We start from the raw sequence: 1,018,654 nt of genomic DNA, 5'->3' as shown, positions 1-1,018,654 counted from the left end.
ACCCACCACCTACCCCATGTGTACGTGTCTAAACCCACCACCTACCCCATGTGTACGTGTCCAAACAGTCAATAGTCAATAAGCCTGCAGTTACATTCCAACCAGTTAATAATCGATAAGCCTGTGATTACATCCTGATAGATACGAAGAAAGTTTATGACCTGTCCGGAGACAGGGGTGATTACGGTATGCTTCCTCTTAGGCAATGAGTAGCCTGGATGTGATCTTCAAGATTCCCCTGTCTGGAGGGGGTCTTATCCTTCCATTGTCGTCCCCACAGGCACTAAGCAGAGAGTTCAGAGTCCACCGGAGAGGCAGCCAAGCACGGCCAGCACGGACAGGCCTGAGATGGAGTCCAGGCCCTATGAATTCCTTCTTCAACTAAGTTGCATCTGACTCAAATTTTGAGACCCCCATGGACTGTAGCCTGCTAGGCTCCTTGGTCCATGGGATATCCCAGGCAGGAATACTGGAGTGGGTTGCCATTTCTTTCTCCAGAGGATTTTCCTGACCCAGGCATTGAACCCATGTCTCCTGCATTTCCTGTATTGGCAGGCAGACTTTTTACCACTAAGCCACCAGGGAAGACATTTAGATCATCCTCAACAAGATGTGCTTGAATATCATGTATGGCCTTCGGGATAGTCAATCTTTCACATTTTTGTTGTTGTTGCTGTTTATGTGTTTTGTTTTGGTTTAAACTAGCGTAGCTAAATGTTGCTTGTGTAGATTAGCAACAACACATAAAATGAGGGTAAGTGACGAGAGGTTATTATGAGGGAGTGAGACTTCAAGGGTGTGTTTATATATGTATGCATGTGTGTGCCTGTCCTTTTGTCTTTCTCAGAACCAGGGGTCTTTGATCCTGTTTGCTAATTTTGGGAAGAACTATACCCTCTCATGGGCCTCAGAGGTGCAGGAGTCCCTGAAACTTTTCCTAATTTTTCTGGTTGGTCTTATTTGTTGGATCAAGGAATCCTTGTGGGCTATATTTAATGAGTTGGACTCTGAAGATAATATGAGAAAAAATGGACTAGATATGCCGAGCATTTTAGTTAGGTAGAATCTGAATCATTGGGCCATTTCTTTGTGGAACAGGCTAAGAAAAAAGTGGAAGAAAATTTTGGTCATTAAGAGAGATCTTTCTGTTATTATTTCATATTAGTAAATAATTGGAACTTAATGAAAAAGTCTTAGTTAAAATACATATGGACATTTACTTTTTCTTCTGGAATTCTAGAAATTCAATTTATCCTCTAATTTAAAATGCTGCTAAAAGTTTAGATTCAATCTTTTCTGCTCCTTATAGCTATGTGGGACTATTTCAACAACAACAAAAAAATCCACAGTTTCACAAGAGAATAGTCTATGACTTGCAATAAAGCCACCATATACTTTAAGTAAAATTACCTATTATTATTACTTAGAGAATAAAAAACTCTTTTTCGAGTCAGCTTACTCTTTGTGAAGCATGATGACATTTATGATGTTTGATGAGAACTATTCATATCAAACTCCATTAGTGTTTTCATTTATAAATTTTGAATAGCATTGACTGAGTGTTATAAGCTTTTACATTTTAGTATGCAAGTTTCTCATGCCATATTCTTTTACATCTGTCTGTTTTTTCTAAAATAAATACTAAAATGGTAAAACAAGGAATGAAACAAAATAAAATTCTTGTTTTATATGATGCAATTGTTGATTTATGTATTTATGTTTTTCCTTTTCAAAGGAAATCTTGGTTACAGGATTCGAATACCTTTCAGATGCTTTCAGAAAAAATCATAACTTATCAAATGCTAAAAAGGATATTCAAAGTAAAACACCAAGAAAAGGGGTCTATGGACACTTATAGTGGGAGTTTGAAATTTGACCACTAGATGGTGAACCTAATCCAAGTATCTAATTGAATAGGTTTCACAAGATCTTAGCTTTTGGAAACAAGAGTCATATTTTAGTTTTAAGTCAACTCTTCTTTTAATTGCATAAAACATTTAATCCAGCTTATTAGCCATTTATGGTTATATTTTCCATCAATATTACTCTCAGACCGGAATTTTGTGATTTATATACCCACACAATTTAGAATGAAAGACTAGAAATAACAATATTCTCTTCCCATTTTGGTTCATAAGATTGTCTCACAGATTACCATAAAATTATGCTTAAGACAAATGACAGCTTTTTTGCCTTTTGAGTTCTAGTACAAGATTTAGTCGATGAAAACAAATTATTATAGAAAGTATGTACAGTGTTTTTATGTTGTTCAGTCTTTACAGTTTTGAGCAAATCTCAGTTTGCTGCTCCAAATGAATATCAAATCATAAGCACAGGTATAAAAACAGCAAGCATCTATCCTATTATGTTACAGAATTTAAAAAATATGCAACACATATTTACAATTAATTGTGCTACCTAATGAAGAAAGCATCTATGTCATTAGTTTTACATATTTTATACAGGTATACAGTTTGATCAGTACATGTTGACTGTGAGATTGGTGTGACACTCTTTAGGGCACAATCAATATTACTATCTATGATGAAAATAAGTCCATGAACACAGTGGTTAAAAAGTAGAAGTTTTTCAGTTAGCTTAACAGAAGTGTGATTTTTAAAAAACCAGTTTCATGGGGGAAAAAACACAAATAAAACCTCTCTTTCAAGTGAAAACTGATACATCTAAGTCAGAGGTCCCCAACCTCCGGGTCACAGATTGGTACCTCCTGTCATGCCAGCAGCAGCGTTAGATAAGAAGTAAAGTGCACAATAAATGTCATGTGATTGAATCAATTTGAAACCATTCTCACACCTTCCGTGGAAAAATTGTCTTCCACAAAACCAGTCCTTGGTGCTAAAAATGTTGGGGAACCCTTAATTTTAAGTGGCAGGTAGTTTTGATGAATTGGATTTTAAAAAATTGGACATAATCTTCAACTTTGTGTGGAGAATATAGTGGGAATTGAAATAATTTTTCGAAAACTCTCTTTGGCTATGCAGACATACAAGCATCACATTTTTATCAAGCCACTTGGCTACCATCTATGACACTGGCAGAGAAAGGAAATTGTGGATTGCTCTATTACTCAGTTTTGTAGACGAAACTGTTTATGCTAACATGAGAATTCTTTCTCTATAGCTTTGGTATTTTGTTCATTCTGAGATAACAGAAATAATATATACATTATGTTTGCATTTTAGACACCTCAATGTTAAGGTTTTAAAATTGCTGAAGCACTTTGATAAGCTTTCCACAATATGATTTCAAGACTTGAGAAAGTCATTCTTAGTCTGTAGAAAAGATCAAACTCAAAGAGCAATACGTTGTTTAAAAAAAACAGAAGTGTCATTAAAATTTTAGTTTTCAGCTTGTCGTGTAAGATTTAACCCAAACCCCAGGTAGCAAACCACATAGTTAGATAATGAATCATGAGACCCTGTTCCATCCTCAGCCAATGCTAATCATAAAAAAATGAAACAGAGCCAAAGACCAGGAAAAAACAGAATTTATGACATGAAATTGAAAAAAAAAATCTAAGTCTACAGTATTTTATTTTTGTTTTCCAGCACCCAAATTATTTTGGGGATAACCTTGCCTCAGAAGCTTTATTAAGGTGACACAAAAAATAGAAATATACCCTTAAGCAAAAACCAAAGTCAATTTTGAAATAAGTTACAAACTGCTCAGTGGAGGTCTTCTTTTCATGAAAGCTGATTTCATGGTTACAGGTCTTTCAAGCAGGTGCGGAATCATTGATCAGTCAGACAAAATGATGTCAGAATCTAGGTGAAAGCACTTTGCCAGTTTTAAAGCTTAAAGAGTATCAGCTGTCATTTTGTGTTATCTATATTTCCTCAAAGCCGTCCACTTAAAGACTGTCATTCAGGATTCAGTTATTTATCAAAGAAATAGTGTTAACCTCCTACGTGACTCAAGGCAAGGAAATGAACTAAGCCTATATTTTTTGTTTTCTGAACAATGTTTATGATTAGCATTCATTTTCATTTTTTGTTTTAATCTGTGAGTGAAGGCATATTATTTGTGAAGGACCCAAATCAAGGATCTTTCAGACCTTTCTGTAATGAGGCCATGTCCCTTCATTCATTGCAAAATTTCAAAAGTTAAGAATAAGAATTAGTCATTAAGAATTTGCCTGTCCCCAAACCTGCAGGGGACACAGGTTCGATCCCTAGTCTGGGAAGATCCCACAAGCTGTGGAGCACCTAAGCCTGTGCATAGCAACTACTTGAGGGCGTGTCCCAGAGCTCATGCTTGGCATCAAGAGAAGCCACTGCCTTGAGGAGCCGTGCATGGCATGAAGAATAACCTCCTCTGCCCACAATTACAGAAAGCTGGAGAACAGTGACAAAGACTCAGCACAGTCAAAGATAAATAAATAAAAATTTAAAAGTTAGTCATATTTAGGTCTTTTTGAAGAAGCATGGATCAGAAGTACATGTACAGAAATTGCCAGCCAGCCTTTCTGTCAACCATACACATGAATTCCAGTAGTAGCTAGAAACGAATGAAGAGTTTTGAAGGCTGGGCAATAGTCCTTGAGAGATACTTTTAAGTATCCTGCAAAATAGCAGTTAGCTCTGAAGAAAGAAGAAAATTGATGTTTATCCTAGTTTCCTTCTTCTGAAGATAGCTGAAGATAGCTCAGTTGTGTAGAAGAAAACCACGGATTTTCCTTTTATTGCAGAGTTGAAAGAGAAAGCCCAAAACCTATCAGTCATGAAGAGTGAGTCCAGAAAGATCATACAGTAAAAATACTATCTGAAATCCTCCAGCTAAAGATTTCATCCATTCAGCAGAGTTCAGATGGTACAAGAGATTTTAGGATATGAAAGTAGATCCTGGGTAATGGGAGCCACCATTGTGTACTGACTTCAGTTGCTTTTTTTTCATATACATTTGGAATTTTTTTACTTGGTCCAAATGATTTCACTTGAACTATGTGAAGGACTTGTCCTTAACCTATAGCAAAATATGCAACTCAACATTTTCCCAAATATCAGACCTAATTAACCATTCATATTTTTGGAATGTTTCATATCATGCACATTTAAGAAATCAAATTTTACTCATGTCTCAAATTTATTTAAGAGATCAGTCTTTTAAGAGATCAGACTTTTAAGAGATCAGTCTTTTAAGAGATCAGACTTTAATTCCAGTCTTCTCTAGAGATCAGTCTTTTTAATTCCTCAGAGATAGAAATTATCATACTTCACATTAAGTGTCTACAATTGACTGTATACTGTGAAGAACAGAAACAAATGTGAGGAACAGTTAATTAATATTTAAAAACTACCTTGGAAACCCCAAGTTATTTGACTGTTAAGTAAGCAAGAATAATTCTACTTTTTGTCCAGTGAGTATGGGTAGGTACGAATTAATCTTTAAAAAATTTATTTAGAACTGTAAATTTTAAAGATGCTTATTACTAAATTGAGCCTCCTTCAAGAACTAAGTATATCATAGGGGTAAAAAAACTAAGATGGCAGTGGCATGGATATTCAGTTTAGTCAAGCTCAATTAACTATTGACCAACTAATTGGCAGATTGTTAAATTGTACATAATCTTACAAAAATCTATGTTTTGGTATATACCTATCTTCTTCACATTTTGAAATAAGAAAAATACAACTGAATTGGGCAGAAAAGGAAAAGTTTGATTACTTTGCTATGTCATTAAATCTCTGTGGTTTAATCACTAAGTTGTGTCTGGCTCTTTGGGACCCCATAGGATTCCCAGGTGGCTCAGTGGTAAAGAATTCTCCCTTCAATGCAGGAGACCCAGGCTTGATCCCGGGTTGGGAAGATCCCCTGGAGAAGGAAATGGCAACCCACTCCAGTGTTCTTGCCAGAAAAATCCCACGGACAGAGGAGCCTGGTGGGCTTCAGTCCCTGGGGTCACAAAGAATCAGACACTACTGGGCAGGCATGCATAGCACAGAACTGGCTCCTCAGTTCATCCTGCCAGGCTCCTCTGTCCATCGGATTTCCCAGGCAAGAATACTAGTTGTTGCTCAGTCACCAAGTCCTGTCTGACTCTTCGCATCCCCATGTACTGCAATGTACCAGGCTTTCTAGATGGTGTTAATGGCAAAGAACCCTCCTGCCAATGCAGGAGACATAAGAGATTCAAGTCCAATCTCTGGGTTGGGAAGATCTCCTGCAGAAGGGCATGGCAACCCACTCCAGTATTCTTGCCTAGAGAATCCCATGGACAGAGGAGCCTGGTGGACTACGGTCCATGGGGTCACAGAGTCAGACACGATGGAGACAACTTAGCACATAGTACAGAGCGGGACTGGAGTGTTTTGTAACTCAGTGAAGCTATGAGCCAGTGCCATGTAGGGCCACCCAAGATAGATGGACAAAATGTGACTCACTGAAGGAGGAAATGGCAAACTACTCCGGTATACTAGCTGTGAAAACCCTGTGAACTGTTTAAAAAGGCAAAAATAAGAGGAAAGAATACTGGAGTGCATTGCTATTTCCTTTTGCAAGGGATCTTCTTGACCCAGCAATTGAACCCACATCTCCTGCATTGGCAGGCAGAGTCTTTACCATTGAACCATCAGGAAAGCCCAATTAAATCTCTACTATTTAATTCACTATAAGCAGACAGTATATAAACTTTATTCCTCAAGTTTTACTTCATAATATGATAGAATAAAGAGAATCTTCTTCATAATTTTGTTTAATTATAATCATATGTTCATTTCCAGGCAGTGAGACATCTTAGGTAAATTGCAATATCAGTATAAAAGTCAGAAAAACTGGAAAGTCTCATGAGGACTAGACGATTTATACTTCCATGAATTTCCTTCAATTTTTTGAGGTATGCTAATAAAAGATGTATGATATGTGAAGTTTGGCAAGTGTATTAAATCTTTGTTTTCCAGGCTTCAAGTTACAGATTTTTTTTCTCTCTCTTTACCCTCTTCCTTCCTTCCTCACTCCCTTTCCCTCCTTGCTTTTCTTTTTTCTTTCCTTTTTCTCTCTTTTCTTTTTTCTCTCTTTCCTTCCTTCCTATTAATGTTTGCAATTTCTTTTCTGAAGCTCCTATAATTTTAAACCTTGAATATTTAATTGAATTTAAGGAGGAAAATCCATATCCAGCTTTGTTCTAAATGGATTTTTCTAGAGGAAACTGTTTTTAAGCCTTACACCAACATGAGCAAATACTCTTAAGTCCCGCTGCAGTTTCATGGAGCAACTTCTGCTATTCATCACTCACCTTAACCATTTCTCATAGCTTCTAGATTTTTCTATTTTTACTTGCTGAATTTGAGATCAACATTTAGTTTCTAAGTTAGCATTCCTTAAAGTTAACTGAAACAATGAAATTACTTTTAAGTAAAATGCTGGTGTTGATTAATTAAATTTACTATAAATTATGTGCTTATTCAAGTATTAATATATACCTCTAAATCAAGTATACTTCAATTTAAAAAAATAAGAGGACATCTAGTCATCTTATCAAAGGAAAAAAAATCAACACTAAATCACTTTAGTTCATGACCAATATTTTACTCCTTTATAAAATTATAAAAATAATATTCTTTCCTTATCTTGCAGTTTCACTGTGATAATATTAGGACAAGACTGCTTTTTTTTTCTTTTTTGGACAAGACTGCTTTTTAAACCTGCAATTCAGTTTCAAAGGAAATTGCTGCATTGACTGCATTGATTGGGTTCTGATTTTCATGAGATATAGCTTATTTCAGTTATTTTACTGCCTTTGCTGGCCATAGTACCTCACTAGCTAGTTGTAGGCAGACTTACAAAGGACTACCACGTAGAACATAAACATGCTACAACTGGAATCTATTTTCAGCAAACATCTTTGTTCTCTCTCCATACTACACAGACAAAGATAGGACCAGAAAAGAAGGGACTTTCTCATTGAATAACAAAATTAGGTCCAACATCCAGCACATCTCAGTTCAGTTCATTCAGTCGCTCAGTCGTGTCCGACTCTTTGCGACCCCATGGACTGCAGCACGCCAGGCGTCCCTGTCCATCACCAGCTCCCAGAGTTTACTCAGACTCATATCAATTGAGTCAGTGATGACATCCAACCATTTCATTCTTTGTTGTCCCCTTTTCCTCCCATCTTCAATCTTTCCCAGCATCAGGGTCTTTTCCAAGGAGTCAGTTCTTCACATCAGGTGGTCAAAGTGTTGGAATTTCAGCTTCAGCATCAGTCCTTCCAATGAAGATTCAGGACTGATTTCCTTTAGGATGGACTGGTTGGATCTCCTTGCAGTCCAAGGGATTTTCAAGAGTCTTCTCCAAAACCACAGTTCAAAAGCATCAATTCTTTGGTGCTCAGCCTTCTTCATAGTCCAACTCTCACATCCATACATGACCATTGGAAAAACCATAGCCTTGACTAGACAGACCTTTGTTGGGAAAGTAATGTCTCTGCTTTTTAATATGCTGTCTAGGTTAGTCATAACTTTTCTTCCAAGGAGCAAGTGTCTTTTAATTTCATGGCTGCAGTCACCATCTGCAGTGATTTTGGAGTACCCAAAAATAAAGTCTGTCACTGATTCCATTGCTTCCCCACCAATAAATGGGGACATCCCAGCTTTGGGGAGAAATTGACAGAGGGAGGGTGCTGAATCTTCATGTCTGAATCCCAGCTCTATTACTAAATATTGTGTCTTCATTGGCTAGAATAAGGATAACTAACTTACCACACAAATTTGTGATTTGAATAGAGTGACAGAAATAGATGGAAAATCTAGGAAAAGGATAAGCAGAAGGCAAACTCAGCAAATCAGTCCTTCACTCTTATTTTCTCTCCCTTCCATAATTCATGGCTCAGCTGGTGAAGAATCTGCCTGCAATGCAGGAGACCTGGGTTTGATCACTGGGTTGGGGAGATTCCCTGAAGAAGGGAAAGGCTACCCACTCTAGTATTCTGGCCTTTAGACTTCTATGGACTGGGGGTCGCATGGGGGGCGGGTCCATGGGGTCTCAAAGAGTTGGACATGACTGAGCGACTTTTACTTTCACTTCATAATTCATAGGTAGAATGAGCTGTACTGTTCTATATTTGTGAATACTTTGCAAACTGAATAGGGAAAATTCTCTGAAGCCTTGAATGAATTGAATGGCTGACTTTTTTTTCTGGCTGTGCTGCATATGAGATCTTAGTTTCCTGACCAGGGATCAAACTTGTGCTCCCCGCATTGGAAGAAGCTCAAGTCTTAACCACTAGACAACCAGGGAAGTCCTGAATGGCTGACTTTTAATAGTCAGTGTTTCTTTGCCTATGACATGAATGGGCCCATACCATATACTATTATTAATCTGAATTTCCAAAAAGTAATAATTTGATGTGAAAATCATAAGTTGAGACAATTTTCTCCTATCAATAGTTTGATTTTTACTGGACCTGTAAGTATTTATTTATATGATATGACACTTTATTTTAGGAGACTATACCTCACGTAAAAGGAATCATTTTATTCACACAAATTTACAGAGCTGTACACATTTTTTAATATCTGTTTAAAGAACAGGTATTAGTCACTTTGTCACTTAGTCACTCCAATGACTTTTTGACTATAAATTAGAAAAAAATATTCTTTCTGTAACATATGGCCACAAGGTCAAGAAATACAAATTGGGATCATGTAAGGAAATGGCTGTTGACTGTCATTAGTATTCTAGTCCTGGCGCAGTCAGATTTACAAAGTGTGACCCATAGCATCTAACTCCTTCATTTTATAATAATTCTTGAGGCTGTCAACTGTAAAGGCATTGTTTAGCAACCTCAAAACACTGAGATTTTTACTGTCTTATTTCAGAGAAAAGCCAATTAAATGATAAAAATAAACTTTTACGAGCTCAGAAAAAGTGCCTAACATGAACATTTAGACATCTCCTTTTTGTTATTTCCATTTCAGAGAGTGAGAAAAGTTCAGAAACAAAAGGGATGTATCTGAGGATGGTACTAGTAAATAATGAAATTACATGATTTAGATTGTAATCAGAAGAATTACATATATTTATATATTATATATAATATGTATAGTTTACATATTATACATATGTATATTACATATATATGTATAATATATAATATAATATACAATATATATAATATTATATAATATATATAATATGACATATGATATATAATAATAATCAATAATATATAAACAATAATAAATAATATATAAATATAATATATAATACATATTTATATATATTATACATATGTATACATATGTATAGTTTAATTTCTAATTTACAGTCATCTTCCATAAAATGATTCCTTCTATATTTTCTTTTTTCTATGTCTTACTACCTCAGGAATATTTCATGTGTTTGTCTCTATACAAACTACCCTAAAGACATTTCAATACTAGACACAATATGCGCAATTGATGAAAACAGCAAAACAGTCTTCTATTTTCCTGAATTCATCTTTTGAATTTGACCTTTCTTATGTGAGAGTTCATACTCACTTCATACTAAATACAAGCAAAATTACATACACTCTTCATTGACCCTAAAATAGTGGGACAGCTCAGATTTGGCAGCATTAAATACAATTTGAAGTTCCAAGAATTCATTAAGATTTTAAAGTTATTCTGTGATGATGAAGCTTAAGCAGTAAGAATTAATTACCCATTGTCAAAAATCACTCTCTATCATCAGAACAGAATAGTAATGACATATGACCAGTTTTTTTCCCACTCTTTTTGTCTATCTCAATTAGACATGTGGAAAACATAAGCATAGAATATACTTGTGGTCCCATTAACAACTTTTAAAATTATAATTATAAATATCATCTAAAGACTTTGAAAGAGTCATTTAGGAAAGAATACGTTTCCAAGTCAATAAGCCTTATATGCTTTGTGGTTAAACACGAATTTTATGATAACACTGGCCATTGAATCACAGAATGCTACTCATGGAGAGAATTTAGTGATTTTTTTTTTTTCTACCTGGAGGAACTAATAGTTGGGACTTCTCAGGTGGCACTTGGAGAAGGAACCCAGGCCAGTATTGTTGCCTGGAGAATCCCATGGACAGAGGAGCCTGGTGGACTGCAGTCCATGTGGTCACAAAGAGTCAGACACGCCTGAGTGATTAACACTTCCTCAGGTGGCACTAGTGGTAAGGAATCCATCCGTCAAAGCAGGAGACATAAGAGATACGGGTTCGATCCCTGAGTTAGGAATATCCTCTGGAGGAGGGCACGGCAACCCACTCCAGTATCCTTGTCAGAAAAATCCCATGCACAGAGGAGCCTGGTATAGCACAGTCCATAGCGTCGCAGAGAGTTGAAAATGATTGAAGCGACTGATCACACATGCACACACAAACTAATAGCATTCTATTTCCGAACCTTAAGCAATATCCATTAGATGAGAAAGTTATCTTGATTAAACTATGCTTTTAACCATAAAGGGGAATCCAAGTAATGGAAATTGACTACATGAGGGTAATTATATTTACTGATAAAGAGAACGTTAACTATTTATGGAAGATAACACACCCTTATCTCATACATAGGCCAGAGAAAACGGCAGCTCCTCTGAAAACTGCAATTATTTTCTCCCAATATTGTAGCTTAGTTTTAAGGTCTCATCTACTGTTTCTTCTGACACTTCAATGGTAAAGGAGAAACTATTATCAGCAGCAATATTTTTTTCCCCCTGCGGAGTCAGCCATATGGAAAAGTAGAATTAGTTGCCACCTAGGTAAATGTGATTTGATAAAAGTCCTCCGTCCCAAAATAGATACCCCATCTGTGGGCTGATGCCTGAAATTCCTATTATTATACTGACTTTTAAATATGCTAGTGAGACTCCAGAATGCCCTTGTGAAATGCAAATGTACTATCACTGATCTCCCTAAGATTATTATGTGGAGCTTGGAGCCTTTTATTTTCTGTCAAATGTGGAGGTCAATCATGAATCCTTCCTGGAACCTGGCTGAAAGCTCATGAAATCTGCATTAACCTCTGTAGACATATTTTCTTTAAATGAAAGAGGTTTGTTGAATGTTGATGGAAGATTCTTTATGAAATCCATTGCTTTTAACATTTCTTGTTACTTCCTAACTGCTAATGAAAATTGTGAACTTGGAAAAAGGACATTCTCAACAAGTGGATGAGAACCAAAGTGAGAGCAGGAGAAGATATAATTACGAACAAATATGACTTTCATATGTGAAAATTGGAAGCAGAACTTGTCCTATATGCTGAATGATTAGAACTTTCAGCTATGTATTAACTTAAATTTACTTAAAATTGGCATGTTTTGTCCAAGTGTGTGACATGGCTCATGCCAACTCTACAGATGTAAAACTATCAAATTAATCACCTTTTCAATTATCTGAACTTTTTTGACATTTAAAGATAGACAAAATTTCATACAATATCTCTGAAGGTGTACAAAACTGATTTCCAAGGTTATACGAAGAAAGGGATACACCTGGAATGCAGTGAGTTCTCACTACATAGCTAATAAATAAATGATATTTAGCCACACTGAGTAATTTTATCAGTGCTTTTTTTTCCTGTTATCCAGAAATTTTGCATTATGGTTATATTATGTGTGATTATATCCAAAATAAGAGGCATTCAGTTCTACATTATCAAAAATATAAATAATAATAATAATACCAAGATAGAAAAATGATGTCCTATCACTTAATTATTAATTTAAAGGCCTTTCTTTAACTGTTCATTCATATTTATCCCTATCTTATTTGACAACATCTCTCAGTTTCTTTTATTCTTACTAAGTGTATGGAAGAAGCTAAAAGTTACTTTTTCTAAAACTAACAAAACTATATCTATCTACCTACCTAATCCAGTACCATCATCTACCTAGTTTGAAATTTCTAGTATATATAAGGTATTTGGACTTCCCTGGTGGTACATTGAATAGGCGTTTGCCTGCCAATGCATGGGACAGGGGTTCAATCCCTGGCCCCGGAGGATTCCACATGCCACAGAACAACAAGACCTATGTGCTACAACTACTGAGCCTGTGCTCTAAAGCTCATGAGCTGCAAGAGCCTACATGCCACAACTACTGAAGCCTGTGTTCCTAGAGCCGGTGCTCTGAAACAAGAGAAACCACCGCAATGAGAAGCCTGTGCATCACAACAAAGAGTGGTCTCTATCTGTGGCAACTGAAGAAAACTCACACACAGCAGCAAAGACCCAGGAGAGCCAAGAATAAATAAATAAAGATGCCACCTGCCTAAATAAAGCTTTTTAAAAAAGAGTATTAGCATATTTAATCAAAATAACCATTTTATTATTTGATAGAGAAACTCTTAAACCCAACTCTTTCATCCTACTGTGCACCCTAAGTGCTTACCAAAGGTAATCTTTTTTAATATAATCTGTGAATGCATTATAAAGAAAGCTGAGCACAGAAGAACTGATGCTTTTGAACTGTGGTGTTGAAGACTCTTGAGAGTCCCTTGGACTGCAAGGAGATCCAACTAGTCCATCCTAAAGGAAATCAGTCCTGAATCTTCATTGGAAGGACTGATGCTGAAGCTGAAGCTCCAATACTTTGACCATCTGATGCAAATAACTGACTCATTTGAAAAGACCCTGATGCTGGGAGGGATTGAAGGCACGAGGAGAAGGGGACAGCAGAGGATGAGATGATTGGATGGCATCACTGACTCAATGGACATGAGTTTGAGTAAACTCTGGGAGTTGGTGATGGACAGGGAGGCCTGGTGCGCTGTGGCCCATGGGGTTGCAAAGAGTCAGACATGACTGAGCGACTGAACTGAACTGTGAATGCATCTATATATATTTTTGAATTTTCAAACTTGATAAATCACAGACAGACCATTAGATTCTGAAGAAACAACATTGATTTATGTTGTTGTCTTTGGTAGTAACAAGGAGTAAAACTTTGAATAAATTTGTTAAACCTTTAGCATTTCAGATTCATAATCAATCAAGGGTATTCAATTATAAATCATCTGATTTAATGATGTTTCACAAAAAACAAGTTTCATTTCCTCTTAGAGGAAAATGTTATTCAGGGCTTCCCTGATAGTGCAGTTGGTGAAGAATCAGCCTGCAATGCAGGAGACCCTGGTTTGATTCCTGGGTCAGGAACATCCACTGAAGAGGGGATAGGCTACCCACTCCAGTAATCTTGAGTTTCCTTTGTGGCTTACTGGTAAAGACTCTGCCTGCAATGCAGGAGACTTGGGTTCAATTAGCTGGTAAAAAATCTGTCTGCAATGCTTGAGACTTGAGTTCAATCCCTGGGTTGGGAAGATCCCCTGGAGAAGGGAAGGCTACCCACTCCAGTATTCTGGCCTGGAGAATTCCATGGACTGTATAGTCCATGGGGCTGCAAAGAGTTGGACACGACTGAGTGACTCTCACTTTCACTTTTCACTAATCAATGGAAAGTTTAAAGATAAAACTGATCTTTGTGAGACTATCAAATAACTATGAGAAATCTCTCTACATTATGTTTTAAGTATATGAAGTCCCTAAGTTCAAGCTTAGTATCTGACATTGCCAGTAATATTTGCAAAGGGCAAAAAAGTAATATGAATGAGTGCTCCAAAAACTCTAATTTTAAGTAGATCAAATCTGAAAATCCTGTGATTCCAACATAAAAATTGACCTCAGATTATTATGTATGAGATCTCCTCATTCATAAAAATATTTCATTTTAACTAGAAACCCTGTGGAGGAAAAATTACATTTTTGAATAAAACAAAACTTCAACATATTAATGTATGATTAGCCTCAAAAAGATTAAGTGACTAGATTTTTTTTTATCAGTGAATTTAATTATATTTGTTCTCCTTAGCAGATACCACTGAGAGTTTGTGAGTTGAAATTGATGTATTGGACTCCTTGTAACTATGTGTGAATGTGTGTATAAAGCTATGTATGTACATGTGCATAATTTATTCTATTCATTGCCTTTGATTTTTTTTGGTTCAATAAGCCATCATCAAGCTTTCTGATACTTTATAGATGTTTGAGTAAACTCTTTAATTTTTCTGTTGGAATATATATCAAGGCTTATCTCAAACTCTTTAAGCATTCAGAGCAAGTCAGTGTTTCTCTATTACCTGAAATTTGAAAGTTTAAAAACTACATCTTCAGAGTACCCAGTTCCTAGAAAAAGATAAGCAAACAAGTTACAAATTTGGACAATATGGGCTATGACAATATGAAGAAAGACATAAATGTTGACATTTGGAGAATTTATGAAAAAAAGTCCACTCTTGAAAAGATGAAACAAAGTTCAAGTAAGTGGTAGTTTTTCTCCCTTCTTGAATAAGTTTACTTTACTTATGGAAAGAGGAAGGTATGCCAGGTTACATTAAATAAAACCACATCTTATATTTTAAAAAACTACAAAGATGACATCATTATGTTTTTGTATTAAAATGAAGATTCCTAGTTTTTAATTTAAAAGCTGTATATGTCAAGATTGATATAAAATTATGCAGTTTTTAAAAATCTATTAATAGGATCCCAGATTAAATAAAAAGTGAAGCATGTAGACCTCTGTAAACCTGACCAGACAACAGGAAGTTGGCTGGAACTTGTATTTTTTAATCCAACTATAACAGTGTTGGAATAACTGCAAAGACAGGGAACAAAGGAAAAATAAAGGAAAATGTATGCCTTCTATCTTATTTCCTAATCTATGGCCTTTCTAATGTAGATAAATGAGAAACTGGAATTTTACTGAGGTGTGTATGTGCCTCCTCAGTTGCTTCAGTTGCTTCCCATTCTTTGCGACTGTATGGACTGTAGCTCCACCGGCTTCTCTGTCCATGGGATCCTCCAGACAAGAATACTGGGGTGGGTTGCCATGCCCTCCTCCAGGGGATCTTCCAGACTCAGGGATCCAACCTGGGTCTCCTGCATTGCAGGCAAATCCTTTACTGCTGAGCCACTGGGGAAGCCCTTACTGAGGTACAGTGATTTTTGAATCATTCCCCATTCTGGCTGCACATTAGAATTACTTAGGATTTTTTTTTTTTTAATACTGATTCCTGGAAACCACAGATCACCTATGATAGACTCTCTGAGAGTGGAGCTCAGAAGGGAGCAAAATAACTTCTGTGGTGATGTCAACAAGCAGTCAGTTTTAAAAGTTACTAATTTCGTAAATGTAAGTGAATAATAAATGTTCAGAAGAATTGGGTTTGTGATTTCACTAACAAAGTCAGAATTTTGATCCACCTGGACTGTGCGAGCTTCAGCAAATTGCATAATTCTCAACTGAGATACTACATCTGTAAAGTAGGAATAACAGTCATTCCTACTGGCTACAGCTGTAAGCATTTAATGCAGTATTTCTGAAAGGAGTTCCTGTACCACTTGCATCAGTGTTAACTGAAATTCATTGAAAATAATACCAGTTCCTAGACCCATATCATGTCTACCATAAGAATCCAATAATCTGTTAGGCATTTTCAATGAAATATTCAGGTGATTCTTTTCCATAATGACTTGTAATATGCATTATTTCAATGAATAAGAGAAGTACCTATTAGGATGAATACCCCATACATATTAGGCAACTATTACATGTAAGCCCTAAGCAGATAACTGCAACTTTTAAAGTTTGTTGGCATTTTCTAATCTTTCCAAAATATTTGCTAAAATTAAAAAAAAAAGTCAGTTAATCAAAGATATTCCACATATATAGCCAAACTACCAGTTAAGCAGATTTGGGGTTAGAGTTATGAAAGATTATCACAGAATGCAGTAATTGAACTTTACAACTTTGGAAGTCTTTTAATGTACCAAGTCAGAAGTTTTGTTTCTTTCTCAAATAACTGGAATTAGAATAAAACAAAAATAAAGTTTAAAAAAATCCAGAACCTTGGATTTCCAGGCTGTGGCTGAGTATAGTAAATAATTTGTAGAAACATCTTAGATGTTCAAATTTTTTTTTTTAAAAGTGAGAAAAACATTTCATATGAAAGAGGTGATATACAATAGTGGTTAAGAGCATGGACTTTTGAGTCACACAAAAGAGAGATACAATCTCTTTTCCATCATATATAGTTACACAACTGTCAACAAGTTACTAAACTTCAATTTCCTCCTATGCTGTTAGGTTCAGTAGTAGCTCTCATCTTACACGATTGTTTCACTTATTAGATAAGATAATGAAATGTATGTGAAGTCACTGCACCATGTCTCTCAGTTGCTCAGAGTGTGTTATTTATCTGTAAGCACTGTTTTAGGCCGAGGCTACAGAAATAATCTATAAATTAAAGTACACTTGTTAGCTTTGTTTTCTTTTCTTATCAGCCCAGGTGTCTTTTCTTTGGAACCCAGATAAGTTAGTCACTCTCTGGCTTCCTCTTTTACCCTCCATTAAATATGAATTATTAACATCAGGATTTAATGTCTCAGCTTATAAGGATATATTAATTTGTTAAATTTAAGTGTTAACAGATGAAACTGAGTGTCTTTCCACTGTCACTCAGAACTTATTAATTTGGGGTAAAATTCAGTAATTCCTATAGGGATGTGGCTTGCATAATGACCAACAGAAGATTTTTTTTTTAAATATATTTATTTTTCTCTAACAGATTGATAGGCAATTTTATCAAGGGATGAATCAAAATGGTAAATTTTGAATTATACAGTATATTAACATAATTAACAAATTCTAACAAAAATCAAACTTGAATTTTTCACAAAATTGAAAAAAATAGGTATTTTTATTGTATTTCTTAGAAATATAACCTCAACTGTTGGGTTAAGTCAGTGAAAGCTGTTAAAGTGATATGAATGTAGACACATTACTTAATTCCTCTCGACTACTTTAGAACCCATGAATGCTTTGTCATTATGCTTCAGTTTTAACACGACCAAGTATTCCTTGTTATTTTTAAGTCTATGTAGGCATAACTGACTTTCTTGTATGTATTCATTTTAATAAAGTGCTTGTCTTGAATACGGTGAAGAAAATTACTGATTTAACAAATTGAATTTACTATTTTAAGACTATTCCAAGTTCCTACTGCCTTCATAGTCCAGATACTATTTTGCTTTGAAATCAAATAGAGAAACTGTAATTAATTTAAATAAAAATGATTTGTTTTATATTATATTTTATATGGTAAGATCAATAAATTGACTAATTGAGATGCTGACATATTTTGTAGAGCTAGTTACATAACTTACCAAAATGCTGACATATTTTGTACAGCTAGTTAAAATAGCTTCTTTACCTGTGCAATCTTTATCACTCCTGAAACATGAGTGGCTAAAAAAGCAAAATTAATCACATAGATTATGAGACTAAAACAGAGTAAAGGAGTGGCATGGGAATTGTTATTTAAGTTAAACAAAAAGTGTGCCTTGTAAAATCTTTTATATATTGTGAGAGTGATGTATAAATTTCATTGCAGCAGTTATTAAGTTTACTGATAAAATCAGAAAATGGTGAAAATTAATGTATTTATAATATATTTAATCATAGCAATACAATTTATATTAATAGTAATATAAATATATTTGAAATAATAAAATCAAAAGTATTGAATAAATGTCACTTTCTTCTTGTAAAATTACTTAATGTTAGAGTGACACTATAAATGATATTTATGATAGCTATTTTGGTAGTGCAACATATTAGAGCTTATTAAGTACTTGCTTATTTGGTGATGTGTTGATTGATATTGTGCTGTGTTACATACATTAAATTGATTTGTCCAGTTGAAGGATTTATCAGGAAAGAAAACATTACAAAGGATCTTTTTATTTTTCAAAGATGATCATTCTAGGTTGCTTTAATTAAAAGGGCACTTATTTTTTTTAATCAATTTTATGGAAAGCACATGACTCAAATTCATCATTGCACAAATTAATTTGGACAGCCTGTTGTAGCATCCCATAGCAGAAAAACATGTATCCATTTTATAAAATGGCAAATGAAATACAGTTTTGAGTCTAATCTGGAATTTTTATTTCATTAAGAATGAGTTTGATCTACTTGGTCAAGTAAGTGAAAACACCAGATTTGACACTTACATTGTCTTTTGACATCATTCAAGAATCAAATTTTGATTTGCCTGCTCAAAACTTTGAGGAGTATTGTCAACTAAAAAGCTGAGCCATGGTAATTTTATATCACCAGGAGGAAAGATAAAAACTTGCTTTAGGAAAAATCATGAGGCAAAGCTTTTCAACCTGAATCCTTCCAGCTCCTGTATGCAGTATTTCCTGTGGTGATTTTAACATTCTTTGGTTGCCCAGGAAACTCTCCTTACCACAATATTGAAAGGATTATCTTATCAATAGTACAAGTTAATAGCAAATCAGTTATTAATATCACTCATTTGATAACAATTTAATATGTTAGAGAATCAGTTCAGTTCAGTCATTCAGTCATGTCCAACTCTTTGTGACACCATGGACCACAGCACACCAGGTCTCCGGGTCCATCACCAACTTCTGGAGCTTATTCAAACCCATGTCCATCAAGTCGGTGATGCAATCCAACCATCTCGACCTCTGTCATCCCCTTCTCCTTCCACCTTCAATCTTTCTCAGCATGAGGGTCTTTTCCAATGAGTCAATTTTTCACATCAGGTGGCCAAAGTATTGGAGTTTCAGCTTCAGCATCAGTCCTTCCAATGAATATTCAGAACTGATTTCCTTTAGGATGGACTGGTTGGATCTCTTTGCAGTCCAAGGGACTCTCAAGAGTCTTCTTCAACACAACAGTTCAAAAGCATCAGCCCTTCAGCACTCATTTTTCTTTATGGTCCAACTGTCACATCCATACATGACTACTGGAAAAACCATAGCTTTGACTAGATGGACCTTTATTGGCAAAGTAATGTCTCTGTTTTTTAATATGCTGTTCTGTCTAGGTTGGTCATAGCTTTTCTTCCATGGAGCAAGCGTCTTTTAATTTCATGGTTGTAGTCACCATCTGCAGTGATTTTGGAGTCCAAGAAAATAAAGTCTGTCACTGTTTCCATTGTTTCCCCATCTATTTGCCATGAAGTGATGGGACCAGATGCTGTGATCTTAGTTTTCTGAATGTTGAGTTTTAAGCCAACTTTTTCACTCTCCTCTTTCACTTTCATCAAGAGGCTCTTTAATTCTTCTTTGCTTTCTGCCATAAGGGTGGTATCATCTGCATATCTGAGGTTATTGTTATTTCTCCCAGCAATCTTGATTCCAGCTTGTGATTCCTCCAGCCCAGTGTTTCTCATGATGTACTCTGCATATAAGTTAAATAAGCAGGGTGACAATATACAGCCTTGACATACTCCTTTCCTGATTTCGAACCAGTCTGTTGTTCCATGTCCGTTTCTAATTGTTGCTTCTTGACCTGCATACAGATTTCTCAGGAGGTAGGTCAGGTGGTCTGGTAGTCCCATCTCTTTGAGAATTTTCCACAGTTTGCTGTGATCCATGCAGTCAATAAAGCAGAAGTAGATTTTTTTTTTTCATGAATTCTCTTGCTTTTTCTATGATCCAACAGATGTTGGAAATTTGATCTCTGGTTCCTCTGCCTTTTCTATAACCAGCCTGAACATCTGGAAGTTTGCAGTTCTTGTACTGTTAAAAATATGCTAGAGAATATCTTAAGAATTTTTTTTAATGACTCTGTGTATGAGAATGGTTATAATTAATCAGCAGAAAGTTACAGGGTAGAAATAGGCACTTTGGTTCATGAGTTTAATGGAAAAAAGCTCCAACCATTAAATTACAGAGTGACTCAGATGGTAAAGAACCTGCCTGCAATGCAGGAGACTTGGGTTTGATCCCTGGGTTGGGAAGATCCCCTGGAGAAGGGGTGGCAACCGTCTCTGTTAATTTTGCCTGGAGAAGCCCCATGAACAGAGAAGCCTGCCAGGCTACAGTCCTTGGGGTCACAAAGAGTCAGACATGAGTGAGCAACTGAATACATATACACTTCAATACACACTTAACTCTTAGAAGCCTTCTTGACTGTAAGTGACAAATTTTCTGAGTATTCTTCCAAAATAATTGTTTTTTCTGAGAGATTTTTAAGGACACTAATGAGGTCATAATTGTTATCAAATTATGTTGGATAAAAATAGCACATGTAATAAGCAAAATTTTTGTGCTCAGTTACATATTATTTAGGGCTTAATAAATGTTGATAATAAAAGTTAAGATTGTGTTTATAAGAATCAATTCAAGAGGAAGACATAACAATTGTAAATATCTATGGCCCCAACATAGGAACACCTCAATACATAAGACAAACACTAACAGACATAAAAGAAGAAATCGACAGAAAGACAATAATAGTAGGAGACTTTAACACCCCACTCATACCAATGGACATCACATCAAAACAGAAAATTAATAAAGAAGCACAGGTCTTAAATGACACATTAGATGAGATGGATCTCATTGATATCTTCAGGACATTCCATCCAAATTCAGAAGAATACCCCTTCTTCTCAACTGCACAGGGAACTTTCTCCAGGATAGACCACATCTTGAGTCACAAATCAAACTTCAGTAAATTTAAGAAGATTGAAATTGTATCAAGAATCTTCTCTGACCACAACACTGTGAGACTAGATATCAATTACAAGAAGAAAACAGTAAGAAACACAAACGCATGGAGGTTAAACAAAAGGTTTCTAAATAACTAACAGGTTACTGAAGAAATCAAAAGGGTAATGAAAAAATTCTAGAAACAAATGACAATGAAAACACGACAACTTAAAACCTATGAGATGCAGCAAAAGTTGTCCTAAGAGAGAAGTTTAGAGCAATACAATCCTACCTCCAAAAACAAGAAAAACATCAAATAGACAACCGAAATTTATACCTAAAACAACTGAAAAAAAAAAGAACAAAAACACCCCAAAATTAGTAGAAGGAAAGAAATCATAGAGGTCCAGGAAGAAATAAATGAAAAACAAATGAAAGAAACAATAATAAAGATTAATAAAACTAAAAGCTGGTTCTTTGAGAAGATAAACAAAATTGGCAAACCTTTAGCCAGACTCATCAAGAAAAAGAGAGACAAGAATCAAATCAACAAAATTAGAAGTGAAAAAGGAGAGGTTACAACAGATAATGAAGAAATACAAAGGATTATAAGAAACTATTGTGAACAACTATATGGCAATAAATTAGACAACCTGGAAGGAATGGACAGGTTCTTAGAAAAGTTCAGTCTTCCAAGACTGAACCAGGAAGGTATAGAAATTATGAACAACCCAATTACAAGCACTGAAATCGAAGCTGTGATCAAAAATCTCCCAAAAAACAAAAGCCCAGGATCAGATGGCTTCACAGGAGAATTCTATCAAACATTTAGAGAAGAGCTAATGCCTATCCTTCTAAAACTCTTTCAAAAAATTGCAGAGGAAGGAACACTTCCAAACTCACTTTACAAGGCCACCATCACCCTGATACCAAAACCAGACAAAGACAACACACAAAAAGAAAATTACAGGCCAATAACACAGATGAATGTAGATGCAAAAATCCTCAACAAAATTTAAGAAGACAGAATTCAGGAACACATCAAAAAGCTCACACACCATAATCAAGTTCAGTTTATTCCATGGATGCAAGGATTCTTCAACATATGCCAATCAATCAATGTGATACACCATATTAACAAATTGAGAGATTAAAAACCACATGATGATCTCAATAGATGCAGAAAAAGCCTTTGACAAAATTAAGCACCCATTTATGATTAAAACTCTTCAAAAATGGTCATAGAAGGAATCTACCTCAGCATAGTAAAAGCCATACATTGATAAGCCCACAGCAAGCATTATTCTCAATGTTGAAATACTGAAAGCATTCCCCCTAAGATCAGGAACAAGACAAGGGTTTCCACTTTCACCACTATCATTCAACATAGTTCTGGAAGTCCTAGATACAGCAATCAGAGAAGAAAAAGAAATAAAAGGAATCCAGGTCAAAAAAGAAGAGGTAAATCTCTCAGTTTGCAGATGATATGATACTGTACATAGAAAGCCCTAAAGATAGTATCAGAAAATTACTAGAGCTAATCAGTGAATTTAGCAAGGTTGCAGGATACAAAATCTATACACAGAAATCACTTGCATTTCTATATACTAACAATGAAAATTCAGAAAGAGAAATTAAGGGATCAATCCCATTCACCATTGCAACAAAATAAATCAAATATCTAGGAATAAACTTACCTAGGGTTGCAAAAGACCTATACACAGAAAATTATAAGACATTGATGAAAGAAATCGAAGATGACATAAAGAGATGGAGAGATATTCCATGTACCTTGGTAGGAAGAATCAATATTGTGAAAGTAAGTATACTACCAAATGCAATCTACAGATTCAATGTGATCCCTATCAAATTACCAATAGCATTTTTCATAAGACTAGAAGAAAAATTTTCATAATTCATAGGGAAACACAAAAGACCCCAAATAGCCAAAGCAGTATTGAGAAAGAAGAATGGAGCTGGAGGAATCAACCTTCCTTACTTCAGATTATAGTACAAAACTACAGTCATCAAGACAGCATGGTACTGGCACAAAAACAGAAATATAGACCAATGGACTAGATAGAAGCCCAGAAATAAACCCATGCACCTATGGCTACCTTATTTTTAACAAAGGAGGCAAGAATATACAATGGGGCAAGGACAGCCTCTTCAATAAATCGTTCTGGGAAAACTGGATAGCTACATGTAAAAGAATGAAATTAGAAAACTTCCTAACACCATACACAAAGGTAACCTCAAAATGGATGAAAGACCTAAATGTAAGAATAGAAACTATAAAACTCTTAGAGGAAAACATAAGCAGAACACTTGATGACATAAATCAAAGCAAGATCCTCTATGACCCACCTCCTAGAGTAATGGAAATAAAAACATAAGTAAAAAAGTGGGACCTGATTAAACTTAAAAGTTTTTGCACTTTTAGCAAAGTGCAAACTATAGCACTTTAGCACTATATATATATATATATATACATATATATATATATATATATATATATATATATATAGAGAGAGAGAGAGAGAGAGAGAGAGAGAGAGTGCTATATATATAGCACTATAGCAAAGAAAACTATAAGCAAGGTGAAAAGACAACCCTCAGAATGGGAGAAAATAATAGCAAATGAAACAACAGACAAAGGATTAACTTCCAAAACATACAAGCAGCTCATAGAACTCAATTCTAGAAAAATAAACAACCCAATGAAAACGAGGGGAAAAGATCTAAACAGACATTTCTCCAAAGAAGACATACAGATGGCTAACAAACACATGAAAAGATGCTCAACATTGATCATTATTAGAGAAATGCATATCAAATCTGCAATGAGATTTCACCTCACACCAGTCAGAATGGCCATTATCAAAAAGTCTACAAACAATAAATGCTGGAGAGTGTGTTGAGAAAAGGGAATGGTCTTTCACTGTTGGCGGGAATGTAAATTGATACAGCCACTATGGAAGACAGTATGGAGATTCCTTAAAATCTAGGAATATATCCAGCATATGACCCAGCAATCCCACTCCTCGGCATATATCCTGAGGACACCAGGGTTGAAAGAGACACGTATATCCCATTGTTCATTGCAGCACATTTTACAATAGCTAGAACATGGAAACAACCTAGATGTCCATTAATAGATGAATGGATAAAGAAGTTGTGGTACATATACACAACGGAACATTACTCAGCCATAAAAAGGAATACATTTGAGTCAGTTTTGATGAGGTGGATGAACCTAGAAACTATTATACAGAGTGAAGTGAGTCAGAAAGAGAAAGGTAAATATTGTATTCTAACATACATACACAGAATCTAGAAAAATGGTACTGAAGAATTTATTTACAGGACAACAATGGAGAAACAGGCTTAGAGAATAGACTGATGAACATGAAGAGAGGGAAGGAGAGGGTGAGAGGTACGGAAAGAGTAACATGGAAACTTACATCACCATATGTTAAATAGATAGCCAACAGGAATTTGCATCATGACTCAGGAAACTCAGAAAGGGGCTCTGTATCATCCTGGAGGGATGGTATGGGAAGGGAGATGGGAGGGAAGTGCAAAAGGGAGGGTATATAAATATACCTATATCTGATTCATGTTGAGGTTTAACAGAAAACAACAAAATTCTGTTAAGCAATTATTTTTCAATAAAAAAATAGGAAAGCTTCTTCATTGTAATTCTATAAAAAGCTAAGGTTATAGATGTTTTCATTTAGGGGAAAGCCATTGCTCATTCTAATAGGAGAGATTGGTTTGCCCTTTTGAAAATAACTGACTTAGGCAGGTTGATTTGTGAATCAAAGAAATTCAGTTTTAGGAAATTATTCTTAAATTTATCCTTTATTAATGGTATATTTATTTGTATGTATTATTATAATGGTATAATTATATAAGTGTGGCTTGTTATTTTACCTCTTAATCCAATTTCCATGGAAATTTTTGTTTTGGAGTTTTGCAGCAGAAACAGGCTTCTATATTCTTATTCCTGTGCTGGGGGAATCAATAAGGTGGTAGGAGTAAATGGTCTGATTAAAAATAAAAATTGCAGGTTTCCCATTCAAGATATTAGAAGACTTCATTTATAACATTGTCAGTTATACATAACATATGAACATATCTTGAAGGCTGAAAGAATAAAATTTATGTATAGTGAACATTGAGTGTAGTCTTAAGATAAATAGTCATGTTAGCCTACACATAACATACATAGAGACAACAATAACTTTTGGGAATTTATAAATTAGTGAATTAGTTTCTTATGGTTTAAAATTCATGAGGATTTTTCCCTTTGCAAAATATAAAAACCAGTTCTTTCTAGTATTTGATCATTAAGATACAATGTCAGGGACTTTTTTCATTAATCATTACATACCTAATATCACCCATCCATATGTTCTGATGTATTACCAACCTTTTATATATCATAAATTTTACTGTATTGTATTTGAAAACATAGCAGAATACATGCAAAATATATGCAGGCTATAAAGCATAACGAACAAATGAACACTTACAAACCCAACGCAATCTTTAAGAACTAGAACATTATAAATAATTTTGAATCAATCTTTTTTGGCAGTCACATCCTTCTGCATTCTCCCAAGATGTAACTACCATCCTGTGTTGTTTTCCATTTCTTCTTAAAAATAGTTTTATTACATGTGCATATATCTTTAAACAAGAGTACTTAGCTTTAAAAATAATATAAAATGTATGTGTATTTTTCTGCAATTTTTTCTATTTAAGATTCACCCTTATTATTTTATATGACTATAGCTCATTCAGTTTCATTTCCCTGTAACTGTCCATTGTTTGACATACTAGAATTTTTTCTCTGATCTCCTGTGGGATATTTGGGTTTTTTTGAGATTTTTAAAATTATAAAATAATCTAGAATTTATAGATATAAAATTACTAAATTTCAAGGCAGTAAAAATTTTAACTTATTAAGATGCCAAATTATGTTCTACAAGTTACATCATTCCTTTAATTTTCATCCCAGTTTTTCTCATTTCCCTCTTTGTGTTTAACCTTATTTACTTTTATTTTAAAATTAGAGAAGCACTTTGAAGTTAGTAGGGTTTCCCTTCCCACTTCTAGCATAAAAGTCCCACTAAATGCCCATCTTCATTGCTTCATATTTTAAAATTTCCTTACTATACGTTTGTCCCATATTTGCTGTATACCACTGTAAAACACCGCTTCTCTGGTAGCTCAAATGGTAAAGAATCTGCTTGCAGTGCAGAAGACTTGGGTTCGATCCCTGGGTTGGGAAGACCCCCTGGAGAAGGAAATGGCAACTCACTCCAGTATTCTTGCCTGGAGAATCCCACAGATAGAGAAGCCTGGCAGGCTACAGTCCATGGGGTTGAAAAGAGTGGAACATGACCAAACGATGAACCCGCACAAACACATTTCTAGGCATATTATTTATAGGTAAGGAATTTTAATTCAAGAATATATTCAAAGCATTATAAAAAACGAGAAAGGTGCAAACCCTCAATACCTTCCAATAGTATTATTCATTGTTAAAATGTGAGCTGTAGTATGTTAAAGAGTTTAACTTCTAATATGGGTGAATAATTTCTGCCAACTATTGACACTCTCTTATGTAGTCCTGTAATGACCAATAACACACAGTTGTAAGATCAGAGAAGCAGTTTGTAGTAAAAACCAGATTGCTTTAAAAGAGACAAAGTTGTTAGAAGAGTTGAGATCATTATTTTAATTTTCTAGAAAAATACTGTCACTCATTGATAAAGTAAAAAAATGTGAAATAATAGTATGTGGCAGAATATAAATATATTGCAAAATTGGAGGGAACTACATATGTTATTTTAAAATGGGAATTCAGGAAATGTCAAGCAGTTAATCAAATGTAGTATATTTCATAAGTAGGAAAGAGGCATGTAATATTTTCATAGTTTTCAAATAATTGGGGAAATACCACAAAGAAAATGATAGATTAGTATTTGATAAGAAAGTTGACTCAGATTAAATTGTAATAAAAGTGTTTTTAAATATATGGTTTGTAACAGAGTTTGAAACCTTGGAGACTGACAATGGGCAAGCCACTTATCTCTTGTGACATTCAGGTACTGTATTTCCTTGGTGACACACCATGACGTGAGGCAGGAGGTAGGTAAGAGAGAAAAATTATTAACATTCTCTTTCATACCTTTGAGTATATTATAAATTAAAGATTTTAAATGTCTTTGCTATAATTAGCTTTCCATTAAGAGTTCTAACAGCCTCTATTACTTTATCTCTCCTTTTCTTTAATGATTTTTATACATTAAAATTGTATTTATCCATAGTTAGGCAGAATGATTGTAGGTTATGTTAGCTATTGTAGTTTAAGTTGTATTAACAAGCTTATTGTATTTTGAAAGTATAAACTGAGTTTCTAAATTTTTTTTATTCATTGTCATTGTTTACCTGTTAAGGTGATAATTTCCTATATGTTCAATTTAATAAGCATATGCCTCATGAAATTTTTCATTTAATAAAAACAGTATTGAGAATCTTACACTGTTTCTTTGATTCAGATATTTTAAAGAGATTGCTATTAAGGGTATTGTTTGTTCCTCCTATAGGACATGAAATTAGAACATTCTGTATTCTTAATGTGATTGTATTTTTCTATAAGCATATACAATTTACATGTTTTCTTAGATAGTGAATTTAACTTTTGGGTAAATCTCCAAAGAGATTATCTAGACAGAGTGAGATGGGAAGCTGAAGTGATTGTTCAAATAAAAAAACTGCTTTGGCCTCCAAAATGTATGTTTTTCAGAATAGATGTTCATAACCAATTGTCCAGAACATGGTCTCAAATCTAACATTTCAATCTCAATGTAAAAAATAAATCAGTAAAGCATTTCAGAAGATTTTGCAAGTGATTTCTACTCTGTACTTAAACTGGGGTTACCGTGATAAGCAGATTAATAAGGTATAAGGGACTAGAACTTTAGGGATGTATGACCTTGTTACTAGAATATCTTTGTAGTTTGGAAATGCAACACCTTGCAACTCATGTTTTAATCTTCAAATGTTAAAGAATTTAAACAAAAGATTAAGGAATTTAAAGAATCTAAAGGGTTAGACAAAATCTCCAATGAGTTATAGTTTTCAGAGGATATCATGTACAAAATACGTGGTAAGGACATGTAACCAAAAACCAGCTTGTCAGGGGTAGGAAGGAGGTCCAAGAGGGACCTATATATGTATATGTATAGTTGAGTCATGTCTTTGTAAAGCAGAAACTAACGCAACTGTAAAGCAATTATGCTTCAACTAAAAAAAAAAAAAAAACCAAAAAAAACAAGTTTAAAAGGGTAGCATAACCAGGGAGAGAGTGTGTCAGGAAAGGTGAAGCCAAGAATAAGAGCAAGTGTGGAAGCTAAAAATAATGCTAAGGATACATCTCTCTCTCTCTTTCAGCTACATAAGTACACATGTATGCAGGCAAATATATACACAGAGACATAAAGATACATTTATATATAAGCATGTATAGGTTTGTGTGTATACCTACACATAAAATATATAGAGAGGACAATCATGAGAGATAGGTAGATATACACATATGAAATGAAGAAATATTTTTGGAACATATAAAATATAATAAAAAGAGATGCTTTCTCTGGGGGCATAAGAAATACAGTTAAAACCAATGGAAAAACAAAACTTAAGAACTAATCTAAATATATTTCATTTCAGTCTTTTCCCTTCTATCAAGAATAATTCAGGGGTGGGGAGCTGTCCTAAATGGCAGAGGGATAGGATGAGGAGACCACTTTCTCCCCCACAAATTCATCAAAAGATCATTTGAATACTGAGCAACTTCCACAAAACAACTTCTGAATGCTGGCGGAGGACACCAGGCACCCAGAAAGGCAGCCCATTCTCTTCAAAAGGAGGTAGGAGAAAATATAAAACACAGAGAGAGACAAAAGAGTTAGGGATGGAGACCCATCCCGGGGATGGACTCGTGAAGGAGGAGAAGTTTCCAAATATCAGGAAACCCTCTCACCAGTGAGTCTGTGCGGAGTTTTGGAATCTCAGAGGGCAATATAACTGGGAGAAAAAAAAAAAAAAAAAAAAAAGAAAACCCACAGAATAAGCGCCTAATCACACCTACCAGTGAAGTAGCCCAGAGCCCAGATGCTCACATCTGCCATCAGCAAGCGGGGGCTGAACACGGGGATGCAGGTTGCACGCTTAGGGTAAGGACAGGGCCTGAATGCCCTCTGGACAATCTAAGGGAGCTAACATGAGATAGCAACCAAACTTTGAGCCAGAAAGAGAAAAAAAAAGAGAGCAAGAGAGAAAACTTTCCAGTGAAATGCTCTAACCTAAGGTGTAGTCTTGCCTGCTCACAGAACAAAGGGTTGAGTGAATACCAAAGGAGAGGTAGCCAGCTGTGGACTGGCCTATCCCCCCACCAGAGGAAGAGAGGCAGGCCGGTAACAGCCAGAGCCAGAAGGCCAGGGGCAATCTCGGCCCCAGAGACAGCATCCTCCACCAAACTGTGAGCAGGTTCCCAGTTCCTAACCAAGTCTTCCCAGGATCCTGGACGGTTGACATCTGCCAAGAGCATTGCAGCTAGAGACCAGCTCCCCAGAGGAGACACACAGCGCACCTGAGGCGGTGCTCTTGCGGAGCACCCAGGAAACTGAGTGGCTGGGACCGGGGAGGTGATTAAGATGCACAGCCCACCTGGACTGAGCACTCGCCAAGCACCTGGTCACCTGAGCTGCTCTGACCTGGGAAAGGCACAAAATGCACGCCCACCTGAGTCTGAGTCTTTGTGGGTACCTGAGAACCTGAACCAGAGCAGCTTAGACCTGGGAAGTGCACAAAACCCAGAGCCCACCTTGGGCAGTTCCCCTGCAGAGCAACCTGGAGCCTGAGTAGTGCAGACCGGGAGAGCACATGCACCATGAGCTGGGGCAAACCCAGTGTGGTCCATACAATAGGTCCATACACTCCTCGCACATGCCAGTGATATTTGTTTGCAGTGTTTCTCCCTCCCCACAGCACAACTGAACAAGTGAGCTTAAATAAGTGACCACCTTCGCCCCCCTGTGTCAGGGAGGAAATTAGACACTGAAGAGACTTGTAAACAGAGGAAGCCAAAATAAACAAAGAAGAGGGAACCACTCTGGAAGTGACAGGTGCAACAGATTAAAACCCTGTAGTTAGCATTGACTAAGGACTGGAGAAGGTAATGGCCACCCACTCCAGTACTCTTGCCTGGGACGTCCCATGGATAGAGGAGCCTGGTAGGCTACAGTGCATGGTGTTGCGAAGAGTCGGACAGGACTGAGGGACTTCACTTTCACTTTTCACTTTCATGCTTTGGAGAAGGAAATGGCAACCCACTCCAGTGTTCTTGCCTGTAGAATCCCAGGGACGGGAGCCTGGTGGGTCGCCATCTATGGGGTCGCACAGAGTCGGACACAACTGATGTGACTTAGCAGCAGCAGCAAGCATTGGAAAAGGCCTATAGACTTTGAGAAGAAGTATAAGCTGGAACAAGGAAATATTTGAAACTGAACTGACCCTACACTGCCCTCAAGAGCTCCAGAGAAATTCCTAGATATATATTTACTATTATCATTTTTTAATTAAAAAAATTTTTTTTCATTTTAAGTTTTTTATTACTCCTTCAATTTTCATTTTTTTCTTTTTCAATTTTCATTTTTACAACCTACTATTACCTTGCCAAAAATGACCCTGTTCTTAAAGCAAATTTCATATATATATATATTTTATAATTTTTGTGATTGATTTTGTTTTGTATTTTTAATATTGTATTTTTGAGAGTCTGACCTCTATTCTAGATTTTTAATCTGCTTTTTGGTATTTGCCATCAATTTTGTACCTGTAAGAATCCAATCTTCAGTACCCATTTTTACTTAGGGGTGTGATTACTGGCTTGATTGCTTTCTCTCTTTTTGTCTCTCCCTTGTCTCCCCCAGGTCACCTCTATCTCCTCCCTCCCCCTTCTCTTCTCTACTTAACTCTGTAAATCTCTCTGGGTGTTTTGGGCTATGGAGAACACTTAGGGAACTGATTACTGGCTAGATTGCTCTCTCCCCTTTTGACCCCCTCTTCTCCTCCTGGTCACCTCTGTCTCCCTCCTCCCTCTTCTCTTCTCCATGTAATTCTGTAAACTTCTCTGGGTGTTCAAGACTGTGGTGAGCACATAGGGAATTGATTACGGGCTAGATTGCTCTCTCCCCTTTTGATTCCCCCTCTTGTCATCCTGGTCATCTCTATCTCCCTCCTCCCTCTTCTCTTCTCCATGTAACTCTGTGAACCTCTCTGGGTGTCCCTCACTGTGGAGAATCTTTTCACCATTAACCACGATGTTTTATCATCTGTGCTGTATGGATGGAGAAGTCTTGAGGCTACTGTAAGAATAAGACTGAAAGCCAGTGGCAGGAGGCTTAAATCCAAAACTTGAGAACACCAGAAAACTCCTGACTCCAGGGAACATAAATTGACAAGAGTTCATCCAAAAGCCTCCATACCTAGTCTGCAACCAAACTTCACCAAAGAGCCAACAAGTTCCAGAGAAAGACATACCATGCTAATTCTCCAGCAATGCAGGAACATAGCCCCAAGCATTAAAACACAGGCTGCCCAAAGTCACAGCAAATCCATAGTCACCTCAAAACTCACTACTGGACACTTCATTGACTCCAGAGAGAAGGGATCCGGCTCCACCCACCAGAACACCGACACAAGCTTCCCTAACCAGGAAACCTTGACAAGCCACTAGTCCAACCCCACCCACAGGGAGCAACCTCCACAATAAAGAAGAACCACAAACTTCCAGCATACAGAAAGGCCACCCCAAACACAGAAATCTAAACAAAATGAAAAGGCATAGAAATACTCAGTAGGTAAAGGAACATGATAAATGCCCACCAAACCAAACAAAAGAGGAGGAGATAGGGAGTATACCTGAAAAAGAATTCAGAATAATGATAGTAAAGATGATCCAAAATCTTGAAAACAAAATGGAGTTACAGATAGACTGGAGACAAGGATTGAGAAGATGCAAGAAATGTTTAACAAGGACCTAGAAGAAATAAAAAAGAGTCAATCAATAATGAATAATGCAATAATGAGATCAAAAGCAATCTGGAGGGAACCAACAGTAGAATAACTGTGGCAGAAGATAGGATAAGTGAGGTGGAAGATAGAATGGTGGAAATAGATGAAGTAGAGAGGAAAAAAGAAAAAAGAATCAAAAGAAATGAGGACAACCTCAGAGACCTCTGGAACAATGTCAAATGTCCCAACACATGAATCATAGGAGTCCCAGAAGAAGAAGACAAAAAGAAAGGCCATGAAAAAATACTTGAGGAGATAATAGTTGAAAACTTCCCTAAAATGGGGAAGAAAATAACCACCCAAATCCAAGAAACCCAGAGAGTCCCAAACAGGATAAACCCAAGGTGAAACACCCCAAGACACATATTAATCAACTTAATAAAGATCAAACACAAAGAGCAAATATTAAAAGCATCAAGGGAAAAGCAACAAATAACACACAAGGGGATTCCCATAAGGATAACAGCTGATCTTTCAATAGAAACTCTTCAGGCCAGAAGGGAATGGCAGGACATACCTAAAGTGATGAAAGAGCAAAACCTACAACCCAGATTACTATACCCAGCAAAGATTTCATTCAAATATGAAGGAGAAACCAAAAGCTTTACAGATAAGCAAAAGCTAAGAGAATTCAGCACCACCAAACCAGCTTTTCAACAAATGTTAAAGGATCTTTTTTAGACAGGAAACATAGAAAAGGTTTATAAAGTTGAACCAAAAACAACATAAATGGCAATGGGATCATACTTATCAATAATTACCTTAAATGTAAATGGGTTGAATGCCCCACCCAAAAGACAAAGACCGGCTGACTGGATACAAAAACAAGACCCCTATATATGCTGTCTACAAAAGACCCACCTCAAAACAAGGGACACATACAGACTGAAAGTGAAGGCCTGGAAAAAGATATTTCAAGCAAATGGAGAGCAAAAGAAAGCAGAAGTAGCAGTAATCATATCAGATAAAATAGACATTGAAATAAAGGCTGTGGAAAGAGACAAAGAAGGACACTACATAATCATCAAAGGATCAATCCAAGAAGAAGATATAGCAATTATATATATATATACATATATATATACATACACACACACACACACACACACACACACACACTCAACATAGGAGCACCACAATATGTAAGGCAAATGCTAACAAGTATGAAAGGGGAAATTAACAGTAACACAACAATAGTGGGAGACTTTCATATGCCACTCACACCTATGGTTATATCAACTAAACAGAAAATTAGAAAGAAAACATAAACTTTAAATGACACAATGAACCAATTAGACCTAATTGATATCTATGGGACATTTCACCCCAAAACAATGAATTTCACCTTTTCCTCAAGTGCACACGGAAAGTTCTCCAGGATAGATCACATCCTGGGCCATAAATCTAGCCTTGGTAAATTCAAAAAAACTGAAATCATTTCAAACTTATTTTCTGATCACAATGTGGTAAGATTAGATGTCAACTACAGGAAAAAAAAAAAAAAAACTATTAAAAATACAAACGTGTGTGGGCTACCCTTGTGGCTCAGCTAGTAAAAATACAAATGTGTGGAAGCTAATCAACACACTTCTGAATAAATAACAAATCACAGAAGAAATAAAAAAAGAAATCAAAATATGCATAGAAATTAATGAAAATATGACAACCCCAAACCTATAGGATTCAGCAAAAGCAGGGCTAGGGAGAAGGTTCATAGCAATACAAGCTTACCTCAAGAAACAAGAGAAAAATCAAATAAATAACCTAACTTTACATGTAAAGCAACTAGAAAAAGAAGAAATGAAGAACCCCAGTGTTAGTAGAGAGAAATCATAAAAATTAGGGCAGAAATAAATGAAAAAGAAGCAAAGGGGACTAAAGTAAAAATCAACAAAACTAAAAGCTGGTTTTTCGAGACAATAAATAAAATAGGCAAACCATTAGCCAGACTCATCAAGAAAAAAAGGGAGAAGAACCAAATCAACAAAATTAGAAATAGAAATGGAGAAATCACAACAGAAAACACAGAAATACAAAGGATCAGAAATGACTACTATCAGCAACCATATGACAATAAAATGGACAACTTGGTAGAATTGCATGAATTCTTAGAGAAATATAACCTTCCAAAACTGAACCAGGAAGAAATAGAAAATCTTAACATATCCATCACAAGCATGGAAATTGAAACTGTAAAAAAAAATCTTCCAGCAAAAAAAAAGCCCAGGACCAGATGGCTTCACAGGTGAATTCTATCAAACATTTAGAGAGGAACTAACACCTATCCTACTCAAACTCTTTCAGAAAATTGCAGAGGAAGGTAAACTGCCAAACTCATTCTATGAAGACCACCATCACCCTAATACTAAAACCAAAGATGCCAGAATAAAAGAAAACTACAGGCCAACATCACTGATGAACATAGATGCAAAAATCCTTAACAAAATTTTAGCAAACAGAATCCAACAACATATTAAAATGATCATACATCATGATCAAGTGGGCTTTATCCCAGGGATGCAAAGATTCTTCAATATTCACAAATCAATCAATGTGATACACCACGTTAACAAATTGAAAGATAAAAACCATATGATTATCTCAATAGGTGAAGAGAAAGCCTTTGACTAAATTCAACATTCATTTATGATAAAAACCCTCCAGAAAGCAGGCATAGAAGAAACATACCTCAACATAATAAAAGCCATATATGATAAACTCACAGCAAACATTATCCTCAATGGTGAAAAACTGAAAGCATTTCCCCTAAACTCAGGAACAAGACAAGGGGTGCCCACTCTCACCACTACTATTCAAGTTAGTTATAGGAGTTTTGGCCACAGCAATCAGAGAAGAAAAAGAAACAACAGGAATTCAGATTGGAAAAGAAGTAAAACTCTCACTGTTTGCAGATGACATGCATAGAAAACCTCTACATAGAAAATCCTAAACACACCACCAGAAAATTATTAAAGCTAATCAAGGAATATAGTAAAGTTGCAGGATATAAAATTAACACACAGAAATCCCTTGCAATCCTATACACTAACAATGAGAAAACAGAAAGAGAAATTAAGGAAACAATTCCATTCATCATTGCAATGAAAACAATAAAATACTTAGGAATAAATCTACCTATAGAAACAGAAGACCTATATATAGAAAACTACAAAACAATGATGAAAGAAATCAAAGATGACACAAATAGCTGGAGAAATACACCATGTTCATGAATCAGAAGAATCAATACAGTGAAAATGAGTATACTACCCAAAGCAATCTATAGATTCAATGCAACCCCGATCAAGCTACCAATGGTATTTTTCACAGAACTAGAACAAATAATTTCACAATTTGTATGGAAATACAAAAAACCTCAAATAGCCAAAGCAATCTTGAGAAAGAAGAATAGAACTGGAGGAATCAACCTGCCTGACTTCAGAGTATACTTGCAATGATACATCCATTAAGACAATATTGTACTGGCACAAAGACAGAAATATAGGTCAATGGAACAAAATAGAAAGCCCTGAGGTAAATCTACACACCTATTGACACCTTATCTTTGACAAAGGAGGCAAGAGTATACAATGAAGAAAATACAATCTTTTTAACAAGTGGTGCTGGGAAAACTGGTCAACCACTTGTAAAATAATGAAACTAGGACAGTTTCTAACATCATACACATAAGTAAACTCAAAATGGATAAAGATCTAAATGTAAGACCAGAAACTATAAAACTCCTAGAGGAGAACATAGGCAAAACAGTCTCTGACATAAACCACAGCAGCATCCTCTGTGACCCACCTCCCAGAGTAATGGGAATAATAGCAAAACTAAACAAATGGGACCTAATGAAACTTAAAAGCTTTTGCACAACAAAGGAAACTATAAGCAAGGTGAAAAGACAGCCCTCCAACTGGGAGAAAATAATAGCAAATGAAACAACTGACAAAAAATCTCAAATATATACAAGCAGCTCATGCAACTCAATTCTAGAAAAATAAACGACCCAATCAAAAAAGTGGGCCAAAGAACTAAACAGACATTTCTTCAAAGAAGACATTCAGATGGCTAACAAACACATGAAACTATGCTCAACATCACTCATTATCAGAGAAATGCACATCAAAACCACAATGAGGTAACATTTCACACCAGTCAGAATGGCTGCTATTAAAAAGTCTACAAACAATAACTGTTGGAGAGGGTGTGGAGAAAAGGGAACCCTCTTACACTGTTGGTGGGAATGCAAACTAGTATAGCCACTATGGAGAACAGTGTGGAGATTCCTTAAAGAAGTGGAACTAGAACTGCTACACGACCCAGCAATCCCACTGCTGGGCATACACACCAAGGAAACCAGAATAGAAAGAGACACATACCCCAATGTTCATCACAGCACTGTTTACAATAGCTAGGACATGGAAGCAACCTAGATGTCCATCAGCAGACAAATGGATAAGAAATTTGTGGTACATATACACAATGGAATATTACTCAGCTATTAAAAAGAATGCATTTGAATCAATCCTAATGAGGTGGATGAAACTGGATCCTATTATACAGAGTGAAATAAGTCAGAAAGAAAAACACCAATACATTATATTAATGAACCACTACAATATTGTAAAGTAATTAGCCTCCAGTTAAAATAAACAAATTAATTTTTAAAAAGAAGAAAAATTCTGAAATAGAGAAGAAATTCAAAGCAGTAGAAATACAAGCACAGAAACTCAGAGTAGTCAAGGAGATAAGCCCCCTGTGTCCTAAGTTTGAACATCATAGCCTCAGTAATTTATATCAGTACACTGGTCACTTCTGCCAGCAATGGAAAATAAGCCAGAGAACAGGAAGTCAACATTAATTTTTTTTTTTGAAAACCGTGGTTCTATGAGCGTAATAAAGATTCTGAGAAAAATTTTTGAAATATAAAAAGCCTTTTTTTTATTTTTCAAAGTAAATTAATTTAGGTTTCTTAAAAAAGAAATGGTCATTAATATTTACAGTGGAAATGTTAGGAACAGATGTAACAAATTTTGAATAAGATCTCTAAAATCATAGGTTAGAATGACAGAAATATAATATATTTTTATTTTTGGAAGGCATTTACATAATCCTACATGACATTCTTTTGGACATAATATAAAAAAGGTGGAACATTTCTAATGAGTAGTGCAGTTTATGATTCCTATTGATCAGAGTGAAGGCCTCTGGTAGAGTGTAGAAGGACCAAATCCTTTACACTTATATAACATGGCTAAAAATAAAGGAAACATAAGTTTCTTGATGAGTTTATGTTATCTGATCACCAGCTCTAACACCTTACGAGGTAAACTTATTCCAATTTCACAGATGAGGGAACTGAATTTCAAAGAAATTAAACAACTTTTCTCATATCTAGAAGTTAGTAATTGCAAAACTGGGTGTCAAACTCAGATCTGCACAACTCTTCCACTGTATCTCCTATGAGGACAAAAGACACATATTAAATTTGTGGTGGCATGCATTTGAGAGATTATGTTAAAATACTGAATGACAGAATCAAGAGCAGAAATGTATGGGATCATGGCCAGAAGAAACAAAATGATGTTTTTTTGAAATTAATATTAAATCTTAAAAGAATTCTTCAGAAAAACAGTTGAACATGTACAAAATGGCAAATTATTTTTTACGAGTAGATTATGTAATAAATATCATGAAGTTTAGTGTGGTATGTATGTGATACATAGAGTAGTATGGTGATAAAAAATAACAGTGTTGAATTAATGGATATATTGATATAGCAAAAGTAGAGAATTACATTATTATCTTAAACTGTAGGAGGAGATTACAAGTAGTGTTTGCAATGTTAATTCTAGGTGCCATGTTCTAAAGGGCATATTGCCAGCTGACAAATATTGAGTCAAATGTGCCATATGAACATCTAGAAGAGCAAGTGCTTTCCCTGCCATATCTTATATTTCATGTTTGCTTCATTTATACACCATTATTGTACAGTTTTGCTATGATAGCTTTATAAAAATTCCCAAAGAATATTGCTTAGTAAGAAATGGAATGTTCCAGTGTCATGAGTGCAGTTGTATGACAGAAACAGTTCTAAATGACATATTGGTTTCCAAATTATATTTTTATAATTGGAAAACATCTGATTTATAAATTGCATAAGATTATCACTTTTCAATGAGAATGTAAAAGTGCTTGCATTACAAGTTTTATGTAATTTTATATCCAACTTTATTATCGCTGGTAAAATACGTATTTTCTAAAAATGTTTATTTTCCAATTTGTATTGTGCTTTAACAAGATGCTTTTCTTTGATTTTTATAAATAATGAAAAGAGTCTCTGAAGAATTTTAAGCATAAGTAATGTTTCAGTCAGTTTAAAGTATACAAATCAAGATTTTTTTTATGGTCATACCATATTTTGTGCTTGAAACCTGTCAGTATCTTATTTTATAGCAATTAAATAACTCAACAATTCATGTCACATTCCAGTCATTTTCAATGGGCATTTGCAAAAAGAATTTGATGTATGTGTTTTTAAAATTACTGCAAAGAGAGAGATCACATAATGCTTAATAACAGAATATAATTAAACTTCTCTTTTTTGCTTTGTGTTTCTGAGACAAGATTACTGGAATCTTATGCAGCATTTTAAAATATAGGATTAAATACGTGTAAATCTATTGCTGATTCATGTCAATGTATGACCAAACCCACTGAAAAAATAAAAAAAATAAAAAAATTAAAAATTAAAAAAATATATATAGGATTAACCTTGAACCATGTAAAGATAAAGAATGTTTGGACAGATATTTTTTGAAAGAGAAAGGTTATTTGTACCACTGATCCATAATGGAGAAGCATTCTTTGTCAAAGTCTTTTCCTTAGAAAGTTGACCCACGGTCAACCTGTAATGAAAACAGAGACATTCTTAGGTGATTGATCAGCTTAGGCAATCCCAGTTTTAGTAATGAAAGGCTCAAATTTAAGATGAAATGTGACCTCAGTAGTTCACATTTGCATTTGTAATTTTCCAGCAAAACTCCAATTAAGTAATGTTTCTTGAGGTATTTTCCAGGATTTAATTCATCTTTGTAAACACTCTTAGAAGAATATGTAAAAGTTAACAACTCACCTCATGGAGTCTACTTAGGTCTTGGTATTATATGTCTCTGTTGTGCACTTTTATCCTTGAAAGTGCAGAATAAAAGGTTATTTCTTTTTCTTTTTTTTTAAATTTTTTATTAGTTGGAGGCTAATTACTTCACATTTCAGTGGGTTTTGTCATACACTGATATGAATCAGCCATAGATTTACACGTATTCCCCATCCCGATTCCTCCTCCCACCTCCCTCTCCACCCGATTCCTCTGTGTCTTCCCAGTGCACCAGGCCCGAGCACTTGTCTCATGCATCCCACCTGGGCTGGGGATCTGTTTCACCATAGATAGTATACATGCTGTTCTTTTGAAATATCACCTCACATTCTCCCACAGAGTTCAATAGTCTTTCTGTATTTTTCTGTGTTCTTTTTCTGTTTTGCATATAGGGTTATCGTTACCATCTTTCTAAATTCCATATATATGCGTTAGTATGCTGTAATGTTCTTTATCTTTCTGGCTTACTTGACTCTGTATAGGGGCTCCAGTTTCATCCATCTCATTAGGACTGGTTCAATGAATTCTTTTTAACGGCTGAGTAATATTCCATGTGTATATGTACCACAGCTTCCTTATCCATTCATCTGCTGATGGGCATCTAGGTTGCTTCCATGTCCTGGCTATTATAAACAGTGCTGCAATGAACATTGGGGTGCACGTATCTCTTTCAGATCTGGTTTCTTCAGTGTGTATGCCCAGAAGTGGGATTGCTGGGTCATATGGCAGTTCTATTTCCAGTTTTTTTAAGAAATCTCCACACTGTTTTCCATAGCGGCTGTACTAGTTTGCATTCCCACCACAGTGTAAGAGGGTTCCCTTTTCTCCACACCCTCTCCAGCATTTATTGCTTGTAGACTTTTGGATAGCAGCCATCCTGACTGGCGTGTAATGGTACCTCATTGTGGTTTTGATTTGCATTTCTCTAATAATGAGTGATGTTGAGCATCTTTTCATGTGTTTGTTAGCCATCTGTATGTCTTCTTTGGAGAAATGTCTGTTTAGTTCTTTGGCCCATTTTTTGAATTGGGTCATTTATTTTTCTGGAATTGAGCTCAGGAGTTGCTTGTATATTTTTGAGATTAATCCTTTGTCTGTTTCTTCATTTGCTATTATTTTCTCCCAATCTGAGGGCTGTCTTTTCACCTTACTTATAGTTTCCTTTGTAGTGCAAAAGCTTTTAAGTTTCATTAGGTCCCATTTGTTTAGTTTTTGCTTTTATTTCCAATATTCTGGGAGGTGGGTCATAGAGGATCTTGCTGTGATTTATGTCGGAGAGTGTTTTGCCTATGTTCTCCTCTAGGAGTTTTATAGTTTCTGGTCTTACATTTAGATCTTTAATCCATTTTGAGTTTATTTTTGTGTATGGTGTTAGAAAGTGTTCTAGTTTCATTCTTTTACAAGTGGTTGACCAGTTTTCCCAGCACCACTTGTTAAAGAGGTTGTCTTTTTTCCATTGTATATCCTTGCCTCCTTTGTCAAAGATAAGGTGTCCATAGGTTCGTGGATTTATCTCTGGGCTTTCTATTCTGTTCCATTGATCTATATTTCTGTCTTTGTGCCAGTACCATACTGTCTTGATGACTGTGGCTTTGTAGTAGAGTCTGAAGTCAGGCAGGTTGATTCCTCCAGTTCCATTCTTCTTTCTCAAGATTACTTTGGCTATTCGAGGTTTTTTGTATTTTCATACAAATTGTGAAATTATTTGTTCTAGTTCTGTGAAAAATACCGTTGGTAGCTTGATAGGGATTGCATTGAATCTATAGATTGCTTTGGGTAGAATAGCCATTTTGACAATATTGATTCTTCCAATCCATGAACACGGTATGTTTCTCCATCTGTTTGTGTCCTCTTTGATTTCTTTCATCAGTGTTTTATAGTTTTCTATGTATAGGTCTTTTGTTTCTTTAGGTAGATATACTCCTAAGTATTTTATTCTTTTTGTTGCAATGGTGAATGGTATTGTTTCCTTAATTTCTCTTTCTGTTTTTTCATTGTTAGTATATAGGAATGCAAGGGATTTCTGTGTGTTAATTTTATATCCTGCAACTTTACTATATTCATTGATTAGCTCTAGTAATTTTCTGGTAGAGTCTTTAGGGTTTTCTATGTAGAGGATCATGTCATCTGCAAACAGTGAGATTTTCACTTCTTCTTTTCCTATCTGGATTCCTTTTACTTCTTTTTCTGCTCTGATTGCTGTGGCCAAAACTTCCAACACTATGTTGAATAGTAGTGGTGAGAGTGGGCACCCTTGTCTTGTTCCTGATTTCAGGGGAAATGCTTTCAATTTTTCATAAAAGGTTATTTCTAATTTCTAAGGTATGTGTAGAATACTATACAATTAGCCAGGTAATAAAAGAGAGTGTGAAAAGTCAGGAATATCTTTAAGTATCTGGCAAGCATCCTCCAAATCAAAATAAAGGTAAAGTTTGGTGGCAGGCGTGTGTGCTAAGTCTTTTCAGTAGTGTCCTACTCTTTGTGACGCTATGGACCGTAGCCCACCCAGCTCCTCAGTCCATGGAATTCTCTAGCCAGGAATACTAGAGTGGGCTGCCGTTTCCTTCTCCAGGGGATCTTCCCGACCCAAGGACACAACCTGCATCTCTTATGTCTCCTGCTTGGCAGTTTAGTGGCAGTATTTTTCTTATGACTTTGACACTTAAATTTGCCACAGAATATTATAGATTCATTGTTTTCTCTAATACTGTAGCAACTGTGTGCAAAGAAAGTACACATTAGCTATTGTATCAATAAAAAAAATTCCCAATAATTTTATCTGAGTTTCTAATTTAATTTATTTGAATATAATTAATAAAATATTTTCCAGTGTTTTCCTGGACTCTATTATACAAGTAATTCCTAAGAATTTTGTTTCAGGATGGAAAGAAGAAGAGGAATTCCTTATGTCTTCTCATTATCCCAAGTCTGGTATTTCATCTATCTCTCCATATTGTATACATTGTACATTGACCTATGTAATAGTATATATATTTGTCTTCATGAGTTTGAGTTAACCCTGGGAGATTGTGAATGACATGGAAGCCTGGTATGCTGCAGCCCATGGGGGTCACAAAGAGTTGGATACAACTTAATGACTGAACAACAATGAACAATAAATCACTTCACCTTTGCTGTTTGTCAAAAAGGAAACTGATGAGACAAGCTCAGGACATTCTGAAAAAACAATGATTTTAGGATGCACTAATGTAGGTGTCCTGAATTGCTTTAATGACTCTATGGTGTAGACACAATGGTGAAGTCCCTCACAGTAAAATTTAGACAAGTTTGCTTACCATTTGGGTGCATATATCACAAGAGCATCATTTAGGACACTTTAGGATTATTTTACAGAATGACAACATGACTTATGGAAAAATTATGCAAACTATTTTCAGACAGAATGACTTTTTAACTGAGACTCATGTACCAGAGAAAGAAAAGCATAAATTATGTGACGCCCAATCTCTTCCTAAGAGAAAGAACATAGTCTGGATATTAAAACACTTGATCTCTCATCCTGGACTTGTTATGAGTGTAGAAAAAATGATTGATTTCTGTTTCTTATGTTCTTCCTTCATAAAATGTCCATTTGAACTCCGAAAAAGTATATGATAAATCACAAGGATTTTAAGCATATGAATTTTAATACAAACATATAAAATCAATTTCAAAAATTTTCTGCATATACTAAAAATGTTCATTAGGATTGGACTAACCATAAGCCTTCTCCATTTTTTCTATTAAATGCAGGTACCCAGTGGAACCTGAAAATACTGAGCATAACTTTTATTTGTGCAAAAGGGAACCGGGAAAAAGATTGCTTCCCACAGAAAATTTATTGACAGTAGGTGTTCAAGTTTTTATACACTGAACAATTTCCCCTCCTATATCAATAATCAGGGGAGGATATTTTTAAGTCTTTTTTTTTTTCTTTTCATCACCTCAATGACACAAAATTCTGTTGTAAAGACATCACTTCTATGAGGAGGTATTCATTGTAGATGTATAGAAGTCTATGGAAACCTAAGTTTACAAGAAAAAAAAGACAGATTATCATTCTAACCAACTGCATAGTCACAGAGAGGCTTAATAAAATTTATCTGATGATATAATGAAATAAATTCTTGACTAAGTGCATACAGTGAAAACTATCTTTCAAGATTCACCATTGAACAAACCACATTTTCTCATTTTAAATCCTTCATGTCACCTTTTTGACATGCAGATGAAATTTTGAAAGTAACACAATAACATTAAAATATAAACAAAAAATAATAACTATGAACTGATACTCAGCTTCAAAAGTTAAAATACATGTGTGCGTAAAAGTATGCTGACAACGAGTAGATCAAAACTGCCAAAATGATTGACTTTTTAAATATCTGATCCATTGCTTTCCCTCTAAAGGACAAAGGGAGCAAGAGAAGAAGTAGCAACGCAGGAAACAGGAAGACCTGCTTCAGTAACTGGACACATTGATTTAATTGGCTAAGAAGTCCAAATGCTAATACTCCTAATAATCAGCCATTCCTTTTGTGTTTTGGTAACATATATCCTCATACAATGTATATCAAATGGAATTTTTTGATTTACATCAGATACTTCAAAGTTTCCACTTCTGAATTCTCCTAGTCTAATATAAGTAATACATTGTCTATTTTGTTTAAAATATCTAATATTCTCCCCAACATCTAGGGCTCCATGATGCAAAATATCATTTTGTCGATCTTCTGTTCCAGTATTCACTTTAATTCTTTTGATTACAATTGGTTTTTCAAATATAATCACAAAGACATCTCCTGTTGAAGGTGGTTTCCCCCAGAAGTAGTCATCAACACTACTGTAAGCTTTGCTTGCATCATAATTTTCAAAAACAGTCATGTTGGTATATAGACTTGCAGGAGGGTTATCTGGGAGGTCAAATGGCTCCTCTTCAAAATCATCATCCTTCAACTTATTCTCAGTTCCTTTATATGATGAATAATAACCCATGTGCTGAAAGAGAGATGGTTTAAAACGAATCACATTTTTCTGAGCTAACAGACTCCGGAAATGAGTCAATAGCCAATCACAAGGCATTTCTTGATAAAACATTAATAAAAAATGTGCCAAGCGTGGGAGATCATGAGAATGATAAAGTTTTCCAATATAGCCAAGCTTAGAGAACTCAAGGGTTACCCAGTAAGTTCCCTCTAAGGATGCAATGACTTTCTTGATGGCAGTTAAGAAATTTTTTGAACAACGAACATCATCTTCAAGCATTACATAATAGTATGAAATATTGGCACAAAAGTTGAGCAAAAAAGCATAATCTACATTTTGCTTGGAACGGAATCTGACTCTATCTTCTGGATCATTGTAATTTCTTTTAAGGCCACTCAGGATTGGGTAATATTCCTCTGGAGCGTGTATAACCATTAACCTTCCAGAAATAATATGGTGGGCAAATTTCTGTGTAATATCTTGCAGCATGACCTCACGCCAGGATGAGTTAAAGTCAGCTAGATGAACCACCACTGAAATTTCCTTCAATTCTTCATAGCTGGATTGCTCAAAAATTGACTTGATTGTCTCAAGTAAATAGCTTCCCTTTTTTCGTCTCACTGATGAAAGTCCAATTGTAAGAAATCCTGAACAAAAGAATCCAGAATGAAGACAAATTAAAGGCGAAGTTGGGTTTTGAATAACATAGAAAAAAGAAAAAAAAAAGTTATTTTCCCCTTAGGCCTTCTACTCTATTAAGTACATCTAAGTGAATGATCATATATAGAGCATTTTGTGATTAAAGAATTATGCTAAATATACAAAGCTTCCCAGGTGGCATGGTGGTAAAGACCACCTGCCAATGCACGAGACACAGGAATCACCAGTTCGACCCCTGGGTCAGGAAGATCCCCTGGAGGAGGAAATGGCAAGTTACTGCAATATTCTTGCCTGCTCTTACTCTCTGCTTTATATTACCTCTTTAGTATAAAGCAGTTGGAAAAGGAAATGGCAAACCACTCCAGTATTCTTGCCTGGAGAATCCCAAGGACAGAGGAGCCTGGTGGGCTACAGTCCATGGGGTCTCAAAAAGTCAGACACAACTGAGTGACTAACACACAAACTCTCTGTTTTATATTGCCTCTTTAGTATAAAGCAGCTGGTATACGTGCCAGCACACATTTGTAAACTTAATATGGAAAGAGATTAGTAATGTGTGAACAAAGGTGGTGCAATAGATGGAGATTTTAAAAAACAGTGACAGTCTTTGAAATTAGGAGGAAGTTTAAGAGAAGCAGACATTTGAAATGGAAGGAAAAAAGATCTAAAGAAAGCTAAACTATTGCAATTTTTCCTCAACCTGGTGATCACAAACTCACTTACATAAACACTTCTTAACAGGGAACTCAATTTTTGTGGTCTCCACACCATCTACTAAGAAGTTCATGATATCACTGTGTATCACTGATTCTAAGACATATTTTTCACCCAGAAATATTTTAAATGCAGGTTGTATATCACGACTGATAGCATCTTACAACTTATAATGGATGATGCTTGTACTTTCTTCGTGGTGCATCAATTAGATCATGATATTTTCTATAATTTATAATGTCTTCAAGTCCATGAAATGTAGTATGTTACTTCTTGGATCAAAGTGCCTGTAGTGGATTGAATAATTGCCTCCAAAGTTTCATGTCTACCTGGAACTTTAGACTGTGACCTTATTTGGAAATAGTCTTTGAAGATGCAATTAGTTAAAGATCTCCAGATGAAATCATATTGGATTTAGATTGGGCCATAAATTCAATGACTAATGTCCTTATAAGGATGGAAGAGGACATAGAGAGACAAAGAAGGCCTTGTGGAGAGAGTGGAAGTGATTGCAATTTTGCTACAACTAACCAAGGAATGCCAAGTGCGACTAGCACCTGGAAGAGGCAAGGAAGGATTCTCCTCTAGGTGGAGTCTGGTGCTGCCAGCATCCTGGTTTCTGAATTCTGGCTTCCAGAAATGTGAGAGAATCAATTTCCATTGTTTCAAACCACCTAGTTTGTGATCATTTTTTATGACATCTTAGGAAACTAACACAATGACTTTCACTACTTCAAACTAGTGGCATGTCATAAAACCAATGTTTGAAAATGTATCACTGTGGGAATAATTATTTTTAAAAGCTAATTCAAAAAAGTTAAAGTGAATTGCTTTTTCCTAGTCTCCCTACGTGAATTCTATAGCAAACTGTTAAAAACTTTATGTCACAATTAGGCATTTAATTTTTTAGTGTTGTTATTAATGAAATTGGATTGGTGAATAACTGAATTTGTGAAGAAACACTGAATGTTTCCCAAAATATATATTATGTTAGTAAAGCCCATAAATTTATTTTTATACAAATGAAGCATATTATCATTATTTTAAAACAAAGTATTTTATTGTTCTTGATTTTAAAAGTATAAGTATACTTTACTTACGCTTTCTTTGTAAAGGCATGACAGCTAAGTAGCGATAGGTGACATTGAGGGCTCCTGAGAAATTAGACAAATCTTTGAAAGTATGGATGTAGTGTTCTGGACTCAGTTGATGTGTAGATGTTTCCCTTAAAATCTGTTTGTCTCCTTCCTGAATGTCAAGAAGGAGGAAGAGAGAAATAACAGATAGTCATAGATTAAATAAACTTTCTCCTTACACAATAATAATATGTGTGTGTATATATATATATAATGGGTATATATATATCTGATATACAATATGTTGTTGTTGTTCTTCAGTTGTTCAGTCATGTCCAACTCTTTGCAACCCCATGGACTGCAGCACACCAGGCTTCCCCGTCCTTCACCATCTCCCAGAGCTTGCTCAAACTCACATCCATTGAGTTGGTGTTGTGATGCCATCTACCCATCTCATCCTCTGTCGTCCCCTTCTCCTCTTGCCTTCAATCTTTTCTAGCATCAGGGTCTGGAGAAGGAAATGGCAACCCACTCCAGTACTCGTTCCTGGACAATCCCATGGATGGAGGAGCCTGGTGGGCTGCCGTCTACAGGGTCGCACAGAATCAGACACAACTGAAGCGACTTAGCAGCAGCAGCAGCAGCAGCAGCAGGGTTTTTTCCAATGAGTTGGCTCTTTGCATCAGGTGGCCAAAGTATTGGAACTTCAGTTGCAGCAGCAGTCCTTCCAATGAATATTCAAGGTTGATTTCCTTTAGGATTGACTGGTTTGATCTCCTTGCAGTCCAAGGGACTCTCAAGAGTCTTTAATATGGGTATTATATAAATATCAATTACTGGTATTAGAAGCTGTAGATAATTATTTTTCACCTGAATTCTAGATTCTGGTCACTATTTTCCACTTTTTATTTTATGCGTACAGTTGCTTTTCTAAAGCATACATTAATGATGGCATTCTCTTGATAAAAAATAAAATTGAAAATTCCCACTTCCTTCATATTAAAATTCAAATTCTTTACAAGAATCTTCAAACTTGACAGTGATCTTTCACAGTTTCATGTAAAGCTAATTCTCACTAGATTCCCCATATCTGAATCATATTAAACTACTTTTCTTCAAGTCCTGTCAAATAAAAGACCACACATTATTTCTAAGATTTTGAAATTTTAGGAATGATTAGAAGGATGCAACAGTGAACATAATACTTGGAGTTTGAATAACTTATTAATCAAGAAGTTTTAGTCAGTCACTTATGTAGCCATTATAATTGAAGGCTGTTGAGAATGGACAGCCATGGTGTTTGTGAAATGATAGTAGTTTTTACAAATATCTTCAAGATAACTCGATTAGGAGACATTTGTAACAAGTGTTCAAGGAAATGTCTTTAGATCTGGTACAGGTCTTTTCCATGAGGCTTGCTTGTTGTTTGTGAGTGTAGACAGAGAGAGGGAGTGTCCTGATGAAAGTGAAGTTTAGTTCTTTTATATTTAAAAATTTAGTATCAATTTGATAATGAAATTATGTCATACCATCTTCAGGATGGTTTATATTCAAGAAGATATTCTTATTCAGCTTAAAAATATCCTGCTAACAATTAATTGCTTCCTTTTATCTCCCTCTGATATAAATTCAGTTGTAGATTTTGATTATCTAATCATCATTTGAACAAGCCTCATGATGACCTGCTTGACTTTCGTATATGGTTTATTATCACTGGTAGAATATTAGGACAACCTAATTAGATTTTTTTTTCTTTTCTGGCAAAGTTTCTATTGTGCTGTGTGAGTTTGGTGGATATTTTGACTCTTCAGCATATGATTGGCAGGTCAGGTATGAGCAATGCCATTAAGACAACAGAGAAAGTGAATGTATTAAGTAAATTTGGTCCTCATACAAGTTGACTGTGGTCAATAAAACTTTAATCAATTAAACATTGTCCTAAAATATTAGAATGGATTCAAATACAAATTTTACTTTAGTTGGAACATTTACTGCTTTATTTCAAATTCAGATATCAATGGAAAAGGTGACTAACTCAAAGTTTTAAATCTATGGCCAGGCTGAAATTGTCTTAGAATAAAAGTTGAAATAGTGAACACTGACTGGCAAGAGCTTTCAATCTGGTCCTTGATAAGTGAATATGCATTCTGTATATCTTTTCTGTATGTTTATGAACCTATATTTGCTTTTTAATACTGTATTTCTATATTTTATATTGCCTTGATAATTTGGACAAAGAAAAATACTTTATTCTGATTTATAATGTGTTTGCCATCTATAAGTTATAAAATCTTAAAATACATGACATTAAACTTGGGAGGCTAGTTGTATAAATGTACTAATTAATATCCATTGAATTCTAATTATTTTAAATTCATTGCACATAAATATTTTCATCTTTGTATTTCTGAAAACCTGAAAAAAATCATGAAAGTTTTTAAATGAACAAACTTAGAATTTTCAAAAGGTAACTGGAGACTCAATTTTGCATTAGCTACTTTAATAGTAAATATGATGTCCATATTTAATAGGATCTAGAAAATATATTTATAAAATCATGCAGTAGTCACAATACTGAATTCATTTTACCATTCTGTTCTTATGTGATGTCACATTCTAAAGGAAGTGCAGGATACTGAATATCTCTTTAAGAATTCTATCTTGAACATGTAAAAATCTAGACCTTTTCTGTGATAAGATAGAGTACATTCATCCTGATTGAAGGACATAACAGAATATAAGATGAAATGAGACATATGAAAGCACTTTATTAAATTCTCAAGACCAAGTCTTTACATCTTTCAGCATAAATAAATAATGCAACTTTCACCTGAGTCAGCCTTGTTGGCTGCTTTCCAGAAGCATCTACCTGAACAGCCAGGCTCTCCCTGGATACCTTCTTTCTATAGCTACTATGCTGTAGTGTATTTTTCAGTAATAAGACAAAGCTTTATGACAATCATTTTCTGGATGGGAATGAAATTCAATGGACTAGCTACAGGCTAAATATATGCCCTAGTGGCTACTTTGAAGATGCTCACAGCCGAGAGGCTAAGTTGATTGGGCATGCAATGTCTCTTCTACTTACTTTGCGTTGTAACACAATTTGTCTATTACACTGAACTTGGCTTTCTTTCCTACTGAAAGGCACATATGCCTCCATCATGTAAGCAATACACTAAGCTGTTATACGCCCGGGATTTGGGGCCGTTGATGGATTCTCTAGTAAGAAGAGGAGAATACATGTGCTAAATAACCCTAGAGACCTTATGACTGTAATTGTTTATCTGAGTTCTCTGAATTATAACTACAATTTCCTCCCAATTTAAGAAAAACAGGGGACTTCCCTGGTGGTCCAGTGGTTAAGACTGTGCTCCCAACGTAGGGGGCTGGGGTTCAATCTTGTGTCAGAGAACTAGGTTCCTCACGCCACAACTCAGAGGCCAGTTTTCCATGGGTATTAACACATTGAGAAGAACAATTTTAATGTAATTGTACATGAATGACAATGAATATTTTAAGGTTTATACATATTAAGCCTTGGGATAAATTTAGTTCAAAATGTAATTTAGTAGAAAACATCCTCTAGTAAAGAGTGAATATTTAAACTAATAAAAATATTGTCACTAAATTTTCAAAATGGAGGGATGCTTTTATATTTACCATCCATTTTAATTCACTTTTTCTAACATAAGGTAAATATTTAAAAATAAGTTCAGTTTTTTAAGCTAAGAAGCAATCTTTTCTCTGTACCTGGGATGATTTGCAAATCTGATTAGATATATATGGGCTTCTCTGGTGGTATATGGCTAATGTAGCCAGATTTCATTGAGAAAGTACTCTTTAGTAAGAGCTACTTCATTAAATCACACTTTTAAATAATGTGGGTAGGACTGATGTTTAGACATAAATGTATAAACAGAGCAATAGCATTTGATCTTCTTATGGATATGAACTCTATTACTTCTTATACATTTTATGGTGAATTTGAAGTGGTTGTCTTCCAAAAAGACATAAGGATGTTTGCTGCATATAATAATATTTTGTCTACTTAAAGTTAAATATTGAAATTGCACTTGAAAGAGTCTTAACATCACTAGATGCAACAAGCATCTTACCAATACCATGTTTTTGATTTATAAGACATGATTTACTTTTACCAGTACACGCAGATGCAAGAAATAAATGTTTATTACAAAATTAAATCATTAATCAAGAGCTCCTCTAATTAATTTACATTCTTCAATTCCCCTAATTAAAAAATAGCTGGATCACCTAGGTCTTGCTCTATTGTCCTTAAATTTCATAAACCTAATAGTCAGGTTAAAAAAGTCTAAAATGCATATCATTAGTAAGTCTTTCCAGTTTGCTATGTTTAACTAGATCAAGCCTAGTCAAATTCTATTAACTGTGGTACCTTCAATATGGTAAATTGACTAAGGATGGTAGAATTAAACCTATACTTGAAGGTAAAAGCCCACAAGAATAAACCTGTAATTGAAGGTAAAAGACATAGGCAGAGTCAAGATCTAGGAAGGTGACAGAATTTCACCATCAAAGAACAATGCTAAGGGAGGCAAGATGCTTTACAGAAGACCTCCTAAGAAAATCTGTACCAACGAAGATCATTTGATTGGCTTGTAGGATATAGAATAGTATCTGGCAAGTAACTGGTAGTTACTAAATCATTTTCAATTAATAAAAGAAAACATTTTACTAGCAAATTATCTTTGAAGTTGTTGTCAGAGTCTCTCTAGTTAAGATATTAATTGAAAGTTTTCAGCATGCTTGTATGAAAAGAAAGTACTTTCAAGTCCTCTGTATGTTCAAAGGCTTTGATTTTCTGAAATATGTAAACAGGAATAATTGCACAAGTATTAGAATTTTCCCAGATATGTTAACATCAATTATGATGGAAAAAGTAAATAAGAAATAATGTCCATAATTATTCTCATCAGACATGAATTATGTGACAATAATAACAAAAATAAATAATAGAGACATATTCAGTTCTCACAATTAGTCAGAACGTGTCTTTTTGTATACTTTCATAATTCACTTAAAATGCATTCAGGGAATTTCCCTGGCAGCCCAGTTGTTAAGTGTCTGTGCTTCCATTGCAGAGAGCATGGGTTTAATCCCTGGTCAGGAACTAAGTATCTACAATTGTGTGGTGAGGCCAAAAAAAAAAAAAAGAAAAGAAAACCACCCCACTCCCACAAGAAGTAAAAAAACCAAACATAATATATAATATTAGGGGCTTCCTTGGTGTCCCAGTGCATATCATTAGTAAGTTTCTTCAGAGGTTAAGATTCCACACTTCCATTGCAGGGGACATGGGTTTGATCCCTGGTTGGGGGCTTCTAATGTGGCTCTAGGCATAAAGAACCTGCTTGCCAATGCAAGAGACGCAAGAGATATGAGTTTGATCCCTGGGTCAGGAAGATCCCCTGGAGGAGGGCATGGAAGCCCACTCCAGTATTCTTGCCTGGAGAATCCCATGGCCAGAGGAGCCTGGAAGGCTCCGAAGGGTCATAAAGAGTCAGACATGACTGAAGCAACTTAGCATGCGTGCATGCACAGAGGACTAAGATACCTGCATGCTGCCAGACATGGGGAAAAATCTACTAACTTACTAATTTTACCTGTTTTAAACTATTGAATGGTTTTCACATTATTATCTTTAGTTCTTGAAGTTCTTTATTACTTTTCAGTGACTATAAGGGTAAAACATGGTGGTCATTTACAGCTATTCAAGATCCAAATGAGATGTCACACATTAATAAAGCATTCCTTCTTAACAAAATAGCACAATTAGTATCATTAATTAGACAATAGGATTTGAAAATTTTTGATAATATAGAAAAGTAAAGAAAGTAAGGAGTAATATCTATAAAAATTTGTTTAGTCTGTTTACAGGCGACTCTGTCAGTTCCACGTATAAGTGTATTTTTTTCAATAAATATGTAATATATACCACTATGAGCTTCCCTGGTGGCTCAGTGCTAAAGAATCTGCCTGTCAATGCAGGAGATACGGGTTCCATCCCTGCATCAGGAAGATCCTCTGGAGAGGGAACTGACAACTCATTCCAGTGGTCTTGCCTGGAGAACCCCATGGACAGAGGATCCTGGTGGGCTACAGTCCATGAGGTGATAAAGAGCTGGACATGACTGAGGGACTAGGCACATACACACACATACAATTAATGTAGATAGGGATGATAGTTAACTTACTTGTAATTAGATGTGCAGATTTGCATTAAATATAGCATATAGCATTAAATAAAATATTGCAACATGAGCCAAAAAATTATAATGTTGGCAATATATAATTAATATAAAAAAGTAGCTAGATGGGAAAGATATATGTTATAGTTTTGCTCAAACTAAGACTATTTCAATATCCTGGGACTGAAGTTATGTTGCAAGTGGACTGTCTTGTCTGACTTAAGCCTTACTTTGAACAAAAAGTAATCAATCTCCAAGACTTACCATAACATAGCTATCTTCAATGTACAAGTTCATAAACAGAAGGAAAATGACAAGAACTCCCAAGAATGAGACTGTAGAACGTTTTCGCAGGCATCGCATTTTATCTAGTATATCAAAAATATGTTTCACTTGGTGAAATTTAAGCATTCTCTCCTGTGGAAAAGAGGCACAGAATTACTAACAATTAATTATGCATGCAAATATTTCTTCACCACATCAATCAACAGGCCTTTATAAAATTTTACTCTCCAAATATTTGAACCAAAATAGTTTACAATTTCACAATAAAACTTGGCATAACTTATTAATACATTAACATAAAGACAATGCAGTGGTTTATCTTGATGTAGTGTAAGTAAAAGTGAAAAAAAACCCAGTTATTTCTGAACAAATAAATATTGGTAACAATAATGTAAGAAAATAATAGTCCCCACTGCAGATGGTGAATGCAGCCATGAAATTAAAACCCTTACTCCTAAGAAGACAACCTAGACAGCATATCAAAAAGCAGAGACATTACTTTGCCAACAAAGGTCCGTCTAGTCAAAGCTATGGTTTTTCCAGTAGTCATGTATAGATGTGAGAGTTGGACTATAAAGAAAGCTGAGTGCCAAGTAATTGATGGTTTTGAACTGTGGTGTTGGAGAAGACTCTTGAGAGTCTCTTGGACTGCAAGGAGATCCAACCAGTCCATCCTAAAGAAAATCAATCCTGGATATTCATTGGAAGGACTGCACCTTATCTTCAACAAAGGAGGCAAGGATATACAATGGGAAAAAGACAACCTCTTTAACAAGTGGTGCTGGGAAAACTGGTCAACCACTTGTAAAAGAATGAAACTAGAACATCTTCTAACACCATACACAAAAATAAACTCAAAATGGATTAAAGATCTAAATGTAAGACCAGAAACTATAGAACTCCTAGAGGAGAACATAGGCAAAATACTCTCCGACATAAATCACAGCAGGATCCTCTATGACACACCTCCCAGAATATTGGAAATAAAAGCAAAAATACACAAATGGGACCTAATGAAACTTAAAAGCTTTTGCACAACAGAGGAAACTATAAGCAAGGTGAAAAGACAGCCCTCAGATTGGGTGAAAATAATAGCAAATGAAGCAACAGAAAAAGGATTGATCTCAAAAATATACAAGCAACTCCTGAAGCTCAATTCCAGAAAAAAATGACCCAATTCAAAAATGGGCCAAAGAACTAAACAGACATTTCTCCAAAGAAGACATGCAGATGGTTAACAAACACATGAAAAGATGCTCAACATCACTCATCATCAGAGAAATGCAAATCAAAACCACAATGAGGTACCATTACATGCCAGTCAGAATGGCTGCTATCCAAAAGTCTACAAGCAATAAATGCTGGAGAGGGTGTGGAGAAAAGGGAACCCTCTTACACTGTTGGTGGGAATGCAAACTAGTACAGCCAACTATGGAGAACAGTGTGGAGATTCCTTAAAAAACTGGAAATAGAACTGCCATATGACCCAGCAATCCCACTTCTGGGCATACACACTGAGGAAACCAGATCTGAAAGAGACACGTGCACCCCAATGTTCATCACAGCACTGTTTATAATAGCCAGGACATGGAAGCAACCTAGATGCCATCAGCAGACCGAAATGGATAAGGAAGCTTTGGTACATATACACCATGGAATATTACTCAGCCGTTTAAAAAGAATTCATTTGAACAGTCTAATGAGATGGATTGAAACTGGAGCCCATTATACAGAGTGAAGTAAGCCAGAAAGATAAAGACCAACACAGTATACTAACGCATATATATGGAATTTAGAAAGATGGTAATGATAACCCTATATGCAAACAAAAAGAGACACAGATGTACAGAACAGACTTTGGGACTCTGTGGGAGAAGGCGAGGGTGGGATGTTCAGAGAGAACAGCATTGAAACAAGTACACTATCAAGGGTGAAACAGATCACCAGCCCAGGTTGGATGCATGAGACAAGTGCTCAGGGCTGGTGCCTGGGAAGACCCAGAGGGATGGGATGGGAGGGAGGGGGAGGGGGGATCGGGATGGGGAACACATGTAAATTCCATAGCTGTCATGTCAATGTTATGGCAAAAAACCACTACATATTGTAAAAGTAATTAGCCTCCACCTAATAAAAATAAATGGAAACAAAAAAAAAAAAAAAAAAGAAAAGGCCCTGATGATGGGAAAGATGGAAGGCAGGTGGAGAAGGGGATGACAGAGGATGAGAGGGTTGGATGGTATCACCAAATCAATGGACATAAGTTTGAGCAAGCTCCAGGAGTTGGTGATGGACAGGGAAACCTGGTGTGCTGTAGTCCATGAAGGCACAGAGTCAGCCATGACTGAGGGACTAAACTGAACTGATGAGAAAGAATGAAAATAAGAGAGAAAAGCAAACATTAAGGTAACATCTACCTTCCCTTCTACATTATTATTATAATGTAATAAAAATAGAAGACACTAGAAGGTTGGGGCTAATACTTATCTCAGAGTAGGTCCACTGAAAAGAAATATGGGGAGAAAATTTGGGTGAAAGAAAGAGAAGTCATAAAGGAAGTTAAAGTTTTGGGGGTGAGTCCACACAAAAACTCAGTTATAATTGCTTTGTTAATTTTTCCAGTAATTCTTGCTAAATCAGTGTAATTCCTGGAGTGGCACATCAACATTGCCTTGCTCAATCTACTGTTTATTATGATTTATGGACTACAAAAAGGCAAACTGGAGTTGGTAGGGTTAGTGGAACCTAATAATTTTCCATTTCACTCTTCTACATTTTGTGACCCAGTCCAACTACAAATTCATTTAGATTACTGATATTTTTGTAAAATTATATAGAAAACCTAGAATGATCAAGAGGTTAGTGGAATCATATTTTGTCCATAATCAACAATATTTGGAAATTATACCTTGTTGAGTTATGTACTATGTCTTCTTGGGTTCAGCTTTAGGATGAAGTATTCATGGGCATGAAGAACTTCAAGAGGTGAAAAAGGCCTGTGCCCCAACCCTTACAACAATGTCTAGAACACATCCAGCTAACAGTGTCTCTTCCATGAATTAATGCAAAAAAGCATTTCTGAATCTTTGAAAATTATGGGAAAGAAGATGAAGAACTGGGAGAAAGGAATGTTAATGAAAGCCCATTTTCTTTGGCCATATTCTTCTTGAGAGTTATTTTTTCTTGATTTGTAGCTATAAATATATGTGTAGAGATGTACTTTTTTTTTGTATAATGTTTTTAAAAAATTCTTCCCTATCTTGATGACAGATAGACAGTCTCATTTATTTTCTTCAGTGTTTTTTTTTTTTTTTTTGCTTGTTTTAATAGATAGACTTTTGTTAGTACACCTGGAATTTACCTTTGTGTCTCTTATGAGGTGAAAGTGAAACAATTTATCTTTTCCATATGTAGAGCTGTGCAGTGTAAACTGCTCACAGTGCGCTGGCATAAGTAATAATAGTATTACCACTCTAAGTTCAAGGGAGTGGGGAGCTATAATCTCCTGTGTACTGAGAAATAAAGCAAAACTGGACACTGGAAAAGAATAATTAATTAATGAAACTATGAGCCATGCCATGTAGGGCCACCCAAGACAGACAGGTCATGGTGGAGAGTTCTGACAAAATGTGGTCCATTGGAGAAGGTAATGGCAAACCACTTCAGTATTCTTGCCTTGAGAAACCCAGGAACAGTATGAAAAGGCAAACATATATGACACTGAAGGATGAACTTCCCAGGTTAGTAGGTGGCCAATATGCTACTGGAGAAGAGTGGAGAAGTAACAGCAGAAAGAATGACGAGACGGAGCCAAAGTGAAAACAACACCCAGCTGTGGATGCGACCGGTGATGGAAGTAAAGTCGGATGCAGTAAAGAGCAATATTGCATAGGAACCTGGAATGTTAGGTCCATGAATCAAGGTAAACTAGAAGTGGTCAAACAGGAGATGGCAAGAGTGAATGTCGATATTTTAGGAATCAGTGAACTAAAATGGACTGGAATGGGTGAATTTAATTCAGATGACCATTATATTTACAACTGTGGGCCAGAATCCCTTAGAAGAAATGGAGTAAATATCATAGTCAAAAAAAGAGTACAAAATGCAGTACTTGAGGGAAATCTCAAAAATGACAGAATGATCTCTGTTGGTTTCCAAGGCACATCATTCAATATCACAGTAGTCCAAGTCTATGCCCCGACCAGTAATGCTGAAGATCTGAAGCTGAATGGTTCTGTGAAGACCTACAAGACCTTCTAGAACTAACACCCCCAAAAGATGTCCTTTTCAATCTAAGGGGCTGGAATACAAAAGTAGGAAGTGAAAAGCTACCTGGAGTAACAGGCAAATGTGGCCTTGGAGTACAAAATGAAGCAGTGTAAAGGATAACAGAGTTTTGCCAAGAGAACACACTGGTCATAGCAAACACCCTCTTCCAACAACACAAGAGAAGACTTGACAAAGTGACATCACCAGATGGTCATCAGATGGTCAACAGAAATCAGATTGATTATATTCTTTGCAGCCAAAGATGAAGAAGCTATATACAGTCAGCAAAAACAAGACTGAACTTACTGTGGCTCAGAGCATGAACTCCTTATTGCCAAATTCAGACTTAAATTGAAGAAAATAGGGAAAACCACTAGACTATACAGGTATGAACTAAATCAAATCCCTTACGATTATACAGTGGAAGTGACAAGTAGATTTATGGGATTAGATCTGATATCAGAATTGCTGAAGAACAATGGATGGAGGTTTGTGACATTGTACAGGAGTCAGTGAAAACGACCATTCCCAAGAAAAAGAAATGCAAAAAGGCAAAATGGTTGTCTGAGGAGGTCTTATCATAGCTGAAAAGGCAAAGGAGAAAAGGAAAGATATTCCCATTTGAATGCAGAGTTCCAAAGAATATCAAGGAGAGATAAGAAAGCCTTCCTTAATGATCAATGCAAAGAAACAGAGGAAAACAATAGAATGGGAAAGGCTAGAGATCTCTTCAAGAAGTTAGAGATACCAAGGGAATATTTCATACAAAGATGGGCACAAAAAAGGACAGAAATGGTATAGACCTAACAGAAGCAGAAGATTAAGAAGAGGTGGCATGAATACACAGAAGAACTATACAAAAAAGATCTTCATGACCCAGATAACCACAATGGTGTGATCACTCACCTAGAGCCAGATATCCTGGAATGCAAAGTCAAGTGGGCCTTAGGAAGCATCACTACGGATAAAGCTAGTGGAGGTGATGGAACTCCAGTTGAGCTATTTCAAATCCTAAAAGATGATGCTGTTAAAGTGCTGCACTCAATATGCCAGCAAATTTGGAAAACGCAGCAGTGGCCACAGAACTGGAAAAGGTCAGTTTTCATTTCAATCCCAAAGAAAGGCAATCCCAAAGAATGCTCAAACTACTGCACAATTGCACTCATCTCACACGTTATCAAACTAATGCTCAAAATTCTCCAAGACAGGCTTCAGCAATACATGAACCGTGAACTTCCAGATGTTTAAGCTAGATTTAGAAGAGGCAGAGGAACAAGTGATCAAAATGCCAGCATCTGTGGGATCACCTAAAGAGCAAGAGAGGGCCAGAAAAACATCTACTTCAGCTGTATTGACTATGCCAAAGCCTTTGACTGTGTGGGTCACAATAAACTGTGGAAAATTCTGAAAGAGATGGCAATACCAGACCACATTACTTACCTCCTGAGAAATCTGTATGCAGGTCAAAAAGCAACAGTTAGAACTAGACATAGAACAACAGACTGGTTCCAAATAGGAAAAGGAGTACGTCAAGGCTGTATATTGTCACCCTGCTTATTTAACTTATATGCAGAGTGGTGGTGATTTAGTTGCTAAGTAGTGTCCGACTCTTGTGACCCCATGGTCTGTAGCCCACCAGGCTCCTCTGTCCATGGGATTTCTAGGCAAGAGTACTGGAGTGGGTTGCCATTTCCTACTTCAGTAGATTTTCCTGACCCAGGAATCGAACCCGGTCTCCTGCATTGCATGCGGATGATTAATCGACTGAGCTTCATATCATGTGAAATGCCAGGCTGGATGAAACACAAGCTGGAATCAAGATTTTGGGAGAAATATCAATAATCTCAGATACGCAGATGACACCACCCTTATGGCAGAAAGTGAAGAACTAAAGAGCCTCTTGATGAAAGTGAAAGCTGACTTAAAACTCAACATTCAGAAAACTAAGATAATGGCATTTGGTCCCATCACTTCATGGCAAATAGATGGGGAAACAATGGAAACAGTGACAGACTAATTTTTTTGGCTCCAAAATCACTGAAGATGGTGACTGCAGCCATGAAATTAAAAGACGCTTGATCATTGGAAGATAAGCTATGACCAGACTAGACAGCATTTAAAAAGTAGAGACATTACTTTGCCAACAAAGGTCCATCTAATCAAAGCTATGGTTTTTCCAGTAGTCATGTATGGATGTGAGAGTTGTACTAAAGAAAGCTGAGCACTGAAGAACTGATGCTTTTGAACTGTGGTGTTGCAGATGACTCTTGAGAGTCCCTTGGTTTGTAAGGAGATGAAATCAGTCAATCCTAAAGGAAATCAGTACTGAATATTCATTGGAAGATCTGATGCGGAAGTTAAAGTGCAATACTTTGGCCACCTGATGTGAAGAACTGACTCACTGAAAAAGACCCTTGTTCTGGGAAAGATGGAAGGCAGGAGGAGAAGGGGATGACAAAGCATTAGATGGTTGGATGGCATCACCGACTTGATGGACATGAGTTTGAGCAACCTCGGGAAGTTGGTGATGGACAGGGAAGCCTGAAGTGCTGCAGTCCATAGGGTTGCAAGGAGTTGGACACCACTGAGTGACTGAACTGAAATGAAACATTAATAATGTATAAAGTGTTAGTCACCCGGTCATGTCTATCTCTTGTGATTCCATGGACTGTATCCCACCAGGCTCCTCTGTCCTTAGGATTCTCCAGGCTAGAATACTGGAGTGGGTAGCCATCCCCTTCCCTATGGCATCGTCACAACCCAGGGATTGAGCCCCGGTCTCTTGCATTGGTGGCAGATTCTGTGCCATCTGGGTCATCAGAGTAGGCCTAATACCAGACCATATATTAAATCATCTCATCTTTTGGTTTGTGATGTCAGTTTTAGAATAGGGTCAGTTTCTAATTTGCATTTATGTGTCAAAAGTGTGTCAACAGACTCATCATTTATCTTTTCCAATAAGAAAATACATGCATATTGCTTTTGAACCAAAACATTGTTACATTAAATTCTGTTGTCTCATTCTATAATCTGAAGTGTACTGTAACCTGGTCCTGAATCTACCAATAAAATATTCTGCTTGTAAAAGGTTTTTTGTCTGGATTTGGGTAGGATAAGACACCCTTTCATGTTCACTGCAGCAGTAACTGGCCTGTTTGCCCAGCAAAGATAAGAAGCAAGATTAATGCTATAGACTCTCCATCTGGCTCATTTCAAGAGAAGGATACTCTGGTAGGGCCCCAGGCCCCAAGGACCTGGAGGGGCTGCCTACAGGGTACAGAGTCTAGATGCAGCTGAGGTCTGTTAGCACAAATGCTCATGAGTCTGGATACTTAAGGCAGAAGTCTCAGGGTCACCTGAGAAGGACTGTTTTGAAGTAGGTCTGGTGAAAGACTTATCTTTTTATATTCAGTGGCCAGTCTCAGAACTCTGGGGTTGTTGTTGTTCAGTCACTAAGTTGTGTCCAACTCTTTGTGACTCCATGGACTGCAGCATGCCACAGTCCTCTGTCCTCCACTGTCTCCTGGAGCTGGCTCAAATTCATGTCCATTGAGTCAGTGATGCTATCTAACCATCTCATCCTCTGTCGTCCCCTTCTCCTCCTGCCTTCAATCTTTCCCAGCATCAGGGTCTTTTTCAATGAGTTAGCTCTTCCCATCAGTTGGCCAAAGCATTAGAGCTTTGCCACCAATCCTTTCAATGAATACTGAGAGTTGATTTCCTTTAGAATTGACTGGTTTTATCTCCTTGCCATCCAAGGGATTTCTGAGAATCTTCTCCGGCACCACAATTTGAAAGCATCAATTCTTCAGCGTTCAGCCTTCTTTATGGTCCAAGTCTCACATCCATATATGACTACTGGAAAAACTGTAGCTTTGACAATACAAATGTCTGTTGGCAAAGTAATGTCTCTGCTTTTTAATACACTGGCTAGATTTGTCACAGTTTTCCTTCCAAGGAGCAAGTGTCTTTTAATTTCATGGATGCAGCACAGAACTCTGGTGCAGCCCTCTCTAGTTTAGGATGTGCCTGATTCAGGTCCGGGAGAGGATGCTCCAGGAACACTGAGGGTGTACACCCATGGGGTTTGGGTGGAAGGAAGAGTGGAGTTGAGTGTTTCAGGACCCATCCTGGGGGATACCATGGGTTAGTATAAAGTTTATGTTATACATTCTGATTCCAGAGAGGGCTGAAATATGGACTCAGATCTGTGAACATGAGTATAAAAGCATTGTAGGACTTCCCTGGTGGTCCAGTGGTTGAAACTCCATGCTCCCAATATAGGAGGTGTGGGTTCAATCTCTTGCCAGGGAACTAGATTTCACATGGCTCAACTAAGACCTGGCATATCTAAATACAAAATAAAAGTATTGTGGATAGATGGTCCAGGACCCTTGGTTGGTTGAGAGACTGGGTTAAAAGTGTATATTCTGCACCTGGGGATGTCTTGACAACATTGAGAGAGAAGATTCTTGCAGAAAAGGTGTTTGGGAGGGATTTTCAGCCTCAGAGTCAGGTTCTGTGAAGAAGAGAGGTAGTCGCTGAATGCAGCCTTAAGTGTTGGCTAGGAGCAAGGCTTCCAGAACCCATCAACTATGTAGTAGGCCTGAGTCCCCAAGCCAAGGCACTACTGGGGAAACTCGGCCCAGGAGCCTGTGCCTGACCTTCTCTCCTGGCCCACAGCTATCCACCCTGGTGCGTGTCTTCCCTCCAACCAGGCTTATCTCACCAGGGGCTCTCAACATCAGTGTCAGAGCTCTTAGAACCACAGCTCCACATTGCCCATGGACTTTTCTCACGCTTTGTCATCAGCATACATGTGGGGGTGTTTTCATCACAAATTTGAATGAAAACCAACAAGTGAAAGTAGAGAAGATGTTTCAATAATATGTAGTGTTACTAGATTGAAGCCATTCACAATGTAGCCCTAAATGCATATTTGGTGGTATACGAAGGAACTTATGAGCACGGCTAAGTAATAAAATGGGTTATAACAACACAAAAAGATTTTTATCTGAATTTTGAAATGACAAAGAATTATAATCTAATCACACACAAGTAACACAATATTTCTAAATGTCAATTTGGGAAGACGACAATAGCATGGAATACATTTATTCCCCTTAACTCAGCCATTATACTTCTAAAAATCTTTTCAAAGATAAAACAATTGTATTTGTGAGCCAAAGTCTTATTATGGTATGGTAAAGCAGTGATGTCTGTAAAACAAATTGGAAACAATCTATAAGATGTTAAGAGTCATTATCTCAAAGTAGCAGAATGATCAGGAATTTTCAATCTTCTTTTTACTTTTCTAAACTTTCCATATTTTTAAAAGCATATATATCATAATATTTTTAAATGTTATTTTTAATTTTCAAAATTCTCTATTGTCTGTCAGAAAATAAAAGACATTTTATTTCCTGGACACAGAAGCAAAAACAGCAAACTTTTTTTCAAGAAAATAGGATAAAAAAATACATAATACTTTACAATTATGTTTCTGAAAGTTGAATGTTTTAAGTTCAATATAAATGTTAAGTCAGGAAGAATTCTGTCTTAATTTTATTCTTTTGAGACAAAGAGAAAATGCAAATAATGTGACACAAATTGCATTTGCAAAGTTCAAATGTAGATAATTATATATAAAGATAATAAGCATATCTACTAACATTTATTAAATATTTTTAAGTGATGGGTGATACACTTGGCATAGGCAGCTCATTGAATCTTCATACCAATGCTAAAACTTTAATACTACTATTAGACCAATTTTACAATTTAAGAAAAACAAAGCTTTCTTGAGGTGTCTCTATAAGCTATGAAGCCAACTTTCAAATCTTAGAATTATCAGAGTCTGCTCTATTAACTACTATTGGTATACAGTTTATTAATTAGGCTTCTTAAGATATTTTAAATATGTTGTTGCCAATAGACAATTAATAACTTGTGACATTGATCTGTTGCACAAAATAAAGATAATATAATAAGTATAAATATAATTTTCTTGGCAGAAAGCAAAATTGTGATTAAACCTATTTAACTTAAAATACAGATAAATATAGAATATGAATCTGCTGCTGTTGTGAAGTCACTCTAGTCAGGTCTGACTCTTTGTGTCCCTATGGACTGTAGCCCATCAGGCTCCTCTGTCCATGGGATTCTCCAGTCAAGAGTATTCGAGTGGGCTGTCATGCCCTCTTCCAGGGGATCTTCCCGACCCAGGGATCAAACCCGCGTCTCTTATGTCTCCTGCATTGGCAGGCAGGTTCTTCACCACTAGAGTACCACCTGGGAAGCCCCTATAACATGATGAGGTGGGTCATACATGATATTTCAAGTAGTATCGTTTATCTTCTTTGATGAGTGGATGTATGTGTGTTCAGTTATATCTGACTGTTTGTGACCCCATGGTCTGTAGCCCACTTGTCTCCATTGTTCATGGGGTTTTCCAGACAAGAGTATTGGAGCTGGTTGCCATTTTCTCCTCCAGAAGATTTTTCCAACCCAGGGATCCAACCCACGTGCTCTGTGTCTCCTGCAGTGCAGGTGGATTCTTTATTGCTGAACAATCAGGGAAGTTTCAACTGGTATAAGTGGAAAATATAAAGCTTTGAAGATAATACCCTTGTGCATTTTGCATTAATGCAAAACAAGACAAAACAACACCACCAAACCTTGTAATATAGTTCCAAGAGTTAACAAAAACAGGAATAAAGTCCTTAGAGATCAATGGTAGTCACCTAAGTTCTAATATGCAATCCTCCAACTTATAAGCCTCCAAAATTCATTCAAAGCAATCAAAGCACAAATAAGCCTTCTGTAGTATATACCCTCAGCACAACCAAGAGAAAAATAAAATAACACAAAGTCCAATTTATATGTAAATGAAAGCAATAACATTAAGGACAAGCAGAACTGGCTGAGGAGCCCAAATTAGAGGTCAACAGACAGGCCAAAATATGTGTCATTCATTAAACAACAGTAAACTATATCATAAAAAAAGAAAGATTAAGAAAGCTAGTAAGCTACCCAAAGTTCTCTGTCACCTCAAACACAGAATTAGATGGTTCCAGGAAAAAACAAATGAACATTCAAGAACAAGAAAACATACAAACAGCAAAAAAAAAAAAAAAATTCAGACCAACGTCAAACAAATTTACTGAGAAGAAAACTGAAATATCTGAAGGAACTCTGATATTTGGATTTTCCTTGTTCCATGAAGCAAGGAAGCTCTTGGAGGTTAGTGGGGTCACAGGAAACAACTTGAGAAGGTTTATATTGAGAAAACTTGGGGAAAAAACAGTGATCAAAAAATGACTCTGATAGTAAAATACTGAATTAGTGTGAATTCATGAGTATATTGTGATAATAAAAAAAAGAGAGAAAGTAAGAAACCTATTTGCTACAATTGGATGTGACCACTGCAGCATCATCTGATTCCCAAAATCAGTAACTGAAAGAAAAGAACTAACATTTCCCCACTTTCCAGGAGGAAATGTGTTTCATCAACAGTTGGTGATTTTTTTTTCTTTTTTCAGATACTGGCAGAATAGAGAAATTATTCTTAAGAAAAAGAGAAACAAAAGAAGTAAGACACATAATTTCTCCCGTTTGCTGCCAGGTGGCAATTTTTAAAAGGCAGGGCAGGATATTGCTGCAAGAAATTGAAGAGGACACAAATAGAAAGATATTCTTTCATAATGGATCAGAAGAATTAATATTGTTGAAATGTCCATATTACTCAAAGTGATCTATAAATCAAATATGAATCCTGTTAAAATTCCAATGGCAGTTTTCACAGAAATAGAAAAAAAAAGCCTTAAAATTTATATGACACTACAAAGACTTTGAGACCCCAAAATAATCCTAAGAAAGCAGAACAAAGCTAGAGGCATCACACTTCTTAATTGACACTATGCAACAAAGGAGAAAAGGAAAGATATACCCATTTGAATGCAGAGTTCCAAAGAATAGCAAGGAGAGATAAGAAAGCCTTCCTCAGAGATCAGTGCAAAGAAATAGAGGGAAACAATAGGATGGGAAAGACTAGAGATCTCTTCAAGAAAATTAGAGATAAGAAGGGAACATTTCACACAAAGATGGGCTCAATAAAGGACAGAAATGGTATGGACCTAACAGAAGCAGAAGATAGTAGGAAGAAGTGGCAATAATACACAGAAGAACTATACAAAAAAGATCTTCATGATCCAGATAACCACAATGGTGTGATCACTTACCTAGAGCCAGATATCCTGGAATGTTAAGTCAAGTGGGCCTTAGGAAGCATCACTATGGATAAAGCTAGTGGAGGTGATGGAATTCCAGTCGAGCTTTTTCAAATCCTAAAAGATAATGCTCTGAAAGTGCTGCACTCAATATTCCAGCAAATTTGGAAAACTCAGCAGTGGCCACAGAACTGGAAAAGGTCAGTTTTCATTCCAATCCCAAAGAAAGGCAATCCCAAAGAATGCTCAAACTACTGCACAATTGCACTCATTTCACATGCTATCAAAGTAATGCTCAAGATTCTCCAAGACAGGCTTCAGCAATACATGAACCATGAAATTCCAGATGTTCAAGCTGGTTTTAAAAAGGCAGAAGAACCAGAGATCATATTGCCAACATCCCCTGGATCATCAAAAAAGTAACAGAGTTCCAGAAAAACATCCAGTTTTGCTTTATTGACTATGCCAAAGCCTTTGACTGTGTGGATCACAATAAACTGGAAAATTCTTAAAGAGATGGGAATACCAGAGCACCTGACTTGTGTCTTGAGAAATCTGTGTTCAGGTCAGGAAGAAACAGTTAGAACTGGACATGGAATAACAGACTGGTTTCAAATAGGAAAAGGAGTATGTCAAGGCTGTATATTGTCACCCTGCTTATTTAATTTATATGCAGAGTAGTATCATGAAAAATGCTGGGCCAGAGAGAGCACAAGCTGGAATCAAGATTGCTGGGAGAAATATCAATAACCTCAGATATGCAGATGACACCACCCTTATGGCAGAAAGTGAAGAAGAACTAAAAAGCCTCTTGATGAAACTGAAAGAGGAGAGTGAAAAAGTTGGCTTAAAGCTCAACATTCAGAAAACAAAAGATAATGGCAAATGGTCTCATCACTTCATGGCAAATAGATGGAGAAAAAGTGGAAACAGTGATAGACTTTATTTTTGGGGGTTCCAAGGTCACTGCAGATGGTGACTGCAGCCATGACATTAAAAGATGCTTACTCCTTGGAAAGAAACTTATGACCAACCTAGACAGCATATTAAAAAGCAGAGACATTACTTTGTCAACATTACTAGTCAAGGCTATGGTTTTTCCTGTAGTCATGTATGGATGTGAGAGTTGGACTATAAAGAAAGCTGAGTGCCGAAGAATTGATGCTTTTGAATTGTGGCGCTGGAGAAGACTCTTGAGAATCCCTTGGACTGCAAGGATATCCAACAAGTCCACCCTAAAAGAAATCAGTCCTGAATGTTCATTGGAAGGACTGATGCGGAAGCTGAAACTCCAATACTTTGGCCAGCTGATGCAAAGAGCTGACTCATTTGAAATGACCCTGATGCTGGGAAAGATTGAAGGCAAGAGGAGAAGGGACAACAGAGGGATGAGATGGTTGGATGGCATCACCGACTCAATGGATATTAGTTTGAGTAATCTCTGGGAGTTGGTGATGGACAGGGAGGCCTGGCGTGCTGCAGTCCACGGGGTCACAAAGAGTTGGATATGACAGTGACAGAACTGAACTGAACAAAGATATAGTAATTAAACCAGTTATTACTGTCACAAAAACTAAAAGCTTCTGCACAATAAAATAAAATAATCCAACACAGCAGGATAGAGCCCTATTCATTGAAAGAGATATGGTGGTCTACAATAGTAAGGTGGAAATCGGATAGCTAGGGGAGAGATTTAAAAGCAAGGTAGCTAGATAGCAAGATAGAGTTACTGGGTAGCCGTTGAAACTTAGATTTAATCCACAGATGCTGGAACAATATGTCTCTTAGGTCCCAGTATAAAAAGACAGCATGTTGTTAAAAGCTACTAATAATACTGATTATCTATAGAAAACCACTAAATCAAACAAGCCATACACAAATTCATTATCCTTTAAACTGCAATTATGAAAAAAAAAGTAAAAATTTGGTTTCAAACTTTTTAGGAGGTGACCATATCCTGATAATATAAACTTACATATAGAATATTGCTCTTTGAAAATATTAGTCTCACAAATGAACATAAGTTACTTGAAGAGTATTTGGTTCTATATTTAAACAATGTCTTATTTGTTAGAAATTTACCACTTTGCCTTAAATAACTTCAGAAAGGTGTGAAAGTGTTATTCAAAGGTAATGGGTTGATTGCTACAGATTAGTCTTATTTAGAAAAACAGGAACTTTTATTATCATGGCTTGAGTGAATTATTTTCTCAAGTTGCTATATCATCTTTATATACCCTAAATGTCACCAGAGATTCATCTGTTAACAACATATGCTACAATATACTTTATATTTTGTACATATGATGGGAAATACTGAACATATTTTGTTTAGCAGATTTACTGCAAGTGTTTTCAAAAACAGTCCCTTTGTCACAAGTTTCTAATACAACACTACTGATTTTGAATACAGTTATGGAAATATGAGGGCTTCCCCAGTGGCTCATCAGTAAAAAAAATCTGCCAGCAATGCAGAAGACTGGAGTTTGATCCCTGGGCAGAGAGGATCCCCTGGAGAAGAGCATGGCACCCCACTCCAGTATTCCTGCCTGGAGAATCCCATGGACAGAGGAGCCTGGGGGGCTATGATCCATCTGGTTGCAAAGAGCTGGACACAACTGTAGCAACTATGCAGGCACATATGCATGGAAATAAGAATGTATATTAACCCTACGCTCCACCCCAACTATGTGCAAAGTTGGCACTTCTGGTTCAGTAAGACTTCACTGGTTTTTGTTTATGGAAGAATCACATTCCTTTTGGAAGACCCAGGTGCTAAATGTTTATATATATGAAACTACTATAACAAAACATCAAATACACAACTGTGTAAAATTATTTTGATATGTCGCCAGACCAGGTAATTCATTTTTAAATAGAAAGCATTCATTTCTATAATTCCCATCATCATATATAAATACATGGATAAATATACTCACAGATAAAATGTATATCATATATTCATATATCTCACAAAGAATTTTGGAATTATAGGGTGGCATATACTCCTCTAGATGTATATACACATAGTTATACAATCAAAAATATAGCTGTATTCACTGACAATGAAACAGGTAAGTCGTGAGAAGGTACTATTCTTTTTCACTATTTAAAACTGATATTATCCAAGTTTGGTCTTCTCAATTTACAAACAATCACCAAGGGCTTCCCTTATAGCTCAGTTGGTAAAGCATTCACCTGCAATGCAGGAGACCACAGTTGGATTCCTGGGTCGGGAAGATTTGCTGGAGATGGGAAAGGCTACCCACTCCAGTATTCTAGCCTGGAGAATTCCATGGACTATGCAGTCCAAGGGGTTGCAAAGAGTCGGACATGAAACGACTTTCACTTCACTCACACCAAGATATCCAGGGTCTTCTTAATAATCACCTTTCCCTTCTGTAGTATTCTTTCTCACTGCCCCATCTAATATTCTCTTCTTGTCTCCCTTTGCAAACTTTTGACATTACATGACCTCTCCTACAAACATTTTTTGAGCAAAATTCAAAATTTAGATTCTCAGGTAGCACTTCTTCCTGAGCCTAATTCTAAGTTTTCAGTGAGGACTATTACCTCTGTGTAGATTTCCCTCTGCCTACTCAAACACCTGGTGGCTCAGACGGTAAAGAATCTGCCTGCAATGTGGGAGACCTAGGTTCCACCCCTGGGTTGGGAAAATCCCCTGGAGGAGGACAAGGCGACCCCCTCCAGTATTCTCGCCTGCAGAATTTCATGGATAGAGAAGCGTGGCAGGCTACACCATGGGGTCACAAAGAGTGGGGCACGGCTGAGCAACTAACACACACACACTCAAACACCAGCAAATCTAAAACTACAGCCGAGTTTCCCTTCCAGCCTGCTCCACCTATCTGCCTCATTTTTGGTAGACCTAGCTTTCTAATCTCCTAGTCAAATTATCTGGGGGAAAAAAAAAAAAAGAAGAATAAGTCTCCTGGTCCCCCGTAGTCAGAGAACCTTGTCTGCAGACCTCAATTTCTCTCTCACAACCTGCCGCAATTTCTCCCGTTCAGTTCGTACTCTCATCATTGAAGTTCAGGTTAATACTTTAACTTTGGAAACAGCAATAGACTACTTGATGGTTTTCCCTACCTTTTCGCTATTTAGCATGTTTCTAAAGGATCAGAACCTAAACTGGAAGAGGATTTCGAAGTATCAGCTCCTAAACCGGAAGTGGTGAGATGGCGCGGCGGAGATGTCAGGATGCGTTTCCAGTCCTGCGGTGTTTAGAAGATGCTTGCTTGGTTAGGTTATTAGAAAAAAAAAACAAAAAACAAAAAACGTAACAACAAGGTCCTGATGTGCCCCCGGGCAGGCAGAAGTCAAGCAAATCACCTGTGTCACAATGATAAAACAATGCCCCCTTGGGTACCTCGGTTAGCAAGGAGGAATAGCCCGCCCTGTTCAGAGCCTAACCAGCCGGTGCATTCAAACAGGAACATCCCCATGCTACTGAACCCCAGGACTGACATAGTGGAAACTGTCTGCCCAAGACAAATTCAGTTGATCTGTTTCAGTAACGCTCTTTGGAAAAAATCAGGGAAGAAGAACCTAATGCCTCTTTCAGAACGATTTTATGTATTCATTTTTCAAGTTGTAGAATTAGTTGCACTTTAATTTTTACGCTGCATTTCATGAGAAAGTGACACTGGGAAGAGCCGAGGAGGTAGAAGACCTGGGCAGTTCCTTTGGGTCAAAACTACAGTTTCTATATCCATCCTGTTGGACTTCTACTTCCCACTCCTGAGCTAAAATAACCAAAGTTCGTCCTATTTTGTGATGAGTGGTCATCGTCACTAAGTCACGTCAGACTTTTTGTAACCCCTGTTCTTGTAAGACTAGTTTTATATTGAATTGAAAAAAAAAATTCTTCTCTATAGGAAATAACGAAATAATTGGGGTCCACTACGGTGGTGGCTCCAGGGCTTCAGGCATTGTCTCCTTTTGCTGCTAGCTGTATATGCTGAGGCCGTGAACAATCACCTAGAGTTCAACGAGGAGGCAAAGGGCCAGATGAGAATACATCGCAGGATAGCATCACCTTTCTGGACTGTATGGAAAGCAGAAGCCTGACATCTTTTGCTTGAGGACATGGAAATTCATACAAAGTCACCTAACTGGAAGAAGCACATTGCAAAGTTGCCACCACAGTGTAATTTGGATTGCTTGAAACTGGAGCTTCAGCAATTGCTATAATAACTGGAGGAAGAAATATTTTGAAACCTTACTAGCTTTATCCAGAGAGTTTCAGTATGGCAACCCAAGGTATCAGGCTGCCAACCCCAGTGTCCTCCCTCTGACTTTTAATGAGGTTAAACTGCTTTCTCATAATGTTTCACTTGTATACAATTCACATCTTTTTAAAATGCAAAGCAAGTGATCACAAGTCTATGGCTCAACTAATTTTGAAGTCCTACAAGGCTGACCATCTCTATAGTTTGGATTCAAAAGAGTGTGAGTGGTTGTGGGCTATACCACTTTCTCATACACGCAACCCTTAAACTACTATAACTCTACTTTGAACACCAGTGGAATAGTTGCCGATTCTTTTGGACAGTTCAGGAAAAAGACCCAAGGAATTAATTTCCCTGGAGGATGGATCGGTGAAAAGGAAGGATCAAGTAAAACTTAACGATAATAACCCTTTCTGGATTTGGGTTCAAAATCTTTGATGAACTACCATACACGTATCAGTGGAATGGAGAACAGTTATTAAAATAGGGCAATACCTTTTTTAGAAAAAAAAAATATTCATACATTTATTGGAACTTTCCATCCAACAAGTCAGATGCTCCTGTATCTTCAAGTTTTGTCATAGGCTTAAAATCACCTACCTCTGAAAAATTTCAGAGCCAGAAGATTTTTGAAAGTCCTGCTTGAATCATGGCAAGATGATTTGATTTTACTAGGACTTGGTTGGGACAAGACCCAAGCTACTGAAAGTCATATTGTGTGCCGATAGGAGAATCCCAGGGGAGCTATACAATTTCCAGACACAAAAGTGTAACTGGCCCTGGGGAAGATGAAGATGGCTCCTGGGGAAATAGAGCAGACCTTCATGTAAGGTCTGTTAGATTCTCTCTTGGAACTCAACATTGAGTGTCATCAGTCTTGCATTAGAGTCACATAGAAGTGAAAACCAATCTGTGTTAGTTCTGGAATTCTTGCTCCTAATTAGAAAAAACTAGGAATTGAACTATTTAGAAGTACATAAGACCAAGAAGATTACTGTTTGGTGCAGCACAGCTTATTTTGTATCTCACAGGCCTTACTATAAACTGCTGTGTGTGTGGATGTACTTTTGTACATAATTCCTTTTTCTCCTGAAACTCGGTGTATTCTAAGCATTAGCTTAAGAAAAGTACCAATCTCCACATTTCTTTCTATTTAATCTTTATGGATTTGCTCTCTTCTCTTACCAGTGCTTACATTTTTGGAATTTAATTTTACATCACCATGATGGTACTTTTTTTGATTAAGATTTCTCTGAATCTCATTTTCAGCCAAAAATTGCTCATCACTTTTTTTAACTCTTAAGATTTTATCTATATGTCTCTTAATCAACTTAATAGTTTCTGCTTCTTCATATTGTATTTGTAAGTCTTATTTCCTGCTGGATTCTGAACTTCTTATATGTAAAACATTGTTTTGAACTTCTATCATAATACTTGATTACTTAGTGGAGTTTTTTTTGTTTTTTTTTTTTTACGATTGTAAACAATCTTCCCTGGACTTCCCTGGTGGTCCAGTAGCAGTTAAGACTTCGACATCCGAGGCAGGTGATGTGGGTTCAATTCCTTGTCAGGGAGCTAAAATCCCACATGCCTCACAGTCAAAAATCCAAAAGGTAAAACAGAAGCAATATTGTGACAGATTAAAATGGTAGGTGGCTCAGATAGTAAAGAATCTGCCTGCAGTGCAGGAGATCTGGTTTCGATCTCTGGATCAGGAAAATCCCCTGGAGAAGGGGATCTTCTCCACTCCAGTATTCTTGCCTTGAGAATTCCATGGACAGAGGAGCCTGGTGGGCTACAGTCCATGAGGTTGCCAAGAATCAGACATGACTGAGTAACTAACACATGTATACACATCACGAAAGTCTTAAAGAGAAAAAAAGCAAACAGCTTCTACTTTTTGTTGTCTGTGTGCATTTTTGCTGATGGAAGAAACTAACAACATGTGAATATTTACATTTCTTTCTCATAGCACAGCACTCAAAAAAGTTTGTCTAAGAGCTTCACTGCTATGACCCAGACCTACAATGTAATCTCTGGGCTCTTTGGTTGCAGAAATGCAAATAAGCACACTAAACTTAACTTTGTCCATTATCAAAGAACCAGACTCTTTAATGCTTGTTTTTACAATTTATTTGAGAAATGAATATAATGACATTTTCTAGTTTTATTATTTAATGGATTAAAATATTTTATATGCAAGATAAATAAAAGTTTTGGGGGACATTTAATGTAGCAGAAAAAAATTAATCTTGACACTGTGAACACTTAGAAGACCATTAGCAAAATAAATGACTTGTGCTCGGGAACCTCCAACAGATGTATTCTGATCTGTTGCTTATCTGAACTCAGATATGGTACAAAGTTTTAGAAGGCATGCAATTTGGGAACTGATAGTCATTGGACCTATGGGACTATCTATTTATCTTTACTACTTCACATGGGGCTTCCGTGGTGGCCCAGATGATAAAGAATCTGCCTGAAATGTAGGAGACCTGGGTTCAATACCTGGGTCAGGAAGATCCCTTGGAGAAAAGAATGGCAACCCACTCTAGTACTCTTGCCTGGAGAATCCTATGGACAGAGGAGTCTGGTGGGCTGCACTCTATAGGGTCACAAAGAGTAACTAACACACACACTTCACATATCTGCATACATATGTATAGGAATAAAGATTCTTTGTGACATTATGAATATCTATTATTGACCTCAAATCATTGCTCATGGAGGCACATAAAGTGTTGGTTGTACAAACTTCCTTACATTTCTTCTTGGGAAGACACTCGGGGAGAATCTTATGTTAGCTTTCATTAACTTAAGAAAATCCTTTCATTTGGTAAAGAATTTATGCTGATACAAAGTGACAAGTGAATTATTACACAGTAGAACCATTTGCTTAGAGTGCATATGCTTATGCATATTATCATGTTTCTGGAATGTTTCCTGGATTATATTACCTGGACAAACCACCAGATGTTAATGAGTTCAGTTCTCTCCCTCCAGTTATTTAGGGTAAAATCACGCTTCCCAGTGCAAACTATTTCATGGCCCATAAATAAAAAGATGGAAGAAAGCAAAACCATATTGCTACCTATCTGGATGAATGTGACTACATTAATCTCCCCCAGGGCACTATTAAGCTTCTAATTTATATTACATTTAATAGTCTATTTAAAAATCAACAGAATGCAAAAGTCAATTACATTCTTCACATCACATGGGCTTGTATCCAGTACTTAACCTCCTGTCAGCAAACAGGGAAGTCTTGCAGTCAGCTGTTCCTCTGTCTGACATGTGCCATGACGCGCATCTGACTTGCTTGGCTTGCCTTGTTTAATGTGTGCCCAGTTTGTTTTCCTACATTGCTTTGTGGACGGCTACACATGCCCTTAGGGCAGTATCCAATACTTTCCAGTGAACAGAAAAGAAGGTTGCTGACAGAGCAAATGCTTCAGTACCCCATGAAAATGAAAAGGGTCTTATAAAACGTGATTATCATGTTTTGTACAAAAGGTTCAGATATTCTGATACTGATAGGAACAAATGTAATTGTTTCTTCCATTTTTTTTTTAACAATCCCAAGTTGTACTATCCATGTGTAGCTATAGGTGGTAGCGAAGTGGAAAATTATAGAGGCTAGATGATTCCGTAGGGATCACAATGATGACCAGCAAGATTTATTTTCTGGTTCCTTTAAGCTTCAGTGCAGATAGAAAATGTCTAACATTGATAGGCTGAAGGGTTTCTGCCACTAACTATAAAAATAGCAAAACTTGAGATGAGGATTGGGAATAAAGAGCAGTCATTTTCAACACTAAAGCTAAGACATGTACTTAATTTACCAATGTCTCTTACAGATTTATAATTTCTTTCCAATGAGCTAGAAAAGGTCTGGCTAGAGTAGAACCAATAAAAACAAACACTGAACTAACTAGAGAGGATGCAGGAGTTAGTGCTAAGGAAAGGTATAGCTTTGAAAGCTGTTTTAAGTCGCAGTGAGGAAGAAAAGAATAATGATAGGGATGGTGATAACTAATTCATTCAGAGGGTTGTGAGGTATATTGCATTTAATCTTCCACAAAATTCATGAGGTAGATAAGAGTATATTTACAGTCATTCTTACATTTCAAATAAGAGAACTGAGGATTAGATAAAGTTCTGTGTCCAGGTACACTATTGAGCAAGTATGCTATATGGGTATGATAAATGATAGATTTTCTTTCTAAATCTGTAACTTTTAATGCTTTCCAGTCTGCTCAAAGAGTTCATCTGAGAGACGTAAAAGGTGCTTCCAGATCAGGTTAAAATTTGGATAAAGCAACACTCTTGAGGAATATTAATGATCATATTCCTGTCACTAATACATAAGATGATTATTTTTCCCCCAAAGGAATTGTACACTAGTGTAGTATAAAAGATTATAGTATGTTGGCTCAGTAAAATTGTCGCACATTTTTGTATGCCAATGTATCAGGTAAACTTTAACTTGAATTTAGTAATACCAAATGCCAATTTGAGTAGATAACAGTCTAATATATGGTAGATTTCCATGTGATTCAGTAGTAAAGAATTGACCTGCCAAGCAGGAGACACGAGTTTGATCTCTGGGTTGGGAAGGTACCCTGGACAAGGAAATGGAAACTCATTCCAGTATTCTTGCCTGGGAAATCCCATGAACAAAGGAACCTGGTGGGCTATAATCCATGGGGTCACAAGAGTTGGACATAACTTAATGACTAAACAACAACAATATGATATATGGACAAATATTTTTTATTTAAATAATACACTGTATTAGAAGAGCAATTGCTTTTCTCTTTAAGTGAGAATTATTTTTATTAAGCTTGTTTTTTAATTCTAAAATCAGAATGATTAAGTATATTATACATAATTCATCACCAATTTATTTATCCTTCTTTCAAACATGGAGTTCAGTTAAGTACCAGGGATCTATACTAGGCACAATGACTGCAAATTCATATCTAGCTTAACTAGAACAGAAAACAAAACAAAATAAAACCTTACAGAGGGAAATGCAATAGAAAACATATGATGTGGATAGAAATACTTTCCTGATAGCTGGTATCAGGAATTTTTAGAAACGTTGTAAGTGATTGTTTGATCTATGTTGCCCTAGATGTTAAATATTGCTTTGACCTTTCAGCATTTATTTATGTTTCAGTATGCATATGACATTGTGATTGAAAGAAAAGATTAATATGTCCATGTTTTTGCACCACTTTTTAGTGTAAGGTAAATGGAAGGAAGACGTGCCAAAATTCAATCCATAAAGTATTACACGTATGACTTTAGAAAAAAGTTGCTCAGTTGTATCTGACTCTGTGGCTCCATGGAATGTAGCCCACCAGGTTCCCCTGTCCATGGAATTTCCCAGGCAAGAATCCTACTTCCAATTGCCATTTCATGCTCCAGGGGATCTTCCCTACCCAGGGATCTAGCCTGCATCGCTTGTGTCTCCTGCATTGGCAGATGGGTTCTTTATCACTAGCGCCACCTGGGAAGCCCATGACTTTAGAAATGTGTACAAATTACAGCAGAAACACAAAAGACGGAAGGAAGGGAGGTGTGCTGTTTACTTTGGAGTGATATCTTCAGGAAATATCCCATAGAAGAGGTGACAGATAACAGGATAAGGGTGGGGAAGATTCCAGGAAAAGGCCGAGCAGAAAGCAGCTTGTAGAGTATAACATTTCTGTTTTATGAAACTGTTTTCTTTTTATAAAAAATAACTTATTTATTTATTTTTGGCTGTGCTGGGTATTCTTTGCTTTGTGTAGGCTTTAGTTGTTTCACGATTTAGTTCTTTCCAGACCAGAGATCGAACCTGTGTCCCCTGAACTGGCAGGTGGATGCCTAGCCACTGGGCCACCATCCCTCTGCACCACCAAAGAAGTCCCTGAAGTTGTTTTCTTTTTTCCTAAAATTGTACTAACATCTTCCCTGGTGGCTCAGTGTAAAGAATCTGTCTGCCAATTCAGGAGATGCCAGTTTGGGAAGATCCCCTGGTGAAGGAAGGTAGGAAAGATCCCTTGGAGAAGGAAATGGCAACCCATTCCAGTATTCTTGCCTGGGAAATCCCATGGACAGAGGAGCCAGCGGGCTACAGTCCATAGGGTTGCAAAGAATTGGACAAGACTTAGCGATTAAACAACAATATTCAAATTGACTTTAAGTTTGAGCAATAAAGTTGGACTTTATATTAAGTACTACAAAACTCAGTCCCTCTTTTGTAACTTTGGATTTTCTAGAATCAAGAAATCTGTTTATAAAACTGTACCCAATGTTCAAATAGGATGTTACCCGTTGTTTATGGCCACTTGAAGCCATAACTGGATATTTTTCAGTTCATGAACTTGTTTATGATGGTTATAACTTTAATGCAGTTTGGAGCTTTCAAAGGTAATTGCCAATGAATTTTGGTTCTTGTTTATACCCATCTGAAAGTAACTTAAAGGTCACTTCCTTGTCAAGAAATTTAAGGAATGAAAATTTTTTTCTCTATCTTAAAAACTCTTTCTGAGTGAAAATGTCCTATATTATGTGTCAATAAGTCACCTATTACCTTGTATAATATTATCTTTCATCTAAGATCTGTAAATATTCTCATATATTTATTGTTCTTAAATACACATAAAACTTTAAATTAAAATGCATAGAGAAAAATATTAAAGAACTACAATAAAATATTAATACTAGCTGTATGCACTTCATACAAATTATGTATGATTGTTATTTTCTTCCTTATATTCTTCTATATTTTTCAGTTTTGTTAGTAGGCATATATTTGTTTAAAAAGCACGTAAAGTTCTACATATATTTTAAAAATTATGCAAAATAGTGTGAAGCAAAAATATTAGATGGAATTAGTTCTAATGGCAAAGGTTGAATGTTTTCTGAGCCTAAGAATGTTTCAATTCTTTTTTTTCTTTTCATGTGTTGTAACACTACTGCTCATATATGAATTTTATGGAACATAAACTTTTCACTTTTATAAAAACTTATTACTATAGTCCAGTGCCTAAAAGGACAACTTAGGCCATAAGTTTCTGTCATACAGATTGATAAATAATTTCAGGTTGACTAAAGTGATAATGTAGATATAAGAAGACAAATATATTTGTCCTATATTAACTGTCCTGTAACCTGGTCATGGTGAAATTGACAGCCATTTCCATAGTTAAATGCTCAAATGGGAAACCTGTATCTGTGGCCTAGGGATATTTCTAGCCATGGTATAATTGACATTTTAAAAAATGTATTTTAAAGTCTCAATTCCCTTTATCCACCTTGTTGTCAGAAGTCTTAACAATTTTAAATGTATCAGTTTATTTTTTTCAATTCCCAGACCATTAAGGTAAGGATTAAGCCTAATAATATTAGCAGTTGTATGACAATCTTGGTTCATTTGATTTACTCTCATGTGGAAACAGAATCAAGACTTTGTCTTTTCCCCTCAGTTACTGATTTATTAAAGTAGATTGTTAGGTAACTTTTAAAAAAGAAGTAAATGAATTTAAAAATAGCCATTTAACCTAGATTAATTATCAGTTCCTTAAATATAATTTTTAAACCAACTTTTTCATCTTCCTTCTTTTTTATTCTTCCATGGTATGAATTAATTTATTGATTAGGAAGCTACAGCTTGAATACATAATGAAAATTCACATGAAAAACACATTTTAGAATGAAATTAAGAGTTTCAATAGTGAAACCCCAATTTTTCTGTGTTCAATCTTGTCATCTTTTTGCATTATTTCCCACATGTACTCCAAAGATCACTGATTCTTAGAACTGTGCAGATAATCAAATAAAATGAAATAATTGTATAAAATATGTTTCTTCAAGGCTAACATCTAGCTCTCTCATATTAACATAGTTATATTCTATATTCAGAAGCAAAAGATATTGTTAGAGAATTAAACAGCTTTGAATATGTACCATTATTGAAAAATTCATACAATAATATTTTCATATGTTGTTTCAGGAATTCTATACTTTATAGAGGAAAACAGGCTATTAATGTAAAGTTAAGAAAAAGCACTAAAAGAATTCTAAATGTTAGGGAATTGTATGAACAGCAATGTGCTACAGGACTTTCTACAAGCATTATCTATTTTAATCCTCCTAAGGCTCTAGTAAGTGGACACCATGATATTAATTTTTCAATCAAGAAAAATATCAGGCTTTAGGGAATGTTTAATAAACGTGTCCTGGGTCACATGTTTGCTGAGATTCAAGCCAAAGCTCCGACTTTATATATTATGCTCAAACATCATACTATCTTGTTTCTGTTCATATAGTGACAGTGATTCATTATCAACTAGATTCTAATGCTTAGCTTTCCGGTACAAAATAAAGTATACATTCATATGACAAAAGATACTTATGCATAAATTTCACTGCCAAACTAACCCATGGTAGTAAATGGCAATGATTCATTAGGAGGAATAATGTTCTGCAGCTATGATGGCATGTTTATGTCACTAGTGCTGAAATGTCATGTTTTTGCTAATATAAAAATAAAAACAGGACTTCCCTGGTGGCACAGCAGGTAAGAATCTGCCTATCAATAGACCTGGGTGCAATCCTTGGTCAAGGAAGATTCAACATGCCCCGGAGCAGCGAAGTCCATGTGCCACAACTGCTTAGCCTGCCCTCTGGAGCTGGGGAGTCACCACGAGCGAGTCCATGCGCCTAGACCTGTGCTCTGCCACAAGAGAAGCCACTGCAATAAGGGTAGCCCTTGCTTGCCACATCAAGAGAAAGCCCATCTGCAGCAATGAAGAGCCAACGCTACCAAAAACAAATAAATAAGTAAAAATAAATCAGAGTAAATTCTAAAATATTTTAATAAACAAAGGAAATGTTCAGGTCCCAGCATAAGAAATGGGGATAGACAGAGAGCCTTTCATTTTTCAAGGAGTACTTTCATTTTTCAATGATGCAGATAATGCAAAGATATACACAAATAGAAGCAGTGAATGCCCTCCTTTACCATGCCCCTAAATTCCTGCTGGAGATAACCATCCCCTTCCCAACCCCAACCAGGTAAGTTAATTTTCCAGGGCCTTTTCTTCTACACACACACACACACACCACCTACCTTCTTCTTAAAATAACACATATACTGAGTCATTATATGTACTAACTTGTTTTTTTAATCTTTCATATATGCTGGAAATTCTTTCATATTCAGTACAAGTAGGGTACTTTTTTCTTTTATATAGCTGAACAGTCTAGTTGAAACACTTTATCATATGACCCTTGCCTTATAAATATATTTGTTAGCTATTTCCAAATATTCTCTATTATAAAAAAATGCTACAGTAAAATAAACATTTGGGTTATATAGTTTTATGCATAATTTTTGGATATAATCTTATAAGTGAAATTCTGTGTCAAAGGGTAGGTGCATTTATGATAGATACTGCCAACTTCTTTTAACCTTGTAATATATTTCTGTGTATTAAATGTAACACATTTAGAACTGGTTCTGTGTTTATTGTCAGCATTTCAAATAGACCTCACCACCTCCCAATAATTTAAGCAGATCTGTGAGATTGTTGTTGACAGCTTAGTTAAATAAGCTTTCTTAGCTCTTCCAGTCTGTGTGATTTTAATTCCTCCAGAGCCAGAGACATTACTGAAAGGGGTCCTTTTAATTAAGGTGGCAACAACAATGCATTTGTGTATGGTAGCATTTATTAAGTAGACTGATTTTTCACAGAAAATGTGCATGTTTCATAAAACAGTTTAGAATTTTTTGATGCCCCATGGCCATAACTGCTTTTACTATAATTTTTCAGAGGTTTGGCTAATTCTAAAATTCATCTCATTTTGCTAAGTTTATCTTTGAAATAATAGTTTAGGTTTAATGTGCTCATTTTTCCTAGAAATATATTATACATGTGCAGTAATAACTCACCAATATAAAATATTATAGATATGAATGACTTATAATTAATATAATATTTGATTTTATACATTATCCAATGACTTAAAATATTTAAATTTTCCAGCCTTCGAAAGCTAGTGTATCTAGGCCAGAAAGCATTAAACACATGTTGTTAAAACTGACCCATCAACTGCCATCTTTAAAGAATGTCTTGTAGTTTTCATATCACTTTCCACACTCCTTTTTCTCATCTGCCTTTTTAAAAAAAATTATTTAATTGGAGGCTAATTATTTTACAATATTGTAGTGGTTTTGCCATACACTGACATGAGTCAGCCATGGGTGTACATGTGTCCCCCATCCTGAACTCCCCTCCCACCTCCCTCCCCATCCCATCCCTCAGGGTCATCCCAGTGCACCAGCCCCGAGCACCCTGTCTCATGCATCGAACCTGGACCGGCGATCTGTTTCACATATGGTAATATACATGTTTCAATGCTATTCTCTCAAATCATCCCACCCTCGCCTTCTCCCACAGAGTCCAAAAGGCTGTTCTATACTTCTGTGTCTCTTCTGCTGTCTCACATATAGGGTCTTCATCTTTCTTAAAACAAATTTGACCATATCACTCCCAAGCATGAGATAGTTCATGACTTCATTTGCTGATGATGCAGAGTTCAAATTTTTTCACAATTCATTGAAAGCTCTTGTCACTTTCTCTACAGTTGACAGCATTCCATCTTATGACCATGTGCTACATCTGTTCAAACATTTTTCCTACTCCCCACCCCAGCAGCTCAAGTGATACTTCCCCTATGAAACAGTGTGAAATTCTTCCCTCTTTTAGGTAGAAGTAGTCAGTATTATCTATGGGTCATCTGTGAAACTAATGTAACTTATCCATTATATCATGTTTAACATTTCATTGCACGGATTTCTTTACATAGTATTTTTTTCTAACAGACTGCGGGTTTCTTCCAGTCAAGGAAACTGCCTTCATATTTACTTTATTTAGAAAAATGTATACCTTACAAACATTCCCCAACATTTTGATGGATTTTTAATAAATGAACTTGCCATTTGAGAATGCAGACAAAAACATCTCTAATTAAAATCTGAATAATCCTTAGTGAAACTACAAGAAGTATGATTCTAACTATAAGACACTATTTTACTATTCTGTTTACTATGCTGTCTCCAGAAGTGTGGGTGGGAGTTTGATCCTGCTATAGGAGATTCTGGAGGTTAGGAGTTAAGATCATTGCATTAAAACAAAAGCTGCAGTGAAGGAAATAAGAAAAAATCCATATCGTAGCTAAAATAAATGACCAAAGACTTTTCACTGCACACCCTCATTTATGTATATTTTTACTTTTCATGTAACTATTATGAAAGTTTACTGTTATTATACCTTTCATCATTCATACTGGTGTATCAAACACTATATTTTCAATTTTCTTATTATTTTCTGTAGCATTTAACATAGTGATAGTCATATGATTGGCACTTACAAAAGACCTTTAAGAGACATAACTAATTAAAGTCATATCTGACTCTTTGCGACCCCACTGAATTCTCCAGGTCAGAATACTGAAGTCGGTAGCCATTCCCTTCTCCAGTGGATCTTCCAAACTCTCCTACATTGCAGGCAGATTCTTTACCAGCTGAGCTACCAGGGAATCCCAATTAAAGGCGAGAAGTATCAAAATGCCTGATGAACACTACAGGCAGATAATATCCAAATTTATATACTAATATAACCATCACATTGAGCTTTTAGTAAGGGCCAGGCTCTGTGTTAAGAATTTTATGTGGTGTCATTCATCTGATCTTCACAACAAACCTCTGAATTAGACACCATTATTATTTTTTGTCATTTTACTTATGAGGAAACAAGTTTATTGAGGTTAAATGACTTTCAAAGATATATCCCCTGAAGGAGTGCATGACAACCCACTCCAGTATTCATGCCTGGGGAATCCCATGGACAGAGAAGCATGGTGGGCTACAGTCCACAGCGTCTCAAAGTTGGACAAGACTGAATCGACTTAGCACACATGCACACACAAAGAAATGTCTATCACCAGGAAGTGATAGAGGCAGGAAGGACTCAACTCAGAGGAAGTGGATTTCAGAGCCCACAATCATAACCACCTGCATTCTTTCTACTTTAAACTTGGAAGGAAAGGTGTTTTCTGGTTATTTCAGTAATAGAATGCCATATACTAAAACTTTTACTTTGCACGTTTTTGAGATTGAAGATTAATTTAGGAAACGAAAAATGAATTAAAATCAGAAAATAGGTTTAACAAATTAGTCCCTAAATGCAGGGTGCGTGCCTGCGTGCTCAACCGTATCAGACTCATTGTGACCTCATGGATTGCAGAGTTCCAGGCTCCTCTGCCCATGGGATTCTCCAGGCAAGAATACTGGAGTGGGTTGCCATTTCCTTCTCCAGGGGATCTTCCCAACCCAGGGATGGAACCTGCGTTTCCTATGTCTCCTGCCTTGGCAGGAGAATTCTTTACCACTGAGCCACCTGTGAATTCCCTCTAAATGCAGAGACATAGGGAAATTACTCTAAATGGAATATTGACAGTGGATGAGTAATCGAGTTACCATTTTACATAGGAAAAATCCCATGGACCAAGGAGCCTGGTCAGCTACAATCTACAGGATCCCAAAGAGTCAGACGTGACTGAGCAACTGAGCACACACATACACACACACACACACACACACACACACACACACGCTTTTTGAAATCAAATTATATAAATGGGAAAATATGATCTCTTAGTTCCTGAAGATTATCTCTATTTTTATTGGAATAATTAAGTAGCTGTCTCTATAGTAAGTTTGTAAATACACAGGGAGGCAGACAAACTGGATTTAAAAAAATCAAAGTTCCAGTGTAACTTGTGTTTATTTTTTTCATTTTCATAGAAGTTTAAAACATTGTAAAACCAGTTTGAACAATCCAAAGCTTCAGTATATTATTTTGTTCTGTATCTATGGATTTTTTATTAAATAGTCTGCTATTTGATATTTCTTTAAAATAATTTTATTCTAATTTAATTTGAATATGTTCATTGTTATACTCATGAAAGGTCTCTGAATGTAAGACCTCTTTACATAATGTACTCACTTATTTTCAATAGTCAAATTTTAATATCAGAATTACATCTTAGAAAGTGATCTCTAGAATCATATAGTTGAGCACTTTTATTCAGATAAGGTTAGGTGAAGAGTTACAATGATCTGTTTTTCTGTGTATTCATTCGCTTGTGTGTCACATCACATTCTTTTTTTAATTTTTCATTTATTAATTTAAGTGTCACATGGATAAACCATGAGGATGCAAATATGAATATAATATTTTTCTCAAAAAGCTTAGAGTGTCAATAAAGAGATTTTAAATTCTAATTAAGTATCTAATTAAACTCAGCCTAAAAATGTATCTCTGTTTAGCAGGGCTAGAAAGGAAGAACATTGATCCTATCAGGGGGAACCTGTAAACACAATAAGGTAACCAAACCACTCAAAGTTTGCTACATGCATCTGAGAGGTAATATAGTCAAACACTGACAATAAAGATGGGAAACAGAATCCTTGTCACAATCTTACTATGAGTTAGTCATGGAGTTACAGACAGTATTGCCTTCAAAATATATATTATTTTCTACAAGAAAATTGTCATGCACATGTTCAATTATGTGTCAGTGTTCTGCTGGGAGTTGGAGATAGATATTAACAAAGATAAAATTGTTTTTAACTTACTACAGCATACTATCTGTAGAAGCCAGTTTCTGTAGCCCACCATCTCTACCTGGATGTACAGATATTTGCAACTTGGCATGTTCTATTAGAGAAATGAATTCATTTGCTGCCCTTCTCCTCATCTCTGGTTATCTGTGCTCTTGGGATTGCTGTCTTATTTTGGCTAATGACAACACAATACCTCTTCACTGCTGCCTGAACGAAAAAAATCTCAGCATCATCCCTAACTCTTCCTCTGTTGCCCTCACTTATGACACCTGCCATCACACATGTTGTAAGTAATCAAGTTCTATCAATTCTCTCAGAAATGTCTGACATTTTTTGCTAATATTTTTACCATTTTTTCCCCTGACTCTCCTACCCCCTCTAGAATATAAGTCCCTTGAGAGCAAAGACCTTAACTGTTTTATTCACTGCAGTACACCTAGTTCATTGAAGAGTTCCTGGCATATAATAAGCTGTCAACAAATATCTGTTATATGATCAAATTAATTCCTAATTTCAAAAAACATAACAATTAATATTTTTGGAGGATCATTATCTGCCAGGAATAGAGATATGTGCTTTGCAAAGATTTTCTATTTAATCCTCAGAATTACTCTAGAATAGATTGGCTTAACAAGGTTGGTTGGACTCAGATGCCCATGTTGATAGCTATAGGTTTTACTTAACCAGGGCTCCCCAGGCAGAACAAGTGGTCAAGAATCTTTCTGCCAGTGCAGGAGACATAAGAGACTCAGGTTTGATCCCTGGGTTGGGAAAATCCCCTGGAAGAGGAAAATAGCAACCCACTCCAGTATTCTTGTCTGGAAAATTCCATGGACAGAGGAGCCTGGCGGGCTACAGTCCATGGCATTGCAGAGTCAGACATGACTGAGCACATACAGTTTAGTTTTTCTTAGTTGCCCTTCTGAGGCAGGAGATAGATGGGCCCCAGGATGAATGGCTTTTGTCCACTGTGGAGATACTCCAAAATAACAGGAGGGAGGAGAAGCTGAGCTCTGCCCAGGTAAGAGACCACATATTTCTCATTCTGGAGGTCATGGAGACCTTCCTGACTACACATGTGCAGAAAGTCTCCTTGGTGATCAATAGGGAGAAGGTATCGCATCATAGTAAGTGATGCCAACCTCCCCATAGGCCTCTTGGCTATAATTGATCTTGGCTAAGAGATATGTGTGTACAAATGGGAGGACCCTGAGATATACCAAATACAGACTCAGAATCAGGCAAAGCAAGATGACTGGCCAAAGGAAATTGGAAGGAATGCCCCATAAAAGCAATTCAAACTACCACTAGGTCTTGACTCTCTCCCTCCCTCTCTGTCTAGTCAAGGCTATGGTTTTTCCAGTGGTCATGTATGATGTGAGAGTTGGACTATAAATAAAGCTGAGCACAGAAGAATTCATGCTTTAGAACTGTGGTGTTGGAAAAGACTCTTGAGAGTCCCTTGGACTGCAAGGAGATCCAACCAGTCCATCCTAAAGGAGGTCAGTCCTGGGTGTTCATTGGAAGGACTGATGTTGAAGCTGAAACTCCAATATTTTGGCCACCTGATGGGAAGAGCTAACTCACTTGAAAAGATCCTGATGTTGGGAAAGATTGAAGGCAGGAGGAGAAGGGGACGACAGAGGATGAGATGGTTGGATGGCATCACCTACTCAACGGACACAGGTTTGGGTGAACTCCAGGAGTTGGTGATGGACAGGGAGGCCTGGCGTGCTGCAAAGAGTTGGACACGACTGAGCAACTCAACTGAACTGAACTCCCGCTCTAAGCCCACCCATGTGTCTGTCCACAGGTACCCTTTTTATATCCTAATAAATACCTAAACCTTGCTTCACCACTTTGGGTTTTTTTTGTGTGTGTGTGGAAATTCATTTTTACACAGCTGATGGGCTAGGATGTTGTCACTGGCCACTGACCCCTTGTGGCCTAGGGGCTAGGACTCAGTGCTCTCCCTGCCATGGCCTGACCTCAATCTCTGGTGGGGAACCAAAATCCTGCTTCAACTCCTTCAGCCAAGGTCACTTGAGATCACTTTTACAATATTATGATCTATAAGAAATCTATCTTTGGTCTTTGTTCACAGTTCCACGCTTAAAGCTCCCCAAACCTTTGGCATTTCCTAAGTGCTAAAAGCTTTAAAATGTCTCTTGTGTTAATAAGGTGAGTTGAGGAATGCACTAAAGATGGGAGCTGGTTGCCAGGAGAACCAGCCATGTGATTAGAGGGTTGGAAATTTCAGTCCCACCTCCAGACCTCCTGAAAGATGAGAGAGACTGGAGGTTGAATCAGTTACCAATGGCCAATGATTTAACCAATCAAGCCTTTGTAATGAAGCCTCTAAACTAACCCAGAAGAGTGGGGTTCAGAGAGCTTCCAGACTGATGGACATGTGAGGTGCTGGCAGAGAAGCACACCTGGAGAGGGTGTAGAAACTTTGTATCCTTTCCCTGTATCTTGTTCTAGATATCTCTTCCATTTGTACTAAATCCCTCTGTATCAATCTGTATTAAACTGGTGATCTAGTAAGTGAAATGATTTTCTGAGTACTGAGCCATTTTACAAATTAATCAATCCTGGGAAGGGGTCTTGGGAACCTTTGAGCTTCAGCCAGTTTGTTAGAAGCATAGGTAAGAATTTGGGCTTGAGACTGGCATCTGAAGTGGTGGTGATGGTGGGGAGGTGGGTATTGTGAAGCAGTCGTGTGAAGCAGTGTGAACCCCCAACCTGCAGGATCTGATGCTATTTCCCGTTAGACAGTGTCAAAATTAGGTTGAATTCTTGGACAGTCTGCTGGTGTCTGAGAATTGTTTGATGTTATGAGAAAAGCACCCCATATCTTTCGACACACACAAACCTTGGAATTGGGTCCAGGAGTCTAAAAGACCCACCAACATCTCTTCACTTCTACAGTTCATCAAACATATTGTTATAATATTATTTTTCTAAAGATTCATTACAATTCTGTTTTTTTATTTAAAACCTAAACAAACACATGAAAAGATGCTCAACATCACTCATTATCAGAGAAATGCAAATCAAAACCACAATGAGGTACACGCCAGTCAGGATGGCTGCTATCCAAGTCTACAAGCAACAAATGCTGGAGAGGGTGTGGAGAAAAGGGAACCCTCTTACACTGTTGGTGGGAATGCAAATTAGTACAGCAAATATGGAGAACAGTGTGGAGATTTCTTAAAAAACTGGAAATAGAACTGCCATATGACCCAGCAATCCCACTCCTGGGCATACACACCCAGGAAACTAGATCTGAAAGAGACACGTGCACCCCAGTGTTCATTGCAGCACTGTTTATAATAGCCAGGACATGGAAGCAACCTAGATGCCCATCAGCAGATGAATGGATAAGGAAGCTGTGGTACATATACACCATGGAATATTATTCAGCCATTAAAAAGAATTCATTTGAATCAGTTCTAATGAGATGGATGAAACTGCAGCCCATTATACAGAGTGAAGTAAGCCAGAAAGATAAAGACCAATACAGTATACTAATGCATACATATGGAATTTAGAAAGATGGTAATAATAACCCTACATGCAAAACGGAAAAAGAGATACAGATGTATAGAACAGACTTTGGGACTCTGTGGGAGAAGGCGAGGGTGGGATGTTCTGAGAGAACAGCATTGAAACAAGTATACTATCAAGGGTGAAACAGATCACCAGCCCAGGCTGGATGCATGAGACAAGTGCTCGGGGCTGGTGCACTGGGAAGACCCAGAGGGATGGGGTGGGGAGGGAGGTGGGAGGGGGAATCGGGATGGGGAACACATGTAAATCCATGGCTGATTCATGTCAATGTATGGCAAAAACCACTACAATATTGTAAAGTAATTAGCCTCCAACTAATAAAAATAAATGGAAAACAAAACAAAACAAAACTTTGAATGATTTATACCTCCTTGACATTTCATGTGAGGTGCATTGTAACTGGGCTACTACCTACATTTCTAGTCTATTTTTCCTGGATTACTCTCTAACAATTAATATTATGGCTATGAGGGTCTACTCCCTAAATTATTCCATTTACCTTATCATCTGTGCCCTTTCATTTTTTCTGTTGTTTTCTGTGCCTTGAATTACTTTCTCCTTGCCTGCTTAATTGCTTCCTAACTCTTAGAAAACAGGTGACTCAGTGTTAAAGAATCTGCTTGCCAGTGCAGGAGATGTAAGAGATGAGGGTTTGATCCTTGGGTCAGTAAGATCTCCTGGAGGAGGAAATGACAATCCACTCCAGTATTCTTGCCTGGAGAATCCCCTTGACAGAGAAGCCTGGTGGGCAATAGTCCATGAAGTCACAGAGAGTTGGACACAACTGAATGACTGAGCATATGCCTTGTTAATTAGCCCCAATTCACCCTTAAAATTCAACTCCAAATCTCATCCTTATTTGCTTGAAAGAGATACTGTAGAAGCTAGATACACCTGAATTTGCATCCCAGAGTTTCTACTACTGGCTGTGTGATTTTAGGTAAGGTCTTAATCCTCAGGCTCTTCATTTTAAAACTGGCACATTGACAACTTAGTTCAAGGGTTATTTCTTTGATTATAGGAGAAAACAAAGCAACTGGAACTTGGCACATACCCCAGAAAAGTCCTTTAGATCAATTCTGTACCCCAACAGAATCAGTTGAATAAACTGCTCCCATTTAGTTCATAGTTCTTCAAAACCTGCAGAAATTATACCTGTCTAAATTTCCAAATCTAACCATCTGGCAGCCACAGAGTAGACTGCAGATATATAAATGCTGAATTTCTTGATGACTCTGAGATATAATTATATATAATCAAAGTATACTATACTTTCTTAAGCCAAATATAATTAGTGAGGGCTGTTTTATTATTATTTACTACTAGCAATAAAGAGGTGACTGATTCTGTGTTTTCATAAGCTTTCTACACCTTTTACATCAATAGTACCACACAGTTCAGCATTGAAATCAAACGAATTAAACAGAATGACTCATACTAGAAAAGGTCTCCAGCCCCATCAGGCCTTGTTATAGTTTAAGGCAAATGTAAACATCAATGTCAGGCCAACAAATATAGGGTTAAAAAGTAGGGTGAGTCATGGAAAAAAAGGCAGTGCACAGCCAGTCGGAGGCTGGGACCAGATCTGCTACCACACATGAGAACAGCTATTTAATATAATGGGAATATTTCTGGTCCAGTGCTGATTTCAGTACGCTTTGTAAATAACCTAGTATTTAAATATATACCAACTGCTTTTCAACCACTTGAGCAGAGATCCTGGCTGGTAAAAACTTGCTGAGTCTTCTAGCAGTGTGATAACACAAAATCTCCCTTCTGCTTCTCATGGCAGTCATCATCTCCTGCTTTACAATGTGTCAGGAGGCTGGGTCCCAGAAGAAAAGAGGAGAGGAGAACTTGCCGAATATTTCCTGATGATTAGTAATTATTGTTTTTCTTTGGATTCATTTTCTTCAGCAAGGAAGGAGTCACCTACCTAATTTGAATCTATTGCCTGTGACATTCGTGATGACAGTCTATTTCACCTAATGAGGAACTTTACAAGATGGCTGCATGCAATTAGATCCTGGTACAGAGTTTTCCTTTTATTCACTGACGAATGTGTGTAACTTCTCATTAACATTAGAAAGAAATGTGAAAGTGTAATGGTTACAGAATAGAACAGAATAGGTTGTGTCTAGGGGTTAATTTTAATTGCATATAACTGTAATTGGATGGACAGCTTAGAAATGACTGCTTAACGATAATAAGCAAATTTCTTAACTACAAGTAGCAACTGACTTGGACAAACATTTGTTGTGCCTATAATCCTATTAAAATGAACATTATGGAAGTCCAAGTTTATTTTTTCCAGCATCAAAAATATAATTTTTAATGAGAAATAAATGTCTGCTGATAAACTATCCAGGCTGTGGTATTTTGTGAAGGTATCTTGAAAAGGCTAAGATATTGTGTTTTAGGCTGATATTGGGAGAAGGAAATGGCAACCCACTCCAGTACTCTTGCCTAGAGAATCCCATGGACAGTGGAGCCTGGTGGGCTGCTGTCCATAGGGTCGCACAGAATCGGACACAACTGAAGTGACTTAGCATGCATGCATGCATTGGAGAAGGAAATGGCAACCCACTCCAGTGTTCTTGCCTGGAGAATCCCAGGGACAGGGGAGCCTGGTGGGCTGCTGTCTATGGGGTTGCACAGAGTCAGACACGACTGAAGTGACTTAGCAGCAGCAGTAGGAGCAGCAGCAGACTGATATTGAAGTTGAATTTCACTTGCTATACCTCAGTGACATGAGAATGAAATGGGAGATGTAAATCTGTTATTCCCAGTGTTATCACTAGTTCCCGTAGGTGAACATCTTACTCACCAAACAGAATTTGGTTCTGGTGCTTAAGATGCATGTATTGCATGTTGTTGTTTAGTCACTAAGTCGACCAGGCAGTATGACCAGGCATGATCAGGAGACCAGGCAGGAATTCTGCAACCCAGGGATCGGACCTGTGTCTATGTCTCTTGCATTGGTAGGTGGGTTCTTTACCACTAGTGCCACCTGGGAAGTTCTAAATTGTTTAAACAATGACCTAAAAGTCAAGTTGATAATCATAGGATAGTCAAGATACATCAAAATGTGAAGATTAGTTCAACCACAAATTTATGCATAAGGAAAAATATTAATTCTAGGGACTCCAAGGGGGAGATTTAACTTATTGATAGGAAAAAAGCTAGGTTGAGGTTTCCTTTTCAAGATTTGAAATTGCCTTTAAAGTCTAAAATCATAGTGTCTTATGTAGCCATTATATCCAAAGTCACAAAGTAAAATATAAAACATATATAATCAAATATGGAAGGAATAGAACTATCACGCTACACTTCAGATTGATAATCTGCTTAAAACTGGATTCACCATAGTCAGTAGTTTTTTTGCACATTATAAATGATTGTGCTTTTTCTATTGAGAATCAAATGTAGTCTGTCTAGGTTTGAGGGCTTCCCCTGTGGCTCAGTAATAAGGAATCCACTTGCAATGCACGAGATAGGTTCAATTCCTAGTCAGGAAGATCCTGTGGAGAATGAAATGGCAACCCACTCCAGTATTCTTGCCTAGGAAATCCCATGCACAGAGGAGACTGCTGAGTTATGTCCGTGTTGTAAGAGTTGGATACGACTTAGTGACTAAACAACAACATGCAATACATGCATCTTAAGCACCAGAACCAAATTCTGTTTGGTGAGTAAGATGTTCACCTACGGGAACTAGTGATAACACTGGGAATAACAGATTTACATCTCCCATTTCATTCTCATGTCACTGAGGTATACCAAGTGAAATGGAATGTAAAACTGCCTAACACAAATTTATGTAAGTTGTTATTTCTGTTTCTATCACATTCTCTCTGGCTTTTGCTGACCTTTTACAGTTTTATTTGAGTTAAATTTGTTTAGGATGTTCCTACATTCTAATGCATGAGAGCTAAAGATTGCATAAATTTTTAAAGAGAGAGCAAGACTAGATTATGAATATGTATGATATCAATATTCATACATCAATATCAGTATGAAGGAACAGCAATAATGAAGCAATATATCAATTGAAACAAAGCATAAAAATGGAAATTTCATGACAACATCTGCAATGCTCAAATGATCCAAGTTTCACAAAAATGGCCAGCTGGGGGAGATTCTAGGTTCTAACAGAAGTGACTTGGTCCATGAAATATGTGAAAAAGAAAGAATTTTATATAAATGTCTAGTTTTTTTTTAATTAGAGTGTACAGTAATAATGGACTTTCACTCCCACATTCCAACAACTGACTGGGCTTAAGCATTAACTAATCCTCATTTAGATGCAGGCAGGGGACGAGCTTCCCTGGTGGCTTAGAAGGTAAAGAACCCACCTACAATGCAGGTAGACCAGGGTTTGATCCCTGGGTAGGGAAGATCCCCTGGGGAAGGGAATGACTACCCACCCTACTATTCTTGGAGAATACTTGGAAGCCTGGAGCCTTCCATGAACAGAGTAGCCCCGTGGGGTATAGTCCATGGGGTCTCAAAGAGTAGGACATGACTGAGTGACTAAGCACATTTAGATGGGGAAGCCTTTTCTCTTTCATATAATCTCCCCACCTCCAATTTCTCAATATTTTACTACTGAAGTGCATTACTCATTTATATTTCTTACATGATTCTAGACAGTTGAGTATGCAACATCTGATCAGGAGGAAAGGGAACCCAAGCTGTAAAAGTTTGGGGTATTTTTGTTCCTAATGGTATGCGTATCCTTGAGGAGGAGAGAGATGTAACATATACACTTTAAGCATTTTCATCCTGTTAGAAGAGAAAAAAGCAAAAAATAAAAAGTCTTTTCATGAAATGTGACTCTCTGAGCTTTATTTCACTGAATCTTTACTCATCTGACCTCATATTTTATATCCTGATAATTAGAGAAAAGCATTCTGATTGTATATTTGACTGTTTATAAGGTGGAAGTGTGCTCAAATTATATTTTTTGCCTATTTCTGGTCTCTGTAAGAGTGAATTTTGATGATTTATCCATTGTATTATATAGTAGTAGTTAACTTTAATAAGTGGTATTGATGATTATGCATACATATATATCCAACTCAAATAATATCTATATTTCTAATTGTAAATTCAAAACTTGGCAAAATTGTCATCCATTTCAACATCTTATGTATCTTACTTAGCGTGAACCCATGTGTCAGGGGGCTTCCCTGGTGGCTCAGAGGTTAAAGTGTCTGCCTGCAATGTGGGAGACCTGGGTTTGATCCTTGGGTTGGGAAGATTCCCTAGAGAAGGAAATGGCAACCCACTCCAGTATTCTTGCCTGGAGAATCCCATAGATGGAGGAGCCTGGTGGGCTACAGTCCATGGGGTTGCAAAGAGTAGGACACAACTGAGCGACTTCACTTTCACTTTCATGTGTTAGGACCTGGTTATATCTGAAGCCCTGGTTACCTGTAAGTATTGGCAGTGTAGAGCCCAAACTAATAAATTTTAAATGATAATACTATTATTTCGAAGTATGTCCTTACAGATTCCTACAGTAGATAAAAGAGAGTTAAGTACATTGAAAATGAGGCAAAGAAGTACCTTTACTTTTTTTTAGGAGAAGGGATAGCTAGGATGCCATGGTTAATTGACAAAATGCCCCAAATTATTCTGTGTAGTGTACCCACTTTTCAATATGACTGTTACTTCTCTCATCAAGAGGTAGAGCCTACTTTCCACATATGGATGTGGGTTGACTTTTTGATACGCTGGAGAAGGAAATGGCAACCCACTCCAGTGTTCATGCCTGGAGAATCCCAGGGACCGGGGAGCCTGGTGAGCTGCCGTCTATGGGGTTGCACAGAGTCGGACACGACTGAAGCGACTTAGCAGCAGCAGCCAAAAGAATGCCATGGAACTGACAGTGTATTCAGATCTAAGCCTAGAACTCAGGCCTTTCATGCTTCAGTTCTCCCTCCTAGAACCGTGACTGCCATCGGAACAGGCCAGGCTAGCTTGCTGAACAAAGGTCATCATCTCAGCCAAGGCCTTCCTAGAGCAGCCAGCTTCCAGACCACGGAGGAATTGAATGCAAACACATGAGTAAGCCAAGGAGCACAGTCAAGCCCAGTCCAGAATGGCAGAATGGTCCAGGGGACCTGGAAACTCAGAGGGAAAGTACATTGCTGTTTGAAGCCACCAGTCAGCAATTTCCAAAGTGTCATCAACGGTCACCTGGGATCTCCATCACTTTTTTCTGTGCAACTGCAAGGTTAAAACTAGCTTGATAATCATATTAAGACTTTGTCTTTTAGTCCTCATTCTGTCAAGAGCATACAGTGGAGATTTCCAAAGTCTTCATAAGGTGCGATATCGAAAGAATGAATCCAGTACAGAAAGGAGGAGGACCCAACAATCTCCTATTGAGCCACACGTTAGAGAGATTAGCAAAAGTAGAAAACAATGCTGCTCTTCTCACTAAATTTTGCTTTGCTTAGAAAAGGCAGCTATTTTTCATAAAACATGTTATTTATAAGTAATAGTGTTTAAGTAAATGATAAATATATTAACATTTATATTTTAGTTTCTAATACAGTAAATATCAATGTAAAATGCACATAAACAAACCTCTTTGGAGTCCTCGATAATTTTTAAGAAAGGATCCTGATAACAAAATAGTCTGAGAACTGCTACACTTTTCTTATTTATTTAACATTTCTACATTATTAGAATAGCAGTTTGTTCCTCAGGTAAAAATCACTGTTTTGTCCTTCATGACATAATTACCCTAGTATACTGCAATTCTAAAGCCTTGTGATCCATAGACTATGGATATATGTATTTTCATTTCTATACTAATACTGAGTCATTTTCAGTCTTATTGTTCCATATTTTAAAAATGAGGCTTACTTCCTCTTTAAAACACATGCAGACCAATATCATTCTAATTTGTAAGCAAATATTTTCTTGCCATTTTTATAGAAGGCAATAATTTCCATGGAGTATAGAAATATAGAAGTTGAGATTTTTAACTAAAAGAACATCCATTCAAAATTTTGCGAAATTTAGCTTGAGGTTGAAGAATCCCAGTGGAGTTGTGGTAATGATGCACTTGGGGAGGTCAAGTTACTCATAAATTTTACTCTTTGAAGATCAAAATGAAAGATTTTGAACTGGATATGCCTCACTGCTCTAAAATTATGTAAAGAATTGAAATAAAATGTGAGAGATGACTACTCAGTTTCTGAGAAGTCCATGTTTATAACAAAAGACAGGTAATACGGAACCACACGTCTACTCTGACGAAAGGATTATAAAGAGTTAAAATTTTCTGTGGGCTAATACTGCATACTGCAATGCACAATAGCTCACTAAAATATTACACATGAAGTTGGATAATTCAACTGTATTTGACTACAATAGCTTCTTTTGCTTATTTCTTTAACTCTTTGAGTTAGCTGTAGATAGTCGGAAAAGTGGAAATGCATGAAGTAGAATATGTAATTAAAGGGCCCTACCCTTCAATGCGTTGAAAGGAAAAATGAACTCGATACATTACAAGTGTTTGGGACAACACAAATTATTGTGAATTTTAATTGCTACTAGACACTTGAAAAATAAAATTTACACAGTAAACCAGCTTATGAAAGTGATCTCAGTTCTGATGGATTAAAATTTATATTTGAAAATCTCTCTACCCCAAGAAACAGTTTGTTATAACTGTTTGAATATTTGAATGCTTTTGTAATGGTATTTTCACATTATCTTTGAAAAAAAATGGAAAAAATAGCATGTGCTATATTTTAAAGTAAAAAATAATAACGGATTTCATACTGAAAACATGGACATTTTAATACTATTTTCCACAAATAAATCTGACTAATTTAAACCAGTGTGAAAGTGCCAGGCTCCAAAGGGAGTAAACAAAAATGTTTGAAATGTTTATGCTGGAAAATGCCAACAACAGCTGCTTTATATACACATTTTTCACATGAATAAAGAGGAGAAAAACTTGTGAACGTGTCTTCTCCAATTTTAGCCACCTTTTCCAATTACCATACTTTCTCATTAGAGAGTCTACACTGGCACTTTATTAATTGCCTGCTTAGTTAAACAGTAAGCATTAATAGTAATTACAAGAATCCCAAAGCCTCTAAAATTAATATTGTGTGTTCAAGGAGTCTAAAAGATTAGAAGAGGAACCCAAAGTACGTGTTTTTGTTTTCTTCAAAAGCAGAATCAAACAAAGACTATACTCCTTCTCCGGTAACCCACTCCAGTATTCCTGCCTTGGAAATCCCATGGACAGAGCCTGGAGGGCTACAATCCGTGAAGTCACAAAGAGTTGGACATGACCGTACATGCACATGTGCACGCATACTCCTTTTCACTGTTGAAAGGGCTTAATAGTTTAGTAATATTAATATGGCAATGTCCTTGCTCCAGGGAAGAGAAAAAAGTAACAGAATCATATCAGAATTATGAAGGAAAAGGTTGGAGACCTGTGGAGGTAGACACTTGGTTTGAATTAAAGTTTTAGCAGAGGACAGCCTTTTAAGTTGAGAGCAAAGAGAAAAATGTCACTATTTACATCATCTGTAAAATATAAATAATTAACCATTAGCATTTTAAGAGACTCTAAACAAGCAATGCCCCTAATTCTTCCTTGTATGTACCCCCTTTCAATCAGAAAAAAATCCCTGACAATGTAGATTCACAGTTCAGAGAAATTATTTTCTAAGGACAAGAACCAAATACAAAATACTTTCAGACAAAGAAAAAATGAAAAATCTTCACTAAAGCAAAGTCTAAAAAATGTACTTCAGGTAAATAGATAAGGTGGAAGTTCTAATAAGAAGGAATACTGAAAAAACAGTGATGAATATGTGAATAAACTTAATTTATGATACAATAATAACATATCTAATTCTTGGGATAATAGAGCAAAAATAGCCACAGCATTGATTAAAAAAAAATCTGATGTCACCTGGTAATTAATATAGTATACTTGCATTTTAGGAGGAAGTTAAAGATATTATGCTTCTGTGTGTGCGTGTGTGTGTGTGTATTCATTTGCTTCAGGAGGTATCTTAATTGTATTAGTTGTAATATAATATTTTATTATTGTTCTAACTATGACTTGTAATTTTTTTTTCTTTTAACATCAATAAATTTCCAAGTTTTAATAAAAATATCAGTTTACATGCTTTGATAAACTCAGACGTTGCCGATAAACATCCCTTAGAGTTTATAGTGAAAAAAGTACTGTTGAACAAATAGAATGTATGCATATAAAACTAATGAGCAGATGCCCTCAGATTTAGGCTCAGAGGTAAAGAATCTGACTGCAATGCAGGAGATCACATTGAAATGTAGGAAACATGGGTTTGATCCCTGGGTCAGGAAGATCCTCTGGAGAGGGAAATGGCAACCCACTCCAGTATTTTTGCCTGGGAAATCCCATGGACAGAGGAGCCTAGTGGGCTACAGTCAATGATGTTGCAAGAATTGGATATGACTAAGTGACTAAACCACCACCACTAACTACCCTAAGACAATTTGACTTATGGAATATTTTTGATAATATAAAAAGATAAATATCTTCAATAAATATAAAAAGTACAGCCCCTCAAAATTCCACTGTGAATTACACTCAATCTCACCTTAAGAAAGAAGTTGTCACAATCTGTCCTGTGTAGAAATTGTTGATATACTGGAAAAAAGAAAGTCCAATATTACTAATTCAATCCTCCTGTTATTTATGAAATAAAATAAAAATTAATCTAGATAATTTGCTATTCCCATTAATATTTTCTAGTTTTCCAAATTGAGAGAAAAATATAGAAAAAACATTTACTATAACTATTTAATAAATGTACCTCACAGAATATTTCTTTATATTAAGTTAAATTATTCATTAAAAGTAGCCATATTAAATGTTTGAAGCTTATATTATATACTATAAAAATACGGACATATATGTCTTTCAACATCATCATTACAATATTTCACATAAACACAGAATTATTTGTCTTTAGAAAGTAACTGCAGTTCATGTTACCTAGCTTCACATCACCTAAAAAGTGTATCTGCTAGTTTGTTCAATGTTTATCCATGTTTTGATTTTTCCATCAGCTATAAAGGCATAGAACATTCAAGAAATTGTTCCTGCTACAACATTATAAATTCATTGCCTGAAACACAGTTTGCTATTGATTGTCTGCCAGATTTTGTTAACAAAGGTATTTAGAAGAAAATTGTGTGGCTATAACACAATGAATACATGAAGAAAAGTCTCTAATAATGTCTTAAAAGTCATGTGCATATTCTTTAAGCAAAGATAGTTTGAGGACAAATATATTGTTATTTTGCATTTTTCTCAACTGGGCTTAAAAGTATTACTTCTATTTTTCAATATTTTGTGCTTTCCTGGGCTATTTAGATACCTCCAAGGAACCAATAATGCTATTTCTTGAAGTTTGATGCTATATAAACATTTATTATTTTATACAATGGTTAATGCTGAGAATTCAGATGCTCCTGAGGCACAGATTTCTCTGCCCCTCCAGCAATCTCCATCAGCTTCTTTCATCTCTAGTTAGATGTGATGTGGTTAGCTTCTGTGGTCAAAAAGACCCTCTCTAGAATCTCTGTATTTTTTTTTCTACTTTGCTTTTTCTTTTGTATTTTCCAGATATAGCAAAAAGAGTTGCAATGGGAGATTGATATTAATATTTTAAAATGGTAGTAGTCATTTTAGAATTTTCATTTCAAGTAAATTCATTTCTAAATATGGAGTTATTATTATTATAGATAATTGGTGATACCTCAGCATGGAGAGTGTGGCATCTACAATTATTAGAGTGAGGCAGAAAGGAGGTAGGACTTAAGGAGGCCTAGGTCTAGATCCCCAGAAATTTGGCATGCAGAAAGCTATCTTAACAATGAGTTTAATACTATGCAAGCTTTGGTACTTGACTACAGCAGGCCATTTGGGCTATAGAGTTTATTTTCAAACTTATTAATGGAATATATTGATAAAAGGGATTCTAGACCCTAGAGGTGATGTTCAGATGACCAGGCAACTATGAATAAATTACTGGTTTTGAGAATATAATGATATGCTTCAGGACGAGGCATCTTGTTATGGACCTGTCTTGAGTCTTTTCACTTACTAGTGATGTGACCTTAAACATATGTTAAGACAAGTTTTAACAAGATCTGATATTTAATAGTGTGTTGATGAATTTTGTAAAAGGCTGATTTACAAAATGGAATCTGCTGATTTGTTCTTGTATGCATATCACCAACTGAAGACTCAAACATGCTTTGTAAACACAGGATCCCAATTAGGGTCACATTAGTGGTTTATAAGGATTCCATTTGGATTTTGTATAATTGTACCTGTATAGTGAGGAAAAGTATCACTGAAAAAGATTCATGAAACAAGATATTCAACTAAATAAAGGTAATTAAGCAAAAATAAATTCATTCTATTTAGAGAAATAAAGTGCATGAATGAAAAATATACTTTATTTTTCTAGTTACTAATATATAGCATGTTAAATGGCATTCTTAATATGCCAAATTCTAATAGATATGATTTAGTTGTATTTACTTTCATTTTTAGTGATTGTCTTTCTTGTGAGGCATTACTATGAACAATAGTTACTTTTAATATACTTCTGTTTTTTAGCGTGATTAAAACATTATGAATCACGCAAAAAATTATTGTTAGCATAAAAATCAAATAATTTTTAAAATTATTGGTTAATAATATTATTTTATCATTTTCAACAACTGTCCAATATTTAGACTTTGAATATTCAAATATTTAACATTATGGATACTTAAATATATAATATAAATACATATTTATAAATACATGTAAGTATTCAGGTTGCCATAATAAGAGAATGATAAATTTCTATGATTCTTAAATGTTATAAGTGTAAATTTTGTTTCTGAATAAAGTGAAAATTTATGTTGAAAAAAATCTCACAGTAATGGTAATTGACTAAGCATTCTACAAAACCTAAAATTAATTATACATTTTTAATAGTCTTGGAAGGATTTTCAAGATAATAAGTCTTTGCGAGTGAAAATTATCTGTAACAATTACTTTCTGAAGAATACAGAGCACTTCTTTACTAATATATATATTTGAATACACATTCAACAGATCATTAAGTTTTGGATAAATGAATTGCTCCAATTACATAAATGTCAGTTATTATTGGGCTTCCCTGGTGGCTCAGATGGTAAGGAATCTGCCTGCAATGCAGGAGACCTGGGTTTGATCCCTGGGTTGGGAAGATCCTCTGGAAAAGAGAATGCCTACTCACTCCAGTATTCTTGTCTGGAGAATTCCATGGACAGAGAAGCCTGTTGGGCTACAGTCCATGGGGTTGCAGAGTTGGACAGGACTGAGCCACTAACACACACACAGAGCTATTATTCTATTGTATATTAAATTAAATAAGAAGAACCGTGTACTTTCTGTATTATTCTCAAGCAGTATCTGTCACGAGCACATGAGTAGCTTTAAGAATCAGATCGGCCACACTACATCACTCATTGAAATTTACAGCATGTATGGAATGCAAAACATGAGAGAAAATAAAAGACAGAAAAATTACCTTTCTCAAAAAAATCTGTGCTCATCTGAATCTTAAATCATGCATTATTTTCCCTTCATATCATTCTTGATGGGAATCTTACAGGAAAAAAAAAAAAGTGGGTTAAACTGACTGTGCTTCACTGTCAAGAGAAACCTATGGTCAGGGATATATCTAATTCCCAAAGCTTTCATCATTAATATTTTATGAGTCTCACTGATCTGTCCTATCTAGAAGGAAAATTTATCTTTCATTTGTGCAAGCACTTCCTGCTGAGTAATAGATTTCATCTCTGTAAGTTGAGTATTGAAAAGCAAACAGCAGCAAAGGTAAGAACAGGCAAATTGTTCTTTTACTGGAGTCTGGCTGCACTTTACTGGAGTTGCAGAGCCAGCCAAGCAAAGTGAAAGATCCCTGGGGAACTAGGAAGTGTCAATTCCATTCTAACATACCTTGGCCTACACATGTTACTGCCCACATGTTTAAGTTAACTTTAAATGAGATGATTAGCTACGGTGATCTTTTAAACATTCGCAAGTAAATTTAGTGCTTAGAGTGTTGGAAAATCATTAGCTTAGCCTTGGAAATTTCCTTCACTGTAGATGACAAGTGCTGAGAAAACGAGGTCCACTGGAGAAGGCAATGGCAAATCACTTCAGTGTTCTTCCCTTCAGAACCCTATGAACAGTACGAAAAGGCAAAAAGATATGACACTGAAAGATGAACTCCCCAGGTCAGTAGGTGCCCAATATGCTACTGGAGAAGAGTGGAGAAATAACACCAGAAAGAATGAAAAGATGGTGCCAAAGTGAAAACAACATAGTCATGTGTAGATGTGAGAGTTGGACTACAAAGAAAGCTGAGCACTGAAGAATTGATGCTTTTAAACTATGGTGTTGGAGAAGACTCTTGAGAGTCCCTTGGACTGCAAGGAGATCCAACCAATTCATCCTAAAAGAAATCAGTCCTGAATATTCATTGGAAGGACTGATACTGAAGCTGAAACTCCAATACTTTGGCCACCCAATGCAAACAACTGACTCATTGGAAAAGACCCTGATGCTGGGAAAGACTGAAGGCCAGAGAAGGGGATGACAGAGGATGAGATGGTTGCATGGCATTACCAACTCAATGGATGTGAGTTTGAGCAAGCTTTGGGAGTTCGTTATGGACAAGGAAGCCTGGCTTGCAGCTGTCCATGGGGTGACAAAGAGTTGGAAATGACTGAGTGACTGGACTGAGATGATGAAAAGGTAAATTAATGATTTTCAAACACTTCACACTGGAAAGATAGGATGTTTTGCCCCTTCATTGATCATGGCTTGCCTTAGCTGAACTAAGGAGGCCATCTAAGTAGGCTATGGTGCCAACTAAATAGACTCATCTGTGACATTTCTAGCTTTATGCTTTTTTGCTGAAGACTTATTACTTGCTGTTTATATTAATTTTGAACTACAGAAATGATGTTAGATAGAAAGCAAATTTGAACAATTTTCTTATTCAAGTTCAAAACGAGTTATAAAGCAACAGAGACAACTCACAGTATCAATGCATTTGGCCTGGGAACAGTAACAAGCATACAGTGCAGTGGTGGTTCAAGAAGCTTTGCAAAGGAGACTAAAGCCTTGAACATGAAGAGTGTAGAGGCCAGCCATCAGGAGTTGACAACAACCAATTGAGAGGATTATCAAAGCTGATCCTCTTACAAATGAATGAGAAGTTTCTGAAAAACTCAATGTAGATCATTCTATGGTCGTTCAGCATTGAAACAAATTGGGAAGGTGAAAAAGCTCAATACGTGGGTGACTCATGAGATGATAAAAAAAAAAATCATCGTTCTGAAGTGTCATCTTTTCTTATTCTATGCAACAACAAACCATTCCTCAATCGGATTATGCCTTGTGATGGAAAGTAGACTTTATATGACAACCGGCAATGACAAGCTCAGTGGTTGGATGAGGAGAAGCTCCAAAGCACTTCCCAAAGCCAAACTTGCACTCAAAAAAGGTCATGGTCACTGTTTGGTAGTTTGTTGCCAGTCTGAATCCCAGTGAAACTATTATGTCTAAGAAGCATGCTCAGCAACCCAATGAGATGCACTGAAAACTGCAAGACCTGCAGCTGGCATCAGAAAGGGCTCAATTCTTCTCCGCAACAATGCTCTACTACACATTGCAAAACCAGTGCTTCCAAATTTGAACAAAGTGGGCTACGAAGTTTTGCCTCATTCGCCATATTCATCTGACCTCTCACCAACTGACTACCACTTCTTCAAGCATCTTGACAACTTTTTGCAGGGAAAATACTTCCACAACCAACAGGATGCAGAAAATGCTTTCCAAGAGTTTGTCAAATCCCAAAGCATGGGTTTTTATGCTACAGGAATAAACAAATTTAGTTTTTATTGGCAATAATGTGTTGATTGTCATGGTTCCTATTTTGGTTGATAAAGATGTGCTTGAGCCTAGTTATAATGATTTAAAATTCATGATCTGAAACCACAATTACTTTTTGCACCAACCTAATATCAGTTCAGTTCAGCTCAATTGCTCAGTTGTGTCCGACTCTTTGCGACTCCATGAATCGCAGCATGACAGGCCTCCCTGTCCATCACCAACTCCTGGAGTCTACCCAAACCCATGTCCATCGAGTCGGTGATGTCATCCAGCCATCTCATCCTCTGTCGTCCCCTTCTCCTCCTGCCCCCAATCCCTCCCAGCAGCAGGGTCTTTTCCAATGAGCCAACTCTTCGCATCAGGTGGCCAAAGTACTGGAGTTTCAGCTTCAGCATCAGTCCTTCCAATGAACACCCAGGGCTGATCTCCTTTAGGATGGAATGATTGGATCTCCTTGCAGTCCAAGGGACTCTCAAGAGTCTTCTCCAACACCACAGTTCAAAAGCATCAATTTTTCGGCGCTCAGCTTTCTTCACAGTTCAACTCTCACATCCATACATGACCACTGGAAACACCATAGCCTTGACTAGATGGACCTTTGTTGGCAAAGTGAAGTCTCTGCTTTTTAATATGCTGTCTAGGTTGGTCATAACTTTTCTTCCAAGGAGTAAGCGTCTTTTAATTTCATGGCTGCAGTCACCATCCACAGTGATTTTGGAGCCCCCCAAAAATGAAGTCTGACACGGTTTCCACTGTCTCCCCATCTATTTTCCATGAGATGATGGGACCAGATGCCATGATCTTAGTTTTCTGATTGTTAAGCTTTGAGCCAACTTTTTCACTCTCATCTTTCACTTTCATCAAGAGGCTTTTAGTCTCTCTTCACTTTCTGCCATAACGGTGGTGTCATCTGCATATCTGAGGTTATTGATATTTCTCCTGGCAATCTTGATTCCAGCTTGTGCTTCTTCCAGCCCAGCATTTCTCATGATGTACTCTGCATATAAGTTAAATAAGCAGGGTGACAATATACAGCCTTGACATACTCCTTTTCCTATTTGGAACCAGTCTGTTGTCCCATGTCCAGTTCTAACTGTTGCTTCCTGACCTGCATACAGGTTTCTCAAGAGGCATGTCAGGTGGTCTGGTATGCCCATCTCTTTCAGAATTTTCCACAGTTTGTTGTGATCCATACAGTCGAAGGCTTTGGCATAGTCAATAATGCAGAAATAGATGTTTTTCTGGAACTGTCTTGCTTTTTCGATGATCCAGCGGATGATGGCAATTTGATCTCTGGTTCCTCTGCCCTTTCTAAAATCAACTTGAACATCTGTAAGTTCATGGTTCATGTATTGCTGAAGCCTGGCTTGGAGAATTTTGAGTATTACTTATAACCCACTGTAATTCCCATATCCTTCTCATCTTTTATTTAAAATATTAATTATCTAGATTTAGTTTTTCCTTTATCATCTCAATTATTTATATTTAGGAATGGATTTTTTAAAGGGTCACATTTTATTACATAACAATTTTTTGTTGTTTCCTTATTGACTCATTTTTCTTATTTTTTAATTACTTTGCAATACTTATTTTCAAAGACTGGAGGAACTTTTTAAAAAAGTTAAACTGAAGTATAAAAACTGGTGGTTTGGCTGTGTGTAACACCCCTAATTGATTCCTTTTTGCATATCAGCCTTAAAGCCTTTAAAATGTGTATAAAAATCACTACACGATGTGGGCTTTCACAGCTTAAAAATCAGGAATGTTAAATTCACAAACTCCAAATTGTAATCATACAGTCAAGTTCAGGAGAAGGGCAGGGAGTTCATTGGTGAATCTTGGTTGGAGGAAGGGGGAATAATGTCTGTTAACTACTCTTTATGCACCAAGGGCAGAGACATAACAATGATTTTGGGGAAAAGTTGTGGATTAAGGAAGACATTTTCTCACTGAAACTTTTGAGAGCTCTTTTTCCCAAGCACTCAGGTTCCAAGTAGTATTACTGTTTGCATAGCAGCTATCTTCCTGGCTTTTCTATATATCCCTGTTATAAATGCTGTCTATTGTCTAATGGTGCCAATTAGATAAGCAAATCAGATAACTCTGTTGCCAAAATGATGTCTTAAAATGTGAATCTGGTCAGAACACTTTTGACTTTGACTCCTTTATTGTTTTCTCTTCTCACTGTCTGTTTGGTTTGATACATTTCTTAGCTATGTGTTTTATTTCCATCAAGCATTTTATGCCTCAGCCACACTGAAGTACCTGCCATTTTTCAAACACATTTCATATGAACTTTCAAGCTTCAGTGCTTTTGAACATATATTCCATTTTCATAGACAAAACCCTGATCAAATGTCACTTCTGTTGAAAGGTCTGTAACCCCTGTAGCATCCTCTTCTTGAGACTTCAATTAGAAGGTGAACTGCATCTTACTGCAATCTTTCTGTGAATGTCTATACAAACATCTCATTCAATTCATATGCTGCAGCATTCCATGGAAATGGAATTCTAGGAAAGTCTGGAAGATCGATATCTCCCCTTAAGATGTTTACACTAGCTCTTCCTTCATGGTCTGTCCATCTCTTTGTTCACATTAATATTCATCCCTTTGCTGATTTCTTCTCCTTTTAGAGAGACTATAATTCTATTGACAAGCTGGGCTAACCAGTGTTTCTAGTTTCCATTCTGCTGGTTGGAAACAACTGTCTCTTCTGTTCTCTTGTGGATGCAGACAGTTCCTGCCCACTCCTTCCCTCCCCCGGAGGATACACCCATCCTGGAAGAGCAGACAAAGGATCCTTCAAGTCTCAATCTGATGTGTCCTGTATAGTTGATAAAGCTTCCTCTCCCTAGACTGTGGCAGCCAGGTATGTGTACTCTTGGACACAAAACCATAGTGTCAATCTTCAATTTGAGCTGGTTACCATGAATTAAAATGACAAAGGTTCTGTCCTTCTGGTTCTTGCTCCTCCCACTTGACCAGCTCTCTGTAAGAGCATATGAGCAGCAACTCCTGAACAGGAGTCTAGCATTTGTGGAGTGAGTCATCATCTCCACACATTATGATGCATATCAGTGCCTGAAACTGACCAGAGCAATGGGAGATAGCAGTCTTACTTGGAATTGAAACAGAAATGAAGCAGGAAGCAAGATAATGGACACAAAGCATTTTCTTTTGAAAATTTAGTTCTCAATTCCCTAGAGGCTAGGCTATTGACTAAAAGGAGGCCTAAAGCTTCTATTTTTCCAAAGAAGTAGAGATCTTGGGATGACAGATCTATCTGAGGCTCAAGCAGTCTAATCCACTTTTTGATACACTACAGGAAGCCTCTAGACAGACTACCCTTAGAAGTTTTCACGTCACTCAAAGAATAGTTTTTCCTTTATAGTATTTTACCAGAGCCTCTATGTCTATTTTTTTTTTAATGAATAAAAATTATTTTGGCAAAGCTCAGAAAACTTTCAGTTGTCATTTTTAGGAAACATATATGGCTTATTAAAGTTTCAAGTCAATCTAATTGCTTAACTTTTCATGTAAAATGCCTATTATAGCTTTTGTCATGATTGGGTATTTAATCACAGTAGAATACAACACTTACCAATCTAGAGAGTCCATAAGATTGGAAATAATTCCTTCAAATAATTTAAATTAAAATATCAATTTTAACTATGAAATTCTGTTCTAAGAATTGCAATTTTATCAAGTATCCAGTTGAGCTACTGTCTAAAGTATTAATTTATAGTCATTAAAGCAAAAGAAAGAAAATGCCAAATAATTCATGGGAAGAATTCAGTCCAACAGGGACTTCTATTCAGGAAATAACTGTAGGGAGTGAAATCCTGGATTTGAACAAGGTTGATGAGGGAATGTCACTGGTAAATGCCAGATATTTACCAACACTGATGGGGGAGGGGGTTGGTCAGCAAAAATCCATCTGTAGAAAATAATGGAGTTGGAGGACAGTCTTCATATGCTTCCTGGAGAAAGGTGGGGGAAGGAAAGAGAACCTCCTCCCATCAATTTCTTCCCTTGTTCCATTCCCAATACAGACCTCCAACTTGGTGATGATGTAGAGCAAGAAATCTTGGGCCAGGTGCATAGCTTTCAAGTAAAGAGATACACAGTGAAAATGAGAACTGCCAAAAGCATCTTTAGTATCTGATCCATTGGACTTCATTTTTAAAGATACTGGATCATCTGTTCCATGGGTAAAAGGCGTATAATAGATTATGAGTCCTGTTAGTCCAGGTTGATGATTAGAGACAAAAGCAGGAGTGAACTTCCTTGCCATACAGAGTAAGATCAAGAGCAGAAGTGTAAGTGCTAGCTGGTCAACACTGCACATAGATTATGGATCCATAAGACCTCTCAACTGGACATGTGCCTTACTAAAAACTCAGAGGATTCCCTGATTCCCTTGGGTCTCTGCCAAATACCACAACTGAATTACTTCTCGAAAATTTCAAATTTAACATCCACTTCAGTTAATTTTGGTTTACTCTGTGTGTTCTTTTAAGTCATTAAAAGGCTTCTTTTGGCTGTGTGAGGGCCTGAGTCTTGGTAATCTGTAGTTGAGCTGGCTGTCTGGGATTTGTGAATTATTGAGGCTTTCTTCTTACTATCCCAACTTTCCATGCCTCTGAAGATCTCTCTCTATTTGCTACCCTGCCCCCAGCCAGCCAGCTCTAGCACTGCAGTACTGGAAAGCCCTGTAGGCTGTGGGTGGGCTTTCTTAGCTCTCCTTCCTTGCCCCAATCTTTGTCAGGCCACATTCTTGCACTTGGTGATGCTCCACTTGGTCAATGCTATAGAACTGATTTGTGATGGAAACCCTTGAGAATTCTAATCCATTGCTCCAACTTATGCACAACCATTAACAGCTTGCTAAAAATTGTGTTGGTTCCTCCTTATTCCTCCTAAGGCATAAAGTCTCCTTCTGCTGTAGTACCCTTAGGAAGGGAAAAAAAATCATGAGATTCTTTTACTCCTGGAAAGGCTCTTCTTTTGCTGAATTTAGCCATTTAATTTTGTACCTTCAGTTCTCTGAGGAGTTAAAAATGTATGACTTTTTAGCTTATCTGGCTTATCTTCAAGTATTCTTTTAATAAGCATCTCCCTACAAAACTTCTCGTATTCTTGATTTGGGCAATTCTATGTACAAAAATATTGATTCAAGTCAAAGTTGAGATAATATAGATTTATTTCTCAAATATTGAAACCACCATCAATGCTGATTCTTCCACAAGTGACTAGGTCAATAACAGCATGTGAAATTAGAAAATAATTAGAGTATATGTATGAGTTTTAGATCTTACTTGGTCTATTTCTCTAAAGCTTTGACAGTGTGGATTACAAAAAGCAGTGGAAAATTCTTAAAGAGATGGGAATACCAGACCACTCACCTGTCTCCTGAGAAACTTGAATGCATGTCAAGAAGCAATGGTTAGAGTCTTAGAGTGGAACAACTGACTGGCTCAAAATTGAGAAAGGAGTAGTAGCAACTCTTATTTAGCTTCTATGCAGAGTACAAGAAATGTTGGGCTGGATGAATCACAAGCTGGAATCAAGATTGCTTGAAGAAATATCAACAACCTCAGATATGCAGGTGATACCATTCGAATGGCAGAAAGTGAAGAGGAACTAAAGAGTCTCTTAATGAGGGTAAAAAAAGGAGAGTGAAAAAGCTGGCTTAGAACTCAACAATAAAAAAACTAAGATCATGACATCTGGTCCAATTACTTCATGGCAAATAGAAGGGGGAAAAATGGAAGCAGTGACAGATTTTATTTTCTTGGGCTCCAAAAATGACTGCATACAGTGATTGGAGCCATAAAATTAAAAGACACTCGCTCCTTGGAAAAAAAGCTATGACAAACCTAGACAGCATATTAAAAAGTGGAGATAACACTTTGCCAACAAAGTCTGTATAATCAAAGCTATGGTTTTTCCAGTAGGTATGTATGGATGTGAAAGGCCATAAAGAAGGCTGAGCACCAAAGAATTGATGCTTTTCAATTGAGGTGCTGGATCAGATTCTTGAGAATCCCTTGGACTGCAAGGAGATCAAACCAGTCAATCCTAAAGGAAATCAACCCTGACCATTCATTGAAAGGACTGATGCTGAAGCTGAAGTTCCAATGCTTTGGCCGTCTGATGCAAAGAACCGACTTATTGGAAAAGGCCTTGTTGGTTGGAAAGGCTATGAGAGGTTGAGCAAGCAGAGGAATCTATACAATATTCCCTTCCCCAGTCAATATCTACTCTATTTCTTTTTCCAGGACTTGAGGCCACTTACTGTCATTCCACCTTAAAATCAATATCTAGGAAATCCTGCTGGATTTAATCTATATCCATAGTATATCCATGCCTCACTAAAACTACTTTCACCTTGGTTCCAAGTTATGATTTCTTACCTAGATTTAGCTATGGTTTTTGCTCAACCTTGCCTCCTTGCCCACTCTACAACCTATGCTAAATAGAGTAACTAGCTTATTAAAATGAAAATCAAATAGCCTCATTACACATATACTTATCATTAAACAAACATTATACTACCTCCTCACTTCTTTTGAAATGCCTGTTAACAATGATATAAAAAGGTCCTCATTGGTCTCTTATACTTGCCTTCTTCTTTCAGCAGCAGACACACTATCTTCCTTGTTCTTTGTACATGCTGTGAGCCTCCTGATGTAGGGAGACTTTGCACTGGATGTTCCAATTTTCCTTCTAAAAATCTCTCTTCCTAATACTCTCATGGCCCTAACCCTTACCCTCTTTCAAGTCACTATTCAGGCATAACTTTCTCAATGAGGTCTATCCTAACTATCAAATTCTGAGTTCCTTCCTTCAAACATGCATTCCAGAATCACTCAGCATGTCCTGGCTTTTCCTTTTCTGTGACATTAGTAACCTTCTCATTTATTATGTAGTTTACTTATTTATTTATTTTTAATATCTACCTACTTAGACTAGATCCCAAACTTTACAAGAACATATTTTTTCTTTGATAGTTTGCAAATATTTGATAAATAATAGATATAGTAAATATACATTGAAAGAATGAAACAACGTGAAGGAAAAAATTAGTCAACCAGTCAATTTCTTGTGTATAGATTCAATCAAAATATTTATCAATGCATATTTTTTCTCCAAATTTCAACTTTAAGTTGACAGTTTCTAATTAAAATTTCCTTAATAATATTTATTTGTATAGATAGCAATATAATTTTTAAAGGTAATAGTGCTCTCTATATGTTAATAAGTTGGAATTTCAAAGCTATATCTATCCCTGAAGAGATATTTTTTTAGAAAAGTGATAAAAAATATTACTAGAACATACAGGGGTATATTTGTCAGAACACACACATCTAGAATAGTTACCTTCTAAAAGGTTCATAAGCAATCATATTTAGAATCATATTCATGTACTGAGTTCTAGTAATGTGGTTAATAACCAATTTTTAATAAATTGACCAACCAATAAGCAAACTCCTTATTTTCCCAAAATCTTTGGGATAACATGTACCCAATGTGTTTATTCAAGAGTATGCTGGTATTTCTAAACAAAGATGAAAACTAGATTATCATGTAGAATATTACTTTTTACTCTATATTATAGCTGAAGTTCAAAGCTGACAAAATAATACAGATAGTCCCAAAGTAACTTTCCAAAGTAATATTGCTTTTAAATGCAGAGGTAGGCAATGGAGACTATGATATGGCAACGAACAAAGAGAGGAGGGAAGTGCACTCAATCATATTAAATGCATTGTGAAAATACCAAAGCAGGAAACTATTTGATTTTTGGAGGTTAGGAAATTACCAAAGCATCATGAGAATATGTGGGTAATGAAAAATTTGGATCCAAAAGAAAGTCAAAATTCAAAAGGGCAGTCTCTTTTGGAGGGAAAAAAATAAAATAAGGTCTATAACACAAAAGAGGATCAAATTAGACAGATGATATTAACAGAGATAGCCCCAACTGCTTTTTTTCCTTTGCAGTTGGCTTATAACAGTATCATTTATGGGATAAAATATTTATTAACTTGACTTCCGGTTATCAACAATAGCAAAAATAATTTACATTTATGTAACTCTCATGAGGGCTTCTGGGTTGTGCAACTCCAGTAAGCACTTCCTAGTCACAAATAACACTACAAGAATGATTTTCCTTAGCATCAGGTGATGGGGTAGAAATGGCACTGTGACATGGTTTTACATAAGTTAATTCATTTTATCATCTCAATAATTGCATGAGTTGAAGATTTTTATTTTTAACCCAGTATTAGTTTCTCTCCAGAGATACACAACCAACAGAAGATCTCTTTCTCTCTCTATTTATAGATGTACATGGCCAATGGAATTACGAAGTTTGAGGATTCCAGTGATGTGCCATCGGCAAGGGCTTCCTTGGTGGCTCAGATGGTAAAGAATCCACCTGCAATGTGGGAGACCTGGGTTTGATCCCTGGGTCATGAAGATTCCCTGGAGGAGGGCATGGCAACCCACTCCAGGATTCTTGCCTGGAGAATCCCATGGACAGAGAAGCCTGGTGGGCTATAGTCCATGGGGTCACACAGAGTCGGACACGACTGGGTGACTGAGCACAGCCCCGCGTAGCACAGCCATCTGCAAGTGAGAAGACCAGCAAAGCAAGTGGTGTGGTGTCACGCTGGGTACAAAGGCCCAAGGGAGGAGATTCAGTGGTCTAAGTCCTGTTCTGAGTGCACAAAAAGATTGACGAGCCAGCTCAACAGTAGGCAGAGTGAGTACATTCTCCCTTCCTCTGCCTTTTTGTTCTCTTCAGATCTCCTGAACAGATTGAATGAAGCCGACCTATGTTGGGGAGTGTGGTCTACTTTACTTCTTATACCAATTCAAATACTAATCTCATCTTGAGACATGTCACAGTCACATCCAGAAATAATGTTTAGCCAAACATCTGGTCACCCTGAGATTCTGTCAAGTTGACACACAAAATTAACGATTATTTCCTCATTTTGCAGAATCAAAAACTAAAGAGTAGAATTAGCTAACCTGAAAAAGTAAAACAGCTATTATTGGAGCCTGGATTTCAATGCAAGGAGTCTATCTTCATGATCACTATTCTTAATTAGGACACTATACTGCCTCTTCAAAATGAGACCTACTGAATACTTATAATTCTTAGTTCTAGGAAACAGCAGTGAACATAAAAACAAATCTCCTGCTCTCCTGAGCTTTCATTCTGTAAGGGTATTCAGACAAGTAACAGCTAGTACATAGTGTGTTTATTGTTTGCCAACTACTGTTCAAAGCTCTTTATAAATATTAAAACATTCAAACTTCAAAAGAGCCCGATGAAATAATTATCACCATTATTACCATTATTATCCTTCTTTTACAGACAATAGAGTGGAGAACAAAAGGATTAAGTGACTTGCCCAAGGTTATGGAGCTAGTAAATGGCATTTCCCCTACTCATAAATACTTTGTTACACTCTCTTGGCTCTGTTGCAATAACCCAAGCACACTCCTATCACTAACTAATGATTCAGAAAAAACTTTTTAAAACAAAGAAACAGAACTTTTTTGAAATTCCTGAATTTCTCTTATTATCTGTTTCTTCCCTCATACTTTTCAAAATCCCATGTTGAAAATGCTTTTGTTGTTCTTGTCCACATGACAAAGTAGAAGTAATAAAAATAAAATAAAAAGTAAAATATGTTTGTGAGTATAAAAATGAGCCTATATACTTCTGTGAATTTCATAATTGATGAGATAGATTCATGCAACCACACAGACATAATTAGCACTCTTTCTTTCTTCCTTCTCTCCTCATTTTCTCCTTATTTCTCTTCTTTTCAGCAAAGGATATTTGAATAAATGGATATAGAAATGAATTAATTAGATGGATCAATAGGTAGGCAGGTTGGTAGGTAGGGAGAAAGATATAACTAAAATATACCAACAAACTGAATAAGAGAAATATATAACTGAAGAGAATTGAAATTGAATTTGAAAAAGAACATTGTGTCAACATATTACCCCCTTTTTTACTCATGATAATAAATACAGGAGAATTAGCTAGTTTCATATGTCATTATCCGGGTAGCTTTCCTCTTTGAAAAAGAAAAATATCTAAGACTTTTTAAGCCTTCTTGGATGTCACCTTCAATTTGGCTGACTTGTCACACCCAAGGTCAGGAGCAGCTGCATCAGACAGCTTGGAAGAGAATGCATTTCTGAAGGGAATGAATTTGGTACAGAGGTTTGAAAACCATACCAAAAAATAAATGCTGTCAAGACTGAGTGAACACTGAGTCATTGTGGTCTGAGATCCCCATTCCTGGAGCAAAGAAGTGATGGACCTGTTGTGTGCGTGCATGCATGCTAAGCTGCTTCAGTCATGTCCAACTCTTTGCAACCCCATGGACTGTGGCCTACCAAGCTTCTCTGTCCATGGGATTCTCCAGGCAGGAATACTGGAGTAGGTTGTCATGCCCTCCTGCAGGGGATCTTCCCAACCCAGATATCTAACCCACATCTATTATGTCTCCTGCTTTGGCAGGCAGGTTCTCTAGCAGACTTGTCATGGATCAATGTAAACAAGACACAAAACAGGATTGGAGCATGAACAATAAAAGAAGAGAAAGATTGGTATCAGATCAAGATGTATTCGGCATCTGCCTGCAGCTTAGTCTGAGAAGTTCTGGAATTAAGTTATGGATTATATTATGCTCAGACCTACTTATCGGCTTCCCTGGTGACTCAGTGGTAAAGAATCCACCTGCCAATGCAGGAGATGCAGGTTTGATCCCTGGCTGGGGAAGATCCCCTGGAAAAGGAAATGGCAGCCCAGTCCAGTATTCTTGTTTGGAGAACCCCATGGACAGAGGAGCTTGGTGGGCTCTGTAGTCCATGGGGTCGCAGAATTGGACACAGATGAGAGACTGAACAAAAACGAAAGGCCATTGTTAACAGTATTATAGTATGGGGACATCTGAGAGCACTAGGAGTTACATTTTCATTTCCATATGCAAAACATACTTCAAGACAATTCTATACAAAACAAACAACAAAAGCACTTTAGTGAATAATTTAGTTTTTGAGGACTCTGAAGAATCTTGAGTTACATAAATATCCATAACTCAAACTGAAATGTTGACTTTTTCTATAAAAATACAAGTTATTTCACAAAGTATGAATTACAAGCTTTTATTAATTATGACATACTATTTAGTAACAGAGATTTTTTTTAAAAAAAGTATTTCTAATAAGTACTTTTGCAAGTGAAGTTCTTGAGATTTACATAAGTGTTTCTAGTTGACTAGAAAATATTTTTCATAAAAAGCTTTTTTAGTGATTTGAGAAGTGTGCATTCCAGCATCAGAATACAACACTTGCTCAAATGAAGGCTTAATAGCTATTTTGGAGTTCTTATTTCTGTTGCCATTTTCATCTAAAATCATGAAAGGAAGAGTTACTTTGGATATTGCCATTTCTGAAAATGAGATTACATATATATGTTCAGTTCAAACTTCCATCTCATACTCCATACTGGAGGCCAGTATAGATCTATCTATGTCTTCTTTCTGGAAACGATTCTGTAATTTGATAGAAGACAAAAGGAAAAAAAATTTTGTAATGGATATCAGTTCTTTCAATTTTAATATTTAATTTGGTAATTAAAATATATAAAATGTTTTACCTATTAACTTAATGACAAATAAGTTTAGATTAAATAGCTGTGTTTTAAAATTTTTCTTCTGCAGGCTGAAGAACACCCACGGGAAGTCAAGTAGGGTATTACCAGTTCATCAGATTTTAACCTGATGACCTTATAGTTCTACTTCACCAAGATTCTACCAACCAAAATTGCATGATCTGATGTGTCTGTTCTCCCAAAGGCTAACTTCCTGATAATGATTTCCCAATCGACTCAAGAACTTCACATTGAACCAAGGAGATTAGTTTTCAATTTTTTTCAACCCTAACATATGTCAAAGACAGTCATAATTCTCTCAGTAAGAATGGCAAGATGACGGAGGAATAGGACGGGGAGACAACTTTCTCCCCCACAAACTCATCAAAAGATCATTTGAATGTTGAGCAACTTCCACAAAACAACTTCTGAATACTGTCAGAGGACACCTGGCACTCAGAAAGGCAGCCCATTCTCTTCGAAAGGAGGCAGAACAAAATAAAAAGACAAAAAGAGAGACAAAAGAGTTAAGAATGGGGACCTGTCATGGTGAGGAAGTCATGAAGGAGGGGAAGTTTCCACACAGTAGGAAACCCTCTCACAGGAGGGTCTGTGGGGAGTTTTAGAATCTCAGAAGGCAACATAACTGGGAGGAAACAGCAACAACACAGAATACATGCCTAACCGCAACTGCGAAGAGAACTTTCCCATGAAAGGCTCAAACCTAACAACCTAACTTGCAGCCTGGCCCACTCACAGAACAAAGCAATGAACAAATATCAAAGGAGAGCTAGCCCGCTGCATACCAGCCACTCCCTGCCCAGAGGCAGAGAAGCCTGATTGCGACAGCCAGAGCCAGAAGGCAAGGGGCTCCTAAAATCTCAGCCCCAGAGAAGGCATCTTCCACCAAATTGTGAGCAGGCTCCCAGCTGCTAACCACATCTTCCTGAGGCCTGGAGGGCTGACATCCTGCAAGAGGCACGGCCCACTTGGGACAGTGCACTTGCCAAGCACCTGGTCGCCTGAGCTGCTCAGACCTGGGAAGGGCACAAAACGCATGCCCAGCCCACAGAGACTGAGCCAGAACTGTGTCTGAGTGTCCCCTGTGGAGGTACTGGTCAGCAGTCGCCTGCCACAGGGGCTCTGGGTGCTGCAGACCTGGGTATGGCATAAACTCTCTTGGAGGAGGTCGCCAAAACTCCACTATGGAACCAGAACTTAAACAGGACTGAAGAAACACACTCTTGGAAGGTACAAACAAAACCTTGTGTGTACCAGAACCCAGGAGAAAGAAGCAGAGACCCCACAAGACACTGACCCAGACATGCCCAGAAGTGTCCAGGAGTCTGCGGCAGAGGCGTGGGTCAGAGGCAGCCTGCTGCGGGGTTGGGGGCACTGAGTGAAGCATGGGGCCTTTTTAAGGAGGTTGCCATTATCTCAATTACCTCCTCCATAGTTTGACAGCCCCGCACATCAACAGAAACTTGGATTAAAGATTTACTAAACATGGCTCCGCCCATCAGAACAAGACCCAGTTTCCCCCTTAGTCAGTCTATCCCATCAGGAAGCATCCATAAGCTTCTTATCCTTATCCATCAGAGGGCAGACATAATGAAAACCACAACCACAGAAAAGTAACCAAACTGATCACATGGACCACAGCCTTGTCTAGCTCAGTGTAACTATGAGCCATGCCATGTAGGGGCCACCCAAGACGGACGGGTCATGGTGGAGAGTTCTGACAAAACGTGGTCCACTGGAGAAGGCAATGGCAAACCACTTCAGTATTCTTACCTTGAGAACCCCATTAACAGTATGAAAAGGCAAAAAGGTATCACACTGAAAGATGAACTGCCCAGGTCGGTAGGTGCCTAATATGCTACTGGAGATCAGTGGAGAAATAGCTCCAGAAAGAATGAAGAGATGGAGCCAAAGCTAAAGCAACACCCAGTTGTGGATGTGACTGGTGATGGAAGTATAATCTGAAGCTGTAAAGAGTAATACTGCATAGGAACCTGGAATGTTAGGTCCATGAATCAAGGCAAATTGGAAGTGGTCAAACAGGAGATGGGAAGAGTGAACACTGACATTTTAGGAATCAGTGAACTAAAATGGGCTGGAATGGGTGAATTTAATTCAGATGACCATTATAGCTACTACTGTGGGCAAGAATCTCTTAGAAGAAATGGAGTACCTATCATAGTCAACAAAAGAATATGAAATGCAGTACCTGGATGCAATCTCAAAAATGACAGAATGATCTCTGTTCATTTCCAAGGCAAACCATTCAATATCACACTAATCCAAGTCTATGCCCTGACCAGTAAGGCTGAAGAAGCTTAAGTTGAATGGTTCTATGAAGACCTACAAAACCTTATGGAACTAACACCCCCAAAAGGTGTCATTTTCATTATAGAGGACTGGAATGCAAAAGTAGGAAGTTAAGAACTACCTGGAGTAACAGGCAAATGTGGCCTTGGAGTACAAAATGAAGCAGGTCAAAGGCTAACAGAGTTTTGCCAAGGGAAAACACTGGTCATAGCAAACATCCTCTTCTAACAAGAGAAAACCACATCTGGACATCACCAGATGGTCAATACTGAAATCAGATTGATTATATTCTTTGCAGCCAAAGATTGAGAAGCTCTATACAGTCAGCCAAAAACAAGACAGGGAGCTGACTGTGGCTCAGATCATGAACTCCTTATTGCCAAATTCAGACTTAAATTGTTTAAGAAAGTAGGGGAAACCACTAGACAATTCAGGTATGATCTAAATCAAGTCCCTTATGACTATACAGTAAAAGTGACAAATAGATTCAAGGGTTTAGATCTGATAGTCAGAGTGCCTGAAGAACTATGGATGGAGGTTCATGACATTGTACAGGAGACAGTGATCAAGACCATTCCCCCCAAAAAGAAAGGCAAAATGGTTGTCTGAGGAGGCCTTACAAAAAGCTGAGAAAAGAACAGAAGCAAAGGCAAAGGAGAAAAGGAAAGATATACCCATTTGAATGCAGAGTTCCAAAGAATTCAAGAAGCGATAAGAAAGACTTCCTCAGTGATCAATGCAAAGAAATAGAGGAAAAGAATAGGATGGGGAAGACAATAGATCTCCTCAAGAAAATTAGAGATACCAAGGGAACATTTCATGCAAAGATGGGCTCAATAAAGGATAGAAATGGTATGGGCCATTCAAAAGAGGTGGCAACTATGCACAGAAGAACTATACAAAAAAGATCTTCATGACCCAGATAATCATGAAGTTTTGATCACTCACCTAGACACAGACATCCTGGAATGCGAAGTAAAGTGGGTCTTAGGAAGCATCACTATGAACAAAGCTAGTGGAGGTGATGGAATTCCAGTTGAGCTATTTCAAATCCTAAAAGATGATGTTAAAGTGCTTCACTCAATATGCCAGAAAATGTGGAAAACTCAGCAGGGGCCATAGGACTGGAAAAGCTCAGTTTTCATTCCAATCCCAAAGAAATGCAATGCCAAAGAATGCTCAAACTGTGGCACAATTGCACTCATCTCACACACTAGCAAAGTAATGCTCAAAATTCTCCAAGCCAGGATTCAATGGTATATGAATGGTGAATTTCCAGATGTTCAAGCTGGATTTAGAAAAGGTTGAGAAACCAGAGATCAAATTGCCAACATCTGCTGGATCATCGAAAATGCAAGAGAATTCCAGAAAAAAAGATCTACTTCTGCTTTATTGACTATGCCAAAGCCTTTGACTGTGTGGATAACAACAAACTGTGGAAAATTCTTAAAGAGATGGGAATACCAGATCACCTGACCTGCCTCCTGAGAAACCTGTATGGAGGTCAAGAAGCAACAGTTAGAACTGGACATGGAAAAACAGACTGGTTCCAAATAGGAAAAGGAGTACATCAAAGCTGTATATTGTTACCCTGCTTATTTAACTTATATGCAGACTACATCATGCTGGGCTGGATGAAGCACAAGCTGGAATCAAGATTGCCAGGAGAAATATCAATAACCTCAGCTATGCAGATTACACCACCCTTTGGCAGAAAGCGAAGAAGAAATAAAGAACCTCTTCATGAAAGTGAAAGAGGAGAGTGAACAAATTGTCTTAAAACTCAACATTCAAAATACTAAGATCATGGCATCTGGTCCCATCAATTCATGGCAAATAGATGGGGAAATAATGGAAATAGTGTTAGACTATTTTTTGGGCTCCAAAATCACTGTTGATGGTGACTGCAGCCATAAAATTAAAAGATGCTTGCTCCTTTGAAGAAAAGTTATGGCCAACCTAGATAGCATATTAAAAAGCAGAGACATTACTTTACCAACAAATATCTGTCTAGTCAAAGCTATTGTTTTTCCAGTCATCACATATGGATGTGAGCATTGGGCTATAAAGAAAGCTGAGCGCCTAAGAATTAATGCTTTTGAACTGTGGTGTTGAAGAAGACTCTTGAGAGCCCCTTGGACTTCAAGGAAATCAAACCAGTCCATCCTAAAGGAAATCAGTCCTGAATATTCATTGGAAGGGCTGATACTGAAGCTGAAACTCCAATTCTTTGGCCACCTGATGCAAAATATTGACTCCTTGGAAAAGACTCTGATGCTGGCAAAGATTGAAGGTGGGAGGAGAAGGGGACAACAGAGGGTGAGATGGTTGGATGGCATCATTGATGAGACAGACATGAGTTTGAGTAGGCTCCAGGAGTTGGTGGTGGACAGGGAAGCCTGGTTTGCTGCCGTCCATTTGGTTGCAGAGTCAGACATGACTGAGCAACTCCACTGAACTCATCTGAAGAATGGCAAAGCAAGGATTTTCTAAAGCAGGAGAAGCACATACACTGAAGGGTAAGTTTTTAAAACCCTGAGGGAAATCTGACACACATATTATTCTTAGTTTATTACAATGACATTAATTTTTAAAATGTTGAGTCTTAAGCCAGCTTTTCACTCTCCTCTTTCACCTTCATCAAGAGGTTCTTTAGTTCCTCTTTGCTTTCTGTCATAAAGGTGCTATCATCTGCCTATCTAAGGTTACTGATATTTCTCCCAGCAGTCTTGTTTAAGCTTGTGCTTCATCCAGTTCTGCATTTCGCATGATGTACTCTGTATATAAGTTAAGTAAGCAGGGTGACAATATACACCCTTGAATTTCTCCTTTCCAAATTTGGAACCAGTCTGTTGTTGTATGTCCAGTTATAACTGTTGCTTCTTGACCTTCATACAGGTTTCTCAGGAGGCAGTTAAGTTGGTCTGGTATGCCCATCTCTTTAAGATTTTTCTACAGTTTGTTGTGATCCATACAATCAAAGGCTTTAGCATAGTCAATGAAGTTGAAGTAGATGTTTTTCTGGAATTCTCTTGCTTTTTCTATGATCCAGCAGATGTTGGCAATTTGATCTCTGGTTCCTCTGCCTTTTCTCTATCCAGGTTGAACATCTGGCAGTTTTTGGTTTATGTACTGTTCAAGCCTAGCTTGGAAGATTTTGAGCATGACCTTGCTAGCATGTGAAATGAGTGCAACTGTGCATATATATACAGACACATATAGCATGCATGGGAAATGGACAATGTACATATACAAAATAGGTAAATATAAAAATATGTATGTGCTATAATTACAGTCACAATTTTGTATCTTTAAACACTAAGATATTTAAACATTGAAGATGAAGTGAAATGGATACTGTTGGGACAGGTTCTCCTTTTGGGCATGTGGTCACTGAATGAAATGACTATGTCATCATCGGGTTTGCCCCCCACCTTTTCTCCTCTCCCTTTCTTTCCATTTTCCTTTTAAAATTTCCAGTTGATCTACTCTATTCTCACCCAGAAGTTCTTCTTGCTGTGTTATCTGTTCTGTTACACCAGGGACCATAGCTCAAGCCTTCCATGCTCTTAGCCTTGGATAAGAGATCTCTAACCTTCCAGATACTTCTTTACCAGGAGTGACTCACAGAGCCAATATTATACCACTGTTTGAGTCCTGTGTTTTCTGATACTATTGACAAAGCATCTTTCTTATCAGAGTGTGACCTGCGTTTCTCCTCTCTCCACTCTAATCTTACTACCCATATTTTTTGGTCATCCTTCTGCCACCTGCTGTATTTTAGTATTCTGGTTTCAACTAAAGTGACTGCTTTGTCTTTCACAATCCTACTCCTTTCCTTTTGCTGGAAAAGCGACTTCCCTGGTGGCTCAGACTGTAAAGAATCTGCCTGCAATGCAGGAGACCCAGGTTTAAACCCTGCATCAGGAAGATACTGTGGAGGAAGAAATAGCAACCCACTCCAGTATTCTTGCCTGGCTAAGTCCATGGACAGAGGAACATGGCTGGCCACAGTCCATGGTGTTGCAAAGAGATGGACATGACTGGGTGACTAAAACTTTCACTTTCATAGGTAATTCACTTGAGCTAATTTAGCCCCTTCACCGACTCGATGGGCATGAGTCTGAGTAGACTCTGGGAGCTGGTGATGGACAGGGAGGCCTGGCCTGCTGCGACTTATGGGGTCGCAGAGTCAGACATGACTGAGCGACTGAACTGAACTGACTCAGGCTTTTATCATACTTTCATGTTTTGATTTTTTTTTTAAAGTTTCCTTTATATTTCTGACTTTGCTATTTTATTTTGATTATCAGGGAAGTAGGCAACATATGTTTGCCTGATCAACAAATGGAACATTAAAAAAATTTGGAAATATATGAAGTGTTATTAAATCAGCAGCAAAAGAGCTTAAAGGATTATCCCTTTTGAGTATGCCTCAATCTGCTTATAAAAACTAGTCTGTGAATACACATATGCACACACACTTCAAATGTACCATAAATTCAATCAGAATCAAAACACTGCAACCAAAGGTTAACATTACTGCTTTAATAACAGTGGATGGTTGGAGTTGTATATTCTACTCAAAATTAATAGGTGTGGAGAAAGAGAAATAGACATTTATTAACTGAAGGGAGGACATATTAAAATAAATACGCTGACCCATAAAGTTAGCTTCCTAGTGTGAGTATGATTTAAAATACAATTATGGTTTTCCATTAACTGGTAGAATTTTTAGGTAACAAGATTAAAGTGTTTAATTCTTAGAATAGGCTTATGCTCTCTGCATGGAAATATCTATGTATTTTTAAAACAAATTATACATGAAATTAAGGCTGTAAATTGTGTAGATATATCTTAGGCATTCAATTTAAAGAAAAAATTTTTAAAGTAAATAATATTTCTTTGATGGAAATAGAAATCACTATTGTTTCTCTGTTATTCAAGGGAACATGGACAGAGGGAGTGTGTTTTGTAAAGTAAGATTGTTTTAGTACTTCACACTGGAGAAAATATATGTAGTTACAGTTGATAAGGAAGCAGTAATAGTGAAATAAGGATAAAGTTTTTGAAAAGTTCCTAGATGATGGATTATATTCCAAAACACATCCTAGTAACCTATAGATGTTAAAGAACAATACGTAGCAAAATGGTTTTCGTTGCCATTGATTTGTTGCCATGGTGACTTTTTGGGATGATGGGAAGGCAGCATAGTCAAAGTGATTTAAATATGAGAGTCTGTGATCCAAACTAGAGAATGAGCTATCATTGGGCAGAAATCAAGGGCCTCATTTTTAATCTCTCAAACATCCTATTTATCATAGATAGCATCACATTTATTTTGATAGCTCTGTTTTTTTTGTCCACGTGAATTTACAAATTCATCAGGAATCCAACTTTCTGTAATATTCAAGAGAATGGTGTTCATCTAGCACCACTGATGACACTGGGGAACAATGTCTATTACAGCTCCTGGAGCACAGAATGGGAAATATCTGTTATTTGGGAACAGGAATTGACTGAATTCTGGGTTGGCATCTCAGTGACATTTTGCACTATTGCTGTGAATACAGCTCTTACATCCAGGCTTTGCTCAATTGCTCAGTTACAGAAAGGGCCAGAGAGATCACACTGGGTTCTAAAAGGATAAAGAAAAAAAAATGAGATCTACACAGATCAGATCAACTATACTGAAATACCTACTCTTACCCCAAAACATAACATTCCTGAGTGAGAGAGGCTGTGGACTATCTCATGGGACCTGGTATAGAAAAATAGACGATTGAGATGATTGCTTAAAATCTTCATTAAAAAAAAGCCTACGTTGTGAAGGCTCCATGTCACTAGAGAATGGAGACATTATATAGGTCATTACAGTTTGTTCAGTGTGCTGTCTAAAGGACCCTTGCCCAGTGGGAGATCTTAGTAGCAGAATCCTTGGCAGGCATTTTTCAGCAGAAAAAGTGTTTCTGTTAGAGATGCTGCGAGTCATGCATAGATGCTTTATGAGAGCCCTCTTTTAGAGGTGTCATGAAGTGGGCCACAGCACAGTATAATCAAAAGAGCGCTGGGCTGAAAACCAGGAAATGGTCTTTCTACTTCTGGCGCTGCCATTAAGCCAGCTGTGCAACCTTAGGCTGGCCTCAATTTCCTCATTGGCAAATTGAGGGCTCCTGACTGAACCCTCTCTAAGGTCTTTTCACCACTAGAGTCCTATGATTCTTTTCAGCATTATTATGTGTCTTTTATTTTCCCAGTGGGATGATTCCTTTGACTAACTGGAAATAAAATAAAAGCTTATCCTGGAAAAAAGGAATTGGTAGGCAACAACTCATTTGTCTTACTATGTTTCTTTGGAGACATTCTGGAGCATATCTTTCTGTCAAATATGAGGTCTTCTTAAGAGAGATTTAGTACTGACACTCATCAACCACAGTATAGGCATCTTTTGAAAAAACAGAATATCACTCCAGTGCAGTTGTAAATGGTAAATTGTAAGTTTTACTACAAAAATTATTAAAAGGAAAGTTTAATGTAAGGATTAAACTATTACAAATGATAGAAAATATATTTGAAACTTCTCCTTACATAAATACCTTTTTTTGAGGGGGTTGTTCATTATAAAAATCAATGGTGTGGGGAAAAATGAGAGGCTGTTTACAAACCCAAAGTTAATTTGAATCTTTCAATAGCAAAATAATTCTAACATGTTTGACTGACTTTACTCTCCTGATTTGTTTTTTTTGGTACTTTACTTTTCCATAGACTGAATGTTTATGCCCCCTCACAATTCATATGTTGAAACTTAACTCCCAATAAGCGATGGTAATGGAGGTGGGGACTTTGGAAGATGACTGGGTACTGAGGATTGAGCCCTCATGGATGGGATTGGTGCCCTTAAAAAGGTACTGCCAGAAAGCTCCCTGGCTGCTTCTGCCATGAGGGAACAGTGAGAAGATGGACCAGGAAGCAGGCTTTCATAGGTCACCAAATATGCTAGCACCTTGATTGATCTTGAATCCCCAGCCTCCAGAGCTATGAGTAATAAATGTTTGTCACTTAATCCACTCAGTCTGTAGTATCTTGTTATAGGAGTCTAAGGGCTTCTCTGGTAGCTCAGATGGTAAAGAACCCGATTGCAATGCAGGAGACAGGGGTTCGATCCCTGGGTAAAGAAGATCCCCTGAAGAAGGAAATGGCAACCCACTCCAATATTCTGGCCTGGAGAATTCCATGGACAGCCCATGGGGTTGCAAAGAGTCAGACATGACTGAGCAATGGGGCACAAGCATGATAGCCATCTAAGAGACCAAGCCATCTAAGAGACCAAGAGAGAAATTGGTACCTGGAAGTAGGGATGTTACTCTTATAAAGATGCAAAAATATGGAAGTGACTTTGGAACTGTTTAATAGACAGAGGCTGAAAGAGTTTTGAGGTGCATGTTAGAAAAGAAAAGAAAACAAAACAAAATTACATAGCTGAATAGACCTTTACAAGGGATTCTGGTGAGACCTCGGAAAGCAAAGAGGGGAGCTGAAGAGGGAGCCCGGTCTTCTTAGAGACTAGCAAAGTACTTGTGAGCAGAATGCTGGAGAAGTGTGGACATTACAGGCCATTCTGATGGGATTCAGATGGAAATGAGAGATATATTATTGGATACTCGAGGAAAAGCAATCTTTGTTATAAAGTGGCAAAGAGTTTTTCTCCAAATGTTTTATGGAATGTAGAACTCATGAGCAAAACCAGATACTTGGCTGAGGAAATTTCTAAGCAAAATGTTAGTAGCCTGGTTCCACCTGACTACGTGTAGTTAACCATGAGAAGAAAGAAATGACCTAAAAATTGGATTATTGATCAAAAGGGAAGCTGAATTTGAAGATTTGGTAAGTTCATTGAACTCTGTATCTGCAGGGTCAGTTACTGGACCTCCATTGCGTCCCCTTGGTGGTGTCACATTTCCCTGATTTCATGAGCTCTGCAGCCCCAGGTCAGTGTCTATGCATTTGAAGAAGCACTCACTGTTTCCAGACTTTCTGGACTGGCTTTGGTAAGAAGATGCTTCACTGAGGATGGGAGCATCCTAGAGTGTGCTTTGACCTGCATCCAATAGCAGGGGGTACCAAGTGCAGGGGGGCATGGCAACTCTCCATCTTGGGGCGGGGGTATGATGTCTCCTTAGCTCAAGCAATTGGGGTCCATGACATCACAACTGCATGATCCTGGATGGTGAGAGCTGTGGAAGAGGGGGTCCTCAGGGGCTGTGTACCTGTATGCCGCCGACCGTGACTCGTGTCAGCAGCCTGCACTACTGTACTTGAGCCTGCGGTTAGTCCCTGCAGCCACACAAGTGCATGCCTGGCACCTGGACCTGTTCACGTACACACATCAGCCCCAGTTGGTGTCGCCATGCGTGGGCCAGCACCAGCCCCTGCACCATGCAGGCCGCTGAAGCCAAACATGTGCCCTGGGCCCTTGCCGCTGAACCCAGAGGTACCACTGAGGACCCCGTGGCCATTGCAGCCACTTCTTCCAGATTTTCTGTATCCCAGTATAACGTCTGTAACTAACAACAAATTAGTCTCTTCTTCATCTGAATTTTTATGACTTATTTTTTTTGTCTTCTCTGATTTAAAGCTTTAAAATTAATACAGAATTTTAGTAGCCACTGGGGGTATCTTTGTCTTATTCCTAATTTTATTGAGAGACTATTTAGATTTTTTTCAATCATATAGTGTTTGCTGATGCTTTCTAAAGGATAATCTTTATTGTGTGAAAAAAAATGTAGTACTAACATATAAACTACAGGTTAGGCATTTTCAGGGAAAAGAGAAAACAGGTTACAAATGTTAAATTGTAAGATTCAATACACAATTCTCAGAGAGCCTAACAATAATATCAGATTATTAAAATGATGTGAAATATGCTTAGACTCTTCCTCTTTTATCTGAAGAATTATCAACAAATTCCTGAAACACTTTGTGTAGTTTTCTTGCATTTTCATTCAAAGAACCATTCTCTAGGATCTCTATATTTTTAATACATTGCATTTATTTGTAGCAAACTTCTTGCATATGTTTCATAGGCATAATGCAATAACATATAGATATAGTTGTGAATTTAAACTATTGTAGGATCAATAAAACACTGTGTGCATATTTGTCTGTATTAGATTGAACTTGTTTGCTTTTAATTAAAATCTTTGATGTCCTTCCTCCTCCATCCCCCACCCAATCATTAGATCATCAGTTCTCAGGGAAATGTTTTTAAGATCCAATTTTTCAGGAAGATATCTGTTGATTTAACAATGCAGGAGACTAACTGCAATGCATCATACTGCCTGCAATGCAGGAGATGCAGGTTTGACTGCTGAGTTGGGAAGATACCCTGGAGAAGGAAAAAGCAAGACAACCCATTCCAGTATTCTTGCCTGGGAAATCCTGGTAGGCTACAGTTCATGGGGTTGCAAGGGTGGGACATGACTTAGAAACTGAATTACTGCCACCAGTCTCTTAAAAACCGAAAGCCATCAATGTCTTTAGACTCTTCTTCCAGGCCCATTAGATAGGTCATCTGGGCAGGAGAAAAAATTAGCATGTGTTTGGGTTGCCTTTTCCTAAACTTTTCCTAAACTGTATTTTCTTAAACCCATAGCCACAGATTATTGTTTAATTTACTACTGGATAACAAAAATTCAGAGGAAAACAGATTCATCTTATTTCCCAGTTGCAGTGATTTATCTAAAAAGTTAAACATGTATCCTACAGTTTCTTCTTTCCTATGAAGTGTCACATAATGTACCAAACCAAATTAGCTCACAACAAAACTATGAAAAACCAAAAGGAAAGCATTCAAAGTAAATTGAAGTGCTGAGCTCAGGGTTTATTCTAATTCTTGATGCTAAAGCAGGGATATAATAAAATAAAAAATGTTGCCTCAAATATTTTTAAAAAGATTTGTTAGGAAGGAAAGAACAAAAGCAGTAGCCTTGAATAACAGCTATATCCTAAGAGTTGGGTAAATGAGGCAGAAACACAAAACCTTGATGTATAATTGTCAAAATTTCTTAACATGAATATAGTGATGGGTTGTTAACCACTTTTCCCCCACTGACTCCATATATTAACATTACTCTGAGAATCCTCAGGATATTTTTGTTTTATAGGAAGTATTAGTGAATTTCAACATCACTGCTGCTGCTGCTAAGTCGCTTCAGTCATGTCCGACTCTGCGCTAGCCAAATGCAAAAGAAAGCAGAACATAAAATGGCTAACCAGGCAGGAAGAATGTAAGTATGAATGACAGTATCTGGAGACTAGTAGACTTTGTCCTGAAATGGCTGGAAGTTAGGCAACTAACAAACAGCAAACACAAAGAAATAATGAGCGCTTGAAACTCATAGCTTTGCACTTCCTCTCTTATTTTATGTGATTGCACTAAAAATCTACAACTTAAATACAGAGTTTCAGAGGGGAAAAAAAGATAAAAAAGATGTTTCTTGACAAAAGCTTTGTTTCTGGGTCCTGATAGCTTGATAAGGAGCCCTGGAAGTGTATCACATCTTGATGCTGCCACGGAAGTTTCACACAACCTGTAAGTGGTGCCTCTGGCATTCATCAGACACACAAAGGCATTATGAGAAAGAAGCTAGCCTTTCCTTTATCACATAACAGTTCCCCAGAGAGGACCCCCAAGGCACTAAGCCGTGCAACCTAGTTTCACAGGAAGAACTTGAAATTGTATTTCCTTCTCTTTTTTAACTTCAAGAAGTAAGTAGTTTTTTCTTGTCACCCCACAATAACCCTTGGCTTTCTAGTCTTCTCTGATATATGACAGGATAAAAATATTTGCCAGAGTGAAAAGGGATCTTTGTTTTTTTCTTTCATTGCAGATCATATTTCTCTCACATAACCACACAATCACCCTGGTTCACATAAAAAAATCAGTCATCACAGGCTATGAAAAAGAATTTAAAACTTGTCTTTTAGTATGCAAGAGCAACTATCATGTTACTGCACATAACACTAACAACATGTTTGATTAGGCAATAATGCTCACACAACTTGGAAGTAAGATGCAGATAAGTTATCATACCCTATTCTTCTATTTATATTAAAACTGAGGCTTAAAGAGTTTATGTGATTTAATGTCCCAAGCTCATCATTATAATTAGAGATTGAAAATATTAAAAAGGGAAGTGAAAATATTATATTAACATTGGGGATCTGTATATGTAGAACATGTGTGCCCTAGGGAAAAATTAGCACTAATTCATATAGATTCATTTTAACTAAATTCTCAGTTAATCCTGTATTTTTGGATTTCAAATGAACTCTTTATTTTAACCTTCAATTAACCGTTCTACTCAAGAATAGATCCAGGACTTCCTTGGTGGCAGAATCCACCTGCCAATGTAGGAGACATGGGTTCCATCCCTGGTTCAGGAAGATTCCACATGCCTTGGGGCAGGTAAACCCATGTGCCACTACTGAGCCTGCGTGCTGCACCTGCTGAAGCCCATGCACCTGGAGCCCGTGTTCCATAACAAGACAAGCCAACACGATGAGAAGATGCCCACCCAAGGAACAGTTGTCCCCGCTGGCTGCAACTAAAGAAAGCCTGCAACAAAAATTAAATAAATAAAATTTAAAAAAAGATTAAAGCCATTTTCCCTTTGCCATGATATTTAGTTAAGCTGAATCTTTAGCGCTGCAGTGTGCAAGCATCCATAGAACTGTAACAGGAACACATCATCTCAGAGACATGTGATTGCTCTTTCAACTCAACATATAAACCAATCTCTCATGATCCCCTCCATATCCCATCAAACCTTTGTTTCCATACTCTCATCTACCATGCAATATCAGAGGTAAATGTAGATACCCTTCTTTCAAAGCTAACCCTGAGCTCTTTTGTCCTCTCCTTAAAACCTCACTTTTTCTATCATTAAATGTCTTTTATTAGTATGTCCCTTTCTACTGACTCTTTAAAACTAAAGTTCTCCTATTTTTCAAACCTTCCTTGACTTTTTTTATTTTGCATATAGAACACCTTCTCTCTTCACCAGCATTCTATCAAATCACTTGATAGTATGTTTCCCCTTTCCTTTGCAACTGGCTCCTGAAGTTCCTGAAAGACAAAACTTTCTCAATAGCCATTTGGTAGAACTGACCACACAGAAAATACCAAGATCTATTTAGAATTCACATTGCTTCTCATTAATTATTTCTTTGAAGTTTAATATGTGAAATAATTTTGCTATGTCGTATAAATTATGCACAGTGCTTAATAACAAGGAAATTACATTATGAGGCTAATACCTAATAAAAGGCATTGCTCATATTATAGTGCAAATAATTATTGGTTTAGGAGACTGTATTGAGCACAAATCTTCAGTAGTATTAGGTGCCCTTGAAAGTGAAGGAAAGTGGAAGTGTTGGTCGCACAGTCGTGTCCAACTCTTAGGGACCCTATGGACTGTAGCCCGCCAAGCTCCTCTGTGCATGGGATTTCCCAGGCAAGAGTACTGGAGTGGACTGCCATTCCCTTCTCCAGGGGATCTTTCAGACCCAGGGATTGAACTTACATCTCTTGCATTGCAGGCAGATTCTTTACCACTTGAATCACCAGGGAAGCCCTAGGTGCTCTTGAATACCATCTAACTTCTAAATGCACTCTTCTTATAATTTCTAAAGCACTACTCTCTTCTTGATCCTATTTTTTTTTAATTTACCCCAATGTTCATGGCAGTAATATTTACAATAGCTAGGACATTGAAGCAACCTAGATGTCCATCAACAGATGAATGAATAAAGAAGCTGTAGTACATTTATGCGTTTCTCTGGTGGTTCAGTCAGTAAAGAATCTGCCTGCAATGTGGGAGACCTGGGTTCTATCCCTTGGTTGGAAAGATCCCCTGGAGGAGGGCATGGCAACCCACTCCAGTATTGATGCCTGGAGAATCCCCAAGGACAGAGGAGCTTGGCGGGCTACAGGCTAGGTGGTCACAAAGAGTCAGACATGACTGAGTAACTAAGAACAGCACAGCACAGTAAATATATACTCCTATTACTTTACTACCTCTTTATTTTATAATTTCGTCCCATCCTCTGCCCCTTCATTCTGACTGGTAAATGACTCTAGATCTTCTACTTTTCCCTGCTCTCCTTGTGCAGTATCCTATAAAGTGCATCACTGAGCATCTAGACGTAGATGAGTTCTGTATTTCTAGCTCTACCATCTATGGATACCTCTAGAATCATTTCACACAGTAGGTGTTTCAACTCTATTATGTTATCCTATAATATATCCCAATTAAGTATTCCCATTTTATACATACTCCTAAGGATACTTAAAATCACTTGAGATAATTTCCTGTGTTGTGTTTCTGAATATGTATTTAATTTTTGTCATCTTACTTTTGATTTTGAAAGAATGTTTTAAAATTACTTTTTGAAAAAAAATAAAATAAAATTACTTTTTGTACTAATGTACAATATTTACCTGGTTTTGATGTCTTAGCTGCCTGTTCTAGTCCTTTAAATCTATTTCCTATTATTCACAAATATTTTTAGAATTTTATACATATATATGCAAATGGAGTACATCATGTGAAATGCCAGACTGGATGAAGAACAAGCTGGAATCAAGATTTCAGGGAGAAATATCAATAACCTCAGATATGCAGATGACACCACACTTATGAAAGCAAAGAGGAACTAAAGAGTCTCTGGATGAAAGTGAAATAGGAGAGTGAAAAAGTTGGTTTAAAACTCAACATTCAAAAAAATTAAGATCATGCATCCAGACCCATAACTTCATGGCAAATAGATGGGGAAACAATGGAAATAGTGACAGGTTTTATTTTCTTGGGCTCCAAAATCACTGCAGATGGTTACTTCTGCCATAAAATTAAAATATGCTTGCTCCTTGGAAGAAAAGATATCACAAACTTAGACCACACATTAAAAAGCAGAGACATCTTTACTGACAAAGGTCTGTATAGTCAAAGGTATGGTCTTTCCAGTACTCAGGTATGGACATGAGAGTTGGACCATAAAGGAAGCTGAACGCTGAAAAATTGAAGCTTTTGAAGAAGCATCATGAATGTTGGAGAAGACTCTTGAGAGTCTCTTGGACAGCAAAGAGATCAAACTGGTCAATCCTAAAGGAAATCAACCTGAATATTCATTGGAAGGACTGATGCTGAAGCAGAAGCTCCAATATTTTGGCCACCTGATGTGAAGAACTGACTCATTGGAAAAGATCCTAATGTTTGGAAAGATTGAAGGTGGGAGGAGAAGGGGATGCAGAGGATGAGAAGGTTGAATGGCATCACCAACTAGATGGACATGAGTTGAGCAAGCTCCGGGAGTTGGTGGTGGACAAGGAGGCCTGGCCTGCTGCAGTCTATGAAGCTGCAAAGAGTTGGAGATGACTGAGCGACTGAACTGAATTGTATTATTTAGGAATTGTTATATTTTGTTCTAGATATTATCCATACATTAATGCTTTTATGAAAACTTCTAGTTTCTTTGGTTTTTTGGAAGGTAGGGGAAAGGAAGACTATTTCCTAATTTTTCCTGCCTATGAGCAATATTGAAATTAGCTAGTAATCACCCCCTTCTTTCCATCTCTGTACTATTAACTTTAAAGTAATGTCTTACTTCTTGTTAATTCCTGTAAGTCAAGTATTAAACTTATTCTACTTTTCTTATACCATCCCCTCACACATAGTGTTGCAGTTTATTATGTGAATATCAAGTGTTGTTTAAAAAGTAATAAGTTGGAGGAAAGTAATAAGAGAAAATAACATATATGAATTTTATAGAAAATAATTTGGCTTGAATTTGCCCTTTCTTTGCCCGAAAATCTTTACATTGACTTTAAATAACAATGCAACTGATATCATATTGCAATATTGGATACTAACATGTGAATTATTTACTGCTTCCCACATCACTTCTAGCTTTTGCTCTTTTCAATAGCATAGTGAACAAAATTTATTACATTTTTTAGTTTGTGTAATGGAAATGGCTTTGACCTGAAGACACTGCATTTGCAAATTTGGTGGAAAATATCTACAGAAATACATACTGCAAGTTTCCATAGGGATATAGAATACATATCTTTGACATCTTACTTAACCATAGATGCAGAAATTTCATTATACATCTGTATTTAACTTATCAGAGATAGTATTTAATAAGAAAGGAAACTAGATAGGTGTGTTTAAGTACCTTTAATTCATTTAAAATTAGCCTATTATTTTCATTATTAGGAGTAATTTCATGAGAAGTTTTATACAAACTAGTTTCTACAAAAATGGAAAACTGCAGGTACCTATTAAGAAAGAAATGCTATCTACTTTTTTTTTTCATTTATTTTTATTAGTTGGAGGTTAATTACTTTACAATATTGTAGTGGGTACTTTGAACTGCTTGTACTCTATGCCATTACTGCATCTTTCCCTGAAAAAAAGTTTCGGCTTTTCAACCATTGAATGTTTCATTTCCAAGCTAATTCTAACTAGAATTTTAGCAAAACAGAAGGCCGCAATCTGTCATTTGACACCTATACTAATGGAAGAAACATTTGCTTGAATTACATTTAGTATCAGTTGATAGACTCTTTTTCTACTCTTTTTAAATACTGCTTTGTTTAGAAAACCATTTCCTAGGAGAAGCATTTTCTGTACTTAAGTCATATTGCATATAATACATAATATGCAATGTCTACTAAGGGATAAAAATATTCTTATAAAAGAGTTAAAATGATTTTACTTTATCACCCTCCGTTCTCCTTTTACCTGGCCCTTCATTTTTGTTTTCCTTTTCTAAATTTCAATGCTGGAACATGGATATCATGGTATTGTATTTTCCAGGTAATCTGAGATTTTGTTCCTTCCTTGCTATCAATTATAAAACTGCCCAAATGATTTGACCCCATGCTATGAGAAAAGTTGTGATGTGACTTTCTGAAAGTTTACATTTAGTTGGAACCATTGCGGCATGTGTGACTGAGCGCCAGTGGGCCAGGATTCTGGCACAGTCATATATTGCCTTCATTTCATGCATTGTTTTATTTGGGTTCGGCTTGCCACCACAGCGTGTGAATTGCTAGAAGGCAGAGACAATATATTAGATGCTTTAGGTAATCCCACTGTTCCTATCGCAGTTTTAGGAGACATATAAAGAACTCAACCCTCCTTTTCTTCCTCTCCTTGATCAGTAATATCTGCACAGTTAATCCTTCTAATTCTTTTCCCATACACATCTAATATATGCAGACAAAGACCTTATAATGTAAAAATGTATTTTATATATATATATTTTTTTACACAATATATATATTTTTTATATATATTTTTACACAAACACATATATATATTTTTACACAAACACACTTATGTACATAAATATATTTCTATAAGCTTTTTGCTGTTTTTAACTTATACATTTCATTTATTGTGAAATGGCTGCAAATTACTTCATATAACATTTGTCTGAATTGCATATATATGAGCAGACCAATTTTATTTTTTAAAGTAAATAGCAATTTTCCATAAGTCATTGATTTCTCTTCAGAAAAAACCATGCATACCTATGCTGTGAAAATTCAAATGTCAAAATATTGTTCAGTGACAGAAAACTTTCCTTTTTGCAATAGTTCAGCATTTATTGAAATTCTACTATTTTAAAATAAATGATATTGTACTTTATATGACAGTTTATATCTGAATTCTCAAATTACTTATATTTTTTTCTATGCTTGTGCCATACAGATTCATTAGTTTTATGGTATAAACATATTTTTATCATTTGTGCCTAGAGAAAATTTATACAATTTGCCATGTCCCACAAGAGTGATGCTGCACTATTTTAAGATTGCTTCATTTCTGTCAATAAAGATCAATATTTTAATTTATTCCTATATAGGACTTGCATATTGCTTTTGAAGCTTCTTATTAACTATATCATGGTTTGGATGATCCCATGAGTCTTTTTATTTGAAGTTCTTTCATTTATAAAGATTTCATTGTTTTTCCATTCTATTAAAGCTAAGATTTTATTTAGAAGAGAATTTCCCTTTAAATACTTTTCATGTCTATACTTTCTGCTTTTTTTCCAACCATCAACTTCTAATTTTTTATTTGTTTTTTGCCATGACATATGAGAGGTGTGTTTTGTGTACTTCAGGTATGCGGCAATAATCTTGTGATTGATACACAGTTAATTTTCATGAATATATCACTACATCTTTTAAAATGTATGTTTTCTGTTACTTAAATTTTTCTCTTTTTGTCTTCTTTTTCTACTGATTTGTAAGGTGTACTGCTTTCTTACTAAATATAGTTTAATATTTACCAATGTCTCCTTTCATTTCAATTAGTGTTTGCCCTCTACATTTTGAAACTCATTTTTAAGTGCATAAAAGCTAATTTAGATTCTTGCATTTTTTATATTATCATATTGCTACATTTTTTTCTTTCCCTCCATTTTCTTTCTTTGGGGTTCTTTATTTCATATATCCCTCCAGAAAAATAGTGTAAACCAGAATTTAAAAAAATCATAACATAAGATTTCTTATTCAGGGAATTAATTCATATTCACATTTATCACTATTAAATTTATTGCTATTTATTGCAATTACAATCTGATAGATTTAGGAATGGTATCTTATTTTCTATAATTTACTTGCTGTCCTTTGCCTTTTCTTTCTTAATTTTGTTGAGTTGACAGGATTTCGTGGAAATAATTTCCTCTTACTAGAATACTTCAGAATTTAAACAAGTAATTTCTATCTTTCTTAGAGTTGTGATTAAACTATTAAACATAAAATGTTAAAAAAAAAAAAAGATTTCCCATGAACATTGAAGGTTAATAAGTTCAGTTCAGTCGCTCAGTCATGTCCAACTCTTTGCGATCACATGGACTGTAGCACGCCAGGCCTCCCTGTCCATCACCAACACCTGCAGTTTACTCATACTCATGTCCATTGAGTCGGTGATGCCATCCAACCATTTCATCCTCTGTCGTCCCCTTCTCCTCCTGCCCTCAATCTTTCCCAGTATCAGGGTCTTTTCCAATGAGTCAGCTCTTCACATAAGGTGACCAAAGTATTGGAGTTTCAGCTTCAACATCAGTCCCTCCAATGAACACCCAGGACTGATCTACTTTAGGATGGACTGGTTGGATCTCCTTGCAGTCCAAGGGACTCTCAGGAGTCTTCTCCAACACCACAGTTCAAAAGCATCAATTCTTCAGCACTCAGCTTTCTTTACAGTCCAACTCTCACATCCATACATGACTGCTGGAAAAACCATAGCTTTGACTCGATGGACCTTTATCAGTAATGTCTCTGCTTTTCAACATGCTGTCTAGGTTGGTCATGGCTTTTCATCCAAAGTGCAAGTGTCTTTTAATTTCATGGCTGTAATCACCATCTGCAGTGATTTTGAAGCCCCCCAAAATGATCTTAGTGTTCTTTTTTTTTCAATTTATTTATTTTTTCATTTATTTTTTAGTTGGAGACTAATACTTTACAATATTGTAGTGGTCTTTGCCATACATTGACATGAATCAGCCATGGATTTACATGTGTTCCCCATCCCAATCCCCCCTCCCGCCTCCCTCCCCATCCCATCCCTCTGGGTCATGTTGAGTTTTAAGCCAACTTTTTCACTCTCCTCTTTCACTTTCATCAAGAGGCTCTTTAGTTCTCCGCTTTCTGTAAGTATCTATACACTATTTTCAAAGAAGACAAAACCCTCCCTTGTTTCCTGTTCCCTAATGCCTGCCACCCATTGTCATGATAAGATCATCTGTAACTTTTGTTGATTTTTAAAATATAATGTAACAGAAATTACTTTGATGTATAAAAATAATTTACTACTTTTATTGCTCCCCACTCCTTGTGTGGATTGTATATTATTTATAATTGATAAATTCAAATATGCATACATAAAAAGTTTTCATTCAAATGGATTCAATTTTAATTTTAAGAAACCCATTCTAAGCAAGGCAAGAAAAAATTTAGTCACTTCCAGGCAAACTTGGTTCAATAAAATTTTGCAAATTTTTCTGCTTCTTTCTTTTCTGACTTAATAACTGGGCTAGCAGTACAATTGAGTGTTAGTTGAGAAGGAGGGGTGGGCAATGTAGACTATATTCTTTTAGATATTTTTGGCATACTTTAACTTAAAAAATAAATAAATAAATATTTTTGGCATACTGAATTGCAAGATGGTTCCCAAGATTTCTGCATCAAATTGTAAACTACTGAATAAAAATTAATTTATTAGTTTACTGTTGCTAAATTAATAATTAGAGCTTAAAGTAATAACATAGATGTATATTATTTCTCTCTTTCTCCATTCACCTGTAGAATACCAATGAAAAAATCTATGTGAACACAGATCACTTACTGCCGTATGATTAGTTACAGAGAGGGTGACTACTAGTGGAGTTCAAAATAGTGAAAGACCATTTCCTCCCAGAGAATAAGAGTGTTGGAAGCAAAATCTATCTGTGCATTGAAATATGAGTAGAGGACAGAAAATCTTTCTCTGTGGATGAATTGACATAGCAAAAGTAAATGGACAGAAAATAGTTCAGAGACAGAAAGTAAGCCTCCATAATTTCCAGGGTAAAAATATCTTTTAAAGTGTTACCTTTCTAAATTTAGAGATGGCTAATTATGCATAGCTCTCCCTTCAGACACATAGCATCAACCTGCCTGCTCCAGTCAGGCTAAATCACAGTAGGCACTCCAAAACTACCTAGTAATAGGCTGCCAAAATTGCAGTACAGTAAAGTTTGCATTTAGCTTAGGGTGATGCTGATGAGAGAGAGGTATGTATAACAGAGTAGTGCCTGAGACTAAGTATGACGAAACTTAATCGAGCCTTGATACTCTACCAACTGACTGTGAACTTTAAAGGCTGTGTGTACATTATGAGTTTTAGTGTTCTTGAACTCAACTTAATGGAATAAACATTTTAAATCCCCAAGTTGAAAACCTCTTTGGCATTGCATATATCGAAGAATAGTTTTCCAAAATATTTCTACTAATAAAAACATCTTTGAAAAAAACAATGTTTTTTACTTAAAATCTGTGCCATCAAGCAGACTAATTAATAATGACAGAGTAAAGAAAAGAATTATGACTATTTAACGTCCCTTACATTTCATTTAAAAATCTGCCATTCCAAAAAAAAAAAAAAAAATCAGCCATTACACTTCTTTGGAATAAAAACTATTAGTGGAAAATGAGACAAATACTGATGAAAACTTGAATACTAAATACAGGAAATAAAGGATCATGCTTATTGATATAGAAATAGAATAGAGTGTATGCTTTCATTGTAACTGCAAATTAAAACTTCTTTAATGTTTAAGCGAGATGAAAGTGACACATGTGAAGCAAAGATGGCATTTGCTACTTCCTATTTGTGTTAAGCAGTTTTATTTACCTAACCAACATTATGTTAACTTGTCATAATAGATGTTGAAAAAAAGTGGAAAAGTAATATGTTAACCTGTTGTAATAGATGTTTTATAAAGTCAAATTATTAATCTAGCTACATTTTAAAACCACAGAAAAATCTATACTTTTATGAATAATTTTAGGAGCAATTTAAAAGTAACATGTATTAAAATTAAAAATTAACATATGAAATATTGCAAAAAGCTAATGAGTTCATATTAGTCCATCAAAGTGATTTGGAAATGAAGTAGTAGTTTGAACTCTCTGAATCCATTTATTTGACAAACATTTGAATAGCTGAAGAGAGAAGTTTTTAAGACAACGTTCAGTTCAGTCACTCAGTCGTGTCAGACTCTTTGCAACCCCATGGACTACAGCATGCCAGGCTTCCCTGCCCATCACCAACTCCTGGAGCTTACTCAAACTCAGGTCTATCGAGTTGGTTATGCCATCCAACCATCTCATCCTCTGTTGTCCCCTTCTCCTCCTGCCTTAAATCTTTCCCAGCATCAGGGTCTTGATCAATGAATCAGTTCTTCACATCAGGTGGCCAAAGCATTGGAATTTCAGCTACAGAATCAGTTCTTTCAATGAAAATTCAGGATTGATTTCCTTTAGGATGAACTGGTTGAATCTCCTTGCTATCCAAGGGATTCTCAAGAGTCTTCTCCAATACCAGAGTTCAAAAGCATCAATTCTTTAGTACTCGGTTTCCTATACAGTCCAAATCTCACATCCATATATGACTATTGGAAACACCATAGCTTTGACTAGACGGGCCTTTGTCAGCAGAGTAATGATTCTGCTTTTTAATATGCTGTCTAGGTTGGTCATAGCTTTTCTTTCAATGAGTAAGCATCTTTTAATTTCATGGCTGCAGTTACCATCTGCAGTGATTTTGGAGCCCCCCAAAATAAAGTCTGTCACTGTTTCCACTGTTTCTCCATCTATTCCTTGAAGTGATGAGACCAGATGGCATGATCTTAGTTTTCTGAACGTTGAGTTTTAAGCCAACTTTTTCACTCTCCTCTTTCACTTTCATCAGGATGCACTTTAATTCTTTACTTTCTGCCATAAGGGTGGTGTCATTTGCTTATCTGAGGTTATTGATATTTCTCCTGGCAATCTCAATTCCAGCTTGTGGTTCATCCAGCTTGGTATTTCTCATGATGCACTCTGCATATTAGTTAAATAAGCAGGGTGGCAATATACAGCCTTGACATACTCCTTTCCTGATTTGGAACCAGTCTGTTGTTCCATGTCCAGTTCTAGCTGTTGCTTCCTGACCTGCATACAGATTTCTCAAGAGTCAGGTCAGGTGGTCTGGTATTCCCATCTCTTTAAGAATTTTCCACAGTTTGTTGTGACCCACACAATCAAAGTCATAGTCAATAATGCAGAAGTAGATGTTTTTCTGGAACTCTCTTGCATTTTTATGTTCCAACGGATGTTGGCAAATTAATATCTGGTTTCTCTGCCTTTTCTAAATCCAGCTTGAATATCTGGAAGTTCACAGTTCATGTACTGTTGAAACCTGGCTTGGAGAATTTTAAGCATTACTTTGCTAGTGTGTGAGATGAGTTTAATTGTGCAGTTTAGGATTAGAGTGGAAACTGACTTTTCCAGTCCTGTGGCCACTGCTGAGTTTTCCAGATTTGCTGGCAAACTGAGTGCAGCACTTTCAAAGCATTATCTTTTAGGATTTGAAACAGCTCAACTGGAATTCTATCACCTCCACTAGCTTTGTTCATAGTGATGCTTCCTAAGGCCCACTTGGCTTCACACTCCAGGATGTCTGGCTCTAGGTGAGTGATCACACCATTATGGTTATATGGGTCATGAAGATTTTTTTTGTAGAGTTCTTCTGTGCATTGTTGCCACCTCTTCTTAATATCTTCTGCTTCTGTTAGGTCCATATCATTTCTGTCCTTTATTGAGCCCATCTTTGCATGAAATGTTCCCTTGGTTTCTCTCATTTTCTTGAAGAGATCGGTAGTCTTCCTCATCTATTCTTTTCCTCTATTTCTTTTCATTGATCACTGAGGAAGGCTTTCTTATCTCTCCTTGCTGTTCTTTGGAACTCCGCATTCAAATGGGTGTATCTTTTCTCCTTTGCCTTTTACTTCTGTCCATAATTTCATACTTCTCTTCTTTTCATAACTACTTTAAGGCCAGGCCAGACAACCATTTTGCCTTTTTGCATTTCTTTTTCTCAGGGATGGTCTTGATCACTGCCTCCTGTACAATGTCAGAACCTCCATCCATAGTTTTTCAGGCACTCTGTCTATCAGATCTAATCCCTTGAATCTATTTGTCACTTCCACTGTATAATGCTAAGGGATTTGATTTAGGTCATACCTGAATGGTCTAGTGGTTTTCCCTACTTTCTTGAATTTAAGTCTGAATTTGGCAATAAGGAGGTCATGATCTGGGCCACAGTCAGCTCCTGGTCTTGTTTTGCTGACTGTATAGAGCTTCTCCATCTTTGGCTGCAAAGAATGTAATCAATATAATCAATCTGATTTTGTTATTGACCATCTGGTGATGTCCATGTGTAGAGTCAGCATTACCTAACCTAAAAAATAAATAATCTTCATCATGGACAAGGAAGTGACAGATCAATATAAAGGTATTCTTATATTGTAGTCTTATTCAACACTAACCTATTTTAAAGTAAAATGGCATTTTTTTCACTTTGAGAACTCCATTACAAACCTTACAGATTTATTGTTTACCCTTTTCCCCCTCGAGATTAGCCCTTTCAATTTAATACTACTTAGTATTTTTTCTACCACATCCAATGGAAAACAGGAAAGTTTTTGCAATGTATAAGATTTTGCATTCACTTATCTTGACTAGGAAAGGTAAATTTCAGTATTGAAACTGTGCTGTGCTATGCTTAGTCACTCAGTCTTGTCCAACTTTTTGTGACCCCATGGACTGAAGCCCGCCAGGCTCCTCTGTCCATGGGGATTCTCCAGGCAAGTACCCTGGAGTGGGTAGCCATTTCCTTCTCCAGGGGATCTTCCCAACCCAGGGGTTGAACCCAGGTCTCCCACATTGCAGGCAGATTCTTTACCATCTGAGCCTCCAGGGAAGCCACATTGCAACTAATGTGTTGGTAAAAAGAAGTGAGTATCAATTTTTAAGTTCTTGATGTAATCTCTTTTTATATTCAGAAGAAGAGCTGCATTTAAAGTATACTTTGAATCACTGGCTTTCTGGTGTGCTTACGGTGTACAAGTTATGGCTGGTATTTTGACTAGCGTGGATAATATATTTCAGCTAAAAGGATGAATCCTGTGTGAGCTGAATGGTGGTCTGAAAGAGATGTCCACATTTTAATCTCTGGAACTTGGGAACATTATTGTATTTGGTAAAAGATTATGCTATGGATCTTGATAAGGGAAGTTCACCATGAATTACAACATGGGCCCTAAATACAAATACATGTATTCTTTTAAGTTAGAGGTTGAGTGAGTTTTAAAACAAGCACTCAGAAGAGAACACAGCACACACAGGAGAGGAAAAGGCGCTATAAACACAGAGGCAGAGTCAAGGAATGCCAATAGCTACTGGAAGCTGGCAGAGGCAAATAATGGATTCTCTCCTAGCCATTCTGTGACTTTGCTGGGGCCTTAATTTTGGACTTCTGACCTCCAAAACTGTGAGAGAATAAATTTCTTTTTTTTTCTTTTTCTTGTATCTTTTTAAAATTTATTTTCTTTTTTGCCACATTGTGTGGCACATGGAACTTCCCCAGTCAGGGATTGAACCCATACCCTATGTAGTGGAAGTGTAGTCTTAACCACTGGACCACCAGGGAAGTCCCTAAATTTCTATTATTTTAAGCCAACAACTTTGTTGTAATCTGCTACAGCAGCTTCAGTAACTAATATAGATTTCCTGTGTGTTTCTTGGTTTATCTAAACTAACATCCCTTTGCACCTTGTTTTGAATGCGAGTTGGCATCTTCTTATAGACCAAGAATGGGGTAAGGAGGCAACACTTGGCCCAGGCTCTGCCACTAATATACTTTCCTTCATCAACCATGTAGATTTAGTTGATTAGTCAGGCTACAAACCTGCCAAAAGCTGAGAAAATTAGAATATTTTTTCTGAGTGGCTTCTTTTTCCTGTCTTAATTTAGAGCATTTTTGTATCACCCTCTCCCAGTGGCAAATGTGGTAAATATGAGTCGGGGAGCTTCTGGTGACCATATTTTTAGACTTAATTCATGGATGAGGCCAGGTGGATAGAGGACAATAGTGGATAGCTATAGTGCCTGGATCAGACAGCCTCCAGTATAAGATTCTTGTTATTCATCTTTAATTCAAATTTGCATCTTGAGAATTTAGTCATGTCAATCATATAGTAGGTACTTAATAAATATTTGATGAGCAAATTGTCTGTTTAAGTTAGTCTTTCTTTGATGTGAATGATGTTGTTGTCTTCCAGTTGCCAAGTCAAGTCTGACTCTTCCTGACCCCATGGGCTGCAGCACACCAGTCTTCCCTGTCCCTCACCATCTCCCAGAGTTTGCTCAGATTCATGGTCATTGAGTCAGTGGTGCTATCTAAACATCTTATTCACTGCTTCCCCCTTCTCCTTTTGCCTGCAATCTTTTGAAGCCTTCTCTGATGTCTCAGATGGTAAGGAATCTGCCTGTCAATGCACGAAACCTGGGTTTGATCCCTGAAGAAGGAAATGGCAACTCACTCCAGTATTCTTGCCTGGAGAATTCCATGAACAGAGGACCCTGGTGGGCTACAGTCCATATGGTTGGATATGACTTAGAGACTAAACAACAACTGTGTTAGGAGAATGGTCAGCAGATGATGTAAAATACGGTAGAATACTCTTTCAGCGTAAGAATCCGGCTCAAACAATTCACTAAAATAAATGTGTAGTTGGGAAGTGTATTTTCTCACTAATTTTAAAAATATTTATCGAATGCTTATAATGCAGTGGGTTCGCAGAGTGACTAACAAAAAAGTATGTAGTACTGAATCTAATTGGAAAATGATAGCCATAGTCTCTAACATCATTTTCAGAAAACGTTTTTAGTATTACATTCTTCCTAGTTTTAATCCAAAATTCTACAAATTCCTCTATACAGCATGAATTTGTATGCATGCTGCCTTATCATGTACATCATACATTCCAAACTGTTTTAAATTGCATGGATTGTATTTATTTTTCTCCTATTCATAAAACTCAGGATGGTGCTAGTCATAGGTTTAGTTTTTGCCTTTTTGATGTATTGGTGAATGCTTAACTTGAAGTATAGGTGTTTTGCTTTGGAAAATTAAAAAATAAATCATTTAAATATGCTTTATATTTAAAGATTTTACTTCAGTAAACAAGTGTAGATTGAAATTGAGAACATTGCAAGACTTGATAATATAGCTCATATATTCACTTTAAGTGCAAATCTAAATTTTTAATTGTACTTAAAAATTCTAGTTTAAAGCATATTTAAAAATCACATGCATTGATGAATGAGAGGAAAGATTGAATAATAAGAGTTTAAGTATTCAATCCAGAGTTATTTTCTTAAATAGAATTCCTGAACATCATTGTGAGAATCTTTTTTATTTTTTAAGAAACAAGATGATAATCCAGATATAATGCTGGCATGCAGTCAGTACTACAGGTCAAGTATAAATCAGCTATGTTAATTTGTGCTGTTCTGTGCTAAGTCTCTTCATTCACGTCTGACTCTTTGTGGCCTCATGGACTGTAGACCGCCTGGCTCCTCTGTCCATGGGATTCTCTAGGCAAAAATATTGGAGTGGGTTGTCATTTCCTTCTCCAGAGGATCTTCCCAACTGAAGGATCGAACCCAGGTCTCCTGTGTCTCCTATATTGACAGGTGGGTTCTTTACCACTGGCTCCACCTGAGTAAACCAAATATGACAGAACAAAATATAAAATTTACATTCCTAGATTTTTAGTATTTATTTGCACAGATGACACAAAATATGTCAATATAATTTTTTTTTTCTTTGTTAGGCTTTGTAACCTGCCTCTCCTCTACTAAGAGAACAAAGTATTGAATGATATCTCATATATTTTTGGTTTGGTAATTATTATTGCTGATATTACTAAAATACTTGAATTTTACCTAAAATCGATCTTAGTAAATGGACTATCATTTCTAGTTCCTGGCAAAACCAATTAAAGTTGACAGATTTTCTTAATGAAGTCATTAATGCAAATTGCATTCTTAGGGATTTCCAATGAATTTATTAAGAGAAAAACTACTTATTTTACATGACTAAAAATGTATGCATCATTAAAACTGCCTTATGTACCTTTGGATTTTTTAATTCTTTCAGATGGAACTGAGGAAATGCTGTTATGATTGGATTATATTCAATAAATTTATTCTCAATCAGTCAGTTCTGTCACTCAGTCGTGTCAAACTCTCTGTGACCCCATGAATCGCAGCATGCCAGGCCTCCCTGTCCATCACCAACTCCCGAAGTTTACTCAAACTCATGCCCATCGAGTCAGTGATGCCATCCAGCCATCTCATCCTCTGTCGTCCCCTTCTCCTCCTTCCCCTCCTGCCCCCAATCCCTCCCAGAATCTTTTCCAATGAGTCAACTCTTCCCATAGGTGGCCAAAGTATTGGAGTTTCAGCTTCAACATCAGTCCTTCCAATGAACACCCAGGACTGATCTCCTTTAAGATGGACTGGCTGGATCTCCTTGCAGTCCAAGGGACTCTCAAGAGTCTTCTCCAACACCACAGTTCAAAAGCATCAATTTTTCGGTGCTCAGCTTTCTTCACAGTCCAACTCTCACACCCATACATGACTACTGGAAAAACCATAGCCTTGACTAGACAGACCATTGCTGACAAAGGTCTCCGCTTTTTAATATGCTGTCTAGGTTGGTCATAACTTTCCTTCCAAGGAGTAAGTGCCTTTTAATTTCATGGCTTCAATCACCATTTGTAGTGATTTTGGAGCCCCACAAAAATAAAGTCTGACACTGTTTCCACTGTTTCCCCATCTATTTCCCATGAATTGATGGGACCAGATGCCATGATCTTAGTTTTCTGAATGTTGAGCTTTAAGCCAATTTTTTCACTCTCCTCTTTCACTTTCGTCAAGAGGTTTTTTAGCTCTTCTTCACTTTCTGCCATAAGGGTGGTGTCATCTGCATATCTGAGGTTATTGATATTTCTCCCAACAATCTTGATTCCAGTTGTGCTTCATCCAGACAGAATTTCTCATGATGTACTCTGCATATAAGTTAAATGATCAGGGTGACAATACTTGACATACTTCTCTCCTGATTTGGAACCAGTCTGTTGTTCCATGTCCAGTTCTAACTGTAGCTTCTTGACCTGCATACAGATTTCTCAGGAGGCAGGTGAAGTGGTTTGGTATTACCATCTCTTGAAGAATTTTCCATACTTTGTTGTGAACCACAGAGTCAAAGGCTTTGGCATAGTTAATAAAGCAGAAGCAGATGTTTTTCTGGAACTCTTGTGCCCTTTTGAATGATCCAACAGATGTTGGCAATTTGATCTCTGGTTCCTCTGCCTTTTCTAAATCCAGCTTGAACATCTGGAAGTTCATGGTTCATGTACTGTTGATGCCTGGCTTGGAGAATTTTGAGCATTACTTTGCCAGCATGAGATGAGTGCAATTGTGCTGTACTTTGAACATTCCTTGGCATTGTCTTTCCTTGGGATTAGAATGCAGACTGACTTTTTCCAATCCTGTGGCCCCTGCTGAGTTTTCCAAATTTGCTGGCATATTGAGTGCAGCACTTTCACAGCATCATCTTTTAGGATTTGAAATAGCTCAACTGGAATTCCATCACCTCCACTAGTTTAGTTCATAGTGATGCTTCCTAAGGCCCACTTGACTTTGCATTCCAGGATGTCTGGCTCTATGTGAGTGATCACACCATCGTGATTATCTGAGTTATGAAGATCTTTTTTGTATAGTTCTTCTGTGCATTGTTGCCACCTCTTCTTAATATCTTCTGCTTCTGTTAGGTCCATACCATTTCTGTCCTTAACCGTGCCCATCTTTGAATGAAAAGTTCCTTTGTTATCTAATTTTCTTCAAGAGATCTCTAGTCTTTCCCATTCTATTATTTTCCTCTATTTCTTTGCATTGATCACTGAGGAAAACTTTCTTAACTCTCCTTGCTATTCTTTGGAACTCAGCATTCAAATGGGTATATCTTTCCTCTTCTCCTTTGCCTTTCACTTCTCTTCTTTTCAGAACTATTTGTAAGGCCAGCTCAGACAACCATTTTGCCTTTTTGCATTTCTTTTTCTTCGGGATGGTCTTGATCCCTGTCTCCTGTACAATGTCACGAACCTCTGTTCATAGTTCTTCAGGCACTCTATCTATCAGATCTATTCCCTTGAATCTAATTATCACTTCCACTGTATAATGGTAAGGGATTTGATTTAGGTAATACCTGAATGGTCTAGAGGTTTTACCTACTTTCTTCAATGTAAGTCTGAACTTGGCAATAAGGAGTTCATGATCTGAGCCACAGTCAGCTCCCGGTCTTTTTTTGGCTGACTATATAGAGCTTCTCCATCTTCAGTGGCAAAGAATATAATCAATCTAATTTCAATATTGACCATCTGGTGTTGTCTATGTGTAGAGTCTCTCTTGTTTCGTTGGAAGAGGGTGTTTGCTATGACCAGTGCTTCTCTTGGCAAAACTTTATTAGCCTTTGACCTGCTTCATTCTGTACTCCAAGGCCAAATTTACCTGTTCCTCCAGGTATTTCACGGCTTCCTACTTTTGCATTCCAGTACCATATAATGAAAAGGATATCTTTTTGGTGTGCTAGTTCTAGAAAGTCTTGTAGGTCTTCATAGAACTGTTCAACTAAGCTTCTTCAGTATTACTGATCAAGGCATAGACTTGGATTACTGTGATATTGAATGGTTTGCCTTGGAATTAAAGAGAGTTCATTTGTCGTTTTTGAGATTGCATTCAAGTACTGCATTTCAGACTCTTTTGTTGACTATGATGGGTACTCCATTTCTTCTAAGGGATTCTTGCCCACAGTAGTAGATATAATGGTAATCTGAGTTAAATTCACCCATTCCAGTCCATTTTAGTCCCCTGATTCCTAAAATGTCAATGTTCACTCTTGCCATCTCCTGTTTGACCACTTCCAATTTGCCTCGATTCATGGACCTAACATTCCAGGTTCCTATGCAATATTGCTCTTTACAGCATCAGACTTTACTTCCATCACCAGTCACATCCACAATTGGGTGTTGTTTTTGCTTTGGATCCGTCTCTTCATTCTTTATTTCTCCACTGATCTCCAGTAGCATATTGGGCACCTACCAACCTGGGGAGTTCATCTTTCAGTGTCCTATCTTTTTGGCTTCTCATACTGTTAATGGGATTCTCAAGGCAAGAATACTGAAGTGGCTTTCCATTCCCTTCTCTAGTGGACCACATTTTGTCAGAACTCTTCACCATGACCTGTCTGTCTTGGGTGGCCCCTACACAGCATGGCTCATAGTTTCAGAGTTAGACAAGGCTGTGGTTCATGTGATCAGATTGGTTAGCTTTCTGTGATTGTGTTTTTCAATCTGTCTGCCCTCTGATGGAGAAGGATAGAGGCTTATGTAAGCTTCCTGATGGGAGAGACTGACTGACAGGAAAACTGGGTCTTGTTCTGATGATCTGGGACATGTTTGGTAAATCTTAAACCACTTTTCTGTTGATGGTGGGGCTGTGTTCCCTCCCTGTTGCTTATCTTGAGGTCAAACCATGGAGGAGGTAATGAAGCTAGTGGCAATCTCCTTCAAAAGGTCCAATGCCTCACTCACTGCCTCCGACCCTGCAGGAGGCCACTGCCAACCCCCACCTCTGCCAGAGACTCCTGGACACTCCTGGGCATGTCTGGGTCAGTCTCTTGAATGGTCACTGCTCCTTTCTCCTGGGTCCTGGTGCATGCAAGCTTCTGTTTGTGCCCTCTAAGAGTCTGTTTCCCCAGTCCTGTGTAATTTCTGATGGCTCTCTATGGTGGAACTAATGGTGACCTCCTCCAAGAGGGCCTATGCCATACCCAGGTTTACTGCACCCAGAGCCCCTGCCCCTGCCTGCCCCATACCTGACCTATACCTTTTCAGGAGACACTCAAAGACAGTTCTGTCTCAATCTCTGTGGGGTCTCTGGGACCTGATGTGCACAAGGTATGTTTGAGTCCTCTGAGAGTCTCTGGTGGGTATGAGGTTTGATTCTAAACATGATTTCACGCCTTCTACTGTCTTGCTGGGGCTTCTTCTTTGCCCTTGGATGGGGAGGGGGTATCTCCTCAAAGTCACTCCAGCACTGCACAGAAGCTGATCCAGCGTCTACCGTCTTGCTTGCTGGGGCTTCTCTGCCCTTGGATGTGGGGTATCTCCTCACAGCCACTCCAGTGCTGTGCAGCCTCCAATCCAGGTCTGCATAGTCAAAGCTAAAGTTCTTCCAGTAGTAATATATGGATGAGAGTGTTGGACCATAAAGAAGGCTGAGCATCAAAGAATTGATGCTTTCAAACTGTGGTGTTGAAGAAGACTCTTGAGAGTCCTTTAGACAGCAAGGAGATCAACCAGTCATTCCTAAGGAAAATAAGTCCTGAATATTCACTAGAAGGACTAATGCTGAAGCTGAAGCTCCAATACTTTGGCCACCTGATGAGAAGAGCTGACTCATTGGAAAAGACCCTGATGCTGGGAAAGATTGAGGGCAGGAGGAGAAGGGGATGACAGAGGATGAGATGGTTGGATGGCATCACCAAGTTATGGATTGAATTTGAGTAAACTCTGGGATTTGGTGATGGACAGGGAGGCCTGGCATGCTGCAGTCCATGGGTCTCAAAGTGTCAGACATGACTTAGGGACTGAACAACAACAACAACGGAATATAATCTATAAAAATATTGAATAGGCCTGAAACTAATATAATCTTCTAAGTCAACTATACTTCAATTAAAAAATAAAAATAGGAGAAAGTGAAAGTTTAGCATATGATGCCCTGTTAACTTTTCAATTGTATTTACATTTGGTTCTGAAAACCCAGTCTTCTTAAAACATAACAGTAATTCTTAAAATTTGTTAACTATTTTTTAGGACATTAAGTATTAAAGGAAATTCCAACAAATAAAATTTTCTACAACATAACCTGGAGAATCCCCTGGACAGAGGAGCCTGGAGGGCTATAGTCCATGGGATCGCAGAGTCAGACAGGACTGAAGCAACTGGAGCATACACAACATAATCCCTAAACCTTGTATTTATTTTCTCAGTTTTAATAAAACTTTTATCTAAAAATGTTTTATCACTCTACCTGTGACAAAAATGATGCTCATGAAAGATTTAAAATGTTTAAAGAGTTCTAACAATCATTTACAGGACTTGTAGGACTCAGTTAAAGATAAAGTCATGGTTCTACTGGTCTACTATGAATTTGAAATGCATAATCTTTCCGTAGTGAAACTATTGTTCTTTCTTTTTTTAAATCCACATCCTCTTCAAAGTTTAAAGATACTAAAGATAGTTATTTTTCAGGTATTTGAAATGCAGTACTTTTATTTCTTTAAATATATAAGTATCAGTGACTTCACTGGTGGTCCAGTGGTTAAAAATCTGCCTTCCAATGCAAGGGATGTAGCTTTGATTCCTTAGTTCCCTAGTCAGGGAACTAAGATCCCACATGCCATGGGGCGACTAAGGCCGTGAATGGCAACTAAAGAGCCCCAAGCTCTGGAGTCTGCACACCACAACTAGAAAGCCCTCATACTGCGATAAAAGATCCTGAATCCTGCAACTAAAACCTGATACAAGCAAACAAATAAATAAATACTTAAAAAAAAAGAGTAAAAATATATACATATCATGAAACTTTAAGAAATAGACATTTATTCTATAAATTTGGTAAAATGTCAAAGTAACTGTTATAATTTTTAAACTATATAAAGTTTCTGGCACTTTAGGGAGACTAACTTTGTGTACAAAAAGCAATATTCCCATACTGCACAAGAAACATTATTATGCAGGTATAAAAATATAAATGTATCAGTATACTACCTAGAAATTAATGGCATTAGGACTGAAGAAAATTAAGACAGAGATTTTTAGACAGTCTATCAAGCATCTATCAGGATTTTGTAATCATATAAGAAAGTTTGCTATTTGTGGCTCTGTAACTGAAATCAAATCTTGCTCTTGTGTATTTGCAAAATAATGTCAGTGTTAATCTGTATATGTAGCATAAGACTCTAGAATAAGCCCTTCATATTTGATGGTCACTTCCCTGGTGGCTCAGATGGTAAAGCGTCTGCCTGCAATGCGGGAGACCCGGGTTCAATCCCTGGGTCGGGAAGAACTCCTGGAGAAGGAAATGGCAACCCACTCCAGTATTCTTGCCTGGAAAATCCCATAGATGGAGGAACCTGTGGGCTGCAGTCCATGGGGTCGCAGAGAGTCGGACATGGACATGACTGCGCAACTTCACTTTCACTTTACATTTGAAGATATATAAAGTCAGATTAATTTCTAGATTTTCCACAGAGAAGACAAACACATTTTAACTTTGTTCTATTTAATTATTTTAGAAAGAGGGATTTTAGAAAATCTTTGAACCAAAAGAATTTAAGATTACTCTTTCTTGTATAAGTGAAGTGAAGTCGCTTAGTTGTGTCTGATTCTGTGTGATCCCATGGACTGTAGCCTACCAGGCTTCTCCATCCGTGGGATTTTCCAGGCAAGAGCATTGGAGTGGGTTGCCATTTCCTTCTCCAGGAGATCTTCCCGACCCAGGGACTGAACCCGGGTCTTCTGCATTAGAGGCGGACACTTTATCGTCTGAGCCACCAGGATGTGTCTAGTTCCCTTTAAGATTAGTGGGAGTTATGTCTGCACATTTAAGAAAAGACTATAACTTAAGCCTCAATTTCAAACATTTCCTAAAGACATTATTTGAAAGCTTAACTAGAGTGGCTACATATTTTTCACCCACACTTATGCACAAACACCTCCAAGGGGACTGCACTTACTTTAAAAACCTAAAATCACAGAAGCATGTTACATTAACCAAGTTCAATAAAAGGCAACCACAAATGGAATGCAAAATATCTTTTCAATCTTTCTGTAATCACTTCTAAATGGAAAATAGAGCCACCTGGGGCTGAAAGTGTATTACCAGTCATTTTAGTAATGCAATTATTTGAAAAATATAACTACTGGAAAATGCTGTAGATACAAAATGCCAAATGTATATGCACATGTATACACTGTACAAGGATACACATGCATGTAAGTGGAAGCCACACTTTGAAGCATATTGTCTAAATACAAAAGAATTGATGAAAACTGTGATTCATAGCATCTACATATTATTCATACATGGAAAATTTTGTGATTAGGCCAAAGGTGTAGTGAGCTTCAGGTTTATAGCAACATTTAGTCCTCTAGTGAAAATCTCTATCACCTTGAAAGGTTGTTTGACATTTCAGTATTCCCTAAGTGGTGCTATGTAATCTTTCTTCTTGGTTCCCAATTTCCAGCATTTTATTGTTGTTGTTACATTTAATGCTATAGGTGTACTAAATGTCCTTGAAGAGTCCATTTTTCTTAATAGAAATAGTTAAAACATATTCATAGCTTCCTGAAAAAGATCAGCAGTGAAAGTGCTAACTCTGTCTTTGTTCACATTTGCAGGAAATGATGAAATTGATTTGTTAGCCAAACTTATTTATTAAACATCTATTGATGCTTTCTACTGTGCTAAAAACTGAAGACAATACACACGCACACATCTTACATGGTTTCTGTTATATACTATTTATTCGTAGCAAATGAACATACATGAAATAGTTAAAGACCATCTAAGGACTAAAGCTGAGTCATAAAGAGGACATAAGAGGCAAAAGATTAATAATTAGGGAGATGATTGTGGGCTGCAGTAGCCATTAAATAGTTCATGGACTAGATGTGTCTCCCAAATAGGAGGAAACAGAGTAATAGTGTGGCAGGAATGAAAGTGACGTGTGAGAATGATAATAAAGAGATGAATCTTTTTGAAACAATCATTATGGAACATCATATGGTGAAATATAAAGAGAAAGTTAAAAAAAAGAAATGATTATGAAAGGGTTACTGAGATACTGGGAAGATACTGGGGAGGAAAAAAAGGAGCCAGTGGAAACACATTATGTTTTGCTTTATAATCATTCATCCAGAAGTATACAAATAGAACTGAGAAGGATGAGGTTGGAAACAAGAGAATCAAAACTGTTGCAATAATCTGGACTTGTACAGTGAGATCCTGGCCTCCAATGAAATTAATGGTAATTGCCAAAGTGTGGTAAATATATAACACTGGTTAGCAGCTAACTAAATTCATTACATACTTATTCAGGTATTATTAAGTAAAATAAACTAATTTAATTTGTTTTTTAATTTAAATTAAGAAACATGGTAAAATAAATTCCTAAGTGCTTTCAGAAGAAATTACAAGAAAGAACTGTTAAGGACAATCATTATTCTAGAGTGACTTAAGCAATATTGAAGTGTACTATGGTCACAGACTCTAGGTATTGTGCAATATTCCCTTTGCTGTCCAAGTTGATTATTAATCACAAGTACTCAAAAGAAAGTTGTTCTTTTGGGTAGAGGAGACTTACAGGTTTATAAGTTTTTCATCCCCCCCCCTCCCCACACTAAAATTTACATTTGAGGATGGGAACTTTTAGACAAGATGGGAGAAATATTATGGAAAAAATATAAAGATGAAAAAGAGAACTCAAAACTAAAATGATGATAAGTACAGCGTGAAAGCCAAGAGAGCAATGTAGTTGTTACTTAACTCTGGAAGCGCTGGGTGTTGTGAAAAGATAAAAGATGCAAGAAGATGGAGCAGAAAGAACACTGAACTAGAATGGAAACCAGGTTTCAGGTTTCCTATTGTCTGCATCCAGCGGTAAAAACAACTGCTCATCAATAAACTAAGAAACCTAGACTAGTCTAATTGTCCTGTTTCTATTAAGATCTATCTGTCACATTTGGAGAAACAGAAACACATTCACGTTAGTTCAGATAATGGATTAAAAAAATGCCCAGCAAAATAAGAGACATGTGAACTATCTCAGCAAACTCAAAGCTGAATCTCAAGAGAAAATGAAATAGCATACGTTCACTATTTAAAATACAACAGGGATTTTGTGGTGCAAAATCTAACATACCTGTGGGTTGCTAAACTCCTGGGTTAGATTTTCTCTATTTGCTCTGTGTCTACCCCTTTTTTCTCCAAGACATTCCCCAAGGTGTCTGCCTAATTATGTCTTTAACTCTCTTTATGGGTTCAGTTTCCTTTGCAGTTTATTTTTTTTTCAGTTTTTACTAATACATCTCACAGTTCAGTCACTAGTCGTGTCTGACTCTTTGCAACCCCATGGACTGCAGCACGCCAGGCTGCCCTGTCCATCACCAACTCCCGGAATTTACCCAAACTCATGTCCATTGAGTTGGTGATGCCATCCAACCATCCCATCCTCTGTCGTCCACTTCGCCTCCCTTCTTCAATCTTTCCCAGCATCAGGGTCTTTTCTAATGAGTCAGTTCTTCACATCAGGTGGCCAAAGTATTGGAATTTTAACTTCAGAATCAGTCCTTCCAATGAATATTCAGGACTGATCTCCTTTGGATGGACTGGTTCCATTTCCTTGCTGTCCAACAGACTCTCAAGAGTCTTCTCCACCACAGTTCAAAAGCATCAACTCTTCAGCATCCAGCTTTCTTCACCGTCCAACTCTGATATCCATATATGACCACTGGAAAAAACCATAGCTTTGACTAGATGAACCTTTGTTGGCAAAATAATGTCTCTGCTTTTGAGTATGCTGTCTAGGTTGGTCATAACTTTCCTTCCAAGGAGCAAGCGTCTTTTAATTTCATGGCTGTAGTCACCATCTGCAGTGATTTTGGAGCCCCCCAAAATAAAGTCTGTCACTGTTTCCATTGTTTCCCCATCTATTTGCCATGAAGTGATGGGACCAGATGCCACGATCTTAGTTTTCTGAATGTTGAGATTTCAACCAACTTTTTCACTCTCCTCTTTCACTTTCATCAAGAGGCTCTTTAGTTCTTCACTTTCTGCCAAAGGGTGGTGTTATCTGCATATCTGAGGTTATTGATATTTCTCCTGGCAATCTTGATTCCAGTTTGTGCTTCATCCAGCCTGGCATTTTGCATTACGTACTCTGCATATAAGTTAAATAAACAAGGTGACAAAATACAGCCTTGATGTATTCCTTTCCCAATTTGGAACCAGTCAGTTGTTCCATGTCTAGTTCTAACTGTTGCTTCTTAATTTTCATAGATTTCTGACCTTAAAAGTCTACTTTCAATTTCTCTCCTTCCCACTGCACTTCCTTCTTCTCCTTCCTTTATCACAGTTTCAAAGACACTAGTAGAAGTTTTGAAGTCTATCTACCCTAAGGAAATATTGTGATGTTTCCTTTCAAGAAAGGCACTGAGATTTATGATGGTAGTTGGGGATAACCAGACATTATAAATCTCTTTGAGCCCACTCCAGGAGACTGTAGATAACCTTACAGAATTCATCCATTTTAGTGCTTGCTAACACTCCTGTTTTATGGAAAAAATGATATAACCAGAAAAAATCAGGAATGTCCATGGTAGCAATCTCAAAGATTTGGGGAATAAGTGACATTACAGTAAATTTTTCTGGATACCAGTATTCAATAGAAGAGGGAGATGGGAATTTAGCATGTATCTGTCAAATATCTAAGATAAAGAGAAGGAAGTTGATGAATTTACTCCCAAATATAATATAAGTAAAAGAGAGAATGTTGAGAATGGCAATTTAGAGATATCTGTATTTAATGGTTAAAAAAGAGGTATCATGAGATTAAGAATAATGAGAACCAGGAGTGCAAAAAGTAAATTATTTACTAAAACTCTGAGATTCTATCATTGTCTCACTTTATTCGCTATTAAAAATTTGCACTATGGCATGTATCTGGTGCCATTAATTAAAGGAGTTCGACTGAGAGACTAAAGCTTCATTGTGGTCCAGGGTAGAATGTTAAATTAGTACTTGAAATTCAAGACAAGAAGGGCTACTTGGAGCACTTATCACAAAACCATTTTGTATGACCACAGTGGAATCTCCTTTTCAAGAATAATAGAAATATAGGAAATCCTGTAGACAACATCAGGGAGTCTTCAAACAGTTAATTTCTCTCTGGGGCATAAAAATAGAAACCAAAATTGTATATATATATATATATTTTTTTTACTATCTTTTGAGATTTCATTATATATGACTTATCAGAAGGTCCCTGTGGACCTTCAGTTACCTAGGGTGGCAGTCAATCTAATAAACGTGTTTTTGTACTGGCTTTTCCTCCTCTGTTTTGGTCTCCCTAGTTATCATGTGGTGCTACTTACCTATCAGATATAGGGTGGACTTAATTACCCTAAAGGAGGGAGGGCATCATGGGCAGAATGACAATCAAAGTGCCTTGAACTACAGGAATCTGTGGTGATGGCTAATCTATCATAATGTTCCCAGTAGGGAAAGAGAGTTGAACAGCTGTCTAGAGTGATTCTGACTTACCTATGATTTTAACATACCTAAAAATTACAAACTGCAAGCAGAAGGCAAACTACAGCCACTCACATGGAAAGTTGCAATCCTTTATCAGAGTAAAACTATCAAGTATATGACAATCTTGTGGAAAGAGAGAAGATTTCTTTTTCCTATGAAATAGAATTATTGTAGTGAAGGGGAGGGCATTTTAGAAAAACACTCAATTGTTTTCTTTACAAAAAAAAGTATAAAAGAGACAATCGACAATGGAGACAATAGGTTACATGTTTGTAACAAGAAATAATTATTTGTTAAAAGTAGGTTACATTTTTAACCTTCTATGTTTCTATAAACAATTGATTCCACTTAATGAAACCACCTATATCTTTGGAACATAATTTTCCTTTGAAGATTATGAGAATCATTAATTTTAATAATATTTTACAATTGTGGTTATAAACTTCCTGTTCAAAAAATGAATAATGCATTGAGGCATGTAAGACACTAACATGAATACATTATTTTTAAATTCTTTGTTGGCAGATTTTATTGAAATTGCTCAGAAATAATTAAAATTTTGGCAAAATAGCTACAGTCTTTAAACTGCAGTTGCTATTATAATTAGAAAATGTTGAGATACCATGCTGTTGTTCATAGCTATTAGAAAAATCAATATCATGTTTCCCAAAACGCGATATAATTGCAATAATTTGGAAACTCAAGTTTTTAAGTTGTGAATCATGAAGAGTTAATTAAATGCATTTGTTTTTTAACTGAATGCTTTTTATTAGCCAAAATACACACTTTACTGTTTTTTCAGGTAAAAATAAAGAAAAACTTAGGCATTTACTCAGGCACTATAGAAACACAATCACTTTTTTTCTGCCATTTTTTCTTTGCTATCCCGAGGTGTAAAATTTAATATTCTTTTGTCATTACTATTATTACACTCTATTTTTTATATTTTTATGTGACAACTTCATATTTTCTAGTACTTTTTTTTTTATAATTACAGCTTCTTTATGCAAGAAGTTGTTATAATTGAAGTGCTTAAAATTTTTATGGCATTTTTCATCTTATCTGAGTTATAAGTAATTAAATAAGTAATTAATTCATAACATCTCTAAAGTAGTATGCAAGCATTTCATTTAAGTTAATTACATAAATTAAGAAAGTAAACATTACACTACAGAAATATAAACACTGCAAGCTGATCTACTCAGATGGAAGTGGCTCCATTAAGCTTCCAATTAATCTGCCAGGAGATGCTATAAAGTGTATAAAAGTGGAACAAACTGAACAAAAAACAGGAATAAACAAAAATAGCTGAAAGTTCTTTCAGTGTGTGTGTGTGCATGTGCGTGCATATTTGTGTGTAAATTTGAAAAAAAAGATAGTGTTCTTATTTTGAAATAATTTCATCATAATTATAGCGGTAAAACCGTTGTATGTGTCCAATTACTGAAAAAGTCACTCAATACGTCAGTCTGCCACTTGTTTCTCTCACACAATAATGTATTTTGTTGTTGTCAGTCACTAAGTCGTGTCCGACTATGTGACCCCATGTACTGCAGTAAGCCGGGCTTCCCTGTATTTCACAATCTCCTAGAGTTTGCTCAAATTTATATCACTGATTCAGCGATGCTATCTAACCATCTCATCCTCTGCCACCCTCTTCTCCTTCTGCCTGCAATCTTTCCCAGCATCAGGGTCTTTTCCAATGAGCTGTTTCTTCATATCAGGTATACATATATCCCAAAGTATATGTTGTCTTTAGTATCCTCTAAACATTATTCTGTTTGAATGAATTTTAGTAATAATTAACAATGAGAAAACTCTTGATTTTTCAGCACTGATAACTTAAAGTACCTGAAATGATGGCAAAATACCCTGATATGATCTTGAAATATGCAAAGATAAATGAGACAATGATTTAGACTAGGCTATTTTATATTCTCACTTTGTCCGGAGGAAAACATAGTGACTTTCTGTGAAACTTTTGGATTAAAATCAGCCCAAGGTAAAGAATTCAGACACAATACAGTATTGAAAGTTGTAAAATTTGTGTCAACAAAAATACATTTTTATTTCTACATGTTTCAAGCTAACTGCAAAAAGAAAGTAAGATTCATAATGACTTGATAGTTGCATTAAAATATATTTTGAAGAAAACTACCCAGAAAGATCTCATCAGGAGCTTCCCTGGTGGCTAAGACGGTAAAAAAAAAATCTGCCTGCAATGCAGGAGACCCAGGTTCAATCCCTGGGTCAGGAAGATCCCCTGCAGAAGGAAATGGCAACCCACTCCTTATTATTGCCTGGGGAATTCCATGGACAGAAGGGCCTGGCGGGCTACAGTCTATGGGGTCGCAACAGTAGGACATGACTTAGCGACTAAACCACCACACCCACTCTACACCAGGCTCAGTTATGTGGTCTGAAAAAAGGCAAATCATGTGCCTTCAAAGCAATTCTTTGTTAAATTATCATGCTATCTTGTTAAATTACCTTGTTAAATCTGTGAGGCTTAAGAAAGTTTTGAAATACTTCAATCAGTTTGTTTCTAAGACTTCAGAGAAAGGGAAAATTACTAGATAGCCCTTTCATAGGCATATTTTATTTACTTAATCCAAGGATAGTTGTGATAAATTGAAATAAAAGTCCTATTAATATTATTTCCCCTAAATTCCTTTTTGAGTTACTACCCAAATTTGTAAAGTGAAGAAGCCATAAAAACATTGTGAATTCATGAAAGAGATGTTTTACATTCTAAAAAAATTTGAGGAACTATTGATGAAAGTTAAAATAATGAAAGAAATGTGAAGCATGAAGGATTTTTAAAAATACTTTTCTATCTCAGGAAGCAACAGCATGGCTGAGAAATCAGTCAGTCCTATCCTGACAAGGCTCACAAAACAACCCTAATTTGTAGGGGAAATGTTAAGGACCAGTAGAACAGATTTGGCTCATAAAGTTTGGACTGCCTATCATTTTGTTACTTATTGAAAATAGGAGCCTCTGTGGTGCAATAGCAGATACCCTATTCAGAAAGCTGAAAGAAGTTACCAGGCACTAGGATAAATTTTTGAAAACTCACAGTTTCTACCTGGCACAGAGATAGGGCCATACAGTAAATCTAATATATTCCCCTTAGTGTAATATCTTTACCAGACACAGAGAAGACATAATGCTGAAACAAATTTCCCTTTGGGAGTGAGGGACCATTTTTATGGTACATCTTTGAAAGGGGCCATCTTTGGGGCCACTTTTATTCTCTAAGTTCTAAGAAAAAAAATGTATTATTTCTAAGAACTGGGAAATGATGATATATGTATGTTACATACTTGAGGAAATTTCCATGAAAGAGAATATAGATGTGCCCAGAATGAGGAATACATTTACACAACCTACAACTCTCTATTTGTGTGGCAAATATTCTCCCTGGGAATGTAGGCTGAATTCTAATCAAAACTCATTAACTACCTTACTTGGAAGGACGAAGCTGGGTATGTATGACAGTGTTCTTTTTGAATGTAGTAGAAGGTTGAAGGACAAATCTGAATCTCTCCAGCACCTCTGAAGAATACATCAGATAATGGAGTTAATTATAAGCAGAATTATCCCTATGTTCATTAGATATAGACAACTATATCTATTAAAAAATAAATATCATGTTGCATTTGGTATATCTAGGCAGTCACATGATACTCAGGAAGCATTTTATAGCCAAAATAAAAGCTCCCTATTCATGGTGCCTTTGGGTCTCATCCATTCTTATTCTTGAATTAATGAAGTTTAACCAGAAAGTAACCATTCCCACTTTTCCTTTCTTGACCTATATAATGTTCAACTCTTTGTGACTCTATGGACAATAGCTCACCAGGCTTCTCTGTCCAAGGGAATCTCCAGGCAACAATACTGCAGTGAGCTGCCATTCCCTTCTCCAGGGGCTCTTCCTGACCCAGGGACTGGGACCGCATCTCTTCTGTCTCCTGTATTGTCGGGAGGGTTCTTTACCTCTAGCGCCACCTGGGAAGCCCCGCATAACGTGTTACAGAACAGCGCAGTTCATTAGATTATGTAAAAAACAGGATAAAGATATGCAACAAAGAAGGATAAGCTAAGAGGTTAAAATTGCCAGGTGCATAACACAAGGGCTACCTATGGAAAGAGGAGCAATTCTTTCCTATGAAATTGAATTATTGCAGAAAATAGAAGGACATTTTAGAAAAACATTCAATCATTTTTGAAAACATGATTGAAGAGAACACTATACCAAGAAATTTAGAACAATTTAAAGCAAAACAGCAAATTCTGATTTGTGTGTGTATATATGTATACATATATACATATATATATATATATATATATATATATAGTACTGGGTATCAACATAGGTATAGATATATAGATATTATATATATAGAGAGAAAGTCACTACTGGAATTACTCAGGTCAAAGAGAAGTTCAAGGCTACCATTGCAGAATAGTTAGAAATAACGGCAGACAAACATACAAAACATATGAAGCTATATTCAAAGATTAAGTAAGTAAGTAAGTGTTAGTCGCTCGGTCGTGCCCAACACTTTGCAACCCCACGGACTGCAGCCCACCTGGCTCCTCTGTCCATGAGATTTTCCAGGGAAGGATACTGGATTGCCATTTCCTTCTCCAGGGGATGTTCCCAACCCAGGGATCGAACCCGGGTCTCCTGCACTGCAGGCAGATTCTTTACCGACTGAGCTACAAGGGAAGCCCATATTCAAAGATTAAGAAAAAAAAAAAACAAAAAAAACTCAATAAGCCACAGAAAACCAAATCAACACAATATTTTATTTAAAATATGAGCCAGAGTTTCCTGCCTGTGCTGGATTGTAAGAAGAGAAAGCAAAAAACTTTGAATATAGTCGACTGCATATTAAATTCATCGAAAGCAAGTGGATCAGAAGTCTACCAATTTGTGAAGATTCTTTATTGCTAAGGAAACCAATGGCCTAAAATTTCTTTCCTTTCTGAATATTAAAGTGATAAACTAATTTTCTCACCTAATCAACCACTCTGCTGATTTTAATACCGAATTAAGCTCCTAAACCTTCTGTAATGTTGGGCTAGTACATAGTTGGATCTATGATTGTTACAGGTCCTTGGTATACCCTAAATTAAAAAAAATGAGGTAAAAAGAAACAAAAAATATTTTGACTGATAAAATGCATACAAAATAATACCTGAATTTAGGAATATAGAATTTTATATTCTAAATTAAATACCACTATAGAAAAAATATATATATTATAAAAATGGGAAATACAAGGCAATACATTCCTCATTCAATATAAATTGCTTACTTAAACACAGTATCCTGAGATAAGGAAATTCAGAATTGCCTTCTACTTTATTAAGAAAGCTGATAGAAATTCATATATAAAAAAAGCCAATACAAGAATATGATTTAATCTGCACTCTAGCAGAAATAAAGTTTTTCATTATTTTTTCTTTGAAATAGATATTCAGTTTATAATAATATATGTATTATCTAATATTAAAGTTTATATTAATATCTGGATATAGTGTTCACTTTAAATTTACAAAACTACAGTAAAAATGGTCAAAATATTCCCCACTTAAATTAACTTTACCACTGAACTAAAACTATATTTTATTTAATTTGAATATATGTTGACATAATCAGTACTCCTCATTATGATTATTTTTACTATTAATGGTGATGGTTTAGTTGCTAGAGTTTCCCTTGTGCTTCAGCTGGTAAAGAATCTGCCTGTGATGTGGGAGACATGGGTTCGATCCCTGGGTTGGGAAGATTCCCTGGAGAAGGGAAAGGCTACCCACTCCAGTATTCTTGCCTGGAGAATTCCATGGATAGTCAATAAGTTGTGACCGACATTTGTGACCTCATGGACTGTAGCCTGCCAGCTCCTCTGTCCATGGGATTTTCCAGGCAAGAATACTGGAGTAGGTTGTCATTTCCTTACCACCACTACAACTATCACATCTTTACTATGATTACTATTACTAGTACTACTATTGTTATAATATTTTCTTCTTTTGCTGCAAGTGATAATACTGTGGTTATTCACTAAATAATTTCTACTTTTCATTAGTTTTGATTGTAGTGATTTCTCTCAAGCTTTCCTAATCTCACTAATATCCTTTTATGTGAAATACAGCTACAGAGGAAAATGCAGTATCAGAAACACATAGATTTTGCCAGTTACTGTGTGTTTAGCTTTGTTTTACTAACAAAATTTTTCTGAGCCTCTATTTTATCCTCCATATTTAAAATGTAACAATAATATTTATCTTTTGGTTTGGTAAAAAGCAGTAGGATAATGTGTATGGAATGTCTAGATCTAGAAGTTGATAATGTATATGTTATGCTTGAAGATCAATAAATACTAATTTATTTATTTATTTCTTTTCCTGACAGTTGATTCTTATCTTCCTCTCCCTGGTTTAAGATCTTCTTGCTATAGTGAGTTTTCCATTTCTTTCATAACTTTGTATACCCACATTTTGATATTATCTAGATCCGTTAATTTTCTTGTAGCAAAGGATCTGAAAATAGCTGACATAATACATATTCATCAATGGTAGACGTTTTGCAACTATTCAAAGATGTATTGAATTTAGCATTTATTCTTTTGTTATATATGTCTTCTTTCAATAGAAATCACTTTAAATATTCTCCAGAGAAAAATGTGCTGAAAAGTAACTTAGTGAATTTTTGTTGGCTTCATGTCACTGGTTAGATTTTGATGTTTATCTTTCTTGACTCCAAATCCTTTATTGATAATTTAATGATAAAGAAGACAATAGTGGGGCTTTGCTGGTGGCTCAGAAAGTAAAGAATCCCCCTGTAATTCAGGAGACCTGGTTTCAATCGCTGGGTTGGGAAGATCTCCTGGAGAAGGAAATGGTTCCTCACCCAGTATTCTTACCAGGAGAATTCCATGGACTTCCAGGGCTACCGTCTGTGGGGTCACGAAAAGTCGGACACAACTCAGTGACTAACACTTAACACAATAGTACTAAAGTAAAGAGGAGATAGGGCTTCCCAGTGGCTCAGCTGGTAAAAAATCTGCCTGCAATGAGGGAGACCTGGGTTTGATCCATGGGTTGGGAAGATTCCCTGAAGAAGGGAATGGCTACCCACTCCAGTATTCTGGCCTGGAGAATTCCATGGGATTGCAAAAAATTGGACATGACTGAGTGATTTTCACTTTCAAAGAGGTCATAAAGACTTCCCCATAGCTCAGATGTTAAAGAATCTGCCTGCAACACAAAAGACCTGGGTTCAATTCCTGGGTTGGGAAGATCGTCTGAAGAAGGGAATAGCAACCCATTAACGCACTCAAGTATTCTTGCCTGGAGGAACTCATGGAAACAGGACCCTAGCAGGTTACAGTTTATGGGGTCACAAACAGTTGGAGACGATTGAGCAACTAACACTAAAGAGGTGGTATGTGTAACAGATTATTTTTCAGTCTGTATAACACAACTATTAAGGAAACACTCAATTTAATTTGAAAAAATAAAGAATGTTGAATGTATACTATATACATAAAATTTTGGATTTGTTAATATAGTGCTATAATTAATAGTATTCTTCAAACATCAACTATCATGTAGCCTGTTTAATTCAGTTATAAGAATCAAACCATCTAGCATAATTTCAAGCAAGGATAATACTAAAGGCAGTAAAACCATATGTGGCAAAAGTGAGTAAAAGGAATAATTCCATAATATGTTTTGTTATAAGAAGCTGATCTCTCTCTGGATAGCTTTCAACATCGATTTATTTCAGGAATTGCTAGTCTGTGTAGGTTCATGAATTTTTCCTGAAATGCTAAAGCTTAAAAAACATATGTTTTTATCCTGAAACTAACATCAGTATATTTAGTAACTACTAAATAAATACTTTCTGATTGACTGTCTGGAACATCTGAAATAGTTGCCTTATTTGGAGGCAAATACAATAGGTAGCTTTTAATGGAATGGAATGAGCAGCTTCATGATAACTAAAATATGAACTTTACTTTGTCAATATAAATTGATTCTAAAGTTCAAAAATGTTTGGCTTTTCCCCCCTGACTTTTCTATTGAACTTTCCCTAGACTCACTCTTCTTACTGGGTTTTCCATAGTTCAGGAAATAAATAAAATGATTACACTATTTGCAGAAATTGTAACTAAAACACAAATGAAAAATAGACAGTGTTAACTGCTATCATTTCCACTTTCAAAAGAATTCCAAATCGGTATGTCATATTAAGTCAAATTATGCATTTATCTCTACTTATGGCATCATTCACTTATTATTTAGATAGATTTTTTTCTTTACTGAGTCTACATATAGTCTTAGTTATGGAACAAAGTGACGTATTCTCTTTTTTACTTGGGAGAATTATCTCCTGACTATTTGAGATGTAAGTATCTTTCTAAATGTGTGAAAGAAGTGCCTTTGTTAATTCTTTACTCATAGCCATGCTTGCACAATTTTGTGTAAAAGAGATCTAGAAAGACATGAAAACTAATTGATGTTTGTTCAATTATAGTTGTGGTAGATATATTAATAGTGATAAGTTAATAAAAGCTATTTGACAAAAACCCACGTCCAAGGTCAGGGGCAGTGGCTGAGAGGAGCTACCCCATGTCCAAGGTAAGGAGCAGTGGCTGTGCTTTGCTGGAGCAGCAGTGAAGAGACACCCCACGTCCAAGGTAAGAGAAACCCAAGTAAGGGGGTAGGAACTGAGAGACGGCATCAGAGGGCAGACAGCCGGAAACCACAATCACAGACAACTAGGCAATCTGAAAACATGGACCACAGCCTTGTCTAACTCAATGAAACTAAGCCATGCCATGTGGGGCCACCCAAGATGGACTGGTCACGGTAGAGAGGTCTGATAGAATGTGGTCCACTGGAGAAGGGAATGGCAAACCACTTCAGTATTCTTGCCTTGAGAACCCCCTGAACAGTATGAAAAAGCAAAAAGATAGGACACTGAAAGATGAACTCCCCAGGTCGGTAGGTGCCCAATATGCTACTGGTGATCAGTGGAGAAATAACTCCAGAAAGAATCAAGGGATGCAGTCAAAGCAAAAACAATACCCAGTTGTGGATGGGACTGGTGATAGAAGCAAGGTCCGATGCTGTAAAGAGCAATATTGCATAGGAACCTGGAATGTTAGGTCTATGAATCAAAGCAAATTGGACGTGGTCAAATAGAAGATGGCAAGAGTGAACATCAACATTCTAGGAATCAGTGAACTAAAATGCACTGGAATGGGTGAATTTAACTCAAATGACCATTACATCTACTACAGTGGGCTGGAATCACTTAAAAGAAATGGAGTACCCATCATAGTCAACAAAAGAGTCCAAAATGCAGTACTTGGATGCAATCTCAAAAATGACTGAATGATCTCTGTTCGTTTCCAAGGAAACCATTCAATATCATGGTAATCTAAGCCTATGCGCTGTCCAGTAATGCTGAAGAAGCTGAAGTTGAACAGTTCTATGAAGACCTCCAAGACCTTCTAAACCATATAGAACCTTCTAGAAAACAAAAAAGATGTCCTTTTCATTATAGGGGACTGGAATGCAAAAGTAGGAAGTCAAGAAACACCTGGAGTAACAGGCATATTTGGCCTTGGATTAAAGAATGAAGCAGGGCAAAGGCTAATAGAGTTTGGCCAAGAGAATGCACTGGTCTTCGCAAACACCCTCTTACAACAACATAATAGAAGACTCTACACATGGACATCACCAGATGGTCGACACCGAAATCAGATTCATTATATTCTATGCAGCCAAAGATGGAGAAGCTCTGACAGTCAGCAAGAACAGACCGGGATCTGACTGGGGCTCAGATCATGAACTCCTTATTGTCAAATTCAGACTGAAATTGAAGACAGTGGAGAAAACCACCAGACCATTCAAGTATGACCTAAATCAAATCCCTTATGACTATACAGTGGAAGTGAGAAATAGATTTAAGGGAGTAGATCTGACAGACAGAGTGCATGATGAACTATGGAAGGAGGTTCATGACATTGTACAGGAGACAGGAATCAAGACCATCCCCAAGAAAAAGAAATGCAAACAAGCAAAATGGCTTTCTGAGGAGGTCTTACAAATAGTTGTGAAAAGAAGGGAAGTGAAAAGCAAAGGGGAAAAGGAAAGATATACTCATTTGAATGCAGAGTTCCAAAGAATACCAAGGGGAGATAAGAAAGCCTTCCTCAGTGATCAATGCAAAGAACTAGAGGAAAACAATAGGATGGGAAAGACTGGAGATGTCTTCAAGAAAATTAGAGATACCAAGGGAAGATTTCATGCAAAGATGGGCTCAATATTGGACAGAAATGGTATGGACCTAACAGAAGCAGAGGATATTAATAAGAGGTGGCAAGAATACACAGAAGAACTGTACAAAAAAGATCTTCATGACCCAGATAATCACGATGGTGTGATCACTCACTAGAGCCAGACATCTTGGAGTGCAAAGTCTAGTGGGCCTTAGGAAGCATCATAAGCTGGGGGAGATGATGGAATTCCAGCTGAATTCTTTCAAATCCTAAAACATGATGCTGTGAGAGTGCTGCACTCAATATGCCAGCAAATTTGGAAAACTCAGCAGTGGCCACAGGACTGGAAAAGGTCCCTTTTCATTCCAATCCCAAAGAAAGGCAATGCCAAAGAATGTTCAAACTACTGCACAATTGCACTCATCTCACACACTAGTAAAGTAATGCTCAAAATTCTCCAAGCCAGGCTTCAGCAATATGTGAACCATGAACTTCCAGATGTTCAAGCTGGTTTTAGAAAAGGCAGAGGAACCAGAGATCAAATTGCAACATCTGCTGGATCATCGAAGAAGCAAGAGAGTTCCAGAGAAACATCTATTTCTGCTTTACTGACTATGCAAAGCCTTTGACTGTGTGGATCACAATAAACTGTGGAAAATTCTGAAAGAGATGGGAATATCACACCACCTGACCTGCCTCTTGAGAAACCTATATGCAGGTCAGGAAGCAACAGTTAGAACTGGACATGGAACAACAGACTGGTTCCAAATTGGAAAAGGAGTACATCAAGGCTGTATATTGTCACCCTGCTTATTTAACTCATATGCAGAGTACATCATGAGAAACGCTAGGCTGGAGGAAGCACAAGCTGGAATCAAGATTGCCAGGAGAAGTATAAATAACCTCAGATATGCTGATGGTGCCACCCTTATGGCAGAAATTGAAGAAGAATTAAAGAGCCTCTTGATGAAAGTGAAAGAGGAGAGTGAAAAAGTTGGCTTAAAACTCAACATTCAGAAAACTAAGATCATGGCATCCAGTCCCATCACTTCATGGCAAATAGATGGGAAAATAGTGGAAACCGTGGCTCACTTTACTTTTCTGGGCTCCAAAATAACTGCAGATGGTGAGTGCAGCCATGAAATTAAAAGACGCTTACTCCTTGGAAGGAAAGTTATGACCAACCTAGATAGCATATTAAAAAGCAGAGACATTACTTTGTCAACAATGGTCCATCTAGTCAAGGCTATGGTTTTTCCAGTAGTCATGGATGGATGTGAGAGTTGGACTCTAAGGAAAGCTGAGTGCTGAAGAATTGATGCTTTTGAACTGTGGTGTTGGAGAAGACTCTTGAGAGTCCCTTGGACTGCAAGGAGATCCAACCAGTCCATCCTAAAGGAGATCAGTCCAGGGTGTTCATTGGAAGGACTGATGCTGAAGCTGAAACTACAATACTTTGGCTACCTGAAGCAAAGAGCTAACTCATTTGAAAAAACCCTGATGCTGGGAAAGATTTGAGGGCAGGAGGAGAAGGGGATGACAGAGGATAAGATAGTTGGATGGCATCACAGAGTCGATGGATGTGGGTTTGGGTGGACTCTGGGAGTTGGTGATGGACAGGGAGGCCTGGCATGCTGTGGTTCATAGGGTCGCACAGAGTGGGACATGACTGAGTGACCGAACTGAACTGAACTGAACTGAACTGATTTGACAAAACATGAGTTGGTACTAGAATATACAGGGTACTTTTGCAAAGTGACAGAAATGCAATAGCATGTAGGCATAAAAAATATAACAGCAAAATGGAAGAAGAAAGTTATTATGAAATTCACTGAAGAAGAAATCTGAATGGCTAATAAGCATACAAAGGGATATTCATTTCATCTATAATGAAACAACTGAGAATTAAAACAATAATATTATATTGATAAAATAGCTAATAACTTAAGAAAATCCAATACTACCAAATTTTGGTTATGTTTGAAGCCAGTAACTTCAAAAACTGTCAGTACCTATGTATATTGTTTAGTTATTTTTATAGAAAATTTGTAGATCTTCAGTGAAAAAGTATGTGTACACCTCATAACTAAGAAACCTCCTGTGTGTTCTTCAGAAATCATTAAGTTAGACTCCTGAAGACTTTATGTAGCATTATTTAAGGTAGAAGTCACTGGATTGGATTAGTGTCCACATATATTGGGTTGGCCAAGAAAACTTTTTGGCCAACTCGATAAGAGAATGGGTAAACCTTATAAAATTCTTAAAGAGATGGAAATACCAGACCACCTTACCTGCCTCCTGAGAAATCTGTATGCAGGTCAAGAAGCAGCAGTTAGAACCAGACATGGAACAACAGACTGGTTCCAAAATGGGAAAGGAGTATGTCAAGGCTGTATATTGTCACCCTGCTTACTTAACTTATATGCAGAGTACATCATGTGAAATGCTGAACTGGATGAAACACAAGCTGGAATCAAGATTGCCAGGAGAAATATCATTAACCTCAGATATGCAACTAACTCTTTTTTGACTATTATATCTACTAGTGCGGGAAAGAATCCCTTAGGAGAAATGGAGTAGCCATCATAGTCAACAAAAGAGTCCAAAATGCAGTACTTGGATGCAATCTCAAAAATGACAGAATGATCTCTGTTCATTTCTAAGGCAAACCATTCAATATCACAGTAATCCAAGTCTATGCCCCAACTGGTAATGCAGAAGAAGCTGAAGTTGAGTGGTTCTATGAAGACCTCCAAGAACTTTTAGGACTAACACCCCAAAAATATATCCTTTTTATTATAGGGGACTGGAATGCAAAAGTAGGAAGTCAAGAAAGACCTGGAGTAACAGGCAAATTTGGCCTTGGAGCACAGAATGAAGCAGGTCAAAGGCTAATAGAGTTGTGCCAAGAGAACGCACTGGTCATAGCAAACATCCTCTTCCAACAACACAAGAGAAGATTCTACACATGGACTACACCAGGTGGTCAACATGGAAATCAAAATCACATTGAAAAATGGAGAAGCTCTATACAGTCAGCAAAAATAAGACCAGGAGCTAACTGTGGCTCAGATCATGAACTCCTTATTGCCAAAGTCAGACTTAAATTAAAGAAAGTAGGGAAAACAAATAGACCATTCAGGTATGATATAAATCAAATCCCTTACAATTATCAGTGGAAGTGAGAAATAGATTTAAGGGACTATTTCTGATAGAAAATGTGCCTGATGATCTATGGACAGAGGTTTGTGACATTGTACAAGAGACAGAGATCAAGAACATCTCCAAGAAAAAAAAAAAAAAAGCAAAATGGCTATCTGAGGAGGCCTTACAAATAGCCGTGAAAAGAAGAGAAGTAAAAAGCAAAGGAGAAAAGGAAAGGTATACCCATATCAGTGCAGAGTTCCAAAGAATAGCAAGGAGAGATAAGAAAGCCTTCCTCAGTGATCAGTGCAAAGAAATAGAGGAAAACAATAGAATGGGAAAGATTAGAGATCTCTTCAAGAAAATTAGAGATACCAGGGGAATATTTCATGTAAAGATAGGCTCAATAAAGGACAGAAATTGTATGGACCTAACAGAAGCAGAGGATATTAAGAAGAGATGGCAAGAATACACAGAAGAACTGTACAAAAAAGATCTTCATGACCCAGATAATCACGATGGTGTGAACACTTACCTAGCGACAGACATCCTGGAATGTGAAGTCAAATGGGCCTTAGGAAGCATCACTATAAACAAAGCTAGTAGAGGTGATGGAATTCCAGTTGAACTATTTCAAATTCTGGAAGATGATGTTGTTAAAGTGCTGCACTCAATATGCCAGCAAATTTGGAAAACTCAGCAGTGACCACAGGACTGGAAAAGGTCCCTTTTCATTCCAATCCCTAAGAAAGGCAATCCCAAAGAATGCTCAAACTACTGCACTATTGCACTCATCTCACATGCTAGTAAAGTAATGTTCAAAATTCTCCAAGCCAGGCTTCAGCAATACATGAACCATGTACTTCCAGATGTTCAAGCTAGTTTTAGAAAAGGCAGAGAAACCAGAGACCAAATTGCCAGCATCCGCTGGATAATCAAAAAAGCAAGAGAGTTCCAGAGAAACATCTATTTCTGCTTTACTGACTATGCAAAGCCTTTGACTGTGTGGATCAACAAAATACTGTCGGAAATTCTGACAGAGGTGGGAATACCAGACCACCTGACCCTCCTCTGAGAAATCTGTGTGCAGATCAGGAAGCAACAGTTAGAACTGGACATGGAGCAACAGACTGGTTCCAAATAAGAAAAGGAATATGTCAAGACTGTATTTTGTCACCCTGCTTATTTAACTTATATACAGAGTACATCATGAGAAATGCTGGGCTGGAAGAAGCACAAGCTGGAATCAAGATTGCTGGGAGAAATGTCAATAACCTCAGATATGCAGATGACACCACCCTTTGGGAGAAAGTGAAAAAAAAATTAAAAAAAAATAAAGAGCCTCTTGATGAAAGTGAAAGAGGAGAGTGAAAAAGCTGTGTTAAAACTGAACATTCAAAAAATTGAGATCATGGCATCTGGTCTCATCAGTTCAGTTCAGTTCAGTTGCTCAGTCATGTCCGACTCTTTGTGACCCCATGAATCACAGCACACCAGGCCTCCCTGTCCACCACCAACTCCTGGAGCTTACTCATACTCATGCACATCGAGTCAGTGATGCCATCCAGCCATCTCATCCTCTGCTGTCCCCTTCTCCTCCTGCCCTCAATCCCTCCCAGCAGCAGGGTCTTTTCCAGTAAGTCAGCTCTTCGCATGAGGTGGCCAAAGTACTGGAGTTTTAGCTTCAGCATCAGTCCTTCCAATGAACACCCAGGACTGATCTCCTTTAGGATGGACTGGTTGGATCTCCTTGCAGTCCAAGGGACTCTCAAGAGTCTTCTCCAACACCACAGTTCAAAATCACCAATTCTTCAGCGCTCAGCTTTCTTCACAGTTCAACTCTCACATCCATACTTGACCACTGGAAAAATCATAGCCTTGACCAGATGGACCTTTGTTGACAAAGTAATGTCTCTGCTTTTTAATATGATATCTGCTCTCATCAATTCATGGCAAATCGATGGAGAAACAGTTGAAACCGTGACAGACAACTTTTTGGGTTCCAAAGTCTCTGCAGATGGTGATAGCAGCCATGAAATTAAAAGATGATTGCTCCTTGGAAGAAAATCTGTGACCAACCTTGACAGTATATTTAAAAGCAGAGACATTACTTTACCAACAAAGGTCCATCTAGTGAAAGATATGGTTTTTCCAGTAGTCACGTATGGATATGAGATTTGGACTATAAAGAAGGCTGAGAGCCAAAGAATTGATGCTTTTGAACTGTTACATGAAGAATTTTGAGAGCCCCTTGGACTGCAAGGAGTTCCAACGAGTCTATCCTAAGGGAAATCTGTCCTGAATATTCACTGGAAGACTAATGGTGAAGTTGAAACTCCAATACTTTGGCCACCTGATGAGAAGAACTGACTCACTGGAAAAGACCCTGATGCTTTGAAAGATTAAAGGTAAAGGAGAAAGGGTTGACAGAGGATGAGATGGTTGGATGGCATCACCTACTCCATAGATTTGAGTTTGAATAAACTCCAAGAGTTGGTGATGGACAGGGAAGCCTGGCATGCTGCAATCCATGGGTCCCAAAGAGTCAGACACAACTAAGCAACTGAACTGAACAGATAAAAGCATGAAAGTTATGTTCCTTAAAATCATATCGCAGAATTTATATTCATAAAAATCTCCCATCATGCAAACACATAAAAATTAAACCAGTGGTTTTTGAGGGCTGGAGATACAAATGATGAATTATTTGTAAATAAGGACATTCCTACTTGTCCTGCCTTCTAAATTTTGGAGTCATTTAGAAGTAAATGAGTTTGTGTGATGTATCATTTGAAGATCTTTCCTCCACTGGAATAGTGCAATAGTTTAGATGGATAAATTCTTTTCCTCATCTGCTTTTGCATTCTTTAAACATACCAGGGCTACTCTAGTGGAGTCATAAATAGAATTAAGTCAGTGCTTAGCACACTGACTTATTATAATTGCTACAATGCAGGTCATTCTGTAACTACCTATGTTGCCTTCTCTCCTTGTAAATGGATTTAAAATTCTTTTGCATAAATATCTTTAAAATAGAAAAACACTGGAACTAACAATAAAAAACAAAGTTTGGGTTTTAATAAATATTCTTTAGTAAACACTCAGGTAAGTAAAGGAGATGAAGTCTATCTGAGTAGAGAAATATCTGAAATTTTATTTTGGTATTGCCCTGGCTGTCTTGAAAGCTATATATTCACTTAGGAAAAAACAAAAATAATGTAACACATATGATGGAGAACTTAATGGGATGCAATTTAGCTCTTAAATCTAGATTTTACTCCAAACTAAAAGATTTTATTCCCAATTTTACTTTAAATGTCTAAGAGAAACATGAAACAATATAGGTGTTGTGTTTGAATGTTCTACTTTTCTTAAATTCAAGAAAGGAGAGTAACACATAAACAGACTAGTCCTAATTATGGTATATGTGACTATAACACTCCCACAACTGTTACCACTTTTGTTTTCAATTATGATAGCCTCTCACTTAGATTCAAATATTATTTTGTTTCTTAATATTCTTGCTGAAATTATCAAAAAATATAATTACAAAAATATATTTTATTAGCTAGTAATTTTATTCCATTGTCAACACCATTATGAAAATATATAACTTTATTAATGTGTACATTTAAAAATTTTAGCTATGATAAACTTAAAGTGTTTAATTTCTTGTAGAATTCCCACAAGATTTGGATGGAAAATATTGATAAATCCCTTTTAAATATAGTGTTCTTTTTGTTGTAATTAATTTTTATAAATCAAATAATATCCTCACTTCCAAAACATTATTTTATATTTTTTTAATCAAAGGTTTCTATATCTGATGACAGTATAGCTCATTTTTCTATTTTTTGCTCTCTTACTTTCACTATTGAAGCTGGTAATAATTTTGGACCCCATGCCATTTTGTCATGTAGTTACAGCTTGCTCTTTTATAAAAGAAAATTAGAAAACCGCTGAGTGTTATAGATATTAATGGTTGTTAGAAAAGTATAATAAAGGATATCCTTTTCAGAGCATCACAAAGCTTTTATGTCATTATTCATGAATGGCTAATGCATTCAAAGGAGTTGAGTGCTGATCTCCAAGGCTAAGAAGATGGACAGTGGAGAGGGAAAGAGAGGCTAAGAGAAAGCCGTTTGTCATATGTGAAGATATAATAGCAGACTTGCCTAGAATGAGGCATTTCAGCTGAATTTAGAAAAAGAAACTTTTATTACATGTGAGTTATCATTCATGACTTCTCAGATCACCAAGAACAAATCCGTTGGATATCTTTGGATAACTGAAATGTTTTTAAAGCCCATTAACAATACAAATTCTAGAAAGTAATAAATAGGACTTAGGTAATGCCATAAAACTACGCTTTTATTTCCTTTCTCCTACCAGTTCACATATATGTTCCTCAAGTTGTGGGCACTAAAAGAATCATAAGAAGGGCCTCTGCATTTGTGATTCTCTGACTATAAGTAAAGGAAACAAGCTTTGGGTTAATAAAACATAACATGAGTTTATTACAAGGACTTAGAATAGTTTCCAGAATTCCAGGAAAGACTGAAGATCAAGAAGGGAAAGATCCAAAAATGTTTCTGGTATCATGATAGGAGGAAATAATGGTTCTCATTAGGATAGCTCCGTTACTAAGAATCAACTCCTGATATTTTTCTTTTCTTTTTTTTTTAAGTTTTTTTTAAATTTAATTTAATTTAATTTTATTTTTTTATTAGTTGGAGGCTAATTACTTCACAACATTTCAGTGGGTTTTGTCATACATTGATATGAATCAGCCATAGATTTACACGTATTCCCCATCCCGATCCCCCCTCCCACCTCCCTCTCCACCCGATTCCTCTGTGTCTTCCCAGTGCACCAGGCCCGAGCACTTGTCTCATGCATCCCACCTGGGCTGGTGATCTGTTTCACCATAGATAGTATACATGCTGTTCTTTTGAAATATCCCACCCTCACATTCTCCCACAGAGTTCAAAAGTCTGTTCTGTATTTCTGTGTCTCTTTTTCTGTTTTGCATATAGGGTTATCGTTACCATCTTTCTAAATTCCATATATATGTGTTAGTATGCTGTAATGTTCTTTATCTTTCTGGCTTACTTCACTCTGTATAATGGGCTCCAGCTTCATCCATCTCATTAGGACTGGTTCAAATGAATTCTTTTTAATGGCTGAGTAATATTCCATGGTGTATATATACCACAGCTTCCTTATTCATTCATCTGCTGATGGGCATCTAGGTTGCTTCCATGTCCTGGCTATTATAAACAGTGCTGCGATGAACATTGGGGTGCACGTGTCTCTTTCAGATCTGGTTTCTTCAGTGTGTATGCCCAGGAGTGGGATTGCTGGGTCATATGGCAGTTCTATTTCCAGTTTTTTAAGAAATCTCCACACTGTTCTCCATAACAGCTGTACTAGTTTGCATTCCCACCAACAGTGTAAGAGGGTTCCCTTTTCTCCACACCCTCTCCAGCATTTATTGCTTGTAGACTTTTGGATAGCAGCCATCCTGACTGGCGTGTAATGGTACCTCATTGTGGTTTTGATTTGCATTTCTCTAATAATGAGTGACGTTGAGCATCTTTTCATGTGTTTGTTAGCCATCTGTATGTCTTCTTTGGAGAAATGTCTGTTTAGTTCTTTGGCCCATTTTTTGATTGGGTCATTTATTTTTCTGGAATTGAGCTTCAGGAGTTGCTTGTATATTTTTGAGATTAATCCTTTGTCTGTTTCTTCATTTGCTATTATTTTTCTCCCAATCTGAGGGCTGTCTTTTCACCTTACTTATAGTTTCCTTTGTAGTGCAAAAGCTTTTAAGTTTCATTAGGTCCCATTTGTTTAGTTTTGCTTTTATTTCCAATATTCTGGGAGGTGGGTCATAGAGGATCTTGCTGTGATTTATGTCGGAGAGTGTTTTGCCTATGTTCTCCTCTAGGAGTTTTATTTTTGTTTAAATGTTTTTCAGTTCAAAATCCAAGTTCTGGGGAGAGATAGCCATGTGATCATCAAAGGAGAGTGTGTTCATGACCTTATTTGTAAGTCTGCATGAAAAGGTTGACAAGTGTAATTGCATAAGGAGGGGTATTGAGATAGTGTTATTTAAAAAAAAAAGAAAAGGAAATTAATGATGGAAGGATAAAAATAACTTATGAACTACACCTGGACCCAATCTCCTTCAGATCTATTTGAGTGTGTGTAATAATTACAAAAGCACACTGACTGTTTATATGTTGTCCCTAAACTATGTGCCTCAAAGTGAGACTGATCAGGATCTGGCCTTTATAGAATAATGTCTATACTGTCTTTGATCTAGCAGCACCTTAATACCATATAGAAATCTAATTTACCAAAAGAATGAATGAACTTCAGACTGAGGTGATCTGTCAATATATTAATCCCAAGCATATAATTGCTAAGTTGAGTTTGGAATCTGGACACAAATTAATTACCAAGTAAATGCTCGAGGAATCATTACTGTGACTAGCTGGCTTAGGTACATGGTCTAACTAAAGAAAGATTACAGAAGAAAGCAATTTTATTCATTGGGACCAAAATTATAGTTCTAGATTCTCTAGAATAATTCAAAAATTTGTATTATGATTGGGGAATAAAATGTGGCTTAATTTTTATAGATTTTTAATATGCAAAGAGAATTCGATTTTGCAAACAGTATTGTGTAACAGGAAAATAGGGAATTCCCTAGCAGCCCATTGTTAGAAGGACTTCCCACTTTCATTGCCAAGGGCATCGGTTTTATCCCTGGCCAGGTAACAAGGTTCCTGCAAGCTGCACAGTGTGGCAAAAAATGATAATAATAAATCTAAAAAAAATAAAAAGAAAACAGAGTCAATAAAATAATCCCCTTAAGTTGGTTGAATGTATTGGTCACTTCATCCAATCACTTAAGAATGAATGAGGGCTTCCCTGGTGATCGGTGGTGAAGAATCAGCCTGCCAATGCAGGAGACATGGGTTCAATCCCTGGGTCTGGAAGATCCTACATGCCACAGAGTAACTGAGCTCGGGCACCACAACTACTGAAACCCATGTGCCCGAGAGCCTGTGCTCCGCAACAGGAGAAGCCGCTGCAATGAGGAGCCTGTGCACCGCAGCTAGAGAGTGGTCCCCCATTCCCAGCAACTAGAGGAAAGCCCACACAGCAACAAAGACCCAGCACAGCCTAAAAAATAAATACATAAAAAATAAATAATGAATGACTCTTCTTTACATTAAAGTAGTGCTTTAAAAGGATTCCCAGGTGGCTCAGTGGTAAAGAGTATGCCTGCAGATGCAGGAGATACAGGCTTGATCTCTGGGTCAGGAAGATGCCCTGGAGAAGCAAATGGCAACCCGCTCCAGTATTCTTACCTGGAAAATCCCATGGACAGAGAAGACTTGTTGGCTATAGTTCGTGGGGTCGCACAGATTTGGACAGTGACTGAGCGGATAAGCAACAGCTCTCTACAAAAAGGGTATATTTGGTGGTGGTGGGAGTGAGAGGGGTTTCTGTCATCATAGAACTTTAATTCTACTAGAGAAGATACAAAATAAATATCCCCGTGAGTATATGCTATAATTAATGTCAGCCACTTGTATTATTATGAAAAAAAAAGAAGGTAAGGAAATAGGAAAAAATGGGCTGGAAGTAACATGGAAGACAGATATTAAATTATAAATACAGTGATTAGGAAAGGCATCTATAATTGGCATTTAGAATGAAAGACTCTAGATCTCTTCAAGAAAATTAGAGATGCCAAGGGACCATTTCATGCAAAGATGGGCACAATAAAGGACAAAAACAGTATGGACCTAACAGAAGCAGAAGATATTAAGAAGAGGTGGCAAGAATACACAGAAGAAATACACAACAAAGATCTTAATTACCCAGATACCCATGATGGTGTGATCACTCACTAGAGCCAGACATCTTGGAGTACAAAGTCAAGTGGGCCTTAGGAAGCATCATAAGCTGGGGCAGATGATGGAATTCCAGCTGAACTCTTTCAAATCCTAAAACATGATGCCATGAAAGTGCTGCACTCAATATGCCAGCAAATTTGGAGAACTCAGCAGGGACCACAGGACTGGAAAAGGTCAGTTTTCATTCCAATCCCAAAGAAAGGCAATGTCAAAGAATGCTCAAACTACCACACGATTGCACTCATCTCACACGCTAGCAAAGTAATGCTCAAAATTCTCCAAGTTAGGCTTCAACACTATGTGAATGGAGAACTTCCAGATGCTCAAACTGGATTTAGAAAAGGCAGAGGAACCAGAGATCAAACTGCCAACATCTGTTGCATCATAGAAAAACCAAGAGAATTCCAGAAAAACTTTTGCTTCATTGACTACACTAAAGCTTTTGACTGTGTGGATCGTAACAAACTGTGGAAAATTCTTAAAGAGATGGGAACACTTTTTGTCTCCTGAGAAAGGTGTATGCAGGTCAAGAAGCAATAGTCAGAACCAGAGGAAAACGGACTGGTTCAAAACTGGGAAAGGAGTTCATCAAGGGTGTATATTGTCACCCTGCTTATTTAACTTATATGCAGAGTACACCATGAGAAATGCTGGGCTGGATGAAATACAAACTGTAATCAAGACTGCCATGAGAAATATCAATAATCTCAGATATGCAGATGACACCACCTTTATGACAGAAAGTGAAGAGGAACTAAAAAGCCTCTTGATGAAAGTAAAAGAGGAGAGTAAAAGTAAAATGCTGGCTTAAAACTCAACATTCAAAAACAAAGATCATGGAATCCAGCCCCATCACATCATGGCAAATAGATGGTGAAACAATGGAAATCGTGGCAGACTTTATTTTCCTGGGCTCCAAAATCACTGTAGTCAGTTACTGCAGCCATGAAATTAAAAGACAGTTGTGCCTTGGGAGAAAAGCTATGGAAAACTTAGCATATCAAAAAGAAGAGACATAACATTGCCAACAAATGTCCGTATAGTCAAGGCTATGGTTTTTCCAGTAGTCATGTATGGATGAGAGAGCTGGCCCATAAAGAAGGCTGAACACTGAAGAATTGATGCTTTTGAACTGTGGTGTTGGAGAAGACTCTTGAGAGTCCCTTGGACTGCAAGGAGATCCAACCAGTCCATCCTAAAGGAAAATCAACCCTGAATATTCATTGGAAGGAGTGATGCTGAAATTGAAGATCCAGTACTTTGGCTATCTGATGCAAAGGGCTGACTCACTAGAAAACACCCTGATGCTGGGAAAGATTGAAGGAAAGAGGAGAAGGGAATGACAGAGGATGAGATGGTTGGATGGCATCACCGACTCAATGGACATGAGTTTGAGCAAACTCTGGGAGATGGTGAAGGACAGGTAAGCCTGGCATGCTGCAGTCCATGGGTTCACAAATTGTCCAACAGGACTGAGTGACTGAACAACAACAACAACAAATTATCATTTGATAATGACAATAAAGAGACAAGACAAGAAGTTAAATCACATATATATTATCTAACCTTAAAGAGTTGGTCAATTAATGTCTGATACAATTTTAGTGGGCTTCCCAGTTGGTTGCTAGTGGTAAAGAACACCCTTGCAAGTGCAGGAGACATAAGAAACTCAGGTTTGACCTCTGGGTTGGGAAGATCCCCTGGAGAAGGAAATGGCAACCCACTCCAGTATTCTTGCCTGTAGAAGTCCATGGACAGAGGAGCTGGTGGGCTACAGTCCATAGGGTTGCAAGGAGTTGAACTTGACTGAAGCAACTTAGCACACGAGCATGCATAGCTTTACTAGTCTTTAAGCATTTCATTACCCAAAATTCTACTGCCTTATTCCTTTTCTTACTCTATAAACTTTTCCTGGGACTTCTTATCCACTCATATTATCTATGGTAAATATGATAACAATGAACAAATTCCTATCTGATATCTTTATCTTCCTTCCAAACTTCAGGAAGTTTTTATACTCAACTGCTTGATAGCTCAGTAGGAATGTTCCAGAAAACCTGTTATACATCCTATAAGTGCTGAAAGAAACTATTTTCAGCATCCTCATATTTCTCTATTAACTTAGTAACCAAATATAGAAACCATCCATGACTGTTTTTCGTTGTGGAAATATGTCTCTATTTATTTGTTCTTAAATATTTTTTAAATAAAAAAGCAAGTTCTGTCCTTTGTTACTTTCCCTAAACCTTTACAACCTCTTGCTTGAACTTTTGCAACAGCTCTTAAAATGGTTAGCTAGGCTTCAATTTTACATCCTCCTGTCTGTTCTTACACTGTCCTTATTGAGATAATTATCTTTAGGACCTTATTTTGCTCCTTCTCAAAACCATTCAGTGGCTTCTTCTTGACTAAAGGATAAAGTCTAAGCTCCTTATATGACATTATCATACAATCAGGTCTAAATTTAAGTATGCTCTTGTGACTAAACCTAATAAATATTTGTTTTTTCAGAGTTTACCTCAAACTTGCAAGAGCTTTTAGCAAAATCTACTGTGTCTTGAAACTCTCCTTTTTGATTCTGTGATTTCATATTTAGCAAACACATGTAAATGCTATACCCAGATTCCTTCTGATGGCTTTTACCATTCCTGTATACCGTCCTCAGAGAGTAAAGAATCTGCCTGCAGTGCAGGAGACCTGGGTTCGATTCCTTGGTTGGGAAGATCCCCTGGAGAAGGAAATGGCAACCCACTCCAGTATTCTTGCCTGGAAAATCCCATGGACAGAGGAACATTGCAGGCTACAGTCCATGGGGTCGCAAAGAGTCAGACACGACTGAGCAACTATCACTCACACACACACATACCATCCTTCCCTTTCTATTATCCTTACTTCTAACTTCCTTCACATGTAATTATATTTTCAGGCCACTTGCAGGCAATTGGCGGCTTTTCTTGTTTTGCAAAAACAGCACCCAGTAGTCAAAAACCTCATGGAACATAGTTTGGCAAATACACTCTAGAAGTGTAAAAATCTAAATTATTTGCATTGAATAGGGAAAAATTCTGAGAAGCAATTCCCTTTAGGTCTTTCCTAAGGATTCAGGCTAAAGAGAGACCGTGAGACTGCCTGAAATTGCACACTTGCTCCTACTTCCTTACCAGTGTCTTCAGGAGCACTTTTCTGATAAATCACTAGAACATCTCAAGGGTAGCCTCTTAAGACATAACCTGAGACAGCATCCTCTTCTGTTTTACCTCATACCCTCTCGCTCCTCTTGATTGCTTTCACTTGCCAGCTTTTCCTTCTCCCTCTGACATATAAATGTTGAGTTTATCAGCACTTAACCTTAGATGCTTTTCTCACTGTCTACTCCCTAGACAATTTCATCTATTCCGATGGCTAATGCTAGTAGCAATTTTTTCACTTTCAACTTAGACTTTCCTCTAAGCTTTAGACAATATATCTAACACTCTACTCAGTATTCCTACTTGGCTGTCTCACAGGTAACTCAAACTCAATAGACCTCAGAATGAAAAGTGTGTTGTTGTTAGGTCTATAAGTTGTGCTGACTCTTTGGGACCCCATGGACTGCAGCATGCCAGGCTTCCCTATCCTCCAACATCTCTCAGAGTTTGCTTAAACTCATGTCCATTGAGTCAGTGATGCCATCCCAACAGCTCATCCTCTGTCTCCCCCTTCTCCGCTTGCCCTCAATCTTTCCCAGCATTAGGTTTTCTTTGTAAAGAGTCAGCTCTTCACATCAGGTGGCCAAAGTATTAAGAGTTTTCAGCTTCAGCATCACTCCTTCCAATGAATATTCAGGGTTGATTTCCTTTAGGATTGACTGGTTTGATTTCTTTGCAGTCCAAGGGGCTCTCAACAGTCTTCTCCAACACCACAGTTTGAAAGCATCAATTCTTCAATGTTCAGCCATCTTTATGGTCCAACTCTCTCATCCTTACATGACTACTGGAAAAACGATAACTTTGATTATATGAAACTTTCTTGGCAAAGTGATATCTCTGCTTTTATAGTTATTCTTTCATAGTTATTCTCTTTCATAGTTATTCTTCCAAGGAGCAAGCATCTTTTAATTTTGTGGCTGCAGTCACTGTCTGCATTGATTTGGGAGCCCAGAAAATGAAATCTGACACTGTTTCCACTTTTTCCCTGTCTATTTGCCATGAAGTGATAGGACCAGATGCCATGATCTTTGTTGTTTGAATGCTGAGTTTTAAGCCAGCTTTTTCACTCTCCTGTTTTACCTTCATCAAAAGGATCTTTAGTTCCTCTTCACTTTCTGCCATTAAAGTGGTATCATCTGCATATAATCTATCTCAACTTCCATTCCATATATCATGTAATCACATTGTGGAAGACAATCAGCGAGGTAATTGTTACCATAAGAATTCTATTAACAAAAATTATAGATGTGAGAAGGCTTCAAAGTTAAAACTTGAGGAAGCAGTGTGGAAAGTTTTACTGGGTTAGTTTCAGGAATAGATACACTTTATACAGTTTAGCAGCCATTAAACAATTTGGTTTGTATCAAGAGGGATGAAGAGACAGTAGATAATTTATGTGCAAGAGAAAATGGAAGGAAGAGTTGACATTTTCAAGTATATGCAAAGGTCACAAAGGAAAATTCTGTTTTTCCATCTCTCACAACATCCTTGTCCTACATCTCACTTGCCTTACCCTAAAGAGCAGTTCACTATATTTCTCCTTGGTTATTTCAATAATCTTCAAATGGTCTCTATATACTATGAACCTTCTATAGTCTATTTTATATGTTTTATTAAATATTTGTTAATATAAGATATTATAAAAGGCTGTAAAATGCATAAAGCTAAAATACTAAATTACTCATTTCTCCATCAGTTGGTTTAAGAAAACCTCTATGTGCTTCTCCCTGATCTATTCAATGTTGTCTTCACTCAGCAATTACCATTATTCCAACTTTCAGCTTTAATATTTATGCCCATGTCCTTAAAACATCATTTCTGTCTGTATCTCTAAGGCAGATTGTTTATTTTCCCTGTGCTTAGCTATACAAAAATACTGTAAGTATTATTCTATGACTCACCTTTTCGATCAACATTGTATTCCTGATATGCATATATGTTATACGAAACTGTTATATAATATTCCATTGTATATAAATATAATACAACTTCTTTATACACTTTAATGTCAGAATTTTGGGGGTTGTTCCTTTCTAAACATTAAAGAATGAATTAATATTTATAAATGCTGTTTCAATGAACATTTCTATACATGTCTTCTAACATACATATTATAGAGGTTTCTTCAAACACTTCAGTAGAAGCACTACGTCTTTGAAAATATGTCTTCAGCTTTACTAAAGAATGCCAAATAATTTTCCAAAGCATTTTATATTTATAATCCTAGCAGTCGTGTGTGAGAAATTCAGCTGCTCTCATTTTCTGCAAGATTTGATAGTGTGATCTAATCCATTCCTCATCCAGCAGCTACTTTGACCTTTTACAAATGCAAATCTGATTAAGTCACCCAAACTCTGCCTAAAATCCTTTAATGGTTTCTCATTGATCCTAGAATAAATTCTAAGAGTTTAATATTGTAAAAGAATCTTTTTGCTCTGACCTCTCCATCATTTAATATTTTATAACACTCTCCTTGCTTTCTATATCCACACTGGCCTTAAGTTTTTTGTTTTTTTTTTCCTGCCCTAAGACCTTCATACATGATACTTTTTCCTGGAACTCTTTTTTTTTTTTAACCTTTTATCCCCCCCTGATTAATTCACTCCTTTAGTGTTATGTTTAATGTCACTTCTTCAAGGAAGCTTTTTTTGATTCCTTAGAGTTTATTAGGCCCTCTCATTAACTACCATTGCATGCAGTTTTTTTCTAAATACAGCATTTATCACAAAAAATAATTAAGAAATGTTACATCTGTTATTTAATGCGCCTGCTAGTAACATCCAGTGTCAAATGAGGCCAATTGCAGTCTCTCGTTCTATGTTGTTCACAAAATTATTTGGAGCCACTGGCAAATATTTCTGATAGTCAGTGCTCATTATATATGTTGAATGGGAATGGCTAATCTCTATATTCATACAAACACACACATTATACTTTATATTAATTTTTCATCCCAAAGTGGTAAGTTATTATTCAGCAAATATTCATGTCCTCTCTACATTCCCAATTCCCCCAGCTTCTAAATGAGGAGGATATTCTTTTGTGCCATTAATATTTATCTTAGCCATGAACCACTTTGATCAATGGAATGTGGAAGGTATGATGAAAGCTGAAACATGGAATGTTTCTTGCTCTTTTAGGGATGCCATCTTGCCTTCTACCATCACCATGAGAAGGACATCCTTTAGCCAGCTTGTAGTCCCTTAAAAATGTGAGAGTCATATGAGGCAGAACTGGGTGAAGTGCAGATCGAGCAAATACCACAGACTAATCCATAGACTAAGATATAAGTGGTTCTTTTGATAAGCTTTTTGAGATTCGGTGGTTAATTGCAGGCAGCAAAAGTTAAGGGGCACACCAAACTCTTAAAAGAATGGAACTTGAAAAGAATGGTCAGGCCACCCGAGATGGCTGCTCTCTGTACCCACTGTTTGACCAGTGCCTGCTCACCTACGCCCTGCTCATCTGACTGATCTTGCTACATACTTGCCTCAGGAACCAGCTAATGACTGGTCTAACTTTAGCCACCATGATATCTAACGGGACAGTGAGGAGTGTGCCCCTCTGCTGGTTTCCCTAGTAACCAATGAGCCAACCTGACATCAATCCTCCCCAGGTAACCTCCCTGTCCTCCCAAGCAAAAACTGCCACCGTGTCAGCCACACGCAGTGGGGTGTCGCTCTAGGGTCTTCCTTCAGACAGGGAAGCCCCCTTCATCCATTAAGCCATTGATGTCTCTGTTGCTGACTCTGGGATCTTTCTTCAGTCTTAAATCTGGGCAAGTATAGGCCTTATATGCCTGCAGGGTGCCGCAGAACATATGCAAAATTAATTAACAGATTTAAGCTTTCTCCAAAAAAATTATCAAAAATGTAAAATGAATCCAGTTTAGTTTGACATATAAATAGCTGCTCAGATCCTTTTTCAAAATAACTTAGATGAGGATAAAATATAAATTTAAACTTTAGAATATTTAAGTGGTGGACTTCTTTATTTTAAGGCTCTGGTTATGAGCCTTTTACCTCATAAATCCTTTCATGTGTCTGAGTGTAAAACAATAAGGACCATGGCCATTATGAGCTATAACTGACAATTTCTCTTAACATTTTAAGGGCCAGCTTTAAGCTGAACATTTTCCATTAGATGTTCACAAAAGGTTTTATAATCTTTTTTGTGATGACCCTTACTTTTCAAAGCTGAAAGATAAAATAATTTTAACCAATTATCAACTATTCCTAATGTCCAAGCTTAGCATTTTAGTCATAAAGAAAAAAAAAAAAAGCCTTTTACATTTCAGAGACAGCAAGTATATCATAACTAAAAGCATATAATTTGAGTCATGCAGATAGCACAATTCAAATGCAAGATATACCTGCTAAGTTTATTCTTGGTTTAAAGTAGCCTCTGCAATCTGGAAACTATCTCCAAACTCTTAGACCAAGGAGAGTTAAACTGAAAAATCTTTGTACTATCCCATAATATAAGGTTTATCAGAATTCGCCTTCTTTGTTATGAGAGTCAGCATCCATTTTTCTCAGGGTGGTGGCTTTGTGCTAGGATCCAAACAACACTCACATGCAGAAGCAGGAATTCTAAGAAAACCTCATAAACTTTATGATCTGCGCCCCTCCACCCCGCCCCAGTTATCATCAGTCCTTCTAGGGACAAACTTCTGAGCCACGCCAGGTTGATTCTCTCTGAAAAATTAAGACTAAAATTCAGGGTTGGATAATTAGATCTACTGTCTACATCCAGAAGTCAAGTGATGTGAGCATGACTACTTTAAGGTAATCATGTGGATGCTGAAGGTAGGAAAAAGGGTCGTATGCCTAGAAGACAATCAAGCTAATAGAGCAGACAGAGACAGATTGCAGATGGAGTTTCTCATTTGGTTTCCAAAGGGCTTTTCAGTTCCTTGTACTCCTTTAACAAGAGGCCTATGTACACATACTTCTTTTCGTGGATTGATAACTACAAGGAGAAAAGACTTCAATACTAGGTTCAATACCATTTGCCTGTCAAACTTACCTGTGATCAAATGAGATATTTCACATCAAAATCTAACTTCTGTAATCCCAACCACAGTCTGCTATTTATTCCAATTTTGCTCTCCTTTGATATTGAGATTTTTATCTTATTTTATTATATCAGCGTTGATTTGGTAGAGAGGAGAACCAAAGAACAAATCAAGATAATCCAACAAGAAGGAAATCTGAAAACCTGGGTAGAAGAATATAGAAAAAAAGGGAAGAAGAAGAAGAAAAGGAAGAAACAGAAAGTATTCTTAACAGAAATTTTAATCACTAAACATATTTTTATGGCATATTGTAGGTTGCTGATCCTAGCACATAAAAGCAGCAGGAACTAGTGGGTGGAGGGAGGAGAAATTAAGAAAAAAAAAATCATAGATCAAGGATCCCTTGTGATAGTAAATGATTTATGGTGGCTTGTTCCCATGGTAGCCTTTTCCAGAATGCAAACCATGTTGACTTCCTTTTTTGTGATTTCAGCCCCTAGGATACTGCCTAGCACATAATACGTGTTCAGTAAATTCCAGTGACAAGAATAAAGAATATAATAAAGTCCAACTCTGGGTTAGTTGAAGAGGGAGTCAGTAAGGTACATTGGGCATCCAGGTGAGACCATCAGGGGAATGTAAAGAGGGACAATCTTGCATGTACCTTAGACTTTCTTACACATTATTGATGACCTGGTCCATGTTATGCTTAGAATTCAAATTTTTCATTTCAGGTTTAAACAGTCATTACTGTTTAAACAGGTTTACACAGTCATTGTAGGCTATGCTGATGAATATTCTTTTATTTCAGCAGGTGAAATATTTCTTTTACCAGGAAGCCTATATGCAGTGAAACTGCTGATAGCTTCCTCTAATTGAAACTGCAATGCTGGTTATATACCCTCAAGTACAAGTCTTATATCTAGTTTTGCTACAATGCTAAGAATCATGACATTAAAATAGAGACAAAATACTCTTCAGGTCAGAAAAAAATTGGTGTATGTGACTGAAGAGATTATGTATTGCATTTCATCACAGAGTTGCCACTCTCATGATATACTTTGGAGCACTAAATGCTATTGTTCCCATGAATTATAACCCCAAATATCTTCACCCTGAAGATTCATTTTATCACGGATCTTGGTATTATATATCACCACTGTAATGTGTAACATATTTTCAGTGACATATCTTTATGGGTTGCTATAGGCAAGAGTAGAGTAATTATCGTTATAGGAAGGTTTTTACAAGAGATTTTATGTTTTAATTCCTGTGTTAAAAGTTATCTAAGTTGTCTCTGTAACAAGAAAGTTAAAAATGCTCTTAGGTTATATTGTAAAATTTGTCCTTAGGGATTTAAATTATTTTCATTTTAAGAGGTTTTTAATGAGAAAAAAATCAATAAAACTGTAAAAACTTTCAATGCATGCTTTTCATTTTGCACTGTTTCAGCTTGCGACATGTAGCTGTTTAACAGGAAAACAACATAAAGGAAAGAAAAATCTTAAAGGTTCTATTTTGCTACAGTAAAGTAAATCATAAGCAACTGCAGAAACATAAAGCTATTTAAATGCAAAAATCCTGCTAAATTCTCTGTCAGGCCCTACAACATTTAAGCAGTTTCTAAATATTTTAAACATTATAAGGAGCAGATATCTATAACATATGTGGATAGTCACTTCTAGCTTCTGAATGAAATTCGGGCCTGGCTAGCCATTAGTGGTTAATTAGAATTGATGTAAGAGATCCAACATTTAATGCAGACTTGATTTTTCTGGTTTAAGAACCTAGTTACTTTATGCAGACTGGTAGGAGACCATTATCAAACAACCCTGGCAATCAGTGTTTAATTTGTTGATAGCCTTGACAGTTGTGGCCAAAGTATAATTGGCATGGGCCCTGGTGCAAAAAAATAATAAATAAATTGGGTTGTGCACAAAGCTGAACAACATAATTACCAACAATTAGACATTAATTAGAAGGAGCAGATTTTCAAGCCCTTCTAAACTTGGCTAAAGCTAGACCTAATTATATTTTAATGCTGTGAAAACATCTATGTTCCTGAGATAATCAGGTGTCCAGAAGGTTCTTCCTATAGATTTTTCATTTCATAATGGATTGTTAGTGTTAGGAAATTAAATATGTTTACATTTGACAATGATCTAATAATTACAGAAAATTAGTGAGGTAGGATTCAGAGTTTGGTAGTAATTTATCTACATTACCTGTTTTTATTTGATCACATTAAAACTCTGGTACACAAAGAAATAAAAATTAACAGTATATAAAAATATAGAGTCTCATTAATGAATATGTTAAAGAGAGAAACAGCAAGAGACAGGAGAAAAATAAATTTCAGTAAGTAACTTTCACTATAACAAAGAAATCCCATCCAATATTAGATCCCAGGGAAGAACTGTCACAGCACACTGCCAGCCTATAGCCTTAAGAATAGGCTTGTACTATCAGGTGGGGCATGAAAACGTGTTTACATGAAAAATATTTTTAGTTTATGAAAAATTTCATTATAATAATTAATTTAAAAAGCCCACAGCAATTCTTTGAGACATGCGAAGTATGTTACAGATGTTCCTTCTGATCAGAAATTGAAGAATATATTTAAATTTCAACAGGTTGGTAATAGATCTGAACACCCGAGACAGTTATCTATGCGTTCTCCTATCAGCCAGTCGTGGTACAATCCAACTGTTCTATTGGAAGTGAAAGTGAAACTCAGTCCTGTTTAACTCTTTGTGACCCCATGAACTATACAGTCCGTAGAATTCTCCAGGCCAGAATACTGGAGTGGGTAGCCTTTCCCTTCTCCAGGGGATCTTCCCAAGCCAGGAATCAAACCTCCCAGATTGCAGGTGGATTCTTTTTTTTTTTTTCTGCAGGTGGATTCTTTACCGGCTGAGCCACAAGTGTGTGTGTGTGTGTGTGTGTGTGTGTGTTAGTTGCTTAGTCCTGCCCGACTCTTTGCAACCCCATAGACTGTAGCCCACCAGGCCCCTTCGTCCATGGGATTCTGCAGGCAAGAACACTGGAGTGGGTTGCCATTTCCTTCTCCAAAAGGAACTGTAGAAAGAAAGAAAGTGAAGTTGCTCGGTCACGTCCGACTTTTTGCGACCCCATGGACTGTAGCCTACCAGGCTCCTCCATCCATGGAATTTTCCAGGCAAGGGTACTAGAGTGGGTTGCCATTTCCTTCTCCACTGAGCTACAAGGAAAGCCCGAGTATACTGGAGTGGGTAGCCTATCCCTTACTCCAGCGAATCTTTCTGATCCAGGAATCGAACCAAGGTCTCCTGCATTGCAGGCAGATTCTTTACCAACTGAGCTATCAGGGAAGGCTTACTTGCTTGTGACTACAGGTTATTCTGTGCAGAAGACCACAGGTAAAATGAATATCCACACTCGCTTCAAGGAACCCATCTGTTCTATCTTATTTTTCACTTTAATGCATATTCATTTGTTCAATTACCTAGAGAATGTGTACTCTATTCTCTGAGGGAGATACAATTTTTTTTGTTGTTGTTTTCACATGAGTCTTCCTGATTTCTACACCTCACCTCACACTCATTCTTATGTACTTATAATTAGAAGTTATATCTATCACCTGTTTTTTGAAGTTATTTTTAAAGTATTTTAAGTAGAATATTATTTTCTGACTTCTGCTTCATGTTCTTTCACTCTATTTAAATCTCTCATAGAAATTGCAAGCTGTACAACCTTCTCATTCTAGCATACATGATGTTTTAAATTCTTATTTCTGGGTTTCAATGCATGTTGTAGTGTATATTAGAAAAAGTAAAGACTGAGTTCTTGATGTTAACTATTAATACAGTGTAAGAGACCATTTCAAGCTTTTACATTAATATATAGCATGGAATATTTGTAAACATTTCCAGTTCTTTAAAAGCTTTCTTTCCCATGAATTACACAGAATTATTTTATTCATTGAGAGCTTCCTAGGTGGCTCAGTGGTAAAGTTTCCACCTGCCAATGCAGGAGCTGCCGGAGACATGGGTTTGATCCCTGGGACAGAGGAGTCTAGCGGGCTACAGTCCAGGGGGTCGCAAAGAGTCAGACACACTGTGTGACTGAGCTTGCACTCACATTTTATTCACTGGGTGAAAATTGTGTGGCTTATCAGTAGTTACCAGAATAACTTAAAAGTCATTATCACTGAGATTCAGAACCTTTAATTTTGACATCAATCTACCTTACTTGATACTATCTTTGTATATTCTAATATTATTTTTTCCAGATTGTAGCATGCACTTTTATATCAATTTGCCTTTATCCCTCTTGTTTTCACAGACATATTTTACTTATTTTAAACACTATCTAGTCTATAAGAGTCTACTACACATCTGCTACACAGCTCTCAGCAAACTGACTTAGCATAGGCCCATCTAAACAGTAGGGGATGGGTTCTTTATCTTTATGGAAATTATGAACTGTGTGTGTATGCTGCTGTAATTTTTGTTTATTTGTTTTCATCTTGAAGTGCATATGTATCATCTTGGATCCAGAGAAAGGTGGGTCTAAATACTGAGGGGTCTGAGACTCAATGAGGTGAAGGTGAAGAGAAGAGGCAAGATAGCAGCAATATACAAAAAAATTAAAATACTACAATTTTCCTATTGTTTAGAATAATGCTTTCTGCCTAAATAGCATGTACCTGGATTAAGTATAAATCTCTTTTGAGTGTGGCATCAAAGATATTTACATAAGGAGATTTAGCTTTGCCTCTCCTTCAAAATTAGAGAAATTGCTAAACCACAGTGAGTCACAGAGAAGGGGAAAAGATGCAGATTATATTGGGTGAAATTGTTTATACTCAAAGGTTTAAACCACTAGGACAATTCCATGTGACTACAGTGAAATTAGTGATGGAGGGAGAAAGTAGCTTGGATTGTAACATATATGTGTGCTACCCATTATTTGGACTATGTAGAAGCACAAATAGAAAGGTAAAATGGTCTCTATAGGACAAGACTTGAGAAACAAAACTAAAGGCTAAATCTCATATCTCTGGATTTCAGAGCTTTATTTCCAAACAGAAAAGCTACAGGGTTCCAGTGAAAGCAAAAACGGAAGAGAAACATTTGAAGAACCAAGGCAAAAAAAACAAAACAAAACAGTAAATAACAACAATAAAATGCATTTTGAAGCATTTCATATGAACTACCAGTTTGGAAGAGAATAATGAAGTGAATGCTAGTTAAACAGTGTGTCTTTTAAAGGCTTCTTGCAAACACACCTTTTTTGTCACTAAAAAATTTGTATTCTTATCAAAATTTCTTAAAACAAATTGTATATGCAAATCAGTGCCCCAGTAACTGCTTCAGATCAGCAGAACTTGCATTACCAGAGAAAAGGGCAAGGAGCTAATTGACCCTGCCAGAGACTAAGTGGACCTACTGTGCTTCATTTTGGGGTGCAAATTATTGCACATGCCAATTATTGCACTTCAAAAATATCTCTGCAACTGAAGAGGAAAAGGATGGTATTTTCTAAACAATGCAATTAGAGCAGTACAGGCAATTAACTTTGCTATTTAGTATAAAGTTGAGAGCACTAAAGACTGAAGTAATAAATATTCACAAACACTTCATCATCATACAGAATTGCAGAACAGCCACACATTTTTAATACACAAGTAGGCAGTCATACTATTAAACTTAATGGCACCCAAGAAATGATGAAATGCTTACAGCCTTGAGCTTGTAATGAGATAAACTTGTAGCCTGATCAGCTTGCATACAAATCATCTCATCTGAATAAAATTAATGTTCAATTTTTATATCTCTCCTCAAGCACTGATGAGCCCCCCTTTTTATTTTATGAACAATTATAGAAGAGAAAATAGAAGTATAGCTGTGATATGATTTATCAGTGGGAGGGTCTGTAATACATGATATTTTAAGTTCTTATTTCTCATGCTCAATGTAAATTTTCTTGTATATTAGAAAAAATAAAGAATGAGTTCTTGATGCTAAATACAATGTGAGAGATATTTTCAACCTTTCACATTAATATAAAATGCTTATATTTTAAAGCATTTTCACATACCAAAGAAATAATAGTAGCATGATAATAGTTAATATTAAATTATTGACACTTATAGGTTTAATTATCACCTGGAGAAGGGAATGGCTAGCCATGCCAGTATTCTTGCCTTGAGAATCCCGTAGACAGAGGAACTTGGCAAGCTAAGCCCATGGGGTCACAAGGAGTTGGACATGACTGAATGATTAACACTTCATTTTCAAAGATTTAATTGGACTTTTTCTGAAAATTTGGTATTTCCTCAAATTCCAATTTTAAAATTGTACTATTAAAGGAGACAAACATATCATGGATATGTCCTTTCAAGATCAGTCAAAATAGAAATAGTTGATTTTCATTTATTAACTAAGGTTTACATTCAAAATTTAAATTCCAGAATAAATATAATTCCTTATATGCTTTTTGAAGTGAATTAACTGTCTAAGGTTTTATTTAAAACAAATTTAAGCATGTCAGGTAAGATAGTACCCACTTCCCTACACATTTCATACAAAGTCTAGTAACATTTAGTCATCCCATAGCTATGGAAGAGTAAAAAGCACAAAATTTCAACTTCCATTTTAAACCTGTACTGGAAAAGAAAGCTACAAAAAGCTAAAGTGGAGGCTCCTTGTGAGATGATATCTTTGACCATAACTCTTAAACAGAGGCCTCAAATTGTATTAACATTCCCTCAATAAATGACTTGTGGTTGTTTACAACACCAGTATCAAATTTTGGGGCTTCCCTGTTAGTTCGGCTGGTAAAGAATCCACTTGCAATGCAGGAGACCCTGGTTAGATCCCTGGGTCAGGAAGATCCTCTGGAGAAGGGACAGACTACCCACTCCAATATTCTTGGGCTTCCCTTGTGGATCTGCCTCAATGTGGGAGACCTGGGTTCAGTCCCTTGGTTGGGAAGATCCCCTGGAGAAGGGAAAGACTGCCTACTCCAGTATTCTGGTCTGGAGAATTTCAGAGTGTATAATCCATGGGCTCACAATGAGTTGGACGGGACTGAATGACTTTCACTTTATCAAATTCTATCTCCAAATATAACTTATAAAGAAGTACCGTAGTTCCCAACAAAATGGAGATTTAAATCCATAAATTTAGGGAGTATTTAGGGAAAATATTCTATTAGTAAGCTAAGTTAAAAACTCAAACTTTCTTTCTTCTTTGTAAGCAGGTAAGTAGAATTACCCTACTTACTGGTGTTCATCTCAGTGTATCCAAGTAGACACATCTTATTATGACAAAATTGAAGATTAAGTGAGTTAAAACATAAAGTGTATACAAAAAGGCTTGGCAAATAATGCGTGTGTGCTCCGTGACATCTGACTATTTTGTGACCCCTTGGGCTATAGCCTACCAGACTCCTCTGTCCATGGGATTTTATAGGCAAGAATACTGGAGTGTCATGGGATTTTCTAGGCAAGAATTTCTACTGGAGTGTGTTGCCATTTCCTCCTCCAGGGGATCTTCCCTACCCAGGGATCAAACCCATGTTTCCTGCTTCTCCTGCATTAGCAGGCAGATTCTTTACCACTGAGCCACCAAGGAAGCCCTAATGATACATGTTCAGTAAATGCTAGCTGTTATTTGGGAAGTATTTCTGCCTTTCAACTCCCTCTTGCCCACCACAAGTCAATGTATCACTCATCATACGTGATTTTGCAAAATGAATTTTTCCTTTAATTAAAAAATCATAAATTTGGTAAAGCTTTGCACCCAGCTTTCAAGTGCCATTAATTTCCCTTTCTTCTTCTTCAAAAACAAACCCCAGAAATCAATGATAATGCTTATGGGTATGAAACAAGAGGGAAGGGGGCAGGGCTCAACCTTTAAAAGGGCAACATAACTATAGGATGGGATTCCCTGGTGGGTCAGATGATAAAGAATCTGTCCTCAGTCCAGGAGACCTGGGTTCCATCCCTGGGTCAGGATGATCCCCTGGAGAAGGGAGTGGCTACCCACTCCAGTATTCTTGCCTGGAGAACTCAATGGACAGAGGAGTTTGGTGGGCTAGCCCATAGGGTCACAAAGAGTCAGACACGATGGAAGCGACTTAGCACGCACAACCATAGGACATGGCAACAACTGGTTAGAAAAAACTAGGTCCAAGATGGCGGAAGATTTGATTTTCAGTGGACCTTGATCCTTGTTATGTGGTCATTTGAATACATTAGCTTACTAAATGAAACACACAGGTGCCGTGATAATTCCAAGGCTACCTGTTAAAACAAAAAAAAGAGCCCAATTTCTGGACATCTCCACCTCTTCCTCAAAATAGTTGGAATAATCCTCCCACTCATTAGCCTATGAAATTACCCAGCCTATATAAAAACTAATCACCCCAAATATGGGGCCCTCTAGCCTTCTGAGGTGTCCCCACCCTGTCTGTGGAGTGTATTTCTCTCTAAATAAATCCACTTCTTAGCTATTGCTTTGTCTCTCACTGACTTCTTTCTGTGATGAGACATCCAGAAACTGAGCTTCAATGAAGTCCTAAGACTGTGGGTTCAAGTTGCAATCTGAATTGCACAGTTTTAGGTGTGGCTCATAAAGTTGTGTCAGAGATCCCCAGACAACCTGAAGGCTCAATAATTCTCTAGACGGACTCAATGGACTTTGAAAAGCTGTCATTTTCGTGGTTATGATTTATTACAGAGAAAAGAAACAGTTTAAAATCAACAAAGGAAAAGTTACATGGGGCAAAGTCTAGGAGAAACTAGATGCTGCCTCCAAGTGTCCCCTCCTAGTGCAGTAACATGGGGACAATCACCCATCAGTGACGCGTGAGAACACATATTAAATGTTACCAATGTGGTGAGCCCAGCCAGGAGTTGGTATCCAGAGTTTTATTGAGAGTCAGTAATACAGGCATGTAGCGCTTATAGGACAAAAACAGACTGGCCCAAGGCATCAGGCATATAAAAATGCTCCTGTCAAGTACAATATTCCAAGGGTTTAGGGTTATCTCTTAAAAGCCAGCCAATGATCAATAATGAAGATAAAACTTTCTTTGGAATGTACAGATTTTGAACAATCCAGGCTTGCCGAGTTAACCCTTTTCTGCTCTGAAATATAAAATGGAATTCAAATCAATGGACTAGCACACAGAGGGGGGAAATATCTTGGCACCATATGAAAAGATTGATGAAAGAATATTTCTATGTATTTTATTAAAATAAAATTGTGTAACCTAATTATAACTTTTAAATAATATCCTGTTTCAAATTACTTTCTTACTGATTGATTGACCAATTTCCGTAATTCAGGCACTTCATTCAATAGTAGGCATAACTGATGGCTTGTAGCTTAAGCCCTGGCTCATGCTTTCTTGCTCTGGTTCCTCAAATGGACCCTCACCTTGTTCCTGCCACTAAGGCTGTTCTATAACCTTCATCCCCTCAAATTTCTACATGAAATTTCTAGGTCCTATGGCCAGACCTCCCAGCCCTATGCCGTTATCCTAGGCTCACATCTACCACCAGGTTCACACTTGTCAGGTTCAGCAGTCCTCCTAACACTGACCTCAGGCTTGACCTTCCTGAAAACTCTCTTGAACTGCCTCTCTACCTTCAGCCTCTCCACCTTTTGCCAGGTGATATAGGGCTTTTTTTTTTTTTTTTAATTCCTTGTTGCTTTCCCTGGAAGATTTACCCTACAATGCTTAATATACACAGCTTCCTATTCTGTCATGGTAGATCTCACAGGGCTAGTCTGTTTAGAAAGAAATCCATCTCTTATTCATATAGCATGCATTCAAGATATATTTAGGGATCTAGTGTGTGCGTGTATACTCGGTTGCTTCAATCGGGCCCGACTCTTTGTGATCCCACCACCATAGCCCACCAGGTTCCTCTGTCCATGGGGTTCTCCAGGCAAGAACATTGGAGTAGAGGGCCATACCCTCCTTCAGGGGATCTTCTCAACCCAGGGATTGAACCCATGCCTCCTGTGTTTCCTGCATTGCAGCCAGATTTGTTACCCTCTGAGCCTCCTGTTGTAATGCCAGGAAATACGTGAGTATGTAATTTGAGTTGAAAATCTATGCTGACATATTGCATTAACACATATACATACGTATAAGGTCCAGGTATGTTTTATAAGAAATGAAAAGAGAGCAGTATATAGAACTGACTTTCTCATTACTCCCATGGGCCCTTTAGGGTTTTGCTAATGTGTCCAATCCAGATTACATCACTTTTCAATCCTGCTAAAGATACTATATGATGGTCCTGACAGTACAAGCTGTTATGTTTTCTACTCCACAAATTCTAATCTGTACCACTGGTTATAGAACTAACACTCTTTGTACCTGCGTGCCCCTAAAGGTGGAGAAAGCCATAGGGTCACAGTTCCCTGACATTAAAACCAAAAAATATATTAAAAAGATAAAATTGTCCTCTCTCAATACAAATAGCTGTAAATCCAACAAGTACTTGACCTCTAGTTCTCCTACTTTTGGAGGGAATCTCTTGAATTCACTGATAATCAACTCAGTAGAAAAAAAGTCAACTGTAAAATTAATATGTCAGCATACACCCACTAGACAAATATATAAATGCACTTGATTGTCCATGAAGGAAATCATGGAAGTATAATCCTAAAAACCACAAAAAACAGACACAGAATTGAATCTTCGGAAAAGTTAGTTTACTTTCTATCTCACATGTTCAGTTAAAAAGATACAAGGAAGCAACCTAAGTGTCCATTAGCAAATGATTGGATAAAAAGGATACACACACACACACACACTCATACACAATGGAATATTACTCACCCATATAAAGAATGAAATAATACCATTTGTAGCAACAGTGATGGATCTAGAGATTACTTAGATTAAATCTAAGTGAAGTAAGTCAGAGAAAAATGTCATATATTATATATAAAATGTAAAAAAAGCTAGAAATGAAGTTATTTACAAATCAGAAGCAGACTCACATAAAAAACAAACTTACAGTTACCAAAAGGGAAGTGGTGGAAAGGATAAATTAGGAGTTTGGAATTAACAGATACACACTACTGTATATAAAATAGATAAACAACAGGGGACTATTGCATAGCACAGGGAACTATATTCAATATCCTGTAATAATTTATAATGGAAAATAATATGAAAAAGAGTATATATACATATATGTGTGTGTGTATATATATACACACACACACAGAGAGAACTGAATCACTTTGCTATACACCTGAAATGAACACAAGATTGTAAATCAGCTATACCTCAATAAAAATATACATAAAAAATCACAAAGACAGTTATCTCTAAAATTGTTGCTTAAAAGTCAAAACACTCAATATGCTCTGTTCTCACTGTGAGCATTCTCTTTTTACACGAGCATAATCATGTGTCTTTAAGACACATAACCATGTCTTTAAGAAGACATTTGATGTTGTAGACAAAAACATTTTAGTGATGTAGAATAACATCAATCATACCATGTTGAAAAGATAAGGCAAGTAATAGGGACACACAGACACACAGACACACACACACACACACACACACACACACCATACACACAAAATTCATAACACTTACTACCATGGAGCAGTACTTATTTGATGTTGAATATTTCTTGAGTAAATTCCAAGCTCCATTATTACAAGTGGTAATTGAGAGAGTGACCTGTTAGTTCTGACGGTATGTTTAGATCTAATTACAATCTTAGCTGTAGCCAGAAAATCAGAGAAAACACATAAATTAATTTAGTATTTAGTAGACCCAACCATTTTCTGCAAGAAACTCACTTTTATTGAGAGCTTAACTCATCTAGCACTTAATCTGTCATTCATTCTTTCTGAAAACATATGTTGTTTCTACCATGTGACTAGTCCATTTCTGGACACTAAAGACACTGCACTGAATCAGACAGATAAAACAGCTGTTCTCATGGAGCTTATATTCCAGTGAAGATGGAACAAATTAGTAAAAAAAAAAAAAGTTGTGTTCTGATAAAGTGGGATGGTGGGACGAAGAGTAATGAGAGTGAAAACTGCTCAGTCGTGTCCGACTCTTTGGGACCCCATGGACTGACTATAGAGTCCTTGGAATTCTCTAGGCCAGAACACTGGAGGGGGTAGTCTTTCCCTTCTCCAGGGGATCTTCCCAACCCAGGGATCAAACCCAGGTCTCCCACACTGCAGGCGGATTCTTTACCAGCTGAGCCACAAGGGAAGCCCAAGAATACTGGGGTGGGTAGCCTATCCCTTCCCCAGAGCATCTTCCTGACCCAGGAACTGAACCAGGGTTTCCTGCATTGCAGTTGGATTCTTTACCAACTGAGCTATCAAGGAAGCCCAATGGGAGAGTGCTTATTTATTTATTTAAAACCACTGACTTGACTAATCATAAACTATACAGTTGAGTTGATTTTCTTTTTGAAACCTATTTATTTCATTTGGCTGTGCTGGGTCTTAATTGCTGCATGTAGGATCTTTAGTTGCAGAATACAAACTCTTAGTTGTGGCATCTAGTTCCCTGACCAAGGATCACAGAGCCCTGCATTGGGGACCCAGAGTCTTAGCCACTGGACATCAAGGAATTCCTGGGAGAGTGCTAATGTAGATGGAGTGGTCTAGTGGGAAGGCCCCTAGTAGGAGGTGATAGTTAAGCAAAAATCCAAAGAAATAATAATCCTTGGATGAATACCATGGGAAGTGAAAGTGAAAATGACGTGGCTCAGTAGCGTCCGAATCTTTGCGACCCCTTGGACTGTAGCCTACCAGGCTCCTCCGTCCATGGGATTTTCCAGGCAAGAGTACTGGAGTGGGTTGCCATTTCCTTCGCCAGAGAATTTTCCTGATCCAGGGATTGAACCCGGGTCTTCCGCCTTGTAGGCAGACGCTTTACCATCTGAGCTACCGAGGAAGTCCATCATGGGGAGAGGGATGAACTATTGTTAAGGTGTGGGAGATCTTGGAGCATTTAGAAACAGAAAGATGAAAGTAATGGAAGGGCAGTAAGTGTGTAGCAGAGAAGAGTATGAGGTGAACTTGCTAAGTTAGTTCAGAGCCAGGTCACGAAAACCTTGTAGACAGGAGTAGGGATTTTGTGTCTAAGCAAGATGGATAGTAACTGGATGGTTTAGTGGCATGTGTATGGAAAGTGGATGGTAAGGAGTTAAGGCTGAAGGCAACGGCGACCAAGTTAAGCAGACACAGAGGTGATATAGGTGAAAGATAATGGTATCATAGTTGTTGGTCAGTCACTAAGTTGTGTCCAATTCTTTGCAACTCCATAGACTGTAGCCCGCCCAGTTCCTCTGATGCTGCTGCTGCTGCTAAGTTACTTCAGTCGTGTCCGACTCTGTGTGACCCCCACAGATGGCAGCCCCCCCCCAGGCTCCCCTGTTCCTGGGATTCTCCAGGCAAGAATACTGGAGTAGGTCGCCATTTCTTCCTCTGGGGGAGCTTTCTTTCTGATTCAGGGGTCAAACCTCTATCTCCTGCATCTCCTGAGTTGCATGTGGATTCTTTACCACTTGAACCATCAGGGAAGCCCAAATGAGGAAGGAATAAAAAAGTGCAAAATGTGATTGTTTATAATATGGCTTAAGTACTGAAAACAGAACATGATGGTGGCAATATGTGGATACAAAGGAAAAAGGATAATCGAAGGATCTATAGTGCTTGATGACACTACTTGATCCAACTGGAAATGCCAACTTGGTTAAAAAAATATATATATATATTTATATATATAAATATAAAATATTTATATATTTTATAAAATATAAATATAAATATCATAAATTATTTATTTTATAAATAAAATATAGATATAAAATATATTTATATTTATAAATATAAAATATTTATAAAAATATATAAACATATATATCATATATATATACGAAAGTGAAAGTGCAGTTGTGTCTGACTCTTTGCGACCCCATGGACTGTAGCCCCGCAGGCTCCTCAGTCCATGGGATTTTCCAGGCATGAATACTGGACTGGGTTGCTATTTCCTTCTCCAGGGGATCTTCCCGACCCAGGGATCGAACCCGGGTCTCCCACATTGTAGGTGGACGCTTTACCGTCTGAGCTACCAGGGAAGCATATATATATGTGTATATATATATATATATGTATGTATATGTATATATAATGTCATATAATAAAAAATTATATATATATGCACGTGTACGTGTGTGTGTGTGTGTGTGTGTGTGTATTTGGGCTTCCTCTGTGGCTCAGCTGGTAAAGACTCCACCAGCAATGCGGGAGACCTGGGTTCGATCCCTAGGTTGGAAAGATCCTCTAGAGAAGGGAAAGGCTACCCACTCCAGTATTCTGGCCTGGAGAATTCCATGGACCTTATAGTCCATGGGGTCGCAAAGAGTCAGACACGACTGAATGACTTCTACTTTCACATATATGTGTGTGTGTGTGTGTGTGTGTGTGTATGTGTTCCAGGAAAATTATCCCAAACTTAGACAAAAAAGATTATTGTGTGTTTTTTCAGTGTGGTGCTGGCCTTGACTTGCTATTAATTAGGCTATTTTCCAATTCTGTAGGGGCAGAGGTTAACTTTTGATTTGTTTTTGTGGTTGTTGTTAAGTATATATGAATATAATTTCTGTCTAGTGGAATAGAAAAAAAAATATGTTTTTGCTTTATGAGACAATTATCAGTTTTGACTTAGAAATGTTACCCTAAAATTCTTTTATTAAATTGCATTTTATATATACATGAATGTACACATATTTAAACATATACATTTATTTTGGCATATGTTCTTTGGACCAATTTTAGCATCCTGTCATTAATAAGCTAACAGTCTTTGGTATGTGCTTATTACATTTGCATGAGATTACTGAATTTATCTTTTGACAATTATAATGTAATCAATGTAATGATTGAAGTCATATATTGGAAGTCATTGGCATATACACAATAGCTATGAAATGGGAGAGATTATATAAAGAGATAATGCAGAAAAAAATGTGAGAATGATTCTGATTCCAGAGTACAGAAAAAAAAGTGTAAATTTTATTATAGACTCAAAAAATCCATGAAGTTTTGATATTTTCATTTTTTATTAGGTAAGTTATGGATCAGAAAGCTCAAATAACTCTCCTCAAATCTCACAACTAAAAGACGGAAGAATGCAAATGTAGCCCTGGTCTGCTGACTCAAAATTTCATGTTATTTTTTTTTTTCCCACAAGAGCAAGATAATTCACCAGATGAAAATAGTTTAATTTGTTATAGACCTAATGAGCAGTTTAGTCAATCTCCCTTGTCTTTATTCCCACCCCCCCTCTTGGGGTGTATGATTGTTATAATTTATGCTCTGTACACTGAAAAACAATCTCTTAACCTATATTATCTTAGCCAACAGAGTTACTTCAAAGTTGGTTTAAGTACAGATCAAGCAGGAAATGCAAATACTGCCATGGCATGAGGTATTTTAATATAGGCAACAAATGAAAAACAAGCTTGCATATACTACAAGATTTTTAGATAACAATTGTAAATTTTTTAACTGAAACAGTATTCATGAACTAAGTAGATGATTACATTTCCCTCTTTTAATTTATGATTTTTCATTGTATAATTATAAAAATGTGCATAATAGCCACTGGTTAATCTTGAAACTAAAATTATAATCAATTACATCCATATAGAATTTAAAATATGATTACTTTAAATCATTATTTTCTCAGTTGAAAAGAATCAGCTCATAATGAGATTAAAGGCAATGCATAAAAATATGTAATGCAAATTAAATAAATGTCATTAATGCCTTCTTATTCATCACACTCTTTAATATTCATGTTCTTGTTATACAGGTACACAAAAATAGATTCAAGAAGCTTATGAAAAGGATAAATCCACTTATATGATGTCAATGATTTAGTGATAAAGAATAGTAAATGATTAGAAAAGCATAATTTCCTTGAAAAGGCTGGAGTAGTTAAAGGTGATTGAAATGATAAATAACTCATCCTATTGACTGGATGAAAATTTAGAAAATAATACATATTTCACTGGCAATGGTACATTTATGGTAGATGCTAGGTCATTGACTTTACATAAATAATCTTTTGGTAAACTACAACTGTTTGAGGGCAGAGATCATGATGTTATTCAACTATGCATTTTTAGAGCATGTGGTGAGCCCCTCATAAATATACATTACTGTGTTATTTATTTAGCGTATGTGTCTTATACATCATTATGACCATCTTCTAAGTCTTACTATAATTCTTAAAATATAAAATTCATAACAGGGTAAACAGAATTCTGGTCATTTTTACCTGCTGGAGACATCTACTAATTGACATGTGAGATGCTTCTTTAACAGAAAAATAGAGCAAATTAATGGTGGAATTTGGTTACTCTAAACTAGGAATAAAAAATTAAAATGTAATCACTAAAAATATCGAAAAAGTAAATGCTTAAAACAATATATAAATAAAATGGGGAAATATATATAACATATCTCTTGGTACAAATATTTTATATTGAAAGAATCAACAACACAGAACCAGATCCTGAGGGTCTGCAACTCTTCATGCTCATTTAAGAGAACTGTAGAGAATTACACAAAATATAAAAACTAAAAATGAAAATTTAGGAAAATAATAATTGCAATACATAAACTATATCATTAAACAATATTAAATATTGAAAATTAATTACAATAATTCACAAAAATATAATTAAAGATTATAAGGCCTTAGTGTAAGTAGCTAGGCCAATGAATCTTACAGACAGCTAGACTAATGTGACAGACTAATATTATGAACTAGGAAATCATTATTGGCAAAAAATAAATTTAAGTTGTGTAAAGGCTAAATAAACTATTTGTTTAAATGACTTTTTTTCATACTAAAAATAATTGCCTGCCCTACATCTTCATAACTTGTGGGATAGTCTACTCAGATTTCCTACAAATGTAGAAATCAAACTTCCTACCTTGATCTTAAATATCATTTCTTAATCCTAAAATTAAAGTTGTTCCAGCTATGTAAAAAGACTTCATGTCTGCCATTCACCTGAGATTACGATTCAGTAGGGTAGTTCCTGATTGAGTGAAATAGGCCCTAGCAATCTGTATTTTAATAAACATCAAAGGCAAATTTGATTCAGACTCTAATTGGAAGCCTCTCTGAATAAAATCAAACCTGAGTCCATAGTTCTTCAGGCACTCTATCAGTTCTAATCCCTTGAATTTATTTGTCACTTCCACTGTATAATTGTAAGGGATTTGATTTAGGTCATACGAGAATGGTTTAGTGGTTTTCCCTACTTTCTTCAGTTTAAGTCTGAATTTGGCAATAAGGAATTCATGATCTGAGCCACAGTTGGCTCCCCATCTTGTTTTTGCTGACTGTAGAGAGTGTCTCCATCATTGGCTGAAAAGAACATTTCATGCAAAAATGTGCACAGTAAAGGACAGAAATGGTATGGACCTAAGAGAAGGAGAAGATATCAAGAGGAGGCAACAATACACAGAAGAACTATACAGAAAAGATCTTCATGGCCCAGATAACCACGATGTTGTGATCACTCACCTAGAGCCAAATATCCTGGAATGTGAAGTCAAGTGGGTCTTAGGAAGCATCACTATGAACAAAGCTAGTGGAGGTGATAGAACTCCAGTTGAGCTCTTTCAAATCCTAAAAGATGATGCTGTGAAGGTGCTGCACTCAATATGCTAGCCTATTTGCAAAACCCAGCAGTGGTCACAGGACTGGAAAAGGTCAGTTTTCATTCCAGTCCCTAAGAAAGGCAATGCCAAAGAATGTTCAAACCACTGCTAAATTGCACTCATCTCACACGCTAGTAAAGTAATGCTCCAAGCCAGGCTTCAACAGTACGTGAACTGAGAACTTCCTGATGTTCAAGCTGGATTTAGAAAAAGCAGAGAAACCAGAGATCAAATTGCCAACATCCGCCAGATCACTGAAAAAGCATGAGAGTTCCAGAATAACATCTACTTCTGCTTTATTGACTATGCCAAAGCCTTTCACTGTGTGGATCACAATAAACTGTGGAAAATTCTTAAAGAGAAGGGAATACCAGGCCACCTTACCTGCCTCCTGAGAAATCTGTATGCAGGTCAAGAAGCTACAGTTAGAACTGGATATGGACCAACAGACTGGTTTCAAATTGGGAAAGGAGTACATCAAGGCTCTATATTGTCACCCTGCTTATTTAACTTATATGCAGAGTATATCATGCAAAATGCCAGGCCGGATTAAGCACAAGCTAGAATCAAGATGGCCTAGAGAAATATCAATAACCTCAGATATGCAGATAACACCATCCTTATGGCAGAAACCAAAGAACCAAAGAGACTTGATGAAAGTAAAAGAAGAGAGTGAAAAAGTTGGCTTAAAACTCAACATTCAGAAAACTAAGATCATGGCCTCCAGTCCCATCAGTTCTTGGCAAATAGATGGGGAAAAAATGGAAACAGTGACAGACTATTTTTGTGGGCTTCAGAATCACTACAGATGATGACTGCAGCTATAAAATTAAGACACTTGGCTCCTTTGAAGAAAAGCTATGACCATCCTAGATAGCATATTAAAAAGCAGAGATATTACTTTGCCAACAAGATCTGTCTTGTCAAAGCTATTGTTTTTCCCATAGTCATGCATGGATATGAGAGATGGACTATGAAGAAAACTGAGTACCAAAGAATTGATGTTTTTGAACTGTGGTGTTGGAGAAGACTCTTGAGAATCCCTTGGGATAGCAAGGAGACCCAATCAGTCAATCCTAAAGGAAATCAGTCCTGAATATTCATTGGAAGAACTGATGCTGAAGCTGAAACTCAAATACTTTGGCCACCTGATGGGAGGAACTGACTCATTGGAAAATACCCTAATGCTGGGAAAAATTGAAGGTGGGAGAAGGGGATGACAGAGGATGAGAGGGTTGGATGGTATCATTGACTTTATGGACATGAGTTTGAGCAAGCTCCAGGAGTTGGTGATGGACAGGGAAGCCTGGCATGTTTCAGTCAATGGGTCATCTGACTCAAAGAGTCAGATATGACTGACTGAACTAAACTGAGTGAAATCTCTACAATTAGTACCTAAATTCTGCCAATCTCCCTTTGCAATACTTTTTTAAACTTCTAGCCCATAGCCAATTTCTTTACAATATAACTCCATTTTAATGCAATAATTATCAACTCAACAAAATTGCTGCAGCTTTTCCCTATAACATTCTAGACTGAAAGTATTATTTACTTTTAAGGATGAAATTTCTTAGAGTTCCAGACACTCCATTTCATAAACTTTCACATCCTCATTATTGATCCTTTGCCTGGAATGTAACAGATTTATTTATTGAATCATTTCATCTTGTCACTGGATCAGTCCTGGAGAATCATTGTTTTAATCACCCTCTGTTTAAGAATGGTTATTGGCAGTCAGTCAGAAAAGTGAAATTTCCTAACTCGACAATATGAAATGATGTTGACTTAGATAGACTAAGACATCTCCTGAAACCATTAAGCTTGCATTTATGCCAAGATTATATTTCATAATTCCTTAATTTCAGTCCTTTCTTCTTTAATTTCAATCCATTAATCAATTAATTAGTTAATTATTTTTGCAAATGCTTATTAGGTATAAATATGATTTTATATGAAACATGACCCTTGCTTACATGGTACTTTAAAAAAGTAATTTCAAAAGACAAACTTGCACATAAAATATGGAAGTGCATGACGGTGAACAGCAAGCATAATATATATATAGGGTAGAAGACAATTACCATTTTGTTTGAAAGTGAAAGTGTTGGGCTCAGTTGTGTCTGACTCTTCATGACCCCATGGACTGTAGCTTGCCAGGCTCCTCTGTCCATGGGATTTGTCAGTTAATAATACTGGAATGGGTTGCCATCTCCTTCTCCAGGGGATCTTCCTGACCCAGGGATCAAACTCGGGTCTCCTGCATTGCAGGCAGATTCTTTACTGTCTAAACCACCATGGGAAGCATTTTGTTTAGGTAATGCTTAGCTATGCAGATGACACCACCCTTATGGCAGAAAGTGAAGAGGAACTAAAAAGCCTCTTGATGAAAGTGAAAGAGGAGAGTGAAAAAGTTGGCTTAAAGCTCAACATTCAGAAAACTAAGATCATGGCATCTGGTCCCGTCACTTCATGGGAAATAGATGGGGAGACACTGGAAACAATGTCAGACTTTATTCTTTGGGCTCCAAAATCATTGCAGATGGTGATTGAAGCCATGAAATTAAAAGATGCTTACTCCTTGGAAGGAAAGTTATGACCAACCTAGATAGCATATTAAAAAGCAGAGACATTATTTTGTCAACAAAGGTCTGTCTGGTCAAGGCTATGGTTTTTCTAGTGGTTATGTATGGATGTGAGTTGGACTGTGAGGAAAGTTGAGTGCCAAAAAATTGATGCTTTTGAACTGTGGTGTTGGAGAAGACTCTTGAGATTCCCTTGGACTGCAAGGAGATCCAACCAGTCCATCCTAAAGGAGATCAGTCCTGGATGTTCTTTGGAAGGACTGATGCTGAAGCTGAAACTCCAGTACTTTGGCTACCTGATGTGAAGAGTTGACTCATTGGAAAAGACCCTGATGCTGGGAGGGATTGGGGGCAGGAGGAGAAAGGGACGATAGAGGATGAGATGGCTGGATGGCATCACCGACTCGATGGGCATGAATTTGAGTAAACTCCAGGAGTTGGTGATGGACAGGGAGGCCTGGCGTGCTGCGATTCATGGGGTCGCAAAGAGTCGGACACGACTGAGCAACTAAACTGAACTGAACTGAATGCTTAGTAAAGCTAAAGTGCCCTAACTAAGTTTTAATGTATAGTTTCAGTCCTTGGGTTGGGAAGATCTCCTGGAGAAAGGCATGGCAACCCACTCCAGTATTCTTGCCTAGAAAATCCCATAGACAGAGGAAACTGGCAGGCTATAGTCCATTGTGGCACAAAGTGTCTGGACATAACTGAAGGGACTTCGCACGCAGGAATTAGATAAGCAAAGAGGTAAGAAGGGTATTAGATGCATTAGAAACAAAAGAATGTGGGACGCCTTTGCGAGATAAAGTGTGAATCAATTTGGCAAAAGCAGAGGGTTTGAAGAGTTGAAGTATGAAATAAATTTTAAAGAGAGTCAATTTTAAAGGGTAGTTGTGTTTTAAGAGGGCTTCTGTGATGGCTGTGAGACTTATGTCTGCCAGGCCAAAGGATTTGTGGTTTATATTGAAGTTCTGTGTAAATTTGACTATTCTGGTGAAGGTAACTGTCCAGAAGAGTAACCAGAACTAGATGATATAAAATACTTTGGAAAACTGAGATGCATGTATCTTGTTATTAACATTCAATTACGTATTCAATCAATGAATATTTATCTCTATCCAGGCACTCTACCAGGTAATGAGAATACAGCATTGAGCAAAAGCACAGGTATGTTGTTGCTGACATGTATGTTGTATCTGACTCTTTTGTGATTGCATGGACTATAGCCCTCTGGGTTCCTCTGTCCATGGAATTTCCCAGGCAAGGATCATTATTGCCTGGAATGGGTTGCCATGCCCTCCTCCAGGGCATCTTCCAACCCAGGGATCAAAGTTGCGTCTCTTGTACCTCCTGCATTGGCAGACAAATTCTTTACCATATATAAGGCAGTTTATTATTTTTTTTTAATAAAGCAGTTTAAATTCAACTGGGAGAGACAGACACTAATCAAATAGTCACACAACTATATTTTTAACTTAAAACTGTGACAAGTTCAGTGGAAAAGTGCATGGTGTTTCATGGGCATATATTAGGATTGCAGAGATGTTTTGGCTAAATAGGTGGGAATATGGGATTGAGGAAAAAAATTATAGACAAATGGAAGAACATGCACAATAGTCCTGATGTGCCAGGGAACAGGATCCATTTGAGATTTTGAAAGAACGCTAGTGTATAAAAGAGAAAGGGAATAAAATAAATAAGTCAAGCAGCTAGAGAGGGAGGTGGGTGTTGTATGAAGCAAGGCTCTCTAGGACCTTTTAATGGCACTGCAATGAAAAAGAGCAATGGTAGTGAGTCATTGAAGAATGTTAATAGAAGATTGACAGTGAACTTAAAACAGTCCAATTAGGCTAGCATATGGGAAGGTCACATTGGATGTGTGGGACACATGGCTACTAAAATGAGTAATCCATCCAGGTAAAAATATTGAATTTGGAGGTTATAACCTGATAGGAGAAAAGCGAGAGGTATTCAGGGTTATTCAGAGAGTGAAGCCGGGAGGGGGGATGGGGATGGGGAACACATGTAAATCCATGGCTGATTCATGTCAATGGATGGCAATAACCACTACAATACTGTAAAGTAATTAGCCTCCAACTAATAAATATAAATGGAAAAAAATTTTAAAAAGTAAAATTTAGCCAGAGTGGCTATTGGAAGTGAAAGAAAAAAAAAGATTTCAATTACGACAATTAGATTTCTAGACAGACTAATTAGACCAGAATGATAGGTTCATTCATTACGCCAGACGTATATAATATACCTTAATACATAGATATCTGAATTTTATATATTATTGTATATCTTAATGTTTCCATGTACAGCAATACATTAAAGATTTAAATATAAAGAATGTGTTTGCTTACAATATCACAAATTACACAGTTAAATATACTTTAAAAATTAAAAATGTCATTGATTCATAGGTTATGGGGTTTTTTATTACACATAATCTTAGCATAATTTTAGAATTTTTTAAAAATTATTCATGTATTTTTTTGTTGATCTATTAGTTCTATAGTAAATTAATATGAGATGGATTAAAAACCAGATGCTTTCTGTACCAAAACACCAAATATTTTGTTCCTTTAAAAGTATTTCCTATTGTACATTATTTCACAGAGCGAACTGTGAAATAATGAAACTTTACTAAAACTGTTTAATTAAAACTTCACAATGTTTTTGTGTATGTGGTAGGACAATTCTTTTTCCATTATTCCTCCTCAAAATATTCCAGTTTCTTAAGCTGTTTAATCACTTTCAACATTTTAGAATCATATTATCAAGTACAATAAAATTCCCAAAGAGATTTGAACCCAAATCAAATTAAGACTGAGATACAAATCTGGGATATTTATACCTTTCTTGAATATAAATGGAATATAAAATATCCCATTTTATAAATTTATTTTGATACCAAAAATACTAATAATTACAAAATGATAAATAATGATAAATATGTCATATCTATTGCTTCATCTATTTTTCTGTCTGGTATTGGTCATAGTAGATTCTGGCCTCATCAATACCAGGGTTTGAAACAGCAAAGCTTAGTGCTTACAGATTATTGCACATGTCTAAATAATTTTTAAAATGAAATAATATAAAAAATTTACACTTAGATTTGAAGGTGCACTATACACGCAAGGAAAAATACTATGCTTAAAGAAACTGTATGCTGGCTTGCTGTCTGCAACTTATTTTTATTGCCTTTGTGCCACAGCCAAAATTATCTAAATGTATTGGAGGTTGAGAAGCAAGGGCACATAGGCATAGAATTACAGTCAACTATAATGGATTAGGTACTCAGCTGAGGATAAGTATATCTTCTGACAAGCTGAAAACTATTTTCAAAATTATTAAGGTAATAAAATGCAACTTAAATCCAAACATGATATAGCATTTTCAAGGATGAATCTTATTTTTGAAGGGGAAAAAAAAGCAACTCTGTATTTGGAATAAAATTAGACTATTAAGTAGCCTTAAACTACTGTTATGTCCTTAATTAACATGGTGTAACAACATTTGGAAAACTGCATAACCCTTACTGTCTCATTCTTCATAGTGTTGCAACAGTGTATTATATAGTATACAAGAAAAACTACTCAAAATAATAATAAATAAATCCTAATAACAAATATTTAAGAGAATAATTTAAGAAAACATACTCAATCCTCATATTAATTAAGGAAGCAAAATAAAAGTCAGGGAATTTAAAATGTCAAACTCATTTTTGGCAAATGTATGAAATTATTCAGTTCAGTTCAGTTCAGTCACTCAGTCGTGTCCAGCTCTTTGTGACCCCATGGACTGCAGCACGCCAGACCTCCCTGTCCATCACCAACTCCTGGAGCTTACACAAACTCCTGTCCATTGAGTCAGTGATGCCATCCAGCCATCTCATCCTCTGTCGTCCCCTTTCCCTCTCGGCTTCAACCTTTCCCAGCATCAGGGTCTTTTCAAATGAGTCAGCTCTTCGCATCAGGTGGCCAAAGTATTGGAGTTTCAGGTTCTTCAGCATCAGTCCTTCCAATGAACACCCAGGACTGATCTCCTTTAGGATGGACTAGTTGGATCTCCTTGCTGTCCAAGGGACTCTCAAGAGTCTTTTCCAGCACCACAGTTCAAAAGCATCAGTTCTTTGGTGCTCTGCTTTCTTTATATTCCAACTCTCACATCCATGAGAAATTATTTCCACATGAAATTATTAAATAATTAATTTCATTTCATTCACTGAAGCCTGTCCTTAACAACTGGCCTATTGCAATTTTGGTGTTGAAAAACACATTTCCACTAAGTGATATTAAACTTGGAATTAAAGATTATGACACCAGTATACTAATACAATAGTCATGATGGTTTATGGTTTATTCATATTAAAATTGTACATTTTTTGAAGTCAGGGATCATATTTTATTTTTCAATTCAGTGTTTGTCACATGTATTCTGAAGAGCGCTGATGTAGATAGAGGTTTGGGCTTTCCTGGCAGCTCAGTGGTAAGGAATCTGCCTCCAATGAGAAGACCTGGGTTTGATCCCTGGGTTGGGAAGATCCCCTGGAAGAGGTCATGGCAACCCACTCTAATACTCTTGCCTTGAGAATCCAATGGACAGAGGACTCTGACAGACTGCAGTCCACAGGGTCACAGAGGGTTGGACATGACTGAAGCGTCTAAGCAGCAGCAGAAAGTGGTTAATAATTAATTACAGAATTAATCAACTTGGGAAAACTTCATTAATTAAAACTTACTGGAGAAAGTGAACATTCTGAATGTAAGGGTATCTTTAAAAAAATATAACAATTCGACTAAATAATTTAGAAACATCTAGGCTTTGATACATGGGGCATAAGGTATATTTTTCTGCCCTCAGTGACCTTATAATATTTTCCAAATATATTTCATGTGTGGATGAAGTATTGCAAAACAAGCTGTCAGAACTAACTAGGATGACTTTATGATAAAATTGCCATTGAATTTCAATAGTCAAAACAGTGGTCACTTTATCAAATACCATTTGTGGCAGAGAATTTGGATAATTCACGAAATAGTCAGCATTATTCCAGTGCTACTTCATGGTTACAAATGCATTTTAAGTACAAATTCTTATGAGTTTTCTTTTCAATGCATGTATTATAGTACGGCTGCTACTGTTTAGTCACTTGCAGTGTCTGACTCTTTGTGACCCCATGGACTGCAGCCTGCCAGACTCCTCTGTCTATGGAGTTTCCCAGGCAAGAATACTAGAGAGGGTTGCCGTTTCCTCCTCCAGGGATCTTCCCAACTCAGGGACTGAACCCACATCTCCTAGTTGGCAGGCAGATTCCTTACCATTGAGCCACCTTGGAAGCCTTTATTACACCACAGCATGAATTAATCCAAATTTAGTCTTAATTAACTGGAAAACTTAAACTTATCAGCCATAGTTTTATCATGCTAAATTATTTTGCTGACTTATTAAACTTCTTCTTGACCAATTATCATAGTCATGAAATAAATCCACAATATGTATCTGCCTACATAACGCACAACACCCTTATGAAATATTTCTATTAAAAGACTAAACTGAAACTCATTGTGAGATAACATTAGGCAAACCCAAACTGAGTGATATTTTACAAAATAACTCTTAACTCTTCAAAAATATGTGTCAAGAAATAACAAAAAACTGAGATAAGGAAAGAAAAAGGCAAAGTAGTATGCCAAGTTAAAGGAAATTATAACAACTGAATGCCATGCATAATTTGGAATTTACTTTTGCAATAAAGCACATTTTTGAGACAATTGAAAACATTAATAAAATCTATACAATAGATAACAATATTTTAAAACTGTTAATTTCCTGATTTTCACAGTTGTACTGTGATTATATGCTTTCTATCATTCCTGCTGCTTGGATCATGAGGGGAATGATCATGCGGGGCTGATAAGTACAAATGACCTGAAATGCAGTGATTGGCGTGATGTCTTCTTAATGTGTGCCTTTTTCTTTCCTTCTTTTTTTTTTTTTTTGTTACTGCCTAGGCCCTCTTGAGAAACCTATATACAGGTCAGGAAGCAATAGTTAGAACTGGACATGGAACAACAGACTGGTTCCAAATAGGAAAAGGAGTACGTCAAGGCTGTATATTATCACCCTGCTTATTTAACTTATATGCAGAGAACATCATGAGAAACGCCGGGCTAGATGAAGCACAAGTTGGAATCAAGATTGCCAGGAGAAATATCAATAATCTCAGATATGTAGATCACACCACCCTTATGGCAGAAAGTGAAGAGGAACTAAAAAGCCTCTTGATGAAAGTGAAAGAGGAGAGTGAAAAAGTTGACTTAAAGCTCAACATTCAGAAAACTAAGATCATGGCATCTGGTCCCATCACTTCATGGGAAATAGATGGGGAGACACTGGAAACAATGTCAGACTTTATTCTTTTGGGCTCCAAAATCACTGCAGATGGTGACTACAGCCATGAAATTAAAAGACACTTATTTCTTGGAAGGAAAGTTATCACCAACTTAGATAGCATATTAAAAAGCAGAGACATTACTTTGCCAACAAAAGTCCATCTGGTCAAGGCTATGGTTTTTCCAGTGGTCAAGTATGGATGTGAGAGTTGGACTGTGAAGAAAGTTGAGTGCCGAAAAATTGATGCTTTTGAACTGTGGTGTTGGAGAAGACTCTTGAGAGTTCCTTGGACTGCAAGGAGATCCAACCAGTCCATCCTAAAGGAGATCAGTCCTGGGTGTTCATTGGAGGGACTGATGCTGAAGCTGAAACTCCAATACTTTGGCCACCTGATGCGAAGAGTTGACTCATTGGAAAAGACCCTGATGCTGGGAGGGATTGGGGGCAGGAGGAGAAGAGGACGACAGAGGATGAGATGGCTGGATGGCATCACCGACTCGATGGACATGAGTTTGGGTAAACTCCAGGAGTTTGTGATGGACAGGGAGGCCTGGCGTGCTGCGATTCATGGGGTCGCAAACAGTCAGACACGACTGAGCGACTGAACTGACCTAAACTGAACTGAGGCCCACAGTGGGGGATTCTAAGTTTGCACACTGGTGAAGAATCTGCCTGCCGATGAAGGAGATGCTTGAGACATGGGTTCGAAGAGGAAATGGCAACCCACTCCAGTATTCTTGCCTGGAAACTTCCATGGCAAGAGGAGCCTGGCGGGCTACAATCCATGGGGTTGCAAAGAGTCGGACATGACTGATGACACACACTTTAGGCCCATAGTGATACACACTATGGCTTCATTCTCTGTGGTTTCATTGTTCAATGAGTGTAATGTTAGAGAATCTAAGCAGGATCTAGAATCCCTCAACTCATGGCCCTTGGAAGCACTTTTTTCTATTTTGCATTATTTTTAAAATTAATTTTATGATGTAGGTGAGACTGTGGAAAGATGAAGTGTTATAATATGCTAGTTAAAATATAAATACAGCTGCTAGCATTTTCACTATTTTTTTTTTTAGTATGTGAATGTCGTACTTATCGATTTTTAGTGACAACAGATAAAAACAATGCATCATTTTCTTCTTCTGTTTCCACTCAAAATTGAAATTTGAGGATCACAAATGAATAAGAAGATAAACACAGTAAAGATGAAGACAGTGAAGAGAGTGATGTTGTCCTTAACATGAGTCTTCATAGACTTGCCTCTGCCTAATTTGTAGCTTAATCTCCAGTGAGTCTTACTTTTCCCCTTATCTTATTCTCTGTTTTGAACCACTTGCTCTGAATAGACCATAATATCTTGTAACTTCCATTAGAGATGACAGTTTCTCCTCCCTAAACTTCTTCCAACTGAATAACAGTTATTCAGTTTCCAAATCAAGCTCAAGCTTCATCTCCATGTACAAGCCTTTCCTACTCTTTTCCCTACACAGGCAGATTCAACCATGATTATCTAGTATACATTTTTTGTTTACCTATTGATATTCTTATTGATGAAGCTCCATTAGTAGCTCATATCTCTATCTCCTATACTTAGCAGAGAGCCAAGCACATAGCTGATTCTCAATGAATAGTTAAAGAAATGAGGTAGAGATAAAACACATATAAACAATTCAAATAAAAATTTTCTAATCTACTCTTGTCTTTGGGGAGAAAAACTAGAGTATATTTCACATTCAAAGAACAACAAAACTAAGAAAGAAAAAGGATATGGAGAAGCAAAATGGGAAAAAATTCACAGAATGAAAATATATCCAAAAGAGAAATCAAAGGAGTAGCAAATCTTATGATACCCCAATTTTGCAACAATTCCTCACATCAGAACCTAGCAAAGGTTGTGTAGACAGAAAAACCTTGTGTGATTGTTTTCCAGGCCAAAAGAGTTCCCTGTGAATGTTATTCTTTCCACTCCAATACCCGCTTCAGAAGTGAGGAAGAGATAGGGGACTTTTTGCTATCTGATGTGTTAGAGCGCAGAAGAGAGTTTCATTCAGTTCTGGTTAGAGGACTCCTGTGAGTCTACAGTTCTCTGAACACTGGTGCTCACTCAATCATGTCTGACTCTTTGTGACCCCATGGACTGTATCCTGCCAGACTCCTCTGTCCATAGGATTTCACAGGCAAGAATAATGGAATGGGTTCCCATTTCATTCTCCAGGGGATCTTGCCAACTCAGGGATCAAACCCATGTCTCTTACATTGCATTGGCAAGCAGATATTTACCACCAGAGCCACCTGGTAGACATTGGTGACCAACTGTAAATAAGCAATAAAGATAGTACAACAATTTGCATAACACTATGTGATACTGGAGGCTTCCCAGGTGGCACAGACAGAGCCTTTTCTACAAACATTAAGTCAATCAACTATTCTAATAGCTCATTTAAGCAAGCATATTAGGAGTTTCAGTTCAGTTCAGTTCAGTCACTAAGTCGTGTTCGACTCTTTGCCACCCCCGCTGACTGCAGCACGCCAGGCCTCCCTGTCCATCACCAACTCCAGGAGTCTACTCAAACTCATGTCCATTGAGTCAGTGATGCCATCCAGCCATCTCATCCTCTGTTGTGCCCTTCTCCTCCTGCCTTCAATCTTTCCCCAGCATCAGGGTGTTTTCCAATGAGCTAGTCCTCATCAGCTGGCCAAAGTATTGGAATTTCAGCTTCAGTATCAGTCCCTCCAGTGAATATTCAGGACTGATTTCCTTAGGAGTTTAGAATCCCTATTTAACAAATCAAGAATCTAAAGTTCACATTTGCTAAACATTCGTTCAATGGCTATTGATTTCATTACTGGAGATTAGAACCCAGGATAGGACAATTTTTCTTACAGGTTAATTTTCACTGTAGTCTACCATGCTGCTTCAAAAACATTACCAAATAATAATTACATTATAAAAATTTGAATGTCAGAATGTCAGAAATCTGTGGTGTGCATACCCCAATCTCATCATGTAGCTTAAACTTCATAAATGTTTGCTAGATGAATTGATCTGCATTTCTAGAGTATTTATTTATTTGCTCCACATCTAGTAATTATTCAGAGTGGATTCACAGAAGGACCAAGTTGTTTTATAAACAGAAATGGTCACCCTGAATAACTGTAAAGTTTAGTGTCTAAAAGAAAGACTCTCAAACCAGACTGGCTTTACAATCCCAGCTTTTCAACTTCCTACCTGAGTCACTATGTGGAAGTTACTTTTCATAACCTCTCTGCACACTCCATTTTCCCCTCTGGCGAAAGAAGAGTTAGAATCTATGTATAGTAGGAGGTGCTAAATAAATTGGATTAAATGAGTTAATATAAATAGGGGCTTAGGAAAGGGTCTGGCACTTAGCAATCATCATGTGTTTTAGCTATTATTATTATCATGCTATTGCTTATTATTATTATTTTACTCAGAAAATTTTGATTGAATACAGGCTCAGCCACATATTTGACCTTCAGAATAGGGTTTTATATCACGAAGATCAATTTTTTCATCTGTACTATTGGATCATGTTTTCAAATTAACATACTGAAAACAGTATTTAATAAAATATAACTTCCCAATAAAATTTACATATTTTAAATTTTCATTTTATTTAATATTGATCAAATATTTCATTTCACTTAATAAATATAGTGTATCAGACCATTTGTTAGTCTCTGAGGATAGAATTGTTTTTATAACAGGTAAAATTATTGTTTTCTGATAATATGGAGAAGGAAATGGCAATCCAATCCATTGTTTTTGCCTGGAGAATCCTGTGGATAGAGGAGCATGATGAGCTGCTGTCCATGGGGTCGCACAGAGTTGGACACAACTGAAGCGACTTAGCATGAGTGCATGCATTGGAGAAGGAAATGGCAACCCCCTCCAGTGTTCTTGCCTGGAGAATCCCAGGGAAAGGGGAGCCTGGTGGGCTGCCATCTATGGGGTTGCACAGAGTCGGACACGACTGAAGTGACTTAGCAGCAGCAGCAGCAGAGACATAATAAACTGTTTTCATGATGTAATTACATATAGCAAATCCATATTCAACCAGAATACTCAGTTAGAGCTAATATCTGCAACACAAAATTTACCATCCACTGAAATTTTGATTTATGGAGTCTGTCAGTTGTCTGTATATCTTTTAAGTTTGCTAAGGGCATGCTTTAGCTTTTCAGCTCTGGGCGAAAATGGTCAGCCTCCATCTATTCTGTAGATCACACATTTTTGCTGATTAGGATTTATTTGATTTTCTTCTTAGATTAGTAGTGATAAAGCAAATGAAAATGAGATCATCTCTAATGAAGCTGATAGAATTTTAAACCCAGGTGTTCTGACTCAATGTATTCCACCATATCTTTTAATAATCAATATTAATGATTCAATTTATTAAAGTTATTAGCATCATTGATGAATTTTCCAGGTATAAAATTATGGTCATTATACTTTAAACTTAATCATAAAATTATATGCATACAGAGCCATGCATATTCAATTCTGAATATGAAACTGTCACAGAGAAAAATGTTAGCTACCAAAATCTACAGTAAAGCAAGCATTAATGTTCTGTGGGAGACTTCCAGTTTAGGCTGGGATAAATTGTGATCACTGTGGTCACTTAGTACCAGGGAGAGAATAACCTAAACAGGATTCCCCATATTTTTTAGAAGAGCTTCCTGCTACCCCTCACTTAATAGTGATTTTTAATACTACAACACTTAGTTTAACTCTGTATCAGCAACTTTTATATTGGGCAGCTAAATTTATTATATGTGAACATTTATATATTCTGCAGATCACTAAAACAATATGACTTTCTCTTCAATTTACTGCACTAGGAGGATATAATTTAACATATGCTGATGTGTGTTGTGTAATTATTATTATACCTCAAGCAGTAAGGCCCACAATAGAACAATTATTTAAGGATATTTTAATTAGCTGCCTTATTTTTTAAATGTCATTGTTTCTTTTTAAAAGTAATATACACCTGAAAGTAGAAATTGGTCACAATGAGCTCCAGCATTTTACACAATTATAAGCATATCATATTTATTTGCATCTCTCAAAATACATGTTTAATCAAAATAGTAATCCAATACTTAGTTTGATTGTCCATGGTAATATTTCTAAACAGTGTCATTTGATTGAGAAATGTTGATATATAGTTTGGTGATAACGGTGTAGGGGAGATGTGTGCATTAGGATACATTTTCTTGAAAAATAGCCGGAGAAAAAGTAAAAAGAAGTGGGGTTGATATTTCTTACTTTTGTTCTTTCCCTATTCATGACTCCTTTACATTTATTTTTGAAGTTTGCACTGTGTTCTATGATCTACAATATTGCATTAATTCTTTCCCTTCTTCCTGTTTGTGTTTATGCTTGCTTGTATCATGATATAATTTTTTTTTGCCTCCAATAAATAGTTATTTATTCAGCTAGAGAAATATCACATTTAAACATAGAAAGAAAAATATCCAGTAGTACATTATTTAATAGGAATTCTAATACCATGATTTATGTTTTTCACAACAAAATTAGAAGTTGTTACTCTCATCAAATAACACACACACACAACTGAATAAATTCATCTTCATTTTGGATATTTCTATTTCTTTGTTTTCACTATTACAATGAATTTATGTATTTATGCACTTCCCTAGTCACTTCTTTTCCATCTTCTTTTTTTATATGATGGTAAAGTATAGTTGTTAAGGACCCAAAAGAAGACACAGCTGGACATACATGCACATTCTGTCATTTTTATTGTACCAGTTTAATGAATTGAATAAGTTACTTAAATCTTAATTTTTGTTATCTACAAAATCTAGATAATGTTATTCCCTAATTGGAAGCTCACTTGAAGGCTAAATGAGATCATGCATACAACATTTTGTACCATACTTGGCAAGATGTCACCAGGTATGTGTATTATTGTTTACTTGTGACTCACCTTTGGCTGTTGAAAACCAATCTTTCCTTAAGATTCTATCCTTCATTGCGATTTTCCATTTCTATGGTTCAAGTATGTGGCTCCACTTGTTGTAAAAGTGTTAGTTCCTACAACCTACGCATTCATGATGAAGCAATATAAAAATAAAGTTTAGAAAACTCCACTTAAAGATAAAATGATATTATTGATTTTAAAAGGTTGAGAAGCAAGAATGGATTTATTATTTTAGAGATAGGAAGTGAAGGAAAAGAAAGTACATTGCATCATTCTAATTCTTATTTACATTTTCTGTTATAAGCTTACAATTAATATTAGTGCAGTTACTTGAAATACATATTTATAGTAGAGTATCTGGTATTTTAAATTAGTTGTATATTAATAACCACTTTTACATTTTAACAAAAATGATTCCTAGGTATATAGGCTTAGTAGAATCTACTATATATAGTATGACAGTGAAAGTGTTGCTCAGTCATGTCCAATTCTTTGCTACCCATGGACTGTAGCCTGCCAGGCTCCTCTGTCCACGGGATTCTTCAGACAAGACTACTGCAGTGGGTGGCCCGCGCCCTCCTCCAGGGAATCTTCCCAACCCAGGGATCAAACCCTCATCTCTTATATCTTCTGCACTGGCAGGCGGATTCTTTACCACTGGCACCAGCTGGGAAGCCTGTGATCAACACAATCAACCTAATGTAACACCCATCAGCCCACATAGTTACCTTTTTCTCTGTGTGTGGTGACACACGTAAGATCAATTCTCTTATTAAATGTCAAGTTTACAGGACAGTAATATCAACTGCAGTCACCATGCTAGGCACTAGATCCCTAGGATTTATTCATCTTATATCAGAAAATTTGTACCCTTTGACAGACATCTCCTTATTTCCCCCACCCTAGCCCCTGGTAATCAGAATTCTACTGTTTACCATGAGTTAAACTTTTTTAGATTCTACATATAAAAGAGGTCATACAGTATTTGCTTTTCTCTGTCTGGCTTATTTCACATAGATTAATGCCCCTCAGAATCATCCATGTTATTGTAAATGGCAAAATTTATGTTTTCACACTGAGTAATTTTCAATAATATATGCATATCATATTTTCTTTATCCATTCATCCATTGATGGACACTTAGGTTATCTCCAAATCTTGGCTACTGTGACTAATATTGCAATGAACATGGAAGCGCAGACATCACTCTGACACCCTGATTTCATTCTCTTCACCATACATACCCAGAAGTGAGATTGCTGGATGATATGGTGATTCTAGTTTTAATTTTTTGAGGAAACTCTATACTGTTTTTCAATTTACATCCTCAAAAATAGCGTACAAGCAACCTTTGCTATTTATAGAGATTAATAGGCTTTTATTTTAACTTTCTTTAACCAGAAATTGATGCATAAAACTTTTAATAAAACAAGAGAAAATCTGTCAATGTTGACAAATTTGAAACAAAAAAGTTGAAAAATGACCCATTTTAATACACGTAGAGAAATTATTGCAAGTACATCTGTGAACTAGAACCAAATTATCTTAACTATGAGATTTTTCCAAGTGTCTAATAGAGGTGGTACAAACTATGTATTCAAAATTCATAAAAATAATTTTTCATTATATTACCAATATCCTAATATTTAACAAATATATATGCAAAAGGGACTTATTTGAGAAAATGGAAGTATTATTTATAAAATAATTAATATAATGCTAAAAGATTTACAAAAATATCCTGTGATTACACTGTCTAATACAATATATTTTTGAATATGTCTTGTTCTACTAATCATTTACATCTGGATCTTAGCATTCCATTGTTATGCTAAGAACAGTCTTATTACATTGTGATGAATCTGCTAGACTAAGAATTATAATTTTTATAATATTGAATAAGAATTTTAGCCTCTTTGAAGCATTCATATTTAAAATATATTCAATTGCCACTAATAATGCAGATGGCAGTTTGCTTATACTTATCACTGAATATTCAAAATGATTTGAAAATATGAAATAAAATGTAAGTATAACAAATATGTTGATGGAAAGAAGATTAGCTTGACAATTTGCACAGAATATATTGGCTGTGCAGAGCATTTGCAATGTCAGTACTCCTTTGAGCAGCTGAATAAGGTAGAGGGCATGGATATTCAGTTATGCTAAGAATTTAATTAAAAGCAGAATGTCAATTTCTTGTTTTTACTATTCTCAGAAGATTAAAATGACATTTCTTGCCGTATTACATCTTGTTTATTCATCACATTTTTATTGTTACTGTTTTTGCGTATAGTTAAACAACAACTTTTGCAGAAACTTCCCTCCCAGACTTCTCTCCCTTAATCAGAAATTCCTGTTCATTAAGACAATTGCTTCCTTTCACTACACCTGGACTAAGAGAGAAACACGTGTAAAACTCTTGTTTCAAAATCATTAATGTAATAATAAGATGCTTACATTAATAATGAGACTGATGTCATTTCATTGCTAATCATGTTTTGAGGTTTTTGTTTTTTTTTTTTATCACAGCCATATTGTCTCTCGACAATACCTAGGTTATCTGACTTAGTTAAGTATTAGTCACTCAGTCATGTCTCACGCTCTCTGACTCTATGGACTGTAGCCTGCCAGGCCCATTTAGTTCTCCAGCAAGAATACTGGAGTGGTTAGCCATTTCCTTCTCCAGGGAATCTCCCAGACTCAGGGATTGAACTTGAGTTTCCTGCATTGCAGGCAGGTTCTTTACCTTTTGAGCCACCAGAGAAGCCCTATATTTATTCCTGACCAATACCACTGAATTCTGTTCTGGCCTTTGTGATCCCACCTCTGTTATGATCCTGCCCTCTGATTTTTCTCCTGAATCCTTAGTCTGACCTGCTTCCTTGTTACTTGCTTGTTTCTAAACTGAAGGGGATATTGACAGTCACTTAAAACTTATCCTAAAAATAAATGGGGGGAAAAAAAAAACTTATCCTGCCTCAGCAGCAGTAGTTACTCAATTCTGGCATTGAAATTCATATCAATATAAGATTTGAAGGAGACATAGAATTATGGTAATCCTTTGTGATAAGGAAAGGCAGCATAAACAGTCAATTAGTACATTTCAGTACAATAGTGTCCCCTTATCCATGGTTTCTATTTTTTTTCAGTTTCAATTATCCACACTCAACTATAGTCTACTTTGACCATAGACATTGTGTCTTCCTACTTTCCCATTGCAAAGAAAATGTCATTTCTTATAGTTACTATTACAGGCTTGAAGATATTGAAAGTGGGTTAGTTACCTAAGTTGCACCTCAGTAAGAATACTCTGCATACTTTGAGATTAGGGGACCTCCAGAAAGCCAAAAATATTCTTGAATTAGGAGAAAATTACCTTGACAAATCAAATGGCAGTTTTATCTGATGTTTCCCATATTAGATAACCAATGCATTCACATCCAAAGTGCACTGCTATGGAAGCTGAGGCATGTGCCTTGCTGAGATAAGGACCTGTTGGGCCTCTGCCTGTCTTAAACTACATTTCTTCCAGTGAGCAGAGATTGGATTTCTCTTTTCTGCTGCAACTTTTCTGCTCAATTTTTGCCGGAGATGTATTTTTTCAAAGAGGAGCATGAAACAACTAAACAGAATGATGATGAGAAATGACAGAAAACTCCAGAGATTTTAGGGGGATGGAGTTCACTCTGGCTACTGGACTTTCTAGTGGGAAAAAGAGGACTGGAAATTGCATGCACTGTGATAGTTTGGTGGCAAAATACAAAAGAAATTATTTGAAACAGCATTGAAAACTCGCTCAGGAGTTTAAACATTATATTTTCCTTGCTTATGGGCAACAGGGCATAGCATATGGAACATACATACAAAATGAGGAACAACTTCCCAATTGGAGAAATTTACTCATTACCTCTCTGTGATTCCAATTTAATCTACAGATTCTGAGGCACTATTCATACCCTAGACAAGCTGGAGATAGAATGCACAAACATATGCATTAGAGGAAAAACCTAGATAATCTGAAAGTGCGAAAGAAATGCAGTACCATGTAACCTCTAATTCTACAGAGAAGGAAAACTAATTCTCTCCACAATTTGTTTTAGAGACAGCATTTGTGAAATTTGAAATAATTGGTTTTTGCATTGGAGTTTATAGTTATGTCCTATGGGGAATTAATTAATAGAATTTTAAAATCCCACTGCCAGTATAAAAGACTGAGGGACACCAAAGACCTTACATCCACTTGAATTTACTGAAAGAAAAAAAGTCACTAAAACTTCATTATAATGAAATTTTTTAATGCCTACTGAATATCATAATAATTATATTCTAAATGTTAAATAAATCATATAAACAAATGAATTTACAAATAAATAGTAAATTTTAAGTAAGTTTTTAATGTGATTTTAAAAGAAGTTATGTTAGGATGACTGGACTGAATTTAAGTTTTATGTGGAAATAGAGGAACATACTTTAGAAACCAGTGACTTATTCTTTATGATACCAGTTTTTCTTTTTAATTAAAAAGAGAAAAAGAATCATAACCTTCTATGTCTAGATTAAGGTTGATTTCAGCTATCTTTTCTATTTACAAAATAACATTCCAAAGAGAACTTCCAACTTTTCAATCCATTGTACGGTAGCCAATGGATTGGATTTCAATTCAAGTACGGTAGCCACCCACTTGAAAATAAAAACTATAAGCTGTACAAAAAGAGAAAGAGAAGCTTGTATTATTGAATGAGGAATCTTAGGAAAAACAAGAAATCAAAAGATGCTCAAAAATATTATAATGTGCTTCTTAATTTAAAGATTTTCCTCTTTTAGCACTTCTTATCATAAGCAGAAATTGAAGTTACTGATTTCTCATAAATATAAATAAGAAGAATAATCTTTTCTGAGCTCCTGCCAAATGAAAATTTTTTATTGTTTGAAAACTCACCACCTTTCAAAACACCTTCATAAGCAAACATGTAAGTCCTACATCTTTTTAAAACTGAGACATTCTTTCTGTCTTTGTTTTTTAGCAATCTTAGGTTTTATATGTATATATTTCATTTGAGGTGTGTCTTGCCAAATCAGTCATGTGCGGATCTTTGTGACCTCATAGATTGTAGCCCACCAGGCTCCTCTGTCCATGGGATTCTCCAGAAAACCCACAGGAGTGGGTTGCCATGCCCTTCTCCAGAGGATCTTCTCAACCCAGGGACTGAACCCACATCTCTTACATCTGCATTGGCAGGCAGTTTCTTTACACTAGCACTACCTGGGAGGCCTGAGATACATAACTTTTCTTAACTTGAGTTTATTTCATTCATTTGGGAAAATTCTAAGCCATTATAACTTTTGTTTCTTTTCTTCTCTTCCCTCTTATTGCTTTATTTCACCTCACCTACCTCACATTTCTTTCTCTTTTCTCTCCCTCTCTCCCCTTTCATCTTTTTTAAATATAATTACATTTATTTTTTAAATTTTAATTTATTTAATTGGAGAATAAGTACTTTACAATATTGTGATGGTTCTTTGTCATACATCAACATGAATTGGCCACAGGTATGCATGTATCCCCCACATCCCAACCCCCCTCTCATCTCCCTCCCCACCCTATCCCTTTGGGTTGTCCCAGAGCACGAGCTTTGGGTGCTCTGCTTCATGCATCAAACTTGCACTGGTCATTTTATTTACATATGGTAATATACATGTTTCAATGCTATTTTCTCAAATCATCCCACCCTTGGCTTATCCCACTGAGTCCAAAAGTTTGTTCTTTACATCTGTGTCTCCTTTGCTGCCCTGCATGTAGAAGCGTCAGTACCATCTTTTTAATCCATATATATGCATTAGTATACAGTATTTGTCTTTCTCTTTCTGACTTACTTCACTCTGTATAGTAGGCTCTAGGTCCATCCACCTCATTTGAACTGACTCAAATGTGTTCCTTTATATAGCTGAATAGTATTCCATTGTGTATATGTGCCACAAGTTCCTTATCCAGTCATCTGTGGATGGACATCTAGGTTGCTTCCATGTCTTAGCTATTGTAAATAGTGCTGCAATGAACATTGGGGTACATGTGTCTCCTTCACTTCTGGCTTCCTCAGAGTGTATGTATGCCCAGTAGTGGGATTGCTGGGTTATATGGCAGTTCTATTCCCAGGTTTTTAAGGAACCTCCACACTGTTTTCCATAGTGGTGGTACCAGTTTGCATTCCCACCAATGGTGTTTGGGGGTTCCCTTTTCTCCACATTCTCTCCAGCATTTATTGTTTGTATAGTTTTTGATAATGGCCATTCTGACCAGCGTGAGATGATAACCCATTGTGGTTTTGATTTGCATTTCTCTAATAATGAGAGATGTTGAGCATCTTTTCATATGTACTAGCCATTTATATGTCTTTGGAGAAATGTCCGTTTAGGTCTTTTGCCCATTTGTTAATTGGGTTGTTCATTTTTCTGGTATTGAACTGCATGAGCTGCTTGTATGTTTTGGAGATTAATTCTTTGTCAGTTGTTTCATTTGCTATTGTTTTCTCCCATTCTCAGGGTTGTCTTTTCACCTTGCTTATAGTTTCCTTCATTGTGCAAAAGCTTTTAAGTTTAATTAGGTTCCATTTGTTTATTTTTGTTTTTATTCCCATTACTCTGGGAGGTGGGTCATAGAGTATCTTGCTGTGATTTATGTCAGGGAGGGTTCTGCCTATGTTTTCCTCTAAGAGTTTTATAGTTTCTGGTCTTAAATTTAGATCTTTAATCCACTTTGAGTTTATTTTTTTGTATGGTGTTAAGAAGTGTTCTAGTTTCATTCTTTTATATGTAGTTAACCAGTTTTCCTAGCACCACTTGTTGCAGTGACTGTCTTTTCTCCATTGTATATTTTTGCCTCCTTTGTCAAAGATAAGGTGTCCATAGGTGCATGGATTTATCTCTGGATTTTCTACTTTGTTCCACTGATCTATATTTGTCTTTGTGCCAGTACCATACTGTCTTGATGACTACAGCTTTGCAGTATAGTGTGAAGTCAGGAAAATTAATTCCTCCAGTTCCATTTTTCTTTCTCAAGATTGCTTTGACTATTCAGGGTCTTTAGGGTTTTCATACGAATTGTGAAATTATTTTCTTCCAGTTCTGTGAAAAATACCATTGGCAGTTTGATAGTGATCGTATTGAATCTAGATTGCTTTGTGTGGTATACTTATTTTCACTATATTGATTCTTCCAGTCCAAGAACATGGTATAATTCACGGTATATTTCATGGTCTTTATTTTAAAGTCTATTTTATTTGATATGATTATTGCTACTCTTGCTCTCTTTTTGCCTCCATTTGCATGAAATATATTTTTCTACCCCCTCGCTTTCAGTCTGTGTGTCCATACTGAGGTTTGAGATGGGTCTTTTGTAGACAGAATATATAGGGGTCTTGTTTTTGTATCTATCTGGCCAGTCTTTGTCTTTTGATTGGAGCATTTAACCCATTTATGTTTAAGGTAATTATTGATAAGTATGATCCCATTACCATTTACTTTATTGTTTTGGGTTCATTTTTAAAAAAACATTTCTGTGTTTCCTGTCTAGAGAAGATTCTTTAGCCTTTATTGAAGAGCTGGTTTGGTGGTGCTGAATTCTCTGTTTTTGCTTGTCTGTAAAGCTTTTTATTTCTCCTTGGAATCTGAATGAGATCCTTGATGGGTAGAGTGATCTTGGTTGTAGGTTTTCCCCTTTCATCACTTTAAGTATATCCTGCCATTCCATTCTGGCCTGTAGAGTTTCTGTTGAAAGATCAGCTCTTATCCTTATAGTGATCCCCTTGTATGTTATTTCTTGCTTTTCCCTTGCTGCTTTTAATATTTCCTCTTTGTGCTTGATTTTTGTTAGCTTTGTTTCAAGATTTTGGATCATCTTACCATCATTCTGAATTCTTTTTCAGGTAGATTCCCTATCTCCTCTTTTCTTTGGTTTGGCGGGTCTTTATCATGTTCCTTCACCTACTGGATATTTCTCTGCCTTTTCATTTTGCTTAATTTGCTATGTTTGGGGTCTCCTTTCTCCAGGGTGGGTGGTCATAGCTCCTTTTAATTGTGGGCTCTGCCTCCTGTGGGTGAGGTTGGGCCTGTGGCTTATGAAAGTTTCCTGGTTGGGGGAACTTGTGTCTGTGTCCTGGTGGATGGAGCTGGATCTCATCTCTCTGGTGGCAATGCAGTGTCCAGTAATGAGTTTTGAGGTATCTATGGGTTTGGTATGGCTTTGGGCAGCCTGTCTTTTTGTGTTGAGGGTTGTGTTCCTGTTTTGCTGGAGGATTAGTGTGGGGTGTCTTGCATTGGTGCTTGCTGGCTCTTGGGTAGAGCTAGGTCTAAGTATAGATATGGAGAATTTTGCATGGGCTCTTGGGGTAGAACTCCCTGGGGTCAGGCATTCTATGATGGTCCAAAATTCTGGAGTTGCACCTCCTGCCTCTGGGTTTCAGTCCCCCTCCTACAGGAGCATCAAGACTTCTCTGTCCACACAGCACAGAAGACAAAACCCCTAGGGTAATGGTGAAACAACTCTCTGCAGCCAGAAACACCCAAAGAGATTCACAGAGTTATATAAAGAAGAGAAGAGGGAGGAGGAAGATAGATGTGACCAGGAGGAGAAAAGGGAAACTCAAAAGGGAAGTGCGCAATCAAGCCAGTAATCAAATCCCTAAGTATACTAAAAATTAGAATCATAAAGGTGCAAAATTAATAACAAATATAAAAAAGTAAAAATTAAAAATCTAGAATAGATATTAGGCTCTCAAAAGTATAATATAAAAAAAATTGAACACGAAAATTTAAAAAAAAAATGGATTCAGTTCAGTGTCAGATAATCCCTTGTTCCCACTTGTTATAAAAGTCTGCAGTTGCCCCTCATATGCACAATCTCAGTTTAGCTGCAGGATTGTTTTACCTGCCACTTTTGGAGTGGTTCCTCCTTCTTTTCTTTTCTGCTTACACTTCTCTTCAGTGTCTAACCTCCACCCACTTGAGGGGGCAAAAGTGGCATTTACTTGGGCTCACTTTCTCAGTTGTGCTGTGGAGAGGGAGGGATACTGCAAACAAACACTACTGGCATGTGTGAGGAGTGCTCACAGTGGATGGACAACATAGGTTTTTTGTTTTTGTTTTTTCAGTTATCCTGCCCTCTGAGATTCCAACGTTCCCTACTGATCCTGCCTATGAGAGGATTTCCTATTGTGTGGAAACTTCTCCTCCTTCACGACTCCCTCCCCAGGATGGGTCTCCATCCCTAAATGTTTTGTCTCTCTTTTCATCTTTATCTTCTGTCCTATCTCATTTGAAAGAGATTGGTTTGCCTTTCTGGGTATCCAGGGTTCTCCATCAGCACTGTGAAGTTGTTTTGTGGAGGTTGCTCCACATGCAGATGATCTTTTGATGTATTGGCAGGGGATAAAGTAGTCTCCCCATCCTCCTCCTCCACCCTCTTAGGACTGCAGCCTCCCTGTCACCTTGAGGATCTAAAAAATATGCAAAAACTTTTCATCATGTAAACATCTTATATGCTCTTTATTGTATATGCAATATATCTTTCTGTGTTTCAGTCTGTTTCCTAATAATGTCTTCCTATTCACTAACCCCTACTCTAGCTATATCATAAACTATGCTCTTAATGTTGGTTTTAGAATTACTACAAGATTCATTTTATAAATTTCAATCTGCTCTTGAAATTGTCTATCAGATATATTCCTATGTATATTATTCATTATTATTTAAATACTCACATGTAATAATTCCAATGATTGTACTTTAATCAGTTTGTGATACAACTGATTCAAAGCCATTTTTCTGCTGAAAGTTCAGTTCAGTCACCCAGTTGTGTCTGACTCTGCGATGCCATGGAGTGCAGCATGCCAGGCTTCTCTGTCCATCACCAACTCCCAGAGCTTGCTCATATTCATATCCATTGAGGTGGTAATGCCAACCAACTGTTGTCCCCTTTTCCTCCCACCTTCAATCTTACCCAGCATCAAGGTCTTTTCCAATGAGTCACTTCTTCACATCATGTGGCTAAAGTATTGGAGTTTCAGCTTCAGCATCAGTCCTTCCAATGAATATTCAGGACTGATTTCCTTTAGGATTGACTGGTTGGATCTCCTTGAAGTCCAAGGGACTCTCAAGAGTCTTCTCCAACACCACAGTTCAAAAGCATCAATTCTTCAGTGCTTAGCCTTCTTTATAGTCCAAATCTCACATTCATACATAACTACTGGAAAAATAATAGCTTTGACTAGATGGACCTTTGTCAGCAAAGTAATATATCTGCTTTTTAATATGCTGTCTAGGTTGCTCACAGCTTTTCTTCAAAGGAGCAAGAATCTTTTGATTTCATGGCTGCAGTCACCATCTGCAGTGATTTTCAAGCCCCCCCAAATAAAGTTTATCACTATTTACATTGTTTCCCCACCTATTTGCCATGAAATGATGGAACTGGATGCCATGATACTCATTTTTTTGAATGCTGAGTTTTAAGGCAACTTTTTCACTCTCCTCTTTCACTTTCATCAACAGGCTCTTTAGTTCTTCTTCATTTTCTGCCATAAGGGTGGTGCCATCTGAGTATCTGAGGTGATTGATATTTCTCCCAGCAATCTTGATTCCAGCTTGTGCTTCATCCAGCCCGGCATTTCACGTGCTGTACTCTGCATATAAGTTAAATAAGCAGGGTGACAATATACAGCTTTGGCATACTCATTTCCCAATTTGGAACTAGTCTGTTGTTCCATGTCTGGTTCTAACTGTTGCTTCTTGACCTGCATACAGATTTCTCAGGAGGCAGGACAGGTGGTCTGGTATTCCCTTCTCTTTAAGAATTTTCCACAGTTTGGTGTGATTCACATAGTCAAAGGCTTTGGTGTGGTCAATAAAGCAGAAGTAGATGTTTTTCTAGAACCCTCGTGCTTTTTTGATAATCTAATGGATGTTGGCAATTTGATCTCTGGTTCCTCTGCCTTTTCTAAATCTAGCTTGAACATCTGGAAGCTCACAGTTCATGAACTGTTGAAGCTTGGAGAATTTTGAGCATTACTTCACTAGTGTGTGAGATGAGTGCAATTGTGTGGTAGTTTAAACATTCTCTGGCATTGCCTTTCTTAGGGATTGGAATGAAAACTGACATTTTCCAGTCCCGTGGCCACTGCTGTGTTTCCCAAATTTGCTGGCATATTGAGTGCAGCACTTTCACAGCATCATCTTTTAGGATTTGAAATAGCTCAACTGGAATTCCATCATCTCCACTACCTTTGTTCGTAGTGATGCTTCCTAAGGTCCACTTGAATTCGTGTTCCAGGATGTTTGGCTCTAGGTGAGTGATCACACCATCGTGGTTGTTTTGGTCATGATGATCTTTTTTGCATAGTTCTTCTGTGTATTGTTGCCTCTTCTGCTTCTGTTAGGTCCATACCATTTCTGTCCTTTATTGTGCCCATCTTTGCATGAAATATTCCCTTGATATCTTTAATTTTCTTGAAAATATCTCTAGTCTTTCCGATTCTATTGTTTTCCTCTATCTCTTTGCATTGATCACTGAGAAAGGCTTTCTTATATCTCTCCTTGCTATTCTTTGGAACTCTGCATTCAAATGGGTATTTTTTTCCCCCCTGCCTTAGGAGAGTTTATTTGGGTTTTCTCTTACCCCAATTGAAACTGAAGTATTTACCAGATCCCATCATTTTTGGCAAAGCCTAAACCAAGTGCTTGACTCACAGACTGTGCAATTGGCAAAAGCTCTTTCAACTTCCTACTTTTTAGTCTAAAGTTTAAAAATCAGCAAATGCTTAGAAAGGTGTCATGTATTAGGCTCCCTAGTACTTGGGATCTCTGTGATCCTCATTCATTCTGTGACCTTGGTCCCTCAAGTTCCAGCTTCCCTGAGAGATATCAATTCTGACTTTCACTCTACTAGTCCCAAGAGACTGTCCAAAGCACTGATGAATTCCTCAGCACCCTGATTTTTGTAGAAATTAGTAAAGAAAAAGTGGCACAGGAATTTGGTCTCTGTTCAATCTAGTTCCCCTTTCTGAAGGGGCTTAATTCAAGAGCTGTCTGCTAATAGAATTCTCCAATATCTCAAAACAGATTTAAGTGTTTCTTAAAATTAGTTTTCATAGTTGTTCTTCATAATCTGGCATTCTATAAGATATATTATATTGCAATAATTGTATTAGAATATTTATAAAGCAAATTGTTTTATAATGGTAATACTCATCACTATAAATTATAAAAGAAATGAGTTTTTCCTATGAGTTAATATATTTCATTTCCTGCACAATAATCACTTTAGAATATGATAATGTATGTTTTAAAAATGAAAATACTATAATATTTAAGATTTATTAGTTCTATCTTATGAAAAGATATCTATTCTACCATATGTAGATATAGGTATCTTTCTTCATTGATATATAAGAAAGTTTACAATAATAACAGGAAACAAATATCTGAAACTACTGTGATTTTTGTCTAATGCCTACAGGAATTGGAAAGCTATTTTAGTATAACTAAGTGCAAATCTTTTTCTGTTTCACTTATCTCCTATCTCTCACTCATCTCTGTCTACATGTATACACACACACACACACATGAGCGTGTGTGCACAGAAGCTTCAGTTGTGTTCAACTCTTTGTGACCCCATGAACTGCAGCCCACCAGGCTGCTCTGTCCATGGGATTCTCCAGGCAAGCATACTGGAGTGGGTAGCCATTTCCTCCTCCAGGGAATCTTCCCAACCCAGAGGTCACACCCATGTCTCCTGTGTCTCTGGCATTGCAGGTGGATTCTTTACCCATTGAGCCACCTGGGAAGTCCATACAACAATAGCATATGTGTGTGTATACCAACTGTACAAACACACACAACTTCACAAACATACATACCAACAGTAACATATAAAGGGTAAAAAGCAGTTGCTTGCAACAAGGTTTCCCATCTGAATAAAGATTTTTGTAATGGTTTGTCAAACCAGTAATCTCTGTGCTTTTTTTACTTAAATTTGAGGAATTTTTCTTTGAGTGCCTAATTCCAGGTATTTACACTTTGTGTTTTGATACTGTACATTGATTTTACCTGAATCAACAAGCACCCTGATTTCATATTATTTAAAATGGCTTCATTGTTAACTCTATTTCTATGACATACATCATGACCAAGTGGACTTTATCCCAGGGATGCAAGTATTCTTCAATATCCACAAATCAATCAATGCAATACACCACATTAACAAATTGAAAGATAAAAACTGTATGATTATCTCAATAGATGCAGAGGAAACCTTTGAGAAAATTCAACATCCATTTATGATAAAAACCCTCCAGAAAGCAGGCATATAAGGAACATACCTCAACATAATAAAAGCTATATATGACAAACCCACAGCAAACATTATCCACAATGGTGAAGAATTGAAAGTATTTCCCCTAAAGTCAGGAACAAGAGAAAGATGCCCACTATCACCACTACTATTTAACTTAGTTTTGGAAATTTTAGCCACAGCAATCAGAGAAGAAAAAGAAATAAAAGGAATCCAGATTGGAAAAGAAGAAGTAAAACTCCCACTGTTTGCAGATGACATGATCCTCTACATAGAAAACCCTAAACACACCACCAGAAAATTACTAAAGCTAATCAATGAATAGCGTAAAGTTGCAGGATATAAAATTAACACACAGAAAACCCTTGCATTCCTATACACTAATAATGAGAAAACAGAGAAATTAAGGAAACAATTCCATTCACCATTGCAATGAAAAGAATAAAATACTTAGGAGTAAATCTACCTAAAGAAACAAAAGACCTATGTATAGAAAATTATAAAACACTGATGAAAGAAATAAAAGATGACACACATAGATGGAGAAATATACCATATTCATGGATTGGAAGAATCAATAGAGTGAAAATGAGTATACCATCCAAAGCAATCTATAGAGTCAATGTAATCCCTATCAAGCTACCAACAGTATTTTTCACAGAACTGGAACAAATAATTTCACAATTTGTATGGAAATACAAAAAACCTCATATAGCAAAAGCAATCTTGAGAAAGAAGAATGAAACTGGAGGAATCAACCTGCCTGACTTCAGGATATATTACAAAGTTGCAGTCATCAGGACAGTATGGTACTGGCACAAAGACAGAAATATAGATCAATGGAACAAAATAGAAAGCCCAGAGATAAATCCACGAACCTATGGACACCTTATCTTCGACAAAGGAGGCAAGAATATACAATGGAGGAAGGACAATCTCTTTAACAAGTGGTGCTGGGGAAACTGGTCAACCACTTGTAAAAGAATGAAACTAGAACACTTTCTGACACCATGCACAAAAATAAACTCAAAATGGATTAAAGATCTAAAGGTAAGACCAGAAACTACAAAACTCCTAGAGGAAAACATAGGCAAAACACTCTGACATAAAGCACAGCAGGATCCTCTATGACCCACCTCCCAGAGTAATGGAAATAAAAGCAAAAATACACAAATGGGACGTAATTAAACTTAAAATCTTTTGCACAATTAAGGAAACTATAAGCAAGGTGAAAATACAGCCTTCAGAATGGGAGAAAATAATAGCAAATGATGCAACTGACAAAGAATTAATCTCAAAAATATACAAGCAACTCATGCAGCTTAATTTCAGAAAAATAAACAACCCAATCAAAAACGGGCCAAAAAACTAAACAGACATTTCTCCAAAGAAGGCATACAGGTGGCTAACAAACATATGAAAAGATGCTCAACATCACTCATTATCAGAGAAATGCACATCAAAACCACAATGGGGTACCATCTCACGCCAGTCAGAATGGCTGCTATCCAGAAGTCTACAAGCAATAAACGCTGGAGAGGGTGCAGAGAAAAAGGAACCCTTTTACATTGTTGGTGGGAATGCAAACTAGTACAGCCACTATGGAGAACAGTGTGGAGATTCCTTAAAAAACGAAATAGAACTGCCATATGACCCAGCAATCCCACTGCTGGGCATACACAGAGGAAACCAGAACTGAAAGAGACACGTGTTCCCCAATGTTCATCACAGCACTGTTTTTAATAGCCAGGAAATGGAAGCAACCTAGGTATCCATCAGCAGATGAATGGATAAGAAGGCCGTGGTACATATTCACAATGGAATATTACTCAGTCATTAAAAAGAATAAATTTGAATCAATTCTAATGAGGTGGATGAAACTGGAGCCTATTATACAGAGTGAAGTAAGTCAGAAAGAAAAACACCAATACAGTATACTAACACATATATATGGAATTTAGAAAGATGGAAACGATGACCCTATATGCGAGACAGCAAAAGAGACAGATGTATAGAACAGTCTTTTGGGCTCTGTGGGAGAAGGTGAGGGTGGGATGATTTGCGAGAATAGCATTGAAACATGTTTATTATCATACGTGAATCCCCAGTCCAGGTTCAATGCATGAGACACTGAGGGATGGGATGGGGAGGGAGGTGGGAGAGAGGTTCAGGATGGGGAACACATGTACACCCATTGCTGATTCATGTCAATGTATGGCAAAAACCACTACAATATTGTAAAGTAATTAGCCTCCAATTAAAATAAAAAGAAAAAAGATATTTCTATAAATTATTCTAATAAGATTCTAATAATTAAATCTTCTAAAAAGGGAAGCTAAAAGATAAAAATGAAATTCTGAGAATATATTTGGAAATATATAACATTTTCAAATACATCAGCTTTGGGGAAGATACCAAAAGAGCTTTAGGTGTTTAAATGAACAGTTTTGGAATGCAAATCTGATCACATATCTTTATTGACCATGATCTTGTCTAAGACAGGAACTGGAAGAAATATGCAGATAATATATTGACTAAGTTATACACAGTTCAGTGAAAAATACAATGACAAAGTCTACTAATTACCTTATCAGGCAAGTTGTCTGACAGATCAAGGACAGATTCTGATAAATCAATTGTTGCATCCATGAAACTTTCTAATTATTTCAACTCAAACATTTGGTTGACTTTTAACATAATGATTCAAGATATTCAAACTTTAGCATTTGGTATACATGAATGTTTAGTAAAAATCAAAATAATAAACGATGATTTGAATAAGCTGTCCAATCAAAACACTGAATAAGGTAGCTTTAAAGAGTTTTATTAATAGAAACTGATGTTTAAATTAAGGAAATTGTCAATTATGAATGCTGTCATCATTCAAATAACTGAGAACTGCTGTAACTTGAAACAAAATCTGTTACATAAAAAATCAGTGTGTTTAATTCAGTTATTAATATGATCTAGGACTTAAAGAGTTAGACAGTTTTTTGTGGATTTTTTCTAAATTTGTGACTTGTACCTTACACCAATAATGACAATAATCTTTTTTGATAACTGAAAGTTTTATGTGCAGTCAGCCCAAATATTCTAAGATACAACATTCTATGTAGCACATGCAAATACACACACACACACTCATAAAAAGCAAGCCATAGCTTTGTTTACACAAACTTTGGTATACTACATAGAGATAATTATACTTGCTATTAATTTATGGCCTTTTACATTGCAAAGGACAATAGTGGTTTTCTTTCCCAATAACATATAATGCATATATATTCACAATTCCTATGTAAATATAAAATTTACTTTGATGGTTTTTTTTCTTCTCTTCTTTAAAGTAGAGATGACAGACTTAACAGTAGAAAAATAGTGTTATATTTTTAAGTAGAAATACTGTGATCTACTTTGAGTGAGAAAAGATGATGGAATCTTAGAATTACTGTTAAGTATAGGCATACCTTGTTGTGTCAATTGAAATGTCTAAGTGCAACAGTGAAATATGATAAACATTAAACATAATTTATTATTTGAGAAATATACACTTTGTATTGCTTGACAGTTGGCAAGAAACAAAGGTCAAAAATAGGTAAATTTAAATATTGTTATATTAAATAGCTCAGTAAATGGAAATTTGAAGCTCAAAGCATGGATCACGTTTTATTCAGGGATAAAATCAGAATTGTATGAGAAACTATATTTCAAACTACTAGCTAATGCAATTAGATTTAGTAAAATATTTTAAACATGAAGTTCCCAACATGTTGTCACTGAGAGACATTCAAAACCAATTAACCAAGCATTTAATTGAATTATATGGTCTAAGTGGATGTATAAGTATTGTTGTTTTTCAGTTGCTTACTTGTGTCTCACTCCTTGTGACCCCGTGAACTACAGCACACCAGGGTTCCTTGTCCTTCATTATCTCCCAGATAGTATCTCCCAGAGATTGCTCAAACCCATGTCCATTGAATCAGTGATGCTATCCAACTATCTCATCCTCTGTCATCCCCTTCTCCTCTTGCCCTCAATCTTTCCCAGTATCAGGGTCTTTTCAAATGAGTCAGCTCTTCACATCAGGTGGCCTATGTATTGGAGCTTCAGCTTCAGCATCAGTTCTTCCAATGAATATTCTGCACTGATTTCCTTTAGGATTGACTGGTTTGATCTCCTTGCTGTCCAAGGGACTTTCAAGAGTCTTCTTCAGCACCATAACCAATCAGAAATTCTGAAACCAAAATTGTTTCCTTTTGTCAGTAGAGTCTAAAGGCCGTTGAGATACTTTTTTCATTTTTTCAATATCTACTTTATCACAGGGGTCTTCACTGGTGGCTCAGTGATAAAGTATCCATCTGCTACTGCAGGAGATGTAGGTTCCATCCCTGGGTTGAGAAGATCCCTTGGAGTAGGAAATGGCAACCCACTCCAGTACTCTTGCCTGGGAAATTCCATAGACAGAGTAGCCTGGCAGGCAACAGTTCATGGGGATCACAAAAGAGTCAGACATGACTTGGCAACTAAACAACAACTTTATTACAAAACCTCAAATGAATATATTCCATGATATACTTTTCTGTTTAAAATTATTATAGCACTTGCCATTCTGATATGTTTTTTTGTTGTTTTTCTTTTTACAACCTTTTCTACAGTTACAAAGCATTGTCTTTTTAGATGAGTTTATTATGAAAATTATTTTGATGGATTTGTATAATGTTGTTTCCTCACATTTTCATTGCTCATGAGCACAGAAAGTTCTTCCTATTCCATCTATTATTCTCATTATACTGTGATGTTTTAGTCAGTTTGAGTCATTTCAGATTTTTCTTTCTATTCATTGTGACACATGGGTAGAATTTATTCTTTGAGTATGAATGCAGTTCACAATGGACTGATGCTTTTATGACACTCTTATACTTATTTGAGAGCATTTCTGCAAGTATTAGCTTTAACTCCACCCATTTATCCCTCTAAAATGCTTAAGCTCCCGCACATCTCCATTCTCAGGTGGAAATTTCCTGTTTCCAAGGCATCAAGGGTGTACCGTAGAGTATGCCACAGAGAATACTGGACTTTTGTAAGCTTGGTTATCACAAATGTGGAATAAATTCTCATTTCTGTGCCAGAATCTGCTCATTTTACTTCACTGGGACCTTCAAAGTAAAATGCCATCTGTGTGAAATAAAGCTCTGTTGAAGGATTTAATAGTGTAATTTGTAATGGTTATATCTTAATGATCATTTCAAATTGATCTTTTCCAAAATTTATTCAGGCTTAAAACATCCTGATAGACTACTGCTGTTGCTGCATTTCCAGATTTTTCTTCATGTGTCTATTACTTTTGATATACCAATAGAAACCATATCATTACAGACGAGTCTGAACATCCATGGAAACCTCAGGGGAAAAGGAGCAGTGAGGAGCAGTTGGAGCATTAAAGCTTATGGCAGCAGGGAGTGGAAGCAGAGAGAAAAAGGAAGGATCAGTGGTACAGATGATGGTGTTATGAGACAGTCTAGGAGAAGAAGAAAGAATTTTACTTTGAATAAACTGCCCATGTTGTTCTAAATTCAGCAAAGAGGCAATTATAATTTTGTAAAAGGGTTTTTAAAAATTTTTTCCAAGTTGTATTTCATTTCATCATTCAGTATGCAATTAATGTGTATTTATTATATCACCTGGGTCTGTTGAAGACATTGGAGATAAATTGGTAAAAACAAAATGTATTTAAAAATATCTTCCCTTATGGAGTTTGTATTCTGGTCTATAAACTTGGTATGTGGTAGAATAATTACTAATACAATGCATGTAAAATACTCAGTAATGTGCAAAATGTAAATGTTAATTTCTCAAGAAATGTAATATTTTTATTTTTGGAGAATGGATACCATTAGTACTATATAAGAAAGCAAAAAACTTAAACTATCTGATAAAAATTTCCATTTAACATTTTAAAAAAATGCTTTAAAATTGAAGTTAAAGTTTGTACACAGTAGCAGATGTGGAGAAAATGCAACCCATATACACTGTTGGCGGGGATGTAGACTGATGCAGCCACTGTAGAAAACAGTAGTAGGAAAGTTTCCCAAAAAACTAAAAACAGAGCTGCTTATGACCAAAGAATTTCATTCCTGGGCATATATCCGAAAAACCCAAAAACACTAATTTGAAAAGATACAGGTATCCCAATATTTACAGCAGCATTATTTACAATTGACAAGATGTGGAAGGAACCTCAGTGTCCATCAACTGATGATACTGTGTACATATACACATGGTGGTATACTACTCAGCCATAAAAAAGAAGGAAATTTTGCCATTTGCAGCAACATGGATGAACTTGGAGAGCATTATGCTAAGTGAAATAAATCAAAGATAAATACAGTATGATATCACTTATATGTGAAATCTAAAAAATATGACAAGATTCCCTCCTCCAGGGGATCTTCTCGACCCAGGGATGGAAACCATGTCTCCTGTGTCCGCTATATTGCAGGCGGATTCCTTACCACAGAACCACCAGGGAAGCCCATGACAAGCTAGTAAATTAAAAACAAAACAAAACAAAAAAGCAGAATCACAGATATAGAGAATAATGTAGTGATGACCAGTGGGAAGAGGTTACCAGAGGAGGAGGGGCAAAAAAGGGGTAGAGGGAAAGATGAGTTATTATGGGATCATATGAAATAATTTGTGTGAAACTTTTGAAAATCATTAAGTACTATAGAGTTTATAGAATCATTCCATTAAAAAGTTTACATACAATAAAATGTATAGCCCTTAAGTGTTTATTAAGATGTGTTTTGGCACATGTATGTACTGTGTAACTAATAACCAAATCAGGATATAGAAAATTTCCATCACAAGTGGGTTTCCTTATGATCACTTCCTATCAAACTCTTTTCTGCATAGGCAATCTATATTTTTATCTCTCATAAATTAATCTGGCATATTTCTAAACCTCATAAAAGTGATATTATATAGTGTGTAGTCTGAGGCTTGTATTTTCAAGGAGGTAAACTTTTTTGTATTTTTTTCCTAAAAACATACGGTTTTAAAAGCTTTAAGTGGAGTGAAAGTTGCTCAATCATGTCCAGCTCTTTGCAACCCTATGGACTATAAAGTCCAGGGAATTTTCCAGACCAGAATACTGGAGTGGGTAGCCTTTCCCTTCTCCTAAAAGCTTTAAATTTACATATAATTTATCTCAAAATAACTTCTGTATGTGAAGTAAGAATTTGCATGTTCCATTGAACTGTCTTCACACCTCTGTTGAAAACCTGTTGATTATATACACGTGTATTTACTATTATCTGCTATGTGCAGATTTCTCTGTTCCATTGTTTTATTTGTAAACCCTATGTCAATAACATTTTGTATTGAATAATAGAGGCATATAAAAATCTTGAAATCAGACAGTGTATGTCATCCAATTTTATGATTGCTTTTCTAAATTGTTCTGACTAATCTAGGTACTTTCCAATTTCTGGAGTAATTTGAGAACTGGTCAGTCAATTTGTATCAAAGTGGCTGCTGGGATTCTTACAAAGGTTGTTTTGAATCTCCAGAATAATTTCAGAAAGACAAACATGTAAAAAACATTGATCTTCCAAACCATGAACATGATTTACCTTCCCATAGATTTTCCTTAATTTCATAAATGTTTTAATTTTCAGTATAGAGAAATTGCATGCTTTTCACTAAATATATTCATAAGACTTTATGATTTTAATGTTTTGAAGATGGTATTTTGTTTTAATATTTCAATTGCTTGTTACTATTATATACAATTGCATTATTACATATTGACTGTGTATCCTGTGAAATGTAAATATTTAATATTTATAATATTTGATGCCTTCGAAGTGTGGTGCTGGAGAAAACTCTGGAGAGTCCCTTTGAGAACAAGGAAATCAAACCAGTCAATTTTAAGGGACATCAACCCTGAATACTAATTGGAAGGACTGATGCTGGGAAAGATTGAGGGCAGAAGGAGAAGAGGGCATCAGAGGTTGAGATGGCTTCATGCCATCACCGATGGAATGGACACGAACTTGGGCAAACTTCAAGAGAGTGTGAGGGACAAGGAGGCCTAGCATGCTTCAGTCCATGGGGTCGCAGAGTTGGACGTGACTGGGCAACTAAACAACAGCAGCAATAATATTTGTATACACCTTTCAGGATTTTTCACATATCCAATCATGTCTTGTGTGAATAAAGAACGCTTTCCTAGTTTCTTTTCAGCTTTTGATTAAATTTTCCTTTTATATTTTTGCCTGATTACATTGGCAAGATCACAAGACCACCAGTAAAATGCTAAATAAGATCACAAGACCTCACATCTATGTTTCAAATTTCAGGGGAAAAGGATCAGTATTTTGTCATTAAATATGACATTAGCTTTAGGTTTTTCAGAAATATACTTCATCGGATTGAGAACTTCCTCATCTCTTCTCATTTTATTGTGTGATTGATATTTATTACATAGATTCTAAAAGATTGCCAAGTGATATATCCACAAAGACTGTATTCATATCTTATTTTTCCTGTATTAATGTTGCAACTTAGACTTATTACTCTTTAAATGTTAGCCCAACCCTGAATTCCATTAATAAGATCCAATTGGTCATGATGAGCTATGCTTTTTATTACTGGATTCAATTTGCTAACATTTTTTGAGGATTTTTAAAAATTTTGCTTGTGTTTCACCGAATCGTTAGATATACAAGTTAATATATTTCACAAAAGTTAGCAAATTTTGATCATTTTTTCCTTTGAATATTTTTTGCCCTGTCTTTTCTCTCCACTCCTTTGAGAACCACAATTAGTCAATTATCTTGCTTGCTTGATATTTTCCTACATTTCCATTTAACTTTTTTCACTATTTTTGAATCTTCAATTTAGATAATTTCCATTGATCTGTCATAAATTTTACTGATTCATTTTTCCCCCATGTCTAAAATGTCACTTAGCTATGTAATGAATTTTCTTCATGTATTACATTTTTTGTATTTGTATTTCCATTTGCATTTTAAATATCTATTTCTTTGCAGTTTTACCAACTGTTCCTTAATATGTATATATATTTAACTCTTTAAACATATTTTAATGGTTGTATTAATTCAATACCTATCTCATCTAGCCTCTGCTTTCACCCACTGCTTTTGCTACTAATTATGTAGCAAGTTTCTGTTTTCTTAGAAAGCTAATTTTTATTTAATCCTACATATTGTGAATGTCACCTTGAATGGAAGAGTCCTAAAGTTTGAAAGTCTCCTTTCTGCCTCTCAGGCAATCTCTTTTTCTCTCTCCAATCCTAACAAATCCAGGCAGCCTGAATACAGAGAGCCTCTCTTTTCTTAGGGAACTTACTTTAGAAAATTTGTAGTTAACAGTTCTCTCTCTGTCTATTTGAGATGTAAATCTCTTTAAGTAGCCTCTTGTCAAGTTTATACCCTAGGATTGTTTTTCTTAAGGAACTGGGAGGCATTCTTGTGATATGGAGTCATCAAGATGGGCCCCTAACCAACCCCTAGACTCTGGGAAGGCAGGAGTTCAATGGGCTTAGGTGGGTCAGAGCCTCACTCCAAAATGTAAACTCCTTTCCTATGAAGATAAGAAAATGTTTACTTTTTATTGGGGAAGGGTCAGTTAACCAACACAGTTGGTCTTTATTCCCTGAGTTTCTTAAAATTCTCTAACCTTTCATTTCAGTAGAGTTGAGTTCAGACTGCTCTATCTGAGCTCTACTCTGAGCTCTATCCCCCATAGTAATAGCCTAGAATGAAGTCTTCTTTACCCGTTTAACTTCTATTGTTGTTGTTCAGTCACTAAGTTGTATCAGACCTCTGTGACCTCATGGACTGCAGCATGCCAGGCTCTTCTGTCCTCTTCTACCTCCCAAAGTTTGCTCAAATCCGTGTCCATTGAGTTCGTGATGCTATCTAACAATCTCATCCTCTGCTGCCTGCTTCTCCATTGGTGTCTTCAATCTTTCCTAGCATTGAGGTCTTTTCCAATGAATCTGTCCTTTGCACTAGGTGTCCAAAATATTGGAACTTCAGCATGAGTCCTTCCAGTGAATATTCAGGGTTGATTTTCCTTGAGGATTGACTGATTTGTGCTCCCTGAAGTCCAAGGGACTCTCAGGAGTCTTGTCCAGCACCACAATTCAAAATCATCAAATCTTTGGCACTCAACCATCTTTACGGTCCAACTCTCACATCCGTAATCACAACTGGAAAAACCATAGCTTTGACTACATGGAACTTTGTCAGCAAAGTGATATCCCTGGCATAATTATAATCCCTCAAGGCCTGAAGATAGTAACATTTTAGAGAGTTAACCTCTAGATTCTTTTTTATCTAAAATCCAAATTTCAACTATGTGGTTAATACTCTTAACTAGTAGATTGATTGTCACCAAACTAGGTCTATTCAAGTAGCTAGGTGTGCTGCAGTCCATGGGGTTGCAAAGAGTTGGGCACGACTGAGCAACTGACCTGAACTGAATAAGAGACTATGCAAATAGAAAATAAACTTGGCAAGAGCCTATAAATTCAGTATTTCCTTCTTTAACAACTTGCATTAACCTCAAAAATTCCTTTCTATTTTTCATCTATATATACCTTTTCAATAGAAATCTTGTAGTAAAATGACATTACATTATTCCAATAAGAGTATTATTAAAACTATGCATAAAAACTTTGCATTAATAGATTTTTAAAAATAGATATTATGTATAATTAAAGAAAATATAACTTAACAAAAGTTGATGACATTTTCTGAACATAATTCTTTGATGTTTGTATTTCATATTATTCAATATTGCACAATATTAACAGCATACATATTAATTTTTCTCTGAATATAGAAAACATTTAACAGCAGTTACAAGAATTAAATTGTTAGAAATTTTATTGTTTTAAAGTCAGGTATCCTTCAGAAAAAAAATACATGCAAAGCTTAATGAAGATAAATCTACATTGTGATTTATTATTAGTAATACTGTTAAAGCCATAATCTTATTTTTAGCCCTTGGAATTACTTTCTTCTAAGGAAAACATTAGTTAAAGGATATTATAACTTTTGAGAGTTATTTTTTCATATGACTCATATTTAGCTTTAAACTGAAATAACTTTAGAAACTTTCAACATTCTTAATATTCTTAGTTAGCATCAGCATCAGCTTTTAGAGCACATGAAATTCTTCCCAACCTATTGTTTAATTTAATTGATCTTAAGCAAATCAATTTTATCTCTCAAGTTGACTGAAATAAAAATTATCTGTATTTTCCATCTCCCTATGGGCAAACAATTCAATAGCAAGACTAGACATAAGAAAGAAAGAAGCATGAGATTAAGGAATCTAGCTTGACACACATGAGAAGAAGATGAATTTTCTCTTTCACTCTTCAATCACTCCTACCAGTTCTCAGTTCTCTATCCCACAGTCACTAAAGATGAAAGTGAGAAATAACTATTATTCTATAAACAACCAAAAAAATCCTCTTGGGTAAAAGTTCTTGAATATCATTTCTGGGCTAAGATAGAAATTCTAATACTCTCACTCATCTGCCTTCTATCTTGCCTTCTGATAGTAACACAGATTGTAATTCTGTTATCCTTTCAAAGATGAAGCCTGAAAACTTAGGCTCAACTTTCTCAGAAACCCTTTTCGCTCTCCATTTACCTGCCCATTAATCACCAAGTCCCATGCATTACAGATATTCTATTTGAATCTAGGATTTTATACACAGATAAATACATTCAGATAACAATAGCAGTTGGTTTATCTTAGGTGTCTCTACCTTTCTTCAATAGATATTTCCTAGTCAAGTTGTGGTGCTCATTTCTACCTTCAAAATATATCTCTTCTAAATGTCTAGATTCACCCTGGGGCAAACACTGATTTGCAGATATACTGTTCAGCAGCTTTCTTTCCCTGGTAATAAAGTTCAGAATTTCAGTAAACAGAATTGTCAGTAATAAACCAGTGAACTCTAAAGAACTGTGATGTGAGATGTCAGGCTCTGTCTTGTTCCCCAGGGTTGGGAGCTTTCCTGTCCTGAAAGTGGCACCATCTAACACTCACCCATAAACTCAACTTTAGTCTAGGTCCAGGAACACTCTAGGCATTGGTTCTCATGGATTTCTTGAGTTCTAGATCACTAGCATCCAACTAGGAATCAATAAAGTCACCTAAAAGCATTTAAAAATATTTTCAATATTTCAAAATACCTAATGTAAAATTATCATTTTCTATAAAGCATCATTTACATACAGGCTAAATAGTGTCAAATGCCTTTGTGTTTAATTAGAATTATATCAATCATGTGTGCTTCCATATTACCTCAGATTTTACTCTAGAGTAATACTTATTTTGGTTTTGAATGTTTACTTAGTTACTTTGTCTCTCTCAAGATCATATGGTACCGAACCTAGTTCCTTCATTTGACAGAGAGTTGACACGTGATATATTCTAGATCTTGTGCTAGGCACTGGGAATAAAGAAATAAGAGTCTCCCTGTTTGTTCTTATGCTTCTAATGTGATTAGAGAGGGAGGTCAGCCAATAATATGGTGTGAAGTGGTAAGTATATCAGCACAGCTTTATTAGAACATAGAAGACACAGAATAAGCCAAGAGATTGGGATTAGCATATGGCAATATGCCCCTTTGCTTCCATTGTCTTTGTAAGAAAAAATTCCACAATTATTTCTAATCTTTAACTTGGTCTTTAACTCCTTGTCTCTTCAACATCTCCCCCATATCTTCTACTAGTTTCTTTTGCTATTCATATCCTACTCCCAGAGGAGGTGACCCAGACAAGAGCTTCTTCTTAAGTGACTTTATTTGTGCACCTGTTAAAGTGAGTCCTGTAGATGTGATCTTAGTCATTTTCTTTGCCCAAGTTCGAATTCTTTCAGGGATTATCCTCAGATCCATATTTAGTCCTTGAAAGTTTTAGCATCTGTGTGACTTAAGTGTTAATAAACCAGGTAACTTTTCAGAGTTTTGGTCTTCTCAAAAGAGGGAAAAAATTTTATGCTACCTCCTAGCATTTCCATCTGGAGAAGGCAATGGCACCCCACTCCAGTACTCTTGGCTGGAAAATCTCATGGACAGAGGAGCCTGGTAGGCTGCAGTCCATGGGGTCGCAAAGAGTCAGACATGACTGAGCGACTTCACTTTCACTTTTCACTTTTACGCATTGGAGAAGGAAATGGCAACCCACTCCAGTGTTCTTGCCTGGAGAATCCCAGGGGTGGGGTCGCACAGAGTCAGACACGACTTGAAGTGACTTAGCAGCAGTAGCAGTAGCATTTCCATCAAAGAAAGATACTAATTGCTTCTCTAAATTCAAAGACTGTAGCCCTAGAATTCCCATTCCAATATGGCTAGTATAAAGATGAAGAAAATAAAGTAAGAATAGTCATCTCATTTGTATATCCACTAAATCATCCTTTTCTAGCAAGCACAGGTTTTCCTCAAATGAAATACTGTTTCATCAAACTACCTATGAAATCACATTACAAATATTCTCATCTATTCTACCCAAGGATACAGGGTATTATATTAAATTTCTTATAATATAGTTCTTTTGTTATCACAGTTTTTGAATACAGAGGATATATATCATTGAACAAGACAGAATCATTGAAAAGCAAGTACAGCCATTCTCTGACAGGAGGAAAAATATCACTATGACATTGTTATACCACAGCCAAAGCTTTAAAAAAATGGGACAGTAGAAACTTTAATGATTGATTAATTTATTGGATTTTACTTTCATCACCTAATTGATACTTGATATTTTAGTATCAACTCATATTGCAGATAGCTATATGAAATTAAATGGTTATAAAAAAAGAAAAAGAAAGGCACTTATGGCTTTTCAGTGAGTTTATTGTTTTTTATAAATTGCAACAAAAGTTTCTCTCAGGGACTGTATCTCTAAGAGAAAGCATTTAATGGTGTGTTCTGTGAATTCAACTTGACATCGTTCCCCATGGACTTTGGGGTATGACATCTTCTTTACTAGCTCAATAGCTAAACTCCTGAAACATTAGCTTCCTATTAGCTTCCTGTGCTGAAGGATACAAGAACTGGTGGCTGGAGGATATCTTTCTAATTTACTCAAGATTTCCTCATAACTTTGCCTTTCTGGTTTTTGGCATCAGTGATCTAAATTGACAGATCGATTGGGGGGCAGACATGCACTTGTCAGGTTCTTTCCAAAAGCGAGTCAGAGACCTACTGCTCCTTCCCAAGAGCTGTTGCTGCTCTGCCTGTTCGAGGCCATCTCCACTAGAATTTGCTGCCATAGATCGATGGGTTCACAGATACGGGGCAAAATGACTGCTTGGTGATAAAGTTATGCCAGTACCATAAAGCAATACAAGGAAATAAACACCTCTTTTGTCACTCAGTAGTTTTAAATCTCACAGTGAATAGAAATAGTCAATAATACCACACTGTGTTATTTCACTGCTATAGGTAATAGTTATGTCATTATTCTCTAAAATCCAAAGAACAACCGTCATAGGAGTTTATGTTTGGGACATCCTTGGTTGTCCAGAGGTTAAAAATCTGTCTTTTAAGGCAGGGGATATGGGTTTGATACCCAGTTGGGGAACTAAGATCCCACATGCCTTGGAGCAACTAAGCCTGCATGCTGCAACTACTGATCTAAAGCCACAACTGGAGAGTCTATTCAATGCAACGAAAAGTCCACATGATGCAATGAATATCCTGCATGCCCTAACCAACACCCGATGCAGCCAAATAAGTAAATAAATAGTTTATGTTTAATGGTCCTTCAGCACAGATGAATTAAAAGAAACTAGCATATCAATTTGAAAACGCATGGAATTGCTTCTCGGCCTTTTGGCTAAGATCAAGTGAAAATGAACTGAGACACTGATCACGTCTTATTCAAAAGTTATATGCAACAATATTCACATATCTCATATATGGAATCGGATTGTATAATATGCGCTTAACAAGGGCTTTTGCCCATCCAAATGAAAGTTAAAAGTGAAAGAGAACCACAGATGCAGTTTGAAAATGAGAGAAGATTATGTGGTGATAAAATGTTTAGAGCAAGTTTCAAGTTTCTTCATCTCTGTGCCTAAAATCAAATCCCCATCATCCGTCTACTGGACTATCCTAAATAGCTTTTCTATTTTCATTATGTGCCCATGAAATCTACTCCCCAAAGGAGATCAGTCCTGGGTGTTCATTGGAAGGACTAATGTTGAAGCTGAAGCTCCAATACTTTGGCCACCTGATGCAAAGAGCTGACTCATTGGAAAAGACCCTGATGCTGGGAAAGATTGAGGGCAGGAGGAGAAGTGGATGACAGAGGATGAGATGGTTGGATGGCATCACCGACTCAATGGACATGGGTTTGGGTGGACTCCAGGAGTTGGTGATGGACAGGGAGGCCTGGCGTGCTGCAGTTCATGGGGTCGCAAAGAGTCGGACACAACTGAGTGACTGAACTGAACTGAATCCACTCCCCTTCCACGGGTCTGAGTAATCTTTGAAAAAAATTAATTAGGCTATGTTGCATCCCTTAAGTTCTGGTTGCATTCCACAGAGTGTCCCACTCTTGGGCTCCAGGCTCTATATCTTCTTCTCTTGTGTGATGTCATTTCTGACTACTCTTCCAATTATCTCTATAGTTTAGACAAACTGAATTTCTCTGTTTCTGTAACTCTTCAAGCTCTCTCTCATTCCTGTCTTTGCATTTCCTGTATTCTTAGCCATAGGCCATTTCCCTTCTGGATTGTGTTTGTCATTCTCTGTTAAGATCAAATCACCAGAAAGACCTTCCCCCAGAAACATCCATTTCTTCCCCCAGAACATCCAGTTCTTATATTATCCTGTTTTATTTTCTTCAGAAAACTCGTTACTTTCTGATTTTTATTTCTGGTCCATCTCCACCTACCTTTTGAATGTTTCATGAGGGTAGAGACCTGGTCTGTCTCATTCATTGCTTTATTCCTAGTGTCTAGGGTAATATTTGAAATATAATACATGCACAATGAATATTTGCTAAATAATAGATATAAGTTTCTTTCCTTTGGATCCAATAATCTGATTCTAACATTAGGTCAAATTGTATCATGTTGATAGGGACTGAGCAGCGTAAGCAAATAGCTCAGAAGTCCCACTAGGGGGTTGTAACCAGAGAAAAAACCTTAAGGGGCTATGGGAAACCAAAGTAAGTGAATGATCATTCAAGAAAGCAATGGGAAAATCCTGAAACAATGTGGGCTTGCTTGGCTTATAAAGCAGGGCAAGTCACTTAGCATCAAAGTCAGACAGGCTTGCCTAAAAACAAAACCAAGCTAACTTGCTTAGCAAAAAAACCATACAATGCAGCCGTAAGTCATGCCTCAAGACAATATAACAATAGTGGATAAATAAGGCCTATACCTTGTCCAATGATTTCAACAAGTTAATGACCCCAATGACATGCTCTCTGCACATATAAAACAATAATTCAGGGAAAGGCAACGTTCCAAAGAGAAAGACGCTCATTATACAAAGGCCTCAAATAATTTTTTCAAACCTCCCCTGCCCAACATGTAGGAGGAGTTAATGATGGAAGACTGGAAGAACAAGGAAGGAGGTGGTCTTCTCACCCTTTCCTCTTTCCCTTTGGTTATAAAAATGTAACCCACTAAGTACCTGGGGCAGCACAATGCTCACCTGCCCATTTGCAAGACTTATGAACATCCTATTCTAATAAACCACTTTTCTATCATTTTGTCTCTCACTGAATTTCTGCACTGACACATAAAAAACAGAGCTCCTTGGAGCCACCAAAATATCACTTAGTAGTTTCAGTATCAGTTTCTTATGGATTCTAGTCTCAGATTCTATGGCCTCAAAGGGTCTTCATGATTTACCTTTAATTTCCTAAGCCTGGAAGAACTCCACATTAGATTTCATTATGGAGTATGGATTGTTTTCTATGAGAATGCTATAATTTACAAGATCTCCCCTGGATCATGCATTCTGGAGTAAATTAGGGTATATATATCTTTCAGATTAAAAGAGGATGTATGGTTGCTTTTGAACTGTAGTGTTGGAGAAGGCTCTTGAGAATCCCTTGGACAGCAAGGAGATCCAAACATTCCATCCTAGAGGAAATCAGTCCTGAATATTCATTGGAAGGACTGATGGTGAAGCTGAAACTCCAATACTTTGGCCACATGATAAGAAGAACTGATTCGTTAGAAAAGACCCTGATGCTCGGAAAGACTGAAGAAGGAAGGTGAAGGGGATGACAGAGGATGAGATGGTTGGATGGCATCACTGACTCAATGGACATGAGTTTGAGTAAGCTTCGGGAGTTGGTGATGGACAGGGAAGCCTGGCGTGCTGCAGTCCATGGGGTTGCAAAGAGTTGGACACGACTGAGCGACTGAACGGAACTGAACTGATTCTCTCCCAAACCCCGTCTGCCATCCAGGCTGGTGCATAACACTGAGCAGAGTCCCATGTACTATTCAGCAGGTTTTTGTTGGTAATCCATTTCAAATGTAGCAGTGTGCACATGACCTTCCCTAAGTCCTTAACTATCCCTTCTCCCTGGCAACCATGAGCTTGTTTTCTCAGTCTGTGAGCCTCTCTCTGTGTTGTAAGTTCATGTGTATCATTTTTAGGTTTCTTTCTTTTTTTTCTTTAATCAGTTTCTGGTACTTTCTATCATATCATAATGAAAAAAAGCAAGATCTTTCAACAATAAATGGGGTAACTTTGCATCCTCCATCTTGTTCAACAATACACACACACACACACACACATAAGTTAGAAACAGGAATTCTCAAAGAAACTCTGCTCTTGTACACATCACACAGTGCAATCCACAGTATAAAAATCCAAAATATAAGCTGTCTGAAAAAGGAAAATAAGAAATGTGAGAAAAAACATTTATCTTTTTTAAAAGAGAATCAGCTTTAAGTAAAATTATAGATCAGAGAGAACTGAAAATATATTTTAAAATCAGGTGCGGTACTTCAAATGTATCCCTTTGTGCAGATAAGACAACCAAATTTCCAGGTTTTTAAACTAAACAATGAGCTTTGGTTAACTGAAAATCAAATTGAAACAAAGTTCTCAAGTAGAACTAAATTTAATTACACTCTCTTCTCCATCAAAAGTGACAGATTTTTCTATTATACTTTCCTGACACTGAATAAAATAAGAAAATAATGGCTTTTATTGTTACATTGTTTTCTTGCAAAGTCTGTTTCTATCCATCTAAATTATACCTTTATATTTGTATGGCAGTCAAAGTTTGAATAACAGGCTTGAGTTAATTATGGAACACTATTAAAAAAATCTCAGGTAGAAGATGAATTGTACTTAATTTTAATCTCTTCAGAAATAATTAAACCCAAAATGAACTTTCAAAGTTTAGGAATTATATAATCTTTATTATTGCTTTCTTACCTCCTAGTTTCTGTTGTTATCATCATTGCTGTTGTTTTCTCAAATCTCCATACACCATAGTGGACATGTGCATTTTTCAAATGACTATTGCAACTTGTGTCACCAGTCATTAAGTTGAGTAAAAGTGCTTCTAATAGTCTCCAATTTTAAAAACAACATATAATTTTAAATACAAATTTACTATACAAATTTGTAGGTACTCACTGAATTAAATTTTGGAGAGCGGAAGAAAATGAAACAAAATCAGCTGCATGTAATAACAGATATTTGTGATTTTATAATGTGCAATATTTTCCCCATAGTTACTGGAGATGTAATGCCATCATATGAGGAATACACAGTCATTAGGAGAAAGCAAAGAAGTTTGTACAATATGATAATTGCTATGGTAGAAGCAAGTACAAGGAGTACTTCCTGGAATTTAAATTGAGGTTTAAAAAATGATTAAAATTTATATAGTTCTTGGGACTTCCCTGGTGGTCCAGTGGCCAAGACTCTGCACTTCCAGTGCAGGGGGCCCAGGTTCAATCCCTGGTCAGAGAACTAAGATCCCTCATGCCACACAGCACAGTCAATAATAATAAATACAAATTAAGAAAACAATACATTATTTTTTAAAAGTTAGATAATTCTCATATCAGGACAACAGAACTTTCAAAGACCTTAAGGTTTGATATATTTGAGGAGTAAGGAAAGAATTCCATATGGCTGGAATACAGTTTATGAGGAGTCCTTTCTGAGGATCTGTATTTACTGGTGAGGAAATACCTGATAATAACTCAATTCTGGTAAAAGTTTTATCACTACCTCCTTAAGCCTCCAACATTTCCTCTCTCCTTTTCACTTGATATCCTTGTTCTTTTCGTCATTGAGCAAATAGGAGAAATTGGATAAGAACATTTTAGATTTCTTAGATTTCATCTTAGATTTCACCTCAATGTAAATTATCAAGTCTGTTAACCTACCTACACACTCAACCACATATCTGTCCTTTCTCCTGTTAAAAAGAAAAAGAAAGGATCATGTGCCTAAAACCAATTCCTCTATCTAATGGCCTGGATTTCAGCCCTTTATGCGTACTCCTGGGTATACATTTTCCAACTGGCTTCACTCTTTCTCTCTTTTATGGATGATTTTTTTTCTCTACTGTACTGCTCACATTGGAATATAAAGTTATGTAATGGTTCCCACCTCAAAAAAGAACCTCTTCTGACTCCACAATACAGTCTACCTAGTAAGTTCTCCACTACACTCTTCTAAATATTAACATGTCCTGTGCTCCTAAAGCCTCAATAGAAGATTTAGTAAATATTCCTCCTTTTTAATAGCAGCTTTCCATTTAGAGTCAGGCACAAGTATTCTCAGGATAAAATAACTGATATTTCAAGTGACTTATCCCCTCATGTAAATGAATTCTTGATAGGTTCAATATGGCAGTTCTGTTATTATGCATCAGATTTCAGTATTTTAACATATAGAATAGAATTTCAAATTTTGGTCCTTGCTAAATAAAGTTATGAACATAGAATATTATGCTGATAGTTTTTACTTAGCATTACATAATTAGCATCTTTCATGAATCTGTATTTTAATGTACTGCTCATAATTGTAATAGTTTGGAATCTGTGTTTGAGAGAATTCAGGGCAAAAATAGGAGTATCTGACTCAAATAAACCTTTCTTCTGATGTGTTAACATTATTTTGTGAGTATGGTAGGGGGAAAATAAAATAATAAATGTTTTGGCATTACTATTCCATAATGGAGTTAAATGATGTGGTAGCACAGCAGGAAACATGAGCCAGAATCTTTCCTCATCTTGGTATTAGACTAGAACTTGATGTTCTCAGTTTCTGAGTCATGACTTTAATGTTCTCCATGTACCTATTCCTTCAAGTACAATAACATGTTGTTTCAGTAGATCTTATGCATGACCTCCTTGTACAGCTTGTTCACATCAACAAATATTTATTGAACTACATTATGCATCAAGCACTACATTAGATGTTGCAGGTACAAAGGAAGAATAAGATAGAGGCCCTTCATATGGCTCGTTTTCTCTTGAAACTGTGTATCCACATCCATCTTTTCTATCTACTGACTTTTTTGCAGACAAGGAAAACAATCTCATAGAAAAGGAGAATAAAACCAGAAGGAATCAATTAAATATTCCTTAGGGAAACTCATTTGACTAGAAAAAACAGGAAGATCAAAAAAGATCAATAGCCTAAAATTTTACCTGAGTGCACCATTATTTATCAGCAGATGATTTTAAGATGTCTTTTTATGTATATTTTATACCAAATCTAAAATGCATGCAACAAATCTAAAATGTATGCAATAAATGCATTCTTTAGAAAAATGTTTATTTAAACCAATGGAATAAATATCTTTAGCCTGAAGTAACAAGAGCCCTTTGAATCCCTAAAGAGAGTTTCTGGAGCTTTCTATTAATCAGGGGAAACATATAAATCAATACTGATGGAGGTGGGGTCGGGAGGGGAGAGACAAGAGTAAGCTCACGTTCAGAGGACTTGTCTGCACTTTAATATAGGGAACGTTGAACTTTCCTTTCGAAACAGAAGGAAGTAGGATTTGCGTTTTTGACACTGATTCCTCATGCCAATAAATCCTGTTTTCGGTTTATGTATATAAGACTCATATAAAACAAAACAAAACAAAAAAATAAAGTCAGCAAGGAACTGTTAGATGTAAATCATTACAATACTTATATATTCGCCACAGCTAGGAGAATTAATTCTTGTTAAGATCAGCAAAGTCAAACTAAACAAACAGAGCCTGTCAACTGACTAACTCCTCAGGGAACCAATCTCCACTAACTAGTGAATGCTATCAGGGATTATCAATGTGAACTTATGCTTTCTTATATCCAGGGGGATCATGAAATGTATAAAGATTTGGAAAGAGAAAAAATGAGCTGATGCTTTTCCTAATTTTGTTTCAGATACTCTAACTAGTATTGTTCATAAATCAATGACCAACCTGAATATTAATGACCAGAGATATTCAAATATACTGGAAAGCAAATGAAAAATAGTTATAAATTTTGGATAATCAATCATAATAGAGTTGTAACTTCTCACATAATGATAGAGGTACATGTGTTCACAAAATACAATCTAGATGACTTTAGGAATGCATATTTCTTAAAACATGAATTATAAGAATAATGAGTAAAAAGATATTATATTAATATAAAAATAAGATATTTTAATTAGCTATTTTTTGCTTCTTGGGAAAAATGGCTGTTATAGAAATCAGAAATTGTACTTTTGTTTCTAACATATTGGGAGAATATGTCAGAGCATTTAGGTATGTAAGTAGATGCAAACACACATAATTCAAAATCACACCAAAATTCAAATTGAGAATTAGAGACTAGTAATGGAGAATATAATGTGTGCATATGTGTTCTTTGTTCTAATTCTTAATTTAGGTTGGTTATATCACAAATTAATATAGCAAATGTTTTTCAGTAGGAGCCATAAGCTGGGTTAGGTCTCAGAGATAATGGAATGACTACCACATAGTTTTGGCCTGTAAGTATGGCTTCCCTGGTGGTCAGACAGTAAAGAATCTATCTGCAATGCGGGAGAACTGGATTTGATCCCTGGGTTGGCAAGATCCCCTGGAAGAGGGCATGGCAACCCACTCCAGTATTCTTGCCTGGAGAATCCCCACGGACAGAGGAGCCTGGAGCGCTACAGTCCATGGGGTCGCAGAGTTGGATACGACTGAGCGGCTAAGCCCAGCACAGCTTACAGCCTAATAATGATGCCAGAAAGCACACAGTCATATACAGCCATCTCTTGGCATCCAGTATCTGCGGGGGATTGGTTTCAGGTATCCCCTCCACCCCAAAGATACCCAAGTCTGCCAATGCTAAAATCCTTTATATAAACTGGTGTAGTATTTTCATATGACTATGCACCCCTCCTGTATACTTCAAAACATCTCTAGACTTACAATACCTAATACAATGTAAGTAGTTGCTGGTGAATGGCAAATCCAAGTTTTGCTTTTTGGAACTTTCTGTAATTTTTTTCCAAATATTTTTGATCTATAGCTGGTTAAATCCATGGAGGATGTGGAAAGTGAGGATAGAAAGGGCTAATTACAAAATTAAAAACAAAATGAGCATCATAAAAGAGGTTTTTAATAAAGAGTTGTTTTCCAGGATAAAGCAGAATAGACTTCTGTCAGGAACAGTCATGGTGAAAGTGAAAATCATAATTTAGTTTATAAGTAGGAAATAGTATTAGACTTAACTTCTATAAGCAAATTATCAGCTTATAATTTGTAAGAAAGCACAGTTTCAAAAAAGCACAATATGACCATGTAGAAGAATTTTCAAGATGAGCAATACAAAATATTGTCCTTATATATGGAATTTAAAAAGATGGTAATGATAACCCTATATGCAAAACAGAAAAAGAGACACAGATGTACAGAACAGACTTTGGGACTCTGGGAGAAGGCGAGGGTGGGATGTTCTGAGAGAACAACACTGAAACAAGTATACTATCAAGGGTGAAACAGATCACCAGCCCAGGTTGGATGCATGAGACAAGTGCTCAGGGCTGGTGCACTGGGAAGACTCAGAGGGATCGGATGGGGAGGAAGGTGGGAGGGAGGATCGGGATGGGAACACATGTAAATCCATGGCTGATTCATGTCAATGTATGGCAAAAACCACTACAATATTGTAAAGTAATTAGCCTCCAACTAATGAAAATAAATGAAAAAAAAAAAAATAAAGAGAAGAAAGACTACTTCCTTTCTCTTACCTCCATCTCTGTCTATTCATGCCCTGACAAGTTCCCATGGGGAGAGAAGATGTTAATCTTATTGATCAGAATGTTAAACAGTTTAATTGCTCATTGTTAGGATGAAGGGCTTCCCAGGGGGTTCAGCTGTATAGAATCTGCCTACCAATGCAGGTAGATGTGGGTTCAATCCCTGGTTCAGGAAGATCCTCTGGGGAAGGAAATGGAAACCCACTCCAGTATTCTTGCTCTGGAAATCCCATGGACAGAGGAGCCTGGTGGATTACAGTCCATGGGTTCTCAAAGAGTCAGACACGACTTAGTAACTACACAACAAGATGGAAGCTCCTTGTGAGGGCAGGGATTTTTGTTGGTTGAATTTATTGATATGTGTTTAAACCCTAGAGCTGTACCTGGTATATAATAGGTGCTTATAAGTATGTATCGAACGAATGAAAAGGCACTGACAATGGCGGCTATGATGCATTTTTAACTGGTTGTTTACATCCATCAGACTGAGCGCTCTTTGAAGGTAGGAACTGTTTCTTAATTGACTTTTATAAACATATAGATATGTTGGGAAATGTTTAATATTTTGAAATGATTGGACTTCAGAAAAAAAAATATTAATGAGTAGCCCCGCAAGCTAAGTGAAAAGGGCAAATGTCTTGGCATTTCAAATAGAATAAATTTAAGTAAACAAGCTATCAAACATTTAAAGGGAGTCAAATAGGTTTTGACCTTTTCGATTTCATCCATCCTTTAACACAAAGGCATTATTAGAACTAAACTACAATGCTTATATAAATGAATTTCAGTTGAACTAGTTATCTTTGGGAGAAAATAAATATATCCAGTCAGTTGATCTAATTATATGGTAGAAAATAAGAATTTGCCACAAAGGTGAAGCTGATCATGCCAACATATTGCTATTTTGAGCAGGAAAAGACTTGAAAGCACAATAAGTTGCACTTTCATGTGTTTGTTTGGTAACACGCCAAGAGAAAAAAAAAAAATCTGAACAATACAAAAGGAATTTCACCTTTGCCATCTACAGGATGAAGCAAAGGATTTTGAAGAATTTCTTTCCCAGATTTGTAGCAAAGATGTCACTGAAAATGTGACCTTTAACAGATGACTACTTCAAACACTCTCCTTTTCTTACTTCCTAATACATGTGCCAAAAAGAAAAAGTAATTTCCATTACATTATGAATTGGTCATCCCTTCCCTTACTGCATTTTCCCAGGGTCAACATGATCCTGAGCAGTAATGGTTGCCTACAATAGTTGAGGTGGTAGAAAGACTTGCTCAAATAGAAATAAAATTATCTAAAAATTTATGCCTGAAGTTTAGTATCACTGATTGTTCTGGTAATCAGATAAAATGTGTTAGAAATCTATAGAGATTATAAATCAGATTTTAGCCACTAATAGAAATTTTCTAAAACATCCTCTTTAAGCAAATTAATTGCTTGATAAGTGACAAGGATGATATTTTCCACAATGTTGAAAAGAGAATGTTTCTGCCTCTAAGCAACTTTTAAGCTAAGAGAGATAATTTATCCTGAGGCAAGATCCATTAAAAATATTTTTATTTTTTGTATGTGTGAATTATCATATATGGGGAATACAAGCAAAACTATTGCTTTATCACATATGTGTACCTAATTGGTCAGTTGGACTTCCCAGATGGCTCACGGAAAGAATCTGCCTGCCAAGCAGGCAGATCTCTGGGTAAGGAAGATTCCCTGGAGAAGGACATGGCAACCCACTCCAGTATTCTTGCCTGGGAAATTTCATGGACAGAGGAGCCTGGCAGACTACAGTCCATGGGGTCACAAAAGAATTGGACATGACTTAGCGACTAAACAACAACAAATGTGGTGTAATCTTAGGAATTTTGCAAAACGAATGCCTTTGATGCTCAATGTGAATTAAACATATTTTAGAAATGAAGTGACATGTTGCAAAAAACATTTCTCCATAAGCCGCTTACATGCAAGTCTGTTTTCAAAGAGCTAAGTTTCTCTGATAAAGTTTCAGTCATTACCCTGCAAGCAACTAGGTATCTGGAAGCAAGCCAGGTGGTTAGTACTCAACATGTTTAAAGCAAAACCAATATCGTAGGCTGGCAGACACTCTGATGTTAATGGCACATTAGATTACGACTGAGACTTTTATTACAAGGACTCCAAAGGTGCAGCCTTTGATAGGTGACATTCTTACTGTGTTTCAGGAGTGGAAACTTTAATCTCCCTCTGAGTTGTTAGGTTTCACAGTTGTATCACCATAGTCTCAAAGGTTTGTTGGTGAATTCTCAGACAATTACTTTATGCTGTGACTAGAGTGAAGGGTGAATTAAGCAGACTTGATAATAGCAAAACAGAAGACTTATAATTTCATTTATTTTACATAGCTTTTTAAAATTATGATTAGGAATTCCCTTTCTAAGCATGTATTGTATGAGCATCTAACAATATTCATAAATTCTGTTTAAATAACTCAAGAACTGATTTTTTTTTTCTTGGGAACTATATATAATCTTTCATAAGTTTCCTCTGTGAAATGAAATTCTCATAAGTATATATATAAATTATATATCTAGCTTATTTTTACTATCAAAATCAGTTAAAGACAACTCAGCTGTGTTATTGTTATTCCATTATAGTTTCAAGAGTTTTCGGTTTATTTTTTGATATATATAGGTTTATCAGAAATATTTTGTAATTGATTAAGTGCTCTTATCCAAAACTGGATATACTACAGTCAGTTGGTACTTGATAATCATTTACTTGCTAATCATTAAAAATAATATATGTCATCATGGTGGGACGAGTAAGAACACTAAAAAGCCATGGAAGTCTACTAAGATGAAAATTTCTTATTTGGTACACACAATTCACTCTGAAAAATCATCTAGTCTGCTATATTATAAAAATATGTAAATTTGTGAATTATGTACCTATTAAATATGTACATATATATATGAATTCTAAATAACATCTGAAAAAGATATATTTAAATAGAGTCATTTTAAATAGAAAGTGATATAAGCTCATCCTACTCTTGGAGGAGGTAATCAAGAAGACAGGTCTGCTGGTTGACCCAGGAGTGCACCAAATCAGAGGCGCCTCATCCCTACCCATCCTTGGAATGTGTGTTCTACATTCCTTTTGTAGCCTTGGGATCATAAAGTGGTTTGGAGATCATTTTGTTTTACTCTGATAATATTTTCCTACAAAAGTGCTTCATCTTTGAGAAGATTTATGGAAAAGACTCTAGTAGGTGTCTAAAAATTAAGATCGCATGAAAGAGGCAACAATGGACCTTTCAATTGCTCCCTCAAGGTTACCTACAATATGTCATGGGAAGTAATCCAAGATCTTTCCCTCTTTTCCCTCCCTGAGCAATAAATTAGGCCCATTTCATTGATGACATAACACATGAAGACTTGCCTCTGCTGCAGATCAGTTTGCAACTTAGCTAGAACATCTGAGAGGGAGAGGAAGGCTGATGAACTCCCAGAAAATTCAAGGTCCAGGCACAGCCAGAAGTTTGGGGAGTTGTTTAGATGGCTAATACATGCCCTGTTCTGGAATCTGTAATTGAGAAGATGCAATTCTATCCAACCTTTACAAATGTGAAAGAGACACAAGACTTTGTAATGATTTTGGGGGTTTTGAAAGATCTTTATTTCCCACTTGGCACAGAGCCTCCATTCCTTATATCACCTGGTAAAGAAAGTACACATATGGGACTGGGGATCAAAACAAGCTGACTCTAAGAAGGTGAAGCTACTAGTGAAAGTGAAAGTCGCTCAGTTGTGTCTGACTCTTTGCGACCTCATGGACTGTAAAATGCCAAGTTTCTCTGTCCATGGAGTTCTCCAGGCAAGAATACTGGAGTGGGTAGCCTATCCCTTTCTCCAGGGAATCTTCTTGATCCAGCGATCGAACCAGGGTCTCCTGCATTGCAGGTGGATTCTTTACCAGCTGAGCTCTGAGCATCTCCTGCACAGGACTACCATCTGAATTTGATGTGTCTGTGATTCCAGAAGGTATGGGTTGTACACTATGACAGAGAAAACAGAAGGAGAGAGTACTCTTAAGACTTTGGTCTCAGCTCTGGTAGGGCACAACATCCCAATATATCCCCATAGAGCAACAGTTTCTATCAGTGGACACCGCATTTCTCCATATATCCTCTCACAAAGGGAAAGCCTAGCCTGGTAAGAACTTCCCTTCCTATCAAGGGGTGGTGGGTTGAAAATACATTCTGTGGACTGACCTGTGTCATGGCTTAAACTCCCCCTTTGACTAAGTGGCCCACTGGCTGCACAGGAGTACTTTGTCCACCAGCCCTCTGTCTCTAAAACTGCAGGTGCCTCCAGGCTCTGAAGAGTATGCATGTCCTCCAAGAGCCCCCACCCCTATTCCAGGGCAGTCTCTGTGGCCTTCAGACATGGAGCAGGGGAAATTCCTATTGAAGCCTGGTGTATAGATGCCTGGGAAAAAAAGGAATCGCCACAGCCAATGGGCTGAACTCAGTGGTTTGGCTGGTAATCACTCATAAGCCCTGGCTGTTAATCCTCTGCACTGAGAGTTGAGCTATTCTAAAAGGGTTAACCCTATGGTTTAGACAATGCAAAGCAGAAGGGTGGAAGATCATGAATGAGCCCTCTGGGGTCAAGGAATGTAGAAAGACATTTGGGTTCACCTCCAAGAGCCTGAGGCAGCCTTCACTGTCTTCCACTTTCCCACTTATAAAGCACTGATACCCCCTGGCAATCAGGGAACTTCTGCCCCACCTGAAAATGAACCCTGGTGATTGACAAATGAGTACCGCAGACAGAGCACTTGAGGAGTGTCCACTGTAGTGCCTCCAGAGGGTAGTGTATTGCCAAGGATGCCAGATTACTCTTCAGACACAGTTTCTTGGTTAATGCAGTAACAGCATGTTCTGTGTGTTCCAAACACCGCCCAAGATAACTGCCAATGGAGTCTCGTGCCGTTCACTGGAGTCCCCCTCTGATGAGGGATTGGCAAGTTGAATATCTTGGCCTCTTTCCTCTGAGTGAGTGTTCTAAATAGGCCCTGGTTTGCATGGACACTGTATCTAGCCTAACCCAAAGTTTCCCCTATTGCCACACAGACCTTGCTACACCATTAGAAGACTAGAAGAGCTGAGTACCATGTATAGAAAGCCTCATCAAGTAGATAGCAATCCGGGGTCATAGTTCAAAGGTCATAATATGCAAAATTGGGCAGAACAGGATGTGAAAGTTCCATTTCCTCTATAATTTGCAAGCAGCAGGGTTAATGGAAAGCAAAGTAGAATATTAAAGCAGTAGATTAAATTACTAACAAGTAAAACCACTTTGGCTGGGTGGACTAATGTACTGCTCCAGGCTTTAACACCTTTGAATGGTCAACCAGTGGGACTTGTTGCCCCACATACCAGACTGGAGACCCAGGCCAATATATCCAATGCTACAAAGGTAGAGAAACCATGCAAAAAAACAGCCTCTGCCCTTATTCTTACCATGGATCAATGCATTATGCCGTTGAGACCACCAAGCTCCATCATACCTGAGAAAGACATTATCCACTAAAATTTATGAGATGTCACATCGGGGCAGGTAAGTTATATTGCACCCCTGAGTGAAAAGAAACAACTCAGTATTTACTGCTGTAAGTCAGACCTCTTAAAATGCATTATACCAGAAATGGAACATGTGTTATTGAAAGAGGGGAGAAAATGGGAGACCTGGTCTGGCATATTCCACCCCCAGTCTATCATCTCACACCAACAGCATGGTCTCCACCGGCCAGCATGCACAACATGCCAACCAGGTCAAGTTCCTAAAGCCGCCAACCTCCTTCTCTTCCAGGCCAGGTGGTCACATTCTATTTTCCACGGGTACAATCATTTGGACACTGTCTTTGTCTCCTCCATGGCCTAGTGGACATTTACAGCACACATAGAAACCTTTACTAAATTCCCTCAGTAAGCCTCAAGTGATAGCCAACAAAACCTGTCGATACTGAACACTAAAACGTCTCTAATAAAAAAGCTTTCCTCCAAAGTGAAACAGCCTTGCACGTTATTACTACCCTGCAAGGAGGCACCTGCACCATTATCCAAAGAGAACGTTGTGTGTTCATGCCTAATCAGTTGGCCAATGTGTCATCTTTATTAAATCACATAAAAACACAAGTAAATGCCTTGAGTGATCTGACCAACACCTTAGTAAATCAGTGTTTTGGATCATGGGACTCTTGGTTAAAAAAAAAATTACTTGTTTTGAAAATCATTATCTGAATGTGTTTTCTCTTACATGTGTCCATACAGTTGCTGCGGCATCTGTCTCCAAAACAGCAAGATAGCACCCCGAGCTGAGCCACCTCCATGCTAGTTAAACCCCAGGCTGACAGTTCAGGGCACACTTCATGCCAGGGGGCCATATAAAATTGTAAAAGTTGGTCACGAAGGGGTAAAATGCTGGAGAAGGTAATCAAGAGGACATGCCTGCCAGTTCCCTCTCAAGCTGGACCCAGACAATCAGACTCCTTCTCTCCTCACCCCTGGCCTTGGAGTGTGCATTCACTTTTCTCTCCCACACTAGAAGCTGCCCAAGATGCAGCTTTGAGAGAATCATAATGTCGATACCATTCGAGTGAGATTTGTGACATTTATGCACATGCATGCAAGAACTCATTTGCTCAGTCCAGCTCTTTGTGACCCCGTGAACTATAACCCGTCAGGCTCCTCTGTTCATGGAATTTTCCAGGCACAAATACTGGAGTGCATTGCCATTTCCTACTCCAGGGGATCTTCCCAACTCAGGGATAAAACCCTTGTCTCCTGGGACTCCTGCATTGGCAGGCAGATTCTTCACCACTGAGCCACCTGGAAAGCCCAGTCAAATCTTCTACATAAAGTTTTAAGATTCCCTTGCTTATTAAGTAAGTAAGTTCCCTTGCTTATTAAAACTGCCACCTACCAATACAGAGTGATCTGCCTCTTCCTTCAGTCTCTCTTAGCCCTTTGTGTATGAGGGCTAATTTCAAAATCAACAGTTACATTGATATAGAAGCATCATTTGGGGGAAAAGTTATAAGCAAAGAAAACTAAGGATGTGAATTGATTTTCCAAAAGTGATAGGCAACTCAAGATTAATAGAGCCAGTCCTTTAACCATGCCATGTGGATGCTTTCTGAAGAATGACTGTATGCCTAACGCTGCATTTTGCATGCACACTTGAGGGAAACTTTCCATCAAGTATGAATCACTCTGCTGAGTCAGCATGCTGTAGTGGTTTAAGTATCATTCTAAATGCAAAATAGGTACCAATCTGTGTCTGGTAAACAGTATATGTAAGCATAAGTCCCAGTTTGCGCTGACAGTTCTTGGGTACATAAGTCAGAATTCTTGACAAATACATACATCAGTCCAGAGTTCTTGGCCGACACCAGTTGTCCCCTCTACTTAATTCCCTTTCCTTCTCCCTTCACATTAGTTGCTTGAGTTTTGTCTCCCCCAATTTACTTCTAATTCGTTCCTAAACCCATACTGATTTGCATTCTTCCCTCACTACTCCACTAAATCTGCTATTCCCAAGGTCACCAATGACCTCCTTTTTGCTAAAACTGATGGACACTTGTCAATTTGTTATTTTTTCCCCTCACATTAACTAGTACTATATTGACACTATTGCCTCCTCCCACCTTCATGAAATATTCTTTCTCTTAACTCCTTTTATATTACTTTTATTTTAGATTTTTTTTGTCTCATTCTTTGATCTATTTATTTCCTTCTGCCTTTCCTAAGTGTTGTTATTTTTCAAAGACCAGTCCTTAACTCTTTTCTGCTTAAAAAAGGCTCTTCTCACGTCACTGTGATATTTCACCAATTTTCACAGGTTTATTTATATCCTTATGATTCCCAGGACAGCTCTTTCTCATGAACTTCAGTTCACTTGAATAATGCATATTCTTTTGATCCTTCTTGCTCAAATTCATCTCCTTCTCTTCCCCATGCCACAAGTCACATGCCACAGAGGTCCAGGCCATATTATCTATTTCCTCAATAACCCTTAACATGCACTTGACTGACATCTCTGTTCTAAAGGTGTCTACTTTCATTTCATTAACAGAGAATCAAACAGGACTTTTTCCCCCTAAAATATAAACATATATTGGTCACTCCTTTAATAAAGCTGAGACTCTAGTGACTTCCTCCTCCATATGAGGACATATGAACAACACAAAGTTCATACAAGGCGTTATGAGATTCATTTTTGTAATATTCCCTCTGCTCCTCCCCAGCTTCTCCAGTTGCACCTTTTCCCTGACCCCTTGTTTCCAGGCTCTGTCACTGAACTGTATGATGTACTGGCAGAAGACTGCAAACTCCTTAGTTGGGAAACCATCTCTAGCAACTATTTATCAGGATAATCACAACTTCTTAGAATCATGGCTACAGAATAGATTTGCTCATATTATACTGCCCACTCCTGTTGCTTCTAGCAATCAACTTTCAGGTTCTTTCATGCTGAAAAATTTGAGATAGTCTTCGGCCAACATGTTGCATAGCAAAGTAATACAAAGGTCTGAACACATAGAAGATGCTTGAGGCTATCTGAAAAGAATAATCCATGATTGAAAGAACTGTCTTGAGGGTTACCTTGTTCTGTTTTATACATTTTCATAATTTCCTTATTTTACTACAATATTTGACGTTTTCTATTATAATCTTCACATTTACCAAAACATAAAAAAGGCATTACCATGCAAATTACCATGTGTAGAATACTACGCATTCTGTTATAGAATTTATTTGAATTCAGGTTATAGGGTTTCAGGGTCAGCAGTTACAAAGGTGTTGCTGAAAGGACAGTTCTAATTGTGCCAGAAAACCTAGGCAGCGTAGGCATTGCTTTGTAACATATTTAAATTTGTATCATATACCATCCTCAAATTGTTAAACCTTTATATTCAGTAATCAATATAGCATCCAGCACAATAATAAATCAAAGAATTATTTATGATTACAATTAAAGTGTACTTTCCATTTAAAAAATGAAAGAATAGGTTACTGGAGAGGTGATGTGATTTAATGAAAATGTCATTGGACAAGAAGTAAATGTTCTAGGAAAGATAATAAACGTGAAAGCACTTGGGGAGAAAAGTATTATGCAAATGGTATTAATGCTAAAAATAAAAAATGTTCATTTCTAGCAGACCTCATGTATTCTGTGGTTATCAGAATAACATTCAAAAATTATTCAATACAGGCAGTAATATATGGTACCATGGAAAGCTAAGTCCCAGGTTTCAACTTCAAACTTAGAATCTATTGCTTTGGTGATCTTAAAAGTTGACCCTTAACATCCTTTCTACACACTATCATTTTAACTTTGTGTTTATATAGTGGTATTCTGCTGATGTTCTTGTCTTTTTCCTTTAGGAAATGTTCCACAGTAACTATGTTATTAAACTGGATGTATTCCAAAAGAGTTATCAGAGACCGTGGCAAACTTTGATTGAATCTCAGTGGAATAACTGCAAGGTAATTGTCCCCAAATCACCACTTTCTGTATGTCTCAATAAAACTGGCCTTGAAAACATGAAAACTGCTTTCTTGGAAGCCTGTGAGGGAAGGAACATGACTGCATTTGCTGTAAAATGCCAAATTACACAGAAATTTCAGAGAGCAGGTGAAGGTCTAAAGAGGTTAATATAAGAAGGCTTATATCCCTTCTCTTTCCTTTTCCTCTTCCCTCTCTCCTTCCTTCCACACTTGAGCATGTTTCATAGAAGTATTTTCATAACCGACATTAATATTATTACCTTTGTTTGTGTTTATTTCAGACCTTTTTCAAACGAAGTTCAAGAATCTCCATAAAAATAATTTTATTAATAGTTAGAACACCCTTATGTAGAAAGCAGTGGGGAAAATGTTACTTAATCTCTGACAAAGTGAAAAAAATAAAGTATAAATGCTTCAGGTGAGGTACAGTTAAAACAGTGGGAGATCCAGATGGACCACACGGTTCTATACTTCTTTTTCCCTTATTTCATCTTAATAACAGGATCTCAGTTCTCTTGCTTTTCTTCATTGATTAAAAGATCTTCTCCTTGTCTTTCCAAGTAGAACATGTGTTACTTGAGGGCAAACGATTCAAAAGAAGCTTTTTCACTATATTTCTAGGGCCTAGACTCATGTACATAGCAATTAATATGTATTAAACTGAATTAAATTAAGCGATCATTTTCAATTTTAAAGGTACATGTATTTTTTAATTCCAACATTACAAAAGGGTTATATGGTAAAAACTAAGTCTTTCTCCTATTCAGATACACAGTCCCTGACCCAGAAGCAAAAACCAATAACATTTTCTTGTCATGTGTATCTTTCCAGGCACTTTCACGTATATTAAAGAGTATGTGTGTCTTAGTGTTTATTCATTTTTTAACACGTGAGAGAGCAAATAAATACACCATACTAGATATTTTTAACTTAGAAATATATATTGGATAACTCATTTATGATCTTTACATTTGGAAATAATTTTAAATTTGTATTTTAAAAAAGTAGCAAGAGGGACTACCCTGGCAGTCCAGTGGTTAAGACTTTGTGCTCCCAATGCAGGGGGATTCAATCCCTGGTCAGGGAATTAAGATCCCACATGTCATGCAGTACAATGAAAAAATTTTTAGAAAAGTAGTCGTAAAATTAAAAGATGCTTACTCCTTGGAAGAAAAGCTATGACAAACTTAAACAGTGTATTAAAAAACAGAGACAACACTTTGCCAAGAAAGATCCATATAGTTAAAGCGATCATTTTTCCAGTGCTCATGTATGGATGTGAGAGATGGACTATAATGAAGGCTGAGTGCCAAAGAATTGATGCTTTTGAACTGTGGTGCTGGAGGAGACCCCTGAGTCCCTTGCACTGCAAAATCAAACCAATCAATCCTATAGGAAATCAACCAAGAATATTCATTGGAACGACTGATGCTAAAGCTGAAGCTTCAATCCTTTGGCTACCTGATGTGAAGAACCAACTCACTGGGAAAGACTGTGATGCTAGGAAAGGTTGAGGGTAGGAGGAGAAGGTGGTGACAGAGGAGGAGATGGTTGGATGGCATCACCGACTCAGTGGACATGAATTTGAGCAAACTCGGAGATAGTGAAGGACAGGGAAGGCTGGAGTGCTGCAGTCCCTGGGGTTGCAAAGAGTTGAACATGACTTAGCGGCTGAACAACAACAATGAAGCAGGAATAAAAATAGTATAAAGAACATCAATACACTCTTAACCTGGATTCAAATATTACTAGCATTTTACCCTGATTATCATTTGCTTAATCTCTCCTATTTCTCCCTCTCTTTCTTTCTCTCTCTCTCATCATTTGAAGGAAGTTGCACACACCATGGCCTTTTACTCCTAAATATGTTGATCTTTAATTCCTAAGAATAATGATATTCTCTTACATAACCACACTAAAATTCTCCAGTTAAGTAAATTTAATACTAATGTGATTTCCCGAGCAGTGCTAGTGGTAAAGAAACTGCCAGCCAATACTGGAGATGTGAGGGACAAGGGCTCAACCCCTGGGTTGGCAAGATCCCCTCGAGGAGGGCATGGCAACCCATTCCAGTGTTCTTGCTTGGAGGATCCATGGACAGAGGAGCCTGGTGGGTTGCAGCCATGGTGTTACAAAGAGTCGGACACAGCTGAAGTGACTTAGCACACAGCACAATACTTTAAATAATATAACATATTATTATATATTAATATTTATAATGTATAAGTATTAATACTTATATACTAAATACTTATATACTGATATAATACTTTAAATAATAAGTGTCCACATTACAAAAGTGTTTGGACCAAAAAATATTCTTTATTCTAGGATGGGGGATTGCATTCAGCTACTGTATCTCTTCAGCCTCCTTTACCCTGAATCATGTCAGTGCCTTTCTGATTGTCATGAGATTGGTAGTTTTGAGAAATATAAACCTCAATGTCTGTTCTTTTGAATGTTTCTCCTTTGGGATTTGTCTGATGTTTCCTGATTAGTTTTAGATTGATGATCCCAGGCAAAAATAATGCATAGGTAAATTTGTTCTTTTCTAGGAATCAAATCTGGGGATGCGCAGTAGCCATCTGTCTTTCACTAGTGATGTTAATTTTGAAAATTAAAACAACAGTCAAGGTGTTGCCTGATTTTCCACTGTTATGATTCTTTTTGTTCTTCCTTGCAACTGAGAAACAGTCTCTACAAGCCATTTTACAGCTGTACAGATATTCTGATCCACATCCACACCCTCCCCCCTCCAAGATATAGCATCTATTTGTGATTTATTTGATCCAATCGTTACTATTTTGGAAGCAAAATGACAATTTTGCAACTTCTACTCTCTCCATTTCCTAGTTGGTCCTCTGAATTTAATGTAAAGGCTATAACTCTTCCCCTATTTATTTCTTTATTATCTATTTATTATTGATATGGAGTCATTGATATTGAATTCTTACTTCATTCAATAGCTTATAATTCATTACTGTGCTTAGTTACTTTGGTCCCCATATTTTCCCAGACTGAGTCAAGATTTGACTCATGAAAGTCTAGGAAGACCATCCCTTACCTCCTCTAGGCCAGAACTATCCTTCCCAAGAGGAAGAGACAGTGAAAAGCAGCAATGAATCTCCAGTGGCAGTTGGGCCAGGACTGGTCTCAGATCCTAGAACAGCTTGACTAGCCGTATGTGAGAAAGCGCTCAACAAGGAGTCACCCAAATGCCAAGTGAACCTTCCCCAGTCTTCACTGCAGCAGTTTCCCCACATGGCTGCCCAGCCTGTTCTGACGTGCTGACAGGCTTTCACTTCAGTCTGACTAACTGTACTGATTGGTTTGGTCCTACTCAACATGCCTGGGCCACCCGGCCCTCACATCACCTGAGACTGAGGGACAGGAAGAAATCGAAACCATCCATGTTACTGATGTTGGCCTCCCAGTGTCTCAGAAGTTATTCTGCCTTCAATGCCCACCCTCTTCTCTTTACTAGCCCATTAAATCACCCAGGTATCTCCCTTTGACTGAGTCTTTTACAGCTTCCTAAGACTTCTTAAATGCTCTTCCTGAGAAGAGCATTTAAAGATCACTGAGTGAATTTGAGTTTTCTCCAAGGCTTCAAGCTTCAGTTAGGCCTGTTCCTCTTTACGCTGTGAACTGTCCAAGGAGATCAGAGCAATGCAGCCATTCAGCTGAACTTTGGAGAACATGTGGCAAAGCCCCTCTCATTACAGGAGTCTGCAAGATAAATGCAAAAAACACAGTACTCTCTTTTAACTCACTGGCCCCAACGCTGTCTTTGCCAACCACTGATGCTGCTGCAGGTTCAATCTCTCTTTCATCTGAAACTGCATCATTTCTCTAAATTAAATGCTTGAGTGAAGCCCTGATGGTCTTCTCAGATTCTCAAGAGTTGCTATCATTTTCACTGTTTCTCTTCCTGTGTGTTCTACATGTAGTGACTTTTTTTTCAATCCTGCAGTTTCTGTATATCAGGACACTTGACTTAGGACTTGAAACCTCGAGGACCTTTACTGATTTGATTTTATTGTCAGGGAAAATAGAATAAAATATTAGGATATTTCAAGACATATAGAAAGAATAAATGAAGAAGAAAAGTGGAAGGGGACTGCTGAAAGTTGAGCTGTGCCAACAAACCCCAGCTGTGTGCAACTGCTTGGTGGCTCAGACAGTAAAGGATCTGCCTGCAATGCGGGAGACCTGGGTTTGATCTCTGGGTTGGGAAGATCCCCTGGAGGAGGGAATGGCAACCCACTCCAGTATTCTGACCTGGAGAATTCCATGGACAGAGGAGTCTGGCAGGCTCCAGTCCGTGGGGTTGCAAAAAGTTGGACATGACAGAGAGACTAACACATACCTCATATGTTATGGCTTATGAAAGGCAGTCACTCCTGCTCAACACACACACACACACACACACTTCCCAGCTTCTTAAGGGTTTTGCTGGCCCCTCAGAGCTTTCAGCAAAGCAGGAGGAGGAAAACTGACTCTAGCTGCTAAAGGAGCCCAGGAACTGCAAGACTCTCAGGTATTTTGCCTTAAAGTGAAGTGAAAGTCACTCAGTCGTGTCCAACTCTTTACGACCCCATGGACTATACAGTCGATGGAATTCTCCAGGCCAGAACACTGGAGTGGGCAGCCTCTCTCTTCTCCAGGGGATCTTCCCAACCCAGGGATCGAACCCAGGTCTCCCATACTGCAGGTGGATTCTTTACCAACTGATTCACAAGGGAAGCCCAAGAAGACTGGAGTGGGTAGCCTATTCCTTCTCCAGCAGATCTTCCCGACCCAGGAATTGAACCGGGGTCTTCTGCATTGCAGGAGGATTCTTTACCAACTGAGATATGAGGGAAGCCCCAATTTTTAATAAGCAGACAAACAATAGTGGTGGCCCCAAGTAATGACATTGGCCATGTGACACTCAACTGTCCTTCTCTTCATAATGGGTTGAAAATAGGAATCCCTAATGTAAAATGTCTAAAGACAGTCAAACACAACAGCTATTGCCCTAGCTCCCAGACTGATGGTTAAGTACATGTTGCTACACTTTTTCCTTCTTGAGCAGATTAGGAGGAGGCAATTGACCATTTTTTTTGGCTCTAACGATCACTTTCTTTCAATTACTGATCCACCTTCCTTACTCAAAATTAGCTCTTTCCTGTGAGCCCGGCCACTTGTAAGTTTAGAGAGTTTTGTAGAAAGTCTTTAAGGGGTTAGGTAATGGTGGCTCACAGTCACATAGAGGTTTCAGAATATTCTGTGATTGCTCCCTGTGGTAGATACATCCCAAGGTGACCCTCAGTGGTGACCCTCAAAGGGTCACATCCTTGTATAATTCCCTCCACTTGAGTATGGGCATAACCTGTGACTGGCTCATAGCCAATAGACTATGGCAAAAGTGATAGGGTGTTATGCCTACAATTATATTGTTACATAAGACTCCATCTTAGCAGACTCTAGCAAAGACTCCCCTGCTATTTTGGAAAACTAAGCAGCCCGGTTGAGACAGCCACTTAGCAAGGGACTCAGGCAGCTGTAGGAGCTGAGAGTGGCTCCCAGCTGACAGCCAGCAAGAAAATAAATAAGGACCTCAATTCTACAGCCACAAGGAACTAAATTCTGCTGGCAACCACCTGGGCCTGAAACAGAAACCAGACTCCAGAAAAGCACATGGCTTTATTGTAGCCTCTTAAGACTGTGCAAAGGATCTGTCTAAGCTGCGCCTGTATCACTGACCCATTGAACCTGTGGAATAATGTCTATTGTTTTAGGCATTTATATGTATGTGTGCAAGTGTGCTAAGTCGCTTCAGTCGTGTCTGACTCTTTGTGACACTGTGGACTCTAACGCACCAGACTCCTCTGTCCATGGGATTCTCAAGGCAAGAATACTAGAGTGGGTTGCCATGCCCTCCTCCATGGGATTTTCCTGACCGAGGGATCAAACCCACTCTCTAACATCTCCAGCATTGGAAGGCAGATTCTTTACCACTAGCACCACCTAGGAATCCCATAAGCATCTAAGGTTGGGGTAATTTGTCACAGAGCATTAAAAGACTACTACATTCCTGCAGGGCAGTGAGAACATAACCCAAGGAGAAGAAAAGAGGACCATAGCCTAGCTTAGCCCCTCTGACTTCTATCTGCAGCTCTTCAAGGCTCTGCATGCATTCTTCAAGTTCCCAAACTGATTCCAGTAGGTAGCACTGCTGGTAGCATCTAAACATTTTTTTTCATGGTCAAAATAAGTCAATAAAAATAAAATAAATGTAAGGGGAGAGCTTCTGAATACTCAGAAGAACAGTGGGTTGCTCAAGGTGTGCCCACAGGCCCACAAGTAGAAGCATCCATAACGTGCTTCCCAGAATGCTTTGCTCTGACTGATCTTGAGCTGTCCTTCATTGACCCGGTCCTCAGGCATGCTGACACCATCTAGAAAGAGGAAGATAGTGACTGACATGGCAGCTTTTGGGCTGTGCACGATACCTCAAGCTTTCATCTTGAGTGGGCCAAGGATTGACAGAGGAGTGAGTCCCACTGCCACCTTCTGAAGGACCTCAGATCTTCTAGTTGTACTCCCCAATTACCAGCCCCTAAATTAAAGTGTAATAGAAAACTCCTTTCAGATTATGGCTCTCCTAAGGAATCTAAGTCTGGGGTCGTTCACCATCTATTCATTTAATCACCATTTAATGATCTATTCTATGCCAGCACTGCTGAAACCGCAGTGGCTAAAACATGCTGTACTGTGCTTAGTCATTCAGTTGCGTCCGACTCTTTGCACCCTCAGGCTCTTCTGTCCATGGGGATTCTCCAGGCAAAAATACTGGAGTGGGTTGCCATGCCCTCCTCCAGGGGATCTTCCTGACCCCAAGGATGGAACCCGGATCTCCCGCAGTGCATGTGGATTCTTTACCGTCTGAGGCACCAGGAAAGCCCAAGAATACTGGAGTGGGTAGCCTATCCCTTCTCCAGGGGATCTACCCAGCTGAGGAATTGAACTGGGGTCTCCTGCACTGCAGGTGGATTCTTTACCAGCTGAGCTACCAGGAAAAGTGAAAGTGACTCAGTCGTGTCTGACTGTTTGTGACCCCATGGACTATACAGTCCGTGGAATTCTCCAGGCCAGAATACTGGAGTGGGTAGCTGTTCTCTTCTCCAGGGGATCTTCCCAACCCAGAGACTGAACCCGGTCTCCCGCACTGCAGGTGGATTCTTTATCAGCTGAGCCACAAGGGAAGTCCCAGATAAAACATATGAAATCTCCAAACATGTGGAGTTTTGAGTCTAATGGGAGATACAGAGAAGGAAATGGCAATTAAAATATATGCTCAGGAAAGTAAAGGTGCTGTCTGAGCACAAAAGAGAGATTCCTCCCCACTGCAAAATAGTCTTAAGGAATCTCTCTACTCTGCCAGTAATGACATCTTAACTGAGACATGAAGGATGAAGAGGAATTGATAACAAAGAGTGTTCCAAGTAGGGGGAATATGTACCCACACCAGAGGTGTGTTTGAGGAGCAATGGAACTGATGGGTAGAGTTTGCAGGTTAGTCATAAAAATAAAGTACAGTAGTTATCCAGCACAAACTGGACACCATTATTGTGCTAAATGAATGCTATATAATATCATCTCATATGATCCCCACAGTGCCCCTCAGATGAGACAGCTGAGATGAAGACAGGTGACATGCTTTGCCCATGACTGTACCGTTGGTAAATGGTGAAGCCAGAAATGAATGTGTACCTGACTGGCTTCACAGGCCACACACAATTTTAAACCCCAGCTTTCATACCCTAGTCAGTAGCTCAGATGAATAGATCAAATAATGGGGCTTCAGGTGAAGCCTCTATTCTTCACTGATGGAGCCACCTAGCCAAACTGTAGGTTCAAATCCACCCCAGATTCTAGGATTTCTCTGACCTCAGCACCTCCAACCAGTTCTTGAGTTTTTGCTTATAAGTGGGGACAAGTCAGCCCTCTCCCAGTTCTCAGGTCCCTTGTCAGAAAGCCAGGCTTTCACCTTGAGGCCGCTTCCCTAGACTTTTTGAAAATAAGAATCTTGTCTCTGAGGTCAGTCACCTTGCCTAGATTCCCACTTCTCGGACCTCAGACACCATGTTTTGCCTTTTTTTTTTTTGGACTTTTTCTATTTTTGATTTCACAAGAATCCTCAGATTGCTTCCAGATTCTCTGGAGTCTAGTCTGACTACAAAACAACGCTGAGAGAACATCTTTTTACACGGAGGTGACCATGGTTTTCCCTAGGCATAGTACTGTGGACTTTTCTAATTTCAAAACCCTTTTTTGACCTCACTGTTCTCTGAATCTGGGGCATTACATCCTCCTTTCCTGTAGGTTGCTAGAATTAGTAGTCAAATTCTATTGCTTTCTTTTCGATACTATTTTGGAAAGAGGAAAAATCTCATTTCTCTCCTAACTAGAATATTTAAAGATACCCTGACCCTTCCCAAAATCACAAGAACAAGTAAATTAAACAAAGTGGTTTTTTTTCTAGGCAAATCACAAATCTCTTTTTAAGATTTGTATAATCATTGCAGAGATACCAGAATAAATAGCTCACTGTGTGGCCAACTTTGAAAATAAAATTTTCTAACAGTAAATGTGTAGTTTTGCATATATCAAAATATACAATTTTTTATGTATTTACATTTATTTTACATTCATCTTATTCTCTAATCATACAGATTTTTAAACCAGTATCCACCGCGTATCTTTCTCTCTTTTGGGTTTCAGCTAATTTCTCCAACCTCTTATGGTATGGGAGCTCTTCTATATAGCAGGTTGTAGATATTTCCTGGTACAGCTTGATTTTTATTTTTAAATATTTTTTTGGCCTTCTGGAGGGTTCAAGTCTTACTGTCAGGAGGTTTATTTATGTATTTACTTACAAAGCAAGAGCTGCTTATTGTCTATAAAGATGCTTACAGAAAGCTTCAATTAAAACAACTTTTTATGAGAATAAATTAACTTCTGAATAAATAACCCCCACAATTTCCTACATTTTGGATAAGCTGTTGTCCTTTTCTTTAAACCATGATGATGTCTTAAACATAATAACAAACGTGTACAGCATGTAGTTATTTTTTTATGAATATGTTTGGCACAAGTTATGAAGACCGGTTTAAAAGGGTAAATGTTACTTAATATTTCACACATCTACCCATGGAATAAACTTTTTCCATTTAGGAAGAAGTCATTATTTGACAGTTCTGTCTAGCAGGTCTTCATTCTTTTTCACTTCTAAATTGCTTGAACATGACTTCAATTCCTAACAATCAATTTCTTTGCTGCCTAGCATCTCAAACTGCTTTCTTTAAGGCCACCAGTGACCTTCTCTTCAATTTAAAGTACAATTTCCTTTTTTCCTGTATTTTGAGCCTTTCTGCTGTCTTTCATATGGTTGGCCAGAACATTCTCAATTACACTTTTTCTAGTTTCAGTAAAACCAGTTATACCTGGTACAAGGTGTACATATCGTTACTCAATTTCTATACCCTTTGCAGGGTCTACACTTCCTCATATCTGTATCCATATCCAAATATCTGTATTCCAAAGGACCTTTGTTATATTTCTATCACAATTTACAGGTAGACATTGATAGTATTTTTGTTGTTTGACATACAACTCAAAGTGTACCACTTATAAGTCATCCACATATCAGTGATGAAGAGGCTGCAGAGATGAGCAAGTATTGGGTTAGCCAAAAAGTTTGTTTGAGTGTTTTGTAAGATGTAACAGGGTAAACCGAATGAGATTTGGCCAATCCAGTATTTCAATACTCTCAGAAAGTCCATTCAACTTTTTTATTATTAAGATCCACTAATATCTCAGTGCCTTTGTTTTTATCTGGGAAAAGAACTATTCTTTTTTTTCCCCATCTTCTAAGTGCCTATACTTTTTATTTAGTGGCTATCCTTACACTAGACATTGTGCTAGGTGAGGGAGATTCAGTGATGATTCAAAACAGGCTCGACCATCATTTTCATGAAAATTAAAAGTCTAGTTGGAAAGATTGGAATTTAAAAGTTTCATTAATCAAAAAATCCTGCAACTCTTGCACATGTTAAATATTCTTCTTAAAAGCCTATAATGGGAAAATTTGACCTGGCCAAGGAACTCAAGGAGGACTACCTTAACAGTGTATTTCTTTAATTGCAATTTGAATGATGAGTAGGAATTCAGTACATGAAGAGGAACCTTAGTTGTCATATTCCCTGTGATTAACGAGCACAATCCTGTATGCTAGTGGATACTTTTGTTATGTTATTTTTTTCACTTTCCCTAAAATGTTTTCTTTCCTGGATCACCACTTCTCTAATGGTTTCATTGCTGCTGCTGCTGTTTATTCACTAAGTCATGTCCAATTCTTTTGCGACCCCATGTAGTCTGCCAGGTTCCTGTGTCCATGGGATTTCCCAGGCAAGAGTACTGGAGTGGGTTGTCATTGCCTTCACCAGGGGATCTTCCCAACTCAGGGATCTAACCTGCATCTTCTGCTTTGGCAGGCAGGTTCCTTACAGCTGAGACACTAGGGAAGCCCTTAATATAAACTACATGCCACCTAAATCATATCAAGAAGGGGATGAAATAGTGTTTCATTTTTTTTTCCTTTAAAATAATTGAAAAACAAATAGCTTTTATTTAATGTTAAGTAATTTAAAAATAAATACAGTGAATTGAGTCATTAGATAAGAGAGAGTCCATTCCCCTGACCTTAGAGCTAGCCAGTTATGGAAACACTGGGTCATTTAGGATCAGACATTTTCTATCTTTAGCTGAGGTTTGATCAGTATCATAAAGGAACTCTTTCCCAAACTCTGATACACTTTTCAATGTTGTTTTGTGTGACCCTCTTCAGTATTCTTATGTAATTAGTCACCCTACTGGATATCACTCATATTTTAAAATAAAGTAAAATAAAATAAAATTAAATTAAAATAAACTAATAGAAAGGGGAATCTAATAATGCTATTTAAAATGTAATGAAGTAGATTATTTTGCCCTTTCTTCTTCTTTGATGGGTCAAACTGTTTTAAGTAATCCCAAGGTAATTTTGCTTCCAGTCTCTTTTAGAAAGCATTCCAGCATAAAGCATTTAGTCACTCCATCATGTCCAGCTCTTTGCCCACCAGTCCCTCTCTCCATGGATTTCTCCAGGCAAGAATACTGTAGTGGGTTGCCATTCCCTTCTCCAGGAGCATTTATTCAAAACCACAGTGATCTACCTCATCATAGACTTTCTACAGTATTTAAGTTTAAAAAAACTCAATTTAACCTTCAGGCCAAAACTTGTAATTATGCGGTTATGACCAGGTTGTCCCTACTGGTTTTTTACAACCAGCATTTGTTCTTATAATTAGTTGCTAATTATCTTCTCCTGGTCCCTGCCTCCAGTCATTCCAAACACTGGTCCTTATCTGAATACACTGTGCTTTTTCCTCCCACAGGAGGGGATGCCATCCTTACTGGAGGCCCCTCTGTATGAAATAGCCTCTAATGGTCTCCACCTGGAAAATTCTTTACTCATCTTTAAAAAGTCACCTAAAATGATAGCTTCTTTTGAAAAGTTCTGATTTTTTTTCTCCAGGTATTAATAGAAAAAGTCACTTCTTGTCAATGTTCCCTCAGCACTCTGCACATACTCTACTATAACACTATCACAATATATTGTAATTATTTATATTCAACTCTATGTTGATCTCTAGACCATGAGCCCTTTGAGAGCACTGGTACTGGTTTGTGCATTGTTGGCAAACAATAGGTGCTCAATAGTTGTGTGTCTATGCTTTAAAGAATTTGTGGAATAAGCCAGAGCATTTAGAAGTAAAGGAAAAAAATACCTTAGTAAAATGACTGGGTTTTTTAAAAATGTTTTACCCACATATTTACACCTTGATTCTACAAAATTGTGAACTGAAGAGAAATTAATATTTTTATCTTTTTCTGTTTGTATCTATCTTAATGTAAGTTTAGGCACATTCCACTAAAATCAAGCAAAACACCTACACACACACATAACACACAGAGAGACTTTTAAAATCAAAACACACTTATTTTGCCTTTCAGGGTGTTAGGGATTCAGAACGGCATGCACTAGAAAAGGACTTTAGCCTCATTCTATCACCACTCCATCACCCATGTGAGAACATGAGTTGTAGTAAAGATGGAGAGTGCTGACCTCCACAAATATCAGAATAAATAAAGCCTTTTATAATTACAAGTTTCAAACTCTAACCAACTCACAACAAATAATAAAATTAAAAAGTTAAAGGTGAATAAAGCAAAATGTAAATCTATAGGATTTTCCATTGGTGTTAAATACACACAGGTATGTTTATACATATATATATGTGTGGGTGTGTACACACACGGAACATCCCATATCATGCAATTTTAAAGTTACAAAAATCTCCTAAATGTTATTTAATACATTTTTATTTAATTCATTTTTATTAAAAATGTGAAATCTAAGACATATCAAAAATCTCATATATAATAAGTGATAAGGCTATGTGCTCAGTTGCTCCGTCATGTCCGACTGTGTGTGACCCCATGGACTGTAGCCCACCAGGCTCCTCTGTCCCTGGGGATTCTCCAGGCAAGAATACTGGAGTGGGTTGCCATGCCCATCTCCAGGGGATCTTCCCAACCCAGGGATCCAACCCAGATCTCCCACATTGCAGGTGGATAAGGTTATACATTTAGTACTAAAATCCTCTGAGATCAGTATCAAGTTTTAAACAGTCATTAGAAGGAATAGTTCCCAAAGTTTTTCCATTTGTGCTATATCAGAGCTTTTTGTTTATAAAATTGGTTTTTAATGAAACTCCTGAATTAACTACAACATGCCCACATGCACATACATACATAAACACACACACAATACTAAACAAGTCAGTAATGATAAAAATCCTAAAAGGAGGTGACGCTGATTAGACATATACTATATGCCAGACACTGTTCCCAGTGCTCATAAGATTTGCTCACAATATTTTCTCACCAACCCTATGAAGTGGATAATTCCATTTCCCTCAGTTTTTATAGGAAGAAATCGAGGCCTGAAAGGGGGGAAGCAAGACACTGTATTAATACTCAGCTAGTGTGGTCCCAGAAACCATACTTTTACCACAGTGCTTGCAAAACAGATACAGAAACAAACAAAAATTATCTTTAAGAGCATCTGCTATTATCTGCTAAGCTGAACTATTTGCTCACCCATTCATAGTCTCTCATGCACTTAAAATTGAGAACAGTTGCTGGAATTGAACTTTTCATCATGCCTCTTGATCAATTACAGCAGATTTTATCATGTTTTACTCCACATTATAAATTTCACACAGTTCCGAGTTGGCAGTACTAATATGTATACTCTATTCTAGGAAAAATACATTTTCACACGGATTCAAATGCTACAGTACACCTCTGAGTTACAGCGTACCACGGCATAAGGGCAGAGGGTCACTTATGAATGGAGACTGTGACCAAAACTGTCCTTGTACTCAGTATTACAAAACAATCCTCTGCTTTTAGTAGACCCTTCTTACATTTAAAACACCCACTTTGATGTCAGTTTACATTTTATTTACCATAAACGTTAGCAAAACTAATTCTGGAATATTATTAGATAAAATTAGCTAAATTCAAGGCTCGCTGTCTTGGCAAATCACGTATGGCTTAATATCTCTTGAATTTAGCTAATGCATACTATTACTACATTCTAATTTTACTCCCTCATTCTGCCCATTTCAAATGCACATTAGCAAAAGGACTAAGTTCAGTTCAGTGATATAATTTTATTATTATCCAATATTAACAACAAAAAATACTTTGTGCTAAATCAAGCTCATGCAGGCAACTTTGAGTTCTTTTACAATTTATGTGCATGTCATTAGATAAACTCTTCACTGGCTAATTAAATGATACCATCTAAAAGTGGTTTATCTTCAACTGGTAGGTTCTGTGTACAGATTGATTTTCTTTGAGGAGGCTAGATTTCAGGCTTCTCTCTCTCTCTTTTTTTTTTTCTTTTAAATCACTGGGCATCTGTAAATAAATTCAATGGGTAGTAAATCTTACCTTCAGTTCAACTGTCTTAGGAACTAGTATTAATATATGCCAAACTACTGAATAATGGGTACTAGATTTCAGATTATCTCTATTTTGCTTTATTCAAACACAGACTACTATCATTTGGAAGATATTGTTAACTTTTTTTAATGAGAAGAAAGACAAAATTCATCCATTTCTCACTCTATTTATACTATCTAAACTCTAAAGCCAAACAACTGTAAACTCAATACATTATGACCCTCAGGAACTTTATTATAGAGGATAAATATAAAGTTAGAGTGCTTGAATATGCTCTGTAGTACAAGATAACTTTATTCAAAAATGCTCTTTGGGGAATCCATTGTAATTTAAGCATTTTATTTTTGTAAAGTTGCATTGATCACATTCAGAATAAAATATGTTATAAAATGACTGACAGACATTTTCAAAACATCTAAACATAGAGTTTTGCAAATCTAGTTTAGGTTAGAACATACCTGCAAACTTAAAGATACATAAATACATAAGAAATGCAAATAAGCCCATCCTTTAATTCCTGTTTCCTGTTTCCTAGCAAGCTGTTTTTTTTTTTTTTTAGTCACACCTTGAAATACACTCTATATTTTTAGTAATTTAAAAGAGTAGAGCTTGCCAGACAGAAAAACATATAAACATGAACAAGAGCAATGATCTTTTATATTGTTCAATTATAAATAAATCCCAAGCACCTAAAGAGTACATGACATAGGGTAGGCAATAAAATAAAACTAGTAGTAGACTAGTTAGATAGCCAGATACATGGTGGGAGGGAGGGAAAGACGAAGGGAGAGTGAGAGAAAAAGATACTGATTGATTGGGGGCATTAAAATTTGAAAACCTATTTCTGCGTCTTCTCCATATATTGATGTACTGACTAGGTGATCTTGGAAATAAGTTAAAACCTGTTAGTCTCTGCTTTCTTAGTACCATAGTATCAATAACATTGTCATATATCAAATGTTAAGAACAAATGAGAGTATATCCATATAAACAACTGTTAAATTTTTAAGGTACTTGTAAGAATTATGTTTATACATGCAATGTATACACCTAAATATCCATACATTCGCATACTAATATAAGTCTACACTAAGATGACATTGTGGTTACAAAATTATGCTTTTCAGTAAAGAGTTGGCCATGCAAGTCCAGAATTTCACATTGTTAAGGCAAGTGAAGAATTAATCACACTTACAAATACTTCAACTGAGAAAGTGAAAAACTAAATGGTAACATGCATTCAATAATTTAAAGACACTAATGAAGGTGCTTACATAAACTAAGTTGTAGGAGAAGATTAAGGTGTTTAAGAGGCAAAAATGTTATTATGGAATAAGTAATAACATAATATGAGGAACAATTTTCAAAATAAATCAATATATAACCCTCAGCCTGTTGGAAATGCAAAGAACTTCAGAAGGGAATAATAGGAATCTTTTTATCATTGTGCACTTTCTCCATCTCTTCTTAAAATTGGTAAAACCTGTCACTTAGTAACATTCACTTGCTACACCATTTACAAAAATTGGATAAGAAAATATGGAGAAGGAAAATGCAAAATGATACAAGATGATGATAACAACTCAGATAAAAAACATATGTATTGGAAAGAAGGCAACTAACATAGGGATACATGTAGCACATGTGTCTTTCACCTATGTTGCCCTGCACTAAGAATTCTTCCTAGGGATTTGTGGCATGGAAAATCGCTATAATCCCCTTAATAAAAGCAAAAACTTTCTGTCAATGAATTCTACCATCCAGGTATCATATCAGGTATATTCATATTGTACAAAGTTGTTCAAAGGAAAACGAAGAGAAACAATTTTAAAACTGTAATCACTAGCAAAACAGTGCATTTGTGATTAGAGACTTTACCACTGAGGAAAGCATTTATACACAGCAGAAAATACAATTTTAAATGTGTAGACTGTTAATTGGCTAAGATTTTCTCCATTGTTGACAGATGCTATAAATAGATTTTTAGAGAATTAAGTGTTAGGAAACAAATGCTTTGCCTTACTCAAGATTGATCACCTGTGAAAAAGACAGAGTCAATACCTCTGAGTTATTCGACTCCACTTTGAGGTACTTAATGGGAAAAAAAAAATCATTTTGAAGCTGTGGATCAGGTTTTCAAGTTCATCCTATCAAAACTTTTGGATTCCCAATTTTAGATTTTTGAATTTTACAGAGTAGGCCAACATAAATCTCCCTGTAAAAAAATTAACCCCAGATCATGCTTATAAGCTTTTGAGGTTTGGTTGATTATAAATTGTCCTGACTGAGACAACAATCTCAGTTCTTTAGATTCCATTAATACATGTCTGACACTTTCTATAAACTCAGTTTTGTTCTGTCCTGAATTGACTGAAGGAGACAAGTCGAACAACAGTAATGTCCAGCAGTGACGAGCAGGACTGGGCTGGTAGAAGAGAGAGAAGTGTGACATAGCTGAGAAGTCCCTGCTGTCTCCAAGCACAAACTGAGCATCTCCAAACTCTGATTTCTAATTGTCCAAATTACTGGTTTGCACAGGCAGAAATATTCTATGTTAAAGTCGAGTAAAAAATAAATCTGAAAAACATGAACGTGTCACAGCTTGATGGACAAGTCATTATTCAAAAGTTTTATTACCCTAGAAGAAGTGGAGATACTATTAAAATAAGACAACATCTTCTAGTAAATAACAGCTATTTACACTTTTCTGTGTCTTCATCTCATAAATATCATTCAACTTTGAGATAACAATAGTTTTCTGCTTTCTACTGTGATAATAGACAATATTTGAGGAGTTAAAAGTGTTTCTGAATTCTTCATTTGGTAGCATGTGAAAATTCTCAGTCAATTGAAAGCTTTTATTGTATTTGATTTTTCAGGATTCCTGTCAGATTTAATAATCTATGGCCATAGTAATTCAACAGCTATAAATATATCTGTTTCGCTACAATACCGTAAGGATCCCCAGGTATAAATATCACTACTAATAAATAATTAAATGATTGAAAGCTTTAATTTCAGGACTTAAATATTTTTCAGATAAATAAAACACATAATTTGGTATGCATTCAAAAGCACTTAATGAAATATATGATTTTAACATCTCTCAATTCCAGAAAAAAACATACCATTCTTTAACACTATTTGCTAGTATTATTTCCTTAGGCTAAAAATAATAAATATGGTTATAAAGTACTACAACTTCATTTCAGAAGCTAAAGCCTTTGCTTACTTGGTAAATCCTGCTTTCCCAGATAGATACAACTTTCAAAAACTGTTCCAAAGAACTATCATTTAACAATTAGAAACTTTAACTCATTTTAAATTTATAGCAACACTATCTGATTGACCAGTTTTACTTCTACTCTTTGCTACTAACAGCAGATTATAAAGCGATGGAGCAGAGTGTATACATATGCATATATATTTAAAGACATTCAAAATAATAATCTCATAATATAAGTTACTTTCCTTTTTCAAAAGAAAAGCTGAATTACCTGCTGTCCTTTTTCTACTGCAAATTAGTTTTCCAGGTGCATGTGAGTATGCTCTTTTAAAATTCATTTTGCTAAATCCACACTTCCTTTTAATGCTGCTAAACAGTGCTCTGATTAAAAGCTTACCAAATAGTAAGCCTTTTCAACCCCGACACCAGTTTCTCATACTGTTTCCCCTGTTACATACATCTCCCCTTATTTTGAAAGAAAAGGTAAAACAGAAGAGGCTCTTACCAGAGACAGAGAAAACAATTGGTTCAGCTACATCCAACAGGGCTCCGTGCAGCCTGGCAGCGTGAGTGATCCTTGGGCCTCACACAAAAGCGAGATAATTGGCTCTCAATGAAGAGATGTAAACATCCATCATAATGGCACTGGGGATGAAACTGAACGCTACCTCAGCGCTTCTATGTACTCCGACTGGAAGATGATGTCACAAACATCAACTGGGTGTACTCTCATTGGCTTCTGTTACCTGGAATCATATCTTAACCCTAAACTGTCAGCTGCAAATTGAAATGCTCATCTCTGACTATAATTTTTGCTCAAAAGGGGAGTGAAAGTGATGCTGAGCTACTGGAGGATAGAAAACTGAAAATACTTTCCCCCAAATATGCTAAGGCAAATTTACATCATTAATTAATTAGGATCTATGGGAATTTTATTTTCCAGATATGTTTATTAAATAATAGTATTTCTAAAAGGTATTCCATTGAATGGATATTAAAGGAAACAATTAATATATTCACAACACCTAGAATTTAAAATTTTCTAATTACTTTGCATTGATTTTACAGAACTGCCCCCACGAGATTAAGAGGGTCAAATTGAGAAAAATTACAATGTAGACAATTGCACTGTGGAGCTTTTAATCAATTTGGTCACGGTAACCATGTGTACTGCAAAATCTAATAAAATTTTTGAAATGAAAATACATATTGATCTCTGAATGTTAAATATTACTCTCTAAATGCTAAAAATGTTAAATGTTAAAGTTTTGTTTAATAAAGCTTAAAGTATGAGATACTAAAAGTACAACATCACTAGCAATAAAGCTAAATTTTGTGTTTTACAAAGAGTAATTTATAAGTCACTGGAACTGTAGACAAGCCCATTTCAGTAATTGAAGGCTACTTTATAATATAGTGCAGTACTCTTTGAGCGCAAATGGGGGATAATTATCTCTCCCTTACCCTCCATTCTGACAAAAGCCCCAGACTTCTCCCTAGGCTTAAATCCAGTGGGAGAGGAGGATAATGGGCTAAGCTGGTTGCAGCAGCTTGCTGCCAGAGGGACAAAACTACAATCACCTTGAAATATATCCAAGCTTTCCCCACCAAAAGGAGCTGTCAGCCGCATAACTGTGAGATGCAAGCATTACCAGAGCTATTCAATGACCAGCTCCTTCTAAATCCAGCCCAGTCATATCCCAGGGCAAGCCCTTCGAAAGCTGTGCAGCGGAGCATGCAAATAGTAGACCCACCTGGAGACAGAATGAGAGAAATTCTCAGCATCCACCCCCATCTTTAGGGAAAGGCAGGTCACCAACAGTGCCTTTGTGTGCCATTATATTGGTTCATGTCCTTCGGAATAATGAACTCAGGACAAAGAGTTCTTATATCCCCTCCACATTTCCCAAGACAGAAAACTATTTTTATTGTATGGCACAATGAGAATTCTAAAAGTTGAAAATACATGAAAAGACATTTTCGTAGGTGACAAATTCAAATGTTCCTTCCAAGTCCTGACTTTCATGCCTATTAGTTTATTTGATTATTCTTAGTAGCAAGTTAGTACTGGTATAGGGGTAAGAATTTTAGATTTGGGTTCAAGAGCACCAGCCTCCAATCCATGCTCTATCACATACTATCAGTAAGAACTTCAGAAAATTAATAACTTTCATGTATACAATGAGAATGACAATGCTACTTACACCAAAAAAGTTGATATAGGGGTTAAATGAGGTAATGTATGGACTGTATTAAGTAAAATAAAAACTATTACATAAATAATAAGATGCAATTAATATTACTGTTGTTATGTAAAAGATGAAATGTTCATTTTAAAGGCATTTGGGTCATTTAAAATGCATATTCAAGTCAGTACTTTCAAAATAGTTAAGGAAGAAATATAATTATCCTAAGCTCTTGTAATTTCAACTAGAAAATAATGTTGCAAATTAACTTGATTTATGACTGGTTCACTCAGCGGTCTCTTTTTGAACTTGTTGATTTTTCTGCTATTATTTGGAGTTTAATCATACTAGTCAAGTTCACAAATCTAAATTTGAGAAGACTATCAAACTATACTTTGGGCCAACACGAAAGACACTGTTCATTTATTTCTGACTAAAAACATGGGAGTTTAGATAGAAACACGCATTAAAGAAAAATTCATTGCATTGCAAAGTGACATAAAATTGAATTACAGATCAGAAAGATCAGTTTGGACAATGGGAATGTCAACTAGTATTTCTGGTAGACAAATGATAATACTTAGACATTGTAACTGCTAAGAAGATATGTCATGATGTCGTGGAGAAAATAATTATTTATGAGATAAACTATGTCCCTCCATTTTATACATTATATACAATTTTAATCGTTTAAATATTTAATGGCATAGATAGATAACTAGCAAAATTAGATGACATCTTTTTGCACATAGAAACCATGTTTATACATATATGTGTGTGTGTGTGTGTGTGCGCGCGCGCGCACGCTTAGTCGCTCAGTCATGTCTGACTCTTTGCTATCCCATGGACTGTAGCCTGCCAGGTCCCCCCTCCATGGAATTCTCCAGGCAAGAGTACTGGAGTGGATTGCCATTTCCTTCTCCAGTGGATCTTCCAGACCCAGGGATGGAACCCAGGTCTCCCGCATTGCAGGCAGAATCTTTACCATATGAGCCACCAGGGAAGGCCATATATATGGTGGCCATTTATCTTAAAAATTAACTAGAGTATCTCATTTAGTTAATTTTTAAGATAAATGTATATTTTGGTGATCTGAATAAACTCAGATTATAATGTTTCATATTTTATTTTGCATTTGGTTGGGTGATGCCATGCCACATACACATCAGACACTGTGAAGACAGAAATAGAAGTATTCCTAGTGTTTTGAAAACACTTTGATCAAATACCCACACCCTTCACACGATTCCTTAATAACTTAATGCCTTGGTAAAGGGCCCTTAGTTTTGTGTTATTAAAATACATAAATAAGATTTTTATGAATATATATTTCTGTTCTTACACATTACACAAGATCAGGACTAATTAATACATCATAAATTTTAAGGGAGTTCACTTATTAAATGTGAAAGCATAAATATTTAAATTGTGCACAAAATAGAAAAATGAATGGATATAATATATAATGTAATCCCTTGGAGAATGAATAGGAGAGAAAGAAAATGTAGCAGATATATTTTAAAATAATACTGGCTAACAATAAGTGAATGAATCTTTACCCCATAGACTTAATTTTAAATTTATCGCAATTCATTAGGACAGAATTCATGTTAGTTTCAAATAATTTTAATTAGACACTCAAGGAATCTTCAGATAAATTTAGAAATGATATATTATATGTGGAAATCAGTTGTATTACTCTAGTGGGGTACCTTACATGTGAGAACTGAAACAGTATATTTCCTTATGGTGGACACTAATCATCTGAAATTAATGATGAGTGGAAGTCATGAAGTTTTAGTAATTCTTTGATAGTGATTCTTTAGGAAGAGCAGATATGTTAAAGATCAGGGCCTTTTACTGATTTATTTGCAGTATATCCTTTTAGAAATCAGTCTGCATATACATCTGAGTTAAAGCCAAAAATAAGACTGTCAATATGTAATGTGAACACTGATGATGAGACATAAAAATTCTTACCACTATCATAAAATATTATTAGTAAAAGATGCAACCTGATTGCATAATGTAAAAAAAAAAACCAAAAAAACAAACCTAAACATAAAAGTTTTAAAACATTAAGGGACTGCCAAAAAAAAGGTGTCTTTTTTGGGCTATATTATATTATATACATGTAGAAAAGGAAAATATACTTCTCTGTAGAGCTAAAAAAATTTCAATTTCATAAAAAAGGAAACTTACACATACAATTTATATTGAATTTACCACATAGCTTCATTATTTGTTACATTCTTCCCACTAAAATGGCCTACTAACTTGTGAATTCCAAAGAACAATTATTTTAACATTAGCAAACATGTAAAACATTATTATAAAGGGAAAAACCGACAGGAATAAATGTGGTAAATTTACACTAGTGAATTTTTTAATACAAACAATATGGCATCTGTAAAATTATTTTTGATAAATCAAGTAAAATATGTTTTTGTACTTCAGCCCAAGTGTATCTCAATTTTATTAACATCTTTACATACTACTATATATTTCCCAAGAGTTGAAATCATTGCAGTATTTAATTGCCTGACAATTATTTCTGTTACATCAATTTTGTGTTTAAACTAATTATTTATATTATCAAAACAAATCAGCACTCAAGGCTAATTAAACTGGAGAAACCAACCTCCCTATGTTTCCCAGCACATATTAATAAGGTTTAGGTTAATGCTAACTTTAGAAGAAATGAACATATCTTTCAGGTGATAATTTTATAGGCAGGCCTTAGAAATTTAAAGTTTTAGAAAGAAGGTAACGATAACCCTATATGCAAAATGGAAAAAGAGACACAGAAATACAGAACAGACTTTTGAACTCTGTGGGAGAATGTGAGGGTGGGATATTTCAAAAGAACAGCATGTATACTATTTATGGTGAAACAGATCACCAGCCCAGGTGGGATGCATGAGACAAATGCTCGGGCCTGGTGCACTGGGAAGACCCAGAGGAATCGGGTGGAGAGGGAGGTGGGAGGGGGGATCGGGATGGGGAATACGTGTAAATCTATGGCTGATTCATATCAATGTATGACAAAAAAATAAATAAATAAAAATTTAAAAAAAAAAAAATTAAAATAGAAAAAAAAATAAATAAAGTTTTAAACTCTTGTGAACATTACTAGATACTCTGAGCAGCTAAAAATATTAAGAGTATAACATTTTACTCTATCTTATAGCCATCAGCAATAGACCCACTGCTGATTTATCCACAAGATGACAGCTCTATTTCTGTGGTCACTAATATTCTTAATACACCAGTTCATCTTTTAAATCAGTTCCGTCGCTCAGTCATGTCTGACTCTTTGCAACCCCACGGACTGAAGCACTCCAGGTTTCCCTGTCCATCACCAACTCCCAGAGCTTACTCAAACTCATGTCTATCAAGTCAGAGACGCCATCCAGCCATTTCATGCTCTATCGTTCCCTTCTCCTCCTGCTTTCAATCTTTCCCAGAATTAGGATCTTTTCCAACGAGTCAGTTTTTCCCATCAGGTGGCCAAAGTATTTGGGTTTCAGCATAAGCATCAGTCCTTCCAATGAATATTCAGGATGGATTTCCTTTAGGATGGACTGGTTGGATCTCCTTGCAGTCCAAGGGCCTCTCAAAGAGTCTTCTCCAACACCACAGTTCAAAAGCATCGGTTCTTCAGTGTTCAGCTTTCTTTTTAGTCCAACTCTCACATCCATACATGACTACTGGAAAACCCATAGCTTTGACTAGACAGACCTTTGTCAGCAAAGTAAGGTCTCTGCTTTTTAATATGCTATATAGATTGGTCATAGCTTTTCTTCCAAGGAGTAAGCGTCTTTTAATTTCATGGCTGCAGTCACAATCTTCAATGATTTTGGAGCCCCCCAAAAATAAAGTATCTCATTGTTTCCATTATTTCCCCATCTATTTGCCATGAAGTAATGGGACCAGATGCCATGATCTTAGTTTTCTGAATGTTGAGTTTTAAGCCAGCTTTTTCACTCTCCTCTTTCACTTTCATCAAGAGCCTCTTCAGTACCTCTTCACTTTCTGCCATAAGGGTGGTGTCATCTGCATATCTAAGGTTGTTGATATTTCTTCCGGCAATCTTGATTCCAGCTTGTGCTTAGTCCAGCCTGGAAATGCTTAATCTAGCATTATACATGATGTACTCTGCATATAAGTTAAATAAGCAGTGTGATAATATACAGCCTTGATATACTCCTTTCCCAAGTTGGAACCAGTCTCTTTTTCCATGTCTGGTTCTATCTGTTGCTTCTTGACCTGAAGACAGGTTTCTCAGGAGGCAGGTCAGGTGGCCTGGTACTCTTTAAGAGTACCTCTTTAAGGTACTCTTTAAGAATTTTTCACAATTTGTTGTAATCCACACAGTCAAAAGTTTTGGCATAAGCAACAAAGCACCAGTAGATGTTTTTCTGGAACTCTCTTGCTTTTTCAATGATCCAGCGGATGTTGGCAATTTGATCTCTGGTTCCTCTGCCTTTTCTAAATCCAGCTTGAACATCTGGGAGTTCATGGTTCATGTACTTTTCAAGTCTGGCTTGGAGAATTTTGTACATTACTTTGCTAGTGTGTGATAATGAGTGCAATTGTGCTGTAGTCTGAATATTTTTTGGCATTGCCCTTCTTTGGGATTGGAATGAAGACTGACCTTTTCTAGTCCTGTGGCCACTGCTGAGTTTTCCAAATTTGCTGGCATATTGAGTGAAGCACTTTAACAACATCATCTTTTAGGATTTGAAATAGCTCAACTGGAATTCCATCACCTCCACTAGCTTTGTTCATAGTGATGCTTCCTAAGGCCCACTTGGATGTCTGACTCTAGGTGAGTGATCACACCATCATGGTTATCTGGGTCATGAAGATCTTTTTTGTGTAGTTTCTGTGTATTCTTGCCACCTCTTCTTAATATCTTCTGCTTCTGCTAGGTGCATACTGTATCTGTCCTTTATTGTGCCCATCTTTGCATGAAATGTTCCCTTGGTATCTCTAATTTTCTTGAAGAGATCTCAAGTTTTTCCCATTCTATTTTTTCCTATGTTTCTTTGCATTGATCACTGGGGAAGCCTTTCTTATCTCTCCTTGCTATTCTTTAGAACTCTGCATTCAAATTGGTTTATCTTTCCTTTTCTCCTTTGCCTTGTTGTTACTATTATTATTATTAGAGAAATACAATATATAAAATATATGCATGAATGTTTATATTAGGAAACTTTTCATTCTAGGAGGAATAAGAGGTTGATTGGGCATGCATGCTCAGTCATGTCTGAGTCTCTGCAATCCCAAAGACTGTGACCCACAAAGCTTCTCTTTTCATGGAATTTCCCAGGCAAGAATACTGGAGTGGGTTGCCAGTTCCTTGGCCAGGGGATCTTCTCGACTCATTGATCAAACCCCTGTCTCCTGTATTGGCAGTTATATTTTTTACCACTGAGCCACCTGGGAAGCCCAAGTAATTAAGGGTACTAGTTAAAACCAAGTGAAAAGCAAGAATCATTTAAATCGTCTTTAAATGTGTCACCTCAAAACACAACTTTTTGCTAACACATGCCCAAATGCTTCATCCCGACCACATTTCAGATGTTAATCTATTCATAATAAATGGTTTTATTTTGTCTCATAAAACATCAATATTGCTTTTTAAAATGCAAACAATGTTCAAAATAACTTTGTGAATCAATGATAACTGAATGGTACAGTAAGAGATTTCTGAGGGTTATATTTTTTCATATACTGATAAGAATATCTATTTACTGACCTTGATTGTATTCCTTTTTTCATACTTAGTCATCTTCACTGTCATTTTTTTCTTTATGTCTACCTTAAATCTATTGTGTGGCAGCTTTAGTACGTTATCTTTATTTCTGTTTCCTAGGTAGATAAAATTTTGAAAATACTTGGAATTATTAGGCCATATCACCTTCTCTTCTGAGGATAAATATTCCCAAGATGTTTAACTATGTTTATGTGTCAGTAAATTTTACTCTGGAGAAGAAAATGCCTAAATAAAAGTGAAGAAATTTCTCCCCTTTTGTATGTTAAAGAAATGTGAATTCTTAGACATGAAAGTAAGAAGCCCATGCTGTCTTTGTGATTCAGAACACCTTTTTAAATGCACTCTTTGCAAATTGGCATGACCATGTAATTTGCTTTGGCCAACAAATCTTGAGGACATGAAATATGTATCACTTTCAGGCAGCAACATTAAAAGCCAGTGCACAATTAAAAAATAATAATAATAAATGCAAACTGAAAACATTAACTCATTATGGAAGATATATCTATTGAATATATACTCTATTTTATTTTTCTATATTTCTATTGAACACCACGATTAATCTCTGTGATAGATCTAAAAGTCAATGGGCAAAAGATTTTTTTCCACCAGGTTCACTGAATAAATATTCTGTTTGCCCACTACTCCTTAATGAACAAGGCTTTGCTTGCTTTCTTATAAATATATTTTATTTTGCTCCTGATATAAATTTTACAACTTCACTCATGACCTTTCCCTTTCACCTCAGTTTCCCCCACTTTTGTCTCATGTTACCCAAATTAGATCAAATCAAGGCCTACTACTTCTATCTTGACAAATACAGAACACCATTAAACTCACAGAAACTTGGAATTCAATTTAGCTCTTGATGAGGAATATCTGAATGCAACCATTTTACATTTTTTAAGAGAAAGGGGTTATTAATGTAGAACCCATTGTGCTCAAAACATTGCTTCACACATACGGATATTTACACATGAAAGATAATGGTAAATAAATCACTAATCATTGTATAGTATTTTATCATCCCTACCTTTCTGGTACAGACTCTTCAAATCATTCAGAAGAATCCACATTACTACAAGGAAAATTAGGATTATAGCAATAGTAAAAGAATGAAAAATATCATCATCACTGGTTTAAGCGTTTAGTTGGTTCTAAGACACTCTGCTAAATATTTTACATTGAGCATCTAATTTGCTCTTTTCTGTTTCCTGAAACAGGTGCCAAGAGAGGTTAATGTAAAGAATTTGTAAAGGGCTATTATATACTATAAGCTAGTATTTTTCAGTCAAAACTACTTATTTGAAATCTCAGTTGGGAAATGCCAAAATATAGGGACCTACAAAGAACCCACTCCAGTATTCTTGCCTGAAGAATTCCATGGACAGAGGAGCTTGGTCGGTTATAGTCCATGGGGTCGCAAAGAGTTGAACACGACTGAAGTGACTTAGCATGCATGCACAATGAGCTGAGTATTTGTCAGTCAGTTCAGTCAGTTCAGTCCCTCAGTCATGTCCAACTCTTTGCGACCCCATGAATTGCAGCATGCCAGGCTTCCCTGTCCATCACCAACTTCCGGAGTTTACTCAAACTCATGGCATCACCGGATGCCATCTAGCCATCTCATCCTCTGTCGTCCCCTTCTCCTCCTGCCCCCAAGCCCTCCCAGCATCAGGGTCTTTTCCAATGAGTCAACTCTTCGCATGAGATGGCCAAAGTATTGGAGTTTCAGCTTCAATATCAGTCCTTCCAATGAACACCCAGGACTGATCTCCTTTAGGATGAACTGGTTGGATATCCTTGCAGTCCACGGGACTCTCAAGAGTCTTCTCCAACACCACAGTCCAAAAGTATCAATTCTTCGGCGCTCAGCTTTCTTCACAGTCCAACTCTCACATCCATCCATGACCACTGGAAAAACCATAGCCTTGACCAGACGGACCTTTGTTGACAAAGTAATGTCTCTGCTTTTAAATATGCTATCTAGGTTGGTCATAACTTTCCTTCCAAGGAGTAAGCGTCTTTTAATTTCATGCCGCGGTCAAGAGGCGCTACCACACGCCTGAGGGCAGGGGCTGCAGCCGAGAGGAAGAACCCCACCTCCAAGGAGCGGCTGCTGTGGGGCGCGGGAGGGCCGAGAGGAGCTACTCCACGTTCAAGGTCAGGAGGGGCGGCTGTGAGAAGATACCCCTCATCCAAGGTAAGGAGCAGCGGCTATGCTTTGCTGAAGCAGCCGTAAAGAGATACCCCACGTCCGAGGTAAGAGAAACCCAAGTAAGATGGTAGGTGTTGCCAGAGGGCATCAGACACACTAAACCATAACCACAGAAAACTAGCCAATCTGATCAGAGGACCACAGTCGTGTCTAACTCAATGAAACTAAGCCAGGCCGTGTGGGGCCACCCAAGACGGACGGGTCACGGTGGAGAGGTCTGACAGAATGTGGTCCCCTGGAGAAGGGAATGGCAAACCACTGCAGTATTCTTGCCTTGAGAACCCCATGAACAGTATGAGAACAGTATGAATATTTGTGCCTCCCCCCCCAAAAAATCATATGTTGAAACCAAAAGCCCAATGTGATGGTATTAGGAGGTGGGCCTTTGAGGTGATTAAATTATGAGGGTAGAGCCTCATGACTGGGACTAGTGCCCTTATAATAAGAAGACCACAGAGAGCTCCCTAGTTCTTTCTGCCATGTGAGGCCATCAGTGGACCAGGAAGCTTGCTCTTATAAGGTGCTAAATCTTCTCGTGTCTTGATCTTAACCTTCCTCACCTCCAGAACTGTGAAACTGTACATTTCTGTTGTTTATAAGCTGCCTAGTTTTTGGTACTTTGTTATAGCAGCCTTCACAGACTAAGACAGGTCCCAACCAAACTATCTGCATGAGAATATCAAAGTGTGGGGGATGGGAAGCACTGGTATATGTTCACATCTAAATATCTATCTCTGTTGCCAGGTTTAAAACTCTTTGCCAAAACCTTTGCATATGTGAGGTAAAGGTTTTGATGTATAATATCAGATTTTACTGAAATAAGTAAAAAGTGTTTCAAAAATCTGAAGTGAAGTCTGTGAAGGAAACACGGCAGAGTGTATATGTTAAAACATACTTTGGAGAATGAATAAGGAAAAAAACAGGTTACTCTGCCACATCAAAGTAAAGAGATGAACATCACCTATCTGGTAAGTCTGAGGAAGAAATGGTGATGAAGCATGATCAGTGGTAGGTGAGGAAGACAAAAGGATAAGAAGTAAGAGGGTGATGGGAAGAGGAGGAGATTCGACCTTCAGAGACTGCCCAGCAACACTGGAAACTAATCTTAAAGTGCCCTGATCTGCCAGGACAACATCTAGAGACCAGTGGTCCCGAGACAAGATTTCTTCTGCATATAATCTGGCACAAGTGATGCCTTCTGTTGACATAAGACAATACTGAGCTTCACCCTAAATGTCCTATGTATTTTTTTGTGAAAGATCTAGGATGCTTACAAGGCCATTGATTCAGAGGATGGTACCAAAATGGATAGTAGTTCTGTGTGGAATGGAAAAATCCTAGTATGTGTACTTGGGAGTGAACTGATTCTGTGAAGAGCAAACAACCTATGACAGAAAATAACCGATTAATTTTTCTATAGCTCTCTCTGATTTCACTGAATTACATTAACAAATCAAGCTTTGTGTCTGAGATATGCATTATTTTAATTATTTATTCTCATATGTATAGCAGAACTCATATCTTCAGAATTAATCATTAAGCATCATCTTAATAAAGTTGGATTATAGTACATTTCTAAAGATACAAGTGAGAATAGTACTTTTGTTAAAGCCTCTATAATGAGCACATATATTTATCTCTCTGGGTATACAATTAAGTAAATGTAAAAAAAAAAGTTTCAAATAATTGCTCGGGTTAATAGGAAGCTACTTATAGACACCCTAATAATTTTAAGGATCAAGTGTCTAATTTAGTACTATTGTGTACCTATATATATATAATCAGCTCCTTTCTTCTTATATTTAAAGCTTAAAATTACTTTAAAATTAATTCTCTTATCTTTGTTTCATAATGATCTGTAAGAAGCAGTTGTTTTTCAACTATTCATATAAACCTGACATTATTTAAGGCTTTTTTCAGAGCTTTCTTATCTTCAGCAGTGTAGGACTAAAACGACTTCCTTTAAATTTGTTATTTTTTTCAAATGTTGTTAAATAACCTCCTTTGTATTCCTGTACTTTTTTTTAATACTGATTTTCTTATTAGGAAATGTATTGTCCACTACATTTTAATGAAGTGATTCAGTAACACTGTATTCACACAACCATGGTCAACAATCTGGCAATGCTGGAGTTTCTTTCTGGTCATTTTTTTTTTTTTATTAAAAGTTAAATTATAGCCATTGTTTCAGGGCATTGTAGAGATGCAGTATGAATTAAGGTCCTTTAAACAAATCTTGTTTGATCATTATCCAGGAACTCATTCAACTTAATCCATGGACTCACCAAAGGTAAATTATTGCTATAAAGGCTACAAGAAACTTAAACTTTGTCAAGATAAATGACACATGGGTGCAACTTAAGCATCTGTTATATAACTGGCATATTTATCTATCATCTCTATCAGTCCATCTTTGAAACTGTATACCTAGAAAACATTATCTCTTTTCATATTATATCAGTTAAGGTGTCCAGCTCTTTGGGACCACATGGACTGTAGCCCACCAGGCTCCTCTGTCCATGGAATTCTCCAGGCAAGAATACCATTCACTATTCCAGGGGATTTTCCCAACCTAGGGATTGAATTCACATCCAGAGTATCCTTCATTGCAGACAGATTCCTTACCATTTGAGCCATCAGGGAAGCTCCAAGACTTTGGCCACCTGATGCGAAGAGCTGACTCATTGGAAAAGACCTTGATGCTGGGAAAGATTGAGGGCAGGAGGAGAAGGGGACAACAGAGGATGAAATGCTTGGATGGCATCACTGGCTCAATGGACATGAGTTTGAGCAAACTCTGGGAGATAGTGAATGACAGGGAAGTCTGGCGTGCTGCAGTCCATGGGGTCGCAAAGAGTTGGACATGACAACAACTGAACAACAAAAACATAAAAAAAAAAATCATTGAGAGAACAGTGTGAAAACATAGGCAATAACAAGAAGCTGTTTTTTCCTGCCAGAGGCTACCTGCTTCTGTTACATTTGTGTTTAGCTGTGACTATTAGGGGGAGCTTTGGCAAAAAGCTGCCTTTTAGGGGAGTTTTGGCAAAAAAAAAAATCCCCTTGGTACCTGAGGACTCTGCACAAAGATTCTTTAAAAATGGAGACAGATTTTTTTTTTTTTCTGCCTTATGCAGTTGATGGAATGAAAGTCCTGGAAGAACACATATTTCTATATTAGAAGGTCCCATGGGGCCTCCAACAAAATGAATGAAAAAGAACCACATCAAAACACATTGTTATGCAATTTAAAATCACTGGGGATGAAGAGATCTTCCAAGTCTGAATTGAAAAAAAAAAAATCTAGCCACATCAAAAACTTCAGGAATCAGACCAGTACCAGATTTCTCTATAGTCAAACTAAGAAAGGAACCAATGGAACAGAAGATTCTGGCTAAATGATTTTCAATACATAAATTTATACTCCTCAACATTACCTACTAAATCTGAGGCAATTAGTCAGGACATCTTCAGATATACACTCATAAAAAAGCACCTTCCACACCCATTCTCAGGAAGCTGCTGGAGGATATGCTCCATCAGAACAATGGGTAAAGCAAGAAAGAGAAAAATATGCATTCAGGAAATAGGTGATCTAACTTTTGATAGACGTCATGAGAATTTTCCAGTTGATGATGATGAAAAGCAATTTTAGGATGACAGCTAGGTAGCAGACCTGGACTAACCATGAACAAATTAGAAAAGAAAGACAGCAATCTCCAGTGAGAATATTGTAATAAAAAGTAACTAAAAAGAAAGAAAACCAAAAGAGTATTTGATGTGTTTTATTATATTGAAGGGAGGTGTATTTTTCTGAGAGTTTAAGTCCAAATTAGAGACGAGTAATAGAAAACTAAGGACACCAATGGAAAATGAGGCATGTAAAAGGCAAGGAAAGCTAAACATTATTTAAAGGAAGGGAATTTACCCCTTCTCTACTAATCGATAATACAAATCTTAAGTTTTAAATGTGACATAACTATATTGGAATGGTAGGAATCACCAAAGGCAAAATTACTGCATTCAGGTTTTTTTAAAAATTAGTGAGGGGACTTCTGGTTTCCAGTCCAGCCTGTGAGAACCTTGAAAGTAGTCACTTCATCCTAACAAATGAAAAGTTAAACAAGCCAGAAACTGAACAAATCTTAGATACTCAGGAAGATACAGAGACTCACTACTTACCAGGGCAGAAATCCAAAAGCTGACCCAACCACAGGAACCAGCATCAGGGTGGAGAACCTGAACTCTGACTGAGGAATTGCCAGAGGCTCAGCGGGGAGAAGTCTGAGAGACAAAAGCCATGGTGGGACTCAGTCACTGATGGTGGGGATGGCACGCTTCTGTGATTTTACTTTCTGGAGTTCTGCCAGGTACTCACAGTGAACATAAGGAGAAACAAAGAGTGTATTTCTGGTTGCTGCTGCTAAGTCACTTCAGTCATATCCGACTCTGTGCGACCCCACAGACGGCAGCCCACCAGGCTCCCCCGTCCCTGGGATTCTCCAGGCAGGAACACTGGAGTGGGTTGCCCTTTCCTTCTCCAATGCATGAAAGTGAAAGTAAAAGTGAAGTCGCTCAGTCGTGACCAACTCTTCCTAACCCCATGGACTGCAGCCTACCAGGCTCCTCCATCCATGGGATTTTCTAGGCAAGAGAACTGGAGTGGGTTTTCATTTCTGGTAGGGGGATGGGAAAAGGAATTATTCTGAAACAAATCTACATATTCTGTTCTTTTTTACAAGGTTAACAAGGTCAGTTTTCTGGAGCCAATAGTTACACCGGAGCATAGCCTGCAGTGGTTTTATCTGAGCCTAACTTAACTGGGGGAAGGGAAAAACCTTCACCAAAATTAATTAGGAAATCAAATCTGACTATGCATTGGAAGGACTGATGCTGAAGCTGAAGTTCCAATACTTTGGCCACCTGATGCGAAGAGCTGACTCATTGTAAAAGACCCTGATGCTGGGAAAAGTTGAGGGCCAGGGGAGAAGAGGGCAACAGAGGATGAGATGGTTGGATGGCATCGCTGACTCAATGGGCATGAGTTTGAGCAAACTCCAGGAGATACTGAAGGATAGAGAACCTGGTGTGCTGCATTTCATGGGGTTGCAAAGAGTTGGACATGACTTAGTGACAAGCCCCTCCAGCCATGTCATCCCACTGACGGGGGTGGGAGTGGGGCAGGACTCAGAAACACATGTGAAGGTCACAGTCATGAGGAACAGCCTCACTAAAACACTGAGACCTAATCATAAGCTTATAGAAGGGGCCCCTTGCCCACATACCATACAGTCACATTGCTCAAGGATTATTGTTGCTCTTTTTACCCAGTATATTATTAATATGTCTGACTTTTAAAACAAATTATAAGCCATACTCAAAGGTAAATAATAAGCAAATAAAACTTAAAAAAATAAAAAACACATTTTGAAGAGGCAGAGCAAGCATCAAAACCAGATTCAGATACAGCAGGGATGTTGGAATTATAAGACCAGGAATTTAAAATAACTGTGATAAATAAAATTACAGCTCTAATGGATAAGTAGACAGTATGTAACAGTAATGAAGAATGTCTTTGATAGACTTATTAGTACCCTGAATGTGGCTGAGGAAAGAATCTCTGAAATTGAGGCTATCTCAATATAAACCTCCAAAAGGGAAAAACAAACAGAAAAAAAAAAAAGGAAGAGAATATCTAAGAACTATGGGACAACTACATAAGTGTATGCATAATATAGTATAAAGATAATAGGAATGTCAGAAGGAGATGGAAGAGAGATAAAGAAACAGAAGAACATATTTGATGCAATAATAACAGAATCTCCCCCAAATTAATGGCACATACTAAGTCACAGGTCCAGAGAGCTCGGAGAACATCAAACAAGATGAAGGCCAACATCTGGGCATCATTTTCAAACTACAGAAAATCAAAACTAGAGAAACATTCCTGTAAGAAGTTCGGAGAAAACTTACCTGTAAAGGAACAAAGATAAGAATTACATCTGATTTCTCCTCAGAATTCATGTGAGCAACAAGAGAGATGAGTGAAATATTTAAAATGCTGAGAGGAAAACAAAAAACCCAACGAGAACATAGAATTTTATGTTCTGTGCAATTATCATTCAAAGTGAAGGAGAAATAAAGACATGCTCAGAAAAACAAAAAGCAAGGGAATTTGTCGCCAGTAGACTTTCCTTGCAAGAAATATTAAAAGTAATTCTTTGGAGAGAAGGAGAACCATATAGATCAGAAACTCAGATATACATAAAGAAAGGAAAGCATAGGAGAAGGAATAAATGAAGGCAAAATAAAACTTCTACTTGTCTTATTAATTGATCTAACATAACAGTTTGTCCAAAATAACAACACATCTGAATATGTATGCTCATGTATAATATATGTGACAGGTGCACGTTAGAATATGTACAAGTGTCTACTCAGTCGTGTTTGACTCTGCGACGACATGGACTGTAGCCCTCCAGGCTCCTCTGTCCATGGGAGTCTCCAGGCAAGAATACTGTAATGGGTTGCCATTTTCTACTCCAGGGGATCTTCTGGACCCAGGGATCAAACCCAAGTCTCTTGTGTCTCCTACACTGGCAGGAGGAAGCTTTACCACTGTATCTGGGTGGGAAGTCCCTAAAATATGCATGCTTATGTATAAGTGAAATGAATGACAGCAAGAATGCAAAGGATAGAGGAAGATTTTAGCATTTTTTCCTATTATAAAGCACTTACACTATCTATGAAGTGGTATAATGCTATTTGAAAGTGGACTTGGATTAATTCTACATAGATTGTAAACTCAAGGGTAATGACAAAAAAGAATATTAAAAAGTATGTTAAGAAGGAGAGAAAATTGAACAATAAAATGCTCAGTTAATCACAAAGACAGGAAAAAAGTAGGAGAATACAAACAGAAACAAAGAACACAGGCAAAACAGCAACAAATATGGTAGATTAATCCAGTTACTGTATAGTTCTTCTGTGTATTCTTGCTACCTCTTCGTAATATCTTCTGCTTCTGTTAGGTCCATAACATTTCTGTCCTTTATTGTGCCCATCTTTGCATGAAATGTTCCCTTGGTATCTCTAATTTTCTTGAAGAGAACTCTAGTCTTTCCCATTCTATTCTTTCCCTCTATTTCTTTGCATTGATCACTGAGGAAGGCTTTCTTATCTCTCCTTGCTATTCTTTGGAACTCTGCATTCAAATGGGTATATCTTTGCTTTTCTCCTTTGCCTTTCACTTCTCTTCTATTCACAGCTATTTGTAAGGCCTCCTCAGACAACATTTGACCTTTTTGCATTTCTTTTCCATGGGGATGGTCTTGATCCCGGCCTCCTATTCACTGTCATGAACCTCTGTCCATAGTTCTTCAGGCACTCTGTCTATCAGATCTACTCCCTTGAATCTATGTCTCACTTCTACTGTATAATTGTAAGGGATTTGATTTAAGTCATATCCAAAGGTTCTAGTGGTTTTCCCTACCTCCTTCAATTTAAGTCTGAATTTGGCAACAAGGAGTTCATCAACAAGGTCTGAGTCACAATCAGCTCCTGGTCTTGTTTTTGCCGACTGTATAGAACTTCTCCACCTTTGGCTGCAAACAAGATAATCAATCCGATTTCGGTGTTGACCATCTGGTGATATTCATGTGTAGAGTCTTCTCTTGTTGTTGGAAGAGCTTTTGCCTGGCTTCATTCAGATAATCATGATGGTGTGATCACTTACCTAGAGCCAGACATCCTGGAATGCAAACTCAGTGGTCCTTACAAAGCATCACTACAAACAAAGCTAGTGGAATCCCAGTCGAGCTATTTCAAATCCTAAAAGATGATGCTATGAAAGTGCTGCACTCAATATGCCAGCAAATTTGGAAAACTCAGCAGTAGCCACAGGACTGGAAAATGTCAGTCTTCATTCCAATCTCAAAGAAGGGCCATGCCAAAGAATGCTCAAACTACGGCACAATTGCACTCATCTCACACACTAGCAAACTAATGCTCAAAAGTCTCCAAGCCAGGCTTCAACAGTACATGAACTGTGAACTTCCAGATGTTCAAGCTGGATTTAGAAAATGCAGAGGAACCAGAGATCAAATTGCCAACATCCATTGAATTATGGAAAAAGCAAGAGAGTTCCAGAGAAACATCTATTTCTGCTTCTTTTACTATGCCAAAGCCTTTGACTGTGTGGACCACAACAAATTGTGGAAAATTCTTAAAGAGATGGGAATACCATACCATCTTACCTACCTCCTAAGAAATCTGTATGCAGGTCAGGAAGAAACAGAACTGGATATGGGACAGCAGACTGGTTCCAAATTGGGAAAGGAGTACATCAAGGCCGTATATTATCACCCTGCTTATTTAACTTATGTGCAGAGTACATCATGAGAAACGCTGGGCTGGATGAAGCACAAGCTGGAATCAAGATTGCCTGGAGAAATATCAATAATCTCAGATACACAGATGACACCACACTTATGGCACAAAGTGAAGAGGTACTAAAGAGGCTCTTGATGAAAGTGAAAGAGGAGAGTGAAAAAGTTGGCTTAAAATTCAACATTCAGAAACCTAAGATCATGGCATCCAGTTCCATCATTTCATGGCAAATAGATGGGGAAACAGTGGAAACAGTGACAGACTTTACTTTGGGGGCTCCAAATTCACTGCAGATGGTGACTGCAGCCATGAAATTAAAAGACACTTACTCCTTGGAAAGAAAGTTATGACCAACCTAGACAGCATATTAAAAAGTAGAGACACTACTCTGCCAACAAAGGTCCGTCTAGTCAAGACTGGTTTATTCCAATAGTCATGTATGGATGTGAGAGTTAGGTTATAAAGAAAGCTGAGTGCCAAAGAATTGATACTTCTGAACTGTGGTGTTGGAGAAGACTCTTTGAGAGTCCCTTTAACTGCAAGGAGATTCAACCAGTTCATCCTAAAGGAAATCCATCTTGAATATTCATCGGAAGGACTGATGTTGAAGCTGAAACTCCAATACTGTGGCCACCTGATGAGAAGAGTTGAATCATTTGAAAAGACCCTGATGCTGGGAAAGATTGAAGGCAGGAGGAGGAGAGGATGACAGAGGATGAGATGGTTGTATCAACTCACCGACTCAATGGACATGAGTTTGCGTAAACTCCGGGAGTTTGGTGACAGACAGGGAGGCCTGGTGAGCTGTAGTCCGTGGGGTCGCAAAGAGTCAGACATGACTGAGGGACAGAACTGAACTGAATCCAGTTACTGATACATGAATAACCACTTCTAATGTTAATGGTCAAAATGTACCAATTAAAAGAGATTATGAGGGTGGCTTAAAACACAAGCCTGAACTATACATTGTCTGCAGAAAATTCTCTTTAAAAATAAAGACATATATAAATTTAAAGGGATAGAGAAAGATATTCCATACTAACAAGAACTGAAAGAAGTGAGATTAGTTATATTACTTCAGACAGAGCATATTTTAATGCAAGAAAAATTACCAGTGATAAACCAAGGCATTATGCAATAATAAAGGGAGAATTCTTCAAGAAGATATAAAAGTCATTGATGATATGGACTTAATATCAAAGCATCCAAATGTGTGAGGCAAAAATCACAGGATCTTCATAGAGAAATAGGCGAATTCACTATCACAGTTGGGGACATCAACACCTCTCAGAAATGAATCCAACAAGCAGAAAATCAGTAAGAACACAGTTGAATTAAAAAACATCATCAATCTATAAGATATAATTGGTATGTACAGACTATTTTATCCAACAACAGCAGAATACATTTCTTCTCAGGCTCATATGGAACACTCATCAAGATAGATCACATTCTGGGCCATAAAGCACACCTTACAAATTTAAAACAATAGAAATCATACAATGTTTGCTCTTAGAACATGGTGCAATTAAACTAGAAACCAACAGGAGAAAGATAGCTGAAAAATGCCCAAATACATGGAGATTAAACAGCACACGGCTGAAAAACACATGGGCTAAAGAAGAAATCTCAGAAAAATAAAGTTATATTTTGAACCAAATAAAAATGAAAATACTATTTATCAAGATTTGTGGGATGCAGTGAAAGTAGTTTAGAGAGAAACGGATAGCCTTTTCCTGGTTTTGATGTGTCGTATTGAGGGCCGGGAAGGAGAGATGAATAGAACACAGAGGATTTTGAAGGCAGTGAAAGTACTCAGTATGATACTATAATGATGGATTCATGTGATTATACATTTGTCCAAACCCATAGAATACACTGGAGAAGGAAATGGCAACCCACTCCAGTTTTCCTGCCTGGAGAATTCCAGGGACAGAGGACCCTGGCAGGCTACAGTCCATGGGGCCGCACTGAGCGACAAGCACGCATATAGAATACATATCACCAAGAATGAACTGCAAGTTATAAACTGGGTGATTATGCTCGTGCCAATGGAGGTTTATTCTTGACTAAAAAAAGTGCTCTTTTTAAAACTCTTTATTTTGTATTGGAGGATAGTTGATTAAGGGGCTTCCCAGGTGGCACTAGTGGTAAAGAACCTTCCTGCCAAGCAGAAGATATATGAGACGTGAGTTTGATCCCTGGGTTCGGTAGATCTCCTGGAGAAGGAAATGGCAACCCATTCCAGTATTCTTGCCTGGAAAATCTCATGGACAGAGGAGCCTAGTGGGCTACAGCCCATGGGGTCACAAAGAGTCGGATATGACTGAAGCGACTTAGCATAGTTAATAAACAATGTTGTGACAGGTTTAGGTGTATAGCAAAATGATTCATTTATACATGTATTAATACATATATCTATTATTTTTCAAATTCTTTTCTCACTAGGTTGTTACATAGTATTGAGCAGAGTTTCCTGTGCTATATACAGTAAGTCTTTGTTGGTTATCCATTTTAAATACAGCAGTGAGTACCTGTGAATCCCATCTATCTAATGATCCCTTCACCCCACCTTTTCCCCAAGGGAGAAGTTCAGTTTCTTAAGTCTGTGAAACTGTTTCAAAACTAAGTTCGTTTGCATCATTTCTTTTTAGATTCCACATATAGGTTGATATCATATTGAACACTGGAGTGCATGTATCCTTTCAGACCATGCTTTTCTCCAGATATATGCCTAGGAAATGGGATTGCAAAGTCATATGGTAGCTCTATTTTTCTTTTTTTAAGGAATCTCCATACTTTTCTCAATTTACATTCTTACTGACAGTGTAGGAAGATTCCCTTCTCACCACACCCTCTCCAGAATTTATTGTTTGAGGACTTTTTCCCATGATAGCCATAAAAATATACCATTTTGGTAAGTGATGTTGATAATGAGAAATCATTATTTCCCAGTGATGTTGTATATGGGAAATATGTTTAAGAAATTTTTTGAGGACTTTTTTTTTTGAATATTTTTTTGTTTGAGGATTTTTTTCATGATAGCCATAAAAAATGTACATTTTGGTGAGTGATGTTGATAATGGGAAATCATTATTTCCCAGTGATGCTGTATATGGGAAATCTGTATCTTCTAGCTTTGTTGTAAGCTTAAAACTGCTCTAAAAACGTCTTTATTGAAATAGTGGATGGATGAGTTCAACATAAAATTAAAATTTATGTTGAAAATCTCATAAATTTGTGGGTGGGGAAGGGGATAATAAGATACCTAAAAACACATGAAAAGAGATACAGAATATGCTTGTGAGAAGAGGTCCACTCTTGATCACTGGCTCCTGTTTCATCTTTTATTGGTTCACCCTCTTGCTGCCATTCCACCAGGTTTAAGTCTTCCAATGAGACTAAGAAATACCCTGTACCCGTGTCTTAAAATCCTAAATTCTACCACAGTAAATCCATGGCTGATTCATGTCTATGACAAAAACCACTACAATATTGTAAACTAATTAGCCTCCAACTAATAAAAATAAATGAAAAAAAAATCCTATCTTAATTCTAGCTAGTCTTTCAACTTATTCCTTCCTGATTGCTATGTGGCTAATTAGGGCCCTTTTAACTGAAATTTAAAACAGGAATGACCATATCCTAATAACATGACATCTATTATTGCAAATAGCTAACATTAAAAATCCACAAATTGCCAAGTTCCCGATGGAAATACCTGACTCAAAAATGATTTTTAAAGCAGTGTGTGTTTCCATCGGAAATGATAAAGTAGATTTAGGTATGATCTACTTAATTTCCCTGGTTCTCGTCCAATAGTAAAATCAAATTAGAGCACAGAGTGTAAATCAGAGATTCTCAGTTCAATTACTGGTTTTATACTTAATAATTATATCATCTTGGAAAGCAGTAAGTTATTCACCATCTCTGAACAGGATTTTCTAACTTACTCTCAGATGAAGTCATAATTGTAATTTATCTCAAAAGATTTTTAAAGTTATTAAAAGGAGAAAAAGGTTTTGTAAATTATTTAGGCCATTACTTAGCACTTGCTAATTGCTCAAAGAAGAGACAGCCAGTTTCTCCAAATTTCATTATATTCTTTTATATAATAAATTATTTTGGAAACAAAAAAATTATAGACCAAATATGGATACACAATTGACCCTCAAACAACTCACGTGTTGGGATGCAACCCCTGGCAAAGTTGAAAATTTGTGTATAATTTATAATCAGCACTCTATACATGTGATTCCTCTGTATCTTTAGAATCAATCAACCTCAACTCTTGTAATTTGTAGTATTCACTACTGAAAAAATTCCATGTATAAGTGGACCCATGAAGTTCAACATCATGTTTGTCAAGAGAAAACTGTACTTTTTGTGTTTTAATTAAAGAGGAACGTTTACTCACGTATATAAATACTTGTAAACACTTGTAAAAACATTTATAAATATTTGAAAATAATCAACACAATCCAGAGGGTCAATGGGGTATATATTAAAACAATGATGGTTCTCAACAAAACTTTTTATTGAAGAAATATCTGAAAACACTTGTGTGAGGGACCTATCAAAACTTACCTAACACTTTTTTGTGGAGAGTATACACTCATTAAATATTTATTGAACTGAAGTGACATTTTAAGAATTAGTTAAATATTGCAGGAGATTATATACAAAAGAAATTGCATGAATTTCCTTTCCATTCATTCAATCAACAAATATGGATGGCCTGAAATTGTGTGAACTGCTATGATACAAATATGAATAGGATCCATACTTTGGTCTTCAGGAACTCTCAGTCAAGTGAGAGTTTGAAACATTAAATAAAATATAGCAGATAGGTTTTCTTCTTGGTCAGTTAAGATAAGCATGTTTACCTAGAAGGCTGAAATATTAAATGTTTGTTTTGTACTTGTATTCATAGAAAACATAAAGCAAATCAGCAAACTATTAGAAGCAATTTCCTGGGAAAAGCAACTTTTAAGATATATAATAATGTTGTGATAATAATGTTGTGATTGATTAAGAGCAATATGTTGCAACCTGTATCTATATAGTACTGTATTGATTTTCAGTACACACAAACATGACCAAGAAGATATCAAGACACTCAAGCACATTCTGAATTATTTTGGATTGATTAGATGTAATAGAATCCATGATTAATTGAGAGGCATATCAAAAGTGTGTTGTACTTTAGAGTTGGATCTGTGCTGGAGGAGAGTAAGAATCACAGTGAATGAGACCTGTAAGGCCAGCATGCTGGGCTGTGCTTAGTCACTCAGTCGTGTCTGACTCATTGTGACCCCATGGACTATTGCCCACCAGGCTCCTCTGTCCATGGGGATTCTCCAGGCAAGAATACAGGAGTGGGTTGCCATGCCCTCCTCCAGGGGATCTTCCCAACCCAGGGATCGAACTCAGGTCTCCCACATTGTAGGAGGATTTTTTACCCACAGAGCCACCAGGAAAGTCCCATAGCTCCAGTGTATCGAACCCTTAATTTCCCACTTCTACCACCTCCATGCCTTGTTTCAAACCCTTCAGGCATCCTTGTTATTAAAATAAAAATAAAGGGACCCTCCCTAGGATAATTTACAATGTCCTGTCTGATCTAGCTCTAATTTCTCTCGCCTCACCTGCTACCAGCCTCTTGACCTCACTCTTATTCTCTTTCTTGTCCATTTCAAATAACAGATTTTAGTCCCATTTCTTGCCATAACACCTTTTCCCAGAGGACCTGCTTGTAAAATCAGTTTCTAGTGATTGAAATGTGCTTTGCATGCATGTTTTCATATTACTCCTTGTTATCACAATAAGTCATTTGAATCTTCCGTTATTCATTCATAGTCATGTTACATATTTTAGCTTTAGGTCTTTAAACATCTTTTGTAGTCTGTCTAAATGCTTTCTATCCACCCCATTTCCTTCTTTATTTAAATGTCTCTACTCATCCCACTCTGTCATTCCCTGTTCAAAGAAGTCTTTCCTGATCTCCTTAATTAAGCCAAATCTCAATTATATGCTCTGATTCCAGGTACTTTTCTTTCATTGTACTTATTACTACAATAAATAGATTTACTTCTCTTTTTAAATGTTTGTATCTTCCACTACAATATAAGGCCCTTGCAAAAAGACCATCTGTCTGATTTTGCTTGCCAGGTTAGATATTCAATATGATTTGTAGATTAAACAAACATCTAGCTATTTCAGTATACTACACAAAATATGTATGTAAAATTAAAGTCTTTGGCAGGATGTAGTTATATTTAACTTCCTATGTAATTTCCATTTTATAATCTTTGGGGGAAGTAATTTCCATCTTGTGTTTTCAATGTGTATGTATGTATATGTATATGTGTGTATATATATATATATGCTCAGTCGTGTCCAATTCTTTGTGACCCCATGGACTGTAGCCCACCAGGTTCCTCTGTTCATGGGGTTTCCTAGGCAAGACTACTGGAGTGCATTGCCAAAAAGCAAGTTTTGTTTGTGCGTGTGATTTGTCTGTTTGTTTTGCCTACACAACAAGTAGAGAAAACATATGATCCTCCACTCAAACACAACTCCCCACATACACACACACTACACTTGACTTTTAAATATATTCTGTCATATGTATATATACACATACAGACACATATATGTCGTGGTCTGGGCATGGGTTGGAAAAGAATTTCCAGACACGAGGCAGGATGAAATAGGAATAAAGTTTGTTAGAGTGGGGTGGGGCGAGTCACTGCCAGCACAGCGGGCCAGCTCCTGATAGTCAGGGAGAGTCGATGTTGAACCGGGGTTCTTGATTCATTTTTATACCCTGGGTGTAAGGAGTGGGATAGGGGTCTGGTGGGTCATTTGCTGATTGGATGAGGTAGGCTTATTGTGGGGAAAGGGAGAAAGGCAAATACCTTCTCTCTGTATGGGGAAGGAGGGGAGACAGGTTATACTGGTCAGGAAGACCTGGAATTCTTTAATAGTTACAACATTGGGGATGGGAGGGAAGGTCGATAAGGGTCTGGTTTTTCCATTCTTGCATTCCAAGACCCTTCTTAGTTTCACCCGCTCTTTTGTCCTTGGGTCACCACATTCCTTCCTCTCTTTATTTTTAGGGCCAATTATTTGGGGCTCTGGGTTCCCTTTGCCTGCTCTCTGTCAGGGTATACTTAAGGAGGAAGGTGGGACTCCACGGAACAATATAGCATAATATATCCATGAACGATATAACATTGTCCGAGTATCCACTGGCTGGTATCCTTTTTGTAAGACCATTTGGAATTGGATCTTCTGAACCTTTCAGGAGATGAACTTAGATAATGCGTTAATAATACATGGACCGAACAGTAATATCAGGAGGAAGGTGATGGAAGGTCAAAGGAGAGGTAAAAACCATGTTAGGTAGGGCCCCTTTGATAGTTTGCCAAATGGTATTTTGCATCTGGGGTCCCTTTCCCAAAGGAATGTAACCATTTAGCTTGTTCATATATTTTCTTAATATCCTCTTTTTCTAGGCCACTACTGTTAATATATGTGCAAAAAGGTTTGTTGATGACTGCACAAACTTGCCTTTGTTTGGCTAGGAGATAGTCTAAGGCCCTTCGGTTGTCCATTACCACTTTTGCTAAAGAATTAGACTAGGAATGTGGTGACCCAAGGACAAAAGAGCAGATGAAACCAAGGAGGGTCTTGGAATGCAAGAGAAGATGAAACCAAGGAGGGTCTTGGAATGCAGGAAAAGAAAAGTCAGACCCTATTGACCTTTCCTCCAATCCCCAATTTTATAACTGTTAATGAATTCCATGTCTATTAATGAATTCCAGGTCCTCCTGACCAGTATAATCTGCCTCCCCTCCTTCCCCACATAGGGAGAAGTCATTTACCTTACTCTCCATCCCCACTGCCCCACCCAATAAGCCTACCTCATCCAATCAGCAGATGACCTGCAAGATCCCTACCCTGCTCCTTACACCTAGGGTATAAAAATGAGTCAAGAATACCTGTTCAATGTTGATTCTCCCTTGAGCTGGCCCACTGTTCTAACAGTGTCTCCAATTCTAATAAACTTTATTTCCCTCTCATTCTGTCTCATGTCTGGAAATTCTTTTCTAACCTACACCCAGAACATGACATTTTATATGTGTATACATATACATATACATGTGTTTTCAATCTCACACCATGCTGTTTTTATTCACTCAATGCCATTTTACTTAATTGTTGTGAGACTTTAGCTGATAATCACAAGCTCTTAAAAAGACTAGTTAAAATACTGTAAAGAAGAGCAGAGTTCTTATACTGTATCTTATACTGTATACTGTTTGGAGGGAGAAGGCAATGGCACCCCACTCCGGTACTCTTGGCTGGAAAATCCCATGGACGGAGGAGCCTGGTAGGCTGCAGTCCATGGGGTCGCTAAGAGTTGGACACTACTGAGTGACTTCACTTTCACTTTTCACTTTCATGCTTTGGAGAATGAAATGTCAACCCACTCCAGTGTTCTTGCCTGGAGAATCCCAGGGACAAGGGAGCCTGGTGGGCTGCCGTCTATGGGGTCGCAGAGTTGGACATGACTGAAGCGACTTAACAGCAGCAGCAGCATACTGTTTGGAAAGAACATGCATACAATTTCTATAACATTGACTTAAAATATCTTTGTATAGGTCTTTTCTGATCTGTAAATTTGTCTTTATTTTAATATTGAGACATAGGATTTATTTCTGTTATATAGTTAGAATGGGAAAAAGAATCCAGAATGGCGGTGGCTAAAACACAAAGAAGGGAAAAGCCCACAAAAATAGAAGAAAGGAAGGTCTGAGGACCAGAGAGAGAACCTCAGGTGAAACAAACAGCACTCCTGACTAGCCTAATTTACATAGGGCAGGCTCAGGGGGAGGAGAAAAAACATATAAAAAGAGGAGGCAAAATTGAGGCCAGGGGCTTCTCTCTTCTTTGCATTTTTGGGTCGGTATGCCCTCACACATGGAGGATGTATTTTCCTTTGCTTGCCAAATAAAACTGAGCTGTAACACTGGTCCATCCACCACTTCAAATTTTTGCTGCAGCAAGACAGAACTGGTGGAATTACGAACTCCCCTGACATTTCTATTTATTTCCAACAAAAATAAGATTCACTCTTAATTTTTTTTCTGATTGTCACTTAAATTTAGATCTGCTCCTTAAGATCTATTGACATTTCTTGCCAGTAGTAAAAAAAATCCCAGTTAACTTCAATCATGAAAGATAATTGTTAGTGCATTTTAGTCAGTGTTACTTAGGCAGTTTTTCAGTATTAACTCATTTATAAACTCTCCAATTCAGTTTTTCTTTCTTTTTTTTTTTTGGCCTGGTTGTCAGTTGTATTAGAGATCTCCATTAATTTTTGTTTGTCTACTCATTTCTCAGAGGAACTGCTCTGAAAAGGGCTCTACTTCCTTCAGGCTAAATGACCTCACCTTCCGGAAGATTCATTGACTGCAAGTGAATACTTGAATATTTGAACTAAGAGGTGATGGAATCTAGAGTATACTGATTGGAAAAGGACTACACTGAAAGTCAATAAAGTTCTACTATTCATGTTTTTGAAGCTCCCTTGTTTCCATCTTTCTTGAAAGTGTTATTCAGCTATTCTTAGAGTAAGAATTGTATTATGGTAAAATATACATAACATAAAAATTTATTATTTTAACTATGTTTTTGTTAAACAGCTCAGTGATATTAAGTACACTCCCATTGTTGTAAAACCAACACTATCATCCCTCTCCAGAATTTTGTTCATTTTCCCCAACTGAAACTGTGCACCCATTAAACAATAGTTCTCTACATCCTTCTTCCCTGAGCCTACATGAATGTCATAGATTAATCCTCGAAAACTTTTGGACTACTGAGGTTTTGCACCAAATAATGACATAAAAAGTTTATCAAATTACAAGCAAGAATTCCTTGGCAGAGTTTCAAATAGTATATTCCAAATGCGACTTTTCAGGGACTAAATGAGAAGCAAAACCTGTATTTACATAAGAATGCTTAGCCGTCCTCCATCCATATTATATACCCAGACTTGCTGGAGTCATTTTATTATATTAAGGTGAAAAATAACATTGGGGTCAGTTGTTTGCCTCCAAACATGTCAGGGCAGAATATATAAGTGGACTTGAAAATCAATCTCTGCCTAAGAGTTAACACCATTCTCTGCAAAGAAGAATGTGAGAAAATTGAACTGCTACAAAATTACAAAAATTCCTCTTAAAGAGAAAAGTCTTGGATCATGTGACTGAAGATTGGCTGAAGTGTAGTTTAATGTGTCAAGGGGCTCACAGACATTTAGATGTATGGTCATTTGGATACTACGGTACTAAAGTTGTTTGAAGAAGTTGATAAGGCTGTTCTGTTCAAGAAAATCAAAACTAATCTATACTCAACAGTTCATCCACCTTCAGTTCAGTTCAGTTCAGTCGCTCAGCCGTGTCCGACTCTTTGCAACCCCATGAATCACAGCACTCCAGGCTTCCCTGTCCATCACCAACTCCCGGAGTTTACCCAAACTCATGCCCATCGAGTCGGTGATGAAATCCAGCCATCTCATCCTCTGTCATCCCTTTCTCCTCCTGCCCCCAATCCCTCCCAGCCTCAGGGTCTTTTCCAATGAGTCAACTCTTCGCATGAGGTGGCCAAAGTATTGGATTTTCAGCTTCAGCATCAGTCCTTCCAATGAACACCCAGGACTGATCTCCTTTAGGATGGACTGATTGGATCTCCTTGCAGTCCAAGGGGCTCTCAAGAGTCTTCTCCAACACCATAGTTCAAAAGCATCAATTTTTCAGCACTCAGCTTTCTTCGCAGTCCAACTCTCACATCCATATATGACCACTGGAAAAACCATAGCCTTGACCAGATGGATCTTTGTTGGCAAAATAATGTCTCTGCTTTTAAATATGCTATCTGGGTTGGTCATAACTTTCCTTCCAAGGAGTAAGCATCTTTTAATTTCATGGCTGAAGTCACCATCTGCAGTGACTTTAGCTTAGCTTAATTTAATACCACATGTATTATTTGGGCTTCCCTGGTGGTTCAGACAGTAAAGAATCTGCCTTGCAATGCAAAAGACCCGTGTTCCATCCCTGGGTCAGGAAGATCCCCTGGAGAAGGGAATGGCTACCCACTACAGTATTCTTGAATGGAGAATTCCATGGACAGAGGAACCTGACAGGCTATATAGTCCATGGGGTCGCAAAGAGTCAGAACAAGCAAGAAGTGTCACTTGAAAGTTTAAATGATAATCAACAACTAGTACCACAAATTATATATGCCTAAAAGCAATATGATAATATTAATGAGTGGTGGTGGTTTAGTTGCTAAGCTGTGTTTGACTCTTTGCGACTCCATAGACTATAGCCCACCAGGCTCCACTGTCTATGGGATTTTCCCGGCAAGAATATCAGAGTGGGTTGCCATTTCTTTCTCCAGGGGATCTTCCCTGAGCCATGGATTGAACCCAGGTCTCCAATATTGCAGGTGGATTCTTTACTGACTGATCCACTGGGTAAGATTCCTCTGTCCATGGAGTTCTCCAGGAAAAAATACAAACTACTCCAGCTGGAGTGGGTAGCCATTCCTTTCTCCAGGGAATTTCCCGATCCAGTGATCAAACCTGAGTCTACTGCATTGCAGGGAGATTCTTTACCATCTGAGCCACCAGGAAAACCCAATATTAATGACAGTATATATTATAACAGTCAAGAGTAAAGGTTCTGAAGCCATTAAGATAAACTTTCCATTTCCAGTTTCTTAGCTAAACGTCTGTGCACCCCCATGAGAACTTCATCCCACTAAAATTGTTTCCTTGATTGAATAAAGCCCATCTGATAAAACTGTGTAACGATTAAATAAAATAATGAAGGTAATTAGAACAATGCTTAGCTGAGGTAGTCAGATAATTGCTGGAACCTGTGAATATTACCTTACTTAGCAAAAGGAAATTTCCAAGTGTCATTAAATCAAGGTTCTTGAAATGGAGACATTATTCTGGACTACCTTGGTCAGTCCAGTGTAATGACAAAGTTTCTGAGAAGAGGGATGAGCAAGGGTCATGGTTAGAGAAGGAAAGGTCAGGATAAAAGCGGAAGTTGAAGTAACCTAGGGCCATTAGCCACACCATGAGACCACCACTGGAAGCTAGGAAAGACATCGGTTCTCCCCTAGAATCTCCAGGAGAAAAACAGCTGTACTGACCTAGTTTAAAATTGTGACATACAAAGCTATAAAATAAAAAAATTGTACAGTTTTAAGCCATTATAGTTTATGTGGAAACTTAAAAACCTGAAAGGTTGAAGAGGAGACCTTTTAACTTAGACAGCAGTAGAACTGAATACATTAGCACTTAATTATACTATAATAAATATCAGCTGATACTATGACTGAAAAATGAAAAAAAAAAGACATGGTCAGTGCTACATAAGGGATCTATTTCTTTAAAGGAAGGAATTATTTTTATTTTTAGCTATATTTATATTATGAAAAAACCTGTAGTTATAAAGCACTTGAAAATAAAACAAATTACATATCATAAAAATCAAAACTGCTCTTTCCATTCAGGATCTATGGCCTCCATTCTAGAAATAATTTTATTAACATATTCCTGTTAATTCCTGTATGCGCCTTCAAAAATGTTTTTATATAAAATATTTAGAGTCTTTCTTCAAATTTATAGCTTTTATTTTTTAATTAAAAAATTTAAATCTTTTTCATAGAATTACAGTTGATTTACAATGTTGTTTCAGTCTGCTGTACAGCAAAGTGACTCAGTTTTATACATACATACATACATTGTTTTTTAATATTCTTTTCCATTATGGTTTATCCCAGGAGAATGGATACAGTTCCCTGTGATAGTAGGACCTTGTTGTTTATCCCTTCCAAATGTAAGAGTTTGCATCCACCAGTTCTAAATCCCCAGTCCATCCCTCTCCTGACACTTCTCCTCTTTGGCAACCACAAATCTGATCTCCATGTCTGTGAATCTGTTTCTATTTTGTTGATAGGTTCATTTTTGCCATATATTAGATTCTACATATAAGTGGTATCATATGACTTTTAGATTTTGTTATATAAATTTGCCTACTTCTCTCTCGCTATTTTGTCAATTACTGTTATTTACATTTTGAGCCTCAGTTACTAGTTACACATTGGGATTTCTATCCTTTTTGATCTGTTGACCCTTCATTATTGTGAAATGACTTTTAACAGATCTTTGTTAATACTCATTATTATAGAGTTGCAATAAAGTAATTGTGGGGTTAACCTTGTCTGAAATTATTAAAACCACTCAAGCTTTGTTATGGTTTGTGTTTCTACATATTATTATTTTAAATTTTTTCTGTGCCTTTATATTTAATGCATCTCTTATAAACAGCATACGGTTGGGTCATTCTTTGTTCAACCACTATGGCAATCTTTGTTTTTTAATTAGATTATTTTGTTCATTTACACTTAACATAATCATTGACAGTTTTATGTCTACTACCTTACTATTTGGGTTTCCCTTGTAGCTCAGTTGGTAAAGAATCTGCCTGCAATGCAAGAGGCCAGGGTTTGATTCCTGGGTTGGGAAGATCCTCTGGAGAAGGAAATGAAAACCCACTATCATATTCTTAACTGGAGAATCCCATGGATAGAGGAGCCTGGCAGACTACAGTCCATGGGGTTATAAAAGTCAGGCACTACTTAGTGACTAAACCATTCCCACCATCTTACTATTTATCTTTTGTTTGTTCCATCATTTCCTTTTTTTTACCCCCTCCTTTTCTGTCTTCATTTGGGTTGAGTATGTTTTATTATTCCATTTTATCTTATCTTTTGTTTTTTTATTTTGTCCTTCCATGTTTTTTTGTGATTCTTATATGAATTACAATATGCACCCTCTATTTAAAATAGTAGTCTGTCTTGAAGGTTATTTTATGAACAATTTAAGGAGCTTCAATTTTCTTTCCAGTCCTTTATGCAGTTGTCACACATTTCATTCCCTCCTCCTGCCAATCCCGCTATCTATGCATCCACCTATCATCTATAAATAATGCCTTACAGGTTTCATTATTTTCACAATCAATTATCTTTTGGGGAAATTAAAAAAAAAACATGATTTTAAAAAGACTTTTACACTAGACACATAATTACCACATTACCCTCCACCTTTTCTGGGATATAGATTCTAATTTTCATCAGGTATCATCATTTAGCCTAACTAACCTACTCCACCATTCATATAATACACATCTGCTAGTGGTAAATTCTTGATATTTTGTTCATGAGAAAATATCTTTATGTTACCTTTGTTTTTGGATGATATTTGAAGGACACATTTCTGGACTTTGAATTATATTTTAATTTTTTTATTCTTTAGCCTTGATGATGTTATTTCACTTTTTTTTTTAATGATAGGTATGAGTCCTAGTCATCATTATGCCCTTAAGTAGGCAGTATGTTTTTCCCTTTCACCTACTTTAAAAATATTCTTTATAGTTGGCTTTCAGCAGTTTGAGTCTATTATGCTTATGTGTGGCTTTTTAAAAACTTTATCTTGCTTGTGGTTTGCTGTAATTCTTTAATTTACAGGTTGGTATTATTTTTCTCAAATTCAAAAAAAATGCTTAGCCACTATTTATTTACCTCATATATTTTCCTTCCCTTTCTGGGATTCCAATGACACCTATATTAAACTGCGTGATATTGCCCCACAGGTCATTGACTGCCTCTTAAATTTTTAAAAATTTATTTTTTGTGTGTATTGGTTTCAATGATTTTTATTCTATCTTCCAGATAACTGATAACATATTTTATAATATCCTGTCTTCTGTCCATCCAGTGCATGCATTTTTTCACTTTGGACATAATATAGTTTTCAGTTTTAGAATTTTTTTTAGCTCTTTTTTCATAGTTACAATTTCTCTACTAAGATTTTCCTTCTTTTCAATTATTATAATAACAGTCTAAGATGCTGAAGCAGCTAATTCTGACCTGTCATTTCTGTGTTTGTTTTGAATGATTTTTTATTGCTTAGTTTTGAATTACATTTTTCTGTTTCTTCAGCTATCCAATTCACCAACATTGTGAATTTTGTATTGTTGAAAATCTGATTTATTTGTATTCCTTTGATGTATTTCATGTTGCTCTGGCAAGCAGCTAATTTACTGATATCTCAGTGTAATTATCTCCACTCTTGTTTTTCAGCTTTTAAAAATGTGGTTACAGAATGAGTAGCCTTTATTTTGGGTTAATAGAAACCCTTCTGCAAGAGATTCTCTGGATCATGTCTTTTTTCTGGATTTTTCAAAGAAATGATTAGAGTGTTCAGATGAAACCCGATTTGTTATACCTGATATTTTCTCCAGCTGTTCATTCTTTTTTTTTTTTTTTCCTGAGCAGAACTTTGCAGAACATTACCTGGGGCAGGTACAGAATGGCTCAGTCTTTGGCAAAAGACATAATTAGAACCCCTGGGCCAAGTGCCAAAGCTTCTTGTTTCTGTAGACCGCGATACCCGTTCCAACCACCTCATCATTGTCAAACCCTGGTCTTTGCTCCCTCAGGAAGGACAGGTCACCAGACTCACGTGGACTTCACCTCCCTGTCCTGTCCCACGGTCAGGAAAGCTACAGCAAACACAGAACAGACACTGCCGTAAGGTTCATCTCTGTTCCTCACAGGTTTCATGTGTGCACATGCAGAATATGATGCATTGACAATATACACAAATACAAATACATATATAGTCAATTTCCATTATCTTTGGAAATTATTAGTCTTCCTTCCATCTCTGAAATGCACTAGGTAAATTTGACAGTTAAAAAAATTGATTATATTTCTTATAAGAATAAGATAGGAAATGAGAGAATAAAAAAATTTTTTTAAAAAGCCTTCACAATGAAACACATTTAGTTTCCTTTTAGCTGTTCTAGCTTTTATGAATAAAATGATTAAATATGAAATAAAAATAATAGAACTATCAGTGTTTCATGTACTTATGCTACTCCTGATACACTGACCATTGGCAATGTACTGTTGGTTGTTTTTACATTTCTGAGCTATAAATGCATTCTGTTTTCAACTATCTGCCAAAAGCATAAATAGTTGAGCTTTAAAATGACACCTAGCTACATCTCTATTTGTCTGAATAAATGCCTGTATGTGATATGTTTATAACTGTTGCAATACTCCCTTTCTTCACCCTGACAGTTCTGTAGAGATACAGTATATCATTGTATAGAATTCAAAGCATGTCCAACACTTTGTGCTAAGGCATTGCTGCTTCAAAATGTTTACAATTTGATCCTCTCTGTACCTACTGAATCCACTATAACAAACATTGCTGGCTGCTCTGAAGTTTATGGATGAATTAACGGTAAACACAAAGTTTTCTTAAGTGAGCTCAAACATAAATGTATTTGTATTATCTAAGCAAAATGCTGTGATGAAGGAGCTGAAAAAATGTTTATATGATTAAGTAAAATACAACATAGATGCATACCAATACATTATCCAGAGTTGGGAAACAAACCAATAATTATACAATGGATTGTTCTTTATAAAAACTCTTTTTAAAGTAAAGAAGAGACAGATACTTAAATAGTAATAATTAAAAACAAAAATTCCTATTGGTGTCCTGATTGGAGATATACATGTGTGTATATGCGTGTGTGCGCTGAGTTGCTTCAGTTGTATCCAACTCTTTGAGACCCTATGGACTGTAGCCAGCCAGGCTCCACTGTCCATGGGGTTCTCCAGTCAAGAATCCTGGCGTGGGTTGCCATGCCCTCCTCCAGGGGATCTCCTCAACTCAGGGATCAAATCGGTCTCTTACTTCTCCTGTATTGGCAGGCAGGTTCTTTACGACCAGGGCCACCTGGGAAGTAATGTGTAACACATATTGCTAGAGAAGATAAAAAGTAATTACTGTGGCCTTGGAAACCTTCTCCAGAGGCACTTGGTTAAGTAGTCAGGATTTCACCAAGTTCTAAAATCTAGACCAGGATCTTCCTGTTTATTAGAGGCTGGAATTTAAACTAGCGTGAGGAGATCTGCCAAAAATCAAGTCAGAAAGCAAATCATACTTCCTAGGTGAAAATATTTTATAGTTCTCTCTTGTCTCTCATGATTATTATTGCTTAATTACAATAGGAATCTTATTATCAAACAGTTTGATTAATTACAAGTAGACAGTAGAATAGGACAAAAACATGAACAATTATATATGTATGTATTAGGTGTTTATTGTGACATAAACCATATAAATGTACATTATGGTTTTTATGTTTGTTTATTTATTTACTTCAGTTTATAGCTAAAGGCTTTTTCTTTTGGCAACACTCTGTTTTTGTTGAGTAGAGGTCCATACAGTCTCTACCAACTAAAAATACACTTTGTGAATATATGATAACTTCCTCTTTCTTTTCATTTTAGGTGGAAGAAAAATTTAATCAGAAAATCCTAAGTGCATATGCTTTCTAAACATGCACTATTTTTAAATCATTTTCATATAATGTAAATTAATCATCTTAGCAATTTTTTCTAAATATTAGACCAAAATTTTATAAAAGCAAAACTGTATTTCTTTTGTACTCATATTTTCTTTGTCTAAATATATTCATGAAAGTACAAAATTACCATAACCAGAACATTTTGGAAGAGGAAATTTGTGATCACACTCATTTGAGTCTTGGTAGGCATATAAAACAAGTAAAGGGAGCAGAAATGTACATTCTTGCCAGACACTAGCTTCCTAACCACAAGCGTTCAGCCTCATAAGTTGCTATGTTTTGCTGAAGGAATGAAGGTGTTGATTGAGTTGGAGAGTGATTTATGTTGAGATGTGTTAAGAGAGTTTTTTGATACATATTCAATGTCCTTTATCCTGATAACTATAAGCTTTTTAAGGATAGGGATCTTGTCTGTCTTGTTTACCACTGCATCTTCAGTGTATAGTTACTATACCTTGTAACTAGCAAAAAATCAGGATAAATTGAATGAAGAAAAGCCATGATTCTACATGCCATTTATAATATGACACATCTAAACATAGAATGCAGACAATGTACAAAGTATACAACATCATAGAAATCAAATAACCATTTAAAAAACTATCCAACTATTAAATTGACAGTATAGAAAGTGATAGTAATAATTGAGACAAGAATGATGGCAATAAGCACTCTTGTACATTGCTGGAAGAAGTATAGATTGATACATTGATTCAGAGGACATGATTTTATAGTTTGTACTTAAAAGCCTCAAAAACATTAATATACCCTAAATTCTTCAGAGACATATATGAAGATTTATGTATCAAGATGTTTTACAGATATAGTCATGTCCATAACATATTGCAACTTGCATAAATATCTCTAACAGAAGATTAAGTAGATAACATGACATATATAGGGTGAAATATTGTTAGCACATTTAAATAATATATTTTTAATGACTTAATGGAAATGGAAAACTTTATATTTAGAAAATCATATTTATTATAAAACACACACACAGAGAAGCAACAATAAAATAGAAAAAACTTATCTGTTTGGAGGGTGGTAAGTTCTTTGAAAAATTTTGTTTACTATTTTATTCTTATTTTTCTCTTTTTTTTTTTTGGTAATGAGCATACTGTTTACAAATCAGGACAAAAATTACCTTAAAAGCCTTTTCATTGTAATTCCTGTATCAATCGTTTCATTCTTTCAAATTGTCATCAGAATACAGATCTTGATTATTTAGATTATTTAGTGAGCTGGAGAGAGCCTATGAAGTTCCATACACATTAAAATGCTAGCCTAGCATGACTTTTGCTTAAATTCAAGGGTGTCACATTTGATAAAATGTTAGCAGTAAAAAGAACATTAGAGATGCCCTAATTAAACCTCCATCTTTAGCAGTAAGTGGCCATGCACTATTTCCACATTAAGCTTTCAATGAAAGCGTTTTTCAAAATCGGCATATATTTGTACTTGTTTGGGAAACAAGAACTGGAATGTAGAAAATAATACAGCTAATGGACCAAAACTCTTTATGCTAACAGTATTTGCATTTTAAAATGTGTCGGTAAACTGAATATTTATTAAGCATGAATACTTTATAAATTGACTAGTCATGAAGTTTGACAATAATTTCCAAGTGGAAAGTTACTTTTTCCAAAGGAAGTTAAATTATAGAAAATGAAATAAGAACATTTTCCATTGGATTACCAAAGTTTGCTTTATTATCTTTTCTATTTGAGGTATTCACTGATGTCATTTGTTTTCCTGGGTTCATTGTTGCTATTCAGTTAAATTGTGCCTGTCTCATTCCGATCCCATGAACTGCAGCACACCTCTCTTTCCTGTCCTTCGTCCTATCTCCGAGTTTGCTCAAACTCATGTCCATTGAGTCAGCGATGCCATCCAACCATCTCATCCTCTGTCATCCCCTTCTTCTGCCTTCAATTGTTCCCAGCATGAGAGTCCTTTCCACCTGAGTCGGCTCTTCGCTTCAGGTGGCCAAAGTATTGGAGCTTCAGCATATCATCAGTCCTTCCAATGAATATTCAGGTTCATTTCCTTTAGGATTGACTGGTTTGATTTTGCAATCCAAGGGACTCTCAAGAGTCTTCTCCAGCACTATAATTCAAAAGCATCAATTTTTCGGTGCTCAGCTTTCTTTATGGTCCAACTCTCACATCCATACTTGACTCCTGGAAAACCATAGCATAACTAGATGGACCTTTGTTGGCAAAGTGATGTCTTTTCTTTTTAATATCTGTCTAAGTTTGTCATAGTTTTTCTTTCAAGGAGCAAGTGTCTTTTAATTTTATGGCTTCCATCACCATCTGCAGTGATTTTGGAGCCCAAGAAAATAAAGTCTGTCACTGTTTCCATTGTTTCCCCATCTATTTGTCATGAAGTGATGGGACTGGGTGCCATGATCTTAGTCTTCTGAATGTTGAGTTTTAAGCCAACTTTTTCACTCCCCTCTTTCACCCTCATCAAGTGGTTCTTTAGTTCCTCTTTGCTTTCTGCGATTAACATGGTGTTATCTGCAGATATGAGGTTGTTGATATTTCCCCCTGGGTTCATACCTAACCTATATTTCATAGCCTTCTCTGCATTTACATTGAAAACATATGACTGGAAAACAACAAGTGAACTTCCAGGCCCAATTTCTTTTTTTTTTCCCCCCTTAAGAGGAGTCATTTCAGGATATGCTTAAACATATTGAGATTTCTAGATTCAAGGATGCTGAATCTCTAAATCATTTTTTGTATAAGAACGTCTTAGGAAAGCTTTGCAATCAGGAACATTGACACTGGGCTTTGCATAAGAGAATAGCACAGAGGGACTGAGATTACTTATCGCAGCGGATAGTACTAATCACAATGACTAATACAAAAAAATAGTACCTTCAAGTGAGATGCTGATAAACAAAAGTTAGAATATGCTACACTGGCTTAGGAGTGGGCATCTTTATGTAATAGTAGAATAAAACAGGTTGGTTAATTGGTGAGTATGGTGAAAAGGCATTTAAAAGCCGTCACCTATGATAGTTTAGAAGACAGTCCAAAGCTCAAGGAGCTTGTAGTTCTAGAGATGTTTGGAAAATAGATGTTAGTGGTATGTATGTATTATTATGGATGGTTTTAGCAAAGTATGATAAGAAAGATATAAGCTGAGAAAATAATTGGCAAGTTTAAAGTAGAATTGAAAGGGAAAAGAAAAGTTTAGAAAATGAAGAGATGGTATATAAAAGACTTTGAAGAACTAAGACCCAGTGAGATTTCTCAGCTACACAGAGTGATTCAGATTTGTGCCAAAGATCAAATGAAGGACATGTTCTGACAATTCAAGCTTGACAGGTTCAAGATTATCTGACTTTAAGTTGAGATGGAGAGAGCGATGATAAGCAAGACACCAAAGAAAGGAGAGGTATTTGGGAACAAAGTCTAGCAGTTCTTGCTTTGTGTGTTCGAAACTGACCGGAAGTGAATAGTTTGCAAGTTTCTAAAATAATCATATGGCTAAACAACCACAAATCCATGTTAAAAAGTCTTTGACTCTGCAATCCTTAAAATGACTTTTAGACATCTATATTTCCCTGAGCATGAGGTGGGTTCTGTATGTTATATGCAGCCAAGAAAGACATATTCAATAGCTACTTCAGATATGACGACGAAGGATAAGATGAACCAACCTCCAGGGAATTTGATCTTCTTAACACAGGAGTTCTTCCAAGGGAATATAATGGTGCCTAACTGAGAATCTTTGTTTTTTTCTCCAGAAAGTGGGACTTTACAATATCTGCCTAGTTATAGTCCATAAATGCCATAGATTAATTACTTTTGTGTATCTTCTGTCCTCTCATTTTCCAAATAAGAGTTGTTGAGAAAATTTTGACTCTGTCTGTTGGTAGGTGTACATGGAGGATCAGGGGCGGGAAGCATGATTTTTTTAGGTTTCAGATTTCAGAACCACATTTTTGGTTCATACATGAATCTGATGAAGATAACTGTCATCATTCAAACATCCCAGAATATAAACCAGATGCTGTGACGAGGTGAGATTTGGGATTATTCATCTGAGAAAGTTGAGAATATGGAAGATAGTGTGAAAGGAATATTTGGTGATCAGAAGTGTAGACTGTCAAGCAAGATACTGCTAGAGAATTATCAAACTGTTTCTGATGTATCTTGAATGCAGAGTTACTTTGTTCAGTTTGTTCAATCAGTTTGGAATTTTATGACTCAGTTTGGTCCATTAAATCTTCCACCTGATCCTCCACACTTCCTCACTTCTTTAAGACAAAGATGGAGGCATTAAAAGATGGTTGGAATCTGTTTATAGGCAAACCACACAGAAAGGGATGAGCAACAGATAAACTTTAATTGCATTAAACCTTTAGGACTTCTGGATTAGTTGTTTTGCTGCTGTTGCATACATTAGCATTAATGACCCTGAGTATAGACACACTTTTTAACAAAAATAATTTCATATTATAATGGAATTAAAATATTATTTTAAATAAAAATATATGTATATTTTAGGTAAGCAAATATAACGAAATAAACATAAAATATTTTATAGGATATAAACATGCAAAAATTCTTTTAATTTACTACAAAGAGGCTGAACCTTGGTAATTTTTCTTTTTTCTTTTTTTTTGGAAAGACAGCAACATTCATACTTATTACATGTCTATTATTAAAAAAGCAAAAACAAAAAAACACAAAAATAACCCTACTACTCCTGTTTCAGCAAAGACATCAGGAAAGTGAGCTAGTCCTCTTGGCAAACATTGAATTTCTCTGGGGCCTAATTTTCCCCACAATTCAAAGAACACACAATAACATGTGGATTTTGGACATGTGGTTATAGGTGACTGTCTAGAGATAATTAATGACAATTTTGGAAGAAGCTGTCAGTACCTATGATGTCTTTAAATTAATAACAGTTTATATTGCTCATATTGTTTTCCCCAAAGACTACTGTTCCATTCTATTTGACCTTAATTGGTATAATTGATAACAGAGCTTGGAGTGTGATTTTAATCATGTAGGCACAGCTTTCCTGACAGAAGGAAAAAAAAAAAAAGCTGCTGTGAGTTATCTGTTATTACTAGGGAGACAGAAAGGTGAAACAAATGACTGTTTGCTATTTTAACCTGAGACTTTGAGGCTTTTCGATCATAACTAGCGATTTATTAATGGTTATAAAGAGTTTGGGCTAATCTCCAAACAATTAATGAAAGCTAATTGGTGTGTAATTTAACACAAAGGAAAAGATGAGAAAATTAGTTGGACAGGTTAGAGATACACACAAATGATCCAAGGAGAAAAGGATGTTTGAAAATGTTTTAAACATTAGTGCAACCCTGAATAAACAAGATTTTTATGCTAAACTGTTAAGGTCTTATTATTTGAATGTTTACTTTGACATAAAGACTGAAAATAATTTTATTTTTGAATGTGATTACTTCAGTGCTCATGGATTTGGATGGATTATTCATGTGTGTGGGGAGTGAAGGGAGCAGTTGGATGCGGAAAAGAAAATAGATATTGCTAACTTAATATTTAATATCATTTGATTATTAGGGGATGATGAGCTGGTTATTCTAAAAAAGCATTGTGCCTTTCACCTTTATTACCATTCTTTGGCATGTTCATTGCAATTATAGAAACTCTAGAACTCAGAACCTGAACTTTCATTGGGAATTGAGGAATGTTTGCTCTCTTTTTTCCATTGAAGAATTCTGAATTCTGGATGCTGTGGCATCACCTATTCCTGGCTTCTTTGTTGTTTTTTTGTTTGTTTGTTTAATTTGAGAAACAGTCTTACTCTCTAAACCAGGGTTTTAACAACTGAGTCACTGTCCATTATTTGTAGTTCAGTGCAAAAAGGGGTAGGCAATCCACACCACAGTACCATATCACTTTTCTTCTTTAATTCTTCTGCTCTACTGCTTGGTAACAGCCTTTCCCACCAGGTCGTGTTAACTCTACCTGGGTAGACTGAGACCAAGACAAATACTCCAGGACCTAGATGTGTACTTGGCATGTGGTATTACAGAAACTACAAAATAAGAATAAATAAAAAATAATTACTATACAGCTCAACTGTATCTGAGACTCTTCTGGAAGCTCTTTTATTTAGTTAACCAATATCAAGTCAAATCCCTACTCTAACTAATATTTTCCTTGGGTCTCCTATCCCAGTCCTCCCATGGCTTTCTCTAATTCAAATCTCACGAAGCTTATTTCTACTTTCCTATCTTTTCCCCTTTTTCACAAGGGGAAAAAGTGTTCTTCACACTCATTAAAACTGCTTTTTCTTCTTAAATTCTTGTTTTTATAATTTCTCATTCCAGAACCTTGCTTCCAAATTTATTCTCTTCCTGTCTAGCACACCCTGCCTCTTCAACTATACTTCTTTTCCTCTGCCTGCAAATATTCACAGGGCTTAAATATTCTGAAAAACAAAACCAAAGGAGCAAAAGGTATTTTTAATTTTATCCTACTACACTGCTTTCCAATCTGTTTTTTTTCTTTTTCCTTTGTGCAATGGACACACCTCATACCATCATGTTAATCAATTCCCAGAATCAAACGTGTTTTAACCCTTTCTTTTCTTTACCATATTGGGCAAGATGACAAATTCTCAAATTTTTACTTATAATATTTCTGTTGGGTTGGGGAAGCTAAAGAACAGGTCCAATATGGGACTGAAAGCAGGACCAGAAGGCCCTCTCCAACCCCAAAAGATAGATATAATATCTTGAGCACAAAAGGTGGCTTTGGGGGACCCTGTGATGGTCTTTATAAGGCAGTGGGAAATACTTTAGTAAAGTTTCATTATCTTTGGTTTATAGTTAACTACATGTTGGGAACAAGAGTTAATACTTTTTATTACTCACTTTTCTAAACGTTAGGATTCTTTCACCTTTAGTATCAATCTGAACACATTGATTATCATTTTATAGATTGGTGGTTCAGTTGCTAAATAGTGTCCGACTCTTGTGATCCCATGGACTGTAGCCCGACAGGTTCCTCTGTCCATGGGATGTCCCAGGCAAGAATACTGGAGTGGCTTGCCAATTCTTTCTCCAGGGGATCTTTCTGACCCAGGGACTGAACCTGGGTCCCCTGCACTGCCGGCAGATTCTTTACCAACCGAGCTACCAGGGGAACCCCGTTATTTTACAGATAACCAATGCTTATTTGTAAGAACTCCCTTAACTTACTGCTTCCAAGATTGCAAATTTACTGCATCTGCTCACATTCTTTTCATTTCCTTCTTTATTACAGTGGAAGACATAGTTGTATTTTCTCAAGACTAAGGTCAATTCTTATACCTGGACTTAGAATCATTATCTCCCCCTACTCAACCAGTTCATCCTGGGCAGGATTTTAATAAACTCTACATTGTACAGTATTTAATACAAACAAAAATAAATAAAACAAACAAAAAAAGCAAATACAGAGACATCTCTTCCCAGATACCACATTTTTATCTATCATTTCCTTTCATACAATAAACTTTTATGAAGTTAATATATATTCACATTTCAACTTAGGTTTTTTCCTTTTTATGGGTTTTCTCCTCCAGTTTAGGCTTCCTCTTTCCAATCTTTCAGAGACTTTTCTTCTGCCTATCTACCAATAGACAGTATTATTGATGGTTCTACAAGGAGCCCACTTCTTTCCTCTGACAACATTCCCTGGTTAATCTTGTCTGTTCCTACATCCAGATGTAGATTCTTTCATTCAACAAATATATGTTGAGTCCAGATACTTCTCTAATTACTAGTGATATGAGTAAACAAACTATAGTAAATATAGGTGGTGAAATGCATAGGAAGAGGGGCAGAAATTGTCTTCTGTGAGGAAGATCTATACTGAAGGATCAGCTAAGGCAAAACCCCTGAGATGTATAAACACTTGGTATGTTCTTTGGCAAACAAACAAATGAAAAACTCCTGGAGTAGTCTTTGACCCTCAAGAAAGAAAGAAGGTATGAGATGACATAAGAGATCTAGACAGATGTTAGATTCCAGAGAAGGTTTTTGCAGAACTCCAGGTAAGGAAAAATGGTGACTTTACTTCCTGAATCTTTCTAGCTTTATGCTCGACTTTCTGGCTCATATTTCCAGCTCCTTAGTGGCTACCTCATGTGAGCAGTGTTCAGATAAAGCCAAAGAGTCAGACACTGAGTACATCACCTTCACTCCTAAAATCTCAAAGCATTTTGCTGTTTAAGCCACAGACTTGCAAGTCTTCCATCATTTGTTTGTACTCCTTTCCCACCCATCCCTCCCAACACTAAATCAACCATAAGTACTATCAAAGACACTTCCTAGATATCTTTGTCCACTTATCAGTCTCATTTCTACTGCAGCAACACCTGAGACAAAATCTCTTACTTCAATCATTTCAAAATTGCTCAACTGGTCTTGCTCACTTCGAACCAACTCACCACATTGTTAGATGATCCTTTAAAAACAAAATATGATCCTATAATAACAACCTTGTACAAAATTCCTTAACTATTTGCTATCCTTGGTTTCATCCTGTTTATCTATACTTTAATTTCATCCTAAATGTACTGCAGTTCCATGAAAAATGATTATAAATAAAATTAAAATATTAAAATTATTTAAAATATATTAAAATAATAGATATATATTTCACCTTTTTCCCCCTAATTTGAATATTCTTTTAAAATTAAATTTACAAATTAGAAAGAAACTCAAATTAGACAGATAATTCTGATAACTTTTATTCTGTACCATTTTACAAATATGTAACAGTCAAAGATTAAAATATTTTCTTGTAAAGAAGCCAGGTGAAGACAAATGAAATTGTAGATTTCCATTTTCTCCAGAAAATATTTCCCAAGTGAAAAAAGAAAGGTTAACTCTACAGTGAAAAACTTGACACAAGATATGACCTCAATGAAATGAATAGAAAAGATATCCATAGGGAGGGAAAGTAACACTCTATATTTTCACCATTGACAAGGTGACCTGGGCTTTTGAATACCTCACAAAAGCTCTGAGTTATCAATATGTAAGAGTTATGACATTACCTTGTGAATATTTAACAATTATGATGATTGTGTCCTGGAGTTTATTCTTATAAAAAAGGGTAAGCAGGGGTGTATATAGTTAAATTTCTGATGCACAATAATATTGTAATTTCACAGTTGATAGGAAATATGTGTGTGTGTATATATGCATACATATGTACATACATACATATATTGAATATATACCAAACTTTATCAAAAGAAACTATTTAAAATGAATTTTATCTAGAATTTTATTCTATCTATCTGTTGATGTTTTATTTAAACTACATTTGAATCTATGAATATTACTTATGGGGAAAATTGTGGAATCAATTTAGTTGCAGAAGGGTTAGGACCCAAAGCCTGAGTGTAAACACTTTCTAAATCTCTGTCTGATAATACTATCTGTGTGTGGAGGACTGATGAGATTTCTATAGGACACCACTCAGAACCAGAAGAAGGGTCTATTTTTAAAAGACAGAATTGATCCTGATGAGATTTGTGAGTATGTGGTTCCCTTGATCATGTTTTTCAATTTAAGAGCTTAGGAGATTTAGGAAAATCTAATTCAACTTTGAGAAAAGAAGAGTAAAAATTTGGAATTCCTCATCCTATCTAGACATATTATAAAGTCATATGAATACAAATATTGTGTTGCTAATGCAGATAATGAAATAGAACAGAGAGGGAGGCCATGTAAATATGAGAACTTAATCCATGATAAATGTAGCACCAAAATTCAGTGGAGAACAATTAATTTTAAAGTAAAGGATATTAGAAAACAATGCTTCACTTTGTGGAGAAAAGTATAAAAGAAAGATAGATAAATCATGTACGTGATAGATAAATAGATACATGTACATTAATGTATAATAAAAGTGATAGACGAGAATGTAGGGCAGCATATTTACGGTCATGGTTTGGAGAAAGCCCTATAAGAGTCCAAATGAGTGAAAAACATTAAAGACAAAGAGAGATGGGATAACCATATCAAAACATTGATTTCTATTCACTGAGGGACAAAATTATGTGAAGACACATTTGCAACACAAAACTGGTCTTACCAGCTTAATATCTAAAACATTGTTGTTACTGTTCAGTTGTTAAGTCATGTCCACTCTTTGCGACCACATGGACTGAAGCATACCAGGCTTCCCTGTCCTTCAGCATCTCCCGGAGTTTGCCCAAGTTCATGTCCATTGCATCAGTGATGCGCCCAGCCATCTCATCCTCTGATGCTCTCTTCTACTGCCCCCAATCTTTCCCAGCATCAGAGACTTTGCCAGTGAGTTGTCTGTCTGCATCAGATGATCAAAATACTGGAGCTTCAGCCTCAGCATCAGTCCTTCCAGTGAATATTCAGGGTTGACCTGCCTTAAAATTGATTGGTTTGACCTCCTTGCTGTCCAAGGGATTTTCAGGAATCTTCGCCAGCACCACAATTGGAAGGCATCAGTTCTTTGGCATTCTGCCTTCTTTAAGGTCCAGCTCTCACAACTGTTAAGTAACCACTGGGAAGATCATAGCCTTGACTATATGGACCTTTTTTCAGCAGAGTAATGGTCTCTGCTTTTCAACACACTGTCTAGGTTTGTCATCGCTTTTCTGCAGTCACCGTCCTCAGTGATTCTGGAGACCAAGAAGAGGAAATCTGTCATTGCTTCCACCTTTTCCCCTTCTATTTGCCATGTAAAGAATGCAGCCAGATGCCATGATCTTAGTGTTTTTAATATTTAGTCTTAAGCTGGCTCTTTCACTCTCCTCTTTCACCCTAATCAAGAGGCTCCTTAGTTCCTCTTCACTTTCTGCCATTAGAGTGGTATCATCTGCATGTCTGAGGTTGTTGATGTTTCTCCTGCTTATCTTGATTCTGGCTTGCAACTCATCCACCCCAGTATTTCTCATGATGTGCTCAGTGTATAGGTTAAGCAAACAGGGTGACAGCAGACAGCCTGTCACACTCCTTTCTCAATCTTGAACCATTCAGTTGCTCCATACTGAGTTCTAACTGCTGCTTCTTTACTCACATACAGGTTTCTCAGGAGACAGATAAGATGATGTAGTATTCCCACCCTATAAGGGCATTTCATAGTTTGTTATGATCTACACAGTCAAAGGCTTTAGTGTAGTCAATGAAACAGAGGTAGATGCTTTTCTGAAATTCTCTTGCTTTCTCTATAATCCAGCAAATGTTGGCAATTTGAAGTCTAGTTCCTCTTCCTTTTCTAAACCCAGCTTGAACATCTGGAAGTTCTTGGTTTGTATAATGCTGAAGCCTAGCATGCAAGATTTTAAGCATGGCCTTACTAGCATGGAAGATGAGTGCAATTGTCTGAGAGTTAGCACATTCTTTGGTACTACCCTTCTTGGGAACTGGGATGAGGACTGACATTTTTCAGTCCTGTGGCCACTGCTGGGTCTTCCAGATTTGCTGACATAATGAATGCAAAGCCTTTTGATGGCATCATCCTTTAGGGATTTGAATAGTTCTGCTGGAATTTCATCACATCCACTAGCTTTATCAACAGCAGTGTTTCTCAAGGCCTACCTGACTTCACACTCCAGAATGTCTGGCTCTGGGTGACTAACCACACTATCATAGTAAGCTGGTTCTTTAAGATCTTTTTTATACAGTTCTTCTGTGTATTCTTTCCATCTTTTCTTGATTTCTTCAGTGTCTGCTAGGTCTCTACCATTTTTATACTTCATTGTGCCCATCTTTGGGAGGAATGCTCCCTTGATGTTTTCAGTTTTCCTGAAGAAATTTCTAGTCTTTCCCCTTTTGTTGTTTTCTTCTATTATTAAGCACTGTTCATTGAAGAAGACCTCCCTGTCTCTACAAGCTGTTCTTTGGAATTCTACATTTAACTGATGTACTTTTCCTTATCTCCCTTGATTTTCACTTCTCTTCATTCTCCCATTATTTGTAAAGCCTCCTCAGATAAGCACTTTGCCTTCTTGTTCTCTTTTTCTTTGGGATGACTTTATTCATGCCTCCTGTACAATATTATGGACCTCTGTCTGTAGTTCTTCAAGTACACCATTAACTAGAGTTATACCCTGAATCTATTCATTACCTCTACTGAAAATTCATACGGACTTCGATTTAAGTCACACCTGGCTGGCCTAGTGTTTTTCCGTTTTTTTTTTTTTTGTTTTTTTTAGTTTAAACCTGAAATTTGTTATGAGAAGCTGATGATCTGAGCCACAGTCAGCTCCAGGCCTTGTTTTGGCTGACTGTATACAGCTTCTCCATCTTTAGCTACAAAGAATTTGATCAATTTCATTTCAGTATTGACCATTTGGTTATCAGTTCAGTTGCTCAGTCATGTCTGACTCTTTGCGACCCCATGAACCGCAGCATGCCAGGCCTCCCTGTCCATCACCAACTCCCAGAGTTTACCCAAACTCATGTCCATGGAGTCAGTGATGCCATCCAGCCATCTCATCCTCTGTTGTCCCCTTCTCCTCCTGCCCTCAATCTTTCCCAGCCTCAGGGTCTTTTCCAATGAGTCAGCTCTTCACATCAGGTAGCCAAAGTATTGGAGTTTCAGCTTTAACATCAGTCCTTCCAATGAACACCCAGGACTGATCTCCTTTAGGATGGATTGGTTGGATCTCCTTGCAGTCCAAGGGACTCTCAAGAATCTTCTCCAACACCACAGTTCAAAAGCATCAATTCTTCAGCACTCAGCTTTCTTCACAGTCCAACTCTCACATCCATACATGACAACTGGAAAAACCATAGCCTTGACTAGATGGACCTTTGCTGGCAAAGTAATGTCTCTGCTTTTTAATATGCTGTCTAGGTTGGTCATAACTTTCCTTCCAAGGAGTAAGCATCTTTTAATTACATGGCTGCAATCACCATCTGCAGTGATTTGGATTATGTGATTTGGTTATGTCTATGTGTAAATTTGTCACTTGTGTTGTTGAAAAAGGGTATTTGTTATGACTAGTGCATTCTCTTGGCAGAATTCAGTTAACCTTTGCCCTAACCTTTGTTTAAAACATTGGAATATCTCTGATAAATGAAGAGATTAAGAAGATGTGGTAGGAATACACAGAGGCATTATACAAGGAAGGTCTTAATGACCTGGATAATCACAAAATCACCTAGAACTGGACATCTGAAGTGTGAAGTCAAGTAGACTTTAGGAAGCATTACTAGAAACAAAGTGACTAGAAGTGACGGATTCCACCTGAGCTATTTAAAATCTTAGTAAAAGATGATGCAGTTAAAGTCCTGCACTCAATATGTTAGCAAAATTGGAAAAGTCATCATTAGCCACAGGACTGGAAAAGGTCGATTTTCATTCCAATCCCAAAGAAGGGCAATGCCAAAGAATGTTCAAACTATCATACAATTGCATTTAATTCACATGCTAGTAAGATTATGCTCAAAATTCTTCAAGCGAGGCTTCAGCACTATGTGAACTGAAAACTTCCAGATGTACAAGCTGGGTTTTAAGAGGCAGAGGAACCAGAGTTCAAATTGCTAACATTCAGTGGATCATGGAGAAAGCAAGGGTATTCCTGAAAGACATCTACTTCTACTTCATTGACTATGCTAAAGCCTTTTTGATTTTGTGAATCACAAGAAACTGTGGGAGATTCTTAAAGAGATAGGAATACCAGACCAATTACCTGCCTCCTGAGAAACCCGTAGGCAGATCAAGAAGCAGCAGTTAGAACGCAAAACAGAAAAAGAGACACAGATGTCCAGAATAGACTTTTGGACTCTGTGGGAGAAGGCGAGGGTGGGATGTTTTGAGAGAACAGCATCGAAATATGTATATTATCAAGGGTGAAACAGATTACCAGCCCAGGTTGGATGCATGAGACAAGTGCTCGGGGCTGGTGCATTGGGAAGACCCAGAGGGATGGGGTGGGGAGGGAGGCGGGATGGGGGATCGGGATGAGGAATACAGGTAAATCCATGGCTGACTCATGTCAATGTATGGCAAAAACCACTAAAATATTGTAAAGTAATTAGCCTCCAACTAATAAAAATAAATGGGAAAAAAAAGAAAAACCAGACATGGAACAACTGGTTCCAAATTGGGAAAAGAGTACAATAAGGTTGTATCTTGTCACCCTGCTTATTTAAATTATATGCAGAGTACATCATGTGAAATGCCAGGCTGGGAGTAATATAAAAAATCTCAGATACACAGATGATATTACTCTAATGGTAAACAGAAAAGAGGAACTAAAGTGTCTCGATGAGGGTGAAAGAAGAGAGTGAAAAAACTGGCTTGAAACTCAACATTAAAGACAAAAGATCATGGCATCCAGTCATATCACTTTATGACAAATAGAAGGGGAAATAGAGGAAACAGTGACAGATTTTATTTCCTTGGGTACCAAAATCACTGCGGATGGTGACTGCAGCCATGAAATTAAAAGACTTTTGTTCCTTGGAAGGAAAGCTATGACAAACTTAGATAGCATATTAAAAAGCAGAGACATTACTTTGCCAACAAATGTCTGAATTGTCAAAGCTATGATTTTTCCAGTAGTCATGTACAGATGTGAGAGCTGGATCATAAAGAAGGTTGAGCACCGAAAAATTGAAGCTTTCTAATTGTAGTGCTGGAGAAGACTCTTGAGAGTCCCATGGATTGCAAGATATCAAAGCAGTCAATCCTAAAGGAAATCAACCCTGAATATTCTTTGGAAGGACTGAGGTTGAAACCAAAATGGAAAATAAATCATTTCTTAAAAAAAAAAAAAAAAGAAAGAAACTGAAGCTCCAATCCTTTGGCCACCTGATGCAAAGAGCAATTCATTGGAAAAGACCCTGATGCTGGGAAAGATTGAAGGTAAAAGGAGATGAGGATGAGATGGTTGGATTGCATCACTGACTCAACAGGCATGAATTTGAGCAAACTTCAAGAGATACTGGAGGACAGAGGAGCCTGACATGCTGCAGTCCACGGCATCACAAAAAGTCAAATATGACTTAACAACTGAACAAAAACAATAGTAAATGAAAGAGAAAAGAGGAAGAAAATAATAAAAAATGGGCAAAGGGTATAAAAAAGAAATCTGAAGAAGTAACTTTGAAGGCAAACTCACTGGTATAAAAAAATTAGAAATTTCAACAGAATCAAATATTGTGAGGATGTGAAGAAATGGTAATTTTCATACATTGCTAGTCAGTATGTAGCCTGGAAAGATTTGGTTTCAAAATGCAAAGTCTAAAATCACTATGTTATAGCTGGCTTTCGGTGAGACAAGAAGTGAAAATCCAAATCATTACTAATCATACTTCCACTTAATTGGTCATGAAGAACAAAATATAATAAAGAGAGATATAAAAGCATATATAGAGTGTGTTGAGTTTTGCCAGTAAAGTTCTACCTCAAAAAATATCCCCCCCCAAAAAAATATATCTCCCCAATGTTAGTAAATGACAATGTCAATCAAATTTAGAAATGAAGAGAAATATATTTATACTTCAAATTGAGCCCCAAGGGAATAATATTTAATGTATTATTAATTCTTCCTATCCTTTTGATAAAATTTAATCTTTCCTCCTATATAAATTCTTACTTTCAGATTACAAAATACTTTCATATTCACGAGCTTGATACTCATTACTCAAGTAATGAAATCACACAGTATTCAATGTAAAAGTTTTCTAAATTATGCCAAAACTGTTTTTCATTAAACATATTATGTAATAATATAAAAGGACTTTGCTTTGGGAAAATAAGGCCAGATTATATTTGTCATATTGAGCTGTAATTACACAGAAGAGTATATTTTAATTTTCTGTGTGCAAACTCAGAGGAAATTGTTCAACTATTTAGCATTATGTTTTTATTCCCATTTACCTGTGTGATAATTACTATGTAAAAAGATTAAGTGGAAGGAAAACCTGAAATTATTCAAGGAATTTGTAACAAAAATCAACATTTAATAAATTTTCATTTTAGGAAAAAATGAGTAAAGTAAAATTAAAATTAAAGTAAAGTAAAAATTAATAAAAAAACTACCCTTTAGAGTAGGTTTAACTCAAAGTTTTCAGTTTCAGGTGTGAATTTTAATTTGCTCAGCAAACTTTCTCTGTTTGGACATTTTCTTCCCTTCTGGCTCAGCTCCATTTCTACTGATGCCTAAAGGATTTGTGAGAGCTGACTCACATTTACAAAGCACCCAGTGTGAAATGGCATTTTAGTCCCTGTGCATTTTTTTTTTCCTATTCTTTTTCTTTGTTGTTAGTTAAGAAGTGACAGGATCTTCACATTGACATGAAAGTCATCAAAAACACCTACCATGGAAGGAAAACATACTGTATTCTATTAGAAAGTAAATTGTAGCAGAAACTAGTTGTCTGCTCCTGACCATCAAGACATGGTCCTGAGATTTTAAAAATACATATATTTCAGAAACTCCACTGTTTCTTAAAATAATGAAATTGAAGATAGCAATTTATATCAGTTGACCAGAAATTGATCATACCCTGTCTACATCTATAGAGTGTGAATTTAGAAATGAGTTGGGAATGACTGAGAAGAGTTGTTCTCTTATTACAAGCACAGATTTGGAGTGATTATTTTATCCAAGAAGTGACAGAACTACTGCACATCCTCAAATTCCATATATAATCAGCTTGTCAACATGCTGTTATTGAAAAACATCAGTGTGCATTTATGGTTTTATTTAGTATAAACTGCCAAGGAGCAATTGCCCCCTGTCTCTCCCTATCTGAATTCCTATGAAAACTCAGCTGTACTTTCATTTCATGCACTGAGCACAAAATAAATGTGCACTGCATAACACTATCAAGTTGATTGGGAGATTATACTGGCTCCATCCAGAACACTGAGATCTCAGTAAAGTCCTGGAACAAATGATATTTGAGGTCCCTCTAGGCAAAGTTGGAAATTTCAGGCAGAGGAATACAGAGGCAGGATGCAGAAGAACTCACTTCCCCTCCATGTCTAGGACTGAATAGAGCTATTAACCTGCTTCTGCATGAGGAAGACACAAGTAGATCATACTTTTGTGTTATTTTAAAACATGTATCTTGTTTTAAAAATATAAAATTGAATGCATTCTTCCAAATAAAGAAAAAGACCTGATCTTTAAAAATATTACTATTCTGTTAATTTTATTTCATAATTTCAATTTACGTTAAAGCCAATAAAGATGATAACCACTCTAATGGCAGAAAGTGAAGAGGAATTAAAGAGCCTCTTACTGAAGTTGAAAGAGGAGAGTAAAAATGCTGGCTTAAAACCCAACATTCAAAAAACAAAGATCATGGCATTCAGTTCCATAACTTCATGGCAAACAGATGGGGAAAATTTGGAAACAATGACAGATTTTATTTTCTTGGGTTCCAAAATCACTGCAGATAGTGACTGAAGCCATGAAATTAAAAGACAGTTGCTCCTTGGAAGAAAACCTGTAACAAACCTAGACAGAATGTTAAAAAGCAGAGACATCACTTTGCCAACAAAGGTCAGTGTAGTCAAAGCTATGGTTTTTCCAGTAGTCATGTATGGATGTGAGAGTTGGACTATAAAGAAAGCTGAGCGCCAAAGAATTGATGCTTTTGAACTGAGGTGTTGGAGAAGACTCTTGAGAATCCCTTGTAGAACAGAGATATCAAACCATTAAATTCTAAAGGAAATCAACCCTGAATATTCAGTGGAAGGACTGATGCTGAAGCTGAATCTCCAACACTTTCACTACCTGAAGCAAAGAGCTGACTCATTTGTAAAGACCCTGATGCTGGGAAAGATTGAGGACAGGAGGAGAAGGGGGTGACAGAATGAGACGGTTGGATGGCATCACCAATTCAATGAACATGGGTTTGAGCAAACTCTGGAGTGAAGGACAGGGAAGGCTGGCATGCTGCATGCAGTCCACAGGGCCACAAAGAGTAGGACACGACTTAGCGACTACAAAACTGACATGAACCTCAGATGAAAGTCGTCTGATTTTTTTTTTTTTGCCAAAATTCACCTGAAATTTCTCCAGAGGGATACTTTCATAAATAATTCAAAATAACATTTATTTAAGTCATTTCAACACTTCTTAAGCACTTGCAATATTCTAGGCAATCATTAGCCTTAGGATAGAAAAGTTATGCTAAATATAATCCTAAAATAGAGAAATTTAGTCTAAAAAGAGCTCTAATAACGATTAAATTAATTCAAAACGGTGGGCCAGGTGATCTAAATGAAATATTTGCTCGTGATACTGGGACTCAGGGAGTGAGAGTGAGATAATGAAAAGCTGCTCAGTTGTGTCTGACTCTTTGAGACCCCACGGACTGTAGCCCATGGAATTCTCTAGGTCAGAATACTGGAGCCGGTAGCCTTTCCCTTCTTCATGGATCGAACCCAGGTCTCCCGCATCGCAGGCGGATTCTTTACCAGCTGAGCCCCAAGGGAAGCCCCGGGGGACTCAGGAGAGACAGAAGATCTAATCTGGCAAGGGCAAGGGGGAGCCCTGAGAGACAGAAACTCTCTTTCATTCTACTTCTCAGCCCTTTACATTTTATCAAGCAGCAGCTCAATGTTAGGTCCTTATTAACTCATCCACACTGGAAGCTTCACAAACTGACAATTCTGACCATCTCCAAACTTGAAGGAAGGAAAACAGGTCATGGTTAGCTCGGCTTCCTATCTCAGGCAGTCTGGTCAGCACTTTTTAACAGAAGATTTATCATGAGCTCATTTATTTTTTAACAATACTGTTGCCAAAACTTCGAAAACTTTCCTGACTTTCACTCTTAAGTAGGATCAATGATTTCCTTGTTTACATTATCAACTTGCTTAGAAAACCTTTTCTTATCTTTTACAGTGTAGAAAGTAAGTTTCAGTCAGTATACGGTATTTATTATGAATTACAAATTAGCATAACTTAGGATACATGGTATTTAATGAGTGATGTGTTTCTCAGAACAGAAGGTTTTTTTTTTTTTTGGTTTTACATTTATGTACTCTCCCACCAAATGTATGGCATAGCATTTGCATGGCTTTTTCTTTCATTTTTTGAAAGACATAATCTTCTCTAATTTCATTTGTTTCTCCTGTGTTGATAGATGGAATGCTATAACACAGATGACTGTACCATCCTGGTACAGTGTTTCCACTTTAATAAATAAATAATAAAGAAATGGATTCTAAAAAGTTACATGATATTTCTTTTCTTGTGAAAATAGTGTTTTCTCACTTTAATATTTCTCCAATCAAGCTTCATTATAAATTGCTGTGTGCACTGGTCCAACTTTCCACACAAAAAGGTACTAATCAAAGTTTATACTATACCCTATGATTGGCAGAATCTTAGAACTGATTAAGATACAGTATTTATAAGAATATTTACCTATTTACCACTAGCTGAATAGGCAGCAGCAACTCCTGTCACTTTCCAAAGAAAAAAACTATCTATGTTCTGTTTCACTAATCTATTTTATTCACTTATGAAAGTTTAGGGTTAATCCATACCTGAATAAAAATTTCTTGTCTCAGTCTCAATGTAGCTTTAATATTCATTGTAATTATTCTTTCCTGAATTGATGTTTTGCTCCAATGTGTAATTAAACATGGATCTAAACTTTCTTGTAATAGAAATAAGTCAATAAATGCAGGTTTTCTAAAATGCTTCAAATAAATATAAACTTTGACACATCTGATTAAAAAGCTGCATATTTTTTTAGGTCAAGTTGTAAATAAACTTTAGGATAATTTGGTTGCCTCTGCTGTATGAGGATCTATATTTTGTAGGGATCTGTCAGGGAAACAGAGGCAATAGCTGCAATCTTTTTTTTTTTTTTTTTCGCTCGTTTGTTTAGCTATTTACTTTTCTAAGCTGATCTATTCTCTGCCTTAAAATTATTAGGAAATCACGTCAACCAATGATCTCAAAAGTTGACACATTCTCACTATCTCTCTTTGGACTGAGGGATAGTGGTATGCGGAATGAAAGCTAAGAGGTCAAGATACTGAGAAGCAATGACAAGTTTTACTCTGAGGAAAGGATCTGGGGGCTTAATTGCTTTCACGTTGTGAAGGTGCACAGTTTTTGCCGTCAGCTCATAGAGCAGAGCTTCAAATTTTTGCCCTTAGTTTTCTGATAATAATTTTCCTCCCCCCGCCTCTTTTTTCTTTTGCTCATATCTATTTCCAGTACTATTACTGTAACTCCTAACATTTTAATCCTCTTGTTTTGTGGAACTAATTTCAGTTATATTACTCTAATAATAAGTGAAGGCAGAAGAATTTACAATTTAATTTAAACACACAGGCCTATTCTTTTTAAAGTAAATGTTCTAAGTTGTTTTTATTATTTATTGATTATGTCTGTATGCTGACCTTTCATCCTCCAAACCATGCTGGCTTCTCTGAATTTCTTAATTGAAATCAAGACTTAGAATCTGATGGAATTACCTACCCACATTTACAAACCACTAATTTTTTGAAGGACACCATTAGCTGCATTGTGCCAACAGACATAGATGAAATCAGAATCTTATGATAGAACTCATTTCATCTGTCTACCTTGGCTTACTTTCTTCTACAGCTGGGACCTAAAATCTAACTTTGTAGTTAAACTCTGGAGAATGGTTAAAGTAAGATTTTTTTCAAGTAAAATTACTAACCTTTAGAGTTAAAAAAAAATCAATCAAATTCAGGTCTCTAGCCTCATTTAGTTGTGTCAATTTAGGTAATGCTGACCTTCCATTTCTGCATACTGTAAGGCAGGCTATTACACTTTTTGCTTCTGTACACAGAACATAAAAATGTATTCTGTCTTGGACTTAAAATGTTGTCCAAAATTCATGGCTAATTAGTATGTTTCGTTTTTCTTTGTTTACTTTTGCTAGAATATATTTATTTTCAAAGGTTTATTTACCAATGACACTTTGTAGTTTATACTTCATTACATTGCTTGAAATCAAACTCTTCTTTCTTTTTCTCTCTTCACCTCTATGTCTGTCTTTTTTTTTTTTTTCTATTAGGATAGATGGTGAGCATTGCAAATAAAACTTGAGTTTCTAATAGGTCTCAAAATGGCATGAGGTGAGGAAGTTCTATTTCTTTATGAAATTTAAGTACTTTTAGGAGATTTTGAATCTACTTGATTTGAAACTTCCGTTAGTTCAAAGCAAGAGGAAAAAATGAATGGCTTTGCTAGAACTATAACTAATAAGCACAATCTTTTTAAAAGGTTATTTTTCAGTTATCCCAAATATTTTTTGGTGGCAAATAGGCTTTCCTGATGCAGAGTTGTACAAGCTCACTCTTTAAGCTGGTTATTTTCAGTCAGTAATGTTTTGCTGATTTTGTGAAATGAACTGTTATTGTTTAGTGTTTTTATGTAATAGCTTGAAGGAAACAGTCATTTCCATAATCTTCATTCTATATGATTGTTTCTAAAACTATTAGACTAGGAAGATAATATTAAAAAATAAAACTGCAAAATCCAAAATATATACTTATTCCAACAGTCAAATCATTTCTGCATGATCAAACATCCTGATATATTCAAGAAGGAAATGAGTAACATTTAAATGTTGTCACCATATCACACTACACTCACAATGGGAAATAAATTAAAAATATGGTCTATGGTATGAGTTGAATTGTGATCCCTAAACAGATATGGTGAATTCTTAACCACTGGTGCCCATGAGGGTGACCTTATTTTGAAATACAGTTTTTGCCAATGTAATCAAGTTAAGATGAGGTCTTTAGGGCAGGCCACAAAGCGATAGGACTGCTGTTCTTGTAGGTAAGAGTAGACACACAGGCATACACCATGTGAAACGGGGCAGAGACATAAATGCTTAAGCTGCAAGCCAAAGGGTGCTGAGGACTACTATCAAACTGTCAGAAAAAGATAGAATAGGAAGAATTTTCCCCTACAGGTCAGAAAGAGCAAGTCAGGACTGCTTGATTTCAGATTTCTGAGCCTTCAAAACTGTGAGCCAATTCATTTCTGTTGTTTCAAGTCACACAGTTTATAGCAGTTTGGTAAGCAACTCTAGGAAACTGATATATGCTACTGGGTCTATATGAAAAAGAAATTTAATTTCAATTATGGTCTAAATTAGGTTTGGTTCAAAAGAATACAGGAAGATATCCAGCACTTAATTGAATGTATCGAAATAAATGCTGTTATGATTATAATCAAAATAATATTTTGCTTATTTTTCTTTATAGGAATAAAGCCTATCTTGATTACTTTTAATAAGATTCTAGAATATTCCACAGAGTGATTTGAAATTTAATACATTTAAAAAGTAAGACATTTTCTTTTTCATAAATTTATATTTTATCCATTTTTATGCATCTTTAAAAGAACTGGCTTTACTGACAGGGTCACTCTGCTGTGCAATACCTTACACTTAATGTGGACCTCTCTTTTACCAGGGAATGAGTACAGTTCAGTTCAGTCCCTCAGTCATGTCTGGCTCTTTGCAATCCCAAATACTGTAGCATGCCAGGCCTCCCTGTCCATCACCAACTCCCGGAGTTTACTCAAATTCATGTCCATTGAGTCGGTGATGCCATTCGACCATTTCATCCTCTGTTGTCCCCTTCTCCTCCTGCCTTCAATCTTTCCCAGCATCAGGGTCTTTTCAAATGAGTCATTTCTTCACATGAGGTGCTCAAAGTATTGGAGCTTCAGCTTTAACATTAGTCCTTCCAAAGAACACTCAGGACTGATCTTCTTTAGGATGGACTGGTTGGATCTCCTTGAAGTCCAAGGGACTCTCAAGAGTCTTCTCCAACACCACAGTTCAAAAACATCAATTCTTCAGTACTCAGCTTTCTTTATAGTCCAACTCTCACATCCATACATGACTACTGGAAAAACCATAGCCTTGACTAGACAGACCTTTGTTGGCAAAGTAATGTCTCTGCTTTTTAATATGCTGTCAAGGTTGGTCATAACTTTCCTTCTGAGGAGTAACCATCTTTTAATTTTATGGCTGCAGCCACCATCTGCAGTGAATTTGGAGCCCCCAAAGTAAAGTCTGTCACTCTTTCCACTGTTTCCCCATCTATATGCCATGAAATGATGGAACTGGATGCCATGATCTTAGTTTTCTGAATGTTGAGCTTTAAGCCAACTTTTTCACTCTCCTCTTTCACTTTCATCAAGAGGCTCTTTAGTTCTTCTTCAATTTCTTCCATAAGGGTGGTGTCATCTGCACATCTGAGGTTATTGATATTTCTCCCAGCAATCTTGATTCCAGCTTGTGCTTCATTCAACCCAGCGTTTCTCATGATGTACTTTGCATATAAGTTAAATAAGCAGGGTGACAACATACAGCCTTGACATACTCCTTTTTTTCTATTTGGAACCAGTCCGTTGTTCCATGTCCAGTTCTAACTGTTGCTTCCTGACCTGCATACAGATATCCCAAGAGGCAGGTAGGTGGTCTGGGTTTCCCATGTCATTCAGAATGGGAATGACAGTTTATTTTGATCCACACAATCAAAGGTTTTGGCATAGTCAGTAAAGTGGAAATAAATGTCTTTCTGGAACTCTCTTACTTTTTCAATGATCCAGCAGATGTTGGCAATTTGATCTCTGGTTCTTCTGCCCTTTCTAATTCCAGCTTGAACATCTGGAAGTTCATGGTTCACATATTGTTGAAGCCTGGCTTGGAGAATTTTGAGCATTACTTTAGTAGCTTCTGAGATGAGTGCAATTATGTGGTAGTTTAAGCATTCTTTGGCATTTCCTTTCTTTGGGATTGGAATGAAAACTGACCTTTCTCAGTCCTGGGGCCACTGCTGACTTTTCCTAATTTGCTGGCATATTGAATGCAGCATTTCCACAGCATCATCTTTTAGGATTTGAAATAGCTCAACTGGAATTCCATCACCTCCACTAGCTTTGTTCGTAGTGACACTTCCTACGGCCCACTTGACCTCACATTCCAGGATACCTGACTCTAGGTGAGTAGTCACACCATCCTGATTATCTGGGCCGTGAAGATCTTTTTTTGTATAGTTATTCTGTGTATTGTTGTCACCTCTTCTTAATATCATCTGCTTCTATTAGGTCCATACAATTTCTGTCCTGTATTGAGCCCATCTTTGCATGAAATGTTCCCTTGATATCTCTAATTTTCTTGAAGAGATCTCTAGTCTTTCCCATTCTATTGCTTTCCTCTATTTCTTTGTATTGATCGCTGAGGAAGGCTTTCTTATGTCTCCTGGTTATTCTTTGGAATCCTGTATTGAAATGGGTATATCTTTCATTTTCTCCTTTGTTTTCACTTCTCTTCTTTTCACAGCTATTTGTAAGGCCTCCTCAGACAGCCATTTTGCTTGTTTGCATTTATTTTTCTTGGGGATGGTCTTGATCCCTGTCTCCTGTACAATGTCATGAACCTCTGTCCATAGTTCATTAGGCACTCTGTCTATCAGATCTTGTCCCTTAAATCTATTTCTCACTTCCACTGTAAAATCGTAAGGGATTTGATTTAGGTCATACATGAATGGCCTAGTGGTTTTCCCTACTTTCTTCAATTTAAGTCTGAATTTGGCAATAAGGAGTTCACGATCTGAGCCCCAGTCAGCTCCCAGTCTATTTTGCTGACTGTATAGAACCTCTCCATCTTTGGCTGCAAAGAATATAATCAATCTGATTTTGATGTTGGCCATCTGGTGATGTCCATGTGTAGAGTCTTCTCTACACATGTTGTTGGAAGAGGGTGTTTGCTATGACCAGTGCATTCTCTTGGTCAAACTCTATTAGCCTTTGTCCTGCTTCATTCCATATCAAGGCCAAATCTGCCTATTATTCCAGGTGTTTCTTGACTTCTTAATTTTGCATTCCAGTACCCTATAATGAAAAGGACATCTTTTCTGGGTGTTAGTTAGAAAAGGTCTTGTAGGTCTTCATAGAAGTGTTCAAATTCAGCTTCTTCAGCATTACTGGTCGGGGCATAGACTTGGATTACCATGATATTGAATGGTTTTCTTTGGAAATGAACAGAGATCATTCTGTCATTTTTGAGATTGCATCCAAGTACTGCACTTCAAACTTTTTTGTTGACTATGATGGCTACTCCATTTCTTCTAAGGGCGTCTTGCCCACAGTAGTAGTATAGTGGTCATTCGAGTTAAATTCACCCTTTTCAGTCCATTGTAGTTCGCTGTTTCCTAAAATGTCAATATTCACTCTTGTCATCTCCTGTTTGACCACTTCCAATTTGCCTTGGTTCGTGGGCCTAATATTCCAGCTTCCTATGCAATATTGTTCTTTACAGCATGAGACCTTGCTTCCATCACAAGTCACACCCATGACTGGGTGCTGTGTTTGCCTTGGCTCCGTCTCTTCATTCTGTCTGGAGTTATTTCCAGGAGAAAGGAGCAGTGACCTCACAAGAGACTGACCCAGACTTGCCTGTGAGTGTCCAGGAGTCCAGCAGAGGCGTGGGTTGGTGGTGGCCTGCTCCAGGGTCAGGGGCACTGAATGTAGCAGTACAAGCATGGGATTTTTTTTTTTTTTTGCATGAGATCTCTTGAAGGAGATTGCCCTTATCTTCATACCTCCACCACAGTTTGGCCCCAGGTACATAGTGTGGAGGGAACACAGCTCCACCCATCAGCAGAAAAGTGGATTAAAGATTCACTGAGCATGACCCCACCCATCAGAACAAGACCCAGTTTCCCCCTCAGTCAGTCTCTCCCGTCAGGAAGTCTCCATAAGCCTCTTATCCTTCTCCATCTGAAGGCAGACAGACTGAAAACCACAATCCCAGAAAACTAACCAGTCTGATCACACAGACCACAGCCTTGTTTAACTCAGTGAAACAATGAGCCATGCTGTGTTGGCCACCCAAGATGGACGGGTCATGGTGGAGAGTTGTGACAAAATGTGGTCCACTGGAGAAGGGAATGGCAAACCATTTCAGCATTCTTGCCTTGAGAACCCCATGAACAGTATGAAAAGGCAGAGATAGGACACTGAACGATGAACTCCCCAGGTCGGTAGGTGCCCAATATGCTACCAGAGATCAGTGGAGAAATACCTCCAGAAGGAATGAAGAGACAGAGTCGAAGCATAAACAACACCCAGTTGTGGATGTGACTGGTAATAGAAGCAAAGGAATGAGTAGCTAAGCCTAATTTCTAAATTATAACTTAACAAGAAAATAAAACTAAAGTTACAACCATTTTGAGAAAAAGATCTGGCAGTGTCTTTTTAAAGACAAGCCTACAGACACTTCTGTCATATGACCCTACAACTGTACTCCTAGATATTTACTCACTCACAATGGCTCAGACAGTAGATAATCTGCCTGCAATGCAGGAGACCAGGTTCGATCCCTGGGTTGGGAAGATCCCCTGCAGAAGGAAATCACAATCCACTCCAATATTCTTGCCCAGAGAATCCCAAGGACAGAAGAGCCTACTGGGCTACAGTCCATGGAGATGCAAAAAGTTGGACATGACTGAATGACTAATATGCACACATATTTACCCAAGAGCAGTAAAAGCAAATGTCCACACCAGCTTGTCAAGAAAGCTCATACCGATTTAAGAAAAACTGGTAAAAACGGATAACTTCCCAAGTTGCCATCAACAGACTGGATTTTAAAAAGTAAGTCGTATTCATATGATGGAACACTGCTCAGCAATAAAAATGAAGGTATTATCAATAAACACAATAGCATATATAAATCTCAAGAGATGAGAATGAAGTTTGTATAAGAAAGTACATGTAGAATGGTTTCATTTATATGAAGTTCTAAAATAGGTGAAATTAATCAGGTTTGTGGTTACATCTGGGGTTTGATGGGGAAGGAGACTGACTATAAAAAAGCATGAGGACTTTTCTGTGTAATGATAATGTCCTCTACCTTGATAGTCAATTGGATTGCAAAGTTGTGCATAGCTGTCAAAATTTATGAAGTAGTACACTTAAGATTTTTGCAGTTTATCATACAGACATTTTATTTTAAAATAAATTCACAAAAAATGACCTTTGCTCAGTCATGTACGATTCTTTACAACCCCATGGACTGTAGTCCATCAGGATCCTCTGTCCATGGGATTTTCCATGCAAGAACACTGGAGTGGGGTGCCATTTCCTCCTCCAGGGCCAAGGGATTGAATCAAGTCTCCTGTGTCTCCTGCATTGGCAGGTGGATTCTTCATCACTGTGCCACTAATTAACAAATAGTTGACCTTTAAATGACTATATATATGTTAAGGTTTTTAGGAGTATGTATACCTGATGTCCATAAATATTTTTTTTTTTTGAGGATTGAACTATAGGTAGATGGAGGGATAAATGATAAGTATAGTAAAATATTAATAGTGGGTATGTTCATATGCGTATGCATGCATGCTCGGTTGCCTCAGTTGTGTCCAACTCTGTGACCCCATGGACTGTAGCCCATCAAGCTCCCTCTGTCCATGGGGATTCTTCAGGCAAGGATCCTGGAGTGGGTTGCCATTTCCTCCTCTAGGTGATCTTCCCCACCCAGGGATTGAACCCATCTCTCTTATGTCTCCTGCATTGGCAGGTGGGTTTCACCACTAGTGCCACCTGGGAGAGGTACTATAAAATTCATCCCTTTTTTTCAGTATGTTTGAAAATCTTACTTTTAAAAAAGTGTAAGGATTTTATTGTTCATTTTACTTATTCAGAAAATGTCTAAATTCCTATTTTGTGCCAAATACATTTAGAGAGAAAATATAAACAAAATAGCAACCTTACCCTTATTGTGTTTAGAGTTTTCATGTCTAATTTCTCTCTAAATATAATCGCTGAAAACTTTGAATCTGTATAGATCTATAAAGGCTTATGAGATGAATAGCAATTTCACTTTGGATCTGGGGAACAGGAGTGAAAAAGATTTTTTTTGGGGGGGGGACAAAAAGAAAAATCACCAAAAGTCTTATGCAAGTATTTGCTGTTTGAAGAAAACCTTGGTGTCTTGCTTGGTCATGTAACAGCCTAACGATGATGGTTGTGATTTTAGTAAATAAACCATTTAACAAAGAAACAGGATGGAAAAACACAAAAACTCTGAGAAGTAAACACAGAGGCATTTTCTTCTCCTGCTTAAATCAAATACAGAAGTCTTCAGGGGCTAATTCTTTTGTAATAATGCTTAGTATGAACCTATTTTTGTTAATACACTGTGCTAAGTATTTTATAGTCATTCTTTTATTTGACATTCAAAACAAGTTTGTGATATTGGATTTTTATCCTTACTTATAATTTTTTCAAAGAGGACTTCAAGGAGAAAGGACTTATCTACATTCACAGGGGAATTCTGAACTGACTGTAACTAGAACAGTATATTCTTTTGAAGAGACTGTTTAGGATTTGACTATTAAGTATTTGACTTAATAATAAAAAGTAATATCAATGATATATTAATACTAATTGTGCTTCCATAATATTATTAGATCCAGTTCTATCAAAAAGTGCTCCTTCAGTCAGCTGTTAGAATTGTATTAGGACAACTACCATATCATCCCAACTCTTTAAATTGCCTCCTAATCCAAAATCCTCAATTCCAGTTGAGCTATTTCAAATCCTAAAAGATGATGCTGTGAAAGTGCTGCACTCAATATGCCAGCAAATCTGGAAAACTCAGCTGTGGCCACAGGACAGGAAAAGGTCAGTCTTCATTCCAATCCCAAAGAAAGGCAATGGCAAAGAATGCTCAAACTACCCACAATTGCATTCATCTCACACACTAGCAAAGTAATGCTCAAAATTCTCCAAGTCAGGCTTCAGTAGTACATGAACCATGAACTTCCAGATGTTCAAGCTAGATTTATAAAAGTCAGAGGAACCAGAGATGAAATTGCCAACATCTGTTGAATCACCAAAAAAGGGAGAATGCCAGAAAAACATCTGCTTTATTGACTATGTCAAAGCCTTTGACTGTGTGGATCACAAAAAACCATGAAATATTCTTAAAGAGAAGGGAATACCAGGTCACCTGACCTGCCTCCTGAGAAATCTGTATGCAGGTTGAGAAGCAACAGTTAGAACTGGACATGGAACAACAGACTTGTTTCAAATAGGGAAAGAAGTAGATCAAAGCTGTATATTGTCATGCTGTTTATTTAACTTTCATGCAGAGTACATCGTGAGAAATGCTGGACTGGATGAAGCACAAGATGGAATTAAGATTGCTGGGAGAAATAGCAATAACCTCAGATATGCAGATGACACCACCCTTATGGCAGAAAGTGAAGAAGAACTAAAGAGCCTCTTGATGAAAGTGAAAGAGGAGAGTGAAAAAGTTGGCTTAAAGCTCAACATTCAGAAAACTAAGATCATGCCATCTGGTCCCATCACTTCATGGCAAATAGATGGGGAAACAGTGACAGACTTTATTTTCTGGGGCTCCAAAATCACTGCAAAATTTCAGACATGAAATTAAAAGATGCTTGCTCCTTGGAAGAAAAGTTATGACCAACCTAAATAGCATATTAAAAAGCAGAGACATCACTTTTCCAACAAGGGTCTGTCTAGTCAAGGCTATCGTTTTTCCAGTAGTCTTGTATAGATGTGAGAGTTGGACTATAAAGAAGGTTGAGCACTGAAGGAGTGATGCTTTTGAACTGTGGTGTTGGAGAAGACCCTTGAGAGTCCCTTGGACAGCAAGGAGATCCAGCTAGTTTATCCTAAAGGAAATTGGTCCTGAATAATCATTGGAAAGACTGATGCTGAAGCTGAAACTCCAATACTTTGGCCACCTGATCAGAAGAATTGACCCACTGGAAAAGACTCTCATGCTGGGAGAGATTGAGGGTGGAAGGGGAAGGGAACGACAGAGGATGAGATGGTTGGATGTCATGGCCAACTCAATGGACAAGAATTTGAGTAAGCTCTGGAAGTTGGTGATGGACAGGGAAGCCTGGCGTGCTGCAGTCCATGTGGTCACAGAGTCACACATGACTGAGTAACTGAACTGAACTGAATCCAAAACTGAAGCAAATAAGTATTCTGATCTTTGTTTATGGTGTGGCCCTGCTAATGTGTGCAGGATGGAACAACAACCTGGATCAGTGAAGCATACTCAGCTAACTCAGTGATACTCAGTAACTGGATCTTTAGATGCAGGCCAGTAAATGACAAAAGAAAGTATTCTAAGTCAGTGGCTGCAGTGCTTGCAACTTCCTTGGAAACAGTAAAAAACCTAGGGACAAAATTATTAAGAAGTGACGGTGTCATTCGTCTTTTTTCCTGATAACTTTATTGCTCTTCAGTAAACTGCTCAGATTAGAATGGACCCCCAGAGTGTGTGCATGCTCAGTCACCAGCTGCATCCAACTCTTATCGACAATTTGGACTGTATCCTGCCAGACTTCTCTGTTCATGAAATTCTCCAGACAGGAATACTGGAGTGGGTTGCCATTTCCTTCTCCAGAGGATATTCCTGAACCAGGGATTGAACCTGTGCTTCTGCATAGGCAGGGGGATCCTTTTTATCACTGTGCCACCTTGGATACTAATCAATAGACTCCAGAAGATGTCAAAATTTTAAGAAGAGTTTTATCTTTCCTTTACCCAGCTACACACCCTACATATATATATTATATATATGCATGTGTGTGTGTGTGCATGCACACGTGTATGCATGCTCAACAGTGTACAGCTCTATGCTACCCTTTGGACTATAGCCTTCCAGGCTCCTCTGGTTATGGGAGTTTTCAGGCAAGAATACTGAAGTGGGCTGTCATTTCCTCCTCCAGTGGATCTTCCTGACCCATGGATTGGGTGAACCATGTAAATCCAGGAGCTGCATCACGGGACTGTCTCCACATACCGTTGAGCCACTATATTCATCCTGAAAGTACCCCCATGCTTGAGGGACATGGTATTAGGTAGAAGATGAAAAACTCCATGACAATTCAAGAGAAACCACAGAAGAAAAGACTTGTTCTCCCTACTTAATGAGTCCCACAAGGTCATTTTATACTAGGCCCTGAAAATTATTCTGCTTACCAGGGTATTTTATTGCTGCTTACCTAGTCTTTCCCTTGCCCCTTACAGACCTCTCCTCCTCTTCCTAAAACATGCAGTATCAAATGAGAAGTCCAGCAAAAACTGAACATTTAAAAAAGTTGAGTTAAGAGAAATGGGAGGCAACTTCCTTTTAGAATCAGGCATGACTCTACACCCCAAATCTGGAGAGTGTGAATAGCAAGTCCCTTGTAAAGCTATCACTTTTTTTTTTTTTTTTAACACACTTGCTTGTTCACTTCAGTTTTCTCATGCAAATACTGTGTATAAAGCAAAGCTGTGATGTACTCAGACAAATCTTATTCAAATTCCAATTCTGCCACTTGGGCAAATACTTAACCCTTCTTAGCCTGTTTCACTCTTCTATGAAATGATTATAATAATGACCTTGCAGTATTGTTCTGATTGAATGGTGTAATATGATATAAATGCATTGTATAATGCCTAGCATATGGTACAGGCAGATTCTCCTGAAAAATATACGTATACAATTTAAAGAATATTTTATATTTTAATATTTCAATTCTTACAGGGGTAAACTCATTTTACATGAAGTATAAGAATCTGTAATTTAGTTTGGAACGATCACACATTATTTATAGTATTTCTAAAGCTGTGTCCACTGAATCTGGATAAGCCCATCAACTATTATTATGTGGAAGAGTCGAGATGGCAAAGAATGTCCTTCAGTGGCAAATCTAAAATTTTTCCAATGGTTTGGAACTCCTTGGTTCCAAGCAAAGTATTTGAAGTCTTTCACATGCCATAGTTTTTTCTTATATATAATTTCCTTGATTGTTTTGATATATAAGAATGTGGTTCTATATTAACTTAATAGGCATGCTTTAATAGATTTAGGGTAGTGGCTAATGTCTATGATAATCCACAGTTAGTGAGACATAATACTGAATATCTTCTTCACTTCTATTATGAGGTAAACAATATTTGTGAAATTATAGTAATTTGAAATATAATAAAATTAAGTTCCAATAGCTATAATTTCTTAGTGGTTTCCTCTAAATAGTCTCTGAGAAATTACAGAGGGTATTTACAGATGCAGCACCTAACTCAGGTAGACTTATAATGAAATCTCACAGCTTAGGTCAGAACTGTGGAAAAACAAGTTGTGCAGAGACAAATTGTACTGCTATTAAAATTTCATGGTCCTCTTTTCAAGCTCATGAAATCTGTGACTTTAGCCATAAGAATCACAATCTGCTTACTAAAAGATATCATGTAAATCATTTTCTAATAGTTCCAGTATATACTATACTGTAACTCAAGTATAGAAAAGTAATGATTAACAGAAGGCAACATAAGACCTCTAAGGCATAACCAAAAGCAGAACAAATCACATTTTTATAAATGAGAAAAGCCAGGAGAAAAAAACAATTTATTAGTCTTTCATGAACTTACAAAAACTGTGCAATCAATAAAGAACAGAGCTTATTTGGAAAGATGGGGCAATATGGTTTTGTTAATATAATTTACTCAATATTTGCATGTGACTAGGTTAACTAAATTACATTTTAGCAAGGAAACTAATATGATAAAGATAACTAGGTCCTAATGACCAAGATTGTTAGAAATAATATTTTGTTTTCTGATAAATGCTAGAAACAAAAAGGGAAAGCTTATGTGTTTCTAAAAACATTTTCCAAATGATCTACAATTATATGAAAGAAGAGCCAGCCCTGTGAAATGGGATGCACAAATGTGAAACAAGCTTAAATCATTGTTGAAATTGTAGGGACCAAAGCAGTATTTGGAATTAATTCCAGTTGAAGTAACTAAATAAATCACTTCTGCTTCAATGAATTAAACCAAACCATAGTTGTTCCCATGTAAGCCTATGTTTTCTTGTTCTGTACTCACTGGAAAGGGACAAATAGTTTCTATATTTATTATTTCAGGAAGCAATATAGTACCACCCCCTCAGATTTCTCACATTATCTTTTTCTATCCTTTGACTCCATTCACTCTCTGCTTTCTTGTAGAGCTCATTTAAAGCTTAGCACAAAAGAATGAAGTTTGTAGGACGCTTTAACAGCACAGAGTAGAGCTGATAAAAATAGAAGATAAAGAAGAGAGACATAAAGCAGAATAAGAAACCTACAGTTGAAACCAATGAAAAATACTGAATCTAAAGCCATTTGATCTCCATTATGTGAAAACCACTGTGTTTGAAATCATAAAATCTTCCAAAATCTGCCTGATTCAAAAACTAAGAAAAAGTATGGTTATTTTGTTTTCAAGCTGTTGGTTTATAAAGAATATTAATGAATATATTAACATTTTTTCTCTTCTAACTCTCTTTTCTTTTACCAGCAATATGTGCTATCCAATAATGACATGATATCCTTGAGAATTATAAAGTCGATATTCAACAGAGAGATGACAAGATTTAAAACTCTGAAAAAGTTTGAGAAAGATAAGACTTCTTTTCTAGAATCCCTGATAGTCAAGAAGGCAGCTTAAATAGCATCAGACTTTGATATTTAAGAAGGCAATTTTAAAACATTTCAACAAAAATATAAGCATTTCATTGATATCACTGAAAAGCACTTTAAGATATCTGGAAAACTCTCAGGAAGAATTTATCAGTTGACATCAAAAGATAAATTTAATAAATATTATAAAGCCATTTATCAAACTCCATTTACAATGGCAACAAAACTACACATGTTTTATACTTAATTATAATTATGAGGACCCCACCCTTAGGACTCCATCTAAATCAAATTATTTTCCAAAGGATCCATCTTCAAGGAGCATCATGTTGATTAGGGTTTTAACATGCACATTTTCAGGGAATACAATTCAGTCCATAGCAACTGCACAGCTAGTAAAATTTCTAAATTTAAAAAGGAAGTCCACCTTGCAGGAAACTTTACATCTTTGTTTCCATCATGCTAAATAAAAAGGTTCTATCCTGCATATAGGGTTATCGTTACCATCTTTTAAAATTCCATATATATGTGTTAGTATACTGTATTGGTGTTTATCTTTCTGGCTTACTTCACTCTGTATAAAGAGACACAGATGTATAGAACAGACTTTTGGACTCTATGGGAGAAGGCGAGGGTGGGATGATCTGAGAGAATAGCATCGAAACATGTATATTATCAAGTGTGAAACAGATCACCAGTCCAGGTTGGATGCATGAGACAAGTGCTCAGGGCTGGTGCACTGGGAAGACCCAGAGGGATGGGATGGGGAGGGAGGTGGGAGGGGGGATCAGGATGGGGAACACATGTAAATCCATGATTGACTCATGTCAGCATATGGCAAAAACCACTACAATATTGTAAAGTAATTAGCTTCCAACTAATAAAAATAAATGGAAAAAAAAAAAGGTTCTAGAGATCTGTTGCACATTTGTCCTGAGAGTTAACAGTACTGTAAGAGGGGAGATCTCATGTTATGTGTGTGTGTGTGTGTTTTAACTATGAAAGAAAGGCAGGAGGAAGGAAGGAAAGGGAAGAAAGAAGAAAGGTAGAAAAGAGAAAGCGAAGAAAATATCATACCAGGTGTGGAGTGGAATATGGCGACACTGGAAGACTCTCACACATTTTGTGAAATTATTTGGAAGTTTCTTAAAACTTTAAATGTACACTGACCTGTCTCTTCAGTCAGCCATTCTATTCCTAAGAATTTACTTAAAAGACATGAAAGTATATGTCTGCAGAAAGATGTGCACATGAATTCACATAACATTTTTATTTGAAATCACCAATAACTGAAAGTAAGACAAAATGTTAACTAATTTCAGCCCTACTCAGGAAATAGCTATAAAACACCATGTAATATTTTAAACAATAGTTTTCAAACATTTGACTAATGGAGTTCATTCATTCTTTGGTCCATGAAAAAATAAAATAAAATAAATGAGTTGACGTCTCTGTGTGTTCTTTCAGCCTGGAATTCCAACCAAGAACGTGGCATAAGAAAGGGGTCAAAATAAATATGGCAACCTTGTTAAGTTTGGGGCAAAAATCAGAATTCAGGGAAGCTGAAGACAAATTTCTTTCCAAGGAGTAAACAGCTTTTAATTCCATGGCTTCAATCATCATCTGCAGTGATTTTGGAACCCAAAAAATTAAGTCAGACACTGTTTCCACTCTTTCCCCATCTCTTTCCCATGAAGTGATGGGACCAGATGCCATGATCTTAGTATTCTGAATGTTGAGCTTTAAGCCACCTTTTTCACTTTCCTCTTTCACTTTCATCAAGAGGTTTTTCAGTTCCTCTTCACTTTCTGCCATAAGGGTGGTGTCATCTGCATATCTGAGGTTATTGATATTTCTCCCGGCAGCCTTGATTCCATCTTGTGCTTCATCCAGCCCAGCGTTTCTCATGATGTGCTCTGCATATGAGTTAAATAAGCAGGGTGACAATATACAGCCTTGACGTACTCCTTTTCCTATTTGGAACCAGTCTGTTGTTCCATGTCCAATTCTAACTGTTGCTTCTTGACCTGCATATAGGTTTTTCAAGAGGCAGGTCAGGTGGTCTGGTATTCCCATCTCTTTCAGAATTTTCCATAGTTTATGTGATCCACAGAAAGTCCTTGGCATAGTCAATAAAGCAGAAATAGATGCTTTTCTGGAACTCTCGTGCTTTTTCGATGATCCAGCAGATATTGGCAATTTGATCTCTGGTTCCTCTGCTTTTTCTAAAACTAGCTTGAACATCTGGAAGTTCATGGTTCACATATTGCTGAAGCCTGGCTTGGAAAATTTTGAGCATTACTTTACTAGTGTGTGAGGTGAGTGCAATTGTGTGGTAGTTTAAGCATTCTTTGGCATCTCCTTTCTTTGGTATTGGAATGAAAACTGACCTTTTCCAGTCCTGTGACTACTGTTGAGTTTTCCAAATTTGCTGGCATATTGAGTGCAGCACTTTCACAGCATCATCTTTCAGAATTTGAAATAGCTCAACTGGAGTTCTATCACCTCCACTAGCTTTGTTCATAGTGATGCTTTCTAAGGCCCACTTGACTTCACATTCCAGGATGTCTGGCTCTAGGTGAGTGATCACACCATCGTGTTTATCTGGGCCGTGAAAATCTTTTTTGTACTGTACTTCTGTGTATTCTTTCCACCTCTTCTTAATATTTTCTGCTTCTGTTAGGTCCATACCATTTCTGTCCTTTATCAAACCCATCTTTGCCTGAAATGTTCCCTTGGTATCTCTAATTTTATTGAAGAGATCTCTAGTCTTTCTTAATCTATTGTTTTCCTCTATTTCTTTGTACTGATCGCTGAGGAAGGCTTTCTTATCTCTCCTTGCTATTCTTAGGAACTCTGCATTCAAATGGGAATATCTTTTCTTTTCTCCTTTGCTTTTCACTTCTCTTCTTTTCACAGCTATTTGTAAGGCCTCCTCAGAGAACCATTTTGCCTGTTTGCATTTCTTTTCCATGTGGTTGGTCTTATTCCCTGTTTCCTGTACAATGGCATGAACCTCCGTCCATTGTTCATCAGGCACTCTGTCTATCAGATCTGGTCCCTTAAATCTATTTCTCACTTCCACTATATAATCATAAGGGATTTAATTTAGGTCATACCTGAATGGTCTAGTGGTTTTCCCTACCTTCTTCAATTTCACTCTGAATTTGGCAATAAAGAGTTCATGATCTGAGCCACAGTCAGCTCCCGGTCTTGTTTTTGCTGACTGTAAAGAGCTTCTCCATCTTTGGCTGCAAAGAATATAATCAATCTGATTTCAGTGTTGACCATCTGGTGATGTCCATGTGTAGAGTCTTCTCTTGTGTTGTTGGAAGAGGGTGTTTGCTATGATCAGTGCGTTCTCTTGGCAAAACTCTATTAGCCTTTGCCCTGCTTCATTCCGTACTCCAAGGCCAAATTTGCCTGTTACTCCAGGTGTTTCTTGACTTCCTACTTTTGCATCCCAGTCCCCTATAATGAAAAGGACATCCTTTTTGGGTGTTAAAAGGCCTTGTAGGTCTTCGTAGAACCATTCAACTTCAGCTTCTTCAGCGTTACTGGTTGGGGCATAGGCTTGGATTACCGTGATATTGAATGGTTTGCCTTGGAAACGAATTTGGACTGTGAAGAAAGCTGAGCATTGAATTGATGCTTTTGAACTGTGGTGTTGGAGAAGACTCCTGAGAGTCCCTTGCACTTCAAGGAGATCCAACCAGTCCATCCTAAAGGAGATCAGTCCTGAGTGTTCATTGGAAGGACTGATGCTGAAGCTGAAACTCCAATACTTTAGCCACCTCATGTGAAGAGTTGACTCATTGGAAAAGACCCTGATGCTGGGAGGGATTGGGGCAGGAGAAGAAGGAGATGATAGCAGATGAGATGGCTGGATTTCATCACTGACTCGATGGATATGAGTTTGAGTAAATTCTGGGAGTTGGTGATAGACAGGGAGGTCTGGCGTGCTGCGATTCATGGGGTCACAAAGAGTCGGACACGACTGAGTGACTGAACTGAACTGAAGATAAATTATCATGGATGAAATATCTATATAGTTAAAAAGCTCTAGAATTCTGCATTTGAGATGCTCAGAGATAAAGAACAACTACTATGGAAAATAACAACTGAGGACAATAAACTGAACTATTCTCTTAGGTGACATAGGACTGCAAGATGTTTAGGATCCAAACTGACTATTATTAGGACATTCCATAAAGATATCGGAAAGAATAAACCTTAAGACAGGAGTTACACTATTTCTAAAGTAAAGACTACTGTTTAGACACACTAGCATATTTTAAAAACAAGCTTTGAAAGCCTCAAGCTGTTTTTAAAATAAATGAACTCCCTGACACAAACTTCAACACCTTTAAGAAAAATATAAGAAAAAAATGCAGTGGGTCAAAATATACTTCATGTTACTAGAAGAAACAGGAAAATATGACTCTGGTAGATCAGAAGAAAACTCAATAATTAGAAACAGATTTCAAGATGAAAGGAATAATTAATCAATTTAACATCCAATACATGTTATATATATATGTGTGTGTGTGTGTGTGTTTTGTGTGTGAGTGTGTATATACACACATAGTATATACATATGGTAAAGAGTCTGCCTGCAATTCCGGAGACCTAGGTTTGATCCCTGCATTGGGAAGATCCCCTGGAGGAGGAAATAGCAACCAACTCCAGTATTCTTGTCTGGAGAAGCCCATGGACAGAGAAGCCTAGTCAGCTAATAGACATGACTGAGCGACTCACACTTTCACTTCTTTCATATATATAGTGGCTTTAACATCAGATTAGAAACTACATAGAATAAAATCAGTGTGCACAAAGACCTGGAAATGGAAACCATCCCATCTGAAAACCGGAGTTAAAGTGATATTCAGAGACACATGGGACAAAGTCCAGCCATTTAACATTGATAGAATTGGGGCAAAAATAGTAGAAATAATGTATTCCCAAATTTCAATAAAAATATCAATCCACAGGTTGAAAAGCTCAGAGTCCCCAAATAACACACAAAAACAGGACACAAAAACATGCTTGGACAAATAGAGTAAACACACAAAAAAAAAACTTAGGCAATTCATAGTGATTAATGTGTTAAAGGTTCTAGTGGAAAAACACAACTATGTGAATAAATAGAGGAAGAAACTCATCAGACAGTTGAAAACAACCAAAGAGCCAAATGGAAGTAGGGTTTAGAGGTACAAATTCCTGAAGGATCATTCCATCAGAATCTTCAGTAAGACTGCATCACCACTCAACTTCTCCATCCTGTTTCCTTTTATTTTGTAGGTGTTGAGAACACTCTAAAAAACCTCTTAAATTCTAATCTATCTCAGAATTTGCCTTCCAGGGGACTGAACTTGAGTAAAGGGTACATCAAAAAAAAAGATGTAACCTGAGGGAGAGTAGCTTCAAAAACAGGAAATAAAGAAAGGGAATTTATACATTATCACTTGTGCATCAGACATAGAAATATCTATCCTGGCTTGGAACAGGAAGATGAGGGCCCCTAAAGCAAAAGCATGTGGAATTAAAAAATAAAAAGCTTGAGCTGAAACACTGAACACATGTACAATGTCTAAAAGAGAGAGAGAGCAAACAGAAAGCAAATTCAAGAAAAGCACAGCTGTACAGAAAGAAAAATGAAGTGGTCATTGACTACGGTAAGCACACTTACATAAAGCTAATTTGTGTATTAATTTTCAATTGTTATACTCAATCTTTTGGCAAGGGGTAGCAGATGAGGATAATGTTAGAAGAGTATTTAAATGCTATCAATATAAGTAAAGCAAAAATGTAATTATAGATAGCAGAGGTTGTGAGACTGAAGGGAAGGGAGAGGTGCAGAAAGGAAAGGAATACCATTGAAAGGGGAGAGTCAAAAGACAATAACTAGTAGAAAATACAAGAAATGAAAGTTTGGGGCTAAGAATGAGAATCTAAATTTCTGGGATAGATATAAATCCCTGGTGGAAGAAAGGCAGGTGTTATCTAAAAAATGATAAAGATACAACATAGATATGCATTTTATTAGAGGATTTGAATATGTCATGGAAAAGAATAACAAACAAGAGTAGGGTAGAGTTCTTTCTTCTAGGGAATGGGGTTGAGAGTGGGAGAAAGTATGCCTGGGATGGTAGGTCTGATGTTTGGCATATATCCAGGTTGCACTAGTGGTAAATAATCTGCCTGACAATGCAGGAGACACAAGGGGTGTTGGTTTGATCCCTGGGTGAGGCAGATTCCTAGAGAAGACAATGGCAACCCACTCCAGTACTCTTGCCTGAATATTTCATGGACAGAAGAGCCTAACAGGTTACAGTCCATGGAGCTGCAAAGAGGTGGACACAACTGAGCGCGTGCACAGACACACACACACACACACACACACACACACACACACACACACACACACACACTACATATATGTTACTGAAGTGAAAGTCGCTCAGTCATGTCCAACTCTTTGCAACCCCATGGACTGTAACCTGCCAGTTTCCTCTGTCCATGGAGTTTTCCAGGCAAGAATACTGGAGTGGGTTGCCATTTCCTTCTCCAGAGGATCTTCCCAACCCAGGGTCTCCTGCGTTGCAGGTGGATTATTTACCAGCTGAGCTACCAGGAAAGCCCATATATATTAAGTTGATGACAATATGAACATTTTTTTTTTTTAAGGAATTAGGATATGAGAAGTTGGAGTGTGGGATATAATTCAACTTTGGCTGAAAATATGGACGTTTTTTCTAATGAGTAAACCACCATTGGAATAAACCATCTTGTCAAGGAGTGAATTTTCAATAAGGTAATTGAGGAGTGTTTCATATATGTAAGAGACATAGGAATCTGCCATTTTATAGTTTAATATGCCTTTTAACAGATATATTTTCAAATAACTGCTACTAGATGCCACAACCAAATTATTTTTAAAAAATATATTTAACTGCATTTTTGTAATAATAAATCTCATAAACCCCATTTTCCTTCTCTGTGTACCTCTTATGTTCAGCTTTTAGAAATAAAACAACAAATTTAACTTAACTCCAGGCAAAATAAAGCCCTATATTAAATTTCCATTGAAGGTACTTTCACTGAAAACCTCTTAGAGAAATCAAAGGAAAAATGAAGCTAGAACTATATAAACAAGTTATGAAGGAGAAATTGGTTCTGTGAGGAAAGATTTATTTGGTTTAGCTTTCCCTGGGTAACATGAAATATGTAATGTATTTTATGAGAATTTTCTTATTGTCCATACTCAGTTCAAATTCACCCCTCAGAGGAAAAGATAATGTTGAATCTTTCTGGTTAGCCTGAACTTTCTTTTCTAATACTTTTCACAGAAAGAAATATTAGTACTAAACAGCACTGCCCCTGCTTAAGGGAGCAACCATAACACAGCTGAATGACGCATCATCGCCCTGATGTCTCACAGCATCTTGTGTGCAAGCTGGCTCCCTAGACTGGGTGGTACTGGCACTAGCCAGCCCACTTCACTCTTGGGCCCCTCGAATTGTTGAAGCATACCCTGGCATAGGAAATGGCAACCCACTCCAGTATTCTTGTCTGGAAAACTCCATGGGCAGAGGAGACTGGTGAGCTATAGTCCATGGGGCCTCAAAGAGTTGGAGACACTGAGAGAGCGCGGACACATACACACAGACACACACACACAGACACACACGCTTACTCATATTAAACCCAATTTCTAGACAGTATAAATTAAGTATATAGGTTTTATTTCTATATTATGATATTCTTTTATACCATGAGTTTACGATGTAGTTGGATTAAATGACAGATTCTAGATCTAAGATACCAACAAAAATTATTGACTATATTGCATTATATTACACTACAGTAAACTATATAATATTTTTTTGTAAAATGCAATACATTTCCTCTCACATTCATCACAACATCATAATGGTACATCTTCCGCATTAGTACAAAATTCCACTGTTATAGTCACTGTTCAGAATCACTCCAGGCTCCTGTTATTAATGGCTTTTAGGCTGCTGGTGTTTATCACTCTTAAGAGATAAGACTGCCGTTTTATCTCTGACCTTTACCATTGTGGTCTTACACCTTAGCCAGAAAGCCTTAGTTAGCGATAAAGACATGATTTCCATGTGCTTTTTGCTATTCTTTCCATTCTGCCTGGGATTTTAACTTCTATCACCCAATCCCTGTTTTTCAAGATGTAGCACCTACTCCTCTTAGAAAACTCACAGTTAAATGTATTTTTTAACCCACCTCCAAATATAATTCACTCCTTTGTACCTCACATGTATAACTGTCAAGGATAAACCTGTTACTATAACCCTTACATGATTTTCCTATCTCCTCCATATACCAAATTATTCTCCATGATGCTCAACTTATCTGACTATAATGCAAATCTGATTGCATTAGTTCAATCAGGTAGTAAAGTCCCTTCTTTATGACATCATAAAGTGAAATTTAAATTTTTATTTAGCTCTAATTATCATTTTCCTTACTGGATCAAAATCTATCACCTAAATAATATGCATCATTTAATCCTATTTTTGTTCCTCAACTGATAAGATATGTAAAATCAAATAGAGGATTTCCAAGGAACAAAAGAAAACTCTTCTAATTTGACATTCTAAAAGTGTAAATATTTTGTAAATAATAATAATAATAAACAGAAATCTCAAGCAAATAGAATTGAGAGGCCAGAAGGGGGAGCTCCCATGTCATGTGATGATAGCAAAACTCAACATGAAGAAGGAAGATTTTTCTTTCCTGGCAGGGACTCACTCAATGAAAAGCCACGGACTATGTTTACTATTGCCCTCTCAACTTTCTTTCCCCCTCTATAAAAATGTTCCTCCCTTGCCATCAGGGGAGGTGGCAGGAGAACCTGAACAAGGTTCACTGTTTGCAAACCCCAAATTCCAAATCTGATGATCCTGAATAAAACCATCTTTGCTGGAGAAATGTCTGGAAATTTGTTGTAGGTCAACATTTTGTTGGCCTCTGTGAGAACCAGAGAAGACTCCCAAAGGTTTGTTTGCTGGTGAGCAAACAGATGCAGTACCAATACTTGAGCCCATTTTCCCTCACTGCTTTTCTTGCTGAGCCCAGGGTTTGAAGGCACATCTTTCTTCTGAATTTGAGCTCACACCCTCCTTGCATTTGAAACTCTCCAAACTTTATTCCAGATCTGTTTTAAGATTTTGTTCTTTCTGGCTAATGCCTTGTTCTGGATGCAAGTACTTGTTTGGCACTTTGGTCTAATTTTGAGATAACATTCTTTCAATTGAAGCTAGTTAGGCTTTGTCCCATTCTTTCAAGAACAGGGGCTACAAAAAAAAAAAAAAAAAGAAAGAAAGAAAGAAAGAACAGGGGCTGCTTTCACTGAAACTGTCCAGTTCAGCCTTTGGAAAAGAGTCTGTACTCTAGAAACTAGCTGAAAAGCCTTCGGTTTTGCTTCTATTGAATTAGCAACCACCTTCCTGATGGACAAAATCTTCAACTGATATCAGCAAAATTCATCATACATCTCCCATCAGGTTTCAAAAGACTCCTTGAAACTGCTTCCCAGAATTAATCAGTCTCATATAAGAAGCCTGTCAAGGCATAAAGCCCATAACAGCTTATAAGGGCATCATTATGCTCTGTGCTATATACTGTAACACTCTCATTTTACCAGTAAGAAAACCTAAAGGCCAAGAGTGAAAGTTTGCTCAGATCCTCCAAACAATAAAAAACACTCCTACCCCTCAAAACTTGTTGTTCCTAACTTCCATACCTTTATTAACATCCGTTCTTACAGGAAACAAATTATTTACTATAATTAATTTACACAGTGCATTCTTTAGTATTCTAGTTGATGAAGCTAAACAGTACCGTTTTGCCTTCATTTGGGAGGAAACACAATTCACCTGGACGGTAATGCTTCAGGGTTTTTTTTTTGTTGTTGTTGTTTTTTTGAGAGCCCTTATTTCCTGCAAATTCGAAAGGCTGGTATGGATGATACAAAGTTCCCTAGAGGTTCTACTTTGCTGCAATATGTGGATGATTTGACAGCATCCACTTGTTTTTAGCCTTAAAGGGACAGAAGTTCACCAAAGAAAAATTGCAGCTGGCCCAAACCTAGGTTTAATGTTTAAGGCATCTAATATGAGAACAAAGGCTATGCGTAAATTCAGATAGATAGTGTTCTAAATTTCCTGAAACCCAAAGCTAAGCACTAACCATGAGGTTTTCTCAGCCTAATTGATTATTGCTGAAATTAGACTCCAAATTTTCTCTTGTGGCCAAATCTCTGTATATTTTACTAGGCAACAACAACCAAAGGACTTTCATGGTAAGAATCAGATAATATAGTTTTCATGGCTTCACTAGAGTTTTGATGAGCTCACCTGCCCTTGGGCATCCCAGTGATCAGATTCCTTTTTTTCCTTCACGCATATGAAAAGAAAAGGAATTCCCTTGGGGTACTCACCCAAGAACACAGGGACCACCGGGGACCCATGTAGGGTATTATAGCCAGCAACTGTACCCTGAGGCTCCAGGGTACCCCCCTTGCCTTAGAGCCAACACGGCCACTGCCTTCTTGGTTAAGATTGTTGAGAGAATCTTTGTGGGATCCTCTTTAAACCTTTTTGTACACCCTTCAGTAGAAGCTCTCTTGACTCCTTACCACACGGTATTTCTCAGTCTGCTACCTCACCTCCCCTACCTTAGTCCTATGAAGTCTTTTCCTTAACCGCCCATCACGTAACACTTCTACATTGTTATTAGCCTTAATCCTGCTACTTTCCTTCCTTCTATTACCAAAGAAGTCTCTCATGACTGTTTGATGCTCACAGATCACCTCTTGACTGCTTGTGATGATCTGCAAGAAATTTCTTTGGGTAATGCTGCCTCCTATGGTTCACTGATAGTTTTTATTTAAAAGGTGACAATGTTCTGAGTATGATTGCAACTCTTTTTGATGTTATTGAGGTTGCATCTTTATCTATGGCTACTTCAGCCCAACAAGCTGAATTATACCCTCTTATACAGGCTTGTACTTATAAAAGCATAAAACTGCCAGCATATATATTGATGGCAGATACGCTTTTGGAGTAGCTCATGATTTTGGGATGCTGCAGTAGATACATAGCTACCTTACTATCAGTAATAAATAAAATTAAATATTCAGTAATTATTGGATGCAACACTTTTACCCACCGCTTTAGCTATTTTTAAGATTCTGGAGCATTCTAAACTTGACCATCTGGAAGCTAAGGGAAGTCACCTTGCTGATATTTTTTTTAAGAAATGCTGCACTTAAAGAAACTTACAGCAACCAAAGCTCCTTTATGGTCCAAAAGAATATTGACCCAAATGATAATTAAAACTTGGGTAGAGAAACCCACCAACTGGCCTCAGAAAAGGAAAAACAAGATTGGAAACTCAATACGTGCTGATAAAAAAAAAAAAAAAAAAAAGCTCTGGTTTGGACCAAATAACAACTTAGTCTTAATGAAGACTATAAAATTTCTATTCCTTTCTATTGTAGATGCATTAAGTCACTGATCTTCTGACAAAATGATAACATTCATGATTCAACATTGGCGGGGAAACATTAACCATTAGGCTACGAAAAGTGCGTCCTTCACTTGCTTCCGTTTTGGAAGTAAAATACATGGAAGCCTATTTTTGCACTTCTCCTGGACATTTTAAGCTAATAGACCATTGGAGGTCTGACAAATAGATTTCATATGACTTACACCACATCATAAATAAAATATGTTTTAGTCATGGGCTGTATGCTTTCCCACTAGACGGAAGCCTTCCATTGCAGACAGGCCACTCCCTCTTCTGTGGCTAAAGCCCTTTTGGAAAATAGTACACCAATTAGGGGAATGCCTCTTGAACCTCACATTGATCAATAAACACATAATACTGGCCAGATTACTTTGAGAAGTCAACACTGTTTGATTTTACAATACTTTCCCTGCAATTATTATATTCAGTCCTCTGGTTTAGTCAAACACAGTAATGGCATTATTAAGACTCATTTGGAAAAGTTTATAGAGGTTCTTCAAATAGTTTGGTCAAAAGCACTATTGTTGATCTTTCTAAATCTCACATCCACCCCTTTGGGAACTCGTAAACTCTCACCCTTTGAGATAGTCAAAGGACACTGAAAGCGCTCGGATCCTGTTTCCTTTCTGAAAAAAGAAGAGATCCTTCAGTATTGCAAAGGTCTAATTTCTTGATCAAAAATAACGATGTTTTGGTAGGGCAATCTTAACACAGTACACTTTTGGAAGGTGAAGACTTTAAACTTTACACCTTGCAGCCTGGAGATATTATCTTTTGGAAAAGATACCTCAAGAAGAACTCTCTTCAATCTCACTAGAAAGGCCCCTATCAAGTATTTCTAACTAAATCTTGTGCCAGCAAAGGCCAGGGAATAGACTTTTGGATTCAGGTGACACATCTAAAAAAGTGCCAAACACTGACTAGACCCATACACCATCTGGAGACCTAAAAATAAGTATTTCCCAGAATTGGAGCAGGTAACATCTGAGGAGACTGCTTTCCAAAGTTGTCCAGTCTAGCTCTGTTGGAAGTTCACCTTCAAACCTTTGATGATGGCAAAACACTCAGACAATCTCCCATGTCTATGATCTACATAAAATGGAAGGAGTTTAGATTAAAAAGTGCAGACAGCTCTTCCTACTAGCCCTCCTAGTTACTCATATGAGATTCAATAAGTTTCCAATCAGTGCACTTTTCCTTGAATATGAAACACGACATCCAGGAAATGTCCCTCTTGGCACTAAGGGGGGAAAAGTCACCGTAACTAGAAAATCTGTGAAAAATTAATAAACAGAAATTTCAATTAAATAGAGTGAAGAGACCAGAAGAGAGACCTCTCATGCCTTGCAGTTACAGCAGAGGCCAACAGGAAGAAGAAAGAGGCCTCTTCTTTCCCAACAAGACTCCGCTGATGAAAAGCTAGGGATACCTTGCTTCCCAGTCCTCTCAGCTTCCTTTCCCTCCATTATAAAGCGTTCTCATTCAGCAGAGCTGTCAGAGGACCTGGATGTGATTCACCATGGTTGCAGACCGCAAATTATAACTCTCTGATGATCTCAAAGAAGCCCATCCTTGCTGGAAAAATACCTGGTAGTTTGTTTTAGGTCAACAATTTTTATAGATATTTTAAAAATCTAGATACATTTTAATATTAATTCTATATGTTTTAAATTCTCCAAGATACACTATAATTTTCCTTGATAATAAAAGAGTCTTAAGGTATATATCCTTATGTTTTGCTTTTCAACAGTCTCTAAAACCTTTGTGTAAAAATTGTTTTAAAAATTTAACAATTAAAATAATAGAAAAAATTATGTGATACTTTTTATTTTAAAATACAAGGTCATTTCAGTTTTGTTGTTAGACATTTTGATCTAAAGTGCAACTTCTACATGCATGGGGTTTTTTTTTTTCAATTTTTTAAAATATGATTTATCTGATTGTGGTTTTTATCAAGAGTTCAAATATGCTCTTCTGGGGATGGAGTTCAGTCATTCATCATTTTGTAATAAATAATAAATAACATCAAATCAATTAAATTATTTGAATACCTAGTTATCTAAAGTGTGCATTCTAAAGACTACAATATCCTGTGCCTAAAATACAACATTCATATTCTTGTTCTTCCAGGTCCTAATTTTTATTTAATTTGAGATTTGCTAGGACATAAAAAAGAAAATTTCCTCTTGGATGCAAATATAAGAATTTAAAAAAAAAAATTCCAGACAAAGTGAAATTTGTAATTTGACTTTTATAAAGTTTTAGCAAGTATCTTGACAGTTTGAATTTTTTTTTTTTAATTATAAAAGTTAAGGAGAATATTGGGAGACATCATTGAAACCTTAGTATATTAATCTTTTAAAAAATATTTTAAATGATACAGTTATTCTCCTTTTTTGCACTTCTATTTGTATATATGTTAATTTTTTTTTTAAATTTTTGGTTTCACATTGCCACACGTGGGATCTTAGCTCCCCAAAGAAAGAAAGGAAGAAAGAAAGAAAGTGAAGCCGCTCAGTCGTGTCCGACTCTTTGTGACCCTGTGGACTGTAGCCTACCAAGCTCTTCTGTCCATGGGATTCTCCAGGCAAGAATACTGGAGTGGGGTGCCATGTCCTTCTCCAAGCTCCCTAACTAGGTTCAAACCAAAGCCCCCTGCATTGGTAGAATGGAGTCTGTTAACCACAGGACGACCAGGGAGTTCCCAGATGAATATTTTAATGAAATGTTTGAAATGGCTTTTATAAATTATATTTATTCAGTACTACTGAATAAATTTATAATTTATATAATTTATAAATTATATAAATATAATTATATATAATATATATTATATATATAAATTATAATTAATATATATATAAATTATATAAATATATATAAATTTATATATTTTTATTATAATATTTTTATTTTATATATTTATTATAAAATTATATTTATATTATAAACATAATTATATTATATATATATTTATATTATATAATATATATAATATATATAAAATATATTTATATTATATTTATAATTTTTATTTTATATATTTATTATATTTTATATAATTTTATTATAAATTTTATATATTTATTTATATATATATTATATAAATAAATAAATTATAATTTATATAATATAATTTATAAATATAAATTATATTTATAAAGTACTACTATGTTCTTTAGTACTATGCTCTTTTGAAACATATTATTAATTTTTGCTTTTGAGATCAGACAGCTCTTTACATGTTTCTCTATTCTAAACCACTGCTTTAAAACACTGAACTAACATGGCTAGTATTCCTTTTTTAGAGTTATCATCTTATCAACATCTTTTATCTTTTTCTTATCTTTTTTTAAGAGATGAAAGCAAGATTAATAGTATATTGAATTTGTTAGAAAAAAAGAATTTAGAGTTTCTTTTAAATTTATTTTTATTAGAGTTCCTGCTATTAGAGCTGTAAGTATTTCTGCTTTGTTGAAATTCAGTGGAAGTGATCAGTAAGAAAGTCATTTCATTTGCTTTGACTTGAAAATCAGAGAGAATATTCTCCAGAAACTACCTCCCCTCATTTTTGGTAGCTCAGGAATGTGCTCAAATAGGAGTCATAGAGCATCCAGTTTTAAGACTTTAAAATTGCAGTAGTGTGGGATAAGGTACTTTAGACTGAGTTTGTAAATACATCAAATTTACAATAATGCCTGCTTCAGTTTCTGTGTACATAGTCAGAAGGGGGAGGGGAGTTAATTTCAGATTTTAATCATTTTTCAAGTAATTATTTAAAAGATTATAAGCTCTTCAGAAACATTGCTCACTTTTATTGGCTTTGTCCCTTAAATGCTATTGTAAAATTCAACAACACATGAGGTACCATGCATAGTATAATTTTAGAGGGATTTGGAAGACAATAAAGCCCACAAAAATATTCTCATGGAGGTTATCACGCTAACTATCTATATAATACCACTAGTCATATGCATACTTATTGACAGAAAACAGAAAGAAAATAATTTGTGGAATTTTAAAAGATCTCAATGAAACCCTAGATAAAATGGATATAATATTAAAATTGCTTATATTAATAGAAATTTAAGGTAAAAATTTATAAAGTAATAAAACTGATGGAAACTTAACTCTCCCCATTTCATCATCTATCAAATTTTAAAAAATTTTATGTGGTTTTTTTTCCCAGAAACCTCACTTATAGATAGAGCGATAGATAAGTAGATAGTGATAGCAAGCAAGGAAAGATGGTAGTGTACAGAATGTTCTTATAAAATAAAATTATGTAAGTAAAAACGTCTGACAGGGCAGAACGAAAGATCCTTTCTGAAGAACCAGCAAGATGGCGGAAGTGGAAGAGAAGAAGAAGCGGACCTTCCGCAAGTTCACCTACCGCAGCATAGACCTCGATCAGCTGCTGGACATGTCCTGTGAGCAACTGATGCAGCTATACAGTGCGCGCCAGCGACAGCGGCTGAACCGCGGCCTGTGGAGGAAGCAGCACTCGCTGCTGAAGGCTGTGCAAGGCCAAGAAAGACGCGCCGCCCATAGAGAAGCCCGAGGTCTTGAAGACGCACCTACGAGACATGATCATTCTGCCCCAGATGGTGGGCAGCATGGTGGGCGTCTACAACAGCAAGACCTTAAACCAGGTGGAAATCAAGCCTGAGATGATCAGCCACTACCTGGGCGAGTTCTCCATCACCTACAAGCCCGTGAAACATGGCCGGCCCGGTATCAGGGCTACCCATTCCTCCGGCTTCATCCCCCTCAAGTAACCTGCTGGCCAATAAAAGCAGAGAGTTCTCTAAAAAATAAAAAAATGTCTGACAGAGTTCTCAATATATACCCTACTTCCTCACATCCATTCCCTTTGTTCCTCCTATTAGGGGAATCACACTGACTGAAACTGTCCACCCTGGCCAGGCACCACAGTAACATTTGCATGAGTTGTTTTACGACCTGAGGTCTTGGTAAGGAACGTGGAACAAATAAGCCACCACCAACTGGAAGAGTTCAGGAAAGGTCAAAAGGAGACATCACATGTCTGACCACCTCCCAGAATCCTTCTCTCTGGCATCCATCTTGGCTGAACAAGGTGTGAACCACCAGGAAGGACTCTGAGTCAGAATGATTGGCTAAAGATGACCCGGAAATTAATCCCATCACCATAAAACCTAAGACTGTGAGCCACGTGGCAGAGCTGTTCTCCTGGGTTCCCTTCCCCTACTGCTCTCCACCTGGGTGCACTTTCCCAATAAAACCTTTTGCTTTGTCAGCACGTGTATCTCCTCAGACAATTCATTTCCAAGTGTTAGACAAGAGCCCAGTTTGGGGCCCTGGAAGGGGTCCCCCTTCCTGCCATAAATGGTGACTCTGGCGGGGACTCTTCTTCACTGACATCCTGGCAGTGACTCTTCGTCACTGACATCCTGACCACTTGGGGTGCCCAGGGACCAGCTTGCCTCCCGATGGACCAGACCCAGCGGCCACAAATGGGACCTTTATGTCCCTGGTCTCTTCCTGATGTGGACAACTGGCCAGAGTGCCCCAACTAATAAGGAACAAGAGACTTTATTGACCTCTCTCCGCTTCCCTCTCTTTCCTCTCCTTAACCCTTCCTATCCTTCCCCTTTTTTCTAGCCCCCTGGTCCTGGACACTGGAATCTGGACAAAGGACCTCAGCCTGAACTGAGGATTGGATACTGATCACCTCCTCTTGGCAGAGAACTCAAATTCTGGTTCTGTTCTGGTGTGATTTCAGGTAGGGCCAAGTTTCAGTCCTCCCTTCTCTAGAGGCTCAGGGTAAAGTCCCATAATGCCTGGGTGTCTGCAGGTGGCAGGAGATGTCTGTAAGACCATCCCTTTTGCTCCCCTATCCTGCCTCCTCCCGCTTCTTCTTTCAACCTGGCTTCCTTTCCTCCCTTTGAAATCTTTGAAGACCTGGGATATTTTCATTTGCTCTGTTAGTACTTCAATCTGAAGTTCTGTGCCTCTATAGGAGGTTTTCTGAGAGACTGCATTCTTGTATTTCAGGGAGTGTCTGATGAGTACTGCCAGGTCTATGTGTGTGCTTTAACTCTGTGTTTTGTGTTATGATTTTTGATGGCCACTTTGCTTCGTCTGGCCACCATTTGGTTTAAACCTGCCACCATTTTGTTAGAGCTTGATTTTATTTCCCCCTGTGCCTTGAGACCACGGCTCTCAGGAACACTTATCTAGGCCATCTCTAACTCCTGAGACTGAGGGAAAATGGGGAAAAGCCTTTAAAATTTTTATTTATTCCAACTGTTTTTTTATAAACTGGTAAATTTTATATTGTAATATCTACTTCATGACTAAGCTTAGAAAATGAAGCTAGATCTTGTGTTGTTTCTATCTAAATATGTCTTGGTATGTCTTTGTCTTTGGATAATATTTTTGAGATTAATTTGTAAATGAGCTCTATTTAATTGGCTTAAAGAAAAGTAAGCACTTACAAATCAAATAATTCTAAATGAAATAATAAATTTTAGGTTTATGTGAACTGGGACATATTCAATATAAAATATGTGATATTAATGTTTGTTTATTGACCTAATATAAACATGTCTTAAAGTAATTAACATTAAGTAGAATATTTTCATTGTACCTAGGTGTAATATAAGTTAATTATTATCATATCTGTTACAAGTTTGTCAACAAGGAAATTACCTCAAGTGAAGAAACTTCCAAAAAAAATGTAAATGAGATATGAGATTTTAGATAAACTCTATTAGGAATAATTATGCTTTAGCAATATCTGTCTAAAATAGTCTCTCTAGACTGGGGTAACTTGAATTTCTAAGGGTTGTGCTAAACTAAGTGTTGGAAGTCTATTGAATAGTTAGGTCACTTCCAAATAAAATAAAATTTTGAAACATTTAGTACTAAATACTAATTTCCTTTTACAGAAAAACTAAAGAGATTTGGAATTATAAATGGATAATGTTGGTGCCATCCTAAAATGTTCTAAGAAAGTAAGGGTTTTAGAAATTATCACTGGTATTTATGCTCACCAATCTATAAAATGCTAAAAGTTAGTTCTTATTTGCTAAAGGAAAGTAGAAAGTGTGTTTTTAGTAAAAAAAAAAAAAAAAAAGGTATGAAAAAATACTAAAGAGTTATACATGATCAGGATTTTCAAAAATTGGATTACAATTAGTTATATAAATGGATTTTGTTAGGAATGACACAACCATAGGAAAACCAGTTAGAGCCAACTAAGACCAACATGGTGGAGTCGACTTTCACTAGACCCTGAGCCTCAGTATATAAGCCCATTGTGACATATCAACAAGCTAAATGATATATACATCAACATTGACTAAATCTGACCAAATGTTCTAAACCCTTTTAATTGATTTTTTTTTGACAAAACTTCCTAAATCAAATTCTTTTGAAGTTCCTTTGACTCTAGCTAACTTTGGGGTGCTTCAGAGGGCCCCTGAAACATCCCAAACAGAGACATTAAACTAATTGTGTTTATTTGGTTGGTGAAATTACATGAAAAATATTATCAAATGAGTAATAAATCCTCTCATGTTATAATGTATGGTAAATATTACAAATATAATTACTATAGAAATTAGATGGAATTCTTAACATTCTAATATGTCCTGGTATTCTAATAGAAAACCTGATGACTTCACAAAAGTTAACAAAAGGACTGAATGGACTAGGGAATATGCTTGTGACTTTTATGGTTTCTATCTGAAAAATTACAGGCATGAATCTTGTGTTTTCTGGGAGTAGGAAAAACCTTCCTCTCAAGCTAATTATGACAATAATTTGGCAAAATTATACATTGTAAACAAAACAATGATATTTTCTGACTCCTCCAGAAATTGGAAACTCTTAGGTTTCCAGTAAGTTTATCAAATGAGTTAGGAAGTTTATCTCACTAACAGGTACAAAAATCTCAAGGAAATTTTGAGACCTTAAAAAGGGAAGAATTCACCTAGATTTGTTAGGCAAAATCTGTGATAAGCCTTTGGAGTGAGTTTCCCAGCCCTGTTTTATTTTAAAAGTTCAGTCGGAGACTCTATAAATGTTTCAGCAAAGTAAAAAGTTTGTGGTCAATTATGGTTAAATAAATCATCAGGCCAAAATTAGTGAGAGCAGACCTATTTTTGCAAACAAACTAGCTTTAATTTGGTTATATTTGATAAAAATGGGGGTAATTTTAGGGAGAAAAAGATGTTTCAATAAATGTTAAATCCCAGTTTGTTAATGGAGGTCTGCATCTAGTAAGACTCATTTCTTGGATAGTTCTTTGCTGTCATGTGATATTAATGTAAAATTTAATTGAATTCTTAAAGAACACCCTAAGTTTGTTTCTAAAGTTTATCTCAGTAATCTATCTTTGGATGAAGATCAGATGCTTCATGACCTGCAACCAGGACTTGAAAAAGACATAATTTAAGGGATTGTCTCCAACCTGGATGGAAGGACTTTTTTAAAAATCAGGTGCTCTTAACTAGCTCATGCACATTGAAACTGAAGGGACAGATTAATTTTCACTTCCAAAGACCCCTACACTGGACTGGTCTATAGAGAAGACAGCTGACCTGATCTCACCTTAAAATGATGCTCAAACAGAGGAGCAACTACACTACACCAGGATGAGAAGATGACGACATCAGAGGTAGACAGCTTGCCCAAGATGCTGGACCTGATTCATATGATTATTTATAATGTTTTCTTGATTTCTTAGACCTTTGCATATAAATCAAATGCTTTTCTATCATAGGCCTGATCGTATGCTAGTTTTAGAAATCAATCCAATTGTTGGGTTTGTGTCCAATTACCTGTGTCTAGTTCTGGGTTACCTTGGTAAATTTCTCTACTACAAGGTTCTAATTGGTTGGCCCTGAGAAAATTTACTTAAAAAAAAAAAAAATATATATATATATATATATATGTATATATATATATATATGTGTATATATATATATGTATATATATATATATGTGTATATATATATATAGTCATATTCATGTCACTATTGATATTACTAGATGGGATTCCCTCACTGGGCCAATTAATAATGCCTGCTCTGACTCTGGCCATAAATCTGAGTTTTCTTCTATTACTCAAGTTCAATCAGAGCAACAAGAAAAGTTTCAGCAAAGGAAAAAAATCTCCGACAATTACAGGATGGATTTATATAGATAACAGCAGGCTATGGTAATTTAGGTTTAAAGTCTTCTCTATGTTGGAAACAATTAAATCATACTGACGATAGTCAGTCTAGTAGCACTAGAAAACTGGGCTATGTGCCTTATAGATAGTGTCAATATATAATTTCCTTGGAAGATAAAGATTCGTTCAGAATAGACTAAGTCAGATGACCTGGGATATACTGGGCTATATCTAATGGAAGTTCTTAACTTAAGTCTTACTTGTGGCTTTACTAATATTGCTGGCTATGTTATCTGTATTTCACCTGTTGTATAAAATTGCTGTTTCTTACACTCCCAAACGTGTGACTGAGGCCTCTGATAAAATAATGTATAGTTCCATATGAGATCAATGATAGTAACCATGTAACTCTAGATATGGGAAGAAGCAACAAGAGGGCATGTTTTCCTGGGCTAAGAGGCTAGTAAGACAGGTGGTCCAGAGAATTTTGGATACTGTTTTAAGGCCTAGTCCAGTAACAGCTCATTGAGTGACCTGTCAACAAAATATTTGCCAAACCTGAGAATGAACATTCTCAGCACCATGGGATAAAATGGTCATGAAATGCCCCCCTCAAAATCATGGTCAAGTTTGTGAGCAAAAAAGGGTTCTGCCAAATGAAAACTGACGCTTGCCATCTACATCTACAAAGATTAAATCATGGCCACTGCAACTGCTGATCTTCAACTCCCCTGGAAGGAGTTCAGGGTGAAAATCAGTGATGAGGCACACCGTGCTCTGGGAAAAACTGGCAGAACAGGCTTTCAGATAGATCTTTTCAGGAGATTTTATGAGTTTCAATTCTTACATCTTCTCATACTTAGAGAAACACTGACATCATTAATGGTGACATCTGCTTTGGCTATTAAGGAAACTTTTACAGTTAAAAGTCAAAATAGAGTAGTTATGGTTCAGAAATCCTGGGAAATAACTAGTGATACTATGGGTATAATTTCAGACTAGACCTTGTATTGCTAAACACTTGAATTTTCTGAGTCATGTCAGGCTTGGATGCTGCCATTCTCAAAACAATGTCTACTGGAAGCTAGTAACTGCAACCTTACTTCTTATAAAACTAGACAACTGGCTACCTGGCTACAAGTCTCCCTGAAGTGCCAGGTCCAGACTGGGTTTTAGGCCTATTCTTCTAAAAGAAATGAGATTTGTCTATTAAAATTCCAGTTATCACTCTTCCAGCTACTTCTAATTGGGTCTGTTACACCAAAATGGCAGACCAAAGGATTGAGATTTTAATCATACAAGACTCAGATCTAGGAGTTGGAACTGAGGAATACTTCCAATTCAGTGTCTATTCTCCAAGCTGAGGCAGTCCTATGCCTCATTTTGACAGGAAGTTATCAGTCATAGTTGCCCAGTTCCCTAAATTAAAACTGAGCAGGACTCTGTGGCGCTCTGGAGTACAGATTTGTTCTGTGTTCTCCATTTCTTGTCTGTAGGATAGAGGCTTCATTCAGCCTCCTTGACCTTCCCTGAGTTCCAAAGGGTGGATTCAAACAATTGCTAATCAGGGAAGGGAGGGGACACAGAAACAGAGGGGAAAGGATCAATGGTGGTACAGCCTTGAGACAGGGTCCTGGTTCCTACTCAAAAAAATATGCATAACAATGTCTTTGAGTTCTTCTACAGAACTGGAGCCCCCACCCAGGTGGAGGATGGTAACTTCAGACTGAACACAAGATTCCTGGAGCACAGCTCTGTTGCCTCACCACCAACCAATCCAAAAAAAGTTACAAACCCTGTAACCATCACCCCAAATATTGCCTTCTGTTTCTGAGGACCAGCGATGACCATCCTGTTAGGTCTCCTATTTGGTCTCTGTCTATTTCATCTCTGAGAGGAAGGATGTTATTACAAGGGTGAATGCTGGTTTCAGGCAAAAAAATACCTTGACTTAGATCATGTAGAGAGAGGCTTCTGCTCTGCTAGGCAGGCCTACGCCCATGCACAACAGGAAGAAGTTACAGAAGAAAGCAACCTTGGCCCTAATTCCCAAGAAGTATCTTGAATATGAAGTCTCTCAGGGTGGAGTTGTTAGGGGAAGCACACTGACTGAAACCATCCATTCTCAGACAATTAATTTCCAAGTGTTAGACAAGAGCCCAGTTTTGGGCCCTAGCAGAGGTCCCCCTTCCTGCAACACTCCTATTCTCTTTGTCTCCCATTTCTATTTCCGTGGGACTAGAGCAAAATGACGTACAAAACTATATAGTATTCAGTCCTTTCTTCATCCAGATTCATCATTTATTTAACTTCCTAGTACATTCATTTCAATCTCTATTATATGCATTTAGAATAAATAGAAGGGGAAAAGGTAGAAGCAGTGACAGGTTTTCTCTTCTTGGGCTCTAAAGTCACTGTGAATGGTGACTGCAGCCATGAAATTAGAAGACAATTGCTTTTTGGCAGGAAAGCTAAGACAAATCTATACAGCGTGTTAAAAAGCAAAGACAAAGGTATGTATCAAGGCTATGGTCTTTCCAGTACTCATGTATGGATGTGAGAGCTGGACCATAAAGAAAGCAGAGCACTGAAGAACTGATGCTTTCCAACTGTGGTTCTGGAGGACTCTTGAGAGTCCCTTGGACTGCAAGGAGAGCAAACCAGTCAATCCTAAAGGAAATTAACCCTGAATATCTTTTGGAAGGACTGATGAAGCTGCAGCTCCAATACTTTGGCTATCTGATGCGAAGAGTCAACTTGTTGGAAAAGACCAAGATGCTGGGAAAAATTGAAGGCAGAAGGAGAAGAGGGCAACAGAGGATGAAATGGTTGGACAGCAACACCAATGCAATGGACATAAACTTGGGCAAACTCTGGGAGATAGTGAGGAACAGGGAGGCCTGGCATGCTGCAGTCCATGGGTCACAGAGAGTAGGACACAACTTGGTGACTGAACAACAACACATGCATTAGATAGTTAGTAATCTGTATATGGGAATAATAATTTAAGCAACTATATGAAAAATTATATTATTAATATAATATTTATGCCACTGAGATAAGATATATAAAAATTGCTTAATAAAATATCTTGTTATCAAATCTTAATAATTATATATGTTTATGTGTTAATTTTTATACCTGATTAGGTAAATAATAAATATGTTTATCTTTATATACATATTAATCACATAGTCATGATTTTCTAGACTGTAGATGATATAACTCATCAGCTAAAGAAATACTAAGTTTCATAATAAACATTTTGTTTTAGTTAACTTATTCCTTTGGACAGAGTAGGGGAAGGAGAGGGTAGGAAGAATTGAGAGAATTGCATGGAAACATATACATTACCATATGTAATATAGATAGCCAGTGGAAATTTGCTGTGTGATGCAGGGAACTCAAAGCAGGTGCTCTGTGACAGTGATAACTTAGAGGGGTGGGATGGGGTGGGAGGTGGCAAAGAGTTTCAAGAGGGAAGGAACAAATATATACCCATGGCTGCTTCATGTTGATATATGGCAAAGACCAACACAATATTGTAAAGCAAGTATCCTCAAATTAAAAAAAATAGAATTTAAGAAAAATAAATGATAGTATTAAAGGATGACTTAAACACTTAACTTACTTGCTTATGCCCATAACATTTTATTGAATTAAGATGAAATCTGGTTTTGACATCATCATTAGCCAATCACAAAATTAAATTGTACAAAAGAATTATATAAAGAAAAGAAAGGAATCCATTCAAAGACAATCACAGTTTCAGAGCATAAAAGATTTGAAAAGTTGATATCTTAGATATAATAATAGCTAATTATAAATATTATTTTTGAATATCATCATTGTGAATACATTTGAAGAAAGACTACACTTCTGATTTAAAGTATATGAAACATATTTTAAAATACCACATGCTTCTTTGTGTCTAAAAATTTTGTTCCTAGGTATGGTGGCTGAAGAATTGTATAAAATAAGGAAATATATATTTTTGTCATATTGTTTTTATTTTGTATCAGAGAATGATAAAGTATAAGAATTAAATGTACATAGCCCATAAGTTAACTTGCCTCTCACTCTAAAGTTACATGTGAAAGTAGTGAAAGTTTAGTCACTCAGTTGTGTCCAACTCTTTGAGAACCCATTGACTGTAGCCTGCCAACCTTTCTCTGTCCAGGGGATTCTCCAAGCAAGAATACTGGAGTGGGTAACCATTTCCTTCTCCAGGGAATCTTCCCAAACCAGGGATCAAACCTGGCTCTCCTGCATTGTAGGCAGATTCTTTACCATCTGAGCCACCAGGAATTGAGAGTAAATTATCACAATCTGTATTTCGAAGTTTTACTTGATTTTGTTAATCTTTTAGTGGTTAATTTGTTACAGTTATATTTCATCTCTTTCCTAAAATAAGATTAAAGAAGTAGAAATATGAAAAGAACCAGTAGCTTTTTTAAAGAGTCATAAAACAGTTTTAATATACAGTAGGCAAAGAAAAAAATTAAGTATGTAAAACAATGATAATTCAGCTTTTATACTTTAAGAAAAGTATATTTAAGAAAAGAAAATATTGTCCTATAGGAGTTATATTTCAAGTCATCACCCACAGGAATTTTATAGGAATTAAAAAATAACTATAAGAGTAAAAAAGAAACAAAAGTCACAATATCTTTTTTCTATATTACTCATTAAAAGCATTCAAAATAAATATGCATGTTTTTTCCTTTTGACTGAAAAATATCCCAATAAAACTATTGATGATTTCCATAATCCCTTTCAAACCAACATGGTATTTAAAATTAAAGGCTACAGTAAACTACTAAATCTTACCCGTTAGTCTAAATGAATCAATCAGGTTTTATTCACAGAAATCATTCAAGGTTATAAAATGTAGAAACCAGTAGAAGACAAAATACTGTCTTTGAATGCAGATAATGTTAAACTTTCTTTATAAACCTTTACTAATCAAAAGAAAATTAGGAATAAAAATAGACTTCAATGAATTTTATTCTTTAGTTGATTTATCACGAGAAACAGAACTTCTTTTCAATTGAATACAGTAATGAAAATTAGGTGTATTGTCATAAACTCATTGATCTTCTCTTAACTGGTAAATTAAATCTTCACTAGTAACAACAAAATAAAGATTTTTATTCGAAGCTTGCTTATATATTTCTACTTTATTTTAGCTGTCTTTCAAATTTCTGCAGATACTCATGGGAGGCAAAATAGTGGTTGATGCTCCTGTGTATGTAACTGCATATTAAGAAAACACATTATATTGTATTAGGAAACATAACTTTGCCTGGTGTAATCAAGAAATGGTTTCTGATACATATGTCTATTATATTGCATCTTTTTCATCCTTTTGTGCATTTTAGATACCTATTGATTAAAATTTATTTTATATATATTGTATTTTTTTTTAGATTTTGATGTTTCTTTATTTCATTTTTGCTTTACTTTTATCAGTAGATTTTATTGCTACACATGTGATCTGAATCCAGGAGTAATTAGAGCATGTTTCAAATATGCCATTTTATTTAGTGTGGATTTTAAAGGGAAAATTATTAGAGCAACATAGTATTGTACCATTTAGAAATTCAAATGTTCTATTAGGAGGCAAAGTGGTAAGAAAATAAATACTTTGGTAACATGTCCATAAAGAATTGAGTTTTTGTTTTTTTTTTTTTCCTGTCTGTGCAAAACAAATTAGGAAAACAGTCAATGTCTCTTTTCCAGTAACATTTGCTCTCTGCATCAAATTTATGTCTAGATGTTAACTTGGCTTGTATCATCCTCAGGAGATGTGGCTTATTAGTCACTTGGATGGAAGTCTTATGAATCTAGTGATAATTGCTTATTTTTCCCAAAGAACAACTTCCTAATGATTTTTATTCAGCTCTGAAGTATTAAAATGACAAGTTCAGTTCCAGATGAGAGTTTTTAAGTTCTTTCAGCTATTCTAATATGTTTTATAGGATAAATGTCAATTTTTCTGACCTAAGTAGACGTTTAGAAGCAGATCAATTATTTTGATATAAATGTTGCCTACTTCATTGATGCCTCACACAAGTATGAATAACAATTTGAAGCTACTGGATCAATATCAAACATGTTTATTTGTAGTAGGAAGACAAACACAGACAAGCATTTTGTGATACTATAGATCCAGTTATCTTTAATATAATTTAGTTAAAATTTAGTTAATAGTAACTGCTAATACCATGCTTATTTAACTTATATGCAGAGTACATCATGAGAAATGCTGGACTGGATGAAGCACAGCTGGATTCAAGATTGCCAGGAGAAATATCAATAACCTCAGATACGCAGATGACACCACCCTTATGGCAGAAAGCGAAGAACTAAAGAGCCTCTTGATGAAAGTAACAGAGAAGAGTGAAAAAGTTGGCTTAAAACTCAACATTCAGAAAACTAAGATCATAGCATCTGGTCCCATCACTTCATGGCAAATAGATAGGGAAACAGTGGAAACAGTGACAGACTTTATTTTGGGGGGCTCCAAAATCACCAGATGGTGACTGCAGTCATGAAATTAAAAGACGCTTGCTCTTTGGAAGAAAAGTTATGACCAACTTAGACAGCATATTAAAAAGCAGAGACATCACTTTGCCAGCAAAGGTCCATCTAGTCAAGGCTATGGTTTTTTCAGTAGTCATGTATGGGTGTGAGAGTTGGACTATAAAGAAAGCTGAGTGCTGAAGAACTGATGCTTTTGAACTGTGGTGTTGGAGAAGACTCTTGAGAGTCCCTTGGACTGCAAGGAGATCCAACCAGTCCATCCTAAAGGAAATTCATCCTGAATATTCACTGGAAGCACTGATGTTGAAGCTGAAACTCCAATACTTTGGCCACCTGATGTGAAGAACTGACTCATTGGAAAAGACCCTGATGCTGGGAAAAATTGAAGGCGGGCAGAGAAGGGGATTACAGAGGATGAGATTGTTGGATGGCATCACTGACCGGATGGACATGAGTTTGAGTAAGCTCTGGGAGTTGGTGATGGGCAGGGAAGCCTGGCATGCTGCAATCCATGGGGCCACAAAAAATCTGACTGGACTGAGCAACTGAATTGAACTGACCTGAAAGAAGAATACTTAGAAAACATTTTGCATGCATGCTCAGTTGCTTCAGCCATGTCTGATTCTTTGCAATCCCATGGACTGTAGCCCACCAGGCTCCCCTGTTCCATGTGATTCTCAGGCAAGAATACTGGAGTGCGTTACTATACCCTTCTCCAGGGGATCTTCCCCACCCATAGATCAAACCCGAGTCTCCTGCATTGTAGGTGGTTTCTTTATGACTGAGCCAACAGGGAAGCCCAGAAAACATTTTAATTAGGCTCAATTGTAAGTATAAGTGCTTATGCATTTGGGTGTGTATTCATGTTTACGCATGACTCTCTAAAGCATACTGAAATAATATATTAATAACTAGTCCAACAGGTGAATTTTATGGCAGTAATCAGAATAATTGTTTAAGGATTGGCATTAAATTAGTTTCTACTTTTTGTTTTACTAATAGAATTACCAGTCACCCCTCCTCCTCATCAGCCCCCCGAAACCCAAAAACACTTTCAACTTTTGTAACTGCTCTGTTGATGCTACTTCTTGCTTTGTTTTCCATTTTAGGCACCTTCTAACAACAATTCACCAGGACAGTAAAGAATTTAGCACTTTGTCTTCTCCCTACCCTAATAACCATGGACAACCTTTCTACTTTTTCCTCCTAATTTAATTTTATTTTAATGTAGGCTAAAAAACCCCCCAGATTTTGACCATGTAGATACTGTTCACATCACAGTTACATAATGTTTCTTATCATATGTAACCCACGGTTTTAATTTTTCCTAGCAGTAAACTTGCTTGGACTTCTTATAGCTGTTATTTTTGTTGTTATTATTGCTTATTCATCTGAACCTTCCCCCAGTTGTCTAAATCTTCTCTCAAAATGATCTGACATAGTAGGTATTCTATCAATTTTCTCTTTTTGTAGAAATTTTTCACAGAGATCTCCACTGTGCTCACATTTGGCCTGTTCTGTGTCTGACACACAGGTGTTCTCATTTCCCCTACACTATTATCCTGGGAATGTCCATTTCTTCTTATTTAAACCTCCCATTTCTCTCTCTCTCTCTCTCTTTCTCTCTCTCTGTGTATTTCTTTCTTGGTATGCACTCCTGTTTTTGTGGATGGCATCCTTTAGTAGTTTTCTGAGAAATGATGCATGAAAATTAATGTTTTGAGACCTTGAATGTTTAACAAGGTATTTAATCTAACCTATGCTTACATTTGACCAACATTTTGGAGACAGAATTCTAGACTGAGTAGCAGGGTAGAACAACTTGATGGAGTAGGAAGATCCTGGACTTGCCTTCTTCCATGGACATATTGAGGAAAGAGGCAGATGTCGCCCCTTTCCCCATGAGGGTAAAGCAATTGGAGATTCATTCTCTATTGACTGATATGCCAAGATGAGAATAGCAGAAAGTTAAGGGAGGAGGCTGGGCCCTACCCAAATCACATATCTCTCATTCCTCAAATCAGGAGACTTTCCAGACGATACATATGCAGAAAAGTCTTGTAAGCCAACGGGGGAGCATTGTCAAGTGATGCTCTACCCAGAGGCCTTTGCAGTAGAATTCATCTTGGCTAAGAGATGCATGCACAAACACGGAAGGATCCTGAGATATACCAGATGAACTGTGAACCAGGCAAATCAAAATGACTGACCAAAGGAAAATAAAAAAAAATGCTCCGACATAATTATTTAAACTGCCACGAAGGCGCAACTCAGGGATTCTCCCTCTGAGTCTGTCCATGTGCTTATCCACATGTATTATACTCCTTTTTCTCTTTATAAATATTTACTTGCTTCACTACTTCCTGTCTTTGTGGAAATTCTTTTCTGCAAAGATGAAGGGCCAGGGCCCTTGTCACTGAACACTGGTCTAGTAGCTAGGATTTGGTGCTTTCACCACCATGACTCAGCCTTCATCTCTGGTTGGCAGCCTAAGCCCTGCTCCCACCTGAACTCAATACCAAAATGACAACTTCAATTGGAGAAGCTGTCTCTGAGAATGACCTGAAGACTAGCAGAAAAAATATTCCACAACTAAAGGTTTTTAAAAAGCCACACTGAGATGGATAGGAGGGGCAAGGACAGTCTGGACAGGGCTCACACTCCCAGTGCCGTGACCCACAGGTGGGAAAGACACCACAATCCTGGAGGCCTTCCCTGAGGAGCAAAGGCTCAGATCCCCACTGTGGGCTTCCCAGGCTGGGGGACCCGCACCAGAAAGTTGAGTTCCCCCTACTGTCTGGGTTTAACTAAATTAACCTTTGGCTTTGCTCAACATCTTCATACTTGCACAGCTGGGCCTTCCCTGGATCTTATTCATTAACTATTCTGTTCTTTCCATCACAAACATTTATCATCTGTAGATATATGTTGATATCTTTGCCTTAAAAAAATTGTGCTTTGTAAAAACATCTGAATTTGGTAGAAAATAAGTGCTGTTCAAAAATTCCAATCCCTTCTGGTTTTTGGTGTTTTGAATCTGATAACTTTACTCCCCTTCCTCATCCCGAAAAGTCTGCACAAACTTTCATACTCCTAAAAGTTTACCATGACTAGATTCACTTTTATTATCATCCACTGTAATGAGTACTTAGTGAACTCTTGTAATGTGGGAAATTGTTTTTCAACTTTTGAAAACTGTACTGAGTTATTTTATTGATACTTTTTCCCATCCATTTTATTTCTCTTGTTTTGAAAGTCATTAATTCAGATATTGGAACTCCTAGATGAATACACTCATTTGCTTAATTTTTCTCTTTTAGTTCTCACTTTTTTGTCTCTTTGCTTTGCTTCCTGGGAACTATTCTCATTTACTTTCTGACATTTTATTGTAGTCCTGTGCTGAACCACACTAGAGCTGAAACAAAAGAAAAAAAAATAATCAACAATACCTATACTGCCTTCATTTTAAAAATTATTTTGTTAATTTGAGATTTAAGCATTAATTTAAAAATATTTTATTAAAATGTACTTTGTTTGGATTATTGACTTGATTGCTGTACCCTTAGCTTCAATACTTAAAGCTTCATTTGATTCACCCTAGTCTCATCTCTGTTTAATGTCAGTTGCCATATATTCTCTCTTAGAGCAAAGTACACCTGGTGCTGGGTAAAGCCTTCCGTGTTTCATGCACTGAGTTATTAATCCAAACCAAGGACTTGATGGCTAGTACAACAGAACTGTGATTAAAAAATCAAACTTTAAAAAATATGAAAACAAAAACTGGAGGAAATTGAGATGATTAATAAAATAGGATTTCACAATAAACAAAAATTCTGACTTAATTAGAAATATATGAAGACATTGCCACAAATAACTGGGTGCTATTTTCAAAACACAGACAATTCAGAGAACTAACAGTTTTTCAGTGTTAATAATCGAATTTTACTTCTCTCCTACCCCATCATTTATCCCAACAATCAGAGATATCTTGTGTTTCAAATAACTAAGACTTTGGGGAATTCTTCAGGATCAAGTCAATTATATCATTTCTTGTCTTTCCCCATTGTTAGCTTAGGGTTTATTTTTCTGATGTGTTTGTTATTTACTTCTAACCCAGAGATATCCCAGCTTGCAAAGTATTGTTGCATTGTTCTCAACTCCCAATCTCCCAGACCTAAAAGTCTGTGTCTTGAAATGAAAACAAAATATATATTTTATTATCATTTCACTAGAGTTTGAGGATGGAAAGAAAGCAGAGGTAAGTGTCTAGTCTACCATCTTTATTTAAAATTTCCTTTTTAAACATTTATTGGGTTTATAAAATACTAGTCATTACCAGCACAGAAACAAAATGAAATCAGTCAAAATTTTTACAATGAGGCTTAAGATGTTTAAAACATAATCATTTTCTAGCAGTGTATACACTGTGTATACACTTCTGTGTAGAATCTTCTGTGTATCAGGTACTATACTCTTTATTGAGTATACAATCTTTTGAGAAATATAGACATATCACTGAGCATTATTTTTACTCTGAAATGTGTTATAATGGAGAAAATCTCAAGGTGCTAGAAACCTCAAGGAGGTTTGATTGTAGCTTGGTAGTTCAGGCAAAGCCTAGAAGAGATGGCATCTAAGTCAAATCATTAAATAAAAAATGTAGAACAAAGTAATGAAACATGATAACGAATGGAGAGAGACAGCTTCAGCTAAATACAACACTAATGCACATGAAATTGTGGAAAGATAAGAGAACATGGCAATGAGGGAAGCCTCAAATAGTTCATTCAGGATATTTAAAGCAAGATATGAAAGGCAAGAAAGTCTGAGAATTGTTAAGATATTTCCTCCAAGAGATAAGTCACCAATTCCTAACATTATTAACAAAAGTGAAAAGTGAAAGTGAAGTCGCTCAGTTGTGTCCAACTCTTTGTGACCCCATGGACTATATATAGCCTACCAGGCTCCTCTGTCCATGGGATTTTCCAGGCAAGAATACTGGAGTGGGTTGCCATTATTAACAAGGTCCTAACCAAATTAGAATACTGTACATTAACAGTAGTGCTGTAAAAAAGATTTAAATGGATAAATTTTCTACTTGAGCTGCTCAAGCAGTAGGTTTGGCTTTTAGATTTTTTTAGGAATTAGCAGTAAATATAATTTTTAAAAAGTCGTGGTTTTCAGAAAATAGCATATTTATGCTCAAGTACTACTGCTTCGTCTCTGTTACTTGTTAGAAAGCAAAATGACTAAGGGCTCACATTTCTTATCAACCTTCCTAGGAATTGACTGTCTCACACTGAGCCACCAAGTTGGCTGTGTTTTAGTCGCTAAGTCATGTCTCACTCTTGCGACCCATGGACTGTAGTAGCCTGCCAGTCTCCTCTGTCCATGGGATTCTCCAGGCAAGGATACTGGAGTGGAGTAAAACAAAATGACTAAGGGGTCATAAGGAGCCGCGGCTGCATGGTGCTGGAGCAACTTTGAGGAGATACCTCACATCCAAGGGCAAAGGAGAAGTTCCAGCAAGATGGTGAAAGTGAAAGTGAAGTTGCTCAGTTGTGTCCTACTCTTTGCGACCCTGTGGACTGTAGCCTACGAGGCTCCTCCTTCCATGGGATTCTCCAGGCAAGGATACTGGAGTGGGTTGCCATTTCCTTCTCCAGGGATCTTCCCAACCCAGGTCTCCTGCATTGCAGGCAGATGCTTTACCAGCTGAGCCATCAGCAAAATGCTAGGAGGGGCAAAATCACGTTTAGAGTCAAACCCCACACTCGACAGAGACACTCAGAGGGCTTAAGCAAACCTTGTTTGCACCAGGACCCAGAGAACCCACAGCGACTGACACAGAAATGTGTTTGATTGTCTCCTGCGGAGGTCCAGGTGAGCAGTAGACTGCCTCAGGGGCAGGGGCTCTGGGTGCAGCAGACCTGGGTATGGCATTAGCCCTCTTGGAGGAGGTCGCCATTAACCCCACCATAGAGCTGCTAGAACTCAAACAGAACTGGGGTAATAGACTCTGGAGGGCAAAAACAGAACCCTGTGCATACCACGACCCAGGAGAAAGGAGCAGTGAGCCCACAAGAGACTGGCCCAGACATGCTTGTGAGTGTCCAGGAGTCTCAGGTGGAGGCTTGGGTTGGGAGTGGCCTGCTACAGGGTTGAGGAAACTGAGTGTAGCAGTGCGTGCATAGGACATTTTGAAGGAGGTCGCCATTATCCTCATTACCTCCACCATAGTTTGGCCCCAGGTAAACAACAGGGACAGAACACAGCTCCACCCATCAACAGAAAATTGGACTAAAGATTTACTGAGCATGACCCTGCCCATCAGAACAAGACCCAGTTTCCCCCTCAGTCAGTCTCTCCCATCAGGAAGCTTCCATAAGCCTCTTATCCTTCTCCATCAGAGGGCAGACAGACTGTAAACCACTATCACAGAAAACTAACCAATCTGATCACATTGACCACAGCCTTGTCTAACTCACTGAAACTATGAGCCATGCCATGTAGGGCCACCCAAGACGGACAGATCATGGTGGAAAGTTCTGACAAAATGTGGTCCACTGGAGAAGGGAATGGAAAATCACTTCAGTGTTCATGCGTTGAGAACCCCATGAACAGTATGAAAAGGCAAGAAGGTATCACACTGAAAGATGAACTCTCCAGGTCAGTAGGTGTGTAATATACTACTGGAGATCAGTGGAGAAATAACTCCAGAAGGAATGAAGAGATGGAGCCAGAACAAAAACAACACCCATTTGTGGATGTGGCTGCTGATCGAACTAAAGTCCAATGCTGTAAAGAGCAATATGGCATAGGAACCTGGAATGTTAGGTCTATGAATCAAGGCAAATTAGAAGTGGTCAAACAGGAGATGGGAAGAGTGAACGTCAACATTTTAGGATTCAGCGAACTAAAATGGATTGGAATGGGTGAATTTAATTCAGATGACCATTATATCTACCACTGTGGACAAGAATCCCTTAGAAGAAATGGAGCAGCCATCCTAGTCAACAAAAGTGTTTATAATGCAGTGAAGTGAAGTGAAGTTGCTCAGTCGTATCCGACTCTTTGTGACCCCATGGACTGTAGCCTACCAGGCTCCTCCATCCATGGAATTTTCCAGGCAACAGTACTGGAGTGGGTTGCCATTTCCTTCTCCAGGGGATCCTCCTGACCCACAGGTCGGACTCAGGTCTCCCCCACTGCAGGCAGACGCTTTACCGTCTGAGCCGCCAGGGAGGCTAAGTACTATAATGCAGTACTTGGAGGCAATCTCAAAAATGACAGAATGATCTCTGCTTGTTTCCAAGGCAAACCATTCAATAGCATGGTAATCCAAGTCTATGCCCTGACCAGTAAGGCTGAAGAAGCTGAAGTTGAATGGTTCTATGAAGACCTACAAGACCTTTTAGAACTAACAACCAAAAAAACGATGTCCTTTTCATTATAGGGGACTAGAATGCAAAAGTACGAAGTCAAGAAATACCTGGAGTAACAGGTAAATGTGGCCTTGGAGCACAGAATGAAGCAAGCAAATGCAAATAGAGTTTTGCCAAGAGAACACACTGATCATAGCAAACACCCTCTTTCAACAACACAAGAGAAGACTCCACATATGGACATCACCAGATGGTCAGCACCGAAATCAGATTGATTATATTCTTTGCAGCCAAAGATGGAGAAGCTCTATACAGTCAGCAAAAACAAGACCGGGAGCTGGCTGTGACTCAGATCATGAACTCTTTATTGCCAAATTCAGACTTAAATTGAGAAAGTAGGGAAAACCACTAGATCTTTCAGGTATGACCCAAATCAAATTCTTTATGATTATACAATGGAAGTGAGAAATAAAGGACTATATGTGATAGAATGGCTGAAGATCTATGGACAGAGGTTCTTGACATTGTACAGGAGGCAGTGATCAAGACCATCTCCAAGAAAAAGAAATGTAAAAATACAAAATAGTTGTCTGAGAACACCTTAAATATGGCAGAGAAAAGAGGAGAAGTGAAAGGCAAAGGAGAAAAGGAAAGGTATACCCATTTGAAAGCAGAGTTCCAAAGAATAGCAAGGAGAGATAAGAAAGCCTTCCTCGAAATAGAGGAAGTTGAAAAGAAATAGAGGAAAACAATAGAATGGGAAAGACTAGAGATCTCTTCAAGAAAATTAGAGATACCAAGGGAACATTTCATGCAAAGATGGGTTTGATAATGGACAGAAATTGTATGGACCTAAGAGAAGCAGAAGATATCAAGACAAGGTGGCAAGCATACACAGAAGAACTGTACAAAAAAGATCATCATGACCCAGATAATCACAATGGAGTGATCATTCACCTAGAGCCAGACATGCTGGAATGTGAAGTCAACTGGGCCTTAGGAACAAAGCTAGTGGAGGCGATGGAATTCCATTGAGTTATTTCAAATCCTAAAAGATGATGCTGTGAAAGAGCTGCATTCAATATATCAGCAAATTTGAAAAACTCAGCAGTGGCCACAGGACTGGAAAAGGTCAGTTTTCATTCCAATCCCAAGGAAAGGCAATGCTAAAGAGTGCTCAAACTATCCCACAATTGCACTCATCTCACATGCTAGTAAAATAATGCTCAAAATTTTCCAAGCCAGGCTTCAGCAATACGTGAACTGTGAACTTCCAGATGTTCAAGCTAGATTTAGAAAAGGCAGAGGAACCAGACGTCAAATTGCCAACATCCGTTGGATCATTGAAAAACCAAGAGAACTCCAGTAAAACATCTACTTCTGCTTTATTGACCATGCCAAAGCCTTTGACTTTGTGGAAAACAACAAACCTAGACCAACCTAGACAGCATATTAAAAAGAAGAGACATTACTTTGCCAACAAATGTCCATCTAGTCGAGCCTATAGTTTCTCCAGTAGTCATGTATGGATGTGAGAGTTAGACTGTGAAGAAATCTGAGCACTGAAGAATTGATGCTTTTGAACTGTGATGTTGGAGAAGACTCTTGAGAGTCCCTTGGATTCCAAGGAGATCCAACCAGTCCATCCTAAAGGAGATCAGTCCTGGGTGTTCATTGGAAGGGCTGATGTTGAAGCTGAAACTCCAATACTTTGGCCACCTGACACAAAGAACTGACTCATTGGAAAAGGCCCTGATGCTGGGAAAAATTGAGGGCAGGAGGATAAGGGGACGACAGAGGATGAGATGGTTGGATGGCATCACTGACTCAATGGACATAAGTTTGAGTAAGCTCCAGGAGTTGGTGATGGACAGGGAAGCCTGGCATGCTGCCATCCATGGGGTCGGAAAGAGTCAGACAGGACTGAGCAACTGAACTGAACTGAACTAATTGCCACAATCCTAATGCACTGCTTAACTTGGCATTTCAATCTAATTGTTTTCTGCCAAATTTTTTCCCTTTCATGTCTTTGTGTGTGTGTGATTAATTCCTTACCTACCCTATTAAAATAACATAATGGAGATTTTGACATATACTTTTTAAATTAAAGGGCAGGGGAGTCATGGTCTAAGGTACAAAAGGTAAGAATAATCACATTGGGAATAAACATTCAAGAGCAAGGACATAGGCTAAATAGCTCTTTTTTCTTCTATGTATATAATCAGAGAAGTATCTCTATTCACCTAGAAGAATGTTTTGGTGTTTAACATGAATGATGTTTATCCTGGCTATTCTCTTCTCACTTTTCCATTATACATGTAAGCACTTACTGTTTTACTCTTGAGAATATTTTGCTCTGAGTCAATGACACCCGAATTGAAATAACTTTTTTTTTCTCCCCAAGCTAGAAGGAAACATGAAGATAGAGCTTTTTCCTTTATGAATTATGATCATTCTTATAACTAAAAAGATGACAGATTTGAAGATTTAGGAACTTGTTTAAAGATAGTATTACATTGATATTTTACATTTTCCTATTATCAGTAAATATTTGAAACCTTTATTTCTTTCTTTCAGTTTTGAAATCTCCACAAGGACCTTATACCAATAGTTTGTAGAACAAAGAACATTGATACTCTAAACCTTAACAATATTTGCATTTGAAACTAGATTTTGCTTTCTCACAGAATTAATTTTTCAATGTGTAAAGTGAAACAGTGACCAATAATGTCCCTATTAGTTGCAGATTTCAACACACAGCTTTCAATTATTCACTCATGCTTAAAGTCTCTCATTTAAATATTATAAGCATATTCTGACTTAATTTTTATCTTGTAATCTTTCAAATGCCTTTCTACATAAAATAATGTCTGGGTGGTGTTTTTAATTCAGTTACTGTGGATGAGTATTAAAACATTACTGAATCACATTGGAAAATTTTTAAATAAATATTTTAATTTATAATTAGTAATTATTATAATACTATAATTACTATAAGAATTTTTTTTTCAGTTAATGCTTTGATTATTTAGTATTCACTGTGGGAAATAAAGTCCACCAGCTGAAACCCAAAGAATGGACTTCAAGATGAAGTGAAGCAGGAATCAAGGCTTTAATGACCATCTTGCAGGATCAGTGTTTGGTGGGCAGGCACACCGTGTCACTCAATAAGTAATTTTTACCCTAGTACCCCCAGTTTCTCACTGGCTCAGTACTGTGGGGTGAACAATCTTCCCCGATGTCACCTAGGTTTATTCTCTCTCTCTTTATGGGCTGGCTCCGCCTTGACATCTTGTTTCCTCCTTTCCTGAGCACCTATCCCCATTCATATGTTTTGAATTCACCAATAGAATGAGCCCATGTGAAAATTCTAGGCATCCCATCCTCCCTTTGTTTGCCAGAACTTTCCAGTTTTGTAATCCTTACTGTTACTACATCAGTAAGGTGTGAGGCAAGTGTGGCTGGAAGTAATTTTTCCACTCAAAGCCAGCCACGCTTGAAAATGGACCACTTTAAGTTTGTTTTTTTTTTAAATTTCCTACCTGTACTTAACGAGATAAAAAATTATAGACAAAGTAGACATCAAAACAGAGTATTCTCAGACACCAAAGAAATATTTTCTAGTGATAAAAGGGGTCAATTCATTTAGAAGACATAACAAACCCAATTATATATGTACTTAATAGCAAAATTTTGAAATGCATGAGACAAAAATTGACAGGATTGAAGAAAGAATCTACACTTCTGCATGGAGATTTTAACACTGTTTTGATAATTGAAAGCAAGATAAAAAAAATCAACCTATTAAATTATCAGCTTATATTAACTAATTGACATTTAAAGCACTATTTCCCAAACTGTGAGATATATATTCTTTTTAGTACATAGAGCATCCATTCACCATATAGTGGCCTATAAAACAACTCCCAATAAACTTCAAATAATTAAATAGTGTACAGTATACTATTTTATCACAAAGCTATTCATTAGGAACCAACAAAAAAGTCTCCAAATAATTAGAATTTAAAGATTAAACTTGTAAATAATCCATGGTTCAAAGAAGAAAACAAAGAATTTGGATGTCACTTCAAACTGTACACTGATGAAAGCAGACCATGCCAAAAATCATGTAACAGTTGAGGCAGCACATGGAGAAAATATGGTAAGTTTAAATTGGTGAAGTACAAAAATAATAATCTAATCTCCTACATTTAGAAGATGGAAGACAAAAACCTATTTAAAATTCAAAGAGATTAAAAGAAAGGAAAATTAATGTCAATGAATTTGAAAATAAAAATATTTAAAATCAGCAAAGTTAAAGAAATTTGAAAAGATTAATAAAATTTTTATATCATTACCCATATTTGTGGAAAATGAAGAAGGGTAAATTCAAAATACCAATATTAAGAATGAGGCAAACAATACTACAAATCAACCAACAATAAAATTTTATAATATTTCAAAATAATATTTTATGAATAATTGTATATAAATAGATGCAATAATTTAGAAAAAATAGGCAAATTTTCTGAAAGACATAAATTGCCATAACTGACATAAAGTAATAAAGATAAACTGAATATCCCTTTATCTATTGAGGAAATTTGGAGTAGGAAATGGCAACCCACTCTAGGATTCTTGCCTGGAGAATCCCATGGACAGAGAAGCCTGTTGGGCTACAATCCTTGGGGTCGCAAAGAGTCAGCCATAACTGAGCCACTGAACACACAAACACATTGAGGAAATTACATTTCAAAACTTTTCCATAAAGAAAATTCTAGGCTATTTAAAGAGCTATTTTAATAGCTATTCCAGTATTTAAGTAGCTATTCCAGTGAATTTTATCAATTACTTGAAGAAGAAATAGGACAGAAACTTAGGAAATAGAGGAAAAGAAATCCTTTCAAAGCTTATTTTATGTTTTGACACCAAAAGATATAAAGACTCAAAAGAAATTAATAGTCCAGTATTTCTCATAAACATAAACACAAAATTTTTAAAGACAAGTACTAGCAAATCATATCCAGTCATATATATGAAGGAGGCTGAAGGATATGAAGCATGATAATCAATTGGGATATATTCCAGGAATGCAAGACTGGTTTAGCATTCAGAAATTAATCAGTGCAACTTGCCATATATATAACATAGAGAAGACAACTAAGATCATCCAAAAAGGTGCAGAAAAAAATTTCAAATTCAGCACTCATCCATGATAAAGCCTTTTAAAATCCTAGAAGGAGAGCAGAACTCTCTCAATTTCATCAAGAATATATATGCTGCTGGGAAAGACTGAGGGCAGCACAAGAAGCGGGTGACAGGAAGAGATGGTTGGATGGCATCATGGACTCAATGAACATGAGTTTGAGTAAACTCCAGGAGACAGCGAAAGACAGGAAGGCCTGGCGTGTTGCAGTCCATGGGGTTGCAAAGAGCTGGACCCGACTTAGTGACCAAACAACAAGAAAGAGAGTAGAATTCTCTCAATCCCATTAAGAATATATGTGAAAACTAAAATCATATTTTTAGTGTTTCTCTTCTACCATTTAGAATGTTACTAAAGAATTAGGTTTCATAATTTCTGCTTAATGTTGTAATGGAAGTCCTAGCTAGTTAAACTGGACAAAGAAATAAAAATACAAAAGTTGGCATGAAAAACTTAATATCAGATAATATGCCTGTTTACAGAGAAGCCTCCAGAATCTACTTAGAGTATGTACTTGGAGTAATAAGTAAATTTAGCAAGCTCACAGGATACAGATTGGTATAAAAAAAATGATTGCATGTATTTCTATATACTAGCAATGAGAAATAAACTTTTTAAAATGTTTCCATTAATGATAGTATCAACATATATCAAGCACGAATAAATCTAAAAAATATGTTTAGGATCTCTCTTATGAAAAGTAGGAACTGCCTCAGAGAGAAATAAAATAAGACCTAAATAAAGGGAGGGCGATGCTATCTTTATAAATGAGAATACGCAATATTTTTAAGATGCCAGATTTTCTGATTTGTTAGCTTTAATACAATTTCAGTCAAATATCAAGAGAATATTAACTAATTCTAAGATGAAATGGAAAAGAATCTGGAATACTCATAATAATCTTGAAAATGAAAACATTTGGTAGAGGTACACTAAGGTTTCAAAACTTGCTCTTAATCTGCAGTAATAGATGTGTCCATAGCATATTTTAAGAATTTAATAATACTCAAAAAGATCAATAGAACAATAAAATCTCAGTTATTTTCAATTAATTTTGGAATGAGGCCTGAGCAAATTCAATGAGGAAGAAAAGTATTTATGAAATGATGCTGGAATTAACAGGATATTTGTATTTAAAAATTATTGCTGATCTCTACTTTTTCAATACAAAAGTTATTTAGTTGGTTCATAGGACTAAACATAAAGCCAGCAGTAAAAAAAATTTTAGAAGAAAAGAAAAGAATAACGTGATCTTGAAATATGCCAAGATTCTTAAATAGTTCAAAAATGACAAAAAAAAAAAGGTTGCATTAACTTTCCTACTGTAAATGCTTTTAGAAAATGATACTGTAAATCTATATTGAAGCAACATAGAATCATGGAAAGATCATGGCCTTGAAATAAGGATTACCTAGTTGAACAACTTTGGAAAATACTGAGTTAAACACAAACAAATTTACTAGTGTAGGAATTTGTCATAGCTTTAATAGGCTACTGTGAATTTTCCATTTCTAAAAAAGGTACTTGATACAATATTTGCTAAATTTACTTGAAATTCAGTTCAATTCAGTTCCGTTCAGTTGCTCAGTCATGTCCGACTCTTTGCGACCCCATGAATTGCAATAGGACAGGCCTCCCTGTTCATCATCAATTCCCGGAGTATACTCAAACTCATGCCCATTGAGTTGGTGATGCCATCCAGCCATCTCATCCTCTGTCGTCCCCTTCCCCCCCTGACCCCAATCCCTCCCAGCATCAGGGGCTTTTCCAATGAGTCGACTCTTTGCATGAGGTGGCCAAAGTACTGGAGTTTCAGCCTCAGCATCAATCCTTCCAATGAACACCCAGGACTGATCTCCTTTAGGATGGACTGGTTGGATCTCCTTGCAGTCCAAGGGACTCTCAAGAGTCTTCTCCAACACCACAGTTCAAAAGCATCCATTTTTCAGTGCACAGCTTTCTTCACAGTTCAACTCTCACATCCATACATGACCACTGGAAAAACCATAGCTTTGACTAGACGGACCTTTGTTGGCAAAGTAATGTCTCTGCATTTTAATATGCTATCTAGGTTGGTCAAAACTTTCCTTCCAAGGAGCAAGCGTCTTTTAATTTCATGGCTGCAATCACCATCTGCAGTGATTTTGGAGCCCAAAAAAATAAAGTCTGACACTGTTTCCACTGTCTCCCCATCTATTCCCCATGAGGTGATGGGACCAGATGCCATGACCTTAGTTTTCTGAATGTTGAGCTTTAAGCCAACTTTTTCACTCTCCTCCTTCACTTTCATCAGGAGGCTTTTTAGCTCCTCTTCACTTTCTGCCATATGGGTGGTGTCATCTGCACATCTGAGGTTTTTTATATTTCTCCTGGCAATCTTGACTCCAGCTTGTGCTTCTTCCAGCCCAGTGTTTTTCATGATGTACTCTGCATATAAGTTAAATAAGCAGGGTGACAATATACAGCCTTGACATACTCCTTTTCCTATTTGGAACCAGTCTGTTGGTCCATGTCCAGTTTGAACTGTTGCTTCCTGACCTGCATACAGGTTTCTCAAGAGGCAGGTCAGATGGTCTGGTATGCCCACCTCTTTTAGAATTTTCCACAGTTTATTGTGATCCACACAATCAAAGGCCTTGGCATAGTCAATAAGCAGAAATAGATGTTTTTCTGAAACTCTCTTGCTTTTTCAATGATCCAGCGGATGTTGGCAATTTGATCTCTGGTTCCTCTGCCTTTTCTAAAACCAGCCTGAACATCTGGAAGTTCACATTTCATGTACTTTTGAAGCCTGGCTTGGAGAATTTTGAGCATTACTTTACTAGTATGTGAGATGAGTGCAATTGTATGGTATTTTGAGCATTTTTGTCATTGCCTTTCTTTGGGATTGGAATGAAAACTGACCTTTTCCAGTCCTGTGGCCACTGCTGAGTTTTCCAAATTTGCTGGCATATTGAGTGCAGCACTTTCACAGCATCATCTTTCAAGATTTGAAATAGTTCAACTGGAATTCCATCATCTCCACTAGCTTTGTTCATAGTGACGCTTTCTAAGGCTCACTTGACTTCACATTCCAGGATGTCTGGCTCTAGGTGAGTGATCACACCATCGTGATTATCTGGGTCGTGAAAATCTTTTCTGTACAGTTCTTCTGTGTATTCTTGCCACCTCTTCTTAATATCTTCTGATTCTGTTAGGTCCATAGCATTAACCCATCTTGGCATGAAATGTTCCCTTGGTTTCTCTAATTTTCTTGAAGAGATCTCTAGTCTTTCCATTCTGTTGTTTTCCTCTTTGCATTGTTCACTGAGTAAGGCTTTCTTATCTCCTTGCTATTCTTTGGAATCCTGTATTGAAATGGGAATATCTTTCCTTTTCTCCTTTACTTTTCACTTCTGTTCCTTTCACAGCTATTTGTAAGGCCTCCTCAGACAGCCATTTTGCTTTTTTGCATTTCTTTTCCATGGGGATGGTCTTAATCCCTGTCTCCTTTACAATGTCATGAACCTCCGTCCATAGTTCATCAGGCACTCTGTCTATCAGATCTAGTCCCTTACATCTATTTCTCACTTCCACTGTATAATCATAAGGCATTTGATTTAGGTCATACCTGAATGGTCTAGTGGTTTTCCCTACTTTCTTCAATTTCAGTCTGAATTTGGCAATAAGGAGTTCATGATCTGAGTCACAGTCAGCTGCTGGTCTTGTTTTTGCTGACTGTGTAGAGCTTCTCCATCTTTGGCTGCCAAGAATATAATCAATCTGATTTCAGTGTTGACCATCTGGTGATGTCCATGTGTAGAGTCTTTTCTTGTGTTGTTGGAAGAGGGTGTTTGCTATGACCAGTGCGTTCTCTTGGCAAAACTCTATTAGCCTTTGCCCTGCTTTATTCTGTACTCCAAGGCCAAATTTGCCTGTTACTCCAGGTGTTTCTTGACTTCCTACTTTTGCATTCCAGTCCCCTATAATGAAAAGGACATCCTTTTTGGGTGTTAGTTCTAAAAAGTCTTGTAGGTCTTCACAGAACCATTCAACTTCAGCTTCTATAGCATTACTGGTTGGGGCATAGGCTTTGATTACTGTGATATTGAATGGTTTGCCTTAGAAACGAACAGAGATCATTCTGTCATTTTTGAGATTGCATCCAAGTACTGCATTTCAGACTCTTTTGTTGACCATGATGGCTACTCCATTTCTTCTAAGGGATTCCTGCCCACAGTAGTAGATATAATGGTCATCTGAGTTAAATTCACCCACTCCAGTCCATCTCAGTTCACTGATTCCTAGAATGTTGACATTCACTCTTGCCATCTCCTGTTCGACCACTTCCAATTTGCCTTGATTCATGCACCTAACATTCCAGGTTCCTATGCAATAATGCTCTTTACAGCATTGGACCTTGCTTCTCTCACCAGTCACATCCACAACTGGGTACTGGTTTTGCTTTGGCTCCATCCCTTCATTCTTTTTGGACTTATTTCTCCACTGATCTCCAATAGCATATTGGGCACCTACCGACCTGGGGAGTTCCTCTTTCAGTATCCTATCATTTTGCCTTCTCATACTGTTCATGGGGTTCTCAAGGCAAGAATACTGTAGTGGTTTGCCATTCCCTTCTCCAGTGGACCACATTCTATCAGACCTCTCCGCCATGACTGATATTTGAAATTATCAATCACAAAAAAAGAAAATAACCACAAAATTCCTATTTATATCTTGCATTGTATGTGCTATAAAGAATACATTTAGGGAAGTAATCAGTTACAGATATCTTGGTTTTTTATTCATCAAGGTCTAATTGAAGACTTTGACTTTTGCACAAATGAATATATTTATAAACAGAAAGTAGAGTCACAGATGTAGAAAATATACTTATGGTTACCAAGGCATAAGGGTGGGAGGGAGAAATTGGGAGATTGGGATTAACTGACATAAACACACTACTATGTATAAAACTGATAACTAATAAGGACCTAGTGTATAGCACAGGGAACTCTACTTCATACTCTGTAATGGCCTATATAGGAAAAGAATCTTAAAAAAGAATGACTATATTTATATGTATAATCGATTCACTTGCTATATGCCTGAAACTAACACAACATTGTAAATCAACTATTCTCCAATAAAAACTAAAATAAATACACAATTGGAGTGTAAAAAGACATTTGATTTCTCTTCTTTTCTCATTAATTTTTTACAAGTTATCATTCTTATGAGTTTTCCCCCAAGTGTTTCTCTGAAAGATATGCCCTTCATTTGTTTGTTGTTGTTTAATCACTAAGTTTTCTTCGACTCTTCTGTGACTTCACGGGCTGCAGCACGCCAACTCCTCTGTCCACGGGATTTCCCAGGCAAGAATACTGAAGTAGGTTGCCATTTCCTTCTCCAGGGAATCTTCCTGACCAAAGGACTGAACCTGCATCTCTGGCATTGCAGGCAGATTCTTTACTACTGAGCCACCAGGGAAGCCCTTCATTACTGCTATTTTATTTCATGTTTCCTTGCTTTACGAATTTATTGAGTATTTGTTAAAGTCATTAATAGTTTCTATACATGACACTAACTTCTCTTCTAATGTATTTTGTCAAATAAAGCCAGATTAAGTGGTATACATTCATCTATGCACACATGCAGACAGACAAACACCCCTGTGTGTGTTGGGGCATACATGTAAATGTATGCATGTATACAAATGTATAGCACACAAAAAAGGGAGATCTTACATTACCTAATGCCAATTTTTTCTGTGTAAACTATCATTCAAAATAATCACATTCTTATTTTTTATATGTTTCTAAGATAATAAGAGATTGAACATGATCCAGGGACATAACTATATGCCAACAAAATCCTAATCTCTTAAACTAACGTTTAATCTTCCACAATCTTGTCCTAATCTATTTTCAGATATAACTTCCATCCATAACATCTACCAAACACCTTAACATATCCTCTTACATTTAGTTGACATACCTGTTGAAACGAGCAACTAATTCCCACAAAACACCTTCTTCATGCTGTTCCCTGTGCCAAGAATTCCTTCAGCTTTCTTCGAAGATTCGTGTCAAATTAACCTCTGCAATATGCTGCTGTTCTTTCCCTCAGCTGAAAATGAACTCTAATTCTGCTGAATATTGTTAACATTTTCAACTTCTGTTCTACTATATTTTAAAAAGTATATATGGAATTTTCTGACTATACATATTGATTTCATGAGGTGAGAGTTAACCACTCACAATAATAAATCTCCTAGACCTGTGCACACCTAGACAATTCTCAATAAGTGCTTGTAAAATAAATGGACATTTCTAAAAATCATAGATATTTTTGCTTCTCTTTAAACTATTTTAAAAATAGCCACAGGAAAATCTGTAATTATTCTAAGACAATATTAGCTATGGATTCCATGGCACTTAACATCTAATAGGCTTTTGTAGGCTTCAGTTGTGTTGTGCAAAAGGTACTGAGTCAAGCTTGCCAACTTCTCTATTTGTATAGATATGCATCTGCAATTATTTTGTTAAGTAAACCAGTTATTATATAACTTTTTTACTCTGTATATAATATATACATTATATTTCTTATATTCTTATTTATGGAAATATTTGGTTTTATGATATGATTTTATTCACTCAACAAATTTTATTGACTGTTTATTATATTCAAGGCACTATCCTAGCCACTTGAAATTATGCTTAGTTTTGTAGAACGGATACAAACAGGTATATAATATTCTCTTGCTCTCAATCTATATAGCATATTTTCTATATAATTTATATTTATAAAATATAGGGGAAATACTTAAATATTATGGCAAATGTTATGAGATCAAAGAAGCCTACAAGAGATTAAGACTAATGACTATTAGAAAACACTTTTTTGAAGAGATGCATTAAAGCTCTGTAAGCAGAGTCTAAAATATGGGGAGTTACCACATAAAGAATAGACAAAAAGTATGGCCCTTATTGAGAAGATAAGAAATAACAAATGTTGGAGAGTATGTAGAAAATAGGAATCTTCATATACTGTAGATGGGACTGTAAAATAGTGAAGTCATTATGGAAAATAGTTATGGAGACAAAAAATTCCTCAAAAAATTAAGAATAAAACTATAATATGATGCAGCTATTCCACTTCTGAGTAACAAGAAAATACTAATTCAAAATACTAAGTAATTCAAAATACTAAGTAATTCAAAATACTAATTCAAAATACTGAGTAACAAAAAAAATACTAATTCAAAAAGATATACATACCCCTATGCTCACTGCACCATTATTTAAAATAGCTAAAATGTGGAAACAACAAAAGTGTCCATAAGTAAAAGAGCGGATAAAGAAGCTGTGGTATATTTATGTAAGAGAATACTACTCAGCCATAAAAAGAATGAAATCCTGCCACTTGCCACAACATAGATGAACCTTAAAGGAATAATGCTAAGTGAAATAAGACAAAAAAAATACAAATATCTTGTGATTTTACTTATAAGTCAAATCTAAAAATAAATAAATAAACATATGGATACAGAGATAAGATTAGTAATTATCTAAGGGCAAGGAAGTTGAGAGTAGGCAAAAGAAGCAAAACAGGCTCAATTGAGTGGAGCTGGATTGTAATGAGACTTCTGGTGGTGATTTCTCTGTAGTGTATAGAGACATTAAATTATAACACTGTACACCTGAAATATATCATTAAAAAATTAATTACAGAAACAGGACAGAGGAAAAACTGACGATAGATACAGAACAGTGTTTAAAAGTACCATTATAATCTAAGCAGCAAAATGCTTGTTAGATCCTTTAAATGTCTCTAACAAAATGGTTCATTTTAATTACTCTGAAAATAATGTGAATTTAGTCTGTATTTTATAAAGATTTTTCTTAAAAGAAATTAAGAAAATATTTCATATAGAGGCATATAATAGATTTTAATAAGGATATGGGAAATTAAAAGTTTACACATTGTTTTATTGTCTATAGACAAAAAGTACAGAATGGAGAGAAGGGGACAGGAATATGCCTAACCATGTATACTTTGTTTATAGTATAATAGCATTTTTTCCCCTTAGTTTCATGAACTACTTTTCTTTCTCCCCCTCCCCCAACAAAATGCTTAGTAGACTGTTTTGAAATCTTAAAATAATATTTTTAAATATATTTATTTCACACTCCTGTTTATTAGGAGGCCTTACAAGATTTTAAGGTCACAGCTGAATTTGAGGATTGTGAAGTTTGAAGAACATTTTATTTGAATATTAGGAATTACGCATAAAAGACCTATTGGTTCCTATAGTAATAGCTTAATTATGCTTAACTCAGTAATAAGAAAATTCCAGTTTTCTTATTAAATGTTCCACATGTTTACAACTAGGACAAAATCAAAAGACTTACACCATATAAAAGTAGCATAAAGTCATCATTTTCATCCAATTGCAAGAGCTTTCATTTTGCGACTTCATGAAATGACCGTGTTTTTTTTAAATTGTGATACAGAAGAAATAATTTTAAATTAAAAATATAAGGAAAATGTATCAGTTTATATTGCCAATTTATGCACTGTTAAGACTGTTGTCATGCATGCTAAAAACACTTTAGAAAGATTTCACAGTTTGCTTTCATTTAACTACTTCTTTGCCATTTATTGACTTAATCTTACACAAAATGGAGAACAGTTAAAAATCCAAGGGAAGATATTAGGTTTTAGTTTTATGTACCTGATCATGGAAATAATAAAATGAAGAATGGGGTTTTTTGGTTTTGTTTTTGCATTTGTTAAGTATCTGACATCCAGAAAAAAATTAAAAAAAAAACTGCATAAATGTTTCTCAGCCCAATGTTAACACATAAATAAGCATCTCTTTCTTTTATATTCCTTTCAGATTTGAAACGTTTGTCTCTATCTGTCTCATTTTCCAAGTTATGCCATTTTCTTTCAAAATATATAGAGTAATAAGGTAGAATTGCCACAGTGGAAAACTATAGTTTGAATGGGAAAACTCTTTGTTCCCTAACGTTTTTCTTTCATGAGACCTGTTTCAAATCAACTGTGCATTTTTTTTTAAACTATACAGTAAAGCACTTAAGTACACATCCCTGTGTTTCACTAAATAAAGGAGCCATGGAAATACATTTATCAAGAGTTAGGCCATTATAAGGAAACATAGCTGTACTCAATTATCAGAATAAATGACTGTGCTAACAGCAGAAAGGCTGATTAAGTTTTTGTTACAAACACTTGCATATTAATAGATAAATTTTTGTCAATCTCTTTGATGTTGAAACTTTGCAAGAGATCATCTAACATATGTTCACACTACCAGTCTTCTAACAGATAAAAATTCAGTAGTCAGAGGTTGTATGAATCAAGTATGCGCCATCTCATAGCACAGGTCTGAGGACCCCTGAATGTGACCTGCTCCCGGAGGAAACCAATTTAATGCTTCATCGCACACAGAGCAGTGTGTATGAATCACAAAACCTCCAGATAAATTAGTGACAGGTACATCTGAATAGGATTCCTTCTAAGTCGCTTATCTGCAGCCAGGCAAGCTTGTTTCACCCTCACTTCCAAAGATAAAGCCACATGGCATGTTGTCTTGGCAGATTCTCACAAAGCAAACAGCCCCCATCGTCCATTATTGGCGGAAAAATTCCCTTATTATTTCAGGTACTGTACACTGTGACAGCAAATGGGATAAACTGAAAACTACCTGCAAGCAGAAAAATTCATCAGTTGATCCCAGGCCTTATGTCTTCTCTAACTTTCATAAGCTCTGTGCCTCTACTCTTTACTTTTATTTTTGACGGTTCTGATACCCTAGAGTTGTAGCCATGGCAAAGTGCAAGAAAAAACAGCAGGTTATCAAAGACAACTTATCAGCAGCCAACAGGAGAAGAGATGCCAACAGTTAGTCAGTAACTGAAAGATCTGTGGCAGAACAATGAAGAAAGATACACCGATCTTTTTTATCTTGAAACAACTCCTTATTCCATTTGAAAAAAACTCAGAGAAAAATTGAGACACTAAATATGTACTCTAAGTACTTAGGGATAATAATCATAGAAAAGATGAAAAAATAATTTATGCATAAAATAGCATGGGAGATGTTTGTTTGTAATGTAATATATTTATATATTTTATCAGCCACAAATAAATTGGACTATTAAAACTATATAAAGCTATATGCTTTAAATTAAGTATCAATGAAGGCACAGATATATTATCTTCTTCAAAGCTAAGTATCTCCTGATTACTAGAATTCTTTAAATTGATAGGAAGACATATCAGTTCTTACTTTCTATACCTCTTATAGTCTAGACTTAACACTTAAATCAAGACTTTCATTATATATCTTAATAAATGCCATGTCTTTTTACAAGGGCAGTAATATAGCATAGAATTCAATAGTGTAAGTCAACAGGACTCACGTTTTAGGTTCTGTCGATGGTCCTGCTCATGCAAAATCAGGGTTGTGCTTTCTGGATGAATCTGTTAAACCAAAATAACAAAAATCTTAGTTTCCCATGCACTGCCACTTAGAATGCATGCAAATAAACCGCCAGTTAGTCAAGGAGAAAAAAATTTCATTAAAGCTACTGATTTGTAAATTTGGTCCTTTCAAATGTAGATAATGTTTACCCCTCCCTTCCCCCCATACCTTTGTAAAATTTCTGCCCAATGAACTCATTACTGTAGAAACTCAACTATGGCTACGGTCAGTTAATGAAATTCAGGTCTGAGATGAATCTCTATAAACATGCACATGGTTGGGTTTCTGGAATTGGGAGAGAAAAGGGTGATGCTGGAAAGAAAAAAAAATCTATATATATATAATTTAAAGGATGTACAATATGAGTTTGAGCAGGCTCCGGGAGTTGGTGATGGACAGGGAAGTCTAGCTTGCTGCAGTTCATGGGGTCCCAAAGATTCGGACATGACTGAGCTACTCAACTAAACTGAACAATATGATATATATGTAACTAAACTAACTGCTGTCCTATACTTGTAATGATTCATAAAATTCTTAATGTCCAAAAAATGAAAGCAAAACTACTTTGAAAACATAACCAATACCATATTCAACGCCACTTTGGGGAATATTAATGTAGCTGTTAAATTTACCCTCTTTGAAATTATGCAGGTTTAATTAGATTAGATGTATGTTCTTTACAGCTACAATAATTTAAGCAATATTAAACACCTTTAAAAATTTTTTTGTGCTCTAATCAAGGACTGTTTATATTGAGTTATTTATTTACCACGTGTTCTAACATCATCAGTAATTTCTTAGAAACTGCAGTATTTGAGAACTAAAATATACAACCAAAACATTAATCCACTTGTGAGGTACTGTATTATAATAATGTTAGTTTACTTTTATGATTTAGAAAAATATGCAAATGTAATCAGAACAATTAGTTTGAATATTTTAAAAGCAAATGTCATGTGCCTATCTAAACTCTATAAATACAAAGTCATATAAAAAATGTCCTCAATCAGTACATGTCATACTTTTTTTTAAAGTGTAGGATGGAGTGTTCAAAATTTCTGATTTATTATCCATTTATTTAACAAATAGATCTTGACTAAGCTGGCCTTACAATTCCCTTTGGCTTCACTAAACTTTACACAAGTTTCTTCCTGACCTCCCTTTTCTCAGAGCATTTACTTTAAGCTTGCAATTGTGAACTATTGCTCTGGTCCTTTGAGGTCTTTTGCCTATGTGTCACCAGTTTTACCGACCCAGGAATGTCTTTCTCAAGGACTTGGGAGCCATCCTTTCGAGATGTAATCATCAAGAAAGATGGCACCTCTATCTCCCAGTTTTTACATGTGGATCTGAGCCTAATAATAAGCACTAGTCATGTTAGGGGAAGCACACTGATTGAAACCGCCCAACCCACCAGGAAACAGTAACCATTCCCATGAGTGGTTTTATGACAGGAGATCCTGGTAAGGAATACGGAACTAATAAGCCACCACCAACTGGAAGAGTTCGGGAAAGGTTGAAAGGAGACACTGCGTGTCCGTCCACTTCTCAGAATCCCTCTTGCTAGCATCCATCTTGGCTGAGAGATGCGTGCGCCACCAGGAAAGACTCTGAATTAGAATGATTGGCCAAAGACCACCTGGAAACTAATCCCATCACCATAAAACCCGAGACTGGGAGCCACGCGGCAGAGCAGGTCTCCTGGGTTCCCTTACCTACTGCTCTCCACCCGGGCGCCCTTTCCCAATAAAATCTCTTGCTTTGTCAGCACATGTGTCTCCTTGGACAATTCATTTCCGAGTGTTAGACAAGAGGTCAGTTTCGGGGCCTGGAAGGGGTCCCCCTTCCTGCAACAGTCACAAGCACAAATGACCTCATCACATTGACTAACCTCTCCTCAATATCTTCTAATAGTTTTTCACCAGCTCATCTCAACCTTTAAAAAGTTCTTACCCTGTATTTCAGCAGAGTTAATTAAGTTAAATATCTCCCCCCTTTTCAATAGTCTGAATAAAGTCTTCCTTGTCTAACTCCATCTGTTGCAAGTTTTCCTTTATATTCTCAAGCATTTATTATGTGCCAATACAGTAGTAATTCAGTGGTATAGAAGTTGGACACTTACTTGTCTTAATAGAACCTACAGTCTAGTTGGGAGGCTGAGATAAGTAAATTGATTCTTAGAATGTGATTAATATTATAACTGTGTGAACAGAATGGGGCACCAAATAAAAGTGGTAAGAAAATGAAGTTGCTCAGTCATGTCCGACTCTTTGCAACCCCATGGACTGTAGCCTACAGGCTCCTCCGTCCATGGGATTTTCTAAGCAAGAGTACTGGAGTGGGGTGCCGTTTCCTTCTCCATGGCTTCCTGACTCAGGGATGGAACACAGGTCCCCTGCATTTCAGGCAGGCACTTAACTGTCTGAGCCACGTGGAGTACATAATAAAAAGTATAACAGAACAAGTACCATTGAAGTTATTATTTCAGAGAAGATGAGGTATCATTCAGGGAAATTGCACAAGGGAAAATGCCCCAGGAAGAGGATCCAGCATGTGTGAAAGTTGAGAGGCAAAATAAACATTTCAGTGCAAAGAAAATAATATCAGAAGGTCTGCATTGTACACAGTGATGTGGGAGGGGACAGGAAACGTGGCTGAGATGTAGAAGAAAGAAGATAAGAAAAGGCATTTAATCATATAGTTCATTTTTCTTTTAATCAACACGTTTATGGAGAGGTAATACAACTTAAGTTCAATGCCAAGGGCTCTGGTATCAGACTGTCAGGCTTTGAAATCTGGCTCTATCTCTCACAAGTTATATGATTTATGCAGTTTCCCCATTTCATAAGTGAAGATATTAAAAATATTCACTTCATGAAGTTTTGTGAGGATTAAAAGAAAAATTCTAGATAAAATATTCAGTACAAGCCTTGAAAATGAAAGTTATTCAATCATGTCTGACTCTCTATGACCCCATGGATATACAATCCATGGAATTCTCCAGGCCAGAATACTGGAGTGGGTAGCTGTTCTCTTCTCCAAGGTATCTTCCCAACCCATGTATCAAAGCCAGGTCTCCCACATTGCAGACAGATTCTTTACCAGTTGAGCCGCTAGGGAAGCCCAGTATGAGCTTTAGGACAAGAAAATGATCAATGGTGATGATGATGAAAAAGACAATGATAGTCACCTATGATGATATCAATGATGAGGGCCACTCAAGGGTCACAGAGAATTTTCTAAAGAAAAGAGAAACTGAACCATTTTAAAAATAGAGAAATATGATCAAGTTTACATTTTGAAATAGCATTCTGATTAGTTAGAAGAATGTTTCTAAAGTTGAAAAGTGAATGCTGTAATCTCTGTTTGGATGAAGTATGTAGTAGATGTCTTGGTGATTGTCAGTTGGTATGTTTTATAAGGGGAGTTTGTTTGGTCACACAAATCATATGTCATCTCCAGCATATATAAAATGCAATAGTAATCATAAGAGAAAGAGTTAATATGTATTTTAGCATATTTATTTATCAGACACTGCTTTTTAGTACTTACAAGTATTAATTCATTTATTAGGTAATACTGTTATTCTTAAGCATGACAAAATTAGAGCAAATAGAAGTTCAGTAATTTGCCCAATCCACATAGCATATGGAGAGCACAGATTCAAACCAGATAGTCTGGATCCAGAAGTTTTATCCTTAAGCCCTGTGTGAATAGTGCTGTAATAGAGTCATTTTTGGAGTACCTGAAGCTTAGAGAGATATAATAAATCTCTACTATAATCTAAGAGGATATTAAAGATCAAAGAACTTTGGGGCAATAGGAGAAAAACTATTTTAGCAAAGGAGAAAGCACAAATCAGATAATATCAGAGTAACTTAAAAAAATACAGAGACATATTTCAGGTAGATATTAAAGAATGAATTGGATATCTGTCTCCTTGAAAATCAAACATAACTTTATTTTAAAGAAAAATCTGTAATGATACTTATTTTTCTTTGTCTTCCAAACTAGATATGATTATTCCATTTCCTAAATTCATTTGTATTAGTATTTGCAAAGCATATATAAAAATGTTTATCCATCTCAGATAAATCTACAATCAGCAACATTCTGATGGATTTATATCATACCTAAATAAAAATCTAAAATTCAAACTCCTTCTTATGGCCTCTCTGATTATACTTTCCTGTTGTGTATACACACACACACACACACACATATTCACATACACAGTACATGCCATATCCAAGATATTCCAGGCATAATAGTTTTTGTTCCTTAAACACAGAATGCTTCCACTATTTCTTTGCTGGTACAAATCTTGTATTATCAGATCTTTCTCACACGTTTCTTTGTCCACTTTCTATCTCGTTTTAGAATATCCTTTAAGAAATATGTGGTACCTTTTCTAGGGTTGATAATTATTCTTTGCTAAAGGCTTTTTTGTTGTTGAGGGAACTGTACCTGCTGTCTCATCCCTAGCCCTGCTACACTCCCCACCTCCTTTAACACTATCTGATGCTAATGAGTTTCTCTCTTTCCTAGAAAGTGCCACAGAGTCCATTCTATATGTGCTTCTAACATTAGTGACAAAATTATTACCACTTTTAGGTCTCTCAAGGGGCAGAGGCCCTGTTTATTTTTATATTATAATTTATCCTGTAGGAACATCAAAATACACCACCCTGTCATATGCCACTTTTGAATATGGATTATTCTGAGCTGAAGGTAATTGAGAATCAACAGACCCAGAAAGAAGCCTTCTCAGAACTTCCCTTCTGTGACTAGAGACAGAAACTTCAGAGAAATGAGGACTGCCCAAAATCCTTTCTCTGCGAGATTTTTATGGCCATGAAGAAGATGGAGAATCAACATTAAGACGAGTCATCACCAAAAATAAAACAAAATCAAAAATGAAAACCCACAAAACAAACAAAAAGCTTACTAAAATAGCCTTTATTTTCCATTAGTTTCCCCTTATATTTACCCTCCCAGAAACCCAAATTTCCCTTTCTTTGTCTAGTCCACCACTTATTCCCTTTTATTAAAAATATAAGCTTCCAAGTCTAACCACTTCTTGGGAATCCACTTCTTTTCTATGGAGCTTTCAAACACATACAAATAAAATAAATCTGTTTAACTTGTGTTTTGTCAATTTAATTTGAGAGTCCCAGTGTTAAACCTTATAGGGTAGAGGAAAAGTTTTTTTTCTTCTGCTACTATCTCCAGCACCTAAAGCAATGCCAGACTCAATAAATATCTGATGAATACATGATGTGGAATTGGCAGGAACCATGTATTTGGAGCAACTGATTCATAGGAATCAGCAAATGAAAACTGTCCATTGAAATTATCAAATTCTGAGAAAGGTTGGTGCAAACAGAGTGTACTGTATTCAGTGCTGTCCTCATCATCTTGACTGTTTCCAGAAGCTAGATGAGGTCCAAATGCAAACAACACAGATAATAATAAACACAAATATAGACAGACAGCTAGATGGATAGATACAGAGGTAGCTCAGGTGATACTGAGATAAGAAGTTCAGGGCTGCTTGGCAACTTTGTGGTCATCAAAGAACCAGGAACTCTTCTGATTTTCCACTTAAAGCAAATGGCTTCCACCTTTACGTTGTTTGGAATATTGTTACTTCAATCCCAGCATTTTCAGGTTTCAGGAAGCAGAAAATAAGGGAAGGATGTAAAAATGACACGTCCACTAGCTTTAGAAGGACTGGTAAAAAGAGCTATGCTAGAAACTGACTTATAACTTCAACTTATATCTTATGTGAAACACTTTCAGAACTGAAGCTGAATAACTATATTTAGATGATTATATTGCCACCTTAAACAATGAAATGATCCATTAGTTAAGGTAAATGGAAGAAATACAGTTTTTCTTTCCTCTTATGAAAAGTATCCATTTTTAATTATGTCATACAACTGTCTTGTTTTTACTGAAATAAATAAGTCTTGGCAAAATAATTTTTATTACATATTTTCCTTTAAATTTATTGCACCAACACTAAACAAGGGAATCTCAGGACTAAAATTGAACTCATGGTTTGAAATATCAGAAACTGTGAATTTATAATAGCAAGTGCAAAGACAAACCTCAAGTACCCTCCAGATACACGTATGAAAATGAAAGATTCGCTTTTATAATCTGTCCACTTTCAAATACTTCCCCATCAGCACTTGATGAAACTTCATCTTACCTATCACCAGTCCCTGACAACCTTCTTTTCAACTCGAATGAAACTTCATTCAATCATTTCTTAGTGTTAAAGCTACTGGAGCTAAGGGGCTTCCCAGGTGGTGTAGTGGTAAAGAATTTGCCTGCCAATGCAGGAGATGCAAGAGGCACAGGTTCAATCCCTGGGTCAGGAACATCCAATGGAGTAGGAAATGGCAACCACTCCAGTTGGAGATGCAAGAGGCACAGGTTCAATCTCTGAGTCAGGAACATGCAATGGAGTAGGAAATGGCAACCACTCCAGTATTCTTCCCTGGATTATTCTAAGGACAGAGGAGCCTGGTGGGCTACAGTCCTTGGGGTTGCATAGAGACGGACAGGACAAAACCCAGGCACTGAAGCTGCATCTAGATGAAGGGATGCATTCATTCTTCTTTGTCTTTTAAATCAGGTTTTTAGGTGTCTGTGTGCTTACATTTGAATTGAATGCTTGCTGTTTTGACTATTCTTTTTATACCAAACATAAATCCATACAATGATGACCTGTTTTGGGAGAATTTTGGCAACTGTACCATTTCTTCATTCTGTTTCTTTGCTAAATTTTCCTGATACTTGTTCCACACTGAAAACAGAGTTATTTGCCATAATAAAATGAGAATTGCAGATTCTCCAATTTACCCCTATACCCTCTTTTCTCCAAACATAGCCTGAATTTTAAAGACAATCTCGTCAAGAAAATTGAACAGATAGAGTAAAAAAAAAAAAAAAAAAATCAAGGAAATAACCTTTTAAGAAGGATATGGGTTCTCTCACTAAATTTGAGATGTCTGTTCAAAGAAAAAGTGAATATAATTTGAAAAGAAACTATATTTGCACTCTTACTTTTAAATTCATTTTAGTGTTTTATGTAAACTTATTTTTATTCTTGAAAGATAATTTGTTTTAAATTGATTAGGTAAGGCCCTGAGAACTAAAAGGTTAATTTTTTTCACTCCTTGACAGTTTTGTTACTCCAAAGAAGAAAAGTTTACCTGCCCCCATTACCAAACAAAGCTGACTTTGAAAAACAGCACTTTAAAAGTTTTTGCCAAACATTGTTAAGATAGTTAAACAAAATTAAATTATTTTTCTCTACTATTTCTTGTTAGCCTTTTACAAGTATCAGAAAGCTTCCAATTGATTGTACCTTATATACATTGAATAGAGACTACCCAGGTGTGTTTTAAAATCCCTAAAATACAAATAATTGAGAAAATGTCACCTCTTTTAAGTGTTAAATAGTCAGCAATAAAGCTGTCTCTTTCCTCAGTGAGTGTGTAAGGGTGATGGTGGGATAGCTTCTAAAGGACCAAACATAAACTTTCCCAAGAGAAAGCTACTGTCCATTGGATTAATTATGTGACACCTTTGGCTTTCAAATAACAGCTTGCTTCTATTTAGTTTTTGACTATTGGGATAACTATTTATAGGTGCATATATCTCTTTTAGTTTAAAAATCTCTTTCAGTTCTATAAAAATTCTTAAGGACAATACTAATGAAATCATGAAAAATATTACATTACTTATGCACCATAATCTCAGACTTTCATTTTTTTCTTTTGAAACTTTTAACACAAAATATTTTAGACATACTAATACAATTATCACATATACATTCAAGGTAATATACTCATTTTTAAAAAATGTAAGAACATCATTCATAAAATTGTGACTGGCCTTAAGTTTCCTTCTCACTCCAGCTTTACTGAGATATAATTGACAATATTAGTATATACTTAAATTTACAATGTGATATTTTGATAGGCACATGCATTGTTAAATGATTACCTCAATCAAGCTAATTAACATATCCACAGACTCACAGTTATTATTTTTTTTTGTGTATGTGATAAGAATATTAAAGATCTACCCTCTTAGGAAATTTTAGGTAACAAAAGTGGTATTAACTTTGGTTATCACTTGGTATATTAAATCTCCAGAATTTATTCATGCTACTTAATGGAAAGTTTGTAACATCTGACTAATATCTATGATCCCCATTTCCAGTTGTTAAGTAGTTAGAATAGGAAAAAGGAGTCCAGAATGGCGGTGGCTAAAAGACAAAGAAGGGAAAAATCCACAAAAATAGAACAAAGAAGGTCCAAGGAACCAGAGTGAGGACCTCAGGTAGAACAAACAGCACTCCTGGCTAGCCCAATTTACATAGGGCAGGCCCAGGGGGAGGAGGAAAAAAACATATAAAAAGAGGAGCCAAAGGGCCAGGGGTCTCTCTCTCTCTCTTCTCTTCATTTGGGTCAGCATATGCCCTCACACCTCGAGTATGTATTTTCCTTTATTTTCTAAATAAAACTGAGCTGTAACACGGAGCTGTAACACTGATCTGTCTGAGAAAGGTGACATGGTCTGTCCGAGGGCTGTAACGCTGGGGTGAAGCGCTGGGGTTGCTTCAAATTTTTGTTGTGAGGAGACAGAACTGAGAAAATTACACACTCCACCAACATCTATGGTGCCGTGACTCCAATTTAACCTGGCTAAACAACCTCAGCACGGCCCCTGCAAGGAGGGGGGGTGGGTGGCCTAGCACAGCAGGAGCCCGACTCAGCGAAAGCTCCCGCAGTGGAAGTGGAAAGTGAAGGAAACCCCGCACTGGGTGGGTGATAAGAAGCCCAGTGTGCTGGAAACCAAGCAGGACAGCAGAAAAGGAACTCAGCAGAAAGCTCATGCGGCTCAGTCTCAGATTCCAGAAGCCCTCCGGTTAAGATAGGAGGTCCTCGCTCCTATGCTGGAAGGACATATGCCTAGCAAAATCTTAATTCCTTTAAAATCTCATTTCTTATTTCCTTGAACCCCCACCCCCATGAACAGGCGAGTGGCAGTGGGTGCAACTGAGGGACTCTGGAGAGGCAACTCCTCAGTGTATCCTGAAGGCTCCACTATCCTCTGTGCCCTCGTAGCTGTTGCCCAAGACAGTGGGGCTTCTTCTGTCCTTAATCTTCTTTGTGCCAAGGATCAGGCCAATGAAAACTGTGAGCACAGGTCAGGTATTTAACAGGTTTTCTGGCAGGTTATGAAGGGGATTCCTTGGCACGTTTTCCCCACTGCTTTTTCCGTCCATCCTTCAGCTCTCTCTCCCAGGACTTGAGCCCAGCCAAAACCCACGATGCCTGGCATCTGGACCTAATGAAGCTCAGGCTCTGATGTCTCATTGCAAAAATTCAGTTAGAGACACAGCGACAGGTAAGAGGTGGATTTATTTGGATTCAGAGAAGCACACTCTGCAGGCTGTGGGCCATTGCAGAGGGCAAGTGCTTTGGCCATGGAATGTAGTGTGGCTAGGTTTTGATAGCTGGGTGAATTCATATGCTAATGAGTGGGAAAATCATCCCAACCATTGGAGAACCACCCACTCCTCTGTCTGTTGACAGTGGCTTGGAACTGTCCTGCCATTTGGGTGTGACATCTAGCTTACATCAAGTTTGGGGATCAAGGTTTAGTTGAATTTGACTTGTCACCTTGGACCCAATTGATTTTAATTGGTTTATGTTATGCCCTGTGCTATGTCATTCTTTCAAAAGTTGTGCCCTGCCCCCTTCCCTCCTGCTTCATGCTCTTTTCCTGAGCCCTGTCCAGGCCCACAATGTTGCCTCTACAATCTCTGGAGGGACAACCAAAAAATAGCTGGTCCTTGGAGGGCAATACTACATACTATCCAATCCCTCTAGATATTTAGCCTTTCATCTTCTATGTTTCCTACAACATCTGCAACATCAGCATTTCTCAGTGAACCTGTTAGGGTGGGTGACGGGCACACAGTGCCTGTGAGAAGTCCATCTGTTGGTGGCATCCCTTCAAAGGCAATTGGGCTCCCAGGGATAATGGTTGCCACTTTGGGAGTTAGCCCTGCAGGCCGTTTGGGCCCAAACCCTTACCACCCTTCTCCTAAAGTTACAAACATACCCCCCAATCAAATCTCCACTCCACTTTTATGGAACATCTGGTCTGTTGCCTCTTATCAATTTGTTCTTAAGCCAATTACTAACTCCTACAACAAGGACCCTGCCCCCTTGTAGGCAACATTGCTCCACCCCACTTCTTACTAAAATACTCTTAATGCCCCTAAGAGGGCCAGATAACCCACTCCTTTGTCATTACTTCTGTTATAACCTAAAGTGGGTCTATGACAATGAAATGTTTACCATTGGAAACACCCTAAACTTCTCTTATGGAGGACTAGAGGAAGAAATCAGTGACTTACATTCCCTCAGAGCAATAAGAGGATAAGGCTTATGGCTTTTCACCAGGTTCCCAGTCTCAGGGCACAGCCTTGGATTACTTTACATCATGAAATCTGTTACCATCTGCAGTGAACAAACTGGCAATGAGTTAAAATTACAACCCCTTAATCCTGCCCAGCGCTGGTCATGCTGGAGACCTTGGGGACACCCAACTCCAGTCTGGGGGTCCCAGGAGGTCGACTTGCCTCAACCTGCCTAGGGATCTGGTCCTCAAAACTTTGTCATGCCTCAACCTGCTTGGGGATCCGCCAGTCCAGGGGTCCCAGGAAGTCATCACGCCTCGACCTGCCCAGGGACCCAGTTCTCGGGAGGCCAACCTGCCTCGGCCTGCCTGGGGATTCAATCTCCAGGAGGCTGTCATGTCTCAGCTTTCCTGGGGATCTGCACCCTTACCGGAGAACGCTTGGTTCTCAGGTTGCAACAGTACTGGGTAGGATAAGTCTCAAAAAGACACCCATAAGGAAGTCCACCCATGGAAATTGAAGGATGCCTATTAGTTTTTTCTTTTTTCTTTTCCTCCCTGTCATGACTGTCTTTCAGATGGGAAAAAACCAATCCACTTCCCAGCAGATGCCCTTGAGATGCATCCTTGATAACTGGAAGCTGTGTGATCTTCTAACTCTAAGGAGAAGTTGCTTAAAATTCTTTTGTGCCACTGCATGGCCACAGTATCCTCTGGGGGACAGGAAAAACTGACCTGAGGATGGGAGTTTAAATTACAATACCATCCTGCAGCTAGAATTATTCTGCAAAAGACAAGGGAAATGGACAGAGATCCACTACGTCCATATTTTCTTCTGACTAAGAGATATGAAGGAACTCTGTTTTAACTATGGGATTGTTGTATGCCCTAAAAGTGAGCCTACTAGGCAAACGGTGTTAGGCACAGACAGCCAAGAGAAGGAACCTCCCCCCCAACCCCCCAACCCCGTGCCAAAGCTCACCTCCCACAGCTCCCTAGTTGTCTGGGGCTCCTTCCTTATATCCAAATGTGCCCTATATCTGGGAGCATCCCCCCCACAAATGCCAACACGAGTATGTCCCTTAGTTGAAACTGCAGGAGAATTCAGACCAACCCGGGCCCATAAGCCTTTCTCCCTCATAGAACTAAGACAGATCAAACAAGACCTGGGAAGCTATACAGATGACTCAGGCAAATATATAGATACATTCCAACACATTACCTTGACCTTTGACTTGACGTGGAAGGACATCATGGTCATATTTAGTCAAACTTTATCTGACCCTGAGCATCCTAGGGTCTTAAAGGAAGCCTGAAGGTATGCAACGGGGCTTCACATGTCAAGCGATAATTACTTAGTAGGGGAAACTGTAGTCCCCTCCTCAGATCCTAATTGGAATTAAAATGACCGTGAGCATGATCCCTGAGAAAGGGATCATTTCCTGATCTGTGTGAAGGCAGGACTGAAAGCAGCCCAGCAAAATGTAATCAGCTATGCCCAGGTCTCAGCAATAACTCAGGAGCCCAACGAGAACCCCACTGCCTTTCTGGAAAGGCTAAAAGAGGCCCTCCAGAAGCTTACCAATCTGGACTTTGCCACTAGGTACTTCAGCTCAATTAGCTGAGCTCATAGCCCTGACTTGAGCTTTAGAGTTGGGAAAAGGAAAAAGAGTAGCCATTTACACTGGCTCCAAGTATGCCTTTCTGGTGCTACATGCACATGCTGCTATTTGGAAAGAAAGAAGACAATTGACCACCTGAGGGTCCCCAATCAAATATGGTGATCAAATCCTTAGGCTCTTGGAGGCAGTCCATCTGCCCACTGAGGTTTCAGTCTCCCCTGTAAAGAACATCAAAAAGGGAGTACAGAAGTGGCACGAGGGAACCAAGCAGCTGATCAGGCAGCTAAGATCAGCATTACAGAACTATGACCTAATAGGGGTTATCACCTTAGTTCCAGAGACTAATTTGCCAGAAACTCCTTCATATACTGAAGGTGAGACTCTTAAAGCTAAGAGTGAGGTCTTTCAAGAAGATCACATAGGGTGGTTCCAAAAGGAGGGGAGCCTTTTTCTGCCTGGGAACCTGCAGTGGAAATTGGTTAACTCTTTACATGCCACCACTCATTTAGGGGAGAAGGCCCTCCAAAGATTACTAGAAAGGTCCTTCAGAGGAACAGGCCTCCAAATGACTGTAAGCCAAGTGGTCTTCTCTTGTCACACTTGCCAATTAAACAACCCCCAAGGACCTCGAAGACCCCAATTGTCCCAGCCCATCTAATGGCATGGGACCTACCCAGGAGAGGACTGGCAGATGGACTTCACACAGATGCCAGTTTCTCAAGGATATAAATACCTATTAGTCATGATAGATACATCATGGGGTTATGGATTGAAGGCTTTCCAACCCGGACTAAGAAAGCTGAGGAGGTGGTAAAAAACTGCTCCATGAAATCATTCCGAGATTTGGTCTGCCCAGGTCATTACAAAGTGACAATGGGACATCATTTATTTCTAAGGTCACCCAAGGTCTCTAGAGCACTGGGCATTACTTTTTATCTCCATTGTGCCTGGAGGCCTCAGTCTTCAGGAAAAGGAGAAAGAGCCAACCAATTCTTAAAATCAGTGATAAAAAAGATAACCCAGGAGACCTCCCTGGGATGGACAGGTGCTTTACCAATAGCTCTCCTCTGCACCCGTATTGCCCCTAAGGAACAGGTTGGTCGTAATACTTATGAGATGCTATATGGGAGACCTTTTGTTTATGTCAATGACCTCTTCCTAGATCCAGAGGCTCAGACCCTCCAGTCTTATACCATGGCCATTGGTCAATTCCAACAGGATATATGCTTGTGGGGTGTGAACCAGGACCCTAAAGATTCTAAGGAGTCACCACTATATGCTCCAGGGACTCAAGTCCTAATTAAAATCTGGAAAGATGGGTCCCCAAAGGCTCAACTCCAGCCCACATGGAAGGTCCCCTACCCTGTAATACTTTCTACCCCCACAGCAGTCAAGGTACCAACATGACTCTTGAATTCACTACTCAAGAGTCAAGTCATAGAAGAAAACAGAAGAGGACACTCAATACACCTGTGAGCCCCTGGGAGATCTCAGATACCTCTTCAGAACTACAAATGAGTGCCATTCTAATGAACACCCCCAAAATCTAGTTTCTGGGGATTAGATTTCTCAGGACAGCTCTAAAGAGCCAACACAGCTTGGCAGGGGTTGTACTCCAAAACAGACAGGAGATAGATCTTCTGATCCCTGAACAAGGAGGGACTTGAGCCATCCTGGCAATGGAAACTTGGAGTTGGCCCCTACTAGTCCTTTTTATACCATATTGATGCTGCTTGTGATTGCTCCATGTATTATCAATTGTCTACCCCATTTTGTCTCTGCCCAGGTCAACAAGCTACAACATGCAGTGCCAGTTCAACAAGGATATACAAAACTATAGCCAACCACGGAAAATATCACTCACCCTTAGATGGACACTGCTATAAGGATGCTGAGGCCTGAGACTAGCAAGAGGGGGAGGCCCAATGCCCCTCGCCATCCCAGTTCATCAGGAAGTAGCCAGAAAGACCTCGATGCTCCTACTCCCAAAGAATTGGACCTCCTATTTCTTGAGGTGAGAATGTTAGGTAGTTAGAAAAGGAAAAAGGAGTCCAGAATGGCAGTGGCTAAAAGACAAGGAAGGGAAAAATCTGCAAAAATAGGACAAAGGAAGGTCCAAGGACTAGAGTGAGGACCTCAGGTAGAACAAACAGCACTCCTGGCTAGGCCAATTTACAAAGGGCAGGCTCAGGGGGAGGAGAAAAAACATATAAAAAGAGGAGCCAAAGGGTCAGGGGTCTCTCTGTCTCTCTTCTCTTCACGTCTTTTGGGTCGGCATGCCCTCACACCTTGAGGATGTATTTTCCTTTATGTTCTAAATAAAACTGAGCTGTAACACAGAGCTGTGACACTGATCTGTCTGAGAGCTGTGACATGGTCTGTTCAAGGGCTGTAATGCTGGTCCATTGCTTCAAATTTTTGTTGTGATGAGACAGAACTGAGAAAATTACACACACCCCCAACACTGGTAACCACCATTCTACTTTCTACTTGTATATGAGTTTGACATTTTCCGTTTCCACATGTAAGTGAAATTATACAGTATTTGTCTTTTTGTGCTGAGCCTATTTCACTTGTCAGTATGTCCTCGGTTAAGTTCAGTTCAGTTCAGTCATTCAGTCATGTCTGACTCTTTGCAACCCCATGGACTGTAGCACACCAGGCTTCCCTGTCCATTACCAACTCCCAGAGCTTACTCAAATTCACGTGCATCAGGTTGGTAATGCCCTCCAACCATCTCATCCTCTGTACTACCCTTCTCTCCTGCCTTCAATTTTCCCCAGCATCAGGGTCTTTTCTAAGGAGTCAGTTCTTTGCATCAGGTGGCCAAAGTATTGGAAATTTAGCTTCAGCATCAGTCCTCCCAATGAATAGTCAGGACTGACTTCCTTTACGATTGACTGGTTGGATCTCCTTGCAGTCCAAGGGACTCTCAAGAGTCTTCTCCAACAACACAGTTCAAAAGCATCAATTCTTCAGTGCTCAGCTTTCTTTATTGTCTAACTCTCACATCTATACAAGACTACTGTCCTACAGGTTTATATATGTCATTGCAAATGACAGGATTTCTTACTTTTTTAAAGCTGAATAATAAATACTTTACTGTATATTATGTCCCATTTCATTGCATGTATGTGCACACATATACACACATATCACTTTTCCTTTTTGTTGATGGACATCTAGATTATTGCCATGTACTAGCTAATGTAAACACTACAATCAACATGAAAGTACAGAAATCTTTTCAAGATAATAATTTTGTATTTGGGGATATATACTCAGAAGTAGAATTTCTGAGTCACATGCTAGCTCTATTTTTAATTTCTTAAGGAATTTTCATATTGTTTTTCATAATAGGTATACCAATTATGGGGCTTCCTAAGTGGTGCTAGTGGTAAAGAACCTATCTGCCAATACAGAAGACATAAGATACTCGTGTTCAGTCCCTGAGTTGGGAAGATTTCCTGGAGGAGGACATGCAACCCACTCCAGTATTCTAGCCTGGATAATCCCAATGACAGAGGAGCCTTTTGAGCTATAGTCCAAAGGATCATGATGAGTTGGACATGACTGAAACCACTTAGCATGCACACATGCACATACCAATTACATTTCCATCCAATAGTGCACAAAGGTTTGCATTTTTCTGTATCCTGCCAACACTTAACTATCTTTTGACTTCAGAATAGTCATTTTGTTGTCAAATCCAAGTTTGTGTGCACAACACAGTGAAGACAAACAAACTGAAACATCAATTAGCAGCTGAGAAAGCTTTAACTTCAGTTGTGTCCAGCTCTTTGGCACCCCATGGATCATAGCCCACCAGGTTTCTTCATCCATGGGATTTCTTGGACAAGAATACTAGAGTGGGTGGCCCTGCCCTCCTCCAGTGGGTCTTCCTGTCCCAGGGATCGAACCAGAGTCTCCTGCATTGCAGGCAATTTTTTAACTGTTGAGCCACCGGGGAAGCCCAGTGACTCTATTAGTTTAGTTACTAGGAAATTGAAATTTGCAAATTTTAGTCAACTAAATCTCAAGTTACTTCAGTATCTTGTCCTGCTTTAGCATATTCCAAGAATCAGAAAAGCAAAAGAACTACCTATTTCATGTCAGTTGGTATTAAAATGACATCTGACTTATAAATATTCTGCTACTAATCAGTATGGGTGTTTTGGTTATATACATTTATCCTTCATTTTGTGGTCAAAGTGTTTACTAATTTATTTGCTTACCATTACTTTGTGTTTAATTTTTCTTTTTGTGTTAATTATTACAAACTATAGTACAAATTTACATGGCTCTGAATAAAGATCTTAACATATTTTTCAGACCTTTTAAAAAATATTTTTATTTTGCCCTCACCATTTTTTTCCTCTTCTGTCCCCAGAATACTTATTTATGAGAATTGACTATCAATAAGGCACATGTTAGTTTCAGGGCTTGCAGTGGCTACTAGGGCACAAAAAATAGACAAATATATTCCTCCTGTCTTCACTGAGCTTAGCTTCAGCTGGGAACAACGTTGTGTGCTCTTCACTCGGTTCACTAGTCAGTAAATTATCAAAGGAAAGAGAACTTCTCTCCACTATCTTCCTGATACCGAATTTCAGATTGATTGCTACTTTCCTCAGACATTTGAGGATACTGGGTATTAAGGATTCTATTTCCTGAGAAGTCAGCTATTGTTAAAATTCTAATATCTTTAAAAATAATATACAATTTCTCTTGAATATTCTCTTATTTTGCAGATTTATTCAGTTTTATATGTTTAGATGTGACTCTCTTGCCTTTGTTTTCTGGTGAGGATAACATTTGATTCTTTAACCTGAGAATTTATTATTTTATCTATTCTGGGGACCCTTCTGCAACTGTAACTTTAAATATTGCTTTTCACACATCATCTCTTTCTGGAAATTCCTTTACATATATGTTGACACTTCTAATTCCATTCTGTGTATTTCCCAACCTTTTTTCCACCATATGTTTCGTGCTTCAGTCCTCTATGCTGAATATTTTAAATTCTCTAAAATATCAATTACATTTAAACAATCTTTCTATTTAGATATGTCTGATCTGCTGTTTAGCTTATCAATTAATGTTTTATTTTTGACTATGTATGTCATTGCTAAAAGTTCTGTTTAATTGTTTTTCAGATATATTCCTTTCTCTCCAAACCAAATTGTTGTCATTATATGTGAGTTTAAATTTTCCTTTTATTCCTTTTAACATAAAATGCTTCCTGATTTCATAGTCTCTTTCAAATTTGTTAATGATTTTAAAGGGTATAGTCCTTCATTTATTCTTCAATCTCATTCTGTCTTTTGCTTTGGACATTTTTATTTTGACTCTTTCTAAATGTGCAGTTGCATGAACCTGGGGGATACAGGGATGCTTCCATTCGGATTTGTTTTGCATTTGTTTCTCTCCTGAATTTCAGGGCTTTCACTAAATAAAGATCCATTTGTCATTATTGATTTTGTTATTTTTGCTGTTGATCCCTTGGCTTCAAATATGCACATTATATAATGTGTGTGTGTGTGTGTGTGTGTGTGTGTGTGTGTGTGTGTGCGTGTGCGTGTGCGTGTGCGTGCGCATTTAAATTATGTAGAAGGAAATGGCAACCCCCTCCAGTGTTCTTGCCTGGAGAACCCCATGAACAGAAGAGCCTGGTGTGCTACAGTGCATGGGGTTGCAAAGAGCTGGACACAACTTTAGCCACTGAACAACAAGTGTATGTGTGTGTATATATATATATACATATATATATATGATCTTTGTGCCCAAAAAATGTAAACTTTTGTTGCTAACTTTTCACAGCATAGCTGTTTTTCCTAAAAAGATAAACAACTTTCCTCAAGGACAGTTAAACTTTCTTGCTTCTTTCTTGTGGTACACTTACAAGATCCTCTCCATTACAAGCCCATTTTTCCATTCTATTCCGGGCTTTAAAAACATAGCTCATTCAGGAAGTATATCTGACTCGTATCATACCTGGCTATCAGCTTCAACTGTATCAGTTAAAAATATTACTGCTCTAGCTACAAGTTCCTTCTCTGTTTATGATACCTGGGAATTTCCCTTTTATTTCTTCTTTTTATTCAGCTGTTTACTATTCAGTTTAAGGTAGTTTGTCCAATATTGTCAAGTGTTCATGGCAACAGTGAGAGGTACATATTGAATCAGAACATGATGTTGACAGGACAAGAATTACATATGGTTCTAAGACCAAATCATTCCTTTCTTCTCTCTGTTATAAATATATGTTGATGACTTCCATGTTCTTTTGGAATTCACCTGACATATAGTAAAGTTACATATTATTCTCTTTCAGCAACATTGATAATATATAAAATAGAATGTTTAATGCATTTCTGTAGTTTCATCTTAGGTAATGCATTTTTTTTTTCTTGCTGATTTGAAAAATAACTACAACACGTCTGCTGTTAAATTTAAAGCACTGTCTCTTTTATAATTTTAATAGATTCTTCTTTGAGATTCTTTTATGGTATTTGATACACTTTGTGGACACAGATTTAGTAGTATTTTCTGTGATCTGGAAAGATATAGACTAGGCTGCTAATTGGTAACATTCTGGATCTTAATAGCTTCCTCTTCCTTTTCTAATTTTTGTGTCCTAAGTCTTAAAAACAAATAGTGGCCTATTCTTTTGTGTTTACTATTTTTCTACTAGAAAACAATAGTGGCATACATGATACATAAATTACTGATTTATTAGAAATCAGTTGAAACAGGACATCAATAAGAAACTTAGTTTCCCTTTTATTCCAAAGTGATTATTGAATGTTGACTTTGTAACATTTACTAAGGTAAAAGTGAGATGGACTCTACAGCCAAAAATGAGGAGGTAGTGATATAGTCTGGTCAAGGCTATGGGTTTTCCAGTGGTCATGTATGGATGTGAGAGTTGAACTGTGAAGAAAGCTGAGTGTAGAAGAATTGATGCTTTTGAACTGTAGTGTTGGAGAAGACTCTTGAGAGTCCCTTGGACTGCAAGGAGATCCAACCAGTCCATCCTAACAGAGATCAGTCCTGGGTGTTCATTGGAAGGACTGATGCTGAAGCTGAAAATCCAATACTTTGGCCACCTCATGCGAAGAGCTGACTCATTGGAAAAGACCCTGATGCTGGGAGGGATTGGGGGCAGGAGGAGAAGGGGATGACAGAGGCTGAGATGGCTGGATGGCATCACCAACTCAATGGACATGAGTTTGAGTAAACTCCGGGAGTTTGTGATGGATAAGGAGGCCTTGCATGCTGCGATTCATGGGGTCGCAAAGAGTCAGACACGACTGAGCAACTGTACTGAACTGAACTGAATAATATAGTGTTAGATGCTAGAATACTGACACATTATGAGAACAAAGAGCAGGATATCCTATTCAGACAGGGAGTGATGAGGAAATCTTCCACCAGGGTTTGATACTTGCACTCAGAATTGAAAGATAAATAGAAACGTTCAACTTAAGGAAGCAACATGTACAAAATATCAAACATTAAGGAGTGAATAAACATGATGGGTAAGAGAAACACAAGCACTAAATTTAACTGAACTATGTGCTACGTGTGAAAACTTGGCTGGTGATGAGCTTCAGTGAGCTCCAGATGTAAACAGTTATCAGATCTTGAATGACTTTGTTTCTACCAAAGGAGCTGAATCTCCTTTAGAAAGTAGTGGAGAATAGATGGGTTCTAACAAAGGAAGCAGATATACAGAGCTGACAGAGTTGAAAGCTAAGTGTGAGGGCCGTGTAGAGTACTAAGGGCAAAATGCCCAATGAATGACGGTTACCACATCATGGCAAGCTCTACTGCTTCTCAGTATTTGCTTTTCCGCTTGCCACTTTTTCTGCTTAATATCCAAAAGTTCCCTGAGTCAATATGCATTCATAATTCCTCAGGTACGTTTACTTCAGTAGTACTGACTGATTATGTCTAATGACATGCATTGTGCTAAGTCTTAGAAATAATAAGATAAATAAGACAGGTTTCCTGTTTTCAAAGACTATTGCTTTACTGGGGGAGGGTAGCCCCTTTAAATAGCATAACTTCACAAAAGTATGCGAAGTTGTGTGTGTGTGTGAGAGAGAGAGAGAGAAAGAGAGAGAGGGAAAGAGAGAAAGAGAGAAAGAAAAAGTAGGATGTCAGAGAACCTGACTTAGGAACTATTTCCTGTAAGGAAAAAAAACAAATTACACTAAGACTTGCAAGATTAATAAAGCTTCGAAAGGTGCTTACTTCCCTTGGGCTAGTGTTACTTACTGCTCCAGTTAAAGAGGGGCAAATATTCTAAAAGTCTTCTTCCTTTCCTTTCTGCCCTTTACCTCCACATCCTAAATATTTTTTAAATCTATTTTTCATTGGAGGCTAATTGCATTACACTATGGCGTTGGTTTCTGCTATACAACAGGAATCAGCCGTAGGATGAGTACATCCCCTTAGCTCATGAATCTCCCTCCCACCTCCCACCCCATCCCACCCTTTAGGTTGTCCCAGAGCACCAGACTGTCATGCAGCAAATTGCCAGGGATTTTACATATGGTAATGTATGTGTTTCCATGCTACTCTTTCACATCCTAAATCTTTATAGTCGCTAGGATTCGCTGTCCAGCCTTATCATTGTGAAGGAGGCAAGCTGTAACGATTCCACTCTTCATTTCCTTCCCACTCTCTCTGGTCCTCTACCGTCTCTCACTTAAGCTTTGGTAACTACCTCACTCCAGGACAATCAATCTTCCATACTGCTGCTAGAGGGAGCTTTCCAAAAGATAAATTTTTCTCTTAATGTTCCCTTGGTAAAAATAAATAAATAAATAAAATAAAACAACAGAAGCATTTGGCAGTCTCCTGATGCCTTGTGGGAGAAGTCGAAAACTCTGAGCAGGTCAAAGGACACTTCTCACTGGTGATGGTGATTCGCCTCGTCAGCACGGCTTGCTGTCTTTTCATTTACTTTTAAATCCTTCACATATTTTTTTTTTTAATATGCTATTCATAAAGCTGTCCTTTCTACCCTGAAGGTAGAATTTAGAGAAGACTCTGAATTATAGTACTTTTCTCTTTGTATGAAATTACTTATATGTTGTTTTTCCTCACTTGACTGTGAATAATTAAAGGTGGGGAATGTATTTTATTCATCTTTGAGTCCGCGGTACTTGGCAAAGTTCCTGGTCTAGTTTTTGTCATGTTGAAAGTACACAATACTGTTTGAAGTGAATTAAATAAAAATAAATTAACCCAGAGTTGAGAACAAGACCTAGAAGTTAAATAAGACAATAAATCATGAAAGAAACATTCTTTTGGAAAGCAGAGATGTTAAGAATGTTTCTGTTGAATACCTCTGTACTTAAGTATTCAATGTTTGCCTTTGGGCTTTTCAAAGTTAAACAAGAGTTTTTTCCAAGTCCATTAAGTGATTTTTAGAAAACAAATTTAACAAAATATAATGAGTGGAATAAAATTTTATGTACAGTAACCATATTATTAGGTTTTTACAAAGTGTCAATTTAATTCACTTCAGAGTACTGAATATTTGCATTGCTATCCTCTTCTTTATTTGAATTCAGAAGATATCAGTTCATGTGTTTTATTATTTTTAATATGACATCAAGACACTCCAGGGTACATTCTATTATTCCATTTATTCATGCCTAGGGTACATTTTCAGCTATAAACCTAAAGGCTAAGTGCTTTAACTACCCAAATCATGTATTAGTGGATCAATAAAATACACCCTGGAGTATCTTAATCTTATAAAATGTCTCCTACTTCTTATTGATAAAAGCAATTAATCTCTAACAAAACTAATACTTTAAAATCACATATTCTATTCTTACCTATTATATACAGGGTATAAATAAAGAACAATGGCAGTTTCTTATTTGGATATTATTAGAAAAATGATGAATTATGCAATCCATCTACTGTAAGAATAGGACATACTTCTCCTCTGAAGCTTCTATGGATAGACAACCCAAGTTTATGTGAGGTATTTTATGTTTTTATATGGTCATTCCTTGGATAGTGGCAATCCAAATCAAAGGAATTAGACAATGGAGTGTTGCATTTAATCAAATATATTTGATAAACTGTGACTTGCCATTTATTTCAGACAGTCTTACATTCAATAACAATGGATTGCCTCAACCTCTATTTCTTATTATGGTTTTTCCTCTGCCTGTGTTTAGTACCAAATTTTCTTCTGTTACTAGATTTAGCACATCCAGGGCATCAATTTGCATATTATAGATGCTCAACAAATAAGCAGTTTAAAAGATGGAATAGCTATATTGCTAAGCAACCTCATATTCTATTTTGGAAGTTATTGAATTACAAATGAAATTAAGTACACATAAATACACACATATGCAATATGAATAACTAATTATTAAAATAAAATTGCCATAAAAGGCAAGAGAAGACAATTATTTATGTAACTTCTAGTGTCAACAGTATTTATATGTTAACTCATTTAATTTTCATGGTAAAAATAAATGCTAAGCCTTATTACACTTTTATAAATGATGAGAAGCCTAAGGCCAAGAGATACTAAGAACATTGTTCATGTTAGTAACTAATAGTACTAAGATTCAAGAGGAAGCAGATCTGAAATGCGCATGATCTCAACACCATTTTTATTTTCACTGTAACATTTCTAAACTAAATGTATCCAATTCTTTAGACTTTGTTTAACAAAACTGACTCAGCTTTAAGGATTCAAATATCAGTCTGGGACTGATCCTATTGTAAGCATTTATCATGATTGTTCAATGATGGATATGGTGAAAGTATAATAGACAGAATAAATCTATGCCATTCTTATTATACACAGTTCATGTTGAATTTTTGTTTTGTTTTATGTCTTCCTCCTATATAGATCAAAAGAAGAAATGTGTAATATTTCTGTGTATTTCCAAACTAAATTTGATTATAGGAGAAAACTCCATCACAAAAGAAAACAGTATTTTTGAAAGTGATAGAGTTCTCTATTGTGCATGGAGTTAATGAACCATATTAGAGCAGATTTGAACAGCTGAGAAAAATCACAGTGAGTGAGTCAATAAGACATGAACTAAGCATCTTTTATGGATAATAACTACTGAACAACTTAATCTGCATCCTTTCTGCCCCATTTTCACTGACATTCTTTTCAACATCTTGTCAATTTGTTCAGTGAAATCTTCACATTGACAACTTCTGGTTTACATAGTTGCAAATTTTATTCATGCATTCAACAAATAATAGTTTGAGGTTTTAGTAGGTTTCAAATGTTGTGTTAGGTTGTGATGATGTGATGACAAAGTTTTAAAAAAAAAAACAACTATCACTTTACCATTGAGGAACAATGTCAAGATTATTCTGCTTTTTGTAAAAAAAGGTAGAAAAGATATGGCAAAGAATACATATTAAAAAAATGAGATGCATTACAACATAGTCAAGGTTCAATAGTGTAAACTAAAAATACACTGGGTGTTGAAGCCAGATTACATAGTGTTTAAATTTCATGCAAAAAAAGATTTGAATTTAGCTCACAGATGAAGGACCTTGATCTCTGGAAGAGTGTACTGAAGATGATGATGTGGTGAGAATAATTTTGTAACCACACATAAGGTAACATATCTAGCACTCAGAAGACTTTATTGTATATCCAATAGGTGCTAGCCACAGTCCCATAAAGAGAACAGAGTCTTCACAGACACTTGAAGGCGATTATATTCTTTGATGAGTTTAGAGAATAACAGCAAAAAGAGCAGTTGCCATTTATTAAATACTATTAGCAAAAAAAAAAAAATAGGTTGGATTTATATGCATTACATCCTTTACAGATATCTTACTATTTATTACATTTTTATAAATGAGGAAATTAAACATATTACCAAGCTGAGATTTGAAATGAGGCATTTCTGGCCATATAGCTGTTTTACCATGCATATGCCCTTCAAGAAGAAAATTGAGCACACCTTCATATTTTGTGCAGAAGTTTTCTGTTTCATGGTACACTAGTGAGGGCTTACTCTCATAATGGTAGAAACTATAATTATTAAGGATATTAAAAATAGAACTGTTAGTATTATAGGCATGAATTAATAAAGCCTCCATGGCAGATAGCATTTTAAAAATTGAGACTACTGCTTAAAGGCACATTTAGGTCATGGGAAAACTGAGGAGAAGGCATAGAGATTTCCCATATGATTCCTGCCTCCACACATTTATAGCCTCTCCTATGATCAACGTCTCTGACCAGAGTTGTGTGTTTACTACAATTGATGAAACATATTGACATATTTCATCACCCAAGTCCATAGTTTATTAGGGTTCACTCTTGTTGTTAGATATGTTGTAGACACATGTCTATTATTTTGGTATCATACAGAGTATTTTCACTGTCCCTTGAATCCTCTGTACTTCACTTCATTCCCTCATCCCAGTTCCCGAAAACCACTAAATTTTACTGTTTCCATATTTTTGCCTTTTTCACAATGTCACAGAGTTGGAATCATACAATATATAACCCTTTCAGATCATCTTCTTTCACTTAGTAATATGCATTTCATATCCCTCTATGTCTTTTCATAGGTTGATAGCTCATTTCTTCTTAGTGCTAAACAATGTTCTATTGTCTGGATGTTCTACAGTTTAATTATCATTCATCTACTCAAGGACATCTTTTGATTGCAACCAAGTTTTTGGCAATTGTGCATAAAGCTGCTATAAATATCCATGTGCATGCTTTTGTGTGAACATAAATTTTCAATTCATTTAAGTAAATACCAATGAGTACAAGTGTTAGACGGCCTGGTAAGAATATGTTTAGCTTTGTAAGAAACCACCAGAAAGTCTTCCTACAATTTTACATTCCCACTAGCAATGAATGAAGATTCCTATTGTTCTATATCCTTGTTAGCATTTGGTGTTGTCAGTGTTCTGAATTTTGGCTATTCCAATAATTGTGTTTAATATACCTCAGGGATATTTGTGAGTTTGATTGCAGACCACCACAATACAGCAAATATTACAATAAAGTGAGTGATATTAATTTTTTTCTATTATTAGTGCATACAAATGTTATGTTAGTACTACAATTCAGCCTATTAATTTTTCAACAGAATTATATATAACAAATCATGTTTGCTAAGTCGCTTCAGTCATGTCTGACTCTGTGCAACCCCATAGACGGCAGCCCACCAGGCTTCCCCATCCCTGGGATTCTCCAGGCAAGAACACTGGAGTGGGTTGCCATTTCCTTCTCCAATGCGTGAAAGTGAAGTCGCCCAGTCATGTCTGAGTCTTAGCAACCCCATGGACTGCAGCCTATCAGGCTCCTCTGTCCATAGGACCTTCCAGGCAAGAGTACTGGAGTGGGGTGCCATTGCCTTCTGCGGAGAAACAAACCATGTAAATACTTTAAAAATACTTTATTACTAAAATATACCAAAATAATTAGCAACATCAAAAATCACTGACCAGAGGTTACTATAACAAATATAATAATAATGAAAAAGTTTGAAATAGTGTGAGAATTACCAAAACGTGACATAGAGACACAAAGCGAACAAAGGCTGTTGAAAAAAATTATCGATGGACTTGCTCAACACAAAGTTGCCATGAACCTTCAACCTGTATTAAAGAATACAATATCTGCAAATTGTAATAAACTCAGATTTTGTTGTTCAGATGCCCAGTCATGTCCAACTTTTTGTGACCCCCACGGACTGCAGCAAGTCAGGCTTCCCTGTTCTTCACTATCTCCTGGAATTTGCTCAGTCTCATGGATGTTGAGTTGATGATGCTATCCAACCATCTCATCCTGTGTTGTTGCCTTCTGCGCCTGCCCTCAATCTTTCCCAGCATCAGGGTCTTTTCCAGTGAGTCAGCTCTTCACATCAGGTGGCCAGTGTATTGGAGCTTCAACTTTAGCATCAGTCCTTCCAATGAATACTTAGGACTGATTTCCTTTAGGATTGACTGGTTGGATCTCCTTGCTTTCCAAGGGACTCTCGAGAGTCTTCTCCAACACCACAGTTCAAAAGCATCAATTTTTTGGCACTAAGCTTTTTTTATGGTCCAACTCTCACATCTATGCATGACTACTGGAAGAACCATAGCTTTGACTACTTGGACCTTTGTCAGCAGGAGGCACAGGAGATGTGGTTTGATCTCTGTGTCAGGAAGATTCCCTGAAGGAGGGAATGGCAACCCACTCCAGTATTCTTGCCTGGAGAATCCCATGGACAGAGGAGCCTGGTAGGCTATAGTCCATGGAGCTGCAAAGAGTTGGATACAACTGAAGTGACTTAGCATGCACGTGCACATGTATTTACTTATTTATATTAAGTTGCTAATATAAACGAGATTGTTTTTAACTTCAAATCTCTGCTGTTAATTGCTGGTATATAGGAAAGTGGTTGACTTTTTTACATTGACCTTGGATCTTGCAACTTTTGTATAATCATTTATTAATTCCAGGAGTTTTATTTTTTGTTTGTTTGAATTGATTTTTTTAAAAAATTTTCTACATAGACAGTCATGTCATCTGTGAACAAATCAGTTTATTTCTACCTTCCCAATTATTTTCTCCCCACTCTTTTTTCTCTATTTTCCCTTCTCTTCCTTTTCCCTCCCCTCCATTCTCCTCTCCTCTCTCTCTCTCTCTTTTTTTTTTTATTGTACTAGAATATCTTTATCTCATACCTGATGGAACAAGTGGGAAAGGTTTGAGTTTCTTACTATTCAGTATGATGTCAGCTGTGCATTTTTTGTAGTTATTCTTTATCAGTTTTGAGAAAGCTCTCTTCTATTTTATTAAGTTTTTTTCTCATGAATTACTTTCACCTTCATCAATTTTTTTTCTTCATCTGTTGATATTATAACATGATTTTCCTTTTTTAGTCTGTTGATGTGATAGAGGAAATTAATTATGTTTCCAATATCAAACCAATCTTGTATATCTGGAATAAATCCCACTTAATTGTGTTGTATAATTCCTTTTATATGTTGTTGGATTTAACTTGTCACTATTTTCCTGAGTATTTTTCACCTAATTTATTTGTTGGTTATGGTTTTCATTTGTTTTGCTACAAAGGTTATGCTTGCCTCTTTCTGCTTCTGATCTTTCAGAGATCAGCATAGAGAATTGATATAATTTCTTCTTAAATGTTTAGCAGAATTCACTGAATAACCCATCTATGTCTGGTGCTTTCTGTTTTAGAAGGTTATCAATTATTGATTGAATGTCTTTAATAGATATAGGCCTATTCCAACTGTCTATTTCTTCTTGTGTGAGTTTTGATGGACTGTATCTTTCAAAAAATTTATCATTTCATTTTGGTTATAAAGTTATGGGCATTGAGTGGTTCATAGACTTTTAATTATCCTTTTAATTTTCATGGAATCTATAGTGATGTTCTTTATCTCATTTTTGATATTAGTAATTCAGGTTTTCTCTTTATTTTTTAGTTATCCTGGCTGGAGCTTATCAATTTTACTGATCTTTTCAAAGAATCAGCACTCAATTTCATTGATTTTCTCTATTGACCTCCTATTTTCAATTTCACTGATTTCTGCTCTGATTGCTATTATTTCTTTCCTTCTGCTTACTTTGTATTTTATTTGTTCTTCTTTTTCTAGTTTTCTAAAGTGGAAACTTAGATTTTTCATTTTAGATATTTTCCTAATATGTTATCAATGCTATATTTTTTCTAAGTACTGCTTTTTCTGCATCACATGTATTTTGATAAGCTGTGTTTTCATTTTTGGTTCAAATGTTTTAAAATTTAGGATTTTTTCTTTGACTCATATGTTAATAGCTTGTTACTTAATTTTCATGTATTCCTGGGATTTTCCAGTTCTCTTTCTGTTACTGATTTCTCATTTAATTCCTCTGAAAGCAGACAATGTATGACTTCTTTTGCATTTTTTAAGGTGTATATTATGGCCTGGAATGTCAGGAAGCATTTTAATTCCTGAATATTCAGGAATTAAGAGGACAGGCACACCTTTCCTGGGGCTGAGGAATCCAGGCATTCCCTTTGTTAGTTTCTCATTATGGTGATAAGTATCCTCTTCTCTCTTTAGTAGGGATCATCTTGTGTTTTGTAAGTCTGGAATTTTAATCTTTATCTTTGCTGAGAATAACTACCTTGTAAGACAGTATATATGCCCACACCATGTTGATTAAAACACCTTTGTTCCATCAGAGCTTGGGTCCCCGTGTCTTTCTTTCTTTCCCTCTCTTTCTATCTCTCTATTTCTGGCTGATTCCCTGGAGTGCGAAAGCCGGCTGTGTAACCCAGGGAATATTAGCCTCTTTCTTTCTTTCACTCTGTCATCATCGACTCCGGATCACCAGGTTCCCGTCCAATAAAGGACCAACAAGTGGCGCCCAGAAACAGGGACTCTGGTACACATGGCAAGATACAGATGGAGTGACCCCAGAGGGCCTATTGAGTCCGGTAAGTACTAAGACATGGGTCAATCAGCTAGAAAGCCCCCTCACTTTTCTACTTTCAGTTCAGTTCAGTTCAGTCACTCAGTCGTGTCTGACTCTTTGTGACCCCATGAATCACAGCATGCCAGGCCTCCCTGTCCATCACCAACTCCCGGAGTTTACTCAAACTCATGCCCATCAAGTCGGTGATGCCATCCAGTCATCTCATCCTCTGTTGTCCCCTTCTCCTCCTGCCCCCAATCCCTCCCAGCATCAGGGTCTTTTCCAACGAGTCAACTCTTCACATGATGTGGCCAAAGTACTGGAGTTTCAGCTTCAGCATCAGTCCTTCCAATGAACACTCAGGACTGATCTCCTTTAGGATGGACTGGTTGGATCTCCTTGCAGTCCAAGAGACACTCAAGAGTCTTCTTCAACTTTATCACTTATTTAAAGTTCAGGGATTTTCAGTTTCATGCTAAACCTATAATTATTGTTAATACAGCTTTATTTGTCTTAAATTTTTTTTAACCTGCCACAAGGAGACATCTTGACAAGATCAGAAAGATGTTTCCAGGAATTGAAGGACACTTCTCTTCCTCTGCCCATTTGTTACCAAGACAGGTTCACTAAACAATAGAAATCTGGGAAATTAATCTTACAGGGAAAGGGATATGCTTGTATTTCCCCAGATGGATCCAACAAACTTTTTCCTTGGAAAATTCGACCCAAAGGGGCCTCCGACATTCAAAATGGAGACAAACCAACAAGAAACCCAGGAGGAAGAAATTCCAATACAGGCTACGGCGGCTCTAAAGATTTCTAGAAAGCACTGCCTTCGGTAACATCAACCCTATGATCTCCCCACTTGGGGACAAATAAAAACCCTTATTAATCAAGTTAAAAATCTGCTTTCTCAACAGGGAATGCCTCAGAGTCCTAAAAACCTTCTTATTTCTATGCTCTGTTGGCCTGCGCGACCTCCGTTCAAGCCAGATTAACTAACTTACTTACCCAAACCCTCTTTATTACAGGTCATAAAATAGATGGAGAAAAGACTGATGGTATCAACCAATCACTCCACCCATATGCCTCCTCCCTGGAACCCTCACACCCTGGGGAAGAGGAAAACTAATTAACATTACTTTAGGCCTTCTGCTGTGCCTGGGCCCAGGAAAATTACACATAAACGTTGGCCGACAAACTTGGGCTTTTGTCCTGCCTCCAAAAGAAGACTTTCGGACATTGCTGCCCTTTCTCTGTCTGTGAACCACGTTTACTACTGAAACTTTAGGGAAAGAGCTAGGGAAAGAACAAAAAACATTATATATGTTACTCTGGTTAAGTGGCTTTAAAGGTTACTAAGAAAGCTGAGCACTGAAAAATTGATGTTTTGAACTATGGTGTTGGAGAAGACTTTTGAGAGTCCCTTGGACTGCAAGGAGATCCAACTCGTCCATCCTAAAGGAGATCAGTCCTGGGTGTTCATTGGAAGGACTGATGCTGAAGCTGAGACTCCAATACTTTGGCCACCTGATGTGAAGAGTTGACTCATTGGAAAAGACCCTGATGCTGGGAGGGATTGGGGGCAGGAGGAGAAGGGGACGATAGAGGATGAGATGACTGGATGGCATCACCGACTTGATGGGCATGAGTTTGAGTAAACTCCGGGAGTTTGTGATGGACAGGGAGGTCTGGCATGCTGTGATTCATGGGGTTGCAAAGAGTCGGACATGACTGAGCGACTGAACTGAACCCTACGTTGAAACATTACCATGACAAAGGACTTCTTGGCTGGCTTGATGGTGGAATGGCACCTCCTCCTCCTTGAATCATCCTCGATAAACAAATTGGGCCTGATCAATGGGACATTTGGAAACTTGCTGCCAGCACTGAAGAACTTGGGACTTAGACCGGACATTTCACAGGGACCAGTCGTGGTCATAATAACTATTTCTTTGGCTATAATACCTACAACTAGGAACAAATCAAATTTCATTTACATGATAATGCCTCTCTGAATGTACAATTACTGCAAACGGAAATCATTGAAACTTTTTCTAAACGTCTGCCTTCTTCCAATAATTTGAAAACCTTTAGCTGGACAGCTCGCTGATCAATTGTCTGGGCTAGACCCACGAGGATGGTTTCAAAGTATTACCCACAGCATCGGGTCTGGAACTGTAACTTTGGTGATTGTCTTGAGAATTATATTTGTTGTTTATCGTCGCCTTTTTATAAGGTTGGTTAATACTAACCAAACTCATTTGGTCAGGACCTTTTTTTACAAACATAATAAAATAGGGGGAGTTGTCAGGAAGCATTTAACAGGAGGCTTCCTGTGTGCTGTTTAGGATCTGTCAGGAATCCTTTGGTCCTTATTGATTCCTGAATATTCAGGAATTAAGAGGAGAGGCACACCTTTCCTGGGGCTGAGGAATCCAGGCATTTCCTTTGTTAGTTTCTCATTATGGTGATAAATACCCTCTTCTCTCTTTAATAGGGATCACCTTGTGTTTTGTAAGTCTGGAATTTTAATCTTTATCTTTGCTGAGAATAACTACCTTGTAAGACAGTATATATGCCCACACCATGTTGATTAAAACACCTTTGTTCCATCAGAGCTTGGTTCCCCGTGTCTTTCTTTCTCTCTCTCTCTCTCTCTCTCTATTTCTGGCTGATTCCCTGGAGCGTGAAAGCCAGCTGCGTAACCCAGGGAATATTAGCCTCTTTCCTTCTTTCACTCTCTCATCGTTGACTCCGGATCACCAGGTTCCGGTCCAATAAAGGACCAACACTAGAATGTGGCCTATCTTGGTGAATGTTCCACATCAGCTTGAGAAGAATAGGTATCCTGCTGTTATTGAATAACTTTGTTCATAATTGGCAACTATATCCAATTCATTGATGGTGTTATTGGGTTCAATGATATTCTCACTGATTTTCTGACTGTTGGATCTGCCTATTTCTGATTACGAGAGTGTTGAGTCTTCAACTCTGAGACTAAGTCTTCAACTCTGAGCTAAGTCATCTATTTCTGAGAGCTAAACCATCTATTTCTTTTTGCAGTTCTAGTAGTTTGATGCCTTATTGTTAGGCCTACATACATTAAGGATTGTATTCCTTCCTGGAGAATTGAGCCCTTTATCCATTACATAGTACCCTTTTCTTTCCAAATAACTTTATTTTCTTTGAAGTTTGCAATGTCTGAAATTATTAGAGCTATCTGCTTTCCTTTGATTACTGTTAGGGATGGTATATTTTTCTCTACCTGTTTACTTTTAACTTACATTTTTTTCTTTATATGTAAAATGGATTTCTTGTTGACAACATATGATTATGTCTTTTTCCTTATTCACTCTAACAATCACGGTCTTTTAATTGGTGCATTTATACCATTGGCTAAGGTAATTGGTAATATAATTGGATTAATTGCTCCTATATTTTTTGCTCTTGTCTTTGTTTCCATTGTTGTCTTCCACGCTTTTCCTGCCTTTTGTGAATTTAGCTGAGTATTTTATATGACACATTTCCTCTCTTTTCTTGGCAAATTGATTATACATCTTTTTTTTACTTTTTTTTTCTTGAAAGTGGTTGCCTTAGAGTTTGTTTAATATATATATATATATGTATATATATATATATATATATAGTACGTGTGTGTGTTTTGTAATATATTTTTATAGCTAATGCATGTTCACTTTCAAATAATCATGTCTAAACTACACCATTTGTAGGTAGTATATCTTATAATAAAATGATAGCTATAATTCCTTCATCTCACCCCTTGTATCATTATTGTCATTCTTTTCACTTATATATAAGCATTCACAGATAAATAAGCAAACACTCACAGAAGATATATAAAGCATGGATATTCAACGACATTGTTGGTGTTATATGGAGTAACATTTTGAACACAGACCTTCAACAGGATGCACTGGACCTTTTAAGCAAATATCTCTAGGATAACTGAAGGGAAGACAATTACATTTTTCACTGCTAGGAATTCTAATTTACTTATTTTGACAATACTTTCCTATGTTTAGAATTCCCTACCCCTTATAAGTAAAACAAATTCTTTAAAATGTTGTTTTTCTCATGTAATTATGATTTTTCATGAGTAGTATAAGAGAATGAGTGCTGTCTTAAGTATTTATTATTTAGTAATAAATATTAGTAAATAAAGTAATAAATAAATAAATAAAGCTCAGTATTTCTAAGCTTCCTTGCATTCCATGCAAGTGCCTTGCATTCAGAGACACATACATAGGAAATACAAAGACTAGTGTGTTCATTGTGTTGTATTCACTATTAGAGTTAGTAATAGAAAGAGAATGGGCAAATTTCCTTGAGAGTCTATGCTAAAAATGCTGTGTTTTGTTATTTGCTGAGTTGCAGGGAAACTCCTTCTAGGCTACCTTAAATATATAAAAACATGAACAGAAAAACAACATTTGAATAGGTGTGGTGACTACTAGCTCTAGGTTGACCAATTTAGTCATGATAGTTCATCAGAAATCTGTCAAATGTTAACTTATGTTTGTGCAAATTCCTCTTCTTTCTCTGAAAATTCTAAACCTTGAGGAAACAAATTTACCAAATTAGATTCATTTTTTAAAAAATTATAATCTGGTAAATTCGTTTCCTCAAGGTTTAGAATTTTCAGAGAAAGAAGAGGAATTTGCACAAACATTAAGTTAACATTTGACAGATTTCTAATGAACTATCATTTTTGCACTCTATAGAATCAAAATATTTGTATAATCTTATATAGTTATTTATATTTCTATTTTCAAATTTCATTTTTAAAAAATTTAACTTAAATACACAATAGGAAATGAACAAAAATAATCTCATATAAACTTTGAAGCAAAAAGAAAATCAAGATTGACATTAACAAAAATAAGAACCTTGCATGTTAAAATTTCTGGAATATATTTTACTGATTGAACAATAAATATACTTCTAGCAATGTTACCTTTAAAAAAAGACTAAATGAATATTCATTGGAAGGGCTGATGTTGAAGCTGGAGCTCCAATACTTCGGTCACCTGGCATGAAGAGCTAACTCACTGAAAAAGCTAACTTTCCTGATGCTGGGAAAGACTGAAGGCAATAGGAGAAGGGGATGATACAGGATGAGATGGGTGGATGGCATCATGATTCAATGGACATGAATCTGAGCAAACTCTGGGAGATAGTGAAAGACAGGGAAGCTTGGCATGCTATAGTTCATGGAGTGGCAGAGTCAGACATGACAGTGAATGAACAACAAACAATGATATTTTGATGTGAAAGTATAGATGAAGATCAATGGAAAATATGAAAAGTGAATGAACACCTTCATTTATTATAAAGTTTCATTATTCACTGCAAATACATTCAAAATTAAGGGAAATTGTTTTGAGATGACTATGTAATTATTTTGAAAAGTAAAACTATATCTCCATATTATACTATTCCCCAGCCTTAAATCTGTATATGAAAATGTATTTATTTATGTATTTATTTTTGGGTGCACCTCGTGGCATGTGGGATCTTAGTTCCTGACGAGGGATCAAACCTGTGTCCCTACACTGGAAGCAAGGAGCCTTAACCACTGAACCGCCAGGGAAGTCCCTGTATATGATAATTTTAAAAATTAATCAAAATTGTATTGCATATTAATGTAACTTTTAATTTAGAAAAAAGATACTTATGTACACTGTCGTATTTCCCTGTGCTTAGAACAATTTGCACAATACAGTAGGATCTAAATAAATATTTGTACAATGACTAAAGGGGAGAGGCCATCCTATATACAGTAAATAGAAACAAAAATGGATCATAAGAAAAATGGGAGAAATAACCACAAATTTAGAATGATAAGATAGGTGAGGAGTCTTTAAGAAATTTATTACTAAATCAATAGGAAAAGGATAAGTAGGGTAGAATAGTTAATATGATTAGGCTTCACCTAAAGAATCTGCTTGCAATGTAGGAGACACAGGAGATGTAGGTTTGATCCCTGGGTTGGGAAGATCCCTTGGAGCAGGAAATGGCAACCCACTCCAGCGTTCTTGCCTATAAAATTTCATGGAGAGGATAGCCTAGCAGGCTACAGTCCAAAGGGTCACAAAGAGTAGGACACAACTGAGTGACATAGCACACATGCACTCAGTTAATTTGATTTTCTACCAGCTGCCTCCACATACCTGTATTTCAGACAGTGAGAAAGATATCAATTCAATCAAATATGAAAGGATGATCTATAGTGAGAGTGATTTAAAATTTGCAAATTAGGGATTTCCTTGGGGCATCCAAAGAAAAATTAAAATAATATTTGCAAACTAGCCCACTGTCCAAGATTATTACTACTCTTGGATTGGCAATGGTATTTTCAATGCTGACAAAATTTCTGGCAAAGTTCTTTTTTATTATGTATGTGTTATAATATCTTTTGTATATAAATTAATGATATGAACTGATTTCTTAAAGTGATAGGTATCATTTGACTCAATTCTAAATAAATTGCCTGAGAGGCTAATTAAGAATTTGAGCAAATCCTTATCTACAAGAATATTTGTTTGATGCACTATTGAAATTGCAGAAAACCTGGAAAATCTTTATGACCCTACAGTGCATAGATTGGTTAAATGAGAGAAGAAACATTTTTTTTTTGCATATTTGTTCAAATAGAGTTGCATGAATATTTATATTCAGTATGGATTAGTTACAGAATTTATTTTTAAGTGAAAAGTAAATTATATACAACTTCCATGTGATCTCATTATACCTATACATAATTGAGTGTGTATATACATAATTGTGTGCCTATATACATAGATAGCTCTGTGTATATATTTATAATCTATCTATCTACCTAGAGAGAAACTGGAGGGAGGGATATAACTTTAACATACTGACACTGGTAGAATTTATATTTTTCACTCTGCTCTTTCACCTTTATTTTCAGGTTTTTCTACAATAAATGTGCAATCCTTTTTATTAAAAGAAACCATAAATATAATTTCCAGTTTTTGGCTATTTACATTCTTACTGGGTTTATCCTCCCATCATTTTAAGATAAATGGTAATAAATAATATGAGCAGATATCTTGAGACTCGAAAGCAAGATTGCTTAGAATGGTACATGTGCCTAGTTAGAATTAAATAAAGATTTGTTGAATGAAGGAATGAAAAAATTGCTAGTTTTAAGCATTATTGGGGTAACATATAATCTATAGGAAATAATAGGCTTCTTTTTGTTTAAAATAGGTAAAATTAATTAAAATTTTACTTTCAACCACCATGATTTAAAGCTTGCTCATTCCTACTATAATTTTCAATGATCTCATCTCTGTCATCGTATCTTTTTTTCCAGTCTGACATTCTCGAATGAAGGATTTCATTTTCCCTGACTTAGCATAAGATGTTCTTATTAAATATACTCCTTTAACACCCAAGGCAAATTCATAAACACATCACTGAATCATTGCATGGAAAAATGTATGGGGACTCACAGAGAGCATTTTGTAGGAAGACTAGTACAGTCAAGTATTATTCTAGTCTTTACTCAGTGATTTCTAAATGTCCTGGTTGCCTAGATATTGCTGGATAGGCCAAAGACTAGAAATGAATAGGCCTAGTACAATTATTTTTTACATGATTCATTTTTCTTTCTTTTTTGTGATAACACTGACTAATGTGCTGTAACACTAGAATATATTTAAGCCTGTTCTGCTTAATAATTCTTGATCTACATCACAATTCACATTCTTCCTGTAATGTAGAAAATGCTAAGAAATAGAGCTACTACAGAAGGCTTTAGTGATACTGGATACAATGCAAAAAATGGAAGAAATTCATCAGTTTTCTGAAATGCTGTTTTATATAGCTTTCCTTTCTCTTAGTTAAAAATATTTACTCTCTTAACAGTTTTTAACAGAAAAAAAAAAAAAAACAGAACTGTTCTGCTAATTGGAATTATTATCTAAGCAATAATTCTACATATTGGGTTGACAAAAATTTTGCTTAGGTTTTTCCTTAACATCTTACAGAAAACTCCTGAACAAACTTTTTGGCCAATCCAATATCTTGGAATACTGTGTATAGAATTTCAGTGATGAAAAACATTATGAATGCTAAAACAGGACAATAAATATGATTTTACTCAGCAGAAGTTAAGTACCATGAGGGCATAGACTTCTGTCTTAAAGCAGGGCTGTCTCTTCAGCACCTAAAATAGTAAGTCGGTGAAAAATTATGATGAGACTAAACCTAAGCACTATGTCAAATAGAAGGTACTAAACCACTTATATGAATTATTTCATTTTATTCTCATGAAAACAAAATAAGGTCTGTCTGTCCTGTGATTATTATTTAATGATAGAGCTTAAAAGAGTTCAAATATTTTGCCCAAATTTATAAACTAGTATATGAAGAGGCAAAGAATCAAATGTAAACTGTGAAAATATTCTGCCTTTAAGAGAATAAGATTTACTTAATTAATCTCTGTTATCCACTTTACACTAAAGTGTAACAAAATCCTTACAGATTCTCATTTCCTTTCTATACCAGCATAATCAAGATATCAATCAGGTTGTGGTTTGGTGCTGCTAAGTCATGTCTGACTCTTTGTGACTCCATGAACTGTAACCTGCCAGGCTACTCTGTCCATGGGATTTTCCAGGCAAGAATACTAGAGTGGGTTGCCATTTCCTTCTCCACTGGATCTTTCCAACCCAGGGATTGAACCCACGTCTCCTGTATTGCAGGCAGATTCTTTACTGACTGAGCCACCAGGAAAGCCCACCAATCACATTAACCAAATTAATATAAAACTAACTTCCTATTTAAGGATTAGTGCTCTGGGTAGGACAGAATCTCAACCCCTGTGTAAATTAATAGCTGCTACATTAATAGCTGCTTTTCCTATGGTCTCTTCTTTGCAGCTTCTCACAATCAGCTCCCCTGTTCTCCTACCTGTATGGATACCTGTCAATGGTTCTACTCAGTAATCTGCTCTCTTTTAGATTCAGTGTCAATTTTTAACAATTTTTGACCCACTCAGTTTCTCCTAACCCCCTGTCCTTTTGCCCATGTACTCCCACATGGGGAAGTCATGCCCCATGTCTAGTAAGAAAAATATTTTGAAAATTGTATGCTACCATTTAAAACACAACTAGAGAAAATGTCTTATTTTTTTTTTTCTTTTTGCATACTTTCCTACAGTATTCCACAGCATGGTAGAGGATTTCTTAAAACAGTAGGTGCTGAAGCAATGGATCTGGCAGAGAGTTACATAACTTTTAACTGGTGACTGGCATGGTGATCTAAAACAATTAAAACAACAATGAAATGAAATAATTTAATGTGTGTGTGAGGGGGGAAGTCTCTTCAGTCATTTCAGGTATGTCCAACTCTTTGCAACCCTATGGACTGTAGCCTGCCCCCAGAGCTCCACTGTCCATGGGATTTTCCAGGCAAGAATACTGCAGTGGGGTGCCATGCCCCTCTCCAGGGGATCTTCCAGACCCAGGGATTGAACCTGTGTCTCTTACATCTCCTGCACTGGCAGGCAGGTTCTTTACCACTAGCACAACCTGGAAGCCCTAAACAAAGTAACCTATGTATTTTAGTTCATTTGGTTGTTTTCCCCTGGTGGGTCTGAGTGTAAAGAATCCACCTGCAATACAGGAGACCCAGGTTCGATCATTGGGTCAGGATGATCCCCTGGAGAAGGGAAAGGCAACCCACTCTAGTATTCCTGCCTGGAGAATTCCATGGACGGAGGAGCCTGGCTGGCTATAGTCCATGGGGTTGCAAAGTGTTGGACACAATTGAGAGATTAACATAATATAATGAAATGGTTTCCTGGAGCATAAACCCTATGCCTTCCACCTCTAAAATCATAACTTTCAAATCCATCTAAATATTCCTCTCTTAGTATCTGCTCTTTACTATGAGCCCTGTTCATGTCATGTCACAATTAGAGAAATAAACTCCTCATTAGTTGCTCATCTCAACTCCTCCCTTCCAGTTGGATACCAGAGTGATTTTACAAAAAATCAAAATATTAGTCTGAATCTCACTTTTCTAAGTTTTTCATGGGCTGTTCATCATTTATACATTAAAATTGAATGGCTCATGCACAGTGTATATGACCTTTCATGATCAGAGTCACCACATATTGCCAGTTTCACATCTGGCCACTCACCACTATGTACAGTCCACTCCAGCCACAGGTCATGACTTAAAATTCACCATGAGCTTTGCGGGATTGAACCTGTTCGTCTGCTGCTCCTCCTGCCTGTATGCCACAGTGCCTCTACTCACATCTGTCTTGCTGAGATCCTTTCACTTACTTGGCTAGTTCCTTCACATGGCTGAAAACTAAATCTGGATGGTACCTCCTCAGAGCATCTTTTTCTATCCTCCATTGTGGCTTAGGTGTGCATTCAACATGCTCTCTCTCAATTGTGTAGGAACAGTATAGGTCCTATCCATCAATACTTATTTTGGAAAACCAGCTATGTACAAAACTCTGTGTTAGTCCCCCAAAACTCAAGGGATACAGTGAAAAACAGGTGGTTGCATGGCCTGTCCTCACAGAACATAGTGTAGCTGGGAAGAGTCTGCATTTGCCTATTTTCTTCCACTGTGCAGTAAAGTTTGAAGATGTGGGACCTCCCTTTGATCCTCAGGTTCCTAGTCACTGGCATATACAGACAGTGCTCACTAGTGAATGAGCTTCCATGTCCTGCGCGGGGTACTTGCCATTCATTTCTGGGACTTCACCATCATAGTGAAACATATTTCATTTTGAAAGATTACCTCAGGTTCACACTCTAAAACAGAATTGCATACATAGCATCTTCCTCTTCTTTGCAATTACATTGTTTCTGCTTATTTCAAAGTTTGTCCCATGTGGTGACTACGGCAAAAAATTGTAAGAAATTGCTTAAGCTCAAATAACTTAATATTTTGGATTACTATTCTCAAAGGAAAAAAAAAATCACTATAGAATAAAGTTGATAATGGTTAAAAGATCTTGGTGGACCTCAGGAAAATATTAATAAAAATTGGATTACATCATTGTATATGCCAGAGATTCCCATGTGGCACAGTGGTAAAGAATCTGCCTGCCAATGCAGGAGATGCAAGAGATGCAGGTTGACCCCTGGGTCATGAAGATTCCCTGGAATGGGAAAGGCAACCCATTCCAGTATTCTTGTCTGGAAAATTCTTTGGACAGAGGAGCCTGGCAAGAGCTACAGTCCATGAGGCTGCAAAAGAATTGGACACTACTGAGCATGCCACGTCATGTATGCCACTGTATATGCCAAGTGTTGAGAGGAATTCTCTTTTTCTACTTGAATTTTTAAATACATAATACAAATATATTCATAAATGTTCAATTTAGCTATTGCGTTTGCATAGCTATTTAAACTTATCACTTTACATAAATTTCCTCCCAGAAGCCTAAACTACCAAATGATTAAAATTTGAAGAGAGTTACATGGATAAAATTTATCATATTTGTTCCTCATTTTATATAAATTGGCTTAAATATTGTTGCAATTTTATGAATATTATCTAATGTCAATATTTCAGGCACTATAATGAGCTTCTCTCCCTTCTAACAGACTCTTTCTCAAAACCAAATATAAATAGTTGTCTGAATTAATTTTTTCATGTCTTGAAGAATTTCCAAATGATTGTAAGTCCACAGCAATAAAAATTTTACTGCCTACTTCTTGTTAGTCGTAATCTCCCCAGAGGTAATGATTGTGCATCTTTTGAATTCAAGATTCATATAAGTTAATATTCAGGGCATCCTCTTTTTCTTACTATTATTACAATATATGTGTGAGTGTGCATCTACATACATATTACTAGATATATATGAGTGTGTGTGTATATATATCTATATATATACACTCACATATGGATTGTTATAGTAGTAAGAAATGTGTATTTTTATTTCACCAATGAATAATATCTATACTATTATTATCAATTTAGAATTAAATATGTATAACACTTATAACCACATTATGTTGACTTTTTTAGTTCAAGAAATTTTGAGAATATTCATGCTTAGATTATATATTATTTCTATATTTATATTCTGCATTTATGACTTTTATATCTATAAATAAATCCATGGGCTACATACAAAGAGCAACTGAGGAAGGAAGCATGGTAAAAATCTACTTAACAAATGTTCAATGGCATTATTTATAAATGCTGCCAATTGGTTATTTTATCTAAAATGTGCAATAAAATGGGAAAATATTAAGTTAATGGATTCAATAACAAGTCATTATTACCGGAGCTGTAGTGTGACTTTTGCAGCCCAAAGATTATAGCTGAGCAAGAGAAGGGGAAAGAAGTAGATCATCCATTACATTGAGCAGTTAATGATATTTTATTGCATTATTTATCAAATACTGTGAATGTTATTTGTAGCTGCAAGCTTGACCTTAGCTAATCATAATTTGATGAATGTGTATATTGCAAAGGCACTATGACAAAATGCCCTATTGTTTTACGAAGCAGGAACATGAACTAGTATTATGAAATTCAGTAAGAGTGCAGTTTCAAGATATTAATGCTAAGGCACTTATGTGCAAGACCAAATAGATGCTTATAATTCAGACATGGGTGCTGAAACTTCTTTCTCCTTCAGTAATATAAATATTCAAAACATTTATCTTAAATGATTTCTGCAAAGCATTTTTATAAATGCAGCAGGAAGACTGTAATATAATATATTATTAAAATATTAGATTTTGTATTCTATCAGAAAAATGTGGAAAAGTCAGAAGTTTTTACCACATTATTTATGAATTTGTATTTAATTAGATGTGAATATATGTTTTGGAGCAAAAAATATGAATGTGATAAAGAAACCAATACCTACTGCATAATTTTTAATTTTATCATCCTTCTAGGAAAGGAAATGTACTATGATTTCCAACAGGAGAACAATTACTTCATTTTGCATGTATTTTTTAAAGATTTGGAATGAGAAGTTAGCTCATTAGGATTCTTTATTTTCATATGAAAAGCAATATTGGTGGCAATGAAGTAATATTTTAAAGAGCAAATATAATTTTTAAAGCAGTTCCTAGATATCAAATCATGAAACTTACTTTATACATGAGCCTCCTAGATTTATCACAGGAGATAATAGAAATTATGTAAGAACTGCCTCCCAATTAAGAAATATATCCACTGAAACACACTATCGCTGAAACTTGATGATTAATAAACTTCTTAGTTTCATTTCTAAACATGAGATTTATCTTTTCCCTCTAGTATTTGGAAAGAACATGACAGGTATAAGGTGAATATCACTGAAGCTGTTGAGTCTAAATATAAAATATTAACATTTCACAACTTTTTATGTCTAATGCTGAGGGTTTTTTCTTCCGAAATATGATTGTCAAATTCTATATTATTTCCAAATGAATGTTATATGTGATTAATGAAGTTATTATTTAATAAATGTTTGCTTTTTCTCTTTTCTCTCAAGTTACAGTATACTTCCTCATAACAATAAGGTGGGCACGTGACTTGCTTCAGCTACACGAAAGAAACACAAGAGTGTGGATATTTTCAATGCACTTATGCAGTTTGATTTGATTATGTCCTCCTGGGATCCTCTGTGCGACAGCATTCACTCCATTATCAGCTGGACATTCAACCTGGCTCCAGACTCATGATGCAAACTCAATGAAATAGATTTGGACACAGTTGAGATTCTGGAATCACGCTCAGTTGAACCATAGACTGATGTAGAGTCACTGAGCTGATTCCAGCAGAATCCCCAGAGCCACAGCTGACTCATAGATTTGTGACTATATTGTAAGCCAGAATTTAAAAAAAAATTTTTTTTATAATACAGCATTATAACTGTGTAGTTTAGAAATATATGACTTTCCGGAGTATTATTGTTAAGAGACTATTACATTTTCTTAACTACTGCAGTTAAGAAAGATTTATTTTTGTTAATTAAATTCATATTTTAAGGTTTAATATTTTATATTTTATTGTTGGATAATAGGTTAGTAATTATTGTCTAATTTAGGCAAATATTTATGGGGAATAAAGAATAATAGCATAAATGTTTCATATTACAATGTATAAAATTTAACTAACATTTTAAAACAAGATAACATAATCTATGTGTATTTTATCATTGCAGTCTCCAAAGAACAATGATTTTGAGGACACATTTATGTTTAATACAGAAATAGAAAATGTTTTGAAACGCCAGCTTCGAAGCCAAACTTTGAATCACTGCCCAATAAATAGGTCCCCCCAAAATGGTGACCGATATAAACAACTTTTTCTTTACATATATTTCCTAATTGATAAACAGGTAAATCAATCCAATTCTGTACTTTAAAAGTTTTAGTTATAAATAACAACAACAACAAAAAGCAGTTATAAAACAAGGGATTAGAACTTCATATAAGAAAATAAAGCTCAAGAAGACTGACATGAGACACCAAGATGTAGAAATTCACATGGTAAAACAAAAAGGTGATCTCAGATGTTGATTCCTTGACCAATGGACTGTAGCCCGCCAGACTCCTCTTTCCATGGGTTTATCCAGGCAAGAATACTGGAGAGGGTTGCCGTTTCCTTCTCCAGGGGATGCCTCTGACCCAGGCATTGAACCCATGTCTGCTGCATTGGCAGCTGGCTTCTTCACCTCTGAGCCACCGCGGACGCCCCCAATATTAAGCAGATGCTTATATAAGTAGGGCTTCCCCCGTGGCTCAGCGGTAAGGAACCCGCCTGCGCTGCAGGAGGCCCAGGAGCTGCGTGTTGGATTCCTGGCTCGGGAAGACCCCCTGGAGGAGGGTAAGGCAACCCCGTCCTGTATTCTTGCCTGGATAAACCCATGGACAGAGGGCCCTGGAAGGCTGCAGTCCATAGGGTCGCACAGAGTCGGACACGTGTGAAGTGACTTCGCACAGCACGGCATATATAAATATGCTTATCTCTTTAGAGAGAAGAAATAGCATTGATTTCTGGATTAAAGGAAGTTGTGTGTGTGTCTGATAAGGTCTAGTAGTAATATTCACGGAGGAAGTTGGCATCTTAATATAACAAATAAAAAATTGGCATTATAAGTAACTGTGGAGCAAAGTTCATTTGTTCTTTGCTCTAAGTTCTGCTACATATTAGCAGTGTTTAACCAGTAAGTTATCAATCCTCTTTATATCCTGGTTTTATTGCCAATAAAATGGGGATAATAAAACCCTGTCTTATAGGATTGTGATGATTATTAAATAATATGTATCTAAAAGGTAAGCAAAAGGTTTGGCAATAGAGATACCAAGACAAAAGTTATGATCTTATAGAGGAAGAGCAAGTAGCTAGGGAATTTCTAGGTGGTAGGTGGTAAGTGCCCTAACAGCCTAAGGAGCACAGAGCGAAACAAAAACCACAAAGGAGAATATTTAATCATGGCAAGGTATTGAGAGGATTATTTGAGAGCAAATGACACTTTTCCTGAGTTAAAGAATGTATAGGAGCTAGGCATGCCAGACGGTTGAAGCTGTGAAGTCAAATTGCTCACAGTCTTTGGTATATGCAATAAACATCCAGTAAATATATGATTGATAAATATATTATAAATATAAATATAATAAATATGTGTTAATGATTGAATGAAGATTTTTCCTATTGACAAAATTTCTTTTTCCTATGATAATTGTTAGAAGAAATTATCATTGTTGAGAAAACATTCTGTAACTTGTATAATATAAATAAGCTTATTACAAAAAATCTAGATAAATTTGATACATACGTGACTTAAGCTTTTAAGGTTTCACTGCTATTTTGAAGTGTTTCAATACACAATTAACTGAAAAAATATTTGCTTGTTTAAAGTATTCACATATCTATGCAAATGTGAATTTAACAAAACTTATATAGTCAGATTTCCCAGGTAAAGCATTATTATATTTCTAGCTTTTTGGAAAATTAAACAAAAAACATTTATGTAACTTTGTTTTTCTTATCATTACAACTAGGCAGTATGTATTTTCTAAATTTGTTTGGATAAGTAAATGTTCTTATTTTACTCCCCAGAGATTGCTGTGGCAAGTGTCCTTTTGTGGAAAGCTATAGAATCTCATAGAAAAATCTCTAAATTATTGTATGCATCACCTCTAAGTTACAATATATCTAACACCTGAGGTTCTTTAGGATTGGAAGCAATGCAAGATATCATACAGTCCAAAGCCATCGTTTCAGAGATGAGAAAATTAAAGTTTGGCGAGATGAAACAATAAAACACAACTAGCCAACAAAAGTTGGACCCTACTATTTTCTTCTCTATTATCTGTTTAAGTTAATCAAATCATTAACTTATTTCCTTCTAGGATATGGCAGACACAGCTGGTCATCTACCCAAGACCAATCTTCCTTTTTCTGTGATAAACAATAAATGAATTTATTCTCTGGTTGCCAAGAGAATAAACCACGGATGTTCTAATTACTGGTTCTCAACAGATGGCGGTAGTGTTCCTCCAAGAAATATGAAGAATGATGTTGGCTGTCGTGATTAGCTACAAGCATTTAGTGCTTAGGGATCCAGGGACAGTCCTACCCTGTAAAGAACTGCCTCATCCAGAACGCCAGTGTTGCCAGTTGGAAACAATGACTAAACTAATCATGGCGATCTTGTCCCACTGTGCCAGGAATGAGTACAGGCATGGGCATGTTACCCAGTTCAGACCAAAAGAAACAGAAAGTAAAGTCTGTCATAGATTTCAGTGATTTTTCTCCCTGAAATAAAGAGATAGTCTTGTGAAGACAACTCCTCTTTTCTCTCAGAATCTGCCTCATTTTTGTGTGCACCCTCCTCACAGGATAAGGTAGTTGGAGTTGAACAGCCACTGTGCGATGATGAGGTCTCTGACAGGATAATGAAAGTAATGGTGTGGCAGAAAAGGAGAGAAAATCACAAAATGAACGCAACGAATACATACCTCTGTTCTTCTTAGTTAACAAAAAATAGCCATTTGGTTATATGATATTGGTTACGGTATCTGTCATTTGCTCTGACACAATAGATATGACACAATAGATACCTTGGGTAAATCTGTTGTTTGGAAATAAGATAGGTAAACATTGTTTAGCTGTTGTTAAGCCATTCTAATGTTATTGCTTGTTTTAAAAAAAAGCTGTGAACTTTACTGATATCAGGCCCCTGAATATTTTCCTGGCTCCGTGTTTGATTGTGTTATTTTACTTTTTGAGGAATATTATATGTGAAGAAAGACAATTTCATTTCACAATTTCTTGACTACACTGAAGCCGTTGACTATGTGGATCACAACAAACTGTGGGAAATTCTTTAAGAGATAGGAATACGAGACCACCTTACCTGCGTCCTGAGAAACCTGTATGCTGGTCAAGAAGCAATAGTGAGAACTGTGTATGGAACAACAGACCGGTTCAAAACTGGGAAAGGAGTATATTGTCCCCAAACTGGGGAAGCTGTATATTGTCACCCTGCTTATTTAACTTCTATGCAGAGTACATCATGAAAAATGGTGGGTTGGATGACTCACAAGCTAGAATCAAGATTGGGGGGAGAAATATCAACATCTTCAGATATGCAGATGATACTACCCTAATGGCAGAAAGTGAATAGGAACTAAAGAGCCTCTAAATGAGGGTGACAGAGGAAAGTGAAAAAGCTGGCTTAAAACTCAACATTCAAAACACTAAGATCTAGGCATCCAGGCCCATCACTTCATGGCAAATAGAGGGGGAAGCAATGGAAACAGTGGTAAACTTTATTTTCCTGGGCTCCAAAATTGCTGCAGACAGTGACTGCAGGCTTGAAATGAAAAGTGCTTGCTTCTTGAAAGGAAAGCTATAACAAACCTAGACAATATCAAAAAGCAGGGAAATCACTTTGCCAACAAAGGTCCATATAGTCAAAGCTATGGTTTTTCCAGTAGTCATGTATGGATGTGACAGTTGGAGTATAAAGAAAGCTGAGTTTCAAAGAATTGATAGTTTCAAACTGTGGTATTGAGGAGACTCTTGAGAGTCCCTTGGACAGCAAGGAGATCCAACCAGTCAATCCTAAAGGAAATCAACCCTGAATATTCATTAGAAGGACTGCTGCTGAAGCAACTCCAATACATTTGCCACCTAATATGAAGAACGGACTCCCTGGAAAAGACCCTGGTGCTGGGAAAGCCTGAGGACAGGAGGGGAAGCAGCAACAGAGGATGAGATGGTTGGATGATGTCACTGACTCAATGGATGTGTGTTTGAGCAAACTGTGGGAAATGGTGAAAGACAGGAAGCCTAATGTGCTGCAGCCCATGGGGTCGCAGAGTCAGACATGATTTAGCGACTGAAGAACAATTTAAAGGATAGTGTGGGAGTACATTCATAAGTCCCTTCCTCCTCACTTTTATCAATGTTCTCTTGCCAAGAAACAATATGTCTAAGAGCTTAAAAAATAAAAATATAATCTTTTGGATGATAAATAGGGACATTAAATAATTTAGTAAAGTGATGTAAGATTAAACAAAAACTTGCACATTATAAATGACTTCCAGAAAACAGAGAATCCAACTAAGTTAGATACTAAAGATTTATAATTTGAGTCCTAATCAGTTTCCTTCTCACATATGAGAAAATCTTGCTAAATTTTAGAGCTGAGAAAAAGATCATTGTTTCTTTTTAACAATGTTTTTATTACTTTTTTATTTTATAGTACTTTACTTATTAATTATAATACTAAAATACTAATTTATCATATAGTTCATGGTTTATTTATCGTTCCCAATCAATTTAAGCACTCATAACAAAAAATGTCATAATAGTTAAACTGATGCATATTCAACACATTTAAAAAATCTGCTTTAATGTAAACATATAAACTGGAAACTATTCCACATACCTCAGAAGTGTATACTACCCAACAAGTTAGAATGCACTGAGCTGAATTATTAAGCTCAGGTTAAAATTCCAAAACTATATTCAAGGAAAATCTTTCAGTAAAATTTGTGCCTTGCTATGCATAGTCAACCAAAGTATCACTGAGATCTTGTATTCTTAATGTGCAGTGGCCTTTTGGATGTACAATTCAATGCACATTGACTATAATACCATAGTAAGTCCTTGATTTTCTTTTCCTTGAATCGTACAACATAGTCTTAAAGTGAGTGCCTTCACAACATCCATGTGTTTTTTGTGTGCTTGTTGGTAGTAATATGTGTTTGTGGAATGTGCTAATAATATGTCTCAAAGTTTCACAAAAATAATTAATTTGCTATCACAAATAGATCATTAACCAAAAATGTGACAGAAAACTATTATGTGGAAATATAGTCTAATGTAACTTCACATATTGTATGCCGGACATTTTTAGTTAGTATATTTTCCTGTAACTAATTCTCTTAGCCCATATTGAAATGTAAATTATTTATTTGTGCTTATTTTGCTATGTTTTCCTGTAGAATAATTTCTCCAGATAATAACTAGTGTTAAACAACAATGCTTTTAATTCTATGATGACCAGATACTGTAAAATGAAGAGTAAATGTAAAATGAGTAAAAGAGTAAAAAGCAAATCTTCATTTTCAACTCTTGGATTTAAAAAAATAGATGTATTTTGGACTCATTTGGGATATAGTTTTAAATATTGATGCCTCACTCACATTCCAAAAATTCTAATTAATTGTTCCAGAGTGAAACATGTCTGCATGCTTTTTAAAAGCATTCCAGGTGATTCTTATGCATTGCCAAATTGAGAATCTTTACAAAAAACCTATTCATTTATAATCATTCATTTATATAAATAAGTGCCTTTATGCTTCAAGTCTAAAGAATTTGAAAGCATAAAAGACTTGAAGATTATCAAGTTTCACACATCTTAAAAGACTGATTTTCCTTTGTACCTTTTGGTGAAAGGACATTGTCGCATCTGATCACCAGCAGGAAATTAACTCTGTTGGCAATTATCTAGATGCCCACCCATTATTCAGCTATCACATTTCTATGGAAGGCTGTTATCCATATATCAAGCATCTTTTCCTCCAAACGCCATAGCTTTGCGTTTCACTGGAGGAGTAGGTAGCATGCTGGAAAGCAAGAAGTGGCAGGTGGGGTAGAGAGAGATGAAGCTATGATATCATGTTACATACTTCGTTACTGTGAAATTAATTATCCCATTAGAGTAAAGAAACTAACATTAATTGGCTCCATTCATGAAATATTAAAGCAGGCTTGTAGCAATTTATAATAAAAAATATCTTTGTGACACCATATTCTGTGGTTTTCCAGCAGTTATCTTTACCTACTTATTTTATGTCATTCTGGCTAGTCTTTTCTCTCTCTCGTTCTAATTTTTTTTTTTACTTTTAACTCACAGATGTTCCTTGGCATGTACTCATTAATTGCTCTCCAGGACCATTTTTCAAAGTACAGTTTGAAAACCACTTGTATCCAAGCTACCAAAACTACATATTTAAAAGCTTCATTCACACATAATGAATACAAATTCTCAAGGATTGATGGCTGCTTAAAAATTATTATTATTCTATTGACTATTATACTTGCTAATCTTTTAAAACACTATTCTCCTTAGCAGTATCAAATTGCCCACTATCACTTCTGAACTGATTCAAAATACAGAAGAGTTTCATGGGGAGCAGAAATGGATTCTTGAAACTAGTATGGTCCTTTTTCATATTAATATATATGTACAGAATAAAGGGATGGCTCAATAAAACAATCAGCTTCATGTTCATTTAAGCTCAAAGACAACCGAGTATGTTCACATTCAAAATGCTGTTTTAAACATCTTTATATTCACCATTTTCCGCAGTTTATATGTTTCTGCCTCATAGTCACCTCTCTCTGAGATTTTCCCCTGACTTTTTGCCACCAATTAAAGGTTCATAAAGGAGCCCATGGGCCCATTCAAACTAATATCTATATCTCATGTCTATTTTATTTCTATTAGCAAGAAGAATAATGATGGGATAAAACTGTACTTGCAGATGATTTGATTACTTATGTAGAAAATACCAAGAAATCTACAAAAAGCTCATAGAACTAAAAAGTATGTTCAAGTGATGTGAGATAAACATACAGAAATAAATTATATTTCTATACACTAGCATGTGGACACAAGTTAAAAATACACCATTGATAATAGAGGAGGTTATACATGTGTGGGAGCAATAAATATATGGGAAACCTTTATATCTTCCACTCAATTTTGTTGAGAACCTTAAATTTTTCTAAAAAAAAAATAAAGTCTTTAATTACAAAAGTATCACTTAATAACTGTTCAAAAATATTTAGGTATAAGGACAACAAGATGTGCACAGATTTTATACAATAAAATTATACAAGACTATTGAAAGAAAAAAGACGCAAAAAAGTGGAGAGAACTACTATAATATAATATTATTCTAAAATTGATAAGGAAAGGCAAAAGAGCCCAAATGTCTAAAACAATTTTGAAAAAGAACAATTAAGTGGGAAAAAACTAGTCCATTGATATCAAGATTTAATATATAAGTACAATAATCAAAGTTACAGACTGGCAGAGGAATAGACAAAGATCAATGGAACAGAATAGACAGCTCAGAAATTATCCACATAACCGTATCTCACCCAAAGTGTTAGTCACTCAGTCGTGTCTGATTCTTTGAGATCCCGTGGACTGGAGCCTGCCAGGCTCCTCTGTCCATGGGATTCTCCAGGCAAGAATACTGGAGTGGGTAGCCATGCCCTTCTCCAGGGTATCTTCCTGATCTAGGGATGGAACCTGGGTCTCCTGCATTGCAGGAGAATTCTTTGCTAAGCCATCAGGGAAGCCCATCAGGTTTTTACAAAACTGCAAAAACAATTCAACGAAGGAAAGTTTTGCTTTTCAACAAATGGTTGAACAGCTTGACAGACACAGACACTGCCTGCCCCCCTCCCCACCCCCAAAATTTAATTCTGACCTAAGTCTTATATCTTGAAAAAAAAATTAACTTTATGTGGAAATGTAAGATATGAAGCAAATTATAGAATCTTTAGAAAAAAATAGAATGTAGGTAAGCATATTTGGAATCTAGGACTAGTCATAAAGTTCTTAGGTTTGACACTAAAAGGGTGATGAACAAAATAAAATATTGATAAATTGGACTTGACCTAAATTAAACACTTTTGCTCTGTAAAATTACTTACTAAGAGGAAGAGACATTTGAAAGTGAAAGAAAATATATGCAAAGCACCTATCCAACAAAACCATAGCATCTAAAATATATAAAAAACTCTCAAAACTCAGTAGTAAAAAGCAAGCAATCCTATCAGAATACGAACCAACGACACTAAGAGACATTTCACTGAACGCTATATGCAAACGGCAAATAAGCACGTAAAATAAGCAAATAAGCTAATGATGCTCAACATCATCAGCAGTTAGAGAAAAGCAAGTTATATTAGTACATTCTGTGAGAATGGCTAAAATGCAAAAAAAAAAAAAAAACAAAAAAAACTGACAGAACCAAATGCTGGTGAGGATACAGCAAAACTAATCATTCATACATTGTTGGTAGGAAAAAAAACAGTACAGGCTACCTGGAAATCGGTTTGGCATTTACTTTAAAAACTAGACATGCAACTACCACATACCAAGCAATTAAATCTTATGCATTTAATAGAGAAATTAAGATCTAAGTTTATAAAAATGAACAAGCAAGTTCTACATGAATGTTATATCAGATTTATTTATCATTTTTAACCCAGGATCTATAAACGAGCAAGTAAACAAATAAGGTATAGCTTTAATGCGAGTGTGTGCATGTCTGCTAAGTCGCTTCAGTCATGTCTGACCCTAAGGACTGTAGCCTTCAAGGCTCCTCTGTCCATGGGATTCTCCAGGCAAAAATACTGGAGTGGTCGCCATGCCCTCCTCCTTGGAATCATCCTGACCCAGGGATTGAACCCACATCTCTTATGTTTCCTGCCCTGGCAGGTGGGTTCATTGCCACTAGTGACACCTGGGAAGCCCAGTGTATTAATCAGTTATTTTAAATTCCTGGTCTGATAATTCGAACATCCCTGCTACATCTGAGTCTAGTTTTGATGCTTGCTCTTCCTCTTCAAAATGTGTGTTTATTAAAACTTTATTTATTTATTTATTTAGTTTACCTTTTAGTATGCCTTGTAATTATTCTTAAAAGCCAGACATATTAATAATATACTGGGTAAAAAGAACTGCTATAAATAATCCTTTAGTAACGTGACTGTATGGTATGTGAACAAGGGGACCATTCTTTAATCGCCACCTGGGAAGCCCTTTAATGTGAGTGCTTAGCAACAAAGAAAAATAAACTATTGCTACATGGTACAACCTTGTTGAATCTCCAGGGAGTTTAATGCTGAATTTAAAAAGTCAATTCCAAATGGAGATATACTGCATTATTCAGTTTATATTAATACAACATTCTTAAAAGGACAAAATGATATAATTGAGAACCGATCAGTTGTTTGTCAGGATAAATCCAGAGTGGGAATGAAAGGAAAGTGTATTTGGTTAAAAAGTGCAACATGAGAGACCCTTGAGGTGATGAAACATTCAGTATCTTGATTGTATCAACATTAATATCCCTACTGTGACGGCGTACTAAAATTTTTCAGGATGTCACAATTGGGCAACCAGGACACGGCATCTCTCTCTGTTACTCTGTAACTCATGAAACCTAAATTTCTCAAAATTAATTTTTATTAAAGAAAAGTGCATTGGAGGCTTGACACCAAAATATAACAGGGTTTTAGAGCCTTGAAGAAATAGTCCATTATTAAAAAAACGTGTAGCCTGAAACAGCTGAAAGGACGCCAACTGTGCATAGACTTTGACAATCCTTTCAGGTGAATTATTTTTTATTAATAATTTTACTGGCATATAGTTGATTATAATGCTGTCAGTTTCTGCTGTACAGTAAAGAGAAGCAGTTATAAATATATACATATATTCAGTCTCTTAGATTCTTTTCCCATATAGGTCATCACAGAGTATTTTTTATTTATTTATTTTTTTATTAGTTGGAGGCTAATTACTTCACAACGTTTCAGTGGGTTTTGTCATACATTGATATGAATCAGCCATAGATTTACACGTATTCCCCATCCCGATCCCCCCTCCCACCTCCCTCTCCACCCGATTCCTCTGGGTCTTCCCAGTGCACCAGGCCCGAGCACTTGTCTCATGCATCCCACCATCACAGAGTATTGAGTAGAGTCCCCTGTGCAATACAGCAGGTCCTTATTAGTTATCTATGATATATGTATTATATATATATATATATATTTCTCATGTTGTACAATATATCTTTGTACAATTTTTACACCTGCTAGCTTGTACCTTTTGATCTCCAATCCCTATATTGCTCCTCACCACTTCCCTTTCCTCATTTTTAACCACTAGTTTGCTCTCTGTATCTGTGAGTCTGTGTCTTTTTGTTACATTCATTAGTTTATTTTTTAGATTCCACTTATAAGTGATATCATACAGTATTCATCTTTCTCTGACTTATTTCATTGAGCATAATGCTCTCCAAGTCCCTCCATGTTGCCACAAATGGCTAAATATCATTTCTTTTTATAGCTGAGTAGTATTCCATTCCATCTTCTTTACTCATTAGTTTGAAGGGTACTTAGGTTGCATTCATATCTCAGCAATTGTAAATAATGCTGCTATAAACATTCGGGTGCATGTTTGTCTTCAAATCAGTGTTTTTTTGGTTTTTTTTTTGGGGGGGGGTATATAACCTGGAGTGAAATTGCTGGGGCATATGTTAGTTCTAGTTTTAGCTTTTTGAGAAACATCCATAGTGTTTTCCACAGTGGCTGTGCCAGTCAGTTCACACTGCCACCAACAGCATACGAGGGATCCCATTTTTGCACATCTTCTCCAACTCTACTCATTTGTGTTCTTTCTAATTTTTTTTAATTTACTTTCTTTATTTTTGGCTGTTCTGGGTCTTCATGGCCGCATGGACTTTTCTCTGGTTACAGAGTAACAGACCTCTTTTTTGCAGAGCATGGGCATCTTTTGTTGCAGAACCCAGGCTCTAGGGCACGTGGCCTTCAGTAGTTGGGGTTCTTGGGCTCCAGAGTACAGGCCCAACAGAGGGGGTGCACGATTTGTGCTCTTTTTAATGATAGCCATTCTGAGAGGTGTGAGGTGATAGCTCACTGTGGTTTTGGTTTGCATTTCCCTGCTGATTACTGATGTTGAGTATCTGTTCATATGCTTCTTGGCCATTTTCATTTCCTCTTTGGAAAAAAATGGTCTATTAAGTTCTACTGTCCTTCTTTTTTTTATTTTAATGTTGAGGTGCATGAGCTGTTTATAAAAGTGACATATTAACCCCTTATTGGATGTATCATTTGCAAATATTTCCTCCTATTCTGTAGGATATCTTTTGTCAGTGGTTTCCTTTGCTGTAGAAGATCTTAAGTTTAATTAGGTCCCATTTGCTTATTTTGTGTTTATTTTCTCTGTTTTAGGACACAGATCCAAAAATTTATTGCTGTGATTTATGCCCCAAAGTGTTCTGCCTATGCTTTCCTCTTTAGAGTATCTGGTCTTGCATTTAGGTCTAATCCATTTTCAGTTTGATTTTGTGTATGGTGTTAGAGAATGTTCTAATTTCATTCTTCTACATGTATCTGCCCAGTTTTCCCAGCACCACTATGGCAGAGACTGTCTTTTCTCCACTGTATCTTCTTGCTTCCTTTGTCTAGATTAATTGACCATCAGTGTGTGGGTTTATTTCTCCGCTTCCTATCCTGTACCATTGATCTATGTGTCTCTTTTTGTGCCAGTACCTTACTATTTTAATGGCTGCAATGCTGTAGCATAGTTTGAAGTCAGGGAGGATGATTCCTCCAGCTCTTTTCCACTTTCTCAAGATTGTTTTGTTTTCTTTCAAGGTCTTTTGCATTTCAATACAAATTTTAAAATTAATTGTTCTAGCTCTGTAAGAATGCTATTGGTATTTTGATGGAGGTTATAGTTTGCCTTGGGTAATATGGTCATCTTGGCAATATTAACTCTGTCAACCCAAGAACATGGTATAAATTTGCATCTGTTTGTGTCATCTTCATTGTCTTTAGTCAGAGTCTTATAGCTTTGGGAATGCAGGTCTTTCTCCTCCCTTTATATGTATTAGTCACACAGCCATGTCCGACTCTTGAGACCCCATAGACTGTAGCTCGCCAGGTTCCCCTGTCCATGGCATTCTCCAGGCAAGAATTCTGGAGTGGGTTACCAATTCCTTCTCCAAGGGATCTTCCCGACCCAGGAATCAAACCCGAGTCTCTTGGATTGCAGGCAGGCTCTTTACCAACTGAGCTATGAGGGAAGCCTTAGATAGGTTATTCCCAGGTATTTTATTCTTTCTGATGTGATGGTAAATGAGATTGTTTCCTTAATTTCAGGTTCTGGTAGCTTGCTATTAGTGTATAGAAATGCAACATATTTCTATAAATTTGTATCCTGCAACTTTATCATATTCATTGATGAACTCTAGAAGTTTTCTGGTGGCCTCCTTAGAATTTCCTATGTATGGTATCATGTCATCTGTAAACAGTAACAGTTTTACTCATTCCTTTCCAATTTCGACTTCTTTTATTATTCTTTTCTGACTGCTACTGCTAGGACTTCCAAAACTATGTTGAATAAAAGTGATGAAGAGTGAGCATTTTTGCCTTGTTCTTAATCTTAGAGGGAATGCTTTTGGTTTTTCACCAATGAGGATGATGTTAGCTGTGATTATGTCATATATGGCCTTTATTATGTTGAAGTATGTTACCTCTATACCCTCTTTATGGAGAGTTCTTTATCATAAATGGATGCTGAATTTTGTCAAAAGCTTTTTCTGCATCTATTGAGATGGTCATGATTTTTATAAATTTGTTATTATGGTATATCATAGATTCATTTTCAAATATTTTAAAATCCTTGCATTCCTGGGAAAATGCCATTTGATTATGGTGTACAATACTTTTAATGTATTGTTTGATTCAGTTTGCTAATATTTTGTCAAGGATATTTGCATCTATGTTCATCAGTGATATTGGTTTATAATTTTCTTCTTTTTTTTTTTTTTTTTGGTCTAGTTCAGAGTGATGCTGGCCTCATAGAATCATATCTTTAATTAGAAAAACTTACTTGCACTTCACTAGGCTGAAATAGTTTGTAACATTTAATGAGTTTATTTCAAAGCAAACTAAAGGTTTATAAACTATTATCATTTTGTCAAATTCATTTACCATAACTTACTTTTTTTTTTAAAGCATTTTTGTTGGAGTGTAAATCAACTGATTCTCAGCATTGTTAGTTTCAGTGAACAGCAAAGTCAATCAGTTATACCTCTACTCGTTTTTTATGTTATTTTCCCATATTCTGTACCTTGATGTTTAGCATTTTATAGTTTAAAGATGACCAAAGATATTAGTGTTTAAGATTGGAAAATAAATAGTACTTAGTACTATTTTATTAGATGTAAAAACCAAAGTAACTTACATTACTCCACAAAATTTTAAAGGTGCCTTAATTTATTTAAATAAAATTATCTTTTTCTTTGTTTATGATATATTCAACATGCAAACACTTAAAATAGGGTTTTCATTTTATTCACATATTTTCTATCAATCTTATTATGTGTAAGAAAATGTTACTTATAGAGAACAAATTTAGATCTAATTTATTTGATATTGTGATTTAAAACATATGATAGAATTCAGTATCTTTTTAAAGCATATTTATAGGGTATATAAAAAGCATCTTTTCTCAGTATTATAATTTGGGGTGTTATACACAGATTATAATTGAAGATGCTATTTAAGATAACAAATGCTCTTACGATATAACTAAATGGTATAAAGAGGAAATAATCTCATCACATTTGTCTATTCTTATTTATTGTGAAATATGAGAATATTGAGTATGCAGAGTTCAGTATTATTGAGGAAGATAAAAAAAGTTTGGGTAAAGTTTTTATATGCTTAAAAATGCACTCTATTCTGATTCAGTAGGATTAATATCATTTTAAAGTGGAGGTTCCTAGACTTGGATATTGCTTTTTTTTTTTTTAAGTTTAGTCACTTTGCTGTTTGGTTTAACAATTCCCTCAAGTGCAACTGGATACAGCATCATAAAACTGTTTATTCTGTATGAATTTGTGAATAAATCACACCCCTCACTACTCTGTAAGGTCCATTTAGTATACACTTGGTAGAAAGACAATGTTTTTCCAAGAAGATGAAGACATATTGTAGCATTATATCTGCCATAAGGTTTAAACCCAACACAGAAATTTATAGCTGCTTTTTTTCTGTTTTGGAAGCACAGCGTAGTCACGCATTTAATGTATAGTTAACAGATATCCAATAGTCACAAGAGACTTGACAGCCTAAATTACTTAGTTATAATGAAGATAAATAGCAATCCAAACATGGGTACATATTGCACCCTGCAATGCAATTGACTCTAATGTTGTTGCCAAGCAACTTCCCAGGATAGATTAAAAATACTTCCTGTAATTTGATGGTAACAAGAAACACACACACTTGCAGGAATGACCAAAACTTGTGTTTTAAAAAATAATGTGACCAGGCTTTTCTGGTGTGGCTCAGTGGTAAAGAATCTGCCTACCAATGGAGGAGCTACAGGTTTGATCCCTGATCCAGTGAAGATCCCTCATGCAGAGCAAATAAGTCCATGCACCGCAACTCTTGAGCCTCTGCTCTGGAGTTCGGGAGTCCCAACTATTCAGCCCACCTGCTGCAACTCCTGAAACGTGTTTGCCCCAGAGCCTTGCTCCACAAAAAGAGAAGCTACTGCCATGAGAAGCCTGCACACCGCAGTTAGAGAGTAGCTGCCTGCTTACAACTAGAGAAAAAAGGCCACACAGCAACAATGACCCAGCACAGCCAGAAATAAATACACAAATCAAATTAAAACAAATACTGTGACCATAAAATGTATTCGAATACATACATGGGTGACATCAAAATGAAATTGTTTTATAAAATATATGCTCCTTGGCATGAGCCTTTAATAGAAATGTGACCTATCCATAGACTTTCAGTCACTCAAAATTTAAAGGGTAAAACCATTTATTTTCTTGGAAGAAGTGTGTATTCTTAGGGGATTTGTATCACTGTTTTAGGAGATTTTGGTAGAGAAAATATTAACTTTAACAAACTGAAATTATCTTTTTTTTCTAATCATTCATGTAAGTGGAATAAATGAAATGGTATGCACATAACTTCTTACATATTTGAGATTTATTTATTTTTATTTATTTTTGCTTTCCTAATTGGTCTATCATAGCTAGGTTCTCTTTCTGGAATAGTCTATCACTGAAAGAAGAATTATAAGAAATTTTGATAGGTAGGGATATATCAAAAATAAATCCTACAATATTTGACTCTCCACAAATAAAGCTTATTAAACTATTTATTTTTCTTTTTCCTCTTTGAAGATACACCTAAATTGAGGCTCACTATTTGCACTGCTATTTGAAAGATAAAACTGTAGTCCTCATTTTCCCAGAATAAAATGCCCATTTTAGACCCTTGATTATTTCTGCTGTCCTCTAAATAGTATCTGGAGAAGGAAATGGCAACCGACTCCAATATTCTTGCCTGGAAAAATCCCATGGATGGAGGAACCCTATGGTTTACAGTCCATCGGGTTGCAAGGAGTTGGACATGACTGAGCGACTTCGCTAAACAATATATAGCTATTTTTTTCAAAGTTTCAGAATCTTCTTCCAGAATGGCTGATATATTTTTTAGGTTCAGTCATTCAGTGAATTTGTGCAAAGATTGGGAAAAGACTTTAGACATTTTCATTTGAATATATTGCCCCTGATGCCCACGGTGTGTTTGCTAGTTGGGCTGCAGAGCTGTAGTAGAGAAAGCAGGACTAAGGTTATGAACAGAAACAGTGAACATGTAAGAGAGACAGCAAAGGCTTCCACTTCATCACACGCTCTGTAATGAACTCAATTCTACAATTCTGTTTTCATTGCTATTGTTGTTTAGTTGCTAAGTATATCCAATTCTTGTGACTCAATGAACTGTGGCCTGCCAACTTACTGTTTCCATTCAGTTCAGTTCAGTCCCCTAAGTCGTGTCCGCCTCTTTGTGACCCCATGGACTGCAGCACTCCAGGCTTCCCTGTTCATCACCAGCTCCCAGGTCTTACTCAAACTCATGTCCATTAAGTCAGTAATGCCATCCAACCATCTCATCCTCGGTTGTCCCCTTCTCCTCCTTCCTTCAATCTTTCCCAACACCTTGGTCTTTTCAAATGAGTCAGCTCTTTGCATCAGGTGGCCAAAGTATAGGAGTTTCAGCTTCAGCATCAGCCCTTCCAGTGAATATTAAGGACTGATTTCCTTTCGGATAGACTGATTGGATCTCCTGGCAATCCAAGGGACTCTCAAGAGTCTTCTCCGACACCACAGTTCAAAAGCATCAATTCTTCAGTGCTCAGCTTTCTTCATAGTTCAACTCTCACATCCATACATGACTACTAGAAAACCATAGCTTTGACTAGATGAACGTTTGTTGGCAAAGTAATATCTCTGTTTTTTAATATGCTGTCTAGGTTGGTCACCACCTGCAGTGATTTTGGAGCCCCCCAAAATAAAATCTGCCACTGTTTCCACTATTTCTCCATCTATTTGCCATGAAGTGATGGGACCAGATGCCATGATCTTAATTTTCTGAATGTTGAGCTTTAAGCCAACTTTTTCACTCTCCTCTTTCACTTTCATCAACAGGCACTTTAGTTCTTCGCTTTCTGCCATAAGGGTGGTGTCATCTGAGTATCTGAGGTGATTGATATTTCTCCCGGCAAACTTAGTTCCAGCTTGTGCTTCATCCAGCTCAGCATTTCTCATGATGTACTCTGCATATAAGTTAAATAAGCAGGGTGACAATATATAGCCTTGATGTACTCCTTTCCTGATTTGGAACCAGTCTGTTGTTCCATGTCGTTCTAACTGTTGCTTCTTGACCTGCATACAGATTTCTCAGGAGGCAGGTCAGGTGGTCTGGTATTCCCATCTCTTGAAGAATTTTCCACAGTTTGTTGTGATCCACACAGTCAAAGGCTTTGGCGTAGTCAATAAAGCAGAAGTAGATGTTTTTCTAGAACTCTCTTGCTTTTTCAATGATCCAATAGATGTTGGCAATTTGATCTCTCATTCTTCTGCCTTTTCTAAATCCAGTTTAAACATCTGGAAGTTCATGGCTCTGTACTTGAAATCTGGCTTGGAGAATTTTAAGCATTACTTTGCTAGCATGTGAGATGAGTGCAACTGTGGGGTAGTTTGAACATTCTTTGGCATTGTCTTTCTTTAGGATTGGAACAAGAACTGACTCTTTCCAGTCTGTGGCCACTGCTGAGTTTTCCAAAATTGCTGACATACTGAGTGCAGCACTTTCACAGGATCATCTTTTAGGATTTGAAATAGCTCAACTGGGACTCCATCACCTCCACTAGCTTTGTTCATAGTGATGTCTTTTAAGTCCCACTTGACTTAGCATTCCAAGATGTCTGGTTTTAGGTGAGTGATCACACCATCATGGTTATGTTCCATTAGGTCACTTTATTTCTCGAAATTAGTTAATGCAAATATTAATGAAGAATAACTCCAAGTTTATTCACTGGGACAACCAAATTTATGTAAGAAATACTGTGTTCTGTCAACTGTACTAAAGACTAAAAACAATAACAACAAGAATAATATGCTATGATAGAAGAAACTAAAGAATCCAGAGACAAAAAATTAATTATAATCATGCAAATTAGCATTTATATAATGCTTGTGTATTCTGGGCTCTTAAGATTTTTACATGTATCATATCATTTGATCATTAAAACCAGCCTTTAAAGGTTATTCTTTTTATTCCTAACTTGCAAGAAAACAGGAGCATGAAAATTTAAAATTTTAAGAAAGACACCAGAATGGCAGAACTACTTCATAAATGTATCTTACTTCCTAGTATACCCTATGAGGCAAATAATTTTAAAAATGAATTAGTATAAAACATTTTAGCTATGAAATGTGCCTGTTCATATTTTGTTGTTAGATCGATAACTGTTTACAGTGATGAGCAAGGTACACTTGAGATCTAGAATGGAGGCAAAGTCACAGGTTGTGGAGCCATTGTAACACCCCGGATATATATCCAAGTATTAAAAAACCACTTGAAATAAGAATAGAGAGGTTGCAAAATAATTACAGTAATTTCATAGGTAGAACTAAAATTAATGTGGAAGGTGCTACTGAAGAAGAGGAAACAGTGAATAATGACTTGACTTTTCTAGATTCTAGCCAAAACTCTAAGTGAAAAGGTAATAACAAGAAGCAAAGAAGATTGTTCATAGGCAAAAGATTAAAATGAAATGTCAGACCTGAAGACAGAATGCCTAATACATGAAAACAAGTTTTTGAAACTCAGCAGAGCATTCATAGCAAGAAACACCAGTTTGCAAATGACAAATTGCTGGGAGTATGTTCTAAATTACGTGGGAAGGAATGAGATCTATAAACTGAGTGGTATGAATGGTAGATTGAAACGGTGTGCAAGTTCTCTTCTGAGAGTTTTTGTTTCAGCTTTAATGGAAAAAGAGGAGGCAGCTGAATGGTAGGATACAGGGGTGGTGTGGGACATTTGAACAGATCAGAGATGTTATAAAATAATAGATTTATGAAACTAATTTTTTTTGGGAAAATGCAGTAAGACCATGATGTCACACCAAGGGGTCTATCTAAATTATGCTCATGAATTGACTATGAAACCAGTCAGCAAAGTGCAATTTTCATCTGCCCTCTTCAGTTTCCCGCTTAGTCATGAAGGTTAGATTTAACCTGGCTGGGACTTGACCAAGTTAGTATAACAGAAGTTGTGAGGAATAGGAAGGAAGAATGGAGGGGGAAGAAGGCAGAGGGACAGCAGGAGAGAAAGAAACTTACAGAGAGAGAGAGAGAACATTTTTGTTCGATAACTTTTATACTCACCAGACCTGCACACTAATGGTAGCTAACAGCAGTTTTAACTGTCTCAAACAAGACAGCATTTCAAGGAGGAAATTCTTCAAGAAAATGATCAAGAAAACTCAAAAGTGTTTTTTTTTCTTTTACAAGTATTTAAGGAAAAATTTGAATAAAGTATGAGAAGAGAGAAAAAGGTAAAACAAACAATTTGTTAATTTCCATGCAGCTAAATTAATTTTAAGAATCAAGGCCTTGAACTAAATTGACTACTGTGAGAAATAAACCTGGAGCTTCTAAGAATGGATTTTAATTAGCATTAGACAAATTCTCAGACCAGGAAATCACATGCATCAATTGAAAAACTGTACAGAAAAATAGATTCTTGCTTTTCATTATTCCCCTCACGAACACAGTGTTTACAATATTGTACTTGTTCAGCAAAATGTAGCAAGTTAATCCTATTCTCGTAAGAATAATTTCAAACCCAAGAGCCTCCTTTATAAAATGCTAGGCACATATTAGCTACTTTTTATTGATTTAGACAATATATGAGTTGTCAAAAAAATCTCATTTTTTAGAGCTGTAACAAAATTTCCTTAACTGTAGATGTTTTAAAACAACCATTAGTCACTTTTTTGAGCAAAAATAAATTTAGTCCATGTTGAAGATCTATAATCTTAATCATGGTGTCTTTTCTGGTTTTTCTGACTATGTACCTTAATGGCTGACTGCTCAATAGGTGCTACAAGTGTACTTGTTATAGGGCTGTCTCGCTTTGAACCAGATGGGGAGAACTGCTTATTAATTCAAGCTACATTTCCCAAACTGACATTTCCCTAATTTAATCAGCAGAAGTAGTAGCTATTTGAAGCTGAATTCAGTGTAATAAATGATTGTTCATTTTATAGGCCAAATGCTCCTTTTCCCTACAAAGCAAATTTAACCCATAATGTGACTGGGTTCTAGTTGTACTGCCACACCTAAGAATTTATAACAATGATCTATGGCAAGATGCATCTTGAGTTTCAGCTGGTGAAACTGAAACTAGGCCAAGATATCTGTTCTTTACTTTATGTCCCCACCCTAGCAGCAGTGATGGATGAGTAACCTATGTGAAAATTGTGGGGAGGAAAAGAAATGGATGAACACCATGGTGACACTGGACCCAGATAAAATGTTTATTCTTCAAATCTAGCAAGAAAGAATCACTTCACTACATCAGAAAGTCTGTATTCTAGAAGAGAGGACAGTCACCTTCAGGTGCCCTAATTGGGGCAAATTTGGAATGGCCTCTTGAATGACATGGATATCAGACTTCTTTTCCTCAATTATTACTCATTCTACATTGATTAATATCCATGGCACACTAGATATTATGGTAACAATGACACATAAAAAGATAAGTACAACATGATGTCTATGAGGAGAGGGGGGAATGGGGAGAGGTGATAATAAGGTTGAGGGCATATAAATACATACACAGGTAGCATATTTTAAGAAGTGAGGGAACATGAGTTTGGAGTGGTAGACAAGCTCCATAATATTTAAGATCTTGATAACAATATAAGTTTAGAGTTTGTTATCAGTAGACAATGGTGAGTTCACAAATAACTGAAGATTTTAATAGCCAAGGAATGATATCCTTATACTTGAGTTTCAGAAAAATCATCCTAGCAAAACTGTGATAGGATTAATGAGTATACAAGCCTTTGAAGTAGGCAATCTATTACATTAGTTAATAAAGAATAAAATGAAAGACAGAGGAAGAGATGATTGAATGGCATCATTGAATCAATAGACATGAGTTTGAGCAAATTCTGGGAAATAGTGAAGGATAGGGAAGCCTGGCATGTTGCAGTCCATGGGGCCACAAAGAGCTGGACATGACTGAGTGAATGAACCACAACAGCAAGGAAAGAAAATGGAACAGAATAGTAGAGTGGAAAATTAGGCTCCCATGAAAAGTGAAGGTGTTATTTGCTTTTATCTGACTCTGTGACCCCATGGACTGTAGCCTGTCAGATATCTCTATCCATGGAATTCTCCAGGCAAGAATACTGGAGTGGGTTGTCATTCTCTTCTCAAGGGGATCTTCTCAATCCAGGGATTGAACCTGGGTCTCTTGCACTACAGGCAGATTCTTTACCATCTGAGCCACTAGAGAAGCCCAGGCTCTCATAGGGAAGATTTTCTTTTTTTTGGTATTGAGGGATACGCACACAAATATTTATGCTAAGGGGAAAAAATCCAAAAGAGACAGAGATTGATAATGCACTAAGAGAGAAAATATTAACTAAATCGAGATTGCTAATTAAAAGTGAAAACAGTGAAAGTGTTAGCTGGTCAGTCGTATCCAATTCTTTGCTAGGTTGCTTTTCCCAACCTAGCAATTGAACCAGGGTCTCCTACATTGTAGGTGGACTCTTCACTGTTTGAACCACCAGAGAACAGATGTAAAACCAGTGGGATGCATATGTTATTAGAAGAGAAAAATAGGTATTCTTCTGGGGTTGAAATAAATGTGTTATAGCTTTTCTGGGTAAATTGTCTGTGAGGTGGATGAATTTACCTTCTGAGGTTCAAAGTTTTCTTTACAAACCAGTATTTGATTTAATCATGAATTAAGCTTATCTTGAAATGGTAGAGGACTTAGAGAAAATGCTTAAGGTTTTTAAATGATTAAGTAGAGACCAGAAGAGGAGCCAACTGTGACATCAAGAACTATTGACAAATGGAAGTGATTATCCAGTTGAAGACTGACACTACACCTGGGTAGCGGTAGCTGTCTGTCTTAAAAGTTTCAAAATTGCCTCCAGAACTCTATAGTCACATATGTGTAAAAGAAAAGAAGACATTTTGCCAGATTTGGGGGCAGGGAGGTTACTAAATGATGAGGGTGAAAGAGGAAAGTGAAAAAGCTGGCTTAAAACTCAACATTTTTAAAACTACATGGCATCCAGTCCCATCACTTCATGGCAAATAGAAGTGGAAAAAGTGGGAACAATGACGGATTTTATTTTTTTGGGCTCCAAAATCACTGTGGACAGTGGTGCAGCCATTAAATTAAAAGACACTTGCTCCTTGGCACGAAAGTTATGACAAATCTGGACAGCATATTATAAAGCAAAGACATCACTTTGTTGACAAAAGTCCCCAGAGTCAAAGCTATGGTAATTCCATTAGTCAAGTACAGATATGAGAGTTGGACCATAAGGAAGGCTGACAGCCAAAGAATTGATGCTTTTGAATTGTGGTTTTGGAGAAGACTCTTGAGAGTTCCTTGGACTGCAATAATACCAAACCAGTCAGTCCTAAAGGAAATCAACCCTGAATATTCATTGGAAGGACTGATCTGAAGCTCCAGTACTTTGGCCACCTGATGGGAAGAGCCAGCTCATTGGAAAATACCCTGATGCTGGGAAAGGTTGAGGCCAGGAGGAGAAGGGGGCGGCCAAAGATGAGATGGTTAGATAGCATCACTGACTCAATGGACATGAATTTGAACAAACTCCAGGGGGCTTGTTGGAGTAAAGAATCCAGACAGTAAAGAATCCACATGCAATGCAGGACCTAGGTTCGATCCCTGAGTTGGGAAGATCCCCTGGAAGAGGGCATGGCAACCCACTCCAGTATTCTTGCCTGGAGAATTTCATGGACAAAGGAGCCTGACAGGCTACAGTTCACGGGGTCAAAAGAGTCGGACCTGACTGAGTGCCTAAGCACACAGCCCACCAGGGGAGTGAAGGAAGGGAGGCCTGGTGCTGCAGTTCACGGGGTTGCAAAGAATCAGGCATGACCTAGAGACTGAACAACAACAACAAAGGACTACTGAACTAGATCCCACAGAACAGGAAGAACAAACATTATGGGTATTGTTGGCACACTGCTTGATGTTAGATAAGATAGTGCATCCAGGAAAAGGCTGTGAAAGACTGGGAGAAGAAAGGAACAATAAAACAAGATGTTCAGTGTTCCAGTTAAATCGTGTCTCCCAGAAAGATGGATGAAAATGCTACCTCTGGTACCCTGACCGCATTCGGAAATAGAGTTTTGCAGATGTCAGGTGGCTCAGTGGTAAAGAATCCTCCTGCCAGTGCAAGACACGCAGTCCCTGGGTCCAGAAGATCCCCTGGAGGAGGAAATGGCAATCCACTCCAGTATTCTTGCTTGGATAATCCCATGTAGAGAGCAGCCTGGTGGGCTACAGTCCATAGGGTCTCAAACAGTCCAACTTAACTGAGCACCCCCACACACCTTTATGTAACACTTATTTAATTAAATTATAGTTTATATAAATTGGACAAAAGTATTTTGTGTTTAAACATTTATCCTGACTTTAAATGTGGGTACTTGTGCATAGTTTTTGAATAATAAATGCCTGACTCTAAAAATAACTAATTATTTGTATAATTCTATAATTTGAATGAGTATATGTATTGAGTATAGATATTATAGACAGTATATGATATTGAGGATTTTATTGTCACCTTAGAGTATGTATAATCCAGAGAGGACTAGAGATGGATTTCTTGATAACACTTATAAAGGCAATTGTGATGATCTAAGACCTAGGCTTTAAAGAGTGCTTACTATATCACACAATTTACAAGACCTTTATCATTTATTTCTGAAAAACAAAAAACAAAACTTTGAAGTTGCTGCAAATATTATGCAGCCCTTTCCCATGCCAGAACTTTTATTATTAGTCACTATACAGCTTGAGTAAACTACATAATTATAGAGTCAAAGCTCATACATTCACTGAACTAGTTCCTTGCCTTTGTTAAAATAGAAGAAGCCATTTTAAAGGATTTTGATAAAATATTCTATGATCTTAATTTTCTTATTTCCAATCTACTTGTAACTAATTGGAGACAGATTGATTGATCAAACCATATGATTTGTGAGCCATAAATATAAACAAACCTAAGTCTGGGACAGTAGTTGATGGATTGCCTAAGTATTTAACACAAAACAGACAATGAATAATTACTAATATTTTTAGAAAAATGAGTTCGCAAATGTTTAATGTTTAGAGGATATTGCAAGGAACTGAGTACATCAAAAACTGATTTTAAAAAGAAGAGCTAGTAAAGAAAAACAAAGTTAAAAAAAACCAGTAAAGCTTCAGGTGAAATAATGAAGAAAAGAGTATTAGAAACATTGCAAATACAACTGGGAAAAGGAAGAAAATTGACTAGGTTTTGCCAAGAAACTATTTATGACTCTGTAAAATAATGCTGATAGAAGGTTGAGGTCAAATCTTCTGCTGAAATGACTTTTCAGAAAATCCCAATTTTTTTGTCCATCCAGAACAACTGTCAGATCTCTCTAGTTTTGGGAGTCATTAAGGTTATTGCAAAAAGGTTTACATTAGAGAACAGTAAATTTTTTTCAAAATATTGCATTTACTAGGTACTGTAATTCAATCAAATGTATTTATAGAAATCATGAGGGAAAGAAAAAATATTTTTTTCTTCATATTTCAAAGCTTCATGATCTATTATATAATTACTATCTAAATATGTGGAAAAATGTAGAATTGTATTAAATTGTATGATTTCTTGTACCTAAATTAAGAGGATTTAGGTACAAATCCTCTTTGTTGTTCAGTTGCTAAGTCGTGTCTGACTCTTTGTGACCCCATGGACTGTAGCCCTTCAGGGATTTTCCAGGCAAGAATACTGGAGTGGGTTGCCATTTCCCTCTCTAGGGGATCTTCCTGACTCAAGGATCGAATCAGGGTCTCCTGCATTAGCAGAGATTCTTTATCACTGAACCACCTGGGAAGGCTTTAACCTTACAGGTCTGTTAAAATTCCCTACTGAAAGTCCTCCATTTCAAACCCAACGGAGCAAAAGAAACCTATTTTTTTTTCAGCTTCTCTCTGTGTGTGTGTATGTAGACATATATAAATGTAGACATATATAAATATATAAACTATAAAAAGTCACATCGACAATTTTGCGGTTCAGCCAGTTTTCCAGCTTCCTATACCAAGGAATGAAGTAAGAGCCTTATTCTGAATTTTTAAAGGAGAATAGAAGAGAATAAGGGTGACATTTTAGTCTTAGGAAATGAACCACAGGGAACAGGAAAGTCAGAATCCACACACAGCAATGGACAGTAATATTTATAAATTTAAGTGGAGATGAATGGATAAAACCATTTTATTTCACATAGTTGTCTTGCAGTAGTTGGTTAATTAAAAAAAAAAATAGCTCTTAATGCTCAAGGAATCAATGTGATTGTGCTAGTGTAATAGTGTGTGGTGATATGGGAGAAAGAAAGTTCATTTAGGGGGCTTCCCTGGTAGCTCAGCTGGTGAAGAATCTGCCTACAATGCAGGAGACCCCAGTTCAATTCCTGGGTCAGGAAGATCTGCTGGAGAAGGGATAGGCTACCCACTCCTATTATTGGACTTCCTGGTGGTTCTGATGATAAAGAATCCACCTTCAGTGCGGGAGACCTGGGTTTAATCAATGGGTTGGGGAGATCCCCTGGAGAAGAAAATGGCTTCCCATTCCCAGTCCAGTATTCTGGCCTGGAGAATTTCATGGATGGTGGAGCCTGGCAGGCTACAGTCCATGGGGTCGCAAAGAGTTGGACACGACTGAGACATGGCTGAGAAACTTTTACTTCACTTAAGGGAATTGTTGTAGGATATGGTAAACCAGGGCTGGAGATTGCTTTGTATGTATGCCTTGAGTGGAGAGGCAAATATGAAGTCAAGTGTGATAGAAAAAGTTGCCCATACTTCACACAAATATGACTATGTTCCCTTTAGTGAAGGAATTGCCAATAAAGCCACATTTAAAATTTTTTTTTAATTTAACTGTTTTGTTTGGTTGTGAAACTCTGGGTTATTCATGTAGCCTTCATGAAAATACCCTTTGCAAGAGTTTACTGTTTAACCTAATTCATAGGTGACTTCCCGATAGCTCAGAAGGTAAAGAATCTGCCTGCAACGCAAGAGACCTGAGTCTGGAAAATCCTCTGGAGTAGGGAATGGTAACCCACTCCAGTATTCTTGGCTGGAGAATCCTGTGGACAGAGGACCCTGACAGGCTACAGCCCATGGGGTCGCAAAGAGCAATCTATGCTAGATATATTTGACATGATGGAATGTTATATGGGATATGTTGTATGGGATTTACATTTTTTTTTTTCTCCTTGGATCTGAAACTATGCCCTTTCTAAAAGTATCAGGCTTTCTGACAAATTGTGAAATATTATTTTGGAATAAAAAATTTTTAAGGCTATTCAGAATAAAATTACTATATGCAGAAGATAGATTTTGAGAACCAAAGTAATAAGCCTCAGTTGGCTTCAAAATATAAAGCCTAATGATAGATTTGATAAGTGTAAATACAACAGCAGTGGTTTTTCCAGCAGTTATGTATGAATGTGAGAGTTGGACAATAAAGAAGGATGAGCGCTGAAGAATCTATGCTTTCAAATTGCAGTGCTGGAGAAGACTTTTGAGAATCCCTTGGACTGCAAGATCAAACCAGCAATCCTAAAGGAAATCAACCCTAATGTTCATAAGAAGGACTGATGCTGAAGCTGAGGCTCCAACCTGATATGAAGAGGTGTCTCATTGAAAAAGTCAGTCTTTCTCTGATGCTGGTCAAGATTGAAGGCAAAGGGGAAAGGGGAAGTGGAAGTTGAGATGGTTAGATAGCATCACCAACTCAATGACATGAATTTGAACAAGTGGGAGATAATGTAGGACAGAGGAGCCTAGGGTCTACAGGGTTGCAAAGAGTCGGAAACGACTTAGCAATTGAACAACAATTTTGGGTAGCAAATCCTATTTATAAATTCTCTAAATCTGAGCAAAATTTATGGTCCCACAAAATAGGTTGGGCCAAGACTTACCAGCTCATAATATGAAATCACTCTCTAGATGAATTCCAAACATTATGTCTCTCTTTCTCTGAGAAATAAACCATGAAAACATTCACAATATCCTACAAGTCACGTTGCAATTTGTGCCATATAACAACTTGCATTCAAAATCATCTATAGTTTATAACAACTCTAGGAATATAATTCAATGCCACATGACCTATAGCTTGAATAATTTAGCCTTGTGGACAATTCTCTACTTAATAAATGTTTCTGGTAAAATCTGAATCATAGCCAACTCAATGTTAGGTTAAAGCTCTGAATATACCATGAAATTGGTAGACATTTCAGTGTTGTTTTTTTTTTTTTTCCCTTCGAGTGAACCAGACAAAATGTAATTTGGGTCAAAATCTGAACAGTTCTTTTGGATAAAACATATCTCAAACTTGGGTCTTCTTAGTGTTAAGTGTCTCTCCATGGCTGAAAAAGGAGAAAGCTTTTTATGAAGTATTGTTAATGATCAAATACTCAAGTATAGTAAAAAGAGTTTAGTACGTGTCAGTGATTAGAGTGTCACCTATACCCTTGCTGATGTAGTAACTATGATATTTAGATGTCCAGATATTGGGCTCTTAGTTACATTTATCAAATCTATCATTAGTCTTTACATTTTGAATTCGACTGAGTCTTATAACCTTGGTTCTCAAAAATCTATCTTCTGCATGTAGTAATTTTATTCTGAATAAACTTTAGAGAGATTTTATTCCAAAAATCATATTTCAGAATTTATCAAGAAGCCTTTTCCAAACCTAAAATTAAGGAGAAAAAAAATATATAAACCCCATACAATATGTCCCATATAACATCCCATAATGTCAAATATATCTAGCATAGGCTTAAGGAAATATGTAAATATGGAGTATGCAGAGGAATCATGTTTTAATCTGTAAATCATTCACAAGAACCACTCTCAAATAACAGTATATGGACAAGATTAGTGCAGAGAAAAACACTAAGGTTACTAAAGGTTAGATGCAAAATATGATTTTTCTTGAATGGAATTTCTTTCAGAGATAGGATGATACAGAATGACAGAATGAGGACAATCAAGGACTCTCAGCACTATGATAAATGGAGACAGATTTTATAATAAATATTCTACCATTTAAACACTCTTCTCAAATCTGCTTTTCCACCATCCCTATTGCTACTTTATCCTACTCTCATGCTGGCTTAAACACAGTTAACTGAAGTACAAAATTCTATCAGCAGATATATAGCTAATGTTCAAAACCTTGGAACTGTGAGAAGCCCTGGGTAGCTGCCTTAACCATTAAAAATGGAATTTAAGGGAAACCAATTTCTTTCCCAAACTTACTCACAGATCAGTTAAAAGAACATCAATATCTCTGAAAGAGCCATGCATTTGGAAAAATATCATTTTTCAACTCTTGACAATCTTAAAAATTGCTGTAGCATATAAAAACACAAACATGTCAATAGCTTTGGTTGTAAGAGTGCAATAGAGCCTAAATCTTCTGACCAACGAGCAACTTCTGTGTCCAAGAAGTAGTATTTTTAAATCAATTTTTATGCCCATGGTAACTCCCATTTTGAAATGATACATAAAATTTGTATTTTCTCTTTATAAAATGATATAGGTCAATAGCTGGCTAATGTTACAAAGCTCTACAAGGATATTGCAAAACAATAATTTGATGTACAGGCAATTAGGTTCAGTTTCAATATAGTATTCTGAAAAATGTTGCCTTTTTGGGGGAAAGAAGTAAAGGTTCTTGGTTACATTGACAGACCAGCTTTTCTGCAATAGATCCCGCCAGCAAAGGCTTAATATATCTGATTTGTCAAAGTCAAACCACTCCTGCTAATCTCTTCCACCAGTCTAAAATGCTGAGAGCTATCACCTATACATTTTCTTGTGCCATGCAGAGAGAAAGATGGAAAATGGGCAGAGAGTAATCAGCACAAACGTCAGAATAAATGGCCTTTTAGAGCACAGTTATAAGAAAAATTCAAGAAAAATTAGTCACTGTATTCTATGAGATTCTTTTTGCTGCTCTCTCTTTGCCACTGCTGTGTGCTTGAATGTAAATTACTCCTAATTTTACTATTTTAGTAAGTTAATGAACATTTTAAGACTATACAAATATTTCCCATTAGTGTCAAACATTATGTGTTTCACTGCATTATGTAGTCAGAGTGGGATAAATAAAGTAATATTAAATATCAAATACTTTTAAAGCTTTAAAGCTTTATTATTGTCATTGTCATTGAACCTGATATGACATTATTTAAGTCATAGTTTTAACATTTTATCAGCCTAAAATATTCTATTTAAGTTAAAAAAATACCTGTGGGAAGTTTCAGAAAACATATGGCAGACAAATTTGTTTTTAATTATTTCAGCACACATCAGCTCAGTTCAGTTCAGTCACTCAGTCATGTCCGACTCCTTGAGACTCCATGGACAGCAACACTTCAGGCTTCCCTGTCCGTCACCAACCCCCAGAGCTTGCTCAAATTCATGCCCATCGATTCAGTGATGCCATCCAACCATCTCATTGTCTGTCGTCCCCTTCTCCTCCTGCCTTCAATCTTTCCCAGCATCAGGGTCTTCACCAATGAGTCAGCTCTTCATATCAGGTGGCCAAAGTACTGGAGCTTCAGCATCAGTCATTCCAATGAATATTCAGGGTTGATTTCCTTTAGGATTGACTGGTTTGCTTGATGGTATTACATTTAAGGATTAGCTTTCAAGTTTTTCTTTATTATGATTGATTTACAAAATAATTAATATTCGATAGTCACAACTAAGAAATATCTGATTGTTCGAGGTTTCTAAAACATTGAAGTCAACTGATTCATGAGTGAGGTGACTGGCTAGACATGGACATCACCATCATCATTACAAACACGTCTATGTAGTATAGTCTCTTATGCCAGGCACAAGATTCTAAAGATCATGTTTATTAGATCTTTTAATTCTTACAACTGTTGAACACATATCCATTGCACATATGGTAAATCTGGGGCACATAGAGATAAAGTAACTTGTTGAAAGCAACATAGCCCTTAAGTAGCATAACCTGAATTCAAGCTCAGGCAACGAAGCAGTGGCTCCAGATGTCTTGGTTTGAACATTACACCAAGCACATTTTCACCAGACTTTAAGAAGAATAAGAAATGCGCTAGCCCAGTACTTTCAAACCTGTTGCAAATATTACACCTGTTTTAGATGATTTGGGTCCTGATGGTGGCACATTTTAGCACTGAGTCCATTCTCTCAGACCTGTAGTTTTTTGCACCAAATACCAAAGAAAATTATGTGATGTTCCTATGCCAATGAAAATATTAAAGTACTGGATGCATATAACTTCATCAATACCTTGGAGTTTTGCAAGGTCAATGGAAGGGTATTAAACTTGAATTTGTTTAACAGAGTTTACATTTGATTAAAGAGGGATTTTACAGCTTATTTACTGTCTCTGTGTAATTTAAATATGTTAATAAAGTTAATGATTGTAATAGTAATAATCTATACCTATATCAATAACTATATACTCTATTTCTTAGTATGCTCACTAATGAGAGTAATAATAATCTACACATATATCAGTACCTGGGGTTTCCCACGTGGCGCTAGTGATAAAGAACCCACCTGCTAACGCAAGAGACATAAGAGATGTGGGTTTGATCCCGGGGTCTGGAAAATCCCCTGACAGAGCTCATGGCAACCCATTCCAGTATTCCTGCCTGGAGAATTCCATGGACAGAGGAGCCTGGAGGGCTACAGTCCAAAGGGTCTCAAAGAGTCAGACATGACTGAAGTGACTTAGCACACATTCCTGCAATAATAACTATATACTCTATTTGACGGTAAAACCTTTTCTTCTGTCCATAATAGAAGCAACCTATGTAAATGGAATATACATTTTTAAAATCTAATGAGGATCTTTCACTTTGAAACTACCATATATTCAATATTAGAGGGACACCACCTATTTAATGCTTATCTAGATAGGTAATGTGGTATCTGCCTCTTCACTGCTCTGAATGTGGGCGCCATCGTTGTCACTGATTGTCAGTATTTTCTGTTTCAGCAGTGTTCTTGGAGCATCAGTGTATGTTTTCATCTGAAGAAAATGGAGAACCTTATGCTGTCATTCCTTTACCCCTTGACACAAAGCCTGTTGCCTTATTACTAAACATCGAGAACAGTAGAAGAGGGAACATATCGTCACAATAAAATGCTAATAATTTTTATTATTTATTGATCATTTGTAAGGCACCAGGAACTATATTAAATATGCATATCATTTCAGACTATGTTCACATGTAAAGTATAACAATCATATGTAGAATAAACAAGTATCACCAACCTTAACACAGATAAGAGAACAGAGGCTTAGAAATTTTAGGCGACTTGGGTTATACAGGGTTTTAGAGCTAACCTGGGCAGCAGAAATGGTTCTGGGATTAAGCCCCTGCTCCTAATGAGCACTTCCTTCAGTGCTCTATAGAAACATATCTATAGCTGTAAGGTATAAAGAAAAATACCTTCTTTCATAATTGTCTGATTTGCGTGTCTGTGTCTTATTTGTTTGTTTATTTTTGAACAGCTTTATTGAGATACAACTGACATGCAAAGAACTGCACGTATTTAACGGGTCTCTGCCTTGTTAATGTCAGCTGACAGGGGCTGATGGTGTTGAGAAAGAAAGGAAAACAACAGCTTTGGGAACCTACTCTTATAGCTTTGCTCTGTGTATTTCTAGGAAAGAAGAGGGTGTGTTTCCTAAGGAGGGGTCACCTTATCCCTTGGTGTGCAGATTGGATGCTCTGGTTCTAGATTCCTTTGTGGAATGGTATGCAGTATAAATTGACATGTACTCCACACTTATATCTAAGATTTGAATCATCCACTTACTGGAAAGTTAAGGACTACTATACACTGTATCATTACAATGCCATATCAACACACAGACAAGGTTTCAACATATTAAAATAATTTTCCCCTTTTCACTTTCCATCCCTTCAAAATGAAGAGTTTCTAACACCACAGAGCCTGTGCTTTGCCAACTGAAGTATTTTTCTAATTAAATTATAGAAAAATGTGGTTCTCTCAGCCCCCTCACACACACACACACACACATGCACACTTACACACTTACACACTTGCCCCCATATCATTAGTAGTCATATTTTGAGATGTCAAATAATAGAAAATTTTGTTCCATTTATATTGGTGGAAGTGAAATACACAATCCTCACACATGTTTTAAAATGTCATAAAGATGAACCTTTTTGCCCATATAGAATATTTAAATCTAATATAGTATAAAATTGGTGTCAAATTACATTATATTAGGTTATAGAAATGGGAAAATATGCATTATATATAATTCATGACTGTATTATTTATCTAGATTATCTCATTAAATTCTATAAAGTAGATGCCGTTATCTCCATGTTAGAGAAGAGGAAATATAGTTGTCAAGGGTTTAGGTTACATGTTCAGTTTCTCGCCACTGGTGGGTGTTGCAACTGGGGTTTGAACTCAGGTTACCTGATCCTCACATACTTGTTTTTAACTCTGCATCTACAGAGAGCAAGTTGGGAGCATAACAGGAAAGAATTTCTGAAGGCAGGCCTCAGTTTCATCATTACTTGTTCAGAAAGTGCTGCAAAGTCCTGTTTCTGTCATCTTGATGGTACAGTAAAGAATTAGGCATCAAGATCCTGGTACTAAAACATCCTGATTTTTTTTTTTTTTAAGTGGTAAATGTAATTCAAGTAATGAAGGAAGTAATATTGTTTATACAGTTATTTACTTTTCAGAGTTAAAAATCAATAAAATTTCATCAAAAGTATATCTAATATTTAACTATCTAATACAGGGGATGCCATCTACCCATCTAGCTTTCAGCAACCTGTTTATTATATATGTATTTGTACAATTAAATAATTGGTAAATTTTTATTTTAAATCTTAAAAAGTAATTAGCAACTATAAAAGTTAAATATAGTATAAAGTCCTATATTTGGCATCAGACTTTTTCTGCTCCAAACAATGAAGTACATAATTTAATTCACGACCAGGTTAAATTTAGGATTTTAAATATATATTACTGAAAGGTAAATAGTTTTTGTCATACATTGACATGAATAAAATAATTAGCCTCCAACTAATAAAAAAATAAATGGGGAAAAAAAACAACAAAAAAAGAAAGATACATAGTATATGAAATTTTAAAACCTACACCAACTACCGATCTATTTTTATCTTTTTTAGGAATAATTCATTTTGGACTAACTCTTTTTGGTCACCTTGAGTCATCATCCATACATTTATATGTGGTTTTTCAGGTTAAACTAGGTTAAAGAGACGATTTGATGTACTTGGTATTCAACAAAATTTAAGTTTTAACCATTAACTTGAAAGAAAAGTGGTAATTTCCTTGCAACTGCAATATCTGTAATTCCAAATATCTGCACATATGATTTCTCTTTCTTTCCATACAGTTCCATTCAAAATCCTACTAACATTTTTAAATAACTATTAAAACTTTATACTCCATCTTTGCAGTAACCTATAAGAGAGTAATTGTTTTATATGTGTCTACTGAATAAACTGAGGTTCAACCAATTAAGGTAATTTTATCAAGATTTCTAAATCAGTAAGAGTGTAAAATAGAGTCTAGTATAAAAACTACAGTCTTCTGTCTTTACTCCCAAGGCTTGCTGACTAAAGCATGAAACCTTTCTCAGTCTTTACCTTGGTGTCCAAACCTGAACATCACCAGGACCAGCAGCTTCCGCCTTCACTGAATGTTACCCTCAGCCTGACCTCCAGTTGTTATATTCCGGATGCTTCTTTATGTTCTTGGTCCTTGAAACACATCCTCTGTCTTGCATACTAGAACTATAGGGGTTTTCAGACAGTGTTCCATGAAGCTTTTGGGGCTATATTTGGATTTTATACTACAGTCACATTTGAAAATAAAAGATGTTTTTAAAATCTGAATATCATTCCTAAATATTTACAAACTTCATCCTAATGAGTCAAATGTTTTGAATTTTTTCTCATCTCAAAGCAACAAACTAATGAATCCAAAATTATGTTATACCAGCATAATTTAGATACTTTAAGGAGAAAATATATTTAAAAAAATAGGCATGGATCTTTTCTAATGTTATATTTACACTGGGGGACTTCAAACATCGTGTGTTGTGAAAATTGTAAGTCCACACACAGTACTGATACCATTCCACGTCACCTCTATAGATTTCAGAGTGTTACTCTCCGTTCAATTTCTGATGAAGGATCTGAAACCATTGATTCTTGTTCTATTTCAGGTTCTCTTTAGTCTGTAGTCTTCAGTTTCCACTCTCTGATACAAAACTCCCTGAGGCAAACAGTCTTTTATAAATATAAAAGCCTCCCTTGCTTCTCTTCAAAAACTTCTTTGAATATATTTTCCAAATCTATTTCTAATCAAAGGGATGCTATGGAAACGGAAAAAATGAACCAGGTGTGAGAGACCTTGAGAAAAAGAAATTGCGTGACTTAATATTTGATTATAGGGCATTGTGTCAGTCATATGGGCCTTTCCAGGTGGCTCAGTGGCAGAGAATCTGCCTGCCAATGCAGGAGATGCATGAGAGGCTGGTTTGATCCGTGGGTCGGGAAGATCTCCTGGAGGAGGAACTGGCAGCGTGCTCCAGTATTCTTGCCTGGCAAATTCCATGGACCAAGGAGCCTGGTGGGCTGCAGTCCAGGGGGAGCAAAGAGTTAGACATGAATGAACAGCTCAGCACCCACACATGTCTGTCATATACGACAGAGGAAAAGACTATGATAATATTTAGGGACAGACTGACAGTGGGAATGATGGTTATTAAAATTATGGTTGCAAAATGGTTAGTGCAAAGGTACCTAATCAAAATATTAGGAACGGAAGAAAATATGGTTGCCTTTTGAGAATTATCACATAAAGACTATTGTTAATGGATATCTGAAACATAAAAAATACCTCAAAAGAATAATGACTAACCTGTTTGTAGTAATGTATGCCAGGCATTCTTGTAGCTGTTATATATATAATTTTTCTTATTTAATCTTAATCATTTTGTAGAGATGGATGTTACATTCATTACAATGACGGGGGAGTTTATATCCTTTGTCTAAATTCGCAAATAGTGATGGAAGAACTAAAATAAAGTTTGTCAAACAAAGGACCTTGCAGCCATAGCAAACAGCCTTGCCTGAAGAATTGAAAGTAACAAGTGAAAACAATTTCCAAGTTACTTATAGGGATCAATTTTATTTTCCTGTCATGATATAGAGTATTTTCTCACAAAAGATACATGAATTAATGAGAATCAAAAAATCCAGCTTTTTATAAAACTTTTCTAATTAAATGTCCACAGGCTTTTTTAGTATACTGTGTATATGTGTGTATGAGTGTGTGTGTGTGTATCAGCTAGTGTTGGACATAAAGTGTCAATGTTAACTAAATAATGTTATGAGCGTTTTCTATGTGTCACAATAATTGCATAATGGACCATCCTGCAAAAGAATAGCCATGCTTATCAACACAGAATAATCACAGTGTTTTTTCTGTTAATACCACAGACTTACCACACAGTGTTAAACCTAGTTCCCCGTAGTCTAATAGACAATAATAATCAAGTAAATAATAAAATATCAAGTAGAGAAAGTGTGGTAATGGTATGCAGAGTGACCACAGGAAGGGGAAGCTACAGCAATCTTTCTGAGGATGTGGTATTTGAGGTATATAGATAAATGAGGGAGTTATCAGTAAGGATATTTGCCTTAAAAATTTTTAAGCCAAACTTACTTATGCACACCTAGAGATCATTTGTCAGCTTATTAACTGTCCTAGAGAAAAACCATCCCATGTTCCCTGCTATCAGAGATACTCCTAAAGATGTTAGAATATCTCTCTTGGTCTCCATGATCCAGCTTAACTCATTTGAACAGAAATCAGTTGTTTTATCTTCCTGAGTATTGTTCATCCGATTCTATAAAAACTGCTAACAAACTTTTAAGTTTATCTATCAGTGGATCACACATAATAACAAATTTATCTGTCAAGAATCTGTTGTATGGGGTTAACCACATTTGAAAGAAATATAGAAAAAAAAAAAGAAAACTCATTATAATTCCTAGAATATAGTCTGAATTTTAAAGACACAAGGAAAGTTAGAATTATCATATTTTAAGACCAGAAATAATACACTTAGAAAAATCAAGTCAAAGCAATATGAAGCATGTCTATCATGGATAGAGATCAATCTAAACATCAGAGTACATGCTACACACACACAGACATATACATACGCTAACCTTTTTACTTTCACTGATATATCATATAATCCTTTTATTTTCTCCTAGAGACAGATTTAGCTCTGTGCTTAGTGTCCTTCTCTTCCTTTCTTCTAACCTGCAGTTGACTAAAGTTTCCTTGACCTCTTATTTCCCATGCTGAAATTTTCACTATTTCAGAGTAGGTTGTATTCAGTCATTAGTTACAAGTCATTATCCCCCTCCTCAGTAATTTCTCAGCATAGCTGCATTATCTCTAGTCTTATTTCTCTGTAATTTTTTAATCTAGATAAATGTCCAAATACTGTAATATCTGAAGGTATTTACTCTATAATTATTAATATTAAAAAGAAAGTGATATTTGATTTTAAGTGAAGTCTATTCTGAAATATATTCTCTAGAATAATGGCTGAAGCAATTAATTTTTCTCCCTATTTATTGTAACCCAAAAGAGCTTAATTGGTATAACTTTCATATCTATACATTTTTTTTTCAGATGTTGTTTCTCAATTTGGTTAAAAATTCTCCACCAGGAATCTTTGCTTGAATCTCACAGACCTCAAAACAAAGATAACCACATCAGCATTTGCATCGTTTCTCATATGTTGACTCATTGTTTATTACTTATTTTGTCAAAAGTTAAGAATATCTTATTAATACAATAATAAAAAATCTGTTTATTCTACTCCCTTAATATGCTTTCTCTATTTTCATTAATTTATCTTAAGAAATAGTTAATATATGAAACAAGACAGTGATGTTCAGTAGTAAAATAAAAAAATAAAAATAGAAACAAGGTACATTTTAATCAAATATTGTTTACAATGGAGGGTATTTTATTGGTTGACCCAAAATATAATATGCTTGTTGGGTATGTCTCCATTTTATCAAAGGGTGAACATTGCTCTTGGTACAATTCACTGTAAGATTGCTGATATTTCAAAATGTGTTTAAATGTGAGTAATGAAGATCATGGAGAAAGGGAGGGAGTGAAAGAGAAAACAAGGAGAGGCGGATGAGGCCCATGACTGAGTTTTGTAGCCTTTTTAAACATATGGTCCAGTAAAAGAGAAAGAATAGAAAAAGAAACTACCAGAAAGTAGGAAAATCAAACAAATCAAGCACATTTATAGAAATGTGGAATCAGGGAATTAAACGTTGATATGTTTCAAAAAGGGCTGATTAGTCAACCTTTATATACCAGCAGGAAAGCAAGATGAGAACTGAAAAGTGTCCAGTGGATTTTTCAACAGGAAAGTCAAGTGGCTACCTGAGAAGGTTTGGAAGAGGCATGACGGCAGAGTAAGACTGAGAGAAGTGGAGGGAGACAGGGTGATGAAAGTGGTATCTAAAAACAAAAAACCCTTTGAGGAGTTTGTGGATACAGGCAGAAATCCGGATGCAGAAAGAGGGGAACGTGCCATGCCAGCCATGAATTCGTAGGAATACAGAGTGAACACAGACTTCCAGTGGGAAGGATTTTATGGAGAAAATAAACCTGACGATAAGGAGAAGAGGTTTGACATGCCTGAGGTGACTACCCCAGAAGTCAGCAATGGAGGAGAGGTTGACCACCGATAGATGTTTGGGGCTTTCCTCCCTATGAAAAGTGGAGAGAGAAGAATGGGTGTAGATTGAAGTAAGCTTTTTAGATTTGGAGGTAAAAGAACATGAGGAGGCCCCACCAGATGACATCTACTTTCCCAGTGAAACAGAAGGAAAGACTATCAGCTGAAGGAAATGAAAAGAAGGGAAAGAAATATCTAACAAGTAAAGAGCAGACTTTGAAAACAATGTCTGGAAGGAGAGAATGTGTGACACAGGTGTCTCATTGTCTTTGTGACTATGAAGTAAGACATTTGCATGCTGTTCATAAACTTCAGCCTTTTCTCCGCAATGATAAACTGATAAGAATGTTTCAAGAGGGAAGAGATAACTTTACCTGAAATGAGCATGAGGGTGCTGGGAAGACATCAAGATACAAAGTAGCCTCTACTCTGAGCTATAACGGACACATAAAACCTGGACACCAGACAATAGAAAAAACATGTTCTTGGCATAAATAGCAAAAGTAAAGGGATAAATGTAAAAAATTCTGGGAGGTCCTGCTGTGCTATACTCATCAGGGGGACATGTGTTAGACACTTGCTTTCTTTCCCGACTTGTGAAATTGAGTGTGTGTGATAAATATAATTTCTAAAGGTAAAGGTAAAAATGAATATATATATATGTACTTTTTGCTGTTGTTGTTGCCTGCTGCAGGAGCTGAAGGGCAACACACACTTATAAGAGGGCAGAAACCACAGAATGCTAATTGAATTATTGATATTGTTATCATTTTGTTATTTTAACTATAAGGACTCATGGTGATATAATTTTTCTTTGACCTAAGCGACCCTTTAGACCAGACTCTCTTTCAGGGGCAGGACTGCTTTTTATTTCTTGTACTACAATGTACACAGCGCAAGTACTTAAAATGGGTTGTATTCAATGGATGCATAATTTAAAAGAGGATAAAAAGGGAAAATGGCATGGCAACAGTAGTTCGGGATCATAGATTAAAGACCCAAATTATTTTTTAACCTGAAAAATTAATTCTCATTGCCTTTATTGCTGTCCCTGACGCTGCATGTAAAATACTCTCACCTAATTTTCTTTAGATAAAACCTCAATAAAAATTATTTTCAAGTACATCTGTTGAATCATTCTTAAATCTACATGTGTTATACATTACTTTTTTTCCCATTTATTTTTATTAGTTGGAGGCTAATTACTTTACAATATTGTAGTGGTTTTTGCCATACATTGACATGAGTCAGCCATGGATTTACATGTGTTCCCCATCCCGATCCCCCCTCCTGCCTCCCTCCCCATCCCATCCCTCTGGGTCTTCCCAGTGCACCAGCCCTGAGCACTTGTCTCATGCATCCAACCTGGGCTGGTGATCTCTTTCACCCTTGATAGTATACTTGTTTCAATGCTATTCTCTCAGAACATCCCACCCTTGCCTTCTCCCACAGAGTCCCAAAGTCTGTTATGTACATCTGTGTCTCTTTTTCTGTTTTGCATATAGGGTTATCGTTACCATCTTTTTAAATTCCATATATATGTGTTAGTATACTGTATTTGTCTTTATCTTTCTGGCTTACTTCACTCTGTATAATGGGCTCCAGTTTCATCCATCTCATTAGAACTGATTCAAATGAATTCTTTTTAATGGCTGAGTAATATTCCATTGTGTATATGTACCACAGTTTCTTTATCCATTCGTCTCCTGATGGGCATCTAGGTTGCTTCCATGTCCTGGCAATTATAAACAGTGCTGCGATGAACATTGGGGTGCATGTACATTTCTTTAATAAGCTGCATATTTCTTATCCTTGATCTTAAGCAGGGTAGATATTCAATAAATTTTTATTAAAATGATCAAATGAGCATGAATATTTATTAGTGACTTATTAGAGTTATATGTGTGATAAAGGGTATCATTAGCATATCTGAGGTTATTGATACTTCTCCTGGCAATCATGATTCCAACTTGTGATTCATCCAACCCAGCATTTCACATGTACATGTACTTATATGTACTTTGCATATAAATTAAGTAAACAGGGTGACAAGATACAGCCTTGATGCACTCCTTTGTCGACTTGGAACCAGTCCATTGTTCCATGTTCTAACTGTAGATTTCTCAGGAGGCAGATAAGGTGGTATGGTATTCTCATCTCTAAGAATTTTCCACAGTTTGCTATGATCCACACAGTTAATGGCTTTGGTGTAGTCAATAAAGCAAAAGTAGATTTTTTTCTGGAACTCTCTTGATGATCTAACAGATGGTGGCAATTTGATCTCTGGTTCCTCTGCCTTTGCTAAATCCAGCTTGAATATCTGGAAGTTCTTGATACATGTACTGTTGAAACCTCGCTTGGGAATTTTGAACATTACTTTGTCAGTGTGTGAGATGAGTGTAATTTTGCAGTAGTTTGAACATTCTTTAACATTTTCTTTCTTTTGGATTGGAATGAAAACTGACCTTTTCCAGTCCTGTGGCCACTGCTGAGTTTGCTGGCATATTGAGTGCATCACTTTAATTGCATCTACTTTTAGGATTTGAAATAGCTCAGTTGGAATTCCATCACCACCACTAGCTTTGTTCATAGCAATGCTTCCTAAAGTCCACTTGACTTTGCATTCCAGGATGTCTGCTCTAAGTGAGTGACCACACCATCATGGTTTGCTGTGTCATGAAGATCTTTTTTTGTATAGTTCTGTGCATTCTTGCCACCTCTTCTTAATGTCTTCTGCTTCTCTTAGGTCCATACTCTTTCTGACTTTTATTATGCCTGTCTTCACATGAAATGTTCCTTTGGTATCTCTAATTTTCTTGAAGAGATCTCTAGTCTTTCCCATCCTATTGTTTTCCTCTATTTCTTTGCCTTGATCACTGAGGAATACTTTCTTATCTATCCTTGTTATTCTTTGGAACTCTGCATTCAGATGGATGTATGTTTACTTTTCTCCTTTGTCTTTCACTTCTCTTTTCTCAGCTATTTTAAAGGCGTCCTCAGAAAACCATTTTGTCTTTTTACATTTCTTTTTCTCGGGGATGGTCTTGATCACTGTTCCCTGTACAATGTCACATATCTCCGTTCATAGTTCTTCAGTTCAGTTCAGTTCAGTTGCTCAGTCATGTCCGACTCTTTGCGACCCCATGAATCGTAGCACACCAGGCCTTCCTGTCCATCACCAACTCCTGGAATTTACTCAAACTCATGTCCATCAAGTCAGTGATGACATCCAGCCATCTCTTTGTCTGTCATCCCCTTCTCCTCCTGCCCCATAGTTCTTCAGGCACTCTATCAGATCTAATTCCTTGAATCTATTTGTCACTTCCACTGTATACCTGTAAGGGATTTGATTCAGGTCATACCTGAATGGTCTAGTGGTTTTCCCTACTTTTTTCAATTTAAGTCTGAAGTTTTCAATAAGGGGTTCATGATCTGAGCCACAGTCAGTTCCTGGTCTTGTTTTTGTTGACTGTATAGAACTTCTCCATCTTCAGCTGCAAAGAAAATAATATATCTGATTTTTCAATTCTGATTTTTCATTTCTGCCTTACGGCAGAAAGCTAAGAGGAACTAAAAAGCCTCTTGATGAAGGTGAAAGAAGAGAGTGAAAAAGCTGGTTTAAAACTCAACATTCAGAAAACTAAGATCAGGGCACCTGGTCCCAATATTTCATGTCAAATAGATGGGGAAAGAATGGAATTTTTGACAGACTTTATTTTCTTGGGCTCCAAAATCACTGTTAACTGCAGCATAAAATTAGAAGATGCTTGCTCCTTGGAAGGAAAGTTATGACCCAACCGAGACAGCATATTAAAAAGCAGAGACATTATTTTGTCAACAAAGGTCCGTCTAGTCAAGGCTATGGTTTTTCCAGTGGTCATGTATGGATGTGAGAATTGGACCATAAAGAAAGCTGAGCACTGAAGAATTGATGTTTTTGAACTTTGGTGTTGTAGAAGACTCTTGAGAGTCCCTTGGACTGCAAGGCGATCCAACAAGTCCATCCTAAAGGAAATCAGTCCTGAATGTTCATTAGAAGAACTGATGCTGAAGCTACAACTCCAATCCTTTGGCCACCTGATGTGAAGAACTGACTCATTAAAAAAGACTCTGATGCTGAGAAAGACTGAAGGCGGGAGGAGAACGGAACGACAGAGGATGAGATGATTGGATGGTATCACCAATTCAATGGACGTGACTTTGAGCAATCTCCAGGAATTTGTGATAGACAGAGAAGCCTGGTGTGCTGCAGTCCATGGGGTTACAAAGAGTCTGACATGACTAAGTGACTGAACTGTAACTGTATAGTGACATTACCAGTTGCTTATATCTTTGAAGCTGTTAGCACAACTCTGGAATAAAGTCTAAAAAAATTCATATTCACATTTCATGGGTACTTATATAGTGACAGATATATTCAAACTACTGGAAACTACAAAGTTCACCTTAAAACATAGACTTAGCATTTAATGCAGCTGACTGGTTTTAAAGTCTTTTTGATATTTAATGTATCTTTTTCTGAACAAATGCTTACCAAGAAAATGATGATTTACATGAATGCAAACTTAAAATGATTAGTTCCTGTGGGAATCATATTACTGTAACGAATACATCTTCCATTATCTTAAATTAAGTGGGCATACATCAAATATTTGTTTATATTCATGTGTATATATGTATATGCATATATTGATATACTCAAATGTTTCCTGTCATTTTAGACAGACACGAATTCAAGTAGAATTAATAATAGGGAGATTTTTTTTTCTGGAAATATCAGATAAATGGAATTATTATGAAAAACAAAACCTCATATTCTGTGTGTGTATATATATATATATATATATATATGCACTTATATTATTTAGAGCTAAAGTGACAAAAGCCATAGGTAGACAAACTCACCCAGAATTACTTTCCCCAGCTTTTCCAATTTTTAAAATGAAAAGACATTACAGTGGGCTGGAAACGCTTGCAAGTAAACCCAGACACCAAATTTGGTTGGGTTCTTAAAGCTTTATGGTGGTGAGCTTCAGAGCATTAATAGCAACACTGGTCTCAGTGGTCTCAGCCAGTGTCAGAATGCTGACTTTTTTCCTTTTGTCCTGACCAAGAGATCTAGAGTATAAAACACAAAATAACACCACATTGCATTCTGCAAACGAGTACTTTAAGGCTTCCCTACCTCCAGTACAAATTTAACATGTGCAGTATGACTTAGTGTTCCAGTTTTATTTCACTATAACATACAGGCAAAAAGCATCATGAAAAAAACAGTTCAAAAGAAAAGGCAACATTTTATGATTCGTTACATAGAATAGCTTCTGGACTCCCTGACCACATTATGGTTTAAAAGGATTTCTTATCAAACTCTCACCACTGCAAAGAAAAAGAAAGCTTCTTTTACCAGAGTGGAATAAAGCTTCAACCTTGCTATTACGTTTTCTGCAGCTCGTGTTTGAAAAGACAGACCCAAAGCGGCTTTGTGCATATGACTGATCTGGGTGATCTCCAGTCTCTGTACACACACACACACACACAACACAACACAACACAAAAAACAGTATAACTGGCTCCAAAAAAGTGTTATAAACATTCATCATGATGGTACTTGCATGTTGAATCTAGTCACTGTTATCCTGGTGGACTTTTTCTTAACAGGCCAATTGATGTTGAGTCTTTCAATATTTCTTGTTTGATTTCTTCTATTCATTGCTGAGATTAGTGTCTTTAAAGAACCATAAAATTGTGAGTGTCAGTTATACTATTAATACTATGTTAATATCTTTGGGTTCTGAAAGTGTGGTTCAAGATTTTTTAAAAAAGCACTTTAAATCAATATGGCATCAGTAAATAAATTTATTTGGTATCTGTATGTCTTCATTTTTAAATTGGACAATATTCAGTCTATTATTTTATATGCTAAGGGAAACCAATATTATTAGATTTCTAAAATCCACAATTTGATCAAAATCAAGTGACCTATCACATCTTTGTTCTGCACAGAAACCATACCGATAATGCATACAATTTACCTTAGAATCTGAGACCAACTCTCTTGGATTTTTAAGTCTTGTTAGATGTCCCACTATTCCTCTGCTGAGACCTCCAAAGGGGTCCAAAAACAATCACACCCTTCAATTTTTATGAAGTAATGAAGGGGTTAAACAGCCTGGACCTTTTTCTTATTTTAAAAAATTTAAACATTTATAGGATGGGAAATAGATGGGGAAACAGTGGAAACAGTGTCAGACTTTATTTTGGGGGCTCCAAAATCACTGCAGATGGTGATTGCAGCCATGAAATTAAAAGACACCTACTCCTTGGAAGGAAAGTTATGAGCAACCTGCTGCTGCTAAGTGTCCGACTCTGTGCGACCCCATAGAATGCCCACCAGGCCCCTCCGCCCCCCGTCCCTGGGATTCTCCAGGCAAGAACCCTGGAGTGGGTTGCCATTTCCTCCTCCAATGCATGAAAGTGAAAAGTGAAAGTGAAGTCACTCAGTCATGTCCAACTCTTCGTGACCCCATGGACTGCAGCCTACCAGGCTCCTCCATCCACGGGATTTTCCAGGCAAGAGTACTGGAGTGGGGTGCCATTGCCTTCTCCCTACAAACAGTATACAGTATAAGATACAGTAATAAGAACTCTGTGCTCCTCTTTACAGTATTTTAACTAATCTTTTTAAGAGCTTGTGATTATCAGCTAAAGTCTCACAACAATTAAGTAAAATGGCATTGAGTGAATAAAAACTTAGCATGGTGTGAGACTGAATGCAAGAATGGAAAAACCAGACCCTTATCCACCTTCCCTCCCATCCCCAATGTTGTAACTATTGAAGAATTCCAGGTCTTCCTGACCAGTATAACCTGTCTCCCCTCCTTCCCCATACAGAGAGAAGGTATTTGCCTTTCTCCCTCCCCCCACAATAAGCCCACCTCATCCAATCAGCAAATGACCCATCAGACCCCTATCCCACTCCTTACACCCAGGGTATAAAAATGAATCAAGAACCCCGGTTCAACATCGACTCTCCCTGACTATTGGGAAGCTGGCCCGCTGTGCTGGGAATGACTCGTCCCACCCCACTCTAACAAACTTTATTCTTCTTTCATCCTGCCTCATGTCTGGAAATTCTTCTCCAACCCATGCCCAGACCATGGCATATATGTGTCTGTATATATATATACATACATACATACATATGACAGAATATATTTAAAAGTCAAGTGTAGTGTGTGTGTATGTGGGGAGTTGTGTTTAAGTAGAGGACCATACATTTTCTCTACTTGTTGTGTAGGCAAAACAAACAGACAAATCACACACACACAAACAAAACTTGCTTTCTGGCAACACACTTCAGTAGTCTTGCCTAGGAAACCCCATGAACAGAGGAACCTGGTGGGCTACAGTCCATGGGGTCACAAAGAATTGGACACGACTGAGCATATATATAGAGTGAAAAAGTTGGCTTAAAGCTCAACATTCAGAAAGCTAAAATCATGGCATCTGGTCCCATCACTTCATGGGAAATAGACGGGGAGACAGTGGAAACAGTGTCAGACTTTATTTTTTGAGACTCCAAAATCACTGCAGATGGTGATTGCAGCCATGAAATTAAAAGACGCTTACTCCTTGGAAGGAAAGTTATGACCAACCTAGACAGCATATTGAAAAGCAGAGATATTACTTTGCCAACAAAGGTCCATCTAGTCAAGGCTGTGGCTTTTCCAGTGGTCACATATGGATGTGAGAGTTAGACTGTGAAGAAAGCTGATTGCCGAAAAATTGATGCTTTCGAACTGTGGTGTTGGAGAAGACTCTTGAGAGTCCCTTGGACTACAAGGAGATCCAACCAGTCCATCCTAAAGGAGATAAGTCCTTGGTGTTCATTGGAGGGACTGATGTTGAAGCTGAAACTCCAATACTTTGGCCACCTGATGCGAAGAGCTGACTCATTTGAAAAGACCCTGATGCTGGGAAAGATTAAGGGCAGGAAGAGAAGGGGACGACAGAGGATGAGATGGTTGTATGGCATCACCAACTCAGTGGACATGAGTTTGGGTAAACTCGGGAGTTGGAGATGGACAGGGAGGCCTGGCGTGCTGCGATTCATGGGGTCGCCAAGAGTTGGACATGACTGAGCAACTGAACTGAACTGAACTGAAGTGAGGAGATTAACTGATCATAACTATGAGAGGCATATTTCTGTTACCAAGAAAACGTGAACACTAGATCAAAAAATACGCCTCAATAAAAAACAGTCTCAAGTTGTATCATTTCTAACAATATCTGAGCAATACATCGATCTTACATGAGTATGGGATCTTTGCCTTTCTTCCCATGAGTGTAAAGTCTGGTTAACAGTAATCAATCAGCAGTGTCACCTTTTGAAAAATATGAATTAACTACATAGAAGGTTGTAGGGTTATTTTGCATTTTCATATTTGATAGGTTATTTTTCATCATACAAATTAAGTATACCAAAATAATTTACAACTATACAAATTATAATTGTATAAAGGTCTAAAAATTACAAATTATAATTTATAAGATATGTCTCCTAGAATTAGGTAAAAATTTAGATATTCTACAAGCATAAAATTCTATGTATTTCTGAGTCTTTAAAAGTAAAATCTTTAACTAAATTTAAAGAACCTAAACCCTTGAAAGCAGAACATTCCTTATTTTTATCTGTAGATACCAGTGCCATTTAAAAATTTAATTCTAATTCAGAATACTACAGATGGATATACATATACTACACTTCCAAGAACACAGACGGCTTATCTTCTCATTATGTTACTTAGAGAGGCAGAGTGTGGAGGAAGAAGCCCTTCATACTTATTTTAAGGTTTGTATCTGTGAACAATCATCTCATTTGTCTTTACAAAAATTTCCACTAACATATCCTCATTTAATTCTTTCATCAGAATAATGAAGAGGGTGTTAAGTTTCTCCATTTCACACATGAGAAAAATAAGGCTCATAAAAAAGAAATGATTTGACAAATTAGTATATTCTTAAACATAGGATCTTCTGATGTTGTTCAACTAGGTCTTAAATCACTTTTTCTAAAACAGTATTTCCAAGATTAAAAAAAAAAAGTTTTTGCTTTCAGTTCCCCACCCCCTCACCAGTGGAATTGCTGAATCATATGGTAGTTCTAATTTTACTTTTTTGAGGAGCATCCAGATTGTTTTCTATAGTGATTGAACCAATTTACATCCCCATTAATAGTATACTAGGATTCCCTTTTTACCAAATCCTTGCCTATAACCATTTTGGTGTGAGGTGACGCTCTTCAAAAAGATATATGCACAACAATATTCATAGTATCATTATTTAAAATAACCAAGCTATGAAAGCAATCTAAGAAACAGATGAATGGATAAAGATATACATACATACACAACAGAATATTAGCCACAAAAAGAATGGAATTATCCAATATACAACAAGAGGGATGAACCTGGATAGTGTTGCACTTACTGAAATAAATCAGAGAAGGACAAATATTGTGTTTTCACTTATGTCTGGAATTTAAAAAAAAATAGAAGAACAAAAGTAACAAGACACAGACTCACAGAAACAAACTAGTGTTTACCCAAGGGGAGAAGTGTGGGAGGAGGGGGAGGATGGGTGAAGGAGATCAAGAGGTACAGACTACTAGCTATAAGATAAATGTTACAGAGATATAATGTACGGAGAAGGAAATGGCAACCCACTCCAATATCCTTGCCTGGAGAATCCCACGGACAAAGGAGCCTGGTGGGCTACAGTCCATGGGGTCGCAAAGAGTCGTACACGATTGACCGACTCACAACACACACACACATATATAACGAAATAGCCGACATTGAAGTAGAGTCTACAGAAATATCAAATCACTATGCTGAACAACTGATACTGTAAGTCAATATGTAAGTCAACTTGTTTCAATAATATTGTGTCAATATTGTAATAATGTAATAAAATTGTAATAATATTGTAAATCTGCTATGTCTCAATCTAAAAATGAACAATTTCATGAGACAGAAAAGTTTATGTGATTTAGCCTGCTGATGTGAAATGGGGAATAAACATTTAGAGAATTCTAATGTATCTGCAGCTGTAAACTGAAGAAACACAAGGTCTCTTCCTACACATAATGACTTTGGAAATGATTAGCAAGTGAACTTTGAAATGATAATTTCTTGTGATTTAATTTAAGCATTTTTTTTTAATTTAAGAATTACCTATTTAAATATCTACTAGGTAACATATTCTTTTTTAAGTTTTTAGGATAAGATAGTGAACAAGGTAAGTATGTTTCCTCTCTTTATGTCACTTTCTATCTTAATCTTCTTAATTACAATGGACAGAATTGACCTAAGTTTTCCTCATGGAGAAAATAGTAATCACTTATAGAAGATTCCAATTCACCTAATCCACTCTAACCATCTACCAAACTCCTCTGAACTTTAACCATGAACTCTTTTAGATGATCAGAGAACTTTTCTCTTGCTAATCTCTCATTCACATCATTTCTCCCCTCTAAACTGAATCATTCTCATCATTTAAAGCTGTTTTAACATTTTCCTGTATTTAGAGATAAAACCCTCCCACCAACAATGTATTTCTTCAATTTAATATACTCAGACTCTCCTGTGTTAATATAGTTCTTCATTTGAAAATATCTCAAAAGATCTTTTTCACTTTTCAATTCCTTCTCAATTAAACCTTATAGAGCCCATACTCAGGAGTCATTAAAATAAATCTCATTTTACCTGATCAGTCAATAGTTTCTGAACTTGGTTTCCTAATTCCTTACTGAAGCTTTTTTTCCTGTTGGCTTTAGTGATGCCATATGCTTGTGATGTTTATCACAATTTCCAGGCCTTCCATTTTAGGTTCATTTGCTGGCTTGTCCTCCTTTACCTGAATACTACTACTTTGTTGATCCTGAAATCCATTTTCTTTTCAATCTATACTTGTCCTGTAGGTGTTCTCATTCATGTCCATGGCTTTAATTATTATCTATATCCTTTTGGTTATCAAACTTACATCTACAGCCTGACATCTCCACTGTAATCCAAAGGAGACTCTCCATCTGCTTAGTGATGTCAATTCTTGCCTCTCTAACATGAATTTTTAAATTCAAACATGACCAGAACAAAACAATTGATTCTACTATGTCTTCACAGTCGTTGCCTCTCTCCAGTTTATTTTTTTTGTTTGTTTTCTATTTGCAAAATTTACCAATTGTTTAAGCTAAACCCAAAAGGATGTTTTATTTTTATTGTGTTAAAATGCATAATATAAAATTTACCATCTTAATCATTTTTAAGTTTGATAGTGTTAAAGTATATTCACACCATTGTACAGCCATCTCCAGAACTTTTTTCATCTTGCAAAACCAAAAGTCTGTGTTCAGTAAACAACAGCTACCCAATAGCAATGGCCTGTAGATATATACAATGATATAGAGCAATCTCTAAGTAATTATGCTGAATGAAAGAAATGAAACAAATTGAGTACATACTCCATGATTTAATTCATATAAAATTCTAAAAATGTAAACTAATTCATAGTGACAGAAAGCAGATCAGTTGTTGTCTGGAAACTAGAAAAAGGGGTAATAGAGCTTAGGAATAGTCAAGGGTTATAAGGAACCTTTTGTGGGTAAAAGATGAGTTCATTATCTTGATTGTCTTGATGGTTTCATGAGTTTATAAATACATTAAAACTAATCAACTTGCACACTTTAACTATATATAGATCAATTTATGTCAATTATGCTGCAATAACATTTATAGTAAACATATTCATAAAACTGCTGAAGTTAACAAGAAAAATATATTCAATCTAATATTTTAAGGGAAAAATAACTGTACAGGCACTCCAGGTAAAATGATACCCAAACAGCCAATATCAAGTGAAAGTGTGATCAACAGTATTTTCTTATCAGGGAAATGCATGATCACCTTATTGAAAAAAAAAGTCTAAAACATTATTTCAGGTTTTGGGAAGGATGTGGAACAAGGGCAACTTATATAAGTTATTGTTTAGCAAATTGGCTCAAGTACTTTGAAAATCTGTTAGTGTACACCAAAGCTGAAAATATATTTATCCTATAACCCAATAACCACAATTCTAATTGCATACTCAAAAAATATCGGAAAATGGGATAAGAAGGTGTACATTATCTTGTTTGCAGGAACTCTTTGCAATAGCCAAAAGTTGCAAACTACACAACTTTGTCCATCAGCAGTAAAACAGATAAATGTGTTTCAGAATATTCACATAATATAATAAAATCTGTCAATGAGAATTAAATATTGCTATACACAACAACACGGGTGAGTCTCTTTAATATAATGTTGAGAAAAGATGTTACACACAAAGTGTGTTATCTTTTATAATTACATATATATAGGCTTCAGAAACAGTCAAAATTAATTTATGGTAATAGAGGTCAGCTTACTTGTTACAATATATAATAAAATCATATGATATGTGTTCTTTAGAATTTGAAAGGTTTGTGCAAACACACTGCTAAGGCAATAGGCCATTTTGTCCTGATAATGAAAACAATCATACAGATAAGGTTAAAATGTTCCAGTAGAAAAATAGCCCTGTGAATAATCATATTTATCCCTGGAAAGGATGTTACAGATGACATTGTCAAGATAAACAATGCATTTATTTTTTCAAAATAATATACCAGTATAGCGCAGATATTACTTTATATTCATTTTGCATTACCTTTTTATAAAAATTCTTGAGATTCGACAGAGAAAAAACTTGCTTATAGGGACAGATTTACAAAGTGAATGTCTTAGAACAAAGGAGAAACATAAAATAGTACCTTATCATTTGTATTATCTTGATGCTTTTTCCTCATGTTACTAATTTGAACTTTATGTACTGTTTTCTATGTTATCTACTGTTCACACAATAAGATGAAAACTGCTATCATGGCTTAATCATGTAACTCTCTCTTCTGATATATATGAATGCAATTAGCTATGGTGGAAAAATGTATCTATCACACTGATAACAAAATATGTTTGAATGTATGTAAATTTTTATGAGTTTTATATTTTTTCTATGCTAAATTTTTCTCATCTATCTAAAGGAGATAGTACCACTCATTTTCTTGATTGACTGTAAAGAGACAATAAAATAAAAAATGTGAAATGCCTAGAACAGACCTGACATATTGGAAGTGAAAGCATTGCATGCAAACCTACAAGTTAAATTCCAATCTAAACATTTACCATTATCATATCATACACTAGTAAGAAGATGGCTTGTTTGATCATTCATCAGTAGTGTTTTACATAATGGATAAATTTGAAATAAAATGATACAAATGAATAAAGAGATGAATGATACCAAGGAGAACATAGTATAGAATAATGGCCCTAAAGCAAAAACAGTATTCCAAAGGGCACGTTTTCTCTGAATAAGCAGAATTCTGTTTATACAATTGTGACTGAACATTTAGGTCTGAGTTAAAAATAGTAAGTGGAAACACCACAGCCATACTTAAATAACAAAACTGTGTCAATAGAGTCATAACATTTGAAATCATTCATTACTAAATTAATCACAAAGTCACTGCACTGCACAAGAATCAGTTATAGGTAAAAAGTAAACAAGTTTAATGGAATTGCTTTCAATAATAACCCCATGGATTGAGGTTTGATCTCATTGTAACTCTTCTTGCTTTAAGTAGTCTTGGTCTCCTCCGAAATTTCCTTAGAAGAAAACGGGATCTCTTTAAATAGTGAGGAGACCAAGAAAAAACAAAAGAGAGAAAAAAGAAAATACATAAGAGAAATAAAAGCAGTGAGGAGTAAGAAATATATAAATAAAATCCCATTGAGGGTTATGTCTTTACTAATTTTGTGGGCCATGATATGTATATGCCATGACATTATATCAACTTTGTATTTCGGAATATGAGTTATAGGTATATGACTAATCATCTCATAGTTAAGTCATTTAACATTGTATTACCAATCCCTGAGAGCAAAATAACTTTTGTGATATTTCATATAATTAAAAAAAAATCCAGATTATGTCAGAGAGTAGTAGATTAACAGTATGCTGCAAAGGGATTGGGAACAGAAATGTAGACTGAAAAGGGCATATTTTAAAATGAAGAAACTTCAGTATCATAATGTGGAGGTTGTTACACAGTGGCATATATTTATCAAAACTCATCAAAATGTGTACTTGAAATGGTTATACTTTATATTTTATTATTTAAGCCATATCTCAATAAAATTATTAATACTAAGAAAAATTATAAGGGCTAGGCCAGAAAAAATAAAAGAAGTTGAATCTCAGATGGATCACAGTAGTAGTGTACAACTCCAAAAAATTGCTTTTTACAAATGGAAATAGTGCACAAGAAGTTATGCAACACAATGGTCCTTTACACCATACTTTGTTCTTTCATATCATTTAGAACTCTATAGTTTCTATGAAACATTTGTCAGATGCACACTCTTTTCCTTTTATCTCATTTGCACAGACTCCAAAATTTAAACTAAGTATGTACAAAACTGTGCTTGTGTAAAAAGCTTATGATAATGATCTTTTAATCAGCTACAATAAACTCCATCAAAATAAACAAGCTGGTCTTCATATTAGTTTTAAAGATTTTAAACAAACACATAAATAGTATGTAACAACACTGAGTATCACTATAAAAAAGAAACATTAAAAAGTGGCAAGCAAAAAATAAATAATAATTAAATGAATACTGAATTTGAATGGCAATTGTCACAGTTAATATTGCTTCTTTTTTCTGTTTTTTAATTCCTTTTTTTTTCTTCTGACTTTTCTCTCTCAATCAAACCCTTCTCCTTGCTGCATTTTCTTCTTTATTCTGTCTACTTTTTCTCATTACTGTAGCAACTAATATTTACTGAATCCTTCTGATGAGACAGGTGCTAGCTTGACTGCTTTACACAGTATAATACATAACTTATTCTCTTTCTTTTGTCTGCGTATCTCATTCTTTATTAGGTCCTTCAGTTTTCACTTTCAAAGTAATTTATCTCCCTCAGTTTCAGTTACACTTTGGGATATCAATAAACGTTCACATGTAACATCTAACAAGTAAACTGTTCAGAAGACAACGTCAAGACAATGAGAAGACAAGCCATAAACAGGGAGAAAATGTTTCTATAAGACACCTCTGAGAAAGGATTATTATCTAAAATATACAAATAACTCTTAAAATTTACTAGAGAGCACCAACTGGATTAAAAAGTAGGGAAAAAATTTTAATAACAAATACCTAAACAAAGACTATAGACAGATGGCAAATAAGCATAGGAAAAGATGCTCCATATCATACGTCATCAGGAAAATGCAAATTAAAAGAAGTTTGACAATACCAAATAGTGGCAAGGATATAGAGCAACAGGAGTTCTCATATATTGCTGATAGAAATGCAAAATGGTACAGCAATGCTGGAAGACAGTTAGATGGCATTTTACAAAACTAAACAAACCCTTCACATATAATCCAGCAGCCTTCCTTGGTATTTATCTAAAGGACTTAAAAACTGAGGTCCACACAAAAACCTGCACACAGATATTTACAGCAACTTTAACTATAATTGCTAAACCTTGGAATTAACCAAGGTTCTTTAATAACTGAATGTATGATAAAAAAAAATAAAACAGTGGTACATCCATGCAATAGAATGTTATTAACATATTGCGCTAAAATTAAGCCATGAAAAGACATAATTTTAAATGCATATTACTAAGTGAAATAAGTCAATTTGAAAAGACTACACACTGTCTGATTCCAATTATATGACATTCTGGAAAATTCATTGAGACAGTGAAACTACAGAGTTAGGAAAAAAAAAATCAGCATTTAAGTGAAGGGACAAAGGGTGAACAAGTGAGCACAAAGGAGTTTTAGGGCAGAGAACATTTTCTGTATGATATCATAATGATGAATATGTGCCATTATACATTTCTCCAGACCCACAGAATGTACACCACCAAGAACAGCCATAATGTAAACTATAGATTTGGGGGTGATAATGCTACATCGGTGTAGATTCATCAATTGTAACAAATATACACCTCCAATGGGGGATGTTGATAATGCAGGATGCTATTTTAAATGTGGGGACAAACAGCATATATGAAAAATCTCTGTACCTTCTACTCAATTTTCTTGTGATCATAAAACTGTTATAAAAATAAAATCTTAATTTGAAAAAGATAATGAAAAAATAAAACCACATAAGAATGTGCACAATTCTTAACTATATAGCTTGATGAATTTTTACAAACTTAACATATTTTTTGATCCAGGTTTTTAACAAATCAAATTATAGATTATTTCCAGGAGCATGAAATCTTGCCTTATGTTCCCTTCCAGGCATCAATCTTCCCCACGATCCTGCAGTAACCACTTATTTCACTTCTGTTTTCATAGACTAACTTAATCTGCTTTTGAAATTTTTAATACTGGAATGACACCATATATAATGCATGTTATATATGTATTATATGCATTTTTATAAAATGTGGCAGATATTAAAAACATCATTTTTTCATTTTTACTTTATTGTGGTTATATTTGTTGTGCACCTGGTGATTTTACAAAGAATGTGGATCAGTTATCACTCTCAATCTCATTTAGTTCCTTTGAAGACAAGATGCCTTTCCCTTGGGCTCCTTATAAAGATTTCCTGTGTTCATTTTTCAGCAGTTTTATATGAAGTAACTGGAGTGTCTTCTCATTTTTATTTTTATAGTTTCTTCAATCTCATATCTTTTGTCAGATTTGCAATATTATTTCTAAGTATCTCTTTGGATTTTGCTTCTGCTTACTCTTTTCTCTCTCTTATGATTCTAATTAAATGTAACTCTCTCTCTCTCTTTTTTATTTTTTGGGTCTCTGTTCTTCATGACAGATATTCATTGCTTAATTCAATAGATTGCTTTAAAAGAAGATTAGACAGTAATCCTCTCTTTGGCAATGTTAATCTTCTTTTACACCCACTGATTGAGTTCTTTACTGAGTTATCAGAATTTTGTTCTAGGATTTTTTTTTCACGTTATACACATTTTCTTGGTTTTCAGTCATTTGGTGCTATTTTCTAGTGGAACCAACTACTTGTGTTTATTACTTTTAGTAGCAGGTAGAAATTCATAGACAGATCACTTGATTTATTTAAAGATGATTTAATTTTTATTTGTTTTTATGTTTTAGGTGGAACTCCTGGACATGAAACAACAGACTGGTTCCAAATAGGAAAAGGAGTACATCAAGGCTGTATATTGTCACCCTGCTTATTTAACTTCTATGCAGAGTACACCATGAGAAATGCTGGGCTGGAGGAAGCACAAGGTGGAATCAAGACTGCCGGGAGAAATATCAATAACCTCAAATATGCAGATGACACCACCCTTATGGCAGAAAGTGAAGAAGAACTAAAGAGCCTCTTGATGAAAGTGAAAGAGGAGAGTGAAAAAGTTGGCTTAAAGCTCAACATTCAGAAAACTAAAATCATGGCATCCGGTCCCATCAATTCATGGGAAATAGATGGGGAAACAGTGGCAGACTTTATATTTCTGGGCTCCAAAATCATTGCAGATGGTGACTGCAGCCGTGAAATTAAAAGACGCTTACTCCTTGGAAGGAAAGTTATGACCAACCTAGACAGCATATTAAAAAGCAGAGACATTACTTTGCCAACAAAGGTTCGTCTGGTCAAGGCTATGGTTTTTTCAGTGGTCATGTATGGATGTAAGAGTTGGACTCTAAAGAGAGCTGAGCATAGAAGAATTGATGCTTTTGAACTGTGGTGTTGGAGAAGACTCTTGAGAGTCCCTTGGACTGCAAGGAGATCCAACCAGTCCATCCTAAAGGAGATCAGTCCTGGGTGTTCATTGGAAGGACTGATGCTGAAGCTGAAACTCCAATATTTTGACCATCTGATGAGAAGGCTGACTCATTTGTAAAGACTCTGATGCTGAGAAAGATTGAAGGCAGGAGGAGAAGGGACGACAGAGGATGAGATGGTTGGATGGTATCACCGACTCGATGGACATGAGTTTGAGTAAACTCCAGGAGCTGGTGATGGACAGGGAGGCCTGGTGTGTTGTGGTTCATGGGGTCTCAAAGAGTCAGAAACGACTGAGTGACTGAACTGAACTGAACTTGCAGTCTCCACTGAAAATATGGTCTATTAACCAGTCATTCTTCCTTGTTAGTCCTGAATTCCAATTTTTTACTTCCTAATTCCCTGTGACTGCCAGGTTCTCTATTTTTGAAGCCCGTAGCAGCTGTTTTCTACTTAGTTTCTCTTAATGTAGCCCAAGTTCTTATTGTTGTTCTATGAGAGATTAAGACTATTATCTGCCCTTCACTCTATTCTGAAATGAAAGTTTGAGCAAGTTATTTCAACTCTATAATTCTTGGCTCCCTTTTCTTAAATGAGAATAAATATAACCACTCAGAGGATTTACTTAAATAACATGCATGATCTCATACATAAGGTGCACTGCCTAACACAGTGTAAATGATTAATAAAGGGCAGAGGTTATGATTACCAGTTTTGTACATTAATGAATACTAATAACAATTTACCACCACCACAATCTCAGGTGGGCAAGTGAGTCTGATGTAGTGGTTCTAAGATTCCATTGGGAACTTGAGTCCCTCAAACTTTCAATTTTATTATTTACAGCCGTGGCTTTTTCATTGTCTTGTCAACTCTGCCTTCTTCTGGCATAGAATCTATCCCTCTCCAGCCCCCTACAGGCATTATAGAAGTTGGCTGCAAGAAGATGGTCACCCCTAAGTCAAGGAAACTAAGTTACCCAGAAATAAAAAACAGAGGTCTGCTCACTGGATTCCTACCAAAACTTTTTACATTACTGTAAAGACCACTGGAATATATACCCTTTTAACTAGGTATATTATCTGCCCAAACCAAATTTGTTCCACAAATTACTTATATGTGCCAAGCACATCATTAAATTATTATTATCTATTGTCTTACAAATTATGATGAATCATGGTAGAGGGAGAAACTGCATGACTCAATACATTTGGGACTTGTCTGATAATGTTTTTAAAAAGCTGATAAAATAGAAAATACTTGCAAACATTATTTGTTATTTTCTCATTCTCACAATTTTTTTTTAGAAAATGTATTTATTATTGGTAAGATACTATAAATACAGAGGGCTACTACTCTTTAGGAGACACTGTATCATAGTGGGAAACTGTAACATGGTTTATATATCATAGTTTATACTAAAAGTACATAATTATATATGTACTTATTTATGTAACTACATATAAGCAAAGAGATAGATGATGAAGATATTACTACACAAATGTCACATAGATTGTACTGGCTCAACAATTTGAACATAAATTTTTTTAAATCAGCAGTGAAATGAATAAAATAGTCACTGAGAACCTAGTGTTTTCAGCACTGGGGCAGTAAGCAAAGAAGAAATTCAATGACACTGGAGAACAATTTAAAAATAGCAGTAGTGGTTTGGTTTTCTAAAATCACAAATTCATAAAAGGAATGAACTTTCCAAAGTCTGAAGGCATTCATGTTAAATATATTATAAGGAACTTCAAGTTCTAACATTGAGGCATTTTATCCAGTGCATTTTATGTTGTTTCTGTCTCAACATGTTTCTGCATTCCCTCTTCTCTTAACACATCTCTTCTTATTTATTTCTAGACCAATAAACAGTACAGAGGGACCGGTACTGTTTTTGAGTTGATGACTGAGTTATTTTATTACACTGGCTTTAATGCCATTTTCAGATTACCTGCTTGGCTGATTATGAGTCCTCTTATCCATTATTTAACTGAAAATACACTTTCATCATTTTTTAAATCTATAGCTTCAGAAAAAAAGAAAAATAAGGAGTAGTAAATGTGTTGGAATGAAAAGGGATTAATTTCTGATATATTTGATTATCAAATAACTCAGCCACAAAAGGAGAATGTCCTTCAAAGACATGTCCCAACTATTCAACACAATTCTCTGTTTTTCCAACAACCCAGGGTATATATACTAATACAGTAATTGAATCACTCTTTGTGAGAGAAATACTTACTTATTTGAGAAAAGTTTTTGCTCCTCTGGATGAGGTTGACCCTGGTTCAATTCCTTTTACCAAACTGAAAGCTTTATTTCTTTCATATTATTTTACTGGAGAAATGGGACTTTTTTTAAACCTCTTACTATTTCTGAAAGTAAAACACACACACACACACACAAAAGGAAGGCTCTTCCTTCATAGGGACAATGAAGTGTTCCTAAAGAGAATTCTCTGAAAATCTGATTTTAGGAAAATAATCAGATGAAAAGCATCACTTAGAAGTTCCCACTTTTACATTTGAAAGGACTGAATATGCATCCATATAAAATCACAAAACCATATAATCTTAACATTGCAAATATGCAAGTAAAGTCACATATCCATGCTTGCAGGCCAAAAAAAAGAAAAGAAGATAACTTTACATATTAAATTAAAATGGTGTTTTTAATTCTAAAATTAATAGTATATAGTTTCCAGGCACCCAGGTACATTCCTATCATTATTGGCAAAGTCTGGCATTGGTCTTTTCCTCAGCACCCAGGCAGAAAGGAAATTTTTCAACAATAGCTAAGGTTTATAATGAATTGAGTTCTACATATTAAGAGTTTTGATAGTGCAATATAATCCTGATAAAAAGGTCACAAAACAGAGGTAGAGCTTTATTTGTTTTAAAATTTTGACTCAGAATATGTCTACTTCAGCCAACTTCTATTTAATCTTTTTACTGAGGAAAACTTGGGGGGCACGTAAATTTACCTGCACAGGTAGAGGATACTAGTATGACACTTGAGGGAAGTTAAGTAGATCAAGCAGCAAATGAACATCTAAAAATTACATAATGTAAAATCTCATAAGAATCCTATAGTAAAAAAAAAAGAAAGAAAGAATCCCATAGTATCTTAGCTCTTTACCTTGTGCCCTATCAGAAATGTCTGTTAGAACTTTTAGCACAGTCTGATAGAATAGTGGTTCCACTATCAGTCTACTGATAGGCATTCAACTAACTACCTTTATAAGAAACAGCTGGAGAGCATTTTCAAAACTCAGATTCCTGGATTCCTGGATCCTACTGCAGATTGATTGCATTGGAATCTCAGGTATAAACAGTATATTGGGCAACCCCTATTTCAGTGAACTTAAGCAACTATGACAGTTGTTAATTGTAGAATATATTAAATATATATATATATACATATAATAGAAAACTAAGATAGGATTATAATCTTAGAAGAGATTCAATTTTTTAAAAAATTCCTTAAATTATTAAATCTAATAGACCATCATTTCATCTAAAAAAAATAAAACAATTTCATAACTGGCATACTATTTACAGTACTATAACACTTTCTTGCCCAATTTTAGCATATCTGTTTTCATTATTTAACTTCCATTACTTACTTTCTCAAAGCACATAACATAATTAGTGGAAGAGAAATGCAAATTAATATTTAATCCTACAGACCTATTTGAAAAATGCATAAAACCAGGATTAAAATGATCATTTTTTTTCTGCTTGTCTCTATGAAGTGGTCAATTTTACTTTTGAATACTTTTATTTCAGCTAAGCCATACCAAAACCTGGTAGAAAAGCAACGTTATTTCTGATTTATGGCTATCAATCTTCTTTCAGGTCGTGATAAAAAGAATATATATATGTGGGAGATCGCTTGATTTGGAAAGTTATTTTCAGTATAGTTTAGTTGAAATGTCATCCTAGCTTAAAAGGAAAAGAAAATAGCATGCTAATTTATTCAGCCAGAGAGAATTCTGGTCACAGATCTTAGACTGTAGGGGCTATGGCTGATGATGATTCTGTTAGCAATTACTCCGATTCCCATCTGCTAAAGGAATGATGATACCTCTAGGAAAATCAATATTCTGTTTTAGCAGAACCTTGTCAAAATATGAAAAATACAATAACAGTAATGAAAATAACAGATTCAGTTTGCAATAACCCAAGTGAATATCTACAGCCATAATACTATAAAAATATTATTAAATAGTAATTTTAAAGAGCTAGAATTTTAAAGTCAGAAAATCTTAGATTAGATTTTTTATCACCAATATAAAACAAAGAACAAAATTAAAAGAAAAAATATTACTAACAGCAAGCATAGAAAATAACTCATAAAACTCTGAATAGAATATTACCCTTATAGGTAAGTAATATGCTATTTGCTACCTATTTTAGCAGCTACCTTAGATGCATTTTAGAATACGTTTAAAAATACTTAAAATCATTAGAGATTGTGAAACTAAAACATGCCTCATTTTTGTGTTTATTTTATTCCACATCCCCATCCGATTTTTAGTTGTTACTGCCTTGATTGCCTGAGTATCCCCATAATCCTTGCCATTCCTTCCTTAAAAACTCAGATATGCAACCAGCCTCCTTCTTAGCAATGTCAGATTCCCCCAGTTTCCCAGTTCTCAGTACAGTATCATCGTGAATCTCTCTCAACCTTGTTGTTGTTATGTCTTATTTGCATTTAATATTTATATACATGAGGGCAGTCATAAATTTCTACTTATAGGCACGGAACAGGAAGGAATAAAACAATTACTCACTGGGTGCACAATATGTGCGTGTCAGTATGTAAGATTATTTCATGCACATTCAATCTACTCTTCACGACTCAGGAAGGCCACACTTAAGAGAGTGGAAAAGCCATAAATAGGTTTGATCTATATACGTGTAATGAGTATCACTGAGCTCTTTCAGATTGAGAAAAATGTAAAAAATGGAAAAACTGCAATTATCTTATAATACTGATTCCTGCAGGCAAATTTTTCTCCTCTTTTTATGGAACTTGTTTAAGAAAATATTTTTAATAATATGTAGAATACTTTTGAAATGTATGGACAACAAAGCCAAGCTATTTAACTTTGGCTTCAGTTTTAGAGATGGTCATGAAAAGAGTGAGGCAGGTTTTCAGATTCCACTTCAAATGACTTTTTGGTTTTCTAAAACAAATATTTTCACATATCACTACAACCTCATTACCACACTAAATTTTTAGAGAAGTAGTCAAATAGTAAGATATTTTGAAAACATATCCCAACATATACATATATCTATAATTATATATCTATATATCATATAAACATAAATCTATATCATAAAACATATCTATATCATAAAATTATTATGCTAATAGACTATGCTAATAATACATTTAAATAAATACACAACTGGAACTTTTAGAAGAATGAGATAGAATTTAAAGCCAAATATTAATAAAGATAGCTCTATGCTATCATTAAGGCGATAGATTTCTAAAGTGGCCCCCAAGTATTCTGTACCTGATGTGACATTCCCTTCCCTTAAGTAAGACTATGACAGGAACATCACAACAGTGATTAGGTTACAAATCAGTTCAGTTCGAATTAACCAAAAGGGATATTTTCCTGGGTGGGTCTGGCTTAATCAGATGATACCTTAAAAGAAAGTGAACCCTCACAAAACTCTCCTGATTATTTGGAGAAAGCAAATTGCCATGTTGTAAATTCACCCAAAAGCAAATTGCCCCATCTAAAGGAACTGCAGGTGATCTCTAGGAGCTAAAAACAGACTCCGGCCAACAGCTAGAATGGAAATGAGGACCTCACTCACACAGTCACAAGGAAATGAAATCTGCAAACAACTGGTCATGTTTGAAGAAAATCTCAAGCCCCTAGATGAGAAGTGTACCTTGATACCTTCATGTCAGCCTGAAAACACCCGAGCAGAGGAGCCTACATCTATAAGTAAAGACCCACACAGTTCCTGGGTCTAAGTAAATCTAACTTGAGTTAAGGAGAACCATCCACAACTTTATCCACAGAAATAACCCCCTTTTGGACTTCCCTGGTGGCACAGACAGTAAAGTGTCTGCCTACAATGAGGGAGATCAAGCCCAGGGTTCGTTCGATCCCTGGGTTGGGAAGATCCCTGGAGAAGGCAATGGCAACCCACTCTGGTACTCTTGCCTGGAAAATCCCATGGGCGGAGAATCCTGGTAGGCTACAGTCCATGGGGTCGCAAAGAGTTGGATAGGACTGAGCGACCTCACTTTCTTTTCTTTAAATCCCCTTTGCTTGTCCTCCCTTCCTCTTCTCTCACCCCAGGATACCAAGGAAATGGAGGCTTAGAGAGATTAACAACTTACTGAATAAATACTATGTAACACCAACAATTATATAAAGAACCTACTCTTCAGAAGCTTCCTATTTTAAAATGTTTATTCCTTATATTTTATGATTTTTAGACATCTTTAGTTAGTTAGACACTGACATTGTACTTTGAAGACTTGTAATTCTAGTTCTTCAATCCTAGAAACATTATGAGTGATAAAGCAGCTGAATTTGTATGAAATATACCTGTTTTCTAAAGACTTCAACCTCTTGGGCAGGAGTGATAATAGGAGAAAGAGTCTAACTGTCTTAAATTGAATCTATGCTGCCTAATCCAAGAGATCAACAAGTTTTGGGTTTTCATTATGGAATATAGAAAATGAAGAAGTACACCACCAATGTATAGGTAGTTAAATTGTCATGTTTAAAACAAAAATAGAAGCCAATACTTTACAAATAAATGTTTAAACCTGATACTTAGTAGTTTTCTTGGTAGAATTTCTATGACCCCTTTTTTGAACTACTTTCTGTGGTCTTATAATATTTTTGCCACATTGCAGGATAGTGAGTGTGTGTGTCTATATGTGTTTGCATGTGCAAGGCTTATCTTTAATGATAGAAAATAGCACATTATGGGTTGTCTGTATCTGAAGATAACTCAGATGTAAGTAATAGAATATAATCTCTTAGGCTTTTCTTTCCCTGAGCAATGCATTTTGTGAATAAAGGTTTTGGGAGCCACCAGTCTAATTCAAGGATATTAAGCTATTAATTTTTTGTCCTTGCCATTTTTTAAAATATTATCACTAAAGGACGGCAGTAAACAAGGTGATGGCCGAAATAGCGCACAGGACTAACTACACTTTAATGAGACTTATGTTTCATTCTTTTCAGAGGATGAGGATAAACATGCTATTTTAACACAGTACTAAAGAGTTTCAAAGTTCTGGCATATTTTTTTGGTCAATTCTCATTTCCTCTACCGCTTAGAATATAAAATATACATATTTATTATGCCTCATATCCTTTATATGGGTGTACCTCTCCAGAAAATTATAGGTCCCAAACCCTTTCAAGTGTTTACTATGGGGAATGGATATTGATGTAACAAGCAGCACTAGAGCACATATTTTATGTTTCTTTTTGATTATTTTTGCAGTAACTTCCCAATGCAGATAGGTTAAAAAAGGCATGTTTGTTGAATTTTAAAGTGGCTTCTTGCCAAAGATTATATGGATGACTATGCTTTAATTAGGCTCAGTAAACAATTCTTTTGGTAGGACTTTATGCCTCAATGCAAAGAATCCAAAGCAAAATCAATAAAAGCTCACAAACTGCACTCAGAATTCTATTAGGGACCCAAATATTCATTATTTTGGACTTCATAGAATTTTGTGACTTCTTTAGAGAAATTAAAACCCATTCAAGAACAGTTCAACAAAATGAACAAAAGAGAAATTATAGTTTGTAAATGAAATTCATTACTGAGAAAAATCAATTTTTTTCTATAGTAAAGACTTGACCTTCCAATACCATAACAAAAAGTCATAGAGCGTGAAACTCTCTGTGTCAGGGATAAGCAGGCGTTCTCCTTTATTATTTCTTTTTGCAACATAAGGGAGCCCCATGCCAGCTGCATGCGGCATTACTTCATGGGTATATAAATGTATTTAAATCATTTATATTTACATTTTACAAATGTAATAGGGAAATGTGTTCTTTTGTATCCATGGCTTAAGAGTTGGAACAGATGGTGAAAGGCTCAGTTTAAAATAATATGGGCATTAAAATAACTGGTATTGCATGCATTCCTTAATATAACAGAAGTTTAGCTCACTATAAAATGAGCTTGTGACTTTCTGGAATATATTACACATAATGTGTTTTCAGCAATAGTTGTTCTACATGAGGAAATACACTGTTAGGATTTACTGCTAAGAGTTTTCAAGCTTAAAAAAAAATGTAGCCATTTATTCAATAAATATATACTGAACACCTGTTATTTTCAGGCACTGTGCTTAGAAATGAATTGCTTTTAAAGGTGAAAAAGACATGGTCCCTGCCTTTATGATGAGATCATGATCTGGTAGAGAGGATGGAGACAGAAGATAGAAAACACTGAAAACAAACAGAGCATCCGGAGCCCCTCTATATGTGGTGAATGGAGTTGTGGCATTTTCAGACCTTCCGGGATCTAGACTTGCAACCCTAATAGTTGCTCCAAATTGGCCATAGAGCCAACTCTATAAGATCAGGAACCTAGGAAATATTTTGCCCTATTTTGTAGACAGTGACAACTGAGAAGAAATTAATAGCCATGCATTCACTACGTAGTTTTCATCAAAATATATATGTAAAAAAATAAGTTAAAAAATAAAACACTGAGAAATTTGAAAAATGAAAACTTTTCACATAATGGAAATCTGTATTAGTATCTTTCTTGGGATCTTATCTTGCATTTATCTTGCCTGGAGTAGATGATTTCTGTCATATCTTTTCATCAATTTTGAACTAGGCTTAAGTTTTATTTGGGGATTTTCTGGGGGCTCAGATAGTAAAGAATCTGCCTGCAGTGAGGGAGACCCAGCTTCAAGCCCTGAGTCGGGAAGATCCCATGGAGAAAGGCACGGCGATCCCTCCAGGATTCTTGCCTGGAGAATTCCATGGACAGAGGGGCCTGGTGGGCTAGTCCATGCGGTTGCAAAGAGCTGGACACGACTGAGCTAGTGACACTCACTTTAAGTTTTATTGAGTTTTCTATAGTTCCTGGAATACTTCTGGAAGTTACTTTGCTTCTAGGCTTTTCTATGTGATATTGCCCTTGGCAGGGCAGCCCATCCCCATTATCCTGCTGGGACTTAGTCTTTGCAAGCTCCCATTTATCCACCGGTACTTGACTTTTTCAGGTATATCTTCCCCGACATAAATTAGGCCAGATTCATGTGAAACACCTTCATATTGAAAGTTTTTTCTCTAAGAATGTTCATCTTACTTTGTTTTAATTCTTTGCTTAATAGTCACCATGTGTAGCAAGAATGCAAACATAATAATTATGTGCTTAATGGATATAGCAAAAAAGAAAAACATTGTATACTCTCCCTCTTAGATTAAGTAAAATGCTATCTTATTTGGCTAATTTTCTCTTGTATCTGTATGTATTGAGACAGTAGTCTGCCAACATTGATAGGAAGAAATAAATGCAAAACATAGAGTATAAAATGCATAGTAAAATACTTTATTTAAATCAGTATATCATAATCTTTCTTGTAACTTACTAATTATATCCAGTTCTTTATGCTATTTCAGAAATGTTTTTGTTGCTTAAGAAATCAGAACCACAGAGCTAATGAGTTTTTAATTTAGCCAACCTTCTCTCTGGGCACTTTTTAAGCTTGGTTCATCATCTAGTTTATTCACAGGTGTTGCCATACTATAAGATGGTACGACTGGGAGGTAGTTTTGCATTATTTTTTCCGTGATACCTCATTGATGAGTTTGAGCAAAGTTTATTAGGTTATTTGGAGAATATGCAGTAGTTTAAGCCATAGAATATCATACAGGGCTGGTGTTCAGTCTTCTGCCAATCTAATGAAATTCTCTAGAGTTACAGGCAAACTATATACTTAAACATTACAGAATCATTTGAATAAGTATTTGAGTAAGAACAAATGAGCAGTGGGGATAGAGAAAACTATATCTGTACTTCTTAAAGTGATTTTATATTAAAAACAGTGAATATGGAAGTCATGATCATTCAAATATGTGCACCTGCTTATATTTGATCATAACATCAGCCTTTCAAATAACCATCTATACTCAATATACACCTAATTCACTTGCACTAAAATTTTACTTTGATGATTGTACATTCAAATTTCTGCAGATGTTCGTAGAGAAAATGTTTAGGAACATAAGTCCTCAAGATATTACCCTTCAAAATTTGTAAAAGCAAAATAAGCTTATCTATCCAAATATATTCTTTTTCCAAATAAGTACTTGTTTACTCAATTAATTTCTCCACATAGAGAATGTATCCTGTAAAGTTCTTAATACTGAATTAACATTCATATTGGGCTTTCCCTGGTGGCTCAGTGTTAAAGAATCCACCTACCAATGCAGGAGTCCTGAGTTCGATCGCTGGGTTGGGAAGATCCCCCGGAGAAGGAAATAGCAACACTCTCTGGTATTTTTGCCTGGAGAATCCCATAGACAGAGGAACCTGGTGGACTACAGTCCATGGTATTGCAGAGTCAGACATGACTGAGCTACTAAACAACAACAACATTCATATAAAGAACATTACTGCTCCCCTTTTATTGAAAAATAAAAATTAATTATTTATTGAGTACTAACACCATTTCACCCAGGTTATTTAACTTATATGCAGAGTACATCATGAGAAACACTGGACTGGAAGAAGCACAAGCTGGAATCAAGATTGCCAGGAGAAATATCAATCACCTCAGATATGCAGATGACACCACCCTTATGGCAGAAACTGAAGAAGAACTAAAAAGCCTACTGATGAAAGTGAAGGAGGAGAGTGAAAAAGTTGGCTTAAAGCTCAACATTCAGAAAACTAAGATCATGGCATCTGGTCCCATCACTTCATGGGAAATAGATGGGGAAATAGTGGAAACAATGTCAGACTTTATTTTTCTGGGCTCCAAAATCACTGCAGATGGTGATTGCAGCCATGAAATTAAAAGATACTTACTCCTTGGAAGGAAAGTTATGACCAACCTAGATAGCATATTAAAAAGCACAGACATTTGATATAGAATTTTGGTGGTCAGGCCTTATGAAATTATGGAAGTTCCAAGGTTTCCATTCCTGGTCTTGGAAATGTTTTGCTTTGTTTTAGTTTTTGAGTAATAAACATTCAACTATTTCCCATAAAAAAGCAGAGACATTACTTTGCCAACAAAGATCCATCTGGTCAAGGCTATGGTTTTTCCAGCAGTCATGAAAGCTGAGTGCTGAAGAATTGATGATTTTGAACTGTGGTGTTGGAGAAGACTCTTGAGAGTCCCTTGGACTGCAAGGAGATCCAACCAGTCCATCCTCAAGGAGATTAGTCCTGGGTGTTCATTGGAAGGACTGATGCTGAAGCTGAAATTCCAGTACTTTGGCCACCTGATGCGAAGAGCTGACTCATTGGAAAAGACCCTGATGCTGGGAGGGATTGGGGGCAGGAGGAGAAGGGGACAACAGAAGATGAGATGGCTGGATGACATCACCGACTCGATGGACATGAGTTTGAGTAAACTCCGGGAGTTGGTGATGGACAGGGAGGCCTGCGATTCATGGGGTCGCAAAGAGTCAGAAAGGACTGAGCGACTGAACTGAACTGAACTGAACACCAGTTCACTCTTGGCAAACAAATCTACGACACTGATATGGGTCAGGCAATATTCATATGTGAATAATATATTTTATTTATACATATATTATACTATATAAAATGCTTCATGTCCGCAATATTTTGTAGGGTCATTTAGCAGCACTTTGATATAAGCAGTGGAATTACTGTTTACCTTTTACTGCAGGTGAGCAAACCGAGGTTCATGATTGTAAGATAATTAGCACAAGTTAAGTAGATAGTTACTGAGGGAGTCAATGGACCTGGGTTCTTTCTACTGAAAACATACTTTCATTTCTATGTGATGCCAAGTATTTGAAAATTCATATTATTTCTATTCAGCTCTATAAAATTCAAAGTTGTGCAATTTTCACAAATCTGCAGAAATTTATGTGAATTTACCAAATTGTAAGACATCAATATTTTTTCATATATTTTATTCACATATATGGACAACAAGGCTTTGTTATGGCTAATGCTTTTTGAGCTGATATTGAAACTCCCCCTAATTTCATTGATGCAACTACGGATTATTTCCCATTATTCCTTGAGGCCCCACTTGACCAAAGGCTAGCGCTAGGTCAGTGAAAGTAAATGAAAATAACATGCTCAACTTCCCATATATGTCCTTAAAAGAAAAATAAAACTTTTTAAAACTTCTCTTCCCCAAAGACTTAGTGTATCCATGTTGTGACAGTCAGAGTAGTTCTTTTAGACTAAAAGAACAAGTCCCATGTTGAGGATGGCAGTACAACAGAGTACAATGGAGTAGGAAGGAGCACATGAGCCTTAATTTGGGAAAATTTTGCAATATATACTTTCACACTGTAAAATAAGTGCTGTATTTTATAATCAATGTTATGTTTGGACCTTTGTAATAACATTCCAAGTCCATAATTTAAATTATTATTACATACACACGTGTAATAAGTCAAAAATAGAGTTAATTTGGAATTCTATTTTTATATGCTTTAATTTTATTTTGTAACATATGTTTATATTAAACATATTTTTGCAACAATAAATATATATTTTAGATGGTTAAATGAATAAATAATAACTGAAAACAGCTTTCTATTCAGTACAGATATGTTTATCTTTTCCACTATCAATTTAAATAATGTTTCCAGACTTCTCTGTAACATTAGAGGAAAAGGGAAATAGTCTCTCTTACTTCAGGGAAATCTAAATGTACTCTAGCTCTTGAGCCAAAGCTAAATGCACGGAAGATTGGCAAAGCTCAGTTAAATAAAACATAGCTTAATTTGCTGTTTAATCAGAATAGCAATAATTTAAGAATTCAGAATAGCTTTAATTTAAGCTATTGTGTTTCTCCACATTATTAAGTGACCAATAGTTCTGCATTTGCAGTTCTTCTATTCACTAGCTATATTCATTTCTATTTTCTTTCTATACAGTGGCATGTCTCAAATACATATGCACAGCCATAAAGTATTTCCTTAGCTCAAAATTCATATACCCTATTGTCTACTTGGCACTTTGGCTAAACATATTCAAAACTAGAATACTGCATCCTTCCACCCTGAAATAAAACATGCTACACACACAGCCTTCCTCATGGCAGCTGATGATGATCCCACCCTTGTAGTTTTACTGTTCAAGAAATGTAGGCCAAAAACATTGGGATTGTCTTTGTCTTCTTTTCCTTCATACTAACCGTTTAGTCTATCATAAAACCTTCTTACCGTATTGGTCTTTATCTTTGTGGCTTACTTCACTCTGTATAATGGGCTCCAGTTTCATTCATCTCATTAGAACTGATTCAAATGAATTCTTTTTAACAGCTGAGTAATATTCCATGGTGTATATGTACCACAATTTCCTTATCCATTTGTCTGCTGATGGGCATCTAGGTTGCTTCCATGTTCTGGCTATTATAAACAGTGCTGTGATGAACATTGGGGTGCACGTGTGAAACATGTATATTATCTAGGGTGAAACAGATCATCAGCCCAGGTTGGATGCATGAGACAAGTGCTCGGGCCTGGTGCACTGGGAAGACCCAGAGGGATCAGGTGGAGAAGGAGGTGGGAGGGGGGATCGGGATGGGGAACACATGTGGATCCATGGCTGATTCATGTCAATGTATGACAAAAACCACTACAATATTGTAAAGTAATTAGCCTCCAACTAATAAAAATAAATGGGAAAAAAAAACCTTCTTACCTCTTTTTTTTTTTAAAAAATTGATGTATAATTGATTTACAATATTATGTTAGTTTCATGTGTACAAATAACGATCCAATAATTTGTAGGTTATACTCAGTTTAAAGTTATTACAAAATAATGGCATATTTCCCTATGGTATACAATATATCCTTTTGCTTATCTATTTTATAGAGTAGTCTCTATCTCTTAATCCTACACGCCTATCTTGAAAGTGAAGGTGTCAGTTGCTCAGTCCTGTATGACTCTTTGCGACCCCATGCACTGTAGCCCACCAGGCTCCTCTGTCCATGGAACCTTCCAGGCAAGAATACTGGAATGGGTTGCCACGCCCTTCTCCAGGGAATCTTTTCGACCCAAGCATTGAACCTGGGGTCTGCTGCATTTCAGGCAGATTCTTTTCCATCTGAGCCACAAGGAAACTCTATTTTAAGTGCTTTTCTAGAATACAATCATTCAAATTTCTTTTCTAGCATTGTGCTCAATAAGGCATCACATCTTCCTAGATTTCTTCCATAGTCGCATAACTTATCTCTCTGCTCCAACTGTCTTCATTCTCTTGTAAGTATATATTTTACATATATATATAAAATTATGTGTAAACTCACACACACAGAAATTCAGGAGCCTGTGATATCTTTCAAAAATGTAAGTTGTGTCATGTTAAGTTCCTCTGTTCAACACACTATGATTGCTTCTCCCATCATTTAAAAGTCCAAGTCCTTGAAATACCTTATCTACAATGCCTTATGCAATCTTATCCCTTGCTGTTTTTCCAGTATCGTCTTCCACTAATCTTCCCTGCCCTCAGCTCTAGTCACACTGGCTTCCTTGCCGTTTCACAGATACTCTAGTCACATCCCCATCTTGGTGCTTTCCTCTAGCTTTTTCTCTGTCTGGTGTGCCTTTCCCCCAGATACCTATTTCATTACCTACTTCACCCTGTCAAGTATTTGCTAGAACGTTATGCTTTCAATAAATAGTGTTCTTAATACAATAATTCATCCCCAACTTCCCATCTGTATTCCAGACTCTCTCCATCTTCTTTCCATAACAAATACCCTCCTCTTGTATAAAATTAACTGTTCATTTTAATCATTCATTGTCTCTTTCCTTTCTCTCTCTTATCGTCAGGGGATTTGTTTAGTTTGTTGTCTGACATGTCTCACATACCCCAGACACACTGGATCTGCCAAAAATATATTTATTGAAATAAGTAAATACCTGATGTATTTGAGTCATAGTACTATTCATTTAAAGTATATAATATCAGTTAATCCTGTGGTAGGCAGTTTCTAAGATGGTGTCCAGTGATCCCTGCTTTCTGATACTTAAATCCTTGTATAATCCCTCACCTTAAGTGTAGGCGGGACTTAGAGACTTGTTTTAACGGATGGAAAATGTCAATATGGCGGACTGTCACATCTGTTATTAAGTCACAGAAGATTGTGCCTTCTGTTTGGCTAGTATTCTATATCTTGTTGGCCCTCTCTTCTCTCCCTGACTCTCCCTGATGTATTAAGCTTCCATGTTATGTGATCCTCTGTGGAAAGGTGCCCATGGAAAGAAACTGAAGGAGTCCTCTGGCCAACAATTAGCAACTAGAGTCTTGGAACGGTCACCAAGAACTGAATCTTGCCAACGGTCATGCAAATGAAGTAAGAAACTATTTTTCCATGTTGAGCCTTGACATGACTGAAGCATCATGAGAACCTAATGGCCCGCTTGAGCAGCACCTGGATTCCTGACCCATAGAAACTGTGAGACAAAAAATGCTTTTTTAAACCACTAATCTTTGAGATTAATTGTTACATAAGAGAAGGTTACTAAAATAATTCTCAACACAAAAATGTATGTTTGCATAAAGACCAAATCATCCTATAGGAACTTTGGAAACAGTGTTTAGTTTTTCTTCCAATGTAAAGTTTATATCTAGTGAAGGCATGCCTCAACTTTTAACCCACATCAGGGTAATGCCAACTCACATCCACCATCTTGTCTTGCGCTTTTCTGCTAATTAGACCTAAACATAAATCTTAAAGGTTAAATATAGTGTTCAAATTTTTAGTGTTCTATTGTTTCTTTTAGTTGCTCATGTATAAAAATTATATAAAACATAAAATACTACTTAAAACTTATGCTAAATTATAGTACTTCCCTCTTTTCATAGTCTGCTTCCCTGATGGTTCAGATGGTAAACAATCTGCCTGCAATGCAGGAGACCCGGGTTTGATCCTGGGTTGGGAAGATCCCCTGGAGAAGAGAAAGGCTACCCACTCAGTATTCTGGTCTGGAGAATTCCATGGACAGAGGAGCCTGGTAGGCTACAGTCCATGGGATCACAAAGAGTCAGACATTATTAACAGACTAACACTTTAAAGGTTCCAAAGATGACTTTCATTAGTGATAAAACACTTGAGATATGTAGCCATATGCAAGCATGCCTCCCCTCTTCTTACTTTTGAAGTAACTATTTACAACTGGCATTCAGATCAATTAGTTGACTCTCAACATCTCTTTATCATTTAACAAAATTTTATAAAGGAAAAGCACATCAGATAAAGCTTCTGAACAACAATTTAAGAACAACACTATTTAAATTATCACCTACCTCAGAGAGCACATGTACATTCTTAGAAAATGCAGTGATTTTTCAGTTAAGTATGGTGTTCTGGACATAAAATCAAACTTAAATAAAGAGACGGTATTCTGTTTTCCCACTCTGACCCTGAGAGATTAGCCAATCCAAAAGCTTTGTGGAATTCTATTCCCTGATCTAATCAAGTAGCATCTGGGTTCCTTACTCTTGGAGTCCTTCCTAATACAAGACCTATGGTTTTATAGGACTTTGCAACTATGTTTAGAACTATTATCTCCATAGGATGTGAAATTCCAGAGCACATGGATAATTTCTCAATGCTTTTTTCTAACACTAAACATATCTCAATTATCAAAATTAAAGCAAATTAAAAATAACTACAACTTACTGCCCCATCTCCATCCTGCCCTGCTTTCTTACTAATTAAACTCCAACTAAGTTCCTCCAAAAAGTTACAAGTCTACCTAAAGGACTATAATTTCCTGGTGGCTCAGATGGTAAAGAATCTGCCTGCAATGCAGAGACCTGGGTTTGATCCCTGGATTAGAAAGATGCCCTGGAGAAGGGAATGGTTACCCACTCCAGTATTCTTGCCTGGAGAATCCCATGGACAAAGAAGCCTGGTAGGCTACAGTCCATGGGGTCACAAAGAGTCAGACAAGACTGAACGACTTGCATTTTCCCTTTCAAACTCCAAATAAGTTCCTCCAAAAGTTACAAGACTAACTAAAGGACCATAATTTCCAATCTTTACATCTAGAGATGACCACTAGGTGTCTCCCAGGAGAGGTACTTAAATACAACTGACTCATTTGGGAACTGAACTCTTTCTGTCGTCTCTTTCTTTTTACTTCTCTGAAGTTCAGATATGACAACAGGACTTCATCTTGGGTGACAGCTGAACTTGAGGAGGAAGGAATTTCATGGCGAGGATGAAGTAAGCTAGCTTATCCTTCACCTCCACTAAATGTGGATCTATGAACCATGGCCAAATTTTTATAAGTGAGAGAGAAATTTTTTTCATGTGATTTACTTGCTTTTCATTTTATGAACTGTACCTATTTTAAACTGATACATATCTCTATCAACTTTAAATACTTCTTGGATCAATGCAAAAAATACACAGACCATTTAGACCTAATTCAATACTCAAAATCATAATTTACATCATGTAATGAATGTTTGCAATTTTATAGCTTTTTTCCTTTATGACATATGCATTTCCATTATGACATATGCATATAGTTATTATTGGAATAATGATATATTAAAAAAAATTCCTGTCATTTAAATCCATATATTCTTATCAAAATAATAGTATACATTTAGTTCACTTTTCTTTCTCTTCCTACATATGCATGTGCATATGTGTGTGTATGTATATTCACATACTCATAAATACAAATATAAACAAATATATACAAATACTTCATTTGTATTATTCTTAAATTCTTGGGAAGGGAAAACGTTATTAAAATGACATGGATTTCTCTTCAGACACTAAGACAGCCAGAAAGCAATGGAATAGCATCTTTAAACCTCTGAAAGAAAAGAACCATTTTTGTTCTATAGTCAACAAAAAAAATTTCAGAAAAGAAAGAAAAATTAAGGAGAATCTCAGATAAAGAAAAACTTGAAGTATTTATTTCCAGAAAACCTAATCTAAAATAAATGCTAAAGGAAATTCCTCAGACAAAAGGAAAATCTAGATCAGATTTTCTAGACCAGAGGGAAATCTAAATCTCCATGAATGAAGGACAACCAATAGAAATGGTAAACATATGGATACAAATAACTATTTTTCTACTGCGAGGTTCTTTAAAATATATATAAATAGTGAAAACAAAAGTAGGGTAGAATTTTCTATGTATACATGCATCATACATATGATCATGGAAACCTCCATCGATAGGGGAGGGTAATGTGACTTACATGGTTATAAGTCTTCTAAGTTTAATTGAGGTAGTACTTTGTTAACTCTGGATAAACTGTGATAATTTACATATGCATATTGTAATTCCTAGAGGAAACTGAAAAAAAAATACAAAGGTCTACAGCTAAAAAGCCAATAATTACTTAAAATAGTAATTAAATATATTCAAGTAAGAAAGAAAAAAAGGCAAATCAAGGGGTAAAATTAGAATATACATTGTACAAATATAGTATTTGAAATAACAAACCATAAAGTCTGGACCTGAAGATGAGCGAGTGATGTGAGAAAATTTTGGAGGGAATGAAGACAGGCACGGAATGGAAGCCTCAGTGCAGATGAGTGAGCCCTTAACGTAATGTAGGAGACAGAAGCTGAGTTGGGGAGACAGTGAATTATGGTGAGCAAACAGGATGCTGCCTTTTATTAACTATTATTCACAAGCACTGTAATTTATCTACTATTTATGAAAATGCTATATGAATCATAGCAGGGCTTTTTCCAGATACCTAAGTTAATTATGATATTTCTAATGACTATAACGTTAGCCAATTTTTAATATAGTAATCTACAATGCAAGCATTTGGAATATAATGTTTAAGTAACAAGAGTTTTTTTTTGTATTTTAACTGCATGTTGCAGAAATTTTCATAAAACAGACTTTGCTTCCTAGTAAAATTAATTCTCTAATTTAAAAAAAAATTCCATTAATGAAACTAATGATACAATATGCTTATGCTATGCTTAGTCACTCAGTAGTGTCTGACTCTTTGTGACCCCATGGACTGCAGCCCACCAGGCCCCTCTGTCCATGGGGATAGTCCCCGCAAGAATACTAGAGTAGGTTGCCATGCCCTCCTCTAAGGAATCTTCTCAACCCAGGGATCGAACCTAGGTCTCCCGCATTGCAGGCAGATTCTTTAACATCTGAGCCACCAGTGAAGCCCCAGTGATACAATGGGCTGGGATAAAGTGATGACCTCAAAAGCTTTTGCTTCTACACTATCTTTTCTTTCTGTGTGTATGCCTTCAGCAGTAACAGGCATTCTTGAACTATTACTGCTAGTATTCTGGCTTCCTAGAAAACTGAATCATAAGGTTCAGGAAAAGACTTAACATTGTTTACATAGGATTTTCAGTAAATTGGCTTAAGGCAAGTGCCTTAGGAAGTGTAGGGTCTTTAGCAACTATGTTCATGAGTGGTCAGAGGACTTTTTTGCCTTATATCTGGGTACACCATTGCTTCTCAGATACTAAACGTTGTGCAAGTCTCATCTTCAGCTAAGCATGGTATTAAACTCTATTAACAATCTGTATTCATTAACAAAACCCTGAATAAGAAAAATAAAGTTGCAACTTTTTTCATCCATCAATATGTAAATTATTTTCATGTTTTATTCTACAGCTAAAATCTAACTGTTTTAAAAAGATTTTTCTTCCTGGTTACAAGTTCTAAGTGTACTACTACCTAGTCATTTTAATATGATATATTCTGGAGAACATGATCTTGTAACAAATAATTTTAGTACAGATTAAGAATTTTGAAGCTTCAAGTTCTCTATTAGAAAGTAATTTTTTTTTCCTTTTTTATTTTTTTAATTTTTTTTATTAGTTGGAGGCTAATTACTTCACAACATTTCAGTGGGTTTTGTCATACATTGATATGAATCAGCCATAGAGTTACACGTATTCCCCATCCCGATCCCCCCTCCAACCTCCCTCTCCACCCGATTCCTCTGGGTCTTCCCAGTGCACCGAGCACTTGTCTCATGCATCCCACCTGGGCTGGTGATCTGTTTCACCATAGATAATATACATGCTGTTCTTTTGAAACAAGAAAGTAATTTTTATATAGTCTTGTAAAATAACTATTGCTTAAGGGATCCACAAAGGTAAGCTTTCAGTCAAAAAATAATTAAGGTCTCAGTTAAAAATGGAGAAAAAAGTAATAACTGGAAGAAGATCTTTCCAATGAAACAAATTGTACTACTGGATAGTAGATAAGTAGCTATAAGTGAGAGAAAAGGAGAGGAAAAGAAGGTAGATATTAATAAGCTTTCCTTTAAGTAGGAATGAAAGACAATCTCAAAAAAATCTGAGATGATACCGACGTAAGAGGCAATGACAAGCTATGGGTAAATTAATACTGTAATCTGAATATAGACTGTACCTTAACTTATTTTCAGAAAAGAGGCAAAAGGTCAGGACTTGAGAGCTGGAGACTTAATTTAGTGCCAATGTCATAGAAAACGCTTCTTTTCCAGATAAAGCAAAAGGCTGTGGCTGTGTAACCTAGGGTCAGAAAATCAAACTCCCTAAGATTTAAAACTCCACCTTCAGGCAAACTTCCCCCACTAGTGGATTAGATGCATACACTGTGGGATATTCATAAAATAAAATGTTGTGCATTTCTTACAAAAGAAGTACTGCTTCAAATGTGTTTTTATAGAAAGATTTCTAGTGTAAGATGACAAATGTAGGTTCCTGAGCAATGCTCACTTTTTATACTCACTTTTTCTATGGACGAGGGGCTTCCTTAGTAGCTGAGTTTGTAAAGAATCTGCCTGCAATGCAGGAGACCCGGGTTTAATCCCTGGGTCAGGAAGATCCCCTGGAGAAGGAAATGTCAACCCACTCTACTACTCTTGCCTGGAGAATTCCATGGAGAGAGGACCTGGCAGGCTACAGTTCATGGGATCCCAAAGAGTCAGACACGCCTGTGCAACTAACTTTCACTTTCACTTTTTCTATGGAAGAAAACCTGCTAACACTATTTATAAAGAATCTGAAAAAAAAAAAAGAGAGAGAAAAACAAAACCTCTCAAGATTTGAGACAGAGATTCTTTGCTCACGCATGCCATATGTTTCTGGTACTTACTTTCCAAAGATGACACTTCCAGAGAGATATGGAGACAACAATGTTATAAATAAGAAAAAATCTTGAACCTGTCATTTAAAAAGACACAATTTGAAATAAGAAGTCCAAGAATCTTCCATTTACTGGCTTCAGGAGCACTGAGAAACTGTGTAAAGCAGTATTAAGAGGATTAATTAAAATAACAGAATAGTCCTTAACAATATTATTTTTAAAAGGTTAGCAATTCTGTTCACTACATCATTTATTATTGAACTTTATATTAATATATTCTAAATTTGTTTTTCTAAGATAGAGGCATACTCATTCCTTTCTGGTTTAATGAAAAAAGCCTACCTTTAACACATAATTACAAGTGGGAGGAAATACTAGACATTTCAGATGTGACAATGGGCCTTTTCATACCAAACATACTGAAGCATGATAGTTCACAAAATCTGTTTCAGACTATGGAGAATTAATAGAAAATGATCTACTGTTCAACAGAAACCAGAAATTTCTATCAATGGATAAAGTGAAAAACAACATCGTGCTATAGCTTTTTTCCCTCTGTGTTGCTATACAATATCATACTCCCTTCTGATCTTCTCCCAGGGTCTCCCCAGGATAGCCTGCAATAATGAGATCTCTTTCTTTAGCAAACAGAAAGTCAGGGACAGAAATGTTTAAGCCTCCCTCTTGACTGGAAGTAATTAAGTATCTAAATTATAAATACACATTCATGTCTGGGGAGGTTAAACTGCTTTTATGAACTGCTTCACTGACAAAAACTCTCCATTTTACTGAAGAAGATTCACACTGTAGCTATTCAGATTTATTTTTCTGACATGGAGGCCCATTGTTTAATGGCAAACAGAGGTCTCCCATAGAGGCATATGGGGATGTGGTCAGGTTAATGTTGAATTCAAAATTATGCATATTTTGTACCTTATCTTTGCACTTTGCTGAGATATGAACTACTTCATTAATGTGGTTGTTTGTTTCCCTGTACTGCAGAAATTAAATAAAATGTGGGTTCTTTCATTTATAACTAGTCAACAGTTAAAATACAAGATAAAAGTCATGTCCTCAAACACACATGTTAACTGAGCATCCTAAAAGAACAATAAAAATAAGAAAAGTTAGAAATTAAGATTTCAACTGCATATATGTTACTGTGCATTTTGAAAAATAATAAACCATATAACAGGAATAGAATAACTTGAAAATTAAACTCAAAGTTAGGATGCTTGCTTTCAAATTCTAGTAATCATACTTGCTGTATAACTATTGTTAAATTTGTTAAAACTTAGCTTCATCAAACTGAAAAATGGGAATAAAAACTCACTAACTCAAAGGTTTGTTAGTACTTGGAATAATTCTCAGGACATAATATGTATTCCATAAATCATTGCTAAATGGAATTTGGATACAGAATAACCACAGAAAAATAATTGTTTGGTGTACTGAAAACATAATGATAAACAAAGAATTTATATATTCCTTCAAAATGGATGTACGTTTAAGCTGCAAAGAGAATAATTTTGCACTATAACATTGATGTCTTGAAATCTTGCCATTTGAAACAACATGGATAGATCCTGAGTGTATTATGCTAAATGAAATGAGTCAGATGGAGAAAGACAGATACCTTATGATTTCATTCACATGTAGAATATAAAACAACTGATCAGCTAACAAACAAAAGCAAAATAAGTGAAAAAACTGAAACAAGCCAAAACAAATGCAAAGAGAAGAGAATAGTGGTTACCAGAGGGTGAGGGGCCAGGATGAGGGTGGCAGAGAGGGCAAAGTGACTAAAGGGAAACAAATCTATGGTGATGAATGGAAAATAAATTTTGCTGGTGAGCACATTATAGGGTATACAAAAGTAGGAATGTAAAGTTGTAAAAATAAAACTTATGTAATGCTATAAATCAATGTTACCTCAATTTGTAAATATATAAACTATCAATTGATAAAACTGTTGTCTTATCATAATCATAACTAGACTATTCAGACTGTGTAATTTCACATATATAATATATATAATGAAATATATGTTATTTTATCTATTACTTAGTATTAAATGGACTATATATGTATTAATATATAGTATATGGTGGTGATGGTTTAGTTGCTAAGTCATGTCCAACTCTTATGACTGCATGGACTGTACCCTGGCAGGCTTCTCTGTCCATGGAATTTTTCAGGCAAGAATACAGGAGTGGGTTGAATTTCCTTCTCCAAGTATAGAGTATATACAATATTATATATATTACATATGATATATATATAATAATAAATTGCTATTCATTAATTTGAAAGATTTATTTAAGAAGGCATAATTGTGTGAGGCAGAGTCTATATATTATAAAAAAAAAAGTATGCATTTTTTAAAATTTGTTCTGGTCTTATATATTTCTTTAAATAATAAACATAAAATGTTTTCTATAATATATTGCTCAGTGTTGCTCTAAACATTCTATTTCAACAGAAAAGCAGCAGATAGGAAATGGGACAACTGATATTTTGGGTCCTGCTTTTATGGAAATCTCTCAAGAGGACAGGAATGGGCAAATTTAATTCACGTAACCGTTATATCTATTACTGTGGGCAAGAATCCCTGAGAAGAAATGGACTATTTTTTTATAGTGAAAAAAAGAGTCCAAAATGCAGTTCACTTCAGTTCAGTTCAGTCTCTCAGTCATGTCCGACTCTTTGCGACCCCATGAACCGCAGCACGCCAGGCCTCCCTGTCCATCACCAACTCCCGGAATCTACCCAAACCCATGTCCATCGAGTCGGTGATGCCATCCAACCATCTCATCCTCTGTTGTCTCCTTCTCCTCCTGTCCCCAATCCTTCCTAGCATTAGGGTCTTTTTCAATGAGTCAACTCTTCACATGAGGTGGCCAAAGTATTGGAGTTTCAGCTTCAACATCAGTCCCTCCAATGAATACCCAGGACTGATCTCCTTTAGGATAGACTGGTTGGATCTCCTTGCAGTCCAAGGGACTCTCAAGAGTCTTCTCCAACACCACAGTTCAAAAGCATCAGTTCTTCAGTGCTCAGCTTTCTTTATAGTCCAACTCTCACATCCATACATGACTACTGTAAAAACCATAGCCTTGACAAGACAGACCTTTTTTGGCAAAGTAATGTCTCTGCTTTTTAATATGCTATCCAGGTTGGTCATAACTTTCCTCCCAAGGAGCAAGTGTCTTTTAATTGCATGGCTGCAATCACCATCTGCAGTGATTTTGGAGCCCCCCAAAATAAGGTCTGACATTGTTTCCACTGTCTCCCCATCTATTTCTCATGAGGTGATGGGACCAGATGCCATGATCTTAGTTTTCTGAATGTTGAGCTTTAAGCCAACTTTTTCACTCTCCTCTTTCACTTTCATCAAGAGGCTTTTTAGTTCCTCTTCACTTTCTGCCATAAGGGTGGTGTTGTCCTCACATCTGAGGTTATTGATATTTCTCCCAGCAATCTTGATTCCAGCTTGTGCTTCTTCCAGCCCAGTGTTTCTCATGATGTACTCCGCATATAAGTTAAATAAGCAGAGTGACAATATACAGCCTTGACGTACTCCTTTTCCTATTTGGAACCAGTCTGTTGTTCCACAATGCAGTAGTTGGGTGCAACTTCAAAAACAACAGAATGATCTCAGTTCCTTTCCAAGCAAACCATTCAATATCACAGTAATCCAAGTCTATGCCCCAACCACTAACTTGAAGCCAAAGAAGTTGAAGCTGACTGGCTCTATGAAGACGTACAAGCCCTTCTTGAACTAACACCAAAAATATATGTCCTTGTTATTGTATGAGGTTTGAAGGCAAAAGTAGGAAGTCAAGAGATACCTGGAGTAACAGGCAAGTTTGGTCAGCAGTACAAAATGAAGGAGGACAAAGGCAAATTATGACAGAGTTTTACCAAGAGAATGTTCAGGTCATAGCAAACACCCTCTTTCAAAAACACAAGACAAGTCTAGACATGGACATCACCAGAGGGACAATAGCAAAATCAGATGGATTATATTCTTTGTAGCCAAAGATGGCAAAGCTCTATACAGTGCAATACCAAGACCGGGAGCTGACTGTGGCTCAGATCATGAACTCCTTGTTGCAAAATTCAGACTTAAATTGAAGAAAGTAGGGAAAACCACTAGACCATTCAGTTATGATCTAAATCAAATACCTTACGATTATACAGTGGAAGTGCTAAATAGATTCAAAGGATTAGATCTGACAGACAGAGCGCCTGAAGAACTATGGAGGAGGTTCATGACATTGTACAGGAGGCAGTGATCAAGACCATCCCTAAGAGAAAGAAATGCAAAAAGGCAAAATGGTTGTCTGAGGAGGCCTTACAATTAGCTGAGAAAAGAGAGAAGTGAAAGGCAAAGGAGAAAAGGAAAGATATACTCATCTGAATGCAGAGTTACAGAGAATAGCAAGGAGAAATAAGAAAGTTTTTTTTTTTTTTCTTTCTACATAAACAGTGCAAAGAAATAGAGGAAAACAATAGAATGGGAAGGGCTAGAGATTTCTTCAAAAAAATTAGAGATACCAAGGGAACATTTCATGCAAAGATAGGCATAATCAAGGACAGAAACAGTATGGACCTCAGAGAAGCAGAAGATATTAAGAAGAGGTGGCAAGAATACACAGAAGAACTGTACAGAGAAAGATCTTAATGACCTGGAGAGCCAGAATGGTTTGATTACTCACCTAGAGCCAGGCATTCAGGACTGTGAAGGCAAGTGGGCCTTAGAAGCTTCACCAGGAACAAATTAGTGGAGGTGATGGAATTCCAGCAGAGCTATCTCATATCCTAAAGGATGAGCTCTGAATGTGCTGCACTCAATCTGCCAGGAAAATTTGTAAACTCAGCAGTGGCCACAGGACTGGAAAAGGTGCCTCATTCGAGTCCTAAAAAAGCGCAATGCCAAAAATGTTTAAACTAATGCACATTTGCACTCATTTCACATGCTAGAAAAGTAATGCTCAAAATATTTCAAGCTGGGCTTCAACAGAATGTGAATTGAGAATTTTCAGATGTTCAAGCTGGATTTACAAAAGGCAGTGGAACCAGAGATCAAATTGCCAACATCCGTTGGATCATAGAAAAAAATGATAATTTTAGAATATACAGCTACTTCTGCTTCATTGACTATGCCAAAGCTTTTGACTGTGTGGATCACAACAAACGTGGAAAATTCTTAAGCATGAGACAAGTGCTTGGGGCTGGCGCACTGGGAAGACCCAGAGGGATGGGATGGGGAGGAGGTGGGAGGGGGGATCGGGATGGGGAACACATGTAAATCCATGACTGATTCATGTCAATGTATGACAAAAACCACTAGAATATTGTAAAGTAATTAGCCTCCAACTAATAAAAATAAATGGGAAAAAAAAAAAAAATAAAAATGTAAATACAAAAAAAAAAAAAAAAGAAAGAAATGGGAATACCAGACCACCTTACCTTCCTCTTGAAAAACCTATATGCAGGTCAAGAAGCAATAGTTAGAACCGGGCATGGAACAACAGACTGGTTCAAAATTAGCAAAGGAGTATGTCAAGGCTGCGTATTGTTGCCCTGCTTATTTAACTTATATTCAGAGTACATTATGCAAAATGTTGGACTGGATGAAGCGCAGGCTGGAATCAAGATTGCTGGAAGAAATATCAATAACCTAAAAAATGCAAGAGACACCACCCTTATGGCAGAAAATGAAGAGGAACTAAAGAGCTTCTTGATGAAGTTGAAAGAGTCGAGTGAAAAAGCTGACCTAAAACTCAACATTCAAAAATGAAGATCATGGCATCTGGTCCCATCACCTCATGACAATAGATGGAGAAATAATGGAAACAGTGGCAGACTTTATTTTCTTAGGCTCCAGAATCACTGCAGATGATGACTGCAGCCATGAAATTAAAAGATGCTTACTCCTTGGAAGAAAAGCTATGACAAACCTAGACAGCTTATTAAAAAGCAGAGACATTACTTTGTTGATAAAGGTCTGTATAGTCAAAGTTATGGTTTTCCCATTAGTCATGTATGAATGTGAGAGCTGGACAATAAAAAAGGCTGAGTGCTGAAGATGATGCTTTCAAACTGTGGTGGTAGGGAAGACTCTTGAGAGTCCCCTGGACAGCAAGAAGATCATATCAATCAGATTTCCTAAAGGAAATCAGTCCTGAATATTCATTGGAATGACTGAATGCTGAAGCTGAAGCTCCAATACTCTGGCCACCTGATGTGAAGAGCCGACTTATTTTAAAAGACCCTGATGCTGGAAAAGAATGAAGGCAGGAGCAGAAGGTTGGATGGCATCAGTGAGGACAAGATGGTTGGATGGCATCACTGACTCAATAGACATGAGTTTGAGCAAACTCCAGGAGATGGCGAAAGACAGGGAAGCCTGGCATGCTGCAGTTCACAAGGTCACAAAGAGTTGGACACGACTGAGTAACTGAGCAAGTCTTTAATAGGCTTGCTCTAAGTACAAATTGACAAAACCACCTGTGGGAAAACAAGTGTCATGATTTTTACACTACTGGACCACCAGCATAGCAGAAATTTTTGGACAGTAATACAAGTGTTATAGTCAAATCTAAAGAAATTCACATTGATTTATCTTCTAAAAGGTCACATACTATGTTAATCTTTTTTTCCCCCTCTATACTTTAAGTATTTTGAGCAGTAACAACTATTACCAAATCTGATTTAGATGATAAAAGGAATGATTAGCAAATAACTACAGTGATACAGAATATTCATTGTCTGTTATGAGTAATCCCCAGCCAGTTAAGGGCACCCTTAGTAAGTGAAATGATTTTTATCATTTGTATTTTTTAAGTTTCTCACTACACACATACACACACACACACTTACACATCTGCTCTTTAGGGAACAAAATTAATAAATGTAAAGTTGTATTTACATTCCAAAAGAATTGTTAAGTCATTATCAGATTTCATTAGGATATTTCTACTCTTATAAGTATTAGAGCAAAACTATTCTGATTTTATACACAATTTTAATCAGCTTCATGAAAATTGCAGTCTGCAAATATGCCAGAGTGAGAAAATATATAAATGTTATCACATTCCAGTGAAAATCCTTTGAAAAGAGAATCCAAATGCTTCTGTCAGTTCAGTGCTTTATTCTTAGGAGATAGTCAGAGTTATAACATTTTCTACAATAATCAACTTGACCAAGTGAATGTATATTTTTAAATTTCAAAGAAACTCAGGATAAGTATAATCTCATAAGAAATGATGGAATAGTCAAAGGATTTGAATTTAAATAAGTATGATAACAATAATTTCCATTTTCTACCTTCCTGATTCATATCTATGTTCAAAAGAATTCCAAACTTATTCTCAAGACAGGGTTTAGGAAGAAATGCATTGTTTGTAAATATAGGATTTTCAGAACATTTTCTTATTTAGAAGGGATCAGATTTTCAAAACCCATTTTCTCAGATTCTTAGAGCCTGTAGCTTTTTACTGATTTAGTTAAGATGATTACAGAGATCAAAAGAGGTCTGGTAAAGTTACAGTAATGTATGAACTCCATATTTTGGATATGTCACAGACTTTACAATTTTAGCTTATATGTATGTGTGTGTGTGTGTGTGTGTGTGTGTGTGTGTGTGTGTATAAAACAGAGAATGCACATTTGTGATGCTTATCTTGCTAATTATACTTATTTAGGAATCTGAAAGGAGAAAATAGGGTCAAATACTAATGTTTCATTCATGTATATCAGTCAGTTTAGCCGCTCACTCATGACCGACTCTTCAGGACCCCATGGACCACAGCACGCCAGGCCTCCCTGTCCATTACTAACTCCTGGAGTCTACACAAACTCATCTCTGTTGAGTCGGTGATGCCATCCAACCATCTCATCCTCTGTCATCCCCCTTCTCCTCCTGCCTTCAATCTTTCCCAGCATCAGGGTCTTTTCAAATGAGTCAGCTCTTCACATCAGGTGGCCAAAGTATTGGAGTTTCAACTTCAACATCAGTCCTTCCAATGAACACCCAGGACTGATCTCCTTTAGGATGGACTGGTTGGATCTCCTTGCAGTCCAAGGGACTCTCAAGAGTCTTCTCCAACACCACAGTTCAAAAGCATCAATTCTTCAGTGCTCAGCTTTCTTTATAGTCCAACTCTCACATCAATACATGATTACTGTAAAAACCATAGCCTTGAGGAGATGGACCTTTGTTGACAAAGTAATGTCTCTGCTTTTTAATATGCTGTCTTGCCAAGGAGTAAGCGTCTTTTAATTTCATGGCTGCAGTCACAATCTGCAGTGATTTTGCAGCCCACCCCCACCAAAAAAGAGTCAGCCACTGTATCAACTCTTTCCCAACCTATTTGCAATGAAGTGATGGGACCAGATATCATGAACTTAGATATTGAATTTTGAGAGCTTTAAGCCAACTTTTTCACTCTCCTCTTTCACTTTCATCAAGAGGCTCTTTAGTTCCTCTTCACTTTCTGCCATAAGGGTGGTGTCATCTGTCCATCTGAGGTTACTGATATTTCTCCCGGCAATCTTGATTCCAGCTTGTGCTTCTTTCAGCCCAGCGTTTCTCATGATGTACTCTGCATATAGGTTAAATAAGCAGGGTGACAATGTATAGCCTTGACATACTCCTTTTCCTATTTGCATTCAGTCTGTTGTTCTATGTCCAGTTCTAACTGTTGCTTCCTGACCTGCATACAGATTTCTCAAGAGGCAGGTCAGGTGGTCTGGTATTCCCATCTTTTTCAGAATTTTCCATAATTTGTTGTGATCCACATAGTCAAAGGCTTTGGTATAATCAATAAAGCAGAAGTAGATGTTTTTCTGGAACTCTCCTGCTTTTTCCATGATTCAACAGATGTTGGCAATTCGATCTCTTGTTCCTCTGCCTTTTCTAAAACCAACTTGAACATCTGGAAGTCCACAGTTCATGTATTGCTGAAGCCTAGCTTGGAGAATTTTCAGCATTACTTTACTAGCCCGTGAGATGAGTGCAATTGTGCAGTAGTTTGAGCATTCTTTGGCATTGCCTTTCTTTAGGATTGGAATGAAAACTGACCTTTTTCCAATCCTGTGTCCACTGCTGAGTTTTCCAAATTTGCTGGCATATTGACTGCAGCACTATCACAGCATCATCTTTCAGGATTTGAAATAGCTCAACTGGAATTCCATCACCTCCACTAGCTTTGTTCATAGTGATGCTTCCTAAGTCCCACTTGACTTCACATTCCAGGATGTCTGGCTCTAGATGAGTGATCACACCATTGTGATTATCTGGGTCATGAAGATCTTTTTTGTAAGTTCTTCTGTGTATTCTTGCCACCTCTTCTTAATATCTTCTGCTTCTATTAGGTCTATACCATTTCTGTTGTTTATTGAGCCCATCTTTGCATGAAATGTTCCCTTGGTATCTCTAATTTTGTTCTCTGGTCTTTCCCATTATATTGTTTTCCTCTATTTCTTTGCATTGGTCACTGAGGAAAGCTTTCTTTTTTCTTCTTGCTATTCTTTGGAACTCTGCATTCAGATGAGTATATCTTTCCTTTTCTCCTTTGCTTTTCACTTCTCTTCTTTTCACAGCTATTTGTAAGGCCTCCTCAGACAACCATTTTTCTTTTTTGCATTTCTTTTCCATGGGGATGGTCTTGGTCCCTGTCTCCTGTACAGAGTCATGAACCTCTGTCCATAGTTCATCAGCACTCTGCCCATCAGATCTAGTCCTGTAAATTTATTTCTCACTTCCACCATATAATTGTAAGGGATTTGGTTAAAACATAACTGAATGGTCTAGTGGTTTTCCCTACTTTCTTCAATTTAAGTCTGAATTTGGCAATAAGGAATTCATGATCTGAGCCACAGTCAGCTCCTGGTCTTGTTTTTGCTGACTGTATAGAGGGTCTCCATCTTTGGCTGCAAAGACTATAATCAATCTGATTTCGTTGTTGGCCATCTGGTGATGTCCACGCGTAGAGTCTTCCCTTGTGTTATTGGGAGAGGGTGTTTGCTATGACCAGTGCATTCACTTGGCAAAACTTTCTTAGCATTTGTCCTGCCTCATTCTTACTCCAAGTCCCAGTTTGCCTGTTACACCAGGTGTTCTTGACTCCCTACTTTTGTATTCCAGGCCCCTACAACGAAAAGGACATCTTTCTGGGTGTTAGTTCTAAACGGTCTTGTAGGTCTTCATAGAACTGTTCAATTTCAGCTACTTCAGCATTACTGGTTGGGGCATAGACTTGGATTACCCTGATATTGAATGGGGGTTTGCCTTGGAAATGAACAGAGATCATTCTGTCATTTTTGAGATTGCATCCAAGTACGGCATTTCGGACTCTTTCGTTGACTATGATGGCTACTCCATTTCTCCTAAGGGATTCTTGCCCATGGTAGTAGATATAATGGTCATCTGAATTAAATTTACCCATTCCAGTCCATTTTAGTTTGCTGATTCCTAAAATGTCGATGTTCACTCTTGCCATCTCCTATTTGATCACTTCCAATTTGCCTTGATTCATGGACCTAACATTCCAGGTTCCTTGCAATATTGCTCTTTACTGGATCAGACCTTGCTTCTATCACCAGTCACATCCACAAGTGGGTGTTTTGTTTGTTTTTTGTTTTTTTTTTTTTGCTTTGGCTCCATCCCTTCATTCTTTCTGGAGTTATTTCTCCACTGATCTCCAGTAGCATATTGGGCACCTACTGACCTACTGACCTGAATATATTCATGTATGTATTGATACACAGAAGTTGAAGGCATTCTGTCTACTTTGAGTGAGATGGAACAAAAAATTAGAATATGATTCTCCATTAACAGAGGTTAAAGTTTAATTTTAAAAACTATGCTTAAAAATACTTGTTAAAAGGATCATCTGATTACTGTGTGGTATTTATAATCTAAATTAAAAATTAAGATTCTTCAGGAAAAAATCAATAGGAGTTTTGGAGCTCAAGGTTCTTAAAAATGTACATTTCAGCTAGTGATATGTTGAGAGGAGAAAATTAAGGGTTTCAAGTGTGAAATTCAGGACAATGTACTTTTTTTCATTAGACAACAAGGACTCATTTGCAGTTTTGAGTGATTCTCTTATTTTTTGAATCAATCTACTCCTTCATTCTCATATGGAACTTTTATTTTAGGGACTTCAATCTTTAGCAGACATTGTAAGTCTCATGCTTGGTTTAATTTTTGCCTTGCTCATCCATGCCTTTTTGACCTTTTTCCATGGTCTGATGAATGATCTCTTATGAAATGTGAGTCTAATAAATTCATTTCTGTGCTTAAAATTCTAAATAGTCTTTCCCGGAACACTGAATGAAACCCACTCTTTGTGGTCCTGTCTATTCTTCTCAGCTTACCTCTCATTCCCATGCATTCTATGCTTATAAACAAATTGGATACCATAGTGTCATAAACATATCAGTATTCCTTAATAAGTGTGTCTGCAACACTTAGAAAGCCTTTCCACTCCACTTTCTCATTTGCTTATTACAACCAATTCTTCTTTCAAGATTTGGGTAAAACTTTATTTCTTCTGGAAACCATTTCTAAACTTTCTCCTCATTTAAAAACAATTAGCAACTCATTTACATATTTTACCACAGCACTTTCTTTACACTTCAAAAGTAAACTTTGTCATTTTAATTGGTCATTTACTTATCTATTTCCCATACAAGAATGCAGATTTTTGTCTGGAATGTCATTGTACTCCCCAGTAAATCATACATTTCTAGATAATAAGTGCTCTAGATAATAAGTGCTCAATATTTTGAACATATGAATAAAAAAGACAAAATAAAATGTTAGAAGCTTTTTGTGATAGAACTTAACTTGAAATTGATGAGACAGAGGAATTATTGCGAAATGGTAGCCATGCTGGCTTATCTTCCATTTTTCTACCTGATTTTCTTTCAAGGGATATTTTTTCTCATACTTCTGTTGTGACTAGGTTATTGTCTTTACACTTATTGTGAATTAATTTCAGTAATTACTTCATGACAGCATCCTATGTAACACCATTCATCCAAAATATCCCCCAACATTACACTAACTAGTTTAAATGGCATTGCTAATGTGCTCAATGCAAAACCCTGCATTTTGGAGAATCTTATTTTCTACCAAAGTCTCTTTGTCCAACTTATTATATCTGAGTAAATTTCTCCTTCCCTTTTCCCCAGGACAACAAAGGAGAGGAACAAGATGGTCTAAAATATGTTAAAGAACAAATGATCCATTTAAGTCTGTGTCACGTCACTCAGAAGTCTATACACAGGCTATAAATGCTTTATTCATTCGTCCATTCAGAAGTGCAGAGAATATGGGACTGGATATGGCAGCCACTATGCTAACCCACTGGAAATTTAACAATTAACAAGATATTTTATATGTCCGTAAATGTCAAATAGTTTGTAGCATAATATTTGAAGTAAAAAAAAAAAATCATTAACATAATTATTGAAGACCCATTGCTTGGAATTTCCTTAAAACATTAGCACCAGATTAAATATTGAAAGTTCCTAGGATAGTGTTTGGAACTTAGACTATTGCTTTCTAGTCCCACTTAAAATTCTCTGAAAAAGGTCCATAGTTTAAGAATGGGAGCTCTGGTACTCACAATCAGTCTAGAATTTTAGTAAGTTTTTAACAGATTAAAAGCACCTAAGTTGTAGTTTGTAATAGAAAAAAAAAATGCACAAATACTGCTTTTCATTTTAAATTAAAAAATGAGAACAAATTAAAAAGACTGCATTTATTTGCTAATGTAGATCAACAATTCTCAAACTCATTGTATTATTTGACCTTTATTTATTTGCCCTTTTTTCAGAGATCAAAATTAAAAGAATATAGGTCTAAAGTACTGCTAGATGTTTGTGGGCTCCAAGTAAAATATTCACAATAAGAAGGAAACTTTGTAAGAGAAGAAAAACATACTTCAGAATCAGAAGATCTGTCCCAGATCTGATTAAGAGCTAGAGAATAAGTACTTCAGTTTGCTATTTTATAATGGGAATAATAAAAATTCACAAATACATTGTCAATAATTAAGATGTTAAAATATCCATCCTACCAAAAAAAATCACTGAAGTAAATCCCTTATTTTTCATCTTATAATATTGTTTGACTTATGAAATGTAATAAAATCTCCCATAGCTAAGACTATGACCTCTAACATAATTTTATAAATTTTAAAGAAAGCCAGTTAAAGTTACTATTTTCACTGAGTCCAGTGAGTAGACCCTAGGAGTCCCTGCCAAGAGCCTAGCTGTGCTGAATTAATCAATCTTCAGATGTGTGGCCTCAGTTGAACAGTTTTAACATTAAAATAGGCACATCTCAAAAATAAATAAATAAATAAAATAGGCACATCTCTCAGACGGAGGACCAATATCATCAGATGCTCACAAGAGTCTTGTGGATAAACCGAGATTCCAGATCATGTTTTAACTTATAACAAGAACTATGACAGAAGGACAGGAATACTTCTGTGTCACAGCCAGGCATTTATCTCCCTGTAGGATGACTGGATGATGATTTCTTAAAAAATAATTGGTGTCAGCTGGTTGGTCCCAGTGTTTAAGGGATCTTTTTTTTTTTTTTTTTCTGTGAAAGAGATCTGTTATCTCAGGGACTAGAGCACTCTTGTTCCTAAGTAGGGTATTATTAGGTACTGAGACATAATTCTTCCTTTCCACCTGCCTGCCCCCCCAACTCTACATTCTTATACATGTATTCATCCCTTGAATAGATCCAGTTAGGTCTTAATCAGCCTTGGAAATTATTTTTCCTCAAAAGGTGAAATTGCATGTCAGATTTCATTCTCTACATTACTTGAACTCTCAGAAGATGGTCTTTATTTCTTATTCTTAAGTTTCAGAGTGGTTATTTACTTTGGCTGTCATAAAATTATCACATTTACAAAACAGTTATTTCTGAATTGTGATGCCCAGCATTATATTCCAGAAGTTCTGAATTTTCCAAAAGCTGATTACATTAATATGTGGCACAAGAAATATCTGAAGATTTTCTCATTTCAAACTACCTCAGAATAAATGTCAATAAATTAACATTTTGTCATTTTAAGGTAACTTGACTTTTATGGCAGTTGAAAGTACAAATACAATTATAAGCAAAACAACAAAGAAACTCAAGATTCCTGTATTATTTTAAATGTCACATTTTCCTGAGCAGTTTCCTTTGAGGTTTACTTTATTTTATATTTACTTCTCTAATTTTACTAGATAAAAGGATAGAGATCAGTTTGTCTACATATGCATTAAGACTAAATGTATTTAAAATCATCAGTTCATTTTTAGAAAACAAAAACAAATATATTTTGAACAATTAAATTATTTGTAAACTAGAGAAATCCATTAGGAATGAACTCAGAATTGAAACAATTATAATGTCTGCTTTAATTCATAATTCATAGGCTACAATTTAAGAATGACAGATTTATTTGAAATCAGTGGTGACTTCAGAATGATGTAAATTAATAATCCCAGAAATACCTAGACTTCTCTTTTTCAGAGAGTAAGTAAGAAAATTTTATTTATCCTGACATTTTAGACATTTTATTTCCAACAGTATGGAAGTTAATATGGAAGTTATATTTCCAATAATATGGTAAGTTTCAGTAGTCTCCAGTCCTTTGATTTTTTTCTCCTAATGAGAATCATCATTCTAAAATCCGTGAGGAAACATGTTACCTCTCATTTGAATATTATTCTCAGCGACAACATTCTTTCCACACTTTTTTCAAATGAGAGCCCTTTTTAACATTAAGAAATATCAACATGTACCACTCCATGCAAATGTAGCTATACCAGCTACTGTAAAATGTGCAATAAAATGAGTAATACCTTAAAATGCATACTCTCTAAAATACTTTAATAATACTCTAAAATACCTCCATGGTATTAAAATACTAAAATCTTTAAAAGTTTAATTAGCAATATTCTAAGATACTTTTATTGTATTTTAGCAACAAATAATATAAATATATATTTGAAAATTAGCATCTGTACATATGAACAAAATTTGTTTAGCTACAGAAAACTTTAATACTGCTTTTGAGTTGTGTTTGATATACAGTAAAATATATTCACTGTAAGTATAAAACTGACACATTTTGGTAAATTTATACAGTCATAGTAACCACCACTATAATCAAGATATAAAATATTTAATTCATGTTAAAAAGTACCTTTGTGCCTCTTTACAATCATGGATGCCCTCTAACCCCTTAGTCTCTTTGCCAGGTATACTTTGCAAATATTTTATTTCAAAAGGTTTGTCTTTTTTTAAACTACGTCTTCCAAAGATCAAAAATTGTAATTTTAATAATGTGCAGTTATCCATTTTGTTCTTTAATAATTTGGGCTGCTTGGGTCATATTATTCAAACAAACAAACAAGCAAAAACTTTGCCTAACCTAATTCCATCCTCTTGAAATTTTCATATATTTGTTTAGATGCACTGATCTACAGAATAAAATCCAAACACTTATTTAAAATAAGACTCTTCAGATTTTGGTTCACTTCATTTTTGTCTTTTCAGTCATATCTCTTCCTCTCTCTAGCATGTACACAATCTCTAGTTTTATTAAACTAAATTCATTACACACATATCAAATCAAAATAATTTCAAAAGACTGATCATTTAAAAAATTAGAGTATTAGAGAAAAAATATTTTAAAAACTTTTGGCATCTAAGAAAAGAAAATACTTTAAAAAGAAAACACAAATAGCACAAATCAGAAAATATAATAGCAAGAACAAGTATTTTAAAATTAAAAGTTAAAGCAAAAATAAAGATAAGGAGAAAATATTTTAACATAAAGCTTTAGTTTCAGAAAATATAAATTATTTTTACATAGGAATAACACAAACAGAATTGAAATTAAATAAATGGCTAGCAATAAAAACAAGCAGTTCACAGAAGGAAAATAAAGAATTCCTTGAAAGTATAAACTATACTCAACTTTACATTAACTAGAGAAAATTTAACTGGAAGCAATAATAAGATAATCATTGCATAAAAATCTGAGGACAAAAGTTGAAAGGCCTAATATTACCAAGAGTTGGAGAGAATGAAGTGGAAACACAAGCTGTTTCTAATAAATTTGAATAAATGCACATTTAATGTTCTAGTGATTCTACTGTTAATAATATGCACTAAAGTTACTCACGAAAAATGCTCAGTCTAAGCACTAGGGTTTCTTGAAAAACTATATATTTACATATCAACAGATAAAGAAATAGATATTCTCTTAAGAGGTAAAACTTGAAGTTGCCACATTCTTAAACTGAACTTAATAAAAATCTAAAGCCTCTATTATCTGCATACCATTTTTTTCCTGGGAAAAGGAAAAAGAAAAAAAAAAAAAAACAATGGGACCCAAGGAGGTACGGAGAGGAAATTCTCATGGGGATGACAGAGACACAGAGGACAGGCTCAACCACAATGGAACAAGATAAAGTTGAATGAAGAATTGAAAAATATAAGTCAATAATTAAATTCACCACACTTGAAGCAAATGTGAGAAATCTCAATATTTATTCATCCTGGTTTGAGGACGCTTAAGGGGTGGGGTCCATATTATTTTTCATTTGCTTTTCTGTGTTTTAAAACTACTTTCAAATTTTAAAATTAACCATAGCATAATTAACTAGTTATTAAGCTGCAACATCTTTCATAATTTTACACACTTTTTTTTAAAACAGATTCACTGTCTGAATTTATATTAACCTTTCAAAACAAAACTGAATTGCTATCTGCTTTGTGAAACATCTTCCCTTTCCCATTGTAGTCCCTTGTTAACCATTCCCTTGTTATTTCTAAAGAACTTCAGGTACACCTTATTCTTATTTTATCACTTAGACTGCTTTGTTCCAGTAATCTCATTCTGCTGTCTCCTACCACTAAGTCAAGTTCCTTGATAGTAAAAAGTAGTTCCTATATATAAATACATAGTTGAATGTATTACCTAGCATGGTGAAGCTTACATAACTGTTCACAAATGTAGATCCCTTCTTTATTTTAGGCATACAAGTAAATAGGCCAAGTTTCCCAATCTTGCGTGCATGTAAGTGTGGTTGTACAACTAAGTTTCAGAAAGTGAGTAAAAATTATGTGAGACACTTCCAAGCTGAGTTTTTAAAAAATTTCCTATTGTTTCCTGCTCTGGCTAATGATGATCCACAGTGAATGCAAGAGTGGAAGGAGCCTTGAATGCTCTTCTGCTAACTACCACATGGATAAGAAAAAATTAGACTGACTTGATCTCTTAGATATTCAAGCCCATTTCTTATTTTACTTATCCTACTTGCCTAGTAGTTATCTCATAAAAGCCATTCAATAAATGAATGCATATAATAAAAATAATTAGATAGGTTACTGGCAATATACCTGAAAGAGAAAATGAACTCTGAGAAAATATTGCAAGTCACTTTTTCAATGTGTTTAAAGTAAAGTACGTGATACAGAGATATGAGTGTCAATATCCAAAATTATGAGGTGAAAAATATCATATTTTCAGGATTTTTAAAAATGCCTATGAAAATAAGATAAATGTGTTTTTTGTCATTCATTCATTAAACATTTGTTTTCAAGAAATGGAAGCTATGTATTTGAAAAATTGTTAACAAACCTGATTGCATAGAAAGTCACACAATAAATATTTGTATATACATGAAGTTCTATTTAAAGGTAAACACTGATTATGGAAAAACACTTCTTTAGCTAATTGGCTCAGTGTAATTGGGTTCGCCATTTAGCCATTTAAGAACTTTCATCATTAAATGCTTTTAAATATTTTATGAATCATGTAATTGCTCTGAGTAATTTTGTAAGCACTGTAGTTCATGCTAGAAAATGTATCTGCTACCATATGGGTCTCTCATAAAATCATATTTATAAAGCTTTTAAAATAATCTTAGCAGACAGATCTAATTTGAGTATATATTAGTAGGTTTATTTTTAAAGTGAAAAAAATTATCAAATTTTATCTCCTCCATTTACAGTGTTGAATTAAGGGTATTAAAAATTTAAACACATATTGCATAGCTTTTTAAATATCAGCTATTAGCAAAATTCAAGTATTTCTGAGAAAATCCAGGTGCCTTTAATTGCTGAGGATTTAGTTAGCTGCAATTATTTTGAATTCAAAATGCACACTTTCTTATAATTGATTTTAAATTGCTTAATTCCTTCCTGCATTATTTATGTCATTAACAAAACCAACTTGCCACTAAGAAAATAATCCAAAGAATTAAGCTTTGATACATTTGCCTCTTAGGAATATATACCCATGAACCGTGTTATTTCAAAATTAAAGCAGCCAGTTTTTTTCTTTGACCAGGAGAGGAGAAAGTGAATATAAAAACTGCCTTTATCAATGTTTTGTGTAACAGCAACTGAATAAAAATATTTAATAGAACTGAATGGATATATTTATTATTTTCATTGTTAAATTTATTTCTAATATTTACTTCCAGTAGACAGAAACTGCTCAAATCCCTCTTTTCCAGGAATGGATTCTGATGCTCTGTTCTAAATCACACTAAACACCTTTATCTCTAGATAGTAACACTAGAAGCTGTAAGAGATATCAATAAGTTTCAGGACACTCCTAGAATATGCTGGAATAGTTCTCATAATAATCAATCACTTCATAGAGCTTCCAGGATGCACAATTATGTTTCTTCTGTAAAATTTCATATTCTTTCCACAAAATACATTTTCATGAAGTTTAATCCAATGTGCTGTGCCGTGCTTAGTCGCTACTTCCTGTCTGACTCTTTGCGACCCCATGGACTGCCCACCAGGCAAGAATACTGGGGTGGGACCTTCCCAACCCAGAGATGGAACCCAGGTCTCCTGCATTGCAGGTGGATTCTTTACTATCTAATCTAATAGTGACCCACTAATCTTAATCATCATGATGAAGAAAAAACTAGCTCTTTCATCATTACCAGGTTTTTTATTTTCTTATGAAATCCTCAGGCTTCCCTGATAGCTTAGCTGGTAAAGAATCCGCCTGCAATGTGGGAGACCTGGATTGAGTTCCTGGGTTGGGAAGATCCCCTGGAGAAGGGAAAGGCTACCACTCTAGTATTCTGGCCTGGAGAATCCCATGGACTGTGTAGCCCATGGGGTCACAGAGATTCAGATACGACCCAGCAGCTTTCACTTCACTTTATGAAATCCTGAGCTCGTAAATATTATCATCTTCTGTTTTTGAATAATCTATTTCTGTCTTTTCCTGTGATTGTCTTATTCATCATTACACTAGTAGAACTTTTTTTTTTTTTTTGTATTTTCATTGTAAGCATCCATTCCTTTTTTTCTAATACAAAACCACCATAACTTTCTGGGGCATGTTTTTTCTCTTCCATTGTGTACAAACCGGTTTGAAATTTTTAAAAATCTCTGATCATGGTTATTACCTCAGGGTAGACAGTCAACCTAATCAGAGTTATATATATATACATACATATATATATATGTATATATATATGTATACATACATACATGTATGTATATAAAACACAGAAAACAGAGAAAATCAAACCTTCACAGCCATATTGCCTCTATGATAGGAGAATCTGTCTCAGACTGAGCAAAGTGAAAAAAACAATCTCTCTTGTTCTTAAGGCAAAAATATTTGAAGTCATTTTCAATCTTTTTTCTTTAATACCCTGGCACTTACTGCCAGACTTATTTTAAAAGACATACCAAAAATAACTATTTGCCACCCTTATACCCAAATAGTCAATGCTACATACAATGTTTATCTCAACTAATATAACAGCCTTCTAATAATTCTCATTTTTCTATGCATAGAATAATCTATTTCACACAGCAACCCATAAACCAGAACTTTTGCTTTTGACTATGATGCAATAACTTTTATTAAAATAACATTCTCCCATGATCAAGTAGAGAAGATAATAAATAGACTAAAATAAAATGCACCAGACAGCATCTTCTGCCAGTACAGAGAAGTAGGAATTTTATTCTTTTTCCCATTAGGGCTTTCCAATTTCTAAGGCCTAGAGATCAAGTAGAAAACATTCTGCTTTTTATTAACATATAAAAACTTGTACAGTGCTTCTAAAGCTTAGAGGCAATTTTACAGTCTTAAATATGTGTGTATGTATGTGGGTTTGTGTTCCAAATATAATGAGCACAGCAAACTAAATCCAAAAATCTAGAAGGAAGGCAATACTGAAGATCTGACTTATTTATATAATAAATAAACTCCTAGCAAAATCAATCAAAGAGAGAAGAGATTATAAACATTAGGAATAAAGAAAACACATAAATGTTCTAGAGCCCAAATATAGAGAGATTATGAAAAATCAGTCTAATAATTTAAATTGTATTTGAAATGGAAAAAGTCCTTTAAAAACAAAACATAATAAAACTGACACAAGAAAATAGAGAAGATATGAGTGGATCTTTAAAGAAATTAATCCATTAATACAAATCATCCCACAAAGAAAATGCTCTATAGTTAATTTTCTCAAATATTTGAGGAAGAAAGAACCCATCAATATCATATAAGCTCTTCAATTCAAAAGAAAAGTAAGACACACTGTTTACTTCAATCAATGATGCCAGTAGAACCTACTTATCAAAACTGAATAGAGCCATTACAAGAAACAAAAATTATAAGCCAGCATCTTGTATGAATATAAACACAAAAATATCAAATATTAATAAGCTGAATTGAGCAAAATGTAAAAATAATGTTACAATCAAATTAGATTTATTCCTTCAATGCAAATTTAATTTATCATTTAAAAAATGAGCCAAAGCAAGTCATTAAATTGAAAGAATAAAAGAGAAAAATAATATAATGGATGAAGAATAGTCTTTTGATAAAAATTTAAATCCTTATTATAATTAAATAATTTTAAAATAACAAGCAAATTAAAAATAGGTGGTGCTTTCTTGATATAAAAGTCTACTTAGGAAAAATGAGCTTTAAAGAAATGTCATACTCAATGATGTACCACTGAATATTTGTTTTATAACTTCAGGAATAGAAAATGATATCTAGATTGAGAGACAAATCTCCACAGGGTTTTTCAGGACTTTTTTTTTTTATGTTTGTCTGTATTGCACACTGCCTTGAATAGGGTTCAGAAACTGACCTATACAGTCACCAGGTTTGTGAATAAGCTTTCTTATAGTGCTGTGGTGGAAAGGATGGTCTCTTAAAAATGGAATTTATTTAATTGTCTATTCACACACAAAAAATAAATAATATTAATTTCTACATCATCACGTAAACAAAGATTCTAATTAGATGGCATGGGAAAAAATTTTTTAAAAGATAGGAAAAACTTCTATAACATAGAAAAATATCTTTACTGCATTGTTATAGTGGGAAAAGTCATAAATAGAAAACAAAATAATAATGATATAAAGATATGAAAAATTGGAATTTGTTAAAATTCAGGGTGACAAAAATACCACTAAAATAATGAAAAATAATCCATACAGGATACCCTTCAATAGGTAAATCGATAGGCATGCTGTTTATCACTTGATGGATATAGAAATTTTTTGGAATGGAATATTATTCAGCAATAAAAGTCAATCAGCTGCTAAGCCACAGAAAGACTAGGAGTGATCTAAATGCTTATTGTTAAGTGAAATAAGCAAGACTGAAAAGGCTAAATTCTTTATGATTCCAAGTTTATGACATCTGGAATTCCAAGGCAAAACTATAGAGACAGTAAAGGATCAGTGGTTTCCAGAAGCTTGGGGATGGGAAGGAAGGGTCAATAGGCGGAACACAGGGGGTTTTTTGGGCAGTGAATCTATTCTGTATGACACTGTAATGGCAAATACATGACAATATACGTTTGACAAAATCCATAAACAGTACAACACAAAAAGTGAACCTTCTTATAGACTACGAACTTTAGTTAATAATAGTGTATTAATTTGTTCATCAACTGTAAAATTTGTAACACAGTAATGAAATCATGCAACTCAAATTGGGACTTGAAACCACACACCGTGACTCAAACCTGGCCAAAATCTACATTGGGATTTGAACCGACAGTTTTTTAATTGAGATCACACTCGTGGTCTTAGGACTTCAGTGAAGTTCAGGCTCTTGATGTCTCATTGCAGGAGGAATTCAATGAGAGACAAAGTGATAGGTAAGAAGTAGATTTATTTACAGAGAAACACACTCCACAGACTGTGGGCCATCTCAGAAGAGGTCTTAAAATATATCATGGTCAGTTTTTACAGGTAAGTTCATGGGCTAATGAGTAGGAAGATTATTCCAGCTCTTGTATGCAGCATTATTCTTTAGAGCATCTGAGTTTACTTCCATCACCAATTCCATCCACTACTGGGTGTTGTTTTTGCTTTGTCTCCGTCTCTTCATTCTTTCTGGAGTTATTTCTCCACTCTTCTCCAGTAGCATATTGAGCACCTACTGATGTGGGGGGTTCATCTTTCAGTGTCACGTCTTTTTGCCTTTTCATACAGTTCATCGGGTTCTCAAGGCAAGAACACTGAAGTGGTTTGCCATTCCCTTCTCCAGTAGGTCAGAAAGATAGAGGAAGGATGTCCAAATCTACTCCTTCATAACAGTAATAAAAACACTGGGAAAAATGCTCAAAGTCAATTTTTCCCCCCAAAACTCTGTAAATGAACTAGATTCTTGGAGTGTTCAATCAAGAAAAATATCAGAATAACATAGAAAGGTGAGTTCTATGGCATTTTAATTAGTCCTATTCCCATCTTCCTCAGCTTCACAGTAGCTTTAAAGACTAACCGTTTTTACCATCATGGTAGCCGGGAAAACCAGCAGCTTTAGAATCACTGGAGGGAACACAAAGTGTTTGAAGTTTCCAAACACTAAATCCCTAGAAAACTGTCATCCTGTGACACGCAGAAATAGCAAGCAAGAATAAAGGCTAAGGCAGATAGATTGTCAACCGCTGTCTGAGTGCTGAACGCATACCCCAACACATACACACAGTGCACCGGAATCAAGGTTAAGATAATTACTAGTTCAAGGCATTGAAGGACATTTCTAATTACCAGTTGACCCCTAAGCTAACTGAGCAGAGACTTCTGTGGGCACACAGGACAAAAACAAGCAAACAAACAAAAACCAGACTTAATAGAATTAGTTCAATAAATTCATTAAATAAACAAAGAGCAAAAACAAAAAACCTGGGCAGGAGAAATGTAACTTACAGAGTTTTCACCTTATTATTAAACTCCAGTTTTAAAAATTTTGAGACACACAAACAGGAAAGTTTAGCACATACACTAGAAAAAGAAGTCAATACAAACTATTCCTGAGAAAACCAGACTTCAGAGTTACTAGGAAATACTTTATATAAGCTATTTGAAATATGTTCAGTAATGAAAGGAAATCATGTGTAATATACTAAAGGAAAATATGAAGATGATATCTATCAATTAAAGAATATCAATAAAGAGATAAAATTATTTTAAAAATGGAAATCCTAGAATTTAAAAGTACAGAAGTAGAAATGAAATATGCACTGGAGAGGTCTGATAGCTAATTTAAAGTGGCAGAAAAAGGACTCCAAAGATTTGAAAGTAAGCAGTTTATTAATCATAAGATAAGACATTAGGGGAGAGCAGGTCAGGCTTACTAATCCAGTGCAAAAACAGCTTGAGAAAGTCAGGAAAGGAGATTGACTTGGTGTTTTTATGGTAGAGAGAGCTGGGCCAGGAGTAGGGTTCCCTTACATATGGGGTTTGAACTTTCCACTGCTGCTAAAGGGGAATCTGGACATTATCAACTTGCTAAGATATGAAGCAAAATGGGGAGCTAAAGAAGTAGGACTTAAAAATTATCAACACACATAAAATGATGGAGTCAGAATTTCATTACCTTGGAATAAAAACTTCTTAGATCACACACTGTGGATTCAATAAAAGAACAAAAACCTACAGAGTTCACTTCATCAAGCTTAAACACTTTTGCTCTTCAAAACAAACTTCTAAGAAAATGAAATTCAAGTCACAAACTAGGAATTCTAAATATATATTTAATAGACTTGTATCCAAAATAAATACTTTTTATAAATCAATAAAAAGACCACATACGTAAAGAAATAGGTCAGAGTTTTTCTGTTTGTTTGATTTTTTAAAGAAATAGATCTATTTTAAATGGTCACTTCACAGAAGAAGCTATACAAATAGTAGTCACATGAAATATACTCAATCTCATTTCATGAGTGAAATGAAAATTAACACAACAATGAGATATCTCTATCCATCCTTTATACTAGCTAAAATCAGTAAAACTCAATAGTAAGTACTGAAGAGGATGGGGAGGCACCGGTAGTCTCTAACATTAATGAAAGAAATGTGAAATGACACAGCCAATTTGGCAAATCATTTGGGAGTTCCTAATAAAATTAAAGATATACTTACAGTTTGACCCATCTTAGACTTTACCCAAGAGAAATTAAATCATATTTCCTCACAGAAACTTGCATAATAATATTTATATCAAATTTATTCAGTATGATCCCTCTTGGAAACAAATGTCCATCAAGAAGTAAATTTGCAATTCAGTGTGGTTTATTCATTCAATGGAATCCTATTCAGTAATAAAAATAAGCTATTGATAGAGACAACAAAATGGATGAATCAAGAAAATACGCTGCTCACAATAAGCCAGATATAAAAGAGCACATACCTAATGATTCCAGTTTATTTGACATTTCAGAAAAGACAAATCTAATACAGAATGAAAGTAAATAGACAGTTGGCTGATCTTGGAACAGGAAAGAAGGTAGGTATTGTCTGTGAGAGAATACCAAAAGACTTTTTCATGAAAAGAAAAATTTTTATAGATAAATTGTTGTGCTTACTCAGGTGTCTGAATTGGTTGTAAAAGTGAAAGTGTTAGTTGCTCAGTTCTGTCCAACTCTGCGATCCCAGGGACTGTAACTTGCCAGGCTCCTCTGTCCATGGGATTTCCCAAGCAATAATACTGGAATGGGTTGCCATTCCCTTCTCCAGGGGATCGTCCCAACCCAGGGATCGAACTCAGGTCTCCCACATTGCAGGCAGATCTTTACCATCTGAGCAAAAGACTTTTTGATTTAAAGAAAAAAATTTTCTAAATAAACTGTGCTTACTCAGGTGTGTGAATTGGTTAACCCTCATCAAAATGTTTACTGAAAATATATTTGACCACATAAAAATTATACTTCACTTAAGTATTAAAGATAACATCACCTGGCATACTATAATTTTATTTTCTATAAAATATTACCCTCTTAATAAGGGAATAAGACCAGAAATGGTTTTGAAAATATATAGAATAATCAATGTATATTTTTTTATGAGATCAAAATTAAAGCAAGATTATTATTGCAAATAAGGAAATTATAGTGTCAGCCTGAAGAATGCAAGACCAACAAACCAAATGCTAAGTTATAACAGAGATGGCTTTATTGTCCTGACAATTTCATGCTTTTTTTCTGAAACAGGAAATTTTATATCTGTAAGTATTTAGTAGGGCTTTCTGGGTGGCTCAGTGGTAAAAAAAAAATCTGCCTGCCAATGCAGGAGACTTGGGTTCAGTCCCTGGGTGGTGAAGATCCCCTGGAGAAGGAAATATAACCTATTCCAGTATACTTGCCTGGGAAATCCCATGGACAGAGGAGCCAAATGGGGTCCAGTCCAGGTGGTTGCATAGAGGTAGACGTGACTTAGCTATTAAACAACAGCAAAGTATGTAATGTTCTTAAAGTCAAATATGTATTTGACTTTCTAGGAAATATAAATGCTCAAAAGACAGATTTAAACATTATCTTTTAGGTATTCATCCTAAATAAGAATACACAGTATTAAAATGTAAATACTCTTTAGCTTAGAAAGTTAGTTGACGATACAATTATTTTATTGTGCATCCTGTTGCTATTAAATTGTTATTCATTTTGCTGATGAGTGGTAGGAAACTAAATTCATTAATAACTTAAACTTAGAAAAATTAAACAAAACCTAAGTATTACTGTGGGAAGTATATTTATCATTCTTGGAGAAGTATAATCATAAATATTCCATCCCTGGTCCCTAAGATACTCTCAAAGGTTTAAGACTTTGGTGTATCCTTCAGTCTTTTTATTCACATATTTATTTTCCTTTTTACTACTCACTTAACTCTTTATTATTAACTTGTGATTCTGCTTTTGACAGTTATTAATGGAAGCTATTACATGAAAGCAATGTGAGCAACATTAATTTATATTAAAAGAAATATCAATATAAAAGATAAAACTCCCTTCAAGTTTGATAAGACAAACAGGCCAATGTTAGAGTAGGAAACACACTGTTTTTCTGCTTTGGTTTGCTAGGTTTGATCATGATCCAAAGGGACAAGTGCATTAGATATACAAACTTGTACTTGGCTCCATAAAATACCTTTTTCAATTCTAGATTATGTGCTTAGGGAGAAATGCCTCGACTCATGAACTTTGCGTGCAGTTGAATAAAATCTACTTTAGGGATAAATGCCATTGTACTCTTCGGATAGAAAGCAATTTGCTGTACCTGAAGAACATACCATTATTACTGAGATGCATGAGCAGCAGAGTGGGCAGTCTACCTTCTCCTTTCCTCTAGGGACACGATAGGGAATGCAATATATTCTTAGGTAACGGATTTCTTGCCTATTTAATGCATGTTACCAGACATCAGCCTTGCTCCAAACTTGGCAAAAAAATCATTTCCTTTGGGAGATTTAAGGACTGTAAAGGCAATTATTAATTACCTTAGCACCAAATCAGTTGCACTATCAACCACCACTTAAATGATACCTCAGTTCTAATCCACATCATTTGTTTTGTTGCCTCTTATCATTACACCACCTTACCTCTTAGGTCCCCTAACTGGCTTCTTTTTGTATTCTTCTATGGCAGACCCTTCCAAATTAAAGATCATAAATATTTATTTTAGTTTTTCTCTTTGCACAGAAAAATATGTATTTTTGGAATACATATTGAATTATAAATATTTGGAATACATATAGAACTATATAGCTACCTACTGAAATGCAACCTTTTTTTAACCATTGGTCATTATTGCACTATCTCCATTTTTTTTTTTAAGTCTACAGACCTGTTCTGAAACCTAAGCCCTTTAAATTCCTACTTTGTTATTCTTTAGTCCCTAAATTGTTTCTTGACTCTTTGCGACTCCATGGATTGCTGCCCTCCAGGCTACTCCATCCATGGGATTTCCCAGGCAAGAATACCAGTTCAGTTCAGTCACTCAGTCGTGTCCGACGCTTTGTGACCCAATGGACTGCAGCACGCCAGGCTTCCCTGTCCATCACCAACTCCCAGAGCTTGCTCAAACTTCTGTCCATCGAGTCAGTGATGCCATCCAACCATCTCATCCTCTGTTTCCCCGTCTCCTCCTGCCTTCAATCTTTTCCAGCACTATGGTCTTTTCCAATGAGTCAATTCTTCGCATCAAGTGGCCAAAGTATTGGAGCTTCAGATTCAGCATCATTCCTCCCAATGAATATTCAGGGTTGATTTCCTTTAAGATGGATTGGTTTGATCTCCTGTCCGTCCAAGGGACCCTTAAGAGTCTTCAACACCACGGTTCAAAAGCATTAATTATCCAGTGCTCGGTTTTCTTTATGGTCCAACTCTCATATCCATACATGACTACTTGAAAAACCATAGCTTTGACTAGACAGACCTTTGTAGACAAAGTAATGCCTCTGCTTTTTAATATGCAGTCTATGTTGGCCATAGATTTTCTTCCAAAGAGCAAGTGTCTTTTAATTTTCTGGCTGAAGTCACCATCTGCAGCAATTTTGGAAACCAAAAAAATTAAGTCTGTCACTGTTTCCATTGTTTCCCCATGTATTTGCCATGAAGTGATGGGACTGGATGCCATGATTTTAGTTGTTTGAATATTGAGTTTTAAGCTAGCTTTTTCACTCCCTTTCACATTCATCAGGAGGCTCTTTAGTTCCTCTTTGGTCTCTGCCAATACTAAAATACTGGAGTGGGCTGCCATTCCCTTCTCCAGGGGATCTTCCTGACACAAAGATTGAATCATGGTTCCTGCATTGGCAGGCTGAGACCCTTTAATCCCTGGTATCAGAAACCTACCCTCATTTTTATCTAATAATGTAGATTTTTCCTATACTGTCCCATTTTTGATAGCCACTCGTAAGCCTCAGGACTTGCACAGTCTCTTATTTGTGTCCCACCTCTGCTCCAGTACATATGCTCCAGTCCAAGTTCTTATATCATTAAGGGTAAATCAAAGGTATACCAAGTGTTTCTTAGAAATAAATAAATATATTGCTAGGAATAAACAGGATGCTTTCAGAAAGAACACCAACTCTCAGGAAGCACACTGAACAAATTAATACCTATTTGTTGTGCTGTTTCTTTTTCTACATTCTACTTTTCTAGAAGGTTAAGTATTTCTGTAGTAGGACTTCATTTCAAAGCATTATTTGAGCATCAGTTGAATTCAGTTCAATTGCTCAGTCGTGTCTGACTCTCTGCAACCCTATGGACTGCAGCACGCCAGGCTTCCCTGTCTATCACCAACTACCGGGGCCTATTCAAACTCATGTCCATTGAGTCAGTGATGCCATCCAGCCATCTCATCCTCTGTTGTCCCATCTCTTCGTGCCTTCAATCATTCCCAGCATCAGGGTCTTTTCCAATGAGTTAGTTCTTCACATCAGGTGGCCAAAGTATTGGAGTTTCAGCTTTAACATCAGTGCTTCCAATGAACACCCAGGACTGATCTCCTTTAGGATGGACTGGTTGGATCTCCTTGTAGTCCACTGGACTGTCAAGAGTCTTCCCCAACACCACAGTTCAAAAGCATCCATTTTCAGTGCTCAGCTTTCTTTATAGTCCAACTCTCACATCCATACATGACTACTGGAAAAACCATAGTTTGACTAGATGGACCTTTGTTGATAAAGTAATGTCTCTCCTTTTTAATATACTGTCTAGATTGGTTATAACTTTTCTTCCAAGGAGCAAGTGTCTTTTAATTTCATGTCTGCAGTCACCATTTGCAGTGATTTTGGAGCCCAAGAAAAATAAAGTATATCATTGATTTCATTGATTCCCCATCTATTTGCCATGAAGTGATGGGACCAGATGCCAAGATCTTAGTTTTCCGAATGTTGAGTTTTAAACAAACTTCTTCACTCTCCTCTTTCACTTTCATCAAGAGTCTCTTTAGTTCCTCTTCACTTTCTGCCATAAGGGTGGTGTCATCTGCATATCTGAGGTTATTGACATTTCTCCTGGCAATCTTAATTCCAGCTTGTGCTTCATCCTGCCCAGCATTTCCTATGATATAGTCTGCATATAAGTTAAATAAGCAGAGTGACAATATACAGCCTTGACGTACTCCTTTCCCAATTTGGAACAAGTCTGTTGTTCCATGTCCAGTTCTAACTGTTACTTCTTGACCTGCATACAGATTTCTCAAGAGGCAGGTCAGGTGGTCTGGTATTCCCATATCTTGAAGAATTTTCCACAGTTTATTGTGATCCACACAGTCAAAGGCTTTGATGCAGTCAATAAAGCAGGAGTAGATGTTTTTCTGGGACTCTCTTGCTTTTCTGATAATCCAACAGATGTTGGCAATTTGATCTCTGGTTCCTCTGCCTTTTCTAAGTCCAGCTTAAACATCTGGAAGTCCATGGTTCATGTACTGTTGAAGCCTGGCTTGGAGAATCTTGAGCATTACTTTATCAGCGTGTGAGATGAGTACAATTGTGAAGCAGGTTGAACATTCTTTGGCATTGCCTTTCTTTGGAATTGGAATGAAAACGGACCTTTTCCAGTCCTGTGCCCACTGCTGAGTTTTTCAGATTGCTGGCATATTGAGTACAGCACTTTCACAGCATCATCTTTTAGGATTTGAAATAACTCAACAGGAATTCCATCACCTCCACTAGCTATGTTTGTAGTGATGCTTCCTAAGGCCCACTTGACTTTGCATTCCAGGATGTCTGGCTCTAGGTGAGTGATCACACCATTGTGATGATCTGTGTCATGGAGATCTTTTTTGTATAGTTCTTCTGTGTATTCTTGCCACCCCTCATCTTAATATCCTCTGCTTCTGTTAGGTCCATGCCATGTCAGTCCTTTGTGGTTCTCATCTTTGCATAAAATGTTCCCTTGATATCTCTAATTTTCTTGAAGAGATCAATAGTCTTTCCCATTCTATTGTTTTCCATAATTTCTTTGTGTCGTTCACGGAGGAACAGTGAACAGTGCTATTCTTTGGAAGTCTGCATTCAAATAGGTATATCTTTCCTTTTCTCCATTGCCTTTCACTTCTCTTCTTTTCAAAACTATTTGTAAGGCCTCCTCAGACAACCATTTTGCTTTTTTGCATTTCTTTTTCTTGGGGATGGTCTTGATCCTGGCCTCCTGTACAATGTCACAAACCTCTGTTCATAGTTCTCTAGGCACTCTGTTTATCAGATCTAATCCCTTGAATCTATTTGCCACTTCCACTGTATAATCATAAGGGCTTTGGTTTAGGTCATACTTTAATGGTCTAGTGGTTTTCTCTACTTTATTCAATTTAAGTCTGAATGTGGCAACAAGAAGATCATGGTCTGAGCCACAGTCAGCTCCTTGTCTTGTTTTTATTGACTGTATGGAGCTTCTCCATCTTTGGCTGCAGGGAATATAATCAATCTGATTTCAGTATTGACCATCTGGTGATGTCCTGTGTAGAGTCTTCCTTGTGTTGTTGGAAAGGGTGTTTGCTATGACCAGTGTTTTCTCTTGGCAAAGCTCTGTTAGCCTTTGTCCTGCTTTGTTTTGTACTCCACAGCCAGATTTACCTGTTACTCCAGGTATCTCTTGACTTCCTACTTTTGCATTCCATTTCCCTATAATGAAGAGGATATCTTTTTGGGTGTTAGTTCTAAAAGGTCTTGTAGGTATTCATAGAACTGTTCAATTTCAGCTACTTCAGCATTACTGATCAAGGCATAGACTTGGATTACCGTGATATTGAATGGTCTGCCTTGGAAATGAACATAGATCATTCTGTTGTTTTTCAGATTGCATCCAAGTACTGCATTTCAGACTCTTTTGTTGACTATGATGGCTACTCCATTTCATCTAAGGGATTCTTGCCCATAGTAGTAGATATACTGGTCATCTGAGTTAAATTCACCCATTCCATTTCCTTTTAGTTCACTTAATCCTAAAATGTCAGTGTTCACTCACCATCTCCTGTTTGACCACTTCCAATTTGCCTTGATTCATGGACCTAACATTCCAGGTTCCTAGGCAATATTGCTCTTTACAGCATCAGATTTTACCTCCATCACCCATCACACCCACTTCTGGGTTTTGTTTTTGCTTTGGCCCCATCTCTTCATTCTTTCTGGAGTTATTTCTCCACTGATCTCCAGTAGCATATTGGGCACCTACTGACCTGGGCAGTTTATCATTCAGTGTCATACCTTTTTGCCTTTTTATACTGTTCATGGGGTTCTCAAGACAAGAATACTGAAGTGGTTTGCCATTCCCTTCTCCAGTGGACCACGTTTTGTCAGAACTCTCCACCATGACCTGTCCGTCTTGGGTGGCCCTACACAGCATGGCTCATAGTTTCACTGAGCTAGACAAGGCTGTGGTCCATGTGATCAGTTTGGTTAGTTTTCTGTGATTGTGGTTTTCATTCTGTCTGCCCTCTGATGGACAAGGATAAAAGGCTTATAGAAGCTTCCTGTTGGGAGAGACTGACTGAGGGGGAAACTGGGTCTTGTTCTGATGAGTGGGGCCATGTTCAGTAAATCTTTAATCCATTTTTCTGTTGATGGGCAGGGCCGTGGTCCCTCCCTGCTGCTTGACCTGAGGCCAAACTATGGCGGAGTTAATGAAGGTAATAATGACCTCCTTCGAAAGGTCCCATGCACACACTACTGCACTCAGTGCCTCCGACCCTGAAGCAGGTCACCGCTGATCCACACCTCCACCAGAGACTCCTGGACACTCATGGGCAAGTCTAGGTCAGTATCTTGTGGGGTCACTGCTCCTTTCTCCTGGGTCCTGGTGTGCACAAAGTTTTGTTTGTGCCCTAGAAGAATCTGTTTCCCTAGTCCTGTGTAAGTTCTGGTGGTTCTTGGTGGGTTTTTTAAAGCATATATCAGTTTAAGAAAGCAGTCATCTTTCAACAGGCATTTTAATAGCCTGAACAGTTTCACATAACAAGCATTTTGCTCACTTTTCCCCTTTTGTGATGAGTCCTTTGGAAGAGGAATCATCGCTCTGTTAATGGTTTCAACATCACTTGTTTTTCAATCTTCTTGAAGAAAATAATATGCATTCTATGAGTGATATAACCGTGCAAACTAGACAAAATATGTAGCACCTAATACATATTTTTTACACAAATAGAAACATCCAACTCCTAACATAATTAATGCATAAGAGTTTTCAAATTTTCAATCTTCTTGTTTCTAAAATCTCTTTAATGCTATTCAGTTCAGTTTAGTTCAGTCGCTCAGTCATGTCCGATTCTTTGCGACCCCATGAACCGCAGCACACCAGGCCTCCCTGTCCATCACTAACTCCCGTAGTCCATCCAAACCCATGTCCATTGAGTCGGTGATGCCATCCAACCATGTCATCCTCTGTCGTCCCCTTCTCCTCCCGCCCTCAATCTTTCCCAGCATCAGGGTCTTTTCAAATGAGTCAGCTCTTCACATCAGGTGGCCAAAGTATTGGGAGTTTCAGCTATTAGGGACAATGATAACTTCCCCCTCCATGATTTTCAAAGAGAGAGGGTCACCTTTTAAGTACTCAGGGAAGAAGTAAATTCATCTTCAGAGAAACGAGAAGAGCACTAAGAATGAATTTTTTCCCTACAATATCAAATGGCTCATGCGACACTGGTTTTGTTTCAAACATGCCTTATAAACTATTTCAGGCCTGAGAGCCCTTCTATTGCAATTCAAGGGATGCTGCCAGTTAGCATGTGATTTGTCCACCATTTCCCCACTTTTAAAACTCTAAATTAGATTATTCAAATGTGCTCTCAAAGAGGTTACCCCCGATAACCACTCTTAGGCTTCATGGGGTATAGAATAGCCTGACTGCTGACTGGTTTTAGCCTCAGGGAATCTCTCACCCAGGCACTGCAGTCTTCAATGACTACCAATTTGCTTCCCAGTGTGATGCGAGGTATTGCCTGCAGTTATGAATGCGGTATATGTAAAAGGCTTCACTGTTTACTGATTGCCCTTTCCTTCATTCACAGTTAAGACAAGGAAGACAACCAATTGCAGGTTTAAAATTTAATTCTCAAACTTTTCAAGTTTATATTCAAGACACTTTTCTTCAAACATTCTACCCCAATACAGAATTGTGGAACTCAGAAGAGAAGGGTTTTGTTGCTGTTGTTTTTGTTTTTCCCCTTGCCTTTCTTTTTCACACATTTCTTCCTTCAGGTAGCATAATAGGGAAAATACTTTACTCACATCATTTTTCATTTTAATTACTTCTGAAATTAAATGTTTCAGTTAATATTTACTAAGAGTTTTGCTCTTACAGCTTTGGGTAGCAGCTCAAACTTTAAAATTAAGACAAATAATAAATTTTCTTACAAATGTGAAATTCACAGTGCCCTGGCATACCAGTTAATGGAACTTGGACAACTGGCTTCATAAATTGTTTAATGGATTATTCAGCCCTATGCAATCATCTAATTGGTGAATGGCAAATCAACATAATTTTCTTAACACCTGAACTTCTACTTAGAAAAAAATAATGTCAGTCAATATGCTTCAGTTACTTTTATGGTTTCTTTAACTTAGAATAGGACAAAATTTTAGCCATTAGAATAAGTGACTGAAGTCTCTGTACTTTAGATAAGCCTAAGAAGGAAAAGAAGCTAAAAAGTATATTTAAGGGACAAGAACTGCAATAACCAGCAGTAATAATTGATTGTACATTCATCAGATGACCTGTAGATTGGGTTGTACACTAAAATGCTCATAACTTTAAGAGCTCAGCAATGTAGATATTTGTAAATTTAAGCAATAGTATGGATTTGAAAACTACACATTGGGCACACTCCTAATAAAGCTGCATCATAAAAGCTGACTATCTTTGGATTACCATATTTTGATTAATATGGATGATATTTTATGCATTTGTTTTTTGTAAACAACTTACTGCTTGATCCTGTTTCATTATTGAAATAGTCATTGTATTTCTAAACCTTGTTTTCTCAAAATTCCTCACATAGTGATAGAGATAGAGTTGGCCTCGGTCTATCAGTTCCATCAAGTTGGTAGATTAATAAAAGATGAAACACTGGTAATTATGGAGATCTATTACTAAGTCGTAGGCTAAGCCTTTGACATGCACTATTTCATTTTATCTTCACATCCAATAGAAATGATTAGTACCACGTATAGATAAGAAATCTGAACCTCAGAGGGTCATATAATTTTCCCAAATTCATATAATCATGACAGACTGTGTCAGAATATGAACCCAGTCAGTGTAGATGCCAGAGTTTCAAATTTTAAACATCTTGTTCTATTGCTCCTAGTTCTGGTAGAATAAGTGTCTGCAAAATAGTCAGATGAACATATTCATGAACCATTGAATCTTGGGGTTGGAGAAGACCTTGGCATGTTCCAGTCTCAAGTCTAATAACTTTCTCTGTAATCTCAACGAGGTTGTCACCCAAACCTCAAACAACTTTCCACTGAAGTCTTCACTAGCGCCAAGTGTGGCCCATTCAGTGGAGAAAGAGTTGAACTGTTAAAAAGTTATTTTTCATAATTATTTTTAGCCTACTTGCACCTCTCTTCAGAGTATCCTAGTCCATCTCTTTTAACTCTGAAGGAGGACTTTTCTCATCTCAGGCTCTCTTAACATTTGCTGAGGATCGGCAATATACTAGGTAAGAGTTTTATTTCATAAACATTATCTCATTATTCTTCACCATAATTACATGAAGTAAATTTTATTATTTTCTTTAAAAAGGCTAAGAGAAATTAAATAATTGGACAATGGTTATAGAACAAATAAATGGCAGAACTCAGAGGGCACCTATATCTTCTGACTCCAAATCCATTTTACCCTAGAATATAATTCTTACCAATTTATAACAATAAATTTTGATTCACAATAGGTGTATTTATAATTGCCATTCATTTTCTATTTCTAGCTGTTCTATCTATATTTTAGCATTATTTTTATGAAGTTAAATAGTTTCCTTGATCTAGCAATTTGGCTTTATATTCTGCTTTAGGTTTGCAAATAACTTAAGCTAGTTCTGACTCCTCAACTGAAATATGAGCATTCAAATAAATGCTTCAGTCAAATTGATTTCTCTTTCTTATCTTCAAGAGTAAAACCCATACAAAGGGAATAATTAGGAAAAGATTTATGTAGAATAAGCTCTAAATATTATGCAATCAACCCTGAATTAGAAGGACACTGTGAAAATAAGGCAAACATCAAATGAGGAAATATTCTAAATACATAATTAAGAGGGGAAATATTTTTAGTCTAATTATTCATATAATAGTAACTGTTGCTTGGAAACATCTTTAATATGTTTGTTTAAACTAATATCACTTGCCAATTGCCCATTTATTTTATGCACACAAGAATGACTTATTTTAACTCAATAAAGGAAACATGAAACATTATGGAATTTTAACCAATATTTATGTTATGCATTATTGTTATTATTTTATGACTCATAATTATGAATTAACTTAAAGTGATTATATTAGTTCATAATTTTCTTTATCAATAGCTGTTTCATAAAAGGATAATTCAATCTGATTTTCAGCATCAGTGTCAACCCATTACATATTAAAGTTCTTAAGATTCTTTGCTTACAACATGTAGGTATAGCTCTCATGCAAGAAGATGTAACACCTGATTCACTCAGCTTCTTCATCGTCATATCTTAAGTCCAACAAATTAGAAATAATTGTTAGATTCAAGCCATGTAATCAGACTGCATAACATTTAAGATTCTTTTTTGTCAGTTTGCCAAAAAAGAATTTTAGTGAGTGATACATTGTACCATAAAAATACTCCCTCAACAGGCCTTTTAATGATGATAAATAAAGAACTTCTGCAAATCCAAGCAATTAATCCTTCTGAAGCATTCCAGTGAAATCACTAATAAGGTACCCAGGAAGGCAAATACACACATTAATTATTCTTTTGTGAATTCAAGCTTGGGATTGCCACATTTCTTTCTCTATCCTAAGAACAGTTAGTTTCATTAATAATTACATTTCCTTAAGCCTTTATTTAAAGTTGGAATTTGAAAGAGATGTGTAAAAATAAAATCATATAACAAAATAAACATAAAGTTATTTTAGATATTTCATTGTTAATCTTCTTGAATTTTTCTTTGAGGAAATGCCTATGAAGTCATATTCTTAATAAAAATGGAATTTATAGAAATATAACTACAAATAAGTATTTGAAAACTGAAAAAAAAATGAGTAGTATGCACATGAAAAGCGAAAATTCTCTGACTACATTAAAAGGACCATCCTTATCAAGTGTACACAATCTCATGGGAATGGCAAGCTGACCTTTAATTTGTTTACCATGTTAAGAATGTACCATTTGGGACTTCTCTGGTGGTCCAGTAGTTGAGAATCTGCCTGCCAGTACAGGGGACACAGGTTCAATCCCCTGGTTCAGGAAGAGTCTATGTGTGGGGCAACTAAACGCATGCACCACAAGTACTGAAGTCTGGGCTCCCTACAGCACGTGCCCCACAATAAGAGGCCACCACAACGAGGAGCCTGCAGTGACGAGCGGCCCCAAAGCTGCAGCAGGAAAATTCCCAGGTAACAAAGATCCAGCGCGGCCAAAATATAAACAAATAAACATTTTTTTTTAAAGTATGTACTGTTTAATACTATCAATGATGCCTTCCAGTGAGGAAATTGTGTTATGCAAAGAAAAAGGAAAACATATTACTAGATACTGCAACATATGTGACTATTACAATTCATTATACAGCTAATATGAATTCCCAAGTTCATAAAGGACATAGTCCTTGGGTCTAACCTTTGGACGTACAAGTGACATGTATTCTTATTCTTAATAATCCTTAGTGGAAGCATAGTAACCTGATCATAGACAGGTTCTCAACATCTATTTTGAAAAAAAGAAAATAAATAATATTTTATGTTATAGTTACATAAAAATTATTCAATTGGAAGTGAGGAAAAAAATATTCTATTGGAAGTGAGTCTTTAGTTGAGAATTTACCATACATTAAACAAAAATAAGAATATAAAGCTACTATATGATCCTGTAATTCCACTCTTGTGTCTATATCTGGAGAATAACATAATTTTAAAAAGATACATACATACCAATGTTCATAGCAGCACTATTTACAATAGCTAAGACATGGAATCAACCAAAACATCCATTGACAGATAAGTAGATAAAGGAGATATGATACACATACACACATACACACAAGGGAATATTACTAATCCATTAAAAAGAATGAAATAATGTTATTCACAGCAATATAGAAGGAGCTAAAGTTATCATACCAAGTGAAGAAAGCCAGACAAAGAAAAATATCATATGATTTAGCTTACATGTGAAATAAAAAAAAAAATTTTACAAATGAACTTATGTAAGAAACAAAAATATGTCCACAAACATAGAAAACAAAAAAACAGTTACTATAGGGGAAATGGTAAAGAAGGATAAATTAGGAGTTTGGGATTAACACATACATACTACTATATATATAAAATAGATAACCAACAAGGACCAACAGTACAGAACAGAGAACTATATCCAATATTTTGCCATAACGTATAACAGAAACCTGAAAAAGAATCGATATATAACTGAATCACTGTACTATCTTGCTTGAAACTAACACAACATTGTATATCAACTATATTTCTATAAACACAACTTGAACAAAGAATGATGAACCATGTATACTGAAGATTAGAAATAAAATAAGAAAACTCCTTTGAATATTTGGGCAGTGAGACACAGGTTACTACTTACATGTGAAATCAAACATAACTGAGGACATAAAACATAAATAAACATAGAGAGAAATAACATAACTGAGAAATAAAACATAACTGAGGACAATAGACAATGCAATTATCTCTAGAGAGTTTCAGGCTGAAAATATGATGACTCAATAATTTTCTATGCAACAGAGTTGTCATTCACAGACAAATTTATAGGAAATATGACACCCATGTGCCTTTTTCTTGAGAGTAAAATCAAAATGAAATACTCAAATATTATATCTATATATATATACAAGATAAAAAGGAATCAACAATGAAAGTTTTCTTAATGTTATCATGGTTAAGAAAATAAATGTTTCTGTAATAGTAAATGAGACATAGTATATTGCTAACCCTCATTAAGAGATTGACAGCCATAAGTTTTATCAATAAAAGTAGAGATCTGTATAACTCATAATAAATGAAGTTACTTTTTCATTACTGGAAATAATGTTGTTTATCTGAGCACAGAAACTAGCCCCCTGCATACACGCACACACACACACACATACACATACACACACACCTCTATATCCTGTTGATTTCTGGAAAATCCTAACTAATACACACAACAAAGAATTAAAGAACTGTTTGGCCCCAGATATCCTTGGTGGCCATCTTAAGAAACATTGATAAAGCTGTCTATAAACTAACAAATTTTTTAATTGAAAAATAAATGTCAGTGAATGAAAGTATCTATAGTATGTATTGGAAAATCAAGTCAACTACTTAGTTATAAATAACATTATTTATTACAAATCTATATTTCAACACAATGCCCAAAATTGTAGGTGAAAGTGATGAAACCACTATAAAATAACATTTATCATAATTTACAGAAATGGTATGGACCTAACAGAAACTGAAGATATTAAGAAGAGGTGGCGAGAATATAGAGAAGAACTATACAAAGAAGACCTTCATGACCCAGATAATGACAATGGTGTGATCACTCACCTAGAGTCAGACATCCTGGAATATGAAGTCAAGTGGACCTCATGAAGTATCACTACAAGTAAAGCTAGTGTAGGTGATAGAACTCCAGTTGAGCTATTTCAAATCCTAAAAGATGATGCTGTTAAAGTGCTGCACTCAATATGTCAGCAAATTTGGAAAAACTCAGCAGTGGGCACAGGACTGGAAAAGGTCCGTTTTCATTCCAATCCCAAAGAAAGGCAAAGCCAAAGAATGCTCAAACTACCGCACAATTGTATTCATCTCACACGCTAGTAAAGTAATGCTCAAAATTCTCCAAGCCAGGCTTCAGCAATACGTGAACCATGAACTTCCAGATGTTTAAGCTGGATTTAGAAAAGGCAGAGGAACCAGAGATCAAATTGCCAACATCTGTTGGATTATCGGAAAAGCAAGAGAGTTCCAGAAAAACATCTACATTTGCTTTATTGACTATGCGAAAACCTTTGACTGTATGGATAACAACAAACTGTGGAACATTCTTCAAGAGATGGGAGTACCAGACCACCTGACCTGCCTCTGGAGAAACCTGTATGTAGGTCAAGAAGCAACAGTTAGAACTGGATGTGGGACAACAGACTGGTTCCAAATCAGGAAAGGAGTACGTCAAGGTTGTATACTGTCACCATGCTTATTTAACTTGTATACAGAGTATATTATGCAAAATACCAGGCTGGATGAAGCACAAGGCTGGAATCAAGATTGCCAGGAGAAATATCAGTAATCTTAGATGCAGATGATACCACCCTTATGGCAGAAAGCCAAAAAGAACTAAAGTGCCTTTTGATGAAATTGAAGGAGGAGAGTGAAAAAGTTGGCTTAAAGCTCAACATTCAAAAAGCTAAGATCATGATATCTGGTCCGTTCACTTCATGGTAAATAGATGGGGAAACAATGGAAACAGTGAGAGATTTTATTTTGGGGGGGGCTCCAAAATCACTGCAGATGGTGACTGCAGCCATGAAATTAAAAGACGCTCCTTGGAAGAAAAGCTATGACCAACTTAGACAGTATATTATAAAGCAGAGACATTCCTTTGCCAACAAAGGTCCGTCTAGTCAAAGCTTTGGTTTTTCCAGTAGTCAGGTATGGATGTGAGAGTTGGACTATAAAGAAAGCTGAACACCGAAGAAGTGATGCTTTTGAAGTGCGGTGTTGGAGAAGACTCTTGAGAGTCCCTTGGACTACAAGGAGATCCAACCAGTCCATCCTAAAGGAAATCAGTCCTGAATATTCATTGGAAGGTGTGATGCTGAAGCTGAAACTCCAATACTTTGGTCACCTGATGCAAAGAACTGACTCATTTGAAAAGACCCTGATGCTGGGAAAGATTGAAGGCAGGAGGAGAAGGGCATGAGAGAGGATGAGATGGTTGGATGGCATCACTGACTCGATGGACATAAATTTGAGTATGCAGCGGGAGTTGGTTGTTGGACAGTGAAGCCTGGCATGCTGCAGTCCATGGGGTGGCAAAGAGTTGGACATGACTGAGTGACTGAACTGAAATGACAGTTACCATCAAATGCATATGTAGATTTTTATAATTAAATCATTTATAAAATTTTGATTTCCTGATGTTTTGGTAGTCTTAATCTTCACTTTTGTTCATTTCTAGTGTTTTTTGTTTGTTTGTTTGTTTGTAAGTTAGTTGGTTGGTTTATTCATTATTATTTTCTATGTCTGTGTTTGATGACATGAGAAAAGTGTGTGTGCAATCTTCAGGATGAGTTGGCAGGCCAGAGACCCAGGAGAGCTGAGAGTGTGTATTTTCAGTTCAGAGGATAGCAGGAACTAATATTTTAGTGCAAATTCAAAGACTGGAAAAAGCTAGAGTTTCAATTTGAAGGTCGTTGGGTAGGACGGGTTCTCTTTTATTGGAGGAGGATCAGGCCTTGAGGTTCTGGATAGACCTTTAACTGACTGAATTAAGGCCACACACTTTAGGGACAGCTTTATTTAGTTCACCACTTTAAATGTTAATCTTATTCTTGAACTCTTCACAAATTAAATTTTAATTAAATAATTAGGCACCCTGTGGCCCAGTGACATTGACACATAATATTAACCATTACACTGCAGAAGGTTTTCTTATGTATTGGAGGATGTTTGGCATCAACTCTAGCCTCTAAATACCCCTCTTACTCAGATGTGACAACAAAACACCAACGAAAGGTTTCTAAGCATTGTAAACATCCTCCAGGTGAAAAAAAGTTTCTGGTTGATAACTATCATATATCATTGTCTTTAATCTTAATAACATATTGCTAGGAAAATATCATTTTCATTATATAAATGAGATATTGAGGCTCAGAAATAATTAGATAATGTGCCTAGTGCTGCAAATTTAATAGAGTTATGATACCAGTATTTAAATTCATGTCTGTCTGACTCCATACTGCATTCTATTTTCAATACTTCAGGTTCTCCAGCTGGCAGTTGCAAGTTGAATTGCAAGCTCAAGACTGGTTGGCCAAGACATATAGGTTGAGTCAACACAGTGTACAGAAGGTAGATGAATCCATACTTGTGCAAGATAAGTTTCATTCACTTAGGAAAAACAGTATCATTATTAGTCTCAAGAAGAAAAATTACTTTCTGACAGAAAATATAAGATCTTAGAATTCCCCATGGATAAAGTGGCCCATATAAACCAACTCAACTGACCTGATCAAAACATCATTGTGGTGATATTTATGTCATTGATCTCTGCTGATTGCCAGATGTCTTATTCCTACTGCGAAATATTCACAGTAAAATTTTTTCCTCCAGAAGGTTTGTGTGTTTATGTGCCTGTTAGAATTTATTAACACATGACCACAAGTTAATTTATTGGCCTAATAAAATATTACCTAATAAAAAACAGAGGTATGACCTGAATATGATGTAAGTAATTTTTCAGTTCAGTTCAGTTCAGTCGCTCAGTCATGTCCGACTCTTTGCATAATAAACGTAAGATGAGCTGTTCTGGGGAGAGATTAAAGTAAGCATAAGAAAATCTATCTGCATTCTATACAAAAGTAAATAAAATGGGTGAGATTCTATGATTTTCAATATCCTGGTCTATTCCCACAAAATTAAGATAAATAAGAGAACTGTCTAGGGTTTTGCTTATAATCTGTGATAACTATCCTCCAAGATGATTTTCAATTATTTTTGCCATCTGGTATCCATTTCCTTGAGTAGTTCTCTCCTCTACTGAAGAGAATTGACCTGTGGAACAAACAGGATATTATAGGAATAACAGGGTATGACTTCTGAATCTAGGTCCTTAAGGTGTCTGTAGTTTCCCCCATGCCTTCTGTGGATGAGTCACTCTGAGGAAACCAGCTACACGAAGGAAAGGTCAACATAATGAGGAACTTGAGATTTCCTACCAACAATTAGCACTAATTTGCCAGGCAAGTAAGTGAGCCATATAGGACGCAGATATATCAGCCCAAGTTAATTATCATATGACTGCATCCATGCCAACATCTTGACTGACCCTCATGAGAAACTCTGAGCTAGAATGACTTAGCTAAATTATTCTTAAATTTGTGACACTGAGAACCATGGAGTGATAAATGTTTATTGTTCTTTTAAACTACATTTTGAGGTAATTTGTTAGGCAGCAATAAACAATACGTAAATAATAAGTGAAGCATCCATTTAGAAGTACGCTGGGGTAGGGAGGAACTTCAAAACTATTTAAGCAGTCATATTTTTATTTGGTCTATTTTCACCATAAGTATGCAAACTAAGATTTCAAGGTTGAAACACAAAAGCTATCATAGAGTTACCATCTAAGGCATTTTTCACTGAACCTATCTATGACTCCACTAAGTGTATTAGTCAATTGTCGTTGATGTTCATTTGCTAAGTCACGTCCCACTGTTTGCAACCCTATGAAGTGCAGCACGCCAGGCTTCCCTGTCCATTATCTCCCAGAGTTTGCTCAAATTCAAGTCCATTGAGTTGGTGATGCCATCCAATCATCTTATCCTCTGTCACTCCATTCTCCTCCTGCCCTCAATCTTTCTCAGAATCGGGATGTTTTCTACTGAGTTAGCTCTTTGCAAAGGAGCCCAAACACAGGGAAAGACTGACATAGGATATTTGAAAATAAAATAAATATACTTAATCTTCCCAATCCTTCATGCTCTTCTCAATAGGGAGATAAACCATTACAGTGTAGGGGAAAATGCTTCCAAAAAATTCTCCAATTGGAAAATTCTAAAATTAATTTAGTGTAAATATGTTTGAACATCAAAATCAGTTCACATAAAACTAGACTAAATCTATAAAAGACAGCCAGAATTTGAGCATCACATAATTTGTGTACTGCAATTAATTGAACTTAATGGTGACTATTAAATACTAGATGGTGGATTATGCAAGAGTTCAAAAACAGATTAAAAAGTTCAAAATTATTTCCCAAAGAAATTCATTGATTTTATTGCTATTGATTTAACCTGAAGTAGTCCATATGTAAACATTACTGTATTTGCAACTTATAAAATAGGCAGCTTAAATGAAAAATGAAAGTAACATTGATCAATTGCTCACGAAGTCTAAGTTTTATGAAACAGTTATAACAAACCCAGTGAAACTATACATTTATGTAACTTTAGAAATCAAATTATATTTTAAGCTATATGTCACTCTGTCAACAGCTATTATAGTAGCTGTATGATAGTAACTTAATGATAACCTTTGAAAGGCATATATTTGTAATGGTTTAAAAATATGTTTCAACAATGGATGTCAACAATGGATGCCAACTGATTCATTCCCCAACCAGATTTTCACTATCATCTTAAATTTTATGATCTTTAGCTCTTTAAAGACAAATCAATATGGGCCTTTAGTCAAATGCAATTACTATAGCTTTTGTAGAGGTAAGTTTTTGTAGAGGTAGCACTACCTTGTAGGTAACCCAAATTTTTATTGAAATATCCCCAATGATATAGATTAAAAAAAACCACAATATCAATATTCATTAATAAAAACATGACGTTTAAACCTTTGCAAGTGTCTGAGGGGAATTTTCACTAACTGGAACAGAGTTCTCAAAGTGTGGTCTCTGAACCACCTGGCTATCTGTTGTGAATGTAAACTGCTGGACCCCAATCTAGACATACAGAATGTGAAACCTCATAGAGAGGGCTCAGTAATCTTTCTTTCAATATGTCATCCATGTGATTCAAAAAATGGTAAATATTGAGGACAAATGAGAACGCCAAAAAAAATAAACACACACACACAATCAGAACTATGAATGCTTGTTGGCAAAAAAGAATCTTACATTCCAGAGATAAATAGGAAGAAGTTTTGGCTCAGATCCACTAACCACTCCTAATTCAGAAATACAGAGACTTTTACTCCAGCCACAATGTCCCTGTGACTTCCCAGGTAAGAATACTGGAGTGGGTTGCCATTTCCTTATCCTGAGATTTTCCCGAACCAGGGATCAAACCTGGGTCTTCTGCATTGGCAGGCAGAATGTTTTACCACTGAGCCACCAGGGAAGCCAAGTAAGAATAAAGGCAAACCTAATGTCTTACATTCCAGAGACTCACACAAGCTTAAGAAAACTTTCTTGAAACAGTGACCAAAGATCTCTGTGGCACCATGAAACAATCTAACAAAATTAATCAAATTTTAGTTTTTAAACCTTAACCTGATTTTTGCTGCAGGTACATCCAAACAGACACCTCATTATCTTTCTTCTCAATACCCCAAAATATCTTCAATGCTCCTTTCCTGTGTCCCTATGAAGGGATCCTTCCCTTACCACATTTTATTCTTGGCCATTTAATTATCTCTATTTTTTTTTATCACAAAACTTAAAAGAGTGTGATATACATTTTTGTGTGTCTTATTATTTTATATATATATATATATATTTTCCCTCCACAGTTTCTTCAGAGCAGTGTCCATATCCTTTTTCTTTATATCAAGTATCTGGAAACTAGATTAGCGCCTGATATGTTGCAGAAAATTCTTTAAGAGATGGGAATACCAGAACACCTTAACTGATTCCTGAGAAACCTATGTGCAGGTCAAGAAGCAACAGCTAGAACCGGACATGGAACAATGGACTGGTTCAAATGGGGAAATGAGTACATCAAGGCTGTGTATTATCACCTTGCTTATTTAACTTATACACAGAGTTTATCACATGAAATGCCAGGCTGGATGAAGTACAAGCTGGAATCAAGATTGCCGGGATAAACATTAATAACCTCAGATGTGTAAACGACACCACCCATATGGCAGAAAGTGAAGAGGAACTAAAGAGCCTCTTGATGAAAGTGAAAGAGGAGAGGAGAGTGAAAAAGCTGGTTTAAAATTCAACATTCAAAAAACAAAGATCATGGCATCTAGTCCCACCACTTCATGACAAATAGAAGAGGAAAAAATGGAAACACAATGGACTTTATTTTCCTGGGCTCCAAAATCACAGTGGAAAGTGACTGCAGCCATGAAATTAAAAGATGCTTCCTCCTTGGAAGAAAAGCTGTGACAAATCTAAACTGTGTAATAAAAAGCAGAGCTATCACTTTGCTGACAAAGGTCTGAATAGTGAAAGCTATAGTTTCTTCAGTAGTCACGCATGGATATGAGAGTTGGACCGCAAAGCAGGCTGAGTGCTGAAGAATTGATGCTTTTGAACTGTGGTTTTGGAGAAGACCCTTGAAAGTTCCTTGGACAGCAACGTGATTGAACCAGTCCATCCTAAAGGAAATCAAACCAGAATATTCATTGGAAAGACTGATGCTGTAGCTGAAGCTCCAATCCTTTGACCAGCTGACACAAAGAGCTGACTCACTAGAAAAGACTCTGTGGGAAAGACTGAGAGCTGGGAGAGAAGGCAATGACAGTGGATGTGATGGTTGGACGGCATCCCCGACTCAATGGACATGAGTTTGAGCCTACCCTGAGAAATAGTGAAGGACAGGGAAGGCCGGTGTGCTGCAGTCCACGGGGTTGCAAAGAGTCAGAGACAACTGAGCAACTGAACAACAGGATTGTAGGCAGAATAAATATATGTGGAATGAAGGAATAAACGAGGTGAATAAATGCTTGGCTGTCTGTCTCATTTTTCACTGAGTTCTTCTGAATTTTATTGTATTGGACACGTGGTGGGAATGCAACACATTTTTGGTCAATTAAAATTTTTGCTAATTTATTGAGACTACTTTTCCCTGTCTTAACTTTTCCTTTAAATTAAAAAAAAATAAATAAAGTTATAGATATTTAGTGATTTACATGTACCGAAATAGTTTTGCCCTTTATGTGATTTCTTTCTATAATTCTGACCTGACATGGACAAGTGTCACATTTCTGGTTTTTTATAAGCCTTGAAACCTCCCTGATTAACTCAGAGAAGGATTAAGATTAAGTCAGAGAAGGCTCTGACTGCAAACATAGATAGAAGAGAAATTATCATAAAAGTTGAGATGTTTCCTTATTTTCTTCTTTATTATTTTAAAAGACATGTTATCCAATTTATAGGATTTTAGAAATAAAGTAATGGGATTAAAAACATGTTGTTTGGCCAGGCATAATATTAAGCACTTTATAATGTTCTGAAAGAATTTTTAATCCTCCCTTTTTATAATACAGGAAAATAAGTGTCTGAAAATATCGGTAATTTGTCTAAGGTGAAGTCACCAGTATGTTTTACATCTAAGAAATTTACTTAAGTCTATTTGATTCCTCTAATAGATGAGTTATCTCTTGCTGTGTAATAAATCTAGTGCCTTAGAACAGTCAACATTTGATACTTTCCACAATTCTATCATACGTGGCACGGATGGTTCTTTCGGTCTAGGCTGGATTTTAGATTCTAGCTCATCTCTATTGTCAGTTGGTGACTTGACTGAATCTACACATTATAGTATAAACTCACTCACAGGCCCAGCAGTTGGCCATCAACCACAGTGCCTCAGTTCTTTCGTCTTTACATGGACTTTCCATCAGGCTGGCTTAGGCTGTTCATGTGATTATATCAGAAGTCCAAGTTCAAAAAGAGAGCAAGCCCCAGTACATACTTTTAGACCTCTGCTTGCATCATGTTTGCTAATACCTCATTTACATAGAGAACACATTGAACTCAGAATGACTGTAATCATGTCATATGGCAGAGCCTACATTCAAAGAAAGGAGAAACTTTCTACTACACAGTTTTTAGAATAAGGTCTGAATTGTGTTTTTATCCAAATAATTTCAATTGCACATACTCAAGATACAATTAAATTCCTGGACGTATAACTGAGAAGACATCCAATATACTCAAGGAAGGAGACCAAATTTTGATAATTATTTGTTTGGAGACATATGTAATTACTCAGAAATATGTTTAATCTATTCATTTACATTTTAATAAAAATTTACAAAACTTAGGCTGATATACTTTCTTAGTGAAATGACTTGGACCCTAATTTATTTTTCTATAATATTGTATACTTCATTTCCATAAGGATTGTCTTATGTTTCCAAAAGTTTATGAAAAATTGTAATTGAGAAGCGAAAAACATTCTATAGTCAAAAGAGTTGTTGATTAAAATATATCCCCTATACAGACATTTTGGTTGGTGGTCAGTCAGTATGCTTGAGAACATAGTGTAACACGGAAACCTTTCAGTGTTTTATCTCCAATGTATACAATGTGTTTTTGCTATACCAAATACAGTAAGAAGAGAGTTAGAATACTGTCTATTAAATAGAGCATCACTTGGCCAGGCAAATCAATGTTTGGAAGCAGGACACAGCTAGCTATGAAGAAGACATAAAAGCCTTAGCATAGCATTATGGAGAAGAGGACAAATGCTTATTTACTGAAACTTAGAAATAGATTACCTTACTAGTGAATAGCATCACATGATCAGATAACTGTTATATTCACACAGGTATAGTATCTGTTTCTACTTTTACTTTTTATAATATTTATTTATTTGGCATTGCTGGGTCTTAGTTGTGGCATTTGGGCTCTTTAGTCACAGCATGCAAACTCTTAGTTGCAGCATGCAGGTTCTAGTTCCCTGACCAGGGATAGAACCCAGGACCCCTAAATTGGGAGCATAGAGTCTTAGCCACTGGACCACTGGGGAAGCACCTGTTTCTACTTTTATATTCACCATGCAACCTTTTTTGTATTTAACAGTTATTGCTTTATAATCACTGTTAACTTGTTTCAACTCATTTTAAGCCTGTTAATTTTTTCTAGTGAATGTCCAGAAATTCTAGATCTAGAATGTGCTTTGAACTTGAAGGTTAATAAACATTTTTCTATCTGGATCTAAAAGGATAAATTAGGTAATGATCATTTAATTTACATATCTCTTTGTCACAGTATTCTTTCCAATAGCCATCCTCTGTCATATTAAAATATAAATTGATTTATAAATGATGATTAATACATTTGCCTAAAGAGTAATACAACTTATTGACATAAAGACTGAATCGCAAACCTCATTAAATATGAATCTATTTTTTGTAAATAGGTGCAGTGATAATTGGATAATATATTATGATTTTTTTCTAAAATGGTTTATATGAAATGGTAACTTTGATAACCAAGGTAGATGCTATATCACAAAATATTTATTTCAACTGGAACTTGGTCTATAGTTCAATATTGTTTGAATAATTTTACATAACCACAGGCTGTGTCTTTTCTAAATAAAGCACATATTTGATAGTACATCTTCTTGCCAGATCAGATGACAAGCAATATTCAAATCACAAAATCCTCTTGTATAAACAGGCTGTTACTATAGTGCCAGATTATGACTTTTCAGTTACCATATGTTTCTAAATGTTTATTTGGGATTTTATAAACAGTGTAGCCTTTTCCTGAAAGCAATCAAATAAAATAAATCTTTATTTTGGTAATATTTGAAAGCACAAATGCTAGAAAGTAGATGAAAAATGATCTTTAAATCTCAGCTTGATAGAATAGAATTATAGTATTTTGACCTAGAAAAATAATGAAATGTACTTGAAAAAACATTTAGGCACAAAATTAATATAAAAAAATAAATGTAGTAAGAACAATGTCACCAGAAGAACATTTCTGTTTCTTTTATGAAAGTGTCAGTGCATAGTAGCAATACTGGAAGCTTCAAACTGCTTTCATTTCAAAAAACAGTTTTCAGAGGGCTTTCTTTTATCTCAATGCATAATATAAAATTGTCAGAGATGTCTTCTTTAACTTCTACACCATGTTTTCCACAATGAAATTAATTAAAGGAATAGATCCCAGTGCTCATGACTGGGCTCTTTGAATCAGGGTTATATTCCTATTTTGATCATATCCAAAGTACAGAATTCTGGAATAGTATAAATCTGTATACCTGTACTTAAGTTTGAAGCTTGTTTATGTACTTGCCTTTCTTCTTCCATATTTATTGTTGTATCTAATACTCAGCAGTTTCCATCATCATTCCTTAAAAAGAACTCTTTACTTTTTTTTTCTTGTCTAAAGTTGTGAAACAGTTTTATCACCGTAAATCACTGTATCTTAAAGTGGAAAAGAAAAAAATGCTTAAATATGCATATATTATTTCATATATCTAATAGCCACAGATATGGGATAAGGAGGGGAATGCTTGGATTTTTTTAATTGCATCTCTGCATGAGCACAAACGTTGTAAGAGAAGATTTTTTTATTATTTGGTGAAGAAAAAACATGGAACCACTTTGAAAAATGTTTTTCTGAACATTCTTGAATATGCAAAATGTTTCTTTTATAGTTTTCAGGTTATGCTAGCGTTTGACTTAAAGGTCAGAAAATTAAGCAAAGACAAATAAAAAGTACATTTTAGGAAAAAATTTATATGATTAAAGACTACCTTCTGTGAAAGTCTACTTACTAGAAAACTTATTTAAAAATTCCTTTTTCTCTAATTTGTAAATACATGGACAAATGTACATTTATCTGAAAAGAAATTCTGGATTCGGAAACAGAAATATCACAGAAGCCTTCCAAAATAATGTGTGGAGATACTCATAGCTAAGAAGGCATCCCTAAAAAGTCAGTGTCTAGATGCCACATGAAAGTGATACGGTAAGAACAGAAACGCTATTTTATACATGGCGGTGCATATATGTCAATTCCAACTTAACCCCCTCCTCACATCCAGGCTTGGTAACCATAACTTTGTTCTCACCATCTGTGACTCTGTTTTGTAAATAAGTTCATTTGTACCATTTTTTTTAGATTCCACATATAACTGATACCATAAAATATTGCCTTTCTCTGTCTGACTTAGTTCACTCAGTATGACAATCACTAGGTCCATCATATTGCTGCAAATGCCATTATTTCATTCTTTTTTATGACTAATATTCCACAGTATATATGTACTACATCCTCTTTATCCATTCATCTGTCAATGGACATATATGTATAACTGATTCACTTTGCCGTACAGCAGAAACTAACAAAAGAACATTGTAAATCAATTATATTCCTACAACAATTAATTTAAAAATAAAAAAAAAAACAGATGCTGGAGAAAAGGCATGAGGAAAACAGAGCAGACTGAGTCTATTTCTGAAATTATTTCTGACATTTTAACATAAGGAAATTGTGAACACATTTCAAGCAATAAAAGGCATTTGGTCATCACTGATTTACTTGTTAAAAATTAATTTTACCCAAGGATATTAAATAAGAAAATACAGTTCTTGATTGATTTTCCATAAACCACAATTTTCTATTTTTCATTTTACTTTCAGTTTACTATAATTATTTTCATCAGGGTCAATATCTTTCTCCGTCAATTTTAGTATAAAATTTCATATATCAGTATTTTTTTTTGCTTATGTCAAATTTTTATAATTTTAGCCTTTGCTGAAGTGAGACTGCTTTTCCTTCTATTTCTTCTTCATTATCTTCCTACCTCTGCTCTCCCTTCTGTCCTTTTATTCTTATCAAGTCCAATATTCCTGACTCATTTCTAACAAATAAAAATGTTCCAAGAAATTATAATCTCTACTAGGACAGGGATTTACAGCCACTTTGCCCAGTGACTTAACTGCTTCTGCTTCTACAAATGTCTGTCACAGAAAGCATTCAAAACTATTCGGACAAATTTCAATTACATATCATATACGATATATCATATATCGTATATGACATGTATATGATATCATATTGTATCATATCATAAATATCATATACAACAGTGTACAGTTTAAACTTGTGTCAGTTTCATGTTATTTCCCCACAAAATTAAAGAAATATTTGATAATTTTAATCTATGTTTTAGAGCAGAGTTAATCTGAAACACAATATAGTTGAAATACCACAAAGTAGTGGATTCAAGTCATTAGGGTGAAAGCACCCTGAGTTTTGCTAGGTCATGTCTCAATAGGCCAATCTAACCACAAAAAGAAATGAATGAATGACTTTCCCTGTTTTCTGGGGGAAGAATGTATTTCTCACATCTGTCAGAATACATTACGATGCTTCATAGTATAGGACACCTTCTCTGCTGGAAATGAGAATACAATACTTTGTTGACTTTTTCTTGTATTTTAGATCTTAGTTCAAATGTCAGTTTTGAGAGAATACTATTCTCATTATTCCAAATAAAGAAATTTCCTACCTCCTTGTTATTTTCCATCACTTAATATCTTCAGATTACTATATTAATAAATGCATGCACACATACTGATACATTCATGCACGTGTATGTTTGGTTTATGGTGATGCCTTCCGCACTACAAGTTAAGTTCATGAAGGCCATACAGAATCATTATCTGCTTATCCCATTGTATCCTCAGCATCTATATAATGGATGGTCACATGAAATTATGGTAAGAAAGTGAAGAAAGCACACTTAAGTTGAAACAAGCTCCACACTGGTGAAGTTGTCTTTATTGAGCTGTTTTTCCTTTGATGCTAGCAATGTAGAAGGTACTCAACTAATATTTATTGGTTTGAATCAAGAGGTCCCCAATAGTATCATCTCTTAAGGGGTCTATTTCTTTGGTATATTTCCCTTGGGTAAAAATATAATAACTTCCTGATTAAAAATTTCTCCTTCTTTCTCTTAATTCCCTTTCGTTGGCCTGCAATTCTCTAAAGCTACAGCAAACCCCCAAATAATTATGTCTGGATCACGGAATGAATTGCAGCCTATCTTAAGGGTCTAATGTGGAGAATGTGAAATAAAGAACATCAGCCAGTTGAAAACTTAGTCAAGATCTAAAATAAGGTATGTTCAGTTGCTAAGTTGTGTCTGAATCTTTGCAACACCATGAACTGCAGCACAACAGGCTTCCCTGTTGTTTGCTATCTCCTAGAGTTTGCTCAAACTCACATGCATTGACTCGGAGATGCCATCCAACAATCTCATCCTCTGTTGCCCTTGTCGCCTCCTGCCCTCAATCTTTCCAACAGATAACTCATAAAAAGCATAGATTCTGCACCAACGTTGAAAGTGAAAGTCACTCAGTCGTGTCCGACCCTTTGTGCCCCATGGACTATACAGCCCATGGAATTCTCCAGGTGAGAATACTGGAGTGGGTAAACTTTCCCTTCTCCGGGGGATCTTCGCAACCCAGGGATCAAATCAGCCACATTGAAGTTAATTCAAATCCTGGCTCTTACCATCATTGCATGAGTGCACATGTACTAAGTCACTTAGGTCATGTCAGACTCTTTGCAATCCTATGGACTATAGCCCACCAAGCTCCTCTGTCCATGGGATTCTCCAGGCAAGAATATTGGATTGGGTTGCCATGCCCTCCGCCAGGGGGTCTTCCTGACCCAGGGATCGCACTTTGATCTCTTATGTCTCCTATGTCTACCATATTGGCAGGTGGGTTCTTTACCACTAGCGCCACCTGGAAAGTGCCCCTCCCATCAGCAGATATAAGATTTTCAGCAACTTAATTTGGTCACATGTTGTATCATAGTCTGCTTCTCTGTAAAATGCTATAGAAGCTACTCATACATATTTAGTGAATATTAAGTAACTTTATGGGGCTTTCCTTGTGGGAAACTTTACACACACACACACACACACACACACACACACACATATATATATAGTCAGTAGCAGCGGCCATGAGGAGATACCACACATCCAAGGTAAGAGAAATCCCAGGAAGACAGTAGGCGTGGAGAAAGGGCATGAGAGGGCAGACAGACAGAAACCACAATCACAGAAAACTAATCAGTCTGATCACACAGACCACAGCCTTGACTAACTCAAGGAAATTAAGCCAAGCCGTGTAGAGCCACCCAAGATGGATGGGTCATGGTGGAGAGTTCTGACAAAATGTGGTCGACTGGAGAAGGGAATGGCAAACCACTTCAGTATTATTGCCTTGAGAACCCCATGAACATTATGAAAAGGCAAAAAGATAGGACAATGAAAGCTGAACTCCCCAGGTCAGTAGGTGCCCAATATGTTACTGGAGATCAGTGGAGAAATAACTTCAGAAAGAATGAAAGGATGGAGCCAAAGCAAAAACATCACCTAGTCGTGGATGTGACTGGGGATAGAAGCAAGGTCTGATGCTGTAAAGAGCAATATTGCATAGGAACCTGGAATGTTAGGTCCATGAATCAAGGTAAATTGGAAGTGGTCAAACAGGAGATGGCAAGAGTGAATGCCAACATTTTCAGAATCAGCGAACTTAAATGGATTGGTATGGATGAATTTAACTCAGATGACCAGTATATCTACTACTGTTGGCAAGAATCCCTTAGAAGAAACAGAGTAGCCATCATGGTCAACTAAAGAGTCCAAAATGCAGTACTTGGATGCAATCTCAAAAACGATAGCATGATTTCTGTTCATTTCCAAGGCAAACCATTCAATATCATGGTAATCCAAGTCTATGCCCTGACCAGTAATGCTAAAGAAGCTGAAGTTGAATGGTTCTATGAAGACCTACAAGACCTTTTAGAACTAACACCCCAAAAAGATGTCCTATTCATTATAGGGGACTAGAATACAAAAGTAGGAAGTCAAGAAACAACTGGGGGTGGTGGGCCTTGGAGTACAGAATGAAGCAGGGCAAAGGCTAATATCATTTTGCCAAGAGAACACACTGGTCTTAGAAAACTCCCTCTTCCAACAACACAAGAGAAGACTCTTCACATGGACATCACTAGATGGCCAACACTGAAATCAGATTGATTATATTCTTTGCAGCCAAAGATGGAGAAGCTCTGCAGTCAGCAAAAACAAGACCAGAAGCTGACTGTGGCAGACCATGAACTCCTTATTGCCAAATTCAGACTTAAATTGAAGAAAGTAGGGAAAATCACTACACCATTCAGGTATGACCTAAATCAAATCTCTTATGATTATACACTGGAAGTGAGAAATAGATTCAAGGGATTATATCTGATAGACAGAATGCCTGATGAACTATGGACAGAGGTTTGTGACATTGTAAAGGAGACAGGGATCAAGACAATCCCCAAGAAAAAGAATGAAAAAAAGCAAAATGGCTGCCTGAGGAGGCCTTACAGATAGCTGTGAAAAGAAGAGAAGTGAAAAGCAAAGAAGAAAAGGAAATATATACCCAATTGAATGCAGAGTTCCAAAGAATAGCTGAGTTGGAGTATAAAGAAAGCTGAGCACAGATAATTGATGCTTTTGAACTGTGATGTTGGAGAAGACTCTTGAGAGTCCCTTGGACTGCATGGAAATCCAACCAGTCCATCCTAAAGGAAATCAGTCCTGAATATTCATTGGAAGGACTAATGTTGAAGCTGAAAATCCAATACTTTGGCCACCTGATGCGAACAGCTAACCCATTTGAAAAGACCCTGATGCTAGGAAAGATTGGTTGGATAGCATCACCGACTCAATGGACATGGATTTGGGTAAACTCCAGGAGCTGGTGATGGACAGGGAAGCCTGGCATGCCGCAGTCCATGGGGTTGCAAAAAGTCAGACACTAGTGAGTGACTGAACTGAACTGATGGAGAGAGAGAGAGAGAGAGAGAGATAGCATATTATTAATAAAGCCGTTGACTGTGTGGATCACAAGAAACTATGAAATATTCCTCAAGGAATGGGAATACCAGACCATCTTATCTGATTCCTGAGAAATCTGTATAGAGCAAGAAGCAACAATTAGAATCAGACATGGAACAACAGATTGTTTCCAAATTGGGAAAAGAGTACATCAAGGCTGTATATTGTCACCCTGCTTATTTTACATCTATGCAGAGTATATCATGTGAAATGCCAGGCTGGATGAAATGCTCAAGCTGGAATCAATATTGCTGGGAGAAATATCAATAACCTCAGATATGCAATTGACATCACTCGTATGGCAGAAAGCAAAGAGGAACTAAAGAGCATCTTGATGAAGGTGAAAGAGGAGAGTGAAAAAGCTGACTTAAAATTCAACACTCAAAAAACTAAGATCATGGCATCTGGTCCCATCACTTCATGGCAAATAGATGGGGAGACAATGGAAACAGTGACAGACTTTATTTTCTTGGGCTCCAAAATCACTGTGGATGGTGACTGAAGCAATGAAATTAAAAGAAGCTTGTTCCCTGGAAGCAAAGCTATGACAAATCTATACACAATATACTAAAAAAGCAGAGACCCTACTTTGTCTACAAAGGCCCATCTAGTCAAAGCTATGGTTTCTCCAGTGGTCATGTATGGATGTAAGCATTGGACCATAAAGAAGGCTGAGCTCTGAAGAATTGATACTTTTAAACTGTGGTGCTAAAGAAGACTCTTGACAGTGCCTTGGACAGCAAGAAGATCAAACCAGTCCATCCTACAGGAAATCAACTCTGAATATTCATTGGAAGGAATGATGCTGAATCTGAAGCTCCAATACTTTAGCCACCTGACTTGAAGAGCCAACTCATTGGAAAATACCCTGATGCTGGGAAAGATTGAAGGCAGGAGGAGAAGGGGAAGCCAGGGGATAAGATGGTTAGATGGCCTCACTGACTCAATGGACATGAGTTTGAGCAAACTCCAGGAGATGGTGAAGGACAGGGATACTTGGTGTACTGAAGTCCATGGGAATGCAAAGAGTGGGACATGACTGAGGGACTGAAGAACAACAGTATCTATTACTTTTAAATTTATACTCCAAGAAGGAAACTTCTAGAAAAAGACTGGAGGAGATTAATTCTGAGGGAGAAGTCTAGCCATGTTATAATGTGGCTGTACTATATTATCTATATATTAATAACAGTTTCAAGTTTTTTAACTTCTATTTATCCTAGTTTATCTGTGAAATTGATATTATAGTAATGCTTCCTACTTCATAGGGATTTCATTAATTACAATATGAAAGCTACTAAAACAGGGCCAAGTACATAGTAACACTCTTAAAAAGTGAGCTATTTTGATAGTGTTTCTGCTAGTGATCCTAGAAAGGTATCCAAAATACATGGCAAAATTTGAAGGGTAGCATGGTAAGATTACTGGTCAATTTTTATTTTTGACTTTGTGAAAACTTAAAATGTAGTGTTTATAAGACGTTTTATTTCTAGATAAAAAAGGAAATTTTTGTACATGAAACTTTCCTGACTGCCAATGTTTCATTAGAAAGAATCACACAGTTATTCATTAATGTATCTTACCAGATTCTTGTCAAATTCATTTAGTTGTTAAGTTCAATTGCCACTTGCACCAGTTGGCTTATGGTTGGAAGTATGATGTGACTTTCTAGTTAATCTGAAGAGGCTACTTTAAAGTCCATTCATTACAATTTTAGATTTGATGATGCTTTATTTCCCTACTGGAAAAACTATTTTTTTTCCTTATTCTTATTACAAAAAACTTTAACATTACTACTAGCTAGAGATTTAGATGATGAATGGCAACTTCAAATTAAAGTAGGGTAGGTATAAAAAATGAAAAAACATAATATGAAGGGAGATATAAATTAAAGTCTTTGTAAAATAAGTTATTGATTTCTGGAAGGTTGCTAGGCAACCATTGTGGAATAAATTGCAGAAACACTTCTCTTGATTTTAATGAGTTGCTTAAAAAATATGTACTAGTACGATGCATATTCTTGTTTAATATTAGCCATAAACTTTTTTCTTAGTGATAAGGAATACTTAAATACTAAATATTTGCTTTTTTACATATCATATTATCTAGGTTAGTACTTCTATAAAGTAACTTGAAAGCTTGCATACCAGTCCATAATTATCAGGAAAAATTACTTAAGGTTATTTTTATATCTAATCCATGGCAATAAAGTTGCAGTCCAGTCAGCAAAACCTTGGCATAACATTTATTCCATTCAGAAAATTCCATTAATTCTAATTGTTACAGACTTAATGAAAGTGTGATTCAATATTCTCTAACTGACCTTGGACCATTTCCTTTAAGGGGTGACCATGTGACCAATAAAGATATATGAGTCATTTCGACTTTAAATATTTAAACTCACACATACCCTAAATTCTAAACAAAAGAAAAATAAAATTATCTTGTATTTATAAAGTTTTGTAAGAACTTCAGCATAAATCTTTAAAGCACATAACTAAACTAAACATTTACACATTTGTGTGTGTTTGTGTGTTTATGTGCATTGAGTTAAGAGCTTTGGCTTTGTTGAAGGTAGAAAGGTTGAAAAACATGAAAAACACTACTTTTTTTTTTTTATTATTTCCATAGAATTAGTTTCACATGCTCTTAAAACCTTATTTATTATTCTCTATATTTTTAAAATTGTATTTTAAATATTACAGTTTAACAAAATTCTTCACTTAAGCTGAAAACTTGCTTCTTCCTGACACCACCATCTTCTTTAAGCTCCCTTAATATAAGCTCACTTATATTTTCACTGAAAGGACTTTGATAATAGAGTTTCACAATGCCAGCTAGCTCTCTCAAACTAAAGCATTACTGCTTAACAAGCTCACTTTAAGAAATGTTAATTTGAAGCTTGTCTTCCAGTTGTACCATCCTTTATAATTTCATTCATCTAAACATAAATTTATTTGAGATCACCGGCCTCCAAGTTAGCAAGAAAATAAAGACAGTGAGAAATATCCAGAATTTCTTTGTGCCCTACTCATTCATAGAACACACCCTGTTCATACCCATTCTCCCACTCCTTCTTTCCATCTCAGCATTGAAGTGCCCCTTCCACTTAATGCAACTCACAGCTCAAGGACCTTTCATTTGTTTCTTCTCTGTTTTTCATGTTTTTCAACCTCTTTCTCTCTACCTTCCACAGAGCCAATGCTCTCTTAAGAACTCAATGCATGTAAACACACAAACACACAAAAATGCCAAATGTTGAGGCAACCCAATGCCCTTCTCTATCAAATCTTTCTGTCATGTATTTTTAAAAGGTAAAACCATCTTTGCTTCCATTGCTAATCCTTAGATCATCTCTGCGCCACTGCTGCATGTTCTCTGTCTCTGATATACCACTGAAATTGCTTTGAATGAGCTCTCAAGCGATCGCCTACCTGTGAAATTCAACAAACCTTTTACTCTAAAGCACACTTATTATTTGTTACTTCTTCCTGTTCGGGAATCTCTCCTCCTTTGTATGCCATAATGCCTTTCACCCCTGTTTCTCGCCATCCTATCTTTCCGTCCTTTTTCATGATGCATACCTTCTTCTCTTACCTCACATTTTGTTGCTGTTGTTGTTTGGTGATGTCTCACTCTTTTGTGATCCCATGGAATGTAGTCCACCAAGTTCCTTATTAATCATGGATATTTCCCGGAATTCTACTTGACTCTATCTTCTTTTCAGCTTTCACATGGGGAAGATCTTGTTAATTTGTGTAGTTTCATCACATGTACTGAGGACTCTCAAACAATATTGCTAGCCAAATTCTCTTCTTCACCACAAGATACCTCTACTGTGTCCAAATCAGACTTGACATTTCTATATTAGTTTCCTACTGCTGTTGCAATAAATTGTCACAAACTCAATGCTTCAAATTATACTTCATTTAAAATTCTAGACTCTATTTCTTTCGTAGGTATTGACAGATAATTTCTTTCCTTGTCTTTTCCTGCTTTTGGAGACAACCTCAATTCCTTGGTTTATGCCTCCTTTCTCTATCTTCAAAGCCAGAAGTGCAACATCTTTAAATGTCTATCTTTATCTGATCTGATGCTATTGTCATATTTTTATTTGACTTGCCAGCCTTCCTTTTTCTCTTCTAAATGCCCCTGTGATTACATTAAATCCCACCTTGATGTTATTGTTGTTTAGTCACTAAGTCATGTCTTACTATTTGAGATCCCATGAACTGCAGCACATTAAGCTCCTCTGTCCTCCACTGTCTCCTGGAGTTTGCCCAACTTCATGTCCATTGAATTAGTGATGTTATCTAACCATCTTATTGTCTTGAGAATTCAATATAAATATCTTAATTTTGATGTCATTAATCACATATGCAAAGTCCCTTGTGCCATGTAAAGTAACATATTCACAGGTCCAGGGATTAGAACAAATGATATTATGGAACCATTACTCTGCCAGCTACAATATCCAAAACAGAAACTTAAATATTTATTCATATTATTATTACTATTGTTATTTTTTTTTTTTTAAAGATTCTACCATATACCAGTGTTTCTCAGCCTCTTAGAGATAGTTGACTGACAATTCTTTGTCATTGGGTTAGGGATAAGAGGGTGTTCTGTGCATTACAGAATGTTCAATAGCATCCCTGACTTCTATTTAAGATGTTAGTAACACCCTTCCCTAGCTATGACAACCAAAATTGTTTCCATATGTTACCAAATCACTTGGGACAAAATTGTCCCCAGCTGAAAATCACTACCTTACACCTTTTTCCTTCTTTCTCTTCATAAGTCAGTGACATGGACCATCATCTACCTGATTCTAAATTAGGAACCTAGAAGTTCATCTTAACATTTTTCCCCAGCACAGGAGAAATCAATGGTCACCAGGTGCTGTCATTCCTATCTCCTTACTCTTCACCACTGACTTTCCTTTCCCCTCACCTGGAGGGGAAATAGCCTTCTAAGGCTTTTTACAAATACAATACAAATACAATAGCCTTCTAAGCATTGTTCCTGACTTCACCACAGTCTGCTTTATTTTATTTTTTCTGAATTGTCTTCTAGGTCTCATGCAGCTGTTGCTTTTCTTAAACTTTCCTTGTTTAGGAAAGTTTAGGCCCTAATGTTCAGTCTATCAATTCCTTAAAACTTGCTTTTGTTGTTTAGTTCATAGTAGAAGTTACGATAGAATACTAATGATATTTTTGCTGTCTTCTACTTGGACCATAAGAGGACATGGTGTTTTACAAGCACCATCTCCATCAGGTTTACTGTGCTTTAGAGGTTTTGTTATGCTTATTATTTGTGTACTTAAAAAAAGTAGAAAAACCTCTTAACCAAAAAGATTTTGAAACCAAAGGAAAAATTCTAAGTCCAATCACAAAATTGTTTCTGTATCTCTATTGATTCATACTATCTGGTCATTGAATTTCCATTTAGTGTAAGTTACTTTCAAGTGGACAAAGTTGACAAAAATGATATTAAATTTTCAAAATAAAAAATAGCCCTAATGTACACTTTAATTATAACATTGTTTCTTTAATACCAATTATTTTTTCATCAGTTTATCATGATTTTAGAATTTTAATAAATCTACTGTATTTATTTTAAGCTACTGCACAGACTAAGAGCCAGACTTCTACTCTTAATTAAGGTGATATTTTTCTGATATACCTCACTGTTTTCCTGTGAATGAGTAACAAATGAGTCCAGGTAAATAAAAAAAGAACAAAGTTCAATTATTCAAGAATAAATATTTCAAGTTGTGCTATTGAGATCTTCATATTTCCAGCTCTTCAATTAGCTTTATTTTAGTAAGTATTCTCCTAGAAAGAAAATCATTTTAAAAACAGATAAAAGGAAAGCAAGAAGAAGACCAATGGAAATAAAAGTAGAGCAAAAGTAAGTTAAAGATTCAGGAGTTGAGTTCCTTATTATAAATATTGTTTTCCTAGAAGCAACAAGTTTTCCCAGGCAAAAAATAATAATAATAGTTTTGATAACTGAACTGAATTCTTATTGACTAACATGATAAAATAGTTTTCAAGTGAGTTTTTACAGAATAAAAATTTCTATACCTATAGGCATGTCTTAGCAGGAAGATGTACGCAGCTTCAAATCTCTATCTCAAAACACATCTTTTCCATGTAATAGAACTTGTTTAAATGCAGTATAAACTTTAGTCCATATATAATAGCTCCAATTTTAGCCATATCCATATATTACTTCAAAGTTATTTGCTTAATAATTTCCTTTAATTTGAATCACTCTTTTCTATCTTTATTTTATTAATAATATTCATTGATTCATCAATTTGATATGTTTCATTTTTCACTGTATTTTAAATGAAAAATAATTTTAATTTAAAAATACATTTTATATATTATATACATATACATTATACATACAAATAAATGTATATAAATTTATATTTTATACACCATTTATATATAAAATATATTTATGATGCACTGTCCTTTTGCCAATAGTGTATTAAGTACAAGAAAGGCATACATATTAAAACATGCATTAAAGAAAAACTTGAATAGGTGTCAAAATTGGAAATCAAATTAATTGAACTTGTGATGGTGTGTTGCCTACCTACTCTCTGAATAAAAATCCTTGGATAGATTAGGATTATGTGCTAAATTCTTCCTTAATAGAGTGTGTGTATTTGTGCATATTAATATGTATATACATACATGTATTATTTGTGTTATCACATTTAATTGTACACAGGACTGAAAAAATAGTGAGTTAACTATTAAAAACTTTAACTTTAGCTAAATAAGAAACTCAAAGATTAGCTCCTCATTTCTGCTAAAATGTTAAATGTTCTTCTGTAAGTTTAAGGTCAAAGAGATAAAATATAGATGAAGCACTTATATTTCTACCTAGATTTTCAGAAGCCCTTTTAAGACGACAGTTCCATTAAATGCACAGTTATAAATCCTATTTAAAATAACTCACTTTAAGTTTTATATTATCTGTAGATTTTTTTTTTACTTTTATCAATAAAATCATGGCCCTTTTAAAAACTTACAGTGATAATTTGTGGTATTTCATGATGCCATTTCAACCATACTTTACTGCACAGAGCAAGAATGGATACTTTTTCCATGTTCCCCACATTAAACTAGATAAAGAGACTTTCTGAACTTGAAGAATATTTTTTACTTTAAATATCAGTTTCTACCACTTGAACAATGTGTAGATTAAAATAAATTCAGGGTGGCGATTTAAAATAATATGCATACATATTCTTCGTTCAAAATAAAAAATGTAAATCAACTCAGTCAATTTCTTTCTTGTAAGTACTTTCACAAATTCTGGGAATAAACTTTATCTACTTCCTCTCCTTCACATCCTATCCCTTTTGTTTGAATCAGGCATGCAACTATGTGGTTTCTATAAACAATACATTCCCCAAATTTTGCTTTACTCCTTTATTTTTTTTCTTATTAATGTATGATTCTGATTAATCACTCCATTGTTCAAAACCTTTTAAGAATGCCATTGAAGGACACACTTTGTCCTTTTGTATCTGCCCACCTTTATATTTGCATCTCCCACAGCCTGCTCATATGTATCCTGTGCAGACGTCCTGAACTACTTTCTCTTTTCCACTGTGCCCTGCTCACTCATGTGGCCCTTATCTTTTTATAGACCATCTCTTTATTTATAATGTCTTCTCCCCAGCTTGTTTTATTTCCTTGAATAAACTCTAATTATTGTGCAGAACAGCGCAATGTCAGCTCCTCTCTTAGGCTGACCCTGGCTCTCCCACATGTAGTCAGGCAGAGTTCTGTGCTCTTCCTCATGTGTATTAACAAATCATATCTCAACCTCAATCTCTCTCTGTCCCCTCCTTCCTCTCTCTCCTCTAAGAACAGTGAACACCTTGAGGGAAAAGATCTTACATATTTCCTAATTTAACAATCAATAGCATGATACATAGATATCAAATACTTGCCAGCATCCAAAAAGGAATGTTTTTTTTTTTTTAAAGAATGTTAGTTTTTGATATATATCTTCCCCCAAACCTACTCTTTAACTGTATAAGAACAGAGGCTGTAATAACAACTTATTTTCTTCTGTTTCTTTATTAGTACCTAGAAATACCTAACTTGTCAAGACTGTTAGAATAAATAAAATATCACAGTTTGATACATGGTAAGTGTGAAAGAAATTCTATTTTATTATGTAGTCATAATACTACATGTAATTTTTATACACAAGATACAATTACAGAATGGCAAAGGAACTAAAAGTGTTATTGAAAGTTGAGCTTTACTTTCATTTTATCTATAAGAAAATTGAGGCACAGTGGAGTTAAGTAACTTGCCTGTGATTCTGCAATTCAGGGTTATGAAAGAGAACTAGGGTCCATTTAATTGAGTAATCTATGGATTTCAGGCACTCTCACACATTTGGTAGCTCAGCTGGTAAAGAATCTACCTGCAATGCAAGAGACCCCGGTTCGATTCCTGGGTCTGGAAGATCCACTGGAGAAGGGAGAGGCTACCCAACCCAGTATTCTTGGGCTTCCCTGGTGGCTTAGAAGGTAAAGAATCTTCCTGCAATGTGGGAGACATGGGTTTGAGCCATGGGTTGGGAAGATCCCCTGGAGAAGGAAATGGCTACCCACTCTAGTATTCTGGCATGGAAAATTCCATGGACTGTATAGTCCATGGGGTCACAAAAAGTTGGACACCAGTGAATGACTTTCATTTCATTTTATATATATATATATATATATATATATACACACACACACACATTTGCATGTCTAATATACATATAGAGCGTGTATATGTATATTATGGGATTCCCTGGTAGCCCAGCTGGTAAAGAATCCACCTGCAATGCAGGAGACCTGAGTTCAATTCCTAGGTCAGGAAGATCCCCTGGAGAAGGGAACAGCTACCCACTCGAGTATTCTGGCCAGGAGACTTCCATCGACTGTACAGTCCATGGGATCACAAAGAGTCAGACATGACTGAGCAACTTTCACTTTCGATCCATATATGTATGAGCATGTCTAATATCTTCTTTTTCCTACCCCTGATTTTTCTCATATCTGCCAGTCATAACTGGGGTAGAGAAATACAGGTATCAGGATGTCTATAGATGTGTGTGCATGTGCTCAGTGGTGTCCATCTCTTTGCAACCCCATGGACCGTCAGGCTCCTCTGTCCATGGAATCCCACCCTCCAAGAATGCTGGAATGGATTCCCATTCCCCACTCCAGAGGATCTTCCTGGCCCAGGAATTGAATCTGTGTCTCTTGCATCTTCTGCAATGGCAAGAGGCTTCTTTACCACTGTGCCACCTGGGAAGTCCCTGTCTATAGATAGATAGGTAAAATAGGTAGAGTTGGGATCCACCACCTCAGAAAACCTCTGTGCATAAACCTTCTGTTCCAGACAATGCTGGAAAAGATATTTCCTTTGATTCCCAAAGTACCCAGTGACAACTCCAAGTTTATCACCTACCATATGAACTATTACTAACTGGTTAATAATCAAATGATCATTATTGATGAAATATACTTGTTGATTGACATATACTTACTGATTTTTGCAGTGTCAGCACCTGACTCAGAGCCTCAGACAGCACAGATATTCAAATAGTTATTGTTGGATCTAAACTCCAGAAAATAGTTTCTAACCCCAAACCACAATTCCCTAATTTCTTTTACAATCAAGTTATCCTCTTAATCTTATAATATTATCTTCAGCCATTATGTGTGAAACCTGCTGGATTCCTCTTTTGTGCATGCTAAAATGTTTAAGGCTAGTGATGTACATATACAGAAAACTACAGATGCATGATTAAATCTTTCATAGGACTTATTAATCATATTATTTGGTTCATAAACAGTGAAGTGAATGCAGTTAGTCATATATGCTGCTTATCTGATTAAAAATTGTCTTCATTTAAGTTAATAAAAACTGCCTCCATTGATTGAGAAATTAGTGTGTACTAGGCAAGTATATTAATAATTGCATTGAATCTTTGCCACATTTCTATTATTATCTTATTTTTATTGGTGAGGTATTTGAATATTAAATCAGTTAGATAATATGCATAATATTATTCATTTTTTTTCTAAAGCTCATCTTTGAATAACACTCTTTTACTAAGGTTGCAAAGTGATTATATCTATAGGTGTTTGAAATATTCCAGTGTGCTACATCAGTAAATTGGCTTTCTAGCTCACTCCAAAGCCCTAGACTTAGGCTATCTAGGGCTCTTATCTTTCCTTTAGCAACACACAACATACACACCACACACACACACACACACACACACACACAATTTGTCTGACTTCATCTCCTCCTATCCATTTCCTTTTCATCCATAGTACCCTATTCATCTGTACATTCTTTGTCCTTCTTCAAACTCTCCAGACTCCCTCTTGTCTCATGATTTACATTTTTCAGCCTTAATTACTCGTATAGATACCTTCATGATAATTTGATCTATTTTAGTAGCTAATGAAATTTTATCAATGACTGCATTTAAATAGCAGCCCCACCTTCAGCTGTCCCTATTATACTTATCTGCTGTATTTTCATCCATAGAACATTTTATCACCAGGTACATTTTGCAAAAAAATATATATATAAGTCCTTTCTCTAGATTATAGCTTCAGATGGATAAGAATTTTTGTCTGTATGGCCTACCACTATATTCCTATGGCAAGGCTGATGTTTGGCTCAGAGTAGATGTTCAAATAATACTTGAAAATTAATTAATAAGTACAAACAAAATGCATAAAGTCCATAAAATTTTACAGAAGAAATAGTTATCAGCACAGAATTGATTACAAATAACAGCTACACAATTAAATATGACCTTGGCAGCCAGACAGGCTTAAATTTAAAATCTTTTTTATCTCTTATTTTCTATACAACCATGTTTAGTTATGATCCTCAAAGCTTATATCTGCTAAGTTAAAATGCTAATAATTCCTTCACAGCCCTATTTTGGGTCGAGTTAGTGACATTTCCCTCTTTCTTTCCTATACCCAGTTAGGGTAATACACAGATATGTAAAGGTAAAGTGAAAATGGAATCTACCTTCCAAACCAGAACTCATTAAGAGTGATAGGATGCAATATTTATAACTATAGGGGGATGACAGCTACAAATCAGTATGGCTCTGAGCAAAACAGGATCTAGTCTACCTAACAGGAAGACACACATTCAGATATCAAAATGAATTCAAAGCATATCGAGTGCGCTGGGTTTAGTGGGTTAGCACTTGGTGTCATTTGCATTGTGTCCAGAGGCTGGAAGATGAAACACACTTCCTGAGACTCTCTTTCACTTCGGTTTCTGAGCATGCATTAGGTTTTGCCAGTTACCTGAAGAGTGTGAGATCTAGAAGGCAGAAGTATAGGAGAAATCACTTCTCCTTTTCTTTAGTTGTTCCTGTGAGAAGCACAGAATTGTAGAGATCTCCTGCAATAGAGGTCTGTGTCTACTCCTTCTGTGGTTCTTTTTTCTTTTTTAATTTTTTTTTTTATTGAAGGATAATTGCTTTACAGAATTTTGCTGTTTTCTGTCAAACCTCAACATGAATCAGCCATAGGTGTATATATATATATCCCCTCCCTTCTGAACTTCCCTCCCATCTCCCTGCCCCCCAACCCCTCCAGTCTGACACAGATTCCCTGTTTTAGTTTCCTGAGCCATACAGCAAATCCCTGCTGGCTATCCACTTTACATATGGTAATGTAAGTTTTCGTGTTACTCTCTATACATCTCACCCTCTCCTCCCCTCTCCCCATGTTCACAAAGGTATCCCTATGTCTATTTCTCCATTGCTGCCCTGTAAATAAATTATTCACCATTTTTTTTTAGATTCTGTATATGTGCATTAGAATATATTTATCTTTCTCTTTCTGACTTACGTCACTCTGTATAAGAGGTTGTAGGTTCATCCAACTCATCAGAACTGACTCAAAGGCAGTCCTTTTTTATGGCTGAGTAATATTCCATTGTGTTTATGTACCACAACTTTATCCATTCATCTGTTGATGGACATCTAGGTTGCTTCCATGTTCTAGCTATTGTAAATAGTGCTGCAATGAACAATGGGATACATGTGTCTTTTTCAATTTTGGTTTCCTCGGGGTATATGCCAAGGAGTGGGACTGCTGGGTCATCTGATGGTTGTATTCCTAGTTTTTTTTTTGTATTCCTAGTTTTTTAAGCAATCTCCATACTGTCTTCCATAGTGGCTGTATCAATTTACATTCCCACCAACAGTGCAAGAGTGTTCCCATTTCTCCACACCCTCTCCAGAATTTATTGTTTGTGGACTTTTTGATGATGAGCATTCTAACCAGTATGAGTTGATATCTCATTGTCATTTTGATTTGCATTTCTCTAATAATGAGCGATGTTGAGCATCTTTTCATGTGTTTGATAGCCATCTGTATGTCTTCTTTGGAGAAATGTCTGCCCAGGTCTTTTTCCCTCTTTTGAATTGGGTTGTTTGTTTTTCTGGTGTTGAGTTGTATGAGCTGCTTGTATATTTTGGAAATTAATCCTTTGTCAGTTGTTTCATTTGCTATTATTTTCTCCCATTATGAGGGTTGCCTTTTCACCTTGTTTATAGTTTCCTTTGCTGTGCAAAAGCTTCTATATTTAATCAGGTCCCACTTGTTTACTTTTATATCTATTTCCATTACTCTAGGAGTTGCATCATAGAGGATCTTGCTTTGATTTATGCCATCAATTGTTCTGCCTATGTTTTTGAGAGAGTCATTTCCTAGGCAGGTTGATAAAAAGTCTAGGGGTCCCCAAAGAGAGAGGGGTCTGGAATTCTCAAGGAGGAAGAAAGGACAAACTTTTTTTTTTCTTTCTTCCCTCTACATTCCTTAAGATTACGTAACAATAATGTATCCTGCCTGAGGACAGTCTCTGGATTAAACCTTCTGGCTAATCCTGTTATCTTAAAATGTAAATTATGGGAGTAGGTCTGGTGAGGTCTTTACAACCTCCAGACATTCTTTTGATTCATTGGAGAGTATATAACTCCACTGCTAACACTAGCAAGGGGGTACTCTTTCTACCCCCTTCTGATGCGTATGTCAGAAGCTTTCTGTATCTCCTTTATACTTTAATAAAACTTTATTACACAAAAGCTCTGAGCAATTAAGCCTCGTCTCTGGCCCTGGATTGAATTCTTCTCCTCCAGAGGCCAATAATCCCAGCGTCTTTTCGAGGTTCAGCAACAACCTTTCATTTTCTTCTAAGAGTTTTATAGTTTCTGGCCTTACATTTAGCTCTTTAATCCATTTTGAGTTTATCTTTGTGTATGCTGTTAGGAAGTGTCTAATTTCATTCTTTTACATGTAGCTGTCCAGTTTTCCCAGCACCGTTTATTGAAGAGGCATCTTTGTCCCATTGTTTGTTCTTGACTCCTTTGTCAAAAATAAGGTACCCATAGGTGACTGGGCTTATTTTGGGGCTATCTTGTTCCATTGGTCTATATTTCTGTTTTTGTGCCAGCACCATACTGTTTTGATGACTGCAGCTTCTGAAGTCAGGAAGGTTGATTCCTCCAGATCCATTCTGCTTTCTCAAGACTGCTTTGGCTATTAGGGGTCTTTTGTGTTTCTGTATGAATTGTGAATTTTTTTTGTTATAGTTCTGTGAAACACGCCATTGGTAATTTGGTAGGGATCACATTGAGTCTGCATATTGTGTTTGGTAGTATAGTCATTTTCACAATATTGATTCTTCCTACCAAGGAACATGCAATATCTCTCTGTTTATGTTATCTTTGATTTCCTTCATTAGTGTCTTATAATTTTCTGTGTACAGTTCTTTTGTCTCCTTAGGTAAGTTTACTCCTAGATATTTAATTATTTTTGTTGCAATAGTGAGTGGGATGGATTCTTTAATTTCTATTTCTGATTTTTCATTGTTAGGATATAGAAATGCAAGTGATTTCTGTGTATTGTACCCTGCAATCTTGCTAAATTCACTGATTAGCTCTAGTAATTAGTTTTCTGATATTATCTTTAGGGTTTTCTATGGATAGTATCATTATCTGGATTCCTTTTATTTGTTTTTCTTCTCTGATTGCTGTAGCTAGGACTTCTAGAACTATGTTGAATAGTAGTGGTAAAAGTGGACACCCTTGTCTTGTTCCTGATCTTAGGGGAAATGCTTTCAGTTTTTCACCACTGAGAATAATGTTTGCTGTAGGCTTATCATATATGGCCTTCACTATGTTGAGGTAGGTTCCTTCTATGCCCATTTTTTGAAGAGTTTTAATTATAAATGGGTGCTGAATTTTGTCAAAGGCTTTTTCTGCATCTATTGAGATTATCATATGATTTTTGTCTTTCCATTTTTTAATATGGTGTATCACATTGATTGATGTGTATATTGAAGAATCCTTCCGTGGTTCTTGAGAGGAAGGCACTGCACTGGTGGTTTCCAGGTCCTGGATTCCAGTCATAGTAGTATCTTCTTAAAGTCAGACAGAGGTTACAGCCCTCTAGAAAGCTAGTGCTGCATAAAGTAGCTCTGAGTGTTAGGCCCAGGGGCCCTTTGAGTGATCAGTGAGCATCTAAGTTCTCTTATCAAATTTCTTTCTGCCAGTAATTGCTTAGGCAGCTGTTCCCTGCAACTGAAAGCTAACAAACCAAGATGTACCACACGGCCTCCTAATTTACCATGTTGCTTCTCTAATTAATGAAAGTACAATATTTTCATAAGCGGTCTTAGCTGATCTGCTTAAACATATGGTATACTAATGAATGTTGAAATATGTCTTAATTTCAGTCATAGATCTAGAAGAATTATCACTTTCTCTAACTGGTAGCCCCTCAGGAGGTTTTACTTCAGATACAGCTGTTACAAATAAATATTTCTGGAGGAATACATGACCTGTCAAATTACATGGAAAACCTACACAGGTTCATGGGCATTCTTGTCTAAACAGTTTTTCTGATGTACAAAATACAAAACTACAAATTAAGCCAAGTTGTTAACAATTAACTGGATGTGTTGTGTTGCCTAGACAAAACTATGTTCACCTTCTAGAAAGTCAGCATAATATGTCCATAGGAACAATCTTTAATTAGTAGTTACCTCAGGCCACCCCTTTCATTAATAGAAAATAATAGGATCAGTGTCTTAATAGGTTTTCTGGCTTAAGTATCTATGATAAATAAGAGCTCTTGCTTATATCCTCAAGTTCTTAGGTCATTGTAATGCACATTAATTAAGATCTTTTCATAAGCCAATATATTTATTTGCTTTTGTTTATATGAGAGATGCTCAGAGAGCACTATTTGTTAACTATAGTATAAGATTAAAGTATACATAGATCATATACAATATTTTCAGATTTTCATGGGTGAGAAAAATGTTGCATCTGTGGCTAGAAATGAGTCTTCAAGAAATAGTTTATATTTTTGTGATTCAGAGCAATGTGAAATGAGCAAAACTTTAGCAATTCAATAATTCAATAAAATATTTCAGTCTTAGGTGAAGCTGAGCCAATGAGAACTTATTACAGTTTATGTTAAGATTCCAGAGTCAGGAAAACAAAGCTGTTATGGGCCAAATTGTTTGGCTTCAAGATTGAATGAAATCCAATTGTGCCTAAACTCTGATTAGAAATATGTAAAATTCATGAATTCAAACAGACAGCAGTTGGAAGGGAACAGAAATGTCATTGCAGTTGATTTCATAGAATGGTAGAATTTGGAAGATTTTAATTTTGTTTTCGGGCTAGTTGTTTCAATAAACATCAACAGAAAGTATAGTGAACTTAACTTCTCTCTAACCTTTCATCCCAGAAGGTAACTCTGCTGATATTTGAATATTTACTATATACTAAAGCAAATATCTGAGATAGACAATCTAGTCGAGTATTCTCGATACTCTTGATACATAAAGCACTGATTAAATTATGCTTAATAAATGAAGTCCCAAGAAAACTGATTCCCTGACTGTAACTGATGATGGCAGAACAAATGTGACCCCAACAGCAGGCCAATTCTGAGAAGTTAACCAAGCAAATCAATTAAAATGAGGCATTTGAACCTTAGAAGTTTTTTTTTTTACAGTTAAAAACTACATAAATAATAACATACTACTTCTCTTGGCATATAAACACAGATAAGAAAATGGCATAAACTGGGCAAGAATATGAAAGGGAAAATAAGGATGTTAAAATTGTATTAAATTGCCTCTGGCTTACACAAACTATTTCAAAGATCCAATGGCCTCTTTTGTAGAAAATTTTAGAAAATCAAAATCAGAATATTTCCTTTCTAACAAGTTTCCAGAAAGTTTATGTTTTAAAAGCATTATGCCTCCAGGACTATATATTTCACATGAAACACTAAGAAACTAGAGAAAAGTAAAAGACCCCTGGGGACTTCAGATCTCATAGATTTAGTTTAAAATGTTTTTTTCGAGGAAATGAGCTTCCCATAAAGGGATGTTAGGGCTATCAAAACATCTACTGAAAAGAAAGCAAATGAAATATTCGATGACTTTTCTCTCAATAACAAAAGTAATAAAGAAACCATTGGCAGCAGTAACCCATTTTAAAGGTAAAACTCATGCAAAACAGAAAAAGAGACACAGAAATACAGAACAGACTTTTGAACTCTGTGGGAGAATGTGAGGGTGGGATATTTCAAAAGAACAGCATGTATACTATCTATGGTGAAACAGATCACCAGCCCAGGTGGGATGCATGAGACAAGTGCTCGGGCCTGGTGCACTGGGAAGACCCAGAGGAATCGGGTGGAGAGGGAGGTGGGAGGGGGGATCGGGATTTGGGAATACATGTAAATCCATGGCTGATTCATATCAATGTATGACAAAACCCACTGGAAAAAAAAATTAAAAAAAAAAATAAATAAATAAAAAAAAAGAAAAGAAAGAACAAAAAAAAAATAAATAAATAAAGGTAAAACTCCTTCCAGCCCAAGCTCTTTATTTTTTCTTTCTTTATTTCAGTGATGCTACCTGCCATTGAATAACTGAAATCCATTTATCAGGGTCAACACATGTACTAACAAATACTAACATCAGCTTTCAAGTTTTGCCTTTCCAAGTTTAATACTGTACTTAGTACTAAAAAGCTTAACTATTCCTTCACTTAATTTTGTAAGCCATTTTAGTTTATTTAAGCATTCTTTCTGTGAAAATATACTCTGTACATGAGTTCAATTATCCTTCATGAATAGTTCAAAAAGTCAAGAATCAAAATTAACATAAAATTATGTGTATAAAGTGGTTTACTGTTCTCCAATGTGGAAACTATATTTTAAAAGACATTTATTATATTCTTAGATAAGTCTTAGACTTTCTGAATCTAGTCAATCTTCAATATTCAGAGGGCATTTAAAATTATTTAGCAGCTGCTGCTGCTGCTAAGTCGCATCAGTTGTGTCTGACTCTGTGTGACCCCATAGATGGCAGCCCACCAGGCTCCTCTGTCCCCTGGAGTCTCCAGGCAAGAATACTGGAGTGGGTTGCCATTTCCTTCTCCAATGCATGCAAGCATGCTAAGTCACTTCAGTCGTGTCCGACTCTGTGTGACCCCAGGGACAGCAGCCTACCAGGCTCCCCGGTCCACAGGATTCTCCAGGCAAGAATATTGGAGTGGGTTGCCATTTCCTTCTCCAATTTAGCAGCTAGATGTCAAGTAAGATTTCTTTACCTCATACTGCCAACAAAAGAGCAATGTAGGTTTAATATGTATCATTTTGAGATTAAAAAAATACAAGTCAAGCATTCTCAGTAGATAACTTGGTTCATGTTATAGACAGATAATCAAGAAAGAAAAATATTAAACTCAAATATTTTAAGAATTGCTTAAAAATTCAACAGATATCCATGAATGGATTGAGTGACATGTATTTGTAAAACAGGTGAAGCAGAAACAAGACACATAGGAATAGTGTCTTGCTTATTAGAATAGGAAAAAAAAAAAGTAAGATACAACTGCAATGGGGAATTCAGAAATCTCAATAGGAATTACATTACAAAAAGCTACAATATTTTTAATGGAATGCAGACATCTAATAAAACATTTAATTATGTCTTCTTTCACTCAGCATTCACAATCTTAGACATTTTGTAAAGATAGGTAAAAGTAGGAAGTTCCTTGCAATTTTTCTTTCATATTCTTAAATTGGTTTCTCTATACATCTAATTTCTGTAATATTAGCACATTGTACCAATGCCAACAATACAGAAATATGAGGTATGAGAAAATTCTCTTCTATTTAAATTCCATTTCTTACTAAAAGCAGAGTAACAATTTGGAAGATATGCTATTCAATTTTTTATAGAAGCACAACACTTTTTTAAAGAAATAAAAATAGAAAAACTGTGTTCTATACTTTGCTTTTCTTACTTAGCAATGCATTTTTCTCAAAATAAATATATAAAAATTTATTCAGTCTTTTCTACTGATGGATATTGGGATTTTTTTCTTTTATTTATTTCAAATAAATTATTATATAATACAAATCCACTTAGCACATTATTTCTGTGTAATGACACCCTCAATTTCTACTGGATAAGGCCCATATAGTGGTTCAATGTGTATGTACACTTTAATGTTTAAAAATGCTGCTAGACAAATTCCACAAACTTTGAAGTGATATCCAGTTCCACTGGGTAGAGCTAATAGTTGTGCCACATCCTTGGCTGCACTGAATATGATAAACTTTTCATATTTCTATCATCCTAATTTTTTTTTAAAGATTTCAGTGTTTCAATCATCTTGTCCTTGATGACTAATGAAGTGGAACATATTTTCATCAGAAGCCCATTTGTATTTTTTCTTCTGTGAATTTCCTAACTATATTCCATGCTAGCTTTTCTTGTGACAGTTTCTTTATTTCATTAATGTGTATAACTTTGGGTGTAAAGTAGAAATATTAAATTTTTATGTATTAAGTATCACAAATATTAAGTATGTATTAAGTCAAACCATATGCATTTGTCAATTTGTGACAATGTTTGATCTACCAAATGGTGATCAAGTACAGTTTACTCAAATATTTTATTTTAGCCTATCATTCTGTCATTTGTCTTTGCTTATAGTTTCTTTACCACACAAATATGCAATATTATGTAATCTGTACTTTAATGTTAATATTACATTTATTTTTAATACTATTATAGTTTTAATTATAATATATATATACACATATATATTATATAATAATTTTAAAATGGGCTTCCCTGGTGGCTCAGATGATAAAGAATCCACCTGCAATATGGGAGACCTGGATTTGATCCCTGGCTTGGGAAGATCCCCTGGAGAAGAGAAAGGCTACCCACTCCAGTATTATGACCAGGAGAATTCCATGGATTGTACAGTTCATGGGGTCACAAAAAGTTGGACACGACTGAAAAACTTTCATTTCATAGTTTTAAAATATTATTAAAATTTGATATTATTATAGTTTAAGCTTCATATATAGTATTAAATGGGACTTCTTCCTTTCTTTCAAAGAGATGGCTGTTTTTAGTTCTTCAAAGTTAATTCATTATTAATAAATTTCAACTTATCTACAAAACTAGAAAAATGATTCTAATCAATAATTCTTTCACGCTTCTAGAGTTAATTTAACATTTAAAATTATTTAAATATGTACAATGAATAAACAAATTTTTTATTTTTTTTACTTTTCTCATGATTACAACTTCTATATAATGTGAAATGCAAACCGATCACTAAGTTGAAATTTTAAAATACCATACTGTTAGCACAAACCACATTAATTAAATCTGCTAAATGATGATTTGGTCTTAAGTTAAAGTACCATTTGCAGTGGGAATGACACTGATGACTATAGCTCCTTTTCTTATGGAACTGGCTTCTCCATAATTCCATGGATCATGTAATGGCCCTGTTCTCAGCCTCTTTGGCTTATGAAACCTATACTCAATCTACAGTATCTTGTGCTATCACTGCCACTTGTCTGTATGGCTTCATGAAGACCATCTCCATGATTTTTCCACAGCTTGCATGTTTTAAAATAACACTATATGGAAATAATGTTTCCAAGTACAAAGGAATGTCCAAAATGAGATGGTTATTCAGTGATTCAGAATGTTTCTCTATTTTATTGTTCATATTAGAACAAAAGATACAAGATGAGAAATTTATTGTAGAGAACTTCTAAAAACATGGAAACAAGCTCAGGAAACTGTAGAACACTTATGCACAAGCCTCTTTTCATTGTTTTTCAGCTGCTAAGTCACGATGTGATCCACATAGTCAAAGGCTTTAGCATAGTCAATGAAGCAGATGTTTTCCTGGAACTTTCTTGCTTTTGCTATGATCCAATGGACATTGGCAATTTGATCTCTGTTTTTGTTTGTTTGTTTGCTATTAACTATTTTGCTAGTTTTCATGAAATAAAATGACTGAGGTCTGATGCCTAAGCTCAGTGAAGTGGGATTTGATAAAACTGTACAAAAGATTAATAAGGCCATCAAAGAGGAGAACAAGAAGTGAGGTTAAAAGGAAAAAAGTTAATGCAGCACTTGTAATATTTCACATAAGGAGACAAAATGTAAAACCAGTTTTCATAATATATATTTTCTATAATTCTAAAAGCCTACTTTTTGTGTGTGTGTGTGAGTTTCCTCCTCATTGTTGTTCAGTCGTTAAGTCATGTCTGACTCTTTGTGACCCCATTGATTACAGAATGCCAAGCTTCCATGGCCTTCATCGTCTCCTGGACTTGCTCAAACTCATGTCCATTGAGTCAGCGATACCATCCAATGATCTCATCCTCTGTCATCCCCTACTCCTCTTGTCTTCAATCTTTCCCAGCATCAGGGTCTTTTCTAATGAATCAGCTCTTTGCATCAGGTGGTCAAAGTATTGGAGCTTCAGCTTCAACATCAGTCCTTCCAATGAATATCAGTCCTTCCTTTAGGATTGACTGGTTTGATCTCCTTGCAGTCCAAGGGACTCTCAAGAATCTTCTCCAACAACACAGTTCAAAAGCATCAATTTTCTGTGCTCAGCCTTCTTCACGGTCCAACTTTCACATCCGAACATAATTACTGGAAAAACCATAGCTTTGACTAGACAGACTTTTGTCAGCAAAGCAGTGTTTCTGCTTTTCAATACACTGTCTAGGTTTGTCATAGCTTGTCTTTCAAGGAGCAAGTGTCTTTTAATTTGACAGCCACAGTCACCATCTGCAGACTTTGAAGGCCCCCAAAATAAAGTCTGTCACTATTTCTACATTTTCCCCATCTATTTTCCATGAAGTAATGGGACTGTATGCCCACTTGACTTGAAGCCCACTTGACTTCACATTCCAGGATGTCTGACTCTATGTGCATGACCACACCATCTTTTTCATTACCTTTAAGAAAGGTCTACAGTACAGCTGTCCAGAAGAAAACCAGGCTGACATGACTGTTTCACTAGCAATATGTAGACATTCTACTAGGGGATCTCTAAACTTGATCCTCTCATAAATCCTACAGATGCACATTAATCATAATCATTTACCAAAGATGAAATTTAAACTCAGAAATATTAACAACTACAGCATTATTAGGCAGGAGACTTTGGTTTCATACTTAAGTGCATCTTTTTCAAACCCTCATCTCTCTGCTCTCAGCCCTGTGGCAATGACTTTCAGGTATCTGCTATTTACCTGTTCCTGCTCGCTACATATGGCTTCATTTCACTGCTTTCATATTGGCTGAAAAATGTTAGCAGGGGGAACCACCTTAGTGAAGAAATGAGCCTATGGCATTCCATGTTAATTCCAAAGCTCTTTCAAAATCCTGCCAATAATTTAGCTGTTTTCCCCCCATACATATTTTTGAAAAATTTTTTAAACATGCCTTGTTATAATTAACAGCAATATGATTATGCAGATGGCCTAAACCTACACAGGCACAAAACAAAATGACATAAATGTAGAAACAAACAAACAAAAAAGCTGAGGGGAGTCAGACTGGTGTGTTTAATTCCCTGAGTTTTAACCTAAATTGGATTCAGTGATACTTTCAGCAAAACTCCCTCCTGCTTTAACACCTGAAAGCAGATGGAGGCAGACTGCATCATGAGTTCAGTCCTTTCAAATTATAATAGTTTATGATGCTCATCTGCATTTTAATCAGATACAAAGGATTTATTTCTGAAATGCATGAAGGAAGCTAATTTTCAGTACCTAGAAATGCATCAGAGAGTTTATAGCCAGTAGAGTAAAATAGGTTGCACATTTTTATTAATATTTTGTATCTATTTCTCTTGAGTATATTAAATTACAATGATAGATGTGTCAGCAGTTTTATTAAAAGATGTCCATAATCCTTTCAAAATAAGGATAGAGAAGTGATTTCATACTCAAAAATCATTTTTATTACAACTTAACTCCTATTTGGAAAGGAGTTAAATTTGGAATCTGATTTAATAAAATAATTTAAAGTATGTTTTATTTTAATAAACTGTTATGTAGATAAATATGTTAAGTATTGCATCATTTTATTCCCCCCCTCCTTTTTTTTGAGGGCATCACTATCACCACAATCTTAAGTTCCTGTAGGGTTCTCAGAATCTACTTACTATAGGTTTCTACTCAAATCTGTCAATGGGTGGCACATGACCAAGATTTGGAAACTGGAGGAGATGACATAAATGGCTGATATCTTTTTTCTTAACTTTCTCAAACTTCCCTGACTCCATCACAATTTCTGATTCCTTAGTTTTTCCAAAGATTATATATTGTGCTTCTTTTCAGTGCTTTAATACTTTTATTTAAACTATGTTGAATGACTTTTCTTCTGGCCAAACAATGAATGATATATCAACATTTACTCTTTCTGTCTATATCCACTATTGGTGACTCGGGGCATGCATAGTAGTCATTTATGAATACAAAGTAACCAGCAATATTGAGAAGATTTTAATTATCTAATACAACACTTCATTAACTTAGCATTTTCATAAACCACGGTGGAGTTAACTTCTTCCTGTGCTCTTTTAATTCTCAACATAGGTTCCTTTGTGAGTGTGTGTGTAAATCTAGTTTCCTTGATTTTCTAGAAATTTTTTTCATTTCCTCTAATTTATCTAATTCATTAACATGCAATTGCTCATAGTATTCTTAATATTTTTAATAACACTTTTTATTTCAGCAAAGCCATAGTAATGTTTCTTCTCTCATTTCTTGTTCTAGGAACTTAAGTCTTCTCTGTTTCTTGGTGAATCCAGCTACAGGTTTGTCATTTTTTAAAAAATCTTTTCAAAAATGAGCTTTTGGTTTTTACTAATTTTTCTCTATTGCTTTTCTATTTCATTTTCACACGGGCATGCTCAGTCACTTCAGTCATGTCTGACTCTTTGTGACCCCATGGATTGTAGCCCACCAGCCTCCCCTGCCTAGGAGATTTTTCAGGCAAGAATACTGCAGTGGGTTGCCATATTTCATTAAGATAACTCTAATCTTTATCCTTTACATCCTATGCTGGCTTAAGTTTAACTTTCTCTTCTTTTTATTGTCAGGTTGAAGTTTAGGATTTCGATTTGATACCTTCCTTCTTTTCCAACATAGGCATTTAGAGCTATAAATTTCCCTCTAAGCACTGCTTTAACTGCACTCTAAAAGTTTTTCTTTTTTTTCTGCACTGTGTCTTCATTTTCATCAATATCAAAATATTTTCTAATTTCATCTGTGACTTCTTCTTTGATCCATCTGTTGTTTGAGAGTATGTTGTTTGATTTCCACATATTTGTAAGATTCCCAAGTTTATTTCTAATAACTTAGTTTTAGTTTCATACATACTACTATTATCAGGCACTAAACTTTAAAAATATTGAAGTTTTTTTTTTTTTAGCACATGGTGTCTCCTGGTGAATGTTCCATGTGTTATTGATAAGAACATGTATTTGGCGCTTGTTGGATAGTATAGTCTATAAATTTTTCACTAGGTCTATTTGACAGGAATTTGAAGTTTCTGTTCCACATCCTGCTCCTCTCTCTGGGATAAAATCTGTTATGCTGAGGTGGGTGAAGGTGGGAATAATGGCCTGCTTCTCTCTGAGGGATACTTTCACTATAAGGAAGTGAGAACTTGGTATATGAAGAGGTGGCATCTACAGATCTAGGTTTGCCTTTCTCAGCGTGAATCCCCCACCACAAAAGCTGGAACAAGGGTATTTGGGGATCAGGATTATTCAGCAGTGCCACATTCAACATAGATCTTCTGTCCCATGATTAAGGACTGAGCAAAAGAAGGGTGTCCCCACCTCTCAGCTGTATTCACCCAGAACTTAGCCTCAGGAATAGGTAGCTAGTGGAAGGAAGAGAAATTATTATGTCCTGCTTTCCTGAGAAAACTGCTTTACTAACCAGGAGTCAAGAGGGAGAGAAAGCCCTGGATTTTTTATTACGTTAACTTGGAGTGGAGTTACATATCACTAAGCTGTATGAATAGAGATGGTGTGGGTCTTAGTTCAAATACCACAGAATCACATTCTCAGTCAAATTTAGATTTCCTTAAATAAGTGTCTCTTCATCTTCTGTAAGCCCACAGAGTCTGATACTTCTTAAACATTTGTATTTTGCATATTTTCATCTGTATTTTTTAATATAGCAGTCATGACTACCAGGTCTACCACCAGAAAATAGACCTGACTTTTTATTTTGAAATTTTATACTGTGAGGCACAATCTAAATTATTATCAATAATAATGAAAGTATTATCAAGGAATTTTAAAATATCCTGTTTTTAAATACTCAAATTCAAATGATAGAATTTAAAATAATGTACTTGGGACATTACTAAAGAGTCTACCCAGAGGCCACTGGAGACATCTATCTGTGGACCCGTTAACTGGCCCATGGGCATACTAATATTCCACATACCTCTTCTACTCCTTAATGGCTGGCTGCCATCATGCGCTCCTGCGGAAACAAGAGTGAGCCTTTGCAGATGGCTAGCAAGCAAATGCAGAAAGGCAGCCCAGCTCTCTGGGGCTGGGAGAAGATAGAGAAACTTGAGGCTTTTAGGGCCTAGGAAATAATAAACAACAGACTCACAACACCTGGCCTGAATTTGTGAGATTGAGAGGAGGCATACAATCCTAAGAATCCCACTACCACCACCAGCACCATTCCTGACTCAAGAGGGAACAAGAAGTGTGGGGCAGGCATCTTCTTGGAAAAGATCTGTGGCAGTCTCAAAACCCCTAGATAGAGTAACAGGTGAAGGTAACTCTCTTCTGAAGCCAGAGAGTAATAACTGGAGGAGTTGACCTCTTCTTCAAATGTGAAGACAGCAAATGCAAGACTTCAAGAAACACGAAAAGTCAAGGAAGCATGACACTACCAAATGAATGTTATGAATGCCTAGTACCTAATCCCTCAAAAATGGAGGCTTATGAGTTGAAGGAAGAAAGCTTAAAATGATTGTTTTAAGGAAACTCAGAAAGGTAAAAGAACATCCACATTAAAAAAAAAAGAAAATATTACATGAACAAAATGAGATTCAACAGAGAGAATAATTAAAAAACAAAAATTCCACATAAAAATACAACTTAAGAACTGAAAAATGCAATAGAGAGCATCAACAGCAGACTTGAACAAGCAGGAGAGAGATTCTATAAACTTGAAGACAGGACATTTGAAATTTTTCAGAGAAGAAGAGTGTAAGAAAATTTTAAAAAGTAAAACAAACAAACAAATAAAAAGCAAGTTAGTTATAGGACACCAACACAAGAAATGATATTCTTCTTATGGCATCCCAAAAAGAGTAAATAGAGAAAATGGCAGAACTTTTATTTAAAGAAACAATGGCCAAATACTTCTGAAAGCTGGAGAAAGATATGGTATTTCAGGTACATAAAAACATAACAGCCCATACAGGTTTGACCAACAGAGGACTTCTCTGAGACACATTATAATAAAATTGTTCAAAATCAAAGACAAAGAGAGAATTTTGAATTTAGCAAGAGAAAAAAAGAAAGAAACAAAAACCTTATTCCATTCAATGGAATCTCAAACAGCTATCAGTAGATTTATCAGGCAAAATTTTGCAGATCAAGAGACAGTGGGATGATATATTCAAAGTGCTAAATGAAAAAACAAACAAACAAACAAACAAAAAAACAGCTTGCCAACTAAGAATACTTTACCTGGCAAAACTGTCCTACAAAATGAGAGAAAACTTTTCAAGACAAACAGAGGAAAGAGAGTTAATCACCACTAGACCTATTGTCCTATAAGAAATACTAATAAGTGTTATTTAATCTAAAATGAAATGATGCTAATTACTCACATGAAAACATATGGACATAAAAAATACACTAGATTAGGTTATGTATATGGTCAAATTTAGAATAGTCTAATGCCATAATAGTATGGTAGTATGTAGATCACTGAAGTGAAGTGAAGTGAAGTCGCTCAGTCGTGTCCAACTCTTTGCAACCCCATGGACTGTAGCCTGCCAGGCTCCTCTGTCCATGGGATTTCCCAGGCAAGAATACTGGAGTGGGTTGCCATTTCCTTCTCCACTCAAGTAAAAATGTTAAAAGGTAATGGTATTAAAATTACTATAGCTATAATAATTTATTAATAGATACACAAAATAATATGTAAATTATAATATCAAAAATACAAAAAGGGAGGATTAACAGGGTACAGATTTTGTTGTTGATTAAATTATTATCAGGTTTCCCTGGTGACTCAAATGGTAAAGAATCCACCTGCAATGCACAAGACACAGGTTTGACCCCTGGGTCAGGAAGATCCCCTGGAGAAAGAATGGCTACCCACTCCAGTAGTCTTGCTTGGAGAATCCCATGGACAGAGCACCCATGTAGCCTGGCGAGCTATAGTCCATGGGGTTGCAAAGAGTTGGACGGGACTGAGTGCCTAAGTGCGTACACCTGCGCATGCGCGCGCGCGCACGCACGCGCACACGCACACGCACACGCACACGCACACACACACACACACATTGTTAGCAGCTTAAAACAGAATGTTACAACAATATTTATGTATGCTTCACAGTAGCCACAAACCAAATACCTACAGTAAATGCACGAAAGAAAAAGATATCAATGTATGAAACTACAGAAAATCACCAAGTCACAAAGGAAGACAGTAAGAGGGATAAATGAGGAAAAAAAAAACCCAAAAAACAGGAAACGATTAGTAAGATGGCAATAATAAGTATTTACGTTTCAACACCTTATTTCTCACTGTAAAATTTTCTCCTTCCTTTGCTGCAGGAGAACTTGCACATTACTTGCCATGGTTACAGACCCTGAATTGCAATTTTCTGCTTATCCCAAATAAACTCATATTTTCTCGAGAAATAACTGGCAGTTTATTTATTTCAGGTTAATAATATATAAATACAAAGTCTATTTGCTATAAATTAGCCATGAATTATACTTCCTTATATCCTGATAAAACTAGGAAGAGTTAGTCTTTAAGACTTAATAAAGAAAAAACTACCCAATGGTAAAAATTGTCAAAAGTTTCTTTCTATCACAAAATTTAAACAGGTTGTACTGTAATTATTTACATGTATATTGATATGATTATCATATAAGCTTAGTAAGGAAATTCATTTTCTTTAACTCTCTCTAAACCACTCTAAATAGTATTACTATAGTGATGTTTCCAAAATAACAAAATTTAATCCTGTTCCTAATAAGACAAAAACTCTTGTTTAGTGCCTTGTTTAGTTCAGTGCCTCCATGGTATATAGTGGATAAAGTTTAAATTCCCTGTGGGGAAAGGCCTACTAATTATCTCTTTTGGTTTTTATTGTTATGTTCAAATATATTAACACAATAAAATAAGCACTATACATTTTATGTACAGCATTTTGTTTACTCAAGGAATACTAGATACATTGAAGTAAGTAAATAAATATCTGCTGACAGATAAAAGAACCTGTGAATAGTATAAAAGCAGACATGTTTCTCTTGAAGAATATACAGTATATAAAAAAAGTATAAATATACTTTTCCTTCTTCACTGCATACAAACTGCTAAAAGTAGCAAGAGGCGAGGGTTATCTATTTTTGTCAATATACCTAGTCTTGAAATCAAGTTATACTTAGTAGCCTTGGAAACTTGGGCAAGACCCATAAGTTCTGTCAGTCTATTTTCTCACCTGTAAAATACAAATAACAAAAGTACGTATTTCCCAGACAGTTGACTAAATTAATGCAGGTAAGGTATGTAAATTTATTCACATAGTGCCTGGCACATTATGTGAATTTAAAACTGCTGGCTATTATTATGATTTTCTTTTTGCTATATATGAATACTATAATTTTAATTCTAGTTCTTCAATGGAAAAGTACCTCATTTGCAGAAATAAATACCTATCTACAAATGTATGATAACGGAACCCAAATGAGATCAAATATTTTAAGCCATTACGGATATTTTACTTAACTTGATTGAGCTTGAAAAATTAATAATGATAAGTGAGATGTTAAGTGTGGTTGCTAATTTTTGCTATTTGTCAAATAGTGGGAACTTATATTGTTATAGTGCTTTAGAGTTTAAAGTTTAGTGTTACACTGAACTCAAGGCAGGAGGATTGGGGTAGATATTAGAAAACTGGGACAAAAAGAAGTTAAACTACATTCTAAGTTCACAGATAAAGAAGTCGGTTCTTTCCATAACAGTTTTAGAAAAACAGAATTAAAAATAGCAGAAGGAAACTTTGAAGAGAAATAAAGGGAAACTAGTAGTCTTACATGTGAGAGTTGGACTATGAAGAAAGCTGAGACCGAAAAATTGATGCTTTTGAACTGTGGTGTTGGAGAAGACTCTTGAGAGTCCCTTGGACTACAAGGAGGTCCAACCAGTCCATCCTAAAGGAGATCAGTCCTGGGTGTTCATTGGAAGGACTGATGCTGAAGCTGAAACTCCAGTACTTTGGCCACCTGATGCAAAGAGTTGACTCATTGGAAAAGACCCTGATGCTGGGAGGGATTGGGGGCAGGAGGAGAAGGGGATGATAGAGGATGAGATGGCTGGATGGCGTCACCGACTTGATAGGCATGAATTTGAGTAAACTCCAGGAGTTGGTGATGGACAGAGAGGCCTGGCGTGCTGCGATTCATGGGGTTGCAAAGAGTCGGACAGGACTGAGCAACTGAACTGAACTGAACTGATTAAGTAGTCTTACATAAGGTCTTCTAAATATATTCATTCAAAGATAATTACCGAGGACTGGGTGCTTTTCCACGGGCTCAGCTCTCTCTGTTGTTGTGGACAGCAACTGCAGGCAGCGTTTCTTTCCTCTCTGAGATTACAGTAGTGCAGGAGATACATAATAAAGCAAACAAGATTCATATCATACTGCATGTGGTAAGTTTAAAGAAAGCAGCAAACAAGTTGCCAAGCGAAAAGAGGCACAGTTGGAGTAAATGGAACTTTATATGCTCTAGAGGGGACAATAAGGGAATGTTACCAGCTAGAGGTGGAATTTAAGCTAAGATATGGATGAGAAGATGACAGAGAAGGATAAGCAAGGAGAACATTTCAGACAAAGACAGTTACGAGAAGAGCTTTGTGTTGGGACATATACTGGCTTGTGTCGAACAACTGAATGCCTGCTAACATAACGATGAGACTGGGAAGAGGGGCCCAGATCGAGCCTGGGGGAGCAGGTTGGAGGTGGAGCAGATCAATGACAGTGAGAAATTAAGATTTTATTTTCAATTTGATGGAGGCCAGTTAATGTTTTTAAATAGGACCATGGCATGACCTCATTCACATTACAAAAAGGCCATCTTGAAGAGAAACTATGTGAGTCATAAAAGAATGTTAGTGGGGGAATTTATTCAGGAGATTTTTGTGGTTCTTTGAGTGTGAGATTTGTTTCTGACCTTGACTAGGATTGGGGATGAGGGGAGATGCAGTACAGAGAGGTAAATAAAAGAGAGATATGTTTAGGAGGAAACACTGACAGACTATCTCCATGGACTGGAGTTATGGAATGAGGAAACGGGAAGAAAGAGTAATGACTACTTTTTTTTTTTTTTTAATTTGAGGATAATGCCATTTACTGATTGGGGCACATGGTAAAAAATAGATCCATGGCATGATGAGGACTTAAATTGAGATGGCAAAGGCAATATATAATTTATCATCTAAACAGGCATACTTTTGAGAGAGATAGAAGGGACTTCCAGTAATTACCGCAGGGCAATTGGCACAAAAGGACTGCCATCCTAGAGATAAGTAATGTAAGTAGGGAAAAGAAAGAATGATAGCCAATAACAATGAAGCACTCCATGCCAAGATCATACTTTATTTACATGTCCATTAATATATCTCTTCCCAGACCTCACTGTATCTATAGACATTTTGCAGATAAGAATACCAGCAGAGAGAAATAACTTATACAGGTCACAAGGCTAGAGAAGTATTGGCACTGGGCCGGCATCTTCAACACCTCATCTCTGGCCCCTGAACTCTCTGTTGTTGTTGTTCAGCCACTAAGGAATGTCCTACTCTTTGAACTCTCAACCAGCAAATATCATGGCTCCTCACAGGGCCCCCAAATTACTCAAATTCTGTTGGAAACATTTTTCCTGTCATTTGAACCTCTAATATTATGTCTCCCTAACAATCTTCCTTCTCACATTTGTGGACAGTAATTGAGGTTTTCAGCACCAGGAAAACTTCTTCAAGTTCTTAATCAAGAGAAATGCTTCTTTGGCATTATTTTACAACTTGTAATGAGTTGCCTTAATGAAGATCCCAGTAGTTATAAACAACAGAAACTGATTCTATAAGAAAAAAAAAAAATTATTGGAAAAATAGCCTAGCTCAACAAAGAATCCCAGCAACAGTTAAGAAAATACCCTCCAGCTGGATTGAGACGAAATGATGAAAGCTGAAGGAACCACAGTCACTGGGGATGGGAGACCTTCTCCCTTCAGTGCTGCTTTTATCAAAACTCAACACTATTTCCTTGCCAGGTCTCTCCATTCAAGGTTTAAAAATATCAGCAGAGATAATCTGATGTCTTGGCTTTTGTCTACCCCTGGATCATTCAGCTAGGGCTGGAGATGCAAGACTTTAAAAGAGGCCTAAGACTTTGAATTGGGATCCTTTCAGACAATGGGGAATTTCTATATGACAGAAGTTCAACCCAACTGGCATCTCCTGCATTCTGCCAGATAGATGTTGTTCACATACATGTGCGTGCACACACACACACACACACACACACCCCTAGTTATTCTCCTCTATCCAAAGTGTACCTGCCTAACACAATTCAACCGTTCTGCATAGGCACTCTTCCTCCACAAAGGAGGAGGTAAATGGAAGTCAACAGTCAGCTACTCTAGTTAGAGATGACATAATGTATCTTTAAATTATCCAGTAGAGCCAACTGTCCTCAAATTCCATCTCAATATTAAAAAAAAACTTTAGAAATAAAAATTTAACACCTTTTCTATATTATATAATAAAAATGAGAAGAATAAATGCATAAAATATGTACTATTTCATTCAAAATGAAAAACATTACTCAAACTGAACAAACAAAAACCATTTTGTCTTAATGTATGCCAGTGTCACAAAACCATAAGAGCATATGTCTCTTCTCCTCTCAACATCCTTCACCTCTTATTTTAGTTGATGGGGTAGAAGTATTTCTCTTTGGGGGATTTCTTTCTAAGACCATTAGCTAACTGTATAGTACCAGTATAAGAATTAAAATTTATGGACTATTAATTCTGATGCTAAAAAATATTACTACATGGATTCTGGCCTGTTTATTTTGATTAAGAGACATTGTTTCAAAGGGCCACTGTTTCAAAGGATATTGTGAATCCTGAAAAATACCTGTCAATCCTCACAAGGTGTGGTTTGCTTTTAATTGACCATTTATCTAAATTTTCAATGTTTCACTTCTATAAGGCTAGATGCTTTTGGATTAAATGTGGTTGGTAAGAAGAGTTATGAATACTTATGAAGCTGGTTCCTCATTTTTGTACAGACACATATCTTGGTCAGTTTCAGGGATGGGAGTTCTATGCTATTAAAATCAAGATTTTCTTAATCTATAAATTATTATCAACATTTTTCACCTATTTAATAAGTACTTAACTTTTGATAATTTCACATGATCACTGCCATTTACTGAATAGATTATACTGACCATAAGGTTGTTATTAATGATAACCTTCAAAAATATTTTGAATCAATCGAAAATATTTCTAGTCTCTTAGTTTTTCTGAGAATCCATTTCTAGAGCTGACTCAATTTTTAATTTGAACTATCTCCCATAAAGTCATTTATATTTAACTATTGTTATCCTGAATGTAATACAGTTCTTGGATTAGGGCTATACATGTAGGAAAACTGGATAAAGATAAGTACTTCTGAAAGTTCTGACCACTTGAAGGAAGTCCTTTTTGAGTGAAAGCATGCCAACTATGTACTATACGTAGGCACTAGCGAAATAGGAACTCTGAATGTTAGTGTCTTTAATCTGCATTTCTGTACCACTGGAATTAGTACGATGTGGCACAGAGAAAACATACTTCCATTTTACAAACTTTAAGTCATTATTTTTCTTTCATATCACTTTAAATGCCATAGGACATGCAAATCTGTAAAAGAAACACAAAGACATAGATTCCCATCCTCTTCTGTCCCTCCTTTCTAATTATCAGTGAACTATGTAGAGTACCAGATATTTGGGATTTCATTTGGCTTGTGTGGTTCCCCTCCCAGGGCAGAGCAGAGTATAAGCAGCTTGCGCTGCCAATTGAGAACAGCTCAGTCCCTGCTGTGGCTGTTGTTCAGTCCCTAAGTCCCTAAGGCTGTGGTTAAGTCCCGAGTTTTTTCACTCTCCTCTTTCACCTTCATCAAGAGACTAGTTCCTCTTCACTTTCTGCCACTAGAGTCCTGCAAACTCACTCAGAAAACACAGCTGTGCATGTTACCTCAGAATGTCTGCCTCAAAAAAGATGCATTTTAACAGTCGTTGCCTTCATTGGAATTCAGTGTCACATGATCAAAAGAAACAACTACCAGGACTTCCAGAAAGAAAAAAAAATAGTACATTACTTTAGATGAAGCAAACCTTTTGGCACTGAATCTCTGCTCACTTGGAGATCACTCTGACACACGGTTTCTATACAGATTTCCTCACTTATGATGCGTATGTGGCTTTATACATACATACATGTATAAAGTTAAAGTGCTGCACTCATTATGCCAGCAAATTTGGAAAACTCAAGAGTGGTTACAGGACTGGTTAAGGTCAGTTTTTATTCCAATATCAAAGAAAGGAAATGTCAAAGAATGTTCAAATTACTGTACAATTGCACTCATTTCACTTGCTAGCAAGATTATGCTCAAAATCCTTCAAACTAGACTTTAGTAGTATGTGAACAAAGAACTTCCAGATGTAAAGGCTGGATTTAGAAAAGGCAGAGGAACCAGCGAACAAATTGCCAACATAGAAAAACCAAGGGAATTCTAAACAAACCTCTACTTCTGTTTCACTGACTATGCTAGGGTTCTGACTGTGTATATCACAGCAAACTATTCTTAATGAAATGGGAATACTGGACCACATCACCATACAGGAGCTGTATGCAGGGCAAGAAGCAACAGTTAGCACTGGACATTGAACAACAGACTGGATCAAAATTGGGAAAAGAGTACATCAAGGCTGTATATTGTCACCCTGCTTATTTAACTTCTATTCAGTGTACATCATGTGAAATGCCAGGCTGGATGAAGCTGGAATCAAGATTGCTGGGAGAAATACCAACAACCTCAGATATGCAGATGTTACCACTTTAATGGCAGAAAGTGAAGAGGAACTAAATAGCTTCTTGATGAAAATGAAAGAAGAGAGTGAAAAAGCTGTCTTAAAACTCAACATTCAAAAAAAAGATCAACATTCAAAAAACAAAGATCATGACACCCAGTCCTATCAATTCATGTCAAATAGATGGGGAAAATGTGGAGATAGTGTCAGGTTTCATTTTCTTGGGCTCCAAAATCAAAGTGGATGGTAACCGTAGCCATGGAATTAAAAGATGCGTCGTCATAGAACAGCTATGACAAAACTAGGCAGTGTACTAAAAAGTAGAGACATCACTTTGTCGACAAAGTTCCATATAGTCAAAGTTGTGTTTTTTTTTTTTTTTCCAGTAGTCATGTATGGGTGTGAGAGTTGGACCATAAAGAAGGCTGATTGCCAACCAATTGATGCTTTCGAACTGCAGTGTTGGGGAAGACTCTTAAGAGTCCCCTGGACAGCAAGAAGATTAAACAAGTCAGTCCTAAAGGAAATGAACCCTAAATATTCATTGGAAGGACTGATGTTGAAGCTGAAGCTCCAAAACTTTGGCCACCTGATATGAAGAACTGACTCATGGGAAAAGATCCTGATGCTGGGAAAGATGGAAGGCAGGAGAAGGGAATGACAGAGGATGAGATGGTTGGATTGCAACCATGGACTCAAAGGACATGAGTTTGAGCAAACTCAAGGAGATAGTGAAGGACAGAGGAGCCTGGCATGCTGCAGTCATGGGGTCTCAAAAAGTCAAACACAACCTAGGGACTGAACAACAAGGGCTTTAATACAAATGATAGTAGTTTTTATATATTAATAGAAATGATTTTATTTACCTAATAGTTTTAACAGTGGAAACAGTGGCTGACTTTATTTTGGGTGGGGGGGGGGGGGCTTCAAGAACACTGTAGATGGTGACTGCAGCCATGAAGTTAAAAAAACACTCCTTGGAAGGAAAGTTATGACCTAGACAGCATATTAAAAAACAGAGACATTACTTTGCCAACAAAGGTCCATCTAGTCAAAGCTATGGTTTTTCCAGTAGTCATGTATGGATGTGAGAGTTGGACTATAAAGAAAGCTGAGTACTGAAGAATTGATGCTTTTGAACTGTGGTGTTGGAGAAGACTCTTGAGAGTCCCTTGGACTGCAAGGAGATCCAACCAGTCCATCCTAAAGGAAATCAGTCCTGAATATTCATTGGAAAGACTGATGTTGAAGCTGAAACTCCAATACTTTAGCCACCTCATGTGAAGAGTTGACTCATTTGAAAAGACCCTGATGCTGGGAAAGATTGAAGGCAGGAGGAGAAAGGGACGATAGAGGATGAGAGGGTTGGACGGCATCACCGACTCAATGGACATGAATTTGAGTAAACTCCAGGATTTGGTGATGGACAGGGAGGCCTGGCGTGCTGCGGTCCATGGGGTCACAAAGAGTTGGACATGACTGAGTGACTGAACTGAACTGAACAGTTTTAAATAATAAAGTATGTTGGGGAAAATTCATTTGGTAACCTTGTGACAAAAATAAAGAAATTCAAGATAATAGTTCTCTCTATAGAGGGAAAAGTAGATAAAGTCGAAGTAGAATATATGGGAATCTTAAAAGACTTATGACCTCTATTCTATAAATTGTATTATGGATACACAGAGGTCTATTTTATTATTAACATTTATGATGATATTTTAGTTTTTAAAATATTTTCTAAATTATGTAGACATTTTGTATATGCAATAATGTTTAACTTTTTTTTTCAATTTTCTTTATTTTGCCAGTGTGGATTTTCTCCATTTCAGAAGTTTGATATTTTCATATAGTCAGTTCTGTTAGTCTTTTCATTTATAGTTCCTGATGTACTTGGTTAAGAAGATCTTCTGTACCACAAGATTATAACAATGTTTTTTTATATTTTCTTCTACTAGATATACGTGTTCTTGTTATTTTAAAGACTTTATTTCTTTTTAGAGCAGATTTTAAAAGTTCAGAGCAAAATGGAGAGAAAGATACTGAGCTTTCTCATATACTTCCTGCCTCCTGGCTTCACACGTGCATTGCATCCCTCATTATCAACATCCCTCTTCCAAATGATACATTTATTTAAATCAAGGATGAACTTAAACGACACCCAGGGTCTATAGTTTACATTAATGTTCACATTTCCTGTTCTTTATTCTGAGTTTGGACGAATGTATAATGACTTGTGTTTATCATTATAATAACATACATGGTATATTTTCACTGCTCTGTGCTGCACCTAGTCATGCTCCTTCCCAGCCCTCAGCAGCTAGCTATTTTTTAAATCATTTTAACCATTACTTTTTTGAACTAATCTTTGCCCAATAGATATCAGGCAATGACTACAAAAAATAAGCATTAAAATGCTGCTAAATATTTAAGCTGAATTCTCTTTTATCATTAAAAATCCCTGTTAAAGTATGTATGACATACTGAATTAAATTCAGCCTTGCTTTAAATATATGGCGACTATCTCCTGCCTCTCTTTGGAGTTTGTACCTCCTTTGTCATGTTAGTAACAAAATTTACACTAGCAAGACATTATTCTTAACCACACAAGATTTCTTCTATGCACAATTTTACTTCAAGTTCAGAAGACAATGTAAATGGTGTTGCTGAAATATGCTAAATCAAATTTCGAACATCTGTATCCTCTATTATGCAAAGGATATGATTAGAAAGAAAGAAAAAAAAAACAGAAGGGTGAAACTAGAAGAAGGGCTAGTCTTTGGAAACCTACTTCAGTCGATTTTTATTTGACATGATCTATTTTTGCTTGATATGATCCATCATTCTAACTTCTCCTTGGATACTCTTTTTCAATCCATGAATTCTCCCTGATATTGAAGCTCACTAAAGCAGATTGAGTTGCGGCACTTATTCTATACTCACAAACCATCAATACTTTACTATGGATTCTATATTCGGTTTAGGAGATATTAATTTGAGGTTAATATGTCTTCTATGATTTTCTATGTTAGATGAAAACTGAGAATACAATGTAAATATAATCCCTACCTTTAATTTATTAATAATTGATGAAAAGACAAATATGGAAACTTAATTATCATGTCATATGATAAAATCAAATAATGGAAACAGATGCAAAGGAGGTGTATGAGGTAAGGATATTTTATAAAAAGATATAATATGACAGGAAAAATTAAAAGGATAAATAAGATGTAATCTTTTAAGCTATCAAAATGTGCCTATATTTTAGATAGTATATATCTTTCTCAAAACTCTTGCTAAACTTTATAGAGGAAAAAACGTTACTCCATTAACTTAAATGCCATATTTTTAATAAAACAATTTGTGGAAAGAAAAAAAAACCAATTTGAATTACATTCCCAGTACAATTGGAAGAATTTCATAATTATGTGAAGACTATTTGAAATGTGCTTTAACTTTTCTGATGTTGAAAGGAATAATAAAGGTATCAGGACACCGCCCTTGGTATGAGCCTTCACTGGGCTTTCTACTCTTGTCTCAAATACTTTTCCACGGTGTATTCTAATTTTAGCTTTTGTTTTCATCTACTGTTGTATGATGAATCAGAAAATAGTTGGAAATCTTAAATTGCATGCATGCTGAAGAACACAGTTTCAGGATGTGCACCATAATGATAGCAATAAAATAACACAACAAAATTTTGAATTAGCATTCTCGTGCATGAAATGAACAAGAATACAGTATTCTTCATTGGAAAAGCAGGCAAAATAATTGGCAAAATTGATAGATTACTCAAGAGTTCAGATTCTTTACTATTGTTGACTCAGATGACAATAACAATGTCAGAGAAGTTCAAGATGAAGGAAATTTCAGAAGAAAATGAGCTAGCAAAAAAGTTGTCTTTCAAAGCAAGCCTGAGAAGCTTCACAAAATCAAGATTCAAGCTATGCTCATGTTATGGATGGACTCTTTGTATCTGCCCAAATTTTATATTTTGGAGGCTTAAGCCCCAAGGTGACAGTTTTTGGAATTGGAGCCTTGGGAGGGAATTAGGTTCAGATGAAGATATGGGGGTGGTACCCTCATGATGGGATAAGTGTCCTTGTAAAGAGGACAAGAGATCAGAACGCTCCCTCGCTTTGTGTATACAAAGTAGGTCATGTAAAATGTAGGCTGTCCATGAGTCAGGAAGAAGGCCAGCACTGAAAATCAAATCTGCTGGCATTTGATCTTGGCCTTGGACTTCTCATCCTCCAGAATTGTGAGAAACAAATATCTTTTGATTAAGTCATCCGGTCTACGATATTGTGTTATAGCAGCCTGAGGCAGCTCATATAATCAAAACAACAGTGGAAGCCACATTTATCTCTCTGTGAAGAAATGCTATTTTCCTGCTCTATTAAAAAATAATCAAAATAAACAAAAATGTTGCTGTTGATGAGACAGAACTGTTTTGGAAGCAGTTTTCTCTGGTAGGTTTATCTTTCAGGAGAAGATAACCATCTTTATATGGTTATGAAGTCTTCCAGTTGGCTGGCTCTACATATACAGGTACTTGTGTTAATAATATTATGTTAAATACAAATAAGTCTATCATGTATTCTGAAAAAATACATTTACTCAAAGGAATGACCAAAGGAAAATTGTCTGTAAATTCTCAAAGCCTACTTGACAAGGGAGAGTCTTTGAGAATTATGTACAAGCTTATCTCTGACCCTCATGTTTAAAAAATCTTACAAACAAGGTACTAAACATTTTTGACCTCTTAACATTCAGCCAGGAATGTGGAATGCAGCCCTACTATCCACATGGTTTTTCTCCCCTCCAAATATAAAATTGCATCTATAACCCATGGACCATATGTTTATTATCTATGAGATTTTCACAGTCATTAAAAGTTATTATTCTCAGTAATCTATGCAAAACATGGTCCAGGGTACAGATGTCAAGTAAGAAGCTTTACTAAAATGTTTTGGAAAATTTTGACACACAAAAGGTTTTATAACTTATCAACCCGATATGGCAAATTTTTTTTTTCTAAGTCAATGTCAAGAGATATAATAACATACCAATGCCACACTTTGTGGTTGATTTAAAAGGGTTTGTCAAAGTGGTTGAGGATACAGTGAAAATTATTGTTTCTGAAGAGGGATGTTAACTTTGAAGAGGTTGATGAAAAAGATGCTGGAGAGTTCTTGAAGTCTCGTGTAGGGAAATTAACAGCCACACTTGTTCAGGAGAGTGTATGACTCTCATTTGAAGAAGATGAAGTGATGATAACTTTAAGAGTGCACAGTCAAACCACAGGGGACATATATGTACTGTGACAAAATATGTGGGTCACACAAAAATAATGCTAACCAATAATCTTACATGTGTCAGCTAGATAATGAAAAGTCCTCTTTTAAATACTGTATGACGTCTCTTAGGACGATAGCTCAGATTCTCCAGGAAGCAGACACCAGGCAATAATTAAAAAGGCCACACATTTACTGAAACAGCTATGAAAGTCAAGGGATGGGGACGTATGCTTGGTTAGGTAGTACCTTCAGACCATAATGCAGGTCTGATATGTGTGATGAAGAGGAAGAAAAGGAAGGAAGACTGAGCCGGCAGAGTTTCAGACTCTGAGAAAGCCTTGGGCAGCTGATGAGGAGAGGAGACGCAGCGCAGAGACTTTCTGTTGATCAGAAATGGCTGAGGCTGGTGAGTACCCCTGGTGTGCATATTCATGGGTGAGAAGCAGCCTGAAGCTTGCTGTTCGGTCTTCTCTGTAGCAGCAACATATATAGGAAAAGCATAGGGAAACTGTCAGTTCTTCTGGGTCTGATATTTGCCTGAAGTTTCCCCTTCGTCATCTACCTTCTCTGCCTGTCACCTACAGTGATTCATCCACTGACTCAGTCAACACTCCTTGCTTCTACTATGGGATTTTTTTCACTATTAATCTCAATTAATAATTGTTCAATATAAAAAATCACTTTCAATTTAATTTTCTGAATCCTCTCAATAAATTTATTATATTTTAATATATACTTATTTTAAGTATAAATTTTGTATTACAGAATCATGTGTAAACTGAAGTATTTTGAATGCAATTTTTGAAGACCATATTAATCTTCAGATATCAAAAACTCAAAATTTATATTATTTACATGTTATTAGGATAGTTTGATACATACATAGATATTTTTAAATCTTCAGGAAATTAATTTGGCATTTTGGACTTATGTGGGAAATTGACAGGAAAAAGACTGTCATTATTGGTTTAAAGGTCTTTGGCAACTTGGAGGCTCTCTTAAATTTTAGGGAGTTTCGCTTCAGGATACTTTCAAACTTATAAACATCTCATCTTTATTCACTTCTCCAGTTAACCTGATCTACTACCTCATATTTTATCCCATATTAATACTGAAGAAATTGCAGTTATCTGAAAGCCTTATTATACCTCACATCTGCATTTCTTTAGTTATGTTACTCTTTAGTATTAGGAACACTAGAATGTTCCCAATTATCCTTCTTCTTCCTCAAACTGGTTAAGTCACACACATACTCAAATCCTTGACTTAACTATCACTAATCCTAGCTGGCTGCACATTCTCTCCATTCTTCATACTCCGTAGATGTCTGCTATTTATTTATCCTATTCCTTAGTTTTTGAGGTCAAGAACAAAGACTTACTCTTATGTTCTAAAGAAGACTGAATCAAATGTTCTTAAAAAAGACTGAATTAAAGTGGTAGATGTGCCATATCAGAAAAAAAAAATCAAACATTTTTTGAGAAGAAAAGTTTAATTGTAGAAGAAATTCTCCTCACAAAAATCACTCTCTTATTGCGTTTAATTCTACAAAGCTGTTCTAAAACTACAAAGCCTGCTGTAACTAATGTTCTCTCTTTTAATCTATTTATCAAATGAATTAAATTTTATGAATCAGTACATTTACATTTCCTTCATGATACCTGATCAAATATTACTACATAACTTGTAACTGAAGTTCATTTTTCTCTAAAAGGATTAATTATATAATGTTTAACTGTAATTGATATATAAGTTAATAATGTGAACTTCCACAGTAATATCTCTAAATTAAAAGAGTCACTTGGGGATAATTGAATGCTTTTAAACTAATATTTGAAGATGATTCTATCAATTCATATGAAATCTTTCCTGTTGATTAAAATTGTTGAAAATTAAAATTACTTAATGTGTATTTCCTATATATGGTATCTCCAAGTGTATAATCACAAAAGAAATTACACCTGTATTTTTCAAGCCACCTACTTTTATTTTATATGTTTAATCTGCTTATCTTAATGTTTGGATATGGTGGCAATGAATCTGACAAGGTGAGACTTAGTTAATCAGGAAATATGAGATGTCCAAAATTGTTGTATACATGTCAGAATTGGCAAAATATATGCTTTCTACAAGCAAGAAAAGGTTGTATTTCACAGTTATGATGCAATTACATTGTTATTTCACGGCTGTCAAAAGGCATATTCTTGAAATATGACTTTTTAAAGTATATACTTAAAAAACTTTTTCAACATTTTATCAAAGAATATTATATTCTACAAATATTACAACTGGAAGCACCTTAAAAAGGAAGTTAGCCAATATTTTATATGATTTTCAATAGAATAAAAAATTTTGTATTCTAGATTCAGTGGGTATTACACAGCCTTATGTGTACGTATGTATATAAACACATCATATAAAGTAAGCTTACAAAATTATAGATATGTAGTCTAACAAAGCAAAAAACTAAAGATCAATTGGAAAAAGACATTTAAAGCACAGTTGTTGATGTTGTTTATTTGCTAAGTTGTGTCTGACTCTTTTGTGACCACATGGACTGTAGCCCACCAGACTCCTCTGTCCAAGAATTTCCCAGGCAAGCATACTGGAATGGATTGCTATTTCCTTCTCCAGGGGACCTTCTGGACCCAGAGATCGAACTCATATCTCATGCATTGGCAGGTGGATTCCTTACCACTGAGCCACCAAGGAAGCCCCTTAAAACATAGTAGGGAATGTTTATTTCTTGAACTGTTTTTTACAACCCTCACCCACCAAAAGTGTAAAGTTGTAGTTCTCAGTCGTGTCCAACTCTGTGGACCCCAAGAACTTTAGTCCACCAGGCTCCTCTGTCCATGGAATTCTCTGGACAAGAATACTGGAGCAGGTAGTCATTCCCTTCTCCTGGGGATCTTCCCAACCCAGGGATCAAACCTAGGTCTCCTGCATTGTGGGCAGATTCTTTACTATTTGAGTCACCAGGGAAAGTGAAAGATATATAGCAATACAACATAAACAGACATATAAAGAGATTGGTGTGTCAAATAATTAGCAAAACATTTGGAAAATAGTTAGAACTAAATGAATAGTAACTAGTATTGTGCCAATGCAGGAGACACAGGAGACCAACGTTTAATCCTTGGAGAAGGGAATGACCACCCACTCCAGTATCCTTGCCTAGAAAATTCCAAAGACAGAGGAGCAGAGATTGTTGCAAAGGGATTATAAATGAGTACAAAATGAATAGAAATCAAGCTGACTTAAGTGTGCATAATTTTTGCCACAACAACCTCTACAATTGCGAAAAATCAAATGCAGAGTAAGCTTTGAACTTCCTAATAGAAAGACAGAGAAGCATAATTAGATCAAAGATGCATTGCCCATGATGTAAAATCTAGACCAGATTGTTAGATCCAGGCAGTATTTTCTGGTTCTATATTCTAACACACAATTCCAGTGGGTTCTATGTTAGGCCATTTGGTAATGAGTGGATCACATCTTCTGTGGCTTACCTTAAATAGTGCTATTGTGGTGAGCAGACTCTAAGATGGAATTAAAGTAAAAAGGGAGTAATAAAAATATAAAAGAAGGCCACCTAAAATTAGTCTTGGTTTACCACATTAAAAAGTATCTAACTTGTGAAAGAACTGTTTACATAAAATAATAATAAATTAATGCATAACATTTATAAAAGTATCAATAGATCAGATATTTATAATGGACTAATATAATTTAGCCCACAAATGCTTCCTTTTTCTAATTCTAGTTATGAACAAATATCCACTGAAAACTATCATCTTGCACCATTTCCTGGAAGTGATAAAAAGAACCAACAGTGGAAAAACAGTACTAAAACTCAATAGCTCATCTTGTTTCATGTTTTCCTGAGAAGTCCAGATTTGCATTTTAAGAGGAACTTAGCTTGATATTTTTGAGTGTTGGAGGGATATTCAATAAACTAACACGATTTGGAAGAAAAAAGTTGACTCTATTTTAAGTAGAAATGGAGCATCATAGACCAAATCATATTTCAAGGAACATTAATCCTGTGAGATATTATGCAATTTTGAGATATGAAAAACTGGGGAATCACAAGTCACATTATCAAACCCCTGGCTCAGTGAAATTACTGGAGAAATTAAATTTTAGGATTTCTCTAAATATATTATCTCAGTATTTTTTCAAATCCATGTAAAACACTATAGCTGAAACTAGATCAGACTCAAAGTGGTTAGCGAGAAACACAGCTAGAGAATGAATAAACATAAAAAATAATGAATGATAAAATTTACCATTGAGAGAAACTCTTGCACAATTCTAGGTATAAAATATGCCTGAAATATTTTATTTAAGCTTGATCTTTTAAGCCATTTTCTAGAAAGAAACTTGTAAAATGTCTACAAAATTCTGGTTAGCTGTATTATTTAAGTTCATACTCTTTATCCTTTTCACAAGTAAAGATACGAACAGACTAGATGGTAATGTTGCAGACCTGAAACCAGCATTCATAGAAGACTAGAGTAATGATTTGATAGAATTTAAAGTATCAGTGTTTGTTACTACCAGCTTGGGAGACTTACGTGCTCGATTTATAATTTCTAGGTCTAGTATTAAGAACTCCTACTGCAACTGAAAACAAATTGCTATCTTTCATTTACATTTGGGATTGTTGAATAGATATCTGTCTTTTGCAAAAGAATGATTCTGAATTAGAAAAATCCATAATTTATTAGATCATCTTTTATAATAAAACTTTTGTTAAAAGTAAAAGCATAATAAGTATAATTAAATATCTATAAACATAAATAACTATTGATTTAAATTCCTTCTATCAATAAGAGAAAAGGGAGTGGGGAAGAGCAGCTTTTGATGTATGTGTGGACATTTCATAAATTTACTTCATATATGATTTACTGTTTAATATACTATTATTATATTAATAATAATATTATTATATTATATATTATTAATATAATAACTTTATAATTTTATAACAATAATATATTATTATAACAATAACTATATTACTATATACTATTATTATATTAATAATATATATACTATTTAGTATAATAAACTGAAAATATACTATTTCAGTTTAGATCTTATTGGAGTACTAAAAACAGTAAAAATCCTGTTAAAAATGAAATTTTTACATCAATCATCAACTCATTTATTCCTGTATGCTTTATGCTGTTTGTATGAACTGGTTTTTATAAGTTGACAGTGCTTTTTTTTTCCCCCTCCCTCAAGTTCAGTGAAAACAGTTTTCTCTCAAAATGTTTGCCACAACATTTCGACACAGAAAAACCCAGACAGAAAAAAGTAAACAAAGGTATATACACATCTATCAATCTTTTGATGTTACAAATTGTTCAGAGAGGGGCATAGATGTTTAGAAGACCAGCAGATGGACACTAGTTTTTCACTTCTAGGTCACCTACACTAAGTTCACGTAGCAAGAACATGTAATGTTTGACTCAATTCTTGGGAATGTGTCACTAGAGAAAATATAAATCAGCAAGGAATAATAATTTTAGCAAATAACAAGATACAATTCATTGATTAAATACCTATCATAATGTACTATCTTTTAAACTATATAATAACCATTTAACCTAAAGAACCTGCTTCCCCTCATGAAATGAACCAGACTGGCCTAGTTAGTTAACACCTGATAAAAAATCTGAGAAACACAATTTTATATTGCCCAATAATTTTCTATGGTAAAAAACAAATTATTAGCTACTTCACAGATATTAAAATATTTTAAAGGAATAAAAATTTAGATAAAAATATAACTGTAGGGAAAAGATGTTTGTTTCAGCCCAAAATGGTAATAATATAAGTGATTTATCCTCTTATTTGAGATAATAAATATCTTGTTAAAATACTTGAAGGAATGACTTTTAGATATTGGGACAGTAGGCGGTACAGGACACCGATCTCTGAACAAGGAGAAATTAAAGAGCTGAACCATAGGAATGCCCATATCTTACTACATTGAGAAGTATCCATGCCCTAATATGAGCAAAGGGAAATGAAGCCAAGCCTGGGATTTTCCCTAAAGATGAGAAGATCGAGGTAGGAATCCAGAGAGAGAAGATAGTAAATCCTTCCGTTTAAGGCATTTCATAAAATCTCTGAAAAATCATTATTTGATCATTAGCACAAATGAAGTTGAGATTTTGCAACCACAGGTAATAAATGAATACAAACTTAAAAAAAAAAAATTGGGCCAGAAAAAAAAAAGTCACTAAATAACCAAACAACAGCAACACACAGAAAATAAAACAAAACAATAAAGCTAATAAGTACATTGATGGGGAAGAAGAGAGGTGGGACAAATCTAACTTCCAGAGTTACCACATTTTACTTTGTAAATGTCCAGCTTTCAACAATAAGACAGGTGATGAGATACACATAGAAAGAAGAAAATATGACCCATACACAGTGAAAAAAAGAAAAACACTCTATAGAAATTGTCCATAAAGAAGCAAATATGATGAATTTAATTTTTTAAATGATTATATATACTATATGTTACAAGTATTAAAGGAGACCATGTCTAAAGAATTAAAAGGATTCATGAAAACAAGATGGAAACAAACACAGAATACCAGTAAAGACACAGAAATTATAAAAAATATACTAGATAATAATTTTGGAATTAAAAAGGAATATTATCAAAATTTTTATAAAGTTCAGTAGAGGAGTTCAAGTATAGGCATGAGCTGGTAGGAAAATAAAATCAGCAAACTTGACGATAGGCCAACTGATAAAATTCAGACTGAGAAACAAAAATAAAAGAGAACAGAAAAAAAAAAAAAATGAACAGAACATGAAACCTGTAGGACACTACAAATTTATCAATATAGACATAATGGGAGTCCATGAAGGAGAGGAAAGAAAGGAGAAATAAAAATATGTGAAGATTGCTTTACTCGGGGTTATTATTACCAAATACCATAGACTCAGTAGCTTATATGCAATAGAAATTTATTTTCTCATAGTTCTGAAGGCTGAAGTGTTCAAGAACAAAGTACTAGGAGATTCTTTGTCTGGTGAGAATCTTGCTTAGTTTGTAGACAGTCATTTTCTCATCCCAGTGCTATCTGGGATCTTTTATAAGGGCACTAACCCTACTCATGAGGGCTCTGTGTTTATATTTAATCACTGGCCAAAGACCTCATTTCAAAATGCCATCACAATGTGGATTAGGTTTCAACACATGAATTTTAGGGGAGACAACATTCAGTCCATGGAAGAGATATAATGGCTGAATCACTTTCCAAATTCAATGGCAAATATTATCTTAACACCCAGGAAGCTTAAGAAACTCCAAGAAAGTCACATCTAGGCATATCATAGCTAAATGTAGAAAGCTAAAGTCAAAAATAGTCTAAAAATAGAAACAGAAAAACAATCACATACAATGAATCCTCAGTAAGATTAACTATCTGTCTCTTATTAGACGGCTTCCCTTGTAGCTCAGTTGGTAAAGAATCTGCCTGCAATACAGGAGATCAGGGTTTGTATTCCTCTGTCGGGAAGATCCCCTGGAGAAGGAAATGGCAACCCACTCCAGTATTCTTGCCTGCAGAATCCCATGGACACAGGAGCCTGGCAGACTACAGTCCATGGGGTTGCAAGAGTCAGACACGACTTAGTGATTAAACCATCCCTTCTTATTAGAAGCCATAGGGGCAGAAGGATGAGATAATCAAAGTATTGAAAGAGAAAGATTTTTCAACTGAGATTTTAACCCAGCCAAACTATCATACTAACATGAAGGGGAAATTAGGCATTCCTGGGTAAACAAAAACAAAGAGGATCCATATGTTCAAAGAAAAACTTGTGCATCAATATTCATAGCAGTATTATTCTTGGAAAAAAAAGAAAGGGAAAGTGTTAGTTGCTCAGTCGTGCCCAACTCTTTGCAGCCCGATGGAAAATAGCTCCTAAGGCTCCTCTGTCCATAGAATCTTCCAGGTAAGAATTCCTGAATGGTAGCCATTCCCTTCTCCAGGGGATCATCCTGACCCAGGGATAAAACTCGGGTCTCCTCCATTGCAGGCAGAGGCTTTACCATCTGAGCCACCAGTATTATTCATAGTAGCCCCAAACAGGATATAACCTAAATATTCATCAATAGTTAAATGGACAGACAAAATGGAATATATCCATACAATAGATTATTTGCAACTAAATGGAGCAGCATATTGATAAATACTGTTACATAAATGACACTTAAAAATGTTACAACTACTAAAAAAGACAATAATTGAAAAAGATCACATATGATAAAATTTATGCAATGTATCCTTAATAAGTAAGTCTATAGAAACACAAAGTAGATTAATGGTTGTCATGAACTGGGGTAAGAAGAGTATCAGGTTTGATGGCTTGAGTATGGAGTTTCTTTTCACAGTAATGAAAATAGTCTAAAATCAGCTATGATGCTTGCACTATTCAATATCCTAAAAACTAATGAACTGTACAATTTAAAAGGGTAAATTTTATCATATGTGAATTATACCTTAAGAAAACTGTCATAAAAATCCTCTCTGTTCCCTCCAAAAATATAAAATAAAGCATTTTCCAGATATTCAAAAAATGACAGAATTTACCACAAGCAGACCTATATACATATATAAATATATATACACACAAATAAATATTAAATTATATCATTCAGGGAAGAAAAATGCCACTACATGGAAATCTGAATTTATACAAAGAAATGAAGAACACCACCAATAGTAAATATGTGTCAGCAGAGAAAATCTATTTTTTTTTTAAATTCTAACATTATTTTTGTTTTTGGTGGGACGGTGGTGTGCACATATGAGAATCTTAGTTCCTTGAACAGGGCTCAAATCTGCACCCCTGCAGTGGAGGCAGAGGGTCTTAACCAATGGACCACTGGGGAAGTCCCTCTAAAATTATCTTTTAAAGTTTCAAAGCAAACAAAAAATATTATATGTGTTGTATAGTTCAAAATATATATAGAGAAAAATTACACAACAATAGTACAAAGAGTGGCAAGGTACATATTGAAAGATACTATTAAGTACTACACCTGAAGTGGTAAATTGTACTCTACATGTCCTGGGCTAGGATAACTATTTTATAAATCTTAAAGTAATGACCAAAACCAATACAACAAAAATTATATCTATTAAGTCAATATTGAAAGCAAAGAGAATTATTAAAAAATCCTTGATTAATCAAAAAAGTATTAAAAATAGGAAAAGGGGAAGCAGAAACATATGACAGAAAAGTAAAACTAACAGAAATGTGCTAAATATAAATATTTCCTTCCATGTTTGCTCAGTCGTGTCTGACTCTTTGCAAGCTTGTGGACTATAGCTCACCCGGCTCCTCTATCCATGGGATTATCCAGGCAAGAATACTGGAGGGGGTTGCCATTTCCTCCTCCAGGGGAATTTTCCTGACCCAGGGATTGAACCTGCAGCTCCTATGTCTCCTGCATTGGAGAGTAGATTCTTTAGCATTGAGCCATCTGATACCTATATAAATAATAATGTTAAATTAAATGGACAAAATGTCTCAGTTAAATGAAAGAGTGTCAAGTTGAATAAAAAGTAAGACCCTACTACTTAACCATGAATAAAGATTAAATGCTGCCATTTGTGACAATAGGTATGAATCTTGAGGGCTTTATGCTAAGTGAAATAAGTCAGTCTATTTTAAATAAAAAGATACAGATAATTAAAAGAAAAAGCATGGAAGAATACAAGCATGAATTAAAATTACTTTATATGACTTTACTTTTCATTACTTTACACCAAATAAAGTAATGAATTAAAATTATTATATGAAAAAATCTTGTTTTGAGGGAGACTTTATTCTATCTATGCCTCTAAGAATCCAATACATATAAGAATACATAAACAGAAAATAAAATTAAATGCAATGTGTGCATGAAAAGTAAGTAAACTAATTCCCTTCCTGAAGTACTTCTTAAATTTAAAATAAACCTTAAAGCACTTTCTTAAAAAAGAATTATGCCCAAATAGATGAAATGAAGTTGAGTAAAGTAATTTTGACTCTCTCCAAAGCAGACAAACTTAATATGTTCTAATTTTATTACACAACTTCTATTGTTGTGATTATGGCTATTTTTACTCTACTGTGGCTCAGATGGTAAAAATTTCGCCTGCTATGTAGGAGACCCAGGTTCCATCCCTGGATTAGGAAAACCCCCTGGAGAAGCGGATGGCAACCCACTCCAGTACTCCTGCCTGAAGAGTTCCATGGACACAGGAGTCTGGGGGCTGCAGTCCATGGGGTCATTGATTTGCATATGTTGAAACATTCTTGTTACCCTGGATAATTCCAGCTTGATCATGGCGCATGATTTAGTCCATGGGGTCATAAAGAGTCAGACAGGACTGAGTGACTAACACTTTCACATTCATGCATTCAGAGCAAAGGCCTTAAACTGAAGTAACCCAGGCTAGAGTTTTAATTCCAGCTGTATAATGTACTTGTTCAGGCAAATTACTAGACCTTTCTGATATTTCCTGGTATTAGTGTTAGGATTACAAACACCAAATAATTAATAAAACATTGGGAAGTAGTTAGAACTAAATGAATAGTAACTAGTATTGTGCCAATGAAGGAGATGCAGGAGACCAGGGTTCAATCCCTGGGTTGGAAAGATCCCTTGGAAAGGGAATGGCTACCCACTCCAGTATTCTTGTGGAGAAAATTCCATAGACAGAGGAACCTGGTGGGCTACAGCTCATCAAGTCACAAAGAGTTGGATACAACTGAGTGTGTGCACACACATGCATGTGTGTGTGCGCGCACACACACACACAGTCTTAAAGCACTGGAAAATTGGGATTTAATTTCTAAGGTATAGTACCAACACATGAGAGAGTTTTATTACTGTACTGCATACTGTAAGTGCATCTTTATATAGGTATATTAAATATTTATTAATAAGCTTTAAATGGATAGCACATCACATTTTATGAGATGAATTATTTTGTATTCTATCAGAGATGATTATAACAGGAGGTAATAAAATTATGTTTAAAAATCTACTATTTCAGATTTTTAGCTAAGAGGACAGAAGACATAATGGAATGTTGGCAATGAATGATATGATTATTTCCCTTCCCACCTATGCTATTATTATAATATTTTTAATTCTATGACCATAACATATTCTAAATTGTTGTTATTCAGTTGCTCAGTCGTGTCCAACTCTTTGCAACCCCAAGACCTGCATGTCCGTCTTCCTGGTCCCTCACCATCTCCTGGTTGCTCAATGTTATGTCCATTGAGTTGGTGACGCGATTCTACCATCTCTTCCTCTGTCGTCCCCTTCTCCTCCTGCCTTCAATCTTTCCTAGTATCACAGTCTTTTCCGATGAGCTGGCTCTTTGCACCCCTACTAATTCTAAAACATATAATTAGGCTGTATGCACTAGCCCTTTGTTTCCAGTCATTTCAAGAACCACAGATGATTTCCACAGGAATTGCCTTTTCTCTTTAGACTTGTGGTGTTGGTTTAGTCAACAAGTCATGTCTGACTCTTGAGAACCCATGGACTGTCACCCGCCAGGCTCCTCTGTCCATAGGATTTTCCAGGCAAGAATACTGGAGTTGGTTGTCATTTCCTTCTCCAGGGAATCTTCCCAACCCAGGGATCAAACCCAGGTCTCCTGCACTGCAGGCAGATTCTTTACCGACTGAGCTACCAGGGAAGCCCAGGTTAAACTTGCAGCAATACTTAAATATTATCCTCTCAACATCTTCTAAATCTCAAAGTTGCAGTGAGTAGCCAAATACTATGATAAAAATCCTCTCAAATGTTTATTATTAAGAAAATAAAACAATTTAGTCTGAATTTTCCCCTTTAAGATTCAATAAAACTGCCAGTGATCTCAATTATAATTAAATATTTAATGAATTAATGCAAAATTCCTGTCAAAATTTTAGCTTTGTGACTATTTAATATTGTGTCAGTTTAGTTCAAAAATGTGTTAAGTGGATATTTAAACCTGTAGTAATTTGGCTCCTACTATGCTTGTGTTAAAATGTTAGTTTCACCTAAAACCCAATGCACAAAGTGTTGGACACAGCTGAGAGACTGGGCACACACAAACTAGGTCTTAGAATTAAATTATATTGTGCTATTCAGCCATCATTCTAGGAGTGGATCTGAGAAGCTGAGAGGTAAAATGAAATCCCTAGATTATTAACATGCCCAGTAATTCCATATACGATGTGCGAATTCTTTCACTTTATCCAAGGTGTTTCTTACTGTTGTAATGACCAATGGGCAAAATATAAATGTACCTTTCCATAGATGTTCCTAACTCACTGAGGTGAAAAAAGAAAGAAAAGTGGAAAAAAAATTTCTGGTGAACCTAATTAAGAGGAACTTATTGTGAATATATATGGAGATATAAAAACTAAGAAAATAATCTTAACAGTCTTGTTGAGAATTAGTAAATAACTCACCTTTAGAGGACATAACAGATTTGTAGCCTAATAGCAGTTCTGGTTATTTAATAGTAAATTTTCTAGTTTTCTATGTGTTAATTCAAGATTATAGACACTCATTTTCATCTTTTCTTTGTACCAGATGTCACTTGGGTTCAGATCCTATGATAGTTCTACCACTTACTAGCTATATAAACTTAATGAAGATATTTAATTAAAGTATACTTCAGACCATTCATGTATGACCTAAATCAAATCCCTTATGACTACATAGTGGAAGTGAGAAATAGATTTAAGGGACTAGATCTGATAGAGTGCCTGATGAATTATGGACAGAGGTTCGTGACATTGTACAGGAGGCAGGGATTAAGACCATCCCCATGGAAAAGAAATGCAAAAAGGCAAAACAGTTTTCTGAGGAGGTCTTACAAATAGCTGTGAAAAGAAGAGAAGTGAAAAGCAAAGGAGAAAAAGTAATATATTCTCATTTGAATGCAGAGTTCCAAAGAATGGCAAGGAGACATAAGAAAGCCTTCCTCAGCGATCAATGCAAAGACATAGAGGAAAACAATAGGATGGGAAAGACTAGAGATCTCTTCAAGAAAATTAGAGAGATCAAGGGAACATTTCATGCAAAGATGGGCTCAATAAAGGACAGAAATGGTATGGACCTAACAGAATCAGAAGATAATAAGAAGAGGTGGCAAGAATACACAGAAGAACTGTATAAAAAAGATCTTCACGACCCAGATAATCAGGATTGTGTGATCATTCACCTAGAACCAGACATCATGGAATGTGAAGTCAAGTGGGCCTTAGAAAGCATCACTATGAACAAAGCTAGTGGAGGTGATGGGATTCCAGTTTAGCTATTTCAAATCCTCAAAGACGATGTTGTGAAAGTGCTGCACTCAATATGCCAGCAAAATTGGAAAACTCAGCAGTGGCCACAGGACTGGAAAAGGTCAGTTTCGATCCCAATCCCAAAGAAAGGCAATGCCAAAGAATGCTCAAGCTACCGCACAATTGTACTCATCTCACACACTAGTAAAGTAATGCTAAAAATTCTCCAAGTCAGGCTTCAGCAATACATGAACCATGAACTTCCAGATGTTCAAGCTGGTTTTAGAAAAGGCAGAGGAGCCAGAGATTAAATTGCCAACATCTGCTGGATCATCAAAAAAGCAAGAGAGTTCCAGAAAAACATCTATTTGTGCTGTATTGACTATGCCAAAGCCTTTGAATGTTGGATCACAATAAGCTGTGGAAAATTCTGGAAGAGATGGGAATACCAGGCCACCTGACCTGCCTCTTGAGAAACCTGTATGCAGGTCAGGAAGCACCAGTCAGAACTGGACATGGAACAACAGACTGGTTCCAAATAGGAAAAGGAGTACGTCAAGGCTGGATATTGTCACCCTGCTTATTTAACTTATATATAGAGTACATATTGAGAAACGCTGGGCTGGAGGAAGCACAAGCTGGAATCAAGAAAGCCGGGAGAAATATCAATAACCTCAGATATGCAGATGACACCACCCTTATGGCAGAAAGTGAAGAGGAACTAAAAAGCCTCTTGATGAAAGTGAAAGAGGAGAGTGAAAAAGTTGGCTCAAAGCTGAACATTCAGAAAACTGAGATCATGGCATCCAGTCCCATCACTTCATGGCAAATAGATGGGGAAACAGTGGCTGACTTTATTTTGCTGGGCTCCAAAATCACTGCAGATGGTGATTGCAGCCATGAAATTCAACTCTCAAATACATCTCTTGGCTTACAATTTCCTATAGTTACATTGTTAATTCATCAGCCTTTTATTTATAAGCTTTCTACAATAAAGACAATATCCCTTTTAACATTCCAAACATGTTTTATTACTATGTCAATATGTACATGAACTATCCAATGGGGTAATTAGTTTGGGGGAAATAGTAGTAGTCAAGAAACTAGAGTTAACTATTCTCTTTGAGAGAGTTTCATATTGTCTAATCAACTGAATAATTTGTTCTTCACCTTTTTGTAAGAACATGTATTGCTTTTAAAACTAGATTGATTTGCTGATTTGTGACTTTATCTTCAACCATGTGTAACTTGGACAATTGCTTTCTACATTTTGCAAAGCTAGAGTATATCATTTCAAGTTACCAATGTTAATCAGTTACACAGCCAATATTACCAAAATACTTATTTCATGTGCACTCATTGTATCCTACAATACACCCATAATTATAACACTGTCATAAGTAATTTGTTCACACCAAGGGTTTGTCATTATTAAAGCTATTTCCTTTCCAGAAATATCCTCTTTTTTGACCCTTGTACCAGGTAGAAAGAGGATTATACACAAGAGATAAAGTTTCAGTGATTATAGTCCAAAATATTTCTGGAGTAAAAACCACTTGACTCATTATAGAAGGACAGTTTTGTAAAGAAATGACATGCAAAATAGTATTCATTAATTACAGATTACTGACTTCCCATAAGCATTTACCTCTGATAGTCTACAGTCTGGATTATTCTTACTAATTGAATACTGAACAGAAATATTTATTCAGGCTACTGAAATTGCTAGAAAGCTGTACTGTGTTACAGTTTTTATATTTTATTTTCAAGTACTCTGAACTCTATACCATTTTCATAATTTTTGGGGGGAGCCTGGTATTCTAGGATTTCATAGTACACAATTCTGATTTCATTTCTGTTAACATAATAAAAATCTCTCCCTGAGTGAATAACCACAAATTATTTCAGTGTTTGAGTTCTAGTCAAGTAGCACCAAATTTTGAGGTTATAATTAGATCAGATTTATAAAGCTCCCTTCCTCTCCAGAACTCAATTTCTGAAACAAAATCTTCTCAAGACTCTCTGTTTTATGACACTTTTTTCCTTTCCATTACTTAATTTTCAAATATGTTATATATATGATTCCCTCAAGTTGAGGGAGATTCCCTCAAGTCAGTTAAAATGACACCCAGATTTTATTCCCTATAATCACCTGATCAATGATTTTTAAAACTCAATGAATGTTTTTCCCATAAATCATATAAACTCATAACCTACCAAAACTATTTCAATCACTAGCATTTCTTCTCATAGGAGCAGACAGATCTCATCCTCATTATCTACATAAACCTTGGTCTGATAAGACTACAGAAACTTTCACAATTCCCGTCTCTATGATATAGAACTTTAGATAATCCCTTCTTTCTGTGTTCAATTTTTTATTTTTTCTGATCAAGTGACTAAAAAGTTGTACCATTTGTGAATAGTTAATTTCAGTAAACAAACAAACATAGCTAAATAGCAATGTCTATTTTGACCTTTTAAGAAGACTTACTTTTTCTTTGTTCAACTTCTTTGGTCCTTTTTTTCCATTAATTGTCTTAGCTTCTGATGCTGGGGAACATTAAGGACAAGGGGAGAAGCAGGTGACAGAGCATGAGATGGTTGGATGGCATCACCAACTCAACGACATGAGTTTGAACAAACTTCAGGAGATAGTGAAGGACAGGGAAGCCTGGCCTGTTGCCGTCCATGGGGTTGCAAAGAATTGGATGTGACTTAGTGACTGAAAACAACAACTCCCATCTATAAACCCCTCACATTTTGCTTTGAATCTGACAAAGAATCAATGTACAAAATGACAGTATATACTGGAAAAAATGGAAATGGGATCTTAAGGCATGTGTTCCATGGACCCAGTATCGTCCTGAAAATGTCATTTCAATTTAATTAGAGAGCTTTATTTATCAGCAATTTCCTTATGAGAAAGCCTTTCTAATATCACCCAACACATTTATCCACATCTCTCAAAGTGATGTTAGCACACACAGAGGCCCTGTTAGGGAGACTGCACGTTGTTTTCGTTCAAAATTCATATATTAAAGCACCAACCCTCAGTGTGATGGCATTTACAGATGGAAACTTTAGGACATAAGTAGGGGGAGATGAGGTCATTAGGTGGAGTCCTCATGATGCTATTAGTGTCCTTAAATGAAAAGAACTAGGTAGATTTCTCCTTTTCTTTTGCAGTGAGGGAAGGCCATTATAGCACACACAGCAAAGGAAGTCATTCACAAGCTAAGAAGAGAACACTCAACAGGAACCAAAATGACCAGAATCTTCAATCTTAGACTTTCTAACCTCCAAAACTGTAAGAAATGACTTTCTATCATTTAAGCTATTATGTCTGTGGAATTTTTGTTACTGAAATCTGAGATGACCTCTAGGGTTTTCAAAAATATTTATAAATATACTTTGAGATTTTCCAAAATTCAAATATAACCCGGTAAATATTGGAGTCCAGACTTCCCTCATGGCTCAATGGTAAAGAATCTGCCTGCCATAGCAGGAGTTACAGATTCAATATCTGGTTTGAGAAAATCCCCTGGAGTAGAAAATGGTAACCCACTCCAGTATTCTTGCCTGGGAAATCCCATGGACACAGGAGCCTGGAAGGATACAGTCCAAGGGGTCACAAAGAGTCCAACACGACTTGGAGACTAAACAACAGCAACAACAAAAGTATTGGAGTAGTCCAAAAATAAAAATAAATTACTAGAGACAATTATACCTCAATAAAACTGGACAAAATAAAATAACCAAAAACAAATTTTAAGAAATGAATTAATAAATTACTAGATGTTTCTAGCAACTCCAACCTATTATTTTTCCCTTTGCTAAGTTGTTGGATCTTTATATAATTTTAAGCAAATTCTACTCAGTCTTTTAAGCTTCCATCAGTTTTTAAACTATTTTTTCCTTTGAATTTAAGAATTCTTATATAGTTAATATAGTTGAGTACCTTTCATGATACTATCATTGATTCCAAGCCATCTGACACCAGTTGATTACAGTAGGTATCCTTGAAGAAACATCATGAAAAATTATTGCATATCTAACCAAAGACAAAATGGGATTTAAATTTCCTCTGCAATACAGCTGTAAAAAGAAAAAATAAAGTTTCTGTGTTTTCATCTCCTTTGTGCCTTTGCTCAGGTTTTACTTATATTTGTTTGTCAGGTCCTAGAATGTTAATTGTTCATAGCAAAGTCTATAAATACAAAAATGAAATCTTGAATGAACCTATCAAAGTTCCATGGCTTTTATAGTTGAATTGTAATTAGTAGATATATATTTTTATTCTGTTTGCCCAGAAGCCTTTCTTTCTTCCAAACTTTCGATATGATTACTTTTACTCCCTTGTTATCAGAAAACAATTTGCCCACCTACTATAGTCATGAATCTAGTAGGTGGTCACCAGTTACAGTGTCTCACTGCTCTCCTCACAATTGATTCTTCAAGCACTTAACCATTGTATAAGATACTGTGTGCTGTGTGTAAGATACTCTTGATTGACATATCCAACATTTCAATTCATTTCTGCTACCTGTCTTCACTTTAGGGGTAGAAAAAGTTACATAACTATTTTCTTTTCTAAATGGAAAAAGTTCTATAAAGGTAAAAATTTATATTTTACTTCTTAGGGAAAATTTTGGTAGATTATTATATTAGAGGCAGGATATATATAACACACAGCCAAAATGTTTGATTTTAGTGGTTATAGGAGTCCCTGAGTAGATATGGCAAGTGACTGAAAAGTGTCATTTTTTTTAATGATACTGAAAAAGGTCGATTTGATTTAATTAGAGGCAAATATATCTTAAATTTTCTCTAATATAAGATTTTATTTTGGGCCATCCATTCATTCACTGTATTAGTTCTGGAAACAGGTATTAATTGAACATATACTTTGTGCAAAGCTCTATTTTAGGATACATGCTAAGGAAAACAGATAACCAACATTTACCAAGTGTTTGTTAGGTAAAAGGCTATTCTAAATGCTTTCCATATTGTTAGGTAGTTAGAATAGGTAAAGGAGTCCAAACTGACAATGGCTAAAAGACAAAGAAAGGGAAAAGCCTGTGAAATTGGAACAAAAGAAAATCCAAGGACTGGAGTGAGAACCCCAGGTGAAACAAACAGCCCTCCTGGCTAGTGCAATTTGCATAGGGTAGGTTCAGGGGAAGGAGACAAAACATATAAAAAGAGGAGTCAAGATTGAGCCTCTCCTTTTTGGGTCAGCCTGCCCTCATGCCTGGAGGGTGTACTATCCTGTGCTTGCCAAATAAAACTGAGCTGTAACACTGGTCTGGAATTCCAAATCTTTGTTGCAGCAAGACAGAATGGAGGAAATTACATACTCCGCCAACATATCTGGTGCTCTGACTCGGATTTAGCCTGGCTGAAACAACCTCAGGTTGACCCCAGTGAGGCAGAGACCAAGCAAAGAAAAAGAACAACTTGGTGAAAGCTCATGTGTTGGAAGCTGAATGCAAAGGAAACCAGGTATAGTGGAAGTGACAAGAAGCCTAGCATGCTAGAAAATGGAACAACAAAAACAAACTCGGCAGAAAGCTCACACAGCTCAATCTCAGATTCCGAACGACCTCTGGCTAAGGTGGGAGGTCCTTGCCCCATGGCTGGAAGGACATATGCCTAACAAAATTTTAATTCCTTTACAATCTCTCGTTTCTTGTTTTCTTGAAGCCGCTGCATACCAGGCGAGCAGCAGTGGGTGAAATTGAGGGACTCTGGCAGGGGCTACTCCCCAGTGTGTCCTGAAGGCCCCAATATCTGCTGCATCCTAGAAGCTCTTGCCCAAGTAGGTGAGGGTTCTTCTGCCTTTAACCTCCTTTGTGCCAAGAATCGGGCCAATGAAAACTGTGGGCACAGGTCAGGCATTTAACAGTTTTTCCAGCAAGTTATGAAAGGGGTTCCTTGGCATGTTTTTCCCACTGCTTTTTCTTCCTGTCCTTCAGCTCCTCTCTCCATCTATGACACTGTTTATAAAGTATTGGGCAGGTCATCATCTTTCAATTTCTGAAAGTTGTGTTTGAAACTGTTTATCTAATATTAGGACTCAAACCTATGTGGCAGGGACTCTGTGCTATGCTTAGCCGCTCAGTCATGTCCAACTGGGACTTGAGCTCAGCCAAAATCTATGATGCCTGGTATCAGGACCTAAAGAAGCTCAGGTTCTTGATGTCTCATTGCAAAAAGAAGTCAGTGAGAGACACAGCAGTAGGCAAGAGGTAAATTTGTTCAGATTCAGAGAGAAGCACAGTCCACAGAGTGTGTGGAATCACAGGCGATGGCCATGAAACGTGGTGTCCTTAGTTTTTGTGAGCTGGGTGATTTCATATGCTAATGAGTGGGAGGATCATTCCAACCATTGGGGAACCGCCCACTCCTTGGTCTTTTGATAGTGCCTTGGAACTGCCATGGCACCTCTGGGTGTGTCATTTAGCTTGCAGATTGAGGATTAAGGTTTAGTTGAATTTGACTTGTCTATCACCTTGGACCCTTTTGATTTTGATCAGTTTATGTTATGCCCTTGGGCTATGTTATTCTGTCCAAAGTTGCGTCCTGTCCCCTTCCCTCCTGTTTCATGTTCTTTTCATGAGCCCCATCCAGGCCCACAATGTTGCCTCTACAATCTTCTGGAGGGACAACCAGAAAATAGCTGGCCCTTGGGAGGGAAATACTGTATAATATCTATCCCCTCTAGACATTTAGGCCTTCATCTTCCATGTTTCCTACAACATGTGCAACAACAGCATCTCTCTGTGGACCCGCTAGGGCGGGTGACAGGCACACAATGTTTGCTAGAAGTCCATCTGTTGCTGTCATCCCTTCAAGGGCAACTGGGTTTCCAGGGATAATGTTTGCCACTTTGAGAGTTAGCCCTGCAGGCTGTTTGGGCCCAAACCCTTACCACACTTCTCCTAAAGTTACAAACATATCCCCAGATCAAATCTCCACTCCACTTTTATGGAACATCTGGTCTGTTGCCTCTTATCAATTTGTTCTTAAGCCAATTACTAACTCCTACAACCAGGACCCTGTCCCCTTGGAGGCAACATAGCTCCACTTCACTTATTAAAATACTCTTAATGCCCCTAACAGGGCCATATAACCCACTCCTTTGTCATTACTTCTGTTATTACCTAAAGTGGGTCTATGACAATGAAATGTTTACCACTGGAAATACCCTAAACTGCTCTTATGGATGACTAGGGGAAGAAATCATTGACTTACATTCCCTCAGAGCAATAAAGGGATAAGGCTTATGACTGTTTAACCAGGTTCCCAGTCTCAGGGCACAGGCTTGGATTTCTTTACATCATGGTATCTATCCCCATCCATGGTGGACAAACCAGCAATGAGTTAAGATTACAACCTCTTAATCCTACCCAGCACTGGTCATGCTAGAGACTTTGGGGATGCCCAACTCCAGCCAGGGGTGCCAGGAGGTTGACCTGCCTCAACCTGCCTAGGGATCTGGTCATCAGGAGGTTGTAACGCCTCAACCTGCTTGGGGATCCGCCAGTCCAGGGGTCCCAGGGGGTCGACATGCCTCGACCTGCCCAGTTCAGTTCAGTTCAGTCATGTCCAACTCTTTGCGACCCCATGAACCACAGCACAGCAGGTCTCCCTGTCCATCACTAACTCCCGGAGTCCACCCAAACCCATGTCCATTGAGTCAATGATGCCATCCAACCATCTCATCCTCTGTCGTCCCCTTCTCCTCCTGCACTCAATCTTTCTCAGCATCAGGGTCTTTTCCAATGAGTCAGCTCTTTGCATCAGGTGGCCAAAGTATTGGAGTTTCAGCTTCAACCTCAGACCTTCCAATGAACAGCCAGGACTGATCTCCTTTAGGATGGACTGTTGGATCTCCTTGCAGTAAGGAGACTCCTCTCAAGAGTCTTCTCCAACACCACAGTTTAAAAGCATCAATTCTTCTATGCTCAGCCTTCTTTATAGTCCAATGCTCACATTCATACATGACCACAGGAAAAACCATAGCCTTGACTAGACAGGCCTTCATTGGCAAAGTAATGTCTCTGCTTTTTTTTTTTTTAATGTCTCTGCTTTTTAATATGCTGTCTAGGTTGGTCACAGCTTTCTTTCCAAGGAGTAAGTGTCTTTTAATTTTATTGCTGCAATCACCATCTGCAGTGATTTTGGAGTCCAGAAAAATAAAGTCAGACACTGTTTCCACTGTTTCCCCATCTATCCGCCAAGAAGTGATGGGACTGGATGCCTTGATCTTAGATTGACCTGCCCAGGGACTCAATTCTTGGGATTCCGACCTTCCTTGACTTGCCTAGGGATTCAATCTTCAGGAGGCTGTCATGCCTCAACCTGCCTGGGGATGCCCAGCTCTCAGGTTGCAACAGTAGGTTGGATAGGATAAGCTTCAGAAAGACTCACCCATGAAGATGTCCACCCATGGAAATAGAAGGAAGCCTATTGCGGGACTCAGCAATAATTCAGGAGCCCAACAAGAACCCCGCTGTCTTTCTGGAAAGTCTAAGAGAGGCCCTCCAAAAGTTTATAAATATGGACTTGGACACTAACGAGGGACAGGTGGTTTTAAAGGATAGATTCCTGTCCCAGTGTGCATCAGACATCAGGATAAAGTTACAACAGCTACAACAGCAGGACCCGGTGCCTCTTTAGATGAGATGGTCCAGACAGCCACCAATACCTTTTATAACAGAGAACAGGAGAGGGAGGCCAAAGCCCTGGAAAGGGAGAGAAGGAAAGAGATAAGGGTGTGCCCAGATGCTGGCCGCCCTCCAGGGAAGCCCTATGGCAAACCTCAAGTCCTCGAAGGACAAGGCAGGAGGCAAATGCCTAATCTATAGACAGGTGGGGTATTGGGCCAAAGTGTGTCCAAACTGTGGCAAGACTCCTAAAATGGCTTGTTACAAATACCATCAATTGGAACATTGAGAGGCACTCTGCCCTCAGGACTCAAGAGCCTAAAGGTCAAGCATCAAGCCTTCCCTCACGATGATTCAACAGGACTGAAGTGGCCCATTCCAGTCAGCCCATCTGTCACAGAGAACCATCACGGGGCTAGATCCAATGGTGCAACTGGATGTGGCAGGTAGATCTGAGAATTTATTGGTTCACACAGGGGCTGCCTACTCTGTCCTGACCTCCTGCTCCAAACCTTCTCCTCCCAAATCTGTACCACTTTGGGTGCTATAAGAAAAACTATACAAAAAGATGCATCCAAGTTCTTCTTTGTTAGTGGGATGGACAAATATTTTTCCTCCAGTTTCTGGTGGTCACTGAGTGTCCTACTCCCTTCATGGGAAGAGTTCTTTCCCTGCCTTTGAAATCTTGCAGCTATTGATGTCCTGATAGAAGACTCTTTAAAACTGTCTCATGGGGGCAAACTATTTTTACCAGCACCAAGTGAAACAATGCCTAAATGGGAGAGGCCATTTATGGATGTCTGATCAAAGGATCCTCAGATATCAAGAATGCTGATGTAAAATCCAGATGTGACTATATCCCCTTGTGAGGTTCTTAACCCAGCCACCCTCCTGTCTACCCCCAAGGGCTCTTTCCTCTTCCAATCTTGCCTAGAAATCCTGGACCACTGGACAAAACCCTGAGAGGGATTGTCAGAAGATCCTCTGACCAACCCTGAGGAAATCTGGTACACTGATGGAAGCATCTTTGTCTTGGATGGAAAAAGAAGAGCCAGATATGCAGTAGTGTCCAATTATGAGACCACAGTGGCTAAACTTTTGTCACCAGGTACTTCAGCCCAAATGGCTGAGCTCATAAACCCTGACTCAAGCTTTAGAGCTGGGAAAAGGAAAAAGAGTAGCCATTTACACTGACTCCAAGTGTGCCTTTCTGGTGCTACATGCACATGCTGCTATTTGGAAAGAAAGAGGCCAACTGACCACCCAACAGTCCCCAATCAAATATGGTGATCAAATCCTTAGGCTCTTGGGGGCAGTCCATCTGCCTGCTGCAGTTTCAGTCTTCCGTTGCAAAGGACACTAAAAAGGGAGCATGGATGTGGCACCAGGGAACCAAGCAGCTGATCAGGCAGCTAGAGAGCAGCATTACAGAACAATGACCTAATAGGGGTTGTCACCTTAGTTCCACAGACCAATTTGCCAGAAACTCCTTCATATACTGAAGATGAGACTCTTAAAGCTGAGAGTGAGGGCTTTTGAGAAGGTCATATGGGGTGGTTCCAAAAGAATGGATGCCTTTTTCTGCCTGGGAACCTCCAGTGGAAGTTGGCTAACTCTGTACATGCCACCACTCATTTAGGCAAAAAGGCCCTCCAAAGATTACTAGAAAGGTCCTTCAGAGGAACAGGCCTCCAAATGACTGTAAGACAAGTGGTCTCCTCCTGTCCCATTTGCCAATTAAACAAACCTCAAGGAGCTTGAAGATCCCAGCTGGCCCAACCCATACAATGATGTGGAAACTACCCAAGAGAGGCCTGGCAGATGGACTTCACCCAGATGCCAATTTCTCAAGGATAAAAATACCCACTAGTCATGATAGATATATTCACAGGATGGATTGAAGGCTTTCCCACTCAGACTGAGAAGTTTGAGGAGGTGGTTAAAAAAAAAAAAAAAAACTGCTCTATGAAATCATTCCAAGATTTGGTCTGCTCAGGTCATTGCAAAGTGACAATGGGACATCATTTACTTCTCAGGTTACCCAAGGGGTTTCTAAAGCATTGGGCATTACTTATTATCTCCATAGTACCTGGAGGCCTCAGTCTTCAGGAAAAGTAGAAAGAGCCAACCAATTCTTAAAATCAGCGATAAAAAAATAAACCAGGAGACCTCCCTGGGATGGAAGGAGGCTTTACGAATAGCTCTCCTCCACACCCACATGGCCCCCTAAGGAACAGGCTGGTCTTGGAAACCTTTTATTTATGTCAATGACCTCTTCCTAGATCCAGAGGCTCAGACCCTCCAGTTTTATACCATGGCCATTGGGCAGTTTCAACAAGATATAAGCTTGTGGGTATCAACTAGGACCCAAATAATTTTAAAGAGCCACCACTATATGCTCCAGCGACTCAAGTCCTAATTAACTCTGGAAAGATGGGTCCCCAAAGGCTCAACACCAGTCCAAATGGAAGGGCCCCTACTTTGTAATACTTTCTACCCCCACAGCAGTCAAGGTACCAACACATGACTCCTGGATTCACTACACATGAGTCAAGTATGGAAGAAAACAGAAGAGGACACTCAGTACACCTGTGAGCCCCTGGGAGATTTCAGATACCTATTCAGAACTACAAACGAGTGCCATTCTAATGAACACCCCCAGAATTAAGATTCTGGGGATAAATTTCTCAGGATAGCTCTAAAGAGCCAACACAGCTTGGCAGAGGTTGTACTCCAAAATATATGGGAAATAGATCTCCTGATCCCTGAACAAGGAGGGACTTGATCCATCTTGAATGAGATGTGTGGTTTCTCAGTAAATACCTCCAGTTAGGTTAAAGGAAGTGTCACAGTCCTCAGGAAAAACATTCAGATCCTATGGGAGCTCAAAGAATGATCTGGGCAGTTCTCCAGGTGGCTACAATCTCTCTTTGGGGGATCCTTTTCCTGACAAGGGGGAATTTGGAGTTGGCTAATGCCCCTACTAATCCCTGTTATCACCATATTGATGCTGCTTATGATTGCTCCTTGAATTGTCAATTGTCTAACCCATTTTCTCTCTGTCCAGGTCAACAAGTTACAACATGCAGTGCCAGTTCAACAAGGATATATAAAATTACACCTGACCACAGAAAATATCACTCACCCTTAGACAGACAACACTGTAAGGACTCTGAGGCCTGAGACTAGCAAGAGGGGGAGGCCCAATGGCTCTCGCCATCCCAGCTCAGCAGGAAGTAGCCAGAGAGACCTCAATGCCCCTATTCCCAAAGAACTGGCCTCCCAACTCTTGAGGGGGGAATGCTAAGTAGTTAGAATAGAAAAAGGAGTCCAAAATGGTAGTGACTAAAAGAAAGGGAAAAGCCTGCGAAAATGGAACAAAAGAAAATCCAAGGACTGGTGTGAGAACCTCAGGTGAAACAAACAGCCCTCCTGGCTAGCCCAATTTATATAGGCCAGGCTCAGGCAGAGGAGATAAAACATATAAAAAGAGGAGCCAAGATTGAGCCTCTCCTTTTTGGGTCAGTCTGCCCTCATGCCTGGAGGGTGTACTATCTGCTTTCCAAATAAAACTGAGCTGTAACCAAGCTGTAACACTGGTCCAGTTTCAAATCTTTGCTGTGGCAAGACAGAACTAAGGAAATTACACCCCCCCCCACCCCGATAATATGTTAGTAAAGTCAATTGTCACACAATTCTGAGTTAGGCAAAAAATGCTGTCCCCATTTCAAAGACTAGGAAATTGACAAAGAGTTTAGATTTATTGCATCAATTAACAATTAAAGGAACCATGATTAGTACTTAAAAAATCTTATTACAGAAACTATATGTAACCATTAGCAAGGTTTTATAATGAATAAATATTAAGACTATATTAAAGTACTTTCTCCTTGAGCATACTGTATATTATGAAAATGTGTTTTTCTCTAAGGCCTAAAGCCATGTTCTACTTTATTTCTGTGCTATAGTCATACCTCTATTATAACATTCATTATGTGGGATTCAGGACTTCTCCAGTAGCTCAGATGGTAAAGAAACTGCATGCAATGCAGGAGACCTGGGTTTGATCCCTGGATTGGGAAGATCCCCTGGAGAAGGAAATGGCAACTCACTCCAGTATTCTTGCCCGCAGAATTCCACGGATGGAGGAGCCTGGCGGGCCACAGTCTATGGGTCGTAAAGAGTTGGACACAACTGAGCCACTAACACTTTCACTTTCATGTGGGATTCAGTTATTGATTTTCTTTTCCCAGTTATTCATGGTAAATTCCTTGAGAGCCCTAAAATTCTTCCCATTACAGTGCAAGATGACATAAGACCATGGAGAAGATTATTTTGCATACATTAGTATTATAAAGAAAAAGCAATTTGAATATCCTACGTATCACTTTGGCCCTGTTATCTAGATACAATCCCAGTCTCTTCACCCTTTGGTCTACTCTGCTTTCTACTGCACAGTGTCATTCACCAAAATTATTTTGATTCATTTAGTATAAAATGATATTTGGGTTCTTATAAAAATTCATCTGATAATGAAAGAGAAATGTCAAAACAATTAGACTGTTTCTGTGTATTAATTCACATTTTACATCAATCAATCCATTCCTCAGTTTAATACTAATTTTATTTCATCACAAGACTCTCAAAGGATCATCTAAAGTGGATAAATTTGCAAATAGCTGTCAATAAGAGCAGTTTGTAGAAGCATTTTATATTGCTGCTGCTTTGGGGCCATTGTTGGTGGACAAAAAAGCAAATCTTTTGTATGGATAATGAAGACAATTCAGGTGAAACAATAAAGAGGAAATAGAAAGCTAGCCTATCAAAGATAGGAAAATACAAATGAAGGCAGCCAGAACCAAAGCAATGATATATTTATTTGATTTGAAGAAATACAAATTTTAAAAAATGATTTAAGTTTTTGAACCTTAAAAATTACCTCTTCCTAGATCAGTTAGTGCAATGAACTAAATGTGTCCCCCCACAAATTCATATGTTGAAATGTTATCTCCCAAAGTGATAGTATTAGGAGGTAGGATCTTTCAAAGGTAATTCAGTCATGAAGGTAGGGACCTCATGAATGAGATTAGTGCCATTATAAAAGAGACTCCAGAGGGCTCTTTTCTTTTCCCTTACCATGTGAGAATACAAAAGAAGGCCACCTGATAACCAGGAAGCAGTATCTCAACGATCTCAACAAACACTAGATCTGCCAGCATCTTGATCCTGAACTTTCCAGTGTTCAGAAGTGTGAGAAATAAAAGTTGTGTAAGCCACTAGGTGAATGGTGGGGTTTTTTTTTTTTTTTTTCTTTTTAAATAGCAGATTAAACTGACTAAGATACACAGAATTTTTTTTTTTTTAACATTCAGTGTAATAGTGCTCACAATATATGTCTGTACATTATATGTTCATTTAAAATTTCTCACCACATCTGGAGAAAATCAACTAAAAATATTGCATAATAGGGATCCCATAGTCGTTAATGTTTTCTAATTCTTTAATTTTAGTTTTGATTGGAATCAGTAACTCTAAATTTTCCAACACTAAAATAGAAAATTTGGCAACATCAAGACTTTAAAATTATATGATCACTTTTCTCCACTAACTGGCTTCCTGTGCTAACAAGTAGATTAACTAGTGACAGACTGTGACAGATATATGTCCTGACATTTTATTCAACACATTATAGTTATATATAGTTATAATTATTTTTTCAAATAAATGTAATTTGTGGTCACCCTATCTTTTTTTTTAGCTCTGCTCCAGTTTGTCTCATTTTAATTATTCAAAAATATAGTTTTACTCACTTTTCAGGAAAGTATTTCATATTCCATTAGGACAGGTTTGAATAATCACTACTCACCATTTATTCTCAAGTTAAAACCACTAATAGTATAACTACCTATAGAGATAAACACTAGAGTAGTTTTGATTGAATAAAGCTTATATAGAAACATGTCAAACTTAATAGTAGTCCTAAAATAAATGGGCAGTTATTTCAAGCTGCTTATAACACTAAATTTCAAGGATTCTAAGGTGAAACACTGATCTTTGCTAGATTCATATGAAAAGAAAGAATGATAGCACTGATTTTGATTGCTTTCTTCTGGCTGACTGAAGAAACAGAGCAGAAAAGTATTAAAAAATTCTATAGGCAACCATGCTTAGCTGGGGACAGAATTGCTGTGATAAAGTCAGAAAGGCATGTAATCAGCAAATCAGCAGAAAATATCTAGGAAAAGCAAAAGGAAACACATATCCCTCACAAAAAGGAAATAATAAAATAAAAAAAAAATAATGAGAAATCATCAGTTTAAGTCATTTATATATAAGAAAAATTCCCAGTGGTTCTAGGTATGGCCTTTGAGATATTTTGATTGTTTTAAAGACAACTGTAATGAAATAATAGGTATTCAGTCAATAAAAGATTCTGTCAACAAGAAGTTGTTTGGATCAGGAAGAACATATCTTTATTACAAGCTGTTAACACTTAAGAATACAAGACTATACATATAACTGATTCACTTTGCTATACAGCAGAAAACTAACACAATACTGCAAAGCAAGTATACACCAATAAAAAAAAATTAAAATAAAAAATATTTTAAAAAATACAAAACTATAATGAGAATGATGAAAAATGTATACAGTTCCATCATTACTGTGACTCAAAAAAGAAGAATAATTTTATGGAAATGAGAAATAAGTGCTGTGAAAAAAGTGATGGGAGATTACATAGGCCAAAATTTGAGGTATGGATAAGAAGAAATCAGTTTAATCTATAATTTAAAAATATCTTGGATGTTAGTTTCTCATGACATTTCTCTTGCTGGTATGCTGCTGCTGGGGCTAAATCGCTTCAGTCGTGTCCAACTCTGTGCGACCCCATAGACGTCAGCCCACCAGGCTCCCCTGTCTATGGGATTCTCCAGGCAAGAACACTGGAGTGGGTTGCCATTCCCTTCTCCAATGAGGGAAAGTGAAACGTGAAAGTGAAGTTGCTTAGTCTGTCCGACTCTTAGCGACCCCATGGACTGCAGCCTACCAGGCTCCTCCATCGATGACAGGATGTTCCAGGCAAGAGTACTGGAGTGGGGTGCCATTGCCTTCTCCCTTGCTGGTATACTTATGACCAAATGTACATGAATGTACTTTGCCTCATCAGCCTTGCCCACTGATAAACCTGCATAGAAAAAAATTCTACAGATAGAGAGCTAAACAGCTATGAAGCATTTAGGAGAATAGCTATCTCAGTAATCGCGAAAAGGGTTATGGTTAGAAAATAACATGTTAAAATAGTAATTCTGAGTATTGGAAAATTAAAGGTCATAACCTCTAACATTCCACCCAAAAAAGAGGATTTTAATAATTAAATGGAAATTAATATTGTTGCCATAGGACACCTACAAAGGTATCAGGATACCTAATTATACAAGTTACTGCAAATCTGACATTAGAGACATTATTCAAACCTTTCTGACAGTCAGCCTCATGTTTTTGCTTTTGTGTTGTTTTGTTTCTTTCCCTTTCCATCTTAGATGACATAACTCATCACATCATTGTTGGTCTGGTAACTCAACACATTTTAAATGCTTTTAAATGTATGTGTATCTCAGTTTCCATTCCAATCCCAAAGAAGGGCAATGACAAAGAATGTTCAAACTACTACAATTGCATTCATTTTGCATGCAAGTAAGGTTATGCTCAAAATCCTTCAAGTTAGGCTTCAGCAGTATATGATCTGAGAACTTCCAGATGTACAAGCGGGATTTCAAAGAAGCAGAAAAAACAGAAATCAAATTTGCAACATTCACTGGATTATATAGAAAGCAAGGGAGTTCCAGAAAAACATGTATTTCTGCTTCATTGACTACAATAAAGCCTTTGACTGTGTGGATCACAACAAATTGTGGGAAATTCTTAAAGAGATGGGAATAACAGACCACCTTACTTGTCTCCTGAGAAACCTTTATGCAGCTCAAGAAGCAACATTTAGACCTGGACACAGGACAACTGACTGGTTCAAAACTGGCAAAGGAGTATGACAAGGCTGTTTACTGTAACCTTGCTTATTTAACTTGCATGCAGAGTACATCATGTGAAATGCTGAGCTGGATGAATCACAAGCTGGAATCAAGATTGCAGGGAGAAATAACAACAACTTTAGATATGCAGATGATACCAGTCTAATGGAAGAAAAAGAAGACGGACTAAAGAGCCCCTTGATGAAAGAGGAGAGTGAAAAACCTGGCTTGAAACTCAACATCCATAAAACCAAATCATGGCATTTAGTTCTATCACTTAATGGCAAATAAAAGGGGAAAAAGTGGAAGCGGTGACAGATTTTCATTTCTTGGGCTCCAAAATCACTGTGGATGGTGACTGCAGCCATGAAATTAAAAGATGTTTGCTCCCTGGAAGCAAAACTATGACAAACCTAGACAGCATATTAAAAAGTAAACACATCGCTTTGCTGACAAAAGTCGATATAATCAAAGCTATGTTTCTTTCCAGTAGTCATGTATAGATGTGAGAGTTGGTCCATAAAGACGGCTGAGTTTCGAAGAATTGATGCTTTTGAACTGTAGCACTGAATACGACTATCCTAAAGAGTCCCATTGACTGTAAGGAGATCAAACCAGCTAATCCTAAAGGAAATCAACCCTGAATATTCACTGGGAGGCCTGTACCTGAAGCTGAACTGCCAGTCCTTTGACCACCGGCTGTGAAGAGCCAACTCATTGGAAAAGACCCTGGTGCTGGGAAAGATTGAAGGCAAGGGAGGGAAGAGTGGCCGAGGATGAGATGGTTAGATAGCATCAGCAACTCAGTGGACATGAATTTGAGCCAGCTCTGGGAGATAGTCGAGGAAACAGGAGCCTGGCATGCTTCAATTCATGGAGTCACAGAGTCGGACATGATTTAGTAACTAAACAACAATGGTATGTGTATATCTATTCCTCTATTTCTATGTCTATGTCTATGAGATGCCACATTCTTACTAGAATGACTATAAATAAAAATAAAGAACATAATGTTGATAAGGATATAGAAAATTTTGAACCTTCATACACTGCTGCTTAGGAATGTAAAATGGTGCAGAATTTTGAAAAATGGTAGTCTTAAAAATTTCAATGTAATCTTACACTATGACTCAGCAATTCTACTTCTAAATATTAACCTTCAAAGTGTAAGCCAGTGTATACTGAGAAAAATACACAAGAATATTCATTGTTTTGCTCTCACAATCTGAAGTTCATCAATTGTAAAATGAATAGATTATGTAATATATTTAGTATGAATTAAATGAATGAATTACATATATAAAAATGAAACAATCTCACTTTATAGTGTCTATGAATGTAAGTAAGCTAGACAGCTTTTTTCAGTTTAATTAAAAATACATGCAAATCTAACCTATGGTTTTAGAAGTCTTGATTTCTAATTAAGTGTACAAAGAAGGGAACACAGACAAGAAATTCTCATGGGCTAATGAATAGCAACAAAAATTATGTTCTATGTTCTATATCTTGAGTTTGGTGGTGCTTACACAGTCACTGAGCTGACCAGTTATGATTTCTGCATTATCTGTGTCTTGTAAATCTATGTATCTATCTATCTATATTTAAAATACACATCAGCAAATAAATATACACACATGATCCTATATTTGTGAATAATAACCAAACTTGTATCCATAAATTATATAATACATGATACTAATATACACATATTAACTTATGACTGCATCACATATGTATGATACAGCAAATATAGATATTATTTAAAACTACAAAGAAAAATTCTAATTGGATCAAACACAATCTTTAGCAGTGCTGATCTCTGTGTATTGGCCCAGGATGGAGAATAGAGATTTATTGCTTAGTCTCAAAACATTACATTTTTATTTTACTAAGTTCATTCATGTATTATGTATATAATGCTTAAATGCAAAATTATAAGCAAAGTTAAATATATTTTTTCTCATTTATGCTTTTGTAATTATAAAGTTTAAATCATTTCAATGTAACCTGTGGCCATTATTGAAGGAATGATTGTGGTAAAAATCAGTCATCTGTGTCAAAGCGTTTTTGGACAATGAACAATATTCAGCAAGCAATAAAGTGAAATCTTGGTACTAATTTCTATTCCTATCTGCTGTACATCCTAAAATCTGCAATCTTTAAGATCTCATCACGTTTTTAAAGTATCTCGGGCTGTAAAATTACATGGAAGCCTTTCTCTCATAAATCTGTTTTTAAATTTTACAATTCAATATTTTATGATCCTACACCAATCTATATGGCTGATACTTTCTACATTTCATTCATCTTGACAGCAGTGCCCTTTTACACTTATTTTCAAAAGTGAAATCTAACCTCATCAGAATGTTCAAAAAAATATTGTGCGGTGTGATTCTAGTTATTTTTTTCCTTCTAAAATAGGTAATGATATGTATAGCATGCTCCTTGGCCCTATTCCACAATTATCAGAATTTCCCAAAAGTATTCTCTTTTCCTATCTATATATTTGGTCATGTCCCAATTAGTTTTACTTAGAACTATGGATAACATTTTTTTGGAGTCTCATGAGCTTAGTTTAAAAGCAAGATTGAAGATGAAAAATAGCATTTCTTTTGATTGAATGTAGCATTATTTCTAAGGTTTCCCTGTGAGATAATTGAGATAATAGGAGATATCTCATCAAGGCCTTTAAGATTTCTACTAATAAGAAAAATGTGAGAGTGGGCAATATTCAACCAAAGTCTATTTGCCAAGCAGGACTGACAAGAAAAGTGGTAAATACCTATAGTTAGAAATTAGAGTAAAGTAGGTTTTCATCTGAATATTACTATTTTGGTTTTCAAGCATATTGCCTGGTATAAAGAAATATCACCTAATTTATTCAATAACTGTTCTTTGGCATGCACTATATTTCAGATATTTAATGAGTTATGGGAAGATAGTAGGTAATATTGGATGTCTACTTAGAAATACTATGAAAACATGGCTATAAAACATACTTTCTATGAGATCTCAAAATTCCAGAAATAGCTATTATAATTCAATCTAACTACAGGTCAGTCACAAATACTCCTGAAAAAAGGACATTGAAGATGACAATAAGGTCATCTCATTTCTATTTAATCTTGTGGTTTAGTTAATGACACATTTACATGGCCCTGACCATTTTATATTCTATTTTACCTTATTTTCTATAAATATGTTCTCTTTTTTACTTGTTATTTACCTTAAAATTCACTGTGCTAGATGGCAAAAATGATTACACCTTTCTTCCATCCCTGTATTTACACTCTATAATATGACCTTGAAATTCCTCGAATTAAAAGGTGAAGGGTAGGTATATCTCTACTCCTCAAATTTTGACTTGGCTGTGTGAATTTGTTTGACCAGTGGGAATTTAGCCAAAGTGACACTAGCAAAGTCTTTCAAAGCACTTGATCATTGAGGCTTGCTCTCCTACTCTTGACAACCTTAGGACAATGGTGTTATTGAGTATGAATTAGCTGCATGCAAGATGAGAGACCTATGGAAAAGCATGTCTCCCTAACCCAGGCATCCCAGCTAGTCCGTTGAGACCAGTCCCCAGGTGACCCACCAGCCGACTGCAGTCTGTGAATAAGCCCAGGAGAGGACAGAGACAAACTTTCCAGCCACCCAAAGAATCACAAAGAACAACTTTGTTTCATTGTAAATCACTCATTCTTGACGTGGTTTTGTACAGCAAAACCCAACTAATACAAAAAATTCAGCATTTTTGAAAATTAAAATCAAGTCAAACTTAAACCTTACTTTCTCAAGAAATCAAGGAATTTTGGTTTCACAAAATTGATAAATCCAGAGACAACCAGGTTTATATTTTTAAATTAATCAAGGTTTCAAATGAAACCCATCAGCAGAACATGATTTTTCTCTTTTCTCAACTTTGCACCTTTGTCATATTTTTTTCCTAAAATCTATTTTACACATTTTAGTCTTCTACTCCAAAAGAAAGAGAAGAAAATGTATTTTTCAAGAAGAGAAAAATGTATGGGTGGCAAGAAGAGGAGACTCTTTGGCAACATCACCAGGACCTTTGAGAGCACTGCAACGTGAAAGACACTATTCACTTGAGACATACTAAGAACTCACAGTTAGACACTTTTGCATGAACTATGGATATTGAACCCAAAACACTTGTAGTCACATATACCTGGGGCATTTTAATTCAATCATAACTCATATCGTGGATCCAGGGTAAATAATTTGTATAAGCTTTTAAATTCATTTTGATTTTGATTAATATCATTTCTTAAAAATTTAATAAAATTGTAAATACTACCAATTTTTGTGTTTAAAATTGTTCTCTATAGCTTTTTATTTCTACGTATACTCTGAAATGTGTAGCTCTTGATTTCACTGCATGCTTTTTAAAAACATCCATTACAACAAATTTTATTTAGGTCCTTTCTATGGTAAATCCTGCTATACTTATACAGAAAAATAACAACTAAAACTTTTTTTTTTCAATTTTCAGTTGTATAAAAACAAAAACAACATCTATCAGGTGGCCTTTCCTAAACAACTGCTTGCTCCTCATGTATCTAATATTTAGATTTAAGCATCTTGTGAGAGACAACGAAAGTGCTATTTCCTCCAGAAAACATCCTTGACCAAGAACCAGATTGAAGAAAATAGTAATATTAAACTAAAAACCTGATTTTATTTAAACCTAAGAGCCATTATTTTACAGATTCTTTTAAAACATTGAATGAAAAGTCCTACAATCAGCAAAATATTTATAATACATCTGTAGGATATCGATAATTTACACACATCAAAATTTCTGCCCAGTATATTTTAGATCACGTGTTTTAAAGCACCATACTATTTTAAACAATTAGAATATTTTAAAATATTAATAATGCTGTAAGAATTTTAAAGTCTGTAGGACAACTCTTGCCAGACTTGCCCTCCTGCAATGCACCATCAGTCTGGAAAATTGAAAAAAGTCAAGGTTTGCTAAATAACTGCTGCAGACTATAATTCTTCATTAAGTCATGCTTTTGGAGTTATAAACTTTAATATACTTTTTCATGGCATTCTATAGTTTACAATAGTTTCTCCCTTCAGCATATACTTCTTTGACAACACTGGATATATTTATCACTAATGAGTGGCTTTATGTTTAGAAAAAAAAAATCTAAATAAATTCTCCACTTACTCTGCAACGAAGAATTAAATCAGAAACACATTAATACTCACACTAAGCTCATAGCTATGCCAAGTTTATTTTTTCTGGGTGTCCAGATGTAATTGCACTTTTGCTTCAGTAGGATCCTATGCTACAAACTCTACATATGGACTTAAAAATCAACCTCTTTTTTACAAAAATAGCTTCATTGATAAGGCAAAAATATTTCAATGTACCCCTTTCCATAATATGAAAACAAATATGTCTTGAATGGTCTATTAAGTTTGCAGAAATGTAGAAGTGACACATTTATATATATATAATGCTGTAGAAAAAGCACTCCTAGCATTTTTAAGGGGCTAAAATTGGGTGGCTCCAATTTAAAATCTTGCTCCACTATGAATTATGATCCCCTTGTCCTCTAGTGGCTCTAGACCTTGAAAGTGGATGTCTATATTATTATACATTATCCAAGATTCTTCCAAAGAGTGAACTGGAGAAGTAAAATCCTCCGTCTTCAGTCCCCAGCAAAGCCCTCACTGACTTACGAGGAATATATCAATGTAAAAGGGATTGGGCTATTACTGCTTTAAGCCCCTCACGCTTCACAAAGGGATTTGCTAAATACTTTCATGGGGACTGCATGTGTGCTGCCAAAGGGGCTTCAGAAAGCCACTGAACCTTTCAGTGATTGAAATGTACAGTTCTGCTGCAATGAATTAACATAACTGGAGTCAGGACTACATGTTTTTATAGGAGCTGATTTTGTGCAGTTCCAATAGTATCATTACTTTAGCCTGTCTTATCCTTGAGGGCATAAGTAGACTTGGAAAAGGGCTTTAAATATGATGGTTTCTCTGCAGGTGAGCAACTCCTTGGTGGGAGGTACATCAGCTATAAGTCATGAAGTGCAGTTGATGGCATTTAACATTCTAATTATATGTAATATTAAGATGTGTTAAGAAGTAATATCTTTTGTGCACTATCTACCTTAGGAAAAAGTTCCAACCCATCTATTTTACAATAATCTACTGGAGAAGTACAGGGCTTCTCTTCATGGTATATGAACCAAATGGAATATTAGGGTAATTGAGGCCAGAATCCATATTGCTGTAGATACATTTACCTAAAAAAAAAAAATCATTGGTAGACACAATATCAATAAAAAGCTGAATATCACAGGTAGACAGATATTGAGTAGCTAAATAAATTTTAAAAAATCATTTCAGTTTCATATATAGTAGCTTAGTCATTAATGTCTTCATGAAATTGTTTAGTTCAAAGACCCATATGACACCTAACTCCATTATAATAAGGAATTTTTTAATTGATAATTTTAAATTGATATACTTAATCTTAAGTATGGGCTTGCTTACTACTCTCAAGTAGATAAATAACTATGAAAACAAAACAAAACAAAAAAAGCCAATTTATTTCCCTCCCCACAAATGCCTAATTCACTGTGTAAAGAAAACTGGTTCCTCAAATACAATGGTATCAATCATATGGACACTCAATACTGATATTTACATTTTACTACTCATTCTCTATCAACATTCCAAATTCCAAGAAGAAAAACAAAATGATTCTCTCAGACTAGATCAAACGTTTGTTCCCAGATGTCCCAATCCTCTCCCTTGACTAAAGCTATGTTGGAGGTTAGGCATGGGTATGTTATCTAGGGAGAGGGCAACTGGGATCTTTACCAAGAAACTTAAGGCAAAAAAATCATATGGGATCCAGGCAATTATGTTATAGTTAACTTTTAGATATTCCAAAGCATAAAATGTGTCTATGGGGCAAAGGAATACATACATAGGTAATTATTAGTATCCATGATCATTATTTAAAATAAGAATTTGGTGTGCATTTCTCCTATATTCATTGTCATTGTGCTGATTATGATCAACTGAAGTTTGAAAGAGAATGTCTGGAGAAAGAGGTAATGATTACCATAAAAGTGAGCACTACAAATCATTTGCAAGAAAAGTATTTGTTAAGCAGTTACGGCTATCTGAAAATATTTCAAAAGCAATCATATGTGTCTTGAAACAACTGGCCTGGCTTGCCTCTCAGTTAAACTCTTCTTTATCCACCTTCACTCAATCAATGAGTCACAGTCTCAAATAGATACTTTTTTAAGAATTTTACTTGATTTACTACATTTACTTTAAAAATAGCCTTAATATATTTTCTGTAATTCATATTCTTTTTCTATGAATCTAAATTACTCAGCTGTTATAATATACTGTTCCATAATTTGGCATTTGTCTACTCATTGATTGTAGTGTTACTCTAAATGAAATCCAGTGATTTTCATTTAATGCCCACTTACCATCTAGGAAAACAGTGGGATCATTAAACAAAGTTTCTATTTCCTGGACTGGACTGGAAGGATGTATTTGAGGAACCAGTCCAGGAAAGAGAAACTTTGTTTAATGATCCCACATTTTCCTAGATGGTAAGTGGGCATTAAATGAAAATCACTGGATTTCATTTAGAGTAACACTACAATCAATGAGTAGACAAATGCCAAATTATGAATGTTTAATTAAAAATTCTGGAAAACAAAAATGAAACACTCTGCCTAAGAAGCCAGTTTCCAGAGAGAAAAATCAAACAAATGTATGCAGAGATGAAATGAAAAGACTCGCTGCCCCTTAAAGAGATGAAAAGACTGCAAACTTATTCTTTTATTGTGGACACAATGTATTTTTTGCAATTCATTCCTTTCTGTCTCCCATATTATAATATATTCATAATCTTAAACTCATTTGTGTGGTATCTATTATTTTATAATAAAAATATCCATGATTATAACCCTACATTAACAAAGATAATCATATGTAAGTTTATATTATTTTGAGTCCTAATAACTTTCTTCTAGAGAGATAAAGGTTATATATACTACTTTTGACTGTTGACATTTAAATTGGAAGGTCTTTGATATTTTGCTTTTGAAGTGTACAGTAGAATTATCTTTGAAACAAAAGAATATTATAATGCTAACTTTTGTCATTTGCAATGCAACCATTTTCATTTGTAATACCAAATTTTTAGTGTATGCAGTTTAAGTATAGCAATATAAAAGTTTCTCTTTCATGTAATTTTCTAGGTAGCCAAGAGTAGCCAAGAGTAGCCCAACTGAATGGCTTCATTCATAGATCCAAGTTGGCAGTTACTTCTCTCCTCAAAAGTGTTTTTCTGCTCTGTGTAAGGTAGCAGTTATAGGACTCTCCAGACTATGCATGCGTGCTCAGTCCTGTTCAACTCCTTGCAACCCCATGGACTGTAGCCATGAGACTTCGTTCATTGAATTTTTCAGGCAAGAATTTGGGAGTTGCGATTTCTTACTCCAGGGGATCTTCCCCACCCAGGGATTGAACCCGCATCTCTTGAATCTCCTGCATTGGCAGGCAGATTCTTTACCACTGCACCATCTGGGAAGCCTCCTGATTTAGCCATAGGACCTGCTAAATCCAGGGAATAATCTGCTGTTGTAATCTTTTTGTACATATATTTTCTTGATAACATAAAGGGTTAGAAACCCTATGTTGGCAGAAGTAACCATACCAGAGATTTTATCAGTATTTAATTAAATATTTTTCACTCATTTAAATGTATTCTATTGAGCAAGCATAAATTTATAAATGTATTTTAGTGTAGTAAAATATTAAATAAAATGTTTATCTTAAAGGCCAATCTTTCTCAGTGCACATTTTTTTTTGGAATTATCACACTCCTATTGTAATTTTCTATTTTAATAATAAATGTGCTTTAAAATAAAAAATAAAACCACACTAATATCATACAAAATAGGGTGAGCTGCCATTTTTGGCATAATGTTCTAAGAAAATATTAATATTAGAGTACATTAAAGAGGAAAATGTCTATACTTTCAAAATCACTACAGTTCCAAATTTTTAATCACTGATGAACAAAGACTTATGGCTTCAGAGAAATTGGAGAAAGTAAAAATGAGATGGTGTTTCCTGGATTAGAAAGGTATTGACCTTTCGATTCTCCATTTCATTTACACTGATTACATCAGACAAAGAGACTAAAGTCTAAAAATTGTTGCTGATGTGAGAAAGATAGGAAAAACTCTAAAGCAGAAGTTAGAACCTAATGGAAAGTAAATTTGAGTTGCTTTTTTTTAAAGCAGTGGAAATCAGTTTTCTTTTTAAGTCTTAGAAAGGCAGAATGATATAAAAAATCGTTAAAGCAGAAAAATATGCATGACCTATGTTCCAGCAGCAATATGTCTCACTTCAGTTCGAAAGAAGGTTTTAGTTTTAAGCTTCAGATGTTTAAAAGGAAAACAAAAATCTCCATTTGGATTTTGGAGTCAGTATAAAGATTAGCTTTTCAAATAAGTATAGTTTTATATCCTATACCTGGCCTCTTTATGGAAGCTTTCTTCCTTTTAGCTATAAGAATATTGGTTTAGAATCCTGAATTCTTATCCAGAAATGTCATTATAGCTACATATTTGGGCAAGGCCTTATTTCCCTGTGTGTATATGTATGTATATGAATATATGTGTGTGTGTGTGTGTGTGTATATATATATATATATATGAATACATACATGTGAATATATATGCATATACCCTTAAATGATACATTGATAAGTTCTGTTTTTCTCTTTGGCATATTTATTAAAAATGCTGCATCATATTGTGGATGAGTTTTGCAATGGAGATAGAAAAACCCTTAGCTAAGGAGGAAACTTTTTTTTTTTTCAGATTGTCAATTACTTGAAGTTTTTGTGGAAGGCAGGATAAATTATATAAGAAGTCTGTGACTTCGCCCATCTTTGGCAGCTTTTGCTCTTGACCTGCACACATCTTGTAATGCTATTCAGTTCTCAATAGTTATTCTTCCTTTTCCCACGCTAGCCCCTTGTGACTTCAAAAGTTCTGGTTTTACCAGAGACCACCCTTTTTTTTTTTTTTTTTTTTTTACCACACATTTCACATAGAGACCAAAGACACTGCACACGGAAAATCCACTGATATCTTTTTCTGCCTTCTAAATCTTTCTCTCTTCAGTCCCCCGCCCCCCACCCCGCTCCACTGCCACCGGAACTCAGCACCAAGGCTTTCCTCTCAGTCCTCCCCGCACACAGCCATTATGACCCCAACGTAACTTCATTCTCACAATGTGAATGTCACATTCTATGACATAAGACTTTGTTCAGCCAAATGTATTTTGCCTAGTATTTCTCAAACCAGCTTCTGTGGTAGAAGTAGGAGAATGTGTGACTTGGTTCATTGTACCATAGGTAGAATATTAAACAACCTACTTTCACGGGACTATGCATGCTCATATTTACCCTCTGATTATAAGGAGTAATGGTTAAGAGAACAAATTCTAAAGCCGTATTCCTTGGTTTAAAATCCTAACTCTTCCATTTATTAGTGAGGTAACATAAGTGTTCTTTGTCATTACTAGTACTTGAATTGTTGAAGCAGAGGGCAGTGGAAAAACTCAGTGAAGTAGGGCTGAGTTTTAACCCTGGCCCTGATTCTCATTTTTATGAGCTAGGAAAAACCACTTGCTATCATTGAAGATCTCTTCATAAGAGAATATGGTGTTATCATTACCATCTTTTTAAATTCCATATATATGCATTAGTATACTGTATTGGTCTTTATCTTTCTGGCTTACTTCACTCTGTATAATGGGCTCCAGTTTCATCCATCTCATTAGAACTGATTCAAATGAATTCTTTTTAATGGCTGAGTAATGTTCCATAGTGTATATGTACCACAGCTTCTATATGCAGAACAGAAAAAGAGACACAGACGTACAGAACAGACTTTTGGACTCTGTGGGAGAAGGCGAAGGTGGGATGTTCTGAGAGAACAGCATTGAAGCAAGTATACTATCAAGGGTGAAACAGATCACCAGCCCAGGCTGGATGCATGAGACAAGTGCTCAGGGCTGGTGCACTGGGAAGACCCAGAGGGATGGGATGGGGAGGGAGGTGGGAGGGGGAATCGGGATGGGAACACATGTAAATCCATGGCTGATTCATGTTAGTGTATGGCAAAAACCACTACAATATTGTAAAGTAATTAGCCTCCAACTAATAAAAATAAACAGAAAAAAAAAAAAAGAGAGAGAGAGAATATGGGAAAATATAAGCCTAGCAAGGAAACCGGGGGAAATATAAACCTTGCTTTTGCATTTGGATTGGTGCTTACACACATACACGCACACGCCATTAAATAATTGGTAGTTACTACTGTCTTCAGTAGGAACTAAGGATGAAAAACTAAGAGAAGTGGGAGATACAAAGAAAATTAAGTAACAGTACAAAAAATGCAAGAAGGTTAAGAGTTAACATTCATTTAACAAATATTTTCTGCCTGCCTATAAGGTCCTGCCACAAAGCTGAGCATTAGACCATGAACAGCATCAGACTTTGCCCTTTACTCTTATTCAGCTCATTCTCTATGTTCTCTAGGAATAGTCTAAAACATGTAAAATAAAAAGGGTGTGGCCTTTCATTGCTTATAGAAGCAATCTGGAAAAGATATAAAGGAGAAAAGTATAGTCTTATTAATACAGTTTTTAGATAATCTCAGACAAATCATTAGAACTACTTAGAGATATAATAAAAATAATAAACAACCTTTTATAGTCAAGCATAATATATTAGTGATGTTTATCAACATATATACTTTTGAAAATAAGTCAGAAGATTATTTCAACATGAAGAAATTGCGTATGTGTGCATCTGCGTATTTGCATGCTTAGTCATGTCCAACTGTTTGTGACTCCATGTCCATGGGATTTTCCCAGGCAAAAATACAAGAGTGGGTTGCCATTTCCTCCTCCAGGGAATCTTCCTGACCCAGGGATGGAACCTGTGGCTCGTGTGTCTCCTGCTTTGGCAGGCAGATTCTTTACCTCTTGGGCCTCGGGGAAGCCTGAACGTGAGTATATTTAACTCTAAGAGCATTTTAACAAAAGCAGGATCTGATGCATAATTTGCATACTTGGAAGCTTTAAGATCAATACTGAAAAAGGGAAAATCAGATGTCAACAAAGGAGCAATACCAGAGACCTGAGATGCTAGCAAATCCTTGACTGTGAGTCTTCTAACCCCTGATGATTTATTTCTGAATCAACATGCTTGGCTGATTCAGAAAAAGCATTAAAAAAAGAACCACATGAAGATTATGTTCCTAAACTGAAATATTTCAGACATGTGTACTGGAACTTTTCACAATATTTTACCATTTCCTTGATTTAATATTCAAAATTTATGTAACAATTTCAGAAAACACTTTCAGAATAGAGTTAAGTGTGAAAGATGCTTTCCAAGTTGAAAATAACCTGAACTTTGTGATTTTTTGTGGAGTAATGGAGCAAGTATATATTTTGATATTCAGGTAAGAATGCTATTAGCCTAGGGTGCCTTTGCTTTTCAAACTCAACACCCAAGAGCTTTGTTAACTTCTTTCTAACTGACTTCTGCACAAATAGAGCTTTGTTAAAGATTTCTAAACACATTTAAAATCATGTTTGGTTTCTCCTTTTAATTTTAGTATTTGAAAATATTTTTAAAGTACTTCTATTTTAGTCAGTTTGGAACCACTTAACACCAGAAAGCCCTATTAATTGTAGTATTCTAAAAACATATGTGTATAGGTTTGTGTGTGTGTCCATGTGGAGAGACAGAAAGAGAGAGATTTCAAAGGAAAAAAAAATTCATAATCACACTGACCAATTTTTCCTAGATATTAAGATATAGAGAGCTAATATCTTTATCTTCGGCTGAATTCTCTTTTTGAGAATTCATGAACAAAAGGGGGCAAAGATTAAGTAAAGAGGAAATCTGGTCATACAAGTCAATACATTGAACATGACTGAAGGAGTATGCATGAAACAAAGAGATAAATTTTTGAGTTAAGGGAATAAATACTACCTTCTCAATACAGTACATAGAGATAAAACAGTGAAAGAAAGAGAGGGGGTAATGAAGAGTCCTTGAGGGTCTCAGGTAGCACTCCTAAACATTTAATTTGAGGATACAGAAAAGAAATAAATGGGAACCAACCAGAAAATTGGGAGGAAGTTAAAGTAGGAATTAAATGCTGAGAAATCTGGATAACTACGAAATTGACAAATAAAACCAAAGTTTTGTTCTTTAAGATCTATTAAATTGATAAGTTGCTGACAACTCTAATCAAGAGAGAAAACAGAGTTATGAAATTTGGAATGAAAGCAATTATAACTAGAATGGGAGCAATTAGAAAATATAAGAATATTATGAAGAATTCTATGCTAGTAAATTTACTGGATGATTTTATTAAAAATGCAGCTGAAAAGTATAGTCATTAGAATTCTAATACAACAAAGAAAATTAAAATATAGTGAAATATAATACTCAAAGAGCACTATGCTCAAGATTTTCATAAAAATAAGAACACTTAATAACCTGTAAACAGTGGTTCCCCAGACTTGCTGATTGCTACAATATCAGGTAAACTTGTATAAGCTATTCATTACCTTTACAATATTCTCTAAAATATATAGCCTGCTTTTTAGAATCTGGAGTAAAACATTTAAAATTATTTTTTGGAAAACTTGAAAAGTAGAATATTTAGATTAATGAAAGATCACATTTACTCAAAGCAGAATATTAATACATCCAATATGAGATTATGCAGCTACACAATTTTCATTAAAGCATTTATATGAAGTTTAATGTTTATATAATATTGAATTCAATTTATATTGATTCATAAATACTGTCTCCACATAATCAGAAGAAATCATTTTACAAAAGGAACAATTAAGTAGCAAGGACTTGAATAAGACTTGCTTAGTGGCAAAATCAGATCTGAAAAAAATATTTCACCAAAACCCAACCTGGAAGATATTTTATTTAAAACACAAGACTTAGACTAAGTTTCAAGAGAGAGAAGTATTTAAGGAAGCTCCTATCCTCTTGTCTATTCAAATCATCATTCACTAGGATAATTATTATTCGGAAATGTGCCGGATTCATTTTCCTCACATGCTAACTGTACATGGGATGGCAAATCACAGCAATTACTGTCAAGAGAATTACTATTAAAAGAATCATTTCCCCTGTACTTATAGTGTTTTCACTTAAAACAGAAAGAATAAAAGTAGTCATCCTATGCCTGTCATGGAATGATCTGCCCCTAAAATCCTCACAGCTCCCATTGTATTTCTTTCAGGTCTTGCTAATCAAATACCATGTTCTCATTAAATATTTTCTTTTGCACTTGTGTTCGGCTGCATTTTTGTTTACAATTATCTACTCTCCCAGGAGGATTATACATTCTTGTGCAGTTGACTTCAGGTTTGGGTCATGTGACTTGTTTTGTTCAATATGTGAAAAGATAAATGACACGCATATTTTCACAGGCAGAAGCTTTAAGCATCTTCACATGGTTACTCTCATCTCACTTCCCTCTGTCTACATGCCTGTAATGATCTTTGAAGAAGCTGCTCTGTCAATCTGGGCTCCAGAGGAAGACATGAAAAAGAGTCACACTTGCCCTGTAATTCATGTACAATGTTAGCAATAATTAAACTTATAACAAACCTTGAAAATTTGCAGTTTGATTGATATCACATTATAACATACCCCATTTTCAGGGACACACCACCTCATACAAGTTACATGGATGTAACCTCAGTAGTTACACATCCTCCAATCTGATTCATTTTTTTTGCCCTTCAACATATACATCTATATTTGTTTCTTGTCTTATTTTCATTGCTAAGAATATAAGCTTTATGAAGGTAAGGGCTTCATTTTTTTCATTGTTGAATCCCAGCACCTAGTTTAGTGACTATAGTAACTATTAGCCAAATGAAAGACACATGGAAGGAGAAGGGCATTGCAAGCTCAAGTGGAAATCTCCCCAAAATGTCAGAGGAGAAATGCAAAGTGCTGAACTGTATCAACTTTATTTGGCTTTTCCAGTCAGAGGAAGAAAAGGAATCAAAGTGGGAAAGAAAGGAAACTGGAGAACTAGATTATCTATTATAATTATCTATGAAGTTTGGAAATAATTTGGAGAGTAACATCACAAAATAATTTGTTTGAACAGGGGGAGTTAAAAATAATATAGAGATGTATTAACTGTAATACAGGGGTGGAGTGATGGGAAAGAAGATAGTAAAAGTTAAAGAGAACTATGAAGAATATAGGAATAGCAAGTGTAAAGAACAACTAAAAATACAAAATAGTACTAGCACTAACATAACAGTCCCAAGGAAGAGAGTCAGCTCCTTCCCCCAACTCTCCCAACTTCTATCCAAGACTGAGACATAGACCTCATTTGAAGGCATGGTTCTGGTTCATTGCATGGCAGAGAAGTTACTATGGTACTGCACCTGTAGAACTTGCTGGAAATATGTCCTCTAAGATGCTGAGAAAGCTGTTGACTTGGCAGTGTCTTACTGAGTCACTCTGCTATAAAAATACCTATGAAAGTATGCCAAAGGAAATTCTGGTTGCTATGAACCACAAGACTGGGTGATGAAGAAGCCACCTATGCCACCAATTCAGAACAAGGAAGAAAACTATTTTCTCTTACAACATCTGTCCAACACCCTCTACTGCCAAAGCTTAAAATCATTCCAACTTGAGATGATAATTAAAGGCCCTGGATAATTTTCACAGATCAGGCAATACAGGATGAATCTGGAGTCAAGAGGCAATATTTGATAACTATCATGTCAGGTGAGAGAACCTGATGATCATTCCAAGAGAATGAAAAAAAGGGGCATAATACCTTTGACAGATATAGAACCATTAACAAAGTAGATTTAACAGACTTGATACAGATTGGATGTGGAATTGAAGAGGAAAGAAGAGTAAAGACTCTTGCAGTTCCATCAGGGATTATTGGTCCCCTGAGATGTGAAATTCAAGAAGAAATGATCCCTTGGAAACTCATCAAGAAGACTGACGGGGAAGGAAGGAAGTAAAGTTGTAGACACATTTGATTAAAGATATGTGTTCAATATCTAGATGGAAGTAGACGATGGGTAATTGAATGCAAAGATCTGGAGCTCAAGAGAGAGATACAAACACATGCAGATTTTACATTTCCTATTTAAAATAATTGTTAAATACCGGATACAGATATCAGCAGAGAGTTGCTAGGTAATATAGTATGAGTTGGATTATAAAAACCGAGAGGGAAAAGAATGAAAATAGAAGGCTGCCAAAGACAGGCACCCTAGAGAACATTAGTATTTAATGCCCTCTAGTTCTCTTAGTTTCTGCCAGTTAGGAAGCTTAGTACCAAGTATTCAGGTCAGGAATTATACGGCATATGGAGAGTTTATCCCAATTGGGACATTCCATGTATTTTTATATCTTTTTTTTCTGAACTATGGCAAACTATAGCATATGTGCTCCAGTACCTAAAACCAATAGTTACCCACAGTGTAGACAATGGACTTTTACAATTTCTCATATAATGACTGAATGATGTGAACCAGCAGGAAGCAACATCATCTTAATAAATCAAGAGAGAGATCTGCATAGTGATTTATAGCTCTGGGTAGAATTAACTGGCTCTCCAAGGGTGGGATTTCTTGAGGAACCATTTCTAAATGGGTTAGAAGATCCCTTGGGGAAGTCAATGGTGTTAGACAGCCCATGGGCAAGAAGGCCCACTGTCTCCTCTTGTGAGTACCCCAGGTTTGGACTCTTTCCTTGTTACCGTCAGAGTTTTCACAGCTCTGTCAATAATTACAAAAGCAAAAATTGTAAAGAACAACAAGAAGAGATGAACAGAAGAAATGCCAAATGAAAATTAGTAAGAAAAAATAGATAATATCAAAACTGATTTTTCAGAGCAAAATATAATAAAAATATTAAGAAGTAATTTTAAACAAGTAAACATAAATAAAAAATAAAATACATAACCAAAGTTAAAAGTTAAAGCAATGAGATTTAATAATCATTATAACAAAAGCAATGCACATTTTACAGTGTGAAAGATGTATTTTTTTAAATCCTCAGCAAAATATTAATATGAATATATAAAATTAATAATCAAATAATTATAAAATATAAAACTATAAGTCTGTAAGTTAGGAAAATTATAAAATATATTTTCTAAAATGTCAAAAATGCTAGTTGATGAAATAAATATTAAAGACATACAGGGAAGTCCAAGGTGACTTTATGAAGTATATTCAAATGGCAGGCTGACAGGATAAAAATGACTAAATCAAACATAAGTAGGGCAGGGATTTGAATTCTCACTAATGTCTTCTATGTATCTGATTTCTGGTGTACTGTCCACCACCTTGAACTAACTTGGCCTAATCAATTTGAACAATGGCCTGCAGGCATATGGTCTTGCTACTTCAGCCTTCATTTCAAATCAGAGAAACATGAAAACCTCAGTCACCTATCCAGACATTCAGTGCTCTCAGAAATCCCAATAGTCTCAGAAATGGAGAAAGGGGAGATTTACTCATACATATTATAAGTCTTTAGTGCATGCTAAGCATAATCACAGAATTGCATTGTTGGGAAAAAAGTGAAAACATAAAGAATGAAAAAAAAAAAAAAATGAATCCCTGGCAGTTAGTCCTGACATAGCTTATGGTGGAAAATTCCTATCTGTGTATTACATACTTATCTCAAAATGACTTAATTAATTTCTAGGTAATTTCCCTATGAACACTGTAAGCAAAGCAGTTTAGGCAGTGACCTATGTGCAATTTCAATTACTGACTCATGTTTTTTCCATGATTTAATAAGTCACAGGAGTATTTGTGATGTTAGACTGAAACAAAATGTTTCTACATTACAAAGTTGTGGTTATGTACTTTAATTCTGCTCTAAGCTGCTTATGAGTTTTACCCCCTACTATCACATCCCATAGGATTCAATGTGTAAGCAAGGGTAGAATGCATCTTGCAGGGCTATTTTGAAGATTAAAAATAATACAAATGAATAATACAAATACATCTAGCACAGAGAGTGAATTACACTCCTCATTTTTGTTGTTACACTTAAAGCTACTGAGTTTGCACTGCTCTGAATCAGCATTAATCTTCAGTCATAAACTAACTTGATTACTAACAAGGTTTTGAAAGGCCACAAGCAAGCCAATTAACTCTACCAATTGGTGTCACAAATGAACACTCCTGCTCTTTAGAAATTCCACTGACTTTCCTTTTAGATTATATTGTAGTCACTATACAACAAAATACATATCTGATCATCGCAGTTAAAATAAGTTCCATGCTAATTCATTTATTCAAGTGTCTTTTGCATTAGGGCATTCTAATTTAGTAGCTAGTGTTGTCAAATTAATTGGTCAGATGACTGTTCTTAAAAAGACAAGGGGACACAGCAAGTCAGACAGAACAGGGGCATAGCACATGTGGAACTTAGTCATTTAGCACAATAGGATTTGCCTTTAAGGTAAGAAAAGTTGTTTTAAGTACCATTGATTTTTATTTGGAAAATGTGTCCTATTGATTTTTCCATCTAGACCCTTAAGTATGGCTTTTAATACACCATTCTTGTCTATAATGATGACCGATGGAAATGATGATTCAGGTGGGGAAAGGGTACAATGAGGCTTTAAGAAATACTACCTAAAAGGGCTCCCTACCACACACACGATTGTACTTCAGTTCAGTCGCTCAGTCGTGTCCGACTCTTTGTGACCCCATGAAACGCAGCACGCCAGGCCGCCCTGTCCATCACCAACTCCCGGAGTCTACTCAAACCCATGCCCATCGAGTCAGTGATGCCATCCACCCATCTCATCCTCTGTCGCCCCCTTCTCCATCTGCCTCCAATCCCTCCCAGCATAGGGGTCTTTTCCAATCAAAGTGCTACTTATTTCTATAGTGGGAAATAAGGTTCTTAGCTTTTTGAAACCATGTGGCAAGTATAAAAAGTAAGCAACTGAATTTGCTGTTTCCCAATATCTATGCTTTGGGACAAATAATTCCAGGGTTTCTGCCAGAAATAGTGTTCAGTTGTTTGGAGGAGCTGGTTGTTTGAATTTCTGTGTTTCTTTTAATCAGGCTTTGTTTCTCCCAGCTGTCATTAGTTGGTTCTACTTTATCGCATGTTGAGACTTGGCATTCAAGCATTTGGAAAAGCATTTATTCAATCAGTGTGAGAAACAAACAACAACAAAACGGCTGGAATTCTGAAGAACACTGCTTATCATCTGGCACTGCAGAGTCAATATTCGTTTTGCTTCAAAGAACCTACTTCTATAATGTTACCCAGAGTAGCCTCTGTAGATAATGCCTACAATGCCTTTCTCTGTGCATCCTTCCTGCTTTTCTTTCTTGCCTCTCTTTCTCTTATTCTCTCCTTTCTTTACTTGCTTTGTTTTCACTTTCTCTGTCCTCCCTTTTCTCCCATATTTCCTTCATCTTTTCTGACTTTCTTGTTTTCATTCAAATTTAAAAGCTCCAAAGAAATAACTTACGTAAAACTTCAATATTTGTGGAAAAGGATTTTCAAGACATAAAATTTATTATTTGAACAGAATGGAATGAAATTGCAAAGATAATTATGCTAACATGATAATATGATTCTTTATTTCAATAGCTTATGATTTTAGCTTTGTGCCATGAAATAATCACCTCTTAAGCAAATCTTAAAGTTCTCTGGGAATTTTTAGATTCACTTATCAAAAGAATATTTTAGTTAAGAGTACTAAATTTATCTTTTCCCAGACATTGATTACTGACTGAAAGGAAGAGAGGTTACAAGAACAAAAACACATCTAATATCTGGACAAGTTATTAAACTATAGAACATTGAATTTATTATCATTCACAATATTAAAATTTTAACTATGAGGTTTAAAATATTCCTTAAAATATATTCTAGTCTATAGAAGAAAAGTCTCAAGTTTCTGTATTAACATATTCGTTAACTAAGTAGTATCATTTACATAAGCTGTTTTGGATAAAGTCAGACACCTATTATTCAAATATTGTTGGCTTCCCTGATGGTTCAGCTGGTAAAGAATCAACCTGTAATGCCGGAGGCCTGGGTTCAATCCCTGGGTTGGGAAGCTCCCCTGTAGAAGGGAACAGCTATCCACTCCAGTATTCTAGCCTGGAGAATTCCATGCATTGTATAGTCCATGGGGTCACAAAGAGTTGGGCATACTTGAGTGACTTAACTTTTCAGCCCTCATTGTATGCTTGATGAACAGAGATAATGTAGATTACCTGTGGTCAAACAGCAATAATTTACTCATTTTCCTCTATCAGTCTGGTTGCTCTTTTTTTTTTTGTAAATTGGATATACTGTCTTTAAGAAGATGGCATACAAAATTGGCTTATTTAAATTAAGAAGTAAGTAGAAGAGTCAGGCAATGAGATCACCTTCCAATATAAGTAGGAGTTGTATATGGAATATGGTAGTCAGTGGGAGGCCAGCTTCTGGTGAGGTGACAAAATTTTAATGGATTTGAAAAGCAATTCTCTGTCCCTCTACAATTTCATTCTGCATAACTCTAGGGAAAAGGTAAAATAACTTGAACCTATTACAGAGAAGTGATTATGTCATAAATTTTATACAACCTCAATTTTCCTGTTTGGAATTATGGTGAAGGAACAGTAAGAGTGTCAAAAACAGTGATACTCAAGGAGCTGATTTTCCCAAAATTAAAGCAAAATTAAAGATTATTAGTTATACAGTCTAAGGTTGAATTTATTTATTCTTGCATATTTATTTAAAAACAAATTATTAGGAGTGAGTACCAAAGGAAGTAGTTGAAAACGAGTAGTAATTCTTTATGTATATGGTTGTTTCCTCTAATCTTCAGCAGTCTTCCAATTCAAAGAAACAAGAACATTTTAAAAGGCATACTATACAAAGTTGCCTTTTTTGACCAATGAAACTGGAAAGTTCAGTTCAGTTCAGTCGCTCACTTGTGTCCGACTCTGCGAACCCATGAATCGCAGCACACCAGGCCGCCTTGTCCATCACCAACTCCCGGTGTCTACCCAAACCCATGTCCATCGAGTCAGTGATGCCATCCAGCCATCCCATCCTCTGTTGTCCCCTTCTCGTCCTGCCCTCAATCCCTCCCAGAATTAGGGTCTTTTCCAATGAGTCAACTCTTCACATGAGGTGGCCAAAGGATTGGAGTTTCAGCTTCAACATCAGTCCTTCCAATGAACACCCAGGACTGATCTCCTCTAGGATGGATCTTCTCGCAGTCCAGGGGACTCTCAAGAGTCTTCTCCAACACTACAGTTCAAAAGCATCAATTCTTCAGCGCTCAGCTTTCTTCACCATCCAACTCTCACATCCATACATGTCTACTGGGAAAACCATAGTCTTCACTAGATGGACTTTGCGGGCAAACTAATGTCTCTGCTTTTAAATATGCTATCCAGGTTGGTCATAACTTTCCTTCTAAGGAGTAAGCGTCTTTTAATTTCATGGCTGCAGTCACCATCTGCAGTGATTTTGGAGCCCAAAAAAATAAAGTCTGACACTGTTTCCACTGTTTCCCCATGTATTTGCCATGAGGTGATGGGACCAGATGCCATGATCGTAGTTTTCTGAATGTTGAGATTTAAGCCAACTTTTTCACTCTCCTTCATTTTCATCAAGAGGTTTTTTAGTTCCTCTTCACTTTCTGCCATAAGGGTAGTGTTGTCTGCATATCTGAGGTTATTGATATTTCTCCCGGCAATCTTGACTCCAGCTTGTTCTTCTTCCCAGCCCAGCATTTCTCATGATGTACTCTGCATATAAGTTAAATAAGCAGGGTGACAATATACAGTCTTGACATACTCCTTTTCCTATTTGGAACCAGTCTTTTGTTCCATGTCCACTTCTAACTGTTGCTTCCTGACCTGCATACAGGTTTCTCAAGAGGCAGGTCAGGTGGTCTGGTATGCCCATCTCTTTAACAATTTTCCATAGTTTGTTGTGATCCACACAATCAAAGGCTTTGGCATAGTCAATAAAGCAAAAATAGATGTGTTTCTGGAACTCTCTTGCTTTTTTGATGATCCAGCGGATGTTGGCATTTGATCTCTGGTTCCTCTGCCTTTTCTTTTTTTTTTTTCCTCTGCCTTTTCTAAAACCAGCTTGAACATCTGGAAGTTCATGGTTCATGTATTGCTGAAGCATGGCTTGGAGAATTTTAATAATCACTCTACATCATAGTCAACAAGAGTTCAAAATGCATTACTTGGAGGCAGTCTCAAAAATAACAGAATGAACTCTGTTCATTTCCAGCACAAACCACTCAAAATCAAAGTAATGCAAGTCTATGCCCCAACCAGTAATGCTGAAGAATCTGAAGTTGAACAGTTCTGTGAAGACCTACAAGACCTTCTAGAACTAACACCCAAAAAAAGATGTCCTTTTCATTATAGGGGACTGGAATGCAAAAGTAGGAAGTCAAGAAACACCTGGAGTAACAGGCAAATTTGGCCTTGGAGTACAGAATGAAGCAGGGCAAAGGCTAATATCATTTTGCCAAGAGAACACACTGGTCATAGCAAACACCCTCTTCCAACAACACAAGAGAACACTCTATACGTGGACATCACCAGATGGTCAATACTGAAATCAGATTGATTATATTCTTTGCAGCCAAAGATGGAGAAGTTCTATACAGTCAGCAAAAACAAGACCATGAGCTGACTCTGGCATAGACCATGAACTCCTTATTGCCAAATTCAGACTTAAATTGAAGAAAGTAAGGAAAACCACTAGACCATATAGGTATGATGTAAGTCAAAATCCTTATGATTATACAGTGGAAGTAAGAAATAGATTCAAGGGATTAGATCTGATAGAGTGACTGAAGAACTATGGGTGGAGATTCATATCATTGTACAGGAGACAATGATCAAGACCATTCCCAAGAAAAAGAAATGCAAAAAAAGCAAAATGGATGTCTGAGGAGGCCTTAAAAGCAGCTGAGAAAAGAAGAGGAGCTAAAGGCAAAGGAGAAAAAGAAAGATATACCCATTTGAGCGCAGAGTTCCAAAGAATAGCATGGAAAGATAAGAAAGCCTTCCTCAGTGATCAGTGCAAAGAAACAGAGGAAAACAACAGAATGGGAAAGACTATAGATCTCTTTAGGAAAATTAGAGATACCAAGGGAATATTTCATGCAAAGATAGGCACAATAAAGGACAGAAATGGTATAGTCCTAAAAGAAGCAGAAGATATTAAGAAGTGGTGTCAAGAATATACAGAAGAACAATACAAAAAAGATCTTCACGACCCAGATAATCATGATGGTGTGATCAACAACCTAGAGCCAGACATCCTGGAATGTGAAGGCAACTGGGCCTTAGGAAGCATCACTATGAACAAAGTTAGTGGAGGTGATGGAATTACACTTGAGCTATTTCAAATCCTGAAAGATGATGCTGTGAAAGTGCTGCCAATATGCTAGCCAATATGCCAGCCAATATGGAAAACTCAGCAGTGGCCACAGGACTGGCAAAGGTCAGTTTTCATTCCAATCCCTAAGAAAGGCAATGCCAAAGAAAGCTCAAATTACTGCAAAATTGCACTCATCTCACACGCTAGCAAAGAAATGCTCAAAATTCTCCAAGCCAGGCTTCAACAGTATGTGAACCGTGAACTTCTAGATGTTTAAGTTGGCTTTAGAAAAGGCAGAGGAACCAGAGATCAAATGGTAAACATCCACTAGATCACTGAAAAAGCAAGAGAGTTCAGAAAAACATCTACTTTTGTTTTATTGACTATGCCAAAGCCTTTGCCTGTATGGATCACAACAAACTGTGTAAAATTCTTAAAGAGATGGGAATACCAGACTACCTGACCTGCCTCTTGTGAAATCTTTATGCAGGTTGAGAAGCAACAGTTAGAAATCGACATGGGACAGCAGACTTGTTTCAAATAGGGAAAGGAGTACATCAAGGCCATATATTGTCACCCCACTTATTTAACTTACATACAGAGTACATCATGAGAAATGCTGGGCTGGATGAAGCACAAGCTGGAATCAAGATTGCCAGGAGAAATATCAATAACCTCAGGTATGCATATGAAACCACACTTATGGCAGAAAGCAAAGAAAAACTCAAGAGCCTCTTGATGAAAGTGAAGGAGGAGAGTGAAAAAGTTGGGTTAAATTTCAACATTCAGAAAACTAAGATCATGGCATCTGGTCCCATCACTTCATGGCAAATAGATGGGGAGTCAGTGAAACAGTTGACAGACTTTATTTTGGGGGGCTCCAAAATCACTGCAGATGGTGACTGCAGCCATGAAATTAAAAGACGCTTACTCCTTGGAAGGAAAGTTATAACCAACCTAGACAGCATAATAAAAAGCACAGACATTACTTTGCCAACAAATGTCCATCTAATCAAAGCTATAGTTTTCCCAGTAGTCATGTATGGATGTGAGAGTTAGACTATAAAGAATGTTGAATATCAAAGAACTGATGCTTTTGAATTGTGGTGTTGGATAAGACTCTTGACGGACCCTTGGACTGCAAGGAGATCCAACCAGTCCATCCTAAAAGAAATCAGTCCTGAGTATCATTGGAAGGACTGATGCTGAAGCTGAAACTCCGAAACTTTGGCCACCTGATATGAAGAACTGACTCAGTGGAAGAGACCCTGATGCTGGTAAAGATTGAGGGCAGGAGGAGAAGGGGATGACAGAGGATGAGATGGCTGGATGGCATCACCGACTCGATGGGCATGATTTTGAGTAAACTCCAGGAGTTGGTGATGGACAAGGAGGCCTGGTATGCTGCAGTCCATGGAGTTGCAAAGAGTCGGACACGACTGAGTGACTGAACTGAACTGAACTGCACCTGCTTTTGCTTACAATGTCACAAAGGTACTATACATGAAAGAAGATCTCTAAAGCAGACAAGCAGATCATAACCAGTCACAAACCTTAAATTTTGCTCTTCTACTGAAGACCTGCACCCAGACACCAGTAGTCTAATTCCTCTTTAGAGCTCTAAGATCAGCAGTGTCATTTAAATTTACACACTTAAATATGATATCAACAGTATTTATCCTCAGAAAACCTGGTAACTAAGAACAAACCTTTGTTAAATCCTTGGATCTTCAACGACATAAATCCTTTTCTAAAGCAATCAGTAATCCATTCAACCTTAAAATATTATTGATGTGGCATGCCACATTTACAAAGCATTCTATTTTTTCACAATACCTTTTCCTTAACATCTTCTGGCATTTTATTCCCTGCTCTTTTTTGAAAGAAAATTGAAGAAAAATAGGATCTAACATTACTGAGTATTATTACTTTATTAATCTTCATTTTCTATAGACTCTCTTATCTTCTCTGACACGATTCACCCACAAAATTATTATTTTATGAAAAGCAACAAGAATTATAACAAGGGACACCTTTGTTTCTCCATAAGTGTTCTGGTAATTAGAAACATGAAGACAGCTTTCTTCTCTAAGAACACTTCGGAGGAAAATGTTTCAAGTATATTTTTCTGAGCTGTCATGCCTTAGTACACCAACCAGTCTTCATGACATGATCTGAATCAGATATCCCTAAGTAACGAAGCAGCACTTTTTCCCCCAAACTAATGTTTGCCAAACCTTTATCAGTCTAATAATCATTAAACAGATTGTATGAGTTTAAAAAATAAAAACTAGTTCTTAAAATGATATTATCTCCATTCAATTTAATTTTAACAGAGCTAAAGTCCAGCATTTCTCCTAGCAGACACAGCTGTCCTCAACAATCAACGGTAGTGAATGATCTGTTACCTAGTGGTTAAGGGATGCACTATAAGCATTTGGGAAGCTTTTGATCATGTTATATGTGGAATTTGATCTATGCTACCACTTGATGTCTCTTATATTTTATTAAACTTCCATAGTACAAAAGAGACCAAGAATAGCTATTTAGTATAGTCTATGAAATGTGCACAGTGGAGATTTTTTATTTTTTTGGACACATACAAAGTAAAACCTTAAGAGGGAAAGTATATGACCTAAAAGCAAAGCTGGGTTTAAGAAGTAAGAACAGAATCACTGTGAAATCACAAGAAAGACTTGTAGTAGGAAAGGGAGATGATGAAACACATATGTCATGCAACAGACACACTAGATTTGTAGAAACAGCCCAATGGCCAAGGGAAAAACCAGGTCACTGTGTAAATGATTGGGATTTCATTTTGATCCAGTAGGACCACTGGTTAGAACACAAAGACACAGACTGAAAAATCTTGCAAATCACTAGAATCCACACTCTTTTTTGTTTATTTTTTCCGTCTTGAATAATCAAGTGAACTGGATCATGGCTTAGTATAAGAAAAAGAGACTTCAATGTCTAAAGCAGGTGTCAGTAGATGTTTTCCATAAAGATTCGGATAATAAATATTTCAGGCTTTATAGGCCTTTCAGTTTCTGTTACTACTACTCAAATTTATCTTGGCAGTGTGAACGCAACCATAAGCAATACATAAACAAATGAACATGGCTGTGTGTTAAGCTGCTTTAGTTGTGTCCAACCTTTATGACCCAATGGACTGGAGCCCACCCGTCCTCTGTCCATGGGATATTCCAGGCAAGAATATTGTAATATTGTAATGCCAGGCCCTTCTCCAGAGGATCTTCCTGACCTAGGGCTCAAACCCGCATTTCTTACATCTCCTGCATTGGCAGGCAGGTTCTTTACCACTAGTGCCACCTGGGAAGCCCCAATAAAACTTCATGGACACAAATTTGAATATTCATATGATACAAAATGGACTGAGGAGCGTCGTGGGCTACAGTTCATGGAGTTGCAAAGAGTCAGACATGACTGAGCATCTAAGCACAGCACAGCACATGGTAGAAACTAGTCTTTTTTTTCAACTATTTAAAACCATGTAAAAACTTTTTTAGTTCTCGGAATTCACAAAGACAGACACTGGCCAGCTTTGAGCTATGGGCTGTAGCTGCTGGCTCCTGATCTAGAGAAATATTACAAAACCTATGCTATAAGTGAGCATGTTGGATGCTGGGAATATACAAAACAGTAGCATCAGCAACTTGAAATAGTCTCAGTTTTTCTGACACAAGAGCCTGTGACTTAATTTAGTGACAAAAAAGAACTTAAACAGATTTGGCAGCTTGTCCTAGGACATTTTCTATTTGTTTGGACTTGCTCCAACTACTATAGCTACTATTATAAAACTGAGTGACTAGGAGGATATTTTTAAATACTTAGCTATGCCTTATTCTATGAAATACATATAGATATAACGTAAGTCTAAAAAATGGGGAAATGTGTCTTATTATATGGTAGTTATTTGAATTTCAGGCTGTAGTGCCAAGATGAAAGTAGCATATTTTATTTTAAAGGACATTTAAAATTTTAAGATAGTATGTGCTGTGGTTAAAGGAATGTTTTATAGAAACAGATTGTGTAGACATAAGTCAAAAATTCTCACATTTATTACCATGTGACTTTGAACAGGTTACTTTCATAAACTTTTGCCCTAGTTTATTCATCTACAAAGTGGAGATATTCCAAAGGGTTGTTTTGAGTTCACCTATATTAAATGCTTAGGGAAAGGACTGACACAAAGTAAACCTTATAAACTTGTTTGGTTTGTTGTCATTGCCAGAAGCACCCTCTCACATCTAATTTCTTCATTCTCAGAAAGTCCTTTAGAGTAAGCAAATAATAACCTCCCCCCGCCGAAGCACATACACAAACACACGATTTTGGTTGGCATGATAAATTAAGTGATCCAGATAAACTTCTTTTAGGTGAAATTTAACACTTATCTTGATCAGCCATCACTATAACACCAATGTCCTAGCTATAGTGTTTATTTCAATATGAATAATAGAACTCATTTTAAAATATAAAAAATATTTAATTTCTTAGAGGGTATAATATGAGATGAAGTTATATCTTACACTGAATAGACAGTTATGGTTAGTTCAAGTATATGGTTTTAAGCAAAATCAGTTACCTTTAATTACACTGAAAATTTTGCCTGAAAGTACTGGGATAATTTTATTTTATTGACAGGTTACTCTTCCTCTTATTTAATGACTCAGTATTCTGAACATTATATGTGCATTTCTAATTTTAGCATAATATTTATATTCATTTTACATCAAAATTCATTGAGAGGTTATGAATATAAGCAATGGCCCCCTAACTTTCATAGACATGAATTAGTCTTATGGTAAGGTATTTCAATGAACAGTGAATAAAACTAGAAGAAAGCAACAGAAGGGGAAAGACTAGAGATCTCTTCAGGAAAATTGGCGATATCAAGGGAACATTTCAACCAGAACAGAAGCAATAGAGACTGAGCAAATGCTGAAGAGATCAAGAAGAGATGAAAAGAATACATGGAAGAACTGCACAAAAAAGATCTTAATGATTTGCATTACTATGATGGTGTGGTCAGTCACCCAGAGCCAGACATTCTGGACTGTGAAGTCAAGTGGCCCTTAGAAAGCACTGCTATTAATAAAGCTAGTGGATGTGATGGAATTCCAGTAGAGCTATTCAAAACCCCAAAGGATGATGCCATCAAGGTGTTGCATTCAATATGTCAGCAAGTGTGGAAGACCCTGCAGTGGCCACAGGACTGGACAATTCAATCCTCATCCCAATTCCCAAGAAGGGTAGTACTAAAGAATGTCCAAACCATCAGACAATTGCACTCATCTCCCATGCCAGTAAGGTCATGCTTAAAATCTTACACACTAGGCTTCAACATTATGTGAACCAAGAACTTCTAGATGTCCAAGCTGGGCTTAGAAAAGGCAAAGAAATCAGAGATCAAATTGTCAACATTCGCTGGATCATAGAGACAGCAGGGGAATTCCAGCAAAACATCTACCTCTGTTTCAAGACTACACTAAAGCCTTTGACTGTGTGGATCATAACAAACTGTGGAAAACTCCTGAAGAGATTGGAATACTAGACCATCTTACTTGTCTCCTGAGAAACCAGTATGCAAGTCAAAAAGCAACAGTTAGGATCCTGTATGGAGCAACTGATTGCCTCAGGACTGAAAAAGGAGTATGGCAGGCTGTCTGCTGCCACCCTGTCTGTTTGATATATATGCTGAGCACATCAAGAGGAATGCCAGGCTGGATGAGTTAAAGGTGGAATCAAGAGGGGTGGGAGAAACATCAACAACCTCAGATACGCAGATGATACCACTCTAATGGCAGAAAGCAAAGAAGAACTGAAGAGCCTCTTAATGAGGGTGAAGAAGGAGAGTGAAAGAGCAGGCCTAGAACTAAATATTAGAAAAACTAAGATCGTAGCACCAGCTCCATTACTTCATGGTAATTACAAGGGGAAAAGGTGGAAGCAGTGACATATTTCCTCTTCTTGCGCTCTTCTTTCACTGTGGATGGTGACTGCAACCATGAAATCAGAAAGTGATTGCTTCTTGAAAACAGGAAAGCTATGACAAACCTAGACAGTTTGTTGAAAAGCAAAGACATCACTCTGACAACAAAGGCTCGTGTCATCAAGGCTATGGTCTTCCCAGTGGTCACATACGGTCCTGACAGCTGGACTGAGCACCAAACAATTGACGCCTTTAAACTGTGGTGCTGAAGAAGACTCCTGAATGTCCCTTGGACAGCAAGGAGATCAAACCAGTCAATCTTAAGGGAAATAAACCCTGAATACTTATTGGAAAGGCTGATCCTGAAGCTGAAGCTCCAATATATTGGTCATCTGATGAGAACAGCTGACTCACTGGAAAAGTCCCTGATGCTGGGAAAGATTGAGTGCAGACGTTGAACAGAGCATGAGAGGATGAGATGACTGGATGACATAACCAATGCAATGGGTGTGAACTTGGGCAAACTTTGGGAGATGGTAAGGAACAAGGAGGCCTGGCATGCTGCAATCTATGGGGTCGCAAAGGGTTGGACACAGCTTGGCGACTGAACAGCATTTATCTCAATAATCGAGTTGTAGTTTTCAGATTAAAATATTTACATATGGTATTTGACAGCACTCCCACTAAAGTATAAAACATTTTACCATCATTTTATCATTTTAAGAATAAATTCTAAAATGAATGCTTACATTTTAACATTATACAAAACCCAATTTTTGAGATACAACTAATAAAGCAACCACAAAAACAAAACATAGTAAAAATCCAGATAAACCACAAATTGCAAATATATATACATGGGGCTTGCCAGGTGGTGCTAGTGGTAAAGAATCCACCTGCCAATTCAGGAGAAACAGGTTTGATTTCTGAGTCAGGAAGATCCCCTGCATGAGGAAATGGAAACCCACTCCAGTATTTTGCCTGAAAAAATCCCATAGACAGAGGAGCCTGGTGGGCTACAATCAATGGGGTCATCAATGGGGTCACAAAGAGTCACACACGACTGAGCAACTGAGCATACAAACATACACACACACACACACACATACACATATGATGCACACATTTGTTTGTCCAGTTTCTTATATCCTTTTCAGAACAGAAATGGATATAAATATTTACACAAAACACACTTAACCTAAATTTATCTTTTTTTTTTTTTACCTATTAGGTATCTGTTACTCTTCCTGTCCTTAGGTGATAGAACTTAAAAAGAATTTAAAGCCTATGCTATGTCTTTAAGACTGTGCTGCAAATACAGGTCATAGAATTTGAATGCAAAGTTTGCATTGCTAGTCCAAGTCTCTTGCCCACTATACAAGAGATGACCTGTATTAAATTATACTACAGCATAATCTGATGATGACATTTTTGTCTGACATGATTGGGGAATACATATACTGAATTTTTCAAAAGTGGAAATTGACTTTTGGGTCCCAGAGCAACATTTACTTTAATCATTTTCTTGATAGAAATCTTCTGGAAGACTATTAACACTTCCCTGCATTCTTAAAAAGAGGCCACTGAAGGGAATTTGCTCTTATCTTGATCATTCACAGCCTCCATCTTGAATATCCACCAGACCCTGTGGTAATGTCTCACCTGTCAAGCTGTCACCTGTCACAGTCTGCCATCATCCTACTTGCCTCTAACAACCTTCTGTTCCAATTCCTCTCAATGACTCTGGGCCAGAGAACCAATGACCAAGGCTTTAAAGATTATATGTAAAGATCCCAAGTTTCCTAACTATAAAGTTGCTATACCAGACCTGTAGTTTCTCAATGCTGACTGCATATTTGAATTACTTGGGGACCATTAAAAATAAATAAATAAATACTGCTCAGATTCCACAGCAGATTCTGTTTAATAGATCTGAAATGGAGCTTCACCATTGGTATTTTCAAAATGCCCCTAAAATGTTATGTTTTGCTCTATTTTGTTTTTCAGCCAGGTTTGTGATAGCAGTAGATAATGTATAAAATATCTTTAAATCTGAAATATATTGTTTTCACAATTACAAGAATCAATAAATCTCTAAATGAAGGTCTAAACCCTATAATCTATTTAGTTTCTGGCTAAGTAGAATATATATATATGTGTGTTTGTGTGTCTATGTCTGTGTGTGCATGCTCAGTTGCTCAGTAGGGTCTGACTCTTTGCAACCCCATGAACTGTAGTCCAGGCAATAGTACTGGAGCGGGTTGCCATTTCCTCCTCCAGCGGATATTCCAGACCCAGGGACTGAACCTGCCGCTCCTGCATTGGCAGGTAGGTTCTTTATCACTGAGCCACCTGGAAAGCCCATACATATGTATACACACAGATATATGTATGTGTGTGTATATATATGTATATATATATACATATTTTTCTTCAAGTCATCATTTGGAACTAGTATACAGTTCTACATAGTTAGGTAACGTCTTCCTATTTTCATCAAACCTACTCAGTATTTCCTTTCTAATTTTTAAAATTACCCTCTACATTTCTCCAATTAAATTCTTAGATTTAGGTTGCAAAAACTTAAGCAATGAATGTAGCAGTCTAACACTTTGAAAGTGTCCCCATATATATAATTTTACATCTTTAACATTACAACAAATTATTGTGACAATAATCTTCCCTTCTTTCCTCAGCAACTTTTTATTTCTATTGCTATTGTTCCCTATTCACAAATACAGGAAAAAAAAAAAAAACTTTCTATTTTAATGGAGTTTATAGGTGAATATGAAAAAAGCAACATGTAAGCAGACAGTTGTGATTTATGTGCTAGAGATATTGTAGATTACGGTAACAGTGCAGATTGGGTGCAACTAAACCAACTCGGCAAAGATAAGGATTCCTAGAAGAAGTTAAGGTTGAATTCAATCTTGAAAAACTCATCCAGGTAAAGACGGAAAGGGTCAGAGGAAAGACACTATCAGGAGAAAAATATGTGCCATTTTAAAAAGATTTAGCAGTATAGAATACTCTGGGAGATTTCAAGTATGGGTTAGATATGAGTGTTGGGTAGAAAAAAAAAACAGAATAAAATATAAAAAGTTGAGTCTTAAAGAAGCAGTTTGTTTGGAGCTAGTTTGTGGAGGAACCTAAATGTCCTGTCAAAGATGTTACATTTTTACTATAATCACAATAGGAGAGCACTGAAGAATCTTAATGTACAATCCAAATATATAAGTAATCCACATTTCATGACAAAACATTCAAACGTGATTGTTATTTAACTATATTACCATTTATGAATTTTAACAAAATAATGATACACCCAGGTTGGAGATTAACCATTTGGAAGTCATTGTAATAATCATAAATAATCAATAATCATTTATCTTTTTGGAGAATTTATGTAGATGAATTTGCTATTTATAAGCACTGAGGAATGGAACATAGGAGTAAAACTGAAGAGGATGGAACAGGTAATTTTCATTTCATCTTGTTGATACTGACAATGATATCGTCAATTAAACACATTCTATATGTATACATTGCTTCCCTGATGGCTGAGACATTAAAGAATCTGCCTGAACATGGGAGACCTGGGTTTGATCCTGGGTTGGGAAGATCCCCTGGAGGAGGGCATGGCAACCCACTCCAGTATTCTTGCCTGGAGAATCCCCATGGACAGAGGAGCCTGGCGAGCTACAGTCCACGGGGTTGCAAAGATTTGAACATGACTGAGAGAATAAGCTCAGCACATAGGTGAATACTGAAACCATGTACAAGCCTCTGTGTCCTTGTATTCTGAAGTGAAACGCTGACTCACGAGTTAATGATTGGAAAATGTGGAGATGTATAAACCAAGAATAGCTCTTCGGCTGGGAAACTGGTGACAGTTTAGACTATGATCCTGACACCCAGCACAATCACCAAACTCCCAGTTCCCTGAAAGATACAAATATAGGCCTGACACACACTCTTATATTGTTTTTACAGGAAACAGACACCACTATGAGATGAGAACTGAGGACCACAAGCATATAGACCCCAGACTGGTTGAAACAAGAAGACTGATGATGCTAGAAGCTTCACCTTGATGCCAAGGCATCCAAGAATTGCCTATGAGCTGATCACGCCCTGCTCCTTGAATACTATGAAACGCCTCACTACCCCTCCAGGCTGGGTCACACAGTCTTGAGGACATTATCCTGTGTGGTCCCTCTTGCCTGGCAAAGAAATAAAAGCTATTCTTTTCTACTTCACTCAAAATTCTATCTTCATGTTTCTCTTCGGCACTGCGAACACAGGCTGAGTTTCAGCAACAATACTAAGGACCTGAACCCAAGAGAGAAAAAGAGCATATGAACATGGAGGACAAGTCTACAGGGTATTTGATACTATAGTTTTATAAAGTGAATATAGAGATTGAGATTAAAGGACAGCATTCTCAGAAGCATAAATACGTAATAGGCAGGTGAAGAGAAACAGCTCTGTAAGAGTTGAAGAAGAAATAACTAGAAAGGTAAGAGAAAAACCAAGGGAGACCAATATTAGGGAATCTCCAATAGGATAATGTTTCCAGACTGTGAGTTGTGAGGAACATCAAATGCTATACAACAGCGGAGAGACTGTTTATAGCGACATAGCAGAGGAGAATAGCCAGAATGCTGAGAGTTGAGAAATAAACAGCGTGTGAGGTAGTGCATTTTTTTTTCTTAAAAGAAATGTTCTACATGTACTTAGTTATAGGTTTTTCAAGCAATATTTAATCACATAATTTCTTATTTGAGAAACTATGTAGTCACTATAATGGCCTTCTTGAATTCAATAAAAAACAGTTACTTTCTTCTTCCATCAATCTTTGAGATCACTTAACTTCATTTATCTCAGAAAGTTTCAATATACCTCCTGTTCAGTCACCAATATCCTGCTGGTTATTAGACTGCAAATTCCCACTTTGGGAGTTAGCACTAACTACATCTCTCATTTTCTTTGAAAAATTCTAATTAATGTCTATAGAGCTTTTGCACAATGGCTACTCAAGAAGAAAAACCAAAAGCCGAAATTCTTATTAGATTTACTCTTCTGTGTAGTTAAAGAGTCAGGAGTGATGTTGAATTTTCCTGATTCCATTTCATTTGAAACAATAGTTCTAACACTATACATGAAGATAAATTCAAAATGGATTAAAGACCTAAATTTAAGAGCAGAAACTATAAAACTCTTAGAGGAAAACACAGGTCAGGAATATCTCCTGGAGAAGGAAATGGCAACAGACTCCACTATTATTGTCTGGAGAATTCCATGGACAGAGGAGCCTGGTGGGCTACTGGGAACAACAAGTTAATAGGTTTCACATAAACTTAATTTTCTTGTGATTAAATAGCTAATAGGATAGTGGTCAAAAGTGGTAAAAATACTAAGATAGGTGCAATACCAATGAAATCATTAATTGATTCATGTTAATTTCCAATAAACCACTGTTTATGCTTTAGAAAGTAAATGATTGGAACTATTAAACATAAGAAAACATTAGTCTTCTCACTAAAGTCTCAAATACCAACATTCTCCATTGCTAAGCACCTAGATCTCATTCTTTCCTTGCATTCTCTTTCTCAGAAACAGAATCCTGTCCCATGGCTTTAAATATTAAATGTATGCTGATGACTTTCTAATTTATATCACCAGTTCTGAACTCAACCTGAGTTCCAGATTTGCTTGTACTTCAACCACCTTGATTATTCTGTCTACATAATGAGAATCTCAAATATCTAAAACAGAACTCCTGATTTCTACCGCACACAGAATAAATGAAACAAAACAATCCATTCCTCCCTTTAGCTTATCCATTTCCATAAATAGTAACAGTATCCTCACAGATGCTTGGCCAAAAGCATCAGACTCATGCTTTATTCTTTAGTTTCTTCACCCTGTGCCCACATGCAATGGCTCACTGAGCCTATTGGCCGTCATTTCTATCACCATCTGGAGAAGGAAACAGCAACCCACTCCAGAAATCCTACCTAGGAAATCCCATAGATGGAGGAGCCTGGAGGGCTAAGGTCTGTGGGATCACAAAAGGGTCGGACACGACTTAGCAGTCCTGGTGCTGGTAGTGTCATTTACCATCTCTCTAACTCAAAAACCCCCAAGCCACCCTGTTTCCTTTTCTGCTTTCCTTAAAAGCTTTTCTAAGCACTATAGCCAGTATGATCTTTTCTAAAACAAAACATATTCATGTCTTCTAACTAAAAAGTTCTCCAAAAGCCTCCAAAAATAATTAGCATAAAATCTAAACACTCAACTTTGACCTGCAGCCCTTAACTCTATGGTTTTTTCATGGTTTTTAAATATGCCAAGATTATTCCTTCTTTGGGCCTTTGAAAGTAAGGTTTCTTTTGTATAGAATACCCTCACCTTATTCAGGAAATTGAAAAAATGTCACTGATTCAGATTGTTCTTCCTTCTTCCTAGTTCTTGCTGTCTCTTGCTATACACTGATTCTGAACTTTTATATATATATACAGATATAGATATATATATAGTTTTTATTTCTTACCATCTCCTCTACTAAAAATACACTGAATTAAGACAGAGAATCTGATCATATACTATATCTGACCATATATAGTATGTTGAAAAGTATTTGACATGCTCTAGGGGATCTATGGGGAGAAGGCAATGGGCACCCCACTCCAGTACTCTTGCCTGGAAAATCCCATGGACAGAGGAGCCTGGTAGGCTGCAGTCCATGGGGTCGCTAAGAGTTGGACACGACTAAGCGACTTCACTTTCACTTTTCACTTTTATGCACTGGAGAAGGAAATGGCAACCCACTCCAGTGTTCTTGCCTGGAGAATCCCAGGGACGGGGGAGCCTGGTGGGCTGCCGTCTATGGGGTCACACAGAGTCAGACACGACTGAAGCGATTTAGCAGCAGCGGCAGCAGGGGATCTATGGAGAAGGAAATGGCAACCCACTCCAATATTCTTGCCTGGAGAATCCCAGGGACAGAGGAGCCTGAAGGGCTACCATCCACAGAGCAACACAGAGTTGGACACAACTGAAGCAACTTAGCAGGCACGCATGCAGGGATTTATAACTATTGTTGGAAGAATGAATTCATGAAGGCACACTGCATTTTAAGATCACTAATCTACTCTTAATAACATGGTGGTGGTTGGATTACAGTTCTTAAAATTAACAACTGGGAACTGTATAATGCATTGCATTTTATGAAGTATTCTCACAGGTTATCTCATATGATCATCCATAGTTTAAACAGAGTTAAGTATCCTCACTTTACAAAATGAGGAGAGAGGGGCTAAAAAGGGTAGAGAAACTTTCTACAGGATCCACATCTCATCAGTTGTTGGGGCAAGGGAGGAGGAATCCCATACCTGATGGATTTCTTGATGTTACATAACCTCCTACCAGCTGAGCTTCAGGAATGATGTGTAATTGTTTTGTGTTCCTTCCAATATAAAAGATATATTGAATATAATTCTTAACCATATGGTTAAACAGTTTCCCAGACAAAACTGCATTTTTAAAAAGCAAGTTCTTCAAATAACTTATCCTGTAAGTAAACAAGGACTTAGAGACAAAATAGCAATTAGCTTACCTAATTTTCCTAGTGTAGTGTAGAAGATAAGTTATATTCATTGCTAGGGTGTGCTGAAGGCAAATTAATAACTATGCATTTGAGTAAAAATGAGATTGATATTACTGAATGGGGTAGGAAAACCATTAGGCATAACATGAATTTTAAGAATCTACATTATATTTCATTTCATTTCTTCTTTCAATGGCTATGAATTAAGAACTGTTTGAATCCAAGGCTTTAGGAGGAAACAGGAAAAGAAAGCAACCTTATTTGTTATATATCAGCAAGCACTGTTGGTGTATGATACATCATGCTCATGGGATTGCTTTGTGCATTCTGTTTCCAAGACGTTGGTAATTTATTCCAAGACCTCTTTAGCATATTATTTAAATAAAATTTATGAGAAATGACCTATTTCTTATCAAGAAGAAAATATACACTACTTAGAAATCCTGTGATATATGTGGTTCTATGTACAGATACTCTATTATCCATGCAATATTTTAGCATCATCTCTCTTAAAATTTAGATTTCATTAGGAATTTATCAGTAATAGTCTCTATAATATCCATGTCAGGACTAACAAGATTGCCAGTAATATGATTTAAAATTATACACTATATATCAGAAAAGGTGTAAATTATAGTTTGATTTAAAGAAGGCAGATCTCTTATGACACTTACTTTACAGGCTATGACATTTTCAATCTTGTTGTATGCACTTTTCCTTTCTGCACAGTATATTTACATTGAAAGCTTACATATATTGTGCCCTGAGAGTTCAATTAGTTAGATTTTCTTTTACTTGTAAATGATAATATCACGTAAACTCACTCATCAACACCTGCAAGCTTATTGAGTACTACGTTAGTTGCTAGGAATAAAAATATGAATAATAAATGATCAATTCTGTAATGAAAACTATACCTGAGTAAGACAAGCAACAATTTTCATGTGGTATGGCTTTCCACACCTGCTGAGAATGCAGGTATATTCTGGCTCATTTAATAATTATAGATTTTGTCATTAATTAAAACCTTAGAAATCTGATCTACAAAACTTTTATAAAGCTTGCATGATTCAAGCATGAAAGACTGATTCATTCTCAGTTTCAAGAAAGAAAATCAACTTTCTGACCTAGAACCTGGAGAGTGGAAATTTACTGGAGAAAGAGGACTTAAAATCCAAGCAATTTTCCCTGCTAGTACTGTTATTCCACCTCACCGTCTTCAGAGCATAATCAACATGTATATAGTTCAAAATGGGAGAGTGAAAAATGGTGGAATGATCCAAAATAATCCTCACTAGATTGTAAACACCAATTTCAGATTTTTAAATTTATGTCTGAATATACATAAAACAGAATGAAAAATATAAGTTGTTGAAAATACATGTCTAGTTCTAAAATTTATAGTTCTAAATTTTATTAGGGGTAAACCCTGGCAATAGATAGGAACAATTTTAAATGGCATAGAATTTTATTTTTATTTTAAATACACTATTTGATTTAATCTTAAAAAAATTGTTAGCTGAGTCAGAGTAAAGAGGAAAATTGTTTAAGAAGAAAAGTTAAGAGACTCACCTGCTGTTTATTGACATGATAAATTCAATGAGAGAAAGACCTTATTATTACTTTTCTTTGTGTTTCCAGTGCCTTAAATACAAATATTTAAATGATAAAATAAATTTCTGAGGTTATAGAGATAATTAATTTACAACAATGAAGGCTTTCTAATGTCAAAGTTCTTAAATAGATAATAGATATCCATCTATCTTAGGCTTCCCCGGTGGCTCAGTGGTCAAGAATTTGCATGCCAATGCAGAAGATGCAGGAGGCAAGGATTCAATTCTTGGTTGAGGGAGATTCCCTGGAGGAGGAAATGGCAACCCACTCCAGTATTCTTTCTTGGAGAATCCCCACGGACAGAGGAACCTCGCAGGCTATAGTCTGTCCATAGGGTTGCAAAGAGTGGACACAAGTGAGCACACAGTCTCTTTCACAGGGTCATTAATTCCATTTATGAAGGTTCCATCCTTACGATTTACTTATATCTTATGTGGAAGCAGGCAGCAGCCTTAACACTTACTTAGGGAAATCACCATAAAAGGACAAAATGTTTTGTCCAATACTTTCTATGACTCAAGACCTTGCATTTTAGGGAGTTTTTCGAATGTCTCAGGGTAGTTCAAGAAACCTTGTTTTAGCCTTGAAATAAACCTCAGACAATTAATGTGCATCTTGGTCAGTTCGAGCTTCTATAAGAAACTGTCACAGACTGGGTGACTTATAAACAACATAAATTTATACCTCACAGTTCTGGAATCTGAGAAGTCCAAGAGGAAGACTCAGGAAGATTCAGTGTCTAGTGAAAACCACTTCCTGGTTAACAGCTAGTCATCTTCTCCCTACATTCTCACAAGGTGGAAGGGGCAAGAGAGCTATTGGGGTCTCTTTTACAGGGTCATTAACCTCATTCATGGAAGTTCCATCCTTCAGATCTACTCACCAACCCAAAGGTTCCACTGCCTAATATTATCACACTGAGGGCTAGTATTTCAAAATGTGGATTTTGTGTAAAATCTATAAAGTGAAAGTGCTAGTCACTAGTTGTGTCCGACTCTGCATCCCTAAGAACTATATCCCTCCAAGCTCCTGTGTCCATGGATTCTCCAGGCAAGAATGCTGGAGTGGGTTGCCATTCCCTCTTCCAGGGGATCTTCCCAACCTGGGGATCCAACCCGGGTCTCCCTCATTGCAGGCAGATTCTTTACTTAAACAAACATTTAATCTGTCAGTTCAGTTTAGTTCAGTCGCTCAGTCGTGTCCGACTCTTTGCGACTCTATGAACTGCAGCATGCCAGGCCTCCCTGTCCATCACCAACTCCCAGAGTCCACCCAAACTCATGTCCATTGACTCGGTGATGCCACCCAACCATCTCATCCTCTGTTGTCCCCTTCTCCTCCTGCCCCCAATCCCTCCCAGCATCAGTGTCTTTTCAAATGAGTCAGCTCTTTGCATCAGGTGGCCAAAGTATTGGAATTTCAGCTTCAGCATCAGTCCCTCCAATGAACACCCAGGACTGATCTTTAGGATGGACAGGTTGGATCTCCTTGTAGTCCAAGGGACTCTCAAGAGTCTTCTCCAACACCACAGTTCAAAAGCATTAATTCCTCAGCACTCAGCTTTCTTTATAGTCCAACTCTCACATCCATACATGACCACGGGAAAAACCATAGCCTTGACTAGATGGACCTTTGTTGGCAAAGTAATGTCTCTGCTTTTTAATATGCTGTCTAGGCTTTCCTTCCAAGGAGTAAGTGTCTTTTAATTTCATGGCTACAATCACCATCTGCAGTGATTTTGGAGCCCAGAAAAATAAAGTCAGCCACTGTTTCCACTGTTTCCCCATCTATTTGCCATGAAGTGATGGGACCAGATGCCATGATCTTAGTTTTCTGAATGTTGAGCTCTAAGCCAACTTTTTCACTCTCCTCTTTCACTTTCATCAAGAGGCTCTTTAATTCCTCTTCAGTTTCTGCCATAAGGGTGGTGTCATCTGCATATCTGAGGTTAGTGGTATTTCTCCCGGCAATCTTGATTCCAGCTTGTGCTTCTTCCAGCCCAGCGTTTCTCATGATGTATTCTGCATATAAGTTAAATAAGCAGGGTGACAATATACAGCCTTGACATACTCCTTTTCCTATTTGGAACCAGTCTGTTGTTCCATGTCCAGTTCTAACTCTTGCTTCCTGACCTGCATACAGGTTTCTCAAGAGGCAGGTCAGGTGGCCTGGTATTCCCATCTCTTTCAGAATTTTCCACAGTTTATTGTGATCCACAGTCAAAGTTAATATGCAACAATGAGTAAGATACAAAACCATTTTTCTTTTTTCTGAACCACTAAATAAGATCTGTATTTAAAAGCAACTTTGAACCTTTTCACTGACAAGTGGTATATTTAGCTCTAGCTATGTGTGCGGCCTCATGAACTATAGCCATGCTCCTCCATCCATGGAATTCTCCAAGCAAGAATAACGGAGGTAGTCATTCCCTTCTCCAATGGGTCTTCCTGACCAAGGGATCAAAACTGGGTCTCCTATGTTCAGATTCTTTACCATCTGAGCCACTAGGGAAGCCCTTTTCATATTAAACAGTGGTAATTCAAGATCTCTTCATGAGCTATTATGACAACTAGAAGTGGTAGGCTGTACTAAACCAAAGATAAGTTGCTGGTCATATTACAAAGTGATGTGTTATGCTTCCATTTTAATACATTCAATATCTCTGAGCTCAATATGAAAGAAATTATTAATAGTATAAAATGCATTTGTGCATATCATAGCATAAGGAGAAACATTATCAAACATATTTTACAACAGAGCTGTTTCTTGTTTAAAAAGTTGGACTTGGATCAAGTTTTGTCTCTGGTTATAATTTTAGGAGATAGGAAGAATGAGCTTGTCTGAACTCCCCTAGGAGCATCTCCCATATTTAAAACATTGACATTTAATCAATTTTCTTTATTATAGAGGTCTAGCAACTAAAAAGATTGTTCTAATGTTCCCCATTTTGCTGGGTCAGAAGAACTGAGTGGATTTTAAGAAAGTAGGCTCCAGTATCATGACAGGCTAGATTTGAGACTTGGCTCTGTAACTGCTGGTTGTGCAACTTAGGGTAAATTTGATAATATCTCTGTGTCTTAGTTTATCTATGAAATGGATAGAGTTGTAAGGATTAAATTAATCAAACTATGATAAAAAGAAGACAGAGCTCTGTACTAGCACAGAGGAAAGATCTAATAAAAATACTTAATCATTTGCCCATCTCTCTATGTGAACTTAAATTTTCCAAATCATAAAGCAAATCTCAGAAAATTTTCCAGAGATTCTGACCTCTATATTGTCTATCAGCGTCCTAACATCTTCAACTCTATACTAGCTTAGTTTAAATCTTACTATCTATCCTTAGGTACTCCCTAAGGATAGGGAGTTGGGGGAGTTAGGTACTCCCCCAACCCCCAGCCCCCTACTAGCTATACTTGTTGTACCTACTCTTCTATCAGAAACTCAACATTTGTTAAATCCAAGCTGAATTATGTGCCCCTGTGAAGATGAATGAGGCTGGAGAAGTACTCACCACCATGCTAATTTTTCTCATGCTAAATCTATAATCACAGAAGTGAAGTGTGCCCCAGCCCTGCTATGACCATCCTATCACATCTTCCTAGTTACTTTTCTCTCCTGTTCATTTGAGTACTTGTTCATACATTTTCTTTTCTTCAAACTTATAATCCTTCCCTTTCTCATGCTCTGATAAACTTGCTTTTTTAGTGATTAGGGGAAAAACCAAAAGTAATAAATTTTTCTGTCCCTAAAACCTCACAAAACCACAGCCCCAGTAACTCCTGCATCTGTAGCCATATGCTTCCTTTCTAGTTATTGCAGCTGGTGATATGACTTCTGTCTTATCTAATGCTAACCACCACTTATGCCCTGCATTTCATATTCTATTTTTAGTCATGGAATATCCTTTTGTAAAATTTCTCCTTTCTTTCTGACATTATCAGATTTTCCCTATCAGTAGAATTTTTTTTTTAATTTCCCAACTTAATTAAAAAAGGAAACTCCCTATATCCTTCCAGCAACTCCCCAATTGCTTGCTCCGTTATAGGAAACTGCTCAACTATATTGTCTGTATTTGTTGTCTGTGTTTCTTCTTTTCCCTTTCTTGAAAATTTTTATGTTTATAATTTATAATTTCCTTCCTGTCCCCTGTCTGTAACTAATTTTTTGAGATCCCCTATGATTAACACATCACCAAATCCAATAAATATTTCTCAATTTATATACTTTATGATTTAAAACAGATCATTACTTGATATTTCCATATTAACTTCTTACTGACACTCTAAGTGGTTTCTGAGACATTCCACACTTCTACTCATCCACTTACGTCTCTGGAAACAGCTTTTCATTCTCTTTTCTTGTTTATGATTTTGATCTCAACCTCTAAACACTGGAGTTCCCAGACCTCAATCTTGTAATCACGTCCCTTTTCTACCTACAACAGTCTTTGTTCTCCTTTAGTTAAGTGGTTTTTTATTATCATTTATACTAAAAATTCTCTAATGTATTATTTCAACCCTTGTAATTCTCATTAATTCTAGACTTCTATATTCAAGTATTTATATGGTATTTCAAATTGAATATATTTGACCATATACTTTTATCTTCAACAACTCCTAAACCCATTCTTCTTCATTTTTACCATAATAAATGACAAGCCATTCAAGCCCCAAACCTGAGAGGCAAGTTGATCACTTTATCTTCTATTCCATTCCTTACTCAGTGCATCTATAGTTATTACTATTTCCAATTACTGGTGAAAGAGAACAGCAAATGCCAAACAAAAATACACTATTTTGTCATATTGATTATTCTGAGCTAAAGTTACTCAAGAAAGAACTGGTGCAAGTGGGAAATGTTGGCTTTCCTTCATCTCCCGGAAAACAGGAAATAAATGTACCAGGTGAAAGGTACCCTCCCTGTACCAGGGGGATGGAAGGCATCTTTATCACCAGAAATAGGGAATTTAATGCCGAGAAAGTTGTATATACAAACATTAATACTTCTTCACTAACTTACTATCCCAAGCTCCTTTGTCTTGTCAATTCTTTATAAATGCATTGCTTCCTTGTCTAAAAAGTATAAAAGCTGCCTGCTTTCTCTAAGTTTCGTATTTTATGGGGCTCCCATACACACAAAATTTATTTTTCTGTTAATTTGTTTTATGTCAATTTATTAGACTAGCCAAATGACCTAGAAAGGAAGAATGAAAGGTTTTTTGTTTTTTTTTCTCCCCACCTATACACTGGCAACGAAAACTCAGCATGTTTTTTAACAACCCTCTAGAAAGCAAGGGCTTCCTGGTTCATATGGTAAAGAGTCTGCCTGCAATGCCGGAGACCTGGGTTCGATCCCTGGGTCAGTATTCTGGCCTGGAGAATTCCATGGACTGTATAGTCCATGAGGTTGCAAAGAGTCAGACACCACTAACTGACTTTCACTTTCTTGAAAGCAAGGCAGAGTGGAGCTACTGTTGAGTGAGAAGTAGCAGGGGAAGGATCAGGGAGAGGAGAAAAGCCAAAGGAAGCCCTTCCCTCTGCACTGTGGGTTCTGAAAGGAGCAGATGAGATGCTGAGACATATGAGCAGAGCTTCCATGGTATAATTGTACTAAATTTTCAATGAGGTATCAAGCCCTGTACACTTGAAAATCTTTGTATAACTTTTGGGCTCCCCAGGTAGCTTCCGTGGTAAAAAACAACAACAACAACAACAAAAAAAAACTTCTTGCCAATGTAGAAGACAGAAGAGACACAGGTTGGATCTCTGGGTAGGGAAGACCCTCTGAAGGAGGGGATTGCAACCCACTCCAGTATTCTTGCATGGAGAATCTCATGGACAGAGGAGCCTGGAGGGCTAAGGTCCATAGGGTTGCAGTCAAACACAACTGAAGCAACTTAACACACACACATGCACACATGTGTAACTTATAGTTGGCATTCAAATATATGTGCTTCCTCCATATGCATGGTTCCGCATCTGTGGATTCAACCACCCTCACATGTCATGGTGTTCTATAGTATTTATTGGAAAAAAATGGCATGTATGTGGGCCTGCACAGTTTGAAACCTTGTTGTTCAAGAGCCAAATGCATTATATTGGAAAATAGAAAGAAAGAATCAGAAGTATGAAGAGACACATAAAAGGAAAGAAAATTGCAAAAGATATGTGTGTCACAGTAGAATGATCAAATATATTTGCAACTGTGGTCCTAGTAAAAGGAGGAGAAAGATAATGGAGCAAAAACAATATTTAAAGACGGAATATTTAAGGATTTTTAAAGATAAAAGACACATTAAGTCCATGATGCAAATGGCATATCTGCGTCAAAGAAAACTATACCAGTTATATTACAAAACTATGTCTTTATAGGTATACAAAAGAATTAATGGGAATTTCCTGGTTGTTCACGGTTTAGGACTCTGCTCTCACTGCTGAGGGCATGAGTTCAATCCCTGTTCAGGGAACTAAATTTCACAAGTTGTGCGGTATGGCCAAAAAAACAAAAGGAATTATCAAAAACATATCAACTGCTTACAAACAAATCTGATGAAAACTGTGCACAAGACCTATACACAAAAATTAAACTATTGAGAATTATCAAAAACATAAATACATGGAAAGACATATCATGATATGGATGGAAAGACCCAATTTATAAAGGGTTTTTTTCTTACCTGTTTCTTTTAAATTCAATGCAATCATAATAAAACCCATGCGTAAGTGGGAGAAAAACTGAATACTTATGGAAATGAAAAGTGCCACAAATACCTAAGACCACTGTGAAGAAGAAAAATAAAATCAGAAGATAACCACCATAGATACCAAGATTTATTGGGGTAATGTCTGCAAGATGACAGAATAGGAAGTTCCTTCTCTCCATGGACACACAGATTCAACAATGCACAGACCCATTTGTTTTATGAGAAATCCAGGAAACAGTTGACAGACTCTACACTCTGGATAAACACAAAACAATCATACTGACGCTGGTAATAAAATACAAGATACAATCTTGCCATAATTCCTTTCTTCTAGTAAGCTGTCATGAGAATGGAAGGAAACTCCCAGCTTCTCCTGAGGAGAGATGGATGGGTTTGGAGTTGAGAGCTTACCTTGTTAGGGTTTTGTTTTGTTTTTGTTTTGTTTTGTTTTTTGATTGCTGGGAGATCCCAAGGAGCAGGGTTCAGTCTTGCCAGTCTTTGAGTACTGAAAGGACCCAAGATATTCTAGACACCTAAGGGCCTATAAAAAATCTCCCACCAGAACTTCTTCTCCCACATCAGCAAAACACCCTGCCCTTGCGTAATTCCTAGAAAGGAGACAGTCTAATATGCCCACAGCATTCAGATTTTTTTGGGGCCAGTCTCAGAGTAGGGAGGGGACCTGGCATACTTTGGAAACCAAAGTCTCCTGAGAACAGAAAAATTAGGTCAAGGTATGCTGTTGCCCAAGAAGACCTGCGGGATATCAGATATTAGGGGCAGCAAAGATGACAAGTTCCCTCCAAGAAGAAAAGAAACTGAAAAATCTCTACAGCTGAGATTTTATTCACACAAGTCCAGATAAGACACATATATAGAAAGAAGGTTTGAGAGACCCCAAATCTCTGGCTGGGTAGATTGTTGAAGACTGGGAAAGGGGGTACAGCCTCTAGAGAAAACAATATGAAGTTTCCTCATAAAATTAAAAATAAAACTATCAATGATCTAGAAATCCCATTTCTGTGTATTCATCCAAAATAAATGAAGTCAGGATAATGAAAGAGATAGTTGCAGTCCTATGTTCATCACAGCATTATTCACAATAGTCAAGATGTGAAAGCAATCTAAATGTTCATCAATCAGTAAGTTGGTAAATAATATGTGGTATGTACACATAATGGGATTCATTAAATTGTACACACAAGCAATTTGGCCTCAAAAAAGAAGGAAATCCTGCCATATGCAACAACACAGATGAACCTTGAGGACAGGATACTAAGTAAGACAAGCCCCAGTCCCAGAGTACAAATACTGCATGATTCCACTTATATTAGGTTATCTAATATATCAAATACATAGAAGCAATGAGTAGAATGATGGTAGTCAGGAGTTGGGAGGAGGCGTAAATGGGGAGTAGCTGTTCAGTGTATATAAGTTTTTGTTATTGCAGAATCAATAAGTAATAGGTCTGCTGTACACTCTCATGGCTATAGGTAACAATACTGTCTTTTATACTTAAAAACTTAAGAGGGTAAATCTCATGTTAAGTGATGTTACTACACTAAAAAAAAGATTTATTATTAATTTGGAGTAACTAAGAGAGAATGGAAATGGTACCAGGGTTTTTAAAATTAGAATAGAGCCTCCAGAATCAGATCCACCCAAGTACAGTCCTTTGATTTGGAAAGAAGTGAAACTGCTGAGCTGTGAGAGAGAGGATGATCTTCTCAAAAAGAGTTCTGCATTAGCTTCCTATCTGAGAAGGGGTTTAGAATGCAGGGTATTTGTTAAGGAGTTTGCTTGAGACCAACATGTGAGTCAGGGAAGGACATGAAACATGACTGGGCAAGGGGAAGAAACAGGACCACAGTGGAGTCCAACAATGACCTCAAACGAGCCCCTTCCATGGCATTCCATAGAACTCTTAGAGTGGACCTCCAGCACACCAAGGTGGCCACGTCATTACACTCTTGTTTCGACCTGTAATCCAGGCAGATGTATAATTGAGGGTGCAGTAGAACTCTGCAATTGAACTAATCTCTGAGGGAACTGACATCTGAAGGCTTCTGTGATAACATTCCCAGCAGATGAAAGAAGAGAGACCTGGCAGGCTCACCAAGGGATCTACCTCAATGTGCTTTTTTTTTTTTCATATGATTTGTTAGTTTGTTATTTTTTAGCTTGTCATTTGTTAGATTTGTCATTTATACATTGACTGAGTCACTGATTGATTTATATACATAAGGAGGACAAGGAGTTCATCTCTTGGTCACTCTCTGTAATAAGAAGAACTGTGTTAAAACCAGTGCCCAATAAATATATATATATTTTTAGATGATGAATGAAACTGAAAAATTAGAGAAAAAGTTATGATATATATGTATTTTTACAAATATGTTTTATCTAATTCCAACCTTCTTTGATTCCAGACGGAGTTAGATTTAATCTCCAGTTATGAAATGTACAAGTAAATTTAATCTAATCTAAATAATTTAATCTCCAGGGCTGACATGATCATTAAGCAATCCAGGGGTTGGGACACCAACCTCCTGCACAGTCAAGATTGTGACTTACAGCAAAGTCAGACTGTGTAGTGTTATAGTATTGACTACTAGAAAAAATTCATGCGTAAGTGGACCTGCTCAGTTTAAATGTGTTATTCAAAGATCAGCCGTATTAGCTAATTGACCTTGGGCATAAAGTTTTTTCTTTGGTGAAAAAACTTGATTTGGTGTAGAGATAAAAAATAAAGTATCCTTATAAAACATTTATATAATTATTAGCAGCAAAGAAAATGTTATAATTAATATTAAAGGAAGGTAAATAATTTTATTCTGCCATCAACCCCTAATTGATCATATTTAACCTCAACATTCTAAATATGGGGAGAAATGTTTGACTTTGGCTTATTTCAAACGTAAGACACTTTATTTGTCCCATCCAGGAGTCATGTCTGACATGAAGTCCTGTGAAGTTCTGTTCATTTTATTTTGAAAACTCTAGTTCGTTTCTCTCTTTTACCAACAAATGCTAATGTCTGACAGCCTTAGCTGTCAGATAATGGCATCCATTATCTTCAGCTCCTTTTCTGAAACTTATAATTTAAAAAAAAAATGCTTCTTTTCTAGGTCTTGTTTGTAAGAGGGAGGAGAATACTTAAAACATGTAGTTTCTAGATGCTTCTCCCACAGGTAGTGTTTCTGAATTTCCAAATTAAATTGATTGAAGAGTTGTTGTTCTACCTTTCCACCTCTTTGTTAGTGAATATTAAATCAGATATTTCAATTTCCTTTTCCCTGATTTTAGGTACTCCCTGTACCTCAATTACTCTTTGCAAGCTAGTCATTTTCTCTACTTTCACCATACTTTTTACAAATGGGTTTTCTTAAGCATTTAAAATAGATTTTGAATATGACAAAACAGAAGAATATCATCAAAACTCTTAGATTCCTTAACATGACTTTTCTTTAGAATTTTCAAATGAGTACACTCTAACCAAAGCTGCAAAAATATTTAGATTGAGGTATTAGAAAATGAAAATCACATTTACTTTTATAACACCTGCGAAGACAGTACATTACTAGTATTTGAATGGCTTGATGATTTTTTTTCCTGTAGATTGATGATAAATCAAATGAGATACCTCTTTCAATATTTACCTTTGATGTCAGTGCATAAACAATCAAAGAATTCAAACTCAGGGTCACTTTCAGAAGTGACTGTGGCATTCCCATTCCAGTAAGATTTGAATTCTATAGAGTTACGTATCAAAAAGAAATTGTTAGTCAAAATATGAGATTTGGTTGAACAAAATTCTGTAAAATAGAGTGATTAAGTAAAATGCAGAATGGCCTTCTCAAGTGCTACTCTACCATATATCAGTTTATTCGAGAAAATGTTTTTGAGAGAAGATTTTGAGAAACAGTATTCTGGTAGCAAACCCATCCCTTTCTGAAGGTGGATGCAAAAGATTCAGTGAAAGGATATTGCCAGTTCTCGTGCCATTTGTATAACCATCCCATCTGTAAAAAAGAAATGCAGCTGAAGAAATGCAGCCGGCTATTTCGGTTAATGCATTAAACTTAAATTCACTTTCTACATTCCAAAGCTATAATCTCCATACAACCTTCCAACTCTTATTTAGCTTCCTCTATGGGTCTGCTGAGATTAACAATAACACTGGTGATGTGGTATTCTGATTGAATAACATCATTTATGTGAGCCTGGTTTATATGTGTGCACTATACAGAGAGAAATCTTCTTTCATTGTGCAGAACAAACCATATTTTGAGACTAAGGAAAAGACTAAATTCTGGACTGTAATATATTCACCAAATAAATGTTACGAGACAATTGGTGACTAAACTTTCTCTGTCTTTTTCTCTGACTCATTATTTAACTTCCTTATATTTTACATAAGGTAGTTGATAAACTCTTATGGTACTGAATTTAAATGGGACAAGTGTTCATGTAGTAATTCCTATGTACAAGAAATAATATCTTTTGTTGGCAATTCAGCCAGTCCTCTGCGAAGTTCCATGCACTAACATAAGGGACTGGTCACATAAAGATCAAGACCTGGTGAGCAGTATGAGTTAGTATTTCCCACGTGCATTAGCCAGAGACTATCGGCAACTGTCTCCTGTTTATAGTCTCATGATCTAGTAAGGCAATTTACCTTTGTGATCTTGTCACTTCACCATTTGTATATGCTGAGTGTTTCCACAATCTTGATTATATGATGATATTAAAGTAGAAGAGCAAGGAGTCATAAATAGTTGGAGAAAATGGCAACCTAAAGTTTACGAAGTCCAAACTTCTCATGTTATAGGACCCTAGGGAATAGACATCGTATTCCAGATACCTGTGTCATGAGACAAAGTTGCACCTAGAAAACTCAGAATAAGAATATATCCTTCAGGGAGCTACACAAATGTGCCATCCACAGAGTCTCCCACAGATCCTTTCCTTTCAAAACGTATTGCCAGTGCAGATATTTTCCTCTACAAAAAACAAACAACCCTCCCATCCCCATCAAAATACTAAAAAAGAGTCCATTATAAATTTTATGTAAACATAAATTTGTTATTAAAATCTAAACAAGAATGATTCTACACTTGAATGACTATGACGACAATGGCAAACTACAGTGATGAAGGTGATGATAAAGATAATGCAAATTCATGATAATGAATTAAATTAATGTAAAGGTTATATATGATATAAAACTCTCAACCCTGCCCTTAAATTCTATTTGTCAACTAACATCATTTTTCAGAATTGCCTTTCTCCCACGATAGATCTTGGATACCACAAACAGATCTGTTTTCATTCTTTAACTTAATATTCTATTGAAGTGATATATCAAAATTTATCCAAACCTGTTTTTTATTCACCATATTTATGTGAATTTTAGTCTTAGCTTTTTACCAATAGTGCAATAATGGATATAGCTTTATAAATCTGCCCAACATGTTAATTAGATAAATTCCCATGAGTGATGTCTGTGTAACAGTTAAAGCGGGAGGAAAAAATCTGCAGCACATGTGACAAAAGATTCAATTTTTTTTAATGGAGTTGAGTTTTCACAAAAAAAGAGAAGAATCCATGTGAATAATGTAAAACTAGTGTGAATAGATTCATAAAAACATCTCAAAAAAATGGCTAGTAAAACTGAAAATTATGTAAACTCATTCATCCTGAAATAAGTATATATTTTTAAAAAATGTGTTCTGTTTTGCTTTTGCACCTAACAGATTGACATAGACAAAAACATTTGTCATCACTGAGCAATGGTAAAGTCAGGTGATCATAGTGGTTCTCTTATACTGTTAAAGTCCACATAATGTAATACAACCTTTTTGCAGAGTGATATGGAAATATCTATACATAATTACAATTATTACATTTAATTGAGCTTTACTGGGACTTTAAAAAAATGTTCTTTGGAAGATTAAAAAAACATTTTAAAGTTGCTGAAATATGAAACACATGCCCGATGTATGTACAGTTGGGTTATGTGACAGGGTTGTCTGTTGATTTATGTATGAGTGCCACCTAAGTTCATTTCAATCACATTTAGTTTATTCACTTGGTTTCATTCTGAAGGAATGAATTCATTCTGATCATTTTGTCTGTGGTTGAGAAAACTGAACTCTTAACAGATTGCAGTCCCAGAAGAAATTGCCTAGTATTAGAGCTGCAAGTAATTGCTAAACTCCCACGTGCCTCAGGGGAGAAAGTATGTCCTTGATTAGAAAAACATGCAAGGAAAAAAGACGCAGTAAGCGCATAGTTAATGGGCAAGATAGCATTCTCTGTTAAGTGCTTTAGAGCAACAAAGCTTATTCTTCTCCATTTTTGATAATTAGAGGATTAATTTATATTCCAAAAGAACTGTTAAAATTCTAATCATTCTTCATCATTACGTGGGGATCCTATATCTTCTCATTAGTATACAGAAGGCATATTTAATTCAAATAAGGTAGATAAATAAATAAATCCAAGGGACTTATTTAAATTCATTTAATATATAATTCTAAATTATATACTTCTGACAACACTGCCAGAAATGAAATAGGATAGTTTACTGTTCAATTATGATGGATTCTACAGTCAGAAAATCAATATGCTGCAGCAATATAAGCACTTAGATTGTTTCTTGTGTACCAGAGAGTATTATTTTCATGTGTTTCAAGAGGGAAAAGAAAATGTATTTTTCCATCTATTCACTGTATTTCTGATTATATTTACCATAAATGGGTATATAATTTATATACTAACTTGGGTCATCAGAGTGTGTGTGTGTGTGTATTACATTGGATATTACATTACCATGGCAGAGTTCATTTTATATGTATTCTAATATGTATGTTCCACCTATATGCTTTAAGCTTTGTTATTTATTCATGATCAAAACAACTGTTTTTCTCTGTTTACTAATAACTGTGAAGAAACACTGAAGAGAGCCAAAAAAGCAGATAACAAAGACAAAATGCAAAGTTAAAGTACATCTGTGTAAATATGCCCATATTGGACCAGGTGAGTAGTATCTGACAGGTATATAGTTAAAGAAAGTCAAGTTAATATTTAGAAAACTGTGCATCATAAAAGTTTTTATATAAATATCCAGTACAGGCATATAAAGTGTTAGAGCATATCAAAAAATTCTCTCAAGGAAAAAGCGAACCATTCCTAGAAGAGTCAAAATCTTTTATGATAAATAGCTAAACCACTCTTATAATTTTTCCAAATTAAAAACAAACAAAAAATAATAACAACAATCAAAGCAACAATTGCCAAAGCAACAGCCAAAAAACTTACGCATATAAAAGTTAAATTACTGACAAATACTATTTTTTGTCTATGGGGCCATTAAAATGTAAGATATACACAGAAACTTCAGGTAAAGAAAAATAAAGCTTTTCACAGACATGTCTTTGTGCCTTAACTTCATACATCTCAGAGAAAAGAATGGACAAAATGAAAGTATTTAAATGAGATGAGATGGCATTCTAATCTTATTCTTTCTAGGTAAGATAAAGAAAAAAAATGACAAGAGCATACAGATATGTTAATGTAACAGAGCAGGGCCCTATGTAAAGAAAATCAACCCTGAATGTTCATTGGAAGGACTGATGCTGAAGCTGAAGCCCCGATGCTTTGGCCACCTGATGAGAAGAGTTGACTCATTGGAAAAGACCCTGATGCTGGGAGGGATTGAGGGCAGGAGGAGAAGGGGACGACAGAGGGTGAGATGGTTGGATGGTATCACTGACTCAACAGACATGAGTTTGAGGAAACTCTGGGAGACGGTGAAGGACAGGGAAGCCTGGTTGCTGCAGTCCATGGAGCTGCAAAGAGCTGGACACGACTGAGTGACGAGTGACTGAACGACCAAGGACACAGTGGGGCCTTCCCAGGACAGACCCCTCCCTCCACATCCTCGACTCGCCTCTTGTTTGCAGAAGAGCTCTCCCCTGAGGCACAAAAGTCTGGCCCATGAATTGACCATTCTAAGGATGTAAACACATATTGAGAAAAACAGTAGCTGGGCTTGAAGAACTTGTAAAAATTTAAATGGTGAATGAGCTATATGTCAGTCACAGAATCTTTAGCTTCTCTTTGAAGTACCTAGATAACAGGATCTGATGCACATTTCCTGAACTGTTTCACTGATCCTAAAACCTCCACCAAATGGAAGAAGTTACCTATTTGATGATGATGGACACGTGGCCCTCAGACCTACTGAAGCCTGAGGATTGATGTTAACCCCTGTGATACCACCCTGGTACCTCCATCAAGCAATCAGAGAACTGTGCACGAGCTGATCACATACCCTGAGACATGCCTCCCTCACACTGCTTTTCGAGCTGCTTCCCTGAGACCCAGCAAGTAGTTTGGGCTTTATGAGCATTGGCTGCCCCAGACTCGGTCTGCTTCCTTACATAAATGCGGCACTTTCCTTCACCACATCCCAGTGTCGGTGGATCGGCTTTACAATGTGGGCAAGTGGACCCAAGTTTGGTTCGGTAACATTAATATGAAGAGAGTTACATCTGTATTCACAGAGACAGGGTGTTCCAATTCAACTAGAAAGTATATGCTGTGCGCAGTTGGGTCCGAGTCTTTGCAGCCCCGTGGACTGTAGCCTGCCAGGCTCCTCTGTCCATGGACTTTTCCAAGAAACAATACTGGATTGGGTGCCATTTCCTCCTCTAGAGGATCTTCCTGGCCCAGGGATCAGACCTGCGTCTCCAGAGTCTCCTGCATTAGTAGTTAGATTCTATACCACTGAACCACCTGGTAAGCCCAGAAACTATATGACTACAACTTTAGTTTGACCTGATTCAATAGATAAAAAAAGATAAGACCTTCCTTGTTACTGCAAATATTATTAATTCAAATTATTTTGGTTAAAAAAACTAACATTACTTAGTGCATTGTATATAATAGCTAATGTAATCCTTACAAAATCATCTCATAAAATGATTTGAGAAGTGACAAAACTGAGCTTTATTGATATTAGGAAACTTCTTCAACAATATACAAGTTGTTGTTCAATTGTCATGTCTGACTGTTTGCAACCCCATGGGCTGCAGCACTCCAAGTAGAAAGTAACAAAAGGAAATTTAATAGAAAATCTATTAAGAAATTTAATAAAAATTAAATAAAGTAAGAAACTATCAATATTATGGATCATTCCTATTGTTTCAGGATGTTAAATAAAGACCAGGCTTTGCTATTGTATTTTCAGGGTCTTCTACACATTTTGGCCATGGAAAAGATGACTTTAAAAGAAAAAATCCAAATACTTCAAATAGTTAATGTAGAAACTCAAGCCTCCCAAAACATCCCACCCTCGCCTTCTCCCACAGAGTCCAAAAGTCTGTTCTGAACATCTGTGTCTCTTTTTCTGTTTTGCATATAGGGTTATCATTACCATCTTTCTAAATTCCATATATATGCGTTAGTATATTGTAATGGTCTTTATCTTTCTGGCTTACTTCACTCTGTATAATGGGCTCCAGTTTCATTCATCTCATTAGAACTGATTCAAATGAATTTCTTTTTAACGGCTGAGTAATATTCCATGGTGTATATGTACCACAGCTTCCTTATCCACTCGTCTGCTGATGGGCATCTAGGTTGCTTCCATGTCCTGGCTATTATAAACAGTACTGTGATGAACATTGGGGTGCACGTGTCTCTTTCAGATCTGGTTTCCTCGGTGTGTATGAGAGGGGATCGGGATGGGGAATACATGTAAATCCATGGCTGATTCATGTCAATGTATGACAAAAACCACTACAATATTGTAAAGTAATTAGCCTCCAACTAATAAAAATAAATGAAAAAAAAAAGAATAAAAATATTTATCTTCTAAAAAAAAAAAAGAAACTTGAGCCTCTTCAATACTAAATTCTCAAAGGCTAACTTTCTGTTATATTTATTAGTCATAGTTATTGGTTTGTAAGCAACAGACTCTAACTCTATCTAACTTAAGATGAAGGATATAAGTATTGCAAAGATATCAAGTGCTCTCAAAATCTATGACACACTTAGAAAAACCAAGTAGCCAGGAAGCTCTAGAAGGAAATGTTTGAGACACTGGTTTGGTCAAACCACTTCAAGCTCAATATAGAAAAACCTTCCATAAGCAACAATGACAATAGTTAAGTTACATCGATTTTTAAGTGGATTCGAGGCTCTGTTATAAGCACTCCACTTAAGTTACTTCATTTTTTAGGAAAACTATTAAAAAGTTATTATTGTTATCCTCCCATTGAATATTTTCTCTGCATTTTTGGAGAACAAGTATCACCTTGTTGGGAGAAAACACATTTCTCGACTTATGTTATGCGTCAGCCCTCTGGTTGTGCTGCGCTAAAAAGATTGGAATGACCCCTCCAGTTCCTATTATGGGAGGAAGTACTCACCACAACACAAACTGGGATGACTGAATACCATTAGAAATGAGTTTTTGTATGATGGATAATAAAATATGTTTACCACATCTAACTTTCAAATTATTCCATAATTTCTGTTAACAAGCATATGTAGCAAAAAGTAGAGCAAATATTTCAGTAAATTTTATGTGTTCATTACTGTACTAGTAAACGCTTATTGTTTGGTTAGTCACTAAGTCATGTTTGACTTCTTTGTGAACCCATGGACTGAAGTACAGCAGGCTCCTCTGTCCATGGAATTTTCTAGGCAAGGATACCAGAGTGGATAGCCATTTCCTTCTCCAGGGGATCTTCCAGACCCAGAGATTGAACCCATGTCTCCTGCATTGGAAGGTGGATTCTTTACCACTTTAAAACACAGGTTATAACGCTATATAGGAATGGTTAAAACAAAGGTTATAAAGTATCTAGGTTTTGTACTGGGCATTTAGGCTGTTTCCTTCAGTTCTAACAATCACCCTATGAGACAGATTCTGTTATCCAACATTTGTTGACAAGAACTTGATTGTTGACAGTGAAATCAATTTTCTTTCTTTCAATTTCACACTAATAGCACAGAGCCTTGAATCCAGGTAAATAGGATGCTGGGTCTGTATGAAGAAGCATGACACATGATTTAATACTTCTGAGACTTAAATGCTTTCAGGAATAACAAAATAAACACACCTGCTGTAATAATCCTATTAGAGAAGACAATATTTTTCATCCTTTGTGTTCCCTCATTCACACTGAGCAGCCTCTTGTTTTAGGTGACTTTCTGTGTCGTTGCCTTAGGTTCTCACATTGTAAGCAGAATTAGCATTTAAGACCTTTTTTGTAGAATAGTGCAGGCCTATCCTTCAGACCCATCCATTCATATTCAAACAGAGAGATCTTTACTTTGGTTCTGGGATATGTTGGAGGCTTAGGAAGAAAATCATTACCTTTTCCAAAAGTGTCTGTTTTTGAAGCATTGATCCTGCCAGCATAAACTTCAAACACTGATGCTTCAGTCTTATAAGATTCTGTGAACTACATACTCTCTTTGTCTTGCTTAGTTTCTGCTTAAACTAACTAGAGTGGATAGCTTTATTTGCCTATGAGAAGCTGTATTAGCCAAGTGATGGCACATAATTAAATGCTACAATTTATGATATACACTATTAAGGAATGTTTCTTGTGGGGTCACTGCTCCTTTCTTCTGGGTCCTGGTGTACACAAGTTTCCCTCCACCATAGTTTGGCCTCACGTCAAGCAACAGGGAGGGAAAATTGCCCCGCCCATCACGGAAAATTGGATTAAAGATTTACTGAACAGGGCTCTGCCCATCAGAACAAGACCCAGTTTCCCCCTCAGTCAGTCTCTCCCATCAGAAAGCTTCCATAAGCCTCTTATCTATATCCATCAGAGGGCAGACACAATGAAAACCACAATCACAGAAGACTAACCAAACTTCTTGCCTTGGGAACCCCATGAACAGAATGAAAAGGCAAAAAGGTATGACACTGGAAGATGAACTCACCAGGCTGGTAGGTGCCCATTATGCTACTGGAGATCATGCAGAAATAACTCCAGGAAGAATGAAGAGACGGAGCCAAAGCAAAAATAACACCCAATTGTGGATGTGACAGGTGATGGAAGTAAGCCCGATGCTGTAAAGAGCAATATTGCATAGGAACCTGGAATGTTAGGTCCATGAAACAAGGTAAATTGGAAGTGGTCAAACAGGAGATGGCAAGAGTGATCATCAACATTTTAGGAATCAGCGAAATAAAATGAACTGGAATGGGTGAATTTAACTCAGATGCCCATTATATCTACTACTGTGGCCAAGACTCCCTTAGAAGAAATGGAGTAGCCATCACAGTCAAGAAAAGAATCCTCAATGCAGTACCTGGATGCAGTCTCAAAAATGACAAAATGATCTCTCTTCATTTCCAAGGCAATCCATTCAGTATCACAGTAATCCAAGTAAGTCTATACCCTGATCAGTAATGCTAAGGAAGCTGAATGGTTTTATGAAGACCTACAAGACTTCTAGAACTAACACCCAAAAAAGATGCCCTCCTCATTATAGGGGACTGGAATGCAAAAGTAGAAAGTCAAGAAATACCTGGAGTACAGGCAAATTTGGCCTTGGAGTACAAAATGAAACAGGTCAAAGGTTAACAGAGTTTTTCCAAGAGAATGCATTGCTCATGGCAAATATTCTCTTAAAACAACACAAGAGAAGACTATACATGGACATCATAAGATGGTCAATACCAAAATCAGATTGATTATATTCTTTGCAGCCAAGGATGGAGAAGTTCTATACAGTCAGCAAAAACAAGACCAGGAGCTGACTGTGGCTCAGGTCATGAATTCCTTATTGCCAAATTCAGACTTAATTGAAGAAAGTAGGGAAAACCAGTAGATCATTCAGGTATAACTTAAATCAGATTCCTTATGATTATACAGTGGAAATGAGAAATAGATTCAAGGGATTAGATCTGACAGAGAGAGTGCCTGAAGAAATATGGACAGAGGTTCATGACATTGTACAGGAGGCAATGATCAAGACCATCTGCATGAAAAAGAAATGCAAAAAGGCAAAATGGTTTTCTGAGAAGGCGTTACAAACAGCTGAGAAAAGAAGAGGAACTAAACGCAAAGGAGAAAAGGAAAGATATACCCATTTGATTGCAGAGTTCCAAAGAACAGCAAGGAGAGATAAGAAAGCTTTCCTCAGCAACCAGTGAAAAGAAATAGAGGAAAACAATAGAATAGGAAAGAGTAGAGAGCTCTTTAGGAAAATTAGAGACACCAAGGGAATATTTCATGCAAAGATGGACACAATAAAGGACAGAAATTGTGTGGACCTAACTGAAACAGAAAATATTAAGAAGTGCTGTCAAGAATACACAGAAGAATGATACAAAAAAGATCTTTACAACCCAGATAATCATGATGGTGTGACCAACCTAGAGCCAGACATCTTGGAATGAGAAGTCAAGTGGGCCTTAGGAAGCATCACTACGAACAAAGCTAGTGGAAGTGATGGAATTCCAGTTGAGCTATTTCAAACCCTCAAAGATGATGCTGTGAAAGTGCTGAACTCAATATGCCAGCAAATTTGGAAAACTCAGCAGTGGCCATAGGACTGAAAAAGGTCAGTTTTCATTCCAGTCCCAAAGAAAGGCAATGCCAAAAAATGATCAAACTACTGCACAATTGCACTCATCCAACATTCTAGCAAAGCAATGCTCAAAATTCCTCAAGCCAGGCTTCAACAGTATGTGAACCATGAACTTCCAGATGTTTAAGCTCATTTTAGAAAAGGCAGAGGAACCAGAGATCAAATTGCCAACATCTGTTGGAGCATCAAAAAACAAGAGTTCCAGGATACCATCTGCTTTGGCTTTACTGACTACGCCAAACCCTTTGCCTGTGTGGATCACAACAAACTGGGGAAAACACTTAAAGAGATGGAAATACCAGACCACCTGACCTGCCTCTTGAAAAATCTGTATGCAGGTGAAGAACCAACAGTTAGAACTGGACATGGAACAACAGACTGATTCAAATTGGGAAAGGAGTATGTCAAGGCTGTATATTGTCACCCTGAATATTTAACTTATAGGCAGAGTACATCATGAGAAACACTAGGCTGGATGAAGCACAAGCTGGAATCAAGATTTCAAGGGGAAATATCAATAACCTCAGATATGCAGATGACACCACCCTTATGGGAGAAATTGAAGAAGAACTAAAGAGCCTCTTGATGAAAGTAAAAGAGGAGAGTGAAAAAGTTGGCTTAAAGCTCAACATTCAGAAAACTAAGATCATGGCATCTGGACCCATAACTTCTTGGATAATAGATGGGGAAACAATGGAAACAGTGTCAGAGTTTTTTTTTGTTTGGGCTCCAAGATCACTGCAGATGGTGATTGCAGCCATGAAAGTAAAAGACACTTGCTTCTTGGAAGAAAAACTATGACCAACCTAGAGAGCATATTAAAAAGTAGAGCATTACTCTGCCAACAAAGGTCTATCTAGTCAAAGCTATTGTTTTTTCCAGTAGTCACGTATGGATGTGAGAGTTGGATTGTGAAGAAAGCTGAGCGCTGAAGAATTGATGCTTTTGAACTGTGGTGTTGGAGAAGACTCTGGAGATTCCCTTGGACTTCAAGGAGATCCAACTTGTCTATCCTAAAGGAAATCAGTGCTGAGTATTCATTGGAAGACTGATGCTAAAGCAGAAAGCCAACACTTTGGACACCTGATGCAAATAACCAAGTCATTGGAATAGTCCCTGATGCTGGGAAAGGTTGACGTTCGGAGGAGAAGGGGACAACAGAGGATTAGATGGTTGGATGGCATCACTGATGCGACGGACATGAGTTTGAGTAGTCTCTGGGGTTTGGACAGGGAAGAATGGTGTGCTGCAGTTTATAGGGTTGCAAAGAGTTGGACGCAACTAAGCAACTGAACTGACCTGATTAAGTAATGTCATAACTCAAGGGAAAATGAGAAGTGAGGGAGTTTTCACAAAGGAATTGCAACCTATTGGACTACTGGGAGATGGATAAGGTTTTACAGATTGAGTTTTGGAGAGTTTTCTATATGGAACTATTCAGCACATAAGAAAATAACATTATTTTATTTCTAATAAAATATGTATTTTCCATTTATAATATATTCTATAGCAGCTAGGGAAATAAAGCAGGCACCTTAATATGTCTCCTGTTTCAGGGACTGGCACATTTATTTCCCAAAGTTGAAACACACTGGAATCTCCATATGATAAGTGAGAAGAGCAAAAGCACCAGACTATATCGTTCTTTTGAAGTCTCTATTTGACAGAAATGTCCTTTGCTCATTATATTTTATATTTCCAGAATATGTGTGTATTGGTAGTAATAAATATAAGATGTGTTACACTTTTATATCTATAGGCAGATATGCTAAGAAAAGTTTTGATCTTTATGAACCGTAAGAGAAGGTTATTTTATCATAGCTATAGTAGATTTATGATTATTTACATTATAAACATTTTTAAGAGTTATTCATAATTACAGATCCTGGATCTTTAAAGGGACTTGGTGTATTTTATAGATCTACTTATAAACATTTTCAAAGAGACAGGTATGTATGTATGTATGTATATGCATACATCATCAGAGAAGTAAATTTTAGAACCGCACTTCACCTATTTCTGTATTAATATTCTCAATTGGTATAAAGTTCTCACACATATGCACACAAAATCCTAATTCTCTGAGTCTACTTTCTTTTTTCTGATATTGGTGATAACTGAGGATTATTAATCACTGACCTATGTAAAACTTTCCTTCAAATAAAAGTTATGGTTATGATATTAACTGCTTTTTATAGAATGTTAGTCGCTGAGTTGTATCCAACTCTTTGGGATCCCATGGACTATAGCCTGCCAGGCTCCTCTGTCCATGGAATTCTCCAGGCAAGAACACTGGAGTGCCTTGCCATTCCCTTCTCCAGGGGATCTTCCTGACCCAGGGATTGAACCCAGGTCTGCCGCATTGCAGGCAAATACTCCAACTTCCATAACAATTGAAAAAGCTAAGAAGGCATAAGAGCAGCCAAAATATTAAAAAATATTAAATATTTAATAAAAATATTAAATAAAAATATTAAAAACATTCAACTGCATTAATTGTTTATATAGCAAATTAAATTAAAGATGAGTTGCTTTTTACAATCAAATTGGATACCTGTGATTGGATTCCCTTTTCCTCTGCTGATAAAGATGTGGTAAATAATCGTGAACATCTAATGTGGAAAATAAGACATTACATAATCTTTCTAGAAAGCAATTTCACAAAACATATTTGTAATCATTGTCTCCTGGGCTCCACTTCTATCTACAATGTTCTGTCTTAAATCAACTTCCTTAAACTGTTATAATTTTCTTCTGCCTTAAATCAGAAGTTAAATCTGAGAAGAAATTTAGGAATTTTCTGACTTCTAAAGGAAAATATCAAGCAGACAGGGAAAGATGAAAGAGTCAAAAAAGGGTTAAAGTGTGTCCAAGGTAACATCTGTTCCTGGATCTTGCCATAGTATTGCCCCCTACCAGTTGGCACAAGTGTTGGGGTGGATTAACCTTGAACATTAGCCTTCAACACTTTTAATAACTGGGAGATGGGAATATTAGCCTAAAGAATAGAATATAGGAAGGGTACGAAAGCAGGTCTACCATAGAATTTGGAAATACAGTTGATGCTTGAACAACAAGGGTGTTGGGACACCAACCCTCCATGCTCAAATGTAACTTGTAGTTGGCCCTCTTTATCCAAGGATCCTCTGTACCTGCAGTTTCACAGATCCTTAGTTTCAAACAATTTTAGTAAGTACTATAGTATTTACCACTGGGGGAAAAAAAAAAAAAAAAAAACTGGTGTATAAGTGGATCCAAGCAGTTTAACCTCATGCTGTTCAAAGGATCAACTATAAGAACAAAGGTGAATTCAAAATTTTGTGTTTAGATGGTCACAGGACTGTTATACTCGTGAAAACATGGTTATTGCTTATTGTCATTTCAGGGATTCAAATGTTTGTCCAGTTGTAGAAGACACCTATTAATTTGGAACAAAACACAGAAGGAGGAATAAATAGAAACTGGATAGGATTTCACCTCACAAACTTAGTTATTTAAATTAGCATTTTCATATTTAAAATTGCTAATATATCAAATTATGCAAACATGAATAGTTTTGAAAATTTGGTATATTTATAACTCTGTGTCAGGGCCCAGTGAACAATCTGAGTGGCCCAGTGCAGAAGGAAAATGTGGGGCTCCTAGCTAAAATATTTTTAAGAATTTCAAGACAGCAACAGCAGAACCACAGATTAAGGATGGGGTCCTTCTAAGTGTGTGACCCTGTTTCAACTTCATAAGTCACATGCCCATCCATGAAGCCTGCCCAACCCTGAGAATGGATACTACACTTTTAAATGGAGAAGTTTTCTATTCTGATATATTATCATAAACTGGATATAGCTTCTCATATTGTACAAGTACCTACTTATAAAGTTCTTTACTTCAAATTTGTAGTTTTTATCCATTTATAAAGTTAAATGGATAAAATTCAGTACTTTACCCACTTATAAAATTAAAATAAGATAATTTAAAAAAACAGATTTAAGATTTTAGTTGGAAAAAAAAAGTTTGGAGAATTAAAGAACTTAAAAATGCATTATGTATTGAAAAGATATCCAAAGTTATTTAAAGTTTAAACATTTTGAAATGCATAAATATAAAATTTATTCTTTTTCACCTTATAACAATAAAATATAATATCTCAATCAAAGAAAAAATAAAATGATGATATAGGATAAACGTTTTCCAAAATTAAGATGTTTACCAGTCCATGCTCCATGAAAAAACCAATCAATACTTGACCACAATAAATTTAAAAACATCTTCATAGTGTATATGCCCAAAGCAAAAACTCACTAGAGTTTAGTGTATTCAGTGTTTTAGGCTGCATATTATCATCACAGAATAAATGAGTCATTTGAAGGGTATAGTTATATCCAACATTTCATGAGTTAATATTTCAGTTGATGAAGCTATTTGAGTCATCTGATGTCACTGTGACTCAAGGCAAAATCATTATTTTTGACAACTGGAATTTTCTTTGAGCATTAATCACTAAAATTGGGTATAGAACATAGTGTTTTGTTTTGTTTTGTTTTTCAGATTTTCATCTTTTAGCCACAACATAAGCAAAATTAACTTTGAAAGAAATGAGAATGGGGTATACTGGCTCTTCTATTCAGGTATCCAGCAGGAAAAGCTCCCTTGAGTTTTCACATGAAAGGTGGCTGTCAGTTGTAGACAGTATTTGCCTACTTTGATTCCCTTCCCTAATAGAGTCTATATGTTTCCACAACTCAATACATATTGATCTATAGCCATTACATCAAAAGAATGAAAAGGCATCCTCCCACCATGAGAGTAATAAAGAACACTGATAAAATTGTTTGGAGGAAAGAGATTTTGTTAAAAGGTTAGCAGTACAACACTTTAGTCTGTAAGTAATTGCCAACTATTTACTCTGAAAATCTCTGTAGAACAAGTTTTCATTCGATTTAATTACTGTGAAATGTTCCACTCAAATACACAAGGTTACAAAACACACACACATGATATGTATCATATGACATTTGGCAGTTCTGCTTCTGGTGAAGATAAGAACACTGCCCTTAACCAATGGCTTCTTCTGGACAATAGATGGTTTAAATGCTGGTTTTTTTTAAGGCTACATTTAATATAAAGGTACCTCTGACACTGTACAAACCCCTTTGTGAACATTGTTGATTTTGATGAATTGGTTCATCTTTCCCCTTTCAAATGACAATATGTTCCAGCATCTGTCAAACATTTTAATCAACAAGTATTAGGTTGACCCTATGCTCTGAGGATACAATATCTTATTCTGAAAATTCTGAAAATTCATATTCTTGGGTTATCATATGATAAAAATGCATTTGTTAGAGCCAAAGGCTTATAAGGGGGTAACATCTCTGAAATAAATTAGTATTTATGGTATACCTTCACTATAAAGGGATGCCTGTATAAAAAACAAACACACAAGCTTTTTTATTGTTGTGTGTATATATATATAGATAGATAATATACAAAGAGAGAAATCTATATATCTATATAATTTATACATGTATATATGTCAATTTGGAAGATTCTAGCTTTAGAAAAAGATAGTTTTATCAAAACGATGAAAGCATGCAATGAATAATTCTCTACATGTTAGCTGTTGAGGGGGCATATATATAATACAAAAAAAGTTATCATAAGGTATGTCAAAAAGGCATTACCACCTCAATGGCCATGAGACAGCAAACTCCAGGAGACAGTGAAGAACAAGGAAGCCTGGTGTGCTGCAGTCCATGGGATTGTAAAGAGTCAGACATGACTTAGTGATGAAATAACAACATCAAAAAAATTTAATAGAAAAAAATGCTTAATAAAAGCAATAACATTAGAATGTTGGTATCAACTGATTTGATCAAAGTAGAATGAAATAACAGGAAATTGAAGCCTGGAAAGTATACACAAATAGAGGAAGAAGAGAAAAGATATTTTAGTCAGAGAGAACACCAAGGAAAATATGCCATATAGTTCTCATTCAGTCAATCATCCAGTTTATGAATCATGTGTTTGTTCATTTATTTCATCATTTATTGACTGATTTATCAAGATATTGAGCCCTACTTTGTCAAAAGCACTGTGATCTACTAAGATCTATGACAAGAGTTGAGAACAAAATATAAGCCAAACAGAAATAAATAAAAATAAGGATTTTTAAAAATATTTTGCATACAAAATAGTCTTAGTTACTGTAGAAGCAGGCTATGGAAGAAACATGTAGTGAGCACACACAGTGAGTAGGTTGCACCGTATCTGTGAGTCATTATAACATTAGAGAAATTACATATTCAGAACAACAGAATGAAATTATTAAAAAATAAACTTGATAGACATCCACTGGACAGAGAAATATACATATTCCAGAGATAGACAAGTTGGGGAATGAAGTGTCTTGCTCCTTCATGATTTTTTGTTTGTTTTCCATAGGACAGGCTAGTGTTTCATTATTCTCATTTGTCATGGCTTTTCTGTTCCTATTAGAAGGATTGTACCTTGGGAACAAATGCTCCAATGTTCTCAGTGCTGCTTGCAGTGTCTACCTCTGTATGGAAGTGAAAGTGAGGTCGCTCAGTCGTGTCCGACTCTTTGCGACCCCATGGACTGTAGCCTATCAGGTTCCTCTGTCCGTGGGATTTTTCAGGCAAGAATATTGGAGTGGGTTGCCATTGCCTTCTCCAGGAGATCTTCCCAACCCAGGGATTGAACCCGGGTCTCCCGCATTGTAGACAGACGCTTTACCATCTGAGCCACCAGGAAAGTCCTACCTCTGTATATGACACATTAAACCCTCACTGTGCGTGCATGCTAAGTCACTTCAGTCATGTCCAACTCTTTGTGACCCTATTGACTACAGCCCACCAGGCTCCTCTGTCCATGGAATTCTCCAGACAAGAACACTGAAGTGGGTCACCATGCCCTCCTCCAGGGAATCTTCCAGACCCAGGAATCAAACGCTCATCTCCTGCATTTCCTGTACTGGCAGGTAGGTTCCCAAGTGCCACCTGGGAAGCCCAAATCCTCACTGAATATATAGAAAAGAGGATGAATGGAAGGAGTTAGAGAGGGAGGCAGAAAGGAAAGAAGAATGGAGAGAGAGAAGAAAGGAAGGAGAAATCAAAAGGTACTATTTCAGAATCTATTAAAATACTCTAGATATGTTATGAGTTGAATAAGATAGCTACAGTCAAAAGTGAATAAAAAAGTACCAGTATTTTTTCCTATCATCTGACATATTTGACAAATAATCCATGAAGTTTTAAGTTTTCATAAGTCACATGAAAATTTACCTCACTATATTAGAATCAAACCTTAAATAATTACATATAATAATTTACAAAGTGTTCCTTTACTTGAAAAACTATAATAATGTTAATAATATTAACATTTAAATTGATTTAGAGATGTTCATTCACACACACAAAGCCTTTTAAAGAGTTAACCTTGTTTCTCTCTGGGGTATGTGTGAACACAAAAGAGCCGGAAAAACAAATGAATATCACAGAATCATAAAATTGCAGACCCAGGTTTCATTCTCAAATCTGCCACATTTCAAAACATAGGCTTTTACATATCATTCCTCTGTTCATTTATTTTGAATAAATGATAAAAAACCATTTTGATAAACAGCATGCCATCTAATTCTGCTTTTAAATAGTAACTGTGCTTCATGAATTCACTCTACCTAATATTACCTTTTTGATTCCTCTTATTGGTGTTCATTAATCTTTGAAAGCAAATGTGACAAAACGTAAATTATCTCATCTCATTTAGCATCTTGCCCTTGCAAGAAAGAGAGCAACATTAAAATGAAAATCAGTTACAGAAGGGCTAATGTACTGGCATGCCAGATCTATCCAGCTTTACAATTCCTTACTTCCTGAAAAATGAAAGAGGTAAACCCATCTACAAGTTATAAATAGTTTACAAATCAATTTATATGTCATTGCACCATGTAAAGTTTGTAAAAAGGAGAAAATTGATTTAATCTATTTGAATGCTCTGTGCAAAGAATGTCCTATTCCTCTGATAAGTGGTAACTGTCACCTGATAATAGACACATGCCTTATAATAGTGACATGCCAATTACCAAGAAAAAGATAACACCTTGTATATTTGAAAGTTCAGTCCATTATATGATAAGGCACTAGCTTACCTAGACTTCTAGTAGAAATTATATGATGGTGTATTGGGAGCATAGGGGAACTCCTTGCCCATTAAACCCGTAGTTAATACTTCTCACCACCTAGCATTGTATACTACACACCTTGACCTTTTCATTGTTCTGCTGATAGATTTTCACTGTCCAATTGTAAAAATGAATTTGCACTAATTTCCTCACATTTAGGACAATCAGCATTTGAAACAGAACTGTTAGGAGACAATGGAACCATTAAGGGCTTCCCAGGCGGCACAGTAGTAAAGAATCCCCCTGCCAATGCAGGAGACACAAGAGACACAGGTTTGATCCCTGGGTTGGGAAGATCCCCTGGTAAAGGAAATGGCAGCCCGCTCCAGTATCCTTGTCTGGAAAATTCCATGGACAGAGGACCCTGCTGGGCTATAGTACTTTGGGCCGCAAAGAGTCGGACATGACTGAGCATAGCACAATGGCACCATTATTAGGCGCAAGATGGAAACAAAATCAATTCATTCACTCTCTTTTTGGCCAACCAACCTTCTCTGGATGACTAAACAATTAGAAAAAAGGTAAACTAGTAATTATAATTATATATATATATAATTTATATTATATATATATAATTTATATTATATATATATAGTTATAATTATCCTAACAACTGTAATTCAGAAAGAAAAGTTTGAAATAAATCTAATAATCTACAACAAACTACACAGAGCCCCTTAAGTGACTTACATAAATATATGGGTTCAATGAAAATAAAAAATCATAACTATGTTAGTAGTTTAAAATATTCATACTATAGGAGAAAACAAGAATTCTTACTAAAACCTAATGCCACCTCACTCCAAATCCTCTTTTTTTTTCCATGAATAAATATTCTGATAGTGTTTACTTTCTGAATTGTAAGTTACCATGCAATCAGTAGCACCAGAATTTGAAGAGGTACATTATTCTGCCAGAAATGCACAACACAGCTCATTAGTATCAATTAGCAATTGTTTCTTGATAAGTATTTTTAAAAGCTCAAATGTTAAATTGTGGGGTTATCTGAGGGACAAAACTCATCTCTTGACTAGCCATTAGTTTCTAAAATTATTTGTTTTTACTGAAACGATAGAAAATAACATGAAAAATCAACTGAAGCATGAAAGAAGAGATAAAAAATTGCCAGAAGCAAGAAAAACAATTAGTCAAGGTGGCCATCAATAATCACATACCTTAATTGAACTCTATGCATTTACAAAAGTATGTATAGCATGGACATTTGATAATTTTGCAAACAGAACATTTATTTCTAGAATATGCTTGTTTCAAAACTGTCACTATGGTTTATTGTTAGAGGACTTGGTATAAATGCTTTGCCATTTAAGCTAAAACGTTTCACACTCTTTTCTTTTCTAAGATTTTCTAGGATTTCTTTTTCTCCTACCATTCTCCATTCTTTCCTGAAATTTATGTAATCAGTGATTCTTAACTAAGAAAGATTTTGTCTCTCCTGGAAATGTCTGGAGACACAATAGTCACAACTTGGGAGATTATATGCCATTGGCATCTAGTGAAAACAGGGCATGGATGCTGCTAAACATTTGATACAACACAGAGAAACCCCTCATAAGAAAAATTATTTGACCCCAAATGTCCATAGTGCTGCCATCAGGGATCTTGATCTAAACCACAGTCGTAAAATAAAGTCTGTAACTAGTTTATTTTTCATGTATTTTTCTAAAGAAAAAAAAAATCTCTAGATTGTTGTTGTTGTTCTGATTATCTATTACTGTGTTAATAGCCCAGATTATCTATTACTGTGTTAATAGCCCAAAATAGTGGCTGGAGCCAACAGCACCATTTACTTTGTTGACGAATCCAGCACTTCACTGGGGTCAGCTAGTCAGGCCCCCCCTGCCTTGGGTCTCCCATGCAGCAGCGGAGCAGGGTCTCGTTTCAGGCATGGGGTTATCTTGATGACTTCAACACCTGAGTAGCTGGTACAGAGCTGGAAAGATGGAAACAATGGGTGCCACAACAGTTGGGGTTACTGGCTGGTCATCACTTCTTCCTATATATGGTTTGTCCACCTGCTATCTCCTTGTAGTGACCTCAGGATAACTGTTTTTTTGTTTTATTTTGCTTTGTTTTTTGATATGATGGTTGATGATTTACAGAGCAAGTGTCTCAAGAAAGACTGGCAGGAGCTGCATGAGTTTTTATCCAAAGTCACATCGCATTCCTACTCGTACATTCTGCTTTACAAGGCAGTCACAATGTCCTGTCCAGGTTCTAGGAGAGCTGACATAAGCCCCCTCACTTCTTGAACTGGTGAGTGTCAAAGAACTTGCAGGCACAGTCCATCTACTTTCCATAAAGTACCTTTTTTACACGCAAAGTACATGCACTGTACTCAAAACCCCCCAAATATCTCATATATAGAGCCTCAGACTCAGGCCCAAGTGTAGCACCTTGTCTAAATCAGATTTGGGCAGAGACGAGGCTCTATGGGTGTTGCTCTTTCAGTACTGTTTGTCTCAGTCTGAAGACCTGTGAACTGAAGAGACAACCTATCTCCCCACCACACAGCCAACATATACCAGTGGGTCAGCTGTGGGATGATTGCTCTATACCCTCTCATTCAAAATATTGCGTTGACCATAAAGTTCATTCAGGTTTTTCACAATACAGAAGAACCCAAACAAGCTTTTTGGCCAACCAATAAATCAAATGGAAGCCAGAGTCACAGATTCATAGCATTTCTGAAATCCAGCTGGGTTCCTGTTGCCAGTTTATTGATAATGGCTTAGCCTTATTGCCTAGAAATGTTTTTCCACAATACTTCGATTTGCTTTCTGGGTCCTGATTTTGGTTTCTGAGTTGGCTTCCCTTTTTTTTTTTTTTTTTTTGGTAAAGAAATTGTGTTTGCATTTGAACATTTTCTCAGCCTGATTCCAGTCCATAGAAATTCTGGAGTCTAAGTCTTATAATTTTATACTGCCTCTGTCCTTTCAGTCTCATCCGGGTAAATTTTCTTTAAAATTATGTGAGTTTTTGTGTGTGTGTGTGTGTGTGTGTGTGTGTGAATTGATTTATGATTCTTCCAATTAGAGAAAATATACTATCACAGATTTATATTGGGAAAGGTCATTTCTATCTTAGAATATATTGGCAGACATTACTGAAAAGACTTTAGGTCACAAACAATGACATAATGACTCTGCTTCTATCATATCTCAGCTTTGCATTACTCTGTTTCTTTAGAGAAGCAATCAGGAACAAAGGCAGTGACCTAACTTGGATTATTCACACACCCTAAACCGATCCGTCTGACCAACAGCACAGTGAACTTTAATTATATATGAGACCCAAATAATATGTTTCTCATTCCATTCTTGGAATTATTGAAGGGATGCAATCTGGGCCCTCACCTATTAACAAACATGGAATGAACACAGTTATTTTACTGGAAGAGATACGGTGTTCATGTGAAAAATGTGGGTTCACCATATTTCTGTATATGCTGACAATAAGCACATTCTGATTCTTGAGAAGAATATGGAGACATATATACTGCATTGAGGTTTACTTCATGTTCCACATCTTTACAACAATTTATACATTGACAGCCTCATCACATAGTGTTTACCCATTAATTTATATAATGCTTGACTGAGAAATTTGGCTTCTGTCATTCTTTGAATTTTGAGAATATCACGAAACTAATGTTGCAATGCTTATCACTGCTTTTTAGAAATCCATAATTAAATACTTCAAATATTATTATAATTTCTCAAAATTCTCTAGAGAATAAAAAAGTAAAATATAACAACTGCAATTAAGTTCCCTGGTAAATATGCAAAAAGTGTATAATTCAATTTCTCATCTCTGAAAGTATTTCTGAAATTGCATGTCTGCTAACTGTGTATGTGTATGTCTTAACTGGTTGAGGTAAAGAATAAAAGAGAATACAAAAGGAAGTCAAGATCCTTTGGAGCTTTAGGGCATTGAGGCCTCTTTGTAAGTGTATGTAAGCTTTTCCTTTGCCTGGAGATGCACTTGTTCTACAAGGTACATTGTAGATTCTAAATTTGACTTTTATAAGATGCTGAAAAAATCCAAATCTCAACAAAAATAAATATTCACAGGTGTCATCATATATATGATTTTTGAAAATGTGAAATATTTCTATTATGATTCAAAATACACACTTTGGTATTAATTACAATTTAAAATGGTTAATGGAAAATTAGCATCCCAACTATTCATTATTGTCTTAAAGTCATGAATTCATTATATGTGAAGCGCAACAATCTTTATGACCTCTTCGATACCACTGACCCTTCTCAAATTCTGAAGCCCTATGAGGTTGAATTTTGAAAGACTTACAGACATCCTGATAATATTCTGAAATTAATCTTTATTTATTAATGTGTTACAAAACTAGGTGAATCTAAAGCTTTAAGTTCGTTTCTATCACTTCCAGAGCTACCTTTTGTGGCCTCTACTTTCTCTGGTCTAATATCTTATGGGGAGTATTTAAGCAGGCATTTTACACATAGATTTTATATATAGATTCATATATGTATATAAAATTTTTAATAATTATTATAATAATGACCCAAACTTTTCTACCTTACATGCAGTGACAGTAGTCACAAAATATTTATGTGACTTCAGAAAGAAAATACCCATGTGCTCATTTGTAAAAACAGAAATGTTCTTGGTGAAATGTCATTTTAATAATATGAATTTATATTCACATAAATTACTTTTAAATTACTTAAAATTTTAAAATAGACATTCACTTTAAAAGGATCTCTGATAGTCATTACTAAAGACGAATGACATAAAAGTCAAATTTCATGAATCTTGTGACGTTATCTAGAACTTTACGTTATTGTATACTGTGCAAAGAGATTGAAACTGAGGAATCTAGAGTATATAATAATTTTTCCTTTTTTGCCCATTTTTTAATGAATAAGAGAGTATGTGAAAATTAATCATTACTTGATTGTTTCTCCATTAGTTCTTACCGGTTTTCCGAATCTCTGGAAATTACACAATATGGCTATAAGTGGCAATGATTTTGAGCTAAATTATATGACAAAAGATTCCACAGGAAATCGGATTGACACAGGGATTAAAATCACCAACGCCCTTCTTATCCAGTACACCCCTGTGCAACAGCCACCCCTGTGTCCAAAATATTTTGAACAAATATTACAACTTTCTAATAAGATGGTGAAGAATGCCATCTCAAACAACTTCCTTTCTAAAATTAAAACAGATTCTAGTTGCATCAAATGCATAAAATATCTGTTTTTTCCCCTACATGTTTAGGAATTAACCCTTTATTTTACTTCTATGAAGAATATGATAGAAATCATCTGAATAGTTAAGAAAACATATAATCATACTCCAAAACTTTCATAGAAGAACATCAGTATCTAAAGATTACAGATTCCTTCTAACAATACAAGAGAATATATAGTTTTAGTTCATCTCAAATTTTTAAATAATCATAACAGAAACATCATTTATCACTTGACAAAAGACAGTTTGAAATATCTAAAATCTGAGTGATATCATCTCATGATATAACTATACTTTAAAAATTATAAACTCAATATATTAAATTAGATCATAAGGAAGTAATATGAAACCATATCAACTTTATTTTCTATAGCAACATTTTCATTAAGATACTAACTTAAGAGAAAACTAAGATAGTATGTCAATTTTCAAGCCACAGATCAGACAAAGATCCAAAAATATAAAGTACCCATCTGAATAAAATTTCTGTGTAAATTTATGTTTGACAGCATGAGTCTGACTAGTATATTTTATGTGCCTGAACTGCTTCTGGATTCACTGGCATGAAGAAATGTGTTTGTCCACATTAAACAAAATACTTGGTTTCTTTTACTAGACAAAGGGAACAACAGAATTTAAATATTTTCTCTCATTTTTCCTATAGATTCTAGCAACATAACCTTGTCAAGAGCTTGACTATAATCAATCATTAATCCAGGTGTTTGTTTATATAAACACAAAGGTATGTACATGTACATGTATATATGTATGTGCAGTAAGAAAATTAAGATTGCCTGTAATTCAATCTCCTGGAGTTGGTCATTGTTAGTATGTGGATCTACACATAGACATACACATTATTCTGTTTTCACTGTTTAATGTGTGTAATATATATTGTCAAATCTTATTTAATAGCAATTAAATAAAATTTATAGATATATAATAAAGAAACAAATATCACTTTGCATTGGTGGCTTTATCTAATTATTGATGATTTGAAATTAATTTGAAATTGTAAAAGTAGAGTTAAGAAGGTGTAAAATTCAAAATATTATAGCAAAAATATTCTTAAACTATTTGAATATTCACGGTAGAATATAGCTGTCTTAAAAATACATATCCCTTTGGAATAAAATCCTAAGTCCTGCCTGTGGAAATTATAATGTGAGTTATATCTTAACACACTTTGAGTCAAAAATATTGAAAGGTTCCACTGCAATCACATCTCCAAATTCACTTTTCTTCATTTCACTTTTCATGAACCTTTGAGCCTTATTTTTATCTTTGATAGGGTTAAATCCAAGTTGTTAACATTTCAGTAGACTAAGTGCCTAAAATAAAGTCTCAACATACAAAACGTGATTCACAGTTTCAGAATAGTACATAGTACTTACCCATCCAAGAAGGATATAACAGAAGCTGAGAAGCTGTCAAAGAGAAAAATGTCAGAAAGATTAATAAATCATATTGCTATAACATGATGATGCGAATTGCAAACAGCTATGTAAAAATAGGTAGCTAGCAGTCAGATGGCTTGGCTTCTTTTAGCCTTGCTAGTAGTACATTTATCTTCTGTTATGCACTGGTAAGTAGCTGGCAAGCTTGGTACATATAAACATTACTGAAAGATGTTATGATTGGCTTGGATCCAGAAAATGTGCTCTAACATTACCATTAGCTATCAGAGATCTTAAATATCACTGGAAATGATTGAACAGGCAAAAAAAGACAATAACAGGAAGAAAAATTAAGAGTATAATTAGGAATAAAGTGTCTTTTCAACATTTTATGACATATAAGTCTCATGCCACTTGATAACATAAGAATTTTAAAATAATTTCATAAAATCTAAACGTTCATGTGGTTCATAAGAAAAAAAGTGATTGAGCATATTGCTATGCAAGAGAAAGAAATATCTAAAACAAGGGATTATTGAATATGATTTTTTACTCTTTTATGGTTTTAATGTTTCTCAGAAATAGAAACTAACCTTCCTAATGTCTTTTCCCTGTTCTGTATGAAAGGCTCTATACTGTTATTTCACTGTCAATTATCTGTGACCCTATATAAAAAATGGCACAACAAAACTAAATAAAGAACCAAAAATATAATTTAAAAAATTAATTGTCAATCTCCAGGCAATGAAACAGAAGCTTTTGAGAAAGTCAGACAATAACTTAGTTGTGATGTATTTCATTTGGTTTGGCGATTTAACAATGATCGCAGACTTAGGGCAGTTTATTAATCAATAAATTCAATTGAAATAAAATTAGCCATATATGTAAAATAAGACACAAATAAAATGTGTATAAAGAATGAGATGTTTTTATAAGTACCATAATTAAGGATTTTTAAAAATTTTGGTCCATTAATATAATTCTACTTTGTGTTGCCTAAATTGATAGCTCTTATTCATTAAACACATATTTTAAACACAGTCAAGAAGAAAATTAAGGTTGTGCATTATCCTATCTCCTGGAGATATGTGGAGATATCCACATATTAACATTAATATGTGGATTCACATGCATCTGTTCTTTTTCCCATGTTTTATTATAAGAAATCAAAACAAAACTGCACTTACCAAAAATAACATATATAGATATAAAAATGAATGTTCATTATGAACCCACTTAAGAAAGGAATATTGTTTTCTGTATTTTGTCAGATTTTTCCATGTATATACTAACATATTTTAACGTTATTCTCTCATGTTCAAATATACTTATACATATGGCTATAAGTATAAAACAGTATTTTCTAACTCACCTTTTGTCATAAAATTGTATCTTAAATATCTTTCAATATCAGTTAAAACACATACAATTATTTAATGATTATATACTTGTAATGAAAGAGTAAAAATGATTAATTCATATACGGAATTTTGAAAATAGAATATTTCTGCAATTAACAATAATTGATTGTTAAGTTAGCTTGTATAGCTAAAACAAGACTTAACTGGTTTTGCAACAAGGGAAAAGGCCTTAAGAAGAATTTGTCAGGTGTGATTTGTAATCACAGATGTTATCATTAAGAAAATAATATTGTGTAAGTAAGGAAGTAAAGGACTTACTCAGCAGAAGGCAGGTCTAACAGGTTTGATTCTGAATAGAATACAGCTGAAAAATGAATATTAGGAGATTAATTCTAAAGTAGATTTTCTTAAACTGATGCTGAAAGCTGCAAGAAATCACTTGCCAAAGTTGAACGAGTGTCAGAGCATTTGAAACACAGGAGTCATCCCAACATTGTTGAATTTACATTTCAACCTCCATTTTTGCTACTTATTGAAATAACTAAAATCTGCGTTAAAATGATCCTCTGTTAGAAGGACTCAATAGGATGACATTCATTTGAAAAAGAGATTTTTAATCTCATAATAGGGGCTTCCCTGGTGGCTCAGATGGTAAAAAATTTGCCTGGTTGGCAACCCACTCTAGTATGCTTGCCTAGAAAATTCCATGGAATGAGGAGCCTGGTGGGCTACAGTTGAAGGGGTCGCAAAGAGTCGGACATGACTGATCAACTAACACTTTCACTTTCAATCTCATAATGAAGCCTTGAAAACATGTGATACATCACTCCCATCTATTTAACATTCACGAAATCATTACCCAAAATGTCAGCAGAGATCTGCATTAGTTTTTCCCCCGTGTTTTTTTTTTTTTTTTCCTTTGTAATTTAAAATATTCACTGTATACATACTTCAATAGCTGGTTGTTTTACTGTTGTTCCTAATAGCACCTTTAGAAATGATATGCTTCTGCTGTTCAACTAAAATTCATAGAAATAAATTACCTCTCAATTTTTTTAGATTAATCATGGAATAGTCTTTGTTAAATCTCAGATGATTGAAAAATAAATCACATGTGCCACAAATATTCCTTGAACCACAAGCATTGCAAATTGACATTACAGTGTGGATTTTTCATCTTGACAGCTTATCATAGAAGCCAAGTTGCCCCAGATTTTCTTTCTTTAAAGAAGAACAGGTTAAATCTTGTCAAACATAAAGAATGAAACATAAGACTTGTTTATTGCTGTAAAGGAATCAACCTGTGGATCAGATTCTATATGCGATTTATTCCAATTGCAACTGGATAGCTTGAAAATTTGAGCCATTAAAATTAGTGGTAATTTTGCTCTTTTCAAGAACCAAGATAAAGGAATTTTATTCAAAGAAACAATTGCCCTTTGGCATGTTCTAAGTGTGGAAAAACAAATACAACCCACAGAAGAAGAAACTCATATATAGTCTTTTCAGGGCACAGATACAAAACATATTTTCTAGTGTTATTTGATTAACCATGAATGTTTTTGCAAATAAAAATCTCAGTGTTATACTTGTTTTGTAAATACAGTAGTAAAATAAAATGAATCAACCCAAATATATGCTAAAATGCTGAGTCTAAGGAATAGTATCACCTTGTAAATATATGCTGTGTTGCCGTAACAAAAGTAGGATGAGCATTTATATTTTCCTGTGCATGCATGTATGCTAACTTGTTTCAGTCATGTCCAACTCTTTGTGACCCTACGGCTGTAGCATGCAAGGCTCCTCTGTCCATGGGATTCTCCAGGCAAGAATATTGGAGTGGGTTGCCATGCCCTCCTCCAGGGTTCTTCCCAACCCAGGAAACGAACCCAGGTCTCCCACATTGCAGGCGGATTCTTTACTGTCTAATCTAATAGTGACCCAGTAATCTTAATCAGCTAGGTAATGTTAATTTTTCAACTTTACCTCCTGCAGTTCTCCTACATAAATTCTCTACCTTAGAAAACTAGCCCTTTCATCATTACCGGGTTATAAATTTTCTTTTGAAATCCTCAGCACATAAACACTGAATCTTCTTCTGTTTTTGAATAACCCATTTCTATCTTTTCCTGTGATTGTCTTATTCATCATTATACAAGTAGAACTTTTTTTTTTTCTTTTTTTCATTTTCATTGTAAGCAACCATTCCTTTTCTCTAGTACAAAACCACCATAAACTTTCTGGGGACATGTTGCCATAACAAAAGTAGGATGAGCATTTATATTCTCCTGTGCATGCATGCCAAGTCATTTCAGTCATGTCCACTCTTGTGGCACTATGGACGGTAGTCTGCCAGGTTCCTCTGTCCATGGGATTCTCCAGGCAAGAATACTGGACTGGGTTGCCATGCCCTCTTCCAGGGAATCTTCCTTACCCAGGAATGAAATCCATGTTTTCTACATCTCCTGCATTAGCAGGTGGATTATTTACCCCTACCTGGGAAGTCCATATTCTCCTGTAAAATGTATACAGAGTCAGAGAAAAAGACAAGGACTTCATGCTGTTGCAGAATGTGTATATTCCAGTAAAGGCAAGCTTCATTAAAATATTATTTTGCTTTCAGCATGGGAGTTAGGCTCTGCATGTGCCATGATCAGAAAATATCTTGGGGACAGGGGATTAAATAGCATATCATAAATATAGTAAAAGTGAGACAGATGCTCACATAGGGATTATGATCATGATCCTCCTCTTTCTTTTCTAAAGTACTTTTGTTATACCAGATAATATTTAGTAAACTATTGCTATATAATAAGTTTATCTGGAGAATAAATGCTATACTTAATCTCCAGATAAGTTCATCTTATTTAGTCCTTCACAGCAATGCTACAAAGTAATTTTTATTCATTTTTACTCTAGATGTGAGAAAACTGAGGCCTAGAGAGAAAGTGGTTTGCCTTTGGTCCACTATCTAGTGAGTGTCAGTCAGAAATAAATTGAGATTATCTGACTCCAGTGACTGTTCTTTTGATTTCTAGACAGATGGCCATGATAACCTGTTTGGTAGAAGTTTTAGAATTACTGTAGAATTTTCATGTTTATGATCTCATTTCCCACTTGTAACCATTATATTCAATCTAGAGGGTGGTCATTGTTTTATATAACAGAAACACTAAAGTATGTTTTTTTAAATAGTCATTTTAGGATTGGGTTCAGAGTTTATAAGATCAGTTAAGGCTCCTATTGCAAACTGTATCACTCAATCAGGCTTTTTTGTACTGCCATGCAAATGTTCACCCTCCTCAAAGAACACACCCAAATAAATCACTTGCATGCAAGTGTTTATGTCAAGAGTTTGTTTCTAGAGACCCTGACGTAAAAGAATAGTTTCAATATCAAACCATTCTCTTGAGTCCTTTGTTAAGTCTTCTCAGTCTTTGTTTTTTTAACATTTTCCTGCTAATTTGTTTTTCTCAGTACTTTCTGCATCCCATAAAGCATTTTCCTTTTATATGTTCAGTTTTGATATTCTGTCTAATTTCTGGGCCTTCCCTGGTGGCTCAGATGGTAAAGAATCTGCTTGCCATATGGAGGCCTGGGTTGGATCCCTGGGTTGAGAAGGTTCCCTGGAGAGGGGAATGGCAACCCACTCTAGTATTCTTGCCTGGAGAAGCCCCATGGACAGAGGAGCCTGGCGGGCTACAGTCCATGGGGTTGCAAAGCATCAGACATGACTGAGCAACTAAGACACACACGATTTCTGAAGGCTCTAGCTTGTGATGCCTTGTTTCTTTGGGTATTTTGTTTTTATTATAAATTTATATTTCTTAAAATTTTATTTGTGATAATTATTTGTGGCTTAGATTGAAAACAGTTTATTTCAAAGAAAATTTACAATTGTTTCTGTCAGGTGACTGGGGGCTATACCAACCTACGGCCACTTTACAGTATAGCATTGAAGCTTTTCACATCCCATAATTCAGGCTACAGTCCAATATTAGGATTGTTTTCAACTAGAATGATCATTTTTCCCTGTCATTCAGCACTATTACTAGAATTCAAGATAGAAATAACATCTCGTAACACTATCCAGAAATGTACATTTATATATACTTTACACTTAAGAGACTGGCCAATTTGGTGGATTCTAGCTTTATATTCTTTTAGCCTTCCTAATTTAAGCAACTATTGGATTTATCTCTCTGTTCTCCATGTTCTGTAAATCTATGAAAATTAAACTCAAATTCACTAAAGTTTGCAATTGCTGTCAAAATGGAAGTTAGCATTCTACTTACCACTTTTCTCTTTTCATTTAGTTTTGCCTTAGAGTATTCTTTACTTTCCACTTAGCTCATCAATGCATCAAAATGTGTTAATCTACTCAGCATTTATAATATTAATATTTTCCCCAAGCCAAAGAGATAGGCATGTTACCCTTTCTGCCATGCTATAGAATTGTAAGTCTCTTCCTCTAATCTTCATAAAATATCTTAACTTTTAACATGTGGTCCTTTTCCCCAAAAAGAGCAAGCTGGGATAAAGTGAAAAGAGAAACCAAAATGTAGAGATGGTAAATTTCTGGGTTCTGTTTTAATGAAAGCTATCTTACTGATAAAACAAAGAGTTGGAGGAATAAAAAGAGTAAATCCCTCTTTCTCTTTATTAGAATAAAAAGAATACTTGTTTGCTTTGGCACAGAGAAACATTGAACTATGTATTGAACAGAAGCATTTACACTCTGGTTCAGGCCTAAAGGGAAGTTTTATGACTCTCTTTTCTGCTCTTAAATCAATACAAAGTAAAAGGGATATTTACAGAAAGCACTAAATTGTTTGACGTTCCAGGAGTAAAGAATGCATTCACTCTTAAGCTTTTCTGAAATAATGTGAGAAAAAAATACAATTTCAGGATTCCCTAGTAACCCAATGAAAATAGGAGTAAGAGGGTTGAGAGGATTCTTTGCTCCTAGAGAAGGAGAAGGCAAGAGGAAGCCATAGCAAGTTCACTGTGGTCCCTGAGCGACAAGAGAAAACAACAGGATTTCCTTTGTCACTGATAACAAGACACTTGGCTGAGAAAGAGAAAACAGACAGATGTCGAAGGGATCTGTGGTCATGATGAGAGTAAATTATAACAAAGAGCAGTGCAGGATGTATGTCAAGAAACCAGGTGGGAATAGAGAAACCTCAACAGATGCCAATGTGGTGGGGAGAGGGGACTTGATTGTACATTGCAACAGATGTCAGTGTAGGACAAAGGAAGGCTGAAGCGCAGATGCCTCACCATCTGATATTGTATTATGAAAACTTTTCAGAAATTAAACCTATCCAGGATGAAAGGAAGGAGGGGGAGGAGCAACTCTGATTTGACTGAATTAAAACCTGGCCTTGGGAATACCCTGAAGCAATTAAATTCACTAGACTTGATTCAGTTAACATTTTTCACTATAAAGCAGAATGGTAACTCACAAGCTAAATCTGGTTATGATAAAATTAAACTAATGGCATATTATATCATCACTTGAATTTTAGAGCCTGAGACTATGTATCCAACTACACATCCTCTTGATCTCCACAAAGATCTATCAGGAAGAAAGTAGTGATCAACTGTGTAAAATACGGCTGCCAATTTACTTAGGATGGTGAATTCAACAGTAAGTTATTAATCAGTGACTCTGCAAGGAGAATCCTAGAATGACAAGGGTAGAAAAATCAGCTAGAAGGTAAAAAAATTTGTGATATATGTAAAACACACACATACACCAACTCTTGAAAAACTGGTTATGAAGGGAAATAGGAAACAAACAAACAAACAAAAAAACAGATAAAAGTAGTATCTAAAGGGGCATACGAGGTCAAGGAAAGTCTTGTTTTGTTTTATTTAAGGTTATAGCTATTAGATCATGTTTGACTGATCAGAGAAAATATATAGGACAAATCAAGAAGTTGAATATAACAGGCGACAGCTGAAAGTGTAGCAGGAGCAAAGAAATAACATGCGAACGGACTGCATTTAAGTTGAGCAGTGCTTTCTTCATTGTAATGGGAACAGGAGGCATCAGGACAGTGTTTAGAATAGTAGCAAAAATACTAACTTGCTATCTGGAGTTTTCACTCTGGGAAGATGTGAAGCCATGGGCTGTGATTAGTGGAGGAAAAAAAGAAATCAAGATTTAAGTAGAGTGGAAAGATGAGATTTCATAGTGGAAATAGAGTAAACTTTCTGGAGATACATTTTTTCTTGAATGAATTGTGCAAGGTCCATTTGAGTTTGGTGAATATGTAACTCTAGTGCTTCCGGTATATTGCTTGATGTTTAGCTATTGGGATACAGGCACAAAGATGGATCTGTCCAAAGCTGCATCTTGACAAGAGTGTATGAAATTAGAGCAAGGGAGACAAGAATATTTTTAAAAGAGTAATAGTAAATATGGTACAACCAGAAAGAGAAGCCAGGCATGGAGAAAGAATGTAAAAGTAGAAGGCAACTGAGGAGTAGTGAAACAACTGGATCTCAATAATTTGGGCACCTTCTCATTAAAGCTGCTTGAAATGGTGGTAACTGTTAGGGTGCTTAGCTGTTTAAATTATCAATGTGTTGAAATAAGTAACCAGAAGGTCCGTAAATGTCCTGTCTCAGAAAGGGAGGACATAGAAGGGCACACCACCCAGAGTTAAAATCTGATGATCAGAAGAGGGAACAAATGTAATAGTCTGAGAGTAGCATGGGTGAGTCCTAATTTAAGAAACCTATTCTGTATAAATTTTATTTAATTTTCAAACAAATGGAAATATCTTTAAACATTAAAAAAAATCTCATTTTTGAAATGGGTTGCCTGTAAGGAGTCAGTCACAGGAAATATTCAAATAGAGACTAGTTTATTATTGGTTATATTGTGAAGAGACTTCAACACATAAAAATTTTAGATTATATGATCTCTGAAGTATCTTCCTACTTCAAGATCATTTCTGAATCTGAATGTTTATCCATCCACCATTCATTATTTTCTTTTTCTCTGAAGTTCAATCATGAGCAAAATTAACTATATCCTAAAAATCTTCCTAAAATTCTTCCCCCTAGATTAAGTGCTAACTTAAACCTAGTTCTTTCCTGATGACATTTCTTCTTCTACAGAAGAAGTCTGAGACTTATAGTAGGGTAAATGCCCTTTTTATATTCATCATCCTATTCCAGACAACTTATATCCTTCCTCTATAAAATACCTCCCTTTGTTGCTATCATCTAAAAATCCTCTAGGTCACCTCTTTTATTTTCTTTACTGGTTAGCTCCTGGCTTACTTGAACTATCTCCAATACCACTTCTGTAGTGGTGAATTCAAACTCCAAGACCTAGCCTCTTCAGTCTTCTCAGTCATCTTGGCCCCCCACCTAATTCACCAAATCACTCTACAATAGCCTATCTGACTTTGTTTTTACTAACCACAATCACTCTCCTCAACCTCAATTTCAAACATTTGTTGTTGTTCACTGTTGTTATCCAGTCACTAAGTCACACCCGACTCTTGGTGACCTGTAAACTGCAGCACACAAGTCTTCCTTGTCCTTCACTATCTCCCGGAGTTTGCTCCAACTCATCTGCTGAGTCGGTGATGCCATCCAACCATCTCATCCTCTGTCGCCCCTTTCTCCTTCTGCCTGCAATCTTTCCCAGCATCAGGGTCTTTTCCAGTGAGTTAGCTGTTTGCATCAATGTAGCCAAAGTACTGCAGCTTCAGCATCAGTCCTTCCAAGCATCTTATAATTTTGTGGCTGCAGTCACCATTTTCTATACAATTTTCTATCTTTCCAGTTCACTCCCTCAAAAAGTCAATATACAACAATAGTATGAAGCCAGAGAGACTTTTTTATTTTATTTATTTTTATAATTTTTTATTTATCTCTCACCCCTCAATCTGCACTTCTCTTATCAAACTTATATTTCACTGTTAGTCATTATAAAATCACTCACTTAACTGCAGCATGAACTCCTTTTTTAAACTACATTTGTTTATTCTTCATTCTTTAGGCTAAACCAGAACCATAGTTAAATCCAATTCTCCATCTTCTGCAGACCTGCACCCACCCCACTGGGGTAGCCTGGAGGAAATTCCAAACCATCTAGATGGACGTCAATAAGCTCATAAGCACTGACTCAAACTGTATTCCCCTAGTCCATTCACTCTTTTCTCTGCTATAGGACTATTTTATACCACATCCTTTGCCTCAAACTTCTTCTCTTTTTCCATTTTTAGCTTGTGATCATTCTTTCTATGTTACTAAAATATAAACCAGAAAAAAAAGAGAGAAATGTCATTCACCACCTGCCCCTTCACATCTATTTTCTTGCATTTGTGCTTGAATATTCCAACTTCTCTCCTGTTATTAGGATGGACTGCACTCCAAGTAAACAGTTTTCTCACTATGTGCTCTATTTCATCCTTCTTTCTTTCTTAAGGACATTGCTCTAGCAATTTTCCCTTTTCTCTTCCCTTGACCTTTCAGTCTGTTTTAAACGAGAAGCCAGCATGATCCCAGGAAAAGTTAGATTTGTCCACTCTGCCTAAACAGCTTTAATTGAGAATTGTTTTACCTCTCAAGTTTAATGTTGAAATCTTTAATTTTACCTGTAAAACCACATATAATGTAATTCCTGGCTCCCTCACAGACCTCCTCTACCACAAGTCTTCTCTTTATTCTTCCTCATTCCTCCTCCATAATTTCCAAACGTGCCAACTACCCACCCACCGTCAGGTCTTTGCCCTTACTACTGTCTTTGCCTGGGATGCTCTTCCCACACATATTTCCATTTCCTTCAGACCATTATTTTAAAAATTCCCATCTTCAGTGAGACATTCTGGCCTACTAACTTAAAAATTTCACCCCATCTTTTATACTTAATATCAATCTACCCTGCCCTCTTCTTTTTTTTTTTTTACCACTTATCTCATTTTAGTATAAGGCATAGTGTATACCTTGTCTCCTAATTTCTTAGTTTGTGTACATAAGTATACCTGCACAGTGTATCTCCTAGAGAATTTTGTCTTTATAATGAAATGCCAATGAATGTTTTATTAACATTTATATATTTGGTTTCTTAGTTTTTAGAAGATATCAGAAAAACCACAATGTCTTGATGGTCTTCCTTAAAGAAATTTTCTCTTGAAAAGAAATATCAATCCTATTTTATTCTTAATTACATGAAGTCAAAACAAGTAACCTTAACACATACACTTCATATTTGTTATTTGGATCCACATAGTTTTTAAGCCAATAGTATTGCCTCCAAAAATCTTAATATAAATGATTTTTAAAACTGTCCATACTATACTTTAACATTTGATTTTATTTTAGGTTGTTCTAAGTTACCATACATAAAAAGACTATGTGTTGCATGATCTTCTTTTTTAAAGGTATGAAACATATTCCTTTTTACAATAAAAAACACATTGAATGAAATAATTTTCTCCCCTTTTAGCATAACAGACACAAAATAAAACAAATATTGAACAGGTTAAAAACAACCACAAAGCTTTCCCTCAATGAGTTTCTCAAGGGTTTAACTGTCAAATTTCTCTGCTTTTTCTAAATGATGTCTTATAAATGCCAAGTTAAAAATGGGGAAACCAATGTGCTTTATTTGACGCAACTTAAAATATCTAAAGAGTAAATAATGTTTGAACACTGTGTTATATAATTGGCAAAAGGCAAAATAAAACTTACTTTTAACTTAGAATACAAAATGACCACCCAGGAACAGTGCCTGAGTCAAGGCAGAGAAATTATCCTTGAAAATGTCAGATGTTTTACACTCACAAAAATGGCTCTGCTTATACACAATGATTGGAGAAAGAAATGGCAACCTACTCCAGTATTCCTGCCTGGAGAATCCCCATAGACAGAGGAGACTGGCAGGCTGCAGGGGGCTGCGCAGAGTCAGACACGGCTGAGCGACAGAGCAGCAGCATGCACAATGATTCATTTGCTCTTATTCCTGCATGACTGCATGAGGGCCTCACATCATCGCAGCACTCTTGCAATTCTGAGATTCTTCTTTTCAACAAAAAGCCCCATAAGATTACCAAATAGGGAACCAAAGATGAACAACAGCATTGATTCAGCCTTTTATAGTTTTTCAATTATATATTTAAAAGTAACTCAACATAAGAGCTTCCAAAAATTTTTCCTATGTTTAATTCAAGAAAATGTTCTCCTCATCTTTGAATATTTATCTTTACTAAGGTTTATCCTTTTATTTATTATGGCAATTAATGACTGCAGTTACTATATTCTTCTCTTTATTCATTTGCTGTACTTATCCTGAATTTATTCTTAATTGTGCTGTGTTCTTGGGTCTTCTTGTAGGCGTAAGTTTATTAAGCATTCACACATTATTTACCTCAAACTGTACACTCCCTTCTAAAATTTTCAGAAGCCTAAAAAAGCATAACAAATACTGATTAGCTAAAACTGAGAGCACATACCTCTTTGTAAACCGTATTGGAAGATTATATTATTTGTCAATAAATTCTTCCTTTCCTCCAAGTGACTGGCAAGATTTATTTATAGTGTACTTTATAAGAAACAAACAACAAAACAAAACAAAATGAAACAAACAAACAAACAAAAACAGAAACTTCAATCAAATAAAGTCAGGAGACCAGAAGGGTGAGTTCTCACAATCTGCCATGATAGCAGAGCCCAACAGGGAGAAGATTCTTCTTTCCTAGCAAGGGCTCAGCCAAAGAGAAGCCCTGGACTTTGTTTGTCCTAGCCCTCCCAACTTCCTTTTTCACTTTCTAAAAGTGTTCTCCTTCCCTGGTCATGATACAGACTAACATATGACTTTCCATAGTTACAGACTGTGAAATGCAACTCTTGGCTAATGCCAAGGAAACTCACTTTTTCTGGAGAAATATCTGCCGTCTATTTATTTTAGGTTAAAAACTTCCATAAATAGTATTAGACATAGCCATGTGACTTGATTTAACCAATGGAAAAGTGACAGACTGTCATTACTGAGTGGATGTCTTAACAGAGTAACACTATGTATTTCTGCTTCCACCTCTTCCCCTGAAAATGCTTCCCCTGTAAAACCTTTTGTTGCTACAGCCAGAATATCAGAATGAAAAAACATGGACCAAAAGCTTGTGGTCCAGTTTAGCACAGCATATCCCAGTTGAGATAGCTGAACTGCGGGCAACTGAGGTTTAAAGAAATAATCGTTTTAAGCCATAGAGGTTTGGGTGCAGATATTTGTTATGCAGGATTATCCCAGCAGAAAAAGGACTAATATTCCATTCCTTAGCAGAGAAAGCGAACACATATTCAGAGACTTTTATACAACTGTTAAAAAAATATAGAAAGATAGTAACCACTCTAGAACATTATTAATAAAAATAGCATTAAATCTTTCAACATGATAAATAGTGTGCATAGATGAGTTATTCTCAAAATCAAGGTATAACATTTTACCTATAAATAGTTAATCATCTAAGGGAAAAGCTCAATTGTACAGAAAAAAAATATATATATCCACATAAATACATACATATATACATACATGCATACATACATGTGTGTGTGTTTTTCATTCAGGTGTCTTTTTCAGATCACTCTTTGGTTCTCATTCACATACTATTGGTACTATAGATTCAATGTACAGAGAAATAGAGAAATAGTCATATGTTTTTAAAATGTTAGTATTAGGAGAATGTTATAAACAAAGAAAATGCATTACTCAATTATATACTGCCTAAAATGTATCACATATTTCAGTTTTTTAATAATGTATGGTGTGTATACTTTCTATGTTTTGAAGGGTTAATATGTCTCAGGGGAAGATGAGGTTTCCCTTGAAGAGATTATGTTGCACATTTGATGTAAATGATAGGTTTAGCATGAAATAAGATATTTCACATGAGATTTCTGGCTTTCAAAGATTTCTGGGTCTCAAGTTCCTGCTTTTCTAATTAGCTCTATAGAGTGAAAATAAAGGGTCACAAAGATGAAGCACAAAGAAAATAACCAAGGCATCACCTTAATTTTATGCATTGTTAAATGAAGCTCAGATTCTTCCAAGTTCATAAAGTTCATTAGATCTCCAAATCAAATATTCATCCTAAAGGAAAGTTTACACGACTCAAAATAGCTTGGAGTTAAAATTCCCCTCCCGGACCTCCCCACCATTCTATGCAAAACAAAGAACTCTCGCACCAGAAGAAAAAAATGGATGGTTGATTACACCCAGCTCCCAGCAGCTCCCAGCCTCCGGCTGATCTCCAGAATTCCTTGCCCCAGCCGTTTAAGAGATAACTACTCCGCACAACCTTGGAGGAGAACAGGCCCAGCCGTTTAAGAGATAACTACTCCGCACAACCTTGGAGGAGAACAGGCCCCCTTAAGAGAGTAGCTTTCCACATACATGCCCATATATCCTCACTCTTTTCTCGGGTAAGTGCTGCAGCTCACTAATCTGACTGCTGCCCCTAATCGCCTCATTAAAGGTGATCTCTTCCTATAAAGTGCTGGACTCGTTCTTTTTCCAAACCTCGCCTTCTCTAACTCCCTTACCCTACACATCCCAAATACTTCTTTTCACTTCCACTTCTATAGACACACTAGTCAGACATCTGACTTCTGGGATACTTGTCAGACATGTAAAGTTAACAAGTCTAAGCAGCTCTACCTTCTCCAGCTAAGTGTGGTCCTTTTATTTTTTACTCTATTAAGTAGCTGTTAAATACTAAGTAGGATGAACATTGGTATCAGCAAGGATCACAACAGGAAACAATGCCACATTCAAATGCAGTAGTTTAGGAGACTTCAATACAAGGACAGTTAATAAATATGACAGATTCAAAGAGAGTAAGCAGCACACTGAAGCACCCAGAGCTAAGCAGAAGCAGGGAGTCCTCAACGTTAGTTGACCCAAAGAGGCAGGAGGAGAAAGAACTTATGAGACAGAAAGGCCTGATGCGGGTCTGTAGCAACTACAAGGGAGTCTTGCTCAACAGAAACTGTGGACTTTTGTAGAGGAACTCAGAAAAGGGCAATCCGTGACCAGGTAGAGAGACAACCACAGAACCAAGTGTCTCTACTTCACTCTCCTCCTGACGCACCCCTTCCCATCATGGCTTCTATTAACCAGATTCCACAGGAGGCTAGGTTAAAGAAAAGGCCATTGATGAAATTAGTAAAAGTTGGTCTTCTGGTGCCAGAAGTGGGTGGTGACTTGGAAAATTAGATATGGAGAGGTAAAGTGTCCCTAATATTCATCCAGGGTTTCAAGACAGAAGCAAGAGAATCCTTCTAGATCTCTCGCTCTCCTTCACCCAGTCTAGACTCAAAAGATCTTTTGTTACATTTAAAACTCAAAAGGAACTCTGCCTCTCCATGGGGTAGTACAGTGGACTGAAGTAACCTCTGGTTGTGAATTACCCACCAGCCATGACCATTTCTTAAAATGAGGTAAAAAATCAGAAGTGATTTGACATTTCATCATGTATTTTTAACTATTTTGATGTAGCTTTATTATGAAACTGAGGATTTTCTGAGCATAACAAAGCCAGTTGTTAATCTGTAAATGTGGATGATGGTGTATCTTCATAGGAACTCTCTGAGATTCTATATGTGAAAACCTGCCTCCTCATGTGTCTTTAAGAACAAAGTAATTAAGTCAAGGCAGCACATCTGAGGCTCCTCCATCAAAAAATGAACAATTTCATGAGAGTGACATGAATCCTTCAATTAAAATAAAAAAGACAGGAAACAATCAGCTATAAATACATATAAGATTTGGGCTGAATTGACTCACAGAAGAACCGTGAAGCAAGTGTATTTTGTATGCACCAGCCTTCACTTCCCTTATGAACTCCTGGGCAATGAAGAGAATGTACCTGCAGGTAATTACAGAGCTGGAGAAATAGTAAGGCTGTTCACCCAACCTTCTCTTCCCTAGAGGGTAGTTAGAGCTACACCCTATGGGGCAGAGAGGAAAGGGTGTACCACCTGTGTTACACCTGTGTGAAATAAAAATGTTTTTAACAGGCTCTTCACCACCTACGGAAGCCATCCCATCTTTTAAAATGGCACAGAAGGTCCAGACTTACTAGATTGTACAAAGAAAAGCACATATATATATATTCATATTCAAATGGTCATGCAAATGAAGCAGTTTACATCAGGAGAATGACGAAATTTCCTATTTCTGTGGAACCAAAGTATTTCTAAAAGCTAAAGAGATATTTGATAGAAATGAAGTTCCAACATCAGAAGATATTCACATACTTCTACGAATGCAATTTATGTTTTACATTTGTGATTCGGATATTGGAGTCCAAGCTCCACAATATAATAGACACAGGTTCTTAAAGCATAAACAAGTAAGAATGTAAAGGAAGTATGAACAACAAATTTGTACATTATCCTTAAAAATGTGGAGAAAAATAGATGAATTCCTGAGATATCTGCCCTTAATACCAAATTGTGAAAAGCAAATGTTTCTCTAGTGCTTAACCAGTGCCTGCAACATACACTTTTAGAACGATATTGAATGGATGGATGGATGCTTGCATTCATGGCTGAATTACTAAATGGATTAACACATTTGGCTCCATAAGATGTCTTCTTTTTCATAAAAATGCTAAAATATTAATGGAGTGCCACTGTCTCTGGTAATGTTTCAGAATCAAGAAATACTCTGATAGATTATCCCCATGTGAATCAATGAAGATTTTTCAGTTGCATAAAGAGAAATCTAATGTCAGGAAGTTAAACTAGACAAAGAGTTGAGATATCTTTATGTATTTATTTGCTTTAATGAGGCAGGATTGCAGAGGTGTCTGTTCCTAGAGAAGAGAGAGCAACTGCTCTCTGGAGTGACTTTTGCCCTATGACTCTCTCTCTGAGTCACTTCAGTCGTACCCGACTCTTTGTGACGCTATGGACTGTAGCCCGCCAGGCTCCTCTGTCCATGGGGATTCTCCAGGCAAGAATACTGGAGTGGGTTGCTGTGCCCTCCTCCAGGGGATCTTCCAGAGCCAGGGATCGAACCCAGGTCTCTCATACCTACCTGCACTGGCAGGCAGGTTCTTTACCACTAGTGCCACCTGGGAAGTCCTGAGACTCTATCGGGACTATTACTAGGGTTACTTCTAGTTCACGTCTCCCTTCTCATGTACTCTGCTCAAGGGAAGCTAATGTCTCCACTTTCCAGTGGAAATAGTCAAGGCAGTAAAATTCTATCAGTGCGGACCAGATTTTTCTTGCTGTCTTAGACTTGCCCATTCCAAGGTACAGCATGTACAGTGTTAGTGTTTAACTGTTCACCCTCTAAATCACTTTCTACAAGGCAAATAGGAAATTTTGAAGCAGAAATCTTACCGTGTTCACTCTTCCTAAAAACCCTTCACTGGGCCAGAATAGTGTCTCTAAAGAGAACCCAAATACCTCACTAGACCCTCCAAGGCTGTTGATCTGTTCTCTGCGTTTCTCAGGAGCCCATAATTATCATGTTGAGGTGAGAAAAATTACTTACTGTACTGGACTGTCCTTGTAATGAAATCTTCCCCCACACCTACTTGATCTTGGTAATGCTACTCCTCAGTCATTTGGACACACAAAAATATTTCCAGAGATTTCTAAATGTCGGTGGGAAGACTGGAGAATTTCTTCAGTTTACACGACTTCTCAGTAAAGTACTGAACTTCCACCAACAGTGAGTTATTCAGAGTTCACTTAATAGGCAACATTTCTTTTACTTTACATTTACATGCTCCTTACTATTCTGGATCTTTAATTTCCACAGATCTAATTAGAGCAAGACCAAAAGATATTATTTTAGATATCATTGTCTCAGTGCCCCCTCTAAATGCAGATTTCATATCCTCTCTAGGTTCTATCAAAACACCTTATACTTGCCCTGCATATGATACTTTAAAAATATCACATGACCTAATTACTTATCTCATCTGCTACATCCAGAGCTACTTGAAAGTGAAAAAAGAAAAAAGAAAAATGACCTACTTAGAATTGTGCCCTCCATTCCCAACCTATGATATACTTACCAGGTACTGGTGTATACTGGGTACTTAAACATAAATGAATAGCTGAGGGTGACACGAAACTTGAAACTAGATGACCTGATTTTGAATCTGTACTCCAGTACAAGCTGTTTCAATTTCATAGCATCCTCTGATATCCCCTACCCTGCAGGACTTCAATGAGGATTAAATGAGGAAATGTATGCAAAATCTTTTTAAATACTGATTTCAAGCTATGATTATTTTAAATTTAAGCTGTAATTTTCTAAATGTTAGTAAAAACGCTGTTAAGCCATAAGGTTCATTTTCCTAAAAGGCTTAAAAACTTTCTGAACTCTGGAGCTTGTTAGAGAATTTAAATGGCTGTGCAACTAGGCATATATTTTAAAACAATTAGTCAATTCAACTATTTAATCAGCTTGCACTTGTGTGAAGGTTGTTTCAATTCACATCAAAGTAGTTACTCATAATGCTCACAGGTACCAATTTCACAATTATTTCTCCTTACAACTACATTTTTTCCAAGTCTTCTGACATTTTTTGCTTTAAAATTGGGCAAAATATAGCTATACTTTGAGAAATAAAATAGCCTGTGGACAGTTGTGCATTAAGAAAGGTTTTAGCACAATATATTTTTGTCCTCCTCAGAGCAAATTTCACTACAATTTTCTCTTAATTAGTGTAATTGATAACAGTTATACAGATATCTGGCATTTTAAGCATGCAGATATGTCTTTCGCTGTCTAACATGAAATTAAAAACTGCCAGCAGTCTTTCACTTTCAGTGGAAGCTGGAAAGGAAATTAGAGCTGGTAATAAATGGCTGATATGTTCAATATGAAAGATCACAGACCTGGGTCACTTACACAAGGAAAGTATGGCACAAAACTGGCAAATCAGGAAGAAAAACTCCTACCCACACGATGAACTGGAAATCCTGAAATCTTTAATAATAAGCTTTATAACACATGCTACCCAAGATTTTTAATTTGATTAGCATCAATTCTTATGTAGATTTAAAAATAAACAAAACCCACACCCTATTTACTCACTGTCATTTCATTTATCAATTTAGCAGTTGATATTTGGCTAAGGAGATATAAATATACACAAAATTGCTTTGACCATGCATTTTGTAGATTATAAGAGAGTGTTATTTTGATTTATTAATATGCTAAACAGTAATACCAAATGGATGACTATCAAGCACACTCATTAGATGCTGTCATCAGCTCATTTTCAGATAATACGGGGGCAGTTAGAAATGTTGCAAACAGTTCTGATCCTAGAATTGCCTTCGACAGGCATGATGATCTCTGCATAATATCAAGAATCTATCATTATGGAAACTGGAAGAATGACAAAGAGTCAGGAATTCAACATTTTATTTTCAGATCTATATTCTTTAGTGAAAGCAGAATCACTAGAGATTTTGGTTCATGTTTCTAACATGCCAATCTCTTCAAGGATAAAGGATTTTAAGATTTGGGAATCATGTGAGTGAAAATACTAGATGAAGTTGTGACTGAATGAGGGTACTGAGGAGTAATGTGTAGAAAGAAGAGAGAGGAGTTCTGAGGACAGAATGGAAGTCAAGTAGGGGAGGAATAGTCAGGGTCAGAAATATATTGTATAATTTCATGTAAACCAAAGAAGGATAGAAAAGGAAATGGTAATCAATCACTGAGAATCTACAGAGATCTCAAGAGTTGGAATGTGTACTGCAAACTGGAGCTAGGGTCAAAATATTTTTCCTAATGTTTACAAAGCTATACCTTGCAAAATCTCCATCAAGAAATGGAGAAAGTTAAAAATTTTAATTCTATCACTAGAAAATTCAGGCAAAGCAAGCTGACAGTTGTTCACATTAATTTATTAATAATTTAAAGTGTCAGGGCTTCCTTGGTGGTCCAATAGTTAAGAATCTGTCTTGCAATGCAGGGGACACCAGTTTGATCCCTGGTCTGGGAAGATTATCTGGGAACCAGAAATCAAATTGCCAAAATCTGTTGGATCATAGAAAAAGCAAGGAATTCCAGAAAAATATCTATTTCTGCTTTACTGACTATGTTAAAGCCTTTGACTGTGTGGATCACAACAAAGTATGGAAAATTATGAAAGAGATGGGAATACCAGACCACCTTACCTATCTCCTGGAGAAATATGTATGCAGGTCAAAAAGCAACAGTTAGAACTAGACATGGAACAAAGGACTGGTTCTAAATTGGGAGAGGAGTACGTCAAGGTTATATGTTGTCACTCTGCTTATTTAAATTATACGCAGAGTACATCATGCAAAATGCCATGCTGTATGAAGCACAGGCTGGAATCAAGATTGCCAGAAGAAATATCACTAACCTCAGACATGCAGATGATACCAACCTTATGGCAGAAAGTGAAGAGGAACTAAAGAGCCTCTTGATGAAAGTGAAAGAGGAGAGTGAAAAAGCTGGCTTAAAACTCAACATTCAAAAAACTAAGACCATGGCATCCAGTCCCATCACTTCATAGCAAATAGATGGGGAAACAATGGAAACAGTGACAGAATTTCTTTTCTTGGGCTCCAAAATCACTGCAGTCATGAAATTAAAAGATGCTTGCTTCTTGGAAGAAAAGCTATGACCAACCTAAACAGCATATTAAAAGCAGACATTACTTTGCCAACAAAGGTCCATCTAGTCAAAGCTATGGTTTTTCCAGTAGTCATGTATGGATGTCAGAGTTGGACCATAAAGAAGGCTGAACATCAAAGAATTGATGCTTTTGAACTGTGGTGTTGGAGAAGACTCTTGAGCATCCCTTGGACTGCAAGGAGATCAAACCAGTCAATTGTAAAGGAATTCAGTTCTAAAATGCATTGGAAGGAGTGATGCTGAAACTGAGGTTCCAATACTTTGATCACCTGATGTGGTCAAACTCATGGAAAATGTCCTGATGTTGGGAAGGATTGAAGGCAGGAGGAGAAGGGATCAATGGAGAAAGAGATGGTTGGATGGCATCACTGCCTCAATGGACATGAATTTGAGCAGGCTCTGGGAGATGGCAAAGGACAGGGATTCCTGACCAGCTACAGTCCATGGGGTCTCAAAGAGTTGGACATGACTGAGTGACTGAACAACTGGGAAGATTCCACATGCCCCTGGGCAAGTAAGCCTGTGCACCTCATCTACTGAGCCTTTGCTCTAGAGCCCATGAGCCTCAACTACTGAGTCCACTTGCTGGAACTACTAAAGCCCAAGGACCTAGAGCCAGTATTCCACAACAGGAGAAGCCATATCAATGAGAAGCCAGCACACTGCAACTAGAGAGTAACCCCTGCTCTCTGCAACTAAAGAAAGCCCACACACAACAAAGACCCAATGCAGCTAAACATTCTTAAAAAATTAAAAATTAAAGCTTTGAGCATTTAATTATAAATTTTAAGTTGACAGAATATGCATTTTCTTCAGCCTTTTCTTCTTTCAGCTCAGTTCAGTTCAGCCTCTCAGTCGTGTCCGACTCTTTGAGACCCCATGAATTGCAGCACGCCAGGCCTCCCTGTTCATCACCAACTCCCAGAGTTTACTCAAACCCATGTCCATTGAGTCAGTGATTCCATCCAGCCATCTCATCCTCTGTCGTCCCCTTCTCCTCCTGCCCCCAATCCCTCCCAGCATCAGGGTCTTTCCCCATGAGTCAACTCTTCACATGAGGTGGCCAAAGTATTGAGTTTCAGCTTCAGCATCAGTCCTTCCAATGAACACCCAGGACTGATCTCCTCTAGGATGGACTGGCTGGATCTCCTTGCAGTCCAAGGGACGCTCAAGAGTCTTCTCCAACACCACAGTTCAATAGCATCAATTCTTCGGTCTTTAATTATACCCAAATTTTTTGAAAAAGTAAAACTGCTACTTACTCAGTTATTTCTGACTCTGTGTCAGCCCACCAGGCTCCTCTGGCCATGGAATTCTCCAGGCAAGAATACTGGAGTGGGTAGCCATTCCCTTCTCCAGGGCATCTTCCAGATCCAGGGATCAAATTCAGGTCTCCTGTATTGTGGGCAGACTCTACCATGTGAGCCCCCAAGGAAGCCCTCTGAAGAGGTGATTGACACTTACTGCTTTCTCTTCCTTCTAGTCTCTCATTAAGGACCTCACTCAACCTGGTTTATACATAACAAACCTCCTCAACTCTCTTTCAATTTAGATGAGCTTGCCATCAAACGTAGCTGCAAACAAACATGTTTAGAGTAATCTTAAGAGCAACTAGATATCTTGAATGGCAGCTTTTCTCAATACTTAGATACTTCTCTCCTTATCTTCCATTCTAAGTAACAGGCTTGCTCTTTTTATATTTAATTCAATGCTTAGTGTTATATAGAAACAACCTACGTCAACATACAAACTCTTAAGCACTTTAACAACATGTCTTTTGTTTTAATTTTATTTTTCACCATATTAATTGGCATAAAATACAAAAAATATTTTTACTTTGGTAAAGTTTCTAATGCAAAATCTGTAACTTCATTCAATTATTTTATAAAGAAACAATAAATGTCATTGAATGCAAAGTACTAGCTTTCCTCTGATGTGATTTTTCCATTTTAAAGACAATCCTAATGGTTTAATCCTCCAAGGATCATAAAATTGGTAAGAAAAAGAATGAAGTAAAAAACTACTAAAGTTTGGTGTATCAGATTTCAAAAATGGTTTTTAAAAAGTAGCATCCTTAAGTCTTTTTAAATCAAATAAATAATGTTAAACAAACATGACTTCCATATCAAAAATCTTGGTTAAGTAGGCTGGGGAAACACTATGTTACATGAGAAAGACCATTGAGTGAAACTCAAAGCTCATGACTCTCAGGGCATAAAATCTAAAGACATCTGTACATTTGAAGAAAGATTTCCCTTCAGTAAAAGAAGGTTCTGAACAGAGATTCAAAATGAAGTCAGTACCATTGTATCACATGTATGTTAAGAGCTACTGAGAATATAAATATGTTTGGATTTAATATTGATAATCAATGTTTATTCAGTTCAATCATAGGAACAATTTTGGTCATCTTGAAGCCCACAGAGTACATAGCATACAGTTTGAGCATATTAGTAGTAGGAGTCACCATATTTGTTGGACTGTTGATTTTCTCCCCTTGGTTCTCATGTGAGTAAATTGAGATGAAGTATATATTGTCAAAACTTCATAAATGGGAAGTATCCCATGGACAGAGGAGCCTCGTGGGCTACAGTCCATGGGGTTACAAAGAGTCAGACATGACTGAGCAGACGAATGGCAGCAGCCCCTTTGAAAAGGGTCTATTGAAAGATAGGAGAAATAATTTGGCATAAGTAGGGTTCTAGTAACTCTATCCAAATGCAGTCAATCCTTACATAAATGCTTAAGTAGAGCCTCATAGAAAAGTAACATGTCTCCCAAGAAGTAAAATAGCTCAGTTGAAAAAGCTGTAACTGCTAATCACTATTATCACAGAGGTCCTAATATCAAGGATGCTGATTCAGTCAATAAGACTGGGCCTTTTATTATTAAAATTATTCCCTTATTTTTTTTTAATTGAGGTAACACTAGTTTATAACACTGTATAAGTTTCACACATACAACACTGCAGCTTGACTTCTGAATATGCTATAGCATGCTCACCATCAAAAATCTAGGTTATGAAAATTATATTAAAATTATTTCTCACAGTTCTGGAAAACAGGAAGTTCAAGATCAAGATTAGCTTTCTATTGAGAGCCTTCTTCCTGTACTACAGACGGCCGCCATCTTGCTGCAGTGCACATTCAGCATATCTAGAGAGAGAGCCCAAGCAAGCCTCTGATTTCTCCTTGTGAGGGCACCAGTGGTGATTCCATCTTGAGGGCCTCAACCGTACAACGTCATCTAAACGTAATTACCTCCTAAATGCCCCACCTCCAAAAGACATAACATTAGGGGTTGGAGCGTCAACATATAATCTGAGGGAAGACACAATTCAGTTCACAGTAATAAGGAAACCCCCCTCTTCCAAACCACACTAATTACCCATTTGCCTTGGAATTCTATACCTCTTTAAATATTATCATATATTTTGTTTTATTTGATTTTAACAGCCATTATATCAAGCATAAGGACCAAGTTTCATTATACTGTTTTTAATAGGAAGAAAATTAAAAAAACAAAAACAAAAAAACAAAAACAAAACACCTAAAACTAAAAAGTTAAATGCTGCTCACCAAATGCTGTCAGTAGAAACTATTTTCTGTAATTTATCACATCATTATAATTTTGCTATACCACATCACTACAACATTTCTTTATATACTGCTATGGAATACAGAGTATAGGGACAGATTCAATAAAAGGTTTTAGTTTTGGCATTTCGATTGGTTAACCCTCAGAGCACTGAAAGATAATTGTTCTAAACTAAGTAGTAAGTAGGTTTCTGGTGAACCAAAGTGCTAGCTTCACTTCAGTTCAGTTCAATTGCCCAGTCGTGTCTGACTCTTTGTGACCCCATGAACTGCAGCACGCCAGGCCTCCCTGTCCATCACCAACTGCCGGAGTCCACCCAAACCCATGTCCATTGAGTCGGCGATGCCATCCAACCATCTCATCCTCTGTCGTCCTCTTCTCTTCTTGCCTTCAATCTTTCCCAGCATCAGGGTCTTTTCAAATAAGTCAGCTCTTCACATCAGATGGCCAAAGTACTGGAGTTTCAGCTTCAGCATCAGTCCTTCCAATGAACACCCAGGACTGATCTCCTCTAGGATGAACTGGCTGGATCTCCTTGCAATCCAAGGGACTCTCAGGAGTCTTCTCCAACACCACAGTTCAAAAGCATCAATTCTTCAGCACTCAACTGTATAGTCCAACTCTCACATCATACATGACCACTGTAAAAATAATAGCCTTGACTAGACAGATCTTTGTTGGCAAAGTAATGTCTCTGCTTTTTAATATGCTGTCTAGGTTGGTCATAACTTTCCTTCCAAGGAGTAAGCATCTTTTAATTTCAAGGCTGCAATCACCACCTGCAGTGATTTTGCAGCCCAGAAAAATAAAGTCAGCCACTGTTTCCACTGTTTCCCCATCTATTTGCCATGAAGTGATGGGACCAGATGCCATGATCTTTGTTTTTTGAATGTTGAGCTCTAAGCCAACTTTTTCACTCTCCTCTTTTACTTTCATCAAGGGGCTCTTTAGTTCCTCTTCACTTTCTGCCATAAGGGTGTTGTCATCTGCATATCTGAGGTTATTGATATTTCTCCCGGCAATCTTGATTCCAGCTTGTGCTTCTTCCAGCCCAGTGTTTCTCATGATGTACTCTGCATATAAGTTAAATAAGCAGGGTGACAATATACAGCCTTGACATACTCCTTTTCCTATTTGGAACCAGTCTGTTGTTCCATGTCCAGTTCTAACTGTTGCTTCCTGACCTGCATACAGGTTTCTCAGGAGGCAGGTCAGGTGTTCTGCTATTCCCATCTCTTTCAGAATTTTCCACAGTTTATTGTGATCCACACAGTCAAAGGCTTTGGCGTAGTCAATAAAGCAGAAATAGATATTTTCCTGGAACTCTCTTGCTTTTTCGATGATCCAGCGGATGTTGGCAATTTGATCTCTGGTTCCTCTGCCTTTTCTATAACCAGCTTGAACATGTGGAAGTTCACGGTTCACATATTGCTGAAGCCTGGCTTGGAGAATTTTAATAATCACTTTACTAGCGTGTGAGATGAGTGCAACTGTGCAATAGTTTGAGCATTCTTTGGCATTGCCTTTCTTTGGGACTGGAATGAAAACTGACCTTTGCCAGTCCTGAGGCTACTGCTGAGTTTTCCATATTTGCCAGCATATTGAGTGCAGCACTGTCACAGCATCATCTTTGAGGATTTGAAATAGCTCAACTGGAATCCCATCACCGCCACTAGCTTTGATCGTAGTGATGCTTCCTAAGGCCCACTTGACTTCACATTCCAGGATGTCTGGCTCTAGGTCAGTGATCACACCATCGTGATTATCTGGGTCATGGAGATCATTTTTGTACAGTTCTTCTGTGTATTCTTGCCATCTCTTCTTAATATCTTCTGCTTCTGTTAGGTCCCTACCATTTCTGTCACTTCAATTAGGTAATAAAGTAATGGTAATAAGTCTTGGCCAAACTGAATTAAGTTATATTAATATTGACATTGATTGATTTATCTATAAGTTATGATCAGGATAGTTCTCAGTAAATCTGTATGAAATACATGCAAAAATACCCTAAAATGTATTTTGTGCACTGTACTAATGTATATTTGCCCCAGGTAAGGGGGAAAAAATTCTGTAATGGAGATAGTTTGAAATTTAAACATGTATATTATTTTTTAATTAAATGCCTGTAATGAAATCCAGCAGGCTAAACATACTAAAGAGGTACTTTTAAATAGTATGCATGTATGTAAGTACAGGGACCTGGATTTGCATGTTCTCCATCCATTTTCCTCAAGGTTCATCATTGGAACCCGTTGTTCTTTCAGGCTATTAAAATAATTTACAATGCTGCCTACAGATTTGATACCTACCTTCAGTTTAACATTTTTAATATCAGGATTATCCTTTTTCTAAGTGTATGTATTTTGCTTTAAAAATGTAGAAGATAGTCAAAAATGGAACTGTTCACTTGCCACAATCGAGACAGCTCACTGTGATATAATATAACCGTGTGATGCTTGTCTTCCCAATGACTTTAACCCCAACGCATTAAAGATAACTGTTCTGTCTGACAGTAAGCAGTAATTCAGTTTCCAATTCAGCTAAAACCATAGCTTCACCTCAATTTTAACAGCTGAAATTCTCATGTCTTGTATGGGTCATATCTGGTCCCTTTTAAAACCTCTTAAATTCGGTTACTATGGAACCAATGGATATCACATATTGTATCCCCAGGGTGAACTGAAAAATGTGTGGGAAAAACACCTTTCTCAAAAGATTTCTTTTCAAAATTTCCAAAGAACATTTTATATTATCTTACAATAGGTGGCAGACTTTTGACTAAGATCTTACATCATGAGTTTCTACTGAGACTCAATAAACTGCATTTCAGTTACACAAGTTTCCTTTGGTTTTTACATCAGGATCACAAAAATAGGCTTCTTTAAAACTTTACAATCATATACCACTAAAGGGGGGGCTTTCCAGGTGGTGCTAGTGGTAAAGAACCTGCCTGCCAATGCAGGAGACCTATGAGACACTGGGTTCAATCCCCAGATTACGGAAGATCCCCTGGAGGAGGGGGTGTCAACTCATTCCAGTATTCTTGCCTGGAGAATCTCACGGACAGGGGAGCCTGGCAGGATACAGTCCACAGAGTCACAAAGAGTCGGACTCAATTGAAGTGACTTAGCATGCACACATGCGTGCATCACTAATGGATTTACCAGACCAACTTGGCAGCTTATCACAGAAACACATATTTGGACACAGAAATTTTGATATGCCACAAACCCTTAGAAAACAAAGCTAGTGCACTTTTTTCAGTTCTAAGTGCTTTTTAAAGAAATAACTTTAACACTTACTTAGGTAAATTCTTAGGCACAATTGTTATTACTTTAATTTTGTTAACTTACCAAATTCTTACACAACTTTTTGTGCTAAGTTCATTTATTAATCATCTCTCCCCATGATAGATAAGGAAACTGAGGCACAGACAGACTCAGGAAATTTTAAAAATTCATTCAGATGGTAACTGACAAAATCAAAATTCAAAGAGAGGCTTTTTGGTTCTGGAGATTTCTCCATGTACTCATGTTTACACGCTGCCATAACTCTCAAATTCAAACAAATCATAAACGGTAGATATTTCACAGGGAAAATCAGTAATTCTAAGAATCACATCATATGTCTCCACAAAAGCTCACTTTACTTGCATAACCTTTTCGTTTCTAATATAACATGCTTTGAGTTTTCCTTAATACAAACTCCTAAGCAAAGCACTGTACTGGTGACAGATTTAGAATAAAATATAAGGACTCACTCATATATTTTAGCTTATAGATGAAAAGGTAAGCATCTTTTCAAAATGGCAAGTGGTAAATGTAAAATGAGTGGTTACAGCAATAAATTCTATGAGAATTCATAATGGTTTGGAGCTGCCACTTTCATCCAAGATGGATTATTAAGGACTCTCTTGCTTGAAACAAAGGAAAAAAATATCCAACACAAATATTAATATATAATACAGTTTTCAAGACATCAGGCAAGGAAGGGGAGTGATCCCTGAGAAATGAGAAACAAAATAGTGAGTTTCACACTGGAAATAAGAAAGAAAATGCTACATCCCACATGGCTTCAGCTTACTGAGAGTATATGCCTAGGCCATAGCAAAGGAGGATCCAGTTGGAGTTGCAAAGATCCCCTGAACTAGGGACTTTTTGCTGAAAGTACTCAGTTTAGGGGAGGAAACTAATACAGCAACACGGAATGAATCTTGAAATAATTATAAGGAGTGAAGGAAGGTAGACAAAGGAGTATAGTATATAATTCCACTTACATAAAATTTTGGAACAAGCATACTTATTTTGACAGCAGATCAGTGATTACCTGGGGGGGGGTTCAGTGCAAAGAAGATGTGTAGGGAAGGATTACACAAGGGCATGAGGCAGCTTTTGGGAGTGATGGATATATTCACTACCTTAATTTTGGTCATATTTTCACAGGTATATAAATATGTCACTAATTACCAAATTGTACACCCAAAATATGCGTAATGTATTGTATTCAATTATACCTCAAGAAAAATATTAAAACATTTTTGGTGTGGGCATAATGTTTTAGGAAAGTTGGATCTGACAAATGGTCCTTGTTAAGGACACGTTTGTGTCTCCTCAAAATTCATGTGTTGAAACCCCAACCCCTAAAAGGACAATGGACCTTTGGGAAGTAATTAGTTATGAGGATGAAGCTCTGTGATGGGGTTATAGTGGCCTTAAAGGAAAAAAAAAAAGTTTTGTCTTTTTCTCTCTCATCTCCAGGTGAGGACACAGCCAGAAGACCATCACCTATAAACCAGGAAGAGAGTGTTCACCAGAATCCAGCCATGCAGGCAAGCTGATCTTGAAATCCCAGCCTCCAGAACAGTGAGAAATAAATGTCTGTTGTTTAATTCATCCAGTCTATGGTAATTTGTTATAGCAGTCTAAGCTGATTAAGATAGTTTTCATTGAATGATGGCATTTAATAAAAGAAAATAAAAAGGAAAGGCTATGCTCTGCTCAGTGAATATTACATGCAAGCAACAGTATATTGTTTTTAAAGGTCTGTACCTTGATTAATTTGGCTTGAATATTAGTTAATTTGGGTCATATGAGAGACAGAACAGAAGGTGTCTGAGATTAAATATCATTGTGGAATAACTGCAATTATCTACAGACACTGTTTTCTGTTGCTGCATAACAATGACCACAAATCTGGTGCTTAAAACAATGCAAATTTATTATTGCACAGTTTCCATGGGTCAGGAATCAGCATGAGTGTATTCATTTCCTATTATGGCTACAATAAATTTCCACAAACTTAGTTGCTTAATACAATACGAATTTATATTCGTTATGTTTATGGAGATCAGAAACCTGAAGTCAATTTCACTAAACTAAAGCTGAGGTCAGGTATTGGCCAGACTGTTTCCTGCTGCATGCTTTCAGGGGAGATTCCATTACCTCTTTTTTGAGTTTCTGTTGCTTCCTATATTCCTTGGTTTGTGGCCCCTTCCTCTGTTCTCAAATTGCATCACTCCACTCTCTGTTTCCACTTTTGCTCTGTCTTCTAATATCTTGATTTTCTTGCTCTTTCTCCTAAGAACCCTTGCATCTAGTTCCCACTGGGGTAATCTTTTAAAAACATTTCCTCTTGTTTATTAATTTATTTATAGAATATCAGTCTCCAAAATGCAAAATAAATTTGAAGTCAGCACGGCATTGTGAAAACAATGCACACAGGTCTGCCCCGGGGCTGCTATGTCTTGCTGGAAGATGAAGTCATTCCTTACTAATGCTGAAACTGCTGCCTATTTGTTCTGCTAAGAGCTTCTGCTCACATGTTTCTGTTCTGTCCCTTAATAATGAACTTAGCTTACGGTGTTCTTTTTTCCCATTTTCTTCAACTAAATGAGGTATTTGGGACTTTTGACTCACTCATCTGAAAATGTTTGTGTGTGTGTGTGATCTGAGACCATTTCATCACTGATTTATTTGGTCATGCATTTGACAACAGATAGCTCCCATTGGATAATGTGGGCCAATCTCCCATTTTAAGATCCTTAACTGAATTACTCCTGCAAAGTCGTTTTGCATTTGGGGTAATATCAAGGGAGAAGAAATGGCGAACCGCTCCACGATTCTTGGCTGGAAAATCCATGGACAGAGAATCCTGGCAGGCTGAAGTCCATGGGGTCACAAACAGGTGAACCCGACTGAGTGGACGACACACATAGGTTCCAGGGATTAACACGTGTTATCTTTGAGGAGCTGTCATTCAGCCTACCACAATGGATCTGCTAGGTCCTGTGTTCAGGTCTGAACAGCAAGAATTCGTGGTGATGGCTAGGGCGTCAACTCTTCCAAGAGGCCACAGGTCTTGCAACCTCATTCCGGTTGTTGATAAAATCAAGACTAGGATTTCTCACTTGCTTCCAGCTGCGGGAGTCAGTATCAGCAGCTAGAGGCCATCCTTGTGACCTGGCATCATGACTACCCTCACATGAGGCAGCTCAGTTTTTGAAACCAGCAAGAGAAAACTTTTTCTATTATTATGATGGTTGGTAACTTACATCACCTTAGTTCTGTGGTACTCAGCATTTTCCCTCAGTTAAGTACGTTATGAAAAAACCCTTTGAATATTTCATTATATATTTTAGGAAAAATCAGAAGCCTTTTGTAAGGTACTTTCAACATTTAAATATGTTAATCTCTTGTTTAAAGTCTCCACACATGCTAACAAATAAACAATGAAAATGTTTCCAAAGTGGAAAAAGCCCACCAGCATAAAGCAGTAGCAGGTTCAAAGTAGACAAATAAGAGACACTGATGATGCTCAGAGCTCTTTTCTCCCATTTCCAAATGAAAAGCAAGTGGAAAAAAGCCTAGTCTGCAGGTGTTCAGTATAAATAAAATACTCATATGTTTCTGTTCTCTATAGAATTTATGCTTCTTCAGGACACTTTGTTACAAAATGTACATTATTGAATTTTCTGATACTTTGAGAAGAATGGATAAAACATGACAAAATAAGCTTATCTTAAGTCATTGTCATTGGTTCAAAAAAAGCATAATGAAATACATCCTCATGTTCATGTTCAATTTTACTGAAACCACAAAGAGAAATTATCAAGAGAAAAACATCAAGCATGATTCAAAACACAAATTTGTATATAAATAATAAGGGGAAACAACAAAAGTGAGCTCTCTCTCTGGCTACCACACAAAATGATGAATCTATTCTCTCAATTTTAATTAACTTCTGCCTTTAAAGGTTTATTGGAAGCTAGATAGGATAATAACTCTACAATCTACTTCTTTCAGACCTGTATTCTTATATAGATTTTTTTTAATCACAACCATATTTAAATCTATACTGATTGAATATAGGCCTTATTTGATATCTCATTTATATGCTCTACTGGATTTTAATTACTATTTTACATATATATTACATGTCAAAATAAATTATGAACTAAAGGGAGAAATTATATTTGTTTTTTCACTAGTGTCCATATACCTGCTCTGAATACTACCAAAAATAATATATAATGATTCTGTAGACAATTTCAATAAATTTTATTATTTCACACAGTTTTAAGCATTTTGTAATATAGGCACACATTTTCATTGATAGAGGGTCAGACATACCAACTTGCAGTCAATAATACACATAAATATGTTTATGTGTGTTATATATGGTGTATCTTCTGGAGAAGGAAATGGCAACCCACTCCAGTATTCTTGCCTTCTTTCCAGGATATCCCATGGACAGAGGAGACTGGCAGGCCACAGTCCATGAGGTCACAAAAGAGTACGATGTGAGTTAACAACTAAACAACAACAAATGGTACATCTGCAAAATGCATGCATATAGTAATTGCTCTATAATTGGCAACTATAATTATACTTAAAGATCAACTCACCTAGGATTTAATTAAGGTTTTTAAATCTAAAACACAGTAAGAATAATGGAGTTATTTGCTACATCCTGTTGGATACTGTGTTTAGCAGTTGGTGGTGTTTTTTTTTTTAATGATCTAAAGAGAATAAATTCGTCTATATTCCCAAAAAAAAGCAAAAATTTTTGTAGCCCATTAGTTTCCTATAAGCAGAGGGGGAAATAAAGCACAGTTTCATTATAAATTTCAATGTATGATGATAACAATAGTGTGTACATCAAAAAGTAACTACATTAATGTACCTTTATGAGAAATTTATATTGATACAAACTTTAAACTCTCTGAGAAAATATTTATGGTTTACAGTAATTACATATTTTATTTCCCACTCAAGGTCATGGGGGTGAGGGGGGACACCACCCTGGTGGGATAAAGACATGACTGCCACCCCAGCGTGCTGAGAGGTCAGAGCACTGATCCAAGGAGTTATTCCAGACCCTTAATATCTAATGGAAATTCCCCTCATAGTTCTGGGTCTTTCCTGGTGGCTCAGAAGGTAAAGAATCTGCCTGCAAGGCAGGAGCCTTTAGTTCTGACCCTGGATTGGGAAGATCACCTGGAAAAGGAAATGGTAAGTGACTCCAGTCTTCTTGCCTGGAAAATTCAATGGATAGAGGAACCTGATGGGCGACAGTTCATAGGGCTGCAGAGTCAGATGTGACTGAGACACTTTCAGCTTTCTGGTCTTCCTTGGGATCATTAACCCTTTTTTCCTTTCTGATTTCTTCAATTTGAAGTGAAAATGTGTATCTTATGCCTATCTCAGCACTGTATTTTAATAATGAAGACCTTATCTGGTTCACAGTATCACAGGTGAGGAGACATTTTCCTTCGGGATGAATCAGACCTCAAGTCTCAGTCATATCTGATGTGCATGATATTTAGAGGAGATTTTGGACTTAGATTTGTTTGTGGAATGGGTTAAGACTCTGGGGTCTTTTGGGATGAGGTAAACGTGCTTAGTATTTGAGAAGGTGTAACATTTAAGGTGTCAAAGGGTGGAGTACGGTAGACTTAACTGTATCCCTCTAAAATTCCTTTGCTGAAGTTCTAACTTCTAATGCCTCAGAATGTGACCATATTTGGAGATAACAGAGGTATTTAAATTAAAATGGGATATTTTTGTAAACCCTAACATAATAGGGTTAGGAATAGGAAATTTGAACAGACGTGTATAGAGGGAAGATGATGTGAAGATACAGGGAGAAGACAGCCATCTACAAGCCAAGGATGGAGGCCTGGAATATGAGCCTTCCCTTTTGCCTACCAGAAAGAAGCAACCCAGCTGACACTTTGATTCTGGGTTTAGAATCTCTGGAGATGTAACAAAATAAATGTCTCTTGTTTAATCCATTCAGTCTGTTATACGCTGTTATGGTGGCACCAGAAAACAGATAAGACAACTAACTCAAACACTTCCTAAAATGTTCCCTATTATTGAGTAGGAAAAAGAAACAGTGAATTCAGCCATTTACAAGCACAGTGGGCCTTGTGGTTCTACTGTATAATAAATCTAATAATATTTATTCACATCTTTTATAATAGAAATTGTATAGGCACATATCCTTTGAATAGATTTTGAGCTTCTTCAGGGGAAGAACTTTTTAAACCCTTACTTATATTTATACATAATATAGCATATTATAATAATATGCATATACAGTATTTCATGTTTGAATAAAATAAATAATTAAATATATACTAATTAATTTATATTAGACTTTTAACTTGATTTTGCCAAAACATAATAGTTTAAAACATCCAAGTTAAATAAAAACAACTTCTAAAGTGCTTTTTTTTTGTTTGTTCAACTCTTAACTCTTATCCAGGCAACTAAACATAAGAGAAGGGAAACAAACAAATACATAAATACAGAGGCATTTGATATACTTCCTTGAAAAGTTATACACCTCACAGTTGGGCTTGACTCTATTTTCAAATATTTATAATTACGCTATTCTCATGTTTCTCTCCTTTTGAAAAAAAATCATGTTTGCATCTATTCTGTTTGTATCTGAAATAATTCACTACATATATCAATTTAATTCCAATTAGCTTTCCTTAACCTAAAATATCATTCTTTATTACTACAAAAGTTTCATTTTTTATTTTAAAGAGTTTTAAATATTTCAAGACACATTTTGTAGAAAGTAACTATTCAGGCAATATGATGCTTTATCTTAATAAAAACATTAATTTGATGACTGAAAATAAAGTTGGATATATAATGAAGTCTCATGAGTACATAGCTTTGTAATAAAGTAATACCCGAAATACAAACAATTCTGGGAAATAAGAGAAATACTGATGAGAAAAGAATCAACATAATAGCTTATCTGTATGTCAAGTGAACTTAAACAGAAATAATTTTTGGTGTTTAATTTTTTAATTTACTTCAAAATTTGGTATAAATACACCAAAACCTTAACTTATAAAAATCATACACTTAATTATGAAAGACAGTAGGCCTTTAACATGAACTCTTTGGAACTCCATGGACTGTAGCCCACCAGGCTCATTTGTCCATGGACTTCTCCCAGTTTTGACTACTGGAGTGGGTAGCCATTTCCTTCTCTAGGAGATCTTTCGGACCCAGGGATGGAACCTGGGTCTCCTGCATTGCAGGCAGATTCTTTACCACTGAGCCATCTGGGAAATCCTTAACATAAACAGATGTCTGTTTAGTAAAGAGTTGCAAATAACTCTCTAAAATAGTTTGCTCAAACATTCCTCTTGTGGATTAGCAAACTGGTTAGTCACCTCTCTGTCTCCCTAACTGGGGAATGTTTAGAATGAACTTAACTATTCTACCAAACATAGCGAGAACTATGTAATTTAACACAAAACCATGTGGATAAACCATGTGAAAGTGAAAAGTGAAAGTGAAGTCACTCAGTCTTGTCTGATTCTTTGCGACGCCATGGACTGTAAGCCTACCAGGCTTCTGCATCCATGGGATATTCCAGGTAAGAGTACTGGAGTGGGTTGCCATTTCCTTCTCCAGGAGATCTTCCCGACCCAGGGATTGAACCCAGGTCTCCCGCATTGTAGGCAGACGCTTTACCATCTGAGCCATAAACCATGCAATTGAACACAAAAATATGTGGAAAAACCATGACACCACCCTTATGGCAGAAAGCAAAGAGGAACTAAAGAGCCTCTTGATGAAAGTGAAAGAGGAGAGTGAAAAAGTAGGCTTAAAACTCAACATTCAGAAAACTAAGATCATGGCATCTGGTCCCATCACTTCACACCAAATAGATGGGGAAACAGTGGAAACGGTAGCTGACTTTATTTTTCTGGGCCCCAAAATCACTGCAGATGGTGGCTGCAGACATGAAATTAAAAGGCACTTGCTCCTTGGAAGAAAAGCTATGACCAACCTAGACAGCATATTAAAAAGCAGAGACATTACTTTGCCAACAAACGTCCATCTAGTCAAAGCTATGTTTTTTCCAGTAGTCATGTATAGATGTGAAAGTTGGACTATAAAGAAAGCTGAGTACCAAAGAATTAACACTTTTGAACTGGTGCTGGAGAAGATTCTTGAGAGTCCGTTGGACTGCAAGAGGATCAAACCAGTCAATCCTAAAAGAAATCAGTCCTGAATATTCATTGGAAGTACTGGTGCTGAAGCTGAAACTCCAATACTTTGGCCACCTGATGGGAAGAACTGACTCACTGGAAAAGACCCTGATGCTGGGAAAGATTGAAGGCAGGAGGAGAAGGGGACGACAGAGGATGAGATGGCTGGATGGCATCACCGACTCTATGGACATGCGTTAGGGTGAACTCCAGGAGTTGGTGATGGAGATTGAAGCCTGGCGTGCTACATTCCATGGGGTCACTAAGAGTCAGACATGACTGAGCAACTGAACTGAAGTGTGGATAATGGTAAAAGCATCCGTTCGCTGTTTCATTCATATGTATAATTAGCATATGCAACAATTATCCATACACTATAAGTAATTCATATATCAGATATAGCAATGTGTGATATAAAATAATCTATACATATTCACAAACCAGCACTTTATTTAACAATTTAATGAAAACGTATTGTTGAGTGTCTGTTATAAACATGAGAATGTAAGACAGATTTGGGAATATTAATAGGGTAGAATCTATAGTACTTGATGACTGATTACGTATAGGAGTTGAGCAAAAGGAGTAGTGTAGCATAATTAAAAGTTTCTTAGCTCAGGGACCAAGTAGGCAATAGAAACAACTACCACAGTAGAAAATACTGGGAAACAGTTTCAGAGGACAGAAATAGAAAACTCACAAAAAACTTTAATTTTGGATATATTGCATTTAAGTGGCTACTTACAAAATATTATACTAATTTAATGGTACTAAAAGTTATGGATGTGTAAGAACACTTATATTAATCTATATTGGTTTGTAGTTTATATTCAGATAACTATTTCCAGGTACAATGTCTTTTATTAGCTGACATGGAGGATACGTTTATTTAAGATCTCTTACCCCCCCAAAGTGTTTTATAGCTTAAGATGGGAAGTAAAACTTATGCAAAATATTGAAGTAAGTTTCTAAATAGTCATTTAAATCAGTAGCTTTAGCAGAGCCTTATATGATATAGGAGAGAATTCAAACTACTGAACAGAATAAGATCCATTTGCTAATTCATGATCACATAATTTTATAAGCCTAAGTTTTACCATATATAAAATATGAATAATAATTATTTTCCAGAACTAAATAGCTGAACATATATATGCAAATTCCCAACACAGAGTTTTACACATGTTCGATTACTTCCCTCCCACTCTTCTTTTGTGTCTAAATCAAGTGAGACACATGAATATTTTTTTAGAAAGATGATTTATTAAGACACAGCCAAAAATATCAATTATGAAAAGATACAGTTTTTTCCTGACTGGTCATTATCCATATAAAACAAATTATATTTTAAAACTTGCCTACTTGACTAACTAAAAAACATAGCCAACTAAAATTATACCTAGAAGTTATCTTGGTTTTTTGTTTGTTTGTTTGTTTATCTTGGTTTTCATATAAATATATAATTTTAGAGGATTAACCTAACTAGTTCTGTAAGATTAACATATGAAATTCAATGGCAAATTGTCAAATCACAATTTTGCTTTGTGTTTAGTGATGTGGCCCAATCCCTCTTATTAAATTCAGATATAAGCTTAGTTTAACGTTTCAAAAATAGTTTAGTACATTTACCATGGTTACAAAAATGTTCTTGCTGATGTATTCCAATGAGGAGCCTGTGAATTGTCATCTCTGCTTGGTTACAGTGTTGACACTTGCTAGAAGAATATCTAATTTGCTCACAGATAATTTATCAGACTTGGACTGATTTACCTCTTTCATGGGTTGTTTTGGCAGATCAAAAAGTGTGCTGGCTTGCTTGGTGTCTGGCTTGAGTCATTGATGGATATGTAAGAGATAATGAATAAAAAGCAGCCAGAGCCTGTGAATTTTGTGACTGGAAAAGTTCCAAGCAGTCTTTGGCACAGATGTCCTCTTAATCAAGGGTGTTAGCTTTGGAAAGCCAGGGAACTGGGATTGGGGGCCATCAGAAGAGGACTATGTAGTGAAGAAAGCTTGTACCTTTCATTTTAAGAATAAATGCAAAATTTTTGGTTTCTCCTATTACTGGTCCACTCCAAAGGTTCTTTGAAATATACTTTCAACTGCTTTCTGTGTATTTGAAATAAGAGAACGACCTTAAGTCATAAAAGAAACACTGATAAAATTAGGGAAAAAATGGTTTTACTGAGATGTTAGTCTCCAAAATATTTTAAAATAAATTCTCTATGTGTTACTCAACATTTTGAATTTTGAAATAATACTCAGCAACCAGCCTCTATAGTAATGATTTCTTTTAAAATAACCCCTGTCTATCTTTTCTTATCCTTTCACCTCTACAGGGAGGAAAATAGGATGAGTACAGCCTGCGAATCCAGATGAACTAAGATTCAAATCCCAGGTCCAAAACTTATTCATCAAGAAAACGGAATCAAACCTCCTTCTCTCACAAAATATCTTTTTACCATAGTAAAATGAGGATAATACCATCCTCACAGAAGAGTTGAAGGATAAAGAAAATGTATGTACATCCTCAAGATCAATGTCAAAAGTTCTAATTTGAAGAGTATTTGCAATTTTCTATCATAACACAAGTGTGGGTTTGTGTGTACATGCAACGTGTGTGAGAGGAAAAAAATGAGAGTCAGACAGTAAAAGAGATAACCTGCATAAAGACAGAAAAGATGCCTATTTTAGAAAACACACAGCATGCATTTTACAAAAGACAGCAAAGACTATAGTATATTCTTCTTCGTTAAATATCTCTGTACTAAAATTTAATTGAATAAAAGCTGGTGGAAGAGAGACTTGAATAAATTTAAGAAACACTAAATTTGTTGGCATCAAAATAAAGCCAAATATCCATACATCAAAATTTAACAATGTAAACTTGACACCTGAAAAATATTCCCAGGGTTAATTTGACAACCACATATGAAAAGCGGCACCCACTATATTCAAAATGAGCAAAGGTGACCTATTTTCTTACATTTGTCACTAACATCCTCACTGCTGTTAAGCTTGTTAGTGACAGATAACAAGGGAAAGGTCGCAACCTTACGTGATTTGAGTCAGCCTAGTTTTGAAAATACACATTTACCAATGTAGAGTACAAGATCTCTAGGAGGCTTCTTTCCTACCAAACACAGGTCTTTTATTTTTTTATTTTCAAAACTTTAAAAATTCTCCTCCATAGTATGCAGCAGACTGTATTATTTACAGAAACATACACTGATACTATTCATTTTCTAGTCAATAAAATCTAAATTGATTTTAATAAAATACAAAGATCAATATATAAATGTCTAAATAGTTCAATATAAAACAGTTATTACTGCAAAACAAAAACTAAATGAAACAAAAAGAACCTCTGTTAAAAGAACAGAGTGGGAGCCTTTTTTATTTCTCATATAGCCTGGAGAGGAAAAAAAAAAGTATGTATACATTTCCAGAGAACACACAGCTAAGAAGCAGTTTAGCTGTCAGGGATTACGATGTAGTCATGCTTATTTCTAAAATCAAGGCTTTTGTCTCTACATTATTCTGCATTCTGATTACCTCATATAGAAGACAAATTATAAAATGATTTAAAAAGGTGAAGGAAAACAATCACAATTGAAGCAATTTCCTTGCGAATTTTGTGGAAACTAATAAACCACCTTTCAATACAGATCATCAAAATAAATAGAATGGTTTTAATAAAAGGCAATGGCTTTTTTTTATTGTGTGCTCAAATTAATACTATAGAGTTTTTCTTAGAAAACAGATAAAACAAATGCCAATTCTCCATTTATTTATTACCTGATTATATGTGGCCTCAAAACTGTAAAATAAATGTTTCTCAAACAATAATGTATTCATTTTTGCGTTGCCTAAGACTTCAATGTTAACATTAAATCCCTTCTCCAGAGGATCTTCCTGATCCAGGGATCAAATCCAGGTCTCCTGCATTGCAGGCAAATTCTTTACCCCCTGCGCCACCAGGGAAGCCCTAAAGTTAGGATACGTTAACAGTTCTCTAAGTAAGAAGTCAAGAATGTTGAATCTTAGGTCATCATCAGAAATGTTAAAAAATAGACAGAGTATTAAGATGTTAACATCTTAATAACATCCTTAGCTTAGAAAAACGACAATAACAAAGAAAACCGATGACAGCATGAAAGTGTCTGTTCCAATAAACTGTACAGATTTTCAAAACCATATTTCTCTTTACCTCACGGTATTACGGTAACTATTCAGTTGAATTGTAAAGTCCTTATAGGAAATTAAGTTGGTGTGACTAAATGATGTGCTATTTTTTCATTTGACAAACACTTTAGAGGACTTTATTTTGAACAAGGCATTGTTTCAGGCTCTTAAAATACAGTGGTCAAAAAAAAAAAAAAACACAACCCTGTCCTTATGGAAATTCCATTCTCATGATATAATCTTAGACAGTATACTTCTCAATATTCAATAGTTTACATCCCACATTCTTCTCTTCCTATGAGATAAATCTAGAGTTGTGCCCTTTAAAGCAGTTATTAAGTTTAAATGAAATCATATGGGTGGGTCCCTAATTTGATAAGACTGGTATCCTATTTAGAAAATGAAGAGACACCAGATATTCCCCTCTCCTTTTGCATGCACACAAAGGAAAAGTCAATTGAGGACACAGAGAGAAGATGGTTATCTAAAAGTCAGGAAGAGGGGTCTCACCAGAAACCAGCATCTTGATAGTAGACTTCCAGTTTCCAGAATAGTGAAAAAACTTAATTTCTTGTTTAACTCACCAGGTCTCTAGGCCAAGAAGTCTAATTTACAACAGACCAGCTAAGGACTGCGCTTTTATATTCTTCTGAATGATCTGTTATCTTAATACGATCTATTTTAGATGTGAAATGGAAATAAGTTTCACGAATCCTGTTAACATATCAATTGTAATATTAAGAATACTGGTAATATATCAATAATTTAGAGTACACTGTATTAACCAGAGAAACCTTTGACTTCATGATCATCTTGACTTTTACCACAAAAGTAAAGATACCAATCTTTTGTGATGTTATAGTTACATATACAGTTTTTTAACGTGTAAAGAGAGGCCGCAAGATTAGAAGACAGTATGAATCCAGAAGCAGGCACATAAAGAAAATCTGATTGACAAAAGGCAAATAATTATTATGAATGTCATATATTCATATAGTTTAGCATAAATGAAAGAGAGTAATGTCACATGCATATCTCAATTATATCCCCAAACCTAGAAAGTCATAAAAATATTCACATAAACATCCTATTTTTTTCTCCAAGTTTCTTATATATCTTCCCTTCAAGAAAACTACAATTACCATTTTATTATTATTCACATGATTCTTTCATTATTGCCTGTCTCACCATTAGACAACAAGATCCAGACTTAATTTCTCTGTTTTCTTTCCATTGCATCCAAATTAAAAAAACAATTTTTTAATGTAAACTAAATGTAAACTATTCTAAATACCTAACTTCTCTATCTTCCATTGGTCCTGGCAGTTTTATGTTATGGAGAATGAACTGAGAAGCTTCATTCATTTTCTTTCATAATGAAAGTAGTATCAAATGGCATTCACCTTAATCATTTATGAGTAAAAATAGATACACTTATGAAATTCAAATACTATGTTAAAGACAATCAATCTAGTCTTCAAACTGGCTAGGAATAAATTAGCAGTACTGATTGTCGAATTCTTTAGAGTATAAAGTTGTTCTTTAATATTGTAAGGGTAAAAGGCTTTATCAAAATTCCTTTTAATGCAGGAGAGATGATTCCAATGCTATGAACCATTCCTTGTGGTGATTCCATACCTTATCAAATTTGATGACAGCCTGGTGATAGGGCGACAGACAATAACTGTAATGCAGGTCTTGATCTTTGTCCCCACTTTTACTTCCTTTCCAATATTCAACTGCAAGATTCCTGATGGTGCTTAATTGCCTAGCCAGGACATTCATCACAATTAAATGATGCTATAGTCCATCTTCTACAACATTAGGAACAGACTTATTCTGTAGCAACTTTTCCTACCAGCTAACAACCACAAGAACTGTCTCCAGAGAAGTTTGGGAAGAGATGACAAGAGAGAATTTCTGTGACTAGATCATTCTATCACAACCAGTATGCAGAGCACATGGAACCCAAAGGATTTATTAATCAATTCACTACTCTTGAAAACAAAAAGTGTTGTCTGTGTATTGACAATTGGGCTCAATACAGAGAATGTAAAATAGTAAGCAAAAGAGATGCCATGCACGATTTCAAGAAATGCACATTCTAACCAAGAAGGGGAAAAATAATCACATACTTCTAAAGGGAAGTGGAACTGCAACATATCAACATTTATGATGACAGAGGCAATAGCATGGGCAAAAACTTTCATTAAATGAGTGAATAAATGAATCAATGAATGTAACAGTGGGTGAAAGAGACTCAAAGTAGGCTAGTTGAGTTGGAGTGGACTGACCCTGTAGGAGGCTATAAGAGTAAGCAGAGACTGAGTTTAAATTGAAGTTTAAATCAAGTTTCTAACTGAACCTTGAAAAAAAGGAAAGCATTTGAGGTCAGTGTCTGTTCACACACTTTGAGGTGTAAGGGGTACATCACAAAGTGTAAGAGAGAAGGGATCATAAAGTGTAAAAGAGAAGGGAAAGGGAAAGTGAAAGTCACTCAGTGGTGTCCAACTCTTTGTGACCCCATGGACTATACAGTCCATGGAATTCTCCAGGCCAGAATACTGGAGTGGGTAGCCTTTCCCTTCTCCAGGGGGTCTTCCCCACCTGGGAATTGAGCCCAGGTCTCCCGCATTGTAGGCGAATTCTTTCCAGCTGAGTCACAGGGGAAACCCAAGAGAGAAGGGGGAATACAAAATTTGTGTTTTGAAAAAACAGTTCATGCAGCGCTGTAGAGAAAGGGAAACTTAGGTGAAGGGAGTGTAGAGACTTAGGTGGATATGGGAAAACAGTTATTAAGCAATTGGAATTACTCAGATCTGGGTTGTCTACTCAACGCATCATATGGATTTGGGATAATTGTTCATTAAATGCTAAAATAATTTTTCTGCCCTTCTTTACAGGTAAAGTAGTATTAGCTGCTACTAATAACTTTACAAATACAGTGGCTAAATTTACAGCTATTTCATGTACTGTTTATCATTTAAATATGAGAAAACTAAGCTATCATAAATGTCTTTCTCTATTGCTTGGGAAATGAATGCAGTATATTGATTCCAAGATAATAAACAGCAATATTCCCTCCGTCCAAACCCAAAATAGCTATTCTTTATTTTTGTGCATTTTCTCTGTTACTTAATAACTACCAAATAGATAGTTCAATAAGAAACATTGAAGTATTTCAAAAAGTAAAATCTATAGAAAATGCTAATACAATTACTATGAACTGAATGTTGGTATCCCTGTGAAATCCATGCTAATACCCTTATCCCCACAGTAGTAGTATATTTGAAGATGGGGGACATGAGAAGTAATTAGACAGTAAGTTTAGAGCCTTCAGGATGGGATTAGTCCTTGTAAGAAGAGGCAGAAAAGAGCTTGCTTTCTTTCTCTTCCTCAGCCAGATGTAGATACGACGAGAAAATGGTTTTCTTCAAACTAAGAAGAGGGCCCTCACCAGACATTACATTTGCTAGCACCTTGATCTTGAACTTCTCAGACTCTAGAACTATGATAATAAATGTTTGTTGTTTATACCACCCATGGTATAAACACATGGTATAGTTCCTATAGCATCCCAAGTTTCTTATATTTAGAGGGTAAGACAACACTTAGCATATACATATGTTAAGTTCATGCATAAAAATTAGATAAATACTATTAAGGATTAATTTTAAATCTTCAGAGAAAATCAAATTCTATGCAGAAAAGTACAGATGCTATGAAAATTATACATAGGATATGTAAGTCACACACACAATTTTTTGAAATATCAAATGTAAAATGAAATATCAAATGTAATCTATCAAGATAATTTATTTTTATGTTTTAATGAAAATAATATTTGTTATTCAATAAAAAGTGACTAAGGTGATATATATAAAATAAAATGTTATTTTATTATCACAATATTAAGTAAGGGTGCTATTATTTCAATAACTGATACTAAAATTGTCTGCTAATTCACATAAATTATGATCTATCACCATGATACAATATAGCATTGAAAAAAAGCTTGGACTATTTGAAGTACTCCAATTTTCTCTCCTTCCCTCTGGTGATTGAAAGTACATTACAAAATGACCAAGGAGTATTAACACTTAAGAATCAGTATGCAACTTAAATTCTTATTTTTCAGGCTTTTCAGATCATTTAGCAAAGACCTCCAACATCTGACAAACTGCTTCTCTGCTTTCTCTATCTGTAGCACTATAATTCTCCCCTTACAGCCCTTTAAGATTTATAATCAACATTCACACCTGTTATAGGCAGTCAAATGTTGCATGTTATGATGAAAAAGGATGAATAGAACATTATCCTTGCATTTTGAATAGTCAGAAAAGCAGTAGGTGAAGACTGATAGGAAAATAGTAAACTAAATTCTACATGGTACATTCTATGAAAAATAATGTATAAAGTGACACAGATAAGGAAGTGACTGATTTTGTAGGGAATGCAGTATATGGTCAAGAATAACTTTTAATAAAAGAATTAGGTTTTAATATTTTTTTTTTCTTTTGTTTCAGGAAAAAGAACGAGGTGAAGATGCCAAGTAACTACATATCTTGGTGTGATTGGAATACCTATTCTGATTGGTCAAGGGTTTCGTTTTTCACAAAATACAGTAGGTTTTTTTTTACCTTCAATATTCTGCACAAACTCTTTTTTTTCCTGAAATACCATTTACAAATTCACCCCAAAAGTCTGTCTCAAATCCAAATCAGCTGGAAACACCTGTTAGCCTGGTGCCCTTTTAAAGATCTTATCTCTGAGCGCCACTGCCCCCACACTCTCTGCATTTCTAAGCAACAGTCTTCTGAATTACTTATATTAACCCTGTCCATATATTCCTCAGCTTGCACTCTGTCATATATCCCTAATTAGTCAGTAAAAACACTGATATTTAAAAATATTATGTAAAATGCTATGCACAGAGAAGTTCTAAACAAATATTTTTGCATTTAAGTCTTTTTCTCTTTTTCATAAACAGTACATTCACCTTAGAATTATAATTCTCAGCTCTAAACCTTAGACCTACGAAAATGCATGCTTGTGAAAAACTGTCTGTCTATGTGTGTTTCTCTCTTCCCATCCACCCCCCCCAATCCTGGCACATGTTCCTGTCCTAGCCTTCTATACCCTTACTTCCAACAGTCTGACCCAGTCCTAGGAGTTTATCAAACATTAATTTAGACATGTTTTTCTTCCCATAAATCTCCCTATCCCCTAACATCCATCAGATATCACACTTCAATGTTTATATATAACTGTATTAATAATACACCTCTGTCAGGGCACTTAAGACTCCACATTACAATTCTCTTCCTACTTTCTTGTCTCAATTTAGGAAAACAGACTAAAGACTGTTTATTTTTGTATCCCTAAATATTCATTTGCAGTAATGCTTAAGTTTTTTCTTTAAAAAAATGAATATATATATATTGTTTTTTCTAGAAAGCCCTTGAAACACATGGCTATAATTTGAATGTGCTGATTCAAAAGCTATTCTAGATACAGGAAACAACAAAATGCAGTTGAAAATGTAGGAAAACATTGTTTATAATAGAGGGTAGAAAGGAGTTCTGCTATGCTGGAATGTAGGCTTAATAAAATAGTTAAGAAATGAGTGAAATAATTTATAAATGAATACATTACAGAAATAATTAGTAAACAGAACTAGAAATCCAGGCTATGATTAGAGCATGAGACTCTTGAAATTTGTGTGATTAAAGTCAGTTTCTCAATTAATTAGTAAGAGGAAGATAAAATTTTGAGTGAGGCATTGATGTACTTAATAAAGACTACAGTGGGAAGAATCTATGTGCATAGAGACTAGTAGGAGAAATAATACAGGATGTGGACTGACAGAGTAAGACTGGGATATCAGAGAAGACAGATACAGGAGGGCTTGTAAAGGCTGAACTATAAAGATTTGGCAACTCTGATCCAGAAGCGAAAAGCAAAGGAGAAAAGGAGATAAATCCATTTGAATGCAGAGTTCCAAAGAATAGCAAGGAGAAATAAGAAAGCCTTCCTCAGTGATCAATGCAAAGAAACAGAGGAAAACAATAGAATGGGAAAGACTATAGATCTCTTCAAGAAAATTAGAGATACCAAGGGAACATTTCATGCAAAGATGGGCTCAATAAAGGACAGAAATGATAGAGACTTAACAGAAGCAGAAGATATTAAGAAGAGGTGGCAAGAATACACAGAAGAACTGTACAAAAAAAGATCTTCACGACTCAGATAATCACGATGGCGTGATCACTCACCTGGAGCCAGACATCCTGGAATGTGAAGTCAAGTGGGACTTAGGAAGCATCACTATGAACAAAGCTAGTGGAGGTGATGGGATTCCAGTTGAGCTATTTCAAATCCTGAAAGATGATGCTGTGAAAAGTGCTGCACTCAATAAGCCAGCAAATTTGGAAAACTCAGCAGTGGCCACAGGACTGGCAAAGGTCAGTTTTCATTCCAGTCCCAAAGAAAGGCAATCCCAAAGAATGCTCAAACTACCGCACAGTTATACTCATCTCACACGCTAGTAAAGTGATTATTAAAATTCTCCAGGCCACGCTTCAGCAATACGTGAACTGTGAACTTCCAGATGTTGAAGCTGGTTTTAGAAAAGGCAGAAGAACCAGAGATCAAATTTCCAACATCCGCTGGATCATCAAAAAAGCAAGAGAGTTCCAGAAAAACATCTATTTCTGCTTTATTGCCTATGCCAAAGCCTTTGACTGTGTGGATCACAATAAACTGTAGAAAATTCTGAAAGAGATGGGCATACCAGACCACCTGACCTGCCTCTTGAGAAACCTGTATGCAGGTAAGAAAGCAGCAGTTAGAACTGGACATGGAACAACAGACTGGTTCCAAATAGGAAAAGGAGTACATCAAGGCTGTACATTGTCACCCTGCTTATTTAACTTATATGCAGAGTACATCCTGAGAAACACTGGGCTGGAAGAAGCACAAGCTGGAATCAAGATTGCCGGGAGAAATATCAATAACCTCAGATATGCAGATGACAACACCCTTATGGCAGAAAGTGAAGAGGAACTAAAGAGCTTCTTGATGAAAGTGAAAGAGGAAAGTGAAAATGTTGGCTTACAACTCAACATTCAAAAAACTAAGATCATGGCATCTGGTCCCATCACTACCTGGCAAATAGATGGGGAAACAGTGGAAACAGTGTCAGACTTTATTTTTCTGGGCTGCAAAATCACTGCAGATGGTGATTGCAGCCATGAAATTAAAAGACTCTTACTCTTTGGAAGGAAAGTTATGGCCAACCTGGACAGCATATTAAAAAGCATAGACATTACTTTGCCAACAAAGGTGTCTAGTCAAGTCTATGGTTTTTCCAGTGGTCATGTATGGATGTGAGGGTTGGACTATAAAGAAAGCTGAGCACAGAAGAATTGATGCTTTTGAACTGTGGTGTTGGAGAAGACTCTTGAGAGTCCCTTGGACTGCAAGGAGATCCAACCAGTCCATCCTAAAGGAGATCAGTCCTGGGTGCTCATTGGAAGGACTGATGCTGAAGCTGAAACTCCAATACTGTGGCCACCTGTTGTGAAGAGCTGACTGATCTGAAAAGACCCTGATGCTGGGGAAGATTGAGGGCAGGAGGAGAATGGGACGACAGAGAATGAGATGGCTGGATGGCTTCACCGACTTGACGGACATGGGTTAGGGTGAATCCCGGGAGTTGGTGATGGACAGGGAGGCCTGGTGTGCTGTGGTTCATGGGGTTGCAAAGAGTCGGACACGACTGAGTGAGTGAACTGAACTGAACTGATCTACTATTCAGGCTTCTCAGGCAGTGCTAGTGGTAAAGAAGCCGCCTGCCAAGCAGGAGACATAAGAGATGTGGATTCTATCCCTGGGTCAGGAAGATCCCCTGAAGGAGACCATGGCAACTAACTCCAATATTCTTGTTGGAGAATCCCATGGACAAAGGAGCCTAGTGGACTACACCCCATAGGGTCGCAAAGAGTTGGACACGACTGTAGAAACTTAATATGCACGTGCCCACGATTGACTAATCATTCAATAATGTGTTTGCTCTAGGCACAATACTACTTGTTATGAAAAATTTTAGGTAAATATAGGTCATGCTCTCAAGAAGTTTAAGTAAGAATGGGAAAAGAACTGTGAAGAAAAAGGAATTCAAGCTGAAACTTGAAAGGAAGAATTTCAATAGATCATATGGCTCATTCAAGGGATAGGAAAATTCTATAAAAGCTACCAAAGTTGCCAAGGTGGGATTGCTTGTGCTTAAAATGAAGAATGATCTGCAGTTTGGACTGAGTATGCATGATGGGTAGATACATTAAATATGATGAGGATTAAAGAAAAGATTAGGCTTATGAAGGAACAAGAACTTAATGCATCAGACTGAAGATTTGTTAGGTATTTTAACTCTTGTTTTGGGATCCCTTGCCAGTTTTTATATTAGTTGATTCTTTTTTTATTTTTCCTTTTGTGTAAGATCATGCTAGAATGTCTTCTGAAAATATCCCTTTTCATGAAGGGCCATTGTGACCTCTATCCCAAGAAACTCAATGTTAATCAATGACACAGGACAGTAAATGGGAAGAGCTGAAGCTCACCAATCACAGTGTCATGGACAGAGTATTCTCTCATTTCTTTACACTTCCTGTGTTCTGTTTTTCCACGAGCTGGTGGTTTTGCTTTTCCTTTTGGCCTATGAATTACTATGAATCCTTTCAATAAATTGCTGGTTTCCCCTAAGTAGGCTAGGGTTGACTTCTGTTACTTAAAAGCAAAGTACCTTTATTCAGAAACCAACAGAATTATATTATACAAGCCTCTCACATAAAAGTCTGATGAAAACATTTTGTTTCACATAGGTAGTTTTCAAAGAAAGAATGAAAAATCAAAAGATCTGTCCAGTGAAAGAGTAACTGTAGTACTGATGTTATTTCAAGGCATTATTATGTAAAACTGTGCTATATTTTGAAACACATCATAAATCTGTGTACAAAGTAATTGTAACTTGGAAAGTATTTCTGAAAGAATAAATCCCCCATGACTTTGTAGCCAGTCCATAAAATCAACAATTTATATTAAGCAAGCCAGAATTAGGTTATCCTTGGAGAGCTTGAAGAAGATATTTTCAATTACTTGAAAATGTGTAGCTGGCAAAAAAAAAAAAAGCATTCACATTCATGTAGTTTTGTGTAAAAGAATAAAAGGTTAAGAGTAAAAACTAAAAGCAGGGCAGACTCAGGATAAAAGCAATAAAAATTTTCAGGATAAAAAATTTTCATAAATTAAAATGTTTTATATGTCGGGTATCCATCAAACCTGTCACATTAAACTACAACAACTTTTACTACTAATAACAGTTTAAAAGTATTTAGAAACTGTAGCAGAGTCTATTCTAAACACTACGTGCACTCTCCTATTTATGTTTGAGAAGACTGCTATGGGTTATGCTTTTTAATTCCTAGGATTCTGATCACATATGAACAGATAACCTGATCCACAGTCGTTTACCAAATAGGACATTCTGCTCACATATGCAGAATTTTCTGGAAGTTTGGCCTAAGAGGCAAATTCATGGACTTAAAGCCTATTAAAAAAAATTAGTTTCAGCTTCTCACCTTTAACCTCCTCACTTTTACTAGTTGTCATCGTAACCTTTCATGATCATAGGATGGCTACATAAGTCCAGCTGGACACTCTGCGAACTCAAAGTCTAAGGGAAAGAGTAACTTCTTACCCTTCAACATGTTAATGTCTTGACTTGAATCTCATTGTCTAAATTGAATGGTATTCATTCCTGACACAATCAGAAAGACATATTGAAATCAGAACGATAAAATAGATATAGACTCACACACAAAGAAAACACAAAGTAAAAATACTTATGGTTATCAAAGGAGAAAGGGAAGTGGTGAAGGGACAAATTAGGAGTATGGGATTAACAGATACATACCACCATATATAAAATATAGAAACAACAAGGATTTACTATACAGCACAGGGGACAATATTTAATGTACTTTAATCATCTACAGGGCTTCCTAGGTGGCACCAGTGATACAGCCCATATGCCAATGCAGAGACACAGGAGACACGGGTTCAATCCCTTGGTCAGGAAGATCCTCTGGAGGAGGAAATGGCAACCCACTCCAGTATTCTTGCTTGGAAAATCCCATGGACAGAGGAGCCTGGTGGGCTACTGTCTGTGGGATCACAAAGAGTCAGTCACGACTGAACATGAGCATACACACAATAATCTACAATGAAAAATAATCTAAAAAATGATATATATGTAACTGAGTCACTTTGCTCAACATTTGAAACTAACACAATATTGTAGACTGACTGTACTTCAATAAAAAAGAAGTTGTCAGGCCCCAAAGCATACAAAGCAGCCATTAAACAAGTTGACCCTTGAACACTGCAGGTTAAGGGTGCTGACACTATGCATAGTTGAAAATCCACGTGTAACTGACAGTCCTCCTTATAGGTTGCTCCTCCATATCCTCAATTCCTCATCCAAGGTTTCAAATAATGTGTATCATATAGCCCTGTAGTATTTAGTATTGAAAATAATCTACTTTTAAGTGGACCTGTGTGGCTCAAACTCTGGGGCTCAAGGGTCAATTGTACTGTACACTCATATCCTCCAAGGAGAGGATAATAAGGACACTCTTTTGCTAACCAATATGATGAAAGTAGTAATATAGAAAACCTGAGGTGCCATTTTCCAGAAGGTAAGAAAACTGAGGTACAAAAACACTAAACAACTGTTCTGAAGTGACTAACCAGTCAATGGTTGAGCTAAAATTCAGACTAGATTGATCTGATGGCAGAGTTGGAAGTCCTAATTACTGGACTATGTAAATCATGTTATTACTGCTATTAAATGTACTTCTACACAGCTAAGTTAGCCAGAAATTTGGAGTGCATTACCTTGATGGAATTTTACATCTTCCATTAATCATGTTCCCTAATAGTCTATGACTTTTCATAAGTCTCCCAACCCAGGGATAAGACAGTGGGACAGTGCTGACTGAAAAAAAAAAAAAAAAAACAGTAATCAGCTAGATTTAAGTTTCGATGGGTATTTTTATGTTGTTTCTGCTTCCTTTTAAATGGATAGTAAGACAATGATCTTGAAATATGGACTCTATTAAAAAAAAAAAGATAAAGTTATGTTCCATGAGCTTTGATTCACATATCAAGAACCAATCTTTGCAAAATAAATCCTCAATTTTGTTCCATAACTTTGAAGGGACATTATGAATAGTGACACAATTCCCAACACTATTAATACTGACTGAGAAGAAGTTATGTGTGATGTAGAGAAATCCATGCCACAGGGCGAGAGGTAATGGCAAGCCCAAGAGTGTCAATACAAGAATCTGCTACAAGATAATTAGATTCAACCTTTAGTAATGAGTTCTAAGCATCCATATGTTTTTAATAGTTACTGTTTTTTTTTTTTCTTTTAATGTTAAGTCAGTGTTGATAAAGATTGCTCTAGAAAAAAAAATATTGCATAACAAATTACCATAGCAAGTAGGCAACAACATTACTCGGAAGTTGTCAGGGAGATGAGTCTGAGGAAATTCTTCTAACTTTATAGCTTAAACGCAGTCTACAAGGATCCAGAAGTCCCTGTGTGCTCGTTAGGTGTTGGGAGGTCTAAAGAATAAGTCAAGAGTGGGGGTAGGACCAAATGATCTCTGAATTTGGGGGTTTAATAAATAAGAGAAATGATCAGGACCATAGGTAGACAGCAATAAGAGGTGTGGGAAAATCACTCTGAAAACCCAGAGAGGATAAGAATTCTGCCAAGGTCAATCCAGGTTCAAGAACAGAAGAGTCACTCCCCAACAAATATTCAGAATATCATATGTATCTTGAGATCCAACATGATCTTGAAAGGAACAGAACATCATGAAAGTTGAGCACTTGAGCATTTACAAATATGAGAATTTTTAAGCTTAAACAATGGTACTTTAATAAGTTTTTTTTGTTATTTTTCTTTTTTTACATACCAGGTGAATGTATTTTTCTTTTTTTAGCTATCAGGGTGAAAGTCTTGAAACATCACTTTTTACAGATAATAAAACACTTTATTTCCTGTTCTCTTTTAAATGGAAATATGTCCATATTTTGTTCAGTTTATATAATTTTAAAAGTTCTTTTTTACCTCTCTGGATTTTTCACTTTTTCTTCTCCATTTTAGAAATTAGTGATTTCTATGCCATGGATAGGTTTACAACTAGAACGAAAGCAAATTTGCAGATAAACACATCCTTTTTTCAGCTATTATTTCCAGAAGTTTAAACCCACAGAGGGGATTTTACAAAGTGCCTCTGAGGAAACTATAAAGAGAGAGAAGCACCTTTGAATGAGACATCAAGAGGAGAATTTGCCTAATTGAGAGGAGGTTGATCTCAGGCTGGGAAAAGAGCATGCATGAACTGCAAGTAGAGAGGGAAGGGAGAGGTAGGTTTTGGAGATACTTATCAGCATAGTGAAGAGGGGCCAAAACACCCAGATGAACGGTGCTTACAAAGAAAGTGAGCTATATAGTAACTTGTGCTTGCAAGTGTTGACAAAGATTCCTATATACACAGTTGACAGGGAAAGAGCCCCAAATTTCCAGATCTAGCGAAGGTCTCATAGGCAACCAAGGCAGTAATTCTGTCTGGTCTGGTAGGCTCAACAGCCCAGTTAAAATGAGATCAATTTAAAGAAAGTAAAATTCTGTTCATTATACATCTAGGTACTATTCATATCTACTACAGAAAACATAATTTTACATTGATGGACTAAGTTCATAATATTCACTAAGATCTTCAATAACCATTGATTGTTTAAAACATTAAGTATATAATAACAAAGGGCTTCCCAGGTGGCTCAGTGGTAAAGAATTCACATGCCAAGCAGGAGACACAGGTTTGATCCCTGGGTCAGGAAGATCCCATGGAGAAGGAAATAACAATCCACTCCAGTATTCTTGCCTGGGAAATCCAATGGCAAGGAGGAGCTTGATGGGCTACAGAGGAGCCAGATGGGCTACAGTCCATGGGGTCGCAAAGAGTCAGACATGACTTAGTGACTAAGCAACAACAATACAATAAAATATATTGCAGCCATGAAATTAAAAGATGCTTACTCCTTGGAAGGAAAGTTATGACCCAACTGAGACAGCATATTAAAAAGCAGAGACATTACTTTGTCAACAAAGGTCCGTCTAGTCAAGGTTATGGTTTTTCCCGTGGTCATGTATGGATGTGAGATTTGGACTATAAAGCAGAGTACTGAAGAATTGATGCTTTTGAACTGTGGTGTTAGAGAAGACTCTTGAGAGTCCCTTGGACTGCAAGGAGATCCAACCTGTCCATCCTAAAGGAAATCAGTCCTGGGTGTTCATTGCAGGGACTGATGTTGAAGCTGAAACTCCAATATTTTGGCCACCTGATGCGAAGAGCTGACTCATTTGAAAAGACCCTGATGTTGGGACAGATTGAAGACAGGAGGAGAAGGGGACAACAGAGGATGGGATGGTTAGATAGCATCACTGACTCAATGGACATGAGTTTGGGTAAACTCTGGGAGTTGGTGATGGACAGGGAGGCCTGGCATTCTGCGGTTCATGGGGTCGCAAAGAGTCAGACATGACTGAGTTACTGAACTGAACTGAACTGATTCTTGAGCAAAATGTTGAGAGATGAATGAGGCACTTGCACAGAAAGATGATCCAACATACACTCAGATTTACTAGGTAATAGGCTGCTATCATGGATTTCATCAGAAAAGAGTAAACAAACACCCCTGGTATTTCCATATAAACATATTATTCTCCTAATATATCCATATGCAGAAGTCAGATCATTAACAAAATACTAAGTCATAATTAAAAACATTTTTTGAACAAATATACAAACTCACACAATGTACAAGTTTGTGCATTTTAGAAAAATGGCTGAAATACTTTTTTTTCTGACTAAAATTTAATTGCCTGGGAAAACTAATTAATAATGACAGTCTAAGGATATTCCATTTCTCCAACATTGCAGTTACTTCAGGTTTCACAACACAGTCTATCATTTATCTGTTAGAAAATAACTTACATTTGTCTTCAAACTTTAAAATTTGACATATTTAATTGCCTGGTCAAATCTGGATTTGATTAACAATTGTTTTAAAGGTAATTACTCAGAAGTTCATTTTTTAGTTTAATTTTGCTCAGTGTTATCCAAAGATGCTACTGCTGTTCAGAGGAGTGTATCATTACTCAGAAAGGAAGTGATTTATTGAGTAATTAAAGCAAACTAAATCTATACCAACTCAATGCAAATTATAAGTGAATAGTAACTTGGTCTGAGTTCTGCAATCTTTCTTAAATGTGAAAGACAATTTATCTTGCTACTATTAGTACTTCTAATCCTGTTGGGTTTTACTAAATATTTTCGTTAGTTTTAAATTTATGTTTGCTTTCTAAGAAAAAGTAAGACACTTAAAATATGAGTATTTTCACTGAAATTAGGCATAGTGACAGAAAAAATATTGGATGATTTTAAAACTCTGAATAAAATAATGATTTAAAATTATATACACCCTCATTTACTTTCAGTTAACACTCTTCTGAGTACACATTTACCTACCTGTCAATGTTTTCTATAAATATGTAACAGTAAATCTGTATTGATACAACATACAAATGGTCATAATTTTATTAATTTCATTTTCTACTCATTAAGTGGTTAACAATGCAAATATTTGCACTCCCTTCTCCCTGTCATAATTTTCAGCTTAGTTGGTGTCTATTATTTTTTATAGATTAAGCTGAATTAAAAACTAAAACATGAAGAATAGGCAAATGTTACAGAGTTGGAAAACTTCCACATATCATTAACAGTAAAAATAAATTTGAAAAAATTAAATGAATAGGAAAGTGAGAGAAGCATGAATGTTTGGGTTTATATTTCCATTTAGATATAACATCATAAACTCAAACAAATATTGAAGAATGTATGCACATTTATACAGATAAATAACTATAGAAATTATGTCATTATTTGCCATAATAAAAATGATAAAGTAAAAAATTTGCAACAGTAGAAAGTGACTATTTATTTGCATTCTTAGAGTTATAATAGAATTTTGTGCAAAAATATAACATTATTTAACATATTACTGTTTTCAAAATATATAAACCATTTAATTTTTTTTAAATCTGTGTTTCCTTTATAATTAAGAGAATTATTTTCTAATAGAAACTCCACATGATTATTTTCTAATTTCGCTTTGTTTGTTATGGTTTTCATTTAATGTAAGAATAATGAATTTGGGCTTCCCTGGTGGCTCAGACGGTGAAGTGTCTGCCTGCAATGTGGAAGATCCAGGTTCAGTCCCTGGGTTGGGAAGATCCCCTGGAGAAGAAAATGGCAACCCACTAAGTACTCTTGCCTGGAAAATCCCATGGACAGAGGAGCCTGGTAGGCTACAGTCGATGGGGTTGCAAAGATTCGGACATGACTGAGCGACTTCACTTTCACTTTCATAACAAGAAAAGATGGAGAAGAAATAAACTGCGTGCCATTGAAAAGTTACACTTTCATTAGACTTAAATTTGTGAAATTCTGATAGAGTATTTCCCAACGACATTCTAGTGCCTTCTCCACAAAAATAACACAAGTTATATCTACAGTATCAGGTATAGATAGTATAATGAAACTTCTTTCATCTAATCTTTAGCATTATATTAATCGTAGCCCCCTAAATTGATATTCAATTTTTAAAATTCAACTTAATTTCCTTTTTAATTTGTAGACACAAGCTTAAATATAGTAGTGAGTCAAAATATTTGGGAATTAAGTATGTTTGAGATAGGGATGGAGGGATTTGGAGAGGAGGGAGAAAGAGACTGGATACAGCTGAATCATCCCTGATTATATAAATCATTGCTTGATATAAGCCAGCTTCTAACCCTCCACTGCCCCACAAGACTTCTCTAGGAATTCCTACATTCATCTTAAAAAATTTGGTGCCTGCTTTTATAAATATTTGGGCTATATAGAATTTCACAGGTATTCCTGGCCTAGATTTAAACCACAGTCTGTTGGAGATCTTCACATGAAGCCTCCAAAACTCCTCAAAACCAAGTTTGAAGGCAGAATCATATATTGCCATATGGAAAATTGTAAGCAGAATCATATGAGACCTTGCTATTTTTAAGAACATCAAAAAACAGATCTTCATGTGAACTTTTAAAAAAAAATACGATATGCTGACCCTGAGCATGAGGGAAAAAATAAATGTGCAAGTTTGCCAGTTGAATTACTTGGTTTTGAGTACAATTACTTTTATATAGGAAAATGTGTCTGTTAACTAACCTGACCTTTAAGCTGCTCTGTATTTTGCATTTTTTCTCATCTCTGCAGTCTCATACTTGGTGTACTACCAGTCACGCTAAATTACAGTCATACATGCTAATAACTCTATTACCCTGTGATTTCCTTATCTTCTTTCTTCCTTTCCATTTCTGCCTTTATGCTTAATGAGCACATACTAAATGCCATTTCTAGTACTCATGGAATAGTGAGAAATAGATACAAAACACACCCTCACATTGTTGGCAGAAGCAGGATTCATGGCCTAATCATGAGGAATGTGGAAAGGAAATGAAGAAGTGTTTGGCTTCTGGGCAGCAAAAAAAAAGACTTCTCTTTTTGTCTAATGAAGTGAGTGAAAATCCCAACCATGGTTTGGTATCATTACCTGAGATCGCTCTTCTTGGTAAAGGGAAGAAAGTGCAGGCTGAGAAAAATTACAGCTATTGACACTGGTTCTTCTCTTTCTCTGTCATTCATCTCATCTGTTTAACCCCCTTTCTTCTACATGTTTTGTCCCTTCTTATCTATTGACTTCTCCCCCATAGGCTCTGAGCATTCTCAAGTGCCTCCAAAATGAAAAAAAAAATAAATAAATAAAAAGCTGGCCTATAATACTACAGCCTAACACAACAACAATTATATATTCTTACAGCTATCTCACAAATTTTCTTACAATTTATACTTCCTTACATCTCATTCAATTTTCATTTCACTACCTCTGGCTTCTATATTCATCATATTACTATTTTTTCACTGGTGGCTCAGCTGGTAAAGAATCTGTCTGCAATGCAGGAGACCTGGGTCCCATCTCTGGCTTGGGAAGACCCCCTGGAGGAGGGAACGGCTGCCCACTCCAGTGTTCTGGCCTATGTAGTCCATGGGGTTGCAAAGAGTTGGACACGACTGAGCGACTCTCACTTTCACTTTCACACACATGAAAGTCAACAATAGCCAAATGCCACAGATACTTCTTTCAAGTGAATTTACTAAATATCCCAGAATCACTGGCTGTGCTTTTTAAACGTATTTTTCATACATCCATTGCTGCTATGGAGACTGCCGGCTCTTATCACTTCCTAGTTTATCTGCTTTCCTTTGGATATTTCTTATCTTTATTTACACATCTGTAAGTATGCCCTCTAACCCTCTTTTAATTCTTTAGAAAATTTAAACTGTTCTCTTGATTTTGATTAATGAAAACAAGCTTATAATATATTGTCCATTGAAATAAAGCACTTTATTAACAAAAGTTCAAGTTTGAAATCCTTGATCCTTGTATAACCTCTCATCCTCTGATGTTCTTTATTGTGGTTACTGATAACCAAGTCACTCAAAGTAGATCTTGGGGAATCAAGATGCTTCAATCTGTTGAAGTCTTTATTCAATCTTACAACCTATTGATTGCTCAATTCACATATATTTACCTCTTACACAGTTTTGAATAGATTTATTCATCTTTATCACCACGCCATTTATTTATATTCTCTTTATCATTTGAATGTGTACATAACTTACTCATAACTATAACTCTCTCTCTAATAGCTGCCAAGGTATAAATTGCATCATATCTATTGTAGTCTGTTTGGGCACTATAAAAAATATATCAAGAACTGGGTGACTTACAAACAGAAATTTATTTTTCAATTTTCTTGAAACTAGAAGTTCAAGATCAGGGTGCCAGCATGGACAGGTGAGAACTTTAGAATTGCAGACTCTTTCTTATGTATCTTATTATGATGGAAGGATTAAGGGATCCCTGTGGGGTCTCTTTTATAAGAGCACTAGTCCCATTCATGAGGGATCCACTCTCATGACCTAAGCTTCTCCCAGAGGCCCCACTTCTTAATATCAACACATTGGGCATTAGAGTTTCAGCATGTGAATTGTGAGGTAATATAAACATGCAGACCATAACAATATCTTTTCTCTATACCGTAACAACTTAGTGGCTTCCTCTGTCGGGATAACTGACTAGATCCTTTGCATGACACAGGAAACCATCACACACTACATGCCCATGAAGCCAGCGCTGCTAACATGCTATGATGAAACACAAAACTGCCTGTATTAACCATAATGCACACATTATTTAATCTTTTTAATTTTTATTCACAATTCTGACTGTACTCCATTCTTTTCTTAATTTCCATTGTTTCATCTGCAAGGAATGTTCTTTCTACCCTCCTTGATGAGTATACTTCCTAATTAATGTTCTACATTAAAATATGGCAGGTGTCATTGCCTGAGAAACCAGTTCACACTCCCCCTCCTCCTTATACAAACTGAATAAACCTAGATATTGCCCAGGATTAACTAAGAGCATTTCTTTTTTTCATTCACTTCTAAAGTCTATAATTTTATATGAGAGTATTTCCTAGTATACTCTGAATTCCTCTGGTTGCAGTGATTTAACATTATTTATCTTTCTTTTTCTTCCTGCATAGCAGTTGTTCAATATATATATATAGGGCTCCTAAATATAAGCAACATGTATAGAAAGGCTGGCACAATTTGTCTTGCTTTCTTTCAGGGAAAGTGAAAAAATGCATAAAGTATACCATTGTAATAAAGGCTGAGTGGTGGGAACTTAAAACACTGGTTATTCCCTGGCATTTAAAAAATATATACCTTATTTTACATTAATTGGTCATCATGTTACCAATTGGTTATAGATATCAAGTCTTGAAGAATTAAATTGAATGTTTTATAAAAGTCAAGTTATTTTATTAACTTAAATTTAGCAATTTAAGTTTAAATTTAGTAATTTAAATTTAGCAATTTATTTAGCAACTTAAATTTTCTAATGTATAAGAACCAAGTGATCTAGGTGCTGCTAAAGCTTGAAAAACTTTAGCAGGAAAAGCACAACCTGTGTTAAACCAGAATCACTTTAAAGGAAAGATCTGTGTTTAAATAATTCAATTTGCCCAGCAGAATTTGTGCAACAATTCAAAGAACCAGTGACTAATTAATTAACAAAGTTTGAAGTATATTAAGAAGTTTAGAATATGAAAATCAATAGGTATAAAATTATTAGATTTGATTTTCATAAATGTAACCTAGATATTTAGAATGCTTATCTTTTATCATCCCTGACAACTCCTTGTTTTGCCCTCACCAGCATGATCAACATGAATTGTTCTTTTACTTTTCTTAAAAATGATTTCTGCTTGCTATAATCTGCACATAATCATTGCATCATGTAACTCACCTGAATTCAAATTTGAGTATAACCACAGCAAAATTTGAAGAAATGTCTGTTACACTGTTTGCTATAAACATTTTTTTAAATTGAAGTATAGTTTATTTACACTGTGGTTAGTTTCTGGTGTACAGCAAAGTGATTCAGTTATTCACATGCACACATACTCTTTTCATTATGGTTTATTATACTATATTGGATATAGTTCCCCGTACTATACTAGGACCTTGTTTTATATATATTTATATGTAGTAGCTTGTACTTGCTAATCCCAAACTCCTAATTTACTCCTCCACAACTTCCCTTTCCCCTATCATACCCGTAAATTATTTACTATGTCTGTGAGTCTATTTCTGTTTCATAAATAAGTTCATTTGTATCATAGTTCAGATTCCACATATAAGTGATATTCTATGGTGTTTGTCGTCCTTTGATTTACTTCATTTAGCATGATCATCTGGAGACGGCAATGGCACCCACTCCAGTCCTCTTGCCTGGAAAATCCCATGGACGGAGGAGCCTGGTAGGCTGCAGTCCATGGGGTCTCGAAGAGTCGGACATGAGTGAGCGACTTCACTTTCACTTTTCACTTTCATGCGTTGGAGAAGGAAATGGCAACCCACTCCAGTGTTCTTGCCTGGAGAATCCCAGGGACAGGGCAGCCTGGTGGGCTGCCGTCTATGGGGTCGCACAGAGTCGGACAGGACTGAAGCGACTTAGCAGCAGCAGCAGCAGCATGAAAATCTCTAGGTCCATCCATGTTGCTGCAAATGGCATTTATTTTTTATAGCTGAGTAGTATCCCACTGTGTGTGTGTGTGCGTGTGTGTGTGTGTGTGTGTACATATACATCTTCTTCATCAATTCATCTGTTGATGAACATTTAGATTGCTTCCATGTCTTGGCTATTGTAAATAGTGTGCTGTGAATATTGGTATGCATGTATCTTTCTAATTATAGTTTTCTCTGAATATATGCCCAGGAGTAGGATTGCTAGATCATTTGTCAGCTCTATTTTTAGTTTCTCAAGGAACCTCCATAATATTTTCCATAATGGCTGCACCAATTTACTTTCCCACCAACACTGCAGGAGGGTTACTTTTTTTTCACACCATCTCCATCATTTGTTATTTGTAGATGTTTTAATGACGGTCATTCTGGCTGGTGTGAGGTAGTACCTCATTGTAGTTTTGATTTGTATCTCTCTAATAATTAGCATTGTTGTGCATCTTCTCATGTTCCCACTGGCCTTCTCTATATTTTCTTTGGAGAAATGTCTATTCAGGATTTCTGCCTCTTTTTTGACTGGGTTGTTTGACGTTTTTGCATTGAGTTGTAGAAGCTTCTTAGATATTTTGGAAATTAATCCCTAGCCAGTTGCATCATTTGTGAATATTTTCTCCCAGTCTATAGACTGTCTTTTCAGTTTGTTTCTGGTTTCCTTTGTTGTGCAAAAGCTTATAAGTTTGATTAGTTCCCATTTATTTATTTTTGCTTTTATTTCTATTGCCTTGGGTCACTAATTAAGAAAACATTGCTGTCATTTACATCAGAGAATGTTTTGCCTTATTCTCTTCTAGGAGGTTTATGGAGGTTTAAATATGTGTCTTATATTTAAGTATTCAAATCATTTATAGTTTACTTTTGCATATGGGGTAAAGGTGTGGTCTAACTTCTTTGATTCAAATGCAGCTGTCCAGCTTTCCCAACACCACTTGTTGAAGAGACAAGAGACCTTGTATATTCCTGCCACTTTTGTCAAAGATTAATTCACCATAGGTGTGTGGACTTACTTCTGCACTCTCTATTCCATTTCACTGATCCATATGTTTGTTTTTGGCCGATACCATGATGTTTTGATTATTGTAGATTTGTAGTATTGTCTGAAGACCTGGTGTATTATGCCTTTAAGCTTTGTTCTTCCTCTTCAGGACTGCTTTGGTAATTTGGGGTTTTTATGGTTACATATGATTATTTGTTCTAGTTCTGTGAAAAATGTCATGGGGATTTTACAGGGATCACATAAAACATTACATTGCTTCAGTTAGTATGGTCATTATAATGGTATTTATTCTCCCAATCCAGGGGCATGAGAGATCTTTCCATTTTCTTGAATCATCTTCAAGGCTTCCCTGGTGGTTCACCAGTAAAGTATCTGCCTTCAATGCAGGAGACCACCTATAATGCAGGAGATACGGGTTCAATCCCTGGGTTGGGAAGATCCCCTGGAGAAGGAAATGACAACCCATTCCAGTATTCTTGCTTGGAAAACTCCATGGACAGAGGAGCTCAGCGGGCTACAGTCCACAGAGTCGTGAGAGTTGGACATGACTTAGCGACTAAACCACCACCACCAGAGTTTCCTTTATCAATATCTTATAGCTCCTGGCATGTTAATATTTCACCTCCTTGGTCAGGTTTATTCATAAGTGTTTTATTTCTCTCTCTCTCTTGACATGATATTAAGAGGAGTATCTTCACATTCCTTTTCTGATATTCTATTGTTGGTGTAAAGAAATGCAACAGATTTCTGTATGTTAATCTTTTATCATGTTACCTTACTGAATTCGTTTATCAGTTTTAGGAGTTTGTGTTGGAGTCTTCAGGGTTTTCTGTATATAATTTATGTCATCTGCATATAATAACACTTTTACCTCTTCTCTTCCACTTGGGATACTTTTTTCTTTTCTTGTCTGCTTGCTGTGTCCAGGACTTCATTTCATGGCAAATAGATGGGGAAACAATGGAAACAGTGACAGACTTTATTTTCTTGGGCTCCAGAATCACTGCAGATGGTGACTACAGCAATGAAATTAAAAGACACTTGCTCTTTGGGAGAAAAGCTATGACAAACCTAGATAGCATATTTAAAAAAAGACATTATTTTGCCAACAAAAGTCCATCTAGTCATAACTATGGTTTTTCCAGTAGTCATGTATAGATGTTAGAGTTGCTCAGTTTCTTTATGAAAGCTGAGCACTAAAGAATTGATGCTTTTGAACTGTGGTGTTGGAGAAGATTCTTGAGAGTCCCTTAGACTGCAAGGAGATCAAAGCAGTCAATCAAAAAAAAAAACAAAACAAAACAAAAATCAGTCCCGACTATTCATTGGAAGGACTGATGCTAAAGCTGAAGCTCCAATACTGTGGTCACCTGATGTGAAGAACTGACTCCTTAGATGCTGGGAAAGATTGAAGGCAGGAGGAGGAGGGGATGACAGAGGCTGAAATGGTTGGATAGCATCACCAACACAATGAAGATGAATTTGAGCAAGCTCTGGGAGTTGGTGATGGACCGGGAAGCCTGACATGCTACAGTCCATTGGGTGGCAAAGAGTCAGACACAACTGAGCAACTGAACTGAATCTTCCAATATGGATACTTTACTTTCACTTCTTTTTTTGTCTGTTTGCTGTGTCTAGGACTTATAATATTAGTTTGAATAAAAGTGCTGAGACTGGGCATATTGTCTCATTCCAGATTTTGCAGGAAAGCTTTCAACTTTTCACTGTTGAGTTATATACTGGCTGTAGGTTTATCATAAGCAGTTTTTATTATGTTGAATGTTTCCTCGATACCCACTTTGGTAAGTTTTTATCATGAAAGGATGTTGAATTTTATCAAATGCTTTTTCTACTTCCATTGAGATGATCATGTAGTTTTTGTCTTTTGTTGATGTGGTTTATGACATTGTTTGATTTGCATATGTTGAAACATTCTTGTTACCCTGGATAATTCCAACTTGATCATGGCACATGATTTTTTTATGTGTTGCTGGATTCAGTTTGCTAATATTTTTTGAGAATTTTTGTATTTACATTAATCAAAGATATTGCATGTACTTTTTTTTGGTACTATCTGATATAAAATTTTTAAAAGATCACTTAGTTGAGTTCCCACTAATTTAAAACAAAATGCAACCATGCTGGTCATTTAAGTTACATGCAGTAATATTTGTAACATTCTTAACACATGTATCTACATTATGGGCAAACCTAAGTTATAGGAAAGATCACATATAATATATTCTTCACTCTTAAAGTAGAGTCTAGTATTGTTCTCTCATCTGAGACACTCTTTAAATTATAAAAGCTATGTCTGCAACATAAATAATGTTTTAAAAGAAAACTGATAAAATGATAACTTAAAGAACATCTGTGAGGTGGCAAGTATTTTTAACTGAAACCTCTGCAATATCCATCTACTAAATGCTTTTCAGAGAATATTCTTTCTAGGTCTGAGGCCTTAAAGCACTATTGAAATCAGAAGAATATTTTTGTTATTATTATTCAAAGAAGTGTTCGGTATGAGAACCAGGAGACATATTTACTCACTTACTGAATTTCATTATGCATAATTTATATTCGGTGCATATTTTAATATTATATTGAAAGTAAATATGTCCCATAAGGGTTCAATTTCAAAAAGTTTCATTTTATTTTTTTAGATTACTATATTTAAATTACCAGCATGATCTCTTTGGCTTTTATCTCACACTATGGAGACTCAACAAAGTGATCTTTTTAAAAGACTGTATCAAACATACCAGACATTTCTCAAATTGTTGATGTCCTATTAAAATTTTAATTCAGATAATTTACAATACACACTTGGATGCAGATCATTACTATTGTGTGTGTGTGTGTGTGTGTGTGGCATACAAGAATGCAAAATTCAGACCATGACTATGAGAAACAAGAAGAGAAAAGGAAAGTGAGTCATTTAGTTCCTCAGTGAATATTTACTGAACAACTAGTTTTGGGTACTTCCTGAGTCTACACTAGTAGCAAAACAAAGAAGGAAAGAAAGAAACAAAAATCTAACAAAAAACTGAAAATGTAAGCTCCCTAGTAGGGAGAGTAAAGAGCAGAGAGACAATTTTAAGAATTAACAGGTAATACATATAATGTGTTGTTGCTACTGTTAGCTGTTAATTCATGTCAGACTCTTTGTGACTGCATAGGTTGTAACCTGTCAGTCTTCTATGTCTATAGGACTTTCTCAGGCAAGAATACTGGTGTGGGTTGCCATTTCCTTCTCTGAGGGATCTTTCAAACCCAGGGATCTAACCTGCATCTCCTGTATTGCAGGCAGATTCTTTACCACTGAGCCATTTAGGAAGCAACCCAAGATTAGTAAGAGAACCATAATCAAGACCATAGAAAATATTTTATAAGCAAAACTGTATAATAACAAGTCAAAAGTTATAATTTTTAAGCATTACAAGGAAATTTAAGAAAGTATATTTAAATAATTTATAGATAAAAGTAAGTTTAGCACAGCTTACAAAGCTAATTTAGTAAACTAAACAGCTATGAAAAATCATAGAGGGATAAAAAATAAAAATAAATCATGAAAATGCATGGAAACTAGAATGAGAAGGCCTGACAAAACAGGAATTAGAAAAAATGGGGTCAGGTAATTTTGATAAAGGTAACAATCACAGATATGCAAGAATTGATAAAATTATTGCCTAGTCATGTTAAGAAACACAATAGCTCCTGAGTAGAATATATCTACAGCTAGACACATAATAGGAAATGGTAAATCTCAAACAAATAAAAAGTCTTAAAGCTGAAGAGAAAAACAAAATACTACATTCAAAAGAGCAGAAACAACTGGATTTTCAGAAATTCAAAATAAATGGAACAATTATCCTCAGGAGTTGAAAGGCCCATTCTAGAATTTAAAATCTATTGAAGAAAATGAGTAAAATATGACTGAGAGAAAATAGTAGCAAAACACAGATCTGATAAAGGACCTGAATAAAGAAAACATAATGAATTATCGCAATACAATAATGATAATATCATTCCAAACAACACTCTTAAAAATGAACAAAATATTTGAATAGACACCACACCAAAATAATTATATGAATGGCAAATAAGAATATGAATAAATGCTCACTGAAGAAATGCAAATTAACACCACAGTTGGATCCAACTTCACACCCACTAGAACTGCTGAAACTAAAACTTCTGAAAATAGTGCTGGCAAGAATATACTGGAACTGTAAACTCACACACTGCAGGTGTGAATGTAAAATGATACAATGACTTTGGAAAACAGAAAACTTAGATTTACACGGTTAGTGTCTTTTTCTGAATAGATGAGGAAATGCATATTTCATATTTCAGACTTACTACAAGTTATCAAAAGGCCTCAAATATTTATTAACTCAATATGTTTTATTACCCACAGCAACTTCCATTTAAAAAAGAAAGTCAAAATTAGAGTCAAAAGAATTCCCAAGTCCTCATGGTAGGAAAGTGGTACAGACATGATATGAACTTTAACTGTGACAAGGTATACAGTTTTATATTTAATCAAATTTCAACAGCTGCACATTTTTCTCAGGTTTCAAAGAACCCAAAATACATAAAACTCACTACACTAAAAATTATGTGAATTTATTCTTTCTGTATAAATTTATAATACTAAAATTTCTCAAATTATCCAGTGCAAAATACTAGTTTCTTAGGCTGTCAACAGGTGGTGTGTGAATAAAAGGGTACTGTGACCAATCTATTTAGGAAAAACCAAGGTAAACAGTATAAAAGATACTTTCTTTTTTGTTAGATTTCTAAAACTTCCTCATGCTAATTAATGAACACAACATATAGTAAGCAGCAAATCTTATTTGTATTTTACTACAAAGAATGTATTTTCTTTTCTGGATGAACCACAAGGATTAACTTAGCACTAATTCAGAATATTTTCATAGAACATTAAACAGAACTCCAACCATGTTCGGTTCAGTGAAGAAAAATATGGAAATATCCAATGGTGACATATCCCCAGTTACATTAGAGCTTTAAAGGAGACAAGAAACAAGCAGCAATTCTCAGTCCATATGGGAAATCTTTCTTTAAGCCATGTATTCTCTGTGGTAAATCTTAAATGAGGTTAAACATGAAGAAATAAGACATTCAAGAAAAAATTACTTATCTAACATGCATTAAAAATGAATAAATAAGCAATACATGAAAATAAAATTTTAATAATGGGAAAGATCCCTATAGTCCTCAAAGAGTTTGGAATTTGTTCTTCGATAGTGATGAAGTCCCAGCCAGTTTAAAAGTGCTTGACCAGGCACCTTGTAAATGTGCATGGGCTATGCTGATGAATGAATAAGGAATGGGTGAACCCCTGAGGACAAAATAAAGTAACGATTTTAAATGCGGTAGGGAAGATCTTATTATAGGTTTAGGCTATTTTCCTGTTTATAGTAATAGAAAACTGCAATGTGAGCGAGTGTTTAGAGCTACTGGCATTTAGCCCAGTGGCTGATTTAGCCTAGTGCCTAATAAATATTTGAAGAGAGTTTAAAAGAAGCATTGAAAAAAAAGTTTTAAATTTCTGGCTTTGATTTTAAGATATAATGAAGAAGGCAACTGGTACATTCTTGCAATTACATTATCTACTCATTTCAGCTATCATGTATAAACATAAAGAGCAAAATGGTATATATTATATGTAGATAAGAAAGCAAATAGAATTAAATGCTAGCAAGAAAATCTCCATTTTGTTTAATAGTGGGTGTGTAGAAAAGCAAGCAGAATATGAAAATGGCTTTGAAATTTACAAACTTGATTGAATTATGTATATGTTCATTTTCACCAGGGGACCCCTGGCTCAGTTCAGTTCAGTTCAGTCACTCAGTCGTGTCCGACTCTTTGTGACCCCATGAACTGCAGCACGCCAGGCCTTCCTGTCCATCACCAACTCCCGGAGTCCACCCAAACCCATGTCCTTCGAGTTGGTGATGCCATCCAACCATCTCATCCTCTGGCTCAGTCAATGCTATTTTTAAGGCTCAGCAAATTTTAGTGATGATGCTCAAGGTCCTGGGAAGATAAGACATTTGCGGTAGAATCAAATTAAGCTGCAAAGGGAGGGCAAGGTGTTAGCCTGGATATTTGGTGCTATAAGAGACAGACCTCTGCCTAGACATAAATTGTGCTGCTAACAGAATTAGCTACAAGATAAAAAAAGCTCTAGATGACCAAAATCTATCTCTATCCACAGTCTGCATACCTTGTCTTTCCCCTCCTACTCACATAGCTCACAGCCCTTCTTATAGTAGACACAAAAATATATTTTTGCTGAATAAGTATTTATTAAAATGATACATGGAGTAGTATGTATGTAAACTCGCAATTTGCCAAGCAGATACAATTTGTACTTCCTGGAATTTCCCATACATATTCCTTAAGAATGATCAACCCTGTGGTATCTTCTCTATAAAGTCTTTCTCATATGATCTTCTTACTTTATAGGAAAAATAAACTTCTATTATAGCTTACGAATTACTTTAGGAGATGAAGAGAAAAGGAAAGCTTTGAAAAAGAGCTGAAAAATCAGGCATTGAACAGGAATATAAACTGATCTAACTTGGGGAAAATAGTAGTTTGAAAAAGCATATTCACTATGTTCAAAAAATTAATTAATTCTAAGTATCCCTCTCAGCAAAACATCTCTGGAAACTAAGATATGACAAAATATTAAAAGGAACTTTACTAAAACATTGTTTATAATAGTGAAAAACAGGACACACTCTACATGTATATAAATAAGAGCAAGGAATAATGAATTACGAAATATCTATTGACTGAAATATGCTATCAAAATTAGAGGAAATAAAACAATGTGTAATAATTCAGAAGAATCCTTGGGAAAATACTAAATCAAAAATATAATATTGTTCCTATCTCATAATATTATTTAAGGAAAGCTAATATTTTTTTAAACACACAAAGTAATATTAAATAAGATCTATTGCCACTCCTATATGAATATGAATGTTTAAAAATGGACAGAAACTTCATATCTGGAAAATGAGGAGAGAATCTGACTGCTTCATGCACCTGGGATAATTTAAGAATATTATACATTTTAAAGAGAAATACAGCCATGTTCTATCAATGCAGTATTAATGCATACACAGGAAAAGACAAGGAATAAATATGTCAAAATAATATCTGTGGATAGACCTGGGAAATTGGAATAGGAGCACTTGCTTTTATTTTTACTGTTTTCATATTTTTAAAAATCCTAAAAGAGGAAAAAAGGGATAGTTATTAATTATTTTGATAATCTCTCTCATCTGCCATTCAGCAATTCAAAGAGGATATAACTTGTGAAAGACTGACTTTCATCTTAAGTTAAATAAAAGGGGTTTCAAAAGGAAGAAGGGGAAGTTAGAGAAGTAAAAGGCAGCAGAAAGAGAAGTGGATGCCCTAAGAATCTGTAAGAATGGGCAGCCCTTTTGAGCAAATAATGAGATGTCGAGTGGAAAGTTAGAGTAAAATAATAAGTCAACAAGTTACACATAAAATCTAGAAAGATTGCTGTTACAGAAGATGGGGGCCCATGACGTTTGCTGCACATGGAGGAATTTCCTAACTCAGTTTTATATATGGAGCAAGGCAGGAACATCAAGAAACACTTTAAACAAAAGGTGGTGCTGGAGTTGAGACTAAAAGAGAATTAGAAATTAGCCAGGCTATCCTGAGGTGCAGAAAATACAAAGGAACAAGAGAACAAAAGAAAATTTTTAAACTGACTGAATTTCTTAAGAAGAGGAGATAAGTTGATTTCTCATGCCACAACTCCAAATAGAGCAGAAAAAGAAATTTAATATTTTTTATTAATGAATCAAAGAACTAGATGACCATCTATTACATATTGTTTTCTACTTGCAAATTGAGGACAATACTGTTCATGTGAGCCAAACAAAAAAGCTTTCAAGAATAACAAAATTATATTTCTTAGTGTACAAGGAATAACCTATTTCAAATTTAACTTACTGCATGTGAAGTTTTAACTATTTAACTCAGAGAAATGCCAATGCTTTGAACACACCAACCTTTCAAATTTATATTTGCTTTAAATGTTCTTTGATAAAAAAAAATCCATTCAAATTGTTTTGTAATAGCCACAAAGTAAATTTCAAGGCATTTCATATTAGTTGTAAAACAGATGTGAAGTGAAAAAGTGAAAGTAGCTTAGTCACATCCGACTCTTTATGACCCCATGGACTATAGTCCATGGAATTCTCCAGGCCAGAATACTGGAGTGGGTAGCCTTTCTCTTTTCCAGGGGCTCTTTCCAACCCAGGGATCAAATCCCGGTCTCCCACATTGAAGGAGGAGTCTTTACCAGCTGACCCCCAAATGAAGCCCAAGAATACTGGAGTGGGCAGCCTATTCCTTCCTCAGCAGCTCTTCCCGATCCAGGAATCAAACTGGGGTCTCCTGCATTGCAGGCAGATTCTTTACCAACTGAGCTATCAGGGAAGCCACCACAAAATAGATATGCTATTCTTATTTTTGAATACATGAAAATAAAAGTATAATAAAAAATAGAATTAGAGTTTTTAATTCTTTAAATATTGAATGCTTTAGATCATCTTGGCAAAATTAATTCTTATTCTGGTAATGTTGGCAATAAAATTCTATTTTTATACAATCATAATAATCATTATTCATGTATATAAATTATTAATAGTATTAATTAAGTTTTCCTTCATGAATTTATCTACAATAATCAGTGAGGATTTTAAAAGTCTTTCAAATACTGCTTTTAGTTACTAGAATGAATGTTAGATAATATTATGTATTTTCTTAAAAATATCTATTATTTCTATACATTTTAAGTAACTTTTAGATTTGCAAAATAACTAAACCCTGAACAATGCAAATATAACAAAAGAAAAATAAAAAATGATCAGAAACCATACCACACAGAGTGGTTACACTTTATTATTATTCCATTTCCCACAAAAGGCAGCTCACATATATTCTGTAATATTTTTCCTCCAACTGTATCCTGAAAATTATGGCTTTTCAATTAGCATTGGTTTATAGTATTACATTGAGCACATAATTTACTTACCCTCCATTATGGTAATGAACATTTAGGTTAATTCCAAAGTTTCTGTTAATATAACAATGAAGCTACTTGGACACACATCTTTCCATATTTGTGTGATACCTCCTTAGTATAAAATCTTAGAAGTGGAGTTGCTATTTCAAAAGAAACTGCACTAAGCTCAGCCATCATTTACAAAAGGAAGTTTCCCCTAATTTACTTTCTAATAGGTTGAACTACGTGTCCCTACTATATACTCCTATTGTGGCTCTGCCGATTTATATTTCTGCACCACTGCCTAGTATATTACGTGTCACTCCTCATAGGCACCAGAAGGGCAGGGGCTAGACACTATTTTGTATTCTCAATAATTAGTTTTCAATAAATATTTGTTGCTTTGTATGATTGCTGCTGACAGAGTATAAAGATATAACATAGATCTACAAGTATTAGAATCATTACAAATACACTTTGGCTATAGAATGGTTGTGGGATGTTGTAAGGCTCTAAAGATTTTCTGAGCTATATCTGGTATGAAGCTACCCCATACTGGGAAGAATTTGAACTGCTTTATCTAATAGACATGAAGAAATAATTAAAGAAATAAATAATATCAGTAATAACTAGTATGAACAATATAAATATTCATGGATCACTATAGTCAGAATGCCTCTCTATATAGTTTCTAGTATAGAATTTTATCACACTCACAAAAACAGATATAAATGAATCTCTTATAACACAGATTCATAAAAATTTTTGATCCTTTGCCTTTCTTAAAATTATTGTGTCTAGGTGGGCCAAAGCTAGGGTGCTACGTAATGAACTATGTCTTTGCAGAATTTATATGTGGAAGCCCTAACCCCTACTGATGACATTTGAAGGTGGAGGTTGGGAGGTAATTAGGTTTAGGTGAGACCACAGCGGTGAGGCACTCATCATGGGATTAGTTCCTTTATAAGAAGAGACTTCAGAGAGTAGCCTGCCCCTCATTTGGCCTCTCATTCTTTCTCTCTCTTTGCCATATGAGGACACAGTGAGAAGGCAACCATCTGCAAGTCAGGAAGAAAGCTTTCATCTAGCCTCCAACTGGCATCCTGATTTTGGATTTTCAGGCTCCAGAACTGAGAGAAAAACATTTCTGTTGTCCAAGCCACCCAGTTTATTGTATTTTCTTACGGCAGCCCAAGCTGACTAGGACACTAGAGAATATAGATTATTAACCTAAATCTTTTCACTGATTCTGGTCCATAAGCAGATGCAACATATGTATTTAGGTATCTTTTACAAAAAGAAGCAGGTACCCATGGTTCTTTTTTGTCTACAATTTGGCCAATACCTTTTCTCTCTTGTCTTTTTAATGACAAACGTTCTAATAGGTGTGAGGATATATCTTACTGTGATTCTGGTTTGCATTTCCATGATGATTACTGATGTTGACCACTTTGTAAGTGCCAGTTGGCCATCTGTATGTTTTGTTTGGAAAAAAAACGTCTGTTTGGTTCTTCTGTCAATTTTTAAACTGAAAAAAATTTTAAATTTTAATTTAAATTTTAAAACCCTGGTGCACTGTTGGTAGGAAAGTAAAATGGTTCAATCAGTCATTATGAGAAATACTACGGAGATTCTATAAAAAATTAAAAATAGACCTACCATATGATTCAGCTGTCTTATTTCTGGGTATATATCTATAGCAAATGAAAATAGGATATCAAAAAGATATATGCACTCCCAAGTTTATTGCTGTATTATTCACAAGAGCTGAGATATGGAAATGGTCTAATGCATTAGCTAACAGATGAATGGAGAAAGAATAGATCCCCAGAACTTATTCATCTTCAACTACAAGTATGTACACTTTGCCAAGCTTTTCCCCTAATCCCTTTCTCTCTGGTAACCATAATTCTCTCTATTTCAATGAACTCAACTTTTTTAAGATTCCACACATAAATACCAGGCACTATGTGTCATTCTGTAAAATCAGTATTTTCTTTGTCATGGATGAATAATACTCCACTACATTGTGTGTGTGTGTGTGTGTGTGTGTGTATTTACACACATATAGGGATACTTAGTTTGTGTATTTCAATAAAGCAGAATGCAACTGAGGTAAGATGGATAGAAGGACATCAACAAGAATGGAATCTGCACAGACCAACAATTCAATTGAGAAAATGTGGGATAAACAAAAGACAACATTCAGTTGATGGGTCATTAATGTAGAAGAATAATGGATGCTGTGTGGATCACCACAAACTGTGGGAAATTCTTTTCTATTTTTTTATAATTTATTCATGTTTTATTGAAGGATAATTGCTTTACAGAATTTTGCTGTTTTCTGTCAAACCTCAACATGAATCAGCCATAGATACACATATATCCCCTCCCTTTTGACCCTCCCTCCCGTCTCCCGCCCCATCCCACCCCTCTAGATTGATACAGAGCCCCTGTTTGAGTTTCCTGAGCCAGACAGCAAATTCCCATTGGCTATCGATTTTACATATGGTAATGTAAGTTTCCATGGTACTCTTTCTTTACATCTCACCCTCTCCTCCCCTCTCCCCATGTCCATAAGCCTATTCTCTATGTCTATTTCTCCACTGTTGCCCTGTAAACAAATTCTTCAGTACTATATTTCTAGATTTCATATATATGTGTTAGAACACAGTATTTATCTTTCTCTTTCTGACTCATTTCACTCCATGTAATAGGTTCTAGGTTTATCAACCTCATTAGAACTAACTCAAATGTGTTCCTTTTCATGGCTGAGTAATATTCCATTGTGTATATGTACCACATCTTCTTAATCCATTCATCTGTCAATGGACATCTAGGTTGCTTCCATTTTCTAGCTATTGTAAATAGTGCTGTAATGAACAATGGGATACATGTGTCTCTTTCAATTTTGGTTTCCTCAGGGTATATGCCTAGGAGTGGGATTACTGGGTCATATGCTGGTTTTATTCCTAGTTTTTTAAGGAATCACTATGCTGTCTTCCATAGTGCCTGTATCAATTTACATTTCCACCAACATGCAAGAGCATTCCCTTTTATCCACACCATCTCCAGCATTTATTGTTTGTAGACTTTTTAATGATGGCCATTGTGATGAGTGAGGTGATATCTCATTGTAGATTTGATTTGCATTTCTCTAATAATGAGTATTGTTGAGCATCTTTTCATGTGTTTGTTAGCCATCTGTATGTCTTCTTTGGAGAAATGTCTCTTTAGGTCTTTTTCCCAATTTTTGATTGGGTTGTTTGTTTTTCTGGTATTGAGTTGTATAAGCCACTTGTATATTTTGGAAATTAATCATCTGTCAGTTGTTTCATTTGCTGTTATTCTCTTCCACTCTGAGGGATGCCTTTTCATCTTGCTTATAGTTTCCTTTGCTGTGAACAAGCTTTTAAGTTTAATCAGGTCCCACCTGTTTACTTTTGTTTTTACTTCCATTACTCTAGCAGATGGGTCACAGAGGATCTTGCTTTGATTTATGTCATCGAGTGTTCTGCCTATGTCTTCCTCTAACAGTTTTACAGGTTCTGGTCTTACATTTAGGTCTTTAATACATTTTGAGTTTATCTTTCTGTATGATGTTAGGAGGTGTTCTATTTCATACTTTTACAAGTAGCTGTTCAGTTTTCACAGCACCATTTATTGAAGAGGCGTCTTTGCCCCATTGTGCATTCTTGCCTCCTTTCTAAAAAATAAGGTACCCATAGGCACCTGGGCTTATTTCTGGGCTTTCTATCTTGTTCCACTGGTCTATGTTTCTGTTTTTGTGCCAGTACCATACTGTCTTGATGACTGCAGCTTTGTAGTATGATCTGAGGTCAGGAAGGTTGACTCCTCCAGCTCCATTCTTCTTTCTCAAGACTGCTTTTGCTATTCGGAGTCTTTTGTGTTTACATCTGAATCATGACATTTTTTGTTCTAGTTCTGTGAAAAATGCCGTTGGTAATTTGACAGGGAATGCATTAAATCTGCAGATTGCATTTGGTAATATAGTCATTTTCACAATATTGACTCTTCCTACTCAGGAACATGGTATATCTCTCCATCTATTTACATCATCTTTGATTTCTTTCATTAGTGTCTTATACTTTTCTGTGTACAGTTCTTTTGTCTCCTTAGGTAAGTTTATTCCTAGATATGTAATTCTTATTGTTGCAATGGTGAATGGGATTGATTCCTTAATTTCTCTGATTTTTCATTGTTAGAATATAGAAATGCAAGTGATTTCTGTGTGTTGATTTTGTATCCTGAAACCTTGCTATATTCATTGATTAGTTCTAGCAACTTTCTGATAACTCTAGTAACTATTAGCTCTAGTAACTATCTCTAGGGTTTCCTATGTACAGTATCATGTCATCTGCAAACAGTGTGAGCTTTACTTCTTTTCTTCTGGATTCCTTTTATTTTCTTCTCTGATTGCTGTAGCTAGGACTTCCAGAATTATGTTGAATAACAGTGGTGAAAGTGGACACTCTTGTCTTGTTCCTGATCTTAGGGGGAATGCTTTCAGTTTTTCACCATTGAGAATAGTGTTTGCTGTAGCTTATCATATATGGCCTTTACTATGTTGAGGTAGGCTCCTTCTATGCCCATTTTTTGAAGAGTTTTAATCATAAATGGGTGCTGAATTTTGTCAAAGGCTTTTTCTGCATCTATTGAGATTATCATATGGGTTTTATCTATCAATTTGTTAGTATGGTATATCACACTGATTGATTTGCGTATATTGAAAAGTCCTTGCATCCCTGGAATAAGCCTAACTTGATCGTGGTGTTAGGTTTTGTTGCTAAATTTTGTTAGCTAAAATTTTGTTGAGCATTTTTGCATCTATGTTTATCAGTGATATTGGCCTGTAGTTTTCTTTTTTGTGTGTTGTCTTTATTTGATTTTGGTATCAGGGTGATGGTGACCTCATAGAATGAATTTGGAAGTGTTCCTTCCTCTGCAATTTTTTGAAAGAGTTTTAGAAGGATAGCCATTAGCTCTTCTCTAAATGTTTGACAGAATTCTCTTGTGAAGCCATCTGGTCCCGGGCTTTTGTTTTTTGGGAGATTTTTGATCACAGCTTCAATATCCATGCTTGTAATTGGGTTGTTCATAATTTCTTTTTCTTCCTGGTTCAGTCATGGAAGATTGCACTTTTCTAAGAATCTGCCCATTTCTTTCAGGTTATCTATTTTATTGCCATATAGTTTTTCATAATAGTCTCTTATACGCCTTTGTATCTCTGCATTGTCTGTTGTAACCTCTCCTTTTTCATTTATAATTCTCTTTTTTCCTTGATGAGTCTGGCTAAAGGTTTGTCAATTTTGTTTATCTTCTCAAAGAACCAGCTTTTAGTTTTATTAATCTTTACTATTGATTCTTTCATTTGTTTTTCATGTATTTCTGCTCAGATCTTTATTATTTCTTTCCTTCTACTAATTTTGGGATTTTTTGTTGTTTTTGTTCTTCTTCTTTTTCCAGTTGCTTTAGGTGTAAAGTTAGGTTGTCTATTTGATGTTTCTCTTGTTTCTGAGGTAGGATTGTATTGCTATAAACTTCCCTCTTAGAACTGTTTTTGCTGTATCCCATAGGTTTTGAGTTGTTGTGTTTGCATTGTCATTTGTTTCTAGATTATATTTGATTTCCCTTTTGATTTCTTTAGGAATCTGTTGGTTATTTAGAAACATGTTTAATCTCCATGTGTTCGTGTTTCTTACTCTTTTTTTCTTGTAATTGATATCTAGTCTCATAGCATTGTGCTCAGAGAAGAAGCTTGATATGATTTCAATTTTCCTAAATTTATTGAGGTTTAACTTGTGATCCAAGATGTGGTCTATGCTGGAGAATGTTCCATGTGCACTTGAGAAGAAGGTGTGTACTCTTCTGTATTTGGATGGAATGTCCTGAAGACATCAATGAGATCCATCTCATCTAATGTATCATTTAAGACTTGTGTTTCCCTTTTAATTTTCTGTTTTGATGATCTGTCCACTGGTGTGAGTGGGGTGTTAAAAGTCTCCTATGCCTGGTGTGCTGTGGTTCATGGGGTCGCAAAGAGTCAGACACAACTGAGTGACTGAACTGAACTGAACTGAACTATTAGTGTGTTAATGTCAATTTCTCCTTTTACATCTGTTAGTATTTGTCTTATGTATTGAGGTGCTCCTATGGTGGGTACATAGATATTTACAATTGTTATGTCTTCCTCTTGGATTGATCCCTTGATCATCATGTGGTGTCCTTCCTTATTTCATGTAACCTTCTTTATTTAAAGGTCTATTTTGTCTGATTTGAGGATTGCTACTCCAGCATTTTTGCTTCCAGTTTGCATGGAATATATTTTTCTATCCTCTCATGTTCAGTGTTTTAGGTCTGGAGTGGTTTCCTTGTAGACAGCATATATAGGAGTCTTATTTTTGTATCCATTCAGCCAGTCTGTGTCTTTTGGTTGGAGCATTTAATCCATTTACATTCAAAGCAATTATTGATATATATGTTCCTATAGCCATTTTCTTAATTGTTTGGGGTTGATTTTGTAGACCTTTTCTTCTCTTGTATTTCTTGACTATGTAAGTCCCTTTAATATTTGTTGTAAAGCTGGTTTGGTGGTACTGAATTCTCTTAACTTTTGCTTGTCTATAAATCTTTTTATTTCTCCATCAATTTTGAATGAGATCCTTGCCAGGTACAGTAATCTTGGTGGTAGATTTTTTTTCCTTTTAGTACTGTAAATATATCTTGCCATTCCATTCTGGCCCACAGGTTTCTGCTGAAAGATAAGCTGTTAAGCGTATGGGGTTTCCCTTGTGTGTTACTTGTTGCTTCTCCCTTGCTGCTTTTAATATTCTTTCTTTGTGTTTAATCTTTGTTAGTTTGATTAGTATGTGTCTTGGCATGTTTTTCCTTGGGTTTATCCTGTATGGGACTCTTTGTGCCTCTTGGACTTGATTGACTATTTCTTTTACCATGTTGGGGAAATTTTCAACTATAATCTCTTCAAAAATTTTCTCATACACTTTCTTTTTCTCTTCTTCTTCTGGGACTCCTATAATTCGAATGTTAGTGCATTTGATATGGTCCCAGGGGTCTCTGAGACTGTCCTCAGTTCTTTTCATTCTTTTTACTTTATTCTGCTCTTCAGAAGTTATTTCCACCATTTTCTCTTCCAGCTCACTGATTTGTTCTTCAGCTTCAGATACTCTGCTATTGATTCCTTCTAGAGTATTTTTAATTTCAGTAATTGTGTTGTTTGTCTCCATATGTTTATTCCTTAATTCTTCTAGGTCTTTGTTAATTGATTCTTGCATTTTTTACATTATGTTTTCAAGGTTTTTGATTATCTTTACTGTCATCATTCTGAATTCTTTTTCAGGTAGTTTGTCTATTTTCTCTTCATTTATTTGGACCTCTGTGTTCCTAGTTAGTTTCTTCATTTGCGCAGTATTTCTCTGCCTTTTCATTTTTTTTTTGAAGTTATTGTGTTTGAGGTCTCCTTATCCCAGGCTTCAAGGAAAGTTGAATTCTTTCCTTGAGGAAGGTTGAATTCTTTCTTCCTTTTGGTTTCTTCCCTCCTAAGGTTGGTCCAGTGGTTTATGTGAGCTTTGCATAGGGTGAGATCTGTGCTGAGTGTTTTTTTTTTTTTTTTTTTTTTTTGCTTGTTTATTTGTTTGTTTTTCCTCTGATGGGTAAGGCTGAGTGAGGTGGTAATCCTGTCTGCTGATTATTGGGTTTGTATTTTTGTTTTGTTTGTTGTTTAGATGAGTTATCCTGCAGAGGGTGCTACTGGTGGCTGGGTGATGCCGGGTCTTGTAGTCAAGTAGTTTCCCTTGGGTGAGTTCTCACTATTTGATACTTCCTAGGATTAGTTCTCTGGTAGTCTAGGGTCTTGGAGTCAGTGATCCCACTCCAATGCCCAGGGCTTTATCTCTGCTATGTGATCTTGAGCAAATTGCTTAATGTTGCTAAACCTCAGCTTCATCAGCAGCAAAGCACAGATTGGAACTATCTCCTAGTTCTTCACAGAGTGCTCAGTTGTCAAAGCATTAATGAAGTCTGCTTTTGTGAAGAATTCTAATTCAGAGTTATTTTTCCCTGAGGCACTTAAGGCCCCACACAGCAGATCGTGATTATGTTGGCAATGGCTTTGCATACCTGTTGGTTTCCTTGGCTGGAATCACATCTCTGGAGACTGGGCAGGCTTGGGTCCCAAGGCTGGATTGTTGTGGGGTTCAGCATCCTAGGAGGATGTGGCAGGCAGCGTGACCCCACAATGTTCCTGGAGTGCCTCTTGTCCTCTGCAGAAGCCCTCAATCTATCTCACACTGAACCCTGGATCCAGGAGACAGACTTGACAGCTTTACCGCCTATCTTCTTCCTGGTTGACCTCTCAATCCAAATTGTGGGAAATTCTTAAAGATATGAGAATACCAGGCCACCTTACCTGTCTCCTGAGAAACCTGTATGCAGGTCAGGAAGCCACAGTTAGGATCTTACATAGAACAATTGACTGGTTCAAAGTTGGTAAAGGAATATGACAAAGTTGTACACTGACACCTTGCTTATTTAACTGATATGCAGAGTATATGATGTGTAATACCAGGCTGGATGAATTACAAGTTGGAATTAAGACTGCTGAGAGAAATATCAACAACAAGATATGCAGATGATACCACTATAATGTCAGAAAGTGAAGAGAAACTAAAATGTTTCTTGATGAATGTGAAAGAGGAGAGTGAAAAAGCTGGCTTAAAACTCAACATTCAAAAAATGAAGATCATGGCATCCAGTCCCATTACTTCATGACAAATAGAAGGGGAAAATGTGGAAGCAGTGAAAGATTTTCTTTAGTGGGGCTCAAAAATCACTGCAGACAATGACTGTAGCCATGAAATTAAGATGCTTGCTCCTCGGAGGGAAAACGAGGACACACCTAGACAGTATATTAAAAAGCAAAGTCATCACTTTGCTGACAAAGGTCCATATAGTCAAAGCTATGGTATCTATGCTTTTTCCAGTAGTCATGTACAGATATGAGAGTTGGATCATAAATAACGCTGAGTGCCAAAAGAACTGATACTTTCAAATTGTGTTGCTGGAGAAGATTCTTAAGAGTCCCTTGGACTACATGGAGATCAACCCTGAATATTCATTGGAAGGACTGAAGGACTGTTGCTGAAGCTCCAATGCTTTGGCCACCTGATGCAAAGAGCTGACTCACTGGAAAAGACCTTGATAAAGGCAGAAGGAGAAGAGGGCAGCAAAGGATGAGATGTTTAGATAGAATGATGCACTCAGTGGACATGAGTTTGAGCAAACTCTGGGAGACAGTGAAGTATGTGGGAGCCTGGCATGCTGCAGTCCTTGGGGTTACAAAGAGTCAGTCATAACTTAGTGACTGAAAAACAACAAAAAATGGAATCTTAGGTCCAGAGCAGAGTTAAAAAGCCTGCTAACCATGATACAGCTTTTGAAATGCAGTTTAAAAAATTATTTGAAATAAATGAATAAAAGAAGCAACACCAGTATCAGAGTAACAGAAGATAATTTTGTGATAGAGAAGACTTTAACATGGTTATTAAAGAGGTATTATTGACTTGTACTTAGAAAGATCTTTGCAGAAATGTGATTTTTAAAAAATCTGAGATTCTAGGTGGATCCAGCTGTGTGAGCAAAAACATAAAAGTTGAAAAGGACAGGCTATGCTTCAATCAGTATGTCTGATTATATAGAGAGATATATAGATATATATTAAACTGGTTAAGACTCACAGTTCTACATTAAATCATTCTCCATCACTTATAAACAGTACTTAATTTCTCTTTCCCCAATTCCTTTACTTGTAAAATAAACATAATTATATTAACTAACTAACAAGTGAGTTTTAAAGGTAAATAAGTACTTTTTAACATTCTTAGAAGAATACCTTGTAAATAGCATAAATTATTAACTGATTATTAGTATGTCAGAAAGAATGCTATTTTAATAAACAAAAACATTAAAAATGTCCAATAGCATATCTTATTTCCAACATTATATATCTATAAAGGTCAGACATTATTCTATAAACTAACATGAAAGAAGAAGAAAAAAAATCACTGCACTCATAGAACTTACACTGAAATAAGGGAGAGAGTACAAAATATAAAAACAAGCATTTCAGGCTCACAGTACAAGATGCAAGATCTTGAACTCACCTCCTCTACGGACACAGAGAATTTATACCTATGTGCAGAATGCTTCCTCCTGAAGAAGCACTGCGATCTGCCAGAACAGCTTTTATACAGCAAACAATAGAATTGGGTAGAAAAGAGGAAGGCGTGGTATCCATACCGACCCCAGTACTGACATGGAGACCTGCAGTGCGGAAACATCACTGAGGGGCCTGTGTGTAAACTCACCCACACTGGGGCAAAAAACAGCCAAGAAAAAGAAAAGAAAAGTACAGGTTTTAGGTTTAAAGGGCACCTAACCAATACATGAAGGAAATCATTACACGAACCCCAGAGCATCTGCCAAACAAGAGCGGGGGTGGTGAAACCCCACCATTTTGGGTGTACCGCTCTCTCTTGATGGCATGGGTGAGAATATGGCCCAAATAGTCTAGCTGGCCTGCCAGAGATACCCCAAGCCCCTGGCCTATATCAACCTCAGCCATTCCCCAAAAGGCAGCCCTGGCAGCACCCCCATAAATCACCCCAGGCCATGCCCACCCAGCCCCAGCCATCCAGCCAAAGTAGCCCTGACACGGTGAGTGCCCTGATACTTCCTGACCTGCACCCACTCTAGTTCCGGTCTTTCTGCCAAAGCTGCCAGAACACACAGTGTACACAGGGGATGCTCTTACATAAGAGAGCCAATAGCTGTATAAGTTGATCCCCATTAAAAAATAGAAATAATGGAACAAGGCTAACATATTATGCAAAGAGGGCTTGAAACTGCATATTAAAAAGAAGGTATCACATATTAAGGGAAAAAAAATCATCCCAAATTGTCAACACTGAGGTGTACCCTAGTAAAACTGTATGAATTGTATGAAGCACTAACTACACTCAGGTGCTCAATCATGTCCAACTCTTCTGTGACCCCATGGTTTGTAGTTCGCCAGGTTCCTCTGTCCATGAGATTATCCTGGCAAGAATACTGTAGGGGGTCACTACTGCCTTCTCCATGGGATCTTCCTGACCCAGGTATCAAACTCCTGTCTCCTGCCACTTCTGCATTGGCAAGTGGATTTTTTACCACTGAAAAAACTGAGAAATCCTAATAAAATTGCATGCGTGCATGCTAAGTCATTTTAGCTGTGTCCCGCTTTTTGAGACCCTATGGACTGTGGCCCACCAGGCTCTTCTGTCTGTGGGCTCTTCCAGGCAAGAATACTAGCGTGGGTTGGCATGCCTTCCTCCAGAGGATCTTTCCAACCCAGGGATCCAACCTGGGATGGAAGCAGCATCTTGTTATGCCTCCTGGATTGGCAGGCACTAGTAAAATTACTTGACATCAAACATAAAAATCCCATAAAAAGATGCTATAGGCAGTCAGGACAAAAAAAAACACAATCTCTTAAATTGATTACTGAAAAAATAGGTTAATCTCGGAATTCTTTTGAAGAGTCTTTATTGTGAGAGTAATATGTAAAAATACTCAAGGAAATAAATTATGAATCAAGGCATTTGAGTCAAATAATATTTCAGAACAAAAGCAATAAAATATTTTCTATGAATTGTTTCCGATATAGGTACTAATCAGCCAATCAAAAGATTATTAGGAAAACCCCAGGTAGTCAGCAACTGTGGAGGTATTTTACATATTAATCTACTGATATAAGATTAAAACAAATGTGGGGACTTTGGAGTGAAGAATTAAAAAGTATGTTCAATGAAGAAATGAAATAAACAGCAAAGTGGAGGAAAGATAATAAAGAAAGCAGGAGGTATACTCATTCTTCACTTTTCTGATAATAGTTTATATCAAAAAGATAGAACTCATAAACATTTCTCAAATTATTACATTTAAATTGGATAACACAACACTGTAAAGCAATTAAGCTCCAATAAAAGTAATTAAAATAAATAAATTGGCTAAACTAAAATTTTAAAAGAGGAAATTTTTCACATTGGAATTTAAATGTAAAAGTATCCTTTCTGCTGTATATGAGATAAACCTGCAGCAAAGTGATTCATAAAGATTTCTTAAATATGCAGAAATGTAGGCAATTCAAACATAAAGAAGCAGAGTCCATTATATGAATAATAAACAAGTGTAAATTCTGGCCACAGAGCATCTACAGAGACAGATCAGGGGTCTTTATAACATTCAAGGGTATAAGTAACACTGGATCAAACAGTTATGAGTATCTACATATAAAACAAGCAGTTTGAAATGCATACACAAATCTATAGGGAATACAAGGAGAAAAAATACACTATTAGAGAATATTTAATTTCACCTCTCTTGACCTTTAACATATCAAAGGAACACAGAATACTTAAAGTATAAATTATATATTGTTTTAATAAATGGTGGAGCTGAGTCTCAAATGCATCATCACTGGCTCCAGAGAATAAGCTCTTTATCTGCATCCTATAGTGTGCTACTAACATGACCCGAAGAGGAGATGAAAATCTCTTTTCTGATTAAAACCAGAAATGAGAGCTGTTGGAGGTTTAACAGAAAAACAACAACAACAACTATTGAAACATTTTTCTGAGAGAGCAATAGACTGCACTAATGAGGAGGTTAGTGTGACTGGCAACAGTACTGAGAGACTACTTCAGGTCAGTTGAAACGATACGAGGTTTCTTGATGGTTCCAAGAATCCAGGCGCAGAAAGTGAGCCAGAGAAGTTACCCAGATTATCACTGTGTCTTTCTCTTACTGTGACTATTGGGTGTTTCATCTCCATCTCCTGGGCTTCATTCTCTCATCCTGCTCTCTGCAAAGTGCTTTGCTCAGTCCCATTTGCACGTAGCCAACTTATGGCTGGCAAACTCCACTGTACTCGACTACCCAGCTTTGACACCAAATTAAAATTAATTAGAATTTGGATAACTCTACCCTAGGTTCTAGGGAAAGAGAATCTTGTTTCTATAATTCAGGTCATGAGGTCATGTTTACCCCATACTAGTCTGGTGGGATACAAGGCAGGATCAGCTTTCCAAAAAAAAAAAAGAATGGGTATAATTGAGGAACCTCAAAATTCTACTGCAAGTATCTCACATCTTGGACGTTTGGTAATTTAAGCTACTTATTCAAGTGAACTTTTAAAAGTATGCCCAGAGTATTCTTGATCTATCCATGCCTTCAATAATGTCATTGCAATGGTGTTTGTTTAAATGATGCCTGAGGAGTAAAACCTAACAATGTCTTTTCTACCCAAACACTTCATTCCATTTTCGACCCCTCCATGGATACCTAAGGATCATAACGAAAAGAATCTCAGAAATAGCATTTTGTGGTAGTGGGCATGGGTCAGAATGGGACAGTTCCTGTGAGAATATGTGGAGCTCTCCTTAGGTCAATGTATTACAACAATTACAGTTTGTTTCTGGAGATCAGCAACTGAGTTAAACTGAAACATACTGAGAGGGGTATGGTCTGCCAAATCTCAAGTCAAATGTTAATTTTGTAGTTTTATAATTTAGCCAATGTTTATTTTTTCTAAAATGTAAGGCACAATAAAATTTCCATTTCAGTTCAAAAAGAAAAATTCCAAAGCCAAGCAAAGAAACTCTAGTCATCTCTGTTATGAATTCTCTGCATTTCTATGATAACCAAGAGAATATGGTACTTTTTTTAGAAAAGCCGTTAAAATTATAGTAGATGACAAAATTTAACAATATAATTCATAGAACTAAAAAAATATTTCATGGTAATAAATTAAAATATACAAGACATTTATTTACTTATTGGAAAACTAGTTGGGTATGAGAGCACTAGGCCATTTTGAAAGTCTAGGCCATTTTGAAAGCAGAAAGGGCCTAAGTTGCATTTACAGTCTAGGCCATTTTGAAAGCAGAAAGAGCCTAAGTTGCATTTACAGTATCCAGGAGAATAATGATGAAAATCAGAGCATTACATCCAAAATTTGCATTCTGGTGCAATTATGTGCTCACTCAGTCATTTCCAACTCTTTGCAAACACATGGACTGTACCTGGGCTTCCCTGATAGCTCAGTTGGTAAAGAATCCACGTGCAATGCAAGAGACCCTGGTTCGATTCCTGGGTCAGGAAGATCTGCTGGAGAAGGGATAGGCTACGCACTCCAGTATTCTCAGACTATATCCTGCCAGACTCCACTGTCCATGGGATTTTCCAGGCAAGAATACTGGTGTGGGTTGCCATTTCCTACTCCAGGAGATCTCCCTGACCCAGCGATTGAACCTGCAAATTCAGTGTCTCCTGCACTGGCATACAGAATCTTTACCACTGTGCCATACGGGAGGCTCATGATGCAATCAGAGACGTGGCCCAAAATCTTATAAAATAGAAAAATATTTGCATTCTCTTAAATAACATATGCATATTTCTTTATATTTTATTGAATAAACATTTTACAGGGTTTTATGTAAGTAGAAATTACTAGGATATTGAAGCTTCAACAACCTACCATGTCAGAATCAAAGAAAAGCAGCCATGACTACAGTCCTACTAGTCAGAGTTGAAGGTGTAGCAAAGTATAAAACCACCCAGTCTGAGTAAGTACAGAACAAAAATGTGAAGGCAAAAATAAAACTTAAAAGATGAAAAAAGAAAAGTATCTTGGGACAATGTGAATTTCACACACTAAAACTAATAGAAAGTATTGTAGTAAACCATATGTTTGGTTTTCTGACTCATGGTGAGTAGCAGGAAAAAAAAATCCATTTAAAAGCAAATAAATTTTGCTTCATATCTAAGATAACTATTTCAAAATAAAGACAGGGCCCCATGTCAATGGGTCACAAATAAATGACTTAGAAATCTCATCATGAAGTATAAGCCTCCTAAGATTCGCAAGCTCTCTGGAACACGGGAGAATTTAGATAATGACAGGAACCATAGAGATAATCAGGCTAACCTATAGGTGGCCTCAGTCAGCCATGTGACTTGGAAATTGATATCTAAACTGTTTTCATTAAGTTAGCAAGCTCTAAATATCAAAACTTAAACAGCGTTCACATAGTGATTCATGGTAGTCAAGATTAAAAGATTTAAAAAATTCTTGCAATAGAAAAAATTCATTTAAAATGGAAAATATGTTACCAACAAAAGGTTCATTAAAACTAATTATCTACACACTTTATATTTCTATAATAGCTTATTCATTCAGAAAACATTTAAACTTTTACAAGAACTTTTTTTTAATCTTCAGTAGGAATATAACAAGCAATAACCTGGATTTAGAAAAGGCAGAGGAACCAGAGATCAAAGTGCCAATATCCGCTGGATCACCAAAAAAGCAAGGGAGTTCCAGAAAAACATCTACTTCCGCTTTATTGACTATGCCAAAGCCTTTGACTGTGTAGATCACAACAAATGGTGGAAAGTTCTTAAAGAGACAGGGATACCAGACCACTGTACCAGCCTCCTGAGAAATCTGTATGCGGGTCAGGAAGCAACAGTTAGAACTGGACATGGAACAACAGACTGGTTCCAAATAGGGAAAGGGGTACGTCAAGGCTCAATATGGTCACCTTGCTTATTTAATTTATATGCAGAGTACATCATACAAAATGCTGGGCTGAATGAAGGACAAGCTGGAATCAAGATTACTGGGAGAAATATCAATAACTTCAGATACGCAAATGATGCCACTCTTATGGCAGAAAGCGAAGAAGAACTAATCTGTTCAGATGAATCTGTTGGTTAAAGTGAAAAAGGAGAGTAAAATAGTTGGCTTAAAATTTAATATTCAGAAAACTAAGATCATGGCACCTAGTCCACCAGTTTAGTTCAGTCGCTCAGTCGTGTCTGACTCTTTGTGACCCCATGAACCACAGCATGCCAGGCCTCCCTGTCCATCACCAACTCCTGGAGTCAACCCAAATCCATGTCCATCGAGTCGGTTATGCCATTCAACCATCTCATCCTCTGTCATCCCCTTCTCCTCTTGCCCTAAATCTTTCCCAGCATCAGGGTCTTTTCAAATGAGTCAGCTTTTCGTATCAGGTGGCCAAAGTATTGGAGTTTCAGCATCAACATAAGTCCTTCCAATGAACACCCAGGACTGATTTCCTTTAGGATGGACTGGTTGGATCTCCTTGCAGTCCAAGGGACTCTCAAGAGTCTTCTCCAACACCACAATTCAAAAGCATCAATTCTTCGGCACTCAGTTGAGCGCCATCACTTCTTGGCAAATAAATGGGGAAACAATGGAAACAGTGACAGACTTTATTTTGGGGGTTCCAAAATCACTGCAGATGGTGACTGCAGCAATGAAATTAAAAGACACTTGCTCCTTGGAAGAAAAGTTATGACCAACCTAAACAGCATATTAAAAAGCAGAGACATTACTTTGCCAAAAAAGGTCTATCTAGTCAAAGCTATGGTTTTCCAGTAGTCATGTATGGATGTGAGAGTTGAACTATAAAGAAAGCTGAGTGCCAAACAATGAGTGCCAGGATGAGATGGTTAGATGGCATCACTGACTTGATGGACATGAGTTTGAGCAAGCTCCAGGTATTGGTGATGGACAGGGAAGCCTGGCGTGCTGCAGTCCATGGGGTCACAAAGAGTCAGACATGACTGAGTGACTGAACTACCTACCTAATAATTTTTAAAAATTAGTTTGTGTATTTATAATTTATATTGCTGTTTTGAGATATATTATATACAGAAAGCAAGTAAATAGATTATGTATATTTGAAACAAGTACCCTAGGTTTGGGGGGAGAGAATATGTCATTTTGCATTGCCTAAATATCGACATTTTAGGAATTAGCTAACTAAAATGGACTGGAAGGGGTGCATTTAACTCAGATTACCATTATATCTACTACTGTGGGCAAGAATCCCTTAGAAGAAATGGAGTAGCCATCATAGTCAACAAAAGAGTCCGAAATGCAGTATTTGGAGACAATCTCAAAAACGACAGAATGATCTCTGTTTGTTTTCAAGGCAAACCATACAATGTCACGGTAATCCAAGCCTATGACCCAACCAGTAACGCTGAAGAAGCTGAAGTTGAACGGTTTTATGAAGACCTACAAGACCTTTTAGAACTAACAACCCAAAAAGATGTCATTTTCATTATAGGAGACTGGAATGCAAAGTAGGAAGTCAAGAAACACCTGGAGTAACAGGCAAATTTGGCCTTGGAGTACAGAATGAAGCAGGACGAAGGCTAATAGAGTTTTGCCAAGAGAACACACTGGTCATAGCAAACACCCTCTTCCAACAACACAAGAGAAGGCTCTACACATGGACATCACCAGATGGTCAACACTGAAATCAGATTGATTATATTCTTTGCAGCCAACGGTGGAGGAGCTATATACAGTCAGCAAAAGCAAGGCCAGAAGCTGACTGTGGCTCAGATCATGAACTCCTTATTGCCAAATTCAGACTTAAATTGAAGAAAGTAGGGAAAACCAGTAGACCATTCAGGTATGACCTAAATCAAATCCCTTACAATTATACAGTGGAAGTGAGAAATAAATTTACAGGATTATATCTGATAGACAGAGTGACTGATGAACTATGGACGGAGGTTCGTGACATTCTACAGGAGAAATGGATCAAGACCATCCCAAGAAAAGGAAATGCAAAAAAGCAAAATGGCTGTCTGAGGAGGCCTTACAACTGAAGTGAAATACACGTCTAAATACAAACTTTTTATGAAATGTGTTAGCTTTGGTTCATTCATGGTTTTTAGAAAAGAAGCCCTGTAAACGTCAACACAGAATAAATTAAGCTGAACATTAGTTTCTAAGCACATATTCATCATTCATGATATGAATAGAGACTCTAGAAAATTATACACAATCTTCACTCTTTGATAGTGAACAACTCCAAAAACTAAACTCAGAAGCAATCCATATATACATTATCTGGTTAAAAAAGAAATCCAATCATGGTATGCCCAAGCAGCAAGCTATTATTTGGCAATGAAAAGGAGCTGCAACGTGGATGAACCTCAAAAACAATAGGCTAAGTGAAAGAAGCCAGACACATAAGACTGTGTCTAATTCCATTTATGTGAAATTTCCAGAATAAGCAAATGTAGAGACAGAAAACAGAGTTGAAGTTGTCTTGCATTGGGGTAAGAAAGGAGAGTGACTCTAAGTACACAACAAGATTTCTCTTTATGGTGATGGAAATGTTCTAAAACTGGATTGTGGTGATAGATGCACATAACAGTAAATGTGCAAAAAGCAACCGAACACTTAAAACGGATGAATTTCATGGTATATAAATTCAGCCCAGTTCAGTCACTCAGTCTTCTCCAACTCTCTGAGACCCCATGGACTGCAGCATCCCAGGCCTCCCTGTCCATCACCAACTCCTGGTGTCTACCCAAACTCATGTCCATTAAGCTGGTGATGCCATCCAACCATCTCATGCTCTGTCATCCCCTTCTTCTCCTGCCCCCAATCCCTCCCAGCAGCAGGGTCTTTTCAAATGAATTAGCTTTTCACATCAGGTGGCCAAAGTATTGGAGTTTCAGCTTCAACATCAGTCCTTCCAATGAACAGTCAGGACTGATCTCCCTGAGGATGAACTGGTTGGATCTCCTGGCAGTCCAAGGGACTCTCAAGAGTCTTCTCCAACACCACAGTTCAAAAGCATCAATTCTTCGGTGCTCAACTTTCTTTATAGTCCAACTCTTATATCCATACATGACTACTGGAAAAACCATAACAGTGTTTTTTTTTTTGACTAGATGGACCTTTGTTGGCAAAGTAATGTCGCTGTTTTTTAATATGCTGTCTAGGTCAGTCATAACTTTCCTGCCAAGGAATAGGCGTCTTTTAATTTCATGGCTGCAGTCACCATCTGCAGTGATTTTGGAGCCCAGAAAAATAATGCCTGCCACTGTTTCCTTATCTGTTTGCCATGAAGTGATGGGACCAGATGCCATGATCTTAGTTTTCTGAATGTTGAGTTTTAAGCCAACTTTTTCACTCTCCTCTTTCACTTTCATCAAGAGGCTCTTTAGTTCTTCACTTCCTGCCATAAGGGTGATGTCATCTGCATATCTGAGGTTATTGATATTTCTCCCAGCTATCTTGATTCCAGCTTGTGCTTCTTCCAGCCCAGCGTTTCTCATGATGTACTCTGCATATAAGTTAAATAAGCAGGGTGACAATATACAGCCTTGACGTATTCCTTTTCCTATTTGGAACCAGTCTGTTGTTCCATGTCCAGTTCTGTTGCTTCCTGACCTGCATGTAGGTTTCTTAAGAGGCAGGTCAGGTGGTCTGGTATTCCTATCTCTTCCATAATTTTCCATAGTTTGTTGTGATCCACACAATCAAAGGCTTTGGCATAGTCAATAAAGCAGAAATAGATGTTTTTCTGGAACTCTCTTGTTTTTTTGATGATCCAGCAGATACTGGCAATTTGATCTCTGGTTCCTCCGCCTTTTCTAAAACCAGCTTGAACATATGGAAGTTCATGGTTCACGTATTATTGAAGCCTGGCTTGGGGGTATATAAATTATACCTCAATAAAGATGTTTAAAATGGTTTTATCATATAGCTATGTGTGCTTTTCAGAGATTAAAATAAAAAGGAAAATACCTCCCCACCAAAAGCAACCTCATAGGAAAACACAAATCTCAATTTTGTTTGTATTAACTTGTAAAGTACCAGATGTGGTACACAATGGTAGCTTTAAAATAATATAAAAGACTGTTTAACATTCAAGCTAATTTATTATGCCCACCTACTTCTGAAACTAAAGAACAGTTACAAATATCAGCAAGATATTGCATACAAGGTATTTATTTAACAATAATATTCTAAAACATGCATTTAAATATATAGCCTATGTGTGTGTGTGTGTGTGTGTGTGTGTATCCTTCCAAGCCTCTAAAAGAAACTGCTAAATTAGCAGACTTTGCCATTCTTGAAACATTCTTACAATTTTAAAATATTTTGAATTGAGTAGCTATTAATATTTCAAATAAATCAACAATTAAATATCATGTGATAATCAGAATTTTCTACAAGACTTTAAAATGTTGACACATGTTCATTCAAGCTATTAACATTCCCTTCAATCATGGAAGCATTATATTTCCCTTGCTTTTCTCAATTTATTGCTGCAAAAATTATCAACTGCATTTATAATTTAGAAGTAATTTCAGTGACCCAAAGCAAAAGACTGAGACTAAAATAATTGCTTGGCATTAATAATGTTTTTCAGGCACAAGTGTTTTATTCTTTTGTTTGTTTGTTATAATTGTTGTCGCTTCCTCTAGAGAAAGAAAATTGATCATTTTCTAATCTGAATTCTGACTTGTCTATTATATTACAGAGCTCAAAAAGAGCTTAAGGTAACCTTTCAACAGGAACCTCAAAATAACTTGACTATTTTTATTTGTTTCTCTTACCCAAATAAAGAAATATCAGATAAAGGGAATGACAAAACTGTTCACATAGGTATCTATGATTCATCTCTGTAATGGGAAAAGATGCATAGATGAATACTCTTCAAAAATATCCTTTAATAAGCAATAAAAACGGCTTATTCCTGAATTTTGCCTCATGAATGTAAAGGCAACATTCTAGAGTACAGTGTATGTATACACCATACAACTATGTTTACATCTGTGGCTTTCAGTGGCCAGACCTACCCGTCCATGTTAGACATGGGTCTGAGCCTCGGACTTTTCCGGTCTGTTCAGTATCTCTGTGTCTGTATCTGCCAGTCTGGGCTTACCATCCTGTGTATTCATCCAGTTCTCACTGAGGTATGTTTCTGGCTGGCTGTCAGTTTGCCTGTCCCTGTATATGGGTCTACCACCCCTGTCTCATTGCCAGTTCTTATCTGTCAGCCTGTCTTTGTCTGTCAGCCTGTTCCTACTTGCCTACCTGTTGGACTGTACATATTGCTTTGAAGGCATGTGTCTATCTACCCATGACTCTGTCTGTTTGGTGGTGGTGGTGTTCAGTCGCCCAGGAGTGTCTGACTCTTTGTGACCTCAAGGACTGCAGCACGCCAGGCTTCTCTGTCCCTCACCATCTCCTGAAGTTTGCCCAAGTTCACGTCCATTGCATCAGTGATGCCATCCAGCCATCTCATCCCTCTTCTCCTTCTGCCCTCAATCTTTGCCAGCAACAGGGACTTTTCCAATGAGTCAGCCGTTCACCCTGGGTCACCAAAATGCTGGAGAATCAGCTCAGCATCAGTTCTGCCAGTAAGTATTCAGGGTTGATTTCCTTTAAGACTGACTGGTTTGATCCCCTTGCTGTCTATATGTACGGGTTTTTCCCTTTAGTGTAGATTTAGTCTATACTCTACCCTATGGTGTATGTGGGTATTTACCAAAGGTTTGGGGATAGCTATTAGGGGTCTCAAAAGGAAAACAAGAATTGAAGCTGAAAATAAATACAACTGTTCTCCTTATCAAATGAGATTACAAAATAACATAAACCCTTCAGAGAATTCCTGTTGGTGTAACCCACTTTCCAACATTATTCTCAATATCTAGCCCATCCTTATTCCCACTGACAACCTAGAAATAATTATTTTCTTTTCAGTGGTAGTCTTCATTTCTTCAGATAAATTCCACCAATGCTCCTAAAGATTTCCTTTTAGAATATTCCCCATTTTGACCTCAAGAGCATAATCCAAGGGGGGAAACAAATCCCTGGCGTGATATTTTCTAACACAAGGATTTTCTGTAAGGAGTAACTTTCAGTAAAAGGAGGGTGGGAGAGAGTTGTAAAATAATCCAGGGTGGGATTTATTGCTCTAATTCCTATATATTTCAGGGTCCACTTACTAGTGAGAAGATGCTTCTCAATACATTGCTTTGACCTGAAGATCTGTATTTCAAGTCTTCTGTGGACAGCTCCATTTAAAAAAATGCAGACAAACATGACAATCACAGACATGCACACAAATACCCTCATACATATATTTATATGTCTACTCACATACTTCTTAAAGATAAATAAAACCGTTTTTATAGAGACTAAATATAAATTCATACTTAAAAAATAATTCCCAAAAAAGAGAAGGCCCACAGTTATCCACCAGTCCCAATGAAAATATGTGAAGGTATTTTATTTTAGGTTTGCTCTACAGTAACTAGGAATCTACCAGAGCCTAAAATAACAGGGCTTATTATAATAAATTCCTAAACAATAAGTGTTTTATTAATGTTCTTCATGTATAGAAATATATACTTTAATTACTAGAAATTATAGCTAAAAGCTGGAAACAGCTTTTTTTTTTTTTTAACATTGATTCACTTTGGCATGTGACTGACAACCTTCCACTTAATTTGGTTATATTTCTTTAGTAGGAATAGGAACATAAACAACAAGGATTCAGTTATGCAAATGGGGTGATGGAAGAATAATTTATGAAATAGGTCAGCTGTCCTTACATCACAAGGGAGTGCTGGCCTACTTTTCTTTTCAAAGATGTTCTATCAATTCAAATTTGGCTAGAAAATACAATTCAGTTCTACACAAAACACTGAAAATATATCACATGTATTGATGAAATTAAAAAGGACAACCTAGGTACACAACATATGTTTCTTAAAATTAAAGCAGAATTGCCACCTGGCAAAGTTTTCACTCCAACAGGTTCTTATACAAACACATTCAAATCTACTACCTGTTGATAACTGTTAAAATAACCAGAAATAATGGAGCATTTATAACCATTTATTGGTTTAGTTTTTCATGGATTTCTGCATCTAACAGGGATTATTAAAATAAGCATATTAACATATTTACATGTGAAATTAAATGTGAATTTCCTGTGTGTTTCAAAATTGTACCATTTTGTTCATTAGATTTGCCTACAATAAAACTAGGTTTTTTAAATCCATACTCTCTTACTATATATTCTAAGGAGAAAAAAAGTCCTAAATCATATTTTCTATAAGAAAAGGCACACAGAAATAACATAATTAATGAGAGAACCACCATACCTACCTCATTCACATAACATGTAGGATTAAAATAAACACTGTATCATTCCCCCTCTCTTTCACCTGAATTGCTACTTGGTAAATACTTTCCCAACATTTTCATAGCTGTTTCTAGAGTAAACGTGAAACTCTGCCATGATCTGACAGCCATCATGGTAGAGTGATTACATGACAGACTCTGGGCCACAGATCCTATACCCAAACATTTACAAGTCATCTAAGCCATTTATGCTAAATACCCATGGCAGTTGTTTCATCTCTATGTGTTCCAATTTCCTTATCTGTAAAATGATTATAACAGCAGTTACTTTGCAAGGTTGTTGGTAGGATAATCATGAAGAAATGTATGTTAAGTGTTTAGAATAGCTTACAGATGTACTCGACGAGTGCAAACTGCTATTGTTATTATATATATATATTTTTTCAGATGCTGTTCTACCACTAGGACTTGAAAGGGTCATTTCAGAGTGAAGGTAAAAATCTCTAATCAAAATACTTTTCATTAAATTGAAGCATTTGGAAGAATTTTAGCAGAAGGAAAGGGCCAAGTTACATTTTTAGGCTAAAAATCAGTGATGCCCTCAATAAAGTAAACTATCAGACGCAAGAACATGGAAGTTAGGACTATCTTCTGCCCAAACTTTGGAAGGCTTTGAAAGATCTCTTGTTTTCTAGAACAAGGGTTGGGAAACTATGCAAATGGGCAAATATGGCCCCTAAGAACATTTGTTTTTATTGGTTTTCTGTTTTGCATTACATTTTTAAAGGGTGAATAAGGAGAAGAAGGGAAGGAGGAAAAGGAAGGACATGTGACAGAAACTTCATGAGGTCCACAAAGTCTAAAATGTTTATCTGTATTAATTTACTAGTGTTGCCATAACAAAGTACTGTGCACCATAGACTGGGTGGCTAAAGGAACAGAGTAGTTTTTTCTCTCACAATTATGCAAGATAGAAGTTGAGATCAAGTGTCAGGGGGGTTGATTTCTTCTGGGGCTTCTCTCCTTGGCTTATAGATGGCCATCTTTTCCCAGTGTCTTGTATGAATCTATATCCAAATTTCCTCTTCTTATAGAGACACCAGTCATATTGGATTAGGAATCACCCTAGTGACCTGACTTTAACTTAATTATATCTCTAAAAATCCTATCTCCAAATATAGCCACATTCCAAGGTACTGGGAGTTAGTACGTAAGCATATGAATTTTGAAAGTCGCTCAGTCATGTTTGACCTTTTTGAACCCATGGACTGCAGCCTGCCAGACTCCCCTGTCCATGGAATTCTCCAGGCAAGAATACTGGAGTGGGTTGCCATTATGAATTTTAGGGAGAGACAATTCAGTTCATAATTCTTATTAGTACACCTTTCATAGAAGAACCCTTGCCTGGAAAATCCCATGGACGGAGGAGCCTGGTGGGCTGCAGTCCATGGGGTCGCGAAGAGTCAGACACGACTGAGCAACTTCACTTTCACTTTTCACTTTCATGCATTGGAGAAGGAAATGGCAACCCACTCCAGTGTTCTTGCCTGGAGAATCCCAGGGACAAAGGAGCCTGGTGGGCTGCCATCTATGGGGTCACACAGAGTTGAACACGACTGAAGTGACTTAGCAGCAGCAGCAGCATAGAAGAAAGAAGAAGCCATAGAGAAGCCTGTGGAAGTTGTATCTGCCACAAGATAACCATATTTTCTTTCTGCTTCCTTTATACAAAATAGACATCAGGAGAGAATTACTAAGCTTAAGAACTTACTAGGGAAAAAACACCTCAACGGACTGTGGCTAAGCTTTTTAAGGTTAGGTCAAAGGAGCAGGGCTTAGTAAACAAGAATATTTACTTAGAAAAGCTAGATGTAGGAGAAATACGTAGGTGAACATGAATTTGGATCCCTCCCCCTTGCGCCCCTCCCCCTGACCAAAGGTAGCCTGATAATCTAACTGAATAACTGGAAACCTAATATCAGGAGTGGGTGTGCAGATGGTGATGTCATAAGAGAAACAATAATACTTATTAGCATTTATTAGCATAGCTGACCCTTGAATAACTTGGGGCCTAGAAACACCAATCTAAAACAATAAAAAATATGCATATAACTTACAGTTAAGCCTTCGTATACATGGAGGAAATTTCCTTCATATCCTCAGTCCCACTTCCTTGGATTTAACAAACCATGGATTATGTAGTACTGTAGTGTTTACTAATAAAAATATATCTACATATAAGTGGACCTGTGTAGTTCAAATCCGTGGTTTGAGGATCAACTCCACACTTATGAACAAGCCCCTGTAATACTATTTTACAACATTGTCATTTATTCTACACCACCATGTGACCATTATTATTATTCTTACACACACACATACAAATTAGAAAACTGAGTTGAAATTAGAATATAGATTCTAATCTCCTTTAAGTACTGGGCCAAAATATCTGAAGTTGGTGATCAAAAAACAATAGAACTTCAAGGGTCATCTGGAAAATGAAGTCAGATACCCAAACCTTCACCTTCTCCTTACTGACGAGTAAGTAAATTCACAGATATAAAACAGAATTGGTACTGACAACAGACCTTGACCAAAAAAAAAAAAGAAGAAAGAATAGTTTCTCAGCAGGTACTTGCTTTTGCGTCCACATTTTGATCTAGTTAGAATGCTGTCATGCACTTTGAAAATAATTACTTGGTGGTTCCTTTTTATAAGAAGACTTTCATGTATCTATTTCCAAATTCCAATACAAATCCAGATACATACAGATATATAAGACCAACTTATATTATGCTTAATCTCCCTCTCTATATAACTTAGGATATTAAAGTAGGCTTTCTGTACATGCTTAATTCAATATGAAATGTATCTGAGAAATTCAGACTCAGGATTTTCCAGCAGTCTTGTCACCTAAAGAAAACAGCTTCTAGCTTGGATTTGCATACTATTTCTGTAAAGATTCAGACTCACAGTTAAGGTCAACATCTGGCTGGATTTAATATTTGCATTTTAACAGTTTCATTCTCATTAAAAAATGGTTAGCATTTTTTTCAAAGCAAAAACTCTCTTTTATTTGAATAAAAGTTTTCATATATTTGCTTTGTTCAGTGAGGGGTGGATTTGTATGCTTGAACTACCATATGCAATTGGAATTTGAGGCCATCTCACTAGACAAATCATTATAGCAAAGTAAATGCAAATGAAAGGGGCAAAGGGCACATTAAAATGAGCAAGAGGATTTAGTGTTTTGTCTTCTATTTCCATATCTTTTGGGAGAAGGGAAAAGTGGGCAAATGAAATATAGTTCTATCTTTTTTCCCTGGTAAATCATGGTTGATAATTTAGCTATTTGAAAGCCATGGGGAATATGCCAACTAATTTCTCAAACTAATCTTGAATTTAGTAATCTTGCTTTAGTAACTTTATAGAGAACTTTAGTGCTAAGTAATAACCACATAACCAATGCATTATTTTGATTACTAAAACTGTATAACAAATGAACACATGCATATACACACATCACTGAAGAAAGAGTCAAGATGATTTCAAATGGAACATTCTGTATGTGAAATTATAATAAAATGGGTTTAAAAGCAGGTACTGTTTATCAAGCATATGTTGTGCACAAACTCTCTGTTACTTAATGTGTTTGATCTTTACTACCGACAAGAATCTAAAAAGTAGATACCATTATACCACCGATGAGACAGAGGTATGGAGGAGATGATTAACCTACACAAATTTGCTTAACAGATTTAAACCTAGTTTATCTTATCTACAATTCAGTGTTCTGTCTTCAGTGATACTTTAACGTATTAAACAGAGTTAGGGGAGAATTTGAAAGCATCTGGATGACTAGTCTGGAATCTTCAGTAAAGGTGGATGCAAATTATTGACTGAATATAGGACTATCCATGCCTTATGTGCATGTAAGTAGCTACTAAAGAGTCAGGCATAATTGCTTTCCTCTGTGGGCACCAATTAGAAATCTTGAAATATTAATAAACTGGCTGATTTGTGAGAAATATCAGTATGTATTTTCTTCCTACATATTGCTTTTAAGCACCAAACATATCATGGGCACTCAATAAATATTAAATATTTAACAGCAGCTAATAAAATGAAATTATGGCAATATATTTTACAATTAACTCACCATAAGATGAAATAAAAAACAAGACCTGGAAGATGAGCAGATTTAGATAGCTGGGTAAGTGAATGATCCCTCTAGGGAGGTAAAAGACATTAACATGTTGTGGTAGAAAAAGTTAACATGAGGTTGGAAAAAAAAAAAAAAACAACATTCCAATCTGAAAACTGAAACTACTCCTCCTAATTTTCAGATTTGTTATATTCATCTAACATCTAAATGTAAATTAAGGGGTATATTTCTAAGCTGTTGTCATTTCTGCCCCATACTCAAACATGAAGTGAATATATTTCATTATCTATTGGTATTATCTTACTCTAAAAGAACATAAAGTATGTTACCTTATTTATTTTTTCCCCTACTTATGCCCTCTTTTGCATACAGTCTGAGATTTTCAGAAATGCTAATTGTGATAATAATTTAAAAAGAATGTTAAAAAATGTTAAGTACATTTTCCTTTGGCATATATAATTCAATGAATGATCAAATTGAGACTCAGGAGTGTATGCAGTTTCAGAGAGCACATTTGTGGAGTGCTAAATTAGAGATGCAAGCTATTGGGCAGAAATCAGGCTGGAAGCAAGCTCACTTTTTTTCTTAAGTGAGTGGAGCAAAAACGTTCCATAAAAGAAAGAGAAAACTTGTAAAATGGAGGGATCATAGGGAAACTTTAATTTAAGCCCCTATTTCTCAATTCTTGTAAGATTCATGAAAAAAGAAGCACTTAAAAGTACTCTTTGAGGACTCAATCTCCTTCATTTACACTTCTGGCTTTTTACAATCCCTCTGAGGATAAGAGAGAATGAACTTAAAGTTACTGTTTGGGTGACTCATTCCTTCACTGTCTCCTTTAAGCTTCTAATAGTCTCTCCAATGCCCCAAAGAAATTAGAACACATTTAACAAGTGCTTTCATGAAGCTCAGCCACCATTTCCTCTCTCAAGTCTGTGATTAACCCATTGATGGGTCCACAAAGTCTGTGAAACGGTCCACAATGCTATGCTGCAGGTCACATGCACCGACTACTCTACCTACCCTAATAGTCATTTCTGACATATAAAAATATCAAAGCCACAGTAAGTTTCATTGAATGAATTCACACAACAATAAAGTACTTAGACACATCAAAAGCCCTCATACAATATTTTAAAATATTTCTTCAGTTTTCATAAACTCACTGTCACTACTACGTGCTTACTTTCTGTCTTACACTCCCACCCACTCTTGACACAGAACAACCCCTACATATACATCTTTAACTTTTAGGAACCATGCATAGAAGTCACCCCTTTCTGTTTTAATATTTCACAGTTAGATTCTAGTTTAGGATAAGGTTTTCTCTATTTTTATTAGTTTAATAAATATTCAGAAGTTTGTCGGCTTTTAAAATTTTACTGTGCTAGTTTCATGTTTTCTATAAATGTATTGAGGTTTCTACTTCACAGAACAAAGTTGGATAATAAATCTTTATAGTATGTGTATTTAACTAAAATTAGAGCAATTTATCTTAGTATGATGATTCCAAACTCAAAAATATAGAGCTGTAAGTCAACAAAGTACACTGATATAATATCCTCAGGAATACTTCTACTAGAGTTTCTTTAAATACTCTTGCCATTCATATATTCAAATGTCATAAGCATCAATGACATCAAAATCAATAACAGCATTTGAGACAAAGTTTTGTATTTTGGAATATATAGATAAAATATCCTGATTATATAAAATGAATAAAACATGTATAAGGTTAAGTAAGTTTCCAAAGTCTGTATTTCCCTTTATTATATAGTGCAGCTATAAAAGAAAATCCTCAAGAGAATTCATATGAACTTATGATAATGCAGCCTGCAGCACGGTTTGGTTTTGTTTTGCCTGTTTTTGCTGATAATGCAATTCTAACTATACCCTACTAATCTTTACTACAGCAATCAGATAATTCACCTATAAACATGCAGCCATGAAGTGTCATTCTTTAGTCAATACAGACTAAGATCTTTCTCTTTTTCACAGGGTTGGCTCCCCAGCTCATTAGATCATTACCTGATAAACAGGAAAAGGGTAATGAATTGAGAAAATAACTACGTACCTTCAGAGAAAACCTGCCCGATAACAATAATCCATTAGAAAACTGGCAATATCCTCTGATCTATTGCCCGCAAAGCTATGACTTGATGGAGAGTTTCATTCCCTGGGCTCAGTTCTCCAGAAGAAAATCAGCACAATTTAAATATTTCTTGGAATGTGACAGCTCTCTAGATCTCCGGTTGCATTCTGTTCCCTAGGGATGACAATCTGGTGTTCCTGTGTGCATAGAGCAGTGAAGATGAATTGAATATGCTTGAGATAAATTAGGAATGGCTAAGTTAAAACTGTCTCTGCTCCAGACTCTCTCATCTGCAGTCTGTAAGCCTGTTTTTCTGTGAAAAAGCTAGATGGCAGGCTGCCTCAGTAAGTTCTTCTTAAGCGACACAGAACATTTTCAATGAAGAAAAATCCTCCCATTATCTAAGCTAATGTGACTGCTGCTAAATCTAGTTTTTAAAGTGTCTACTGGTATGAAATTCATTTTCACTATTGCTTTCTTTCAAACTACAGTCTGGAATCCATACTATCCTCATATATACATTTCTGAGAGAAACATGTAAAGTTTTTAGCTAACATATTAAATCATATCCCTTTTTGCAGTTTTAAGAATCATTCATGTATAGGGAAGTTCCTCTTTATGTCCTAAAACCACTGTATTGAATTTTATAATATGTAGATGGTTTGGTTTTAAGTTACAGTACTGAAGATAGATAAATGTATTTTTATTAACACTTATTACTTGTTGCAATGTAGAAGTATATCATTTTTAAACATTAGTTAAAATGCAGAAGTTAGATAAAAATAAACAAAGGGAATGTAGATCCCTAATATGTGACCACAGGCATAAATATTGACTTTGAATATCCTCCTAAAGGAAATAAGATGTTCCAAATAAAACCAAGTTGCATGAATTATTCCCTTCTAAATAAAAGCAAGTCATTTTTGAATTCTGTTTCAGTTGAATGATATGTTGTGATATGACAATTCCTTGTAAATTACAAAATTATTTTAGAATTTTAATAATATTCTGGAATTGAGAGATAGAACACTTTATTTGGAATATTAGCAACACACAAAGCATAAGAGGAAGGATCATCGGAATTTTCAGTTCCATTTCCTTATTCAGAATCTCTGTATGAAACAATATTCATATTTTAAAAAAGCATTTAAAAAGCATCATAATCCACTGATATATGGATGTCTTTTAAAATGTTGGCTAAAATATAGAACCTCATTTTTCTCTAACTTTCTACATGGCATTCTCTAATGCTCTATGTCCAATTATTTGATAGATAACCAAATTGTTGCTTCCACAGCAAGAATAGGGTGTACATATATACATACACACACACACACACATATATATATATATATATATATATATAGTAAGGAAGGCAATGACAATATAATCACCTGGGAACCAACGGAAGAAGTAAATGAACATTTTTATTTTTTCTACGCCCACCCTGTAGCTACAGCTGATCACTTTACTCAGGAAGGTGGAAAGGAGAAGAAACGGGAGGAACAACATAAAACACCACAAAGAAAATGCCCCCAAGCCCTTCGCTCTCTTCAGAAGTAGAAACTCTAGATATTTCTGAGGAGAAAGCATAGGGGAGTTGGAAAGAAGCAGCCTCAGCATCCCAGTTAGGAAATATAGGTATGTAGCAGATTTTCAAAGACCATGGGAAAAAAGCAAGGGAGAGAAGGGAGAGATGAAGGGAGAGAAGAATGGAAGGAAGAAGACTCTTTATGACTTTTAATTGCCATTTTTAAAATAACTAAGGTGTTTAGTGCTCAATATACATAAAGCAAATGAAAAAAGGATAAAAGTTAAGATCTCCAATAACCAATGGTTGATCGAAAATCCAACTACTACGCACAAATGTGTGCTCATTCCAACTAATGTAATAGATAATTATAGTAAAAAGTAGGCACATGCTTTTAAGAAATTCAGATGTCTCTCTACACTTAGAAACTGCCCATTTTACTAGCAATATATTGCAGTGATAAATTCAGGGTTATAAACAGTTAAATATGAGTGATGCCTAAACTATTCTTGGAATATTACGAATTGGCTCTTATAGGAAGTAACATTTAGAAAGGGGCAAGAGAGCCTTGGTTAAAAAGTTAAGGAATATTTCCAGGCACTGAGAACAAAGCCCAAAGGGAAATACGCATATCACATTTGGATAAGTGAAACAATTCAGTTTGGCTGGAGTGTAGAGTGAGGTATGAAGGACATGGCAGGAGATGCGTCCTTTATACTATATAAAGGAGTCTGGACTTCTCTTTGACAGTTCCAAAGTGGGAAGGATAAATGATCAATACATTACAAAAAGATTACTTTCATATCACACTAGTCAGGTAAAAAGTATTCAGTTTAGTGCAGTTGCTCAGTCATGTCCGACTCTTTGCAACCAAATGGACTGCAGCATGTCAGGCCTCCCTGTCCATCACCAAGTCCCAGAGTTTACCCAAACTCATGTCCATTGAGGTGGTGATGCCAACTCAATCCAACCATCTCATCCTCCTCCTCCTGCCCCCAATCCCTCCCAGCATCAGGGTATTTTCAAATGAGTCAGTTCTTTGCATCAGGTGGCCAAAGTATTGGAGTTTCAGCTTCAGCATCAGTCCTTCCAATGAATATTCAGGACTGATTTCCTTTAGGATGGACTGGTTGGATCTCCTTGCAGTCCAAGGGACTTTCAAGAGTCTTCTCCAACACCAGAGTTGAAAAGCATCAATACTTCTTTAGAGACCAACTCTCACATCCATACATGACTAATGGAAAAAACATAGCTTTGACTAGACACATCTTTGTTGAGAAAGTAATGTCTCTGCTTTTTAATATGCTGTCTAGTTTGGTCATAAGATTCCTGCCAAGGAGCAAGCATCTTTTAATTTCATGGCTGCAGTCAACATCTGCAGTGATTTTGAAGCCCAAATAAAATAAAGTCTGCCACTGTTTCTCCATTTATTTGCCATGAAGTGATGGGACCAGATTCCATGATCTTATTTTCCAAATGTTGAGTTTTATGCCAACTTTTTTACTCTCCCCTTTCACTTCCATCAAGAGGCTCTTTAGTTCTTCTCTTTCTGCCATAAGCATGGTGTCATCTTTATATCTAAGGTTACTGATATTTCTCCCAGCAATCTTGATTCCAGCTTGTGCTTCATCCAGCCCAATGTTTCTCATGATGAACTCTGCATATAAGTTAAATAAGTAGGGTGACAATATGCAAACTTGATGTGCTCCTTTCCCTATTTGGAACCAGTCTGTTGTTCCAATTCCAGTTCTAATTGTTGCTTCTTGACCTGCATACAGATTTCTCAAGAGGCAGTTCAGGTGGTCTGCTTTTCCCATCTCTTTCAGAATTTTCCACAGTTGGTTGTGATCCACACAGTCAAAGGCTTTGGCATAGTCAGTAAAGTAGAAGTAGATGTTTTTCTGGAACTCTCTTGCTTTTTTGATGATCCAACGGATATTGGCAGTTTGATCTCTGGTTACTCTGCCTTTTCTAAATCCAGCTTGAACATCTGGAAGTTCACGGTTCACATACTGTTGAAGCCTGGCTTGGAGAATTTTGAGCATTACTTTGAGCATCTGAGATGAGTGAATTATGTGTTAGTTTGAGCATTCTTTGGCATTGCCTTTCTTTGGGATTGGAATGAAACCACACACCTAGTTAGCCAAGCTAGACCCTCAGTGTGTGCGTGCTAAGTTGCTTCTGCTGTGTTCAACTCTTTGTGACCTGATGGACTGTAGTCTACCAAGCTCCTCTGTCTACAGGATTCTCCAGGCAAAAACCACTACAATATTGTAAAATAACTAGCCTCCAACTAGTAAAAATAAATGAAAATTTAAAAAATAAGCTAATTTGCTAATAAAAAAAAAAGAATACTGGAGTGGGCTGCCATGTCCTCCTCCAGGGGATCTTACATCTTGTGCAGTGCGTGGTCTGCACTCGCAGGGGCTTCTTTACCAGTAGTACTACCTGGGAACACCTTTCTTAGTAGTCAAAGGATTCATCTCCTCTTTCTTTACTTCCAAATCCAATTTGTTATTGGGATCCTAGTTCCCAGATAACAAACTGGTTCAAAATAGGGAAAGGAGTATGTTAAGGCTGTATGTTGTCACTCTGCATAATTAACCTATATGCAGAGTACATCATGTGAAATATTGGACTGGATGAAGCTCAAGCTGAAATTAATTTGCTGGGAGAAATATCCATAATCTCAGATATGCAGATGATATCACCATAATGGCAGAAAACAACAAGGAACTAAAAAGCCTCTTGATAAAGGTGAAAGAGGAGAGTGAAAAAGCTTCTTAAAGACCAACATTCAAAAAACTAAGATCATGGCATCTGGTCCTATCACTTCATGGCAAATAGATGTGGAAAAAAATGGAAGCAGTGAGACTTTATTTTCATGGGCTTCAAAATCACTGCACACGGTGACTGCAGCCATGAAATTAAAAAACGCTTCTTGGAAGAAAGGTTAGGACAAATTTAGACAGCATATTAAAAAGCAGAGACATTTCTTTGCCAGCAAAGGTTGGTATAGTGAACACTATAGTTTTTCCAGTAGTTTTGTACCGATAATGAGAGTTTGACCATAAAGAATAATGAGTGCTGAAGAATTGATGCTTTTGAACTGTGGTGTTGGAGAAGACTGTTCAGAGTCCCTTGGACTGCAAGGAGATCAAACCAGTCAATCCTAAAGGAAACCAGCCCTGAATATTCATTGGAAGGACTGATGCTAAGGCTCCACCTGATACAAAGAGCTGACTCATTGGAAAAGACCCTGATGCTGGAAAGATTGAAGGCAGGAGAAAAAGGGGTGGCAGAGGATGAGATGGTTGGATGGCATCACCAACTCAATAGACTTGAGTATGGTTGACTCTGGGAGATGGTGGGAGACAGGGAGACCTGGCATGCTGCAGTCCGTGGAGTAATAGAGAGTAGGACACAACTGAGGACAACAACAAAGGATCCCGCATGCTCTGCAGCATGGCAAGAAAAGAAAAAAAGATGACACAAAATGTCATCACACACACACACACAAAATGTCATCACATAAAAAATAATATATAAAAAACAAGCCAGTCACAAAAGGACAAATTCTGAGATTCTTCCCATATGAGGTACTTAAATTAGTCTAATTCATAGAGATACAAAGTAGTATTGTGGTTGTCAGAACTGGAGGAGGTAGGAATATGGACTATATTGAGTATGCAGCTTCATTGTGAAGATTAAGAAGTTCTGGAGATGAATATATTACTCTTTATCTTAAAATAGTGGAATAAAAACATTAATTTTCTTGGGTTAACAATGTAGATATCTAAACAAACATAAGTTGTATTGCTTCTTAGAAAAAAAATTGTAGAAAAATCTGAATACAAATGTTAAGAAGAATAATATACATAAATTCTCCATTGTTAACATTTTAAGATGTATCTTTCCTTCCAATCTCTATTGAGAAAAACATATGCATGAAATATGCATACACATATAAGGATTTATATATACATACATTTATAAATTCCTTTGTTTGGTGACTCAGAGGTTAAAGCATCTGTCTGCAATGTGGGAGACCTGGGTTCAATCCCTGGGTCAGGAAGATCCCCTGGAGAAGGAAATGGCAACCCACTCCAGTATTCTTGACATGAGAATCCCATGGACGGGGGAGCCTGGTGGCCTACAGTCCACGGGGTCACAAAGAGTCAGACATGACTGAGAGATTTCACTTGCTCACTTTGTATACATATATAAGTTCTTTGTATATATACAAGGAGCGTATGCATACACACACAGAATCTCAGCTTTTCAAGATGAAATGAGTTCTAGCGATTGATCACTCAATTATCTGAATGTACTTAACACTACTGAAGTATATACTAAAAATGACTAAGGTGGTAATTTTATGTTGTTGCAATTTAAAAATAATAATAAATACATCTTAAAGAATGTTTCCTGTGGAAAAATGAATTTTAAAAATTATTACCAAAATATGTGATAATGTATTTAAAGAACAAGAGTCAATTCATATTAATACAGTAAATTAAAATCCATGTGAAAGAAATTTAATTCAGCTATTTCCTACAAGTAAGCATCTTTTTCTTTTGTAAATTCAAAGTAATTTTACCAAGTAAAAATGAGTTAACTTTTATTAACTTTTTTTTAATTCAAAGTAAAATGTTCTTGATAATTATACTAAATTTGGCAGTATTTTATGTTATACATTACAACCTGAAGAGCATAAATTCAAGTACCTGGAGTATTCAAGAAAGCTGAAATATGAATATTTCAAAGACCCCATCAAGAGATCCAATGATAGGAACCTCACAAGTAGCTTAAGGCAAAAGACACGGGAGATGTCTCAAGTTTCTTTAAACATGTGAACCCTGACTTTGAAAAAAAATTTCAATAGGATTAGCAAACTACATTTTGTTTCTTCAAAAATAAATGAGTTTCTCATTTATTCTTTATAGTCAAACACTAAAGACCTTCAGCCCAGTTTCCTAGTCAAGAGTTATTACTGATTTCCATGAAAATAGAGTACTTAAAAATGATTTGAGAAAAATGTAATCATAATCCTATTAGAACTGACATCTCTGATTCAAGGGAATTCGATTTTATTATAAACAATAAACTGTTCTGTCAGAAAATATTATTTTAAAATTGTTAAGCTACTTGAAAGCATTTTTAAATCAGTGTTAAATATTTTATAAAGTAAAACACAGCTTAAGAGTTCATTTAAACTGCATTGAGAAATAATACTCCTTTGCAGGTACCCAAGCTTTATTAAAGCACCAAATAAAAAATAAACAGCATAATTCTTCAATTAGAATAAATATATACAGGAAATTGTGGCAATCAATTTCCAGTCCAAATGATCTGAGCTGATTCCAGCCTTCAGAATTGCTGTCTGCATATATGTCATATAGGAACACTTTGATATATTTCTGGGTACAAATAAATTACTTGAAATATTTTATGTATCAATAAGCCTTGTGTTAGATGAAAGCTTTAAAATCAATTATGAAAGATATTCAGCTAGATTTTTAACTCTAAAGTGACAATTACAACATATGTCATCAGATTTGTTGTCAAAACCGTGAACACTCTACAGTAAACCTTTAAAATTTAATATTTTTATGATCTATGTTCTTTAATGATTCAAAAAGTATTTGAGTCAATTTTCAAAGTTAAAATAATACAATGTATAAGAGAGAACTATGAACTTCATGCAGAGAAAATAATACAATTTCAAATAAAAGTATGTCAAGGCCATGCTCAAGGCCAAGAGACTTGGAATGATGTCTTGTTATTATAGAGCAGAAAATTTGGGAAAGATGCAAAAGTTTATTTTTCTATGGAGAGTGGAGAAAATATTAAAAATTATACACCAATAAGCCAACTTTATTGGATCTTCTCCCAGATTGGTGAGAAAGCTAAGTGTGATAATAGAAAACAATATATTCTGCCCTCTTGAGAAATAACTGTACGAAGGGTTTCTAGACAACTATTTCATAGTACTTTCTAACATTTTGGCATGTTTGTAAGGCTCCAGTGAAATCTGGGACATGTGATATCTTTTGTGGGGTGCAATCTAACATAGTATACATTTAAATTTATGAAAGAACTGTAGAGATCATGTACTTCAAACCTTTCTTCTTTATTCCCTAGTTTGTTTTCTTCTCTGAAGTTAGTGATAGAGGATCTAGAATGGATATTTTTAGTTCAATACTTATTCCACCATATCATTCTATGCCTTCATCTATGAAAAACCTGGAAATATTAATATATTTACATAGTATTTTCCAGCCAGACAAAAATTTTAGTAATTATACTGAATCACTGTGTAAAGCAATCCAGGTGACAAAGTAAGAAAAATACTATATGTATAAAAAGGTGAAAGTGTTAGTCACTCAACCATGTCCAACTCTTCCAGACTCCATTGACTGCAGCCTGCCAGGCTCCTATATCCTTGGAATTCTCCAGGCAAGAATACTGGAGCAGGTAGCCATTTCCTTCTCCAGGGGATCATCTCTACCCAGGGACCAAACCTGGCTCTCTTGCACAGAAGAGATGGTTCTTTACCATCTGAACCACCAGAGAAGCCCCATTCCTCTAAGACCATAGACACAAATCAGTAGGAATGCTTAAAACTGATCAAAGGAGACAAAAAAAAGTTTGTACTCAAGGCAAAGCATGCCATGACATAAGAGAGTTATAAACAAAGAACATCTGTGACTCCTGTTCGGTAAATCAGCTCATTTGTATCCTTTTTTAGATATCATGTATAAGCAATATCATATTTGTCTTTCTGTGTCCAACTTATTTCACTCAGTAAGACAACTCTCGGTCCATCCCTGTTGCTGCAAATGGCATTACTTTGTCCTTTTTATGGCTCAGTTATAGTCCATTGTATATATGTACCACATCTTCTTTACCCATTCCTCTGTTGATGGACATTCAGGTTGCTTCCACGTCTTGGCTACTGTAAATAGTACTGCAGTGAACACTGAGTTGCATCTATCTTTCTGAATTATGGTTTTCTCTGGATATATGCCTAGAGTGGGATTGCTGGGTCATATGGTAATTCTGTTTTTAGTTTTTAAAGGAGGGCCCATATTGTTTCCACAGTGGCTATACCAATTTACATTCCCACAAATGACTTTATTTACAAAAAAATCTGGGAGACTGGGGTTGACACATACTCACTACTATATAGAAAATGCATAACTATTAAGAACCTGCTGTATAGCACAGGGAACTCTACTCAATTAACTGTAATGACCTATATGAGAAAGAACCTAAACAACAAAAAAGAGTGGATGTATACATGAATCTGCATAATATGATATGCATGATATGAATGCATATATGAAAAATATATGTATATAATATGATATGCATTATTATGAATCATAATATATGATTCACTTTGCTGTACATCTAAAAGTAACACATTTTGAATTAACTATAATATTAAAAAAAGAAGAAATAATAATAAAATGAGGACCTCAGACCAAACAACAACCAAAAAAAAGTTCTACTTGCAAGTCTTCTGAAAATAAAATCTCTAATTTGTTGCTTGTCTTAAGATAAAAAAAAATAAAATACACAAAGAACAATTAAGAATCTATAGCAGGGATTTGGTAGTCACCAAATATATTGTGAAGAAGCAAATCTGATAAGAAATTAGAATCACTTCATAACGATAGACGGTTATATTCTACTTAAAAGAGTAAGGTCAAATCTATTCTTCAGCACCAGTAGAGTGAAGAAACACTGTATATTAGGAAAAATCTTATTCAATCTCTTGAAAATAGCCATGTAAAACACACAATGGCATGGAAACTATTAAAATGCTTCTAGTTCTCCAGCATATTTTCAAAATCCAACAGGCGATGAACAATATTAAAAGGCCTTTAGAAAGCTATATAAAAGTTCTCAAATATGGGAGCTATCTTTAGAAATTATACAATTGGATATGCCAGTGACCACACGCAACACTTTGCAACTTCACAACACTATCAACTTTGAATCACATAGTTGGTTTAATGAAATATGCCAAACCTAGAATCACCATGCCAATTTTAAAAGCTATCTAATGAAAAAGAGTACATGGCATACAAGGAGTTTACGCTCTCTAGATTCTTCATTTTAACTATGAGTACACTACCAAGTTATCATTCTAAATGTTTGAATATGTTTACAGGTAGTTCAATTATTATCCTAATAATTTCAAATTCAATTTTGTTGGCAATATACACTAAGCCTGTTATTAGTTGAAGTTTTCCAAAACATCCTAATTAACATTGTTCTCTCAAGGAATAAATACTTTTATCTTTAAAAATTAAATAAATATGATATAGCCATAACAAAAAAAATTGGGAAGGTAAGCCACATTCAAAAGCCACCTTACAGATATCTAGAACCAATGGATATTACTTAATTTGTTACTAATCTATGCAAAATATTAAAATTATAAGGTTACTTCCTAAGTTTTTAAAAAGATAGATGATTATGAATATACATAATATAACATAGTATATACTTTATATTGTAGAAGAGTTTTACATTTTTAGAAAAATTGTAAAGATTTTAGTTTCCATATACCTTCTCAACTAATTTCATCATAATTAAAATCTTATATTAATATAGTATGATCTTCAAAATTAAGAAACCAATATTGATACATTAACTAAATTGCATAATCTATTTAGACTTCTTTCATTTTTAAACTAATTTTCTTTTCCTGAAATACCACACTTCACATGTTTTTTGTGTCTTTTTAGGCTCCTTCTGATTGTGACGGTTTCTCCTATTTTCTTTGATTTTGATGATCTTAACGGTTTTGTGGTGTATTGGTCAGATGTTTTGAACAATGTCCTTCAACTGGGATTTGTCTAATGTTTTTTCTCATGATATGCCTTGACTTATGGGTTTTTCATACCAAGAGTGCATAGGATAGACATGACTTATCACTGTTGACGTTGAATTTGATCAATTGGCAGAAATAGTGTTAGTCAAGTTTCTTCACTATAGAGTTAATTTTTTAATAATGCTTCTTTTCATATTGTACTCTTTGGAATGAAGTTACTATGGTCAGCTCATACTTAGGGAATGAGGTGCTACTCTTCCCTAGCTTGAAATTAGAGTACACAAATTATTTGGAAATTTTCTGTTTATTCAGCTGTCTCTGTTTATTTACCTAATCATTTTGATCAGTATAGACTTATAAATATGTTTTAAAGCTTGGGCTATAATCCAATACCACTTTATTTTGTTGATCAAACTGTCCAGCTATGAACATTGGGAACATTTTAGTAGGCCTTCTGTGTCCTGTCATACTCCCATTGTTGAGGGTTTTTGTTTTGTTGGGTTTTTTTTGAGGACTTATTTTTTGGAAATACAAAATGCCCTAGACTAATTTACATATTTCCTACTCCATCCTACAGTCAGCCATTTACCCAAGGATTGCTGGTTCTGTTTATTGAGATTGGTATTAAGAAACCAATATCTAGATTCTAAGGGTGCTCACTGTTACCGGGGTTTTCTTGTTTCTTAGCTCCCTGAGCTGATAAACGAGGAAATATATGCGTGTCTACTAACCCATGTATAAACAAATATTGATAAATATTTCTATATGTAAGAATCTATGTTTGCTACAGGTGACTTTATACTGATTCCCTCCTCTCTCTATTACCTTATTCTATCACACTTACACCTGTTCCAAGTAATGAAATCTTTGTTTATCTGTCAACTCCAATTCTAGTCATGAAAATTTTGGTACCTACCATGAGTCAACCACATACTAAATTGTTTAAATCCATTACACATGAGTAGTGGTATCAGAATTATTAACATGCACTCCCTATAGAAACAAATTCATTATCTAAAGTACAGTGCTTATACACAAATTCTAATCATCTCTGAAGTTAATTAGGTCAGCATCTTTTTCCTCCACCTCTCTTTCTGTGAGACTGTTACATGCATTTGTAATGAGTTAAGAGTGTTTATCACTTTCTCAATCCATCCTGGGATGTTTGACCTTCCTCACAAATTTTATGTTTGCATATATTAGGCTTCATTCTGTGTAGTAAATTTCTATGTGCTTTGGAAATATATAGTAACATGTATCCATCATTAACTACTTATAAAAAATAGTTTAACAGCCGAGAAATACTGCTGCATCTCTTCAACTCTATAGTTCCCCTTGAAAACCAAGAAACTATGCTGTTTCTACAGTCTATAATTTTGCCTTTCCCAAAATATCAAATAATTAGAAACCTATGGCACACATCCTTCTGTTACTAGCACATTTCATTTTGCAGTATGCTTCTAAAATTCATTAATGTCTTTTCATGGTTTAACAGTTCATTCCTTTCTACTGAGAATAATATTTCAATATATTTAGCCACTCACAATATGCTTATCCATTCAATACCTATTAGAGGACATACTGGTTGCTTCCAGTTTGTGTTGATTATGAATAAAACTTCTATAAAGATTTATGTAACAGTTTTCTTAGGATATAATTTTTCAGATCAGTTAGGTAAATACCAAGAAGTATGATTGATCGATTATATAGTAAAATTATGCTTAGCTTTGCAAGAAACTGTAGTACAGTCTTCCAAAGTAGCCACTAGCAATGAAAGAATGAATTTCTGCTGTTTACATCCTCATTAGCATTTTTTAATTTTTTGAATTTTAGTCATCCTAGTATTTGTGTGGTAGTACCTCACTGTTGCTTTGGCAATGCCCTAATGACAAACAATAGCAAGCATTTTTCTAATGGGCCTGTTTGCCATCTGTATATCTTCTTTGCTGAAGATGTCTGCTCAGATCTTCCGCCCATTTTTAAATTGGGCTGTTTATTTTCTTACTGTGAATTTTTAGGAGTTCTTTACATATTTTGGCTACAAATTATCAGATATGTGTTTTGAAAATATTTTCTCCCAATGTTTGCTTTGTTGTTTTATTATTTTAACAGTGTATTCCTCAGAGCATATATGTATTTAATATTAATAATAACAACTTATCATTTATTCTTCCACAGATTATACTTTTTGGTGTTATAAGCTAAAATCTCACTGATTAATCTGTATATCTTTTATCTTGCAGATTATATTTTTCTTGCCATTTAGCATGCCTTGTAATATTTGGTAAAATACAATTATGATATAAGGGGGTAATGGGAAGTGAGGCGATTAGGCTAATATCAAGTTCTATATTTCTCTAGTCCTGTCAAAGTCTCAAGAGAATTTTTATTGGCTCTTCACCATGAGAACCTGGTGGTGTACCTGAGGGCAAAAGCTATAGACACTGCCTCCCAAACCTGTGGTCCCATGTTTTTTTCACAGCTCAAGCTTGTTTACCTTCAACCTCCAATAGCTCATCAAAATTGCCATCTACATGGTCCTATTCACTTATAGCTCCAAAGGGAAGTTAACCTTGGCTATGATCTCAACATTTACTCCCTCTTCACATTTCAGGGTGGTGGTGTGTCCTACAGTCTCATTTATCAGAAGATTCAATGAAAGTTCTTCATTCCCATTTTGTTCAGTTTTTGTTGTTTTAAAGACAGGGGTGATAGCTTTCAAGATCTTTGCATGTTGGAGCTGAAACTGTAAGTCCTTCCATTTTTTTTTTTTTAGTCACTAAAATGCTTTAAATTATTAAATACATGCTTTAGATTTCAGATTATAGAATTGTTGCTAGAGTGCAATATCAGAATAAAATCTCTCTGTACTGAGATTTTAAAAATTTATGACACAATAAAAAGCAAAGGAGTCATAAGAGGTAAAATAATAAGAGAAGGAATGGTTACAAATTCTAAGAATGTGATTTGAATTAAAAAAAAATTATATATGGTAATAATTTTTCTATGCAAGGTAACTCACCCTGTTTTGTCAATCATTATTTTCATTTTATGTTCTCATGGTAACATGAGTCATAGCCCATACAGTAAAATAGACATTAGTCTGTTAAAGAAAATGATTTCAAAAAGATCAGTCATGTTTTGTTTTGATCTGTATGAAAAACTGCATCAATATGTAATTCTACATATATACTATAATTATCTGCTAAGCAAATTATATAAGATGCAAAGAGCATGGTCATTGTAAATATGTACACATGGAACTCTCAGACACACACATTTTGCACACTTCCCTTTAAGTCACAGCCCGTGCAGAGGTATAGTTATCAGTAAGCAATAGGGCACTAGCATAATGCACTGTACATGGTTGGTGCATAACTCTTGTTAAAATACTCTAAGATACTAGTGTTATTTGCTACCATCATCACTAACAATAAGAACATCATGTCAAAAAGTTCTCCAGAAATAAGTCATTGTCACTTAAATCAAACTTCTACCTAATATCACCTTTTATTATTTATAAGTATTTGTGACTGCGTGATCAGCGGCTTCATCATGCCTGACTCTCGGCAACCCTATGGACTGTAGCCAGCTAGGGTCCTCTGTCCGTGGGATTCTCTGAGCAAGAAAACTGGAGTGGATTGCCATGTTCTCGTCCAAGGAATCTTCCCAACTCAAGGATGGAACTTGAGTCTCCTGTGTCTCCCACATTGCAGGTGGGTTCTTTACCACCAAGTCACCAGGGAAGCCCATTTATGTGCATAGCGAGTGATAACTATGTTCCATGTAATAGGTTATGCACAACTTCTCAGCATTAAATAAGACAAAAATAACCTTTTCTCACATAGTTTATACTCCAGTGTAGACAAATTCTCTTCTCAAGGAATATTAGCCTTCTTTACGTTGCAAAAATTGTTTACAGCTAATTTCTAGCATCCAGTCATTCTCAGGAAGAAACATGAGGTGGAATTCAATCTTGTCTCTAGTCCACCTTTTCATAAATGTGTGTAACAAAGGTTTTGGAACTAAGATATTCAGTGCTGAAGTGGCTACAGCAGGATGTACCCACTATTTTTCTGACTTCAAATCGTAAAAAAATTTTACTTTAAATGCAAATAAAGCAAATTTGCTTAAATTTTGTATTTAAAATATAATGCTTTCACTATAAGGATGCCAAATAAAAATGAAAGTTCAGTTAAACATCTAATGTGAATGAAGAGAGATGATTGCAGTCAAATGGTATCCCATGCATTTGTTTTTTCACTCTACATATGTAAAGGAATTTTGTGCTGTGGGCTTGTGGTGAACTTCTAGGTCTTAAATGGGATGAGGAGCTGAGGTACCTTGGAATAGGCATATTTTTGGAGTTTGAAACTAAAGGAGTGATTAAATATAAACCACAATATTTAGTGAAATAATAGATTGATACTAAGAAAAGCAAATTCAAATAGACCAAACAAGACTGGATTATGATGGAAAGAGGAGTTTTCAAGTGCAAAGATGGGTTACGCTGTACTCCTTTCTTCTTACACTCCTGCTTACCACCTCCAGCTTGAAAGCATGTAAGTTTTAAAGGAGTTAAAAGGAATAAAGAGTAACTAATCCTCACTTATTTTCCACACTCATTCTGAAGCAGCTGCATAATAATCTTTAAATCCTTGACATTACTTGATTATGCAGTTTAATTAGCACAACACTCATTGCTGAATATTAGAAGTATTTCATCTCATGTCTCATACCTCTTCTCAAATCATGCCTCTGAATGCCCTAGTTTTTTATAACAATCAATTAAGCATAGTGCTAATCATATACAGAAAAAAAATCATTGTTTTTAAAAGTATATTATTTTTCAGTTTCATCAGAATCATCCTTCAAAATTTAATCCTGTGCTGCTCAAAAATAATTTTTTTCCAAAAAATAATTTTAAAACCAATATATGGCATGTGATGTTTTTGATAAATTATATGTGAATATATCTAGGTGGCATCACATGATTATAACTGTATATATATAAAAGAATCTTACAAGTCACAAGATTATGAAACTTACTGAAGTATTTTAAGATCACATGTCAGAAATAATTATATTTCTAGTAAGTACTAGATTTTACATAGACAAAACTTGTATTATTTAGAAGTATATAGTAACTGTATTACAGTAGCTGTCAGTATCATATGGACACATGTAAGAGTGCATTTATATATATTTATGCATATTTACATGTATAGAAAATTCAACTATATATACAGTTAATATTTGATATACTGAATTTCACCTATGACGTCAGGATTCACCTCTAGTTGACTAAACATGTAATTCTAAAAGTATTTTATTTTATTAAAGTGGGTAAAAATATATTAAACTGGGCTTTTCCTGGTGGCTCAGTGGTAAGGAACCCACCTGCCAATGTAGGAGACATGGGTTCAATCCCTGGGTCAGGAAGGTACCCTAGAGAAGGAAATGGCAACCCATTCCAGTGTTCTTACCTGGGAAATTCCATGGACAGAAAGGCCTAGTGGGCTACAGTCCCTGGGGTCACAAAAGAGTTGGACACAACTTAGAGATTAAAACAGCAACATACATTAAATTAACATCCAAATTATTTTTATCACTTAAACTCCAAGTTGTTCCTGAAAGCACCTTTCCGTCAGATATAATGTTACATTTGGTGGTAAGTTTAACTTATATTTTAAATCATTACTCTTTTTTTCAAACCAAATATCATTATTGTGTATATTTTTATCATGCATTTTGCTAAGTATAGCACTGCTGCTAAAAAATAAATATTTCTTTTATAATATGATTCATTAATTCTTAAGGATATGTTAGCATTAGCTGCTCAGTTGTGTCAACTCTTTGCGACCACATGGACTGTAGCCTGCCCGGCTCTTCTGTCCATGGGAATCTCCAGGCAAGAATACTGGAATGGGTTTTCATTCCCTTCTCCAGGGGATCTTCCCAACCCAGGGATTGAACCCAGGTCTCCTGCATTACAGACAGATTCTTTACTGTCTGAGCCACCAGGGAAGCCCTTAAAAATAGGTTTAGATTTTTAGATCTTTATGGACCATAAAGAAGGCTGAGCACCAAAGATTTGATGCTTTCAAATTGTGGTGCTGGAGAAGCCTCTTGAGAGTCCCTTGGACAGCAAGGAGGTCAAACCAGTCAATCCTAAAGGAAATCAACCCTGAGTTGGAAAGACTGAGGCTGAAGTTGAAGCTCCAATACTTTGGTCACCTGATGCAAAGACCCAACTCATTGGAAAAGACCCTGATGCTGGAAAAGATTGAGGGCAAGAGAAGGGGGGACAGAGGATGACATGGTTAGATAGCCTCACCAAATCAATGGACATGAATCTGAGCAAATTCCAGAATATAGTGGAGGACAGAGGGGCCTGGTGTGCTGCAGCCCATGGGGTCTCAGAGTCAGACATGACCTAGCCACTGAACAACAACAGCCAAACACTCATATCCCATACTGTTATTCTTTATAAGCTCTAAAGCTTTTTCCCTTAATTTCATTAAAAGCATTTAAAAAGCATGTGATGGTGGGGGAGGACACTAATAAAAACTGTTTTTGTGCTAATTCTGACTTTTACAGACATTTTTTCCACTTATACTTATGAGAGAAGTCTGGATTGCCCTTTCTCAACTAGGTCTGTATATCTGGAGTGTAATTAGTTGCTTTCTCTAGCAGGGCTTCTCACAGGTTAGAGAAACATTGGAGAGGACAAGGTGAGAAGTGCAGTATCGCAAAATGAGATTCACAGAATAACAGAGATAGGCAATGTTCAAAAGCTCCTTTAAACAAGTTACACCCCATAAAAGCACTCCCTTATTAAACATAATTTATAGCAATTTTGTAAGTTTTCACTAAAGTATTGGCAATGATACAAAAATTCAACATTCAATCACTCTAATCTTACTCCTGGGTTTCCCAGGTTGCTGAATTGTAAAGAATCCACCTGCCAATGCAGGAGATGTGGGTTCAATCCCTGGGTCAGGAAGATCTCCTGGAGAAGGAAATGCAACCCACTCCAGAAATGCAACCCACTCCAGTATTCTTGCCTAGGAGAGCACAGCCTGCTGGCCTACAGTCCATGGGGTTGCAAAAGTGTTGGACACAACTTAGTGACTAAAAAACAATAAAAAGTCCTATTACTATAGTATCCATGCTTGTAGTAAACACAGTCCTACAATCCTGCTACTACTGTGCTAAGGAAGAGCCATATAGATAGGAGCCAACATAGAGTAAGAGGCTTATTTTTCCACCAGTGAAATAGCACATAGTTTTACCTTTGAAAGTACATCATTTGGCACTGCAGACATCTAGCATGTATGATGCCTAACAAATGTGGTCTACATATCAGTCTAAGGAAATAAACTGTGTGTGTGCATTCCTTCTCATGCACAGTGATTTGTTACGTCAAATTGTATTACTATATCCAGAAGGATTCCTTAGCACATGTAGAACAATTTTATTGCTAGAACATGTAATATTTTGAAAACTGTTTCCTCTATCCACCCCACAACTGCCACCCACAAAGCCCAGATAACTTCGTTCATGAAAGTCAGCATGACATATTGTTTCGTGGGAGTTCACATGGCAGTTTTCTCAAACAGTGCGTTAGTCCATCTGATTTATCCTGCTTCATTTCTAATAATTTCTTTAGAACCCAAGTCAGATTTCTAGCCCCAAATTTAATTATTTAAGTAGAGCAACTTTATCTAAATCTATGACTATTTCACTAAAGAAAAATATATGAATAGGTTAGAGGATTTTTTGTTAGATACCCATACATAAATAAAATAATCATACATTTCCAAAGTTACAGTGAAAACTTGTTTATAATCAAAATTGATTATTTCTTAAATTATAATGACATCTTTCCTTGTCTCAAGAAAAATAATGGATACACTGTTTTTTTTATTGAAGTGAGGGGCTTCCCTGACAATTCAGTTGGTAAAGAATCTGCCTGCAATGCAGGAGACCCTGATTCAATCCTGGGTCAGGAAGATCTTCTGGAGAAGGGATAGCCTAACCACTCCAGTGGATAATGCTAGATCCCACCAAAAAAAGATACCCCATGCCCAAGGGCAAAGGAGAAGCCCCAGCAAGATGTTAGGAGGGGTGAAATCACATTTAGTATCAAACCTCATACCCACCAGAGATGATAGGGGGGCTCAAACCAAACCTCATGTGCACCAGGAGACCCCACAGTTCTGAGTAGGACCCGCCTTTCAGTGTTTGACTGTCCCCTGTGAAGGTGCGGGTCAGCAGTGCCCTGCCGCAGGGGTAGGGGCTCTGGATGCAGCAGAAGTGAGTGTGACGTAAGACCTCTTGGAGGAGGAAGCCATTAACCCCACCATAGAGCCGATAGAAATTGCAGTCAACAAAAACAAGACCACGAGCTGACTGTGGCTCAGATCATGAATTCCCTATTGCCAGATTCAAACTTAAATTGAAGAAAGTCGGGAAAACCACTAGACCATTCAGGTATGACCAAAATCAAATCCCTTACGATTATACAGTGAAAGTGACAAATAGATTCAAGGGATTAGATCTGATAGACAGAGTGCATGAAGAACCATTGACAGAGGTTCCTGACATTGTACAGGAGGCAGTGATCAAGACAATCTCCAAGAAAAAGAAATGCAAAAAGGCAAAATGGTTGTCTGAGGAGGCCTTACAAATAGCTGAGAAAAGAAGAGAAGCAAAAGGGAAAGAAGAAATGGAAAGATATCCATATGAATGCAGAGTTCCAAAGACTAACAGGGAGAGATAAGAAAGCCTTCCTCAGTGATCAATGCAAAGAAATAGGGGAAAATAATAGAATGGGAAAAACTAGAGATCTCTTCAGGAAAATTAGAGATACCAAGGGAACACTTCATGCAAAGATAGGCACAATAAAGGAAAGAAATGGTATGGACGTAACAGAAGCAGAAGATCTTAAGAAAAGGTGGCAAGAATACACAGAAGAACTGTACAAAAAAGATCTTCATGATCCAGAGAACCATGATGGTGTGACCACTCACCTAGAACCAGATATCCTGGAATGCAAAGTCAAGTGGGCCTTAGGAAGCATCACTATGAAGAAAGCTAGTGGAGGTGATAGAACTCCAGTTGAGCTATTTCAAATCCTAAAAGATGATGCTGTGAAAGTGCTGCACTCAATATGCCAGCACATTTGGAAAACTCAGCAGTGGCCACAGGACTGGAAAAGGTCTGTTTTCATTCCAATCTCAAAAAAGGCAATGCCAAAGAATGTTCCAACTACTGCACAATTGCACTAATCTCATGCTAGGAAAGTAATGCTCAAAATTCTCCAAGAAAGGCTTCAACAGAACATGAATCAAGAAATTCCAGATGCTCAAGCTGAATTTAGAAAAGGCAGAAGAATCAGAGGTCAAATTGCCAACATCCGTAGGATCATGGAAAAAGCAAGAGATTTCCAGAAAAACATCTACTTCTGATTTATTGAATACACTAAAGCCTTTGACTGTGTGGATCGCAACAAACTGTAGAAAATTCTGAAAGAGATGGGAATACCAGACCACCTGACCTGCCTCCTGAGAGGTCGATATGCAGATCAAGAAGCAACAGTTAGATCTGGACATGGAACAGACTGGTTCAAATTTGGGAAAGGAGTACATCAAGGTGTATTGTCACCCTGCTTATTTAACTTATATGCAGAGTACATCATGTGAAATGCTGTGCTGGTTGAAGCACAAGCTGGAATAAAGATTGCTGGGAGAAATATCAATAACATCCAATGTGCAGTTGACACCACCCTTATAGCAGAAAGCAAAGAAGAACTAAAGAGCCTCTTGATGAAAGTGAAAGAGGAGAGTGAAAAAGTTGGCTTAAACTCAACATTCAGAAAACTAAGATCATGGCATCCAGTACCATCACTTCACGGCAAATAAATGAGGAAACAATGGAAACAGTGAAATACTTTATTTTGGGGGGTTCCAATATCACTGCAGGTGGTTACTGCAGCCATGATATTAAAAGATGCTTGCTTCTTGAAGGAAAAGTTACGACCAATCTAGACAACATATTAAAAAGCAGAAACATTACGTTGCCAACAAAGGTCCGTCTACTCAAAGCTATGGTTTTTCCAGTAGTCATGTATGGATGTGAGAGTTGGATATAAAGAAAGCTGAGCACCAAAGAATTGATGCTTTTGAACTGTGGTGTTGGAGAAGACTCTTGAGGGTCCCTTGGACTGCAAGGAGATCCAACCAGTCCATCCTCAAGGATGGTGATGCTGAAGCTGAAACTCCAATACTTTGGCCACCTGATGCAAAGAGCTGACTCATTAGAAAAGACCCTGATACTGGGAAAGATTGAAGGCAGGAGGAGACGGGGATGACAGAGAATGAGATGGTTGGATGGCATCACCACCTCAATGGACATGAGTTTGGGTAAACTCTGGGAGTTGGTGATGGACAGGGTGCCCTGGCGTGCTGCAGTCCATGGGGTTGCAAAGAGTTGGACATGACTGAGTGACTAAACTAAACTGAACTCTTATACTAAACTCTATGTGTCTATATACCTTTATATACCAATAATTCTTACACTTAGTACACACTAAATGGCTATAAATTAACTATAAGAGAATGTTTATATAACTTCATATACTTATATTTGACATATAAGTACACTTTATATTTAGGTACTATTTAAAGTGAAATATCTTTATTCATATTCAACTATATATTTGAAATTTTATTAAAAATCAAGTGAATTTATAGCTAAAATTCTGGTGGATATATGAAAATAAGCATAATTTTTAAAATGTACATAAATGTATACATTTATGCCATTGACATATAAGCAAATATACATTATTGTATGAAAAATGACCAAATGTAATTAAGTTTTTTCTATGAAGAATTATTTTAATTTCTAACCATGCAGGAAGGTCTTTTTTTAATTTATTTTTTAATTGTAGTATAATTGCTTTACAATGTTGTTTAATTTCTACTGTACAGCAATGTCAATCACCTGTATGTATATATACATCTCCTCCTTCTTGAGCCGCCCTCCCACCTGGTCATCCCACCTCTCTATGTCATCACAGGGCACCAGGCTGAGCTCCCTGTGTTTTATAGCAGCATCCTGCTGCTAAGTCACTTCAGTCGTGTCTGACTCTTCGCGACCCCATGGACTGCAGCCTACCAGGCTCCTCCATCCATGGGATTTTCCAGGCAAGAGGACTGGAGTGGGGTGCCATTGCCTTCTCCGATAGCAGCATCCTACTAGCTACCTATTTTACATACAGTAACATACTCATGTCAACGCTACTCTGTCAGTTCATGCCACCCTCCTCTTCCCTCCCTGTGTCCACAGGTCCATTCTCTATGTCTGCATGTCTATTCCTGCTCTGCAGATAGGTTCATCAGTAGCATTTTTCTAGATTCCATTTATAAGTATTAATATATGATATGTCTTTCTGTAACTTCACTCTGTGTGACAGACTCTAGGTTCATGCACATCACTACAAATGACCCAGAAATCCCACGACTGGGCACATACCCTGAGAAAGCCATAATTCAAAAAGATACATGTACCTCAATTTTCATTACAGCACTATTTACAATAGCCAGGACATGAAAGCAGCCTAAATGTCTACTGACAAGTAGAATGGATAAAAAAAGCCATAGTACATATAGAAAATGGAATATTACTCAGCCAGAAAAAAGAATTAAATAGTGCCATTTGTAGAATTGCAGATGGACCTAGAAATGGTCATAAAGAGTGAAGTCAAAGAGAGAAAAACAAATATCATGTGGTATCACTTATACATGGAATTTAGAAAAATGGTACAGATGAATTTATTTGCAAAGCAGAAATGGAGTCACAGATGTCCAAGACAAACTTATGGTCCCCAAGGGAGGGAAGAGTGGGATGCATTAGTTGGGAGACTTGGACTGACCTATATACACTAGTACGTATAAAATACATAACTATTGAAACCTAATGCATATCAGAGGGAACTCTACTCAAAGCAAGTCTACTTCAATTAAAAGAAAAAGAAAAAAATGACACAAATGAACCTCTCTGTGAAATGGAAACAGAACCATGGACATAGAGGACAGCCTGGTGGTTGCCAAGAGGGAGGGTATTTGGAAAGAAATGGAGTGGGATGTCAGGAAGGGAGGGGACTGAGAAAGGAATGGAGTGGGATGTTGGGGTTAGCAGATGTAAGTTTTTATATATAGAAGAGATAAACACTGTATAGCAGTGTTTATGATATGATAAACCGTAATGGAAAAAATAATTAAAAAGTAATTTTTATATGTGTGTGTGTGTGTGTATATATATAACTAAATCACTTCCCTGTATAGTAGCAATTAACACAATATTATACATCAACTATACTTCAATAAAAAACTAAGAAAAATAAATTTAAAAATCCTGTCAAAATTATTATATTTGCCTGTTTCCCTATAGACTTAGAATTCAATCAGAAAAAAGAAAACAAGTTGTTAAAAAAAAACAAAACTAAACTAGGGTTTGATTCACCATTTCCTTCCCAGCATTTAATATAAACAGTAAGTGATTAAATGAATCTTGAAAGCCACAGACAATCCCACAACAACCAAGCACCGGACCAGAGGCCGAAAATACAAGCCAGATAAATACCCATAGAAATTGATGAACCACTGGAATACTGTCCACCTGCTTTGTGTAAACTAACTGATTTTCTTCTAGCTCAGCAGCTGATATGTAATTCAACAGCTGGAAAAGAAAATGTGAGTCTGTCAATATGGCAAGATCCTTCTGACCCAAAAATGAAACTCCAGGATAAGTGTGAGAGGAGATCAATAAGTTACATATAGTAGAATCAGATTTTACTCACTGTAACACAAATGTTTCACTGGGGAAGGAGTTGTGGCAGGTGAAGAAAAGACAGCTTTATTTAATTTCTATAGTGATCCCCTATTGCCTTCAAGCCCCTAGTCCTGCTGATTCAACAGAACAAATTTGTCAATAAAATATGCTTTAAGAGAAAAAAAAAAAAAAAGATGTGTTACATTACACAATGGAATATTAGTCAGTCATAAAAAGTACAAAATAATGCCATTTGCAGCAACATGGATAGACCTAGAGATTGTCATACTGAGTGAAGTAAGGCAGACACAGAAAGACAAATATCATATGATATCACCAATTTGTGGAATTTAAAGAAAGGGTACAAATGAACTTATTTACAAAACAGAAGCAGAGTCACAGATGTTGAAAAGAAATTTCTGTTCACCAAGACATAATGAGGGGGTGGATAAACTGGAAGATTGGGATTGACATATACACAGATAACTAATAAGAACCTACTGTATAGCACAGGGAACTCTACTCAACGCTCTAGAAAGGCCTAAAGGGAAAAGAATCTAAAAAAAAAGAAAAGTGGATATATGTATATTATAACTGATTAATTTTGCAGTATATCTGAACTTAACACAACATTGTAAATCAATTATACTCCAATATTAAAAAAAGAAACCTAAACTTCAACTTATACATGTAAACTTGAAAGAAAGTGAAAGCGAAAGTCATTCTATTGTGTCCAGCTCTTTGCGACCCCATACACTATACACTCCTGGGAATTCTCTAGGTCAGAATACTGGAGTGGGTAGCCTATCCCTTCTCCAGCAGATCTTCCTGACCCAGGAATCAAACCGGAGTCTCCTGCATGGCAGGCAGATTCTTCACCAACTGAGCTATCAGGGAAGGCCATGTATAAACCTAACACTTTCAACTCCCTTCATCTACTATTATCTTTGCTAGCACAGGAAACAGAAGTATAGGACTTTCTACAAAGACAAAATGGAATCCAAACATATTCCTTTGGGTAGAAAGTTATATATTTTCATTTCAAAAAGCAGCCTCAAACACAATAAACATTAACTAAGAAAAACAACTTTTAAATTAAAAAAAAAATTGTGCCTAATTTATTGATAAATGGCTATCCTACATGTAATAAAATCTGATTTGAAAACTTGGGAATTAGAATCAAATACTCATATTCTGTATTCATATAAGCTTTTAAAGGGTAATTATCTGCACTATTGTCTAATTAGAAATTTAAAGATACTCTACTTCATAATACAGTTGAATGTAGTACAGCCAAATGAGCCTTCATTAAATCCAAGAATGATCAAAGTATTTTAAGTTCTGGACATAGTTAAGTGAATACTGAATTAATTATTCCTTCAAATAAAATCCCAAAGGATCTATAAAACACTCTAAATATCTTCTCTTTTATCCTTTCTCCATTATCCACTTGAAACTTGGAAAATGTTTCACATTTAGTCATGCTGTAGCAAGTAATAAGCTAATCTTTAGAATTCAATGAGATAAGCAGTTGTTACTTTAAAGGATTTAATTCATTTTAATGTGATTTATTAATTGATAAGCTGTAGAACAAAGATGTATGGCTTCCTAAAGTTCCAAAGAAGGTCATTTTCAAGTCTACATTGTTTTGTCTTTTAAAAAATGTAATAAAACCAACAACAAAACCAACATTAATTGCTATAGCTGAAATTTGACTCCTTCTCTATGACAGACACTATTTCAATTTTAAAATGTATCACATATCATCAAACGTGCCATATCCTGCTTTTTACTGATTATGATCAAATTACATGCAGTAATATGGCCAAAGGTACAGTTTGTTAGTGATAAACCAGCATTCAAATTTCAGTAGCCTGATTTGGAGTCTTAGATGTTAGTCATTTTATTCTGTGTTATCTGAACCCTGATCAGCTTTTGAAATACGAACTCATATATGCTATATCCTTAATGATCAAAAATAAATGATTTTATGGAAGTTAGAACAACCTGTAATAAATAAAGTGAAGTCATTCAGTCACCTCTGACTCTTTGTAACCCTGTGGACCTTAACCTACCAGGCTCCTCTGTCTGGGATTTTCCAGGCAAGAGTACTGGAGTGGGTTGCCATGTCCTCCTCCAGGGGATCTTCCTGACCCAGGGATCGAACCCGGGTCTCCCACATTGCAGGCAGACACTTTACCATCTGAGCCACTAGGGAATAAATAAGAGCCATCACTATAGCAATGTAAGTGATTCTCACCAATCATAACCATCCACTGCCCTAATCCCAGATAAGAAAATGCTTTCTGAGGAACTTTGTTATGAGTATTTAATATAAAATCACTTTTTTCATTTTTACAACCTTGTATTATAAAACTCTTTATGCTCCACCGTAATCTTATCACATTCCCTTCACCACAGTACTGTGGGAATCAATGTATACTGTGCTTTGTCCAAGGTCATAAAGGTCTTAATAAGTAAGAAATCAGAAACAAAAAATGAGACCTTATCACAAACCCAATGTTCTCTTCACTCTACCACACTGCTTCTTTCATTTGTGAAAATCTGCAACAATATTTTATTTCATAATCTCCATCAAAATTAGTCACATTCTTGGTTTATTTCAGTCAAGAAATTTTTAAGTCATCCATTAAAGAGAAAAGTTGTAGAAATGTCACAAAAATAATATGAAATTAATAGGATAATATAGCCAACTCAAGAAATATTTTTTAAAAAGACAGGTAGAAGCACAGTGTAAAATGACTTTAAGGAATTGGCTTGAAAGACAGTGACACTGATGATGATGACTAATAAGAAAAATCAAATTGGTGATTCCAACTGCACCTTCATGAATAATCCAACATAATGGCCAAAATAATCTCATCTGAGGCCTGCAGGTGCATAGATGTATGCAAGTGTGTGTGAGACAGAGGGAGACAGAGATTAGAATGCAAGTATATATTATACTAAATAAAAATGTTCAATTATCAAACTAAAACATAATATAGAATTTCTTTTCAAAAGACACACAAACATTATAAACTTGGATGTTCTTAATGCATCCAGCAACTTAAAACAATTTAGTTTGTCAAATTTAGATAGGCCTTCTGAGGCTGTTTTGTCCAAGATCCAATACATTCTATTAATACAAAATGAATAATCTTTTTGGAACATAAACAAACTCTGACATAAACTCAGATTTTTAGCAAAAATGACATATTTGTCTTTAGTGTGAGAAGAGAATATTATCATAGCACAATAAAGATCCCATAAAATAAGAGGGGGTCAGTGTTCAAATAACTGAAAACCCAAAGCCATGTTTATTTGGGCACCCCTTGCTATCAAATGCTTAAAAATATTCTAAATATGCAAATTAAATATAGATTTTCCCATTTCTCTATCAGGCACGTAAAGAAACATTTTCCTTTTTTTCCCTCTCTCTTCTATGTCACTTCAAACTTTGATGTGTCTACATAATTACAACAGTCATAGGTTCTTTCTTCCCTTTCACCTTGCTCTTTCCAAATCTGTTTCCCTCTTACATCCTTTATGGGGTAGCTCTTACTAAAATTTTCAATTGCTCCATGTAATTATTTATTTGATATGTTTTTTCACATAGAAAAAAAGCAAACTAGTTCTCATTAATACTTCAGTATGCCTGGTATAGAGTATATATTCACACATATTTGAAGAAATATGTTTGAAGTAACAAATTCAGTTTAGTATTTCCATTCATCTCTAAAAGATTATGTAGGAGGGTAGTAAAGTGTTCTAGATGATCAAGTCTTAAGAGAAGCTCATGGCACTTCAGAAAAATATGAGTGGCAAAAAGAGGTAAACAAAGTCAGAACGTTCACATTGCCTTCATTATAGACAGGACACCATGGAGAGCTGAGCATTTTTTCCACACTAATTTAGATAACTCTTTCTTCCTACATTAATGGAGATACAGTTAAGATATACAGGGCACATATTACTTTGTCAAACTGAAAACTCTAGTCTCCTGGGGTCCTAGCAAGAAGCAATTCAGGGTTTAGTAACAAACTCAATTCATGCTGTTAGTTTGTTCCAATGGTTAAATTTTAAAAAGAGATGACTAGTTGACTATTGGGAAATCAAAAAGAATATTTCAATGCAGTTCATTTGCTTTCACTATTAAAAATAAGATGTTAGCATTAAAATCAAGCTTCTCCTTTAAAAATCTAATTGAATGATTCAATAAAAATCCAATCACCATTAAAATTATAATAAAATATTAGAGTGATTTGAAAAAGATACAGTGTTTAATTAGAATTCAATCAATTCTGTGGTTGTTACCAGCCTGAGTCCATTCTATTCTTTCAAACAAGACTAGAAATGGGTATATATGTACTGAAGAAAAATATTTTCCCACAAATTCTGTGGAAATTAGTTTACTGATTTTGTTAAAATAATTTCAGAAAAATGTTGACATGAACCTAATATTAGATCCTTTGTAAGTAACATCTGTTTTCTGCCTAGATACCGTTAACAAATTTTTGTTTTTTTTTTTAATAAAAGGAAAAAAGGGACTGTGATTAGGTATTACTCTGATTTTCATTTTTTTGTCTATAAAACAGGTGTACAATAATAAATTAATGTAGGTATGTAATCAAATGACTTGTAAGAAAATTTAATTAGTATGAAAAAGTACCACACTGGGATTTATTTTTGATAGTCTAATGATGTAAAATAGCATATGCCACCTACAGAATATATTCCAACTACAAGGTAATGAAGAAAAAACATTACTTGTTTCTCTCTTATACAGTGATTCTTTCAGAAATGAATCATTTCTAAGCAGCTTAGTAGTTAAGTATCTTTTAAGAAGTGTATTTACAAGTTTTTTACATATTTCCTTTGAAAGGAAGAACTCAGGAGAGAAAAAAAAATCTCCTTTCTGACCTCTTTTTCTTGGTCTGTGTTATTTTTATTTTCTCTTCATGAGAGAAGTTGGAAATTTAAAGAAATACTTATTAGCTGGCATACGTGTCACCAAAAGGTGTTGTAAGAGATCTTTCCTTTCTCCATGTGGAAGGATGCTGTGCTATTTCCCTGATCTCACATCCATCACTGTTCACTCTACCATTACAATGAGCTATTCTATTTTTAGCTCACAAATTTTCTGGAAGAATAATCAGAGAGTAAAATCAAATTGGGTCTTTAAAATCTTGGTACTTTTCTCCTAGGCAGGCTATCTAATTTTGCTATATTTCTATTTTAATATCTCACAAAGCAATACCTTTATGGTTTACAGATGAACTTTTCATTGAAATCCAAGATCACTTACATAATCCATTAAGGCTTAATTTAAAAGGAAAAATAAAACCACTTTGGCCATAACACACAACTAAAAATATTAATTTATTTATAGCACTATATATATCTCTTCAGCTGTAAAAGTCCAGCTGCTGTGATTCATTATTCATTGGTAGTAGAATTCTTGCTCTTCATAGATGTAAATTAGAACCAATGAGTTATAGTTCTGGATCAAGTTTTACTCATCTGAATTACTAAAGTGAGTAAAAATGAACATAGATATTAACCCCAAAGTTGACTTTAAAGAAAATGTTTATTAAATAATTATTATTATTTTTTTGCTTTCAGCTTCCATAATATATAATCAGAATATCAAGATTAATTAAGGCAGTCTACTGTGGTAGAATCAGAATTGGACTAAAAACAGAAAACCTAGTTTCTTATTATGGCTTTATTCTTGGCTAGTATTAGTTGCATAAGCAGTTCTTTTTTCTGTAAACTGGACTCCAGGATACTGCCCTTGTCATCCCACTCAACATGTTTCCTCCCTTATTATTCATCCATTTAAATACTTGTTCAACAAATATTGACACCTTATTATCAGATGTTGTTCTTGGTGGTGGGGAAACATGGAGCAGAAAGGAGGCAAGACCAGAGAGGCTGCTTGTAAGTTCTCAGAAGTGACCATTTTAAAATGTTTGAACAACTACAGAAAAAGGCAGGGTAAATCAGAAGCACAAAATAGGGAGAAATCTAAGAGTCTAAGAGCTCTGGAAGACTTTCAAGAGAACTATTTCTAATGAACTTTCAATTCAAGAGTGGGGAACAGAAATCTACAGAACTAAAGAGATCCAAAATGCTGCGGGTTGAAAATCAGAAAGCGCATGGTTCATGCATGGACAATGAGATTATAAAGTCTACAGTGCAGAAAACTTCAACTATGAGTTTAACTACAAATTTAACTTTCCTCCTGATAAACCCAGGCTATTAGAGACATTGTTTTAAACACTCTTCTGAGTTCTTACAATTCAGAAGAATGTTGTCTTATACTACAGTTTCTACTGAGGGACCTGATCATCAAGAGAGATGATCATCAAGAGAGAGGGAAAAAAAGGAAAAAGTACTGTAGTACTTTTTTCTAAAAGTTTATCGTGAACAATTTCATAAGTTTTCATTTTCTTAAGATTTAAAAATAAATCCTAAAAGAATGGAAGAGTAAAAAGTAATTCAAACATTGTAAATGAAGGGATTCCTTGGCTTAGTAATACAACAATCCTGCCAATAACTGTGAAATAATAGACATCTATATATCCTCTGAATATTTTTTGCTGAATGTCATCTATTGAAAGGCTATAATCTTGTAACAGGTTATTAAAATATACCATTTTCACAGCATTCCTTCGCAGGAACAGCTTTTTGAAATCTTCCTCTATTTCTCATAAGTAAGGATGGCAAACTTCCAAATTTGTAGCTTAACTTTCATTTTCTATGTCAGCAACATGTAGATTGTAAGAAGGCTTTGAAAGAATACACTAGTTAAGAACAAAGTCAACAGTCCTCAGAAAAGGCAACCCAATTTCAAGGAGAGCTGTTTAAGCTCAGTGAACAGAGTCAGAAACACACTAGCTACTACTAGGCACATATCAAGCATGCATCTCACTGCATTGCAATGAAGACTGGGATATGAAGAAGGGGAAATAAAAAAGATTTGACCATATATCTGTGTTCAATTCATCAACATACTTGAAAATGAGAACCACAGCTAAAATAATATATGGCTAAGTGAAAGTGAAAATGTTAGTTGCTCAGTCATGTCTGACTCTTTGCAACCTCGTGGACTGTGGCCCACTAGGCTACACTGTCCATGGAATTCTCCAGGCAAGAATACTGGAGTGGGTAGCCATTCACTTCTCCAGGAGATTTTCCCAACCCTAGGATCAAACTGGGGTCTCCTACATTGCAGGCAGATTTTTTACCATCTCAGCCACCAGGGAAGACCCTGGAAGTATCAGGAAGTTGTTAGTAAACATATATTATAACCTATTTGATCCTGGAGCTTAAACTGATTAAATCTTCTGAATGTCTTGATACAATGTAGAATCTGTTGAAAGATAGTATCAGTAATAATAATCGTGGGGCTTATGTTTACCATTTAAGAACACCTAGCAGGTTACCAGCATTCTATTTGGTAATTGTCATTTGAAGTACTTTTGATACAAGAGAAAAAACAAAATTGCCTACTCAAATTTGGGTAAAATGAGGCCTACCATCATTAGCTCTTACTGTAGAATTGCTTTAGGCCTGGGAAGACGGTTTTCTGCTTCCTGTTTCCTACACTAGAGAATTCATCATATCTGAAGCTGTGCTTAAAACCAGTATCTCTGACATATAATCCCAAAGCATTGGTTTCCATAGATTTTGAAATTTCTAGGGCAATTTGTTTTTTATCTTTTTACTGTAATCAAAAAACATCCACCAATTATTTTATTTCTTTCTTTGCCTCTTTCTTATTCTACAAGAAGCGATTAGTTCATGACCTTAAATATGCTTCTTAAATTAGTAGTCTACTTAAATTGTTCATTATGTTAGCTGGATCTGAATATTATCTTTCCATTCTTTTACCCATTAATTTCTGACCCAGATATTTATTTTTCCTAACTTTCTCTAAAGTCAGCCTAAAATTGAGATGTGAAGTTAATCAGTAGTAAGCTTGCTAAAGCAATGATTATTAAAGAAAACCCTACTCCATGTCACTTTCCATTTTATCATATGATAGAGGACACAGATCCAGCATTCTTCTGTGGTGCAGACAGTGAAGAGGTGCATGACTGTTCATTATTTATAAAAATAATTAAATTAAAACCCTTAATAATAAAAAATTAAATTAAAAATTTTAATTTAAATAATAAAATAAAACAATAAATTAAAATATATTTTTTATTGTCACCATGATCTAACAGTTTTAAATAATGGCAATAACAAAATAATTTTCCCTGTAAAAACCTGGTTTTAGTTAAGTACAAAAAATTTTTGTGGTTCCAGTCAAGTTTAAAAAATGTGTATAAGCTACCAATTCATATATTTTATCATTTGTCCTCTATTAAATAATGTATACTCTACTGAAGTTAATTCAGAGAACTTCCAGTTATACAGTGTATTCAGATACAGTCATTTCCTAAAATAAGTTTGTAAGGGTCTGTGATCATTTGAATTCCCTTGGGTTTATTGTGTTGGCAATAAATAGGGTACTACATATGACTGTTTTTCAAATGTAGATTCAAAATAAAGTGATAGCACAGTGATTGCATTGATCATGAAACAAATTATTTCAAGTCTCTCATACATGACTGCTGGAAGTTTTGTTTTTTATCTTAAGACATAATTAGAGGAAAATAATCTGTAAACTCTGAAGTATACAACTTTTGTTTTTGTGTGTGTTTGGTTGTGTCCAGCTGTTTGCGATCCCGTGGACTGTAGCCCACCAGGCTCCTCTGTCCACAGGGATTCTCTGGGCAAGAATACTGGAGTGGGCTGCCATGTCCTCCTCCAGGGGATCTTCCCAACCCAGGGATCAAACCCAGGTCTCCCACACTGCAGGCAGATTCTTTACTATCTGAGCCACCAGGGAAGCCCTGTTTAGTAAACTTAAATTAGTTCACATATATCATACTTTATCAATTTCAATAATGTTTAAAATTGAAAGGTGTTCTTCTGTTTTGTTATTATTTTGTTTAAAACCTAAAACAAACTATGAAAAGAAAATTTCAGACCCCTGGAATAATTCAATAGTTACCCATATTAAATATATTTGAACAATAAAATATATTTAGTAACTTATTAAAAATAAGTGATCTTTATATAAGTTGTAGCCAAAGGGTCAAATTTCACGATGTTTACTTAATATAAAACTGACATCATTTTTTTTTCATTTCCTACAGGAATTTGGAGAAGACTGAATTCATTTGTAGTATTATTCTGAAACCAATAACTAGTTTATAATTACTCTAAGTTTTGTAAAGAATTTGTAGATCAGGTACCTACCATCATCAATATGAAAGGACACCATTCTACTGGAGTACAACAAAGAAAAAAAAAACAGAGGTAACTGAATCATTTCTGAATCTATCTTGCAAAGTGTAATACATGAAATACTGCATATAGTTAGTGAAAATTTGTAGGAAATTCAGGCTTGCAAATTCCAAGTATCCATACAAGAAACACTATTTAAATGATACAGGTGAAAGATGACAATGAATCATTTTCTCTAAACCTTGATAATGTTTAAGAGAAAAGAAGTATTACTGAGTCAATACTAATGCTATAGTGATAATAAAAATAGAGATATTTTCAAAGATCAAGGCTAATGAAAAGATATGGTAAGTGAAATTTTAGTGTATGATGATGCCATTAGTTGATTAATAATGGTTTGAGGTGATTGAGAGTTAACCTGGTTAAAAGCTGTAAATCACCTCGTAATAGACTATTATACAGTTGAACACTAATGAAAAGAACAAAAGAAAGAAGTCAAATCTTGTCAGCTTCATGGTTTCTATAGTGTTTACTTACATATATTTTCCACATGGTGGAAAATGTTCACAGTTTTTATGTATGAACTGCTTGAAACTAAAATATTGGTTTTTTAATCCATTTGTAGGTAATGAGACAAAAGACTGAACGTAGACATTAAAAAAATCAGAGCAACATCTGATTAAAAGTGTACCCTAAAATCTCCAATCTTGAGATATCTGAATATCTATCTTCTTACAAAATAGATTCTGGCAACAGAACTGAAAACTATATGTAAGTGGGTAAAAAAAAATGACTTTGTACATCTTATTTAGACTTAATTATGCTTTCAGGCAAAAAAAATTCCCTTCCCTATTCACAAAAACTATATATCATCAGCAAATAAAGGACATTGTGTTGATGTTGGAAGACTTGCTCTTAAATTATAACCCAAAGTTGAAAGAACATTTTGTAAGAATTAGTATGTTATTTTTTTCTGAATAGAGATTGATCCAAATAATTATGTTCATCTTCTGGGAAATTACCTCAAAAAACAGATAGTTAAAGATATTAAAAATGCATAGTAGTTTGAAATTCTTAATAGTATTCCCAAAGCTTTATACTTTGACCATTTATGCAAGCTGATCAGACACATCAATCTTGAAGATGGTCAAGATGAAATAAAGGGATTAATTTTGAGCTTTCATTCTATTTCCCAGCAATTGCCTGAAACAAGTACACAATTGTCAAGGATATGACAATGCTCTAACTGTGGCCAACATGCATGATGATAATGAAGAAAAGTGTCAAAAAAAAAAAAGTTTAAAATTCTCATTTGTCCCTTGAACACATTGTTCTCTAAAGCTTAACAGAATTCACTCCTTTACAGGGATTTCCTCTGGTGATATTCCTGGAATTGTGAGAAGTAAATCTATATTTTCCAGTTCCATTTTATCAATAGAAAATGCTACAGAATGTAGATATAATTACCAAAGACTTTCTTAAAAAGCAGAGTGCTCATTATGGAGCTGTGTGTACAGGAAAGATAAATTTTGAAAGTTAATTAAACCTATGATGAACCAAGTTAGCAAAAGGAAAACGGGGGCGCACTTCTGCTGTGCCCACACTCAGCTCAGATGTTACTTTCTGCTGTATGTGTCTCTTCTGAGTTATCCTTCAACTGAAGGTGAAATTTGAGATATAAATATTAAAAAGACATATGTAGAGCAAACAGCCAGAATAAAACTTGAATCACTTATGGGGAAATATCAAACTTTGAAATTAATCCTTGAAGACTGGCTCACAGAAAAACACAGAGAAAGCTGTTAAATTTGCAGCAAGAAAATACAAGGAAATGAATGTGTTTTGTGGGGAAAAAAATCAAATTTAGAAGAAAAATGTCAAAAGAAATGGTAAAGGATAGTAGACTTATGTCATCAGAAAAATCAGATAGATGGTGTTTGAATGCCTCAATTGTTTCTACTAACAACTAGATAACTGTTTTAAGTCAATGGATCAAATGAAGTCTATGTACACTAACATTTAGTAATTTGTCTCTGAAGAAAATTTCAAACATATTTTTACCAAATGTAATAGAATTGCATGATAAATTATGTGGCAAAGATATTTTTGGACTATAGATACTGAAAATATGCTAGAGTCAATTCTGAAGAAATGAAGACAGATATTGTGGAGATGTCTGTATTTTATTGCAAAATTTATCTTTTTATGAATCTCTACTAAACTAATTATTGCATTTAAGAATTTTTCATTTGGATAATAGTCACATACAAGTGAAACTCATTGAAAATAAAAATTTACAAAAATACTTCTGTCATGAATAAATTGATCTGGCTATACTATTTACTAAACATTATTATGTAAAGAATACATATTTTAACTGCTAAGCTTGCAGACCATAAGACTCAAAACTAAAATATGTTATCATCAATTACTGTGATAGATCACTAGGTAGACATAAACTGTGAGTTTTACATTAGCTTTTATAAAAACAGATTCTTAGGTGTTTTATTCACTTTAAAATAAAAGGTCATTTTGTTTTCCTTTTTGTGTTGTGATGTTTATTTTATATTATTAATATTTGTGTTATTTTACTGGTATTATTATAAATATAAAATTAAATTAAGGAAAAATTCACTGTGAGCTCTTTTTAGGGTCATTATTACTTATTTAATTTCATAATTATTTCAGAAAATAATTTTATCATGAAGGAAAGAGTATTAAAATGAGATTGGTTCTGGGAATCAGATACACTAGTATGTTGCTGCCTTTTGGATCATTAAAATCATTAAATCTTCTCCCCAAATTATCTTTTCTTAAACAACATCTAACCCCAGTCTAATTAGAACATTCTCTATATTGGACATGACTTGTATCTATTTTAAAGCGGTCTGGTTACAATAACCAAATCCACGCAAACATCAAAAGCTTTTGCATTGAGAGCCTTGCCTTGGACTGAGGATCTTACAACGAGTCCTCCCTAGAGATTTTCTGATACCCTTGTGTGGACTCCCATCTAGTCAGATTGCCCTAGTAGCCTGGAAGTAAAAGCAATCAATGTTAGCAGAGTCCTCCTGGCCCAATGGGGAATAAAGAGCATTGGACAAACATTCTGTGTTTTCTTAGGTGGACAATTCTGTGGTCCATTTTATAAAGTTCCTCAGACGGTCCCAGTGGAAATGGATCACAGTTGCCTGCAAAGCAGCCAAGTCAATGCCACACCCTCCGGTTAGCTCTTCCTCCCTGTTTCGGTCTCCATGCCCTCTACATCACACTCTGAAATGTACTAGCCTCACGAGTTTATTTGACCAAACTAGCTTTGACTCAGGTTCTGTTTCCAGGGTGGACCTTGAGCTGTGGAACATTTAATGTGTCATTTTGGCTGCATCACTCCTTAGAGGATGATTTGTATTCATTTATCAGACTTAATTCATAAGGAAATATAACTGAGCAGAAACCGATGGAGCCTTCCTGTGACAGACCTCTCCCCTGTATCCTCTGCTGTAATTCCCCTCTGAAGTACCCAGACAATAGTATCTTATGGACATTTCTTGAATTTTTCAGATGCTAAAAACCACTACCAAGTGGGAAAAAAATTAACTACTTGATGATCATGAACAAACAACCCCCAGAACTTCTGGAACCTAAGGACTGATAATGTAAATCACCCTGTTACCTGAACACCTACCGATCAGAGAATCGTGCCTAAGTTGATCACATATCCTGGACACTCTTCCTCATCTTGCCTTTAAAAATGCTTTGCAGAAACCCATCAGGGAGTGCAGGGTTCTTCTGGGCATTAGCTACTCATTCCCCTTGCATGGTCCTAAAATAAAGCTATCTCTGCTCCAAACTCCAAAGTTTCCGTTTGTGTGGCCTCACTGTGCATCAGACACATGAACTTGTGTTCAGTAACAGAAACAAGGACGTTCTTGCTTCTCTACCCAGAATAAAAGTTTATCTTGAGACTCACATGATCCTTTTTAAAGTTTTTGCATTGATATGTTTAGTCATCCACCCTAAAGTCTGTCTAGACGTTCTGTGACACAGCTGTGATGGTATTTAAATAGTTGCTGCTCAACTGCTGTTGTTACTGGATCTCAATCTGCTACAATGAGGTTTCACCTCCATTTTCTCCTGGATCTCAGCTCCCTCTGAAGAAATTATCCCAGTTTGCTCTTTCAGCTTCTGTGTCCTTTGTTAGGTCTGCATTTCTGCATTTCTAACAGGTCCAAATTCAGAAAAAATGTCTGATGAGAGTTAGAATGATAGATATAAAACACCTTTATTACAGATATTAGTGAATTTGAAGGATGCAACTTTTGTGTGTTTTAATAATGAGTTTCCTAGTAATACACTAGACCACTATTTCAATACAGAAACTGAGATATAAATCAGAATGTAAGTTGAGCTGTCCACCAAACTATATGAATAGCTGCCAATTTTCTGTTTGGGAGAAACTAAATATATTAAATCTATACCTATTTTTGCTGCCTTGTTTTCTCATTTTAATAATTATCTCAGGAAAATGGAAGCCCATCAGGTCATAGAGTTCTAATTTTGTCACAAGCAACAAGAATTATTTTTCAAATCTGAAAGTTTGTTTTTTAAGAAAAGATTTTATTTTCTAGACAGCCTGCTTTGAAAATGATAGGCTTGGGGAACTCTCATTGGAACATAAAATGACTTATGTTTTCTCAAGTGGTTTCTTTCTTATTGCTTCTCTTGAACTCTATCCTAATCTTGATGTCCCTCTTTGCTTATAAATCACCTTTGTCTATGGGGATTTTGCAACTTTTGACTTTGAAAAAATCAGATCTATACTAAAAGAAAAATAGGAAAAGAAATAAAAGTAAGAATACCTGTAGAGACATGAGTTAACACTCAACTGTCTAAAACTATGAACCAATGTAATTGCCTTCTTAAAATATTATTTAAACAGGTATTTTCTATAATAATATTAAATATGTATAAATACTAAGATAAAGTATTAGGACTAGAATTTTCTTCATTGTCCTAAATCTGAGAAAGTTTCTTTATATTAAGGTGACTCCATCCTTATATTCATCCTTATAGCAGATTCCAATATTTTGCTAACATTTTTTCTGTTTAATATTTCTTCCCTATTTATTTTCCCCTATATTTAAAATCTTAAATCAGCTATTTCTTGACACTATGGTCAATTTATTTCTCTACTTGATATATTCTGTTTAACCACTTTTCCCACTATTTTTTTCAAGATGCAAATCTAATCTACTAAAAATGAGGAGACCCCTCTCTGCCACCAGACCAATCTCATATACAAATAATAACAGGTTCTGGCTACAATTTACTTGGTTTGAAGAACCAAAATAATTTATGCTCATAGCTTAAGTCCACATTATCATGACTTCACTAGTCTTATACTTACTCTTGTATTCCAGAAAACTTGCCCAGAAAGATGAAAAGAAAGTGAAAGTGTAGCCTCTCAGTCCTGTCCAACTCTTTGAGACCCCGTGGACTGTAACTGGCCAGGCTCTTCTGTCCCTGGGATTCTCCAGGCAAGAATACCAGAGTGGGTTGCCATTCCTTTCTCCAGGGGATCTTCCCAACACAGGGACTGAACCCAGGTCTCCTAAATTGCAGGCAGATTCTTTACCATCTGAGCCACCAGCGAAACCTTTGCAAATAACATTACTATTCCTTTCAGAATGAAAGGGATGAAAAACTCTTTAAGATAAACATCAGACAGCTAACCTTTAATAAATACACTGACATTGGAACCTTTTTCTCAAAACCTTAGATTTGCCCTATCCACTAATCTGTAACTATTATGTCATGAGCTAACACTAAACCACCTCTCCTATTAAAATGCATGCCTTGAGCCATAGGACCCCCAAACCTCATAAATATCTCAATTTTGCCTGTCGCCACTCTGAAACACTATTATGACATTTACAAGTAATTGATCTCATTTACCTTATCTTTCAACACATTGTTTTGGTAGAATTTAAAACTCCAAATGCTTTAAAACAACTGTGTTAAAATTATGTTTCTGAATCTTTTGTCCTTTTTTTTTTATTCCAGAAGTGCAAAGTTTCCATTTGCTGTAAGGAGACAAATCCCTATGAACTTCTTGTTTCTGTCTCTTTTCTGTGTAGAAGCATTACCAGTTTAGCTTCATATTTCAAATTTCTTTATAAAGCAAATAGCCTTGGACATTAGAATCTTCCAGAACTGAGGGCATATTAGTTTGCTGCTCACATTAATAATGACAGTGCCTCTTCCTAGGGCAAAGTTTGGATAAGTTTTCTAGAAGCCTCCTTGTAAATGACTGGCATTTTCCTACACTCAGTTTTTCCCTCTAACACGAAGCACTGTGTCCACCGGCATCACCTGGACCTTGTCATGTAAGTGTGTGGGAATTAGGGTTTGGGGAATTTCTGATAAATGATATAACAATGACCACTGTTGGTGTTGTGAATCATAAATTTCCCTTTGTCTCATGCTGCTTCTGCTGCTAAGCCGCTTTAGTCGTGCCCAACTCTGTGCGACCCCATAGACGGCAGCCCACCAGGCTCCCCCGTCCCTGGGATTCTCCAGGCAAGAGCACTGGAGTGGGTTGCCATTTCCTTCTCCAATGCATGAAAGTGAAAAGTGAAAGTGAAGTGTCCGACTCTTAGTGCCCCCATGGACTGCAGCCCACCAGGCTCCTCCGTCCATGGGATTTTCCATCAAGAGCACTGGAGCGGGTACCATTGCTTCTCCACTGTCTCATGCAGTCCACCAGTATACATCAGCTCGCCTTTTTGCTGGTACACATGAACTTTTGGCAGACTAACTTATCAGCTTACACATAGGGTAAAATCTCAGACCCTTCACAGATCCTGATGTTGGTATGAAAGATGGCAGATGTAAAAGTAAATTCTTTGCTCTAGTGAGCTTAAATGTAAAATCTATTTTAGAAACTACATTTAATATCATTAATGAACCACTCCACCCTAGCATATAGAAGATCATTTTGATAGATTAACTAATTGCAACTACAATTTAATAATTATCTATGGGTCAAGCACTTTAAAATGTACTTTAGAGATGAAAGGTGACTTTATTTTCACCAGAAATGGTGTGGTACATTTAGTTACCCAGATGTAAAGATATGGAAACTGATATTAACAAGTACCTAGCATATTCAAAGTCATACAGGTGATGATTGATTAGCACTCAGATCTAACATTAAAAGCCAAGTTCTTTATCCCAGTCTATACTGTAACTTCAGGGTCTCAGTTGAACACCGGTATTGCTTAAGTGTCAAAGGCTAGCTGACATTACCTTTTCCCTACATGAATAACATATTGAACTTGCTACTATCCAATAAGGAGTTGAAAACCAACTTGATAAAGCAATTGGAAAGAAAAAGTCTGTATTAGAGGGGGAAGAAATATCTTCTTTTCTACTAATCATAACCTTCTTTCCTTTTTGTTTCTGAAATGTTATTAACCTGACATCAGAATTATAGCTACAGAAGATAAAGCCATATGAAGAATTCTGAAATCCAATGAATGATATTAAAACATATTTTAAATTGTGGCAGTGCTAAAGAATGTTCTTAAAATCATAACTAGATAAGACCACAGGAAGAAGGCTGAATTCAACTAGGCAATAAATAAAAATGGGAAATTCCATCTACCAAATCAGGCAGCTTTAAAAATGGTCCCACCTGTCTAATCAGTGACCTGGGAGGAACCCAGGCATATACCCAGTTCTTGTTAAGTGATTTCAAATTTATGAATGATAAATGGATATATTAATAATTACAATGAACTTACTAGAGCAAACAGTATAGTGGTTTTTAATTTTCCACCAAGTAACCTCAGTATGCCCACTAGTAAGGTAAGATAATTAAGATATAATGAAGACAGAGAAGTAAAAATCACTAATACTCCATTATTAAGTTTAGAAAAATCAGTGTCTTTTTTTTAATGAAAGTGCTTGTGATATTTAGGGGGGTATGGTATATTTTAATTTTATTTTTAGTTAAAATATCTATGATAATTTGGGTTTCTGTTAACATTATTAGAATGCTAAAGGGATTTAATTTGCTAAAATTAAAGTTTGTTATATAAAAAATTTTTAAGAGGTTTTGGGAGAGATTTTTCTGTTAACTTCTGAGTTTTCTCTGTCATGATTGTTAGATACCTAAACAAGAAGACTAAATATACCTAATACATAAATGCAAGTAAAATAGTTTAAAAAACCTGTTACTTAAATTTATAAATGACTTTTACAACAGGAAAAACATTTAAAAATTATAAGTAGAATTTTTTAAAGTATTCTATTCTGTTCAGTTAAAATTATAACATTTAAAAGTCTTGCTGGAAGAATTATTTGGTATGTAAGAAAACTATAAAATGAATTTCATAAGTTGAACTTAAAGATTCTTACAATATTATATTAATAAGTTAATAACTTGAGTAAAAATTTAATATACAAAATTATTAGTTTCCATAAACATTCAAATAATACCATTAATTAAATTTAATATATACAGGATTAATTTTATGCATTTACTTTTGCACTGAAATATTTGAATATGCAAAAGACGTTCATCCTAGTGCATGTAATTTTGGTATTAGAATATCTTCCTAGAGACTTTTTCCTATTAAGTAGCAGTTCTCTTTATTGCTGATAATGTGCCTCGAAACTTTTTAAGCAGTCTGAAAATGCAGTAGACACCTCTAGACAGTATCTTTTAACTGCCTTTATTATTTTACTTTTATTAATTGAGAGAGATACATTTCAAAAAAGTTCACAGATTTAACTTATAGAAAAAATTTGATTTTTATATTTGCTCTTGTATCCTGTGACCTTTTTCTGATTTAATCATTTAAATACGGAATCTATTGTTGTATAGAAGCCTAATCTTGTTCACATTGCTTATGAGCTTTATACTGTTAATATGACTAATCAGGGACTCTGATAACAATCATAGTTTTACTTGTTTAATTATTATTTTTTCTTGCCTTATTTTATTCATTTGGGATTTCAATATAATTGTTAATGGAAATAGTTTTAATTAGCACACCCATATTTTCTCAATATCAGGGCAAAGCTTTCAATATTTTACCATTAACCATATATTGCTGTTTAAGACTAGAGGTATTTTCTAGTATTCTATCAAATTTGAAAATTCTGAATTCATTTAAGTTTTTTTTTTTAGCTTCATGAAACTGCATTCTTGAAAAGAGGCCCTTTTTATGCTTTCTGGGCTACTGCACTGGACAATTTAATCAACAAATGTCTAAATGAATATATAATTACTGAGGGTCATGATCATTTCTCTTAACTGCCTTTTTTCCCCCTATATATTGAGCTTTCAAGTCCTACTGCCTTTAAAGATTAGACTTCTAAATTCTGTATCCTGAGTTCTGTGAAATTTACAGAATCTATACTGGTTCTTCTGCAACTGAAATTATGCTGTTTCCATTAGCATTAAGTTGGCCTCCCCAGCCCAGAAAGGTAAAGTTGGGTCTCAATAAGTCCCCCTCTATGCAGATTTTGACCTTTAAGTCCTGATTGCCATAGCAGCTCTCCAAAGTCTCAAAAAAGAAGTTTTTTAATTGAGGTAATCTCATAAATAATAATCTCTGGGATATTTACAACATTATTGTAAACTATTTTGTTTTTATAAACAAAAACATTTTATTTTATGTTTACCTATAACTTAGTGTTATTATCTAATTTTATTATAATTATATTATAGTTTCTATCTGATAATTTCATTAGTTGAAATACATGAAGTTCAGATACCCCTTTCTGTATTTTTTTCTGCTATATCTCCTTAATGACTGAATCATCAATCATATGGTTTTAAATACTGTACTATAAGCATAATTCTATTGATACTTCAGTTTATGTTTAATCTCTGGAAATGCTGTATAATGTTGGATTAGGGTTCAAATATCCAACTATAATTTTGCTTCTACTGAGCACCCAGTAGATCACTGGTGAGGGAATACTCATACTGATAATTTCAGCTCACATTGTCAAACCCTCCATATATTATGTAATTCAAATAGTTAAACCCACTTGACAATGGATCAATGTTATGAGGGGACTCATTTATTTTTTCATTTTTTTTGTCAAAGGCCAGGCCAATTTATGAAAGGTTTCCTGACATCTACTTGCTTTGGTGATTGAATTTTATTTCTAATCCACACTTTCTGTTAGGTATGAAGTTAGACATGAAAAAGGAGGGGTGGCCTAGCCAAAAATGTTTCAAGCTGATCTCTAAACCCCACCCCAGACACTTCCCAATGCAGCCCAGGAGAGCTCACAGACATGCTACCAAAAACCCACAGAAACTTTTCCAACATTGAAGTGTATGCCCTAGACACACAATGGATGCAAACTAACCACAAAGGCTTCTCCAACTCTGGCACATGTGCCCTTGAGGGGCAGCTGTGCCCTCAAGTGACCTTAGGCAGCCGGGAGCCCATTATAGGTTCATACATCTTATACATACATATATCTGATTATGACAGACTGAATTATAGGAAGACTTGCTGAACAGAGCCTGTTGTTCTGTCATTTGCAACTGTCAATTCAAACTATCAGTCTGTGTCCACCTAGATGAATAAGTAAAAAACCCTTGAAAACCCCATACCTCATCATTCCTGTGTCAGTGCCTCTCTGGACTCGGCCCATCTCTCCCTTGAGGTATTCTTTTCTTTCCTTAAAAAACTTATTTATGCCACAGGTAAGACCTCAGATTCTTCTTCGTGTCCTTACCAAGAACTGAGGCCCATGAGGAAGGGTCCTCTTTGACCTGCCTCCCCATACACGGTAACGCTTTCTTTGAGGTTATAGTCTTCAGAAGGACTTGGCTATGTTGAAGATCTCGTTTCTAATGCTCTCCTAATATGCAGGCACTTTGTCAAGGCCTTTTTTTCTCTATATATATGGTCAGTAAAGCACAAATCTTACTTTCATCCATCCTGTAAAATGCACATTGCTGGGACTTCTAGGACTTCTGCAGAATTGTTTCTTTTGATTATGTTATTATTTTTTTTAATTTAACACTGCTCAATAAGTTACTGAGATAATGCTGTTTAATTCTGTTACCTATACTTTTATACTTCCTAAATTTTAATGTACATCTTAACTCAGATGTACATTAAAATTTATTTCTAGGTGTCCAAATCACAGCGATTCCTACAAAAATACCAGAAATGGATGCTTGAAGGTGATACCTATTCACACACTAAATATATGGCATAGTACTACTGTGCCATCTTAGAGACTGAAATAATCATTGTAGATCTTGTAGAAATTGAAATGAACAGACCAACATATCACAACAGATCACCTCCACAGTAGCATGGAAACTCTATAAATTCCCACATTTTTAAGTGATATGCACAGTGTTAAATCAGAGAAGGCAATGCCGACCCACTCCAGTCCTCTTGCCTGGAAAATCCCATGGACGGAGGAGCCTGGTGGGCTGCGGTCCATGGAGTCGCTACAAGTCCCGCACGACTGAATGACTTCACTTTCACTTTTCACTTTCCTGCATTGGAAAAGGAAATGGCAACCCACTCCAGTGTTCTTGCCTGCAGAATCCCAGGGACGGGGGAGCCTGGTGAGCTTCCGTCTCTGGGGTCGCACAGAGTCGGACATGACTGAAGTGACTTACAGCAGCAGCAATGTTAGATCAAGTATATAAATTGTGATTTATTCACCATAAAATTTACTTTCAGCCTTAAAAACTCCCTTGCTGTTCAATTTAGAATATCTGGCTCATATTAAACAGGTAAAATTTGTTAAAATATTAAAGAAAGAACCATTATGACTGCAAGTCCAGTTTCAGAAGAAAATCAAGCATCAGAAGAGTTTTCAAATGGAATACTGCAGCAGGAGAGTTCTTTCTGTAGCAGAGTCAAGTCCGCAAGGCTGCCCATAACTGTACTTTATCACAAAACACAGACTTGCATGGCTGAAAAAGATAGTGCTTCAACGCCAGACAGAAACTGTGTGGTGAGCTTGGCAGCACAGGCAAGCACTCTCAGCAAGAAAACAGACAAGAGTGTGGCAGCCTGTTCCCTTCCATAGGGAATGGATAAATAGCTAGGTGACGAAAAACAGACAATGCTGTGTTTTCTATTAATTGAAAATTAAATAATGCCTATCTTCCCACTTCTTTTTGATGAATATTAATCACTTCAGGCTATTTTAAAACTGGGAGCTGCACTAAAATATCTATGGTATATTGGAAAGTTGAAATTTTCTACATTTGCATTATTTAAACAGAAGTTGCAAAACGTTTTCATGTTTTTAATACACTTTGTGTCATTCTAGGTAAATGTGTCTAAGTACATACCCACATATGTACCTATGAATAAATGTGCTGTATCAAGTTCAATTGTAAAATATAATTTTACTAGGGTAAATTATTCAGACACACAAGCCACATGAATAATTTGTAAATCATCATGTCCTTTCCCAAGGAGAAACGGATTTTCAAGAAGAAATTCTATTTCAAACACTGTTAATTGTTTGCTTTTCATTGTTAATGTACTCACATCTTCTAGTGAAACAGCAAAGGAAAAATTACAATTACTATTAGTGACAGTATTAAGCAGATACAACTTCAGTCTTATATTAATTATATAAATATATATTCATGATCTCTAATACATTCTAATGAAAATATTTTTAAAAGAATCATTTCAGCATCTTACTATGTTTGTGATTATTTCAATAGTATTTTTATATCTGTAAATCACAGAATAAATGAGCAGTATCTAAAATCACATTATAATGCTAGAAATTTTAAGTGCATCATTAAAAGATGATATGAACTAAAATGATTATCTTTCCAGTGAAAATCTTGCCAATGTATTTTTAAACCACTCTAATTTATAAGGACTGTAAGACAAAATCTCAAGACATGGAATATGAGATTTTTGTCTTATCATTATTGAAAAGTGCACTGTAACATTTAGCTGTCTATTTGTCAGTATTAAGTTTTCTATTCAAGGACACATGATTATAGGCTAAAACATGAAAATATGAGCTTGGGTTATATACTGTATGTAATGTACTGGCTGTAGAAAAAAAATCCAATTCATATTTTTTTAAAAAATGATCATAATTAAGTTCTCTATCCCCAAAGTCATTAGCTACTTCATTCAATCACATTTTTTTAATGTTTTATTTTATTTTTTATTTTTTTCATTTATTTTTATTAGTTGGAGGCTAATTACTTTGCAATACTGTAGTGGTTTTTACTATACATTGACATGAATCAGCCATGGATTTACATGTGTTCCCCATCCCAATCCCCCCTCCAGCCTCCCTCCCCATCCCATCCCTCTGGGTCTTCCCAGTGCACCAGCCCCGAGCACTTGTCTCATGCATCCAACCTGGGCTGGTGATCTGTTTCACCCTTGATAGTATACTTGTTTCAATGCTATTCTCTCAGAACATCCCACCCTCACCTTCTCCCATAGAGTCCCAAAGTCTGTTCTCTACATCTGTGTCTCTTTTTCTATTTTGCATATAGGGTTATCGTTACCATCTTTTTAAATTCCATATATATGCGTTAGTATACTGTATTGGTCTTTATCTTTCTGGCTTACTTCACTCTGTATAATGGGCTCCAGTTTCATCCATCTCATTAGAACTGATTCAAATGAATTCTTTTTTGGAAAATACTTAGTCTCTGACCAGAGACAGCTAATATTATAATGGTTTGTGCAGTCTCTTCATATAAAATCACTTGGTTTTATTGTGGCATTGCTGAAGAGAAGCATTGCTTCAATATTCAATAGTTTGAATGCTAAATCTATATAATTTTCATCCAGGCTCTGAACTTGTGTTCTTGTAACCATAACTGACCATTTGCCTGAGCTACAGCTGCACGAAATCAAATGGTCATGACTTCAGAGGAAAAACAGAGAAAAAGTAAAAAGTAAATACATCTTCATAATTGGTAATTATCTAACTTGCCTTTCGGGCCAAAAAGACATTGTCTTCCCCTTCCTTAAACACATTTATTTAAAATAGACTTTGAGATGTGACATCAGTCATTGTTCTGTGTATCTGCATACAGAATGGACAGGTTGACAATGATAATAAATAAGATGATAATATGATAAATATGAGGATAATAAATATGTAGAATTGACTGAGAAGCTAACCACAGAAGACCAAAGCCTGTTATACAAATATTAGCTAATATGAATTAGAGCATTAGCTAGTTGCATGATCTCATTGAATCTTTAAATATTATCATTACTCTTATTTACATTTGAAGGAAGTGAGGATTAGAGCTCCTGAGTATATTGCCCAAATATCAGTATAAGTATCAGCCCATAGAGCTGATAAATGGGAGAGTTACCATTCAAACTCAGACATCCTGAACTGGTGTGCAATTTTCATCCTTATTCTCTACTAGTAGTTGGAATGGATCTCTGTTTTCTAAAGTTTTGGAAAAATACATGACTTAAGGAGTAGGTCATGCTGTTTAGAGGTGATGAAATGCTGGTGAAACATGCAACAGTGGAGCTGATAATTTGTAAAGAATACAGGTGCACATTAGAGAAGCAGCAGTTTTATAAAAGAATTGACAGTAGCCAATGAACATGATGAAGTTTAGGACTTTGGTTTGAAATCTCAGAAAGTAAGGTAAAGAGTTTTCAAACAAATCAATGAATTGGAGAACATACAAAAGCTAAATAAAAACAGATATAAGTGAAATGTTATCATAAGTGATATTAATAGAATAGTCCCAAAAGAAGGCTCCATAGCCATAAAAGACCACCCTCCTGAACTTTAAGAATTATCTCTCTGAATCAAAGGAAAGAGCAATATAGCAATCATTAGTTTAAAATAAACATATATATTCACTGTCTTGCCATTACATTCAATGCATGATGTTAAATAATAAATCCACAAATTTATTTAGAGTGACAAAATTATCCATCTGTATTTATATGAAAAATAGTTGATGGAGAAGCAATTTTATTATCTTATATATTCTGCAATTAAACTTTAAATCATAGTGATCTTTTTAAACAAAGAAAATAAGCAAAAATTGCCAATAGTTCAATTTTAAGTAACCCTAGTTAAACTGCAGCATGTAAGTAAATGTAATTATACTGTATTTTTCATGGCATTACATTTCACAATGCATTAAATGTTATTATTGGTTGTGGACATTTTATTCTCCATAAGCTGATACTTATTTATGGCTTTTTATGAGTTAAATTAAACAACTACTAAATCTTTTCTAAAGTAATTTACTTGGATGGGTTTGAAAAAGAACTTTTATAGTGATATAATATCTCCAGTGCCAGAAACATCATATAAAGAAATCTCTGTGTTATTAGATACAATCAAGTTTGTTTCTAGAATAACTATATCACCTGAACACTTGAGAATTTTGTAGCTTTTCCCAATCTAATTTAACCTTACAGATTTCAGACTTTTTATAGTTTTTCACTACTAACCCTCCCCAAGGAGTAGGTATTGAGTGTATCGTAGGTCAGCAGAGATTGAAGAGTTCTTTAAAAATTTAAAGCTCCCGGAATTAAATTACTCTTGTATTTTTAGACTAAGCAATATTTCATTTTTACAGTTTTATTGTAGAGTAATCAATTCCCCATGAAGTTGACAATAAGCTTAGCTGTCACTTGTTTACTATCAATGTGACACTAAGGGTTGTCTCAAAATTAGGAAAATCGAGAACATTTAAATTTTAAGATTGTGGAGGGGAGGAAATGTTCTGACCAAAAATATGGTTGTGAGTGACTAACCATAGTGCTTAATTGCATAATGCATTTGAGCTAAGCCATTGAAAATCCTAGTTAAAAATGCAAATATCTTTTGGATAAAAGGATACTTAAGACAAATATAACAACAATACTCTTTTTAATCACACCATGAAGATGAAAATATAACTATCTGTATTTAATAGGCAAAGAACAAAGGCTGAGGTTTATACAACACAAGAAATAAAGCTTCTGTCAAGCTTCTTTCAAGAAATAAAGCTTCTTTCATGTTTCAAATCACAGCAGTAGACCCTATGCCCCTTGGTATCTGTAGGGGATTGGTTCCAGGTCCATAGTGAATACCAAAATCCACAGATGCTCAAGTCCCTTATATAAAATGGTGTAGTACTTACATGTAACCTATGCATATCTTCCCACAGGCTTTAAATCATCCCTGAAAGCTGAAAGTGTTAGTCGCTCAGTGGTGTTCGACTCTTTGCGACCCCTTGAACTGTAGCCCGACAGATTCCTCTGTCCACGAAATTCTCCAGGAAAAGAATACTGGAGCGGGATTTTCTTCTCCAGGGGATCTTCCTGACCCAGGCGTCAAACCCAGATCTCCTGCATTGCAGGCAGATTCTTTACTGTCTGAGCCATCAGGGAAGCCCTTAAATCATCTCTCAATTACTTATAATATCGAGTTAAAGCTATATAAACAGTTACCAGTATGAAACAAATTCAAGTTTTGGTTTTAGGAAATTTATGGATTTTTTAAAAATATTTTTGATCTGAGGTTGGCTGAATCTGCAGATGTGGAAGCTGCAGATGAGGAAGGCCGACTATACATATGTTATGCTGCCTCTCACAATTTAATGACATCATTAGCTCTATATATCAGCATTAGTCACAAACAGAATTTCCCCTTTAACAAGTTGTAACTGCACAGGTCTACTTATATGCAATTATTTTTTGTTAGTAAATGCTACAGTACTACATGATCCTATAAGTTAGGGGTCTTCATCTGTGTAGAGGGTTGGCACCCCTAACCCTTGCATTGTTCAAGGGTCAGTGTAAAGAGATTCAGAAAGATTCAATTCCATTCATTTGATATTTACAAAACTTACCATAGACATGCTTAAATAAAAGGAATGCGCCAAAAGCACATTGGAAGCATAGAGAAGAGCATGATTAACTCGGTTTGAGGGTAGGGTCAATAAAGTCTTTAAAGGTCACTATTAGAGAGTAAATAAAATTTGAGGTAATGGAGGGGAAAACATGCTCAGAAGGAAACAGTACTCAGAACTGGTTACTGGAAATGAGAAGAAGATAGGCAAAAGTCTACAAAGTATAACATGCCACCCAAGAGGGCAGCATCCAGTAATGTGATGCTTTATAGCAGGAATTGGAGAATTATGACCCTAATGATCTGAAACAAATAGTTATTTCTCCAGCAAAGATGGATTCAGTCAAGATCAGCAAAGAATTGCATTCTGGGGTCTGCAACCATGGGCAAGCCACATGCGAATTTCCACACACAGCAAGGGAAGAACACTTACATTGAGACAAAAAGGAGTTTGGGAGAACTATAACATAGAGTGCATAACCTTTCATTGGCTAAGCCCTTGGAGGTGGGGTTAGGAGTCTTCTTCCTATTGAGTTCTCCTGTTGGAGCAGATTGTGAGAGTTCCCCCTTCTGGTATATCAACTCTATGTAACTGAGGTTTTGGTTTATTAATTTTTTATAGCCCATTGGTCAAGTCTAGTCTGTGAACTGTTTTTATATTGATCCATGAACTAATTTTTACATTTTTAAAGACTATCAAAAAAATAGAAGAATAGAGATATTCTGTGGCACAAAATATCTAAAATATTTAGTCTCTGGTCTTTTACAAAAGAAGCTTGCCAAATCTATGTTTTCTATACAAGAGTTAAGGTTCTAAGAGAATCAGTGGGGAAATGGGATAGTTGGATCAAGGAAAAGGAAAAAGGAAAAAAAAGTAATACAAGGAAAAGGGTCCAAGAGCTGCTAAGGACAAAATTAACCTATTTTGTAAGTGTGGCTTATAAAGTAGGAATAAAAATAACACAAGCTCAGTTAAGGCAAAAAGAGATTCAAAAGAGGAAAATATTTTTTTCTTTATCAAAGCTTTACACTGTTATACCAATAATTCTCAACATGCTATACTCACTTATTTCTCACCTGAGTTCCATATATATATATAGCCAAATGTTCATTTCATATTTTATTAAGATATTCATATTTTTATTTAGCTTGGAATCCATATATCCAAAACTATAATTATTCTATCACTCCTCAAAGAGTCATACTTCAGTATTTAGCTTAGACAAGTGCTACCACCCAAATTTTTACATTAAATGTATCCTCAACAATTACTTCTCCTCTTTGTCCACATTGCCAACAATCTTTAAACCTTACTGATTTTGCCTATTAATATCTTTCAAACCAATTCAGATCTCTTCAATTCAAAACCATTTTCTTAGACTAACAGAAGACATCTTACCTTGATCACTGCATTTATCACCTAAGTTGTATAACTGTTTTCACTCATGTACTCTCCAATCCATTTGCAAAAAAAAAAAAAAAAAAATTTGAAATATACATTCCAGATAAAGGATTTATATATAGAATATATAAAGAAATCTCAGAACTCATTAATAAGAAAACAATTTTAAAAGGACAAACAACTTAGACACTTCACAATAAAAGATATAATCAGGCAAGTCAGTATATGAAATGATGGTCAATATCACTGCTCAGAGAAATTCAAATCAAAATTATAATCACAAAACACCCACTAGAATAAAGATAAAGCGACTGACCTACCTAGTGTTTACAAGAATGGGGGACAACAGTAATTGTTATGTTTTGCTGTAGGAACACAAAATGACACAGATACCAACTTCTGAAAACAGTTTGGAGATATCTTCTAGGATTAAGTGTATGTTATAGAATCTAGAAACCCCACTTCTAGGCATTTTTCTAAGTGAAATACGTCCACATGTCAACAAAAATTAATGTTCACAAGGGCATAATTTTGTAACAGCTCTATCCAACCAGTGGAGAATAGATGACAACATTGTTACATAATATAAAATCTCTTCACCGAAAAAAAGAAAATATGAACAGAGCCACAGCATGAACTAATCTCAAACCATCATAAATAAAAACAGTTAACTGTTTAATGCTACATATTGTTATCATTTCATTTACATAAAATTCAAGAAAGGTCAACATTATGACACCGTGTAGATCCCATTGATTGCTTGGGCTTGAGAGTGAGAGTGAATATACTATTAACAGTCTGCTAGGGTTGCCATGGTGTTGGAGAAGACTCTTGAGAGTCCCTTGGACTGCAAGGAGATCCAACCAGTCCATCCTAAAGGAGATCAGTCCTGGGTGTTCATTGGAAAGACTGACGCTGAAACTGAAACTCCAGTTCTTTGGCCAGCTCATGCGAAGTGTTGACTCATTGGAAAAGACCCTGATGCTGGGAGGGATTGGGGGCAGGAGGAAAAGGGGACAACAGAGGATGAGATGGTTGGATGGCATCACTGACTCGATGGACATGAGTTTGAGTAAACTCCGGGAGTTGGTGATGGACAGGGAGGCCTGGTGTTCTGCGATTCATGGGGTCACAGAGAGTCGGACACGACTGAGCGACTGAACTGAACTGAACTGAGGGTTGCCATAACAAAGTACCACAGATTGGGAGGCTTAAAGAACAGAAGTTATTTTCTCACAGTTCTGGAAGCTAGATGTCGGAGATTAAGGCATCACTGGCAGAGCTCATTTCTTCTGAGGCCTCTCACCTTGGTTTATAGACATCCACCTTCTCCCTTTATATGCACAAGGTTTTCTCTCTGAGTGTTTCTTTCTCCTAATCACCTCTTCTTTTAAACACACCAGTCATATTTGATTAGGGCTCATATATATGACCTCATTTTAACCTAATTGCCTATTTAAAAGTCTTATCTCCAATACAGTCACATTCTGAGGGACTGGAGGGGGTTAAGACTTCAACATTCCGCCTATTAACTGGGGGAATCAATTTCAAAGGGATAAGGGAAAACTTTTTAGGGTAATGAAAACTTTATAACACGTCTGTGGTAGAGGTTACATGATTGGAAGCGATGATTAGAAGCGTGTTCTATAGTTAAAAAGGGTGAATTTTACTTTATGTATAAGGTACCTCTGAAAGCTAAAAATACTTCAGGGATCAAACTTTAAGGTTTCACCACTTTGAGTTAAGCTTTACTATAAAAAAGAAATGCTAGTTTGAATGTGAATAAGGTCTTAAGTATTTTATATTTTTGTTAATTGTCTACTAAAAGACAATCTACATTTACCAGAAAGCATTAGACTTCTCTTTATTTTGGTTTACCATGAGTCCTCTTTGTACTTGGTTCTCATTATAATATGTAAAAGGAAAGCACTTAGAAAATGCTCAATTCATATAGGCTGAATTGCAGCAGATGTTCCTAGGACTCCTAGTTTGGGGTAACAAAGCAATCAAAATTTCATTTCTCTAGATTTCTATAGCTTATCATCCACTTTCATAAACTTAGGGATTACAAATCCAATGAAATTGTCATTTCAGAAAAGGATGAAAATTGCCTGGATGTTTTCTCCTGTTCTCTCTGACATGTTCCCTGGTACCTTCTGGCTGGGGGGTCCTGGAGGTGGTCCTCTGATCATGCCAGTGCCGGCACTGTCTACAGTGAGAAGAATCATGAGGTCACTCTTCTCTCAGCCCATGGCTACTTATTATGAGAATTACAAGTCTAAGTTCCACTCTTAGTCTATCCGTACTCCCTCCAAGAAACTGTTACTAGAACTCTTGCATGGTTCAAATTGGTTGAGGCAGATTTTTAAATCAACATTTTATAAACGTTGATTTTAAATTTTGGTAGGGCTCTAACTTTTATCCATACTCTGGGTTCGACTATGGTGATAACCACTTACTAAGCACATCGCTATTACCTGTTAACATACCTCACTTTCCTGGAAGCATGAATTAGTTCCCCCTTTTTAACATCTGAATTGTTTTTCCACTTTCTTTTTTCTATGTTCCAGCTACACCTATTCCATATTCCCACAATCTAGCCACGTTTTCTCGCATGATATGACTTAGGTAACAGTTTATTTACTAGTTTCTTGCAAAACCCAAGGAGTAGAACTAAGAAAAGAGGGGGCTTAGAGTTCGATAAGTAATAGGATGGGTAAACTAGAAATCAGATATGTTGATGAGCATGAGGTAGATACTTATCAAGAATTCATCATCATGTTACTGGATAAAGTTTATACATATATAGAACCCAGAATGGAGATGATGTGTTTGCAGGTCATTAAGAGATATCAATGCAGATTTTAGCATCCAGAAGAAATAAGCCTTTATAATGGGTAGGCTTCCAATAAGTAGAATAAGAGATGGAGGCTCTTAAAAGGAAACTAGGAGCAAATACCAGTCAGAGATTCAGACTGATAGCATCAAATTCCTGTCTTCTTTTCTGAAGAAGAGAAGAGCCTGGGCAAGGTTTAGGAAACAAACCCTCATTTGTATGGGTTAGTAAAAAGACAGCAAAATTTCTGATCTCATGGTGGTGGTGGTTGAATCACTCAATCGTGTCCAACCAACTCTTGCGACCCCAGGGACTATAGCCTGCCAGGCTCCTCTGTCCATGGGATTCACCAGGCGAGAATACTGGAATGGGCTGCCATTCCCTTCTCTGATCTCATAGGAACCAGAAAACTAGCAGACTTAACTGCGTTTCCTCAGTTACCCTCACCCACACATTTTGAGAAAGAGCACTTTAACTATTGTAATATAATAGAAGCCGACTATAATAGCTTCTTAAAAATAGCTGGATCTTTTCTTATTAGGCTCATTTTTAAAATATTTCAAGAATGTTCTTCCAGTAATAAAATCCTACTGTTGGAGTCACATTTATGTTAGGTAAGAAAGAATCCCAGGAGTTTCTATCTAGGCAGTATTATGACATTATACTTAAACCTCTACTTACTGCAGCTAAATAACTCAACTTCTTTTAAAGTCTTCTTTCAATTACATAACCTACATCTTGCCCAGGAAAAGGTTAAAGAATGAAAAATGATAACTTTAAGATGTCATGTACATAAGTTTGTATCCACTTGTGTTTGTCTATAATTCATACTGCAATATATTTTTCTATGAATGGATACCTTAAGATGTAACAAGTCAGTCTTCTGTCATCTCCTTTTCTCCTTTTTCTAAAAGGATTCCTAGGATAAAAGCTAGTAAATATTTACAGGAGAAATGCATAATGTTAATACAGACATACTTCATTTTATTGTGCTTCTCTTTACTGTATTTTATTGACACTGTAATTTTTTACAAATTCAAAGTTTGTCACCACCCTATATCAAGCAAGTCTATCAGCACCAGTTTTTCAATAGTTTCTTGCTTCATGTTTCTGAGGCACATAAAGTACTCCAAGTTCTTTCATTAGTATTATATTTGCTATGGTGACCTGTGATCAGTAATATTTTATGTTACTATTGTAATTGGTTTGGTATTTATTTATATACATCCTATAGACATACTTAATACTCTAGTATCATATAAATATAATTTTTATATGCATTGGGAAACCAAAAAAGTTTTGTGACTTATTTTATTGCAATATTCAGTGTATTTCAGTGGTCTGGAACCAAACTCATAAGACATCCAAGGTATGCTTATACTTAAAATACCCACTTGCAAGCATTATGCCTGCCTTATTAGTCACTGAAGAGTAAAGAAAATATTTATCTTTATGTGAGTGTTACCTTTTTTTCTGTTTGTTTGACTATCATTTGCACAGTTGTGTGTATATATGACATTTCTACTCACCACACATTTTAAGGATACTCTCAAAAGTTTCTAATTTTTAGTCCCTCTACCTAAAAAGTAAATGAATTTGCATTCAAATTATCTAAGAGTATAAAATCTTAACTCTGTACACTTATATTTACAAACTTTTTGTCAAACATGCATTAAAGATGAGCTAATCATTTATATTCATATATATATTCAAATGCTACTGCAAAATATGAAAGTTGCCTAAAATTTTAAACAAATGTAGTTCATTGTATCAAAACAGTGACTGAGTTGGAATTTTTAGGCCAAAACTGTCATCACATTGATTATAGAATATAATTTATATAATTTTTATACTGAGTCAATTTTATCTAGCTCACACCCAAGAAAAAAAGGGCCTTAGAGAAAAAGAATACACTAGAGTGTGTATAAATTGATTCAATTATCTGTGAGAATTTTTTTTTTGAGTAATACAGTATATAGGTATATAAAAATACATCATAAAAAAGTGACAGGTACAAATATTTACATATAAGTATCCATGAACAATTGTTGATAATGACAAAGGAGCTGGAAATAATTTAAATGTTCATCAAAATGAAAGTTAATTAAATGGTCATATATCAAAATGCTGATATTGTGCAGTTATCATCATTGCTAAAGGTGTGAGTGCATGTAGAGAGAGTAGAAAAAAATTAATGACCAATATAAATATGTTGGTTATATGTTGTTTATCATAAGTAGTTAATTATGTACATAAAATTTCAGAAACCTGGGCCATCTCTGGAGATTATGTCTTTGGAAGAGAGCTGATAATTAAGAAAACACAGAATGGTAAAGAAATACAAAAATATTTTCCTTGATAATAAACCTTGGGTCTCCTGACAGTGATTATTGTTGTTATCCAGAATACAAAGACAACTGTTTCCCAAGAAGAAATATGGTATTCGAAACTTTAAAGAAATCAGTTGCTACTTATTCTAACAGACACAAAGACAGTGGAGAGATTTGAGGTATTCAAATGCAATTATCAACTTTCATCTCTATCTCTCTATGTACAGATTCTGCTTGCTAATAACTGTAATTATCTTTTGATTTTTCCATTATCTTATCTATGTCTCTCTTACCACACTACTGAGTCTCATTTTTTGCATCTCACATTTAAATTCCTCCAAAGAAAGTATCTGATGGAGTTGAAAATCACCCACTAGTCTATTATTCTCAGACGCATTCTCATCATGTCATGATCCAACAAACAACTCCTGATTATTTGAGTTTTGCCTCTAAGAGTTGTGTATAAACAATTAAAACCCATGAAATATGATCACAGCAGAATATTTTTGTTCTACCACATTCTTCAAAAATTGTTCTGTAGGTATCTCCTCTGCCCCTGGATAAAAACTGGGGCAAACGATATGATTTCTCAGAATCCTCCTAGGTGGTAGAAAATTCTAAATTACCTGTGTCAGAAAACACAGCCTTGATTCAGAAACAATCTTATATGCATCCCAATATATTACTTTGCTGCAACCTGAAGCTAATACAACATCGTAAGTCAATTATATTTCACTACAAATAAAATTAAGTAAATAAAGTTTTAGACATGAGCAAATTACTTATTGGAAGTGCCATTTACTGATTTAAGAAAGATAGGGCAGGGATAGGTTAAAGGAAGGTATAGAAATTAGTAATTTGCTTGGAATATTGTTAAATTTACACTATTTATTCAGGATCCAAGTAACCTCCATAGCAACTAGGTAACTGGATATAGATTCTACAGCTTAGGAGAGAGGTCATTGACAGAGATGTTAATTTAAAAGACATCAGTTTATAGATAACATTTCAAGCCACAAATAGCCCAGAGAACAAGTAAAGGAAAAAAAGAAGGGGGAGGGGGTCTGAAAAACAAGTTTTGAGATACTTCAATACTTAGGAGTGTTGAAGGATGAAGATGCAGGGATAGAGAAGGAGCGAGAGAAGCCATGAGATAGAAAAATGGAGAGAATTTATTGTTCTTTGGGCCAAGAGAATAAAAGCATTTAAAGAAAAATAGAAAAGAAAGCAGCTATTTAAAAAGTCAGAGTCTCTATGATTTACCATTACATTCTTTAAAAAACAAAAAGCTACATGTATCTGCACGTGTTCCATAGCTGGTCTCTTTCATTTATTTGTGTTTCTTTTGTGTTTTCTTCATGTTGTCAGTTTCATCCATGCTTTGGTTATCATTTAAAACATGATTTTAACAGCAACTTAGTGCGACATAGTGCTAAGGAAGAACCAGATACTGATTTTGGTTTTGTTTTTTTCTTTTTTCTGTGATTCAGGGATTTGAAAAATTGTTGTTCATATGCATGGCTGGATTCCACAAATGTGTTTCGATGTGGGGGCCACAGAGGAAGAAAACATTATGTAAAGATAACATTTGAAATAATATCATCCGTGCAAAAGCATCCAAAGGAGTTCACAAAGGAGTAAATATACAAATTAGGAGGGGGACATATAACATTTGAAAAGGGCAAAATACATTCATCTTTATTTAGTCTTTCTGTGAAGGAAAAGCAATCTATATTTTGATGCATTTCCAGGCATGATGATGGAATGTAAACAAGGAGAAAAACCAGCCTATTCCCAAAATGGTTATAAATCTTCTATTTGATACACCTGAAAATATTGGAGACATGGCTTGAACTACCTGGAGAACTCATTATCTTTATAATTACAGGTTTTTCTCTATTAATATGAATTTTTTAGGTGCTTAATGTCTTGTGTTGAATGAGTCATTAATGAAGCATACTTAATACAATTTGGCTGCTTCTAGACATAAATGAGAGATACTCTTATGCCCAGACGTAGCTGAATTACTGCAGAAGATACACATTAAAATTGTCAAAGATCTTTAAAATATTTTCTATGATTATCTGGCTCACATAAGGAAATCTGGGTACAACTTAGACTGGTAACTATGGATGAAAGAGACACTGCATAACAACTTTTAGATACAATAATGACCAGTGGAAACACTCAGATATGGACCTACCGACCAGTTCTGCTGCCTAGAATGTAAAAGCATTTAGGATTTTTGTTATCACATTATTGTTTTGAGTTCTCAGGTCCAACACATTGGAGCTTTCATTTCTTCTTAGAAAACAGATTCACAATTTTGATGCTTCCCACTTTACAAATTTTCATATGTATTAAATTTTTTTAAACCAAACTTTTCACTAACAGCACAGAAAAATCACAGAGTTGAGGTTGTTGCCCTGACAATAGAGTGCAGCATAAAATGTCCTATGCTATCTGGTATCTATTATATAATTAGCCCGCTTTTGCCCTATGAAATATTATTTTTATTTTTAACCAATTTGTAAGTGACATTATTGGATGTCTTAGGGTACCAAACTAATTTGGTATGAAAGAGAGTCCCCACCAAGCTACAGTGATTTGGCATTTGCCTTTCATAAAACAGGATAAGTGGTATGAACAGACCCTGTTGCAAAATGTCTGCAGTTTTCCCAAATGGTTTTGCCAATATTACACCCCTAAGACCAATTTATAAAGCTGTAGTTACTTTGATTGTTCTTTTGTTCTTTTTCTTGTTTTCTCACAGCAAATGGGGTATCAATCATCATATTAACATTTTAGTGTATTAGAATAGAAAAAAATGTGAAATGGAGAATAAACAAACCTTTTACACAAAATAATGGAGAAGTCGTCTACCTCACTCTTATCATATTCCATTGATTCCACCTAATCACATGGCCACGCCTAGTTAGGAGGAAGGCTAGGGAATACCTTATTTAGCTTGGAAGTCAAGTACATTTAAATATACTTTGGTACAGGAGAAGGAGAGAATGGATTTTGTGGGGAATAAACAGAAATATGCCACAAAGACTATCTGAGAGCCAATGATTTGATAATGTTTCAACTCCTAACCTCTTAAACCCAGGAGAGCTTATAGATAATAAATCTTAGTTATTTTAAGCTACTAAGACCACAGCAATTTGTTAAGCAGCAGTAGATAACAAATACAAGCTCCTTCATATATTGCCTCAGAACCCCTTTCAATTACATGTGGATATGCAAAGCTTTTTCAGCCTCAACTACTCTTCTCCATTAATTGGCCTTCTGCACTCTTTAGGGAGTACATTTGACTTTATGTTCTCTGTTCTGGCAGATGCATTTATCTTCTCCCTGGTAATATAACATATACCTTAAAGCTGTAGGTGATTTCTCTCTATTGTATTTGGGGTTTATGGGTATACATTTTCAGTTAGCTTTTATTTTTGATGTCCAAAAATTTTGAGGTGGAGTCATATTTTCCTTTTTATACTCTCCTTTCAACAAAGGAGATCAAAGGCGTTAAAAAAACTGTCACACTGCCATCCTCCAAGAATTGCTTTATGCATGTTGTTAAAATTCACCAGATCTTGCCAAATTGCTCTTCAGACTGGTATACTCTCTAGATCTGCGGAAACCACGTTCAATTACTCAACACTCTTGGCAGCAAAAGGAAATGTCAGATTTTAATTTTTTTTTCAGTTTGCTAGATGTAGGATAGTATCTAACTGTGGTTGGATTTTCATTTCCTTTCCTACTATATTTGTAGTCTTTTTAAAAAAATAAACGTATTCATTGCTTGCTCTCTCTTTTGAGCCATTTGCCTTTATTGATCTCAGTGATTATTCTATTTAGGAAATTAATGTTCTGTTACTGGATTCATTGTAAATATCTTTGCTAAGACTTCAGCTTTTGTTCTGATCTTTAATAATAAAAACTTTATGTAGAAAAATTATAATGTTAAATTTATTCATATTTTATTTTAGATGTGTCCTATTTGCTTCTTTTCAATATATCTTCCCTTGTCTGTACTTATATTCTTTCGAATATTTTTAAGTTTTGCTTTTAAAATTCAGGTTCTTAAAATGAAGTGGAATTGCTACAAGTTCTGCATTTTTAAAAATAATAATTTTATTTTTATTTTTCAATTTATAATTTAATCAATTATTCTGATAGTTTTTAAAAATGAAGCTTAATTACTCAAAATTGAATTAATCTTAATCCAAGGTTCAATATGTATTATCATACATCTTGGTATAGGATGACTCTTTTGTTTTTTTAATAGACTTTATTTTTTAAAGCAGTTTTAGGTTCACAGGAAAATTGAGTGGAAGTCTCAGAGAGCTCCCATCATGTTCCCTACCCCGCACATTTATATCCTGCTTCATTATCAACATTCTTTGGGAATTAACAGTGAAATCCTTTTCTTGACCTTTTTGACCATCCCAAAGAGATGCATATTCCTCAAAAAGGGTTTGTTTTCACTAGTCAGAAAAACAGTTCATTTGTTTTTTACCATTTGCCAAAATGGCACTTTGGGTTTTCAGGATTGCAGGACTATTGGGGTCAAATACAGCAGGTACTCAAGTGTTCAGTAAAGGCCAAATCTTAAGAATTCACTCATTCAGTAGAAATTTGTATTATCTTACACAATGTAAAGTTAGGAAGACATTTGGAAAATGTTTTATTAAAACTATAAAGCAACATATAAAAGCATTAAACATTTTGAACAATTCCACACGGGGGGAAAAGTACTGAAAAATATTTTATGAATATCCTTTTTATATGTTTTTTTCTTCCCAAGGTGATTAGGTCTAGCCTGAGGGAAATTTGATTTCTGTTCCACATAAATCTGCATTAGTATATTAGTTTCAGATTTTGAGGGTTTTTCCATTCTGCTTTTCCAGGAATAGATCAATAGTTTCTTAGAGGAATTCTGAAACATATTATCTTACAAAAAGCACAGCAATTTGCTGCCCCGTTTAATTTTTTCTTATAGCCTCAGGCTAACTTACTGTGAATGGAGTAAACTTGATTATTTAGTATTGAGGATTGGTAATAACAGTTATAATTACAGGACATAAAGTCTTATTCATCTATCATTTATTTCAGAAATCACATTTTTCTAGAGATGCAATAATTTCACAGAACATTAAAATGGAAACAAATTATAAAATTGATTTAACACAGATAATTTTCTAAATAACATGTTGCTTTCATTCAAACTGGAACTGCTTCAAGGTTTTAAAACATTGGTCAATGCTTATTTTTGTGTTTGTTTCTCAGAAGTCTTCATCTTTTATGTTGAAAATACAAGAACCAATATGATGCTAAGTTGAGATGTTTCATATTTAAATTTTGATTTAATAGGATCAAATCATTTTGTTCAAGAAAAAAATCTGTAGGATTTTTATGTTTGCCATATATTTATGGATATATTAATTTTGTAAGAAATCTGTAGGTTTTACGAAAAAAAATCAGATCCACATGATCAAATATTTCTAGGAAGTACGGGAAAAATAGCATAGTTATTCAATGCAGTACTTAATTGTCAAATTTATCAGAAATGGTATTAAACCAATGCATATACCAACCTTTCAAAAGTAGGGTATAGAATGGTAACAGTTTTTATTTCCCTAAAGTACTCAACCATATAATGTTACATAAGACTTGCTTCTTCTAGAAAAAGCTTTTGGAAAGTTATGTGCTGTATATGATGGGTAATCTAAACAATAAAGTAATTTGAAAATGTTGTATTGTTAAATATGCCAATGATCTGAAACTTGTTTTGTTCTTTAATACCATCTGCTTTGTATTATTCTCCTCTGGATATGTATTTCTAATTTCATTTAAAGTGGATTTCACCATCTCCCATACTTAAGTTTTATCTGTAAATTTTGTGTTATCTTAAAGTGATAGGCTATGTATATTGTTGAACATGCATTTTAGTCACATGCTTATTGAGACCAAAGATACTTAAGCAAAGAAGTATTAAAAATGTCATATATGAAGTAGTCCTACATACTTGACTACATACTTGTCAGTTTAGTATCTGTGTTTTTGAAATAAAATTTCAATTTTAGAGCAGCTTTAAATAGAAAAAATCATAGGACAGTACAGAGAATTATTAACATCTTACACGTGTATGGTACATTTGTTAGAATTAAAGAACCAGTAATAATATATTATTACTAATGAAAGACTTGGACTTTTTTTTGTTTGTTTTGAGCTAATGTCCTTTTTCTGTGTCAGGATCTTATCCAGTATATCCACATGTATTAATCATGTCTCCTTAAGCATCTTTTGGCTTTGGCAATTTCTAAATTTCCTTGCTCTTGATGGCTTCTCAATTTTCAAGGAGTATTGGCCAGGTAAATAATAGACTATCCTCCATCTGGAATTGTCACCTATTTACCATTTTGATTAGTTGGGTGTGCATGCTCAGTCATAGACTACAGCCTGCCAGGCTCCTCTGTCCATGGATTTTCTAGGCAAGAACCCTGGAGTGGGTTGCCATGCCCTCCTCCAGGAGATCTTCCTGATCCAGGGATGGAATTCACATCTCTTGTGTCTTCTCCTGAACTGATGGGTGAATTCTTTACCACTGAACCACCTGGGACTGGAATCAAAGTGCCATTTCATCACATCGTATGTTAAGGGTCAAAACAAACAAAAAGAAAAAAACCCAAAAAAAAAAAAAAGAAAAAAACCCAACTCTCCTGAGTGACTCAGAATACCTCAAGCGTAAAGCACAGGACTTGGCGTAGTGGGTGTTAAATAACCATACTGAACTGAAACTGACTCAATGGGCAGAAATGCTAATGTCCCGGATGAAGCGTCACACATTGCAAGATGTCAATCCTTGCCAAACTGATTTTTTTTTGAAAGGAAAGCAAATAGCATTAAATATGAGGTTAGTTAGGTGACAGAGCCCTGAAGATGTAGATGACCTCAACTTTGAAATTTTAATAATTTCAATGGGGTTTTTGGGTTATTTCTTTAAATTAGGAAATATAGTTCAGGACATTTTTTAAAACAAAGGAATGTGGGTGTAAAACCACTGCCATTGCTAGGTATTACAGCATTTTATGAAGTTAAAATAATTAAACCATGGGTACTGGAGTATTAAAAGAAAAAGTGGAATAAAAAGGGGGTGCATGCATGCTAAGTCACTTCAGTTGTATCCGACCCTTTGTGATTCTATGGACTATATATAGTCCACCAGGCTCCTCTGTCCATGGGATTCTCCAAGCAAGAATACTGGAGTGGGTTGCCATGCCCTCCTCCAGGGGATCTTTCCAACCCAGGGATTGACCCCGTCCTTGTATTTTAAGTCTCCTGCAATGACAGGATAGTTCTTTACCACTAGCACCACCTGGGAAGTACATTATCAAAATGACTTATTAGTCTGATGTGGCCCTTGATCACGCAGCCGAAACTGTGTTTGTCAGATTTGTCGCTGCAGAGTTAACTCTTTTTTAGACCAATTTAAGCTGCAGTCTGTACGGAAGTCACTATGCATAGCTGGTACTTACTGGGAGGGAGTTACACTCCTCCTTGAGGGTAGTGTATCTGCAGAAACTACTTGGAATTCTCAACAGATTTGTTTCTTTTCCTCCATTTATTATTTTTATTTCTTTAGGTATATCAATAGGAGCTCATAGATATTTATTTTAGAGTGTGATTACAATGCAATATTATATTATTCATTGTGTTTCCCATGCTGTTGGCTGTTGGGAGCTCTGCTATTGCCTCCAGTGTCCCTTTGTTAATCCCATCATTGTTCAAACGGTTCCTTTGTTTAGTATCTTCTTATGTTTTGACACTCTAGGATACTCCAGGCTTATCTCCTAAATAGACTTTACATAGAATTGGCTGTTTCTCTAAGAAGCCTTGTTCCTTTTATTTGAGAATGGAATTAGAAACATTAGCGTGGTGAATACTCTTGGGCCACTGAGGCGTCTTTGTTTTAAGTCTTCTCAGCTGAAAGAAAGGAAATACACTTGCTTGTGTACACTAACTAGGGTATATACAGATATCTATAAATACTTCTACATGTAACAATCTGTATAATTTAACACTGAAGCCTCCAACTTGAATCCATTACCACATGAATCATTCTACCCACTTCCCCATGCTTATCTGGAAATTCCACTGTGTGAGACACTTTACTTCTGCCATATACCAACCATTAGCTTAATTGTTCAAATCTAAAGTATGTAAATAGCAGTATCAGAATTCTTAACCCCATACACCACGAAAAATAATTACAGCAACTGCAATGGTTATGTGCAGTTTTTATTGCTGATGCTAATTTTTTTGTCTTTAGCTTTACAGATTCCACTTGTTTCATAAATACGTAGACCAGTGCATATGTCCCCTAACTACTTCTGTGACGTGTTTCATACATTTATAATACAGATTGATGAGTCACATTCTTCACACTATCCTGGAATCCTCCAATCTCCAAAACTATTTTTTAAATTTGCATACATTAAGGTTCACTCTTTATGCTGTAAGATTCTATCAGTTCAGGTCAGTCGCTCAGTCATGTCCAACTCTTTGCGACCCCATGGACTGCAGCACGCCAGGCTTCCCTGTCCATCACCAACTCCCAGATACCACTCAAACTCATGTTGATCACATTGGTGATGCCATCCAATCATCTCATCCTCTGTCGTCCCCTTCTCCTCCCACCTTCAATCTTTCCCAGAATCAGGGTCTTTTCCAATGAGTTGGTTATTCGCATCAGGTGGCCAAAGTACTGGAGTTTCAGCTTCAACATCAGTCCTTCCAATGAATATTCAGGACTGATCTCCTTTAGGATTGATTGGTTGGATCTCCTTGCAGTCCAAGGGACTCTCAAGAGTATTCAACACCACAGATCAAGAACATCGAATCTTAGGCACTCAGCTTTCTTTATAGTCCAACTCTCACATCCATACATGACTACTGGAAAAACCATAGCTTTCAAAGCATAAAATTCTATGGCTATAATGCCTATCATCATATAACCACTATTACAATATCATAAAGTATCATAAAGGGTATTACTATACCCTAAAAAATTCCCTAAACGTTATCTATTCAAACTTTCCTTCTTTTATCTCAAATCCTTCGCAACCACTGACCTTTTCATCATCTATACTTTTTCCAGAATTTTATACTCTAGTTGGAATCATATAGTATGGAGCACTTTGAGTCTTACTTCTTTCACTTAGAAATATGCATATAAGGTCTAACCATGCCTTTTTCTCTCTTGATAGCTCCTGTTATCCATCAGTAATAGTTTATTATCCACCAATCATGATTTCTTCAATCACAGTTCCGTAAGGAAAACAGAAGCCACTGATATTCTCTATGTATTAAATATTCTAATGTAAGGAAAGTCCTAGGAAAAGCAAAGAAAGCAATCAGATACCAACAGTCAGTTTACAGCACCAAGAATTGTGTTTGACCAGATGCTGTGAAAGGCCATTGCTAGTCCAACGAATCTCTAGGAAACTAATAACAATCCTCTCAAACTGCAGGTCCTCAAATCCTCACTAGATTGCTCTTGTGAATCTCATCTCTGCTCAGAAGTAAGTTTACTAATACCACAGGAAAAAAAAAAAAAAGAAGAAGGAAAAAAAAATGACCCCTTCTTTTGTAATGCCTTCTAATTCTCTAGGAATTTCCTCTCTTAGGAAACTAATCCAGATTCTAGGAAAAGAGATTCTAAAAAAATTTCTCACTTTCTTCCATAGTTTCGTAGATAATATAGAAGTGGGGTGATACTGAGTTGGTAACTCATAATCCAGCATAAGAAGCTTAAAAAGTAGAGTAAAAGAAAATTAGGGTGAAGTACTTAATCTCATATCTGCTATTCTGGCTTCTTTTGCATTATTATTTCCTCTGTATTTTCCACATTATTTTAGTGTCTGTTATTGGATAGGTCTTTTCATTGGGTTATATACTCCCCACTGATACCTGGTTTTATTTTATTTTAGAGAATGTTATACTTTCCTTTGAAATTAGGGTATAAATGTGTATGTCTTTCACCTACTGTATATCACCTGTATATAATTGATATCATTTTTAATTTCTTCTATTAATACATAAGACATATGTATGTAGGCTGTTGAAGATGATACTGTGTTTTTGAGACATCCTTGGATTTAATATGCCAAAACATCCATAACCAGATGGAAAATCTTTCATTGTTAATCAGTCTACACTAGAGATCACAAAATACAAAGAATATACATGGAAAGAAAAATCACTAGATAAGGTAAATGAGAATTTTGTCTCTTAAACACTGAAAAACAGCTTCTAATTTATGGTTATGAAATACAGATTGTTTTCTTAAATATATATCCTTAATTATAAGGTACTGAGAAATTATTGCCACATGAAGAAAAGCCTAGAATAGGTAAATATAGAGAATATATTTTAATTTCTGATTTAGAAGATCATATTACCTACTCCTATCATTTTCATTGGCTCTATATTTCCCATAAGAGTCTCCAGCAACTTTCTCTGGCCTTACTACATTATCCTAGTAGTAGGATGCAGTGGAAGTATGTCATGGTATCAGTAACACATATGTAATTTAAAATTATATATTTTTGACGTTTACAATCTGGTTGAGAAAACATGAGATAAACATAAACTATTAAATTTAACAATCAGATAGTGCAAATAAATGCAAATGTAGTATATTTCAATAACATTTTAATCCTAGACTAGACTTTAAGATAAAGGGATAAGGATTATGTTTTATTCATCTTTGTATTCTCAAGTCAAATATATTTCTCTGACACATTTAGGTACTCATTAGATGACTGATTAATAAATCCATGTAGTGAATAAGACTTGCTTATTGGTACTATAAATTTAAAACAGTCTTCTAGCTTCTCCTTTAGAGGTTTTTTAAAATTACAAGATTTGGGTAAGGATTGAAATACTCTATTAGATCTCCTATGGACTAGAGAGGATAAACTAAGTAGTCTGAACACAGGTCTAAATGATCAATAGGCTGCCATCTACTCTCTAATATAACCTGATTTTGTAAGTATTAAGTAGGATAGGTAAAATTTTCCCTTTTGACTTGGTCTGTTATTTTAACAGGCATTTCTGATTTTTCTATTCATCTTAAGATCTCTTTTATTATATACTCCTTACTTGTTCATGAATTTTGAGGGTGCTTTAAGTACATGAATGAGGAAGTGAAATAGTGGTATAGCTCACTTGTAAGATATTTGAAAAGAGAGTGAGCATAAACTGATGAGAACAAAGTGTTGAAATGGTGTGAAATGGGCTGCTACCAAATGAAATTGGTGTAGGGAGGAGTGAAAGCCACCCTGAGTCCAGGAAAGGAAGTGAAGCATGATGGAAGTTGATGGAAGGTAATGGAGAAAAGAAGGGCATTAGCCTAACATTACCAAGGTGATTACCACACTCTGGTGCAAAATCATTCAGTGGAAACACTTTTCCTCATCTATTTCAATTTTCCATGCAGTTGGTCATCTGACAGCTACAGTATAGCTTCCCAAGTTCCTTACTAAAGAGAGTTTTCTGAATAATTTCAGATGCATATTAGTGAAGGTCAAAGAACAAGAAATTAAAATTGCTCTGCTATTAATTTGTAAGAATGATGATCAAGCATGCATAATCTCTACTCAAAACAAATTTAGGGGTATTTCTTTATTCATTTTAGAGTCTATGTCAGAGTTGGGATTATGTCTGGAATTTGCTGCCTAAATAGTTTTGGATTAAGTCCACAATTGACAGTAAAAACTAAAATGCTTGCAAAGTGTTCTCAATTTTGTAAAACTCAATGAAAAAATTGTGAAAGCTCTTCGAAGCAAGGACAACTGAGAGACTGCTTTTGCAGAAGAAGGCCTGGATTTACCTTTCACATAGTATCTTTGATGACGTGTGATGTCATATAGAGAGCTTTGTACACTAAGGCCACAGACAATAACTACGCCTTGTTACCTCAAGAATAGATTGTATACAATGAACAATTACTTAGGCTATGAATATTTTCATCCACTACTTGGTACAGGGCTGGATCAAATGGTACTCTAAAAGGATGCTGTCAGACTAATGTTGATAAGTTCCAATTTGTATGTTCCACAAGATTTTTGGCAAAAACACATGTATGTAAACTTTGACTTTTCTATCTAATTTGAAAATATCTCTTTATGTGGAAATAACCCCCAAAAGGGGTGTATGGGAAGAGTCTAAATATAAATTAACTTTTAAAAAGTCTCCAAAGTCAGTGTTCAATTTTAGTCACGCAGGTTTTGAATTACTGAAGTGTTTCCCCTTTCCTTAGTCTTCTGAAAACTGCATGGACTGTATCATACGATGTCAGCTTTTAATAGTAGAGACTCTTGTTTGGTGAGAAGCAACTCTGCTAACATGAGCCTGAATGAAGGAGCAGTCATTTACTACCCAACCTGAACATATTGGGATGAACAGATACGTATGAAAATATTAAAGTGCATGTAACAATGTTTACAGCTATTGAAGAATATGCTGGAAGTTTTCATATCTGTGCATAGAAAATTGATGAATTATTAAAGAACATAGAAATTTCATAAAAATATTTAGCAATTAAGTATACAAATTATTTTTCTTAGATTCTAGGAAAAAAAGTTGGCAGAAAAAAATATTATGCAATACCCAGAAAATAATAAGTATTTCTTAGTTATTTCAAAGTTAACAATAACAGCCATTGAAGAAAATTTAGAAGCTACAAATAAAAGGGAAAATGAAAAGGATTTACCAATGTTACCAGTTAGAGCTAAAATTTATAATATTCACTTGTTTTTGCAAGAATTAAAACATACTGAGAATATCTAGGCTATTCCTTTGTAAATTAGCAGAATACCCATGGCAAATTAACATATTATGGTACTGTACTAGAAATATTTCTGTGCTTCTGTTCAGGGCTTTTCTTCTGAACAAATTTTAGTAAACCTTGGGACCTGGGCTGAGAGAAAAGCCTTATAAATTATACTATGATGGAATACCTATTTCATAGACATTTACCACTCCAGAGACATGTGCCTTTATTCAAGTAGGGATGAGATTTGAAACTATGTGGACATCCCCTAAATTGTAAAGCTAGTGAAACTAGTCTTATCTTCCCAAGCTACATTGTTTATACTAGGGAGAAAAGGTTTCTCTGTCTTCCTCAAGAAAAAAAGAAGAAACAGCTGTTTCTCTCCTATTTAACTACTTAGATTAATCTTTTAAGAATTACTTGCCTGTAATACAAAATCCCATGCCTGCATAGTGATTTATAATCTGCCTCACATCATTTCACCAAAAGAGGAAACTGGGGTCTGAGGAGCTAGAATGATTACTTACTATAAACAAATAATAATCTTTTCTGCTGTAGAAATCTGTGTTTGTGATATACGTATATATTTCAACAGGAGTTTTTGGTGAGCGCCGGACTTAATGATAGACTTTTTTTTTTATAAAATTATTTCATTCACTTTTTAATGAATTTGTCAAATTCATTCTTTGTCAAGTAAACTATTTATTCTTCATACTGAACTGATTACAGGGATAGTGTGAATGTGTGAATAATAATAGTCACTATTGTTAGGCCCTCAGTCAGAGCCAAGTACTGGATTTAATACTTGGAATTTATTACATCACTTAAATTTTGTTACAGCATTGCATTTTAGGCACAATTACTATTGCCTTTTTTATAAAAGTGGGACTTCACCTTTAGGAAAGTTAAATAAGTCATCCAAAGTCACACAGTTATTTAGTGATGAAAATGAGATCATAAACTGATTTCACACTATTCTATCTTTAATTTAGCAATGCAACATCTGATAAGACATTGGTGCAACTATTTTTTTAATAGATACAAAATGATATATTTGCGAGGAGTAGATAAACTAAAGAAACATCCTGATTTCCATTTTTTTTTTTCTATATAGTCACATTTCTCTCCATATTCCATAAAATAGTAAACTTAATTACTGGATATAATGGCCTTTGAAGTGATTTCAAATTATGTTAATTTTAAAGTAATTTCCCCTATCCACCCTAAAACTTATATCTTTCCAAATTTTCTTTCATAATTAGAGGAATTTATACCCACTCAGTTAAGCAACATGGAAGCAAAGTAGCCATCATTGTTTCTGAAAAAATTTTAATATTTTTAAATACTTGCGTATTTGGAAGACGTCTACTAATTCTTTGATATTTTTTCATTGAATATGTGAGTCTGGGACATGCTCTGTATCTTCTTAGACCAGTGAGATAGAGCAGAAATAAAGATATGCCAATATCTACCTTGGATCAGCAGCTTCCTCTTCCTGTTTCTTAAAACTGTTCTTGAAGCCCTGTATCTCCATTTAAGGATCCTAACTACATTTGTGCAGAGATGCCATGAAACTTGGAGATCATCTGAAGAGGGAGAGAGCTTCTTGGAACCCCAGTCTTCCTGTCATCAAATAACGGACTAGGTATATGAAAAGAGTCATGTTGGACTTTCCACACCAAACAATGAACTAACTGAAATCATTGACAGATACCATTCAATGCTTCATGAAGCAGAAAAATCATTCAAATAAGAACTTTTATAATTCTTGAGCTACAAAACTATGAGCTATAATTAAATACTTAGTGTTTCTGGGTCACATGATTAAGTATAATTTAATCATGTATTCTGAAGCCAGGCTACCTGTGTTCAAAGCTGGTTATGCATATAACTGGCTTGGTGAATTTGAAAGTTATTTTGGTATGTTATGCCTCTCATCATCCCACATTCACACCTCATACTCAGCACATCAGTGAATCCCACTGTTATTAACTCAAAATATACCTCAATTCAAGTTTCCCATTTCTATCATTAATTTCATGTTATAAACCACCATACTTTTGGTTTAGATTAACCCAGAAGCCTTCTAATTCTTATCCCTGATTCCCTTCTTGACTTCTACTGCCACCATGTAAAGCAAATATGCATTAAAATGTGTGTTGGATAATGTTACTGTTTTGCTCAAAAACTTCCACTGCTTCTTTATCTCATTCCAAATAACATTCAAATTCCTTAACACGGCCTATAGCATCCTAGAAAATCTGGCCTCTTGTTATTCCTGTATCTAATTTCCTTTTCTTCTTCTTTCATTTACTTTTCAGACACACTGACTTGTTTGCTCTTCTTTATTCATTCTAAGTGTTTTTCTATCTTGCAGAAATTGCAGTTGTCACTTCCTCTGCCTGGACTAGTCTAAGTGTTGTATGATTTTTCATTTTCAAGTTTTCTGGTTAAATATTAACAGATATCTTCTGTGTCTATCATCCAAGAGATATCTATTGTACCTTTGAATTTCTCTATCCACTTATTTTCTTTTCAAATACTGTTTCATGTCATGTCTTATTATGTCTTCTTTGTTTATTGTTTCTTATTTCCACCCAAGTATAATTTCCACAAGATAAGGAATTATATCTAACTTGTTCACTGTCAGTGAAGTAAATACTATTTCTATGAAGGAATGGATTTTTTATATCAGAATAAAAAACAGTAAAGGTTCATAAAATAAAAATCAAATATATCTACCTTGAAAAAATCACATGGCATTTGTCTTAACCAAAAGAGCAAAAGTGATTTTATATATGTTATACTGGAAGTAATCTTGATAAAACTGGCAAAAGCCAATCACATATTAATCGCACTGCCTTTATGTTATTCTTATTAGCCATTGTCATTGACCATAGAGGATACTGGACTCATAATATTCAGATTTGCACACATTCAAAATGTAAACTTTCATAAACTATGCTAATAAAACAGCTAATACTCTATTTAGGGAAGCCAAGTCCTCACAAAGTAATATTTTAGAGCATTTGCAGAAATGCCTATGGTTCTCATATGAAGATAATTTATTTCACATATAAGATGACTTTTTGCAACATATTAAAGCACACATATTAAAAAATGGCATTTAGGGGTGGGATGGGGAAGGAAATGGGAGGGAGGTTCAAAAGTGAGAGGATATATGTAAATCTATGACTGATTCATGCTGAGGTTTGACAGAAAACAAAACTCTGTAAAGCAATTATCCTTCAATAAAAAAATAAATTAAAAATAAAAAATGGCATTTAAATGGTGCACAGTCTAAATGAGTGTTTTATTCCTGCTGCTGTTCTTTCTTTGGCATTAATATTTATTAGTTCATCTAGCCTACATTTTATATTTCTCAACCGATATGAAAAGGCTTTAATTTTCCTTTGAAGTTTGGAAAGAGACAATTAAGAACCACAGGAATCAAGTACTTTGCTCTCCAAGAATAGTAGAGAAGGACTGTAATTTGACAAGTAAAGAAGCCTGGTTAAGGACATCCCACAGATTTGATTAAAACTTTCAAGATTAAATCTGTTCTTGTCTCTTTATGAAATTAGCGTTGAAGAAAGAGCTGCCATTTCCAGGGTATGATTTTACAAAGATTTATATAATTATATGCTATTCAAATATTGTCATTTAATAACACTTCTCTGATTAGGAGGAAGAAAAAAAAAAAACAACTTGCCCTGTTGCACATGTGGGAAAAATATTATCTGGATTATATAATTGATAGCCTGTCCATAGATGAGGGATCGGGATGCATGCTGATATTTCAATTCCAAATACTCTACATGAAAGATGGAGTGCTCAATATATCTTTCATGTAAGAAGTTTATGAGGTTTCCTTAATAACTTATCAGGTCATGTAAGACCTTACTGTGTGAAATATCTGGCAATGCTTCATTTCAGATATACAACCATGGCCCTGTAGCTCAGTGTATCTAGGGAATGAAGTGTGATAGTTACATTCATATTCTCACTAACTCTTGTGCAAGAGAAAGTAATTGCTTCTATTGTACCTTTGATCTTTTGTCCTGGTTAGTATTTCACTCTCCAGTAAATGAAATGATATACGTCTTGGAATAAATTATAATAACTGGTATAATAATACCTTTTTAATCCCGAGTTACACAATCTTTAGCATTCAGTAATTCAAATTAATGGAATTTATCTAAAGGATCCAACTCAATTAGTTACATCATAATCCATCTTCCAAAGCAATCAACTCAAGGCATTATTATAATTATGCACCTATAGTATCAAATTACTGAAAACTCATACTTTGTGTATCCAACCGAAACTTTATGTAATAAGGTCTCCTTCAGTTTACAAACATACGATCCCTTTGTTAAAAGGACAATAACATTGACCTTTTAACAGTAGAGCATACATTTTCTTCTTTTTTTATTGAAATAGTGACAAATTTTCACTGCTTATTTGTAATCTTTGAAATGACAGAACTAGACATATTTTCAGATATAAATTCTTAGGTCAGATTTTCTTCCCTCACTCCTACTTTTAAACTGTTCTTAGCCCAAGGGCCCTATCAATCATACAGTATTCTTTCCAATGATGCTATATTCCATTATGCCTAGGACCTATGTGCATATTTTTCCTCTTTCTGAATACCAGTTCTGACCTAAGTAATACTGAGTTGTGATTTTTTTTTTCTTCATTTAAACCAATTTTGGCAAATAAATTTGGAAAGGTGATGAGAAATGAATACCCTGCAAAGTGAGTTAGATTGGGAGAACAGAAAAAGGCCTATTTAACATACATATTGTAAAGCTGTTAAATGTGTAAAATATCTTACTATCTTTTGTTTGCATGAAAAAAAAGTCCATAACAAATAGAGAGTAAAAGTAAAATTATCAAGTTGCATTTAAACCTGGAACAAGTAAACCAAGAAAGAAAATTAGACCTTGATAATTTAAGGAAAAACACAAACAAGATCTTTAAGGAAATAAAAGCATTTTACTTGAAATTTGAAGTGTTCAATGACAGTTCACAGGTATGAAAATGCCAGACTCAGTAGTAACTGAAAAAATTGTATAGAGAATGAAACCAAAACAGATTGCTTAATGTTGGATATTATATTGGATGAGACAAGATGGCTCTTATTTACATACTCATTCTACACCAATTGTTCACAAGGTAACAGATTTTAGCATTTAAAAGAGAGTTATTTTGCAGCCTTAGGCCATTACTGGCCCTTCCTCAAGTTATTTGCTTACCAGTGCCTTTTGTATCTATAGTTTTCTTCTGGTCTTTTTTCTATCTGATTGAATGCCATTCTTTAGAAATAGCTTTTGTTAAGGCATTTTGGTAATAAACACATTCAATTTTTTTTTTTTTTTTACTTAAAATACTCATTTCTATTTTTCAATATTTAACCACATGTCTAATTTTAGATAGATATTTATTTCCACTTAGTGCTTTTAAGGTATTATTTACCTTAGTAATAATTTTTGGCTTATGGCTAAGGTATTAAGTCTGTATAAATCTAATTGTCATTACTTAGAATAAAATCTGTCTCCTCTCTTTCATTGTTTAAAATCTATATTTATGATTGTGAAAGTGTCAGCTGGTCAGTCGTGTCCAACTCTGCAACCCCATGGACTGTAGCCCACCAGGGTCCTCTGTTCATGGAAGTCCCCAGGCAAGAATACTGGAGTGGGTTGCCATTCCCTTCTCCAAGGGATCTTCCTGACCCAGGGATTGAACCCAGGTCTCTTGCATTGCAGGCAGACTCTTTACTATTTTGTAATTATACCATGGTGGTACTATACTCAGCCAGTACCAAAAAGTGTAATATTTGATTTTAGCTATCTTGCTATGTAATGGAAGATCTAGTGGTTTCCACTTGTGTTTCCCTATGACATTGGCTTTATTGTATGTGTCTGAAAGCCAACTGCCCCTTCAGCAAGTTGGTGAGTAAGACTGTGTATTCAGGAACTAGGGGTAAATCAAAGACCATCTAGACTTATTGTAAAATGGATTCAGCTCACAACTCTATTGATCATTAGACCTTCATAATTTTCCTCTTTGACAACAGATCACCTTGGTGTTTGGGGTACCCAGGGATTATTGTAAATGTATAGCCTCAGCCTGTTTTGTTCTGAATTCACCTGAAGCACAGTCATCATCTTAAGTGCTAAGTATTTCTTTAAGGAAGCTGAGGAGAAATAGTTGGAGCACATACTTGCTGCAAAACTGCAATACAGTCCGTAAAGGAGATTCAGTCTTTACATCTTTTAAGGCAAATTGCATGTGTGAACTGGCTCAAATCTGGAAATTTAATGTGGGACACTGATTTTTCCATTATGGAAATTCATTTTAGATGAATTTGGAAATTCATCTAAACTCATTTTAGATGAATTTAGAAATTCATTTTAGATTTCTTCCAACAGATCTAGATCTAGACAGACTAAACAACATTTTACTAGACAGTTCAGTGACAACAAGGTCAACACATTACATCACTGAATGCCTCAATTTGCTCTGCTGTATATTATGCAATTTGCATACTTTTTCTCTGGTGTGTAAGCTCTGTTACTCGAACTCTGGGATTCCAGGGTCACATCATCTCCCCACAAACCACAGAAAACTCATTTCAATGCTGACATCTACTACTATTGGAGAAGGAAATGGCACCCCACTCCAGTATTCTTGCCTGGAAAATCCCATGGACAGAGGAACCTGGCAGACTACAGTCCATGGGGTCACAAAGAATCAGACAGGACTTAGTGACTAAACAACATCATCTACCACTGCAATCTTTAGCTTTCATAATACAGCCACTACAGACTTTTCTACAATGCTGGGGCTCTCCTCACTGAGATATATTTACTACTTCAGTGATGAAGATATGTCTTATGAGTACTCAAATTTATATAGGTAGGGTGTGACTGAGCCTGTCACACATGACAAACAATTCCTAGCTGCCTAAGATTTTGAATTAATTCTTTCACATTACTGCCTTGTATCTTTATTGAATGTAAGCCACTATCATTAATTTATCTTTATCGTTAATTTATCGTTAACAGTGTTGTGATATTTATTTCCTGTTCTAACAACGTTAAGATACATGATCATTCATAATCTCAAAGTTTTGCCACCCTTCTCCAAGGTCAGTATCTGTCCTAAGTTGTCTTTACTGAATATGAAGAAGCTAACCTCCACAAAAACAGAAGGAAAACTTGCTTTTGTTGACAAGGGGACTCAGTGTCTTGAGACTTCAAATTATTTAGTCATTATGATTTTCTCAAATTCTCTCATTCCAAATTTCAGGCTCTTACTTTCTCTACAAAAAGGTTCTGATTTTTCAAATAAGAGACCCAGTGATACTTTGAATTCAATGTGTTGTTAATTCCGTAAACCACAAGATCAAGTCCTGAGTCTGGTGTTCAGATCATTGTTCCCTGTGATTACAGTGGATAAGATATACTATTCAGTAGTAAAGAAATTCTCTGATCTCTGATTTGTGTATTTCTAATCTTGAGTGTTTAATTTTCTTTTTGCACACTCGCTAGTACAGAAAGATGGCCATCAAACTTGTGCTCATGTTTATTATTTCTTTCATATTATACCAATAAAAAAGCCAGTTTGCTTTCCAAAGTGCTGCCTTGAAAGGTGATAAGTTAAATAATTAGTTTCATAATAGAAACTACATCCCATAAATGATCAGTATACCATTGTCTGTTAGCAATATATTTATTACACCTTCCAATCTAAACCTAATTTAATCCATAGGCTTCCCAGGTGGCGCTAGTGGTAAAGAATGTACCTGCCAATGTGGGAGATGCAAGAGACACGGGTTCAATCTCTGGGTCCGGAAAATACCCTGGAGGAGGAAATGGCAAACGATTCCAGAGTTCTTGTCTGGAAAATCCCATGCACATAGGAGCCTGGCGGGCTACAGTCCATGGGGTCGCAATGAGTAGGACATGACTGAGCACACATATACACAATTAAGTAAATAATCTCTGATTTCTATCTTGTGGTTAATTTTCTAGGCAACTATTTCTTATACCAAATGCTATATAATTTATGAAGCAGGAAAACACAAACCAATGCAGACATTTTTTAAAGAGAGATTTAGTTCAGAAAACAGAAGGTTTTCACACATGTTGGAAGAGGTAGAATATGCTTGTGAGCATCTGAAATGTCTGATCTACATAACAACAGGGTCCCAAAAGTAGTAGGAATACTTAACGTCCATGTATATCTTCATGCTCCAAATTATTTCCTTTAATTGTAAGAATCTATCTAGAATCTCCCTAGGAAGGAAATGGAGTTTACTTTTTCTTAGCCTTTATGATTATAGGAAGTGCTTTGAATGAACGGGAAGTTACTGAGTATCAACAAACTATATATGACTGAGTTCTCTAGGGTACAGGTTTTGGTAACAGCCACAGGGCAGCCATTACATTTGTCCATGTTTCTACCACCTTCCTTTTCAGGTTCTTATTTGATTCTGACCCTAGACACCTCTTTCTTTCTTGAAAGGGTATATGTACATGTAATCTCTCTCTCTCTCTTCTCTCTGCCTTCTCTTTTTCCCTTTCTCTCTCTGCCCTCTCCTTTCCGCTCTCTCTTATCTATTGTTAAAAGATAAACTGAAGCATATTAAGAATTTTAAGAATATCTTTCAAACACTTCATCAGGTGTCAGCAGGAATAAACAGCACATATTCCATGGCAGTATTCCACAACCCCACAGACACAAGAGGCACTCCCAAAGAGGCTCATATGACATTACCCTCCCAAAATCCAGAGCAACCAAAAGACAACTGAAAGACTCAGACGATTCTGCCAGGGCTGCCAACAAAATGACCCTGGCCGCCAAAGGAGTGAAACCCACATTTCTGTCTGGCCATATTTTGGGGGGTCCCCAACCAGACAGTGGAGCTACCCGCACACACAGCAACGGAGTGCCCCGGGTAGGGAGAAAGTTAAGTTCTCTGGACACAAAATGAGACCCGAAGGCGATGTCTGCCCTTGGGAGAGATCAGGTTGACCCCCCAGTGGGTACCCTGAAGCAAATTCACAAGTCAGGATTCAAACACTGAATTCTTACACAGGCCTTCTGCCTGCCAATCTGAAAGGAAAGGACAACGTGAAGATTTCCCTTCTCTCAACCAGGCATCACAGGCAGAGACCTAGGACAGCTGACTTTGATAAGAATCCTTACCCTTCGCTGTCTTCTGCCAGCCTCCCAAGGATTCTGCACACTCCGGCGCGAGTGGGGTGTGCCGGGGTTCATCCTGGTCACAAGTAACTGAAGAGGAGGAAAGTAAGTTTTCCCTCTACGCTTTATTCGTGAGTGCTCAGCTGGGACCCCTTTATCTTTGAGGCGTCTCGTAAACAGCTAAACAGCTCCGTTAACAGTTCTCCGCTGTGGCCACTGTAATTCAGGATTATCGTAGGCAAGGTTTAAGTGCTTGTTCGGCCTCAAAACAAAATTAGGCTCACCTGACGCCGCACGGTGGGTTCACTGCAGCGTCAGTCGGAACCAGGCCTGTTTCTAACTTGTCTGCGGTCTGAAGGAGCACCCGGTCCACTTGCTAAATCGGACTTGGTCCACCCTTAGGCCCCGTCTCTTTTTAAAGTTGGACCCAGTTCAACTCCGGCCAGTTTCTGTACCGAGTCTGGAAAAGAAACGCTCGAGTAAAGCCATCAGTCAGTCAGTTCAGTTCAGTCGCTCAGTCATGTCCGACTCTTTGCGACCCCATGAATCACAGCACGCCAGGCCTCCCTGTCCGTCACCAGCTCCCGGAGTTTACTTAAACTCTTGTCCATCGAGTCGGTGATGCCATCCAGCCATCTCATCCTCTGTCGCCCTTCTCCTCCTGCGCCCAACCCCTCCCAGCATCAGGGTCTTTTCCAATGAGTCAACTCTTCGCATGAGGTGGCCAGAGTATTGGAGTTTCAGCTTCAGCATCAGCCCTTGTCCTAGGTAAAAAGCAGCAGGGGATTGGAGAGGGTCGCACCCAGCCCCTCCTGAGGCGGAAGAGGCCAGGACCGCAGGGGTCAGCAGGCACCGCCTCGGATCGCTCATTGCTCTCGGGGCTGTGGTGGGGGTGGGGGCCTCCTTCCGTTCCCGCTTCCTGTTGTTACTAACAACCATTGAAATAAACTGAGGTATATTACCTTTTTAAGACTGAGCAAAAATCTATTTGAATCAGGCAACATCCACTTTAGCAGATAGAAGGGGCTCCAGGGAGCTGTTCAAAATGAAACAGAAGGAAAATAAAGGAGTCAAAAACTGGGTTATTTATTACAAAGTTGCTTTCTTTTAGGGAATGGCAGGAGTCCGTCAGGCAGATGACCTCCCCAAGGTGATTCCTGATTGACCTTTTTAAGGTTCCATTTCTGAGAGAGCCAAAACTCTTAAGTCTCCCTTTTGGTGACATGGGTCTTAGCATAAGTAACTCCATTTTGGACCTATTGCCTTGTTTTTAACACTAATAGTATATATTCAAGCACATTTATGGAGTTTTGGCTATAGGCTTTCTTTATTATCTTTGTTATCTATAACCAAGTGCCGGGAGCCAACACATGAGACCCTACCCCTAAAAAGGCCATAAGGGAGAAAACCTGATGGGCAAGGTGGATCGGGTTTTCAGGGGTTTTCGAAAAGGCCAGCTCACGAGATCCCACCCATGACAAGGTCACGAGGAGAAAGCCTGACAGGCAAGGCAGATCAGGTTTTCAGGGATTTCGAAAAGCTGCCCCCGGCTCTCACCTTAAAGATGATATCTGTCTTTCTGATGCCTGCCTCAATGGACTACTCCCTAATTTCTCTGACACAGGCAGGAAGGCCTTCCCCGATCTCTTCCCAAATAAGAATCAATTTAGAACTTTAATCAATAAGTGTCCCAGGTGGTGGTATTTTATGAGATTATCCAGGGTGAAAGGAGTGTTTTAATTCAAACTCCTTTGTTGGTAGTTTGTTAGCCAAATGCATTTATGCACTTGGTACTAATATGCATGATTGCTTATAATATCCTAATCATAAAATAGCATAAAGAACCTGATTATATAAAAGCCCTAATAGATATAGAGCCCTTTTAAGGGGTAAAGGAGTCCTATTAGAAAACATAAGAAAAATTATTCTATAGGTGGTTATTGGGATGTGATTTGCTTGCTGTGTTTTTGCTTGCTGTGTTTTTGCCTTTAATGTGCTAAGGTTGTGTTATAGAAACCATTGTTAATATAGTTAAAGATCTAGAGAAATAACAACTTAGCCCTAGTGTGGTAACAATGAGATGGTTGTTAATTGTCAGTCAGGAGTGCTAGGCAGAATCTGCCTCACCAAAGTCTCAGAGTCAGTATGGGGTAAACTTCTTAGATAAACGCAACTGACAACTTTTGCAGAAAGATTAATTTTTGTATTAACAAGGATATAATTCTACTCTGTACTATTTCCCTGTGACACTGTTACCTTTCAGTTAAGGTCAACATAAAAACAGAAAATAGGTTTACATTCACCTGACCTGCAAAAATGTTAATAGGCCCCAAGGCCAGAAGATAATGTACAAGACCCTCATAAACAAAGAAGTATGCAGAAAACACCCTGGTTTCGTGACGGACAAGCTGACGTAACGTTAAACTATCTTCTCCTTAGAAATGTACTAACTTAGGGTATAAAAGCTATGGTAAAAAATAAAGCATTGCCAGACTCTGCCAGACTCTCTGCACTCCCGCACTCCCGTCTGGTCATTCTCTCTCTCTCTCTCTCTCTCTCTCTCTCTCTCCCCCTCGCAGACTTGGCCCTATCAAGGCTAGTCTCACGTGTCTTCTCTCTCTCTCGCCGACGCAGTTCATCCTGAGGGTACCCCCTGGATCCTGCCTAGGCTGGACCCCGGCAACCAAGATTATTTATTTTAATGGCAGTGAATCAAAATGCATGTTAATATTCCTATATGAGGAAACTGTGATGGGTAGAATTCCACTTAACTGCATCATATCAGTATATGTCTAATCTAGAGTCATCATCTGGCTCCATGGCAGAACTGCTTTCACATCACAGATGCCACAATTGTCGCATTGAGGGTATCAATTATCTCCAGGTTTAAGTATATTCTAAGTGATTGCATGTGTGTGTTAGCTGTTCCGTCCTGTCTGACTCTGTAGCCCCCTGGATGGTGGCCTACCAGGCTCCTCTGTCCATGGATTTCTCCAGGCAAGAATACTGAAGTGAGTTGCCATTTCTTTCTCCAGGGAATGTTCCCAACTCAGGGATTGAACCCCGGATTGCCTGCCTTAACAGGCAGATTCTTTATTGTTTGAGCCACCAGGGACGCCCGAATGATCTAGTGGGAATAAAATCTCCCACTCTGTGTATCTTTCATTTCTCCTTTCAGTAATAAACTTTGTCTGATTCTGTAGAATATAAGATAAAGAGAAAATAACTCCTGGCCTCAAAGCATTTACATTCAGTAGTGTATGACTACAGTATAAGTAAATGATTATCTGAAAATAAAATAAGACATTAGGACAAGATCACATATAGAGTGAATAGAAGAAAGATTCCTAACCTAGATGATGTAGTTTGTGGAAGATGTTCGAGATGACCTTATAGGAAGTTATACCTAAGTTGAATCTTAAAAGCGGGTTATACCTCATAAAGAGAGAGGGTCATGATACATGCACTGCTCAGTGTTCTACTTAAGAGAAACTGCGATGTAGAATAGTTGAGAGCTCCAGATGGCAACTACACATACCTGCGGATCTACTATCGAGTTCCTACCAAAGTCACATTTCCCTCTGGGCTGTTCTCAGCTACTGATTAAGCATACAGGTTCTTTAGTACTGGTCTCTTTCTGCCAGATGTGGGATTTCTGAAATAAGCACGATTTGCTTAAATACCCCACATTGGTCTGCCTGCGACATTCTTAGAACTCTGCAGCTATCTGAATTACTTCCTACCCATTCCTTCCTTTTCCTCTCCTTTCACCAACTTCATATTTATATTGTGTTCTGAAGGCAATCTGCACTGCTCATTTTGTTATAATTCATCCTTTATAGGCATTCCTACCAGAAAGATCTATCATATTCACCCTGTTTCAGTATTGGCTTACAGATAACACGAAGTGGCACAGCTAGTTCTGAGAATGTTTAGAGAAATGGATTTTAAGAGTGGCTGACTTATGACCCCATTGGTCATGTTCCAAGTGCATGTGAGACATGGGTAATCTCTGTCTCAAGGTGGTAGTCCAAAAGCTAAAGATTTCATCATTTGGTGACCTGTGAAAGCATCCCGGTGAGAGGATACCCTGCCAATGTGATTATTCCAGCATTTGAAACATATGGGGGAAAATGACTGCCAGAAAAATGGATGCCTAATGGAAGGATAATGCAAACACTGAGGTGGATTAACAGGTAAAGGTTATGTGTGAAATCCAGACAGTCTTTTCATAGCCTTCATATCAATATGCAGCTGTCTTTCAGATAGCAGATATTGTTATCCAGATGTGAATACATGGGATTCATGATTTTCAATCAATAATAATTAACCTTGAGTACCAATAATTTGTATCAGATAAGTAAAGTCAGAACATTTCATTGGTTCATGAGAAAAATTTTGTGGAATTTTGTCACAAGCTTTAAGAAATAATTTATTTTCTTAATTATGGACTAATCTCTATGTAGATGGTATGTGTGTGCATTTGCACACATTCTCACATACATGACATGTGCATGTGTGTACAATTTGTTTCTTTAACTTAGAATTAGTTTCCAGAATCTTATGGAACTGTTTGGTTACAAATCCATCATTCTATGTCACATATAATAAGAACATTTTTCTAATTCCAGAAACAAAATGAGCTTAATTTATTCATGCTCAATATGGCTCTTCCTTAGAGCTGTCATCAGATGTATTCAGAGCACAGTGGGCTTCCCAATGGCGCTAGTGGTAAAGAACATGCCTGCCAATACAGGAGACATAGAGATGTAGATTCGATCCCTGGGTAGGGAAGATCCCTGGAGGAGGCCATGGGAACCCACTCCAGTATGCCTGGAGAATTCCATGGACAGAGGAACCTGGTGGGTTACAGTCCATGGAGTTGCAAACAGGCAGACATAACTGAAGCTGTTACACACACACACACACACACACACACATTCAGAGCACACCAATCTCCCGTCTCAAGCTTCGAATCTCAGATGCTTGTCTACTTCTCTCCTAGCATCAGAGAGCATCCAAATTCTGCTGTACCCAGCCCCACCCCCGTGGGAAAACATCAGGCATATTGATTTTTTTGCATACTTGTCCGATACCGTCTTGTATAGAGAACTCTGGATTGGATTTCAGTGTCTGGAAAAATATTCCCAACAATGGAAATGTGAACAGTTACTAGTAGACTATTATCTTTAGAAATTAACTTAAAGGAATCATTTTAGTAGTCAAAACAACTATGCAATGACTGCAAATACTTGTTCCAAGTATTTTGTTGTAGTTAAAATATTACTTAATGATATATTTAGCTACCCTAGCCTTGATGAGGTGCAGCATAACTCCCACTCAAGTGAGGACTATGCTTAGTGACTTCATTCTAAAACAGTATGGCATGTAAAGGAGAAAAAAAACTGCAGTGGAGAAACCTCACCGACACTACCCCAAGCAACTGTGAATACAAGCAATGATATGTTAATAGTATGTAGCTTTATATGAAGATAATGATGTGATGAAACTGATACTTTACCCCTGTGATATTTCTCCCCTCTCCTCAAAAAAAAAAAGTAAAAAAAAAAATAAGCCATAACCCCAGTCTAACTGCAAGAAACATCAAAGAAATCCCAATTCAAGGGCATTCTACTGACCAGGAGTCTCCCAAACTATTGATATTGTAAGACACCAATTCTGAGATACTATCACTGCGTAAGTAGCCTAAGAAGACATAATGAATAATATAATATCTGATAATGGGATCCAGGTACAGAACACTAGATAATCACTAAGGAAAGCTGAATACAGTATCAATATCATTAACTATAATAAACATATTATACTAATGAAGTGAAGTGAAAGTCACTCAGCTGTGTCCGACTCTTTGAGATCCCATGGATTATACGGTCCATGGAATTCTCTAGCCAAGAATCTGGAGCGGGTAGCCTTTCCCTTCTCCAGGGGATCTTCCCAACCCAGGGATAGAACACAGGTCTCCTGCATTGCAGATGGATTCTTTACCATCTGAGCCACAAGGGAAGACCAAGAATACTGGAGTGGGTAGCCTATCCCTTCTCCAGCAAATCTTCCCAACCTAGGAATTGAACCGGGTCTCCTGCATTGCAGGTGGATTCATTACCAACTGAACTATCAGGGATACTAATATAAGATGTTAATAATAGGAGAAATAATGCAAATATATAGGCATTCTCTGTTCTATCTTCATAATTTTTTGTAAATCTAAACCTACTCTGTTATTTTAAAAACATTATTTACTAAGTTAATTAAATATATATCTCTGTAGCTTTTGCATAAATAGAACCATAATTTTCTATGATATAAAAATAGAATAAAGGCATTGTAATAAATTCATGTTAATTTTAAATGAAACCTGCTTATAAAATTATAACATAGGGAGAACTTTACATTCAGCAAATTTTCCCAATGAGTCAGAAAACATCACATTCCTTAGACATGAATTAGGAAAAGCTGTCATTATCAATTACATGTTTATGACCTAAATGCACATCCTAAGCATAGTGTTTATATCATAACAAAAATATTCATGTAAAATTTAATTTCACTTATTACATTTGAAAAATATGTGAATTAGTGATAAAAACATATTCTTCCATGCCACTTCAGTTCATCATTTTATTAAGTGACTGACTGTAAATATCTGCCTATGCTTAATTTTGAAAATTTTCTCAACTCTTAAAAAACTCAATAAATTATAGTGTATTTTGATCTATGTATACTCTTTATAATAATTAGTCCAGGCTATCAATATTATTTGTCACAAAATGGCAAAATATGCAGTAGAGGATAATCTGTTCTAATAAACTATGGCCATTAAAATTTTAAGTATGAGTGACAGGTAGTACAATTTTACATGCATGACAAGTAATTATTGCTATTAATCTGTGATATAAATACCCTTCATGCTATGTAACCTTATTTTCAGGGTAATAAAAATCTTATTAGTATTTATATCATTCAGTATTGTCCTGCTTGTGTGGTAATAACATAAAACTCTAAAATTTCAGTTATTGAAAACAGTTTCATTTTTAACAATGCACATTCCACCTTGGGTCAGTTGGACACTTTGCTATACATCATCCTCATTCTCAACATCAGCTTTAAAGAATCTTCACTCTCTGGGATATTGTTTTTCACTATCTGAGAGAGAAAGAAACAAAGTGGTGTTCACACCAATAATTTAATGTTCCAGCCCAGGATGATCCATACTACTCCCAACAACATAGTGGTCAGCTCTAGTTACATGACCCTACCCAGTGCAAGGGAGAATGCGTTCAGTTTCCCAAGATCATTCTTGGCCTTGGTAATTCAAGATGCACAGAACTCAGCATATAGTTGTATTCATGGCTAATATTTATTATCATGAAAGGATACAAAGTAAAATCATCAAAATGAAAGGATGCATGGGGCGAAGTCCTGCACAAGCTTCCAAGAGTCCTTCCTCGGTGGAGTTACATAAGACACATTTAATTCCCCCAACCATGAGCTTCAATGACACATGTGAACTATCGTCTACCAGGGAAGTTAATGAGGGGCTCAGTGTTCAGAGTTTTTGTTCGGGTGGTCACACAGGTACCCACTCCTTAGAAGATATCAAAATTCCAGACTCAGAAAGGAAAAGGAAGGGTTCAGCATAAAATCATATTGTTTATTTAAAAACCTAAACAGCAAATCATCCTTATCTGTTAGTTGCTGGTTAGGCACACCGAGAGCCAAGTTTGATGGCTCCTGGCCCAGGTCCAGCCCTGTGAGCAATCCACTCCAAGGAGAGCAGTCTCAGGGCTGCTGCCTTTATTTTTCTCGGTGCAGGCAGTAAGAGAATTTAATCTCCAGTGTACCCCGAATAACGAGAGACTGAATTCAAAGAAACGTTAAAATCTCTTCTTTGCAGTTATTAATGTAGCTCTAAGAAGAATTTAAGTATAACCATATGAATTTATAGTGTTTACATTTCTTTGAATAGTGTTTTAGCAAAATATAGTAGAATTTTTCAAGGAAACACCAAAATATTTGGCAGAAAAATTTTTTAAAAAAAGATTTAGATAAATTAATCAAGATGTGAGTTCACCGAGGAAATTAACTTTCATATTTAATACTGTACAAGTAAACAAAAGGGAAGAAGAAGATAGGAAAATATCTAATGTGTTAAAAAAATCTGTATCATCATATTTACATATGCATATGCATTAGAATAAATACATATATTTACTTGCACATACATAGAATATTTTATGAAGGATAGATATAATACTGGAAGCAAATCTTGTGAAAGGAAGAAAGGGCTGGGATATGTAGTGATACAGAAATTACCTGTCAATATATATAGTTTATTCTACTTAATTTTTTATCTTCCTCATATTAATTTTAAAATAAAATTGTTTTCTTAAGCTCACTGGGCAGGATAAATGTGAAAATTCCTTCTCTATTTTCATAAAACCCTAGGGAAAGCTTTTTAATACTAGCTGGTATTGCTGCAAAAATAGATGAATAAAGAGAACTCATCAACAAACCCATAAACAGACAATATTAAATACATAAATTAAGGGCAGATGATACATATCATATGAATTCAAATTGTGGTGTATGAGGATAAGTTAATAGAAGTTTCTACATTCTTAGAAAAGTTAATGTCTTTCTGTATCAACTGGCCATTTATTTCCTGCATGTGTGCTAAATTGCTTCAGTCATGTCCAACTCTTTATAAACCCATGGACTGTAGCCTGCCAGACTCCTCTGTCCATGGGATTCTCCAGGCAAGAATACTGGAGGGGGTTGCCATGCCCTCCTCCAGGGAATCTTCCCAACCCAGTGATGGAACCTGTGTCTCATATCTCCTGTATAAGAGAAAAACTGGCAGGCCAGTTCTTTACACCAGTGCCACCTGGGAAGCCCTAGGCCCCTCAAAAATGCATCCTTGCTATTAAATTTTAAATAATTTATCTCAAATATCATCAGTAAAGGTACTGGCATTACCTCTCTTAAATAGATGTATTTGGCTGTGCCTTAGATCAGTATTAAATAAAGACATGTACTTTTCTTCTCATTTCCTTTTTCTTCCTCAAATTTTCTTCTTCCCTAAGCAGAATCATCTCTCATACATGTTTCCCTGTAGATAGACTCTTAAGGGCTTGTATTCCCAATTATTTCATTGAATTTATATGCATATGTGTAAACCACAGATGTTAAAATAACACAAGCTAAGGTTGGTGATCCATATTAAAATATCACACTCCCACCTTATAGAATAAACAGAAGTCTGAAAATGATATTGTCCAACACTTGTTGGCTGCAGTGAAACGGAAACACCATAATACATGATTAGTAGGCATAGAAGAAGCTAATATTTCTAGAGATTCATATGGCAATCTAAATATAAAGATGTTCATCTCAGGATTAATAATAAGAATGTAGGAAATAAAGAATAAACTAATAAAACTATTGGGTTTCAAATATTCATGAGGGCATATTTTATAAACAATCAACAAAAAATAGAATGGGTAAGGTATATATTATATGGGAAATATAATGGTGTTTTCTAGATTCCTTAATGCCACAGAAAATGATTAAATATCTAATGTTAATTTTGAAAAGCAAATACACATTTTTATATGAAATCTGATCCAATTTAGTATCCAAAGATAGTATACTGGTGTTTGCTAATAAGAAATATTAGAAAAAAATAACTATCATGGCACTGATTTCCTTTCAGCATTAGAATCATGAAGTTTTGTTTTATATGTACTTTTCTATATATTTAAAGCTATTTATAACAATGACATTACTTTTAAAAGTTAATAAAGTAATTAAAATGAAAGGAAAATTATTGTAAGACAAAATTATAGCTTTTACAATTGTAAAGAGTATAGCAATAAAATTGATGAGGATTATGACATTTAGAGAAAATATTAAGAAAATTTGTGCTTCATTGACAGTTATAATTTCTATATACCATAGTGTCAGCAAATGCAACTTTTATTTATATAAAGTACTTTCTCTAGTTTTTATCATGTTCATTCATTTAGACTTAGTGATTTTCAAAATACAAGTTAAAAATAGAGCTGTCTAAATAAGTTAAATAGTATATCTTCAAATATTACCCACAAATAATCAGAAACTAAAAGAAAAAAATCAAAAGTAGTCTTAGTAAAATGTACGCATGTTTAAGTATTTTACATACTAAACTCTTCCCTTGCAAATTAGGACTGGTGAATTATACCAGCAAACCTTCCTTTTTACAAAGGCTGGAAATATTTAGACACTCCTCAGTGCGATAATGGACTCTACTTTATAATCATCATAATAGGATAGGATGTAAACATGAAAATTCTCCCTCATCTGTTAGCTAATCATTACAACCTTTTGATTTGCTTTGAGGGTCACAATCTTTCCTTATAAAGTCTGAGGTCATCTCTATATCTTAGTACTCATTAGTCAGTGATGGATAAAAGGTAATTACAGTAAGGTAAATTAAATTCAACATAATGTAGTTACCTTATTCTAAAATGTCTTAACATATTTAGAAATTTTTATCTTCTTTTCCTCCTGTCCCAACCACCTGACTGTGTTATGTGTTTTAAAACATGGATTGATATGTAGTGGGAAAGAGAGAGAGAGAATCTCTGTCACTTCTCGGTGGTTAACAGAGGACAAACATCAACTATAACAAGGAGTAAAAACATGTTTCATTGTGTTAGATAGCAAGGATATTCAATTTGACGGAAAACGTAGGAGTCACAGTGTTTAGGCTCTTCCATTAAGAAGAGAAAATGGTGACAGTGAACTCTGAACTTGGACCTGACATCTTCATCATTGACTGATAGAAACGTCTGTGGATGGGAAGGTCACCGTGCTGAATAAGCTACTAATGTAGCTTAGGGAGAAGGCCATTTGTGCACACTGTAACTTCTCATCCTCTTAGGAGCATAGAGAATTTGGAAACCAGAACTTGACATTTTCAGAGAATTATTACAGTGCTAAAGAGTTCAAAGTGTTTATTCTTGATACCTGGAAAATAAAGTGCTTCTTGCTCTGAAGTTTTCAAACAAGATTGCTATACTGAAGTTTAATCAGTATTCCATCAAAACGACTCATGTGTAGGCTGAGGCTTAGATAACTTAATTTTAAAAGATTCCCATGCTTAGGCCTTCTGCAGCAAAGGCAAATGAAAGTAGAATGTTATAAACAGACAAAACTTGTGTTTTTTCTTTTTCTAAAAATTTTCTCTTCAGCATGGCAAACATAAAGTGTCCACTGTTCCATTCCAATGCCTTCATTATATTGGTGATAGACTGCTATTCTCAGGAGATCCTCAGTCTAGAGTTCTGCAAACACACACACATACCACATTACATTAAAATTAAAACTAAGTTTTCTTTCCAGCGTATGAACGGTCATTTGCAACAGCTTTTCAGGCTATAGATTTCAGCATAAAAATCAAAAGGTAATGAAGAGACAAAGATAATAAAAAGAAATATAGAAATGATGGAAAGAGCTGTACTCTTCCTCTTCTTTCTGTTTGCCCTGATGTGTTTCCTAAAACCATGGGATTATTAATGAGACTATTTTTTTTCCCTTCTATGCTGTTAAGTAATTTTTTCTCTGGTAAATTTCATGCTTTCTGGTTGACTACAGTCCACAGTATCTTCTTACTATTAGATACCATGTTTTATTCATGTAACAGTACATCTTCTAGGTTATACTCTGGACTGTACCATATGACTACATATAGAATAAATGAGCACCGTTGTTTCTTCAGTATGTCATTGGGCACATTTACAAATGTGTTTGCAAGAAAATTGCTAGAAGGAGAAAGTCTGACTCAAAGAATGTAGACACTTAAAATTTTTATAAATGTTGTCAACTTTTATTCCAAGTTGTACTCGTTTCTTTTTAATGCTGTGTAATATTCCATAGTTTGTATGTATCACATTTATTTATCCATTCATCTACTGAAGGGCTTATTCTTGATTGCTTCCAAGTTTTGGCAATAATGAATAAAGCTTCTGTAAACATATGTGTACAAATTTGGGAGTGGACATAAGTTTGCAACTTGTTTATGTCAATAATAAGGACTAGGATTGCTGGACTACATGGTAAGAGTTTTGTAAAAATTGGCTAAATTATCCTCCAAAGTGCCCATACTATTTTGCATTCCCATCAGCAATGAATGTTCCCATTGTTCAATATTCTTGTGTCTGACGTTGCAGAGTTCCAGATTTTGGTGATTCTAGGTCAAGAAACAACAGTTAGAACTGGACATGGAAAAATGGACTGGTTCAAAATTGGGAAAGGAGCATGTCAAGGCTGTATATTGTCACCCTGCTTATTTAACTTATATGCAGAGTACATCATGTGAAATGCCAGGTTGGATGAAGCATAAGCTGAAATCAAGAGTGAGCGGGAAAATATCAATAACCTCAGATATGTATATGACACCACCCTTATGGCAGAAAGTGAAGAGGAACTAAAGAGCCTCTTGATTAAAGTGAAAGAGGAGAGTGAAAAAGCTGGCTTAAAGCTCAACATCAGAAAACTAAGATCATGGCATCTGTTCCCATCCCTTCATGTCAAACAGATGGAGAAACACTGGAAACAGTGAGACTTTATTTTCTTGGGCTACAAAAACACTGTGCACAGTGACTGAAACCATGAAAGTAAAAGACGCTTGCTCCTTAGAAGAAAAGCTATGGCAATACTAGACAGCATATTAAAAAGCCTAGACATTACTTTGCTGACAAACATCCATATAGTCAAAGCTATGGCTTTTCCAGAAGTTGTGTATGGATGTGAGAATTGGACAATAAAAAACGTTGAGCGGCGAAGAACTGAGGCCTTCGAACTATGGTGCTGGAGAAGGATCTTGAAAGTCCCTTGGACAGCAAAGAGATCAAATCAGTCAATCCTAAAGAAAATCAGCCCTGAATATTCATTGGAAGGACTGATGCTGAAGCTGAAGCTACAATGCTTTGGCCACCTGATGTGAAGTGCCAACTCATTTGAAAAAGCCCTGATGCTGGGAAAGATCGAAGGCAGGAGGAAAAGGGGAGTGACAGAGGGTGAGATAGTTGGATGATATCATTGACTCAATGGACATGAGTTTGAGAAAATCCAGGAGACTGTGAAGGACATGGAAGCCTGGTGTGCTTCAGTCCACGTGGTCACAAAGAGTCAGACATGACTTTGCGACTGAACAACAACAATAGGTGTGTACTGATATTTCATTGTTGCTTAAATGGGTATTAATTTTCCCTTGATGCCATGTGATATGGAGCATTTTTCATATGTTTATTTATGTTTCTATTTTCAATGAAGATTTGCTGGGCAAGCAAACAACAGTGTCAGCAATACTAAGTCTAGGGAGACAATATATTTAAACTATTGTGCCTTTCTATCTAAAACCATCATATAGCATTCTGCTTGTCCATTCTACTTATACAGCCTACAAGAGTTTTTTTTTCTTCGCATAGAACTTGTACACTTCTTCATGCATGTTATTCCTCTAGAGATTGATCTTTCTAAGTTGTTTTTAAAAGAGATCTTTTCTTTATTTATATATGTATAAAACGTTGGTTGTTCAGTCACTCAGTCATGTCTCTCTGAGATCCCATGGACTACAGCACACATAATAATTAATGTATAGATTTTAGCATAATCAATCAAAAACTTAAGAATTTTTTTATTATTATTCTTTTCCAATTCTGATTAAACATGCTTCTAGTGTCAACTCTGGCACTTTCTAATAAAACATTTCATACAGAAAAACTGGTTTTAAAAGTAAGCTTGCCTGACTGAATTCACAGCACTACCATTCACTAAGTATATGGCCTTGGGACGGTTACTGAACCTATGCAATTCAATTTCCTCAGAGATAAGATGGTATATTAATAATATCTACCTACTGAGAGAGTTGTTAGGAAAGGGGATCATTGTGATGATTAATTCTCAGAAAACTAATATACAGTATCAAATGATTTTTATTTTTCTTATTAGTAATATAATACTTTGTCTCACTTTCCTAAAACTCTGTCCTTTTCAGTTTTTCATGAAAAAGATAAAATGTATAATTAGAGTGATTGGGAAATATTAAAACATTCCAAATGATTATAGTTGAAGGCAATCGTTGCTGAAAGGGAGTAATAGACAAGTGCAGTTGAAAGTCAAATAAAGGATTAGTTCACTTTAGGTTCAGGAAACACTAGATAAAACCTGTGACATTTGAATGACCAATTTAAAAATTGTAGATTTAAGCAAAATAGGTCAAGTTGGAAGTTTTCTGACTTGTTTCTTCTCTTGAGCTTAAAGCAAAAGTGCAGTTTTCTGAAAAATCTGTAAAAGGAAATTAAGATGATACAATAGGAGTCTCCCACTTGATAATGGACATGAAATTCTTCAAATTTTCTAACCTTCTTCTCTACTTAAACTATATAATAGATATGCTTGAGATTTAAATGATGGAATTTGAATTTTCAAATACTTTACAAATAGTATGTCAGAATTATCTATTCTGTTTAAAAGTGCTTATAAAGGGAACTTTCACCAAATGAAAAAGAAAAAAAAAAAAAACTGCTTCATTAAGTTCTCTAGGTTAAGCACTAGAACAGAGAGGTATTCAGGTTGAAATTGTGTTGAAAAGACCACATTTCATGCTACTAATGGCTGAGTGGAAAATAAACAAAACAAACTGACTCCGCATGACAATTTCCTTCTGCTTGGAGCAATTCTCACACCTATCCTTCAGAATGTCAGCCTGACCAGAAACAATGCAACTACTTCTGGGTTTGGGCCAACAATTTATGGGATGTCTTAAAATGTTTTATTTGTTGGTTTAATAATCTCAAGGCTATATTCCAAGAACAGGAACCCCCCCAGAGAAGTGTCAGCCAGGCTATGAGAGACTATTTCCACTCTGTGGAAAATATTATTTCAAAAAGCCTTTATAAAAAGGGAAATAGAAACAAAGTAAAAAGGCAACATGGGAGGGGAAAAGGGATATTAGAAAACTTTTTCTTTTAAAGTATCAATTGAAATAGAAAAAGGTAGTAAGTATCTCTACTGTGCTTTTCATATCTGTAAAACGTTACTATTTTTCATGTCTATGATACATGTCACAATAAAACAAAAAGAAAAATAAAAATCTTTGACTTTTTAGAATCCTGAAAGTTAAAAAAAAAGAAATGAAAATCTGTCTAGCTTCTGAAAGGAAATTTTTATTAAACAGCTATAAAGTGGATATCACAGACATTTCAGAAATTCTCATGGTATTTCTTTTTACTAATTTAATCAAAATATTTAATATCAGCAAAGGTATTCACCAGCAGAATCCATTATTCATTGAGACACATAAATACGAAAACCTTCAAACCATGGACAGCATTAAAAAAAAAAAATAGAAGATTATCAACCTAGAGCCAGACACCCTGCAATGTGAAATCAAGTGGGCCATAGGAAGCATCACTATGCACAAAGCTAGTGAAGATGATGGAATTCCAGCTCAGCCATTTGAAATCCTAAAAGGTTATGCTGCTAAAGTGCTGCACTCAGTATGTCAGCAAATTTGGAAAACTCAGCAGTGGCCACAGGACTGGAAAAGGTCATTTTTTCATTCCAATCCCAAAGAAAGGCAATGCCAAAGAATATTCAAACTACCTTACAATTGTTCTCATTTAATATCCATACGTGCATGGAAATGCTCAATTAGAGTTTACTGCAAGGCTCCAGCAATATGTGAATTGAAGACTTCCACATGTACAAACTGGATTTAAAATAGGCAGAAGAACCAGAGATTAAATTGCCAACTTCTGTTGGATCATGCAGAAATTCCAGAAAAATATCTGCTTCACTGACTACACTAAAGTCTTTCACTGTGTGAATCACAAAAAACTGTGGCAAATTCTTAAAGGGATGGGAATGCCAGATCATCTTACCTGTCTCCTTAGAAACCTGTGTCAAACATCAAGGCTGTATACTGTCACCCTGCTTATTTAACTTATATGCAGAGGTGTGAAATGCCAGACTGGATGAATCACAAGCTGGAATCAAGATTTCCTGGAGAAATATCAACAACCTCATATATGCAGATGATACCAATCTAAAGGCAGAAAGTGAAGAACTAATGAGCCTCTTAATGAGGATGAAGGAGGAGAGTGAGAAAGCTGGCTTAAAACTCAATATTTGAAACCCTAAGATCATGACAGTCAGTTCCATAACTTCATGGCAAATACATGAATAAAAAGTGGAAACTGACTGATTTTTATTTTCCTGGGCTCTAAAATTACTGTGGATGGTGACCACAGTCATGAAAGTAAAAGACGCTTGCTCCTTGGAAGAAAAGCTATGACAAACCTAGACAGCATATTAAAAAGCAGAGACAACACTTTTCCAAAAAAGGTCCATATAGTCAGGACTGTGGTTTTTCCAGTAGTCATGCATGGATGTGAGAGTTGAACCATAAAGAAGGCTGAGAGCTGAAGAATTGATGCTTATGAAATGTGGTGTTGGAGAAGACTATTGAGAATCCTCTGGACAGCAAAGAGGTCAAGACAGTCAATCCTAAAGGAAATCAGCCCGGAATATTCTTTGGAAGGACTGATGCTGAAGCTCCAATACTTTGGCCACCTGATGGGAAGTGTTGACTCTCTGGAACAGACCCTGATGCTGGGGAAAATTGAGGGCAGGAGGAGAAGTGGGTGACAGAGGATGAAATGGTTGGATGGCATCATTGACTCAATGGACATGAGTTTGGGCAAACTCCAGTAGATAGTGAAGGACTAGGGAAGACTGGCGTGCTGCAGTCCATGGGTTCACAAACAGTTGGACCCGGCTTAGCAACTGAATAACAACAAAATAAGGCAGAGAGGATAAGCAGGGTTAATTTTCAAAGTCACCTCTATCCATCAAAAAATTTTAGGATGGACTCAACACAAGCATGAGGGTTCTATTCACGTTATTAAGCATGGTTATATATACATAAAGATCAAAATTTATTCAGCTTAGTTTTCTATTAAATTTTAATTGCATAAGTACCATGTATCTTTTTAAATAAAAGCAATAACAATTTTACAATAATAAAATAGCAATTGATGGACTGAGATATTTTCATATCTTAAATGATGGTAAATGCTGGGTTATGAAAATTCATATTCATCATGGATTTTCTATCTTGGAAATTGGTATTTTTGTCTTTTTTATTAAATATAAAAACACTTTAGTGGGTATATAAAATAAATTGATTTGATAAGTTCTTATCAATGAAACAATTTTCATAATCATTGATCATTATGGTAAAATGTTTTCTATGAATTTCTGGTTCACTGTTATAGTTTTCTCATGCCATCAGCCACATATATGCAAATGTCCTTGGGCATCTCTGTAGTGTTCTGTCATAGAGGGTAGATAGCTCAAACTTATTACTTTAATGTCATATTTATTTTAAAATACCAAGAAATATAGTAATTATTATTTCTAAGCATGCCAAAATATACTATTCCTCAATGATTATTAACATACTGGACCATACCCAAAGAAGATAAAACTTCCTTTTCTTTCTCATAAGTTCTTATCTATGGAATGGCAGTGGGAAAAGTTTTAGTCAAATATAAAATGTTTGATCCCTTAAAATATTTCCAGCAATACATTTCTGTATAATTATTTAAACAAAAATTTTGTCTTTTATTCCTCCCATTTATTTAGAAAATATATGAAAGAATCAGAGACTTTTATACCCTTGTGATGTTGGAGATAGGGCTACCTTTGGTAGAACTATGGATTCTCTCTTCTACACATGACTTTTTTCTTCTTTTGAATGTCAGAAGTAATTATTAATTCTTCATTTCTCTTTGCTTTCTTGCTCCTATGAATTTTATCCCTTCAAGCAAATAGGTTGTGTCTATGTAGTAAATAAGTATATGGAAATGCACATTATTTTCAAATTTTACATGTATATTGTTTTATACTTTTTAATGGGGCTTTCATCTCATTATTTAATGTGAGTCTACTATCAGTATGCAAAAGTAGCAGTAATACAAAGGAACTGAACCAAAGGTAAATTAATGTTATCCAAGCATCTATTATGTGATGGTGCTTTCACATCAAGAGCTAAAGAAGAAATATATCAAAAGAGCAAAATAAAAAATTTGGGCAAATTTACATAGTCTTATGGCTAAAAGAATAAAGAATACTCATAATTTAATAGGGGCCTCTTAATAAATTACATACTGATAGTGGTGAGAAAATAAAGAACAGCATTATGAACAAAATAAACACATTCATTATAATAGATTTATAATATCTAAGAATGCATTGCCTCAAATATATCTTTATTCCCTTAGGGATATTAATCTCAAATTATGCAAATTTCAAAATATGTAATGAATGTTCCAGCACTTATTCATTTCACAAACTCTCAATGTTGAACACTTAATATGCAATGCTTAAAGATAAGAGTTTTTAAAAGAAAATAATATATATGTAGATATGAATCTCTATCAAGAACTTTAAATCAAGACATACTGAATGTGTTTTAAAGTAAAAATTAATCAGAAGCATTTTAATTGAAAATGGACTTTTCTCAAGCATTGAAAATTTCAATTTAAAAATTAAGAACTAGGAAAGAGGGCTTCCCTGGTGACTCAGTGGTAAAGAATCCACCTGCCAGTGCAGGAGATGTGGGTTTGATCCCTAGTCCAGGAAGATCCCACAAGCCTTGGAGCTACTAAACCCGAATGCTAGAACTATGGAGCCAGTGATCTAAAGCCCAGGAGCCACAACTACTGAAGCCCGCATATCCTAGAGCCCATGCTCAGCAATAAGAGAAGCTACCACAATGAGACCATGCACTGCAACTAGAAAGTAGCCCCTGCTTGCTGCAACTGGAAAAAAGCCTGTAATTTTTGAAATTATAACTCAAAAATATCATAGAGATATAACTATAAAAATTAAAATGTATAAAATCAATTATGAAGCTACTCATAATACATGTAATTCCTCTACCCTATTTCATAAAATTATTCAGTTTCAGAAATTTCAGCTAAATGCATGACTATTCAAGAGACTTAGAATGTATGAAGAATAATTAGAATTTGAAACTTGTTAAAGATTCCACATTTTGTTACTCGATTATATACATTCATCATCAACATCATCACATCAGAGTAAATATGTGTGTATGCACATATATAGTATTCATTTTGTATAGTGTAAGTCTGCATGTCTACATGTAAATAGTATGCAAGATATCTTCTTACTTATTTTACATATATTGCTTCCTTTACCCCACAGTAGATAATATTATTTTGCCTTTAGAGATAAGAGCATTGTGGTATGACAGGGTTAAGTATTTGTTCAAGGTGATACAGCTATCTAATGGCAGCTATTCATTCTAAGTCTTTACAAAAATTATGGAAATTGCATTCTAAAAATAAAAAATATAAAATTGAAAGTCATGTTACTGATTCTCTCTGTTGTCATTATTGAATCACAAGCCAGTATAGATTGCAGTTTTCTAATCTGTAAAATGAGAAAATCATATTATATCATGTGGATACTCTTTTTATCTATTGTAAGTCAATAATTTTAACTTTCTACATCATTTATGCATTCATACACTCATGCATTCATTCACTTTACTTTCACTTACTTAGATACTCACCCTGATCCAGTATGTTTTCTATTAACTAGGGTTTATCTACTTGGGATCACAATATATATACATAAGAGGCAAACAATAATGAAATAATTATATCAGTAATTTCATAATTATAAATTACAGTAAGTACTATGAGAACACAATGCAGAATGCCAAGAAAGCATATAAAATCAGGGGACTAATAATGGCTACGCATGCCCAGGGATAAATAAATGATCTATGAGTAGTGCCTACTATGAGGAGAATCATTACAATATGGAGATACTCTATAAAACAATGTATATTTTATATATATATATAAGCAACTTCTCACCCATTTACCCACTCTATTTTGGTACCAAAGTCTTAATTTTAAAGCATCTAAAACCATTATTGGGCAGAATAGGTTATGTTGTGGTAACAACCTAAAATCTTATCAAGATATAAGACTAAAAGTTCCTTATTCCCTCATATGAAAGGTCAATCCAGGAGCAGGTTGGGGATCTCCTTGTCATTGCCAGTCAAGAACTCAGGCTTACACAGATTCCTTCTCAATACGTACATCCATGACAGGGGGAAAGGATCTGATGTCTATCAAGTAAAATGTCAAATCTCAAAACCAGTTGCCTAATATAATACATGCCACTTCCATTCTTATTTTAGCACTCAAAGAAACTTACTTGTTCAGAGTTACCATTAAATGAGGTGAGTGCAATCCTAGCATTTATCCAGAAGTAATAAATGTTTATATACTTCCTGACTACTATCACAAAACACAGTCCATGTAGGAGCTCTGAAGAGGTGTAATATAAACTGGAATAAGGGTTTGAATAATCCACTAGTAGTACTAGCATGGGGTCTGTTAGGAAAGGGAGTTGAGTTCTATTTTGGGAAGTATCAGTTCAGTTCAGTCACTCAGTCATGTCTGACTCTTTGCGACCCCATGGACTGCAGCACGCCAGGCCTCCCTGTCCATCACCAACTCTTGGACTTACTCAAACTCAAGTCCATTGAGTCAGTGATGCAATCCAGTCATCTCATCCTCTGTCATCCCCTACTCCTCCACCTTCAATCTTTCCCAGCATCAGGGTCCTTTCAAATGAGTCAGTTCTTTGCATCAGGTGGCCAAAGTATTGGAGTTTCAGCTTCAGCATCAGTCCTTCCAGTGAATATCCAGGACTGATCTCCTTTAGGATGGACTGGTTGGATCTCCTTGCTGTCCAAGGAACTCTCAAGAGTCTTCTCCAATACCACAGTTCAAAAGCATCAATTCTTTGGTGCTCGCTTTCTTTATACTTGGGAAGTATAGTAAACTGTTATTTCTTTGAGTATCTAAGTTCCATTATTTAAAATGTCCATTTATCCACCTGATGGATACTTTATTTATTCTTTAGCCCCAAATCATGTATCACTTCCTCTGCAAAGTCTTCCCAGATATTCTCCAAGCAGCAATAATCACTCTCTCTCTGTGCAGTCTCTGTATGCTTTTCCTGCTTTGCATTCATCACACTTGACTTTGCCATTTGTTTATTTATCTGAACAAGACTGGATGCCATGTTCTGTCCATAAAGAGACTATGCCCTGTTACTCTCTAAGCCTTCACCAAGTGTCTCAATGGATGGCACACAGAAAATTTCCAATTCAAGTTAAATTATTGTATCCTGCAAGCCATGTGTTTAATAAAAATGTATATGTGGTTAGTTGATGAGAAAAGGGCATTAAACACTGGATAAAGATTATGATGAGTCAGAATAGGATCAAAGGCTGTTCAGGACCTTGGTACAGATGATTCCAAAGAACACGACTGCATCAGATGTATTAATTTTACAATCAGAACCACAGTACTTTGTGTGGAAGAGGGTGAATAGTTTTTGAGGCAAGAGCAACTATTTAGATTAAGTTTAGAAACTAACTTGTACTTTGTTGTATACTATTTGCTAATTGGAAATATTGACCTATTGAAGGAATTTCAAAATATAGTGCTGAACATTATTAAAAAAAAAAAAAGGATAACTCTTCTTAGTATTATTTGGAAAGCTCAGTTACTCCAAAGAAAGTAGTTATACATATGTACTTTATGTGTATATAAATATATTAAATGTAGTTTCTCTAGGCTGATCTCTTAGGTGAATTTTAATTTAAAAGACATCTCTTAGGTGTCTTTTAATTAATGTTACCTCAAAATTAAAAATATGACAGTCTAGATTAACACAGATTGTAATATGTAAATAGAAGTTTTAACTCAATCATTGTTATATATGCAGAGCTGAGAAGAATAATGATGAAGCAACTTAGCATAATTATTCAATTGCATCAACAATCTTATTGAAAACTAAGTTAATTCAATTTGGAGTTATTGGCCTGTAAGTTAAAATGAAAGTAGTGGGGGAAGAAGATTTGCCTTCTCTAAGTTAAGGTAGCACATGGGTAAATGTTATATCACAAAGGAGTCTCTAATTTATTTAATTTTTTTAAAAAGTCATATCATCCTGTTTTTCACTGTAAAGAATATTTATCATGTCTTTGGCTCTATTTTGACAATAAGGAGTTCATGATCTGAGCCATAGTCAGCTCCTGGTCTTGTTTTTGCTGACTGTATAGAGCTTCTCCATCTTTGGCTGTAAAGAATATAATCAATCTGATTTCGGTATTGACCATCTGGTGATGTCCATGTGTAGAGTCTTCTTTTGTGTTGTTGGAAGAGGGTGTTTACTATGACCAGTGTGTTCTCTTGGCAAAACTCTGTTAGCCTTTGGCCTGCTTCATTTTGTATTCCAAGGCCAAATTTGCCTGTTACTCGAGGTATCTCTTGACTTCCTACTTTTACATTCCAGTCTCCTATAATGAAAAAGGCATCTTTTTGGGGGTGTTAGTTCTAGAGGGTCTTGTAGATCTTCACAGAACCATTCAACTTCAGCTTCTTCAGTATTACTGGTCAGGGCATAGATTACTTGGATTACTGTGATATTGAATGGTTTGCCTTGGAAATGAACAGAGATCATTCTGTCATTTATGAGACTGAATCCAAGTACTGCATTCTGGATTCTTTTGTTTACTGTGAGGGCTACTCCATTTCTTCAAAAGGATTCTTGCCCACAGTAGTAGATATAATGGTCATCTGAGTTAAATTCACCCATTCCAATCCGTTTTAGTTTGCTGATTCCTAAGATGTCCATGTTAACTCTTTCCATCTCCTGTTTGACTGCTTCCAATTTGCCTTGATTCATGGAGCTAACATTCCAGGTTCCTATGCAATATTGCTCTTTATAGCATCAGACTTTACTCCCATCACCAGTCACATCAACAACTGGGTGTTGTTTTTGTTTTGCCCTGTTTCTGGAGTTATTTCTCCACTGATCTCCCATATTGGAAAGCCCTAGACCATTCAGGTATGACCTAAATCACATCCCTTACAATTATACAGTGGAAGTGACAAATAGATTCAAGGGATTAGATCTGGTAGACAGAGTGCATGAAGAACTATGAACAGAGGTTCATGACATTGTACAGGAGACAGTGACCAAGACCATCCCCAAGAAAAAGAAATGCAAAAAGGAAAGATAGTTGTCTGAGGAGGCTTTACAAATAGTTGAGAAAAGAGAAGCTAAAGACAGAGGAGAGAAGGAAAGATATACCCATTTGAATGCAGAGTTCCAAAGAAAAGCAAGGAGAGATAAGAAAGCCTTCCTCAGTGATCAGATGCAAAGTAATAGAGGAAAATAATAGAATGGGAAAGACTGGAGATCTCTTCAAGAAAATTAGAGATACCAAGGGAACATTTCATGCAAAGATAGGCACAATAAAGGACAATAATGGTATGGCCCTAACAGAAGCAGAATATTAAGAAGAGGTGGCAAGAATACACAGAAGAACTATACAAAAAAGATCTTAATGATCCAGATAATTATGATGGTGTGACCACTCACCTAGGGCCAGACATCCTGGAATGTGAAGTCAAGTGGGCTTTAGTAATCATCACTACAGATAAAACTAGTGGAGGTGATGGAATTCCAGTTGAGCTATTTCAAATCCTAAAAGATGGTGCTGTGAAAGTGCTGCACTCAACATGCCAGCAAGTTTGGAAAACTTAGCAGTGGCCACAGGACTGAAAAAGGTCAGCTTCCATTCCAATCCCTAAGAAAGGCAATGCCAAAGAATGTTCAAACTACCACACAATTGCAGTAGTTTCACACACTCATCTCACATGCTAGTAAAGTAATGCTTAACATTCTCCAGGCCAGGCTTTAATAGTACGTGAACCATGAACTTCCAGATGTTCAAGCTGGATTTAGAAAAGGCAGAGGAATCAAAGTCAAATTGCCAACATTCGTTGGATCATCGAAAAAGCAAGAGAGTTCCAGAAAAACATCTATTTCTGCTTTACTGACTACACCAAAGCCTTTGGATCACAACAAACTGTGGAAAATTCTGAAAGTGATGGGAATAAAAGACCACCTTATCTTCCTCCTGCAAAACCTGTATGCAGGTCAAGAAGCAACAGTTAGTACTGGACATGGGACAACAGGCTGGTTGTAAATCGGGAAAGGAATATGTCAAGGCTGTATTGTCACCCTACGTATTTATCTTCTATGCAGAGTACATCATGCGAAATGCTGGGCTGGATGAAGCACAGCTTCGTGGGCTGGGAGAAATATCAATAACCTCGGATATGCAGATGACACCACTCTTATGGCAGAAAGTGAAGAAGAACTAAAGAGCCTCTTGTGAAAGTGAAAGAGGAGAGTGAAAAAGTTGGCTTAAATCTCAACATTCATAAACTAAGATCATGGCATCTGATCCCATAATTTTATAGGAAATAGATGGGGAAACAATGGAAACAGTGAGAGACTTTATTTTTTGGGACTCCAAAATCACTGCAGATGGTGACTACAGTCATGAAATTAAAAGATGCTTGCTTCTTGGAAGATAAGCTATGACCAACCTAGACAGCATACTGAAATGCAGAGATATTACTTTGCCAACAAAGGTTCGTCTAGTCAAAGCTACGGTGTTTCCATTATTACATATGGATGTGAGAGTTGAACTTTAAAGAAAGCTGAGTGCTGAAGAATTGATGCTTTTGAGCTGTGTTGTTGGAGAAGACACTTGAGAGTCTCTTGGCCTGTAAGGAGATCCAGCCAGTCCATCCTAAAGGAAATCAGTCCTGAGTATTCATTGAAAGGACTGATTCTGAAGCTCAAACTCCAATACTTTGGCCACCTGATGCAAAGAACTGACTCCTTGGAAAAGTCCCTGATGCTGGGAAAGATTGAAGGCTGCAGGAGAAGGGTCAACAGAGGACGAGATGGTTGGATGGCAACACCAACTCAATGGACATGAGTGTGAGCATGCTCTGGGCATTGGTGATGGAGAGGGAAGTCTGGCATGCTGCAGTCCATGGGGTTGCAAGGAGTCAGACACAACTGAGTGACTGAACTGAACTGGCTCTATATTAAGAAAATTCTATTTAAAATTAGAAGTGATATAGGTAAACTGTATTTTTAAAACAGTGAAAAAGACTACTGGGTCCACTGAGGTCATGGTTAATATGACATAATTAGGGAGGAGATTGCTCTGAAACAAAGCTATCCAGGGTTTAGTTATACCAACATCTTCACTGAAATGGATGTGACTTTAGAATACTGTCAAGAGACAGTGATAAGTAAAATGCAGTCAGGATAAAACAAATTTTAATCCTTTTAGTGTCTTCATAGAAAGAGCTAAGATTCATTTAGCTTATTTAAGAATGAGCTTAATAAAAGAAGTGCTTAATAAAACCTCTCTCACTTTATGAAAGACTCTCAAATCTTAACTCTGCTGAAAAAGCTATGTCATTCCTGTGGCAGACAGTCATATGTGAAACTGTTCGTAAAGAGGTGAAAAATCCTAAATCATTACTTTTCATGTAAAACAAATTACTGGCTGGAAACTAAATTACATTTTAATGGACATAATATGATTCTGTTCAGCCATGTTCAGTAGAAAAAAAATGATGGCTACAAGGTGAAGTAAAACTCACCTTCTTCCTTTAGGCACTTTGCAAAGTCCCTGAGGGAGACAGATGAACCAGTGGAGGACTAAATAAATGCACTATCTTTATTACAAGCTGAGCTTTGGCCTCAAACTTCTTTGTAGCTGCCCAAAATGGCGACTGTAGTTGGAACACACAGACTTAACTTGGATCTTTAATCTCTGGATGAAACTAGAATCAGGTAGAGTCACTTCCCCCTTGACCAATTTTTTTAGGTTCTCACCCCAGTCTGGCTCTCAAGATCTTACAGTTTTGTAGAAAAAGGGATATGAAGAAAAAAGTTTCCTCAAGGAGAAAAAAAAAAAAACAATTTCCTAGGCTTAGAGCAGAAGATTCAGCAGTTCTAAAAAGTGTCAGAAACAAAACCTATTTATTCAGGATTTTACAATGAATATGCATACACTATACTCATTCTTCTGCATGATATATAATTTTTGTCTTAAGTTATAAGGTAGACTATTTTGGAATCAGATATCAGGTCACTCCTCCTCATTTAATTATTCCCAAATTGTTCTTTGATAGGAATACTTTACTCTCTGTTTGAGGGACATAATAAAAATCTATGTTTACTAAGCATATGGTTTAAAACAGTGCTCATAATAGATTCCCTATGGGGGCAAAGGCTAATAATACTTGTCACTTTACATAGTTATCTGTGCTTTTGCAAGACACAGAACAGACATTTATATTCCATTTAGGTTCATGATCCATTCTGAATTAACTTTTGTCCATGGTGAGAAGAAAGGATATATACATCTCTGTTTCTCAGGTAGGATCTCAGCAACCTTTATTCTAGAGCTAATTTTGTCCCACTGCTGAGTGTCTTCTGAGTCCACTACCCCGTCCCCTCTGACTGTTTTCGCTATGGCTCTCTCACTGTGGTACTAAACTATTGATGACCCTTTGAAAACTCCATTGACTGCATTGACTGTTCCTTGTGCTTCCATTCCCTGCCACACCCCTGCTCCCAACCACCGCCAAAGCCTTGTGTAGTTTCTTCACCCATGTTGCTATTTTTTGCTCATTTGTAGATATAAGGGTGACCTTGTAAAGAACCCAAGAACTATCTCTCCTTGCAGTTCTCTCCTCTCTGGTTCTGTTCTGCACACTCTAATTTTCTCGACCTCCCAACTTTCCAATTTCTTGGAATTCCCTCTCTGTCTCCTCCACTCAGGGAAACCAGTCAACTCTACTTTGATTCCACCTTCTTGCTCTAGGCCATTGGGATTTTCTACAGGCAGGATGTTGGGGATATGACTGTGCTCAGCTCATTTTTTTTTTCCCTCTTTCAGAAATTCCTGTCCTATACTGAGTTTTGTACAATGTTTGAAAATTCCTGTTTCATATATTTTATGCATTTTTAGTTGTTTAAGGAGGGAGTATAAATCTAGTGCACATTTTTAATATTGGCTAAAAACTTGAATATTGGCTAAAAAATTCTGTCCTCTCTCTTTTTCCCTCTTTACATTTTATTTGGATAATTTTCAATGATTTATCTTAATTTATCTCCCCCCCACACACACCCATGCAGTGTCCAATATTGTGATAGAACTCTCAAAGGAAATTCTCCTCTCTAATTTGTCTTTTTACTTGTGAGACTTCCTTTTTACTCTTCTTTTTTAGACTTATATGTCTACTAAATTCAGCATTTCATGTTCTCTACATTTTCCACTAGGTCTTTTAAGATGTTATCTGTAGTGATCTTAATCTCTGAATGATCATTTCCAACATCTTTATCATTCCAGACTCTGATTCTATTAGCTATTTATTTCTGGGGTTTTTCCTTCTCCCCTTTCTCTCTCTTGCCTGCCTCCCTTCCCCTCTTCTTCTCTTTCTCCTTCTCCATTTTTCTAGTATTTCTTTAACCTGTTGCATGCTGATTATGAGAAAAAAAACAAAACAAAAAAAACCTGTAGCCAGTATATAGAATTTGGGCCAAGTAATTAGATTACTTTTGGCTTGTTTTTCAAATAAGTAATGATGTTTGTTACATAATAGACTCCATAGATAAAATAGTATGGTATTTTATTATTGAAAAATTTACCAGTATTGGAGCACATACTTTTAATTTCTTAGATTGGGGTGGGGAGGGAGGCTGCTCTTGCTACTTTGTTCTTAAACTATATGCGGAGGAGATCATAAGGCTTTTTTCTTTTTTAAAGGGCTACTACTACATTCCCAGCTCTCAGTTTATAATTTGGTAAAGAACACTGAAAAATATATTATATTATAGTCAATTGATAACCTACTTAATTGTGAGATTCTTGAATTATCAATGTCCTGTCTTTTCTATACAGCCCATAGTAATTTATCATACAGGATCCAAAAGTGTTTTTCAAAACTAAATAACTAGTACAATAAAATTATATTATTAATTTATAGTGCATAATTTAATTCAGATTATGTTAAACAGAATGGCTGCAATTATATATAAGATAATGTATTAAAAGATAACATTATGGGAAATGGAAATATCAAATCCAGAAACAGATGGTATGAATATTGTATTTTTCCTCAAAAACAGAGAAAATGTTATTACCATTTGAGCAAATATTTAATAATTGTCTACTGTGTGGCAGATAGAGTAGGCATTTAAATGTTATGAAGATGAATAAGTCACACTTTCCTTTTTAGATGATGGGTAGCTTATTTTTATTTCAATGTCTTGGTGAATTACTAAATCTATTCGTAATGTTCAGTTTTAAATTAAAAAATTTTTTTTTCATTTTTTTGGCTAACAGGCAAATTTTATGTTTAGAAATATGCAGCTCTGCTTTTTTGTAACTAAGTAGATTTTGTTTTGTTATCAACTTAAGGGAAGAAAATTATTTGATCCATTATTAAGTTGACATGTTCTCCAAGGGAAGATCAAAACTCTTATATTTTGGGAGTCATTTTATACTCCAATTGCCTTTTCTATGGGCTACTTTTATCTGCTATTTTTCTGTTATCCTAAGAAATCTACAAAATCACAGAGAAAGCATGTTACTCTCAGACTAAAATATGCTTTAAATCTTCTTTTTAAACATTTGATTTCATTAAAATTACATAAGTATATAAGGTCAAAGTATTTTAAGGACAATTCTAATATGTGCATTCAAATTTTGATTAATGATGATATTTGTGATAGGTTATCTTTGATCATGTAACAACATTTTAGAAATTCTAATAATATAACTCAGAAATTTGATGTTTATGATGTTATTAAATAACTGCCAAATAATATCCTAAGCATAAAATTTTAGATAGATAATTTTTTCAAGAAGTAACAATGTATTTTATGCCTCACAACTCAATAATAGATGATTGAAATATAAAGCCACCTATTTAACCAAAGATGTTAAGCCTTTAGTGATAAAGCTATTCAAAAAATGATATGGTACATTCTGATTCCTTCTACCTAACATCCACCCCAAATAAAGTTCTAGGGAAAAATCTCAAGTGAAAAGATTATTGCTTTATGTTATTTGACATAACAATCTGAAATAAACAGATTGTCTTCTGAAATGGTATACAATTTTTCTCTTTACTAAATAAATGTTTTGTTGTTATAAATGCAATACTTATATAAACAACTTACTACATATAAATATTTATATTAAGCCAGAATGAGGAAAGAATTAGATCAATTAGAAAGAAGGGTAAGTGGGATAATGTGTGATATAAGAGGACAATAAATTCTATCTGAAATTAAAATATATAATTAAAAAAAACTACCTCTACAGTGAATATTTTACATTTTTCTTAAAATTATAGGAATCATTTAAACATTAAGATTTACTGCAAAGAAGAAACATTTATCCTGAACTCAGCTAGTGTTTCCATTTCACAGTATGTTCTCCTCCATGAATTATACATAAAACTAAAATCAGTCTTTTTTATAAATGTCGATAGCCAATTATTCCCTCTTCTTTTAAGGAAAACAAAAGCAGGAATAGGAAAATATTAGACATAGAACTTTCAATGTGAGCCAGTTCTAGGGCCTTGCTGTTGCTGTTGTTAGGTCACTAGGTCATGTCCTACTCTTTGCAACTCCATGGCCTATAGCAAGCCAGGCTTCCCCATCCTTCACTATCTCCTGGAATTTGCTCACACTCATGTCCATTCAGTCATTGATGCCATCCAACCATTTCATCCTCTGTCTTCCTCTTCTCCTCCTGCCCTCAATCTTTCCCAGCATCAGGGTTTTTTCCAGTGAGTCAGTTCTTTGCATCAGATGGCCAAAGTATTGGAGCTTCAACTTCAGCATCAGTCCTTCCAATGAATATTCAGAGTTGATTTCCTTTAGGATTGACTGGTTTTTGCTCCTTGTAGTCCAAGTGACTCAAGAGTCTTCTCCAACACTACAGTTTGAAAATCATCAATTCTTTGGCGCTCAGTCTTCTTTCTGGTCCAACACTAACAACTGTATATGACTACTGGAAAAACCACAGCTTTGACTAGACAGACTTTTGCCAGAAAATTGATGTCTCTGTTTTTTAATATGCTGCCTATGTTTGTCATAGCTTTCCTTCCAAGGAGCAAGTATCTTTTAATTTCATGCTGCAGTCACCGCCGAAAGTGATTTTGGAGCCCAGGAGAATAAAATCTGTCACTGTTTCCACTTTTTCCCCTTTTATTTGCCATGAAGTGATATAACTAGATGCCATGATGTTAGTTTTTTGAATACTGAGTTTTAAGCCAGCTTTTTATACTCTCCTCTTTCACCCTCATCAAGAAACTCTTTAGTGCCTCTTCATTTTCTGCCATTTGGATGATATCAACTGCATACCTGAGGTTGTTGATATTTCTCCTGGGAATCTTGATTCCAACTTTTGATTCATCCAGCCCAGCATTTAGCATGATGTCCTCTACATAGAAGATAATTGATAAGGGTGACAGTATACCACCTTTTTGTACCCCTGTCCCAGTTTTGATCCAGTCTGTTTTTTCATGTCTAGTTCTAACTGTTGCTCCTTGACCTTCATGTAGGTTTCTCAGGAGACAGGTATGGTGGTCTGGTAGTCCCATCTCCTTAATAATTTTCACAGTTTGTTGTGATCCACACAGCTAAGGGCTTTACTGTAGTCAGTGAAGCAGATATTCTTTCTGGAACTCCCTTGCTTTCTCTTCAATCCAACAAATTGTTGACAGTTTGATCTCTGGTTCCTCTACCTCTTTGAAACCCAACTGGTATTTCTGAAAGTTCTCAGTTCACATACTGCTAAAACCTAGCTTGGAGGATTTTGAGCATAACCTTGCTAGCATGTGAAATGAACAAATTGTATGGTAGTTTGAACATTCTTTGGCATTGCCCTTCTTTAGAATTGGAATGAAAACTGACCTTTTCCAGTCTTGTGCCCACTATTGAGATTCCCAAATTTGCTCTAATATTGAGTGCAGCACTTTAACATCATCATCTTCGAGGTTTTAAAATAACCAGCTGGAATTTCACCCCCGCTCACTTTGTTTGTAGTGAGTGGCCCATTGACTTTACACTCCAGGATGTTCAGCTCTAGATGAGTGACCCCACACCATCACCCAGTTATCTATATCATTAAGACCTTTTAGTATAATTCTCCTGTGTATTATTGCCACCTTTTCTTAATCTCTTCTTCTGTTAGGTCCTTATCATTTCTGTCCTGTATTCTGCCCATCATTCCATGAAATGTTCCCCAGTTTTCTTGAAGAGATCTCTGGTCTTCCCCCATTCTATTGTTTTCCTCTATTTCTTTGCTTTGTTCATTTAAGAAGGCCTTCTCCTTGCTCATCTCTGGAACTCTGCATTAACTTCAGTATATGATTCCCTTTCTCCTTTACTTTTCACTTTTCTTCTTTCCTCAGCTATTTTTAAAGCCTCCTCAGACAACCAGTTTGCCTTCTTACATTACTTTTTCTTTGAGATGGTTTTGTACAGTGTTATGAACCACTATCCCTCATCCCTCAGACATTCTGTCTACTAGATCTGATCCCTTGAATTTATTGATCACCTCCACAGTATAATAATATGGGGTTTGATATAGGTCATACCTGAATGGCCTAGTGGTTTTCCCTACTTTCTTCCATTTAAGCATGAATTTTTCAATATGAAGCTCATGATCTGAGCTACAGTCAGTTCCAGGTTTTGTTTTTGCTGACTGTATACAGCTTCTCCATCTTTGGCTACAAAGAACATAATCAATCCAGTTTTGGTATATACCATCTGGTGATGTTCACATGTAGAGTGTCTCTCGGGTTGTTGGAAAAGTGTTTGCCGTGACCAGGATGTTCTCTTGACAAAAGTGTGTTTGCCTTTTTCCTGCTTTATTGTGTACTCCAAGGCCAAACTTACCTGTTATTCCAGATATCTGCTGACTTCCTACTTTTCATTCCAATCCCCTATGAAGAAAAGGACATCTTTTTTTGGTATTAGTTCTAGGTGTTGTAGGACTTCATCAAACCAGTTAGCTTCAGCTTCTTTGGCATTAATGGTTGGGGCATAGACTTGGATTACTGTTGATGTTGAATGGTTTGCCTTGGAAATGAAACTGATTATTCTGTCTTTTTTGAGACTGCACCCAAATACTGTATTTCAGGCTTTTTTGTTGACTTTGAGGGCTACTCCATTTCTTTTAAGGTATTCTTGCACACAGTAGTAGATGTAATGATCATCTGAATTAAATTTGCCCATTCTTGTCCATTTTCATTCACAGATTCCTAAGATGTCAATATTCACTCTTGCAATCTCCTGCTTGACTACCTCCAGTTTACCTTGATTCATGGACTGAACACTCCAGGATCCTATTCAATATTGTTCTTTATAGCATTGGACATTACTTTCACCACCAGATACGTCTACAACTGAGCGTTGTTTCCGCTTGGCCCAGCAACTTAATTCTTTCTGGAGCTATTAGTAATTGCCTTCTGTTCTTCCCTGGTTTGGCCACCTGATGCAAAGAAATGACTCACTGGAAAAGACCCTGATGCTGGAAAAGATTGAAGGTGGGAGGAGAACGGAATGACAGAGGACGAGATCATTGGATGACATCAGTGACTCAATGGATATGAGTTTGAGTAAACTCCAGGAGTTGGTGATGAACAGGGAGGCCTGGCATACTGCAGTCCATGGGGTTGTAAAGAGTCAGATACGATTGAGTGACTGAACTGAACTGAACTTCCCTGGTAGCATAGTGGACAGCTTATGACCTGGGGGTGTTTATCTTCCAGTGTCATATAGTTTTCCCTTTGCATACTGTTCATGAGGTTCTCGAGGCAAGAATACTGAAGTGGTTTGCCATTTCCTCCTCCAGTGGACCTCGTTTTTTCAGATCTCTCCCCTATGATCCACCATCTTGTGTGAATCTGCAGGGCTCATGCAGAGCCGTGGCTCATAGCTTCATCGAGTTATACAAGCTCATTTTCTATGACAAAGCTGTGATCCATTAGGGGGAAAAATTAAAGGGAAATGAAAATAGAAAACATCAAAAATTTACTAGAACCAAAAAAAATAATAATAATATTTATGTTAAGTGAATATTCTTCACATTCTAGATCTGAAAAATAGAATGAATTAAATTAGACTTGATATTTGATTTTAATAAAATAATAAATTCAGGATAATATTAGAACATTTTAAATCAAATTAAAAGGAAATATCCAAATTAAAGCACACAGGAAAAATAGAAAAATACTGAAAAATATAAATGCAAAAGTCTAACCTATTTTTAATTAAAGCTCCATAAAATATTATATCTTATAATATTGTGACAGTAGCAAAAAGCTAACAGCTTTTAAAAAGAAAAAGAAAATTAAAATATTAACCTATACATTCAAGGACAAAGTCATCTATAGCAAGGTGAATGAATATAAAGAATAGCCTATAATGACACCTTCAAGTAAACTGTAAAGAACAACACAGAAACTAAGACTTTTAAGAGAAACAAGTGGAAAAGAAAATATAAATATCATCTTCAAAAGGATAGCAAATATACTGGTAAAATCTATGATTTATCAATAGAAACAATGGAAGTCAACCATTCAATTTTATTTGCTAGTATGTATTTTAAAGATTTTGTTTTCTGTCTTCATTCATTCTCATGTTCTTATCTGTCATCTATATCTTGTTGAAAATATTTCAGCTGAGATCTCACTCTGGAGTATCATGTTGCAAGTCCCCACAGGCAAATCAAACTTATACCTCTGGTCCGGAACTCAGTTACTCATTCTCCCGATGTCCTGTTCTAGAATTTCAGCATGGCAATGATCTGTTAAGCTTGCTGTTGAATTTTGAGTGAATATCAAGTATCCATGAAGGCTTGCTTTTCACTACCAGATAAATTGTTTATGCTTTAGTTTCCCTTATTACATTTGTTAATCATACCCCACCCTTTTCTGTCACAGCACTGCTATCTCTGCTTGTGATTACTAGATATATAACTCTCTCTCTCTCTCTCACTGGAATGGAAGGTGATAAACTCAAGGCTGATTGCTGTTGTGGGTAACATTATATCCCTAGATCTTAGTGTGTGTTGCATTATTGGTTGTCAATAAATATTTAAGGAATTAATGAATACTTCTTTGCTTCTACATGTATTCTTACAATAAGTTCCTTTTACCTTAATTTATCTGGATCTGTGGCTTTCTTGCCATGGGAAAAACCTAAGGACATGTTTGGTACCTGACATTTTCCTCAAGTGTTATTCACTATTACTCCTAAGCCTCTGTCCCTACTACTAGCTCATCTTGAAATGTCCTCCATATCTTTTTGCATTTAGGCCAGACTTTTTCATTATCTAAACATATCAGGATGTACCTTTTCCTTGAGGCATGCGTCAACTTTGCAAGTTTAGGGTAACTAGCTCTCTTTTCAGGCTCATGAACTGGTTCATGAGCTAATATCAGTACATTTCTCCTCTATTAGAAACCGTTGTCTATGAGATTGTAAACATGTTAAGGAAAAACCATTACAGTCGTGTGCAGGGTATAGACTTTGTAGTCAATAAGTATTTATTGAGTAAACATAAATGGCTAATTGGCTTTGATTCAGAGAAACTCACTCAACTATTCTTTTCACTGAAAAACATATCCCAAGTGTTTCAGAAATCAAAAATCTCCATAGACATTATCTTTTAAGATTTACCCTACCACTTAAATCATATTTTTAATAGATGAATTGATTCATTTATTCAACATCACATAATTGAGCAACTGAATATTTGTTAAACATCAAGTTCTAGAACCTAAAACGTACTGGTGTAGGCCCTAAGTGTAGAAAAAATGTTGGCTGTTGACCTGTAAATGAATATAATATGAAGTAGAAGCAGATGTTTGTGACTAGAATTAACAATGATGAGGGAATATTCAAGTCCACTGTGAAGGAGAGTTAAACAGAAGCTTTGGGGAGAATCACTGGTAAATTTGATAGTAAAAAATTGGTTGTTTTTAAAATAAGGAGGGAAAATAAAATATATACATAGGGATTATATGCTTAAGGTAATGGAAAAAATGATTTAAAACATTAAACACATTTAGAAAACTGTAGTTCTCTCAATAGGGTTTGGATGTAGCACATAATGAGAGAGAAATTACTTATTGGATATGCAGCTAAGGTAATCAGAGGCTATACTTCTTGCGTACTATCGCTTAAGTCATGTCCAACTCTTTGCGATCCCATGGACCGTAGCCCCACAACCTCCTCTGTCCATGGGATTCTCCAGCAAGAATATTAGAGTGGGTTGCCATGAACCCCTCCAGGGGATCTTCTTGGTCATGTGTTATGTCATGCTAAATGTATTGACTTTTCTGTGCAGGTAATAGAAAGTCTTTGCTAGGTTTTAAATAATGTAGTGATATGAAAATTAATGTAGAAAGAGTACTCTGTTGGCAGTATCTACATGATGGAGAGCAGAGACTAGGATAGAAAGACCAATTTAGAACCAATTCTGAGATTGGTGGAGGATTTAACTGAAAAAAAAAAAGTGCAGTAAGTTTGGGAAAAATAGTTTGGATTTGAGGGAAAATACAGGTACTAGAATTAAGCAAGATTCAGTTGCCTATTATGTATGAGCAGCAGAAACATGTAAGTGAATAACAAGAGATTTCAGACTTAGCCAACATCATCTTGGGGCCATTGATAGCAGTAGAGATAATGAGAGGCACTGGAATGTGCAAATCTTACTTTTATGTAAAGAAATCATCTATGGTATTAATGAGTTAACAACTATCATGATTTTGTAATATTGCTTATATTGTATTTTACTTGGTTTGGCTTCTATGATTTCTTTAAAAACCTTAAGGAGAAAATAAAAATAAAAGTGATTCATTTTTATTCTCTAACACTGCTACCGTTGTTTCTCACGTGTTGCAAATAGAAACATATAGCTCATCTTTGACCTCCTATCCCAGTAGAAGAGGAAGTGTGTTAAAGGAGCCAATATTCACAACTTCTAGTTGTAGGTATTTCTTCTTATCTTGTTGTTTTGAATTATCTTACATGAAACTCACTAAAGAGATATTGCTATACTGGTGTTTACTATAAAATAGAGTCAAAAAAAAGAGGGCAAAATAGTACCTTCCAGTTATAGTAACTATAACCAGAGTTTGCTTTCCCTAAGAGATAATCAAACGGCTGTTTGCTTCTGAAGATGAGATCCTTTGTCTTCTATCCTTCCCTGTCCCTCCATCCCTTCCTCCTTGTTTCCTTTCCTTCCTCCCATCTTTTATTGCTTCTTTCCTTCCCTCTCCACTCTCTCCTTCCTCCTTTCCCCTCTTTTTCTCCCTCTTGTCTCTCTCCAAAGTTTTATAGGCATATGTCTTATTGTGCTTTCATGTAAAAGTTAATACTTAAGTTGAGAGTTACAAATGAATTTAGAAAACCAGCCAAGTTAACACTGTTGGTGAACTTTAAAGACTAAAAATAACAATGTGAAATAATTTAATATTATCAACCTTTATTCTTTAAGCACTAATGCAAATTGTTCCTTGCATGTAGGTTGCTAAGCAATGACCTGAAAGTGTTTTTGTTGACCATAAATGCAATTCTGTGTGGTCCCAAAAAGCATTCCCTCAATCTGTTTTGAGCTATCATATTTTATTATCAAGCCATGCTTTCAAAATGGCAGAATTCTGTAAATGAAAATACTATGTATGCTGTGCAAACAATTTCATATATGGTTCAAAATTTCTTTCCATCCAGTAGTGATTTTGGCAGCACAGTTATCATTAAAACTAAATATGAAATGTGTAATCAAACTGAGTAGTCAGTAAAAACATTACTTTTAATATATGCTGAAAATACTCAGAAATATATAGTTAAACAACTCGATCACATGATAAGAATAATGTAGGAATCACATTATTCTTTAATTTGCTTATAAATTATTATATTATAAAATTATTATAAAAGTATAGCATCAACATAGGATTAGCTGAAGAGGGGAAGACTAGAACCATAAAAAGAAACAGACACTAATTTTCCCGGGAGAAATGGGAAAGGGAATGAAGATTGTCTGTTACATGATAAAATGTAAGATCACCGGATAAAAAGTTCAGAGTTATCTACTACAGCAGCAGGATCTGGGGAGATTATATTTTAAAATTCACAGTTGTATAGATGAACTGTGTAGTATGCTCTTTGTACTATCTCAGGCATTAGGAAAGTGACCCACGTGTTTTCTTTCCTATAATATCTTAGTAAATAGAACTCTAGTCTATGAGGAAATAAGAAATAAATCAAGTTGTTCTTATTTCATTCATTCTTTGTGAAGCTGAAGTCATGAAATTTGGTTTAGGGACTTAGCATTATATATTCCTTAACCAGTGGTAAATATGTCTTCTAATTCCATATTTTGAATATGTCATTATTATGACATGTTTCTTGAAGGAATGGATCCCAGAGGTATAGTGAATCACAGATTCAAGTTTACTTAAGTATTGCAGTAAGTAGCATTTCAAGGTTTCTCTAATGCCTATTAAAATGTTTCATGAAAGAAATAAAAAATAGATGACTATAACTAACACCTCTGTATGGTAAATAGGAAAGTTGTTAAGAGAATAAATCCTCAGAGTTCTCATCACAAGGAAAAACATTTCCTTCCTCTTTGTTTCTCTTTTGGCTTTGTTTTATGAGAAGATGAATTAACATCTTAAGAACCTCTTATGGTAATCATTTCACAATACAGGTAAATCAAATCATCATGCTATACACCTCAGGCTTATACAGTGAGGCATGTCAATTATTTCTCAATAAAACTGGGAGAAAAAAAGAAAAATAATACAGATGGTTTATCCTTTGTTAGAGGAAGTCATACTGGGTAAAAATAAATGTCACATAAACACGCACAAAAAAAGCAAAAGTCACATTAAATTATTTTTAAACATCTATGCCTAAACTACATTAACTGAAGTGAAATATCTAGTATATACATTGCAAGAGGTAATAGCAATAGAAAATGTTACAAAATATAACCTTCCAACTTTATTTTGCATTAATTTTCCCTTCCAGTTTTAATGAGATATAGTTGACATACAACACCGTATAAGTTTAAGGTGTACCATGATTCTTTGACTTACATACATCAAGAACTGATTACTACAATACTTTTAGTAAATATATATCATTTTATGCAGATACAAAAGAAAAGAAAAACATTTTACTTGTGATGGAACTCAGGATTTACTCTCTTTACAACTTTCGAATATAACATACAGAAGTGTTAATTATATTGATCATGTAACTTGCATCCCTAGGACGTTTTTACCTCACAACTGGAAGTCTGACCACCTCCATCCAATTCTCTTTCCTTCCCAACCTCCCACCTCTGAAAACGACAAGGCAGATCTCTTTTTCTACAAGATTGTGTTTTGAAGTATAATTGAACTACAGCATTGTGTTCGTTTCTGGGACACAACATAGTGATTCAATAGTTCTCTATACTACAAAGTGATCACCACTGTAAGTCTAGTTACCATCTATCACCATCCAAGTATATTACTTTATTATTGACAGTATTCCTGTGCTGCACATTTCATCCTCGTGACTCATTTATTTTGTAACTGGAAGTTTATACAGAGGTATAATTTCCCTCACCTATTTCACTCATCCCTTCCTCCCCATCTCCTCTGACAACCACCTGCTTGTTCTCTGTATATGTGACTCTGTTTCTGCTTTGTTATATTTGCTCATTTGTTTTGTTTTTTAGATTCTTATGTAAATGAAATCACATAGTATTTAGCTTTGTCAAGGAGTTGGAGCTCTAGAGTGTGACTGCTTAGATAACAATGTGCAGTTTCTAGTCTGTGTTAACTTTATCTACCTCTCTATGCCTTCTTTTCTTCATCTGTAAAGCAGATATAAGAAATTATGTATATGATTATTATGCTGATTACAGGACATAACCTATGCAAAAGGACTAGAACCATAACAATTGTATAATAAATGTTAGCTATTATTTTTTTATTATTATTAACCCAAATAGTAGCCATTGTTATTTATGTTTATTATTTGGTTTCCAAACTTTGAAACAGTAAAAGAAGTTAGTTTTTAAATAAAACTAAGAATTAGTTTTTGCAGTGAGCAGATTCTATAGAAGAGCTGAATGTTAATTATTTGGTAAATGTAGTATCAACAGCATTTCTGTGTAATTTTTATTTGTAAAGTAAGATTATATACTTTTATATCCAATTAATTTTAATGCCATATTAATTGTAATCAATGTGGAAACATAATTTTTAATAGCTAATTGCTATTTTAAGAGAAGAAAGAGCTAGAGATTTTACAATAAAACAGTGACTTAGACTTCCATAAAAATTGTTTAAAATACTGTATATATAACATGAAGAAAAACTGAAAATGCAAATTTCCAAGAAAACAATGTGTTTAATGCTAATCTATGTATATTACTAGACAAAAGCTTACAGAGCTTTTGCTGATAGGTCAAATTCATTACAAGTAGTAAAAGTATGCTAAGGCTCTAGCATAAATGCATGTGATTATGATTAAAACATCCAAAGATGTTGAATAGAGTAAATATATTAACATGTAATACTGAAGAAAAGCACAGAGGAGCATGCCTAAATACAAGCTATTCCATTTGCTTGGATAAATAGAATTCTTAATGCAGTAGAACCACAAATGATTGCAAGAGTAAATTTTACATTTCTGCCTAGATATTAAAAAGTTTGCATGAAATGATGTTTCTTCCATGATTCATATCAATTTGTAAGGTAGGCAACTCAGTTTACTACAGGAAATATATCTTTATGAAGCATAACAAAATCCAATTTACCAGTAAAATCCATTTAAATTAAAATCAAAGACTAATCTTCATGTAATCCTTTAATTGTATCATAATGATGAATGATGAAGAGATACCTATAGTGAGCACTTACTTATTCTGATTATTTTCATTTTTATTTAATAGAAATTATCTTCTGCAGGAATGAAAGGTATATGGAAAGGTCACATTACTTCTTGCAACCAGTAAACTTATTTAAGCTATACTATTAATGGAACAATAAAAGAATATTCACATTTTTGTAGGGTCATAGAGAATGTAACTGCAAAATGATGTTCATTAAAACCTAGTCTGAAATACATAAAATCTTTCTATTTCCAACAAAATTCTCCTACACAACGATTGAATGTTGCTAAAAGTGTCACATTCCTAATGACTGTATAAAATTTGGTATACAGTGAAAATTTTCAAAATCTTTTTAAAATTTATATTGAGATGCCAATTGACAAAATTAGTTAAGAAAATACTGAAGAACAAAGAAGAGATTATATATTAGATATTATATTTTATTATAAAGTTATAGCAGTTGATGGTTTTGAATGGGGAAACTGAACACATATATGACTATAAAAATATAACACTGATTCCTTGTTAAAAATAAACTGAATAAGGACTGGGACATATTATAGGAGAGCATTTAGGAAGCTTTAGGATAACCAAAGAAGTATAAGATGGTGATTTGTAGCATGGTAATATTAATACCTTTGTATTTTATATTCTTTGCAGCCAAAGATGGACAAGCTCTATACAGTCAGCAAAAACAAGATCGGGAGCTGACTGTTGCTCAGATCATGAACACTGTATTGACAAATTCAGACTTAAATTGAAGAAAGTGGGGAAAACCACTAGACCATTCAGGTATGACCTATCCCTTATGACTATACAGTGAAAGTGAAAATAGATTTAAGGGACTAGATCTGATAGACAGAGTGCCTGATGAACTATGGACGGAGGTTCATGACATTGTACAAGAGACAGGGATCAAGACCATCCCCATGGAAAAGAAATGCAAAAAGGCAAAATGGCTGTCTGAGGAGGCCTTACAAATAGCTGTGAAAAGAAGAGAAGCAAAGAGCAAAGGAGAAAAGGAAAGATATTCCCAATTGAATGTAGAGTTCCAAAGAATAGCAAGGAGAGACAGGAAAGCCTTCCTCAGCGATCAATGCAAAGAAATAGAGGAAAACAATAGAATGGGAAAGACTAGAGATTTTTCAAGAAAATTAGAGATACCAAGGGAACATTTTATGCAAAGATGGGCTCAATAAAGGACAGAAATGGTATGGACCTAATAGAAGCAGAAGATATTAAGAAGAGTTGGCAAGAATACACAGAAGAACTGTACAAAAAAGATCTTCATGACCAAGATAATCACGATGGTGTGATCACTCACCTAGAGCCAGACATTCTGGAATGTGAAGTCAAGTGGGCCTTAGAAAATATCATTAGGAACAAAGCAAGTGGAGGTGATGGAATACCAGTTGAGCTATTTCAAATCCTGAAAGATGATGCTGTGAAAGTGCTGCACTCAATATGTCAGCAAATTTGGAAAACTCAGCAGTGGCCACAGGACTGGAAAAGGTCAGTTTTCATTCCAACCCCAAAGAAAGGCAATGCCAAAGAATGCTCAAACTACCACACAGTTGCACTCATCTCACATGCTAATAAAGTAATACTCAAAATTCTCCAAGCCAGGCTTCAGCAATTCATGAACCGTGAACTTCCAGATGTTCAGGCTGGTTTTAGAAAAGGCAGAGGAACCAGAGATCAAATTGCCGACATCTGCTGGATCACTGAAAAAGCAAGAGAGTTCCAGAAAAACATCTATTTCTGTTTTAGTGACTATGCCAAAGTGTTTGACTGTGTGGATCACAATAAACTGTGGAAAATTCTGAAAGAGATGGGAATACCAGACCACCTGACCTGCCTCTTGAGAAACCTGTATGCAGGTCAGGAAGCAACAGTTAAAACTGGACATGGAACAACAGACTGGTTCTAAATAGGAAAAGGAGTACGTCAAGGCTATATACTGTCACCCTGCTTATTTAACTTATATGCAGAGTACATCATGAGAAACGCTGGGCTGGATGAAGCACAAGCTGGAATCAAGATTGCTGGGAGAAATATCAATAACCTCAGATATGCAGATGACACCACCCTTATGGCAGAAAGTGAAGAGGAACTAAAAAGCCTCTTGATGAAAGTGAAAGAGGAGAGTGAAAAAGTTGACTTAAAGTTCAACATTCAGAAAACTAAGGTCATGGGATCCAGTCCCATCGATTCATGCCAAGTAGATGTGGAAACAGTGGTTGACTTTATTCTGGGGGGCTCCAAAATCACTGCAGATGGTGACTGCAGTCATGAAATTAAAAGACGCTTACCCCTTGGAAGGAAAGTTATGACCCACCTAGACAGCACATTAAAAAGCAGAGACATTACTTTGTCAACAAAGGTCTGTCTAGTCAAGGCTATGGTTTTTACAGTAGTCATGTATGGATGTGAGAGTTGGACTATAAAGAAAACTAAGCGCCAAAGAATCGATGCTTTTGAACTGTGGTGTTGGAGAAGACTCTTGAGAGTCCCTTGGACTGCAAGGAGATCCAACCAGTCCATCCTAGAGGAGATCAGTCCTGGGTGTTCATTGGAAGGACTGATGTTGAAGCTGAAACTCCAATACTTTGGCCACTTGATGTGAAGAGCTAACTATTTGAAAGGACCCTGATGCTGGGAAAGATTGAAGGCAGGAGGAGAAGGGGACAACAGAGAATGAGATTGTTGGAAGCATCACCGACTCAATGGACATGGGTTTGGGTGTACTCCGGGAGCTCGTGATAGACAGGGAGGCCTGGCGTGCTGCGATTCATGGGGTCACAAAGAGTCAGACACAACTGAGTGACTGAACTGAACTGAATATTAATACAGATGAGTAAATACATGATGATATTCTGATTATATTCTGAGGGTACAAGCAATAAAATTTGCAGATATAGTGAATATGCAATATAATAAAAGTGAAAAATAAGACATATCTCCAAGGATTTTAATCTGAGCAACAGGAAGCATAGGTGAGAGAACATGTGGTATTGGTGAAGTGCATCAGAGTTGCTTAGTTTGGAGTTAGTTACATTCCAAGGAGAGGTTTAGTTAGGATAAACAAATTGTAGTGTCAAAACTGTATAAATAATAAGTGTTATCATAATTAGTTTTCTAAAATATATGATTAATTTGGATTTTTTATTCATTGCAGATATCTGAGATCAGCTTGGATTAATAGATTTTCATTTTATATTTTAGGTTATAATCCAAAGCTTCTTAATTTTATGCTTAAATGCTTCTAGTTTTTCCCATTGGTAGTTTTTTCAGTAGGCTCATTTGCCCCTTTGACATAGACTTACATTGGTGTTTTATTCTTTTCCTTTCTTTTCTGGTCTTTTTCTGTTTTTCTTTGCATGCACTTCTGGTACTACAATATGCTTTGCACTCATATGGTGCATTTTTTTTACTACCAGAATCAGCCATTTCCCCAAAGATTCCTCATTTCTTTTGTTGGAAAATTCTATCAGGAATCAAGATCTGGTTTTAGATGTACTCATGGATACTGGGGTGTCATTACTGCTAAATTAACTCAGCGAAAGAGAAAGGAAACCTATAAATGGATAGTCACTTGTTTAAGCACACACACATAAACACATACACATTATCATTTGTATCTACCTTATGCCTCTCATGAGTTTATACTAATGTTGCCAGTTCTAATCTGTTACCACATGAATAAATCTAATGTTCCAGTTTTGCTTGCCAATTCTAATCTAGCCTTCCACTCTTGTTGCCAATTCTAATCTGTCACCAAATGAATAAATCTTACCTTCTATTCTTGTTAATCTCCCTCCAGCAAATGTGAAAAACCTGGTTCCCACCATCACCATTTTGTACATAATTGTTTAACTCTAATATGTATATCAGTTTGGAATTTTACCACTACATGAAACAAGCTTGTTAACCAGAATATAGTGGTTTTGTACAGTTTTGGGTGTTGGTTTAAAAAAATCTACATTTTTCAAAGTTACTTAGGTCAGTGAGGTGGATTCATATATTTGCAGTATAGTTATACCACTTTTTTCACATTCTTCATTCCATTCTTTTATCTCTTCCAGGCATACCTCAAGTCATTGAATACACAGAGAGTTGCTATTTCTACTATAACATTATATATGTCCTTAAAAATGAATGATAATACTTTCAGTTCAGTTCAGTTGCTCAGTTGTGTCCGACTCTTTGTAACCCCATGGACTGCAACACACCAGGCCTCTCTGTCCATCACCAACTCCCAGACTTACTCAAATGCATGTCCATTGATTCAGTGATGCCATCCAACCATCTTATCCTCTGTTGTCCCCTTCTCCTCCTGCCCTCAATTTTTCCAAGCATCAGGGTCTCTTCAAATGAGTCAGTTCTTTGCATCAGGTGGCCAAAGTATTGGAGTTTCAGCTTCAACATCACTCCTTCCAATGAACACCCAGGATTGATCTCATCTAGGATGGACTGTTTGGATGTTCTTGCAGTCCAAGGGACTCTCAAGAGTCTTCTCCAACAACACAGTTCAAAAACATCAATTCTTTGGTGCTCAGCTTTCTTTATAGTCCAACTCTCACATCCATACATGACTACTGGAAAATCCATAGCTTCATCTAGATGTACCTTTGTTGCAAAGTAATGTCTCTGCTTTTTAATATGCTGTCTAGGTTGGTCATAATTTTTCCTCCAAGGAGCAAGCATCTTTTAATTTCATGACTGCAGTCATCACCTGCAGTGATTTTGGAGCCCCCCAAAATAAAGTCTATCACTGTTTCCATTGCTTCCCCATCTATTTGCCATGAAGAAATGGGATCAAATGCCATGATCTTAGTTTTCTGAATGTTGAGTTTTAAGCCAACTTTTTCACTCTCCTCTTTCATTTTCATCAACAGGTTCTTTAGTTCTTCTTCGCTTTCTGCCATAAGGGTGGTGTCATCTGCATATCTGAGGTTATTGATATTCTCCTGGCAATCTTGATCCAGCTTGTGCTTCATCCAGCCTAGCGTTTCTCATGAGTTAAAACACCCTAAAAATCCCCTTTACATCACCTACTAATCATCCTCTCCTTCTCTACCCACAAACCTGGTTACTACTGATCTTTTTACCATGTCTATAGTTTCATCTTTTTCAGGATGTCATATATTTGAAATCATACAGTAGGTAGTCTTTTCACATTTGCTTTCTTCACTTTGTATTAAATATGCATTTAATATTCATGTATGTCATTTTGTGATTTGATAGCTCATTTCCTGTTTTTACTGAATAATATCCTATTGTATCAGTTCATTTCAGTGGCTCAGTCATGTCCAACTCTTTGTGACCCATGGACTGCAGCATGCCAGGCCTCCCTGTCCATCACCAAATCCCAGAGCTTACCCAAACTCATGTCCATTGATTTGGTGATGCCATCCAACCATCTCATCCTCTGTTGTCCCCCTCTCCTCTTGCCCTCAATCTTTCCCAGCATCAAGGTCTTTTCAAATGAGTCAGTTCTTCACATCAATTGGCCAAAGTATTGGAGTTTCAGCTTCAACATCAGTCCTTCCAGTGAACATTCAGGACTGATTTCCTGATTCTATTGTATAGATGTATCAAATTACCCATTCACCTATTGAAAAGCATGTTGGTTGCTACCACTTTTTGGCAATTACCACTGAAGTTGCCATAAACATTCATGTCTTGGTCTTTGTGTGAATAGTAAGCTTTCAAAAATAATTGGGTAAATACCTAGGTGTGCTAGATCCTATGACAAAACTATGTGTGAAAGTGAATGTGAAAGTCACTCAGTTGTGTCTGATTTTTTGCAACCCCATGGACTATACAGTCCATGGAATTCTCCAGGCCAGAATACTGGAGTGGGTAGCCTTTCCCTTCTCTAGGGGATCTTCCCAACCCAGGGATCGAACCCAGGTCTCCCGCATTGCAGGCGGATTCTTTGCCAGTTGAGCCACAAGGGAAGCCCTGTGTTTACTATGTTTACCTCTAAAATAAATTATGATATAAACTATGTTTTCCTCTATAAGAAATTACCAAACTGTCTTCCAAAGGGTCTGTCTTTTGTCACTCTCACCAGCAATGAGTTCTTGGTGTTCTGCATCCTTGCTAGCAATTGGTACTATCAGGTTTTTTTTGTGTGTTTTTTTTTTGTCTTATTACTAGATATGTAGTAATAGTTCATTGTTATTTTGATTGAAAATTCCCTAATGAAAAAATGATGTTGACTTAGTATTTCACAGGTTTATTTGACCTTTCAATTTTTTTGGTGAGGTGTCTGTACTAATATTTTCCTGTTATTAAAAATGTTATTGTTAATTTTCAAGAGCATTTTTGTATATCTTAGACAAAAGTCCTTTATTAATATATATTTTGAAAGTTTTTTCTCTCAGTCTGTGGATTGTAATTTTTATTCTGTTAACAGTGTCTTTCACAGAGATGAAGTAGAATTTCAGGAGTCTAAAAATATATGATTTTTTCCAGTCTCAGTCTCTTTCTAGCAGTGTTTCAGCCTGCATAATATTCCCAGGAACCTTGTTGGTCACCCGTGTAATACATGAAGGGCCACATCATTAGGCAAGAGTTCTCTACAGATCCTTCCTGGATAATCCAATCTTTAATCCTTCCTTCTGCTGAAATGGTTTATTAGAGACAAACATGATATACTTAATCTTTCGGTAAAAATCTTTCCAGTTATACCCTTGCCTTCCCTCCAGAGCATGCTTTTCCAAGGCTAAATTTCATAGTTTTAGCTAGGAAATTTAAATTTCCTCATTTCCTTTGCAATCTGGGTAGATTGAGAATTTCCCAAGTCACCAGATGTTTATTTTTGTTGGGAAATTCCTTCCTCAATTTAACTTGCTCTCACATTTTACTATAAGCACAGGGAGAAACCAGGTTGATGATTTCAACATTTTTCTTGGAAATCTCCTCAGCTAATTTTATCTATTACAAATTCTGTTTACCATTTAAGAGTAAAATAAAATCAACCAAGTTTAATGCTGCTTCATAACAGGAATTGCCATTCCTGCTGTCTCTAGTAACACATTTATCATCTCTTTGTGAACTCTCACCAGTCATCTTCAGTGATCATGTTTTTAACCAGCCATCTCTTCAGGACAACCTAGACTTTTCCCATCATGTGCATCTAAAGTCTCTCGGTCTCTTCTCATTATCCAATTCCAAAGCCATTTACAGATTGATAAAACTTTGTTGTGGTAGCACTTCACTTACTAGTGACAGAATGTGCATTAGTTTCCTAGGGCAGTCATAATAAATTACTGTAAACGGTGACTTAAAACAACACAAATTTATCTTCTCATAATTTTGGAGGCCATAAGTCCAAAATCAATGTGTCAATAGGGATGGTTCCTTTTGGGGACTCTTAGGAATAGTCTGTTCTGGGCCTCTCTCCTAGATTCTGGTGACTGTCAGCCTGTCTTGATTTTCCTGTTTTTAGATGTATCATTTTAGTTTCTGTGTCCTTTAACTTATGAAAAAAGCCATTGGTTTTAGGCCCCATGCTTAATCCAGAATGATCTCATCTCAACATCCTTAACTTAATGACATAGTCAAGATCATATTTTCAGATAAGACCACAGTCACATGTACCAGGGTTTAGCATTTGGACATACTCCTTTGAGGAAACTATTAATGCACTAAAATACCCAGTAGAGTTTCCCTTCTTAACTGAAGAACTTTCTTATATATTTCTTGCAGGGTATGTCTGATGGAAATGAGCTCCCTCACTTTTTGTTTGTCCAAAATAGTCTTCAATTACGTAATTTTCAATTATAAACTTACATTATGTTTAGATAATGTCCATATAAAATAAATGCCCTTAAATCTTTGATACACATATGGTATGAATACAGAAAGTATTTAATATAGCTATAGAAAATTTTAAAAGAAATATATGATGAGGAGGAAGATGATCATTATTATTTGCTTTCTGAGGTAATTTCAAGGACATGAAACTTAGAATACAGAGCCAACCTGACAAACTTAAACTTCTCATAATAACCTACTATACCAAAAAACATTTCTCTTCAAGCTGTGGTATCAGGTAGGGAAATCAAAGCTAAGATGTATTGATTTCTTCAGTTTTATTCTATAAACTTTATATACTTCCATCACTAAATTTTTACTTTAAAAAGTTTTAACACTGGGAGTACTAAGAAGAGACAAATTATTTTCATAGAAAGATAGATTCTTTGAGTTTTTATTTCTCCCATCCATGGCCTAAAGCTAATTTTCTAAAATAACCCAAGAGAAAAAAAAACACTTTTTTCAAAGTGTTGAGCTCTGGGGGAAAACATTTTGATTATCATATTTGATTATATTAACATAAAAGTGTCTTTTTTATCTATTTTAAAGTCAAAAAGCTTTATCTTTCTCTAAAATTAGTTGTGCCTCCAATATAAAATTTTAGTTATGGTTTTAACTGTGTCAGTCAGCTATTGTCACAATGCTATCGCATAGAAGCTACTCCAAAACAAAGATTCATGCGTCAATAAGCCTCTATACCTATATTCATGAATCTGAATGCAGCTACAGGATAGCACATTTAAGTTGAGCTCAGTTGTAAAGCTCTTCTTCATACCAGAGGTTGACAGGGCTGGGCTTTTTCCTTACAGGTTCAGCTAAGTTAGACTTTGCCTGTGTTATATTAACTCAAGGGAAGCCAGTGGGGCAAGAAAGAAAGCCCGTTCATCGAAGCATGTTTCTAACCCCTTACTCTGTCAGGCATGTTGTTATTAAAACTCAGTTGGCCAAAGTTACATGGCATGGAACACAGATTCAGAGACAGGCTTTAGGAATTGCCAAAATTAATTAAATCGACCATTGCCTACTCTCTTCATCATAATTATTTATGATCCTTCCACACACAAAGTTCACTCATCTGCTCTTTTCAAGATTTACTTATTGTTGCTTAGGATCTCAAGTCTATATCATGTCTGGAATTAGTTATTATTATTAACCTATTAACTAAAAAGACACATTATTCTCCACCCACATATCCAGCATATGACTGTGGACTAGGGACAGAAAAGCTGCAATTAGCACTTTACTCTGAAAAGAGAAATGGGAGACAGACAGGAGCCTCTGATCTAGGAATTCTGAAATCCCGCTGGGCAAGCTTTATCATGTACTCCCAATCTTGGGGCAGAAAATTTTCTTGACCAGAGCCTGGATCTACTTCCTCAAAGAGGCTCTTCTCTATGAATCTTTTCTTTTGCCTCCTGGGCATTTTCTATTATTCTCTGCCTATAGTTAAGGCAGGACCAGAGCTCTTTGCTTCTCTTGTTTGTTTGTAATATGCTGGACAAACAGGTGATCTTCTCACAAATATAGATCTCTCAAAATTTGGGTTTTTTTAAAATAGATTCAAAACCAGTAAGCAATACGTGCTAAAGCCTCACCCACAAATCCTTTAGAGGTGTTTTTCTTATCATGTTTTGTGGGACCATGTACTTCACCTTACTGGATGTCTGTTTACCTAGTTATGAGCATTTAATAGGCGCCACCCTATGTAAATCAGAAGTCTTCACAAGCAGTGGAGCAGCCAACCCCTAGGTTTTGTTTGCTTTTACCCACAGGAAGTATTTTAAGGGTATATAGTTTTTGAGCTTTGCCCCAAGTCTGGATGTATCTCAAGTTTTGAATTATTTTGGCTGGAGAGAACAAAGATGAAAAAAATAAGCTTTATTACTTATTTTCAAATCTATCGTGTGTCAGCCTTTCTAAGTTCATAGTAATACTTCTTAATTCTATTTGTAAACTAGCCTGTTCCTTGTTAAATCTCTTATAACAGTTTTCATAACTCCTGCTCTCCGGTCCCAAAGCCTATGTGCCGTGTATCTTAAACTTTTGTTATGGCTACTTCTTCTAGGTGCCAATGTCTTGATCTGTCAGCTACTGACTCAAAAATGCTTAGTAACAAGGATTCCCAAACCTCAGTTACATAAAACAATGATAAGCATTTATTCCCACATCACGGGTCTCCAATACTGTTGTGAATCAGCTAACCAAGTGAGCCTTCACAGAGTGGCTCTTCTTCAAACTATAGCTCTAAATAGGCTGAGATTTTGACTATGTTGGGCTCAGATAGGCCCCAAAAGTATTCATTCTGAGGATGAGGGTAAAATGGTTCTTAGCTGTTTGAGAGAAGCTCTTCTCATGCAGAATCAGAAATGATAGGGCCCAAGCTCATCTACTCAGACACTCTTAAAGTTCCTCTGCCATTGCATCTGCTACCATCCCTTTGGTTAAAACAACCCCTATGTAAAGAGTGTGGCTACAGGGAGGCATGCATAATTGGGAACCATCATGTAATCTGCCACAGTAGCGTAATTAAGTTTATGGTTATTGTTTAATTGCTATAAGCCTATTTTAATTTAATCACTAAGAAATTATGGACTACCTTGGAAATAATAAAACTTATTTTTAAAAATCTACTCAAGATTATGTTTGTAAACACACAAACTTGTTATCATTTAAGCATCATAAATAATTTGCCTACCAATTTACCTTTGGAAATATGTTCTCACTTATGTAAACTCGTTAACCTTTGAATACTAACTCAATTCATTCCTAATACATATGCACAAATAGAATCTCAAGGTCAATGCTACCTAAACAAATAAACATAGCACAGATTTTAAAATAGATTTACTCACTATTATAAACCTTAGCTTGGAACTAGTTTTCCCTCTGGGCGCTCTTTTCAGGAAGGTCAGTGAAGAAATACAATGTCTTATTTTTGCTAACAGTCCTTTTCCCATTCACATATTTGATCACTATTCTCTTACCTTGTTTTGTCATTTTATCTTCTGCCACTTATCTACAAAGTATTCTTCCACTTTCTGTTGAAGGTGGAGCCAGGGCAAATTTTTGTCATCTTTACCTCCATTCTGTAACATTTCAATGAAGGTCTCGTGTCTCTGCAACTGGAAAACAGAGTATAGATGATCTGAAAAAGATGTGACCTCAGGCTTCTACACTGTAGTTTGGTTATACCCTCTTGCTTTTCCAGGGACAGATGACAGAACTATAATTCAAATAGTCATGGAAACTGGACTGTATCTTCTAATTTCCATAAAAATATAATCTTCAGCCATTTTCCCACCCACAAATTAGAAATAAATATTCTTCTCTCTCCATATATTTATGTGCTCCCTCCACTGTAAAATCTACAGTTGTCATAGCACTTACTCTGTTTAATGACCACTGCTCTTGCATTTCTTTTCCACTGCCATAACAATCTGACAGCTCTTGCAGTAACATTTTATTAAGTCTGGTAATCTGAATGGTTTTACCCACACAGATCTTCAATAGTTAGCTGTTTATGAGGTCTCCAGGAATAAAATGGATGCGCTATACACTAAGGCCTTGTTTGGACTATAAAACTAAAATAATATCATCAACAACAATAACAAATATTAACAATAACAACAACAACATGCATCTAATGTGGCCAGTGTGAACTGAAGCACCCGTAGTTATGGTCCCTGAGTAATTCCCAGACTTGGGTCAGTTCAAAGACCTAAAGTCTCTTCATTGAGTGTAAGACTGATACATCGAGGGAGACATACATGTGAAGTACATAGTTTGTATTTCCCTCTTTATCTCCCCTAAAAAGACAGGCATTAAACAGTAATGGTACATTAGGGGAAATGAAATACGTGGTCATTCTTCAGACTTTGGAACACTGATACCTAGCAATCACAAACCCCTGTTGAATACAAATACTAAAAGAGAGGGAAAGAGCTTTACGGGGATCAGGTGATAACTAAAAATTTTGCTTGAATCCATTTCATTGTTACAATGTATGTCAATATATATGCCTTTTGGTTCTTTCCTCAGTTCTTAAGAGATTAATTAGAATAGAAATATGCAACCTTAGCAGAAAAGCAACGTTGACTCTCAGACTACATTTTGAGAGCTATTACAAAAAAGATAACCAAGTGCAAGACTATAGAACCTCACCCTCTCACATCAAAATAGTAAGTTAAAACAGTACTGAATACTTCTGTTTCTATGTAGGTTCTAGGTAGGTAGCAGCAGGCCATGATTCTGCTTCAAAAACTAGCAAAAATTGTATGTATCACAAAAATAATATTTTCAAAGTAATGAGACAGCTATCAAGGAAAGAAAATCTAGACTTAAAAAATTCCTGGGAGGTGCTAACTTTTCTTGGATGAGCTGATAAACTGCAGTCTTTTTTAGTCCCCTGTAGATAATTCACTGACTCTGGGCACAGGCTTAACTGAGACTTATCTCAAGCAGAGAGACTCTGCTGGAGGAAGGAGAAACCAGAACATTTTCAGTTGACATGCAGTATTAAAATAACAAAGCAGAAAATTGAGGGGACTCAAATGCTTGACCAGTTCTCTCCATAGGATGTCTTCTGAGTTCTGGGACCACGTGGGAGTCTGGGGAGTTAAGAGAAATTTTCTGAAAGATAGACTGAAATGTCCCTGCCATCCTGGGTGTTAACAAACAAAATCCTCCCGGGGGGAAGCAGCTAGACTCTAGCACATGGCCAGAATCCCTTCAATATATTTTTCAGATTTTGAACCTCTGTGAGAAGGAGAATCATATAAAGCTTGGCTGGGAAATTCTGAAGACAAAGCTTAAAGTTTTATTTTTAAAATCCTCAGAATTATCCTTTTCTTTTATTGGCAACTATCTCATTCTAACATTTCTAATAATAATGAAAACAGTCCTTGAACATTTTTCAAATATTTCCAAATAATTCTGAAGCTCTGATTTGTGAAGAGCATATGCATTGCTAAAGGCATCACCTTGCACCTGTCTTGGAGGCCACTAAAAAGTCACATGAACTACAAACAGAAGCAGATCTCTGCTTTATGTGGACATAAAGCTATTTCCTCCATCATCTTCTCAACAGCTGCTGTTCACTTGGTCTGAATGATTTTCCCTCTTCATGTGCCTCAGTCCTTAGTCTTAAGATTTTAGCTTTCTTATCATATCCTCCAAGGAACTGACCAGATTATTTGAGGTATTTTGATCCCTCATTTTCTGCTTATACATTCTGTTTATTTCCTTCTAATCACCTTTAACAATTTGCAGGTGACAGATACTTACTGGATTCTATATTCATTTTTTCTTACAATTTTCCTCTCTTGAAAATTAGCTCCATGAAGTTAGGGATATTTTTGTGTCTTTTTCTTTTTTGCATATGCCCACAACTCCTATCAGGTACCACATAAACAATGGTCATTAAATAAATATTGGTTGAATTAACCAAATGAATCAAGTATTACTGTACAATATATTGGGTTGGCCAAAAAGTTCATCTGAGTTTTTCTGTAACTTCATATGGAAAAACTCGAACAAACTTTTTGGCTAACCCAATATGTTGTGACAGCCATTATGCTAATTTCCACTTTATTTTTCCCATGTGCATTTTAGATGATTCTTGAACTCATCTGGGTTACAAGTTGTATTACTCTGTCCATGAAAGAAAATACATATTTATAAGTACAATATATACTTATTACAATTCTAATTGTACAATTAATTACACAGCTTTTAACATGATACTGGATTAAATAATGATTCTAGAAATAAATAGATCTTGCTCTGAATCTCAGTGGTTTAACATTATTTAACATATTTAGTTATTTAACACTATTTAATTATTTAACATAATACTATTTTTTACAATCTTATTAAACAAGCAAACACATAATTATATATCATTTTAAATGATTTTCATTAAGATTAAAAAGCTATGCATTTTCTTACTTTTCAATTTCATATTATAAATAAGAGATAATAGTGTGTGGAATTTCAGTAGTGTTATTCATGACTGGATGTCTGTTTACAGCTATCCCTTTGGTAAGACAAGTCAGTGTTAGAATTCTGTAGGCTGAGAAATTTAACATGATTAGTTCTCATTTATGTCAGAGCTAAGCTTTTTCCTTATAATAAGGACAGATCCATTTAAGTAAGATTCTTGCAGAACTCCATATCTGTCACACAGTGATTGTTGTTTCTTGCACCATTAATTTTAGGCCAACTAACAGAATATTAAAGAAAAAGTAGAACAAGAAACTAAAGTTTAGAGGCTTAAAACCGAGTACATAAATTGAACAACTTTTGTGAAATAGGTACATATTAAAAGTAATTTGTCTACTATATGTATTTGATTATACATTTTAAATAGCATCTTTTATTTTCATTGATATTAGAAATATTTATTCAATTTGAAAAGATTAGGAAATAAAAAAAATGCTAAATAATAACCAACCAAACTAAAACCCAGTAAAAATAACCATTCTCATGTTGGAATATTTCTTTTTTTCCCTCTCTATTGACATGCCTGAAGATGACCAAGACTAAATCACACCCTTGGGATTCTCATAAGCATTTGTGGAAGGAAAACATCCAGGAATATAGACATCATGTTAAAAAAAAAATCAGGTTTGAGGCCTGGCATTGTGATTTTGACATAAAAACATTGTGACTCATAGGTTGGTGAAGGTTTTAAAAGGCCAGGAATAAACTTCTTCATATCTTGCATTTTTCATGGTCACCATTATAAATGGAATTAATATACGAATATTTGAATCCAAGTCATTCTGAGAATTTCTGGTTGTTTACAAAGAGGAGAATATCCATAAAAGATATCTATGCATATGAAAATTAAAATTTGACATATATTGAAAAATTAGCAAGATGAAAAGTTGTAATTTCACACTTTTTTTAGTAATTATGATGGGGAAATTTTAAATGAATCTTTATTAATCACAAATGTCATTCTTTCTTTTTCCTACTATAAGCTTGTTAATATGTGAAGACTTGAATTATATTAAATTTTGTACCATTGATTTCATCATAAATCGTCATTGGTTCATTTATGTTAAATATTTCTCAAATATGCATCAGTTATTTGATCATCTTTGGTCACTTTGTTACTTATGTTGCAACTTTCTATTAGGATACAAAGACTAGGTCCTGAGGCTGACCCTTTTGCCATTAAATTGGACTGTATGCCTCTTTGTTGATAATAGATCATAAAATAGCTTGCAAAATATATTCTATAAACAAACTAATGAACTTTGCTCTATCAGCATAGACACAATGAAATGAGGTGTAGGAATGCTGAATTACTTAATGTTTATTAAAGACCTAACTTGCTATAAATATCTCGCACCCTATATAGAACAAAAAATTTATAACTACATACATATTAGACAGAGGTATGTAATATTATACAGGAGGTGATGAACAAAGCCATCCCAAAGAAAAAGAAAAGCAAGAAGGCAAAGTGGTTACCTGAGAAGGCTTTATGAATAGTGAAAGAATGAAGAGGTACAAAAAGCTAAGGAGAGAGGGAAAGGTACATCCAATTAAATACAGAGTTTCAAAGAATAGCTAGACGATATAGGAAAGCCTTCTTCAATAAACATCACTTAATAATAAAAGAAAAGAAAAAAGGGTAAAGACTAGAGATCTCGTCAGGAAAATTGGAAACATCAAGGGAGATTTCCACCCAAAGATGGGCACAATAAAGGGTAAAAATGGGAAAGACCTAGTAGATGCTGAAGAGATCTAGAAGAGATGGAAAGAATACATGGAAGAACTGTATTAAAAATGTCTTAAGGAGCTGCACTAGTGTGGTGTGACTAACTACAACGGTGTGGTTAGTCACCCAGAACCAGACATTCTAGAGAATGAAGTCAAGTGGGCCTTAAGAAGCACCACTGTTAATAAAGCTAGTGGATGCGATGAAATTCTAGCAAACTATTCAAATCCCCAAAGGATGATGCCATCAAGGTTTTGCATTCATTATATCAGCAAATCTGGAAGATCCAGCAGTGGCCACAGGACTGGAGAAAGTCAATCCTCAGCCCAATTCCCAAGAAGGGTGGTACCAAAGAATGTGCTAACCATTGGACAGTTGCACTGATCTCCCATGCTAGTAAGGTCATGCATAAAATCTTGCATGCTAGGCTTCAGCATTATGTGAACCAAGAACTTCCAGATGTCCAAGCTGGGTTTAGAAAAGGAAGAGAAAATAGAGATTAAATTGCCAACATTCGCTGGATTATAGAAAAAGCAAGGGAATTTCAGAAAAACATCTATCTCTGTTTCATCAACTACACAAAAGCCTCTGACTGCCTCAGTTCAGTTCAGTCGCTCAGTCGTGTCCGACTCTTGGCGACTCCATGAGCTGCAGCAAGCCAAGCCTCCCTGTCCATCACCAACTCCTGGAGTCCACTCAAACTCATGTCCATGGAGTCGGTGGATGCCATCCAGCCATCTCATCCTCTGTCGTCCCCTTCTCCTCCTGCCCCCAATCCCTTCCAGCATCAGGGTCTTTTCAATGAGTCAACTCTTCGCATGAGGTGGCTAAAGTATTGGAGTTTCAGCTTCAGCATCAGTCCTTCCAATGAACACCCAGGACTGATCTCCTTTAGGATGGATTGATTGGATCTCCTTACAGTCCAAGGGACTCTCAAGAGTCTTCTCCAACACCACAGTTCAAAAGCATCAATTCTTCGGCGCTCAGCCTTCTTCACAGTCCAACTCTCACATCCATACATGACCAGTGGAAAAACCATACATAGCCTTGAGTAGACTTTGACTTGACTTTGACATCATAGATCATGACAAACTGTGGAAAACACCTAGAGAGATGGGAATACCAGACCATCTTACCTGTCTCCTGAGAAACCTGTATGCAGGTCAAGAATCAACAGTTTCAACCCTATGTGGAGCCACTGATTGTTTCAAGATCAAGAAAGGAGTATGACAGGGCTGTCTGCTGTCACCCTGTTTGTTTAACTTATATGCTGAGTACATCATGAGAAATCCTGGGCTGGCTGGGTTGCAATCTGGAATCAAGACAGGCAGCCTTTTGATGAAGGTGAAGGAGAAGAGTAAAAGAGCTGGCTTAAAACTAAATATTAAAAAAAGAGAGAGAGAGAAGAAAACTAAGATCATGACATCTGGACCCATTACTGCATGGCAAATACAAGGGGAAAGAGTGGAAGTTGTGACAAATTTCCTCAACTTGGGCTCCAAAATCACTGCAAATGGTGACTGAAGCCATGAAATCAAAAGATGACTGCTTCTTGGCAGGAAAGTGATGACAAACCTAGACAGTGTGTTGAAAAGCTAAGGCGTGACTCTGCCGACAAAGGTCTGTATAGACAAGGCTATGGTCTCCCCAGTAGTCACATACTGTTGTGAGAGCTAGACCATAAACAAAGTGGAATGCCAAAGAATTGATGCCTTTGAACTGTGGTGCTGGAGAAGACTCTCGAGAGTCCCTTGGACAGCAAGGAGATCAAACCGATTCATCTTAAGGGAGATCAACCCAGAATATTCACTGGAAGGACTGATGCTAAAGCTGAAGCTACAGTATTTTGGTCATCTGATGCAAACAGACAACTCATCAGAATAGTCCCTGATGCTGGGTAAGATCAAGGGCGGAAGGAGAAGAGGGTGCCATAGGATGAAATGGCTAGATGGCATCACTGATGCAATGAATATGAACTTGAGCAAACTCTGGGAGATAGTGCGGGACAGGAAAGCCTGGCAAACTGCAGTCCACGGGGTGGTAAAGAGTAGGACATGACTGGGTGACTGATCAACAACAAGTATATTAGTTGGATTAAAGATTTACTGAGCATGGCTCTGCCCATCAGAACATGACCCAGTTTCCCCCTCAATCAGTCTCCCCTATCAGGAAGCTTCCAGCAGCCTCTTATCCTTCTGCATCTGAAGGCAGAGAGACTGAAAGCCACAATCACAGCCTTGTCTATCTCAGTGAAACTATGAGCCATGCCGTGTAGGGTCACCCAAGACTGGTGGGTCATGGTGGAGAGTTCTGACAAAACCTGGTCCACTAGAGAAGGGAATGGCAAAAAACTTCAGTATCTTGCCTTGAGAACCAAAAGAAGACTATGAAAAGGCAAAAAAATAGGACACTGAAAGATGAACTCCCCAGGATGGTAGGTGCTCAATATGCTACTGGAGATCAGTGGAGAAATAACTCCAGAATGAATGAAGAGATGGAGCCGAAGCAAAAACAACACCTAGTTGTGGATGTGACTGGTGATGGAAGTAAAGTCTGATGCTATAAAGAGCAATATTGCATAGGAACCTGGAATGTTAGCTCTATGAATCAAGGCAAATTGGAAGTGATCAAACAGGAGAAGGCAAGAGTGAACGTCGACATTTTAGGAATCAACGAACTCAAATGGACTGGTATGGGTGAATTTAACTGAGATGACCATTATATCAACTACTGTGGGCAAGAATCCCTTAGAAGAAAAGGAGTAGCCCTCACAGTCAACAAAAGAGTTCTAAGTTCAGTACTTGGATGCAATCTCAAATATGACAGAATGATCTCTGTTGTTTCCAAGGCAAACATTCAATATTACAGTAATCAAAGTCTATGCCCCAACCAGTAATGCTAAAGAAGCTGAAGTTGAATGATTCGTGAAGACCTACAAGGCCTTCTAGAACTAACACCCCAAAAAGATGTCCTTTCATTATAGGGGACTGAAATGCAAAAGTAGGAAGTCAAGAAACACCTGGAGTAACAGGCAAATTTGTCCTTGGAGTACAGAATGAAGCAGGGCAAAGGCTAATAGAGTTTTACTAAGAGAACACACTGGTCGTAGCAAATACCCTCTTCCAACAACACAAGAGGAGACTCTACACATGAACATCACCAGATGGTCAATTCCAAAATCAAATTGATTATATTCTTTGAAACCAAAGATGGAGAAGCTCTAGACAGTCAGGAAAAACAAGACCGGTAGCTGACTGTGGCTCAGATCATGAACTCCTTATTGCCAAATTCAGACTTAAAGTGAAGAAAGTGGGGGAAACCACTAGACCATTCAGGTAGACCTAAATCAAATCCCTTATGATTATGCCGTGGAAGTGACAAATAGATTCAAGGGATTATTTAATAGACAGAGTGCCAGAAGAACTATGGATGGAGGTTTGTGAAATTTTTCAGGAGACAGGGATCAAGGCCATCCCCAGGAAAAAGAAATGTAAGAAAGCAAAATGCCTGTCTGAGGAGACCTTACAAATAGCTGTGAAAAGAAAAGAAGTGGAAAGCAAAGGAGAAAAGGAAAGATATACCCATATGAATGCAGAGTTCCAAAGAATAGCAAGGAGAGATAAGAAAGCCTTCCTCAGTGACCAATGCAAAGAAATAGAGGAAAACAATAGAATGCGAAAGACTAGAGATCTCTTCAAGAAAATTAGAGATACCAAGGGAACATTTCATGCAAAGAAGGGCACAATAAAGGACAGAAATGGTATGGATCTAACAGAAGCAGAAGATATTAAGAAGAGGTGGCAAGAATACACAGAACTATAAAAAAAGATTTTCACAACCCAGATCACATGGTGTGATCACTCATCTAGAGCCAGACATCTGGAATGCAAAGTCAAGTGGGCCTTAGGAAGCATCCCTACAAACAAAGTTAGTGGATGTGATGGAATTCCAGTTGAGCTATTTCATATCCTAAAAGATGATACTGTGAAAGTGCTGCACTCAATATGCCAGCAAACTTGGAAAATTCAGCAGTGGCCACAGGACTGGAGAAGGTCCGTTTTCATTCCAATCCCAAAGAAAGGAAATGCCAAAGAATGTTCAAGCTACTGCACAATTGCATTCATCTCACATGCTAGCAAAGTAATGCTCAAAATTCTCTAAGCCAGGTTTCAACAGTATGTGAACTGTGAACTTCCAGATGTTCAAGCTGGATTTAGAAAAAGCACAGGAACCAGAGATCAAATGGCCAACATCCATTGGATCATGGAAAAACAAGGGAGTTCCAGAAAAACATCTATTTATGCTTTATTGAGTTAGACTGTGTGGATCACAAGAAACTGTGCACAATTCATAAAGAGATGGGAATACCAGACCACGTGACCTGCTTCCTGAGAAATCTGTACACAGGTCAAGAAAGAACAGTTAGAACTGGACATGGAACAACAGACTGGTTCTAAATCATGAAAGGAGTATGTCAAGGCTATATATTGTACCTTGCTTATTTAACTTATATGCAGAGTACATCACAATAAATGCTGGGCTGGATGAAGCACAAGCTGGAATCAAGATTGCCGGGACAAATATCAATAACCTCAGATATGTAGATAATACCACACTTATGGCAGAAAGTGAAGAACTAAAAGGGGCACTTGATGTAAGTGAAAGAGGAGATTGAAAAATCTGGCTTAAAACTCAATATTCAGAAAACTAAGATCATCACTTAATGGCAAATAGATGGGGAAACAGTGGAAACAGTAACAGACTTTATATTTGTGGGCTCCAAAATCACTGCAGATGGTGACTGCAGCCATGAAAATAAAAGACGCTTGCTCCTTGGAAGAAAAGCTATGACCAACCTAGACAGCATATTAAAAAGCAGAGACATTCCTTTGCCAATGAAGTCTATCTAGTCAAAGCTATGGTTTTTCCAGTAGTCATGTATGGATGTGAGTTGGACTATAAAGAAAGCTGAGTGCCAAAGAATTGATGCTTTTGTACTAAGATGTTGGAGAAGACTCTTGAGAGTCCCTTGCACAGCAAGGAGATCCAGCTAGCCCATCCTAAAGAAAATCAGTCCTGAATATTCATTGGAAGGACTGATGCTGAAGCTGAAACTCAAATACTTTGGCCACCTGATGCGAAGAACTGACTCATTGGAAAAGATCCTGATACTGGGAAAGATTGAATGAGGGAGGAGAAGGGGACAACAGAGGATGGGATGGTTGGATGGCATCAATGGACATGAGCTTAAATAAACTTTGGTAGTTGGAGATAGATTGGGAGGCCTGGTGTGTTGCAGTCCATGGGGTCGCAAAGAGTCAGACTCGACTGAGCGACTGAATTGAACTGAATTGATATTAGATGCTCTTAATCAGGAAGAGATAGAACATAATTATGAATATTTCACAAGAAAATAAACTCATCATTATTCACCATAGACTTTCCCCCCAAAATATCAATCACATAACATTGAATTCAGTAGTCCATGACAGGAAAAGAGACATTACTTTGCCAACAAAGTCTATCTAGTCAAAGCTGTGGTTTTTCCAGTAGTCATGTATGGCAGATTGCTTCACAGCTTCTCCATAGGCGTTAGTCTCTGGTACAAGGTAGAACCCAATTGATTTTATGGAGTTGAACATTGTTTTCTTTTGGGACATGAACCTCTGTACCTCTGTAGAACTCTATATCTCTACCTCTAGTACAATCAAATGAAGAAGCTGACTGCATAGTTTAGAAATCAGGACTTAGGTAAATATTTGAGGGAACAAAATAAGTGAAATAAAAGCTATATTTGAGATAATTAGAAAAAAAATGTAACAGTGATCTCAAACTGGTGGTTCTGCACTTGTGTTTTATTTGCTTAATGTAATATATACGTGTAAATCTATGGTTGGTTCATATCAATGTATGACAAAAAAATAAATAAATTAAAAAAAATTAAAAAAAGAAAAAAAAAAGAATAAAAAATCAACATGTTTGATTTTAGGTATGGCTTATATTCTCCAGTTAGTAGGTTTTCCCACTCATTTGTTGTCTTACCATGATTGCCTTCACTAATTTATGTTATCTGCATGTCTACTGAAGTTACTTCGGTTCTTAAGCCTTGCTTAAGATGAAAACAACAGATAGTCTTAGGACTTGTTCTTTTTCAGTTGCTAAGTTGTTCCTGAATCTTTGCAACCCCATGGAGAGCAGCATGCCAGACTTCCCAGTCCTTCACTATTTCCTGGAGTTTGCTCAAGTTCATGTCCATTGAATCAATCCATGGGATTTTCTAGGCAAGAATACTGCAATGCGTTGCCATTTCCTTCTCCAGAGGATCTTCCCGACCCAGGGATGGAAGCCGAGTCTCCAGCATTGCAGACAGACACCAGATAGAGACTGAGCCACCAGTCTCTATCTCATTGAATCAGTAATGCTATCTAAATGTTTCATCCTCTGCCGCCCTTCTTTTGTCTTCAGTCTTTCCCAGCATCAGGGTCTTTTCCAATGATTTGACTCTTCCCATCACATGGCCACAGTGTTGGAGTTTCAGCTTCAGCATCAATCCTTCCAATGAATATTCCAGGTTGTTTTCATTTTGGATTGACTGGTTTGATCTCCTTACTGTCCAAGGGACTCTCAAGTCTTCTCCAGCACCACAGATTAAAAGCATCAGTTCTTCAGTGCTCAGCCTTCTCTCTGGTCCAACTCTCACATCTGTGCATGACTACTGGAAAAACCATAGTTTTGACTATATGGCCCTTTGTCAGCAAAGTGGTATCTTTTCTTTTTAACATGCTGTCTAGGTTTGTCTTGACTTTCCTTCCAAAGGGCAAGGATCTTTCAATCTCATAGCTCCAGTCACAATCTGCAGTGATTTTGGAGCCCAAGAAAATAAAATCTGTCACCGCTTCCTCTTTTTCCCCTTCTATTTGCTATGAAGCATTGGGAAATTCAAATTATATGCATTTGATTTGTGAATGTAACATACTTGAGAACAAATCCTATCAAAATATCTTGATGAAGGAACAAGCCCCATTTTGTAATATATATATATAGATAGATAGATAATATACATATAGGTTTAATTTCACATTAAAATTTGCAGTTTAATAAATATATTAGATTTCTAAAGCTGCTGTAACAAAGTACCACAAATTAAGTGTCTTAAACAGAAAATTTTTGCCTCACAATTATGAAGGCTGGAAATCTGAGACCAGGGTATTTATTGGCAGGTTTGGCTTCTGAGGGTTGTAATGGGGAATCTGTTCCATCCCAGCTTCAGGTGGTTTGCTGGCAATCTTTGATGTTCCTTGGTGTACAAAAGTCCAGCTTGATCTCTTCCTTCATCCTCACATGGCTTTTTCCCTATGTGTGTGCTCTGGGTCCAAATTTCCCCTCCTATAAGATTACCAGTATTATTGCTTTAGGGCTCACTGACCTCATCCTAATAAATTACATTTTCAAAGGTCTTATTTCCAGAAAAGATCACATTATGAGTTACTGATGGTTAGGCCATCAACTTATGAATGTGAGGGTCACACAATTCTAAACTATTGAATTCTAACCATAAGAATGAATTACAATAATAATGTCATAGGAATGCCAATTTGCTTTAAACATTTCTAAGTGCTTCCTCTATTTTCTATATTTATTTCTTGCCTGATCTGTGGTTAAGAATATGTAGATTGGTCCAGGGCACAAAATATACTGAGTATAGCACCGATTACAAAAAGAGGAAAGGTATTTAAAACTCCAAAAGGATAGAAAGAGTAAGTTACAATAAATATATCAGAATGATATTTGCTTTGATATATTCAGAATACTTCTTGTTTTATGAGTATCCTTTCTAGGAAAGCTGTTGTCTCTAATTTCTGTTAGAGGCAATCATTGTACTTTGGTGTTCTGCAATTCTTTCCTGTTTTTTAAAATCCTGCCTACAGATTTTTACTTTCCCTGCTCAACTAGCCTTAGAGAAATCTTCGCTACATTAGCTTCTCACAAATCACTATTCACTGGAGATGGAAGTCACATTTCTGTTTCTTTGCTTAGCTTCTTCTGATGTATCTTCATGTCTCTGTCTGAGGAGCTGTTAATGGAGATTATTCTGATTTTGGGTCATTTTTCTGAGGTACTTTTTCAAAACTGGGAATATGAGTCACCCTGAAATGCCTTTCAGTCTGGTATAATCTCACTCTAGCAAAAATGTGTTTAAGTTTATGGCATATGCATAGTACTCTATTTTCCTGTTTACCTGTTTTCCTATTAATGATCCCTCTCAATCCTATGAGGATAACAGAAAAGAAAATATTATAAAAGCAGGTAATTTTTCCTTTAACTCAATCTGTCATGACTCAATTAATTCTTCTTTAAAAGCATCTTTTTACATAAAGTAATCGATTTTGTGTTTCAGCCAAATATATATCTTTCATATAGTTATGGTGATTAAAAATTATTACTTTAAATCTTAAAAGGGCTATTGCAGAAATTATAAAAAATATTTTAGTGCTAAGGAATAAAGTGTTATACACAACATTGTAATAGTCCAGTATCAAAAATGTAAAGTGACCTATCAGATCCATAGTGAAATTTTTAAAAATTAAGTAAAAAATAATTACTTGAATTACATCATAAAGTTGTATGAATAGTTGTAATGAGTATTTTCATTATATAAATGGTACAAATACTGTTTTATAGGGAAGTCTCATGAATATTTTTAAATAGTTGCTATACCATATATTACTATAGCCTGCCAATAGTTACTATATCAACCAGTGGGACCATAAAAGAATAAACTTCTATTTTTTTGTTAAAAAAACAAACTTAGTAGTGGTAGATAAATTATAAAAGAATACAAGTGAATGTATTTTTCATAGTATGTCCAACTGTGCTGTCCCTGTGGCATTTTTGTTTGCAGTTTTGAAAATAACTGTTGAGTAATGTGACAATATGATAAAAATAATGTAATCATATACTGTTCATAAGTACGTTAAGAAAACAATTAAAGCATGTAAAATGCTTTTAATATATTGTAGACTCTGCTAAGAATATGAAAGTTGGGATCAGATTGCCCATGTTCAAATCCTGACTTCCAAAATGATTTGCTTGTAGACTTGGTGAAATTATTTAATGTCTCTCTGTGACTTTAGGTCCTATTGTTTCAACTGTTGATTTTAAAATAATGTAATTCATAATATAAATTATATCTTAATTCATCAGTTATCTTCAATGCACATAAAGTGCCCCAGAGATCAAAGCCAACTGCTTTTTAAGTTAAGTGTTAAGTTAAGTTAAGTTAAGGTCCTATTGTTTCAACTGTTGATTTTAAAATAATGTAATTCATAATATAAATTATATCTTAATTCATCAGTTATCTTCAATGCACATAAAGTGCCCCAGAGATCAAAGCCAACTGCTTTTTAAGTTGTGTTAAGTTAAGTTAAGTTAAGTGACGGTATTAGCATAGAAAAGTGTATCTGTGGACTGAGCACCTACAGATAAGTGATAGAACGTCCATCGCTTGGCTCCCCAGTATTCTCTCTCTTTCTCTCTCTTCTACCCATACATTAGACAGTAATGATAACAGCATCTTCTTCATTACATGATGCAACCATTCTTTTATGCAACTAAAGATATCTGACCATCTCCCAACATGAATGTTTTAAAATATAATGTATTACTGGAAAACGTGAAGTAGAGTAAGGTCAAAAGATTGGGAAATGGTTGCCATTGGAAAGATAGTTCGTTACAGTTCCCAAGATAAAAGGGAATGGTGAGTCACGGGCCTGGGAAAGTGCCTGGGTTGGTCACTAAGCAGATGGAAAGAGCGTTGTTTTCCTCAGGAAGTAACGGACAAGGATAAATAGGCTTAGAATTGGCTTTCAGGCTTTGATACATAGAGGCTGTCCCTAATTGTCTGGTACCTGGTTTTGAGGTGATTAGGGCAGGTTTATAGTAACCAAGAATGTGAGAGCCCAATAAAAGAAGTGATTGGGAGTGTGGATTCTGGATGGGTTGGTTAGTATTTGAAAAACCCCAAGAAAGAGGACTTCTCTTCAAGAACAGGGGTGACATGAAAGAGTCAGGAAACCAAAGCATGGTGATGCATATCAAGTTGTCTAAAACCAGGTCTACTTGACACGGGCTTATAGGGCAAATATTAAAGCATCAAGCTGATAGAAGCTAGAAATCCTCTGTACACTGGGTATCACAAGATAATCATAATTTTTGACTGTTGTAGTCACACCCCCATCTGGATATTCTATAGCCATAAACTAAGTTGCAAAAAAGAAAAAGTCACTTCTCCTTATATAACATATTAGGACAAGTGTAGAATGTAAAAAGAAATAATGTGCCAGGACAAGTGATCAGAAGAGACTGGTTCCAAATATTTCTGCTGTCTTTCTTACCCATTTTATGTCACTTTTCCTTCAACCTGCATTTTTTTGGTCAGAGGTCTTTAGTTGACTGTGTTACTCAAACCCACATTCCCAAAGGCCTGAGTTTCAATAGTCTTGCCATTATGGAGTTGAAGATTTTTCACTAACTTTCATGTCTAGATCTGGATGTAGTAAGAGGCACATCAGGTGATTTTGAATTCTAACCATAGTTCCAGCTGCCCCATGGTTATTTATTTATTGATATTCCAAAATGATAAGTAATTTAAAGAATACATATAAAATGTGACATTGAGCTAGATGCTAAATATGAATATTTGCCAAGAATAAACTAGTTCCTCAGAATGGGGTTGGCTATAAATATACAAAAGCCTTCTGATTAATGGAAAGGGTAGAGTGATCACGACAATAAGAACAAGGAAAGAACAACAAAGACAGTTGGGAAAGAACTGTAACTTTAAATATCACAACGCTCAGAATGCACCAAAACTATACTCATGCTTAGAGGGCAGCAAATGAATGTGGCCTTTTGGCTTTGAGATGGTCATGGTGTTCCAGCTTTACTCATAATTGATCATGCTGACTCCAGAATGGAAAATAGATCAGAAGGGAAACAGTCTGAAACCACAACACATGTACTCTTATTTATGAAGATCTTCAATATAATTTTCTTGTCTTCAATAAGATCTTTACTCACATTTACACATTCTAGCATGTAGTTTTCAATAAGTATCTTATCAAGCAATGGGGGTATATAGCTACTCATAGAAATGAAAGGATATGGTTGAGTATCATAGTTTATAGATTCTAACGTCCAGGATTAGTATCTTTGAAGGTTTGGAAGGCAAGAAAAGGAAAAAAGACCCCCAACAGTAAGAAGTGACAGTATACATTTTTTTCAAGCCACTCATAGTTGCAAATCACTTGATATAACAAAGTTGTTTTTCTAGTATATGAGTGTGTACAGATTTTGTAAGCTGTATGTATAGATTCTGTATGATCTCTGGGTCAGGAAGACACCCTGGAGTAGGAAATGGCAACCTGCTCCAGTATTCTTGCCTGAAAATTCCATGGACAAAGGAACCTGGTGGCCTACAATCCATGGGGTCACAAAGAGTCAAGCACAACTGATCACCCATGTCACTATATAATAATATATGCTGCTGGTTCTTAATTGCTCACTGTCCAACTCTTTATGGACTGTTTCCTGCCAACTCCTCTGTCCATGGATTCTCCAGGCAAGAATAATGGAGTGGGTTGCCATTTCCTTCTCCAATAATAATATATCATTAGTAGTAAAAGCTACCATGTATTGAAATGGTATGGGACTAGCTATGTTTATTACATTACTTAATTTTCAAAGCAAGTTAGTATTTCAAATGCTTTTTCAAAAGAGAAATGTGAGAAGTTTCTGAGACTGGAAGATCTAGAGAAGAACATTAGCTATTTTAAAATTATGTTTGGATCCTAATGGTAATCTCAGTGCCTGTGAATTACTGAAAAACATTTTCCCCCCTCGTTGCCATGTTAATGCTTTCTGAATTCTAACCCAAGTGCCTCAGACAACAAGACGACCCATTTTTTCTACCATGACTGTTTTATGATATACATGGTGGCCAAAGGCAGGGCCAGCATTGTGAAGCTGACACTAGTTATACAATGCTATGTCTCATCCTGACTTCAGAGTCTGGAGTCTGTTCCATTATAAACCTCTGAGATCAGGAAAAAGTTCCTCCCCAACATTCTGCTAGAAATCCAGGGATCACTTGGGGTTTACATATGTCTTAAGAAGTATTGGGAAGGCAGCATCTATAGTAGTCACATGGATATTGAGCAAGATTCTGGTGAACTGCCACCAGAATAGGCAGGGAAGTGACCATCCCTTATTGCTGGTCGGTCGGAGTTGTGACTTTGGTAGCAAAGGAATGGAATTTCACTTTGAGGTATGTGGCGTGATAAACTGGCTGATAGCTGGAGTAAAGAATTGAAGGATGAAAGCTCCTAGTCAGGTAGAGACCACTACCCAATGCAACTCCTCAAAATATGTAGTTATTCAGAGTGGTACCTCTCTTGGTCTATTTAACCAACTACTTTCTAGGAATCCCCATCACCACATGCCCTTTGTCACTCTTCTAGCCTCAAGTCTTCACATTGTAAAGCCCAATTCATAAGCCGTCATGGATACTTTTTCTCTCATTTGGCTACTTATTCTTTATCCATCTATATCTATAAATAAAGACTTTCTATTTTTGCACTATAGATTTTTAGGAGATATAATAAAAGTTGATTAAAAATTGACAAGTCAACCAACAGACACACATTTAAATATTTTTTCAAACATAAGGAATAGTCAGTTTTCAGATACATTCTGCAGGTAAGGCAGGTATGTAGCAGTGCTACTGTGAAAATTTGAATCTTTCCATAGCAGCAAGAAACAATTAAAAAAGCATACTGATTTTCACTTTAGAATATATAATGTCCTGCTATAAATGCCTAGAATTCACTGATTCAGTCCTTCTAAGCCCCACATCTCCACATTTGGCTCTCAAATTATTCTCAGGGGAAAAAAGAAATACAATCAAGGAAAGGAGGGAAGAGGGGGGAGAGACATAGCTGGAGTCTGTGACCTCAGCAAAACGTAATGCATTACATTATGTATGGGCACAGTTGAGCTAATTCCAACAGCTTGTAGGTCTTCTCATCCCTACAAAGAACACTAGCTTATACTTAACAGGTGCATAAATGCTACAATAAAACATTTATGACTAAGTACAGCTTAATCTCTAATCATGAACTACTCCCTTGTTATATTTATTTCAAATGAGTTTCAATATGGGGTTTCCCTGGTAGCTCAGATGGTAAAGAATCCACCTGCAATGAAGATCTGGGTTTGATCCTTGGGTAGGAAGATCCCCTGGAGAAAGGACTGGCTACCCACACCAGTATTCTTGCCTGGAGAATTCCATGGACAGGAGCCTGGCAGGCTACAGTCCATAAAATCCCATGAAGAAAAGCTTGGTACCCTGAAGATGGTTAATAAATGAAGTGTGCATATAACATAAGGTTAGAAAGGAATAGTTCTGTTTTTCTTTAAGCTTTCACAGAGGTCTGATGTAGCCAGTCCAACATCAGACTAACAGCTGACTGAAATAATCAGTGTAAAATACTTATTTTGGAGCCTAGCATAATAGAAGCATTTAAAATTTAACAAAGCAAGCATGTTTATATTATGGAAAATAGACTTCAAAAATACCAAGAAAATCTCTGAAGAAAAAAATTATAGAATGCCTGTATTAGGGGGCCAGAGCAGACAAGGTGAGAATGAAAGTTGTTTCAAATTTAGTCAAATCTGGAGAGTTGAATGGATCAATTTAATGACTGTGCCTCTGGGCATGTTTTAGCACAAGTTTAATAGATTATTGTCTTTCTCTAACTTTCTCTTTTTAGTATAATGTCACTCTCCTAGGAGTTTGGGACATAATTCAGACATAGAGACTTCAAGTTCTCAGAATATCTCTCCATCCTTAAGTGATCTTTTCTCCAAAATTGTCTTCCATACATTCATTTAGCAAAACTCTACTTATCCTTTGAAACACAATTCAATATCATCCTTTACAATGGTCTCCTATCATGTGCTGGTCAATTGTTTATTATGGCACTTATCACACTGTTAAAATTACGAATTTACATGTATAGCTCCTTCAGACAGTTCCGGTTCTGAGGAAGTCAGATACTACATTTCATTGATCACAATGTCCCCAGATATTGTATTGAATCTTACTCCATACCTGGCCACATAGTTGACATAAAATACAAATTTAAAAAATAAATTTAAATGAAAACTTCATTTCACTGTAGCATAGAAACAGGTTCTGATATGAGTAGATTCTTTTTTTTTTTAGTAGATTCATTTTATAGATGATGTTAAAGTAGGGAAATATAAAATGAAGATGAAAAGGTAATGAATACAACTATAATATTGATAGAGATCACAGATCTGCCTACATTTAAGTACATATTCAATGATATCTAGAGAACAGGGAGAGGGAAGAAATACAAAAACTATTAGAAGTAATATAAGTGACAAAAATACAAGAAACTACTCCAGTGGTTCCAACCTTCAGCCTATTTCCTTACCCCCATCCCCAAGAATAAAGGACTAAAGTAAATGATGAGTGCCAAATTGTGGGAGGAACCACTACTTAACCAACAACACAGGTAATGGATGGTCTTTGTGACTACCTTTTAGCTGTGTTGTATCTCTGATACTGAAGATGAACTTGCTCATGTATTTGACTATGTCCTGCTTTGAGTATCTATATTTGGACCATGATTCCCAAGACAACAGGGTCCGGGGGGTGAAGTATTATTACCTGCTACAACATGAATTATTTGAACTATTCCATAAAACATTATGCTAATTTAAAGAAGCCAGTCACAGTAAGTCAAATACGGTATGCAGACTACGAGTAGGTAAATGCTTGCTGGAGGAAGAGAGTGATGAAAGATGTTTTAAAATTAGAAGTGATGGTTGCATAACTGTGAATGCATTTTCTTTAAAGAAACACTGAATCCCCAAAACAATAAGGTTTGGGGGGATGGAGTCTTGATACCTGCTACACTTTAAAAGGATTAACTCTGTGATATATGAATTACATGTCAATTAAGTTGCTATAAAAAATTGAGGGAAAGAAGTTTGGTGGATGATCAGACAACTAAAAAACTAGTTGAAATCAGGATTTGCAACAGGGGAGAAATACATGGTATGTAGCATTCAAAATTCTATATACCTTCTCACTAGTTTATGGTGCCTTCAACATTTTAAAGAAATTTTTAAAACACCAAACACTTCAAGGAATAATACATCGAAAGCTCTATGATTCCATTACTATAATATATTAAAAAAAAAAAAACTTTAGCAAATTGTTCTAATCATTCCAAGACTTTTAATATATAAAAAATAAACTATTTGACATTAATGTAAATGTCTTTTCAACCAAGAGCTGGGTCTGTATTTTTACTTTGTTGGAAACCAGAATTTTAAGAATTTTTTTTTTTTAAGAATTATTTTTAAATAATATGTTTAAGTTATTTGATTCTCATCTATATACTTCTGATGTTTTATTGGGCCATGAAAAGCACAAATAAGCCACCAATTATTAACATTAATATTTCAAACTGCCAGTTAAGGTACATACATTGAGAAGTATAAAAATAATGCTCATTTTAAAAATGTGAAGATTAATAAAAACATTGCTATCAATCTATATTAGGAAAGGCAATGACAGCCCTTTAAAAAAACTATTTCTGTCACTGTGAGAATTTTAGAAAAATGTTTAAATGCCTTAGTATAGTAATAAGAATAAGGAGAAACTTGACAATACCATGGGGAAAGTGACAAATACTTGATTTTTCTTTTATTTTCTTTCAGTTCTCTTAAAGTATTCATTTGGAATAAAAAAAGGAAATCCTGTGGGGGAAAAATATGGAATTAGTTAGCTGAATTATAGAAACCAAAATAAATTTTATTTTAATAAAGCAATAATATTGAAACACAGGAGCAAGAACTGTAGCAGTATCCTAAAACTCAAATTAATACTAATTTTGAGCTCCCATCTTTCTTGCCTGCTGAGAAACATAATTTTAGTCATTTGTAATATCTCTTAGTCTCTTCAAAGATGAGAGTCAATCAAAACATTGGGATTTTAGTAGTCCAGAATAAGCCATCTCATATGAACCATGTGAATATCTATATAAAAGCTATATTTTATAAAGTTCAAGGTAATAACTATTTTCAACACCTACTCTATTGTATAACGCCACTGTCTCAGGGTTCCACAGGCAGGCTGGTGTCAAAGTTCAGAGAGACATTTCAGAGAGCTGAGAGACATGGGCAAAGACCATTATCTATAGAAAATATCATTTGAAACACCCCACAGTCAAATGAATGTTCAGATCCAGCACCTGTCTAAGGCCTCAGTTTTAAGAGACCACAGGGAAAACTTCATAAGATCACCTGTGGTTTTGTCTAGTGTTAAAACATACATCATTCCTCTTTGAACCCTTTCAATTCACTGGCATTGTGAAACTCCATCTTATCCAGTTAACCAAAGGGTATTGTTGAATTCACTTAGCACTTCCAGGATGCTTGGTCCAGTTTTTCTTTCTTTTTTCACCCAACTTCTCATGGCTACCTTGCCATCTCCAAATCCAAACTGGGGAATCTTCTAATCCAGGATTGAACCTACACTTGCTATGCCTCCTCAGGGAGACAGACAGATAATAGATAGATATAAATTGATAGATAAATGTAGATACAGATATAGATACAGATATTTTTTCCTATTCAAGTACTTCTTCCTAGACACAAGTTTTGGCTTTTAGGGGAAAAAAAAGGCAGGAAGAATGACAAGCAGTTTTTGCTATCTTGTCACTTAAATTCATGAATTTGGAAAAGAAAAATGCTAATATACTATAATGTAGTATGATATGATGTAGATATAAATAAATAATAAATTATTGTCTCAAAATATTGTCCACATTAAGCTAATGTATCTGAATGAAAACATTTTAGGCATGTATTAGGCTGTTCTCAATTTTTATAAATAATGAGCTTCCAAGAATATTTAAAAACGTGTTTGCATAAGCAAAAATTATGTTTAATGAAAGTTTTGTTTCTAATAAACAAAGCTTATTCTAATATTCATAATCAGCTTTTAAAATTCAAAGTTTTTGAATGCATGTGTTATGTCATAGAATATTAAAATAAGTATTAAATACTTTTGAAAACACAAAGTTTTATTATTTCAGTTAACTTGAAATTTAATAGGTTGAAAAATCCTAGTTCAATATTAAAGGAAAGCTTAATTTGGTGATTTTTGTAAAGGATTAATCAGAAAAGCAGAAAATATTCACATGGAGATTGTATTGATTTTGATGAGTTCTTAACATATTTCGTTAAATAAATTGTCAAGACAAATTTAAAGGTTAGATTTATTTTCTGTGAAAATAGTCTATTTGGTTTCAGCTCAGAGATGTAGAGAACTGAAAGAGGATTATCCTCGTCCTTACAACGTTGATAAACCTGGACAAAGGGCACAATAATTACTTTTCTTGAACCCAGCACAGAACTAAAATTTCAGGGCAATTAAGTAATCTGAAGCCTTGGGAAAGAGAGACACTTGCAGCAAGAAACAGAACTCTCTCATTTGCTTACTTGGAATGGATAAGAAATACAAGTTAAAAATTTAAACAAATTGCTAAAGACCAAGTGTGGTCTAGACCAGTGTGGAAAGGAAGACCTGAGGAGTCACGACATTTTGCAGATTCTACCTCCTTGAACTCAAATGGGAGATCTCAATAAAAAAATCAGAGAGAATCCAAGCGAGTTATTTTTCTGGTACTGGTTGGGAATGTAGAACAGCACTGACTCCTGAAGCCTAATCCAGATCCCACCTCCTCTATTTCCCAATCAGAATAAATGATTTCATCTGCAAAGAGAAAGCAAAAAAATCTGCTGCCTTAAGGCAGTTTCAGAAACTCACTACAGTGGATTGAAGGGAAGGTATTATACCAACTCTAAGCAATATCTTCCAGAAATAGAAGGGAATTAAACAATCTCAACTTCTCTAAAGTGCCAATATTTTTTTAATACCAAAACCAAACAGAACCATTAAAATGAAAGGAAACTACAGACCAATTTACCTTATGAAAATAGATGTAAAAATCCTCACCAAAATATTAACATATTAAATTCAATACCATATATAAGGGATAAAACATTACCACCAAGGATGATGCATTCCAGGAATGCAAAACAGGCTCATCAGTAAAAAAAAAAAAAAAAAAATGTAATTCTCCATACTAATAATTAAAGAAGAATGTCATTCAATTAATGAAGAAAAAACATTTGAAAAAATTCCACACTCATTTATGACAATTATTCTTAGCAAACAATAAGAGAATGACTTTAACATAATAAAGAATATACTTTTTCCCTAAGTTCAGGAAGAAGACAAGATGTTCACTGTTACCACTGCTATTCAACATCGTACTGGAAGTCCAAGCCAGGGCAGTGAGAAAAAAAGGAAAAAATACAGATTGTAAAGAAAATTTAAATCTATTCACAGATCTCCTTTTATATAAATAATTCCAAATTATCTACAAAGGCTAATGCATTTAAACCTGTTAACCTAGGATATGAGGTCAAGATACAAATCAATGATATAGCCGTAATCTTATACAGACAGTAATAGCATGTTGTGATGTCTAGACTGTCCAGTACCTGCTATAGCTCTTCTTTTTTAAGGTATTAACTTCTTGAGTGTTTATTTTCCCACAGGAGCTTCACTACTAATATTTGTTGTTCTAGAAAAATCCTAATTTTGGTTGTTGACATTTGTACTTGGGTTAAATTATATATGTGTGTGCTAAGTTGCTTCAGTCCTGTCTGACTCTTTGCAACCCAATGAACTGTAGTCTGCCAGGCTCCTCTGTCAATGGGATTCTCCAGGCAAAAACACTGGAGTGGGTTTCTGGGCCCTTCTACAGGGTAAATTATATGTAAAAATACATAAAACCGTGACGCAAGAGACTTTTGTCTTGAGATTGTGTTGATTTTGATAGATTCATATATTTTCTTAAGTAAACTGTACTTTTGTACTTAGACTGTTTCTGGGATCAGTGGATATGATATATCTATACCAGAGATGATTAGATATACCAGAAAAAATAAATTAATCAGATACATCTTTAAATCTTTTTATTATTATTATTATTTTATCTTTACATCTTTAAGATGTTCAATAAACTTTTCTGTGCACGTAGGATGACTTCCCATTTGTTTGAATATACTCATAAGACTTTCAGTAATATTTTTCTTACAGATTTTGCACATTTTAAAAAATTATTGGAATATAGTTTCTTTTCCATGTTGTGTTAGTTTCTGCTGCATAGCAAAGTGAATCAGCTCTATGCATACATATATCCCTTCTTTTTTGGGTTGTCTTTCCATTTAGGTCACGCAGAGCATTGGGGAGAGTTCCCTGTGTTCTACTGTAGGTTCTCACCGGTTATCTATTTTATACATAGTAGTGTATACATGGGGCTTCCCTGATGGCTCGGCAGTAAAGAATCCACCAGCAGGACACCCAAGAGATGGGAGTTCAGTCCCTGGGTCAGGAAGATCCCCTGGAGGAGGGCATGGCCACCCACTCCAGTATTCTTGCCTGGAAAAACCCCACAGACAGAGGAGCCTGGCGGGCTACAGTCCATGGGGTCGCAAAGAGTTGGACACATTGAAGCGACTGAGCACACACACAGTGTATACATGCCAACCTCTACCTCCTGATTCGTCCCACTCCCCTTTCCTCTTTGGTGTCCAAAACATTTTTTATCTATATTGTGTCTCTATTTCTGCTTTGCAAATAGGCTCATCTGTACCATTTATTCTAGATTACATATTTATACATTAATATACAATATTTCTTTTTCTTACTGACTTACTTCATTCTGTATGACAGTCTCAATTGGAAAAGAGTAAAGCTATCACTATTTGCAGATGACATGATACTGTACATAGTACATGTCATAGATACTGTACATAGAAAACCCTAAAGATGCCACCAGAAAACTAATCAATGAATTTGGTAAAGTTGCAGGATACAAAATTAATGCTCAGAAATCTCTTGCATTCTTATACACTAACAACAAAAAATCAGAAAGAGAAATTAAGGAAACAATCCCATTTACCATTGCAACAAAAATAATAATTACCTAGAAATAAATCTACCTAAAGAGGCAAAAAGACATGTACTCAGAAAACTATAAGGTACTGATGAAAGAAATCAAAACTGGCACATTTTTAAAATACTGATTCTTTGGCATCATATATTTTTATTGTTTTTACAATGTGTTTTCCTCTTCCATTTTATCTTGTAACTGCTTGTGAAGGAAGTAGGACTGGGTAGAAGCAGCAACTGTGCTGTGATGCAGGCCTGACAACGCCTCAGCCTAGCTGGTCGGGAGCTCAGCAGGTCTGCCTGGGATTGGACCTCAGACGGGGGCTTCTCTGCAGCTGGGGCGGATCCTGAGGTAGCGGACCTGGAGTATATCTCATGAGTGTACTCCCCACAGTTGGGCTAAAAATCTGCCTCTGAAAAGGGATTGGAGTAGGGCATCTCTCTCCCTCAGCTGGGAATCATGATTTGACGTTGCACAAGAAAGCTGAGCAGGAGCGAGCTAATAAAGGAGCCCTGAGGAAACACCGCACCAACAGAGGATGCAGAGTCTGAAGTGTAGAGCGAGAAGATTAGAAGTTTGGGGGTTTTTCAAGGTAAATTTTGGAGTTTCATTCAAAATTTAAAAGTGCAGGGATTGAAAAATACTGATTTATGGGGCAACTGTTTTATTTTGCAAGTTTTTGACTGCATTTTAAAATGAGAAAGAATGTTAGAGTGGAATATCGGTTGGAGTGAAAAAAGTTTTTTTTCAGGTCAATTATCAGGAAAATCGAGTATATTAAAACATTAGGGGAAATATCCAGAATAAAGGAATATGTTAAAGATACAGAGGGAAGGGGAACTAGCTGAAGTGAGAAATGTTCAAAGAGCCCCAAACCACATATGGGATAATTATTTTTTGAAGAATATTTAGGACACTATCTGGTATGCCTAGATAGATAAAAATGACTGGTGTCTATAAGTAAGTCCATGGTGTTTGTGGCAATAATTTAATGAAATATTTGTTGTGTTGAAAAGTCTAAGTCATTTACTGAATATGAGGAAGAAACTGGAGGTTATGTTGAAAGAACTTAGGGAAGCCCAACTCTGAGCTACAGCTGTAAAGATTGAGAGGGAACGCTCAGAAGGGAAGCAGCAAGATTTCTGGGCTGTATTGAAAGTCGATGTAAGTTTGGAGCCACAGATGTGTAATAATAGCAGTCTAGAGCTGTACTGTCCAATACAGTAGCCAGTAGCCATCAATGTTTATTAAATTAAATTTTTAAATAAAGTAATAATTCAGTTCCTTAGGCGCACTAGTCACATACCTACTGCTTACCAGTGACTGGTGTGTTCTCTGTTGGGCATCACAGATATGGGACATTTCCATCACTGCAGAAAATTCTACTGATCAGTCTGATTCGAGTTGGGTCATTTGTCTGCAATGGTGTTCAGCAACCCAGGAGCAAAGGCTGAGAGTGCATTCTTTTAAGTGGCTCCAGGCCTGCCATTATGCTCCCCTGGGCAGAACAGGAGATGGATGCTAAAACAAAACAAAAATGTGTCTTGTAAAGCCTAGTCTGCATATAGAGAGATGAGAATTGGAAAGCATTGATGCATTAGCGACGCTTAAAGATGCCAAGGACTTTGGCATTTGATGAGGCTAAATAACAGAGAAGAAACTAGAAAGATAGTAGTCAGAGTGAGGAAACTTTAAGATTTCACAGGTGGCATTGTTCTTGTTGCAGACAAGCTCAGGGTATGCCGGAAGTGGATGTAGATTTGTAGGTTCACTGGAGTTCAGTCAAGGCAATATAGCTGAGGACAGAAAACAATTTGGATGATGAGGTCACTTAAGATTATAAGTTTATAATCTGTAGGAAAACAGTTTGATAAAGGATAGACATTAATCAATAGTAGAAATAATCAAGAGAGAAATGACCCTTAAAAAAATAGAGATGGAGAAACGTATAGGTTTGAAAACCAACTTTAAGATTAGGTTTATGAACCAACTACATTGGTTATATTTCAGTCTATCATTGGCACGTTATCATTTCCCCTATGTATGAATGAGAAGGTAACAGAATAAATGGGAAATCCATGAGCTGTGGAGCTAGAAAAACCTGGCTTCAAATCCCCGTTCTATATCATTTGCCTGACATTTAATTAGTGGTAAGATTATGCAATTTCACTAAGTGTACTTTCTTCTTCTTTGAAATGGCAATTATAATACTTCAAGAGCATCATGTGGACTTAACAAAATGATGGATTGGCCCATCTTATCCTTAGCCCTCTCCCTTTTACACTCTGCTCCAGCCTTGTGCTATATTTCAATTCCTTGAAAATTCCTTGAAAATATTTCAAGTCCTTGGAAATATTTATTTATTAACATCAAAGCCTTTGCATCTCTGTATCAATTAAGGTTCAATCAGGGAAACAGGTTCATAAGGATAATATATAAAATACACATTTTATTGCAAATAATTGGTTTACAAGCCTGAAGTCTGGCTATGCAATTCCAAAACTTGTAGGACAGGTCACTAGGAAGGGCAGGCTGGAAAGTCCTGGGCATGTGCTGACTCTGCAGTCCATAGGTGGAGTTTCTTCCTTGCAGAAGGAACTTCAGTTCTGTACTAAAGGTCTTTCAACTACTTGGATCAGGCCCACCAAAAAAATTGAAGATATTCTCCTTAAAGTAAACTGATAGTAGGTGTTAATCACATGTACTAAATAACTTCACAGCAAGACAGATTAGTGAGTGGTCAAATAACTGGTGTTTGGTTGAGTAGCCTGAACAAATGGACACATAGAACTGACCATCACAACTCTTTAACTGAATGCCTGAAACATTTTGCCTCTTCCTCCTTGTACCTGAAGATTGCAGGCCTATGTAAATCTTTTCTGACTTCCATATATAACTTTCCACTTTTATAAGTCTCAGTAACTATGTTTATTGCCTTTATATTTGTGACCTTTTTTGTCTATTTTTATTTCCTGTGTCCTACACTTCCCTTCAGGATAGAGATTATGCCTATCCAGTTCACTGCTATGTTCCACATGTCTTATGCTGAACTTGGCACATGGGAAACAGTAGAAGCCAAGGAATATTGAATAAAATGTCTGAAAAATAAGAAACATTCAACTAATGTAGTTTCCAGCTTTGTCTATGAGCCAGACTTCATTGTATGATTAATAAGTGAGTTAATGGATTATTTTTCTTTTTCCCTCCTCTGTCTTAAAAAAGAACTATTTGTAGGTTTCCTTACTATTTATTGGCTATATATACAGACATCCATTATACCTTTTGCCTCCTAATATGTGTATGATGGCAATTTAATTGAAAATGTAAACTATTTCATGTTGAGTTATAAAATGTGATGCATTACACCTTAAACTTTGGGATCGTTCTTAAATTTACAGTCTATGTATTTTAAAATTCCATAAATGTGATTAGGTTGTGCAGTTTTCATGTACAGTTTACTTCCTTAATTTTCCTTTCTTTATTGTCTGTCCATTAGCCTCTTCACTTTTCATCTCTCAGTATTACCACCATCTACTTCTTTTCACTCCTGGAATGTGTTGTAAATGTATTTATCCATGGTTACATAATTATAAGCAAATGCATATGGGACTATATCCGATTACATGCTGAGTCTGTTTTCTCAAGAAGACCTTATAGAATCAATCAACTAATATACATCTCCTTTAACCTTTTTAGTAGCCACATGAGAATATATGATACCATCATTTTTAAAGCATTTTCTCTATTTATGAATATATCCTCTATTTCCATGTTTTAGCCCTACAATCCATTCTTCAAAACATCCTGGAAACTTGCCTTACTTCTGCTTTGGTAGGATATAACCAGGAGAATAACTGAGGGTAGCTTTCCAAATAAGCTATAAAAATCACAATTCTACCAACAATAATGTGTAAATTCTTGTCACAAATAGATCTTATACTTTTTAAGTCTGATTAATATAAACTGGTCATTTTATTTTACTTTGAATATTTGCATTTGTTTAGCAATTCTCTTTGTACCATTTAATATTTAATTGCCCAGCTGTAAACATAGATAAATCTTTCATCTTTTAAAGGATGATTTTAAAATCGTAATTCTTCACTTATCTTTAAGAATAATGCATCCCAGGGGTTACTAGTTGGTATGCAAATTCACATAGGTTTTGATCATTGGAATCAGTCAATAGGACACTGAAGATAATACAATGATGGTAGAAGTGAATGTGAGATTTGGGGCTAAAAGTAAGAGTAATGGAAAAATTAGTTTTGGATTTTGGCCCTCTCTGCACTTAAGTTCCCACAGCTATAACATGGCATGATGACAAAAGCCACAGGAGAGTGTCATGTAAAAATGCTATGAAGTCTCCTGTTGCTGAAGGTCATGTGTCATGTGTTACCCTTTGTGGCAAAAGTCATTTGCTCTTCACTATTCTGGGATAGTAAATGTGGAATAATTTTGTTTGCTTGAGACTTTTTTTTTTCAGTTTTATTTATTTATTTACTTTACAATATTGTATTGGTTTTGCCATACACTGACATGAATCTGCCATGAGTGTACATGTGTTCCCCATCCTGAACTCCCCTCCCACCTCCCTCCCCACCCCATCCCTCTGGGTCATTCCAGTGCACCAGCCCCTAGCACCCTGTATCATGCATCGAACTTGGACTGGCAATTCGTTTCTCATATGATAATTTAGATGTTTCAATGCCATTCTCCCATGACATTTTTTAAATGTAATTAGAAAAATGTTTAACAAACATTATGTCTGGGTTTTAATTTCCTTATAAAAGATCAAGAGACTCTGTCTCGATTGTCAAGAGATGTAAATTTGGTCTAATAATTGTTTTGCTTTGTTGCCGTTGTTCGGTTGCTCAGTCATGCCCAACTCTTTGCGACCCCATGAACTGCAGCATGCCAGGCTTCTCTGTTTCACGATCTCCCAGAGTTTTCTCAAACTCATGTCCATTGAGTCAGTGATGCCATCCAACCGTCTTTTCCTCTGCCACCCCTTCTCATTCTGACCTCAATCTTTCCTAGCATCAGGTTCTTTTCCAATGAGTCAGCTCTTCACATCAGATGGCCAAAGTATTGAAACTTCAGCATCAGTCCTTCCAATGAATATGCAGGGTTGATCTCCTTAGGGTTGACTAGTTTGATTTCCTTGGTGTCCAAGGGACTCTCAAGAGTCTTCTCCAGCACCACAGCTTGAAAGCATCAATTGTTCAGCACTAAGCCTTCTTTTGGGGTCCAACTTTCACATCCATACATGATTATTGGAAAAACCACAGTTTTGAATGTACAAATCTTTCTCAGCAAAGTGATGTCTCTGCTTTTTAATATGCTGTCTAGGTTTGTCATAGCTTTTCTTCCAAGGAGCAAATGTCTTTTAATTTCATGGCTTCAGTCACCATCCACATTGCTTTTGGAGCCCAAGAAAATAAAGGCTGTCACTGTTTCCTTTGTTTCCCCATCTATTTGGCATGAAGTGATGGGACTGGATGCCATGATCTTAGTTTTTTGAAGTGAAAGTCATTCAGTCGTGTCCAACTCTTTGCGACCCCATGGACTGTACAGTCCATGGAATTCTCTAGGCCAAAATACTGGAGTGGGTAGTCTTTCCCTTCTCCAGGGGATCTTCCCAACCCAGGGATTGAACCCAGGTCTCCTGCATTGTGGGCAGATTCTTTACCAGAGCCACAAGGGAAGCTCAAGTTTTTTGAAGGTTGACATTTGAGCCAGATTTTTCACTCTCCTCTTTCACCTTCATCAAGAGGCTCTTTAGTTCCTCTTCATTTCTGCCGTTTGGGTCTTATCATCTGCATATGAGGTTATTGATATTTCTCCAAGCAATCTTTATTTCAGCTTGTGATTCATCTAGTCTGGCATTTCACGTGATGTACTCTGCATATAATAAGCAGGGTGACAATATACACCCTTGTAGTACTCCTTTCCCAATTTTTAACCAGTCCATTGTTCCATGTCTGGTTCTAACTGTTGCTTCTTGACCTGCATAGAAATATTGCAGGAGGCAAGTTAGGTGGTTATATATTCCTGTGTCTTAGAATTTTCCAGTTTATTGTGATCCACACAGTCAAAGGTGTTAGTGTAGTCAATGAAGCAGAAGTTGGTGTTTTTCTGGGATTCTTATGCTTTTTCTGTGATCTATGATTCTTTTTCTATGATCCAGCAGATGCTAACAACTTGATCTCTGATTTACTTTTTTCCTATTAATTATTTTACTAGTTTTCATGAAATAAAATGGCTGAATTCTGACCCCTAGCCTCAATGAAGTAGCATTTGATAAAATTGTACGAAAGATTAATAAGGCCATCTAAAAGGAAAACAAGAAGTGAAGTTAAAAGGAAAAAAAGTCAATGCTGCACTTGTAATATCGCACATCAGAAGGCAAAATGTAAAACCAGTTTTTATAATATATATTTAACTATATTTTCTATAATTATAAAAGTCTACTTTTTTTTCTATTTTGTGTTGTTTCCTTGTAGCAAAAACAAACAAACAAACAAACAAACAAAAACCTATACTGTATTTTTTGCAGGGAACCTTACTCAAATGCTTATAGCAATAGCCTACATTCTGTCTTCTTCCTAGATTCCTTTTCTTTATCATTATATTGTTTACAAATTTTACTACCTCAATTTTGTATATTCTGAAACTTGCTAGTATGAGAAATCAATACCCTCAATATGTACTGATGAATAAATATACCACAGATGCAGTCTTTCACTGAGAGAGTTTACAGTCTAAGAGAGAAGGAAATCTTTAGATTAGTGTGTCTTTCAACCCTTTTCTGGAGAAGGAAATGGCAACCCACTGCAGTATTCTTGCCTGGAGAATCCCATGGACGGAGGAGCCTGGTGGGCTGCAGTCCATGGGGTCGTTAAGAGTCGGACACGACTGAAGTGACTTAGCATGCATTCATGCATTGGAGGAAGAAATGGCAACCCACTCCAGTGTTCCTGCCTGAAGAATCCCAGGGACAGAGGAGCCTGGTGGGCCGCCATCTGTGGGGTTGCACAGAGTCAGACACGACTGAAGTGACTTAGCAGCAGCAGCAGCAACCCTTTTCATATCACATTTTACTTTTCTGACAACTTTAAACAGAAAACTTGAAATATAGCCATATAGGCACACATTATCTGCCATGTATATTGGTAGATTGCTGAAAATTTTCTGTGTTTATCTGCTTCACAATTTCAATGCGGGGTATGTAATGCACAAATTGCTATTGATTGTGTACACTCTGTTTTCTGTGAAGGTGAGTAAAGAAAGACATAAAATAAAACAATTTTAGTTTTAAAATGCTGCATCAGGTGCCTTAATTGGCTGAAAATAAGACTAAATTAGAGTTTAAAATGAGAACATTGCTACCCTGTTCTTTTGGTAGCAATGCAGCATCCTAACAGCATGTAAGCCATCACAAGATTTAGAGCTCAACTCAATCAGTGGCAACAAAATTAGAAATAAATAGGAGAGGATCAATACAAAGTGTTGTCTGGAATAATAAAACAGTGCTTGGCTGAAAAAATCTATTTTATTTTTCTTTTAGCTAGGTGTTCTGGAAATATCTGTCCTAGCGCTATAGAAACTAAGTCTGTTTTATTTATAAAGACAAAGAGGAGTCAATAGTGAATACTACATATTATATGTAACTATAAACATATATACACATGTATCAATATATATCAATATACATTAAAGATGAACTGACAGCAGTAGGGCATCTAGGAAATGGTTTTCATTATTAAAATTATAGTTAATTCAAATTGATAAAACAGTATTAAATGTATCAATGATATGGTAACTGGTCTTATTTTTTTTTGAATGTATTTTTTTCAAGTTTGAGTATATGATGATATTTTTGCAAAGCTACTTACATAAGGAGCCTCTAATAAATGTTAATATCAAGATATTTGACAGATCATGAAAAAGAAAAAATAAAAAAAGGTTTCTCAGTAAATTCTAAGATTTTTAAAACTGGACCCAACTTGTAAGGAATTTTGTACTGACTGTTACGTACTGGTCCCCTGCCTCCTGTGGTAGGGACCAGGATATATTAGCAATGTGACTCCTCAGAATATTGGCTCCAGCTTCATCCTGAAAGGTCAGAATTAGTGCTTAGTGGAAGAACCAGTCACTTTTATGACATTATCAAGGGATTAGTGTTCAATCTTTTATGGCTGCATCTATATGATGGAGTCACAAGTGGCAGATGTCACCATGTTGCTCTTCAGTCACTAAGTCATGTCTGACTCTTTGCAACCCCATGGACTGTAGCATGCTAGACTCTGCTGTCCTTTACCATCTCCTGGAATTTTCTCAAATTGATATCCATTGATGCCATTAACCACCTAACCCCCTGTCGCCCCCTTCTCTTCCCACCCTCAACCCTTCCCAATGTCAGGGTCCCTTCTGATGAGTCAGTTCTTCACACCTGGTGGGAATAGCCTACCTGGTGCAAAGGCGTGACCATATCAGCTTCTTATTTCTTAAAGAATCAAACATTCCCTTTTAAAAAAGAGGTGGGAATCGAGTCTTATTGCCCCTTACTTTCAATTGATCAGATTGAGTTATCATAAGCCATGAGCCTAAGTCATTTTCAGTAATATTTTGAAGAAGAAAACCACCTTTTCTAGCAGGTCAATCAGAAGATGATCAGTTGTAAGAATTTATCTTTCCTTTTCATATTTTATTTGAAAATTACTTAACACATCTGACTCTTAGGCATTAGCTAAAATGGGTGTTTTTCTGGGGTTTTACATGTAAATTAGAACTGGTGAAGAGATGGGACTATTCCCTTGAACATGCCTTTTGAAATCTTGATGTTACAGTATATCTACCATAACCAAATATAAATTTAATTTCTATGAGAATAAAAAGCTTCTAAGTGGTGATTTTTAAAGTCACATGAGGAAAATCTTTCCAACTAAAGAGAATAGCATCGCCAGTGAATATAAACGTCTCTCAGCTTTTTAATGAATATAAATACCAAATTTCTATTTCAAGAGGTATTTTCTTCCCATGGGAATTGATTCTTTAGACAATTATTAGTTATTTTACTCTTGTACTCCTCTTTTAATTCACACATTATCTGCAATTATAAACTTTTTTTATTAATCATCCAACAATTGTTGTCTTACACAAACACATGCATGCAACTAAAACAGCCACAAAAGTCATCCTCATTGCTTCAAAATATTTAAGTGTAAAATGTCATATTTAGAAGGAAATTTTAGAACTCTTTTCCAAAATTTTTTTGAAAATTTTGATTTTATACTCTATATATAATGAAATAAAAATAGAATACTTTTTCTTATTTTTTAATAAAATGTATAGACTATTCTGTAATACTTCATCTGTTTTTTTCATTAATTTCTACTGGATATACATTTAAAAAATATAAAACCTTGGATACGTTCATTTAAGTATCATTATAGACAGAGTAGGGGGCTTCCCCGGTGGCTCATATGGTAAAGAGTCTGCCTGCCATGCAGGAGACCCAGGTATGATCCCTGAGTCAGGAAGATCCCCTGGAGAAGGGAATGGTGTTCCACTCCAGTATTCTTGCCTAGAGAATTCCCTGGACAGAAGAGCCTACAGTTAGACATGACTGAGTGACTCAGACAGGGATGAGCGTAGCACACAGAATGCAAACATCCTGACGAAAACTACTGTGAAAAACTACAGTCAGAGTGACGCTACTGGAATGGGAACTATTTCAATGTCAATTGTGTTAAAGTATCATTCATTCACAGTACCTGATTTTTCAAAAAAGTTTTCATAGAAAAAAATATAAAATGCTTTTAAGGGTACAGTTTCATCTATCAGTATTTCTAATTTATGCATACAAAGTTCAGATGAGCTTATAATTTAATCTACCAAACCCAGATGTGTAGTAAGTCATTTCAGAAAATACTTTGCCATTTTAATAGCTGAAAGTAATATAGTCAACAAGGTTGAATCAGTCCTCTCTATAGGCTATGCTGTCTATGATAAAAGGAGAGAGACCATACCATCTAATTATCACCTTAGATCTTTGGATGGTGAAGAAATATCACTATTGTACCTCAAAGGTGAGTGATAATGGGAAATAGCTGCTTCATTTTCTGTCCCTTTGAGATGTTACCTGGGACATCACCTCTTTCTCAACTGTTCAGAATTAGTTCATTGTTTGTTATCAGAGTTCTTAAATACCATTTGCAAAGAATTCATTTTAAGGAAGAAAACAGCATTACCCAAAGTCTTTAATGAAAATATGTAAAATAAAATTGTAAAATAGATAATTTTCAGAATATTATAATCTAGATGTACCTTTGACTCTCATTTAATTGGGTCCTAGAAGAAAAGAGGTTAAGCACTTAAAAAAAAAATAGAGTTAGAGAAAAGGGTAGTTTCTTGCTGGCTACTTTAATTCTCTTTCCTTTTCTTTTTAGAATTCTTGTGTTTGTTTTGCATTTTTTTTCACACAAGAAGGATTAGATACGTGTTTTTACTTTTGTTTCAGACTTTGGAATGAATTTAGCAGCAGTCATGTAACTCCATTTTCTCCTTTAATACATGTCACTTTTCATCATACATTGATTCTGTTTTTAAATGTAGTATAAGTAAAACCTAACTGCATATACCCTCTTTTATTTAGCATATTTGTATTTTGGTACTTTGCATTAGTTCATAGTTTTCATTTTATGTAATATATAAACTGCTTTTGCAGTATTTGGATTTTTTCTTATATTTTTGCAATTATAAATAAATTGGAGAAAGGAATGGCAACCCACTCCAGCATGCTTGTCTGGAGAATCCCATGGGCAGAGGAGCCTGGCGGGCTACAGTCCATGGGGCCGCAAAGAGTCAGACACAGCTGAAGCGACTGAGCACAGCGCATAAATAAATTAAAATAAAGCTGCTATGAATGTTTTAAGGCATATATTTTGTTGGATATATTCACTCGTTTTTTTAGGTATATACCTAGAAATGGAATTACTTTGTTTAATTTTAGTATATATCGTCAATTTACCAGTCTTTTGCTATTACAGTTATTCTATTACAATAGGTTTCTTCAAGTTTATTAATTCTAACTTCAGTCTCCAAGCTGCACATTTCATCTAGAAAGTTTTTAATTTCAGATATTGTGTGTTTGTAGTTTTTAAATGTCCTTTCAACACTTTTTTGTAGATTGAAATTCTATTAAAAACCTCCACATTTAAAATTTGTCCTTTTAGGTCTTTTCTGAAATATATTATCAATATTTTAAAATTAATTGTTTGATTTCTCTATGCATCACCCAAGGATCTATTTCCAGTCTCTTGTATTGTTTTTCAGTCATCTAGCTATAGATTTCTTCAGGCCTTTGCATTTTCAATAGTATCCCAGCTATTGTGGATAAAAACATTTTAGAAGATCTGGGTGATGTTATTTTTAATGCAAGGTTAATTTTTCTCCTACCAAGTAAATAGTGGATCATCCTGGTACTATCTTGGCTTGGTTCTAGTGTCAGAGGACCACGATGCCACCACTGATAATCTGAATTAAAAAGACAAAGTTGAAATTATTATTTACAATATTAAGGGAGAATTTGCTTGTTAGGCACACTCTTTACAAATAAATCTGAGAGAAACATTTATAGATTGGTAGGCTTTCAGAGGTATGAGTAGACCCACATCAAATGTAAAAGTCTGACTACTCAGAAGCAGGTTATTTATTACTTACCAAGCTCGGCTTCCCTGGCGGCTCAGACGGTAAAGTGTTTGCCTGCAATGCAGGAGACCTGGGTTCCATCCCTGGGTTGGAAGATCCCCTGGAGAAGGAAAAGGCAACCCACTCCAGTGCTCTTGCCTGAAAAATTCCAAGAAGGGAGGAGCCTGAAAGGCTACAGTCCATGGGGCTGCAAAGAGTCGGACACGACTGAGCGACTTCACTTTCTTTCTAAGCCGATATACCTTTACTGGAATCATCTGCCCTTGATTAGCTGACTGTCCCAAGTGAGAGGCTGACACAGATTGGTTTGCTTGCGTGTGTTCACTGAGTTTCCAGTGATGGATTAAACAACAAATTCTGATGACTATTTATAATGACTACAAAATAATCAGTCTTTGCTTAAATGTGTGAAAACATTTTCATCCTCAACGCTTTGCTGAATTGGGTTTATTTTAGTTTTCCTCTTACTTATAAAGTGTAGTTCTAACTCCTAGGCTGTGACTCATTTCTTATGCATGGTCCTTCTCCTTTCAAAGTGTCTTTGGCCACCCAGAGCTCCAATATCTGTCTCCTCAAGCCAGTAATACTGGTATGTTTAGCTTGTATTCTATTTCTGTGCAAAATAATTTAGGGAAAAATAAACCTACCCTTATGGACAAAATGTAAGCATGGCTTATTTCACATGCTTTATATGCTTTCTTAATGATTGTAGATGCACAGATCCTCCTTCTATTGACTCTTTTCCAAAACTTTAAAAAGTATTTTGCATATTTTGTCTATATTTATAATTATTTTTAACAGAAAAGCCAGTCCAATATAAGCTAATCCATCAGCTAAAACTGGAAGACTTTGAAAAGTATTTTCAAAAATGAACTTAAGATGTAGAATGCATTCATATTGTAAAGAAGCATGTTCTCTCTATAATTAACAGTTTTACTATGATAACACAAACCCAACATCTACACATTGGTGTCCAAACAATCTGGGATAACAAAGCCTAGAATGACCCAGTTAATGATAGTTGAAAAAAGTTCTATTTCACAAATTAAGACATTGTGTTTAATTGTATTATGGGCCCTAATTAAGGAGTTTCCCTGTATGTATGCCCTTCTATAATTTTGTATCATGTTTTCACTTTGACTTTGGGTCCAGCCATGTAACTTACTTTGCGCAATGAAAGAGTAGCAAATTTGATACACTTAGAGTCTTGAGAAAATACTTATTTTTACTTTCTCTCTTAAAACTGTGCCACTACCATGAAGACAAAAGTACACTAAAGTAGGATCAGGAAGAACAGGAAAATATCCCAGATGGAGATATCTTAAGGTAACCAGCCTCTAACTAATCCACCAGCTCTTCCCAAACACATAACGTTAGACATGGTAAACTGAGCCTCCCTCAAATCAGTAGGATAATCTAATTCATGAAAAACAAGAGCCAGTTGCTGTTTTAAGTTATCATGTATGTAAATAAACTTAACTTAGAAATAGTTAACAGGTATACCAAGGGGGAAATGTTATTAACATTTTCTGTACAAGATCAGTAATGCTAAATACACCAAAAAGACCTTTTTACATACTGTTCCTCCTCCTCAAAAATCTCTTTGTCTAATTTCTGCATGACTTGCTTTTTCACTTTCTCTGGTTCTTCCTCAAGGATTACACCTATTTTTTTCCTCATTACTTAACAATATTCCCTTCAAACATCTGTGTGTGTCTCCCTCTCTCTATGTGTATCATGCATACACAAACACATAAGTTTTTTTTTAAATAATATTTCCTCAGTAAAATTAAGTTGCATAACACAAATATTAGAATTATTTTTTTCTAGTGAATCACAGTAACCAAGTGCTAGGAAAGTCTGAAATGTACTGGTTCATCAATATATAATTGTTGAATTAACATAAATAGTATGTGTTAATAGACAAGGTGTGTAGCAGACACCTCATCTTAAAAACTAAAATAGTTCAAACCAAACATAAGATGGGACCACTAGAGTTACTTGAAATATATCTAATAATCATAGTAATAAAACTAAATATATATGGGCTTAATAGCAGAATGAATGTATTAGAAATAATGAGCTAGATTTTTTTTTTAAAGTAGTAAAATAGAGGACAAAGACATGAAAATGTGAAGGGAACATTAAAAATATAAGATATAAATATAAGCTACAACAATGACAGCAAAGAGGAAAAATAATGTTATCAAAGAAACAACAAGAAGTATTCTCCAGAGGTGAAGAAATTTATGTTTCATATGAAAAGTATTAAATACCATCCAATAATATCCAAGTACTGAATGGAAAGAATACAAAGGCCTTAGGTATACAACTCTAAGTATTTCTTAAAAAGAGAAACTACAAAAAAAAAAAAGAAACTACAATAAAAACAAGTAAATACATGCATATGCACATGCTAAATGGAGAACATGGTAAAAGAATAAAGATAGTAAAATCATGTATAAGGCTCTTAAAAAGCGATAATGAAATAGCCACTCCATCATCAAAACACTTAATGGAGCAACTATTATTTTTCAGTCATGGTTCCAAGTGCTTGAAATATATCTATAAAGAAAACAGAAAAAATGTTCCTACCTGCCCTCTATCATCAGTCATTTTGAACCTAACTGCCAATGACCAAATGAGCATTCAAGTGGCAGTGTAAAATAAATATCTTTTTTTAGCATTCAGAAAGTCAGGAGATTTATCAAGCATAGTCTAAGTTGAAAGAATTATTAGACTATATATTCAGATGGACAAAAATGTAAAGCCCCCAAAAGAAAAGAATGAGAAGTTAACTATCTTCTGAAATCAATGTTAAATCTTATGTTTTTCTTATGAATAAAAAAAAAATATATCAGGCTATTACTCTTGGGCAAATGACAGCAAACCTTGTCTCTTGCTGCAAAGGAAATATAAATATGGCAATAGGTAATACAAGTAAAATGCTTATCAAATTTATTGAGAGCTCTATCCATCTCTAATATATGCATGTTCTATCCATTAAAAAGTACTACAGGCCAAACTCACTTATGAAAATGTATGTAAAAGCCTGAAATAAAATATTATCCACCAAAACCAACATCCTCAAAAATATTTTAAAATATGGTTTATTTCAGGAGTCATAAAAATCCATTATGTACTTTAAGTCCTTTAATACATCTATCACACACTGCACAACAAATTATCACAAGCTTAGCATCTTAAAGCAATGTACATTTATTATCTCGCAGCTTCATGACTCAGAAGTTCAAACACAGCTTAATCAATTCCTCTGTTCAGGGTCTCTCATGGCTGCAGTTGAAATGTCGCATGTGATTTCCAGGGTTCTATCCTAAGATCACATGATTGCTGATGTTATTCACTTGCTCACAGTGGTAGAACTGAGGCTTTAGTTCCAAGAGGCCACCTCTCTCAACAGGTAATTTGTACCAAGACTGTTAGCATCTTCATGGCCAGAAAGAGAACATCTGTGTTGCTTTTAGTTTCTGCTCCTGTTTTTGACCTCTACACACTCTTTTAAATGACTACCATGATTAGATCAGGCCTACCCAAGATGACCTCCCTTTTAATTAATATAAACTTATTAGGATCTTGTGTCTACAAAATCCCTTTTGAAAATTTCATATAATGGAATGCAATCACTTGATGAATATTCCATTACCTTTACAATATTCTGTTGGTTAGAGTGAAGTTACAGGTCCCGGATATAATCAACTTGAAGGGATTGAACAGGGCATGGATGATTGTGGGTCATAGATTTCTTTCTATAACATAGGGTTGGCCAAAAAATTCTTTCAAGATTTTCTGTGTTATGGAACAAACTTTTGGCCAACCCAATATATAATATCTATAATAATAATAGAAATATATTAAAATTCATTAATTTCTCCATTGAGCCTTTCATTTATGCATTATTATATATTAATTGACATAAAATAGCATGTGATCTTCTGCATATTCTTAAAAGTTAATTGACAAAATATTACTTCCTTTTTTTTTTAAGAGAGTCATTTTGGATCAGCAGATATGCATTTAACATATCTCGTATGTTATATACTCAATATATCTCAGTATTGAAGCCAGATAATAGAGAAATATTGAGAATTTTTCTATTAGTCAGAAACAAGAAAATATATGTTTTAACTTCACTAATACTTAACCTTGTGTTTGGAAAAAGTTGTCCATGGTCTTTCTGCAGATCTTATATCAACTTTTGTTCCAGAACATACTCTCAATTGCATTTGTAGAGTAAGCAGGCTTGGAATATAGACACAATGTCTCATCGCAGAGCTGGGGGCCAGATTTGTTTACTAACCAGGTGAATAAAGATAATATGTCTTCCTCTGAGATGAAAGGGTTAATAGTTTTGCTTTTTTTCTCTTTATGTTGTTGTGGTTTAGCTAAGTTGTGTCTGATTCTTAATACCCCGGGGACTGTAGCCTGCCAGGCTCCTCTACCCATGAGATTTTCCAGGCAAGAATACTGGAGTGGGTTGCCATTTCTTTCTCCAGGGTATCTTCCTAACCCAGGGCTCCTGCATTGCAGGCAAATTCTTTACCAACTGAGCTACTAGGAAAGCCTTATGTTCTTGGGGGTATTCCAAGCTGGAAGTTAAACAATTGTAACACAGACCCACTGCATGTCCAGCATCCACTTAGCCTGCTCCATATCATCCTTGTAAAACTCAGAGAGCAAGGAAAACCACTAGATATATGAAACCTATGCTGTCTGCTTTGTTGTGAGTTGTAAATTCCTTTGTGTCTGACCCAGGAATTGCATGCCTTCTGTCAACATCCGTGGGAGTGTGTCAGTCTAATTTGTTAGCTTGCAAGTAGGGTAAATTATCAGACATTTCACAGTTAATGATACATGGTTTCGGAGATATTAGCTATTGCAATGAGATGAAACAAGACAATGAGCATAATTAGAATTGGAAAGGAAAACAGCCTCATATCTCTCTGCATATAACCTGAAAAAATATGTCTGGGAATCTCCCCCGAAATCAATTACAAAGTGAAAACAAGTATCAAGATAATTCAGTCAAACCTATGGCTTTATAATCAACATTCCAAAAACAAATAACCATCAGTAATGCAAACCAAAAACAAAAAAAAATGAGTAGGAGGAAATATTAAAATATAATATTAAAAATAATTTTAATTAATAATTAATATTAATAGTAAAATATTAAAAGAGAAGGTATTTTATTAGCAAAAATTAAATATTCTTATGCATAAACAGTAATACTGAAGAACCAACAGATAGCTGTAAAACACATATTTAAAGACACAAAACTAGACTTAAAAATGGAAAAGATATCATTTACTTGGATAGAAAAGTTCAAAATAAAAAATAGTTATGCCTTAATTTTTGAGTGTTTTAAAATTTCAACTAAAGTAGTGTCAAGTCCCTGCCTCCAACTTTGAGCTACGCAACTTTGATTAGAAAATGTACTCTGAAGAACAAATAAGTGAGACTTTCCAGGAAACCCTGGGAAAAGAACAAGGAGAATGGCACATAAACAGAGACTAATGAAAATCAGTTCAGTTCAGTCACTCAGTCGTGTCTGACTCGTTGCGACCCCCTGGGCTGCAGTGCGGCCAGACCTCCCTGTCCATCACGGACTCCTGGAGCTTACTCAGACTCACGTCCATCGAGTCAGTGAAGCCATCCAACCATCTCATCCTCTGTCGTCTCCTTCTATTCCTGCCCTCAATCTTTCCCAGCATCAGGGCCTTTTCAAATGAGTCAGTTCTTCGCATCAGCTGGCCAAAGTATTGGAGTTTCAGCTTCAGCATCAGTCAATGAAAATATTCACCCTAAATATATCATCTTAAATTAGCAGAGAACGAATGACATTTTAATAACCAATGTTGGGGGGAAAATTGAATATTTCCCCATTTTATAAGAAGTTGAATTCCAAATCTTTTCTCTTTGGATCAACTATGTAAATGTATAAAATGTACCATAAAATTAAGACAATAAAATGAGTGAATTTCTTTCTAGCCAAGGAGTATGGGGACTTCCAGTCATGACTCAAAATCCAATATCAGTATGAAAAATATCAATTTGATTTTATTTTAAAAAAATACTAGGCAAAAATAAGCATAAAGGAAAAGTTTATGAGAGCTTTAATTTCCAGAATTCCAAGTAAATGGAAAAGTAATTCTAAGTATTTTTTAAAAAGGCTAACACTTGAATAAGCTTCTGCTCTTAAGGTACTGTGTTTGCCTAAACTCAAAGCTTAGTGACCTCCCCGGGATTCTAGCCTTGATATTCAGCAGTAATCTTTGTTTTTCGCAATTCAGTCTTTATTTTATCATCTCATGTTTAATTGTACTTAATTGTATACTTTTCTTGATTAATAGTCTATATTTTCAGCATTTATATAACTTACATTTACTCATCATTAGATCCAAGCAGTCCATCCTAAAGGAGATCAGCCCTGGGTGTTCATTGGAAGGACTGATGCTGAAGCTGAAACTCCAATACTTTGGCCACCTCATGCGATGAGTTGGCTCATTGGAAAAGACCCTGATGCTGGGAGGGATTGTGGGCAGAAGAAGGGGATGACAGAGGATGAGATGGCTGGATGGCATCACTGACTCGATGGACATGAGCTTGGGTAAACTCCGGGAGTTGGTGATGGACAGGGAGGCCTGGCGTGCTGCGATTCATGGGGTCACAAAGAGTCGGACACGACTGAGCAACTGAACTGACTCATCATTTAATATTTATTTTGCTTATTTTGAAATATTTCAGAAGTCTTCCCTTCCTTTCAAGAAAAAATATTTTATAGAGAACAGTTTCTCTTTATTATATCATCCTTTAAATTACAAATATATTATAATCATTAGCTGAGTAACTACAGGTAAGATGGTCCTGATCATAGGTCTTTAGGGCCAAGCTGTTTGCCATAATCAAGATACATGTCAGTACAATTGTTGTGAAAAAACTCATTTTTATTCCATTAAACTATGTGCTTTGTTCCAAATACTAGACTCTCAGTACAGAAAGTGCATCTCGGCCTTCATCTATATATTCAGTATCAGGAAGTGATTACATATCGTAACGTATAGAATATTATACTTAGCTGGAAATTCCAAATCAGTCCTTTATTTTTATAGTAAATTTCTAACTATTGAAGTATCATGCAAGCTTCTGCTACAATGATTGTGTCTTGCACCACATGGTGGTAAGTGGGAAGCTATTTTCTGGTATACTTGCATTTGTGCATGAGAACCTTCCCCCCACACCCCCACATGCACTTTTTGGAAGGGAGTCACATATTTAATAGTATATGTTCTTATTGTTATTTATTTTATTCATTTTATAGCTACTTTTAAAGTTCATGGCCATATCAGATTTTTCTTGGGTTCCATTTTGTTTTCTAACATATCTTACATGTTTGTCTTCTTGAGGTTTTTATTGTTGCTTTCCCACTTTTATGATCACCAAGTTGTTTCATAGGATTCTTTCATTATTTTTTACTAGTTTACTTATTTTAAAATGGCAGTACTATAGACCCTTGCTATTATTTTCACCTTGAATGTAACAAAAGCATTGTCAGAATGATCATTTTCAGAGTAAGGTAGCATTTCAGTCTTTTTATTTTCAAATTGAACCCACATTAGCATTGTGAAATTTCTGGATTATATGAGGAGATTAAAGAATTTAAATGTCCTGTTTAATAAAAAGGATTAAACTTTTCTGATGGTTTATTTGAAAAACAAGTCTGTCTTGAATCCTTTTTTCCTAAAAAGACTTTAATCTTTAGTACAGTTCCATTCTGTTAATTCTTCTACTCTTAAAAAAAAAAAAAAGCTTAAATACCTTCTTAGGAAAGAAGTGAAGCTCTTCTAGGATCAGAAGTAAATGAATTGTGCCTATCATTCAAGTCCATATTTGTTGAGCATCTCTTGTATGTCAAACAGTGTCAATGACTGGGGTTCAGGAAGAGCTAAAAGTGCCTGTGAGTAGTTTGATTTTAGATGGACAAGGTTTGTTGGTTTAAAATGAAATAGCACCAAATCTTGGTATTTGGGGTATCAAAATACCCAGATATGGTGGGTCACTAAGAGATAGGGAGTACTTTGTTCAATAGCTACTAAAGATAAATAGATTTTACCTGGCAGTAATGGCATTCCCTCTGTTTCCTGTTGTCCCTAACGTTTGCTCTCTTACCCTTGTCCTTCTAAAACTTTCTGAAGTCCCTTGAGTTTCTTCAGAGGGCCTTTGTATCCTGTTGCCCTCTGTACCTTTTTGCTTACCCATGTATCATGCGGTTTTAAATTCTGTCATATATTATATGACAGTGTCTTTATATTCTTCTTGACTATTGACTAACATCACTACCTTAATATCAGACCTTTTTTAACACCTTTATTTAACACCTTATTTTAACACCTTTATTCATCCTTTTTTTAACACCTATCAGTTTATTAGGATGCAGAATTGCAAAGCCAATTTTCTGGTGCCAGTTTATATCTCCACCTAGTAATTGCTAAACCAACTCTCTTCTGGTTTGACTTTGCGGTTCAGAGGAACTCGATAGCTGGAGATAAGATATACTTTGTTGTTGTTGTTCAGTCGCCCAGTTCTGTCCTACTCTTTGTGACCTCATGGACTGCAGCATGCCAGGCCTCCCTGTCCCTCACCATCTCCCGAGGTTTGCCCCAAGTTCATGTCCATTGCTTTGGGGATGCCATCCAGCCATCTCATCCTCTGATGTCCTCTTCTCCTTCTGCCCTCAATCTTTCACAGTATCAGGGACTTTTCCAATGAGTCAGCTGATTGCATCAGGTGACAAAAATACTGGAGTTTCAGCTTCAACATCAGTCTTTCCAAGGAATATTCAGGGTTGATTGCCTTTAAGACTGATTGGCTTGATCTCCTTGTCCAAGGGACTCTCAGGAGTCTTCTCCAGCATCACTGTTTGAAGGCATCAGTTGTTCAGTGTTCAGCCTTCTTTACAGTCCAGCCCTCATAACTGTACATGACCACTGGGAAGACCATAGATTTGACTATATTAATTGACAGAAAAATGGCAGAAAAATGACTATATTAATTGGCAAAAAAAACCACTTAATTTGCAGAATAATGTCTCTGTTTTTCAACACACCATCTAGGTTTGTCGTGCTTTCCTGCCAAGAAGCAAACACCTGATTTCATGGCTGCCATCACCATCCACGGTGATTTTTAGAGCCCAACAAAAGGAAATCTGTCACTACTTCCACCTTTTCCCCCTCTCTTTGCCATAAAGTAATGGGGCTTGATACCATGATTTTAGTTGTTTTTTTTTAATATTTAGTTTTAAGCCTGCTCTTTCCCTCTCCTCCTTCACCGTCATCAAGAAGCTCTTTAGTTCCTCTTCACTTTCTGCCACTAAAGTGGTATCATCTGCATATCTGAGGTTGTTGATGTTTCTCCCACCTATCTTGATTCCAGCTTTAACTCATCCAACCTGGCATTTCTCATGATGTGCTCAGCATATAGGTTAAACAAACAGGGTGACAGCATACAGCCTGGTCATATCCCTTTTTCAGTCTTGAACCATTCAGGTTTTCCATACAGGGTTCTAAATGTTGCTTCTTGACCCACACACAGGTTTCTAAGGAGAAAGGTAAGATGGCCTGCTACTTCCATCTCTTTAAAAGCTATCCAGAGTTTATTATTATTTTTTTTAATGATCCACACAGTCAAAGGCTTTGCCATAGTCAATGAAACAGAGATAGATATTTTCTTGGAATTCTTTATCATCCTCTATGATCCAGGGAATGTTGGCAACTTGATCTCTGGCTCTTCTTCCTTTTCTAAATCCAGCTTGGACATCTGGAAGTTCTTGGGTTGCATAATGCTGAAGTCTAGCATGCAAGATTTTAAGCATGACCTTATTAGCATGGGATATGAGTGTAATAGTCTGATGGTTCACACATTCTTTGGTACTACCTTTCTTGGGAATTGGGATGAGGATTGACCTTTTCCAGTTCTGTGGCCACTGCTTGGTCTTCCAGATTTGCTGACATATTGAATGCAACACCTTGATTGCATTATCCTTTTTATTGTTGTTCAGTCACTCAGTAGTGTCCTACTATTTGTGACACCATGAACTGCAGCATGTCAGTCTTCCCTGTCCTTCACCATCTCCCAAAAGTTGCTCAAACTCAAGTCCATAGTGTTGGTGAAGCCATCCAACCACCTCACCCTCTGTTGTCCCCTTCTCTCCTGCCTTCAATTTTTCCCAGCATCAGGGCATTTTCTAATGAGTCAGCTCTTCTCATCAGGTGGCCAAAGTATTGGAGCTTTAGCATTAGTCCTTCCAATGACTATTCAGAATTGGTTTCCTTTAGGATTGGCTGGTTTGTTATCCTTGCAGTATAAGGAACTCTCAAGAGTCTTCTCCAACACCACAGTTCAAAAGCATCAATTCTCTGCCACTCAGCCTTCTTTATGATTCAACTCTTGCATCCATACATGACTCCATCCATACATAGCTTTGACTAGCTGGACCTTTATTGACATAGTAATGTTTCTGCTTTTTAATAATGCTGTCTAGGTTTGTCACAGCTTTTCTTCCAAGGAGCAAGTAAGTGTCTTTTATTTTCATGGCGGCAGTCACCATCTGCAGTGATTTTGGAGCCCAAGAAAATTAAGTCTCTCACTGTTTCCAGTTTCCCTATGATTTGCCTGAAGTGATGGGACCAGATGCCATGATTTTCCAGAGAAGGACATGGCAACCCACTCCAGTGTTCTTGCCTAGAGAATCCCGTGGACAGAGGAGCCTGGTGGGCTGCTGTCCATGGGGTCGCCCAGAGTCGGACACGACTGAAGCAACTTTGCATGCATGCATGCGTTGGAGAAGGAAATGGCAACCCACTCCAGTGCTCTTGCCTGGAGAATCCCAGGGATGGAGGAGCCTGGCGGGCTGACATCTGTGGGGTCGCACAGAGTCGGACATGACTGAAGCGACGTAGCAGCAGCAGCAGCCATGATTTTCATTTTTTGAATGTTGAGTTTTAAGCCAGCTTTTCCACTCTCCTCTTTCAGTTTCATCATGAAGCTCTTTAGTATCTCTTTGCTTTCTGCCATTAGGGTGGTGTCATCTGTATATCTGAGGTTATTGATATTTCTCCTGGCAATCTTGATTCCAACTTTTGCTTCATCCAGTCTGGCATTTTGCATGATGTTCTCTGCATACAAATTAAATATGTAGGGTGACAATATACAGATTTGATGTCTGAATCCTACCTTGAAAGATTTTGAGCGTCGCCTTGCTGGCATGTGAAATGAGTGCAGTTGTATGGTAATTTGAACATCCTTTTGCATTGCCTTCCTTTGGGAAGAAAATACTTGAAATCAAATAGATGTAAATGACATTTTTAATTCTCATTTCAGAGATGTGAGTTTGAGATCTTTTAAAATACTACATGAATGTTATCTGTTCATTCATATCGATTATTAATTTTTCTTGGAGCACTATGTAATAATTTAAGTATCAAAAATAGCATATATTATTCTCTTAGCCATGACAATGGCTCTGCAATTCTAAAAATAAATGTGTCCGTGAATTTTATAGATGAGGAGATAAGGAGTTATGACTTACCTAACATTAAGAAATAAACAGTACATATGGAATGTGTGGGAGATTCTTTGTTCAGAATCTTAACTCCCTTGATCACTGGTTTCTACTCTTAGAAACAATATTTAAAAAACAAACAAACAGATTGGTATGGTTATCTAACTTTATAATAGTGACTCAATAGCTCAAATTTTCTTACTCATTATTAAATATAAGATACAGTGCACAAATTCAAGCTAGGGTCAGATGAGGTTTTCCTACCAGAGGCCTCAAATCGAGACTTGAGGACTGCATGTGGAGAAACTTGACTCCATGCAGTTTCAGAATTCACAATACAAGACGTCTTCATATAGTATCTCAGATTTGCATAATGTTACCTTCCAAAGAGAGTATGTGAGAAAGAACAGCGTGTCTACATTTTGAGACCTGAGACTTCCCCCAAAGTGCACACTACCTGCTAACAGGGATCAGATAGCGACTTCTCTAACTCATGCATTCATATATCAGATACGACAATCCAGAGAGTCAAAGACATGTTCTTTGACTGTTGTGTGTCAAGCAGTTCAATGACCCTCTACACTGGTTGTTGTTGTTCAGTTGCTAAGTTGTGTCCAACTCTCTGTGACCCCACGAAGTGTAGCAATACAGGCTTCTCTGTCCTTCACTGTCTCTCAAGAGTTTGCTCAAACTCATGTCCATTGAATTGGTGATGCCATTCAACCATCTCATCTTCTTTGCCCCCTTCTCCTGCTTTCAATCTTTCCTAGCATCAGGGTATTTTCCAATGAGTCAGCTCTTTGAATCAGGTGGCCAAAGTACTAGAGGTTCAGCTTCAGCTTCCAGCCCTCCAAATGAATATTCAGGGTTGATTTCCCTTAGGATTGACTGGTTTGATCTCCTTGCTGTCCAAGGCACTCTCAAGAGTATTCTCCAGCACCATGGTTTGAAAGCATCAATTCTTTGGCACTCAGCCTTCTTTATGGTCCAACTCTTGCATTAGAAGAATGATTACTCTTAATAGTACCAAGGATATAATTTCTGAATAACACTCTTATTTTCTATTATATTGACACTTGAAAAATTATGTGCCATTATTTACAATAGAAAGTGGACACTCAAATAATAGTTAAGGAGTATCATGTGAGTGTCTAAATGAAACACAGAAATTAGAGCCATAGTGAAAATAATTTAAGCTCAGACTCAGATTGGTTGTATTAGTGCATATAAAATTACCCAAAACTTAGTGTCATAAAATAACAGTATTTGTTATATCAGTTTCTATTTTTCTTCCCAAGAATCTGGGTGTGGTTTAACTCTGTCTTTTGGCTTAGGATCTCTCATAAGACTTCAATAGACAAGTCAGCTGGGCTACAGGCATCTTAAACCCTAAGTAACGCTCTGCATCTAGGGTCACTCACCTGGTTGTTGGCTGGGTTCAGTTTATGTGCTGTCACAAGGGCCTTAATTCCTTTCTGCCTGTTAGCCAGAGATTGCCTTTCACTCCTTGCCAAATGACCTTTTCATAAGGTAACTCACCACATGGTGTTGTCAAGAAAGAGCAAGCAAGTTATAAGAGATGGAGAGAGAAAGGGAAGAAAGTTCAACCACTTCCCAACTTGCAAACAAGACTGTTTTCTCACCTGTTAGGTGGGATCAAAATAACTTTCCTTGACAACATCATGAAAACATGTCAGCAGCATAAGTACCATATAAAGTGAAATTAGCAAGATTGCTATTGTTGTGTTAGCAGTATATTTAATAGTCTAATAGTATTATTGAAGTGACATATATGGGATGAGATTTGAATAAGGAGCTTGCCAAGCAATATTTTAGATTTTACTAGTAGAAGCTAAAGATGAAACCCTAACTTTTGGAAAATGTGTGGGTTTTAAAGTAAAATATTCAGAGAGAGGAAAGCATTCATTCATTTATTTTGAATATTTTTGAGCACCGTTCAAGTGCCGATCAAATTTGGTTCGGCTATTGATCTAATGTTGTTTAGTTGCTAAGTTATGCCCAATTCTTTTGCAATCCCATGAACTGTAGCCTTCCAGGCTCCTCTGTCCATGGGATTTCTGAGGCAAGAATACTGGAGTGTGCTGACCGTTCATCCACCAGTGTATCTTCCTGTCCCAGGGATGAAACCCCTATCCCCTGCTTGGCAGGTGGATTCTTTACTGCTGAGTTATCTGGGAAAAGTCAGTTAAATTTTCCTTATGTGTTAGGAATAGAACTGGAAGGGGGCTAAATGCCTCTAAAAAATATTAAAAGTAACCTAGTGTGAACCTCATGTTTTATACAAGTGGAGAGAGGGAGAGTTAATAGCTTACCTAGGCCTTAAAGTAAACAAGCATCAGAGCCATCCCTAGAAGCCTGGCCTCGAATATCTAGGGCAATATTTTCTTTTAAGAAATAGTTGTTTGTATATACAATTATTATTTCAGGAATAGTTATTCCTAAGTTTTTTCTAATAGAATAAAACATGAATAGTTGTAAAGAACAATGGAAGAAATATTGAAAATCAATATTTCATTCAAATGGGCTTCCCCAATGCCTCAAGTGTTAAAGAATCTGCCTGAAATGCAGGAGATGCCAGAGTTGTGGGTTCAATCCTTGGGTCGGGAAGATCCCTTGGAGGAAGAAATAGCAACCCACTCCAGTATTCTTGACTGAAGAATTTTATGGACAGAGGAGACTGATGGGTCCATGAGGTCGTAAAGAGTCGACGCGACTGAACTCGCATGCACATCTCTCTTGCATTTCATTCAAATGCCAGAGATTCATATTTTTGAAAAAAATATTTTTAATATAATTCTATGTTTTAAAAATATTTTTAGAGATTTAAAATATTTTATGGTGGTATTTTCCCCCCCATGAATAAAAATTGTACTGAAAGTATTGAAAATCTTTAGCATTAAAGTAAAGCATTCTTTGTTATGGATATTATAATGTAACTATAGATATTACTGTACTTTTCACTTGCACAAGAGTTTTTCATAAGAATTGAGATTGAAAATATTTATACTTGATATTTAAAAAAGATTCTGGAATATGCATGAGTATTTGCATGATAATAGGTATAAATTAGTGTGGATATTTGAATGCTGGATTAAAACTGATTCTTATAACTGGCTTTCAAGTTAAATTAATCTGGGAAGCTTAAAATGATCCTGATGCTTTGGTCTCTTACCTGACCAAATGAAGCAGAACCACTGAGCTTGCAGTCAATATATTAATATGTGAAAGTTTCTTTAGGTGATGACAACACACAGCTACAGCTGAGAATTCCTGACTTATAATAAAGGAAATACTAATGTAAATTCCAGAACTGCCTAGTCCACTTTCAAAAAAAAAAAAAAAAAAAGACACTTTCACTTCTTAGTATTCAAAGACATTTACAGTTACTTTATCTTATAGAGTTCTTTTGGACTAACATTTCCAATGGCTTGTAAAGAGTTTCAACATCAAGTTATCAAATTAATGATGTGTCATCACCTGCAAACATGAAATAGGTGTTATGTTTCTAACAGCAAATGCTAGATTAATGTCATTTTAGTCACAAGAAGTTCAAAATCAATTTCAATGCTAATCAGTGGTTGAAAGAACAGATTAGTAATGCAGTTGATGCCATTCACATTAGTGATGCAGTTACCCTTTCAAGCAGTTCTTTTTATGTGGTGTTCCTTGCTGAAGTGAATAAAATTGTGAGGCTATGATACCATAAAGTAAGGCATCAGATTAAATGAAATAACAATAGAAAAAAAGCCAAGTTAAATATTTCTGAATGAAATAATTTTTCCTAATATAAACTGTGATTTCAGCTGTTTAGTGAATACCCTGCTATTTAAATTAAGAATTTCTCCACATTAAAAATTAGAGTCAACATTGTGATTTTTGAAGATTTTTATGCTAAATCATTTTGATTATTGTATAAAATTATTAAACTTAAAATTGTTTTTGTATCTATTGTACTACATTACTCTGGACTGGTACTACCTTGCTTGCCTCTGTTACATTTAAGTAACTTAATCAATAGAGAGAGGGCAGCATCACAGTAATATTCCTGAGTGAACTCATCTTATTACTCTAGTGCAGTGGTAATACGTAAAGGATATTTTATTACAGATTTCACATTCATTACATAAGTTTGAAAGGTATTCTGTGATTATAGTTAGTTTGTACGTCCCAAAATATCTTGAAGAGAAATTCAAATCAACATGAGATTTCCAGTTGAAGGTACTTGAAGTATTTAAAAAAAACTTGGTTAAGAATGTAATCTTGCATGGTATTTATTTACTATAGGAAGATTTAGCAGAAAAACAGGGAAAAAGTATTTTAACTTGTTCATATTGTTTAGAATTCTAGTAGAAAACCTTGAGTTTTATACAATAAATTCAAATATAGATTAGAAATTGAACCATAAAGCCAAATGATTTGTTTTTTGAAATAAAAATAAACTGAAAATATTAGCTGTGTAGATAGATATACAGTAGATGAAATGCAGCAAATATCTTCATATTGGCAACATAACCTTACGCATTATAAATGAGAGTATATATTGCTAGTATTGGGTTCTTGGGCATTTCTTATAATGTGTACTTACTTTTAAGCAATGTCTTCCTAAAATGATCATTGTGCAGAGGTACAAACCAAAGAAGAGTATAATGGAGAGAAAAAGTCAGTCACTGTCTTCACCCATCTCCAGTTTCAAACAACGGATCACATGATGATCATGACCTTGTTTTATTTCTTGTAGTAAAGCTAAATTTTATCTCATGGTCTTCTTTAATTAAAAATAAGTTCTCATTATTATCAATTAATTTTTGAAACAGGGTGAGGTGTCCTTTCCATCCTAATGCCTTTAGTTCAGTCGCTCAGTCGTGTCCGACTCTTCGCAACCCCATGAATCACAGCACGCCAGGCCTCCCTGTCCATCACCAACTCCTGGAGTCTACCTAAACTCATGTCCATTGAGTCGGTGATGCCATCCAGCCATCTCATCCTCTGTGGTCCCCTTCTCCTCCTGCCCTCAATCTTTCTCAGCATCAGGGTCTTTTCCAACGAATCAACTCTTCGCATCAGGTGGCCAAAGTATTGGAGTTTCAGCTTCAACATCAGTCCTTCCAATGAACACTCAGGACTGATCTCCTTTGGTATGGACTGGTTGGATTTCCTTGCAGTCCAAGAGACTCTCAAGAGTCTTCTCCAACACCACAGTTCAAAAGCATCAATTCTTCAGCGCTCAGCTTTATTCACCATTCAACTCTCACATCCATACCTAACTACTGGAAAAACCATGGCCTTGACCAGACGGACCTTTGTTGGCCAAGTAATGTCTCTGCTTTTAAATATGCTATCCAGCTTGATCATAACTTTTCTTCCCAGGAGTAAGTGTCTTTTAATTTCATGGCTGCAATCACCATCCACAGTGATTTTGGAGCCCCCAAAAATAAAGTCAGCCACTGTTTCCACTGTTTCCCGATCTTTGCCATGAAGTGATGGGACCAGAGGCCGTGATCTTAATTTTCTGGATGTTGAGCTTTAAGCCAACTTTTTCACTCTCCTCTTTCACTTTCATCAAGAGGCTTTTTAGTTCCTCTTCACTTTCTGCCATAAGGGTGGTGTCATCTGCATATCTGAGGTTATTGGTATTTCTCCCAGCAATCTTGATTCCAGCTTGTGCTTCTTCCAGACCAGTGTTTCTCATGATGTACTCTGCATATAAGTTAAATAAGCAGGGGGACAATATACAGCCTTGATGTACTCCTTTTCCTATTTGGAACCAGTCTGTTGTTCCATGTCCAGTTCTAACTGTTGCTTCCTGACCTGCATATAGGTTTCTCAAGAGGCAGGTCAGGTGGTCTGGTATTCCCATCTCTTTCAGAATTTTCCACAGTTTATTGTGATCCACACAGTCAAAGGCTTTGGCATAGTCAATAAAACAGAAATAGTCAATAAAACAGAATAGTTTTTCTGGAACTCTCTTGCTTTTTTGATGATCCAGCAGATGTTGGCAATTTGATCTCTGGTTCCTCGACCTTTTCTAAAACCAGCTTAAACATCTGGAAGTTCACGGTTCACGTATTGCTGAAGCCTGGCTTGGAGAATTTTGAGAAAATTTACTAGCATGTGAGATGAGTGCAACTGTTCGGTAGTTTGAGCATTCTTTGGGATTGCCTTTCATAGGGATTAGAATGATGACTGACCTTTTCCAGTCCTCTGGCCACTGCTGAGTTTCCCAAATTTGCTGGCATATTGAGTGCAGCACTTTCACAGCATCATCTTTCAGAATTTGAAATAGGTCAACTGGAATTCCATCACCTCCAATAGCTTTGTTCATAGTGATGCTTTCTAAGGCCCACTTGACTTCATATTCCAGGATGTCTTGCTCTAGGTGAGTGATCACACCATTGTGGTTATCTGCATCATGAAGATATTTTTTGTACAGTTCTTCTGTGTATTCTTGTCACCTCTTCTTAATATCTTCTGCTTCTGTTAGGTCCATACCATTTCTGTCCTTTATCAAACCCATCTTTGCATGGAATGTTCCCTTGGTATCTCTAATTTTCTTGAAGAGATCTCTAGTCTTTCCCATTCTGTTGTTATCCTCTATTTCTTTGCATTGATCACTGAGGAAGGCTTTAGTTTTCTAAAGAACCCCAATACTGTACTCCATAGTGGCTGTACCAATTTTCATTACCACCAACAGTGCAGGAGGGTTCCCTTCTCTCCAAATCCTCTTCAACATTTGTTGTTTGTGGATATTTTGATGATAGCCATTCTGACCTATGTGAAGTGATATCTCATTGTAGTTTTAATTTGCATTTCTCTAATAACTCCATTGGTAAAGAATCTGCCTACAATCCAGGAGACCTCAGTTCAATTCCTGGGTCAGGAAGATTCGCTGGAGAAGAGATAGGCTACCCATTCCAGTATTCTTGGGCTTCCCTTGTGACTCAGCTGGTAAAATAATATGCCTGCAATGTGGGCCACCTGGGTTGGAAAGATCCTCTGGAGAAGGGAAAGGCTAACCCACTCCAGTATTGTGGCCAGAGAATTTCATGGACTGTATAGTCTATGGGGTCACAAAGAATCAGACACAACTAAGTGACTTTCAGTTTGTAACAAGCAATGCTGAACATCTTTTCATGTGCCTATTGACTGTCTGTATGTCCTCTTTGGAGAAATGTATATACAATTATTCTGCCCATTTTTTTTAGTGAGTTATTTATTTTGATGCTATTAAGCATCATATGATGTTTGTAAATGTTGGAGACTAATCCCTTATTGTGGAGAATACAATGGCAACCCCCTCCAGTACTCTTGTCTGGAAAATCCCATGGACGGAGGAGCCTGGTAGGCTGCAGTCCATGGGGTCGCTAAGAGTCGGGCACGACTGAGCAACTTCATTTTCACTTTTCACTTTCATGCATTGGAGAAGGAAATGGCAGCCCACTCCAGTGTTCTTGCCTGGAGAATCCCAGGGACGGGGGAGCCTGGTGGGCTGCCGTCTATGGGGTCGCACAGAGTCAGACACAACTGAAGCGACTTAGCAGCAGCAGCAGCAGCAGCAATCCCTTATTGGTCATATCATTTGCAAATGTTTTCCCCGTCTGTGGATTTTCTTTTCATTTTGTTCATTGTTTCCTTTGGTGTGAAAAAGCTTTTGAGTTTAAATTTGTTTATTTTTTATTTTATATCTGTTATTCTGGGAAATGGATTGAAAAAGTTGTTGCTATGATTTATATCAGAGAGTTATGTGTTTTCCTCTAAGTGTTTTAGAGTGTCCAGCCTCACATTTAGGGCTTTAATCCATTTTGAATTTCTTTTTGTGTATGGAGTTAAGGATCGATTTAATTTCATCTTTTTACATATGGCTGCTCAGTTTTCCTATAACCATTTGTTGAAGAAATTGTCTTCCCACACTGTGTAGTCTTGCCTCCTTTGTCACAGATTAATTGACCATACTGTTCATGGGGTTCTCAAGGCAAGAATACTAAAGTGGTTTGCCATTCCCTTCTCCAGTGGACCACACTTTGTCAGAACTCTCCACCATGACCCATTCAGTCTTGGATGACCCTACATGGCATGGCTCATAGTTTCATTGAGTTAGACAAGGTTGTAGTCCATGAGATCAGATTGGTTAGCTTTCTGTGATTGTGGTTTTCAGTCTGTCTGCCCTCTGATGGATAAGGATAAGAGGCTTATGGAAGCTTCTTGATGGGAGAGACTGACTGAGGGGGAAACTGGGTCTTGTTCTGATGGGTGGGGCCATGCCCAGTAAATATTTAATCCAATTTTCTGCTGCCAGGAGAAATATCAGTAACCTCAGGTATGCAGATGACACCACCCTTATGGCAGAAAGCAAAGAGGAACTAAAGAGCCTCTTGATGAAAGTGAAAGAGGAGAGTGAAAAAGTTGGCTTAAAACTCAACATTCAGAAAACTAAGATTACATCATCTGGTCCTATCACTTCATGGCAAATAGATGGGGAAACAATGGCAACAGTGACAGACTTTATTTTGAGGGCCTCCAAAATCACTACAGATGGTGACTGTAGCCATGAAATTAAAAGACTCTTACTCCTTTGAAGAAAAGTTATGACTAACCTAGACAGAATATTTAAAAGCAGAGACATTACTTTGCCCACAAATGTCCATCTAGTCAAAGCTATGGTTTTTCCAGTAGTCATGTATGGATGGATGTGAGACTTGTACTATAAAAAAGCTGAGCGCTGAAGAAATGTAAGACCAGAAATTATAAAACTCCTAGAGGAGAACATAGGCAAAACACTCTCCGACATAAATCACAGCAGGATCCTCTATGACCCACCTCCCAGAATATTGGAAGTAAAAGCAAAAATAAACAAATGGGACCTAATTAAACTTAAAAGCTTTTTCACAACAAAGGAAACTATAAGCAAGGTGAAAAGACAGCCCTCAGATTGGGAGAAAATAATAGCAAATGAAGCAACAAAGGATTAATCTCAAAAATATACAAGCAACTCCTGAAGCTCAATTCCAGAAAAATAAATGACCCAATCAAAAAATGGGCCAAAGAACTAAACAGACATTTCTCCAAAGAAGACGTGCAGATGGCCAACAAACACATGAAAAGATGCTCAACATCACTCATTATCAGAGAAATGCGAATCAAAACCACAATGAGGTACCATTACACGCCAGTCAGGATGGCTGCTATCCAAAAGTCTACAAGCAATAAATGCTGGAGAGGGTGTGGAGAAAAGGGAACCCTCTTACACTGTTGGTGGGAATGCAAACTAGTACAGCCACTATGGAGAACAGTGTGGAGATTTCTTAAAAAACTGGAAATAGAACTGCCATATGACCCAGCAATCCAACTTCTGGGCATACACACTGAGGAAACCAGATCTGAAAGAGACACGTGCACCCCAATGTTCATCGCAGCACTGTTTATAATAGCCAGGACATGGAAGCAACCTAGATGCCCATCAGCAGATGAATGGATAAGGAAGCTGTGGTACATATACTCCATGGAATATTACTCAGCCATTAAAAAGAATTAATTTGAATCAGTTCTAATGAGATGGATGAAACTGGAGACCATTATACAGAGTGAAGTAAGCCAGAAAGATAAAGACCACTATAGTATACTAACACAGATATATATGGAATTTAGAAAGATGGTAACAATAACCCTATATGCAAAACAAAAAAAGAGACACAGTTGTACAGAACAGACTTTTGGACTCTGTGGGAGAAGGCAAGGGTGGGATGTTTCAAGAGAACAGCATCGAAACATGTATATTATCTAGGGTGAAACAGATCACCAGCCCAGGCTGGATGCATGAGACAAGTGCTCGGGCCTGGTGCACTGGGAAGACCCAGAGGGATCAGGATAGGGAATACATGTAAATCCATGACTGATTCATGTCAATGTATGGCAAAAACCACTACAACATTGTAAAGTAATTAGCCTCCAACTAATAAAAATAAATGAAAAAAAAAATAATAAAGCTAATAGTATAACCTGCCCCCCCCCCCAAAAAAAAAGAACTGATGCTGTTGAACTGTGGTGTTGGAGGAGACTCTTGAGAGTCCCTCGGACTGCAAGGAGATTCAATGAGTCAATCCTAAAAGGAGTCAGTCCTGAATATTCATTGGAAGGACTGATGCTGAAGCTGAAACTCCAATACTTTGGCCACCTGATGCAAAGAATGACTCATTTGAAAGAACCCTGCTGCTGGGAAAGATTGAAAGTGGGAGGAGAAGGGGGTGACAGAGGATGAGATGGTTGGGTGGCATCACTAACTCAATGCACATGAGTTTGAGTAAACTCTGGGAGTTGGTGATGGACAGGGAGGCCTGGCGTGCTGCAGTCCATGTGGTCACAAAGAGTTGGACATGAATGAGCAACTGAACTGAATCAACCATAGGTGCATGGGCTTATTTTGGGGTTTTCTATCTGTTCCACTGATCTGTGTTTCTATTTTTGTGCCCGTGCCATATTGTTTAGATGACTTTAGCTTTGTGTTATAGTCTGAAGTCAGGGAACCTGATTCGCCAATTCCATTTTTCAGTTTCAAGATTGCTTTGGCTCTTTGGAGTTATTCCAGTTCTGTGAAAAATTCCATTGGTAATTTGATAAGGATTGTATTGAATCTGTAGATTGTCTTGGGTAGTATAGTTATTTGACAATATTGATTCTTCCAATCCACATAGTATATCTTTCCATCGGTTTATGTCCTTGATTTCTTTCATCAGCATCTTATAGTATTCCGAGTACATGTCTTTTGTCTCCTTAGGTAGGTTTATTTCTAGGTATTTTTTCTTTGTGATGCAATGGTAAATGGAGTTGCTTCTTGAATTTCTCTTTCTGATCTTTCATTGTTAGTATATAGAAATGCAACAGATTTCTGTGTATTAACTTTGTAATCTGAAGCTTTACCAAATTCATTGATGAGCTTTAGTAGTTTTCTGGTAGCATCTTTAGGATCTTCCGTGTATAGCGTCATGTCATCTGCAAACAGTGACAGTTTAACCTCTTCTTTTCCGATTTGGATTCACTTTACTTCTTTCTCTTCTCTTATTGCTGTAGCTAGGACTTCCAAAACTATGTTGAATAAAAGTGGGGAGAGTGGACATTCTTGTCTTGTTCCTGATCTTAGAGGGAACACTTTCAGCTTTTCACCATTGAGTATGATGCTAGCTATAATTTTGTAATATATGGCCTTTATTATTTTGAGGTATGTACACTTTATGACCACTTTCTGGAAGCTTTTTTTTTTTTTAATCATAAATGTGTGCTGAATTTTGCCAAAAGATTTTTCTGCACCTACTGAAATGATTGTATGGTTTTTATTATTCAATTTGTTGATGTGGTGTATCACATTGATTTATTTGTGGATGTTGACAATTTCTTGCATCCCTGGGATGAACCCCACTTGGTCATGGTGTATGATCTTTTAAATATATTGTAGGATACAGATTGCTAATATTTTGTTGAGGATTTTTGCGTCTATGTTCATTAGTGATATTGGCCTGTCATTTTATTTTTTGGTTGTATCTTTGTCTGGTTTTGTTATAAGGGTGATAGTAGCCTCATAAAATGAGCTGGGAAATTTTCCTTCCTCTGTGACTTTTGGGAACTTTCAGAAGGATAGGTGTTAACTCTTCTCTAAATGTTTGATAAAATTTGCTTGTGAAGCCATCAGGTCCTGGGCTTTTGTTTGTTGGGAGGTTATTTTTTTATGTTGTTGGGAGTTTTTTAATCATGGTTTCAATTTCAGTGCTTGTGATTGGTCTGTTCATATTTTCTATTTCTTCATGGTTCAGTCCAGGGAGACTGTACCTTTCTAAGAGCTTGCCCATTTCTTACAGTTTGCTCATTTTATTGGCACACAGTTGTTGATAGTAGTCTCTTATGATCCTCTGTATTTCTGTGGAGTCAGTTGTAATTTCTCTTTTTTCATTTCTAATTTTCCTGATTTGAGTCCTCTCTCTCTTTTGCTTGATCAGTCTGGCTAAAGGTTTATCAAATTTGTTTATCTTTTCAAAGAACCAGCTTTGAGTTTCTTTCATCCTTGCAATTGTTTTCTGTCTGTTTCTTTTATTTCTGCTCTGATCTTTATGATTTCTTTTCTTTTACTAACATTAGGTTTTGTTTGTTCTTCTTTCTCTAGTTGTTTTAGATATAAGGTTAGGCTTTTTACTTGAGACTTTTCTCGTTTCTTGAGATAAGATTGTATTGCTATAAGCTTCCCTCTTAGAACTGCTTTTGCAGTATCTCATAAGTTTTGGACCGTTGTGCTTTCATTTTCATTTGCTTCTGGGTATTTTTTTTTTTAATTTCTTCTTTGATTTCTTCAGTGATCCAATGGTTGTTTATTAGCATATTGTTTAGCTGCCACATGTTTGTATTCCTTAATTTTTCTCTTGCAACTTATTTCTAATCTCATAGCATTGTGATTAGAAAAATTATGCTTTCGATTTCTTAAATTTGCCAAGCATGTGATCAATCCTGGAGAATGTTCTGTGAGCACTTTAGAAGAATGTGTAGTCTGCTGCTTTTAGATGGAATGCTCTATAAATATCAATTAAGTCCAACTCATCTAAAATGTCATTTAGGGCCTGCGTTTCCTTTTTGATTTTCTGTCTGGATGATCTGTCCATTCATGAAAGTGGGATATTAAAGTTCCTCACTATTATTGTGTTACTGTTGATCTCTCCCTTTTTGTTTGTTAGTGGTTGCCTTATGTATCAAGGTGCTCCCAATGTAGGGTGCATATATATATTTACAATTGTTATATCTTCTTGGGATGAATCCTTGATCATTATGTAATGTCATTCTTTGTCTCTTATAATAGTCTTTGTTTTAAAGTCTATTTTGTCTGATAGCATTGCTATTCCAGATTCCTTATGATTTCCATTTGCATGAAATACCTTCTCCCATCGTCTGACTTTCAGTCTGTAAGTGTCTGTAGGTCTGAGGTGAGTCTCTTGCAGATAACATATATATGGGTATACCCAGCTAGGCTATGTTTTTTGGTTGGTGCATTTAATCCATTTACATTTAAGGTAATTATCTATACATATGATCCTATTACCATTTTGTTAATTGTTTCGGGTTGATTTTTGTGGTTCTTTTCCTTCTCTTGTATTTCCTGCATAGAGAAGTTCCTTTAACATTTGTTGTAAAACTGATTTCATGGTGCTGAATTCTCTTAATTTCTGCTTTCTGGAAAACTTTTGATTTTCTTACCAAATCTCAGTGAGAGTTTTTCTGGGTAGAGCATTCTTGTAGGTTGTAGATTTTTCCCTTTCATAACTTTACATATATCATGCATGCATTACATTCTGGCTTGTAGAGTTTCTATTTTAAATCAGTTGATAAGCTTATGGAATTTTCCTTGTATATTATTTGTGTGTGTGTGTGTTTGTTCTTTGTTTTTTGTTTTTTATTGCTTTTAAGAAGTTTGATTACTATGTGTCTCAGTGTGTTCCTGCTTGGGTTGATCCTGCATGAGCCTCTCTGAACTTCCTGGACTTGCTTGACTATTTCCTTACCCATGATGGGAATTTTTTAGCTATTATATCTTCAAATATTTCTCAGGTCCTTTCTCTCTTCTCCTTCTGGGACCACTATAATGTGGATATTGGTATATTTGCTCTTGTCCCAAAGGTCTCATAGATTGTCTTCATTTCTTCTCATTCTTTTTTCTGCATTCTGTTTTGCAGCCTTGATTTCCACCTTTGTCTTCCAGGTCATTTATCCACCCTTCTGCTTTAGTTATTCTGCTATTGATTTATTTTGTTTTTCTATGTTTATTAGTGCTTTAAAATTTCTAGGTCTTTGGTAAACATTTCTTGTATCTTTTCCCATTCTTTTTCAGAGATCAAGGATCATTTTCACTATCATTATTCTGATTTTTTTCTGGGAAGTTGCCTATCTCCATTTCATTTAGTTGTTTTTCTGGAGATTTATTTTGTTCCTTCATCTGGGATATAATCCTATTTTTTTCATTTTGATTAGCTTTCTGTGATTGTGGTATTAGTTCTAGAGGCTGCTTGGATTGTAGTTATTAATTCTTCTGTCTGCCCTTTTGTGGATGAGGTTGAGGCTTGTGCAACCTTCCTGATGGGAGGGATTGGCTGTGGGGAAAACTGGGTCTTGCTCTGGTGGGCAGGGCTCAGTAAAACTTTAATTCAATTGTCTGATTCACGTTAGTTGTTTGGCCTGAGTGACCCACTCCCAGAGTCCACAGGCTCTACGGTAGGGCTATTGATGACCTCCAAGAGGACTTATGCTGAGACATGTCTCCTGAGTCAAGGAGACAAGGACTCCTGAGACAAGGACTCTTGTTGCCAGTTCCCCTGTCCCCATGGTGGACCACTGCCAACACAAGCCTCTGTAGGAGACCCTCAGACACTTACACACCGTTTTGGCTCAGTCTCCTGTGGGGCCACTGTTCCTTTCCCCTAGATCCTGGTGCACACAATTTTGTCTGTGCCCTCCAAGAGTGGAGTCTGTTTACCCCAGTCTTGTGGAAGTCCTGCAGTCAAATCCTGCTAGCCTTCAAAGTAAAATTCCTTGGGGATTCCCAGTCCCTTGACTAGATCCCCAGGCTAAGGAGCCTGATGTGGGGTCTAGAACCTTCACAACAGTGTGAGAACTTCTTTGGTATTTTTGTTCTCCAGTTTGCAGGTCACCCAACTGGTGGGTATAAAATTTGATCTTACCACAATTGTGATCTTCCTACTGTTTTGTCATGGCTTCTACTTTGTCCCTGGATGTGAGATATATTTTTTTGGTTGGTTCCAGTATGTTCCTGTCAATGGTTGTTCAACAGCTAGTTGTGATTTTGGTGCTCTGGCTGGGGAAGGTGAGCACAAGTCCTTCTACCTCCCTTTTATATTCTGATTCAAGCATATGCAGTGCAATATTACTCAAAAAATATCCAGAAAAGTTGAAGTTTTGGGTAACCATACATTGCATATAGAAGAAAACTGTAACAACCAAATATTTATTTTTAATTTTCATCTCATTTCAGTAGCTTGGTAGTTCATTTGAAAAATCTTTTATAGTCTTTGGAGTTCTAGCTTCCATTTGTTTCATGGAGATGCTACTTCTACTTTAGTGCTATGTTACTAGAAAAATATCTATGATTCAAGTAAATATCATAAATAGTTTTATATAAATAACCCTAATGGGTATTCTATAAAAATATGCAGTCTTATAGATAGTATAAGAGTGCATCCAGCAAGTTTTAGTATGTCTTTTGCTTTCAAGATTTTTTTTTTTTTTGCTTTTAAGATTTTATAAAAATCAGTAAATAAAATAATGGGGAAAATAGTTTTATACTTTTTGAATACTATAGTGGTTATTAAACAACCATAATGCAAGACTCGAGTACTCTGAATGAAGAATATAACGTATCACCATGGAAAATTATGGCAAATTAATTACGTGGTAAAATATTTTTCAATAAAGAATAATTATTGTTTTATTCTTGTAGTTCATGACAGTATAAGTTTGTAAATTGGGCCTTATTAACTGTAAAATGATCTTTTTATTTCCTTTAATAATAGAAATCCATTTCAGTATAAATATCACATGTATATTAAAAAGATGTATGAAAATACTTAACACAGTATTTCTAACTGTAATTGTTTAGTGACACTTTATTAGAACCCATTAACTTTTGATTGAAGTGTGTTTTTAATCAGATTTTTATTCACAATAAAAGAAAATTACATTTCCAATTTAAAAAGATAATTTTTCATTGAATAAATACCAAACTAGTAAAAATGAAAAAAAATCAAAATGAATTACTTTGTAGTAATAATGAATACATAATACTATTTTGAAAAGTAGAAGAAGAAGCTCTCACTTTTTAAGAAGTTAATTTTTATTTCCTGAAGAAAAGTAAGTGAATAGAGCACTGTGGTTTATCAATTAGCTATTCTCGTTATTCTTTCTAAACATATCTAGTATCTGCACAGATACTGCCGCCTTAGAAATCCCATGAGAGTGTGACATTTTACAGTCTCCATCCTTTGCATGAAGTTAGGTGTTAGTTTGTGACCAATTTCATTTCGCATTTAAAATGTGAGAAGGGATATACCACAGTCAATTTTGGACTGTACTCTCTCTCACACAATCCTCCATTTTCTGTCTTGGCTCCTCTGCTGATATCTCCTGGACCATGTGAAAGGAGATCTATAGAACAAAAAGAACGGATAGAAAGGATTTGCTTTCTAATGGTAACCATATGACATTGAATTAATACTGACAGTTGAATAATCAATTTTCAGTGTTAATTCACTGAGAATTTGATCTTTTAATACAACAACTAGCATTATGTATCCAAAGTCTATATAACCTCACTGTTATTCAGTCGCCTAGTCATGTCCGACTCTTTGTGACCCCTTGGACTGCAGCATGCCAGCTTCCCTGTCCTTCACCAACTCCTGAAGCTTGTTCAAACTCATGTCCATTGAGTTGGTCATGCCATCCAACCATCGCGTCCTCTGTCATCCCCTTCTCCACCTGCCTCGTATCTTTCCCAGCATCAGGATCCTTTTCAATGAGTTGGCGCCTTGTATCATGTGACCAAAGTATCAGCACTTCAGTGTCAGCATCAGTACTTCCAATGAATATTCAGAATGATCTCCTTTAGGATGGACTGGTTGCATCTCCTTGCCGGCCAAGGGACTATTAAGAATCATTTCCAACACCACAGTTGGAAAGCATCAGTTCTCCAGTGCCCAGCCTTCTGTATGGTCCAATTCTCATATCCATACATGACTACTGGAAAAACCATACCTTTGACTATATGGACCTTTGTCATCAAAATAATGTCTCTACTTTATAACATGCTGTATATGTTTGTCATCTAGATTTGCTGTCTAGGTTTGCTTTTCTTCCAAGGAGCAAGTGTCTTCTAATTTCATGGCTGCAGTCACCATCTACAGTGATTTTGGAGCCCCCCAAAATAAAGTCTTATACTGTTTTGTTTTCCCATCTATTTGCCATGAAGTGATGAGACTGGATGCCATGATCTTTGTTTTTTGAATGTTGAGTTTTAAGCCAACTTTTTCACTCTCCTTTCACTTTCATCAAGAAGCTCTTTAGTTACTCTTTGCTTTCTGCCCTAAGCGTGGTGTCATCTGCATATCTGAGATGGTTGATACGTCTCCTGGCAATCTTGATTCAAGCTTAGGATTCATCCAGCCTGGCATTTCCCATGATGTACTCTGCATATAAGTTAAATAAACATGGTGACATTATACAGCCTTGACGTACTCCCCTCCCAATTTTGAACCAATCTGTTGTTCCATGTCCAGTTGTAACTGTTGCTTCTTGACCTGCATACAGATGTCTCAGGCGTCAGGTAAAGTGGTCTGGTATTCCCATCTCTTGAAGAATTTTCCACAGTTTGTTGTGAATCACACAGTCAAAGGCTTTGGTGTAGTCAATAAAGCAGAAATAGATGTTTTTCTGGAGCTCTCTTGCTTTTTTGATGATCCAGTAGATGTTGGCACTTTGCTCTCTTGTTCCTCTGCCTTTTCTAAATCCAGCTTGAACATCTGGAAGTTCTCAGTTCACATACTATTGAAGCCTTGCTTGGAGAATTTTGAGCGTTACTTTGCTAGTGTGTGAGATGAGTGCAATTGTGCAGTAGTTTGAACATTCTTTGGGATTGCCTTTCTTTGTGATTGGAATGAAAACTGACCTTTTCCAGTCCTGTGGCCACTGCTGAGTTTTCCAAATTTGCAGGCATATTGAGCCCAACACTTTCACAGCATCATCTTTAAGGATTTGAAATAGATCAGCTGGAATTCCATCACCTCCACTAGCTATGATACTTTAAGTAAAGTTTAGTGAATATAAACATTTATAGGTCATTTTAAGGATCATATAAAATAAAGAGCAAATATAAAGCTTCCTCTTACTCTCATAATTTTAATAAATGAATTAAATCATAGTAGGCAGTCTTGGAAACACTTTTGATATATTTTCAATTTAGCATCATTAATAATGAAGAATTAGGATTATTTTGTATACTTGAATGCTATTTTTAGCCTGCAAATTTACCTAATCATAGATGAGTCTTCTACCAATTCAAAGGTAATTTATACTAAGTTACCATTGACACAGCCTTCAATTTAAGAAATTTATGGCTTAGGGAATTACATAATGTGGGTTTTTTGCATGAGAAATAATAAGCTTACCACATATTGTATGTGTAGAAATGAATCTGGGATAGATGAAAACAATGGTTTTAACGGCAGCCTTTTCAGTAGGGTTTTTTTTTTTTTTTTGTAGTAGAATTTTTAAATGTGATATTTTAGTCAAAATAACAATATATTTTTCTGTTATGTAATATAACTTTGTTCATAGAGAAAAGCTCAATACACTTGCATATGTACTTCAAGGCATAATGTTATGAATGTTCTTGAAGCACAGTGTAATTTACTCAGCCACTAATACATACTCACAATACTCAGCATGTCTAATATATAGCATGCTGTTTACTGTATATTACTTTATAAATATCATTTATATAACTTTGTTTGTAAAAGCTTATCAAAGCAACTAAGTAACAAAGTAAGAGCAACTAATAGATATATATCCTCATCCAGCCTTGTGGTGAGTAGGCCAAATCAAACTTGTGTCTTAATTAGATAGAGAAAGGGACAGAATGTGCTCTAATTTAAAAACAGCACTCTCCACAGTGGGGGGGGGGGGGGGTAAGATCTTGCACCGGGCAATTAGGCATATTTCCATTGCTGCAAGGGCTCAAAAAATTGATCTCAGGCACTAGTAAAATGAAAGTTCTTCAACATAAACATTGGCCAAACAATGCTTTTTATTATGGGTGATGCAGAGAATAAAAGCTACATAATGTCCATATTTATCTTACAAAAAGTTCTGTAGCTTTTCTACAATACAGAGAAATTATTTTGAAAAAAAGTTTTTGTTTTCACACTTTACTATGAGTATGAAGTCTAATTATAATATTGTCTCTTTTTCTATTTGAATGTGTCAGTTTTCATATTATGACTTTCACACCTGCACTAGCTAAGATTAAACAACCATGTCATCTGAGACCACCCATCAACTAAACTGTGAAAATTAATTTCAATTTCACCTAAACTCAACCCATGCTGCTTTTCTATTACTCCCATACCAGGATATATGTGACTTTGACTTACCAAATGGTTTATTTATTATTGAAGACAACATTGTAAAGAGTTGTGGTGACAAACTCTATCTCATATTTCTATATAGCTTTAATAAACACATTTTATGTTTGAAGGAAGAATATTATAAAATTTTCATATTTCTTTGACATATGTGACTGAAAACTTCCAAAGAAGTTTTATTTTAAACTCTAAAAGTTATTAACACTAGCTGGCAATATGTATGGTAATATTATAAAATAAATATCATTTTTAGGAAGATTTTTAAAATAAATGAGGTAAAAACTGACAAAACTAAAAGAAGAAATTTAGAGAATCTACAATCACAGTTGGAGATTTAATAATTCTGATTTCAGATATTGATAGAACAAAACCAGACTGATAGTACCAGGAAACTACAGCTCAATATGTGTGTGTCTGTGTACATGCACATATATATATATATTTATATATATATGAATATGTCTGTAAAATATTTCATAAAACAGTATTTAGAACCCATGAGTATAGAAAATTACAACATGACGAAGTAGAATTTATTCCTGGAATTCAAGATTGTTTTAACTTTGAAAACTAATCAGTGAAACACGTCATGTTAATAAATCAGAACAAAAGCAATCATTTCACTAAATGCAGATAAATTATCTGACAAAATTAAATATACGTAATAAGAATTCTCAGAAAACTCAGATAAGAGGAACTCCTTCAACCTAATGAGGTATAACTAAAAAAATTAAATAAATAAAGCTAGCATTATACTTAATGATAAATATGAAATGTTTTCTGCTTAAAATCAGGAACAAGTCAAGGATGGATATCACTATCTCTAATCAGTGTTGTATTATGATCTTGTTAGTGTTAATCACTCAGTTGTGTCCAACTCTTTGCAATTCCATGGACGGTGCCCACCAGACTCCTCAGTCCATGGAATTCTCCAGGCAAGAATACTGGACTGGGTAGCCATTCCTTCTTGAAGGGGATCTTCCTGACTCAGGGATTGAACCTAGGTCTCCTGCATTGCAGGCAGGTTCTTCACTGTCTGCGCCACCAGGGAACCCCACCATGATCCTAGGCAATGAGTAAACCAGAGTGAGTGAGGAGACTGGGAGGAAGAGAGGGAGAGGGAGAGAGAGAATGGTAGAGGGTAAGGGAGACAGAGACAGATTGGAACACAAGAGCAAAACCTCTTTTGTTTACAGAAGATGTGATGAAGTATGTGAAAAATTCTAAGGCATCTATGAAAAGTTACTGGACCTAATACACTGTAACATGGTTTATCATGTCATAAAATGATAAGTCAACTTATGAAAAGCAATTATATATACAAATGATTAGAACTTAATATTAAAAAAATAAACTATTACTTAGATTTTAATGACATGAAGTATTTAGGAATAAATTTAACAACATATGCTTCCCTGTGGCTCAGCTGGTAAAGAATCCGCCTGCCACACAGGAGACCTGGGTTTGATCCGTGGGTTGGGAGGATCCCCTGGAGAAGGGAAAGACTACCCGCTCCAGTTTATTCTGGCTTAGAGAATTCCATTAACTGTATAGTCCATGGGGTCTCATAGAGTCAGACATACGACTGAGCGACTTTCACTTTCTTTCATTTTAACAACATATATGTGCAAACTCCCTAAACTGACAACTATGAAATTCTGTTGACAGAAAGTAACAAATGCTGAAATAGGCCAAGAGCTATACCTTGTTGCTTGATTGGAAGACTCAATATGGTTACAATGTAATTTATCCTCACATGGATAATCTATATATTATCTGATATGCCAACAAAAATTCTATCAAAGTCTGTAGAAATCAACAAGATTACTCCAAAATGTGTATGGAAATTCTAAGGACACAGCTTAGTCAAAACAGTTTTGAAAACAGAACAAATTTAAAGAACTAACACTATCTAATTCACTGGCATACTATAAAACTACAATAATCAAGACAGTGCATTACTGGTATAAAGATAGAAATGGATCAATGAAACACAATAGATAGTCCAGAAATAGACCCACACTCCCACACTTATACAGTCAATTGACTTTAAACAAGCAATTCAAAGAAGGAAAGGCTCCACTTTTCAGTAAATTGTGTTGGAACAACTGGCATTCATATAGACAAAATAAACCTTGAAACACACATCAAAACATACACCAAAATTAGCTTGAAAATAGATCAGAGAACTAAATTTAAAAGCTAAAACTATAATATTTCTAGGGGAAAACAGTGGTGAAATCTTTTGACATATTAGGTTATGAAAAGATTACATTTAACCAGACCACAAAAAGCATGAACTATTAAAAAACTGTTAAAATTTTGTCATCAAAATTTAAAACCTCTTCTACTTGAGAATGTTCTTTTATGTATGTCTATGTATGTGTGTGTATACATATATTCAAACTTGTATCTAGAATAATCTTACAATGTACTAATAGCACAACTAATCCAGTTATATATAGGCAAATATTTGAACAGATATTTGGCAAAAGTATGTATACAATAGCTAATATTTATAGAAAGATATTACATATAACTAGTCAGGGACACAAATTAAAACTAAAATGAAATATCAACATAAACCCATTAGAATGACAAACATTTAAAAATTAGAAGTGTCTTTTAAAAAAAGGATGACTTTGACCATAAAACCTAGTAATCCTACTGATATTTATAAAGAAGAAATGAAAATATATGCCCATAAAAATGAATATATAGTAGATAAGTCCACTGATATGAAATTCTAAAACTACCAAAACTAATCTTTTTAATAACAGAAATGAGATTACTACTCTCCTGGGCCAAGCGAGTGGTGGGACAACAAAGGGGTGGTGGTGGTGATGGTTTTGGGACGTACTCTTGAAATGGTTGAGAAATATTAAATATTTGGGTTAAAGGCTTGGTTTCAGCTTTATTTCTTCTTTAGTAGTTACTTGGGTATATAAGTATGTCACTACCACACACACACACACACATACACACATATACTTACATGAAATGGGTTTATTTGACTTAAACAATGTTACCTGTATAAAATGCCAAACTGTGACCAAATCTCACTGAATGTTTTCAAAAGATTCAGTATTAAAACTTTTGAAATGCAAAATTTCACCACTCTAAAAAAGAAAAAAAAAGACTGGAAAAAATACAGAGAAGAGTAAATTCTTTTTACTTCCTTTTTTTTTTTTTTTTTTTACTTCCTTTTTAATTATTTAAATTAAAAAAAATTATTTTTCTCTTTTTACTTATTTAAATTATGAAAGTATGACAACCCATTTACTAGAGACTTGGAAAATACAGGACAAGGTTACATATATTTAAGAAAGGAGTTTTAATCAGAAAATTATTTAGATTGATTATATTCTTTGCAACCAAAGATGGAGAGGCTCTATCAGTCCAGTTCAGTTCAGTCGCTCAGTTGTGTCCAACTCTTTGCAACCCCATGGACCACAGCATGCCAGGTCTCCCTATCCATCACCAACTCCTGGAGTTTACCCAAACTCATGTCCATTGAGTCAGTGATGCCATCCAACCATCTCATCCTCTGTTGTTCCCGTCTCCTTCTGCCTTCAATCTTTCCTAGCATCAGGGTCTTTTCAAATGAGTCAGCACTTTGCATCAGGTGGCCAAAGTATTGAAGTTTCAGCTTCAACATCAGTGCTTCCAATGAACACTCAGGACTGATCTCCTTTAGGATGGACTGGTTGGATCTCCTTGCAGTTCAAGGGACTCTCAAGGGTCTTCTCCAACACCACAGCTCAAAAGCATCAACAAAAACAAGACCGGGAGCTGACTGTGACTCAGATAATGAAATCCTTATAGCAAAATTCAGACTTAAGAAAGTAGGGAAAACCACTAGGCCATTTAGGTATGATCTAAATCAAATCCTTTATGATTATACAGTGGAAGTGACAAATAAATTCATTAGATCTGATAGACA

General features: G+C 36.1%; 1 protein-coding gene, 1 non-coding gene and 1 pseudogene across 7 annotated transcripts; 2 read left to right on the top strand and 1 right to left on the bottom strand.

The window, feature by feature from the left end:
• Positions 1 to 44,291: 44,291 nt before the first annotated feature.
• MGAT4C (MGAT4 family member C) lies at positions 44,292 to 818,803 on the bottom strand. Of its 5 annotated transcripts, XM_043446976.1 has the most exons (9): positions 818,519 to 818,803; positions 721,076 to 721,121; positions 719,394 to 719,426; positions 401,627 to 401,687; positions 296,095 to 296,196; positions 98,417 to 98,466; positions 53,761 to 53,913; positions 47,291 to 47,438; positions 44,292 to 45,463 (listed from the first exon to the last, which is right to left on the bottom strand). In XM_043446976.1, the coding sequence occupies exons 7-9, from the start codon at positions 53,905 to 53,907 to the stop codon at positions 44,322 to 44,324; spliced, it is 1,437 nt and encodes a 478-aa protein (XP_043302911.1). In that variant the 5' UTR covers positions 53,908 to 53,913; positions 98,417 to 98,466; positions 296,095 to 296,196; positions 401,627 to 401,687; positions 719,394 to 719,426; positions 721,076 to 721,121; positions 818,519 to 818,803; the 3' UTR covers positions 44,292 to 44,321. The 5 variants fall into 5 exon arrangements, 4 of the variants coding, with proteins under 4 accessions (XP_043302911.1, XP_043302910.1, XP_043302912.1 ...); XM_043446975.1 differs by lacking the exon at positions 296,095 to 296,196; XM_043446977.1 differs by lacking the exons at positions 98,417 to 98,466; positions 296,095 to 296,196.
• TRNAG-UCC lies at positions 250,470 to 250,542 on the top strand. Its single transcript has one exon. It is a non-coding gene; the product is annotated as a tRNA-Gly (tRNA).
• Positions 367,216 to 367,711, top strand: LOC122427464 (annotated as a pseudogene). The gene has a single exon (XR_006265424.1). The product of XR_006265424.1 is annotated as a 40S ribosomal protein S15-like (transcript).
• Positions 818,804 to 1,018,654: the final 199,851 nt, after the last annotated feature.

This window comes from Cervus canadensis, chromosome 25 (genome assembly GCF_019320065.1).
Source record: "Cervus canadensis isolate Bull #8, Minnesota chromosome 25, ASM1932006v1, whole genome shotgun sequence".
Classification (NCBI taxonomy): Eukaryota; Metazoa; Chordata; class Mammalia; order Artiodactyla; family Cervidae; genus Cervus; species Cervus canadensis.
Note: the sequence above shows the minus strand (reverse complement) of the source record. Positions and strands in the feature narration are given on the sequence as shown.

What these genes read in the sequence shown, in the direction of transcription:
- MGAT4C (XM_043446976.1), bottom strand. Translation starts at nt 53,907, where the DNA reads ATGCTTAAATTTCACCAAGTGAAACATATTTTTGATATACTAGATAAA. An exon ending in TTGAAGATAGCTATGTTATG is followed by an intron (nt 47,439 to 53,760) that starts GTAAGTCTTGGA and finishes CTTGACATTCAG; the next exon opens with GAAGGAGACAAACAGATTTT. An exon ending in CATGCCTTTACAAAGAAAGC is followed by an intron (nt 45,464 to 47,290) that starts GTAAGTAAAGTA and finishes TCTTTTGTTCAG; the next exon opens with GATTTCTTACAATTGGACTT.